Source organism: Hyla sarda, chromosome 1 (genome assembly GCF_029499605.1).
Source record: "Hyla sarda isolate aHylSar1 chromosome 1, aHylSar1.hap1, whole genome shotgun sequence".
Taxonomy (NCBI): domain Eukaryota; kingdom Metazoa; phylum Chordata; class Amphibia; order Anura; family Hylidae; genus Hyla; species Hyla sarda.
Genome location: NC_079189.1, coordinates 489,992,893 through 491,146,325, shown reverse-complemented (window position 1 = coordinate 491,146,325; position 1,153,433 = coordinate 489,992,893). Strand labels below are relative to the sequence as shown.

Below are 1,153,433 nucleotides of genomic sequence, written 5' to 3'. Positions count from 1 at the left end.
AACGCTCATTGAGGGGGTATTCCCACTGTTCTGGCTCATTAGGCAGCTATGTAGAAGCTCAAGACCCCTGACTGCGCTCTGCTCTTCCAAGACCAGTGTGCACCCGCAGAGCTGTTTACGCCCAGATAGGAGATATGTCCTTACTCCAAAAAAATTTATTTACAAATTTACGGTGACATTTTCTCCTTTTACCACTTGTGAAAATGAAAAATTTGGGGTAACCCCAGCATTTTAGTGTAAAAAAAATTCCTTTTCACATCCCACTTTATTGAACATTTATCAAACACCTGCAGTGCACTTGACGTCCACACATAGGGCATTTCCATACTCAGAGGAGATGGGGTTACAAATTTTGGGGGGCATTTTTTCCTCTTACCCCTTGTAAAAATGAAAAATTTGGGGGAACCAGCATTTTAGTTAAAAAAATAATCATTTACACATCCAACTTTAACGAAAAATCATCAAACACTTGTGGGGTGTTAGGGCTCACTGAACCTCTTGTTACGTTCCTTAAGGGGTGTAGTTTCCAAAATAGTATGCCATGTGGGGTTTTTGTTTTTGCTGTCCTGGCACCATAGGGGCTTCCTAAATGTGACATGCCCCCCAAAAACCATTTCAGCAAAATTTGCTTCCCAAAAGCCAAATGTGACTCCTCTTCTGAGCATTGGAGTGTGCCCGCAGTGCTCTTGATGTCCACACTTGGGGTATAACCACACCTCCATTTCATCAAAATTTGCAAATCTGACTACTTCTGAGCATTGCAGTGCACCTGCAGTGCACTTGACATCCACACATGGGGTATTTCCATACTCAGAAGAGATGGGGATACAAATTTTGGGGGGCATTTTCTCCTATTACCGTATATACTCGAGTATAAGCTCACCCGAGTATAAGCCGAGACCCCTAATTTCAACCCAAAATCCCAGGAAAAGTTATTGACTCGAGTATAAGCCTAGGGTGGGAAATACATCATCCCCACCTGTCATCATCCAGACCCCCGTCATCATCCTCATCATCATCCCCTTGTCATTATCCCACACATCCCCCCTTCATCATCCCCTTGTCATCATCCCACACATCCCCCTTCATCATCCCCTTGTCATCATCCCACACATCCCCCCTTCATCATCCCCTTGTAATCATCCCACACACCCCCCTTCATCATCCCACACACCCCCCTTCATCATCCCACACACCCCCCTTCATCATCCTCTTCTCATCATTCGCCCTCAGTGGTCTTCAACCTGCGGGCCTCCAGAGGTTTCAAAACTACAACTCCCAGCAAGCCCGGGCAGCCATCCGCTGTCCGGGCTTGCTGGGAGTTGTAGTTTTGAAACCTCCGGAGGTCCGCAGGTTGAAGACCACTGCGGCCTTCGACATCATCCAGCCCCCTCTCACCCCCTTCAGTTCTGTACAGTACTCACCTCCGCTCGGCGCTGGTCCGGTCCTGCAGGGCTGTCCGGAGAGGAGGTGGTCCGGTGGGATAGTGGTTCCGGGCTGCTATCTTCACCGGGGGCGCCTCTTCTCCGCGCTTCCGGCCCGGAATAGAGGCGTTGCCTTGACAATGACGCAGAAGTACGTTTGCAATGAACGCACCTCTGCGTCGTTGTCAAGGCAACGTGACTATTCTGAGGCCGGGCCCGAAGCGCTTAGAAGAGGCCTCCCCGGTGAAGATAGCAGCCCGGAACCACTGTCCCACCGGACCACCTCCTCTCCGGACAGCCCTGCAGGACCGGACCAGCGCCGAGCGGAGGTGAGTACTGTACAGAACTAAAGGGGGGTGAGAGGGGGCTGGATGATGTCAAAGGCCGCAGTGGTCTTCAACCTGCGGACCTCCGGAGGTTTCAAAACTACAACTCCCAGCAAGCCCGGACAGCCGATGGCTGCCCGGGCTTGCTGGGAGTTGTAGTTTTGAAACCTCTGGAGGTCCACAGGTTGAAGAACACTGCAAGTGGGGGAGTTCACTCGAGTATAAGCCGAGGGGGGTGTTTTCAGCACGAAAAATGGTGCTGAAAAACTCGGCTTATACTCGAGTATATACGGTACCCCTTGTAAAAAAAAAATTATTTGGGGGAAAAGCAGCATTAAGTGAAAAAAAAATAATTTACACATTCAAATTTAACAAAAAGTCATCAAACATCTGTGGGGCGTTAAGGTTCACTGTACCCCTTCTTACGTTCCTTGAGGGGGGTAGTTTCCAAAATCGTATGCCATGTGGGTTTTTTTTGTTTTTTTTTTTGCTGTCCTGGCACCATAGGGGCTTCCTAAATGTTACATGCCCCCCAAAAACCATTTCAGAAAAACTCACTCTCCAAAATCCCATTGTCGCTCCTTCCCTTCTAAGCCCTCTAGTGCACCTGCAGAGCACTTGACATACACATATGAGGTATTTCCTTTCTCCAGAGAAATTGGGTTTAAAATTTTAGGAAGATTTCTCTCCTTTTACCCCTTGTAAAAATTCAAAAACTGGGTCTACAAGAACATGCGAGTGTAAAAAATGAAGATTTTGAATTTTCTCCTTCACTTTGTTGCTATCCCTGTGAAACACCTAAAGGGTTAACACACTTACTGAATATCATTTTGAATACTTTGAGGGGTGCAGTTTTTATAATGCAGTCATTTGTGGGGTATTTCTAATAGGAAGGCCCTTCAATTCCACTTCAAAATTTTGTGAACATTTTTTAAATTGCTGCTGAACTTTGAAGCCCTCTGATGTCTTCCAAAAGTAAAAACATGTCAACTTTATGATGCAAACATAAAGTAGATATATTGTATATGTGAATCAATATATAATTTATTTGGAATATCAATTTTCCTTACAAGCATAGAGCTTCAAAGTTAGAAAAATGCTAAATTTCATAAAATCTTGGAATTTTTCACCATGAAATGATGTAAGTATTAACGAAAATTTACCACTACCATAAAGTAGAATATGTCACGAAAAAACATTCTCGGAATCAGAATGAAAAGTGAAAGCATCCCAGAGTTATTTATGCTTAAAGTGACAGTGGTCAGATGTGCAAAAAACACTCTGGTCCTTAAGGTGAAAATGGGCTTGGTCCTTAAGGGGTTAAAGAGATGTCATCAGATTTGTTAATGATGTGTATTTGAGAAAAGTATTTTCCTTTCTTGTACTGTTAGTTTTTGTCTTTTTCTAAGAACAGATTGGTCCTCGATAGGTTCTCTGTGAATGTAAAATATAATTCCACACAGTTGGCTTTCCTCTGCTTTTAAACATAGAACACTGTTTTAACTATTACAAAAACAGTAACTCCCAGAAAGAGATATGTAACAAATCAGCAGCCCATGCCAATACCTAATGTTTGGATGATTCCATTCGAAATAGTGATGGTTATAGAAAGTTCTATCATCTTTTTTCTCTAACCACTGTAATATAATTTCCATTTTTCTCTAGGCTCCCCTTCAGAATACAAAGCAATTTATTTGAAGTTCAGACACTGTCATTGTGATTTAGTTTCAGTTTTATGGCAACTGCAGGTCTCTAATAAGTATGCTCCTTTCATTGATTTTGTTCCCCTTCAGCTGCTGCAGTAAATGTAATTGAAATTTTTTGATTATTTTTTTTTCACGTCTGACCTAACTTTTTTAATAGCAAGAGAGCAATCATAACAGAAACCTTTCTATGTTTTATATCACACTAATAAAAATTAAAACCAATGATTTCATTTCATATTGCTGGAAATAAAAACACCACCACACATGCACAGTCATAGACATAGTCAGCCTGCACACGTTTGCATGGGAAAATGTGTGGTCTCCTCTGTTGTATTGTAAAAAGGCTACAAGTTTTCCTTGAGAAGAGGGCACAAAACAATTTTGTCTTCTGCAGACTACATCCATCTTTGATTCTCCATGAAATAAGGCTTTGATACTGCAAACAATCATAACTGACGCCATATATTTTCATGGTAGGAGAATGGAGAATAGATATTCAGTGTCTTGCAGTAAATTTAGGAAGGACAGCAGAACTAGCAGGTAGTTTTAAAGTCACTCTTCATCTTGGTGCCACTAAAAACACTTTAGGCCATATATTCATGAGTGTTTTTGCTATAATTTTCGTTTGTTTTGTTAGAACGGAGTGGAAAGATGAAAATTATGTGACCAGATTTTAGCCACTTATCTCAATATATGTCAATAAAGCAATAATGTATATCCACATGGGCCCACCTTTAGAAAACACACCAGATTTTGGCATATAGAGTACCTAATAAATCACCAGTGTAACGCCGAGTGCTCCGGTCCCCGCTCCTGGACCGGATCGCTTATGGCGTGTGTCCCCAAGCAGCGCTCTGGCGTCTCAGCGTGTGCGCCCCCGCTCTCTAGGGCGCAAGAGCACCAGGACTCTTAGATCTAAAGGACCAGTGCACCAGTGATTGGTGCCTGGTCCAAAGTGGTTTATTAAGGGTTAAGGTTTGTGAGAGGCAGTGCTCACCTGTGCACTGCCTATAAGTACCATCTCCTCCCACAGCCTCCTGCCAGATCTTTGTTGCCTTGAGCCTGAGAGAAAGCGTTCTTTGTTCCTGTGTTCCCTGCCTGTTGCCGAACCCGATGCTACTGACTACCGCCTGTGAACCGTTGCTGCCTGCCCTGACCATTTGCTACGTCTGACTACGCCATTGCCTGATCCTCTTGTACCTTGCCTTATCTCAGCAGCCAGAGAGGTTGAGTCGCTACTAGGTGGAACAACCTGGGGGTTACCTGCCGCAGCAAGACCATCCCGCTTTGCGGCGGGCTCTGGTGAAAACCAGTAACCCCTTAGACTCCGTTCCCCTGGTACGGCCCACGTCATCACCTCTCTGGCACAGCAGATCCACCATCAGCCCCTGCTACCTCCTGCCAGTCTGGATCCTGACAACCAGATTTCTCTTCTATGTCTAACTTTCAGGTCTCTGTTAACTAGTGGGTGGTGTATATTCTCTATGATGGCTCACATATACTGCACATCCACAGAATGATGCTCCCTACATCTCTATAGCACACCCATAAGCATCAGCAACAAGGAGGATATTGTCAAGCAGTATTGAGGAAGCTAGGCTGTGAAATGAGCCGGGTTGAGATTGTGTACTGTAAGCTCCTCTAGTCTCTTTTGATTTTTTTTTTTTGCTTCTATCTCTCTCCAACTACTCCCCCCTTGTCCTCCCCAGTCCCCACCTTTCATCTCTCCTTAGACTTCTATGGGCAGCATATAATGTGATCTTTTAGGAAGCTGCTACTCTTTTCCATCTTTTCTCTCAAGATGGACTTAACTGTTTTCATAGTAAATTATAAGTTTAGGAGTAGAGGGGGGGTGAGGGAGATGAAACAGAAGGAAAAGATGTACAGTATAATGTTTTTCAGTATATTATTAGTTATGTACAGTGGCGTTGCGACCCGGGTGCGGGGGGTGCGGCCCGCACCGGGTGACACCAACCTAATGGGGTGACACCAAAACACTCCGCAGCACCCACACCCCCTCCACAGCTACACTGACACCCCCCTATGTGCCCGACCGGCCTCCCATCCGTCAGCACACCCCCCCTGTGCTGTGTGTGCGGTGCGCCCGTCCGTTAGCAACCCCCCCCCCTTTCAGTGCGCCCGTCCGTCATCACGCCCCCCCTCACCTTCACCAGTACTGTGCCCGGCCTCCGCTCCCACGTCTGCGCCGGCCTGACGTCACACCGCATGGCCGCGCAGGGGGACGTCAGTTACGTCACTCGCATTGCGCCTGGTGAGAAGGATCGCTGCGCTGGATGGGTGAGTGTGTGTGTCTGTCTCTATCTATGTTTGTGTGTGTGACTCTGTGTGTGTGTGTGACTGTGTGTGTTTGTGTGACTCTCTGAGTGTGTGTGTGACTCTGTGTATTTGTGTGACTGTGTGTGACTCTGTGTGTGACTGTGTGTGTGTGTGTGACTGTGTGTCTGTCTGTGAGTGTGTGTCTCTCTGACTGTGTGTGTTTGTGTGTGTGTGTGTGTGTCTCTCTGTGTTGTATGTGTTTTTTTTTTGTGTGTGTGCATGTGTGTGTGTGTGTGTGTGTGGGGAGACTTTGACGCATTGTGGGGAACCTGCAAGGGAACCTGCGGCCTAATGTGGGGAGTCTATGCTACCTAATGTGCTGAGTATATGCTACCTAATGTGCAGAGTCTATGATACCTAATGTGCAGAGTCTATGCTACCTAATGTGGGGAGTCTATGCTAGCTAATGTGGGGAATCTGTGCTACCGAATGTGGGGAAACTGCTACCTAATGTGGGGAATCTGTGCTACCTAATATGGGGAAATTGCTACCTAATGTGGGGTAACTGGTACCTACCTAATGTGGGGAAACTGGTACCAAATGTGGGGAATCTATGCTGCCTAATGTGGGGAAAAGATGCTACCTAATGTGGGGAAACTGCTACCTACCTAATGTGGGGGGAACTGCTGCCTACCTAATGCTCCCCCCCCCTGGCAGTAGCACCCTCATCATCCGCCAGCAACTACCCCCCCCCCCCAGCAGCACCTCCATCAGCAGATCCTGATGGTGGATGATGGCGGTGCTCCTGCCAGGAGGATGATCCTGCTGATGGATGATGGGGGTGATACTGCCAGGGGGGATGGCCAGTAGCACCCTCATCATCCTTCAGCAACACCCCCCCCCCCAGTAGTAGCACCCCGATCATCCACTAGCAACACCACCAATACCCCCCTCCTGTGGTAATAGCATCAGCTAACGGATGTTGAGGGGTGTTACTGCGGTTGTGGTATTATATTCAGAGGGTGCACTGTATGGCAACGTTATATTCAGAGGGCGCAGTTTGTGGTAGTATTATATTCAGAGGGCACAGTGGGTGGTAGTATTATATTCAGAGGGCGCAGTTTGTGGTAGTATTATTAGAGATGAGCGAACTTACAGTAAATTCGATTCGTCACGAACTTGTCGGCTCAGCAGTTGATGACTTATCCTGCGTAAATTAGTTCAGCCTTCAGGTGCTCCGGTGGGCTGGAAAAGGTGGATACATTCATAGGAAAGATTCTCCTAGGACTGTATCCACCTTTTCCAGCCCACGGGAGCACCTGAAAGCTGAACTAATTTATGCAGGAAAAGCCATCAACTGCCGAGCCGAGAAGTTAGACGAGTTGAATTTACTGTAGTTTGCTCATCTCTAAGTATTATATTCAGAGGGCGCAGTGGGTGGTAGTCATATATTCAGAGTGTACAGTATGTGTTGGTATTATATTCAGAGGGTACAGTATGTGATAGTATTATATTCAGGGGTACAGTATGTGGCAGATTTATATTCAGAGGGTACAGTATATGGTAGTATTATATTCAGAGGGTACAGTATGTGATAGTATTATATTCAGGGGTACAGTATGTGGCAGATTTATATTCAGAGGGTACAGTATGTGATGGTATTATATTCAGAATGTACAGTGTGTGGTATTATTATATTTAGTGGGTATGGTGTATGGAAGGTTTATAATCAAAGAGTATAGTGTATAGTAGTATTATATTTAGAGGATACAGTGTCTGGCAGGTTTATAATAATAATTGTTTTCATATAGAGGATGAGAATGCGCTGACATAGTGAGGAGACGTCTGGGCGTCACATTCTACAGACAGAAGTTTTAGCTGGACCAGGCGGTATGTACCATCTGAATTAGATAAGGAAAGACTATAGAGAAGACGTCACCTGTAGTCACTGATATCATTGTGTATTCTCCTCTCTATGTCCCATCAAAACTGTAGTTGCTTGTCAGTTCTACAGTTATGGTCAGTGAAACTACAACTCCCAGCATAACCTCACCACTGCATAAAGGGGTACTCTACTGGAAAACATTTTTTTTTTATCAACTGGTGCTACAAAGTTAAACAGATTTGTAAATTACTTCTATTTAAAAATCTTAATCCTTCCAGTACTTATTAGCTGCTGTATAAGCGATTCACGGGAAGTTATTTTCTTTTTTAATTTCTTTTCTGTCTGACCACAGTGCTCTGTGCTGACACCTCTGTCCATGTCAAGAACTGTCCATAGTAGGAGCAAATCCCCATAGCAAACCTATCCTGCTCTGGACAGTTCCTGACATGGACAGAGGTGTCAGCAAATAGCACTGTGGTCAGACTGGAAAGAACTACACAACTTCCTGTGGAGCATACACCAGCTTATAAGTACTGTAAGTATTAAGATTTTAAATAGAAGTAATTTAAAAATCTGTTTAATTTTCTGGCACCAGTTGATATAAAAGTAAATGTTTTCCAGTGGAGTACCCCTTTAAGTAATTCTGGGAGCTGTATATTTAAATGGTGAAAACTTCTTTAACACTTTCCCATTCTGTGGCAACTGGTATATCTGATTATTATACTGGAATTTCTCACAATGCGCTACAACAGTGGTGTCTGTCACAACAGGCTAAAAACTTACTGGGGGGAGGTATGGGGGTGACACCATTTTCTACCGCACCGGGTGACACCAACCCTAGCAACGCCACTGGTTATGTATACTACTTTCACGTATTACTATCAAACCCAGGTTTGGTCAAAGCTTTGCTGCAAGTTCAGTTCAGTGCAAACTAGAGAAGGAAGTGAAGTGCCTTTACAGCTTCAACAGCCAATCAGAAGGCAGTATAATAGAGGGCGGCATCACCCCCTAAAAAGTCTTCATATAGCTTCAGCATTTTAGAAATTGCAGGTGAATATTTCTGTAAGGGATGCTGAGCAGGGAACAACACAGATAGAGAATATATACATAATAATTGTAGTTAAAGGGGTTCTCCACCATAAGGTGATTTTAGTATGTACCTGGCAGACAGTAATGGACATGCTTAGGAAGGCTCTGCGCTTGTCTTGTCTTGTAGTGAGATTACCATAACGCTGAGGCTAGCTTTTTCCTGTAGGAGTTTGTTTCCTCAAACTACAAGTCCCATGATTCCTTGTTTGTAAGTGTGAGGTCACTCCCTCCCACACATCAGCCACCCCACACACTGAAACACATCTGTGATCCTTTCCATGTAATAGACCAGTGTTTTCTGACCAGGGTGCCTCCAGCTGTTGCAAAATTAAAATTTTTGCAGAATGATCTTCCTTTCACCTAACAGTCTCTCCACCCTTTAAAGCAAAGACAGGCTCCCTCTGAACATCTGTATAGTGATGAAACGTCTTGGGCCACACTGCAACCTGGGAAAACCTAAGACAGCACTCATTTTGTATGCTGTTAAAAATAAACATTGGGGCACAAAATAACAGAAAAATTGCAAGACCACCATGAAACACAACTACAGACACTATATTTTGAACTACACTAACTTTACAGTAACATTTACATGTTTTCTCTCAGTGAAAAATCTTTGCACTTTTCAAAAGTTTTTTTTTTTTCTAGTGCAAAAAAAATTTGTACATAAAGGGGTTTTAAGTTAATGTTTCACACTTTGCAGGACTCCATACACAGGAATATGTTTTGGGCTGCTTGGAAAAAGAAATTGCTTCCTTCGATACCTCTATGTGCGTAAACACCAGTCGGTATCAGCCATCAAATGGAATTACTTTTGAACCTTTTTTTAATAAAAAATAAATAAATAAACATAAAAAATCTGCTAGTGCAATGTGTTTTTAAACGAGCTGTCAGTAACCACCGGGTACCACCCGCTGTTTTTTTAAATTTAGGACCAAACAAACAAAACTTTTTTGCAGGAGTTTGGCAAACTAGACAAACCAAATTTTTGAAAAGTTCACTCATCTCTTTTTTGAGCCTGATTTCACAAAATAAATTACAAATGTATGCTGAAGACAAGACTGGTTGCCAATGCAATCGGCTGGCACATCTGCTGTGCAGAAGGGACTCCCCTACTTGAAAACATCAGTGAGGCATGTGCCACACAAGCTAAATTCCATATGCTTTATTAGGGATGTCCTTGTATGAGCTACTGCAAACAGCTGCTCCCACATTGGTGGCTTTTTCCTGCAGTACAAATAAAGCTTTTCAGAATCCCTTGCCAAGAACCGGTGACCGATGGGGGTTTTCAAGCTGGACCCATTCCAGGCTTGTTCAATTTAATATGTAAATATCAATAGGTAGTTCGGCACAGCACTATGTTAAAAAGCAAAATCCACTTATCTGTCAGATGATCTCAGAACCCACAGACCTGTGTGGGAAGGGCTAAATCTGCTCCAGAGGGTACATAACAAAAACACATGGATGCACAGGTAATGTGTCCTAGAAGAAAATTCGGCACACCTCTCACAGGCAGTAAAAACTTTTTGTCTTTTCATCTTTATTTTGTATGCTTTATATACTTCTACTGGCTTTTACAGCCAGCAAAAGTATGTAAAACATACAAAACAGCTGTCGCTTATCGCACAGCTTCATGCCGTCCTGGCCTTCCCCGTTCCTTGTTTTATGTGACAAATAAAGATGTAAAGCTTTTACTGCCTATGAGAGGTGTGCCGACTTTTCTTCTATGAAACATTAAATAAAAGGGGGAACACCTATAATAACTTTATGACTTGTGGCTGTACTATAGAAATTAACAGGCAGTCAATTGAGATTATAAAATATAGACAAGTAGTATTGCTTTAAGAGTCTACCGCATGTAAATGATCATGCACATTAGTCACTAAAGTATTGTAAGAGATGGTAAAAATGCTGAACACAACTTATATTGGAGCTAATAAGTTTGCACAAATTTACTTTTGTTGAAAAGGGTTGAATTTTCCATTTTTGCTGAATACATTGTACAGATTCATAATATAACACCTAAGCTGAAAAGCACATTGCCCATGACCTCATACTGTAAAGTGAAAATAATGTGTTAATATTTATATAAAGTATTGAAAAGAGCTCTAAAAGTCCTCTCTGTGCTGAAGTGTTAGATCTGATTTCACATGTTTATACCACATGTAATGTAGGTGTATTATTCCTCCAGAGATCTTTCTTCACAATACGTAAAACTTAATTAAATAGACATCCAGTATGTTACACACAGCTGTATTTTTCCGTGTCATTGTCAGTGCATTCTGTGAAATGTATTTTATAGATGGGCTCGCAGTCTAGCATCTTGTTAATTAAATGACCACTGTCAGAGAGTTCTGTATAGATCACATTCTGCACAGTTATACAGCTCCAATAAGATTTGTTTATTCGGGTTAGTGTGTAACAAACAATAACACATCAGCCATTGAACATATAACATCTCCTAAAGGACTTATCCAGAGGTGATCATCCTCAGATATTGCAGCAGGTACAGTCTGGAAATGCCCACAATTAATACAAAACTGGAATCATCATTGACTTTTTTATAGACGGAAAAGCAGATGTCTCCAGTCGTTTTTGCTCATCACATATTTCTTCTTCTGGTTAACTGACCCTAATTATAGTAAAGTATAAAACAAAAGGAAAGAATGTGTCTGCACTCACCATATAGTTGCAATAAATTTCTGGACTTTATTGTAAACTAGCTGAGTACCCGGCGTTGCCCGGTTTTTCCTTCCTAATCCTTGTTAGGGAGGAAAATCAACAAAGGAGCAAGCTTTTGACTTCATATCCCGTCCTCATATATTGTTGTCATATCCCATCCCCATGTCCCGTCCCTATATCACAACTTCCTATCTCAACCTCCTATCCCGTCTTCATATCCTGTCGTCATATCCCCTCCTCATATCCCAATAAAAAAAAAAGAAAAACATAAGTTCAAGGCATGAAACCGTATAAAAATGTTTTCCATTTTTTTTTGGTTTAGCTTTCACTTGTAAGAGAAATGTATTCTTTATGAAAGTACAGTTCATGTTGTATAAATAGTTCAAACCAAGAAAAGCTATGGCACAGCAGGTGTAATGAATTACTCGGGAGATAGCCTCAGGGTCGGAGTCTGTGGGTGGCGGGGTGCTGACTCTATATGGAAACCATGTAGTACGAGATAATATCAATCACAAGAAGAAAAGAACAGAGTCGCGACCCACCGCACTGTACTGTAAAACTTCAGGCTTTAATGCAACATGCCACGGGGTCCATAAACAAAGACGTCCGACATCGGGAGAAAACGGGGAGGGTGCAGGGGAAAAACAGAGTAGACAACAGACCCAAGGTCTGTTGTCTACTCTGTTTTTCCCCTGCACCCTCCCCGTTTTCTCCCGATGTCGGACGTCTTTGTTTATGGACCCCGTGGCATGTTGCATTAAAGCCTGAAGTTTTACAGTACAGTGCGGTGAGTCGCGACTCTGTTCTTTTCTTCTTGTGATTGATACAGTTCATGTTGTCTAAACACATAACCCAGGAATTGCAAAACTACAATGTGAGGAAAATGTGGTCTGTAAAAAAAAAAAAAGAAAGAAAAAAAGAAAAAAAAAAGAAAACAGCTGCAGAATTCTGAGGTGGTAACATACAGATAAATGCTGCCAGATCAGAAGAATTATGTGGGCCTTTTAATGAAAGGTTTTTGCAAAAACCATCAGCTCATCATGGATACTCTGTATAATCCCTCAAAACTGTGCTCATGCAGTGTCCCTCTGGAAACCCTGAAGGGCCTGTTGGTTGGGTGTCATACAGTTAATGTCTCGCTTTGTATATGTTTTGTATTTTTGCACAGTTTTTTTTGCTGTTTTATACTGTTTATTATAGGTTAAATTGTGAGCAAAGTGTTATCCTAAGCCCGACATGCAGACACACAGATTAATTCATGGAGCCTTCTAGGAATGGGAGCTGCTTGCTTTGGACCCAGGCTCTCTAGGACTGAGTTTATGCCAGTTAACAGAACCTCAAGAAACCTGTACCTCACAGTTGGGCATTGTGGCTAAAGAAGTGAGTAAATACCTTTAGGGCAGACAGGGGGACAACTAGTTACCACAGGAAAGTGAGATAAGGGGCTAGTGAAACAGCACAGGCTGGAGTAACAATATCAGTTCCGGGAACTTTGTTTCCCTTTAGTTTGATGCCCTTTTTCACGGCTTATATTATAATGGGGTCATTTTGAATGCATAAATGGGTTCCTTAGCATCAATATATTCAATAAAGTGTGATGCTAAAATCTCCTCAAATTCTTTATTTAGGGCCATATATCTTTTTATGGCTCCTATTGTCCCATGGAATGCCATGCCATGTTAAGTAAGGTCATGTTTTGGTTTTACACTCTTGCTTTAAAGGGGTATTCCTGAATTGTTTTTTTTATTTGACTATGCTACAGTGGCTGTAAAGTTAGTGTTGTTCATAAAATAGTGTCTGTACCTGTGTGTTTCTCACAATTCTTATGTGATTTTCACCCCGATATTTATTTTTATCAGGATACAAAATGACTGTTGTCTCCCATGTTGCAATGCAGCCGAGACCTGACTCACTAGTCAGCTGATGACAGGGAGAATTAACTAATCATATGAAACACTTTTGTCTGTACATAGTTGAATGTGTTTACAACTAAATCATACAAAAATTATCAATGGAAATCAAATTTATCAACCCATGGAGGTCTGGATATGGAGTCACACTCAAAATCAAAGTAGAAAACCACATTACAGGCTGATCCAACTTTGATGTAATGTCCTTAACCCCTTAAGCATGCCAGGCGTATTCATACACCCCCGTTTTAAAGTCCTTAAAGAATGAAGGAGTATGGATACGCCCCTGGGAATATTGGTCCCTATCAGCAGGCACCCCGTGCAAACCCCTGGAGGAGTCCCTAGACCCTCTCCCCCCCATGTCGACCAACGATTTGCGGCTTTTCCGGGTCAATCGGGTCTCTGGTGACCCGGAAAAAAGGGTGAATGGGGCTGTCCGAGACAGCCCCATTCACCCTTACCGAGCAGGAGTGAGGTGGCACTGGTGCCGCCTCCCGATCACGTGATTGATTGGTCGGAACGACCGATAAATCACAACCCTGCTGGGCGGAAATCGGGACGGTGAGGATGGCAGAGATCGGCGTCGGCGGGGGTCTCCTACCTTGCCCCGGTCTGGCGGAGTCCCCTCGGGATCGGTGGCAGCGACAGGAGCAGCAGGATCGGTGGCAGCAGCGTTGGCGGTCCCAGCTGAAGGCTCCAGCAGGAGGTGAGGCCTGATCACTTCCTGCTGTTGCTTAGTAACAAATTGCAGCATGCACAGGCAAAAGGCATGCTGGGAGTTGTAGTTTTGCAACAGCTGGAGTTCCAAATACAACTCCCAGCATGCCCTTTGGTAGTCTGTGCCTGCTGGGGGTTGTAGTTTTGCAACAGCTGGAGGCACTTTATTCTATGAAAAAGTGTGCAGCCAGCTGTTGCAAAACTACAACTCCCAGCATGCAGAGACTACAAAAGGGCATGCTGGGAGTTGTAGCAGTGTGCCTCCAGCTGTTGCAAAACTACAACTCCCAGCAGGCCCTTCGGCTGTCAATGCATGCTGATTGTTGCAGTTTTGCAACAGCTGGACACACATTGGTTGTGAAACTGAGTTTGTTAGCTAACTCAGTGTTTTGCAACCAGTGTGCCTCCAGCTGTTGCAAAAATACAACTCCAAGCATGCACTGAGAGACTTTACATGCTGGGAGTTCTAGTTTTGCAACAGCTGGAGGCACACTGGTTGTGAAACACTGAGTTAAGTAACAAACTCTGTGTTTTGCAACCAATGTGCTTCCATCTGTTGCATAACTACAACTCCCAGCATGTATGGTCTACTAGTGCATGCTGGGAGTTGTAGTTTTGCAACAGCTGGAGGTCCCCCCCCCATGTGAATGTACAGGTACATTCACACGGGCGGGTTTACAGCGAGTTCTGCTTCAAGTTTGAGATGCTGCAAATTTTCCGCTGCAGCTCAAACTCCCAGCGAGAAACTCATTGTAAACCTGCACCCATGTGAATGTATCCTAAAAATACTACACTAACACATAATAAAGGGTAAAACACTACATATACACATACCCCGGTACCCCCCCACCCCCCGACACTCCAATAAAAAATAAAAAAACGTATTGTACGGCAGTGTTTCCAAAACGGAGCCTCCAGCTGTTGAAAAACAACAACTCACAGTATTGCCGACAGCCACTGACTGTCAAGGCATGCTGGGAGTTTTGCAACAGCTGGAGACACCCAGTTTGGGAAACACTACCGTAGGGTATTTTTGTGGCGGATTCAAATACCCTATTTAGGCCTCAAATGCGCATGGCGCTCTCTCACTTCGGAGCCCTGTCATATTTCAAGGAAAGAGTTTAGGGCCACATATGGGGTATCTCTGTACTCGGGAGAAATTGCGTTACAAATTTTGGGGGGATTTTTCTCCTTTTACCCCTTATGAAAAGGAAAAGTTGGGGTCTACACCAGCATGTTAGTTTAAAAAAACATTTTTTTTACACTAACATGCTGGTGTTGCCCCATACTTTTAATTTTCACAAGCGGTAAAAGGAAAAAAAGACCCCCAAAATTTGTAACACAATTTCTCCTGAGTACAGAACTATGCCATATGTGGGCGTTTAGTGCTCTGCGAGCGCACAAAATGGCTCAGAAGTGAGAGCGTGCCATGTACATTTGAGGTCTAAATTGGTGATTTGCACAGGGGTGTCTGATTTTAGAGTGGTCTTGCTGCTGGGTTGTTGCCCTCCTACGGCCTCCTCCACGTCTCCTGATGCACTGGCCTGTTTCCTGGCAGCGCCTCCATGCTTTGGATACTACTCTGACAGACAGCAAACTTTCTTGCCACAGCTCGCATTGATGTGCCATCCTGGATGAGCTACACTACCTGAGCCATTTGTGTGGGTTGTAGACTCCATCTCATGCTACCACTAGAGTGAAAGCACCACCAGCATCCAAAAGTGACCAAAACATCAGCCAGGAAGCATAGGAACGGAGAAGTGGTCTATAGTCACCACCTGCAGAACCACTCCTTTATTGGGGGTGTCTTGCTAATTGCCTATAATTTCCACCTGTTGTCTGTTCCATTTGCACAACGGGATGTGTTGCTACCCGAGTGGACAGTGTGGTTTCACAGAAGTGTGATTGACTTGGAGTTGCATTGCGTTGTTTAAAGCGTACCTGTCATAGTGCAAAAAAAAGAAAAAAGTGATATGTTACTCAGGACCCAATCCTGATCATGTGCATATAATTTTTATGTGTCTCGGACCTATATATCCAGAGATATAAGCATTTATCTGCTGTTGAGTTACTTTTTCATTGTGCAGGCTGGAGGGGGCGTGTCAGTCTGTCTCCCTCACAGGAGCAAGCCTGAGCAGTCAGCCAATCAGTACTCTCTACTCTGTAACCCTTTCCTCTCTGGTTTTATTCTGTGTCATGTGTCAGAGGAAGATGCTGTATCCAGAAGAAAAAGAAACACGTAAAACAGTGCACACCCATATAAGGTAAATATCAAAAAGTTTTCTTTATTAATATATATATCAAAAAGACAGACAAGATCATTAAAAACACTTAAAAAGGCCAAAAGCAGCCAAAGCACAAAACGGGGTGAGCCCCCTCAGCAAGGGAACCCCACCCAGAGTACCTGCCTATTACAATACATCAATAACGTAACTATGATATACACATAAGCTGCCACATAGTAATATATTCATCTCAACAGCCCATATACAACCTGTATTCTCATGTAGTATAAGTATGATAAGATGACACAGGACAGTTAATGGAGGAGTTACCAGGTAGGTGCCCCCCTAAAGACCCCACGCGTTCCGTTGCCCATCGGCAACTTCCTCAGGGGTGTTGAAAACGCAAAAATAAAATTAGCCTGGTCCTTGAGGTGAAAATGGGCTTGATCATTAAGGGGTTAATGACCAAGCCCATTTTCACCTCAAGGACCAGGCCAATTTTATTTTTGCATTTTCGTTTTTTCCTCCCTGCCTTCTAAAATCCATAACTACTTTATATTTCCATGTACAGACCCATATAAGGGCTTGTTTTTTGCGTGACCAATTGTACTTTTTAATGAAACCTCTCATTTTACCATAAATGTACGTCGAACCCAAAAAAAAAAAATTTTTTAGGGAGGTAATTTAAATGAAAACCAAAATTTTGCACATTTTGGAGGGTTTTGTTTTCACACTGTACACTTTACGGTAAAAATTATGTGTTCTTTATTCTTTGGGTCAATACAATTAAAATGATACCCATGGCTAGATACTTTTATATTTTTGTACCGCTTAAAAAAAATCTAAAACTTTTTGTACAAAATCAGTAATCTAAAATAGCCCTATTTTGACCATCTATAACTTTTTCATTTTTCCGTATATAGGGCGGTATGAGGGCTCATTTTTTGCGCCTTCATCTGTACTTTTGTTAGATACCACATTTGTATATATAAAACTTTAAATTTTTTACGTTTACGCCATTCACCGTACGGGATCATTACCATTATATTTTGATAGTTCGGACATTTACGCACGCAGTGATACCAAATATGTTTATTAAAAAAAATTACGCTTTTTGGGGGTAAAATGGGTAAAACTGACAATTTTCGTTTTTATTGAGGGAGGGGATTTTGCACTTTTTTTTACTTTTTATTTTTAAATTTTTCAACTTTTTTTTACACTTTTTATGTCCCCCATAGGGGACTATCTATAGCAATCTATCTATAGTTTGATTGCTAATACTGTGCAGTGCTATGCATAGGGCACAGCACTGCTCAGTATTATTGGTGATCTTCTGCTCTGGTCTGCTTGATCGCAGACCGAAGCAGAAGACCCCGGGAGACGGCCGGAGCTAGGTAAGGGGACCTCCGGCTGTCATGCTGGATGATCGGATCCCCGCGGCAGCGCTGCGGGCGATCCGATCATCCTTTCAAAGTGCCGCAATGCCGCAGATGCCGTGATCTGTATTGATCACGGCATCGAAGGGGTTAATGGGGGATATCCGCGCGATCCGCGCGATGTCGGCCATTACCGGCGGGTCCCCGGCTGCTGCTAGCAGCCGGAACCTGCCGTGTATGACGCGAGCACCCTTCCGATGCTCGCGGTCATACACAGGACGTAAATGTACGTCCTGGTGCGGGAAGTCCCGCCAAACCAGGACATACATTTACGTCCATGGTCGTTAAGAGGTTAATGTCTGATCAACTTCTTTGTCATTCAGGAGTCCGAGAAAGCTTTGACTATTTCAGCATGCTGGGAGTTGTAGTTTAGTAACAACTGAAGCTGCAATGTTTGTAAATAACTGTGTTAGAGCAGTGTTGCCTCCAGCTGTTGTAAAGCTACAGCTCCCAGCATGTTCACACATCCTTTATCTGTAGTTTTGCATACACAATAGAAATCTCCTATACTGGATACCGGTATGCTTTACGGTCGGTATCCAGTATGCTGTAAAATCTAGACTAGTCTGTCTGGTTAAAAGACAGGCAACCCCTAGTGGCGGCTATTTTGAGCTTGAATTTCAGGTGAAAATTGACATTCTTTTTAACAGGTGTATATTGTGAAATGTCATATTATAATGTAGAGTCCTGCAATATATGAATTTTTTTTAACAATGACAGTGCCTCTTTAAGTGTTCCCTTTATTTATTTATTTTGAACAGTGTATTAACTAAACATATCATAATTTTTTTTATCTTGTAGAAATAAAATGTTTACAAAGCCATTCTGTAAATCTCTTATTTGTTCATGTAATGTCAGCTCTGGACAGTGTTCAGAGATTAAGTGGAGCAGCAGGAGAATGAACTCTGGCATCTCTAGTTTAATACCTTCTGGTAGGTAAACATAAGCAGCAATATTGTCAAAAAGCCAGATATTCGTACTAATGATAGGGTCCCCCTTCTGTTTCCTAATGTTTTCATGTTAATTGATAGACAGATTAATTTTGTTTAACTTTATGAGACTTTAATAAGTCCAGTGTATGCATCCGTAGGAGTTTTATAAATAGTTACTAAACTTTGAAGGCTGACTTCATATTTATGCAAATTTTAGGGTAAAAACAAATTATCTGGTGCAGATTACAGCTGAAATGTTGGCAGCCAATCACTGGCGTTTTGGCCACATGCAGCCCCTAAATCACGATAAATAGATAGATAGGATCTGAAAGAAAATTCTTAAGATAACATTATTTCAATTTGGCTTATTATGCTGTTTACAGCAGCTATTATTGGCATCTGCTGAGGAAAAAAGATGTTTTGGAAATAAAGTTAGTTTTGAACTATGTTACTAGGTAGATTGTTGGACGATGTTAATACAGTATATGTGTATCAGAACATATGCTATCTGTTTGAGGGAGTACTGGATACTAAGTATTTAGTTCCATTCATTTTGTGCTATTATGAGAATCTGCAACTTTAAGCTTAGTCCCATATACAGTGGTCCCTCAAGTTACAATATTAATTGGTTCTGGGACGACCATTGTATGTTGAAACCATTGTATTTTGAGACCAGAACTCTGTTAATTGGTTCTAAAGGCACCAAAATGTCATCCAAAAATAGGAAAAAATGAGAATTAAAGAAAAATAAGTAGATAACTAATGTAGATAAAGCAAATCCTTACATATAAAAGTAAGAAAAATTTGCTGGGAGCTGTAAATCACTGTCTATGTCAGTGTTTCTCAAGCAGGGAGCCTCCAGCTATTGCAAAACTAAAACTCCCGGCGTGCTGGGAGTTGTAATTTTGCAACAGCTGGGGGCGGGGTCCTGTACAGTACACAATGTCCTAAAAAAGTAACATGGAGTCGCCCTCACCTGGTGTCCAAAGGAGCAGGTAACCCTGGTACAGGTAAAGTATATAGAACATGTAATACCTCCCTGTACTGTAGGGGGCGCTACCAGACGTCAGTCAGTGCATACGTTTCAGTAATACAGGGGTTTTACCAGTGAATGTCCATTCTGATTGGTCAGTTCTTCCAGCCATTGACATGTTTGGCAGATCTGGACTGTCTGTACATTGTATGTTGAGTCTGGTTTCAACTTTCAATGGTCCAGAAAAGACCATTGTATGTTGAAAATATTGTATGTTGAGGCCATTGTAAGTTGAGGGATCACTGTACAACATGTCTATGTTGGAAATGCAAGTGAATGAGGATTATTTAATTCCAAGGAATTAATAAGAGCAAAACCTCTACTATCATTCAGATTTGACAGTGGAGTCTTGTGCTTTATCCTCAGCAAAATAAATTTCCCCACAATTGATACTTAGTGTGAATAACTATTTTCAAGAACTTGGTGTCCAGTGGTTTGGTCACCTCCTCCAGTGATGTCTGGTGCCCCAATTACAGTCTAAAACTAGGCTAAGATGAGCTGAGTGTTCAGGAATGCTCCTATGCAGTGAGGCCGGGGCACAGATACATTGACTAAAACTCATGTGGACAGATCACTAAGGCTCCTTTCACACAATAGAGGTTCACCCGTTATATACACACGTTATTATGTATTCTTTAACGTACGTTTAATAACGGGTGATAACGAGTGAATGTATTCTAACGTACCCGTTAATAACATCCGTTAAGAATTCACTCTTTATTGACCTCTCCTACCTGTCACAACTTGCAACACCTGAATCTCCTCCTCCTACTCCAAGGGGAAGGTAAAAAAAAGGGTGCCACAATGATCCTACTGCAGTCTGGATTTCAGCATTGAGAGGGAGAGTATTGTTTGTTGGATTTCTTGCTGTCAGACTTTTTTACCTTTGCGATTTCACCATGTTTCCTATCCACCTTTCATAAAGTTTTGATGTACTGCAGTGGCGTGCCCAAAAAAGAAGATCCGAAGATGAGAGCCGCCCCCGCAGATATTGGATCCATCCCACCACTGCGGCTCGGATGACCCATGGGGTGCACAGCACTTTGTACTTGGAGCTTCGCCAGCACCCAGACAAGTTTGCAAGCTACCTACGGATGATGGTTGAAACCTTTGATGATCTCCTGCAACGCATCCGAGACCAGATCCGCCGCCAAGACACCCACCTCAGACGGAGCATCTCGCCAGAGGAACGTCTCATAGTAACCCTTCGGTATGTATTCAAAAAAATTTTTTTTTTAGAACTGGTCATCCAATGTATCTTGCAAATTTTGCTATTTTTTTTGCAGTGCTTGTCCAATGTCTGTTCAAAATTTGAAAACCCATTTTTTTGTTTTTTGCAGGTTCCTGGCATCCGGTGAAAGTTTCTCGTCACTCCACTTCCAGTTTCGCCTGGGAATTTCCACCATCTCCTGGATTGTCCGGAACACCTGCGAGGCTCTGTGGGATTGCCTTCTTGAAGAGTTTCTCCCCCAACCATCACCAGAACAATGGCTCAGCATCGCAGAGAAGTTCCAGGAAGTCACACAGTTCCCAAACTGTGTTGGAGCGATCGACGGGAAGCACATCAGGATCCAGAAGCCGGCGCACACGGGATCAGAGTACTACAACTACAAGAAGTTCTTCTCAACAATATTTATGGCCATTGCGGATGCACAGTACAGATTCATCGCTGTGGACATCGGGTCATATGGAAGAACATATGACAAGACATCTGCCATGGGGAGGAGGATCTACTCTGGAGAGATGGGACTTCCTGAAGCAAGGGCCTTTCCTGGGACTGATGGACCTCCAATGCACTTTGTTTTTGTTGGGGACGAGGACTTCCAGATGTGTCCCAACTTGCTGAAGCCTTCCTCCAGCCGAGGACTCGACCAACACCAGCGGATCTTCAATTACAGACTGTCCCATGCCAGACGCTATGCGGAGTGTGCCTTTGGCCTTTTGCGGGCAAATGGCGAATCTTCACATGGCCAATCCAACTTCACCCGGACGTGGTTGATCAGGTTGTTAAGGCAGCTGTTGTTCTCCACAACTTTGTACTATCCAAGGAGCCTCAACCCATTGATCCTGAAGAAGTGGAAGCAGCTCTGCCTGGACTGCAACTGACATCCAGAAGATCAACCCTGGCCGTCATGCGTCTCTGAGATGATTTTGCACGGTATTTCTTGACAGAAGCTGGAAGAGTGTCTTGGCAGGATCGTATATTTTGAACTCTATTGAACTCTTTTTTTTATTATTAAATCCACTTTTGATAGGAAACTGATGTATTTTGACTGTTGTGTGTACACCTTGCTTGCAGGATTTTTGAGGGTGTAGATTGTACACCACATTGTCAAAGTCACACTGGGGTGTACAATTTGCATCCTCTAGAATCCTGGTAGCAAGGTGCTTATGTATATATTGGTGGCTGTACACCTTGCTTGTATATTATACTGCCAAACCCTGTGTGCCCTGTATATTATACTGCCAAACCCTGTGTACCCTGTATATTATACTGCCAAACCCTGTGTACCCTGTATATTATACTGCCAAATATGATGCCCTCTAAAAATAATCCTACCACACGCTGTGTCTTCCGTAGTGTGCACAGAGCAGCAGCATCCCATTGAAAACAAGCAAAATTCTGCAGGCGGAAGTTCGTAGTGTGGACGAGCCTTAATTCCAGACCCCTCTGCCCCCCCAGACCCCTAAGTCCTCCTCCAGACTCCTGCTCCCAGAGACCCCTAAGGCTAGGTTTCCCCCTTTTTTTACCTGCAAAAACACAGAAAAACTGCTACTGTTTTTTCCTGTGTTATGGTAATTTTTTGGCATTTTTTTCTTGTGCTTTTGCCTTCTCTGGAAACTTAGCCTTAGTCCTCCCCTGGTCCTTAAAGGGGTACTCCACCCCTAGACATCTTATCCCCTAGGATAGGGGATAAGATGTCTAGGGGTGGAGTGCCCCTTTAATTCCCCCCCTTCAACACTCCTGGTCCTTCTCCACTATTCAACGCTTCTGCACGCCCTACCCCCCTCAGTCCCCTTCACACTCCTCTGCCCCCTTTACCAAACCCACACTTACCTTACCTCACCCCCCCCCCCCAAACAACCTCATGCCCTCCTGGTCCTTCTCTACACTTTTCTCCACCAACCCCACCCTCAGTTCCCCCATATTAGGTTATAGTTCCCCCACATTAGATTGTAGTTCCCCCACAGTAGCTTGCAGTTCCCCCTCATTAGGTTGTAGTCCCCCTACATTACATTGGCAGTGTCCCCCACAGACATACAGCCTCCAGTCATATACAGTGTATGGCTGGAGACTATATGTCTGTGTACTGCCCCATTTCAGTGCTCCGACCACCGCTCCTCTGATCCGGGGTCATGATCTACTGCAATGGACTAGGGGCCATAGCAGTAGGTCCCGGGACCGGAGGAGCGGTGGTCGGAGCACTGAAGATGATGTGTGGTAACTTACCATGGGTGCATCCTGGTTGCTCCGCTCCTATGGGTGCACGCACAGGGCGTCAGTGATGTCCCTGCGTGCGCTACCTCCCTGCGTTTTTAAAGTCATTGCGGGGCCACAGAAAGGTAACCGGGACATCCTTGTGTCCCGAAAAGATGTTTCAGGACAAAGAGATGTCCTGCTAAATGTGGGGGGGGGGGGGATTACAGTATTTATCTGCGTATAACACACACTGGCATATAACACGTACCCTAATTTTCACAGGAAAATTTGAGGGGAAAAAATTTATGTAAAATAAATGACTATAACTTTGAACTATATGCCTCATCATCCCCCCAACTTTGATTCCCCTTGATCCTCAGTTTTCCCCCCTCCTTCTTCCCCCTTTTATCAGCCTCTGTGCCATATTTAACCCCCCTGTCTCCTTTCCCATGTTTTCCCCTGCTCATCATCCCCCCCTACTCATCATTCCCCACCTGCTCATCATTCTCCCCCCTGCTCATCATTACCCCCGTGCTCATCATTCTCCCCCCCTGCTCATCATTCTCCCCCCTTCTCATCCTCCCCCCTGCTCATCATTACCCCCCCTGCTCATCATTCCCCCCCCCCCCTGCTCATCATTACCCCCCTGCTCATCATTTTCCCCCCCTGCTCATCATTCCTAGTGTTGAGCGGCATAGGCCATATTCGAATTCGCGAATATTCGCGAATATATGGACAAATATTCGTCATACATTCGCGAATATTCGCATATTCGTAATATTCTCGTTTTATTTTCGCATATGCGAAACTTCACGTATGCGAACATTTACATATGCGAAAATTAGCATATAGAACAATTAGCATAAGCGAAAATTCGCAAATGCGAAAATTAGCATAACATTTTGTTCGCATATGTGAAAATTCGCACGCCAGTCTCACACAGTAGTATTAGAGCCTTCTTTACACCACACAAGCTGGAAGCAGAGAGGGATGATCACTGTGATGTGTACTGTGAAAAAAAAACAAAAAAAACGAATTTTCGTAATTACGAATATATAGTGCTATATTCGCGAATATTCTCGAATATTCGCGAATATGCGATATTCGCGAATAAAATTCGGATTGCGAATATTCGCGAGAAACACTAATTATTCCCCCCCTGCTCATCATTCCCCCCCTGCTCATCATTCCCCCTGCTCATCATTACCCCCCCCTGCTCATCATCCCCCCTGCTCATCATCCCCCCCTGCTCATCATCCACTTCCCCGTCTCATCATTCTCCCCCTGCTCATCATTACCCCCCTGCTCATCATTCTCCCCCCCCCTGCTCCCCCCCTGCTCATCATTCTCCCCCCTGCTCATCATTCCCCTCCTTGCTCATTATTACCCCCTCTGCTCATCATTCTCCCCCTGCTCATCATTAACCCCCCTGCTCATCATCCCCCCCTGCTCGTCATCCCCCCCCTGCTCATCATTCCCCCCTGCTCATCATTACCCCCCTGCTCATCATTCCCCCCCCTGCTCATCATTCTCCCCCCCTGCTCATCATTCCCCCCCTGCTCATCATTCCCCCCTGCTCATCATTACCCCTGTTCATCATTACCCCCCCCTGCTCATCACCCCCCCTGCTCATCATCCCCTCCCCTGCTCATCATTCTCCCCCTGCTCATCATTACCCCCCCCTGCTCATCATTCTCCCCCCCCCCTGCTCCCCCCTGCTCATCATTCCCCTCCTTGCTCATTATTACCCCCCCTGCTCATCATTCTCCCCCCTGCTCATCATTAACCCCCCTGCTCATCATCCCCCCCTGCTCATCATTAACCCCCCCTGCTCATCATCCCCCCTGCTCGTCATTCCCCCCCTGCTCATCATTACCCCCCCTGCTCATCATTAACCCCCCCTGCTCATCATCCCCCTGCTCGTCATTCCCCCCTGCTCATCATTCCCCCCTGCTCATCATTCCCCCCCTGCTCATCATCCCCCCCGCTCATCATTCTCCCCCCCTGCTCATCATTTTCCCCCCACTGCTCCCCCTGCTCATCATTCTCCCCCCTGCTCATCATTACCCCCTGCTCATCATTAACCCCCCCCTGTGCATCATTAACCCCCCTGCTCATCATTAACCCCCTGCTCATTATTAACCCCCCTGCTCATCATTAACCCCCCCTTCTCATTATTAACCCCCCTGCTCATCATTAATCCCCCTGCTCATCATTAACCCCTCCACGCTCATCATTAATCCCCCCTGCTCATCATTACCCCCCCCCCGCTCATCATTACCCCCCCCCCGCTCATCATTAACTCCCCCTGCTCATCATTCCCCCCCTGCCAATCAACCCCCCCCCCATCATTGCTCCCCCCTCTTCCTCCTTTTTCTATTTTTCATATTTCCTTACCTGGCCACGCTCGGCAGGCTCAAGTGATGCGTCGGTTCTTGTGGGCTGTGAGAGTGACGTCTCCTGCGGCTCCTCTGCACAGCGTCAGGGACATCACTCATCATTTCCTGCAGCGCTGGGGTGTAATGAAGAAAACTGTGCTCTGCAGGAAATGATGACTGACGCCCCTGACGCTGTGCAGAGGAGCCGCAGGAGACGTCACTCGTCACAGCCCACATGACCCGACGCATCACCTGAGCCTGCCGAGCGCGGCCAGGTAAGGAAATATGAAATATAGAAAAAGCAGGAGGAGTCCGGGGCGGGCCCACAGGAGCCGTCGCTGGTCACTGCTTTAATGTGGCCGCGGCCGGGCTATCGGGGGGGCCCGATCCGCTACTGAGCAGCCCGCAGGGATGTCCCGAATGTGCTCCATGAGCGCCAATGATGATCCGGCCCTTTACACCACAGTGTCAAGGTCACACTGGGGTGTACAATCTGAAACCTCCTATTGATTGTAAAATAAATACACAAAGTCATATAAAAAATGTTTATTTCCTATTTGGAATTTTTTTTTTTTCATAAATCTGAACTTTTTTTTTTTTATAAATAACTATATACATTTCCAGTTTGATTGCTTTATTTTCTTTCTGGACTTTTGCCCTAAAAGGTGGGCTGTGCCCTATAGGTGTGTTAACGTGGCCTGGCAAGGCTCTTGGGAAGAGTCTTGGGTGAGGACTTGGGTAGGGACTTGGGAGCTGGGGTCCTCCGGGGGCAGCAAGGAGTCTATTCTACTTTCTGGATAGAGTCGGGGAATAGGGGTATTCATGAAGTATGAAAGGGACTGGGAAAGAGAATATGGATGGAAGGGTCTTGAAGGGGTGGGAATATTATGATGAAGAGGGAAACTGGAAGGTGTGAAGGAAGGGGTGGATTGGGCATAAGGTTCTCCCTGGGACATCAATTGAACCATATGTGAAGGGGTGGACGGGTCAAAATGCTGTGAATGTCCCAGGGAGTAGGGCAGGGTGTGTGTATAACGGGGAGTGGACATGGAAGGGTGATGGGGCTGTTGATGAGAATAGTGTGGAGAACGGGAGCAGTGACGGGAGTAGTGTGGGGAACGGGAGCGGTGACGGGAACGGACAGAACTTTGGACAGGGGACATGGACAAGGTAGAGTAGTGAATTGGAGGGTGTGGGGAGAGGTGGATGGGGGTGTGGGGGGGGGCAGCTGAGTCTATACAGAAGATCAACAGGCTCCTTGCGGAACTGACACTGCTTCTCAAGGGTCAGTTTCTCCATCATGGGAGCCAGGCTCTGGAGATGGAGTAGACAGTCTGAAGGGGGATCAGTTGACGGCACTGCCCCCACCTGCCGTGACCGGCAAAACTCCTCCCTCAAGGCTTCCACTCTATCATCCAATCTCATAAAGCTCTCCTTAGTAAGCTTTATGAGATCTTCAAAGATCCCATACTGTCTCCTACCAGTCCTCAATGGCTGGACCAAATCACCAAAGGATATTTCAATCCTTTGGCGACTTGGTCGGGACGATAAGGAAGCTGGTAGGGGAGAAGGTTCTTGCCCTTGATCACCAGTGTCGGGGCCTGGGGCAGGAAGGGTGGGGGGTGAGGGTGGTCCCAATGTGAGGGTCTCTTGTTGCCGACTTGGCATACTGGAATGTGTTCTGAAAGAGAAAAACAAAATTAGTATTATAAAATTGATTGTAAAAAAGAAGAAAAAAACGAAACACAATTTAAGATTTTCCTAGCTTAGTGACGGAAAATATAGATTTTATAAAGACAGGAGGCGAGTATCAGATGCATTATCCTTCTTAATTAAGCCCAATAGCAGAAAGAAATGCAATGTAATATGATAACAAAAGAAAAATGGGAGTGCCGGTCGCTTAGCAACCATATACTCCCTACATTCCAACCAATCCTATCTTGCTTTGCTCCATATTACCTGAATCCAGCTCCACCTCCTCCTCTTTCTTAATGCGGCTACTCAACCAGAACCAACAGCAAACAGAAGAGGTAACCGTCCAAGAACAGCCAATGATGAGTTCAACGTCGGATCCCACCGGAATGGACTCTAGAAACCATGCAGCCTCAGGACCCACAGAACAGCAGGCCATAAACAAACTCCAAGAAACCGATGACGTAAGAACTCGAAACAGACAGCGAACTCATCCAACGGTTCGCGAACTGGAACGTCCTTCAATAGCCTAGGAAAGAAAAACACAACCATGATAGGGATGGGAAACAGGGAGGGTTGATACTCGCCTCCTGTCTTTATAAAATCTATATTTTCCGTCACTAAGCTAGGAAAATCTTAAATTTTATGTCAGACAGGAGGCTCGTATCAGATGCATGTTCAAAGCAAGCACAATCAAATCATACATTAACATTTTACAACACAGACATAGAAACATGACTCTCCGGCCGAAAATAAAACATGCAAAACGTATGTTCCGAAGACCAGTCCGCTGCCTTCATAATGTCCGACAGAGAACCTCCTGCCTGAGCTACCTTGGTAGCCATGGCCCCTCTAGAAGAGTGAGCCTTAAAAACCGAAACATCTATCCCAGCCAAAATCATTGTTTGACGAACCCAACGTGACAACGTCGGAGAAGAGACCGGAAGGTGTGGGGCACAGAAAGAAATCAGGAGTTGGGAAAAAGATTCCGAACATAACTGAGCCGTCCTTAGTTCATAGGCCCTCAGACATCGAACCACACATAAACGTGGGTGATCCGGAAAACTTGGTTAAAAAAACGATCTCAGATCAATCTTCGTCCGTCTCGAGACAGAGAAGATCACGCCCAGGGGCGTGAACTGCCTCCTCGAGATATCCAACGCCCAAATGTCCGACACACGTTTGATGGAAATCAAACATAACAGCATAGTTAACTTGAACGATAGGAGCTTAAGAGGTAAATCATTGTTATCCTCCCAAGAGGAGAACATACGAAAAATCAAAGATACATCCCAGGTAGACTGATACCTAGGAGCAGAAGGACGTTGAAAACGGATGCCTCGCAAAAGACGACAAACCAACGGGTGTCAACCCAACATCCCCCCCTCCACTTGGACGTGACGAGCCGAGATAGCGGACCTATACACATTAATCGTCAGATATGCCTTCCCGGCGTCAAAAGCTTCCGATAAAAAATTTAGGACTCCGGACACAGGGGCTTGAATGGGATCCAATTGCCGTTGTGAGCACCAGTGAACCCATAATCCCCAGGCAGATCTATAAGCTGACCTGGTACCTGGAGCCCAAGCATCTCGCAAGAGGTCCCTAGCTGACTGTGAAATGCCGTCATCAAATCCTGGCATCCGGAGAACAGCCAAGCTACGAGTTGTAATTGACCAGACAAGACTAACGGATGTGCCTCCTTCCTCGGATCCCGAAGGAGTGATGTGAATACGGGACAGATCCGTGGGCAATCTATGGTCATCCCCAGGACCTGAGGAAACCACGATTGCGTCGGCCACCACGGTGTGACCAGCACCAGAGTGGATCCCTGAGATCCCGCTTGCCACAGCACCTTGGGGATCATGGCAAAGGGGGGAAACGCATACAGCGTTCCCTGGGGCCACATTTGAAGAAACGCATCCGTGGCCAACGCCTCAGGATCCGGTTTCCAACTGAAAAAACACGGAAGTTTCCGGTTGAGCCGAGATGCAAATAGGTCCAGATCCAGGGGACCCCATAGGTCCCAAATCAATTGGAAGATGGATGGATGTAAGGCCCAATCGCCTCTGTCCCTCAGGTACCTGGAATTCCAATCCGCCACGGAATTGTAAACCCCCGGAAGGTATTCATTGACTCGCCAACCGGTGTAATCACGGGAGCCGAAATCGGCGGGTTTGTGCATTGTAATACAGCATCCTGGCGGGATTGTGACACTGCCAGAGAAACAGATCTCGAGATATTCTCGTTCATAATCGCCATGGCGGACGACAGCGCGGAGCTAATGGACTTATGTACCAGCTGCTGTATTTCCGCGTCGGACATGGGATCAGAATTATGGTCAGTAATGGGGCCATCCCCCGAGGTCATTTCAGATTTATTGTCTGACATAATGTGCCTCTGCTATTGAGCAGAAAGAAAGAGGAGGAGGTGGAGCTGGATTCGGTTAATATGGAGCAAAGCAAGATAGGATTGGTTGGAATGTCGTGAGTATATGGTTGCTAAGCGACCGGCACTCCCATTTTTCTTTTGGAATGTCGCGAGTATATGGTTGCTAAGCGACCGGCACTCCCATTTTTCTTTTGTTATCGTATTACATTGCATTTCTTTCTGCTATTGGGCTTAATAAAGAAGGATAAAATTGTACATACTTGCGAGTCTAATGGCACTTTTGAAGGAACCCGAGGAGTGGCCGGTGGATATAGGGGGTCTTGGTGTAGGCACCAGACCCACTCGGCTGGGTTTCCTCTTCTCGAAGGTCCCGCATGTGATGCTCCCTGATGGATACCCAATGTTTTTTTATCTGGTTACCTACAAAGAACATAAATTTCGATTAACAGATAAAAAAATAAATGGAAAAAAAAATGTAATTGTTTTTACCAACGACACATCGGGCGACAGGTCCTCCCAGGATTTACAGATGGTGCTGTAAATCTCAGTCCAAAGAGCCTTGGTGTATTGGCGCTTGGCATGATTGGGGTTCGATGACTCCCATGGGGCAGGACAAGCTTCAACCATGCTGATTAGTAGGTCAAAGCACATGTTTCAAAATACACATAAAAAAGCACAAATCATAGCAGCCATAAATGTACCCACCTTCAGTGAAAAGTATTCTGGTGGGTATGGTGCCGGATGGTGCCGGATTATGCTAGATGTTGCTGGATGGAGCTGATGTATGGGCTTGCTGCCTCCTGCTGACTTCAAGACGAAAAGAGGGGGCGGTACAGGGGGTGTGAGCACTACACCATGTGACTTCTGCCTTTACTGAGCATGCTCAGTAAAACTAACGGACGTTATTGTAACAGGCATTAACGGGTGTATTTGCTAACATCCGTCAGCCATAGACTTCAATGTAAAAAAAAAACGGACGTTAATTTACATGTTTCTTGTGACGGGCAAAAAATTAGTGCTTGACACGTTTTTTCTCCCGTCGCAAATAATGCCTGTTATTAATGAAGGGCTATAACGTGTCATAACGTTGAACATAAAAACACCATAGACTTGAATAGGGTTGTTTAAATATAGCTTTTCTAACGTGTGTATATAACGGGTGAACTTCTATAGTGTGAAAGGAGCCTAACATATATATGGGTTGTCATTAACAAACCTTCATTCACAACATGAACACACATAAATGTACACCCTGGTGTGCTAATTAGCAGTGCATCAGGACGTACATTTACATCCATTGTCCTTAATGAGTTAACAAAGAGCCCAGAATTGAACCCCAAAATGAATTCAGATTACAAACCAAGATAAATACAAGCCTTGAAATGAGCACAAATTCTGGTCATGAAAATAAATACAGCCCCCAAAAACATACAGATCCCAGGTAGTGAGAAGTAGAGAACATGTCATATTGTTCTGTACTGCCAAGTAGTGCAGGCACTTTGATAATACAGATGTTTAACCAGTGAAATCCCCACTCTGGTGTTTCTGCCTCTGGTTCAGGCAGAAGGGTTAATTCCTTTTGTATTTGGCTGCTGCATCATTCAATGTTGTAACAACGCTCATGACCAATATGGTGTTGTAGACAACAAGCCAATTAGATGCCCTCCTCAGAAGAGCTATATATTCCTCAGTCAGTCTGCCTCGGTTCATGGTGTTTTTCCTGCACCAGCATTTATAAATGTGTCTTCTGTTGACTTGATCTGTTGTACCTGACCTTTGCCTGTGACCTGGACGTTTCTTTGTCCTTTAGTTCTGTATTTTGCTGCCCTCTAAGTTTCTGATTCTTGGCTTGTTCCTGGTTAACCCTTTATTTGGTGCATTGATATTTCACCCAGTTGGCAGAGAGAGAGAGAGAGATATGTTTGGGGGCTAGCATCAGGGCGGCACTGTTCATTAGGAAATGTTTTGAAAGTTAGATGGAAATAAATTTCATTCTCTTATTGGAATGAGCAATGAGTTTGTTGCAACATGCTTTTGAGAATCACATCAGCCCTCTCCAGTCACTGGATGCAGTATTGAATGATGTTCTCTAATATACAGTTGTCCCAAGTTGCAGGCTCTCTTAAAAAAGGGACTTTGTGGGATGTTTAGGTTTCTTCGGCTTTGGTTTGCAGTTGCACAATTTATGCAATCCATTGTGATTACCTACCATTTGTGTTGTCCTATGTTGCAAGTGTGCCAACCAGGTACATTTTATTCCAGTGTTAAGTAAGCTGTATGGCTGTAAAGAGTATCTCTCTTTTTCGCAATACATATAGATAGAAACCTAACATCAGTTTCTCACATTTGTAATAATAGATGATTATTATCACACTTAATTTCTTTTTGTGATAATAATTTACACATTGATAATTTACTTCAATGTGTTAAATTTAAATGGGGTTTAATTATATCTTTTTTTTAAGTTATCCACGTGACAACACGTCTCAATAATTGCAATGAAAAATGGTCTTTAAAAAAAAATGCCCACTATGCATAATAAATGATGATCTAAAAATCTGTCTCACAAAATCTTTATCTGGAATAAGAGGGGGGTCATCTCAAAGAATAGAAAAACACAGCTAAATTCTTTCAAAAACAGCTCCACGTCTGTCTCCAGGTTGGGTGTGGCTTTACATCATGGTTCCATTTACTTCAATGGAAGATGAGCTGCAGAACCACACCCAACCTGGAGACAGACAGGGAGGTTTTTTTTTAAAGGAAGTAGCTCTGTTTTTCTATTCCTGGTTGACTCCTTTAACTAAGAATATTTCTAATTCTGGAAATCCATGTGTCTAGAGATTTACTTGTACAGTCAGTTTGAAGAGCCTGGATCAGGCTGGGAGCTGCATATTTTAAGCTCTCAGTATATATATACTCATATTTTATACATATTTTCTTCATTAATTTAGAAGCATTTTAAAATTAACCAAAAAGAACGGCAAATGTCTGAAAGAATATCTGATTTAACAACTGTTTAAGAATAAAATATATGGCATAGATATTTAAACCTCAATAGTAAGCTAAAAATTTAATACAGGACAACTAGTACCATATAGTATTCTCTATTGTCAGTATGCTGTACAGGGTGGGCCATTTATGGATACACCTTAATAAAATGGGAATAGTTGGTGATATTAACTTCCTGTTTGTGACACATTAGTATATGTGAAGGGGGAAACGTTTCAAGATGGATGGTGGCCATGGTGGCCATTTTGAAGTCCGCCATTTTTAATCCAACTTTTGTTTTTTCAATAGGAAGAGGGTCATGTGACACATCAAACTTATTGGGAATTACACAAGAAAAACAATGATGTGCTTGGTTTTAACGTTACTTTACTCTTTCATGAGTTATTTACAAGTTTCTGACAACTTATAAAATGTGCTCAATGTGATGCCCATTGTGTTAGATTGTCAATGCAACCCTCTTCTCCCACTCTTCACACACTGATAGCAACACCACAGGAGAAATGCTAGCACAGGCTTCCAGTATCCGTAGTTTCAGGTGCTGCACATGTCATATCTTCACAGCATAGACAATTGCCTTCAGATTACCCCAAAGATAAAAGTCTAAGGGGATCAGATCGGGAGACCTTGGGGGCCATTCAACTGGCCTACGATGAACAATCCACTTTCCAGTAAACTGTTCATCTAGGAATCCTCGAACCTGACACCCATAATGTGGTGGTGCACCATCTTGCTGGAAAAACTCAGGGAACGTGCTAGCTTCAGTGCATAAAGAGGGAAACACATCATCATGTAGCAATTTTGCATATCCAGTGGCCTTGAGGTTTCCATTGATGAAGAATGGCCCCACTATCTTTGTACCCCATATACTACACCATACCATCAATTTTTGTGTTCCAACAGTCTTGGAGGGATCTATCCAATGTGGGTTAGTGTCAGACCAATAGCGGTGGTTTTGTTTGTTAACTTCACCTTTCACATAAAAGTTTGCCTCATCACTGAACAAAATCTTCTGCGTAAACTGAGGGTCCTGTTCCAATTTTTGTTTTGCCAATTCTGCAGCACCTGAAACTACGGATACTGGAAGCCTGTGCTAGCATTTCTCCTGCGGTGTTGCTATCAGTGTGTGAAGAGTGGGAGAAGAGGGTTGCATTGACAATCCAACACAATGGGCAGCACATTGAACACATTTTATAAGTGGTCAGAAACTTGTAAATAACTCATGAAAGAATAAAATTATGTTAAAACCAAGCACATCATGGTCAACACCCATCTTGAAAAGTTTCCCCCTCACATATACAAATGTGCCATAAACAGGAAGTTAATATCACCAACCATTCCCCTTTTATTAAGGTGTATCCATATAAATGGCCCATCCTGTGCATTCAATCAAACACTGGGAGCATTGATTTCAATGAAAACACATTTCTGTTAAATTTGTCTACTGAGCTGGATGGCCGCTTGACTGAGCTGCTCTCCACAGCCAACGACCTGAGCCTACTCAAAACAGCCTCTTCAACCTTCTAAAATGGGCAGAACAGACAAGGAACACCCCAGTACCACTCCAGGTACTTAAAAAACCAACAAAACCAGGCGAACATGGTTAAATTCTTAAAAGCAAGGAGAGTCAGGCGTGGGCCGCCAAGATGGCGCCGGCTCCTGCCACTGAGACAGAGAGGGAGGATGACTCTGAGGAAGAGAGCTATTGCGGCAGCCAAGCAGACTCCGGTGGTGAAGACCCCAAACTGCACCTGACCAAAGCCTTCCTTTGGAGGACAGTGCAACAGGGGGTTGCGAAGGCTATGCAAAACGCTTTCGCACCTGGAGTACCATCTGTCATTCTTTCCCTACTGCAGAAAGATAAAGCATCTGTGATATTCTTGCAAGAGATGCATTTTAAGAAGGGCAGAATTCCCAAGTTGCCATCTTATTACTTTTATCAGAGCAGAAGTACCAACTCCTCCAGAGGTGTTTCCATAGCTCTGCACCAAGAGGTTCCCTTCACCTTGACTTATTCTTATAATTCCAAGCATGGAAGAGCACTATTCTTGAGAGGTAAGGATGGGGCAGTACCATACACCTTTGCACAAGTTTATTGGTTACTGGGGGCTTTGGAAAAGCTGAGGACCTTCCCAGAGGGTCCTATTATTCTCAGAGCTGATTTGAATGTTGCTCTTGATCCAATATGGGACTCCTCTACAAGGAGGTCTTCAGTTTGACCAATAGCGCTTTGCACCCTAAGAAACAAGTTGCAGGAATTAGATTTGTCTGATGTCTGGCGGCTCCTGCACCCAGGAGATCGCACATTTACATATTTTTTCCTCTCCCCACCAATATGCCCAGCGCCTGGACTACATCCTTTGCCACAAACGTTTACTGCCATCTGTTCATTCATCTGACATAGGCCCTACGACACTGTCTGACCACTCCCCACTACACGCCACACTATCCCTAACACATCTCCTGAGACGTAACTGGATGACTCCTTGTTGTCTCACCCTGAAGAAGTGAATAGCTTAACTTACCAGATTCAGGCTTTCTTTTGATTCAATCTGACCAATAGTTTAGGAAGCACATAAAGCCTACATGAGAGGCATCCTAATTGCCTTACACTTCAGACTAAAAAAAAGAACGAGCTCAGAAGGTCTCCTCTTTGTTGGAAAAAATGTCGGAGCTTGAATGTGGGGCACACTCCCTTGTTGTTTCCCAGGAGCTCACCTCTGTCAGAGAACAATTCTTAGCCATAAGTTTGCTGACTCGTTCATCCGCTTCCATCAGAAGCTTTTCCTACACGGGGACAAAGGGGGATGCCTTATGACCGCAGTGATTAAAAAGTGTAAGGAGAAAACTTTTATCCCCACCATAAAGACTAAAGCCAACCAGCAGGTGTCTGACACAAAGGCCATCGCAGCCTACCATAAGTCGTTGTATAAAATTCCCTCCACCTTCCTTGAGGAAAACTATAAGAATAGTGCCATAGCGAAATTTTTAGAATCACTTCAGCTACCCACCCTGTCCACTGAGGAGGGTGCTTTGCTTTTGGAGCCATGCACAGATGAAGAGATTCTTAAAGTCCTCCTTTCAATACCCACTGGAAAAAGCCCTGGCCCTGACGGCCTTAGTATGTCCTATTATAGGACATTTCAAGATGCTCTGCTACCAAAACTCACCCATTGGTGTAATGCCAATGTTGGTGGGACATCCCCTGCTGACGCAAGCTTTAGAAGCATACTGTTACGCCTAGCGCTCCGGGTCCCCGCTCCTCCCCGGAGCGCGTACGGCGTCTCTCTCTCCGCAGCGCCCCGGTCGGTCCCGCTGACCGGGAGCGCTGCACTGTCATGGCCGTCGGGGATGCGATTCGCACAGCGGGACGCGCCCGCTCGCGAATCGCATCCCAGGTCACTTACCCGTTCCCGTCCCCTGCTGTCATGTGCTGGCGCGCGCGGCTCCGCTCTCTAGGGCGCGCGCGCGCCAGCTCCCTGAGACTTAAAGGGCCAGTGCACCAATGATTGGTGCCTGGCCCAATTAGCTTAATTGGCTTCAACCTGGTCCCTGACTATATCTGACCTCCTCCCATGCACTCCCTTGCCGGATCTTGTTGCCCTTGTGCCTAGTGAAAGCGTTTTGTGTGTCCAAAGCCTGTGTACCAGAACTTCTGCTATCCACCCTGACTACGAACCTTGCTGCCTGCCCCGACCTTCTGCTACGTCCGACCTTGCTTCTGTCTACTCCCTTGTACCGCGCCTATCTTCAGCAGCCAGAGAGGTTGAGCCGTTGCTAGTGGATACGACCTGGTCACTACCGCCGCAGCAAGACCATCCCGCTTTGCGGCGGGCTCTGGTGAAAACCTGTAGTGACTTAGAACCGGTCCACTAGCACGGTCCACGCCAATCCCTCTCTGGCACAGAGGATCCACCTCCTGCCAGCCGGCATCGTGACAGTAGATCCGGCCATGGATCCCGCTGAAGTTCCTCTGCCTTATATCTCTGATATCACCACGGTGGTCGCCCAGCAATCCCGACAGATCGCCCATCTAACCCACCAGCTGTCGGAAGTGTCCACCATTGTGCAGCAACTTCAGTCGCAACTTCAGCAGCAATCATCTCCTGCTCCCCTTCCGCAGCGAGTGGCCACTCCTAGCCTCCGCCTGTCCTTGCCGGACAAATTTAATGGGGACTCTAAGTTTTGCCGTGACTTTCTTTCGCAATGTTCCCTGCACTTGGAGATGATGTCGGACCAGTTTCCTACTGAAAGGTCTAAGGTGGCTTTCGTAGTCAGCCTTCTGTCTGGAAAAGCCCTGTCATGGGCCACACCGCTCTGGGACCGCAATGACCCCGTCACTGCCTCTGTACACTCCTTCTTCTCGGAAATTCGAAGTGTCTTTGAGGAACCTGCCCGAGCCTCTTCTGCTGAGACTGCCCTGCTGAACCTGGTCCAGGGTAATTCTTCCGTTGGCGAGTACGCCATACAATTCCGTACTCTTGCTTCTGAACTTTCCTGGAATAATGAGGCCCTCTGCGCGACCTTTAAAAAAGGCCTATCCAGCAACATTAAAGATGTTCTGGCCGCACGAGATACTCCTGCTAATCTGCATGAACTCATTCATCTAGCCACTCGCATTGACATGCGTTTTTCTGAGAGGCATCAAGAGCTCCGCCAGGAAAAAGACTTAGATCTCTGGACACCTCTCCCACAGTCTCCATTGCAATCTGCGCCTAGGCCTCCCGCCGAGGAGGCCATGCAAGTGGATCGGTCTCGCCTGACCCTGGAAGAGAGGAATCGCCGTAAGGAAGAGAATCTTTGTCTGTACTGTGCCAGTACCGAACATTTTTTAGTGGATTGCCCTATCCGTCCTCCACGTCTGGGAAACGCACGCTCGCACCCAGCTCTCGTGGGTGTGGCGTCTCTTGATGCTAAGTCGGCTTCTCCACGTCTCACGGTGCCTGTACGGATTTCTTCTTCAGCCAGCTCTTCCCTCTCAGCCGTGGCCTGCCTGGACTCTGGTGCCTCTGGGAATTTTATTCGGGAGTCCTTGGTGAATAAATTCCGCATTCCGGTGACCCGTCTTGTCAAGCCACTCCACATTTCCGCGGTCAACGGAGCCAGGTTGGATTGCACCGTGCGTTTCCGCACGGAGCCCCTCCTAATGTGCATCGGACCTCATCATGAGAAAATTGAGTTTTTGGTCCTCTCCAATTGCACTTCTGAAATTCTCCTTGGACTACCCTGGCTTCAACACCATTCCCCAACCCTGGATTGGTCCTCAGGGGAGATCAAGAGCTGGGGTACCTCTTGCTTCAAGGACTGCCTTAAACCGGTTCCCAGTACTCCCTGCCGTGACCCTGTGGTTCCTCCTGTATCCGGTCTCCCTAAGGTCGTTATGGACTCTGCCCGCCTTAAGAAGTGCCTCTCCCCCCTCCCAGTCCAGTCAGGCAAGCCACTGTGCCTCCTCGTGGCCCTCGTCCTGGTGTCACACTGCCCCGTGCCAGGCCTCGCCCTCTGCCCTCCCTCCCCATTCCCACTCCTGCTGTACTGCCTGCCGTTGAGGAATCCCTCCATCCTTTCCCGGTGTCCTCATCCCAGGGGGGGCAGTTACCGGACAAAGAGAAGGGGAGACCTAAGGGGGGGGGGTACTGTTACGCCTAGCGCTCCGGGTCCCCGCTCCTCCCCGGAGCGCGTACGGCGTCTCTCTCTCCGCAGCGCCCCGGTCGGTCCCGCTGACCGGGAGCGCTGCACTGTCATGGCCGTCGGGGATGCGATTCGCACAGCGGGACGCGCCCGCTCGCGAATCGCATCCCAGGTCACTTACCCGTTCCCGTCCCCTGCTGTCATGTGCTGGCGCGCGCGGCTCCGCTCTCTAGGGCGCGCGCGCGCCAGCTCCCTGAGACTTAAAGGGCCAGTGCACCAATGATTGGTGCCTGGCCCAATTAGCTTAATTGGCTTCCACCTGGTCCCTGACTATATCTGACCTCCTCCCATGCACTCCCTTGCCGGATCTTGTTGCCCTTGTGCCTAGTGAAAGCGTTTTGTGTGTCCAAAGCCTGTGTACCAGAACTTCTGCTATCCACCCTGACTACGAACCTAGCTGCCTGCCCCGACCTTCTGCTACGTCCGACCTTGCTTCTGTCTACTCCCTTGTACCGCGCCTATCTTCAGCAGCCAGAGAGGTTGAGCCGTTGCTAGTGGATACGACCTGGTCACTACCGCCGCAGCAAGACCATCCCGCTTTGCGGCGGGCTCTGGTGAAAACCTGTAGTGACTTAGAACCGGTCCACTAGCACGGTCCACGCCAATCCCTCTCTGGCACAGAGGATCCACCTCCTGCCAGCCGGCATCGTGACACATACATTACTAAACTGCCCAAAGAAGGTAAGGACCATCTCCTATGCTCCAGTTATAGGCCCATATCCCTCCTTAACCTGGACGTTAAGATCGGGGCTAAGGTGCTGGCTATGAGGCTAGGGAACTACTTACCACAACTCATCCACCCAGGCACAATGCCCACAGGGTCATGCATACAATGCAATTTGCTCGTTCCTCCAACACACATCGCATCCTTTTTGGCACAGATGCCGAGAAGGTCTTCAACAGAGTGTCATGGGCCTATCTAGAATCCTCACTAGCCAAATTCAGTATGCCTCGCTTATTTATTGAAGCCATTATGTCTTTATACACCAACCCCAGTGCGCGTATATGGGTAAATGGTACTCTATCTCCCTCCTTTTCAATAAGAAATGGTACAAGGCAGGGATGTCCCCCATCCCCCTCGCTGTACATTATAGCAATGGAGACATTATTACAAGCTCTCCGACAGGTTTCGGCTACTGTGGGACTGGAGATTGAGGGCCACAGGCACACCACAGCAGCATTTGCTGATGACCAACCCAGAAATAGCCCTTCCTAGATCCGTTGAACAATATGGAACTCGCTCTAACTTTTGGTTAATTATACTAAGTCGGATATCCTTAACGTTTCTTTACCGAAGGAACGAGCTACCCATCTTCAAAATGACTCTCCCTATAAATCAGACTATATCTCCTACCTTGGCATTTCCTTGCCTTCTTCCCTTTCAAACATGTTTAGCTCCAATTATGTCCCCTTATACCACAAACTGAAGAAGCAAATCGAAAATGACCAGCTACCCTTCCTATACTGGATTGGAAGGAAAAATCTCTTGCAGACATACATTTTGCCTTCCATTCTATATCTTCTCCAGCCAAATATCTCCTCCAGTGGAAATGGTTTTCTGCTTTCTTATGGTGGGGTAGGAAGCCCCTTCTACCCTATAGCCTCATGCTCTGCAGGAAAGCTCAAGGAGGACTAGGCCTTCCCGATGTAGAACAGAGGTAAAAAATCACCCACCTTCAGAGATGGGCAGAGATTTTATCACAAACTAGCTTACTACAGGGACATTCCCTAGAGTCCATACAACTAAGGTTGCCCAACACCCTGACAGAATTCTTTGGCTTCTGTTACGCCGAGCGCTCCGGGTCCCCGCTCCTCCCCGGAGCGCTCGCTACACTCTCTCCGCTGCAGCGCTCCGGTCAGATCCACTGACCCGGGGCGCTGCGATTCTGCTTCCAGCCGGGATGCGATTCGCGATGCGGGTAGCGCCCGCTCGCGATGCGCACCCCGGCTCCCGTACCTGACTCGCTCTCCCTCGGTCCTGTCCCGGCGCGCGCGGCCCCGCTCCCTAGGGCGCGCGCGCGCCGGGTCTTTGCGATTTAAAGGGCCACTGCGCCGCTGATTGGCGCAGTGATTCCAATTAGTGTCTTCACCTGTGCACTTCCCTATATCACCTCACTTCCCCTGCACTTCCCTGCCGGATCTTGTTGCCATTGTGCCAGTGAAAGCGTTCCTTGTATGTTCCTAGCCTGTGTTCCAGACCTCCTGCCGTTGCCCCTGACTACGATCCTTGCTGCCTGCCCCGACCTTCTGCTACGTCCGACCTTGCTTCTGTCTACTCCCTTGTACCGCGCCTATCTTCAGCAGCCAGAGAGGTTGAGCCGTTGCTAGTGGATACGACCTGGTCACTACCGCCGCAGCAAGACCATCCCGCTTTGCGGCGGGCTCTGGTGAAAACCAGTAGTGACTTAGAACCGATCCACTAGCACGGTCCACGCCAATCCCTCTCTGGCACAGAGGATCCACTACCTGCCAGCCGGCATCGTGACAGTAGATCCGGCCATGGATCCCGCTGAAGTTCCTCTGCCAGTTGTCGCTGACCTCACCACGGTGGTCGCCCAGCAGTCACAACAGATAGCGCAACAAGGCCAACAGCTGTCTCAACTGACCATTATGCTACAACAGTTACTACCACAGCTTCAGCAGTCATCTCCTCCGCCAGCTCCTGCAACTCCTCCGCAGCGAGTGGCCGCTCCTGGGCTACGCCTATCCTTGCCGGATAAATTTGATGGGGACTCTAAGTTTTGCCGTGGCTTTCTTTCCCAATGTTCCCTGCATCTGGAGATGATGTCGGACCTGTTTCCCACTGAAAGGTCTAAGGTGGCTTTCGTAGTCAGCCTTCTGTCCGGAAAAGCCCTGTCATGGGCCACACCGCTCTGGGACCGCAATGACCCCGTCACTGCCTCTGTACACTCCTTCTTCTCGGAAATCCGAAGTGTCTTTGAGGAACCTGCCCGAGCCTCTTCTGCTGAGACTGCCCTGTTGAACCTGGTCCAGGGTAATTCTTCCGTTGGCGAGTATGCCGTACAATTCCGTACTCTTGCTTCAGAATTGTCCTGGAATAATGAGGCCCTCTGCGCGACCTTTAAAAAAGGCCTATCCAGCAACATTAAAGATGTTCTGGCCGCACGAGAAATTCCTGCTAATCTACATGAACTTATTCACCTAGCCACTCGCATTGACATGCGTTTTTCCGAAAGGCGTCAGGAGCTCCGCCAAGATATGGACTCTGTTCGCACGAGGCGTTTCTTCTCCTCGGCTCCTCTCTCCTCTGGTCCCCTGCAATCTGTTCCTGTGCCTCCCGCCGTGGAGGCTATGCAGGTCGACCGGTCTCGCCTGACACCTCAAGAGAGGACACGACGCCGCATGGAGAACCTCTGCCTGTACTGTGCTAGTACCGAACACTTCCTGAGGGATTGTCCTATCCGTCCTCCCCGCCTGGAAAGACGTCCGCTGACTCCGCACAAAGGTGAGACAGTCCTTGATGTCTACTCTGCTTCTCCACGTCTTACTGTGCCTGTGCGGATGTCTGCCTCTGCCTTCTCCTTCTCTACCGTGGCCTTCTTGGACTCTGGATCTGCAGGAAATTTTATTTTGGCCTCTCTCGTCAACAGGTTCAACATCCCAGTGACCAGTCTCGCCAGACCCCTTTACATCAATTGTGTAAACAATGAAAGATTGGACTGTACCATACGCTTCCGCACGGAGCCCCTTCTAATGAGCATCGGATCTCATCACGAGAGGATTGAACTTTTGGTCCTCCCCAATTGCACCTCGGAAATTCTCCTTGGACTACCCTGGCTTCAACTTCATTCCCCAACCCTGGATTGGTCCACTGGGGAGATCAAGAGTTGGGGGCCCTCTTGTTCCAAGGACTGTCTAAGACCGGTTCCCAGTAACCCTTGCCGTGACTCTGTGGTTCCCTCAGTAACCGGTCTCCCTAAGGCCTATATGGACTTCGCGGATGTTTTCTGCAAAAAACAAGCTGAGACTCTACCTCCTCACAGGCCTTATGATTGCCCTATCGACCTCCTCCCGGGTACTACTCCACCCCGGGGCAGAATTTATCCTCTCTCTGCCCCAGAGACTCTTGCCATGTCTGAGTATGTCCAGGAAAATTTAAAAAAAGGCTTTATCCGTAAATCCTCCTCTCCTGCCGGAGCTGGATTTTTCTTTGTGTCCAAAAAAGATGGCTCCCTACGTCCTTGCATTGACTACCGCGGTCTTAATAAAATCACGGTTAAGAACCGCTACCCCCTACCCCTCATCTCTGAACTCTTTGATCGCCTCCAAGGTGCCCACATCTTTACTAAATTGGACTTAAGAGGCGCCTATAACCTCATCCGCATCAGAGAGGGGGATGAGTGGAAAACGGCGTTTAACACCAGAGATGGACACTTTGAGTATCTGGTCATGCCCTTTGGCCTGTGCAACGCCCCTGCTGTCTTCCAAGACTTTGTCAATGAAATTTTTCGTGATCTGTTATACTCCTGTGTTGTTGTATATCTGGACGATATCCTAATTTTTTCTGCCAATCTAGAAGAACACCGCCAGCATGTCCGTATGGTTCTTCAGAGACTTCGTGACAATCAACTCTATGCCAAAATTGAGAAATGTCTGTTTGAATGCCAATCTCTTCCTTTTCTAGGATATTTGGTCTCTGGCCAGGGACTACAAATGGATCCAGACAAACTCTCTGCCGTCTTAGATTGGCCACGCCCCTCCGGACTCCGTGCTATCCAACGCTTTTTGGGGTTCGCCAATTATTACAGGCAATTTATTCCACATTTTTCTACCGTTGTGGCTCCTATCGTGGCTTTAACCAAAAAAAATGCCGATCCCAAGTCGTGGCCTCCTCAAGCGGAAGACGCCTTTAAACGACTCAAGTCTGCCTTTTCTTCGGCTCCCGTGCTCTCCAGACCTGACCCTTCCAAACCCTTCCTATTGGAGGTTGATGCCTCCTCAGTGGGAGCTGGAGCTGTTCTTTTACAAAAAAATTCTTCCGGGCATGCTGTCACTTGTGGGTTTTTTTCTAGGACCTTCTCTCCGGCGGAGAGGAACTACTCCATCGGGGATCGAGAGCTTCTAGCCATTAAATTAGCACTTGAGGAATGGAGGCATCTGCTGGAGGGATCAAGATTTCCAGTTATTATTTACACCGACCACAAGAACCTCTCCTACCTCCAGTCTGCCCAACGGCTGAATCCTCGCCAGGCCCGGTGGTCTCTGTTCTTTGCCCGATTTAATTTTGAGATTCACTTTCGTCCTGCCGATAAGAACATTAGGGCCGATGCTCTCTCTCGTTCCTCGGATGCCTCAGAAGTTGAACTCTCTCCGCAACACATCATTCCACCTGACTGCCTGATCTCCACTTCTCCAGCCTCCATCAGGCAAACTCCTCCAGGAAAGACCTTTGTTTCTCCACGCCAACGCCTCGGAATCCTCAAATGGGGTCACTCCTCCCATCTCGCTGGTCATGTGGGCATCAAGAAATCTGTGCAACTCATCTCCCGCTTCTATTGGTGGCCGACTCTGGAGACGGATGTTGTGGACTTTGTGCGAGCCTGCACTATCTGTGCCCGGGATAAGACTCCTCGCCAGAAGCCCGCTGGTTTTCTTCATCCCCTGCCTGTCCCCGAACAGCCTTGGTCTCTGATTGGTATGGATTTTATTACTGATTTACCCCCTTCCCGTGGCAACACTGTTATTTGGGTGGTCGTTGATCGATTCTCCAAAATGGCACATTTCATCCCTCTTCCTGGTCTTCCTTCAGCGCCTCAGTTGGCTAAACAATTTTTTGTACACATTTTTCGTCTTCACGGGTTGCCTACGCAGATCGTCTCGGATAGAGGCGTCCAATTCGTGTCTAAATTCTGGAGGGCTCTCTGTAAACAACTCAAGATTAAATTAAATTTTTCTTCTGCATATCATCCCCAGTCCAATGGACAAGTAGAAAGAATTAACCAAGTCTTGGGTGATTATTTGCGACATTTTGTTTCCTCCCGCCAGGATGACTGGGCAGATCTCCTTCCATGGGCCGAATTCTCGTATAACTTCAGAGTCTCTGAATCTTCCTCCAAATCCCCATTTTTCGTGGTGTACGGCCGTCACCCTCTTCCCCCCCTCCCTACCCCCTTGCCCTCTGGTCTGCCCGCTGTGGATGAAATTTCTCGTGACCTTTCCATTATATGGAGAGAGACCCAAAATTCTCTCTTACAGGCTTCTTCACGCATGAAGAGGTTCGCGGATAAGAAAAGAAGAGCTCCTCCCGTTTTTTCCCCTGGAGACAAGGTATGGCTCTCCGCTAAATATGTCCGCTTCCGTGTCCCTAGCTACAAGTTGGGACCACGCTATCTTGGTCCTTTCAAAATTTTGTGTCAAATTAATCCTGTCTCTTACAAACTTCTTCTTCCTCCTTCTCTTCGTATCCCTAATGCCTTTCACGTCTCTCTTCTTAAACCACTCATCCTCAACCGTTTTTCTCCCAAATCTGTTCCTCCCACTCCTGTTTCCGGCTCCTCGGACATCTTCTCTGTCAAAGAGATCTTAGCCTCTAAAAAGGTCAGAGGGAAAACTTTTTTTTTAGTGGACTGGGAGGGTTGTGGTCCTGAAGAGAGATCCTGGGAACCTGAGGACAACATCCTAGATAAAAATCTGCTCCTCAGGTTCTCAGGCCCTAAAAAGAGGGGGAGACCCAAGGGGGGGGGTACTGTTACGCCGAGCGCTCCGGGTCCCCGCTCCTCCCCGGAGCGCTCGCTACACTCTCTCCGCTGCAGCGCTCCGGTCAGATCCACTGACCCGGGGCGCTGCGATTCTGCTTCCAGCCGGGATGCGATTCGCGATGCGGGTAGCGCCCGCTCGCGATGCGCACCCCGGCTCCCGTACCTGACTCGCTCTCCCTCGGTCCTGTCCCGGCGCGCGCGGCCCCGCTCCCTAGGGCGCGCGCGCGCCGGGTCTTTGCGATTTAAAGGGCCACTGCGCCGCTGATTGGCGCAGTGATTCCAATTAGTGTCTTCACCTGTGCACTTCCCTATATCACCTCACTTCCCCTGCACTTCCCTGCCGGATCTTGTTGCCATTGTGCCAGTGAAAGCGTTCCTTGTATGTTCCTAGCCTGTGTTCCAGACCTCCTGCCGTTGCCCCTGACTACGATCCTTGCTGCCTGCCCCGACCTTCTGCTACGTCCGACCTTGCTTCTGTCTACTCCCTTGTACCGCGCCTATCTTCAGCAGCCAGAGAGGTTGAGCCGTTGCTAGTGGATACGACCTGGTCACTACCGCCGCAGCAAGACCATCCCGCTTTGCGGCGGGCTCTGGTGAAAACCAGTAGTGACTTAGAACCGATCCACTAGCACGGTCCACGCCAATCCCTCTCTGGCACAGAGGATCCACTACCTGCCAGCCGGCATCGTGACAGCTTCCTTCCCGTACACTTATATGACATATTACAAACCCCTTACTGCAAGGCACCCTCACACTCAAAAAAGCCTTCAATAGGACACGTGGCCATCATACACCTAAACCTACCCTATCCCCTGCAATGCCCTGCTCCTTGATCCTGCATATCCTATTCTCCGACTCCACAGTAACAGATGGGACTTGGTCATTATTACGTAAAATTCCCTTAAAAGACTTCTGACCAGAGGGCCGCCTACCAACTCAGGAGGAAGTCCAGGCGCTGATTCCCTCTTCACCTCTTAACTTCTTTTAATATTATGTACTCAGACAAACATGTGCGTCTCTATTGAGGGTGTATGTTATTGGTACCGACCTACCTTGGCTTGGATAACTAACACTTGCTATAACTTCTATGGCTACCCGCCCGAAACGTTCAACTTTTCGTGCTCACTTTCTGACAGAAGGAGAAGGTGCATATCCGCTGTATATCTCATCAGGTTGAAGGAGTTAGGTATCACGCTTATGGATAGCGACAAAAAATGGATCTTAAGTAAAGCACACGGGTTTTCTAGGTGTATCAAACTGCAAGAAGGCCACTACAAGTTGTTGGCTAGGTGGTACTGCACACCAGAGCTGCTCCACCACTGGGGCCTTTCTTCATCGGCAAAATGTTGAAGGTGTCAGGATGAAACAGGATCTCTCTCTCATCATTGGTGGTATTGCCCAACTCTGACTCCATTTTGGACGGAGGTGGAAAGCATAATGACAAGTGTGTTCGGCTCACGTGTTGTCCTGACCCCCCTTCAACTTTTCCTTGGATTGCCTAGCCCGCATTGTCCTCTTAACACAAAGTCTCTGTTGGCACATTTACTAACAGCTGCCAAAGCTCTCATCCCTCTACATTGGCAGCAAACAGACCCTCTCCCCCCCCTTCCCCCACGGTACAGGAATGGATGGGTGAGGTTTCCCAGATATGCCGTATGGAAGAACTCTCCAGCTGGAGTAATCATTCCCCCACCTGCTTCCTAAATATATGGTCAATGAAGCCTTGTCCTTCTCTTCCTTGCTGTTCCATTATCAGACCAACACACAATTCTACTTTGGGTTTATCATCTCACAATTCCCCTCCCTCCCCACCCCTCTTCCCTTTTCCCTACCTTGTCAAACCCCTCCCCATCTCTCCTTTCCCTTCTCACCTTCCACCTCCCCCTCCCTCCCCTCTCCTATTCTAATCTTTCCCTCCTTCTTTTCTTTTCTTTCTCCCCCTGCCTCTTCTTTCCTCTATCTTTCTGGCCTCCCTACACTACAATCTGTCCTCTTTCTCTCTCTTAATTTTCGACACGACACCTGCTGTCTTATTCCTCGTTATTAAAGTGGTACTTTATCTACAATCTCCAGGCATAAGCACCCAAAGGGATTTTATTGCTGACGCTGGACCCGAGTCTATTTGGCCTGTGAGCTTATCTTCTCAGTATTGAAATGTACCACCATTATTTGTACACTAACTGTATGCTCTCTGTACAATGTTTGCGTACTTGTTTGTGTTTTCCCTCTTCTGACGGCTTTTGAACTATTTGAAAACCAAAATTAAGAATTGAAAAAAAAAGTTTTAAGAAGAACACAAATACAAAACTTTAACAATAAAGCAGGTAGTGCATACAATGTTAGAAACAGCAACTACAGAAAAAAATGATCAGCATGTGTAGACACTGGCATCAGTTATAACTCATAAGGTCCCCTACATACAAGGTTAGTAAGATCATATTGGTGGACAAAAAAGTACATATCCCAGGATACAGTCACGGTAATAATATATATATATTAAAAAAGAAAAAAGGCGGTAGAGCAAAAAAAAAAAAAAAAAACAAGATATGATAGGAGCAAGTAGAAAAGGAAAGGCAGTCCAGAATGGATTAACAAAAGAGAAAAAAGAGGCGAGGTAAAGGGGAAAGTAACGTGGTGCAGTAAAATCTCTATTAGCAGACACCCCTCAATAGTGAACACCTCTCAATAGCAGACAGTTTTTTATTCCCCAGCATAGTCCCATTCAACTTAAAGGGGTACTCCACATCAAGATGTCTGATCGTGGGGATCCCACCACTGGGAACCCCCAAGATCTTTCCTGCAGCACCCCTGTAATCTGGTGCATGGAGCAAGCTTCGCTCCGTGCCTGATGACTGGCGATGCAGGGGCCGGAGGGTTGTGACGTCACGGCCCCACCCTCTCCTGATGCCACACCCCGTCCCGTCAATGCAAATCTATGGTACGTCACAATCCTCCGGCCCCTTCATTGCTAGTCATCAGGCACAGGGGTGCTGCAGGAGAGATCACTGGGCATCTTATCCCCTATCCTTTTAATAGGGGATAAGATATTTAGGGACAGAGTCCCCCTTTAATGTATTTTTACCCTCTGAATAGGGGACACTCCCAATAGCAGACATGGACACAACCGTGCTGAGCAACACACTCCCAATAGCAGATCTGCTGCAGATGTGAAGTTGCAAAACAGTGAACTTTACAAGGCAATTCTTATTTACTTCTGACTGCTTTGAAAAATCTGCAACTATGGATTTTACAACTGCAGATTTACAATTTCAGATCCAGTGTGTGAATACATCCTTAAGGATGACACGAAACCTGAGAGCAAACCAGGACAGCACAGCTCTTATTTCTCCTGAAACCTGAGAGCAAACCAGGACAGCACAGCTCTTATTTCTCCTGAAAACTTTCATCATAATTCTGTAAAGGGATCCTGTGAGACGCATAAGTGTTGAATTTATTTCATGTTTCCCCTATGTCCACAATAATTTCCTCTGTGTGTATCGGGAAATAGTTTTCTGTACCCAGTCTAACATACATGGTGCCATGGTTTACTAAAAGTAGCATGGAATTATAACTTGCATATCTGTCAGTAAGTCTTTGAGATTATCGTTTTTCAGGTAAGACTGCTCATTTAATTCATTTAGTTAAAGCTAATAAGGAATTTGAAACAGGGGAGCAAAAAATTTTTTATGAAAGAGTGTTCTAAGAGGTAGAGTCAGCAAAGAGGTTGAGCCCCATTTCAATCCATAGTAGGCAGTCGAGTTCCAAGGCGGACTCCACAGAACCAAGTACTCTTTGCTACATACCTTTGTGGGAGGCCTGTTTAGTGAATGTAGTTGTACTTACTAGTTACATTTTCTTAGTGTATCATACGGTGGTATATAAGCAGGTTGCTTGGGCTCTTAAAATCAATGGCCTAGCCTCTGGATAAGCTACTAATTTTAGACTGGTGGGAAGCTGACTGTAATGCTAGTGATCTAGCTCAATTGGCATACTACTGCTCCAGTATGCACAACCCCCAAATTACCATTAATTCATGCTCCCTGTTCTGGGCTCTTCTACACTGCCGTGCATTGGCTCTTGTCACTGCCACCCCTGGCTCTGCCAATGGAGTGCATGCATGCTCCCATCCTGAATCTTGAGGAGATAGTAAATTTGTCCCGTCCAGTCACCTGCCATCAACTGCTATATAAGGTGGCCGCACCTGCCCAACCTTTCCTGAGCAAAGGTTCCATTGTGTGAAATGTGGTAGTGCGAGCACTTAAAAATAATAAAGAGGCTGGAGCTTGGCTAGTAAGGCTAGGTTCTCATATGACCATATGACCGGCATCCGGCATAGGTGAACTCATCATAGATCTGAACGCAACTGATGCCACAACTGATGACAAGTTTTCATCAATTGTATGAAATCCGACATCCATTGTTTCTGGGTGGCAGACAGGGGAACGCAGCAAGCTGCATGTCCAACCATCCTGCGTAAAATTGAGATTCTGGATGATTGGGAACTGTCCCATTCAAATGGGATCAGCTCTAGCAGCAGTTTCCCTCCAGTGCATATCGGAGGCAAACTGTGCCAGACAGCTGATATATGTGAACCCAGCCTAACCCTTGATCACTGATTTAATATTAATTGTCTATCCTGAGTATAAGCCAATAAAGATAAAAGCCAAGATAACTGCTTTAATAGAAACGTCAAAGTGAGAGGCAATATTTTTGCCTTTTAAACAATTGCTAATGTTTTCCTTTTAATCACATTTATCACTTGTGGCTCCGGTTTCCAAAAATCTCTTGAATTATGGACAACTTAGCCTTATTTTACTTTAAATTTTATCACTGTTCCTGCATCAGCTGCCAAAGTATAATAACTATTGTAACTGTGGAACGTGCCTTTCCATATCGAATAAAATCACAATTCCAATGGGCTTAAACAGATGTGAAACTTTTTTAGTAAACGCATAGAAAATATCACACTAGTTATTCATCAGGTTACTTCTGTGTCTCAAGATGAAAAAGTTTCTGTCCTTCCTACCTACCTATTAATCACACAAGCAAAATACTGAGCAGCAGGTGTTAAAACATTAAAAGTTCCCCTTTATTGCATCTTATTAAAAACAGCATGAAGACACATAAGCAATATCACACTCGTACAATGTTTGAAAATGTTGTGTAAGTGTGATATTGTTGATTTATGATCCTGCTGTTCTTAATGATAAGACGTTCTTTCAGCTTTTAAAGTAAATTAAAGGTTTGGCGGATTACAAATAAAAACAAAAAGCTGTAACCTTTTTGTTAACAGTTTCTTGAAATTGTTCAGATTTTTTTTCATGATAAGAAGAGAGATGTTATAAAGAAAAGTACAATTTAGATTTACCCTCAATAAAAAAGTTTAATAATATTTCACTATGCATCATATTGGAATAGAAGTATTAATCTGGTGAAGCCTTTTGTCTGAGAGTGTTTTTTTTTTTTTTACCATGTGAACCAACCATAGATGCTTTTAGTTGATACCAGGCTTTCTGCTTGGTTGATTATTATTGGTTCTCTTCCCTTTCCCATTAACTTATAATGGATCATTATGCTTATTGAGTAGAACAGCAGGACATGCTACATTAAAAAGGTAACACAAACCTAGCAAAAAGAACTACAGCAAGTGTGAAGAAAACATAAAAGGTGGCAACACACATTTAACTAAAGTGTCTGGCAACCTCATGAGTCTCCACCGACAGACATCAGTGGAAAGAAGGGTTGAGCATGCTACATGTTTTACGTTCTGTGAGGAATAAGTCGGGCCGGAGTTGTCTGGCTGCAGCTTACCCCTCCCCCTTCCATAAATATCTAGGGAGAAAACGAGTACATTCCTCTCTCAGACTGGAACATTTGTAGAGAATAGACTCTAGAATAAACTGTGTTCTTTTCCTGAACTCACTTGGGCCTACTAGTAAACATACAAAATGGGCGACGATATACTTATCAACATAGTGATTAATTTTTGGGGCATAAAATGAGCACGACAATAGAGGAGAACACCATTCAGCTATGCTGAAAGTTTATATGTAAAAAAAAATCGGCAGCGGGATTGGGGCCCCAGGAGTGGAGTCGTCGGCGGCGACAGCAGGAGGATCTTAAGTGTGCAGCAGCAGGAGGTAAGGCTGCCCTCCTGCTGTTGCTTAGCAACAACTCCCAGCAAGCACACAAGGGCATGCTGGGAGTTGTTGTTATACAACAGCAGAAGGCACAACTCCCAGTATGCCCTTTGGTAGTTTGTGCATTCTAGGAGTTGTAGTTATGCAACAGATAGAGGCACATTCTTGTGCCTCCAGCTGATGCACAACTACAACCCCCAGCATGCACGGATAGCCAAAGGGTATTCTGGGAGTTGCAGTAGTGTGCATCCAGCTGTTGAATAACTACAAGTCCCAGCATGCCCTTTGGCTGTAAGTGCATGCTGAGAGTTGCAGTTTTGCGACAGCTGAAGGCACACTAGTTGCAAAACGCTGAGTGTGTTACCTAAATCAGTGTTTCGCAACCAGTGTCCCTCCAGCTGTTGCAAACTACAACTCCCAGCATGCACTGATAGACCGTACATGCTGGGATTTGTAGTTTTGCAACAGCTGGAGTCACACTGGTTGCCAAACACTGAGTTAAGTAACAAACTCTCAGTGTTTTGCAAAGTGTGCCTCTAGCTGTTGCATAACTACACCCCCCAGCATGCTTGACAGCCAAAGGGCATGCTGGGAGTTGTAGTTTTGCAACAGCTGGTTTACAGTGAGTTTCTCGCTGCAAGCTTGAGATGCAGCAAATTTTCCGCTGCAGCTCAAACTCCCAGTGGGAAACTCGTTGTGAACCCCCGCCTGCGAGAATGAACACTACAATAAACTACGCAACACAAAATAAAGGGTAACACACTACATATACACATAACCCTACACAGTTGACTGTCCAGGCATGCAGGGAGTTTTGCAACAGCTTGAGGCACCCTGTTTGGGAAACACTGCCGTAGGGTAATTTTGGTATCGGAGGCAAGTGTAAATCTTGCTTCCGGGTCTGTCCCTATGCAAATCCCAATTTAAGCATCAAATGCGCATTGCATTTCAAGGCAACAGTTTAGGCCCACATGTGGGGTATTTCCGTACTCGGGAGAAATTGTGTCACAATTTCTCCTGAGTATGAAAATACCCCATATCTGGGCGTAAAATGCTCTGCGGGCGCACAACAGGGCTCAGGAGTGAGAGCGCACTATGTAAATTTGAGGCTTAAATTGATAATTTGCACAAGGGTGACTGATTTTACAGTGGTTCTGACATAAACACAAAAAAATTAAATACCCATGTGTGACCTCATTTTGGAAACTACACCCCTTACGGAATGTAACAAGGGGTATAGTGAGCCTTAACACCCCACAGGTGTTTGACGATTTTCGTTAAAGTTGGATGGGAAAATGAAAAAAAAAATTTTTTTGGTGTTACCTAAAATTTTCCATTTTCACAAGGGCCCCCGACTTCCATTCCAAAGGAATTCTCTCTCCAAAAGCTCAATAGCGCTCCTTCTGCTCTGAGCATTGTCGTGCGCCAGCAGAGCACTTGACGTCCACACATGGAGTATTTCCATACTCAGAAGAAATGGGATTACAACTTTTGGGGTGCATTTTCTCCTATTGCTCCTCGTAAAAATGTAAAATTTGGGGGAAAAACTGCATTTTAGTGAAAACATTTTTTTTTTCATTTACACATCCGAATTTTCCAAAAAGTCTTCAAACACCTGCGAGGTGTTGAGGCTCACTTTACCCCTTTTTACATTCCTTGAGGGTGTAGTTTCCAAAATAGTATGCCATGTGTTTTTTTTTTCTGTTCTGGCACCATAGGGGCTTCCTAAATGCGACATGCCCCCCAAAAACCATTTCAGAAAAATTCACTCTCCAAAATTCCATTGTCGCTCCTTCCCCTCTGAGCCCTCTAGTGCACCCACGGAGCACTTTACCGCTACATATGAGGTATTTCCTTACTCGAGAGAAATGGTGCTTCTCTCCTTTTACCCCTTGTAAAAATTCAAAAAATGGCTCTACAAGAACATGCGAGTGTAAAAAAATTAAGATTTTTAATTTTCTCCTTCACGTTGCTGCTATTCCTGTGAAACAAACTTTCTGAATGTCATTTTGAATGCTTTGAAGGGTGCAGTTTCTATAATCGGGTTATTTATGGGGTATTTCTCACAGAAAAGCCCCTCAATTTCACTTCAATAGCTCCTATTCTCCTACTCTGGACAGTTCCTAAAATGGACAGAGGTGTCAGCAGAGAGCATTGTGGTCATGATGTCAGCAGAGAGCTCTGTGTTCCAAAAAGTATTCAGCAGCTAATAAGTACTGGAAGGATTAAGATTTTTTAATAGAAGTAATTTACAAATCTGTTTAACTTTCTGGCACCAGTTGATTTAAAAAAAAAAGTTTTCCACCTGAGTACCCCTTTAACTGTGGCAGCGCTGTAATGATAGGGATTTATCAGGTGAATAATGGATTTTCTGCTATTTTATGCTATTTAACCTCTTTACCATTTTTTTTTTTTAAATCTTGAAAACCCCTTTAAAAAAGTCAATCTTTCACAAATATTTCAGTGGAACAATGTTCTGTGAATAATTCAATACTTGTACATTTATGTTGCCTAAATCTAAGTAAAATCCCATATGCTACTTGATGATAAAAACAAAACTTCTAAATTTAATTTCCGAAACAGCAAACCATTGAAGGCATTTTAATTCTATCCTATAGGTGATGGCTCGGTTCTCCCTACAAATCAACATTAGCAGCTGGAAAGTCATTTTATAAGGGCCAGCTAAACAGTTGTGATTTGTTACCAGAAATCTGAGAAACGCTTAAATAAACTTTCTAAACCACTTATGCTATGCCCAATTTGTCACAATGCTATTGCATTTTGTTTTCTTTGGAAAGAAAACCTTATAAATCTAACTAAACTAATTTGGCAGCCTATAAAGGGCCATTGAAAGTGGCTATAGCCAAAAAATGTTTTCTTTCAATTAGACAATGAAAAAACCAACTGAAATATCTTAACAATTGTTTCACAATGGCTGGTGCAATTTTTCATTTTTAGAAAGTAAGGAAACATTGAAAGGTAAAACAAAAGATTAAGCATTTTTCAAAGCAAATGTAAATGAGCAGAAATTAACAGCAAACTTTCAAACTGAAGTGTTAGGGTGCGTTCAATTGGCCGTCTGTCCCCGTTTTTTTATCCCCATTTCAGTTCTATTCTTGCAGGCTGTCAACGGATTAAAAACGGTTTTAAAAAAATCCCATTCATGTCAATGGGATTTTTTTTACCATCTGTTTACATCCATTTTTACCCGTCTCCTTTTTTTGACGGCAGAAAAAATGGCACATGCAGTATTTTTTCTTCCGTCAAAAAAAGTGAAGAAAAAATGGATACAGTAAATTTAACATTGAAGCCTATGGAAAACGGATGAGCCTTTAATGTCATCCATTTGCATCCATTTTTTCAATCCATTTTTTGATCCGTTTTTACTTCTGAGCATGCTCAGAGCAAAAGAACATTGGTGGGGTTGTTATTAACTGAACAATGATGGATCCAAATGGATACAAACGGATAACATCCGTTTGCATCCATTATTGTCCTTTTTTTTTTAAAGTCCTTTTTTATTTTTGACGGGAAAAGAACGCTGTGTGAACGTAGCCTAAGTCTGCATATTTAAAGAAAGTTGTAAATATTTGTTTACAGCAATATATATATTTTCTTTTTTTTTCATTTACATAGAACATATTTTGTTAAAATGCCAAGGTTGCACATGAAAACCTCTGTTTTTGTAAATTTGAGTTTTCATTCTAAAATATAAACTTTGTTCTATGCTGTTAGTGGTTTCATTCCTCAGCAGGACGCATTCAGTTCACTACGGGGTAAAGAAGAAGGCTGCAAAAATATTTCATTTACTTTCTCCTTGCGAAGAAAAAAAGATCCATGTAAGAAAAGTACCTGTCCATGCTTCCACACCATTTGCTCACTTTGTCATGGGTTATTGTTCTGTTCTGTACAAGGGAGCACCATGGCCACCAGTCGTACTCTGAGTAGTTCTAGTTAATTAATCTCCCCAAAATATTACCTCCAGACCAGGATGACATATTACTCCTGCCAATACCTTCATACTTTATATATATATATATATATATATATATATATATATATATATAAAAACACTACAGACAGACCAATATCATCACTATATAACGGATAAATAATTGCCCCATGCCATGACCACTACCATTTTTACCATATAGTGACCGGATAATAACACCATACTGATACTGAATAAAACTACTATAGACAGACCAGTATCACCAATAACACCACTATACAAGAGACAAATAATTCCAACACACCATGACCACTATGTAGTGACGGGATAATACCCCCATACTGATACTGAATAACACCACTATACACAGACTAGTATCACAAGCACCACCACTATGAAAGAGAAAAAATTATACCACACCATAACTACACATTATCCCCACATTGTTAATTTTCCTTTTTTTCTCCATTTGGCCCAGACCATGATGACGATTTTTTCCAGCCACAACTCGTCTCTATAGAACTTGCCAAACAAGCACTTTAGGATCCGCACTTTTTCAGCACTTATAGCACTCTATACAGTAATAATAACCTTATGGGTGTCCTACACAGTATAGTGGATAGATAAGTGGGTTGGGGGAAGAGTAGGTAACCCCCCATTGGGTAGTTAGGTTCAGCCCCCCATCTATAGTAGCAGCATCCGCCTGTCTCCCACCCCCCTCCCTCCCACCCACATATACAGTACTAGCAGTCCCCCATTAGGTAGTGGTAGCCGAAGTCCCCTTTAAGTTGTAGTTGCAGCCCCCTTTAGTTAGTAGTAGTGGTAGCAGCAATAACCCCCTTTAGGTAGCATCAGCAATCCCCTTTAAGTAGCAACAACAGCAGACCCCTTTAGGTAGCAGCAGCCACCTTTAGGTAACAGCTGCGGCAGCCCCCTCTAGGTAGCAGCCATGGCAGCCCCCTTTAGGTAGCAGCAGCATCAACCCCCCTCTAGGTAGCAGCAGCAATCCCCTTTTGGTAGCAGCAACAGCAGACCCCTTTAGGTAGCAGCAGCCGCCTCTAGGCAACAGCTGCGGCAGCCCCCTCTAGGTAGCAGCAGTGTCAACCCCCTCTAGGTAGCAACAGAGGCAGCCCCCCCTCTGGGTAGCAGCAAAGGCAGCCCCCACTAGGTAGCAGCGGCAGCCCCCTCTAGATAGCAGCAGTGGCAGCTCCGTTTAGGTAGCAGCAGTGTCAACCCGCTCTAGGTGGCAGTAGAGGCAGCCCCCTCTAGGTAGCAGCAAAGGCAGCCCCCTTTAGGTAGCAGCAGAGGAAGCCTCCTCTAGGTAGCAACAGCACAGCCTCTTCTAGGTAGCAGCAGCAGCCCCCGTTAGGTAGCAGCAGCAGCAGCCCCCTCGGGGTAGAAGCAGCGGCAGCCTAACTCACCTAATAGGAAAACAGCCTCTGGGAAAAGGGCATTCCCTGGCAGGCATGACATCATCTAAAGCCCTGCAGGAGAAAACTTCCACCCTCACTCTGGTAGACAGCCTATATGGGTTGTGATTAGCAGAGACCGTACAGACGCCTCAGCACTACACTGAACTATAGTGTGTCCTCAGCTCTGCCCAGAAGCTTGCAAAGGGAGCATAAATATTTAGACCTATGCACTGAAGGCATCATGGCTGTACAGTCTAATTCAGCTCAAATGGAAAGGGAGTTGAAATATTCAGCTTTATACACTCTATACGCTGTGCTTAGGTTCCACCTGCATTTCCTGACTTTTGTCTCTGCCAGAGTGCTGCAGAAAACTGCAAGCAGAACTGCAGGCAGGACCAGAAGAAAGACCATGGTGAACAAACTTTTAGGAAGTATATTAGAAAAGCAATTCAAATAGGCTGACCTATCACATATTAATTTTTATTACTAATGACATGTACAATTTAATGACAATATAGCTAAAAATCTTGAATATTAAACAGAAAGTCGGTGTCTTTGTGATGGCAACTTGCAAACCAAAGTATTATGACCATAGCAGCAGCTGCACTATATCAAGCTGGCAGGTTTTTTTTTCCTGCACTTCTAATGTAAGAAAGATAAAGGGGGAGGTTGTTGGTGGCAAGGTTATTATGAGCTAGTTTGTTTGGAGATAGAGTGCCCAGGCCCAAGTTGAATAGTAGGGGTTTTGGATACTAGATTTATAGGGACAGAAGGTTGATGCAGGGATCCATTCTGATGCCATATTTGGAGTCGGGAAGGAATTTTTACCTTTAAGATGAAGCTTGGTTGCCTTCCTCTGGATCAACTCAGTAGGGACTCATTAGGGATATAGGTTGAACTTGATGGGCTCCGGTCTTTTTTCAACCTTATGAACTATGTTACTATGTTAAGCTGCAGCTCCATTGTACCTATGCCTTGGAATACTGACATCTTTTGTTAATACATTATAAAGGATATGGTTACAGCACACATTGCTAAGCTATGCAAAACATTGAATACATTGTAAGCCAAAAACTATTTTTTAAGTAGCCAGTTAAAACAAGAAAACTTGTTTTATTGCTAAAATATATTTAAACTTTGCTACTTAAACTCCTTATTTCCTTTAAAAAAAAATAATGGTTTATTTGTAACAGATTATTTGGGTGGAGAGGAATGTGGTTTCCTAATTGACTCCTTACATACAAACTGTCAAATTAGTCTGAATAATCCATCATGCGCTGACAGTTTAGCTTCTATGCTGACTCATTAAAATATATTTTACCATAGAGAATTCCAACAAATTTACTAATCATATGCCAGACTCCAATTATGGCTATTTACAGTACTGTGTGTAATGACATCATAGTAAAGAGTAAATATGACAGTGAAGCAATGTGAAACATTCAATATTGCAATTTAAACTTGCATGAAAATGTTTCTAAATATCACCTATTTTTTTTTTTGTAGGAAAAAGCATTATTTATTTCCATGGGCTGAGTTGAGCAGCAATCTTAGGCCCAGTCAATGGACAACCGATATTTATCAACTATATGCAGGATATATATATAGGGGGGGATGAGTATTTAACTCAGGGTGAGTTCACCACTCCTGGTGTGACGGAGCTTTCAAGGGCCACTAAGCACTCCGCAGGCATTTTGGGTAGGGGAATATGCAAATCAGCTCATTACATCACCTTCTCAGGCGATGTTCCCTGGTATCAGCTTAGCTCCAGTTACAAAATATAAAAAACTGATCAGGATTAATGCCAAGCCAGACTTACTCCCCAAAAGGGACGTTTCTACCCATCTGCAGACAGCTGTTTCTTTTTTTAATTTTTTTTTTATTTTTATTGAAAGAGCTTTATTGTCCGTTCAGTCATTACAAGTCATACAATAAATTACAATCACACAAAGCATGACAGCACGATACACAGCAAAGGTTCCCTAAGCTATATATAGCATATCATGCTACTCTAACACTCCGCTCAATCCTGTAATAGAAAAGCACAAGAGATCGAATAACAAAACAATACAATCTGTGATCGGGGTAGGGGCGTGGGCTGTGGGGCGGGGGTGGGTATGGGCGACTATGTGGGGGTGGGGAGGGGGCGGATCACAGGGCCAAACTGCTGGGCTGTATCTTCAAGGAGACATGGGAGAAGGAGAGAGGTCTTCACTCCTCTTCTTCCTCATAGACGGCCAGGCTGTCCAAGATGGAATAGTCTCTAAGCAGGCTCTTGATGAACCTGCGGCAGTCCCGGACAGACATGTTCTCCCTGTTGATCACGAGGCGGTTCCTGGCAAGCCACACTGCGTCCTTAAAACAGTTAATAAGGCGCCAGGCCTCCTGGATGGCCTCCATGTCGTGGGTCCCAGGGAACAGACCATAAAGAACCGAATGGTACGATAGGCAGTTCCTGGGTACAGAGTCTCTGAGTTCATGTTCCAGGGCATCCAACAGACCCTGTGCAAAGGGGCACTGCCAAAACACGTGCAAAGATGTTTCCTCCACATAGGGGCACCTGGGGCAGTACCGGGTTGTGCACAGGTTGCGGGCATGCATGAACGACCTGTGAGTGAGTCCTCCCTTGACGGCCATCCATGACAAGTCCTTGTGTCCATTGGTAAGCTGCTTTGAGGCCACATTAGTCCAAACTGTCTCTGCAGTGGCTGCGGGGAGTCCCGGAACCAGCTCAGTCAAGTCCTTAGCTCGGATGAGCTTGTAGATTGTCTTCGGCCTCCATAGGTCAGGTTTCAGTCCTTCCAGCTGGTGCTCCCTCACAAACCGGACAACATCCCCATAGAACCAGGGAGCGTTCCAGTTGTAAGGGATGGAGCTGTCCCACCTGTCCCAGCCCAGCTGTCTTCAGAGGGGCATGAGAAACAAGCGAGACATGGACCTGCCCGCTGAGCCAGTCTTTTCAACAAGAGTCCGCTGCACGCTGACACATGCAAAGGAGGCCCTCAGCAGAGTGGGGATATTGGGTATTCCCTTCCCACCCTTGCGGGGATCCTTGTACATCACAGTCCTCTTGACAGGCCAGGCCTGTGTGGTAAACTGGAGCACAGGCAAAACTTCACTCCACAGGGCAAGTGCTTTGCCTTCAATAGAGAGCTTTCTTGAGCTCCACAGTCCGATCTTAGAGTTCATCTTTCCTAGTCGGTCTTGCCAAGACTTAAGGGCCGCTCCTTCCTACCTTAACCAGACTCCAAGAATTTGAATGAAGTCCTGCTTAACAGTAAAGGGGAAGGTGCCATTCCCCGAAGAGCATGGCTTCGACTTCCCGCAGTTGACTTTTGCCCCCGAAGCTCTGCTGAAGTCCTCGCAGGTCTGGATGAGTGCAGTCCCGGAATGCTGGTCAGTACAGAAGACGGTCACGTCGTCCATGTAGAGCGAGCACTTGACCTCGTAGCGATCTGGTCCTGGTGCGGTGATCCCTCTGATCTCTCCATTCTGCCGGATAGTCTCAGCGAAGAGCTCTATAACACAAACAAAAAGAAGAGGTGAAAGAGGGCAGCCTTGTCTAACCCCTGAAAGGATGGAAAAGGGGTTGGTCTTCCTGCCGTTCACCAACACCGTGCAGTAAATATCAAAATACATGACATTAACAAAAGAGCAAAACATCTTCCCCAGACCTAGCCTGCGCAAAGCCCTGCCCACGAATGTGTGGGAGACACGGTCAAACGCCTTCTCCTGATCCAACTGACCAGGGTGGCGCGGCCATGATGGTCCTGGATGTAATGGACCGTGTCTCTCACAAGGGCAAGGCTGTCAGCAATCCTGCGACCGGGAATGCCGCAGGTCTGGTCCGGATGGACTATCTGCCCGATGACAGATTTCAGCCTGTTGGCCAGTACCTTGGCGAGGATCTTGTAGTCCACGTTCAGGAGAGAGATGGGACGCCAGTTTTTCAGGTCACATCTCTCCCCCTTCCGCTTATACAAGATCATGATCATCCCTTCCCTCAATGACAGAGGCATTCTGTCCCCCACCACCATCTCCTCGTACACCTCCAACAGGTCTGGACAGATCAGGTCACCCAGCGCTACATAGAGCTCGGCCGGGAGACCGTCACTGCCCGGGGTCCTGCCGGGCTTAAAGGATTTAGTGTCAGAGAGCAGCTCCCCCACCGTCAAGGGATTGTCCATAGCCGCCGCACCTGCGGGATTAACAACGTTAGTGATACCTGACAGGAACCTCTTGGCGGCTTCGGGTCGGATGACTTGGGGGCGTAGAGGTTGCTGTAAAAGTCGGAGACGAGCCCACCACCTCCTCCTTGCCCCTTCTCATGTGTCCGGTCTCATCTCGTAGCTCAGTCAGGGGCGTGTGGCCAGCATGGAGCTTCCTGAAAAAGAAAGAGTTACACTTCTCACCCTTTTCCAGGTTCTCCACCTTGGAACGAAAGACAATTTGCTTGGATTCCTCCTCAAAGTGCCTTTTCAGGCTCTTTTTGGTCTCCTCCAGCTCCTCCCTGACGTCCCAGCCACACTGGAGCAGGTTCCGCAGGGACCGCAGCTCGCGCTGCAGTTTCCTGAAGTCCCACTTCTTCGCACACGCCTGTTGTCTGCCTTTTGCCTGAAAGAAAAAACGGAACTCGACTTTAACATATTCCCACCAATCTCTGATGCAGTTAAACAGACATTTGTCATTATGCCATACAAGGTACGCATCCCTAAGTTCCTCCATGACCTCCCTCTGCTCCAACAGGGCACAATTCAACTTCCAGGAGCCTGGGCCAGGTGGGGATCCATGGCCCAGAGTCCTCCAAAATCGAATGGCCTTGTGGTCAGAGAAGAAGCAGGGGACCATAGAGTACAACACCTTTCTGACTGCTATCGAAGTGAAGATGAAGTCTATCCGAGAACGGAGCGAGCCATCGGGGCGGCTCCATGTATAGTTTAAGGAGCTGTTCCTGATGGACCCAACAACGTCCTGCAAGGATGCCTCTGTCACCATCTCAATCAGCAGCTTAGACGTCTCCTCCAGGTTGGTGGATGTGCCAGAACTGCGCCCGTCCACCTCAATGGGGCAGTTGAACTCACCACCCAACACTACTGCCCTAGTGGTGGCCAGCTGAGCCCGCAGGGCATGGGGAACCTCCAGTCGGACATTCTTCTCAGGGGAGGCATACACGATGAGCCGCACGGGCTCACCCGCCCAGGAACCGTCTGCGACGAGAAGTCTGCCACAGACGAGCTCCCGGACGGAATCAAGTGCAAAGTTACCTCCCCTGATCAGGATGGCCACCCCTGCAGACCTACTATCACCCCCACCAGACCAGTAGAAAGGGCCGTGAGACCACCGCCTGGCCAGATGGTTGTAAGACCTAGAAGCAGACAAAGCACATTCCTGCAGCATGTAAACATCACACCTCTGAGAATCTAAGAACGTAAGGACAGTCTGAAATCTAAACCTAGCTCTAATACTCCTCACATTAATGCAGAAGATGTTGAGATCAGCCATGGGAATAAAAAGAGAGGTTAGTTCAGATACTAGTTACCACTCCGGTCGGGCGGGTCATCTTCTCTGGCGCCTGTCAGCTCCTGTGGCTTCTTATAGCGCCCTTCCAAGAACTCTTCGTAGACCGGGTTGGCCGGTGCATCTAGGATTTCTTTGACCTTCTTGCAGAACACGTCGTGGGACATGTCCGGCACCCTTCCGTCCACAGGCTTCAGCTTCAAGGCAACAGTCTGCCTCATCCAGGGCTCCAGGGTTGGAGCTTCAAGGTTGGGGATTCTGCCACCCTTCTGCCTTGCTGTGGTGGAGGTTGAAGCTTGCTGTGATTGGGGCTGGGCCTCCAGGCCTTGCCCTGTAGCCTCCTGGGTGGACTTGCTGGTTAAGGCTATGGCTTCCTCCAGGCAGGCTCTTTTCCGCTTCCTTGCTTGTGGAGAGGCTTCGCAAAGTCTTCTTTCCCGGGTGGGAGAAGCTATGCAAATCCTTCTCCGGAGGCAGCGAGTTTCTTCGTCTTCGCCGAAGTTCCGGAATTCACCGCCGATTTCCTTCTTCCAAGTTCTTCGTCGGCTTCTTCCGGAGCTGCAATCTTCAAGGTCTTCTCCTTCGTCAGATGTTCCGAGGCAGGCAGGAGATGATCTTCAGGTGGTATGCTCAAGAATTGCGGTTCTAATAAGAACGAAAAGTACTGCAATCGTACTACGCAAAATCTCTACCACAATGCTGGGAGATCTTCAGATCGCCTCTAGCTGTTTCATGCTTTTTGCCACTCGTCAGTACAGAGCAGGGGGATCTGACTTGGCTGAGATGAGGGGCCTTAGACCAACTAAAGGGGATGAGTATTTAACTCAGGGCGAGTTCACCACTCCTGGTGTGACGGAGCTTTCAAGGGCCACTAAGCACTCCGCAGGCATTCTGGGTAGGGGAATATGCAAATCAGCTCATTACATCACCTTCTCAGGCAATGTTCCATGGTATCAGCTTAGCTCCAGTTACGGAATATAAAAAACTGATCGGGATAAATGCCAAGCCAGACTTACTCCTCAAAAGGGAAGTTTCTACCCATCTGCAGACAGCTGTTTCAGGGTTCTTGCCCCTCGTCAGTACAGGGCAGGGTGATCTGGCTTTGCTGAGAAGAGGGGCCTTAGACCAACTAAAGGGGATGAGTATTTAACTCATATATATTCAAGAGGTAACTCTGTTCTCCCTACAAATTACTGTTAGCAAATGTAAAGACATTTTAGAAAAGTCCTACTAAATAGTTGTGATGTGTTATTAGCAAACTGAGAAAAAACTTATGTCAACTACTTACAGCCCGGTCTCGCTATCCCTTTTCCTGTTCAGACACATTGTTTTTTTAGTACATGAAGATTTGATAGCTGTACTTTTTTTTCTTGTTCAGGTTATTTAAATCATTTAAACACCTTTTTCCATGATACATTGGACTTTTTTTTTATGTTATAAATGTCTTTATAACATTTTATTAAAATATTTTCTTCAATTTTTTCAATTGCACCAAATACTCATTTTATATAGGGGATGTCTTTAGTGGGTATTCTATGCATATATGCATACCGTATTTATCGGTGTATAACACGCACTGGTGTATAACACGCACCCCCATTTTAACAGGGAAATTTAAGTAAAAAATAAATTACTTGGACTAAATGCCACATCATCCCCTCAACTTTGTTTTCTTCTGCACCTCAGTTTGGTCCTGTCCCCTCCAGTGCCACATCGTTCCTTCCCTTTTATCAGTCCCTGTGCCACATTTACCCCTCTCATCGCCACCCCCCATGTCTCATCATTTCCCCCTGTCAAAGACCACCACTAGCCATACAGACATTCCCCCCCTGATCATTTTCCCCTGTCTCATCATCCCCCACCCTTTCTCATCATGTCCCCCATCACTCCCCCTGTCTCATCATCCCCCCACCCTGTCTCATCATGCCCCCCATCTTTCCCCCCTCATCATTTCCCCCTGTATCATCATGCCCACATCATTCCCCCCTGTCTCATCATCCCCCCATCCTGTCTCATCATGTCCCCCATCATTTCCCCCCTCATCATTTCCCCCTGTCTCATCATCCCCCACCCTGTCTCATCATCCCCCATCATGTTCCTCCTATGCCAGTGGTCTTCAGCCTGCGGACCTCCAGATGTTGCAAAACTACAACTCCCAGCATGCCCGGACAGCCGTTGGCTGTCCGAACATGCTGGGAGTTGTATTTTTGCAACATCTGGAGGTCGGCTGGTTGAAGACCACTGTCCTAGGCTATTCTTCCCCTCCCTCATCATTCCCCCTTTTCCCTGCTTTTCATATTTTTTTCTATTTTCCTTACCTGGCTGCGCTTCAGCTGTCTTGCAGGCTGTGGTCAGTGAAGCAGATGAGCGACGTCCTCTCCCGGCTCCTCTGCGTGGCATCAGTGATGTCCCTTTTCATTTCCTGTAACCGCTGCTAGTCAGAGCTCGGAGTGCGGCGGTTACAGGAAATGAAAAGTGACGTCACTGATGCTGCGCAGAGGAGCCGGGAGAAGACGTCACTCATCTGCTTCACTGACCGCAGCCCGCTAGACCCCCTGCCTGACCTGGCCTGCCGAAGCGCAGCCAGGTAAGGAAAATAAAAAAAAACTATAAAAAGCAGGGAAAGGGGGAATGATGAGGGAGGGGGGAGGTAAGAAAAATGAAAAGTAAAACTGTCACTTGTTTTCTCCCGCACTATCCACAGGTACTGGTGGATAGTGTGGGAGACACTGATTAAAATGAGCCCTACCTTGTCCGGATCTGAGCCGCCGTTCTCCCACAATCTATTGAAATCTTCCTGTTACTGGCAGGGATGGGGCTTCAGCGCTTAACTGGCACTGACTTCCCCTCCACCCCAGTTAGGAGCGGCAAAGAGAGGGAGAACTGGAGGGAGGAGAGATGAATATTCATAAGCGGCGCTGACGTCAGTGTCAGTTAAGCGCCGAAACCCCTACCCGTGCCAGTTACAGGAAGATTTCAACAGATTGCGGGAGAACAGCGGCGCAAATCCGGGCAAGGTAGGGCTCATTTTAATCAGCATCTCCCGCACTATCCACCAGTACCTGTGGATAGTGCGGGAGAAAATAAGTAACAATTTTCCAGAGCGGGAAGGAGACGCCAATGGTCACTGATTTAAAGTCGCTGTTACGCCGAGCGCTCCGGGTCCCCGTTCCTCCCCGGAGCGCTCGCCTCATCCCCGTTGCTGCAGCGCCCCGGTCAGATCCACTGACCGGGTGCGCTGCGGTCCCGCCTCCTGCCGGGGTGCGATTCGCGATGCGGGTGGCGCCCGCTCGCGATGCGCACCCCGGTCCCCGTACCTGACTCGCTCTCCGTCGGTCCTGTCCCGGCGCGCGCGGCCCCGCTCCCTAGGGCGCGCGCGCGCCGGGTCTCTGCAATTTAAAGGGCCAGTGCACCAATGTTGGTGCCTGGTCCAATCTTCCAATTACCTATTAGTGTGATCACCTGTGCACTTCCCTATATTACCTCACTTCCCCTGCACTCCCTTGCCGGATCTTGTTGCCTCAGTGCCTAGTGAAAGCGTTCCCTTGTCTGTTCCTAGCCCGTGTTCCTGACCTCCTGCCGTTGCCCCTGACTACGATCCTTGCTGCCTGCCTCGACCTTCTGCTACGTCCGACCTTGCTTCTGCCTACTCCCTTGTACCTCGCCTTTCTTCAGCATCTTCAGCATCTTCAGCAGCCAGAGAGGTGAGCCGTTGCTAGTGGTTACGACCTGGTCACTACCGCCGCAGCAAGACCATCCCGCTTTGCGGCGGGCTCTGGTGAAAACCAGTAGTGTCTTAGAACCGGTCCACTAGCACGGTCCTCGCTATCCCTCTCTGGCACAGAGGATCCACTACCTGCCAGCCGGCATCGTGACAGTAGATCCGGCCATGGATCCCGCTGAAGTTCCTCTGCCAGTTGTCGCTGACCTCCCTACGCTGGTCGCCCAGCAAGCTCGTCAGATCGCCCAGCAGTCGCAACAGATAGCGCAACGAGATCAACAGCTGGCATACTTGACCTCCGAGGCACTGCGTATTCAGTCACAGATACAGCAGCTGCAGCCGCAGATACAGCAACAGCTACAGCTGCAACTACCTTCTCCGCCGCCGGCTCCTGCAACTCCTCCGCAGCAACCGGCCGTTCCTAACCCCTGCTTGTCCCTGCCGGACAAATTTGGCGGAAAGATCGCCCAACGAGATCAACAGCTGGCATACTTGATCTCCGAGACACAGCGTCTTCACTCACAGTTACAGCAGCTGCTGCCGCAGATACAGCAACTTCAGTCACAGCAGCTGCTGCCGCAGATACAGCAACTTCAGTCACAGCTACAGCTGCAACAACCATCTCCTCCGCCGGCTCCTGCAACTCCTCCGCAGCAACCGGCCGTTCCTAACCCCTGCTTATCCCTGCCGGACAAGTTTGATGGGGACCGCAATGATTCTGCCACAGCCACAGTCCAGTCCTTCTTCGCTGAGGTCCGTGGTGTCTTCGAGGAGCCTGCCCGAGCTTCTTCTGCCGAGATTGCCCTGCTGAACCTGGAACAGGGTGTTTCTTCCATTGGCGAGTACGCCATTCAGTTCCGTGCTCTTGCTTACGAGTTGTCCTGGAATAGTGAGGTTCTCTGCGCGACCTTTAAAAAAGGCCTATCCAGCAACATTAAAAATGTTCTGGCCGCACGAGAGACTCCTGCTGACCTACATGAACTCATTCATCTTGCCACTCGCATTGACATGCGTTCTTCCGGATGGCGTCTGGAGCTCCGCCTGGATATGGACTTTGTTCGCACGAGGCGTTTTTTCTCCCCGGCTCCTCTCTCCTCTGGTCCTCTGCAATCCGTTCCTGTGCTTCCCGCCGCGGAGGCTATGCAAGTTGACCGGTCTCGCTTGACACCTCAAGAGAGGACACGACGCCGCATGGAGAATCTTTGCCTGTACTATGCCAGTACCGAACACTTCCTGAAGGATTGTCCTATCCGTCCTCCCCGCCTGGAAAGACGTACGCTGACTCCGCACAAAGGTGACACAGTTCTTGATGTCAACTCTGCTTCTCCACGCCTTACTGTGTCTGTGCGGATATCTGCCTCTACCTTCTCCTTCTCTACTATGGTCCCCTTGGATTCCGGATCTGCAGGAAAATTTTTTTTGGCCTCTCTTATCAACAGGTTCTACGTCCCTGTGACCAGTCTCATGCGTTTCCGCACAGAACCCCTCCTAATGTGCATCGGACCTCTTCACGGAAAAATTGACTTTTTTTTCCCCAGGTTCTTTGGCCCCAAGAAGAGGGGGAGACCCAAGGGGGGGGGTACTGTTACGCCGAGCGCTCCGGGTCCCCGTTCCTCCCCGGAGCGCTCGCCTCATCCCCGTTGCTGCAGCGCCCCGGTCAGATCCACTGACCGGGTGCGCTGCGGTCCCGCCTCCTGCCGGGGTGCGATTCGCGATGCGGGTGGCGCCCGCTCGCGATGCGCACCCCGGTCCCCGTACCTGACTCGCTCTCCGTCGGTCCTGTCCCGGCGCGCGCGGCCCCGCTCCCTAGGGCGCGCGCGCGCCGGGTCTCTGCAATTTAAAGGGCCAGTGCACCAATGTTGGTGCCTGGTCCAATCTTCCAATTACCTATTAGTGTGATCACCTGTGCACTTCCCTATATTACCTCACTTCCCCTGCACTCCCTTGCCGGATCTTGTTGCCTCAGTGCCTAGTGAAAGCGTTCCCTTGTCTGTTCCTAGCCCGTGTTCCTGACCTCCTGCCGTTGCCCCTGACTACGATCCTTGCTGCCTGCCTCGACCTTCTGCTACGTCCGACCTTGCTTCTGCCTACTCCCTTGTACCTCGCCTTTCTTCAGCATCTTCAGCATCTTCAGCAGCCAGAGAGGTGAGCCGTTGCTAGTGGTTACGACCTGGTCACTACCGCCGCAGCAAGACCATCCCGCTTTGCGGCGGGCTCTGGTGAAAACCAGTAGTGTCTTAGAACCGGTCCACTAGCACGGTCCTCGCTATCCCTCTCTGGCACAGAGGATCCACTACCTGCCAGCCGGCATCGTGACAGTCGCCGCGGCAGTGCTTCTAATACTTAACAAGCAGCCGCTGCTGCGGCCACTTTAAATCAGTGACCAGAGGATTCATATAACATGCAGGCAGGCTCTTTGCCCTAAATTTAAGTTTTAAAAGTGCGTGATATACACCGATAAATACGGTATGTATTTAATTTTTTTGGTGGTAATGGATATGTATTAAATCAACCCCCTAATTATTAAATGGAGTGGCTTTTTTATTTTTTTTGCAAAAGAAAAAACTTTGACCAGATGTTACTTTAAAGTCTATTTTAAGATATAAAATTCTTTGCACACAAGGAGGTTTGATTGGGGTTAGCTTTTTTTATTTATTTACATTTTAGCATTTTTATGGCATTTTCCCCATAGGTTTTTTTATTTGTGCCCATAGGTTTTTCTAAATGTGCACCAAAATGACAACATTTCCAACATTAGCATCTACTTTGTATTCTACAAAAATGTGTTTATGTGATCAAATTTGATTTGGCTAATAGAGCTTTCATGTTACATTGTTACAGCTATTGAGTCTGAAGTTTTGGGAGAAGTAGTCTGCCTGTGTAAACACAATTTATTTGTCACACTGGCTAAAGAAATCATGTCCCCTATGTATCATAAAGATTGTTGTTAATTATGCTTTAGTGAACCTATGGCCTACATGTGTTGCACGTCTGTCACTTAAATTGACGGACAGCAGGCAAAGCATTGAAATGGATAGTCCAAACAGTGGGGCCTATTATTCTAATGTGCTCTAATTGCTGACAGGAAATAAGTACTTTAAGCTAAATGTTTCCCTTGAAACTGACTCAATTTGTGTGGCAAAGCTTCCCACTTTACTATTTCTATGAACTTATTTCCTCAGTATAAATACCTATATAGTATAGTACTTCTTTTCAGTGTAGTAAACAGAATTTACAAGAATTCTACATTAAAGCGGTCAGATCTAATTATGGATCACCTAGACTTTTGTTTTACTGATTAGAGTCAGATACTGATACAGATGATTATTTCCATATAATTATCTTTTCCCCAAAAAATGTTGTACAATCTTATGGGGGAAGTCATATTGCCAAAACTTCCATTCTGCTCTGTTAACAACATTTTGAGATTTTCTTTACTGCAGCCTCATAGATCTTAGGAGATCATAGTCTGTAGCTGACACAACAAAAAACGCTTTCTAGTCCGTGACCTGTGCAGAGGTAACTGTGCAGGGAGGAGGAGCGGGAGAGCTGGGACCATCCCCTATTGTGAATGGTGTTTCCTATGTTATCTATATTCTGTATATGCCATTAATTTTAATTTTTACGGTAATACTGTCTATAAGGTTGAAAGGAGAAGACTGCAGCAGAGTTTTTCAGACCAAACACAAAATTCAGAGCAACTTAATATTAGACTTAGAGGCCAGAATTAAACTGCAAAGTTTCAGTATAAAGTTAATTTGTTAAGGATGAAGGGCGTACAGTTGCGCCCTTGCGTTCTGGTACGTAAAGGGGTACTCCGTCCCTAGACATCTTATCCCCTATCCAAAGGATAGGGGAAAAGATGTCTGATCGCGGGGGTCCCTGGGATCTCGGCTGCAGCAACTCGCTGTCATTACTGCACAGAGCTAACTCGCTCTGTACGTAATGACGGGCGATACAGGGGCTGGAGCATCGTGATGTCACAGCTCCGCCCCCTTGTGATTTCATGGTCCACCCCCTTAATGCAAGTCTATGGGAGGGGACATGATAGCCGCTACGCCCCCTCCTATAGCCTTGTATTGAGGGGGCGGGACGTGACATCATGCTCCGGCCCCTGTATCGCCCGTCATTACGCACGGAGCGAGTTAGCTCTTTGCAATAATGACAGAGGGGTGCTGGAGCCGAGATCCCGGGGGTCCCCAGCAGTGGGACCCCCATGATCAGACATCTTATCCCCTATTCTTTGGATAGGGGATAAGAAGTCTAGGGGCGGAGTACCCCTTTAAGCACCAAGGGCATACCTGAACTTCCTGGTCCCACTCCTACAGGTTGAACATCTTGACAGCCACAGTTTGGAGACCACTACACAGTGGTCTTCAAACTGTTCTCCTCGAGTTGTTGCAAAACTACAATTCCAAGCATGCCCTTCGGCTGTCTGGGCATGCTGGGAGTTGTAGTTTTTCAACAACTGGTGGCACACTGGTTGGGAAACACTGTCTGTTTACTAACTCAATGTTTCCCAACTCGTGGGCCTCCAGCTGTTGCAAAACTACAACTCCCAGCATGCACTGACAGACCATGCATGCTGGGAGTTGTAGTTTTGCAACAGCTGAAAGTTTGCTTTACCCCCCCTAAGTGAATGTACAGGGTACACTCACACGGGCGGGGGTTTACAGCGAGTATCCTGGGGCAAGTTTGAGCTGCGGCAGCCGAAACTCGCTGTAAACCCCCACCTGTATGAATGTACCCTAAAAACACTACACTACACCTACACTAAATAAAGGGTAAAAAATACACTACATATACACACCCTTACTCTCCCCCCTCCCCCCAAATAAAAATTTAAAACATTTCGTATGACACTGTTTCCAAAACAGAGCCTCCAGCTGTTGCAAAATTACTCCCAGTATTGTCGGACAGCCATTGACTGGTCCAGACCTCTAGATTTAGACATTTTAGATTTAAAGTACATTGTACAGATGTGGAAAGGAATACAGCTATGGTACTCTATGTGTCACATTGGGCAGGGATTGAGTGAAGCCCTAATCTTGCCCACATCCTCTCTGTCCCTGCCTACTTGCGTACCCATCCTAAACAATGGGTACACAACCACAAGGACGTTCCCTACCTATATATGTGCAGGGACAGACAGAGTCAAAACAATAAAATACAATACAGACAGAGTTGGGGAACAGCTGGAGACACACAAAACTAACAAAAGTAAATCTAAACAAACACACAGTCAAATCAGAGTCAAACTAGCTGAATCAGCAACAGGAGATTAGCAGGGACAATCAATTCACAAGAGCAGAAGAAAGGTCAAAAGCCAAGCCAAGATCAATATACAGAATTCAAGGAACAACAACGCTGGTTATTCAAACAAGTTCTTTCACTGGCAACTAAAAACAGAGTAAGCTGGACTTAATAGCTAACCCCACAAGTGCAGGCTCAGCCTGGTTAGCTGCTACAGCCCAGATTGGCTAGGGCGTACCCAAGCAACCAGGCCAATCCAAACCTAAAGTTCATTCAGTATGTAGACTGAACATGAGTTACATAAACGATGTCATAAACTTAAATTATATTACATTCCCTCCTATCTAAAGTATAACAAAATTTTCCTTACCTTGTACACTGATAAATCACTCTCAAAATCCTTCAATAAGGGATCAGGTTACATGCTTCAACAGATGTCCATGGAAGGGCGAGGGAGTGGAAGAAGCGTGTGTTGCTGGGGAGAGACATAGGCAAAAAGAAACAAGGAGCTATAGCTGCAGTATGTAATAAGCATTCTATCTCACCTTACTGCTGGATTTAGAGTAGCACTGCTCTTTACTGGTATATAATGTTTTCCTGCTGATTCTCAGGATGTATAATTAGATATTTAGGATCAGGATCTCCTCTTCTGTGTACCGTATATCCCGGCGTATAAGACGACTTTTTAACCCCGAATTTTCTTCTGAAAAGTCGGGGGTCATCTTATACGCCGGGTATTGGGGTCCGGCATAGGAATACTTATGATTATCTTCCCGGCTCCTGTGTGCGGCTGCAGGCGGGGGCCGGCCAGAGCATGTACAAACTAATAACTGTACAGTATACTTAAAGTGTAGCTCCCACCAAGTTATATATAATCTAATATGTCCCTACCGATTAGTAATCTAGCCCTAACCCCCTACCTGGCTTTAAAAACATTTTAAATCGCTTTAATAGAGCAGATTTAGTGCTTCTAAATCTGCTCTATCAAGCAGTGCAGGAAGCAGCAGGCACGACGTCACTGATGCCTTGCCGGGCGCTTGCTTCCGCCCTCAGATCGTCTATGCAGCGCTCCTGTCAGGAGCGCGCATAGATGATCTGCCAATAGCACGGCAGGCAGCTCCGGGGTCTCCTCCTCCCTGTTTAACTGTGCATGTGCTATCCAGGGAGGAGGAGTAGAGGAGCAACGCCGGCCTGCCGTGCACGATATTACTGCTGGTGTGACGTGTTTTTTTGCGCCCCCGTAGATCCATGCGTCCACCTCACACCAGCTAATATAAGACCTCAGATCAGACTTACCCATCCAGAGGATCAGTGCAGCAATGAGTGCTCGCGCTGCCTCCGGACAGGGTAACGGGGGCGGGCGGGCGGGGCCGCGCGCAAGGCCAGTGTTGCTGGCCAATGCGCGCAGCCCCAGCTATCAGCGTGCTCGCTCTTGCCTGTTTGATTGACAGGCGGGAGCGAGCACAGCAGTGCCTGAATTTCGACTCATTGCCAGGCTGAAATGAGTCGAAATTCAGTGGTGACGTCACTGCTGGATGCATTCGGCCACTAGGAGGGCGACCCCTAGTGGCCGAATTTAAAAGTGATTTTAAACTTGTTTAAAATCACTTATTTTAATTAAAGTATATTAGAGATATGTTGTAGTACTTAAGTACTACAACATATCAATTTTTGTACTTCATGACAGTGCCCATTTAAAAACTAGGGTGCCTCCAGCTGTGGTGAAACTACAACTCCCAGCATGCCCGGACCGGCAAAGGCTGTCCATGCATGCTGGTAGTTGTAGTTTCACAACAGCTGGAGGCACCCTGGTTTTTAGTATACATGAATTCGTTTTTACATGCTCTGGCCGGCCCCCGACTGCAGCCGCACACAGGAGCCGGGAAGATAATCATAAGTATTCCTATGCCGGACATCCCTGTGTCCCGAAAAATCTTTTCGGAACATAAGGATGTTCGCGGGTCACTTACCATTCCCCGACCACCACGCGTCCTCCTGCGGTCTTCCTCCGGTCCTTCTGCACTTCTCCACCTTTCTATGGTTGTACGCACGTGACGTCAGTGACATCCCGTGCGTACAACCATAGAGGTGCAGGAGGACGAGCGCTGACCGGGGCCTGGTGAGTGACCGGCGGCGCGTCATCTACAGTGTTCCGATCACCGCTCCTCCGGTCCCAGGACTGCTGCTATGGTCCATAGGCCATAGCAGTAGATTGTGGCCCCGGGCCGGAGGAGCGGTGACCGGAACACTGTGGGGGGCAGTACACAGACATACAGCCTCCAGCCATACACTCTATATGGCTGGAAGTTGTACGTCTGTGGGGGGTGCTGCCTACTATTGTGGGGGGGGGGGAGCTGCCTACTATTGTGGGGGGGGGAGCTGCCTACTATTGTGTGGGGGGGAGCTGCCTACTATTGTGTGGGGGAGCTGCCGACTATTGTGGGGGGGAGCTGCCTACTATTGTGGGGGGGAGCTGCCTACTATTGTGGGGGGGAGCTGCCGACTATTGTGGGGTGAGCTGCCGACCTAATGTGGGGGAGCTGCCTACTATTGTGGGGGAACTGCTGACCTAATGTGTGGGAGCTGCTGACCTAATGTGGGGGAATTGCTGACCTAATGTGTGGGAGCTGCTGACCTAATGTGTGGGAACTGCTGACCTAATGTGGGAGAGCTGCCTACTATTGTGGGGGAACTATACTGCCTACTTAATATTCGGGGGAACTACAAGGTACTGTACATCGCAGTAGGAGGGGTAGTCTTACACGGCAAGTGTATCCCAAACTCTATATTTTAACTGTAAAAGTTGGGGGTCGTCTTATACACCCAGTCATCTTATACGCTGGCATATACGGTACTTGTGTAAGGAAGACATCTCAGCATCTAGTTTTCAATGTTGGAGCTTAGAGAAAACTGTCAATTGCTTACAGGGGAACACTGGCGAAAAATACCAGAAATTAGTCTGATAATGGCCATCAATACTGATGATCTTCATGCACACACAGTTTATTCTTAAAAGTCCCCTGAAAGGACCAATAGGCTTTATGGATAACATTACAATTCATGACAAACTTGGCAGATTCATAGTATATGTTCAGTACCAGTACATAGCCAGAGCAGTTAATGCCTGACCTTAGTAGTCATTCACCAGCCAGATTTACACATCACAGCTGCAATCTACACTGATATGACCTCTCATTGCTGCAGGAAACACTAATACATCAGCATTGAACTATGCCTCTTATATGGAACTAGGCAAATTTCTAAAAGTTTAGTAGTGTTGAGCGTGAATATTCGAAATGCAAATTTTTACCGCGAACATCGGCACTTCCCGATTACGCGAACATTTAGAATAAAGTGATATATATTCGTAATGACGAATATGAGTTTTTTTTCTTTTTAATGCAAATTTATGTAAACATCGTTACTTCCAGATTAGAAACTGATCCCTCCCTTCTTTTAGATGAAAGATATAATTGTACATGCGCACTATGCAAATTTCATTACGAATTTTTGCATGAAAAAAAAGAAGAGAACGAACATAGCGAATATGTAAATTTCGCAAACATAGGACGACCATATATTTGCAAAATATCACAAACTTGAAAATGGCCCCTGCTGCACATCACTAAAGTTTAGATCTAGTTTGACTAAAACAGTGATCAAGTGATCGCTAACTTGGTTGGCTTGGGAAACCTTTTTTGTCCTCGGGATTAAAATGTGTTTAAAGGGTTACTCCAGCCCTAAGACATCTTATCCCCTATCCAAAGGATGCTGCTGGGGACCCCCACAATCTCTCTTGTAGCACCTGCCTGTGTGAGCTGCACGCCAGTGCTGGAGGTTCTGATGCTAAAGCCTCACAACTACGTGGCCAGGATATCGCCACGCCCCCTCCCATAGACTTGCATTGAGTGCTGTCAAGATATCCTGGCCCCTGTAGTCATGAGGCTTCAGACTCGGAGCTTCCAGTGCTGGCATGCAGCTCACACAGGTGGGTGCTGCATGAGAGATTACAGGGGACCCCAGCGGTGGGACCCCCGAAATCAGACATCTTATCCCCTGTCCTTTGGGCGCTATGGGGGTCGGTCACGTCCCCTCGTGATGTCAGGTCACTCCCCCCTCAATGTAAGTCTATGGGAGGTGGCGTGATGACCCCTTCCATAAACTTGCATTGAGGGGGCTTGGCATGGCATCATGAGGGGGCGTGGTCGACCTCCAAAGAGCGCACAAAGCGTTTGGAACTAAATGTCCCAAATGCAGCAGGAAGGCTGGCCGGTGGAGTATCCCTTTAGGGTGGCATGTGAGGCGGCAGTCTTAATAAAACCCCTCTAAATGTCTAGAACAAAAAATACATATTAATGAGGAAAGGTCCATAAATGAACCCACGCTAAATATTGAATGTTTACACAAATGCTTTTCAAAGCAACGAATAGTGACAAGCTGATGAAAGAACACTCGCAAGCTAAAAAAGTGAAATCGTCTGAATCTCCAGTATGTAGAGGGATTATTTTTGTGCTGAGAAGGCACCATGATTATTACATCTGACAAGTTCAAGTAATTCATTATTCACCTCCGATGTGGTAATGACTGCAACCACCTTTCCGTTTCTGCAGTTCAAACTAATGATTGAAGCCACCAGCATCAAGCAATACTGAAAACTTGCTATTAAAAAAATCTGTTGAATGCTAAAATGTGTTCAGAATATCTTTAAGGCACATGGTTGATCACAGCCATGTCTAAATAAAGTACCCAAGCTTTAATGAGGAGGGAATCTGTGGAAGGATAGGATTAACTGATGGATGATTCTAAATGTGTATGAATGTGAGAACAGATTACCAAGGTTTATGAATTTATTAAATATCCATATTATATAGGCACTAATGCATTTAGAGGCCTTATAATCTGCCCTCTTGAGTGTCCTAAATAGCAATATACTGTGCAGTGATATAGATTATAGGATTACTCAGCTCACCCTTTCAGCCAGACGCCTGTCGCACGGCACCGTGTGAACCAACACCAGGATAGCAATGAAGAAATAGATGGTCCAGCGCAGTAGACAGGATGTGATTTTACATTACTAATATCCAAATAAAAAAAAAAAAAAAAAAAAAAAAAAAAAAAAAAAAAAATTTTTCATTATGAATACACAATTGAAATTATTCATGACATCCATGTCCACGATTACGACCCCATGTCTCTTAATGCCTCTCCTTTCTAATGGTTTTATGGTTATTGTAATTTACATCTGTATACTTTTGTATATACTACATATGCCCATACAATATATTTGGAAATTTATACCTTCTGTTATATTTGTATATTAGAGAAATTTACATACCTGTAACCATTTTGGGCCATCTCTATATATTTATTATTATATTAATTTTTATATAGCTATATTTCAAAAAATGTTTGTTGTCAGTATTTTAATTGTGTCTATCTCTATATATATACACATGTCTTTGTATTTCTACTACGGGATCTGATGGGCGTGATTACACCAGGTGTTCACCTGGGTGTTCCCTTCCACCACTTCCCATAAAAGAATGGCCACTTCTTTTGTATCTTTGTATGAATAAGGCTGGTTTTTCCGGCTGAAACGCGTTACCTTGTGTCCTGCTGTCCTATGGCTTGAATCTACAATAAATTTTGGCTTTTATTGCACGTTATCCTGCGCTGGACCATCTATTTCTTCAGTGATATAGATTGATACAAGAAAGTTTTGCCAGTACAGGAAATATAATTCTTGTATCTCTTTTTGAGGTTGACATTTTTCTTTTTCTTGTTACAAGCCAAATAGTCATGAACCATTCACGTTCACACATTTTCGATATGTTTTATACAGTTTTGTTTTTAAGAATAGCAAACTTCACATTGTTTCTGTAAGAAGAGACTCACCACTGCTTCTTGTTACGCCTAGCGCTCCGGGTCCCCGCTCCTCCCCGGAGCGCTCACGGCGTCTTTCTCCCTGCAGCTCCCCGGTCGGTCCCGCTGACCGGGAGCGCTGCACTGTCATGGCCGTTGGGGATGCGATTCGCACAGCGGGACGCGCCCGCTCGCGAATCGCATCCCAGGTCACTTACCCGTTCCCGTCCCCTGCTGTCATGTGCTGGCGCGCGCGGCTCCGCTCTCTAGGGCGCGCGCGCGCCAGCTCCCTGAGACTTAAAGGGCCAGTGCACCAATGATTGGTGCCTGGCCCAATTAGTTTAATTGGCTTCCACCTGGTCCCTGACTATATCTGACCTCCTCCCATGCACTTCCTTGCCGGATCTTGTTGCCCTTGTGCCTAGTGAAAGCGTATTGTGTGTCTAAGCCTGTGTACCAGAACTTCTGCTATCCACCCTGACTACGAACCTTGCCGCCTGCCCCCGACCTTCTGCTACGTCCGACCTTGCTTCTGTCTACTCCCTTGTACCTCGCCTATCATCAGCAGTCAGAGAGGTGACCCGTTGCTAGTGGATACGACCTGGTCACTACCGCCGCAGCAAGACCATCCCGCTTTGCGGCGGGCTCTGGTGAAAACCAGTAGTGACTTAGAACCGGTCCACTAGCGCGGTCCTCGCCTATCCCTCTCTGGCACAGAGGATCCACTACCTGCCAGTGTTACGCCGAGCGCTCCGGGTCCCCGCTCCTCCCCGGAGCGCTCGCTACACTCTCTCCGCTGCAGCGCTCCGGTCAGATCCACTGACCCGGGGCGCTGCGATTCTGCTGCCAGCCGGGATGCGATTCGCGATGCGGGTAGCGCCTGCTCGCGATGCGCACCCCGGCTCCCGTACCTGACTCGCTCTCCCTCGGTCCTGTCCCGGCGCGCGCGGCCCCGCTCCCTAGGGCGCGCGCGCGCCGGGTCTTTGCGATTTAAAGGGCCACTGCGCCGCTGATTGGCGCAGTGATTCCAATTAGTGTCTTCACCTGTGCACTTCCCTATATCACCTCACTTCCCCTGCACTTCCCTGCCGGATCTTGTTGCCATTGTGCCAGTGAAAGCGTTCCTTGTATGTTCCTAGCCTGTGTTCCAGACCTCCTGCCGTTGCCCCTGACTACGATCCTTGCTGCCTGCCCCGACCTTCTGCTACGTCCGACCTTGCTTCTGTCTACTCCCTTGTACCGCGCCTATCTTCAGCAGCCAGAGAGGTTGAGCCGTTGCTAGTGGATACGACCTGGTCACTACCGCCGCAGCAAGACCATCCCGCTTTGCGGCGGGCTCTGGTGAAAACCAGTAGTGACTTAGAACCGATCCACTAGCACGGTCCACGCCAATCTCTCTCTGCCCCAGAGACTCTTGCCATGTCTGAGTATGTCCAGGAAAATTTAAAAAAGGGCTTTATCCGTAAATCCTCCTCTCCTGCCGGAGCTGGATTTTTCTTTGTGTCCAAAAAAGATGGCTCCCTACGTCCTTGCATTGACTACCGCGGTCTTAATAAAATCACGGTTAAGAACCGCTACCCCCTACCCCTCATCTCTGAACTCTTTGATCGCCTCCAAGGTGCCCACATCTTTACTAAATTGGACTTAAGAGGCGCCTATAACCTCATCCGCATCAGAGAGGGGGATGAGTGGAAAACGGCGTTTAACACCAGAGATGGACACTTTGAGTATCTGGTCATGCCCTTTGGCCTGTGCAACGCCCCTGCTGTCTTCCAAGACTTTGTCAATGAAATTTTTCGTGATCTGTTATACTCCTGTGTTGTTGTATATCTGGACGATATCCTAATTTTTTCTGCCAATCTAGAAGAACACCGCCAGCATGTCCGTATGGTTCTTCAGAGACTTCGTGACAATCAACTCTATGCCAAAATTGAGAAATGTCTGTTTGAATGCCAATCTCTTCCTTTTCTAGGATATTTGGTCTCTGGCCAGGGACTACAAATGGATCCAGACAAACTCTCTGCCGTCTTAGATTGGCCACGCCCCTCCGGACTCCGTGCTATCCAACGCTTTTTGGGGTTCGCCAATTATTACAGGCAATTTATTCCACATTTTTCTACCGTTGTGGCTCCTATCGTGGCTTTAACCAAAAAAAATGCCGATCCCAAGTCGTGGCCTCCTCAAGCGGAAGACGCCTTTAAACGACTCAAGTCTGCCTTTTCTTCGGCTCCCGTGCTCTCCAGACCTGACCCTTCCAAACCCTTCCTATTGGAGGTTGATGCCTCCTCAGTGGGAGCTGGAGCTGTTCTTTTACAAAAAAATTCTTCCGGGCATGCTGTCACTTGTGGTTTTTTTTCTAGGACCTTCTCTCCGGCGGAGAGGAACTACTCCATCGGGGATCGAGAGCTTCTAGCCATTAAATTAGCACTTGAGGAATGGAGGCATCTGCTGGAGGGATCAAGATTTCCAGTTATTATTTACACCGACCACAAGAACCTCTCCTACCTCCAGTCTGCCCAACGGCTGAATCCTCGCCAGGCCCGGTGGTCTCTGTTCTTTGCCCGATTTAATTTTGAGATTCACTTTCGTCCTGCCGATAAGAACATTAGGGCCGATGCTCTCTCTCGTTCCTCGGATGCCTCAGAAGTTGAACTCTCTCCGCAACACATCATTCCACCTGACTGCCTGATCTCCACTTCTCCAGCCTCCATCAGGCAAACTCCTCCAGGAAAGACCTTTGTTTCTCCACGCCAACGCCTCGGAATCCTCAAATGGGGTCACTCCTCCCATCTCGCTGGTCATGGGGGCATCAAGAAATCTGTGCAACTCATCTCCCGCTTCTATTGGTGGCCGACTCTGGAGACGGATGTTGTGGACTTTGTGCGAGCCTGCACTATCTGTGCCCGGGATAAGACTCCTCGCCAGAAGCCCGCTGGTTTTCTTCATCCCCTGCCTGTCCCCGAACAGCCTTGGTCTCTGATTGGTATGGATTTTATTACTGATTTACCCCCTTCCCGTGGCAACACTGTTATTTGGGTGGTCGTTGATCGATTCTCCAAAATGGCACATTTCATCCCTCTTCCTGGTCTTCCTTCAGCGCCTCAGTTGGCTAAACAATTTTTTGTACACATTTTTCGTCTTCACGGGTTGCCTACGCAGATCGTCTCGGATAGAGGCGTCCAATTCGTGTCTAAATTCTGGAGGGCTCTCTGTAAACAACTCAAGATTAAATTAAATTTTTCTTCTGCATATCATCCCCAGTCCAATGGACAAGTAGAAAGAATTAACCAAGTCTTGGGTGATTATTTGCGACATTTTGTTTCCTCCCGCCAGGATGACTGGGCAGATCTCCTTCCATGGGCCGAATTCTCGTATAACTTCAGAGTCTCTGAATCTTCCTCCAAATCCCCATTTTTCGTGGTGTACGGCCGTCACCCTCTTCCCCCCCTCCCTACCCCCTTGCCCTCTGGTCTGCCCGCTGTGGATGAAATTTCTCGTGACCTTTCCATTATATGGAGAGAGACCCAAAATTCTCTCTTACAGGCTTCTTCACGCATGAAGAGGTTCGCGGATAAGAAAAGAAGAGCTCCTCCCGTTTTTTCCCCTGGAGACAAGGTATGGCTCTCTGCTAAATATGTCCGCTTCCGTGTCCCTAGCTACAAGTTGGGACCACGCTATCTTGGTCCTTTCAAAATTTTGTGTCAAATTAATCCTGTCTCTTACAAACTTCTTCTTCCTCCTTCTCTTCGTATCCCTAATGCCTTTCACGTCTCTCTTCTTAAACCACTCATCCTCAACCGTTTTTCTCCCAAATCTGTTCCTCCCACTCCTGTTTCCGGCTCCTCGGACATCTTCTCTGTCAAAGAGATCTTAGCCTCTAAAAAGGTCAGAGGGAAAACTTTTTTTTTAGTGGACTGGGAGGGTTGTGGTCCTGAAGAGAGATCCTGGGAACCTGAGGACAACATCCTAGATAAAAGTCTGCTCCTCAGGTTCTCAGGCCCTAAAAAGAGGGGGAGACCCAAGGGGGGGGGGTACTGTTACGCCGAGCGCTCCGGGTCCCCGCTCCTCCCCGGAGCGCTCGCTACACTCTCTCCGCTGCAGCGCTCCGGTCAGATCCACTGACCCGGGGCGCTGCGATTCTGCTGCCAGCCGGGATGCGATTCGCGATGCGGGTAGCGCCCGCTCGCGATGCGCACCCCGGCTCCCGTACCTGACTCGCTCTCCCTCGGTCCTGTCCCGGCGCGCGCGGCCCCGCTCCCTAGGGCGCGCGCGCGCCGGGTCTTTGCGATTTAAAGGGCCACTGCGCCGCTGATTGGCGCAGTGATTCCAATTAGTGTCTTCACCTGTGCACTTCCCTATATCACCTCACTTCCCCTGCACTTCCCTGCCGGATCTTGTTGCCATTGTGCCAGTGAAAGCGTTCCTTGTATGTTCCTAGCCTGTGTTCCAGACCTCCTGCCGTTGCCCCTGACTACGATCCTTGCTGCCTGCCCCGACCTTCTGCTACGTCCGACCTTGCTTCTGTCTACTCCCTTGTACCGCGCCTATCTTCAGCAGCCAGAGAGGTTGAGCCGTTGCTAGTGGATACGACCTGGTCACTACCGCCGCAGCAAGACCATCCCGCTTTGCGGCGGGCTCTGGTGAAAACCAGTAGTGACTTAGAACCGATCCACTAGCACGGTCCACGCCAATCCCTCTCTGGCACAGAGGATCCACTACCTGCCAGCCGGCATCGTGACAGCCAGCCGGCATCGTGACAGTAGATCCGGCCATGGATCCCGCTGACGTCCCTCTGCCTTATATCTCTGATATCACCACGGTGGTCGCCCAGCAATCCCGACAGATCGCCCATCTAACCCACCAGCTGTCGGAAGTATTCACCATTGTGCAGCAACTTCAGTCGCAACTTCAGCAGCAATCATCTCCTCCGCCAGCTCCTGCACCCCTTCCGCAGCGAGTGGCCACTCCTAGCCTCCGCCTGTCCTTGCCGGACAAATTTAATGGGGACTCTAAGTTTTGCCGTGGCTTTCTTTCGCAATGTTCACTGCACTTGGAGATGATGTCGGACCAGTTTCCTACTGAAAGGTCTAAGGTGGCTTTCGTAGTCAGCCTTCTGTCTGGAAAAGCTCTGTCATGGGCCACACCGCTCTGGGACCGCAATGACCCCGTCACTGCCTCTGTACACTCCTTCTTCTCGGAAATTCGAAGTGTCTTTGAGGAACCTGCCCGAGCCTCTTCTGCTGAGACTGCCCTGCTGAACCTGGCCCTCTGCGCGACCTTTAAAAAAGGCCTATCCAGCAACATTAAAGATGTTCTGGCCGCACGAGAAACTCCTGCTAACCTGCATGAACTCATTCATCTAGCCACGCGCATTGACATGCGTTTTTCTGAGAGACATCAAGAGCTCCGCCAGGAAAAAGACTTAGATCTCTGGACACCTCTCCCACAGTCTCCACTGCAATCTGCGCCTAGGCCTCCCGCCGAGGAAGCCATGCAAGTGGATCGGTCTCGCCTGACCCTGGAAGAGAGGAATCGCCGTAAGGAAGAGAATCTTTGTCTGTACTGTGCCAGTACCGAACATTTTTTGGTGGATTGCCCTATCCGTCCTCCACGTCTGGGAAACGCACGCTCGCACCCAGCTCTCGTGGGTGTGGCGTCTCTGGATGCTAAGTCGGCTTCTCCACGTCTCACGGTGCCTGTACGGATTTCTACTTCAGCCAGCTCTTCCCTCTCAGCCGTGGCCTGCCTGGACTCTGGTGCTTCTGGGAATTTTATTCGGGAGTCCTTGGTGAATAAATTCCGCATTCCGATGACCCGTCTTGTCAAGCCACTCCACATTTCCGCGGTCAACGGAGCCAGGTTGGATTGCACCGTGCGTTACCGCACGGAGCCCCTCCTAATGTGCATCGGACCTCATCACGAGAAAATTGAATTTTTGGTCCTTCCCAATTGCACTTCCGAAATTCTCCTTGGACTACCCTGGCTTCTACACCATTCCCCAACCCTGGACTGGTCCACTGGGGAGATCAAGAGTTGGGGTCCCTCTTGTTCCAAGGACTGCCTTAAACCGGTTCCCAATACTCCCTGCCGTGACCCTGTGGTTCCTCCTGTATCCGGTCCCCCTAAAGTCGTTAGGGACTCTGCCTGCCACAGAAAATGCCTCTCCCCCCCTCCCAGTCCCTTCAGGCAAGCCTCTGTGTCCCCTCATGGCTCCCGTCCTTGTGTCTCCCTGCCCCGTGCCAAGCTTCACCCTCTGCCCTCCCTCCCCATTCCTACTCCTGCTGTACTGCCTGCCATTGAGGAAACCATCCATTCCTTCCCGGTGTCCTCATCCCAGGGGAGGCAGTCACCGGACAAAAAAAAGGGGAGACCTAAGGGGGGGGGGTACTGTTACGCCTAGCTCTCCGGGTCCCCGCTCCTCCCCGGAGCGCTCACGGCGTCTTTCTCCCTGCAGCTCCCCGGTCGGTCCCGCTGACCGGGAGCGCTGCACTGTCATGGCCGTTGGGGATGCGATTCGCACAGCGGGACGCGCCCGCTCGCGAATCGCATCCCAGGTCACTTACCCGTTCCTGTCCCCTGCTGTCATGTGCTGGCGCGCGCGGCTCCGCTCTCTAGGGCGCGCGCGCGCCAGCTCCCTGAGACTTAAAGGGCCAGTGCACCAATGATTGGTGCCTGGCCCAATTAGTTTAATTGGCTTCCACCTGGTCCCTGACTATATCTGACCTCCTCCCATGCACTTCCTTGCCGGATCTTGTTGCCCTTGTGCCTAGTGAAAGCGTATTGTGTGTCTAAGCCTGTGTACCAGAACTTCTGCTATCCACCCTGACTACGAACCTTGCCGCCTGCCCCCGACCTTCTGCTACGTCCGACCTTGCTTCTGTCTACTCCCTTGTACCTCGCCTATCATCAGCAGTCAGAGAGGTGACCCGTTGCTAGTGGATACGACCTGGTCACTACCGCCGCAGCAAGACCATCCCGCTTTGCGGCGGGCTCTGGTGAAAACCAGTAGTGACTTAGAACCGGTCCACTAGCGCGGTCCTCGCCTATCCCTCTCTGGCACAGAGGATCCACTACCTGCCAGCCGGCATCGTGACACTTCTAGACTCTATGGTGTCCGTGTTCCATGTGGGGTGCCGTTACAATATTTGTTAAACTGAAACACAAAGCAAAACTGATACACTTTATTTTTTCCTAGTTCCCTAAATAATGGTTCATGATGCAGAGTTCGAAAACAACATCAAAGACAGAATACCTGTGTCATGAACCATCACAGCCCAACACAAGGCATAGCACATAGTATAGTTTTGCCAAAAGTTTTCCTTTTAATTAAACTGTATTTGAGCAAATGCATCTAGTGATACACAAAGCACTTTACGTATCCAACAGAAAAGAAAACTGCAGACCTACAAATGAAAATGGAGGCATACAAAAGTTCACCCTATTTTGGCTCTGTACAAAAAAGAAACATAATACTGTACTTTAAAGTAGTAGGTATTCCAGGAAAAATTTTTATATAAATAACCTGAAAGTTAAACAGATTTGTAAATTACTTATTTAAAAAAAAATTTATCCTTCTAGTAGTTATCAGCTGCTGAAGTTGAGTTGTTATTTTCTGTCTGATAACAGTGCTCTCTGCTGACACCTCTGTGCATAATGATGGGCAATACAGGGGTCGGAGCATCATGACGTGACGGCGCCCCCTTAATGCAAGTCTTTAGGAGGGGGAGTGAAAGCCTCCACACACCTCCCATATTGCTACACCAAGAAAAGTAATCACTGTATGAAGCGCACACCTAAATTCACATACAATTCTTTATTCCATTATTCACATAAATACTGTACAATGACAAAAAAAGAGGGGCATTAAATGCAATTAAAACCGCTCATAAAGAGAAAAACACCACGTGGGGAGAGAGGCCATGAACCCCCTCTCTCCACAGACTCTGTCCTCCAATAAAACAATAACCTTGTCACGATGCCGGCTGGCAGGAGGTGGATCCTCTGTGCCAGAGAGGGATTGGCGAGGACCGCGCTAGTGGACCGGTTCTAAGCCACTACAGGTTTTCACCAGAGCCCGCCGCAAAGCGGGATGGTCTTGCTGCGGCGGTAGTGACCAGGTCGTATCCACTAGCAACGGCTCACCTCTCTGGCTGCTGAAGATACTGAAGAAAGGCGAGGTACAAGGGAGTAGGCAGTAGCAAGGTCGGACGTAGCAGAAGGTCGGGGGCAGGCGGCAAGGTTCGTAGTCAGGGGAGATAGCAAAGGTACTGGTACACAGGCTATTAAACACACAAGGAACGCTTTCACTGGCACTAAGGCAACAAGATCCGGCAAGGGAGTGCAAGGGAGGAGACTAGATATAGCCAGGGAACAGGTGGGAACCAATTAAGCTAATTGGGCCAGGCACCAATCATTGGTGCACTGGCCCTTTAAGTCTCAGGGAGCTGGCGCGCGCGCGCCCTAGAGAGCGGAGCCGCGCGCGCCAGCACATGACTGCAGGAGACGGGAACGGGTAAGTGACCTGGGATGCGATTCGCGAGCGGGCGCGTCCCGCTGTGCGAATCGCATCCCCAACGGCCATGGCAGAGCAGCGCTCCCGGTCAGCGCTGACCGGGGAGCTGCAGGGAGAAAGACGCCGTGAGCGCTCCGGGGAGGAGCGGGGACCCGGAGCGCTAGGCGTAACAGTACCCCCCCCCTTAGGTCTCCCCTTCTCTTTATCGGGTAACTGCCTCCCCTGGGATGAGGACACCGGGAAAGGATGGAGGGATTCCTCAACGGCAGGCAGAACCGCAGGAGTAGGAATGGGGAGAGAGGGCAGAGGGCGAGACCTGGCACGGGGCAGTGTGACACCAGGACGAGGGCCATGAGGGGACACAGAAGCTTGCCTGATGGAACTGGGAGGGGGGGAAGGGCATTTCCTGTGGCAGGCAGAGTCCTTAATGACCTTAGGGGGACCGGATACAGGAGGAACCACAGAGTTACGGCAAGGGTTACTGGGAACCGGTTTTAGACAGTTCTTGGAACAAGAGGACCCCCAACTCTTGATCTCCCCAGTGGACCAATCCAGGGTTGGGGAATGAAGTTGAAGCCAGGGAAGTCCAAGGAGAATCTCCGAGGTGCAATTGGGGAGGACCAAAAGTTCAATCCTCTCGTGATGAGATCCGATGCTCATAAGAAGGGGCTCCGTGCGGAAACGTATGGTACAGTCCAACCTGGCTCCGTTGACCGCGGAAATGCGGAGTGGCTTGACAAGACGGGTCACCGGAATACGGAATTTATTCACAAAGGAGTCCCGAATAAAATTCCCAGAAGCTCCAGAGTCCAGGCAGGCCACGGCTGAGAGGGGAGAGCTGGCTGAAGTGGAAATCCGAACAGGTACCTTGAGACGTGGAGAAGCCGACTTGGCATCAAGAGACGCCACACCCACGAGAGCAGAGTGCGAGCGTGCGTTTCCCAGACGTGGAGGACGGATTGGGCAATCCACCAGAAAATGTTCAGTACTGGCACAGTACAGACAAAGATTCTCTTCCTTACGGCGATTCCTCTCTTCCAGGGTCAGGCGAGACCGATCCACTTGCATGGCCTCCTCGGCGGGAGGCCTAGGCGCAGATTGCAGTGGAGACTGTGGGAGAGGTGGCCAGAGATCTAAGTCTTTTTCCTGGCGGAGCTCTTGATGCCTCTCAGAAAAACGCATGTCAATGCGAGTGGCTAGATGAATGAGTTCATGCAGGCTAGCAGGAGTCTCTCGTGCGGCCAGAACATCTTTAATGTTGCTGGATAGGCCTTTTTTAAAGGTCGCGCAGAGAGCCTCATTATTCCAGGATAGTTCAGAAGCAAGAGTACGGAATTGTATGGCGTACTCGCCAACGGAGGAATTACCCTGGACCAGGTTCAGCAGGGCAGTCTCAGCAGAAGAGGCTCGGGCAGGTTCCTCAAAGACACTTCGAATTTCCGAGAAGAAGGAGTGAACAGAGGCAGTGACGGGGTCATTGCGGTCCCAGAGCGGTGTGGCCCATGACAGGGCTTTTCCAGAGAGAAGGCTGACTACGAAAGCCACCTTAGACCTTTCAGTAGGAAACAGGTCCGACATCATCTCCAAGTGCAGAGAACATTGCGAAAGGAAGCCACGGCAAAACTTAGAGTCCCCATTAAATTTGTCTGGCAAAGACAGGCGGAGGCTAGGAGTGGCCAGTCGCTGCGGAAGGGGTGCAGGAGCTGGCGGAGGAGATGGTTGTTGCTGCTGTAGCTGAGACTGAACTTGCTGTAGCTGTGACTGTTGCTGCTGTTGCTGTGACTGGAGCTGCTGTAGCATGGTGGTCAAGTACGACAGCTGGTGCTCTTGTCGGGCGACCAATGTAGGGAGGTCGGCGGCAGCTGGCAGAGGAACTTCAGCGGGATCCATGGCCGGATCTACTGTCACGATGCCGGCTGGCAGGAGGTGGATCCTCTGTGCCAGAGAGGGATTGGCGAGGACCGCGCTAGTGGACCGGTTCTAAGCCACTACAGGTTTTCACCAGAGCCCGCCGCAAAGCGGGATGGTCTTGCTGCGGCGGTAGTGACCAGGTCGTATCCACTAGCAACGGCTCACCTCTCTGGCTGCTGAAGATACTGAAGAAAGGCGAGGTACAAGGGAGTAGGCAGTAGCAAGGTCGGACGTAGCAGAAGGTCGGGGGCAGGCGGCAAGGTTCGTAGTCAGGGGAGATAGCAAAGGTACTGGTACACAGGCTATTAAACACACAAGGAACGCTTTCACTGGCACTAAGGCAACAAGATCCGGCAAGGGAGTGCAAGGGAGGAGACTAGATATAGCCAGGGAACAGGTGGGAACCAATTAAGCTAATTGGGCCAGGCACCAATCATTGGTGCACTGGCCCTTTAAGTCTCAGGGAGCTGGCGCGCGCGCGCCCTAGAGAGCGGAGCCGCGCGCGCCAGCACATGACTGCAGGAGACGGGAACGGGTAAGTGACCTGGGATGCGATTCGCGAGCGGGCGCGTCCCGCTGTGCGAATCGCATCCCCAACGGCCATGGCAGAGCAGCGCTCCCGGTCAGCGCTGACCGGGGAGCTGCAGGGAGAAAGACGCCGTGAGCGCTCCGGGGAGGAGCGGGGACCCGGAGCGCTAGGCGTAACAAACCTATTGCTATGTTCCCAATTGCACACAAATATTACATTACATAAATAACAATAGTGCTTAACATGAATAACATTTGTGTTGTGGCATACCTAGTGGTACTGTTATCGCACCATATAACTGATTGTCAGCATAACACTATAGTAAAGAGGTCAAGGGTTACCACAGACAGAGGAACAGCAAGGTATGATGTAATATAGGACGGGATCACCAAGAAATAGGCCTACAACAGTCTCTAATTGGCCTCAACATATCCCCAACATATCCCCAACATATCCCCAACATATCCCCAACATATCCCCAACATATCCCCAACATATCCCCAACATATCCTCAACATATCCCCAACATATCCCCAACATATCCCCAACATATCCCCAACATATCCTCAACATATCCACAACATATCCTCAACATATCCTCAACATATCCCCAACATATCCTCAACATATCCCCAACATATCCTCAACATATCCCCAACATATCCTCAATATATCCCCACACCTCTTGTTTGAATAGTTATTGTGTCATTTTATGTCTGATACTTGTCTTTGTTTGTACCCCATAATTGTAAGCGCTGCGGAATCTGTAGGCACTATATAAATAAATAAAAAGAAACCCCACGCAATCCGTCACTAGTAGAGACTTCCTCAGGAGTGTTGTGTTACATGTGCCCCATTAATCCATATATATACACACATGAATTACTTGGCTTATCTTACAAGTGGAGTGTCATCTGGGGTTTCCACATGACACTGGGGCTAGCGTGTACTTCCGCTCCCTAATTACGCATGCGTCTGACGTATAGCTCTATCCCCGGTGGAGTGCGCGCGCATAGAGATCCACGTAACCCGCAATGGGTCACGTGGATGCCGGTCATGTGATCACATGAAAAACAGCAATTGTAGAATACCAGTAATTGCTGCGCACACTCAGTTTACCCATTGGCGAGATCTGTCAGTACTATTTATAGACATATATTATATTTACAAAAGCGGATAAGTCCTGCATATTTATGGCACCATATTTAGTGGTCAGTCATGGCTATGATATACAGTATGTTACATAAACATATAATATTGATAAGACAAATGTAGAGTATGGAAAAGTTGAATATATATATAGCATAGCATAGCGGACCTGGTAACAAGAAGGTAAATACAGTATCTATTAAATCTATTTTCTTTTTTATGTATATAAAAATTTATAAAAATATATATAATTAATTCAAAATAATATTATCCATTAGCCATAAGATATCTCACCATAGAATTCCACATATAGTCCGGTCCACTAGTCTCATTATTTTTCTGAAACAATTTAACACAAGGTTTATCAGTAATTATCAAGAAAAACACTTGACCACCAGATACAGTACCTAGTCTTATGCATTTCCACGTATATTTAATCCCTCACTAAGTTACTGCATCAACCTACGTTATCAATACAATTACATCCAGTCCCCTCATCATCATATGATAAATATCAAATCTAAATAATATGTTAGATATTGCAACTTTCTTCTAATGTTCTATCACCCACTGTCTGGTTCCATTCTAATCCCTTTCTATCATACCCCAGTGTTGTATATACACTAGCTACTATATATAATATCCCTACAGACCTGGATGTGTCCCCAAATCTAACCCTACAAAAATAATCCTCCTATGTGATCTTGTGTAGAGCCCTAAGGCTATCTATTCACATAATTCCACAATCATCACTAAATGACCAACAAATGTCCCACTATATACCGTATTTTTCGTCATATAAGACGCTCCAGCATATAAGACGCACCCAATTTTAAAGCATAAAAATCTAGAAAATAAAGATTCTGAACCAAATACAATGTAAAGTATAGGACAGTGATCTTCAACCTGAGGACCTTCAGATGTTGCAAAACTACAACTCCCAGGAGTTGTAGTTTTGCAACATCTGGAGGTCCGCAGGTTGAAGACCACTGGCATAGGAAGCTGTACTCACCTGTACCCGCCGCTCTGGACCCGTCACCGCTCATCACCGCTACCCTGGATGTCGCTCCCTCCATCGCTGTCGCTGCGTCCCCGGGGTGTCCCCGTCGCTCCGGAACGTCTCTGCTGCCCAGCATCCTCACTCTCAGTCTCCGCTACGCACGCCGCTCCTATTGGATGATGGGACGGCGTGCGCGATGACGTGATGACGATGAAGGAGAGCGCCGGCCATGCAGGGGATCCCGGCACGGAGCAGACACCGAGGAGGCAGGTAAGGTCCCTCCCGGTGTCCTGTAAGCTGTTCTGGACACCACGATTTCACTGCGGCGGTCCCGAAAAGCCTGACTGAGCAGCCGGGTTAGTGTCACTTTCGCTTCAGACGTGGTGGTCAGCTTTGATCGCCGCATCTGAATGGTTAATACAGGGCATCACCGCGATCGGTGATGTCCTGTATTAGCCACGGGTCCCGGCCGTTGATGGCCGCAGGGACCTCTGGTTTTAATGTGTATTTGCCATATAAGATGCACCAACTTTTCACCCCCAGTTTTGGGGAAGAAAAAGTGTGTCTTATACGGCGAAAAATACGGTAAATCTCTATTCCTAACAATATGTTGTAAAATAAATTCATCTATGTGATCAGTTTATCCATTATTCCGAGCCTTGTCCGCCTGTCTGCGCCATACAAAAACCAGAAACTCCCCTTTGTATGCAAAATTTCATTTAATTTGTAACATAAATTCTATACTACTATTGTCAAAAAGAATATATATATATATATATATATATATATATATATATATATTATTTAATTTGTACTATAAATCTCTTCATTGAGTTGGTTAAATAGCCAAAATAAGGTCCAGTCCATGTTTTAAAAGGGAGGATTTCTCTCTTTTCCTCAAAGAGGCACTCAGTATGGTGTTCATAAATAAGGAATTTTTAATTTTATGTCCATATGATATCCATTGGTCCAACTAGAGTAGTCATTAACCCCATATACAAAGGGCGAGAACTGTTAGCTGCCTGACCTACGGATTCGCCAGGCACTCCAATAAATGTTTATGTCCACGGTCATTTTTTCGTCCATATAGATGCCATCTTATAGTTCAGAAGAGAGTGTTACTCGGAGGAGTCATCGTAATCTGGGGACCAATCCATATAGATGCCATCTTGTAGTTCAGAAGACAGTCTTACTTGGAGGAGTTATCGTAGTCACTCTGGGGACCAATCCTTATAGATGCCATCTTATAGTTCAGAAGACAGTCTTACTCGGAGGAGTCATCGTAGTTACTCTGGGGACCACTCACAGTATCCACACCAATATCTCTTGGCTCCACTCTATATATAAGACATTTGAGAAAACAGTTACCACATGTGGGACGGACTCAAATAACGCAAGGATGAATGTCATCAACTACACACCACTCGTGCAATTGTGATGTGATACAACAATAAATTAGTGGCTATAAAATAGCGACTAATGATACATAACTATGTGTATGTTCAAAGTAATTAATGTGCAAAACTCATTATGTGTATATATGCGCAAATTATGTATGTTGTGACTATGGTGCAATATACCACTCTTAATAAACTTAAACTATGTGGCATAATAAAATGTGCTACTACTACGTGGTATGAGAAATAAAATGTGCTACTGCTACGTGATATGTGTAAGTGTGTCTACCCAAATTAGTTGTCCACATATAATGTGAGCAAAGGTGTATATAATGTATGTGTATGGATCACTTGCCTAGTACCGTGCATCCACACACACTGTATCTGTGCACATGCACCCATGTATACCAATCTACAACCTAACAAGGTGAACTTACCAACAGTAGTCTCTGAGACCCATCTCATCACAACTCCGGGATGGCTGTTCCATGCAAATCCCAAAAGGATACTGGTGAGACAATTATATAAAATACAAGTATAGAAACATTTCTCCAATGTCCCATATTATTCAAAGGCATATGCCTAAGCGAGATGTTTTCGTTTGTTTATAAACAATTAAACGTAGTTGAGAGGATGAACACTGTAATCACAATATAAATCTAATCCTCTCACTCACCCAAGAATCCCGTGAACAGTAGATCCTTATTCAATCCTGTAGGTGAGACCGACCTTAGCTCATAGATCAAGGGGGAGGAACGTGACGTCACGAGGGGGCGGAGCCGTGATGTCACGATGCTCCGACCCCTGTATCGCCCGTCATTACGCACAGAGGAATTGTGAGAAAACTGTCACACACAGGTACAAACACTATATTATGAACAACACTAACTTTACAGCCCCTGTAGCATAGCCAAATAAAAAAAAAAATCCTAGAATACCCGTTTAAGCTGTGTGCGCATATGCACACACAGCTAAAGCCTACTCTCAGTGTGAGCTGCAAGACATGCGGCTTCACTGGGAGGAGACCTGTGAACTCTGCCCCCACACAGTGCAGGGGCCAATGATGTCACCAGGGGCGTAGCTAGAAACCCCAGGGCCCCGGTGCAAAAAATTGCCTTGGGCCCCCTACCACCTGACGACCCCCTTCCCTAATCCCGGACGACCCCTTACTCAGCCGCACAAAGATATCAGTGACTACAGCACTGATGGGACACAGTCAGGAGAATACACAACGATATAAGTGACTAACAGGCAGGGCCAGACAGACAAAACAGACATTGAGCAATAAGCAGCCCATTATTCTGGAGGGGGTCCAACTACTGGGACCCCCACCTATCACCTTGGTTCCAGTTGCTCTCCAGCTGTTATAAAGCTATAACTCCCATCATGTCTGGAGAACCTCAGGCATTATAGGAGTTGTAGTTTTGCAACAGCTGGAGAGCCACAGATAAGGGTATAGCATCACCCATCATCACTGCAGAACTTACAAGTGACTACAGCTCTGATGGGACAGTCAGGAGAAAACACAATGATATCTGTGACCTGAGTGACGTCTTCTCTGTTGTCTTTTCTTTTCTTCTTCATCTGGTCCAGACGTCAGGACTTCTTCCAGCTCCATCTTCTCTGCAGAGTCTGACACTGGGACATCATAGGCTCTCACTTTGTCAGTAGATCCTCATCCTCTGTATGAAGACAATAATCATTATAATTCTTCTAAATACTGTACCCCTGAATATAATACTGCCAAATACTGTATCCCCTGAATATAAAACTGTCATCCACTGTACCTCCTGCATATAATACTACCACCTACTGTACCCCTGAATATAATACTGCCACCCACTGTCCCCCTGAATATAATACTTCCACACACTGTACCCTCTAAATATAATACTGCCACCCACTGTATCCCCTGAATATAATACTGCCACCTACTGTACCCCTGAATATAATACTGCCACACACTGTACCCCCTGAATATAATATTGCCACCTACTGTACCCCTGAATATAATACTTCCACACACTGTATCCCTGAATATAATACTGTCACACACTGTATCCCCTAAATATAATACTGCCACACACTGTATCCCCTGCATATAATACTGCCACACACTGTACTCCTGAATTTAATACTGCCACCTACTGTACCCCCTGAATATAATACTGCCACACACTGTACCCCCTGAATATAATACTGCCTCCTACTGTACCCCCTGAATATTATATTGCCACCTACTGTACCCCTGAATATAATACTTCCACCTACTGTACCCCCTGAATATAATACTGCCACACACTGTACCCCCTGAATATAATACTGCCTTCTACTGTATCTCCTGCATATAATACTGCCACCTACTGTACCCCCTGAATATAATACTTCCACCTACTGTACCCCCTGAATATAATACTGCCACATACAGTACATACACACATATCATTCATACATACACACATACATACACACACATCATACACACACATATCATACATACACCCGCCGCCTCCAGATTCTCCCCCCCCCACAGAATACATCTCCACACATCATACATACATCTTGTTTACACACATCTATCATTCATACACACACATCATTCATACATCATACATACAGTACATACACATCGGGGGAGATTTATCAAAACCTGTCAAGAGGAAAAGTTGCTGAGTTGCCCATAGCAACCAATCAGATCGTTTCTCTCATTTTTAACAAGATCTCTGCAAAATGAAAGAAGCGATCTGATTGGTTGCTATGGGCAACTCAGCAACTTTTCCTCTGGACAGGTTTTGATAAATCTCCCCCATCATTCATACATCATACATACAGTACATACACACACATCATTCATACATTATACATATAGTACATACACACATCATACATGCACACACATCAGCAAAATTTGCTGAAGCAAATTTGCAGCAAAAATACGCACACGTGAACGCACCCTTAGGGTAGGGTCACATGTAACAGATCAATAGCGTATGTTACTCTGCTGATTCGTCAATGACTTGACCCTATAGTGTGCCTCCAGCTGTTTTCCCCCATGTCCTGCTTACAGCAGCAATTTGCCGCTATACGATGTCTCAGAGTACACTGCATGTGCCCACGGTGCCTCGCAGGTCCCTGTGTGGCTGCTTGTTAGTGGCAGATTGCTGTTGTGAGCAGCACACAGGGGGGAATACAGCAGGAGGCACTCTATAGAGTCAAGTCATTGGTGGATCCGCAGACATGTAACCCTACTCTAATGTTAATCTGTACAGGATGATTTATGATAAGAGAGGTTTCCACAATATATAATTTTTTTCTCTAACTTAAAGGAGTACTCTAGGATGCAAAAATTTTCATTCAGACTGCCGGCAGTAAAATAATAAATATATATACGCACCAGGGGTGCCGGGTTTCCTGGTTAGCGGTGGTCGGTGAGTCACACTACCGCCCAGCCTATCGCCGGCCGAGGCAGGACTTTGCTGCGGCCGGTGATTGTCAGTATGCCTCACCAACCACCGGCAACCAGGAAAAGGATCGCGGCGGAGGCCGCTCCCCTGGAGGCACCAGGGGAGCGACAGCAGGTATGTATATTTATTATTTTACTGCCGGCAGTCTGAATGAAAATTTTTGCATCCTGGAGTATTCCTTTAAGATATTTACTGTAAGCCAGTGTTTTCCAACCATGGCACCTCCAGCTGTTGCAAAACTATAACTCCCAGCATGCCCAGACAGCCTTTGGCTGTCCGGGCATACTGAGAGTCGTAGTTTTACAACAGCTGCAGGCACCATGGTTGGAAAACACTGGCTTCTAAGATCAGAGGATGTCATTATGCGCAACTACTATGAAGTGACCGCAGGAGTTCCTGCGCTAACTTCATAGCCATGCCGCAAATGAACGGTGCTTCATGCCCCTTTTTCTAAACGCCCCCCCCTCCCCCGTCCTCCTCCATGATCCGTTTTCCAACACCCCTCAACCCCTCCCTGTCCTCCTCCATGCTCCTTTTCCAACACCCTCCCCTTCTCCATGCTCCTATTTCAGGGGAGTATTGGAAAAGGAGGTCAAAGGGGGTTTATTCATGCTCCTCCCCCCCCCCCCCCCGTCCTCCACCATGTTCCTTTTCCAACCCCCCGCATCAGTCCTCTATGTTCCTTCCTCCCCCCCGCCATACTCCATGCCAGTGTTTCCCAAACAAGGTGCCTCCAGCTGTGGCCAAACTACAACTCCCAGCATGCCCAGACATTCCTTGACTGTCCAGGCACGCTGCGAGTTGTAGTTTGGCCACAGCTGAAGGTACCCTGGCTGAGAAACACTGCTCCATGCTCTTCTAGCCAGCAAACCCTCCCCTGCCACTTTCACCTCTGATGATATGGAGGTAATGTGTGGTGTGTGTGCAGGTGAGGGGGGGGGGGGGGTGATGATGTAGAGGAGCACTGGTTACTTCCCTACATTGTTACCTACCCAATTACCTGCTTGGCTACTTCCATACCTGGCAACCTACCTAGTTACCTGCCTGGCTACTTCCCTACCCTGGCAACTCACCTAGTTACCTGCCTGGCTATTTCCCTACCTGGTAACCTACCTAGTTACCTGCCAGGCTATTTCCCTATCTTAAACCTACCTAATTACCTGCCTGGCTACTTCCCTACCTGGCTTCCAACCTTATTACTTTCCTGTCTACCTACCACCCTACTTAGCCTCCTGGCTACCTACCAACATAGCTACTTACCTACATAGCAACCTAATTACCTAGCTAGCTAGCTACCTAGCTAATTACCTACATATATAGATAACCACTTACCTACCTGGCTACCTACTTAGCTACCTTGCTACCTACCTATGAATCGCCATATCTACATAGCTACCTACCTACCTAATTGTCTGCCTACCAACCTAGCTAGCTACCTATATCCAAGGAAAATCGCAGCACACCAAAGTATAAAGTGCAATTCACTGGAGTTTATTCCATTCCAAACAATGTTACAGAGCAGGCTACGATGTATCACTTCTAGTGCTTGACAAAGGCGAAGACAGGTCACTGAAAAGCAGCCTGCTCTGTAACCCTGTTTGGAATGGAATAAACTCCACTGAATTCTGCACTTCTGGGGACTGCACTGGAAAATGCAGAAACTAAGATGTTTGTCTTGCAGATGCTGTAGTGATGGGTTTTGGCTGAAAGAAGTCGACATCGGTCTGAGCCAGATGGAAAACAGAAGGAATGAAGATGACACCGACCGGAAAAGATGTGAATTGTGAGTCAGTTAATGTAACGGTATTTATATTATTGCGCAACACGACTGGGGTCTGATCCTGGGGTCTGTATTATGGAGGGATCTGATTCTGGGGTCTTTATTATGGTGGGTGGTGATTCTGGGGTCTGTATTATGGTGGGCGGTGATTCTGGGGTCTGTATTATGGCGGGTGGTGATTCTGGGGTCTGTATGGTGATGGGGACTGATTCTTGGGTCTCTATTATGGTGGGTGGTGATTCTGGGATCTGTATTATGGTGGGTGGTGATTCTGGGGTCTGTGTTGTGGTGTGGATGGATTCTTGGGTTTGTATTATACAAGTCTGAGTTAAAATGGTTGTTTTCACTGTAAGGTCCTTACAGTGAAAACAATATATAGGGACAATTCTGTAAAAAACCCACCCTATGACAAGCCCCACCCCACAAACCACACCCATAGCAAGCCACACCCACAGCAAGCCACACCTGTAACAAACCACGCCCACAACAAGCCACACCCATGTTGCCGGCACACCAAGTGTCTTCAAAAAAGGTTGCCTACCCCTGTTCTAATAACTCAGCCGATGCCATTCTTGCGGCATTTGCAGCCACGCCGGCGCATCAAGGGAGCACTGCTTCCTTTTCCCCTCCCTCTCACCTCAAGGATGATTATTTTGATGTGGCTGAGCAGCGCCAGGGTCATGTGCACGCAACCAGTGCTTTCTGGCAGTGGGAGTCGGCGGACAGAAAGAGAGGAAGAGGAGCGGGAGCGCACATTGCGGACGGTGAAGAGACAGAGCAGTGGGAAGAAGTTAGAACCTGAAGAGCAAGACACAGCAAGAGCAGTAAGTAAAGTAAGGAGAACTGAGCAAGGAAAGGGGAGTAGAGTGAGAAGAGCCAAGAGCAGTTAGGACAGTTAGGAGCAGTTAGGAAGAGCAAGTAAGGGGGTCTGGGGGGGCTGAGCAAATAAGAGGGGTCTGACAAAATAACTTAAGGGGGGCTGAACAAATAAGGTGGGAGGTTGAGCAAATAAGGGGGGCAATGCCAATAAGGGGCGCTGAGCAAGTACAGTAAGGGAAAGCTGAGCAAGTAAGGGGGGCTGAGCTAATAAAGAGGGACTAAGCAAATAACTCAACGGGGGCTGAGCTAACAAGGGGAAATGAGCAAGTAAGTTAAGGGGGAGCTGAACAAGTAAAGGGGGAGCTGAGCAAGTAAGGGGGGCTGAGCAAATAAGGGGGAAGCTGTAATAGGGGGATGAGCCAATGGGGGGCTGAGCAAGTAAGGGGGGCTGAGCTAATAAGAGGGGGCCTGAGCAAATAAGGGGGGCTGAGCTGTAAGGGGGCTGAGCTCAGCTAATAGGGGGCTGAGCAAGTAAGGGGGCTGGGCAAGGAAGGGGGAACAGAAAGCAGAGCAAGTAAGGATGAGCAGAGGAAGTAAGGGGGGACTGAGCAAGTATGGGCAGGGTTGAGCAAACAGGGGAGGCTGAGCAATTAAGGGTGGCTGAGCCAATAGAGGCGCTGATCAAATTAGGGGGTGCTTAGCAAGTAAGGGGAGGTTGAGCAAACAAGGGAGGCTGAGCAAGTAAGGATCAGCAGGGGGCTGAGCAAGTAAGGGGGAGCAGAGCAAGTAAGGGGGGGCTAAGCAAGTAAGGAGGGGGCTAAGTAAATAAGGGGGAGCAGAGCAAGTAAGGGGGACCTGAGAGCAGAGCAAGTAAGGGGGACCTGAGCAAGAAAGGGGGAGCAGAGCAAGTGGACAGTGCAGCTACACCTTACCTTGTAAAAAAAAATTGCAGTTTGCAGAGGGAGCCAGTGGAGCGGACAGTACGGCTACACATCATCTACCTGAGAAAGCAGTTTGCAGAGGGAATGAGTGGAGCGAGCAGTGCGGCTACCTTACCTACCTGAGAGTGCAGTTTGCAGAGGGAGTCTTTATTAATTAATTATTAATTAATTAATTAAACATGTTCTGCATGGTGTTTGTGTGTGTGTGTGTGTGTGTATATATATATATATATATATATATATATATATATGTATATATATATATATACAAACACATTTTAAAATTGCACCCCCCCCCCCTCCACACACACACACACACTTTTGTCACTGGCCCCCCATTTGCCCCCCCTTAAATATGAATGCTTGAGACGCCACTGGTTTTAAAAAAACTCTTGTCACTCGGGTCACATATTTATTATCAAATTACAAGAAATGTAAACAAATTAGTTGTTGGTTTACAATTGTGGCTTTAACCTTAGATGCATTTACAGAGAGCAGAGACTGCAGACAACTAACACAACACTTCTGTGTCTACTTTTCAAGGCAACAATTTGGTAATGATTTGTAAACAAGTTGCTTAGAATCTGTTTTGCCCATTAAAGTGTCAACTGTTTGACCTTGAAAGCTAGCAGGCCTATTTTTCAGTATTCAATTTTATATTCATAAAACTCTATTATTTCCTTCCCAATACATGCAAAATCATTTTATAAATAATTGGAAAATTACTCACGCCCCATGCATATGAAGAAGAACATTGCTAGTGTTTGTCCATACTAAGAAGTCATAGGCATTCCATGTACTACCATATTTTTATGTTGTGCCCCCCGGGGCATACACAGTAGTAGAGCAGGATCTGATGATATGACTCATTCAGGAAGTGTGAAGTCACAAATGACTATAATGAACAGATAGACCCCAAGTGTCCCCTTAAAAGCTACTGCAAATGTAATAAGAAGGGTTGTACAGTAGTTGGCCAGTCACTTCCCAACTAATGATGATGGCAAACGTAGAGGCCCTTGGTGGCAGTAATGCAGTTAAAACCAAGACACTGGGGCTCAAGCATGTTGCAGCAGAACGGGTAAACCTTTACTGAACTTCATCCACATAGTGGAGACACATATCTTAAGTTCCCACAATAGTGCCACTATTGGCAAATGGTAGATGGCACTGAAGTTAACCTATGTGTTTACCTTTGTGGAGTGAAGCTGTTTTGATTAGTAGTTGCTGGGGTGGTAAATCCACTGAAAACACTTGAAGAAACACTGCAGGTTGGCTCCGTGCAGTGACACAATTGTCTGGCAAAACCAAATATCCACAAAGGCAAAGACAGCTAAGGGGCCCTCAAAATTACTATCCTCTCAGACTTGAAGTTTAGAAGAACAAATAATGATAAATACTTCATATCAGGACAAAGCCCTTACACATCATATCATGTAGAAGTCAGCATTGTAGCCAGTCCTTGAAAAATGCCATCCTGATAGTTAGCGATGAGGGAATTTTTTAAAAAATTTCATTCGGCCAATTCGCTGAATTTTCCCAAAAAAACTTTGTATTGGTCCGAATTTATTTGCAGTGAATCACTATTAAAAAGGGCTATTTCTGGCCTACAGAGAGCCTCAATAGGGGTGTAGAACATTTTGCCTTGCTGTAATATGCATAGGGTGTGTGCTGGGTTAGTGAAATAATACTGTTATTCAGTATGACATGCAGATTCTTTTGGAAATGTACAGCAATTATTTATTTAAAGTATATGAAATATTATTTAAACATATTCACTTTCATAAATTATAAAATGCCTTTAACCCCTTAAGGACCAGGCCATTTTACACCTTAGGACCAGAGCGTTTTTTGCACATCTAACCACTGTCACTTTAAACATTAATAACTCTGGAATGCTTTTAGTTATCATTTTGATTCCGAGATAGTTTTTTGTGACATATTTTACTTTAACATAGTGGTAACATTTTGTGGTAACTTGCATCCTTTCTTGGTGAAAAATCCCAAAATTTTATGAAAATTTAGAAAATTTAGCATTTTTCTAACTTTGAAGCTTTCTGCTTGTAAAGAAAATGGATATTCCCCCAAAAAAATTTTATTCACATATACAATATGTCTAATATATGTTTGCATCATAAAATTGATGTGTTTTTACTTTTGGAAGACAACAGAGGGCTTCAAAGTTCAGCAGCAATTTTCCAATTTCTCACAAAACTTTCAAACTCACTATTTTTCAGGGACCAGTTCAGGTTTGAAGTGGATTTGAAGGGTCTTCATCTTAGAAATACCCCACAAATGACCCCATTATAAAAACAGCACCCCCCAAAGTATTCAAAATGACATTCAGTCAGCGTTTTTACTCTTTAGGTGTTTCACAGGAATAGCAGCAAAGTGAAGGAGAAAATTCACAATCTTCATTTTTTACACTCGCATGTTCTTGTAGACCCATTTTTTTATTTTTACAAGGGGTAAATGGAGAAAATGTATACTTATATTTGTAGCCCAATTTCTCTCGAGTAAGCACATACCTCATATGTCCATGTAAATAGTTCGGCAGGCGCAGTAGAGGGCTCAGAAGCGAAGGAGCGACAAGGGGATTTTGGAGAGTGCGTTTTCTGAAATGGTTTTTGGAGGGCATGTCGCATTTAGGAATCCCCTATGGTGCCAGAACAGCAAAAAAAAACACATGGCATACCATTTTGGAAACTAGACCCCACGGGGAACATAACAAGGAATTAAGTGAGCCTTAATACCCCACAGGTGTTTCACGACTTTTGCATATGTAAAAAAAATATTTTTTTTTCATTAAAATGTGTTTCCCCTTAAATTTCACATTTTTGCATGGGTTAATAGCAGAAAAGACCCCTCAAAATTTGTATTCCCATCTCTTCTGAGTATGGAGGTACCCCATAAGTTGACCTGAAGTGCACTACGAGCGAACTACAATGCTCAGAAGAGAAGGAGTAATATTTAGCTTTTTGAGAGCAAATTTTGCTAGGGGGGCATGTCGCATTTAGGAAGCCCCTATGGTGCCAGGACAGCAAAAAAAAAAAAAAACACATGGCATACCATTTTGGAAACTAGACCCCTTGAGGAACATAACAAGGAATCAAGTGAGCCTTAATACTACGCAGGGGTTTCACGACTTTTGCATATGTAAAAAAAATATATATATTTACTAAAATGTGTGTTTCCCCCCCAAATTTCACACTTTTGCAAGGGTTAATAGCAGAAGAGACCCCCCAAAATTTGTAACCCCATCTCTTCTGAGTATGGAGGTACCCCATAAGTTGACCTGAAGTGCACTACGGGCGAACTACAATGCTCAGAAGAAAAGGAGTAATATTTGGCTTTTTGAGAGCAAATTTTACTAGGGGGGCATGTCGCATTTAGGAAGCCCCTATGGTGCCAGGACAGCAAAAAAAAACAAAAAAAAAAACACATGGCATACCATTTTGGAAACTAGACCCCTTGAGGAACGTAACAAGGAATTAAGTGAGCCTTAATACCCCACAGGGGTTTCACGACTTTTGCATATGTAAAAAAAAAAAAAAAAATCACTAAAATGTGTGTTTCCCCCCAAATTTCACATTTTTGCAAGGGTTAATAGCAGAAAAGACCCCCAAAATTTGTAACCCCATCTCTTCTGAGTATTGAGGTACCCCATAAGTGGACGTCAAGTGCACTACGGCCGAACTACAATGCTCAGAAGAGAAGGAGTCACATTTGCAAACTTTGCTGAAATGAGGGGGACATGTCGCATTTAAGAAGCCCCTATGGTGCCAGGACAGCAAAAAAAAAACACATAGCATACCATTTTGGAAACTAGACCCCTTGAGGAACGTAACAAGGGATAAAGTAAGCCTTAATACCCCACAGGCATTTCCCGACTTTTGCATATGTAAAAAAATATATTTTTTTTCACTAAAATGTGTGTTTTCCCCAAAATTTTACATTTTTACAAGGGTTAATTGCAGAAAAGACCCCCCAAAATTTGTAAATACATTTCTTTGGAATAAGGACATACCTTAATTTTTGATGATTTTCGCTCCACGGGTGCACACCAGGTCTTGGAGTGGGAGGTCAGTCAGGGTCCTTGAGCTTATTATAGCAGCCAGGATGTGGGACCCCCCTCAAGGAGCGTTAATGGGAGGACCACTGAGCCCTAAAATAGGGGAACACTATGGGGGACAACGGGCCGTAACTGGGGTAGACAGGTGGGGTACAGAGGCCAGTAATATGGGGTACAGTGAGCCAGAAAACTATAAATCATAAAATAATAAAACAGGATATGTTCCCAGAATGATGACCCAGAGCATAGCCAAAACTAAAAAAATATGCTCGCCCCAAACCCTATGCTCTGAATCATCATTCTGGGAATGTGATGTGTGTGGCCATCCCTAACCTGTTGCCACAAATGCGCACCCGCTCAAGTGGAGAGAGAGCGCTGCGCATTTGAGGCAACATAAAAAAGTCCCCGATGATAGTGACTCAGTGACCTATGACCCATTTTTTAAATGAGCAATTTAGTGATTTATGGGGGTTATATTTTGGAATGTACTCTGGACTTGGTACATTGTTCAAATTATGGAAAATTCAAATGAAAAGGGAAAATTTAGTGCTCCATGGAAGTGTGATATTCCCTGAAGCAGCCTATGCAGAGTCCTGGGCAAGTGTCACACTGATACCTGGTGTCCTTCAGCATCCCCTTCCTGTAACACTCTCTGCATTTTTTCTGGGATCGCCCCTTCCTTCCAGTGGGAGGGATGTCACCTGGAAAGTGTTGGCCTGGGGCGATCCTGGCGCCTATAACTCCAGACCCTTGGGAAGTCCGGCCTGATCTTTCCCGGTCGGCAAAGATCAGGAACCTTAGGACTTCTTCTTAGTGCTGGAGGAATGTCCCTGTGTTGTCAGCGGACTGGGATAGTACAAAAGCGTTGTACATGGCAACCTGTACCATGTAGATCGCTACTTTTTTGTACCATGCCCGTGTTTTCCGCATGGCGTTATATGGCTTGAGGACTTGATCTGAGAGATCAACTCCCCCCATATACCGATTGTAGTCCAGAATACAATCGGGCTTGAGGACCGGTCCCACGGTACCTCGCACAGGGACAGGGGTGCTGCCGTTCCCATGAATAGTGGTGAGCATAAGGACATCCCTCTTATCCTTATACTTCACCAACATCAGGTTATCATGGGTCAGGGCACGTGACTCACCTTTGGGGATAGGCGTCTGGACCAAATTTAGAGGGAGGCCTCTATGGTTCTTCCACACGGTCCCACAAGCGGACGTGGATATGGCGGAAAGGGATTTGAACAGAGGGATGCTGGTATAAAAGTTATCCACGTACACGTGGAAACCCTTATCCATCAATGGGTGCACAAGGTTCCAAACGAGTTTCCCGCTAACACCCAGAGTGGGGGACATTCTGGGGGTTCAATACGGGAATCTCGTCCCTCATATACTCTGAACCTGCAAGTGTACCCGGAGGTACTCTCGCAGAGTTTGTAGAGTTTCACGCCATACCGCGCCCGCTTCGAGGGAATATACTGGCGGAAGATGAGTCTCCCCTTAAAACTGATGAGAGACTCATCTACCGAGAGGTCCCTAAGCGGTACGTAGGCCTCCAAAAATTTGTCCCCAAAGTGATCGATGACCGGTCTCACTTTGTAAAGCCGGTCATGGGCGGGATCACCTCGGGACGGACATGCTGCATTATCTGTGAAGCGGCACATGCACAGTGAAGACCAGTTAGGAGTGACGGAGAGAAGGAGAGCCGGAGGGAGGGGCACCCTAATTTAAGCTAAAATAGACAGGAGCTGTCTCATTCACAGAAATGGTAAACAATACTGGGCATGCCCTGTGACCTTTGCAAGGGTTATTCAAAGAGAGGGGAAACTAAACTGTGAACTATGTCACCTTTCTGTGTAATACTGTATATATCTCTTCCCAGCAGGCTCCTCCTTATCATCACCGAAAGAACAGGAACATTCAGCTTAGTTTTAGGCCTAGGGGCCAAACTGAAAACTGCAAGGTTTCAGGATTATTTTATAATATACATAGCAAAATATAAAATTGAAGAAAAACAGATTAAATGGTCCAGTTTGGCAATGAGTAGATGAAAAGTGTTTGGGAGGACACAGACTAGCACTGTCTCTTCTTATTGAAAAAAAATGAATAAAGGCATAGAAAGAAAGAAAAACAAAGAAACATTTTGATAACAAAATATTTTAAAGCTTGACTTGTACCCACATAAACCAAATAGAATTAACATAATTGCAAGAGATGTATTGGCTGTGGTAAAAGAAAAGGGGAGCAGGTGCCTGTAACAACCAATCAGATTTAAGCATTCTTTATCAAAGGGCCTTTTTTATATGAAAGCTAACCTGCTAATGGTTAATAAAGGTAATTGCACAATAAATTATATTGTTCATTTTTTATAAATACCCTTTTGTTATAATTTCCCTTTTGATTCATTATTATGTTGCTATAAATCTTTGAAAGGACAGTAGTAAATGAAATATTTATTTCATTTTTTTTCTGTTTGTCTTTTTATTTTTTTATTATTTTTTTTATGTGTAGAATCTGATGACTTTATTATTTCCAGGAACACACAATAGCTTTCTCGCCATCAGCCAAGAATGCCTTTTTCCACCACAAACTCGAGCAAACGCAAAAATCAATTTTGAAGATTCATATTGATATCAATCAGGACTTTCAAAAAGCTGGGATTGAGTTGCTTTATAGCATATTTTCTCCCTCCTTTTGCCTGGAAGAAGGTTCATTAGCTTAACTATTATCATTTTTCTTACTGATAGCAATGTTTAACAAAGCCTTTGCAGAAAAATTGTCAGTTCACATTACGTGTATTGCACTTTCAAGCTACAGACAAAGATAAGAATGTCATTTCATTGCTTTAAATCAAGCAGTTGGCTCTTTTATAAAGAACATTTCTTAATCAACTTTATCATAAAGTTACATATGACCTCTGCCGAAATTCATGGTATTCCCACAATCTAATCAATTTAAGGAATCTTTAGCCTTAAGGCACTTTCAGCACTTTCTTCAAGAAAAAGAGATTGTGTTACCTATTATCCACATACAATAACCTTTTTGTTTTGTCTGATATATCCGTTATTCTTGTTAATTACTGGCCTGTTCGATTTACATGAAATAAGAGTCTAGAATTGAAAGACTGATAGATATTTTGTCCTCTTGTCAGGTTACGGCAATTTGAACAAATTATCTGGGTACTCAGGAAAGGATTAACATCTTAAATGGACAGTCGAAAAAGTTTTATTAAGGCAAAAAAAGCATATTAAGTAGTTTATTATCCACAGAAAACAATGCTATATTATATGTTTATATGAGCTTCCTAGGTCTTAAAGGGAATCAACCAGCTCCATATCATGCTCAGAGCTGCAGACATGGGCAAATAGCAGATTTGGAAATAAAACAAATGATACCTGTCTTAAAACTAATGGCTATTTGCAAAGATAATCATGTTTTACTTTTAAAGGGGTATTCCAATTTTACAAAATTGGATTTAAATAAAATCCTGACTCCAAAATACTTTACCTACTGATATAGTGGTGTCACAAATTGCATGTTTTTACTTGTTTATCCCTGACAGGAATTTGTGTAGTTTGTGTGAAGTTGTCTCAGCAGCTCCCAGGCTCCTCGATACAAAGCATCTTCCTCTATCGTCTAAATGTTGTCTTTGGGCTCAAGCCCATTCTGGGCAGGAGGTCACCTCCGACCAGCTCCTACAGCCAACATCACCATCATATACATTATATATACACATAGAGACGTGGACAGACTTAGTTGGTACCCTCCTGTTAAAGAGAAATAACCCATAATGCTCTCTGAAATAACTTGAAACTGACAAAAGTATAAATACTTAAAATTAACTGATGAAAATAGACATTGTGGTTCAACAGAAACATTTAAGTAACAAAGTAATAAAATTGGCCTGGACAAAAATGATGGTCCCCTGAACTTTTTTTGTTGCATAGCCTTTTGAGGCAGTCACTGCTATCAAGTGATTTCTGTAACTCTCAGGCTATGTTCACACAGCAGAATTTCTGAGCAAAATTCTGCTGTAATATTCCACACATTCACATTGAAGTACAAGCATTGCATGCTTTACAGTTGGTTCTTTTTTTGTACACCAACAGATAGCTGATATGACATTCCAAAAAGCTCCAGTTTTGTCTTATTGGTCCAACGATCATTCTAGTGAAGGTTTGTGGCTTGTTCTTTGCACAAATGTGACGATACTGGAACTTTTTAGCAAGTTACATCAGCTCTATGTTTGCTATTTGTATGTAAACATGAAGAATACAAAGAAACTAACACTATACCTACTGTGAAGCATGGAGGAGACTCGGTTAGGTTTTGATTCTACTTTGCTGTCCCAGCCTGGCAAACCTCGTTTCACTCCGAACTTTGAGGGAAAAGTGACTTACAAAACTCCTAATATAGGAGAGGAGATAAGGAACACATGGCATTTTGGGCCATGTCAATTCAGGATGAGGAAGAGGGAATACTGAGATCACGTCAGGGTAGCCCAGAATACTTTGCAGCTAATAGCAAAATCACATGATTGCAGGTTAGGCAGTGATTGCTTGCTTGCATACAGCCCCCAGGCCGATCAGGAGACAGGAGAGGGTTGGGTTTAGGAGACTTATAAAAGCCTGTGCACTGCATTGCGGCCACCATCTTGGAGAAAAAGCTAAGCAGTGAGAAGTGCACAGAAGAGTTCACTGAGGAACTACTGATGTCAGAAAGCCTTCTCAAATACAATTGTGGTGTCCCGGTACAGGACATGGTCCTGTGTCCTTCCTAAGTCCCCTCAGGAAGAGTCCCTGCAGTCCATAGGGCTCTCCTGCAGGGCTTCCTCCCTTGCTCATCAGTTACTGCTTCATAATAAATATACACATAATATATATGTACATTGTTCAGTATGTATAAAGGTTGTACAAATGTTCAAATGTATAGGACCTTCCTGGGTCATGTGATCTACTGTCTTGTGATGTACCCAGCATTCCTTGGGTATAGGACCTACAGGCTTTGCAACCAATTGGGCTTTAGTCCAGCCCCCCTAGTATATAAGGGGCTGTAGTCTCTAAATTCACTGCCTTGGTTCCTGCTCTTCATCCTGTATTACAGCAATACTAATTTCTGCACAATCTCAGCATATACTACTCAATTCCTCTCATCTAGGCCAAAGCCTAAGGAACCTGCAGCCATTTCAAAACGTGAGTTATCAAGCTCTATCTACAATGCTAGTGACTAATATTCAACTCAAGTATACAATTAGTAGCACAGTGGCCTTTATAAATCTCAATACTACAAGTCCCAGCAAGCCTGTGAGGTATCCTGCATCCCGGTTGCCTCTAGAGAAACTGCATAACTGTAAAGACTGTTCCATAAAAAGTTTAAATAAAAGTTCCAGTCATTTGCCCGATTCCTGCTGTGGACATTCCTTTATTGCCTGCCGTTTCTGGGTTGGTTGTCGGCAGGGCCTTATACAGAAAGCAACCACATCCTGGCATCACGACAAATCAGGAGTTAATAACACCTTAACCCACAGGGTTAATACCACCAGACCCTGCTACATTGTTGCAACACCCCAAACACCACACAATACAAAGCAGGTTTAGCAAAGCATTGTGCAGTGTGGTGACCTGCATTACTTTGTCCAGAAGCTGCACTACAAATCCCAGCAGTGTCACTGCAGAACGAGCCCATAAAATATATCACATTACAATTCATAGCAAGTTGAGTAAAGCATTGGGAAGTGGGCTAACCTTAGTGACCCACGCTACTGTGTCCAGGTGCTGCACTACAAATCCCAGCAGTGTGACTGCACAACAAGCTCATAGAAAGACATCACAGTATAAATCAAAGCAAGTTGAGCAGAGCATTGTGCACTGAGCTGACCTGGGTTTAAATATAAATACTTATTTATAGCTTTAAGAGTAAATGTGGAATATGCATTTAATGCCATATAACCTGTATTTTCTGGGTTTAATCAAAAACATCACATTTGTAGCTTGGTTTATCATAAATCCTCATTTCTTGCATTAAGAATGATCGTGAAATAGGCATTTTACACCAAATGACCTGTATTTTCTGGGATTAATAAAAAACATTGCATTTGTAGTTGGATTTAACACAAATATACATTCATAGCATTAAAAATGAATAGGCCTTTTAACCCCTTAACCCCTTAAGGACCAGGTCATTTTACACCTTAGGACCAGAGAGTTTTTTGCACATCTGACCACTGTCACTTTAAATATTAATAACTCTGGAATGCTTTTAGTTATCATTCTGATTCTGAGAATTTCTTGGTGAAAACTCCCAAAATTTGATGAAAAGTTTGAAAATTTAGCATTTTTCTAACTTTGAAGCTCTCTGCTTGTAAGGAAAATGGATATTCCAAATAATTTTTTTAATTCACATATACAATATGTCTACTATATGTTTTCATCATAAAATTGACGTGTTTTTACTTTTGGAAGACACCAGAGGGCTTCAAATTTCAGCAGCAATTTTCCAATTTTTCCCCAAATTTTCAAACTCACTATTTTTCAGGGACCAGTTCAGGTTTGAAGTGGATTTGAAGTGGATCATCTTAGAAATTCCCCACAAATGACCCCATTATAAAAACTGCACCCCCCAAAGTATTCAAAATGACATTCAGTCAGCGTTTTAACCCTTTAGGTGTTTCACAGGAATAGCAGCAAGGTGACTCCTTCTCTTCTGAGCATTGTAGTTCTCCCGTAGTGCACTTTGGAGAGCAAATTTTGCTCGGGGGGCATGTCGCATTTAGGAAGCCCCTATGGTGCCAGGACAGCAAAATAAACCCCACATGGCATACCATTTTGGAAACTAGACCCCTTGAGGAACGTAACAAGGGGTACAGTGAGCATTTACCCCCCCCACTGGTGTCTGTCAGATCTTTGGAACAGTGGGCAGTACAAAATTTTTACTTTGCACAGCCCACTGTTCCAAAGATCTGTCAGACACCAGTGGGGTGTAAATTCTCACTCCACCCCTCATTACATTCCGTGAGGGATGTAGTTTCCGAAATGGGGTCCCATGTGTTTTTTTTTTTTTTTTTTGCGTTTGTCAAAACCGTTGTAACAATCAGCCACCCCTGTGCAAATAACCTCAAATGTACATGGTGCACTTTCCCTTCTGGGCCTTGTTGTGTGCCCCCAGAGCACTTTACGCCCACATATGGGGTATCTCCGTAGTCGGGAGAAATTGCATTACAAATTTTGGGGGGGCTTTTTCCCCTTTTACCTCTTGTCAAAATGAACAGTATAGGGCAACACCAGCATCTTAGTGTAAAAAATAAAACATTTTACACTAACATGCTGGTGTAGACCCCAACTTCACCTTTTCATAACGGGTGAAAGGAGAAAAAGCCCCACTAAATTTGTTAGGCAATTTCTCCCGAGTACGGCGATACCCCAAAGTGAGAATGTCATGTGCATTTGAGGCCTGAATTAGGGATTTGCATAGGGGTGGACATAGGGGTATTCTACGCCAGTGATTCCCAAACAAGGTGCCTCCAGCTGTTGCAAAACTCCCAGCATGCTTGGACAGTCAACGGCTGTCCGGCAATACTGGGAGTTGTTATTTTGCAACAGCTGGAGGCTCCATTTTGGAAACAGTGGCGTACCAGACATTTTTCATTTTTATTGGGGAGGGGAGGGGGGCTGTGTAGAGGTATGTGTATATGTAGTGTTTTTTACTTTTTATTTTATTTTGTGTTAGTGTAGTGTAATGTAGTGTTTTTAGGGTACAGTTACACGGGCGCGGGATTACAGCGAGTTTCCCGCTGCGAGTTTGAGCTGCCGCGCAAAATTTGCTGCATCGCAAACTTGCACACTGATACTCACTGTAAGCCCCCTGCCCATGTGAATGTACCCTGTACATTCACAGGGGGGGTGGACCTCCAGCTGTTGCAAAACTACAACTCCCAGCATGCACGGTCTATCAGTGCATGCTGGTAGTTATAGTTTTGCAACAGCTGGAGGCACACAGGTTGGGAAACACTGAGTTAGGAAACAGACAATGTTTCCCAACCAGTGTGCCTCCAGTTGTTGCAAAACCACAACTCCCAGCATTCTCAGGCATGCTGGAAGTAGTAGTTCGGCAACATCTTTAGAGCCAGATGTTGCCGAACTACAACTCCCAGCATGCTTGGAGTTGTATTTTTGCAACATCTGGACGACTACAGTTTGCAGACCACTAATACAGTGGTTCCCAATCTGTGCCCTTCCAGATGTTGCTTAACTACAACTCCCAGTATGCCAAAACTGTCCAGGCATGCTGGGAGTTGAAGTTCTGCAACATCTGAAGGGCCAGATGCTACAGAACTACAACTCCCAGCATGCCTGGACAGTAAGGGCATGCTGATAATGTGTAGTTTTGCAACATCTGCAAGGGCACAGTGGTCCCAAAACTGCGGACCTCCAGATGTTGCAAAACTGCAACTCCCAGCATGCCCAGATGCCAAGGGCTGTCTGGGCATGCTGGGAGTTTGTGTAAGATTGTGTAGTGTAAGGGGCCAGATGGAGCAGTCCAGATCGCTTTACGGCGGTCTGGACTGCTGCAAAGGTCCTGCAAAGCCGCCGAAGATCCACTAACCTGTCGCCACCGCCGCCGTCTCCGCCACCGGTATCCGGGTCTTCAGGGACGAGGTAAGTACCAGGGCCGGGCCCCAGCACTCCCCAGTCCCCCGCCGAGTCCTCCAGTCTTCCTCCCGTTCTCTCCGGACTTCCAGGGGCCGGCAGGGTGGGAGGAAGTAACCGCCCCCCCCCCTGCGATTGGTCGGTTAGTTCTAACAGAAGAATCGCAGGGGATAGGAGGAGGTGGCAGGCTTGCCGCCTCGCTCCTATACTTCAGCATGGTCCTGGCTGTCCGTGACAACCGGGATCATGCAAAATTACCGGGCGGTCGGGTCCCAGAGACCCAATCAGCACGGTAACGCCGCAGATCGCAGGGGCGATTTCCCTCGCGATTTGCGACAATCGCTGACATGGGGGGCTGACATGGCCCCACTCGGCGTTTGCCCTGGATGCCTGCTGAAGCATTTCAGCAGGCATCCCCTTCCGATCTCTGCCCGGCGTGCGGCAGGGATCGGAAGTCGCCAGGATGTATGAGTACGTGCCTGGTCCTTAAGACCCAGGACGCAGGGACGTACTCATACGTGCCTGGTCCTTAAGGGGTTAAGGACCATAGGTTTTTTCATTTTTGCACTTTCGTTTTTTCCTCCTCACTGTCTAAAAATCATAACACTTTCAGTTTTCAACCTACAGACCTATATGAGGGCTTGTTTTTTGTTCCAATTTAACTTTGTAATACCAATCATTTCACCTCAAAATATACATCGAAACCATAAAAAAAATATTTGTGGGGCAATAATTTTTTAAAAACACGCCATTTTGTAACTTTTAGGGGATTCCGATTCCACGCAGTAAACTTTTCCGTAAAAATGACACCTTATCTTTATTCTGTAGGTTGCGGCGGGTTTTTGTTTAACTTCTGTTAAAAATCTATGACTTTTTGCGCCAAAATAAGTACATTTAAAAATGTACTTTTCAAATCTCTATCACTTTTTTATTTTTCCGTATACAGGGATGTATGATGGGTCATTTTTGGCACCATGATCTTTAATTTTTTATCAGTCAAACATTTTTTTGCTGGGCCTTTTTGATCGCTTTTTATAAAAAAAATTTAGGGCATGCAAAGTGACCCAAAAAATTCAATTTTGGACTTTTTTTTTACGCAAACGCCATTGACCGTGTAGCTTAATTAATATAATGTTTTTAAAGTTTGGACATTTATGCACGCGGCGATACCACATATGTTTATGTTTATTTTTGTTTATACATTTTTTTTTTATGGGAAAAGGGGGGTGATTCAAACTTTTATTAGGGAAGGGGTTAATTCACATTTTGTAACTTTTTTAAACTTTTGTAAACTATTTTCAGTCCCCATAGAGGACTATTACATCAGTGTTGATCAATGTTATCAGTGTCATGGCTGGCTGGAGCTTCAGAACAAGCTCAGAACAACAATTGGACAGCAAGGAGGCAGGTAAGGGCCCTCCCGTCGTCTTCTAAGCTGATCGGGACACCATAGTTTTACAGCGGTGGTCCCAATCAGCTCCGCTGAGCTGCCAGGACAGTTTTTCCTTTTCCCTTTTTTTAGACGCTGCGATCAACTTTGATCGGGGAGTCTAAGAGGTTAATGCCAGGCATCACCGGGATCGGTGATGTCCGGTATTAGCTACGGGTCCCGGCATTAGCCATCGGAACCATCCTGTTATGACACTCCTGAGCCTGCGTCATAGAAGGGGAGCGGGATGAGGGCGTACAGGTAAGCCCTTGGTCCTTATGGAGTCAAGTCATGTTAGTACGCCCCTTGATTTATTGGTGAGCAACACTCCAAAACATAAAAACAATAAACTCCAAATCTTTTTCACTTAAAAAAAAGTCTAATAAAGGAATGGTTGTAAGAGTTCAGGGTAGGGAATAGAGCACCCCTGCCATGTTCCCCGTCAATAAGTGTGTCCTCATGTTGGAGGACACCACCCATTTGCCAGGCTCAGTACAGGTAGCACCACTACCCAGGTGTCCGGTGGTAATCGTAGCAGCAGCAATAGCAAACAAAAGTTGTCCATGAGTCCAGTCTGTTCCATTATCTCTGTCTATGCTGAATCTGTAGGCTCAAGCTACATGCTTAATCCATATAAACTGTTACACAATAGAAACAAAGTGCAGAGTAATAGGTATCCTATACTATTACTTTACTGAGTTGCAGTTTTATTTTCTATTTCAGCAAAGTATGTAGGAATCTAGACATTGAGTGCTTTGAATTACAAGTTAGAAAATTTTCTCTAAAATATTTCTTGTATTCTTGAGTTTTGTACAACAAAGGGGTCTTTTAATGTATATCTACGCAGTACAGCCAGTATTATTTTTTTGCTATGTATTCATTTTCTTCTACCTTAATTTACATAGAACAATTTTGCTGTGTAGATAAAGCTTCTTTGGGTTTTTATTTATCACTGTCATCTTATTTAAAAACTTGGAGCCATGGCTTAGACTTAACAGAAAAAAAATCACATATATTCTAAGGAACATCACAGTTCTTTCTTCTTAATAGCTTAGCATAACAATTTCGGCAGTGTCTTTTTTTTTTTTCCTGCAGCAAGAGATTTCAATAACAAGAGGAGTTTGTTCTAAGCTTGCACAAACTTTCTTAGGGTTCAAGCAATAGCACAATAACATTTGTTCCCAGGGTTCTCAATTTTTAATCAACAAAAATGCATTAAAACCTTACAACTGTTTCTTAATATCTATTTGTTAACTTCATCCTCAAAACCATATATACATATAGAATAGCAGACAACTAATTATATATTAAAACATTTAAAGCAACAATGACCGGATGGGCCAGGTTGATATGATTTATTTGCCATCAGTGCCCCTGTTTTACCTCAGAATACCATGTACTTCTCAGTATAAAGTCCCTTAACACATACTGCTCTTCATGTACAGCATTCTGTTACAATGACACTGGCATTGGTGCCAGTGTCATTTGTTGCAGCAGCCAGCAACCGCATATTGCCAGGCTCCCTCCGCAACTGTCAGGAGCAAAGCTGTGTGCCGATCCTGACAGTTAACCCTTAAGACGCTGTGAAGTGTGCATCTATCAGGGTTACAGAGGGAAGGAGTCTGACTGGTTATGCAAAATACATTAAATACACTAATAAAGTAAAATAAATAAATATAAAACAAAAACAATTAATACAAATTAAAATTTGATTAAAATATAGAATAAATAAAGATATAAACAAAAAAATAAATGATATTATTAAGAAGTATACAGTATTATCATACATAGACAATAATTGTCATTTGGTAACCAGATAACACTAGCATACAGGAAACAAAAATCCTCACACCGTTACTGAACTAATTCAAGTATATCAAGTAAGTTAACAATATAGGGGGAGGTTTATCAAAACCTGTGCAGAGAAAAAGTTTACCAGTTGCCCATAGCAACCGATCAGCTCGCTTCTTTTATTTTTGAAAAGGCCTCTGAAAAATGTAAGAAGCAATCTGATTGGTTGCTATGGGCAACTGCAATTTTCCTCTACACAGGTTTTGATAAATTCCCCCCATAGTTACCAAGTAATACCACCACACCATGAACACCACATGGTGAGTGACAAACACCACCATACTATTACTAAATAAAATATACTATACACAGACTAATATTTCCCCATACAGAGACACTCCATATAGTGGTAGATACCTGCATTTAAAATTCCAGACTGAATAGGTCCATTCTTTTAGCAGAAATCTCCACAGACTGCATTGCCTTCAGTGGTGATCGTGTATGTCCGCTCGCCGATTGATTGCGGTAGCATCTGCTGCAGACAAAATCTGTACCCAGAATATCTCCAGGCGGTAGATTCCGTAGTGTGAACATACCTTAACAATAATATCCAACAAATAAGAAAACAAAAAGAGTGGCACCGGAACTACTAGCCCTCACAACCATGAGATGGAAAATACTCACTCCGGGAAGGAAACCAGATAAAACCTTACACAGCGGTGCTAGGGCAATAAACATATATCAGTAAATTGTAAACTGAAGAAAAGGACAGGCGTCCTGCACTCACCGTTCAGGATCTGGTCATACGACTCCGATCTTGGGTCGCTCTTCCAGCAGGGATATCAGGACGACGTGGGGCGCTCAGAGTTCGACTGACGGCAGTTTCACGCATATCAATGTGCTTCATCCGGCCTGAGCGCCCCACGTCGTCCTGATATCCCCGCTGGAAGAGTTTCATCCGATCTGAGCGCCCCACGTCGTCCTGATATCCCCGCTGGGAGAGCGATCAGAGATGGGAGTCGTATGACCAGATCCTGAACGGTGAGTGCAGGACGCCTGTCCTTTTCTTCAGCTTACAAACAACCTTAACAATATTGTTGTAGGGAAGGGAAAGTAGTGCTGAAGGGTGGCCCCAATAACGATTCCCTCTGGTGGGCAAAGACTCTGGTTGGCTATTACCGTAAACATACAGAGACACCAGTTACACATATCTAGATGCAGACATGCATATAGGGAAATCTGCAGGCACACAAACATGAACAGTACCCGCTTTGTAGAGTGCAAAGTTTTCCTTTATTACTTGACTCCTGAATAGCAATACCTTTGAAAATGAAATAGTGCATCCAAATAAATGTATGCTGATTATCTTTCGACATACATCTACTGAAGTCAGAAAATGATGACTCTACAACTAACCGTAAAACTTCTTTGGTCATATAATGAATTAAATTCTTATCAGTTTCTTCATGTCGTTGCATAATGAGTCTGACATTCTAAATTGACACAGTTTGTGTTTGAAGCTGTAGCTGTAGGTTGCAAGGATTTCAATTTCACTTGTAGGCATACAATTATTTTCTTTGAAACATTTAACATTTCTTTTATTCGCATTTTAAAGATGAGTCTTTTCTCAAACATAACATTTTCATAGGTGGGCAAGCTGCTGTTTTGACGTGTGCAGTGAAATAACATGGCATAATTCATTGGCTTGTATCTTTGATATCACAAACCTGCAGAATTTTTAGCAGATATAACCTATGAATTATATATCACTGTTTTTAAAATGTCCTTGATAGGAGAAAAAGCGAAAAATATCCGTTACTAAATCTAACACTTTGCTGAATCCATCAGATTAAAAGTATTTTACATTAATGGAAATTTCATATTCCTTTTCATTCAGGAAGAGGAGAAGAAAACTGAAATGTCCCCCTCTGGAATAAAATTGTTGACCTATATAGTAGTAGCTAAACTTATTCATAATGACCTTTGATTTTACAGTAATCTTGTTCAGTAGTAAATGTTTTGCATAATGTTTTTACTTTAGTATCAACACATGCCAAAAACATTTAAGGTGATGGCATTGCTTTTTTTTTTGCTGTTTCAGTGTTTCTAAAAAAATAAAAATACAGAAGCTTTATTTTGTATATCGCTTAAAACCCCTTAAAGGAGTAGTCCAGTGGTGAGCAACTTATCCCCTATCCTAAGGATAGGGGATAAGTTGCAGATCGCGGGGGGTCCGACCGCTGGGGCCCCCTGCAATCTCCTGTACGTGGCCCCAACAGCCCGCGGGAAGGGGGCGTGTTGACCTCCGCACGAGGCGGCGGCCGACACGCCCCCTCAATACAACTCTATGGCAGAGCCGAAGCGCTGCCTTCGGCAATCTCCGGCTCTGCCATTGAGATGTATTGAGGGGGCGTGTCGGCCGCCGCTTCGTGCGGGGGTCGACACCTGCTATCTGGGCGGAGAGCCGGGGCCCCGTACAGAGAGATCGCAGGGGGCGCCAGCGGTCGGACCCCCCGCGATCTCAAACTTATCCCCTATCCTTAGGATAGGGGATAAGTTTTTCACCACTGGACTATCCCTTTAAGGACTCAGGGTTTTTCCGTTTTTGCACTTTCGATTTTTCCTCCTCACCTTTTAAAAATCATAACCCTTTAAATTTTGCACCTACAGAACCATATGATGGCTTATTTTTTGTGCCACCAATTCTACTTTGTAATGAAATCAGTCATTTTACCCAAAAATCTACAGCAAAAGCAAAAAGAAAATCATTGTGAAACAAAATTGAAGAAAAAAAGCAATTTTGTAAATTTTGGTGTGCTGGTGTGGAGGAGGAGGTATGATGGTGTGGGGGTGCTTTGCTGGTGACACTGTTCGGGAGTTATTCAAATTTGAAGGCATACTGAACCAGCATGGCTACCACAGCATCTTGCAGTGGCATGCTATTCCATCCGGTTTGCGTTTAGTTGGACCATCATTTATTTTTCAACAGGAAAATGACCCCAAACACACCTCCAGGCTGTGTAAGGGCTATTTGACCAAGAAGGTGAGTGATGGGGTGCTGCACCAGATGACCTGGCCTTCACAGTCACCGGACCTGAACCCAATCGAGATGGTTTGGGGTGAGCTGGACCACAGAGTAAAGGCAAAAAGGGCTAACAAGTGCTAAGCATCTCTGGGAACTCCTTCAAGACTGTTGGAAGATCATTTCAGGTGACTACCTCTTGAAGCTCATCAAGAGAATGCCAAGAGTGTGCAAAGCAGTAATCAAAGCAAAATGTGGCTAGAACCTAGAATATGACATATTTTCACACTTTTTTGTTATGTATATAATTCCACATGTGTTAATTCATAGTTTTGATGCCTTCAGTGTGAATCTACAATTTTCATAGTCATGAAAATAAAGAAAACTCTGAATGAGAAGGTGTGTCCAAACTTTTGGTCTGTACTGTATATGTTTAAAATTGTCATCTTCTGACCCTATAACTTTTTTATAACTCTCCTAGGACTGTATTCACCTTTTCCAGCCCACCGGAGCACCTGAAAGCTGAACTAATTTATGCAGGCTAAAGTCCGCAAACCCCGAGCCGAGAAGTTTGTGACAAATCGAATTAATGTAACTTCGCTCATCTCTACAGGGCGGTATGAGGGCTAAATTTTTCGCCGTGATCTGAAGCTATTTTTGATTTTTTGATTTTTTTGCACATACGCCATTGACTGTGCGGTCTAATTAATGATGTATTTTTATAGTTCCACTTTGATAGCCGCGTCTATAGGGTTAATATTGCACGTCACCCCGCATTATTTCGTGGGAGCGGGTGCAGGACATGCAAGTATGCCCTGCGTCCTTAAAGGGGTTCTCCCACCCTAGACATCTTATCCCCTATCCAAAGGATAGGGGATAAGATGCCTGATAGCGGGGGTCCCGCAGCTGGGAACTCCCGCATTATTGCATGCGGCACCCACCTGTTTTTTCACCGGAACCGCTGGAGGGTCTGAGTCGCGACTACAGGAAGGGAAGTCCGTGACGTCAGGACTCCGCCCCCGTGTGACATCACGCCCGTCCCCTCAATGCAAGTCTATGGGAGGGGGTGTGACTTGCATTGAGGGGACGGGTGTGACTTAAGAGAGCCTAAGTTGTGTAGATGCTTCGTGACTCAATGTTCTATGCATTTGGAGCTCATGGCTGATCAGTTTTCCACAGAGCGAGCTAAAGTGGTGTTTGTGGTCAGTTGTGGTATTTATTGTCCGGTAAATTCCCTGGCCTGGGCTACTCCTCTCTGGGATCGTAATGATCCAGTGTCTTCTAACCTGCAGCTTTTTCTCTCTGAATTTTGCAGTGTCTTTGAAGAACCTGCACAGGCCATCTTGGCCAAGACGGCACTACTGAATCTCAGCCAAGGGTACTCCTCTGTAGGCGACTACGCGGTTCAATTCTGCACTCTTGCTTCTGAACTGGCTTGGAACAACAAGGCCTTGTGTGCTACTTTCAAAAAAGGAATGATAAAGAAGAGAAAAAGATAGGAGAGGGCAGTGCCTCACGTAATTCGGTGGGATTATCCCAGGCCATGAACCCCAATGTCAGTTGCGTTCACCTGGGGCATATCTTGGTAAAGGCATATGGGGTCAGATGATCTCGGGCTGCAGCCTTCAGGATCCGGCCGGGTACTCAGTCTGAGGTCGGCAAGGTAGTGGAAGAAAGGTGCAGGAAAAATTGTGATCTGCTGTGGGGCTGCCTCTTGGAGATCGAGATAAGAGTCCAATCATATATAATAGAATCTCATTTATTGGTATAATGAGATGACAGACATGCAAGAAGCTTTTCAGGGGTAATTCCCCCTTTCTCAATTGCAGAGATAATGTCTAGGTCCATACAGTAAAATGCCGTATAAATAAGGAAAAAAGGTGCTATAGGCAAAGGGTCCGGGGTCAGCCAACAAAGGGGCGTGACAAGTAGAATGTTATAGTTTACTTAAATAAAAGCATGTCTGGATCTCAATGTGTATATTAAAAAATACATACAATTAGAACATAAATTCTCACATTAAAATGTATTTTAAAATGTATTGGATCGTATAGTCTTTAAAAAGTGTAAATGTATTGCGGTGCTATCGCTCCCGGAGCGAAGCTAGGCTTGGAGTAGGTTGTATACATCATAGCTTGAATGGTTCCCGCTGTTTCATTAATAAAATCAAGCAGCCAATCCGCACGGAGCTGAATGGGATTTAATTTCTTGCATGAAGCGTCAGGCTTGTGGCGACCAATGAGCGATGTGCCTGCTAAGTCTTCGGGGAGTGGGCAGCCAATGGTATTAGCACCGACGTCGATGATGAAGGGAATTTTCTAAGAGACCTTATTCTGGCCAATCCATTTCGTGCCTAACTTGGGGCGTGCAGGTAAAATTCTTCTAGAGAGAACTATTCAGCCAATCAGATTGTATCTGAAGTGTCTGTCTTTTTTGTATATCTTTTCGTGGCTTATTTCTAATGGTGAGCTTCCGTTTGTTTACATAGTTCCAATAGCCAATCAGTTTGCTTGAGTAGCGAGCTTGTGCCCAATCGCTATCGAATTATTTTTTCTGTTCTTGTTAGGAGGGAATTCTGAATGAAATCACGGTATATTGTGTTCCCTTGATCTAGACTTGATAAGGACTGAGTTTTAGATTGATTCAGTAAGGTCTCAATGAATACATTGAGCATACTACCTAAACCAAAGTTTTCAGTTTAAAAATCCAAAACGTTTCTCTTCTGCATAGTTGTGTATAGCAGTGGTGACTTGTGGCATTGTGCTCAATGGGTAATACAGAGAAGTTGGAAAAATTGCAATCATGTTTTAGTGCGGCATGGCGGGAGACACTATGTTGGTGATATCCATTCTTCACATTTGACCAGTGTTTGTTGAGTCTTGTGCTCAACATCTGTGTGGTTCTCCCGATATATTGGGTACCGCAAGGACTTTCAAGTAGGTATATAACATAGTCCGTTTTGCATGTCATTAAAGATTTCATCTTATATGTTTCTCCTGTTGTTTTGGATGTAAATTATTTGCATCAGTTTTTTATATTCAGACAACATTTACAGTTTGAAGTGCAACTTCGGAAGGAACCTGTGATTGCTTTGTTTGATAAGGTAAGCTTCTTTTTATTTTTTAGTTTGCTTTGTGCAAGTATGTTTTTTAATGACCTTTTTTTTCAGAATGCCGGTATAATGTCCTTTAAAAAAGGATGCATTAGTAGTATGTTCCAGTGTGATTCTTATCTCGATCTCCAAGAGGCAGTGTCACAGAAGACCACATTTTTTTCCTGCACCTTTCTTCCACTTTCAAAAAAGGACTGTTGTAGAATCAAGGATGCTCTTGCAGCATGAGATCCTCTATCTACCCTGAGTGAGCATTTCCATTTGGCCACTCGAATTGATGTGTGTTTTGCCGAGAGGCAGGAAGAACTTCGTCTGAAAAGAGAGCCTGTCCGTATTCGGCGATTTCCTAGTCTGGCACCTGTGTTCCAGTATCCACCTCTACCCTCTCCTATGTCTCCTGCCGAAGAGGCAATGCAAGTGGATCGGTCTCGCTTAACGTTGCCGGAAAGATCCCGTCGATGCAATGAGAATTTGTGCCTATATTGTGCTAGTCCGGAGCATTTTCTCAAAGACTGTTCTATACGTTTTCGGTGTCCGGGAAATGCTCACATAGTGTTGCTCGCGAACATTCGCAATACGAATTTTATTCGTGAATATCGCATATTCAGGAATTCGCGAATATAGCGCCATATATTCGTAATTACGAATATTCGTTTTTTTTTTGTTTTTTTTCCACAGTACACATCACAGTGATCATCCCTCTCTGCTTCCAGCTTGTGTGGTGTAAAGAAGGCTCTAATACTACTGTGTGAGACCGGTGTGGGAATTTTCGCATATGCGATTTTTTGCTTACACTAATTGTGTATATGCTAATTTTCGCATATGTTATTTTCGCACCCGCGAATTTTTTGCATATGCGAAAATAAAACGAGAAGATTACGAATATGTGAATATTCGCGAATATATGACGAATATTCGTCCATATATTTGCGAATATTCGCGAATTCGAATATGGCCTATGCCGCTCAACACTAGAGAGGCATCCATAGGTGTGAATACTACCTCTCCTCGTTTGATCATGCCGGTTCAAGTTTACACTCCAGCCAAGACATCTTTCTTCGCTTCTGCCTTCTTGGTCCACAAACATTGTCTTCCAGTGGAGGAAACCTGAACTGTACTGTGCTTTCAAAAAAAATTGAGTTCTACATGCTTCCACATTGTACTTCGGAGATTCTTCCTAGCGGTCTTCCTTGGCTTCAACGTCACACTCCTCTCCTCAACTGGAGGTCTGGTGAGGTTACCCGCTCAGGATTATTTTGCCAAAAGCACTGTCTTGAGCCTACCCTGCCGAAATCTATCAATATGCCTTCTTCTATGCCAGGATTGCTTATTCCTTATCAAGACTACTCTGATGTATTCAGTGAAAAGCAGGCTGAAATTCGTCCCTATGACTATCATATTGACTTACAGCCAGGGTCCTCACCTCCCCGGGGAAGAGACGCAAACCATGGCTAAATATATCCAAGAGAACCTCCAAAAAGGGTTTTATCCATAAATCCTCCTCCCCAGCCGGAGCTGGTTTCTTCTTTGTGGGGAAGAAGAATGGTTCTCTTCGTCCTTGTATTAACTACTGGGTACTTATAGCGATCAAAAATAGCTATTCTCTGCCTTTAATTTCTGAACTTTTTGATCTTCAAATTGGATCTTCAGACAACATACAATCTCATTCGGATTCGTGAATGAGACGAATTGAAGACAGCTTTTAACACCCGTGATGGACACTTTGAATATCTCGTGATGCCATTTGGCCTCTGTAACGCTCCAGATGTCTTTCAAGAATTCATCAATAAATTTTTCCGTGATTTGCTTTACACATGTTTTTTATCTTGATGATATACTGATCTTCTCATCCAACTTGGAGGATCATCTGTCTCATGTCCAGCAGGTTCTCCAGCGCCTCAGGAATAATCGTCTGTATGCCAAGCTTGAGAAGTGCCTATTTGAGAGATGTTACGCCGAGCGCTCCGGGTTCCCGCTCCTCCCCGGAGCGCTCGCTTCACCTCCTCCGCTGCAGCGCCCCGGTCACGTCCTCTGACCCGGGGCGCTGCGATCCTGCTGCTAGCCGGGATGCGATTCGCGATGCGGGTAGCGCCCGCTCGCGATGCGCACCCCGGCTCTCCTACCTGACTCGCTCCCCGTCTGTTCTGTCCCGGCGCGCGCGGCCCCGCTCCCTAGGGCGCGCGCGCGCCGGGTCTCTGCGATTTAAAGGGCCACTGCGCCGCTGATTGGCGCAGTGGTTCCAATTAGAGTTATCACCTGTGCACTCCCTATATTACCTCACTTCCCTTGCACTCCCTTGCCGGATCTTGTTGCCTTAGTGCCAGTGAAAGCGTTCCTTGTGTGTCCCTTGCCAGTGTTTCCAGACCTTCTGCCGTTGCCCCTGACTACGATCCTTGCTGCCTGCCCCGACCTTCTGCTACGTCCGACCTTGCTTCTGCCTACTCCCTTGTACCGCGCCTATCTTCAGCAGCCAGAGAGGTGAGCCGTTGCTAGTGGATACGACCTGGTCACTACCGCCGCAGCAAGACCATCCCGCTTTGCGGCGGGCTCTGGTGAAAACCAGTAGTGGCTTAGAACCGGTCCACTAGCACGGTCCACGCCAATCCCTCTCTGGCACAGAGGGTCCACTACCTGCCAGCCGGCATCGAGACAGTAGATCCGGCCATGGATCCCGCTGAAGTTCCTCTGCCAGTTGTCGCTGACCTCACCACGGTGGTCGCCCAGCAGTCACAACAGATTGCGCAACAAGGCCAACAGCTGTCTCAACTGACCGTTATGCTACAACAGTTGCTACCACAGCTTCAGCAGTCATCTCCTCCGCCAGCTCCTGCACCTCCTCCGCAGCGAGTGGCCGCTCCTGGGATACGCTTATCCTTGCCGGATAAGTTTGATGGGGACTCTAAGTTTTGCCGTGGCTTCCTTTCCCAATGTTCCCTGCATCTGGAGATGATGTCGGACCTGTTTCCCACTGAAAGGTCTAAGGTGGCGTTCGTAGTCAGTCTTCTGTCCGGAAAAGCCCTGTCATGGGCCACACCGCTCTGGGACCGCAATGACCCCGTCACTGCCTCAGTACACTCCTTCTTCTCGGAAATCCGAAGTGTCTTTGAGGAACCTGCCCGAGCCTCTTCTGCTGAGACTGCCCTGTTGAACCTGGTCCAGGGTAATTCTTCCGTTGGCGAGTATGCCGTACAATTCCGTACACTTGCTTCAGAATTGTCCTGGAATAATGAGGCCCTCTGCGCGACCTTCAAAAAAGGCCTATCCAGCAACATTAAAGATGTTCTGGCCGCACGAGAAATTCCTGCTAATCTACATGAACTTATTCACCTAGCCACTCGCATTGACATGCGTTTTTCTGAAAGGCGTCAGGAACTCCGCCAAGATATGGACTCTGTTCGCATGAGGCGTTTCGTCTCCTCGGCTCCTCTCTCCTCTGGTCCCCTGCAATCTGTTCCTGTGCCTCCCGCCGTGGAGGCTATGCAGGTCGACCGGTCTCGCCTGACACCTCAAGAGAGGACACGACGCCGTATGGAGAACCTCTGCCTGTACTGTGCTAGTACCGAACACTTCCTGAGGGATTGTCCTATCCGTCCTCCCCGCCTGGAAAGACGTACGCTGACTCCGCACAAAGGTGAGACAGTCCTTGATGTCTACTCTGCTTCTCCACGTCTTACTGTGCCTGTGCGGATGTCTGCTTCTGCCTTCTCCTTCTCTACAGTGGCCTTCTTGGACTCTGGTTCTGCAGGAAATTTTATTTTGGCCTCTCTCGTCAACAGGTTCAACATCCCAGTGACCAGTCTCGCCAGACCCCTCTACATCAATTGTGTAAATAATGAAAGATTGGACTGTACCATACGTTTCCGCACGGAGCCCCTTCTTATGAGCATCGGATCTCATCATGAGAGGATTGAACTTTTGGTCCTCCCCAATTGCACCTCGGAGATTCTCCTTGGACTTCCCTGGCTTCAACTTCATTCCCCAACCCTGGATTGGTCCACTGGGGAGATCAAGAGTTGGGGGTCCTCTTGTTCCAAGAACTGTCTAAAACCGGTTCCCAGTAACCCTTGCCGTAACTCTGTGGTTCCTCCAGTAACCGGTCTCCCCAAGGCCTATATGGACTTCGCGGATGTTTTCTGCAAAAAACAAGCTGAGACTCTACCTCCTCACAGGCCTTATGATTGCCCTATCGACCTCCTCCCGGGTACTACTCCACCCCGGGGCAGAATTTATCCTCTCTCTGCCCCAGAGACTCTTGCCATGTCCGAATACGTCCAGGAGAATCTAAAAAGGGGCTTTATCCGTAAATCCTCCTCTCCTGCCGGAGCCGGATTTTTCTTTGTCTCCAAAAAAGATGGCTCCCTACGTCCTTGCATTGACTACCGCGGTCTTAATAAAATCACGGTTAAGAACCGCTACCCCTTACCCCTCATCTCTGAACTCTTTGATCGCCTCCAAGGTGCCCACATCTTCACTAAATTGGACTTAAGAGGCGCCTATAACCTCATCCGCATCAGAGAGGGGGACGAGTGGAAAACGGCATTTAACACCAGAGATGGACACTTTGAGTATCTGGTCATGCCCTTTGGACTGTGCAATGCCCCTGCCGTCTTCCAAGACTTTGTCAATGAAATTTTTCGTGATCTATTATACTCCTGTGTTGTGGTATATCTGGACGATATCCTAATTTTTTCTGCCAATCTAGAGGAACACCGCCGGCATGTCCGTATGGTTCTTCAGAGACTTCGTGACAACCAACTCTATGCCAAAATTGAGAAATGTCTGTTTGAATGCCAATCTCTTCCTTTTCTAGGATATTTGGTCTCTGGCCAGGGACTACAGATGGATCCAGACAAACTCTCTGCCGTCTTAAATTGGCCACGCCCCTCCGGACTCCGTGCTATCCAACGCTTTTTGGGGTTCGCCAATTATTACAGGCAATTTATTCCACATTTTTCTACCATTGTGGCTCCTATCGTGGCTTTAACCAAGAAAAATGCTGATCCCAAGTCCTGGCCTCCTCAAGCAGAAGACTCCTTTAAACAACTCAAGTCTGCCTTTTCTTCGGCTCCCGTGCTCTCCAGACCTGACCCTTCCAAACCCTTCCTATTGGAGGTTGATGCCTCCTCAGTAGGAGCTGGAGCTGTTCTTCTACAAAAAAATCCTTCCGGGCATGCTGTCACTTGTGGTTTTTTCTCTAGGACCTTCTCTCCAGCGGAGAGGAACTACTCCATCGGGGATCGAGAACTTCTAGCCATTAAATTAGCACTTGAGGAATGGAGGCATCTGCTGGAGGGATCAAGATTTCCTGTTATTATCTACACCGACCACAAGAACCTCTCCTACCTCCAGTCGGCCCAACGGCTGAATCCTCGCCAGGCCCGGTGGTCTCTGTTCTTTGCCCGATTTAATTTTGAGATCCACTTTCGTCCTGCCGATAAGAACATTAGAGCCGATGCTCTCTCTCGTTCCTCGGATGCCTCAGAAGTTGATCTCCCTCCGCAACACATCATTCCACCTGACTGCCTGATCTCCACTTCTCCTGCCTCCATCAGACAGACTCCTCCAGGAAAGACCTTTGTTTCTCCACGCCAACGCCTCGGAATCCTCAAATGGGGTCACTCCTCCCATCTCGCAGGTCATGCGGGCATCAAGAAATCTGTGCAACTCATCTCCCGCTTCTATTGGTGGCCAACTCTGGAGACGGATGTTGGGGACTTTGTGCGAGCCTGCACTATCTGTGCCCGGGATAAGACTCCTCGCCAGAAGCCCGCTGGTTTTCTTCATCCTCTGCCTGTCCCCGAACAGCCTTGGTCTCTGATTGGTATGGATTTTATTACTGATTTACCCCCTTCCCGTGGCAACACCGTTATTTGGGTGGTCGTTGATCGATTCTCCAAAATGGCACATTTCATTCCTCTTCCTGGTCTTCCTTCTGCGCCTCAGTTGGCTAAACAATTTTTTGTACACATTTTTCGTCTTCACGGGTTGCCTACGCAGATTGTCTCGGATAGAGGGGTCCAATTCGTGTCTAAATTCTGGAGAGCTCTCTGTAAACAACTCAAGATTAAATTAAATTTTTCCTCTGCATATCATCCCCAGTCCAATGGACAAGTAGAAAGAATTAACCAGATCCTGGGTGATTATTTGCGACATTTTGTTTCCTCCCGCCAGGATGACTGGGCAGATCTCCTTCCATGGGCCGAATTCTCGTATAACTTCAGGGTCTCTGAATCTTCCTCCAAATCCCCATTTTTCGTGGTGTACGGCCGTCACCCTCTTCCCCCCCTCCCTACCCCCTTGCCCTCTGGTCTGCCCGCTGTGGATGAAATTTCTCGTGACCTTTCCATTATATGGAGAGAGACCCAAAATTCTCTCTTACAGGCTTCTTCACGCATGAAGAGGTTCGCGGATAAGAAAAGAAGAGCTCCCCCCGTTTTTTCCCCTGGAGACAAGGTATGGCTCTCCGCTAAATATGTCCGCTTCCGTGTCCCTAGCTACAAGTTGGGACCACGCTATCTTGGTCCTTTCAAAATTCTGTGTCAAATTAATCCTGTCTCTTATAAACTTCTTCTTCCTCCTTCTCTTCGTATCCCTAATGCCTTTCACGTCTCTCTTCTCAAACCACTCATCCTCAACCGTTTTTCTCCCAAATCTGTTCCTCCCACTCCTGTTTCCGGCTCCTCGGACGTCTTCTCGGTCAAGGAGATTTTGGCTGCCAAAAAGGTCAGAGGAAAAAATTTTTTTTTAGTAGACTGGGAGGGTTGTGGTCCTGAAGAGAGATCCTGGGAACCTGAGGACAACATCCTTGACAAAAGTCTGCTCCTCAGGTTCTCAGGCTCCAAGAAGAGGGGGAGACCCAAGGGGGGGGGTACTGTTACGCCGAGCGCTCCGGGTTCCCGCTCCTCCCCGGAGCGCTCGCTTCACCTCCTCCGCTGCAGCGCCCCGGTCACGTCCTCTGACCCGGGGCGCTGCGATCCTGCTGCTAGCCGGGATGCGATTCGCGATGCGGGTAGCGCCCGCTCGCGATGCGCACCCCGGCTCTCCTACCTGACTCGCTCCCCGTCTGTTCTGTCCCGGCGCGCGCGGCCCCGCTCCCTAGGGCGCGCGCGCGCCGGGTCTCTGCGATTTAAAGGGCCACTGCGCCGCTGATTGGCGCAGTGGTTCCAATTAGAGTTATCACCTGTGCACTCCCTATATTACCTCACTTCCCTTGCACTCCCTTGCCGGATCTTGTTGCCTTAGTGCCAGTGAAAGCGTTCCTTGTGTGTCCCTTGCCAGTGTTTCCAGACCTTCTGCCGTTGCCCCTGACTACGATCCTTGCTGCCTGCCCCGACCTTCTGCTACGTCCGACCTTGCTTCTGCCTACTCCCTTGTACCGCGCCTATCTTCAGCAGCCAGAGAGGTGAGCCGTTGCTAGTGGATACGACCTGGTCACTACCGCCGCAGCAAGACCATCCCGCTTTGCGGCGGGCTCTGGTGAAAACCAGTAGTGGCTTAGAACCGGTCCACTAGCACGGTCCACGCCAATCCCTCTCTGGCACAGAGGGTCCACTACCTGCCAGCCGGCATCGTGACAAGAGATCAAGTCTTCCTTTTCTTGGTTACATTGTGTCTGGTCAAGGTCTTCAGATGGATCCTGACAAGTTATCTGCAGGTTTGGACTGGCCAAGACCTACTGGCCTATGGGCCATTCAGCGTTTCTTGGGGTTTGCTAATTACTATCGTCAGTCCATTCCTCCTTTTCTGTGGTCGCCCCAATTGTGGCTCTCGCAAAAAAAAAACTGTAATCCCAAGAATTGGACTCCTGAGGCCGATGCCCTTTCTAGATCCTTTGATGTGGTTGGTCTGGACTCTACCCCAGGCATATTGTTCCTCTTGAGCGATTGATTTCTGTTATGCCTGTCAATCTTCTGAAATTTCCTCCTGGAAAATCTTTTGTGCCTTCTTGACTGAGACGAGTCTTGAACTGGGGACATTCTTCCTTGCTGGCGGGTCATTATGGAGTACGGAAGTCCATTCAACTTATTTCCCGGCATTGCTGGTGGCCGAACCTAGAACGCAATATCACAGATTTTGTCCGTTCTTGTGCTATTTGTGCTTGCAACATGACTCCTAGGCAGAAACCAGTAGTTCCTTTCCAGCCTTTGCCTATTCTGGAAACACCATGGTCACAGACTTTACTACTGATTTGCCACCTTCCTGCAACAATATGGTCATCTGGGTGGTAGTTGATCGATTTTCCAAAATGGCTCATTTAGTTCCTTTGCCTAGTCTTCCATTTGCTCCACAGCTGGCAAAACACTTTCTTCAGCATATCTTCCTCCTTTATGGTCTCCTGTCTCACATCGTCTCCGTTCGAGGAGTACAATTCGTTTCCAAGTTATGGCGAGCTCTCTGCTTCCGTCTCAAAATCAAACCAACGGCCAGGTAGAGAGAGTTAATCAAATCCTGGGAGATTATCTTTGTCTCAACTTGACAGGATGATGGGGTCGACCTTTTACCTTGGGCAGAATTTTCTTATAATCACAAGGATTCTGAGTCTACGAGGACTTCACCATTCTTTGTTGTCTATGGTCATTATCTTTGTCCTCCTCTTCCTCTTCCAGCTTCTTCTGGAGTACCTGCCGTAGATGAACAAGTACGAGACTTTAAGATCATTTGGCAAGAGACCCGCCGTTCTTTGCTTCACGCTTCCTCTCATATGAAATCTCAAGTGTATAAGAAGAGAAGGTCTCCTGTAATTTTCGCTCCTGGTGATAAGGTCTGGCTCTCTTCTAAATACATTGGTTTCAGGATTCCCAGCTACAAATTAGGTCCTCGCTTCCTGGGACCGTTCGAGGTTTTGCAAAATATTAATCCAGTTTCTTACAAGCTTTGTCTGCCATCCTCTCTCCATATTCCGAATTCTTTTCCTGTCTCCCTTGTCAAGCCAGTCGTTTTCAACCGTTTTTCACAAAAAGTCTTTGTTCCCTCTCCTGTCTCTGGTTCTTTGGATATCTTTGAAGTGAAGGAGATGCTGACGATGAAGACCATAAGACGTTAATTTTTAGTAGACTGGAAGGGCTTCGGTCCTTAGGAAAGGTCGTGGTAGCCAGAAGAGAATATATTGGACCACGAATAGGTCCAAAATTTTTTGAAACCCAAAAAGAGGGGGGGACCAAGGGTACTGTTACGGCGAGCACTCCAGCCGGTCACACCGGCCAGCTGTGAGTGCTCTCTCCCTCTGTCCTCCAGCAGGCCCGGGATTCGCATTGCCGGACGCACCCGCATGCGAATCTTGGGCTGTCACTCACCTCCTCTTTTTTCTGTTTCCTCCGTGTTCTAATACCACCGGCACGCACGTCCCTGCTTCCTATCGCGCGCGCACCGGAGCTCTGAGATTTAAAGGACCAGTGCGCCCTTATTTAGTCCAATACAGTAGAAGAAATGGATCGCACTCACAACTTCAGGTGCAAAAAACTTGAACTTTCTTTATTCCAACGGTGCAGATAACATACAAAATGTTGCAGGACGCTGCCGGTGAAACAGCCTCAGGTGACATCTGTTGCGCTTGCGTCTGCACGCTTCATCAGACCCTGCCCTCTCTCAGGTAAGCCAGCCCTTTATACTTCTTACCTGGTGATGTACCCGAGGGAGGGATTATCAGGTTTACAATACAAATATTAAAACCAACACAAATCTACTTGTATCTTAAGACAAAACATTAGCAATAATTATAGATACAAAAAAGGTTTACAGATACATGTATAAAACCTAAAAAATGCAACACTTACAAGAACACACTAAAATCGAGTCTCTCATTTAACCCCAGATTACCCTGTGCTTGTGTTTTTAAAATCCATCTGGCTTCTGCTTGAAGGAGTTTTTTCTTCAAATCACAACCTTCTGTTTGTGTTATTTTCTGAATACCCTGAAATGTTAGTTTGCTGCAATCCCCATTGTGTACATTGTTCATGTGCTCAATGAAGCGCGGCGAGCCTTTCCCTGAGCGCACTGAATAAACGTGTTCACGGAACCTTGTGTGAACAGGTCTCTTCGTGCTGCCCAAATAAAATCTCCCGCAGCTACATGTGATTACATATACTACCCATGCAGTTCTACAAGTAATGAGGCTTTTTACTAATATTTCAGTGCCACCTACTTTTACCAATTTTCCTGGTTTAAGGAAAGGGCACCAAGTGCAGGAACCGCACCGGTGATTTCCTTTGGGACCTGAACTAGTAAGCCAATTTTCCACTACTTGAGATTTTACATTGGAAGCAAAGGAAATTTTCATAACTTGATCCTTTAAATTTGTACATCTGTGAAAAGTTATCATGGGGCGACAAGGAACTAGTTTGTTTAATTCCATATAATTTTTAATCAAGAACCAATTATTCAAGATGACTCTCCTTATTTGATCCACTATTGGACTATACTTGAACGAGAACGAGAAATGTTCGTACTGATCAGCGGAATTTTTCACTGCCTTCTTCTTTTTGTTATTCAAGAGGCCATCTCTATCCTGTCTCAGAGCCCTATTCAGGGCTTGATCCAAGACTGGAAGAGGATAACCCCTAGCATGTAGTCTCTCCCTCAGTTCTCCAGCCTGTACTATTAATACGGTGCAGCCACAAAAATTGGCCGTAGGGTATGTCTTTTTTTACATGGGAAGGATGATAACTGGAGAAGTGGAGGAGAGAGTTACAAGCTGTGGGTTTCCTATAACCTAAGGTGGTGACGACTCCATTCTCTAATTGCACAAGTACATCCAGAAATTCAAGCTGTTCCTTACTGGTTTTAAACGTAAATCTCAGATTCATGTTGTTAACCCTATTGAGGTAGCCAACAAATTCTCCAAAGTCCGCCTCGGTGCCATCTCAGGCTGTGAAAACGTCATCCACGTGAGAGAGCACCGGACGGACCTGAGAAAGGGGTTGGCATCAGTAAAAACATATCTACTTTCAAAAATAGCAACATAAAGATTGGCGAAGGTACATGCGACCGGGGTGCCCATAGTCACGCCCCCTGTCTGCGTGTACCAGTGCCCATCAAACTGAAACTAATTATTGTTAAGAACGAACTGCAGGGATTCACAGATGAACTGGATGGTGTCAGGTTGCCTATCAGTGCATTCAAGGAGCCCCCTGATGCACTCTACTCCCATATCTTGTGGTATACTTGTGTATAACGACTCAATGTCGATAGATGCAAGTATGCAGCTCTCAGGTAAGGACAAATCCTGCAGACAATTCAGGAACTGATTAGCATCCTTTACTAATGCTGGCACCTCTTGCAGAAGGGGTCGCAGAACCCAATCCAGATATTTGGATAGGGGCTCTGTGACTGACCCCACCCCTGAGACTATAGGCCTTCCAGGGGGTGAGGTCAAGGTCTTGTGAACCTTCGGCAAGAAGTACCAGCTTGGAAAGGTAGGGAATTGGGGGATTCATTTTTCAGCTCTATTTTTAGAAATGATCCCTCTCTCTACGGCCCTCCTTAATAGTGTCTGCAAGTTGGTTTTAATTTTTGTCACTGGGTTCCCCCGCAGTCTCTCATAGGTTTTAGTATCAGTCAATTGCCTCTGTGCCTCTTTTACTTAATAATCTTTAGACATAATTACTATATTTCCGCCCTTGCCGAACGTTTAATGACTGTGTAAGTTCTATCTTTTAATGCATCTAGGCCACATTGTTCGTCCCTTGAGAGATTGCGGGGAACATTGGGAAAAATTAAGGATCTTATCTGATCCATTATTCTATTCTGAAATATGTCTAGATTGCTGCCTGGAATTACCTGTGGACAAAAAGAAGATTTTATACCCCCAGAAAAATCCTTGACCCTTATTATATCCTCCTCGTCCGGGTCACTGGATAAAGGGGAGACACTCTCCCCCTCATCCAGTAAGCCAATCAAGTTGTCAAGACACCTGAGATCACTTTCTGGGGCCTGATTCAACACACTGAATCCCAAGGGACCTATACACACTGGTAAATCTCCCTCCTTTAATGTATTAGAGGTACTTTTTACATTTTTATTAGAAAACATTTTCCTCAAATTTAACTTGCGTATAGATTTAAATACGTCAACCTCGAAGTCCGCCATGTCAAAGTCCTCAACCAGGCAATAGTTCAATCCTTTTTTCAGCACAGCAATCATATTTTCATTTAACACAATATCTGTTAAGTTAATAATGGCAATGTCATCATTTACTCCTGCCACGTTACTTTTTTCCTCTTGAGCTGCTCCTTTTTGACAGGTTCTCTTTTTGCTCTTTCTGGCCCCCCTGCGTGTTCGTCTCCTAAATTGCTACTTTGCGCCCTTATTTAGTGTTTGCACCTGTCCCTTCTCTATAAGTATGTGCACCTTCCTCTACCTCTTGCCTGATCTTTGTGTGCCCAGTGCCCTAGTGAAAGTGTTTTTTTGTGCCTTGCTTACCGTGTTCCTGACCTACCTGCTCTGTGACCTGACCTTGCTCCTGTGCCACCTGCCTACTGACCTCTTGCTACTTCCATGTTCTCGATACCGTGCTGTCTGCCCTGAGTTACCATATTCCTCCTGTACAACGTTTTCTTCTCAGCAGCCTGTGTGGACAAGTTTTGTCAGGGGTAGTGGCCTGGGTGCCATCTGCCGCAGCAAGTCCGCTTTGCGGCTGGCTCTGGTGAAAACCAGCGGCACCTTAGACTCCGCTCCCTGACACAGCCCAAGCCATCATTCACACAGGCTCAGCGGATCTACTACCTCCTTGCCGCTAACACTGGTGGTAATCACCACCATATTTAGAAGGATAACATTTTTTCCAAAGCCACAAATTTCAGGACACCAGTATCTCCACCAGGAATCTCTTTGACATGTCCGATGAGTATTGGTGCTCCTTGAAGCTGGCATTCAGAGCCCATTTGCTCAAAATTTTCAATTGGCCATGAAGACATTCCAGCCTATATAAAGGACACTACTGACTATTTGTGGAGTGGTAGGAGGGATTAAGCATAGGTTCTATGGATGACAAAAGTTTATATTCAGATCCCCCACAGTGCAAGGGTTAAAGTGGTGAGAGAAATTCAAAAAGACATTGGAAAATAATAGAGCTATGTAAATTTTATAACTTAAAGGGGAAAAATTAAAGCTAAGGTGCAAGCAAACTGTCAACTAAGGGTTGTAAACATGTGGCCACATTCCCAGATCTCGATTCAGATATCACAAAAACTAAGCAATGTAAATGTGTTATTAACCCCTTAAGGACCAGGCACTTATGAGTACGTCCCTGCGCCCTGGGTCTTAAGGACCAGGCACGTACCCATACGTCCTGGCGAATTTTGCATCCCCCCCACGCGCCGGGCGGCTTGCGAAACCGGATGCCTGCTGAAATCGTTCAGCAGGCGTCCGAGGCAAACGCCGAGGGGGGTACTGAGACACCCCCCCCCCCCCCCATGCCGGCGATCGCAGAAAATCGCATGTCAATTCAGACAAGCAATTTTCTGCTATTCCGGGCTGATCGGGTCTCTGGTGACCCGATCACCCGAAAAATAGTGATGATCTGACCTGTCAGTGACCGCCCAGATCATCTTGCAGGGTAGGAGTGAGGTCACAGTGATGCGATCTCCTCCTATCCCCTGCCATTGGTCAGAACTGATTCTGACCAATGGCAGAGCAGGACAGTGGCCTGGAGATCCCCGATTGTCGCTGGAGACTGCTGGGTCAGGTAGGGAAACTACAGTGGGGGGGGGAATTGAAAGTGAAAGTAAAGTGATCTTTACTGTGGCAACCACTAGGAAGGCCAAACTGCAACTCCCAGCATGCCCAGAAAGCCAAAGGCTGTCTGGGCATGCTGGGAGTTTTAGTTTTGCAACATCTGGAGGGTCACAGTTTGGGGACCACTGTTACAGTGGTGCCCAAACTGAAGTCCTCCAGATGTTGCCAAACTACAACTCTCAGAATGCCTAGACTGCCCAGGCATGCTGGGAGTTGTAGTTCTGTAATATCTGTCCCTTCAGATTTTGCAATTTTCATGACATTTTTGAAAATTGCTGCTCTACTTTGAAGAACTCTAATTTTTTCAAAAAGTAAAAATATGTCCATTTTATGATGCCAACATAAAATAGGCATATTGCATTTGTGAATAAAAATAAAATTTATTTGGAATATCCATTTTCCTTACAAGCAGAGAGCTTCAAAGTTAGAAAAATGCTAAATTTTTTAAATTTTCATTACATTTTGGGATTTTTCACCATAAAAGGATGCAAGTAACGATGAAAAGTTACCACCAAAATAAAGTAGAATATGTCACGAAAAAACAATCTCAGAATCAGAATATTCTGTAAAAGCGTTTTAGAGATATTAATTGTTAAAGTGACAGTGGTCAGATGTGCAAAAAACGCTATGGTCCTACAGTGAAAATTGGCCTGGTCCTTAAGGGGTTAAAGGACAACTGCAGTGAAAGAAACTAAGTGTCTCATTGTGGGGGGTTCGACACAGAATCGCCCCAGAATCGCCACGCTGTGTGTCGGCAAATGCGCGTGTCGATGGACAAACACCCCCCCCCCCATACAGCTCTATGGGAGAAGTGGGGAGGCACAAACGCTCCATCCCCGCCTCTCCCGTGGAACTACATGGAGGAGGAGTGTGGGCCACGCATCACGCTGCGGCCGGAACGCCTCCTGCACGGGAGATCACGAGGGTCCCAGCGTGCAGACCCATGCGATCGGGCACTTATCTCCTATCCTGTGGCTAGGGGAAGAGTTTATTTTACTGCAGATTTCCTTTAAGGTATATTCTGTTCTACTCAGCTACATTTAATGAAGACATTTATGTCACTTATTTTGAAGATTACATTTTATGTTAATATTATGATCATCTTTATTGAAACAATTTGAGACAAATGAAATATATTGTTCTATCTATGTAAGAAAGATGACTACATTTCTAGATTCATTAAATCTTAAACATGCAAATCAGTTTAGTTGTCTCATATGTCATGGTCAGTCCTCAGGACAGTGGCATTGACCTATTAATTCACAATTAGATTTCACAAGGGATAAACCCATGGGCTGAGTTCCAAACTACATACAGTATCTTACTGGAAATGTTCTCTGAATATTATTAGAACATTGTTTTCAAAAGATCATTCACATACAAAGATTTTGCCTGAATAAATGATATTTTACACAACAGTGCTGTACTAGGGCTCATGTTCTCTTTTTCTTGATCTGTAGTTTTTATTTGTATATTTTAGCATAGATGGGAGTTTTTGAACGCTTTTTTTTTCTCCACTGTTTTCTGTGACGTGACCTAACATTAAACATAATTCTGAAGAAAATAAACAGTTATATAAAAAAAAAACATAATTCTGGTATTAGGTGTTTTTCTCGATTCACACTGTACATACATGCAGATATTTAAAAAAAAAATTGGAATAGTTCAGACTATTTAGCACACAGCTATACCAAATATGTTTTTTGTTTTGTTTTTATAATTTTTTTAAACTAAAATGTATTACATCCAAAAGGAAAATACAAACATATACATTCAAACAATAACTAATTTCACATTGATTGCATTATCTAATATTCCAACATTATACATCCCAAAATCTCCAGAGGGGAAAAAGAAAAAAAAAGAAGAAGAGGTAATGGAAAAAAAAAAGAAGAAAGAAGAAAAGAAAAGAAAGAGGAGGGTAGGGGGTTATGTAACTTAAATAATCAATGTCTTAAAAGCCAGCCATTTAGACCAAGCGTTTGTAAAATACCTAAGTTTATCATTAGCCGAAGCTATTGACCATTCCATAAGGCAGTTCTGATGAACGGAATTAATCGTGGCCCTCACTTTGGGTATTTCTATCTGGCTGTAGTCATAAGGTGAGCTATGACTGTTTTGTCTGGTGTGCATATAGCCTCCAAATTGAGATTTAACAAAGCTATTTCTGGACCCCAGGGAATTACAAAACCTATTATCTTACATTACATAAGAAAACAATTTCCCCAAAATTCTTGGATCCGAGGGCACTCCCACCACATGGGAAACAGTGTTCCTACTTGTATGTTGCGTCACCAGCATTTATCTGACATGCCTGGGTACATCTTAGATATTTTGTATGGGGTTAAATGCCACCCATATAATAACTTCCTATCTGTCTCCAGATGGGCAGCACACTTAGAACATTCTAGAACATAACAGAAATTAATTTGCCCACTGTGAGGCAGAAAAGCTTTCCCCCATATCCATCTCCCATTTCACACATGGCGACAAGTGTTCCTCCTCTCCCAACAATGTTTGGTACATTGTTTTGTTTTTATTTACATTTTTAATTTGAAGAATGAAAGAGGGGTATTGATTAGAATTTTTACTATGGGATGAATTTTTTTCCATAATTTATTCTGGTACTGGATCTGTCATGTCAGCTGTAAAGGGATCGCATAGGTCTTAGGCTGCCATGACAATGAATCAGCCCCCTTATGGGGAGCCAATGTGACCCCTAAACCACCCAATTGTCCACATGCCACTGTCAGCGGCATCTAAAGGGTAAAAGAGCTGGTTTCAGAGATTGCTCTGTGCCTTTTATTGGTACACACTGTCACCTGCCGAAAGCCACCAGCACCAGCCAGTTATAGAGGGCTTTTCTCCAATGCCTGTTCCATACACCCTTAACAGGGCCATGACACCAATACACTTGATGGGTTGTTCAAGGGTTAAAGCAGCAGTCTGTTTTAAACACTGTGAATGGTCACGGAAATAGTTCCAGGACAGTGTGGATAACATAGGGAGGCTCATAACCAGAAAACTCTATGATCTATTATTATTGCAAGAAGCAGCAGCCAGTGATTATTCCGGCAGAAACACTGAAAGAATGTGTAATACACAGATCAGATAGCTTCTACAAAGGAAGAGCTGCATTTTGAGTATGATGTTCCCTCTGCTAGATTCCCATGCTTCAACAGAACCTATACTAAGGGAACTTAAAGAAAGCAACTAATGTGACAATTTTTTACACAACATGGCAAAGTTTACATGCAATTAGCCTACACTTTGCTTTGTGCTCCTGTCTTTTTATTGACATATTTATCATGTGCATGTCCCATGTAGATTGCATTCATACTGTACTACAATAAGTTGCTTAAAGCGTAATGAAAAAGTAAAAATGCTTAGATATGTTTCTCACTCGGTCATGCAGATTATTTAGATGTCTTTGTTATGTGTCTAGCTTCTGTATTTGGCTCACAAATCAATCTGTTCTGCTGCTTACTCATTCTGACATCCACAGCTAAGCAAATGGTGTGTCCAGGGCAAGCACTTTCTCCCAGAGTCTGCTGTGCTGTCCTGTGCTGGGTCTCTTCAACCAATCAATGTTTACTGCTCTGTAAGCCCATTTTCTGTGTTCTCAGTGTCTGATAGGACAGGAGTAAGCACAGACAAGTGCTAGTCCCACCCTCACTTACTGGACTTTGTCCGTGCCTGTGCTTCAACTGGGACAACGATGATGCTGCAGACAGACAGGACTATGTTCTGTGTGGTATGGGGTTCCCTAGTGGTCTTTTTTTAACCCCTTGCCACAGAACGCTGGGTTTATACGGCGCTGTGGCACGGCAGGGTTACGAAGCGAGCTCAGGAGCTGAGCTTGCATCATACCCGCACGGTCCCGGCTGCTATCAGCAGTCAGGACCCATGGCTAATGCCGGGCATCGCCGTTCCGGCAGATGTCCGCCATTAACTCTTTAGACACAGCGATCAAAGTTGATCGCCGCATCTAAAAGTGAAAGTAAAAGTATCACGGCAGCTCAGTCGGGCTGATCGAGACATCGCGATAAAATTGCGATGCCCCGATTAGCTAGGACGAAGCAGGAGGGTGCCTTACCTGCCTCCTGCATGTCCAAACAGTGATTGGTTGCTGCAAGCCTGAATTCCAGGCTTGAGCAATCAACCGCCGATAACACTGATCAATGCAAAGCTATGGCTTTGCAGTGAACAGTGTAAAAGATCAGTATGTGCAGTGTTATAGCCCCCTATGGGAGCTATAACGCTGCAAAAAAAAAGTGAACAAAAAAAGTTAATAAAGATCATTTAGCCACTTCCCTAATAAAAGTTTGAATCACTCCCCTTTTCCCATAAAAAAACAGTGTAAATAAAAATAAACATATGTGGTATCAAAACGTGCGTAAATGTCTGAACTATAAAAATATATCATTAATTAAACTGCACGGTCAATGGCGTATGCACAAAAAAATTCTCAAAAAGTGTATTTTTGGTAGATTTTCATTACATAAAAAAAATAAATAAAAAGCGATGAAAAGGTCAGATCAAAACAAAAATGGTACCGCTAAAATCTTCGGATCACGGTGCAAAAAATGAGCCCATATACATTTTCCTGCATGTAGTTATGATTTTTTTCCAAAGTAATAAAAATTCAAACCTATATAAGTAGGGTATCATTTTAATTGTATGGACCTACAGAATAAAGATAAGTTGTCATTTATACTGAAAAATGTACTGTGTAGAAACAGAAGCCACCAAAATTTACAAAATGGCGTTTTTCTTCCATTTTGTCGCACAATAAATTTGTTTTCCGTTTTGCCGTAGATTTTTGGGTAAAATTACTAATGTCACTGCAAAGTAGAATTGGTGGCACAAAAAATACGCCATCATAAGGATTTTTAGATGCAAAATTTAAAGGGTTATGATTTTTAAAAGGTAAGGAGGAAAAAATAAAAGTGCAAAAATGGAGAAACGCTATGTCCTTAAGGGGTTAAAAGCCCTAATTTCTATGAAAACGAGATAACATTGTTTTATAAAGTATATGAGAAAGCTAAATGTTCTGCCAAGATGTACAACATAGAAAAGCTTTTTGATTCTGACAGTGCCCATGTAAAAAAAAATCTGCATAAACCCTCAATGTAGAAGTAAATATTTTATTTAATTTGTCCCATTGACCTTATACTAAAATATACAACTCAGATCCTCGCTAATTGCACAATACACGTCTTTGGTTTGCACAACAAATTTTAGCCATTATGTCCCACACATGCAAGGTGAAATAATGATTTGTTGACCCAAACAAACACAACCATGATACATGTCAATGTGTGTCATACATGCAATCTGTATCTTAGCAGAACCACAATACAGTATTTTGCTGTGCACGTCCTGATACACAGAATAGTCTTGGTTCATTTTCTGGTTGCTCGTATTGCACAAATTAGAAAAGTGCCCAGCTGGCAACTTTGCTTCTGATTTATAGGAAAGGTCAGTTAATCCCAAGAAGACAGTTTGCTAAATATCAAGATATCTCCCCATGTGTTTTCTTTGCCTGCTTAGCGAGAGATCAAACAAAAATAGTAGTTAAGGCATTAGCAAGATTTGAAAAATAAGATGAAGTGTGCATCTCCTTTAATCAATACTGCTAAATATAATTGGTGTGCAGAATGTAAAATGATATTAGAAATGTAATTAGGATTACGCATTTACATAATTTATCCATCTACTGCGTAAAGTCCAGGGTAAAACGATTACACCAAAAGCAGGATTTACTTTCCATGTAAATAAGGAATTTGTACTACAATTTCTCAGTACTGTTCATTCAAAGCATAAGAAGTAATTCACGCTGGGAGACAAAATGCTAATGTGATGAGAAATCGGTATGAAATGTAATATAGTATTAGAAGGTGGAAAGGTAATGTTATTCTCTAGTATGATACATAAATCTATAATACATTTCAAACATTGGACCTTATGTAGAAAAATTAGTTCAGACAAAAGCTCTTGTCTACATCAGCAAATTAGAATATAACTTTCATCTCCTGTAGCCACAGTTCAAGGTGGGTTAACACTTGTTGATCAACTAACAGGATTAAAGGGGTATTCCGGTTTTATACATATTATCCCCTATCCAAAGGATAGGTCCCGCTTCTGGGGACCCCGTGATCTCGGTGCAACCCTGTTCCAGCGCTGCCTCTGAGATGGGGACGTGACATCATGGCTATGCCCCCTAGTGACGGCCACCACGCCCCCTCACATAGACATGAATGGAGGGGGCGTGACATCACTAGGGGGCTTGGCCATGATGTCACGTCCCCGTCTCGGAGGCAGCTCCGGCACAGAATGCTGAGGGCTGCACCAGCGGCGGGACCCCTGTGATTACACATCTTATGCCCTATGCTTTGGATTTGGGATAAGATGTATAAAGTTGGAATACCCCTTTAACCCCTTAAGAACCAGGGGATTTTCTGTTTTGGCACTTTCGTTTTTTCCTCATTACCTTTAAAAAATCATAACCCTTTCAATTTTGCACCTAAAAATCCATATTACGGCTTACTTTTTGCGCCACCATTTCTACTTTGCAGTGACATCAGTCATTTTACCTATAAATCTACGGCGAAACGGGAAAAAAAATCATTGTGAGACAAAATTGAAAAAAAACGCCATTTTGTAACTTTTGGGGGCTTCTGCTTCTACGCAGTAAATTTTTAGGTAAAAATTACACCTTATTTTTATTCTGTAGGTCCATACAATTAAAATGACACCCTACTTATATAGGTTTCATTTTGTCGTACTTCTGAAAAAAATCATAAATACATGCAGGAAAATGTGTACGTTTAAAATTGTCATCTTCTGACCCCTATAACTTTTTTATTTTACCGCGTATGGGTCGGTATGAGGGCTCATTTTTTTGCACGGTGAGCTGAAGTTTTTAGTGGTACCCTTTGTATTGATCAGATTTGTTGATCACTTTTTATTCATTTTTTCATGATATAAAAAGTGAACAAAAATACACTATTTTGGACTTTGGAATTTTTTTGCGTGTACGCCATTGACCGTGCTGTTTAATTAATTAGATATTTTTATAATTCGGACATTTCTGCACGCATTGATACCCCATATGTTTATTTTTAGTTTTATTTACACTGGTTTTTTTTTAATGAGAAAAAGGGGGTGATTCAAACTTTTAATAGGGGAGGTGTTAAATGATCTTTATTCACTTTTTTTTTTTTTTGCAGTGTTATAGCTCCCATAAGGACCTATAACACTGCACACACTGATCTTTTACATTGATCAATGGTTTCTCAAAGGAAACCAGTGATCGATGATTCTGCCGCTTGACTGCTCATGCCTGGATCTCAGGCACTGAGCAGTCATTCGGGGATCGGACACCAGGAGGCAAGACCCTCCTCATGTCTAACAGCTGTTCGGGATGGCGCGATTTTGCTGCGGTGATCCTGAACAGCTCCCTGAGCTAACCGGCATGGTTTCACTTTCACTTTATATGCAGCGTTCAACTTTGAACGCCGCGTCTAAAGGGTTAATAGCATGCGGCACCGCAATCACTGCCGTGCGCTATTAGCCACGGGTCCTGGCCGTTGTGGCCCCGCGTTACAGAAAGGGAAAGGACTCAGGACGTACCGGTACGTCCTTGGTCCTTAAGGGGTTAAGGTAAATTTTCACAAGCAAATGATTGGAAAGATTAGCACCAATATGACCACCGTACGTGACCTAACTGCGATGACAAACAAGAATTTAAACCTATTATCAAGTAAATAATCATTGTATATTCACCTATTAGTGTCTGAATCAGACAAAATGTTTACTTATGTAAATTTAATCACTGAAGGAATACTTGCCCATTCCTAACCTCCACATTTAGCACTGCCAAGAGATATAAAAAAGGGGCTTACTGACTGCTTCTACCTCTTCATCAAAGAGCGGGCAGTCTGGGTTCACACCACATTTTGCAATACAGTTCCCATATCAGGTTTTTGATTTAAAAAAAAAACGGATTCCTCAAAACCTGACAAAACTGTATCAAAAGGTGTGCACAAATTTTAATCCGTATACAGTTGAAAACTGTATATGGTTTGAAAAATGATGTCCGGTTGCATCCGTTTTTAACTTTTCATTCCATTATAAATAAAGTTTAACTTGTTTGTTTGAAATTCCAAGAAAAAAAAACTGTTCAAAGTCAAAAACCGTATAGTGAAAACCGGATGGAACCGTACGCACATACTGTTCTGGAAGGTTCCCATTGACTCCCATGTTTAAAAAAAAAAAAAAAAAAAACGTAAACGTTTCAATTAAGTTTTTCACCCGGACCAAAAACCATGGTAGGCTGCGGTTCTGGGTACGGGAAAAAAAACTGACAAAACCGTACAATGGAGAGCCAATGCATACGGTTTTGAAATTGAAAACATATACGGGAACTATATTTCAAAAATGTGGTATGAACCCCTTACTAAGCATTTCCTTTTCCAAGCTGTGGTACATCCGGCTGTGTAGGGGTGAACTTGGCTTGGCATCTAGTAGTTTCACTCTTTATGGAATACTGTATACACGGTATTTATTCTAAAATCCATTGCATTACTAGAGCCATTTGTTGATCTTTATTCATCATGACCTTTGTAGTGCATTATGAAATGTATAGTTTTTTGTTGTTGTTTTTCAACTATTGCCCAATAACAGCTGGGCCAATGTTATAATGGCCAAGTGACACTGACAATACTACCAGGCAGTAATGTGGCTTCTTTCAGGTCTCCTTTTCTTTCTTATTTCTCTTCCAGCTACACTCCCTGACCCATTCCATTTATCAACTACCCCATTGCTCCAAATTAAAATCTGTAATTAGTTCATTTCAATTACAAATGAATGTGGTGGGAACTCATTAGTGGGCACTAATTTTGCACTAGTTGGTGACTAGCTGGTGACTTTCTCTTTTGAACTCTGAATCAGTTGCAGTATCCAGAGTTTGTATTGAAATACCGCATACAGGGCCTATAGGCAAAATAGGCAGCCGCCTAGAGTGCCCTCTTGATGGAGGCGCCGCTCTGCACACTGCAAGAAAGTTAGTAGCCAGCATCCAAAGCACCATCGCACCACACACAACCTACCACCCCCACCCCCGATATCATAATAATCTGCATTCTTCTGGAGGAAGCCTTCTGGAGGAGCACAGTGCCACCTCCCTTTTTTTAGGCCTGAAAAAACACCACAACAAATGTGCCATCTATTTTCTCTTCTATCATAGAGTTTTAGTGGCATTTTTTTTTAAATCAAAATAGTGTGTATTAGTAGTGGCATTGATGTTTTTATGTGGCATTTTTCCCCTGCATTTTTTCTCATTACAGGTCCTGTGATTCTTTTATGTTAGCTAGTTATATAGTTCGTACAGTTAAAAAAAGAGACATGTCCTTCAAGTGCAACCAAGTGGAGAAGATGGATAAAGGGAAGGGGTATGAGTGGATGAAGAGGAGGGCCTGTGATAATATACTTTTACATAAACATAACATTATAACATTAGCCTGTTGTGAAGCACTGAAATGTTTTTGCTGTGACCATTTCCTGAGGTAGACTGCTTCATAAGCTCTCCTGAACGCCTGGGGAGATTGAACCTTTTGCCAGGTGGAGGTAGTACCCACTTATCTTTTGAGGGGATTCACCTGGAACAGTTTTTCCCCATAAACTTTGCAGATATATCCCCCCATAAACATCTTTCCTCTGATTCATGATCTAAATGTCTAAAATACTTAGATGTCTAACAGGGCCGGTTTTAGGCTTAGCCTTGCCCTAGACAAAATAAAAAGTGGCACCCCAAAAGTCGTAATAGTGCACTAACCAGATTTGCACATTTATTATCACTTCAAATACCATAAAAAATATGTAAGGGTGCGTTCCCACAGGGCGTATACGCAGCGTATTTCATGCTGCGCAAAATGTATGGCAGCAGCGGGAAATACGCTGCGTATCCCTTGCTCACTATACACACAGGGCTTTCCGGCGACAGCCCTATGTGTCTAGTGAGTTTTGGAGGCGGAGCCGCGCGTCACAGATACGCCGGCACACGGCCCCGCCTCCAAAACTCACTACACACATAGGGCTGCCGCCGGAAAGCCCTGTGTGTATAGTGAGCAAGGGATACGCAGCGTATTTCCCGCTGCTGCCATACATTTTGCGCAGCGTCAAATACGCTGCGTATACGCCCTGTGGGAACGCACCCTAAAAAGCAATTGTGAAGTCCCATTAAAACAAAAATGGTACAGATAAAAACTACAAATCACAGCGCAAAAAATTACCCTCATACATCCCCATATACAGAAAAATAAAAGAGTTATAGGGATCAGAATAGTACAATATTATATTTTTGTATAGTTCCCCCACATTAGGTGCAGTAGAGTTCCCCCCACATTAGGTTGGCAGAATAGTTCCCCCACATTAGGTTGGCAGTGCAGTTCCCCCCACATTAGGTTGGCAGTATAGTTCCCACCACATTAGGTTGGCAGTAGAGTTCCCCCCACATTAGGTGTGCAGTACAGTTCCCCCACATTAGGTTTGCAGTACAGTTCCTCCACATTAGGTGTGCAGTACAGTTTTCCCCACATTAGGTGCAGTACAGTTTCCCCCACATTAGGTGCAGTATAGTTTTCCCCACATTAGGTGCAGTACAGTTCCCCCCACATTAGGTGCAGTACAGTTCCCCCACATTAGGTGCAGAACAGTTCCCCCACATTAGGTGCAGTACAGGTCCCCCACATTAGGTGCAGTACAGTTCCCCCACATTAGGTGCAGTATAGTTCCTCCACATTAGGTGCAGTATAGCTCCCACATTAGGTGCAGTACAGTTGCCCCACATTAGGTGCAGTATAGTTCCCCCACATTAGGTGCAGTATAGTTTCCCCACATTAGGTGCAGTATAGTTCTCCACATTAGGTGCAGTATAGTTCCCAACATTAGGTGCAGTTTAGCTCCCCACATTAGGTGCAGTACAGTCCCTCCACATTAGGTGCAGTATAGTTCCCCACATTAGGTGCAGTATAGTTCCCCACATTAGGTGCAGTATAGTTCCCCACATTAGGTGCAGTATAGTTCCCCATAATAGGTGCAGTATAGTTCCCCACATTAGGTGCAGTATAATTCCCCATAATAGGTGCAGTATAGTTCCCCATAATAGGTGCAGTATAGTTCCCCCACATTAAGTGCAGTATAGTTCCCCACATTAGGTGCAGTATAGTTCCCCATATTAGGTGCAGTATAGTTCCCCATATTAGGTGCAGTATAGTTCCCCCCATTAGGTGCAGTATAGTTCCCCCACATTAGGTGCAGTATAGTTCCCCACATTAGGTGCAGTATAGTTCCCCATATTAGGTCAGTATAGTTCCCCACATTAGGTGCAGTATAGTTCCCCACATTAGGTGCAGTATAGTTCCCCCACATTAGGTGCAGTATAGTTCCCCACATTAGGTGCAATTTAGTTCCCCCACATTAGGTGCAGTATAGTTCCCCACATTAGGTGCAGTATAGTTCCCCACATTAGGTGCAGTATAGTTCCCCCACATTAGGTGCAGTATAGTTCCCCCACATTAGGTGCAGAATAGTTCCCCCATATTGGGTGCAGTATAGTTTCCCTACATTAGGTGAAGTATAGTTCCCCACATTAGGTGTGCAGTACAGTTCCCCCCACATTAGGTGCAATACAGTTTCCCATATTAGGTGCAGTATAGTTCCCCCACATTAGGTGCAGTATAGTTCCCTAACATTAGGTGCAGTATAGTTCCCCATATTAGGTGCAGTATAATTCCCCACATTAGGTGCAGTATAGTTCCCCCACATTAGGTGCAGTATAGTTCCCCCACATTAGGTGCAGTATAGTTCCCCCACATTAGGTGCAGTATAGTTCCCCCACATTAGGTGCAGTATAGTTCCCCATATTAGGTGCAGTATAGTTCCCCACATTATGTGCAGTATAGTTCCCCACATTATATGCAGTATAGTTCCCCCACATTAGGTGCAGTATACCTCCCCACATTATGTGCAGTATAGTTACCCATATTAGGTGCAGTATAATTCCCCATATTAGGTGCAGTATAGTTTCCCATATTAGGTGCAGTAAAGTTCCCCACATTAGGTGCAGTATAGTTCCCCACATTAGGTGCAGTATAGTTCCCCCACATTAGGTGCAGTATAGTTCCCCATATTAGGTGCAGTATAGTTCCCCATATTATGTGCAGTATAGTTTCCCATATTAGGTGCAGTATAGTTCCCCACATTAGGTGCATTATAGTTCCCCCACATTAGGTGCAGTATAGTTCCCCACATTAGGTGCAGTATAGTTCCCCATATTAGGTACAGTATAGTTCCCCCACATTAGGTGCAGTATAGCTTCCCACATCAGGTGCAGTACAGTTCCTCCACATTAGGCACAGTATAGCTTCCCACATTAGGTGCAGTACAGTTCCTCCACATTAGGTGCAGTAGAGTTCCCCATATTAGGTGCAGTTTAGCTCCCCACATTAGGTGCAGTATAGTTCCCCACATTAGGTGCAGTATAGTTCCCCATATTAGGTGCAGTATAGTTCCCCATATTAGGTGCAGTATAGTTCCCCACATTAGGTGCAGTATAGTTCCCCCACATTAGGTGCAGTATAGTTCCCTCACATTAGGTGCAGTATAGTTCCCCATATAAGGTGCAGTATAGTTCCCCATATTAGGTGCAGTATAATTCCCCACATTAGGTGCAGTATAGTTCCCCCACATTAGGTGCAGTATAGTTCCCCCACATTAGGTGCAGTATAGTTCCCCATATTAGGTGCACTATAGTTCCCCACATTATATGCAGTATAGTTCCCCCACATTAGGTGCAGTATACCTCCCCACATTATGTGCAGTATAGTTACCCATATTAGGTGCAGTATAATTCCCCATATTAGGTGCAGTATAGTTTCCCATATTAGGTGCAGTAAAGTTCCCCACATTAGGTGCAGTATAGTTCCCCCACATTAGGTGCAGTATAGTTCCCCACATTAGGTGCATTATAGTTCCCCCACATTAGGTGCAGTATAGTTCCCCACATTAAGTGCAGTATAGTTCCACATATTAGGTGCAGTATAGTTCCCCACATTAGGTGCAGTATAGTTCCCCCACATTAGGTGCAGTATAGTTCCCCACATTAGGTGCAGTATAGTTCCCCCACATTAGGTGCAGTATAGTTCCCCTACATTAGGTGCAGTATAGTTCCCCTACATTAGGTGCAGTAAAGTTCCCCACATTAGGTGTGCAGTACAGTTCCCCCCACATTAGGTGCAGTACAGTTCCCCATATTAGGTGCAGTATAGTTCCCCCACATTAGGTGCAGTACAGTTCCCCATATTAGGTGCAGTATAGTTCCCTCACATTAGGTGCAGTATAGTTCCCCATATTAGGTGCAGTATAGTTCCCCACATTAGGTGCAGTATAGTTCCCCCACATTAGGTGCAGAATAGTTCCCCACATTAGGTGCAGTATAGTTCCCCCAGATTAGGTGCAGTATAGTTCCCCATATTATGTGCAGTATAGTTCCCCCACATTAGGTGCAGTATACCTCCCCACATTAGGTGCAGTATAGTTCCCCACATTAGGTGCAGTATCGTTACCCACATTAGGTGCAGTATAGTTACCCACATTTGGTGCAGTATTGCTGCCCACATTAGGTTTTAGTTCCCCCACATTAGGTGCAGTATAGTTCCCCACATTAGGTGCAGTATAGTTGTCTCACATTAGGTGCAGTATAGTACCGCATATTAGGTACAGTATAGTTCCCCCACATTAGGTGCAGTATAGCTTCCCACATTAGGTGCAGTACAGTTCCTTTACATTAGGTGCAGTATAGTTCCCCATATTAGGTGCAGTATAGTTCCCCACATTAGGTGCAGTATAGTTATCTCACATTAGGTGCAGTACAGTTCCCCCACATTAGGTGCAGTATAGTTCCCCCACATTAGGTGCAGTATAGTTCCCCACATTAGGTGCAGTATAGTTCCCCACATTAGGTGCAGTATAGTTCCCCACATTAGGTGCAGTATAGTTCCCCGCATTACGTGCAATATAGCTCCCCCACATTAGGTGCAGTATAGTTCCCCCACATTAGGTGCAGTATAGTTCCCCCACATTAGGTGCAGTATATTTCCCCCACATTAGATGCAGTATAGTTCCCTTACTATAGGTGCAGTATAGCTCCCCACATTAGGTTGTAGTTCCCCCACATTAGGTGCAGTACAGTTCCCCCACAGACATATAGCCCTCAGCCATATACAGTGTATGGCTGGAGGCTGTATGTCTGTGTACTGCCCCCACTTCAGTGTTCCGACCACCGGTCCTCCGGTCCGGGGTCACAATTTACTGGTATGGCCTATAGACCATGGCAGTAGGTCCCGAGACCGGAGGACTGGTGGTCGGAGCACCGAAGAGGACATGCTGCCAGCTGGTGCTGGGGATTTACCATTCCGGCTGGCGCGCATCCTCCTCACAGCTCCGCTCCTCCGTTGCTATGGAGTCCCTGCGTGCGCTAACTCCCGGCTGCCCCTGCGTTTTTAAAGTTAATGCGGGGGCCGACGCAGAAAGGTAACAGGGACATCCTTGTGTCCTGAAAAGATTTTTTGGGACAAAGGGATGTCCAGAATGTGACGGGGGCCCCCTGCGGGCTGCTCAGTGGGGGCCGCGGATCCCCTCGGGCTTGATTAGGCCAATGCTGAGCAGCCGGCACTGGGCCCCCTGGGGGATGGGGGCCCTAGGCAATTGCCTGGTTTGCCCTGCCCCAACGCCGGCCCTGATGTCTAAAATACTTAGGTCAGATCATAATGTCTTGTTTTTGTCTCAAAGTGCATTTACATCATGAACATGACGTGACCTCAGTAGCTGGGCTCGCTGCATGTACAACAGGTTTGGATAGCTATCAGCAGCCGATTCCTAGTCACCAATGGTGGACATCAGCGATCATGTAGATCACAGCATCTATAGGCAAAATGTGGGTTCTGGTGGGCTCATTGGACCCCTGCTATGCAATCGCGGAGGACCAATGAGTGCAAATGGCCAAAAAGGTCTCTTACCCTCCTCTGGTGTGCAGGATAACTGACAGTACTGATCAGTACTATGATATTACATATTATATAGTACATAGCAATCTATTAATTGCTATTAATAATACTCTATGTGGACCTAAAGGGGTACTCTGCTGGAAAACATTTTCTTTTAAATCAACTGGTGCCAGAAAGTTTAAAAGGTTTGTAAATTACTTCTATTAAATTTTTGTAACCCTTCCAGTACTTATCAGCTGCTGTATACTACATAGGAAGTTCTTTTCTTTTTGAATTTTCTTTCTGCCTGACCACAGTGCTCTCTGTGGACACCTTTGTCCATGTCAGGAACTGTCCAGAGCAGGAGCAAATCCCAATAGCAAATCTCTCCTGCTCTGGACAGGACAGTTTCTGACATGGACAGAGAGCACTGTGGTCAGACAGAAAAGAAATTCAAAAAGAAAAGAGCTTCCTTTGTATCATACAGCAGCTGAAAAGTACCAGAAGGATTAAGATTTTTAATAGAGGTAATTTACAAATCTGTTTAACCTTCTGTCACCAGTTAATTAAAAAAAATGTTTTCCACCGGAGTACCCCTTTAAGTGTAAAAAAAAAAAATATATATAAAATAAACTAATAATATAAAAAAATGAAAAAAGCAGCATATTTGGTACCGCCACATGCAGAAATGTCTGACATATTAAAATATAATGTTTATGTAAATCTGCATGGTGAATGCTGTAATTGTAAAAAAAAATCCAAACACCAAAAATGCTGATTTTGGTCACATCATACAGGTATGTCACAAAAAAATTTATAAAAAGTGGTAAAAGAGTTTCATCACAGCCCCATATACAAAAAAAATAAGTTAAAGGGGGGTCTGAATTGGTCAATTTTTCTCATACTCATTTTGTCCAAAAAGTTTTTTTTTACCTCAAAGTGCACTGCCGCGGGGGTCCGATCATCTGAAATGGCAGCCGGAGGTCCCCTCACCTGCCTCCGGCCGTCTCCTAGGGTCTTCTGCTCTGGTCTGAGATCGAACAGACCAAAGCAGAAGATCACTGATAGCACTGATCAGTGCTATGCCCTATGCATAGCACTGAACAGTATTAGCAATCAACTGATTGCAATAAATAGTCCCCTATGGGGACACAAAAAGTGTAAAAAAAAAAAAAAAAAAAGGTAAAAATTGTAAACAAATATAGTAAAAAAATCCCCCAATAAAAAGGTAAAATGTCCGTTTATCCCATTTTACCCCCAAAAAGCGTAAAAAAAATTTATAAACACATTTGGTATCACCGCATGCGTAAATGTCCAAACTATCAAAATTTAAAAATTAAAAAAGTCCAAAATTGCTGCTTTTTTTGTAACATCATATTCCCCCCAAAAATTACAAAAAAAGGTATTAAAAGTTTTTTCTACATGCTAACGTGATATCAATAAAAAGTACAGATCAAGGCGCAAAAAATAAGCCCTTATACTGCCACTTATAAAAAAAATGAAAAAGTTATAGGTCTTCAAAATAGAGGGATTTTAAATGTAATAATTTGGCTAAAAAGTTTGAGATTTTTTTAAGCGGTACAATAATAGAAATGTATGTAATCATGGGTATCATTTCATTCGTATTGACCCACAGAATAAAGAATACATGTATGTCTGTATGTAAATTGTACAGCGTGAAAACAAAACCTTCCAAAATTTGCAAAACTTTCTTTTCAATTTTGCCACACATAGTATTTTTTTGGTTGCGCCATACATTTTAGGGTAAAATGAGGGATGGCATTACAAAGGACAACTGGTCATGCAAAAAACAAGCCCTCATACTCGTCTTTGGATGAAAATATAAAAGAGTTATGATTTTTTGAATGATTTTTATATATATATATATATATACAGGGCTCAAGTCCTGCAGGAACTCATGGGAACGGCGTCCCTGCACTTTTTCCACAGCAGGAACGCAGTTCCCATTAGCAGGAGTCCTGCAGGACTTGAACCCTTAAAGGGGTACTCTGCCCCTAGACATCATATCCCCTATCCAAAGTATAGGGGATAAGTTGTCTGATCGCGGGGGTCCTGCTGCTGGGGACCCCAGCGATCTCGACTGTGGCACCCTAGGCATCCGGTGTACGGAGCGAGCTGACTGGTGATGTGGTGCTGGTGATGTGAGGCTGAGGCTCATGACGTCACAGTAATGCCCTCTCAATACAATTCCATAGACTTGCATTGAGGGGCCGTGACGTCACCAGCCTCTGGCGCTGCACCCGACACTCTAAACGAATGCCGGGTGCAGCAGGGACAACGTGGTGGTCCCCAGCAGCGGATAGGGTAAAAGATGTCTAGTACCCTTTTAAGTGGAAATCTTGGGTGAGTTCCTACACTTTTTTTCCCAGGACTTGACCCCTGTATATATATATATATATATATATATATATATATATATACACAGTTTCTGAATCTGCTAATATGTGGCGTAAGGGTTACTCCTTTCTGCAATTGTACTTTACAAAACAGAGGGAGGGAAATTCTCAAGACATCAGACAGCAAGTTATAGCTGTGGCAAAAATTGGTCTCCAAATGGACAATGACCCCAAGCATACTTCTAAAGTTGAGGCAAAATGACTTTAAAGGTACCTGACATGTTGATCCTCCAACAGCATATGTGGAAACTAGCCATGAGCCTTATAGCCAGAGACTTGGCCCGACATGAGGCAACCAGAAGTCAATCTGCATGAAGTCCCATGCAAAGTCTACTTTCACATCTCATCATTTCAGGCCAAGTATTAGGCTACAAGAATGCAGGCTGGTTTACACATATCCTGCCACCATAAGAGTATATGTGAACAAGGAGTCCTACAAGTCCTACAAGTTCAATCATAAAGAATGGACTAAAACATGTACACAAATGTAATAGGTATGTAGTAAGGTATGTACAGTATGTTTCTTCATATGTAGAGTACATGTATTATTATGTAGTAAATGTGTGAATATACCCAAAAGTAACAGGTATGTAGTAAGGTATGTACAGTATGTCTCTTCATATGTAGAGTACATGTATTATTATGTAGTAAATGTGTGAATATACACAAAAGTAATAAGTATGTAGTAAGGTATGTACAGTATGTCTCTTCATATGTAGAGTACATGTATTATTATGTAGTAAATGTGTGAATATACCCAAAAGTAACAGGTATGTAGTAAGGTATGTACAGTATGTCTCTTCATATGTAGAGTACATGTATTATTATGTAGTAAATGTGTGAATATACACAAAAGTAATAGGTATGTAGAAAGGTATGTACAGTATGTCTCTTCATATGTAGAGTACATGTATTATTATGTAGTAAATGTGTGAATATACCCAAAAGTAACAGGTATGTAGTAAGGTATGTACAGTATGTCTCTTCATATGTAGAGTACATGTATTATTATGTAGTAAATGTGTGAATATACACAAAAGTAATAGGTATGTAGTAAGGTATGTACAGTATGTCTCTTCATATGTAGAGTACATGTATTATTATGTAGTAAATGTGTGAATATACACAAAAGTAATAAGTATGTAGTAAGGTATGTACAGTATGTCTCTTCATATGTAGAGTACATGTATTATTATGTAGTAAATGTGTGAATATACACAAAAGTAATAGGTATGTAGTAAGGTATGTACAGTATGTCTCTTCATATGTAGAGTACATGTATTATTATGTAGTAATTGTGTGAATATACACAAAAAGCATATCACATCATAATAACAAGTAAAAATCTTTTTGACAGTTATTACTTTGCTACAGGAATGTACAATTTTATACAGTTTCTGCCACAGAAAGATGTCTTAGGAGCATTAGTAACAAGATAATAATATCACTGTTGATAAAGGAATAATTGAATGGGTTTAATCACCACCTGTGGTTATTTTTAGGTGAAAATTTTGATGACAAAAAGTCAGTTTTTCCAGGTGTCCTGCTAATGTGGATTAGCATAGAGACTGTAGCCAGGTGGCTAGACCTTGTTTGATGGCCCCAGGAGTCTATTCTGTTTGAGATTTTATTTGGCAGATAAAACATGAAGTGAGATAATTATATTTTGCAAATGTCTTTCCTTTTGGTGTGAAATGTTGCAATAATTATATTTTATCTCTCATGATGATGGACTGGCTGAATACAATCAGGAAATCCACATGGACACGCTACAATAAATAGAGTAGAACCCTGCTGTGTGGACACTTCTGTATGTATACAGGCATGGAAGCAACTTGTTTTCTGCACATCTAAAATTTTGTTCTATATTATGTAATATTTAATTTAATTTAAACTAAACTGAGGTGCAAAAAGTGGTTCACTCAATGTACTTAGATACACTATTTGATTCGGAATCTAAAAGCAGTATTTAATGCTTTTCTGGGGATCAGAAAAGAGAAGTAGAAATATGCTTGCCAAGTACTTTTCTAGCCTGTTATTTCAAGTTAAAAAGAGTGAGATTTATTGAACTGCACTGCATAGACATTAAAGGCACATTACCAATCATTTAATTTATCCTTCTAAAAATCCTATGTGGAACACAGACGTTTTTTAAGTGATAAAAATACATTAATAGCAGATATGTATACCAAAGAAAAAAAGCGCTTGAACCACTATTTAGCCAATAAAACAATACCTTTATTTATATTTCCATAAAACATATATCACGCATGATTGGGTCTTTTATTGCAACAATCCAATACTATAAAAAGCATGAAGGGAGAGGGATGTCGGCTTCTAAACCATATACATATTTAGCTTATCATTGCATTACATGCCAATTTTTACATAGGGCAAATGTGCAGAAAGATCACTAATACTCCATATAACAGCGTGTGTTGGAATGGGAAACCTATCTCTCACTTATAGAGACCTAAATCCCTGTACTGCACATTTATCTATTGCAAATATATATAATCAAATGCAACATTCCACTTACCCAGGTCTTGAAAAAGACTGTGAAACGTGCGTTGAGGTCGGGGGAGGTGCCGGAGCAAACCACAATAGACATGGGTAAGCGGAATGTTGCACTTGATATATTTGTAATAGATAAATGTGCAGTACAGGGATTTAGGTCTCTATAAGTGAGAGATTGGTTTCCCATTCCAACACACGCTGTTATATGGAGTATTAGTGATCTTTCTGCACATTTGCAGTGATAAGCTAAACACATGGTTCTGGACATCCCTGTATATCTTTGACCGAGCTGTACACCTCAGACTAGCAATGCTGGCCAAACATGTGCCCGTGATATGCAATGCCTGCATACACTTTCCCCCATGTGTGAATTGGTTCTTTTTACCAGGGATACTCTCTTTCTTCTAATACACCTCAAAGTTGAACGCCGCGTCTAAAGTGAAAGTAAAACCATGCCGGTTAGCTCAGGGAGCTGTTCGGGATCACCGCGGCGAAATCGTGGCAGCATCCCGAACAGATTACATGATAGCCGGAGGATCCCTACCTGCCTCCTCGCTGTCCGATCACCGAATGACTGCTCAGTGCCTGAGATCCAGGCATGAGCAGTCAAGCGGCAGAATTATCGATCAGTGGTTTCCTATGATAAACCACTGATCAATGTAAAAGATCAGTGTATGCAGTGTTATAGCCCCCTATGGGAACTATAACATTGCAATAAAAAGTGAAAAAAAGTGAATAAGGATCATTTAACCCCTTCCCTAATAAAAGTTTGAATCACCCCCCTTTTCCCATTTAAAAAGAAATGTCCGAATTATAAAACTATATCCTTAATTAAACCTCATGGTATTTGACGTACACGCAAAAAAATTCCAAAGTCCAAAATAGTGCATTTTTGGTCACTTTTTATATCATGAAAAAAATGAATAAAAATGAAAAAAATGATCAATAAGTCCTATCAATGCAAAAATGGTACCGCTAAAAACTTCAGATCACGGTGCAAAAAATGAGCCCTCATACCGCCCCATACGCGGAAAAATTAAAAAGTAATAGGGGTCAGACAATGACAATTTTAAACGTATACATTTTCCTGCATTCAGTTATGATTTTTTTCAGAAGTACGACAAAATCAAACCTATATAAGTAGGGTATCATTTTAATCGTATGGACCTACAGAATAAAGATAAGGTGTAATTTTTACCGAATAATGTACTGTGTAGAAACGGATGCCCCCAAAATTTACAAAATCACGTTTGTTTTTGTTTTTTTTTCAATTTTGTCTCACAATGATTTTTTTCCCATTTTGCCATAGATTTTTTGGTAAAATGACTGACATTATTACAAAGTAGAATTGGTGGTGCAAAAAATAAGCCATCACATGGATTTTTAGGTGCAACATTGAAAGAGTTATGACTTTTTAAAGGTAAGGAGGAAAAAATGAAAATGCAAAAATGGAAAAACCCCTGGTCCTTAAAGTGGTACTCCGCCCCTGGCATCTTATCCCCTATCCAAAGGATAGGGGATAAGATGTTAGATCGCTGCGGTCCCGCTGCTGGGGAGCCCCGGGATCGCCGCTGCGGCACCTTGCCATCATTACTGCACAGAGCGAGTTCGCTCTGTGCGTAATGACAGTCGATACAGGGGACGGAGCAGCGTGACGTCATAGCTCCGCCCCTCATGACATCACGGCCCGTCCCATTAATGCAAGTCTCCCATAGACTTGTATTGACGGGGGTGGGCCGTGACGTCATGAGGGGCGGAGCTGTGACGTAACGATGCTCCGGCCCCTGTATTGCCCGTCATTACGTGCAGAGCGATCTCGCTCTGTGCAGTAATGACAGCAGGGTGCTGCAGCAGCGATCCCTGGGGTCCCCAGCAGCGGGACCCCGGCGATCTGACATCTTATCCCTTATCCTTTGGATAGGGGATAAGATGTCTAGGGGCGGAGTACCCCTTTAAGGGGCTAAAGTGCAAATACTTCCCTTTCTAATTTTCAGAAGAAAGAAAACCAAAAGCAAAAAAAAGGTTCAGGAGAATATTTATATGTTATATAAAGTACATCATATACCTAAAGCCTCACATATATGCTCTCTTCAAACACATATACATTAGCATAGCTACCATCAAGCCTTAAACTAACAGTACAGTCCCAGATAACACATTGTTGACATGCTGTCCATAAAGGGATGCCCAATTGTTTTACCAATGTGAGAGCAACATGCGCTGCCCCCATTCCCAAGTTTCTACTCTGTTGTAGCACTGTTGTAGCACCAAGGGCGAGTGGGGTGCTAAAAAGGGAGCCCTCTCTCCATGGACCACATTGCAGCCGCATCGACTGCCACTATGGTACATACACCATTGCCCATAGCCATGCTATCCCTTACTGGGCATGATTGGGTGTGTTTGGACATGGAATGAATGTGGATAGACCCAAGGCTTGACACAAAAAGATTGCCATGGCACACTGTATATATTACCTGGTGTGTCCTTCTTCCTGTTTGTTTAAATTTGGGAAGAATAAAATAGAGCCCCATATACTTCCCTTTAGTCTATGTGTCATTAAAAAAAAAGCTAAATCAACTTAGAGCTGTAAGATGGCTTTTTCCACGAGGCTTCAAAGTTGCAGAACATTTACTGGACTGCTTCTACATAAGTGCTTGCAATAAAACATTTACATTTTAGTTAAGAAAAACAGTGCTAAAATATTTTGAAAAAGTTGAGCCTTTTAAGGAAAATGTGAGTATGATATTTGGCTTTTACAAATACTTTTCATATGTAGAGTTTCCTGGATGATCACATCCAAGGTTCCACGTGTAGTTGGAAAAGTGTGTTAAAAGATTCTGTGTGTGATACTCAATCTTGTGGTAAGAAATTAATGTGTCTTCGGAGGTTTGTGTGTTTTCCAAAAATAATATTCTTTCTTTTCATTTTCTAATCACAATTTCAATAGCACTTGTTTCTTGCGGTCTGTGAATATACTACCAGACTTACTTTGATACTTTAACTCTTGATACCCCCAATGAATTTTATGACAACAATTTAAAGGACATCTGCAGCAAACAACAAATTATCCCCTATCCACAGGATAAGGGATGAGTGTTTGATTGCGAGGGGTCCAACTGCTTGGACCCCCTACGATCTCCCAAATGGGGCCCCACATTGCCGCTCTATGTTAGTGGCTAATGTGCGTAGCATCGACCTCTCTGAGGTCAACGGTACTCCCTCTCCCCATACAGTTCTATGGGAGAGGCAAGGAGGCACGAACGCTGCATCCCCACCTCTCCCATAGTACTACATGGAGGAGGCGTGTCGGCCGCGATGTCATGCTGCAGCCGGCACGCCTCCTGCATGGGAGAGCCACAGCAGAGCCGTGGCCCCGTGCAGGAGATTGCAGGGGGGCCCCGGCGTTCGGTCCCCCCCTCGATCCCCTGCGGATAGAGGATAAGTTGTTTTTTGCTGCAGATGTCCTATAACTGTATTTAATTTTGCCAATGTCTATTCAATGATTAGTTTAGTAACAAATATTTAGTGTGCACGTTTGTCATCACCATATGCCAAAAGATACATTTTTACCCATGAATATTAGCAATGAGTTTTCCATTTCAGTGACTACAAGCAGGGATGTTGAAAATGGTAAGCAATTCCTATGCAAAATAAACTAGGCATCTCTATATCTTTTAATTCTACTGTTCATTAAATAGCAATATATAACATACTGCAATAAAAAGACAATGTAAATGTTGACCATTTTGGAGTGGAAAAAATGTTACTATATAAGAAGAAATTAGTAAAAAACGGTGTGTGTTCATATGGGCAGATTACCCGTGAGTTTCCCACTGTATTCTTGTAATTTGCTGCCGAGATTTTGCTGTGGAAAAACATTCAGTGCTATCAAAGTGACAACAATCACCAAAAGTTCATGTTTGTAGATATACAAAGATACTTTTTTTTTGCAGTCCCCTTATTGATGGCAGATCAAGTTAGGATAAATACAGTAGCCTTATAGATATTCTAATTAGCATAAATTAGATGAATTTTTTAGGATATCTCAATAAAGAGCCACTTTTGCTAGGTTTGCAAGGTTAGCAGCCAGAAAGGAATGACAAACCCCACAACCAACCAAGCATTCCCAAGGTTCCATGCAAACCATGTTTTGCTAATAATAGTAAACTTTCTTGCATTTCACTCAACTTTCCTTGGATGAGATATACACAGAGAATATAACACCAGCTGACCAATACCAGTGTAGTTATATAAAAAATATAAAGCAAACTGTGTTTCAAGTGCTGTATATATGGTACTGCTTATAATCATAAGAACTGTTAAGAAAAATAAAGATATCACTGCTCCGGAGTGCTGGTATCAAATCAGAAGCACATCACGGGCAGCCTAGATCATCTCATAAAGATGATCTCTAAAAATCCCTCCCTCAGTCATCCATTTAGGGTGACTGGTTCTCCCAACGCATTTCTGTCATCTTTTTCTGCAATGTCATCGGTCTCTTCACCACTGCGAGAGTGTGCGCCACCAGTTACTTTAGATAGAAGTCACGGAACTGGTTACCAGCAGAAGGGCATGAGATAGACCCTTGCTGGCAGTTGACTTCAGGAGATATGCCCATTTGGGTTATTTTCTTATTATTTTGTTGATATCTAATTAAGAGCTAACTGGACACTAATGCACATCCTGTGATTTATTACAAGTGTCTAGTACAAGTTCGTTTTTAGGGGTTTAACTAACAGACCCTGACAGCGCATTTGAGACTCCTTAAGCTCAAAAACTCCCCTGATAACATTGCAGAAAAAGGCGATAGAAATGCGTAGGGAGAACCAGTCACCCTAAATGCATGACTGAGGGAGTGATTTTTAGAGATCATCTTTATGAGATGCTCTAGGTTGCCCGTGATGTGCTTCTGATTTAATACCAGCACTCTGGAGCAATGATCTTATCTTTATTTTTCCTAACAGCTCTTATGATTATAAGCAGTACCATATATACAGCACTTGAAATACTGAGTTTGCTTTATATTTTTAATATAACTAATAAAAGGTAAATTTTAGGCACCTCTTTACACTGGTGTTGGTCAGCTGGTGTTATATTTTTTATCTAAGCTAAGAGGATTTGTTATACCAGTCATGTACAGGACCCTATTATTTTTGCGAAAAAAGTATGAGATATACACATCCTGTGTTACGCCGAGCGCTCCGGGTCCCTGCTCCTCCCCGGAGCGCTCACAGCGTTCTCCTCTCTGCAGCGCCCCAGTCAGACCCGATGACCGGGAGCGCTGCAGTGACACTGACGACGAGAATGCAATTCGCATAGCGGGACGCTCCCGCTTGCGAATCGCATCCCAAGTCACTTACCTGTCCCGGTCCCCGGCTGTCACGTTCTGGCGCGCGCGGCTCCGCTCTCTAGGGCGTGCACGCGCCAGCTCTCTAAGATTTAAAGGGCCAGTGCACCAATGATTGGTGCCTGGCCCAATCAGTCTAATTAGCTTCCACCTGCTCCCTGCTTATATTACCTCACTTCCCCTTCCCAGGATGGCCGGATCTTGTTGCCTTGTGCCAGAGAAAGCATTTAGTGTATGTCCCAAGCCTGTGTTCCAGACCTTCTGCTGTTGCCCCTGACTACGACCCTTGCCGCCTGCCCCGACCTTCTGCTACGTCCGACCTTGCTCTTGCCTTGTCCTTTTGTACCGCGCCTGTCTCAGCAGTCTGTGAGGTTGAGCCGTTACCGGTGGATACGACCTGGTTGCTACCGCCGCAGCAAGACCATCCCGCTTTGCGGCGGGCTCTGGTGAATACCAGTAGCAACTTAGAACCGGTCCACCGGTACGGTCCACGCCAATCCCTCTCTGACACAGAGGATCCACATCCAGCCTGCCGAATCCTAACATCCTGGAGTCTTATGGGACTAAGAGACAAATCTCAGAGAAATACAGTGATCCCGAACAACTGTTTCTATCGCTGTTTCATGCCCTGTAACAGATTCCCTGAAACTAATGCTCTCAAGTAAATTATATATATATATTTGCAATATAATGTAATTTTATTCCGTAATTATTTTCCCAATGTGTTGATTGGTAATCACTTGATTGCATTTAGTTAGATGCAAATGTAACTTATATAACATGCATCATTATTATTTTTAATTCCTACTAATATTATTACTGTATTTAGAAATTAACCTACAGTATATTTTTCAAGGCCAAGTTGCCAGTAGTGATAAGCAGCATAGGCCATATTCGAATTCGTGAAATTTCGCGAATATATGGACGAATATTTGTCATATATTCGCGAAATTCGCATATTTGTTATATTCGCTTTTTTCTATGCACATAAGCGAAAATGTATGCGCATAAGCAAAAATCGATGCGCATATGCAAATTTTTGCTAATATTGAGCCCTCCGTTCTTTAATGGTATAGGGAACTAGTGGGCTAGTGCATTAACTCTGTGATTTTTTGCCCATCAAAACCAATAGGTCCATTGTGGTCTGTGGGGATCTCACAGTATGTAACACTGTAAGATAAGCAGGAGGGTCTCAGCAGTACAGTGGATGGGAGACCATGTGGTGGTTCGAGTCCCAGGGTGGGACGGAGTGAGTGTTACAGTGTTGTGGTTTAACTTTACTTTCCTGGAAAAGCTGCTGAGTTGCCCATAGCAACTAATCAGATCGCTTCTTTCACTTTGCAGAGGCCTTGTGAAAAATGAAAGAAGCAATCTGATTGGTTGCTATGGGCAACTCAGCATTTTTCCTGGAAAAGCTGCTGAGTTGCCCATAGCAACCAATCAGATCGCTTCTTTCATTTTGCCGAGGCCCATAGCAACCAATCATATCGCTTCTTTCATTTTTCACAAGGCCTCTGCAAAATATCATTGCTTTTGGTTTTATTAGCAGTGTTTTTGGGATCAGTGGCTGCTTCACCCACTACCTCTGGGCTGGCCAGGACGTGCTTTAGCTGGATCTCTGTCGGCGATGCTGATTCCTCCTCCATACGGGATGTCACCGCAGACGTCACATCCCGAGGCCGAAGCTGCCCCTACAAGCGCACCTCTGCCCCTCCACCTGCCACTGACTTGCAGGGACCCCCCTCCCTCACAGGGGAAATCCCTACAGCGTCCACGCCACACACTGCGCCTGACTGCACGGGCTCAGCAGCTTGTCCCGGTGCCCGGACACTCCCCCCCCCCCCCTCTCAGGGGAGTGCCCTGCAGAGCTGATAACAACGCCAGGGACACCAACCATTAACCCATCCTGCTCTTCCCTACCAGCAGGAAGCATGACTGTAGCACCCACGGCGATGTTGGATGCAGCACTGTACCCCCGTGCTGGTCCCGTTCCACAGCAGAAATGGGATCTGGCAGGGTGGGGGGCCCAGCAGTCTGAACCAACTTTTCAGGTGGCCCAGACTGCTGGATAGGGGAGAAAACAAACATGACTTGCTCCTCAGCCTTTTTCTTCTTCTGGCTCTCCTCAGGGCCCAGGTCCTGGCCAAAACTGAAATTTTCCAGACGGGTGGGTGACTCCTGCATCACTATGGCCCGCAGGAGCTCCCACCGACTGGGCCGCTGTCACCGCCATCACTACTGTCGCTTTCCTCTGAGGTGGTTGGTAAGGCGACTTGGGCAGGGTTAATATATTCTGCACTTGGGGTGACAGAGGTCTTAGGGGTACACGGGGTATCACACACATCCCCCTCACTCTCATCACCCTCACTGCCGCCATCTCTCTCACCACCTTCCTCCATCTTCTCCTCTGTATCACACAGGTGTTCTTCCTCCCCCTGGCTATCCTCTTCCTCCTTCACAGGGGTCCGCATGATTTTATAGCGGTCCTCGTTTTTTTATTTTTCTTTAAACATACCCGCTCCCTCTATGATCTGCATTCGGGCTCTCACCACCTCCTGCTCCTCTGCCTTCAGCTCGCACACTCTAGCAGCAAACTTAGCCTTCATAGCCTTGGCAGGGTTATCTGTCTGGTAGCGAGCAAACTTCAGTTCCTCCCTTAACACTTTCAGCTTCTTTCCCAGCTGTTCGTATTCCACCAGCTTTGCCTGCATGCGGGATCCAAACGTGGCAAGCGACTCCCTGGGTCCCTTCACCCCCCATTGCTGGGGTTCCGTAACATTAGAAACAGTCCCTAAAGAAACAACAGTTATCTTCCTACCGTATGTCTACCGGTTTCCAGCGATGGACAAGGGAGTGGGCTCCACATTACTGCGGAGCCTGCTGGATCTTCTGACCCCGTCCTGGGAATCGGACATAACTCTCTCACTCCCACCCCCCGCCGGCCTAGTACGGGAGGTGGAAGAGCGTGGTTCAATAGCAGGAGGCTCTTCCCTGGAGTCTGCCACCCTCCTGGGGAAAAGGTTGCTGGAAAAAACTCCTTCTCTCCTCTCTCTCTGGACAACTCTGGAAGCGAGACAAACCCAACAGCTGCTGTGTTCCACAGGAAGTGCTCTCTGCTGACACCTCTGTCCATGTCAGGAACTGTCCAGAGCAGGAGCAAATCCCCATAGCAAACCTATCTTGCTCTGGACAATTCCTGACATGGACAGAGGTGTCAACAGAGAGAACTGAAGGTGTCAGCATAGAGCACTGTGGTCAGACAGAAAAGAACAAAACAATTTCCTCCTGTAATATACAGACTACAGAGACTACAAACTACTTCTTGGCACCAGCTGATGTTAAAAAAAATAGCTTTCCACCGGAGTACCCCTTTAACACAAGTCTAAAATTGATTAAATTTTCTGTCCATATTATTGGCACAAGTCCAGGCCCAGCCTGATCCCTAAGATGTTTTCAGCTCCGGTCATCAGATCTGTGATCAGGCTAGGACTTGTAGCTGTAATACACTTGTCTGAAAGTGGCCTAAAGGTTGGAAACAGACACGCCCAAAAAATATCATACTCAACAAATGGTGTTTCCTTTTATTTATTTAATTTTATGCCAAAACACCATGGTAAGTTTTTTGCTTGGAATCAATAGAAAAATAAGAAAGAACTGTCATACTTACATAGGGGTTTTTTTGTGAGCAATTTTTGAAAAACATTGCAAGCTATGGCTTTGCCATCTTTACCATGATTGTGTGGTGTTTCCTGACAGACCTCTATAGGTGGGAAAAAGACAGAAAAATGCATGTGTTTTTTTTCTTTTTCTCTGCACTTCTTTTCCCCAGTTCTTCAATAGAAATTTTTGAATCACAAAATAAAAGAATCAAATGAATTGTAATGGAAAAAAAGAAGAAAAAACAACACATAAAAAATGCCTATACGAATACACACTATTCTGGAAAACTGCATAATCGAGGGCATAAAGAGGGAGAAGTATTTTGTGGTGTGGTAGGTTTGTTTGTTTTTCAGGCCGGAAAATTGCTGAACATAATTTATGTCTAAAGGAAGCCTGAGGCCACATAGTGGCCTTGATGTAGCCATGGTATAGCTATGTTGCGAACAAAGTGGCACTTCCATGCAAGTCATTGCAGGGCACTAAATTGCAAGAATTCTTATCGTCGATGGTCGCGCAATTTTCAGCAGTAAACAGCAACAGCAGTTTACCATGCGGTCATTAACAAATTGCTTGCAGCTGAGGTCGATTTAAAAATTGCACTAACTGGCATGTTTGCTTCGCAGCCGCTAAGAGAGAACACGGCCTTAGGCAAAAAAAAAAACTACGCTTAGGAGTTAAAATTTGCTGCAGCTGTTCCGTTCCACTAATTACAAATAAGGGAGAGAAGAGAAACCTCCACAATGTAAAATGCTAAGTTCAATATCTGACAAGCTACTTGCTTTGTTTTATTCTCATAGAAACAATTGAACAATAACCTTGGCAAAATGTCTTTGGAATAATAATGTTCTGAGAAAAGTCTGAATTCTAAAGTGTTTCCAGTATTCACAAGTGAAGTGTGGAGTACTGTAGACATTCACATAGGGAGTGTATCCATGTGTGGAGAAGTGATCAGTCAAAGGAGCTAAATCTGTTGTGGTTTATCAGTAACAAGACTGCAACTGCCTCTATCTATCAAGCACAGTCACCTGATGCCTGAATAGGGTCTCTGTGGAGCTCCAGTGTATGTTATTGTATGCTCAGGCCAACTCACATTTCCTCATTTTTAACTACATACAGGGCAATACTTACCCCAATGTGGACACAGCTGAACCGCATTTAATATTTTAATATCATATCAATAAAAGAAAGTTACTTTCCCCTGTAAGCATCACAAGACTATATTTGTCTGTCTGGCATAACTTAAGGGCTGTCTTTGTATTTCTATATATTGCATGTAACTTATTGAAATTCTTTGCGCCCACCAAAGTAAATTATCTTGAGGGCCTATGGCTTCTCTATACAGAACCTGTGTAGGCCCTTTGCTAGGTGTATCATGAACTTTGTTGATTATTACACAGACAGGAAAAATCATGAATATGGTATTATACAAAGAACCAATTGATGCTTTAAACATCGATTGGATAGGCATCCGGAAAATAGGACTCTGCCAGGCGCTTCTCCTCAAGGAAGAATGACAGTCCAGACCACGCAGAATGGCACCAATAAAGTGATTGTTCCTGTATCCATTCTGCGTGGTCTGGACTGTCATTCTTCCTTGAGGAGAAGTGCCTGGCAGAGTCCTATTTTCCGGATGCTTATCCAATTGATGTTTATTAAACACTGAAGTGACCCAGAGCCACTTGAGAAGGACGCCTCGGCCAGCTGACCTCGGTCTCCATTGTGATATTGCATGCGATTCACGGTGTTGCGTCCGCAGCGCAACATTTTACGGTATGCAGATTTGAACCCATACGGGGGCACTTGCTTACTGTGTCCGGAGCCCACTGGAGGATCCTGAGGATACCATGATGGGCCGATCGCAACTAGGATCATAACAGGATACTGAAAAGAGTCTGATGCTTCCAATACTGGCAGAGGATTCCGTGAAGAAGAAGATGGCAGGATAAATGATAAGATGACAAAATCTGTGCACATAGTACATAGACACTGTGTTCCCTGCTCCCAGGACTGCCATCACATAAGTACAGTTGGTATTGCTGTATGGGCCCCAGGTTTTACAATAAAATTGTGTCTCTAACTGCAGGACTGTACAGCATCAATATCAGAACAATACAGAGCTACACAAGTATGTTGTGGGGCCTTGTGATTAAAAAAAATAGGCACCAGCAATCTCCTCTAGAGCCCTTTGTCTGACTGGCTCTCCCTCAGTTCTTTGACTACTCCCATGTCTCCTTATCACTAATGTTTGTATATTACAGCAACACGCTGTAGTACTGTAGTAAACATTTATTCCTTGCACTGCCTTCTAAGGCAGTAAAAGGGGATTAACAAAAGTCAGTGATAAGGAGACATCTGAGCAGTCATAGACTGATGACTGATGGCTTACTACATAGCACATAGAAGTATTTTTAGTCTCCTGCTGGGCATTTTCCTAGGTCCACAGTAAGGGGAGGATTATAGGATGAGCATGCTTGGGGAGTTTGCCATGACCCAAACTCAGAGTCTGGTGTATGGGAGGCAGAAACACAGCAGCGAGCCATAGGCTGCACTTTTGTCAAAGAGGGGATTTGTTTACAGGCATAATGTACTGTACAAAAATAATTACAATAATATATCAACAATATTGAAAAGGGTTTGCTAAAGGTTGTTAACATTGTAAAACTTATAGCTGCCGCCATTTTGCTTTCTGGGTCCCTTTTGGTAGTGCATATGCAAATTTTCAGCACTAGTAGATGTGACAGCATCAGACAGATGTGTGGACAGCAAATTGGCTGTCAATCAAATAAAAGGGCCAGCTATAGGGCTGATAGGGAGTGGGCACTTGCAACAATCAGGCCCATCCAATGGACACCTGTGGCCTGTAAACATAATACGAAAATTAATTGTCAAATCATTTTTTAGCCTTTTGTTTTGATTTGGTACCCTACTCTTTCTTTAAAGTGAACCCCTCTGTTACCTCTAACACCCTAGCCCTATTTGTTCTCAGACCTTAAAAATCCATAAAAAGGCACCTCCAAATGTGTAGGTGCAACTTATGAATTCAGAGAGGACACGTTTTAAACATTTGTTAACTTCACCAAAATCTCTGGGAGAGTGCCAGAAAAAGCTGAATTCTCCCAGACCCTACAAATCTTCCAGCTATCCAACACATTTACCTTTCCCATTCCTTTGAGGTTTGGTAATTGGTAATATGTAGGAGTTCTAGTTTAAAGGGTAACTCCACTGGAAAACTTTTTTTTTTTTTTTTTTTTTTAAATCAACTGGTGCCAGAAAGTTAAACAGATTTGTACATTACTTCTATTTAAAAATCTTAATCCTTCCAGTACTTATCAAGTGCTGTATACGACAGAGGAAGTTCTTTTATTTTTGAATTTCTTTTCTGTCTGACCACATGTCCATGTCAGGAACTTTCCAGAGCAGGATAGGTTTGCTATGGGGATTTGCTTCTACTCTGGACAGTTCCTGACATGGAAGAGAACAGAAAATAGCTACACAACTTCCTCTGTAGTTTACAGCAGCTGATAAGTACTGGAAGGATTAAGATTTTTAAATAGAAGTAATTTACTAATCTGTTCAGCTTTCTGGCACCAGTTGATTAAAAAAAAAAAAATGTTTTCCGGAGGAGTACCCCTTTAATGTCTGTATTATAAGGAGTTTGGTCAGTCTGTCTATCAATTTAAGAGGTCTTTGTGGGTGTTTATTTGCTTTGGAGCTCTGGTCTGTTTTCATTTTGTGCTGTGAGGAGCGTCATACAGTATTTGTGAATGCAATGTAGAAGCTTCACTCATTAGATTAGATAAGGTACACATATTTGTTTCTACTTTGCTAAATGCCAACACAAATTATTATTCAAAATATAAAAAATATATAAAAGCCCACCTATTGCCTAACACAGAATTTCCCAGCTAGCCTTTGGCTTTCCAGGCATGCTGGGATTTGTAGTTTTGCAACAGCTGGATGCCCTTGGTTAGGAAACACTGGCCTAGCAATTAGTGGAGTGGGTAAAGAGAAGAAAAAACTAGTAGTTCAGTGAATCTAATACCCAGTACCAACAATTTTCTGCTTTAGTCATCTATAGAGAGAATCCAAAGAAAGACAAGAGTTTGCCTTTGCTTATTATAATAATTTCTTGGTCATTAAAGGGGAACTCCACTGAAATATTATTATTATTTGTTTTAAATCAACTGGTGCCATAAAGGTAAACAAACTTGTAAATGACTTCTATTTAAAAATCTTAATCATTTCAGTACTTATCAAGTGCTGTATACGACAGAGGAAGTTCTTTTATTTTTGAATTTCTTTTCTGTCTGACCACATGTCCATGTCAGGAACTTTCCAGAGCAGGATAGGTTTGCTATGGGGATTTGCTTCTACTCTGGACAGTTCCTGACATGGAAGAGAACAGAAAATAGCTACACAACTTCCTCTGTAGTTTACAGCAGCTGATAAGTACTGGAAGGATTAAGATTTTTAAATAGAAGTAATTTACTAATCTGTTCAGCTTTCTGGCACCAGTTGATTAAAAAAAAAAAAATGTTTTCCGGAGGAGTACCCCTTTAATGTCTGTATTATAAGGAGTTTGGTCAGTCTGTCTATCAATTTAAGAGGTCTTTGTGGGTGTTTATTTGCTTTGGAGCTCTGGTCTGTTTTCATTTTGTGCTGTGAGGAGCGTCATACAGTATTTGTGAATGCAATGTAGAAGCTTCACTCATTAGATTAGATAAGGTACACATATTTGTTTCTACTTTGCTAAATGCCAACACAAATTATTATTCAAAATATAAAAAATATATAAAAGCCCACCTATTGCCTAACACAGAATTTCCCAGCTAGCCTTTGGCTTTCCAGGCATGCTGGGATTTGTAGTTTTGCAACAGCTGGATGCCCTTGGTTAGGAAACACTGGCCTAGCAATTAGTGGAGTGGGTAAAGAGAAGAAAAAACTAGTAGTTCAGTGAATCTAATACCCAGTACCAACAATTTTCTGCTTTAGTCATCTATAGAGAGAATCCAAAGAAAGACAAGAGTTTGCCTTTGCTTATTATAATAATTTCTTGGTCATTAAAGGGGAACTCCACTGAAATATTATTATTATTTGTTTTAAATCAACTGGTGCCATAAAGGTAAACAAACTTGTAAATGACTTCTATTTAAAAATCTTAATCATTTCAGTACATATCTGCTGCTATATGCTCCACAGGAAGTTCTTTTCTCTTTGAATTTCATTTCTGTCTGACCACAGTGCTCTCTGCTGACACCTCTGTCCATTTTAGGAACTGTCCAGAGCAGGGGCAAATCCTTATAGCAAACCTCTCCTGCTCTGGACAGTTCCTGACATAGACAGAGGAGTCAGCAGAGGACACTGTGGTTTTCCAGCAGAGTACCCCTGGAGGTGTCAGCAGAGAGCCCAGTGGTTTTCCAGCGGAGTACCTCTTTAATGCCTTTCAATACTCTACAGTGTGGTATTTGTCAGCCTTCCAACCCAACAGTGAACAAAGTACCTTGCATGAAAAGTATAATGATGCCTTTTGCATCTCAGAGACCCAACTGTTACATCAATATACCCCAAATAACTTTAGACAGGGCCCTATTAAATGCATTGAAGCAGCTTCATCTTTAGGGCATTTAGGCTATTTTAAATAAAATCCCTCAAGTATAAGAAATTGAGATTTCAAAGTTCCAGGGTTATGTAAAATGAGTGAAATTAATTTCAAATGACAATACAGTCGAGCCTCTGTAATACCACTTGTGTCTTTCCACTTATCTGCATGAGCACAATTTACCCAAAATGTTACATTCCTAACTATAGTTCGCTTTAAAAGAAATACTGACAACCACATTTTATCACTTACTAAATAAACTGTATGCTTTAACTGCATCTACCGTATATAAACCAGTCATGATCCAATAGACTAAACTTTGTTACAATTTAATGATTCTGCTTACAAGCAATAGACATTTACATCACATGAGCACATATCTCGGAGGTATATGTTGACAACCTGTCAAAAAGGTTTGCCAATATACACCTGAAAGTGTTCACTACGGGTCCATTAATAATAATGGACTGAATGTAGTCTAATATTGACTACGGTTGGTCCATTTCCGTAACACAAAAGTGTGGTCTGCTGTTTTTTTGCATTCAGCCAAGATAATGTGAGGGAACTCTGCTGCCTACACATAATGTGAGGGACTATCTACTATGATCCTGTCTAGCTAATATGGGGACATACTACCAAAGTAATAGGAGGTCTACCTACTACCTATATAGGGGGTTTCATACAGGGGCAGCTATCTGGGAGATTTACCCACAGGGGGGCATAACTACTTACCTGGGGGACTGATCTACTAGAGGCCACTACCTCCTGGGGACATTACCTACCTGTAACTTCCATAAGCAACACCTTATTTTCTGTCCACTAACACAAAATACTCTGATAGTGCCCCTCCCTAGACTAGACTCTGGATGCATCACTGGGTGGAGGGGGCTGCTGGCTACATATTTGACTAACTACCTGGCTACCTAACTTAATACCTGGATGCCTAACTACTTACCTACATACTTGGCTGCCTAACTACCTACATACATATATTTCTACCTGCCTACATACCTGGCTATCTAACTATGTACATACCTGGCCTTCATACATGGCTGCCTAACTACCTAGCTAGTCACCTACCTACATATCTGGATTTCTGATCTACCTACCTAGTTATCTATTTATCTGGCTACCTACCTACCTGATCTTTTAATGTGCAATACACCAAGGAGGGCATTATTACAGTTTGTGGGCCTAAAGATGGGAAAAGTGTGTAAAGGAGGGGAGGGCACTAAAAGAAATGCAGAGTCTAACATGTTCCAGACAGAAAAGAAAAGGAAAGAGGATGTCACTAATCAGAAAAGACGTAATTGTGAATCCTTTTATGTAACTGTAATCACTTATATGGTGTGCAGATCCTGTGTACAGCTGATATCTACCGCCATGTGGTCCTCTATATAATTACTTATATTGTATATAGATCTCTGTACAGCTTGTATCTACCGCATTATGTTCCTTTATATATTCACTTATATAGTATACAGATCCTGTATAGTATACTGGTCTGTGTATAGTGGTTTTATTTAATACAGTATGGCAGTATTATCCAGTTATTGCGTGGTGGTGTATATTTACTCATTGTATACTGGTAAATAATTATACCTACATTAAAGTGTTTCTATCTAAAATTTAGTAAATTATTTGTGTAGGGTTGGTGGATGGATTGGGGTGGAATAGGGGCAGAAGTGTGACCAGCGGCGGAGCATCGCAGGGGGCCCTTGCTTTTTTTGGGGGCACTGAGTGTTGACAGTCCACCCCTGTGCATGGCTATTGCGCTCCTGTGCGCAATAGAGACAGGGATCACCTCAGCCCACCCCCTTCTATGACATGAGAGCTTACCTGCTAAACCTGGAAGTTAAGTGCAGCTAGGAGCAGTTCGCTCTCTTTCCTGCCCGCCCGCCCACAGGCTCTAACTTCACGGAGAGTTATAAGACTCTCACTTTTTTTTCAAATTTTCTTATGTTGTGCTAAAATAAAATAAAAATCTATAATTTCCCACCCTTCTTTATTTAATACCCTATAATGATAAAGTGTTAGAGATTAAGGAAGAGTCCTGGTTGTTCCAAACATCTTCCACTTAAGAATTATAAATGACATTCTGTTCTTGAGAACTTTTTGTGCAACAAAGTTTTTGGTACTCTTTTCCTACAGACAGTTATTTCAACTTCCTCATGGCTGGGTTTTGTTCTGATTGTCAGCTGTATGACCTTATATAGACGAGACTGTGTATTTCTAAATCATGTCCAATCAACTGAACTTACAAGAGAAATGGGAGCCCCCCAAGGCTAAATGTCAAGTGTCATGACCTGAATACTTACATTATGCTAAATTTTGGTCTTTCCTTTCTAATACATTTTCAAAAATGTCTAAATTTCACTTTGTCATGATTTTGTATTGATTGTAGAATAAAGGAGTGGCTTGATTTTTAATTTTATTTATTTTTTAGCACTCAACAACAAAATGTGAAAAAGTCAAAGGGTTCGAAAAACTTCCTGATTGCATTATATATTATACATTACATTATATATTTAAATAAGGTACCGTATATAACTCAAGGAAAATGGCAATGCTAAAAATATCAAAAATAGAAGGAAACAAACAGGGGTATTAGAGCAAGGAAATAAAAAGTCTCTCCCAGAAAATAGGTATATTGTTTAGACTAGAGAGCAAAAGAAAATATGGTCCATCTGGCATTCAGCATTTAACATCCTGACCTTCAGTACAAACAAACCATGGCTGCCAGATTTTTTTTTTTCAAATACTGTCTTATTAGACAGGAAAATGGAACCAAATTGCTCCAAGCATTTTTTCTCAATAATGTCATGAAACCACTCCAAGTAAGAAGCTATGTTTTGGGATTTTTCAATAGCTGGAATTAAACTTATTGCTGCCAATATCGTAAAAAGCATGCAGCGCAGCCATGTTGGTTGCCACGACATCTCTGTACGTAAAACAACATACCGGTAATCACTAGTGTTGCTCGCGAATATTCGCAATTCGAATATTATTTGCGAATATCGCATATTCGCGAATATAGCGCTATATATTCGTAATTACGAATTTTCATTATTTTTTTTTCATTTTTTTTTTTTTTCTTCACAGTACACATCACAGTGATCATCCCTCTCTGCTTCCAGCTTGTGTGGTGTAAAGAAGGCTCTAATACTACTGTGTGAGACTGGCATGCAAAACTTCGCATATGCGAATATTAATGTTGCTAATTTTCGCATATGCGAATTTTTGAGTATACGAATTTCCTATTTGCTAATTTTTACATATGTTAATTTTCGCATACGCGAAATTTCGCATATGCGAAAATAAAACGAGAATATAACGAATATGCGAATATTCGCGAATATATGCCGAATATTCGTCCATATATTCGCGAATATTCGCGAATTCGAATATGGCCTATGCCGCTCAACACTAGTAATCACCTGCTACAAGTGGACACACAGAGCTACCCGGCCGCAGCTCGCTCTTGGGACTGCCATCTGTGCACCCGCAGCGTGAAATATGCAGCGGATGCGCTCTGTGTTACCCTACCCTACGGGAGGTAAACATTACTGTATATACCATCACTAGGTGTCGGCTTTAAAGGGGTACTCCACTGGCCAGTGTTAGGAATATTCAGTTCCGAACGATGTGTGCACGCTGCGGGGGTCGGCCACAGCAGCACACAACATTCGGAACTAAATGGTCTGAACGTTGGCCAGTGGAGTACCCCTTTAAAAGTAAACAACTCATTGCTGGCATTTAGCGCTATGGCTACTGCTCAGACACTTAAACACATCAGAAAATGGAATATAGAACAAAGACTGCACCTCTATGATCAGTACAAAATGTCATTTATTTCACAAAAAAACACACCGGTAAACAGGATTACAAAAGAAATATGAACGTAACTGTGATCTTTATTCCAAAATAATATAAAATTACTGCAGAACACTCTGCACCTTTCTCTAAATGGTACTAAACCAGAGTCTTTTGATTTTCAAAAGGATGACATTCTATTATTAATAAATGTTCAATTTCTGTACACTAAAATAATAAATATCATAAAAAATGCACATTCTTCTAAAAGAAAATGCATGGGGGGCCACATGCAATGAGGAGGCAAGGAGACAAGAGGAAAGCCAAAGAGGACAATGTAATGCCACAAATATTACTCGATTCAGCATACAATATATAAGTAAAAAAAATGCAATATCAAAGACCCCAGTGCCTGGTTTTACCACCTTTATATGAATATAAAGAGCTCACTTCTTTGGGTAAGGCACCCCCTGTGTATCATCTGTTCTCAACAGCTTTGTTAGCGGTAGATGGAGTATCACATGCCCATAACATTGTGTTTACAAAAACAAATAATATATAAAATATTGTCACTTGTCTATTTATACACATAAATGTTTGTTTAGGAAGATGTATGTTGATGTATATTTACTAATCATTACTAACTATGGAGGGGAATTTATCATCATCCTTAGCCCCTTAAAGGGGTACTCCACCCCTAGACATCTTATCCCCTATCCAAAGGATAGGGGATAAGATGTCAGATCGCCGGGGTCCCGCTGCTGGGGACCCCGGGGATCGCCACTGCGGCACCGCGCTCTCATTACTGCGCAGAGCGAGTTCGCTCTGCACGTAATGACGGGCAATACAGGGGCCGGAGCATCGTTACATCACGGCTCCGCCCCTCGTGACGTCACGGCCCGCCCCCGTCAATACAAGTCTATGGGAGGAGGCGTGGCGGTCATCACGCCCCCTGCCATAGACTTGCATTAAGTGTCATGATGTCATGAGGGGCGGAGCCATGACGTAACGCTGCTCCGGCCCCTGTATCGCCCGTCATTACGCACAGAGCGAATTTGCTCTGTGCAGTAATGATGGCGGGGTGCCGCAGTGGCGATCCCCAGGGTCCCCAGCAGCGGGACCCCGGCGATCTAACACCTTATCCCCTATCCTTTGGATAGGGGATAAGATGCCAGGGGCAGAGTACCCCTTTAAGGACTCTGGGTTTTTCCGTTTTTGTATTTTAGTTTTTTCCTCATTACCTTTAAAAAATCATAACTCTTTCAATTTTGCACCTAAAAATCCATATGTTGGCTTATTTTTTGCGCCACCAATTCTACTTTGTAATGACTTCAGTAATTTTACCCAAAAATCTACGGCAAAACGTAAAAAGAATCATTGTGAGGCAAAATTGGAAAAAAAACTCCATATTGTAACTTTTTGGGGCTTCCGTTTCTACACCGTACATTTTTCAGTAAAAATGACACCTTATCTTTATTCTGTAGGTCCATACAATTAAAAGGATACCCTACTTATATAGGTTTAATTTTGTCGTACTTCTGAAAAAAAATCATAACTACATGCAGGAAAATGTATACGTTTAAAATTGTCCTCTTCTGACCCCTAAAACTTTTTTATTTTTCCGCGTATGGGGCGGTATGAGGGCTCATTTTTTGTGTCATGATCTGAAGTTTTTAGCGGTACCATTTTTGCATTGATAGGACTTATTGATCATGATATAAAAAGTGACCAAAAATGCACTATTTTGGACATTGGAATTTTTTTTGCGTGTACGCCATTTACCGTGCGGTTTAATTAACAATATATTTATATAAATCGGACATTTCCGCACGCGGCGATACCACGTGTTTAAATGATCTTTATTCACTGTTTTTTCCACTTTTTTTTTGCAGTGTTATAGCTCCCATAGGGACCTATAACACTGAACACACTGATCTCTTACATTGATCACTGGTTTCTCATAGGAAACCAGTGATCGATGATTCTGCTGCATGACTCAGGCACTGAGCAGTCATTCGGCGAGGCAAGGTAGGAGACCCTCCTCGTGTCCAGCAGCTGTTCGGGACGCCGCGATTTTGCCACGTCTAAAGGGTTAATAGCGCGCCGTACTGCGATCAGTGCCGCACTCTATTAGCCAAGGGTCCGGGCCCGACCCTCTATGATGCTGGGCCACGCCGTGGCCCCGCGTTATAGATCGGGAGCGGACTCATGACGTACTGGTACGTCATGAGTCCTTAAGGGGTTAGAGCAGATTTTTTTGGGTGTATTTGTCAAACAGTTGGCGCTGCACAGCGCATGAGGCTCTTTTTAAAAAAGTGTGTGCAGAGCAGCTATTGAGGTTAATGTTTTACAGTGGTAATGAATTTATAAACTGCAATATTTTGTTTTGGAGGCGATCGCAGGGACGTGGAACTCATTCTCTTTTTACATGTGGGGTCAAGTATTTACACTCTGACACCTTTACTCCCAGCACCTTAATCTTTGTTTTTTGCACTGTTTTCCCCTTTTCTTATATTTATTGTATACACGTACATTTCTGTGTTGCACATTGCACTTTATATATATTTTTATCTTTAAGGTTACATACATTTTGTTATGCTTTAAATTGAGTGTCACATTGCACGCATATATATATATTTTTTAGTCAAAGGTGTTTTTATGATCCATTGGTGATCAGTTGACCCCTACATTTACGTCTTCTCTCATTATAACTTGTTTACATCCTTTTTCCCGTCCCTGCTATCCTTTGCATTTTTTAAGCTTATTTATTTACATATGTATATACATATAAAATATTTTTTTAAATAATTATACACATTATCAAATTGCGCTAATGATTACTATTTTTATGTATGTTATATAGCTATATATTATTACTAACTTTTCTTGCTTGTGTACGATATATGTATTTTTTGTAAAATAAAATTATATTTACTAAATTCTATGGTAATTGATTTTTCAGATTAAATATACTTTTTATTTATTTTATTATATACATCTTTTACTTTTGGTGGGTTTACCCTATACGCTGCAGTGGCGTATTTATAGGTTTTTTTTTTGCAATATTTTGTGCAAAAAGCTGCAAAAATACGCCAGCCCAGACTTAGCTTAGCTTTTTGGTGTGTGTACAGGGACATTTCAGGAAGTGTACCTGCACAAAATGTATCACATGCTCTGCAACCATTTAATAATTTGGTGCAACTTAAGACCTACACATTACTAGCACATGAAAAAAAGTGTACAAAACATAAAGGTGTACAAAACAGAACCTACACCTACAATGATACATTTCCCCCCATTTTCACTATTGTGAAAAAAAAATTATATATATATATATATATATATATATATATATATATATATATATTTATTTATTTATTTATTTATTTTTTGCACACTGATTTTTCTTTGGGGATGTTTGTAGTAGTCTTTTTTCTAGACTTGCACTCTGATGAAGACTAAGTGGTGCTCACCCTTATGGTATAATATATATGCTGCTCAGACCTTCAGACATCCTTCCCTATGACAGGGTCAATGCCCTAACACAGACATCCCCCATCTCTCCTACTGCTGCTGTCAGCTATTCAAGCGTCCAACAGGAGCACTTACGTATTTTTCGCCGTATAAGATGCACTTTTTCTTCCCCAAAACGTAAGGGGAAAAGTCAGTGCGTCTTATACGGCGAATATACGCCCGAGGCTGCTGCGGGCGAGAGCGGGAAGTCAGCAGTAAGTACAGAGGCTGCGGCGGTGCGGTACAGCACTGACTACCCGCTCCCCACCCACAGCAGCCTCATGACCGCCGGTGAATTTTTCACCTCACACCGGCTATGTTTATTGCCCTACGCCTGGAACATACAGTTCCGGGCGCCGGGCAGGTGAATTACTAATAACTGTATACTAAAAACCAGGGTGCCTCCAGCTGTTCTGAAACTACAACTACCAGCATGCCCGGACCGGCAAAGGCTGTCTGGGCATGCTGGTAGTTGTAGTTTCACGACAGCTGGAGGCCCCCTGGTTTTTAATATACAGTATTAGTTTTTACCTGCTCTGGCCGGCCCCCGCCTGCAGCCACACACAGGAGCCAGCCCAGGCAGATAAAATCATAGGTTTTCCTATGCCGGAAATCCCTATGTCCCGAAAAATATTTTCGGGACATAAGGATGTCCGCGGGTCACTCACCATTCCCCGGCCGATGCGCGCCCTCCTCCGGTCTTCCTGCGATCCTCCGCCTGTCTATGGTCGTACGCACGGGACCTCAGTGACGTCCCGTGCGTACAACCATAGAGGCGCCGGAGGACAGGAGGATCGGAGGAAGACGCGCGCCGACCGGGGCCTGGTGAGTGACCGGCGGTGTGTAATGTTCAGCGTTTCGGTCACCGCTCCTCCGCTCCTCCGGTCCCGGCACCTACTGCTATGGTCCATAGGCCATAGCAGTAGATGTGACACTGGGCCAGAGGAGCGGTGACCGGAACACTGTGGGGGCAGCAGTACAGACATACAGCCTCCAGCCGTACACTGTATATGGCTGGAAGCTGTATGTCTGTGGGGGGGAGCTGCCTACTATTGCGGGGGAACTATACTGCCAACTATTGTGGGGGAACTATACTGCCAACCATTGTGGGGGAACTATACTGCCAACCATTCTGGGGGAACTATACTGCCAACCATTCTGGGGGAACTATACTGCCAACCATTGTGGGGGAACTATACTGCCAACCATTGTGGGGGAACTATACTGCCAACCATTGTGGAGGGGGGGGAGCTGCCTACCATTGTGGGGGAACTATACTGCCAACTATTGTGGGGGGGAGCTGCCAGTGCCTACCATTGTGGGGGAACTATACTGTCAACTATTGTGGGGAAACTATACTGCTAACCATTGTGGGGGAACTATACTGCCAACTATTGTGGGGGAACTATACTGCCAACCATTGTGGGGGGGAGGGGGAGGAGCTGCCTACCGTTGTGGGGGAACTATACTGCCAACTATTGTGGGGGGGGGAGGGGGGAGGAGCTGCCTACCATTGTGGGGGAACTATACTGCCAACTATTGTGGGGGAACTATACTGATATAAAATATTTTACTACAGTATTTGGTTCAGAATCTTTTTTTTTTTTCTAGATTTTCCTCCTTTAAAATTGGGTGCGTCTTATATGGCGAAAAATACGGTAAATGAGAGAGACAAAAAGCATAGACCCACATTTATCATTGTAGTGTAAGAGAAGCATTTTTTGACACATTTTTTTTGCATGCTGGCAATGTGTAGAATCACCGCGTTTATTAAATAGAGCATTTGATATATTTTGTGCAGGTCACATTTTCTGAAATTTCTCTCTTCACATCAAAAAGCTAAGCCAAGCTAAGTCTGGTGTAGTTTTAGAGACTTTTCAGTGGCTTTGCGCCTTTTTTGCTCCTTTTCACAAAAAGGCGCAGTTGATAAAACCCTTCCATACATGTGTATGGCCAAAATCTGTGGATTGCAACTAAAAATCAGCAGAAATGTGTAAACCAAAAGGCGCAAAAAACCCTGCTTGCTTCTTTTTTGCCCCTTTTTTAGACACAAAAACACAGTCTACAGACTATGATAAATGTGGGCCTTGTCTTTTTATGCCTTGCTGTAAATGCTGCCCTGCTGATCATGGTGCTGTTCCCATATGATAAAGGGATCTGATCAATGCAGTGAGGATGATAGCTGGCACAGCATTATATTTTATCGGCACTTTGAATAGTAAAATTCGAGCTGAGAAGAAAAAAAAGCAGACTTGTTGGATTGCCCTGTTATTATGATGGTGACAACCATGACTTTTTTTCTTGATGTTTCTAATGTATTAAAGTTAGTGTTCTGAGATACAAGCATATGTTATTTGGTTTTCTAATCTGTCTGTAATCGAATCCCAATCTTTAATGGTGTTTCTGTCCTGGATCAAAAATCAAGTGGCCTCCTCCATTAACTCTCAGTATATTACCTAAGTTATGATAAACACAACCATAAAGAAGATGATGAGTAAATGAATGATATCGCTGTTGAATACATCTTTATGAGTTGACTCAGGAAGGGCACCTTGTAGACTGAGCTAGTTCTGCAGTAAATCTGCCACCTGATTTGAATATGACCTATATTATGTAGCGCACTGTGTCTCTGTTGATCAATGATGCTCCTTTAGGAATGAGTTAGATAGGTAAAGCACGAGAACTGATTAAAATTTCATCAGATTCCTCTCAAATTCATTTGCATCTTTATCCTCCTGTAAGCATCTCTCTTGTTTTAACACACCCCTCGCCTTCAATTTCTAATGTTTAATGAATCATTTATCACAAGATTTTTATGGAGTCAGTCCTCTTGTATTTAGAGAAATAAAAAGAAAATATTCGAATTGATTTACTTTGAATTATCATGTACAAAACAAGTTTAATGCTAAAAGAACAATACATCACAGAATGAATATTTTAAACATATAATTTACTCATATTGTAGATGTTTAAACTCAAAAGGTGTCTAGTGGAGATGGACACCTATTTATTGTTGTTTGGGAATCTATTGGTATATAACTTTTCAAGCATTAATCTATGGCTACCATATAGTGTTGAGCGCGAATATTCAAAATGCAAATTTTTACCTATAATATCGGCACTTCGCGATTTTGCGAATATTTAGAATATAGTGATCTATATTCGTAATGAGGATTTTTGTGTTTTCTTTTTTTATGTATATTTATGCAAATATTTATGCGAATGACAGAACTTTCAGACTGGACACTGATCCCTCCCTTCTTTTACGTGAAAAAGATATGCGCACTATTCAAATTTCATTAAGAATTTTTGCATGAAAAAAAAAAAGAGAACAAACATAGCGAATATGCAAATTTTGCGAATATAGGACGAATATTCATCCATATATTCATGAAATATCGCGAATTCAAGTATGGCCCCTGCCGCTCATCACTACTACCATATGGGGTATAGAGAAAAATGCAGAAATTAAAGGGGTATTCTAGGCAAAAACTTTTTTTAAATATATCAACTGGCTCCGGAAAGTTAAACAGATTTGTAAATTACTTCTATTAAAAAATCTTAATCCTTCCAATAGTTAATAGCTTCTGAAGTTGAGTTGCTGTTTTCTGTCTAACTGCTTTCTGATGACTCATGTCCCGGGAGCTGTCCAGCTCCTATGGGGATATTTTCCCATCATGCAAGGGATATTCTCCCATCATGCACAGCTCCCGGGACGTGACATCATCATTGAGTAGTTAGACAGAAAACTTCAGAAGCTTATAACTATTGAAAGGATTAAGATTTTTTAATTTAAGTAATTTACAAATCTGTTTAAGTTTCCGGAGCCAGTTGATATATAAAAAAAAGTTTTTGCCTGGAATACCCCTTTAAATTTCACATGAAATTTACTATTCAAGTAAAATATAAGTTTGCTAATTTGGCCAATCTTGATTATTTGGAAATCTTGATTATTTTAGCATGAATCATCGACAATGACAGCTAAAAACCAAAGTACAGTACTGTCTGCATACAAAATGATCTGCGATAATTTTTAAGCTATCATTGTCCAAAACTAGCTGTGTACAACCAAATTGGCCAATTATAGCTGATTATTAACGACTGTGCTAGGCCATTCTGTTGTTTTACACTTTGTTGTTGTTCGTGCCTTTATTTCCTAGTTTAAACTGGCATGTTAATGCGATTGACATAATCAGAACTGTTTAACATTAGGGTATGTTCACACTTACTGTATATGCTAAGTATTCATGCTACAGACTTTATGCTGGTAAATCAATTATAAAATCTGTATAGTATTGGGTAAATTCACACGTACTTATGCTGTTGTGGATTGTACACTGATTTCACACTTCATGCTGTAGATTTGACAGTGCAGATTTGGTGCTGCAGATGTTATCTATTTATTTATACAGATTAAATCTGTATGTAGTGTTAAATCAGCAACAGATTAAGAATGGGTACATGTACCCTTTCACCAGTTTATTTAGAAATGAAAGGAGTTATCCAGAAATAGAAAAACAGAGCTAATTTATTCCAAAAACAGCACCACTGTTACGCCGAGCGCTCCGGGTCCCCGTTCCTCCCCGGAGCGCTCGCCTCATCCTCGTTGCTGCAGCGCCCCGGTCAGATCCACTGACCGGGTGCGCTGCGGTACCGCCTCCAGCCGGGATGCGATTCGCGATGCGGGTGGCGCCCGCTCGCGATGCGCACCCCGGTCCCCGTACCTGACTCGCTCTCCGTCGGTCCTGTCCCGGCGCGCGCGGCCCCGCTCCCTAGGGCGCGCGCGCGCCGGGTCTCTGCAATTTAAAGGGCCAGTGCACCAATGTTGGTGCCTGGCCCAATCTTCCCAATTACCAATTAGTGTGATCACCTGTGTGCTTCCCTATATTACCTCACTTCCCCTGCACTCCCTTGCCGGATCTTGTTGCCTTAGTGCCTAGTGAAAGCGTTCCCTTGTCTGTTCCTAGCCCGTGTTCCTGACCTCCTGCCGTTGCCCCTGACTACGATCCTTGCTGCCTGCCTCGACCTTCTGCTACGTCCGACCTTGCTTCTGCCTACTCCCTTGTACCTCGCCTATCTTCAGTATCTTCAGCAGTCAGAGAGGTGAGCCGTTGCTAGTGGATACGACCTGGTCACTACCGCCGCAGCAAGACCATCCCGCTTTGCGGCGGGCTCTGGTGAAAACCTGTAGTGGCTTAGAACCGGTCCACTAGCGCGGTCCTCGCCAATCCCTCTCTGGCACAGAGGATCCACCTCCTGCCAGCCGGCATCGTGACAGTAGATCCGGCCATGGATCCCGCTGAAGATCCTACACTGGTCGCCCAGCTAGCCCTAAAGATCGCCCAACGAGATCAACAGCTGGCATACTTGACCTCCGAGGCACTGCGTATTCAGTCACAGATACAGCAGCTGCAGATACAGCAACAGCTACAGCTGCAACTACCATCTCCTCCGCCGGCTCCTGCAACTCCTCCGCAGCAACCGGCCGTTCCTAACCCCTGCTTGTCCCTGCCGGACAAATTTGGCGTAAAGATCGCCCAACGAGATCAACAGCTGGCATACTTGATCTCCGAGACACAGCGTCTTCAGTCACAGTTACAGCAGCTGCTGCCGCAGATACAGCAACTTCAGTCACAGCAGCTGCTGCCGCAGATACAGCAACTTCAGTCACAGCTACAGCTGCAACAACCATCTCCTCCGCCGGCTCCTGCAACTCCTCCGCAGCAACCGGCCGTTCTTAACCCCTGCTTGTCCCTGCCGGACAAGTTTGATGGGGACCGCAATGATTCTGCCACAGCCACAGTCCAGTCCTTCTTCGCTGAGGTCCGTGGTGTCTTCGAGGAGCCTGCCCGAGCTTCTTCTGCCGAGATTGCCCTGCTGAACCTGGAACAGGGTGTTTCTTCCATTGGCGAGTACGCCATTCAGTTCCGTGCTCTTGCTTACGAGTTGTCCTGGAATAGTGAGGTTCTCTGCGCGACCTTTAAAAAAGGCCTATCCAGCAACATTAAAGATGTTCTGGCCGCACGAGAGACTCCTGCTGACCTACATGAACTCATTCATCTTGCCACTCGCATTGACATGCGTTCTTCCGGATGGCGTCTGGAGCTCCGCCTGGATATGGACTTTGTTCGCACGAAGCGTTTTTTCTCCCCGGCTCCTCTCTCCTCTGGTCCTCTGCAATCCGTTCCTGTGCTTCCCGCCGCGGAGGCTATGCAAGTTGACCGGTCTCGCTTGACACCTCAAGAGAGGACACGACGCCGCATGGAGAATCTTTGCCTGTACTATGCCGGTACCGAACACTTCCTGAAGGATTGTCCTATCCGTCCTCCCCGCCTGGAAAGACGTACGCTGACTCCGCACAAAGGTGACACAGTTCTTGATGTCAACTCTGCTTCTCCACGCCTTACTGTGCCTGTGCGGATATCTGCCTCTACCTTCTCCTTCTCTACTATGGTCTCCTTGGATTCCGGATCTGCAGGAAAATTTTTTTTGGCCTCTCTTATCAACAGGTTCTACGTCCCTGTGACCAGTCTCGCCAGACCCCTCTACATCTATTGTATTAACAATAAAAGATTGGACTGTCTCATGCGTTTCCGCACAGAACCCCTCCTAATGTGCATCGGACCTCATCACGGAAAAATTGACTTTTTTTTCCTCAGGTTCTTTGGCCCCAAGAAGAGGGGGAGACCCAAGGGGGGGGGTACTGTTACGCCGAGCGCTCCGGGTCCCCGTTCCTCCCCGGAGCGCTCGCCTCATCCTCGTTGCTGCAGCGCCCCGGTCAGATCCACTGACCGGGTGCGCTGCGGTACCGCCTCCAGCCGGGATGCGATTCGCGATGCGGGTGGCGCCCGCTCGCGATGCGCACCCCGGTCCCCGTACCTGACTCGCTCTCCGTCGGTCCTGTCCCGGCGCGCGCGGCCCCGCTCCCTAGGGCGCGCGCGCGCCGGGTCTCTGCAATTTAAAGGGCCAGTGCACCAATGTTGGTGCCTGGCCCAATCTTCCCAATTACCAATTAGTGTGATCACCTGTGTGCTTCCCTATATTACCTCACTTCCCCTGCACTCCCTTGCCGGATCTTGTTGCCTTAGTGCCTAGTGAAAGCGTTCCCTTGTCTGTTCCTAGCCCGTGTTCCTGACCTCCTGCCGTTGCCCCTGACTACGATCCTTGCTGCCTGCCTCGACCTTCTGCTACGTCCGACCTTGCTTCTGCCTACTCCCTTGTACCTCGCCTATCTTCAGTATCTTCAGCAGTCAGAGAGGTGAGCCGTTGCTAGTGGATACGACCTGGTCACTACCGCCGCAGCAAGACCATCCCGCTTTGCGGCGGGCTCTGGTGAAAACCTGTAGTGGCTTAGAACCGGTCCACTAGCGCGGTCCTCGCCAATCCCTCTCTGGCACAGAGGATCCACCTCCTGCCAGCCGGCATCGTGACAACCACTCTTCTCCTCAGGTTGTTTGTGGTATTACAACTTGGCTCCATTCACTTTAATGGAATGGAGATGCAATCCAACACACAACCTGAAAATTTTTGAGCATCAATCCGCTTAGAAATTATGATCAGAAATTCCGGTGCATCAGAATCAATGTAGATTGGATTCCGCTGCCCAGTCTGCACATTGAATTTCCGCCACTGAAATTCCAGTGCCGAAATAATGATCTTGTTAATTTTTGGTCTGAATCTGCATGGAATACATTGACGTCTATAGAAACAGTGATGTCCTTGGGCTCCTTGTGCCAACTGATTGAGGCGGCACAGAGCACCCTCGAATTTGGTGAAAACGACAATGTCAACCTAGCCTTCATGTGTTCTGCCACCCTTAAACTCCTATGCCTCCCTTCTTCTCATGACCATCTTTCTTTTTCCATTTTTGCTCTGAATATCTGTGAAACAAACAAGGAAGTTTAGTATAGTGTCCGTATAAGGTCCAAGCAGAATTTTAACCCCTTAAGGACCAGGCCATTTTACACCTTAAGGACCAGAGCGTTTTTTGCAAATCTGACCACTGTCACTTTAAACATTAATAACTCTGGAATGCTTTTAGTTATCATTCTGATTCCGAGATTGTTTTTTTCGTGACATATTCTACTTTAACTCAGTGGTAAAATTTTATGGTAACTTGCATCCTTTCTTGGTGAAAAATCCCAAAATTTGATGAAAAAAATGAAAATTTTGCATTTTTCTAACTTTGAAGCTCTCTGCTTGTAAGGAAAATGGATATTCAAAATAATTTTTTTTGGGTTCACATATACAATATGTCTACTTTATGTTTGCATAATAAAATTTATGAGTTTTTACTTTTGGAAGACACCAGAGGGCTTCAAAGTTCAGTAGCAATTTTGACATTTTTCACAAAATTTTCAAACTCACTATTTTTCAGGGACCAGTTCAGTTTTGAAGTGGATTTGAAGGGTCTTCATATTAGAAATACCCCATAAATGACCCCATTATAAAAACTACACCCCCCAAAGTATTCAAAATGACATTCAGTAAGTGTATTAGCCCTTTAGATGTTTCACAGGAATAGCAGCAAAGTGAAGGAGAAAATTAAAAATCTTCATTTTTTACACTCGCATGTTCTTGTAGACCCAATTTTTGAATTTTTGCAAGGGTTAAAAAGGAGAAAAGTTTTACTTGTATTTGAAACCCAATTTCTCACAAGTAAGCACATACCTCATATGTCTATGTTAATTGTTCAGTGGGCGCAGTAGAGGGCTCAGAAGGGAAGGAGCGACAAATGGTTTTTGGGGGGCATGTCACCTTTAGGAAGCCCCTATGGTGCCATGACAGCAAAAAAAAACACATGGCATACCATTTTGGAATCTAGACCCCTCAGGGAACGTAACAAGGGGTAAAGTGAACCTTAATACCCCACAGGTAATTCACGACTTTTGCATTTGTAAAAACAAAAACATTTTTTTTTACCTAAAATGCTTGGTTTCCCAAAAATTTTACATTTTTAATAAGGGTAATAGCAGAAAATACCACCCAAAATTTGAAGCCCAATTTCTCCCGATTCAGAAAACACCCCATATGGGTGTGAAAAGTGCTCTGCTGGTGCACTACAGGTCTCAGAAGAGAAGGAGTCACATTTGGCTTTTTGAAAGCAAATTTTGCTCTGGGGGCATTCCGCATTTAGGAAGCCCCTATGGTGCCAGAACAGCAAAAAAAAATACATGGCATACCATTTTGGAAACTAGACCCCTCGTGGAACCTTATCAAGGGGTAAAGTGAACCTTAATACCCTACAGTTGTTTCACGACTTTTGCATATGTGAAAAAAATGTTATTTTTTTTACCTAAAATGCTTGGTTTCCCAAAATGTTTACATTTTTAAAAAGGGTAATAGCAGAAAATACCCCCCAAAATTTAAAGCCCAATTTCTCCCGATTCAGAAAACACCCCATATGGGGGTGAAAAGTGCTCTGCTGGCGCACTACAGGTCTCAGAAGAGAAGGAGTCACATTTGGCTTTTTGAAAGCAAATTTTGCTCTGGGGGCATGCCGCATTTAGGAAGCCCCTATGGTGCCAGAACAGTGGGAAAAAAAACACATGGCATACCATTTTGGAAACTAGACCCCTCGGGGAACGTAACAAGGGGTAAAGTAAACCTTAATACCCCACAGGTGTTTCACGACTTTTGTATATGTAAAAAAATTTTTTTTTTTACCTAAAATGCTTGTTTTCCCAAAAATGTTACATTTTTAAAAAGGGTAATAGCAGAAAATACCCCCCACAATTTGTAACACAATTTCTCCCGAGTACGGCGATACCCCATATGTGACCCTTAACTGTTGCCTTGAAATACGACAGGACTCCAAAGTGAGAGCGCCATGCGCATTTGAGGCCTAGATTAGGGACTTGCATAGGGGTGGACATAGGGGTATTCTACGCCAGTGATTCCCAAACAGGGTGCCTCCAGCTGTTGTAAAACTCCCAGCATGCCTAGACAGTCAGTGGCTATCTGGCAATACTGGGAGTAGTTGTTTTGAAACAGCTGGAGGCTCCGTTTTGGAAACAGTGGCGTACCAGACGTTTTTCATTTTTATTGGGGAAGGGGGCTGTGTAGGGGTATGTGTAGTGTTTTTTTACTTTTTATTTTATTTTTTGTTAGTGTAGTGTTTTTAGGGTACAGTCACATGGGCGGGGGTTCACAGTAGTTTCTCGCTGGCAGCTTGAGCTGCGGCAGAAAATTTGCCGCAGCTCAAACTTGCAGCCGGATACTTACTGTAAACCTCCGCCCATGTGAGTGTACCCTGTACGTTCACATTGGGGGGGGGGGGGGGGACATCCAGCTGTTGCAAAACTACAACTCCTAGCATGTACGGTCTATCAGTGCATGCTGGGAGTTGTAGTTTTGCAACAGCTGGAGGCACACTGGTTGTGAAACACCGAGTTTGGTAACAAACTCAGTGTTTTGCAACCAGTGTGCCTTCAGCTGTTGCAAAAGCTACAACCCCCAGCATGTACGGACAGCGGAAGGGCATGCTGGGTCTTGTAGTTATGCAACAGCTGGAGGCATACTACTTTGGCTGGGGATGCTGGGGATTGTAGTTATGCAACAGCTGGAGACACACTGGTTTGCTACTTAACTCAGTGTGCCTTCAGCTGTTGCAAAACTACAACTCTCAGCAGTCACCGACAGCCAATGGGCATGCTGGGAGTTGTAGTTATGCAACCACCAGATGCACCACTACAACTCCCAGCATGCACTTTAGCTGGGAGTTGTAGTTATAAAACAGCTGAAGGTACACTTTTCCATAGAAAAATGTGCCTCCAGCTGTTGCAAAACTACAAGTCCCAGCATGCCCATAAGGGAATGCTGGGAGTTGTGGTGGTCTGCTTCATGCTGTTGCATAACTACAGCTCCCAGCATGCCCTTTTTGCATGCTGGGAGCTGTTGCTAAGCAACAGCAGGAGGCTGTCACTCACCTCCTGCTGCTGCTCCACGCCGCCGCCGCGCAGGTCAGTCCCGCCGCCGCCGTCGCTCCTGGGGCCCCGATCCCAACAGGGACGCCGGGGATCGGGGTCCCCAGCACCCGGGGTCTTCTGCCCGCACCCGCTCACGTCCTCCGGAAGAGGGGCCGAGCGGGTTGCGGGAGTGACACCCGCAGCAGGCACCCTGATTGGTCGGCCGGGAAACCGGCCGAGGAATCAGGGCGATCGTGAGGTGGCACCAGTGCCAGCTCACCCCTGCTGGCAATGGCTGTTCGGGGCTGACGGCCCCAATCAGCCATTAATTCCGGGTCACCGGGTCACTGGAGACCCGATTGACCCGGAATCCGCCGCAGATCACTGGACTGAATTGTCCAGCGATCTGTGGCAATCGCCGACATGGGGGGACATAATGACCCCCCTGGGCGATATGCCGGGATGCCTGCTGAACGTATGGATACGCCCTGTGTCCTTAAGGGGTTAAAGGTTGTTATTATTGCTTTGAAATGCCATTTTGGTACTTTTGTAATGGATACTTTAACGGAATTGTAAACTTTTCCAAAGTATTTCATGTTTTAATGATTACTAATAACCTCCGGGTATAGCCCATATGTTCTTTTATGAGCATCTTTATCTTTGTGGCTTAGTTCTAAATACTAAATGGCTTTATTTCTTTTTATTACTTTCAGCATTATCTTTAGCCATATTTTCAGACTCCGGGATTATGCAATTACTTAGTACACTCATTGGCGATTAAGCTTGTGTTTCATTTTGGGATAGTATAGTCTATGGACATGTACATTTTATTTTTATGGTGCATTCAACTATATCATTGTACAACTGTCAACTTAGTACACTATAGTGAAGAATACATGGGATTCATTGCAAGATTCATTAAATGTGTCAGTAGGGTTTTAAGAGATTGTAGAGTACTAAAAACCTTTATCATTCCATATACTGTTTGAACTGAACTTCAACAATAGCTATCTACATATTTAGCATTCAGTCAGGCCAGTATGATATAGCATTTTTTTTTATAATAACAAATCCATATGTGTGCCTTATTGACAAAAAGCCGTGCATCCATGACACATTAGTTATCCATGAGTCATTGGCGTAGCCACCATGGTGCCTCCAAGTCAGGAATCACCGTCATTTACAAAAGGCCTCTATTCGAAACAATCATGATGCAAAAGGCTGTTCGGTATCTCCCATAGATTTTAATGGAGAGTGACCATAAGTTCCAAGGGCCTCTGGTTCAGTGTACCAGGATCCCGCTGCTTGTTTCTGCTCCTAAATTCTAACTAAACTGCGAGGGTCCCAGCATCAGTATCCCCACTGATACCAATATATACTGTATATATATATTGCGTGGGCAGGCTGATGTAAGGCTGAGTAGCAAGGATTTTTAGGCCTGCATATAGGATGTGATCAGCTGCTGAACAAGTGTTTGCTCGTTCTCCGTACGCAGAAAAATTTTAGGGATCAGAATATGATAATTTTAAACGTATACATTTTCCTGCATTTGGTTATGATTTTTTCCAGAAGTACAAAAAAATCAAACCTATATAAGTAGGGTATCATTTTAATTGTATGAACCTACAGAATAAAGATCAGGTGTAATTTTTACCGAAAAATGTACTGCGTAGAAACGGAAGCCCCCAAATGTTCCAAAAGGGCTTCAATTGTGCCGCACAATAATTTTTTTTCCATTTTGCCGTAGATTTTTGGGTAAAATGACTGATGTCATTACAAAGTAGAATAGATTGCACAAAAAATAAGCCATCTTATGGATTTTTAAGTGCAAAATTGAAAGAATTATGATTTTTTTAAAGGTAAGGAGGGAAAAAAAAAAAAGCAGAAAAACCATAAGGGGTTAAACATACTAATTTTCTTAAAAAGGTTTGAGTTTTTTTTTTAAGTGATACAATAATAGAGAACCATATAACCATGGGTACCATTTTAATCGTATTGACCCACAGAATAAAAAAACATGTCATTACCGTAAAGTGTACAGCGTAAAAATTAAACCTTCCAAACTTTGCTAAATTGAGGTTTTCTTTTTGATTTCCCCACATATATTCTTTTGATTGTGCCGTACATTTTATGGTAAAATGAGTGATGTCATTTTAAAGTACAATTGGTTACCTATCCAACCAACATTTTGGTACCTGTTTTGCCAATGAATTTGCATTGATATTACAGAAAGTTGAATTACTCTTTTCGTTCTTTACTCCAACATGTATATATGAATACAATGGTGTGCCTACCAGACATCTGAGGTTCTTGCATGTGATTGACAAGGGAGCTTTCTCTGTTAGCTGTGGATTCATGAAGTTTATTCCTGCAAGAATTGGGTCTTATATGTGTGCATCCATCTTTCACTAATCTAGCTCTACAGTAGAACAGTTGTCCCCTGAGTATACTGGGATAATGAATTTGTTCTCTTACAATGTACTGACCCACGAAGCCTGAATTGTGCTTTATTCTAATTTGCTGTAGTGTACTTGAATCCTGATTTCTCCAGAAATATGTATACAGGTAAATTTCTTCAATCTATATTTTATTAAAGTAGAAGAGGTTTGTTCTCTAGATTTATAGAACATACCGAACGATGTTCAGAACAGTTACCTACAGCACTTCACTGCAGAGCACATTACAGAGCAGTCTAGAAATTACTCTCCACTGTTCTTGTATTGACAGAATTTGATTGCCCTAAGTAATGTCAGTGAACTTGAAATTGTGGCAAATGACACATATATAGCTATCAAAGTAAGAAACTACAATTGCTATCCATCACAGATAACCATTTATCCCCATGAGTCATCTAAAAATACTGAACAGGACTGATATCCTTAATTGAACAAAAGGGAATGTTAGTATCAAATACAAGCAGGTTCCCCAGCCCTGTCTGAGAGTGGTGCTAAAAATGCAGTTAATCAGATGTATGGAGCTATGTACATATCAGTATTTTATATTGTTGTATTTATTTATGTATGTATGCAGGCCATGGAAAGAAAACTGTGGCGTATAGCTGTATGCAAGAGTCTTCCCCATTTAAAGGAAAACTGTCAGCCTGATCACCCACTCTTAACACTGGGTTATAGAGAGGGTGACCAGGAATCCACAGAGTGGTCACTTACTAAATTCCATCCACTGGTTGCCAAGATATAGGCTGCAGAAATTCTGCTGCTCATTTCATTGAATTGAGGACAGGAGGCAAAGCTCTGCCAGCTAGCCACCCCTGCCTCCATCCGTCAGCTCGTTATACTGCCTCCGCAATTAGCATATTCATTTTCTTCAACTCTACGTCATAGTGACGTGGAGTAATGGGTCAAGTAAGCACTACTGCTCTGTCGGCAGAGCGCATGCACCGGAACATTACCTACAGCTCTTACGTTCCTGATGACGTGAGAGCTCTGCCTCCTCCCTAATTATGGGGGCAGTATAATGAGTTGACTGACGGAGGCAGGGGGGCCAGCCGACAAAGCCCCACCTCCTGTGGGCAATTCAGTGAAATGAGCAGCGGAAATTCTGCAACCTATATCTCAGCAACCAGTGGACAGAATCTAGTAAGTGATCCCTCTGTGGACTCCTGGTCACTCACTCTATAACCCAGTGTTTTGGGTTTAGAGTGGGTGATCAGGCTGACAGTTTTCCTTTAACTATATTGATTGACAAATCAGATTCAGATAAAATATTATAGGTTATAAAGACAGAAGAAAAATAAAATATGTGGTGACCCACAGTAATGGCGGGACCACAGGGTGTAGCGGTGTAGGTGGAGAGGGCAAGATGGTATTAACCTCAGGGGCAAGGTGTTATTAACCCCTAATGTTTGTGACGCCAGAGAGGTTTTTGAGTACTGGAACCACAGGAACGGTATCTCCGCTATTCCAATGGCTAGGCAGTGAATAAAGAGTCCACAACCAAGTTATGGTTTAACGTAGGCTTTACTGAGTTAAGACAGGTGTTATTATTTTCACAGTTAGGCCAGAATCCCAGAGAGTCGACCAGTAACACCGAATGGGCCCTGCAGCTTGCTGGGATTTGTTGTTATTTTAATACACTTTAGTTCAGCCATGCAGACTAGAATAGACTTGATCAGTGTCTTGACTTTAGAAGAGACAGCAGACATAGATGAGATGACTTACTGACAATGTGGCTGGTGTGCAGGATTTGTGGCCTCCAGGTGTACTGGACACAGGATCTGTGATGTCTGTGCTTTGCTGTCCTCAGCAGAAAGAGAGAGCTAAGAGAGAGAGAGAATTTTAATTGCTGCCCCTTATATAGAAGTGGGCTGAGCCAAAGCCCATTGGTCAAGCTTCGGGTCATAGGTTAAGCTGGTGTCCTCTGGGTAACATCATGTGACAACATAACATGTGACATGATACATTAAAGGAGATGTCCAGTGTGGACTATTCTTATTCCATCCTGCCTGGGCTGCAAGAAAAAGAGAAAACAAACTTTCACTTACCTTCCTACGTTCCCCCGGAGCTCTGCAACAGCTGATCGGTCAGCCAGGCGGTCTACTTACTATTTCCCTTAGCCCCAGATGTCAGACGGCGCTTCAGCCTATCACCGGCTGAGTCGGGACATTGCTGGGGCCGGTGATAGGCTGTAACCCGTGTGACGTCCTGGACTAAAGGAAGTGGGAAGCAGACAGCCCGGCCGACCAATCAGCTGTTGTGGAGCTTCGGGGGAATGTAGGAAGGTAAATTAAAGTTTGTTTTCTCTTTTTTGGCAGCCCGGGCAGGATGGAATAAGAATAGTCTGCACCAGACACCTCCGTCAATACACTGACTATAATCCTATGACAACAAATGACACTTATAATAACAGCAGTCGAGACACTGCAGGAGAGCCCCCAGGTCACTGAAAGACTCAACCTGACAGGGCCTAAGGGGAGTACATATATATGTAATGTCCCAGTACAGAACCATATATATATATATATATATATATATATATATATATATATATTTGTGTGTGTCAGCACTGCACTAGTAAGGTCAGGGTCCACTGCTGGTAGTTCCCTAAAAATACATGCTGTAAAGTCTTTTTTAATTCATTTATTCAGGAGAGACTACATGTGACACTGTTTTATTGTTCTGTATTATTGCTGAGTAGGGAGGGGGTGTCCTTATGCAAAATGTTCTATTGTTTTATAAAATGTTGGACATTATAGTGACATTAGTACTGATTGCTTTCTAAATAGAATTTAGCAGAAGCTATCACAGCAGTGCATAGGCTCATCGATAGTCAATGAGCTCATACACCACTCTACTCACTCTCAAAGGAAAGCCAAGCAGAGCCAAAGGGACTTAGTACTCAGTTGACTGTTTCTGCAATCAGTGGGGGTCTCAGAACCCAAACCCCCTGATTAAAATGTCTGTTATGCACTTCAGAAATTGCTCAGTGGACCTTGTTGTGTGTTTTAACTTTAAATGGTCAGTGTCAAACACCTTGTCTCCCTTGGATAGCTAATGTCTCATGTTTTAAATGACCTTTACCTCCCAAAAAAACACATTTAGTGTCTCACTTCCATGCACACTGCTGTCTACTGCCTATGGTTAGTGATAGAGACAAGAAGAAAACGCAGGTAGTGGGGCAAAGCTACGATAGTGTGGGTTCACCTCTCAGCATTAAAGCCTTTTTACATGAGCCAATTATAGAGCCAGTACATTTGTAAGAACATTCCCAATAAATGGTGCAGGTAAAAAGCTGATAAATGAGAAAACACTTCATCCACCGGGCACATGTTCTGTGCAGCTAATAAAATCATTGTTATCGGTCGCACATGGTCCTGTTTAAATGGGATGTGTGGCTGACAATGGAGAATTTGTAGGGCCACATGAATGATTACTGCATTATGAGACCCAGTTGCACGATGTTAGAATAACAACAGTTTACAATTGTCTTAAAAAAAACTAAAAGTGTCTGAGTTCCAATGTAAGAATCAGAACCACCTGCATTCTCCATCTTCTTTTGTAATTCATGTTTGCAACCTGATCTCAACATTCTTTTTCTATTGATGTAAAACATTTAGGAACAGTATTGGGCATAGTTACAAAGGCTAAGATAAGGGGAATCCCAAGAAGCAGTATGATAAGTAATACACAGATCTTTTTAATGTTCTTACACAGGCCATGCCCCCCAAACAATGCTACCCTAATGTATTTGAAGTTGTGTAAAGGTCTGCTCGCAGCTGTCCCTGCCTTTTTGGTTATTATTTAAATAAGTGTCAAGAGCCCAGGGGGTATTCCCTGCATGGCAAGAGCCCAAGTCCAGCCCAAGTCCTCTTTATCACCACCCGCTTGCATCTACCTGCCCTGTTTGAATGACAGCCTGGGCTCCCCCATGCTGGGGAACTCCTCCTGGACCTGAGCCTCATTTGCATAATGGCAAAAAGGTCTTTATCTTATATCTCATTATTAAATTATTGTCAAAGAACCCTTCTAGTAAGGAGAGAGAGCTCATAGTGGAGAACTAATTTAACAAAAAAGGAACTAAGATGCTAGAAGTTTAACAGGCACATGAACAATTGAGAAAATCATTTCAAAAGCTCTATGAATGGAATTTATCAAACGTTGCTTCTGGAAGTCATTATCTATGTAGTTGTTTTTTGCTTTGGTTTTTCTTTCGTGCGCATGATTTATCAAAATGTCACACAGCAGTAGTAAATTTTGTGCACGAAAGTCAAACTTTGAAAATCACCTCACAAAGCAACGTCTGAAGGTATACTACTAAGCAAGTAGCTAGAAAGCCTTTCCTCATCATTCTCCAAGCTTTGTTACTTTGCTGTCAAGTGTGAATTCATTTTTCCGTAATTCTTTAAAGTTTTAAAACATTACCTGAGTATAATCCTTGCCATGGCTCAATCTTTTGGCAAGCATAAGTCCAAAAAAAGTAGTAGTCCAAGGGCAGAGGGGCAGATCACTGCAGATCACTCTCCTGCGATCCGCATTTATTAACTATACAAGCCAACTCCTATATACAGTTTCTATCATTCATAATCCCGCCGGGAGAGGGGAGCTCTGATTGGTGAAAAGCTATTCACCAATCAGAGCTCCTGTCTCCCGATGGCAGGGATTATGAATTATGACAGCATATTCTGGAGCACAGTAGCAAAAAAAAAGTCACAGTTTTGATAAATTCCCCTCTATATTCTTGCATTCTCAGTCACACTAGAAGTGAACATCAAGTGTTATTGAATGCTTACATTATCACATCTATACAGCATTTCATTTTCACTTATGTAAAATCACTTTCGACACTGAGATATAAGATAAAGCGGTTACAATGTTATATGCACACATACTATACATAGACAGTTAAAATATGACATAATATGTTCTATGAATCACAAACTACAATCTAATTACTATACCGTTCACTTTACAGTGTTTAAATAACTATTTCATTATATTTTCTTGTACTGATTAAATCTTCCTCAGCATTTAGAACGCATCATTACATCTATTTTGCACACAGATAATATTCACTACTGCTGCTCATTAAAAGTATTTTGTTTCATCCCTCTTTTTAAATATCATTTGATGCCATTTCAATTAGAAATCATAAATAGTAATTAGTATCTTCATTAAGATTCAATCTTTATTTCCTACTGACCTGTAACTTAGCACATTAACAACGTTTTATAATAGTACTGTTTGTGTGAATAAATAGGATCTATAGTTAAACATAAACAACTAGCCTTTTTAATTGAGGCAACAACATTGCACCGAATCTCTCAAATAATGGATACAAATTTCACCAGGCACAACCTGCTTTTATTTAACCCCTTAAGGACTCAGGATTTTTCCGTTTTTGCACTTTCGTTTTTTCCTCCTTACCTTTTAAAAATCATAACCCTTTCAATTTTCCACCTAAAAATCCATATTATGGCTTATTTTTTGCATCGCCAATTCTACTTTGCAGTGACATTAGTCATTTTACCCAAAAATGCACGGCGAAACGGGAAAAAAAAACATTGTGCGACAAAATCGAAAAAAAAACGCCATTTTGTAACTTTTGGGGGCTTTCGTTTCTACGCAGGGCATATTTCGGTAAAAATTACACCTTATCATTATTCTGTAGGTCCATACGGTTAAAATGATACCCTACTTATATAGGTTTGATTTTGTCGCACTTCTGGAAAAAATCATAACTACATGCAGGAAAATTTATACGTTTAAAAATGTCATCTTCTGACCCCTATAACTTTTTTATTTTTCCACGTATGGGGTGGTATGAGGACTCATTTTTTGCGCCGTGATCTGAAGTTTTAATCGGTATGATTTTTATTTTGATCGGACTTTTTGATCACTTTTTATTCATTTTTTAATGGTATAAAAAGTGACCAAAATACGCTTTTTTGGACTTTGGAATTTTTTTGCGCGTACGCCATTGACCGTACGGCTTAATTAATGATATATTTTTATAGTTCGGACATTTACGCACGCGGCGATACCACATATGTTTATTTTTTATTTTTTTTACACTGTTTTATTTTTTTATGGGAAAAGGGGGGTGATTCAAACTTTTATTAGGGAAGGGGTTAAATGACCTTTATTAACACTTTTTTTTTACATTTTTTTTGCAGTGTTATAGGTCCCATAGGGACCAATAACACTGCACACACTGATCTCCTATGCTGATCACTGGCATGCATTAACACGCCTGTGATCAGCATTATCGGCGCTTGACTGCTCCTGCCTGGATCTCAGGCACGGAGCAGTCATTCGTCGATCGGACACCGGGGAGGCAGGTAAGAGCCCTCCCGGTGTCCGATCAGCTGTTCGGGACGCCGCGATTTCACCGCGGCGGTCCCGAACAGCCCGACTGAGCAGCCGGGTCACTTTCACTTTCACTTTAGAAGCGGCGGTCAGCTTTGACCGCCGCTTCTAAAGGGTTAATACCGCACATCGCCGCGATCGGCGATGTGTTGTATTAGCCGCGGGTCCCGGCCGCTGATTAGCGCCGGGACCGACGCGATATGATGCGGGATCGCGGCGCGATCCCGCTTCATATCGCGGGAGCCGGCGCAGGACGTAAATATACGTCCTGCGTCGTTAAGGGGTTAAAGGGGTACTCCGATGCTCAGCGTTTGGAACAAACTGTTCCGAACGATGGAGCCGGTGTCGGGAGCTCGTGATGTCATAGCACCGCCCCCTCATGATGTGACATCCCGCCCCCTAAATGCAATTCTATGGGAGGGGGCGTGACAGCCATCACGCCCCCTCCCATAGACTTGCATTGAGGGGGCAGGATGTGACGTCATGAGGGGGCGGGGCTATGACATCACAAGCTCAAGGTGCCGGCTCCAGCGTTCGGAACAGCTTGTCCCAAACCCTGAGCAGCGGAGTACCCCTTTAAGAATGAATTCTGAAGGAATGCCAAGTCCAATGCTAGTCTCTGTGAAAAATGACAAAATCTTTAAGGGAGACTCCTAATAGTATTTCCAACAGATACGTTTGCCGGATATAGTGCTGCTAAAGGGGTACTCCAGTGCTTAAAAACGTATCACCTATCCACAGGGACAGTCATGGACACTGACAGGCACTAGAGCTAGTTCCGATACCAGTAATTTAACCCTCTTAATGCCGCAATCAATAGCAACCACTTCAATCAGTGCGTTACAAGGTGTGTGGAGGTCATTTCAGGCCTCCATTATGGGGTGCCAATTTTCATGGCAGCTAAAGACCTTCTGAAGGTCTCTATTCTGCCATGATAGGAAATCTATTACCAAAGAAATATTTGACAGTTCACTGCAATAAATATGCATTGCTGTGAATGGTACAAACAATCAAATTATTAAATTGTGAAGACCCCTAGAGGAATTTAAAAAAAAAGATTTAAAAAAACATATATATCTATGTATATAAAAAATTTTATCAGACCTCGCTTTCCAAGTAGAAAAAAATTTTAATTCACAAAAATTTACATTCCTGGTATCATAACAAGTTGAAATTTCAAAACCATTAGGCCAGGTTCCCTATGGAATTTTCAACCGCAATTTCACTTGCATTTGGATGCATCAGTATCTCATCTGCTGGCAATGGAATTCCGCTGCACAGTGCACACTATGGAATTTCCATAATTCCGTAGTTTTACGGAAATTCTGTCAGCAAAAAAATTAACTTGTTCATTCTTTAGGCAAAATCCACTTTGCAGACATTGCCGTCTATGCCGTGCAGTCCTACTCGGAACCTCCAGCCGTACAAAATTCCGGTGTCTAAACACTGCCTTATAATACAATATTATTTAACTTACATGATGAACATTGTAAATAGAAATAAAAAAAAATGTCAAATGACAGAATTGCCAATTTTTTGTCACCTTACTTCTAAAGTATTTAAAAGTCACATCTAGACCAATGGTACCCCAAAACAAACCTAAAGATTACCACACAAAAATCTTCATAGATAGAATGATAAATAAGTCTTTGGGGTCAGAACATAGAAATACAAAAAAATCACATCCACATGCTGCTGAATTCTTCTGCCCAGAAATTAACATATGGTGCAGATTCTTAATGCTCTAAATTTCAGTTATACGGAGGGTATGGATTTGTTGAAGTTTTTTCCTAGTGAATTTAATAGGGAAAAGCAATCTATAAGTAAATCCTTTTTTGTGGATTTTGCTGTAGATTAACCATTTGACATGGTCCTGCACTAAACTTAGGCCCTGTCAGGTTGAGTCCCTCAGTGACCTGGGGGCTCTCCTGCAGTGTCTCCCCTGCTGTTACTTTAATGTTATTTATTATACAGGGTGGGCCATTTATATGGATACACCTTAATAAAATGGGAACGGTTGATGATATTAACTTCCTGTTTGTAGCACATTTGTATATGTGAGAGGGAAACTTTTCAAGATGGGTGGTGACAATGACGGCCATTGTGAAGTTGGCTATTTTGAATCCAACTTTTGTTTTTTTCAATAGGAAGAGGGTCATTTGACACATTGGGAACTTATTGGGAATTTCACAAGAAAAACAATGATGTGCTTGGTTTTAACGTAACTTTATTTTTTCATGAGTTATTTACACATTTCTGACCACTTATAAAATGTGTTCAATGTGCTGCCCATTGTGTTGGATTGTCAATGCAACCCTCTTCTCCCACTCTTCACACACTGATAGCAACACCGCAGGAGAAATGCTAGCACAGACTTCCAGTATCCGTAGTTTCAGGTGCTGCACATCATGTATCTTCACAGCATAGACAATTGCCTTCAGATGACCCCAAAGATAAAAGTCTAAGGGGGTCAGATCGGGAGACCTTGGAGGCCATTCAACTGGCCCACGACGACCAATCCACTTTCCAGGAAACTGTTCATCTAGGAATGCTCGGACCTGACACCCATAATGTGGTGGTGCACCATCTTACTGGAAAAACTCAGGGAATGTGCCAGCTTCAGTGCATAAAGAGGGAAACACATCATCATGTAGCAATTTTGCATATCCAGTGGCCTTGAGGTTTCCATTGATGAAGAATGGCCCCACTATCTTTGTACCCCATATACCACACCATACCACCAATTTTTGTGTTCCAACAGTCTTGGAGGGATCTATCCAATGTGGGTTAGTGTCAGACCAATAGCGGTGGTTTTGTTTGTTAACTTCACCATTCACATAAAAGTTTGCCTTATCACTGAACAAAATCTTCTGCGTAAACTGAGGGTCCTGTTCCAATTTTAGTTTTGCCCATTCTGCAGCACCTGAAACTACAGATACTGGAAGCCTGTGCTAGCATTTCTCCTGCGGTGTTACTATCAGTGTGTAAAGAGTGGGAGAAGAGGGTTGCATTGACAATCCAACACAATGGGCAGCACATTGAACACATTTTATAAGTGGTCAGAAATTTATAGATAACTCATGAAAGAATAAAGTTACGTTAAAACCAAGCACATCATTGTTTTTCTTGTGAAATTCCAAATAATTTTGATGTGTCACATGACCCTCTTCCTATTGAAAAAAACTAAAGTTGGATTCAAAATGGCCGACTTCAAAATGGCCACCATGGTCACCACCCATCTTGAAAAGTTAGACTACAATTACCATATCTGATAATTGGACATCATGGTTAATACTCTCTCCAACCACCATGCCCATGCATAACAACAGAAACTTAAAGGGGTACTCCGCCCCTATACATCTTATCCCCTACCCCTCAATGCAAGTCTATGGGAGGGGGCATGGCACCAATCACGCCACCTCTCATAGGCTTGCATTGAGGGGGTGGGGCGTGATGTCACGAGGGGGCGGGGCCGTGACATCACCATACTCCGGCCCCTGTATCGTGAGTCATTAGCACAGAGCGATCTTCTCTCCGTGAAGCTAATGGCAAGCAGGTGCTGCAGGAGAGATTGCAGGGGTTCCCAGCAACGGGATCCACGTGATCAGACATCTGATGTACGATGATGTACGATGCTCAGTAATGCAATACTGTTCCTAAGCTTTATTCTGTGTATCTATACTAAGGCTATGCTTCTTGTTTTTATATATTGACTCTATTGTCCTGTTTTATTCCAATGTTTTAATGAATAACATTTGCCTTGTTAATTAGCACTGTTTTAAAAAAATAAAAAAGATATTTTAAAACAAAACTAAAATTCTGAGCTATATACAGTGACCCCCCGACCTACGGTGGCCCCGACATAAGATAATTTCAACATGTGATGGCCTCTCAGAGGCCATCACATGTTGAAGGCAGCATCAACATACAATGCTTTTGTATGTCGGGGTCATCGCATAAACAGCTATCTGGCAATCCAGACTGCTTCAGCTGCCACCGGATAGCCGTTTACCGTGCCCCTTGTGCTGCGGTGATGGTCTCTTACCTGTCCTCGGGCTCCGGAGCGTCCTCTTCAGGATCCCCTGCATCGCCGGCACTCTCCTTCGTCATCATCTCGGGGAAGCAGGATCCCGGGGAAGCAGAGACGTCAGAAGCGTCGGGGACACCCCAGGGATGCGGCGACAGCGATGAAGGGTGACATCCAGGGCAGCAGTGATTAGCGATGACAGTCCAGAGCGGCGGGGACGGGTGAGTATAACTTCCTATTTGCCATTTTCCATTTGCCAGGGTCGGTGTATTTGTTTAACCCCTTAACGACGCAGGACGTATATTTACGTCCTGCGCCAGCTCCCGCGATATGATGCTTCATCAACGGCGCTGATATGGCGCTCATCAACGGCCGGGACCCGCGGCAAATACCACACATCGCCGATTGCGGCGATGTGCGGTATTAACCCTTTAGAAGCGGCGGTCAAAGCTGACCGCCGCTTCTAAAGTGAAAGTGAAAGTGACCCGGTTGCTCAGTCGGGCTGTTCGGGACCGCCGCGGTGAAATCGCGGCATCCCGAACAGCTGACCGGACACCGGGAGGGCCCTTACCTGCCTCCTCGGTGTCCAATCGGTGAATGACTACTCCGTGCCTGAGATCCAGGCAGGAGCAGTCAAGCGCCGATAACACTGATCACAGGCGTGTTAATACGCCGATAACACTGATTAACACGCCTGTGATCTGTGTAGAAGATCAGTGTGTGCAGTGTTATAGGTCCCTATGGGACCTATAACACTGCAAAAAAATTGTAAAAAAAAGTGTTAATAAAGGTCATTTAACCCCTTCCCTAATAAAAGTTTGAATCACCCCCCTTTTCCCATAAAAAAAATAAAACTGTAAAAAAAAAAAAAAAACATATGTGGTATCGCCGCGTGCGTAAATGTCCGAACTATAAAAATATATAATTAATTAAACTGTATGGTCAATGGCGTACGCGCAAAAAAATTCCAAAGTCCAAAAAAGCGCATTTTTGGTCACTTTTTATACCATTAAAAAATTTATAAAAGTGATCAAAAAGTACGATCAAAACAAAAATCATACCGATAAAAACTTCAGATCACGGCGCAAAAAATGAGTCATCATACCGCCCTGTACGTGGAAAAATAAAAAAGTTATAGGGGTCAGAAGATGACCTTTTTAAACGTATACATTTTCCTGCATGTAGTTATGATTTTTTCCAGAAGTGCGACAAAATCAAACCTATATAAGTAGGGTATCATTTTAACCGTATGGACCTACTGAATAATGATAAGGTGTCATTTTTACCGAAATATGCACTGCGTAGAAACGGAAGCCCCCAAAATTACAAAATTGCATTTTTTCTTCGAATTTGTCGCACAATGATTTTTTTTTCCGTTTCGCCGTGCATTTTTGGGTAAAATGACTAATGTCACTGCAAAGTAGAATTGGCGATGCAAAAAATAAGCCATAATATGGATTTTTAGGTGGAAAATTGAAAGGGTTATGATTTTTAAAAGGTAAGGAGGAAAAAACGAAAGTGCAAAAACGGAAAAATCCTGAGTCCTTAAGGGGTTAAAGTCCCATACAAGTCTATGGGAAATATATGTTACTGCATAACTTCCAAATCACTGGAGATATTTCGATAATACTTGGTCACATGTCATTTATATGTCCACTTAAAGTATAGGATAGTTAATTTAACCCTTAACCACCCCCATTTGTGAGGGTCGGGTTTTTTTTTACAGTCCCATGCAAATCAATGGGAAATGTATGTTCACACATAACTTCCGAACGGCTGGAGATATTTCAGTAATACCTGGTACATATATTACTTATATGTCACATACAAAAATATGATAGTTAAATTAACCCTTACCTACACCCTCATATAAAAGATGGGTTTTTGTTTCAAGTTCCATACAAGTATATGGGACTTCCAGTACCCTACTCCACAAGCTCCGCTCTGCATCTCCTGGTGAATGTGTCAGTCCGGCTTGCAAGCCCCACCCCATCTCACACAGACATGCACACTGTTTAAGCCCCACCCCTTTTATTATCTATCCTTTTTGTGCATCAGTCTGGCTTGCAAATCACGCCCAGTCCCACAAAGCCACGTCCCCTTCTATTTTCAGTTTACAAAATCTTCATCACAAATCAGTCCCACCTGAGGACAGGATATGGGGATGGGATATGAGGAAGGGACATAAGGAAAGAATATGAGGACAGGATATGAGGACGGGATAGGAGGACGGGATAGGAGGACGGGATATGAGGTCGGGATATGAGGACGGGATATGAGGAAGGGACATAAGGAAAGAATATGAGGACAGGATGTGAGGGCGGGATAGGAGGACGGGATAGGAGGACGGGATAGGAGGTCGGGATATTAGGTCGGGATATGGGGATGGGATATGAGGTCAATATAGGAGTTCGGGATATGAGGATGGGATATGAGGTTGAGATAGGAGGTCGGGATAGGAGGTCAAGATATGAGGATGGTAAATGAGGATGGGATATGGAGTTAAAAGCTTCCTCTTTTGTTGATTTTCCTCCACAACAAAGATTAGGAAGGAAAAACCGGGCAACACCAGGTACGCAGATAGTTCTATATAAAATAGACTGAATTACATCTTTCTGCTGCCTTGAAGTGTAATCTGTGAAATAATTTCTTCAAGCATACTGTATATTTTAGCTGCTACCATGCAAGTAATTAGAAAAGTTATTTTTCCTAAAAGGTTATTTAGACCATTTCACATGACCCCTCTCATGACAGCCCTATTTTTCTTATAGAGGACCATCTGGTCACATTGTGGTACTATAAATGTATGGAATGCTTTGCCTTTGGCTTTCATGGGTTCTTCATGCACAAGGGAATCATCCAAGATGGAGAAAGGCATATGTTATACATGACACTAGCTATAGGAACTGTATGTGGCAACCTAAAGCCACAAATGGGAAGCATATTTTATATTGTGAATAAAGCAAATATTAATAAATTAATATAACTTGTTTTAGCAAAAAAATTCTCATGACCAGAAGGAATTACAAAAGTACATTTACAGAAGCAAAAATATAATTGAGACTTTAGAAGTCAAGTCAGGAACAAAAACAAGAATTCAGCAGAATTTTAAATTATTCAGCCGACCTTTTAGAAGAGATGTCTCTAAAGAATATACACAAAGAAATAAGATACTGTAACTACATAATATACTCCTCAACAAACTGTTGATATGAGATTATCATATTCTGAGATGTTTGTTGTCACAGCCAGCAATTGTTCTTTGTTCTTACATCTATGATATGTATACAAAATTTACAAAAAAATCAAATAAATAAAATGGATTTGGAAGCTAAATAAAAAAAGAAACTTATACTCATCTCTCCTGTCACTCCTGGTCCTGTATCAATGCTGCTCCCGCATCCCTGGCAGAAGTGCCCTAGTGACATCAGCATATACTCTGCACAGGATGTTGTGGCCAATCACTGGCCAGGGTAGTCCTGTGCCATTGATAAGAGTGATTGGCTGCAGTGGTCATCTGGGATTCCGGAGCAGCAGCCTCACAGGACAAGAAGTGACCGGAGAGGTGTGTATAAGTTTTTTTTTTATATTCTCTCCCAATAATTTTTTTTAAATCAGAAATCCATCCACGGGCAGCATGAGACAGGTGCAATGAGTGAACCACAGAACACTATGGGGGGATTTTATTATTCCCTGCTCTAGAGTGGCATTTTGAGGGAGTTGCTCAAAAAGATTTTCTCAATATTCTGCACTGGTGCAAGGAATGATAAATCCCCCCCCCGTTGATTTACTTTAAGAACGCTTAGGTGTTCTAGAGAAAGCATAGCTTTCAATGGGCACTGTCATGAAATCAAAAAAATTGATATGTTGTAGTACTTAAGTACTACAACATATCTCTAATATAGTTTAATTTAAAAAAGTGATTTTAAACCAGTTTAAAATCACTTTTAAATTCGGCCACTAGGGGTCGCCCTCCTAGTGACCGAATGCATTCTGCAGTGACGTCACTACAGAATTTCGTCTCATTTAAGCCTGGCAAATGAGTCGAAATTCAGTCACTGCGGTGCTCGCTCCCACCTGTCAATCAAACAGGCGAGAGCGAGCACAGTGAAATCCAGGGCTGCGCATTGGCTCCCTGGACTCACACACTGGCCGCCTCCCTGCTGCATATTCTCCCTGCAGCAGGGAGGCACGTGGCTCTTACCTCTCCTTACAGCCGCGGCTCCAGTGGGGATACGCTGCCTCCTCACTTCTCCTCGCAGCTGTGTCCTGTCATTACCGGGGGGAGCGCGTTATACGGAGAGGGGGGTGCCATTTACAGGAGGGCCCATCACACACTGAGCAACAAGCATGTGCCCGGCTTCCTGTCATGCTCCTACACTCTGGTAACTCTCTCTATGGTTCTGGAGGACTTTCAATCCTCCAGAAACATAGAGACAGTTTCCAGAGTGTCCGGGCATGACAGGAAGCCCGGCACACGCTTGTTGCTTGCTACAGACCCCCGCTCATGGCCGGCACAGGTGAGGGGTGGGTAGGGGCGATATTGGTCGGGGGCTGGGTGTCTTCCAACACAGGGTGCCTCCAGTTGTTTCACCACTACAACTCCCAGCATGCCCTGACAGCAAATAGATGTCAGGGCATGCTGGGAGTTGTAGTGGTGAAACAGCTGGAGGCACCCTGTCAGGAGAACTAAGGGCGGAAGTCGGCCCCCAGCAGGCATCAGTGACGTGGTGCCTGCTGGGGAAGTCTGCCTGGTAGTGAGCACACTACCAGGCAGACAAAAATCTATTTTTAAGATAATAAAAAAATAAAATACAGGCAGGGGGGGGGGTTAGGGATAGATGGGCAATAGGCAGGGACAGAAAAATAAAAAAAAAAAGAGGATGGTGGGAGCTACCCTTTAAAGGGGTACTCTGGTGGAAAACATTTTTTTCTAATCAACTGGTGCCATAATGTTAAACAGATTTATAAATTACTTCTATTTAATAATCTTAATCCTTCCAGTACTTATCAGAAGCTTTATGCTCCTGAGGAAGTTGTGTAGTTCTTTTAAGTCTGACCACAGTGCTCTCTGCTGTCACCTCTTTCTGTGTCAGGAACTGTCCAGAGTAGGACAGGTTTGCTATGGAGGTTTGCTCCTACTCTGGACAGTTCCTGAGATGGACAGAGGTGTCAGCAGAGGGCACCGTGGTCAGAATGAAAAGAACTACAGTGATCCCTCAACTTACAATGGCCTCAACATACAATAGTTTCAACATACAATGGTCTTTTCTGGACCATTGTAAGTTGAAACCAGACTCAACATACAATGTACAGACAGTCCAGATCTGTGAAACTTCTCAATGGCCGGAAGAACTGATCAATCAGAATGGGCAATTTACTGGTAAAACCCCTGTATTACTGAAGTGTATGCACTGACTGATGTCTGGTAGCGCCCCTACAGTACAGGGAGGTACATGTTCTGTACACTTTACCTAGGCCAGGGTTAGCTGCTCCTTTGGACACCAGGTGAGGGCGACTCCATGTTACTTTTTTAGGACATTTTGTTTACTGTACAGGACCCGGAATAAGCTCCTGTCCTCTGCATAGACCAGTGTTTCCCAAGCAGGGAGCCCCCAGCTGTTGCAAAACAACAACTCCCAGCATGCCCGGACAGCCTTTGGCTGTCCCGGCATGCTGAGAGTTGTAGTTTTACAACAGCTGCAGGCTCCCTGCTTTGGAAACACTGACATAGACAGTGATTTACAGCTCCCAGCAGATCTTTCTTACTTTTATATGTAATGATTTGCTTTATCTATATTAGTTATCTACTTATTTTTCTTTAATCCTCACCTTTTCCTATTTTTGGAAGACATTTTGGTGCCTTTAGAACCAATTACCAGGTTTCCATAGAGTTCTTGTCTCAACATACAATGGTTTCAACATACAATGGTCATCCCAGAACCAATTAATATTGTAACTTGAGGGACCACTGTACATATATTTATCTTATTATCTTTCTTTCACAGGTATCTATTGTTTATCTTTGTGTATGCAATGTGCTTTTTGTTATTGCTTTTTATGTTTAATATTACTAATTTTCTGTCTGCCTTCTATGTGGTATGTCACTATTTTTTTTCTTTTTGTTGCTACAGGACTGGCAGCCTTAAAGATGCTACAAACAAGCTGTTCAGCTATTTGTCTGCTTCCATGTCATTTACTGAAGGCTTAATGTCATGTGCATATCTTCGCTACTCTACGTTTGTATTGTCACATGCATACAGTGTATTTATATGTTTGTACCAGCGTAATTTGTAATAATCTTTGTACCATTTTGTACCATCTTGTAACATTATTCCCCTTTCCATGTGCAATTGCAGATATATATGTATATATATATATATATTTTTTTTTTTTTTCACTGTTTGTGTGATACCCTGATGAACCGCTGTATCTCATTAGATACATGGGGAAACATGTCGGGTTATACAGGGGTTTTTCATAGGAGAACCTATATACTTAATATATTCTATTTTTCTATTTTTTCTGTATTTTGATAATTATGGGAGTTTTAAGGAACTTAATAAATGGATGTTTTTAGCTCTATGTGATTTTTGATTCTTTGTTATTCTGCATTTGCCTTCCTGTATTTGAGGAATCTCATGATACATGGCCCCATTCATTCTTTCCTTTACACCGATCAGTCGTCCTGGTCCCTTAGCAGAAAAGCAGCCCCAAAGCATGATGTTTCCACCTCATGCTTCACAGTAGGTATGATGTTCTTTGGATGCAACTCAGCATTCTTTCGCCACCAAACACGACGAGTTGAGTTTTTACCAAAAAGTTCTACTTTGGTTTAATCTGACTATATGACATTCTCCCAATACTCTTCTGGATCATCCAAATGCTCTCTAGCAAACTTCAAATGGGCCCAGACATCTGGCACTGCATGGTTTGAGTCCCTGCAGGTCATTCACTAGGTCCCCCATGTGGTTCTGGGATTTTTACTTACCGTTCTTGTGATCATTTTGAACCCAAGGGGTGAGATCTTGCATGGAGCCCCAGATCGAGGGAGATTATCAGTGGTCTTGAATTTCTACCATTTTCTAATAATTGCTCCCACCGTTGATTTCTTCACACCAAGCTGCTTGTCTATTGCAGATTCAGTCTTCCCAGCCTGGTTCAGGTCCACAATTTTGTTTCTGGTGTCCTTCGACAGCTCTTTGGTCTTGGCCATAGTGGAGTTTGGAGTGTGACTGTTTGAGGTTGTCTTTTATACTGATAACAGAGATGAGCGAGCTTCCAGTAATTCGATTTGTCACGAACTTCTCAGCTCAGCAGTTGATGACTTTAGCCTGCATAAATAAGTTCAGTTTTCAGGTGCTCCGGTGGGCTGGAAAAGGTGGATACAGTCCTAGGAGACTCTCTCCTAGGACTGTATCCGTCTCTTCCAGCCCACCGGAGCACCTGAAAGCTGAACTCATTTATGCAGGCTAAAGTCTGCAAACGCCAAGTCGGGAAGTTCCTGACGAATCAAATTACTGTAAGTTCGCTCATCTCTACTGATAACAAGTTCAAACAGGTGCCATTGATACAGGTAAGGAGTGGAGGACAGAGGAGACTCTTAAAAAAGAAGTAGAGCCAGAAATCTGGCATGTTTGTAGGTGACCAAATACTTACTGTATTTCCCACCATAATTTAAAAATAAATTCTTTAAAAATCAGACAATGTGATTTTATGGATTTTTTTTCTCATTATGTCTCTCATAGTTGAGGTATATCTATGATGAAAATTACAGGCCTCTCATTTTAAGAGGGTGAAAATGCACAATTGGTGGCTGACTAAATACTTTTTTGCCCCACTGTATATCGATATTGTCATCCCATTTAACCCCTTAAGGACCTTAAGGACTTTTCCGTCTTTGCACTTTCGTTTTTCTTCCTTACCTTTAAAAAATTATAATTCTTTAAATTTTGCACCTAAAAATCCATATGTGGCTTTTTTTTGCGCCACCAATTCTACTTTGTAATGACATCAGTCATTTTACCCAAAAATCTACGGCAAAACGGAAAAAAAAATCATTGTGCAACAAAATTGAAGAAAAAATGCCATTTTGTAACTTTTGGGGGCTTCTGTTTCTATGCAGTCCATTTTGATAAAAATGACACCTTATATTTATTCTGTATGTCCATACGATTAAAATCATTCCCTACTTATATAGGTTTTATTTGGTCGTACTTCTGGAAAAAAAATCATAACTACATGCACAAAAATTAATACGTTTAAAATTGTCCTATTCTGACCCCTATAACTTTTTTCTTTTTCCGCGTACGGGGCTAATTTTTTTGCACCGTGATCTGAAGTTTTTAGTGGTACAATTTTTGTATTGATCTGATTTTTTGATCGCTTTTCATTCATTTTTTCATTGTATAAAACGTGACCAAAAATACGCATTTTTTTTTGCGTGTATGCCATTGACTGTGCGGTTTAATTAACAATATATATTTATAACTTTAACTTGGACATTTCTGTACATGGCGATAACACATATGTTTATTTTTATTTCAACTTTTTTTTTTTTATGGGAATAGGGAGTGATTCAAACTTTTATTGGGGAAGGGGTTAAATGATCTTTATTAACTTTTTCTCCAACTTTTTTTCCCGCAATGTTATAGCCCCCCTAGGGGGCTATAACACTGTACACACAGATCTTTTACATTGATCATTGTTATCCCATAGGATAACATTGATCAATGATTCTGCTGCTTGACTTCTCATGCCTTGATCTCAGACACTGAGCAGTCATTCGGCGATCGGAAACACAGGAGGCAGGTAGGGACCTTCCTTGTGTGTTCCAGCTGTTCGCAATGACTGTCGGTACCGAACAGCCGACTGAGCTAGCCGGGATATGTTTACTTTCACTTTAGACGCGGCGATCAACTTTGAAAGCCGCGTCTAAAGGGTTAATAGCCCGGCACCGCAATCTGTGCTGATTGCTATTTGCCACGGGTCCCCGCTATGACGTGGGGCCGCGCCGTGGCCCTACATTATAGAACGGGAGCGGACTCAGGGCGTACTTTTCTAAATATATAATCACTTCAAGCTCCAAGATGTTTTAGGAGGGGTGTTGGTGTTCTCAGCTTCTATCCGTGAGGGGCCGCAACAGCCAAGCTGTGGCGCTCTCTCCTCCGGTCCCCATGTGACCGCATCCAGTGTGCTCACGTGACCCTGGTGCTGGGATTCACAGGGCCAGTAGGAAGGATAGGTTTCCACTCGTCCAGAGGGAGAAAGGGAGGGGGGAGGAGGAGCCTGCGGGACATGTCCTCACAGCATGACACTACTCCCCAGATGACCTAGGATTAAGGAGCACTCCAACAAACGTTAACTTATCCCCTATCCACAGAATAGGGGATACGTTGTTGACCGTTGTGACCCTCTCAATTTCTGGAACAGGAGCAGCTCTCTCAGTAAGGAGCGTGTCGTCCACCGATAGACAGCATGTATTCCATTGATTTCTATGGCTGCACCAATGAGTGCTGTACTCAGGTCTTTTCAGTGCTCCCATAGAAAGAAATTGAGCATGTGCCATCTGTAGCTTATTGACAGGTCCTGTCCTGGAGATAAGGGAGGAGTTCCTTTTTACCAATGTTCTTCTTTAAATCCTGGGGAACAACAACAGCAAAAGTAAAGGTGAAAACGTATAGCCAGCTAAAGATAGACTGAATGGTCAGAGAGGTAGAATAAAATCTAAAACTAAGCAATATCTTTAAAGGGAACCGGTCACCTGTTTCATGCTGCCCAAATCACGGGCAGCATGAAACTTCTGCAGTGATCAGGGTCACTGAACAGTATGATCTAGTCCTAGATGCTTGGGCATTTTTGAGAAATCATAGTTTAAGGAAGCAGGATAAGTAGCCACAGAGTTGATTACCGCAGCTGCTCTCTGCCCAATTGACCTTGAGTAACTAGTCTTTCCTTATCTGTGAATAGGGAGAAACCTATCACTCAAGACTGGAAGGGCAGGGTGCAGCTGCGGGGACCACTCGCCATGACTACTTAGCTGGGTCCTGGTTAAAGGGGTACTTCAGTGGAAAACAATATTTTCAAATCAACTGGTGCTAGAAAGTTAAACAGATTTGTAAATCACTTCTATTAAAAAAAATCTTAATCGTTCCAGTACTTATCAGCTGCTGTATACTACTACAGTGGTCCCTCAACATATGATATTAATTGGTTCCAGGAGAACCATCATATGTTGAAACCATCATATGTTGAGTACATATGTCTATGTAAAAATGGTAATTGGTTCTGGGGCCTCGGAACCATTGTATGTTGAATACATATCTCTATGGAAAACTGCCAATTGGTTCTGGGATGACCATTGTATGTGGAGTGTATGGGGAGTGTTTAACAAACCAGGGTGCCTCCAGCTGTTGCACAACTACAACTCCCAGCATGCATGTACAGCCATTGACTGTCTGGGCATGCTGGGAGTTATAGTTTTGCAACAGCTGGAGGCACACTGATAGGGAAACATTGATGTATGGGGTGTATAGTGTGTCTATGTATTGTATGTGATGTGTGACATCGCATACAGTACTGTACAGTTCTTTAAATACCTTCAGGGGAGACAGAATGTCCTCCATTACGATCCTGCCGACTACAACTCTATAGGAAAGGAAGGGGAGGGCAGCCAGCCGCTCATTGGATGCCTGCAGCAAGATGCTGCAGGCTATTGGCTATGGCTGCACTGGGGGGCGGGGCTTACACGGAGATCACAGTGGAAGCCTGCGTGAGTTAGCAGGACAGCATGTGAGTAACAGGAGGCAGAACGGGGCACACGGGCACATTAAACAACTATCTGTCAGTTGCTGAAGTTGTCAGCGCTGTTTGTACAATGGACCCAACACACAGCAGCATCATATGTCGATGCTGCCTTGAACATACGATGGGCTCTGAGAGGCCATCATATGTTGAAATGATCATATGTCGGGGCCATCAAAAGTCGGGGGGGTCACTGTACACAAAGCCTTCAGCAGCTTCACATACACACAAAGCCTCCAGCAGCCACACACAAACAAAGCCTCCAGCGGCCTCACATACACAAAAAGCCTTCAGCAGCCTCACATACACACAAAGCCTCCAGCAGCCTCACACACACAAAATGGCTCCAGCAGCCTCCCACACACACACACATACACATACAAAGCCTTGCACAGCCTCATACACACACATGCAGTCTCCATTAGACTCACACACAAAGCCTCCAGCAGCCTCACACACACAATGCCTCTAACAGCCTCACACAGATACACAAAGCTTCCAGCACTAAGCCTCCAGCAGCCTCACATACACACAATGCCTTCTGTCGCCTCACACACACAATGCCTCCAGCAGCCTCACACACACACACAATGCCTCTAGCAGCGTCACATACACACAAAATGCCTCCAAAACTCTCACACACACACAATGCCTCCAGCAGCCTCACATACACTAACAATGCCTCCAGCAGCCTCACAAATACAATGCTTCCAGCAGCCTCGCACACACACATACAAAGCCGCGCGCACACACACACACACACACACACACACACACACACACACACACACACACACACACACACAGCCTCCAGCAGCCTCACATACACACACAGTGCCTCCAGCAGCCACACACATTGCCTCTAGGGTTGCCACCTTTCCCTCAGAAAAATACCGGTCATGGGTGTGGCTATGTGGGGGTGGAGCTACAAAAGGGGAGGGGCCAGATTGCACAGGGGCTGAGGGATCAGGGGTTTAAGAAATGGCATGGGGGATGGGAGGGGGGTTTAAGAAATGGCATAAGGGATTGGAGGGATACAATATATATGTGGGGGGAATTTTCCTATATCGCACAAAAAATTTACATTTAGAGAATACCTACCAAAACCCTATTTATGCCAGCGGCGGCGGTAGTGGTGGAGCGCGACAGCAACGCTGGCTCTCTGTGATGACGAGTGACGTCCCCCTGCGCAACGTCAGATAAACAGGCTAATCAGACAGTATCACACATGACAGATTTAGATGCACAGGCTCAGCAGATAGTATCACACATAACAGGATTAGATACACAGGCTCAGCAGACAGTATCACACATGACAGATTTAGATGCACAGGCTCAGCAGATAGTATCACACATAACAGGATTAGATACACAGGCTCAGCAGACAGTATCACACATGACAGATTTAGATGCACAGGCTCAGCAGATAGTATCCCACATAACAGGATTAGATACACAGGCTGAGCAGACAGTATCACACATGACAGATTTAGATGCACAGGCTCAGCAGATAGTATCCCACATAACAGGATTAGATACACAGGCTGAGCAGACAGTATCACACATGACAGATTTAGATGCACAGGCTCAGCAGATAGTATCCCACATAACAGGATTAGATACACAGGCTGAGCAGACAGTATCACACATGACAGATTTAGATGCACAGGCTCAGCAGATAGTATCCCACATGACAGATTTGGATGCACAGGCTCAGCAGATAGTATCCCACATAACAGGATTAGATACACAGGCTGAGCAGACAGTATCACACATGACAGATTTAGATGCACAGGCTCAGCAGATAGTATCCCACATAACAGGATTAGATACACAGGCTGAGCAGACAGTATCACACATGACAGATTTAGATGCACAGGCTCAGCAGATAGTATCCCACATAACAGGATTAGATACACAGGCTGAGCAGACAGTATCACACATGACAGATTTAGATGCACAGGCTCAGCAGATAGTATCCCACATGACAGATTTGGATATACAGGCTCAGCTCACAGTATCACACATGACAGAATTAGATACACAGGCTCAGCAGACAGTATCGCACATGACAGGATTAGATACAGAGCGCAGCAGATAGTTTCACACATTAAAACATTAAATCAGTGTTTCCCAACCAGGGTGCCTCCAGCTATTGCAAAACTACAACTCCCAGCATGCCCGGACAGCCAAAGGCTGTCTGGGCATGCTGGGAGTAATAGTTTTGCAACAGCTGGAGGCACCCTGGTTGGGAAACACTGATTAAATACACAATTTTGCAGAGAGGTCTCACCAGTCTCTTGTATTCACTTTATCCTATCGCCGGGAGGCTCCAGGTTAAGGAATGTCCGGGGTTGAGGAGGAATGGGGTGGGCAATTATTTATCCCATGGGGCCACATGAGAAACTAAAAATATTGTGGAGGGCCGGGTAGTTTTTCCCCAGATTAGGCAGCATAGTTGTCCCCCAGATTAGGAGCATAGTTGTCCCCCAGATTAGGCAGCATAGTTGTCCCCCAGATTAGGCAGCATAGTTGTCCCCCAGATTAGGCAGCATAGTTGTCCCCCAGATTAGGAGCATAGTTGTACCCCAGTTGTCCCCCAGATTAGGAGCATAGTTGTACCCCAGTTGTCCCCCAGATTAGGAGCATAGTTGTACCCCAGTTGTCCCCCAGATTAGGAGCATAGTTGTACCCCAGTTGTCCCCCAGATTAGGAGCATAGTTGTACCCCAGTTGTCCCCCAGATTAGGCAGCATAGTTGTCCCCCAGATTAGGAGCATAGTTGTCCCCCAGATTAGGAGCATAGTTGTCCCCCAGTTGTCCCCCAGATTAGGCAGCATAGTTGTCCCCCAGATTAGGAGCATAGTTGTCCCCCAGATTAGGAGCATAGTTGTACCCCAGTTGTCCCCCAGATTAGGAGCATAGTTGTACCCCAGTTGTCCCCCAGATTAGGAGCATAGTTGTACCCCAGTTGTCCCCCAGATTAGGAGCATAGTTGTACCCCAGTTGTCCCCCAGATTAGGAGCATAGTTGTACCCCAGTTGTCCCCCAGATTAGGCAGCATAGTTGTCCCCCAGATTAGGCAGCATAGTTGTCCCCCAGATTAGGCAGTTTACCCCCCCCCCCCCCCTACACACACACACACATATATACACAGACACATAGAGACACATACACAGACACATGTATACAGACACATATATACACAGACACATATATACACAGACACATATATACACAGACACACATGCACAGACACATATAAACACAGACACACAGAGACACATGCACAGACACATATATACACAGACACTCACCCGCCCTGCGCAGCAGATGGAGACAGAATACACGGCCTCTCCCCTCCCTGCTCTGCCTATGGAGGGTTGTAAGACTGCACGGGGCAGAGAGAAGGCGGGGGAGGGGGAGAGAGGAGACAGGAGGTGCACGCCCCCTCCCCAGCACTGTACAGTCTCTTCCTGTCATCGCACGGAGCTCTCCCTGTCACAGGCTGCTGGTGTCAGACCTGGGCATTGTACGGCCGGTCATGAAAGCAGTGCTGTTCTGGGGATGCTGCTCCGTCCGCCCCTGTCAGTGAATGAAAAATACCGCGGTATTTTTCATCCAAACTTACCGGCACAGCCCGGAATGTAGATGAAAATACCGGCTGTGCCGGTAAAATACCGGCAGGGTGGCAACCCTAATTGCCTCCAGCAGCCTCACACACACACACACACACACACACATTGCCTCCAGCAGCCTCACACACACACACACACAAAGCTTCCAGCAGTCTCTCACACACACAATGCCTCAAGCAGCCTCACACACAAAACCTCCAGCAGCCTCACAAACACACACACAATGCCTCCAGCAGTCTCACATACACACAAAACCTTCAGCAGCCTCACATACACACAAAGCCTCACACACACACACACACACACACACACACAAAAAGCCTCCAGCAGCCTCACATACACACACAGTGCCTCTAGCAGCCTCACACACATACACAAAGCTTCCAGCACGAAGCCTTCAGCAGCCTGACACACACACACAATGCCTCCAGTAGCCTGACACACACACACAATGCCTCCAGCAGCCTCACATACACACACAATGCCTCCAGCAGCCTCACACACACACACAAAGCCGCCAGCAGCCTCACATACACATACAATGCCTCTAGCAGCCTCACATACACACACAAAGCTTCCAGCACAAAGCCTCCAGCAGCCTTACACACACAATGCCTCCAGCAGCCTCATATACACACACATACAAAACCTTCAGCAGCCTCACATACACAGAAAGCCTCCAGCAGCCTCTCACACACACACACACACACACACACACACACTCACACATTGCCTCCAGCAGCCTCACACACACACACAAAGCTTCCAGCAGTCTCTCACACACACAATGCCTCAAGCAGCCTCACACACAAAACCTCCAGCAGCCTCACAAACACACACACAATGCCTCCAGCAGTCTCACATACACACAAAACCTTCAGCAGCCTCACATACACACAAAGCCTCACACACACACACACACACACACACACAAAAAGCCTCCAGCAGCCTCACATACACACACAGTGCCTCTAGCAGCCTCACACACATACACAAAGCTTCCAGCACAAAGCCTTCAGCAGCCTGACACACACACACAATGCCTCCAGTAGCCTGACACACACACACAATGCCTCCAGCATCCTCACATACACACACAATGCCTCCAGCAGCCTCACATACACACACAAAGCCGCCAGCAGCCTCACATACACATACAATGCCTCTAGCAGCCTCACATACACACACAAAGCTTCCAGCACAAAGCCTCCAGCAGCCTTACACACACAATGCCTCCAGCAGCCTCATATACACACACATACAAAACCTTCAGCAGCCTCACATACACAGAAAGCCTCCAGCAGCTTCACACACACATAATGCCTCCAGCAGCCTCACACACACACAATGCCTCCACCAGCCTCACATACACACACAATGCCTAAGGCAGCCTCACGCACATACACAAAGCTTCCAGCACAAAGCCTCAAGCAGCCTGACACACACACAAAGCCTCCAGCAGCCTGGCACACACACACTGCCTCCAGCAGCCTCACATACACACACAATGCCTCCAGCAGCCTCACACACACACAATGCCTCCAGCAGCCTCACACACACACACACACAATGCCTCCAGCAGCCTCACATACACACACATACAAAGCCTCCAGCAGCCTCACACACACAATGCCTCCAGCAGCCTCACACACACACAATGCCTCCAGCAGCCTCACATACACACACAATGTCTCCAGCAGCCTCACACACACAATGCCTCCAGCAGCCTCACATACACACACAATGCCTCCAACAGCCTCACATACACACACAATGCCTCCAGCAGCCTGACACACACACAATGCCTCCAGCAGCCTCACACACACAAAGCCTCCAGCAGCCTCACATAAACACACAAAGCCTACAGCAGCCTCACACACACACACAAAGCCTCTAGCAGCCTCACACACATGCACAAAGCTTCCAGCATCCTCACACACACACAGCCTCCAGCAGCCTCACACACACAAGGCCTCCAGCAGCCTCACATAAATACACAATGCCTTTAGCAGCCTCACACACACACACAATGCCTCCAGCAGCCTCAAACACACACACACAAAGCCTCCAGCAGCCTCACACACACAAAATGGCTCCAGCAGCCTCCCACACACACACATACAAAGCCTTGCGCAGCCTCATACACACACATGCAGTCTCCAGTAGACTCACACACAAAGCCTCCAGCAGCCTCACACACACAATGCCTCTAGCAGCCTCACACACATACACAAAGCTTCCAGCACTAAGCCTCCAGCAGCCTCACATACACACAATGCCTTCTGTCACCTCACACACACAATGCCTCCAGCAGCCTCACACACACACACACACACACACAATGCCTCCAGCAGCATCACATACACACAAAATGCCTCCAGAACATTGACACACACACAATGCCTCCAGCAGCCTCACATACACTAACAATGCCTCCAGCAGCCTCACACACACAATGCCTCCAGCAGCCTCGCACACACACATACAAAGCCTCGCGCAGCCTCACACACACACAGTCTCCAGCAGCCTCACACACAAAGCCTCCAGCAGCCTCACGTACACACACAGTGCCTCCAGCAGCCACACACATTGCCTCCAGCAGCCTCACACGCACACACACACATTGCCTCCAGCAGCCACACACACACACACACACACATTGCCTCCAGCAGCCTCACACACGCACACACACAAAGCTTCCAGCAGCCTCACACACACAATGCCTCAAGCAGCCTCACACACAAAACCTCCAGCAGCCTCACAAACACACACACAATGCCTCCATCAGCCTCACACACATACAAAGCTTCCAGCAGCCTCATATACACACAATGCCTCCAGAAGTCTCACATACACACAAAACCTTCAGCAGCCTCACATACACACAAACCTCCAGCAGCCTCACACACACACACACACACACAAAAAAAAAGCCTCCAGCAGCCTCACACACACACACACACACACACACAATGCCTCTAGCAGCCTCACACACATACACAAAGCTTCCAGCACAAAGCCTCCAGCAGCCTGACACACACACAATGCCTCCAGCAGCCTGACACACACACAATGCCTCCAGCAGCTTCACATACACACACAATGCCTCCAGCAGCCTCACATACACACACATACAAAACCTTCAGCAGCCTCACATACACACAAAGCCTCCAGCAGCCTCACACACACACAAACACAAAGCCGCCAGCAGCCTCACATACACACACTGCCTCTAGCAGCCTCTCACATACACAAAGCTTCCAGCACAAAGCCTCCAGCAGCCTCACACACACAATGCCTCCAGCAGCCTCACATACACACACATACAAAACCTTCAGCAGCCTCACATACACACAAAGCCTCCAGCAGCCTCACACACACTCACACAATGCCTCCAGCAGCCTCACATACACACACAATGCCTCCAGCAGCCTCACACACACACAATGCCTCCAGCAGCCTCACATACACACAATGCCTCCAGCAGCCTCACATACACACACAATGCCTAAGGCAGCCTCACGCACATGCACAAAGCTTCCAGCACAAAGCCTCCAGCAGCCTGAGACACACACAAACCCTCCAGCAGCCTGACACACACACACACTGCCTCCAGCAGCCTCACATACACACACAATGCCTCCAGCAGCCTCACACACACACAATGCCTCCAGCAGCCTCACACACACACAATGCCTCCAGCAGCCTCACATACACACACATACAAAGCCTCCAGCAGCTTCACACACACAATGGCTCCAGCAGCCTCACACACACACAATGCCTCCAGCAGCCTCACATACACACACAATGTCTCCAGCAGCCTCACACACACAATGCCTCCAGCAGCCTCACATACACACACAATGCCTCCAACAGCCTCACATACACACACAATGCCTCCAGCAGCCTCACATACACACACAATGCCTCCAGCAGCCTCACACACACAAAGCCTCCAGCAGCCTCACATAAACACACAAAGCCTACAGCAGCCTCACACACACACACAAAGCCTCTAGCAGCCTCACACACATGCACAAAGCTTCCAGCATCCTCACACACACACTAAGCCTCCAGCAGCCTCACAAACACAAGGCCTCCAGCAGCCTCACATAAATACACAATGCCTTTAGCAGCCTCACACACACACACAATGCCTCCAGCAGCCTCAAACACACACACACAAAGCCTCCAGCAGCCTCACACAAACAAAATGGCTCCAGCAGCCTCCCACACACACACATACAAAGCCTTGCGCAGCCTCATACACACACATGCAGTCTCCAGTAGACTCACACACAAAGCCTCCAGCAGCCTCACACACACAATGCCTCTAGCAGCCTCACACACATACACAAAGCTTCCAGCACTAAGCCTCCAGCAGCCTCACATACACACAATGCCTTCTGTCGCCTCACACACACAATGCCTCCAGCAGCCTCACACACACACACACACACACACAATGCCTCCAGCAGCATCACATACACACAAAATGCCTCCAGAACCCTGACACACACACAATGCCTCCAGCAGCCTCACATACACTAACAATGCCTCCAGCAGCCTCACACACACAATGCCTCCAGCAGCCTCGCACACACACATACAAAGCCTCGCGCAGCCTCACACACACACACACACAGTCTCCAGCAGCCTCACACACAAAGCCTCCAGCAGCCTCACGTACACACACAGTGCCTCCAGCAGCCACACACATTGCCTCCAGCAGCCTCACACACACACACACACATTGCCTCCAGCAGCCACACACACACACACACACATTGCCTCCAGCAGCCTCACACACGCACACACACAAAGCTTCCAGCAGCCTCACACACACAATGCCTCAAGCAGCCTCACACACAAAACCTCCAGCAGCCTCACAAACACACACACAATGCCTCCAGCAGCCTCACACACATACAAAGCTTCCAGCAGCCTCACATACACACAATGCCTCCAGAAGTCTCACATACACACAAAACCTTCAGCAGCCTCACATACACACAAAGCCTCCAGCAGCCTCACACACACACACACACACAAAAAAAGCCTCCAGCAGCCTCACACACACACACACACAATGCCTCTAGCAGCCTCACACACATACACAAAGCTTCCAGCACAAAGCCTCCAGCAGCCTGACACACACACAATGCCTCCAGCAGCCTGACACACACACAATGCCTCCAGCAGCTTCACATACACACACAATGCCTCCAGCAGCCTCACATACACACACATACAAAACCTTCAGCAGCCTCACATACACACAAAGCCTCCAGCAGCCTCACACACACACAAACACAAAGCCGCCAGCAGCCTCACATACACACACACTGCCTCTAGCAGCCTCACACACATACACAAAGCTTCCAGCACAAAGCCTCCAGCAGCCTCACACACACAATGCCTCCAGCAGCCTCACATACACACACATACAAAACCTTCAGCAGCCTCACATACACACAAAGCCTCCAGCAGCCTCACACACACTCACACAATGCCTCCAGCAGCCTCACATACACACACAATGCCTCCAGCAGCCTCACACACACACAATGCCTCCAGCAGCCTCACACACACACAATGCCTCCAGCAGCCTCACATACACACACAATGCCTAAGGCAGCCTCACGCACATACACAAAGCTTCCAGCACAAAGCCTCCAGCAGCCTGAGACACACACAAACCCTCCAGCAGCCTGACACACACACACTGCCTCCAGCAGCCTCACAAACACACACAATGCCTCCAGCAGCCTCACACACACACAATGCCTCCAGCAGCCTCACACACACACACAATGCCTCCAGCAGCCTCACATACACACACATACAAAGCCTCCAGCAGCCTCACACACACAATGCCTCCAGCAGCCTCACACACACACAATGCCTCCAGCAGCCTCACATACACACACAATGTCTCCAGCAGCCTCACACACACAATGCCTCCAGCAGCCTCACATACACACAATGCCTCCAGCAGCCTCACATACACACACAATGCCTCCAACAGCCTCACATACACACACAATGCCTCCAGCAGCCTCACATACACACACAATGCCTCCAGCAGCCTCACACACACAAAGCCTCCAGCAGCCTCACATAAACACACAAAGCCTACAGCAGCCTCACACACACACACACACAAAGCCTCTAGCAGCCTCACACACATGCACAAAGCTTCCAGCATCCTCACACACACACTAAGCCTCCAGCAGCCTCACACACACAAGGTATCCAGCAGCCTCACATAAATACACAATGCCTTTAGCAGCCTCACACACACACACACACAATGCCTCCAGCAGCCTCAAACACACACACACAAAGCCTCCAGCAGCCTCACACAAACAAAATGGCTCCAGCAGCCTCCCACACACACACATACAAAGCCTTGCACAGCCTCATACACACACATGCAGTCACCAGTAGACTCACACACAAAGCCTCCAGCAGCCTCACACACACAATGCCTCTAGCAGCCTCACACACATACACAAAGCTTCCAGCACTAAGCCTCCAGCAGCCTCACATACACACAATGCCTTCTGTCGCCTCACACACACAATGCCTCCAGCAGCCTCACACACACACACACACAATGCCTCCAGCAGCGTCACATACACACAAAATGCCTCCAGAACCCTGACACACACAATGCCTCCAGCAGCCTCACATACACTAACAATGCCTCCAGCAGCCTCACACACACAATGCCTCCAGCAGCCTCGCACACACACATACAAAGCCTCGCGCAGCCTCACACACACACACACACAGTCTCCAGCAGCCTCACACACAAAGCCTCCAGCAGCCTCACGTACACACACAGTGCCTTCAGCAGCCACACACATTGCCTCCAGCAGCCTCACACACACACACACATTGCCTCCAGCAGCCACACACACACACACACATTGCCTCCAGCAGCCTCACACACGCACACACACAAAGCTTCCAGCAGCCTCACACACACAATGCCTCAAGCAGCCTCACACACAAAACCTCCAGCAGCCTCACAAACACACACACATTGCCTCCAGCAGCCACACACACACACACACATTGCCTCCAGCAGCCTCACACACGCACACACACAAAGCTTCCAGCAGCCTCACACACACAATGCCTCAAGCAGCCTCACACACAAAACCTCCAGCAGCCTCACAAACACACACACAATGCCTCTAGCAGCCTCACACACATACACAAAGCTTCCAGCACAAAGCCTCCAGCAGCCTGACACACACACAATGCCTCCAGCAGCCTGACACACACACAATGCCTCCAGCAGCTTCACATACACACACAATGCCTCCAGCAGCCTCACATACACACACATACAAAACCTTCAGCAGCCTCACATACACACAAAGCCTCCAGCAGCCTCACACACACACAAACACAAAGCCGCCAGCAGCCTCACATACACACACACTGCCTCTAGCAGCCTCACACACATACACAAAGCTTCCAGCACAAAGCCTCCAGCAGCCTCACACACACAATGCCTCCAGCAGCCTCACATACACACACATACAAAACCTTCAGCAGCCTCACATACACACAAAGCCTCCAGCAGCCTCACACACACTCACACAATGCCTCCAGCAGCCTCACATACACACACAATGCCTCCAGCAGCCTCACACACACACAATGCCTCCAGCAGCCTCACACACACACAATGCCTCCAGCAGCCTCACATACACACACAATGCCTAAGGCAGCCTCACGCACATACACAAAGCTTCCAGCACAAAGCCTCCAGCAGCCTGAGACACACACAAACCCTCCAGCAGCCTGACACACACACACACTGCCTCCAGCAGCCTCACATACACACACAATGCCTCCAGCAGCCTCACACACACACAATGCCTCCAGCAGCCTCACATACACACACAATGTCTCCAGCAGCCTCACACACACAATGCCTCCAGCAGCCTCACACACACAATGCCTCCAGCAGCCTCACATACACACACAATGTCTCCAGCAGCCTCACATACACACACAATGCCTCCAGCAGCCTCAAATACACACACAATGCCTCCAGCAGCCTCACATACACACACAATGCCTCCAGCAGCCTCACATACACACAATGCCTCCAGCAGCCTGACACACACACAATGCCTCTAGCAGCCTCACACACATACACAAAGCTACCAGCACAAAGCCTCCAGCAGCCTGACACACACACAATGCCTCTAGCAGCCTCACATGCACACACAATGCCTCCAGCAGCCTCACATACACACGCAATGTCTCCAGCAGCCTCACACACAATGCCTCCAGCAGCCTCACATACAAACACAATGCCTCCAGCAGCCTCACATACACACACAATGCCTCCAGCAGCCTCACACACACACAATGCCTCCAGCAGCCTCACATACACACTCAATTCCTCCAACAGCCTCACACACACACAATGCCTCCAGCAGCCTCACGTACACACACAATGCCTCCAGAAGCCTCACACACACACACACAATGCCTCAAGCAGCCTCACATACACTAACAATGCCTCCATCAGCCTCACACACACACAATGCCTCCAGCAGCCTAACACACACACACATACAAAGCCTTGCGTAGCCTCACACACACACAGTCTCCAGCAGCCTCACACTCAAAGCCTCCAGCAGCCTCACATACACACACAATGCCTCCAGCAGCCTCACACACACAATGCCTCCAGCAGCCTCACATACACACACAATGCCTCCAGCAGCCTCGCACACACATACAAAGCCTCGCGCAGCCTCACACACACACAGTCTCTAGCAGCCTCACACACAAAGCCTCCAGAGCCTGATATACACACACAGTGCCTCCAGCAGCCACACACATTGCCTCCAGCAGCCTCACACACACACACACATACACAGCTTCCAGCAGCCTCACACACAATGCCTCCAGCAACCTAACACACAAAGCCTCCAGCAGCCTCACAAACACACACAATGCCTCCAGCAGTCTAACATACACACAAAGCCTCCAGCAGCCTCACATACACACACAATGCCTCTAGCAGCCTCACACATATACACAAAGCTTCCAGCATAAAGCCTTCAGCAGCCTCACACACACAATGCCTCCAGCAGCCTCACACACACACAATGCCTCCAGCAGCCTCACATACACACACAATGCCTCCAGCAGCCTCACACACAGATAATGCCTCCAGCAGCCTCACATACATACACAATGCCTCCAGCAGCCTCACACACACACAATGCCTCCAGCAGCCTCACACACACACCATGCCTCCAGCAGCCTCACATACACACACAATGCCTAAGGCAGCCTCACGTACATACACAAAGCTTCCAGCACAAAGCCTCCAGCAGCCTGACACACACACTGCCTCCAGCAGCCTCACATACACACACAATACCTCCAGCAGCCTCACACACACACAATGCCTCCAGCAGCCTCACACACACACACACAATGCCTCCAGCAGCCTCACATACACACACATACAAAGCCTCCAGCAGCCTCACACACAATGCCTCCAGCAGCCTCACACACACAATGCCTCCAGCAGCCTCACATACACACAAAATGTCTCCAGCAGCCTCACATACACACACAATGCCTCCAGCAGCCTCACATACACACACAATGCCTCCAGCAGCCTCACATACACACACAATGCCTCCAGCAGCCTCACACACACACAATGCCTCTAGCAGCCTCACACACATACACAAAGCTACCAGCACAAAGCCTCCAGCAGCCTCACACACACACAATGCCTCCAGCAGCCTCACATACACACACAATGCCTCCAGAAGCCTCACACACACACACACACAATGCCTCAAGCAGCCTCACATACACTAACAATGCCTCCAGCAGCCTCACACACAATGCCTCCAGCAGCCTCACATACACACACAATACCTCCAGCAGCCTCACATACACACACAATGCCTCCAGCAGCCTCACACACACACAATGCCTCCAGCAGCCTCACATACACACTCAATTCCTCCAACAGCCTCTTACACACACAATGCCTCCAGCAGCCTCACGTACACACACAATGCCTCCAGAAGCCTCACACACACACACAATGCCTCAAGCAGCCTCACATACACTAACAATGCCTCCATCAGCCTCCCACACACACACACACACACAATGCCTCCAGCAGCCTCACACACACACAATGCCTTCAGCAGCATCACACACACACACATACAAAGCCTTGCGTAGCCTCACACACACACAGTCTCCAGCAGCCTCACACTCAAAGCCTCCAGCAGCCTCACATACACACACAATGCCTCCAGCAGCCTCACACACACAATGCCTCCAGCAGCCTCACATACACACACAATGCCTCCAGCAGCCTCGCACACACATACAAAGCCTCGCGCAGCCTCACACACAAAGCCTCCAGAGCCTGATATACACACACAGTGCCTCCAGCAGCCACACACATTGCCTCCAGCAGCCTCACACACACACACACACATACACAGCTTCCAGCAGCCTCACACACAATGCCTCCAGCAACCTAACACACAAAGCCTCCAGCAGCCTCACAAACACACACACTGCCTCCAGCAGTCTCACATACACACAAAGCCTTCAGCAGCCTCACATACACACACAATGCCTCTAGCAGCCTCACACATATGCACAAAGCTTACAGCATAAAGCCTTCAGCAGCCTCACACACACAATGCCTCCAGCAGCCTCACACACACACACAATGCCTCCAGCAGCCTCACATACACACACAATGCCTCCAGCAGCCTCACACACAGATAATGCCTCCAGCAGCCTCACATACACACACAATGCCTCCAGCAGCCTCACACACACACATACAAAGCCTCCAGCAGCCTCACACACACAATGCCTCCAGTAGCCTCACACACACACATACAAAGCCTTGCGCAGCCTCACACACACACACAGTCTCCAGCAGCCTCATACACAAAGCCTCCAGCAGCCTCCCATACACACACAGTGCCTCCAGCAGCCACACACACATTGCCTCCAGCAGCCTCACATACACACACACATTGCCTCCGGCAGCTACACACACATTGCCTCCAGCAGCCTCACACACACACTGCCCTCAGCAGCCTCACACACAAAGCCTCCAGCAGCCTCACACACACACACATACAAAGCCTCCAGCAGCCTTACATACACACAAATCCTCCAGGAGCCTCACATACACACAAAGCCTTTAGCAGCCTCACATACACACAAAGCCTCCAGCAGCCTCACACACACACACACACAATGCCTCTAGCAGCCTCACACACACAATGCCTCAAGCAGCCTCACACACACAATGCCTCCAGCAGCCTCACATACACACACAAAGCCTCCAGCAGCCTCACACACACAATGCCTCCAGCAGCCTCACACACACAGACATACAAAGCCTCCAGCAGCCTTGCACACACACACACACAATGCCTCCAGCAGCCTCACACACACAAAGCCTCGCGCAGTCTCACACACACACAGTCTCCAGCAGCCTCACACACAAAGCCTCCAGCAGCCTCACATACACACACAGTGCCTCCAGCAGCCACACACACACACACACACACATTGCCTACAGCAGCCTCACATACACACACAGTGCCTCCAGCAGCCACACACAAACATTGCCTCCAGCAGCCTCACACACACACAAAGCTTCCAGCAGCCTATAACACACACAATGCTTCCAGCAGCCGCACACACAGAGCCTCCAGCAGCCACACACACACACACAATGCCTCCAGCAGCCTCACACATACACATACAAAGCCTCCAGCAACCTCAAACACACACACACACAAAGCCTCCAGAAGCCTCACATACACACACACATACAAAGCCTCCAGCAGCCTCACACACAGACACACCCACAGTCTCAAGCAGCCTCACACACAAAGCCTCTAGCAGCCTCGCAGCCTCGCATACACACAAAGCCTCCAGCAGCCCCACATACACAAAGCATCCAGCAGCCTCAAATACGCGCACACAAAGCCTCCAGCAACTTCACATACACACACAAAGCCTCCATTAGCCTCAGACACACACACGCACAGCATCCACTCAAATGCCTCCAAGCTCTCTCCCACACACACACAATGTCTCCATCTTCTTCCACACACACACACACACAATTGCATCCTGCCTCTAGCTACTTACCACTATTGCGTCCAGCCAACCAACCACTCACCTCTTTTGCCTTCAGACACCCATATTTCTTCCACCTACCCACATTGTCTCCTGCCCCCCTACCCCTCGCCATTGCCTCTATTTACCCCCTCTACCCATCACTATTGCCTTTATTCACCCCCTCCTTTTGCTATTGCCTTCATTCACCCCCCACCTCTCGCTATTACCTCCATTCACCCCCCAACCCCTCGCTATTGTCTCCATTCACCACCCACCCCTCACTATTGCCTCCAATCACCCTTCTGCAACTGCGACCATTCACCCCCTCATCGTGCTTCCATTCACCCCCTCCCCACCTCCTCTTGCTTCCATTTATCCTTGCTTCCATTCACCAATCCCCTCTTGCTTCTATTCACCTCACTGTGGTACTGTCTCCAGTCATCTTGATTCCCTGCCCCCCAACCCTCATATTACCTGTGAGCTGTACCCTCACATTGCCGAACTGAGAACTGGGCGGGAAGCATCCATGTCACTGCAGTGACTACGTTGGATGCATCCCGCACAGTGTCTGTACGTTGGCTTCTCTATGGTGGAAGTGTTTAGCGCATGACGCTGATTCTTCTGCCAATGAAGGAAATTCAAATGTATTTATTTTTTAAAGCAGAAATTATGCTCAGCAGCACCACTGGCAGGAATCAATGGCCTAGACAACTACTGCCAAGGCAACAAAAGCCCATGTCTTTAAAAAGGATGCAAAGAAGGTAATTATAACTATATGCAAAAATGTTTATTTTTATACGGGCTAGGAATACCCTTTTTAAAGTGTAGCTGTCAGTTAAAAAAAATAAACACATGGACACCTCTTCAATAAAGTCCAAATCTTTTTCATCTTGAATGGTGAGTGCAGACATTCTTTCTTCCTTTTGTGGATTTACATGGAAAAAATAAATAAACTTTTGACAAGTCACATGCCAAAAGTGCTGATTCCCCTACCCCCACCGATCAAAAGAATAAGCAGAGAGTAGCATAGGGTAGCACAAGTTTATCTCCAGCTTAGAGTTATCTCCATTTAGCTCAATGGGAACCATACAGAACCGTATGTGCGTATGGTACCAACTGGTTTGCACCATAAATTTTTTGACTTTGCACATGCGCAGTGCACATTGAAAGTTTTATTCTTGGAATTTCAATCAAACAAGTGAAACTTTATTCATAGTGGAGTAAAAAGTTAAAAACATACATTTTTTTTCCTAAAAAACATGTGCAACAGACATCCCTTTTCAAACCGTATATGATTTTCAACCATATAAGGGTTCAAATTTGTATACATTTCTTGATACAGTTTATTCCAGTTTTGAGGAATCCATTGTTCATCAAAAACCTGATAAAGGAACTGTATTGCAAAAATGTGGTGTGAACCCAGCCTCAGTCTGATGTCAGCTTATGTTTGTTTCTTTTAATGTTCTCTTAACACAGATTGGTTCAAGTGCATAGAAAAGCAGGTTAAATCATGTGCAGCACAAGCAACAGCAAGCCACATTATCTATTTTCAGGGATAATATTAATCTACCCAGATAGGAGATGGGCTTTGCGGATCACTGATTTCCAGGTGTCAAGATGGAAGGTAGCAGATGTTTCAAATTAAAATAGACTTGGCTTGTGTATATTCTATAACATAGCGGAGGGAATTACAATTATACTAGAAGACAAACAGAAAGTTAGAAAAGATAGGAAAAAGTTTTAAGAAATCCCCCTGTACGGTGTCCATTTTAGGACGTCGTCAGTCGTCAGATGTACCTCCGTCCTACATCAGGCAAAACAGCGTCCCGCCTCCTCCCTTGGACCAATCTCCGTCAGGCGTCAGCCGCCTTCTGCCGACATATCTTACATGTGGCTATGTTAACCTCCTCCAGATGCTTGATGAAAAACTGCTGATTTTCCCACCAATAGTCCACACTAATTGACTGCTACTGCCACCGCCTCCAGGAACCCCTGTTCCACTACCTCCCGGGAAGGTAGGCTGCCGCGAAGCAGGTGGTCTCCCCGGGCACGTTTGGCTCCAGAATTTCCACTTCTGCCACCATGCTGACTGCCAACCATGCTACCACCATGTTAGCTCAACTGCTGCCTCAGGGGTAACCTGCAACTCTCTTCTTCTGATGATGATAAAGCCCCTTCTGCACCCGGCTCCTAATTGTGATCAGCTTCATCATCATCAACAAGTGTCTGCACGTCACTGATGTCCTCCTCAGGTTCCTCAACAGTGTCTGCTTCAGGACCTTGAACCCTGGCAACACCGCCTCCCACGTCACTCTCCTCATCAGTTTTTTGCCGTCAGCGGAGGAAGTGGCGGATGTCTCCTCCACTTCTTGGCTGGGCTGTAGATGCTGAATGTCCTCTATTCGATCATCCACAGTGAATAGTGGAGCTGAACTTACAGCATAAGATACTTCTGTAAGGTACAATACGCTTAAAAAAAATGTATTTTAGTAAAACACCAGCCAGTGATTACTTTTGCCTGGACTTTTACAGTATCTAGGTCCTTGACAGATTAACAGGTACAAAAAAGGAATGAACTGCTGGGTATTATACCATCTACAGACTAGTATAACTAGCAGATGATTTGTTGTGGAACAAAAACACAGAATTGCGCTGAAAAATTATTCCTGCCTCCTCTGCTAAGGTTAATGAAGTTGAGTCAGCTTGTTGAAATTTATGAGGCAACACACAGCTATCTGCTCTTCTCTGTAGTACAATGCTGAAGAAAGTGACTGGGAGGTTAAGGGCTGCAGTAAAAATCCTTTTCAGTGAAAAAAACACTGCTCTTTGTCCACCAGAACGCTCATGTGACTAGAATGCGAAACACTGCTGGAATGAGCTTTTCTTTGAGTCTGCGGCAGCATGAGGAGACCATATAGTGGATGAATGACACAGCCTGGAGTCAGCGGCAGCATGAAGATACCATATAATGGCTGAATGACACAGCGTGTATTTGGCGGCAACATGCGGCGACCATATAGTGGCTGAATGACATAGCCTGGAGTTGGAGGCAGAATGAGGAGACCATATAGTGGCTGAATGACACAGCCTGGAGTTGGCGGCAGCATGAGGAGACCATATAGTGGCTTAATGACACAGCCTGGAGCTGGCATCAGCATGAGGAGAACATTTGGTGGCAGTATGAGACAGCCTGGAGCTGGCATCAGCATGAGGAGAACACATGGTGGCAGAATGAGACAGCCTGGAGCTGGCATCAGCATGAGGAGAACATATGGTGGCAGTATGAGACAGCCTGGAGCAGGCATCAGCATGAGGAGAACATATGGTGGAAGTATGAGACAACCTGGAGCTGGCATCAGCATGAGGAGAACATATGGTGGAAGTATGAGACAACCTGGAGCTGGCATCAGCATGAGGAGAACATATGGTAGAAGTATGAGACAGCCTGGAGCTGGCATCAGCACGATGAGAACAGATGGTGGCAGAAGGAGACAGCCTGGGGCTGGCATCAAAAAGCATCAGTAGTCCTGAAAGTGACCTGGTGACATAGTGGGGCAGGTAGGCAGAAGAAAACGGTCTCTTTTGTAAAAGTGTTAGTGCGCACAAGTATTGAGCATATGCATTACGTAAAATTTAACTTGTTATAATATTATTAGGATAGAATATATGTACTCAAAAACATTTTTTTATCAAACAAAAGGAAAGGTGTGCAAAAAACAGAAGGTGCCACCTACACCACTAAGTAATGATGTGATGAAAAGACCTGGAACAACGTGGAAGGGAACAACGTATGGTTCATTGTAACTGGTGGGGGTAAAAACTTCCCATGTAAGCCCTTTTCTCGCATTATTAATTCCCTTGTTGGCAAGTGTAACTCGCCCTAAAAAGGGCGGCCCCACACAGGAACCTCTCCATATTTCCACCTGCAAACACTGCAATTTCCCAGGGATTTTAGGTGGAAATAGCGATTGGCTCCTGTGTGGGTCCAACGTTTTTAAGATGAATAACACTTTCCTCGAAAAGGTGGAAGGGAACAACATATTTTCCATTGTAGCAGGTGGGGGTAAAAAACTACTGTCACGCCGAGAGCTCCGGGTCCCGCTGCCTCCCTGGAGCGCTCACGGCGTGCTTCTGCTTGCAGCGCTCCGGTCGGCACCGCTGACCGCGAGCGCTGCTCCCTGGTCTCCGGAGGGGACGCGATCCGAGGCACGGGTCGTGCTGCCCTCGAATCGCGCCCCATGTCACTCACCTCATGTCTCCATCTGCTTCCTCCCGGCGGGCGCGGCTCCGCTCCCTAGGAAGTGCGCGCCGGCTTGCTAAAATTTAAAGGGCCAGTGCACCACTAATTGGTGCCTGGCCCAATCACTCCCTGACACTCCCATTCCTATAAAAACCCACTTCCCCTTCCTCCCCTTGCCAGATCTTGTTGCCTTGTGCCCAGTGAAAGCGTTATAGTGTGTTTCCAAGCCTGTGTACCTTGACCTTCTGCTGTTGCCCCTGACTACGAACCTCGCTGCCTGCCCTGACCTTCTGCTACGTCTGACCTCGCCTCTGTCTTATCCTTGTGTACCGCGCCAGTCTCGGCTGCCAGAGAGGTTGAGTCGCTACTGGGGAACACAACCTGGTAGTTACCGCTGTAGCAAGTCCATCCCGCGTTGCGGCAGGCTCTGGTGAACACCAGTAACTGCTTACAACCGATTCCCCTGTACGTCCCGCGTCATCGCCTCTCTGGTACAGAGGATCCACCAACAGTGTCCTCATCAGCCGCTAATCTGGACCCTGACAACTACCCTGTAAGGCACTACTCTCGCCCTATTAATTCCCTTCTTGGCAAGTGTTACTCACCCTAAAAAGGGTGGCCCCACACAGGAAACTCTCCCTATTTCCACCAAAAAAACTTGGGAAATGGCAGTGTTTGCATGTGGAAATAGGGAGAAGTTCCTGTGAAGGCTGCCCTTTTTAGGGCGAGTAACACTTGCCAAGAAGGGAATTAATAATGCAAAAGTAGGGCCTTACGGAGGAAGTTTTTACCCCCACCTGTTACAATGGACTATATGTTGTTCCCTTCCGCCTTTTAGAGGTCTATGCATCACATCAATACTTGGTGGTGTAGGTGGCAAATGGTGTTTTTTGCACACCTTTGCTTTTGTTTGATTTAAAAAAAAAATTGGGGTACATATATTTTATCCTAAGAAAAGTTAAGTTTTAGCTAATGCATATCCTCAATGCTGACTTTCCTACTAACAGTCTGCACTGATTGACTGCTACTGCCGACGACTCCAGGAACCCCTGTTCCACTACCTCCCGGAAAGGTAGGCTGCAGCAAAGCAGGTGGTCTAGCCCGGGCATGTTTGGCTCCAGACTTTACACTTCTGACACCATGCTGACTATCAACCATGCTACCACCTTGCTGGCTCAGCTGCTGCCTCACAGCAACCTGCATCCCTCTTTCCCTGATGATAATGAAGCCCCGTCTGCACCCAGCTCCCAAGTGCGATCTGCTTCATCATTATCGAGTTGTGTCTGCACTTCGCTGATGTCCTCCTCAGATTCCTCAACAGTGTCTGCTTCAGGAGCCTGAACGCCCGCAACACCACCTCCCACGCCACTCTCCTCATAACCTAGTGGAGGAATCGGCAGATGTCTCCTCCACTTCTTGGCTGGGCAGTAGCTGCTCACTGTCCTCTAGTAGATCATCCTCACTAAATAGTGGAGCTGAACCCACAGCATAAGATATTTCTTTGGGGGAGGGAACAGCATAGGACAGAGGCAATGGGAGGACAGGGACTGCTCCTGGGTCATGCCAACTGAGGGTTTTGTCTGGTCAGAGGAACCCACCGACTGTTGACTGGGGGTGTCAGATGTTACTTGTGATGAAATGGATGACCGTGTTAGCCAATCGATGATGGCAGATGGCTTTCTGGTCAAGACATGACCGCTAGCTGATCCCGGGAGCTCAGGCCTCCCGCTGCAACTTCTGCTGCCGCTCGCCCCTAGTCTGCTGCGACCTCTGCCTGATGAATTTAGGCCTCTGCCACTCCTCTGTGCATGTCCTGGCAATTCTCTGCCTGACATACTTAGTGCGTATATGAGGGGAGTACAAAACGCTCGACAACACTTAAAACAGTATTTGTCTACAACACCATCAGGTGTGTACTTTTGGCTTGCCTTTCCCAGTATCTAGGCCCTTAAGACTATAACAGGAACAAAATGATACACCACTTAGATGTACGTATGTGGTATGCACTTATGAGTGACGTACAATGCACTCCACTACGCTTAAAACAGTATTTGTCTACAACACCAGCAGGTGTGTACTTTTGGCTGGTCTTTCACAGTATATAGGCCCTTAAGACTTTAACAGGAACAAAATGGTGCAGCACTTAGATGTACGTATGTGGTATGCACTTATGAGGGGAGTACAATGTGCTTCATTACGCTTAAAACAGAATTTCCCTTCAACACCAGCAGGTGTGTACTTTTGTCTGGGCTTTCACAGTATCTAGGCCCTTAAGACTTTAACAGGAGCAAAATGGTACACCACTTATATGTACGGATGTGGTATGCACTTATGAGGGGAGTACAAGGTGCTCCACTACGCTTAAAACAGTATTTGACTACAACACAAGCAGGTATGTACTTTTGACTGGGCTTTCACAGTGTCTGGGCCTTTAAGACTTTAACAGGAACTAAATTATATACCGCTTAGACGTACATATGTAGTATGCACTTATGAGAGGAGTACAATGCGCTCCAGTATGCTTAAAACAGAATTTGTCTACAACACCAGCAGGTGTGTACTTTTGGTTGACCTTTCACGGTATCTAGGCCTTTAAGACTTTAACAGTAACAAAATGGTAAACTACTTAGATGTACGTTTGTGGTATGTACTTATGAGGGGAGTACAATTCGCTCCACTACCTTTAAAACAGTATTTGTTTACAACACCAGCAGGTGTGTACTTTTGGATGGGCTTTCACAGTATCCAGGCCCTTAAGACTTTAAAGGGGTACTCCGCCCCTAGACATCTTATCCCCTATCCAAAGGATAGGGGATAAGATGTCAGATCGCCGGGGTCCCGCTGCTGGGGGCCTGGGGATCGGTGCTGCAGCGCCCCTCTATCATTACTGCGCAGAGCGAGATCGCTCTGCACGTAATGACGGGCAATATAGGGGCCGGAGCATTGTTACATCACGGCTCCGCCTCTCGTGACATCACGGCCATCCCCCGTCAATACAAATCTATGGGAGGGGAGTGGCGGTCGTCACGCCCCTTGCCATAGACTTGCATTAAGGGGTGATGTCATGAGGGGCGAAGCCATGACGTCACGCTGCTCCGGCCCCTGTAACGCCCGTCATTACGCACAGAGCGAACTCGCTCTGCGCAGTAATGATGGCGGGGTGCCGCAGCGGCGATCCCCGGGGTCCCCAGCAGCGGGACCGCGGCGATCTAACATCTTATCCCTTATCCTTTGGATAGGGGATAAGATGTCTAGGGGCGGAGTACCCCTTTAACAGGAACAAAATGGTACACCACTTAGATGTACATATGTGGTATGTACTTATGAGGGGAGTACAATGCGCTTCACTACGCTTAAAACAGTATTTGTCTACACCACCAGTAGGTGTGTACTTTTGGCTGGCCTTTCACAGTATCCAGGCCCTTAAAGGGGTACTCCGCTTGAAAACTTTTTTTTTTTTTTTTTTTTATAAACTGGTGCCAGAAAGTTAAACAGATTTGTAAATTACTTCTATTTAAAAATCTCAATCCTTTCAGTACTTATTAGCAGGTGTATGCTACAGAGAAAATTATTTTCTTTTTTAATTTCTTTTTTGTCTTGTCCACAGTGCTCTCTGCTGACACTCTTTTATTATAAAATTACAAAACACAAAAACAAGTCCAATTGACTGTAAAAAAAAAATTTGCAAAACTGAACATAAATACAGACTTTCTGTCTCAAAATAACAACAGAAATTTTTCTAACAGGCCAGCCCAGGTAATCTAACAAAAATGACCTACCTATATCGTCCAAAACCACACACACACACATTCCTAATAAAACATAAATAAAGCTTTCCTCACCATAAAAAAAAAACACACACATATACATATCTATAAATATATACATACATACATACATACACACACACATATATATATATATATATATATAAATACATATATATACATATATATATACACACACATACACATATATATACACACACATGCACCTACATACACATATATACATTACTCTCCATCTCCCCTTTTTTCCCTTCCCCTTTTTATAAATAACAAAAGAAAAATATGGCGAACTGCTGTAACTAAAAATTATCCAACTTGGGGAGAAAAAAAATAAAAATAAATAAATGGCGAACTGCTTTAACAAAAAATTATCCAACTTGGCAAAAAACACATAAGGAAAAAAATAAAAAAATAAAAAAAACATGTATAACAACCTATATAACAATATACCATGTATCAACAATAACATATATATATATATATAACAATATAACACAAATGACAGCCTACACTAAACTATCCCATCACCCACCACACCCTCTGGACATGGGTCAAAGTCCATAGAACACAGTTTGTCAACATTTTGTCCATAACTGACCCATTCCAGACCACCACCACCCCCCAAAACCCCCACCCAACCTAAAATACACCCCTACCACCTAATTATAAACAATATAATATACACAGAACAATATACGCAACAAAACTATATAATATCAACAATACAATACACCAAAACCCTCACAATGCCCAAGTTTGGTTGCCTGCAAGCCCTTTACAGTCTATCCACAGAAAACAAAACAAAAGGTTCAGGTGACATGCATAGCCCCTCACCAGGAAGAAGGATGGCAATCCTGATAAAATGAAATTTAAATACCTTTCCCTATCAACCTCTAACCCTATCGCTATCCCTTCATGAAACTGACCCTAAACTCACCCTAACATACATGCACTATCCCTGGCCAAAATTAAGGTACTTTACCTGAAGGGCCTAGTACCTAGGGCACATAAAAAAAACTCTCCACAGGAGAGAAGCCCTACTGGTACCAAGACTGCCATACTCCAAAGACCTGATCTTCCCGAGATCACCGGTGATGTTCCTACAGACCTCCACCTCGGAGAGGACTTTCTGTTGGGTGTTTACTAAACACTGTGTGTTCCACGTGTAGTACCTAACCACTAAGCTGACTAAGAATAAAGTGCCCCGGTCTTGGCCACCCAGGTTCCTAAATGCCCCATAAGCCCACTCCGGATAGGTAAGGCCGGCAAGTTGACTCCAGCCGATGGAAGCACCCACCCGGTTGTAGACCCCTATATTAAAGGGACAATGAAGCAGGAAGTGGTCCATGCTTTACAGCGTGTCCCCACACTCTTCTCGGGGACATCCGCGGTCATCAGAGTTCCTGCACTTCAGGTTGTCCCTTACATATAGCTTCCACTGAAAGCAGCGCCAGGCCAAGTTCCAAAACTTCTGGGGGATCCTTTTTATGTTTAAAAGGTACGACCCCACCCTCAGATCCCGACCTGGGCAGTCCCCGAGCGCCAGAGGCTTCTGGAAGTGGGTCAACAGAACCCGTTTGTCAAGGAACTGCCTCGACTGGGTCCTGATCTCCCACACTACCAGACCCCACCGACGTATCGCCTTCAGAGTCGGGGTAGCGTAAGCCGGAAGATTTCCATGGGGTGTACGGAGGTCCTTCACTTGCCCTCCTCTCTCCCATTCCTGGAAGAAAGGCCGAAACCATTCCCTGCAGCAGATTACCCCCGGAGGCGCCTTCTCTTTCCCGAGGTTTGCAACGTTAGCTTTCAAGAAGGTGTTTGTAAAGAACACCACGGGGTTTACCATAGATAAACCCCCTAGTCTCCTCGTGCGGTACGTAACCTCCCTCTTGACTAGGTTCATCCTGTTCCCCCATAACATCTGGAAAAACAGGCTGTAGATCCTAGTGTAGTAAGCCTCTGGCAAGATACATACACTGCCCAGATAGATAAACAAGGGGAGCAGGTATGATTTGATCAGGTGTACCCTTTCCCTGAGGGTCATAGACCAACCCTTCCACTGGTCCACCTTCTGAGTGGCATCCTGGAGCTTACCATCCCAGTTTTTGGTGGGATAATCATCCTGGCCGAATGTGATGCCTAAGACTTTTGCTGATTCTTGGGGCCTATGGGAGATCAAACGTGGGATCCCCCCCTCCCAGCCAGAGACTCTTACACTTATCCAGGTTGATCTTAGACCCGAATGCCTCCGAGTAGGGGTTCACCTCCGACATCACCACATCGACCTCCTCTCTCGAGGAGACGAAAATAGTGACATCATCAGCGTACGCTACCACTCTCTGGGTAACAGCCGGCTCTGCCAGACTCATCCCGACTCCCGCCAATTGTCCGCGACTCACCCTCCTAAGGAAGGGATCGATCGCAAACACATATAAGAGCGGGCTCAAAGGACAACCCTGACTGTGAAGTCTCCTGGTCTCCTCATCCAGCACATTCTCCTCCAGGGCTTCAGTAGTTACAGGGCCAGCTTCAGGAGCAGGGACTGACGCTACCCCCGCCACCCGGGCACTCTCCAGCTCCCTACTCCTTCTACGATTTTCCTCCCGCCTTAGTTTGGCAGGGCCCTTTTTCCTCCTCATTAGCCCTGTTGCGCCCCCATGCCTGCCCGTACCCTCCTCAGCCGAGGCAACTTCACAGCTCTCCTCAGCTGGAGCGGTTGCTGCACAAGCGAAGGTGCTAGGACAACGGCTGAAAAGGTGTCCGAGGACACCACACAGGTGGCACCGGATCTGCCAACAGGATGCGGCCAGATGACCCACTCCACCACACAAAGCGCAGACCTGCACAGTACAGGCTGCGCTAAAGTGGGTGGGGCTGCCACTCCTGTGACAGACCTTAGGTTGCCCTTGGTAGAAGACCTGGATCCTATCACATCCAAGGAAGGTGGCTGACGGAATGTGGGCAACTGTACTCCCTGAACGCTTGAGTTTGACGGAAAACGTCCAGGCCCCGGACCAGATCTCGTGCTCATCCAAGTTTTTCTTGGGCATGTCCGTCGCATCCCCATACCGTCCGAGCCAGGTCATGATGTCATAACAAGAAAGTGACTTGTTACGGGTCAAAACGGTCACTTTCTTGACCGAGTTCTGACGGGAAAACGCCTTTACGGTGAAATCCCGCCAGCCGGGCTCGTTCTTTGCCACTTCGTAGTTTGACCAGAAGAGTTCGAGACCCTCTGGCCGAATGAAACTGACATCAAACTTGGATGAACCGTAGGGGTGAATTCCATCTGAAGGAGGAGCTCAACCACTTTTGCGCGAGGTGGACACGCATCCTTGCCCCTCCAAATCAGACGGACCACATTCCTACGGTTATCGTCCTGCCCGGGTGTCGGGAGGGACCAGACCACCTCCCCATTCTGCTCTCGGAAAGCCCCCAAACCGTGCCTCTCTATCCAGAAAGACAGGTCGACCTCACCCCTCCCCTCTACTTGGATCGACCAGTCGCCCCTACGCAGAGCCTCTAGGAGGCACTGTTGCAAGTGGTCTCCAGAGCCAGACGGAGACGGGGACCCCCCTGATCCCCCGGCAGGGACATTAGCATAGCTCCTAGGAGAAGTCACTACCGTGGGGGGGTAGCCGGATCAGGCCCAGACCAAGAACCATCAGCACAACCACTCACACTACTACTCCCATCTTTATTCCCATCCATACCAGACCTTCCACTCTTACCACTACTACTCCCACTATCATTCACTCCACTTACACTCCCACATGCACTCCTCTCATCCACAACACTACTAGACTCAGCATTCTCACATCCTCCACTCTTTTCCTGCCTAATAGATTCTGGGCTGGCTGGGACTTGTAGTATAGCTGGTTTTAAAATGTTCTTTGCTGACTTAGCTGCAGCTGGGGTTGACACTAACGGCTCCTCCTCCATGGGCGATGTCCCTTCCCCTTCTGGAGTCTGGAGCTGCGCCACCGGGCGCACCCCAGCTCCACCCACACTCTCTGACATGCAGGGAATCCTCACCGTGTCAGCTTTGCCCGTCCGCACGGGCTCCACAGAATATATAGTACTCGGAGGACCGCCCCCCGAGCACTTGGACCCACCGCTCTCTGCCACCGGTGCCCGGACACTCCCCCCCTCACAGCAGAGTGTCCTGCAATGCCGGTAATGCCCACTGTACTCGGGGAACCGCCCCCCGAGCACACGGCAGCATAACTTGCCTCTGGCGCTCGGACACGCCCCCCGCAAAAATGGGGCGGTCCTGCAGCACCGGAGCTGCCCACCATGAGCCCATCCTGCCCTTCCCTACTGACAGGATGGATGGGCTTCACATCTATTGCGTCCGCAGCCATCTTTGACGCCATGTTGTACCCCCCATGCTGGCCCCCTTCCACTATAGAAACAGGGTCTGGCAGTCTGGGGGACCCAGCAGCTTGGACCAGCTTTGCAGCTGGCTCAGACTGCTGGAAAGGACGAAACACAAAGGACACTGTTTCTTGAACTTTCTGTTTCTTTTTCTTCCCTAAATCATCCTTGCCCAGATCCGCACCGAAGGAGAAATTATCCAAGTGGGTAGGTGACTCCTGCTGTATGATGGCTCTCAGCAAACCCCCACTGGCCAGGTCCTCTTCACCGCTATCCTAATCATCACTAGAGGGTAGCGCCACGTGATATGGCTCAGGGTTGCTATCTTGTGGGGGCTGGGGGTTACTTGCACCAGAGATGACATCCCCCTCAATTTCCACAACTTCACCTTTACCTGACTCTCTGTCACCTTCCTCCTCTCCATCATCCTCCTCCCTGCTGTCTTCATGGCTTTCTGCACCTTCTTGCCTGACTTTAAACCTGTCTTCATTATACAACTTTTCTTTAAAGAACCCTGCACCCCCAGCAATGTTCTTTCTGGCCTCCTCCACCTCAGCCACCTCTATTTTCAGTGCCTGTGCCTGAGCAGAAAACTTCTGCCTCTTACCTCCTGAGGCATGTTCAGCCTGGTAACGTGTGAACTTTAAAGTTCTTCTCTCAGGCTCTGAAGTCTTCTGCCCAGCTCCTTGTATTCCGCCATCTTGGCCTGGATCCGTGACCCATAGTTTTCCATGGACTCTCTTGGACCCCGCACGCCCCATTGCTGGGGTTCTGGAGTAGCAGAAGGTCTGCTGCTGTTGCCAATAGCCTTGCATCTTTCCACTTTGGATGGGGGAGCGGGCTCCACATTTCTGCGGGCCCTGCTAGAATGTCTCACCCCGACCTTGGAACCGGCTGTAGATACTTTCTTCCCCTCTCTCGCCAGCTGGGAACGAGAGGTAGAAGCCAGAGACTCCCGGGGCTCCATGCAGGAAAGCTCTCCGCAGGGGCCTGCCACACCCTTGGGAAGGCAGATGAAAAACGCTGCTTCTCTCTGTGTGGAAGTCTGGAGCTCAAAAGAGACACACCCGATAACTTCACACACTGAAACTGCTGTGTTCACATGATGTGCTCTCTGCTGACACCTCTGTCCGTGTCAGGAACTGTCCAGAGCAGCATAGATTTGATATGGGGATTTTCTCCTGCCCTGGACAATTCCTGAGACGGGCATCAGGTGTCAGCAGAGAGCACTGTGAACAAGACAAAAAATAAATTAAAAAAGAAAAGAATTTCCTCTGTAGCAAACAGCTGCTAATAAGTGCTGGAAGGGTAAAATTTTTTTAATAGAAGTAATTTACAAATCTGTTTAACTTTCTGGCACCAGTTGATTTAAAAAAAAAAATGTTTTCCACCGGAATACCCCTTTAAGACTTAAACAGAAACAGAATGGTACACCACTTAGATGTATTTATGTGGTATGCACTTATAAGGGGAGTACAATGCGCTCCACTAAGCTTAAAACAATATTTGTCTACAACACAAGCAGGTGTGTACTTTTAGCTGGCCTTTCACAGTATCTAGGTCCTTAAGACTTTAACAGGAACAAAATGGTACGCCACTTAGATGTACGCACAGGCTACACTTAATAGAGGACAATACGCTTTTAGTGCACTGCTCACCCTAACTGGCTGGCTACTATTAGCTTTTCAGTTGTTGTACACACCAGTGCTGCAGCACACAGTCGCTGTGTACTACACCCAAAATTGCAATCTCTCTCTCTCAATCTCTCTCCCTTCCCTATCTCTTTTTCTAGGCTGGATTTGGGCTTGAGGGAATTTGCTGCTGTAAAAAAGCTTTTCTGTGCAACACACTGCTCTTTGTCCCTCTCTCTCTGCAATAGATCACTGATGTGAGTGGCCACAAATGGCTGCCAATTATATAGGGCTGTGACATTACAGGGGTGGCTGGCTGCTGATAGGCTGCATGCTGCATGTGATTCAGGGTCATCCTGCTGACCCTTGTTCCCGCCTTCTCAGGATTCCTTGCCCAATGTCCTCATGTGGATCCGCCATTTTAGATGCCCGGCCCCTGGAGCCTGGACTGCACTAAATGGAGTTTAATGAAGTGAGTCGCGCTATCGAATCGCGGCGATATTCGCATTCATGACGAATTTAATTTTTCCTGAGATTTGTAACAAATTCGGATTCATCAGATTCGATTCGGTCATCCCTAGTCCTTATATACACTGGTTTGTACCTACCAAAACTGGATAACTGATGACAGTTTTATGCATGCCCAAAGTACATTGATACACCTGACGAGTGCCTGTTAGCCCATTTATTCCGATCCCACATCCTAGTTGTGGCATGTGATAGGTCGAAGAAGGTGCAAAAGTAGGCAGACAGACAGATGTTGTACAATTCAGTTATCAATCTATAGAACATAGACATTTACATTTGCTGTATTACACAGTGAGGCACTAACTACTTGAACGTTTACTAACAGACATCGCAGTCACTTGCAGACTACAACACACAACAGACCTTCCACTTACTTCACCCTAGCCTCTTGTACTCAGCTTCACTGTTGCCTGTTTTGAGGGTAGTATTAGTGCAACTTTTGTCAGAACTCTTAAGATACAAAAGGACTGTGGAAAAAAAATTAAGCCTTACAATATTATATATATTGTGTAACATCGGCACATAGTACCTAGGAACTTTGAATACACAATATTCATTCTCATTTACATGATAGAAGGATTCACTATACATACATATATATATATATATATATATATATATATATAGACTACACATTTAGGATCAGTGATGTAAGAATTTAATTAACTTTTTGAACTCTTTTTTTACCAAATACACAGAGTTATTAAAGTATACCTGTTGTCAACAAAAACTTTTTATATAATGTAGATAATACCATTATATGTATATTTGTAATATACATTGATTAATAATTGTGTGTATTTTTTTTTTTGGGGGGGGGGGGCTGCTGTCCCTGCAGCTATTGCCTGTGTGTCTCTATGATGAGTCCAAAAACAGGAAGTTAAGGTAGGACAAGCAGGGATCTGTGCAGACTCCTGGCTTGTCAATCATCCTGATGGATGAGCCAGGAGCACAGGAGCATGTTATAGAGCCTCACTGCACGCTGTCCTGCTTTTTCTTACTGCACAGAGCCCTGCTGTCCACCCTCACTTCCTGTATTTGGACTCCTCATAAAGACACACATGCAGTAGCTGCAGGGACAAAAATATACACTTTTTTAACCAATGTATTTTATAAATATACATATAATGGTATTATCTACATTATTTAAAAAGTTTATGCTGATGACAGATACACTTTAATGTGAGTACTTTATGCACTATGAGCTTTCTAAGGTGGATCACAGGATCTTTTGCATTTTTATATATAATCTTTATTTATGTTAAGAATTGAGCAAACCGCAAGGGTCTTGTGGCTCGCAATGTATGCTCACTGATTATCTTTTATGTATTATATTTTCTTAATTAAATGTTTATGTAGTATGTATCTACACTCTTTGACATATTAAGTCCTTTTTCAGTTATTTTAAATCTTTTTATTCAATAGCCCCCCATACACACACACTTTAGGAAACCTGAGGACAAACTAATTCCCTATACACACACACATATATATATATATATATATATATATATATATATATATATATATATAATGTGCGTGTGTGTGTGTGTGTGTGTTTGTGTGTGATTGTTCATTTGACACTTGGGAATTTGTTGTGCCCCTTTTTAGTGAGCCTCAGTCACCTTAATCAGTCCAGTTTGTTAGAGATGCACCTTTCCTTGTTCTTTTTAAACATTTAGAATGCATTATTTTGCCTTATATTAACATAGCAATTTTCTGTAACATGGGATACTTAAGGTTTTTGTATAGTTATGTACAGTAACCCGCCGACATGCGATGGCCCCGACATATGATCAAATCAACATACGATGGCCTCTCAGAGGCCATCGCACGTCGATGTCAGCATTGACATACAATGCTTTTATATTTTGGGGCCATCGCATTAACTGCTATCCGACAGCGCAAAATGTTTAAGCTGCTGTCGGATAGCAGTTTAAACATCCCCGACAGGTTCACTTACCTATCCCCGCTGCTCCGGGTCCACTTCGCGGTCCAAAGGCATTTTCTGCATCTTCTCCGGGGTCCGGGCCTCGCTTTCCGGCGTCATTATCACGTCGCTGCACACGCCGTCCCGGCGCCGCAACGTAATAACATCACCAGAAAGCGAGGCCCGGACCGGAGAAGATGCAGAAAAAGCCGGAGGATCCCGAAGAAGACGCTGGAGCAGCGGGACAGCATCGGGAGCCCCTGGGACAGCATTGGAAGAGGTGAGGACGCGGTCCAGAGCGGCAGGAACAGGTGAGTATAACTTCCTATACTTTACATTGCACGAATCCCTCAACATACGATGGATTCGACAAACGATGGGTCGTTTGGAACGAATTACCATCGTATGTTGGGAGACCACTGTATATATACAGAGTGGGCCATTTATATGGATTCACCTTAATAAAATGGGAATGGTTTGTGATATTAACTTCCTGTTTGTGGCACATTAGTATATGTGAGGGGGGAAACTTTTCAAGATGGGTGGTGACCATGGTGGCCATTTTGAAGTCGGCCATTTTGAATCCAACTTTTATTTTTTCAATATTAAGAGGGTCATGTGACACGTCAAACTTATTTGGAATTTCACACGAAAAACAATGATGTGCTTGGTTTTAACATAACTTTATTCTTTCATGAGTTTCTGACCACTTATAAAATGTGTTCAATGTGCTGCCCATTGTGTTGGATTGTCAATGCAACCCTCTTTTCCCACTCTTCACACACTGATAGCAACACCGCAGGAGAAATGCTAGCACAGGCTTCCAGTATGCGTAGTTTCAGGTGCTGCATATCTCGTATCTTCACAACATAGACAATTGCCTTCAGATGACCCCAAAGATAAAAGTCTAAGGGGATCAGATCGGGAGACCTTGGGGCCATTCAACTGGCCAATGGCTGTAAACAAAGATAAACTTGTAAATAACTCATGAAAGAATAAAGTTACTTTAAAACCAAGCACATCATTGTTTTCCTTGTGAAATTCCCAATAAGTTTGATGTGTCACATGACCCTCTTCCTACTGAAAAAACAAAAGTTGGATTTAACCCCTTAAGTACCCAGCCAATTTTCACTGTAGGACCTGGCCATTTTTTGCACATCTGACCACTGTCACTTTAAGCATTAATAACTCTGGAATGCTTTTACCTTTCATTCTGATTCCGAGAATGTTTTTTCGTGACATATTCTACTTTATGTTAGTGGTAAAATTTTGTCGATACTTGCATAGTTTCTTTGTGAAAAATTCCAAAATTTGATGAAAAAATTGAAAATTTTGCATTTTTTTTTACTTTGAAGCTCTCTGCTTATAAGGAAAATTAATATTCCAAATAAATTATATATTGATTCACATATACAACATGTGTACTTTATGATGGCATCATAACGTTGACATGTTTTTACTTTTGGAAGACATCAGAGGGCTTCAAAGTTCAGCAGCAATTTTCCAATTTTTCACAAAATTTTAAAAATCTAAATTTTTCAGGGACCAGTTCTGTTTTGAAGTGGATTTGAAGGGCTTTAATATTAGAAATGCCCCACAAATGACCCCATTATAAAAACTGCACCCCCAAAGTATTCAAAATGACATTCAAAAGGTTTGTTAACCCTTTAGGTGTTTCACAGGAATAGCAGCAAATTGAAGGAGAAAATTCAAAATCTTCATTTTTTACACTGGCATGTTCTTGTAGAGCCAGTTTTTGAATTTTTACAAGGAGTAAAAGGAGAGGAATCTTCCTAAAATGTGTAGCCCAATTTCTCTTGAGTAAGGAAATATCTCATATGTGTATGTCAAGTGTACGGCGGGTGCAGTAGAGGGCTCAGAAGGGAAGGAGCGACAATGAGATTTTGGAGAGTGAGTTTTTCTGAAATGGTTTTCGTGGGGCATGTCGCATTTAGGAAGCCCCTATGGTGCCAGAACAGCAAAAAATAAACACATGGCATACTATTTTGGAAATTAAACCCCTCAAGGCACGTAACAAGGGGTCCAGTGAGCCTTAACACCCCACAGGTGTTGGATGTGTAAATGATTTATTTATTTTTTTTCCACTAACATGCTAGTTTTCCAAAAAAATTTAAATTTTTACAAGGGATAATAGGACAAAATGCCCCCCCAAAATTTGTAACCCCCATCTCTTCTGAGTATGGAAATACCCCAAGTGTGGACGTTAAGTGCTCTGCTGGCGCACTACAATGCTCAGAAGAGAAGGAGTCACATTTGGCTTTTGAAAAGCGAATTTTGCTGAAATGGTTTTTGGAGGGCATGTTGCATTTAGGAAGCCCCTATGGTACCAGAACAGCAAAAAAAACACATGGCATACTATTTTAGAAACTACACCCCTCAAGGAACACATCAAGGGGTAAAGTGAGCCTTAAAACCTCACAGGTGTTTGACGACTTTTTGTTAAAGTCGGATGCGTAAATGAAAAAAAAAAATTTTCACTAAAATGCTGGTTTTCCCCCACATTTTATATTTTTACAAGGGGTAATAGAAGAAAATGACCCCCAAAATTTGTAACCCCATTTCTTCTGAGTATGGAAATACCCAATGTGTGGACATCAAGTGATCTGCTGGCGCACTACAATGCTCAGAAGAGAAGGAGCACCATTGAGCTTTTGAAGACAGAATTTGGTTGTAATAGAAGTCGGGGGCCATGTGCGTTTATAAAGCCCCCCCCCGTGGTGCAAGAACAGTGGACCCCCCCCCCCACACACACACACGTGACCCCATTTTGGAAACTACACCGCCCACAGAATTTAATAAGGGGTGCAGTGAGTATTTACACCCCACTGGCGTTTGACAGATCTTTGGAATAGTGGGCTGTGCAAATGAAAAATTACATTTTTTATTTTCACGGACCACTGTTCCAAAAATCTGTCAGACACCTGTGGGGCGTAAATGCTCACTGTACCCCTTGTTACATTACGTGAGGGGTGTAGTTTCCAAAATTGGGTCATATGTGGGGGGGGGTCCATTGTCCTGGCTCTATGGGGGCTTTGTAAACACACGTAGCCTTCAATATCGGACAAATTTTATCTTCAAAATCCCAATGGTGCTCCTTCTCTTCTGAGCATTGTAGTTCGCCCGCCGAGCACTTTACATCCACATATGGGATATGTTCTTACTCAGAAAAAATGGGGTTACAAATTTTGGGGGGCTTTTTTCCTATGTTTTCTTGTGGAAATGAAAAATTTTGGGTAACACCAGCATTTTTGTGACATTTTTTTATTTTTCATTTTTCCATCCAACTTTAATAAAAATTCGTCAAACACCTGTGGGGTGTAAAGGCTCACTATACCCCTTGTTACTTTCCGTGAGGGGTGTAGTTTCCAAAATGGGGTCACATGTGGGTATTTATTTTTTTGCGTTTTTGTCAGAACCGCTGTAAAATCAGCCACCCCTCTGCAAATCACCAATTTAGGCCTCAAATGTACATAGTGCGCTCTTACTCTTGAGCCTTGTTATGCGCCCGCAGAGCATTTTACGCCCACATATGGGGTCTTTTTTTCCTTTTAACACTTGTGAAAATAAAAAGTAAAGGACAACACCAGCATGTTAGTGTAAAATGTAAAACATTTTTACACTGACAGGCTGGTGTAGCCCCCAACTTTTCCTTTTCATAAGGGGTAAAAGGAGAAAAAGCCCCCCAAAATTTGTAATGCAATTTCTCCCGATTACGGAGATACCCCATATGTGGCCCTAAACTGTTTCCTTGAAATACGACAGGGCTCTGAAGTGAGAGAGCGCCATGCGCATTTGAGGACTAAATTAGGGATTGCATAGGGGTGGACATAGGGGTATTCTACGCCAGTGATTCCCAAACATGGTGTCTCCAGCTGTTGCTAAACTCCCAGCATGCCTGGACAGTCAGTGGCTGTCCGGAAATGCTGGGAGTTGCTGTTTTTCAACAGCTGGAGGCTCCTTTTTGGAAACACTGCCGTACAATACATTTTTAATTTTTATTGGGGGGACAGTGTAAGGGGGTGTATATGTAGTGTTTTACCCTTTATTATGTTTTAGTGTAGTGTAGTGTTTTAAGGGTACATTCACACGGGCGCAGGTTTACAGTGAGCTTCCCGCTAGAAATTTGCGTTGCGCCGAAAAATTTGCCGCAGCTCATACTTGAAGCAGAAAACTTACTGTAAATCTGTCCATGTGAATGTAACCTGTACGTTCACATGGGGGGGCAAACCTCCAGCTGTTTCAAAACTACAACTCCCAGCATGTATTGACAGACCGTGCATGCTGGGAGTTGTAGTTTTGCAACAGCTGGAGGCACACTGGTTGGAAAACCTTCAGTTAGGTTCTGTTACCTAACTCAGTATTTTCCAACCAATGTGCCTATAGCTGTTGCAAAACTACAACTCCCAGCATGTACTGATCGCCGAAGGGCATGCTGGGAGATCTAGTTTTGCAACAGCTGGAGGGATTGCAACTACAACTCCCAGCATGCCGAGACAGCTCTTTCGGCATGCTGGGATTTGCAGTTTTGCAACATCTGGAGGGCTACAGATAGAGACCACTGCACTGTGATCTCCAAACTGTGGACCTCCAGATCCCAGCATGCACAGACAGCAAACAGCTATGTGGGCATGCTAGGAGTTGTAGTTTTGCAAGATCTAGAGTGCTACAGTATAGAGATCACTGTGCAGTGGTCTCTAAACTGTAGACCTCCAGCTGTTGCAAAACTGCATCTCCCACCATGCCCAGCAGCAGTTTGGGCATGCTGGGAGTTGTTGTTTTGCAACATCTGGAGGGCTACAGTCTCAGACTGTAGCCCTCTAGATGTTGTTAGGCAACTTACCGGCTTCCGTCGGATCCAGGGAGCCGATCTCTTCTTCTGCATGACATCGCCGCCCGCGCCGATCACCGCCGCCGATCCCATCCCGCAGCTTCCACCGAATGGTAAGTGGATCTTCGGCGTTCGGTACCCATCGTTTCCCCGTTCTGTCCCGCCTATGGTGGGTGGGCAGAACGGGGAAAACGAAAGTAAACCCCCCCAACCCTAATCTGCTATTGGTGGTCGCGTCTAGACCACCAATAGCAGAGATAGGAGGGGTGGCACCTCTGCCACCTCACTCCTATCGCTAGAGGGGGATTGTGGGTGTCTTAGACAACCGCGATCCTCCTTATATTCCGGGTCACCTGGTCACCATAGACCCGTATGACCCGGAATCGGCGCAAATCGCAAGTGTGAATTCACTTGCGATTTGCGCTGATCGCTGACATGGGGGGGTCTGATGACCCCCCTGGGCATTTGCACGGGGTGCCTGCTGATCGATATCAGCAGTCACCCCGGCCCAGTCCCTGCCCGGCGCGTGGCGGGGACTGAAATTCCCACGGGCGTACAGGTACGCCCTGGGTCCTTAATACACAGGTACAGAAGGCGTATCCATACGCCCTAGGTCCTGTACGGGTTAAAATGGCCAACTTCAAAATGTCTGCCATGGTCACCACCCATCTTGAAAAGTTTCCCCCTCACATATACTAATGTGCCAGAAACAAGAGGTTAATATCACCAACCATTCCCATTTTATTAAGGTGTATCCATATAAATGGCCCATCCTGTATGTATATATATATATATATATATATATATATATATATATATATTTATATATATATATATATATATATATATATATATTTATATATATATATATATATATATATATATATATATATATATATATTGTTAAAGATTATGGGGGAGATTTATCAAAACCTGTGCAGAGAAAAACTTGCCCAGTTGCCCAAAGCAACCAATCAGATCGCTTCTTTCATTTTTAAGAAGGCCTGTAAAAAATGAGAGAAGCGATCTGACTGGTTGCTATGGGCAACTTGAGGAGTTTTCCCCTGCACAGGTTTTGATAAATCTCCCCCTATATGGATAAGAAGCATGTTAATCCATAATGGGTTACAACAATTTACCCTACAAGGGTGATTCCATTGTAGTGGAAATGTTTTTCACTTAGCATAATCTAAGTTTGTTATATGTTTATAATTGGTCTGCAATGATACCTACTGAGTATTTTACATAAACAAAATTTTACCGTTACACACCTAAATAGGTCAAGACTAAACTCTGGACATAGCGTGAAACAGCTCGTCAGCCTTTGTATGTATCCTGAGACCTGACTGTGTAAATACATTTTATCTGCTGAATTGGTGAGTGCAATCATGTACTTTTCTTATAGAAGACTGGTACACACCTACATGAAATGAGTGGCCATGATGGAGCAGGTGTAGTGTTGAGCGGCATAGGCCATATTCGAAATCGCGAATATTCGCGAATATATGGATGAATATTTGTCATATATTCGTTAAATTCGCATTTTTGTAACATTCTCGCTTTATTTTCGCATATGTAAGGAGATCTGATCTTATCTAGGTACCCCTGGTACCGAACTTCGGTGGTTAGCTTGATTTAAGTCTTTATCTGGATCCAGGAGAATGAATCTACCAGAAATAACATGTAACAACAGTTTGTCCGGTCAAATTCATTCTAGTTTATTCAGCAGTATGTAAGCACATATTATAGGGGGGTTGCAACCCTCCTGCCGTCACTCAAATATTTGGTATAATCTCTAGCCTATAATATTAGGTATATGGAGGTTTCTGGGAGAGTTCATGGGAGAGACAGATGATCGAGAAAGCCATAACACATGTAAGAATAGGAAGTCCTAATATGGTTAATTAACCTTTGCGGCTACATTCCTAGCAAAGAGATAACATTAAATGCTGACAGGATAAAGACACTGTGTGATGGATGCATACAATACTGTAACCCCTTCAATCCCCTCTTAGAACCTTATATTATTTTATACTATACGGTTCTCCTTTTTTTACCTTCCTTTCTCTGTACAGTTTTCGGTATTGCATGTATCCACTGGGTGTAGTGTCTTCATTAGCCAATGAGGGCGTGGCCTGGTAAAATGTGGCCATGGCATTGGCGACCCCCTTTTCTAGCAACCTCCTAATACATGGTATGACACATAGCGAAAATGCAGCAATAACTATAATGATTACAAGAATGATAATCCCTCATTGTGTTAATGCATGTTTCCAGTTAGTAAACCATCCAAATTATTGATCCCAGGGATTTGTAATACCTGAGTTATTTTTTAGTTCGGCAGACAGGTCCTCTAACTTTTGTATTGCTATAGTTACTTTACCATTGGGACCAGTGTTGTTAGGTATGAAGGTGCAGCATGATGTAGGATCCACAAGCACTTTGCACACCCCACCTTTTTCTGCCAGAATCATATCTAAGACCATTCTGTTCTGAAATGTCATAATTGAATCAGCTTGGAGCTGCTCTGCAACACCTTGTAATGCATCCCTTGTGTAGTTTACAAACCTTTGTTGATTATAGTAAATGTAATTAATCCAGTCTACATTTTTGTTCACAGTGATTATAGGAAGGATAGATTCAAAGCCCACAGCTACTTGATTCCTGGCTTTGAACTCATCAGGGACCCCTCTTGGGACCCCTATTGTGTCTATGTATACATGTGAATCGAAGCTACCTGCAGGTATTGACCTATTTATCCTTATTGTGGCAGAGTTTACGTGTTCTCCCCCTTCTGTGAATATGTGAATGTTCATAATGGCTTTAGCTAGAGCACACTTTCCTTTCCACTTGCCCTCTAGCTTGAACCTTATTTTACCATCGCCACAGATCCAGTAAATGTCACCTATTGAAAAAACTTGGTTCTGAGTGAGTGACACTTCTAGAGAGCTATAACTAGCACAATATCCCTTTGTAAAGTTCTTTCTATTGACACCTTCCTTTTCTCCCCTATAGCATGTGTAATTCCCTGGGTATATGTGTATACCTGCCCCTGAGTGTGGGGTCTCTGTTAGCAAAGGGTATTTCATTTTCCAGGTTCCATAATCAGTGTCATTATTAGAAATATTCTTGAAAAGATTTAAAAAACATTTTTCTATATTTGAGGGAAGCGTGAATGGCACTGTACCCAAATGTGGTTTCGCAGTCCCGCAAATATAACAATTACTTTTATTGACGGAAGCTGCTGTATATTTCATCCATTCTACCCAGAGACTGGCATCTGAGACTCCTGTTTCCATTGCTAAAGTGTCCTCATATGTTGGATCAGATACCGCTCTTTTATTCTTGAAAGCCATGATGTGGGGTATTAGAGGATTCTGTTGCTTGTAATTTTGTTTATAGCTCTCCGTGTCACTACATGTCAGAAAAGTCAATGAGATTTTTATCAGTATGATTTGGGGTGTCATTCTTGTCAATTAACTGCCAGAACTCATGGAGACCTTCGCTTAGTTGGGGGTCAGAGCTGTCTGCCCCCGTTTGTACCCCTTCTTCGCTAGTTGGGGGTCAGCGCTGTCTGCCCCCGTTTGTACCCCTTTTCCGCCTTTTTCGAGGTCAAGGCTGTCTGCCTCCGTTAGTACCTCTCTTTTCTTTAACAGCTTGATCCTTGTTGCGTGGATCCAGGTGGGTGACTTCTCAGTGAGGACCGCTGTTCTGGTGATGGTGACTACCTCGGTGGGTGGTCCGTAGATGAAGCTCCCCGGCTTCTTTCCCTTCTGGAGGGCCTTGACAATCACCTGGTCTCCTACCCGGAATGGGTGAGTTGGTTCCTGTGGAAGAGAGGGAGATTTACAAGCAACTTTTTCTTCAGTTTTACTGAGGACCTTGATCAGATTAATAACATACTCATCTCTGATCAGGTCCAAATCCCCTTCTTGTATCACTAGGGGGCACTGTGCCCAGGGTGTAGGGAAGGGCGTACCCATTAGAATTTCAAATGTTGACAACCCTAGCTTCCTATTAGGTGTCATTCTGATCTCTGCAAGTATTATGGGCAGGATTTGTTTCCATTTTTTGAATGTTCCAGCAGTGGCCTTCCTAAGTTTGTCTTTCACTGTTCTGTTCATCTGTTCCACGACCCCTGAACTCTCTGGGTGATATGGAATATGGAATTTCCACTTCACCTGTAACAGTCTTGCTATCTCCTTGTTGAGCTTTGAGGTAAAGGCTGGCCCACAGTCTGATTCAATGACCAGAGGACAGCCCCACCTTGGGACTATCTGTTGGGTCAGGATTTTGGCTGTAGTTTTAGCATCCTCTGATTTTGAAGGAAAGACTTCTGGCCATCTGGAGAACATGTCCACTATCACTAATGCATATTCCTGTTTCCCTTTTGTTTTAGGTATTAGCATGTAATCCACCTGCAAGTGAGTGAATGGTGTAGTGGGGTAGTCAAGGTGTTGGTGAGGAATCATCAATGGGTTGTTAGGATTGTTTCTCAAACATATGATGCATCTGTGTATGTAGTCTGTGACTGCTTGACATCAGTGATGTAGAAACTTTGGCTCAACAACATGTGGGTGGTTTGTATGCTGTTGTGACCTACCCCATGAAATTGTACAATGAAGACAGATGCGCTGTGTTTTGGTATGCACGGCTTCCCCTCTTTGCAGATCAATCCTGTTTTTGGATTTTTCTGCAAAATTGGATAGTGCCAATCTTTTTCTTCTCTTTTGGTTGCATACCTCTGTAGGTCTGTGATCATGAGTGTCATGTCAGGTGAAGGTGAATGTAGGACTGCCATTTCCCTGTTGTCATGATCTGTTCTGTGTGGGTTTCTCTTCGCTGTGTCCTTTGCCACAGTATCTGCAAGAGCATTACCTTTTGAAATCCTGTCTTTTCCATTTGTGTGTGCCTTGCAGTGTACAATAGCTAGGTCTGAAGGTAACCTGATTGCATGAAAGAGATCTGTGACCAGTTGTGCATGTGAGATTTTCTTACCATCTGCTGCAATGAATCCTCTCCTCTGCCAAACCATCCCATGGTCCCACACTATTCCATGGACATATCGACTATCTGTGTAAATGGTGACAGGTTTGTTGGTGTGTAGTATGCAGGCCCTTGTCAGTGCAATGAGCTCAGCTGCTTGTGCGGACTGAGTGGGAATTGGCCTTGTTTCGAGGACTATGTCAGGCAGCATGACAATAGCATAAACTGCACAAAATGTGGTGTCAGTGGGACGGGAGCATGAGCCGTCAACAAAAACCTCTGGTGCATAAGGTATGGGGACAGTGGATAGGTAAGCTCTGGGAGATGTCTCGTGGTTCAGTACTTGTAGGCAATCATGTGTGTCAGGAAGGACATCTTCAGCTCCCTTTAGCCCTAGTAACGCATTTAAAATGGGTGCTGGTCCTGCAACATCAGATGCATGCTTAATCTGGAGGGAGGGGTTGTTGAGCAACAGTATTTCATATCCAGACAATCTTTGTGCTGACATGTGCTGTGTATGTACACCTTTGAGTAAGCCTACAACATCATGTGTGGTGTGCAGGAAGGTCAAGTGTCCCAGGGTAATAGGAGTTGTCAGTTCTACCATCATTGCACAGGCTGCAAGGGAACGCAGACATGCCGGCATCCCCTGTACAGAGGTGGGCATCACCTTTGCGAAAAATGCACAAGGACGTAATTTGCCTCCATGTTCTTGTGTCAGTACCCCCGCCATGGTTTTACAATTTTGCCGTGCAAACATGCGAAAAGCCATTTTATAGTCAGGGAGGCCAAGCCCCGGACTCGACATGAGTAAACATTTCAAATAATCAATCATCATACATCTCAGGAGACCATTTTACCAAATCTGGACTCTGTTCCAGAGTGGCTTGCCTCAGAACATTGTCATAGTAGGAGCAATCAGGGATCCATTGTCTACAGTAGTTTATCATACCAAGGAAGGAAAGCATATCTTTCTTGGTGTGCAGGGTGACCAGGCCCGCAATAGACTTGACCCTTTCTGTGCTGATTCTCCTTTCTCCCTTTGTGAGGACAAACCCTAACTATTTCACCGGCATTTTACACCATTGCATTTTCTTAAGTGCCACTTTGTGACCACATCCTGACAACCATTGTAACATTGATAAACCATCCTGAATGCTGGCCTCCGCTGACATGCTACATAACAACAAATCATCGACATATTGCAGCAGCACAGAACCTTGGGGGGGGGGTACCATGATTTTAATGTGGCTTGGAGGACTATGCTGTACACAACAGGTGAATCAGCATATCCCTGGGGCATCCTGCACCAGGTCAATTGACGTCCGTCAAAAGAAAAAGCAAAAAGTGGTCTGGTCGCCTTATCAACTGGGATAGAAAAGAAAGCATTCTTCAGATCTATCGCACTGAAATGGACAGCATCTGCAGGAATGGCAGAAAGAAGTGAATTGACATCTGGAGCAATAGGCACAATGATGTTGTTTATTGCCCTCAAATCCAGTAAAAAGCAGGTAGTACCATCTGCCTTTGTCACTGGATTGACGGGCGTGCTGTAGGGTGAAATCATCTCTTCCAGGATTCCTTTTCTTTTTACCTGCATCATACCAATGGGGGGCTATTTCTAGCCACTGTTCCCCTCCCTTGGACATATAATCCATGTCCCAGGAAGGGTCCGCATCGAAATGCGGCCAGGCTGCCTTATCACCCAGACATAGTCCTTTGACCATATCCATATGATATACACTATTGTCACCGTCCCTGGAGAATGGATCTGCAGCATCCATTACCTCAGTCCAGCCTGCTAAATCGTCTACCAATGGATTGATCAGGTAATAGTTTGTTGGACTAACACGGGCTACATAACATTTGCAAGTTTCCCCTGGCTCTGGTTTAGGGTACTTAGTTTTAGAGCCGTTTGCTCTACATGCTAAATCCTACATGGCTGACAAATGATGTTAAAAGAGCAATAAACAACAAAAAAATAGCCTTCAAAGAATTCAAATCTGAGGGGTCAGCTATAACATTTAAACAGTACAAAGAGCTTAATAAAATCTGTAAAAATGTAATAAAAACAGCAAAAATTCAAAATGAGAGACAGGTGGCTAAAGAAAGCAAAACTAATCCTAAATATTTTTTTAGATATATAAATGCAAAAAAAACCAAGGACAGAGCATGTAGGACCCCTTAATAATAATAATGGGGAGGTTTCGATCAAGAGAAAGCAGAGCTACTGAATGGGTTCTTTAGTTCTGTGTATACTAAGGAAGAAGGAGCTGACATTGGACAGGTCAGTGCTGGTAACACATCATGTAATGTACTGAACTGGCTTAATGTAGAGATGGTACAAGGTAAGTTAAGTAATTTAAATGTAAGCAAATCTCCAGGACCGGATGGACTACACCCAAGAGTTCATAGAGAGGTAAGTTCAGTAATATCTGTACCCCTGTTGTGCCAAGGGACTGGCGCAAGGCGAATGTGGTGCCAATCTTCAAAAAGGGCTCAAGGTCTACCCCAGGAAACTATAGACCAGTAAGTTTAACGTGCATTGTGGGTAAATTGTTTGAAGGACTTATAAGGGATTACATACAGGAATACATAGGGGATAATAGTATTATAAATGATAACCAGCATGGGTTTACTAAGGATAGAAGTTGTCAAACCAATCTAATTTGCTTTTATGAAGAGGTGAGTAGAAGCCTTGACAGAGGAATGGCTGTGGATATAGTGTTTCTGGATTATGCTAAAGCGTTTGATACTGTCCCTCATAGACGTCTGACAGGTAAGTTAAGGTCTTTGGGTTTGGAAACTTTAGTTTGTAACTGGATTGAACACTGGCTCATCGATCGTACCCAGAGAGTGATGGTCAATGATTCGTACTCTGATTGGTCCACGGTTATTAGTGGTGTACCCCAAGGTTCAATACTGGGACCGCTGTTGTTTAATTTATTTATCAATGATATAGAGGATGGCATTAACAGCTCTGTTTCTATCTTTGCAGATGACACCAAGCTTTGTAGCACGGTACAGTCTACAAAGGATGTGTATAGGTTACAAGATGACTTGGATAGACTAAGTGTCTGGGCATCCACTTGGCAAATGAGGTTCAATGTGGATAAATGTAAAGTTATGCATCTGGGTACTAATAACATGCATGCGTCGTATATCTTAGGGGGGATTAAACTGGCAGAATCACTGGTAGAGAAGGATCTGGGTGTACTTGTTGATCACAGACTTCAGAATATCATGCAATGTCAGGCTGCTGCTTCCAAGGCCGGCAGGATATTGTCATGTATAAAAAGAGGCATGGACTCGAGGGACAGGGACATAATACTCCCCCTTTATAAAGCATTGGTACGGCCTCACCTGGAATATGCTGTTCAGTTTTGGGCACCAGTCCATAAAAGGGACACTGTGGAGCTGGAAAGGGTGCAGAGACGCGCGACTAAACTAATATGGGGCATGGAACATCTTAGCTATGAGGAGCGATTAAAGGAGTTACAATTGTTTAGTCTTGAGAAGAGACGTCTAAGGGGGATATGATAAATGTATATAAGTATATTAATGGCCCGTACAAAAATTGTGGAGAAAAACTGTTCCAGGTTAAACCCCCCCAAAGGACGAGGGGGCACTCCCTCCGTCTGGAGAAGAAAAAGTTTAGTCTCAAGGGGCAACACGCCTTCTTTACCATGAGAACTGTGAACTTATGGAACAGTCTACATCAGGAACTGGTCACAGCAGGAAAAATTAACAGCTTTAAAATAGGATTAGATACATTCCTGGAACAAAATAATATTAATGCTTATGAAGAAATATAAAATACCATCCCTTCCCCCAATATCGCGCCACACCCCTACCCTTCAATTCCCTGGTTGAACTTGATGGACGTATGTCTTTTTTCAACCGTACTAACTATGTAGCTATGTAACTATGTTAGTATGTTTGGTTTTGGAGTGTGATCATAAAATCACTGTCAGGACTGGCTGTACTGAACCGTGAAGGCTCCGACAATTCCTGTCAACTGATCAGCTGACTCGTGCCTTAATGTTTGCTCACTCTCCCAAAACCCCTATTGACTAGTGCTGTTTTGAGCCGCCACTTGCATTCACCGGTCTCTGGGTCAACAGATTCTCTTCTAGCCAGAGGGGGGGGGGGGGTGTCTTGCAGCTCTCCACAACGCATGCAATTTTACAGTCAATGATGTTAGTTACAAAAAAAATCACAGTGAGATTTGACCGTACACTTACCACCCGGTCAATGTCTCACACAAACAAATGATCTTATCACTTCTAAAATGTCTTATTACTACAAACTACGTATATATAAGAGTTAAATCAAGCTTGTAACCTTCTGTTCCCCAAACAGCTTCTTTTAGTTTTAAGTGCACTTATCTCTGACCTAGGTGATATGGGGCTTCCGGAGCACCTCTTATAATTACCTATGACTCCCTGAGCCTTTGTCTATTGTGTCCCAGACACAGCAACCTCCCGAAGTTTCTAAGTAAATGGTTCTAGTTACTTGGATCAAGGTGCTGTCAGTGCCTTCGGATCAGACAAAGGATAAAACAGATCCGGGGATTACTTTCTCGATCCCGGACGAGCCCCCAGATTGTAAGGAGATCTGATCTTATCTAGGTACCCCTGGTACCGAACTTCGGTGGTTAGCTTGATTTAAGTCTTTATCTGGATCCAGGAAAATGAATCTACCAGAAATAACATGTAACAACAGTTTGTCCGGTCAAATTCATTCTAGTGTATTCAGCAGTATGTAAGCACATATTATAGGGGGGTTGCACCCCTCCTGCCGTCACTCAAATATTTGGTATAATCTCTAGCCTATAATATTAAGTATATGGAGGTTTCTGGAAGAATTCATGAGAGAGACAGAGGATCGAGAAAGCCATAACACATGTAAGAATAGGAAGTCCTAATATGGTTAATTAACCTTCGCGGCTACATTCCTAGCAAAGAGATAACATGAAATGCTAAAAGGATAAAGACACTGTGTGATGGATGCATACAATACTGTAACCCCTTCAGCGTATGCGAAACTTAACATATGCGAAAATGAGCTTAAAAAAAATTAGCATAATTCGCACGCCAGTCTCACACAGTAGTATTAGAGCCTTCTTTACACCACACAAGCTGAAGGCAGAGAGGGGTGATCAAAAAAGAAAAAAAAAAGAATATTCGTAATTAGGAATATATAGTGCTATATTCGCGAATTCGCGAATATGCGATATTCGCGAATAAAATTCGCTTTGCGAATATTCGCGAGCAACACTAAGCAGGTGCACACAAGTTTAAAGGGGTACTCCAGTGAAAAATAAATGTTTTCAAATCAACTGTGTCATGACCGGGGGTGGACAGGGAGAGTGAGCATTAAGCTATACTCAGAAACACTCTCACTGCCTACTTGCCCATCCACCCTAAATGGCGGATCGACAACTTGGAGCCAGTCCCTCCCTGCGCTAAAGATGGGGACAGGTCAGAAGCATAATGGGAAAAAAACAAACAACCAGAAAAACCAGACAGGATATAAATATACAAACAGGGCAGGATATAGCGTACTAACTATCTTACAGTTCAGAATCCGGAATCAAGATAAACGGCAGATATGAATAAATAAACAAGACTATATGTGGTAGCCCTTGGGGGGGATATAATACAGTGGGGGTGTTGATTCGATATTTGAGGGGTTAATTTAACCCCTGTCACTCGTGACGCCAGGGTGAGGGTTAATACGCTGAGGTAAATCTTCAGCCTATCGCCACCCTTCCCAGAAAAGATAGGTGCGTGCTTAAATTAATCAAGGTCCACAATAGGGATGAATTTGAACTTCCATAAACTTTACTGAAGTACTTGCAGTACATCCAATTAACAGCAACAGTCTTAGTAATACAGTCTCTATACAGCTCAGCAATGATTGACAGATACTGCGGACCATTGACTTATCCAAGGATTAATAGAATTAAGATTTGTGCAGAGATCCGTCCGGATTTCGGGGTCTGTTTATGTCCAGTGATCTTGCGAAGTTAACAGGGATTGAGATAACTCACAGTTTTGTATGAATGGCCGTTGCCGCAAGGCTTGGGCCTAGTCACTGCTGAAGACAGCTGAACAGATCATCCTCCATCAGCAGCCCACGAGGAAAGAGAGGGAATAATGGCCACCGCTCCCTTATATGGGCAGGGCCGTTTTGGATTGGTCCGTGTCAGCTGTCACTCACCGTTACAAGGCATGGTGGGTGACCACGTCACTCGGACCTCCTAAGGTCCTAAAGCAAAACCATAGAGTTTTCCACCTGATCACATGACCCACAGGGCCTGTAACACTACAAACAGGTAGACAATTCACTATATACACTTTTTATACTTACAACTATATAAATATCAGTTAGAACTACTATACATTTAGTGGCTAAGTGAGAGGTGACAAGGGGAAGACTAGAAAAGAGGGACCCCGATGTTCTAGGGACTCTGACTATGGGGACCTCTACATAGGTAACGTAAAAAATACGGTACCGGGACACTGCAAACCCCCTTACTTAAAATAAGTCGACCTCGACGCCTGTCCCCTAAGGCAGAGAAACTAGGACTAAAACAGGATTATATATATATATATATATATATATATATATATATATATATATATAATTTATTTATTTTTTTCCTATAAATCCTGACAAAACCTAAGTAAACATTAAACACATTCTCTGGATACTCTTACTAGTATCTTGACTAGACAATAGGAATCTATCTAGACATTTTGATGCTACCCAGACAGTGATGAAGCTATCTAACCTTTAGTTTCTAGCTCCTTAAACATTTATTATAGCTCTCTATAACATTTATGAGGCTAACTAGACATTAGTACAGCTCTCTATACATTTAGTTTCAAGCTGACAATACATTTTGAAATCTCACACATTTTTTTCTTTTTGCCAACAATAAGTTACCTGTTAGTACACGAGTGGTATACTGGCTAGCCGGAAGCTAGGTCACAGTAAGATGGCTGCTAGAGTCTATCTGCTACATGCTACTTACCCCTTGAGCACTTTCAAATAACCTACCTAGGTTACCTTTAGAAATACGTGTTCAATTCTATACTCGCAAGAGCACCTACTCGCAAGAGCAACTACAATTCCTAAGTGTTTCTTGAATGTGAGATATATTTTATTTTTGTGTATGTACTGAAATAGATTGAGGTAGTACATTTAAGTGAGTAGTCTAGAGTACTGAAAAGTTGTAGGTAGGGCATTGAAATGGGTTATCAAAGGCACTATGTGTGCAGGTACTGAATGTGAATCTTGGTACCTTAAGGGTAGTTTGCCCTGTTTAGTCCTTTGAGACCGCCGCAACACGAGTCATCAGGAATCCCTTCACTTGATGACTCTGCAAGAACTTCAGTCCCCGAGGGACCAGCTGGAGAGCTGGAAACGGAAGCAATATCTTCGGTTGGACTAGGAGGTTCCACAGGAGTAGGGCTGATGCTTGGTTTAGCAACCAATGATGGTTGATGCGGGGTAACAGCTATGGGTAACTGGTTGGGTGGAACGGCTACTGGCACCCGACTGGGTGGAGCAACCAATGGCGGCTTGCTGGATGCAGCTGGAAACGGTATACCCAAATACATGGTAGGCTGCTGAGATGGGAACAAAGGAACGTCCATAGTGGGGGTGAATTCCTTCTCCCGATACATATTCTCTCACTGGCCTTGCTGGAGGTGGAGTAGAAGGAGTAGAAGGAGGTGGGTCAAGCATGTCTTCTTTCAGGCACACTTTTATTCTGTTTCTGTGAACCCCCTGTGGCTCGAACCCTTCTTTCTGTATCTCATATACATTCGTTTCAGGTTAAGGGACTGCAGTGATGGTATATGGTTCCGTTTCCCACAGTGAGTCCAGTTTATGGGTTCTAGGGAACTTTCGGAGCCACACCTTATCTCCAAATTGTAAGGGTTGAGCCAAAGCATGCCGATTATAGTCTTTCTGCTGGCGTTCATGAACTTCACCCATTTTCTTCTCAACAATGTTTTTGGCCTCCTCGATTCTTCGTTAATGCTCCGACACCCAACCTCGGGAAACCTGATATGTCCGGGAATAGACGATGACGTCATCTAGATACAACAGAACACTCTGGAAGTTAAGATGTCCCAAACATCGTTCCATTAAACGTTGGAAAGTAGCCAGTGCATTGCACAGTCCAAAGGGCATACTTTTGAACTCAAAGAGTCCCATGGGGGTCACAAATGCTGTCTTCTCTCTATCCTGTTCCACCATTGGCACCTGCCAGTAACCACTCGTCAAATCAAGTGTGGAAAAGTAGGCGGCAGACCCCAGTGCAGTCAAGGATTCTTCAATACGGGGAAGAGGGTAGGCATCCTTATGAGTTATGCCATTCAACTTCCGGTAATCTACGCAAAAGCGGATAGTCCCATCCTTTTTCTTCACCAGGACCAACAGTGCAGCCCAAGGACTCTGGCTTTCTTGGATGACATCAGTCTCTTTAATTTCCACGAGCATCTTCTTTATGGTCTGATACATTCCAGGAGCCACAGAGTGATGCCTCTCCTTAATGGGTGGACTGTCCCCAATGAGAATTCGATGTTTGATCATTGTGGTCCTGCCAAAGTCTGTGGGGAATTTGCTGAAAGCTTCTTGATATTTCTTAGCTACCTGAATGACTCCTTCCACCTGGTCTTTGGGGGTATCTTCGTCTCCTATTTGTAGTTGGCCCCACCAAGGTGCCGCAGGATTCTGGTTAGATCCTCGCTGGGTCACTTGTGACTTCAAGACCACATCTCTGACGTCTAAATGGTGCAGTGTAGCCACAGGGGTATACTTGGGTAGTCGGACGGCCACTTGAGAGAGATTAATGAGTCTCACCGGAACTTTCCCATTACGTACGGTTACCAGGCTTCTAGCTGCTCGCACCAAGGGAAAATCTTCCAGTATGATGGGTTTCAAGAGCGCATGATAATCTTGATTTTTCACCCCGGGTCGGGCACGACACCAGATAACTGTCTCCATCTGTGGCTGTAGACTAACGGCACGTGTATCCTGGATCCTCACTCGACATATTTCTCCTTGATGATTCACAAACTTCTGTTCTGCTTGGAGAATTTTGAGGTGGTGTTGGGCAGCTCGCCGGCCTGAAAGTGACAAGTGAGGGAGAGATGCATGTAGTGCACAGACAATATCATCAAAACAGTGCCTCATAATATTCATTCCTAAGATGAAATCAGCTGCCCCTTCATCCCTAACATTGATGACAATCACACCCTGCCTTTCTAACACATGCTTTCCCATCTTCACCGTAGGCTCCCAGTAGCCATGCCTGGGTACTGGTTTCCTGTTCCCTGCAATTACTCTAAACTCCGCTTCCTGAGGCTCACACAACCTTTTGGGACCCCAATACTTATAGAAAACCTCCTGCAGAATAGTGGACACCTGAGACTTCGTATCTATCAGAGCTTGTAACCGGATACCTTTAACTATCACCTGTACATAAACACAAGAAGCTACATACATAGACAGTGCTTTCTTGTCGCTGGTTGGTTCTGGACCTTCAGCAGCTACTCCTGGGGTGCGGTCCTCGACCCCAGGGGACGCCCGTTTAAAGCCCAACATTGCTTCTTCCAGTGTCCATTCTTGTTACCATAACTACAGACAGCTCTCTGACTCCCAGGTGGTCTCACAGGAGGGGTATTAGGTGGATCAGCAGGGCAGGGTCAGGTTTCTTAGGTGGCAGTGTTGCAGATCTAGAAGGGTTTGGCCGTACAGCCATTTCTTTAAAGGCCTTGGCTAACTGCTCAATGCCCTGTCTAATGTCTTGTAGGTCAGCTGTCCAGGGGCTAGAAGAAGGTGTTGGCAGGGCAGACTGAGAAGGGACAGGCAGCTGGGGCGAGGGCCCCGGAGATTCTGTAGCGGGAACACTAGCCTCCTCTGTCTGAGGTCCTGATTCTATCACTTTAACCACTAGTCTCTTGAAAGCTGGGAAAGCAATGTCGGGATTTTGCACGGCCAGCATCCTAAGTTGGGCCTTGTCCCATTTGTTCAGTGCCCCTTCTATAAAACGGTCCATCAGTACTGATCGGGCGTGATGCCGTCCAACTTCTGTACCGCCTCTAACGCGCTATGTAAAGCTACTACATATGCTCTGAGAGTCTCACCTGGCTTCTGACGTCGTTCATATAGTCTGAGGCGTACCTCCGAGGGAGAATGAGATTCTAACACCTGAGAAAGTCCTTAAAAAATCTGTCCCACTGTGGCTTTGTCAGCCGCCGGCCAGGTGCGAAGTTCCTCCAAGGCGGGTCCCTGGAGCTGTCCCAGAAGCAACTGTATCTGTTGATGAGGGGGTAGTGCATAAAATCCAAAGAGGCTGTAGAACTTTTCTTTAAAGTCTCTCAGTGTAAAAGGGTCACCATTGTAGGCGGGAAGCACGGGATTCCCCAAGAAGACAGGTGCAGCAACAGGGGCTCCCAATACATAGGGAGAGGCTGGAGGTGGACTTGCTGGATCCTGCTCCGCCCGTGATTAAGGTCCTGCTGGAATCACAGGGAGAGTACGTCTTTGTGAGGTAGAAAGTGTTGGTGAAGGCGGCAACACCCTTCTGAATGGGGGTGGAGACCCCATTGGTGAAATCACTGGAGCGTCGCCCCCTTGCTTTTCAGATGGGGACTGTGGTGGTGCAGGTTCTGACATCTTTGTATTTGGTATGCCGGCCCTTTAAATAAATCTTGAATTCCTAGGTCCCGATGAGATACGCAGTTGTACCCTAATCTGGAACTTGAGAGCGTAGATTTCAAATTTGAGAGGGGTGATTTGAAACTCAATAGCTTTTAGTTAAAATTTGAGTGCGTTGATCGGCAGCTGGAGTGACTCTATATAGGATTTCAATTCGGCAATCTGGTGTCTCAGAGTCCCCTACTTTTCTGGCTCCTTACAGCTTCCAACCCACTGTTGCACTCTGCCCCTTTTCCCACGCTGAACTATTTCTCCTTGTTGGTCTCCGGCACTAGACTCCAACAAAATGGTCGCCGCGGCACCGAGGGCTTCAGTGGGCGGGGTCTCTGGATCACGTGCGCAGGAAGATTCCGCGCTAACTTCAGCTCTTCCTCTCGCAGCTTGTAACTCCGCTGTGCTGTTTGCCTCCCCCTTACTTTACATGCGCATTTTCTCCACACAGCACCATGCGCGCAATTTAACCCCTGTCACTCGTGACGCCAGGGTGAGGGTTAATAAGCTGAGGTAAATCTTCGGCCTATCGTCACCCTTCCCAGAAACGATAGGTGCGTGCTTAAATGAATGAAGGTCCACAATAGGGATGAACTTGAACTTCCATAAACTTTACTGAAGTACTTGCGGTACATCCAATTAACAGCAACAGTCTTAGTAATACAGTCTCTATACAGCTCAGCAATGATTGACAGATGCTGCGGACCATTAACTTATCCAAGGATTAATAGAATTAGGATTTGTGCAGAGATCTACTATACATTTAGTGGCTAAGTGAGAGGTGACAAAGGGAAGACTAGAAAAGAGGGACCCCGACGTCCTAGGGACTCTGACTATGGGGACCTCTACATAGGTAGTGTATAAAATGCGGTACCGGGACACCACAATATATGGAATAAGTATACAGCAGAAACCAGGAGATGAACAGATGAACTGAATGTAAAACACTAAACAGGTCAGGAAACATAGAACACTGTTCACACTGGGCACTGAACCAAGAACAAACTAGACTCCCTACTCCAAGCATGGAGGGACATCAATACAAAAGTCAAATAGACAACTAACCAGCGGGCACACTCCACCATGTGATCAAGATACTGGCCTACAAGGAAACACTGGACTGAGCTAAACAGGAAAATTACAAAACCAAACTCCATAACATGGAGCAATACGGATCAGGACTTTAAACAGGAATACTAAATACAGAGCAAGGGTACAAGCAAGACTCCCAGTGTAAACCCAGACTGTGATATGAAAAAGTACTAAAAGCAGACAGATATACATAAAACCAAGCAGAAAAAAAATCAATATCATAAATAGGAATCAACCATGGCTAAAACTCAGACAAACAGACATAGCAAAAGTTAAAACTAATAACCAGCCTAGAGTTCAGCAGAGCTCGGGTTTACATAGCCCCACCCGAGTTCCAACTGGCTAATAGCATTAACTATTACCTAGCCAGGGAGAAAACACAGAAAACTTTCATACAGAAAAACTAAATTTGAACAGGACGTAGAACAGAAAAGAGCAAAAACACAGAAATGGACATCACAAATAGTGTTGCTCGCGAATATTCGTAATGCAAATTTTATTAGCGAATATTGCATATTCGCGAATTCGCGAATATTCGCGAATATAGCACTATATATTCGTAATTACGAATATTCGTTTTTTATTTATTTTTATGTTTTTTATTTTTTTTTCACAGTAAACATCACAGTGATCACCCTCTCTGCTTCCAGCTTGTGTGGTGTAAAGAAGGCTCTAATACTACTGTGTGAGACTTATGCTAATTTTCGCATATGCTAATTTTCGTATACGCGAATTTTCGCATATGTGAAAATAAAACGCGAATATTACGAATATGCGAATTTAGTGAATATATGACGAATATTCGTCCATATATTCGCAAAATATCGCAAATTCGAATATGGCCTATGCCGCTCAACACTAATCACAAACTGATGCCAGAAAATTATACAGATTTGTAAATGACTCTTATTATAATTACTCTGCCAGGAATGGTCCAGAGTAGGAGCAAATCCCCATAGCAAACCTTTTCTGCTCTATATAGTTCTTGACACAAACAGAGGTGGCAGTAGAGAACACTGTGGTCAGACTGGAAAGAACTACACAACTTTCCCTAAAGTATAAAACAGCTAATAACTACTGGAAGGCTTAATATTTTAATAGAGATGGAATTTTAAAATAGGTATAAATATTTTGGCACCAGTTCAACTGAAAGCATTCATTTCCCCTGGAGTATCCCTTTAAGCCCACCATGCACAATGACAACCATTGGCCATGGTATGCAGTGAAGCAGTGAAAACTTGTTCTCTCAATTTATGAAACATGTTTCATCTAGTATACTCTTGTGCATCAGAGGCCTTTGTAAACTTTTAGGACAAAGCAAATGTGCATGATAACAGAGTAAGTTTTTCCCACAGGATATGTCTAAATCCGTGACAGGTGAAGGCGATAACCCCTCTGGGATCCCTACCTGTACATTGTTTCTGAACTCCCTTGATTTACTGAAAGCAGCCTGCCTGTTCATATAAACTCCATCCATATGGAGGGTGCCTTGGTTTGCTAAAAGAGAGCCTTGAGACTCTCATATTCCCATGTGTAAAAAGGTGGATATGATATTAAGTAAAGCAAAAAAAAGTATAGAAGAGTACGTCCCTTTAAAAAAAACTCTTTTGCAGCTAATATTCCTTAAGTATCGTTTATTCACAGAGCGGTAGAAGAAGATGCATCTGGCCAATTAGCATGAGCAGGAACACCAATAGATTGCCCAGGAAAGCTGACACTAGGATCTTAGACTAAAATTTATTGGTCAACATCTGTTGCAGAACCTTCTGCGGGTCTCACATTTAATTATCACAGTTCAGGTAACTGACATTGTATCTCATAATATAAGCCCCTTTTACTGAACTTTATGTTCATGCAGACACAACATATGCTTTCCATGAGAGAAGTCAGAACCAATGCTGTAGCTATTTCATTAATCCTGTTGCTTACCATAAGTACACAAAGCCTTTGAACATGATGTGGTGTATGTCTCTGCTTCTGTTCTTTTGAAAGTGTATTTCATATCACTGCTATACTAAAAAGCAGGCATATTTCAAGCTTGTTTGCCAAGAAATTGGTTTAATTTTACATTTCAAGGATCACTTTGAAATTAATATGTATGTGCAAAACAAGAAATTCTAGAATCTGCCTAAAGGCAGAAGGAAGGGAGGACATGGTGGCTGTTTTGTAAAACTAGAGTCTTTATGTGGTGATGATTAATACAAGGAATGGCCGGACTCTGTGTGGCCTAAAATCCCCATGTGCCTGCCAGAAATTAGGGCAAGGTGAAACATGAAGACTAATACAATTAACATTGGCTTATTAAGTAGGGCAGAGGAAACAAAACTAAAAGGTCTTTGTAGGAATGAGTTTTCTATGTTTAATCATAATGGACCCAAAGCACCAATTCAGCTTTAACATAGCCCTGGTGCTGAAGCAGACAATATGGTTTAATTTGAATATTTTATTTTAAATTGTCAATGACCTTTTAACAAACTTTTCATGTGTGAACTTGAGAATTAGCACTATCTCTGGCCATTCTACAACCTCTATGTAACGGGTCACAGCAGGTGGTGGATCCTCCGGGCCTGTGTGGATGATGACGTTAGCCGTGCCAGGGAGCAGAGTCTAAGGTGCTGCTGGTTTTCACCAAACAGTTCACAGAAGGGGTAAAGACATTTAAAACATAACATTTATTAGTGCTATTAAAAAACAGTATCCCCACTGACACAAACACAACGAAAATTTGTCAAAAGGGGCTCAGAAGCCATAACATGCGACAGCAGTCAGAGTCAATAATACCAATGGCCCGAGTAGATGACAATGTGGGGTGACAAGGGTGTTGATGGAGACCAGGTAGGATGGGGCTGTGGCCCTAATTACACCCTAACAGGGGAGATGTACTGCCCACTTAACCTGCTCGCTCAGGGAACTGTTGGGGCACTCGTCCTCAAAAGGACGACCCCTGCCCCGGTCTACCCCTTGGTCAGCCCCTATGCTAGAAAAAATAGTCAGCCCGCCCAACACGTTTCCCCCAGGTCACTGGGTTCATCAGGGGCTATAGGGCAATATGATAAGTCACATCAATCAAACAATAAGCAACTCAATGTAAACAATAATACATAAAGTGCAACAAAATAGTAAAGTGCAAACAAAGCACAAAGGTGCAACAGTGATAATAAAGTGCACCACTTAGAACAAACAAGTCCAGCAGGCTGACAAATGTCAAAGCAACAAGCACATTTCCCTTAGAAGATAGCCAAGGGGGCATAATAGCATATGGCGTGCTGGTTACCCAGAGCAGAGCCCTGCTACTGGGTTTGACTCACCTGACCACAGTGGCGGTCTGCGAGGTATCGGGAACTGCAGTGGCAGAGTGCGCAGCTACGGCGTCTGTTTCCCATTGGTCACATCAGTGAACCGGGGATCCTTAAATAGCACTTACCTAGCCAGCTGCTTCCACGCTCACTAGTGCGCGCGCCGCTTCCGGATGCCGGCATCACAACTGTGCGCTGGTGTCACTTCCGGGAGCGCGTCTGTGCTATGGAGCGGAGCGTCCTTCGTTGCCAGGCGATGCTGGTATTAAACTGCGCATGCGCCAGTGGCAACATAACTTTTAATAGTACAAACGAGTATTTAAAAACTGGTGATGGCAATTTAAACAGGTAGGTATATTTACAGAGAGAATATTAGTCACTGAGTCAGTAGTAAAAGTGAAAGCATAGGTAATGATAGTTAGAGCAATAGAAGTTGATGCAATATAAATCTAAAAACGTGGCTGTATATGGATAATAGCGGAGATATGCTGGGTATGAATGTAACAATAGGGGGAGATAAATGTAGTGGATAGGTAGGACTACGGGGACAATGTCAGGGACATATTATACAAAACATGCATAACTCAATTGGTCATTGAGACCTTTGGGAAACTGAGTCTGCAGGCGGAAGATCCATTGGGTCTCCTTCCGCAAAATCAACTTGTCCCAGTCCCCTCCCCTTAGGGGGGTTCGCACCAGCTCAATCCCCACAAAGCTGACCAATTTTGGGTCCCCTCCATGGGTTTCATGAACATGTCTTGCCAGGGGTGTTCTGGGCATGTCTTGCCAGGGCTGGCTTCTGAGCCCCTCTTGACAAATTTTCGTTGTGTATGTGTCAGTGGGGATACTGTTTTTTAATAGCACTATTAAATGTTATGTTTTAAATGTCTTTACCCCTTCTGTGAACTGATTTTTGATGCAGGGTAATCAAATTGCTTTTTCTGTGAACTGGTTTTCACCAGAGCCTGCCGCAAAGCGGGATGATATTGCTGCAGCAGGCGGCACCCAGGTCGCTACCCCTGGCACGACACGTCCACACAGGTTTCAGGGATGTGGTGTGGCACATAAGAAAACTGGCAAGATGTAGTCAAGGTAGCAGAAGGTCAGGTCAGGCGGCACAGGTTCATGGTAAGGTAACAGAACAAGGGTATCAGGAACACAGAAACACAATGTGCTTTCTCTAGGGCACAAAGGCAACAAAGATCCGATAGGGGGAACAAAGGAAGTAGCTGATACTTAAAGACATGGTGCAGGTGTAAACACTTAATTAAATGAGTACTGGCCCTTTAAATGTAAGAGCTCTGGCACCAGGGCTGCGAGAACAGGAAGATCAGGGAGGTGAGTGACAGGCTGGGATTTGCACGTCCCGGGCATTTCCTGCGATGCGAATCCCAGCCCCACCGGCAGTGGGGACATGACAAGAGAGCGATCACGTCCAGCAAGGCCTCATCGTTTCAAGCAAGTTCAGAGGCAAGTGTGCGGAACTGAACCGCATATTCGCCAACAGAGGAGTTCCCTAGGCAGAGGTTTAGAAGAGCCGTCTAGGCAGAGGAGGTTTGCGTGGGCTCTTCAAATGCATTGCGCAATTCTGCAAGGAAGGCCAACAGGTTCAAGGAGACCGGATCTCTACGATCCCAGAGATGAGTAGCCCAGGCTAAAGCTTTTCCAGACAGTAGACTGACCTCAAACGCCACTTTAGCACACTCTTTCGGGAACAGATCCGCCATGAGTTCTAGATGGATAAAACACTGTGTCATAAAGCCTCTAAACAGCTTGGGATCTCCGTCATACTTAGAAGGCAAGGACAAACGAAGCTTGGTCCCAGGAGAAGCTGCAGACACAGGAGGATGCTCAGGAACAGGTGGCTGCTGCTGTTGCTGTTGTTTTTGCTGAGCGGCAAGAAGCTGTTGCACCATGGCTGAGAGTTGATTCAGTTGTTTCGCCTTATGGGCTAACTGCTGCGACTGTTGAGCAACGATGGTGGAAAGTTCCGAGATATCTGGCAAAGGCACCCCAGCGGGATCCATGGCCGGATCTTACTGTAACGGGTTACGGCAGGTGGTGGACCCTCAGAGCCTGTGTGGATGATGACATGAGCCGTGCCAGGGAGCGGAGTCTAAGGTGCCGCTGGTTTTCACCATAGTCCGCCGCAAAGCGGGATGGTCTTGCTGCGGCTGGCAGCACCCAGGTGGCTACCCCTGGCACGACTCGTCCACACAGGTAGCTGGGATGTGGTGTGGCACAAAAGGAAGCTGGCAAGACGTGCTCAAGGTAGCAGAAGGTCAGGGCAGGTGGCACAGGTGCAGGGTCAGGTAACGGAACAAGGATCAGGAACATGTATATCAGGAACACAGAAACACAGTATGCTTTCTCTGGTGGACAAAGGCAACAAAGATCCGTCAGGGAACAAAGGGAGGAGCTGATACTTAAAGACAGGGTGCAGGTGTAAACACTTAATTTAATGAGTACTGGCCCTTTAAATGTAAGAGCTCCGGCGCACGCATGCTTTTGGATGCGGGGGCATGCACGCCGGGGCTGCGAGAACAGGAAGAGCAGGGAGGTGAGGGGCTGGGATTCGCATGGGGGCGTGTCCCCCAATGCGAATCTCAGCCCCGCCTGCAGCGGGGACATGACAAGAGAGCACTCACAGTCAGTGTGTCTGGCCGGAACGCAGATGTTACACTCTATATGGCAATTTTTACAAGCACTGCAAGCTATTTCACTAATTATTTGTTGAATAACTACTGCAATGGCTCCTATGCAGTGGCATACGCATGGAAAAAGAGAACCTGCTCCCATACACCTTCATAGCACACCCTCAAAAGCAGCATCATGGATGATCTTAGAAAGCAGCAGCGAGCAGTGTAGTGAATTAAGCAGTGAGATAAGATAAAAGGCTTAATAGGCCATGGGTAGGCAAAATTTTGGCAGTGCTCTGCGAAAGTTAAATTTCAAAGTTACTTCATATGTCAGCAATTTAGGTGTGGCTACAGGACAGTGTATTTTGTGAATTTTCCCTCTATATTGTCCTCACTGTAAAGCTCTTACAGTTAAGACAAAACAGATGAAGGGGATTGTCCTCAAATGTCATTCAAGTTTTTGTTCAGCACGCATAACCATTTTAATCCAGACTAGACCTGCATGATACAGAACCCAGAATCAGACCCCAGTGTTATCCCTCCCTACCCTCCTGCTTAATACAGGCTACATATTTGACCCCAGTATCAGATCCCTGCACAATGCAGACCCCAGAACAGACCCCAATATGACTCCCTACAAAATAAAAAGGGTCTCCTTGAGTATGTAATATGTAGCAGGGCTGCGTGTGTGAGATGTAGCAGGGCTGAGTGGGGAATCAGTGACTTGTTTTTCCTGTTGATCTTCACCTTGCTTAAAACCCTGGTATGAGAGGAACTCAATGAACTTGGTGCTACCAGTCTCCGAGGGGTACTACACAGATCAGATGCCATTGGAGTTAGAGTTGTTGTTGTAGCAGATTCATTTGACCACCCTCTCCTGGACTCTACCTATGGAGAAGGGTTCAGGCACCTTGTGGACCCCCTGGCAACAGTTGTTACCGCAGAAGGCGGTGACCAAGAAGTAAGGGAGTTAAGGGTGAGGGTACCACTGCTTCATCCCTTGCTACGAGCAGCCACTTCTCACAACTATGTGACCCAGACCGAGGGGGAGATGATAACTCATAAGCATGGTATCACTGAGCACATGACCAGAATTCCTAGCTGAGCCTCAGCCCAACAAACCTAATCTGTACAGGTCTGGGGCTCAACTATCATACACATGATGATACTGTGCTTCCCGGTTTGCAGTCAATGGATAGAGATGTTTCTTTGTAGAGCTGGGGTCCTGGGTTGTATTTTCTGTTTGTGTGTGTGTGTGTGTCTTTCCTCTCACTCCTGAAGAGTAACTAATAGATTAAATGACTTCCTATGAATTTGAACGGAGTGTGTGTATTAAATAGGGAAGTTGGACTATGAACCCTACTTAAGGTGTAAAGTTCTGCAGAATATATAAATATGCTACATAAATAACGGAACTCCGCTCTGTGCTGGATGAATGGCAACTACAGCCACCATGCTCCCTCAATTCATGTCTATGGGAGGAAGCATGATGGCTATGTACTAGCCATCACACCTTCTTCATAAACATGAATGGAGGGGGCGTGGTGAGATATCACGAACACGGAGGCTTCAAGCTTCCGTGTTCTCGATGCCGCCGCTGCTGGCCTGGAGATCGCAGTGATCAGACATCTTATCTCCTATCCATTGGATAGGGGATAAGATGTTTTTCGCCGGAGTCCCCTTTAAAGGGTCAATGCTCAAACCAGACACCTATCCCTGGCCAACCACCTTCAGATCTTGCCTACTGTGTATCAGGCAGCCACAACCACATTTCCATGTCTAAGTAAAAAGGTTCCTTAGTGTCCATAACAAAAGTGTACTGCTGAGCTTATGTTACTGTGTATGGCTCTTGCCTGACTCGATTGCTTCTACTTGTTCCTTCTGTCACATTCGGGACATCCCTGTGTCCCTCATGGGCATAGGAACCGGGGGGGGGGGGAAGATCCCCGCAGAAATTCATGTGGGGGGACCGATGGTAACAGTAACCCCCCCTGCCGGACTTCATCTGGTTGCCTGTCTGCAGACGTGATCATATGGCCCTGACGCTGCAAGAACATCAGCCCCTCTGCCACTTTAAGAGAAGAGACTGTTGGGACTGGGAGCGTGCCGTGCCCAGGCACATCTAGTATATCCCTGCCAGGCCCCCGGAGCGCAGGGGAGAAAGGAGCACTTCAGCTTTACAATGTGATCCTTTCTGACTTTTTAGGATAAGTGCGTCCTCCACAGTGTGTTCAGCAGGTAAGCCTCCAGTGCCTTTGCACAAACTCCTCCCTCCATATTGTAGAGCAGATGGCCGGAGAACAGTAAGGGCCGACTGTAAAAATAAAAACACAACTATTAACACAGATCTTGCCCTGGCTGGCCCGGCTCATACTACATGCCCTAGTAGTATCTACTACTGTCTCTTATGTGCAGGGCCATCTCTAGGTAAGTCTATCCCCCTGCCTGCCCTGGATACTGAGCAGCTGCGGCCTGTAAACGCTGTGGAACGCACAGCAGAGTGAGGGAGACAGGCTAATCTCCTCCCTTGTCTGAGCTCGGACCTGACACTGCCCGCCTCTGAGGAAGCTGTAAGTTATGACTCCTTATCTATCTTCATGGAGAAGAACTCTGGCTGTGAGGCCAAATCATCAGGACCCAGGACTTGAATCACTTCTTTGGCTGCTCCTGTCTTTTTATCAGTAAGGTCTGTTTATTATAGCAAGTTTAACCCTTACACAGCATGATAGGAGTAGCCAGAGAGTTGAAACTTATAGGGCTATTTATATGTCATGCACTACTATGTCCCTTCTAAACCATTTTTGTTCGCTTCCCCAAGCCCCCTTTACCACTCCAGACCCCTCTGTCCATCCCTGAACCCTCTCTGTACCACTAGACCCCTCTGTCTATCTCTGACCTCTCTGTACTTCTCCAGACCCCTCTTTCCATTCCTGACCTCTCTGTATTTCTCCAGACCCCTTTGTTTAACCCGGACCCCTCTGTTCTCCACCAGGTCTCCTTGTCCATCACTGACCTTTCTGTTCTCCTCCAGATCCCCTTGGCAACCTCTGACCACTCTGTACACCTCCTAATGTGGGGGAACTATACTGCACCCCTAATGTTGGTGAACTGTACTGCACCCCTAATGTGCGGGGAACTGTACTGCACCCCTAATGTGCAGGGAACTGTACTGCACCCCTATTGTGGGGGAACTGTACTGCATCCCTAATGTGGGGGAACTGTACTGCACACCTAATTTGCGGGGACTGTACTGCACCCCTAATGTGCGGGGAACTGTACTGCACCCCTAATGTGCGGGGAACTGTACTGCACCCCTAATGTGCGGGGAACTGTACTGCACCCCTAATGTGCGGGGAACTGTACTGCACCCCTAATGTGCGGGGAACTGTACTGCACCCCTAATGTGCGGGGAACTGTACTGCACCCCTGATGTGTGGGGAACTGTACTAAACCCCTAATGTGGGGGAACTACAACCTAATGCGGGGGAACTATACTGCAACTAATGTGGGGGAACTGTTGGGGTGGGGGAACTGTTGGGGTGGGGGGGGCCCATCATAATGAAGTGCTCCGTCTTCCAGACAGCCTTAATCTGGCCCTGATACTGTTGACCCTGAACCTTTGCTGCCTGCCATGACCATCAGCCCATCACTGGCCATGGACCTTTGGGTCAACAGCTACCCACAGCAGGACCACCCTTGAAGTCCTAGAAGCCCCTTGCAGCTAAGTCTTAATATTTTTATTAGTGATATTGCAGAAAGTCTCGATAGTAATGTGTGTCTTCTTGCTGATGACAAAAAGATTTGTAACAGGGTTAATGTTTTTGGAGGCATACGTGAAATGAAATATGATTTAAAAGGGTATTCCGTTGGGAAACATTTTTTTATTTAATTAACTGGTGCTAGAAAGTTAAACAGATTTGTAAATTACTTCTATTTCAAAATCTTAATCCTTCCTTCTGTATTGTACAGAGGAAGTTCTTTTCTTTTTTAATTTCTTTTCTGTCTGACCACAGTGCTCTCTGCTGACACCTCTGTTTGTGTCAGAAACTGTCCAGAGTAGGATAGCTTTGCTATGGGGATTTGCTCCTGCTCTAGACAGTTCCTGACATGGACAGGGGTGTCAGCAGAGAGCACTGTGGTCAGACAGAAAAGAAATTAAAAAAGAAAAGAACTTCCTGTGGAGTATACAGCATCTGTTAAGTAATGAAAGGATTCCGATTTTTAAATAGAAGTAATTTTCAAATCTTAACTTGCAGGCACCAGTTGATTTAAAAAAGTTTTTTTCTACCTGAGTACCCCTTTATGTAAACTAGAAAAATGGTCAGAACTCTGGCAACTGAAATTCAAATGTGGATAAATGCAAGATAATGAACCTGGGTCATAAAAAACCCAAAGGCAAAATATAGAATATTTGATACAGTCCTGACCTCAGTATCTGAGGAAAGGGATTTATGAGTCACCATTCCAGAAGGTAGGCAGTCGATGTAAAAGAGCAGCAGAATGCTAGCAGGGAAGTGTTCATGCCACCGTACAAAGCACTGGTGAGACCTCACTTGGAGTATTGTGCGCAGTACTGGAGATGGTATCTTCAAGGGAATATATATACATTAGAGAGAGTACGGAGAATACATGGGTTGCAGGATAAAACTTACCAGGAAAGGTTAAAGAGCATATGAACGAAACGTTTATATGCATTAAAAAAATCAACACATAGTAAAGGTGGAGAGAACATTTAAAAGAAGAAATACTACTGTGAGATGTTATTGGTTAAAATTAAAGGCGCAAAGGTTTCTGCAGTAATATGAGGAAGTAGAGTAGTGGATGCATGGAATAGTCTTCCTGTAGAAGTGGTAGCTGCACAGACTGCAATAAAAAGATTACATTTAAAGGGGTACTCCGGTGAAAACATTTTTTCTTTTAAATCAACTGGTGGCAGAAAGTTAAACATATTTGTAAATTACTTCTATTAAAAAATCTTAATCCTTCCTGTACTTATTAGCTGCTGAATACTACAGAGGAAATTATTTTCTTTTTGTAATGCTCTCTGATGACATCACGACCACAGTTCTCTCTACTGACGTTATTATAATAATAATAATGCTTTATTTACTGTTGTCCTTAGTGGGATTTTAACCCAAATCTCCAGCACTGCAAGGCAGCAGTGCTAACCACTGAGCCACCATGCTGTCCTTAGCATACATCTGCTATACATCTGCTATGCATCTGCTATGCATGGTTGCTAAAATGGACAGAGATGTCAGCAGAGAGCACTGTGTTTGTGATGTCATCAGTGTTCCAAAAAGAAAGGCATTTCCTCTGTAGCATTCAGCAGCTAATAAGTACTGGAAGGATTAAGATTTTTTAATAGAAGTAATTTACAAATTTGTTTATCTTTCTGCCACCAGTTGATTTAAAAGAAAAAAAGGTTTTCACCGGAGTACCCCTTTAATTTAACACAGGATTCACAATTCACTATGTGTGACCCATAGAAGTCAATGAGACAGCTCCAGACAATTGTTTCCTATGGTGAATGCAGCTCCTGTAAAGTATATCTTTAAGTGCTGTTAAAAGCAGCTCAGTAAACATAAAAGTGCAGGAGTGCATTCCCTTTAACTCCTTAAGGACGCAGGGTGTACCTGTATGTCCTGCACCCGCTCCTGCAATATAACGCGGGTCACGCGGAATAAAGATAAGATGTAATTTTTACCAAAAAATGCACTGCGTTTGCGTAGAAACGGAAGCCTGCAAAATTTACAAAACTGCATTTTTTTCTTCAATTTTGTCACACAATGATTTTTTTTTTTCATTTTGCTGTGTTTTTTTTTGGTAAAATGACTAATGTCACTGCAAAGAAGAATTGGTGGCGCAAAAATATAAGCCATCATATGGAATTTTAGGTGCAAAATTGAAAGCATTATGATTTTTAGAAGGTGATGAGGAAAAAATGAAAATGCAAAGAACAGAAAAACCCTACATCCTTAACTCCTTAAGGACCCAGGACGTCCTGTGACGTCCTGGCACTCTGGGCTTTTAGGACCCAGGACGTTCTTTGACGTCCTGGCAGTTTCCGGTCCCTGCCGCGCGCCGGGCAGAGATCGGAAGCGGATGCCTGCTGAAATGCTTCAGCAGGCATCCAGGGCAAACGCCGATAGGGGCCATGTAGGCCCCGCCATGTCGGCGATCGTCGCAAATTGCGAGGGAAATCGTCCCTGCGATCTGCGCCGATACCGGGCTGATCGGGTCTCTGGGAACCGACCGCCCGGTAATTTTTCATGATCCCGGTTGTCACAGACAGCCAGGACCATGCTGAAGTATAGGAACGAGGTGGCAAGCCTGCCACCTCCTCTTATCCCCTGCGATTCCTCGGTTAGCTAACCGACCAATCGCAGGGGGGGGTTACTTCCTCCCGCCCTGTCCGGCTCCTGGAAGTCCGGAGAGGACGGGAGGAAGACCGGAGGACGCGGCGGGGGACAGGGGAGTACTTACCTCGTCCCTGAAGACCCGGATCCCAGCAGCAGAGACGGCGGCGGTGGCGACAGGTGAGTTGATCTTCGGCGGCGTTGTGGGACCTTTGCAGCAGTCCAGACTGCCGTAAAGCGATCTGGACTGCTCCATCTGGTCCCCTTACACTACAATTCCCAGCATGCCAAGACAGCCCTTGGCGTCTGGGCATACTGGGAGTTGCAGTTTTGCAACACCTGGAGGTCCACAGTTTGGAGACCACTGTGCCCTTCCAGATGTTGCAAAACTACACATCCTCAGCATGCCCTTACTGTCCAGGCATGCTGGGAGTTGTAGTTCTGTAACATCTGGCCCTTCAGATGTTGCAGAACTACAACTCCCAGCATGCCTGGACAGTTTTGGCATACTGGGAGTTGTAGTTTTGCAACATCTGGAAGGGCACAGATTGGGAACGACTGTATTAGTGGTCTGCAAATTGTAGTCCTCCAGATGTTGCAAAACTACAACTCCAAGCATGCTGGGAGTTGTAGTTTGGCAACATCTGGCTCTAAAGATGTTGCCAAACTACTACTTCCAGCATGCCTGAGAATGTTTGGGAGTTGTGGTTTTGCAACAACTAGAGGCACACTGGTTGGGAAACACTGTCTGTGTCCTAACTCAGTGTTTCCCAACCCGTGTGCCTCCAGCTGTTGCAAAACTATAACTACCAGCATGCTGGGAGTTGTAGTTTTGCAACAGCTGGAGGTTCCCCCTCCCCCCCTGTGAATGTACAGGGTACATTCACATGGGCAGGGGCTTACAGTGCTGCAAGTTTGCGATGCAGCAAATTTTCCGCGGCAGCTCAAACTTGTAGCAGGAAACTCGCTATAATCCCCCGCCCGTGTGACTGTACCGTAAAAACACTACACTAACACAAAATAAAAAGTAAAAAACACTACATATATACATACCCCTACACAGCCCCCCTCCCCAATAAAAATGAAAAACGTCTTGTACACCACTGTTTCCAAAATGGAGCCTCTAGCTGTTGCAAAACAACAACTCCCAGTATTACCGGACAGCCGTTGACTGTCCAAGCATGCTGGGAGTTTTGCAACAGCTGTAGGCACCCTGTTTTGGAATCACTGGCGTAGAATACCCCTATGTCCACCCCAATGCAGATCCCTAATTCAGGCCTCAAATGCGCATGGCGCTCTCACTTTGGAGCCCCGTCATATTTCAAGGCAACAGTTAAGGGTCACATATGGGGTTATCGCCGTACTCAGGAGAAATTGTCTAACAAATTTTGGAGGGTTTTTTCTCCTTTCACCTCTTATGAAAAGGTTATTCCTTATATACACGGAATGTAATGAGGGGTGCAGTGAGAATTTACCCCCCACTGGTGTCTGACAGATCTTTGGAACAGTGGGCTGTGCAAATTAAAAATTTTGTACAGCCCACTGTTCCAAAGATCTAACAGACACCAGTGGGGGTAAATGCTCACTGTACCCCTTGTTACGTTCCTCAAGGGGTCTAGTTTCCAAAATGGTATGCCATGTGGGGGTTATTTTGCTGTCCTGGCACCACAGGGGCTTCCTAAATGCGACATGCCCCCCGAACAAAATTTGCCCTCAAAAAGCCAAATATGACTCCTTCTCTTCTGAGCATTGTAGTTCGCCCGTAGTGCACTTCAGGTCAACTTATGGGGTACCTCCATACTCAGAAGAGATGCAACACACATTTTAGTGAAATTTATTTCACCAAGGCTCACTTTATTCCTTGTTACGTTCCTCAAGGGGTCTAGTTTCCAAAATGGTATGCCATGTGTTTTTTTTTTTTGCTGTTCTGGCACCATAGGGGCTTCCTAAATGCAACATGCCCCCCAAAAACCATTTCAGAAAAACGTACTCTCCAAAATCCCCTTGTCGCTCCTTGGCTTCTGAGCCCTCTACTGCACCCGCCGAACACTTTACATAGACATATGAGGTATGTGCTTACTCAAGAGAAATTGGGCTACAAATATAAGTATCCATTTTCTCCTTTTACCCCTTGTAAAAATTCAAAAATCGGGTCTACAAGAACATGCGAGTGTAAAAAATGAAGAATGTGAATTTTCTCCTTCGATTTGCTGCCATTCCTGTGAAACACCTAAAGGGTTAAAACACTGACTGAATGTCAGTTTGAATACTTTGGAGGGTGCAGTATTTATAATGGGGTCATTTGTGGGGTATTTCTAAGATGAAGACCCTTCAAATCCACTTCAAACCTGAACTGGTCCCTGAAAAATTGTGATTTTGGAAATTTTGTGAAAAATTGGAAAATTGCTGCTGAACTTTGAAGCCCTCTGGTGTCTTCCAAAAGTAAAAACACGTCAATTTTATGATGCAAACATAAAGTGGACATATTGTATATGTGAATAAAAAAAAATATTTGGAATATCCATTTTCCTTACAAGCAGAGATCTTCAAAGTTCGAAAAATGCAAAATTTTCAAACTTTTCATCAAATTTTGGGATTTTTCACCAAGAAAGGATGCAAGTTACCACAAAATTTTACCACTATGTTAAAGTAGAATATGTCACGAAAAAAACAATCTCGGAATCAGAATGATAACTAAAAGCATTCCAGAGTTATTAATGTTTAACCCCTTAAGGACCAAGCATTTTTCAGTTTTTACACTTTCGTTTTTTCCTCCTCACCTTTTAAAAATCATAACCCTTTCAATTTTGCACCTAAAAATCCATATGAGGGCTTATTTTTTGCGCCACCAATTCTACTTTGGAATGACATGAGTCATTTTACACAAACATTTATGGCGAAACGGAAAACAAAATCATTGTGCGACAAAATTGAAGAAAAAACACCATTTTGTAAATTTTGGGGGCTTCTGTTTCTAGGCAGTACATTTTTCGGTAAAAATTACACTTTATCTTTATTCTGTAGGTCCATACGATTAAAATGATACCCTACCTATATAGGTTTGATTTTGTCGCACTTCTGGAAAAAATCATAACTACATGCAGGAAAATTTATACATTTAAAATTGTCCTTTTCTGACCCCTATAACTTTTTTATTTTTCCACGTACAGGGCGGTTTGAGGGCTCATTTTTTGCGCCGTGATCTGAAGTTTTAATCAATACCATTTTTATTTTGATTGGACTTCTTGATCACTTTTTATTCCTTTTTTTATGGTATGAAAAGTGACCAAAAATACGCTATTTTGGACTTTGGAATTTTTTGCGTGTACGCCATTGACCGTGCGGTTTAATTAATTATATATTTTTATAGTTCAGACATTTACGCACGCGTCGATACTACATATGTTTATTTTTATTATGGTTACATATTTTTAATATGGAATTTGGGAAAAGGGGGGTGATTTAAACTTTTAATAAAGAAGGGGTTAATGTGTGTGTTTTTAAACTTTTTATAAACTTTTTTTTTTACACTTTTAGTCCCCTTAGGGGACTTTTAGGAGGAATCATTTGATTCCTCATACAGATGAATGGGATTGCATACAATCCCATTCATCTGTGTGCTCTGCGCTCGATTGATAAAGCCTGGTCCTGCCAGGCTTTATCATTCAGAGAGCCGGAGCTGACACAGGAGGAGAGGTAAGCCCTCAGGCTACCTCAGCAGTGGATCGCTCCCCCGCGATCGCGCTGTGGGGGAGCGATCCACCTTACTGTACCACCAGGGACTGTATACAGGCACCTTTAGACGCCGCTGTCAACTTTGACAGCGGCGATCTGAAGGGTTAATAGCCGGCCGCGGCGATCGCCGCATGTCGGCTATTAACGCCAGCCCCCAGCTACAGGAATCAGCTGGGGGCTGGCCGGTATGACGCGGGCTCGAGTCGGGAGCCCGCGTCATACCCAGGTAACGGTCATTGGACGAGTATAGACGTCCATGGTCGTTATCGGGTTAAAATGACAGTGGTCAGATGTGCAAAAAATGGCCAGGTCCTAAGGGGTAAAATGGCTGGTTCCTTAAGAGGTTAAGGGGATAAAGTCCATTTCCCCCGCTATGCCTACCGATTGAAGTCTGGGCAAAGCAGGGGGAACAAGTGCGGCGAGGGGGGAGCGTGGCCGGCTTACCGATCAGAGCGGTGGTGGCGGCAGGGACGTCAGGTGGCCGGAAAGTGCGGCAGTGGAGGAGGCTGCCTGGGCATGCTGGGAGTTGTAGTTTTGCAACAACTGTAGTGGTCTCCAAACAGTGGTCCTCCAGATATTGCAAAACTACAATTTTCAGCGTGCACTAACTGTTCAGGCATGCTGGGAGATGTAGTTCTGCAACATCTGAAGGGCAGGATATTGCAGAACTACACCGCCCAGCATCCAGGGTAGTCTGGGCATGCTTGGAGTTGTAGTTTTGCAACATCTGGATGGCTACAGTTTGTAGACCACTACTTAGCGGTCTCCAAACTGTTCTTCCCCAGTTGTTGCATAACTACAACTCCTAGAATGCCTTTCGGCTGTTAGTGCATGCTGGGAGTTGTAGTTTTGCAACAGCTGTAGGCACACCGGTTGGGAAACACTGATCAAGAGTCTGTTTCCTAGCTCAGTTATTCCAACCCGTGTGTCTACAGCTGTTGCAAAATGACAACTCCCAGCATGTACGGTCTGCCAGTACATTATGGGAGTTGTAGTTTTGCAACAGCTGAAGGTTTCCCTCCCTCCCCCCCCCCCCCCCCCCCCCCACCCATGAGAATGTACAGGGTACATACACACAGGCGGGGGTTTACAGTGGGTTTCCTTCTACAAGTTTGAGCTGCGGCAAATTTTCTGCCGCTGTTCAAATTCCCAGCGGAAAACTCACTGTGTACCCTAAAAACACTACACTACACTAACACAAAATAAAAAGTAAAACACTACATAAACACCCTTACACGTCCCCCCCCATAAATGAAAGATGTCTCATATGGCAGTGTTTCCTAAATGGGTTTCCTTTTTCTCCTTTTACCCCTTATGAAAAGGAAAAGTTAGGGGCTACACCAGCATGTTAGTGCATTTTTACACTAACATGCTGGTGTTGCCCCATACTTTTAATTTTCACAAAAAATAAAAGGAGAAAAAGACCCCCAAAATTTGTAACGCAATTTCTTCCGAGTACGGAAACACCCCATATGTGGACGTAAAATGATCTGTATGCTCACAACAGGGCTCCGGAGTGAAAGCGCGCCATGTAATTTTGAGGCCTAAGTTGGTGATTTGCACATAGGTGTATAGTAGCCTTATAGGGTATGGTGAGCCTTAACACCCCACAGGTCTTTGACGAATTTTCTTTAAAGTTGGACTTGAAAATTTAAAAAAAAAAATTTTCCTCTGAAATGCTGGTGTTACCGCAAATTTTTCATTTTCACAACGGGTAATAGGAAAAAACCCTCCCAAAATTTGTAGCCCCATTTCTTCTGAGTATGGAAATGCCCCATATGTGGATGTAAAGTGTTCTCTGGTGAACTACAGGGCTCAGAAGAGAAGCGGTGCCATTGGGCTTTTGGAGAGAGAATTAGGCTGGAATTGAAGGCCATGTGCATTTACAAAGCCCCCATGGTGCCAGAACAGTGGACCCCCCCACATGTGACCCCATTTTGGAAAATACACCCCACACAGAATGTAACAAGGGGTACAGTGAGCATTTACACCCCACAGGTGTCTGACAGATTTTTTTGAAAAGTTTTAATAACTGTTTGAGTCGATGACTAATTTGTAAACTTAAAAGCAATATGGCTATTAAAAAGGGCACTCCGCCCCTAGACATCTAAGATGACTGATCGCAGGGGTTGGGCTGCTGGGACCCCGGCGACCTCTTGTGGCTGTGGTCGTGATGTCATGCCCCTTCCATAGACATGAATGGAAAGGGTATAAGATAGGATAGGGGATAAGATATCTAGGGGGGGGTACCCCTTTAAGGATGCATTTCAAGTTAAAGATAGCAGTTAGCAAAACACTTTTTTCTTCTTTGCACATATTAACAGCAGATGAATAAAGGCCTGTCTTTAAGAATGAAAACAGATTTAAATTGTAGTGCAAAAAAAAAAAAAACTGTAACGATCTGTGTTACCAAAAATAAAAAGCAGCCCAAGGGGAAGAGCTTAAAAGTTAAAGTAAATCAGTCACTCAATTAGTCTTTTCCTTTTTTTCTTGAGCCATTTTACATTTCTGCAGTGTCAACCCATTAAAAAGAGCTTATTAGCTTCACATTTCAGCTCCTGCTCTTACATGAACATACAGCATATGGCTGAGAATGCATCGGGGGGCATTGTAATTGTTCTTTTTGAATTGTTTTACTCTAGTGACACAAAACTAGTCTAAACAGAAGTCAATAAAGCTGTAAGGGTGGTGCACTAAGTCAAGTCTATGACGAGTATGCCAAGCAACTTAATTTGCTCAAGAGAATCATATAAGACGACCATATGAAAGGCAACAAGGATAAACACTTTTGTGCTTGAAATTTTTTAAATCTCTTGTTTTCCAGTTTTAATCTGATATCACTGCACATTCAATAGAAATCTCAAGACCGTATTTAAGATATGTAAGGTAACTGTTTTTTCAGACCATTAGCTGATATAACTAGAGAAGAAATATACTTGTTTGTTTTGTTTGTTTGTTTGTTTGTTTGTTTGTATAAACTATTACATATAATAAAATCTTGATTACCTCGAAGCTCCTGGATAGCACCACGTTCAGACTGGGACACATTGCCAAACCAGACCTTTTTCCTTTTTCAGTTCTTCTTCAACATGTTTTTGCAACATATCCATAGCCTGTTATCTAAATTTTGCCCTACACAGTTATTAAAATAGCTGAATTCAAATTGAAAAGCTGTTAGCTAAAAGACATTCATTGATCTGGTAAAGATATGACATTTATATGAGATGACAATGGAAACCTATTTTTTGCAACTCCAGATATTGGTTTGTCTAGTAAACTCATTGGTATATAATCAGGCCATCATGCTCCTGAAGTTTGGCATTCATGGTGGTTCCTGGTGGATAGTAAAGTGCATCCCTTGGGGTATAGGTGGAAGGCAAAGAGTTTGGGAGGACACAAGTAGATACTATAAACTAGTTCTTCTCACAGGCAGAGACTGTCATCTTGTCAACAGTAAAAAAAAAAAAAAGGTGCATAGTCATGTGATACAAGGCATACAAAATGAATGGAGGATACAAAGGAAAGAATAAAATAGATAAGTGCAAAAATTGCAAAACAAGTAATTTACAGGGATGTCCAAACAGACGAACAAAACAATCTTTCAAATATAAACTTCTATAACTTTTTATTATGCCTCATCTGTAAAGAAATATCTAAGAAAGGGAACTGGCAGTAACTTTATAATAAAAAAAAAAAATTGTAGATTTTTTTGTTTTTTTTAAATATACCAATTCTGGTCCTCCGTGTGGTCCTCTTCCTGCTTTTCTGGCCCTATACATTACATTGCAGCTTAACAAATCATTGGCCACAGCAGTGTTCTGCCTCGATTAGTTATTAACTGCACTGTAATGTAACAATAGGAGGCCTGTGTCTTCATCCTGGGGCCTGGGCCCAATATTGCTGCTCAGCCAATCACCGGAAAGACGGGACAATGCTGCTGAGCTGTAGCATGGCCTATTAGGCTCAAGAAGCAGCGAAAGGATCACATTAGGGACTGGAGCTAGACACTGGAGGCACCACAGGAGTGCTGGATATAAAGGAAGGTTTGTTTTTTTTATATCACAGAATAGTGGTAGTTAAAAAAAAAATACAACAGGATAATCGCTTTAATAAGAGAAACAAAATAAACATATTTTATAGGAATTTTATTTACACTTAAGTCTGATCTAATTCGGTCAACAGGTCCATAGGAGCCTTTTCCATAGGAGAACATGATGCAGGCTTGCGTGATACAAAGAAGTCAGCCTGTGTTACGGCCATGGATTTGCCAGGCCATAAGGAGGAGAGCTGTGGCCTAAACCACTGACAGATGGGAGCGATGAGAGGTAATAATAAATCCTTCTAGGGCACAAATGTAATGAACATGCTATAATACTGAAATAGAATTGGTTGATATCATTTTCTATTAATACTTTATATTAGGTTGCTTGTATGGTAGCTTAGACACTGACAAACTACTCCAGATGTAAAACCTCTTATATTTAACAATGCCAAAGTTCACACTGAATCACATTTTCCACATTAAAGTTACAATGATACAATGTTTCCTTTACTTGTATCAGTTTGAAGTCCACAATTCAAAGTTATTCTTTTCTCCTTTACTTCTCCTTTGCCGAGATTTAAGTCTTATTATTTTACTGATGGAGCCTATGAATTTTCCCTTCCCCTCCACAGGTGAAATAGCAATGACATTGTAATGAAGCTGCGTCAAATTAACATATATTCAAATGGGATGTTTGCATGAACTCATTGGCATTTTTCAAAACTGACGTGTTCATAACTTATAAAAGCATGTGCTTCGTATATAGATCATGCACGGATGACATTTTCATTGAAAGAGGTTGTTAACATTCATGAGATGCAGATATTTTAAAAGATTTACATTTAAGAAAAGAGGCAACTTAATAGGTCAATGTAATTCATTAGTTCCATGGACATTGCAAAAGGAATAACTGGCTAACACACAAAAGTAAAAAGAAAATGGTCAACAATGTACATGATGACCTTTTCAACAATGAGAGATATAAGACAAGTCAGAATGTCCTATTACCAATGGCTAGCAAAGTGGATGCTAAGGCTGTGACCTGTTATGTGTTGCCTAACTTGGGGTGCAGCGAATGAGGCAAGCTTGGTTTCCATTTCCTCCAATCATCCAATGCAAAGATCCCAACAATCATTAGAACGAGCACAGAGGAGTGCCCAGCTAAGTGCTTGACTATATACCTCTCTACTTGTTGCAGGGGAAAAAAATTCGATACAGTATTAAAGGGGTACTCCGGTGAAACATTCTTTTTTTTTTAAATCAACTGATACAGATTTGTAAATTACTTCTATTTCTAAATCTTAATCCTTCCAGTACTTATCAAAAACTGTATGCTCCACAGGAGGTTATTTTCTTTTTAAATGTATTTAATGTCTGACCACAGTGATCTCTGCTGACACCTCTGTCCATGTCAGGAACTGTCCAGAGCAAGAGCAAATTCCCATAGCAAACCTATGCTGCTCTTAACAGTTCCTGAGACAGGCAAAGGTGTCAGCAGAGAGCACTGTGGTCAGACACAAAATACATTTTAAAAGAAAATAACTTCCTCCTCTGGAGCATACAGCAGCTAATAATTACTGGAAGGATAAAGATTTTTAAAAAGAAGTAATTTTACAAATCTGTTTAACGTTCTTGCACCAGTTGATTTAAAAAACTGTTTTTCCAGAGTACCCCTTTAAGTCTATGGAGCCACTCTCCATCAGCAAGCAGAAAGACAGGGAGAGAAGCACTCAGCTGAGTGCTTCTCCCTGTTCATTCTAATGATCAGTGGGGGTCTCAGCACCCAGACCACAACTTTTAAATGATAGGCCAATTTCAATTGAAACACCTTCTACCAATTAACTTACACTGGTTCACTTAGATTTTCTCCCTGCACTGTGGATGTTTACTCAATAGAGTAAAGTGTTTGCTCAATAAAATAAATGAATAGTACACTGTTTGCATATTTTAGTTTAGAATGTATTTATTAAGAATTTTGACTCAGATAACAATGAGAACACAGTGTATTGGTAATACATGAAGAAATCCAGGTAATTCCCCAAAAAAGAATTCACTTACTTTTTCTTGCAACTCTATTGAATCAACTATACTACCATGTGTAGAGAGCACACCATATTATATACACAATAAAAACTTTTAAATGACATTTTGCTATAGGTATAAACAGGTTTTGTATTGTTTTCCTAGGCAATTGTTACGCCGAGCGCTCCGGGTCCCTGCTCCTCCCCGAAGCGCTCGCGGCGTTTCTCTCCCTGCAGCGCCCCGGTCAGACCCGCTGACCGGGAGCACTGCACTGACATTGCCGGCGGGGATGCGATTCACATAGCGGGACGCGCCCGCCCGCGAATCGCATCCCAAGTCACTTACCTGTCCCGGTTCCCAGCTGTCATGCTCTGGCGCGCGTGGCTCCGCTCTCTAGGGCGCGCGCGCGCCAGCTCTCTGAGATTTAAAGGGCCAGTGCACCAATGATGGTGCCTGGCCCAATCACCCTGATTAGCTTGCACCTGTTCCATGCTCATATAACCTCACTTCCTCTGCACTTCCTTGCCGGATCTTGTTGCCTTGTGCCTTGAGAAAGCTATTACTGTGTTACCCATACTGCGTTCCTGACCTCCTTCTATTTCCATATTGACTACGAACCTTGCCGCCTGCCCCGACCTTCTGCTACGTCTGACCTTGTCTCTGCCTAGTCCTTCTGTCCCACGCCTTCTCAGCAGTCAGCGAGGTTGTGCCGTTGCCAGTGGATACGACCTGGTTGCTACCGCCGCAGCAAGACCATCCCGCTTTGCGGCGGGCTCTGGTGAATACCAGTAGCTTCTTAGAACCGGTCCACCAGCACGGTCCACGCCAATCCCTCGCTGACACAGAGGATCCACTATCAGCTAGCCGAATCGTGACAGCAATAAAACATATCATATGAGTTATGGTTCTGCAGCATTATATACTATACTATACTGTATTTATTATTATAGAAAAAGTTCAGGAGAATTTAATGTGTTTTTGCCATTTAGCAAGCTTTTAGTTATCCTGATATACTATGACGTTTTTAGCTCATAATATATTTTTATAGGTGATAGGGGAGACATTTTAGATCAAAGGGGTCCCGCCGCAAACCAGTGGCGACAAACCCCCTTCATGTATCTCTATGGGTGAGCCGGAGAGCCGAAAGGGGCATGTTTTAATCCGAATCTGAGCCCTAGAGGGGGCTCTAGACTTTGTGAGGCCGTAAGCAAAACTCAAACTATTGTAAATGTAGGAAAATGGCTATGCAACTAATTAGAGATGATCGAGCCAAATTCGGCGAACCTGGATTTGACCCGAACTTTTGGATTTTTCCACCTCAGCGAGCACTTGAGCTTTTACCAGTTCAGCTCACGCGAGCTGGTAAATAGAGCAAAAAACCTGAAAGCATGTTTTTTGGGCAGACAGAAAAAGCAGGGTGGGCAGGGGGCAGAGCTAAAGATTTGAAATAGAAACCTTTTGTGTGTGTGTGTGTGTGTCAACAAGGTTCAATCCCCATACAAGAAGAATCCTATAGGGGCTCCTATAAACCAGAACAGCATATAAGGTGGGGACATCTTAATCACAGCCTCTGAAGGGCTCATCTTCTGCTACCACAAATTCGAAGCCTTTTTCAAGACTCATACCTGCATATACCTGAATTGAATAGTGTTCCTGAACCAGCTACAGTAGACAATGCGGTTAATTGATCTGCGCCACCCACTTACAAAGCTTATTCAAGTGGCACCTATATATCTATAGGGCCTGTTAACACAGAAGTAATGGCAGCTGTTTCAGCCATTCCAAGGTCTCACTGTCTGAGAGAGGTTATGTGGTTTCACAGGATGATCCTGCTTTACTGGAATATTTCTGTCATACGACTTCTGAGGAGGAGGACTCTGACAATATGACGGTGAGCCACCGGTCAGTGGATTCCTTTGTGTCTACACTCACATTGGGAAGTGTAAAGGTCCATCCTAGATGCTGTGCTTCCTCATCTCTGGATCGTGTTGGTGAGTTGTTGGAGGTAGAATCCGTGGTCGAGCCCAGCACAAGCGGGACTGGTGGTGGTAGGCGTGGTGGGGAAACTGTAAGGCATCGAGGTGGCTATACTGAGGGGAAGCAAGGAGCCCAAGAAGTCCATGCATAGAGGAGTGGCAAGGACGATGAGAAGTTTGATGTTGATGATGATGTCATATCGGACATGACATGGGAACCACCTGGGCATAAGCTGACTTGTTCAGAGCAGGAGGGTAGTGACTGTATCAGCAAAGAAGAGCGTAGTCGAGGTAGAGGAAGAAAACCTGTGAAACGTAACAGGCATAGGGCTGCTGGTCTGATGAGCTCAAGTGATGGTGACACTGCTGCAATTCATGTTCTGTTAAAAAACTATCCCAAGGAGGGGAACAGTCAGGTGGTGCAGTCCCTGTCCAATATTCTCATGTGTGGAACTTTTCTACCTTACCTGATGAAGAGAATGTGGAAATATTTTGTCTTTGCAAACAGAAAGTAAGCCATGGCTAGGGTCTGAGTGTAGGAACTACGTCTCTACATAGACATATGGAGCATCACCACAAGGCCGAGTGGGACAGTTGAGAAGCCTCACAATGTGAGGGAAATGCTGCTGCTGCTACTGATGATCCTCCAGATCCCCCCAACTGTCTAACAGACAGGTCTCTTCCACAGGCAGCACATTTTTGGGATTTGCCTCATCTGTGTTGAGCCCTCCTCCTCCCTTATCCCGTCAGTTATCCATGGGGAATCCATGTCCTCCAGACAACAGTATTCTCCCAGTCACCTGTTGTAGTTTGCCTCAATTCATACCTGGCCAAGTTGTTTATGACACAGGCCCTCCCAAATCATCTTGTTGACTCCACAGCCTCCAGGCAACTAATGGGATGTGCCCAGTCCAGGTGGCATGCACCTAGTCACCATTATTTTGCAAAGAAAGCTGCCCCCGTTTTGCACAAACATGTGGCGGAGAGAGTGGACCACTATATGAACTTGTGTGCAGAACAGTGCAGGCCATGGTTGATATGTGGAGTAGTAGCTACGGCCAGGGGCAATACATGTCTTTTATTGCCCACAACATCATGCAGAACGAGTCTCCACCGCAACGAGGCCAGGAAATTGTAGTAACACCTCCATAGTTGCGCTGAGCAGGTTCAACTCCCCAACTATCTTCCTCCTCCACAGAAATCTTGCACCCCAAGGGGAAAAGGATAGCTTATTCTTCTCCTCCCCCACCCTCCTCACCCCACTCACTGCAAAATCAAGCGCTGCCATGCAGTGTTACACCTCCTGAGCCTGGGCAAGAAATGCCACACAGCAGAGGAGCTACTGTCCTGTCTGCAACAAGAGGTTTCACAGTGGTTCCCAAGTCGAGAGCTGAAATTACGAAACGTTGTTGCCAATAATGGCACAAACTAGAGATTAGTGAAGTTACAGTGATTTGATTCGTCACAAATGTCTCGGCTCGGCAGTTGCTGACTTTAGCCTGCATAAATTAGTTCAGCTTTCAGGTGCTCCGGTGGGCTGGAAAAGGTGTATACAGTCCTAGGAGACATGTTAAAGTGCTGCGTCTAGGTGGCATAACACACTCTCCCGGTTTGGCACACATGCTAAACCTTGTGGTCAAACGTTTCTTAACAACTTGTCCAGGTGTTCGGTTTAGCAGTTTGTATGCTTTTAAACACAACTTTCTTCACCTACAGCGCCAAAATGGTCTTCCCCAACACTGCTTTATTTGAGACGTTCCAACATGGTGGAACTTCACTTTACACATGTTGGACCGCCTCCACCAGCAGCGCAAATCAGTGACCGACTTTCTCATGTAACAGCAAGACAATTTTTGGAGCCAGTGTGATTTACTGCTCAGGGATTGGCAGCTAAACAGGGGCACTTGTCACATGGTCATGCCTTTTGAGGAGGCTACAAGATATGTCAGCAGGAAAAACAGTGGCATTGGCGATGTAATGCCTTTGATATTCTTTTTGGAGCAGACACTGATGGTGATGATGGAAGGAGGGATGAAGGAGACTACACTTCTTGATGGCAACAGTACCTGAATCCCATGGAAAACCTCTGGAATTTAATCAAGAGGAGGATGGATGGTCCCAAGCCATGAAACAAAGCCAAGCTACCTGATTTCCTGTGCCAGGAATGGCATAAAGTCACCCACCAGCATGTGACAGACTGGTGGGGAGCATGCGATTTCTAGCTTTTTCTCGTTACTCAGAGGGAGCATGTTTATAGTGAATCTCTATGACTGTGACGTTTCCCAGAATATTTTACAGAACCCTCATGCATGCTCTTGTAAAAATGACAGTGCAACATTTTTCAGCATCACAATGAATCCAAGCTGTCAAAGAAGTGTTACCAGTGGAATTAAACTACAGGCTGACCATCATTCCGGGAATGTAAAGGGGGGAACAATCCATGGTTTCTTTATCCTGGTGCTGCCATTAGCAGGATTAAAATAGTTATAACTAAGAGTTTAAAGGGGTTGCTTCACAATTAAAAAGTATATCCTCAAAATAGGGGGAAAAAAATCAGATCTTAAGAACAGAGTCATGCACATGCTTTGCCACTCCACTCTTTGTCTATGGGAGCTGCCGGAGGCAACATACATACATGTGAGCCCTGCCACTCCATTCTGAGAGGAGACTTGGGTTCCCGCTCTCGGTATCATGGATGGTCCCAATAGTTGGACTCCCCACGATCAGATAGTTATCCCCTATTAGGTTCCAAACCTGATTCTAGGCATATTTCCATCCAAAATATTCTATAGCTGAATCTTTCATTTAAACCTGAATTACCTTAATTTCTGACCCCCCCTCCCACTACTCCCTAAAAATAAGCATCACCACCACCATCTTTATTTCTTTGCCTTCCTTCTGTGTTCCTTTTACACTCTATTGACTATATATTTATATATTATATATAACCTATATTTGCATTATACTGCTGGTCCACCTAGATATTACTGTGTTTTGTAAGAATAGTTTTTTTCATCTTTGATACTTCAATGAATACAAATGTAAAAATAAAAAGAAAATCTTTATGATAATTTGTATTATTATTATTATTTTGTATTATTATAATGTCATTCTTTTATTTCTATTCTTGTGATATTCTCCCAGTTGGCTGCTTGATTAATCTTTTTTTTTTTTTTTTTTTTGTGCTGTAATATTCAGTCCTTGGTAAGAAACCTTTTAATAAATGTCAGTAATGCAGGAAAGATGATATAGGCAGAAGGTTTTTTTTCATTCTCTTTTGAAATGGTTGTTGCCGTACACAGCTTTAAATTGTCTTTAAAATGTGCCCTTTCACTGTGATAATTTCAAGTCCTTCATATGCTAATCGGTAGACGAAGGTCATATATCCTGCTTCCTCAGTTGAAAAGGATTATTCTTTTCTTCTCATTAAATGAGGAAATCTTATATTACTAATAATAAGGGCATATTTCTCCTGACCACATCAATGTGGTATTATTTCTAGTCTGCAATTAGGAATCTAAGATCCTTACCTGACTAATCATTGTCCTTCACTGTGTTCTAACTTAGAAAGTCAAACCATTAACTCTTTGCATACTGCTGTACCTGTTTATAAAATGAGCTTTTTACTGGATACACAAAATGGAATTTTGATGCTGTACAAAGTGCAGTACTGATGCACAACACAATGTATATAAAATGGATGTATACTGTCATATTTTAAATATTTCTTGTTTATTGAAAAAAATAAATATTTTATTGAACAGTAGGATCAGTGCGTCTGATTGATAACTACCATATCATTTAACACTGAAAAGTCTGTTTTGACTAAGCATATTTTTTTCTTACTTCCAATACATAGCCAAGTGTTACCAAAAACATTCAAATATGCTGTCCTGTTGATGGAATAGCTCAAGTGCCACCTTCTGGAATATTTGAGTAGTGCAAGTCAACAATCATCAAAATACCAGCAAAATAGTTTCAGATTGACAAATATAAACTTCAACAAGCATATAATAGCCTGTGCCTGCTGTAAGGAAGCCATAAGCAGTTTGTGAGAGCCTCCCTGCTCTACAGTATACCCCCAGGAGATTGCTGTACGCACACTTTCGACTATGGCTGGCCACAGATATTTCTTGCAGTCCACAGGAATACATCCTAATTCCATGAAATGTACACATATATCAATAAATGAGAAGAATATTGGTCAGTATTTTATAATAGTATTTATAAGATAAAACTAGGCATGAAACAAAACAAAGAAAAAGTATATAATGAAAAGATTTGGATCCCATGTTTTCAACCAGATTCTAATTTTGGCTTCCAAATACTGACGCAAAATACAGACCAAAATATAGTCATGTGAAAATGGTCATAGGCCAGTTTCGTGCAAGCGAATTATGGACGTGTATTACGTACAGCTGTCAATTTGTGCCATTAGACTCTCAGTCCAGAGGCTTGCATCTGTATTATGCTACTATTATGCTACATGTACTAAAATATGCATGTAATATGCTCATGTGTGTCACGATGCCGGCTGGCAGGTAGTGGATCCTCTGTGCCAGAGAGGGATTGGCGTGGACCGTGCTAGTGGACCGGTTCTAAGCCACTACTGGTTTTCACCAGAGCCCGCCGCAAAGCGGGATGGTCTTGCTGCGGCGGTAGTGACCAGGTCGTATCCACTAGCAACGGCTCACCTCTCTGGCTGCTGAAGATAGGCGCGGTACAAGGGAGTAGGCAAAAGCAAGGTCGGACGTAGCAGAAGGTCGGGGCAGGCAGCAAGGATCGTAGTCAGGGGCAACGGCAGAAGGTCTGGAAACACAGGCAAGGAACACACAAGGAACGCTTTCACTGGCACTAAGGCAACAAGATCCGGCAAGGGAGTGCAGGGGAAGTGAGGTGATATAGGGAAGTGCACAGGTGAACACACTAATTGGAACCACTGCGCCAATCAGCGGCGCAGTGGCCCTTTAAATCGCAGAGACCCGGCGCGCGCGCGCCCTAGGGAGCGGGGCCGCGCGCGCCGGGACAGAACAGACGGAGAGCGAGTCAGGTAGGGGAGCCGGGGTGCGCATCGCGAGCGGGCGCTACCCGCATCGCGAATCGCATCCCGGCTGGCAGCGGAATCGCAGCGCCCCGGGTCAGAGGACGTGACCGGAGCGCTGCCGCGGGGAGAGTGAAGCGAGCGCTCCGGGGAGGAGCGGGGACCCGGAGCGCTCGGCGTAACAGTACCCCCCCCCCTTGGGTCTCCCCCTCTTCTTAGAGCCTGAGAACCTGAGGAGCAGACTTTTGTCTAGGATGTTGTCCTCAGGTTCCCAGGATCTCTCTTCAGGACCACAACCCTCCCAGTCCACTAAAAAAAAATTTTTCCCTCTGACCTTTTTGGCAGCTAAAATTTCTTTGACCGAGAAGATGTCCGAGGAGCCGGAAACAGGAGAGGGAGGAACAGATTTGGGAGAAAAACGGTTGAGGATGAGTGGTTTGAGAAGAGAGACGTGAAAGGCATTAGGGATACGAAGAGAGGGAGGAAGAAGAAGTTTATAAGAGACAGGATTAATTTGACACAAAATTTTGAAAGGACCAAGATAGCGTGGTCCCAACTTGTAGCTAGGGACACGGAAGCGGACATATTTAGCGGAGAGCCATACCTTGTCTCCAGGGGAAAAAACGGGGGGAGCTCTTCTTTTCTTATCCGCGAACTTCTTCATGCGTGATGAAGCCTGTAAGAGAGAATTTTGGGTCTCTCTCCATATGATGGAAAGGTCACGAGAAATTTCATCCACAGCGGGCAGACCAGAGGGCAAGGGAGTAGGGAGGGGGGGAAGAGGGTGACGGCCGTACACCACGAAAAATGGGGATTTGGAGGAAGACTCAGAGACCCTGAAGTTATACGAGAATTCGGCCCATGGGAGGAGATCTGCCCAGTCATCCTGGCGGGAGGAAACAAAATGTCGCAAATAATCACCCAAGATCTGGTTAATCCTTTCTACTTGTCCATTGGACTGGGGATGATATGCAGAAGAAAAATTTAATTTAATCTTGAGTTGTTTACAGAGAGCCCTCCAGAATTTAGACACGAATTGGACGCCTCTATCCGAGACAATCTGCGTAGGCAACCCGTGAAGACGAAAAATGTGTACAAAAAATTGTTTAGCCAACTGAGGCGCAGAAGGAAGACCAGGAAGAGGGATGAAATGTGCCATTTTGGAGAATCGATCAACGACCACCCAAATAACAGTGTTGCCACGGGAAGGGGGTAAATCAGTAATAAAATCCATACCAATCAGAGACCAAGGCTGTTCGGGGACAGGCAGAGGATGAAGAAAACCAGCGGGCTTCTGGCGAGGAGTCTTATCCCGGGCACAGATAGTGCAGGCTCGCACAAAGTCCACAACATCCGTCTCCAGAGTCGGCCACCAATAGAAGCGGGAGATGAGTTGCACAGATTTCTTGATACCCGCATGACCTGCGAGATGGGAGGAGTGACCCCATTTGAGGATTCCGAGGCGTTGGCGAGGAGAAACAAAGGTCTTTCCTGGAGGAGTCTGCCTGATGGAGGCAGGAGAAGTGGAGATCAGGCAGTCAGGTGGAATGATGTGTTGCGGAGAGAGTTCAACTTCTGAGGCATCCGAGGAACGAGAGAGAGCATCGGCCCTAATGTTCTTATCGGCAGGACGAAAGTGAATCTCAAAATTAAATCGGGCAAAGAACAGAGACCACCGGGCCTGGCGAGGATTCAGCCGTTGGGCAGACTGGAGGTAGGAGAGGTTCTTGTGGTCGGTGTAGATAATAACAGGAGAACTTGATCCCTCCAGCAGATGCCTCCATTCCTCAAGTGCTAATTTAATGGCTAGAAGCTCTCGATCCCCGATGGAGTAGTTCCTCTCCGCTGGAGAGAAGGTCCTAGAGAAAAAACCACAAGTGACAGCATGCCCGGAAGAATTTTTTTGTAGAAGAACAGCTCCAGCTCCCACTGAGGAGGCATCAACCTCCAATAGGAAGGGTTTGGAAGGGTCAGGTCTGGAGAGGACGGGAGCCGAAGAAAAGGCAGACTTGAGTCGTTTAAAGGCGTCTTCTGCTTGAGGAGGCCAGGACTTGGGATCAGCATTTTTTTTGGTTAAAGCCACGATAGGAGCCACAATGGTAGAAAAATGTGGAATAAATTGCCTGTAATAATTGGCGAACCCCAAAAAGCGTTGGATAGCACGGAGTCCGGAGGGGCGTGGCCAATCTAAGACGGCAGAGAGTTTGTCTGGATCCATCTGTAGTCCCTGGCCAGAGACCAAATATCCTAGAAAAGGAAGAGATTGGCATTCAAACAGACATTTCTCAATTTTGGCATAGAGTTGGTTGTCACGAAGTCTCTGAAGAACCATACGGACATGCTGGCGGTGTTCTTCTAGATTGGCAGAAAAAATTAGGATATCGTCCAGATATACAACAACACAGGAGTATAACAGATCACGAAAAATTTCATTGACAAAGTCTTGGAAGACGGCAGGGGCGTTGCACAGTCCAAAGGGCATGACCAGATACTCAAAGTGTCCATCTCTGGTGTTAAATGCCGTTTTCCACTCGTCCCCCTCTCTGATGCGGATGAGGTTATAGGCGCCTCTTAAGTCCAATTTAGTGAAGATGTGGGCACCTTGGAGGCGATCAAAGAGTTCAGAGATGAGGGGTAAGGGGTAGCGGTTCTTAACCGTGATTTTATTAAGACCGCGGTAGTCAATGCAAGGACGTAGGGAGCCATCTTTTTTGGACACAAAGAAAAATCCGGCTCCGGCAGGAGAGGAGGATTTACGGATAAAGCCCTTTTTTAGATTCTCCTGGACGTATTCGGACATGGCAAGAGTCTCTGGGGCAGAGAGAGGATAAATTCTGCCCCGGGGTGGAGTAGTGCCCGGGAGGAGGTCGATAGGGCAATCATAAGGCCTGTGAGGAGGTAGAGTCTCAGCTTGTTTTTTGCAGAAAACATCCGCGAAGTCCATATAGGCCTTAGGGAGACCGGTTACTGGAGGAACCACAGAGTTACGGCAAGGGTTACTGGGAACCGGTTTTAGACAGTTCTTGGAACAAGAGGACCCCCAACTCTTGATCTCCCCAGTGGACCAATCCAGGGTAGGGGAATGAAGTTGAAGCCAGGGAAGTCCAAGGAGAATTTCCGAGGTGCAATTGGGGAGGACCAAAAGTTCAATCCTCTCATGATGAGATCCGATGCTCATAAGAAGGGGCTCCGTGCGGAAACGTATGGAACAGTCCAATCTTTCATTATTTACACAATTGATGTAGAGGGGTCTGGCGAGACTGGTCACCGGGATGTTGAACCTGTTGACGAGAGAGGCCAAAATAAAATTTCCTGCAGATCCAGAGTCCAAGAAGGCCACTGTAGAGAAGGAGAAGGCAGAGGCAGACATCCGCACAGGCACAGTAAGACGTGGAGAAGCAGAGTAGACATCAAGGACTGTCTCACCTTTGTGCGGAGTCAGCGTACGTCTTTCCAGGCGGGGAGGACGGATAGGACAATCTCTCAGGAAGTGTTCGGTACTAGCACAGTACAGGCAGAGGTTCTCCATACGGCGTCGTGTCCTCTCTTGAGGTGTCAGGCGAGACCGGTCGACCTGCATAGCCTCCACGGCGGGAGGCACAGGAACAGATTGCAGGGGACCAGAGGAGAGAGGAGCCGAGGAGAAGAAACGCCTCGTGCGAACAGAGTCCATATCTTGGCGGAGTTCCTGACGCCTTTCGGAAAAACGCATGTCAATGCGAGTGGCTAGGTGAATAAGTTCATGTAGATTAGCAGGAATTTCTCGTGCGGCCAGAACATCTTTAATGTTGCTGGATAGGCCTTTTTTGAAGGTCGCGCAGAGGGCCTCATTATTCCAGGACAATTCTGAAGCAAGAGTACGGAATTGTACGGCATACTCGCCAACGGAAGAATTACCCTGGACCAGGTTCAACAGGGCAGTCTCAGCAGAAGAGGCTCGGGCAGGTTCCTCAAAGACACTTCGGATTTCCGAGAAGAAGGAGTGTACAGAGGCAGTGACGGGGTGATTGCGGTCCCAGAGCGGTGTGGCCCATGACAGGGCTTTTCCGGACAGAAGGCTGACTACGAAAGCCACCTTAGACCTTTCAGTGGGAAACAGGTCCGACATCATCTCCAGATGCAGGGAACATTGGGAAAGAAAGCCACGGCAAAACTTAGAGTCTCCATCAAATTTATCCGGCAAGGATAAGCGTATCCCAGGAGCGGCCACTCGCTGCGGAGGAGGTGCAGGAGCTGGCGGAGGAGATGACTGCTGAAGCTGTGGTAGTAACTGTTGTAGCATAACGGTCAGTTGAGACAGCTGTTGGCCTTGTTGCGCTATCTGTTGTGACTGCTGGGCGACCACCGTGGTGAGGTCAGCGACAACTGGCAGAGGAACTTCAGCGGGATCCATGGCCGGATCTACTGTCACGATGCCGGCTGGCAGGTAGTGGATCCTCTGTGCCAGAGAGGGATTGGCGTGGACCGTGCTAGTGGACCGGTTCTAAGCCACTACTGGTTTTCACCAGAGCCCGCCGCAAAGCGGGATGGTCTTGCTGCGGCGGTAGTGACCAGGTCGTATCCACTAGCAACGGCTCACCTCTCTGGCTGCTGAAGATAGGCGCGGTACAAGGGAGTAGGCAAAAGCAAGGTCGGACGTAGCAGAAGGTCGGGGCAGGCAGCAAGGATCGTAGTCAGGGGCAACGGCAGAAGGTCTGGAAACACAGGCAAGGAACACACAAGGAACGCTTTCACTGGCACTAAGGCAACAAGATCCGGCAAGGGAGTGCAGGGGAAGTGAGGTGATATAGGGAAGTGCACAGGTGAACACACTAATTGGAACCACTGCGCCAATCAGCGGCGCAGTGGCCCTTTAAATCGCAGAGACCCGGCGCGCGCGCGCCCTAGGGAGCGGGGCCGCGCGCGCCGGGACAGAACAGACGGAGAGCGAGTCAGGTAGGGGAGCCGGGGTGCGCATCGCGAGCGGGCGCTACCCGCATCGCGAATCGCATCCCGGCTGGCAGCGGAATCGCAGCGCCCCGGGTCAGAGGACGTGACCGGAGCGCTGCCGCGGGGAGAGTGAAGCGAGCGCTCCGGGGAGGAGCGGGGACCCGGAGCGCTCGGCGTAACAATGTGGACCCCGCCTGAGTATAAGTGCTCACGAAGAGCAATTACTATGGATTTCCCAATTGTATTTGTGGGTGAAACTTTACAGCAGAATAGTGTAGCAGCAAAATTCAGTGAGATCTTGACAAATAACATCTATAAACGACAAAAATGTTTATTTTTATATATATATATATATATATATATATATATATATATATATATATAGATAGATATATGCAGAGAAGGCAGCAGCACTCACTGGATAAGGTGAATATTGTGTGGCTTTATTCACAAAACATCAAGATAGCGACATTTCAGTCTTCTCACAAGGTCTTTGTCAAGCAATAGAAAGTACATGGTGCAGGATATATATACACATCATGTATATATATATATATATCCTGCACCATGTACTTACTATTGCTTGACAAAGGCCTTGTGAGAAGACTGAAATGTCGCTATCTTGATGTTTTGTGAATAAAGCCACACAATATTCACCTTATCCAGTGAGTGCTGCTGCCTTCTCTGCATATCTACCTGGGACTTGGGACCGAGTCAACCAGCTAGCACCAACCTTCACTCCATAGTGCTGCCCGCTTCTCTTTACTATATATATATATATATATATATATATATATATATATATATATATATATAAAAATAAAATTAATCATACTGTACTAAAACAATACTGACACACACTGCCTAAATTACAGTGCTTAGGTCCTCTACTTTCGCACCATTTATCAAGACTGTGAATCATTGAGAGTGAAGTGTCAGAGGCCCCTGGGCACTTGTCTCCATTTAATCCAGCCCTCTATCTCTGCAGATGTGTAATGGTGGTAGGAATATGTCAGGTCATAAGCCGGTCTCTAAACAGTAAACCACCAGGAAAAAAGTGAACGAACATCCAAATATGAATAGATTATTTTTAGCAGGTTTTTTTTCTACGCTAGAATGTTAAGATTGCCTAGAGAGTGGTTCTAGTAACACGGCAATACATTCAGTCTAGTAGCTATCAAATCTCAGAGCAATCACTCAATCTACATTTGTATGATCAGATGGGAAAATCTGTTCTAGTTAAAATTCTATCTTCGGATCATGGTACTCCCACCAATGAATTAACAAATTACACATTGTAAATTGCAATGTACAATATGAAATTATTATAGCATTTACAGCAACACTATGGAGAATATAGAAAGGTACATCCATTGAATTGAAGCGTTTACACAGATGCAGAGGAGGAAAGCAATAAACAATATATGAAAGATGTCATAGAATTAACAGATTGTCATAGAAGCCCTACAAATCCAGAAGAGGAAATATCCATAAGAAGGGAGGTAGACTGCCAGACAGAAGAGGAAGCTCTGTATCTAATGAAACAAACATATTCCTTTTTATAAGACAAAGCCTCTTACAACCTCTTCAACAGATTTTTGCACATCATTCATTTCAGGGCAGATGTTTTTTCCCCTAAAATAAAGCCGTAGTGTAGTGAATGCATAGCTTCTTCTAGTTACTTGCTTGTATGATTGTTCCTTTTTGTTCTGTTTAACTAGATATCCCCTCTATCACATAGTTTTAATACATCCCACGCCAAAAAACAAAAATTAAGTGGGGAGTGCATCAATTGTTTTTGTGTAGGTTGTGACTAAAAAATTATGTAAATTTTTTTGCTAAAATTTTGTTGCATTTCCTGTGATTTGCATGTTGTGCAAAAATTAGCATTTTTGTTACACTAGTTTTCAGGTAAAAGCATTGATAAATCCCCCCATTAGGCCATGTTCACATATGCTACAATGACACATGCTACTATGACACCAGTAAGGTATCCCTGATGAAGCTGGGCTAAGCATGATACACATGGGCAGGGTTGGATGCAGCTCCCCATCCTCAAACCCGACTCAAGGCTGGTATTGGTATATTCTCCTTAATCATATAGTTGTATATTGTTAGAATCTTATGTATTAGACTATTAGATGTATTTATCCATAGTTACACATTGCATGTATATGTTTAAATTTTTTTAAACAGTTCTGGAGGGGAGTGAGTTTTTTTTAACCTGATCAAATTTTTAAGCAGAAAAGATGGGTGTACGTGGTGTGCAGGACATATTTACCAAAACTTGGTTGGTTTACTTGGTTGGTAAAAGAGAGAAAAGCTGAAGTAAAGCAAAGCCACTCCCCTCAATATTTGAGGGGGAAAAAAGTGAAAAAAAAATATATATATATATATATATTTGTATAGATTGATAGTTAGATAGAGAGATACATAGATGTATATATTCTCAAATATTGCATATATTGAAGCATTCGCCAGTTAAAAGTAAGTGCCCTTATATGGATATGGATATGTGTGTGTGTGTGTGTGTGTGTACATGCATGTGTGTATATTTGTGTGTCTTGCAATATGCCTGTTTGTGTGTGCTTTTACACACAATGTATATATATATATGTATATAGTATAATTTATAAATATCCTTTTTTAGCATTCTCTCAGAATCCGAAATCCTAATTATTCAACGCATTTAATTCCACCTTAAGGAGAGACTGTTTGTAAGATTCCTATGTGCCCTACCTTTTCCCCCGACAATCTCAGATTCAGATGTTTACCTCACAATAATTATTTCCTCATAATTCAGAAGCACCTGTGTATCCAAATTTAAAGGGAAATCCCATGATAGCAAAGCATTGACGTAAGTATCACGTCCCCCAGCAGTGCCTTATATGTCAGCACTATATAGTATGAAATAGGAAATTAGTACAGAATTGTAAATAATAAAAAAAAATATATATATATATATATTGGTTGTGATTACTGAATGACTGAATGACTGAAAATGATACTTTCCAACCAGCTCAAAGCAAAATAAGTGCTACATACTTTCTATGTGGGTACACACAGGACAGAAACAATCTGCACAGATTTAACTGCACCATGTTTTTATCTTTAGTCATAAAGGAAATATCTTTACAGTAATGATTGTTGCATTTTTAAAACAACTACGTATATATTTTAAAATATACAATCTTTAATGTACAAGTGTTTAACATTTTTAATTAGTGTAATGTTCTTGTTCTCTTCACATGTACCCCATTTCCTGACCTTTGCTTTCAGTTATTATAAGGATTAGAAGAAAAGCAGGAGACACACAGATGTGCACACCATTAACCTTCTTGAATTTGTCATGATACCAATTTAATACAATCTTGCGCCATTGAGTGAAAAACATATACAATAAATGTATAGTATATGTATATTTTTTCTATGGGAGCCTGGTTCAACAGATGGTCAGAGGATGTCATCCATCAGGGGCACCCAGGGTAGCTATCAAGTAAAAACACTAGAAATGTAAAGGGGGAAAAGAGAACATATAGGGTTAAAGGGTAAAGTGGTGAACACAGTACAAGTTGTGGAAAAACAAAGATATATCAGGATAGGCCGTTACTCCAGCACTAGGAGTAGGAGGGTATCTGCGGTAGGGGAGCTGTGGCTACACGGAACTCGCTGGGCAAAGGGGGACAAAGTCCAAAAAAATACATGAACTGCAATACAAAGAAGAGACAGCAGACTGCACTCACCATCCAGAAGTGCGCTTTATTCAAAGCGGTGCATGACAGGTATGGGCAGGTGCGGCAGGGTGGCGGGGAGAAGTCTGGGACAGACTGTTTTGTGCTATGATGCAGTTCCTCTAGGCGAGGTTCAGCTTCCGCCAGCGCTACTATGTCATTTAAGGGCTTGGCGCAGCGGACCTCCTTGGCAATGGGTAAATAACTTTGGTCATGTGATCGGGATCAAGGATGAAGCACATTATCTACAGAATGATACATAAGACAAATAAAGTTCACAAATGAATACAACAACACAAAGTGCACAGAATAATCATAAAAATGGAGCAACTTCATAGCGATCATTTATACCCAGTGAACCAGTAGCATCCAATCTACTGTAATGATCCACTGGGCTTCCCTCCGTAATAACAATAAGTGACGATCACCACCATCTGGAAGATGTGATATAAGCTCCAAGCCTGCAAAACAAAGTTTGCTACAGTCACCATCATGTGTCTGATTCATGTGGGCAATAAGCTTAGGGACCCCTATGTCAACATGCACGGAGCGCAAATGCTTTTGAAAACGGACATATAGTTTGTGAATGGTCTTGCCCACATAAAAAAGACTGCATGGGCACACTAGGTGTAAACAACAAAAGGAGTACGACAGGTTAAAAAATTGTTGACAGTGGGAATAACTACCTAGTTGTATGTTTCTCGAAGCCATGTTCTGGGCACAATTTGGACAATTCCTACAGGGGAAGTTACCCTTAAGATCTTGTTTAGTAAAACAAGGAGTGCCTGTAGGTTGTTTGTTAATACTCTCTTTAGTTGGGCCTGCCTTTTTCAATTTGTCACCTATGGTATAATGCATTCTCTAGGTTATTAGAGATGGATTAATGGTCACATCCTTCAGGTCAGGTTCCGCCTGAAGTATGTACCAATTCCGGCATATAGAGTTGGACACTGATTCAAGTTAGTGTTTTGCAGGGAAAAGGTAAATCTTTTTTTTTTTTTTTTATATAATGCTTTATTAGTGTGGTAGCTTGGGAGGTGTAGGGTTGAACAAGGGTGTTGCAATGTAGTGTTGCTAGGTATAGATTTAACTCTTGATTGTCGTGACGTCACCCATCCCAAGAGCGATAGGGAGGAATAAAGGATTGTCCACAGCCAGAGTTGTAATAAACTTGAAATAACTTTACTGCAGATTTTATGCAGGATGCAATTAACAACAGTCTTTACAAGAGGACCGGGATTTAGGCTCCTCACAGGTTGGCTGGGACTTTGTAGGAAATAAGCTTTGATTCCTTTTGTACGCTGTTCCACTGAATTTAGGGGTATGTTTAGGTTCAGTAGTCACGTAGGATTTGGTAGGATGGAGTTGGATTACCTCATGGTTTAGCATGTGGCTGAAGTGGAAGGCTTCAGGCCTAGATTGTCTTGTCACTGCAATAACAGATCTGCTCAGTCTGGTAGTCCGGAACTAAGAGAGAGATTATTACATACAGCGCCCTTATATACAGAAGGGGCAGGATCAAAGCTTATTGGTTCCCCAAACCTGTCAGTCCTAGTACAAAGCATTATGGTACATCACATGACCTATCACATGACCCAAAGGTCCTAAATCTCAACATAACAGAATTATTAAATATCACATGACCTAAGGTCCTGTACATTAATTATACTATAATAAAATATATTAAATATATACAGTTTTAATGACATTAGGAGGCCACTATGGGTTAATCCACCAAGAGAGCCCTATCAGCACGGAGAAACTCTGACTATGGGGACCCATGACTAAGGTACAGGACCAGGTCCAGTACCGGGACACCACAAACCCCCTTACTAAAGATGAGTCGGCCTCGACGATTGTCCCCTAAGACAGAGGGATGAAGTGCTGAGAGTCCTTAAACAGTCCTGGGCATAATGATAATGTCCTTTTAGTCAGGCTGTAGGAAACACATAACAAAGAGTCCTTGCGCATAATAAGAATGTCCTTGCAAGCTCCAAAAATAAAACATATAACATTTTTCCTTTTTCTTTTTTCTTTTGTATACATATATTAACAAGATTATTTTACATTAATTCACAAGATTGAAAGTACTAGTGAATTCAGGAACAGGATGATATTACCTTAATTTGATAACAGGATTGGCAGAATCCTATGAGCAGGATTATAGAAAGTTATGACTATGCATGAAATACATTCAATTATTTACAGGATTATGAACCGGGTAACATATCGCTTTTTTTTAATTTATTTATTATAGTTATTATTTAACTATGATAGGCACGCTTTAAAAGTGATATGGGTCTGGAGTGTGATGTTGATGTTGGTTCTTTACCTTCTTTAGGAATGGCTACTTTTACGGCTTCTAGCATCCCTTTTGGGATATTCCCCGTCTCCAATATGTTATTAAATAGGTCTACCAGATGCGGAATAATATTGTTCACATGAATTTTTTTTTTATTCATTTATTAAGATAGATTCCGTTATTGAGAAGATTGATGTCCTGAGGGTTTTAATAGCTTTCCCTACTTCATCTGGAGTAATGGGGAGATTTAATATTTCTTTCTGGGGATCTGTAAAAGAGGGTAGGTTTACACTAGATAGAAAGGAAGATATATATAACAAATATATTGTTAATTAAACCGCACAGTCAATGGCGTACGTGCAAAAGAATTCCAAAGTCCAAAATAGTGTATTTTTGGTCACTTTTTATACCATAAAAAAAGGAATATAAAGCGATCATAAAGTCCAATCAAATTAAAAATGGTACTGATTAAAACTTCAGATCACGGCGCAAAAAAATGAGCCCTCATACTAACCTGTATGTGGAAAAATAAAAAAGTTATAGGGGTCAGAAAAGGACAATTTTAAATGTATTAATTTTCGTGCATGTAGTTATAATTTTTTGTAAAAGTACGACAAAATCAAATCTATATAAGTAGGGTATCATTTAAATCTTATGGACCTACAGAATAAAGATAAATTAAATTTTTACCAAAAAATTTACTGCGTAGAAACGGAAGCCCCCAAAATTTACAAAATGGTGTTTTTTCTCCAATTTATCTTGTCGCATAATGATTTTTTTACCCGTTTCGCTGTAGATTTTTGGATAAAATGACTGATGTCATTGCAAAGTAGAATTGATGGCACAAAAAAATAAGCCCTCGTATGGATGGATTTTTAGGTGCAAAATTGAAAGGGTTATGATTTTTAAAAGAAAGTTCAAAAACAGAAAAATGCTTGGTCCTTAAGGGGTTAATTTTGCAGAATTCCATGGCGGAATCCAATTGAAATAAATGGGGTTTGGAATTTTGAGATCACACAACTTTGCCTCAATTCTGCAGCATTTCAGCTGGAATTCTGCAATTCTGTTCAGAAAGCAAGCTATGTACATAGCCTTAGACTTCAGCATTTGGGACCAGAATTCTTAAACTTCTAACAGCTCTGAACTTAACTAACTAAATCATGCTGCTGCATATAATACTAAGAAAGCTATTGTAAGTGCTACCAGGGCTGATCACACATACATACTCCTTCTTTCTTCTAGAGATCAGTGCAGCATAAAGAGAACAGACATTCTGTGATGTCTTGTTAGAACTTGTCCTTATGATAAAAAGGGAATGCATACAAAACAATGCTTAATTGTACAGACAGCGCAGGTTCACAGAATGTGGTATATTGTGGGACAGTACACATCTCTAGACACATCTAATACTGATTGATTTTAATATAATAATTATCAATCACAATGGCCTTTTCTAGTTATTTACCACCCACTAAGGTGCACACAAACAGCTCCAGCTGAGCTAAGACACAACAGATTCAGAGTAAAGATGGAGGGCTAAGAGATTTAAAAATAATTAAGCATCATTAGACACTTTAAATGAAATGTAATGATTATTACCGCTGTACAAATCACTAGTCAGACCACACATGGAATACTGTGTACAGTACTGGACACCAGTGTACAACAAAGATATAGTGGAGCTGGAGAGGGTTCAAAGACTCAATAGGGACTCATTAGGGTTATAGGTTGAACTTGATGGACTCTGGTCTTTTTTCGACCTTATGAACTATTAGTTACAATATAGGTAACAAGCATTTACTTCACAACACAGTGCTGTACAGAATGCAGTACTTGCAAAATATTCAACAAACTTTGCATAAATTGATATTGTGCAAGCGAATGTAATAAACTCTATAATATATCTTATAAGAGAAAAAAGCTTGCTTGTTTTGTCTTAACAACCAACAGTTCACTGAGGAATTAGAATACATGTTGCCTATAGAAGTCTATGAACTGGGAAGGGGGAAGACCTGGAGAGAGCCAGAACCAGACAGAGAGACATCTGAAAGAGTACACCAGTTTACTGTATTGAATATCATGCCTGTGCTTGATTCACAGCTTAAACTACTTAGCACAGCTTTAGAATGTCCTTCAATAGAATTAGTTCTATTTAAAAATCATTACCCTTGCAGTACTTATCAGCTGCTCTTTGCCCTTAAGTCTTTCCAGCCAGACACGGTGCTCCCTGAGGCCACCCTTGTGTCTAGAGCACGAGCAAATAACCATAGCAAAGCTCTCCTGCTTTGGACATTTCCTGCCATGGACAAAGATGGCAGCAGGGAGCATCGTTTCTGACTGGAAAGACCACATAACTTTCTCCAGTGCATACTTGACATGCTTATCAGTACTGGAAGGCAAAACTGTGTAACTGTCTATTGTCAGTTGATTATTTTTTCCCCCGCTGGAATAACCCTTTAAGAGCCTAACATATGTATGATTTTTGGACATTAGAAAAAATCAGCATACTGTTTTAATCTCTTTTACTAAACCTATAGGTCTAACTTAGCAAGTCAGGAGTGCAAACCAGTGAGCTATCATATCTCAGATTTACCTACTATATACAGTGTCTACATATTTAGCTGCATTGCGTTCACTGACATCAGTCAATTTACTTACAGCATACATTTCCCTATATCTACAGCATAAGTCTAATAACATAGGATTATTAGAACAAGAGTGCCCATAGAATACACACTACGAAAGACTGTGGGTTTTATATGTCTTATCCGTTTTATATGTCAATTATCCATTTCCACCAAAAGTTAAAAATTTTTTTGCATTACAGCTCCTCAAAGCATTGCAATTTATATTAATAGGGGATTCCCTGTCAGTAGTTATGTATATAACTGCAGTATATATATATATATATATATATATATATATATATATATATACAGTATATATAATAAATCTTATATTTTAAGTTTCAACAAATGAATCCTTTATATAAAGCAACCCACTGTGGAAGATTAATTTACAGAAAAAAAAAAAAAAATTGCCAAAATAAATAAGGTCCATCTCGTCTTTCAGGTGTGATAATTATACCTATGAACATAAAAATAGGTCACATTGCCCTATAGGATTTAAATGGCAAGCAATACAACATCACTGAAGGTCAATGAAGCAGCAGTGAACAGTTAATCAGTTTTTAGAGTTTAAGTATCAAGTTAAAGTTGCCAGCATTGTGTTTTCTTAGGGTAATCAACTCTCTACTGGTGTAGTCTAATAAAATTGACTTGTTATTTATGCCTTCAACTTGACTGATGTATAGTAATTGCATAGACCTTAGATGTCACAGGCTAAAGACTTTCTTAAATGCCACCAAGAGGCAGAGATCTAATTAGTCTTTTTCTCAATATAACTTAATACAATAGAGTGCCATCTGACCATAACATATCTTTTTTCTCACAGCGGGATGTAGAGACTGCATATTAGCGTGATTGGTTTGTGGAATTAAGAACAGGGGCAGATTACATTTTCTTAAGCATTTATGTAAAACGTAGAACATTTAAAGAGAAGAAATGCTATATAAATATGCAACTGCATTATAAAAAAAAACTACTGTACAAGCATAGTACAGTACACGATTGTGCATGCTCTTGAGATCAATTAAAGTAACATTGGACATATAACTATAGTACTTGGAGAAAAATTCAGCCAAAAAATTCAAAACCAGAACCCAGTGCTGAATGGTATAAGGTAGCATCAGTCTGGCCAATCAGAGAACCTCAAAATCTTTTGGTAGGCTAAGGTTCTGTTACAGTAATGAACGATCAACAACAGACTAACAGAGGACAACCGCATATAAATCAAATGTATAATCCCTTACAAATGCTACTAGCCAGGGCAAGCGCTTTCATTAAAGGAAATCTGTCATCAGTTTCACTGCACTCCGGAGCGGACTGACAACACTCAGGGCCCCCGACCAAAAAAAGCATGGGCCCCCTGTGAAGTTCCGCCACTGGTCACACTTCTGCCCCGCCCCTCCTCCACCCAAATCCCTCCCCTACACACAAAATAAACTAAAATTTACATATATTTATTTAAGAAATGCTTTAACGTAGGTAAAATAATTTCCATGACCAATAATACCAGTATACAAGGAGGAAATATATACTACCACACAATAACTGGATAATACCACCATACTGTACTGAAGAAAACCATTATACACAGGCTAGTATACTATACAGGATCTGTATACTATATAAGTGATTACATACAGTGCCCATATAGCGGTAGATACCAGCTGTACAAAGGATCTGTATACTATATAAGTGATTACATACAGTGCCCATATAGAGGTAGATAGCTGTTCCGAGATATGTAAACCATATAAGTGATTATACACAGGACTATATGGTGGTAGATATTAGCTGTACACATGATCTGTATACCATATAAGTGATTACAGTTACCTAGTGACTTACAATGATGTATCTAGTGACTTACAATGATGTCTTTCCTAATTGGCAGAGTCCTCTTTCTTTTTCTTCTTTGTCAGAATCAGTCCACCATGTCGATCTTTTAACATCTGCAAGATAAACATGTTAGAATTTTTCCAGTGCCCTCCCCTCCTCTACACAATCTTCCCATGTATACGCCCACAAACTGTAATAATTCCCTTCTTGGGGTCCTGCACAGTAAAAGGGCAAGTAGGTAGGTAGCAGGGTAGGTAGGTGGCTAGCTAGTAAGATAGACAGCCATGTATGAAGGCCAGGTATGTACATAGCTAGGTAGTTAGGTAGCCAGTTATGTAGTTAGAAGATTAATAAAGGCTGCATGGGCAGCTGAAACGTAGCCTTCATATTCACAATGGAATAAAGCTACACCATTTTTTTTTCACCTTGAATGGCAGCGCTGCAGTGATTCTTCAATACCAGTTATGTAGTTAGGTAGCCAGGTATGAAGGTAGGTAGCAAGATATGTAGGTAGGAATTTAGGCTGCCAGGAATGTAGGCCAGGTATCTAGTTAGATAGGTAGCCAGGTATATAGGTAAGTAATTAGGCATCCAGGTTAAAAGTTAGGTAGCCAGGTAGTTAGTCAAGTAGGCAGCCAGAACCCCCCTCCACCCAGTGGTGAATCCAGAGTTAAGTTTTTGGAGGGGCACTATTAGAGTATTTTGTGTTAGCATACAGAAAAATACAGGTAGGTAATGCCCCTAGTTAGGTAGTGTCCCCAGGAGGTAGTTGCCCCTAGTAGGTTATGCCCCCTGTAGGTAAATACCCCAGATAGCTGTCCCCTGTATGAACCCCCCTATGTAGGTAGGAGGTAGCCCCCCTGTTAGTTTAGTAGTTTTTCACCATATTAGCTAGGCAAGAACATAGTAGATAGCATCAGTTCCCCCACATCAGGTATAGGCAGCAATTTATCAACATCAGGTAGGCAGCAGAGTTCCCCAATATTAGGTATAGACAGCAGAGTTCCCACACATAGACAGCAGTTCCTCCAAATTAGGTATAGGCAGCAGTTCCCCATATTAGGTAGGAAGCAGTTTCCCCCCACATTTGGTATAGGGAGCAGTTCCCCCACATTAGGTATAGGCAGCAGTTCCCCAACATTCGGTATGGACAGCAGTTCCCCCACATTAGGTAGGCAGAAGACATTATGAAGGCATCCAGGTCCCCACCCCCTCCGATCCACCACTGAATCCACACCCAGGCCCAACACCCACTCCCCCCCTCCCCAGGATGGAAAAAAAATGTTTTTCTCACCTGATTATGTCCCACGCAATAATCTCCTCCGAAGCACAGCAGTGTACCACGTCTTACATCCTCCACAGTGCAGGCACCCGGAAGTGCATTGCACAGCGGGGACAGAGGTCACGCCTCCTCTCTGTGTAGGCCACAGATGCGGCTCACAAAGACAGGAGGTTTTTCAGCTGTATGCGCGTGAGACACACATACAGCAGAAAGCGCTGCCTGCCTGGGGATTTGTGACAAATGTCCTGGATCCTCAGTAGCAGTGCCAGCGGTGGGCCCTTTACACGGCCGGGCCCTCAGGCCACATCCGAATGGACCAGCCGGTCAGTCTGCCCTTGCCTGCACTAACCTGTCAGTACAGACAGGTAGTGCAGGTGGCACTGATGACAACAATACTTACCTGGTCCTGTTCTGTGCTCTGGTTCTTCTGCAATCTTCTGCTGTCTCTTCTGTTCCGCTGTTGACTTGGAGCATGGACGGAGCTTTGTGACGTCACGGCTGCTGTTTGCTAGCAGTGGGACCCAGCAAAAAACAGCAGCGGTGAAGTCACAAAGCTTCGTCCATGCTACAAAACTGCCCCAGAACAGAAGATACAGAAGATTACGGAAGAACCAGAGCTTGAAACAGGACCAGATAAGTATGGTTGTCATCAGTGTCACCTGCACTTCCTTTCTGTATCAACAGGTTAGTGCAGGTGAAACTGATGACAGATTTCCTTTAATAATAATTTGCAGCAGAAAGTTCAGGTGCAGCCCATAACCACTGGTGACAACTAGAGCTTAAAATTCACCAATAATTGCTGCTTAAAGCAGCAAGTCCAGGTTGCGCCTGCAAGTACGATTTATTCAAGCATTGGCCACAGCTAGTATATGGTGTCCAATTTAGGACATCGTCAGTCATCAGCCTTACCTTCGTCCTCCGTCAGGCAAAACAGCATCCCGCCTCTTCCCTCGGACCAATCGGCGTCAGTCGTCAGCCACAGCTACGTCCTCCGTCAGACGAAACAGTGTCCCACCACCTCCCTCGGACCAATTGCCGTCAGTTGTCAGCCGCAACTCTGTCCTCCGTCAGGCAAAACAGCGTCCCGCCTCCTCCCTCGGACCAATAGCCGTCAGTCGTCAGCCGCAACTCCGTCCTCTGTCAGGCGAAACAGCGTCCTGCCTCCTCCCTCACACCAATCGCTGTCATCCTTCAGCCACAACTGCCTCATCTGAAAGTCCCTCATGCAAAACGCTGTCATGCCTCAGACAATTCTCCTTCAGATGCAACTTCCTGCCGCATAGCAGAGCCGACAAGGCTGACGCCTGACGGAGATTGGTCCGAGGGAGGAGGCGGGGCGCTGTTTTGCCTGACAGAGGACGGAGGTATGGCTGATGACTGACGATGTCCTTAAATTGGACTCTGTACTAGCAGCATGGCATGTAAGAGCTCCCTGAGTAGATTCAGTAGCAATGTAGCAATGTTATGTGCAATAATAGAATAACTCAAGACAGGGATGTGGAAATCCTATCGTCCGACGCCCGGGACAAGTAGTTTTGGGTGCCTGGCAAGTGATTTTTTTTATAGATTTAGCCCTCTATCGGGCAAGCAGGGCCGGACCGACTTCCCCCGTATTTTTCTTTAATGCCGGTGTGAGGCGCAGGAGCGGATGCAAGTCTGCACCTCACACCGGCGCTCAGGGTGTATGGAGGACGCAGCGGCCCCCAGCTGACCGCAGAGCCCCCTTATCTCCCCTCCCCGAGGATGGAGGACGCAGCTCTACATTACACAAGAAGACAGGGGGAGAGCGAGGACGTCCACAGCTCGGTTCACAGCTCCTCCCCTCCCCCAAACACAGCTCCACCACCTCCTCCTGCTCTGTCTCCACAGGACGTAATCTACCACAGGGAGGTTAAAAGTTTGCACGGGGAAAACACAGAGCAGGGGGCAGGGGAGAGGACGTCCGGTGTGAGGTGAGATTTTCAAACCCATGCAACCTCACACCGGCCGGCGGTCTTTATTGTGCCAGGACTACAGATCTGATGTCCACTCATGGCCAGCTCAGGTGAGGAGGCCGAGAATACAGGCCTGCAGCGGCGGCAGGAAGGGTGGTTGTATTTGTATGGTGTGAGTGGATGTGTGTATTTGTATGATATATGTTTGATGTGTGTGTATGTGTATGATGTATGTGTGTATGATGAATGTGTGATATGTGTATGATGTATGTGTGATGTGTGTATGATGTCTGTGTATGTGGTATGTATGTGTGTATGTATGTAATGTATGATGTGGGGGGGCAGTGGCGGGTGTATGTATGATGTGTGCATATGTATGGTGTGTATGATGTGTGTGTATGATGTCTGTGTATGATGCCTGTGTATGATGTATGTGTGATGTGTGTATGATATATGTGTGAGGTGTGTATGATGTCTGTGTATATGTGATGTGTGTAGGATGTCTGTGTATGTGTGATATGTGTATGATGTTTGTGTGATGTGTGTATGTATGTAATGAAGGGTGTGGGGGGGGCAGCGGCGGGTGTATGTATGATGTGTGCATATGTATGGTGTGAGTGTATGATGTATGTGTGATGTGTGCATATGTATGGTGTGAGTGTATGTGTGTATGTGTATGATGTATCTGTGATGTGTGTATGTAATGTATCATGTGGGGGAAAGTGGCGGGGGTGTGTGTTTCTGTGTGCATGATATGGGGGCAGTGGCCAGTGTATGTATGATATGTGTATGCATGAATGTTTTGTACAGGGGTGGACTGACATGTTGGGCACTAGGGCAGTGCCCAAGGGCCGTGTCTTTATTTTCAGTGGCTTCTGGCCACGCGCACTAAATGGCACCCCCAGAATCCCGCCCCCTTCATACCCCCGCCCCCAGCCAACCAAGAGCCCCACAGATGCATGCAAACAAGCCCGAACCAAAACTACAACTTCCAGCATGTTGCACCATAACCTAAACTGTAGAACTATAAAGTGCAACATGCTGGGAGTTGTAGTTTTGGTTCGGGTCAGCTGCAGAGCCATAGGCTGCATCAGGGCATGCTGGGTGTTGTAGTTACTAACTGCAATTCCCTGTATTCCTTGACACATCCTATGGCTCTGTAGCTGACACAAACCAAAACTACAACTTCCAGCATGTTACACAATAACCTTAACTGTATTACTATACAGTGCAACATGCTGCAACACCCACACAACCATAGGCTGTATCAGGGCATGCTGGGTGTTGTAGTTATCTAGTAACTAAATGCAACTTCCAGCATTTTCTGACACATAAATTAGAGTAAATAAAATGCACCACATAAACTGAAGAAGCAGAACGCCCCCAGCAACACAGCGGCGTTCAGTGGTTTCCAACCAAAAGACTCCATATATAAATCCTTATGAAGACTAAAAAAATAGTGATTCAAATATTTTAAAAAGTGCGTATATATGTGAATAAGCCCCTTTCCTAATAAAAGTTTCCAATTTTCTTTAAATAAAAATAATGTACAAAAATAAACATAAGTGGTATCGCTGCATGTAGAAATGTCCAGGCTATTAAAATATAATGTTAATTAAATCGTACGGTGAACGGTGTGAATGTAAAAAATAGTCCAGAATTGCTCATTTTTGGTCACTTCTTATGAGAAATTTTTTATAAGGTGATCAAAAAGTTACATCTAGACTTTTCTGGGCTTGCCTCGGGCGTAAAAGGAGCTATAGCTCTCCCGCCGCTAATAGCCTGGCATGCTGCGATCGCCGTGGCTGCTATTAACCCCTTAAGGACGCAGGACGTAAATGTACGTCCTGGTGAGGTGGTACTTAACGCACCAGGACGTACATTTACGTCCTGTGCAAAACCGCGGACATCGGAGCGATGCCCGTGTCATGCGCGGCTGATCCCGGCTGCTGATCGCAGCCAGGGACCCGCCGGCAATGGCCGACGTTCGCGATCTCGCAGGCGTCCGCCATTAACCCCTCAGGTGCCGGGATCAATACAGATCCCGGCATCTGCGGCAGTGCGCGATTTAAATGTCCTATACATAGAACAGATCAGTATTAGCAATCATGGTATTGCTATGAATAGTCCCCTATGGGGACTATTCAAGTGTAAAAAAAATGTAAAAAAATGTTAAAGTAAAAGTAAAAAAAAAAAGTGAAAAATCCCCTCCCCCAATAAAAAAGTAAAACGTCAGTTTTTTCCTATTTTACCCCCAAAAAGCGTAAAAAACATTTTTTATAGACATATTTGGTATCGCCGCGTGCGTAAATGTCCGAACTATTAAAATAAAATGTTATTGATCCCGTACGGTGAAAGGCATGAACGAAAAAAAAAAAAAGTCCAAAATTCCTACTTTTTTTAATACATTTTATTTAAAAAAAATTATAAAAAATGTATTAAAAGTTTTTTATAGGCAAATGTGGTATCAAAAAAAAGTACAGATCATGGCGCAAAAAATGAGCCCCCATACCGCCGCTTATACGGAAAAATAAAAAAGTTAGAGGTCATCAGAATAAAGGGATTATAAACGTACAAATTTGGTTAAAAAGTTTGTGATTTTTTTTTAAGCGCAACAATAATATAAAAGTATATAATAATGGGTATCATTTTAATCGTGAAAAAATAGAATATTAGTCCTCAGCTCAATATCAGGAAAAAGATTGATGGGGGATGTCTGGTATCAATAATAGAGAAAAAACACAATTCATGTATAAATGGTATTTAATAAATATTAAATAGTGCGTTCCCGCAGGGCCCTACGGTAGCGCACAATTGGTTAAAAAGAAATATAAAATACAACAAGTAGTTACACTACAGAGCGAGTGTATCTATTATGGCTAGCAGACGTATAATGATACACTGGATGATACACTGGGTGATGATATGTTAAAGTGTTACTCTGATCAGAATGATAGTAAATTCAGTGTGCACAAAAATAAGAATAAAAATAAATATAAAACGTTCCTCCTGGAAAGAAAAATGGTTTGATAGAAAAAATGGATGATACAAGAAAAATAAGTCCTGTAAATGAAAAGTGACAGTCCTGTAAATGATGGAGTTATGACCTGTAGGATGGGTCCTATAATTGGCCTAAAATGATGTCCTGCAAAAAATAATGTCCTGCAAAAAAACGTATACTGTATATGATGATACCATATGAATTGTTTGAATAGTGGATATTGCAATTAAATCGCTGTTGCCGGTTTCTCCACTCCACAGCCTACAAATAGAAATAAAGTCACTGGCACGATTGTGCCACTCACCGCACCGCTGGTGGACAGATGGATGATGAACGAATAGGCTCTAGCCGGGGCGGCGTGATGGTCGCGGGATATACAGCCGTTCTCACCGGCGAGCTGTCCCTTGGCGTCAGGTGTACTCTAGCCGGGGCGGAGTGTTGGTCGCAAAATATCCAGCCGCTCTCACCGGCGAGTTAACTCTTGGCGTCTGATGTAGCAGGTCAGCTGATGGCAGGTCAGCTGACCTTGTGCAGGAGGTTAGTTGGTGCTAAATGATGTTGTATAGTAATACTGCATGCAGATAGAGATGTTGATCCAATGGTGGAGGGTTCTACACCGGTTCAGCAGATGAGTTTAAGTACCGGACCATGTAATGAATGGATAGTGGATGAAATCTCTCCAGAGAGGAACTATCCGATAGGTGCTTGTATAACCGCAGCTGTAGTGTGAACTAGACCAATAAAAGGCTCAATCTCAGTCACCAGACGCGTTTCGGGGTTCAGAGCAGATTAGTAATACCCCTTCCTCAGTGGTGTATGACCATATGCGGTCTCTGTTCGTTTTTATAGGCCTCCAAACAATTAGAATTATATCCAAGACCAGGTAAGGATTAGTGGCATGAACTCTGACTATCAGGTAAAAGAAAAAATCCGACATGGGTGATATGTCTAAGTGAGAGAATATACCAACATAAGTTTCTATGATGTATCAAGCAAGTGATCATATATATTTATATAGAACATTACACAATATATATAACATATCTGATATAATTAAAATAAGAATAAAATTGAAATAAAGATAAATATAAGTAATAGAAATATAGGTAGAGTGATTCATGGAAATTAATAATAAAATAAGTGAATAAAATTAAAAGTAAATACTATTGAAAATAGAAATATGGATACAATATGATAGAATAAAAAAGAATAAAAAATAAAAAGAATAAAAAATAAAAATAATAATAATAATAAAAATAAAGATGAAAAATAATAATAACAAAAATAAAGATAAATAAGTAAATAGAAATAAATAATAAAAATAAAAATAAATATAAAAATAAGTAAATAATAAAAAATAAAAAATATATAAAATATAAAAATAAAAAATAATAAAATCCAAAAAAAAATCAAAAAAATTTAAAAATGTAAATAAAAATAAATAAATATAAAAATAATAAAAATAAGAGAAAATGGAAAATACAGATAGAATAAATGAATATGTGGATAATAAAAAAGAAAATAATGATAACCAGGAAGGAATCATTGGTGGACAGGGTATAATACAGGAGACTAGGGAATAGCATGTAATATTATCTGGAACATCAAATAAGATATTACTAGAGGAAACCAAATAGTTCTAAATTGGAATTAAGGCCTTTGGGTTCAAGACTTTCAAATTCAAAGATTTTTTGGGCTTCAGCTCTATACACACGAGTTAGATAACTCCCTCCCCTCCAATCCTTAGAAATGGCTTGAATTCCAACAAATGTGAGTCCAGTGGGGTCTCTATTGTGAACTTGGGCAAAATGACACGACAGAGGATGTTTCATGCAGCCTTTTCTAATGTTGTATATGTGCTCAGAGATCCTAACTCTAAGGGGTCTTTTTGTTCTACCAATGTATTGTCTGTTACAATTGCATTGTAACATATATAGGACACCCTTGGTAGTACAGGTGATCAAACTCGGTATTTGCCATTTGAAACCATTGGTGGTAGATATCACCTCCAGTGTTTTCTTTGCGCCACCTAATTGAAGGCAAATTGGACATGTACCACAACGGAAGAACCCTTTGGTGGTCAGCCACGTGGATGATTTCTGAGAAGTTGTTTTTTTGACAGATGGAGCTATAGTGATACCTAGATTGGGAGCTTTAGTATAGACTATCTGCGGTCGGGATGGCATCAAGTTCCCTATCAGTTTGTCCTGTTGGGCCAGGTGCCAATGTTTGGATATGATGTATTCCATTCTTTTGTAATCCCTATTAAACGGTAGAATAATCCTAATAGATTGATCATTCATTTCTGGATTATCATCGACAGTAAAAAAGGATGCCCTATCTAATTTGTTGACCTCATCTAATGCCTTATTTAACACATGTTGTGGATATTCTTTCTCTAAAAATTGTGAAGTCAAAAATTTGGCTTCCTCCTGAAAATCGATATCTGATGTGCAGTTACGTTTCAGACGTCTATACTGTCCTTTTGGGACATTGATTAACCATCTAGGTAGATGGCAACTATTGAATTTGATGTAACTGTTTTTTTCCGTGGGTTTTGTATATGTTTTACAATGAAGTTTTGAATTCACTGGGAAAATTTCTATGTCCAAAAATTCTATCTTGGTTTTACTGTGGGTAGAAGTAAATTTCAAGTTGCGATCATTATTGTTGATGCCGAGGATGAAGTCGTCCAACTCACACTGGGTGCCCCTCCAAATTAAAATAATGTAATCTATATAATGTTGCCATAGCACCAGGCTCGCGCCGAGTATGGGGGTGATGGTGGAATCCTCCCATGCCGCCATGAATAAATTGGTGTAACTCGGCGCGAACCTGGTGCCCATGGCAGTGCCTGTTTGCTGCAAATAATAAGTGCCATCAAAGTAAAAATAATTGTGAGTGAGTATGAATTCTATCGCAGATGTGATATATTGTGTTTGTTCTAATGGAATATCTCCTTTCTCCAAAAATTTTTTGACTGACTCTATCCCTTGTTGGTGATCTATAATAGTGTATAAAGAGCTAACATCTAATGTCGCTAAAATGTGATCAGGTGACCAAGTAAAGTGTTCAAGTAGTTTGATAATCTGTGTAGTGTCCTTTAGATAATAATCAGTCTTCTGAACAAAAGGTTGCAGAAAACGGTCAACAAATTGTGAAAGATTTGATGTTAAAGAACCTATACCAGAGACAATCGGACGCCCAGGTGGATTAAAAAAAAATTTGTGAGTTTTTGGTAGACAATAAAAAATAGGTAAACGTTCAGGGGTACCCAGTATGAATTTAGACTCATCCTCGTGATAATTCCATTTTCCAAAGCAGTATGGCATAAATTGCTTAATTGTTTGCTATAGATGGAAGTGGGGTCACTTATTAATTTTTTATATGTCTTTGCATCCTGTAACTGTCTTAAACATTCTTGGTTGTAGTCAATCGTGTTCAGGACAACCACGGCCCCACCCTTATCCGCAGGGCGGATAGTTATGTCGGCCAAGGACTGTAAATCCTGAATAGCTTTCTTTTCTCTCATACTAGTATTGTATGTTTTGGGTTTAACATATTTTAAAGATCTTAGGTCATTTTCAACTGATTTCTTGAAAGATGTTAAGTCAGGGCCCATTTCAGACTTGGGATAAAACCATGATTTTAATTTGCAATTGGTTTGGATATACTTTGAAGTGGCTCTACTACGTTCAGATGGATGTTTTATGAAATATTTTTTTAAACACAAATTGCGTATAAATTTCTCAATGCCAATATACACATTAAATTTATTTAAGGGATGGTCAGGGGCAAATTTCAGACCCTTATTTAGAATAATTTCTTGTTCTGGTGTTAACTCATGTGAACTTAAATTGATAATGGTACTATGTGGATCTACTACTGGAGTTTCCCCATTTTCTGTGGTGGTTGTGCCCGATGTTCTAGTTCTAGTTCTCCTACGTAACCTCTTTTTTGGGGGGTGGTCAAATTTGATGTGGATGGGTATTGAGTTTGTGTCTGTGATCTTAATGGATATGTCATCTGTTGTGAACTCTGATTGTGATTGCTCGTGACTAGTGATTTGGTTGGATTGTGATGTGGATTCCATTGGTGTTGTGCCATGGTATGACGTGGCACCGAGGAATTGTCCTGATGGTGCCGAAAGTGGGGGGACCTGTGTCGACCTGAATTCCACTGATTGGTCCGTGGGGGATAAGATGTTGCTAGAGTACACCTGACGCCAAGGGACAGCTCGCCGGTGAGAACGGCTGTATATCCCGCGACCATCACGCCGCCCCGGCTAGAGCCTATTCGTTCATCATCCATCTGTCCACCAGCGGTGCGGTGAGTATCATCATATACAGTATACGTTTTTTTGCAGGACATTATTTTTTGCAGGACATCATTTTAGGCCAATTATAGGACCCATCCTACAGGTCATAACTCCATCATTTACAGGACTGTCACTTTTCATTTACAGGACTTATTTTTCTTGTATCATCCATTTTTTCTATCAAACCATTTTTCTTTCCAGGAGGAACGTTTTATATTTATTTTTATTCTTATTTTTGTGCACACTGAATTTACTATCATTCTGATCAGAGTAACACTTTAACATATCATCACCCAGTGTATCATCCAGTGTATCATTATACGTCTGCTAGCCATAATAGATACACTCGCTCTGTAGTGTAACTACTTGTTGTATTTTATATTTCTTTTTTAACCAATTGTGCGCTACCGTAGGGCCCTGCGGGAACGCACTATTTAATATTTATTAAATACCATTTATACATGAATTGTGTTTTTTCTCTATTATTGATACCAGACATCCCCCATCAATCTTTTTCCTGATATTGAGCTGAGGACTAATATTCTATTTTTTCACTTTTCTGCATCTCTCTGTGGGGGAGAGCTTTTAGTTAACCTCGCTCATTTTTCTGTGGTCGAGCTACACATATCTCCATTCATCATTTTAATCGTATTGACCCTCAGAATAAAGAACAGACGTCATTTTTACCATAAATTGTACGGCGTGAAAACGAAACCTTCCAAAATTAGCAAAATTGTGTTTTTCGTTTTAATTTCCCCACAAAAAAGTGTTTTTTGGTTGCGCCATACATTTTATGATATAATGAGTGATGTCATTACAAAGGACAACTGGTCGCGCAAAAAACAAGCCCTCATACTAGTCTGTGGATGAAAATATAAAAGAGTTATGATTTTTAGAAGGCGAGGAGGAAAAAATGAAAACGTAAAAATTTGGCCTTAAGGCCAAAATGGGCTGAGTCCTTAAGGGGTTAAACCATTAGATCACCGCTGTCTAAGTTGACAGCAGTGTCTAAAGGGATCTTAAATCCATCCCTGGTGGTCTAGTGGGGTGGATCAGACTATTTTGGTTGAAATTATTTTATCTACCAGGACAAGTGGATTTTCTTGAGGGACAAGTAGATTGCGTTCAGCTTTAGTCCCTTGGACAAGTATTTTTTTTATTTTTTTTTATTTCCACACCCCTGCAAGATATAGCAAAAGTGAAACCATTCCCCTCAGAATTATTTTTCCAAGTGGGTCCAAGGTACTCCAGTTCAAAACTTGGCAAAAGTGCTAACCAATAAGCTATTACCCCAACCACTGACCAATACACATATAAGGGGAAATTTATCAAAACCTGTCCAGAGGAAAAGCTGCTGAGTTGCCCATAGCAACCAATCAGATTGTTTCTTTCAGTTTTCCTTTTCAAAAATGAAAGAAGCAATCTGATTAGTTGCCATGGGAAACTCAGCAACTTTTCCTCTGGACAGGTTTTGGTAAATCTCCCCATACTGTATATATGCTTCCTCAAAGACATCTATATATGTAAACTCCCAGTCAATGTGATTATTAAGGAAGAAGTGCCATCAACTTAACTGAAGCATAGGGAAAGCTCTGGAAGAAGGTAATGAAAGCTAAGGTGATATGAAGCTTAATAGAGTACCATGGGCCTAACATACCATGGGCCTTACTTCAACAAACAAAATATTCATGCTGTGTCTGCATCTGCAAGTCTGTGCCGATGCTCCCTGGTCTGGCAAGGGTTACAGATCCTAGCCAATGAGCTCAGCGGGCGGGTTATTTAATTTCAACTCAGCCTGCATTCTACTGATTTGATCTGAGCTTTATATCTAATTGTTATGAACTTAGTTGTACTGTTATTGGCAGTGGGTGCTTTGGACATATTTTCATTTGTAGGATGGAGGGGATCTGTGGCCCTCAAGAAGGCGATTTACTTCATTTATATTTATTTAGGGATGACGTCCAATGTGATACGTCTATCAAAATGGAGAGAATGACTACCCATGTGATATACCTATTCAATAAAATACATGTACACATACAAAGTCTACTTTAAGGAGATGGTACTTACCTGTCACCATTTGGTAAGAGATGGTTCAAAAAGTATGGTATTACCGGTGTCATAATCTAATAATACAATATACTTACCTTGAGTAAGGGAAATCCCATGTGTCTATATGCAGATGTAACAGGGTTTTGAGGGCGCCCCCTAGTGTCTTCGGGGTCCCTAAACCTAGTTAACTCACTATGCCTGACAGTTGGATCCTGAGCCTCCGCTATCTGGGAGCTGGGGTACATGTCTGCGGCAGTGCCTCCACCCAGTGGAGCATCCGGGGTAGGGATGTGGGGTCCCACTGGGAACATACATGGTGCAATGAGACTGACACAGCCTAACTGGAACTAACTTTATATAGTAAGTAGCAAATGAACCAACATATATAGGAAAATACAATAGAGTAACACAGATAGCAATGCAATGTGGATTTTCCTCACCCACCCACCAGCACACCTGCACCCACCCACTTATCTTCGCCCTAATGGCCGTTGGTGCACATAGGAGAGTTGGGGCCCTTATAAGTCCTGCTTCCCAGTGTCACTGAAGCAGCCTGAGCTGTGCAATGTCCATCACTGGACCTCAGAGTCTTTACTGTGAGTGAGGAGACAGGTGCCCTGTGGTGATACAGGGAGAGGCTTGGCTTACCCTCACAACACAATTAATCAGGTCAGTCAGCTGCAGTCTCCTCTCACTGGATTCACCAGACGTCTGGACTCAGTGCTTGTCTTCTAGAAGTCTTCCAGGACCTCCTTCCTCAGCTTTCTCACAACTGGAAGCAGATGGTTTCTATGCCAAGCCTTTATTCGGCCCTCCGGGCCCCTAATGTTGTACACTGGCAGTCCTTCCAGTTTGGACACAACCTCAAACAGGGTATCTTTCCATCTGTCAGCCAGTTTGTGTTTTCCAGGCACACCTAGATTCCAGAGAAGAACTTTATCCCCTGCTTGAATCTCCCGATATCTCACCTTAGCATCATACCTTCTTTTGTTCCGTTCTTCCATTTTTGCTGCAGCTTGGGTGGCCAACTCATAGGCCCGATGCAGGTTTTGTTTGAGGTTCCTCACATATTGAAAGTGTGAAGTTGAATCTGTTCCATCAGGAGACACTCCCAAATGTACATCTATCGGCAATCGAGCTTCTCTTCCGAACATTAAGAAATAGGGTGAGAACCCTGTAGATTCATGCCTTGTACAGTTGTATGCGTGGACCATGGCTTCCACATGTTTACTCCAAGACCGCTTCTCGACTTGTTTGAGGGTCCCTAGCATATCTAGGAGGGTCCTATTGAACCGTTCTGGCTGTGCATCACCCTCCGGATGATAAGGTGTGGTTCTGGACTTCTACACCTGCAACATGTCCAACAGCTCCTTGATCAACTTACTCTCAAAGTCTCTACCTTGATCAGAGTGTATCCGATTGGGTAGTCCATAGTGAATAAAATACTTCTGCCAAAGGACTTTGGCTACAGTCACAGCCTTTGGATCTTTAGTGGGGAAGGCTTGAGCATATCTGGTGAAGTGGTCCGTTACCACCAGCACATTTCCAATTCCCGCTGTATCGTTCTCAATGCAGAGATAGTCCATGCACACAAGATCCATGGGTCCCATACTTTTCAGATGACCCATAAGGGCAGCTCTCACAGGCAGGGTCTTCCTCTGGATACACCTCCTGCATGTCTTTACATGTTGCTCGACATGTTCCCTCATGCGAGGCCAATAGAACCGATCTTGTACAAGGCCATAGGTCTTGTCCACCCCGAGATGCCCATGTTGATCGTGGAGAGCTCTCAGGACCATGCCACGGTATCTGTGCGGTAGTACCAATTGCTTTCTGTCAGGGTGATCATGATACTTCACAACCCTATAGAGTACTCCATCTTCCAGATGTAGTCGGCTCCATTCTCTTCGGTATAATTCTCTTTGACTCACAGGTAGATAAGTCAGCAATTTAGGATTCTTAGTCTTTATTGCTCTGATAACTATCCCAATATACCAGTCCTGTGCTTGAGCCATCCTCTTGTCTTCTGTGGTTATACTGGACCACTGTTGAAGCGTGACTGGAGCATGGAACACCTCGGGCAAAGCTTCTAGAGAGTGGCTAATGGAGTCTATCCCTCTTAGCTCGGCAAATTCTTCTTGACCCTCGGCTATCACATACATCTGACAAAAGGCTCCTACCCCCGGCCCAGGGATCTCTTCCCACTCCTCTTCTTCTTGGTGAGGAGGGAGTCTAGGTCTGTGGGACAGGGCATCTGCACTGACATTCTTGGGCCCAGGCTTGTACTTCAGGCTGAAACTGTAGTTTGACAAGGCAGCCAACCACCTATGTCCTGTGGCATCCAGCTTAGCTGTAGTCTGGATGTAGGTAAGTGGATTGTTGTCAGTCCTTACTTCGAATGTTGCCCCATACAAATAGTCATGCAGCTTATCCACGCTGGCCCACTTGAGTGCCAGAAATTCCAATTTATGGACTGGATAGTTCTTCTCTGAACCTGTAAGACTTCTACTTATGTAAGCCACCGGCCTCAATCCTTCTGGATAGCTTTGGTGCAGTACACCCCCTAGGCCTTCCATACTGGCATCCACATGGAGGATATATGGTTTCTCAGGGTCTGCATAGGCTAAGACAGGAGCTTCTGTAAGTCTCTTCTTCAATGTCAGAAAGGCATCTTCACATCCTGAAGTCCATTTCTCTCCAAAGGGGTCTTTAGGACATGGTGCCTTAGCACCCTTTACGTCAGAGGTAATCTTCAGCAGGTCATGTAACTCTCGAGCAATCTTTGAGTAGTCTTTCACGAACCTTCGATAGCAACCACAGAATTCGAGAAAGGACCGCAACTCACTGATGTTATTTGGTCTTGGCCAATTCAACACTGCTTCAATTTTAGCAAGATCTGTGGCTACTCCTTCAGCGGAGACTATGTGCCCCACATAAGTGACAGAGTTCTGGGCAAATCGGCATTTGTCCACTGATAGCTTCAGGCCTTCAGCTTGAAGTCGATCCAACACCTTTAGCAATCTTTGTTCATGCTCCTCTGCCGTCTTCCCGAAAAAAATTAGGTCATCTAGATACACTAGACACTCTTTGGGATTCATATCCCCCACAGTTTTCTCCATCAGCCTCTGAAAAGTAGCAGGAGCTCCTGTGACTCCCTGTGGCATTCTGGTAAACTGGAAGAACCCCAAAGGGCAGATGAAAGCTGTCTTTTCCTGATCCTCCTTTTTCATGGGTAACTGATAATATCCAGACCTCAAGTCAAGCACACTGAACCACTGGCTGCCAGATAGGGCATTCAGAAGATCCTCTATCCGGGGCAAAGTGTACTGATCTGGCACAGTCCTCTTGTTCAGAGTATGGTCGTCCACACATAGCCGAACTGAACCATTCTTTTTCCTCACTACCACAATAGGTGAGGCATAGGGGCGAGGAGACAGGTTCCCTGTGGTGATACAGGGAGAGGCTTGGCTTTCCCTCACAACACAATTAACCAGGTCAGTCAGCTGCAGTCTCCTCTCACTGGATTCACCAGACGTCTGGACTCAGTGCTTGTCTTTGCCAGCAGGTCCCTCTCTCAGCTGGTGTGGTCTTGGGTGAAGCAAATTCTTTCAGCAAGGTGCTATTTCTGTACTACAGTCTCTAGCAGCTAGAAGCATGTCCTTTCTCTGGCTGAACATGTGGTAACTTCTAGAAGTCTTCCAGGACCTCTGTCACGATTCGGCTTCCAGGTAGTGGATCCTCTGTGTCAGCGAGGGAATGGCGTGGACCGTGCTAGTGGACCGGTTCTAAGAGGCTACTGGTGTTCACCAGAGCCCGCCGCAAAGCGGGATTGTCTTGCTGCGGCAGTAGCAACCAGGTCGTATCCACTAGCAACGGCTCAACCTCGCTGACTGCTGAGAAGGCGTGGGACAGAAGGACTAGGCAGAGGCAAGGTCAGACGTAGCAGAAGGTCGGGGCAGGCGGCAAGGTTCGTAGTCAAGATGGATAGCAGAAGTTCAGGTAACACAGGCTTTGGACACACTAAACGCTTTCACTGGCACAAGGCAACAAGATCCGGCAGGGGAGTGCAGGGGCAGTGATCAGATATAGTCTGGGAGCAGGTGGGAGCCAATTAAGCTAATTGGGCCAGGCACCAATCATTGGTGCACTGGCCCTTTAAGTCTCAGAGAGCTGGCGCGCGCGCGCCCTAGAGAGCGGAGCCGCGCGCGCCAGCACATGACAGCAGGGGACCGGGACGGGTAAGTGACCTGGGATGCGATTCGCGAGCGGGCGCGTCCCGCTGTGCGAATCGCATCCCCGACGGCCATGACAGTGCAGCGCTCCCGGTCAGCGGGACCGACCGGGGCGCTGTGGGGAGAGAGACGCTGTGAGCGCTCCGGGGAGGAGCGGGGACCCGGAGCGCTAGGCGTAACAGTACCCCCCCCCCTTAGGTCTCCCCTTTTCTTTGTCCGGTAACTGCCTCCCCTGGGATGAGGACACCGGGAAAGAATGGAGGGTTTCCTCAACGGCAGGCAGCACAGCAGGAGTGGGAATGGGGAGGGAGGGCAGAGGGCGAAGCCTGGCACGGGGCAGTGTGACACCAGGGCGGGGGCCATGAGGAGGCACTGAGGCTTGCCTGACGGGACTGGGAGGGAGGGAGAGGCACTTCCTATGGCAGGCAGAGTCCCAGTTCTTGATCTCCCCGGTGGTCCAATCAAGGGTGGGAGAATGAAGCCGGAGCCATGGCAGACCGAGGAGGACCTCAGAGGTACAGTTGGGAAGGACGAATAACTCAATCCTTTCGTGGTGGGGTCCAATAGACATCAGGAGGGGTTCTGTGCGGTAACGCACGGTGCAATCCAATCTGACTCCGTTGACCGCGGAAATGTAGAGCGGCTTGACGAGACGGGTCACCGGGATGCTGAATTTATTCACAAACGACTCCAAAATAAAATTCCCAGAGGCACCAGAGTCCAAGCAGGCCACGGCTGAGAGGGAGGAGTTGGCTGAAGGAGAAATCCGCACGGGCACCGTGAGACGTGGAGAAGCAGACTTAGAACCAAGAGACGCCACACCCACGTGAGCTGGGTGCGTGCGTGCGTTTCCCAGACGTGGAGGACGAATAGGGCAATCCACCAAGAAATGCTCGGTACTGGCACAGTACAGACAAAGATTTTCTTCCCTACGGCGATTCCTCTCTTCCTGGGTCAGGCGAGACCGATCCACTTGCATGGCCTCCTCGGCGGGAGGCCCAGGCGTAGATTGCAACGGATACTGTGGGAGAGGTGCCCAGAGATCTAAGTCTTTTTCCTGGCGGAGCTCTTGGTGTTGCTCAGAAAAACGCATGTCAATGCGGGTAGCCAAATGGATGAGTTCTTGCAGGTTGGCAGGAATCTCTCGTGCGGCCAGTACATCCTTGATGCGACTGGATAGGCCTTTTTTAAAGGTCGCGCAGAGAGCCTCGTTATTCCATGATAACTCGGAAGCAAGAGTACGAAATTGGATGGCGTACTCGCCCACTGAAGAATTACCCTGGACCAGGTTCAACAGGGCAGTCTCGGCAGAAGAAGCTCGGGCTGGCTCCTCGAAGACACTCCGGAGTTCAGCGAAGAAGGACTGGACTGTGGCTGTGGCAGGATCATTGCGGTCCCAGAGCGGTGTGGCCCAAGACAAGGCCTTTCCTGAAAGAAGGCTTACTACGAACGCCACCTTAGACCGTTCTGTAGGAAACAAGTCCGACAACATCTCCATATGCAGGGAACACTGAGACAAAAATCCACGGCAGAGTTTAGAGTCCCCATCAAATTTGTCCGGCAGGGACAAGCGGAGGCTAGGAGCGGCCACTCGCTGCGGAGGAGGTGCAGGAGCTGGCGGAGGAGATGGTTGCTGCTGTAGCAGAGGCAGAAGTTGCTGTAACATGGCGGTCAACTGCGACAGCTGCTGTCCTTGTTGGGCAATCTGCTGCGATTGCTGAGCGACCACCGTGGGAAGGTCAGCGAGACTTGGCAGCGGCACCTCAGCGGGATCCATGGCCGGATCTACTGTCACGATTCGGCTTCCAGGTAGTGGATCCTCTGTGTCAGCGAGGGAATGGCGTGGACCGTGCTAGTGGACCGGTTCTAAGAGGCTACTGGTGTTCACCAGAGCCCGCCGCAAAGCGGGATGGTCTTGCTGCGGCAGTAGCAACCAGGTCGTATCCACTAGCAACGGCTCAACCTCGCTGACTGCTGAGAAGGCGTGGGACAGAAGGACTAGGCAGAGGCAAGGTCAGACGTAGCAGAAGGCCGGGGCAGGCGGCAAGGTTCGTAGTCAAGATGGATAGCAGAAGTTCAGGTAACACAGGCTTTGGACACACTAAACGCTTTCACTGGCACAAGGCAACAAGATCCGGCAGGGGAGTGCAGGGGCAGTGATCAGATATAGTCTGGGAGCAGGTGGGAGCCAATTAAGCTAATTGGGCCAGGCACCAATCATTGGTGCACTGGCCCTTTAAGTCTCAGAGAGCTGGCGCGCGCGCGCCCTAGAGAGCGGAGCCGCGCGCGCCAGCACATGACAGCAGGGGACCGGGACGGGTAAGTGACCTGGGATGCGATTCGCGAGCGGGCGCGTCCCGCTGTGCGAATCGCATCCCCGACGGCCATGACAGTGCAGCGCTCCCGGTCAGCGGGACCGACCGGGGCGCTGCGGGGAGAGAGACGCCGTGAGCGCTCCGGGGAGGAGCGGGGACCCGGAGCGCTAGGCGTAACAACCTCCTTCCTCAGAGTTGTGCAGGAAGTATCCCAACAGGACCTGCGATGATGCCACAATCATGTGACTGAAAAAAGCAAGTCATGTGATCAATGCTCAATTTTATTAACAGCATACTGAGTCCATCTGCCATCTACTGGGCATTTCAGATAATGCAGCCTGTGTGACTCCACAGGGTTACACAGATATAAAGAAACACAATCACAATTGTATTAGGTGTTTTCCTGTCTACAGTAGGAGACGGGTAGATACATTATGACATGAATGATAGGATAATCCCTATTAGGGTGTAGGTAAAGTCCTATGTGTGTACATCCATAACAAACACAATAATAACTGTTCCAAATCAAGAGATGACATGCATCTAATTGACATCTAGATGGACACTATTATAATGTCTATGGTAATTTATTACACAAGAATAATGAACATTTTGCTCCATTCATAAATATATAAAATATACACTATAATATTAAATAATTACATATTCATAAGCAATTGATAATATCTACCCTCTCTATCTGGGAATAGATGAATATTGTGGTGTCCAATAGGAAATAGATCATAAAGAGAAGTCCCTACATAATTAAATCACAACAACGTTTTCCTGGACTCTTTAGCACTTTCAGGTTTAAGTTCTCCCGCATGCACACGTTCAGACTTGCGCAAACTGTCCCTTCATCCCAGTCATGGAGGAGAAGTTGTAGCGCATGCGCATGATTATATGCGCATGCGCACCAGTCACCGGCATTGCGGCCGCAATGATAAGTTCGGGTGCGCGCGCAGGTGGAGGCGCATGCGCAACAGGAAATCGATTGAAGAGCGGAACCCAGGCAAGTCACGCAAGTTCCGGTGATCAGTACCAATGAGAGAGGTTTATTTTGATGGACAGGTAATTTATTTAATGGGTGAAGAGCTGAGATCTGAAGTAATGCAATGGAGACATGACTAGAGGTTATTAAAGACCTTCTGTTATGTCAATATGGGTGTCAATCATCAAGAAGACTATGTATTGGTGGATACCTGTAGAAGTGGTCAAGGAATTAACAAGGGAGGTTATATCAACCCCCTAGGTGGCGTTTTTTCATTGTCAGTGCCCCATAACCTATGAAGATGTCGCATCTGTGACGAAACATGTTAGGAGGGGCTCTGTGAGGAGTTTTTAAATCACAGCATTGGCACTGTTTGTGAGCATACACTGCAGGTGTCCTATACAAAAATAGGAAGACAGTCCTGTAGGGCGTCAATATGTGTTAATACACCAGTGCATAGAATGCTGGGCTTTTAATTCACTTGATAGCTCACTTTATTGGTTATGAATTATTAAAAGTTAAGTTTTACGGTAATTTGCAATGAGGGATAAAAAGTGGACTCTTTACTCAGTCCTTTGGGCTGTGTTGCCCTGTATATTGATCTGAGCTTTAGTCTCACTTTGTCTGTGTCTGAGTTCACATGGGTTTGCCATGGCATTCTGTCCTATTATGCTTTTAGCCTTGTTAAATATTCTTATATACTGTTACTATGTGTACCTGGTCGGATTTAGTCTGTCCTGTTAGTATTTTGTTATTAATTCTCTTTTGTTCTGCTTTTATGTGTCTGTTTAGCATCTGTGCCTGTGTTTACATGTGTTTTGAATTTTGAATTTCATCCAAGGCTAGTTCCTGTTCACAAAGTAGTGTGCCCCCTCTTGTTTGGAGCCTGTTTGGATTTGGTATTGATGTCCCTTCATGATTGGAGTTGGGTGTATAGTGTTGTCTAGGTTTTTCCAATGATTCTTGAGCTTTGCTTTGTTTCCCTAACATAGGAGTTAGTTTGTTTGTATCAAGTGTCTGTCTTGTTCTGGGTCCGTGTTCAGACCAGTGAGTCTTTTAGTGTCTGTTCCCGTTATTCTAGTATTTGCATAGTAGTGAGTTATATAGTGTCTGTCTTCAGTCTAACCTGGTTTATCCCCTGCATCTCTGGATTTATCTTGCTGTTTATATTTCCTAGTTTATCATTATTGTTCATATTTTCATATCTGCTCTCTATCTATTTTTAGTTCTTATGCTATTGTCTGTAATTATATACCTGATTATATGTTTCCTTGATATATGTTTTATGCTATTTGTATTTCAGTTGTATTTTGTATTCTGGTTATTTAACTGTGTGTTGATGCCTCTTTCAGATAGGAAGGGACTGTCACCCAGTTGAGCAAGTAGGCAAGGAAAAATGTTTAGGGTCAGCTTAGAGCTCACTCTTCCCTGCACTACATGACACTTATGTGAAGTTTATGTGATGCTCAATCATGGCAGAGTCTAGTCAATGTTTTTATTTACATTTGTTCCACATATAGTTTGTCAGCAATTGTTATATCTTTTGACAAATAGAATATTATTTCCACTGGAATCAAACTGATGCCATCAGAATAGCATGCTGAGTGATTAGATCCTGAAGTAAAACAAGATCTTTTGACAAATCCAATCTAATAGGAAGATAAATGGCCAAGGAATTGAGGAATTGACATATAAAATGCATTTTTCAATATACAGCTTTCCAATGTTCACTTGATTACAAATGACAGTCCCAGACAAACGTATTGATCTCCATTTGAATCACAACATGAGAAGACTTGTCGACAAGCCATGTCTGCAGCATATTTTTCCAGTACAGTCCACTGAACTCACATGAAAAATGCGAATGGCAAGGGACAAAATGAATATTTCATCACTAATGTCTATACAGCTCTTTAGAAATTAAAGTTCTATGCAATTTGTGCACTGGGTGTTCCTGGATGGTGAAGAGATGTCACTGCTTAAAATTCTGTTTAGAATATGTTTAAATTATGTTTTTTCTTTCTTTTTTTTTTCTTTTCTATCCTAATTGACATCAGCATCACAATGAATCTTAATTATCCAGATGTTGGTCTCCTCTGTACACAGAGAACAAGGACACATGACATTAACTTGGGAGAGGGATAAAGTACTCATGTGTACACAAGATGTTAAGTCATGCTGAGTTGTAAATGTAAATGAACTTTGCTTTAAAATTCATAATTATTCACCATAAATATTGGAAAATTTAATGGAGTAAAAAGAATACTCACATGATTCTACCTGTGCTTATATTTCTATCAGAGAAGATACATTTGCCTTAAAGGAAAAGTATGATTTAATCGTCTTCCAGGAAAGATACTGCTAACAATCTGGTAAGGGTCTGCACTCTTACCACATTGCTTGACCATAAATGCCCCCTCCGGTCAAGTTAATGGAGCTGAGCTGCAATACCATACAAAGAGCATGAATAATAATGGCCCAATTTTAGAAAGACACTTAAATAGAAGGAAGAATGCATCAATTCACCGGTCTAAAAAAAGGAACAAGAGGCGCTTCCTTGTGTGAATCCTGCCAGCACTGGAAAGAAGTGATGTGTGAGCCAAGAACCGACTCACCTGAGAGGGTTGTGCTGATCCGGGAAAGAACAAAAGAATAAAGGGCTGCAGCTACTACCTCCAACACGCTCCAAGGCGTGGTACATAGAAATCCACTCCACCAAACAAAGAGGCTGCACGTGCGCTGCCCACCATGCAGTAAAAAAGGTGCACTAATGAACCAGTAGATTTTTATTAAAGTAAATGGATTATATAAAAAAAATGTACAACGCCTTTCAAACCCGTACCGGCTTCTTTCTCAAATGTAATACAAATGGAGATGTTGCAGGTATATGTACACACCCACTTCCTTTCAACTATCACATGACTGGAAATACAATATACAAAATTCGGCATATAGAAAAATGAATAAAAACATAAAAAAAAACATAATTATTGCATACTGGGTCACATGACATGTAAATAATGAACTACAGTTTTACAATAACTACCCTCTGCTCAGGGGAGGGAGTAGATCCAATAAACCGCATAAAAAATGCAAAGGTATGAATAAATAAACAGAGTACAGAGTATGCTGCAAAATAAACACAGAAGCACCTGTATAGTGTGTCCAAAGTGCTTCATAGACACACTGGCAGGCATATTCAAAGATTGATGTATTTTTCTGCACGTTATTCTGGATTCTCAAAGACCCCCCCCCCCCTTTTTTTTTTTTTAAATATATGGTTAAAAAAACATTGCGCCCTTCTTTTGATTTTTCGCACCAAATATTCACAATTCTGCGCCACTTTTGCTGAGCTATGCGCCAAAACTGCAAACCCAGGAAAAAACAGGCGGGCAAGCTCTATCTGAGTAAGAAAAAATGAAAATGCAAAGTGTTTTACACTACCTCAGAGCTGGTGTGAATTTGACATGATATTTTTCAAGTAAATTGTCTACACAGCATTTGAAAATATATGGTAGAAATGAGCGAAGTTACAGTGATTCGATTTGTCACGAACTTCGCGACTCAGCAGATGCTGACTTAAGCCAGCATAAATTAGTTCAGCTTTCAGGTGCTACGGTGGGCTGGAAAAGTTGGATAGGAAAGAGTCTCCTAGGACTGTATCCACCTTTTCCAGCCCACCAGAGCACCTGAAAGCTGAACTAATTTATGCTGGCTAAAGTCAGCAAACGCCGAGCCGCGAGGTTCGTGACGAATCGAATTACTGTAACTTCTCTCATCTCTAATATATAGTAAATTCTCAAATTACGTTGACACATTCACTTTAGCAGTTTTGACATGAACCGTGCAAATCTTGCAGATCTACTCCCTCCCCTGCACAGAGGGTACTTATTATAAAACTGTAGTTCATTATTTACATGTCATGTGAACCATTATGCAATAATTATGTTTTTTTTTATGTTTTTATTCATTTTTCTATATGCTGAATTTTGTATATTGTATTTCCGGTCATGTGATAGTTGAAACGAAGAGGGTGTGTATATATACCTGCAACATCTCCATTTGTATCGTACTTGAGAAAGAAGAAGGTACGTCTTCAAAACGCGTTGTACATTTTTTTTTTTTTTATAATCCATTTATTTAAAGAAAACACTCTACCAGTTCATTAGTGCACCTTTTTTACTGCATTTATCCTCTTTGTTTGGTGGAGTGTGGAGCAGGATTTCAACTCGTTGATTGAGTCATAAGTCTTTCTTATCCCATTTCTTACGGAAAGATGTAATTTTACCTTGAGTTGCCACATTCTTCCTTTTCTTCAAATGTATTTGCATGAAGAACTGTATCCTTTTTGGTACTGAGCACCACCGGTCTATTGCTGCTGAATTTGTGGTTGGACTTAAAGGGGTTATCCATCATAAGGTGATTTTAGTACATACCTGGCAGGCAGTAATGGACATGCGTAGGAAGGATCTGCGCTTGTCTTGGGGCTAAATGGCTATGTTGTGAGATTACAATAACACTGTGGCTAGCTTTTTGTGAACTGCTATTTCCTGTTTGTTTTCCTTTTTGCCTACAAATCCCATAATTCCATTTTCTTCCCTCCCACACATCAGCCACCCCACCCATTGAAACATAAATGAGCTGCATCCATTCAAAAGACCTGTAGTTTTCAATCAGGGTGCCTACAGCTGTTACATTAGTTGCAGATTGATCCCCCTCCCACCAAGCAATCGCTCCACCCATTGAAGCAGACAGGCTCCCTGTCATCAGCTGACTAGTGAGTCAGGTCTCGGCCGCATTGCAACCTGGGAAAAATCTGAGACAACAGTCATTTTGTATGCTGGTAAAAATAAATATTGGAGTGAAAATCACATAAGAAATGTGAGAAAACCGTCACACACAGGTACAGACACTATATTATGAACTACAATAACTTTACAGCCCCTGTAGCATAGTCAAATAAAAAAAAAATCCTGGAATACCCCTTTAATGAAAGCCTCTGCATTAGTGTGAACAGTTGAGCACACTTACTCTTCCTTTGCATGTCATTTTAAAAAAGTGCTCCAATCCTGGAAAACCCCTAGCATAGGAACTGTACCTCAATCAATGTCCTTTTTAACAACTTGTATAATATCCTACGTGACCATTTAATGCACAGCATTTACTCCAATTTTGGTTTATGTTTTGTAAGTAACCATTTACTACAATCAGAATCACTAACAATCAGTTTTCATCACCAATATGTGACAGGTCCTGTAAACATCAAAATAAAAGATCTGATGAAGTCTAATACAAGGCATGAACCATACAATTAAATGCTTTGTTTGTTTATTACAGACGCCGAGAAAACAAAGGATGGCGACCAAGCTCCGTTTCGCACGATGATCGTGCTTCCTCCGGCCAAATGGCCGGAGGAAGCACGATCATCGTGCGAAACGGAGCTTGGTCGCCATCCTGTGTCCCCCCATTACCCTCTTCCCACATGATATCTTTGTGAGTATGAAATAAAAGAAGATTTACTCAGCTGGCCGCGGTGAGTTGCCGATTATTTCTCTGCTTCTTTGTTGCGATTCCATGCACTATTACTAGTCAGAGCACCACCTCCAGCAATCCTTAGTCCTAGTCTGCCGTGTCATCACCGTTCTGCACCTGAAGGGAAAGTAGTGCCGTGCTGTCTATCTATGAACTGTCTTATTACAGACGCCGATTACCAACTTTGGGACCAACAGATATAAGTCCTTTAGCTATTTGCATTTCAAGGTCAAAAATGGGAACTTACATAGAATGTAAAATGATTCCACTGTCTGCTCACTGTACCACCATCAAAAGAGATGCTGAAATGAATAATGGCTAAAAACAAGGGCCACTCTAGAAACCTAGACATAAGGAGCATAAGCAAACTATGAACACATTCAACATTAATTGGCCCAAAAATAAAACAGTGTAAATGATCATAACTACATAACCACTTTTTTTTTTTATAAGTAAACATTACAATAAGACTATATCAATTCGAGTTTTGTATTGGGTATGTTACAATCTAAAGCCCAGAATCCTGCCTACAGAATTCTTCAACCCTTCCCATGTCCCCAGTCAATATCCTGCAGCAGCCAAGACTGTCACCTATTCATTGACTACCCAGGCCTCCCACGGAATTACAATGGTTAGAAAATTTTAACTATATACGTATTTGAAGAGTTGACTAGTTGTTCCGTCCTCCAACATGACTTTGTAAGAATTTAGGGCCCGTGGCTTGTTTGTCTTTTCTTAAATAATGCAAGTACTCTTTTGATATGCATACTGATACTGGGTCCTCACAAGCTAAGGCCTTGGGTCAATGCATCAACTACCACCTACTCATATTGTTTGTGCACACAATGTATCCATGCCTGAATGCCTAGCTTTCATATGTGCCTATTCTAACTGTACCCTATAATATTTTATGACCTGATTCTATGTAGTTTGACTTGTTTTGAACATTTAATAAAATGATTTGTCATTAAAGAAAGAAAAAAAAAGAAAGGCATGTGTTATGTTTCTCAGGAGAGTGGATTATTTAATCACCTATCTGTTCGGTCCTGGTTAAATTATAATATTTCCATTGTTTCCCTTTAAAGTGTACCTGTCTTTAACAAAAACTTTTGATATAATGTAGATAATATTTATATAATTTATGTTTATTTGTAATTTACATTGATTAACAAATTTGTATTTTTTTGGGTGAAAAAATAATGTCCCTGTAGCTATTGCCTGTGTGTCGCTGTGAGGAGTCCAAACACAGGAAGTGAGGGTAGCACAAGCAGGACTCTGTGCAGGCTCCTGGCTTGTCAATCAACCTGCTTTGTGAGTCAGGGGCACATCACAGAGCCTTAGTGCACAGAGCCCTGCTTGTCCTCAGTGTACAGAGCCCTGCTTGTCCCCAGTGTACAGAGCCCTGCTTGTCCTCAGTACACAGAGCCCTGCTTGTTCTCAGTGCACAGAGCCCTGCTTGCCCTCAGTGTACAGAGCCCTGCTTGCCCTTAGTGTACAGAGCCCTGCTTGTTCTCAGTGCACAGAGCCTTGCTTGTCCACTGTGTACAGAGCCCTGCTTGGCCATGGTGCACAAAGCCCTGCTTGTCCACAGTGTACAGAGCCCTGCTTGTCCTCAGTGCACAGAGCCCTGCTTGTTCTCAGTGTACAAAGCCCTACTTGTCCTCAGTGTACAGAGCCCTGCTTATCCCCAGTGTACAGAGCCATGCTTTTCCTCAGTGTACAGAGACCTGCTTGTTCTCAGTGTACAGAGCCCTGCTTGTACTCAGTGTACAGAGCCCTGCTTGTCCTCAGTACACAGAGCCCTGCTTGTTCTCAGTGCACAGAGCCCTGCTTATCCACAGTGTACAGAGCCATGATTTTCCTCAGTATACAGAGCCCTGCTTGTACTCAGTGTACAGAGCCCTGCTTGTCCTCAGTGTATAGAGCCCTGCTTGTCCTCAGTACACAAAGCCCTGCTTGTTCTCAGTGCACAGAGCCCTGCTTGTCCTCAGTGCACAGAGCCCTGCTTGTCCTCAGTGTACAGAGCCCTGCTTGTCCTCAGTGTACAGAGCCCTGCTTGTCCTCAGTGTACAGAGCCCTGCTTGTTCTCAGTGCACAGAGCCTTGCTTGTCCTCTGTGTACTGAGCCCTGCTTGTCCATGGTGCACAAAGCCCAGCTTGTCCTCAGTGTACAGAGCCCTGCTTGTCCTCAGTGTACAAAGCCCTGCTTGTCCTCAGTGCACAGAGCCCTGCTTGTCCTCAGTGTACAGAGCCCTACTTGTCCTCAGTGTACAGAGAACAAATTTTTTTTTCTTTCAGCTCACCTCCTCCACGGTCTGCGCGGACTTAAAGCCTGGCCTGGCTTCATACGTGTCAGCAATTGAAGAAAGGAATAGTCCAGCAGTACCTTTAAAATGTTGAATTTTATTCTTTCCTTTAAAACGAAGAGCACACTCCAAACACCATCACCATGCTGGCAGGCAACTCACATGGATGCGTTTCGATTGCATGCGCGTTCTTGATCACCATAACACCTGTGTGCGCCCTATCTCCTAAATACCTGATTCAGGGGGGAGGAGCACATGCTCAATAGACAGAATGTGTAACAAACATTGTTAATTCAGATAAAAAACAAACAGATATACTTTAAAACTTAACTGTTGCATTTTCTTAACTGACCATCCAACTGCAACAAGGTGTAAGCAAATACTGGATCATTAGTAGTGCAACATAAATTCCCTTCTTTTGTTCAAACCAAGGGGAGCTCTCGTTCGTAATGTATATTGCCAGAAGGCTTCCCGGATGAACAATTTTCTTTGCATGTCACCTCCTCTTGCAGCTTTATTAACTCTTTCGATTTGATATGCTTTGAAGCTAGCTACACTGCCATTGTGAACCTGAGAGAAATGCAGAGATGCACCTGATTTGTTCCTATTACTTTCAGTTTTAACCGCGTCATATAAATGTTCGCGGATCCTGACTTTTAATGGCCGGGAGGTGCATCCTACATACCTCAGGTTACAGGTAGTGCATTCTATTACATACACTATGTTCATTGAATTGCAATTGACATATTGCTTGATGTCATAACTTTGACCTTCTGTGGCACCAGGAAAATTCTTACAAACTTTTGCTACATCACACGATTTGCAACGGTTGGCTCCACATTTGTAGAAACCTCTATTGCGTAGCCACGTATTCGTATACTGCATATCAGAGGTGACCAAGCTGGGAGATGATTTGTCTTTTAATGTACATGCCTTCTTAAGCACAATAGCTACTCCTTGTGTCAGGATGTTTGCAAGAATTTTGTCCTCCTTTAGAAGATGGAGATGTTTATTTATAATTGCTCGAATCTTTTTAAATTGTGGATTGTAGGTGATCGCTAATACTGCTTTGTGGAGTCTACTTTGATTGTGTCTTTGGTTCCTACTTTTTCGAGTTCCCTTTTTTTTCTGTCAACAGACTTTCTCTTTTTCGGGGTTTTACTATATTCATGGCTCTATTCAGTTGTTTGTGATTATATCCCCTTTTCAGTAACCTCTCATCCAGTTGTTTGGGCTCCTCTAAAAATGTGGATTGTGATGTACAATTACGTTTCAGTCCGATTAATTCCCCCACTGGGATGGCCCTAACTGTTTGTATAGGATGATTGCTATTAGCCCGTAATATCGTGTTCCCAGAAATGGGCTTACGATATGTAGCGCTCTGTATTTTGGATCCTGGAGTGCCAGTGAGTTGTAAGTCCAAAAAATTCACTTTGACTAGATCCGTATGTTGTGTGAATTTCAAATTAAATGGATTGCTATTAATGTAGTCCATGTACAGTGGTATGGAAGACATATCACCCCTCCAAATGAGGAGGAGATCATCTATGAATCTTCCATACCACTGTACATGGTTGAGAAATGGATTGTGACTGGAGAAGATGGTAGTTTCTTCCCAAAATGACATGGTGAGATTAGCCAATGAGTGGAGTGTCTCGCCCCCATTGACACCCCATGTATGTAGAACTGACAATCGAAGGAGAAAAAATTATGCGACATTAGGAACCAAGTGACCTGTTTAATAAATTCGCAGAGATCCGCTGTATAATTACTGTGTTTGTCGAGGTGGTGCTCGAGCGCCTGCATGGCCACAGGCCACGGTATGTAAGTGTACAGTGATACTACGTCACAGGTGAGCCAGCACCACCCTGACTGCCAATGCAATTCACCTAAGTCTCGTAACACATCTCTTGAGTCTTGCAAATATCCTGGCACTCGTCGCACCAGTGGCTGCAGCATTTGGTCCAGCCAAAGGGACAATCTTTCCAATAATGAACCCTTACTGGACACTATAGGGCGCATTGAGGGTGGGAGAACCCCCTTGTGCGTTTTGGGCAGGGTGTACAAAATGGGCATTATAGGATTGTCGCCTAACAAGTACTCTTTCTCCCTAATAGTGAGTACATGCAGGGCAACGCCCTCGTTTAGTAATGTCTCGCTAGAATAGGAGAGGGTGGGATCTGCTTTTAGTTTACCATATACTTGTTCATCTGCTAGCATTGTATTTATTTGTGCAATGTAATCTTTTTTATTCATAACAGTCACCACTCCCCCTTTATCAGACATGCGAATTACTATAGACTGATCTTCTTGCAAATCTTTGAGTGCAAGTTTTTGTGTCTTGTTCAAGTTATTGTACCCAGTGTCTGCCACATCAAGACTAGTATGTAATTCAGTGAGTTCTTTTTCTATCGCTTCTTGGAATCTGTCCATTCCCTCAGTCCTGTACTGAACTGGGTAGAAATAAGGATTTTTACTTCTGTGAAAATTGTTTCTGTTGGTGTTTCTTGCTTGTTCTTCACTTTCCATGTTGAGTTCCTCCAGAGCCATCAGTGCAACTTGTTCAGGAAATAACATAGAATGATACGCTTTGGTATATTGGTTTTCTTGTATTTCACTAGATCCATCTTGTTCATGAAAAAAATGACGTTTAACTGTTAAATTCCAGATAAATTTATTTATTTTTGTGAGAGTATGAAAAATGTCCAATTTATTTGTTGGAGCAAAATTTAATCCTAGGGCTAACACTTTGATGTGATCTGAAGTTAGATGTTTAGAGGATAACTTTAAGACGCTGTTTTCTTCGCTGCCCTGCTCCGGGTTTGTAGCGTCTTCTCTGCGTCTTTTTCCTCTTTGTTTTCGTCCGGCCCGTCTGATTTTTTTCTTCCCCTGCCTCTCCAGTTTTTTGAGTTATGTTGATGAGGGGTGTGTTAGTTTGTATGAGACGTTGGATTTTTTGATCCTGAACTATCCGCATCATCTGAATCAGCCTCTGTGGAACTGAATGTGATTTTCGGATTATTCCGAGGTTTGCGTCTGTACCCACTCTTCTTCAAGATGGATCTAGGTAAGTTTTCATTTCTTTCCCATTTATGCCAATCGTATACTTGGTTCAATGTATAATCCTTTGTGTCTCTCTTGTATTTGACTTTTTTGGTTTCCATGATGTAATTTTCGAGTTTTTCCGAGAGTTCACACAGTGCGTTATTTGAATTGCGATTTATCAAATGTCTTTAATGGAACTGAACTAGCATTGTCACAAGATTTATACTCCAGTACATCTCCTGTTGAACATGAATTCACACACCGTCGATCCTTGTATTGTCATTTCCGCAATCTCCAACGTTTAATAACAAGCTTTCTAGTTATTGGGAGATATTGGTGGTGACAAGTTAGATGGTCAGTTAAGAAAATGCAACAGTTAAGTTTTAAAGTATATCTGTTTGTTTTTTTATCTGAAATAACAATGTTTGTTGCACATTCTGTCTATTGAGCATGTGCTCCTCCCCCCTGAATCAGGTATTTAGGAGGTAGGGCGCACACAGGTGTTATGGTGATTAAGAACGCGCATGCGTTCGAAACGCGTCCATGTGAGTTGCCTGCCGGCATGGTGATGGTGTTTGGAGTGTGCTCTTCGTTTTAAAGGAAAGAATAAAGTTCAACATTTTAAAGGTACTGCTGGACTATTCCTTTCTTCAACTGCTTGTCCTCAGTGTACAGAGCCCTGCTTTTCCTCAGTGTACAGAGCCCTGCTTGTCCTCAGTGTACAGAGCCCTGCTTGTCCTCAGTGTACAGAGAACTGCTTGTCTGCCCACACTTCCTTTATTTGGCCTTCTCACAGAGACACACAGGCAATAGCAGTAGGGACAAAAAATATACACATTTTTTAACTAATGTATATTTCATGAACACCGATTTAATAACAGTCCAATTTTTCGGAAAGCACATCTTCCAGAATGATGCAATGACTTCTATACAGTATATGCTTACTGTCAATTTAGAAAGTACATAAAGACTAGTGGCTAAAACACTGTGGCTTATTAACAGCCAGCTGTTTCCCAGTCAGATGTCAGGATAAAAAGATGTTATCTTGCATCTACTGTCAGACAGGGAAATATGACTTATTTTACCCTGTAGACTGTCTGAATTAAACTTTAAAGAACAACATTAAGGCTATCATGCATTTTGCCCTAGTTCTAATTTGATTTCCTTCTTGGAATCACTGACTAGCAAGGTACATGCATCTGTCCTAGGTAAATAATTTATCAAGTGTTTCCTATTGAATTAACTGGGGCAATTACTTAGCATTAAAGTCTTGTTGTCATATCACATTCTGTCTAGATCAGTCTATTAACTATAACTGTTCTATGTCAACTTGAGACTCTATAATATTGAGCAGATGATTTCTTTCTACTCAGAACTAGAATACCCATCAAGCAAAGCTAAGATGTCAATGGCAGAGTCAGTGATAATAGTTGTTGTCGGTTGTTAAGGACAGCTAGCCAATATAGCAAGCCTTTAACCCTTTGAGGCCACAGCCAATTTTAATTTACATGTTTTTGTTATATCCTCCTCATTTTTTAAGAGACTAAGCTCTTTTGTTTTTCTATGCCCACACCCATATGTTTGTGCAACTAATTGTACTTTGCAATGACACCTTTCATTTTAAAATAAAATAACAGCCGTCACTCACAGTCTATGAAGGGAGCACAGCTCCTTAATCTGAATGCCGTAAATGTACGTTCTGGTATGTTAACCTCTTAAGGACCACTGGCGTATGAGTACGCCCTGACGTCCTGGTACTTAAGGACCAAGGGCGTACCTGTATGCCCGTTGGAATTCCGGTCCCCACCGCTTGCCGGGCGGGCACCGGACCGGGATGCCTGCTGAAATCGTTCAGCAGGCACCCCGTGCAAACCCCTGGGGGGGTCCTAAGATCAATTCAGATTGGTGATTTGTGGCGATTCCGGTTCAATCGGGTCCCAGGTGACACGGCACCTATCACCCTATAGCAGATGGAGTGAGGTGACACTGGTACCACCTCACGATCGTCCTGATTCATAGACGCCTCCTGTGGGGGGCCCCCGGTCCCTGGCATCGGTGGCAAGATCGGGGCCCCCGGAGCGGAGGCAATGGCGGCGGTGGCAGGAGGAACTGGCGTGTGCGCAGCAGCAGGTGTTAAGGCTGGCCTCCTGCTGTTGCTTAGAAACAACTCCCAGCATGCACAAAAGGACATGCTGGGACTTGTTGTTATGCAATAGGAGAAGGCACTTCTACAACTCCCAGCATGTCCTTTGGTAGTGTGTGCATGCTGGGGGTTGTAGTTATGCAACAGCTGGAGGCAAATTTTTTTAATTAAAAAGTGTGCCTACAGCAATTGCATAACTACAACCCCCAGCATGCACAAACTACCAAAGGGAGTGCTGGGAGTTGCAGTACTGTGCTTCCAGCTGTTGCATAACTACAAGTCCCAGCATGCCCTTCAGCTGTAAGTGCATGCTGTGAGTTGTAGTTTTGCCATAGCTGAAGGCACACTGGTTTCGAAACACAGAGTTTGTTACCTAACTCAGTGTTTCGCAACCAGTGTGCCTCCAGATGTTGCAAACTACAACTCCCAGCATGCACTGATAGACTGTACATGCTGGGAGTTGTAGTTTTGCAACAGCTGGAGGCACACTAGTTGCAAAAGTAACTCTCAGTGTTTTGCAACCAATGTGCCTACAGATGTTGCATAACTACAACTCCCCGCATGTATGGGAGTTGTAGTTTAGCAACAGCTGAAGGTTTGCCCCCCCCCCCCCCCCCCCCCACACACACACACACACGGGCGGGGGTTTCACAGCAAGTTTTCTGCTGCAAGTTTGAGATGCGGCAAATTTTCCACCACAGATCAAACTCCCAGCAGGAAACCGCTGTAAACCCATACCCGTGTAAATGTACCCTAAAAACACTACACTACACAACACCTACACAAAATAAAAAGTAAAACACTACATATACACACCCTTACACAGCTCTCCCCCCCCCCCAAATAAGAATAAAAACGTCTTGTATGGCACTGTTTCCACAACGAACCCTCCAGCTGTTGAAAAACCACAATTCCCATCATTGCTGGACAGCCACTGACTGCCAAGGCATGCTGGGAGTTTTGCAACAGCTGGAGTCACCGTGTTTGCGAAACACTGGCATAGGGTATTTTGGTGAAGGAAGCAAATCCCCAATTTAGGCCTCAAATGCGCATGGCGCTCTCTCCCTTTGGAGTCCTGTCGTATTTCAAGGCAACAGTTTAGTGCCACATATGGGGCATTTCCGCACTCTGGAGAAATTGCGTTACAAATTTTGGGGGGATTTTTCTCCTTTTACCCCTTATGAAAAGAAAAAGGTGGGGTCTACACCAGCATGTTAGTGTTAAAAAATAAATAAAATTTACACTAACATGCTGGTGTTGTCTCATACTTTTAATTTTTACAAGCGGTAAAAGGAAAATATGACCCCCAGAATTTGTAACGCAATATCTCCGGAGTACAAAAATACCCCATATGTGGACACAAAGTGCTCTATGGTGCACAACATGGCTCAGAAGTGAGAGCACACCATGTACATTTGAGGTCAAAATTGGTGATTTGCACAGGGGTGGCTGATTTTACAGCGGTTCTGACATAAACGCAAAACAATAAATACTCATATGTGACCTCATTTTGGAAACTACACCCCTCACGGAACATAACAAGGGGTATAGTGAGCCCACAGGTGTTTGCCAAATTTTCGTTAAAGTTGGATGTGAAAATTATTAAAAAATAAAAATTCACTAAAATGCTGGTGTTACCCTTAATTTTTCCTTTTCACAAGGGAAAATAGGGGAAAAAAGCCCCTAAAATTTGTAGCCCCATTTCTTCTGAGTATGGAAATACCCTATATGTGGATATAAAGTGCTCTGTGGGCAAACTACAATGCTCAGAAGAGAAGGAGCGCCATTGGGCTTTTGGAGAGAGAATGTGTCCGAAATTGAAGGCCATGTGTGTTTACAAAACCCCATGGTGCCAGAACAGTGGACCCCCCGACATGTGACCCCATTTTGGAAACTACACCCCTCAAAGAATTTAATAAGGGGTGCAGTGAGCATTTACACTCAACAGGTGTCTGACAGATTTTTGGAACAGTGGTCTGTGAAAATGAGAAATTACATTTTTCATTTGAACAGCCCACTGTTCCAAAGATCTGTCAAACGCCAGTGAGGTGTAAATGCTCACTGAACCCCTTATAAAATTCTGTGAGGGGTGTAGTTTTCAAAATAGTCTTCTATTCCAACCAAAATTCTCTCTTCAAAAGCTCAAAGGCGCTCTTTCTCTTCTGAGTATTGTACTTCGCCCGCAGAGCACTTTACATCCACATATGGGGTATTTCCATACTCAGAAGAAATGGGATTGCAAATTTTGGGAGGCTTTTTCTCCAATTACTCCTTATGAAAATGAAAAATTTGGGGTACCACCAGCATTTTAGTGAAAACAATCGATTTTTTCATTTTCATGTCCAAACTTAGCGGAAATTTGTCAAACACCTGTGGGGTATTAAAGCTCACTGTACCCCTTGTTACGTTCCTTGAGGGGTGTAGTTTCCAAAATAGTATGCCATGTGTTTTTTTTTGCTGTTCTGGCACCATAGGGGCTTCCTAAATGTGTCGTGTCCCCCAAAAACCATTTCAGCTAAATTTGCTTTCCAAAAGCCAAATGTGACTCCTTCCATTCTGAGCATTGTAGTGTGCCCGCAGTGCACTTGACACATGGGGTATACATTTTGGGGAGCATTTTCTCCTATTACCCCCTTGTAAAAAAAAATAAGTTTGGGGGAAAACCAGCTCAATGGACCTCTTGGTATCACATACTATTTCCAAAATAGTATGCCATGTGATTTCAGAAAAACTCACTCTCCAAAATCCCATTGTTGCTCCTTCCCTTCTGAGCCCTCTAGTGCACCCACAGAGCACTTTACATCCACATATGAGAAATTGGGTTACACATTTTGGGGGGATTTTTCTCCTTTTACACCTTGTAAAAATTCAAAAACTGGGTCTACAAGAGCATGTTAGTGTAAAAATTTTTGATTTTGAATCTTCTCCTTTACTTTTCTGCTATTCCTGTCAAACACCTAAAGGGTTAACAAGCTTTCTGATTGTCATTTTGTGTACTTTGAGGGTTGCAGTTTCTATAATGGGGTCATTTATGGGGTATTTCTAATATAAAGTTTATAGAAGTCATTTACAAATCTGTTTAACTTTCTTTCACCAGTTGGTTTTAAAAAAATGTTTCCCACCAGAGAACCCCTTTAAGAATATTTCCATACTTTGCTTTATCTTTTACTGAGAAGATTGGTGGACTGCTGCAGTGATAGTTGACCTTCTGGAAGTGTCTTCCATCTGCTTACAGCATCTTTGGAGCTCAGCTCACTCCCTTCTACAGATCTTTGCCTCTGCACAATCCAGTCTCTGAGTTCTACAGGCAGTTCTTTCTCCGTCATGGCTTGGTCTTTGCTCTGATATGTATTGTCAGCTGTGAAAACTTATATAGATTGGGCTGTGTCTTTCCAAATCGTGCCCATTCAACTGAATTTACAACAGGTGATATGTGGTTGCAGATTACCCCTTTACAACGATTTAAACTTATCTTACAGCTGATAGCTGATAGACATGAAAATTATGCATTGGCCATGTGCACATACTGGTTACGGGCCAGCAGACCACAAACAGAATTTGAGTTTCCGCAAAACGCTATAAACTTTGTCACATATGCTGTATGTCTGCCAGGCAGTCCAAGACAGTATCATAGGTTTGCAGTAAATGACCAGTCATGTGGTTACAGCAAGGAGAGGGAGGACACAGTACCCCAGGTCTAAACACTCAAACTCTGACCCATCAAAACTCTATGACATAGCAAAAGGGGATTTTTTTTTTTTTACTGTGCCCAAATGAGATAAGCAAAAAAACAAAAAACTATCTTCAGGAAACGATAAAGAAGAAAGTCAGAAAGTTATGTTGATCAATCTTAAATAAGAGCCAATTAAAACTAATAGGCTTCAGTCTGATCACCCAGAACATAAATGCTTACTATTATTATTCTAGAAAACAACATTAATCAAGATCAACCTGTTTATTCACTACGACTGATGTTTCCTATGACACAGAATGTCTGTAAAATTGTATTCAGTTTCACAAGACAATTAAAGTTACAGAGTCCCGGTCACATGGGGACATGAGACAAGGATTATGTTGAAATTATAAAGATGCTATTCAAACTACAGTATTTTCATTATTCTAAAAAAAAGATATAACTTTTAAATGAAATCTACATTTCTGTTATTTTTCACAATAAAGCAGAAGTCGGGAAACACTAACAGGATCTTGAAACCATTGTAGGCGAGAGCTGTCTGTGGGAGCTGACAAGTAAACCCAACCAATATCTTTTAATTCACTTCTACATGGATGTCTATGTAACTCACACTTTCACACTCCTGTGCATCTAAATACATTGGTGATATTACAATATGTATTCAACAAAAACATAGTTGTGATGTCACAGCAACTGTCCTGACTACCACTTGTGATGTTAGTAGATATGGAACAGAAACACAGTTGTGATGTCACAGCAAATCATCTGGCTGAAACCCACTTAAAACTTTATAGTGGCTCACTTGGCTGATAACCACTTGTGAGGTCAAAGTAGCTTATATGTAAGGAGTGTAACTGTTATTTCCTCCTTACAGTATTGTTTGTGCTTTCGCCTTTGTATATGTATTCCTCCCTGGTGTGCCCCAACTGTCTTTGTTTGTTTGTTTTTTGTGTGATACACACCTGCTCTTACAGTAAAGAACCCTATCTGTGTTACTGTAGAAACCTAGAGAAGCCCCCCTTGTTATAGATAATAGCCTTGGACTTGGGTACAAATTGCTATATATTAATGTGTCTGGACAGAGCTTTTAGGCCCTCCCCCCCAAGGAATAGATGGATACAGCGCTGCCATGTCACAGGATGCCCAAGAAAAATTCTCTTGCCACTGTATCTTTCCCATGATTTCTAGGACATGCTTGGTGTCCTTTATGTAAGTGGGGGTAATACCAACCTGAGGTTGTAGGAAACTGTCAACCCAGCTTCCCAGTCTCTCTCCCAGGGATCCAATGCCCACCACAATCGGGCGGAGGGGAGGTGGAAAACCCCCTTTATGGACCTTGGGGACAGAATGAAAGACTGGAGTGACAGGCCTCTGAACAAACAAATACTCTTTCATTTTTTGATTGATGACTCCCAAATGAAGTCCTTCTTCCAGGAGAAGACGTAACTTCTCCTAACATCCCTTTGTAGGGTCCACAGGTAATCGTCTGTATGTATCTGGATCTTCCAACATGCGCATATTCAAACTTTCATACATGTCTGTATACATAACAACTACCGTGCCTCCCTTATCAGAGTTGTGTATAATGAGATTTTTATTAGCCTCTAGTTGTTTAACCCCTTAAGGATAGAGCCCATTTTGGCCTTAAGGACCAGAGCGTTTTTTGAACATCTGACCACTGTCACTTTAAACATTAATAACTCGGGAATGCTTTTATCTATCATTCGGATCCGAGATTGTTTTTTCGTGACATATTCTATTTTAACATAGTGGTCAAATTTTGTGGTAACTTGCATCCTTTCTTGGTTAAAAATCCCAAAATTTCATGAAAAAAATTGAAAATTTAGCATTTTTCAAACTTTGAAGCTCTCTGCTTGTAAGGAAAATGGATATTCCAAATTTTTTTTTATTATTCACATATACAATATGTCCACTTTATGTTTGCATCATAAAATTGATGAGTTTTTACCTTTGGAAGACATCAGAGGGCTTCAAAGTTCATCAGCAATTTTCCAATTTTTCACAAAATTTTCAAACTCGCTATTTTTCAGGGACCAGTTCAGTTTTGAAGTGGATTTGAAGGGTCTTCATATTATAAATACCCCACAAATTACCCCATTATAAAAACTGCACCCCCCAAAGTATTCAAAATGACGTTCAGTAAGTGTTTTAACCCTTTAGGTGTTTCACAGGAATAGCAGCAAAGTGAAGGCAGAAAATTCAAAATCTTCATTTTTTACACTCACATGTTCTTGTAGACCCAATTTTTGAATTTTTGAAAGTGGTAAAAGGAGAAAATTTTTACTTGTATTTGTAGCCCAATTTCTCTCAAGTAAGCACATACCTCATATGTCTATGTAAAGTGTTCGGCGGGCGCAGTAGGGGGCTCAGAAGGGAAGGAGCGACAAGGGGATTTTGGAGAGAACATTTTTCTGAAATGGTTTTTGGGGAGCATGTCACATTTAGGAAGCCTCTGAGGTGTCAAAACAGCAAAAAAAAAACACATGGCATACCATTTTGGAAACTAGACCCCTCAGGGAATGTAACATGGGATAAAGTGAGCCTTAATACCCCACAGGTGTTTCATGACTTTTGCCAAAAAAAGTTTGACCTAAAATGCTTGTTTTCCCAACAATTTTACATTTTTAAAATGGGTAATAGCAGAAAATACCCCCCAAAATTTGAAGCCCAATTTCTCCCAATTCAGAAAACACCCTATGTGGTGGTGAAAAGTGCTCTGCTGGCACACTACAGGTCTCGGAAGAGGAGTAGTCACATTTGGCTTTTTGGAAGCAAATTTTGCTCTGGGGGCATGCCGCGTTTAGGAAGCCCCTATGGTGCCAGAACAGCAAAAAAAAAAAACACATGGCATACTATTTTGAAAACTAGACCCCTCGGGGAACGTAACAAGGGGTTAAGTGAACCTTTATATCCCCACAGGTGTTTCACGACTTTTGCATATGTTAAAAAAAAAAATTTTTACCTAAAACGCTTGTTTTCCCAAAAATTTTACATTTTTAAAAAGGGTAAAAGCAGAAAATATCCCCCAAAATTTGTAACACAATTTCTCCCGAGTACGGCGATATCCCATATGTGACCCTAAACTGTCGCCTTGAAATACGACAGGGCTCCAAAGTGAGAGCGCCATGCCCATTTGAGGCCTAAATTAGGGACTTGCATAGGGGTGGGCATAGGGGTATTCTACGCCAGTGATTCCCAAACAGGGTGCCTCCAGCTGTTGTAAAACTCCCAGCATGCCTGGACAGTCAGTGGCTGTCTGGTAATACTGGGAGTAGTTGTTTTGGAACAGCTGGAGGCTCTGTTTTGGAAACAGTTGCGTACCAGACGTTTTTCATTTTTATTGGGGAGGGGGGCTGTGTAGGGGTATGTGTATATGTAGTGTTTTTACTTTTTATTTTATTTTTTGTTAGTGTAGTGTAATGTAGTGTTTTTAGGGTACAGTTGCACGGGCGGGGGTTCACAGTAGTTTCTCGCTGGCAGTTTGAGCTGTGGCAGAAAATTTGCCGCAGCTCAAACTTGCAGCCGGATACTTACTGTAAACCTCCTCCCATGTGAGTGTACCCTGTACATTCACATTGGGGGGGGAGGGGGAAAATCCAGCTGTTGCAAAACTACAACTCCCAGCATGCGCTGACAGACTGTACATGCTGAGAGTTTTAGTTTTGCAACAGCTGTAGGCACACTGGTTGTGTATCACTGAGTTTGTGACCTAACTCAGTGTTTCACAACCAGTGTGCCTCCAGCTGTTGCAAAACTATAACTCCCAGCATGTACGGTGCATGCTGGGAGTTGTAGTTTGCAACAGCTGGAGGCAGACCGGTCGTGAAACACTGAGTTAGTTTAAAACAAAACTCACAACCAGTGTGCCTTCAGCTGTTGCAAAACTACAACTCTCAGCAGTCACCGACAGTCAACGGGCATGCTGGGAGTTGTAGTTATGCAACCAGCAGATGCACCATTACAACTCCCAGCATGCACTTTAGCTGTTTGTGCAAGCTGGGAGTTGTAGTTATACAACAGCTGAAGGTACACTTTTCCATAGAAAAAATGTGCCTCCAGCTGTTGCTAAACTATAAGTCCCAGCATGCCCATAAGGGAATGCTGGGAGTTGTGATGGTCTGCTTCCTGCTGTTGCATAACTACAGCTCCCAAAATGCCCTTTTTGCATGCTGGGAGCTGTTGCTAAGCAACAACAGGAGGCTCTCAGTCACCTCCTACTGCTGCAGACCGCCGCATACAGGTCAGTCCCTCGCCGCCGTCACTCCTGGGGCCCCGATCCCAACATTGACGCCGGGGATCAGGGTCCCCAGCTGCCGGGGTCCACGTCCCGCACCTGCTCACGTCCTCCGGAAGAGGGGCGGAGCGGGTTGCGGGAGTTACACCCGCAGCAGGTGCCCTGATTGGTAGGCCGGTAAACCGGCCGACGTATCAGGGCGATCGTGAGGTGGCACCAGTGCCACCTCACCCCTGCTGGCTATGGCTGTTCGGGGCCGTCAGAGACGGCCCCGATCAGCCAGTAATTCCGGGTCACCGGGTCACTGGAGACCCGATTGACCTGGTATCTGCCGCAGATCGCTGGGCTGAATTGTTCAGCGATCTGCGGCCATCGCTGACACGGGGGGAAATAATGACCCCCCTGGGCGATATGCCGCGATGCCTGCTGAACGATTTCAGCAGGCATCCGGCTCCGGTCCCCAACCGGCTAGCGGTGGGGACCGGATTTCCCACGGGCGTATGGATACGCCCTGTGTCCTTAAGGACTCGGAATGCAGGGCGTATCCATGCGCCCTGTGTCCTGAAGAAGTTAACTGCGGCTATTACTTCCTTAATCAAATTCCTATTTCTAGAATCAGATTGTGTTTTTATGCAACTCTACCAGATCCCTCTCAACCAGTTCCTGAAATCTATCAAGCGCAGGAGGCCTGGAAGCCACTGTATACAAATCAGGACAGGCAGAACGGAACGGCAAACCCCTATCACAAATAGACAGAGATTCTGTGTACAATGCATTTAGGTTTATCATATTCACTGGATCAGAAAAATCAACAAATACATTTGTGTTGTTCTGAGCAATGGGGTTGGCCGAGGGCAAAGCTGGTGGCTGGAGGTCAGGGACTCCATTAGGGAGAAATGTCTCTTAAGGGTGATTTTACGAGCCCATCTGTTCACGTCCAGTATGGTGGCAAAAAGGTCAAAGTCCAAGGATGGTACAATGTTCAGCCCACAGCTGTGGGGCAGACAAGATGAACGGGGACAGATTAATAACGGAGTCACTTACTTGTGCGAGGTTTGGAGTCGTAGGGCATAGCCTTTGTGTTACCCTGAGCGCTCCGGGCCCCCTGCTGGCCTCGGAGCGCTCACAGCGTGTGTCCCCAGGCAGCGCTCTGGCGTCTCAGCGTGTGCGTCCCCGCCTTCTAGGGCGCGCGTGCGCCGGGACTCTTAGATTTAAAGGGCCAGTGCACCAGTGATTGGTGCCTGGCCCAAAGGGGTTATTAAGGGTTAAGGTTTGTGAGAGGCAGTGCTGTTTGGACTTAATTAGGCATTCACCTGTGCACTGCCTATAAATACCTTCTCCTCCCACAGCCTCCTGCCGGATCTTTGTGCCTTGTGCCTAGAGAAAGCGTACCCTATTGTTCCAGTGTTACCCTGCCTTTGCCGACCCGTTGCCCGTGACTACTGCCTTAGAACCTGTGCTGTCTGCCCTGACCATTGCTACGTCTGACTACGCTTCTGCCTATCCCTCCTGTACCACGTCTATCTCAGCAACCAGAGGAGTTGAGTCGCTACCGGGTGGAACGACCTGGGGATTACCGCCGCAGCAAGACCATCCCGCTTTGCGGCGGGCTCTGGTGAAAACCAGTAATCCCTTAGACTCCGTTCCCCTGGTACGGCCCACGCCATCTCTCCTCTGGTCCAGTGGATCCACCTCCTGCCATCTGACCGGACCAAGACACTTTGTCTCCAGTGCTTGCGGCCCGCTCTCCTTCCATGTCTCCTCGGCATCGAAACCACAGCGTTGAAAGATCTTGTTGCGCGGCTGTACCTTGGGCAGATCCAACTTAGGCCAAGCTCTCATTGAATGAGGTAAGATCTTGTGTGCTTTCCGCATCTGCATTTTGTATTGTGGTTTTTCTTGGATCTTTTCTTATTACGGGGGCCAGACCGTAAAATGGATTTAGGTGTAGTATTTGTCTTCTTTGCATGGCCCATGTGTAAACCACGTCCTCCTGGTAATCTTGGACATCTCTTTTGAACTTGTCTTTTTTCACTTCCACAATTTTAGACATCAGCTTTCATCGCTGCCCGGGAATTGCCATCTAACTTGAATTAAGTTATACAATTGGCATTCCGGATTGATATCCGTTTCTCTGAGTGACGAGAGAAACTACGACAAGAAAGGGAATCTGCACGACCTCGGCACTTTCCTTGTCTGGCACCAGTCTTCCAGCAACCACCACAACCTTCTTTGTTTCCTCCTGCAGTGGAGGCTATGCAAGTGGATTGGTCTCGCTTGACCCTGCAGGAAAGGACTCGCCAATGAACCGAAAATCTATGCCTATACTGCGCCAGTGCAGACCACTTCCTTAAAGATTGTCCTCTGCGTCCACATCCACAGGGAAATGCTCGCACCTAGGGTTCGTGGGAGAGGCCTCCCTAGGTGTGATTTCCATCTCTCCATCCTTAAATATGATGGTCCAGCTTCATCTTCATCCCTCTAAAGAGATCATCTCCGTTCTGGCTTTCATGGACTCTGGCTCAGCGGGGAATTTTATAGATGCCTCCCTAGTGCATAGGTATCATCTGCCAGTGTCTCGCCTCTTAAAACCACTGTACATCTCTATGGTCAATGGAGAAAGACTGGACTGTACCGTGCTATATCGCCCAGAACCCCTGTCGATGCAGATCGGGTTTCTGCATAAGGAGAATTTGTCCTTCTACGTCCTCCCACACTGTACTTCTCCTCTTTTGTTTGGCCTACCTTGGTTGCAGCTTCAGCCCCACAGCTGAATTGGAAAACAGGAGAAGTTATTTGCTGGGGTCCATGCTGCAACAACCACTGTATTCACAATCATCGTCTAGTACTCTGCCTGGTTTACCTTTGTTCCTCCAGGACTTTGCTGATGTCTTCAGTGAAAAGCAAGCTGAAGTTTTGCCTTCACATCGTCCATGCGATTGTCCCATTGATTTAATGCCTGGCACTACACCTCCCAGGGGCCAAATCTACCCTTTGTCTGTTCCTGAAACCCAGGCCATGTCAACCTACATCCAGGAGAAACTTCAGAAGGGATTTATCAGGAAATCCTCTTCTCCTGCCGGAGCCGTGTTCTTCTTCGTCGAAAAAAAAAGATGGGTCGTGGTGTCCTTGCATCGACTACCGAGGACTAAATAAAATTACAGTAAAAAAAAAAGTTTTCCGCTTCCTTTAATCTCGGAGTTGTTTGATCGTCTGTGAGGTGCCAGGATTTTCTCCAAACTGGATCTTCGTGGTGCCTATAACTTGATTTGTATAAGGGAAGGGGACGAGTTGAAGACTGTGTTTAATACTCGAGACGGACATTTTGAGTACCTTGTAATGCCATGCGGTCTATGTAATGCTCCAGCAGTCTTCCAGGAGTTTGTCAATGACATTTTTCAAGGCCTTCTCTACTCCTGTGTCGTCTATTTGGATGACATTCTCATCTATTCGCCCAATCTCCACCCTCATCGTCTCCATGTCCTTCAAGTTTTACAGCATCTCTGAGACAACGAACTCTATGCAAAACTTGAAAATTGTACCTTTGAAAAAAAACAGTCTTCCGTTTTTTGGGGTATATTGTTACCAGTCAAGGACTACAAATGGATCCTAACAAATTATTCGCTGTACTGTAGTGGCCTCAACCTCCTGGTCTGAAAGCGATTCAGCGCTTACTTGGCTTTTCCAATTATTATCGGCAGTTTATTCCTCACTATTCCACCTTGGTTGCCCCCATCGTATCTCATACCAAAAAGACTGTCAATCCAAAAGTCTGGACTCCAGAGGCCGAAGAAGTGTTCAAACACTTGAAGTCTGCCTTCACTTCTGCTCCGGTGTTGTCAAGACCTGATCAGGACAAGCCATTTACTTTAGAGGTGGATGCATCTTCAGTTGGTGCAGGAGCTGTCTTGACACAAAGATCTTCCAAGGGAAGGTCTGTGACTTGCGGATTTTTCTCTAAGACCTTATACTATATACCATACTTATACTATATACTATACTATACTTATACTATAGGAGATTGTCTATAGGTGATTTATCTATTTCCGCCTGCAGAGAAGAATTTTCAGGCTGATGCTTTGTCTAGATCAGTGTTTCCCAACCCAGTCCTCAAGGCACACCAACAGTCCAGGATTTAAATTTTTCCCTGTTCTATTCCAATTGAGTAACTGAAAAAACCCGGAATGTTGGTGTGCCTTGAGGACTGGGTTGGGAAACACTGGTCTAGATCTTCTGAGGTACAAGACCTGGAATCACATCTTCAGCATATTGTTCCTCCTGATCATCTTATTTCCGCTGCACCAGCAAGTCTTCAGCATCTGCTCCCTGGGAAGACTTTTGTATCTCCTCGTCCGAGACTCCGAATTTTGAGATGGGGTCATTCCTCTCTGTTGGCTGGTCATACTGGTATCCGTAAATCCTTGCAACTAATTTCCCGACAGTATTGGTGGCCCACTCTGAAACGGGGTGTCATTGACTTTGTTCCTTCCTGCTCAGTCTGTGCCCGGGAAAAAACACCACGTGCCAAGACTGCCGGTCTTCTACATCCTTTGCCTGTCCCTGACCTGCCCTGGACTAACATTGCAATGGACTTTATTACTGACCTTCCTTCTTTTATGGTCAATATGGTCATCTAGGTTGTTGTGGATCGATTTTTTTAAAATGGCTCATTTCGTGCCCTTGCCTGGTTTACCATCTGCACATCAACTAGCTAAACTGTTCCTTTCCCATATTTCCCGTCTGCATGGATTTCTGACACATATTGTCTCTGACCGGGGAGTCCCGTTCGTCTCCAAACTCTGCAGGGCACTCTGCTCACATCTTTAAGTTAAGTTGGGTTTCTCCTCTGCCTATCATCCCCAATCTAATGGTCAAGTTGAGAGGGAGAACCAGATCTTGGGAGATTACCTTTGCCACTTTGTTTCTGCCTGCCAAGACGACTGGGCCGATCTACTACCCTGGGCTGAGTTTTCTTACAACCATAGGGATACCGAATCCACAGGAACTTCACCCTTCTTTGTGGTCTATGGACTTCATCCTCGTCCACCTTCGCCCTTGTCTTCTCCCTCCGGTGTCCCTATGGCAGATGAACTAATGCGGAACTTCACCTCCATCTGGAAGAAGACTCGTCTCTCCCTTCTTCGTGCCATGACCCATATGAAACCTCAAGCGGACAAGAAAAGGCGCCCTCCTCCTGAATACTCACCCGGGGACAAGGTGTGGTTGTCATCTAAATATATCCGCTTCAGAGTACCCTGTTACAAACTGGGTCCACGCTATTTTGGTCCTTTCAAGGTCAAGAAATGTCTAAATCCAGTGGCTTATTCTCTTCATTTGCCTTCCTCCCTTCGGATCCCAAATTCTTTTCACATCTCCCTCTTGAAACCCACCATCCATAACCGCTTCTCTAAAAAGGACATTCTTCCTACTCCCGTCTCGGGTACCTCTGATGTATATTCTGTCAAGGAAATTCTGGACTCCAAACTCATCAGAGGAAAACATTTCTTTCTTGTAGATTGGGAAGGATTCAGACCAGAGGAAAGGTCTTGGGAACCACAGGATAACATCCTAGATCAGGATCTTCTCAAAAGATTCTTGAGCCGTAAAAGGATGGGGAGACCAAAGTGGGGGTACTGTTACACACTGCGCTCCGGCTGCAAGCACCAGCCATGAGCGCAGTGTCCCTGTGTCCCCGACCGCCGGCGGGGCCGGGATTCACATGTCGGGACGCGCCTGCATGCGAATCCCGACCCGTCTCTTACCTCGCTCCTTCTGTCTCTCAGCTCCGGCGCGCGTGTCACCTTCCCTTAGGGCGCACATGTGCCAGAGCTCTGAATTTTAAAGGGCCAGTATGCCCATAATTTGTGAATACACCTGACACCACATTATCAGTTGTTTGCACCTCCCACACGATTTTGCCGGATCTTCAGTGCCTATTGCCTGAGAGAAAGCATTCCTATTGCCTATTTTGCCATACCCGTGTATCCAGACCTTCCTGCTACGTTTTTTGACTACAAACCTTTGCCGCCTGCCTTGACCTTCTGCTACATTGACTACGCTACTGCTTCTTCCTTCGGTACCTCACCTTGCCCAGTAACCTGTGTGGTCGAGCCGTGTCGGGGGTAGCAACCTGGGTGTCGCCTTGCAGCGGGCTCTGGTGAAGACCAGTAGCACCTTAGACTCCACTCCCCAATACGGTCCGAGTCATCAGCCACACAGGTAGAGGATCCACATCCAGCTGCGTTACAGTCTGACACCAGATATCAAATGCTTCTTTGGTTCATTGTAGCAATAAAATCACAGGAACAGTGCGTAGTTGCCTACGCGTTTCAAGTATTGCTACCCTTAATCATGGCATAATATACAATAAAATCTGAGACATTATATAACACACGAACAGGTCATGTGATTGCTTCACCCAGGTGATATGCAAAATGCAGCAATGGATTCATACATGGAACTCAATTAACACCTTAAGGACCAATACGAGTAAACCTGTAGGCCCCTGAAAGACCAGGCCTGTTTTTTCAAATCAGGGTTGTTTGACTTTATTAGAGAATAACTCTGGTAACGTTTTGCCAATCACGATAATTCTGACATAGTTTTTTTTTTTGTCACAAGCTGTCCTTCATGTACATAGTAAAAGTAAGCCAATATCATTTGTATTTTTTTTTACAATGCAAAAAAAATGAAATAAAAAAAATAATTTTTTTTTGCTATTTTAACACTAATAGGTTGCATATTTTTATACTTTTTGACCAAATAGTTTATGAAACATACTTTCAGATGTCTATTTTGAAAGCATTTCTTTTTTTTTAATTAACATTTTAAATGAATTAGAAGCTTAACAATTTAACTTGAAATTTAGAAAATGTTGAAAATTAGAAAAGTACATCTTTTTTTATGTGCTATGCAAGGTTTGCAGAAATTTGAAGGGGGTAGAACATAGGTCGCACTTCATGCCTGCAAAGGGTTTTAGCTGCCAGAACCATACAGAACCCCCACAAGTGACCCCATTTTGGAAACTACACCCCCTAAAGTATTCACCTACACCAAAAGTGAGTACTTTGAGTCCTTTTTGTGTGGCTGGAATGGTTACAACGTCAGTGAAAACATTTAAATTTTCTTTTTTTTTCATAAATGCAGCATTTGTGGGACATATTTTTTGTACATTGCATCTGAAAAATAGAAAATGCACCCCACATTTTATTGCGCTGTTTGTCCCGTGTTCGGTAATACCCCCGCTTAGGCCATATTTGGTTGCATGGCTTTTGAAATGGAGGAAATGCGCCAATATTTTTATCACGCTGTTCGTCCCGGGCTGGGCAGTACCCCTACTTAGGCCATATCTGGTTGCCTGGTAGGACCAAGAAGGAGAGGAGCCCCCTTTGGCTTTTAGGGCATCATTATATGAATTATAGACCCCACCCCATGCCTGCAAAGGATCAGAGCTATCAGAACAATACCGCACCCCCACAAGTGTATTGGCTGGACCAGGGACCGCTCTGATTTTTTAAAACAAAAAAAAAGGACATGTACAGAAGAAGAGGTCAGGATACTGCCAGCTGCGTTTCATGAATACAGAAGTTGTGCCTCACCAGTGATGTGTACCTCATAACTAAAGAAGTATTGTTTAATATTAAAGAATAGAATGTTTCTCCTCTTGTGTTTAATTTTGGGAGATTGCTGGAAGCCATATTTGCCTCTGATGCATACAACGTATGATGTATAGCAGCATTTTATATTGTATTACTTGTGGGCTGAATGATAATTGAGCAGTATTATGTCATTTTGTTACAAAAAAAATGATGTTCAAATGTAAGTTATATTAACTAGATATCTACTTGGCTGTCGCTGTTCCACCTACAATAATTGCCTAAAATGTCAAGGAGAATGTAAAATATGCCCATTCTAGAGCACAAAGCTATAGATCAAATAGTATGACATGTCAGTTGCAGGTAGATTTTTATTAATGATAATGCAAAGTGCTGTACATCAGACGGTCATGTTAAAAATGCACATCATTCAAATGTTATTTTCATTTTAATATAGGAATATACTAAGCTAAATGTATTATCTATAGGCTGACAGTAATGGATGGCATTGACACTGGAGAATACAGATGGACCAGGTCTTAAAAAAAAAAAAAAAACTTGCACATTTCAAGTCAATCATAGTACTCCTCTTACTATCAGACAGGAGAGAGCACAGAGGAGTACTATCAGACAGGAAAGAGCACAGAGGAGTACTATCAGACAGGAGAGAGCACAGAGGAGTGCTATCAGACAGGAGAGAGCACAGGGGAGTACTACCAGACAGGAGAGAACAGAGGAGTACTATCAGACGGGAGAGAGCACAGAGGAGTGCTATCAGGAAATAAGGAAATAAGCTTTTCTTATGAAGTATATTAGAAAAGTTATTATTTAGCAGATTAAGATGTACAACATAAAGTTTTTCTATCTGACAGTGCCCATTTAACTATAGTAGCACTCATGTAGGGAAACTGTTAGTTTACGAACCTGATATTCCAGTTTTCGAACATCAAAAATTCACAAATTTTTGCACAAGCCCCTAATTTTTCATAAAAATTTGCACATTATTACCCCCCCCCCCCCAATGCCACATTTAGAAAAAGAAAACATCAGACACTGGTGTAAGTTATGTCAGAAATCTAGTCCAGCTCAGAGCTGAAGTGCAGCCTTCTATTACTTAAGACCAGCATCTGAGGCTTTATGCCTTATTCACAGACCAATTTGCCTTTTCTTCTCCATCCTTCCCAGACTGTCATGAAGATTTATTTCAGCCACAACCAGATAGGCTCCTCGCTTTTTCAGCTACCTATTTGCCTATTCCTAACTCATAATGCCTCAAATAATAATCATTCCTCTGATACAGTTATAGTACTACCTATTTGGGTGCCTCACTCAAATACAGGGCATCCCAAATAATAAGTGTCCCCTTTAGACCCTACACATTATCAAATTTTAATGCCCTTTCTGTACCCCTACACAAATGTTTTGAACCCTCTGTCTCTTCATACATTTATATAGAACCCTCTGTGCCTGCATACATTAATATATAGTACTATATTATCCCTTTGTGCCAACTTAATTTAAAAACTCACCTCTCAAAGTTCCCATGTCAAGCAATGGTGTATTCTTTAATGCCACCTGTGCCAAAACGCTGACGTGCTTGATCATCCCCTCCTCCCAGCCTGTGGTTTACAAGAGGAAACGACGGGGCAGGAAACCAGTGGCTCTTACGGATGTGGATGAAGACCAATATATGCAGTACTCTAAAACTTTTCATGCAACCAATAAATAGATAAAAGGCACAAGAAATGTGTAGTTAGTAATTCTGTGCTCTCATTGCTCCCATAAGAATCATTCACACTTTATTATTCAGTGTTTTTCATCTATTTTGTATTAATAAGATCATAAGTTGATTCAACATAAAACATTTCAATGTGTTAACTATGTTTTTCTGCTTAGGGTCCACTTTCGCTTTGGCTTTGGCTTATAAAAGGATGAAAAATATAAATTCAGAAGAGCTTTTAGTATATTTGTTAGTTTGTGTATACTTTTGTCAATTTTATTGCATTGCGCAAGATGCTCCTAAATGTATTCATATGTTAATGTGGGAAGCAGATTACAATTATTCTTTCTTTTTACCAGATAATGATTGAATTACAAGAAAGAGATACAACGTCCTATTATTTAAAGTGATAAGAAAAATGCAGCAAATCTGCATGATTCTCTATTACAGCAGATGTTAATAACGCAAATATATAAAGACTGAGTACAATCAAATTAAAAAAGCGATAAAGAAGCTTGAAATTCATTTATGTGTCATAACATTTATTACAGTACAATACACCCGGCTCCTATAGAAATAACACATTCATATCAGTCTTTATCCCAATATCCACAATATTCCTCCAAAATGAACCAAGGGATTAAACAGGTGCTAGAATCTTGTTAGGAGCAATCAGTTTATTTTACCCACAATGCAACGCGTTTTGCGGTGAAGACCGCTTCATCAGGCACCAATATGTAGTCAACATGCTAGCTCTGTGATGTTTAAGCTGGTAAACTGTACACTTACCAACTACATGAAATACACAAGCTTTTAAGAATCCAAAGGAACATTCATGAATTAAAAACATATGTTTTCATGCTACATTGCCACGTTGTCAATCAAACAGGGTAGACAGATGCAAGCTGGCCAGTGGGGAGGTGATAGAAAGGACATGAGCTGAACTTACCTGGGCTCTTACCATATTGGGCACTTGAGTTTCATTTGCATTTAAAAAAGGCTCTTGCCAATGGAGAAGACTATGGGAATTTTTTTATTTTTTTTAAAAGCACCGCTATCCCTGTGAATGAAGCAGCTTCTGGGCTTAGGGGACTTCAGAGGAAGCAGAGTGGGGAAATCGGAGAATCCGAGATGGTGTCAGCTTATTAGCACTTAATTAGCAATAAATCATGATTTTATTTTAACAAATTGGGTTATGGATTAAATGTTAGACTCTGGTTACATTAGAATCATCATAATGGACACCTATGATAAATACATTTTTAGAACAGAAGTCAACAAATTCTGCTCTACCCAATAATAAATCGTTGGAGCTGTGTTAAAAGCGGAACACTAAGGGGTTAACAAAAATTGCACCAAGTAATTTTTTTGGCTGCTCAAATCCTGCTAAAAATGGACAAGAGATGGACCACATTAAAGGGGTATTCCGTGAAAAAAAGATTTATTTTTTCATATCAACTGGCTCCAGAAAGGTAAACAGATTTGTAAATTGCTTCTATTGAAAACCTTAATCATTCCAGTACTCATCAGCTTGTGAAGTTGAGTTGTTTTTTCTGTCTGAAAACAGTGCTCTGTGCTGACACCTCTGTCTGTCTCAGGAACTGTCCAGAACAGGAGATTTGCTGCTACTCTGGACAGTCCCTGAGACAGACAGATGTGTCAGCAGAGAGCATTGTTGTCAGACAGAAAAGAACAACTCAACTTCAGTAGCTGATAAGTACTGGAAGAAAATGGATACAGTCAGGATCTCTTGGTGTCGATTGTGCAACAGACCATCCAGCTCCATATTTTTTGTTGTGGACATCTCTGACGGAGCCCCCCAAATGAAGCTCTGATGCAGATATGAATTTAGGATTACTTTTTTGATTCAAAGATATTGCACATTGACTTGAAAGGCAATGTCACTATTTTCATACTGCCCGAACCGTGAGCAGCATAAACAATGACAGACTCCCTTATCACAGGTATCTATGATTCACTCCGAAAGGCTGTGTCTTTTCAGATGAAGCATCATTATAATTAATCTGGTAACATAGCTCAAAATCAACAGGGAGGTCCCCGGCCCAAATAGCGACAGTGACAATGAACCAATAAAATTATTAGTTTATTTCATTCTTTTATGCATTTCACCTAGTATATCCATAGCGGAGATGTGCTTTAAAGAAGATGAAGGTCTTACCAATCAGTCTTATGCAGTATATGTTGTAGTGGTGAATAAAGTTTATACAAATCCAATGGTAATATGACATTCCTTTCACATGTAGGCATTGGAGAACAATAAATAAATGATAAGTTTACACTAGAAGCAGAAGCCAACAATTTATTTATTGATGGAAATGCTTAAGTGGTTTGAGATCATATGGATGAAAAGCCTCAGGTCAAATAATAAAGCTATGATAAGTATGTTAAAAATTTATTTCTATGATCTAACAATAACAAATTAGTGAACAAAAGGCAGAGACCATAAAAACAAGCCAAGAAGAACATCAATTCAAATTTTGCTTGAATACTATTACTGTAATCTCTAAGTAAATTACTCGATGAAAAATATAAATAGATTTTAGGTATGCAGATACTGTAAACATGCAGAAAAGAGGATTCAAAAGTCACTGGCTGTACACAATAGTTATTTCTATTTAGTTTAAAAGCTATTTTAAATTAATGTGCAGCCTGACTATCCCTCAAAATGTCCCAGCATGTCTCAGCATTTAGATTGAGATCTGGATTTTAATATAATTTCAATTTAAACATTTTTTTTTAAATCAACTGATACCAGAAAGTTAAATAGATTTGTAAATTACTTCTATTTAAAAATCATAATCCTTCCAGTACTTATCAGCTGCTGTATACAACAGAGCAAGTTCTTTTCTTTTTGAATTTCCTTTCTGCCTGACCACAGTGCTCTCATCTTTGCTGACACCTTTGTTCCTAAAATGGACAGAGGTGTATGCAGAGAGCACTGTGGCAAGACAGAAAGGAAAATAAAAAAGAAGATAACTTCCTCTGTAGTATACAGCAGCTTATGAGTACTATAAGGATTTAAATGGAAGTAATTTACAAATCTGTTTAACTTTCTGGCATCAGTTGATAAAAAAAAATGTTTTCCACCAGCAGAGTACCCCTTTAATCCGACCAATTCTATTCCACAGCCACTGAAAGAGCATACACCCTATTCGGCCACCGTTTGCAGTTCACCAATGGCACTCATTTGCAGAGCCTATTATACTGCTCGAGCATTGTCAATTCTTAAAGTGTTACTGTCATTAGTATGAATATAAAAAAAAAAGCTCAAGTCAGTGTAGTAATGTTTACTAAGATCTATATGCATAATAATATGTAAACTACATTTATATGTAAAACACCTTTTGATTTATGTATTACTTTGCTCACTCTACTTACACTTCTCCTATAGGCTGGGGGCATTTCTTCAAGAGCATGACAAACTTGCTCCTTTTCTCCCTCCTCCCTCTCCCTTGTCATGAGGTATTCACAAACATTTTTACATTTGCAAAGCTTTGTTCCTAAAGTGCATGCTTTTTACAACTCTAATGCAGCCATGTGGAATTTATACAGCAGCAAATACAAGGGAAATTAGTTCATAAAATGACCAAAGAGGAAAAAAATTGTGCACACAAATAATTTAGCACCTTGTATTGCTTGTCAGTGTGCACGGAAATGCTCCTCTTCCAAAATTACTGCAAGCTTTCTGGATCTCACAAGGGTTCAGTTTACAATGGAAAAATCTGGATTATACACTGCATATCTAACCAGTCTGTGCATCTCTCCCTGGTCAGGTAAGAGTTACCTATTCCTGACTTTTGCTATTTTCCTAACATATGAGTCAATTTGTTTTTTGTATCTAGTGTGAATAAAGTTCTAGTGAATTCTGATCTGTTTAGTATCTTGACCAGTCAATCTTTGTGATTATACTTTGTGAGTTTATGTATTTTGTCTTGTTATCCAGTATTTGTACATGATCACTGATCTATAGTGTATTTTGTACATGATCACTCATCTATTGTGTCCTCTGTACATGATCAATGATCTATAGTGTCTTCTGAATTTGCATATCCTTGATCTGATTTCGGTTGTCCTGTTAATACCCTGTATTCATGGTTATTCTTGCCATTATATTTCCTAGTTATCCTGTCTTGTTCATATTATCATATCCGACATTTATCTTGCTCAAGTTTCTAGGCTGTTGTCTGTACCCTGTGTACCTGCTGCCATGTTTTCCTGATATCTGTTTACTACTTTGCATTCCTGCAAATGTACAGTATTCTGGTTTCTTGACTTGTGTGTCCCCGACATTTTACAGTTCTTGTTTATTGTTTTGGCAATGACACACCTACAATTAGTTACTGGACTGTTGCCCAACTGTAGAATCCCCGTTTTAGGGTTGCTATGCAAGTAGGCTGGAAAAGAGGTTCAGGGTCAGCTTGGGGCTCATTCTTCCCTGTCCTACGTGACATGACACTATCCATCATGACAGTTGTTATGATCAAAAATACTTGAATACCAGCATTCATTTTCAAAATTAAAGAGACAGAGACCCCTAGTGTCCCTCTTTTAACACAATTTTTTCACATCTTTAGCAATCAAATTATTTAATTACATATATCAAGAAAATGCTTAGTTTTTAAGTAAATAAAAAAGTTGTCTCTAATGACAGTAACACTTTAACCCCTTAAAGACTCAGCATTTTTCAGTTTTTGCATTTTCGTTTTTTCCTCCTTACCTTTTAAAAATCATAACCCTTTAAATTTTGCACCAAAAAAATCCATATTATGGCTTAATTTTCAACAATTCAACTTTGCAGTGACATTAGTCATTTTACCCAAAAATCCAAGGCGAAACGGAAAAAAAAACATTGTGCGACAAACTTGAAGAAAAAGTTGGTTTAACTTTTGGGGGTTTCCATTTCAACGCCGTGCATTTTTCATAACTACATGCAGGAAAATGTATACGTTGAAAATTGTCCTTTTCTGACCTCTATAACTTTTTTTTATTTTTCTGCATATGTGGATGTATGAGGGCTCATTTTTTGCGCAGTGATCTGAAATTTTCATCAGTACCAATTTTGTTTTGATTGAACATTTTGATCGCTTTTTATTCATTTTTTAATGGTATAAAAAGTGACCAAAAGTACTTTATTTTGGACTTTGGATTTTTTTTTACGTGTACACCATTGACCATGCGGTTTAATCAATTATATATTTTTATAGTTTGGACATTTAGCACGCGGCGATACCACATATGTTTATATTTATTTTTTTACGCCATTTTTTTTTAAATGGGAAAAGGGGGGTGATTCCAACTTTGATTAGGGAAGGGGTTAAATCATCTTTATTAACTTTTTTTCTTTTTTTTTTTTTTTTGCAATGTTATAGCCCCCATAAGGGACTATAACATGCAGTACATTGATAGCCAGCACTGATCAATGCTATGCCACCGTTAGCCACCAGGACCGACCCAATATGACGCGGGTTCACCCTGCGTCCTTAAGGGGTTAAATTTTTTTTATGTGTGTGCCATTGACAGTGCAGTTTAATTAACAATATATTTTTATAGTTTGGACATTTACGCACGCGGCGATACCACATATGCTTAAATTTATTTTTATTTACATAGTTTTTTTATGGGAAAATGGGGGTAATTCTGACTTTTATTAGGGAAGGGGTTAAATCACATTTATTAACACTTTTTTTTTTTTTGCAATGTTATAGCCCCCTGGATCTTAGGCATGGAGCAGTCATTCGGCGATCGGACAGGAGGCAGGTAGGGATCCTCCTGGTGACCTGCAAGACTGAGCTGCCGGGATGCTTTCAGTTTCACTTCAGATACGGCGGTCAACTTTGATCGCCATGTCTGAAGGGCTAATACAGGGCATCACTGCGATCGGTGATGTTTGGTATTAGCCGCAGGTCCCGGCCATTGATGGCTGCTGGGACCGACCCCATATGACGCGGACGTCGTTAAGGAGTTAAAGCAGAAAATACTCCTTGACAGGACCTTTCAATCACTTTCCACATGAAAATTCTGCTTGTAATCTGCTTTAAATGACTTGTGTGCCATGGTTTGTGCATGGAGAGGTAGAGGAAATTCAGTGAGGAAATTATACCATGTGAAAGTAGCCATACACTCCCATGAGACAGGAATATTTACATGACAGCTCATTCACATCTCTCAGTTATTTTATTAGAAGAGGCAATCGGGCAAAAACAGCTATAAAGATACGGCAGGGCATGAACTCTTTTTAAACAATATAAATATAGACTATAGTGGTTTTATAACACTCCCTAAATCTTATCTACAAGAAATTGTGAATAAACAACTTAGAATATCTTTTAATGTGCGTGTGTGTGTGTGGGGGGGGGGGGATGGGAGTAAATTTAATGAGTGGCTTTCAAAGAAAAAAAATCAGGCTTATCTTTCTCTAGCAACAATAAATGGGATTTAGTTGGTATGTTAATCTAGCACTTACCCTTCTACGCTCGCTTTTATTCCGCTTGTGAGAATGGACAACTAGAATAGTAAGTGCTGCTCATAACCTGCCAGTGTGTTTATGTGGAATTATAGAATATATGAATTATCAGTTAATTAGCTGCAAGTATTTTCTGCACATCAAAACATCCATTGTCCCCAAAGAATATCATCATTTTACTGATAAAGGGGCATTGATAGGATCCGGCTGGAAACATAACATGGTTGCTATGCAAATGGTAGTCACTTGGACATGGATTGTATGGCCATTCATACTAAGAGGCCAAGCCATGAACTTCTGAATGACGGCAGACAGACACGAGACAATAGGTGTCATCCCAGCAGAAAGGAATACGTTTTTTACAATCTGTCAGGTTGAAAGGAAAAGAGGAACACATTGCATGCATTTCAATTGGCATGAAACAAGGGTTCCCAGATAAATATAGAAAAACTTGACCAGCCCTGGGTGGCCTGGTAAATAAATAGGTATTTAATGGCAGAATCATACAAAACTATTTAGAAAACAGGAATGTAATTTCTCAGAGCCCAGCCAATTGTGTTAGTGACAAATTTTTTCACTTTCACTTTTTATTTTTTAATCAACATTGTTGTATAATGGGATACGTTGTATTTTTTTTTATGTCACCATTTAATGTACTTTGTAATGTATTGAGTGAAACAGGTGAAATGGGGAAAAATATTTCCCTTTTTTTTTTCTACAGCTTACACTAAAGCTAACTTTATTGGGCCAGTACAATGCCAAATGTGTATATTTTTGTTATGTATTTTTTTTTCTCCTTTTACAAAATCAAATCAAAAATTTTCTCATGTTTTTTTTACGTGTCACCATATTCTAAAACTCATAACTTTAGTTTTTCATTGATGTAGCTTTGTGGGTGCTATTTCTTGAGTAGTTTATACTGATAAAATTTGGGGGTATATACAACTTTTTCAGTTTATTAAATTTTTGTTAGACGAGGTGACAAAGATAACCTGCAATTCTCAATTTGTTATTAATGAGATGCCAGTTATGTAAAATTTTTTATTGTTTGTATATTTTTAGGCAATGAATGCAAAAGAGAGATGAACTTCTAATATAGTTTATTTGTGTTGTTGAACATTAGTAGATCACTAAAATGGCAGTGCTCTTTAATAGGCCTAAAATGCCATAAAAACCCAATGACATCCATTCGTCATTGGCCAGGTTGGCCATTGTATGTTAAAGGGGTACTCCACCCCTAGACATGTTATCCGCTATCCAAAGGATAGGGCATAACATGTTTGATCGCGGGGGGCACAGCTGTTGGGACCCCCCGCAATCTCCCTGCCGGCGCTACTGCTTTACATTCACGTAAACCTAGGGTTTCTGTGATCGTGACATCACACCATGCCCCCTCCATTCATGTCTATTGGAGGGGGCATGACGGCTAGTACACAGCCATCATGCCTTCTCCTATAGATATGAATGGAGAGGGGGTTGGTGGCTGTGATTGCCAGTCATCCGGCACAGAGAGGAGTATGCTCTGTGCACCGGATGACTTGGGTGCTGCGGCGGAGATTGCGGGGGTCCCCAGCGGCCGGACCCCCACGATCAGACATGTTATCCCCTATCCTTTGGATAGGGGATAACGTGTCTAGCAGTAGAGTACCCCTTTAAAACCCTTGTCGCTGAAAATATAATTCTATGGAAACATGGTAATTGGTTCTAAAGCCCCCAAATATCATCCAAAAATAAGAAAAAATTTAGAGTTAAAGAAAAACAAGTTGATAACTAATAAGATAAAGTAAGTTCTTCCATATAAAAGTAAGAAAGAGCTGCTGGAGGCTGTAAATCACTGTCTATGTAGGGGACAGGAGCTTCTTCAAGGTCTTGTACAATACACACAGTGTCCCAAAAAAAGAATATTAAGCCACCATATCTAGCGTCCAATGGAGCAACTAACCCTGGCACAGCTAGAGTAGTACACAACATTTATCCCCCTGTACTGTAGGGAGATGCTACCAGACAGCCAGTCCGTGCATGCACTTCAGTAATACAGGTGTTTTACCAGTGAAATGTCTATTTTGATTGGTCAGTTCTTCCAGCCATTGACATGTTTCACAGATCTGGACTGTCCATAGCATTGGAAACATTCCTAAGGCTAGGTTTACATATGTCAGTTGTGTCAGGCTCAGTTTTTTTACATAAACTGTTCACAACTGACAGGTATATGCGGCATGGATGGGGGAACGCAGCAAGATGCGTTCCCCTGTCTGTGCTGGTCCGGTGAGTCAAATCATCTGGTGCCTAAACTGAGATGCTGATTGCGATTGCGATTGGTCCTTTTCAAATGAATGGGATGAATGGGATCGGTTCTGGCTTCATTTTCCCTCCCGCCCATCTTTTGCAGCGCCGGAGGGAAAAGACAACTGACAATGGACATATGCAAAGGGGGCCTTTGAGATTCATGTTGACTATAACCTATCGGCAGACACTAAGGGCAGAATGAAACTGGCACATATACCCTCAATACAATGTACTTTACTCTAAAACACTACAGCACTTCAGAGAAGTTATTATAGTTTTGATCGTAAGCCAAGAATCGGGTGTGCAGTGAAGAGGCAGTTCTCCTCCACTGCTCCCTGCCTTGTTGGGCTTGACTTACAGATCTTTCTGTTTGTATATAAGGAAAGACTTGACAGTCAAGCTGAACGAGGCCAGGAGCAGCGTCGGAGACTCGTCTGCATAACTGGTACCTGGTTCATTGTCAAGAATATTATTTCTCTGATAATACCTTTACCTGTTTCATGCTGCCCATGGTTTGCACAGCATAAAGCAGCTGACAGGTTAGCTTTAAAGTGGTTGTTGATTAGGGAATTATAAAAAAAAAAAAGGGTGCCCAATGATTTAAATAGCATTGTGTAATGCTTAATTTCTCCTGTAGTAGCACTGTAGGTAAAATATACACTTAAAGACTTAAAGGAGTACTCCAGGGAAGTATACATATAAAAAAGGATCTTGCCTGATATCAGCGACACGTGTAAAGGATCTTGCCTGATATGCATGGCTCCTGTGGCCCCTTTGGTCTTCTCTGGCTGCTTGATATTCTTGTCTCGATATAGATACTACATTTCCCAGGAATCATTGCAGCTCTTCTCTGCCATTCAGCTGACTCTCTGAGAAAAGCCCCCACCCTCCTGCTCTGAGCAGCAGAAAGAAGTTTAGTGTGTGACTGAACAAGGATGCACACACCTCCTAGCTCTCAACATTGAAGGGAGAGTGAGTCATCAGTGCATGGCAGAAACCACATGGTCCATTTACCTCAGGAAGGTGGGGGCTGCATTTAGTGAGGGATTTGGACAGAGACACAGAGGGTGACAGTACGATGTATTTTCCTCACTCCCTGAAAGAGGAAAAAACTGCTCTATATAGCTAATGAATGATATTTAGACACTTAAATAGGTTTATGAGAAAGAAAGAATGGACTATGGGTTTAGATCCCCGGAGTACCCCTTTAAGTATCATTACTTTGTAAAGGGACCAGTGATCAACTCATCTGTCTGCTGGAAAAAAAAATTGTGCGGCCACATAATTATCACTATTGGACGCACATTGTTCTGTGTAAACAGACAGGTGATGATATTTTTAGTGGGCTGACAATTAGGGATTGTCCAAGGCAGAAAACATTAATGATGTAAATAAATGCTACAGAGAAAACAACATGCCAAAAATGTCCAGTGTGAGCAGAGGTGTACCTAGTGCCCCTTGCCCCCCTAGTGAGGTGCTGTATCGGCACCAACCACCACCAACACGAGTGCATTGACGCCCTACCCCCCCCCCCTCCCATACAGTTAAATTAAGTGACTCACAATTTACATGTTTTCTGATCAGCTTCATCCTCTTTCCCCCAAACTATAATAATGACCCCTTGATGTCCTGCACAGTAAACATGGGTTGAATAGTAGGTCCCCATTTAGTAAGTATATCCTCCCAGTAGGCAGGTATGTATGCCCAACAGCAGTTAGTCCCCCTTTTTAAGTAGTCTCCCAATAGGCAGGTATATAGGCAAGTAGTTAAATACATCTTTAGGTAGGTAAGTCGATCCTTATGCACCCCCGGTGGGGGCCGGTTTCGCCAAAACATAGGTGCACCACTGAGTGTGAGCGTAAACCATTACATATGTAGGAGACTCCACCTAAATTCATAGACAATTTTCCCATAACATACAATACAAAATAAAATTATTGCACTCGACATCTCTTAAATTACAATAAAATCAATTCTGAAAGGTTTCAGCTCCTAAAATAATTACAGCCTTTTCTTTTAATACTCCTTCTATGTATGATAAAATATTCCGCTTGTTAGAGTCATAGATCAGATGTCTTCTAACAAGATGAGGACATCTTGAAGGTTACAATGTGTCCTGCTCTCCAAATACTGACTCCTTTATAGATAATCCCCAAGGAAATAAATACAATGGTTGGAATAAGGTGCTGAGTCTCCGACATAATATTACTTATTGGATGTACTTTATAAGCTGTTCAATTACTTTAAAAGATTGCTTGCTAGCCTGGTGTTCTTTAAAGCAGAGAGGTTTTTCTTCTTAACTTATTAGAATTTTGGATGTGAGCAAACAAAGATGACTGGTGCAATGGATTAGAATAAGATAGATTTAACCTAATTAAAGCATTAGAGAGGACAGGGAGAAGTCAGTGAGTGAGGATCCTAGAACACTATTTATACAGCATGCCGATGGAAACAATGAACTTCATAATGAGAAGATAATACGCATCTTGTTCTACGATTAAATAACTGAAGCAAATAATTTTTGCTGTAAATAGATATTTTAAGTATAGAGTCCATAAAAAGTATTTAACCCTATATATTATCATCAAGCAATGTTGAATTTAATCAGTGGATTTAATAGGGTTAATAGGATAGAGACTGACCAGACTGGGGCTGAAAACCATCCCTGGAAAAATTATCATACCAGCCCCACAGCATTGCATCATTGTGGCAGCCGACGGCTGCAGGGAATGGACAGGGAAGCCTGACATTTGATTTGCCAGGCCTCCATATGAGAACTATATTGTGGCTGTGAGCTTGCTCTTAAGCTACTGCCAGAATCGGTGAACTCAGTTCCCGGTGTCCAGAGCTTCTGGGTTAGGTGCCGTAACGTTATACAGCTGCTCATTCAATTACGGGCCAAGCAATGTTCAGCCCCAGATGCTGATTGGATGGCTGGCCGTGTGACATCCCGTCACCTAACCCGGAAGTGCCAGATAACAGTATTACGTAATTCCAGTGGCAGTGCGGAAGCGAGGAATTTAAGAGAAGGTTTTTGGTTTAGATTTTACATAGGGTTGTAGATTTTACATAGGGTGAAAATACCATGGGCAGCATAACACGGGTGCAAGCATTGCAATTCCAGGACACTATGAATTACATTAAGACATCCAGTTGTTTCAAAGTCATTATAGTTTAACTCCTTGGGGACGGAGCCCATTATAACCCTAAGGACGGGAGCATTTTTTGCAATTCTGACCACTGTCACTTTAAGCATTAATAACTCTGGAATGCTTTTACTTTTCATTCTGATTCTGAGATTGTTTTTCTGTGACATATTCTACTTTATGTTAGTGGTAAATTTTTGTTGATACTTGCATCATTTCTTGGTGAAAAATTCCAAAATTTGATGAAAAAATTGAAAATTTTGCATTTTTCTAACTTTGAAGCTCTCTGCTTGTAAGGAAAATAAACATTCTAAATGAATAATATTTTGATTCACATATACAATATGTCTACTTTATGTTTGCATCATAAAGTTGACATGTTTTTACTTTTGGAAAACATCAGAGGGCTTAAAAGTTCAGAAGCAATTTTCCAATTTTTCACAAAATTTTCAAAATCGGAATTTTTTAGGGGCCAGTTCAGTTTTGAAGTGGATTTGAAGGGCCTTCATATTAGAAATACCCCATAAATGACCCAATTATAAAAACTGCACCCCTCAAAATATTCAAAATGACATTTGCGGTTTAATTAACTATATATTTTTATAATTCGGACATTTCCGCATGCGGAGATACCACATATGTATATTTTTATTATTATTTACACAGTTTTTTTTATGGGAAAAGAGGGGTGATTCAAACTTTTATTAGGGAAGGGGTTAAATGACCTTTATTAACTTTTTTTTCACTTTTTTTTTGCAGTGTTATAGCTCCAATAGGGGCTATAACACTGCACACACTGATCTTTTACACTGATCCCTGCAAAGCCAGGGATCTCAGACTTGGAGCAATCAATTGCCGATCGGACACGACGGTGACAGGTGAGGGGGCCTCCGCTCGCGTGCTAGCCGATCAGAACATCGCGATTTTATCGCGATGGTCCCGATCAGCCCGACTGAGCTGCTGGGAAGCTTTTACTTTCATTTTAGACACGGCAATCAACTTTGATTGCCGCGTCTAAAGGGTTAGTAGCACGCGGCACAACGATCGGTGCCGCGCGCTATTAGCCCAGGGTCCCAGCTATCATTAGCCGCTGGGACCGACCCGGTATGACACGGGGTCACGGCATGTGTCCTTAAGAGGTTAAGGCCCTGGGTGTTCAATGTAGCTTATTTAAATATCCAAAAGGATTCATGATTAATAAGTAATTGGTAACGGTCCCTAACCGTTACCAACGACTTATTAATCCTGAATCCTTTTGGATACTTAAATTAACTATGTTGAACCCCCAGGGCTTTTTTGACAGTATAGAAAACGTTCAGTGATATATACATTATAGAAAAATGTCTGGTAATATATATATTGTATTCTCCATATATTTTTTTTAATGAATTTTTATATGTAGGAATATTTATTTATATATTTTTATATATTTTTGTACATGCATTTATTATATAATGAGTTTGTATAATTGAACTATACTTTGTAAAGTCCATATAAGGGGATCTTAGGTGATATTTATGTCCTGTGTTTTATCAAGTAGTGAAATGGTTAATTCTTTTTGCAGCGCTTGTATTTGTCAGTGAAATGGTTAACACCCTGCTTTTTAAGTCTTGCTGTGTCTTGCCATGCCTGAGGAAGCTGCGCTTGTGCACTGAAACCCGTTGGATTCTGGATAATAAATTTGATTTTACCTGATCCCGCTGTTGTCCTGGTCCTGTCAGCGCCAGCTAGATCGAGCTACACCTGAAGCTGGTACAATACTACATCCAGCCGGCTTGATTGACACGTCTCTCCCTAGCAGTGTATAGGGAGACACTGGAAGACACAGTGGTCAGCACCACTAAGTCCAACACTTCCCGCTAGGGACTTGTTTAACCGATGCACATACCGTAAACATTTTTTACCGACTTTGCAGGTTCCTGCATACAGATCAGTTGCTCAATCTCAATAGTTTATAGTAGTAAGCATTACAGTTTCGCAGTAGAAAATAATGGGAGGCATGCACCAATCTCTGCGCAAATAAAACCTTCTTCAGTGCAGCATAGATACTTACAGCCGTAGCCCGAGATCCTCTCTCTTCATCTTACCCATTCTCACACCTTACCCATTCAAATACACCTCTCTTGTGATGTGTGAAAGAGGGCGTACATGTTAAAAGTACATAGTATAGAAAAGTATAAATACATACAGGTGTGAGAATAGGTATGGTCTGATGAAGAGTGAGGAACATGGGCAACAGCTGTAACCTGTTTTGTAGCTATCACGGCCTTGTCTGCCACAATACAGAGTCTCTATCTATATTGCACTGAAATAAATAAATAAATGATTTGCACAGAGAGTGCTTCCCATCATTTTATACTGCAAAAGAGTATAAGGTCTCCAAACTGTGGATTGCTAGCTGTTCCAACAATAGTCTGGGCATGCTGGGATTTGTAGTTTTGCTGGGAGTTTTAGTTAAACAACAGCTGGAGGTCCACAGTTTGGAGACCATTGGTATAGGGAGAGATATGTCACCTGCCCTGCTGGGACCCAACCTAGGACCAATTTTCGGGGTTCCAGTGGCATTTTCAAACTAAGATTACTCTGAATGACCAAGTGTCTCAGTGTAATTCATAGTGTACTAGGATCATAATGCCTGCACCAGTTTTATACTGCCCGTTGTTTGGGCAGCATAAAACTGATAGCAGGTTCCCTTTAACTATAGTTAAATATAAAAAATCTAGTTAAATTAAAAATAATAAATAAACAACTTACGGTAAATAGCAAAAAAGAGAACCAAAGTGCCCCTCTCTTACAAAGTGGTAACAGTAGGCCTCCTCTCCCCAGACCCCATTCCCCAACCCACATAACAGGTCCCCCTCACCAGCCTCCACATCACAGGTCCCCCCTCTCCACCAGCATTACCCCCCCCACATTACAAATCCCCCATCACAGGTCCCCCCTCTCCGCCAGCATCCCCCCCACATCACAAGTCCCCCCATCTAAGGTCCCCACTCTCCAGCCCCCACATCACAGGTCCCCCTCTCCAGCCCCCCACATCACATGTCTCCCCTCTCCTGCTCTCCACATCACAAGTCCCTCCCATTACAGGTCCCCTCTCCAGCTCCCCCCCCCCACCCCCTTTACAGGTCCCCTCTCTCCAGCCCCCCACCGAATTATGCCTGCCAAAAACTATAGTTAAGTTATATAGTGTACGCTGCTCAAAAAATAAAGGGAACACTAACATAACACACCCTAGATCTGAATGAATGAACTAATCGTATGAAATACTTTCGTCTTACATAGTTGAATGTGCTGACAACAAAATCACACAAAAATTATCAATGGAAATCAAATTTATCAACCCATGGAGGTCTGGATATGGAGTCACACTCAAAATCACACTACAAGCTGGTCCAACTTTATGTAATGTCCTTAATACAAGACAAAATGAGGCTCAGTAGTGTGTGTGGCCTCCACGTGCCTGTATGACCTTACTATAATGCCTGGGCATGCTCCTGATGAGGTGGCGGACAGTCTGTGGTGCAATGTGGCGTTGTTGGATGGAGCGAGACACGATGTCCCAGATGTGCTCAATCGGATTCAGGTCTGGGGAATGGGCGGGCTAGTCCATAGCATCAATGCCTTCCTCTTGCAGGAACTGCTGACACACTCCAGCCCCATGAGGTCTAGCATTGTCTTGAATTAGGAGGAACCTGGGGCCAACCGCACCAGCATATGGTCTCACAAGGGGTCTGAGGATCTCATCTCGGTACCTAATGGCAGTCAGGCTATCTATGGCAAGCACATGGAGGGCTGTGTGGCCCCCTAAAGAAATGCCACCCCACACCATTACTGACCCACTGTTTAACTTTTTTTTAAACAGTGTAAGTTCTTTTGATCACATTCCCAGTTTTTCATATTGGCATTTACTTTTAGAGGACACTGTTTAGTAGCGATGGGCATTTCTTTCTTTGGGTTATTTTTGGTCTAACAACTGCATCCAAATTTGTTTTGATTCCCCTTTTTTAATGGCTTTTTTCAGGTCATGAAATACTAGAAATTTGACTCATTGCAACACATGAAATTGCTTCTGCTTCAGCCACTATTATAGAATTATGTTTGACTTTAGGAGAGTTGCTTTGCTGCATGAGTCAGATTCTATTAAGCACCAGCTCATGTATAGATATAGTGACATTTATTTTGACATTCATGTATAGATTTAACTTAGCGCACAGAGGTTTGTTTTCACTAAATGTAACAGATTTGAAGTGTTCAATGGCTGTTTTAAAGGAGAGAATACTGTTCATATGGAGTATAATATGGGTAAACTGTTTTGCAGTCTATAAACCATTATCTGCCTTATAACCTTATGACCGGTGATTTTATGAACGTCTGATGAACGTATGTATGTAAAAGACTAAAACACATAATGACATTAAAAAAGTATATTTTGTCACATTTTTTCTCTTACCAAATGTGAATGTTTAGCTATATCTACTCTAACTATGGCTTGTTAACTTGCATTCCTTTTTTTTATTCCTAAGGGGGAGATTTATCAAGCTGTCTTACAGTGTGTTCACACATTCAGGTTTTAAATCGCAATAGCAAGAAAATGGAATACATGTGAAGTCCAGCCTTCACATTTTTGTAAATATTTTATTCTATCTTTTTATGTGACAACACTGAAGAAATGCCCCTCTGCTACAATGTAAAGTAGTGAGTGCACAGCCTGTATAACAGTGTCTAATGTTGTGTCCCCTCAAAATAACTCAACACACAGCAATTAATGTCTTAACCTTGGCAACAAAAGTGAGTACACCCCTAATTGGAAATGTCCAAATTGAGCCCAAAGTGTCAATATTTTGAGTGTCCACCATTATTTTCCAGCACTGCCTTAAGCCTCTTGGTCATAGAGTTCACCAGATCTTCACAGGTTACACTGGAGTTCTCTTCCACTCCTCCATGACAACATCACAGAGCGGGTGGGTCTTAGAGACATTGCTTCCCTTGCCGCAGCTCAATTTCTGGGTCTTGGCCTAGGCCATCTTTATGTAAAGCAACAATTCTTTTTTTCAGTTCCTTACCATGAGGTGCCATGTTCTGGTGATCAGTATTAGGGTACGTTCACACATACAGGATCCTGTGCAGATTTGATGCACAGGATTTTCTGCTGCAGATTTCAATGTAAACTAAATGACTGAGCACAGCTTCTAATCTGCAGTTACAAATCCTGCGCATCAAATCTGCGCATGATCCTGTATCTGTGAACGTACCCTTAGAAAGTGTTGGAGCAATAAGATCAAATGTAAGACCCCCTACTTCCCATTCACATCTGAAACTTTGTAACACTACCAAATCTCACAACACTGGAGAGAGTAAATGGCTAATTGTGCCCAATTTGGACATTTCCACTTAGGGGAGTACTCATTTCTGTTGCCAAGGTTTAAAGGGGTGCTCCAGGGAAGTTAGGAATAATAGAAAATGCCCCAATACCTTTTCTGTGTCCCCTGTAGTTATCCATATGATTTTGCCAGCTCCTATTGGCCCTGTTGTCTCCTAAATATTATTTTCCTTGCTTGAAGCCCAGACTACAACTCCCAGAAGTCAGTGCAGCTCTGTGTAATGACTGCCAGACATTGCCTTTACTATCTGTGTGCATGCTGTGTTTTAAACAAAGTGAGTAGCAACCAGAAATAAATCATGCTATACTCTGAATGGCAGCAGATCTACAGCAGCAAAAGAGCAGCGTTATGTGCTGAGTTGTTACTGAGAATCTCCACTGGGCTTCTCTCACCGGCAAGCTCCTCACACAGGGAAAGGAGGGGGAGGGAAGGTGTGGCTGTGAAGCCAGAAATCATGTGGTGTTTGTCTTGCAGGTGGTTGGGGGCTATTCTCAGTGAGGATCTGAGAATTACATCTTTCTCTCATGTAAGTGACAGCTGAAAGAAGGAAACTGCTGTATATAGCTAATGAATGACATTTAGACAACTACATAGGTTGGTGAGAGGGAAAGAATGGGCTATGGGTTTAGTTCCCTGGAGTTCCCCTTTAAATATTTATTGGCTGTGTGTTGAGTTATATTGAGGGGTCAGCAACATTAAACACTGTTATACAGGCTGTACAATAACTACATTACATTGTAGCAGAGTGTCATGTCTTCAGTGTTTTAGGAAATGTGGATGGGAACTGTAAGATATCAAAGAACAAAGCAGGGTGTGCAAAGGATTGCCAAAACACAGTTACAAGATATACCAGAGAAAAGCCAAATCATACTAATTGTACCAAATCTTAATAAACACAGAGAGAAAACACAGACAAAAATCATTTAAAAACACATATACATCAGAGTGATGTAAATATAATAAATATAACACCTACTACACTCACGCCTGTGGTGTATATAATAATGAGGGCAGTTCCTTAAATCACATAATATAGCCAGACTCAAATGGATATAACAAATGCATAGAAATATATCATACAAGACCCCCAATGTGCAAACAATTCCAGTATAGTATCAGCATAAATACTGTGTAAAGTGCAAGATATCTATGCATAGACAAAGTGAAACAGTGCTAAAATCAATCATTTAACCAAAATCCCCATAATAGTGGAGCCTACAATGAAAGAGCCCATAGGCAACAATGAAATAATGAATAAGATAAGGGAAACCGTCCAACACCTACAGGGAAGCAAACCACACGCGTTCTGCCACCTTTAGGAGAAGTGACTCCTCCCTATCCCCTCGATTTCATCACGGTGGTCCCGCTCAGTTCCCTAAGCTAGTCAACAACTATATTTCCCACATTTATACGTTGCGATAACTAGAAATTTCTACCACCTGTGAATTTACAAAATATATGGCACAGAATATAATTTTTTTACATTTCCTGAGAAGGAGCGGGCTCCCTAACCTCACTATGACATTAAAGCTTGTAGGCACAGGGATCCAAAAGAAAATGCCAGAAAGAAGGGCTTTTTACCATTATCAATATGTTATCTACTATTATAGCATTACAAACTGGTAAAAAATGGAAGTTTCCTAAGAACGAAAGGCTCCAGATAACAGTTTATTTTGTATCCTATCTTCACAAGCCAGTAATAAGATGGCATTTTCAGCTGACATTTTGGTGAAAAGATTTCATATATCGATTTGCTCCTGAGATTCCTTATTTGTCAATTATATTTCTAGTTTAGGTCAGTATCTATTTTCTGTGGTCAGTTTCAATATTGTACTTGGGAGAAGAAAAAAAATTAACAATCATTTTGACATTCAGTTAAATAGCAGGAAAGACACTAATGCCAAGTATTTTACTTTTGACAGGCACATTTATTTATTTATTTATATACATATCTATATCTATTAATATCATTGAATAAGTAAGACAGATATGCTTCTTATTGAACATTGTTGGAGGGCCAGATCTAATATCACTTAGAAACATGTTTAAAAGGATTCTCACACAAAAAAATATTATGTTTATTAAAATTACCAAATATAAAACACATTTTGGATGTTAAAATCTCATCAATACTAATTCATCACTTGAGGCTGTCTGTACATGGGTATACATAATATATTGCTTATATTTCCACAATATGAATGGTTTTACATGGGTAAAAACACACATGTGATGGGAAATATAAATTTAGGAGGTACAGTGGTCCCTCAAGTTACAATATTAATTGGTTCCAGGATGACCATTGTATGTTGAAACCATTGTATGTTGAGACCAGAACTCTATGGAAACCTGGTAATTGGTTCTGAAGGCACCAAAATGTCATCCAAAAATAGGAAAAAGTGAAAATTAAAAAGTAGATAACTAATACAGATAAAACAAATCCTAATATATAAAAGTAAGAAAGATCTGCTGGGAGCTGTAAATCATTGTCTATGTCAGTGTTTCCCAAGCAGGGAGCCTCCAGCTGTTGCAAAACTACAACTCCCAGCATGCCCGGACAGCCAAAGGCTGTCCGGGCATGATGGGAGTTGTAGTTTTGCGACAGCTGGGGGCACCCTGCTTGGGAAACACTGGTCTATATTGAGGACAGGATCTTCTTCGGGGTCCTGTACAGTACACAATGTCCTAAAAAAGTAACATGGAGTCGCCCTCACCTGGTGTCCAAAGGAGCAGGTAAAGTGTACAGAAGAACATGTAATACCTCCCTGTACTGTAGGGGGCGCTACCAGACACCAGTCAGTGCGTACACTTCAGGAATACAGGGGTTTTACCAGTAAAATGCCCATTCTGATTGGTCAGTTCTTTCAGCCATTGAAACGTTTCACAGATCTGGACTGTCTGTACATTGTATGTTGAGTCTGGTTTCAACTTACAATGGTCCAGAAAAGACCATTGTTTGTTGAAACTATTGTATGTTGAGGCCATTGTAAGTTGGGGGATCACTGTATTATCAACTTACAATGTATAAATTGCATACAAGGAGTGGCAGTACTTCCACGTGAGTTTTTAGACATTTTTCAATATAAGCAGGCATTACTTACACCCGGATAAATGTCCACATGATTCAGATCATGACCTTGTTTCTTACTACACTCCTGCCTAGCTACTTCTGGTTCTGACTCCTGTCCAGTTCTTTGGATACTATCCCTGGTACTTGTGCATCTCCTGATCCTGACTTCTCTTCTACTCCTGATATTCTGTCTCAACCCTTGGTGTATCACATAGTGTTTGCTTTTCTGGTGATGAACCTCAGCTTCATACCTGATCATACAACATACAACAGCTCTATCAATGCTACTACTTACAATCCACAACTATCCTGGGGAACATAAGTCGGGAATCTTCCTCAAACAAAGCCCATCTCCTTGAGGAGAATCCTTAGATTCTGCACCTCTGTCTAGTCTCTATCAAATAGTCCCCACCCAGGATATGACTATAAAAAAATCACAGATTCCTAAGGCACTGCTACTTCTATTCTTCTGCTTGAAGGGATACTCCAGTGAGAAACATTTTTTTTTAATTAACTGATGCTAGAAAGTTAAACAGATTTGTAAAATACTTTTATTAAAAATTCTTAATTCTTCCAGTACTTATCAGCTGCTGTATACTACCGAGAAAGGTGTGAAAATCTTTTCAGTCTGACCACAGTGCTCTCTGCTGACACCTCTGTCCGTGTCAGGAACTGTCCAGAGCAGGACCAAATCTCCATCGCAAACACCTCTCCTGCTCTGTACAGTTCCTGACATGGACAGAGGTGTCAGCAGAGAGCACTGTGGTCAGACTGGAAACTACTACACAACTACACAGCTGATAAGTACTGGAAGGATTAAGATGTTTTAATAGAAGTAATATACAAGTGCTGGATCCACTTCTGGCTTTGGCTCAAAACTGCAGTGGCAGTTTAAAAAAAAAAAAAAGCCAGGAAAAAACCTTTGTAGACACATTACCTTAACCCCTTAAGGACCGAGGGTTTTTCCATTTTTGCATTTTCGTTTTTTCCTCCTTGCCTTTAAAAAATCATAACTCTTTCAATTTTGCGCCTAAAAATCCATTTGATGGCTTATTTTTTGCGCCACCAATTCTACTTTGTAAAGACATCAGTCATTTTACCCAAAAATCTACGGCGAAACGGAAATAAAAATCATTGTGAGACAAAATTGAAAAAAAACGCTGTTTTGTAAATTTTGGGGGTTTCCATTTCTATGTAGTCCATTTTATGGTAAAAATGACACCTTATCTTTATTCTGTAGGTCCATATGATTAAAATGATACCCTTCTTATATAGGTTTGATTTTGTCGTACTTCTGGAAAAAATCATAACTACATGCAGGAAAATTAATACGTTTAAAATTGTCATTTTCTGACCCCTATAACTTTTTTATTTTTGTGCATATGGGGCGGTATGAGGGCTAATTTTTTTGCGCCGTGATCTGAAGTTTTTAGCCGTACCATTTTTGCATTGATAGGACTTATTGATCGCTTTTTCTTCATTTTTTCCTGATATAAAAAATGACCAAAAATGCACTATTTTGGACTTTGGAATTTTTTTGCGCGTACGCCATTGACCGTGCGGTTTAATTAACAATATATTTTTATAATTCGGACATTTCCGCACGCGGCGATACCACATATGTTTATTTTTATTTACACTGTGTTTTTTTTTTTATGGGAAAAGGGGGGTGATTCAAACTTTTGCGCGTACGCCATTGACCGAGCGGTTTAATTAACGATATATTTTTATAATTCGGACATTTCCACACACGGTGATACGATATATGTTTATTTTTAATTACACTGTGTTTTTTTTTTTTTTATGGGAAAAGGGGGGTGATTCAAACTTTTAATAGGGAAGGAGTTAAATGATCATTATTCACTTTTTTTTTTGCAGTGTTATAGCTCCCATAGGGACCTATAACACTGCACACACTGATCTTTTACATTGATCACTGGTTTCTCATAGGAAACCAGTGATCGATGATTCTGCTGTTTGACTACTCATGCCTGGATCTCAGGCACTGAGCAGTCATTCGGCGATCGGACAGCGAGGAGGCAGGTAGGGACCCTCCTGCTGTCCTGTAATCTGTTCGGGATGCCACAATTTCGCCGCGGCTATCCCGAACAGCCCACTGAGCTAACCGGCATACTTTCACTTTAGACGCGGCGTTCAACTTTGAACGCCGCGTCTAAAGGGTTAATAGCGCGCGGCACCGCGATCAATGCCGTGCGCTATTAACCATGGGTCCCGGCCGTTGTTAGAGGCCGGGCCCGACCCGCTATGAAGCGGGGCCATGCCGTGGCCCTGCGTTATAGAACGGGAGCGGACACATGACGTACATGAAGTACATGACTGTCCTTAAGGAGTTAAGCTGCTTTTCCTCTACCACACAGACAATTGTCCTTGTTGTAAAAGTGAGATTTGCTGCCTTCCACTGCATAAATATAACATTGGTGTAAACAGAATTTCCATGACGGAAAATTCTTTTGCAGAAATTCAGGATTCTGGATCAGTCAAAAGAATTAACATTTTCATTCTTTCAGCAGAAATCCAGGTGGACTGCATTGCTGCCATTGGTCAACCATGGTCCCTGCACTCAGAATATATGCCCAAAATATCTCTGAGCAGATATTCCCATGTGTGTTAAAGGTAGCCTAATGCAGAACTAATGGGTCATGAACTTTAACCGCTTAAAGGGGTACTCCCGTGGAAAACTTTTTTTTTTTTTAAATCAACTGGTGCCAGAAAGTTAAACAGATTTGTAAATCACTTCTATTAAAAAATCTTAATCCTTCCAGTACTTTTTAGGGGCTGTATACTAAAGAGAAATCCAAAAAAGAAATGCATTTCCTCTGACATCATGACCACAGTGCTCTCTGCTGACCTCTGCTGTTCATTTTAGGAACTGTCCAGAGCAGCATATGTTTGCTATGGGGATTTTCTCCAGCTCTGGACAGTTCCTAAAATGGACATCAGAGGAAATGCATTTCTTTTTTGGATTTCTCTTTAGTATACAGCCCCTAAAAAGTACTGGAAGGATTAAGATTTTTTAATAAAAGTGAGTTTTCCACGGGAGTACCCCTTTAAGGACCCGGGCATTTTTTGCACATCTGACCATTGTCACTTTAAGCATTAATAACTCTAGGATGCTTTTTACTTTTCATTCTCATTCCGAGATTTTCGTGACATATTTTACTTTATGTTAGTAAATTTTTGTCGATATTTGCATCATTTCTTGAAAATTTGATGAAAAAATTTAACATTAACATTTTTTGTCTGCTTACAAGGAAAATGCATATTCCAAATAAATTATATATTGATTCACATATACAATATCTCTAATTTATGTTTGCATCATAAAGTTGACATGTTTTTACTTTTGAAAGACATCAGAGGGCTTCAAAGTTCAGCAGCAATTTTCCAATTTTTCACAAAATTTTCAAAGTTGCAATTTTTCAGGGACCAGTTCAGTTTTGAAATGGATTTGAAGGGTCTTCATATTAGAAATACCCCACAAATGACCCCATTATAAAAACTGCACCCCTCAAAGTATTCAAAATGACATTCAGTAAGTGTATACACCTATAATTGTCACCACAATAATCATCACCATATAATATCAAAAATCGATAAACTTTAATATAGCAAAAACATAGAAAAAACAAAATACAACTGGACAGACACCCCTAACCCATAAAATACATATACCCCAACAATTGCATGGGATCCCTGGTAACATCAAATACAATAACGGAGTATGCCAAATAGCTAATAAATCCTCCATACATCAAAATAAAGGTAATGTCCGCAATACATAAATACACAATAATAAAAAAACATCAAGCTACTACATTACCTATACCAGGCATACTTCCAGTGGCCATCCAGGGACCCCATGCAACCTTCAGTAAGTGTGTTAACCCTTTAGGTGTTTCACAGGAATAGCAGCAATGTGAAGGAGAAAATTCAAAATCTTAATTTTTTACACTCACATGTTCTTGTAGACCTAGTTTTTGAAGGAGCGACAATGGGATTTTGGAGAGTGGATTTGTATTAGAAATACCCCATAAATGACCCCATTATAAAAACTGCACTCCTCTTGATTTTTTTACACTCACATGTTCTTGTAGACCCAGTTTTTGAATTTTTACAAGGGGTAAAAGGAGAGAAATCTTCCTAAAATTTGTAACCCAATTTCTCTCGAGTAAGGAAATACCTCATATGTGTACCGTATATCCCGGCGTATAAGACGACTTTTTAACCCCGAATTTTCTTTTGAAAAGTTGGGGGTCGTCTTATATGCCTGGTATTGGGGTCCGACATAGGAATACCTATGATTATCTGCCCGGCCCGGCTCCCGTGTGCGGCTGCAGGCGGGGGGCGGCCATTGCATGTAAAAACTAATTACTGATACTAAAAACCAGGGGGCCTCCAGCTGTTGTGAAACTACAACTCCCAGCATGCCCAGACCGGCAAAGGCTGTCCTGGCATGCTGGGAGTTGTAGTTTCACAACAGCTGGAGGCCCCCTGGTTTTTAGTAGACAGTATTAGTTTTTACATGCTATGGCCGCCCCCCGCCTGCAGCCGCACACGGGAGCCGGGCCGGACACATAAAAAGAAGTATTCCTATCCCGGACATCCCTGTGTCCGCCGGTCATTTACCATTCCCTGGCCAACGCGCGTTCTCCTGCGATGATCCTCCGGTCCTCCTGGTCGTCCGCCTCTATGGATGTACGTCAGTGACGTCCCGTGCGCACAACCATAGAGACGCAGGAGGACCAGGAGGACCGCAGGATCATCGCAGGAGAACGCGCGTTGGCCAGGGAATGGTAAGTGACCGGCGGTGTGTTATCTTCTTCAGTGTTCCGGTCACCACTCCCCCGGTACTGGCACCTCCTGCTATGGTCCATAGGCCATAGCAGTAGATGTGACCCCGGGCCGGAGGAGCAGTGACCGGATCACAGTGGGGGCAGTACCGACATACAGCCTCCAGCCATACACTTTATATGGCTGGAGGCTGACGCTGTATGTCCCCGGGGGGGGGGGGGGGGAGCTGACAACCTAATGTGGGGGAAGCTGCCTACTATTATGGGGGGAGCTGCCTACTATTATAGGGGGAGCTGCCTACTATTATAGGGGGAGCTGCCTACTATTATAGGGGGAGCTGCCTACTATTATAGGGGGAGCTGCCTACTATTATGGGGGGAGCTGCCTACTATTATGGGGGGAGCTGCCTACTATTATAGGGGGAGCTGCCTACTATTATAGGGGGAGCTGCCTACTATTATAGGGGGAGCTGCCTACTATTATGGGGGGAGCTGCCTACTATTATGGGGGGAGCTGCCTACTATTATGGGGGGAGCTGCCTACTAATGTGGGGGAACTGCTTACTATTGTGGGGGGAACTGCTACTAATGTGGGGGAGCTGCCTACTAATGTTGGGGAACTCCCGACCTAATGTTGGGGAGCGGGGAGCTGGCAATCTAATGTGGGGGAACTGGCAACCTAATGAGGGGGAACTGCAACCTAATGTGGGGGAACATGCTGCCTACCTAATGTGGGGGGGGGGAACTATACTGCCTACCTAATGTGGGGGAACATGCTGCCTACCTAATGTGGGGGGAACTATACTGCCTACCTAATGTGGGGGGAACTATACTGCCTACCTAATGTGGGGGAACTGTACTGCCAACCTAATGTGAGGGAACATGCTGCCTACTAATGTGGGGGAACATGCTGCCTATCTAATGTGGGGGGAACTACAAGGTCCTGTACATCGTGGTAGGAGGGGTAGTCTTATACGGCAAGTATATCCCAAACTCTACATTTTAACTGTAAAAGTTGGGGGTCGTCTTATACACCCAGTCGTCTTATATGCCGGCATATACGGTATGTAAAGTGTTCGGTGGGCGCAGTAGAGGGCTCAGAAGGGTAGAAGCGACAATGGGATTTTGGAGAGTGAGTTTTTCTGAAATGGTTTTTGGGGGGCATGTCACATTTAAGAAGCCCCTATGGTGCCAGAACAGCAAAAAAAAAAAAAAAAAAAAACACATGACATACCATTTTGAAAACTACACCCCTCTAGGAACATAACAAGGGGTCCAGTGAGCCTTAATACCCCACAGGTTCACTCTGCTGACACCTCCGTGTCCGTGTCAGGAACTGTCCAGAGCAGCATAGGTTTGCTATAGGGATTTTCTCCTGCTCTGGACAGTTCCTGATACGGGCATCAGGTGTCAGCAGAGAGCACTGTGGGCAAGACAAAAAAAGAAAAGAATTTCCTCTGTAGCATACAGCTGCTAATAAGAACTGGAAAGACAAATATTTTTTAGTAGAAGTAATTTACAAATCTGTTTAACTTTCTGGCACTAGTTGATTTAAAAAAAGTGTTTTCCACCGGAGTACCTCTTTAAGTGGTCACACTATGCTAAGATTAGATCTCATGAATCCAAACCCTAAGCAAAGCAAATGGCTTATAGTAAAATAATTACCAATGTATTAATAATGGAAAGTTTTACTGGCAAATGTGTATTCCAGACATAACATTTTAATTATTTAACACCAGATGTTTTCAATATTAGATATATAATAAACAGAAGTATAGTCGCAAAGAGAATTTGAAAGACCTAAAACATCAAAAAAGACCAACAGAGTCAAGTGAATTTCAAGATAAATATTAAATGAGCCTTAAACTAAGCAAAAGCATGAAAATATTTCTAGAATAATAAAACCCCACTGGAAAGGGGTAAAACATAGCTGTCACTTAAAAAAATAACCCGGCACCATCTGTAAGGACATAAGAAGTGTAACCGATAATGACACAGATTGGGTTTTTTACTATCACTAATAGCTGTTCTCTGAGCTGATGCTAATTAAACCAACATCAAAATTCTGAGTCAGCAACATAAGTAAAAATAAAAGCATATACTAAAACATAATGCAGGGGAACATATAGTCAACACATAACAATCCATAAACAAAACTGCTCCTGCAAAACAGCAAAATGTCTCAGTCTGAGCACCTGCCGTGACAGAGAACAATTAAACTGTAGGGACACAGTACAACGGGAACATAAATTCATATCAATTGTCTGTGCTTATCCCATTATCCAGGTTTTGTTGATGACTTTTTTGGCAGGAGAAAACATCAGCCTCAAACACATTTTAATACTAAGTAGTTAGCTGCAAACATTTCCTGGGGAGATTGGGCTGCAATAATGTACACAGAAGAAAATGGGACAGTGGCGGATTTAATTTACAGCTTGAGATTACAATACATGTAACTTTATATCTACAACACAAGAAGCTAAGAAAATCTCCAATTTGCATTCTAATGACCAAATATTGTCAGAGCCCTAATGCAAGGCTAAGTGATCAAATCCCAAAGCAAACCTGGTATTTGCCACTGCTTGGACATATAATTCCCATTATAACGTACAGTGACTCCTCGACCTACAATGGCCCCGACATACCATCATTTCAACATGCGATGGCCTCTAGAGGCCATCGCATGTTGAAGGCAGCATCAACATACGATGCTTTTTTATGTCGGGGCCATCGCATAAATGGCTTCAGCTGCCGCCGGATAGCCGTTTACGATGCCCTGTGAGCTCCGGTGATGGTCACTTACCTGTCCTCGGGGCTCCGGTGCGTCCTCTTCGGGATCCTCTGCATCGTCAGCACTCTTCATCGACGTCATCACGTTGCTGCGCACGCCATCCCGTCATCCAATAGGAGCGACGTGATGGTGGCGACGGAGAGAGCGAGGATACCGGGGAAGCAGAGGCCTTGCCGGAGCATCGGGACATCTCGGGGACGCAGCGACAGCGATGGACGGCGACATCCCGGGCAGCAGTGACGAGCGGTGACGGTGCGGAGCGGCGGGGACAGGTGAGTATAACCTCCAATTCCAGTGGTCTTCAATAGAGATGAGCGAACTTACAGTAAATTCGATTCATCATGAACTTCTCGGCTCGGCAGTTGATGACTTATCCTGCATAAATTAGTTCAGCTTTCAGGTGCTCCGGTGTGTTGGAAAAGGTGGATACAGTCCTAGGAAAGAGTCTCCTAGGACTGTATCCACCTTTTCCAGCCCACGGGAGCACCTGAAAGGTGAACTAATTTATGCAGGATAAATCATCAACTGCCGAGCCGAGAAGTTTGTGACGAATCGAATTTACTGTAAGTTCCCTCATCTCTAGTCTTCAACCTGCGGACCTCCAGATGTTGCAAAACTACAACACCCAGCATGCCCGGACAGCCAACGGCTGTCCGGGCATGCTGGGTGTTGTAGTTTTGCAACATCAGGAGGTCCGCAGGTTGTAGACCACTGTCCTATACTTTACATTGCACGGATCCCTCAACAGGCGATGGTTTCAACAAACGATGGTCCGTTTGGAACGAATTACCATCGTATGTGTAGGGACCACTGTACATCCAGGCCAAACTTTTAGACACCTATCTTAGGAACTAATGCAAGTGAATAATTGGACACCTGAACTGCTGGGGAAGCAAAACAAATATATGTTTTTTTTAATTATTTTTTTACGTAAACCCAGCAATTGTAGGATTTGATTTAGCAAGAGTCACGTGCCCCTCGCTATATCCAGGGGCATGTGAGGCTCTCCGTGCAAAGTTTACAGCTGGGATAGATTTTCACTACAATTTACCTTTGCTAGCAGGAATAAATGAATTTAACATGTGCATAATTTGTTGACACAGCTTGGTAAGATTCTCTTTTAAAGGAGTAATCCAGTCGGGGTGGGGGACCGGTTTGGGGAGCAGGGGGAAGGGCTTAACTATGTCCATTTTATGGGTTATAAAAAAAAAAAAAAAAAGCCTTTACTTACCTCCAGCGCTCCCACTGTGCCTCCGGTGTCCTGCTCCGGTCCCTGGCTACGAAACTATTCTTGAGCTGCAGCGTGAAGCTTGGGCCAAGAGTGATGTTGGGCCCAATGTATCATACTGCAGCTCAGCCAATCACTGGTGGCAGCGATTGATATTTTCTCTCTCTACTGGAACTAAAATAACATATACTATTAATGATACAACTGACTTTCATGTGTTTGAGGTACGTTTCATGAAACCAGAATGCTCTGCTATTAAACATTTTTTCCTGTCACATCTGTGATTTCTGTATTTACTACACAGTTAATATTCCCTTTGCTGGTGCGGTGAGGCTATGTTCAGTTCACACACAATATTTTGGGTCATATTTTGAGCTGAAATATATATATATGTTTTTTCTTTTTATGCCAAATTTTACTAAACTTAAAGGGGTACTCGGGTGGAAAACATTTTTTTTTTTTTTTTAAATCAACTGGTGCCAGAAAGTTAAACAGATTTGTCAATTAACCAACTTCAAAGGATATGAAGAAAGAACGGAGCACATACCATGTTGAAGATCACTTCATTTCTTTATTGCTTCAAATCGGGGTGTGCGGTAAGAGGGTTGGGAGGGTGGACGAATGCTCCGGTGGAACCTCGGGCAGCGGTCCGTGTCCCGCTGGAATGCGCTTCATCAGGTCCTTCGTCATGGGGCTAGAGGGAGTGTTTTAACATCGGTACAGGGTGGAACAAAGACAGTGATGCACACGTGGATCAGGAAGGGATCGGGAACATACAAAAGGTAAGCAAATACAAAAAATACAAAAAGACCTAAAAAGTGATGTTAAAAACAACACATCTAGTTAACGAATCAAAAGAAAAGGCACAACAGCACTCTAAATGAAAAAATGCACAAACAGCAGGGTGCAGGCAACTAAAAAAGGATCAGTCCATAGGTCCCTCCAATTCCATAAAAATAATATAGTGCAGCACTCCATGTAGAGAAAAAATTGTGAATTTATTCCATCAAAAAAGTGTAACAAAAAGCAGCAATGTTTCGATCCTCTCCAGGATCTTTCTCAAGCCTGAGAAAGATCCTGCAGAGGATGGAAACGTTGCTGCTCTTTGTTTCACTTTTCTGATGGAATAAATTCAAAAATGTTTCACTACATAGAGTGCTGCACTATCTATTATTTTTAGTTAATGAATCATGTGGATGCATCAAGGTTGTTTATCATATAAATACTCCCATTTCATTATATTCATTTAGGCCCATAGGGCCGGTCGCGTTTGTGCGAAGAATCCACCTGGATTCTTGTAGTAACAACCTTTGATGCATATCTCCGCCTGTAGGGGATTGTTCAATTCTCTCCAGGACCATAAATTTAAATGCTTTAACATTACTATCATGTTCCTCACAAATGTGTTGAATGAATCTTGTACATCCTATCTTGGTTTTGATTGAGCGTATATGTACTTTTATTCGCTGGTGCAACGGTCTTTTAGTTTTGCCTATGTAGTATCTCCCACGTGCACAGATGAGGGCATACACCACATAGGCAGTTCTGCAAGTAGCAAACTGTCTAAAAATCACAGTGGTACCTCCCAATATAGTTTCATTTTTCTTAAGGTTATATTCACATACAGAACAATTACCGCAGGTGAACAAACCTATAGGTTTAGACGCAGAGAGCCAATCCTTTTTCTCTCCCATTCTTTTTAAGATAATTATGTATAGTGACATTTTTTTCTGTAATTAACTATTGGTTTTCTCTCAGTGATAGTCTTTAGATCTTCATCACGTTGTAACATAGGCCAGTTTTTTAGCACAGATTTTTTTCACCCTCTTACCACACACCCCTTTGAAGTTGGTTTATTCACATGAACTGTTCCATACATGAGCACTACTGAACATTGCCTTGAGGGGTAACAGGTGATCACAGGTGCAGAAGTCTTGGAAAGCAAGTGCAGCAGTGTATCTGTTTGGCGGTGGTGGTATATACACCTCTTTGCAGTGAGATTTGTAAATTACTTCTATTAAAATATCTTACTCCTTCCAGTACTTAAAGGGGTACTCCGGTGAAAACCTTTTTTCTTTTAAATCAACTGGTGTCAGAAAGTTAAACATATTTGTAAATGACTTCTATTAAAAAAATCTTAATCCTTCCTGTACTTATTAGCTGCTGAATACTACAGAGGAAATTCTTTTCTTTTTGGAATGCTCTCTCTGATGACATCACAAGCACAGTTCTCTTCTTGCTGATGTTATTATAATAATAATAACACTTTATTTATTGTCCTTAGTGGGATTTGAACCCAAGTCCCTAGCACTGCAAGGCAGCAGTGCTAACCACTGGGCCACCATGCTGCCCTTAGCATACATCTGCTATACATCTGCTATACATCTGCTATGCATGGTTGCTAAAATGGACAGAGATGTCAGCAGAGAGCACAGTGCTCGTGATGTCATCAGTGTTACAAAAAAAAAGGAATTTACTCTGTAGCATTAAGCAGCTAATAAGTACTGGAAGGATTAAGATTTTTTAATAGAAGTAATTTACAAATATATAAAGCAAAATAGAAGAGTAGTCAGCTCACCCGGCCACCGCACGGCAATGTAATCCTTCACGGATACGAAAAAAGCAGGTAAATGCCAGCGATTAAGAAACTTCACCTTTATTGGAACCATGTAAAACCATCGACACGGAGAGACTTCAATAAGACAAACATTTAAAATTTTAAATGTTTGTCTTATTGAAGTCTCTCCGTGTCGATGGTTTTACATGGTTCCAATAAAGGTGAAGTTTCTTAATCGCTGGCATTTACCTGCTTTCTTCGTAATTTACAAATATGTTTAACTTTCTGCCACCAGTTGATTTAAAAGAAAAAAGGTTTTCTCCGGAGTACCCCTTTAATAGCTGCTGAATACTACAGAGGAAATTATTTTCTTTTTGGAACATAGAGCTCTCTGCTGACTTCATGACCACAGTGCTCTCTACTGACATCTCTGTTTTAGGAACTGCCCAGAGCAGCATGTTTTCTATGGGATTTTCTCCTACTCTGGACAGTTCTTAAAATGACAGAGGTGTCAGCAGAGAGCACTGTGGTCGTGATGTCAGCAGAGAGCTCTGTGTTCCAAAAAGAAAACCATTTCCTCTGTAGTTTTCAGCAGCTAATAAGTATTTGAAGGATTAAGATTTTTTAAAAGAAGCAATTTACAAATCTGTTTAACTTTCTGGCACCAGTTGATTAAAAAAAATTAAGTTTTCCACCGGAGTACCCCTTTAACCCCTTAAGGACGTAAATGTACGTCCTGGTGCGGTGGTACTTAACGCACCAGGGCGTACATTTACGTCCTGTGCATAACCGCGGGCATCGGAGCGATGCCCGTGTCATGCGCGGCTGATCCCGGCTGCTGATCGCAGCCAGGGACCCGCCGGCAATGGCCGACGCCCGCGATCTCGCGGGCGTCCGCCATTAACCCCTCAGGTGCTGGGATCAATACAGATCCCGGCATCTGCGGCAGTGCGCGATTTGAATAAATGATCGAATCGCCCGCAGCGCTGCTGCGGGGATCCGATCATTCAGAATGCCGCACGGAGGTCCCCTCACCTTCCTCCGTCCGGCTCCCGGCGTCTCCTGCTCTGGTCTGTGATCGAGCAGACCAGAGCAGAAGATGACCGATAACACTGATCTGTTCTATGTCCTATACATAGGACAGATCAGTATTAGCAATCATGGTATTGCTATGAATAGTCCCCTATGGGGACTATTCAAGTGTAAAAAAAAATGTTAAAAAATGTAAAAGTAAAAGTAAAAAAAAAGTGAAAAATCCCCTCCCCCAATAAAAAAGTAAAACGTCCGTTTTTTCCTATTTTACCCCCAAAAAGCGTAAAAAAAATTTTTTATAGACATATTTGGTATCGCCGCATGCGTAAATGTCCGAACTATTAAAATAAAATGTTAATGATCCCGTACGGTGAACGGCGTGAACGAAAAAAAAAAAAAAGTCCAAAATTCCTACTTTTTTAATACATTTTATTTAAAAAAATTATAAAAAATGTATTAAAAGTTTTTTATATGGAAATGTGGTATAAAAAAAAAGTACAGATCATGGCGCAAAAAATGAGCCCCCATACCGCCGCTTATACGGAAAAATAAAAAAGTTAGAGGTCATCAAAATAAAGGTATTATAAACTTACTAATTTGGTTAAAAAGTTTGTGATTTATTTTTTAAGCACAACAATAATAGAAAAGTATGTAATAATGGGTATCATTTTAATTGTATTCACCCTCAGAATAAAGAACACACGTCATTTTTATCATAAATTGTACGGCGTAAAAACGAAACCTTCCAAAATTAGCAAAATTGCGTTTTTCGTTTTAATTTCCCCACAAAAATAGTGTTTTTTGGTTGCGCCATACATTTTATGATATAATGAGTGATGTCATTACAAAGGACAACTGGTCGCGCAAAAAACAAGCCCTCATATTAGTCTGTGGATGAAAATATAAAAGAGTTATGATTTTTAGAAGGCGAGGAGGAAAAAATGAAAACGTAAAAATTAAATTGTCTGAGTCCTTAAGGCCAAAATGGGCTGAATCCTTAAGGGGTTAATGGTAAAACTGCTGTCAATTGACACTCAGTGAAATTGCAGCCATGACTTTAGGAGCATGGTCCCCAAAAACAGCTGGTTTGCAAACTGTGTAATAGAATTAATTTTCTTATAAAATGAAAAAAATAAAAAAGACAAATTTTGAAACAAAGTTTAAAAAAATGCATAAAATGCCTTATGGACCAAATAGAAAAACAAAAGAATAAATGAAATGGCTGCAGTTGACTGGCAGAACCTCCAATGATATAAAAAACTGGATGATTTGTGTTTTGGTGATGACTTCAGACTACTGCTATTATTGTGTTAGCAGTTTTTTAGGCAGTTAAACATGGCATGTCTCAATGTAACTACTCAGCACCTTATATTTTTACTTAATGTTAGCTTTACTGTAACTTACAATAACAGGCATGGTTAGTTACTGGACTGAAGATATATATTACACCTTAATTGCGCACTGTTTGTGATGTATCAGTAATTTAGTGTACGAGTCATGTCATTAAGCACAACGTAATTTGTAGTTTATTGATTGCATACAGTTATAAACTCCTGAGGTTTGTATAAACAACAATATGTTTAAAGCGTACCCGCCAGATGCAACAAAAACAAAACATTATTTTTCATATATCACTCAGTACCTAATCCTGACCATGTACATCTAATTTTTGTGTCTAGCACCTTTTTTTTTTTTTATTACACTTTAACTACTACACTAGTCTGAATTCCTCTCAAAGGGAGGGGGCGTGGCTTCACTGTGCAGGTCTCCGCCCCCCTCCCTCAAGTATGCTGTCTGCTTACATCTCCCCTAGCATTAACAAAACTACAACTCCCAGCATGTCCTCACTGACAGTAGCGGGACACAAGCTGACAGTGGGAGGATTTTTCCTCCAGCTGTGAGTCCTGCGCTCACAGCTGTCAATCAAGGAAGTTTGTCCGTGACGTAGGTGATGATGCATGGACACAGCAGGACTAGTATGTGTCCAAGCAGGCAGGGGGGGCAGTTATTTGACTAGCTTTTTGAGTATGAAATACTCAAATTTTTTAATGAAAACAACTGCAAAACCTATTGGTTGTGCATGCTTTACAACATATAAAAAGTTTTTGTAATTTACAGTGCCCATTTAAGCTTTATTGACCAAAAAAATACATGGTATACTAACTACCCAGTAAGACACAGTGCTTAAGGTATAAAAGGTGGCTTATGTATGGATAAATGTTACAACAATAAAAAAAACATTTTATTAAATTAACCCCTTAACAACAATGGACGTAAATGTACCTCATGGTGCGGTGGTACTTAACGCACCATGAGGTACATTTACATCATGTACATGACCGCGGGCACCGGACCGGTGCTCGCATCATGCACGGCAGGTCCCAGCTGCTATCAACAGCCAGGGACCTGCCGATAATGGTGGACAAAAGAGATCACGATGATGTCCACCATTAACCCCTTAGATGCCGTGATCAATACAGATCATGGCATCTGCGGCAGAGCGGCACTTAAAATGGATGATCAGAACGCCCTCAGTGCTGCCGTGGGTCTCCGCTCTTCCAGTATAGCGACCGGACATCCCCTCACCTGCCTCTGGCCATCTCCATGGGTCTTCTGCTCTGGTCTGTGATCGAGCAGACCAGAGCAGAAGATCGCCTATGCATAGCACTGAACAGTATTAGTAATCAAATGATTGCTATATATAGTACCCTACGGGGACATAAAAAGTGTTTAAAAAAAAAGTTTTCAAATGTAAAAAAAAAAAGTAAAAAAATTGGAAAAATCCCCTCCACCAATAAAAATGTAAGTCATCCCTTTTTCCCGTTTTACCCCCAAAAAGCGTAAAAAAAATTAATTAATAAAATTAAATGTAATTAAAAAATTAATAAACATACTTGGTATTGCTGCATGCAATTATCCCGTACAGTGAACATTGTAAACGTGTGTTTTTTTTAAAGCGGTACAGTTATAAAAAAGATTATAACATGGGTATCATTTTAATCATTTTGACCCACAAAATAAAGAAAATATGTCATTTTTACCGTAAAAAGTGAACAGGGTGAAAACAAAACTTTCCAAAATTTGTTAAATTGCAATTTTCTTTTCATAAATTGCGGTTTTCTTTTCAATTTCTCCACATAAATATTTTTTGGGTTGTGCCATACATTTGATGGTAAAATGAGTGATAATCATTACAAAGTAAAATTGGTGATGCAAAAAACAACCCGTCATATGAGTCTGTGGAGTGGATGGAAATATAAGAGAGTTATGATTTTTAGATAGAGAGGAGGAAAAAACAAAAATGCAAAAATAAAATTGGCCTGGTTCTTAAGGGGTTAAACAATAATGTAAATTTGCATTGAAAATACATATCATTCATAAAGACAGGAAGATCACTATAATTAAAATATAATTTGTCTTACAGAACATAATGTAATGCATACAACCATCATTCCTGTACCTTTAACAAACACACAATATTCAAATGTATTGGCATAGTTGGTATCAAAGTGTGTTGGCATCCACTTTTGGTAGAAAGTGGATGCCAACACACTTTTTGGATGCCAACACAAGTACTTGTTTCATTGTCCCTTAATACAAGAACTTATTGAGAGGTTCACCTTTGCAGTTATATGAAAAAATACTATGCCCAAGGTAACTTTGTAGTATTCTTCTGTTATCTGAATTGTTTCTTGAAGGGCATATTCCCAAGTTCAGGTGTTTTATGGAGTTTCAATTTTCCATTTTATGATCTATATTTATAAAAAAAAATCCTAAAATCTTGCAGTTGTGACTTCCTGTTCTGTACAGATCATTTTCTTTTTTTTTTTATTTATACAGTCATGGCCGTAAATGTTGGCACACCTTAAATTTTTCAAGAAAATTAAGTGTTTCTCCCAGAAAAGGATTGCAGTAACACACTTTTTGCTATACACGTGTTTATTCCCTTTGTGTGTATTGGAACTAAACCAAAAATAGGAGGAAAAAAAGCAAATTGGACATAATGTCACATCAAACTCCAAAAAATGGGCTGGACAAAATTATTTGTACCCTTTCAAAATTGTGGAACAATAAGATTGTTTCAAACATGTGATGCTCCTTTAAACTCACCTGGGGAAGGTAACAGGTGTGGAGAATATAAAAATCACACCTGAAAGCAGATAAAAAGGAGAAAAGTTCACTTAGTGTGTCTGTGTGTGCCACACAAAGCTTGGACAACAGAACGAGGAGAAGAGAACTGTCTGAGGACTTGAGAACCAAAATTGTGGAAAAATATCAACAATCTCAAGGTTACAAGTCCATCTCCGGAGATCTAGATTTGCCTTTGTCCACAGTGTGCAACATTATCAAGAAGTTTGCAACCCATGGCACCGTAGCTAATCTCCCTGGCCGCCGACAGAAGAGAACAACTTATGAAAGGTATCAACGCAGGATAGTCCGGATGGTGGATAATCAGCCCCAAACAAGTTCCAAAAATATTCAAGCTGTCCTGCAGGCTCAGGGAGCATCAGTGTCAGCGCGAACTATCCATCAACATTTAAATTAAATGAAACGCTATGGCAGGAGACCCAGGAGGACCCCACTGCTGACACAAACATAAAAAAGCAAGACTACATTTTACCAAAATGAACTTAGGTAAGCCAAAATCCTTCTGGGAAAACGTATTGATGAGACCAAGATAGAGCTTTTTGGTAAAGCACATCATTCTACTGTTTACCGAAAACGGAATGAGGCCTACAAAAAAAAAATAGTACCTACAGTGAAATATGGTGGAGGTTCAATTATGTTTTGGGGCTGTTTAGCTGCCTCTTGCACTGGGTGCCTTGAATGTGTACAAGGCATTATGAAATCTGAGGATTGCCAACGGATTTTGGGTTGTACTGTACAGCCCAGAGTCAGAAAGTTGGGTAAGCGTCCGAGATCTTGCCTCTTCCAGCAGGACAATGACCCCAAACATAAATCAAAAAGCACCCAGAATGGCAACAAAGTGCTGGAGAGTTCTGAAGTGGCCAGCAATGAGTCCAGATCTAAAACCCATTGAAAAACTGTGGAGATATCTTAAAATTGCTGTTGGGAAAAGGCGCCCTTCTAATAAGAGAGACCTGGAGCAGTTTGTAAAGGAAGAGTGGTCCAACATTCCGGCTGAGACGTGTAAGAAGCTAATTGATGGTTATAGGAAGCCACTGATTTCACTAATTTTTTCCAAAGTGTGTGCAACCAAATATTAAGTTAAGGGTGACAATAATTTTGTCCTGCCCATTTTTGGAGTTTGGTGTGACATTATGTCCAATTTGCTTTTTTACCTCCCTTTTTTGGTTTAGTTCCAATACAATATCAGCAGAAAAATTATATCTATACAAAAAGGCACTAGTAGTATCGCAGCTATTGAAAGGGCCTTGTTTTAGATAACTATAAAACCAATTATTTATTGATATGCATTAAAAAGAGAAAATAAATTGCACACGTGAAAAAAATATAAACAACCCTTGACACCAATTATGATTCCCTATAAGCCTGAAAACATATAGTCATGAATTGATAATGATAGAGACCAGGTAAAATGAGACCATAAGCAAGTGGAAGTCCACACAGGTACAAGTGGTTGCTAGGATCTCTCACATCCAGTAGCATGCAACCATCAGACATTTCCCCCAGACACAAATGCAAATAATACGGTCACTCACCACCAAATCAGGATATAGGAATCACAATAATACACCAAGTGAAAATTTATGAAAAAGCAACATTATAGTTTAGTTGTGCTCTTTAAAGTTCTGACGGGTTTCCCCCCTTGATGGCGGGGTTTCTCAAGGAACACTTTAAGTAAAACGTCCCTGAATAAGGACTGATGTTAGGGAGTGGAGCTGTTTATGGATGCAGCTTTAGCACACTCCCATAAAATGACATCCTAGGTCTCGCTCAATGGCGTCCGATGCACGCCTGGAGAGAATAGTGCTGACGCACCCGTGCCAATAAACACAAAGGGAATAAACATGTGTATAGCAAAATGTGTGTTACTGCAATCCTTTTCTGTGAGAAATACTTCGTTTTCTCAAAAAATTTCAGGGGTGCCAACATTTATGGCCATGACTGTATATATATTATTATATTATAACATGAATACAAAAACATGACTCAGCTTGCAGATACAGTATTATAACAAGAAATTAATCCCAAACCCTCCTACCCAGCCCAGAGGTAGTTAGATGGAAAAAACAAACAAAAAAAACAAAAAACATTTTTACCACTTAGCCCAAATTCTATGATACTCCATATCCATCCTCTTAGATCTTTTTGCTAGTATCTTTTCATTGTTGCGTACAACCAATGTTGTAGTTGCGGAGGATGTTTATCAAACCATTTCCTAGCAATGCAAAGCAACTTTGTGTATGCAAATAGCCTAATTAAATTTTCTTATACATAGTGTCACCCACGTCCTCAAGGATTAGTCTCTTAGGGTCACCTTCAATATTAATCTTATACCTTTTCTCAATAACTTCAATAATTTCCTTCCAGAATTTCTGCATGTGGGGACAGTTCCAGATAAGGTGCAAAAAGTTAGCTTCCTCTATTTGGCATTTTGGGCATCCTGCATCCATACGCTTCAAACCAATAGGGGTGTAGTACAGCCTCTACAGAATCTCCATTTGTACCATACTATGGGCATGATTAATTGAGGTAGATTTCAAATTAGCAATAGCTCTACTCCAGGAATGTGATTGAATAACCCCCAGATCCCTTTCCCATCTTCCCTTAATAACTTCTTTAAAATTTCTATAAACTTTTTACAAAGATTTAACAACCAAGAGTCCTCTCATTAAATCCACAATAGGATGTGAGTGCACACCTCCTAGAAATTCCCATCTTTCGACTTGAAGTCTGCATTGATTATTTGTAAAAAACAAAATTTCAGAGTGTTGACCACCCCAAACCTGTGTGATATTTCATCAAACGATATGATTTGACTATTAACATATCCATGATTTACATATATAAACCCCCGTTTAACCCAGAAATGTGAATCTTTAATAAAAAAAAAATATTTAAGTGTTCTATTCCACCATAGTGGAGTGAAGTCAAAACTCCATGGAGGACATTTATCAATGTTTGCATATGTATTCCTTTTTTTAGTTATTTTTTACTTAGAATTTTTTTGCTCATGTGCGACTTCTTTATCAACTGGTTTAAGCCTGTTGATAAATTTCTTTCACATAAGCAAATTTTTTTTTTGCGTTGGTAGTGGCCTTTTCTGCTCCATGTCTGTGCTGGAGTAAATTTTGTAGTTTTTTCATGTAATGCGACTTTTTTGTGACTTTCGCACTTGATAAATGTCTGACCACTGCAAGTCAAAAATCACTTTTTTCTTTGGTAAGCAAGTTTCTTTTTTTTTTTTGCTTAGGGCACTGCACAATCAAAAAGTCGCACACAAAATTGAGTAGCTGCACATGCAATTTTAAGCAAAAAAAAAACCTACAAAATGCTTTGATAAATGTCCCCCCATGTGATTTTACAAAATGTTTTAAATTCCACCCATGCTTTATTATATAAATGAGCATATATGTTACCCCCAAACATTGGTGTAGTGAATATCCCAACTTTTAAAATCTCAAAAATATCTTTATAATGTGTCATAGAAGAAACATGTAATAAAACAATATTCTCCCTCCATCTCATAATGTTTTGTAGTTTTAAAGCAAAAAAAAAAAAAAATCAGGCAGTGCCCAACCCCCTTCATGCTCAGTTAACGTTAATGAAAGATATTTCATTCGAGTGCATTTCCTGCCCCACAGTAGCTTGAATCCATTTTTCTGACAAAGCATTTAGTAAAAACAGAATCTGTTGAAGTATTATCTTAATGATTGTTTAGCAAAGGATATAAGTTCTGATCTGGAAAAAGGGCTGGGTTTTTTCTAACCGCTATCCCAAGATACACAATGGTATTATCAGGCTCAAGTACATTCAATCTGACCCCCACTCCGCTAATAACTATCAAGAAGGTAACATACTCAACTTGAACCAGATAACCTTCAACCAGAGAAATTTTCAAAGCTTTCAATTAGCTGTATAGCTTTCAGAATCGATTTATCCGAATTTTGCAACATAAGAAGTAGATCATCTGCATAACGTAGACGTTTACTCTTCCCTTATAAGCCAAAACTCTCTATCTCCTCCGTCTGCCTAATGGCTATTGCAAGGGGTTCAATATACAAACAAAACAAAAGGGGGGACAGAGGGTATCCCTGCCTGGTCCCTCTCTCCAAATTAAATATTTCTGTCTGATTCCCATTGACTATGACCCGTGCTGAAGGATGATCATAAATTACCTTAACCCAATCCAAAAATCTACCATCCAACTCAAACCTCTCCACTGCGTGACAAAGGTTGCTCCATTCCACCCTGTCGAAAGCCTTCATGTCATCTATCGACAGGATGGAACGGAGCCCCTCCCCACAGCATCTGAATATTAGCAAACAATTTGATGAAATTATCGTGGATATTACGACCCGGCACGAAACCAGTGTGGTCTGACCCAATGATTTTTCTTTACAGACCTTCACCAATCTCATTGCCAACACCTTGGCAATGATTATGGTATTTGAGTTTAAAAGGGAAATGGGTCCTTACCTTTTTTTTAGTAACAAGATTATATGTGCTTTACGCATGGACAATGGCAAACACTTACTAATACAGGATTCATTAAACATATTTAAGAGAGCTGGTAGGAGCACCTTCCCAAACTCTACATATACCCCAAAGGGAAGCCCATCTGATCCAGGGGCTGAGTCTTTTGACAGAGATGCCATGGCCTTCTGGATTTCCTGAATAGTAATAGGGCTTTGATCTCTTCTAAATCTAGACGTGGCACTTCATATTTTGAAAAAATAAAAATAAAAAATAAATCATATATAATCAACTTATTCCCTAAATCCTCAGAGGAGTAGAACTCCTCAAAGTATTTTTTTTTATAATTTTTTGGATCTGTTCTAACTTATTAACCACCTCACCTTTCTCAGTTCGAAGGGCCCTGATATATGTCTTTTGTTGTTGAGCCTTGATAAGATTTGCTAAGAGCTTACCGGGGCGCCCCCCTTCGCAGAACCATCTTTGCACCCGAAAGAAGAGCTTGTGTTGGGCCTTTGAATTAAAAAAAATTGGTGATTTTATCTTGGGCTTTTTTCATTACGACAAATCTCTCAGGCCCAGGGGCCAACCCATGCCCTACTTCCGCATCTCTGACTTTCTGTCTTAGACATTCTTCCTCCTATTTAAAAAAAAAATTTTTTACGGAATTTCCCGAAAAAGAAGGCGCCTCAAAAAAGCTTTCCCCGTGTCCCAAACTATTTGAGGGGAAGCTGAACCTGTACTATTGTCCAAGAAAATCTTTATCTCCTTTAGAATTTTAAAGCCAAAACGTTACAAAATGCCAAGTTGATCCACGAGGCAGCTCTAGGTACTGTAACAAGAAAAAGCCTTATCATCTGGATGGAATTCCCTCCATATGTCTATCCAATTTAATTCTGAGATAATACAACTAAGCTGAGATTGTTTACCTTGAGCTGATTCTGGAAGTGCCACCCCACTCCACCTATCCCCGACCAAATGCATAGGGCAATTAAAATCCCCTAAGAAATATAGGGGAAGATCATCTTGTCCCTTTAGGAAAGATAGTAGTGGTTCAAAGATATAGCACATAAAAAAGCTAGTATCATCTCTTGCTGCTCGACTAAGAGATGCAAAAAAATCTGCCTCGGGGGTCAACCACGGCTTTTTTTTTTCAGTACAATTAATTGACATATACTGAAACTCATGCAGAAAAATGTGAGGAAAAAAGAGTGATATTCAGACCCGGACCATTTAAAAAAAAAATCCTAACCACTGTTTCTGGACCAGCATGCGTCTTGGCAAGACAAATTATAGCTGGCAAGGATCTAGTGATGGAATCAAAAACTGCACCCCTTTTAAGCAGGTCCCCTAACCCTCACATTACAAAACAAGATACGCATATAAGACTACAAAAAAAAGAAAAACCCCGGTCTGACCCCTAACCCTCTCCACCCCCCCCCCCCCCCACCACCACCATGCGTCGTATTAAAATAAGACACTTTATCCTCACATACAATCCTTAACTTTGATGGAAACTGCAGGGAAAAATTAATCCCAGCTGCACCCATCCGCAGCTTAAATTCTTTAAAAGAGGCCCTGGACCTTTGTGTCTCTTTAAAGAAATCAGAATAAATAGCAATTTTATAGTTATCCATTATAATTTCTCCTTTTTCCCTTGATTTCCTCAGCAATAGATCTCTGTCTTGTGAACACAAAAATTTTACCCAAAAAATCCTTGGGGGCATGCCAGGTAGGGAAGATTTTGCTGGAAATCTGTGGGCGCGTTCTATGGCAAAAATTGGCGAAAAAGTTTGGGGACCGAAGATATCTGACAACCACTTAGTGCAGAACATTATTAAGTCTCCTTTTTCTTGCCCCTCATGAAGGCCATTTATTCTGATTTTGTTCTGCCTTTGTCTGTCCTCCATATCAACCAGCTTTTCCTGCATAAGTTGCTTTTTTTTTTTTTAAATTATTAGAGGTAAGCTTCACGGCAGAAATTTCTTGTTGGAGGTTAGATACTTGAACACAGCCAATTTCCTTTTTTATGTTTTCGTTTTTCCCTCTTCGCTTTTTAAAAGACACGCTCTTTTCTTTTTCTATCCACAGAGCCATATGAGGGCTTGTTTTTTGTGCAACCAATTGTACTTTAAGGTAAAAATTACATGTTATATCTGTTCTGTGGGACATATAATTAAAACGATACCCATGTTACATGCTTTTCTATAATTTGACTGCTTTTAAAAAAAGGTAAAACTTTTTAACCAGATAATAAGTATGCTTAAAGTTGCTGCATTTTGATCCATATAACAGTTTTTTTTTCAGTACATGGGGCTGTATGATAGCTCAAATTTTGTTCCATGATCTGTAGTTTTTATCGGTACCACAATTGCACATATATAACTTTTTGATCACTTTTTATTCAATATTTTTAGATGCAATATAACCAAAAATCAGCAATTTTGGATATTGGTTTTCTATTATGTTTACGCCATTCAGCGTACCGGATCATAAACACTGCTCTTTAATAGTTCAGACATTTCTGCATGCAGCTATATCAATTTTTTTGTTTGTGTGATTTAAATTTTTATTAGGGGAGGGGCTTATTGAATCTTAAAAACATTGATTATTTTATTTACACTTTTAAGTTCCCATAGGGGACTTTTACATGCAATTTTCAGATTGCTAACACTGAATAGTGCTATGCTATTGCATAGCATTACTCAGTTTTATCTGCATTTTACTGATAGAGCCTGGCTCAGCAGGCTCTATCACCAGACTGTACCCGGGACCTGCCAAAGTAGATGAGGGAACCTCCAGTGGGCAATCAAACCAATCGGACCCCCTAAATACATGCTGCGGGGGTTCTAATCGGTTAGGGGGAAGTCATTGCGGCGGTTAAAGGGGTATTCCAGGAATTTTATTTTATTTGACTATGCTACAGGGGCTGTAAAGTTAGTGTAGTTCATAATATAAAATGTCGGGAGGTAGCTGCAACCGAAAATGTGATTGTATGGAATTCACTGCCAGATGAGTACTCACGCCAAGGTTGTGTAACCCATACAACCTTATTTACATATAGAAGAGGTGTATATATGGATATATATATATACTGATTGCGTATTTTCTCAAATCTGGGCTTATATAGTTAGTTAAATACTAAATAGTTGTAAATAAATTGATTTATGTGTTGGTGGTATAAGGTGAAAGAAAGAAAAGGATGTGATATATATATATATATATATATATATATATATATCCAGGTATATCACCTGAGTATATGTGTATGTAGAAAATGTGTATAAATATTAAGTAGAAATTACAATAATTGGGTGATGTGGGTGGATAGTGTATGGGTGTTAAATAGGTGATTTAGGAGAATTCAATATATTTCAATATTTATTTATAATATAATGCCTATCTACCCCTGCAGGGCCCTTGCATAGGGTAGAATAGTACAATTGATAGTAAAATAGTTTAAAATGTATAACTTTTAATTAAAAATAATTAAAAAATAATAATAAAGCTTATAAAACTTATACACATATATATATATATATATATATATATATATATATATATATATATGTGTATATATATGGAAACCAGCTATTGTTCGCTTTCCAGGATAAAAGGCAATAGTATTGGATAACCTTGCAGTATTATAGTTTGTATTCGGTTTGTAAAGATAGTTTAGTGTTCAATTGTTAGTATCACAATGGTTGTGGTAAAACGTGGATACCGGTATCCTTAAAAAAAATTTTTTATAGCATATATTCCTATGGACGAAGGTGGTATATTGCAATTATGTATCCATATGATGGTGCACAGCACCACTTACCGATCCTCCTAGCGGTAATCCTAGGCACACAGTCAGGCTGGCGCGGCTTGCATCCGGCTCTAGGTTGGTAGATGCCTGTCTGGAGGATAAGTCGCAAAGCAACTACGTGGGATCCCGTGATGCCTGACTGGCACGGCTGGCGTCCGGCCGATGGAAACTGTCCGGGCTGAGCGGGTGTCCACGGAAGCGGTGGTAAAATAGAGGATCAGCAGTGGATGCTGGCAATGGATACTGGCAGTGTCCTCGTGTGCTGATGTGCACGTATTGCAGTGGGCCCCAGTCCTAGGGTCTCCAGCGGTTGCAAATCGTAAAGTGCGTTCCTGGCTTTTGATCATGGTGTCTGTATCAGACTGCTGGTATAAGGTGGGTGGGCTAGACGCATTTCGAGACACGCTTCGGTCTCTTTTTCAATAGCTATGTTGGTTTGTCTGCTATGTGAGGATTATATAGTCACAGCATCTCTGTAATTAGTAAATTGGCTGGGCTTCGGTTGAAATCAGTACTGAATCTCCTTCAGGACATGAGATCTGGATGGTTCCGGATTTTTCATGGAATATATGGATAGTGGATCAAATATAAAATATATAAAATGAAAAAGAGCATATAAGCATATTTGACCATAGAATTATTGCATAGTATGGGAAAATTTAATCTTGAAGATTACTGTGTGCAAAATTATGTGTGAGACTTATATATGTATGAGCATGTATGTGTTTGTATGGTAGTCCGAGTCAAAGAGTGATGTATATTGAATGAACCACTATATGTGTATAATGATTTCAAAAGTATAATGAATGATATTTTAGTTTGCATCTATCTTATCGGTAGATGATTCAACCAACATAGCTATTGAAAAAGAGACCGAAGCCTGTCTCGAAACGCATCTAGCCCACCCACCTTATACCAGCAGTCTGATACAGACACCTTGATCAAAAGCCAGGAACGCACTTTACGATTTGCAACCGCTGGAGACCCTAGGACTGGGGCCCACTGCAATACGTGCGCATCAGCACACGAGGACACTGCCAGTATCCATTGCCAGCATCCACTGCTGATCCTCTATTTTACCACTGCAGCTTATCCTCCAGACAGGCATCTACCAACCTAGAGCCGGATGCAAGCCGCGCCAGCCTGACTGTGTGCCTAGGATTATCGCTAGGTGGATCGGTAAGTGGTGCTGTGCACCATCATATGGATACATAATTGCAATATACCACCTTCGTCCATAGGAATATATGCTATAAAAACAATTTTTTTAAGGATATCGGTATCCACGTTTTACCACAACCATTGTGATACTAACAATTGAACACTAAACTATCTTCACAAACCGGATACAAACTATAATACTGCAAGGTTATCCAATACTATTGCCTTTTATCCTGGAAAGCGAACAATAGCCAGTTTCCATATATATACACCTGTATATATATATATATATATATATATATATATATATATTTATATATGTGTATAAGTTTTATAAGCTTTATTATTATTTTTTAATTATTTTTAATTAAAAGTTATACATTTTAAACTATTTTACTATCAATTGTACTATTCTACCCTATGCAAGGGTCCTGCAGGGGTAGATAGTCATTATATTATAAATAAATATTGAAATATATTGAATTCTCCTAAATCACCTATTTACCACCCATACACTATCCACTCACATCACCCAATCACTTATTGTAATTTCTACTTAATATTTATACACATTTTCTACATACACATATACTCAGGTGATATACCTGGATATATATATATCACATCCTTTTCTTTCTTTCACCTTATACCACCAACACATAAATCTATTTATTTACAACTATTTAGTATTTAACTAACTATATAAGCCCAGATTTGAGAAAATACGCAATCAGTATATATATCCATATATACACCTCTTCTATAGTTCATAATGTAGTGTCTGTACCTGTGTGTGACGGTTTTCTCACAATTCTAATGTGATTTTCACAAAAATATTTATTTTTATCAGCATACAAGATGACTGTTGCAAGACCTGACTCACTAGTCAGCTGATGACAGGGAGCCTGTCTGCTTCAATGGGTGGAACGATCGCTTGGTGGGAGAGAGATCAATCTGCAACAGCTGTAGGCACCCTGATTGAAAACCACAGGTCTTTTGATGGATGCAGCTCATTTATATTTCAATGGGTGGGGTGGCTGATGTGTGGGAGGGAGGAAAATTGAACTATGGGATTTGTAGTAAAAAAAAAACTGAAACAGGAAATACCAGTTCACAAACAGCTAGCCACAGTGTTATGGTAATCTCACAACATAGCCATTTAGCCCCAAGACAACCACAGATCCTTCCTAAGCATGTCCATTACTGGCTGGCAGATATGTAGTAAAATCACCTTATGGTGGAGAACCCCTCTAAGTGCAGTGATCACTATTGATCATGGCACTTAAGGGGGTAATAACAGAGAATGGTGTGATCGCAGCCATGATTTCTATTGTCCAGCCATGATACTATTGAAACACTCAAATATTGAAAGTTTTGTTTTGGATCCATTGTGCCACCACCCAAATGCTTCTTTTCCCAACTGTATGAATCCCTGTTGTAAAACCATCAAATTTGTAATCAGTTTAAGTTAGATCCTGAATCTGTAATATTATAAGTACAGTACACATTACAGTAAAGCTTTTCTGAGATGTATTGATCAAATAAACATTTTACTGAACTGCAAAATAGTTTACAAAATTTTATTTTTAAAAAGTAAAAGTTATGATCAGTGATATACAATAAAAACATCCATCAAAGAAAAGCCAGGACTTCATAAGTCACTTGACAAGGACCAGTCCCAGGTGACTATTAAAGGGAATGTTGGATGAGCTTAAAAACCAAAGAAAATGTTTGTCATATTTTATGCAGTGAATAGAAAATGATTAAATTTTAACATTGTTAACTAGAAGCTCCATCTTCTTGATCTTGCGTTTATTCTTTGGCATGGGTTTCTTATACTGGCCATTTTTAAGCAGTTGTTCCTTGCTGTGATGAATCTGAGCACCATGCTGTAGCTGGAAAGTGCACAGTGCCTGAAGAGGGCGGAGGATGGTCTGCCAAATAAATTAGAGGAGAAAGACACCAATCAATACGAGAATTGCAGCCATGGTAAACCGTAAAATTCAGATTTTGTCTACCCACAGTACATAAAGTATTTTTAAGACTAGAAGGTTCAGATTTTTAGCTGATACAACTTGGAAAAGTGTTCAAGAAAACTGCTTTTGTATTATAAACAGGAAAAGTCCTAAAGCATTAGGGGATATAGGGAAAATATATAAGTGCAATCCCTACAAAACTGCTATTGTATGTATGCCTAGTGTAGACCATGACTAATATTCTCCCTTTTCGGCTCATTTAGTCAATGTTTCTTGACCCACCTCCTCAGGCTCTACATAGGACATAACAGAGTACAACAGTCTTACCCAGATTGCTCCTTTCCCATAAGAGACATTCAAAGCATAGCCACAGGATAAAGTGAAGGCGTCATACACACAGTCATATCTGTAACACTATTTCACATAAAGCAGCTGCCTTCCCAGCTCCCTTACTCAGATGCCTCCAGGCCTTAATGGTAGAACAGGATAGGAATACCCACCAATAATCTTGCATCTCCTAATGCACACTAAAGAGTGGACGGGGTCAGGGAAAACAGTGCCTCCATAAAGAAATGTATTGCCAAATTCACAAAGAAATAAATTTAGGCCGCCAGACAGACCGAGACAACCTCCAATACATTTTAGGAAAAGTCCCTCAGATTAAAAAACCCTTTCACATTGCATTGTTGCTTTTGGGAACAATGCAAGCACAGCATGGTCCTCGGAACAGAAAAGGCTGTGCACCTCTGACAGTACAGTTTTGTGTTACTGCCTATCATTTCTTCGGCCTCCCTTGTACAAAACTAGGTCTACTGACCAGTACCACAAGTAAAGGAATTATTCTCCAAACACACAAGCTCTTGTGCTCCACTCATCCTAATCCTGTGCCTGAAATAAATATTTTGTCAAAATTATTTTAATGTTTTAAAATTCTCTTGTGACACCAGGGTTTGCTACCAAAATAAATTTTTGTAATTAAAAAATAGCTATAGCTGTGATCTTTTTGGCACTTCTTGACTGCTCCTCCCACTGATGTTAATGTCAACTCTATTAGGATGCAATGGCAGTCACAGTGGCACTAAGCAGATATACCTACCTGGGCTCCAGATGTGAACTACTCCAAATAGAAACAGAATGCACCAGGAGTTGATTTGCTGTGTTATATGAACAGGATATGCAACATGTAGAAGGAGCAAAAAGTCGGGAAGAGTTCTACTCGGTGAGAGTTCAGGGAGAGGCCTCAGTTATACGTTTACTGGAGGTTTGCATAATTTTGTACATTAAAGGGGTTATCCAGGATTAGAAAAACACAGCCATTTTCTTTCAAAAACAGCTCCACGTCTGTCTCCAGGTTGGGTGTGGTTTTACAACTTGGCTCCATTCACTTTAATGGAACTGAGCTGAAGAACCACACCCAACCTGGAGACAGACAGGAAGTGTTTTTTTTTTTTTTCCAAAGAAAGTAGCTCTGTTTTTCTTTTCCTGGACAACCTCTTCAATGTAACAGGAACATAGCGATTTCACCCCCTAAAGCTTGATAATTTAGAGGATCTCTCTATACTTTGAATCCACAGTATTTAGATTGTATGCCTACCTGCTGAATTTCTGTATCTTTTTCCATTATTGAAAGTCCAATTGCAGCACATTCCAAGGTAGAAAGACAAGTGTTAGTTGGCTGTGTTCGAATGACATATTGGCTTGAAATAGTGGTTTTCAACTGCACCTGCAAAAAAATGTAATGGTTCAGCACAGGGTATCATTCCGATCTTCCCTAAGCTTCCTTTTATAGTATTTGTCCTACACACTCAATAAAGTCACCTATATGCCTGGTTTAAACCTTTTATAAGTATTAAACATAATACTGGCTGAAAATGTACTGATTGAGAGTCTTCAGTCCTTGATATCTATTAATGGGTAATGAAAAGATACAAAGCATTCTTTTAAGGATACCTAGGGCTCCTCATCAGGCAGGTTTATGTGTTGAAAGTAAGGATTGACCGATTATCGGTATGGCTGATATTATCGGCCGATAATCACGATTTTGGGCATTATCGATATCGGCAATTATCTTGCCGATAAGCCGATAATGCCCCGCCCCCGCACCGCCCCGCGACCGCCACCCCCCGACCCGCCGCACCGCACCCCCCACCGTGATGCTGGGCGGTATACCGGTATGGATTTTTGCCCATACCGCTATACCGGTCGGGCCCCTCCCCCACCCTCCGAGTCAATAAAAAAAAATTAACTTAACCGTAATGGGGGTGGTCCGGGCCATCCATCCTTCATGTAGTGTCCGGGGGCGTTCCGGGTAGAGGGTGGTCCGGTCCGGGCTGTCCTTCTTCTCCGGCGGTCATCTTCTCCACTCCGGGCAGGCTCCGGCCTAGTACACTGCATAGACGCCGGTACGCCGTGACATCAGGTGCGTCGCTGCGCACGGGCGTCACTGAGCAGCGGCGTCTATGCAGCGTACTAGGCCGGAGCCTGCCCGGAGTGGAGAAGATGACCGCCGGAGAAGAAGGACAGCCTGGACCGGACCACCCTCCACCCGGAACGCCCCCGGACACTACATGAACAATGGATAGATGGCCCGGACCACCCTGACAGGTAGGGGGAGAGAAGCGGGTGGTGGCGGTGGCCTATGGCCCCGCAAAAGCCACTGCAGATCATTGATTTAAAGCGCCCGCTTTAAATCAATGATCTGCAGCGGTGTCGCAGGGGGTTAAATAGCCGATAACTTATACCGGAATATCGGTATAAGTTATCGGCTATCGGCCCTAACCTGCGCCGATTATCGGTATCGGCCCTAAAAAAACGATATCGGTCGATCCCTAGTTGAAAGTTAGTTTTTTTTCAGTTAGCCATTATAAGTTATCAACAACTGAGGACTAACACTTTTATCTTTTCCATGTACCAGCGACAATTAAATGTTTTTTTCCCCTTTGGTAGAAAACAAGACAAAAGCTGACTATTGCTAACTACTACTATAGCTGTAAAACGATGACATACTTCCATACACTAATCTAATTTACCACAGCATTTCATTCCAGAATTGCTTTATTATGCACAATGTCAACAAAGAGCTGATACATTTGTGTTTCTATGCTAATTTTTGTCTTCCCTTTAGTAAATTAAAAGCACTGTAATGTAATATTTAATCTTAATCCCTGCTGAACTTGCTTCGAAGAGAATCCAAATTTTACTAACACTATAATACCATTAGACCAAGGATTAACCTTAAATGATCTGTTCTTTAAAGATATCACAGAGCTGGGAAAAATGTTTTATATAAGCTATTATAGAGCAAAGAAACCTCATTTCGTAGACATCTGTTTAATTATATTCCCAACATGGAAATAGTTCTCCTTGGAAACTTGTAATCATCATATCTTTTTTTGGCAACTTAGAGAACAACATATTAAGTTGTTTTTTTGTTTCTCTAGAGAACTAAAATGAAGCAATGGCTACAACTGTACAGTAAATTCAAAATACCGCCACACTGCAGTCCATTCAGGGCTCCCAAACAGTCCTTGCACAGATCAGTTGACCTCTCAGACCTTGTACTCCATCCCATCCAAACTGTTAAAGGGGTATTCCAGGATTTTTTTTTTATTTGACTATGCTACAGGGGCTGTAAAGTTAGTGTAGTTCATAACATAGTGTCTTTATCTGTGTGTGAGATGGTTTTTTCACAATTCTTATGTGATTTTCACCCCAATATTTATTTTTAGCAGCATACAAAATGACTGCTGTCTCGGGTTTTTCCCAGCTTGCAATGGTATCAAGACCTGACTCACTAGTCAGCTGATGACAGGGAGCCTGTCTGCTTCAATGGGTGGAGGGATCAATCTGCAACTAATGCAACAGCTGGAGGCATCCTGATTGAAAACCACAGGTCTGCAGCTCATTTATTTTTCAATGGGTGGGGTGGCTGATGTGTGGGAAGGAGGAAAATGGAATCATGGGATTTGTAGGCAAACAAGAAAACTGAAAACAGGAAATACAAGTTCACAGAAAGCTAGCCACATTGTTATGGTAATCTCACAGCATAGCCATTTAGCCCAAGACAAGCGCAGATCCTTCCTAAGCATGTCCATAACTGTCTGCCAGGTATGTACTTAAATCACCTTATGCTGAATAACCCCTTTAAATCCTTGCCATATTTACTATGCTGTTGCCTACATTTTCATCATCAGGTTTCATTTTCATTCTTTTTATTTAACACTGATGTTCGGAGCGATCCACTAATGGTGTCTCTACCTCATTATTCTGAAGTTAAAGTGGTTGTTGCATAAATACATATAGAAATCATAGATAGGGACATCCTCCACTCAGCCTGCCACGTAGTATCTGATGCTTGGTCTGGCTGGACACAGCTTGTCCTGGAAAAATTGTGCGTTTGGTGGAAACACACTGCATTCAGCAAGTTGTTGTCTCTTATGAAACAACCTATTTAAAGAAGCTTCATGATGTTTAGTCATGCTACCTAAACCATAAGTCATTGGGGCATGACTTCTGCCTGCCATGCAAGCCTTGATTGATAGATCTCTTTCTATACCCAAACAAGGACAGCTTTATCAATCAGGGTGAAGTGGGTACTATCCTTAACACTCATGGTTTAGGCAGCATGAAATTGAGGAGAGGTTGCCCTTAAGGTTTTCTTACATATAAATCAGATATGGCATGACCCTCTTGGAATTGTAACATAGCCACTGCCACCTCTGCAAAACAAGACTGGATGAATTATTTGGGTGTTTCGCCCTGACGAGCCACAGGGCGAAACGCCGCGTAGGAGACAGGTAGTGGACCGCACCTTACTTGGCACATTGCACTTTGATCATTTACAATTGTCTGTGTGGTTTTATAGGGATTGTGCAGAGTAGCACTCAGGTTCCTGAGGCACGGGGGTCGCTTTTTTTTTAGGGCGAGTGCCCCAGCTACGTGCCACACAGCTAGGGACAGGTTAATATAGGGAATCTGTGCACTATACTATAGGGAGGAATAGGGAGTGTAGGGAGAGCTATTGTACCTCACGTATAAATCGCTCCCTGGAGCCACTGCTCAATTTAGAAAGTATCTTCTTTCCCTCATAGGTTTATTATATTCATTGTGTACACCTATGTATGTATGTGCATGCTCCCTATGAGCTCTTGGTATCAATATTAGTTCACATTTATCTACATTGTATCTTTTGGAGATTAATTATCTAGAGCTTAATATTATTTGATGTGCAATTTCATGTGCTTGGTGTAATATATGATCTTTTGGTGTGTCTATCTAGGACCTTGACAGTCTATTTATGTCAGTGTTTATATATTTTTAATATTTTTTGGATGCTAATATTTTAGAAGCATTATAATAAAAGTTATATTTTAATATTTCTATACTACAGTTCTTGATATGACTGGAGTTGTAACAGCCGATGTTAAAAACAAAAATGTCCTTATTTTAATCAGTTATCATTAGCTACGGCATTGCCTGGGGGAGGGGGTCATTGTTTTTTTTTTTTTTTTTTTTTTTCAAGAATACATTTTTATTAAGTTTTCACAGTATACAAAACCGGGCTTCCCGGTAAACAGGGAGTAAACAATCAGGAAACAACCTGAGTAAAGAATAAACATATGCAATCCGTCTAAATAGTCTCTCAAATGAAATCTTGCAAAGTCCATAACCTGTGGGAAGGAAATGTAACTCAGTAGTGACATGTCACATAAAAAAAGAAAGAAAGAAAGCCAATGGCACCATCAAACCGGCTGTGTCATCCCCAGGCCCTCTACTGTGAACACCTGTTATACTAGTTTGTTGGAGGAAGGAAAACAGAGGAGGGGAGGAGGAGCAGGAGAAACCAGGCACATAGATAATGGAGTAGGGAGAGGAGGGAAAGGGGGAAGGAGGAAAAAGAAAAAAAAAAGCAGTCAGAGGGAAGGTCGATCCAATGAGGGATGGAGCGCGAAGCTAGATTACGGGATGCTAACATATGGGGAGGATAGCCACTGTGCCCAGACATCCAAAAATTTGTGATATGAGGAATTACCCAGGGAAATAATCTTTTCATACGAGCAAGTTAGGTTCATAGCTGCGATGACATCTTGAATGGACGGAACTATAGTGGATTTCCACTGTTTCGTTATCACCAACTTAACTGTGGCACATAGAATACAGAAAAGGCCTCTAAACTTATGTTGGAATTGGTCAATCCCTATTAGGAGTAAGACTGCTGCGGGGACCAGTTGTCATAGTCCGGTATAACCTCATGGAATAATGCTTTACATGCCGCCCAGTAATCTGATAGAAGAGGGCATGACCACAGAATGTGTAATAAGGAGCCTTTACCCCCACATTTCCTCCAACATTCCCCCGAGGAGCTAGGATAGATACGAGCCAGTTTCTCTGGCGTGTAGTACCAGCGGAGTGTTGTTTTAGTGATCTCCTCAATATGTGTAGTGCACTTCAAATATTTCGAAGACATCTTGAATGCAGATGTCCATTCGTCGTCTGAGAAAGTAATATTTTAATCTAGCTCCCAGCTTCTCAACGTGTGGAACTTGTGGAAACGAGCAGTATGTAATAAGATGTTGTATAAGGTTTTCAGACCCCTCTTACCTCTGGAGATGTGTATATATGCGATCGGGTCCCTACAGAGGGGAGATTGTGTGATAGAGTCTATTAGGTGTCTAAGTTGCAGGAATTGAAAGAAGTCGGAGCTGGGGAGAATGTAGATGTCTCTTAATTGAGAAAATGTCATAAGTTTACCCTCCATCATGAGATCATTGACCGAAGAGATGTCTTTAGCGGCCCAAGGTCGTAAGTCAGTAGCTGTGAGCAAGGCTTGTATGAAGGTAAAGGGTAATGCTTGTTTCAGGTGAGAAATGTTGGAGTCAGCTATTGTGTGGTATGCAATCCAGGCTTTTAGAGAGGCCGTGACTACTGGACCCATGTTGGTAGGTGTTGGAACCCGCCAAAATGGGGTGAGGAGTAGGTCGGGTAGGGAGAAAGGCTGTGTCATATGGCGTTCCAATTGAATCCAAGGGACAGTGTCATCAAGCAAGAACCAGCCAGATAGGACAGACACCATAGTGGAGAGATAATAACATTTCAAATCAGGGACATCTAGGCCTCCAGCTCGTTTGTCTCTTGTAAGAATGGAGCGGGCTATACGTGGCCTCCCCTGTGCCCATATGAAGTTTGTGAGCATGGAATGGGCTTGGTTAAAAAATGCGTTTGGTATAGAAATTGGTAACGATTTGAACAGGTATAAAAACTTGGGCAATAACAGCATCTTAAAGGTCGCTATGCGGCCCGTCCAGGACACATCCTTTGTAGTAATCCTGGTCAGTTCTGCTTGGGTGGTAGAGAGGAGGGGGAGGTAGTTTAGCTTATAGAGGTCCGAGGCGGATTGGGCTAGAGTAATACCTAAATATTTTATTCCCAACGGTTGCCAGTCGTAAGTGTATTTAGCACGTAATTTATGCAGCAAATGGGTAGGTAAGTTTATGGGCAGAGCTTGAGTTTTGGCTGAGTTAAGGTGGTAATAAGAGAGGACCCCGTATTTTTCTGTGAGGGATGTAACTGCCAGTAAGGAGCTTTCTGGGTTGGTGAGGGGAAGGAGCACATCATCTGCGTGAGGGTAAGGAGCACATCATCTCTAATCGCTTGAGCCAGAGGCTCCATGGCCAGAATAAATATAAGGGGGGATAGGGGGCACCCTTGACGGGTACCATTCGTGAGGACAAATTCAGATGAAAGGGCGCCATTCACATACACCTTGGCTGTGGGGTTTTGATACAGAGCCGATATGGCAGTAAGAATGGGGCCGCTAAACCCCAATCTAGCAAGTACCGAGAAGGCGAACGACCACCTAAGGCGATCGAAGGCCTTCTCAGCGTCCAGGGCCAGAGCCAACATCGGGAGACCACGAGTGGCTGCGTGATGCACTACGCCCAGTACTCTTCTGGTGTTATAATAAGCCTGTCTGCGGGGAATGAAGCCTGTCTGATCAGCAGCTACCAGGGAGGGCAATATGGGGGCTATGCGGTTAGCAATGATTTTAGCAAAAATTTTGGCATCTGTGTTTAAAAGGGAGATAGGGCGGAAATTTTGGGGGCAGTCGGGAGATTTTCCAGGTTTAGGTATGCTCACTATCAGGGCTTGCATATTTTCTTTCGGGAAGGTGCCAGAGTCGAGGACATGTTGAAAGAAATTGCACAGGTGAGGGGTTAGAATATTAGAGAAACATTTATAATAGTGGTTGGCAAAGCCGTCCGGGCCTGGGGCCTTGTCCTTGGGGAGCTGTTTGATAGTTTGGGCTACATCTTATGGTGAAATAGGAGTGTTTAAAGCAGAAGCCTGTTGAGGGGTCAGGGAAGGGAGGTTTATGTAGGACAGGAAGTTGTCTATCATGTCAATAATATTGGGAGGGGATGGTAAAGAGTCACGTAGGTTGTAGAGGTCTGCATAATAGTCTTTAAAACCTTGGGCGATCGCGTAGGGAGTGCAGACCTTACTTTTAGTGTGCGGGTGAATGAGGTGGGGGATTCGAGATTTGGTATGTTGAGTTTTAAGGCAGGCAGCTAGTAGTTTACCAGATTTGTTGCTAAGGGAATAATAAGTAGCTCTGGTTTTCCGGTACGCCTTTTCATAAGAGACCAAGAGGAGAGTTCTAAGTTCCTGTCTGAGGGCTGTCAGCCTATCCGCTGTTAGTTTGGAGGGGTTATCCATGTTTACTCTCTCCACCTGACGTAACTCCCTTAGGGTTGCATCCAACTTAGCGGTTCTCTGGCGCTTGAGCAAAGCCCCCTGTTTAATAAACGAACCCCTAACACAGGCTTTGTGTGCATTCCAAATAGAGCTTGCTGGAATTTGGGGCAGGGAATTCAATGTAAAGTATTCCAGCAAGTCCCTCTCAATTTGCGATCTGGAAGTGGGATTAGAGAGGAGGAAGGGATTGCTACGCCAGACGTATGTGGGAGGGGGGTTGAGGTGTTCATCTAGAGTTAAGGTGATAGCGGCATGATCAGACCACTGAATAGTTTCGATGGAGGATTCCAGAGATATAGGGAGAACATTTCTATCCACCAAAATCAAATCTATTCTAGAATATACATTATGCACCCCAGAGTGGAACGTATATTCACGTTCCTGCGTATGGTGAGAATGCCAAATATCATACAGGTCCTCCCTCCATCTGCCAGTGGTGTGATATGCCGAGTCCTCGTGGATGTGGTGTCTACCTGGGGATCCACCGAGATATTAAAGTCCCCCACACATAATCAACCTTCCCTCACGGACTTTATGAACGGAGCGTAAAAGAACTTTTAAAAAGCGTACCTGAGAGGTGTTCGGGGCATATAGTGCGACTAGAGTGTACAATACATTATTCATAGTGCAGATCAAAATCACAAAGCGCCCCATAGGATCTGAGATCTCATGTTTGACCGAGAAGGTCACTGTATCCCTGACAGCTATTGCCACCCCTCTCGATTTGCTGTGAAAGTGGGAGTGAAAAACTCGCGGGTATAACCTGTGAGATAGTCTAAATGCATCTTCGGCTCGTAGGTGGGTTTCTTGTATACAGACTATATCTCCCCCCAATGGTAATGCCTGTCTCCACATATGGGATCTTTTCATCGGACTGTTAAGGCCATTAGCATTTATACTGATAAGTTTAAGTACCATTATATATTAATATAAACAATAGAACAAGAGATACAAGCGGGTGGTTTCTATGTATGGAAGGAACACCTCCCACCGAGGGTGCCCCTCCAGGTACTGCACAGGTCAATTGGTACAATACAATACATTGACGGGTAGCATACTCCAATACAGGAGACAAAACAATTAACAGACAAACAACAAAAAACTAAGTGCGGTAGAAAGGATACATAAAAGGAAAACGAGAGATGGAGAACCATCCATCTGTGTGGGGTTAAAGTCTCGTCTGCAGCCTTTTGCCGCAGGCATCCAAACCGGTACGGACTCCCGGGTCAAGTAAGGTCTTACTGTTCATCTAGCCAGCTTCAAGCAGTGGTCCATTCGCCTTGAATCTTCGCCGGAGCCGAACTCTGGGGAGCAGGTATTGGTAAGTTCCAAGTTTTCAGCAGAAGCTTGCCCTCCTCAATCGATTTAATCACATGTAGGTCATTTTTGTGATGCACCAACAAACGTACTGGAAATCCCCATCTATAAGGAACGCTGGCGCTGCGAAGTGCGGAGGTAATAGGATGGAATTCACGTCTCAATTGCAGGGTAGAAGCAGACAAGTCAGCATATACCATAATCTTGTGAAACGGTGCAGGCAGGCCTCCATTTTTCCTGGAAGACGACATGAGGGCTTCCTTAAGCCTGAAGAAATGTATACGAGCAATCACATCTCTCGGCACTGTGTCAGCGAGGTGTTTGGGCCTGGGGACCCTATGAGCCCTATCAATCTCTAGGTCAGTCAGAGGTAGGTCAGGCAGGGTGGCCTGAAGGAGAGAGCGGACATATTGCGGAATGTCTCTGGGGGGTACAGCTTTCGGGACTCCGCGCAATTTCACATTGTTCAGTCTCCCCCTGTCTTCTAGGTCGGCCATCTTAGCTTTTATGCCTGCAACTTCATCCTCTAGGGAGTTATGGGCGTCAATAAGCTCATTATGTGAGTTGGCAAATTCCCCCAGTTTGCGTTCTAAATGATCAACTCTACCACCCAGATCGCTTATATCAGAGCGGAGAGGGTTAATAAGAGACTGAATGTCCGACAAAAAGGACTGGCGCTGGAGCAGCAACATCTCCTTCATGGTAGTATCAGTAAGCGGGACATTAGCCAACTGAAGAGCTTGTAGGGATTCTCCCCCCGAACCAGCCAGATCAGTGGTTTGTAGCTGAGAGCTGTTACAACTGTCTCTGTGCGGAGCGTCCAGTACAGGGCGCTACTTGAAAGGACTGCACGGTGGAGACGTGGGTGAGGGGGCATAGCGTCCCGGTGTATGGGCTGAAGCAGTATGATGGTCACTCACCGATAAAGAAGAGCTGTGGAGGCCAGGCGAGGAGCGAGGGCTACGGTCAGCTGGTGGGTCGTCACCCACGGGATCCTGCGGCGATAAAGCAGGGTCCGATGTGGAGCGCCGCAGGAGCGGAGGAGATGTCGCTCGGTGTGAGGAAGATCGCGGGCTGCTTGCAGAGCTGCTCCCGCCCTTCCCCTCTCCGTCGGCGCCATCTTGCGGAGGGCCTGCGGTTCTAGTGAAGTAAAATTTAGCCAGGGCGGCATGCCCATTCTGTTTCCTTCTCCTCCCTGGCATGCTCGGGTGTTTCACCTCCTGGTTGAGTGGCAGATTTTGCGGCTAGAAGCAGTGGAAAGTCGCTATAACTGCTCCGGGAGTCGGAGCTCTCAGCTCAGGCGTGCATACAGCTAGGCAGCCAGACCACGCCCCGGGAGGGGGTCATTGTTAACTGTTGTTAAACTTGGTAGGCATATGCACTGTGCCATTGACCTTAATGTTTGTAATTTGTGGCCCTCAAGTGGGCTCAAAAGGGCCAGACTCACAAAATATAATTGGTTTACTCACAACTGGTTTAGTACTTAAGCCAGCTCTGATGCAACCTGCTCATATCTGAATGCTGTCATGAAATTCCAAAATTGCAAACCCTCTTGAAATGGCATTTCCCTTTATATAAAGGGAATTAGTCAGCTGTATTTGCTGCTAAGAGCTAAGGACACTGTTGGATAACCATTAGTGTAAAAAAGTAAACTGCAACCTTACCAGATCTGATGTTGGTTGCTAAACTTATAAATCATCTTTTTATTTTTCAGCAAAGTGTCAAAGGGTAAGTGAGGAGGCATGCCACGCTAAGACACTTCAGCAGCTCAACCTGCCTCCTTGAAACTTGCCCTAGCAGCAAATACAGCTGACAAATTCTCTTTGTATTGCTTATCGTATCTGTATTTTAACAGTACATGTAATATTTGTTTTTTACTATACAATTCCAAAATAGTATTCAATTTTTTTTAGCGCTATTATACAAAGAAAAATCAGAAAATGTATTTCTTTCTTCTTAATATTTATACATTACATTCTGTTATTTGGTCTACAGTACACATCTGCACTGCTAGTTATTATTGTACATGATCAGCTGTACATGTTTTAATGGTAGTTCCTACTAAATTACGTTGCCGCCTTTTTACGTCAGGCAAGTAACAACCCACCCTGGGTCTCCCATGCTGATGATTGCAGGAGCATAGCTTTCTTATGACAGCTGTGCTCCAATACTACTTGCCAGGACCAGAAAAACATCAGATCCTGGCAGAATAACCTTTTTCCTGCCACAAGCAAATCATGACCATAGTAAAATGTATGGAGTTGACAAAATCACTGGGTGCTGCCGAGTTTTCATAACAGCTGGATAACTCATGAAGGCCTCGGGCCTATCAAGAATGTGCCTGTATAATGAACCAGACAAAAAAATTATAGCAGTTAATGATGTATAAAAAGAAAAAAAGAACTGCTGTATTTTACTAAACCCCTGCAAAAAAAACTATGCCAAGAAAAGCTAATAGTTTTTTTGCAAAATAAATAAGCAGAAAAACATGCATTTACATGACTTGGCATGCTATGAATTAGGTTATCAATTGTTATCTGAGAAATACATTCTGCTATGCTGAACACACTTGTTTATGAAAATCAGTTATATCCACTGCTGTCATCTCCCCTTGACAAATTACTCAGATGTGCTTAATGGGAGACAAGCCCGTGGATATTGCAGGCCATAGTACCATGTTTAGGTCACGCTGGCTGCTCATAGTAGCACAATCAGCATGCAATTTGGCATTGCCACTTTGAAATATGCTTCCTGGAACACTTCAGAGAATAGGCAGTATATCAATGGTTCTATGACCAAATCAATCTATTTGGAAGGAAGACAAGATTGGTCTGGTTACTGTACATTATGCAAACCAACACCATAATCCCAGGAGAAGGACCAGTGTGATGTTCCCTTGTGATGGCCTCTTCATGACATTGCTCACGTGTTCTCCAGACGAATCACAGGCTTATTGCTTCTGAGACAAAAGCAGGACTCATTGCTAAAGAAGACCGACCTCCATTCAAATTTACAAGACCTCCATTCCAGACTCCATTGCCGTCTTGCTCTCCACCATGATATCGTTTGAGAGCGTGAGTTCAACGAAACACCTGTGACTGGACATCCAGCTTGTAGCCTAATGTTACGGAAGTGCTTTCTAAAAGTTTGTGTAGACTAGTCCACACAAGTCCAACTTCACTTGCAGTGCAGAATGTATCATTATGTGCCATTATTCTAGCTGAAGAATCTGATCCTGCAGTGGTTTGCCTCTGAGCATCTTTTGCTGCTATCCCAGTTCATTGTTGGGCTCCCAGCCACTGGGACTTGCAATGTTGACCTGTGCTACCGTCACGGTCAAGGTAAGTTGAAAAATGTTGTGGTGATAACTGACACATTTATGAACAGGAGGCATCAAACACTAATAGTGTACTGACTGACTGAGGGAATTCTGAGATTTCATGTGACTAAAAAAAGACTTGCTTTCCATCTGGCTTTTATACCATTGAAGTCCCTTTTCACATGCAATAGCTTGGAACTAGATTCTTGAAAATGTTATAATTTGTAGATTCTAGTGACCGCATTTGCAAAACTTTACAGTTTGTCCTTCTTGGTTATGCACTTTTAATATTTAGGAGTCTAAAAATTGTTTCCATTGTGGTAAAGTAATACAATTTAAAAAATAACAAAAAATTCAGTATCAACTGACCTAAAGAATAAAGTTATAATGTTATTTTTTACTGAATAGGGAACAGCTAAAATTTAAGACCTGTATTGTAAATTGTTTATATTACCCTGTGCTCGGGCAGCAAAAGGTAACAAAAACTTTAACTCCTCTTCCGACGTTCCCCCGTTGCACCGATATCGGTGTCCCGGTCCTCTGGTGCTGATTTTCTTCCTGCTTTCTGGGGACAATAAGTCATATTGTGCTCAGAGTATCACCAACCGCATTGATGTCCCACATAAACTGGTGACAGGCTGAGTGTACTGTCATGTATTGAGCCTGGGCAGCAGGGAGAAGGCAGGGCCCAAGGTCTTACATGACAGTGCGCTCAGCCTATCACCGGCTGAGGCAGGACATTGCTGCAGCTGGCGATACGCTGAGCACAGTATGGCTCATCATCCCCAGGAAGCATGAAGAAGAACGGGACACCGATATAGGCGCAATGAGGAAGGTGAGTTAAAGTTTGTTTTTTTACTTTGTGCAGCCTGGCACAGGGGATTATAAAAAAATTAGACTACAGATCTCCTTTAAAACACCAAGTGAAATTACAAAATCAAAAGTAAAAAAAAAAGTTATGGCTCTTAGAATGCTACAATAAAAAAAAATGGTTAAGGATTGCCTAGACACACGCAATTGTTTACAATTCACGGTCATGTCATATACTGAGACTGAAATTTACTGTTCTACAATATAAGGCAAATCATTCAATAGCAAACAAATAAGAAGAATCTCTGCATGGAGTTAGCTGGAAGTGAAGGAAGACCTTCTGACCATCTGATTGTGCTTTGAACTTCTCATGATTCATCCAATTATGTATATTTTATTCTGTTTCCTGAAATATTTCTTAATCTGTTCTTATTTCTGTGGGCAGCTTTGTGACTTCCCTGTGGAGATACTGAGTACTTGGATTCTGGTGACTCAGTGGGAAGCATAAAGGCAGTAGATTACGTTTCTGCCTATATTCAGTTTGAATATGTATGAATAGGCTTAGTAAAATAGGTCTAGCGGTGGTACTGAAGTTGCATTACACATGCCGAAAGTTCAGAAATATGATACAGGAAAATGCATAAAACAGAATATTTGGAATATAGTAATATATGGTGTTACAGGAAAATATGGTTAAAAATTCCTAAAGCACTGCAGAATTTTCAGCACCATATAAATACAGCTATTTTATCATACAGTTCTTAATTTTAAACTTAGGCTTGGATTACGAAAAACATCCAGCTGTGTATGTAGCTGTGAGTAACAAAAGTTAAAGATCATTCAACATCAGTTTCTTACGGATTTAGTTTTTTTAAAAGAGACAAGTCACAAAATAATCATATGTATGCCTGAATCTCATATTACATAAGAGCATAACGTTTTTAACCATACTATCTCAGTTTAGCTGCACCACTAAAAAAAAGAAAATTATTAGCATGTACGGATATATAGTACCCATGTGTGAAGACTGGATACTGTTTTGTGGTCTACCCCAAGACTAGCTAAATTAAATCACTGTAGATATTTAGAGATTATCCAGGATTACTTGTCTTTTTAGTCCTAACACAGTTCCACCACGCTTGTCCACAGGTAGTATGAGGCACTGCAACTCAGCCGCATTCACTTCAATAGAACTAATCTGCAATACTAGACACATGGCTCATGGACAGGTTTGGCACTGATTTTGGAAAAAAGGAGTCATATTTTTGCTAAGGGTGAAATCAAACGAGCTCTCTTCGGTATGCCAGACACATCTCCTGTGCCTGGTCTGATCATGATATAGTTATGGCTCATTTACAATTTGAGGGACCCTGCTCCACCCCTTATATGTGGCGCCTTAATGAGTCGCTACTGTGTTACCCCCATCTTCGTTCCCAGATTGATACTACCCTATCTGACTACTTTGCCATAAACACTTCTCCACAGATGCTGGATGGGTCTTGATAACACACAAAGCTTATGTGAAAGGTAAACTCATTGCTCTTGCCTCCAAATTAAAGAAAGACCGGACGAAAGCTCAGGCTACTCTTGAACATAAGATGGTACAGTTTATGACTGCCCATCAGCTATCTCTCTTGCTGTACCTTCTCCAGGCTCTCAGGGTCACAAAACTGCAATTTGATGCGGTTCTCTCTGATCGTACCAAGAAAGCCCTGCGATTGACTCAAACCGCCTATTACACATGGGCTAATAAGCCCGACCGTCTTCTTGCCTCTATGCTCAAGCAGAGGCAGAAACTTAACAGAGTACACAGAATACAACTTAGGCCAGGTGTGCCTACCTCTGACCCATCCAGGATCTACAAGGTCTTTCACTCCTTTTACTCTTCTCTGTATAAAGCTCTTTCTTCCACTTATATTTCTGATTATTTAAGTTCTATTTAATTTCCTACCCTCTTATTTCGACAGGGACTCTCTTAATTCTCCTGTCCCCGCTGAGGAGGTTGCTGATGCCATTGCTCATTTGAAACTAGGTAAGGGGCCGGGCCCAGATGGCCTGTCTGCCCCTTAGTACAAAAAGTTTGAACCGATCCTTACACCCCATATTATTTCCTACTGTAATCAGTTGCTTTCTGGTTCTGCTATGCCCCCTGAATTCCTTCATGCAATCCCCTTCTCCCCTCAAATTATCATCCTATTTCCCTTATTAATTTGGACTCCAAGATTTTCAACTCCATTTTTGCCAAACGCCTCAATGCCAAACGAGCCTTGTTCATAATGACCAGGTGGGTTTTATCCCTGGCAGACAAGCACTCGACAATATCCGCAGAGTCCTCAATATAGTTCACTGGGCATCAGCTACTAATACTCCACTTCCACTACTAGGCTTAGATATTGACAAGGCCTTCAATACTGTTTTATGGTCTTATTTATTTGGGGTTCTCCGTGCTATGGGCTTTTAGGGATCGTTTGTCCACGCCTTGCATTCCTTATACTCCAGTCCGATGGCTTATCTTAAGTTACCCTCTTCTCAATCTTCACAGATGCTTGTTGGTAGGGTACTCGCCAGGGGTGTCCTTTATCATCAGCCTTATTTGCCTGGCTATGGAACTGGCAAGAATCTTTCGCACCCATCCTAATATTTCAACTTCTGTTATGCAATGCACATTTGGGTTTCCATAGGTGTTCGGCTCTTGAAAATGACCTTTTAGCACCCCATTCCCTGTCTTCTCTTATGTGGTCTGTTAAGAGAGTTTCTTTATATGTCCCTTACTCAGCCATGATTTCTCTCGATTCTCTCCTTCTCTGGCACTCTGTCCATTTTAAACTATTCTTACAATCTCCCCTTCTTCATAATCCTTTCTTTCCCCCTGGCCTTAGAAGATCTGACTTTTCTTGGTGGATTTTCCAATGTCTCTTTTTCCTTCTTCATTTTCTTGTAGGGAAGAAAATGGTCTCTGGTTCTCTTTTCCTTACTAGATTTCAGCCTACCCCAGAGGAATCCTTTAGTTTAACTCAAACTCTCTTTCTTTCCCTCTCTCATTTCACCTACTATGATAATTGAACCTACCTCCTATGAGGCTATGGCCCTGTACTCCCCTCTTCGCCCTGGTACCCTTTCGCTTTTGTACTGTACTTTTAATCAGCCTCCCCGGTGTGTCAAGCTCCCCTTAATGACTTAATGGGAAGAGGATCTGCAAATTGACCCTCCTCTCCCCTCTTGGCATGAATGCTGTAATCATTTGAGCAGGGGTAGCTTGCAGGTTTCGTTGCCGGAAACTGCACTCAAGATTTTACATAGGGCGTATTATGTTCCTGCCAGACTTCATGCTATTGTCCCTTCCGTGTCTCCCTGGTGTTTTAAGGGTGGTGTGGAAGTTGGTGATATGCTTCATACTTGGTGGACTTGTCCACGAGTCTCCGCCTTTTGGAGGCAGGTTATTGACCTGCTTTCCTCTGTAACGGGAAGAACCTATATCCTCTACCTACCTATATTATACTACCTATATTATGCTCTCTGAATGCCTAAATGCAATAAGAGCTGAAACTATGAAACTTGTTGATAAAGTATGGGGTCCCAGGATCTCTTCTACCCATGCCCCGGATATATCTTATTATTTGTCTTTGTAGTCCTTTAGGACACTTTTTATTTGTATAAAACACCTTATACTACCACCCTTATTGTCCTGATCTAGTTCTCTACTGCAACAACTATATTCTGCCTCATGTGGCGATTTGCTCACACAATTTGGCTGAATGTGGCTGACAGCTCGGGTAGTTTTATCTTAGTAATGTTTGATCTACATGTTAAAAAGCCTCTCACAGGGTATGGAAATTCTGAATCCAACCCCAAGTTGCATCCCAGAAGCAGTCATAAAAAGCGCCTGCTGAAGGCTTACAGATATTAATCTGAAGCACAGTAATCCAAATCGATAACATTGCGGTTTTACAAACAAAGGTCAATGATAATAATAACTCTGTATTTATATAGCACACACAGATTCTGCAGCACTGTACAATCAAATTGGTCCCTGTCCCCATTGGGAATCACAATCTAAACCTATCAGTATGTTTTAAAATGTGGAAGGAAACCCAGGCAAACTCTTTGCAGATGTTGTCCTTGATGGCATATGAACCCAGGACCCCAGCGCTGAAAGACAACAGTGCTAACCATTGTCCCAGTAGAGACAATCAATACAGAGCAAGGAGTGATCAAAAAGTGTAGCTATGAATCTGTCCTGTTCAATACAAAATTGCTGTTTAATTAATTTAAACCTTACACGCTGTACAGGCAACATGCTGAGCTGTTTTTATGAAGCTCTACAATTGGATATGCACTAACCAGCAGAAGTGAGTGTGGCCCTTAAAAATGTTACTTTCCCAATATCCCTGTGTCAAAACAATGAGATTAAGAGGGGCCAGAAAGGTAGACTACAGCATACCATTCATTCTACTAGTACAGCATGATAAAGCTTGTTGAAGTGTTAAAGGGGTATTCTGTGTTTATACATCTTATCCCCAATCCAAAGGATAGGGGATAAAATGTATGATCGTAGGGGTCCCGCAATCTCAGAGCAGCCCCTGGCATTCTGGTGCACGTCCCTGTCTCGGAGGCAGCGCATGGCGCACAGAATGAGAGGGGCTGAACCGAGATAGCGGGGGTTCCCAGCGGCGGGACCCCTGTGATCATACATCCTTTGGATAGGTGATAAGATATATAAACCCGGAATGCCCCTTTAAAATGAACATTGAATTGTGACATATATCTTGTAGGCAAGGTAAAGGACCCTCCTGCTGTGTAACAACTGTTCGGACATCCCGAACAGCCCCCTGAGCTAACTGGCAACGATTTACTTTCACTTTAGATGCGGCGTTCAACTTTGAACACTGCATCTAAAGGGTTAATAGCGCATTTAATAGTGCCGTGCGCTATTAGTCACGGGTCCCGGCCGTTGTTAGAGGCCGGGCCCGACCCGCTATGACGCGCGGTGGCCCTGCGTTATAGAACGGGAGCGGACTCAATACGTACATTTACATCATGGGTCCTTAAGAGGTTAAATTGATGTCTGACAAATAACTGGAGGGGTTATCAGGTACAATAAAAAGTATGTGCACAGCAATGTCATTATTATTTGATATAGTAGATGAGAGTACATAATAATATTTATTCAACAGGACTTGATCTACTACTAAAATCAAGTGAATTGGAAGTGATTGAAGTCATAGTGATTGAAACTGCCAGATGTATACAAGTAGTGCTGTTGCAGGTTTAGGCCGAAACGGTTGAGGCATGCCAGTGAGTGACATGGCTTTTTCCTTTTGATGCTGCAAAGAACAATAAATCCTAAATATGATGTTTTTATAAAAAGATACCCAAGGAAAACAATACACATCTGGTGGCCAAAGACCATTCAAGTAGCAAATTATTGAGCAACACTACAATTTTGCATAAATAAGCAATGGCTCAAAAATTTGCTAAACCTACACAAAAATCATTGATAATGTCTTTCATTACTTTTTCTTTTTAGGAATTTTTTGATTTACTGTTTTTATAAAAATGTGGTATTCACATTCTTTTTTAAAGCTATAAACTGAAAAAAAAAAGGGTTAAAGGGTTATTCCAGGCAAAAACATCTTATCCCCTATCCAAAGGATAGGGGATAAGATGTCTGATCGCGGGGGTCCCGCCGCTGGGACCCCCCGCGATCTCCCTGCAGCACCCGCATTCTATGCGGGAGCTGTGTCTCCAGTTTCGGAAACCTCCGGGTTTCCGGGACTGGGGACATGACGTCACGCCACGCCCCCTCCATTCATGTCTATGGGAGGGGATGTGATGGCCGTCATGCCACCCCATAGACATGAATGTAGGGGGCGTGGCGTGACGTCCCCAGTCCCGGAAACTGGAGACGCAACGCCCGCATAGAATACGGGTGCTGCAGTGAGATCGCGGGGGGTCCCAGCAGCGGGCCCCCCGCGAGCAGACATCTTATCCCCTATCCTTTGGATAGGGGATAAGATGTTTTTGCCCGGAATACCCCTTTAAGATTTGTGCTCTGGCATCTGTCACATTTGTACGTGTCCTAACAGCTCCACTGCAAAATGTAGTGTGCACATAAAATGCAATTGTGCAAAATTTGCAGGGACATTTAGACCATTAAAGTGGTGTAAAGCCAATGATAAATGTTCCCCAATGTTCTAAAGAAGTAAAATGGAGCAGTCCTAACCTGATGTCCAAAGGAGCAGCTAACCCTGGCATAAGTAAAGAGTAGTAGACAGCATGTAGTACTTCCCTGCACTGTGAGGCTAGAATTCCACTGAGGTTTTTGCACTGCATTTTTTAGGCTTAAAACGGCAGAAAAAATGCCAGAAAAACTGCCACTGTTTTTCCCTGTGTTTTGGCGTTTTTAACTTTGTGTGGAATTTGCCTTTTTTGACCATTTTTAATTTTATTTTTTTACATATATAAATTTGTTGGGTGCCAAAAAAAGGGATGTAGTAGGGATGGAAAAAAATTAACTTAACACAATTTTTATTTTTTATAACAAAATTTTTATAAATGTTTTAAGAAAGTGTGTTTCACTTTTTTCCCCTATATTTTTAAAATTTTTAAGGTAGTACTACTACTCCCAGCATGGAACAGACTGTCACATGATCGGAGTAGTAGTACCTGTACTAATAGATCGTCCCGGGTATTACTCCTGACACTTGATGCGATCGTCCATAATATAGCAGAGATGCGGAGCGTCTGGGGATGGTGTTTTTTGTACTTCTGCACGCGTTACAGTGTCACCACGGGAAATAAACAGGTCCAGGTGTTAATAGTGAATTTAAGTGGGATTTTTTTACTGTGTTCCTAACTGTAGGCACCACATAATTACCTATATTCTGTGTCTTCTTGAATACATAGAAGGGTTTTATGGGTAGTACCGTATATACTCGAGTATAAGCCGAGTTTTTCAGCACGATTTTTCGTGCTGAAAACACCCCCCTCGGCTTATACTCGAGTGAACTCTCCACCTGCAGTGGTCTTCAACCTGCGGACCTCCAGAGGTTTCAAAACTACAACTCCCAGCAAGCCCGGGCAGTCATCGGCTGTCCGGGCTTGCTGGGAGTTGTAGTTTTGAAACCTCCGGAGGTCCGCAGGTTGAAGACCACTGCGGCCTTCGACATCATCCAGCCCCCTCTCACCCCCCTTTAGTTCTGTACAGTACTCACCTCCGCTCTGCGCTGGTCCGGTGCTGCAGGACTGTCCAGAGAGGAGGTGGTCCGGTGGGATAGTGGTTCCGAGCTGCTATCTTCACCGGGGAGGCCTCTTCTAAGCGCTTCAGGCCCAGCCCCAGAATAGTCACGTTGCCTTGACAACGACGCAGAGGTACGTTCATTGCCAACGTACTTCTGCGTCATTGTCAAGGCAACGCCTCTATTCTGGGCCCGAAGCGCGGAGAAGAGGCGCCCCCGGTGAAGATAGCAGCCCGGAACCCCTATCCCACCTCCTCTCCGGACAGTCCTGCAGCACCGGACCAGCGCCGAGCGGAGGTGAGTACTGTACAGAACTAAAGGGGGGTGAGAGGGGGCTGGATGATGTCGAAGGCCGCAGTGGTCTTCAACCTGCGGACCTCCGGAGGTTTCAAAACTACAACTCCCAGCAAGCGCGGACAGCCGATGGCTGCCCGGGCTTGCTGGGAGTTGTAGTTTTGAAACCTCTGAGGTCTGCAGGTTGAAGACCACTGCGGGCGGATGATGACAAGAGGATGATGAAGGGGGGGGTGTGGGATGATGACAAGAGGATGATGAAGGGGGGGTGTGGGATGATGAAGGGGGTGGGGATGATGACAAGGGGATGATGAAGGGGGGGGGTGTGGGATGATTACAAGGGGATGATGAAGGGGGGTGGGGATGATGACAAGGGGATGATGAAGGGGAGATATGTGGGATGATGACAGGTGATGATGATGAGGGTCTGGATGATGACAGGCGGTGATGATGATGAGGATGTTAATGACGGGTCTGGATGATGACAGGGGGGGATGATGTATTTCCCACCCTAGGCTGATACTCGAGTCAATAACTTTTCCTGGGATTTTGGGTTGAAATTAGGGGTCTCGGCTTATACTCGGGTCGGCTTATACTCGATTATATACGGTAATTATCTTATTACCTTGTCATTCCCTGAGGAAGGAAGCCGGTTAGCGTCCGAAAAGCATAGGATTATTCTTGTCCCTTGCTATACCCTGTTGTAACGTTACTCTGTCAGGTACTAGCATAAAAACTTACACTTCTATGGGAAGGAGCTAGGTTGAAATGCCACCGGCCAGGGCTTTTCCCAGATATTGCAACTGAATCTAGTAAAGGATTGAAGATTCACTATCAGTAGCAGAACCCGGATTCATCACATACAAGTTATCCTGGACAAGGCAGAAAATCACGCCTGGAGTCTGCAGAGCATTGCACTGTATGTGCGTAAGCATGTTCGGCATCATTCTATAATTTATTCTATCATTAGAATAATCTGGTAAACCATAGATCTGTTAGTCATAAGTCCCAAATAGCGCTTGTCAATATATATTTATCTTTTTGGAGCTTATACAATTGGTTGTACGGGATAAGGGACCCATACATGACACAGCAGCTTATTGGGCATACCACCACAGTCCGTATGAAGCGCCTGAGTTACCTTTAGTGACATTTTTACTGAAAATGTACAACTCTTCTCCAGTGTTTGTTTAAATGTGTTCTATATACAAAATAAAAAAAAACAGAATTGCTTGGCTCTAAGGTTGATATGTTAAATTGACATATATGCAGTAAGATTTATTGCTCATTAGCTCCTAACAAATTTGAGGTAATGATGAAGGCACGGGAGGCTGGTAAATAACACAGAGCCAAGGCGATCACATGGAAAATGATTGATTTTTTTCTGAATGATTTTACCCAGAAGGATGGCATTCTGACAATTACCTAGTATCTACCTTCATAATGACAGAACACCTGTAACATAATAGGTTGCATTTGACTGTGCCTACTGACAAGTGTGCCGTAATGAATGCAGAAATACTTAATCTAAATTGACTCCGATGAGAATGTCAGGCTGTGAGATATTGTGCTGGCGTTGTAATATAAATGCAATGGTTATATTGACAGGTTGAGAAGAGAAACCATGGCCGACTTGTATAACCTTGATTAGAAGTCTAACTCAAATCACATTGGACTAATTAGAAGCCCTCTGAATATTACGACAAGTACACTTTGTTTACATATGGAAAAATGCACGCAATGAATTAAATATGGCTGATTTATTATTAAAATGTACACTTCGGAAACAAAATGTGTGTGACGTTAAATCTCACAGTGTAAAGCATGCTACTGAAATTTACATTACGATTATAAATAAATCAAAGCCTTCCTGCAGACTGCCTGTAATGTATAGTGACAGTTTAAGAGCTTGCATGTTTTAAAATCCAAGCATGGTACTGCACAAAATCAGAGTGAAATCCACGCATTGTTGAGTGGAAAAAAACTCATATCTATTTTTTTTCTCATTTTCCAGCACTCTGTACCCCACAATACGAATGTGAAAAAGAATTGTAGAAATTCTGCATTAACATAAGTATTCATACCCTTTGATATGACACTTGAAATGTAGCTAAGGAGCCTCCAATTTTTGTTCATCATCTTTGAGATGTTTCTACACCTTGATTGGAGCAAACACCAAGCTATGAGATGGAAATAACTGCTTGTCAAGCTCAGAGACAGGATTGTGACCTGGAGAAGAGTGCAAAAGATTTCTGCTGAGTTTACTCAAGAGCACAATGGCATCCATAGTTCTCCATAGTGCTCAGACAGGTTCTAAAAAAAAAACCACCTTCCTCGCTCCCATGCAGCTGCCATTATCATGAAGTGCTTAGTCCCTAACATACCCCTTTATGGTCTATTTACACGAACAATATTCCATGCAGATTTGATACGCAGGATTTTCTGCTGCAGATTTCAATGTAAACTGAACACAGCTTGAAATTCTGCGCATGAAATCTGTGCAGAATACTGTACGTGTGAATAGACCCTTAGGGTACCTTCACACATACAGGATCTGCTGCATATTTTTGCAGCATATTTTGTTATTGCTACTATTTTGGAATAGATGGGACATTTGATTGCTTTATAGGTATCTTTAGCAATAAAAACCCTATAGGAATACTGCTATGTGGCCCAGTGTCTAAAGAAAGAGGATCCTGCTCTGCTTCAGTATGTAACAGTACATGTTGGCATTCATGGTTCCCTTGGTGAGCTGTAGTTCCCCAGTGCCAGCAGCACTCACATAGGCCCAGAACATGACACTCCCACCATCATGCTTGACTGTAGGCAAAACACACTTGTCTTTGTACTGGTTGCTGCCACAAATGCTTGACACCATCTCAACCAGATAATGCTGGCAGCACTCATGGGTCTATTTCCCAAAGAATATATAGGTAATATATTCCCTTCATAACGTGTTCCAGATGCATTTCTCGAATATACAAGAAAGCCTTGCTTTAAAAGTGAAGTAATAAAAAATCCCCCCAATTATTCAGATCATCTATGTATCAGATTAATTTATCACATTAGCAATATCAAAGACACTGTACACCAGCAAAAGCTTTGAGGATCCCCATCTTATTAGTACCAGCTAGTCTTCATTTGTTAATGAAACATGAAATGCTCTGGCTTTAGTCTGTGTGTTTATTTTCTCTTTTTTTCTTTATTATTTTTTCTTCTTGGTAGAATCTATTCAATTATTGTGCTGGCTAATGGAAATACCCTTGCCTTTGTTTTAGAAGATTACAAGGGCTTCATGTTCAAAGAGAATCTGTACATTAGTAAATTAAATGCTCCCATTCTAAAAATCAACCATACTCTAAAAAAAACAAATCGTGTTAATCGTTATGCTTCTGCTTTACTATTTTAGCATTATTTTCAATAAAAAAAAATACTATAGACTTTTATGCATATATTGCAAGAAACACAAAACATATAACCCCGTTTTGAGGAAGAATAAAATAAGGAAGATTATATCCAATGGTGTTGTATTTGGGGATGCCCTCTAAGCCATATGGAAATTCTGTGGGCGCTAGGACTGCATGGCCTGCATTGCCATCCCCATACACGGCAATTGATTTCTAAGCAGATCCGCCAAAAGAGCCCCTTACAAGTGCATTGTCGTCTATGGGGATGGCATTGCAGTCGGTACGGTGCTAACACCGCCCGTGGCCTATTTGTGGGGTATTACATTACTTGCATCTGTCTCTATAACACACCTTCAGAAGTAGCAGCAGCAAGGTGGACATTATAGAGTAGTCCTGAACAATCCAAGTTGGGGATTCAGCACTGGGGTGGGATATGTCACTCACTACAAGTTATAGCCATGTGTTTGTATGCTGCTGTCTCTATCAGAGATGCAAGGAGCAGGACTTGGGGGATGGGGAGCAGAAATGCCAGGAACAGGACAATGGGGTCTGGGGGAGGGGGGGGGGCAGAGGAGCCTGGAGCAGGAGACTTTGAGGTCTCGGGGGACATAGGAGTCTGTAGGAGGACCCATTGGGGTTATATTAAGAAGGCACAGTGTCTTGCATGGTTAGATTGATTATTGTCTTCATATAGAAGATGAGAAACTGCTGACTAAGTGAGACAATGATGTCTGGGCGACAGACTCTGCAGAGGAAGATGTAGCTAAAAGAAGTCATGACAGACCAGATGAAGAAAAGGAGAGACTATAGAGAAGATGTAATCTATATTGTGTATTCTCCTGACTCCCCCACCTGAGCAGTAGTTACTTGTAGTTCTGCAGTGATGATTGGTGAAACTATACCTTAATCTATGGCTCTCCAGCTGTTGCCAAAGTACAACGCCCATAACACCTGACGCTCTCCAGACATGATGGAAGTTGTAGCTTTGCAACAGTTGGAGAGCCACTTGAACCAAAGTGGTCGGTGGGGGTCCTAGAAGTCCGACCCGCACCGAAAAAAATGGGCTGCACAATCTAAAACTCACGGCTACTTTTGGTCCCAGTCTGCCCCTGTTTACAACTCAAACTTTTTTGTTTTACACAAAATAAGTAGGCTTAACACCATAAGGATCCAGGAAATTTTTTTTTGGGGATTTTCATTTTTCCTCTCCACTTTATAACCCCTAGAGGAAACATGATGTACACGTACATCTTGTGTCCTCTGATGAAGGATGCTCAGGGGCCACATGGTGGTGGCTATTAGCAGCCAGGACCCATATCCAGGGGTGTTGCCAAGTCTCCAAAAGACCCAGGGCTAGAGCCACTAGCCAAGCCACGCCCCTGACCATCAGACACGCCCTAACCACACCCCTAGGAGAATGCATGAAGCATTATGAGGGACATTACTGCTCCATTCTGGTGATCGGTGGGTGTCCCAGCTGGCAGACCTTACCGATTACTTAGCTATCCCTTATCATGTGGATAGGGGATCATTTTAAATTTTGGGAATACCTCGAAGAGCAATGGTTGATGTGAGGTAATCATAAATCATCAATCTGGGCATTTGGAATTCTTTTAAGTTTACTCCGTTCATCACTTGGGATAATAAACATTATAGTTTCAAAGATCAGACATTTACGCATGCGGCCATACAATTTTTTTAATGGGGAAAAGTGACGATTTTTAATTTTATTGGGAGGGGGAGGGTTATATATTTTTAAAATCTTTTCTTTTCTGCCTCGCTGGTTAGCAAATAAAGGGGGAACATCATGCATATTTTTTTCTTTTTTAACCCCATAGGGACATGTGCCATAAATGTACGCTGCAGCGAGTAAAGTCTTTCTGCTGCAAGGAGATGCTGTTCTTCCGCTCTCCCCGCCAGTCAGGTTGATGTTCAGCAGTAACCCTTTAGACACTGAGATTAAAGTTGATTGTGCCATCTAAAACAGGAAAAAACATTACTAGTTAGCTCAGGGAAATGATCTGGTCCACCACGGCAATATTGCAGGGTAGTGATCAGCTAATAGGACATGGGGAGGGTCTCTACCAGCCTCCGACCTGTCTGATTGGCACTCCATGACTGCAGGCAGCCTCAGCAGCCTGTAGCAATGGAGCACTGAAAACAGTGATCAATGTCATGTTATGGCTATGCTATTGATCAATTGTTAATGAAAGAGAACGGTTTTACAAACTACTGATCATGGCACAAAAAAATAGCCGGGAGTCCATGCACTGGGGCCCCCCCGCGATCTCCTGGAGGGGCGTTCTGTCCCCGTATGACCGCCCCTCCATGTATCCATGTCCGCCCCTCCATGTATCTCTATGGGATTCATGGAGGGGTGTGCCGGCTGCCGTGTCATGCAGGGACGGAATGCCCCCTTTCCTGTACATTGCCGCGGCCCCCGTACAGGAGATCACGGGGGCCCCAGTGCTTGGACCCCCCGCGATCTACAACTTATCTCTATCCTTCAGATAAGTGATAAAGTTCAGAGCACTACAGATCTCCTTTAAGGAAAACTTTTTTTTTAACAAAATCATTATGCCTGAAATGCCCTTATGTGACCTCTTTACCCTTTTTATTTTTCTGTCTACTGGGCTGTATGAGGGCTAATTTTTTGCACCGTGATCTTTAGTTTTCATCAGTACCCTTTTTTATTTCAATGGGACATTTTGATCGCTTTTTATTCTCATTTTCTGATATATGATGTGACCAAAAATCAGCATTTTTGGCCTTTGATATTTTTTTTTTTACGTATATGCTGTTTATAGTTGCAATACCTAATATGTTTATTGTTTTTATGTATTTTGTGGGGAGGGGGGTAAAATGGGAAATGAAGGGTATATTTTATTTTTTTATTAGGGGAAGGGCTCTTCTATAATTTTATAAAACTTTTATTATTGTTTATTTTACACTTTTTAAGTTCCCATAGGGAACTTTTATATTCAACTAGATTGCATTCACTGTATAATGTTATGCCTATTGCATATCATATACAATGTGATAGGTGCTCCAGTGATCGGCAATAAAGCGGATGGAGGCAGGTAAGGGAAGCCTCCGCCACCATTTTCTGATCTTTCAGACCCCTGCGATTATGTTGAGGGGATCCGATAAGCCCCTTGAGCTAGCCAGCATTTATGATTTATTCCTGTAGACTCTACGGGGAGAAGCTATCAAGGCATTTACACTTTCTGAATGGCTATTTTTCTCTATACTGTCGTACAAAAAGTTGCACGATGGGTCCCTGCAACTTTTTTTGTGACAATTGCTGTAGAAACTTTTTGAAAATTTACCATCATTTTAACCATTTAGAGCACCTTGTGCAGTGGTCAATGATTTACTAAGAGCGTATTTTTGCGGAATGTTGCAAAATTGTTGCACAGTCCCAGAAATAGATGGTTTCGCAGGTCAAGTCAGTCCTGCCTTACATTTTTCTGTGCGACTTTTGAGGCTACATGCAGCTTTTTACACAAAAGTCGCAGGTCCATACAAAATATGTGACTTTTTTTTTAGAAGTTACATCAGCGCAATTTATTAAAGGACATGTCCGCAACTATGACTGCAACTTTTAGGCTCTAAAACGGTTAAGAATTCACACCACTCTTTGAAAATGCCCCCCCCCCATATGATCAGCATTGTTCATAGCATCTAAAGGGTTAATGGTGGGGACTGTTTGGCCACTGATAGTAGTTAACACTCACCTCTGTACAGCGAGCACAGCTCCTTCAAAGTCCCTTAAAGCGTACTTGTTATATCCCACAAAAAAATTAAAAAGTTATATGTTATCTAATCCTGATCATGTACATATAACTTTTATGTGTCTAGCTGCTGCATTTCTTTTAAAATAAGATTATATCAGTTGAACTGGATTTTCATCTTCTCAATGGCAGGGGGCGTGTTCCTCTCTTGCCCTCACTATACATGACTCAGCTTCCTCCCTCACTGTGTGTCACTGAATCCCATTGAACCTGGCAGTCAGCCAATCACTGTACTCTGCTCTGTAACCCTTTCCTCTCTGGTTTTATGCTGTACATGCTACACAGAGAGAAAGAAGGATTACTGGAGTTTGCCTGCTGTCTGCCTTATACACTATGTATTAAAGCTAAATGACAAGCATTATGGCTGTCAATATGTACGTCATCCAGCTTTCCCAGGCTTACTATGGGGTGACACACTGTAACAAACCTCCTACTTATGCCATCTCCTTACTATTGGGATGCACACTGTAACAAACCTCCTCCTCATGCCATCTCCTTACTACTGGGGTGCAGACTGTAACAAACCTCCTCCTTATGCCATGTCCTTACTATTGGGATGCACACTGTAACAAACCCCCTCCTCATGCCATCTCCTTACTACTGAGGTGCACACTGTAACAAACCCCCTCCTCATGTAATCTTCTTACTGCTGGGGTGCACACTGTAACAAACCCCCTCCCCATACCATCTCCTTACTACTGTGGTACATGTTGCTGTGTCCCACTTGCTTATGCATCTTCTGCTCTATGCTGGGGAAGGAGCTTTGCTCTGAAGCATTCTCCTTCTCTCTCCCTCGGAGCCGCTGAAAGCTGGGAAGGTATTTGTGGGCGTGGCCTCCTCTCAGCCAACCACAGCAACTCACACACTGCCCTGCTCTCCCCTGCCCTCTATGTTTGCAGAGATCTTCACATCTTACAAAGCAACCACTCCACTTCCTGTATTCCGACGGAGTAGCAGTTGCTATAGTCAGTTAAACCATAGTGACAGGTGTGGGACATTTTATGAGGACGCCTAGTGACCACTTTTATAGGAGCAGTGAAACTGTGGAAAAAATAATGAAATAGTATTAGAAATATACTTATATGTCTCTATTTTTTTATAAAAAATATATGTTTGGTGACAGTGGCCATTTAAGTCCCGTGCATCGAGAAAGTACCTGTACGCCTGATTAATTTTTCTTTTAGAGTTGCCATCCGAAGAGTTTTTGATGAATACCACCAATATAAGGTTAAACAGAACCTACCAAACTCTTTGTGCTATGGCATTAATCACCCACATACAATCTCTTTAATGAAACCACTATTATAAAATGTAACAGTGCTCTGGAAAGCGATAGAAATATATCATATACAGCCGCTACACTCCTGTTACATTTTATCAAAGTGAGAGGCGATGCTTTACCAAACAATATGAACAGTGATAAAGACAAACACAGGTGCAATGCAGTTATTTTAATATATATGAAGAAAATAAATCCTGTTAAGCAATGACTCAGGCATTGAAATGTGTGCAATGAAAGCCAAATGATCATTTCTGCACCTGGTAGAGAGAGAAACATGCTAATTGTTCCCTTGCAGAATATTATGAGTCATAACAATTATGTTAATTATTGATGGTGTACGCTGTGGGTCTGATGGGTTGTGCTGTTTGTATCAATCCTTGCTGCTGAATACATCACATTGATATATAATAGAACACAGTCGTATAATTCTCACTTCTTGTGCAATAGATCCCCGCACTGTCTCACAATATCAAAAATCTGACATATTCTAATTTTAAAACTGATTTACAATAAAATGCTGCTCCCTACTGACTGTGCGCTGCTTTAGTTTTGTCATCTAAAACTCAATAAATACTATACTAACCAGATCATTTACCATGCATTTTACTCACTGCTGAATACAACACAACACTAAACTTTAAAGGAAACATTTATTTCATATTCACCCTATGCAGTACAGTAATAAATTATTATACTGGTTAAATACTACAAACAATGTATAGAGATGAGCAACTAGAGAAACAAGTGCAGAAAATTCTATTAAGGAGTAAGGAAAAGTAATGTCATTTTTAAAGAGAGAATATAGGTTCATTAATGAAAGTCATTAAATGGGCACTGTCAAAATCAAGGATTTTGTATATGTTGTACATCTTGGCAAAACATTTCTAATATAGTTCATAAAAAATGTTATCTCCTTTTTATAGAAATCATGGCTTATAAAGAAGACCACTAAGGGCCACTATACCGTCCAGAACATAATTCTGCCTGGCTTTAGCATCATCTTTGCCCCAGCTAAAGCACAGGCTGGGACAAAGTCCAGGAAGTGAGGGTGGGACTAGCACCCCTCTATGTTCACTCCTGTCCTGTCTCCCTGACTCCTGTCTGAAAACAGAGAGGAGGGGTTAGAGGGCAGCCTGCAGTGATTGGATGAAGAGACCCAGAAGAGCACCGCAAACTCAGGGAAGGAAGTAAATGCATAGTGAGTGAGGGCAGACTAAGGGTTTGCCTTTGACACGCCTATTCCTGAGCAGTGGATGTCAGAATGAGTGAGCAGCAAAACAGAGGGATTTAGAAGCAAAATACAGAATCTAGACACAGGTAAAAGCATTATCTTTTTTCTGTGATATGACAGGTACGCTTTAAAGTAGAGGCAGGCAAAAAAAATAAAAAATAAAAAAGAACCGTATACAGTGTAAACATTGGATAGCAATTGACCTATATTAGGGGGAAAATATCTTCCTCCCTCCAATTATGACAATTAGAATACATTCCTAGATCACTGTCCCTTTTCCATAAATCTAGTACATATTATTGATGGTAACATATCTTTCAAGAAATTACCTCAAGTCACCCTTGGTGTTGCTCAATGAATCAGCAATTACTACAATGCTTGACAAAGAGTTCTAATTTTATTAGACTTGATATCTTAGTGTTTATTGATGATTTTTTTAAATTATATTTTATACATGCAGCCCCGGATTTATATCTCAGGAGACTGTAGGCACAGATTGTTGGGTGTCATCAACTAGATCAATGCTCATTTATCAAGCCTATAACATGGATCAGTTATCAGGTGGGCAAAGCTGCTTGAACGATTGCTGAATCAGTCATGAAGCCCTTTACTTCTATTATTTGATAGCCCACATCCCCTATTACATGGGTTTATGTGCGCTCATGAACAAGGATTTTTTAACCGGTCAAAAGCAGCAGATGAATGAGCATTTGCCCATTTATCAACTGATAGCTGGGCCTATTAGACGGTGATTATCTGCCCTTTGGGCCATTATTTACCCCATATAATATTGTCTTAAGAGTCTTATCTGTCAAGAAGGTGTCATTTGGGTGCTTATCCATATTATCCATAGTGTAAATAATCACAGTGGGGGTAGGGCTTAAAAGCACTTTTACATGCATACCTTTAGATTTGTGAGCCTCAGTGTGTGAGCTAAGCAAACTTCTATACATATATATATATATATATATATATATATATATATATATATATATATATTCAAATGATTACTGTAGGGGATAGAAATGCTGGACACTTAAGGCAATCTGCCCCGACCTCTGAGCACTTGCTGCTTATTAGCATATATGAAAAAATGCAAACTGCTTGGTTCACAAACAGTGAATCAAAAGCTATGCTATAATTATTTATATAGCATTCCAATAACCCAGGATATAACCACTGTAAATAAACAGATAACACAAATAATCTTAATCCGATTAAAGTGCCTGTTTCAGACCAATGTCACCACACCTGGGCCATACCAGGTTCTGCAAAGATTAATTCCAGTGTCTTTGCAGTGGTAACGTGAAGCTGATGACAAGTGAGACTTAGGCTGGGTTCACATACTGTATATCCGGCAATCCCGCTCAGTGAATCCAGCCTAAAACTGGCTGTAACTGATACCACAACTGATGACAAAGTTCATCAGTTGGTATCAGTGGTTTAACCCCTTAAGGACATGCGCCGTAAATGTACGGCGCTGATGAGCGCATCTTAGCGCACAGCGCCATATATTTACGGCGCGGTGTTCCGTGATTTCCGCGTCAACAGATATGGTGATCGGGCCGGGATGGCTGCTGTTATCTAACAGCAGCCATCCTGGCATATCGCCCAGGGGGGTCTTCTGACCGGCGAATCACCGATCTTCCGGCCAATCAGGTCTCTGGAGACCCGGTAACCCGGATGATGAGGGTGACAATCACCCTTGAGCTCCCTTGAGTTCCAGGAGGGAGGTGGCATGGGTACCAACTCCCGATCGATGTGATGGTCCAGATCAACCACCCAATCACTGCAGTGGCGGGGAATATGAAATCCCGTTCCTCCGCTCTGCTCACTCACTGCAGTTCGGGTCAGGGAGCGGAGCTACCGGGACCCCGACCTGCTGTTGGCATGCTGGGACTAGTAGTGCACTGGCCAGATCGTTGGTGAGTGGTGAGGGACAGGTGACAGGGAGAGGTTAGGCAGGGAGAAAATAAAAGTAATTTTGCAGCTTCACCCCTGTACTGTCTGGGGGGTCACATGACTGACCCAGACAGTAGTTTAGGGTGCTGCTGCCTCACCCCATTTTTTTTTGTGGGGGGGGGAGGGGGGTGTAGCATTTTTTTTATCAGTCTTCTTTTTTTTTTTTTTGCTTTTTTTTTTGTCGCCTGTATTTGTTGCCACCAACAACTGTTTGGTGTTGCGTGGCCGGACCCTGATTGCTGATCAATCTTTTTGGTATTTTATATTTGTATTTGTTTTCTTCTTTTTTTGCCATTTTTGGGGGTGTTTTTTTTTTTGTTCTTACTGTTAATAACATTAAAAACACTACACTACACTCATACCCATAGATACCTATATTAACCCCTTCCCATTAACGCCTTCCCAGTATATTCGGTGGTGGAGGCATACGCTTTTATTGCCTCCGACTCCGAATCCGCCAGTGAAGGAGAAGAGGAACACCCCCTTTTTCCTTCTTTCTACCTCTTCCCCCTCATCATCAAGTGATGATGAGCCCCCTAGAAGGCAGCGCCACAGGGCAATGCCAGTAGAGGCCCCCCAAACATGCGTCCCTCTTCCGAGTACCAGTTTCCCTGTCCCCTTACAGATGACCTCGTCTAGACCCCAGTTCCGGACAATTATGAGCCACGGATTCCTGGGTTTGTGGGACATCCAGGAATCCAAATTGATACAACAGGCCTCACTGAAATATACTTTTTTACGTTTTTTTTCAATGAGGACTTTGTCTTGGTTGCACAAACAAATCTTTATGCCCAACATTTTGGGGGTTTGTTCTGCATATGGGCCTAGTGAAAAAGCCAAGCATTCGGCAATATTGGAGTGTGGATGTTCTTTACAACACCCCACTTTACCGTATGGCCATGAAAAGGGCTCGCTTTGAAACTATCCGGAAATGTTTGCATAATGCAACATGTCCGCCTAGAGATGATCCCACCCATGACCGCCTTTACAAAATACGGCCGGTCATAGATCATTTTACCACTAAATTTGCAGAGACCTATGTCCCCCAAAAATATATTGCCATTGACGAGTCCCTTATCAGTTTGAAAGGAAGGCTCCATTTCCGCCAGTACATTCCCAGTAAAAGTGCGGTAGAATGACGATAGATATAGCGTGAGAATATATCTAAAACATAATCATATATAATAATTCAATACAATCTATGGGACTTTAAAGAATATCTGCTTCCAGAGCGTGTTCTGATTATCAAGATTAAACTTTGTTCGATCAAATAGATAGTCATGCTGTACTAGAACACATATTGATACATCTTCTCAACAAACATGCCTGATATTTGCCTAACAATGACCGATCAATAAAATGTCAGTGTCAGGCTGACCTATTGGGGGAAAAGAGGCACAAAAGTATGATTACTTAGCTTTTACAGAGAAAAACAGAAAAATAAGCTTAGCGCATGACAGAACTGACACGTCTGCAAAATACACGTCATTGAATAAAGATCGATAATATGAGGCCTTATAAACCTTTGTAAAATGCTTGAATAAACAGAAGAGATTTGGTTATCTGAACCATGTGTCAGCTGTCTCATTTCTCCTCCACCGATGCATGCATCATCTATATATTCAATTTGGCCGGGAATAGATAAGCACTGTATGTCTGAAGAAGTCATTCTACTTCAGTTTGGCGCCCGAAACAAGGACCCTAGAGTTTTGGCACTGTTAGGCAAGTCGCACTACAAGGCATTGGGCCAATCAATCGTGGACGGATGCGGATGAGAGATTTGATCACCTCCTTAGTACGGTAGGAAAAACATTTTTGTAACCTAGCCAGTACGCTGTCTCCCCCGCTTAGTTGCCCTATGACTTAGCCGATTGCCTCACAGGCCACAAAAAGACAGGTATAGTTTTTGCTCGAGGTCTACTTACAGGACCTGTCACAAAAAGAAAAAAGAAAAGTGTTTATCTGTTGCCCGGGTATATGTGTTGATGTGTGGGTGTGTGTACTTATTACTTGTTCCCGGGAATGCATGGTGGGTTGGGGCTCTGGGGAATTGAATAAGCCGAGGGCACTAATAACTGTTGCTACAGATACTTCGGTTCTAAATAAAACCAACTGTTTTGTTTGTGGTAGTGCTAGACCTCATCTAGGTACAGTCCCATTAAATATTCCAGAGCAAGTAGAGGACTGCTTCCTCAGCCTCTACACAATATCCCCACTGATCACACAGATTGTGAATGGTGGAAGAAAGAATATCCTATAACCACTAAAACCCCTAGACCAGGAGAAGGTATCACCATTTACCCTGGAAATTATACTTGTTATGTCATTGCAGGTGATCAAGGCAGATTCATGGGAAATTTTTCTGAGGGTTACTGCTCCATCTACCAAGTTTTAAATAAAGCTAAACTACAAGGCCAAGTCCAGTCTCTAGGTGATATCTACTGGTTGTGTGGAGACATGAAACTTAGAACCCGATTGGAAGGAGAGTGGACTGGAGAATGTACATTGGCTAAAGTTATTATGCTTGTGCATATCTTTAACCATGAGCCAGCGGAGGAACCAGAGATCCATCATAGGAGCAAACGAGAAGCCCCCAAAGGAAGCCTTGACCCGCATGTGTACATAGATGTCATTGGGGTTCCAAGGGGGGTCCCAAATGAGTTTAAGGCTAGAGACCAAGAAAAAGCAGGATTTTAATATTTTCTAATGCCCCTAGTTACTATAAATAAAAATGTTTTGATCGGATTAACTACATATATTATAATGAACAAAGATTTGTAAACTTTTCAATAGAGGCTCTTAAAGGACAAGCTGAACAACTTAGTGCCACATCTACTATGACCTTCCAGAATATGATGGCCTTAGATTTTAGCAGAAAAAGGAGGGGTATGTAAAATGTTTGGGGATACCTGCTGTACGTACATACCAGATAATACAGGCCCCAACGGTAAAGTAACCCTAGCCCTAAAGAAATTAGAAAGCCTCTCATTAGAACTCAAACCAAATTCAGGAGTGTCAGACCCCTGGAACCAATATTTTAGTGGAATGGGGGGATGGCAGAAAATGTTAATGCAAATAGGAATATCAATTCTAACAATTCTCATTCTCCTAGCTTTTATCATCTGTTGCGTTCTACCATGCCTGAAGATGTGTGAAAAAGCCATGGACAATGCTACTCCCTTGATGACAAACATCGACTACGAAGAATACTCAGATAAACCCCATGCACCCCTGAAGAAATACCCAAATGCTAAAAAAAAAAGATTAAATATGTAAGGGACAGCATCTGAAAACGTATGTACAAAGTCTGTGGCAAGGGGGGTCATGGAATAGCCATGACTCGTCTACGTACAGCAAGAAGACAAAAGAGTTGGAGAAGTACATAGGACAGATGAGATAGAACTTTATTTTAGGGCAACAATGTTTTAAATATATTATCAAAAGGGGTAATGTGGTAGAATGACAATAGATATAGCGTGAGAATATATCTAAAACATAATCATATATAATAATTCAATACAATCTATGGGACTTTAAAGAATATCTGCTTCCAGAGCGCGTTCTGATTATCAAGATTAAACTTTGTTCGATCAAATAGATAGTCATGCTGTACTAGAACACATATTGATACATCTTCTCAACAAACATGCCTGATATTTGCCTAACAATGACTGATCAATAAAATGTCAGTGTCAGGCTGACCTACTGGGGGAAAAGAGGCACAAAAGTATTATTACTTAGCATTTACAGAGAAAAACAGAAAAATAAGCTTAGTGCATGACAGAACTGACACGTCTGCAAAATACACGTCATTGAATAAAGATCGATAATATGGGTGTTGATTTATGTTAATCTTGAGGCCTTATAAACCTTTGTAAAATGCTTGAATAAACAGAAGAGATTTGGTTATCTGAACCGTGTGCCAGCTGTCTCATTTCTCCTCCACCGATGCATGCATCATCTATATATTCAATTTGGCCGGGAATAGATAAGCACTGTATGTCTGAAGAAGTTATTCTACTTCAAAAGGGCAAGGTATGGCGTGAAAGTATACAAGCTCTGTGAGAGTACCTCAGGGTACACTTACAGATTTAGGGTGTACGAAGGGAAGGATTCTCACATTGAACCCCCAGAATGCCCCCCCCCATCCTGGGAGTTAGTGGGAAAATTGTGTGGGAACTGATGTACCCACTGCTGGATAAAGGTTACCAACTGTACGTGGATGACTTTTATACAAGCATCCCTCTCTTCAAGTCCCTTTCCGCCAGAGTCACTTTTGCTTGTGGCACTGTGCGGAAAAATCAGAGAGGCCTTCCAAAAGATCCTATAAAAACGCCAATCCCTAGGGGTGAAAGTAGGGCCCTTACTAGTGACAATATGTTGCTGGTCAGGTATAAGGACAAGAGGGATGTCCTTATGCTGACCACCATTCATAGTAATGGCAGCACCCCTGTCACTGCACAAGATCGGTCCTCAAACCTGATTGTATCCTGGATTACAATCAGTATATGGGAGGAGTTGATCTCTCAGATCAAGTCCTCAGACCATATAGTGCCATGCGCAAAACCAGAGGATGGTACAAAAAAGTAGCGGTGTATATGGTCCAGATGGCATTGTACAATGCTTTTGTACTATTCTGGAGCGCTGGCAACACAGGGACATTCCTTAATTTCCAGGAGGTAGTGATCAAGGCCCTGATCTTTGGCAACCAGGAAGGAGCGGGCCCAAGTACCTCTGGAACTGAAGGCCCCCGTATTGTACTAGGGCATCACACTGGAAAAAAGGGACGATCCCAAAGAAGATGCAGAGTCTGTTCTAAAAAAGGGATAAGAAAGGCCACCATTTTCCAGTGTGACACCTGTCCTGAAAAAACAGGCCTCTGCATCAAAGAATGATTCAAGGCGTATCATACGTCCATGGAGTATAAAATTTACGATTTACCCCATTTTTATCCTTCCCCAAATTAACTGTGCTTTGTACACGAGCCTGGATGCGGCGTTGTACATTGCTTTTGCTCTTTTCCAATGTGTTGGAGATGTTGTACATGAGCTTGGGACCACGGCTATGTACAGCGCTTTTCCAATGCATTGACAATGCAGGGACATTCCAGTCCCTGGTTGTAATAATGCCCAAAAGTCCCTAGAACGTTGATCCTGGGATTTATTCTGAGTCAGGAAGGAATTTTTCCCCCTGGCATGGGGCAAATTGGCATCCGCCTCAAAAGTTTTTTTTTTGCATTCCTCTGGATCAAAACAGTAGGGCAGTGTTTCCCATCCAGGTTGCCCCCAGCTATTACAAAACTACAACTCCCAACATGCTGGGAGTCACAGTTTTGCAACAGGCAGAGGCACCCAGGTAGGGAAACACTGCAATAGGTAGGGATTTACTAACTGTGGTGTTTTGGTACAATGCATGTAAGTAAAGCTCTGCAACTATCAGCCGCCCCTGTGCAAATCACTAATTTTGGACTCAAATGTGCATGGAGCTCTCTCACTCCTGAGCCCAGGTGCATTTGCCTGGCAACAGTTTAGGGCCACATATGGGGTATTTCTGTCCTCGGGAGAAATTGCTTCACAATTTTTTACATTTACCTTTTGTGAAAAAGAAAAGTTGGGGGCTATACCAGAATTTTAGTATAAAAAAAAAAAAAAAACATTTCTACACTAACTTGCTGGTGTTGCCCCATACTTTTAACTTTCACAAGAGTGAAAGTGGGGTGTAAATGCTTACTGCACACCTTGTCACATTCCTTGAGGGGTGTTTTTCCAAAATGGGGTCACATGTGGGGGGTGTCTACTGTTCTGGCACCATGGGGGCTTTGTAAAACACACATGACCCCTGACTTTAATTCCAGCCAAATTCTCTATCCAAAAACCCAATGGCATGCCTTCTATTATGAGCCCTATCGTGCACCCACAGAGCACTTTACGTCCACATATGTGGTGTTTCCATATTCAGGAGAAAAAGCCTTCCAAAATTTGTAACCCAATTTCTCCCATTACCCTTGTGAAAATGAAAAATTTGGGGTAAAACCTACATTTTTGTGAAAAAATCTAATATTTAATTTTCACGTCCTACTTTAATGAAAATTCCTCAAACACCTGTGGGGTGTTAAGGCTCACTGTACCCCTTTTTACGTTCCTTGAGGGGTGTAGTTTCCAAAATAGTATGCCAAATTTTGCTCTTTGTCTTCTGAGCATTGTAGTGCACCAGCAGAGCACTTAACATCCACATATGGGGTGTTTTCTTAACCCCTTAACGACGCAGGACGTATATTTACGTCCTGCGCCGGCTCCCGCGATATGAAGCGGGATCGCGCCGCGATCCCGCATCATATCGCATCGGTCCCGGCGCTAATCAACGGCCGGGACCCGCGGCTAATACCACACATCGCTGATCGCGGCGATGTGCGGTATTAACCCTTTAGAAGCGGCGGTCAAAGCTGACCGCCGCTTCTAAAGTGAAAGTGAAAGTGACCCGGCTGCTCAGTCGGGCTGTTCGGGACCGCCGCGGTGAAATCGCGGCGTCCCGAACAGCTGATCGGACACCGGGAGGGCTCTTACCTGCCTCCCCGGTGTCCGATCGACGAATGACTGCTCCGTGCCTGAGATCCAGGCAGGAGCAGTCAAGCGCCGATAATGCTGATCACAGGCGTGTTAATGCACGCCAGTGATCAGCATTAGAGATCAGTGTGTGCAGTGTTATAGGTCCCTATGGGACCTATAACACTGCAAAAAAAATGTAAAAAAAAAGTGTTAATAAAGGTCATTTAACCCCTTCCCTAATAAAAGTTTGAATCACCCCCCTTTTCCCATAAAAAAAATAAAACAGTGTAAAAAAAATAAAAAATAAACATATGTGGTATCGCCGCGTGCGTAAATGTCCGAACTATAAAAATATATCATTAATTAAGCCGTACGGTCAATGGTGTACGCGCAAAAAAATTCCAAAGTCCAAAAAAGCGTATTTTGGTCACTTTTTATATCATTAAAAAATGAATAAAAAGTGATCAAAAAGTCCGATCAAAACAAAAATCATACCGATAAAAACTTCAGATCACGGCGCAAAAAATGAGTCCTCATACCACCCCATACGTGGAAAAATAAAAAAGTTATAGGGGTCGGAAGATGACATTTTTAAACGTATAAATTTTCCTGCATGTAGTTATGATTTTTTCCAGAAGTGCGACAAAATCAAACCTATATAAGTAGGGTATCATTTTAACCGTATGGACCTACAGAATTAAGATAAGGTGTAATTTTTACCGAAATATGCACTGCGTAGAAACGAAAGCCCCCAAAAGTTACAAAATGGCGTTTTTTTTTCGATTTTGTCGCACAATGATTTTTTTTTCCGTTTCGCCGTGCATTTTTGGGTAAAATGACTAATGTCACTGCAAAGTAGAATTGTCGACGCAAAAAATAAGCCATAATATGGATTTTTAGGTGGAAAATTGAAAGGGTTATGATTTTTAAAAGGTAAGGAGGAAAAAACGAAAGTGCAAAAACGGAAAAACCCTGAGTCCTTAAGGGGTTAAAAGCCCAGAAGAATTTGGAGTATATTTCGGGTCCATTTTCAACTATTACCCCTTGTGGAAAAAAAAATTTGGGGTAACACCATCATTTTAGTGTTAAAAATCTAATTTTCAATTTTCACGTCCAACTTCAACGCAAAGTCGTCAAACACCTGTGAGGTGTTAAGGCTCCATATACCCCTTGTTACATTCCTTGAGGGGTGTAGTTTCCAAAATAGTATGCCATGTGTTTTTTTTTTTTTTTTTTTGCTGTTCTGGCTTCATGGGGGCTTCCTAAATGCATATTGCCCCCAAAAACCATTTCCCAAAAATTCTCTTTCAAAAAGCCAAATTTTGCTCCTTGTCTTCAAAGCATTGTAGTGTGCCAGCAGAGCACTTAACGTCCACATATGGGGTGTTTTCGCAATCCGAAGAAATTGGGCTTAAAATTTTGGGGTCCATTTTCTCCTATTACCCCTTGTGAAAATGAAAAATTTGAGGTAACACTATTATTTTAGTGTTAAAAATCTAATTTTCCATTTTCCCGTCCAACTTCAACACAAAGTCGTCAAACACCTGTGAGGTGTTAAGGCTCAACATACCCCTTGTTACATTCCTTGAGGGGTGTAGTTTCCACAATAGTATGCCATGTGGGTTTTTTTTTTTTTTTTTTTTGCTGTTCTGGCACCATGGGGGCTTCCTAAATGCAACATGGCCCCCAAAAACCATGACAGCAAAATTTGTCTTCAAAAATCCCACAGTTGCTCTTTCCCTCTTGAGCCATGTTGTGAGCCCGCAGAGCACTTTATGTCAACATATGAAGTATTTCTATACTCGCGAGAAATAGGGCTACAAATTTCGGGGGGCTTTTTCTCCTAATACCACTTTTAAAAATGAAAAAAATTGGGCTACAAGAACATGATAGTGTAAAAAATGCAGATTTAGATTTTTCTCCTCCACTTTGCTGCTATTCTTGTGAAACACCTGATGTGTTAACAAACTTTCTGAATGTCATTTTGACTACTTTGAGGGGTGTAGTTTCTATAATGGGGTCATTTATGGGGAATTCTCACAGAAAGGCCTCTCAAATCCACTTCAAACTTAACTGGTCCCTCAAAAATTCCGATTTTGAAATTTCCGTGAAAATTTTGAAAATTGCTGTTATAATTTGAAGCCCACTAATGTTTTCAAAAAGTAAACATATGTCAACTTTATGATGTTAACATAAAGTAGACATATTGCATTTGTGAATCAATATATAATTTACTTGAAATATCCATCTTCCTTACAAGCAGAGAGTAATTTACAAATCGGTTTAACTTTCTGGAGCCAGTTGATATATAGAAAAAAAGTTTTTTTCCTGCATAACCCCTTTAACCCCTTAAGGACTCAGGGTTTTTCAGTTTTTGCACTTTCGTTTTTTCCTCCTTACCTTTTAAAAATCAAAGCCCTTTCAATTTTCCACCTAAAAATCCATATTTTTTGCGTCACCAATTCTACTTTGCAGTGACATTAGTCATTTTACCCAAAAATTCACGGCGACACGAAAAAAAATAATAATAATTGTGCGACAAAATCGAAGAAAAAACGCCATTTTGTAACTTTTGGAGGCTTTCGTTTCTACGCAGTGCATATTTCAGTACTTTTTGATAACTTTTTATTTATTTTTTAATGGTATAAAAAGTGACCAAAAATAAGCTTTTTTGGACTTTTGAATTTTTTTGCATGTACGCCATTGACTGTGCGGTTTAATTAATGATGTATTTTTATAGATTGGACATTTACACACGCGGCAATACCACATGTTTATTTTTATTTTTTATTTACACAGTTTTATTGTTTTTATGGGAAAAGGGGGGTGATTCAAACTTTTATTAGAAAAGGGGTTAAATTACCTTTATTAACACTTTTTTTTTTGCAGTGGTATAGGTCCCATAGGGACCTATAACACTGCACACACTGATCTCTCATGCTGATCACTCGCGTGTATTAACACGCCTGTGATCAGTGTTATCGGCGCTTGACTGCTCCTGCCTGGATCTCAGGCACGCAGCAGTCATCCGTCGATCGGACACCGAGGAGGTAGGTAAGGGCCCTCCCGGTGTCCTGTAAGCTGTTTGGGACGCCGCGATTTCACCGCAGCGGTCCCGAACAGCCGACTAAGCAGCCGGGATACTTTCACCTCAGACGCGGCGGTCAGCTTTGATCGCCGCGTCTGAAGGGTTAATACAGGGCATCACCACGATCGGTGATGTCCTGTATTAGCCGCGGGTCCCGCCGGGACCGACCCGATATGACGCGGGGACACCGCATGACCCCGCGGCATATCGCGGGAGCCGGCGGAGGACGTAAATATACGTCCTGTGTCGTTAAGGAGTTAAGATGAAGACCTTGGGACGACGCCCAAAGACGCAAGGTAAAGAAGAAGTTGGAGACAAAACATCAGAGAAATATGTGCAGACTGTGCAGAGTGATGGATACATTTGGAGTTTTCTGTTGGAATAGGGAGGTTGCAGCATGGTGACCTATGATTGAGAAGCGGCCAGGTGTTTAGAATGAATGTTTACGTATTATAGAGATGCACATACTTAAACAACCAATCAAAACATAACACAATGATTTTGATGTGATAACTAACCTCCCCTTTTTGTCAACTGTAAAAAACAATGTATTTCCGTATAATAAACAGAACTCCTTGGGACAGCTCCTTAGCCAGTGTGAGCTAAACTTCTGCTGAGAAGGAGATTTAAACCAACTTTTTGTCTGGTGTTCATTTCTTGTGTCGACACTCAATAGTATACTAATTTTAGCAGTGGCAGTCACTCACATTTCAAGGCCTAACCAGCAGCCAACCTTAACCCCTTAAGGACTCCGCTCATTTGGGCCTTAAGGACTCAGACAATTTTATTTTTACGTTTTCGTTTGTTCCTCCTCGCCTTCAAAAAATCATAACTCTTTTATATTTTCATCCACAGACTAGTATGAGGGCTTGTTTTTTGCACAATCAGTTGTCGGTTGTAATGCCATTTCTCACTTTACCATAAAATGTATGGTGCAACCAAAAAAATACTATTTGTGTGGGGAAATTAAAAAGAAAACAGCAATTTTGCAAATTTCGGAAGGTTTCGCTTTCACGCCGTACAATTTACGGTAAAAATGACATGTGCTGTTTATTCTTTGGGTCAATACGATTAAAATGATACCCATGATAACATACTTTTCTATTACTGTTGCACTTTAAAAAAATCGCAAACTGTTTAACCAAATTAGTAAGTTTAAAATCCCCCTATTTTGTAGACCTATAACTTTTTCATTTTTCCATACTTTTAATTTTTACTTTTATTTTTACACTTTAATAGTCTCCATAGGGGACTACTTATAGCAATCATTCGAATGTTAATACTGTTCAGTGCTATGCATAGGACATAGCACTGATCAGTGTTATCGGTCATCTTCTGCTCTGGTCTACTCAATCGCAGACCAGAGCAGAAGACCCGTGGAAGGCAGCTGAGGGGACCTCCGTCTGCCGTTCTGGATGATCGGAGCGCCGTGGCAGTGCTGCGGGCGATCCGATCATCCATTTTAGTGACCGCGATGCTGCAGATGCCGTGATCTGTATTGATCACAGCATCTGAGGGGTTATTGACGGACATCCGCGCGATTGCCGATGTCCGCCATTACCGACGGGTCCCTGGCTGCTATCAGCAGCTGGGACCTGTCGCGCCTGACCCGAGCATCGCTCCGATGCTTGCGGCTATGTATAGGATGTAAATGTACGTCCTGGTGCGTTAAGTACCAGCTCACCAGGACGTATATTTACGTCTGGCGCCGTTAAGGGGTTAACAAAAGCACTCCAGGTTTTTCTCCCATATCATTTACCCTCACCACCACTAATCCTACACTGGTTACATTCCAGCAAAGCTGCAGCTGCAGCAGTCTGACCCACAGAAAATTACAGTGTTTAATGTGTCATAGGAAGTGGCTTGTCCTGGGTCAGCTGACTTCCTGTTAACTATATGATGACATCATCACATCATCAGACACTCATGGCAGTTAGTATGGCTTCAAACTCATGCCAGCCACATCAGCTAAAATAGAAGCAGAGGGCATAAACAAGAACCTCTAATATCCTATTCTGGACTGTGCTTCTTTAAGAATGGAGATGTACTTAGTTTGATAATCGTTTATAGAAATGTATTTACTTTGGAAAGCAAATTATTTTGTGAGACATGGCCATAATATAAAAAAATGTACAAAGCAGGATTTTAAATACCCAGATGAATTTCTTTCTTAATCATGTTTGACACTTTCTGACGTTTGCTAGACTGAAAATGTTCACAAAAAACTTGTAATGACTAAAGATTGACCTGTGACTATATGCTCACAGTTATTTTCTTACAAAGTGTGGACTACATTGCTTTGCATCCTGTAAAGTCGAAAAAATGCCTAGGGTCCATAACAAGCTGTAAAATCTGTGTGTTAAAGAGAGTGCTACTTTTCTATAAATATGCATAAAAGTATGAATTTACAAACTCATTTTCAAACTTTTCAGGCTAAGTTTCCACTTGTTTTTTTGGGGGGGAACGCAGAGAAAAACACCAAATCTGCTGCATGCAGTTTTTGGGGACAAAAAATGCTGCGGCCAGATGTTAGCTGTATAAATGAGAAATCACAAAATTCTTTTTCCGCTTGGAGTTTTTTAGTTTGGCGTTTTTTTTTTTTTTTAACCTTTTTGCGTTTTTTCACTCTATTTTAGCTCCTTGGCGGTTTTGCAAAGTCACAGCATGTTGAACCAATTAAGTTTTTCCCCCCCTGAAATTGTGGCGTTTTTCTCCCATAGAAGTCTATGGGAGTAAAAACATACCAAGAAAAACGACATGTGGGTTTTAACTTTTGGCATTTTTGCAGGCGCTTTTTATTCTTTTTTGGACTTAAGCGATCCAAAAAAGTGATGGAGATACTTTTTTAAATAAAATTTCATAGGGTACGTTTAAAAAAAAAAAAGAAGAAAATTGTATCTAATTTTTATAAATTTTTAAAACAGGGATCAATTTATGTGTGCGGGCAGGGAACTAAAAATGTAGCCAACAATAATAAAAATGTAGTGTGTGTGTGTTTTTCACTTTTTTTCCTTAATTTTTTACATTTTTTTTAGGTAGTACTACTACTCCCAGCATGGCAGACTGGGAGCAGGAGTACCTGTACTAATTGACAGTTAGCCTCAGGTCTGTTGCGATCCTCATGTATAATTTATAGATGCGGTCTATGGTCCCCTGCACTGCCATATATATATATATATATATATACACCTATTTATTTCCCGGCAGAGACCTGTGATTGGCCAGATGGGAAATATGAATAGGTGTATATATATATATACAAATTAGTGCAGGAGACCATAGAAGAGCGGCCACCCGCATCTATACATTATACAGGAGGACCACAGCGGGTGTCAGGAGTGACACTTGCTGCGATCTGTAGATTAATGCAGTTACTACTACTCCAAACATGGAGCACACTCTGCTCAATGCTGGGAGCTGTAGTATACCTGCATTAATAGACAGATTGCAACAGGTGTCAGAAGTTACACTCGCTGTGATCTGTTTATTAATGCAGGTACTACAGCTCCCAGCATGGAGCAGAGCATGCTCCATGTTGGGAATAGCAGTAGCTGCAATTAAGGACAGATCACAGCGGGTGTCACTCCTGACACCCGATGCGATCGTCCTATCTATTGCAGAGATATGGAGCAGCTTTCTCCTGTGCTCTGCATCTCTGCACTATGTGAATTTATATTTACATCACTGGCCGGCCGGAGTACAGAGCAGCGATGCAAGCGCTGCATAGAGCCGCTCCGCATCTCTGCAATAGATAGGACAATCGCATCAGGTGTCAGGAGTGTCACACCCGGTGCGATATGTCTAATAGTACAGGTACTACTACTCCCATCATGGAACAGTATGTTCCATGCTGGGAGTAGTAGTACTACCTAAAAAGTGTAAAAAATAGAGAAAAAAAAGTGACACACACACTTTATTAAAAATTAATTAAAATGTTTGTTTTTTTTGTACCTAACAAATTTTGGGTACAAAAAATTAAGAACGCAAAAAGGGGCCAAAAATGCTATTTCCACTTCAATGCAAAAAACGCCAAAAAGAAAAAAAAAACGCAAGAAAACAGGGAAATGGTGTGGCGTTTTTTCGGGCCACAAAAAAACAGGTAGAAACTTAGCCTCATGTTCGCACCCTTTTTCGATCTGCATAGTTTAGTGACACACCCCATGCACGTATTGCAAGTCCGGTATCAGCAGTACAAATGTGGCTGCTACCATCCTGTCATTTCATTTCCCCCTTCATCAACCCCCAATGTCCATTCAATGCCCCCTTCATCAGCCCCTGTGCCATTTCATCCCCCCCATCATCACCCCCTGTGCGATTACATCCCCTTTTATCACCCCCTGTGTCATCTCATTCCTCCTTTTAATTCCCCCTGTGCCATTTCATAACCCCCCCCCCCTTCATCACTCCCCGTGCCATTTCATTCCACTCCTTTATCACCTCCTGTGTAACAACTCTCCCCCTTTGATTCTCCCCTGTGCCATCTAATTCCCCTCTTGACAATCTCCTGTGCCACATCATTACCCCCATCACCCCCTGTGCCATATTAATACCCCCTTGATCCTCTTCTGTGACATTTTGTCCGCTTTCTTGATCTCTCCTGGGCCTTTTCAATTCCCCTTTATCACCTCCTGTGCTGCACCCCCCTCTGATCCCCCTTGTGGCATTTCATTCCCCCCCTTCATCCCGCCTGTGCCATTTCAGTCCCCCCATCACCCCCTGTGCCACCTAATTTTAATTTTAATCTACACGCAAAAAAAAACCAACAACTGCTGTAGCAATGCTTACAGCAGCACAATATTGAGCCAAACCTCACCAGAGTGTCTTTCATTACTGTGGTGAATATTAAAGCTCCAGTACAGGTGTTGTCACAGCAATAATCATAAGTTAAGTTTCCTACCAAATTGCTCTATTCACAACTGGCAACAGTCGTTTCATCACATCACTGACCTGTGCTGATGGTTGTCCTGTCACTTTGTGCCTTCCACCAATACTTCCTTCTACTGATGTGTCCCTAGTCAAGCCAATTATTAATATGTTACAAATTAAACCAGTGTGCTTCACCCCTTAAGGACCACGGGCACACGGGTACGCCCTGATGTCCTGGTACTTAAGGACCAAGGGCGTACCTGTACGCCGGGTGGGGCCGGACAGGGATATCTTGTGAAATCATTCAGCAGACTCCCCATGCAAACCTTTGGGGAAGTCCTGAGACCCCCACATGTTGGTGATCGCCGCAAATTGCCAGTCAATTCAGACCAGCGATTTGCGGCGATTCCGGGTCAATCAGATCTCTGGTAACCCGGAAAAAAAGGGTGAATTGGGCTGTCTAAGACCCAGCAGGAGTGAGGTGGCACGGGTGCTACCTCACGATCATGTACTTGATCGGCCGGAACGATGGGCAGGCACTGCTGGGCGGTGATAGGGCAGCGATCGGGGATGGCAGGGGTCTCCTACCTTTGCCTGACAGGGTTGTGGTCTCCTCAGGTGCGGCAGAAAGGAGCAGCAGGAGTGGTGGCAGCAGTGGCGGCAATCCCGGCGGCAGGATACAGAAGGAGGTGAGGCCTGTTCCCCTCCTGCTGTTGCTTTTGCAACAGCTGAAGTTCCAACTACAACTCCCAGCATGTCTGTGCATGCTGGGGGGTTGTAATTATGCAACAGCTGGATGCACATTTTTTCTATGAAAAAGTGTGCATCCAGCTGTTACATAACTACAACTCCCAGTATGCACGGACAGCCGAAGGGTATGCTGGGAGTTGTAGAAGTGTGCCTCCAGCTGTTGCAAAACTACAACTCTCAGTATGCCCTTTGGCTGTCAATGCATGCTGGGAGTTGCAGTTGTGCAACAGCTGAAGGCACACTGGTTGTGAAACAGAGTTTGTGTCCTAACTCAGTGTTTTGCAACCAGTGTGCCTCTGGCTGTTGCAAAAATACAACTCCCAGCATGCACTGAGAGACCGTACATGCTGGGAGTTCCAGTTTTGCAACAGCTGGAGGCACACAGGTTGCAAAACACTGAGTAAAAAACTCTGTGTTTCACAACCAATGTGCCTCCAGCTGTTGCATACATACAACTCCCAAATTGCATGTATGGACTATCAGTGCATGCTGAGAGTTGTAGTTTTGCAATAGCCAAAGATTTGCCCCCCCCCCTCCCCCAATGTGAATGTACAGGGTACATTCACACAGGCAGGGGTTTAAAACGAGATTTCTGCTGTAAGTTTGAAACATGGCAAATTTTCCGCCACAGCTTAAACTCCCAGCTTAAACTTACTGTAAACCCTTGCCCGTGTGAATGTACCCTAAAAACACTACACTATACAAAATAAAAAGTAAAACACTAAACTTACACACCCTTACACCCCCCCCCCCCCCCCCAATAAAAAGAAAAAACAACTCCCAGTATTGCTGGACAGCCACTGACTGTCAAGGCATGCTGGGAATTTTGCAACAGTTGGAAACACTGCCGTAGGGTATTTTGGTGGCGGATGCAAATCCCCAATTTATGCCTCAAATGCGCATGGCGCTCTCTCGCTTTTGAGTCCTGTCGTATTTCAAGGCAACAGTTTAGGGCCACATATGGGGTATTTCTGTACTTGGGAGAAATTGCGTTACAAATGTTCTCCTTTTACCCCTTACAAAAAGTTGGGGACTACACCAGCATGTTAGTGTAAAAATTTTCACAAGCGTTAAAAGTAAAAAAAAGATCCCCAAAATTCGGAAATACCCCATGTGGACGCAAAGTGCTCTGCGGGCGCACAACATGGTTCAGAAGTGAGAGCGCACCATGTACATATGAGGTCTAAATTGGTGATTTACACAGTGGTGTCTGATTTTACAGTGGTTCTGACAAACGCAAAACAATAAATACCCACATGTGACCACGCTGAGACAACAAGATTACCTAATACTTTACATTTTTTTATATTGCCTTGATCAAAAATTATTCGCCTACTTGTAGCCCATGTGCCTGCCTTGTTATGAATGTTTTCGTCCTTGGTTCCATCCCATAGCGTTTCTGAGAAGCCTGAGTCACACATGCTCAGTTGGTATTTCTGTTCCCTATCCTGTGCAGCACCTCTCTCCTGTTCTGTCAATTTGCCTCACACAAGCACTGTGCACTGAAGAGCAACCTTCCTCCCTGCTGTCCCACAATGTCACTTCACTATTCTGCTATGACATTTTGCCTGACCATCAAACCAACAGGGAGGAGGAAGGGGAAGGGGAGAGGGGAGGAAGCAGAATGTAATTCTCCATTCTTCCCCGTCGCCTTCCACTCCTTCACTGACGAGACTTGCCTGTGTATCACACTATAAAATATCAGGCTGCCAGACAGAGGGTCCGGGAGGAAGGTTGCTCTTCAGTGCTCATTTCTTGTGTCAGGCAAACTGACAGAGCAAAAGAGAGGCACTGCACAGGATGGATAAAAGGAAAACTAACTGAACAGACATTACCCCGACTTCTCAGGAATGCTGTGGGACTTAACCAAGAACAATTATATTAATAACAAAGCAGGCACATGGGCTACAGGCATTTGAATAATTTTTGAACAAGGAAATACTAAAAAATGAAAGTATTGGCTAATATTGTTGTCTCAGTAAGCATTATATAATGACAAATATTAACAATTGGTGGAACAAACCCTTTGAAGGTGGTGCCAGGTCTGATTCTCACAGAACATCAATGGGAGCACTAGCTGCCATTCCACTGTGGCTTTGTAATAATTCATTTTAAAAGTAATTAAAGGAAATGTTTGTAGAATTGATTAACATAGATAAGCAACTACCGTATATACTCGAGTATAAGCCGACCCGAGTATAAGCCGAGACCCCTAATTTCAACCCAAAATCCCAGGAAAAGTTATTGACTCGAGTATAAGCCTAGGGTGGGAAATACCTCATCCCCCCCTGTCATCATCCAGACCCGTCATTAACATCCTCATCATCCCCCCCTTGTCATCATCCCACACATCCCCCCTTCATCATCCCCTTATCATCCCACACATCCCCCCTTCATCATCCCCTTGTCATCATCCCACACATCCCCCCTTCATCATCCCCTTATCATCCCGCACATCCCCCCTTCATCATCCCCTTATCATCCCACACATCCCCCCTTCATCATCCCCTTGTAATCATCCCACACCCCCCCTTCATCATCCCCACCCCCCTTCATCATCCCCACACCCCCCCCTTCATCATCCTCTTCTCATCATTCGCCCTCAGTGGTCTTCAACCTGCGGACCTCCAGAGGTTTCAAAACTACAACTCCCAGCAAGCCCGGGCAGCCATCGGCTGTCCGGGCTTGCTGGGAGTTGTAGTTTTGAAACCTCCGGAGGTCCGCAGGTTGAAGACCACTGCGGCCTTCAACATCATCCAGCCCCTCTCACCCCCTTTAGTTCTGAGTACTCACCTCCGCTCGGCGCTGGTCCGGTCCTGCAGGGCTGTCCGGAGAGGAGGTGGTCCGGTGAGGAGGTGGTCCGGGCTGCTATCTTCACCGGGGAGGCCTCTTCTCTGCGCTGCCGGCCCGGAATAGAGGCGTTGCCTTGACAATGACGCAGAAGTACGTTGGCAATGAACGCACCTCTGCGTCGTTGTCACGGCAACGTGACTATTCTGAGGCCGGGCCCGAAGCGCTTAGAAGAGGCCTCCCCGGTGAAGATAGCAGCCCGGAACCAGTATCCCACCGGACCACATCCTCTCCGGACAGCCCTGCAGGATCGGACCAGCGCCGAGCGGAGGTGAGTACTCAGAACTAAAGGGGGTGAGAGGGGGCTGGATGATGTTGAAGGCCGCAGTGGTCTTCAACCTGCGGACCTCCGGAGGTTTCAAAACTACAACTCCCAGCAAGCCCGGACAGCCGATGGCTGCCCGGGCTTGCTGGGAGATGTAGTTTTGAAACCTCTGGAAGTCCGCAGGTTGAAGACCACTGCGGGTGGGGGAGTTCACTCGAGTATAAGCCGAGGGGGGTGTTTTCAGCACGAAAAATCGTGCTGAAAAACTCGGCTTATACTCGAGTATATACGGTATTCTAAGCTACTTTCCTGAGTTGACATTTCTCCCAGTAAAATCAAGGCGTTAAAAACAGGTACATAATTAAGTATTTTTAGCTGAAGAAATTCTAAGGTTCCAAAGAAAAAAAAAAAAAATTGTAGATCTTTCCCCTAAAAAAAAAATGGATTATAATTTTAATACCCACTTAGGTTTAATTAGTAAAATACACAAAAAAAAATTTGGTTAAAGTTTAGAAGGTCAAATGTTGCTGACCATCTGTACCTAATCCACCATGAATATCCCTTCCCAAATGCAGACTGTGGTATCATAATTCCACATAATACTCAAAATATATTATGCAGCAGTAGTGGTACTTGTGAGACTACTGATAAAATCCATCGCTTCATGAACACGCAGTGACCACTAGGTCAATAGAGTATTGTTTCCTCAGAACTGCTTGTGCCAACAATGACAGCTGTTAAACAAAGTTTAGTAACCAAAGACCAGTGCTTGATGCCAAGTTTAATGAAGACATCTGTCATAGTGCCAGCACACTTACAATGATATAAAAAATAAAGTCAGCTTTACCCAACTGCTCATTTATGCAAGCGATACATTAACAACTCCAAAAAGTATCCACATGTTGTTAAAGTCAGTACAAGCCAAACATCACAGTGCAGATGGACCAAAGCATCAACCAGAAGGTTAAACCATAAAAAAAGAACTGGAAGAAAGAAAAAATACTTTAATTCAAGTAAAAAACAATGTCTGAGAGTAGCAGATTGGAGAAACTTAAAAGGCAATGAAATCATCATGCATAGAAAGTGAAGAACGTTGAGTGCATAAATGAAGATCAGAGGAGCTCACAGTCCAACAAGTAATAGGCATTCTCAACGTGTACACTGATGGAAATCATCATATGTATGGTGGTGGTGGTGGTGGTGGTGGTGGTGGGTGGGGGGGGGGGGGGGGGGGGCATAGTGCTTATGTAGCGCTACTTCCTCTTCATTGTTTTTCTATACACATAAGCCTCCTGCCTTCACTTTATAAGATGAAAATAACCTTTGAAGAGTAAAAATGAATAGTTCAAAACTTGCTATGTAGATTTTTTTTTTGCAAAGCACAGAGAAGAATTCCTCTGAAAAAAAGAGTGTAATGCTAACTCAAATCATGGCTGGGACATAATGGATGGATTTGGCATTCTTTTCCCTTGTGCGCTCAAAGACTTAATGTACAACCATGAAGCAGACATAAAGCTCAGAGTGGAAATGGCATGGATAAAAACATCAGTCTGATTTGTAAATTGCCTCCTTGAAGTTCCTTCAAAGTCAAAACAGGACACTTCATTATAGTGCAACCTATAAGTTGTTTCCCTTAGTAAGTATATGTGTTTATATACAAAGCAATGTCCCAAATAAAAAATAACTTTTATAAGGTGTATACTTAAATATAATGGCCCAATCTGCATTGCATGCACATGCATTAGCCCACCCGGGGTGTTTTCTCTTTCATTATTTAAAGGGGAACTCTGGTGGAAACAAGTGGAAAACAAATGTTTTCAAATCAACTGGTGCCAGAAAGTTAAACAGATTTGTAAATTACTTCTATTTCAAAATCTCAAGTCTTCCAGTACTTATCAGCTGCTATACAAACTACAGGCTATACTACTACAAAGAAAATTGTGTAGTTCTTTCCATCAACAGTGCTCTATGCTGACACCTCTGTCCATGTCAGGAACTGTCAAGATTAGAAGCATATCCCCATAGAAAACCTCTCCTGCTCTTGACAGTTCCTGACACGGACCGAGGTTTCAGCACTGTGGTCAGACTGGAAATAACTTAACAAATTTCTCTGTAGTATATCTGTAGTATACAGCAGCTGATAAGTACTGGAAGGATTAAGATTTTTTAATAGAAGTAATTTACAAATCTGTGGCACCCACAGGTTGATTTGAAAACTTTTTTTTCCACAGGAGTATCCCTTTAACTTTTCTTTTTAACACTGACATTGTGCTAAGACCCGTTCAGTTGGAGCACAACTGACACCACCGGGCCCCGATGGATTCCATTGACTTGAGTGGGTCCATCTGGGATCTGTTATTTCACAGGAGTTCAAAGGAGAAAAAAAATAGGACATGCAGTATTTATTTACATTTACTGAGCCTTTTTAATTTTTGCATTTTCGTTTTCCTTCTTGCCTTTTAACCCCTTAACCTCTTCAGGACGCAGGGCGTATGGATAAGCCCTGCATTCCGAGTCCTTAGGGACGCAGGGCGTATCCATATGCCCGTGGGAATTCCAGGCCCCACCGCTAGCCGGTTGGGGACCGGAGCCGGATGCCTGATGAAATCGTTCAGCAGGCATTGCGGCATATCGCCCAGGGGGGTCATGATGACCCCCCATGTCGGTGATGGCTGCAGAGCGCTGGACAATTCAGCCCAGCGATCTGCGGCGGATTCCGTGTCTATCGGGTCTCCAGTGACCCGGAATTACAGGCTGTTCGGGGCCGTCAGAGACGGCCCCGAACAGCCGTAGCCAGCAGGGGTGAGGTGGCACTGGTGCCACCTCACGATCGCCCCGATTCATCGGCCGGTTTACCGACCGACCAATCAGGGCACCTGCTGCGGGTGTCACTCCCCGGAGGATGTGAGCGGGTGCGGGAAGAGGACCCCGGCAGCTGGGGAACCTGATCCCCGGCATCCCTGTTGGGATCGGGGCCCCAGGAGCGGCGACGGCGGCAAGGGACTGACCTGCTGCGGCGGCGTGGATCAGCAGTTGGAGCTGAGTGACAGCCTCCTACTGTTGCTTAGCAACAGCTCCCAGCATGCAAAAAGGGAATGTTGGGAGCTGTAGTTATGCAACAGCAGGAGGCAGACCACCACAACTCCCAGCATTCCCATTTTTCTGCCGCAGCTCAAACTGCCAGCGAGAAACTACTGTGAACCCCCGCCCGTGCGACTGTACCCTAAAAACACTACACTACACTACACTAACACAAAATAAACTAAAAAGTAAAAAACACTACATATACACATACCCCTACACAGCCCCCCTCCCCAATAAAAATGACAAACATCTGGTACGCCACTGTTTCCAAAACGGAGCCTCCAGCTGTTGCAAAACAACTACTCCCAGTATTACCAGACAGCCACTGACTGTCCAGGCATGCTGGGAGTTTTACAACAGCTGGAGGCACCCTGTTTGGGAATCACTGGGGTAGAATACCCCTATGTCCACCCCTATGCAAGTCCCTAATTTAGGTCTCAAATACGCATGGCGCTCTCACTTTGGAGCCCTGTCGTATTTCAAGGTAACAGTTCAGGGTCACATATGGGGTATCGCCGTACTCGGGAGAAATTGTGTTACAAATTTTGGGGGGTATTTTCTGCTTTTACCCTTTTTAAAAATGTAAAATTTTTGGGAAAACAAGCATTTTAGGTAAAAAATATTTTTTTTTTTACATATGCAAAAGTCGTGAAACACCCGTGGGGTATAAAGGTTCACTTAACCCCTTGTTACGTTCCCCGAGGGGGCTAGTTTCCAAAATAGTATGCCATGTGGGCTTTTTTTTTGCTGTCCTGGCACCATAGGGGCTTCCTAAGAGCAAAATTTGCTTCCAAAAAGCCAAATGTGACTACTCCTCTTCTGAGACCTGTGTGCCAGCATAGCACTTTTCACCCCCATATGGGGTGTTTTCTGAATCGGGAGAAATTGGGCTTCAGTTTTTGGGGAATATTTTCTGCTATTACCTTTTTTAAAAATGTAAAATTTTTGTGAAAACAAGCATTTTAGGTAATTTTTTTTTTTTTTTACATTTGCAAAAGCCATGAAACACCTGTGGGGGTATTAAGGCTCACTTTATCCCATGTTACATTCCCCAAGGGGTCTAGTTTCCAAAATGGTATGCCATGTGTTTTTTTTTTTTGCTGTTTTGACACCCTAGGGGCTTCCTAAAGGTGACATGCCCCCCAAAAACCATTTCAGAAAAATGTTCTCTCCAAAATCCCCTTGTCGCTCCTTCCCTTCTGAGCCCTCTACTGCGCCCCCCGAACACTTTACATAGACATATGAGGTATGTGCTTACTTGAGAGAAATTGGGCTGCAAATACATGTAAAAATGTTCTCCTTTTACCACTTGCAAAAATTCAAAAATTGGGTCTACAAGAACATACGAGTGTAAAAAATGAAGATTTTGAATTTTCTCCTTCACTTTGCTGCTATTCCTGTGAAACACCTAAAGGGTTAAAACACTGACTGAATGTAATTTTTAATACTTTGGGGGGGGTATAGTCTTTATAATAGGGTCATTTATGGGGTATTTCTAATATGAAAACCCTTGAAATCCACTTCAAAACTGAACTGGTCCCTGAAAAATAGCGAGTTTGAAAATTTTGTGAAAAATTGGAAAATAGCTGCTGAACTTTGAAGCCCTCTGGTGTCTTCCAAAAGTAAAAACTCATAAATTTTATGATGCAACCATAAAGTAGACATATTGCATATGTGAACAAAAAAAATTTATTTTGAATATCCATTTTCCTTACAAGCAGAGAGCTTCAAAGTTCGAAAAATGCTAAATTTTCATTTTTTTCAACAAATTTTGGGATTTTTCACCAAGAAAGGATGCAAGTTACCATAAAATTTTAAAACTATATTAAAGTAGAATATGTCACGAAAAAACTATCTCGGAATCAGAATGATAAGTAAAAGCATTCCAGAGTTATTAATGTTTAAAGCCACAGTGGTCAGAATTGCAAAAAATGGCCGAGTCCTTAAGGTGAAAAAGGGCTAAGTCCTTAAGGGGTAAAGTAAGGATGCAGGGTTTTTCCATTTTTGCATTTTCGTTTTTTACCCTCATCACCTTCTAAAAATCATAACGCTTTCAATTTTGCACCTACAGACCCATATGATGGCCAAATGTACTTTATGATGACATCAATCATTTTACGGCAAAACCAGAAAAAAATATTTGTGGTGCAAAATTGAAAAAATAAATGCAATTTTGTAACTTTTGGGGGCTTCCGATTCTATGCAGTGCACTTTTTGGTAAAAAAGCCTTTATCAATTACAGAGCACAGCAGCCACAGAGAGCAGAGGTAAGCCTTCAGGCTCCCTCAGCAGTGGATGACCCCCCCCCCCCTCCGCGATCGCGCTGCAGGGGGCCATCCACCCCACTGGACCACCAGGGAGTGTTTAAATGTGCCTTTAGATACCGATTTCAGCTTTGACAGAAGCGATTTAAAGGGTTAATAGTCGCCCGCGGCGATCACCGCATGTCGGCTATTAACACCAGCCCTCAGTTACAAGAATCAGCTGTGGGCCGGCCGGTATTGCATGGGCTCGAGTCGGGAGCCCGAGCCATAAACTGTTAACGGCACAAGGACGTGTATACACATTCTTGGTCATTAACCAGTTAAGCACCTAATAGCCTTCCACTGATAATGTGTCAACTTATGGATTTACAATTTGATACTTTGCTAAAATCGCCAGAAACTGGGCATCAACAGAACAGTTGCAGGAGGGAAGCAAAGACAGCAAATAGTGTGTTGTAGAGGCCACCAGTTCATTGAAAGAGTGATCAAACCGGCTCAAAGAGAGTGTTTTTGGTATGCAATACTGAAAGAGAACACCCATTGTTGTCTAATTAAAATGCATATTTTAAATGGTCCAGGTATAACTGATCAGAAAATAAGTCTGAATGTAAAACCAAACCTTTAATTTAATTTTTTTATAGGCTTTTTTTTTTAAGAATGAACCTTTCAGTTATTTAAACCAGCAATATCGAAATGCATTAATTATTCTCTCCATATTTATATATAGTACACAGATACATGAAATATTTCCCTCAGTATGTGTCAGGAAACCATTTGGTTCTCTGAAGATAAAAGTTCTTTGACTGTTTGCAATTTCACACTGTCAACCTTGTAACTGCATTTGTTGATATTTTTACTTCAATCTAAAATGTTCCTTAGATGTTTTCAAATTGCTTAGTTGCTCAGATGAATCTTACTCTCTCCTGCCAGAGGTGGTTAATTTCCCAGCTACCGTCAACACTGCCTCTCTTTGACCAAGGGAAAGATGTCCCATATTTCAAAGCCGTAAAGCTACAATAATATAATAGCTTTTTCTTTCCCCGGCAGAAAGGATTTTTCATGTTCTTTTATGCCTGTGTCTGCTGTTGCCAAAACTTTTAACTTGTAGAATTCAGCATTTTCTGCACCTATGAACTTTAATTTGACTTCAAAGGATCAGAATGTAACTTTAAATACTTTTTGCCCGACAGACCACTGTATATTAGACTGGTTATACACTGACAAGTGAACAATACTTTAATTCCATGCCATTTATGTTAGACTAAAAGCTAAAGAGTATTGTTTAGGGAATTGATAAATATAGGTTTCTAAAATATAAAAAAAGGCTTATCTGCTCCAGAAATAGGAAGTTGGTAGTATGAAATATGTAAATATAAACGTACAAAATATAATAGACGATTTGACAGTATTTTTGCATGCTGTTTTTATACGCTGACCAAAAAAGATTAATTTAAACATGAGGTAAACCTCAATTTGGACAATGCAGATTTTAGAATTTGAAGGGGTTTTTATGGCCCCTTTGACACATTTGGCCAAGGGCAGGTAATATCTGCTCCCTCCTGGTCCAGTGCCATTGCCATTCAGGACTGCCGTGCACTTAGCAAGTGGCAGTGTAGCCATTCACTGGCCTCAATGGTAACATGCAAGACCAAATGCTGCCAAGGCCTGCCCCGGGCAAATCTGTAAAAGGGGCCATAAAACCTATTCAATGATGTAATCAATTCTTAAAATTTAGATGGGTCATAAATGTCATAATATATAACTAAGCACATGTAGCAGATATATTACATGGTTGCCTAATTACTTCAATGGGTGTCAGGTAATAATACATGTTCCTTTAGGCAGATGACCTGAGGCAAATGGCTGGGGGTTTACATTATTCTATTTGCCCAAATGACAATTTATTGCATGTCTTTCAAGTGCTATGCGCCAAGCAAAAATGTGCAATACTTCTATACTTCTATGTCCCACCACGGCCTGTGATAGGCTGAGCCCACTGTCATGCAAGAAGCCGGCCAGAGCTCCTTACATGACAGTGGGCTCAGCCTATCACAGGCCAGGGCGGGACATCGCTGTGGCCGTTGATACGCCAACGGCTCTGCGGCGTCCCCGTCCCCAGGAAGTGGACTGAGGTCAGCACTGCCGGACCGTGAGGCCTGTGCCGGACCAACGGGGGCTCATAGGAAGGTATGTATAAGTTTATTTTGTTTATTTTTGAGGCCCGGGCACGGGCATATATAAAAGTGTTCCACTACAGTTGTCCTTTAAACTCTTACACTATTTTGCTCTTACACCAGCATTGTGGGGGATGGTATATGTTATCCCATTGAATGACAGGATACAAGATTTCTCTATAATTTCAACAATCCTTTCTAACATGTATTCAATATGGAAAAATCAGAAGAAAAACCTTAAAATGTAATCAGCTATAATTCAGTTTTTTTATGTTGATTATTTGCTTCAAATAAGAAATTGCTAAGGTTAAAATGTGTAAAAATGCAAAAAACAACACAAAACAGATGCAAACTAATATAGAAGAGCCATGTTCTATGCTTGTGAAATATCGTTTAATAAATATAATATGTTTAAAGATAAAAGCAATATTCACATATGAGTTACTCATATTTGTAATTCATATTTGATAACCAATTAAAATATTTTATAATCAACTACTGAATGTACAAAAATTTATGTAAATAAATATGTAAATAAAATTAGAAAGCAGAATTACATTTACATATTCAAATGTAAAGTACTGAGATGCATATGACTTGCACATGTGCTGCCAATTCTATGATTGTAGTCACAAGACTATTCTGTGACATATTTGCAATTATTTTATAGATAGTGCCTCTCTTTAAAAAGACTACCTCATTCTAAACTATGGCCACCCTACGTAAACAGTTCTTTTACTGCTCCCCCTTGTAAAGTGTGCATGTATCACTTTGCCCCTCCTCAGCACTGCTGTATCACATAAAATGCAAGGTGAAACAGCAAGGTCTACTAAAGAAAGTAAGGGAGTCAGAGAAGAGGATGCGGTGCAGAGAAACAGGGTGCCATTTAAAGGGGGGAGCGTAAGGATGGGAACTCTACATGCACCTAATACCATACTGTACATGATCAGAGCTCGGCCATAGCAATCTCCATCAGTCCCATAAACAGTACATGCAGCATCAGTGCGCACTAACCGCAGTTACATTCAGATGGGGGATTCTGCACCTCTGTTCTCAGGATCATTGGTCAGACCACAAGAGACCATACATTTGTCACGTGTTTCCTTAAAACTAACAAATTGTTGACATCAATAAGATGATTTTAAGGTATTTTATTATCTGTGATTTTTGGTGCACTGTGTATTCGTTTATATGCTTCAAAGAGGTTATTAAGCATTTCAAAATGAATAGGATATGCCATTAAAGGGGTACTCCGCTGCCCTGTGTCGGAAGCTCCGCTCCCCAGCATCCTGAAGTTTATTGTTCCGGACGCTGTGTACAGGCTTCCGTGTTCAGGGCTGCCCGTTACGCCCCCTTCCCATAGGCTTTCATTGAGGGGGCGGGCGTGACATCACGAAGGTGGCGGGCGTGACATCACGAAGGGTTGCCCTGAACAAGGTAGCCCGCACACAGCGTCCGGAACAATAAACTTACGGACGCTCAGGAGCGGAGCTTCCGACACAGGGCAGCGGAGTACCCCTTTAATACTAGACTACAGTGATCTGACTCCCAGCACCCCTAGTATACACAATGAAGAGACTGAAGCACTTGGACAAACACTGCCTCTAATTAAATAAACATCAGAAAATTAAAGTGTCCTAATAGAAGGTGCCATTAAAACTTAAAGGGGCACTCCGGCGCTAAGACTTCTTATCATCTATCCAAAGTATAGGGGATAAGATGCCTTATCGCGGGGGTCCCGCCGCTGGGGACCCCCGTGATCTTCCACGTCGCACCCCGTTAGAATCAGTCCCCGAAGTGTGCTCGCTCCGGGTCTGACTACTGGCGATCACGTGTACGGAGCATAGTGGCGTCACGGCTCCGCCCCGCGTGACATCACGCCTCAATGCAAGCCTAATATATGGATAATTGTTAACAATTCTCCATATATTACCTAGTATTTGGCTGTTATATTTCTGGTCACTAGATGTCCATATACAAGTTAGTTTTCAATCCACTTGACAGCCTTATTTTTTGGGTTCTTTGCAGCACGTCATCTGTGTCTCATCATAGAGACACAGACCCAGGAAGTGTCTGCAGGATATTTGAGAACACCCTGCTAAGGAGAGGAATGGAGGAGACCTGAGCAGCACAACGGGGCTGTTATCTGACAAAAACTAGAGTCAACGCAGATAAAAGTGACATAAACATTATCATGATAACAGTTTGAGTAACATTCTTGTTTTTTTTTTCCCTTGGTGACAAGTACACTTTAAAAACTACCTCCAGGGCTATCTGTAGAGTTTAAGAGACTTTTATAGGATACATTGGGATAGTGTGCTTTGACTAGACCACAACTGATATATGCAAGAAACTGTAGGAATACTGATCAATAGCATCCTCCTAAATTCAAGCTAATGCCACTGCTGTATCAAAAGTATGTCTGTAATAACACAGCACAGTGGAAGCGAATACATAAAAAGGCTGACTTATTTAGATGCAGCTGGTTTCATCTTAATGAATGCTATGCAGAGATGGAAAAAAAATAAACTTGCAGAGTATTCTGAGAGCTTAGATTCAACAAGAAGATATTACCTAAAAAGCAGAATATAGGATGAAGGCAGTGATCAGTTCACAGAACATCTTCAGAACCCATAATCTTCTGTGAGATTAACTGTAAGAAATGCTATTTGCGAAAATGGCACATTGGAATTGCCTTCATTGCTGAAACATAGCATTAACATGAATGCAGTTTACACTTCAGAGACAAAGATTTACCAGAGATCAAACAGAGACTGTTATTTATATTGCTGCTGCACTTCCAACAGCTACAAAAAGCATTGGTAAAATAAAAATGTTACATAGTAAAACACTTTTTTACTTCATTCTTAGGCCACTCCAACATTCTACACAATAGGATTAGGCTACTTCTGCAGTGAATGCAGGCTTTGTATGAAGAACTGCCCTAGCTTCGTTTTGCATTCCACTATGTGGGCAACACAATGCATCTGCCGAGAGAATATCTCCAGAATGGCACTCCATAGTTGTCAACTGTATAAGTGCATTATAAAAAGGGGACTATAATGAAGATTTTTTTTTTTTTTACATACGCTGAGCTGAATGATGATTTTTCTGTAAATAATATGTACCTTAATCATTACCATAACTGTGTGACAGAAAAAATAGAGTGTTTTTTCTACAGCAACCAATCACAGCTCAACTTTCAGTTTACCTAACTTAGCTGTGATTGGTTGCTGTGGGAAAATCCCTCTATTGTTTTCTCTCACACAGTTTGATAAATCTGGGCCTATGGGAATGATAGACACAGCCTAATAAAAAAGAAGCCAACCCCTCACAGACAAGTGGATCAGTTATAAAGGTGTTTTACTATAATACCTCTTAAAAATAAGAGAAGGGGTTTCTGGCACTTTCCAGAATTGAGTGTGTACAGCAATGTATGTAATATATGAGTACACAGTCTTCTACAATACATGGCAAGAGACTGTGGGAAATCCATGCAACAAACTGGCCATACCTATTCATTTTAATGGGACCAGCTGACCATCTAATGTGCATAGTAGCTTCTAGACTCACCCAAAACATGTAATATCAGTGTGAGAGAAGGATCAGGTTGCTGAATTCAATATGTTGCTTTTCAATATGTTATTGGTTACCAGTGAAGAAGGAAAAATAAATCAGCTCACTGATGCCACCTTTTAGAGGTAGCTTTCCCTATATGCCAGTGATATGAAGTTTTAAGACTTGTACTGGGAATGTAAGCCAGTTATGTCCTAAGAGTTCAGGTGTCATTCACCCATGTTTTTGTCCTATACATGCTAAAAGTAGCCAGCGTTTTTAAGGGTAGGGTCACACAGAGCGCATCTGAAGCATATTTCATGCTGCAGATGGGCCAAGGGCAGTAACAAGAACAAGCTCTCTGCTGTGGGCGGGTAGCTTTGTGTGTCCACTGTTAGGGTGCATTCCCACCATGTTTTTATCCTACGGCTGCCAGATCTGGTGGGGATATTTCAAAACCGGGCACTCCTATATCCCTGCCAGACCAGCACAGCTTCTCAAAACCGTGGTATACTATGGTTTTAAGCCTGATCACAAAACCAGATATGGGGCAAAAATGAGCTTACCGGAGTCACTATCTGACTCTGGTCAGCTCATTCAAATGATTGAGAAGCTGTGCGGGCCGGCGGGGATACAGGAGCGCCCAGTTTTGAAATATCCCCACCGGATCTGGCAGCCGTAGGATTAAAACGTGGTGTGAATTTACCCTTAGTGGCGGATTTCACATGTAGACACAGTGCCTGCTTGTAGCAGGCACACAAAGCTACTCCGAAGCAGCAAGGAGCTTGCTCTTGTGACTGCCGTCGGGGCATCCACAGTGTGAAATATGCTGCAGATGCGCTCCGTGTGACCCTACCCTAGGAAAAATATTTCCCTGCATTAAGGTTTTGTCTAAAGCCTGATTACGGTTGTGTTCCCACTGGCCTATTATGTTTCAAACTCACAGAGTGTTTCCCACTGCAAGTTTGAAAGGGTTTCTCTATCGACTTCAATGGGGTCTTGTAGCAGTTTTCAACAGTGGAGATTCCGCTGCCCAAAATTTGCCGCAGAGAGCCTGCCCCTTCCAAACTGGCAGTGGGAAACAAGTTGCATGTTTGAAAAGAAAATACGCTTGTGTGAACGACCCCTTAGGGTATGTTCAGACGTGTGTATTTTCTGCAGCAGCAGGTTTTGCAACCCAGTGAATTTAATGGGCAGCAAAATCTGCAGCAGCAAATCTGCAGCAAACCATAAGAGTACATTTACTCGTTCACAAGCAGGATTTCTGCAGCAGAAAATCCACAAGCGGGTTATGTTGATACCCATGGACTTTAATAGGTCTGCAGCAAATACACCCACAGATTGTCCGCTGTGGAAAACCAACAGCTAAATATATCTATGTGTGAAAGCACCCCACAACTGCCTGGTATGGAGTGCTGTTTGGGTCTGTACTCCACTTAAAGGGGTACTCCACTGGAAAAAAAAAAATTTTAAATCAACTGGTGCCAGAAAGTTAAATAGATTTGTCAATTACTTCTATTTAAAAATCGTAATCCTTCCAGAAAGTTTTATTATTTTTGAATTTCCTTTCTGTCTGACCACAGTACTCTCTGTTGACACCTCTGTCCATTTTAGGAACTGTCCAGTTGAGTAGGAGCAAATCCCCATAGCAAACCTATCCTGCTCTAGAAAGTTCCTAAAATGGACAGAGAAGAGATCACTGTGGTCAGACATAAAGCAAAATCAAAAAGAAAAGAACTTCCTGTGGATCATACAGAAGCTGAAATGTACTGGAAGGATTAAGATTTTTAAATAGAAGTAACTTACAAATCTGTTTAAGTTTCTGGCACCAGTTGATAAAAAAAAATATATATATACAGATAATAATGTTTTCCAGTGGAGTACCCCTTTAACCACTCCAGGTATTTGGGATGATTACCTGCACTGTTAAGTTGGGGTTTAAAAGAGCAGACAGCTCACAAGATGATGGTTCTCTTCTTCTGGAATAAACACATTATGAGTAACCAGGTGTTGAAAATTTTGTTTGGGAGCTGTGCACTAGGCTAAGGAATGTATTGTTAGTGGCCAGATGGCTTTTTTTTTTTTTTTTTTTTTGTACTGTTTGTTTATTATTTCCTGTTTTTGAAGAAAATAAAACTGGTTGTAACCTGTTGTACTATACTTCTCATAGACTGCATGCTCTTGCCAGCAGGGCCCTCATTTTTCTTGCTTAAATATTTAGTGAGTAGTACTGTAATGTTTGATATGTGGCTTAATTTGTACTCTTAGGCTGCTTTCACACTATAAAATTAATCCGTTTTAAAGATCCGTTAGATGTTCCGTTATGAAAACCCTGAAAATCAACCGTTAAACGTCCGTTAGAAAATCCCATTATAGTCTATGGGATTTTTACATTCTCCCGTTACTATCTTCCGTCACAAAATAACGTCCGTTATTCATAACGGACTATAACGGATTAAAACGGATAATGCAAAAATCCCATAGACTATAATGAGATTTTCTAACAGACGTATGGGATTTTCTAACGGCCGATTTTCAGGGTTTTCATAACGGAACATCAAACGGATCTTTAAAACGGATGAATTTTATAGTGTGAAAGCAGCCTTAAAATTGAAAATCACTGCGGAATGTGTTGGCGCTATATAAATAAATATTATTATTATTCTTTCTTGGCACTTTTCTAACCTAGTAGACAGTAATCCTGTAAACTAATCCCTATACAGATTTCAGTCATAATGTCAGGTCAAAAGTGCTGATCTGATATGGGAATACATCACCCTACTGACTTTTTGCCTATTGATTAACAAATGTAATAAATTTACAGTAACTATAAAATTTATTTTTAAATGACAGTGAATATATGTAGCGATCAACCACAAGAGACCTGAAGTACTAATATTAAAAGGCAAAAAAAAGATTAGAAATGAAATAAAATGTTCCTTAGGAAACCAACACACAGCATCTTCCAGTATCAAAATAAATATCTGAATTATACGGGGTATAGAACCTGCTTTAACTATTTATTAGCAGGCATGCTCTGCGAATTACACAGCCATGAAAAGCAATGAGAACACGTAAGGCATAAATAATACCTCATTGTGCAGAGCGATTTTAACAATGCCTTTCGATTTTGAAAATTGCGTATATTAATATACAAAATACCCACCAAAAAGCATTTTGTACAATATCCTGGTATCAATCTATATTAAGGGTTAGAGGCAAAAAATATATATATATATATTTGACGCGTATTTGTGTATCTGTGCATGTACTCAAAAGGAAAGCAATTTCATTAACGATTCACTGTCAGAAGATGAGATATTGTACCTTTAGGAGCCCACATTAAACCGTAAATTTTGCCCCAAATAATAAATACATTGTCATGGGAAGGTATCTACTTAAAGCATAATAATAAGCAAAACCACAGCAACAACCTTACTAATATATGATGCCAAATGGGTACTTTATTAAAGAAGATTTTCATTTAGAAGAAGCTAATTGAGCCTGTACTGAGGTAATTATTTACTTTTAACGATATCAGACAGTAATATTATCAAAAGTATCAAGCAACAAGCTTATAAAATAGGTAAGTATTGCTAAGGGGAAAAAAGATTAAAAAAAAAAAAATATGAATATTACAACATTAAGAAACTATTTGCGGTAGTAAATTGTGAGGGTCACAAAGCGGATTAGCCAGTGCGACTGCAAGGGATTACAGACAATGGCTTACACTATACCTGTACACTATGTAATCACAATAGTCACTTAACTTGTGAGTCACAAGATGTTATATAAAGAACAAACAGTAATTTGAATCATGGTTGTATTTACAGATCCCACTTCCCTAGGTTCTGAACACGACCCCGGGCCTATATACACTGACCAATAATTATAACGATACCTATTATCATTACAAATGCAAAAAAATTAGTGTAAGTGTTTCAAACTTGTCTGTTTAAAATCCTCTGACATAAGTTTCGATCAGTTGGGGTCCAAGTGCTGAAACCACCACCTATCCCTAAAACATTAGAAGCACTAAGCTGAGCACTGTGCCTGTTCATTTCTTACCACTATTGCTCGGCGAGCAGCTTGGGGATTGACAGAAAGGTCACATACTCCACTTGGAAAAGACACGCCAGTCAAGAGGAAGACATTGAAGCAAGTTTGCAACAAAAAAAAAAGTTGTAAATCTGCTGTTGTCACGTAAAAGAATACTCCGTGATAGGTTTAATTGTTCAGCAACATTCCCATTCTGCCTGCTATAAAAAGGAAATATCAAATTATCTCCTGCCAGCTCCCCCAGTGCTTTTTTTGTCCGGTTACAGTTCCTGGTGCGTTCCTCTTCCTAGTTCTTTGTGGTCAATATGTCACACTGTGGCTCAGAAAATCGCAATGTCCCACCTTGGCCAGTGACTGGATGAGTGGCAATGTGATGTATTCAGCTCCCAGCATATTTAACTACCACTGTATTAGACACTGAACTGGCTTTGGACTTTAGGATTGTCCTCACAGACAAATCAGCAAAGTAAAAAATAAGGAGCACAAACAATAGTCAAGAGAACTGCAATCACAAGCTGGGCTGGGATTTTAATGTCTTGCCCACCTCTGCTGTTTGGCCCAGTTAGCAACACTTCCGATTGGCTGGAGCTGCTATGTCAGAGCATGACAAGTGACCTTATGGGCCATTGCCACTCAGCAACAGCTGAGGCAGAGGAGACAATGCTTGAGCCTGGACAGGTGAGTTAGTTACAACTGTACTGTAAAAGAGATTGCCTAGTGAAATCCACTCAGAGGATTAAAAAATGGTAATTAAAAAAAAAAGTTCCTTTCAACATTCTTTTATTTTTTTACATAAAAATCTAAACTATCATCATATGTCCAGACTATTGAATTAGAACATTATTTATCCCTCATGGAAAGCTCCCTTAAATGGAAAAAATGCTTAATGATAACTTTGCCATTTTTTTTTTATCCTCTTCACATCTCACTAACCACGGGATTAAAAAATGATAAAAAAAATTCCTATCTACCTCAACATGCAATTAATGAAAAGAAACATTATGAAATATGAACATAACAAAAATTATATATATTGGGTATCGTTGCAATCAAACAAAATAACAAAATAAAGTTAACATGTCAGTTTTACTGCATAATATGTACACACCACTTTTTAATTGAATCAAGGTAGCTTTATTTACAATCCCAAATTTTTTTTTTTATGACGTTTCGGCTCACACTGGACCTTCATCAGACCTAAGAATTACACGAACATAAATAGAAATCAGAAAAACATGTCTAGTAGCATGGATAATAAGGAAAATTTACAGAGACTGACGGAAATCATAAGAACCACATAAGTGGATCAAGTTGAAGGTCCAGTGTAGACTGAAACGTCATTAAAAAATATTTTCTGGGACTGCAAATAAAGCTACCTTGATTCAATTCAAAAGTGGTGTGCGAAGTTTTATCTACATATTGTAAAAGGATTGGGATTCCTACTCCTGCACCCACAATTATTTAGAGAGTGAGGTATCTCTATACACAGTATATTTCCCTATACAGGCACCTTTATGAAAAATTAGCAAAACTGAGAGGATAATCGCAAGAACCACCCTACCCAGAGATTTCCTAGAGGTCCCATCCCACGAGTTTCGTACACGTGAACTGGAACGTGAGTCTCGACATCTGGTTAATGTGGAACTCCAGAATATCTGAAAGTACATAGGATACCCCATGGACTGCGTGTCAAATTGAGACCCACGATCTTCAGTGATTAGAAAGACTATTGCGATTTATTCAAACAGATCTTGAACAAATGTTCAAATGACCTTATGACTTTAACCGTAGACTTTCTACAAAAAGAGATCAATATGATACAAGAAAAGGTGAAAACCATCGAGGCACAGCTTGATACCTCTCTCAGTTCAGAGGAATTATTGAAAACCAAAGAAAGATTATCCACCAATTTGGAGAAACACAAAAAGGATTTGGAACCAAAAAAAAAAAAAAAACGTGACAAATTTGTCCATGATACAGGGGACTATTTGCAGAACCATGTATACAGATGGCAAGACCCTACCCTCATGCAAAGGCCATACTACTCCAACAGAGGAACCTCACAAGACTCATACTCGTCTGGCTCCGAGGGAAATGAAGCCTACTATTCCAGAGGACATCTCGGCGGGGGACGCCGACCCCAGAGAAGAAGGGGTGGCAGGGGTAAAATCAATACGTCTGAAAACATTGTAACCACGTGTTCACAGGTATGGCCTCCTACCCCCCCCCCCCCCCCCCCATAACCTCTTGTTTTAAATATATCCTCGAAATCTCTGAATACCATACAAATACAGCTTCCACAAAGGGGCTTGTCATTCTATCCTACACACAAATTTGATCTTTTCCAATTAGATCTAGACTTACACAGATTCTTTAGGAATATTAGACTGAAAGCTTTTTTCAGTGACCAGATTCCTGCTGCTTCCTCACAGGCCACCATATTACCACCTATCAACACTCAGACACTTGGTGTAAAAATCCCCACGGGGACCACCCACTGTAGAGACATTTATTGAGTTCATTAAAAGGGACATTATGTCCCTCCACAAAGAATTCGAAAAAGGTACATTACAATACCAATTTCTCTACAAGTGAGGCACGGGACCTATTTGATCTACAAAAAGATAGATCGATTGTTATCAAACCAGCTGATAAGGGTGGGGCTATAGTGGTACAAGATACCACTGATTATCTTCGAGAAATACAACTAGGAGACACCAATGTATACCAAAAATTTTTAATCTGACCCGGTAAGAGTGATTGAACAGAAAATACGTACATGCATTGATCGATACCTTGAAATTGGTATCATCGACTACAAGACCCATACGTTCCTTCTCAAAGAACATCCAATTACCCCTGTTCTATATACACTCCCCAAAATACACAAGAATCTGCAGCATCCTCCGGGTCGACCCATAGTCGCCTCAACAGAATCCATACTGTCCCCGTTGACACATTTGGTCATAACAACACTGTCCTTCTTGTTAGACACTTCAGCTTTTCTACGATTGATTTGTAACATTGCTCACATTCCTCCAGACACCATCCTTATTACTTTTGACGTAAACAGCCTATACATATCTATCAAACACGAGAAGGGTCTCCATGCCGTTAAACACTTGCTTATTGACTCTGGTTTTGCAACAGGCACTATTGATTTCTGTATAGACATTTTGGAATTAGTTTTATACAATAACTATTTCTTATTTAACCCCTTAAGGACACAGGGTTTTTCTGTTTTTGCATTTTCATTTTTTCCTCATCACCTTCTAAAAATCATAACGCTTTCAATTTTGCACATAAAATTCCATATGATGGCTTATTTTTTGCGCCACCAATTCTTCTTTGCAGTGACATTAGTCATTTTACCCAAAAATCCACGGCGAAATGGGAAAAAAATTAATTGTGCGACAAAATTGAAGAAAAAATTTCATTTTGTAACTTTTGGGGGCTTCCGTTTCTACGCAGTGCATTTTTCGGTAAAAATAACACCTTATGTTTATTCTGTAGGTCCATATGGATAAAATTATACCCTACATATATAGGTTGGATATTGTCATACTTCGGAAAAAAATCATAGCTACATGAAGGAAAATTTATAAGTAAAAAATTCTCATCTTCTCACCCCTATAACTTTTTTTTTTTTCCGCGTACGGGCCGGTATGAGGACTAATTTTTTGCCCCGTGTTCTGAAGTTTTTATCGGTACCATTTTTGATTTTTTGATCACTTTTTATTAATTTTTTCATGATATAAAAAGTGACCAAAAATACGGTATTTTGGAGTTTGGAATTTTTTTGCATGTACGCCATTGACCGTGCTATTTAATTAACAATATATTTTTATAGATCGGACATTTCAACACGTGGCGATACCACATATGTTTATTTTTATTCACACAGTTTTTTTTTTTTAATGGGAAAAGGGGGGCAATTCAAACTTTTATTAGGGAAGGGGTTAAATGACCTTTGTTAACTTTTTTATCACGATGTCCCGATCAGCCCGACTGAACTGCCGGGAAGCGTTTACTTTCACTTTCAGACTCGGCGGTCAACTTTGATCGCCGCGCCTGAAGGGTTAATTGCGCGCGGCACAACGATTGGTGCCGCGCACCATTAGCCCATTGTCCCGGCTATGAATAGCAGCTGGGACCGACCCGGTGTGACCCCGTTTTAAACACCAGGACCGGGCGTAGGGTGTACAGGTACGCCCTACGTTCTTAAGAGGTTAAAGGCAATTTCTTCCTATAGATCCAAGGGACAATGGGGTTAATTGTCGCACCCCCCTATTCCAATTCCTATATGGGTTGGTTTGAATCACAGTTTGTGTATCCCAATTCACTATTCCAGACCCATTCATTGGTCTGGAAAAGATATATTGACAAAAAAAAAATTCTATTTGGAGGGGACCACTGTCAACTTTACAAACATTTGACCAGGACATTAATTCAGTTTGTCCCGAACTGCAATTCACCATGCACCATAGTAGAGACCACATAGATTTCCTGGATACCACAGTTCGATCAGACCCCTCTGGACAGCTAACAACTGATTTATATACCAAACCAACAGACCGCAATAATCTACTTCTGTACACCAGTTACCATCCCAAAGCCACAATAAAGTAACTTCCCATATCTCAATTTCACAGAGTTAAACGCATAGTTAGTGATCCTGCAATCCAAACACAACGAATTGTAGAAATGTCATCCAAATGTAGCGAGAGGTTACCCTGAGCGAGTCCTTACTAAAGCAAAACAACCTAAAACTCCTAGACCACACAATGACACAGCATGTATACCATTTGTACACTCATAATTAAAGTACATGGTATAATTAAAAAACACTGGCCGTTACTCCATAAGGCACTCCCCACTGTGGACAAGTTTAAATCCCCTTTTATCCCATGCTTCAGGAGACCCAGATATCTGAAAGACAAGTTAGTACGGGCTGATGTAAGTAGTGCAACCCCACTTTCCTCAAAAACACTATTAAGACCCAAAAAGAATGGAATCTTCCCTTGTTTACATTCAAGATACTGTTACACTGTATGCAAAGGCGACCGTACATATCACCCCAGATCTGGTCAATCAATTCCATTAAAATCGGTTCACAGAAGGGGTAAAGACATTTTAAAACATAACATTTATTGGTGCTATTAAAACAATATCCCCACTGACACAAACACAACGAAAAATTGTCAAGAGGGGCTCAGAAGCCATAACATGCAAAAGCAGTCGGAGTCAGACAAATCAATGGCCCCAGTATTGACAATGTGGGGTGACAGGGGTGTAAATGGAGACCAGGTAGGATGGGGCTATGGCCCTATTACACCCTAACTGGGAGATGTGGTGCCCACTCACCCTGCTCGCTCAGGGAACTGTCGGGGAACTCGTCCTTGAAAGGACGACCCCTGCCCCGGTCTACCCCTTGGTCAGCCCTTAAACTAGAAAAAATATTTAGCCCGCCCAACGAGTTTCCCCCAAGTCACTGGGTTAATCAGGGGCTCCAGGGCAAATGAGAAATCACGTCAGTCAATAAGCAGCTCAATGTAAACAATAATACATAAAGTGAGACGATATAATAAGGTGCAAACAAAGCTCATAGGCCAATAAGGTGCAACAATGACAATAAAGTGCACCAATTAGAACAAAAAAATCCAGCACGTTGACAAAAGTCAAAACAACGAACAAATTTCCCTTAGAAGATAGCCAAGGGGCATAATAGCAAATAGCGTGCTGGTTACCCAGAGCAGAGCCCTGCTACTGGGTTTGACTCACGTGACCACAGTGGCGGTCGGCGAGATGTCGGGAACTACAGTGGCAGAGTGCGCGGTTACAGCGTCTGTATCCCGTTGGTCACATCAGAGAACCAGGGATCCTTCAATAGCATTTACCTAACCAGCTGCTTCCACGCTCACTAATGCGCACGCCGCTTCCGGATGCTGACATCACAGCTGTGTGGCGGCGTCACTTCCGGGGGCACGTCTGTGCTACAGAGCGGAGCGTCCTTCATTGCCAGGCGATGCTGGCATTACACTCCGCATGCGCCAGCGGCAACATAACTTTTAGTAGTACAAATGAGTATTAGGAGGCTGGTGCTGACAATTTAGACAGGTAGATATATTTACAAAGAGAATCTTAGTCGCTGAGTCAGTAGTAATAATGAACGCATAAGTAATAATGGTTGCATTGCAATTCTGGAAAAGTGGCTGTATATGGACAGTGGCGGAGATGTGCTGGACAGGGACAACAGGGGGAGATAAAAGTGGGGGAGCATCTAGTGGATGGGTAGGGCTGGAGGGACAGTAAAAGGGACATATTATACATAACATGCAAAGCTCAGTTGTTCATTAAAACCTTTGGGAAACTGAGTCTGCAGGCGGAAGATCCATTGAGTCTCCTTCTGCAAAATCAATTTGTCCCAGTCCCCTCCCCTTAGGGGGGGGGTTGCACCAGCTCAATTCCCACAAAGCTGACCACTTTTGGGTCCCCTCCGTGGGTGTCATGAACATGTCTTACCAGGGGTTTATCCGCTGAATTAGCAATGTCTCTCAAGTGCTCCCCTACCCATCTCCTCCTCATCTCACGTTTTGTTTTTCCAATGTACTCCAAACCACAAATGCAATTGGCCTTATAGACCACCCCCTTGCTCCGACAGTTAAGTTAAGAAGTCCCCTATTAAAAGTTTGAATCACCCCCTTTTTCCCATAAAAAAAACCACAGTGTAAATAATAATAAAAATAAACATATATAGTATCGCCACGTGCGGAAATGTCCGAATTATAAGAATATATCGTTAATTAAACCATACGGTCAATGGCGTACGCGCAAAAAAATTCCAAAGTCCAAAATAGTGCGTTTTTGGTCACTTTTTATATCATGAAGAAAATGAATAAAAAGCGATCAATAAGTCATATCAATGCAAAAATTGTACCGTTAAAAACTTCAGATCACGGCACAAAAAATTAGCCGTCATACCGCCCCATACGCGGAAAAATAAAAAAGTGATAGGGATCAGAAGATGACAATTTTAAACGTATCAATTTTCCTGCATGAAGTGACAAAATCAAACCTATATAAGTAGGGTATCATTTTAATCGTATGAACCTACAGAATAAAGACAAGGTGTCATTTTTACCGAAAAATGTACTACGTAGAAACAGAAGCCCCCAAAAGTTACAAAAGGACGGCTTTTTTTTTTCAATTTTGTCTCACAATGATTTTTTTTTTCGTTTCACTGTAGATTTTTGGGCAAAATGACTGACGTCATTACAAAGTAGAATTGGTGGTGCAAAAAAATAAGCAATCATATGGATTTTTAGGTGCAAAATTGAAAGAGTTATGATTTTTTAAAGGCAAGGAGCAAAAAACGAAAATGCAAAAATGGAAAAACCCTGGTCCTTAAAGGGTTAACCTCGGGGGTACCATTATCGTAGGTGACCACTATACGAGTGATAGCTTTCTCAGGTGGTTTTTGTTTGGGAGTAAGGAGCGTACCCGTTGCCTTCCCTTAGCCTCCTGGTACGCTTGTCTCAATACCCAATCCGGGTACCCGCGTTCCCTGAATCTGTGACGCAGGTCAGCCACCTGCCTAACAAATTCTTTTTCCGTAGAGCAATTGCGTCTAATGCGCAAGTATTGCCCTTTCATGATGTCTCTACACACAGACCTAGGATGATGGCTACTCCAACTAAGGAGGGAGTTCGTGGCTGTAGGTTTGTGGTAAATGGTGGTATTAAGACCACCTTGATTGTTTTTGGAGTTTAAATCCATATGAATCTCAAATATGAATCGCAATCCTATCACATTCTGGTTCAGAGCAGCCACGAACTCCCTAAATTGGTCTGACGACCCATTCCAAAGAATAAAAATGTTGTCTATGTAACGAGCCCACAGACCAACCAGCTCCGTATACTGCGATAGTGACTCACCAAAAACCATTGACTCCTCCCACCATCCTAAATATAGATTAGCGTAGGTGGGGGCGCAGGGGCTCCCCATCACGGCCCCACACGTTTCATGGTATATCCGCCTATCGAAGAGAAAAATAGTTCCTGGTGAGAGTATAGCGCAACAATTCGGAGACTAGCTGGCTGTGGGCCCGAAATTGGAGGCCCCTAGTTTGAAGGAAAAATTCTACAGCCGCTATCTCCAGATCATGAGGGATAGAGGTGTAAAGGGATTCGACGTCTATGCTTGCCAAAAGACACCCCTCCTCAATGGTCATGCCATCAAGGTCTGTTGTGTCTCTGGTGTAGGAAGGTAGTGCCATTACGAAGGGCTTTAAGATGGTGTCAATATATAAGCCCCCGTTCTGAGTAATGTTTCCCACACCAGAGACTATTGGTCGACCCTTGAGAGGAGAGGTGCCCTTGTGGACCTTTGGCAAAGCATAGAACGTCACAATCCTAGGAAAGCGGGGTACAAGAAAGTCAGCCTCATCATTACTTAGCAAATTTAGATTATTTGCTCTTTCCACCAGTTGTTAAAGCTCTGAGAGGTACAACTCAGTGGGATTCCTCTCCAGAACCTCATAGCTGGTAGTGTCAGCCAAAAGAGTTTGACACATGTCTCTGTATAGCGACCAGAGATTGAAGTGCCAGCATCTCATTATGTCCAAAATTGGAGCGGGTGTGATTTTGAACCGTCTCCAATTCCTTGGTGACCAGGCCCAAAAATACTTCTATGCACAAGATGTCCCCAGCCGGGGGCATCTTCGTGCTCCTATTTTTCAGGGCAGTAAATGGACCATGCCACTTGTGACCTCACTCTCAGTGAGGAGATCCACCAGGGTATCGACACCCTGTAGAACATCCCTTGGTAATCCTAATTCAAGGGCCCGCCTTCTTTCAATATTCATATAAAATTTGTGCCATTGTAATTTACGCGTAAATAAGTGTAGATCCTTCACCCAATTAAACTTATTAAAGTTATTGGTGGGCACGTAGCCCAGACCCTTACTAAGTATACACATCTCTTCAGCAGTCAGGGAGTGAGAGGAGAGGTTGATGATTTGGGAGGCTACCGGACCTAGGTGTTGCGATTGTGGAGAGGGTAGACAGTGTATTGGTTCTGACGCTCTAAAAAAGAGCTATAACTTGTGGCAGGGAAACCACCTCTCCTTCCTCTATGGTTCCCTCTACCTCCCTGTATAGGTTTACCTTTGCCTCTACCTCTGCCTTGTGAGTCCTTGTCGGAGTCAGAGACGTCAGTCTCTGTAGATGGATGAACACTCCGCCTCTGACGCTCCAGTACCACCGTTAGGAAGGACCCCGTAAATTCTGTTGTCCTTAAAATCCTGAAGATCCCATACGAATTGTCTATGTTTCCTTTCCTTTAGGCGGTACTGGAAGCGTTCGACCATGCCCTTAAGCTGTGTTTCCTTAGCTTGAAACTCAGGTTCACCTGAAAATCCTTGTGTGATCTAAATCTGAGACCTGAGTTTCTCCTCTAAGGTGGAGTGATTAATTTTTTCTTCCTCTAGGAGCAGACGCATCAACCTCAAAGAGCTTTGAGTGGCCTCTTTTTCCCACTTTGTCATAAGCCCTGAACTCTGTAATCCCCTAGGTACAATTTGGTTTTTGAGATAATTTTCAAGGCTTTGTATCTCCCACCAAGAGGTGATGTGTTCCTTATACAAGTGAGTCAGTTCCCTGAATGCGGATTTGACACGGCTTCTTCAAGAGGTATATTGTGGCATCTGTGCCACAATATACCTCTTTAAGAAGCCGTGTTAACGGTGAAACATGTAGGGGATGGCATGTTGATTCATTTTAATAGACACTAAGACAGGGGTGTTGCACAGCGGCATTCTGCAGGTCCGCTGCGAGAGTTTATATGAGAGAGCACGGTGTGCCTACTAGTAAATACATAATACTATATCTCGGTCACCACCTGCCAGTGTCAATTTTAAATATTTCTTTTGGGGACATTTTATATGATATGTAACTAATAAAAGTGATTTTAGGGGTTGACTAATCAGGGTTTTTTGTACCCCAGGCTTTTGCCCAGGGTTTGGTTAATAGTTGTGATTACCCCTGGCTACCCTGAGGGTTGTCAGTTAATAGTGTAATTTCTAATATGACTCCCTCGCAGAAACATTTGTGTGTAAATAGACCTGTTATGAACTAATAGCAAAACATGACAGGAAAACACAATGAACTGTCTTGACTAGTTGCATACATCCTGAATACTTCTACTGAATGACGGGGTGGCCGCTATACACATAACACAGGAGGATAGATGTTGTTCCCATACTTAACAAGGGAACTATAGTCCAAGTCATGATTGACAAACCCTGCCTTCAATACAGGAGGAAGTCATACCTAGTTGTCAGTTTTATACGGACCTGTTATTAGATATTTTTTATATTGCTAAAAGAAACAAAAACTATCCGTTTGCAAACAAACTAGTATTTCCTGCTATGAGACAAGGTGAAACCCAATACAACCACAGGACAATGTAGAAAACTGACAAGGTTATAAACAAAGTAAAATCAAATAAACATTGTTCTAATTCAGAAGTATACCAATAATAATTTCAACAGCAGAATCTTAAAACTACCATCATCTGAAGCGGGCAGTGAATGTATAAAGAGTACTTTTAACAAGAAAAAAATATCTCTTCAACCTGGTCATATAAAATATCAGGGCTTCTATTACTGGCAGTGCTGGTAGATTTTATTTCTTTCTACTAAGCTTACATATTGGCTATAAAATATATATGTCACAACAGATAAAATGTACCGAAACATAAAACTGATAGGATGCAATCACACTTCAAGGCCGCTGTGGAACGGCACACCATTTTATCTTGGAGTTTTATACAATAAACCCTGGCTGTTGGGTCAGTATTAAGAAGGAGACATAGCAGGTTTGTCTTGTACTTTTCATCAAAGAAAATAATAATAATATCATTAAATAAATAAATACATTTTTATTTTTAACACACATTAAAAATACTGTACACTGTAAAAACATTGCACTGTTACAGCATATGAAACAGCAATACATCTGTTTATGGGCTGTGTCTGGAAAATGAGCCGAGCAGCAAAACATGGACAGGACTGGCATTGTCTTTAGAAGAAAGCAGACAATGATTTGTAAATACTGGACAACTTGTTAAACATTTCTCCCCTCTAAATGATGTATACTGTATTATCTTTTTTATCTATTTAATGAAGGCAACATGTTTTGGCCTTAAAGGGGTACTCCGGCCATAATACATCTTATCCCCTATCCAAAGGATAGGGGATAAGATGTCTGATCGCAGGGGTCATGCCGCTGAGGAACCCCACAATCTGTCATTCAGCACCCACCTTTGCGAACTGTCTGCCGCGTCACAACTCTGGCCCAGTGTGACATCACGCCCCACCCCCTCAATGCAAGTCTATGGGAGGGGCCGTGACGGCGTAAGTGTAGTTTTCTTTGTAGGTTTTTGTTTCCAACAGGTATTTTTCCATGGTATTTACTATTGTATCTTGTATTTGGTGATTATCACTATGTTTTGCTTTTCTTACACATACTTTGAGCTGTCGGGTTTTCCAGAGTTCAAATCCACCAAATTTTATGTGGAAACATTAGTAAATTTATCGGTTTCTTTCTAAAATTAAGCTTTTTGGGAGGCACACCCATTTTCCATAATGACCACGCACCTTTGTAGGGTTTTCTAAGTAAAGTGGAGAGTTAGTAGGGTACAATCTCTACTTGGAAAAGCCTTAGTAAATGAGGCCCATTATCTTTATTTTGTGGGTCAATCAGATTACAACAATATCCGATATATATATATATATATACACATACATAGGATTTGCTTCATTTTTCTACTTTCAACATTTTTTTACATTTTAAAAGAAAATGGGGGGCATTTATAATTGTTGTCTTTGGAAAGTGAGTTTTGAAGTAATTTATTTTGCTTTGGTTTTGCTTATGTGCGACACATTTGTCATACTATTGTATAAAGGTGGAGTTGATAAATTTGGTGCACATAAACAAAAAACAATAAGTCACTTCAGAACACCATTTTGTATGTTTCCTTCTCTCCTCTGCAACTTTTCTTCTCAAAAAGTCTCAGTTGCAACTTTTTGTGATACTCCAAAGGCTGTTTTGTAAGCTAGGTCTTGCCTGGCTTAAGTTTTCAACATTTGTAATGACTAAAATTGCCATATTCTGACCCTTTTAAAAAAAAAATCTGTATAGCTGGCTGTACAAGAGGTAATTTTTGCCCCATGATCTGCAGTTTTTATTGGTAGAATTTTTTTATGGGACTTTATGGTGGCGTTTTATTCCCTTTTTCATGATATATAAAGTGGCATAAAATCTGCAGTTTGTAACTTTCTTTTACGTTTACACCGTTGTCTGTGTGGTATCATTAACATTATATTTCAACATCATGCACATTATTGCACGTGGCGATACCAAATATGTTGAATATGATAAATGAGGAGTGATTTTATTAGGGGTTTATTTACATTTATATTATTTTCATTACATTTATATAGTTACATTATATATCATATATGCACACACATATGTACTATATATTACTTGTTCATAATTTTTTCACTACTTTTAAGTCCCCATAGGGGACTATTACAAGCAAGTTCGATTACTAACGTTGAACAGTTCTGTGTCATAGCATGGATGTAAGGGAGAGACTTCCGGGTGACATTGAACTCATGGTGCCCCTACAATCGTGCTGCAGGGGTTCGATAAGAGCACCCATACCCCCTGGTACCTGTCATTTTCAACTTTAGAAGTCATGATCAGCATTGGCGGACATTGGAGTGATTGCTGATGTACATTACTGACTGTAAAGTGTCGGCTGTTATTAGCAGCCATCACTCACGTTCTATGAAGCGAGTGCAGCTCCTACAGTCACTCCATAGACAGTTAAGGCTGCATGTGGTAAATAATACATAATGTATTTCTGTCCAAGATGTAAATATACATCATAGGGAAAGGGTATAAGTAAAACGTCACATAGACTGGTACAACTGAAAGTATTCCATAGATTGTATTGTATTATACCCCTAGAACTTTTTTAGAATGAGTTACATAAACAATTCTAACTGTTCTAGATATAAAAGGTATTTCAGTATATATATATATATATATATATTGAGGCTATCTTTGTTATATTTCCTATACATGTTTTAAAGGGGTATTCCGGGCAAAAATAGGGGGATAAGGTGTCTGATCGCAGAGGGCCCGCTGCTGAGACCCCCCCGCGATCTCCCTATAGCACCGGCATTCTATGCGGGTGCTAAATCTCCAGTTTCGGAAACCTCCAGGCCATCATGCCCCCTCCCATAGACATGAATGGAGGGGGCGTGACGTGACGCCCCCAGGGAGGTTTCCGAAACTAGAGATGCAGTCCCCTCATAGAATGTGGGTGCAGCAGGGAGATCGCGGGGGGTCTCAGCAGCTGGTCCCCCGCGATCAGACATCTTATCCCCTATCCTTTGGATAGGGGATAAAATGTTTTTGCCCGGAATACTCTTTTAATGTTATTTCAAATAATAAAGGAGATTTGGGGCAGAATGCTATATTAGTGGTAAAACGTTTTTTCTGATCCTGAGAGTATGGCACAGGTTACTACAATACAAGAGTGGCAAAATTTGGTTTGCAAGGTTGAAAAATATGAATATCCTACTGCAGGATGAAAAAGCAAAAGGGGTTGAAGGTTTTGACAAAATATAGGGCCGATGTACCACTTGTGATGGAACTTTAAAAGGCCTTTCTTCTCCCCTTTTCCTATCCAATCTATACCCCTAATTTATTTTTAAAAAATTCTCCCTCCTCCTGAGAATGTGGTGGTGGTGGTGTGAGTGGTCTTTTTGAGGTACTTTAGGATTCTGAATGGATAATTGTTATGGATTATATAATTGAAATTGTTACTGTGGTGAAAAAAATAAAGATCAATTTTAAAATTATCCCACTCTTCTTTCCATCTAATTCTGGCTATTGCATTCTCTGCACTCTACCTCACAAGAGGCTAACCCATAAGAGGCTAACCCAGGACACTGATCAAAGCCTAATTCTAGTTTACTAGAAGTAGGCACAGAATTGTGTGCTGAGGAAAAGATAGTGTCTGCAGAAATGAAAATTGCTGCGTCCTTAAGAGGTTAAAAGATTGCGCAGCTTTTCTGCACAGCTTGTGTATAATAAAGCAGTGTATAATAAATTCGTGAATCGGACTAAGAGGCCGCGCAGTTTTCATAGCACATTGACATCATAAGGGAGTTAACCAATGAATAAGGTATACTAGTGAGCATTGTCCTTCTGATTGGTAAGTATTACATCAATCATCTGACATATGCACATGGGGCATAGTGGTAGCGATTCATTGGATGGAATACAAGTGTATTCATTGACATAAGGAACTGTCAATCGTATGAACACCAATGATGTCTAAAACAATCACTGCTTATGGTATGAATGGTAGTCAGAGTTTGACATCACAAAATAGGAGGTTATAAAAACCCATGTTTGGCTTATTTGAATGCCATTGCCATTGATGTGGGGAAATGTCAAGGGGGCTATGTGTTTTAAAATTCACCCAGCTGGTCTTTATAATTGCCTTGGACTGCAGCAATGTATACACTTTTTTTGTGCATGCAGTAGCATGCTTGGTTATATAGTTTCGCACACATATTTATGAGACCAGCAGGTTGAGGTTTTTAAAAGTTACATTTTAAATATAAGTGGGGATAAAATTTGGGTTCCAGTGATCACTAAGCAATCATTTATGAATAGGAATTGCATTGTTTCACCCAATGCATCCATAGGTCCAACTGTGTGTGGAAATGTTATGTTCAGATCACATTTTTGACTGGAAGAGTAAAAATGTGGTAGGCTCAAAATTAAGTACTGCAGGTATTTTTTTTTTTTATTTAACATCAGACAGTACTACTTGCATAGGAATTTTGCTACGTGCTACTTTTCAATGTAACTTTTTAACAGTAAAACATGAGCCCTTTGAAGCTCAGTCCCATTATTTTAAAATTGGATTCTGCAGCTTTGTTCAAATGGTAGAATCGCTGCTGCAGAATTCTTTAAGTGGAATTTCGCTGGGACTGCATTGCCATCTAAGGAGATGGCAGCAACCATACATTCAGCCAGCGAAACAGAATGTACAAACATGATAGGTAAATAGGTTTTCTTCTCCAGTCATTTCTTCAGCTACATGCAAGGTCCCAGCAATATAAATACATACATGTGACAGACACATTTGTAGTTTGTGAATTTGTCTGGGAGCTCAATATACGTCAAAATTGTATTTACTGTATTTTTTTTTTTTGTGATTTAAGCTCCATGTTATCAATCAATGGCTTCAACGGTGCCATCTTTTGCATTTATTATTGTAACGGCTGGTGATGGAGAAGTGGATCCGCTGGACCAGTATGGATGATGAGGTGGGCCGTACCAGGGAGCAGAGTCTAAGGTGCTGCTCGTTTTCACCAGAATCCGCCGCAAAGCGGGATGGACTTGCTGTGGCAGGCGGCACCCAGGTCGCTACCCCTGAAACATCTCCCCCACACAGGCTGCCGAGGTGTAGCGTGGCACAGGAAGGATAAGGCAAGCTCGTAGTCAGGACAGGCAAAAGGTCAGGGCTGGCAGCACAGGAGCGTGGTCAAGGTGGTCAGAGGCTGGCGGCAAAGGAGCAAGGTCATGAACGTAGTAAGAAGGTACAGTACACGGATAGTCAGAACACACAGAAAATGCTTTCTCTAAGGCTCAAGGAGAAATAAAGATCCCGCAGGGGTCAAGGGGAAGTCAGTCCCCTTTATAGGGTCAGCGCTCCGCAATTACCAATTACCGGCATGCTGGCCGTTTAATTCTCAGAGAGCCAGCGCGCGCACTAGGGGACGGGTGCGCGTGCCGGCAAACAGAGCGCATAGGAGCGTGGAGAGGTGAGTAGGGGCAGGGAACACGGGAGTGCCCGCGATCCAGGAAGCGGACTGCAGCACCAGAGGAGGGCAGAGGCGAGCGCCTGCGTCCAGAACACTGGACTGCAGGAACGCACATAACAGCAGGGGAGAGTCCACAGTAGGAGAGATGTTCTTCTGAGAGAACCGGTTAAGAACCAATGGCTTGAGGAGGGAGACGTGAGAGGAGTTCAGGATGCGCAGAGAAGGAAGATGTAATTTGTATGCAATCGGATTAATGCGGCATGGAACTTTAAAAAGGACCCAAATACAGCGGCCCCAGTTTGAAACTAGGTTGCTTCTGACATCATACTTCGCAGAGAGACAAACCTTGTCCCCGGGAGAATAGACTGGTGGAGATCTCCTCTTCTTGTCGGCCTGGGACTTCATGCAAGAGGAGGCGAAAGCTAAAGAACGCAGGGTTTCCTGCCAAGTAGTTTGAAAGTCCCGGACCAAAACATCTACTGCTGGTACATCAGAAGAGGCGGGCAGAGGAAGAAGAGGACGAGGATGATGACCGTAGACAATAAAGAACGCAGAGGTACCAGTAGACTCAGAGTCACGATGATTGTAAGAGAACTCAGCCAAGGGTAACAGATTGGACCAGTCGTTCTGCCGAGCAGACACAAAATGGCGAAGATGCTCTCAAAGAACTTAATTCGTCCGTTCTACTTGGCTGTTGGTTTGCGGATGGTATGCTGATGAAAAATCCAATTTGACTATGAGACGAGAGCAGAGGGCCCACCAAAATGTGGAAACGAACTGAACCCCTCTGTCTGAGACGATGTGTAGCGGAAGACCAATGCAGGCGGAAAATATGTCGGAAGAATTGATCTGCCAACTGAGGAGCTGAAGGAAGTCCAGGCAGTGGTACAAAATGAGCCATCTTAGAGAAACAATCAACGACCACCCAGATGACTGTGCAATTGGAAGAAGACAGCAAATCAGTGATAAAATCCATGGCAATGTGGGTCCACAACACTCAGGGACGGGCAGAGGTTGTAAGAGGGCCGCCAGTTTGCTATGAGGCGTCTACGAGGCACAAATAATGCGGACATAGCAACATCGTGCTGCAGGTTCGGCCACCAATAATAACGGGTGATGAGCAAAGTGGATTTCCGTACTCCTGGGTGGCCAGTCAGTAAGGAAGAATGTCCCCAGTTCAACAGCTTAGCCCTAAGGGAAGTGGGCACAAGTCTTTCCCGGGGGAACTTGCTGAAGATCGATTGGTGCTGCCCAAATCAATCGATCAGGAGGCACTATATGACGAGGCTTAGGTTCCTGGTCCACCACATGGGAGGCTCTAGAGAGGGCATCGGCTCTGATGTTTTGTGCGCTGGACGGAAATGGATGAGAAAATTAAACCGGGAAAAGAAAAGTGACCACCTGGCCTGCCGAGCATTCAGACGTTGTGCGGACTGTAAGTAAAGAAGGTTTTTATGGTCCGTATAGATATTGATGAGAAAAGTTTCTCCTTCCAACAAGTGATGCCATTCTTCCAGGGCGAGCTTCATGGCCAAGAGTTCCCGATCACCGATGCCTTTCGTCCTTGGAGGATTTCTGAGTCAAAACTGCTCTGGCACCTAATGAAGAGGCATTTACATCGAGGTAGAACGGGTTGTCGAGATCAGGTCTCGTTAGTACGGGTGCAGAGGCAAATGCCAACTTCAAATGAGAAAAAGCCTCCTCTGCTGCAGATGACCAGGACTTGGGGTTGGCACCTTTCTTGGTAAGAGCCACAATTGGAGCTACAAAGGTGAAGAAGTGCGGAATGAACTGTCGATAATAGTTGGCAAAAGCAAGGAAGCATTGAATAGCCCGTAGGCCAGAAGGTTGCGGCCAATTAAGAACCGAAAACAGCTGATCAGGATCCATCTGTAGGCCTTGGTTGGAGACAATATAGCCGAGGAAGAGTAAATTCGATTTCTCGAAAAAGGCATTTCTCAAGCTTGGCGTAGAGGCGGTTGCTCAGAAGGCATCACAGAACCTCACGCACATGAGTGCGATGAGCTTCCAAGTTGGGTGAGAAGATCAAAATGTCGTCCAGATACACCACCACGCAAGTCAGGCCGACGCCGGAGAGGAGAAGCGCAGCGCAGGACAGGTAAGGTTGTCTGTGTGTGTGTGAGCATGTGTGGGTGTCTGTCTGTGTGGGTGTCTGTCTGTGTGTGTGAGCATGCGTGTCTGTCTGTGTGTGTGAGCATGTGTGTCTGTGTGTGTGAGCATGTGTGTCTGTCTGTGTGTGTGAGCATGTGTGGCTGTCTGTGTGTGTGTGCATGTGTGAGTGTCTGTATGTGTGTGTGTGCATGTGTGGGTGTCTGTCTGTGTGTTTGTGGGTGAGAGTCACATGTGGGGAACCTGCTTCTACCTAATGTGGGGAACCTGCTTCTACCTAATGTGTGGAACCTGCTTCTACCTAATGTGGGGAACCTGCTACTACCTAATGTAGGGAACCTGCTACTACTACCTAATGTGGGGAACCTGCTTCCTACCTAATGTGGGGAGCCTGCTTCTACCTAATGTGGGGAGCCTGCTACTACCTAATGTGGGGAACCTGCTTCTACCTAATGTGGGGAGCCTGCTACTACCTAATGTGGAGAACCTGCTATTACTACCTAATGTGGGGAGCCTGCTACTACCTAATGTGGAGAACCTGCTACTACTACCTAATGTGGAGAGCCTACTTCTACCTAAAGTGGGAAGCCTGCTACTTCCTAATGGGGGAACCTGCTTATACCTAATGTGGGGAGCCTGCTACTACCTAATGGGGGGAACTTACTTGCTTCTACCTAATGTGGGGAACCTGCTACTGCTACCTAATGTGGGGAACCTTCTACTACCTAATGGGGGGGGGGAACATGCTGCCTTCCTAATGTGGGGAACCCCCAGAAGTTGCACCCCCATCATCCGTCAGCTCATGCTATTACCACACAGGGGTAGGAGGAATGGGGGGGTTGCTGGTGGATGATTGGGTTGCTACTGCTGGTGGGGGGTGTTGCTGGTGGATGATGAGGGGCACATGATGGAGGCATTATATGTGAGGGGCGCATGATAGTGGCATTATATGTAAGGGGCGCATGATGGGGGCATTATATGTAAGGGACGCATGAGGCCCAGCCTCACCCAGCTGCTATCTCCAGTGGCCCCCAGATAATTTGAGTTCGAGACCCCTGCCGTAGGCGGTCGAAAAGTTCAGAGATCAGTGGGAGAGGATACCGGTTCTTGATGGTGATATTATTGAGTCCCCAGTAATCAATGCATGGACGAAGAGATGTCTTTTTTTTCCACAAATAAGAAACCAGCTCCTGCTGAAGAACCTTCTGTAGGTTCTCTCTAATGCATTCAGACATGGCCTGCATCTCCCGAGGGGGTGAAGTACTCGGCAGAAGATCAATTGGACAATCATAGGGTCGATGTGGTGGAAGACTTGCTTCTCACAACACACATCCGCGAAGTCTTGATATGAGGTAGGCAGACTCGGCAGAGGGGGAAAAGGAATGGGATGGTTCAGTTGAATAGTCAAAAGACAGCGATTTTGGCAGTCGTGACCCCAACGTGAGACTTCTCCAGAACGCAATCGAGCACTGGGGTGTGGCATTGCAGCCAAGGCAGACCGAGAAGTACCGAAGGACAGTGAGGAAGCATGTAGAATCTGATCCATTCCTTGAGCATAGCACCCACTTGCATCCCCAGAGGTTCCGTAATTAACTTCATCATGGAATTCAGACACTCCCCGAGATGTACAGGGTGGGCCATTTATATGGATACACCTTAATAAAATGGGAATGGTTGGTGATATTAACTTCCTGTTTGTGGCACATTAGTATATGTGAGGGGGGGGGGTGACTTTTCAAGATGGGTGGTGACCATGGCGGCCATTTTGAAGTCGGACATTTTGAATCCAACTTTTGTTTTTTCAATAGGAAGAGGGTCATGTGACACATCAAACTTATTGGGAATTTCACAAGAAAAACAATGATGTGCTTGGTTTTAACGTAACTTTATTCTTTCATGAGTTATTTACAAGTTTCTTATAAAATGTGTTCAATGTGCTGCCCATTGTATTGGATTGTCAATGCAACCCTCTTCTCCCACTCTTCACACACTGATAACACCGCAGGAGAAATGCTAGCACAGGCTTCCAGTATCCCTAGTTTCAGGTGCTGCACATCTCGTATCTTCACAGCATAAACAATTGCCTTCAGATGACCCCAAAGATAAAAGTCTAAGGGGGTCAGATCGGGAGACCATGGGGGCCATTCAACTGGCCCACGATGACCAATCCACTTTCCAGGAAACTGTTCATCTAGGAATGCTCGGACCTGACACCCATAATGTGGTGGTGCACCATCTTGCTGGAAAAACTCAGGGAACGTGCCAGCTTCAGTGCATTAAGAGAGAAACACATCATCATGTAGGCCACTGGATATGCGAAATTGCTACATGGTGATGTGTTTCCCTCTTTATGCACTGAAGCTGGCACGTTCATAGACAGACGAAGTTTGGGACCAAAGGGATGCCACGGAAGGAGTGGTCCCCGAGGAAGACTCAGGAGCAGGTTGCTGCTGTTGTTGCTGCTGCTGCATGGGGAGGAGCTTCTCCATCATGGCGGACAACTGGTTCAGTTGTTGGGCCTGCTGAGCCAACTGTTGCGACTGCTGAGCCACAATTGTAGAGAGGTCTGCGACACTAGGCAAAGGCACCTTGGCAGGATCCATGACCGGATCTTACTGTAACGGCTGGTGATGGAGAAGTGGGTCCGCTGGACCTGTTTGGATGACAAAGTGGGCCGGCACCCCTGATACGACTCATCCACACAGGCTTCTGAGGTGTAGCGTGGCACAGGAAGGATAAGGTAAGCTCGTAGTCAGGACAGACAAAAGGTCAGGGCTGGCGGCACAGGAGTGTGGTCAGGGAAGTAGCAAGGTGGTCGGAGGCTGGCGGCACAGGAGCAAGGGACGTAGCAAGAAGGTATGGTACACAGATTGTCAGAACACACAGTAAACGATTTCTCTAAGGCTCAAGGAGACACAAAGATCCAGCAGGGGTCAAGGGGAAGTCAGTGCCCTTTATAGGGTCAGCGCCCGGCAATTACTAATTACTGGCTAACAGAGCGCATAGGAGCGTGGAGAGGAGAGTAGGGGCAGGGAACACAGAAGTTATGCCAAGTATTTTAATTTTTTTGTAAATAAATAAAAGGCGACGAGAAGAATCCTAATAAGGCATAAGGACATGGATTGACAAAGTGGCCCTATATTTGCATTAAAAAGTGAACTGCTACAAGATTTTGTGCAGGCAATTCTACTATAGCAGAGCAATGACATATATTAACCCCTTAAGGACGCAGGACGTAAATGTACGTCCTGGTGAGGTGGTACTTAACGCACCAGGACGTACATTTACGTCCTAAGCATAACCGCGGGCATCGGAGCGATGCCCGTGTCATGCGCGGCTGATCCCGGCTGCTGATCGCAGCCAGGGACCCGCCGGCAATGGCCGACGCCCGCGATCTCGCGGGCGTCCGCCATTAACCCCTCAGGTGCCGGGATCAATACAGATCCCGGCATCTGCGGCAGTTCGCGATTAAAATGAACGATCGGATCGCCCGCAGCGCTGCTGCGGGGATCCGATCATTCATAACGCCGCACGGAGGTCCCCTCTCCTTCCTCCGTGCGGCTCCCGGCGTCTCCTGCTCTGGTCTGTGATCGAGCAGACCAGAGCAGGAGATGACCGATAACACTGATCTGTTCTATGTCCTATACATAGAACAGATCAGTATTAGCAATCATGGTATTGCTATGAATAGTCCCCTATGAATAATCCCCTCCCCCAATAAAAAAGTAAAACGTCCGTTTTTTCCTATTTTACCCCCAAAAAGCGTAAAAAACATTTTTTATAGACATATTTGGTATCGCCGCGTGCGTAAATGTCCGAACTATTAAAATAAAATGTTAATGATCCCGTACGGTAAACGGCGTGAACGAAAAAAAATTTAAAAAGTCCAAAATTCCTACTTTTTTAATACATTTTATTAAAAAAAAAATTATAAAAAATGTATTAAAAGTTTTTTATATACAAATGTGGTATCAAAAAAAAGTACAGATCATGGCGCAAAAAATGAGCCCCCATACCGCCGCTTATACGGAAAAATAAAAAAGTTATAGGTCATCAAAATAAAGGGATTATAAACGTACTAATTTGGTTAAAAAGTTTGTGATTTTTTTTAAGCGCAACAATAATATAAAAGTATATAATAATGGGTATCATTTTAATCGTATTGACCCTCAGAATAAAGAACACATGTCATTTTTACCAGAAATTGTACGGCGTGAAAACAAAACCTTCCAAAATTAGCAAAATTGCGTTTTTCGTTTTAATTTCCCCACAAAAATAGTGTTTTTTGGTTGCGCCATACATTTTATGATATAATGAGTGATGTCATTACAAAGGACAACTGGTCGCGCAAAAAACAAGCCCTCATACTAGTCTGTAGATGAAAATATAAAAGAGTTATGATTTTTAGAAGGCGAGGAGGAAAAAATGAAAACGTAAAAATTAAATTGTCTGAGTCCTTAAGGCCATAATGGGCTGAGTCCTTAAGGGGTTAACTGTATGCTAAAAAAAAATGGCCAGCAAGGTGCCTGATATATATGCTTTGTGTAATAATAATAATAATATAGGCTAGTTTTAAACAGTTAGTTTGGCTGTGCTATAAGTGTTTTGCAAAAAAAAAATTTTTTTTTAGAGACTTCTGTACACAAAAAATTGAGAGACTTCTGTACACATTTATTCTGCAATAGAAATCTTTCATAAGCACCTATTTTACAGTGCAATTCACAAAATCTAGTTCTCCAACAGCTGGTCGCACAATAAGGGGTCCCTTAAGTAAATATAAATAAAAAGAGATGAGAACTCAGGTCAAGTATAAGCCAACAGGGTTTTATTTAAGAGCTCCTCATTAAAACTGCAGTATGCACCTGTACTCCTGGCGGACAATTATAGCCCCAAATGTCATTTATCTTACCTAAGTGATGTGGCCTAGGTGGCACTGCTAGCATCTTTTATATTGCAAAGTCATAGAAGTTTATACAATGCTGCAGGTGCAAGGGTCATGGATACCTAGAGCAACAATAGCATATTCGCTGCTACCTTTATTGCCGGATTTTAAGACTGTCACTGTGGCAAGTCATGCAAATTTAATGGAGTGCACAGCACGCTAATTCAGAGATAAAACTGAAATCTTTACATATAACAAACATTGAACACATTTCCAATACCAAAAGAAAGAAAGATTAAACAGTAAAGCATTAAAGTGTCGGGAATGTCCATATTTAGAAGACACCCCTACAAATATATTGGCCGATATTACATAAATTAAGTTGATAAAAATATTTAGTTGGGTCATCAGTAAATTTGCCAAGAAAACCCCCTGTAAAATATTGTAATTGTGAGATTACAGTGTGTGGCCATTACACCGATATATGCCATGATGGTTATCAAGCCTTAGAAAATCTACCCACTCTGGAGACGAACGTTTCTAGGTTCACCACAGGCAGTGAACAGCTTAAAACTTCTAAAATAAATACTATAAAATGTATTTTACTGAACATTTACAGAACATTTAGTACAAAACCAGAAGATAAACCTATAATAGTTCACAGCAGGATGCATGGAAAGAGATGTGAATTGATTGGAAAACACTAATTAAAAACAAAAAACAATGTTATTTTCGTTGTCCATTATAGTCATATTTAGTTTATGTTACCGTTACATTTCTTTCCTAGCCTGACATATACCAGGTCACATTTACGCTAAATAAATCTAAAGAGGTTGTAAGATAAATTGAAATCTCAAATTGATTAAGTTACGAATATACGTTCAGTATCATAGCTGCCCTGATGTCTTGCTATCAGCACTGGACCTGCCACACTTTCAGGTTTATTCCACCACAGGTAGTTTGCCAACACCCTCTCTGCGTCTGCAGATGACTAATGAAGTACAACCACTAGTAACCTGCCTATACAAAGAAGAAAAGCTCCCTTTCTGTGTCCAAAAGAGGCGTGTTCGCATTTTGAAGATATATGAAAACAACTTTTTTTTTTCTGACTGGACAACCCCGTCAATTTACTAAGCTTTCTAAGATTTAGAGCAAAGACATTTAGTAGTATATTTATACTGATGCAGTCAGTTTACTTTGGGTCTCTTAGAACTGGAGTCTGATGGCCACAATCCGTGCTGCCACCAGCATTATTAACCTACACTTTTCCTTCAGAAAGAATAAATAACTAACTGACAGGTACCACACCTAATCAATTATGTAACCTACAAGTGCTACCTGAATAAAGCCACAACCATATACCAAAAAAATACAAATCTTTATTCAATTCATAAATATACAAGAAATCAATCACAGACAGACAGACCCCTAACCCTTAAAAAACATGTACCCCAAAACAATAGGCACGGATCGATCCCATATAGTTATATAATATTAGCTGGTTCATCATCTTTTAGTTTTGATGGGACTTTTTGACCGCTTTTTATTAATATTTTTATGATATATTAAGTGACCACAAATGCACAATTTTGGTATTTTTTTCTGTGTACGCCGTGTGGTAATAGTTCGGACACGCATGCGGGGGTACCACATATGATTAATTTTATTATTACATTATTTTATTTAAAAATAGACGGTTGAACAAACAACTGCATTTTGACTTTTATAAATGTAGCCTGAAGGAGGGAGATCATTTTGGAGGTGTGGGTAGGTTGAGAGGGAGGGCTGTAGGCAACCCACATGAGATTAGTACACCTCCTATTATACAGTAGATATGTGATAGTGTGCAAAAGGAGGTTCCAGAGTGGGACCGCCCATTTTAGGGCAGCCACCCCGCCTAGGTATAGGGCATACTATATAATAGGGTAACTAGGGATAGATCAGACCCATAGGTCCCTGATTACTCCCCTCCCAACTATAAATGAAAATAGGTCTCCCAGTCTCATAGAAACATAGAATGTGTCAGCAGATAAGAACCATTTGGCCCATCTAGTCTTCCCAATAATCTGAATCCTATTAATAGTCCCTGGCCCTATCTCATATGAAGGATAGCCTTATGCTTATCCCATGCATGTTTAAACTCCTTCACTGTATTTGCAGCGACCACTTCTGCAGGAAGGCTATTCCATGCATCCACTACTCTCTCAGTAAAGTAATACTTCCTGATATTACTTTTAACCCCTTAATGACGAAGGACGTATATTTACATCCTCCGCTGTCTCCCACGATATGCCGCGGGGTCACGCGGTGTCCCCGCGTCATACTAGCGTCGCTATCAATGGCCGGGACCCGCGGCTAATACAGGACATCACCGATCGCGGTGATGCCCTGTATTAACCCTTCAGACGCGGCGATCAAAGCTGACCGCCTCGTCTGAAGTGAAAGTAACCCGGCTGCTCAGTCGGGCTGTTCGGGACCGCCGCGGTGAAATCGCGGCGTCCCGAACAGCTTACAGGACACTGGGAGGGCCCTTACCTGCCTCCTCGGTGTCCGATCGACAAATGACTGCTCCGTGCCCGAGATCCAGGCAGGAGCAGTCAAGCGCCGATAACACTGATCACAGGCGTGTTAATACACGCCAGTGTTCAGCATGAGAGATCCGTGTGTGCAGTGTTATAGGTCCCTGTGGGACCTACAACACTGGAAAAAAAAAAAAAAAAAGTAAAATAATAATGTTAATAAAGGTCATTTATCCCCTTCCCTAATAAAAGTTTGAATCACCCCCCTTTTCCAATAAAAAGAATAAAACTGTGTAAATAAAAATAAACATATGTGGTATCGCCGCGTGCGTAAATGTCTGAACTATAAAAATATATCGTTAATTAAACCACACGGTTAATGTCGTACGCGCAAAAAAATTCCAAACTCCAAAAAAGCATATTTTTTGGTAACTTTTTATACCATTAAAAAATGAATAAAAAGTGATCAAAAAGTCTGATCAAAACAAAAATGGTACCGATAAAAACTTCAGATCAGAACGCAAAAAAAGAGTCTTCATAAAAAAGTTATAGGGGTCAGAAGATGACATTTTTAAACGTATAAATTTTCCTGCATGTAGTTATGATTTTTTCCAGAAGTACGACAAAATCAAACCTATATAAGTAGGGTATCATTTTAACCGTATGGACCTACAGAATAATGATAAGGTGTCATTTTTACCGAAATATGCACTGCGTAGAAACGGAAGCCCCCAAAATTTACAAAATGGAGTTTTTTCTTCGATTTTGTCGCACAATGATTTTTTTTCCTGTTTCGCCGTGAATTTTTGGGTAAAATGACTAATGTCACTGCAAAGTAGAATTGGTGACGCAAAAAATAAGCCATAATATGGATTTTTAGGTGGAAAATGTAAAGGGTTATGATTTTTAAAAGGTGAGGAGGAAAAAACGAAAGTGCAAAAACTGAAAAACCCTGCGTCCTTAAGGGGTTAAACCTTTGCCCTTCTAATTTAAAACTATGTGCTCTTGTGGTAGTTTTTCTTCTTTTAAATATGCTCTTCTCCTTTACCGTGTTGATTCCCTTTATGTATTTCAAAGTCTCTATCATATACTCTCTGTCTCTTTCTTCCAAGCTATACATGTTAAGGTCCTTTAACCCCTTAAGGACCTGTCCATTTTCTGCACATCTGACCACTGTCCCTTTAAGCATTAATAACTCTGGGATGCTTTTACTTTTTATTCTGATCCCGAGATTGTTTTTCGTGACATATTCTACTTTATGTTAGTGGTAACATTTTGTCGATACTTGCATCATTTCTTGGTGAAAAATTAAAAAATTTTATGAAAATTTTGAAAATTTTGCATTTTTTTTTTTACTTTGAAGCTCTCTGCTTACAAGGAAAATGGATATTCCAAATAAATTATATATTGATTCACATAATACAATATGTCTACTTTATGTTGGCATCATAAAGTTGACATGTTTTTACTTTTGGAAGACATCAGAGGGCTTCAAAGTTCAGCAGCAATTTTCCAATTTTTCAAAAACATTTCAAAATCAAAATGTTTAGGGACCAGTTCAGTTTTGAAGTGGTTTTAAAGGACCTTCATAATAAAAATACCCCATAAATGACCCCATTATAAAAACTGCACCCCTCAAAGTATTCAAACTGACATTCAAAAAGTTTGTTAACCCTTTAGGTGTTTCACAGGAATAGCAGCAAATTGCAGGAGAAAATTCAAAATCTTAATTTTTACACTCGCATGTTCTTGTAGACCCAGTTTTAGAATTTTTACAAGGGGTAAAAGGAGAGAAATCTTCCTAAAATTTGTAACCCAATTTCTCTCGAGTAAAGAAATACCCCATGTGTGGACGTTAAGTGATCTGTGGGCGCACTACAATGCTTAGAAAAGAAGGAGTCACATTTGGCTTTTGGAAAGCAAATTTAGCGGAATTGGTTTTTGGGGGGCATGTCGCATTTAGGAAGCCCCTATGGTGCCAGAACAGAAAAAAAAAAAACAACACATGGCATACTATTTTGGAAACGACACCACTCAAGGAACGTAACACGACACCACTCAAGGAACAGGCGTTTCACGACATTTCATTAAAGTTGGATGTGTAAATAATTTTTTTTCGCAAAAATGCTGGTTTTAACACCGGTCTCAGAAAAGCAGGAGCGCAGTAAGGGGCCTTGAGCTTTTACATAGCTGCCTTTGGAGCCAGAACAGCGGGATCCCCCCCCCCAAGGAGCATTACACGGGTTAAATTACTAAAATGGGGTACAGTGGGACATCAATTTTAAAAAAAATCAGGTTATGTTCCCAGAATGATGACCCAGAGCATAGCCAAAACTAAAAAATATTTCTACCCCAAACCCTATGCTCTGAATCATCATTCTGGTAATGTGATGTGTGTGGCCATCCCTAACCTGTCGCCTCAAATGCGCACCCCGCTCAAGTGGAGAAAGTGCACTTGAGCATTTGAGGCAACATAAAAAAGTCTCCGATGATAGTGACTCTGGGACTCCAAGAGGTCTTATCAGGTTTTTTGTTTTGTTTTTTATAAGAAATTTTAGCACTACATGGAAGTGTAATACTCCCTGGAGCAGTTTTTAATTCAGAGGCCCGGATGATCGGGGCAAGTGTCACATTGAGTGGTGGTGTCCTTCCGTATCCCCCTCTTGTGACAAACTCATTTTTTCACACGCATTTTTTCTGGCACCTATATTTCCAGTTTCTTGGGAAGTCCAGCCTGCTCTTTCCAGGTCGCCAAAGATCAGGGCCTTTAGGACTTCTTCTTGGAACTGGAGGAATGTCCCTGTGTTGCTAGCGTGCTGGGACAGTACAAAAGAGTTGTACATGGCAACCTATACCAAGTAGACCACAACTTTTTTGTACCATACCCATGTTTTGCGCATGGCCATGTATGGCTTGAGGACTTGATCAGAGAGATCAACTCCCCCCCCCCCATATACTGATTGTAGTCCAGAATACAATCAGGCTTGAGGACCGTTGTTGTGGAACCACGTACAGGGACAGGTGAGCTGCCGTTACCATGAATTGTGGTCAGCATAAGGACATCCCTCTTATCCTTATACCTGACCAGCAACAGGTTTTTTATGGGTAAGGGCACGGGACTCACCCTTGGGCATAGGTGTCTGGAGAAAATGGAGAGGGAGGCCTCTCTGGTTCTTCCGCACAGTCCCACATACGGGCTTGGATCTGGCGGCAAGGGATGCTGGTATAAAAGTTGTCCACGTAAAGGTGGTAACCCTTATCCGGCAATGAGTGCACAAGGTCCCAAACAAGTTTCCCGCTAACATCCAGAGTGGGGGGACATTCTGGGCGTTCAATACAGGAATTTTGTCTCTCACATACTCTAAACTTGTAAGTGCCCCAGTGGCTTGGTCGGGCAGCAGTGGAGTTGCCTGGCCACTGGGTTGCTCCCCCAGTGGGCATGGTGTCTCGGAGGCAGTGGTCGCTGCCTGGCGCTACGGCAGTGTCAGGTTAGGGACCCACTCTGACTAGGTGGCCTTGACGTGACGAATGGACTTGTACTTTTTGATCAAAATGTATACCAACAACCTGTTAGTTTTTGAAATTATGCCGAGAAGCAAGTAGAGTAAAACACAAATGGTGGATGTGCGGCTGTGTTTATCTATTTGTGTTGTACATTTGTAGTCTCTCCCTTCTTCCATGGGCAGCACTCCACCCATTCAGCCAAGGCGTTTTTAATTAGCAGGAGACTGCATAAGGGTTTCCTCCTACCATTCTCCCAGCCCTCTGGCAGTGAGCACATGGTAGGTTTCACACTGGTGTGGTTCTCTGTGGCGGACATTGTTTCTGTGATGCTTAGTCTGTGGGCTGGAGTGGCCCAGAGCCAGGGGCTTGGTTGGATAGCAGTGGGGTTGCCTGGCCACTGGGTCGCTCCCCTGTGGGCATAGTGTCTCAGAGTTTTTTTTAACCTCCTACCTGTCCCTTTACTGTAAATCACCCTGCACTATAGACTGTTCTTCAGCCCTGAGGGGCTCAGATCTCGGCATAGGGGGGGTCCCTGGCTCTCTCTCACAGCTCTACCTGCTGACTGAACGTGGTGGGCGAGTAGATCTACGACAAGGGGACATTAATCCCTTCTCTGCCGGCTGCTATTGGTCGGACAATCAATAGCAGCACTCCTGGGGGGGGGGGGGGGGGGGGACGAAATCGCCACCTACCCATAGATACAGGAGGTGATTGGGGGTGTATTCTACAGCCCATCACCATGTATCTCCGGGTCATCGGGTCACATGTGACAAGTATGACCGGAATCGCCGCAGATCGCCTGTGCGAATTCACCGGCCATCGTTGACATGGGGGGGGAGGTCTCAGGATCCCCCTGGGCATTTGCATGGGATGCATGCTGAATGATTTCAGCAGGCATCCCGGAATTCTCAGGCGCCTCCTTAAGTAACGGGGACCCAGGGTGTACCCATACACCCTGAGTCCTTAAGGTGTTAATTTTCCTGGTAAGTTTTATCCTGCAATCCATGTACTAGTTTAGTAGCTCTTCTCTGAACCCTCTCTAGAGTATCTATATCCTTTTGGAGATACGGCCTCCAGTACTGCGCACAATACTCCAAGTGAGGCCTCACCAGTGTTCTGTACAGCGGCATGAGCACTTCTCTCTTTCTATTGCTAATACCCCTCCTATGCTATACATCTGCTAGCATTTCCTGCTGCTCTATTACATTGTCTTCCTACCTTTAAGTCTTCTGAAATAATTACTCCTAAATGCCTTTTCTCAGATACTGAGGTCAGGACTGTGTCAAATATTCTATATTCTGGTAGAGGGTTTTTACGCCCTTATCCACATTAAATTTCAGTTGCCAGAGTTCTGACCATTCTTCTAGTTTGCCTAAATCTTTTTCCATTTGACGTATCCCTCCAGGAACATCAACCCTGTTACATATCTTTGTGTCTCCTTCTCCATTAGGCTATATGGATTGCACCACACAATTATGCATTCATAACCCCCAGGGCATTTAGTATAGGTTGGGCATCTCTCTTAATAGATCAATGATTTATAGTACTTTGCTCCCAAATATGAGGCTTGATATCCCTCACTCTACTCAAGGATAAGATATGTGATCCAACAACACAATCTATATATATAAACCTCAACGTGTGTGTGTGTATGTAAGTATGTATGTGTGTATGTTCCAGCATCACGTCCAAACGGCTGAAGATATTATCATGAAACTTGGCCCACATGTTACTCTTATGTCAACAACAAACATAGGATAGGTAATTTAACCCTTACTCAACCCCATTTGCCAGGGGCGGGGTTTATGTTTAAAGTCCCATACAAGTCAATGGGAAATATATGTTACTGCATAACTCCCAAACGTCTTGAGATATTTCGATAATACTTGGTCACATGTTACTTATATGTCCACTTAAAATATAGGATAGTTAATTTAACCCTTAACTACCCCCATTTGTGAGGGTCGGGGTTTTTGTTTAAAGTCCCATGCAAATCAATGGGAAATGTATGTACCCACATAACTTCCGTACGGCTGGAGATATTTCAATAACTGGTACACATATTACGGGTCGGGATAGGAGATCGACATAGGAGGACGGGATAGGAGGACAGGATAAGAGGACGCGATAGGAGGACCGGGATAGGAGGACCGGGATAGGAGGTCGGGATAGGAGGACACAATAGGAGGTCGTGGTAGGAGGTTGGGGTAGGACGACGGGATAGGACAACAGGATAGGAGGTCGGGATAGGAGGACAGGATAGGAGGACGGGATAGGAGGTTGAGATATGAGGACGGGATAGGAGGTTGTGATAGGAGGACGGGATAGGAGGTCGAGATAGGACGGGATAGGAGGTGGTGATAGGAGGACGGGATAGGAGGACGGGATAGGAGGACGGGATAGGAGGACGGGAAAGGAGGACGGGAAAGGAGGACGGGAAAGGAGGACGGGAAAGGAGGACGGGAAAGGAGGACGGGATAGGAGGACGGGATAGGAGGACGGGATAGGAAGACGGGATAGATGAACGGGTAGGAGGACGGGAAAGGTGGACGGGAAAGGAGGACGGGATAGGAGGACGGGATAGATGGACGGGGTAGGAGGATGGGAAAGGAGGACGGGAAAGGAGGTCAAGATAGGAGGACAGGAAAGGAGGACGGGAAAGGAGGTCAAGATAGGAGGATGGGAAAGGAGGACGGGATAGGAGGTTGGGATAAGATGACGGGATAGGAGGTCGGGATATGACAACAATATATGAGGACGGGATATGAAGTCAAAAGCTTCCTCCTTTGTTTATTTTCCTCTCCAACAAGGATTAGGAAGAAAAAAACGTGAAACACCGGGTATAAAACCAGTGGTATGGTATATTTATACGATTGCCTCTGGTTTGGTGATTATGGTCTGGTGCCCTGCTGAATATAAATGCCGATCAGTTATCACTGATATAGTCCAGATACTCAGTAACATCTGTAATATGTGACTGATGGATATTTTTCCTTGATCATCTTTGTGTCAGCACTAGTGATATCTACTGTACATACGAACATATACATACCTCAATAAATATTCCTTTTAACCCCTTAAGGATGCAGGGTTTTTGCGTTTTTGCATTTTCCTTTTTTCCTCACCACCTTCTAAAAATCATAACGCTTTCAATTTTGCACCTAAAATTCCATATTATGGCTTATATTTTGTGCCACCAATTCTACTTTGCAGTGACAGTCATTTTACCATAATATCAACGGCGAAGCGGAAAAAAATTCATTGTGTGACAAAATTGAAGAAAAAATGCCATTTTGTAAATTTTGGGAGCTTCCATTTCTATGCAGTGCATTGTTCGGTAAAAATTTCATCTTATCTTTATTCTGTAGGTCCATACAGTTAAAATGATACCCAACTTATATAGGTTTGATTTTGTCATACTTAAAAAAAAAAAATCATAACTACATGCAGTAAAATTTATATGTTTAAAATTGTCATCTTCTGACCCTTATAACTTTTTTTATTTTTCCGAGTACGGGATGATATGAGGGCTCATTTTATGAACCGTGATATGATGTTTTTTTTAATACCATTTTATTTTATTCATTTTGTGTTAATTTTTTCATTACATAAAAAGTGACCAAAAATACGCTATTTTGGACTTTGGAATTTTTTTTTCGCGTATGCCATTGCCCGTGCGGTTCAATTAACGATATATAAAAATACCGATACCACATATGTTTATTTTTATTTACACAGGTTTTTTTTAGGGGAAAAGGGTGGTGATTCAAACTTTTATTAGGGAAGGTGTTAAATGATCTTTATTAACTTTTTTTACACTTTTTTTTGGCAGTGTTATAGCCCCCCCCCCCCCCCCCCCCCCACCCAGTGGCTATTTTACTACACATACCAATCTCATAAACAGATCATTGCTGTGCATTGACACGGCAAAGATCAGTGTAATCAGCGGTCGATTGCTCAAGCCTGGATTTCAGGCTTGGAGCAATCAATAGCCGATCGGACACAACGGAGGCAGGAGAGGGGACCTCCGCTCGCGTTCAAGCTGATCGGGACATCGCGATTTCCCCGTGATGGTCTCGATCAGCACGACTGAGCTGTCGGGAAGCTTTTAATTTCATTTTAGACGCGTCAATCAACTTTGAATGCCACGTTAAAGGGTTAATAGCGCGTGGCACAACGATCGGTTTGCGTGCACAACGAATCGCAGTCATGTGATCGCGACCTAGGATTGGGAGATACCGCCCCCTTGCAAAGCATCATGCAGGGATGGGGCAGATGTGATGTAACGGCCCAGGGCGGATATGATGGCAGACGCCAAACACGGAGCTAGCGAGCGCAAGTAGCCGGGTAATCTCGGCTCCCTGCAGGATGGATTGTGACGCTCGGAACTGTGAGTACTGGCTTGGCCGGAGAAGTTTATTTTGCAGGCACCAATACGGGACAAAGGGATTACAATATGTGTTGTTTTCTTTACAGGTATCGCTGGTGATATATGCATATAAGAGCCTAGCCCTGGTGTCTATGCTTTTTCTTTGCAGGAAAATTAAAACCCATAAATGATATTTCCATATACCGTATATACTCGAGTATAAGCCGAGTTTTTCAGCATGATTTTTCATGCTGAAAACGCTTCCCTCGGCTTATACTTGAGTGAACTCTCTGCCTGTCAATCCCTTCATCAGTGGTCTTCAACCTGCGGACCCCAGATGTTGCAAAACTACAACTCCCAGCAAGCCTGGACAGCCATCGGCTGTCAGGGCATGCTGGGTGTTGTAGTTTTGAAACCTCTGGAGGTCCGCAGGTTGAAGACCACTGATGAAGGGATTGACGGCGGTGATGATGAAGGGGGGGGGGATGATGACGAAGGCCACCGTGGTCTTCAACCTGCGGACCTCCAGAGGTTTCAAAACTACAACACCCAGCATGCCCAGACAGCCAATGGCTGTCCGGGCATGCTGGGAGTTGTAGTTTTGCAACATCTGGAGGTCTGTAGGTTGAAGACCACTGATGAAGGGATTGACAGGCGGTGATGATGAAGGGAGGGGTGGGATGATGATGAAGGCCGCAGTGGTCTTCAACCTGCGGACCTCCATAGGTTTCAAAACTACACCATCTGGAGGTCCGCAGTAGTGTAGTAGTTTTGCAACATCTGGAGGTCCGCAAGTTGAAGACCACTGATGAAGGGATTGACAGGCTGTGATGATGAAGGGGGGGGGGATGATGACGGGGGGATTATGTATTTCCCACCCTAGGCTTATAGTCAAGTCAATACCTTTTCATGGGTTTTTGGGGTAAAATTAGGGGCCTCGGCTTATATGCGGGTCGGCTTATACTTGAGTATATACGGTAATTAATGGGCAATTGGAGCTGTTTAGTTATGGTTCATGTGTTATGAATTTTATTTTACAGGTTGAACTATACTAAAGCCACATCTCTGGGTAATAGACGACTATATTGCCCATAATAGAGATGAGTAGTAATATTCTTTGTCGCCACTGATGAAGCTGCTTATGATTTAGCAGCAGAAACACGTTTAGTGATTGGTGATTGATTACTTATGTTAACATAGTCCATACTCTATTTCTGCTAAATTTGTATCTATTGATCTCATGTAGCTGTACATGGCAGTGTAATAGCTCAGAGTGAGGATGACAATATCCTATTCACTTTTTTTTAACTCATGAATATTGTTACTTTAAAATAGATCGAATAATAATTATACTTTAAAAGGCACATATCCTTACACAAGTTTATTTTGTGGTATATTTTGCCATATACAACATGCCCTTAATTTATACCGTAAAAACCTGCTGCCAGGTCCGCTTTAAGTAGGGATTATGATGTAAATAGGACATACTATATATCTGCAGAGTGCTGTTTGTCATGCTGCACAAAATGAAAGTTGCAAGGTAGCATCCAATTACATTCCACCATGATACTTGTGTTGCCAGCCTAAATGGATACAGTGGTCGCTCAAGTTACAATATTAATTGGTTCCAGGATGACCATTGTATGTTAAAACCATTGTTGAGACCATAACTCTATGGAAACCTGGTAATTGGTTCAGAAGCCACCAAAAGTCATCCAAAAATAGGAAAAAGTAAGGCTTAAACAAAAAAAGGAGATAACTAATATAGATAAAGCAAGCCCTTACATTTAAAAGTAAGAAAGAGCTGTTGGGAGCTGTAATCACTGTCTATGTAGAGGACAGGAGCTTCTTCAGGGTCCTGTACAGTACAAGCAATGTCCCAAAAAAGTAAAAAGGGAGCCACCCTTACTTGGTGTCCAAAGGAGCAGCTAACTGTGGCACAGGTAAAGAGTAGTACAGAACATATAATACCTACCTGTACTGTAGGGAGGCGCTACCAGAAGGAATTCAGTCCATATGCTTCAGTAATACAGGTGTTTTACCAGTTAAATGCCGATGCTAATAGGTCAGTTCTTCCAGCCATTGACACGTTTCGCAGATCTGGACTGTCATACATTGTGTGTTGAGTCTGGGTTCAAGTTACAATGGTCCAGAAAAGACCATTGTATGTTGAAACTATAGTATATGTATATTGAGGCCATTGTAAGTTGAGGAATCACTGTATCTCACCCAGTAATGCAACTAATGGACATCACATGTTTTACAACTTTGTAAATTACATCTTTATCTTATATTTTAAAATCTCTAAAAATATTGTGGAAAAATTCAATTTCACTGAGTTTCTTTTCTGATGCAAATTTTGCTCAGATTTTACATACTTTTTTTATCATTATAGCATGAAATGCACCCATTTGCTGAACAGGCAGCATCTTGCTATTTCGCCAGGGAACAGAAATCTAACCAGAAAGAGTGCATTTGTATTAAATATACTTTCTCTTTTACTACAGTAAAGAGAGACTGTTAATGGAAATGTGCTAAAAAATGCATGATTGAGACTTTAGCATCGTCTGGGATGATACACCATAGTGCAATTTCATTTTGAAGCGCAATAAAGGAAAATAAAAAAAATGTCCTGTAAGCACATCAATATTTACACCTATCCATGCACTCAAAGTACTGTGAATAATACAGAACCATAAACAATCTCAGAATCAGAATCGACAACTTTACAAGTACGAGCATACTAATAACAGAGCTTGAAAGTTACAGGGAATACAACTTTCCCATTGCTTACCTGTAGCCTTTTAGAAAACACTGGGGGGTTTATCCAGCTGGTTTTTTTAGTTATTCTACTCTGCTCCATAGGCAAAATACAGGCAACTATAAATGGCAGTGTATGTTCTGCTAATGGATTTAAACTCAACAAATCCAGAAGCAAAACACAGATTGCCATTTATGTGGTTACATTTAAAAGTTCCCTGCAGTCTTGTAAAGAGGTTTCTCAGGGATATAATTTATTTTTTATTTTTTTGGCTGGGGTGTTGTAAAAATAAAAAAATAAGTCATACTCGGCAACCCCGACCCCCACTAGTCACAAGCACTTCCTGGTTCCCAAGACAAGTCGTCTCAGCATGAAATGTCCACTCAGCCAGTCACTGAGGGGAACGGCAGCTGCGGCGGATCAGTGCATCTGACTTAACAACTTTAAAAATTGTAGGCGTAAGGTTAAATTAATGTGTGACCATGTTTATGATGCCTTAAATGAAGGCAGCATAACGCAGTGACAGCCATGCTGATTTCAGCAGTGTCTCTCTTTTATGGGAATATATTGAAGTTTTGTTAAACGCACACAGACTAATCGATGCAGCACAACGCAAGCAAGACAAAAGTTCAGAATATTCCAGAGTGGCTTTGCATGGCCACCTGCTGCTGAGCTGAGCTCGCTTCATATCCATTTGGTCCTGGCTGCTATCAGTAGCCAGGACCAGTGGCGTTCAGGCCGATGTCCGGCATTAACCGTTAGACACCGCAATCAAAGTTTATTGTGGCATCTAAAATCCCGAAAATCTACCGTGGTAAAATCGCGAAGACCCCATCAGCTATGAGGATGGTGGGAGGGCCCTTACCTGCCTCCTCAGCTGCTGATCAGTGCTCCAATGGATCAATCAGCCATGGAAGGCTAGAGCAATGAAGCGCCGATAACACTGATTAATGCTATTCTATGGAGCAGAATTGTTCAGTGTTTGCAATCTAACGATTCCATGTAATAGTCCCCTATGGGGGCTAAAACATTGTGAAAAAAATAATTGAAAGAAAATGTTAATAAAAGTTTGAATCACCCCCTTTTGCAATTTTGTAAATAAAAAATGTAAACAAAAATAAACATAAACATGTGGTACCACCACGAGCACAAATGTCTGAACTATTAAAATAATGTTAATTAAAGTGTAAAAAAAAAAAAAAAACTTCCAGAATTGTGTATTTTTGGTCACTTCATAAGCCATTAATAATTAATAAAAAGGCTATATTTTTTTTAAAGTAAACAAAACCTATACAGATTGGGTATCATTTTTAATTGTTCGGAACCACAAAATAAAGAGAACATACACTCCATAGAAAGGGGAGTCCCATTTTCATTTTCTCCCCACAAATATCTTTTTTTTTCATTTCACCATATTTTTTTAATGATAAAATGAGCACAAAGTACAATTGGTGACGAATAAAACAAGCCTGCATACGGGTCTGTAAGTGGAAAATTGAAAGTGCAATGGCCATTAGAAGGCGAAGAGGAAAAAACACAACCCCACAAAAAAATTGACCCCCATCCTTAAGGGGTTAACAAAACTATAGCATGTTCACAGATAATAGAGAGAAAATGGCCATGGGTGTCACTACTAAAGCTGTCTCCAAATAGGGCAACACAAATTAGGTGACAGATTTACCTTAATGTTTATATAGGAGGAAAGTAGGAAACTGTCAGACATGGCCTCCCCCTTCCTCCACAGAAAAATCACATGCAAGTCATAAGCAAGTCTTTTTCTTGCTTTAGCTTAGCAGGAATCTAGAGCATCTCTTAAAATATTGCTTCAGGTAACCTGCTTGCACCTCCGCACAGCACTGAGTTCCTGTATTGATGACAGACATCATTTTTTGGATGATATTTTGTGTCTGAAAAATGTCATGTTCTATACAATCATATAGATATGTCTGCAATATTTGAAATTTTCCAGAACTATAGAGAGAACCAACAGTATAAGGATCTGATCGATAGATTGATTGACTGACTGGTTTGGTAGGGAGTGGGACAATAATGAGCCACAAAGAAGGTATCACTGCATATGCAGTACAATGTAATAAAAGCTATGGAAAGATCACTTTAAAGGACATGGACACCTAGGAAAAGCATTTATTTTCTTTAAACTCATTATGGTGCAAAACATTATCTCTATAGAATTAATAATTTGTTTCATAGCCAACAAGCCAATGAAGATGGCACTCAACAGTGACAGTGCAGGAATGGTGTTCCTGCACAGTCACTGGTGAGTGCCATCTTCATTCTCTTTTGTTGGCTACTATGAATATTTTTTTCTGATTAAGCACCCCAGCGAATTGGAACTGTGTCAGGTGCCCGAGAGAGCTTTATGGGAGTGAAGCATAATTATCACGGCTGCTGTGACGAACGCTTTGTCTATTGTGCTTAATATTGTGTTTAGTGTTGTTTCTTCAACCTTTACAGTTTATGTAGGAGCTCAGTCTTCTCTCTACACTAGTACACAGCCTATATGACTCTCCCTTGCAAAATGTCTTCTGTGTGTGTTCCCCCCTATCTATAGTGTGATCTACTCTCCAAGTATTCTCCATACATACATTCTTCTATCCATACCTTAAAAAAAAAGCACTGTCATTTAAACATACTTTACATAGATCAATAGTACAAACATATGTAACAAACTATATTATTAGTCAAAAATGCTTCTTTCTCCTGTTATGAATCCCCCTTCTCCTGCTTAACTCATACACCCTGAAAATCAGCTGAGCTTTGTCCTGTGGGGGTGGGATTAAGGGGTATGGGAGGGGAAGTGCCTATGAACATACACAGGCTGCAGAGAGATAGAGAGACAGCGCAGACATCTTTGTAAAAGATCTTACTCCATGGCTTTATACACAGTTAAAGGGGTACTCCGGTGAAAACCTTTTTTCTTTTTAATCAACTGGTGGCAGAAAGTTAAACATATTTGTAAATGACTTCCATTAAAAAATCTTAATCCTTCCAGTACTTATTAGCTGCTGAATGCTACAGAGGAAATTCCTTTCTTTTTGGAACACTGATGACATCACGAGCACAGTGCTCTCTGCTGACATCTCTGTCCATTTTAGCAACCATGCATAGCAGATGTATGCTAAGGGCAGCATGGTGGCTCAGTGGTTAGCACTGCTGCCTTGCAGTGCTGGGGACTTGGGTTCAAATGCCACTAAGGACAAAAAATATTATTATTATAATAACGTCAGCAGAGAGAACTGTGCTCATGATGTCATTAGAGAGAGCATTCCAAAAAGAAAAGAATTTCCTCTGTAGTATTCAGCAGCTAATAAGTACAGGAAGGATTAAGATTTTTTAATACAAGTAATTTACGAATATGTTTAACTTTCTGCCACCAGTTGATTTAAAAGAAAAAAGGTTTTCCCCAGAGTACCCCTTTAAGACTGCTTTTGCTGTAGCTGCTGCTGTTTAGGCTCCACATATAGAAGGATCTCCTCCTCTGTGTGCAGTGTATGGGAGACCATAGACATTAGGTTCCACCCACCGGCTTTGGCAGCACTGAAAATAGATAAAGCTTGCAGAGCATAAATCTAGTGAAAAATGCCAAATACAAGTTATATAATGGACAACAACAGTGCTGCTTCTCATATATACACACAGGACACCTTGTTTTGGAAAGTCACCAGAATGTATCTAATCTTTCGCTGAGCAGCAAATAAATAGTAGGCCCTGTGGCCCTGCTCGTCCATTATCCTCCTCTTTCTGGTGGCAGGCTTGGTACATGGGCAACAATCCAGGAGCATGCTGACGTCACTACATGGTGGGCCATTTATATGGATACACTGTAATAAAATGGGAATGGTAGGTGATATTAACGTCCTGTTTGTGGCACATTAGTATATGTGAGGGGGGAAAGATTCAAGATGGGTGGTGACCATGGCGGCCATTTTGAAGTCAGCCATTTTGAATCCAACTTTTGTTTTTTCAATAGGAAGAGGGTCATGTGACACATCAAACTTATTGGGAATTTCACAAGAAAAACAATGATGTGCTTGGTTTTAACGTAACTTTATTCTTTCATGAGTTATTTACAAGTTTCTGACCACTTATAAAATGTGTTCAATGTGCTGCCCATTGTGTTGGATTGTCAATGCAACCCTCTTCTCCCACTCTTCACACACTGATAGCAACACCGCAGGAGAAATGCTAGCACAGGCTTCCAGTATCCGTAGTTTCAGGTGCTGCACATCTCTTATCTTCACAGCATAGACAATTGCCTTCAGATGACCCCAAAGATAAAAGTCTAAGGGGGTCAGATCGGGAGACCTTGGGGCCATTCAACTGGCCCACGACGACCAATCCACTTTCCAGGAAACTGTTCATCTAGGAATGCTCGGACCTGACACCCATAATGTGGTGGTGCACCATCTTGCTGGAAAAACTCAGGGAACGTGCCAGCTTCAGTGCATAAAGAGGGAAACACATCATCATGTAGGCCACTGGATATGCGAAATTGCTACATGGTGATGTGTTTCCCTCTTTATGCACTGAAGCTGGCACGTTCATAGACAGATGAAGTTTGGGACCAAAGGGATGCCACGGAAGGAGTGGTCCCCGAGGAAGACTCAGGAGCAGGTTGCTGCTGTTGTTGCTGCTGCTGCAGTGGCCTTGAGGTTTCCATTGATGAAGAATGGCCCCACTATCTTTGTACCCCATATACCACACCATACCATCAATTTTTGTGTTCCAACAGTCTTGGAGGGATCTATCCAATGTGAGTTAGTGTCAGACCAATAGTGGTGGTTTTGTTTGTTAACTTCACCATTCACATCAAAGTTTGCCTCATCACTGAACAAAATCTTCTGCGTAAACTGAGGGTCCTGTTCCAATTTTTGTTTTGCCCATTCTGCAAATTCAGTGCACCGATCTGGGTTATCCTTGTTGAGATGCTGCAGTAGCTGGAGTTTGTAAGGGTGCCATTTGTGAGTAGCTAATATCCGCCGAAGGGATGTACGACTAATGCCACTCTCCAGTGACATGCGGCGAGTGCTACGCTGTGGGCTCTTGCTGAAAGAAGCTAGGACAGCCACTGATGTTTCTTCATTAGTGACAGATTTCATGTGTCACATTTTGGCAAAAGCAACACTGAACCAGTTTCACGAAACATAGCAAGCAGTTTGCTAACTGTTGCATGGGAGATGGGTGGTCTTGTAGGGTGTCTAGCATTGAAATCTGCTGCAATGACCCGGTTACTGTGTTCACCAGACATCAACACAATTTCTATCCGCTCCTCACGTGTTAACCTTGACGACATGTCAATGGCTGTAAACAAAGAGAAACTGGTAAATAACTCATGAAAGAATAACGTTACGTTAAAACCAAACACATCATTGTTTTTCTTGTGAAAGTCCCAATAAGTTTGATGTGTCACATGACCCTCTTCCTATTGAAAAAAAAAAAACTTGGATTCAAAATGGCCAACTTCAAAATGGCCGCCATGGTCACCACCCATCTTGAAAAGTTTCCCCCCTCACATATACTAATGTGCCACAAACAGGAAGTTAATATCAACAACCATTCCCATTTTATTAAGGTGTATCCATATAAATGCCCCCCCCCCCCCCGTACTACTGCTGCTTCTTCTTCATTTGGACCCACTGCAAGTAGGATTAAAGAAGCAGCAGCGGTGACATCAGCATGCTCCTGGAGAGACGCAGTGCACCAAGCCTGCTTCCAGAATGAGGGAGATAAACAGGAAATAGGACCACGGAACGGGGAAAGGTAAGAATCATTATCCTTAGTGTCACCCACACTAACAACCTGTACCAACAAGTTAGTGCAGGTGACACTGATGACAGATTCCCTTTAAAGGGAATCTGTTAGCTGCTATTAATGTTGCAAACTGCTGACACTAATAGCTAGCTAATAATGCAGGGACATACATTGTAGCTTCATATATCTGTGCTGAGGGCTGGAACACCTCCTTTTCCCATTATTGTCCCTGCTTGATTGACAGTCACATGTCGACCTACAAAGCTTGTTCCTGTGCTATGGACAGGTGTGAGATTCGGAAACAGGGCTCAGCTTCCTGACTGTCAGTCAAGTAGGGACAGGGATGGGAGGGAGAGTGAGGAGACATTCCAGCACTTCAGGGGCTTGGAATGCCTCTTTGCACCAGACAATAAAAGCATTTTTCTACATTATGGAAAGCACAGAAAGCTATATGAATTGTACCATGTGTCTCCTTGCTCTAACAGCTATCTGTGTTAGCAGTTTAGAATAGTAACCTCTTGGGGACAAAGCCCATTTTTACCCTAAGGACAAGAGCACTTTATGCATTAATAACTATGGGATGCTTTTACTTATGAATTTGATTCAGAGACTGCTTTTTCTTGACATATTCTAATTTAATGTAGGGGGAAATTTTTGTCGATACTTGCATCATTTCTAGGTGAAAAATTCAAAAATTTCATGAAAATTTTGCATTTTTCTAACTTTGAAACTCTCTGTTTATAAGTAAAATGGACATTCCGAATAAATTATATATTGAATCACATATACAATATGTCTACTTTATGTTGGAATCATAAAGTTGACATGTTTTTACTTTTTGAAGACATTAGAGGGCTTCAAAGTATAGTAGCAATTTTCCAAATTTTCACACAAAAGTCAAAATCTGAATTTTTCAGAGACCAGTTTAGTTTGAAATGGATTTGAGGGGCCTTTCTGTAACAAATACCCCATAAATGACACCATTATAAAAACTTCACCCCTCAAAGCATTCAAAATGACATTCAGAAAAATTGTTAATGTTTTAGGCGTTACACAGTAATAGCAGCAAAGTGGGGGAGAAAAATCAAAGTCTCCATTTAAGTAGTAAAAGGAGAAAAAGCCCCCCAACATTTGTAACCCCATTTCTCTCGAGTAAATAAATATCTCATATGTAGAAGTAAAGTGCTTTGTGGGTACACTAGAGGGCTCAGAAGGAAAGGAGCGACATTGGGCTTTTGTAGGGCGAACTTTGCTGAACTGGTTTTTGGGGAGCATGTCACATATATGAATTCCCCATTGTAATAGAAAAGCAAAAAACCTACATGGCACACTTTTTGGGAAAATTCACCCCTGATGGAACGTAACAAGGGGTACAGTGAGCCTTAACACCCCAAAGGTGTTTGACAACTTTTCGTTAAAGTTGGATGTGAAAATGAAAAATTTTACTTTTTTCCCTAAAATGTGGGTGTTACCCCAGATTTTTCATTTTCACAAAAGGGAATATGGGAAAATACCCCATATAGAATAGAAATATGTGGACGTAAAGTGCCCTGCGGGTGCACTACAATGCTCAGGAGGGAAGGAGCTAAATTTGGTTTTTGGAGAAAGAATTTTGCTAAAATGTTTTTTGGGGGGCATGTCACATTTAGATATCACCGTAATTGAATATTTTTAGTGAATCAAAGGGAGCAAATCACCGAAAAAAATCCCTTAGACTTAACCTTTAATAAATCGCTTTAAAAAGGATCCAAAATGGGTCCAAAACCATCCAAAAAACACATGCAGAAATATAATAAAGAATACTTGTTCTGCAACTAACACCCAGCACCCCCAATCAGGGTCTAGGCCAATAACATGTAAACAATAGATAAAACACAACAGCAAGATACACTTGCTCGACCGGTCTAGATAACTAGAACAATAATGATGTTGATAAGAAATATATACTGATTATGACCTCCTAACTAAAGGAAGGGTATAGGTGAGGGTAAGAGGGGAAGGGGACTAATGGGAGTGATAATTCTCTAGTTCATCCTCCCACTAAACCTAGCCCTAGGCAGAGTTAAAGTGCCCGTTTTCCTCTTTTTCCTAATTTGTCTTGAGTGCCTTCTCATTATCTATTCTTCATATTATGCCCTTAATCTGCCCTGCATATTAGCTTCATTATTATATTTTTTAATCAGACCTAAAAACTGGGCTACTGTTGCTTTAAGAATATCTCTAATGTATCGTGTACCTGACGCGGCATCTACCAGTGCCATGGCCGCAATAGATACATTACGGCCTCCATCATGTGATTGCGCACGTGACATTGGTCATGTGATCGCAACCAGGTCCGGACCGGAAGTCCGCACATCGGTGGTGATATCCCAGCATTAGGGATATTTCTGCAGACCGGAAATGACGCATCGGGTCGGTGTCTGACGCGGACTCCGGCTTAACATCAGGTCTCATATGTCTATCTGAGCATTCACATCCAATTATTTAAGTGCATTTTTGGAGACAATCGTCTTTTTCATGTTTCATTTTTCATGATTTTCATGTCACATTTAGGGAGCCCCCAGCAAGACAGAACAGCAAAAAAAAACACATGGCACACTATTTGGGGAAACTTCCCCCCTCAAGGAAAGTAATTTTGAAGTACAGTGAGCCTTAACACCCCACAGATCAAACAATCGTGAATCTTTCTGGATTCACAAATGAGATACTTTGCACCCTCAAGGTTTTAATGAATGTATCGATACAGTTAAATAATCCGATAAATTAGGGTCTATAATATCAAAATTTTTTCAATAGACTAATCTCTAAAATATTACATCAATACCCGTTTTTGTGTTGTTCCTTCTGTGCTGTTCATCCTGGAGCGTCCTATTCAGGATATCGTCTCCTTATTTCTCACTTGTTCATTGAAATTGGTTTATAGGTATGCCTTTTGTTACATTTTATTCTTATTATCTTGTCTTTTTCTACTAATGTCTATTTATTATTATCTATGCCCTAGTATTCAGGTTCTCCTCTCTTCTCTTCTTCCCTTTTTTCTTTTTTGTACGCAGAAACTTCTGTATGTTTATTATAGTTTGCTGTTTGCAAAGTTTGATTCTTTAATATGTTGTCATCTTTCTAAGAGTATTCACACCTCGCGTCTTGGACGGGTGCTGTATTCAATACCGCACTAGTTATTTCATTCTATTTCTTTTTCTTTTTCCACTTTTTCTAAGTAGTATTCACATGTCGCTTTCCGGCCAGTTGCGGTATGTAATACCGCACTGTTCATTCTATTTTATTTGTACTGTTACTGCCCATATGGATAGTGCAGCCATATATAATTAAATTTTTGCTTTCTGAATTAATACATATGGTATCTTATAGGTCCATATGCTTTTTTTCTATACTATATATTTTGAAGCAATATCCAACGCGCGTTGTTGAATGCCGCAACGGTGACCAAGTGGTGTGATTGCCTGAGTCGCATGTGGGGTATATTCACACCACATGCGATAATCATTTGTTTAATGCGATTTTATTGTATTCCTACATTATTGTTTTATCTTTGTGATTGTCGTTTGTCTATTTATATCTATTACTTGTTTTTTACATATTGTCATATTCATATGTATACATGTAATTTTATGCAACAACTTTTTCAAAAAGTACTCTAATGGTTAACTCCTGGGGGGTATATATATATCTGTTACCAGCCTTCTCTTGTTATGCCTGATGAAGCTGCGCATGCGCAGCAAAACGCGTTGCATTTAATAAATCCATTGATTTTATTTGACTTCCTGACGGTTCCTCTCTGCGCCGGACGAACTCCTGAATTCACGGTCATCCTGTTTTGATTATACTTCTACCCAGGAGGGCTGCAGTGGACCTTCATTTACATTTATTCTGCATTTTACCTTGTTGTGTGTGGGCGCACAACCAACTTTGGTAAGCGGCCTGGGAATTACCGTCCCCCACCCCCACTAACAAGATCTGCTGATCCCGCACATGAGGCGCCTTCCTCCCTCTCTCTAGATTTAACACCCCACAGGTGATTGACAAACGTTCGTTAAAGTGGGAGGTGAAAATGAAAAATGTGTTCTTTTTCATTAAAATGCTGGTATAACAACAAATTTTTCATTTTTACAAGGGGTAATAGGAGAAAAAGCCCCCAAAAATTGTAACCCCATTTCTTCTGAGTATGGAAATATCCCATATGTGGACGTAAAGTGCTCTGCGGGCTCACTTTAATGCTCAAAAGAAAAGAAGCAAAATGTATTTTTTGGGGAGAGAATTTGCCTGGAATTGAAGCCGGGGGCCAGATGCAACAATAAAGGCGTCATACTGCCAGAACAGTGGATTCCCCCCCCCCCCCCCACGTGACCCCATTTTGGAAACTATACCCTTACAGAATGTAAAAAGGGGTGCAGTGAGCATTTACACCACACTGGCGTTTGATGCTCAATGTACCCCTTGTTACATTCCGTGAGGGGTGGTTTCCAAAATAGGGTGATGTTTTTTTTTTTGGTGTTTATATCAAAACCGCTGCAACTGTCAGTCACCCCTGTGCGAATCACCAGTTTAGGCCTAAAATGTACATGGTAAGCTCTCACTCCTGAGCCATGTTGTGCCCCTGCAGAGCACTTTGCATCCATATATGGGGTATTTCCGTACTCAGGAGAAATTGCGTTCTTTTTCTCCTTTTACCTCTTTTTCTCCTTTTACCTCTTCCGAAGTAAGTATGTGGCAACACGAGTATGTTAGTGCAAAAAAATTATTTTTTTACACTAACATGCTGGTTTAGCCCCCAACTTTTCCTTTTCATAAGGGGTAAACGAAGAAAAAGCATTTTCAAATTTGTAACACAATTTCTCCTGAGTACGGAGATGCCCCATATGTGGCCCTAAACTGTTGCCTTGAAATACGACAGGGCTCCGGAGTGAGAGAGCGCCATGTGCATTTGAGGCCTAAACTAGTGATTTGCATAGGAGCGGACCCGGATGCAAGCATTACATTTGCCACTGCCATCAAAAATATCCTACGGCAGTGTTTCCCAAACAGGGTGTCTCCAGCTGTTGCAAAACTCCCAACATGCCTGGACAGTTAATGGCTGTCCGACAATGCTGGGAGCTGTTGTTGTGCAACAGCTGGAGTCTCCGTTTAGGAAACAGTGCAATATGATCCGTTTTAAATTTTTATTGGGGGGGGGGGGTTAACTGTGTAAGGGTGTGTATATGTAGTGTCTTACTCTTTATTTTGTGTAGGTGTAGTGTAGTGTTTTAGGGTACAGTCACATGGGTGGGGATTTACAGCGAGTTTCCCACTGGGAGTTTGAGCTGCGGCGGAAAATTTGCAGCAGCGGGAATCTTGTTTGAAACCCCCGCCCGTGTGAATGTGCCATGCACATTGTTGGGGAAACACTGAGCTAGGTAACAGACTAACTCAGTGAATCCCCACTGGTGTTCCTCCAGCTATTGCAACAGCTGGAGGGGCACAGTTTGGAGATCCCTGTATAGTGGTCTCCAAACTATGGCTCTCCAGATGTTGCAAAACTACAACTCCCAGCATGCCCAGACAGTCCAGGCATGCTGGGAGTTGTAGTTAAGAAACTTCAGGAGGGCCACAGCCTCCCACCTCATCGCTGCTGATCCCGCCGCACAACAACCGCCACCACTGATCCCGGCGCACAACCACCGCTACCGATGATCTCTCCACTCTTCCCGGACCCAGGATGGGCGGGCAGAGTGGGGAATACATTCAAAAGTCCAGCACCTGCCTGCCATTGGTCGGTTTCTCCCAACCAACCAATGGCAGGGGATAGGAGGAGGTGGCACCCCTGCCACCTCACTCCTATCCTTTAGGGTGATCGGTACTGTCTCGGACAGCACCGATCACCCCTATTTTCCGGGTAATCGAGTCACCAGAGACCCGATTACCCCGGGAAAAGCTGTTACTGAACAGTCAGAATTGACCGTACAATCACAGCGATCGCCGTTATAGAGGGGTTTCAGGACCCCCCTAGGCGATCTCACGGGATGACTACTGAATGATTTCACCTCCTTCCTTAAGTACCTCTACACCCTTCGTCCCCAACAGGTTAATTGTAGCTGGCATATTCCCTTTATTGGTTACTGGTGGGTTTAATAAAAATTCACACTATAGTTTTTACTGTGAAATAAATTGATATTTTACAATCCAAATTGCAAAATGTTTAATGCGGAATGCTCAAACATTCTGTGTCTGGTAGCCTAGCCCCAGTTTAGCCATTGTACTCTAACTGAAAAACCAAAATGTTGATACTTAGTAGATTATATCTGATCTCTTTACAATCCTCAGTATATAAGAATATAACAACATGAACTAAATTTTACTGTGAAATGATTTTTAGAAACTAAAGAACAGAATTTTTATAAATTTACAAAGATAGTGATATTTTATTTAGCAGTAACCTTTATTTCAAGTTACAATATGCCATTTACAGGAATATAGATAATTGTTGCTATTGTTATTCCCCTTGGTTTACTCCTACTATGTGATTAATAAATGCAGACCTCTTCAGTAGACACGTCATCTGCATCCTTAGAATACATACTTTGCTCCTGGCAATTTCAGTCTTGCAATCATAAAAAAAACAATATGTTAAACCCAGATCATAACACACAACTGATCATGAATTCCCTTTCTGCATGATAGGAGCCTGTTAAGTTTACCAGCCTCTATATCTTATCCCTGCAGACTTTTCGCAGTTTACATTTATTACATACAAAAGCATTTAAGCACATGCCCACTCGGTGGTTGCAATAAGGTGATCATTTTAAGCAATTTTATAAAGTTAGAAATGAAGTTAGATTTTCAAAATTTTAAGTACCGGTATTTTACAGTTATAAGTGTGGGGAGAGTCTTGTAAGGGGATTTCAAGATTGGTAAGACATGTGACCATTTATGCTCATGATTAGACAATTGGTAAGACATGTGACCATTTATGCTCATGATTAGATATTCCATCAATTACAGACATGGCCATAGGGTATGGTCATGCAGGCGGATCTTCTGCTCCGGGTTTAGACCTCATTGAAATCCACCACAACTAAACCCTCAGCAGTAAACTTGCAGAAGATCCCCGCGTGTGAACATACCCTAATTCCTCTGGACTAAAGAACACATTTGCATCTACCTACCTTTTAAAGAGGGCCTTTCCCTCTGTGCCCTAACATTCAGTCATCAGGACAAGCAGGGGCCAGGAGCACAGCAACTATAGGAGCAATATACTATGAGTATTTGTGCAGGCTAGTTTAGTCTTGATATGACTAAACTAGCTTGGTATAGGAGCATAATCTCAATGAATTGATCAAGTACAATGGAAGTCTATGAGAGAGTTGACCTCTACAATGCTCAGAGATACTGATTTGTTTTTTTATTTTTGTATTACCATATTAACACAGAGTTGATGCTTACCACTTTGCAGTATACAAATGATTTAGCCATTGCTCTTACTTAAAATAGGGCTGCACGATATGGGAGAAATGTGCGATTGCGATTATGGAGGTAACTATTTCGATTTCAATATGTGATTGCGATATAATACACAAATGGTGAAATCCCCCCTATTTTAATGTCCAATCCCTCTATTTCATAAAGCCCAATTTCATGTTCATTGACTGAACATAAAATTGAGGGGGACTGGATATGAAATGGGGAGAAATGAGCTTAATTCCTCCTCTGCATTTCATGTGCCTGGTATAGTGTAGTCTCCACCCTCTCAGGCATTGCTGCGTTGCTCTATTGTGCAGCGCAGCCACATTGGAAGGAACAATGGGAGTATGTGTATTCCCTTAGTGTGTATTCCCGTATATGAGGCTGTATGAGGCAATTTTTTTCCGCCATGATCTGTAGTTTTTATCAGTACCATTTTTGTTTTTGATGGGACATTGTGGTCAATTTTTAATAAATTTTTTCTGGTATATGTAGTGACCAAAAATTAGCAATTTGCTTTTCTTTTGTTTTGTTTTTTTACGTTTACGCCATTGACCGTGCGGTTTCATTAAAGGCGTATTCGGGGCAAAAACATCCAAAGGATCCAAAAGATGTCTGATCGCGGGGGGCCTGCTGCTGAGACCCCCGTGATCTCCCTGCAGCACCCGCATTCTATGCGGATGCTGCATCTCCAGTTTCAGAAACCTCCGAGTTTCCGGGACTGGGGACGTGACGTCACGCCACGCCCCCTCCATTCATGTCTATTGGAGGGGGCGTGACGGCGTCACGCCCTCTCCCATAGACATGAATGGAGGGGGCGTGACGTGACGTCACATTCCCAGTCCCGGAAAACCGGAGGTTTTCAAAACTGGAGATTCAGCACCCGCATAAAATGCGGGTAATGCAGGGAGATCGCAGGGGGTCTCAGCAGCGGGCTCCCCGCGATCAGACATCTTATGCCCTATCCTTTGGATAGGGGATAAAATGTTTTTGCCTGGAATACCCCTTTAATGTTATATTTTAATAGTTATGACATTTACGTATGTGGCAATACTACGTATGTTTATGTTTATATCTGTTTACATTATTTTATTTAAAAATGGTTAAAAGTGGGGCGATTTAAATTTTTATTAGGGGAGGAGCTTATTGACATTTATTACCTATTGTTACCTTTCATTTTTTTTATTCTCACAATTTTTTAGTCCCCATAGGGCAGTGTTTTCCAAACAGCGTATCTCCAGTTGTTGCATAACTACAACTTCCAGCATGCCCGGACAACCAAAGGCTGTCTGGGCATGCTGTGATTTGTAGTTTTGCAACAGCTGGAGGCACAATGTTTGGAAAACACAAAACACTGCCATGGGGACTATTAGATACAATCTTGTGATTGCAGATACTGATCAATGCTGTGCCATAGGAGCCTACTACTACAGGCTGCTGAGGCTGCTTGCATTATTGGAGCGCCTATTGGACAGAAGGTAAAGAATCTCTGCCCGTCCGTACTCTCAGCTGATCGGCACACCGCAGGTGTTGCAGCGGGTCTCCTGATCGGCTCCACTGAGCTAACGGCACTAGTTTTAGGCATTTTAGATGCTGTGATCAACTTTGATCGCGGCGTCAAAAAGGTTAATGCCGGACATCACCCTGCTCCTGAGCTCGCTTCATACACCCGCAACACTGCTGTGCTGTATACATATATTGGCCAGTCTGGAATCACGTCAGCTGATGTAAGCTGACGCCAATCACCATAGCCGTTGGAGGTGCTACGAAAGTGCTTGTTGCTGCCACCACAGAAGCCCATGCCACCGCCAAAGAAGCCCCTGCTGCCGAGCTGCCGTCACCGGAGCCACTGCAATGCCGCTGCCGGGGAGCATGTAATATCGCTGAACATTTGCAACGGGCAAATCGACATATCACAATCGGCAATTATTGTGATATGATTAAAAATAAACTATCATGGGTTTTGTCCAGGTCAAGATGAAGAAGAGAGACATGAGTCTCCATTTTGACTCTGGCAGCCTTTTTTAAACAGATGCATGCAAAAGATCAACTTGACATTTAAATATTATTTAAAAAGCTCTGTTTTGAAACTTTTCTTCTTGCTCAAATAGAGTGAGCTGCCGGCAGAAGGATGTGGGCATGCCCCAGCAGGCGCTACGTCACTGAAGCCTGCTGGCGGGACCGCTTCTGCCCTCAGTTGCTGCTGGCCTGAGGGAGTCTGGACGGAGGAGGAGCAGCAGACAAGCTGCAGGCCGGCCGGGAGAAGGTGAGAACTTCTTCCACAGCTCTGTCACATGTCTCTGGCCGGCTCTGGCCGGAGTCTGCAGCTGCTGCATGCACAGCACTCGCTCCCTGATTGACAGGCAGGGAGGAGCGCTGTGCTGGTTATGTGTCTCGGCTGCAGTCTGAGATTTTGGACTCATGCCAGGCCAGAATGAGTCAAAAATCAATAAAATACTAGCAGCCGGGTAATGAAGGGAGACCCCTAGTGGTGGTTTCCATGTTAAAATTAACAAAGAAATAAAAAAAAAAATTTTATAACATATATTTAAAAACTTATTAGTAATAGCTTTCTTAGCAACATATAAAAACTTTTTTAATCCCTTAAGGACTCAGCCCATTTTCACCTTAAGGACGCATGCCTTTTTTGCAAATCTGACCACTGTCACTTTAAGCATTAATAACTCTGGGATGCTTTTACCTTTCATTCTGAGAGTCCGAGAATTCTACTTTATGATAGTGGTAAAATTTCGTCAATACGATGCATCATTTCATGGTGAAAAATTCCCAAATTTTATGAAAAATTTGAAAATTTATTTTTAACTTTGAAACTCTCTGCTTATAAGGAAAATGGACATCCCAAATAAATTCTATATTGATTCACATATACAACTGCATCATAAAGTTGACATGTTTTTACTTTTGGAAGACATCAGAGGGCTTCAAAGCATAGCAGCAATTTTCCAAATTTTCTAAATCAGAATTTTTGAAGTGGATTTCAAGGGCCTTCATATTAGAAATACCCCACAAATTACCCCATTATAAAAACTGCACCCCTCAAAGTATTCAAAATGATATTCAGTAAGTGTGTTAACCCTTTAGGTGTTTCACTGTAATAGCAGCAAAGTGAAGGAGAGAATTCAAAATCTTCATTTTTTACACTTGCATGTTCTTGTAGACCCAGTTTTTGAATTTTTACAAGTGCTCTGCTGGCGCACTACAATGCTCAGAAGAGAAGGAGCCCCATTGAGCTTATGGAGAGAGAATTTGGGTTGGAATAGAAGTTGGGGGCCTTGTGCATTTACAAAGCCCCCTTGGTGCCAGAACAGTGGACCCCCCACATATGACTCTATTTTGGAAACTACACCCCCCACAGAATTTAATAAGGGGTGCAGTGAGTATTTACACCCCACTAGCGTTTGACAGATCTTTGGAACAGTGGGCTGTGCAAATGAAAAATGTTATTTTTCATTTTCATGGACCACTGTTCCAAAAATCTGCCAGACACCTGTGGGGCGTAAATGCTCAATGCACCCCTTATTACATTCCGTGAGGGGTGTAGTTTCCAAAATGGGGTCACATGTGGGTATTTTTTTTTGCGTTTATGTCAGAACCGCTGTAAAATAAGCTACCCCTCTGCAAATCACCAATTTAGGCTTCAAATGTACACAGTGCGCTCTCACTCCTGAGCCTTGTTGTGCGTCCGCAGAGCATTTTACGTCCACATATGGGGTATTTCCATACTCAGGAGAAATTGCGTTACAAATTTTGGGGATCTTTTTTTCCTTTTACCTCTTCTGAAAATAAAATGTATGGGGCAACACCAGAATGTTAGTGTAAAAAAAAAATTATTTTCACTAACCGGCTGATGTAGACCCTAACTTTTCCTTTTCATAAGGGGTAAAAGGAGAAAAAGCCCCCCAAAATTTGTAACTCAATTTCTCCCGAGTACGGAAATACCCCATATATGGCCCTAAACTGTTTCTTTGAAATAAGACAGGGCTCCGAAGTGAGAGAGCACCATGACCATTTGAGGACTAAAATAAAGATTGCATAGGGGTGGACATAGGGATATTCTACACCAGTGATTCCCAAACAGGGTGCCTCCAGCTGTTGCTAACCTCCCAGCATGCCTGGACAGTCAGTGGCTGTCCAGAAATGCTGGGAGTTGTTGTTTTGCAACAGCTGGAGGCTCCACTTTGGAAACACTGCCGTACAATATGTTTTTTTTTATTGGGGGGGACAATGTAGTGTTTTACCCTTTATTATGTGTTAGTGTAGTGCTTTTAGGGTACATTCTCACTGACAGGTTTACAGTGAGTTTACCGCTAGGAGTTTGCGCCGCAGCAGAAAATTTGCCGCAGCTCAAACTTGAAGCAGGAAACTTACTGTAAACCTGCCCGTGTGAATGTACCCTGTACATTCACATGGGGGGGGGGTAACCCCAGATTGGAAAACCTTCAGTTAGGTTCTGTTACCTAACTCAGTATTTTCCAAACAGGGTGCCTCCAGCTGTTGCAAAACTACAACTCCCAGCATGCACTGATCGCCAAAGGGCATGCTGGGAGATGTAGTTATGCAACAGCTGGAGGTAAGCAACTACAACTCCCAGCATGCTGAGACAGCTGTTTGGGCATGCTGTGATTTGCAGTTTTGCAACATCTGGAGGGCTACAGTTTAGAGACCACTGTATAGTGGTCTCAAAACTTTAGCCCCCCCCCCCCCCAGATGTTGCTAGGCAACTATTCACCGGCTTCTGTAGTCTTAACGAGGAAGCCGCGTGTCATCGTCGCCACCGGTCAGGTGAGGGACCTCCCCCGGGGGAACCGAACGGGGGGAACCGAACAGGGGGACCGAACTTTAACCCCCCTCCCCTGATCTGCTATTGGTCGTTGCTTCTTGACGACCAATAGCAGGGATAGGAGGGGTGGCAGCCTTGCCACCTAACTCCTATCCCTTCAGGGGGACTGGGGTGTCTCGGACACTCCCGATCCCCCTGATTTTTCGGGTCATACCGGTGTCTGGTGATCCGTAAAATTGACTGGCGATTTCTGGCGCCGACATGGGGGGGTCTCAGGACCCCCCTGGGCATATGCACGGAATGCCTGCTGATTGATATCAGCAGTCATCCCGGTCCGGTCCCCGGACCGGAATTCCCATGGGCATATCCATAAGCCCTACGTCCTTAAGGACTCAGGATGCAGGGCGTATGCATACACCCTTCGTCCTGAAGAGGTTAAATGATAGGTACTATTTATTGAATACTAGCCAATACTAGTCATATCCCAACCACATATCCTGTCCTCCTATCCCGTCCTCCTATCCCGTCCTCCTATCTCGACCTCCTATCCCGTCCTCCTATCCCGTTCTCATATCTTGACCTCCTATCTTGACCTCCTATCTTGACCTTCTATCCCGACCTCCTATCCCGACATCCTATCCCGTCCTCCTATCTTGACTTTCTATCTCAACCTCCTATACCAACCTCCTATCCCGACCTCCTTTCCCGTCATCATATCTTGACCTCCTATCCCGACTTCCTATCCCAACCTCCTATTCCGACCTCCTATCCCGTCCTCCTATTTTGACCTTCTATCCCGACCTCCTATTCCGTACTCCTATCCCGACCTCCTATCCCGTCCTCCTATCCCGTCCTCATCTCCCGACCTCCTATCCCGTCCTCCTTTCTCGTCCTCATCTCATGACCTCCTATCCCGATCTCCTATCTCATCCTCCTATATCGACCTCCTATCCCGACCATCCCGTCCTCCTATCTCGACCTCCTATCTCGACCTCCCATCGCGTCCTCATATCCCGACCTGTAATATGTGTACCAGGTATTGAAATATCTCCAGCCGAACGGATATTATGTGAGAACATACATTTCCCATTGATTTGCATGGGACTTTAAACAAAAATTCCACACTCACAAATGGGGGTAATTAAGGGTTAAATTAACTATCCAATATTTCAAGTGGACATATAAGTAACATGTGACCAAGAATTATCGAAATATCTCCAGTTGTTTGGAAGTTATGCAGTACCATATATTTCCCATTGACTTGTATGGGACTTTAAACATAAACCCCGCCCCTGGCAAATGGGGGTGAGTAAGGGTTAAATAACCTATCCTATGTTTGTTGTTGACATATAATTAACATGTGTGCCAAGTTTCATGTTAATATCTTTAGCCGTTTGGAAGTTTTTGTGGAACATACATACACACACACACGTTGAGTTTTATATATATATATAGACTAGCTGAGTACCCGGCGTTGCCCGGTTTGTCCTTTAAAATCCTTGTTGGGGAGGAAAATAAACAAAGAAGGAAGCTTCTGACTTTAAATCCCGTCCTCATATATTTTTGTCATATCCCAACCCCATATCCTGTCCTCACATCCCGACCTCCTATCCTGTCATCATATCTCGACCTTATATCCCATCCTCACATCCCGTCCTCATATCCCGACCTCCTATCCCGACCTCCTATCCCCACCTCCTATCTCGACCTCCTATCCCGTCCTCCTATCCAATCCATCTAATCCCAACCTCCTATCTCGAACCTCCTATCCTGACCTCCTATCCCGTGCTCCTATCTCGACCTCCTATCTTGACCTCCTATCCAGACCTCCTATCCAGTCCATCTATCCCAACCTCCTGTCTCGACCTCCTATCACGATCTCCTATCCCGTCCTCCTATCCTGACCTCCTATCTCGAACTCCTATCCAGACCTCCTATACCATCCTCCTATCCAATCCCAACCTCCTATCTCGAACCTCCTATCCTGACCTCCTATCCCGTCCTCATATCCCATGCTCCTAACTCGACCTCCTATCTCGAACCTCCTATCCTGACCTCCTATCCCGTGCTCCTATCTCGACCTCCTATCTTGACCTCCTATCCAGACCTCCTATCCAGTCCATCTATCCCAACCTCCTGTCTCGACCTCCTATCACGATCTCCTATCCCGTCCTCCTATCCTGACCTCCTATCTCGAACTCCTATCCAGACCTCCTATACCATCCTCCTATCCAATCCCAACCTCCTATCTCGAACCTCCTATCCTGACCTCCTATCCAGTCCTCATATCCCGTGCTCCTATCTCGACGTCTTATCTCGACCTCCTATCCAGTCCATCTATCCCAACCTCCTGTCTCGACCTCCTATCTTGACCGCCTATCCCAACCTCCTATCCTTACCTCCAATCCTCCTATTCCATCCTCCTATCCCGACCTCTTATCTCGACCTCCTATCCCGACCCGTAATATGTGTACCAGGTATTGAAATATCTCCAGCCGTACGGAAGTTATGGGGGAAGTTACATTTCCCATTGATTTGCATGGGACTTTACACAAAAACCCTGACCCTCACAAATGGGGGTAGTTAAGGGTTAAATTAACTATCCTATATTTTAAGTGGACATATAAGTAGCATGTGACCAAGTATTATCGAAATATCTCCAGCCGTTTGGAAGTTATGAAGTTTATTTCCCATTGACTTGTATGGGACTTTAAACATAAACTCCGCCCCTGGAAAATCTGGGTGGGTAAGGGTTAAATCACCTATCCTATGTTTGTTGTTGACATATAAGTAACATGTGTGCCAAGTTTCATGTTAATATCTTTAGCCGTTTGGACGTGATGCTGGAACATGCACACATACATACACACACACACACGTTGAGTTTTATATATATATATATATAGATAAAATAGTCCATCACACAAAGACATATCTTTATTTTAACACTCTGCATTCAAATCAACTGGTTCCAGAAAGTTAAACAGATGTGTAAATTACTTCTATTGAAAATTCTTAATCCTTCCAGTGCTTACCAGCTGCTGTATGGTCCAGAGGAAGTTGAGTTCTTTGTTGTTTTTTTCAGTCTGACCACAGTGCTCTCTGCTGACACCTCTGTCCATGTCAGGAGCTGTCCAGAGCAGGAGAAGATTGCTATAGGGATTTGCTTCTACTCTGGACAGTTCCTGACATGGACAGAGGTGTCAGCGGTCAGACCAAAAAAAGATAACAACTCAACTTCCTCTGGAACATATAACAGCTGATAAGTATTGAAAGGATTAGGATTTTTTTTTTTATAGAAGTAATTTACACATCTTTCTAACTTTCTGACACCAGTTGATTTGAAAATAATTTTTTTCCACCAGAGTACCCCTTTAATAGAGTTTCATAATTGCACATAATGGCCCATCCTTATCAACCAGCCTGAAACCCTAATGGATTGTCCCATAGCGACCAACTTTCACTTTACAAGAGTTTGTTAAGGCATGAAAGTTAAGCTGTGATTGGTTGCTGTGGCAAAAAACAGACAATTAGGGTTTCAGGCAGATTGATAAATCTCCTCCAGTGTTGTAATTCTATTGTTCCTCATAAATAGACCTTGCATTAGAAAGTCACATCATAAATATAAGGCCTAGCATTGCATATCCTTAACCTGTTCAGGACCCAGGGCGTACGGGTACGTCCTGACACCCTGGTACTTAAGGACCCAGGACCAGACCGGGGTGACTGCTGATATCGATCAGCAGGCACCCCGCGCAAATGCCCAGGGGGGTCATCAGACCTCCCCATGTCGGCGATCGCTGCAAATCGCAAGTGAATTCACACTTGCGATTTGTGTGATTCCGGGTCATTACAGGTCTATGGTGACCCGGAGTATAAGGGGGATCGCATTTGTCCAAGACACCGACGATCCCCCTGAAGGGATAGGAGTGAGGAGACAGGGGTTCCACCCCTCCTATCCCTGCTATTGGTCGTATAGATGTGACGACCAATGGCAGATCGGGGGTGTTATTTTCGGTTTCCCCGTTCGGCCCACCCACAATAGGTGGGGCAGGATGGGGAAACCGACAGGGACTGGCGCCGAAGGTCATTTACCGATCTGTGGAGGCTGCGGGGACTGTGATTGGTGGCGATGTCGTGCGGCTGGCTCCCTGGATCTTACGGAAGCCGATGAGTTGCCTAGCAACATCTGAAGGGCTACAGTCTGAGACCACTATACAGTGGTCTCTAAACTATAGCCCTCCAGATGTTGCAAAACTACAACTACCAGCATGCCCAGGCAGCTGTTTGGGCATGCTAGGAGTTGTAGTTTTGCAACAGCTGGAGGTCTACAATTTAGAGACCACTGCACAGTGATCTCCATACTGTAGCCCTCTAGATCTAGCAAAACTACAACTCCTAGCATGCCCACACAGCAGTTTGCTGTCTGTGCATGCTGGGATTTGTAGTTTTGCAACTTCTGGAGGGCCGCAGTTTGGAGATCACTGTGCACTGGTCTATAAACTGTAGCCCTCTAGATGTTGAAAAACTGCAAATCCCAGCATGCCCAAACAGCTGTCTCGGCATGCTGGGAGTTGTAGTTGCGTACCTGCAGCTATTGCATAACTACATCTCCCAGCATGCCCTTCTGGGAGAAGAAATGGGGTTACAAATTTTGGGGGGCTTTCAGAACCTTCAGAACCTAACTGAAGGTTTTCAACCAGTGTGCCTCCAGCTATTGCAAAAGTACAACTCCCAGCATGCACGGTCTGTCAGTACATGCTGGGAGTTGTAATTTTGAAACAGCTGGAGGTTTGCCCCCCCATGTGAATGTACAGGGTACATTCACACGGGCAGGTTTACAGTAAGTTTCCTGCTGGAAGTTTGAGCTGTGGCAAATTTTTCGCCGCAGCGCAAACTCCTAGCGGGAAAGTCACCGTAACCTCCGCCAGTGGGAATGTACCCTAAAAACACTACACTACTACATAATAAAGGGTAAAACACAACATATACACCCCCTTACACTGCCCCCCCCCCCCAACAAAAATGAAAAACGTATTGTATGGCAGTGTTTCCAAAATGGAGCCTCCAGCTGTTTCAAAACAACAACTCCCAGTATTTCCGGAAAGCCACTGACTATCAAGGCATGCTGGGAGTTTAGCAACAGCTGGAGGCACCCTGTTTGGGAATCACTGGCGTAGAATACCCCTATGTCCATCCCTATGCAATCCCTATGTAGTCCTCAAATGCGCATGGCGCTCTCTCACTTCAGAGCCCTGTCGTATTTCAAGGAAACCGTTTAGGGCCACATAAGGGGTATTTCTGTACTCGGGAGAAATTGCACTACAAATTTTGGGGGGCTTTTTTCCTTTTACCCCTTATGAAAAGCTAAAGTTGGGGGCTAAACCAGCCTGTTAGTGTAAAAATGGTGATGTTGCCCCATAATTTTTGTTTTCACAAGCGGTAAAAGCAACAAAAGACCCCCAAAATTTGTTACATAATTTCTCCTGAATACAGAAATATCCCATATGTGGACGTAAAATGCTCTGCGGGCACACAACAAGGCTCAGGAGTGAGAGTGCACTATGTACAGTTGAGGCCTAAATTGATGATTTTCACAGGGGTGGCTGATTTTACAGCGGTTCTGACATAAACACAAAAAAATAAATACCCATGTGACCCCATTTTGGAAACTACACCCCTCACGGAACGTAACAAGGGGTATAGTGACCCTTAACACCCCACAGGTGTTTGACAAATTTTCGTTAAAGTTGGATGGGAAAAGGAAAAAAAAAATTCACAAAAATGCTGGTGTTAACCTAAATTTTTCATTTTCACTAGGGAAAATAGGAAAAAAGCCCCCCAAAATTTGTAACCCCATTTCTTCTGAGTAAGAACATACCCCATATGTGGATATAAAGTGCTCTGCTGGTGCACTACAATGCTCAGAAGAGAAGGAGCGCCATTGTGATTTTGAAGAGAAAATTTGTCCGGAATTGAAGGCCACGTGTGTTTACAAAGCCCCATAGTGCCAGAACAATGGACCCCCCCCCCACATGTGACCCCATTTTGGAAACAACACCCCTCATGTAATGTAATAAGGGGTACAGTGAGCATTTACGCCCCACAGGTGTCTGGCAGATTTTTGGAACAGTGGTCCATGAAAATGAAAAATAAAATTTTTCATTTGCACAGCCCACTGTTCCAAAGATCTATCAAAGGCTAATGGGGTGTAAATACTCACTGCATCAAACTCTGTGGGGGTGTAGTTTCCAAAATGGGGTCACATGTGGGGGGGTCCACTGCTCTGGCACCACAGGGGGCTTTGTAAACGCACATGGCCCCTGACTTCCATTCCAAACAAATTCTCTTTAAAAAAGCTCAATGGTGCTCCTTCTCTTCTGAGCATTGAAGTTTGCCAGCAGAGCACTTGACATCCACACATGGGGTATTTCCATACTAAGAAGAAATGGGGTTAAACATTTTTGGGGGCATCTTGTCCTATTATCCCTTGCAAACATTTTAATTTGAGGGAAAACTAGCATTTTAGTGAAAATCATTTACACATCCAAATTTAACGAAAAGTCGTCAAACACCTGTGGGGTGTTAAGGCTCACTGGACCCCTTGTTACGTGCCTTGAGGGGTGTAGTTTCCAAAATAGTATGCCATATGTTTTTTTTTTTTTTTTTTGCTGTCCTGGCACCATAAGGGCTTCCTAAATGGGACATTCCCCCCAAAAAACCATTTCAGCAAAATTTGCTTTTGAAAAGCCAAATGTGACTCCTTCTCTTTTTTTTTTTTCAAATTAGAAGTTTATTGAAGTTTAAGTAGTGTAGTACAAGCAAGGTGCAGATACGCAAACATAAAACCCTTTAACGTACAACATATCCAATTCTCACTGCAAGCGGTTAAACAGGACATAGCAACAGACCGCGAATATCACAATATGATGACATGACACTACGGCATATCAATAAAGTAGAGGGTAGGAACACGTAACATAGTGAATATCCAATGTATGACTCAACAGAGCGTGTCATTAGATAAGAAGCAGTGGCGGTCTGTCACAAAAGGTAAAGTAGTCCAACTCCTAAGGGGGGTAAGGAGAATTGGAGGAGTAAAGAAAAAGGAACATGAAAGAGAGAGGGAGAGAGAAGAAGAGATATAATAGGGAGAAAGAATAAGGTATCAGGGAGAGCAGAGCAAAGAAGCAGGCAGGAAAGGAAGAGCGCACACCTCACAAGCCAGGTCAGCCCCAGTCACCTCCAGACCGTTCAACGCGGAGCCGTGAGACAGGGTTCAGCCATCCATTCTAAGCTAAGCCTCCAAGTGAAAGGATTCAAATTCCTCGGACCCCATAAAGGTGAGCCAGGGACTTCAAATAGCTTGGAATTTGTCAGTCTGTACTCTCGAGTCTGCAAGGAGCTCCTCCATCTTACATATTTTGGAGAGTTCCTGAAGGAAGGATGAGAGGCTCGGAGGTTGGGTAGACCTCCAGAGTCTGGGTGACTCCTTCTCTTCTGAGCATTGTAGTTCGCCCGCAGAGCATTTTACGTCCTAACATGGGGTATTTCCATACTCAGAAGAGATGGGGTTACAAATTTTGGGGGAAATTTTGTCCTATTTTCCCTTGTAAAAATTTTGAATTTGAGAGAAAGCTAGCATTTTAGTGAAAAAATAATAATAATAATTTACACATCCAACGAAAAGTCGTCAAACACCTGTGGGGTGTTAAGGCTCACTGGACCCCTTGTGACGTGCCTTGAGGGGCATAGTTTCCAAAATAGTATGCCATGTGGTTTCTTTTTTTGCTGTTCTGGCACCATAGGGGCTTCTTAAATGTGACATGCCCCCCACAAACCATTTCAGCAAAATTTGCTTTTCAAAAGCCAAATATGACTCCTTCTCTTCTGAGCATTGTAGAGCGCCAGCAGAGCACTTGACATCCACACATCGGGTATTTCCATACTCAGAAGAGATGGGGTTACAAATTTTTGGGGGCAATTTGTCCTATTATCCCTTGTAAAAATTTAATATTTGAGGGAAAACTAGTATTTTAGTAAAAGAAAAAATCATTTACACATTCAACTTTAATGAAAAGTAGTCAAACACCTGTGGGGTGTTAAGGCTCACTGGACCCCTTGTTATGTGCCTTGAGGGGTGTAGTTTCCAAAATAGTATGCCATGTGTTTTATTTTTTTATTTTTTTATTTAATTTTTTTTTTTTGGCGGTTCTGGCACCATAGGGGCTTCCTAAATGTGACATGCCCCCAAAAAGCACTTCAGAAAAACTCACTCTCCAAAATTTCACTGTCGCTCCTTCCCTTCTGAGCCTCTACTGTGTCTGCCGAACACTTGACATACACATATGAGGTATTTTCTTACTCAAGAGAAATTGGGTTACACATTTTAGGAAGATTTCTCTCCTTGTACCCCTTGTAAAAATTCAATAAATGGGTCTACAAGAACATGCCAGTGTAAAAAATGAAGATTTAGAATTTTCTCCTTGAATTTGCTGCTATTCCTGTGAAACACCTAAAGGGTTAACAAACCTTTTGAATGTCATTTTGAATACTTTGAGGGGTGCAGTTTTTATAATGGGGTCATTTGTGGGGTACTTCTCATATGAAAGCCCTTCAAATTCACTTCAAAACTGAACTGGTCCCTGAAAAATTTCGATTTTGAAAATTTTGTGGAAAATTTGAAAATTGCTGCTATACTTTGAGGCCCTCTGATGTCTTCCAAAAGTAAAAACATGTCTACTTTATGATGCAAACATAAAGTAGACATATTGTATATGTGAATCAATATATAATTTATTTGGAATATTCATTTTCCTTATTAGCAGAGAGCTTCAAAGTAAAAAAAAAAATGCTAAATTTTAAATTTTTTCATCAAATTTTGGAATTTTTCACCAAAAAATTATGCAGGTATCGACAAAATGTTACCACTAACATAAAGTAGAATATGTCACGAAAAAACAATCTCGGAATTAGAAGGAAAGGTAGAAGCATCCCAGAGTTATTAAAGGGGTACTCCGCCCCTAGACATCTTATCCCCTATCCAAGGGGGGAGAAGATGTCAGTACGCCGCGGTCCCGCTGCTGGGGAGCCTCGGGATCCCCGCTGTGGCACTGCGCTATCATTACAGCACAGAGCGAGTTCGCTCTGCACATAATGACACGCAATACAGGGGCCAGAGCATCGTTACGTCAAGGCTCCGCCCCTCTCGTGACGTCACGGCCCACTCCTTTCAATACAAGTCTATGGGAGGGGGCGTGGTGGTCGTCACGCCGACTGCCATAGACTTGCATTAAGGGGATGGGCCGTGATGTCACGAGGGGCGGAGCCATGATATCACGTGGCTCCGTCCCCTGTATCGCCGCCATTACGAACAGAGCGAACTCACTCTGTGCAGTAATGATAGCGCGGTGCCGCAGCGGGGATTCTGGGGCTCCCCAGCAGCGGGACCACAGAGTACTGACATCTTATCCCCTATCCTTTGGATAGGGGATAAGATGTCTAGGGGCGGAGTACCCCTTTAATGCTTAAAGTGACAGTGGTCAGATGAGCAAAAAATGGCCGGGTCCTACAGTGAAAATTGGCTGGGTCCTTAAGGGGTTAAAGGGGTATCCCAAGATTTCTGATATAATCATTTTGTTTTGTTTTGTTTCAATGAGCTAAACAATGCTGGTAGCGCCCAGATACACGGATTGCATGGTTTATATTTTTCGCCAATACATATGGTAACATATTTAGAATTTTTGGTGACCATAGGTAATAATGACGCCATGACCTACCACCATAGTGGCACAATAACATGACAAACCATCAATTGATAGTACAAAATTGCAATCACATATATGTTATCAAAAAAAAGGACATATTCTGCTTTCCCTTTACAATGCAAATGCAATCATGAAAAACTAAAAACTACACATATTTCTGAACTAAGTGAAATAAGTAAGGTTTGGAAGGAACTACACATTACCTTTTCACATACACTTTATATGACACCATAAGGTCAGATCACCAGCAGGACACTTTCACTTAGCCTAAATCACAGACTATGTATTGCCCTAAGCTACGAGAAAGAGCTGCTATGTACTTGTGCTAATGCACAGAGCTCACTGCAAGACATTCCAAGTAAGAGAAAAAGGACGAAAATGGGAAATTTCTCTGGGGCTGCCAATTATTCAAACTGTGCTATCAAACTGCTGCAGAAGTTATAACTTATGGAAGTATCTATCTACTAGTGAATGTAATGTCTCAAACATTGAGAACATTATCCATAATACAGTGGTCCCTCAAGTTACAATGTTAATTGTATGTTGAAACCATAACTCTATGGAAACCTAGTAATTGGTTCTGAAGCCACTAAAATGTTATCCAAAAATAGGAAAAAGTGAGGAGTAAAGGGTTACTCCGGTGCTAAGACATCTTATCCCCTCCAAAGGATAGGGGATAAGATGCCTGATCGCAGGGGTCCTGCCGCTGGGGACCCCCGTGATCTTGCACGCAGCACCCCGTTAAAATCAGTTCCCCACGTTCGCTCCGGGTCTGATTACTGGCGATCACGGGGGCTGGAACATTGTGACATCACGGCCCTGCCCCTGTGTGATGTCACGCTCCGCCCCCTCAATGAAGCCTATGGGAGGGGGCGTGACAGCTGTCCGGGCATGCTGGGAGTCGTAGTTTTGATATAGCTGAAGACACCCTGGTTGGGAAACAATGCACTTTGATTGTGATACTATATACATAAGATTCTATTTGTAAATGTTTTATGTGCACATTAAAAGTTAAGTTTTAAGGTTCCCTTTACAGTCACTTTTTAAATTTATATAGATATATATCTCATCCATTAATCCATCCCCGGTATCTAGTTGCTTACCGTCATTAGATTCAGTTATTCCCTCAGCCGCGGCTCCAGCCGTGTCTCTGGGGGCTGAATTGGCTAGGCCAGTGTTTCCCAATTAGTGTGCCTCCAGCTGTTGCAAAACTACAACTCCCAGCATGCCCTGGTAGCCTTTGGACATGCTAGGAGTTGTAGTTTTGCAACAGCTGGAGGCATACTAGTTAGGAAACACTGGTTTAAGATGATGTGTATGCTGTATAGGCTAGAACAGTGTTTCCCAACCAGTGTGCCTCCAGCTGGTTAAAATCTACAACTACCAGCATGCCCAAAGTCTGTCAGGGCATGCTGGGAGTTGTAGTTTTGCAACAGCTGGAGGAACACTGGTTTGGAAACACTAGCATACACACACATAACAGGGACTACAACTCCTAGCATGTGTCATTCAGGAGTCCCCCCTTCACATATAGAGATCAACCCCAGTATGAGATTTATTCCCCAGGCCCTGCAGTCCATACATCCCCAGTCCGTGTACCTTGTCATCCTCCCCTTCAGATAACACCCTTATCTTATCTGTGTTCCTTCTCCTGTGCAGACCTGCATCTTCAGAAGACAGAGCAGGGGGAGGGGAGGTGAGGAGCTGTGGGGGAGGGGAGGTGAGGAGCTGTGTACTAAGGCTTCTCATGCAGACCTCCGGGAGGGGGGAGATGAGGGGGCGTGGCTTATTTCTCTTCTGCAGACAAAGAAAAAAAAAGCCCTGACATGTTGTCCACAGCAGACTTAGAACATGGCCGACGCTGTGGACAACAGTAAAAGAAAACCCTCTGAACTACTGAACTTCCTTCCCAACAAACAGTTAAGAAAAACACACACATGCTGCCAAAACATATAACACATGTATATTGCAAAAAAACTAAACTTACAAAGAAGATGCAACATAGTCAAAAAAATTAACCACTGGAGTACCCCTTTAAGGGATTAAGGCAATTTTACATGGATATATATATATGCAATTTTCTCCTTCTCTGTGATTCATTTTGAACAATCAGCTGTGACGTCAGCCCCCAGAGACACGGCTGGAACCGCGGCTGAGGGAATAACTGAATCTAATGGCGGTAAGCGACTAGATACCGGGGATGAATTAATGGATGAGATATATATCTATATAAATTTATAAAAAGCAATAGATCGCCATCAGTAAGTGTGCAGCCGCACAATTAATAATACCACCACTTCTTGTTCGGGATCCATTACTGTTGCGTAACTACCGGTTCCCTCCTATGCCATTCAAGAATACACATTCATGTGGGATATATTACAGATACTCCTATTCACAGATACTCATTATTTGAATATACCCCCATGCATTCACTTATTGTATTCAAAATAGAAGCGAGGCATATTCCCGTCTCAAATAGTGCATCACACAATATAATGAAACACAATAAAGGTAAAGTATCCTGATATCCATGTATACGTGGGGTTTTCCTCAGCTCAAATCCACCACATTTTGTGTGGAAACCTTAGTAAATATGTTTTTTTTTTTTTTTTTAATGTCGGGAAAACACGCCTTTTTTCGGGGACCACACCTCTTTCCCCTGCGGCCACGCCCATTTTTTCAGGTTTTCTTAGCAAAATGGAGAGTTAGTCGGGGTTTTTTCAATTCTGGCACAAAATCTGGCGCAGACAGAATTTCTGGCGCAATGCGACAGAATCTGGCGCGCAACCCGACAAAACATGTCGGGTTTGCAATAGTAAATGAGGGCCTACATGTTAAAGGTGCCGTTTAAACATATCAATTGTATTGGTCCATCATATTCCTCCTCATATCGCTCAGCAAATATAGAGATATGTTCACACTATTTGCAGTTTAATGCGCTCAGATGCAATACACACTTCATAGTTTAATGTTACGCATAAATGCTATAGAGTACAATCCACATTCACTGATCATTTAGAGTTACGTTTAAAGGATGATCAATAAAGTTGTCCTTGTATATCATGGATTCGTTATTATAAAGTGCCGCCTCCTATATCGCAGTGTACACTTCTCCAATTGAGATTCCGTTAGCGTTAGAGAGTATATTAATGCATTTAGATGTGCAGTTTGATATTTATTCACAGTTCACACTATACATGCGTTTAAAAGTGCAATTTGAGGTTTAGTCACAATTCACACTATAGTGCACAAAATTTCAAGTTGAATTTGCGTTTACACTTTAACTTAGATATGTTTGTACATTTGGGTCTCCATTGTTCAAAATTAAGGCTTATTAATCCCCTCCATAGGTTAACATCCATAAGCTGCTGTTTTTATAGATGCGTTTAGGTTGCGTTTTTTTAGATTATGGGGGAGATTTATCAAAACCTGTCCAGATGAAAAGTTGCCCAAAGCAACCAATCAGATCACTTCTTTCATTTTGTAGAGGCCTTGTTAAAAATGAAAGAAGGGATCTGATTGGTTCCTATGGGCAACTGGGCAACTTTTCATCTGGACAGGTTTTGATATTGTGAATGCATTTTGGTTGAACATATTTACAGCATAAAGTCCATATTCCTCCTCTATGAACTCAGCACAAGTGTACACCAGCACAATACTTCCACATAGTGTCATTCCAGCCGCATCACATTAGGAAGCACATTCTATACTATATTTGAAATGCGAATAGAGTGAGATTCACACACCATAATATGCACCGTTTCACTAGTATCCCAATGATACACATCAGATGTAGATTAGCCATGTATTCCTTATAGTGTATTATTTAGATGGTAATACACTTCATGAGTCAGACATCAGTATCACACTAGATTGCATCGTTGAAGCAGTGCATTATATTTGCTTCCTCTTAGTATTATTTAGCAGTGCGTTATCACTTGCGTTGGGTTGGGTATATTAAGGTAATACTTGTGAACATGTTGAAACTTTATGTCCAGTTCACACTGTTCAACTCTGTCTAAGAATATGTTATTCCTACCTAGACACGTAATGTATACATTGCGATAGCGCATCCAAGTTTAAACTACCTCGACAGATGCGTTTCAATAGCTCATATCATGAGGGACCTTTAATAGAGCTCGGTCTCCTTATTTTCTTATAGTTCACGAGGCACTTTATGTGCGGCACTGATGGCGGCCGTACTAAACTAACATATCTGTTTGCGCTATGTACCTGTTTGCTCCCTGTCCCGTGGTCCAGAGCTCCAATCAGCAGGGTACTACGTCACTAGGTGTGACTACCCACACACACCGCTGATAATGTGCACTACGGACCACTCGAACAAGGTGCATCAATTGATCAGGAGGTGGCGTTCCATATCTCGTTCTGATCAAACATGCAGAACAAGGTACATGGTTAATCAGTTGCGTTCCAAGTCTCATTGTATCCAATTCAGTTCATATATCTATATATACTTAAAAGGGGATATAATGGATAATCTATATATATATATATATATATATATATAAAACTCAATGTGTGTGTATGTATGTATGTATGTATGAATGTATGTATGTGTGTGTATGTTTCAGCATCACGTCCAAACGGCTAAAGATATTAACATGAAACTTGGCACACATGTTACTTATATGTCAACAACAAACATAGGATAGGTGATTTAACCCTTACTCACCCCCATTTGCCAGGGGCGGGGTTTATGTTTAAAGTCCCATACAAGTCAATGGGAAATATATGTTACTGCATAACTTCCAAATGGCTTGAGATATTTCGATAATACTTTGTCACATGTTACTTATATGTCCACTTAAAATATAGGATAGTTAAGTTAACCCTTAACTACCCCCATTTGTGAGAGTCGGGGTTTTTGTTTAAAGTCCCATGCAAATCAATGGGAAATGTATGTTCCCACATAACTTCCGTACGGCTGGAGATATTTCAATAACTGGTACACATATTACGGGTCAGATAGGAGGACGGGATAGAAGGATGGGATAGGAGGACGGGATAGGAGGTCGGGATAGGAGGTCGGGATAGGAGGTCGGGATAGGAGGTCGAGATAGGAGGTCGAGATAGGAGGACGGGATAGGAGGTCGTGATAGGAGGACGGGATAGGAGGTCGAGATAGGAGGTCGGGATAGGAGGTCGGGATAGGAGGTCAGGATAGGAGGACGGGATAGGAGGATGGGATAGGAGGTTGGGATAGGAGGACGAGAAAGGAGGACGGGAAAGGAGGACGGGAAAGGAGGTCGAGATATGAGGACGGCAAAGGAGGAGAGGAAAGGAGGACGGGATAGGAGGATGGGATAAGAGGACGGGAAAGGAGGACGGGATAGGAGGACGGGATAGAAGGACTCGATAGATGGACGGGATAGATGGACGGGATAGGAGGACGGGATAGGAGGACGGGAAAGGAGGACGGGAAAGGAGGTCGAGATAGGAGGACGGGAAAGGAGGACCGGAAAGGAGGACCGGAAAGGAGGTCGAGATATGAGGACGGGATAGGAGGACGAGATAGGAGGATGGGATATGACAACAATATATGAGGACGGGATATGAAGTCAAAAGCTTCCTCCTTTGTTAATTTTTTTTGTTAATTAGGAAGGAAAAACCGGGCAACGCCGGGTACTCAGCTAGTATATACTATAAGACAAGGAGTATAACGGAATATGAAATTATGGAAATTATATGGGTATTGAAAAAGAGAATAAGGAAGCGAAAACCAAGGGTAATATAGAGGAAATAAAAGGGAATAAAGTTTATTTATTAATATGAGATAATATATGACCAAATAATGCACATATAAGAGAAAATATAAGGGATGTAGAAGAACAGCACTGATCTCTCTGCCAAAGCAGCAATGAAAGAGGAATCAGTTTACCTGTGGAGACTCTATATCACCTGTGCTGCCTTATGATTGGCTATCACTCCTACTTGATTTGCATATTTGAAAAAAGTTTTTCTGTTAACTGTGTATTAACCCGTTTGCTGCTGGAGTAGTAAATGAAAGATGTAAAGCATAATGTGAAGTCTCCTGCTCTTGTAATAAAATCTGTGTAAGTTTAGAAAATACGGTTTGATGACAGGTACTCTTTAAATACGGGCTCAAAAATGTAAATAGCTGCAGAATAGCATTGCTATTATATTAATATTTATTATTATGATTTTAAGCAGAATACTGGGTAGTATGCAATTTAAACATGACTATTCTTTAAATACATATAAAACAATCCAGTAAATATAACAATGTAACCTTAAGAAGGTGATCCCACAATATGCTATCCAAATAAAAGCATGTGCATCAATGACAGTTCAGCATGTATTTTCAGCTTACGGCAAATGAATGTTCTATTATAACATTGAAAGTTTTTATACAGAAGACAAAGCACTCACATCCTAATAATGTGAGCAAAAGGTTATGCTGCTAGATTGGAAGAAAATGACTACAACTATTCAAGTCAATGCTATATCTGTTTTTTATAGAAGACAGAAAGGGAGCAATTGTCCCGAGAACGTAAAGTAAGCAAGAATTGAGTGATTCTGTTTCTGCCATTTAAATTTGTCCTTAGAAAATGATAGATGACGGTTATATGCTTGAAAGGCAACAACTGAGCACAGGTTCCCCCTACCTCATGACCTCAACAAAACTATAATTTACCAAATATAGCCGGTTTGACATCTGGTGTGTACAATTTATGTATTCTGTCTGATCACCGTCTTCATGAAAAATCGCTTGGGTGGATCTTTAATAAAACAAGCAATTTTAATTTCCCCCTTTTGTTCAGTAAGGTTCAGGAAAGGTTAAAATGATATAAAAATTACAGCAAAGCGCATGTGTCATCGTTCTCTCCTGCTATAACTTAGCAGCCAGCCTTTTCATCATATCATAAAAAAAAATTCCAAAATCATCCCTGAAGGTGCAGAGTTATGACAACGTCAAATATAGGTGTAAGCAAGCCGGAATACTGTCTGTCATTGTCTTGTTACTGTCCATGATTCATGAATAGCATCACTCTATAAATAAACCTAAACTAAGAAATACCTGATCTATGGAACACACATAGGCACTAATTTTATAGAAAGATAAACCTGATTTACCTGCTTTGGCAGCCGAAAAAGAGAATTTTTGTAGAATATGTCTTTGGCCTGACTCCATGTGCCATCTATTATGATGAGGGAGTGTGGGTGATGATTGTCTTCTAGGGACAGCTCTTCCAAATTAGCTGCCTCAGCTCCAGGATAAAGGAGAAAAGTACCAGGTTTCCTGCAAATGGCTGCTAGTTCTGGATATCTAAAAGCAAAGGTGAAATGCTGAGAATAAAAAAGGGTTGTATTCAGTAGAATAGTATTTTTACACACAACGTTTTCCAGGCTTAGGATCGCCATCATGTCCATGTAACAGTCTTAATTGTAGTTGGATTTAATTGTAGCAAACATCAAAACTTCTGACATTTTTAAATACAATAAATAAGACAAGAATCATTTGGTTAATACATAAGATAAATGAGAATCAAAACATTAGGTTAAGAAAAACAAATAAAACATTAGGTTAATAAATACAATAAACACTGACCCTGCAACCCTATGGCGAGTACCAGAAAACATCATATAATGCATTAAATGTATTCAAAGAACTCAATGGAGGAAATGTTGTGTCCTCAGAAAAGGTAATTAGGTGCATTAACTAAATCACTAAATGAGCGATTTTCTTGGAATGGAAAAATGGAATCATAATTTTTATTTCGTATAATGTACATAGCCTCCATTAATGGATTCTGAAATGCTCTATAAAAATAAGAAAAGCAATCTCTTTATTACGGTGATAGATAATTAACTCATAATTTCTAATGTTAATAACATATAATTTCTTCTAAGTAGCTGAGTATAGATCCTGCAATGTGCCTCATTTTCAAGAAGACAGTGGTTGGTATAAAAGCATTAGGCAATATCCACCATTTGAAAAAGTTTAAATGAGGCCAAAATGCCAAAAAATAACAAAAACATTTGTAATCGCATGGAGATCCAGTGCAGAAATTCCCATGGGTCCCCCAGATTCTGTTTACTACCAGCTCACATGTGACCGCTGCAGCTATGGAAAATAAGGGCTTAAAACCTACCCATTAGGTTGCTCCTCTGAACGAGACAGCAACCAGCACTATATGTGACAACTAAAATGTAGTAGATGAGAACCCAAGCAACATTTTTAATAAAGACCTATTTTCACCATAATACGTACAAAGCAAGAATTAAATTTAAAAAAATATTTCAAAAGGTGACCATAGTCTTTAAAGGGCTACTCCGGTGGAAAACTTTATTTTAATCAACTGGTGCCAGAAAGTTAAACAGATTATTAGCTGTTGAATACTACAGAGGAAATTCTATTTTTTTTGGAACACAATGCTTTCTGCTGACATCACAGGCACAGTGCTCTCTGCTGGCATCTCTGTCCATTTTAGGAACTGTCCAGAGCAGCATATGTTTGCTATGGGGATTTTCTCCTACTCTGGACAGTTCTTAAAATGGACAGAGATGTCAGCAGAGAACACTGTGCTCATGATGTCAGGAGAGAGCTCTGTGTTCCAAAAAGAAAATAATTTTCTCTGTAGTATTCAGCAGCTAACAAGTACTGGTAGGATTAAGATTTTTTAATAGAAGTAATTTGCAAATCTGTTTAACTTTCTGGCACCAGTTGATTAAAAAAAAAAAAAGTACCCCTTTAAAGATGGACTGCCATATATTGTAGCCATAATAGTTTACATCCAGCTTTTTAAGGTCCAGATATAACTATTGAAATGGCTGAGTAGAATTTTTAGCAATTGCTTTTCAAGAACATTTTAGCTCACGAATATTCACTATTGTTCAACATACATAAAAGGCAGCAGAGAACTACTCACTAATTCCAGCAGCACAAACGCCTACCCTTGTCTCAATGACATAAAATTGGGGAGAAAAAAAATCCCTGTAGCACAATATGTCCTGCTTGCAGCCCTCTGTTTTCCAGCACTAAACGTATTCCGTTGATAAATGGCCTTTTATCTGTGCTGCTTCAAGTACAATATAGTACAAACACAGTCATGCCTTATAAATCTCAGTTTGGAATAGCAGAATATTAGGGTATTAACAGACACTATCGCCATTTTACTACTGTGTAGAAACTGAAACTTTTATGGCTTTGTAATATATAAAAGAGCTGAAGGAAACATGAATTAAGCAGCATGAGTAGGGGAGAGTATGTGTCTCAGCAGCATTCACCTTGTAATGCCTTATTAAGACACAAACAAAATGACATTTTCAGTAGTGTACCATTAAACCAGAGAAAGTTTGCCTGAGGAATGGCATAGATATGGAGTCCAAAAGCGATGCATGCATTTTCACAGTTTAGTGTCTGCCTGCAATCTTTTAAAGGGGTACTCCACTGGAAAACATTTTTTTGCAGATAGAGATTTGTAGAGTAGATATTTACACCAGTCACTGTGTGCAATATGCTGAAATCCTAAATTAACTGCAATGTACATATATCATCTGCTCCATGGACACAGTGGTTGTGCCCTTTCTTTCTGATTTGTTTCCAGTCTGCTAAGTAATCTGCCCTTGGTCATTTCTATTTCTGTAAGTCTGAGATTAACTTTCTAAGCTGCATAAGGAGCAGACCTTTAAAGGGGTACTCCGGTGAAAACCTTTTTTCTTTGAAATCAACTGGTGCCAGAAAGTTAAACATATTTGTAAATTACTTCTATTAAAAAATCTTAATCCTTCCAGTACTTATTAGCTGCTGAATGCTACAGAGGAAATTCCTTTCTTTTTGGAACACTGATGACATCACGAGCACAGTGCTCTCTGCTGACATCTCTGTCCATTTTAGCAACCGTGCATAGCTGATGTATGCTAAGGGCAGCATGGTGGCTTAGTGGTTAGCACTGCTGCCTTGCAGTGCTGGGGCCTTGGGTTCAAATCCCACTAAGGACAACAATAAATAAAGACGTATTATTATTATAATAACGTCAGCAAAGAGCACTGTGCTCGTGATGTCATCAGAGAGCATTCAAAAAGAAAATAATTTCCTCTGTAGTATTCAGCAGCTAATAAGTACAGGAAGGATTAAGACTTTTTAATAGAAGTAATTTACAAATCTGTTTAACTTTCCGAAGCCAGTTGATTTAGAAGAAAAAAGGTTTTCACCGGAGTACCCCTTTAAGATGGAATAATGTGGCAGCTAATGTGTGAACATTGATGTGTTTTTTTTTCTTTCCTTTAAAGGGGTACTCCCATGAAAAAAAAAATTTCTTAAATCAACTGGTGCCAGAAAGTTAAACAGATTTTTAAATTACTTCTATTTAAAAATCTTAACCCTTCCAGCACTTATCAGCTGCTGTATTTTCCAGAGTAAGTTTTTTTTATTTTTTTTATTTCTTTTCTGTCTGACCTCATTGCTCTCTGCTGACACCTCTGTCCATTTTAGGAATTGTCCAGAGCAGGAGCAAATCCCCATAGGAAACCTACCCTTCTCCGAACAAATCCTAAAATGGACTGAGGTGTCAGCAGAGAGCACTGTGGTCAGACAGAAAGGAAATTCAAAAAATGGAAAATGCAGCAGCTAATAAGTACTGGAAGGGTTAAGATTTTTAAATAGAAATCATTTACAAATCTGTTTAACTTTCTGGCACCAGTTGATTTAAGAAAGTTTTTTTTCCCATGGGAGTACCCCTTTAAAGGAAAGGAAAAAAAAACCCATCAAATGTTCACATATTAGCTGCCAAATTATCCAGTCTTAAAGGTCTGCTCCTTATGCAGTTTAGAAAGTAAATCTCAGACTTGCAGAAATAGAAATGACCAAGGGCAGATTACTTAGCAGACTGGAAAGAAATCAGAAAGAAAGGGCACAACCACTGTGTCCATGGAGCAGATGATATATGTACATTGCAGTTAATTTAGGATTCTCCTAGTTTGACGACGGAAAATATAGATTTTATAAAGACAGGAGGCGAGTATCAAATGCATTATCCTTCTTATTCAGCCCAATAGCAGAAAGAAATGCAATGTAATGTAATAACAAAAGAAAAAAGGGGTAGTGCTGGTCACCAAGCAACCATCTACACCCCCTTTACATTCCAACCAATCCTATTCCGACTTGCTCCATATTAACTGAATCCAGCTCCACCTCCTCCTCTTTCTTTATGCAGCTATCCCACCGGAACCAAACTGCAGTCTAGGAGAAGGCCAAACAACAGCAAACAAGAATTCCACGGCGGATCCAACCAGCAACGAAATCAGGAACTTGTGCCTCCTCGATATATCCAATGCCCGAACATCCGACACGCGTTTGATAGAGATCAAACACAATAACATGGTCAGTTTAAACGATAGAAGCTTAAGAGGTAATTCTTCATTATCCTCCCAAGAAGAAAACATACGAAAAATCAAGGAGACATCCCAAGTAGATTGATACCTAGGTGCAGGAGGACGCTTAAAGCGAATGCCTCGCAAAAGACGGCACACCAACGGGTGTCTACCCAACGTCCCTCCCTCTATTTGGGCATGACGAGAAGAAATCGCGGACCTATAAACATTAATAGTCCGATAAGCCTTCCCGGTGTCAAAGGCCTCCGACAAAAAATTCAAGACTCCGGACACAGGGGCATGAATCGGATCCATCTGCCGTTGTGAGCACCAATGAACCCATAATCCCCAGGCAGATCTGTAAGCCGATCTGGTACCTGGAGCCCATGCATCTCGCATGAGGTCTCTAGCTGACTGGACCAACGGTGGATAAAATACCTCAGTCTGCCCCCCACAGGGGCCAAACAAGAACTCTGAACAGTCCAACCCACCTGTGTTCCTGCCTCTGGAGAAACCTCTGGAACTGCCACGTGCCCTCCAGGGCCTTCCTCGGGTCGGATAAAAGGGGTTGGTGGCCACGGGTGCAGGAACCGCCTGAGGTTTCGGTCTGTCCTGCACATACTGGACGGAGGGTCTAGCATAGGGTCCAAAATAGGCACCCCTGCCGGAAGGTCGACCCTTTCCCCTTCCGGCCCTGCCGAAAACCTTAGCAGATTTCTTTAGCGAGGACTGAGCCTTATCCAGGCTGGAGAACAACCCTACGAACTTATTAATGTTCTTGATTAGGGAATCCCCAAACAGAAGGTCAGCTGAGGATCAAGATGCATCAGTATAGAGCGACGTCTTTCAGCTGACATCGCTGAATTTGCGTTGTCCAACAGGCACGTGGCCCTCAAGGCCCAGTTCCTGAGGACTCCAGCGTCCACCGATCCGCCTGTCGCCACAGCCTGTTCAGCCAAGTTCAAAATCTTGGTAAGGGGTCCCAAAACGTCTCACAACTTGTCCTGCACGGACATGAAGGACCTGTCCAGACCCTTCTTCAGGTTATTACCTGATTTAATTAAGTACTTAATAAGTATCGGGTTCAATTCAGGAGTAACTGCAACCCTGTTGGCCACCGACGGCCGAGGACATTCTGATCTTAGTTTGCTATGGTTGCCTCGATCTAAAGGCTTCCGCAGCCACGCCTCCACATATTTAGCCACCTGCGGTAGCGGGGACCATTCTCCAGACCTCGGGTGTTTGATGTCATCAGGGTCGAAAAATGGCACCCCTAGGGAGTCCAATATGACGTGCGGATTGTCCGTAGTAGCAGAAGACCACGAAGGATCGCACTCCACCTCATCGCCTACCTCCCTTCTTCGCTGGCGCCAGAAGAAGGTATCGATATTTCATAATCCGCCTCAGACTCCACCTCCGATTTGTCCACATACGAATCGGGTTTTGTCCGCTTAGCAGAGCGGGTTGCCCAGATATCATGCTCTTCCTCCCGGGTGGAGGGTCTTAAACCCGATTTCGGGTTGGCGCCCAAATGTGAAGGGCCGCCTGAGATTTTTTGTCTATTTCCCACCGTCTGTTGTGGTGTGGGAGGCGTCATTTGATCTGAACAATAGTGGTGTTTCCTGTCAGATTTGCCAGCTTTCTGAGGCTCAGAAACCGGATTAGGTAAGGATGCCATGGACGGCAGATCCGTGCAGGCCAATACAGCCTCCTGGCGGGATTGAGACACCGCCAGAGAAATAGACTTAGAAATATTTTCATTCATAACCGCCATGGCGGACGTAAGAGCAGAATGAATGGACTGGTTCACTAGCTGATGAATCTCAGCAGCGGACATAGAGTCGGGTGTATGTGCAGAACTGGGGCCATCCCCCAAGGTCACCTCCAACTTTTTGTCAGTCATAGTGCCACTGAGATATAAAACTACAGTACGGGTCTGTTAGAGAGGAAAAAAGGGGGACAGGACCATAAATAACTGTTTTACTCTAATAACAGCAATACACAGTAATCACAGGCTTGCAGTTCAGACAGCTGCAGCACAAGCCCAACACAACAGGGGTTAATAAAGACTGCCCCAGAACTGCCCGTGAGGAACAGCCGACACAGCTATACAGATAGACAGCTGTAAATCGGCGAACCAGCAGGGACACAGTCCTGTCAGCGCTTGGAGAAGCACAGACAGCGGCTGCTGAGACACACGCACAGCCGTGCGCAGGTCCGGCCGTAATCAGTGATACAAGCACTGGGGAACGGCCGTGCTGCACGATCTCGCGATACCCTGTGTGCTCACGTGACTCGCTGACACAGTGGGTACGAGAAGCGCGCAGGGAGCGAGAAGGGGGGCGGCGACAACCGGCGAAGAAGAAACGCCGACGTCACCGCAATGCCGCAGGCAAAGAACAGGTATGTTAGAGTAACTAAGTGGGAAGCCGTCCCGCAAGGGGCTGGGAAGGGGGGGGTGAATATGGAGAAATACAGCGCTAGCGCCAGGGAGAAAGCACAAGATGGAAAAACAGGAGAGATTACAGAATGAAAACAGAAATCCGGTGTATGAAGTATCTACACCGGAATAACTAAAATAGGAAGACTAGAAAGATTGTAGAGTGGCAAAAAAATATATGACACTTCTAACCGCCACAAAACCTAAGAAAAATGGAGCATATACTTATCTGATGTTACCTCTGCTACTGAGCAGAAAGAAAGAGGAGGAGGTGGAGCTGGATTCGGTTAATATGGAGCAAGTCGGAATAGGATTGGTTGAAATGTAAAGGGGGTGTAGATGGTTGCTTGGTGACCAGCACTACCCCTTTTTTCTTTTGTTATTACATTACATTGCATTTCTTTCTGCTATTGGGCTGAATAAAGAAGCAAAATGCATTTGATACGAGCCTCCTGTCTGCCATAAAATTTAGGATTTCAGCATATTGCACACAGTGACTGGTGTAAATATCTACTCTACAAATCTCTTTCTGTAATAGTTTGTCTACTATAACTCAGGGCAGCTCATGTTTAAGTATGCAAGGACAACCAATCTCTTCCATCTGTATGACCATGAGCTGAATACATTCTGGAAATGGATATATGCAAATCTAAGGAGTGCAAAAAAATGACAGAAAGTGCAGACTGCAAAAGATCGCTAGGTAAGTCCTCAGTACCGTAAGGCAACCATTTGAATAATCAGTTTAAAGAGTAAAACAAAGGTATAGGAGTTATAAGTACCTTATCATCTGTCTGATTGGGAGTGGTTTGCTATGCTCACAGGAAGTTCTTTTCTTTTTGAATTTATTATCTGTCTGACCACAGTGCTCCCTGCTTACCCCTCTGTCCATGTCAGGAACTGTTCAGAGAAGGATAAATGTGCTATGGCAATTTGCTGCTGCTCTGGACAGTTCCTGACATGGACAGAGGTGTCAGCAGAGAGCACTGTGGTCAGACAAAAAATTAATTCAAAAACGGAAAGAACTTTCTGTGTAGTTTACAGCAGCTGATAAGTACTGGAAGGATTAAGATTTTGTAATAGAAGTAATTTACAAATCTGTATAACTTTCTGGCACCAGTTGATTAAAAAGAAAAGTGTTTTCCACCGGAGTACCCCTTTAAATCAGCTGTTTAAAAAAAATGTAATCTAAGGAAAATGTTGTGACTATTTAATAGCAGGAGGAAAGTGCAACTCTGCTGTCATCACTAGTCAAAGTGGGGGCATGCTGTGACTACGAGGAAAGAGGAAATAAAGGAGGAAGTGGGGATGTATATTTTACTGTTGAGAAAAGGAAAAGCAATGCAATGACTGATCTTTAACCTCTTAGAGGGAACGAATCATCAGATTTTACCCTATATAACGCTTCGAGAAGCGTTATATAGGGTAAAATCTTTATCCTCACCATTTCCGGGGGACACCCCTGCCCCAAGGGATGGTAAGGATATGAACTTATAAACTAGTCACCGCCGCGCCCATAAGTAGTCCCCTGGGCGTGGAACTCCTCTCACCTAGTCCCGTTCTTAGGCCGGCAGCGACGCCCCCTCTGCTTGATTGATGAGCCCAGGGGACTACTTACGGGCACGGCAGTGACTAGTTTATAAGTTCATATCCTCACCATCCCTGGGGGCAGGAGCGTGATGATACCTAATTTATATAGGTTTTCTAAATTTTTTAACTACATGCACCAAAATTACTATAGCTTTTTTATTTTTCCGTATATGGGGATGTATGAAGGCAAATTTTTTGCGCCGTGATCTGAAGTTTTTATCCGTTTTTTTTGTTTTGATGGGACTTTTTTATCGCTTTTAATAAATTTTTTTAGGGTATACAAAGTGACCAAAAATATGCAATTTTGCACTTTGGTATCTTTTCATGTACATGTCATTGACCTTGCGGTTTAATTAACATTATATTTTTATAGTTCAGGCATTTGTGCATGCAGCGATACCACATATGTTTATTTTTCATTATGTTTACATTTTTTTATATGGAATTTGGGAAAAGGGGGTGATTCAAACTTTTAATATGGAAGGGGTTGAGAGCGTTTTTTTAAAGCTTTTATTAAACTTTTTATTTTTTTACACTTTATTAGTCCCCTTAGGGAACTTTTAGGAGGAATCATTAGATTCCTCATACAGATCAATGTAGTACCATAGAACTACATTGATCTGAGTGCTCTGCGCTCGACTGATAAAGCCTAATCCAGTAAGGCTATATCAATCACAGAGCCGGGACCAGCGCTGGAGGAGAGGTAAGCCCTTCGGCTACCTCAGAAATGGATCGTTCTCCTGCGATCGTGCCACGGGAGGAGATCCACCACACTGGACCACCAGGGACTGGTTAAAGGTCCCTTTAGATGCCGCTGTCAGCTTTGACAGCGGCGATCTAAAGGGCTAATAGCCGGCCGTGGAAATCGCCGCATGTAGGCTATTAATGGCGGCCCCCAGCTACAGGAATTAGCTGGGGGCCGGCCGCTATGGCGCGTGCTCAAGTCAGGAGCCCGTGCCATACACTGCTAGCCGTCTTAGGACAAGCCAGCTCATCCTTAGACGGCAACCAATTAAAGAGAGCTCTCTCTGGCTATTGAGGAATTGTCAACACCTAAGGTTATATGTGTGGACAGACTTGCATATTTCTGGTGGCAGTTTTGTGGGTCTGAAGAGTATGGCTGCTTGAAAGACATGGCTAAAATTAAACATAGGAAAAAAGGTCAAGATCAAAGAATTAATTAAACTTGGTTATCACATGTGATACATGATCTAATGAATTACAATGAACATGTAATATTGTAGCATAGAAAACAGTAGAAGTAGCATATATATAAAGCTGAGGGGATGGTGTAAAAATGAAAATTAAGTGATAATAACCTCCCCCAATCCCCCCGCAGCTCCTGGTCTGACATCACCCAATCCCCAGTCGTCCCCAATTTTTCATGTGTCCACGACAAGTCATCTCAGTAGGAATTGCTCAATTAGCCAATTACTAGCTGAGTAGGGCATAGCAATAGCATCGATGAAGCCAACTATTTTCTCTAAGAAACCTTCTTCAGGAATCAGCCGATCCCCATAGGCACAGCTTCTCTAACTCACACAAAGAGGCTGGGTGTGGCTGCATATCTGTAGGGGAAATATAGTATTACATAGTCACACTGGTCTGTCACAGAGATAGCTGCTCTTAGAAAGAAGTTCTCTGTTCTGGTTTAAACAAGGGGGTTGCAAGAGGGGGACTGCCCTCTATGATGTCCATGGGCCTTATTGGGCATATTCATGAGAGGACGCCTTATAGCATATTTGTTGTTACAGATAACTTCTCATTATAAACTGTCATATGTGTGTAGACGTGGAGAAGGACCATTTCTGGCCATTGAAACCCTTGAAAGCATTTTTTTTATATTCTTGCCTTGTACTTAATACGGTGAGGAAAAAATCTCAACTGTCTTTTTATAAATATTGCTCAGTTTCTCTTTTAGTCTATTTAGTCTTGGTATAATATAGTAAAGTTCTGGCTGCTGTCTCATTCATAGTGAAGCTTCATCAGGATAGCAGCCTGACAGGTCTGTTTTCAGCCCTTAACTCTACTCTCCTGTACAAACTACTAAGATAATTTATGACCAGAATAAAGTTGACTTTCTATCTGGTCATAATTCAGCATATAAAACTGTAAATGAGAACAGAGCCAAAACTTCAGTTTCGTGAAAGAGATCTAAAGCTCGAACTGCTATGTCTTGTGAGGTTCAAAAACATGTCACTCCAGCCTCCATCCACATCCCAGCCTACTTTTCTAAGACTTATGGTGAGTGCCACTTCACCATACTTTGTATGACTACTTCACTTTACAAGTAATTTTATACAAAACTGCAGTCTTGCAGGAAAGGAGCCTGACAAGAAGAGGGAGAAGCATTTTTCATCGATACAATAAATTACAGAGTTTCTTATTTTCGCTTGTACTATAAATTTATGCAAAGCTTATTGAAACTACAGGAATCATTTAAAATTATTTTGTTCTTGTGAGATGACCTATTTAATTTCTCTTTTTTAAAACCAATACTTTATATTTATTATAGTTGGAAGCCATTTTTAATGAGGGTTTCTAGCATTCCATGCCTTCCTTATGCTTAAGGCAATGACTGACCCTCACACTGTTAATTAGCAATTAAACACCCGATAATTAGCTATAGCTCTTGGGTCTGTTGTTTCTAGGATTCAAAATTTGCATTATTTATGGAGGCAACCTGCTTAACAATGCAATTTGGCATTTAAAACCTTTACAAATTGTCTTTTTAATTATAAGCCAAATCCATTGGCAGGTTCCATAAAGCTTTAGTTTGTCCTCTGAGGTAACATGCCCCATATCTGGAAAGGAAGTGATATAAATTATAACAAAGAATTTATCTCAATGAGCATTTAACTGAAATACTTTTTTTTTCGCTGACAGCTATTCTTCTTCTTTTACACATTGTCTGTTTTAAACACTCATTTATCTTCCAAAAGAGTTTAAAATGTACTCTTACAATCCACTGAGCATAGAACTGGGGGTATATTTATCCATATGCCTGTTATTTTATGATGCCCTCTTGCCAACTTTCCAACACAAATGAAAATGCTAAGTGAGAAGCAGTAAATGTGTCCCTTTACATATTACTGGAATCCCATTATCATTAAAGTAAACCTCTTGTTTCAGATAACTTTTCAGAATAAGTTATCTTTACATGAAGAACAACACTAGTTCTGGTTATTATATACAGTTTTGCTCAAAAGTTTGCATACCCTTGCAGAAATTGTAACTTTCTGTAGATGAAAAAAGTCTGGGTCCGGTCAGCGCAAACCCTCTCAGTGAGTGCACAATAGATGTGGTACAGTGGCACCGGACAGCACTAGTCAGCATTCACTTCATTCACCGCATGTTACACCAAAGAGAAGCATTCATAGATTACTGTGTAATAAGATGGATGGTCTCACATGTGCAACATTACCACCACGTACACAAGCTGTAACCACCACTGTACCTCATCCATTGCGCAGTCATTCACTGAGATGGTTTGCGCCGACCAGACCCAGACTTTTTTTAAATGTACATCAAGTTACACGTTTCATCGGTCAAAAGCTTCCAGAGACCGACCCCTGGCGGCTGCACTGTCATCTCATGCTTCAATAGGTGGCTGTGATTGGCACACAACCACAAAAGGTGAGTGAGATTGCCCCCTTTCTCTTCCTCAATTTATGTCCATAATCGAGTTTTAAGCTTACCATCCCATGAGAAGCTCTGCTTTTCCTATAGATTTCCCTTGAAGAAATTTAGAATTTTTAAAATATCGGATTTATTTTATTTTTTTATCTGATCCCTTGTGGGTGTGGACGGATATGAATTGAGATCTCTGTATGCTGGATTGTACTTATTTTGTATATGGCTACTGGAAAATAAATGATAAAAAAAGAAAAAAAAGAATACCAGATGTAAAAAACACTGGGAGAAGGAATGGAACGTTGACTTAGGGGGAGTGGAAAGTTGACCACCATTCAGCAGGTATTTGCTGTTGGAAAGGCATTGCAAACTTGGCTGTGTCTTTAAGGAAAAAATTAGATGTGTCCTTAACCCCTTAAGGATCAAGCCCATTTTAACCTTAAGGACCAGGCCAATTTTATTTTAGCGTTTTCGTTTTTTCCTCCTCGCCTTCTAAAATCCATAACACTTTTATATTTCCATCTACAGACCCATATAAGGGCTTGTTTTTTCTGTGACCAATTGTACTTTGTAATGAAACCTCTAATTTTACCATAAAATGTACGGCGAATCCCCAAAAATATTTTTATAGGGAGGAAATTTTTATGAAAACCACAATTTTGCACATTTTGGAGGGTTTCATTTTCACACTTTACTGTAAAAATGACATTTGTTCTTTATTCTGTTGGTCAATACGATTAAAATGATACCCATGGCTAGATACTTTTATAATTTTGCACCACTTAAAAAAATCTAAAACTTTTTGTACAAAATCAGTAATCTAAAATCGCCCTATTACTTTTTTATTTTTTACGTTTACGCCGTTCACAGTACGAGATCATTAACATTATATTTAAATAGTTCGGACATTTACGCACACGGCAATACCAAATGTGTTTATAAGAAAAAAAAATTACGCTTTTTGGGGGTTAAAATGGGAACTGCCAATTTTCTATTTTATTGGGGGAGGGGATTTTTAATTTTTTTCCCTTTATTTTTTTTACATTTTTCAACTTTTTTTCCCACTTTTTTTGTCCCCATAGGGGACTATCTATAGCAATCATTTGATTGCTAATACTGTTCAGCGCTATGCATAGGACATAGCACAGATCAGTATTATCGGTGATCTTCTGCTCTGGTCTGCTCGATCTCAGACCAGAGCAGGAGACGCCGGGAGACGGACGGAGGCAGGTAAGGGGACCTCTGTCTGTTATTACAGATGACTGGATCCCTGCGGCAGCACTGCGGGTGATCCGATCATCTATTTTAACATGCACATTGCCGCAGATGCCGTCATCTGTACTGATCACGGCATCTGAGTGGTTAATGGCGGACATCCGCGCGATAGCGGATGTCGGCCATTGCCAGCGGGTCCCCGGCTGCTGCTAGCAGCCAGAACCTGACCTGTATGACCACTGCTCCGTTGCTCGCAGTCATACAAAGGACGTAAATGTACGTAAAAGGTGCGCTAAGTACCGCCAAACCAGGACATAGATATACGTCCGTGGTCGTTAAAAGGGTACTCCAGTGGAAACCTTTTTTTTTTTTTTTTTTTTTTTTTTTAAATGAACAGGTTCCAGCAAGTTATACAGATTTGTAAATTACTTACTATTTAAAAATCTTAATCCTTCCAGTACTAATTAGCAGCTGTATACTACAGAGGAAATTATTTTCATTCTGAATTTCTTTTTTGTCTTGTCCACAGTTCTCTCTGCTGTCTATGTCAGGAACTGTCCAGAGCAGCATAGGTTTGCTATGGGGATTTTCTCCTGGTCTGGACAGTTCCTGATCAGGTGTCAGCAGAGAGCACTGTGGACAAGACAAAAGAAGTACAAAAAGAAAAGAATTTCCTCTGTAGCATACAGCTGCAAATATTTTCATAGAAGTAATTTACAAATCTGTTTAACTTTCTGGCACCAGTTAATTTAAAAAAAATGTTTTCCACCGGAGTACCCCTTTAAGGGGTTAAACCTCTAGTATTATTAATTCATTTAAAAAAAATCCTCTTATCCAGTAAAAATAAATGATATTATGTAAAACATAAAATAATGTAATTGTGCCTTTACCTTTCTTCTCCAAAACGCCGACCAATTAAGACCTTACACTTGTCTTCAGGTAGACAAGCTGCCAAAAGGGGGACTGTCCGAAGGACTCTACTCTCCTAGACAAGAAAAAAAATGTAAGCAAGGTGGGGTCATCAACTCAAACACACAATAAAATTATGTGAATTCAAATAGAGAAAAAAACAGACATTGTCGCAAATCTACAACGTGCACAATGATCTAAGGCTTATCAGCAACATTCATTAAACTAACAGGTCAATAGTGTACTTTATAATCATGAAGTGCAAGCCTGCTAGCCACGTCACGGACACCTGTAAGTAGCGGATCCCTAGCATAAAATGGTGCTGCACTGAGCTGCGACCACCACCGCTGTAACACCAGTGCCCACCGGGGGAATGGCCCACTGGCAGAGCAGCCCTAATGCCGCTCTAACCAGACCCTGGGTCGCGCCTCCCCACAGACCTGTTAGTTTAATGAATGTTGCTGAGAAGCCTTAGATCATTATGCATATTGTAGATGTGCGACCATTTCTGTTTATTTCTCTATTTCACAATAGAATTATGTCTAAACAACACAAAGATGAAGACTCCTTTTGTTTGTCTTGTTTACATGCTCCTTGTACTCTGCAAGTGAATTGCATCTACAGAATGATAAAACAATGTCTTAGTGACTCTAGTCTACGAAGCAGCTAGTTTTCAAAAAGAAAAGGAATCTACAGTGCCACCAGTGCATCCCTACAATTCAATGATTGACCCTTAAAGAGTACCTGTCATCAAATGATATTTTGTAAACTAAATCAGATTATATTCCTTAACTACTCATAACACCCCTCCTGCCCCTAAAAATGTTTTCCCAGCTTTAAAAAGCTCTGTATTATCCCTTTCCCCTTGCTCACATTGTATGAGCTCCCGGCAGGAGAAAGTGGGTGTTCTCCAGCAGGCGCAACGTCACTGAAGCCTGTCAAAGCTGTGCCTCGCCATGCCCCGCACGCACTTCCTGAGTTTGGTCTCCTGCCAGGCCGGGAGAAGACCAAACTAACTGTTTGACTTATGCAGGGAACAGAACAGAGCCACCTAGTTGTCATTTTTTCAATCACATTAAAAATATATAAAGGATTAAAATTGAAGCAGTTCAGTTTAGTTTAAGGCCTTTTAAAAAATGAAATATGCATCTTGATTGGTTGTTATGGGCAACTGCTCCAATAATCTTGTAAAATAATGGACATCTAATGGAAATCCCAATGGACCCCATTAAAAATGAATGGGACCTGTCAGGTTCAGTTGATACAACCTCCGTTTTAGCCCCTTTATCAGGTGTTGTAATGGTGCTCCCTAACTGATGTCCACCACGCTGATGTGAACATAGTGTTAACACAAAAGAGAACAGTGCACTGTTGCAAATGGCTCTGGATAAGTTGGAGGCTTAGGCTGAGAAGTGTCAGATGAGGTTCAACACTGATAAATGTAAGGTTATGCACATGGGGAGGAAAAACCAAGGCTGGGTATTAAATTGAAAAACTGGCTGGACTGACATGGAAAAGGAATTTTGCTTAAAAGTAAATTTAATGGCAGCAACTAGTATCCGGCAGCTGCTACCATGGAAAATAAAGTTTTTGGCACCAGTATATTTGAAAGATAAAGTGGAGCTGGAGAAGGTTCAAAGATGGGCAACCAAAGTACTACATATTATCAAAATTAGAGTTATTTTATTTAGAAAAAAAATGGCTTAGAGGGAACTAATAACTATGTATAACTCTATAAAGGGGCTAGTGATAAAGAAAGGAACTGGATGTCCAAAGCAGCACTCCTGGCATAAATACTTCTCTTTATTAGTGTATCAAACTAGAACAGACAAACCGCTCTTAAAGGGGTACTCCGGTGAAAACCTTTTTTCTTTTAAATCAACTGGTGGCAGAATGTTAAACATATTTGTAAATTACTTCTATTAAAAAATCTTAATCCTTCCTGTACTTATTAGCTGCTGAATACTACAGAGGAAATTATTTTCTTTTTGTAATGCTCTCTGATGACATCACGACCACAGTTCTCTCTACTGACGTTATTATAATAATAATAATGCTTTATTTACTGTTGTCCTTAGTGGGATTTGAACCCAAATCTCCAGCACTGCAAGGCAGTAGGCTAACCACTGAGCCACCATGCTGCCCTTAGCATACATCTGCTATACATCTGCTATGCATCTGCTATGCATGGTTGCTAAAATGGACAGAGATGTCAGCAGAGAGCACTGTGTTCGTGATGTCATCAGTGTTCCAAAAAGAAAGGCATTTCCTCTGTAGCATTCAGCAGCTAATAAGTACTGGAAGGATTAAGATTTTTAAATAGAAGTAATTTACAAATATGTTTAACTTTCTGCCACCAGTTGATTTAAAAGAAAAAAGGTTTTCACCGGAGTACCCCTTTAAGCGTACTTACTTCTGAGGCAAACAGGATCCCTTTTGTATGCAAGAAGTAAGCCAGCTGACCCAGAACTCCTGGCATCTCTGACATACCAAAACATACAATGTGATCCTAAAAGCAGTAAGTGAAATTATACAAAACATTAAGATGTATGATATACAGTAAATTACATTGACGGCATGCATGCAGAGCAATACATAACCCCAAAAAATAGCAAAAAACTAAACACCACAGAGAAAATACTACCTTACAAACTGTCTTTTGTGTGCTTTCCTGCCTATCTACAGTCATGATAAGCTGCCCTCCACGTGTGCTCTCCCACTGTCCACACTTTCAGCTGCCCTGTACAAGTCACCTTCCTGCTGCTAGCTCTAATACTGAGAAAAGGGAGGGACAAGCAGAAAGTTCTAACAGATTCTGCTTATTTATCATAGAAGAATTACATCTGAATTAAGATTATTTAGTAAGTTGCTTGATTTAGAATTTAGTGCAAACATAACTATTTTTTTTTAATGTAAATTAGATAACTAGCTTAATATATATCTGGCAAGCTTGCTATATACCTGGAAAAATCTACTTCTTTGTAGTGTTTTAAAGCACAACTGTCATGAACTCCGGGCTATATAACCTACACAAAGCCTTTGTACCTCCCCATAGGTCAGCGCTGGGACCGCTGTGTGATTGACACACAGGTCCCAGCGCATGTGCCCCTCAGCTCAGCTAATGTGCGAGCCAAAAACAAGTTTATTCAGATATGCACCTTTTAGAATTTATGTACTGTACTCCATGCCTGCTATCCTCTTGCTTCTTTCTTCTCTCCTGCAAACGTGCGCAGAACAGTCCCCGTTACAGGAGGCAGAGAGGATGTGCGCTCTCTGCCTCTAGCACTGCACAGGTCGCACTGGGGAAGCAGGCAGCGGGAGTGAGCGATTGCCTGGATACCATAAACTGTGGTGCTTGTTAGCTGAGCTGCGCATGTGCTGGGACCTGTGTTTCATTCACACAGCGGTCCCAGTGCTGACGTACAGGGGTGGGCGTGGCGGGAGCGGGGCATAGCATACCTCGCGCCACGCCTATCCAACTGTGTGTGGCTGCAATCAAAAGCATTTTTCGGGATGATAAAAGCCGTCAAAAAATAAGGTAAAAACTGTGCTGTACACACCATCCGCACACAGTACAAAGGCTGTGTGTAGGTTATATAGCCCGTAGTTCATGACAGTTGCGCTGTTTGAATTTTTTTTTAGGAATACATTTTTTAATATTTGACAAATATTGTCTCAGTTATATAACAAATATGTTTTTATTGGCTTTCCAACTAGATGCCGGGAGATTTGTCAACACCTTTTTATAATCTTGGAAAGAGCTTGCCAAAAAAAACTGTTCCAAGTGAACTGGCATACAACACAGATCATAACTAAATACAGTTTTGAAATTGATACAGAATGGGTATTCCGGCTCACAAAATTATAATCAGAGTCAAAACATGTTGCTAGAAACTGTGCCGAAGCGTCATAATATATAACTTCCTAAAAAGGCTGCTTTACACGTCCTCTACATACAGATAATGCTAGTTGAATACTAAATATTATTTTGTTTTATCATTATTTTGTTTTTGCACATTGTAAGCAGCATGTACAGGTTTCCCGACAATGGATAATAGAACACTCATACATATTCCACCTTGCTTTGTAAACATTTTGGCCGACATTTATCAATGAGTTTACACCTTTTTTTCTCCGTACAAAAGGCGCTATTTTGGCGCACTGTGCTAGTTATTTTGCGCCTTTTGGTTGTAGAATATTTTAGTCATTCCAGATGTTTTGGAGTAGCAGTACACGCTTTTCAATTCAGCGTATGCCGTGGACTGAAATTTATGTACTGCGCCTTTTTGTAAAAAGGCGCAAAAAAGGCACAAAGACACTGAAAAGTGTCTAAAACTACACCATCCCAAACCTGGCGTAGCTTTTTGGTGTATGTGAAGAGAGAAATTTCAGAAAATGTGACCTGCACAACATTTATCAAATGCTCTGTGAACATTTAATACATTTACACTTATACCTACAATGATAAATGTGGGCCTTTGTACCTTACCTGCTTAGGTATAAGAGTGGAAAGGTTACATCAAAAAGACCTGGGCACATATGAAGCATTACATATCTAAATCTAGTAGCTTTCCTGACATACTGATGAATCAGAAACAACATGGGGTATAGACAATGTAGCTGAACATCCAAGATTCAACTGTATATGTTAGGGAAATGCAGGCCTACTTGGATAGCTGAGCTAACAAGTTTTACTCCTGGATGAAGGCAGGTTTGTTACTGCAACTATAATAAAGGGAGCTAAACTATGACCACTAGGTGAAAGGGGAGGCAGCTTTCTAAACGTTTGTGACCTATAAGGAGAGGTCTACAAATCAGGCAGGCAAATGTACAGCAACCACTTAGTTGTGTAACCCAAGTTTATTGCTGGCTCATAGACTTGCCTTAGATTTGTCCAAGGCTGCTGTAATATTACTTTAGTAAAGAACATACACACCTATTCCTAATTTAGGCTGGGTTCACACTACGTTTTGTCCCATACGGGAGCGCATACGGCAGGAGGGAGCTAAAACCTCGCGCTCCCGTATGTGACCGTATGCGCTCCCGTATGCCATTCACTTCAATGAGCCGACCGGAGTGAAACGTTCGGTCCAGTCGGCTCATTTTTGCGCCGTATGCGCTTTTACAACCGGACCTAAAACCGTGGTCAACCACGGTTTTAGGTCCGGTTGTAAAAGCGCATACGGCGCAAAAATGAGCCGACCGGACCGAACGTTTCACTCCGGTCGGCTCATTGAAGTGAATGGCATACGGGAGCGCATACGGTTACATACGGGAGCGCGAGCTTTTAGCTCCCTCCTGCCGTATGCGCTCCCGTATGGGACAAAACGTAGTGTGAACCCACCCTTACTTTTGTTTTGCAGGTTTTATGCAATAGAAGTTGCTTTAAAATATGAAGTGCCTGATGTTCCAAAAGCACTGAAGTGCCTGATGCTCAAAAGGCATATACTGCCATAAAGCACAGCCTGAGTTCTGATATTTCACAGGGCAACTGACAATACTCAGCTCTTATATTGGTTTGGTGATGTTCTTGGAGGAACTAACTAAAAAAATGTAAAGTATATAAGGAAATTGTTCTAGATGGAACTCTCATGTACAAGGGTAGGTTTAAAAGGGTTTATAATGCTATAACTCAGAGAGAATTTAGTACAGGATAAAAGAAATTAGCTGCTCTAGGGCATATAAATGTCATGGAAAAGTAACATAGCCCCAGGCTGTGGTCCCCTGCATCAGGGGATATTAGTAGTGTTTACACAATGCCCTTTTATAAAGTCAATGGGGGTGACGCAAACTGCATGAAATGGCCTGTCTAGCTGTTTTCAACTTCCTGGCCACCTCTGGCTGCTGCAGGCATGGTAATCATTAAAGGAAATCTGTCACCAGGGTCACCTACACTAACCTGTCAGTACCGAAAGGTAGTGCAGGTGACACTGATGACAATGGTACTTACCTTGTCCTGTTACGTGCAGGGGATCTCCGGTAATCTCCTCCGTTAACTTTAGCTCCAGCCTGGCTTGGGGCACGGGCGGAGCTTAGTGACGTCACCTCTGCTGTTCTCTAGCAGCGGGACCCAGCAGAGGTGATGTCACTAAGCTCCGCCCATGCCGGGTCGGAGCTGAAGTTAACGGAGGAGATTACCGGAGATCCCCTGCACAGAACGGGACAAGCTAAGTACCATTGTCATCAGTGTCACCTGCACAACCTGTCGGTATCGATAGGTTAGTGCATGTGACACTGGTGACAGATTTCCTTTAAGACCATGAGTTGTGGTTGAAACGTGCCGGTTTATTTATAATGTGGAGGTATCTCAATGCCTGCTTTGCATCATTTGTTCTTATAAAGAACAGATGATCTTTTATCCTTTATCCTTTCCGGACTTGATCTTTTTTGTACATGTTCTCCAGTTGTAGTAAGGGCTACAAGTCTGAGCTTGAGTTAAGAACAGTAGTGGTTGAGGTTGGTACTGATTTACCTGTGCTATTTCTTAAAGTCAGATACTACTCTTTAGCCTCTTAATGACCACCATGTTTAGGGTCTAACCCTGACCACCAAGCAGGGTTAGAAGAAAGCTTAAGAATCACATGACAGTTGTGCTCCCTCTGTAACTACCAGGAGTGGAGAAATTTCTGCTATTGACCTACCGCTCCATGCAGCGGGAAAGTCTTGGTCCCATTCTGGAGATCACAGGGGGGTCCCTTAGGTCGGACTCCTCCACTCACTGTGGATAGGGGCTTAGTTTTTAAGCTTTATGGTGTTTATCAATACTTTATTATTGATGACTATTGGATAAATATTGATAGGCTATCCATATCAAACTGGCATGAGCTGTGGCTTCTCCCTTGTTTATGAGGCATAGTCTGTACATCTGACAGTGCCTGCAAATAGTATTGCAGCATTGTCTGTTTACTTCATGGGACTGAGCTGCACAGACTGCAGTATCAGGCACAGCCACTTCAAAATGTACAGCACTGTGCTTGGTAAACAAGGAAGAAAAATGCAATACTCGATGGAACACTGTGGGCCATTTCATCAATGCGTTACAGGGGATTCTGAAAGTTGGATCCCCCTAATCTGTGATTGATGACCTATGCTCAGCATTAAAGTCCTTGAGAACCCCTTTAATACTGAAAATGGAATAGCACAAAATTGTTACAAGATTTAGCAGAATAAAAGCCTGGCATGAAGCCTCTTACCAAATACTTATTTATCAAATAAAACTGATTTCCAGAAAACATGAAGCCGATCTCTAAAGGCATCACCAGATAACTATAGTGTTTCTAGCTTTTAGGTAATGTGTTATCCAACATTGTCATGCTTGACACATCAAAGGCATCCTAACTAAATAACTTGGGCCTGGATGTTAGGCATGGTTTAAGGGTGGCTACTATTCTGAATTTAGACGAAACCAACAGCTAGGGGTACATTGTTGAGTTGCTGCATACATCTTTACGAGCCATCTTCACCTTTAGTGACATTCTTTTCTCATAAAAGTCTGACTTTCTAATTGACTGAATTTCTAAGAACTATTAAAAATGAGTATGAAGCTGGATTTGTGCCAGATCCCAGAACAGTCATAATCGAGGGAAGAGAAATTCTCATTAAACAGGCAGAGCTATTAATTACGACATGTTAATTATGAAGCATCCTAATCACCAAGGGCTTGTTCATTTAGGAGGAAAATGGTAGAAAAGCTGACTAAAATTAAGCACTTAACACAACTTAAATCTTCAATTTTAGGATACATTCCTGAAAATGTACTTACCAGGGATGCATAATTAAACAATAAATCATTTTAGCGCTTACAAAAACTATAAACCATAAGATACTTTCATTCAGATACTGACAATATCTGTAAGCTAGCAGGAGGGCGGCAATCTAAGCAACATGGGTGAATTCATTAAGTCACTGTAACTATGTCAATAAGCAGCTATAGAAGAGCATGACACTCCAAAAATATTCGGCTTATCGTACATGGAGAGGTGCAAGGCAATAAGAACTAGGAATACAGTGATTCCAAATATAGAGCATAAAGTGAACCTGAGTATAGAGCATAGCTGTCTTATTATTGCATATTCAATGCCCAAATAGCTCATGTCACACTCACTAAAGCTGACTATACACATTTGGGAAATATCGGCTTGATTTTGGCAGAACAGATTAATGCTATAATGTGTATGGTGGCCATATGACTGATGGCAGATATTGGAAAGAAAGATCAGGTATGATAGGTTTTAGCTGCCCAATCCTTTTATTCTCTGGATAAAAGCCACCTCCAGTGGTGTCTGCAATGTCTTTCTCCCCTCTTCCCACTGAAAACATAATCTGTATAGTATAGAGAGAGTAAAGGACATGAATGTTTAATCAACCATTATGTATATAGCCACCTTTAGTCCAAAAATGTTGTGTGTTAAGTTGTAAACACCACTATATACTAAGGCCCTCTAAAGCACCAGCAAAAAAATGACTTTACTTTACCTACACGTACATAAAATGCCAGGACCTGAGGTATAGGGTGGCCTTAGAAGCCGAGCTTGCTTGATATAGGGCAGGTGCTGGCTGCTATCATCAGCTGATACCCACTGACAGCGGTCAGCATCTAAGATAACTCCCATCATGGCCGCTAAACCCCTGAGTGTGTAATTAAGGGATTCCCTCTGTTCTACAAAAAACAACCACTGATAATCAGGATTAGAGATGAGCGAACTTACAGTAAATTCAATTTGTCACGAACTTCTCGGCTCGGCAGTTGATGACTTTTCCTGCATAAATTAGTTCAGCTTTCAGGTGCTCCGGTGGGCTGGAAAAGGTGGATACAGTCCTAGGAGAGAGTCTCCTAGGACTGTATCCACCTTTTCCAGCCCACGGGAGCACCTGAAAGGTGAACAAATTTTTGCAGGAAAGGTCATCAACTGCCGAGCCGAGAAGTTTGTGACAACTCGAATTTACTGTAAGTTCGCTCAACTCTAATCAGGATTACACTGAGTATTATTCCAACCCAATCCCACCCCAAGGCCACCAGGGGGATTTTTTTTTTTATCTCCTGATCTTCTAAATAGCAGCAAATGTATCTCAGGTTGACCATTTTTGCCATATATTATTCTGCTGAACAAGCTTTTTCCCTGAGCTCCTCCCCACTATAATCTCATATCTCTTGATTTTATTAACCAAATTAAACCAGGCTTCAGAACTTAGTTCTATACCTGATAACCAATTCCTTAAAATAACAACTTTAGCACATAGGAAAAGCTTGTCCCGCAGTACACCCACCCTACTTTTGGTTTCTACCGCACCCAAAATGACCTATCCTAAGGGATCCCCTCTCTGCTATAATACCTTTTACTTCTAAAAGACAGAAAATTCTTTCCAAATATTTCTAAATTACTAGGCATACCCAGATCATATGATGGAAATCTGCGTCCTCCAGATTGCAGCGCGGACAGTTAGATTTTTCACTACATTTATACCTAAATATTTAGGTATAATTTCTAAAGATCATGAACACACATAAATTGTATTATTCTAAAGTTGGTGTTAATTAGGGATGTCCCTATACTGATACTAGCATCGGTATCGGGGCCGATACTCGGCATTTGCATGGTATCGGGGACTCGTTAAATGTCCCCGATACCATGTCCGACACCTGCTGCTGTGCGGCCCCGCTCCGCTGTCAAGTTCTCCCGATCGCATCATGGCGTCCTATGGAGGACATGTGACACACACGTCACTCCTCCTCCCCTGCACCCAGCGTAATGCTACGGAGGAAGCAGGGTGATGTGTATGTCATATGCTCCTTCATAGGACGCCATGATGCGATCGGGAGAACGGGACAGCGGAGCTGCAACAACTGAGGACAGCCGCAGGTGAGCACTGTCTACAAGAGGAGGGGGAGTGGGGGTCTGCTGTCTATAAGGGGGGGGGCTGCTGTCTATAAGGGGGGCCTGCTGTCTATAAGGGGGGCTGCTGTCCATAATGGGGGCTGCTGTTTATAAGGGGGGCCTACTGTCTACAAGGGGATGGGGCCTGCTGTCTACAAGGGGGGCCTGCTGTCTACAAGGGGGGGGGGCTGCTGTCTACAAGGGGGGGCTGCTGTCTACAAGCGGGGGGCTGATGTCTACAAGGGGGGACCCTGCTCCCTACAAGGGGGGATCCTGCTGTCTACAAGGGGACAAGAGGGAGCACTGTCTACAGGGGGGGGGGGCCTGCTGTGGACAAGGGGGGGCGCGATGTCTACAAGGGTGGGTCCCACTGTCTACAAGGGGGCCTTTTGTCTATAAGGGGGACAAGAGGGAGCACTGTCTACAAGGGGAGACCTGTTGTCTACAAGGGGAAAACAGGGGGCGCTGTCTACAAGGGGGACAAGAGGGAGTGCTGTCTACAAGGGGGGGCACTGTCCACTCATGTCGGGCGACGTGTGTCCATTCTCCTACAGCTCCCCAGCTCGCCTTGTGAAATCCCAGCGCCCTCAGCCTCCTCTCTGGGCACCACAAAGGGCACAAGCGCTTTCTGCAGTGCTGCAGCCACCTGACCGTGCACCACCCCACGTCATACCATGTATGTGGACGCAGGAGGAAGGGACGGGCAACTGAGGAGCGAAGTTTACAATGCTGTATAGTAGACGGCAGCAGAGGGGTTGGGCTGCTCCACTGAATGCAGGAGGACACCCAAAAACAGCAGGATCCAGGTGGAACTTTTCAGTCAGTTGAGACCCACTATCATAATATATTAAGCGCCGGCATGAGGGTGATTCGTTCCGCTGGGGGAGCCGCGGCCGCATGGGAGGGGAGGGAGAGCTGGGGCGGAGGAGAGGAACAAGTTGCGGCTTCCTACATCTTGCCGCTGGCTGCCATCTTGGGCATGCCTATAGAGATCATAGAGGCAGCTACATCCTTAATACAAGCAAAATGGTATGGACTTTCTCTGATGGATTTCCAAGTCATGATTTCAAGAACTAAAGGATGAGACAGATGCAGTCAGAAGATCGGGCAAGAAGTAAAATGTCATGTACAAGAAGACAAGTCCAAGAAGCAAGATAGAATCGGAGACCAGTAGGAAAGCCCTTACTATGGCAACCTGATGTTCTTGGTGGTGAAAAGAAGGATAGCTGTGACTAGGCTTAGTGGAAGGCTTCTCTCTCAATGAGAGGTTAGTCAGACTGCCCAGCTAACTTAATACAGCTAAAGCCATGGGCCTTCACAGGAACCCACAGATGTTTGTAACAGTTGGAAGACCTTTTTAAATAGAGAATTCTCTGAATGATTTAAAAGCAATTATAGTAATACTGAGTTACACAATCTTAGTGCCATATTTAAAATAATGTATGCTAAACTTATTATAGAGATTTAGAGCAAACATGGAAAACTATACCATCAAATAAATGTCTGTCAGGTTTCCCCCAATGAAGGATTCAAAGTTGTATCCAGTGAGGGCACAAAGAAACATTTGAACCTAACCATATACAGATATGTTGCAGCCAGAGCTACCTGTTACTCTGAATATTGTCATCATATATTTAAAGATGGTAAATTATGTGTCAACACATCAAAAAACATCTTTCCATAAAAACAAGTATATTTGTGCAGAATATTCTGTATTATGCATCAAAAACAAATCACTGTAATTATTTTTCTACTATATAACTAGTATAACACTACGTAGCGGAGTCAAAGTACACAGCAGCCAAGCTTCCTGTGGTCAATGCACATCCCTACCAGGTCTATTAAACGGAATATATACACTATAATAATATAGATGTAAGTTTGAGATTAATATGAATACATTCAATACCATCTTAAAATGAAAAGCCTACTTGAAATCTGCTGCAGAATGGTACAAATGTTCTTTCTGATTTAAGTGGACACTGAGTACTCGTCGGCTAACAGCAGGACGCTCCATGGCTTTTAATATTAAATAGTTTAATAAGTGCTTTTCGGCAAGTCACCATACTTACAAGTGTTTATTTTCCTGTGTGTTAGCATATTCTACTTATGATATACAAACTCATTCCTTTGCAAACATTGCCCGCACTAATAAGGAGATTGCTTATTCTATATTAATTAAAGTAATTTAACATTTAAATGTCAAGTGAAGTAACTAAGCGAACAGAGACCTGTGCAATAAAAATAGACAGGGGTGACCCTAACCAATTAGGGGAAACTGCGCATACCACAAAACTCTTAGTACAGGATAGGAACATCAAATCTCAAAAGGAGGTATTACTGACCCCATTGTTTTCAAGTCTGTCAGTGGCTAACACCACCAATCCGAACTTATATTCTTACAGTTTTTTATATATTATATAGTCTAAAAGATGGCTGATGGTATGCCCTGGCCATCTTTGAGGGTAAGCCTATAAGGGGGCACACCCTATTAACCCCTTAAGGACGCAGACCATTTGGGCCTTAAGGCCGCAGAAAATGTTACTTTTACGTTTTCATTTTTTCCTCCTCGCCTTCAAAAAATCATAACTCTTTTATATTTTCATCCACAGACTAGTATGGTAATGCCATCACTCACTTTACCATAAAATGTATGGCGCAACCAAAACAATACTATTTGTGTGGGGAAATTAAAAAGAAAACCGCAATTTTGCTAATTTTGGAAGGTTTCGTTTTCACGCTGTACAATTTACGGTAAAAGTGACATGTATTCTTTATTCTTTGGGTCAATACGATTAAAATGATACTCGGATAACATACTTTTCTATTACTGTTGCGCTTAAAAAAAAATCACAAACTTTTTAACCAAATTAGTACGATTAAGATCCCCCTATTTTGAAGACCTATAACTTTTTCATTTTTCCGTATAAGCGGCGGTATGAAGGCTAATTTTTTGCGCCGTGATCTGTACTTTTTATTGATACCATATTTGCTTATATAAAACTTTTAATACATTTTTAATACATTTTTGGGGGAATAAAATGTTATAAAAAGCAGCTATTTTGGATTTTCTTTCTTTTTTTTACGTTCACGCCGTTCACTGTACGGTATCATTAACATTTTATTTTAATAGTTCAGATATTTACCCAAGCAGCGATACCAAATATGTATATAAAACATCTTTTTAACACTTTTTGGGGGTGAAATAGGGAAAATGGGGCAATTTACGTTTTTATTGGGGGAGGGGGTTTTTCACATTTTTTTACTTTATTTTTTTTACTTTTATTTTTACACTTTAATAGTCCCCATAGGGGACTATTTAAAGCAATAATTCGATTGCTAATCCTGTTCAGTGCTATGTATAGGACATAGCACTGATCAGGGTTATCGGTCATCTTCTGCTCTGGTCTGCGGGAAGGCAGATCAGAGCAGAAGACTCCCGGAAGACAGCGGAGGCAGGTGAGGGGACCTCCGGCTGTCGTGCTGGAAGATCCGATCGCCGCGGCAGCGCTGCGGGCGATCGGATCATTCAATTAACTGACCGCGATGCTGCAGATGTCGTGATCTGTATTGATCATGGCATCTGAGGGGTTAATGGCGGACATCCGCGGGATCGCGCATGACCTGCCGCGCATGATCTGGGCATCGCTCCGATGCCCGCGGTTATGCTTAGGACGTAAATGTACGTCCTGGTGCGTTAAGTACCACGTCACCAGTACGTACATTTACGGTGCTCGTCGTTAAGGGGTTAAAGGAAGGCTGAAAATGAGGGAGAGGTGCGAGGGGCACAACGCAGCACACGTGAAGAGGCAGGGGCCGACCGACGCTTTCAGCTGGGCCTCCGCCCCGCCCACAAACACAGGCTGAATAATCAGCCTTAACTATTTGTGGTCATGGCTATGGCCAAGATACAGGGCTGAACCTATTCCTACTGAAACCATATAGTAATCGTCCTAACTTACCTACTTAAGAAGAAAAAGAAGAAGACCAAGCCAAAGCAGCAAGAAGTGGTGAGTTACATCTACACCCCCGCCCTGTAAATCCTGAGTCGGCCGCAGGGTCAGCTCATTGTGCGAGCCCCATTACCCAGCTCAGCCTGTGTTCTGTGGTGGACTCGGTGCAAAGGTGCAGGGAGAGTACAGGTACTAAAAGGGCACAGAGCTCCATGCCTGTTTAATTAGCAGGTATGGAGCAGAGAAGGCATCGTCCGAAAGGCCGGACAGTGAGGGGCAAATATTGTTTTGCATTGGCACCGCTGATCCCATTGATGCCCTGATAGGACTGGAGAAATTGATGATGAAGCGGAAGGCACTAATAAGAACAGGACGGGGGCCTCCTCTAGACCGGGTAATCATGCTGCCCGGTCCCTTAAATGGCCAGCGGAGGTTGTCCCAGCCCTAATGCCCCATGATTCCGAGGCAAAACTGACTGAAACTTCATCATCATCTGCTGCTGCCGGTTTATCTGTTTCTGGTCCAGCCAATGTGAATGAGAAGGTAATGGGGGTGCGGGGTGTATGACTGCGGTGAGGATGGAAGTTGATGTTACCAGGGAAAGTGTTATTGGGGGAGGTGGTGGTGTCGCTCTTGTTGGGGGGGGGTGATGGGGCTAGGAAAAATGTTGTTGGGGGTGGTCAGGATGTAACTAGTGGTGTAGGGTCTAGTCCGGTTGACCCCCCCAGTGGTGACAGACCCTTGGAGTTATGCAACTGTCACTGCTGGGGGTAGTAGGATGCTTTCCTCGTCTCCTGACTCTAGGGATGGTTTATAGCAACAACGTCTCCTGGAAGCTCTGAAAAAAGGGGAATGGTCGATCAATGTAGAGGGGAGAGCAGTTGATTTGTCATTCTGGATAAAGAGGCACGGTCTCTCTGCCTTCCCAGAGGAAAGAGGGGGGGATACTGCGTGGTCCCTCCCAACAGCCGGGCCAGGTAGTAACTGTAGGAATGTGGTTCGTCTTCAGTGGAAGGGCAAAGATATGTGTCCATCAAGGACCAAAGTGGTTGAGCTCTTGCTAAAGATGGGCTTCAAGGCAGTTGATATCTATGCCTTGATACATCCCTATGGTTCTCCTGAATTCGATATCAGTTTTGTTCGGCCGGAGGGGCTTGAGCTTTTCTGGTCGAACTATGAACTTGGTATAGAATGAGACCGGCTGGCGAGACTTTGCTGTGCAGCCATTGTCTCGTCAAAACGAAATCAAGAGAGTGACCGTTTTCACCCGTAACGAATGACTCTCTTGTGTAGACATCATCACCTGGTTAGGACGGTATGGCGAGGTCATGGGAGTTCCCCAGAAGAACAGGGAGTTTGGCATCTGGTCAGGAGCCTGGACATTTTTGGTAAAACGTAAGCTTTCAGGAAATACAGTTACCCATATTCCATCCTCTGCCTTTCTCGGTAGGGATCGTATCCAGATTTTCTACCGGGGTCAGCCGAAGCTCTGTCAAAGGTGTGGTGACCCCACACACTTCAGTGCAAACTGATCTGTACGGAAATGTGCCTTGTGTGGGCCATCTTGCCGCATCTTTGCAGAGATTAGGTGTCACCTGTGTGGGGACTTCTCACCCATTCAGTCGGTGTCCTCGTTCCTTTGCTAATGCAGTCTTGGCCCCAGCGGATAAAGATCACGAGCTGGAATCTTCTGGGGAGGGGGCTAGCAGATGTGAGGGAACTGAGGGGTCAGTGTGGAACAGCAAGAAAAAGACACCAGCCCAACTAAGACATCTTGTTTAACATCAAAGGGATAGGGTGTTGGGGAAAGCCCGGTTTACTGGGATGACCTCTAATCCTGTCCCAGAGGCTAACCTTGCTGCTGAGACCCTGAGGAACGACGAGCTGGATAAGGAGGTCAGGTGGATCCAGAATGAGGAAGGTGCCATCTCCTCAGATAGTGTGGAGGAGGATGATGAGGGATGGCAAAAGGAGACACGGAAGCGGGGTACAAGTAGAAAAAGGGGAGATTTAAGATCTTCTCCCACCCTGGTTCAGGTGCCAAAGGAAGGCAAAACTGACTCCCCTCTGATTGGCCTTTCCAATCGATTCCGACCCATCAAGAACATCTCTTCCTCTTCTTCGGAAGGGGAGTCTGAGGGTGAGGCTCTGAAGGTGATGGTGGGGCTTCCGGGGGAACCGAGTCCTCTTCTCCTGAGGAGGTTATGTCCTTGCGGGAAGGGACTGGCCTGGAGTCCGGAGACAAGGAAAGTGAAAATGTGTTTGGTGTGATGGATACTTCAGTATCTCTCAAGAGGGTGAAGAGTTATTCTGATGTGGAGGGTGAGAAGGGGAGTGGGAAAAAGAAAGCTGTCTAACTTTATCACCCTTGATGGCGGCACCCTGTCCGTTGACGCTGGCATCCATTAATGTCGCTAGCATTAAGTCAGATACGACACGATTTGCGGTCTTTGATTTTTTTTAGCCGTGTGAATGCCGACATTTTATTTTTGCAGGAGACCAGGTTAACAGATATGTCATCTATATTTAAAGTCAGAAGGGAGTGGAGGTATGGGCCCTCCTACTGGTCTCTTGCGGCAGAGCCGTATAGCGGAGTGGCGGTCCTTTTTACTGCAGCAGTAGAATGCCGACAAGTTATCGAGTTAGAAATGAGGAGATGCCTGATTTTAGATGCCCTCATGAAGGGACAAGAACTAAGCCTTATTAACATCTACAGCCCACAGTCTAAGTGTCTCTTTATGAGGATAAAGCCCTATCTTTTTACAAGTCGGCAGGTGGTCTTTGGAGGGGACTTTAATGCTGTCACCCTTAATAGCATAGCGAATGATCCACATCTGGCACACCCCAGGTCACGCGGGATTCACCTATCATAGGGGTAGTTGTAGGTCCAGAATAGACAGGTTTTATTTAAAGGGGAAGCCATCTCTTCAGCAGTGTCTGTTGTTAAGGTTGGATTCTCCGACCACTGCTTAATTTTGTTTTCTCTGAATGTTACCCCCCAGATGGACAGAGGCTATTGGAAGCTGAATTTGTCTCTCTTGGAAGAAGCAGATATAAAACAGTCCTTTGAGGATTTTCTTCAGAGCCAGGTACCATTGCTGGGCCTTTGTAGCAGTAAGTCAGTGTGGTGGGAGATCTTCAAAAAAAAGGGTTGCAAGATTCTTCCGCCAGCTCTCAGGCCTCAGAAGCCTAAACAGGTACCGCTTGTACCAGGGCCTGAGGAAGAAACTTGAGCACCTTGTCTCGACTGGAGGAAGTCATGATGATCTCTCCAGAGTGAAGGCCTTGCTGATGAGGTGTCAGTATGATAGGCACGCATCTTTGGTTTTTGAGAGGGATTCCGGAAGTACCGCTCGCCCAACCCTTACAGAAACTGCAAGATATCAGTGAATAGAAAAGTAGTCTCAGGACTGATTGATAGTACGGGATACTTGAAAAGATCCAGATCAGGGATCCTCAAGGTCATCAGATCCTTTTACTCTCACTTCTTGAGAAGAGAGGATCTAGATCGGGATAAGGTATCAGCTTTCTTGGCTGAAACTATCCCTGAAACAGGAGTAGACCCCTCTCTTGATGTTTTGACAGAGATGATCCGGGAAGAGGAAGTCAGGATGGTGATTGATGGGCTTGCCCTCAAGAAGTCACCCGGTCCAGATGGCTTAAAGGGGTATTCCAGGAAAAAATTTTTTTTATATCAACTGGCTCCAGAAAGTTAAACAGATTTGTACATTACTTCTATTAAAAAAAATCTTAATCCTTTCAATAGTTTTCAGCTGCTGAAGTTGAGTTGTTGTTTTCTGTCTGGCAACAGTGCTCTCTGCTGCCATCTCTGCTTGTCTCGGGAACTGCACAGAGAAGAATAGGTTTGCTATGGGGATTTGCTTCTAAACTGGGCGGTTCCCGAGACAGGTGTTATCAGAGCACTTACACAGAAAAAAACAACTCAACTTCAGCAGCTTATAAGTACTGAAAGGATTAAGATTTTTTTTAAATAGAAGTAATTTACAAATCTGTTTAACTTTCTGGAGCCAGTTGATATATAAAATTTTTTTTTCCTGAATAACCCCTTTAACATCTGAGTTCTATAACACCTTTAACCCCTTAAGGACCAAGGACGTACCGGTACGTCCTTGGTCCTGCTATTCTGATATAACGCGGGGTTACACAGTAACCCCGCGTCATATCATGGCGGGCCCGGCGTCATAGTGAAGCCGGGACCCGCCTCTAATAGCGCGCAGCGCCGATCACGGCGCCGCGCGCTATTAACCCTTTAGCCGCGCGCTCAGAGCTGAGCCGCGCGGCTAAAAGTGAAAGTGAAAGTTCCCGGCTAGCTCAGTCGGGCTGTTCGGGATAGCCGCGGCTAATCGCGGCATCCCGAACAGCTGACAGGACAGCGGGAGGGCCCCTTCCTGCCTCCTCGCTGTCCGATCGCCGAATGACTGCTCAGTGCCTGAGATCCATGCATGAGCAGTCATGCGGCAGAATCGTTGATCACTGGTTTCTTATGAGAAACCAGTGATCAACATAGAAGATCAGTGTGTGCAGTGTTATAGGTCCCTATGGGACCTATAACACTGCAAAAAAAAAGTGAAAAAAAAAAGTGAATAAATATCATTTAACTCCTCCCCTATTAAAAGTTTGAATCACCCCCCTTTTCCAATAAAAAAAAAAACTGTGTAAATAAAAATAAAAATAAACATATGTGGTATCACCGCGTGCGGAAATTATAAAATTATATCATTAATTAAACCGCTCGGTCAATGGCGTGCGCGCAAAAAAATTCCTAAGTCCAAAATAGTGCATTTTTGGTCAAAATAAAAAAGTTATAGGGGTCAGAAGATGACAATTTTAAACGTATAAATTTTCCTGCATGTAGTTATGATTTTTTCCAGAAGTCCGACAAAATCAAACCTATATAAGTAGGGTATCATTTTAATCGTATGGACCTACAGAATACATATCAGGTGTCATTTTTACCGAAAAATGTACTACGTAGAAACGGAAGCCCCCAAAAGTTACAAAACAGCATTTTTTTTTCAATTTTGTCGCACAATGATTTTTTTTCCCGCTTCACCATAGATTTTTGGGCAAAATGACTGACGTCATTACAAAGTAGAATTGGTGGCGCAAAAAATAAGCCATCATATGGATTTTTAGGTGTAAATTTGAAAGAGTTATGATTTTTTAAAGGCAAGGAGCAAAAAACGAAAATGCAAAAACGGAAAAACCTCCGGTCCTTAAAGGGGTAGTCCAGTGGTGAAAAACTTATCCCCTATCCTAAGGATAGGGGATAAGTTTGAGATCGCGGGGGTCCGACCGCTGGGGCCCCCTGCGATCTCTCTGTACAGGGCCCCGGCTCTCCGCGAGATAGCGGGTGTCGACCCCCGCACGAGGCGGCGGCCGACACGCCCCCTCAATACATCTCTATGGCAGAGCCGGAGATTGCCGAAGGCAGCGCTTCGGCTCTGCTATAGAGTTGTATTGAGGGGGCGTGTCGGCCGCCGCCTCGTGCGGAGGTCAACACGCCCCCTTCCAGCGGGCTGTCGGGGCTCCGTACAGGAGATCGCGGGGGGCCCCAGGGGTCGGACCCCCCGCGATCTGCAACTTATCCCCTATCCTTAGGATAGGGGATAAGTTGCTCACCACTGAATCACCACTGGACTACTCCTTTAAGGGGTTAAGGACACTTTGGTTTCCCTCTAGACTGCGGTATTTAATGAGTGTCTATCCTCGGGTATTCTGCCAAAGTCAATGAGGAGGTCAGCACTGATCATTCTGTCAAAGGGAGGCTACTTACCATATGAGGAGACTAGGGGGGTTGTGTATGGTTAACCCCGTGGTATTCTTAGTGAATACTTTTCTTAAGACCTTGGAAAGAGAGGGTTCCTCGGTGGGTATGAACCTGTAGGGGATGGTTTCGTCCTTTCTTCAGGGAATGGGAGACAAGAGGGCAAATGAAGGATCTTTGCACACTACACGGGCATCTCCCGGCTTATGCTACCCCAATTCTGAAGGTTATTCGTCGGTGGGGTCTGGGGATGTGGGAGATTAGGACTCTGTCGAGGAAATTCCTTGACAAGAGGGTTCTGTCTTCTCATTTCCAGAGGCCACTGGCACTCAAGGATTGCCTAAGTCGAGCTCTGGAGGTTGGTTTAGGGCTTTTGAATTCTATCAGGGTCCCCTTGAAATTTTGGGACTTGACTTTGGCGCTGCTTCCATGGGAAACTGTGAGGGATAATCTGAAGTGCAGGAGCTCTGAGGACCGGGGATGTCCCTGCGAGGAGTGTGGAGGCATGCTGGAAAACATGGAGCATTTTCTGCTTCATTGTCCCTTTAACATAGAGGTTTACAACAGGGTGGGCGCTTTCATTGGTTGACCTAGGCTGGCCAGTCTCTCCTATGCGGAATAGGCCTATGGGGCATTCAGAAACCTTGGAGGCTGGGATCGGTGCACTTTATTCCAAGTCAGCTCGGTGGTCAGGTACTACACGTGGAACGCACACTGTTTAGTGTCGATGCAACGTAAAATCCTCCCTGTGGGTGAGGTGGTTAGGAACATACTGGGTGACCTGGTGAAGGTGTGTTCTCTGGTGTACGAGAGGCTGGGTGCTGGCAGGGCTTCTCGTCTGTGGAGGGGCTCTGCCTTTAAAGTGCCTTAGCCTGTTGTCTCCTTTCCTGGTGGTGGGCTGATGTTGACACATTAGTCCTTTTGTTTTGTGCTGTAGGTATATGGTAATATAGGGCTTGCAGGCGCTGGCTTTGTGTGGCTGGAAAGCCTCATTGTTGTTTGGTTTGTATAGTATGTACTATTTTTGTATATATTTTTGTATGTGTATTTATATATTTAGTGTCTGTATTTTAGCATATTATTTTTTCTAGAGGTTGGTTTGCCACATTGTGTTGGGGTTTAGTTTAGGTTGGGTGGTGGGAAAAAGGGGGGGAGGGGGGTTTCTATGGGACTCTATATATACAAAAAATCCTGGACTGGTTCATGGGCATCTGTTATCATGTACTGGGGGCATGGGATGCGGGACCAGCTCAGGGCCTGAAGTTTGTGGTGTTTGGTGGTTTGTGACATAAATTAATTATTTATTTATTTAGTTTGGGTGAGAAAAATGCAACTGGGCCAGGGGGTTTTAGTTTAATTATTAGTATTAGGGTTAGAATTGTTATGATTATAACTTGTTGCTATTATTATTATTATTATTAAGTGGTGTTTGGTAGTTTACATTTGTGGGGTTGTCATAGTGGTGTGTTTGGTAAGAATGTGGCTGGACCAGGAGATACTTTGATGGACATTTAAGGACTTATATAGACTCATTACTTATATATTGTATATATTGTTTGTTGTTTGTATTATTGTTAAGGTGGTGTTTATAATTATTGTAATGTTTTATATTTTTAAATAAAAGATCAACAGGATATAACTCAGAATCAGTACAGGATTAGTAAGGTATGTACACAGTGAACCCTCCAGCAGAATAGTGAGTACAGCTCTGGAGTATAATACAGGATATAACTCAGGATCAGTACAGGATAAGTAATCTAATATACCGTATATACTCGAGTATAAGCCGACCCGAGTATAAGCCGAGACCCCTAATTTCAACCCAAAATCCCAGGAAAAGTTATTGACTCGAGTATAAGCCTAGGGTGGGAAATACCTCATCCCCCCCTGTCATCATACAGACCCGTCATTAACATCCTCATCATCATCCCCTTGTCATCATCCCACACATCCCCCCTTCATCATCCTCTTATCATCCCACACATCCCCCCTTCATCATCCCCTTATCATCCCACACATCCCCCCTTCATCATCCCCTTGTCATCATCCCACACATCCCCCCTTCATCATCCCCTTATCATCCCGCACATCCCCCCTTCATCATCCCCTTATCATCCCACACATCCCCCCTTCATCATCCCCTTGTCATCATCCCACACATCCCCCCTTCATCATCCCCTTATCATCCCACACCCCCCCCCTTCATCATCCCCACACCCCCCCTTCATCATCCTCTTCTCATCATTCGCCCTCAGTGGTCTTCAACCTGCGGACCTCCAGAGGTTTCAAAACTACAACTCCCAGCAAGCCCGGGCAGCCATCGGCTGTCCGGGCTTGCTGGGAGTTGCAGTTTTGAAACCTCCGGAGGTCCGCAGGTTGAAGACCACTGCGGCCTTCAACATCATCCAGCCCCCTCTCACCCCCTTTAGTTCTGAGTACTCACCTCCGCTCGGCGCTGGTCCGGTCCTGCAGGGCTGTCCGGAGAGGAGGTGGTCCGGTGAGGAGGTGGTCCGGGCTGCTATCTTCACCGGGGGCGCCTCTTCTCCGCGCTTCCGGCCCGGAATAGAGGCGTTGCCTTGACAATGACGCAGAATTACGTTGGCAATGAACGCACCTATGCGTCGTTGTCACGGCAACGTGACTATTCTGAGGCCGGGCCCGAAGCGCTTAGAAGAGGCCTCCCCGGTGAAGATAGCAGCCCGGAACACTATCCCACCGGACCACCTCCTCACCGGACAGTCCTGCAGGACCGGACCAGAGCCGAGCGGAGGTGAGTACTCAGAACTAAAGGGGGTGAGAGGGGGCTGGATGATGTTGAAGGCCGCAGTGGTCTTCAACCTGCGGACCTCCGGAGGTTTCAAAACTACAACTCCCAGCAAGCCCGGACAGCCGATGGCTGCCCGGGCTTGCTGGGAGTTGTAGTTTTGAAACCTCTGGAGGTCCGCAGGTTGAAGACCACTGCGGGTGGGGGAGTTCACTCGAGTATAAGCCGAGGGGGGTGTTTTCAGCACGAAAAATCGTGCTGAAAAACTCGGCCTATACTCGAGTATATACGGTATGTACATGGTGACAAATACAAAAAAAGATCTCACCAGCAGAATAATGAGTACGTTCTGGAGTATAACACGGGATATAACTCAGGTTCTGTACAGGATAAGTAATGTAAGGTAAATACACAATGGGGGAGATTTATCAAAACCTGTGCCGAGGAAGAGTGGTGTAGTTGCCCATAGCAACCAATCAGATCGCTTCTTTCATTTTCCACAGGCCTCTAAAGAGGCCTGTGGAAAATGAAAGAAGCGATCTGATTGGTTGCTATGGGCAACTACACCACTCTTCCTCTGCACAGGTTTTGATAAATCTCCCCAAATGACCTTCAGCAACAGAATAGTAAGCACAGCTCTGGAGTATAATACATAACAGGATATAACTCAGGATCAGTACATGATAAGTAATGTAATGTATGTACACAGTGGCCTTCCCTAACAGAATAGTGAATACCACTCTGGAGTATAATAAAGGATATGACTCAGGATCTGTAAAGTAATGAAATGTGTGTACACAGAGAACTTACAAGCAGAATGGGGAGTAAAGCTCAGGGGTATGAGCAGGACACAACACAGCATCAATACAAAAAATCAATGTAATATATGTGTACAGATCCCACCAGTAGGATAATGCCGGTATAAATGTGTCCAAACAAAAACAGCCACTACTAACAGAGAGTGGCAGAAACTATCAGGAAAGCCAGCTTGATCGTAAGGAGATGGGCAGCAGCAGCGGCTGAAAAAATCATCCGCAGGCGGCCAGCCCGTCCTCCAACCGTGCCAATAGAGCCGGACAAGAAGCAGCCAGCAAACCGGGGAACGAAGGGGAGACTGCTAACCCATCTAGGAGCCTGCAGCCGAATCAGCCGCTTCCCCGTCGTGCCGGCTGAGCGGACCCGATCAGCGTCAGCAGAGAACGGCGAGAAGTCGGGCAGTTACATGTGCAAAGTGAATGCCAGTAACCGGACCCCACCATACTAATCTGAACAGGATGCAGCTCCGGAAGAGGCAGGGGCCGACCACCGCTTTAAGCTGGGCCTCCGCCTCTCCCACAAACACAGGCTAAATAGTCAGCCTTAACTATTTATATGTGTGTGTGTGTATATATATATATATATATATATATATATATATAAAATATATATTGTGATGACTCGCTCTTGCAGACAGGTGCAGTTGCAGCATAGAGGCATGGAAACAGGACTTTTCAAATCAAAGTTCAGTGCTTTATTCACACTTGGCAAACACCAAACAGTCTTAAATGCAGAACAAAGGAAAAAGTAACAAAAGTCCACCTGCGTTCCTTAGGTGTTTGTTCACACCTGAGTCAATTTTCAAGTCTCCAAGCAGTCTGCTCAACAGCTTCCACACTCTCAAGGAAGATCTCCACACTCCGTGGCAGTGTGAGCTGCAACATGTAAAATCCCCCTCAGCTGGTGAGGCAGCCTAGCTTTAAGGCCAACAAAAGGTGGCCTGGATTGTGGGGAATAGCCCCCACCCAACACTTGACCATTCCCAGTAAGAGCCGTCCCGGAATGGCTTTCCCGCTATACTACAGCAACAGTGTCAGCCTGCATTGCAGCACAGACACTGTACAATTATCGGCTCTTACTTCACCAAATCCAGGAGCCTTGGTGACACATACTGACCATCAACCACAATGCCCTCCACCTTCTCACAATATATATCTATCTCAGGGTATGTATGTTCCAGCGTCACTTACAAATGGTCGGTTCTGCATTTACTACTTGTGTGTCAGTCCAGCCTGCAAACCGCACCCCTTCTATTTTCAGCTCTTTTTTTCGACTCAAGGCCAAAAAACACCATTTTCGTCTACACCCGAAGCAGATTTCTCCAACCACGATTTCTTCATCACAGCTTAGCCCGACCTTACTCCACAAGTTCTGCATCTCCCAGGTGACTGTGTTGGTCAAGTTTGAAAGCCACGCACCCTCCCACAAACCATGCCTTCCCAAAGCCACGTCCGATTCTTTTTTGGCCCTACAATCTTTTTGTCACAGTTCAGCCTTACCTGAGGATGATATAGGAGAATAAGAGGATGGGATATGAGGACGGTATTGGAGGAAAAGAGCATCATTGTTGCTTTTCCTATACCACAAGGTTTAGGTAAGAGGATGCATAATGCTGGGTACTCTGCTAGTTACCAAATAAAGGCAAGTTTACATTGCACGATGATTGGGTAAATTTAGCTCTTTTACTCTTTTCAAAACGAGCATTAAAGGGGTACTCCGGTGGAAAACTTTTTTTTTTTTTAAAACAACTGGTGCCAGAAAGTGAAACAGATTTGTAAATTACTTCTATTAAAAAATCTTAATCTTTCTAGTACTTATTAGCTGCTGAATACTACAGAGGAAATTATTTTCTTTTTGGAACACAGAGCTGTCTGCTGACATCATGACCACAGTGCTCTCTGCTGACATCTCTGTCCATTTTAGGAACTGTCCACAACAGCATATGTTTGCTATGGGGAGTACCCCTTTAAAGGAGATATGTAATGAATAAAAATGTATCCCCTATCTGCAGGATAGGGGATGAGTTTTAGATTGCAGGGGTTCCTACCACTGGGACATCAGAAACATGCTAAAGTCATTTTATAGATGCCCTGATTTTAGGTGATCATTGCTAGTTACAGGTGAAATCTAATATTTTCCCAGTTCTGCCCATCACTATTGAATAAGAACTGTCAAAGAGACACTGAATACTGTAAGGCTACATTAACATATGGTGAAATACATCAAAAGGTTGCATGCAGGTATATTTGCAAGAGTTTCTTTTTGTTATTGCTCTGCAAACATTTGTTTCCACGTTTACAGATTAGAATGAAACCCTGAATTGACCTATTGTGTAGATTTACTCTCTTATATCTGTCCTCTACTTTATTCTTACCTTCCAAATACACAATAGCAATAAACAGATTGCAAGGACATTCATGCCCTTTGTTCAGATCATTGATGTCATGGCCTATGCTTTTACAGAATATGTAGTACCTGATGCTATCTCATAGGATTTCTGGTCTCTTCTCTATTGTCTTGGATAGGCTCAATCTCTAACAGGCTGTAACAGAAGTTCAGAGTGCTGTCTGTGCTGTAGTCCCATTCTATTTATACAGGCACACACAGCTATGTGTAGGTTGATCAAACATAAGAGATAATTACAGTAAATTAAACATTTATGTTAATATATAGTGTATCACAACCTTCAACCCCATTCTGTCATCGGGAATACACACAAGTGGTCTTAAAAGAAAAAAGTAAGACGTATGACACATCTTGGTTTTGATAAGAAGCAATTAACTTTGCCTTTAGGAATCCTCTAAGAGCCCGGAATGAACTGTCGGAAATGAGTGGGGCTCTGCAAAGCAGTGTGGTTACATTTATTATTCCACCTTAATCGCACATCTAGATATCTTTTCACATACAATTTCTTGTCTTATACTGAAAGGGACATTAGGCAGAGAAGTGCTGTGCTGGCTCATACCTATGGACATAGGTCGGATGTAAACATTCAAAACATTTCAAGAGCTTGCAAAAACTACAAAGGTAAAGGAGACAGTCAGCATACAAATAAGCCAAACACTGCAAGACACAAATGAGTAATGTTTACTTGGGATATCTGTACCATATGAGCTGACTCAAATACCATGCATACGATTACTCAGAATTGCTGTAACAATGCCCATTTCTAGAATATACCTGGTTAAACATATGCCTGACAACACTGGGGGAGATAATTAAAAACTACTGTAATTTCTCTTCCAGCGATATTAAAGGGGTAGTCCAGTACTAAAAACTTATCCCCTATCCTAAGGATAGGGGATAAGTTTCAGATCGTGGGGGGTCCGACTGCTTGGGTCCCCCGTGATCTCCTGTACGGGGCCCCGGCTCGCTGGCCAGATAGCGGGTGTCGACCACCGCATGAAGCGTAACTGACACTCCCCCTCAATACAGCGCTATGGCAGAGCCGGAGATTGACGAACGCAGCGCGCGGGCTCTGCCATAGGTTAGTATTGAGGGGACGTGTCAGCCGCCGCTTCGTGCGCTGGTCAACATGCCCCCTTCCCGCGGGCTGCCGGGGCCCCGTACAGGAGATCACGGGGGGCCCCACCGGTTGCCCCCCACGATCTGAAACTTATCCCCTATCCTTAGGATAGGGGATATTTTTTCAGCACTGGATATCTCCTTTAATGACACCTTTATTCTTCCTCCTCACAATTTTTAGGTCTCTTCTGCTGCTTTGAAAATATGAAAATATGTGAGAGTTTATTTTCGTGACACTTTTGTTTTTTTTTCCATGCCAAAATTGTCAAGTTTGGCGAAAACATTTTTTACATTTCCGCCATATTGAATTTTTTTTGCACCAAAATTGCCGATATTGGTACCAAATTGTAAATTCCGGAAAATTCTGGCAGTAGCATCTCATGTACTATTCCATGATTACTAGTGCCCACCAGACAAGTGATAACTGTATGAATAAAACATGTCTAGGGGTTAAATGCAATTGCAGGTGCAGTGACTATAGAGAATAAAAAACTTATAAAAATTTGCCAATAATTAATACTTATATGTCAATAACTGATTAAATAACACTGTTTAAAAAAAATACAGAATAAAAAATAAAAAAACAAAACGAAAAAGCTACAATCATTTCTTTGATTTCTACACTAGAGCTGGTGTGAAATTTTTGATGTAATAAAATGGACTCTCACCCCTTTGAAAATATAATGTAAAACAGAAATTTACATAAAAACACCAACTTTTGCAAAACTGCCGTGACTAGTGTAAACCATGGATCATTCTCATGTAAAACATTTTGAATATCTGATGGAAACTGTTTTGCGGCAAAGTTTTGGCACAAAATTTTTGACGTGAAGAATTTTGAATTTTGACTCCCACTTTATATAGAAAGTAAACATGTAGCTTCTTATTAGGCTACATTCACACGGCTGTTGTGCTCTGACCTGTTCAGGGTGCATTTGGTTCTTTTGGGAGGGCTGAACAGACCCTAAACTACACCGCTGCGGAGCACAAATGACACCACCAGGTGTCTGGTATTTTAGGGGAGATGAGCAGAGAAAAAGACAGCACATCAACATGGTAAAAAAAAAAAAAATTACAAAAAAGCTGTAAAAACGCATCAAATCTTCATAAAGCACCTCATATTGTGATTATAGGTCAAGTCACTTTTGCCTAATGGCAATATTTTTCAAAAAAATGCACTTTGACAAAGAAAACACATCAAACTGCACAAAATGTGAACTGACCACAACCCACCTGAGTCTCAGCTACTAGCCACTGAAGTCTAGCTAGGAAATTACGGTAGATCTATGTGCCAAGCCAGAGGATTCATGTGAAATGCAGGCAGCATTAGGAAATCATTTCTGTGATTCTGTGTGCAATGAACCTGGCTGGAAACTCATGCCTGCCGCATCTGCTAAAAGTAGGTAAGCGCAAGGCAAAAACAAGGACCTCTGCATTATTCTCTAATAAAAGCATGTTACCTTACATAAGCAGAATATATCCAGGAGTGCTTCTTTAAGTCTCTGGGTTGTAATTTTTTTAGACCCTTACTCTCTTCCAGATACAATTGTGATTAGGTTATTTAATTGGTTTATAGGCATTTCTGAAAAAAATCACATTCGGGCGCCATGAGTGCTGGCATCCGGATAGGTTTCCATGGCAGTAGGCATGTACTGTATCTGATTCCACTCAGCTGTGCCTCTAACAAGGCCAGATAGGTTGCCTTTCAGCTTTATGTTGTAGTAAATATGAGTAGCAGTATTAGTCCAGTAATGCAGGTGCAAATCAAAAAATGTTGCAGTATCTTGTAATACCTTTTTTATTGGACTTACAGAATTTTGTAGAGACAAGCTTTCGGGATTCCTCCCTTTATTTGCTTTGGACTTGATAAAGGGAGGAATCCCGAAAGCTTTTCTCTACAAAATGCTGTTAGTCCAATAAAAAAGGTATTACAAGATACTGCAACATTTTATGATTTGCATCAGCTTTATGTTGATAAAATAATGAAGTGTTGCTAAAAAGTAATACTTGCCCTGCAAATTATGGCTCTTGAAAGGCAATAATGGAAAAAAAATGGCTTGGTTTTTATGGGTTAATGATCAGATACTGTATGTTTCATTATTTGTAGCAGGAATCCAGTTAGTTCTTAGATAAAAACATTGTTAGCTATTTGCCTGCTGCTATATTAAGGTATGAGGGTTTAATAAGTCCTTTGAAATGATAAAGATCTATCTAACAACATTTCTGGGTAGGAAAAGAATAAGATTTCGACTTTATGTTTTTAAGCAGCACTATAAGAGATATAATAGAGAAAGTAAAGCATAATTCCTTCATCACAAAATAAGAGACAACAAGCTGCATGCCAATAAAATATTCATCAGCCCTGGGATGAGAACTGCTGGGATTACAGCTAAACAGCCAACACATCTCCTATGAAGACCATATGCCTGAGGAACAAAAATAGCAAAGTGCACAACAGTTGGGTTTTGCTAGATTCACTCAGATATAAAAAAAAAAAACGTAATAACAATTGATATATGCAAGTATATTAGCATACAGGTAGCATTGGCTGCCTTGGACCCGGAGAGAAATGATATTTACCTCTCTGCAGGTATATATAGTTCCTCAGTCCATCCTCTTGGTGGTCACAGTCTCACAGTCCAAATCAAACCCTCTCATCCCCTCACCCCATTCCTTCCTAGTAGTGACCACTCCAGGCACCTCCACTCAGCAGTCACAGCAACAACACTCCATTCCAGTATAATTCATGGATATGCCGGAATAGCTCTTCTTGGGGAGAAAAAAACCCTTTCCCGTGCCAGCTACTGGAGCGGTCTTGTAAATTAATGTCTGACACATGAAAGACACATGAAGGGGTAATCCAGAAGGGAAAAAAAATGTCACATCAACTGGTGCCAGCAAGTTATACGAAGGATAGCCTTATGCTTATTCCTATCTTATATGAAGGATAGCCTTATGCTTATTCCTATCTTATATGAAGGATAGCCTTATGCTTATTCCTATCTTATATGAAGGATAGCCTTATGCTTACAGTGGCGTCGCTAGTGGGGGGCCAGAGGGGCCATGGCCCCCCTAGATCAGGCTGTGCCCCCCTTGTGCCCCCCCAATTTAAAATAAATAGGGATGTCCCGATACTAGTATAGGGGCCAGTGGCGGACTGACCAAGCCCGCTGCAGCTGCTGGGGATATCCCTGCATATCATCAGAAGAGACAGGCAGAGCAGGGATGAAAGTACCTGATGATGGCTCCGCTCCCAGCACTGTAGAGGACGGGGGCCAAGAGCTGACAGGCCTCCGGAACACAGAGCAGCCGTGTCCCCCCTCTCTCCCCCCTGATCAGCAGTCTATCCTAGGGCTGGGTCATGTATATAGTAGCAGCCCAGTGGGGTAACTTTCCCTCCTTTAGTGTCCACAGGTCACATTATCAGAACAATTTTTGGGAAAAATCGCGGCAAAATTGCGCAGTTTGACCACGATTTTTCGTAAATCGCGGTAAAACTGCAAAATTTTTGCCGCGATTTTTCCATAAATTGTTCTGGTAATGTGACCTGTTGGTGACCTGTGGAGACTGAAGGAGGGAAAGTGACCCCTCTGGAAGGACAACATGTGAACACACTGCTAGTTTATCATTAACCCCTTAAGGGTACATTCACATGTACAGGATCTGCTGCATATTTTGTGCAGCTGATTTTGCAACCCATTAGATTCAATAGGTAGCAAAATCAGCTGCAGAAAATATACAGCAGATCCTGTAAGTGTGAACGTACCCTAAGAGCTCATTCAGGGGTGGATCCCCAGCATATTTTACGCTGCGGATCCCCTGACAAAGGACCCTACAGTGCTGCCTCCATCTGTGCCTGCTCATAACGGCAATCCTCCTCTATGAGCAGACACGCTTTGATGTGTATATTCGCGCACATCATGGCCGCTCCTGCTCTCTGAGCTAGGCCGAGAGCAGCCGCGATGTGTGCGAGTATACACATCAAAGTGTATCTGCTAGTAGCGGAGGATTGCTGTTTTGAGCAGGCACAGATGGAGGCAGCACTGTAGGGTCCATTGTCGGGGGATCCATCCGTGTAAATGAGACCTAAGGACACAAGGTGTATGTGTACGCACAGTGCCTGCTCCCACTGTGTTGTATAAATCATTAGCTAGAACCCTCAGCTAATGCCAGACATCACCAATCAGGCTGATGTTTGACATTAACACTTTAGATGCCGCTATCAAAGTTGATGGTAGTGTCCAAAGGTTTTAACCCCTTAAGGACATAGCGTTTTTCTGTTTTTTGCACTTTCGTTTTTCCTCCTTACCTTTAAAAAATCCTAACCCTTTCGATTTTGCACCTAAAAATCGATATGATGGCTTATTTTTTGCTCCACCAATTCTACTTTGTAGTGACATCAGTAATTTTACCCAAAAATCTACGGCAAAAACGGGAAAAAAAAATCATTGTGCAACAAGAATGTATGAAAATTTTAAATTAAAAAAAATATATATTTTTTTTTATTAAACATGTTCTGCACAGTGTGTGTGTGTATTTATTTATGATATATATATAAATATATATATATATATATATATATATATATATATATATATATAGATGCAAATCATGAAATGTTGCAGTATCTTGTAATACCTTTTTTATTGGACTAACAGCATTTTGTAGAGACAAGCTTTCGGGATTCCTCCCTTTATCAAGTCCAAAGCAAATCTAAGCTCACAAGTAGAAGACACAGGTTACATCTCAGAAATATGCAGGGGTTAAGACAATAGATGTGGAGAATTTCACAATGTGGACTAATACAGCTACTCAAATGCTGTTAGTCCAATAAAAAAGGTATTACAAAATACTGCAACATTTTATGATTTGCATCTGCATCACTGGACTAATACGGCTACTCAAATATACTAATATATATATATATATATATATATATATATATATATATATACATACACATACACACACACACATTTTAAAATGCCCCCCCCACTTTTGTCACTGGCCCCCCATGTGCCCCCCCCCTAAATATGAATGCTGGAGACGCCACTGTATGCTTATCCCATGCATGTTTAAACTCCTTCACTGTATTTGCAGCGACCACTTCTGTAGGAAGGCTATTCCATGCTATTACTTTCATTTAAAAATCTAAGGGCTTCCAGTACTTATCAAGTGCTGTATTATCAAGAGAAAGTTGTGAAGTTCTTTACAGTCTGACCAAAGTGCTCTCTGCTGCCATTTCTGTCCGTGTCAGGAACTGTCCAGAGCGTGAGAGGTTTGCTATGGAGATTTGCTCATGCTGTAGATAGAAAACAAATACAGGAAGTGTGGGTGGACAAGCAGGGCTCTGTACACTGAGGACAAGCAGATCTCTGTACACTGAGGATAAGCAGGACTCTGTACACTGAAGACAAGCAGGGCTCTGTACACTGAGGACAAGCAGGGCTCTGTACACTGAGAATAAGCAGGGCTCTGTGCACTGAGGACAAGCAGGGCTCTGTAAACTGAGGACAAGCAGGGCTCTGTACACTGAGGACAAGCAGGGCTCTGTACACTGAGCACAAGCAGATCTCTGTACACTGAGGACAAGCAGATCTCTGTACACTGATGACAAGCAGGGCTCTGTACACTGAGGACAAGCAGATCTCTGTACACTGAGAACAAGTAGGACTCTGTACACTGATGACAAGCAGGGCTCTGTACACTGAGGACAAGCAGGGCTCTGTACACTGAGAATAAGCAGGGCTCTGTGCACTGAGGACAAGCAGGGCTCTGTGCACTGAGGACAAGCAGGGCTCTGTACACTGAGGACAAGCAGGGCTCTGTGCAGTGAGGACCAGCAGGGATTTGTACACTAAGGACAAGCAGGGCTCTGTACACTAAGGACAAGCAGGGCTCTGCACACTAAGGACAAGCAGGGCTCTGTACACTAAGGACAAGCAGGGCTCTGTACACTAAGGACAAGCAGGGCTCTGTACACTGGGGACAAGCAGGGCTCTGTACACTGGGGACAACCAGGGCTCTATACGCAGAGGACAAGCAGGGCTCTATACACAGAGAACAAGCAGGGCTCTGTGCAGTGAGGACAAGCAGGGATCTGTACACTGAGGACAACCAGGGCTCTGTACACTAAGGACAAGCAGGGCTCTGTACACTAAGGACAAGCAGGGCTCTGTACACTAAGGACAAGCAGGGCTCTGTACACTAAGGACAAGCAGGGCTCTGTACGCTAAGGACAAGCAGGGCTCTGTACACTAAGGACAAGCAGGGCTCTGTACACTGGGGACAAGAAGGGCTCTGTACACTGAGGACAAGCAGGGCTCTGTACACTGAGGACAAGCAGGGCTCTGTACACTGAGGACAAGCAGGGCTCTGTACACTGAGGACAAGCAGGGCTCTGTACACTGAGGACAAGCAGGGCTCTGTACACTGAGGACAAGCAGGGATCTGTACACTGAGGGAAAGAAGGGCTCTGTACACTGAAGATAAGCAGGGCTCTGTACACTGAGGACAAGCAGGACTCTGTGCACAGACAAGGAGGGCTCTGTGCACTGAGGACAAGCAGGGCTCTGTACAGTGAGGACAGGCAGGGCTCTGTACAGAGAGGACAAGCAGGGCTCTGTACACTGAGGACAAGCAGGGCTCTGTACACTGAGGACAAGCAGGGCTCTGTACACTGAGGACAAGCAGGGCTCTGTACACTGAGGACAAGCAGGGCTCTGTACACTGAGGACAAGCAGGGCTCTGTGCACTGAGGACAAGCAGGGCTCTGTACACTGAGGACAAGCAGGGCTCTGTACACTGAGGACAAGCAGGGCTCTGTACACTGAGGACAAGCAGGGCTCTGTACACTGAGGACAAGCAGGGCTCTGTGCACTGAGGACAAGCAGGGCTCTGTACAGAGAGAACAAGCATGGCAATGTGCACTGAGGACAAGCAGGGATCTGTACACTGAGGGAAAGAAGGGCTCTGTGCACTGGAGATAAGCAGGGCTCTGAACACTGAGGACAAGCAGGGCTCTGTACACTGAGGACAAGCAGGGCTCTGTACACTGAGGACAAGCAGGGCTCTGTACACTGAGGACAAGCAGGGCTCTGTACACTGAGGACAAGCAGGGCTCTGTACACTGAGGACAAGCAGGGCTCTGTACACTGAGGACAAGCAGGGCTCTGTACACTGAGGACAAGCAGGGCTCTGTACACTGAGGACAAGCAGGGATCTGTACACTGAGGGAAAGAAGGGCTCTGTACACTGAAGATAAGCAGGGCTCTGTACACTGAGGACAAGCAGGACTCTGTGCACAGACAAGGAGGGCTCTGTGCACTGAGGACAAGCAGGGCTCTGTACAGTGAGGACAGGCAGGGCTCTGTACAGAGAGGACAAGCAGGGCTCTGTACACTGAGGACAAGCAGGGTTCTGTACACTGAGGACAAGCAGGGCTCTGTACACTGAGGACAAGCAGGGCTATGAACACTGAGCACAAGCAGGACTCTGTACACTGAGGACAAGCAGGGCTCTGTGCACTGAGGCTTTGTGAAATGCTCCTGGCTTACAGCAGAATGATTGAAAAGCCAGGAGCCTAGCGCACAGTCCTGCTTTACCAGCCCACATTTCCTGTATTTGGTCTCTTGAAGGAGACACACAGGCAACAGCTGCAGGGACAGCCTTTTTACACCCAAAATATACACAATTTTAACCAGTGTATATTACAAATATACATATAATGGTATTATCTACATTATACAAAAAGTTTTTGCAAAATGACAGGCACACTCTATCTATCCTGGGTGCCAGTACCTAACAAGTATGACAATTGCCAGTACACTGCAGGGAACTTGTGTGCCCAAAGTTTGTCCCATGCTAGTAGAGGCATAAGAAATGTGCGCTGTCCAATTATCTGCAGCCTTGTATACTAATGCACAGGTTCTCCTTTTCTCTACCACTTCTCTGGTACATGTGACAGCCACATGCCATGATCCTGGTTCTCAATGCTGTCACAGCGAGAGTTTTGACTCATTTATGTGTAAATAGCTTACGCAATGTACGTACAGGAGCGTACGTTGTGCTGCAGGCCGCATGATGATGTCATTTCTTCACGCAGCCTGCCGGAGAAGTCCTGCGCCGCTCCGGAGGCTGCTGACATCCCGGCCTCAGCGCCGGATCGGCGGAAAGGTGAGTGGATGTTTATCATTTTTGTTTTAGAAAAGCTTACCTAACTGGGGACAGTACCTATGTAGGGACTTTATAACCTAACTGGGGCATTATTACCTAACTGGGGCATTACGTATGTGGGGGTATGGTTACCTAACTGGGGGCATTACCGATATGGAGGTATTGTTACCTAACTGGGGGCATTACCTATGTGGGAGTATGGTTACCTAACTGACAGGGGGCATTACCTATGTGGGAGTATGGTTACCTAACTGAAAGGGGGCATTACCTATGTGGGGGTATGGTTACCTAACTGAAAGGGGGCATTACCTATGTGGGGATATGGTTATCTAACTAGAGGCATTACCTATGTGGGGGTATGGTTACCTTACTGGGGGCATTAATACCTAACTGGGGGCATTATTACCTAACTGAGGGCATTATTACCTGACTGGGGGCATTATTTCATAACTGGGGGGCATTATTACTTAACTGGGGGCATAAACTATGTAGAGGCATGTTTACCTAACTGGAGCATTTCCTATTTTGGGGCATTATTACCCAACTGGGGGCATTACCTATGTGGGGGCATTATTACCTAACTAGGGGCAATACCTATGTGGGGACATTATTACCTGAGGACATTACCTATGTAGGGGCATTATTACCTAACTGGGGGCATTGTTACCCAACTGGGGGCATTACCTATGTGGGGGCATTATTACATAACTAGGGGCAATACCTATGTGGGGGCATTATTACCTGAGGACATTACCTATGTAGGGGCATTATTACCTAACTGGGGGCATTGTTACCTAACTGGGGTCATTACCTATGTGGGTGCATTGTTAGCTAACTGGGGGCATTATTACCTAACTGGGGACATTATTACCTACAGTAACCGGGGGCCTAAAGCTGTGTAAAGGTGCCCAAAAATTTCTGATGGCACCCCTGTCCCATATTCTTTGGATAGGGGATAAGATGTCTTGATAATGTTGCGACTAAGGCAAATTTAGATCTCTGGAGATGGACTTGTAACCTGGAGATTGTTGATCTTGTTCCACACTTTTGGTTCTCAAGTCCTCAGACAGTTCCCTTCTCCTCTTTCTATTGTCCATGCTTAGTGTGGCACACACATACACACAATGCAAAGACTAAGTGAACTTCTCTCCTTTTTATTTGCTTTTAGGTGTGATTTTTATATTGCCAACACCTGTTACTTGCACCAGGTGAGTTTAAAGGAGCATCACATGCTTGAAACAATCTTATTATTACACAATTTTGAAAGGGTGCCAATAATTTTGTCCAGACCATTTTTGGAGTTTGGTGTGACATTATGTCCAAATTGCTTTTTTTCCTCCCTTTTTTGGTTTAGTTCCAATACACACAAAGGGAATAAACATGTGTATAGCAAAACATGTGTTACTGCAATCCTTTTCTGTGAGACACACTTCATTTTCTAGAAAAATTTCAGGGGTGCCAACATATACGTCCATGACTGTAGATATGCTACCTTCAATAGGTGGAACTAAAAAGACAGCAATCCTCCTCCTAAGGGTGCATTCACATGCTAACTCCAATAGGTGGCACTAGTGAGACAGCTTTCCTCCTCCTAAGGGTTCGTTCACATGGCCTTATCCTCTGTGAGTTTCCCACAGCAGGTTTAATCCGCAGAGGAAAATCCACAGCAGGCCCCATGTAATCTGCTGCAGATTTGTCGATGCAGAAAATCTGCCACGGCAGTTACTTGCACAAAACTGTAAACCAGTTGAAGTTTGTTGTAGTTCGAAATGTTTACGGAGACTGTTCTTCACACTGTTCATGACATTGTGCCATCCCTAAAGTGAAATAACAAAACAGATTTTTTTCTTCCTTATTAATATCCTCTGACATGCAGTATCTGCCCAGTCACAGAGTTACGACTGTTCTGAGATTGCATTTACAATAGCACCATGTGGTGAACACTTCACAGAAGATCGTATGTAGAAAAATAGGAACTTTTCGCTTGACTCTAGTCATAAACCGCCTCTGCTGGCTACATAATTACAATGACAAATAGTGTATATCAGAAACAGAGTATATAATGTACTGCATTTTAAGGCAAGCTCTGACAGTGAGATGATAGCAAAGGGAAAAAGCAGAAGGTTGCGTCAGGACAGTGGTTTCCAGTAACAAGTGCGTGACAAGAAAAGACACTCATGGGGTTGGAGTCGTCTATGACAATGATGGGAATGACAGTCGTGCATCCAACAGCTAATTAAGCTTCTTGTCACAGTCCTTATACATTCACAGAAAAACTATTTTACTGTGAACGTCTCTTAAGAAGAGAAGTGGATAACTTGCAAAAAAACCCAAGGCAGCTATTAAATCTGTCCTAAAAATGAAAAGCAAACTTTGCCTAAGTGCTTATAGCACTGCAAACTGTACAAGTAGATCATTCTTGAAAGCTTTAGCTTACATATACTAGCTTCAAACTCTTCAAACAGATCATAAATAGGTAAAAAAGTGCCTGAACCTGAACTGATAAGATATAGCACTCAGACTATAATAGAGAGAGCCACACGTACCCACAACAGCCCCCCTTACAGCCACCAGTTAGCTTTAAAAGTAAACTGGGGTCAGAAGACTTCTTTTTTACTGACAGTAGCGAGTTCTGGAGGAAGTACCCCCACCTACTAGACATTTATAGCATATAAATGTCTCCTTCAGAATAAACACATAGGGGGAGATTTATCAAAACCTGTCCAGCTGAAAAGTTGCCCAGTTGCCCATAGCAACCAATCAGATCGCTTCTTTCATTTTTAACAAGGCCTCTGCAAAATGAAAGAAGCAATCTGATTGGTTGTAATGGGCAACTGGGTAACTTTTCCTTTGGACAGGTTTTGATAAATCTCCCACATAGTGACATCATGAGATCAGTAACAGCTCATCCAGGCATTACAAAAAATAAAAGGTGAAAATATTTTGCCCCATTCTGCTATACAATTTCTACTTAAAGCATCCTTTCAGAAATTTTATATCACCTCTTTCTCCAAAGCGATCAATGATAATGAATTGTTTTATAGCTTTATACTTAGGTGCTATACCTCCCTCATGCACTGGCTTACAGGCTCCATGCACCCAGCTCTGCCATAACCTGGGGTATAAGGCAGAGAGACTGTATACACCCCCATCCCCTCTAATATTTACAATTTAAATCGGTACATTTAGGGCACGTTCAAACATTGGAAATTTTTACATGGAAATTCCAAGTGGAACATGCTTGTAGCAGAACTCCCAATGCTGTCAATTGGACTCTGCTGCACAGAATCAGATTCCTCTGAACCTGAATCTGTCTAGAAATGCACTGCAAATGGGACAACACCTAAAGAGGTTATCTAGCTTTTGGAAACAGATCCTTTAGTTCTGGTGATTTACCGTTAATTGTGGGCGGCCCCTGGACAAGCTGATGTTTATAGAGAGTCTGCCATCAGTGTCACCTGCCTGTTGGTACAGGCATGTAGTGCAGTTACACTGGTGATAATGATACTTACCTACCCCTGTTCCGTGGTCTTGTTTGCCTGTTATCTTCCTTACTCCGGTGGAAGGCTTGGTGCACGGCAGTAAAATGCTGATGTGGTGACGTCAGCGTGTTCCTGTTGTGCACCAAGCCTGCCGGCAGAATAAGGAAGATAACAGGGGAACGGTACCATGGGGATAGGTAAGTATCGTTATCAGTGTCACCCAAACTACCTGCCTGTACCACCGGGTTAGAACATGTGACACTAATGACAGTTTCCCTTTAGCAGCAGCTTGTCCAGGGGCTGCCTGCAATTAATGGCGCACCCCCATAGCTAGCCTAAGTCACTAGCGCTGGCAATTCCCTAATAATTTTGGTAGATACTGACCTAAAACCTGAAAAGTTTATGAGAGTGCAGACCTTTTAAAATACTCTTAAAGTGTTCTTTAAATGATGATATAATTGATAGTCTTATTTAAGTTTCCTAAGATCATATTCTTCTCAATGATCATATTACTTGGAATCCAAATTAGGGACTGGTATAAGAATTTATCAAAATGTTATTTTAAGTTTAGGTATCTTCAAATCTACTCTTTTTTTTATATCTACATTTCAACTATTCAGAACAGTTTACAGAGGAAAAGCTTTGGAAAGAACCAGTAAGCAGTTTAAAAGAATAGCCCTTAATATGTCAGCTATGGGCAAAGCAGGAAGTTGGAGATGTTGGGAGACAATATTCGATCTTTTCCCACAACTCCAGACTAGATAATGTGATTGAACTTGAACTCTTCCCATATCTTTACTCACCTCTGCTGGATGCTGAACAATGTATAAACATGTGGAAACACTGAGGGGATGAGCCGGCAGGAAAGGACACAGGCACACCTTCTCAGGACGACTGGAAGAATAGAAAAAAAAAAAGGAGAGAGACAATAACTATTATATTAGACAATAACAGATGATAGCTAACAGTGATCAACATTCCTTATGGATTTGACTTTACTAGAATCAGCCATCAAAGGTGAAGTGAATAAACACTGATAATGGCAACTGTAAAAAAAAATTGGGATATATCAATCTCCAAAAATCCAGCACTGGGATACAAGAAGATTACAAACATATCAGAGATAAGTACAAGAGGTCCAAGGAAGGACAATCTGTAAACCAGAAATAAGCCATATACTGTATATCCAAAGGTCATTGAGTCCCACACAAGTGCTACTGCTAGAAATAAGTTAAAGGGGTACTCCACTAACAAAAAAATTATCCAAAGAATAGGGGATAAGTCGCTGGGGGTCTGACCACATTTCTATATTGTCATTTTTATTTTTATTTTTGCATAGTCTGTCCCCTTAAAGTGAGCATTTTGTGAACTTTAAGATCTATTCACTTGGTGTTAATTATGTTTGGGGTATTGTGGCCCAGAGCCAGGTGGGTGCAGGCACTGTTTTTGTTGCACCAGTTGTTGACCAGTGCTGCACACCTATTAAAGGTGCCATCAGTGTCACCCGCACAACCTATTGGTACAAGCTTGTAGTGTGGGTGACGCTGAATAAAATGATACTTACCCTTGTCAGATCAGCAGCTCTGTTTGGCCGTCGTGCTTCTTATCCGGTTGCAGGCTTGAGGAACAATCGGAACTTCAGGAGCACGGTGACGTCATGGCTGCTGCCTTCTCCCTCCGCTTGTGTTCTAAAGATGCTCCTGAAGCTCTGCCCAGGCCCCAAGCCACAACCAAATAAGAAGTATAGCGGACAAAGGGATCTGCCCGGGGTAAGTATCATTTTAATCAGTGTTACCCATACTACAAGCCTGTACCAACAGGTTGAGCGGGTGACACTGATGACAGTTTTCCTTTAAATTACTTTTTTTCCCATTTAAGAGTATTTTTGCACATCAGCATTGTTTTTGCATGTTATTATTTTCATATTTTATTTTTTTCTACTTTGTTTGATTTTCAATGTATTATGGGCATGATAATTATGATATCAATGAACTTTATGGCAAAAGTCCATGTATACGGTTGCATTATCCACTATAGTACATAGCTGGTTTATACAGTAACTAAAACAACTTTTGCGTAATACATACATTCTTCAAAGAAACTACTACTTTTATTTTGCATTACATACATACGGATAATGAGAAATATCTGTGGAATATCTAACAGCCTATAAATCAGAATAACACTAGAATTATGTGTTATGTATTAGAATAGGAGTTTGGAAATTAGCAGTGGTTGTTGACTAGCACAGAGATTTAATAGCAGTGTTAATGCCTTGCCCTAGACGTGATTATTAAGATTATAAAGTAATGACATTACAACAGTTAATACATTGTCTCAATTGCCACAAAAATGAGGTGAGAGGAAACGGCAATATAAACAATTGCTTTAAAACGCATTGCTCCAGCTAATCCATTACAGCCTGACAAAATCAGAAGCCTGCTATGTGCCGAGTGGACCTTTAACATGGTCTAGAACACTCACTCAGGTTTCAGGCATTTCATGAAGCAAATCATGCATGGACTGAGCTGGAATAGATTTAGGAGGTGAGACGTAAGCCGTGCAATTCAAGCTTTACTCCAAAACAGAAAAGGTAAAGGAACATCAAAGTGGCTGTCCAAGCACAATAACTTGTTCCATCAAACTGGGCCTATGAAACACCACTAATAAGGGCTACGAATGGTCATTCATGTTACTAGACAAAGGCAAAATTTAGAGGCACAACATAAATGGGTCAAAAAAACTGTACTAAGGTTTCATCAAGTTCTTCAATCTCCTATTATTTTCTGATTTTATGCAGACAGAGTTTAAGGAGATGTACAGAATGAAAAGGAAAAACAAAAAAAAATCTCACCTGTCCACAGGTTGTGATTGATATTATATATCAGTCTCATTCATTTCAATGGAGCGGAGCTGCAATACCAGAAACAACTAATGAACAGGTGTGGTATGTTTTTTTTTTTTGTTTTTTTTAATAAAGCGGCTGTTATTTGTAATAAATTTCAGTATATCTCATGGTAAATTTTTTTATGTACTTTCTGTTTCTCTTAATACCTAGATATATTGTTAGAATAGGAACTCGCGTTTCTATTACCAACTCATGGGCTTATATTTCTGTGTCCTGTCACCACTGAAACACTCATTGACTAAGTTGTGCATTGTGACAAAATCTTAAAGCGTACATGACATATCCAACAACAAAAAAAGTTTTATGTTAGGGTGCATTGACACCATCTTTGTGAGATCCAACTGCCAGATCCAGCTGGGAAATTTCAAAACCAGGCGCTCCAGTATCCCAGCCGGCCCCGGACCGAATTTCATTCATTTGAATCAGCCGACCGGAGTTAGCTGGGCTAACGGTATGCTACGGTTTTCAGTCCAGCCACAAAACGGATACAGGGCAAAAATTTGCCAACCGGAGTCACTATCTGACTATGGTCGTCGTATTTAAATGAATGAGATTCTGTGCTGGTCCGGCTGGAATACGGGAGCGCCCGGTTTTTTAATATCCCAGCCGGATGCGGTAGCCAGATCTCACAAACGTGGTGTGAATGCACCCTAACTTAGCACCTAATCCTGATCAAATAGATAAATATTTTTATGTGTCTAGCGCCTATATTTCTCTCACATCTGTTGCTCACTTGCTTTATCATACTGTGATTTGGAAGGTGCGTGTCCTCACTCTGTATGACACTCATCTTTCTTCCTGAGTGCTGGGTCTCTTCATCCAATCACTGCAGGCTGCCCTGTAATCCCCTCCCCTCTTCTTTGCATTGAGGCATGATAGGACAGGAGTGAGTACAGATGAGTGCTTGCCCCACCCTCACTTACTGGACTTTGTCCCTGCCTGTGCTTCAGCTTGGACACAGATTATGCTGCAGCCAGACAGGATTGTGTTCTGGATGGTATGGGGTGTTTTTATAAGCCATGATTTCTATAAAAAGGAAATAAAATGTGCTTATGACATATATTAGAAAGGTTAATGTTTTGCCAAGATGTACAACATATAAAATGTTTTCATATCTGACAGTCCCCATTTAAAGGAGATCAGTAGTACACATTTTTTATAAGCCCGGGCTGCAAAAAGTAACAAAACAAACTTTAACTCCCCTTCTGACGTTCCCCCCGTTGCACTGTTATCGGTTTCTCGGTCCTCTGCGCAGCAATGTCCCGCCTCGGGCCGGTGATAGACTGAGCGCACTGTCATGTAAGGAGCCCGGGCAGAAGGGAGAAGGCCGGCGGGACATTGCTGTGGCCTGCGATACGCTGAGCGCAGTATGAGTCACCGTTCCCAGGAAGCAGGAAGAAGCCCATCACTGGAGGAGCAGGACGCCGATAACGGCGCAACGGGGGAATGTCAGAAGGTGAAATAAAGTATGTTTAGTTACTTTTTGCAGCCTTTAAGGCTAGGTTCATACATAGCATTTTGGTCAGTATGTTTAGCAAAAATACTGTGTTCACACAACGGAATTTACGAGCTGAATCCAGGAAAGAATTTCAGCTCAGAAATTTCATTTAGTGGGATTCTGCCGCTCCAGACACAGCAAAATTTCTATGCCGAAAATTAACTGCCCTCGATGGAGATGGCGCATTTTATGACTAGTCCTAGCGACAGAATGTGGTGCCGGCATCTGATGTTTGCGGGCTCTCTGTGGGTTCACAGCAGATTCTTCACAGCAGAATTTCTGCCACAGACCCCACTGAATTCTGGTCTGCAGCAGATTTTCCTCAGTGGAAATTACACTGTCAAGAATCTGCTGTGGAGAACCACTGGAGAGCCTGTCCACATTCAGAGTCGCAGCAGGAAACACCCAGCAAATTCGTAAGCAAATCCGCATGTGTGATAAGCCCTTAGGGTCTGGTCACACGGGCGCATTTTATGCAGATTTTCTGCAGTGCATCTGCTAAGGAAAATCTGCAGTTGATTTTGCTACCATTTACTTTAAAGGGTCAGCAGAAAATTTGCAATAGTGGCAGATTTGCAGGTTTTCTGCATACTCAATGAAGGCAATGGTATCAAAATACGCTGTGGTTATTCTGCAGCAAATATGATGTAAAAAATCAGCATGAAATCCGCCTTTGTGCAGAATTAGTATGAATCTGCCATTTTGTACAGACTCTAAGGGTGTGTTCACATGTGCATACTTTTGCTGCAGATCTACAGATATGCTTTAGCAGATTTTGCTGCCCATTGAAGTCAATGGCCAACAAAATCTGCAGCAGCAATTCTGCAGCAAAAATACACACGTTTGAATGCCTTCTAAAGGTTTGTTCACTGTCTGGGCTGCTTGGAGTTGTAGTTTAGCAACAGCTATAGGCACCCTAGTTTGGAAACACTGCTTTTAGGCATTATCCAAGCTTCAACAACTGATGAAAAAAAATCCTCAGAAGATTCCAATAAAATGCACATACTTTACTACATAACATATAGATGGATAACAACTTAAGGGTCAGAAAGACTTATGCATTTCTAGCAGCAAGTGCTCTTAAAGCGGTACTTCGGCCCTAAAACATCTTATCCCCTATCCTCAATGCAAGTCTATGGGAGGGGGCGAGGCCATAAGCTTGCATTGAGGGGTGGGTTGTAACGTCACAAGGGGCCGTGTTGTCACTATACTTCAGCCCTTCACTCTGTGAGGTTGATGCAAGGGGGTGCTGCATGAGAGATTGTGGGGGTCCCCCACGATCAGACATCTTTTCAGGTCATCCTTTTCACCCACACTAAACCCAATACACTGGGTTATTGTGTGGGTGAACAGGATAGCGATGAGGGGTCACTGACTGCTGTACATACCTGCAAACTGGAGATCTGCTTGCATCTTTTGTTAATTGCACGCTGGAGGCGAGCCCACTGACTCGATTTGAATATTTATTGTCGCGGGTCATGTGAGTGGTGTGCCGACTAAGCGCTTACATGACCCGTGACAATGAAAATTCAATTGAGTCGGCGGGCCCGCCTCCAGTGCACAATTCAAAGAAGATGGAAGCCAAACTTCGGAGGGATAGATCTCCAGTTTGCAGGTACGTATAGCAGTCAGTAACCCCTCATCGCTCTCCTCTTCACCCACACTATAACCCAGTGTATTGGGTTTAGTGTGGGTGAAAAGGATGACCGTTTTCCTTAAACCGGTGCGACCACAATTTTTAACTAACAATAATTATGCATATAGATGGTAACATAAAAAATAATAATAACATAAGCTATAAAATACAAAAAAATATATATTTTGCTTAACAGTGAAGGCTTTTTATTTTTTGCCAGGGTTTTAGCTTGTTTGGTTTGCCTTTTATTAAAAAATGAATACTTATACTTTGAATGTATTTAAAACAAACAGGTAAGTGCGGCCACAGTATCTACTAACAAAATGTGTACTATAAAAGATTACATTAATTGTAACACAAGTTCAGTTGTATATCTAGCTTCTTCTGACAACCGTAGGTGTCAATATGTAGGATGTATGTTCGCAGCACTAGACTTCGGATCCAACTACATATTTTTGATGCTAAAAACAATCAATTTATTGTTTCTACATTATCCAAGAAGTTTAAAGATTGTCATAATAAGGATATTACTTTGTTGCATGAAATGGGCATTGCAAGGGTTAAAAGTCAACATTGGGGAGGGGATTTATGAAGATCACTCTTGAACTGAAAATCCTACTGGATGTTTCTCCTGGAAACCAGACAACCCTGGGGAATAAATCTTAGGCAAGATCAGATTTATACATATTGATTGACATGTCCAAGTGTGCATGCCCTTTATACAGCAAATTGATGGATGAAATATATTTCATTATATGGGCTCATAAAGGGCATGCAGACTTTTTCTTTTATCATCTGTTTAGCTTTTTGTATATTGACAGAGAGTTACCATTCCGCATTTGGCACATTCCATATTCTGTCTTATAGGTCACTTGCAATTAATGAGAAGCCACGGTCACATGACCTGTCAATACATTATTTAAATTTGTACTTTGTATTATTGCTTTACGTCATGATTAAAGGTCCTTTAGCTACATAAAACGTGAAGGCTGTTACGCTCTGTATCCAGTTGTATAATTTTTCATAAAAGTTCACCATTTTTAAGGGCAACCTGGTGCTGGACCTGGTTTCTGAAATTTCTGTTTCCAATGGGGGACGCGGCCAACAATCCCATGCACAGGTGTGTGCGTGGAGATTGTAGCTGTTCACTCTCTTCTTAAAATAAAAATAAATTTTTTATGACGTTTGCACAGTATTTTACACAGAACAGCACCATACCTGCTGATAGTATTGCCCCTAAAGGTATAATACTGCACAACCACATTATAAAGTGTATCCAGCGTGAGATATTGTACCAAACTATAGTCAAGAGACCACCCTTTTATTAAGGAAAGAAGCTTTACACACATAAGCTGTCCTCTTGAGAAGAGAAAAATCTATTTGACAGGATTAGGGAGCATTCACACCACGATTTGGAAATATGGCAGCCGGATCCGGCAGGAGTATTTAGAAGCCATCTGCTGCGGTATCAGTTTTTGTTGCTGGCCTGAAGCCACAGCAGACCACAGTTTTCAGTCCAGCAACAAAAACTGATATGGTCCAAAAATGAGCCGACTGGAGTCACCAGCTGACTCTGTTTGGCTCATTGAATTTAATGGGGTACAGCGCAGATGGTTTTTAAATTCTCATGCCGGATCCGGCTGCTGTACCCCTAAATTGTGATGTGAATGCAGCCTCATATATGCTAGGCTGTATTTCTGCATAATCTGATGTAAAATTAAAAAAAACTAATCTTAATTTAAGCCCTTTTTGGACTTTATTGCTATTGTACTATTGATCTACACTTTTTGTTTTGGCAATAAAAATATTATTTAAAAAATAGGCTGGTGACTCCGGTCGGCTCATTTTTGTAACACATATTCTATGTATATGAACAAATATGGATAAAAAAAAAATTATTATGGCGTTTAAAACCACCATAGCCAGTGTTTGCTCTCTGACCAAAAGAACAATGTGTTTTTTTGCTATAATAACAATACCTTCTAATGTGTAATGCTGCCTTTCCCTCTCCATTACAGACTCTGTATAACTATAAAACACACATGTGGAGCTGAAAAAGTAGCATATGAGAATGAATCCCTGTGGATTATAATGGAAGGGAAATGCTAAGATTAAACGCTGTTTTAAGTTTAATACTTACGCTATGGAATGGTATTATTTTATACAGCTGATGTGACATGAGCTTTAAAAAAAAAAAAAAACTAATCCTAAAGCTCTACAAAATGCAAAAAATATCCTATCTACTGAAGTGTTTTGCTTGTGCTAACAAGCGGCCTATTCTGAAAATCATGAATAGCATACTGAATGGTTACACACACTAAGGCTAGGTTCACTTGGGGGGGGACAAAAACGCCAATAAAAATGCTCATTCTGCCGCATAGCATTTCTTGGTGTGAAAAAAACGCTGCGGCCAGATGTTAGCTGCAAGTCAATAGGGAACTGCAAAATGCCATATCCACTTGGTGTTCTTCAGTTTGGTGATTTTTTTTTTTAAATCCTTTTGGCGTTTTTTTTAGCAATTTTTGTCTCCTTGGCAGTTTTTTAAAAACGACCTCTTGTTTGAGACTTTGGCGTTTTTTTAAGGAAAATCTTGGCGTTTTCCTGCCGTAGAAGTCTATGGAAGTGAAAAATGCCATGTGGGTTTTAACTTTTGCATTTTTTCTGGCATTTTTTATTCTTTTTTGGTCTTAAGCGATCCAAAATAGTGATGGAGATACCATTTTTAATAACATTTCGTAGGGTACCATTAAAAAATTATAATAAAAAAGATACAGTAGTGATGGAGGAAATTGTATTTAACGAAATTTATCTTTTTTATAATGACATTTTTTATAATTTTAAAACAGGGATCAATTTATGTGTGTGGGCAGGGCACTAAAAATGTAGCCGACAATAATACAAATGTAGTGTGTGTTTCATATTTTTTATTTATATTTTTTTTAATTTTTTTAGGTAGTACTACTACTCCCAGCATGGAACACACTGTTCCATGATGGAATCAGTAGTAGCCTGTACTAATTGAGAGATCACCCCAGGTCCATTGCGATCCTCCTGTATAATGTATAGATGGGGGCGGCCGCTCTTCTATGATCCCCTGCACTGCCGTATATATACACACCTATTAATATTTCCCACAGAGAGCTGTGATTGTTCCAGCCAATCACAACTCTCTGTTGGAGATATGAATAGGTGTGTATATATATATATATATATATATATATATATATATATATATATATATACACACACACACGTCAGTGCAGGGGACCATAGAAGAGCGGCCACCCGCATCTATACATTATACAGGACGATCGCATCATGTGTCAGAAGTGACATTCGCTGCCATCTGTCTATTAATGCAGGTACTACAGCTCCCAGCATGGCGCAGTGTGCGCTCCATGTTGGGAGTAGTAGTACCTGCAGTTAAGGACAGATCACAGTGGGTGTCACTCCTGACACCTGATGCGATCGTCCTATCTATTGCAGAGATGCAGAGCGGCTCTATACAGCACTCGCATCTCTGCACTATACTCCGGCCAGTGATAAGAATAGAACATCACTCATTCATATTTCCTGCTGAGAGCGGGGATTGGCTGCAACCATCAGGCCAAACCCCACTCTGGGCAGAAAATATGAATGAGTGAATGAGCAAACTTTGGTTCCCCCTATTCATATAAAAGTAAAAACTCAAACATAATAATGTTGATGATAATGATAAAGCAAAAGGCAGCATGCCCTAAAAGAAAAAGGAACACTCCTGATCCCAAGCAGTTATTAGACTGAATTATAATTCAAATAAGAGTTATACACACTTATATACAGTCATAACCGTAAATGTTGGCACCCCTGAAAAATGAAGTATTTCTCACAGAAAAGGATTGCGGTAACACATGTTTTGCTATACACATGTTTATTCCCTTTGTGTGTATTGGAACTAAACCAAAAAAGGGAGGACAAAAAGCAAATTGGACACCAAACTCCAAAAATGGGATGGACACAATTATTGGCACCTTTAACTTAATATTTGGTTGTACACCCTTTGGAAAAAATTACTGAAATCAGTTGCTTCCTATAACCATCAATAAGCTTCTTACACCTCTCAGCCGGAAGGTTGGACCACTCTTCATTTGCAAACTGCTCCAGGTCTCTCTTATTGGAAGGACGCCTTTTCCCAACAGCAATTTTAAAGGGGTATTCCGGGAATGTTTTTCATTTGACTATGCTACAGGGGCTGTAAAGTTAGTGTAGTTCATAATATAGTGTCTGTATAGTGTGTGACGGTTTTCTCACAATTCTTATGTGACTTTCACCCCAATATTAATTTTTAACAGCATACAAAAGTACTGCTGTCTCGGATTTTTCCCAGCTTGCAATGCGGCCAAGACCTGACTCACTAGTCATCTGATGACAGGGAGCCTGTCTGCTTCAATTAGTGGAGGGATCAATCTGCAACTAAAGCAACAGCTGGAGGCACTCTGATTGAAAACCACAGGTCTACAGCTCATTTATGTTTCAATGGGTGGGGTGGCTGATGTGTGGGAAGGAGGAAAATGGTATCATGGGATTTGTAGGCAAACAAGAAAACTGAAAACAGAAATACAAGTTCACAGAAAGCTAGCCACAGTGTTATGGTAATCTCACAACATAGCCATTTAGCCCAAGACAAGCGCAGATCCTTCCTAAGCATGTCCATTACTGTCTGCCAGGTACGTACTAAAATCTCCTTATGCTGGATAACCCCTTTAAGATCTCTCCACAGGTGTTCAATGGGATTGAGATCTGGACTCATTGCTGGCCACTTCAGAACTCTCCAGCACTTTGTTGCCATCCATTTCTGGGTGCTTTTTGACATATGTTTGGGGTCATTGTCCTGCTGGAAGACCCAAGATCTCGGACGCAAATCCAGCTTTCTGACACTGGGCTGCACAGTACGACCCAAAATCCATTGGTAATCCACAGATTTCAGGATGCCTTGCACACATTCAAGGCACCCAGTGCCAGAGGCAGCAAAACAACCCCAAAACATCATTGAACCTCCACCATATTTCACTGTAGGCCTCATTCTGTTTCTGGTAAACAGTAGAATGATGTGCTTTACCAAAAAGCTCTATCTTGGTCTCATCTGTCCACAAGATGTTTTCCCAGAAGGATTTTGGCTTACTCAAGTTCATTTTGGCAAAATGTAGTCTTGCTTTTTATGTCTCTGTGTCAGCAGTGGGGTCCTCATGCCATAGCGTTTCATTTCATTGAAATGTCGACGGATAGTTCGCGCTGACACTGATGCTCCCTGCAGGACAGCTTGAATATCTTTGGAACTTGTTTGGGGCTGCTTATCCACCATCCGGACTATCCTATGTTGACACCTTTCATAATTTTTTCTCATCTGTCCATGCCCAGGGAGATTAGCTACAGTGCCATGGGTTGCAAACTTCTTGATAACGTTGCTTACTGTGGACAAAGGCAAATCTAGATCTCTGGAGATGGACTTGTAACCTTGAGATTGTTGATATTTTTCCACAATTTTGTTTCTGAAGTCCTCAGACAGGTCTCTTCTCCACTTTCTGTTGCACATGCTTAGTGTGGCACACACAGACACACAATGCAAAGACTAAGTGAACTTCTCTCCTTTTTAATCTGCTTTCAGGTGTGATTTTTTTATATTGCCCACACCTGTTACATGCCCCAGGTGAGTTTAAAGGAGCATCACATGCTAGAAACAATCTTAGTTTTCCACAATTTTGAAAGGGTGGCAATAATTTTGTCCAGACCATTTTTGAAGTTTGGTGTGACATTATGTCCAATTAGCTTTTTTTTTCTCCCTCTTTTGGTTTAGTTCCAATACACACAAAGGGAATAAACATGTATATAGCGAAACATGTGCTTCTGCAATCCTTTCCTGTGAGATATACTTCATTTTCTTGAAAAATTTCCAGGGTGCTCACATTTATGGGCATGAATGTACAAGTTAAAACGTTATTTCCCTCTAAGAAATATTCTAACCATTTTTTAAATAGGCACTGCAGTTTCAACCAACTCAGGGACTCACTGAGGGATCAAATTAAATGCCCATTAAAGTTTACAAATGGGGGGGCAGAGGAGAAGAGGAAGGAGTGGCTGAAAAGAGTCAGAAGCGAGATAGAGAGTACAGGAGTGATCAAAGTTTTTAACCTCTTGGGGACGCAGGGCATATGCATACGCCCTGCATCTCCGATCCTTAAGGACTCAGGGCGTACCTGTACACCCTGAGTATTCCGATTTGCTGCACTTCCGGGTCCCCGGTGACCCGGAAAAAAGGATGATAGGTGCCGTCCTAGACGGCACCTATCATCCTTTAGCAGCAGGAGTGAGGTGGAGGTTCCGGAGGGCGAGAGCGGTTGCCAGAAGTGTATACCTGTGGTTGCTGCCTCCGATCCCCGGCATCAGGATCAAGCCCAAGGAGCGTATTCGGCGGTGGCAGGCGGATCTTCAGTGCGCAGCAGCAGGAGGTAAGGTAAAGCTGGCCTCCTGCTGTTGCTTAGCAACAACTCCCAGCCTACTCTTCCAAAGATCTGTCAAACGCCAGTGGGGTGTAAATGCTCACTGCACCCCTTATTACATTCTGTGAGGGGTGTGGTTTCCAAAATGGGGTCACATGTGGTGGGGGGGTCCACTGTTGTGGCACTATGGGGGCCAACGGCTGTCCGGGCATGCTGGGAGTTGTAGTTTTAAAGGCACATGGCCCCCAACTTCCATTCCAAACAAATTATCGCTCCAAAAGCTCAATGGCGCTCCTTCTCTTCTGAGCATTGTAGTTCACCAGCAGAGCACTTAAAATCCACATATGGGGTATTTCCATATTCAGAAGAAATGGGGTAAAAAATTGGGGGGGGGGCATCTTCTCCTATTAACCCTTGTAAAAATGTTAAATTTGGGGGAAAACCAGCATTTTAGTGAAATTTTTTTTTTCATCTACACATCCAACTTTAACGAAAAGTCGTCAAACACCTGTGGGGTGTTGAGGCTCACTGTACCCCTTGTTACGTTCCTTGAGGTGTGTAGTTTCCAAAATAGTATGCCATGTGTTTTTTTTTTTGGTTTTCTGTTTTGGCACCAAAGGGGCTTTCTAAATGTGAAATGCCCCCCAAAAACCATTTCAGCAAAATTTGCTTTCCAAAAGCCAAATGTGACTCCTTCCCTTCTGAGCATTGTAGTTCGCCAGTAGAGCACTTGATGTCCACATTTGGGGTATTTCCATACTAAAAATTTTCATCTACACATCCAACTTTAACGAAAAGTCATCAAACACCTGTGGGAACGTAACCTCAAGGAACGTAACAAGGGTACAGTTTCCAAATTATCATGTCATGTGTTTTTTTTTATTTATTTTTTGCTGTTCTGGCTCCATAGGGGCTTCCCAAATGCGACATGCCCCCCTAAAACCATTTCAGCAAAATTCACTCTCCAAAATCCCATTGTCGCTCCTTCCCTTCTAAGCCCTTGTTATGCCGAGCGCTCCGGGTCCCCGCTGATTGGCGCAGTGGTTCTAATTAGTGTGTTCACCTGTGCACTCCCTATGTATACCTCACTTCCCCTGCACTCCCTCGCCGGATCTTGTTGCCATTGTGCCAGTGAAAGCGTTTCCTTGTGTGTTCCTAGCCTGTGTTCCAGACCTCGTGCCGTTGCCCCTGACTACGATCCTTGCTGCCTGCCCCGACCTTCTGCTACGTCCGACCTTGCTTCTGTCTACTCCCTTGTGCCGCGCCTATCTTCAGCAGTCAGAGAGGTTGAGCCGTTGCTAGTGGATACGACCTGGTCACTACCGCCGCAGCAAGACCATCCCGCTTTGCGGCGGGCTCTGGTGAAAACCAGTAGTGACTTAGAACCGGTCCACTAGCACGGTCCACGCCAATCCCTCTCTGGCACAAAGGATCCACCTCCTGCCAGTCGGCATCGTGACAGTCCTCCTGCCAGCCGGCATCGTGACAGTAGATCCGGCCATGGATCCCGCTGAAGTTCCTCTGCCAGTTGTCGCCGACCTCACCACGGTGGTCGCCCAGCAGTCACAACAGATAGCGCAACAAGGCCACCAGCTGTCTCAACTGACCGTGATGCTACAGCAGCTACTACCACAGCTTCAGCAATCATCTCCTCCGCCAGCTCCTGCACCTCCTCCGCAGCGAGTGGCCGCTTCAGGCCTACGACTATCCTTGCCGGATAAATTTGATGGGGACTCTAAATTTTGCCGTGGCTTTCTTTCTCAATGTTCCCTGCACTTGGAGATGATGTCGGACCAGTTTCCTACTGAAAGGTCTAAGGTGGCTTTCGTAGTCAGCCTTCTGTCTGGAAAAGCTCTGTCATGGGCCACACCGCTCTGGGACCGCAATGACCCCGTCACTGCCTCTGTACACTCCTTCTTCTCGGAAATTCGAAGTGTCTTTGAGGAACCTGCCCGAGCCTCTTCTGCTGAGACTGCCCTGCTGAACCTGGTCCAGGGTAATTCTTCCGTTGGCGAGTACGCCGTACAATTCCGTACTCTTGCTTCAGAACTATCCTGGAATAATGAGGCCCTCTGCGCGACCTTTAAAAAAGGCCTATCCAGCAACATTAAAGATGTTCTGGCCGCACGAGAAATCCCTGCTAACCTACATGAACTCATTTATCTAGCCACTCGCATTGACATGCGTTTTTCCGAGAGACGTCAGGAGCTCCGCCAGGATATGGACTTTGTTCGCACGAGGCGTTTTTTCTCCCCGGCTCCTCTCTCCTCTGGTCCCCTGCAATCCGTTCCTGTGCCTCCCGCCGTGGAGGCTATGCAGGTCGACCGGTCTCGCCTGACACCTCAAGAGAGGACACGACGCCGCATGGAGAATCTCTGCCTGTACTGTGCCGGTACCGAACACTTCCTGAAGGATTGTCCTATCCGTCCTCCCCACCTGGAAAGACGTACGCTGACTCCGCACAAAGGTGAGACAGTCCTTGATGTCAACTCTGCTTCTCCACGTCTTACTGTGCCTGTGCGGATATCTGCCTCTACCTTCTCCTTCTCTACTATGGCCTTCTTGGATTCCGGATCTGCAGGAAATTTTATTTTGGCCTCTCTCATCAACAGGTTCAACATCCCAGTGACCAGTCTCGCCAGACCCCTCTACATCAATTGTGTTAACAATGAAAGATTGGACTGTACCATACGTTTCCGTACGGAGCCCCTCCTAATGTGCATCGGACCTCATCACGAAAAAATTGAGTTTTTGGTCCTCCCCAATTGCACTTCCGAAATTCTCCTTGGACTACCCTGGCTTCAACACCATTCCCCAACCCTGGATTGGTCCACAGGGGAGATCAAGAGTTGGGGTACCTCTTGTTCCAAGGACTGCCTTAAACCGGTTCCCAGTACTCCTTGCCGTGACCCTGTGGTTCCCCCTGTAACCGGTCTCCCTAAGGCCTATATGGACTTTGCTGATGTATTTTGCAAAAAACAAGCTGAGACTCTACCTCCTCACAGGCCTTATGACTGTCCTATTGACCTCCTCCCGGGCACTACTCCACCCCGGGGCAGAATTTATCCTCTCTCCGCCCCAGAGACTCTTGCTATGTCTGAGTACATCCAGGAAAATTTAAAAAAGGGCTTTATCCGCAAATCCTCCTCTCCTGCCGGAGCTGGATTTTTCTTTGTGTCCAAAAAAGATGGCTCCCTACGTCCTTGCATTGACTACCGCGGTCTTAATAAAATCACGGTAAAGAACCGCTACCCTCTACCTCTTATCTCTGAACTCTTTGATCGCCTCCAAGGTGCCCACATCTTTACCAAACTGGACTTAAGAGGTGCTTATAATCTCATCCGCATCAGAGAGGGGGATGAATGGAAAACGGCATTTAACACTAGAGATGGACACTTTGAGTATCTGGTCATGCCCTTTGGCCTGTGCAACGCCCCTGCCGTCTTCCAAGACTTTGTTAATGAAATTTTTCGTGATCTCTTATATTCCTGTGTTGTTGTGTATCTGGACGATATCCTGATTTTTTCTGCCAACCTAGAAGAACACCGCCAGCATGTCCGCATGGTTCTTCAGAGACTTCGTGACAATCAACTTTATGCCAAAATGGAGAAATGTCTGTTTGAATGTCAATCTCTTCCTTTCCTAGGATACTTGGTCTCTGGCCAGGGACTACAAATGGATCCAGACAAACTCTCTGCCGTCTTAGATTGGCCACGCCCCTCCGGACTCCGTGCTATCCAACGTTTTTTGGGGTTCGCCAATTATTACAGACAATTTATTCCACATTTTTCCACCATTGTGGCTCCTATCGTGGCTTTAACCAAAAAGAATGCCAATCCTAAGTCTTGGCCTCCTCAAGCGGAAGACGCCTTTAAACAGCTCAAGTCTGCCTTTTCTTCTGCTCCCGTGCTCTCCAGACCTGACCCATCTAAACCCTTCCTATTGGAGGTTGATGCCTCCTCAGTAGGAGCTGGAGCGGTTCTTCTACAAAAAAATTCTTCCGGGCATGCTGTTATTTGTGGGTTTTTTTCTAGGACCTTCTCTCCGGCGGAGAGGAACTACTCCATCGGGGATCGAGAGCTACTGGCCATTAAATTAGCACTTGAGGAATGGAGGCATCTGCTGGAGGGATCAAGATTTCCAGTTATTATTTACACCGATCACAAGAATCTCTCCTATCTCCAGTCTGCCCAACGGCTGAATCCTCGCCAGGCCAGGTGGTCTCTGTTCTTTGCCCGATTTAATTTTGAAATTCACTTTCGGCCTGCCGATAAGAACATTAGGGCCGATGCTCTCTCTCGTTCCTCGGATGCCTCGGAAGTAGAGCTCTCTCCGCAACACATCATTCCTCCTGACTGCCTGATCTCCACTTCTCCAGCCTCCATCAGGCAAACTCCTCCAGGGAAGACCTTCGTCTCTCCACGCCAACGCCTCGGAATCCTCAAATGGGGTCACTCCTCCCATCTCGCAGGCCATGCGGGCATCAAGAAATCCGTGCAACTCATCTCTCGTTTCTATTGGTGGCCGATTCTGGAGACGGATGTTGTTGATTTTGTGCGGGCCTGCACTGTCTGTGCCCGGGATAAGACTCCTCGCCAGAAGCCCGCTGGTCTTCTTCATCCTCTGCCTGTCCCCGAACAGCCTTGGTCTCTGATTGGTATGGACTTTATTACAGACTTACCCCCATCCCGTGGCAACACTGTTGTTTGGGTGGTTGTTGATCGATTTTCCAAGATGGCACATTTTATCCCTCTTCCTGGTCTTCCTTCTGCGCCTCAGTTGGCAAAACAATTTTTTGTACACATTTTTCGTCTTCACGGGTTGCCCACGCAGATCGTCTCGGATAGAGGCGTCCAATTCGTGTCAAAATTCTGGAGGGCTCTCTGTAAACAACTCAAGATTAAATTAAACTTTTCTTCTGCTTATCATCCTCAATCCAATGGGCAAGTAGAAAGAATTAACCAGGTCCTGGGTGATTATTTACGGCATTTTGTTTCCTCCCGCCAGGATGACTGGGCAGATCTTCTACCATGGGCCGAATTCTCGTATAACTTCAGAGTCTCTGAATCTTCCTCCAAATCCCCATTTTTCGTGGTGTACGGCCGTCACCCTCTTCCCCCCCTCCCTACTCCCTTGCCCTCTGGTTTGCCCGCTGTGGATGAAATAACTCGTGATCTTTCCACCATATGGAAAGAGACCCAAAATTCTCTCTTACAGGCTTCATCACGCATGAAGAAGTTTGCTGATAAGAAAAGAAGAGCTCCCCCCTTTTTTTCTCCCGGAGACAAGGTATGGCTCTCCGCTAAATATGTCCGCTTCCGTGTTCCCAGCTACAAATTGGGACCACGCTATCTTGGTCCTTTCAAAATTTTGTGCCAGATTAATCCTGTCTCTTACAAACTTCTTCTTCCTCCTTCTCTTCGTATTCCTAATGCCTTTCACGTTTCTCTTCTTAAACCACTCATCACCAACCGTTTCTCTCCCAAACTTGTTTCTCCCACTCCTGTTTCCGGCTCCTCGGACATCTTCTCCGTAAAGGAGATACTGGCCTCCAAGAAGGTCAGAGAGAAAACCTTTTTTTTTGGTCGATTGGGAGAGCTGTGGTCCTGAAGAGAGATCCTGGGAACCTGAGGACAATATCCTAGACAAAAGTCTGCTCCTCAGGTTCTCAGGCTCCAAGAAGAGGGGGAGACCCAAGGGGGGGGGTACTGTTACGCTGAGCGCTTCGGGTCCCCGCTCCTCCCCGGAGCGCTCGCTACACTCTCGCTACTGCAGCGCTCCGGTCAGATCCACTGACCCGGTGCGCTGCGATACCGCCTCCAGCCGGTATGCGATTCGCGATGCGGGTGGCGCCCGCTCGCGATGCACACCCCGGCTCCCGTACCTGACTCGCTCTCCGTCGGTCCTGTCCCGGCGCGCGTGGCCCCGCTCCCTAGGGCGCGCACGCGCCGGGTCTCTGCGATTTAAAGGGCCACTGCGCCGCTGATTGGCGCAGTGGTTCTAATTAGTGTGTTCACCTGTGCACTCCCTATGTATACCTCACTTCCCCTGCACTCCCTCGCCGGATCTTGTTGCCATTGTGCCAGTGAAAGCGTTTCCTTGTGTGTTCCTAGCCTGTGTTCCAGACCTCCTGCCGTTGCCCCTGACTACGATCCTTGCTGCCTGCCCCGACCTTCTGCTATGTCCGACCTTGCTTCTGTCTACTTCCTTGTGCCGCGCCTATCTTCAGCAGTCAGAGAGGTTGAGCCATTGCTAGTGGATACGACCTGGTCACTACCGCCGCAGCAAGACCATCCCGCTTTGCGGCGGGCTCTGGTGAAAACCAGTAGTGACTTAGAACCGGTCCACTAGCACGGTCCACGCCAATCCCTCTCTGGCACAGAGGATCCACCTCCTGCCAGCCGGCATCGTGACAGCCCTCTAGTGCACCCACAGAGCACTTTACATCTACAAATGAGGTATTTCCTAACTCGAGAGGAATTGGGTTACAAATTTTGGAGGGATTTCTCTTGTTTTACCCCTTGTAAAAATTAAAAATAAATGACTCTACAAGAACATGCCAGTGTAAAAAATGAAGATTTTGAATTCTCTCCTTCACTTTGCTGCTATTCCTGTGAAACACCTAAAGGGTTAACAAACTTTCTGAATGTCATTTTGAATTCTTTGAGGGTGCAGTTTCTATAATGGGGTCATTTATGGGGTATTTATCACAGAAAAGCCCCTCAAATCCACTTCAAACTTAACTGGTCCCTGAAAAATTCAGATTTTTTTTTTTTCGTGAAAATTCTGAAAATTGCTGCAATACTTTGAAGCCATCTGATGACTTCAAAAAGTAAAAACATGTCAACTTTATGATGCCAGCATAAAGTAGACATATTGTATTTGTGAATCAATATATAATTTATTTGGAATGCCCATTTACCTTACAAGCAGAAAGTTTCAAAGTTAGAAAAATGCAACATTTTCTAAATTTTCATTAAATTTTGGGATTTTTCACCAAGAAAGGATGCAAGTAACAATGAAAATTTACCAGTATGATAAAGAATATGTCACGAAAAAACTATTTCGGAATCAGAATAAAAGGTAACAGTATCTCAGAGTTATTAATGCACAAAGTGAGAGTGGTCAGAATTGCAAAAAAGGGCTGAGTTCTTAAAGGGGTACTCCGCCCCAGGACATCTTATCCCCTATCCAAAGGATAGGGGATAAGATGTTAGATCGCGTGGGTCCCGCTGCTGCACAGATCAAACACGCTCTGTGCGTAATGACGGGCGATACAGGGGTTGGAGCATCGTGATATCAAGGCTCCGCGCCCTTGTGACATCACGGTCCGCCCCCTTAATGCAAGTCTATGGGAGTGGGTGTGACAGCCACCACCCCCCCTCCCATAGACTTGTATTGAGGGTCGGACTGTCATGTAACAAGGGAGCGGAGCCGTGACATGCACGATGCTCCGGCCCCTGTATTACCCGTCATTACGCACAGAGCTAGTTTGCTCTGTGCAGTAATAAAAGCGGGGTGCTGCAGCCGAGATCCCACGGGTCCCGCCGCTATCTGACATCTTTTCCCCTATCCTTTGGATAGGGGATAAGATGTCCTGGGGCAGAGTACCCCTTTAAGGTGAAAATGGACTGAGTCCCCAGGGATGTGGGATTCCTATCGCCAGACGTCCGGGGCAAGCAGTTTCGGGCGCCGGGCAGGTGAATGCTCCCTGGTGGGCTAGTGGGTGGATCTTCCCCCCCCCCCCCCCCCCCGCAGAGTGATCGCAGGGGGGTGATCCACTATAGAGGTAGCCGGAGGACTTACCTTTGCTTCCTGCTGTCCTGTGGCTCTGTCATTGATAGATCTTGGCTTTACCAGGCTCTATCAATGGATCGCAGAGCTCACAGATCAATGAGTTCAATAGAACTCTATTCATCTGTATAAGGAATCTAATGATTCCTCCTATAAGTCTAATAAAGTGTATAAAAAAAAGTTTTAATAAAAGTTTAAAAAAAACACACTTTAACCCCTTTCATGTTAGACCCCCTTTTTCGATATAAAAACATGCAAACATAATAAAAATAAACATATTTGGTATCGCTTCATGTGTAATTGTACGACCTATTAAAATATACCATTATGTATCCCATACGGTAAATGTAAAAAAAAAAAAAAAAAACACAGAATTGCAATTTTTATAATATCCCCAGAAAAAAAGTTAAAAAGCGATTAAAAAGTCAGATCAATACCAAAATGGTACCGATACAAAAAAATTATTATGGCGCAAAAAATGAGCCCTCATGAGCCCTGGTATGCGGAAAAAAAATTGGCAATTAAAAAAATTCAAAAAAGTTCACAATTTTTAAAACATTAGTAAAACATGACAAATTATATAAAATCTGGTATCGCTGTAATCAGGCCGGCCTAAAGTACAAAACTAGCATGTTACCTCAACCAAAAGGTAAATGGCGTAGAAAAGAAAACCACCAAATCTGCAAAATTATCTTTTACTATTTCAATTTCACTTCACCTAATATATATATATATATATATATATATATATATATATATGTATATATATTGCAACAAGGAAGATAGTCCGGCACAGAACTGTAGTATGCAGGTAAAAACTCAGAACTTTATTTCAGCATAACGCAGTACACAGAAGCCTGACGCGTTTCGCACCGGAGTGCTTAGTAGTAGGTAACAGGTAACCACAATGAACGTCTTAAAATACACAAGATAGCGGTCACATGACCACACAACGGGGACGAAATACTCCCCCTCCTTTACGAACATTTTTATGTTCCAGTGGGAACAGATGTTCGTTTTCAACAATGACAACCCTTTTAGTAGCCACATACATTGGATCGGACGATTCATAGATGATCTCCTTATAATTTGGGGAGGGCCAGAGGAACACTTCAAACAATTTGTACAATATGTAGGCAGAAATGAACTTAACCTTAGATTCACCTACCATTTTGACAAAAAGGAGATTAATTTCCTGGACATCACAGTGGTGGGTGAAGGAGACCATATAGAAATACTCCCGTACAGAAAGGAGACAGCTACCAACTCGATACTGCTGGCCTCATCCTGCCACCCTAAACATGTCCTGGATAACATTCCCTTTGGGGAATTGTGTAGAGTGAAACAGAATTGTTCCAGTGACAGCAAATTTAGGGTGGCAGCATCAGAACTACACACTAGGTTTAAAAATAGAGGGTACAGCGAGCATACCATTGATCTAGCTCATGAAAAAGTCAGTGGTATCACCAGAAAGGAGTTAGTCACCTACTCTAGGAGAAAGCAACCAAGGAGAGGAGGACACAATATGGAGGGGATGGTAGGCAAAAACAAAAATAAATGTGTCACCAAACCATATTTCGTAACGCCATATAGTGTAAACTTTGGACAAATCAAGGGTATCATCAAAAAATACATACCAGTATTGGAATCTGATCCGATACTAAAAGAAATAGTGTCGGAGGGCATAGAAATAGTATCCAAAAAGGGCCCCTCAATAGGCTCAAAAATATCGCCCAGCTTGTTCCAGAGCAACAAATTGTCTAGTAGCAAACATAATTGGCTAAAAACTATGGGAAATTGAAAATGTGGACATACAAGATGTCTCACGTGTGACCACATGGTGAACACTGACACGGTGACATCTTGCTCCACAGGTAACCTCTATAAATTACGGGACTTCACAAATTGTAACACCAAGTCCATTGTCTATGGAGCCACCTGCACCATCTGCAAGATACAGTATGTAGGTTGCTCTAGCAATTCTCTAAAAATGAGGTTTAGAAAACATGTCTCAGATGCTAAAAGCAATATTACAGGCATGTCGATGTTATCCCGTCATTTTAGGGAGGTACATGGAGGAGATGTGACGGGTCTACGGGTATCTGGGGTAGAAAGGGTTACTTTGGGTCCGAGGGGGGGGAGACCTTAGGAACAAGCTTTACAACAGGGAGGCATATTGGATATTCCTCCTTGGTACGAGGCATCCCCTCGGATTAAATAAAAGATTAGATTTAGCTCTCACTTGCCCTTAGACCCCAATAGATAGTCATGTTTAAATGTAATATTAACACAACTGAGAATGATACATATACAAATTAATAATTAAAAATTAAAAATAAATAAATAAAAAACAAAAAATATAATACTTAAGTCACTGTTCTTGCAGATGAGTGTTTATACCTGGCTATTCTCAAAATAAGTTATGAATTTATGATGTAAATGTTTACACTGTTTTTAGAGAAAGTCTATTATAACAACAAACGTCTTGGGCGCACCCAGGTGTGAACATGTTCTAAAAAATTTGTATTTCCCAATCCGATACTCCAGCACCATGTCTTGTATGAGAACGATTTTACTATGATGTGTGTGGTCATGTGACCGCTATCTTGTGTATTTTAAGACGTTCATTGTGGTTACCAACGACTAAGCACTCCGGTGCGAAACGCGTCAGGCTTCTGTGTACTGCGTTATGCTAACAACAACAAAAAACGTGGTCTCAAATGGCTGGAGGTGCTCAACCCCAAATGCAGTTGTGCATATATACTGGGGGAGCAGATCCTGCCCTTGTAGTCCGTTGCTAAGGGCGATCCCCAGCATAAAAATGCATACAATGGAGGATGCCTGCAGTGGACTACAAGTGCCACAATAGAATCCTACACCAGGTAAACGGTGTGGATGTGTAACAATTAGAATACAATACAGAAATGTAGGTGCACTACTGTGGTAGATGTATACAATGACATTGGCTAATCCCTCAACACTGATGTTAAAATTGAGACATTCGCCAGTGTATCCTTATATTAAGGACACACCAGAGCCCGCACACCAACGCCAAGGTTTCTCAGATGGCACGGGACCTAACGCTAACCTACCTGTGCGTAATAAGCAAAAACCAGGGTCCAGTGGGCAATTACAGCAGCACTAGGTCGACATGTAGCCTGCTCCCAGTTCCCTCCAGCGTGACTAAGCACACATACAATGGAAGGGGGGAGAGAGGCTACAAGCCCCACCCAAGTTGGCTGATATAGGTGCATGGCCTCACAGGTGCAACCCTAATGCTGCCTGGAAAATGTTCAAGGCGCATTAACATATGGAGTTTACACACCTCCACGTATAAATTTACAAACAACAACAAAAAACGTGGTCTCAAATGGCTGGAGGTGCTCAACCCCAAATGCAGTTGTGCATATATACTGGGGGAGCAGATCCTGCCCTTGTAGTCCGTTGCTAAGGGCGATCCCCAGCATAAAAATGCATACAATGGAGGATGCCTGCAGTGGACTACAAGTGCCACAATAGAATCCTACACCAGGTAAACGGTGTGGATGTGTAACAATTAGAATACAATACAGAAATGTAGGTGCACTACTGTGGTACTACTCTCCCCCCTTCCATTGTATGTGTGCTTAGTCACGCTGGAGGGAACTGGGAGCAGGCTACATGTCGACCTAGTGCTGCTGTAATTGCCCACTGGCCCCTGGTTTTTGCTTATTACGCACAGGTAGGTTAGCGTTAGGTCCAGTGCCATCTGAGAAACCTTGGCGTTGGTGTGCGGGCTCTGGTGTGTCCTTAATATAAGGATACACTGGCGAATGTCTCAATTTTAACATCAGTGTTGAGGGATTAGCCAATGTCATTGTATACATCTACCACAGTAGTGCACCTACATTTCTGTATTGTACTGCGTTATGCTAAATAAAGTTCTGAGTTTTTACCTGCATACTACAGTTCTGTGCCGGACTATCTTCCTTGTTGCAAATTGTGTGAGCCGGAACCGGCGTGTCCGCAGCACGGACTTAGGAGCAGTTACGGGTGTGGTGAGCGGTAATCCATTGTTGTGCATAATATATATATATATATATATATATATATATATATATATATATATATATATATATATATATATATATATATATATATATACTCGAGTATAAGCCGACCCGAGTATAAGCCGAGACCCCTAATTTCAACCCAAAATCCCAGGAAAAGTTATTGACTCGAGTATAAGCCTAGGGTGGGAAATACATCATCCCCCCCTGTCATCATCCAGACCTGTCATTAACATCCTCATCATCATGACCGCCTGTCATCATCCAGACCCTCATCATCATCACCTGTCATCATCCCCTTGTCATCATCCCACACATCCCCCCTTCATCATCCCCTTGTCATCATCCCCACCCCCCTTCATCATCCCCTTGTAATAATCCCACACACCCCCCTTCATCATCCCCTTGTCATCATCCCCACCCCCCTTCATCATCCCACACCCCCCCTTCATCATCCTCTTGTCATCATCCCACCCCCCCCCCCCCTTCATCATTCTCTTCTCATCATCCGCCCTCAGTGGTCTTCAACCTGCGGACCTCCAGAGGTTTCAAAACTACAACTCCCAGCAAGCCCGGGCAGCCATCGGCTGTCCGGGATTGCTGGGAGTTGTAGTTTTGAAACCTCCGGAGGTCCGCAGGTTGAAGACCACTGCGGCCTTCGACATCATCCAGCCCCCTCTCACCCCCTTTAGTTCTGTACAGTACTCACCTCCGCTCGGCGCTGGTCCGGTGCTGCAGGGCTGTCCGGAGAGGAGGTGGTCCGGTGGGATAGTGGTTCCGGGCTGCTATCTTCACCGGGGGCGCCTCTTCTCCGCGCTGCGGGCCCGGAATAGAGGCGTTGCCTTGACAATGACGCAGAAGTACGTTGGCAATGAACGTACCTCTGCGTCGTTGTCAAGGCAACGTGACTATTCTGGGGCCGGGCCCAAAGCGCTTAGAAGAGGCCTCCCCGGTGAAGATAGCAGCCCGGAACCACTATCCCACCGGACCACCTCCTCTCCGGACAGTCCTGCAGCACCGGACCAGCGCCGAGCGGAGGTGAGTACTGTACAGAACTAAAGGGGGTGAGAGGGGGCTGGATGATGTCGAAGGCCGCAGTGGTCTTCAACCTGCGGACCTCCGGAGGTTTCAAAACTTGCTGGGAGTTGTAGTTTTGAAACCTCTGGAGGTCCGCAGGTTGAAGACCACTGCGGGTGGAGAGTTCACTCGAGTATAAGCCGAGGGGGGTGTTTTCAGCACGAAAAATCGTGCTGAAAAACTCAGCTTATACTTGAGTATATACGAGAGATATATATATATATATATATATATATATATTTATTTTATAATTTTTTTTTGGGTCCAGAGAATATGTTATGGAACAATTAAAAGGTATCATTATAGTAGGTAATTATGGCTATTATAGGGCAAGGAGGAAAAAATTTAGAGCGTCAAAACGAAAATTGGCCCGGACAAGTGGATCATCATGAGGGACAAGTAGATTTTGCTCCATTTTAGTCCCGTGGACAAGTAGTTTTTTATAAAATTTCCACACCCCTGGTCCCTAAGGGCTTAATTCACAGTTTAGACTGTTTAATACTGCTCTATAATGTTATTGATGCTTCTTCTTAGAGTGTGTGTATAGAGACATAGGGGGAGATTTATAAAAACCTGCCCAGAGGACAAAGTTGCTGAGTTGCCCATAGCAACCAATCAGATCGCTTCTTTCATTTTTGAAAAGGCCTCTGCAAAATGAAAGAAGTGATCTGATTGGTTGCTATGGGAAACTAAGCAACTTTTCCTCTGGACAGGTTTTGATAAATCTCCCCCATAGAGAATACCAGGATCATCTTATGTGTGTATATGCATTGTATGAGAGCCACCATACACTTTAAGCTCCACCCATAATTTCAGAGATAAGTAAAATAATTTGTGATGAAACCTGCAGAATACCAATTTGTAAAAAAAAATGCCTTTTATATTTATAAAAAAATATGCAATTTATAGATAGTGGCCAGAAATAATAGTGGCCAGAAATAGTGCTACTCCTCATGTACACACATGAAAACCTTACCTGAAAAGTTAACTGAAACAGCTCTAGAGCTTTTTTAATCAATGACATTTAATTTGTCCACAGTTCTATACAGATTATAATATCGTTTTTTTGTCTATCCATTTTCAGGTCAAAATTTCACCTTCTTAGAATAAATTGATAGTAAATCCAAATTTTTTTTTTTACTGGCGTCTAAAGTGCAAGTAATTATGGTTGTAGAGAGGGATTTTACTGGTAAATTTAATAAAATGCAGCTGTCAAAAACTAATTATATCTTAAATTAAAAGCACTTTGATTTTCATGAAGTCCTGTCTCAGGGTTTGTGTTAAGGTTCAATTAAAGATAATTACCCAACGAAAAAAAATACAAAATCAAACTATACAGTGGCAGGCAATTTAGCTCAAGTACATAGGGATGTACAATAGTGTGTTTTCATGTTAACATGTATAGTGACAGCTCATTATTTAGATCCTTGGAGACCAAAGTCATGCCCTAAAGTTTAGGGCCTAAACTCTTAAAGGGAATGTAACAAACTGTATGTTTTAACGAACTAAAACAGATACTGGTATATGCTGCTCTTATCTGTTTTACATTTTTGATTGTATGCTTTTTTTTATATATTTTCAATCATTATATTTTCTGTATATTATTATGGGGCAGCCATCTTGACTGAGCTTCTCTTTAAAGCATTTATAAATATGCAGCCACATTGACCATAGGAACCTGTAGTCTAGTGCTGACTCTATACAATGGCCCTGATTTACTAAGAGTGTTGCGTAGTTTTCTTTGTGGGATTAATTCCCTACAATTTTTATTCCCACGGTATTTACTGTTACCCTACATTTTGCTTTTTTTTACACATGCTCTGATCTGTCGAGGTTTCTCAGCTCAAATCCACCACATTTTCGGTGGAAACCTTAGTAAATATGTTGGATTTTTGTGAAAATGTCGGGAACACGCCCCTTTTTTGTGACCACACCCATTTTCCCTGACGGCCATGCACTCTTTTTGGGTTTTCTCAGTAAAATGGAGAGTTAGTCGGGTTTTTCTCAATTCTGGCGCAGACAGAATTTCTGTTGCAATGCGCCAGAATCTGGAGCACAACCCAAGAAAATATGGTGGGTTTGCAATAGTAAATGAGGGCAATTCTCTGTGTGCTGTGCAGAAGTCACTGCCAAGGGAGGAGGAAGGCTATGGCCATCATCTATTGTCAACATGGGTCCTGTGTTATTTATAAATTAGAGTCATCATTCATTGCAATCCTGCCTTTGATGATAATGATAAGAATGTAGAAAAATATCTATGCATCGCTTTTTTTAAAGTTTACCATTCATTGGGGAAAACTTTTGACACGTCAACATTGTATCTTGAGACTATAATTCTATGGAAAACTAATAATCTGTTCCAAAGTCTCCAAAATGTCATTCAAAAATAAGAAAAAATGAAGATTAAAGACAACCAATACAGATAACTCAAGTCTTTACACAAAAAGGCAGAAAAAGCTCCTAGAAGCTTTAAATCCCTTTATAAATAGAGGACAGGAACTTCTTCAGGGTTCTGTGCAGTAAACACAGTGTACCCGGAGGTACAACATGGAGCCACCTACACCTGGTATCCATAGAAGCAACTAATCTTGGCATAGGTAAAAAGTAGTACAGCACTGCACTATACTGTAGGTAGTTGCTACTAGACAGTAAATCAGTTAATGCACTTCAATAATACAGTTTTACCAGTGCACAACACACTCATCCACAGTGATTATGGCATTGTATGTTGAGTCTGGTTTCAAGTTACAATGGTCCATGAAAGACCATTGAATTCTGAAAATATTGAAGTGTTAAAAAACAGAGCTGTGTTGCTCAAGTGCAACAGTCTGGTATGTCTCCTTGCTCCCCTTTACCTCCAGGCCCGCCTTGACTGACCCACAGAGCCCTGTACGCTTCTTCTGTCTGCAAGAAGAGGCCAGAATGAGCGACACAGCACGTGAAACAGCCTGTAGCCTCTGTCACACCCCTGCACTTCCCCTACCCTCCATGGCATCCTAGCCAAGTTTGTACATGACTGTATCCACATAAATCTGCAATAAACATATTGCAAACAGATCGGATGGTGAGTGTAACATTTTTATTTCACTTCTATATATGATTGACTTCTTATGTCCCGCTTCAGTTACATATATTTACCCCATATTTTACAGCATGTAAGAAAGGCTTGTATAATACAATCTGGCTTATATACCTGCTGTGCCAGAGTTTAAAGGGGTATTCCAGGATTTATTTTTATTTGACTATGCTACAGGGGCTGTAAAGTTAGTGTAGTTCATAATATAGTGTCTGTACCTGTGTGTGATGGTTTTCTCACAATTCTTATGTGATTTTCACCCCAATATTTATTTTTAACAGCATACAAAATGACTGTTGTCTCAGATTTTTCCCAGGTTGCAATGCGGCCGAGATCTGACTCACTAGTCAGCTGATGACAGGGAGCCTGTCTGCTTCAATGGGTGGAGCGATCGCTTGGTGGGAGAGATATCAATCTGCAACAACTGCATGTCACGATTCGGCTGGCTGGAGGTGGATCCTCTGTGCCAGAGAGGGATTGGCGTGGACCGTGTCGGTGGACCGGTTCTAAGTTGCTACTGGTATTCACCAGAGCCTGCCGCAAAGCGGGATGGTCTTGCAGCGGCGGTAGCAACCAGGTCGTATCCACGGGCAACGGCTCAACCTCTCTGACTGCTGAGATAAGCGCGGTACAAGGGAGTAGACAAGAGCAAGGTCGGACGTAGCAGAAGGTCAGGGCAGGCAGCAAGGATCGTAGTCAGGGGCAACGGCAGGAGGTCTGGAACACAGGCTAGGAACACACAAGGAAATGCTTTCACTGGCACAATGGCAACAAGATCCGGCGAGGGAGTGCAGGAGAAGTGAGGTATAAGTAGGGAGTGCACAGGTGAGGATACTGATTAGGCCTGCTGTGCCAATCAGTGGCGCAGTGGCCCTTTAAATCGCAGAGACCCGGCGCGCGCACCCTAAGGAGCGGGGCCGCGCGCGCCGGGACATTACAGACGGGGAACGGGTCAGGTACGGGAGCCGGGATGCGCATCGCGAGCGGGCGCGTCGCGAATCGCATCCCGGCTGGGAGTAATATCGCAGCGCACCCGGTCAGCAGGTCTGACCGGGGCGCTGCGAATGAGAGGACGCTGCGAGCGCTCCGGGGAGGAGCGGGGACCCGGACCGCTCGGCTTAACAATGCAACAGCTGTAGGCACCCTGATTGAAAACCACAGGTCTTTTGAATGGATTCAGCTAATTTATGTTTCAATGGGTGGGGTGGCTGATGTGTGGGAGGGAGGAAAATGGAATTATGGGATTTGTAGGCAAAAAAGAAAAACTAAAACAGGAAATACCAGTTCACAAAAAGCTAGCCACAATGTTATGGTAATCTCACAACATAGCCATTTAGCCCCAAGACAAGCGCAGATCCTTCCTAAGCATGTCCATTACTGTCTGGCAGGTATGTACTAAAATCACCTTATGGTGGATAACCCCCTCCAGTGGAATTTTTTTTTTTACCCCTTAACCCCTTAAGGACCACGGGTTTTTCTGTTTTTGCACTTTCGTTTTTTCCTCCTCACCTTTTAAAAATCATAACCCTTTCAATTTTGCACCTAAAAATTCTTATGATGGCTTATTTTTTGCACCACCAATTCTACTTTGCAGTGACAGCCATTTTACCCAAAAATCTATGGCGAAACGGAAAAAAAAATCATTGTGCGACAAAATTTAAGAAAAAACGCCATTTTGTAACTTTTGGGGGCTTCCGTTTCTACGCAGTACATTTTACGGTAAAACTACACCTTATCTTTATTCTGTAGGTCCATATGATTAAAATGATACCCTACTTATATAGGTTTGATTTTGTCGTACTTCTGTAAAAAATCATAACTACATGCAGGAAAATTTATACGTTTAAAATTGTCATCTTCTGACCCCTATTACTTTTTTATTTTTCCACATATGGGGCGGTATGAAGGTTCATTTTTTGCGCCGTGATCTGAAGTTTTTAGCGGTACCATTTTTGTATTGATCGGACTTTTTGATCGCTTTTTATTCATTTTTTCATGATATAAAAAGCGACCAAAAATATGTTATTTTGGACTTTGGAATTTTTTTTGCTCATACGCCATTGACTGTGCGGTTTAATTAATGATATCTTTTTTATAGTTCGGACATTTACGCACGCGGCGATACCACATATGTTTATATTTATTTTTATTTACATGGTGTTTTTTTTTTTATGGGAAAAGAGGGGTGATTTGAACTTTTATGAAGGAAAGGGTTAAATCACATTAATTAACTTTTTTTTTACACTTTTTTTTGCAGTGTTACAGCTCCCATAGGGACCTATAACACTGCACACACTGCTTGCCAGCACTGTTCACTGAAAAGCAATAGCTTTGCAATGATCAGCGTTATCGGCGGTCGATTGCTCAAGCCTGCATCTCAGGCTTGGAGCAATCAATTGCTGAGGGGACACGCCGGAGGCAGGTAAGAGGACCTCTGCTCGTGTCCCGGCTGATCAGGACACCGCATTTTCACTGCCCCGCTGATCAGCCGGGTAGGTTTTACTTTCGGTTTAGATCGCTGCCACGCACTATTGGCCCCGGGTCCTGGCATCAGATACATGCCGGGACCATCCCGATTTGACCGCGTGACCCCGCGTTATATCGCAGGAGCCGGCCAAGGACGTAAATATACGTCCTTGGTCGTTAAGGGGTTAAGGACCAAGCTAATTTTCACCTTAAGGACCAGAGCATTTTTTGCACATCTGACCACTGTCACTTTAAGCATTAATAACTCTGGGATGCTTTTACTTGTGAATTTGATTCTGAGATTGTTTTTCCAGACATATTCTACTTTAACATAGTGGTAAATTTTTGTCGATAGTTGCATAATTTCTTGGTTAAGAATTACAAAATCTCATGAAAAATTTGGAAGTTTTGCATTTTTCTAACTTTGAAGCTCTCTGCTTGTAAGGAAAAATAGACATTCCAAATAAATTATATATTGATTCACATATACAATAGGTCTACTTTATGTTTGCATCATAAAGTTGACATGTTTTTACTTTCTGAAGACAAGGGCTTCAAAGTTCAGCAGCAATTTTCCAATTTTTCACAAAATTTTCAAAATCAGAATTTTTCATTTTTACAAGAGGTAGTAGGAGAATATGCCCCCCAAAAGTAATAAAGTGGAAATACCCCATGTGTGGATGTAAAGTGCTCTGCAGGTGCACTACAATGCTCAGAAGAGAAGGAGCCATATTTGGCTTTTTGAAAGCAAATTTTGCTGAAATTGTTTTTGGGGGGGCATGTCACATTTAGGAAGCCCCACATGGCACACTATTTTGGAGACAACCCCCCTCGTAACCTTAGAACGTAACAAGGGGTACAGTGAGCCTTTACATCCCACAGGTTTTTGACAAATTTCCACTAAATTTGGACGTGAAAATTCATAATCAGTTTTTTTTCACTAAAATGCTGGTGTTACCCCAAATTTTACATTTTCACAAGGGGTAATAGGAGAAAAAGCCTCCCGAAATTTTTATCCCCATTTCTTCTGAGGATCGAAATACCCCATATGTTTACCTAAAGATCTCTGCGGGCAAACTATAATGCTCAGAAGAGAAGGGGCTTTTGGAGAGAGAATTTGGTTGGAATAGAAGCGGGGATGATGTGCGTTTACCAAGTCCCCATGGTGCCAGAACAATGGACCAACCCCCCCACATGTGACCCGTTTTGGAAACTATACCCCTCACAGAAATTACACCCCATTAGCGTTTGACAATTTTTCATTTTCACGGACCACTGTTACAAAAATCCCCCCCCCCCACACACGTGACCCTATTTTGGAAACTACACCCCTCAAGGAATCTAACGTCAACATATGGGATATTTATATACTCAGAAGAAATGGTGTTACAAATTATGGGGAACTTTTTTCCTATTACTCCTTGTGAAAATGAAAAATTTTGGATAACACCAGCATTTTAGTGAAAAAAAACAATAATTTTCACGTCCAAATTTAATGACAATTCTATAAACACCTGTGGATTGTTAAGGCTCACTATACCCCTTGTTGCCTTCTGTGAGGGGTGTAGTTTCCAAAATGGGGTCACATGTGGGATTTTTTTTTTGCGTTTATGTCAGAACCGCTGTAATGATCAGCCTCCCCTGTGCAAATCCCCTCAAATGTACATGGCGTTCTCACTCCTGAGCCTTGTGCGCTCGTAGAGCATTTTACGTCCACATATTTCTGTACTCAGAAGAAATTGCTTTCCAAATTTTGGGGGTCTTCTTTTCCTTTTACCTCGTGAAACTGAAAAGTATAGGGCATGTTAGTGTAAAAAGTATGAGCCATGTTAGTGTAAACATTTTTTATTTTTTTTCAATAACATGCTGGAGTAGACCCAAACTTTCCCTTTTCATAAGGGGTAAAAGAAGAAAAAGCCTACCAATATTTGTTAGGCAATTTCTCCCGAGTACGGAGATACCCCATATGTGGCCCTAAACTACTGCCCTGAAATACGACAGGGCTCTGAAGTGAGAGAGCGCAATGCGCATTTGAGGCCTAAATTAGGGATTTGCATGGGATGGACCCCGATGTAAAAATTACACTTGCCTTAGATACCAAAATTACCCTACGGCATTGTTTCCCAAACAGTGTGCCTCCAGCTGTTGCAAAACTCCCAGCATGCCTGGACAGTCAATGGCTGTTTGGCAATACTGGAGTTGTTGTTTTAAAACAGCTGGAGGCTCCTTTTTGGAAACAGTGCTGCACCAGACGTTTTTCATTTTTATTGGGGGAGGAGGTAACTGTGTAGGGGTATGTGTATATGTAGTGTTTAACTTTTTATTTTGTGTAGTGTAGTATTTTTGGGGTACATTCACACAGGCGGGGGTTCACAGCGAGTTTCCCACTGGGAGTTTGAGCTGCAGCGGTAAATTTGCTACACCTCAAACTTGCAGCATGGTCTGTCAGTGCATGCTGGGAGTTATAGTTTTACAACAGCTGGAGGCACGCGGGTTCGGAAACACTGAGTTAGGAAACAGAAAATGCGTCCCAACCAGTGTGCCTCCAGTTGTTGCCGAAGGGCATGTTGGGAGTTGTACTTATGCAACAACTGGAGGAGAACAGTTTGGAGACCACTGTGTAGTGTCTCCAAACTGTAGCCCTCCAGATGTTGCAAAACGTCAACTCCAAGCATGTCCAGACTGCCCAGGCAGGCTGGGAGTTGTAGTTTGGCAACATCTGAAGGGCTAGATGTTGCCAAACTACAACTACCAGCATGCCTGGACAGCCTCGGCATGCTTTGAATTGTAAAACAAAAATAGAGAAAAAGAAATATAGCCGCACATCCACAATTTGTATTTTGATTTACTTGCTTCTCAGCATTCAAACACTAACAGATTGTTAGTATACATTTTGATCGAAAAGTACAAGCCCATTTGCCACGTCAAGGCCACCTATTTAGAATGGGTCCCTAACCCAACATTGGCATAGAACCGGGCGGCTGCCACCACCACCGCAACACCATGCCCACAGGGGGAGCAACGCAGTGGCCAGGCAACCCTACTGCTGCCCAACCAAGCCCCTGGCTCCATGCCACGCCACACCCCCTCACAGACAAAGCATCACAGTAACAATGACTGCCGCAGTGCAACCACACCAATTTGAATACCTAACAAGTGCTCCCTGCCAGAGGGCTGGGAGAATGCTAGGAGGAAACCCTTATGCAGTCTCCTGCTAATTAAAAATTCCTGGACCGAAAGGGTGGAGCAGAATGCTGGCTATGAATGAGGGGACAGACTACAATTGTAAAACAAAAATAGAGAAAAAGAAACACAGCCACACATCCACAATTTGTATTTTGATCTACTTGCTTCTCAGCATAAATTCAAACACTAACAGGTTGTGATCAAAAAGTACAAGCCCACTTGCCACGTCAAGGCCACCTATTTAGAGTATAGGATATAAGGGTTTCCTCCTAGCATTCTCCCAGCCCTCTGGCAGGGAGCACTTTGTAGGTATTCACATTGGTGTGGTTGCACTGCGGTGGTCATTGTTACTGTGATGCTTTGTCTGTACGGTGGTGTGGCACGGACTTTACAGCGATCTTCACTGCTGCCTCTGATGTAGCCGCCGCTGCCTCCACTTGCCTGCGCCTCCTTTCTGCTGCCGGTCCCTGCGTGTCATCAGGTAGCTGCGCCGGTCCCCCCCTGCATCAACGGCCCCTGCACCATCACTGACATTTTCCCCTGCTCTGCCCAGACTTCCAGGGGTGGGCAGAGCAGGGGATCTGAACTTTCAACACCCCGCCCCTGCCCTGCGATTTGCTGGTCAGTCCTGACTGGCCAATCGCAGGGAATAGGAGGTGGCACCCCTGCCACCTCACTCCTATCCTTTAGGATGATCGGGGCTGTCTCTGACAGCTCCGATCATCCCTATTTTCCGGCCGATTGTGTCACCAGAGACGCGATCAGCCCGGAAAAGCCGTGATTTGCCGGTCAGAATTGACCGCCCAGAGGTTTTCACGGGGTGCTTGCTGAATGATTCCCACGAGCGTACAGGTATGCCCTTGGTCCTTAAGTACCAGGACATCAGGCCGTACCTGTATGCCCTTGGTCCTTAAGGGGTTAAATCAACTAGTGCCAGAAAGTTAAACAGATTTGCAAATCATTTTAATTTAAAAATCTTAATCCTTCCAGCACTTATCAGCTATTATATGCTCTCAATTCTTTTCTTTTAGAATTTCTTTCCTGTCTGACCCCAGTGCTCTCTGGTGACACCTCTGTCCATAGTAGGAGCAAATCCCCATAGCAAACCTATCCTGCTCTGGACAGACCCTAAAATGGACAGAGGTGTCAGCAGAGAGCACTGTGGTCATATAGAAAATAAATTCAAAGAGAAAATAACTTCCTCTGTAGTATACAGCAGCTGATAAGTACTGGAATGTTTAAGATTTTTAAATAGAAGTAATTTACAAATCTGATAAACTTTCTGGCACCAGTTGATTTAAGAAAAAAAAGTTTTCCACTGGAGTACCCCTTAAAGGGGTAAAAAAAATGTTACAATTTTTTAAAAATATATATTTTTTTCCATTTTAAACAGTTTATCCAGAATGTTTAATCACAGACTAAGAAATCTTCCACCATACGTTACCACAAACAACGATTCAAAAGGATATTGGTGTTGTAAGCAATTATGACGCATTGATAAATCCCCCCTGATGTGCTTATTTCAACACAACTGATCTCTATAGGAGGCAAAGTTTCAATCTTCTCATAAATACCCAGGAAAAAATAAAAACTAATCTCCATGACCTATGTGATTTCAGTGTGCCTGTTTATTGAACCTTAGTGTGTACTTGATACATTTGGGTTAAGAAAATAAATCATTGCTAATTGTAAGTGTTTATCAAGGGAGTGGAGAGAAAATATGATTTAACATGCTGGGTTCAAAAGGTTATGCATACAAGTGGAAAGTACTATTGAGCTTTATCGCAGAAAGAACTGAATGCATTCTGTAAAATAAGCAATGAGAGTTTTTAGAGTTCACAGTAATTGCTGCCCAATAAAAATAAAATAACATTTCTCTAAATCAATGCTTGACAAAAACAAATCGCTACATTAAATGCATGTCCTTTCAATGCTATTAGAAATTAAAGAAAAGTACAACTCTGCCAGTGGTCGAAAACCAAAACAGCCTGTTGTGAAAAGCAATCATTGCAGCTTATTGATTGAATGTGAAACTCCGTGTCATACGGCTACAATTAGTGCGCAATTTACAGATCTCAAAAAGTGCCATGACGATTTCTTCTCTTGGTTTATACTGTGGATTAATGCATTTGTTTAACAACACAAAATGACCATTTCTAAATATATATATTTTTCTAACAAATATTATAACTTTAATTGAAAACAATTGAAAGACCCTAACCATAGAAAAAGAGAAATTGCTAGCTTTAGGTTGTCTGTGGTAACACACAGATAGATCTTCAGTAGGTCTTTTGTCTGGTAGGTGTCGTTGACATTTGCAGTCCACAGCAATACAATGGGGGGAATAAATGTCTGGCTGTTGGCTCCCCCTTATGAGGCTTCTTATCCATAACAATGGTGCATGTTGTTAACAATTTGAGTCATTGCCAGCACATTTTTGGTAGCCGTCAAGTAAAACTTAGTAAAGGATGTGGAATATTTGTGCATGAAAATGCAGAATGCCGTTTTGTGTGCTTTCAGCGAGGGTTGAAGCGAAAACTGTAGCACATTTTGGTGCAGCATGAACAAAATAGCCATAAAGCGGTACTTTTCCCCTAGACATCTTATCCCTTATCCAAAGGCCGCTGGGAACCCCCGTGATCTCTCCTGCAGCACTCTGTGTCACGAGGGAGCGCGGCCGTGACGTCCCGATACTCCGGCCCCTGTATCGCCTTTCAACAGGCATGACGCGATCTTCGCAGCAGATGACACAGGGTGCCATAATAACTATTATTATTATGTGTCAAAAAGTAATACAAATGCAGGATGAATGCACTGTACAGCATAGCACAGGTGACATAAAACCTCCATACTATATGTCACGACTGTCCTCTTCCAAAGGACTTTTATTGTTGTATCGATTATGGACAATACTAAATAGTTTGGATCCATACATGTTTATCTGTTCTTTATTACTTTTTCTACTACCTATTGAGCTCAGATGTACATCACGTCTTCTTCTGTTGTACATTCTTTGGAAAAATTGTAAAACTTTAACAAAAATAAACCTTTATATATATATATAAAAAAAAAAAAACATAGAAAAGGAGAGTCAGAGCAGAGCACGAAGTATATATACACACATATATATATATATATATTGTGGCAGTGTGGCAAGGAAAGGGTGTATTTCCCTTGCTATCTCTGCAGAATGCTCCACCTGTGGCCTGATTAATGAGGTATCAGGAAGGGAAAGTGTGTGTTTAAAAGGAAAAGGAACAGAATAGTTGGGGCTCTTCCTAGGAGACAGCATGTGGGCTGTAGGGAAGAGACAGAGGCTGCTGAGGAGTACACAGCCCGAGCTGAGTGGCTCAAAGAGAGTGACATTGTGAGTAGAAGGTTGCAGGGGACATATGTTTAACCGGCTGAGGGAAGCTCAGTGGTTGTTAGTCAGGACAAGCTGATCTGTTTAGTCAGTGACCAGACTGTCTAGGATTTTGTTTTGTTCCTGCTTTTTGTTTATTTCTTACCCTGCAACCTGTCTAATAAAACTGGCAAGGTGCCAGATTTGCATTATAAGCGTTTGTTTGCTGGTTTATTGAGAAGAAACGCATCCTGTGGCGTGGTCCAGGACGATCCCAGAGCTAATCCCCAAGACGGATCGTCACATTTTGGTGGAGGATGCGGGCAAACACGTTGCTAGGAGCAACCAGTGGTCGAGTTGCAGTGAAGTTGTTGCCAAGAGCAGGACTGAGCCTGTGGTGAAGTTGTTGCTAAGGGCAACAGATCGCATCAAGCGAGTGGGCGCTCTTTCTCAAGTAAGGAGACAGGTGGACGGGCCACCTGCAGAGTGCAGATTACGTTTTGAGACTGTGTATAAAGGTGTTGCTAGGGGCAACGGAAAAATTTTGTTGGCAAGCGGCTAACATTTCGGTAGAGGACTGTACTGTGTTTGCAAGGTTTGAAGTGTTGCAAGATGGATGTCCTGATAAGTGCTTTGTTGCAGACTGCTGCAGCGCAAGAGGAAGCAAGCTTTGCAGAGTTTGAAAGGATTGCTACACATGAGGCATGGCCCAAGACACACTGGGGAAACTTGGTGTTTGGATTCATTGGAGGAGATGCCCAAAAAGTTCATTGTGAACTGGATCCAAAGATATTACGGGACTATGAGAAAGTCAAGACAGAGATCCTGACTAAAGTGGGAGTAAGCCAAGCTGCAAGACTACAGTGTGCACTGCAGCCTAACAGTGATGCTGGGTTTAAGGTTGCAGAGCTACTTAAAGAGCAAGTGGAGCGATGTTCTGCAGCAGAGAAGCTGGTGAGAGGTGTCCAGCACCAGCCCTTAACTGAATGGACGGCAAGAGATTCTGGTAAGACTGTTCCAGGGGTTATGGGGGCCATGTTTAGTGACTATGAGACTGTGCATAAAAATGATGGGACTGTGCATAAAAAGGCTGAGTCGGAGGGTGGTGTTTCCCTAGTTGACTGTGTGAACAGTGTTCAAGGTGGTACCAACCTATGTCCAGTTGCAAAATCATGTGAGGGTGGAGAACCCCTCATGGAGACTGATGAGACTGTTCACACTGTGCAGATCGGATTGAAAAAATCTGGTGAACAGAAAATGTTGAATGCAGGACTGGGAGAAAATGTATTAAAACACACTTTGCCTGAGTTAGGTCCTAGTGCTATGAACTGTCCTGTAAATTTTGAACATGTGCAATCTGATAATGTTTTTGTTGAAAAACTTATGTTGTGTTCAGATGTAAAGAGAACTGCTGCCACCTCTGACAGGACAAAAGAAAACCTGTGTGAGCTGGCAATAGAAGGGAAAAAGATGACAGTTTTGTTAGACCCTAGATGTGTAATAAGTCTGGTAAAGTCCAGCAGGAGAAAGCCAGACCCCGCTATAGTGTCTATGCAGGCTGGTATTTGGGGTTATAAAACGGTTAATGTCTGTATTTCTACTCCCTATGGTACTATAGGTCATAAGGTTGCAATAGAGCCCTCCTTGGAGTATGATGTAGTGCTGGGGACGGATTTTCAATTTTTTCAGCAATTATGGGAAGACTGTCAGGTGACTAGAGCAGGAACACCTGATAGGCCCACAACACTTGACTTGCATCACACATTAGAGGAGAGTTACTCAGCAGAGGCTGAGGACGGGGAGTGTCAGCAGTTACTAGATGTAGGTCAGATAGGGGTCTGCCAGACTGCTGGGGGAGCTGAAGACCAGACCGTGAGTCAAGTCCAAGAGGATCCAGCGACTCAAGTGACAAGTGCGCCTCTGACTGAAACAGAATCTTCAGTGAAACCAGAAACGGATCAGGTACAGGAACATGGGTTCCATTCGCCAGCTGAAGATGAGCCCAAGGTGGGGCTAGAGTTGCGCGGTCATCTGGAAGAGGTGACTGGAAAAGAAGCTACAGAGATGTCTGTGGATAATGCAGAAGTACTGAAGAGAGTACATGTGGAGCTGGGTGCTGCGCTTACTGTCACAGACAGAGTCCTGAGTGAAGGCGATGTGATGTCTGGACCAGAGATGGATCGTGACCAGGAAGGTCGAACCACTGGACCAGATGTTGTTGCAGACCCAGGAGCCCTAGACCTTTCTGCTGGGCAGCAGAGAGACAGTGTTGAAGTGAAAGAGAAGTCTGCCAGTGAGCAGAGAGACAGTCCAGAGAGACTGTCCAGGAACTACCCTGAAGCCCAAGTGGCCAAGACCCTTGAAAAGGGGGAGACTACTCCTAAAGGTGGAAAGGAGTCTGAACGAGTTTGCTTGAAGGAAGAGACAGGCCAAGCACAGGTGACTGTCAGAGGACAAGAGAATGTCACAAGGTCCAGCAGCGAGAGTAAGAAGACCGCTGTAAGTAAGAGATCTCGGAAAAAACGCGCTGGTCTTGGTAAAAAAAAGGGAGCAGATCCAGAACCTTGAAGAAACCTTACAGATGGTTTCTGCTAAATTGTCTCAAAAGGAAGAAGTAGTTCATCACCTGACAGAGGAAAAAGAAAAAACGCTTGCAGACTTGAATAAAGAGCAGGAAGCAACGCTTCAGCTGCAGAAAGATATGGAGCACCACAAAAGTGAGTTGGCGGCTCTGCAGGATGAACTGTCCCGCTCCCAGGGTCTTATGACCAGCAAGGAGAGAGAATTGGAGATTCTGGCCAAGCAGGTCTCATTCAAGGATGAAGAAGTGAATGTCCTGTGTGGGGCATATCTGGCTCTACAAAGTGATCACAAGGCTAGGTTGGTAGCCATGGAAGAGCTGGAGAAGGAGAAAGTGGTAATGGCTCATAAGGTGCAGAGCCTGGAGGCGCAGAACGAAACGCATATTAAGTCTCGCGCAGCTGCCTTGGATTCACTGGGTACTCAGCTCTCTGAACAAGAGGCTCAGCTAAAAGTCTATGAGCAGAAAGTGTCCAAGATGGCGCAACTGAATAAAGACAATGAGCAGATGAGAGAACAACTGCTGTCCCTGGAGGATACTGTCAAAAACTTGACAGAATTGCTGGAAAGTGAGAAGAAGAACTTTTCTAAGCTCAAGAGTGAGCAGCAGAAATGTTTAAAGCTGGAAGGGGACATGAAGGTCCTAAAAGAAAGCCGTGACCAAGTTATAGCAGAACTGGCTAACGAGAGGTTAAAAGTGTCTCAGATGGAAATTGAGGCCAAAGCCACAGCCGTCCGTGTAAAAGAAGAAAAACTGCTTGTGAGGCAAAAGCTACTGGAGACAGGGATGCTTTCTCTAAAAAAGGCAGAGTCTGAACAATGGACGCAAGAAACAGTAGAGTCTGAAGACCTTGAGAAGAAGCCATATGAAAGGTCCTCTGAAGCTGATACTGAGGTGAAACCATATGGGAAGTCCTCTGAAGCTGCAGAGATATTAACATTGCATGGTGAAAATTCTGAGGCAGAGAAGTTCTCTGAGGTAGAAGTTAAACCAGAGATAACTGCAGAAGCTGCAAGTAAAGTCAGTGACACATCTGAAGGTGCAGGTGAAAAACTGGCTAAAGGAGCCAAGAGTTTTCAGCCTAAAAATGAGCCTGTGAAAGTCGGTGTCCCTAAAGAAAGGGCTAATAAGAAAGCAGAGTCCTTAAAAAGAGGTCACTGTGATAGAAGACTGGGTCGTGGTGGAAACCCTGAGAGGCACTGGATTAGAAAACACTGGAAGAAAGTCCGCAGAAGTAGAATTTGGAGAAGAGTCCGTCTCAAGGAGAAGATGGACAGGTGCATTAAAGGGAAGCCTCCTGAAATTGTGGAGGATGACCTGCAAATGGGTGATACAGGCTCGGTTGGCCACCAGCAAAGTTCATGCAATGGTCATACCAGTGACAGAAGAAGACAATGGCCTAGAGCATCTGCCTTGTCCGCACCTAGAGTCCAGAGCACTGCACAGACCAAGATGAAGAACCTGGTGTTGGAAAGGTGTGACATGAATGGAGCTTTTTACAAGGTATTTGTCAAAGGTGACCAAAAGTCTTGTGCTAGGTGGCTGATGAAAGTGCGAATGAAAGAAGGGTGCACCATTGAAGTGGTGCAGATAAAATCTACTGATGAAGGAAGCCAAGTGCCTCAAAATCTGTTGGACGTAGTTGTTCAAGGAAAAGGAAAGGCAGTTGGACTCTGCCTTTTGAATACAAGTGCTCCTTCCCGGTGGTCTGAGCAGAGGGGGGGGATATGTGGCAGTGTGGCAAGGAAAGGGTGTATTTCCCTTGCTATCTCTGCAGAATGCTCCACCTGTGGCCTGATTAATGAGGTATCAGGAAGGGAAAGTGTGTGTTTAAAAGGAAAAGGAACAGAATAGTTGGGGCTCTTCCTAGGAGACAGCATGTGGGCTGTAGGGGAGACACAGAGGCTGCTGAGGAGTACACAGCCCGAGCTGAGTGGCTCAAAGAGAGTGACATTGTGAGTAGAAGGTTGCAGGGGACATATGTTTAACCGGCTGAGGGAAGCTCAGTGGTTGTTAGTCAGGACAAGCTGATCTGTTTAGTCAGTGACCAGACGGTCTAGGATTTTGTTTTGTTCCTGCTTTTTGTTTATTTCTTACCCTGCAACCTGTCTAATAAAACTGGCAAGGTGCCAGATTTGCATTATAAGCGTTTGTTTGCTGGTTTATTGAGAAGAAACGCATCCTGTGGCGTGGTCCAGGACGATCAAGAGCTAATCCCCAAGACGGATCGTCACAATATATATATATATATATATATATATATTACATTACTATATATATATATATATATATATATATATGTGTGTGTGTTGTTTTTTTTTTTTTAACTTCATTGTTTTTTTTAAATAATTTATTTTATGAATTACAGATAACACCAAAGTGTGTATATGTTTAAACATGTATGCATAAAGGAGTGATCAAGCTCCTGACTATGCAGTAAACTGCTGACCATGGATGACCACAAAAGAGAGTAAGCACATGGCCTTGACTGTCTAGGCAAGTTAGTAAACATTTAGCCTGCATGTTTTTAGAAGCTTGCTGCTACTTGAGTTAGTACCTGTCTCGGGGTGGGTAAATGAGCTATCTTCTGCTCCCGAGTGTTTGAACGAATACGTGCAATTGGATATGGAAGCATACTGTAGGTAAATGTAATTAAAGGGGTACTCCCGTGGAAACCTTTTTTTTTTTTTTTTTTTTTTTTTTAATCAACTGGTGCCAGAAAGTTAAACAGATTTGTAAATCACTTCTATTAAAAATCTTAATCCTTCCAGTACTTTTTAGGGGCTGTATACTAAAGAGAATTACAATAAAGAAATGCATTTCCTCTGATGTCATGACCAAAGTGCTCTCTGCTGACCTCTGCTGTCCATTTTAGGAACTGTCCAGAGCAGCATATGCTTGCTATGGGGATTTTCTCCGGCTCTGGACAGTTCCTAAAATGGACAAATGGACAGCAGAGGTCAGCAGAGAGCACTGTGGTCATGAAATCAGAGGACATGCATTTCTTTTTTGGATTTCTCTTTAGTATACAGCCCCTAAAAAGTACTGGAAGGATTAAGATTTTTTAATAGAAGTGATTTACATATCTGTTTAACTTTCTGGCACCAGTTAATAAAAAAAAATAAAAAAAAGGTTTCCACGGGAGTACCCCTTTAACCCCTTCATGACCCAGCCCATTTTCACCTTCATGACCTGGGCATTTTTTGAAAATCTGACCACTGTCACTTTAAACATTAATAACTTTGGAATGCTTTTACTTATCATTCTGATTCCGAGATTGTTTTTTCGTGACATATTCTACTTTATTTTATCGGTAAAATTTCACTGATATTTGTATCCTTTCTTGGTAAAAAATCTAAAAATTTCATGAAAATTTTGAAAATTTAGCATTTTTCTAACTTTGAAAGTCTCTGCTTGAAAGGAAAATGGATATTCCAAATAAATTACATATTGATTCATATATACAATATGTCTACTTTGTGTTTGCATAAAAAAATTGACAAGTTTTTACTTTTGGAAGACATCAGAGGGCTTCAAAGTTCCGCAGCAATTTTCCAATTTTTCTCAAGATTTTCAAAATCTTAATTTTTCAGGGCCCAGTTCAGGTTGGAAGTGGATTTTAAGGATCTTCATATTAGAAATACCCCATAAATGACCCCATTATAAAAACTGCACCCCCCAAAGTATTCAAAATGACATTCAGTAAGTGTTTTAACCCTTTAGGTGTTTCACAGGAATAGCAGCAAAGTGAAGGAGAAAATTCTAAATCTTCATTTTTTACACTCGCATTTTCTTGTAGACCCAATTTTTTAATTTTTACAAGGGGTAAAAGGAGAGAAATCACCCTAAAATTTGTAACTCAATTTCTCTCGAGTAAGGAAATACCTCATATGCGTATGTAAAATGTTCGGTGGGCGCAGTAGAGGGCTCAGAAGGGAAGGAGCGACAATGGGATTTTGGAGAGTGAGTTTTTCTGAAAGGGTTTTTGGGGGGCATGTCCCATTTAGGAAGCCCCTATGGTGCCAGAACAGTGGACCCCCCCCACATGTGACCCCATTTTGGAAACTATACCCCTCATGGAATGTAATAAGGGGTGCAGTGAGCATTTACACCCCACTGGCGTTTGACAGATATTTGAAACGGTGGACTGTGCAAATCAAAAATTTTATTTTTCATTTTCACAGACCACTGTTCCAAAAATCTGTCATACACCAGTGGGGTGTAAATGCTCACTGCACCCCTTATTACATTCCGTGAGGGGTGTAGTTTCCAAAATGGGGTCACATATGGATATTTATTGTTTTGCGTTTGTCAGAACTGCTGTAACAATCAGCCACCCCTGTGCAAATCGCCTCAAATGTACATGGTGCACTCTCCCTTCTGGGCCTTGTTGTGCGCCCCCAGAGCACTTTGCGCCCACATATGGGGTATCTCCGTACTCAGGAGAAATTGCGTTACAAATTTAGAGGGTCTTTTTTCCCTTTTACCTCTTGTGAAAATGAAAAGTATAGGGCAACACCAGCATGTCAGTGTAAAAAATTTATTTTTTTACACTAACATGCTGGTGTAGACCCCAACTTCACCTTTTCATAAGGGGTTAAAGAAGAAAAAGCCCCCCAAAATTTGTAAGGCAATTTCTCCCGAGTACGGCGATACCCCATATGTGTCCCAAAACTGTTGCCCTGAAATACGACAGGGCTCCAAAGTGAGAGAGCGCCATGCGCATTTGAGGCCTGAATTAGGGATTTGCATAGGGGTGGACATAGGGGTATTCTACGCCAGTGATTCTCAAACAGGGTGCCTCCAGCTGTTACAAAACTCCCAGCATGCCTGGACAGTCAATGGCTGTCCGGCAATACTGGGAGTTATTATTTTGCAACAGCTGGAGGCTCCGTTTTGGAAACAGTAGCGTACCAGACGTTTTTCATTTTTTGGGGGGAGGGGGGCTGTGTAGGGGTATGTGTATATGTAGTGTTTTTTACTTTTTATTTTAGGTTAGTGTTAGTGTAGTGTAGTGTTTTTAGGGTACAGTCACATGGGCAGAGGTTCACAGCAAGTTTGCCGCTGGAAGTTTGAGCTGCAGCGCAAAATTTGCGCCATCTCAAACTTGCAGCACTCACTGTAAACCTCCGCCCATGTGAGTGTACCCTGTACATTCACATTGGGGGGAGGGGGCAAACATCCAGCTGTTGCAAACTCCGAGCATGCCCTTTGGCTGTCCGTGCATGCTGGGAGTTGTAGTTTTGCAACAGCTGGAGGAACACTGGTTTGGAAACACTAAGTTATGTAATAAACTTTCAAGTGTTTTGCAACCAAACTTAGTGTTTCCAAACCAGTGTGCCTCCAGCTGTTGCAAAACTACAACTCCCAGCATGCATGGTCTGTCAGTGCATGCTGGGAGTTATAGTTTTGCAACAATTGCAACAGCTGGAGGCACTGAGGTAGGAAACGGACAATGTTTCCCAACTAGTGTGCCTCCAGATGTTGCAAAACTACAACTCCCAGCATGCCCAGACTGCCAAGGCATGCTGGAAGTTGTAGTTCGGCAATATCTGAAGGATCAGATGTTGCTGAACTACAACTTCCAGCATGCCTGGGCAGTCTGGGCATGCTGGGAGTTGTAGTTTTGCAACATCTGGAGGTCCACAGTTTGGAGACCACTGTATAATGGTCTCCAATCTGTGCTCTTCCAGATGTTAGAGAACTACAACTCCCAGCATGCCTAGACAGACTGAGCATGCTGAGATTTGTAGTTTTGCAACATCTGGAAGAGCACAGATTGGAGACCATTATACAGTGGTCTCCAAACTGTGGACCTCCAGATGTTGCAAAACTACAACTCCCAGCATGCCCAGAAAGCCAAAGGCTGTCTGGGCATGCTGGGAGTTGCAGTTTTGAAACTCTCAGAGGCAGCAGTGAGATCGCTTTACGGCGATCTCACTGCTGCCAATGAAGATGCTGCACTGCTGCCGGAAACTCACCTCCGGGACGCAGCGCAGCCAGGACCGCACCGAGGACGTCGGGACCGCACGGAGGACGCCGGGACCGCTCGGGACACCGCTCCGACGGGTAAGTGACGCCGGGGGACGGGACAGGGACACTTAGCAGAGCGGTGTGTGTCCCGATCCCCGTGATCGGGACTTACACACCGCGCTGCTAAGTATTTTCATAGCGAAACGCTGCTATCAGCTAGTCAGATTTGACAAGCTGATAGCAGCGATCGCTGGGGGGGGTGGGGGACGAAACCCCCCGTGGTCGCACGGTAAGATGGCTGGCTATCAGTGATAGCCACCATCTTTCCGGGCGCTGCGGGATGCCGCGAGTAGCGGCAGTAATGTCCATGACGTACCTGTATGTCATGGGTCGGGAACACCTTGCCACCCATGACGTACAGGTATGTCATAGGTCGGGAAGGGGTTAACGACGCAGGATGTATATTTATGTCCTGCGCCGGCTCCCGCGATATGATCACATAGCGTCGGTCCCGGCGCTCATCAACGGCCGGGACCCGCGGCTAATATCACACATCACCGATCACGGCAATGTGCGGTATTAACCCTTTAGAAGCGGCGGTCAGCTGCTCAGTCGGGCTGTTTGGGACCGCCGCATTGAAATCGCTGCGTCCTGAACCGCTTACAGGACACCGGGAGGGCCCTTACCTGCCTCCTCGGTGTCTGATCGACGAATGACTGCTCCGTGCCTGAGATCCAGGCAGGAGCAGTCAAGCACCGATAACACTGATCACAGGCGTGTTAATACACGCCAGTGATCTGTGTAAAAGATCAGTGTGTGCAGTGTTATAGGTCCCTATGGGACCTATAACACTGCAAAAAAAAAGTTATAAAAAAGTGTTAATAAAGGTCATTTAACCCCTTCCCTAATAAAAGTTTAATCACCCCCCTTTTCCCATAAAAAAAATAAAACAGTGTAAATAAAAAAAAATAAACATATGTGGTATCGCCGCATGCGTAAATGTCCGAACTATAAAAATATATCATTAATTAAACTGCACGGTCAATGGCGTACGCGCAAAAAAATTCCAAAGTCCAAAAAAGCGTATTTTGGTCACTTTTTATACCGTTAAAAAATGAATAAAAAGTGATTAAAAAGTCAGATCAAAACAAAAATCATACCGATAAAAACTTCAGATCACGGCGCAAAAAATTTGTCCTCATACCGCCCTGTACGTGGAAAAATAAAAAAGTTATAGGGGTCAGAAGATTAAATTTTTAAACGTATACATTTTCCTGCATGTAGTTATGATTTTTTCCAGAAGTACGACAAAATCAAACCTATATAAGTAGGGTATCATTTTAACCGTATGGACCTACAGAATAATAAGGTGTCATTTTTACTGAAATATGCACTGCGTAGAAACGGAAGCCCCCAAAAGTTACAAAATGGCGTTTTTTCTACGATTTTGTCCCACACTGATTATTTTTTTTTCCGTTTCGCCGTGAATGTTTGGGTAAAATGACTAATGTCACTGCAAAGTAGAATTGGTGACGCAAAAAATAAGCCATAATATGGATTTTTAGGTGGAAAATTGAAAGGGTTATGATTTTTAAAAGGTAAGGAGGAAAAAACAAAAGTGCAAAAACTGAAAAAAGGAGTCCTTAAAGGAGAGACCGGTGCTCACTTTTCTTATTTTATCCGTTCCGGGCTGAAAAATAAAAGAAAACAAATTTTCTCTTACCTGCCTAGGCTCCCCCGGTGCTTCAGTACAGGTGTTAGGTCCCCGGGCTGTATTCTTCTTACTTCCTGTTAGCCCGGCACGTCACACGGAGCTTCAACCTATCACCGGCCGCAGCGATGTCCCGCCTCGGCCAGTGATAGGCTGAAGCTCCGTGTGACGTGTCGGGCTAACAGGAAATAAGAAGCCCGGGGACCGAACGCCTGTACCGGAGCACCGGGGGAGCGTAGGCAGGCAAGAGAAAGCTTATTTTCTTTTTTTTGCAGCCCAGAACGGATACAATAAGAAAAGTGAGTAACGGACATGTCCTTTAAGGGGTTAAGAAAGTGTCTGGTACTGGATATTGTATGGTATTACTATTATTGGTTTACAGTATCTCTTGTTTGTTAAGTATATCAACTTGCCCATTGGGTCTATCTGAGCCTATTTAGTTTATGCACTGTAGGTATTTCCAGGCACAATAGATAAACAAAGCATTAAAGAGGTTTTCTGGCCAAAGAGTATTGATGACCCATTCACAGGATAGACTATGGATAGCTGATCAGCAGGGGTGACAAAATCTAGCATCCCTGCAGATCAGCTCATCAGCATATCCACGGCACTGGAGTTAATTTAACAATGTATGGAAGCTGGAAGCCTCAGCTTTGTTCATTGTTTGTAGTGGTGGTGATAGGTTTATGCAGCACAGCTCCCATTCAATTACTGTAAATGGAAGCTTTGCTGCAATAACCCAGCTCCACCACCACAAAAAATATACAGAGCTGAGGCATCATTATTTAATTCTGGTGCTACAGCTGTGACAATCATTGTTGGCACCCCACATATCAACTAGTGATGGCCTATTCTACGTCCAGCATATCAATTGTTCAGATTGCAATGGGTCTCAGTCCTGAGACCTGCTGTGATCTCAAATTATATCACAGAGAAGTGTGCGGCTGTCAGTCAAACCAAACTCCTCCACCATAGACTATAATGGAGTGAATGAGTTGAATGAGGTGAACAGCCAGGCAGTGAAGCGTACTGCCATTTACTGTACTTCACTGGGTTATAACTCGCATTTTCTGTGGGTTTTAGGACTGAGACAAGACTTAGATTTATATGTAACATTTTCTTATTTTAAACAGCTTCAATTCTGAAAAAGTTTATAACCCTTTAACCAATCTTTGTATGCATTATTAGCCTTCAATACAAATCCACAAACTGTCTTCCAAAGAGATCAATTAAGTGTTTAAGCATCTTGTGTGAAATGCATCTTGGATCTGTGATACAAGACGTCTAACATTCACAACTGTTTGCATGTGAGTTTCTGCAAACATCTGACTTTTCATATAAAACGTTAATAAGGCCTAAGATATTTCTTTAAACTTCATCAGCCAACTCCCCTGATCCTATAGTCCGTACAAATAAACTGTGATTTGTTAACAAACTGTATGTGTAATTGAAATAAAAAGAATTACCACTTAAGTATAGCCCTGTGGACAAAATGACAGCTGTCGTAGCTAATTTGTGATCTAAAGAAAGTTTAAAGTAACATTTTCAGCTCTGGAGGCTCACTGTGCATAGAGTGGATGAGCTGATGAAAGTGTAATGTTTGGAAACCAAAGGGAGGGGGAGCGAGCAGAGGCTGCAGAGCTGGGACATCATGAAATAAAACAAAAAGAAGTACACAACTACAAAGGAAGGCTGAGTACAATGGGATCATACACAGGCTTTACTTTTTTAATACAAATGTATAACAGAGAACATTAAAAGGGGTATTCTGGGCAAAAACATTTTATCCCCTATCCAAAGGATAGGTGTGGCGTGATGTCACGTCCCCAGTCCTGGAAACCCGAATGTTTCCGAAACTGGAGACGCAGCTCCCACATAGAATGTGGGTGCTACAGGGAGATAGCAGGGGGGTCCCAGCGGCGAGCCCCCCGCGATCAGACATCTTATCCCATATTATTTGGATAGGGGATAAAATGTTTTTGCAGAGAATAGCCTTTTAACTTCAAGCATGAGAGCCTTTTTTAACTATAACTAGCCGAGTACCCGGCGTTGCCCGGTTTTTCCTTCCTAATCCTTGTTGGGGAGGAAAATCAACAAAGGAAGCTTTTGGCTACATATCCCATCCTCATATCTACACCTCATATCTCATCCTCCTATCCCGTCCTCATATCTCTACCTCCTATCTCGATCTCATATGCCTTCCTCATATCTCAACCTCCTATCCCGTCCTCCTATTCCGACCTCATATCCCATCCTCATATCCCATCCTCATATCTCGACCTCATATCCTGAACTCATATCCCGTCGCCATATACTGACCTCATATACCGTCCTCATATCCCGACCTCACATCCCGTCCTCATGTCCCGACCTCATATCTCATCCTCATATCCTGTCCTTATGTCACATCCTCATATCCTGTCCTCAGGTCGGACGGATTTGTCATGAAGATATTGAAAGCTGAAAATGAAAGGGGACATAGCTTTGTGGGACTGGGCGTGATTTGCAAGCCAGACCGATGTGCAAAAAAAGGTAGAGAATAAAAGGGATCGGGCTTAAACAGTGGGCATGTCTTTGTGAGATGGGGTGTGGCTTGCAAGCCGGACTGACACATTCACCAGGAGATGCAGAGCGGAGCTTGTGGAGTAAGGTACTGGAAGTCCCATATAATTGTATGGCACTTGAAACAAAAAAACATATTTTATATAAGGGTGTAGGTAAAGGTTAATTTAACTATCATATATTTTTATTTTACATATATAACTCAAGCCATATGGAAGTTATGTGGGAACATACATTTCCCATAGATTTGCATGGGACTTTAACCCCTTAAGGACCAAGGACGTATGAGTACATTCTTGGTCCAGCTCCCGTTATATAACGCGGGGTCCCACGGTGACCCTGCATCATATCACGGCGGGCCCGGCGTCATAGTGAAGTCGGGACCCGCCTCTAATAGCGCGCGGCACTGATCGCGGTGCCGCGCGCTATTAACCCTTTAGCCGCGTGCTCAAAGCTGAGCCACGCGGCTAAAAGTGAAAGTAAAAAGTGCCGGTTAGCCCAGGGAGCTGTTTGGGATCGCCGCAGTGAAATTGCGGCATCCCGAACAGCTGTACTACAGGAGGAAGGTCTCTTACCTTCCTTCCTGCAGTCCGATCGCCGATTGAATGCTTCAAGCCTGAGATCCAGGCTTGAGCAATCAATCGCCGAACACCCTGATCACTGCATCCCTATGGAGATCAGTACATGCCCCCTATGGGGGCTATAATATTGCCTGAGATCCAGGCTTGAGCAATCAATCGCCGAACACCTTGATCAATGCATCCCTATGGAGATCAGTACATGCCCCCTATGGGGGCTATAATATTGCAAAAGAAAAGTGTAGAAAAAATCATTAACCCTTTGAATTATTCCTTCCCCTAATAAAAGTTTGAATCACCCGGCATTTCCAATAATAAAAAAAAACTGTGTAAATAAAATCAAAAATAAACATATGTGGTATCACCGCGTGCGGAAATGTCCGATTAAAAAAAATATACCACTAACTAAACCGCACGCTCAATGGCGTACGCGCAGAAAAATTCCAAAGTTCAAAATAGCGTATTTTTGGTCACATTCATGAAAAGATTAATAAAAAGCGATCAAAAAGTCAAATCAATGCAAAAATGGTACTGAAAATAACTTCAGATCACGGCGCAAAAAATTAACCCTCATAGCGCCCTGAACACGGAAAAATAAAAAAGTTATAGGGGTCAGAGGATGACAATTTTAAACGTATACATTTTCCTGCATGTAGTTATGATTTTTTTCTGAAGCAATACAAAATCAAACCTATACAAGTATGGTATCATTTTAACCGTATGGACCTAGAGAATAAAGGTGTCATTTTTACCAAAAAATGTACTACGTAGAAACGGAAGCCCCCAAAAGTTACAAATGGCTGTATTTTTTCAATTTTGTCGCACAATGATTTTTTTTCCCGTTTCGCCGTAGATTTTTGGGTAAAATGACTGATATCATTACAAAGTAGAATTAGTGGCGCAAAAAATAAGCCAGAATACAGATTTTTAGGTGCAAAATTTTAAGAGTTATGATTTTTTTAAAGGTAAGAAGGAAAAAACGAAAGAGCAAAAACCGAAAAACGCCCGGTCCTTAAGGGGTTAAACAAAAACCACGACCCTCACAAATAGGGGTTCAATTACCTATCCTATGTTTGTTGTTGACATATAAGTAACATGTGTGCCAAGTTTCATGTTAATATCTTTAGCCGTTAGGACGTGATGCTGGAACATACATACACACATACACACACATATTAAGTTTTATATATATAGATTTTACCTTCTTTTAATACCACTTTAAGCTAACTATACATATGAGTGTCAGCCGAGCATGCCAAAACAGATGTTGGGGGGGGAGAGAAGGGTCTGGTAAGTTGGATTTTAGCTGCTACATCGTTTTGTATATAAGTCGCCATTAGAGGAAACTGGCAGTGGCTTACCCTAACCATTCAGAATACATGAACCAAGCTAAGTGTTCATGTGTACAGGGGATCTAGAGAGAGTTAGTGTGTCAGCCAACAGTTATTATTATGTGTATGGCCAGCTTTACATACTGTGTTATGCCTAATGTTGGGCCAGAGGGAGCTGTGCATGAACCCTGTGCTAGAAATAGCACAATACACCAACTTCGCCTGGGATGTTCTTTATGCATTTATGCTTTATTCTCATTTTCAAGTGAACTCCTGACTTGTTTTGTGGAATGTCATTCATTTCACTTGCATGGGAGGGGCTCTGACCTTACCCTAACTCGTTTCTACAAAGGTGCCTGACTCCTAGGCCTCTTCACAAACATAGCCTTTGCCAATTCCTTATTTGTATGAAATGTTCAGATAATCTCCTGGTGAATTATATGATATTCCTACAGCAAAGCTGAACTGATACTTTAGAGTGTCCCTGTCATTTATCAAAACTTTCGACATGTTGGGGTCTGGGAGTTCAGACCCCCACTGATCATTAGAACGAGCAGGGAGAAGCATGCAGCTATGCAGTTCACTCCCCAGCTCCCTGAAATCTCCGTCCAGTTGTAGGAAAAAGGCTCCATAGACTAATGATGGACATCCACACCCTAACAGATCAAAACTTTTGACATGTTTCATCCATGGTCGTATTCCATGAATCCCTTGAATAAGAGAGACCTTTGTCCTATGATCAGAGCGTCACTTGCAGTTTGGTCTAATTCTCAGAGCCAGTCAGGAGATTACCATATAACCTATTGCCCCGAATCCAAATGAGAGATGAACAACCCACAATATTGTGTTGTGTCAGTACACAGGAAAATAGTTCTAAAATTCTCAGCCGCTTGTATAAAACCCTGGACAGTATCTCCAGGTACTCTAGCTTGGGCTCAGACATGTGCTGGTGTTGCTTAACCCCTTAAGGACTCAGCCCATTTTGGCCTTAAGGACTCAGACAATTAAATTTTTACGTTTTCATTTTTTCCTCCTCGCCTTCTAAAAATCATAACTCTTTTATATTTTCATCCACAGACTAGTATGAGGGCTTGTTTTTTGCGCGACCAGTTGTCCTTTGTAATGACATCACTCATTATATCATAAAATGTATGGCGCAACCAAAAAACCCTATTTTTGTGGGGAAATTAAAACGAAAAACGCAATTTTGCTAATTTTGGAAGGTTTTGTTTTCACGCCGTACAATTTATGGTAAAAATGACGTGTGTTCTTTATTCTGAGGGTCAATACGATTAAAATGATACCCATTATTATATACTTTTATATTATTGTTGCGCTTAAAAAAAATCACAAACTTTTTAACCAAATTAGTACGTTTATAATCCCTTTAATTTGATGACCTCTAACTTTTTTATTTTTCCGTATAAGTGGCGGTATGGGGGCACATTTTTTGCGCCATGATCTGTACTTTTTTTTGATACCACATTTGCATATAAAAAACTTTTAATACATTTTTTATAATTTTTTTTTAATAAAATGTATTAAAAAAGTAGGAATTTTGGACTTTTTTTTTTTTTTTTTCGTTCACGCCGTTCACCGTACGGGATCATTAACATTTTATTTTAATAGTTCGGACATTTACGCACGCGGCGATAGCAAATATGTCTATAAAAAATGTTTTTTACGCTTTTTGGGGGTAAAATAGGAAAAAACGGACGTTTTACTTTTTTATTGGGGGAGGGGATTTTTCACTTTTTTTTTACTTTTACTTTTAAATTTTTTTACATTTTTTTTTACACTTCAATAGTCCCCATAGGGGACTATTCATAGCAATACCATGATTGCTAATACTGATCTGTTCTATGTATAGGACATAGAACAGATCAGTATTATCGGTCATCTCCTGCTCTGGTCTGCTCGATCTCAGACCAGAGCAGAAGACGCCGGGAGCCGCACGGAGGAAGGAGAGGGGACCTCCGTGCGGCGTTATGAATGATCGGATCCCCGCAGCAGCGCTGCGGGCGATCCGATCGTTCATTTAAATCGCGAACTGTATTGATCCCGGCACCTGAGGGGTTAACGGCGGACGCCTGCGAGATCGCGGGCGTCGGCCATTGCCGGCGGGTCCCTGGCTGCGATCAGCAGCCGGGATCAGCCGCGCATGACACGGGCATCGCTCCGATGCCCGCGGTTATGCTTAGGACGTAAATGTACGTCCTGGTGCGTTAAGTACCACCTCACCAGGACGTACATTTACGTCCTGCGTCCTTAAGGGGTTAACCCCTTAAGTAGCATGGCAATTTTTTTTGTGGGAGTTTAGTTTTTTCTTCTTCGCCTTCTGATAAGCCATAAAACTTTCAATTTTTAACTATAGACCCATATGAAGGCTTATTTTATACACCACCAATTGTACTTTGGCAAAACAAAAGAGAAAAAAAACAATATTTGTGGAGAGAAATTGAAAAAAAAAATAATAATTAGCAACATTCTGGGGCTTCCATTTCCACAGAGTGCACTTTTTGGTAAAAAAATTACATGTTTTCTTTATTTTGTGGGTCCAAACGATTACATTGATACACAATGTTTATAGGTTTTGTTTTACTACTCTTAACCTCTAAGGGATGAAGGGGGTACAGGTACGCCCTGCATCCCTGGTCCTTAAGGACATAAAGGGAGATTTATCAAAACTTGTGCAGAGGAAGAGTGGTGCAGTTGCCCATGGCAACCAATCAGATTGCTTCTTTCATTTTGCAGAGGCCTTGTCAAAAAGCGATCTGATAGGTTGCTATGGGCAACTGGGCAACTTTTCCTGTGGACAGGTTTTGATAAATCTCCCCCATAAAGCACACCTATAAGCCCTGATCCCGTTAATGGTGTTTAATCCGTTCTCAGCAGTGGTTCTCACCAACAGCCAGGACCCACGGCTAATGCCGGGCAATGCCAGTTGGGTCGATGCCCGGCATTAACCCTTTAGACGCCACGATAAAAGTTGATGGCAGTGTCTAAAACAAAACTAAAACCGTCCCGGCAGCTCAGCGGAGCTGATCTGGACTATCGCAACAAAATTGCGATGTCCCCGATTAGCTTATCAGACGACGGGAGGGTCCTCACCTGCCTTTCTGTCGTCAAATCGGCGATCCACTGCTCCATGCCTTAAAAAAAAGTTAATAAAAGTTCTTTAACCCCCATACCAATTTAAAGTTTAAATCACCCCTCTTTTCCCATTTTTTAAATAAAATAATGTAATAAAGAATAAAAATAATCATATGTGGTACTGCGGCAAGCGTAAATGTCCGAACTATTAAAATATAAATTTAGAGAAACCGCACGGTCGATGGCATACACGTAAAAAAAAAAAATACCAAAGTCCAAAATTGTGCATTTTTGGTAATTTCATTTCCTGTAAAAATATTAATAAAAAGCGTTCAAAAAGTCCCATCAAAACAAAAATGGTCCCAATAAAAACTACAGACGATGGCGCAAAAAATTAGCCCATCACCGTATGTGGAAAAATAAAGTTATAGGGGTTAGAAAATGCCAATTTTAAACATACAAATTTTGGTGCATGTAGTTTATAATTTTTTAAAGTATTAAAATAAAATAAAACCCATATAAATTGGGTATCCTTGTAACAGTATGGACCTACAGAATATGTAGGTCCTGCAAGATAATGTGTAATTTTTACCGAAAAGCACACTTTGTAGAAAAAGGAGCCCTCAACAGATTATATTATAAAATGAGTGATGTCATTACAAAGTACAATTGGTGACGCAAAAACAAGACCTTATATGGGTCTGTAGGTGCAAAATTTAAAGCGTTATGATTTTTAGAAGGGAAGGAGGAAAAAATGAAAATGCAAAAATGAAAAATTTGCTGCTTTCTTAAGGTGAAAATGGGTCCTTAACCGCTTAACGACGCAGGACGTAAATGTACGTCCTGGTGACGTGGTACTTAACGCACCAGGACGTACATTTACGTCCTGAGCATAACCGCGGGCATCGGAGCGATGCCGGCATCATGCGCGGCAGGTCCCGGCTGTGGATCACAGCCAGGCACCAGCCGTTAATGGCGGACACCCGCGATCCCGCGGATGTCCGCCATTAACCCCTCAGATGCCGTGATCAATACCGATCACGGCATCTGCAGCATCGCGGTCACTTAACAGGATGATCAGATCGCCCGCAGCGCTGTCGCGGCGATCCGATCATCCTGCACGGCAGACGGAGGTCCCCTCACCTGCCCCCGCTGTCTTCCGGGAGTCTTCTGCTCTGATCTGCCTTCCCGCAGACCAGAGCAGAAGATCACCGATAACCCTGATCGGTGCTATGTCCTATACATAGCACTGAACAGGATTAGCAATGGAGTGATTGCTTTAAATAGTCCCCTATGGGGACTATTAAAGTGTAAAAATAAAAGTAAAAAAAATTTTAAAAACCCCCTCCCCCAATAAAAACGTATAATGTCCCATTTTCCCTATTTTACCCCCAAAAAGTGTAAAAAAAATTTTTATATACATATTTGGTATCGCCGTGTGCGTAAATATCCAAACTATTAAAATAAAATAAAACGTAAAAAAAAAAAAAAAGTCCAAAATAGCTGCTTTTTTATAACATTTTATTTCAAAAATTTTTTATAAAAGATTTAATAAAAGTTTTATATAAGCAAATATGGTATTAATAAAAAGTACAGATTACTGCGCAAAAAATGAGCCCTCATACCACCGCTTATATGGAAAAATGAAAAAGTTATAGGTCTTCAAATTAGGGGGATATTAAACGTACTAATTTGGTTAAAAAGTTTGCGATTTTTTTTAAGCGCAACAGTAATAGAAAAGTGTATAATCATGGGTATCATTTTAATCGTATTGACTCAGAGAATAAGAAACACATGTCATTTTTACCATAAATTGTACGGCGTGAAAACAAAACCTTCCAAAATTTGCAAAATTGCGGTTTTCTTTTTCATTTCCCCACACAAATAGTATTTTTTTGGTTGCGCCATACATTTTATGATAAAGTGAGTGATGGCATTACAACAGACAACTGGTCACGCAAAAAACAAGCCCTCATACTAGTCTGTGGATGAAAATATAAAAGAGTTATGATTTTTGAAGGGGAGGAGGAAAAAACGAAAAATAAAAAATAAAATTGTCTGAGTCCTTAAGGTCCATTGACTGTCTGGGCATGCTGGGAGTTATAGTTTTGCAACAGCTGGAGGCACACTGATAGGGAAACATTGATGTATGGGGTGTATTGTGTGTATATGTATTGTATGTGATGTGTGACATTGCATACATTACTGTACAGTTCTTTAAATACCTTCAGGGGGGACAGAATGTCCTCCATTACGATCCTGCCGACTACAGCTCTATAGGAAAGGAAGGGGAGCCAGCAGCTCATTGGATGCCTGTAGCAAGATGCTGCAGGCTATTGGCTATGGCTGCACTGGGGGGCGGGGCTTACACGGAGCTCACAGTGGAAGCCTGCGTGAGTTAGCAGGACAGCATGTGAGTAACAGGAGGCAGAACGGCGCACACGGGGCACATTAAACAACTGTCAGTTGCTGAAGTTGTCAGCGCTGTCAGATAGCTGTTTGTACGATGCCCCCGACACACAGCAGCATCATATGTCGATGCTGCCTTCAACATACGATGGGCTCTGAGAGGCCCTCATATGTTGAAATTATCATATGTCTCGGCCATCATAAGTCGGGGGGTCACTGTGTATATATATATATATATATATATATATATATATACATATACCTGCACTAACTTGTCGATACAGACAGATAGTGCAGGTGACAGTGATGTCAACCATACTTACCTGATCCTGTTCCGTCTTCCTGTCCTCCCGCTATCTTCCTTTGTGTCTTTCGTTCCGGGGCCGACTTGGAGCATGGGTGGACCTTCGTGACATCCCCAGTGGCGTCACAAGGATCCACCCATGCTCCAAGACGGTCCCGAAATAGACAATACAGAGGAAGATAACGGGAGAACCAGAGCAGGGAACATGGTTGTTATCAGTGTCACCTGCACTACCCTTCTGTACCGACAGGTTAGTGCAGGTGAAACTGATGATAGATTTCTTTTAAGGGGTTAAACAATTGAGACTCCTTTCTACACATGTGATGGAGTTGCCTCCTGGCTCAAAAATGGTGGGTCGACATATTTATGCAATGTAACTCTATCTGCCGGTCCTTAATCACCTGCACAACAGAAACTGCCCTGCTTTCCATTAGGGTCTCTCCTTACAGTCTAAAAACCTCCCAAGCCCCCCCCCCCAATCATTTCATTATCTCCTCTCAGCAGGCAGACTTCTGCTCCCTAAACACTAGTTGGCCACACAACTTCCTGATTCTCAACACTAAATAGCTCAAGTGGACAAAGTTTACCACTTCGAGAAGATCTCTCATTGGGTATCTCGCTCTAGAGCAAACTTTCTTTGGGTTTGCCTTCCTTGGAGGAGATTCTAGAAGTTCAGTAAGTACACATTGATGGAAATCAGGTAGCTACTACCTCTTCTTTTATTCCTCTGTCTGGACATCTCCTTCCCTTGTCCTAGATAGTTGCTTCCTCAGATGAGCCAGTCTCACAGACATCATCTTTCTACATAAATGATGCGAACACTATTCAGTACCTGAATACTCTATAAAGATCCCCACATGTGCATGCATGTCTGTTCACTCTTCTTACTGCTCCCACTAACCACCTTGTTAGGTTAATGTTTACTGACTTGTTATTTACATATATGTAACCCCTTCTCATTTACTTTGCTATAATAGTCAGAGCTCTTATGCTGTATTGTTTTTGGCTTACCATTCCTACATTGTTGGAGTTTGATTTGGATCTGTCATTGTGATGTTATGTTTTAGGAAATTTTATTAAAAACATTTTTTAAAAACATTCTGTGACATGTGAAAGGTTTTGTTCAATTACCCTAAAAAACCTAAACAATACAATTCTAAGGCAATTTTAAATGGAAACCTGAGCATTCTATTTGAGACTGGGAGCAAACTAGGGTACCCAACAGAGCATAAGACAATATGAAACAGGCATTCAGCTGGTGCCAAGTACAAGCCACCTAATAGGCGAATTTGACCTGATGGGTAATGCTAGATAGGGAAGTGTCACTCTAATAAGTGTCAAGTTTCACTGCTATAAGTGTTGCATATGAGGTTCTTGAACCATTTGACTCCTCTTACCGCTCCCTTAAATTTGTCAAAACAGACATAACTGCAGAGAAAAATGGTTATTTTTGTAAAGGCAAAGATGCCGGAAAGAAATCCCAATATCCTGTATTACTATTATATAAATTCAACCAGACATTGAGAAAGAATGCACATTTCTATAGTAATGATTCAGTCAAGGATTTCAAGTGCCTTTAAGTTGTATCCACAACTCACATTTTCATTGTACAAGCAGTCTTGAATGAAGATGATATGATGAGAATGACAAGAAAAAGCCCAAACAGTGTTAAGAGTATGTGAACTGGAACAGCACAATGGTGATAAATTATGCAACACAAAGAAAAAGCCAAAATGCTTTCATCTCTGCCTTATAGCATGGTGAATACCCACGGAGCGGCTACGTTATCTCGTCTAATGTATGCTTTCCTGTCAGTGCACATCTTCTTCACTCCGCTCCTAAGACACCTTATTTACATTTGTAAAGTGGAGCCACTTGTTTTCCTCCTATATTCTTTTTTCAGCTGTGTCACGTACATTGCATTTTCCCTCGTCTATTAATTGTGCTTTCTGATGAATTACTAAGTACCATACAATTTCTGACAGGGTTTGATGGGGCACAACATACAATTGGCGAACAAAAGCTTAACTTTGAGGCATGCCAGCCATCAGACCTGTTAGCAGACCTCTGTTCAGGAAAACAAACAAAAAAAATTTCATATCTGTTTTGTTTGTATTTTTATATAACATAATTATACATTTTATTGTATTTTAACTAAATAAACAAATAAATAAAATAAAACAGACAACATGGAATGTGTGACATCATATAATTTGGAACAGTTGTTAGGAGAATGACCTATTTTATTTTTCTAACATGTAATATATACACTGGAGATCAAAATTAGAGAACACAACACAATTTCCTAAATGTCAGGGTCATAGTGTAGTCCTATATGAATATATACACCTTAAAGGAAAACTGTTACCAAGTTCACCCACACTAAACCTAATATGCTGCGTTATAGTGTGGGTGAACAGGAAGTCCATACATGGGTCACTTACTATTTTAATGTTTTCTTGTTGCCGAGTTGTCGTCCGCTAAAGTTCTGCTGTTTGCCCTTCACTTGCGCTCTGAAGGCCGGTCCCCCGCTGCCAGCCTTGCTTTGGGTCCCGGAGGCGGGGCCTTAGCCCACCCCCCTTGTTCGCATATTTACCCCTGAGCACAGTGCATCGAGAGAGCATGCACCGGTCTCTTCGCTTCACCCGGAAGGCGGGAGTAGCGAGACTTCAGAAAGAGGTACTTTTGGGTGTAGCGAGGGACCGATTCATGCGAAGTTACACTGCACAGAGAGCTCCCCCGACGCACTATGCAAACAAGTAGGGTGGGCTAAGGCCCTTTCCTCCGGGACCCAAAGTAAGGCTACCGGTCGGGGACCTGCCTTCAGAGCCCAAGTGAAGGGCAAACAGCGGAACTTTAGCGGACGACAACTTGGCGACAAGAAAACATAAAAAAGTAAGTGACCCATGTATGGAGTCCTGTTCACCCACACTATAACCAGTGTATTGGGTTTAGTGTGGCTGAACTTGGTGACAGTTTTCCTTTAAAGATGTATTCCAGGAATCAAAGACTTGTTTCCAGTTTGGGTATGGTTCTTTAGCTCAGTTCCATTGAAGTGAATGGAGCCAAGTTGTAATACCACAACCAGAGTGGAGACAAGGAGGGTAGTGTCTTTGAAAGAATAAAGGCCTGTTTTTGATTCCTGGAATACCCCTTTAAGGACTCAGTTTTTCTGTTTTTGCACTTTAGTTTTTTCCTCCTCACCTTCTAAAAATCATAACGCTTTCAGTTTTCCACCTACAGACCTATATGAGGGCTTGTTTTATGGGCTACTAATGTTACTTTCTAATAACATCAGTCATTTCACCACAAAATCAATGGGAAACAAAAAAAAAGTTTTTTGTGGGACAATATTGAAAAAAAAGGCCATTTTGTAATTTTTTTTGCGCTGTGATCTGTAGTTTTTATCGGTACTATTTTTGTTTTGATGGGACTTTTTTGATCACTTTTATAAATTTTTTAGGGTATACAAAAGGACCAAAAATACGCAATTTTAGACTTTGGATTTTTTTTTACATATACGCCATTGACCGTACAATTTAATTAACGTAAAATTTTTATAACATGCAAGAAAGGATGCTCACGGCACTCGATGCGCTGACATCATATTGCTTCTTTATTTAGACACAAGGGGTTCACAGACATCGGGAGTGGAGACAGAGGGAACAGGTCAATGACCGTTTCACCGCAACCGCGGCTTCTGCTGTACCATACTAAGGTAAGGTCCAGCAGAAGCCGCGGTTGCGGCGAAACGGTCGTTGACCAGTTCCCTCTGTCTCCACTCCCGATGTCTGTGAACCACTTTGTCTGAATAAAGAAGCAATATGATGTCAGCCCTAGGGATCAACCGATTGTCGGTTTGGCCGATATTATTGGCCGATAATCACGATTTTGGCCATTATCGGTATCGGCAATTACCTTGCCGATAAGCCGATAATGCCCCGCCACACCGCGAATATCCCATAGGATGAAATTGATCAATGATTCTGCCGCTTGACTGCTCATGCCTGGATCTCAGGCACGAAGCAGTCATTCGGCAATCGGACACACAGGAGGAAGGTTGGGACCCTCCTTGTGTCCTGCAGCTGTTCAGGACGCCGCGATTTCGCCGCGGCGGTCCCCAACAGCCCTCTAAGCTAGCCGTGGTTAGTTTACTTTACGTATTTTAGATACGGCAATCAACTTTAAACGTCTAAAGGGTTGCGCGCGGCACCGCAATCAATGCCACACGCTATTAGCCACGGGTTCTGGCCGTGGCCCCGCGTTATAGAAAGGGAGCGGACTCAGGGCATACAGGTATGCCCTTGGTCCTTAAGTGGTTAAAGTTCTCTGGCAATTTTGAGGCCAAGACTTGTTTTGAGACGGACGCGATCAGTGAATGTTTTCAAGAAGTCCCAAGCAAAGTCTACAGGATTTCCATAAATTCTGCTTGATACAATCTTGGAGGAAGTGTCAACCTGCGAGAATGCCAGGGAGCTTTAAACATATTTTGCCCTGTTCTGAGCCCTATAACTTTAAAGAGTACCTGTCACCAAATAAAACTTTTAATATAGTGTTCCTTGAGTAATTAGCAGACACTTTCCTATTCACTTGCTTTGAAAATTATCAACATAAATATGTTTAAAATACAATAAAAAAAAAAACACCACTAGGTGGCTCTGTTCTGTTCCCTGCCACAGTTAATATAGTAAGTTTGATCTCCTCCCGACCTGGCAGGAGACCAAACTCAGGAAGTGCGTCTCTGCACTGAGCTTGATTGACAGCTGCATAGAGCCTCACTGAAAGCTGTAAAGAGTCTCACTGAAACATGCATGCATGAAAGCTGCACAGAGCATGAGGTCTTCTATTCATCACAGCACTGCAACGATGTGAGGGTGGAAGTGGTCCCCCAGCAGGCATCAGTGATGTCATGCCTGCTGGGAAACACCCACTTTCTCCTGCTGTGAGATTGCACTTGTGAGCAAGAAGAAAGGTATGATATACAGCTTTTTAAAGCTCTTAAATTTTTTTAAGGGTGGGAGGAGTGTTAGGAGTAGTTAGGTAACATAGCCTGAGTTAGTTTAGAAAAGTTTATTTGGTGACAGGTACTCTTTAAAATTATTTCACCTATGGAGCTGTTTTGAGGCTAATTTTTTGCACAATCAATCTGTAGTTTGTATCAGTACCATTGTAGTTTGATAAGACTTTTTGTTCCATTTCTCCTGTTTTTATATAACGATAATTTCAGAAACCAGATTTGTGTTTTCTTTTGCCAGAGGAATGGCTAAATGACAGGTTTAAGCTGTATCTGGCTGCCATCTGTGAAGAGTGTGAAGAACCATTATTTGGAACCCAGAAAGGCTACAGGTGAAGCCTGCTTCTGCAAATGGAATATGCTAAGTTTGCTAAGTTTTTTCTCATAGTGCCACATGAATGATTCAACCCATGACATGAAACCTGTTAGGGTGCATTCACACCACGTTTTTGCAGTACAGTTCCCGTATATGTTTTCTATGTGTTACCGCTTGGAACCATATTGAAAATCGTACGCATTGATTCTCCATTGAAAACCGTACGCCAAAAGATGCATCAGGTTGTGTCCGTTTTGCATCCTGTACAGTTTTGTCAGTTTTTTTCCCGTACCCAAAACCGTAGCCTACCATGGTTTTTGGTCCAGGTGAAAAACTGTATTAAACCATATATGTTTTTTTGTAACATGGGAGTCTATGGGAACCGTACAGAACCATATGTGCATATGGTTCCATACGGTTTTCACCATACGGTTTTTGACTTTTGAATTTTGGTTTTTGACAGTTTTTTTTCTTGGAATTTCAATCAATCAAACAAGTGAAACTTTATTCATAATGGAGTGAAAAGTTAAAAACATATACTTTTTTTCTTAAAAAAACAGATGCAATCGGACATCATTTTTTAAACCGTATACGGTTTTTAACTGTATACGGGTAAAAATTTGATACAGTTTAGTCCGGTTTTGAGCAATCAGTTTTTCATCAAAAACCTGATACAGGAACTGCATTGCAAAAACATGGTGTGAATGCACCCTTAAACATTCAAAATTAAAACTAACAGCTGAATAATATATTTAACAATTGAACAGAAAGCAGAAGAAAACTTACAAGAATATATTTACAAGAGATTTTATTATTTTAGCCTAAAACGATGTCTAAAACCCCTTATAAATTTGACCAGCATCTACAGGTTCATTTGTATGAAAGGAGAATTTGTTATCTATTTCTTCATATAACCATACACTACCTACATAAATTGTAGACATTATTTTATTCTGTATAAAAGCCAAGGTTCTCCTTTTCGTTTGTACATAAATTCTGCTGGAGGAAACCACCATAACCCTCTATGATTTCTAGACATAGCGATAGTACTTCTATGCATTTTCAGTTTATATATTTAACGTATCGTTGTACATTCCTTGCAGACACCTTCCTGACTACAGTGTTTGCATAATTTGTCTCTTTATGATAAATCAAAATCATTTTTACTGTTTGGATTCTGTTGGAAGCTCTTACACGCCAAGCTACTGGCCATGGCTAGTGCTTACATTAACCTCTTAAGGACGCAGGGCGTATGGATAAGCCCTGCATTCCGAGTCCTTAAGGACGCAGGGCGTATCCATACGCCCGTGGGAATTCCGGTCCCCACCGCTAGCCGGTTGGGGACCGGAGCCGGATGCCTGCTGAAATCATTCAGCAGGCATCCCGGCATATCGCCCAGGGGGGTCATTATGCCCCCCCCATGTCGGCGATCGCCGCAGATCGCTGGACAATTCAGTCCAGCGATCTGCGGCGATTCCGATTCCAGCGATCTGCGGCGATTCCGGCCCCGAACAGCCAGAGCCTGCAGGGGTGAGGTGGCACTGGTGCCACCTAACGATCGCCCTAATTCGTCGGCCGGATTACTGGCCGACCAATCAGGGCGCCTGCTGTGGGTGTCACTCCCGCACCCGCTCCTCTTCCGGAGGACGTGAGCGGGTGTGGGAAGACGACCCCGGGTGCTGGGGACCCCGATCCCCGGCGTCCATGTTGGGATCGGGGCCCCAGGAGCGACGGCGGCGGCGAGGGACAGTCCTGCGACGGAGCAGCAGCAGGAGGTGAGTTTCAGCAACTTAGCACCAGCTCCCAGCATGCAAAAAGGGCATGCTGGGAGCTGTAGTTATGCAACAGCAGGAGGCAGACCACCACAACTCCCAGCATTCCCTTATGGGCATGCTGGGACTTATGGTTTTGCAACAGCTGGAGGCACATTTTTTCTATGGAAAAGTGTACCTTCAGCTGTTTTATAACTACAACTCCCAGCTTGCAGAAACAGCTAAAGTGCATGCTGGGAGTTGTAGTGGTGCATCTGCTGGTTGCATAACTACAACTCCCAGCATGCCCATTGGCTGTCGGTGACTGCTGAGAGTTGTAGTTTTGCAACAGCTGAAGGCACACTGGTTGTGAAACTCAGTTTTTTTTAACCTAACTAAGTGTTTCACGACCGGTGTGCCTCCAGCTGTTGCAAACTACAACTCCCAGCAGTCACCTTACACCATGCATCGTACATGCTGGGAGTTGTAGTTTTGCAACAGCTGGAGGCACACTGGTTTTGAAACACTGAGTAAGGTCACAAACTCAGTGATACACAACCAGTGTGCCTACAGCTGTTGCAAAACTAAAACTCTCAGCTTGTACAGTCTGTCAGCGCATGCTGGGAGTTGTAGTTTTGCAACAGCTGGATGCCCCCCCCCCCCCCCCCCCCCAATGTGAACGTACAGGGTACACTCACATGGGCGGAGGTTTACAGCAAGTATCTGGCAGCAAGTTTGAGCTGCGGCAAATTTTCTGCAACAGCTCAAACTTCCAGCGAGAAACTACTGTGAACCCCCCGCCCAGGCGACTGTACCCTAAAAACACTACACTACCACAAAAAATAAAATAAAAAGCAAAAAACACTACATATACACATACCCCTACACAGCCCCCCTCCCCTCCCCAATAAAAATGAAAAACATCTGGTACGCCACGGTTTCCAAAACGGAGCCTCCAGCTGTTGCAAAACAATTACTCCCAGTATTGCCAGACAGCCAATGACTGTCCAGGCATGCTGGGAGTTTTACAAAAGCTGGAGGCACCCTGTTTGGGAATCACTGGCGTAGAATTCCCCTATGTCCACCCCTATGCAATCCCTAATTTAGGCCTCAAATGCGCATGGCGCTCTCACTTTGGAGCCCTGTCGTATTTCAAGGCAACAGTTTAGGGTCACATATGGGGTATCGCCGTACTCGGGAGAAATTGTGTTACAAATTTTGGGGGGTATTTTCTGCTTTTACCCTTTTTAAAAATGTAAAATTTTGGGGAAAAGAAGCATTTTAGGTAAAAAAAATTTTTTTACATATGCAATAGTCGTGAAACGCCTGTGGGGTATTAAGGTTCACTTAACCCCTTGTTACATTCCCCGAGGGCTCTAGTTTCCAAAATAGTATGCCATGTTGTTTTTTTTTTGCTGTCCTGGCACCATAGGGGCTTCCTCAATGCGGCATGCCCCCAGAGCAAAATTTGCTTTCAAAAAGCCAAATGTGACTCCTTCTCTTCTGAGACCTGTAGTGCGCCAGCAGAGCACTTTTCACCCCCATATGGGGTGTTTTCTGAATCGGGAGAAATTGGGCTTCAAATTTTGGGGGGTATTTTCTGCTTTAACCCTTTGTATAAATGTAAATTTTTTGGGAAACCAAGCATTTTAGGTAAATTTTTTTTTTTTTTTTACATATGCAAAAGTCGTGAAACACCTGTAGGGTATTAAGGTTCACTTTACCCCTTGTTACGTTCCCCGAGGGGTCTAGTTTCAAAAATGGTATGCCATGTGGTTTTTTTTTGCTGTCCTGGCACCATAGGGGCTTCCTAAATGCGGCATGCCCCCAGAGCAAAATTTCCTTCAAAAAAGCCAAATGTAACTCCTTCTCTTCTGAGTCCTGTAGTACGCCAGCAGAGCACTTTACACCCCCATATGGGGTGTTTTCTGAATCGGGAGAAATTGGGCTTCAAATTTTGGGGGGGTATTTTCTGCTATTACCCTTTTTAAAAATGTAAAACTTTTGGGAAACCAAGCATTTTAGGTAAAACATTTTTTTTTTTTTTACATATGCAAAAGTCGTGAATCACATGTGGGGTATTAAGGTTCACATTACCCCTTGTTACGTTCCCCGAGGGGTTTAGTTTCCAAAATGGTATGCCATGTGGGGTTTTTTGCTGTTCTGGCACCATAGGGGATTCCTAAAGGTGACATGCCCCCCAAAAACCATTTGTCGCTCCTTCCCTTCTGAGCTCTCTACTGCGCCCGCTGAACAATTAACATAGACATATGAGGTATGTGCTTACTCGAGAGAAATTGGGTTTCAAATACAAGTAAAAATTTTCTCCTTTTTACCCCTTGCAAAAATTCAAAAATTGGGTCTACAAGAACATGCGAGTGTAAAAAATGAAGATTGTGAATTTTCTCCTTCACTTTGCTGCTATTCCTGTGAAACCCCTAAAGGGTTAAAACGCTTACTGAATGTCATTTTGAATACTTTGGGGGGTGCAGTTTTTATAATGGGGTCATTTATGGGGTATTTCTAATATGAAGACCCTTCAAATCCACTTCAAACCTGAACTGGTCCCTGAAAAAAAGCGAGTTTCAAAATGTTGTGAAAAATTGGAAAATTGCTGCTGAACTTTGAAGCCCTCTGGTGTCTTCCTAAAGTAAAAACTCATCAATTTTATGATGCAAACATAAAGTAGACATATTGTATATGTGAATAAAAAAAAATTATTTGGAATATCCATTTTCCTTACAAGCAGAGAGCTTCAAAGTTAGAAAAATGCAAAATTTTAACATTTTTCATCAAATTTTGGGATTTTTCACTAAGAAAGGATGCAAGTTACCAAAAAATTTTACCACTAAGTTAAAGTAGAATATGTCACGAAAAAACAGTCTCGGAATCAGAATGATAACTAAAAGCATTCCAGAGTTATTAATGTTTAAAGTGACAGTGGTCAGATTTGCAAAAAATGGCCGAGTCCTTAAGGTGAAAAAGGGCTCAGTCCTTAAGGGTTTAAAGGGGTACTCCGGTGGAAATGAATTATTATTATTATTTTTTTTTTCCAATCAACTGGTGCCAGAAAGTAAAACAGATTTGTAAATTACTTAATCTTAATCTTAATCCTTTCAGCACTTATCAGCTGCTGTATACTACAGAGGAAGTTAAGTAGTTATTTTCAGTATGACCACAGTCCTCTCTGCTGACACCTCTGTCCATGTCAGGAACTGTCCAGAGCAGGAGAGATTTGCTATGGGGATCTGTTCTCTGCTAACACAGACAGAGGTGTCAGCAGAGAGCACTGTGGTCAGACAGAAAATGACTCAACTTCCTCTGTAGTATACAACAGCTGTATGTACTGGAAGAATTAAGATTTTTTTATATAAGTAAATAAGGTCTTTATTAATAGACTTGTAAAGGTGAAAGTGATGCATTGCATCACCATTTAACTCTTTAGGTTGGGTTTACACAGCAGAATTTCTGTACTGAATTCTGTGTGGAATTCTGCATGAACTAATAGCTAATTCACTTCAATAGAATTCCTGCACTGGACATTCTGCAGAAGAAATTCTGCCGTGTAAATGGAAGAGTGGAATCTCACTGAAGTGTATTGGCTATAAAAAATGTATGCAGATGCAGAATTCAGTGCAGAATTTCTGGCATGTAAATGCCGCCTTACACTCAATGGGCCAGGTGCAGAACACCTGGTATAGGACTTAGAGACAAATTTAACCTCTTGGGGACGAAGGGCGTACAGGTACGCCCTTGCTCCCTGGTACTTAACCCCTTAAGGACCAAGCCATTTTACACCTTAGGACCAGAGCGTTTTTTGAACATCTGACCACTGTCACTTTAAACATTAATAACTCTGGAATTCTTTTAGTTATCATTTTGATTCCGAAATTGTTTTTTTTTCGTGACATATTCTACTTCAACATGGTGGTACATTTTTGTGGTAACTAGCATCCTTTCTTAGTGAAAAATCCCAAAATTTTATGAAAAAATAGAAAATTTAGCATTTTTCAAACTTTGAAGCTCTCTGCTTGTAAGGAAAATGGATATTCCAAATCATTTTTTTATTCACATTTCCAATATGTCTACTTCATGTTTGCATCATAAAATTGACAATTTTTTACTTTTGGAAGACACCAGAGGGCTTCAAAGTTCAGCAGCAATTTTCCACAAAATTTTCAAACTCACTATTTTTCAAGGACCAGTTCAGGTTTGTAGTGGATTTGAAGGGTCTTCATATTAGAAATACCCCATAAAAAAAACCCATTATAAAAACTGCACCCCACAAAGTATTAAAAATTACATTCAGTAAGTGTTTTAACCCTTTAGGTGTTTCACAGGAATAGCAGCAAAGTGAAGGAGAAAATTCACAATCTTAATTTTTTACACTTGCATGTTCTTGTAGACCCAATTTTTGAATTTTTACAAGGGGTAAAAGGAGAAAATGTATACTTGTTTTTGTAGTCCAATTTCTCTCGAGTAAGCACATACCTCATATGTCTATGTAAAGTGTTCGGCGGGCGCAGTAGAAGGATCAGAAGCGAAGGAGCGACAAGGGGATTTTGGAGAGTACGTTTTTCTGAAATGGTTTTTGGGGGGCATGTTGCATTTAGGAAGCCCCTATGGTGCCAGAACAGCAAAAATAAACCCACATGGCATAATATTTTGGAAACTAGACCCCTTGAGGAACGTAACAAGGAATAAAGTGAGCCTTAATACCCCACAGGGGTTTCACGACTTTTGCATATGTAAAAAAAAAATATTTTTCACTAAAATGTGTGTTTCCCCCCATATTTCACATTTTTGCAAGGGTTAATAGCAGAAAATACCCCCCAAAATTTGTAACCCCGTCTCTTCTGAGTATGGAAGTACCCCATAAGTGGACGTCAAATGCACTACGGGAGCGCTACATTGCTCAGAAGAGATGGAGTCACATTTGCAAATTTTGCTGAAATGGGGAGGACATGTCGCATTTAGGAAGCCCCTATGGTGCCAGGACAGCAAAAAAAAAAACACATGGCATACCATTTTGGAAACTAGACCCCTTGTGGAACGTAACAAGGGGTAAAGTAAGCCTTAATAACCCCACAGGGGTTTCACGACTTTTGCATATGTAAAAAAAAAAAAAAAAAAAAAAAACACTAAAATGTGGGTTTTCCCCAAAATAGCAGAAAAGATACCCCACAATTTGTACATACATTTCTTTGGAGTAAGGACATACCTGATTTTTTGATGATTTTGGCTCCGCTGGTGCACACCAGGTCTTGGTATAGGCATGAGGTCAGTCAGGGTCCTTGAGCTTTTCATAGCAGAGGATGTGGGACCCCCCCTTAAGGAGCGTTAATGGGGGGAGCACTGAGCCCTAAAATAGGGGAACACTATGGGGGACAACGGGCCGTAACTGGGGTATACAGGTGGGGAACAGAGGCCCGTAATATGGGGTATAGTGGGCCAGAAAATTATAAATTATAATAAAAAACGATATATTCCCAGAATGATGACCCAGAGCATAGCCAAAACTTTAAAAAAAATATGCCCACCCCAAACCTATGCTCTGAGTCATCATTCTGGGAATGTGATGTGTTTGGCCGTCCCTAACCTGTTGCCTCAAATGCGCACCCGCTCAGGTGGAGAGAGAGCGATGCGCATTTGAGGCAACATAAAAAAGTCCCCAATGATAGTGACTCAGTGACCTATGACCCATTTTTGAAAAAACACCCCCAGAGGTCTTATCAGGTATTTTTTTTTTCCAGTTTTTTTTGGGGGGCAATTTAGTGGTTTTAGGAGGTTAACAATTTGGAATGTACTCTGGACTTGGTACATTGGTCAAATTATGGAAAATTAAACTGAAAAGGGAAAATTTAGGGCTTCATGGAAGTGTGATAGTCCCTAAAGCAGCCTATGCAGAGGCCCGGATTATCTGGGCAAGTGTCGCACTGATACATGGTGTCCTTCCGTATCCCCCTCCTGCTACACACTCTGCATCTTTTCTGGGTTCGTCCCCTCTTTCCACTGTGGGGGATCACACCTGGAAAGTGTTGGCCTGGGACAATCCTGGCGTCTATAACTCCAGACCCTTGGGAAGTCCGGCCTGATCTTTCCCGGTCGCCAAAGATCAGGAACCTTAGGACTTCTTCTTGGTACTGGAGGAATGTCCCTGTGTTGCCAGCGTACTGGGATAGTACAAAAGTGTTGTACATGGCAGCCTGTACCAAGTAGACCGCAAATTTTTTGTACCAAGCCCGTGTTTTCTGCATGGCGTTATATGGCTTAAGGACTTGATCTGAGAGATCAACAAACCTCATATACCGATTGTAGTCCAGAATACAAGCGGGCTTGAGGACCGGTCTCACGGTACCTCGCACAGGGACAGGGGTGCTGCCGTTCCCATGAACAGTGGTGAGCATAAGGACATCCCTCTTATACTTCACCAACAACAGGTTATCATGGGTGAGGACCAAATTGGGGATAGGCGTCTGGACCAAATTTAGAGGGAGGCCTCTCTGGTTCTTCCGCACGGTCCCACAAGCGGACGTGGATCTGGCGGAAAGGGATTTGAACAGAGGGATGCTGGTATAAAAGTTATCCACGTATATGTGGAAACCCTTATCCAGCAATGGGTGCACAAGGTCCCAAACGAGTTTCCCGCTAACACCCAGAGTGGGGGGATATTCTGGGGGTTCAATACGGGAATCTCGTCCCTCATACACTATAAACTTGTAAGTGTACCCGGAGGTACTCTCGCAAAGTTTATAGAGCTTCACGCCATACCGCGCCCGCTTCGAGGGAATATACTGGCGGAAGATGAGTCTCCCCTTAAAACTGATGAGAAACTCATCTACCGAGAGGTCCCTGAGCAGAACGTAGGCCACCAAAAATTTGGCCCCAAAGTGATCGATGACCGTCTTCACTTTGTAAAGCAGGTCATGGGCTGGATCACCTCGGGGCGGACATGCCGCATTATCTGCATAATGCAGGCATTTCCGAATGGCCTCGAACCGCTTAAGTTTCATCGCCATACTGTAAAGCGGGGTCTGATAGAGGACGTCCCCGCTCCAGTAATGACGAGCACTTGGTTTTTTGTCCAGGCCCATATACAGAGAGAGGCCCCAAAATGTCCTCATTTGCGCTGCATCAATGGCGCACAATTCATTGGGCCTGGCCAAAAGCGAATCGGGGTGGTGAGCAATGAACTGCTGGGCATACAAGTTCGTTTGCTCCACCAAGTGATTGACCAGGCTGTCAATGAAAAAAAACTTTAAAAAGTCCAGATCAGTGAAACCAGCATGGTCAATCTGGATTCCTGAGTCGCCAACAAACTCTGGAATCCGTGGCTGATAACCCTCTGGTGGGCTCCAGACAGGGTCACCGGAAGGGGGCTCCGGTGCACTTGTCTGGGGGGCTGGACTCCTATTACGAGCGGCATTGCCACTCGTACTTGTGTCGGCCACTGGGTCACTCTCATGGGGGGTGCGTGGCCTCGCCTGGCGGCGTCTCTGCCGCCATACAGGGGACTCTTCATCACTAGTAGATGATGAGGAGGACGAGGAAGAACACAAAAATGTAGGATCTTCCTCGTCCTCACTGGCAGATTCGGAGTCGGAGGCTAAAAAAGCGTAAGTCTCCGCTGCCGAAAATGCCCGGCGGGCCATCGCCTTTTTTCTACGGTGGAGGGCAGTGGCGGGGGGAGGGTTGTGTGTGCGGAGGGGGGGGGGGGGGGGAGAAGTATATAGTGTGTGGTGCTTGTAAAAAGTGTACAACAGTAATAGAAAAAGCTGCGGTCCCTAATAGGACCCAGGGTAAGGGATCAGACCCTAATAGGACCCTTGGGGACCTATTAGGGGGTCGGGGGGGGACTTTTTTTTAAAACTTTTTTTAAACTTTTTTTACTTTATTAACTCCTACCTGTCCCTGCAATCCGCTGTGCATATTCTAAGGCTGGTGAGGGGGCTCCGGAGCTCAAAGGGGGGATCCACAGTCTTCTCCTCACTGCTGACTCACTGAACACAGAGAGCGGGTGCAGCAGCGGGAAGGGACCGTCAACCCCTACTCTGCCAGTATTGTCACCTCTCCCCAGCAACGGCAGGTGATTGGCGGTGTATCGTACACCGCCGATCACCATCTAGTTCCGGGTCATCGGGTCACCACTGACTCGAATGACGTAATCACCGCAGATCGCCCGATCACCGACATGTGGGGGTCCCGGGACCCCCCTCAGCGTTTGCCTTGGATGCCTGCTGAACGATTTCAGCAGGCATACGGTTTCGCAACCCACCCATGAGTATGTGCCTGGTCCTTAAGACCCAGGGCGCATGGACGTACTCATACGTGCTTGGTCCTTAAGGGGTTAAGGACCAAGAGCATACTTTTACACCCGTGGGAATTTCGGTCCCGCCCGCTCGCCGGGCGGGGACCGTGCCGGGGTGACTGCTGATATTGATCAGCAGGCACCCCGTGCAAGTGCCACCCCTCCTATCCCTGCTATTGGTCGTCAAGATGCAACGACCAATAGCAGATCGGTGGTGGGGGGTTAACTTTCGGTTTCCCCCCTTCTGCCAACCCTCAATAGGCGGGGCTGAACAAGGTAGCGTGGTCTCTAAACCGTAGCCCTCCAAATGTTGCAAAACTACAACTCCCAGCATGCCCAGACAGCTGTTTGATGTTTGGGCATGGTGGGATTTGTAGTTTTGCAACAGCTCGAGGGTCACAGTTTGGAGATCACTGTGCAGTGATCTCTAAACTGTGGCCCTCTAGATCTTGCAAAACTACAACTACCAGCGTTCACACACAGCAGTTTGCTGTCTGGGCATGCTGGCATTTGTAGTTTTGCAACATCTGGAGGGGCACAGTTTGGAGATCACTGTGCAGTGGTCTCTAAACTGTAGCCCTCCAGATGGTGCAAAACTGCAAATCCCAGCATGCCCAAACAGCAAACAGCTGTCTCGGCATGCTGGGAGTAGTAGTTGCGTACCTCCAGCCGTTGCATAACTACATCTCCCAGCATGCCCTTTGGCGATCAGTACATGCTGGGAGTTGTAGTTTTGCAACAGCTGAAGGCACACTGTTTGGAAAATACTGAGTTAGGTAACAGAACCTAACTGAAGGCTTTCCAACCAGTGTGCCTCCAGCTGTTGCAAAAGTACAACTCCCAGCATGCACGGTCTGTCAGTACATGCTGGGAGTTGTAGTTTTCTAACAGCTGGAGGTTTGCACCCCTTGTGAATGTACAGGGTACATTCACACGGGCGAGTTTACAGTAAGTTTCCTGCTTGAAGTTTGAGCCGCGGCAAATTTTTCGCCGCAGCGCATACTCCTAGCGGGAAACTCACTGTAAACCTCAGCCAGTGTGAATGTACCCTAAAAACACTACACCTCACTACACTAACATATAATAAAGGGTAAAACATAACATATACACCCCCTTATACGCCCCCCCCCCCAATAAAAATGAAAAACGTATTGTACGGCACTGTTTCCAAAACGGAGCCTCCAGCTGTTGCAAAACAACAGCTCCCTGCATCCCGGACAGCCAGTGACTGTCCAGGCATGCTGGGAGTTTAGCAACAGCTGGAGACACCCTGTTTGGGAATCACTGGCGTAGAATACCCCTATGTCCACCCCTATGCAATCCCTAAATTAGTCCTCAAATGGGCATGGCGCTCTCTCACTTCGGAGCCCTGTTGTATTTCAAGGAAACAGTTTAGGGCCACACATATGATATCTCCGTACTCGGGAGAAATTGCACTACAAATTTTGGGGGGGCTTTTTCTTCTTTTACCCCTTATGAAAAGGAAAAGTTGGGGGCTAAACCAGCCTGTTAATGTAAAAATTTTATTTTAACTTTTTATTTTCACAAGTGGTAAAAGACCCTCAAAATTTGTAATGCAATTTTTCCTGAGTACGGAAACACCCCATATATGGGCGTAAAATGCTCTGCGGGCACACAACAAGGCTCAAGACTGAGTGTGAACTATGTACATTTGAGGCCTAAATTGGTGATTTACACAGGGGAGGCTGATTTTTACAGCGGTTCTGACATAAACGCAAAAAAAGAAATAATGAAATTTTGGGAACTAAACCCCTCATGGAATGTAACAAGGGGTATAGTGAGCCATTTAATGAAAATGCTTATAAGTTGGATGGAAAAATGAAAAAAAAAATTCACTAAAATGCTGGTGTTACAATAAATTTTTCATTTTCACAAGGGAAAATAGGAAAAAAGCCCCCCAAAATTTGTTACCCCCCTTTCTTCTGAGTAAGAACATACCCCATATGCGGATGTTAAGTGCTCTGCGGGCGAACTACAATGCTAAGAAGAGAAGGAGTGACATTGGGCTTTTGAAGAGAAAATTTGTCCGGAAATGAAGGCCACGTGTGTTTACAAAGCCCCCATAGTGCCAGAACAATGGACCCCCCCCCCCCCCCCCCACATGTGACCCCATTTTGGAAACTACACCCCTCATGTAATGTAATAAGGGGTATAGTGAGCATTTACGCACCACAGGGTTTTAACCCCTCCAGGATTTTTGGAACAGTGGTCCGTGAATATGAAAAAAAAAAATTTCATTTGCACAGCCCACTGTTCCAAAGATCTGTCAAACGCCAGTGGGGTATAAACACTCACTGCACCCCTAATTAAATTCTGTGAGGGGTGTAGTTTCCAAAATGGGGTCACATGTGGGGGGGTCCACTGTTCTGGCACCACGGAGGGCTTTGTAAACACACATGGCCCCCGACTTCCATTCTAAACTAATTTTCTTTCCAAAAGCTCAATGGCGCTCCTCCTCTTCTGAGCATTGTAGTGTGCCAGCAGAGCACTTGACGTCCACATATGGGGTATTTCCATACTCAGAAGAAATGGGGTTACAAATTTTGGGGTCATTTTCTCCTATTACCCCTTGTAAAAATGTTAAATTTGGGGAAAATACAGCATTTTAGTAAAATTTTTTATTTTTCACTTACACATCCAACTTTAACAAAAAGTCGTCAAACACCTGTGAGGTGTTAAGGCTCACTGTACCCCTTGCTACGTTCCTTGAGGGGTGTAGTTTCCAAAATAGTATGTCATGTGTGTTTTTTATTTTTTTTTATTTTTTTTTGCGGTTCTGGCAGCATAGGGGCTTCCTAAATGCGACATGCCCCCCAAAAACCATTTCAGCAAAATTTGCTTTCCAAAAGCCAAATGTGACTCCTTCTCTTCTGAACATTGTAGTGTGCCAGCAGAGCATTTTGCGTCCTAAAATGGGGTATTTCCATACTCAGAATAGATGGGGTTACAAATTTTGGGGGGCATTTTCTCCCATTACCCTTTGTAAAAAATGGTACATTTTGGGGGGAAAAACTGCACTATAGTGAAAAAATTTTTTTTTTCATTTACACAGCCGACTTTAACGAAAAGTTGTCAAACACCTGTGGGGTGTTAAGGCTCACTGGACCCCTCATTACGTGCCTTAAGGGGTGTAGTTTCCAAAATAGTATGCCATGTGGGGGGCTTTCTGCTGTTCTGGCACCATAGGGGCTTCCTAAATGCGACATGCCCCCCAAAAACCATTTCAGCAAAATTCACTCTCAAAAATCACATTGTTGCTCCTTACCTTCTGAGCCCTCTACTGCGCCCGCCGAACACTGGACACATACATATAAGGGATTTCCTTACTCGAGAGAAATTGGTTTACAAATTTTGGGGGGCTTTTTCTCCTATTACCCCTTCAAAAACTGAGTCTACAAGAACATGCGAGTGTAAAAAATTAAGATTTTGAATTTTCTCCTTCACTTTGCTGCTATTCCTGTGAAACACCTAAAGGGTTAATACACTTACTGAATGTCATTTTTAATACTATGAGGGGTGAAGTTTTTATAATGGGGTAATTTGTGGGGTATTCCTTATATGAAGGCCCTTCAAATCCACTTCAAAACTGAACTGGTCCCTGAAAAATTCAGATTTTGAAAATGTTGTGAAAAATTGGAAAATTGCTGCTGAACTTTGAAGCCCTTTGATGTCTTCCAAAATTAAGAACATGTCAACTTTATGATGCAAATATAAAGTAGAGATATTGTATATGTGAATCAATATATAATTTATTCGGTATGTCTATTTTCCTTACAAGCAGAGAGCTTCAAAGTTAGAAAAATGCTAAATTTTAAATTTTTTCATAAAATGTTGGAATTTTTCACCTAGAAACGATGCAAGTATCGACACAAATGTACCAGTAACATAAAGTAGAATATGTCACGAAAAAAACCCTCTCTGAATCAGAATGAAGTAAAAGCATCCCAGAATTATTCATTCTTAAAGTGACAGTGGTCAGATGTGCAAAAAAGCTCTCGGGTCCTTAAGGTGAAAATGGGCTTGGTCCTTAAGGGGTTTATGGCCAATTGTATTAATGGAGACATGAATCGAGGGGGCGTGGCATGACTTTACGAGGGCGTGGCCGTGACATCATGTCTCTAAGGCAGCGCCTGGCACAGAATGCCGGGGGCTGCACTGAGTTCGGGATAGTCCCAGCGGCGGGACCCCTGAGATCAGACATCTTATCCCCTATCATTTGGATAGGAGATAAGATGTATAAGGCCGGAATATCCCTTTAACCTCAGGGATTTCGCTCATCACCACTAATCATTATCATTGGTCAAAAACGCTAAAAAAAAAACATCTTTCCAAGATGCACACATTTTTACAAGCAGTTTTCCAAATGTGTTTATTGGGTTTCAAACACACTACAAAGTACTATAAAAACTTGATTCCAAATAATTACAATTTGGAGGGGGGGCTCACAGTCCTGTGTAGAGAATTAGGTCTCATTCACCCATCAGTATCTAATCAATATTTTTTATCTATTACATGAAACTAAAATAAGAGTAGATTTATCATAGGTAAGCATAAATGTTTTTATAACACATAATCACTTTTGGGATGAAAGAATAAAAAATACTAATGTACATGTAACTGTGGTTTACAAGTCATACAACTACCTTTGCTGTGCACGACAGTTTCTACATGTACTCTAGGATAATTTAGCCCTAAATCTGCCGACTGTACTGTTAGGACATGATTTCTGGCAAAATAATCAGAACAGCACTACTGACTAATAAAGTTCATATCCAGGTGGAAGTATGGTGGGAGGGAAGAGCAGCCTGATTTAGAGTGATGAATATATCATACATCCTCTAAAACACAAGTGTGCAGTTCATACCGCACAGAGTGAGGCCCAATCACTCTGATATACTGCACAACAATGCAATCCATTTGTTTTTTAATTCATCAGTCTCATCTCCAGAAGTCACAGCTGTCACAAACCCTGAAAACAAAGTATCGTTTCCTCCGGCATCATTATAAGAACCAATCCCAGAAATCATCAGACTGCACGCTGACATTTTTCTATTTTTGACATTTTTTTGTTTTAGTAAATAGAAAACAAATTCAATAAATTCTCTGTTCTCAACTTTCCAAAAAATAATCTGTCAGAATCCAAGTTTTCTCCTGCAGCTAGATTACCTCATTGGATAAATGAAGCAGCATTCTACTGGTCTGGAATATATATAAACCAATTCAAATAAAGAAAAAATCAAAATGACACTTCCCACTGGTTGAGGACATTGGATACATTTCCATTCCTGATCAGCTCATCTTTCATATCATACGTATTGTCTGGTCTTCTCCACCTGCACATGATTTGCCAGAAGGAAATAATATTACTTTCTGGACAATATCCATTTAATGTAATATGAATGTAGTATACATTCCAATGAATACACGATAATAATTCTCTGGATTTAAATACAAACTAAGCTCACATAAAACCACTCTGTTTCCTATGGAGTTATTTATTCATACTGTGCAGACATGTGACGGATTCTCCACATTCCAGGTCCTGTTGTTAAAGGGTAAAGTATATATAAAAGTGAATAAAAAATATAAAATGATTTTATAATAAAAAAAAAACTGTGGTAAAAATATATTATTTCTGTGTTAACATGCCACTGTGGCTTGTAATAGGATGCTGTGGGACCTGTTTGTTTTTACGGGGGGCGCTGAAAAATAGTAAAAGAAATCTGGCTGCTTTAGGAAACAAACATTCTAGGAAAAGGGTGCAGTACATGAACAAAAAATACTAAGTTATGAGCTGTCTAAGTAAAAGGCTTGGGGAAGATTTGGAGATAGACACTAAAGGGGTTGTATGGGGATATTTATATATTTTTTTACATATGGCTGTGGGCACATAAAAAAAAATAAAAAAGTCATACTAACCTAACCCGACCCCCCTGCAGCTGCAGATATGATGCCCCTTGGTCTTCTTTCACCCTAGAGACATGTCAAAAGTTTTGATTGGTCGGGGTCTCAGTTTTTTCTAATTGTATGACTTAAAAGATTATTAGAAAAATAGTAGGGGAAAAATAACAGATAGACCTAACCTAACACTTACAGTTATTCAGAGTCACTTCGTGCCATATGTTAATTAGCCCTAACTAGTCTGGGACTATGCTGGGAGTTGTAGTTTTTCAACAGCTGGAGTTCCAACTACAACTCCCAGCATGCCCTTTGATAGTCTGTGCATGCTGGGGGTTGTAGTTATGCAACAGCTGGAGGCAAGTTTTTTCTATGAAAAAGTGTGCGTCCAGCTGTTGCATAACTACAACTCCCAGCATGCACAGACAGCCGAAGGGCATTCTGGGAGTTATAGCAGTGTGCCTCCAGCTGTTGCAAAACTACAACTCTCAGCATGTCCTTCGGCTGTCAATGCATGCTGAGAGTAGCAGTTTTACAACCGCTGAAGGCACACTGGTTGTGAAACAGAGTTTGTGTCCTAACTCAGTGTTTCACAACCAGTGTGCTTCCAGCTGTTGCAAAAATACAACTCCCAGCATGCACATGCTGGGAGCTCTAGTTTTGCAACAGCTGGAGGCACACTGGTTGCAAAACACTGAGTTAAGTAACAAACTCTCAGTGTTTCACAACCAATGTGCATCCAGCTGTTGCATAACTACAACTCCCAGCATGTATGGATTGTCAGTGCCTGCTAGGAGTTGTATTTTTGCAACGCAACAGCTGAAGGTTTGCCTCCTCCCCCAATGTGAATGCACAGGGTAGCTGTTGAAAAACAGCAACTCCCAGTATTTTGGTGGCGGATGCAAAGCCGGTAATTACTCACTGGTAAAGTTGTTTCCCCGAGCCATGACAGCACCACCTAAGTGAGGGACTCCACCCCTAGGGACAGGAAGCCTGAGAATAAAAAGAAGAGCCCTCCTCTCCAGCCTCAGTGAATTTCCGAAACCAGAAGAGCCTTCCTAAATTAGTACATACAAATAAAAACATAATAACCAGAAAAAGGTGACCACCAACCCAAGCGTAGGAAAAAATTACACCATCAACATAGGGTGGGAATGCCATGGTGCTGTCATGGCTCGAGGAAACAACATTACCAGTGAGTAATTACCGGATTTCCCCTTCACCATGACAGCACCACCTGAGAGAATAACAGAGATAAACCTAGGGTGGGATGACAGACTGTAACACTGTGCGTCCAAAGGTAAGAGAAGAGGAACTACCCAGATACACCCTGTAGTGATGAAAGAAAGTATGTGGAGAAGACCACGTGGCAGATCTACAGATCTGCTCTATAGAAGCACCCTGCCTCTCAGCCCAAGATGAGGCCACAGACCTAGTAGAGTGGGCTTTAAGTCCAACCGGAGGATCTAATCCTAAAGCTGAATCGGCTAGAGAAATGGATTGTCTGATCCATTTAGCTAAGATTTCTACTAGCTTTGCTACCTTTATTTTTTCCTGCGAACTGAACAAACAAAGCTGATGATTTCCTAAAATCTTTAATTCTGTCTAGATATTGGAGGACACACCATCTAACATCTAGGGAATGGAAAGCAGAACTATATTTTGAGAAACATGAAAAGTAGAGACTACTTAAGGGAGATAAGCAGTATCTGGGTAAAACACTATACCATCCTCCAGGATTTTAGTGTAAGGTTCTATGCTGGAAAGAGAAGACAGATCCCCTACTCTCCTGGCTGAAGTAACTGCAACCAATAAGACTGTTTTTAGGACTAAATTTTTTTTTAAGGAATAATGTCAATTGGTTCGAAAAGGTACTGACAAAAAAGCTCTCAGAACCAAGGACAAGTCCCAAAAAAAGGGCCCTAGGAAAATTATGCACAGAGAGTCTTTTATCTGCTTTAAACAATCTGACTATCCATGGGTGATCTTCAATTTTTTTTATTATACAGGGCACCTAAAGCTGAAACCTGCACTTTTAAGGTTGCAAGCGTTAATCCCTTCTCTAAGCTGGCCTGCAAAAAAATCTAATGTTCTGGGAATATTGGGAATACATTGTTTTAGAAAAAGATTCTCCTAGGAAAGACAAAATAACTTTCCAGATTTTAAAATAGATTTTGTAGTATTTGGCTTCCTACTGGCCTGGAGGGTAGTGATGACAGAGTCAGAAACACCGTTACTTGATGAAAAACTGGGCCTTGCATCAGAAGGTGTCTCTGGAAGGACCCACGGATCCGATTGTTCCAGTTCCCTTAGAGAGGAAAACCAGGCCCTGCATGGCCAAAAGGGAGCTAGTAGAATTACTCGGGACTTGTACACCCTGATCTTCCTTATTACTCTCGGAATTAGCTGTAGTGGGGAAAAGGCCTATGCCAAGTCCCAATTCCATGTTTGACTAAAGGCGTCCACTGCTCAGGGATTTTCTGAGGGATTTAATGAATAAAACTTTTTTACCTGACGGTTTTCTCTTGTTGCGAAGAGATCTATTTGTGGAGTACCCCAGAGGTGACATATCTTCCTGAAGATCTGGGGATCCAAAGTCCATTCTCCCTGGTGAAGCTCATGTCTGCTGAGAAAATCTGTTTTTGTATATAAGGACCCTTTTAGATGTACTGCGGACAAAGAATGAAGATTGATTTCTGCAAAACAAAACACCTGGGTACAGATATGCATTAGATATTCGCTTCTTGTTGTTCCCTCTCTGGTTATAACCGCGACCGTGGTAGAGTTGTCCGAGAAGACCTTAACATTGCTTTGATAATAGATGCTGAGCCTGTAATAGGCTGTGATAGACAGATGACAGTTCTTTTGCATTTGATGATAGAGATTTTTCTTGAACTTCCCAGGGACCTTGAAGATTTAGATTTTCTATGTGAGCCCCCAACCCCAGGGGCTGGCATCTGTGGTCAGGATCCTTGGATCTTTTGTTAATCAGTCCAGACCTTTTGTAAAATTTGAAGCGAATCTCGAGCCTCTTGAGATAAACAAATTTTTCTGTCTAAACAGTTTACTGTGCCGTCTCAACAAGCTAGGAGATTCAACTGTAGCGGCCTTGAATGAAAATTAGCCCAGGGTACCGACAGTATAGCAGCCGTAAAGAGGCCTAGAACTTCTTTTATTACTATTTGAATTTATTTATTTTTTCTTTCTCTTGGAAAAAGTTTTTTGTAGCTCTGAATCTAGGATGACTCCTAAAAGGGGTTTTTAATTTGCCAGGATCAGACAGGACTTTGACCAATTTATTATCCACCCCAACTTTTGCAGTATTTCTAGGGTATAGTCTAGAAGATTTTGTACTTCCTTTTCCATCTGAGCGACTAAGAGGAAGATGTTCAGATAAGGAACAAATGTACCCCTTCCTTCTCTTATGTGGGATGCCATCTCGGATATAATTTTTGTAAATACTCTGGGAGCAACTGCTATGACAAAAGGTAGGGCCTGAAATTGTAGATGCACTAACTTGGAATTTAAGTGGATGGCTATTCTTAGATATTTCGGAAATTCTGGGTTTATAAGTACATGTAGGTAAGCATCTTTTAGGTCTAAAAAGACCATAAAATAATCTTTTGTGAGGAGATTTACTGTGGATTTTACTGTCTCCATTTTTGATAAACAAGATAGCGGTTTAGAGATTTTATGTTCATAATAGCACGTAAAGAATTGTGTGGTTTTTTTGTTGTTGTTTTTTTTACAAAAAAATAGGGTAGAGTAAAAACTGACCTTCTTCTTTTGGTGGAACTGGAACCAACACATTTTTCTCCATAAGGGATATCACCTCTTTTTGTAAAGTAAGAAGACCTAAAGGACCGAAATGGCTTACGGTGACCTTTAGTCGAGTCGAGGGGCTGCGACATTAGGTTTAAAGGAAGCCGTAGCAGTTTCCCATGCACGCTTCAAAAAAGAATCAGATTTTTTGTCCATAGGATCTTTCAGAAGCCCAAGATCCTCAAGTGCTCCTTTTCTAGATAGTTTAGATATAGAGGCATCAACTTTCGGAACCTTCTCCCAGGAAACTAGATCTGTGTCATCAAGCGGGTATTTTCTTTTGATTGCCTTTGGTAAAACAGATTTTCTATTTGGATTACCGCATTCTTTTTTAATCAGAGAAGTAATGCTTCTATGTACTGGAAACACCTTTCGGTTTTTTGGATCCAAACCCTCAAACATGATATCCTGTACAGATTTGACCTGTTTTGGGGTCCTCAAGCCTATGTCTTATGCTTTTGATAAGGCTATTAGTGTCCTCTGCTAGAAAGAAAAGGCCTCCCAGATGTAGAATCTTCTGCAGATGAGGCCTCGTCGCCTGAGTCCGCAGAGCCCAGGATAATTCCTTCTTCTTCTGAGCCTGCACCGGGCGAAGCATCACGTCAAGAGCAGAGGGAGCAGTCACAGAAAGAGGTGCAGAGGTATTCATAGATTTTAAAGAGTTCTGAATCTCAACTCTTATCTCCTGCATTGAAAATTGTAGAGATAACACCTCTCTAGAAAAAAAATTTAACTACCCTGTGGCAGCTTAGTCCTACACGCATTACATTGTGCATGCTTGGCTTTTTTTGTAGTAACATCACCCTACAGAAACAGAAATAAACCAGACTAAGAATATGAACCCCAAAAGAAAGGAATAAGTACACTCACTCGGGTGGTTTTGCAGGTACCGAGGACTGTGGTATTTGCTTTCACTTCAGCCGATTCCCGTCGGGGTTCCTCTTTGTTAGAGCTCATGATGAGATGAGTTTTCCACTTGTCGACACTTCTTAGCTGGCTGGAACCGCAAAGAGTCCACTACCTTGCACAGAGGCCTCCTAAATACCATTCAGGAGGCACTTCCGTACCGCTGCGCCAGCGTCTGACATCAGATCCGGGTCCCAATCACCTGACCTCTCTGATGTCAGATCCGCCCAGCAGCGTCACGGCCCTGCGTCCGTCCATCAGACAGGACGTAGCGAGGTGCGCGCGCAGAGAAACAGAAACTACAAGCTGTTCCTCTGCGCTCTGTTCCGGCCTGACGCCTGTGCGTCGGCAACCAGTGCTCCCCACCTGAAGGCCGCACCTGGAAGTAAATGGCCGCAGGCTCCGCAACCTCACCAAACCGGGAGGTATATAGGGGAAAAGAGAAACCCCAAAACTAAGGGGAATTACACTCACACCCCCAGCTTCTTCCACTACCTGAGACAGGGACACCCGCTCAATCAGGCTTCCATAGGGACAGGAAACACACTGAGGCTGGAGTGGAGAAATCTGCTTTTTATTCTCAGGTTTACTGTCCCTAGGGGCGGAGTCCCTCTCTCAGGTGGTGCTGTCACGGTGATGGGGAAATCCCCAATTTAGGCCTCAAATGCGCATGTCTCTCTCTCGCTTTGGAGCCCTGTCGTATTTCAAGGCAACAGTTTAGTGCCACATATGGGGTAATTCCGTACTCGGGAGAAATTCCGTAAAAAATTTTGGGGGCTTTTCCTCCTTTTACCCCTTATGAAGAGGTAAAGTTGGGGTCTACACCAGCATGCTAGTGTAAAAAAAAATAAAAATTACACTAACATGCTGGTGTTGCCCCACACTTTACATTTTCACAATCGGTAAAAGGAAAGAAAGACTCCCATAATTTGTACCGCAATTTCTCCTGAGTACGGAAATACCCCATTTGTGGACGCAAAGTGCTCTGCGGGTGCACAACATGGCTCAGAAGTGAGAGTGCACCATGTACATTTGAGGTCTAAATTGGTGATTTGCACAGAGGTGGCTGATTTTACAGTGGTTCTGACATAAAAGTTAAAAAAATAAATACCCACATGTGACCCCATTTTGGAAACTACACCCCTTACGGAACATAACCAGGGGTATAGTGAGCCTTAACACCCCACAGGTGTTTGATGAATTTTCGTTAACCCTTTAAAGGGTACCTCTCATCAAAAAAACTTTTGATATATTATAGATTAATGTATACAGAATAACTTCACATTTGCATGTTATTAAAAAATATGCTTCTTTCTATTTAATTTTGCACTTTGAAAAAATGACCACTAGGGGTCTCCCTACCAGTCCTGGCAGCAAGCATTTCAGACTCATGCTGGAGTCCTAAACACTACGAGCTGCCAGTCTACTTTGTTCACAAAGGAGAACACTCAGAGCTGCCAGCCTGCTTTGTTCACAGCCTTTTGGGCTGTGAACAAAGCAGGCTGGCAGCTCTGAGTGTTTTGGTCTCCAGCATGAGTCAGAAATGCTTGCTGACAGGACTGATCGGGAAAGATACAATAGAAAGAAGCATATTTGTCATTAACATGCTATTGGAAAGTTATTTAACATTCATTAATCTAAAATATATCAAAAGTTTATTTGATGAGGTACCCTTTAAGAACATAGGGCATGCAAACCCCTGGGGGGGTCCTGACACATATGGGGTATCTCCATAATCAGAAGAAATTAGGTTTCAAATTTTGGGAGGCTTTTTCTCCTATTACCCATTGTGAAAATGTAAAATTTGGGGTAACACCAGCATTTTAGTGGAAACATTTATTTATTTATTTTCATTTTCACGTCGAACTTTAGCGGAAATTTGTCAAACACCTGTGGGGTGTTAAGCCTAAGAAGCACAGAGCCCAGCAGCAGCGGAGGAATGGGATGCCGATACAAGGGCAACGTGGAAACGTAGGAAGGCGAGTTAAAGTTTGTTTTATTTGTTTTTGCAGCCTGGACACAGGAGGACATAAAAGTTTTATGCTGCCTATCCCCTTTAAATGGGCACTGTCAGACTCAAAAAAATATTTTACATGTTGTTACTGAAAAAAATGAAAGACATTTTATAATATGGTTGCTTAATTTTTTTTTTTTAGTATTTAATAAAGAAAATGGTCGCTGAAAATCACACAACTAGGGGTCTCCATACCTACTGGGACACTAACCAGTCCTGTAGCAGCATCAGGATTGTCCAAGAGTCATGGACAAGAGATAATTCATGGACAAGGCTACATGAGCATACACACCAATCACCTCCCACCACCACAAGGGAGGGACACGCCCCCTTCCCCTGAGAGGATTTCTAACAAAAAAGAGGGATATTTATAATAATAAGAGGTGATAGAGGCATAAAATTTAGATGTACATAGTCAGGATTAGGTATTGAGTAACATTATTTATTAATTTATTTTTTGTGTGGGATCTGACAGGTAAGCTTTAAAAACAAGAAATACATAATACTCACAATTAGAGATGAGCGAACTTACAGTAAATTTGATTTGTCACAAACTTCTCAGCTCGGCAGTTGATGACTTTAGTCTGCATAAATTAGTTCAGCTTTCAGGTGCTCCAGTGGGCTGGAAAAGGTGGATACAGTCCTAGGAAAGAGTCTGCTAGGACTGTATCCACCATTTCCAGCCCACGGGAGCACCTGAAAGCTGAACTAATTTATGCAGACTAAAGTCATCAAATTTACTGTAAGTTCGCTCATCTCTACTCGCAATATTCCTAGGACATGAAGAATTACATTATATGTAATACAGAATTATGTACTGTATCTACTTTTCTGAGCTAAATCTTTCAAACTAAAATAAAAATGTGAAAAACATAATTCATGAATGCATCAGGATCCTGAAAAGAAGCAGATTTGCTGAGCTAAATACCATATGGACGATGAAGTAAAGCCATTTAAATCAACAAGTGTGCTTGCTCACATTGCCGTCAACTCTGGATGACCTTAACCAGTGATGAATGGGGCTCAGATTGTGGCCTGCTTTAACATGCTAAGTGTAGATGTATTAGAGCAGTGAACTGTGAACATTTCTGCAGCTTTAAAGGTCTTTGATACCGCTACTTATGATGCAAATTTCGTAATAACTTTTGCTTATCATTTTCCATAGTTCTACCTTCTTTATTATACTACTGGATATTACAGAGAAGGATAAGACCACCTTCACAGACATTTTTCAGTCCTATGGAGGACCAGCGGACGCTATGCCTGGCTTCCACTCACATGTCATCATTGGCTGGGTTTGAACAAAGCAGCTGAAATAGCTTTCCTAACTAAGTAAGGGTGGCGATATTAGCCAGATGCATTCTACAGCAAAGAATTATGCAGTCAAAAGTTTAATATCCCTGGGGTCTGTGCTTTTTATTTAACCCAGGAACATGCAGTAAAAAAAGGATAATGGTATATACTTAAAGGGGTACTCCGCTGCTCAGCATTTGGAACTGTTCCGAACGCTGGAGGTGGGAGCTCGTGAGGTCATAGCCCCGTGCCCTCATGACATCTCGCCCCGCCCACTCACTAGATTTAAAGGGGTACTCCCGGTAAATCAACTGGTGCAAACAGATTTGTAATTAAAGAAAAAGCTGAGAGTTCAGGTGGCTACACACTATACTTGATGGCATGCCTTACACCGAGTTGCACTATACCCATAGTGCCAAAAATCTAAGGATAAAAAACATTATTAGGACTCAAGGTATAGGGTGAACTGGGAATGTAAGTAAGACTGGAGATGTAGCTGGTTGTACAAAATGAATTATGCTTTATTTAGATAAAATATGACTGTCTATTAGCTGAGCAGGGCCCTTGCTACAGATATAGTACATACACATTAAAATAAAATGTGGCAAAAATATGATAAAATATAGTTGCATAAAATTATGATATGGTACATACACAGATAATGCCACCTAGTATTGTGCCAATTAAAATGTCCAGTGTAATGCGCATATATAGGTTTTCAAAGTCTTGATAAATCTGTAAGTTGGAATACACAGTGTGAATCAAGTTGTAAGCGTTGCAGGTATGGCATGTGTATTCGTCCGGCCTAATAGAAGGATATTACCTGCGAGTCAGATGAATACTGTGATGATGATATCACTAGGACTTGCCGTCTTCATGGAAAGTTGCGGTGAGATGCTAACTCCCTTAGCTGTCGGATTGCATGGACGTGCGTCCGGCTCAGTAGGTGAGATGATTCCGGCAGCAGGGGTAATGTGCCCTCCTTAGCAGCACCATCCTCGTGTACAGATTAGTATTTTGGGCGCGTATCACACCACAGTGGTCCCCAAACAGGGGGACTGCAGTGCTTGCGAAAGTCAAATTAAAACCAATGTGGTTGGTTATTGCGCTGTGCAGACAATGAAATAGATGGTGGTTTAGTGGCAAACAGGTGGAAATAGAGATACAGGTGAGACCAGACGCATTTAGGGAGGGTCCCCGGTTATCAATGGCTGAAATTACTTCTATTTAAAAATCTTAATCTTTTCAGTACTTATCAGCTGCTGTATACTCCACAGGAAGTTCTTTTCTTTTTGAATTTATTTTCTGTCTGACCACAGTGCTCTCTGCTGACAACTCTGGCCATGTCAGAAACTGTCCAAAGCAGGAGCAAATCCCCATAGCAAATCACTCCTGCTCTGAACATTTCCTAACATGGACAGGGGTGTCAGCAGGGAGCACTGTGGTCAGACAGAAAAGAAATTCAAAAAGAACAAAACTTCCTCTGTAGTATACAGCAGCTAATAAGTACTTTATAGGTAGTTTACAAATCTGTTTAACTTTCTGGAACCAGTTAATAAAAAAAAATGTTTTCCACCGGAGTACCCCTTGGATTAAAATAAAGTTTATGGTTATTAACTTCATGCTGGAACCTCTTTATAACTTCCAATAGTTTTCAGTACTTTAAATATATAATTTAAAAGGGGAGTTTCACTTACAAATATAATTTAACATGTCTTAGAGACATGTAGAAAGATCATATTTGTCAGGGTCTATGATCTGGTGCCTTTAAAGGTGTTCTCCAGCAGGAGGGTTTTATTTTCAGGACTTAGGTTGTTGACAGTGCATATAATAAAAACTTCTTATCTCCAATGATCCAGCGGTGGCTCTGGTAACCGGTTCCGGTCCCCCGCTGTGCTCCTCTTCCGCTCAGAAATTGTGACTCTGGAGTGACATCAGGGCCCGGAGTTTCACACTGACCTTCAGCCAATTACTGGCCAAGGCAGGACATCGCCAAGGCCAGTAATTGGCTGAGGAGAAGTGTGACACTCAGAGCCCTGGAGCAGGTTACTGGAGCAATGTTAAATGCCTACAAAAAAAAGACTGGCTAATCCTTTTAATATCATGCCTGTAGGGCGTGGCCTGCATGAAGAGCTGAGCGGTCGCACTCTGCAGTGCTCCCGCTAACCCAGCTCCTTTTACCCTGAAAATATCTATTTCCGCTGGACCCAACTCACCACTTCAGGTCCCGGGTCCTGTGGAGGCTCTCGTGAGGGGAGCTGCGACGGCGGGAGGTCCGATGCGGTGGTGGCGGAGGCCCCTGGAAGGTGACTGGGAACAGAGAGGGGTGCTGCAGGTACCTGGCAGTGATCCTGTGTGGTCTGGGACCGGGCTGGTCGCAGGCCCTGGTCGGGTTCCTAGTGCTAGTAATGTGGCAGCCAATGCTTCTGCTTCATGGGCGTGGCCTCATGAGTACCATGGTGACTAATATTCGCCTGGTGGGACTTCCAGAGAAGGCAGAAGGGTCAGACCCTGTGGCATTTCTGGAGTCATGGTTGAAGGAGATCCTGCCGGCTGACACTTTCTCACCATACTTCACTGTTGAGAGGGCACACGGGGCTGGCAGGCCCCCCTACTCCTGGAGCTCCTCCTAGACCGTTTCTTGCAAAATTGCTACACTTCAAGGATCGGGATGCAATCCTGCGAGCTGTTCGCATAAAAGGGAAGGTGCATTATAATGGCAGTAGAGTTGCCTTTTACCCGGACTTCTCAGTGGAGTTACGTAAACAAAGGATCAAGTTCACTGAGGTGTGCTTTCGACTCCCCAATGCCATGTGGTTCCCAGCTCGTCTTTGAGTGGTGGATGGTGCAACTACCAGGTTCTTCACGTCTCCAGTAGAGGCTCTGCAGTGGGTGGATGCTGCTCCTCCTGTGGCTCCTCCGGACTGATCCTGTGGCGAATCAGCGCAAGTCTTCTCCTGTTTCCCGCTTCTTTAGTTAGAATAGGAAATTGGGTCAGAGATTAGGGCCAGCCTTAGAGTTCATGGACTACGGACTATACCCTGGTGATCGTTCCTTGATTAGGGGGACCTCTAGCGAGTTGGCCACGGAGATAGTATAGTTCGGTTTGGTTGGTGGGAGTGGAGTGGGCCATTTTAGTGGAGTTCTAGCTATTGCCCATTGGGTAGCGTTTAGGGTCTAGGTCTGCATCTCTTTTTCCGCTGGCCCCAACTCACCACTTCAGGTCCCGGGTCCTGTGGAGGCTCTCGTGCGGGTCCAGTGCTGAAAATTGTGGCAGGCGTCGTCAGCGGAGGAGCTGCGACAGCGGGAGGTCCGATGCGGTGGTGGTGGAGGCCCCTGGAAGGGGACTGTGTACAGAGAGGGCTCTGTGCTGCAGGTACCTGGCGGTGATCCTGTGTGGTCCGGGAGCAGGCTGGTCGCAGGCCCTGGTCGGGTTCCTTGTGCTGGGAGTGCGGCAGCCATTGCTCCTGCTTCGTGGGCGTGGCCTCACAGTTACTGTGTGACTCCTGCGGCCCGGACTGTGTGGAGAGAGGCCTCTGACTGCTGTGAGGGGGATACTGGATCCTAGCTGCTTCTCTGGCCCTGCTTCAGAGCTCCCTTCTGATACCTGCCTAGTCGAACTGCTGGGACTTGAGGTGCGCTGTGCTGGAGGCTGGGCCCCCCTGAAGTGTGAGTACTACTGGGAATTGAGGTGCTGAGAGCTTGCCTTGCTGCTACACTGGGCGCCTGCACTTAACCCTACTGATAACGGCCATTCACTGTTGCTGGGATTGGTGCTGTTTCACTTACTGGAGATACCTCTGTGGAGCGTCACTGTGAATATCCCTCTAGAAATCTGTGGCTAGCGGAGCTGCTGGGACTTGTGGTACTTGCCTGCATTCCTCTGTCTTCGGTGACTGCTATAGTGCAGCTCTTCTAAATCTCATCTCCAGACTGTGTGAGCTGCTGGGACTTATAGTGCTCTCCTTACTGCTTCGGTTCCTGAGGCCTACTGTGGTACCGCCGTTCTACATCTCATACACAGACGGTACATGCTGCTGGAACTTGTGGGGCTGAATCGCCTGGTGCCTGTGGGGTGTCGCTGCACTACTGTTACTGCCCTCTACTGCCTGTCTCCTGCTGGGACTTGTGGTGCGGTGCTTCTACTTACCTATGGATTGTTCTACGTACCAAATATTGCAAATATGGGTGGACCGCAGTGCAAGCTATCAGGTATTGATAATGGGGACACTTCGTATTGTGAGTTTGAATGTTAGGGGCCATTACCAAATTTAAACAGGCTCTGTGCTTGGACTTTTTAAAGAAGCAGTCCCCACACCTGATTTGTTTACAAGAAACTCATCTTACTGGTCAGAAAATCCTTTCTCTAAAAAGGGCTTGGATAGCAAGGGGCTACCACTCCACTTATTCTTCCTTTGCTAGGGGGGTGTCTATTTTGGTAACTACCCTTCCCCTGGTCATTGATCAAACTTGCGACCATTTTGGTAGGTCTATGATTGTTCAGTGTTCCTTCCATGCCTTCAGTTTTCTCTTGGTGTCTGTGTATGTCCCCCCTCCGTTTCATGTTGATGCCCAAGTTACTGACGTTTCCCTCTCTGCCTGTTCTCCTTATAGATGATTTTAATGCAGTCCCAGATCGGAGTGTCGATCGCACTGGTGCAGCGGATTCCAGCTCCCCTGGACTTAATTCCTGGAGTGCGGCACTGTCTCTTACGGAGGTTTGGCGTTGGAAGCATCCGTCTGACCCAGTATTCTCCTTTTACTCAGCGGTACATAAACTTTTCTCCAGGATTGATTTGTCTTATGCCTCTTCCGATCTTCTACCTCTGGTAAGAGAGGTCACATACACCACTAGGGGGATCTCAGACCACTCAGCTCTTATAATGTCATTAGGTTTAGGCCCTCTCCACTCCTCCAAAGTCTGGAGGATGCATCCTGGCTGGCTGCAGGAGGAGTTGGTGAGGACATCCCTACTGGAAGCTCACAATTGTTTAATGGGAACATAATAGGTCTCACCCCGATGAGTTAGTGCTATGGGATGCTTATAAGGCTCATGTTAGGGGGGGTTTTTATGACTGGGGTTGCCGGACGGAGGGCGTCATATTTGGCTGGGGAAACTGTGTTGCAGGTTGAGATAAAAAAAAAAGTTTTTTTTCCTGGAATACCCCTTTAATGTCTAGCGCTTGCATCCTAATATAGCTGCTGCGGAAGGGGTTGCCTTTGAGGGATATGTAGTCAGCCTAAATGTGTATAAGGCTTTTGACTCTGTGGAATGGGTGCTTGCTTTATGATAGTCCTAGAGCCAGGGTACGAACCAATCTAGAGATCTCGGAGTCCTTCCAGCTGGGTAGGGGTATGAGGCAGGGCTGTCCCCTATCTCCCTTTTTATTTGACCTGGCAGTAGAACCGCTTGCGGCAGCCATCAGATCGTCATCTTGTCTTCAGGGGTTCTCTAGGGGAGAAAGTATCCATGTACGCAGATGACACACTGGTTTATTTGGCTGATGTTCAGGGTTCCCTGGGGGCCTTGTTTGTCCTCTAAGACAAATTTAGTTCCTTCTCCAGTCTTAAAGTTAATTAAGCAAAGTCTTCTCTGATACCATTGAGGCCTACGTACCGCCTTCCGTATCTTCCACATGGGTTGCAGCCAGTTACTCAATTCAGATATTTGGGAGTGGAGGTTTCTGCATGTGTGATGGACTATGTCAGGTTGAATTTAAATCCGGTTTTGTCGCTGGTGTCGGTCAAACTTCAGGCCTGGTTCTCTTTGCCCCTTTCCCTAGCTGGTAGGATTAATATCTTTAAGATGATATACTTACCTAAGTTTTTCTATTTCTTTCACCTTTCTTCGGTGATTCCTCCTAGGAAGTACTTTGTAAAGCTGAGTGGCACTTTGAGATCCTTCTATTGGCAGGATAAACTTCAGCGATTGGGTCAGGTGCTGCTCCAAGCATCCAAACAGTAGGGTGGCTTGGCTGCCCCTAACATGTACGATTATTTTTTAGCATATCAATTGGTGTATGCTGCCTGGTGGATTGACCTGGATCTGGCGAATGCATCTACTGCCCTTGCAGGAGCTCTTATGGGTTTGTGTGAAACATTGACTAATACCCTTTACAGATACACTTCTAATTCTAGGTTGTTGGCCCCTATAAAAACAGTGGCGGAGGTGCGGTCGGTGGTCTCCAGACGCTTTCCGTTGCCGGTAATGTCTCCTAGAGCACCTCTGTGGGGGAACCCTCATTTTGAGCACCTGCAGGAGTTGGAGGCTGACGGCTTCTGGAGTGATCATGGAGTCAAATTCACCATGCATTTGTTTGGGGAATTCCCCTCTTTCTCAGACTTAAGAGACCGCTTTAATCTCCCTCGAGGTGCTCAATTTCGGTACTTCCAGCTGAGACATGCGGTAGTGGCACAGTTTGGCTCTCTTAATGTGACCCCAGCTTTCTTCAATCTGTGGGCCCTGACCCTTTTGAGTTGGCTTTAGTAAAGTGGGTGGCTGATATTCCTGACTTGTCGGAGGACCAGTGGAGAGAAGTTACTAAAACCTATTACCCTACAGGGTCAGTGCTAGGGATATGCTTATTCAAGCTAGATTGATACTTTGTCTATATTGCACTCCAGTCAAGCTGTTCTGTATTGGGGTTTCTTCTTCCGATTCTTGTTTTAGGTCTCACGCTGATGTGGGCTCTGTTATAAACGCAATGTGGAGTTGCCCTTGTGTGGAACGATTTTGGAGAGAGGTGATGCAGTTCTTGACAGTTCACTTAGAGTTTCCCTTTGTGTTTTACCCTGTTGTCTGTCTGTTAGGTGTTATTAATAATTTGGCCTTAGGCTCCCATAGGCACCTACTCATTCGGTTTCTATTGTTCTGTGCCCGTAAGGTTCTGGTTATGGCCTGGAAGGATACCTCTCCTCCTCCTATCGCAAGGTGGTTTAATCTGGTTAATAAATATGTACCGATGTATAGGACTCTCTATATTAGCCGTAAGTGCCCCCAAAATACTGATAGAGTCTGGATGCCCTGGTTACTAATAGGTGAATTGTTGGTCCCCCCAGAACGGGTGAGTGATCCTGGGTAAGGCGCTTGTTTCTTCCTAACATTGTGAGGTGGGGGGTTGCTCTGGGAGTGCGTGTGTATGGCTGATTGTTTGTGTGTATGTCTTTTGTCTTAATGGTTGTTCGGGCGCGGACCTCCGCGATTTTCAACTCATGTGCTGCCTCACCATCATGACCTTTCCTCTGTTATTGTGGGGGGTTGGGGTATGGGTTGGGTATGTTTTTTTTATTTTCTATCAATAAGTTATCAATAAATACTTTCAATATCATGCTTGTTGCTGCTCATATATACAGTGCTTAGTCTGCCACTACTGCCCTCAATACTGTAGAGAATGTTGCCTTGGGTACCCCTCAAGTAGTGTGCTGCCTAAAAGCACCAAAAGCCACGATCAGGGCAAAAATGGTAATGCTGCTGTCTTGAGCCCAGCTATAAATGTAAAAAGAAGGTGTCTGCTCACCGTTGCCTACATGTAAGCCCATATGATTTCAATTTGGTGGAAGGAACAGGCTCTATCATTCTTTCCACAAAAGTAAAACCATAGATATCTGCTGGAAAGTGAAAGGCAGAATTACATAGTGCCTGGGCAGCCCATCCCTCATCTTCTACACAATCTGCATCTTCACTGTAATGATTTCTTTTGTGTGCCCCTTCCAATCTCCCTACCTACAGTTTAGAGTATATCAGATTATAAGAGTTTATTTTTATTATAGACAATTGATTTAAATAAATGTAAAAATAACTGATAACAGCATTTCCGTTCATCTCCCATTGACCTCAAGGATGGAAAACTGACCATGTAAAAGATCCTGTAAAACAACTGATGGCATTCATAGATGTGACAAGACTGATGAACATGGGTGCCCACTGAAATAAGCTTTATTCCCTTGTAAATGAATAGGATTGGTCATGATCCATGTAAACCTAGTGGAAAAAAAACGCTCACCAAAAGTCAGTGAACTAGTGATTTAGAGAAAAGCAAACTTAGCTCTGTGCAAAAGCATTCAATAGGTTGTCAAGGCTTCATGCACTGAATATTCAGTTAAGATTGTTTTATATGTACAGTTGGCCATAAAAACACTATATAAATCTAAGCATTGAGTCAAGTAGCATTAAGTGGCATTTAATAGTATATAGGCAGACACTAAAGCTATTCAGTTTACAAAAAGAGGCAAGAAGAAAAGAAATGTATTATTGTATAAGATGTAGTTTTATATACAGTATCAAAGTACCTGAAGCAGAGAGGTGTGTGTGAATGCTAATGCAATGCTGCCACCTAGTGTGACCTATAATAACTACACATAAAGGTTTTACTGTGTCAGATGTGGCCTGCTATGTCATTAAGGAGCCCCATTTACAGAGGAATAAAGTACATGATTTCAACATCTTATTGCCCTGACAGCATAACCCAATACCAACCATACTTATTACTTCTTGTGCCCTGTGCCACTGGTACCAACTAGGTCCGTAGATTGTCCCATGTAGTATTTCCACCAAAAAGTGACAATACAAAGATGCCACCCAGAGAACTGTATATAGAATTGTTACAGCCAAAGCAACAGTAATACAAATGTGCCAGCAACACTGCAAACATAATAGAAAACACTCGTCCAAAGGCTTGTAATTGTTTTTAATTCCATACCAAAAACAAAAGCAAATAGTCAATTCACAGCCGCATAGGTACCCCAAAAATGTAGCTGCACACTTTGTCTGTGAAGCCCTATATATTCACAAAGAGCATTAAAATATTACCAGCAACTAAAGATAAGCTTATATGGCACATAGCACAGAAAGCAAACTGAACAGGCTTGTACAGGCACCCTCACAGTGACAAAGTAATACTGCACACAGTAGCAAATGGCAGCAGAGGAGAATGTATTTAATTAAAGGGGTATTCCCACAAAATAAAGTTATGCCCTATCCATATATAATGTTTCATAGTGATTTTTCAACCATGAAAATTCTAACAGTGTTGAAGTTACTTAGGCTCTGTTCCGTGGAAACATTCCGCTTATAAACTCCACTTTGGCAGGGTCCCATTGACTTCAATGGGATTCTGCTGCACTGTGCACATTTCCACAGCGGAATTTCCACAGCAGACAGGCGGACATTCCACAAATTTTATGCCGTGTGAACATAACCTTAATGAAAATCCGTCAGCTGCAATTCCCCCTTCAAATTGCTGACACTATTAGATAGCTGTTAGGACAAGAAGACACATTGCTCACCCTCCCATCCTAGACCAGTTCCAGCACCAAGCCCTGTTTTCAAATCTCATTCCTGTTATGTGTACAAATTGTGCACAGCTGTCAGATTTGGAAACAGGGCTCGGCTTCAAGCAGGGACAGGGAAGGAGGGGGAATGAGGAGGCTTTCGTGTCCTCAGCACTTCAAATGGCTTGCGAATGCCTCTATTGAATTTTTTTTTACAAGAGAATAAAAGCATTTTTCTAGATAGAAGCACAGAAAGTTGCCATGTGTCTCCTTGCTCTAACACAATTTCTTTCAACCAGGGTGCCTCCAGCTGTTGTGTTTTTGCAACTCCTAGCCAAAGGCTGAATGTTCTAGTTTTGCAACAGCTGGAGGCAGCCTGGTTGGGAAACACTGGTCTAACAACTAACCATGTCAGCAATTTAGAACATGAATTGCAGATGAAAGATTTGCGATAAGTTCCTCTTAGTAAAGCTAACATATCGTATGTGCGCTGTGATCACAAGTTGCAGCACATCTTGGGCAGTATATTGTCAAGGAATCTGAGCCTAAGGATATGTTCAGACAAGCAGATCCATAGCATATTTTATGCTGTGGATCTGCCGCCAAAGGACCCCTACAGGGTGCCTTTAGATGTGCCTACTCGGAGTGGCACTATGCTGATACGAGCAGACACACTGCTGCGATGAGCGAGTCACCACACATGCGCCGTGTACTCACACACATCGCGGTTGCTCCCCCTGCTCCCTGAGCTAGGCCGAGAGCATCCGCAATGTGAGAGTCTACTGCGCATGCCTGCATCGACTCGCACATCTCAGTGTGTCGTAGCGTCGACTCGCATATAGCAGTGTGTATGCTCGTAGCAGCGTATTGCCGTTTCAAGCAGGCACATCTAAAGGCACCCTGTAGCGGTCCTTCAGCAGCGGATCCGCAGCGAAAAATACGCTGTGGATCCACTCATCTGAACTCATCCACTCATCTGAACGTACACTAAGGCTATGTTTACACAGTAGAGAATGTGCAGAATGTCTGCCTGGAAAACACAGTGCTAGGACCGCTCGGAAATGCACCGTTGCCATGAACAGCAATGCATTTCTGATTAGAATTCACAGAAACATTGAACATGTTCATTGTTTTTGTGGACCCCGAAACCTTGATTTTTGTGGCAGGAACATCTGGAAATTCTGCTGTGTGTACAGTGCAGCAAAAGCCCATTGAAATCAATGGGAATCTGGTGCAGAGGAATTTCCAAGTAGAATTTTACTGCCAGATTCCACTTAGAAATTCCACAATGAAAACAGAGCCTAATACTGCAATCCTTTGCAAGAAAAAGAAAAAAGTGCCAGATAGGACCATGTCCATCTTGCACCATAGTTTTGTGCTGTAACTGAAAGTATTATTAAATACTTTAACCATTAAATACCACCCGTGCCCACAAGTCCCACTGACCTACAATAGGATCCAACATGTTCCACTAAACAAAATCAGACAAAGGATGCATTATCCAGAAATACAATACATGTTCTATCTTTACAACATCTTTTAACACATTCTAGTGAACAGTGTTTTCATAATTTTGACTGGAAAAATAGCGCCGCATGCATCATTGTTGTTTCTGTCCAATCTGCAAAGACGGCTGATCCAGTCTGTGATAGTGGTGTGAATTTACCGTAAGGCCTCATTCACATCAGCATTGTGCTCCATTGTGAGGAGCTCCGTCACTGAGTCCGTCTAAATCACGGTACTTTAGCAGAGGAAAAAATACTGCAAAGTCATTTTTTTCTCTGCTAAAACAACTGAACCTAACAAACCCTACAGATTCCTTTCAAAGTCAATGGAGCCCATCAGTGTCTGTTAAGCTGCGACACTTTCAGGGTCCGTTAGGTGACAAAAAAATTTAAACAACACTGATGTCATCTTAGCCTTAAAAGGGGTACCCTGCCCCTAGACATCTTATCCCCTATCCAAGGGATAAGGCATAAGATGCCTGATCACAGGGGTTCTGCCACTGTGGACCCCCACAATCTCGGCTGCCGCACCATAGACATTCGATGCACGGAGTGACCTTCGCTTCATGCCGGATGACTGGCGACGCGGTGCAGAGGCTCGTGAGGTCACGGTCACGCCTCGCTATTGACATCACGGCCATGTCCCTCAATGCAAGTCTATGGGAGAGTCACGCCCCCTCCCATAGACTTGCACTGAGGGAGCACGAGCCTCCAGCGCTGAACCCGACGCTCTAAACGAACACCGGGTGCAGCACGGAGATCGCAGGGATCCCCAGCGGCAGGACCCAGCGATCAGACATCTTATCCCCAATCCTTTGGATAAGATGTCTAGGGGCGGAGAACCCCTTTAAGCAGACTGCCAGGATTTACAGATTCTAGATTAATGGAATTCCACTTAAAAATGTGTAATAATATTTGTATTATTATTGATAACAAAATAATAAATAACTAAATGAATCTGATCCTGTAAGGCTTGTCTATACAGTATTGCTGACTGGTACACAACATAAGCACTATACTGCGACACCCTCTTTATTTGGAGTATAAAGCAGAGCACTTGAACACAGCATATCCCCTGGAGATGCATGCAATGGACTTTGTTTAGCAGCATTAACATACAAACCAATAACATCTGTCCTAAAAAAATAAAAATCATTGGAGACACAGGATAGAAAAACTCATAAGGAAAAGATTGAAACGTAATGTTGTGAAATGAAAAGCAATTTGCCTGTATCATGATAAAAATACAACTCTTACTCTGCCTATCAGCTTAAGCTATACTGCCAGATGTGTGGACACTACAAGATAGTCCACAGGGGTACAGAACAAGCCTGAAGTCCCGGGCATTGGTCAAGGGCTCTTTAAAATATGCTAATTATTTTCAAAACAGCATCACGGGGCAGTTCATAAAATAATATTGACAGCCTGAAAATGGGAAAGCCTCTTGCAGACCACCCACTAACCTGCTTTACAAGGTACCTGACACTGTCATAGATCTTATTTCACATAAATGTTTACAATATGTGGTTCACCAAATGTCATTGTGAATTTCAAGGTACAATATAAAAATATAGACAACCATGGAAACATGAATGCATATAATACTCATATCTATTTACTAGATATGGCTTCAATTTCCAGAAACACAGCTACTAACAAACTCTAGGGAAGGAGCCCAGCATGTTGGTATCCCAGTAAAAGCAAAGCATATTTTCGTATTAGAATACATCCAGTACAGAATAGAGAAGACATCGGATGTGTATTGGCCTCAGATGGCCTTAATCCCAGAATTCAAGCAAACTGTATTTACATAAAATAAATGCGTAGGGATGAACATCTGAAAACTATAACATACAAACATAAAACCCATAAGGGCATCAGAGCAGCATGGTATGAGGGGACAGGTCCGTCCTCCTCCTGTCCTGTTCATGTAATAGGCCAAATAGGGCCATAATTGTGATGCATTTGGAATAGGAAATGTTCCTTAATATTTGTTTTGTTTCATTGTGGCTAATAGGAGAGCGGACCTGGTCCCTTACTATGCTGCCCTTATATAAGCAGCAGTGTCTGATAACAGATTTACTTTAATAGACATTCTCTCTTAAGCATGTAAAAGCCATTAAGTTCTCCATATAGAATTCCAATCTGTTCCCTTTCATCATGGCTTCATGGTCCTGCCCTGTTCTGAAAATATAATGATGCAGAACCCTTGTTTGTTGTGCTTTACAATGGCTGTCAATCCGATTTTCCAGCTAACGGGTTTGTAACAATTCCGATCACAACACATTAGATAGCCTTGCTCACTGAGTTATGATCGCCTAATGAACTTTTAGCAGACACTACAAGGTCATGGTCTGAACAATAACTAAAGCCAGGAATATCAGACAAAGATTTTGCAGGGCACCAGCTCATTTCTGAAACTAAAGGGAAATAATTCCCTCTTATAGGTTGAGGGGCTCTGAGATGAACCTGTTTATTTCAGTCAGCTGTATTCATAACCCTGCTTAAGTTAAGTAGGCACCATTTATCAAGTTAGAGAGAGGCTAAAAGCCCAATTACATCACCAAACACAAATATATCGCCCTGTGTAAGCGACCACTCAACAAAAGCAAAGTTCAAAATCATTATTTGTCGACCGTAGATCTGTGTGTGTAATAAGGGATGTGCGTTCAACAATAATAGAAGTAAAGAGCCGCATGAACAATCCAGCGATCGTTATGCCCGCAAGGTAATTAAAGGGGTAACCTGCCCGTGGACATATTATCTGCTATCCAAAGGATAGGTGATAAGATGTCTAATCGCGGGATGTCTCAGCACCGGACCCCCTCGATCAGACATCTTATCCACGGCATTCTAAACATTTTTGTTCAGAACGCTGGGTTCGGGCGGCCGTGGTCTTGTCATCACGCCACACTCCCCCCCCTCCATTCATGTCTATGGGAGTGGCATGATGAGCGACCACAGCCGTCACACCCCCTCCCATAGACATGAATGGAGGTGGCGTGTTGTGACGTCACAACCACGGCACACTGGAGGTCTGCCACCAGGGTGCCGCACAGAGATTGAGGGGGTCCTAGCGGTCGGACCTTCCCGCGTTATCAGACATCTTATCCCCCATCCTTTGGATAGGAAATAAGATGTCCAGGGACGGAATACCCCTTTTAAGCCATGTATAAGGCTCCTTAAACATCAGGTTTGCCTGGGTAATACGACCAAACCGACCAACTGTTTGAAGTGTATGGCGTCCTCCAGAGTCTTTCCCTCGACAGTTAACATCAGAGAAGAGGAGTTTTTTCCATGTTGGGTTTTAACTGCCCGACCCTGAATCAGAGTTCTCTCAGAGAGAGAACACATGAATGTTTGGACATGGCTAAAGTTTATGTTTATGATAGAGATAACTGATGGCCCAAAATACAATGGACCATATTTGGTGGTAAGGTCCTTCAGCCTCTTTATTTTAATCAACTTAGATAAAAAGATAACATTTCCTGTGATTCAGAACAACCCAGAGTTCCTACTGGTATCTAAGCTCTATGGTTTCTTAATGCAGATTTGCAAATTCTTGGATCCCTTTTTGATTCTAGTACCAAAGTCCTGATCCCACTACTTTGGAAAGGAACCCCACCACTCACCATAACCTGTCAGTGAAAAAAGGAAGGGGCAAATGGCAAATTCTAAATCCACCACATAAGAAAGCAACATTTGGGGAGATTGGTGTCACCTTGAAACCACCTCATAATTTGATTACTGTTGACCTTCTCTCCATCTAAATTGCTCACTATAATTAGCTCATGAGGTCAGGGGAAAGAGGGTGAGCTGATATAGTAGATATAAAACATGGACAGGTATGAAGCTATGTCACAGAAAATCTGAGCTGGTTGCAGTGATCCCTTCATTTCCCTGATCAGTGAGGGGCACAGTGGTCAAACACACACAAGTGTACCTGTCGCTTACCTAGAGACAAACCAAAAGTTTTGATCAGTCTGAGTGGTCAGACCCTGACCAATCACTAGAAGAGACGGGGAGAGAAGCCTGTACTGACCAAGACGATTCCGTAGACTTACATTGTATATGTTTGTCTCGTCAGCGCGCTCTTTTCCCGACTCATTCTAGCGATTCGTCAGGGTCTGAACCCTCAGACCACGACTGATCAAAACTTTTGACATGTCCCTACAATAAGACAGTGCCCATTTAATGGTATATCCTAAAACCTGACTTATGCTTACAGGTAATTTTTTTATTTTTAGCATAAAGTCAATTCAAAAATTCTAAGTAATAAATGTGAAAACAATAGAGACAGTTTGTTTAGTAGATACATGCATTTTCCATTGTTATGAATATAATACTCCCTGGTTATTCAACAGAGTCTGCAAAGCTAATAAATATATATTTTATGGGAAGCAACCTTTAAAAATGATAGAATGTGCTGCTATGAGCTTTCCAGGCCTGGGCTTTTATGTTACTGTGCACAACTGTCCTGTTTAATTGAGATTTTCATAACAACAGATAGACAGACAAATCCAATAGGGAACAAACATCTGTCTAATTTGTTTTTATAGGAAGTAAAAAAAGACTGCGTCTTGTTAAACACATCATTACCCTGGTTTATTTTCACTTCAGCGGAGGCACCACTGCCTGTAATCGGGTTTACACAAAGTTCCATTCCTGACGCTGCATCTTGAGTATCTTTTATGGGGTGTACGGTGAGGACAGGCTGGATAAATACACCAGAACACCAGGGAAAACTATACCAACAATGCACTCACATAAATGAAGCCCAAGAGATAGCTGCAGCTGCCTACTTATGTCTCCTCATAAAGAAGAGAAAAAAGGAACTTTGTGTACATATGTCTGAAAAACATCACATAAAAAGTGACCAAGTCATACAGAGATAACATCCATAACTAATTCTTCAAAGGGGCTGTCCTGAAATATGAAAACTTTGTAATATATTAAACATCTTAATCAGATTTTATCAAGTGGGCAAGGACTTCACAGAGACAGAATTACCCGGCACTGTCCGAAACAAGACGAGCAGAACCACGGATACTTCAGGTAAGTAGCTTTATTGTAACAACCATACAACGTGTTGAAGTTGCATTCTCATGGATATGTCTCAGTTCTGGCCCAGGTGAAATTCTCCTGTGTTCTATATACTGAACTTTATTGACAGTGAGATTTCTGGCAACAAATGAAAAGATTTACTAAGAATGTGCAAACGTCTTCCTTTATGACAAAGCTGGCTGCAAATAACCTTCTCTACTATTGCACCCAATAACACCAACAGCATTTATAGCAGCCTGTATTCTGCCGGAAAAAGGTGTCCGGTGTTTTTTTTTTGTAAATTACCTACTATATTATGAGAATATAAATGAATCTGCCAGAAATTTATTATATGAAATCCCAATTCAAAGGGAAAGAAGAGTGCAAATATAGGGTGGGTCCACATCATGATATTTGAGTAGATATGTTTCAATGATTGAAAAATGTATTAAGATGTATTGCTCAACGTACCAATAGATTCTACTGGCAAAATGTTTTCCAAGAGTACATGGTTTTTACAAAGGTTTGCTTTTTGTACAATTGCACTTTTTTTGTGGGATGGAATAGTATCAGACTTTCAAGAAAAACATAAACAATGGGGCAAAAAAAGTATTTAGTCAGCCACCAAGTTCTCCCACTTAAAAAGATGAGAGAGGCCTGTAATTTTAAGACTCAAAAAGTGAAAATACTGGGGTATGACTTACAAGTTAAAAAGCAATTTATTGGGTATATTCTGATAAAACACATATAACCCCTATTACGCAACAAATTACTCTCATGTGACCGCAAAGGGAAGAAAATATTCACAGAGAATAAAACATATATATAACATTATATATATATATATATATATATATTATATAGATATAGATATATAAGGAGTAGCCGTATTAGTCCAGTGATGCAAAAAGCAAAATCATCGGTAGTTGCAGTATCTTGTAATACCTCTTTTATTGGACCTTTTTTATGTTAGTCCAATAAAAAAGGTATTACAAGATACTGCAACTACCGATGATTTTGCTTTTATATATATATATATATATATATATATATATATATATATAAAACACCACAACCTAAATTATTGCACATATAAATTGTCACTTCAGTAGTCCCATGACAGTGACTTATTGCACATATATAATCAGTTGCCACCTATTGGTCAATTATCAGAGACTCATTATATTGCACATATTCCAGGCTCATAGATTGTACATATTGGGACCTCAGAGAAACATATTAATATTGGGAAGACTAATGTATGCTATCCCTACACTCCCTTTTAGTCCCTATAATATAGTGCAAATCTGGCCCCTAATCACACCTTCCCCTCACTGTGTGGCATGTAACTGGGGCACTTGTCCTAATAATAACGACCCCCATGCCTCAGGACCCTGTTTCTACACTGTAATGTTCCTGTTAATATTGTACACCGTTATTGAGGACATAAAGTGCAAATGTGCATGTGCAGTAGTGCAAATACAAAGGAATGCCTTAAATTACAATAGAAAAAATAAACCGCATATGGTAACAATGTAACCTGGCCTCCAATGCAGTGTTTCACTTGACTCAGCTCATCGGGGAGACATGTTAGCAGGCTGTTATATCCCAGTAGGGTGGAATGGCAGTCTATTCTCACCTTTCGGGGTCTTTCTAAACACATACGCCCCTCCCCTTCGTGACATGTACCTTCGCGTCATCAGGATGCCATTTCCGAATGGGAGAGGGTATCCCCGTGATCTCAGCCCAGATTTTTCTATGTACGGGGCGGTATGTACGTGATCAGAAGTTTTTATCGGTACCATTTTGGTTTTGATCGGACTCTTTGATTACTTTATATAAATTTTTTTATGGTATAAAAAGTGACCAAAAATACGCTATTTTGGACTTTGGAATTTTTTTGCGCATACGCCATTGACCGTGCAGTTTACTTAACGATATATTCTTATAGTTTGGACATTTACGCACACGGCAAAATCACATATGTTTATATTTATTTTTATTAACACAGTTTTTTGTTTTTTTTTGGGGAAAAGGGGGGTGATTCAAACTTTTATTAGAGAAGGGGTTAAATCATCTTTATTAACTTTTTTTTTCCACAATGTTATAGCTCCCATAGGGGACTATAACATGCAGTACATTGATTCAATACACTGATCCCTGCCATTGCATTGCAATGCATTGATCAGTGTTATCGGCGGTCGATTGCTCAAGCCTGAATTTCAGGCTTGGAGCAATCAATCGCCGATCAGATGCGCAGGAAGCAGGTAAAGCACCCTCCTGTTGCGTTCTAGCTGATCCGGACATCGCTATTTTACAGTGATGGTCCCAATCGGCCCAACTGAGCTGTCGGGACGCTTTTACTTTCACTTTAGACACTGCAATCAACTTTGATCGCCGCATCTATAGAGTTAATGCCGGACATCAGCCTGATCGGCGATGTCGGGCATTAGCCATGGGTCCTGGTTGTTTATAGCAACTGGGACCCACCGGGTATGATGCGCGCTCACCTGCTGAGCGCGTGTCATACCTCGGGAGCCGCTTATGGACGTTTATAAACATCCATATGCTGCAAGGGGTTAAAAATCAGACAATGTGATTTAATGTATTTGTTTTCTCATTATGTCTCTCAGTTGAGGTATACCTGTGACGAAAATTACAGGCCTCTCTCATCTTTTTAAGTGGGAGAACTTTCACAATTGGTGGCTGACTAAATACTTTTTTGCCCCTCTGTAAAGACGTAGACTTCTTTTCAACCGTACAGTCAATAAAATATGTATGGAAACCTACAGCCTAACACTTTCATACATTTAACACATCTTTTTATTTCTAGACATGCGCAGTAACAGGATACGAACTGAACTGTACAATTTTATAGGAAAAACTTTTTATATGTTTTAAAATTGTATACGTGGTCAGAACAAAAATAAAACATACCTTTATAAGTTATACATTTCATATATATGAAAATGAAGACAAAAATCATTATGTGAACCCAGCGTCAGCTGTCGCACCCAGGCCTACTGCATGAGGAGTCCCACAAGTCTCAATGCCTTTTGAAGAAGACACCTATATTGATATTTTATACATAGTATGTACCAAGTGTTTACAGATGATGGCTAAACGTGTCAATGTGAGTCCTAAATATCACACTGTTTTACAAAGCACATGCATTATTAAAGGTGTTAATGCCAGCTCCCTCTGTTCAGCAATAAATGCTTCCGCTCGGTTGTGAAGAAAAGATCAATAAATCCATTTTCTATTTTATGGCACACAGTGATTACATCTGGAATGTGTGACAAAAAAATCTACAGATTCTACCTCACCAGGCTATTATTTTTTATTCTTGTTATCCTGGCCATTTATGTTCCCAGTAACAAACAAAAAAAAGTCGGCATGAGCTCAATGCATTCTCTATGGGAATGTTGTCTATACCCAAGTATTTTCCGGAGCTCCCATAGAGATTCATGGAGCATGTGCCAAGCCCGTTCTCAATGCAGCACTGAGATTTGAGGCCATGGTCTGAAGTTCTCGGGGGAAGGGCCCCCCCACGATCAGACACATATTTCCTATATATAGGAGATAACTATTTTCCCACTGGAGTACCCAGCACCCCTTAAATGGCTTTGTCCACTTCAGAAAACCTATTTCTATATACATTTTGAGCATACAGGGGGATGGGGATTCCCTGTTTAGGACCCTTGTCTCTTGGAGTGTTTAAAGAAAACATATTAGACGGCACATCATTAAAGGGGTTATCCAGGAAAAAAACTTTTTTATATATATATCAACTGGCTCCAGAAAGTTAAACAGATTTGTAAATTACTTCTATTAAAAAATCTTAATCCTTTCAGTACTTATGACCTTCTGAAGTTAAGGTTGTTCTTTTCTGTCTAAATCCTCTCTGATGACACGTGTCTCGGGAAACACCCAGTTTAGAAGAGGTTTGCTATGGGGATTTGCTTCTAAACTGGGTGTTTCCCAAGACACGTGTCATCAGAGAGGATTTAGACAGAAAAGAACAACCTTAACTTCAGAAGGTCATAAGTACTGAAAGGATTAAGATTTTTTAATAGAAGTAATTAACAAATCTGTTTAACTTTCTGGAGCCAGTTGATATATAAAAAAAAGTTTTTTCCTGGATAACCCCTTCAAACAGTACAATGTTCTGTGTAGCACAAAATAGATTCCCCCCCCCCCCCCCCCTCCAAAAAATAAAAAATAAAAAAATTTGCACACTTTATGAAACAACACAAAAATACAACACAGAAAATAGAACCCCCCCCCCCCCCCCCCCGCAAAAAAAAAAAAAAAAATTGCACACTTTATGAAACAACACAAAAATAGGCATAAGGCTGCTTTCACACTATAAAATTCATCCGTTTTAAAGATCCGTTTGATGTTCCGTTATGAAAACCCTGAAAATCGGCCATTAAACGTCCATTAAAAAATCCCATACGTCCGTTAGAAAATCCCATTATAGTCTATAGTATTTTTACATTATCCGTTTTAATTCGTTTTAATCCGTTATAGTCAGTTATTAATAACGGACATTATTTTGTGACGGGAGAATGAACGGAAGAAATAGTGCATGCATTATTTCTCCCGTTACTATCTTCCGTCACAAAATAACGTCCATTATTCATAACGGACTATAACGGATTAAAACGGATAATGTAAAAATCCCATAGACTATAATGGGATTTTCTAACGGACATTTAATGGCCGAATTTCAGGGATTTCATAACGGAACATTTAACGGATCTTTAAAATGGATGAATTTTATAGTGTGAAAGCAGCCTTAATAAGGCATAAGGCATCACAAAAACAGGTGCAGCGCAGTCTGCATAGTACAATAATCGTCTATTCATACGTAGAGTATCCAGCACATATTTGATGAAAAGGATCTGAAGCTGCAGATTTGAAGCTGTGTTTAGCTATTTAATTTACATTGAACTCTGAAGCATAAAATCCTGCTCTTCCAAGTATGTGCAGGATACTGTACATGTGAATAGACCCTTAAGCTCGATTCACACATAAGTATATACACAGGTCCCTGGAAGGCAAAGTAAGGACATTCCCCAGTTAGTAAAGGGATAGAATGTAATCCAATATGGGAATCCTGAAGAAAAGATAATGCAGAGGAGAAAGTATTGCTAGCAATGGAATAGGTGCAGCAAAGAAGTAACAATTGTAAAAACAGACCACAGTGCACTGTCCCAGATGTTTTTCGATGCTGTTTTGGGGTCTGTCCACTGTTGTCTTTTTGGTACAATTTTTACATTTTTGCTGCACATTCCCCTTGGTAGCAACACTTTTTCCTCTACATTATTTTTTTATTCCGGATTTTTTTGCAGAGAGGAAAGAGGTTACAAAGAGTGTCCTATCCTGCATTACACAAACAACCTTTTGATTCCAAGAGGCACTTTGTAACTTCTAGGTTGTCTCATAGATAACCACAAGTTGTTGGGGATTCTAATAGGACATTTGTGATCCGCAGATTGTCAGGCATCTCAGCTTATCAGGTTAAAGGGGTACTGTGGTGCATGACAACCTATCCCCTACCTAAAGGATAGGTGATAAGTGTCTGATCTATTGAGGTCTCCCTGCGATCTCCTGCACGGCATCCCGGCTCTTCCCAGGAATGGAGAGTGTCAACCCCCGCACGAAGCAGCGGATGACATGCCCCCTCCATGTAACTATGGAAGAGCCGGACATACAGTTTTCCACTCCGTTCCTAGGGAGAGCTGGGGTGCAGTGCAGGAGATTGCGGGGGTCTCCCAGTGATCTGATCATCGCACCCCACCCCCCTCAGATCAGACACTTATTCCATATCCTTCAGATAGTGAATATGCATAATGCAGGCCAGACAGAGGACGAACCAGGCTTGGTGTCAGCATGCACTTGGGGCTTGGGAATGCCTGCTTATTTGCATATAACGAAAACCAGGCATAATGGACAAATGGAGCTACAAAGAGCTGAACAGCAAGTACCATTTTCATCAGTGTTACCTGCACTACAAGCCTGTGCCAACAGGTGTGGGTGATACTGATGACAGATTCCCCTTAAAGGGGTACTCCGCCCCTCCGACCTCAGCTGCGGCACCCCAGACATCCGGTGCATGGAGTGAACTTCGCTCTGTGCTGACTGGCGATGCGGGGACGGAGGCCCATAGACTTGCATTGAGGGGGCGTGGCCGTGACATCACAAGCAGGGCACCCGATGCTCTAAACAAATGCCGGGTGCAGCAGGGAGATTGCCGGGGTCCCCAGCGATCAGAAATCTTAAAGGAGTACTCCGGTGAAAACCTTTTTTCTTTTAAATCAACTGGTGGCAGAAAGTTAAACATATTTGTAAATTACTTCAATTAAAAAAATCTTAATCATTCCTGTACTTATTAGCTGCTGAATACTACAGAGGAAATTCTTTTCTTTTTGGAATGCTCTCTGATGACATCACGAGCACAGTTCTCTCTGCTGACATTATTATAATAATAATAACACTTTATTTATTGTTGCCCTTAGTGGGATTTGAACCCAAGTCCCCAGCACTGCAAGGCAGCAGTGCTAACCACTGAGCCACCATGCTTCCCTAAGCATACATTTGCTATGCATCTGCTATGCATGGTTGCTAAAATGGACAGAGATGTCAGCAGAGAGCACTGTGCTCGTGATGTCCTCAGTGTTCCAAAAAGAAAGGAATTTCTTCTGTAGCATTCAGCAGCTAATAAGTACTGGAAGGATTAAGATTTTTTAATAGAAGTAATTTACAAATATGTTTAACTTTCTGCCACCAGTTGATTTAAAAGAAAAAAGGTTTTCACCGGTGTACCCCTTTAACCCCTATGCTTTGGATAGGATATCTACGGGCAGAGTACCCCTTTAATGTCATATGTTTTGTATAGAAGCAGGTGCAGGTGTTCAATAATACATGTGAATGGTTCGAAAGCTCCACTATAAAACCACTATAAAAAAGTGTTTTCAATTGGAAAACAGCAAGACGACAAATTCATAAGTGACTTAATTGCAATAAAATCATCATTATAGGAAAATCTTATTGATTTCTTGTAGCAGATGTATAAGGTACCAGTTATGCAGATGCTATTCCTATAAATAATATATTAAAGAATATAATTCTCAGTAGATAGATGATGACACTCACAAAGTGAACAATTTCACAGTTGCTTTGCCCATTTTAATAGCATCAGATATTTCTTCATTCACACAACAGGTGTTTCCAAATCAAATACAATATAATAATACAATATAACTCTTTGAGCATAAAAACACAAATTGGTTTCGGATGAACATTTCATTTATTAATAAAGTTTTCCTTAATAAAGTGGCTCCATAGGTAAAGCCAATACAAAGGAGATGCGGGCATCCAAACTTTAAGGAGATATTTATGTGTAACAATTTGTTGCACAAATTTTTACAACTGTCCCATTCATCTGGATGGAGCATGCAAAAACGTATGCAAATGCACAATAGCGCATTATGGTTTTGACTAGCACCTGTGTTGTGAAGTGGAATAAATATGACTTTTTTGGCATATATTTATTATAGACTCAAAAAGCCCAAGAAGTCTTGTTCACAGTACAAAAGAACAGTAAAATGCATGCTGCCTGACAAACAAGTGCCTTTTCATGAGTTCAAAGGGGTACTCCGGTGCTTAGACATCTTATCCCCTATCCAAAGGATAGGGGATAAGATGTCTGATCGCGGGAGTCCCGCCGCTGGGGACCCCCGTGATCTTGCACGCGGCACCCTGTTGGTAATCAGTCCCCGGAGTGTGTTTGCTCCCGGACTGATTACCGGTGACTACAGGGCGGGCGGCGTGTGACATCACGCACCCGCCCCCATGTGATGTCACGCTCCGCCCCTCAATGTAAGCCTACGGGAGGGGGCGTGACAGCTATCACACCCCCTCCCGTAGGCTTGCATTGAGGGGCGGAGCGTGACATCACACGCCACCCGCCCTGTAGTCGCCGGTAATCAGTCCTGGAGTGAACACGCTCCGGGGACTGATTACAAACGGGGTGCCGTGTGCAAGATCACAGGGGTCCCCAGCAGCGGGACTCCCGCGATCAGACATCTTATCCCCTATCCTTTGGATAGGGGATAAGATGTCTAAGCATCGGAGAACCCCTTTAAGGTTGTGGTATGGCCAGAAAGGGGCATGGCTTAAAATGTGATACCACGGGCCAAAACACATAAACGGGCCAAACATGGCCATAAACGGGCCAAACATGGCCAACGTAAAGTAAGCCAACTAATAGTCTAAACCAGTGTCTCCAAACTGTGGCCCCCTAGATGTAGCAAAACTACAACTCCCAGCATGCCAAGACAGCATATGGCTGTCTGGCCATGCTGGGGGTTGAAGTTTTGCAACATGTGGAAGGCCACAGTTTGGAGACCACTGGTCTAAACTGAGACTATACAGTAGAGCTTTGCACAGGACTGTTTTAATAATCCCACTCCTGATTAATTTCTGACCATTCCTGTCCGCTCCCACAAGGTGTTTGTTCCACTTCCATCCTCTCCCGCGACATGTGTGTCCAATCCAGCCCACTCTCGCTAATATAAAAATGTATGGGCACTAGGTTGCAATGCTCTGCACCATGTATAGCAAATGCTGTCGGGCCTAATGCACCTTGGGTGTAACAATGTGCAGCTGAGGCTCCACTCACTCCCAACAAACAATAAGAAATGCACACGTACACAAAGTTCATGCTCCAATTCCATATACTTTACTTTTCTCTTCCGTTTGTTTCATACAAAACGTCAAGTAACGGAGACAGTAATACATAGAACATAATCACCCAAGTGCTCGTCACTGGATTTGCTCCAGCCGGAGATTTCATATTGCGACGAACACCCAGGTGCAGAACATTGCACCCTAGTATCTGTACATTCCTATATGAGGCATGCTGGGAGTAGTAGTTATAGAATAAACAAGGACCTCAGGAAGACCTGTTGTTATAAAGTTACTGCACCACACTGGCATGATAGGAGTCCGGGGCGGGAGAAGGCAGGATTTGCGGGACCAGCAGACATAGTGCCTGACCGCCCGCAGAAGTCTCATACCCGCCTGCACATTTTGCATTGGGTCCCTAGGGAACCCAATCCCATTGCAGGGCTCTACTACACAGTGAAAACTTGGACTAGACAGTCTACAGATGCATTAGATTTAGCAAACAGTCTGAGTCACTTTGATACATCTGGCACATGTGTAGTCCGTCCGTCTAAGTTTGTATAGCCTAAATTGCATGGCCTAAGATTAAAGTAAATTCAGCCCTTGTGTAAGGAGGTCATGAGCATCAGTATGGAGGCCACAAACATGATTATTTACAGCACAGACAAATAAAAATGTCTGTCATTATTGAGGAATTATCCAGGGAGCAGAAAAAGTATTACCTTTCCTAGCTCTATGGCAGTTCACGTCCTCCTGAGTCTTGTATCATAAATATAACTTCTAAGTCAGAGGTACTGTATCCCAATCATCCGATGCAGATGAGGCCATGTCCCATGCGGAGGGTTATGGCAGTGCGATGCGGCCACAACATTGGGAATATCATGTAGCCAATGGCCAAGGCATGAGGGTGGTGTTTCACCCCAATGCGATGATTGTGACATAGTACCAGCCTTCCCATCTCAGTATTTTAAATTCTAAGACAAGACATACATGTGAAGCCCTTAAAGAGGATCTCTGCCCCTAGACAACTTACCCACTATCCAAAGTATAGGGGATAAGATGTCTTATCGCGGGGAGTCACTGGGACGACCCGCAATTTCCAGCTCAGCCCCTGTAAGCCGCATGCACAGCACCAGCTCTGTGCTGGATTATGAATGACCACAGCTGTCACGCATCCCTCCATAGACAATAAAAGAAGAGGGATGACGACCACAGCCACCTGCAGCCTAGCACAGCCGGCATTCTGAACATAAATGTTCAGAATGCCGGGGTGTCAGGCCGGTTCCAGCGGCCAGACCCCCAACGGCCAGACCCTCTATGATCAGACATAAGATGTCTAAAGGGCGGAGTACCCCTTCAAGACCAGTTTGATGGTCTCTGAACATGGTTCACTACATAATGTAGAAACAATGTGGCCTTCCGTTTTTTGGTTGGTATTAAAATTGTAGGCAGTCTGGCAACTTGTATAAATGCAACATCTGCACTTTCAGACTGTGCTAACAATGCACTTCTATGTTGCAGAAAGATATGCGGCTTCTGGTTGTATGGACTTTTTACCTGCAGCGTGCACACAGGGCTCTCCGGACAGCGCTGTTCTCCACAGGAAGGGCAGACAGACCTCGAAAACCTCCGTCATCATCTGATAATGTCTCATCTACACTGTCTAAATCTCCAAATACATTTTCCTGAGTGAGGCTGGAAATTTCTCTTTCAGTATGTTCTGATGACTGTTCCTGAGAGTCAGTGTCCTGGTTGGAGTCATGCAGGGGGGAGCTATCAAGTGCATTAGTACACGGCTGATGTCCTGGAGGTCTGACAAGGTTCTCATGGGCACAATCTTTACTCCCATGTGCAGTATCTTCATCCATCATGTCATTTGGGTACTCTTCAGTCTGTTCCCTAAAGGACAGAACACAAAAATAAAAATAAGTTTACTACAGTACATAAATCAGGCATCATGAAAATGGGCTCTGTGCTACTGTATGTGTCACTGTATGGTGCCTACTAGAGACAAGGGAATTTCCAGCAGCAACATCATCTATGGAACACGATGAACAAGACAGGAGATGTGAAGGCTGTGTAGGGCTTGTAGTAGCAGCCACGATTTTGAGAGGTTTGTCCAAAACAAATAAAAATTAAAGTCAAGGGTAATAACTAGAAATTGCAGCCTGAATACTGGTACACAGAGGGACAACAAAAGCAAAGTAAGGCTGACAGTTTAGACCCTACATTGGGCAAGTCTAAGTGTGACTATGTTCAGTCCATTTCATGAATGTATATGCTGTGTGTGTGATCGAATTCAGAAAACGGACCCAATGCAGTATCACTTAACCCCTTAAGGACTCAGCCCATTTTGGCCTTAAGGACTCAGACAATTTAATTTTTACGTTTTCATTTTTTCCTCCTCGCCTTCTAAAAATCATAACTCTTTTATATTTTCATCCACAGACTATTATGAGGGCTTGTTTTTTGCACGACCAGTTGTCCTTTGTAATGACATCACTCATTATATCATAAAATGTATGGCGCAACCAAAAAACACTATTTTTGTGGGGAAATTAAAACGAAAAACACAATTTTGCTAATTTTGGAAGGTTTTGTTTTCACGCCGTACAATTTATGGTAAAAATGACATGTGTTCTTTATTCTGAGGGTCAATACGATTAAAATGATACCCATTATTATGTACTTTTATATTATTGTTGCGCTTAAAAAAAATCACAAACTTTTTAACCAAATTAGTACGTTTATAATCCCTTTATTTTGATGACCTCTAACTTTTTAATTTTTCCGTATAAGTGGCGGTATGGGGGCTCATTTTTTGCGCCATGATCTGTACTTTTTTTTGATACCACATTTGCATATAAAAAACTTTTAATACATTTTTTATAATTTTTTTTTTAATAAAATGTATAAAAAAAGTAGGAATTTTGGACTTTTTTTATTTTTTTTCGTTCACGCCGTTCACCGTACGGGATCATTAACATTTTATTTTAATAGTTCGGACATTTACGCACGCGGCGATACCAAATATGTCTATAAAAAATTCTGTATTGATCCCGGCACCTGAGGGGTTAATGGCGGACGCCCGCGAGATCGCGGGCGTCGGCCATTGCCGGCGGGTCCCTGGCTGCGATCAGCAGCCGGGATCAGCCGCGCATGACACGGGCATCGCTCCGATGCCCGCGGTTATGCTTAGGACGTAAATGTACGTCCTGGTGCGTTAAGTACCACCTCACCAGGACGTACATTTACGTCCTGCGTCCTTAAGGGGTTAAAGGACAACTGCAGCGGTATGACACTTATCCCCTATCCACAGGATAGGGGATAAGTGTTTGATTGCGGGGGGTCCGACCGCTGGGAATCCCCCCCATCCCCCCCACCCCCTGTGGATAGGGGATAAGTGTTAATCACGCTGCAGATGTCCTTTAAAGGGAAACTCTGGTGGGAAAAAAATGCTTTCAAATCAACTGGTGCTAGAAAGTTAAACAGATTTGTAAATTACTTCTATTTAAAAAAAAACGTTAACCCTTCCAGTACTTATCAGCTGCTGTATACTACAGAGAAATTTGTGAAGTTCTTTTCTGTCTGACAATAGTTCTCTCTACTGACACCTCTGTCTACTGACACCTCTGACACAGGAACTGTCCAGAGCAGGAGTGGTTTTCTATGAGGATATGATTCTAATCTTAACAGTTCCTGACATGGACAGAGGTGTCAGCAGAGAGCACTGTTGTCAGACAGAAAAATTCACAAATGTCTCTGTTTTATACAGCAGCTAATAAGTACTGGAAGGATTAATATTTTTTAATAGAAGTCATTTACACATCTGTTTAACTTTCGGGCACCAGTTGATTTGAAAACATTTGTTTTCTATTTGTTACCACTGGAGTTCCTCTTTAAAGGGGTACTCCTGTGGAAAACTTTTTTTTTTTTTTTTAATCAACTGGTGCCAGAAAGCTAAACAGATTTGTAAATTACTTCTATTAAAAAAAATCTTAATCCTTCCAGCACTTATTAGCTGCTGAATATTACAGAGGAAATGGTTTTCTTTTTTGGAACACAGAGCTCTCTGCTGACATCATGACCACAGTGCTCTCTGCTGACATTTCTGTCCATTTTAGGAACTGTCCAGAGCAGGAGAAAATCCCCATAGCAAACATATGCTGCTCTGGACAGTTCCTAAAATGGACAGAGATGTCATCAGAGAGCACTGTGGTCATGATGTTAGCAGAGAGTTCTGTGCTCCAAAAAGAAAACAATTTCGTCTGTAGTATACAGACCCTAAAAAGTACTAGAAAGATTAAGATTTTTTAATAGAAGTAATTTACAAATCTGTTTAACTTTATGGCACCAGTTGATTTAAAAAAAAAAAGTTTTCCACGGGAGTGCCCCTTTAAAACTATGTTTGGCCCATTGAAGTCTTAGGGACCCCACAACAATACATTGGGCTAAAATCTGACTTCCTTCATGACAGAATGCTGACATATAGCCTGATGTAAGGTACAAAACACAATCTGCATGGAGCTAAAGATGCCCAAGAAAAATGGTGGTGAACCAGAGTCTAATAAAAAATAAAAACAGAGGGACAAAATGAGCAGAGCGAGACACAACACCCATGGTGGAGGATCACAGTAGGATCAGTAAGGTAAAGGTACTTTTACACATACCAAATGAGCATTCCTGATAGTCATCTCGTGTAAAAAGGCAATCAATAAGCCAACAAAAGAGCAAGCACTCCGACTTAATCTTTGGTCATTTAAGTTAAAAAGTAGAGGACAAGACAGTGTACATTGAGAACTGGGACCTACTCATGTACACGGGGATGGAGGGAGAGGTTAGAATTGTTAATAGGAGTACAGTATGCTTCGTAGAAACAAAAATAACTCATACACCTGTAAATTGCATGCCGACCAAGGGTACATTCACACGGGAGCGCATCTGCAGCATTTTTAACACTGTTGATGCGCTGCCGGCACACACAGAGTTGTGGCGGATTTCCCACCAGCAGTCGCCAGTGGACACACAGAGCTATGTAAGAAGCAGCAGGGAGCTCGCTCTGCCGTTAGGGTGCATTCACACCACGTTTTTGCAATACAGTTCCTGTATATGTTTTCAATGTGAAAACCATATTGAAAACCGTATGCATTGACTCTCCATTGAAAACCGTATGCCAAAAGATTCATCAGGTTGTGTCCGTTTTGCATCATGTACGGTTTTGTCAGTTCTTTTTTTCCTGTACCCAAAACCGTAGTCTACCACGGTTTTTGGTACGGGTGAAAAACTGTATTAAACTGTATACTTTTTTTTTAAACATAGGAGTCAATGGGAACCTTACAGAACCATATGTGCATACGGTTCCATCCGGTTTTCACCATACATTTTTTGACTTTGCACAGTTTTTTTCCTTGGAATTTCAATCAAACAAGTGAAACTTTATTCAAAATGGAGTGAAAAGTTAAAAACATATATATATATATATATATATATATATATATATATATATATATTTTTTTTTTAAATGGATGCAACCAGACATCATTTTTTCAAACTGTATACGAGTTGAAATTTGTACACACGTTTTCATACAGTTTAGTCAGGTTTTGAGGAATCCGTTTTTCATCAAAAACCTGATACGGAAACTGTATTGCAAAAACGTGGTGTGGTGTGAATGCACCCTTTACTCTGTGTGTGCTGGCAGCACTCCCGTGTGATCCTACCCTAATGCTAGTCTGAGCAACAGAACTGATGAACTGGAGTTGCTAATTATGGGATAGTGGGAATAACAGATACATGGTTTGCCTTTATGTAAAGTCTAGTCTGAAGGCCACACTCGGGGAAGATATATGTGAGGGAAATTATATAATGTGGAATCATTATGGGTAGAAATATATCTAGACAAAAATAATAAAATACTGATGGAGGTTTGCTATAAGACACTAAATGGAAGAATCAGAAGTTAGATTATTGTAGCAAATAAACAAGGCAGCAAATCCCAATGAGGTAGTAATAATGGGGGACTTTAACTATCTCTGGGAAACTGAAACCTGTAAATCTCAGAAGGGAAACAGGTTTCTAACTAAACCTCAAGATAATTATTATTATCTATATAATTATTTGTCCTAAATGATGCAGGGCCAGACCAGAGTAGGCACCCTACTGGACTTAAAGGGGTTGTGCGCTGCCCTGCAGTTCGGAGCTCCACTCACAGCGTCCGGAAGTTCATTACTCCGAACGCTGTGTGCGGGCTTCCGTGTTCGCGGCCCCTTCGTGACGTCTCGCCCGCCCCTTCGTGACGTCTCGCCAGCCCCCTCGTGACGTCTCGCCCGCCCCCTCGTGACGTCACGCCCGACCCCTCTACCAAAGTCTATGGGAAGCGGTCGCGCCCCCTTCCCATAGACTTTCGTTGAGGGGGCGGGCGTGACGTCACGAGGGGGCGGGCGAGACATCACGAAGGGGCCGGGCATGACGTCACGCCCGGCAGCTGCGAACACGGAAGCCCGCACACAGCGTTCGGAGTAATGAACTTCCGGACGCTGTGAGCGGAGCTCCGAACTGCAGGGAAGCGCATAACCCCTTTAATATTAACCAACAAACCTGACAGAATAACTAATGTGCAGGTAAGAGGACACCTAGGAAAAAGTGATCACAGTTTAATACATTATAACTTGTCCTTCAATAAGGGAACCTCTTGAGGGGCCACAAAACCAATGAACTTTAGGAAGGCAATGTTTGATCAACTTAGAGAACCCCCTTTAAAGGGTACTCCGGGGACAGAAAACCCCAGTATAGGGCAGGCATAGGCAACCTTCGACACTGCAGATGGTTTGAACTACTCCCATCTCCCAAGATGCTTTGTCAGCATTTTGGCTGTAAGAGCATCATGGGAGATGTAGTCCAAAACATCTGCAGTGCCGAAGGTTGCCTATGACTGGTATAGGGGATAAGTTTCTGATTGTGTGTGTGTGGGGGGGATCTGACTGCTGAGGCCCCACTCAATCACCTCTGCGGGCGCCAGCTTCTCTCTCATTCTCAGCATGCTCCAGCCCTCACCCTCAGAGGGGGCTCCAATGACAGCCCATTCAGCAAATGATCAGCTGAGCTGGGACCCCTGTGGATAGAGGATAAGTTTTATCACCCCGGAATACCCCCTTTAACATTATAAATTGGGATAATGTACTAAAAAATAAAAAAATAAAAATGCAGTGGGATATTTTAAAAAATATCTTAAATTCTTTCTGTGAGAGGTAAATACCCTATGGGAATAAAAGGGTCAGGAAACCAATATGGATGAAAAAAATTTAAACTCCCCAGTAAATATCACATTGTCTAACCCAGGAAGAAGCACAGTGCTGACTAAAAAAATAAATTACTTATCACCAGGTCCAGATGGCATTCACTACTGCATTCTTAGGGAACTAAGTAATGTAATAGACAGACCAATATTTCTAATATTTAAGGACAGGGTCTGACGGGGTCTGCTCCCCAGGACTGGAGAATAGCAAATACACCGCTCAAAAAAATTAATGGAACACTTAAACAACACAATGTAACTCCAAGTCAATCACACCTCTGTGAAATCACCCTGTCCACTCAGGAAGCAACACTGATTTACAATCAATTTCACCTGCTGTTGTGCAAATCGAACAGACAACAGGTGGAAATTATAGGCAATTAGCAAGACACCTCCAATAAAGGAGTGGTTCTGCAGGTGGTAACCACATACCACTTAGCATGAGATGTAGTCTACAACCCACACAAGTGGCTCAGGTAGTGCAGCGCATCCAGGATGGCACATCAAGTCCAGAGCATGGAGGTGATACCAGGAGACAGGCCAGTACATCAGGAGATGTGGAGGAGGCCGTAGGAGGGCAACAACCCAGCAGCAGGACCGCTACCTCCGCCTTTGTGCAAGGAGGAGCACTGCCAGAGTCCTGCAAAATGACCTCCAGCAGGCCACAAATGTGCATGTGTCCACTCAATCGGTCAGAAACAGACTCCATGAGGGTAGTATGAGGGCCCAACATCCACAGGTGGAGGTTGTGCTTACAGCCCAACAGTGTGCAGGACATTTGGCATTTGCCAGAGAACACCAAGATTGGCAATTTCGTCACTGGAGCCCTGTGCTCTTCACAGATTAAAGCTGTCTGACTGTCCAGGAGTTGGCGGATGCTTTAGTCTAGGTCTGGGAGGACATCCCTCAGGAGACCATCTGCCACCTCATCAGGAGCATGACCAGGCATTGTAGGGAGGTCATACAGGCACTTGGAGGCCACACACACTACTGAAGCCTCATTTTGACTGGTTTTAAGGACATTACATCAAAGTTGGATCAGCCTGTAGTGTGGTTTTCTACTTTGATTTTGAGTGTGACTCCATATCCAGACCTCCATGGGATGATACATTTGATTTCCATTGATAATTTTTGTGTGATTTTGTTGTCAGCTTATTCAACTATGTAAAGATGAAAGAATTTAATATGTTTAATTAGTACATTCATTCAGATCTGGACCAGGGGGAATAACTGGATGTTGTATATCTTGATTTTCCCAAAGAATTTGAAACAGTGCCACATAAAAGATTGGTACATCAAATGAGAATTCTTGGGCTGGGGGAAAATGTGTGCAAGTGGCAAACTAACTGGCTCATAGATAGGAAACAGAGGGTGGTTATTAAAGGGGTACTCCACTGGTCATCGTTTGGAACAAACTGTTCCAAACGCTGGAGCCGGGAGCTCATGATGTCACAGCTCTGCCCCCTTAATGCAAGTCTATGGGAGGGGCATGACTTGCATTGAGGGGGCAGGCGTGACGTCATGAGGGGGCGGGGCTCTGATGTAGGGCTGGGCGGTATGACCAAATATGTGTATCACAGTATTTTTGTAACTTATGGTGGTTCCACGGTATATATCGGTATTTCTCAACCCCCCCCCCCCCCCCCCAAAAAAAAAATTATCAGCCCAGCGCTGCGCTGTCCCCATCGGGGTACTACTCACGTCACTGCAAGCGATGCCTCCCTCGTTCTCCTGTTTGTTGCGGGCCACCGGCGCTGACACACTATACTGTGCTGTATCCCTATGCCCGGGCTGCAAAAGGTAAACAAAATAAACTTTGATGCACGTTCCTAGGTCGGCCTTACGCTCTTCCTGGGGATGGGAACGTCGGACAGCTGCCAGCCTATCAAAGGCCACTGCGATGTTCTGCCTCAGTCGGTGATAGGTTGAGCGCACTGTCATGTAAGAATCCGGCTTCAGGAAGTATATTTTCCCCTAGTTTGGGGCAATTGGCATCATCCTCATAAAGGTTTTTTGCCTTTCTTTGAAATAACACAGTAGGGATAAAAAAAGGATATAGATGTAACTATGTTATGAACTATGATCAGCGGGGGCACAGCACTAAAACTCTGACCAATAAAACCTTTTGGCATGCCTTGTGACATGCCAAAAGTTTTTTGTTTTTTTTTTATAAATGGGAATCTTTAAAGGGGTACTACACTGGAAAACTATTTTTTTTTTTTTTTAAATCAACTGGTGCCAGAAAGTTAAACAGATTTGTAAATTACTTCTATTTAAAAATCTTAATCCTTCCAGTACTTATCAGTTACTGTATACTACAGAGGAAGTTGTGTAGTTATTTCCAGTCTGACCACAGTGCTCTCTGCTGACACCTCTGTCCATGTTAGGAACTGTCCAGAGCAGGAACAAATTCCCATAGCAAACCTATCCTGCTCTGGACAGTTCCTGACCTGGACAGAGGTGTCAGCAGAGAGGACTGTGGTCAGACAGAAAAGAACTATACAACTTCCTGTGGAGCATACAGCAGCTGATAAGTCCTGGAAGGATTAAGATTTTTAAATAGAAGTCATTTACAAATCTGTTTAACTTTCTGACAAGAGTTGATTTTAAAAAAAATTGTTTTCCACTAGAGTGCCCATTTAAACTAAATAGTCTAAGGATCCATGCACACTACTAAACATGTGAACGGAGGTTGACATGTCCCTCAAGTCTATGGGAGAGCCAGAGAGACAAGTACAGCGCTCATGTATCTCTGACTCTTGACCACTACCGTTCCCTGCACGAACATAGCCTGTATTCTAAGCACACATCTTCAGTGCACTGGGGCAGTTGGACCCCCTACGATCAGACACTTCTCCCCCACCCTCTGGATAGGGCATAAGAATAAAAATAGCTCTTTAATGTGTATTTTATTTCAGCAGCCCAGGCATAAAGGATAAAAAAAAATTCACTGGAGTTCTCATGTAAAGGCAAACTGTCATTAGTTTTATGCTGTCCGATCCACAGGCAGCATAAAACTGGTGCAGGCATTGTGATGTTTGGAGGCTGCATTTTTAAACTACAGCTACCACAGCTGAGAGTATAAAAGTCATTCATAATGTCCTGGCACTGAAATGTTTACACCAGTTTTATGCTTTTATACTGTCCATTATTTGAGCAGCATAAAACTGATGCCAGGTCCCCTTTAGCATGTCAGTTTTACAGCATGTGGAGCAGTGTAAAAACAGAACATCTTAAGGGTACATTCCCACACGGCGTATTTGCTGCTGCATATTTTATTTTCTCTGTTGAAGTCAATGGGTAGGAAAATACGCAGCACCAAATACGCAGCAAATACGCAGCAAAATACGCTGTGTGGGAACGTACCCTAAAACTGTTGGGGGGGGGGGACAATTTCATCTTAAATGTTATGGCAAATTACAGGTGCCGTTTAAAAGTAGGACTATTGTTGAAAAAAATTCCCTATATGGCTTCAGCAACAGTAAAACAATAAAAAGTTCTAGATCTTAGAAGGTGGAGAATGAAAAAAAAATAAAAAAAAAATAAACTGGCTGCATCCTTAAAAGAGAACTCCGGAATATAAAAATTGTCGCCCATACTGCCGGCAGTAAAAAAAAAATAAAGATGTACATACCTTCCTCCGCTCCCCGGGGCCTCCGGTAACCATCTCCAGTCTCCGCTGCGATCCACTTCCTGGTTGCCGGTGGTCGGATGAATCAGCCACTCACCAGCCGCAGCGCAGTCCGACTCGGCCGGCGATAGGCTGAGCGACAGTGTGAAAACGCTTCACTACACCGGCACCTGCGGCCGGGGCCGAAAACGTCACACTGCCGCTCAGCCTATCGCCGGCCGAGTCGGACTGCGCTGCGGCTGGTGATTGGCTGATTCATCCAACCACCGGCAACCAGGAAGTGGATCGCAGCGGAGACCAGAGCCAGTTAGCGGAGGAAGGTATGTACATCTTTATTTTTTTTACTGCCGGCAGTATGGGGGACAATTTTTATGGTCTGGAGTTCTCCTTTAAGTGGGCACTGTCATCATCTTCATTTTTTTTATGTTGTACTACTAATGTAGTACAAAATATTTCTAATATACTTTATTTTTTCTCTAAATACCTTTTTTCCCCCCTTGAAAAGCCAGCCACTAGGGGTCACCCTTCTAGTGGCCGGCTGCAGAGCAGATGAAATCATTGCTGAATATGGACTGATCCCAGCTGGGCATCAGTCCAAATTCTCTCAGCCAGCGCTTGCTCCCTGCTGGTCAGACAAGTGGGAGCGAGCGCTGTGAACGCCAGGGTGGCCTCGTGTCACCGGTGGTCCCTGGCATGTACAGTCTGGTGGCAGCATGTGCACTGATTCTCAGTGACCATGCTGATGCCTGTAGGGGTAAGTCTTATCTGAGGACTGGGGTCTTGGCAGAGAATTTTGCACGGCGAAGCTTCTATACTCCTCCTCCCTGGATAGCATATGCAGTGAGAAACAGGGAGAAGACCCCGAAGCAGACTGCCATGCGATTGGCCACTCATCTATGTGCGCTCCCAACGGGAGCGCTGCATAGACAAGATAAGGGCAGAAGTCGGCGCCCAGCAGGCTTCAGTGACGACGCGCCTGCTGGGGAAGTCTGCTTCCTGCTCAGCGTTACGGTCATTAAAAATTTCAATTTAGAAGGTAGGAAAATGTTTTTTTTAAAGCGGGGAGGGTGTTAGGGAGAGATAACCAATAGGGAGGGAAAGAAATATGTCTCCAGCTATGGTATTCAAAAATTGATAGAAGCATAAAAGGGAGTAAAATGTAAAGAAAAAAGTAATTCAACGTCTACAAAGGGTTACCCGTAAGACTGCCCCCTGTCTGCTGACATGGTATGTGCAGGGAAGTCATTCCTCTATTACCACCACGTCAGGGGCTTGCTATGCCTGCTCGCCTCTACCACCACATACTCGGTCCCATGGACAGACACACCGCATGCTGCACACACATGGTACACACGCCGTTCATGGCAGCCGTACCCGGTGAATGAGCTCTATAGCGCTGCTCCCCGATAATACAGCAGTGAAGGCGGGTAAAGCTTTATTGAGTTCACACTCACACGGGATACTCAGAGCGCAGCGCTCATCTGTCTCCTCTCTCTCACCGTACTCTTAATTTCATGCGTTCCAGCGCTTCCTAGGCACGTGACTTCCTCCTGCCTTCAAACTACAGGAAGTCTGAAGGGACAAACGTAGTCTGAATGCATTGCATGACATAGGTGTAATCCTATTGGTCGGCCTGGCCATATTGTTCCTCGTATGTTCACACTGAGGAATTGGAGAGGAATTTACTCAGTAATTCCGCTCTTTATTCCTCTCCAATTCAGTCAGCAGTGAAAAACCCAATAGAGTTTAACTGTATTTCCACTCCTCAGTTCACATTCCGGTGCTGAATTCCGTTTCACATGAAGAATTCATGCGGAATCCGTGTCTTTGTCCCATTGAAATTAATTAAACTTTTTTTTCAGCCCGACACCGTTCCGCGAGGAATTTACGTGGAAATTCCGCTCAAATTTTTTTCCTAATTGGTGGTTGTCGTCCAGCAAAAAAATAAATAAATAAAAATAAAACTCCTGTTTTTCACGCAAATTCCACGCAGAAAAAAAAACAAAATGGAAATTCCGTGGTGGAATTTTTAAACGAGAATTCCCCGCCAATTCCTCAGTGTGATCATACCCTTTGAGCGTAACATATTGCCTGGTTGTTACACTAAACCGCTTCATCTTATTATTTTTTGTTATGCATATGTATTATTTTCTAATGTTGCTGTTTTATGTGGATATAGTGGGTGATGTATTAAAACTTGTGTAAATGAAGAGTGGTGCAGTTGCCCATAGCAATCAATCTGATAATCTTTTAAAAGGCCTGTGAAAAATAAAAATCAAATTGGTTGCTATGAGCAACTGCGACACTCTTCCTCTACACAGGTTTTGTTAAATCTCCCCCTTAGACTGCTATACATTTAGTTATTGGGGGACTATGCATGTTATTGGGGACTATGCATGTTATTGGGGACTATGCATGTTATTGGGGACTATGCATATCCACTCAAAGGGTACTTATCAGTGTTTTCATGCTGCTCTTATGGCAGGCAGCATAAAACACTATCGGGGGAGATTTATCAAAACCTGTTCAGAGGAAAAGTTGACCAGTTTCCCACAGCAACTAATCAACAATTTTAAAAGGCCTCTGAAAAATAAAAGAAGCGATCTGATTGGTTGCTATGGGCAACTGGGCAACTTTTCCTCTGCACAGGTTTTGATAAATTTCCCTTATGGATTAAACCTTGTGCAAAGGGATAGTAGAGCAGTTGCCCATAGCAACCCATCAGATTCTAGTTATCCAGAGGGAGGGGGGGGGAGGTTCACCTTTGTCCATTGCACATAATCACATATTAAAAAAAAAAAAACGAACCTTTACTTACCTCCAGTGCTCCCACGGTCCTGGCTACAATTTTCTACCTGTCAGAAATCGTGACACTTGGGCCCAGAGTGTTATACTGCCCCTCAGCCTATGACTGGTCGAGGAGAGACATCGCTGTGGCCAATGATTGGCTGAGCAGCAGTATGTCCCTTCGGGCCCAGGTGTCACGATTTCTGACAGGAAGCGGATCGCAGGCAAGGACCTGAGTGGGACACCGGAGGCAAGAGCTGGAACCCTCGAGGTAAGTAGTGGTTTGTTTGTTTTTTATATCTTGTGCAATGGGAAAAGGTGTAAAATAAAAAAAATAAAAAACACTCCTGCTGAATAACCCTTTAATTTTTTTTTTCTCATAGGCCTCTGAAAAATAAAAACTGGAATCTGATTGGTTGCTATTGGCAAATGCACCACTGTTTCACAAGGTTTGATAAATCCCCCCCCCCCCCCCCCCCTTGATGCACTTTAAAAAAACACTTCGGTGTCTCAGAGATATCATATTTTAAAAATCTGCCGAGAACACGGAAAGAAGGCATTTGGGCAGTCAACTGTTCTATGCCTGGCCAGCCATGAGTGACACATCTCTTCTATATACATAGGAAGAGACACCTTACTTAAAGGGAAACTCCAGTGGAAACAAGTGGGGAAAAAAATGTTTTCAAATCAACTTGTGCCAGAAAGTTAAACAGATTTGTAAATTAACAAATCACCGAAAAAAAACACTTAACCTTTATTAATTCATTTAAAAAGGATCCAACACGGGTCCTAAACCATCAAAAATTATGATGCGTATGGCTAAAAAAGCATGAGGAAATAGCCTGGTAAGACAGTACTGTTGTGCCATATGGATTCAAATGATGTCATAACCTCACTGAAGAATATATCATGCGGTGTAAGCAAATGAAACATGTATATTTTCATATAAAGAGTGACAACCATAGATGTTATTTCATTGCATCTACCTGGTACGCTAGAAAAGGTTAAATAACCACCAAAATGCCACTCAGATACCACAGATGGACAAAAAAACAGTAGTGGACGTAGTTAAAATGCAGAGTAGATTGTCAAATTGATATTAGACATGTGCAGAACCAAAAGTTTCGTTTCTTTTCGTTTCGTTCGTTTTCGTTTCCAAAAATTTTCGGTTCTGTGAATATTCGGAATGCTGTTAATTCGTTATATTCGGTTTTCGGATGCATAGGCAAAACATTTTTTTTTCGTTTTCGGATGCATTCGTTAATAACATCGAATACATTTGTTAATTCGGATCTTTCGTTATATCTGTAAAAATCGTTAAATTTAGCATTCGTTACTAAACGAAATGCACATTAGTTTCACTTGCTGATCCTCCTTTGTAATAAATAGCAGGTGTTACCTTAGGATTCTTGTTGTTTTCACCTTTTTTTGCAGTTTTCTCTGTGTAGGAAGGCAAGTTTTCCTCAGGTAAACCCAATAAAAAAAATCTAATTCATTCCTTACATTCGGTTTATTGATAACGAATGCATTCGTTATTCGTTAACATGCATTATTCGTGATACGTTATTTAACAGATGCATTTGTTAACTCTATATTTGTATTCTTTTTCGGAAATATTAGATTTTTTTTTTTCGTGCATTTGGATTGTAACGAACACCCGAAAACGGGAAAATTTGTTAAGTTTAGTATTCGTTCCGAAATGAATTGCACATGTCTACTTGATATGCAACAAACTAGTCCTTGGGCATAGGTAGCGAATGAATATAAAAATAGCCAATACTTATCAAACAGTTTGACCGGTCAGCAAATGAAACCAAAAGGTGTCCCTTGTCATAGGGCCTACAGGAACAGTGCAGGACTAGGTTCCAGATCGGGGCCGCCAAGGTGTCAACCCCCGCCTAGGGTTAGGTGTAGTGTGAGAGAAAATCAGGGAGACTGTGAGGTAGTGGCCATCCACATCATATTGGCAATTTTTTACCCTCGATAGCTCCCTTACCCCTCTCTCCTCTACTTATATTATATCTTTTTTTCTTGTAGTCCTCTCTATGAAATATTGACCGGTATAGCAACTATATCCATAATCTTTATCGTCGGTAATATTGTGGCCCAGACCCCGTATGTTGTTTCTGGGTTTTGTGTAAATACTGAGGGTTTATATATATTTTTTGATGGTTTAGGACCCGTGTTGAATCTTTTTTAAAGGACATGTCCGGTGCACACTTTTTTCATTGTATCCCGTCCGGGCTGCAAAATAAAAACACACTTTATCTTACCTACCAACGAGCCCCCGGAGCTCCGGTACAGGTGTTTGGTCCCCGGGCTGTATTCTTCTTACTTCCTGTTAGCCCTGCACGTCACACGGAGCTTCAGCAGTGATGTCCTGCCTCGGCCAGTGATAGGATGAAGCTCCGTGTGACGTGCCGGGCTAACAGGAAGTAAGAAGAATACAGCCCGGGGACCCAACACCTGTACCGGAGCTCCGGGGGCTCGTTGGCAGGTAAGATAAAGTGTGTTTTCTTTTATTTTGCAGCCCGGACGGGATAAAATGAAAAAAGTGTGCACCGGACATCTCCTTTAAATGAATTAATAAAGGTTAAGTCTTAATGTTTTTTTCAGTGATTTGTTCCTCATGATACACTAACAATACCTTGGTTGCAGTGAATTTAGATTTGTAAATTACTTCTATTAAAAAATCTTAATCCTTCCAGTATTTATCAGCTGCTGTATACTACAGAGAAATTTGTGAATTTATTTTCTGTCTGACAACAGTGCTCTCTGCTGACACCTCTGTCCGTATCAGGAACTGTCCAGATTAGAATAATATCCCCATAGAAAACCTCTCCTACTCTGGACAGTTCCTGACACGGACAGAGGTGTCAGCAGAGAGCACTGTGGTCAAACTAGAAAGAACTTCACAAATTTCTTTGTAGTATACAGCAGCTGATAAGTACTGGAAGGGTTAAGATTTTTTAATAGAAGTAATTTACAAATCTGTTTAACTTTCTGGAGTCAGTTGATTTGAATTTTTTTTTCCCACTGGAGTTCCCCTTTAAGAAAGGACAGCAGATTGGAGAGCAGCTTCACCCCAAAGACTACTTTCCTTCTTCCCTGAAACTTTTAAAAACTATAATATCTCTGACACACCCAGGTTCACCCTCTCTGCTGCCCGTTGTTCAGGCAGCATAAAACCGCCGTCAGATTTCCTTTTATCTGACAGCATCTGCTGTTTCATTTATCAGTCAAGAAACCTACATTGTATACACCATTATATACACCATGTGACAATACTTATTGATCAGTGTTGATATGACCCCTGGGGCCACCATAGATTACAAGAGCGAAGGAGCTGTGGCGTTCGTATGGCACAGATCAGTAAACTCTGGCTCCCTCAATATTATTTTGATGGCATTTAGAAAATCCCTTGAGGGTACGTTCACATGTAAATAATCTGTTAGCAGAATTTCCACAAGTGAATAATGTTGCTAACTTCTGACTTTAATGGGTAGAAACATAATCTGGTTGGAAAATTTCCACAGCGGAATTTCAATGCAGCAGATTATTTTCATGTGAATAAATCCTGAGGCTAAGTCTCCACTTGTTTTTTTTTTTTTTTACAAAACGCAAAGAAAAACGCCAATTCTGCCGCATGGCGATTTTTTGGTCAAAAAACGCTGCGGTCAGATGTTAGCTGTAAATCAATGAGAAAAGCGCAAATTTCGAATTCCACTTGGCGTTTTTTCACTTTGACGTTTTTTTATCCTTTTGGCGTTTTTGCACTTTTTCTGCGTTTTTTTCCCGCTCTTTGGCATTTTGAAAAAAACGCTGAAGTTCCCTCAAACCGGCGTTATTTGTCAAAATCGTGGCGTTTTGCTCCAATAGAAGCCTTTGGGAGTGAGAAAGCGCCAAGAAAAATGCTATGTGGATTTTAACTTTGGCGTTTTTTAATCTTTTTTAGACTTTAGCGATCCAAAAAAGTGGGATCGTCCTGTCTATAGCAGAGATGGAGCAGCTGTATACATCGCTCGCATACCTGCTCTGCATTATACTCCGGGCCGGCCACTCATTCATTCATCTTTTCCTCAGAGCTGTGATTGGCTGCAACCATCCGGCCAATCACAGCTCTGGGTGGGAAATATGAATTTCTGTTGACATCAGTGGCCGGAGTATAGTGCAGAGAGGTGAGCAATATATAGACCCGCTCGCTTCTCTGCTATGTTATGGACGATCGCATCGGGTGTCAGGACTGACACCCGGGGCGATATGTCTATAGTACAGGTACTATCACTCCCAGCATGGAACAGTCTGTTCCATGCTGGGAGTAGTAGTACTACATAAAAAATGTAAAAAATTGGGTTATGAAATATATACATTGCGTTTAATATAAAAAATTTCCATCACTGCTGCATCTTCTTTTTTTTTCGGTACCCAAGAAATTTTGGGTACCAAAAAGAACGCCAAGATGCAATTTCCACACAAATTAAAAAAAACGCCAGAAAAAACACAAGAAAAAAACGCAAGAAAAAACGCATGATGACGTCACTTGCACTGGCGATTTTTCAGACGTTTTTTTAATCCCTAAAAACGCAGTGCAAAAAACCAAGTGGAGACTTAGCCTGACACTGGTTTTATAGTGTTAAAAAAATGTCAATTTTCAGATGAGCATATTTTCCATCAATGACCATGATACAGAACTAATGTTAATCCATAAGGCTATTTACATGGATATTATAATACATGCATATATTAAAAACACGGCAAGTGCTACTTTCATCTGTTTTGAAGATAGAAAACTCCCATTGACGTCTATGAAGAGGGAATAAAATACAGGGGCATTATCCTTATGAGTTCTGTAGTTCATCCGCATTGCACCCATATGTCATCAGTATGTCATCTATTTTGCATCCATTCAGTTTCATGCACAGAAGACAGCCCATCAGTATGCTCAGCCGCGCAGCATGAAAGTACCGAAAACCTGGAATACCCCTTTAATTTGGATTTGACATTGAAATCTATAGAAACATCTAAATCCACAATAAGATTTTACCTTCTTATCCATAGCAAAATCCACAATTGCAAATTTTAAAGGGAATGTGTCATTTGTTTCATGCTGCCCGAATCACTGGTAACTCTATCTGTTTCATGCTATCTGTGGTTTAGCCAGTATGAAACATTTGACAGGTTCCCTTTAAATCAAATTTGTTTTTGTTTTTTCCACAGCAATTCTTCGATATTCCATGTGCATTCATGGAAATAGAACTCTTTGGTAGACCTAGGCATGTGAACAAGAATATCATTTCATATGTCAGACCATACAATTAGCTTCTTCGGATTAGTCCCATTCATTACTGTCACTTTTCATTCATATTTGAAAAATGCACTGCAGTTCGCAGTATGAAATATGGTGAGGAGATGCATTGTATGCATTTTTTCACAAGTATTTTGACATAATATTACCCAAAATGCACAAAGAAGACACAGTGGAAAAAAAGCCTTAGGCTCGGTTCAGACTACAGAATTTCCGCCTGCAATTCCTCTTTGAAATTGCAGGCGGAAATTCCGCTTGCTAAAATGTATAGTGTAGTGAATGGTTTTCCGTTCACAAATTCACACTTTGGAATTTGTGAAGCGGAATTTGTGAACGGAAAATCCGCTTGGAAATTTCCGCCTAAAGAATGGGGTTGCTCTTTCTTCAGGCGGAAATACTCGCGGAACACATTGCAGTCTATTGGAGACTGCAGTGTCCGCACGCTCCTAGCGCCGACTGATTGAGTCAGCACTGGCCGCACTCGGAATCTCCGGGCGGAAATTTTCTAGTAGTTTGAACCTAGCCTTAGAGTAAAATTGACCACTAGAAGTTATCATTCCCTTTTGGCAATACAACATGTGAGAGAACACCTCCACAAGGCCATGTAGTGCCTTAGTTTACACAGTGCTAGGCAGAAAATGAAACAATTTGACATTCATCTAAGCAAAATAGGGAGATTTATCAAAACCTGTGCAAAGGAAGAGTTGTGCAGTTGCCAATAGCAATCAATCAGATCGCTTCTTTCATTTTTAAAGAGGCCTATTGAGCATGAAAGAAGTGATCTGATTGGTTGCTATGGGCAACTGCACCATGCCTCCTCTACACAGGAAACAACTGTGCACATGCCCTTTAATATGATCTATCTAACATTTCTGCAAGAAGGAATGACATCTTGCACAGCATAGAAAAATGAAAGAATAGTCAGCTTTCATTTTTATGTTTATTATGTAATAATTAAAACAAAGAAGCCACTTTCAGGCAAATAACTAGCATATGCTTTAGCAATTACATGTGTTGTACAGCAGAGGGCGCACTTTAACAAACAAAACTGCTAGCTGGTGAAAATACTGACAATACCTTTCCCAACTTCCTTTTATGGAATCATGACTCGACAAGTTTCTATCTTGAGACTATTTTGACCAAAGACTGTTGAAATACAGAAGTATCTGCACTTTTCAGCTATGTTGTGTTATGCGTCATTGTGTGTTGCTAAGCTGGAAGGAAAGGAAAAAATAAATAACAAGAAAATGTGGGAAAAAAAGTTTCTGCTGAGAATTATTTTGCAAACACATCAATGTAAAGCTGGGTTCATATGTCGTAATATGGTCAGTATTTGGTCCTCAATAGAGCTATTATTTGTCTCTATTATTAGTTAAAACAAGGTGTGGAACAGACACAGAGAAAAACTATGAAGGAGATTTATCATTCTTTTCAAATGTCTGACTTTTATATGACAATTTTCTTTTTACTTACTTTTGCTTACATGCGACCTATTTATCAAATAGTCACACGACCTTGATAAATAAATCACACGTAAGCAAAACCCGGGAATCTCGCTTAGGCTAAGTTTCCACTTGTTTTTTTTTCTGGCAGTTTTTGGATATCTTCCACTGCAGTTTTTGAGCCAAAGTCAGAAGTGGATCCATAAGGGAGGAAAAGTATAAGTCCTTCCTTTATATGTCCTATTCCTTTTGAATACACTTCTGACTTTGGCTCAAAAACTGCAGTGGCGGTATTCCAAAAACTGCCAGAAAAAAAACAAGTGGAATCTTAGCCTTTCAAAAGCATTTTTTAAAGCAGAAAAGTTTTCCCTTATGTTAATAGCCAAAGTTCTTTATCTACCCTTTATTACCTGTAGCGTTGGTAGAGAGGGACGGGAAGGGGGGGGGGGGGCGTACCGCATCAGGTGACACCCTGACTGGCCTTCCTGGTGCTAAATAGCTGCACTCCAACTATCCCACAACAACACATCCACCCTCCTCAGAAATTTAAAAATACTAAAAACATACTATGCCGCACCATGAATATCCGTACTCTGGAGGCTTTTTTGTTAAATTTTGAGCCCGCATTTTGTGATACAGGAAGGAAGACAGCGCAGTACCAACAGGCACATAAACAATAGTGAAGCTACAAAAAAAAAAAGCAGCTCTGTACGTTAGTGCTGGGCGGTATACTGGTTCATACCGAATACCAAAAAATTTTTCCTGCCCGATATCAATACAGGTTGGGCCCCTCCCCCCCCCCCGAATTAATGAATTATCAGCCGCAGCGTGCTGTCCCCACATCGGGGAACTAATCATATGTGACCCGGAGGCGCTGTTCTGCCGGCCGACTCCCTACATGACAGTGCGCTTAGCCTATCACCAACCAAGGGGGTACATCACTGCGGCCGGTGATAGGCTGTCGGCTCTGTGACGTTCCCATCCCCAGCGTGAGGCCTTTACCGAAGCAACGGGGGAATGTAGGAAGGTAAGTTAAAGTTTATTTTGTTTATTTTTGCAGCCCGGGCACAAGGAATATGTAGTACAGTACAGATTTCCAGCGCCGGCGGCCTGCAACTCACAGGAGGACGAAGAGAGCGACGCTTGCAGGTGACATATAATTAGTTCCCTGATGTGGGGGACAGCGCAGTGCTGATAAACCGGAGGGGGGGGGGTTTAGAGAAGCAGCGGCCACGGGTCACATGATGGGGGGGAGTTAGAGAAGCAGCGCCCATGGTTACATGTTTGGGGGGGGGGAATACCGTTAAATACAGTTTTGCATTTTCATATTTACCTCATCACCTTCTAAAATTCCATATGATGGCTTATTTTTTGCGCCACCAATTCTACTTTGCAGTGACATTAGTCATTTTACCAAAATATCCACGGCAAAGTGGGAAAAAAATTAATTGTGCGACAAAATTGAAGAAAAAATTTCATTTTGTAACTTTTGGGGGCTTCCGTTTCTACGCAGTACATTTTCGGTCAAAATGACACCTTATCTTTATTCTGTAGGTCCATACGGTTAAAATGATACCCTACTTATATAGGTTTGATTTAGTATTACTTCAAAAAAAAATATCATAACTACATGCAGGAAAATTTATACGTTTAAAATTGTCATATTCTGACCCCTATAACTTTTTTATTTTTCCATGTATGGGCCGGTATGAGGGCTAATTTTTTGCGCAGTGATCTGAAGTTTTTATCGGTACCATGTGTATATTGATCGGACTTTTTGGTCGCTTTTTAATAATTTTTTCATGATATAAAAAGTGACCAAAAATATGCTATTTAGGATTTTGGAATTTTTTTGCATGTAGGCTATTGACCGTGCGGTTTAATTAAATATGAATTTTTATAGTTCGGACATTTCCACACGCGGCGATACCACATATGTTTATTTTTATTTACACAGTTTTTTTTTTTAATGGGAAAAGGGGGGGGGATTCAAACACAAAGGTGTTAATGATCTTTATTAACTTTTTTTTTTTACATTTTTTTTTTTCAGTGTTATAGCCCCCCCTGGTGGCTATTTCACTGCACATACCGATCTCATACACAGATCATTGCCGTGCATTGACACGGCAAAGATCAGTGTAATCGGCGTTCGATTGCTTAAATCTGGATTTCAGGCTTGGAGCAATCAATCGCCGATCGAACGCGACGGAGGTAGGTGAAAATTTTTTTTTTTTTTTTACATATGCAAAAGTCGTGAAACACCTGTGGGGTATAAAGGTTCACTTAACCCCTTGTTACGTTCCCCGAGGGGTCTAGTTTCCAAAATGGTATGCCATGTGGTTTTTTTTTTTGCTGTCCTGGCACCATAGGGGCTTCCTAAATGTGGCTTGCCCCCAGAGCAAAATTTGCTTTCAAAAAGCCAAATGTGACTCCTTCTCTTCCGAGACCTGTAGTGCGCCAGCAGAGCACTTTTCACCCCCATATGGGGTGTTTTCTGAATCGGGAGAAATTGGGCTTCAAATTTTTTGCTATTACCCTTTTTAAAAATGTAAAATTTTTGGGAAACCAAGCATTTTAGGTAAAAATTTTAGAAAAAAATTTACATTTGCAAAAGCCGGGAAACACCTGTGGGGTATAAAGGCTCACTTTACCCCTTGTTATGTTCCCCGAGGGGTCTAGTTTCCAAAATGGTATGCCATGTGTTTTTTTTTTTTGCTGTTCTGGCACCATAGGGGCTTCCTAAATGCAACATGCCCCCCAAAAACCGTTCCAGAAAAACGTACTCTCCAAAATCCCCTTGTCGCTCCTTCGCTTCTGAGCCCTCTACTGCACCCGCCGAACACTTTACATAGACATATGAGGTATCTGCTTACTCGAGAAAAATTGGGCTACAAATACAAGTAAAATTTTTCTCCTTTTACCCCTTGTAAAAATTCAAAAATTGGGTCTACAAGAACATGTGAGTGTAAAAAATGAAGATTGTGAATTTTCTCCTTCACTTTGCTGCTATTCGTGTGAAACACCTAAAGGGTTAAAACGCTGACTGAATGTCATTTTGAATACTTTGGGGGGTGTAGTTTTTTATAATGGGGTCATTTATGGGGTATTTCTAATATGAAGACCCTTCAAATCCACTTCAAACCTGAACTGGTCCCTGAAAAATACCGAGCTTGAAAATTTTGTGAAAAATCGGAAAATTGCTGCTGAACTTTGAAGCGCTGTGGTGTCTTCCAAAAGTAAAAACACCTCAATTTTATGATGCAAACATAAAGTAAACATATTGTATATGTGAACCAAAAAAAATGTATTCGTAATATCCATTTTCCTTACAAGCAGAGCTTCAAAGTTAGAAAAATGCAAAATTTTCTAATTTTTCATCAAATTTACGGATTTTTCACCAAGAAAGGATGCAAGTATCGACAAAAAATTGCCACTATGTTAAAGTAGAATATGTCACGAAAAACAATCTCGGAATCAGAATGATAACTAAAAGCATTCCAGAGTTATTAATGTTTAAAGTGACAGTGGTCAGATGTGCAAAAAACGCTCCGGTCCTTAAGGCCAAAATGGGCTTGGTCCTGAAGGGGTTAAATAAAAAAAAACTACATAAATTGGGTATCATTGTAGCTCTATGGACCTACAGAACAAATGTGTCATTTTAACCAAAAAGTGCACTGCGTAGAAATAGAAGCCGCTAAATATTACAAAACTTCTTTTTTCAATTATGTCCCACAAATAACAGTTTTTTTTTGTTTCGCCATAGACTTTATGGTGAAGTGAATGATGTCATTACAAAGTAAAATTGGTACTGCATAAAATAAGCCCTCATATGGGTCTGTAAGTGAAAAACTGAAAGCTTTATGATTTTTAGAATTTGAGGAGGAAAAAACTAATGTGCAAAAATGGAAAAAAAAAACTAAGCCGTCACGCCCCCTCCCTTAGACTTGCATTAAGGGGGCGGGTCGTGACGTCACGAGATCCCGGGGGTCCCCAGCGTCAGAGTACCCCTTTAAGGGTTTAAATCATTAAAAAAACTATGTATCAAAGAGCTCAATTTCTCTCCCTCAGCATGATTCTGCATAAATCAGATATGGCAAGTGATTCTGCATAAATTATCTGACAGGTTCAGATTTAGAAAAATGTCCTGCAAAATGGATTGTACAAAAAGAAGCAATTTAGAAAATTCTAAAAAAAAAAAATAATAAAAAAAAGCTTGAAAAAAAAAAAATCACTCTAATCTGCAGGTTTATACATACTGGCCCTCATTTACTAAAAGTGGAGTGTTTATTGTGGAGTGTTTTCTATATCATCATTTTTTTTCCAGGCTTATTTACTAATCTGTCGCACATGTCAGTTATTTTTCTGTCGCACGTGTTTTTTGTGTCGCACTAGTCAATTGTGTCGCACAAACTCCAAACACGTAACACAAACTTTTTTTGGACCTAAAAGACCGTTTATAAATAAAAATGTATTTGTGTGAGTCAAGAGGTTTTGGACTAGTTTGTTTATAAACAGTTTCATTAATTAAAATTATTCAGGTGTTATAATGTAAAAAAAATAATAAAAAATGATCACCCAAACATTAAATACTTTATTCATAAAAGTGTTTAACTGTACAAAATGTTTTCCGGTTATAAACCAAGTTACTTTCACACAAAACACAATGGTAAACAGTCCCTTGTTACAAATCACTCCATTTTTGGAATTTCACTCGGCCTCTTGGCTGTCGGTTATTGTGTGAGGAAACTCACACTTTTTCTCCAGTGATTTTGGAAGTACTCCGAGTATTTTTGGTTTTTTGTCGGTAAAACGCCCATTTTTGCATAAAACACGCCCATTTCATAGTATAAAAAAACACTCCCGAGTGTTTTCTAAAATGTCGGTTGTGCGACTAAAATTTGGTCGCAAAATTAGTCGCACAGACATTGCGACAAAAATTTAGGCGCAATAACCGAGAAAAAGAGTCGGTTGGACTTTAGTTAATGAGGGCCACTGTCTAAACTTGGCCTTAAAGGGGTACTCCGGCGCTTAGACATCTTATCCCCTATCCAAAGGATAAGGATAAGATGCCTGGTCGCGGGGGTCCTGCCGCTGGGGATCCCCGTGATCTTGCACGCAGCACCCCAGTTAAAATCAGTCTGATTGCCGGCGACCACAGGGCCGGCGGCATGTGACGTCACGCCTCCGCCCCAGTGTGACGTCACGCTCCGCCCCTCAATGCAAGCGTATGGGAGGGGGCATAACAGCTGTCACGGGGATCCCCAGCGGCGGGACCCCCATGATCAGGCATCTTATCCCCTTTTAAAGTGGTTGACTGGCAAATGCTATTACTACTTCATACCAAGGCAGTTAGCGGCTGTGGTAATCTGACCTTCAGTGTGCGTAACTGAGAATATTGCATCTTTTTTGGCCCAGTTGTAGTAATTCTGTAATTTCAATCAAAGCCATGTCTAGCTGTGTCTAAACATAAAGACATATCAATATCTGAAAACTTGCCTTTCTGGTACAAACTAACAAATTCTGCATGGTTTGTGTTTTCTATCCTCCATGATCATATTTGTTTGTAAACCTGGGGCTTTGTCTTCTCTCTTGTGTTTGTTTTGTATAGTGGAAAGACTGTGTTTATCTTGTATATTGTAAATTAGTATTATTATTTCAAAACCAAGCTTCCAAACAGGTACAACGACCCTGTGAAGCCAAAATAAGCACAAACACATAGGGGGGCATTTATCATTGTTGTCTCGGGTGTGAAATTTGCATATGTGCGACACATTTATCATATATAAAGGGGGGGTTGATAAATTTGTCGCACATAAACTCTTAATAGTTTCAGAAAACCATTTTGTATGATTCCTTTTCTCTTCAGCGACTTTGTGCATCTTTTTAAACGTGCTCTCCGAAGGCAGTTTTGTAAGGCTGGAATTCCACTTGTTCTTTTGGGGGGAAAATGCCAAGAAAAACGCAAATTCTGCCGCATGGCGTTTTTTCGGCCAAAAAGCACTGCGGCCAGATGTTAGTTGTAAATCAATGACATATCGCAAAATTCTTTTTCCACTTTCCATTTTTCAGTATGGCTTTTTTTTTATCCTTTTGGCAGAAGTCTATGGGAGTGAAGAAATGCCAAGAAAAACGCCAAAAACGCGTTTTTTCAGGCGTTTTTTTATTCTCTTTTGGACTTTAGTGATCCAAAAAAGTGATGGAGATGCCTTTTTTAATAAAATTTTGTAGGGTACCATTAAAAAAAATTGTATTTGGAAAAAATTGTATTTAACGAAATGTATCTTTTTTATAACAACATTTTTGTAAATTTTTAAACAGGGATCAATTTATGTGGACGGGCATTTTTTTATTTTTTTTAGGTTGGACTACTACTCCCAGCATGGCACCCTCCATGATGGGAGTAGTAGTACTTGTACTAATTGACAGATCGCCCGTTGCGATCTTCCTGTATAATGTACAGATGCGGACAGCCGCTCTTCTATGGTCCCCTGCACTGCCGTATATATATATACCTATTCATATTTCCTGCAGAGAGCTGTGATTGGCCAGATGGTTCCAGCCAATCACAACTCTCTGTGGGAAACATTAACCCCTTCCCGCTATTGGACGTATGCATACGTCCAGGCGAATTACACGTTCGCGCAAATGGACGTATGCATACGTCCAAGCGATCTCCTGCTCTGCCGCGGGCAGCGCAGGAGATCGCGGGTGGCACTCAGCTGTCAATCACAGCCGGAGTCCCACCGCAGCTGCCGGGGCCGCGATCGCGCCGGTCCCGGCAGCATTAACCCCATAGATGCCGTGATCAGTCTGATCACGGCATCTATGGTGTTTGCAGGGGGAGCGCTCTCCCCCTGCCCATCAACGGCGGCGCCGCGATAAAATAAGGGGGATCGGGGGAGTCCAAGACACCCTCGATCCCCCTTGAAGAGATAGGAGTGAGGTGGCAGGGTTGCCACCCCTCCTATCCCTGCTATTGATCGGCGGAGCGGCCGACCAATAGCAGACTGGGGGCAGGGGGTTAAAGTTCGGTTCCCCGCGCTATGCCCGCCCATCGGTGTCCGGGCACAGCAGGGGGAACCGTGTAGTAGCGGCGGCAGCGGCGGTCACTTACCCGGCGGCGGAGCTCCAGATGATGGCGGCGGCTGTGATCACGGCGGCGGTGGAGGTGAGTATGACGCCGCATGTCCAGGAGTCTGTTGCCTAGCAACATCTGCAGGGCGACAGTTTAGAGAGTGGTCTCTAAACTGTCGCCCTCCAGATGTTGCAAAACTACAACTCCCACCATGCCTTGACAGCTGTTTGCTGTGTTGGCATGCTGGGAGTTGTAGTTTTGCAAGATTTAGAGGGGTTCAGGCTAGAGATCACTGACAGTGGTCTCTAAACTGTAGCCCTCCAGATATTACAAAACTACAACTCCCAGCATGCTCAGACAGCAGTTTGCTGTCTTAGCATGCTGAGATTTGTAGTTTTGCAACATTTGGAGGGCCACAGTTTAGAGACCACTGTCAGTGATCTCCAGCCTGAACCCCTCTAAATCTTGCAAAACTACAACTCCCAGCATTCAGGAACAGCAAATGGCTGTCTCGGCATGCTGGGAGTTGTACTTGCGTGCCTCCAGCTGTTGCACAACTACATCTCCCAGCATTCCCTTTGGCAATCAGTACATGCTGAGAGTTGTAGTTCTGCAACAGCTGGAGGCACACTGGTTGGGAAATACCGAGTTAGGTAATAGGTTCTATTACCTAACTCAGTATTTTCCAACCAGTGTGCCTCCAGCTGTTGCAAAACTACAACTCCCAGCATGCACGTTCTGTCAGTGCATGCTGGGAGTTGTAGTTTTGCCCCCCCCCCCCCCCTCCCATGTGAATGTACAGGTTACATTCACACTGGCGGCGGATTACAGTGAATTCCCTGCTTCAGGTTTGAGCTGCAGCAGCCGCAGCTCAAACTCCTAGCGGGAGACTCAGTGTAATCCGCCGTCAGTGTGAATGTAACATGTATGTAAAACACTACATATACACACGTACACTGCCCCCCCCCCTCCCACCACCCCTTCCCCCCCCAATAAAAATTTAAAACGTATCCTACAGCAGTGTTTCCAAAACGAGCCTCCAGCTGTTGCAAAACAAAAACTCCCAGCATTTCCGGACAGCCATTGACTGTCCTAGCATCCTGGGAGTTTAGCAACAGCTGGAGGCACCCTGTTTGAGAATCACTGGTGTAAAATACCCCTATGTCCACCCCTATGCAAATCCCTAATTTAGGCCTCAAATGCGCATGGCGCTCTCACTTTGGAGCCCTGTCGTATTTCAAGGCAACAGTTTAGGGCCACATATGGGGTATCGCCGTACTCGGGAGAAATTGCCTAACAAATTTTGGGGGGCTTTTTCTCCTTTTACCCCTTATGAAAAGGTAAAGTTGGGGTCTACACCAGCATGTTAGTGTAAAAAAAAAACATTTTTGTACACTAACATACTGGTGTTGCCCCATACTTTAAAATTTCACAAGCGGTAAAAGAAAAAAAGCCTCCAAAATTTGTAACGCATTTTCTCCTGAGGACGGAGATACCCCATATGTGGACGCAAAGTGTTCTGGGGACGCACAACAAGGCTCAGAAGGGAGAGTGCACCATGTAAATTTGAGGTCTAAATTGGTGATTTGCACAGGGGTGGCTGATTTTACAGCGGTTCTGACATAAGTGCAAAACAATAAATACCCACATGTGATCCCATTTTGGAAACTACACCCCTCACGGAATGTAACAAGGTGTACAGTGAGCATTTACGCCCCACAGGTGTCTGACAGATCTTTGAAACAGGGGTCTGTGAAAATGAAAAATAAAATTTTTAATTTGCACAGCCCACTGTTCCAAAGATCCGTCAAATGCCAGTGGGGTGTAAATTCTCCCTGCACCCCTTATTACCTTCCGTGAGGGGTGTAGTTTTAAAAATGGGGTCACATGTGGGGGGTCCACTGTTCTGGCACCACGGGGGGCTTTGGAAATGCACATGGCCAAATTCTCTCTCCAAAAGCTCAATGATGCTCCTTCTCTTCTGAGCATTGTAGTTTGCCCCCAGTGCACTTCACGTCCACTTATGGGGTATTTCCATACTCAGAAGAGATGGGGTTACAAATTTTGGGGGGTATTTTCTGCTATTATCCCTTGTAAAAATGTAAAATTTGGGGGAAAACAAGCATTTTAGTGTAAAAAAAATATTTTTTTTTTTACATATGCAAAAGTCGTGAAACACCTGTGGGGTATTAAGGTTCACTTCACCCCTTGTTACGTTCCCCAAGGGGTCTAGTTTCCAAAATGGTATGCCATGTGTTTTTTTTTTCTGTCCTGGCACCATAGGTGCTTCCTAAATGTGGCATGCCCCCAGAGCAAAATTTGCTTCCAAAAAGCCAAATGTGACTCCTTCTCTTCTGAGACCTGTAGTGCGCCAGCAGAGCACTTTTCATCCCCATATTGGGTGTCTTCTGAATCGGGAGAAATTGGGCTTCAAATGTTGGGGGGTATTTTCTGCTATTACCTTTTTTACAAATGTAAAATTTTTGCTAAACCAAGCATTTTTGGTAAATTTTTTTTTTTTTTTTTTACATATGCAAAAGTCGTGAAACACCTGTGGGGTATTAAGGTTCACTTTATCCCTTGTTACGTTCCTCAAGGAGTCTAGTTTCCAAAATGGTATGCCATGTCATTTTTTTTTGCTGTCCTGGCACCATAGGGGCTTCCTAAATGCGACATGCCCCCCGAGCAAAATTTGCTCTCAAAAAGCCAAATATGACTCCTTCTCTTCTGAGCATTGTAGTTCGCCCGTAATGCACTTCAGGTCAACTTATGGGGTACCTCCATACTCAGAAGAGATGGGGTTACAAATTTTGGGGGGTATTTTCTGCTATTAACCCTTGCAAAAATGTGAAATTTGGGGGGAAACACACATTTTAGTGAAATTTTTTTTTTTTTTTTTTACATATGCAAAAGTCATGAAACACCTGTGGGGTATTAAGGCTCACTTAATTCCTTTTTACGTTCCTCAAGGGGTCTAGTTTCCAAAATGGTATGCCATGTTTTTTTTATTTGCTGTTTTGGCACCATGGGGCTTCCTAAATGCAACATGCCCCCAAAAAACCATTTCAGAAAAACGTACTCTCCAAAATCCCCTTGTCGCTCCTTCGCTTCTGAGCCCTCTACTGCGCCCGCCGAACAATTTACATAGACATATGAGGTATGTGCTTACTCGAGAGAAATTGGGCTACAAATTCAAGTATAAATTTTATCCTTTTACCCCTTGTAAAAATTCAAAAATTGGGTCTACAAGAACATGCAAGTGTAAAAAATGAAGATTTTGAATTTTCTCCTTCACTTTGCTGCTTTTCCTGTGAAACACCTAAAGGGTTAAAACACTTACTGAATGTCATTTTGAATACTTTGGGGGGTGCAGTTTTTGTAATGGGGTCATTTATGGGGTATTTCTAATATGAAGACCCTTCAAATCCACTTCAAACCTGAACTGGTCCATGAAAAATAGCGAGTTTGAAAATTTTGTGAAAAATTGTAAAATTGCTGCTGAACTTTGAAGCCCTCTGGTGTCTTCCAAAAGTAAACACTTGTCAATTTTATGATGAAAATATAAAGTAGACATATTGTATATGTGAATCCAAAAAAAATAATATTTGGAATATCCATTTTCCTTACAAACAGAGAGCTTCAAAGTTAGAAAAATGCAACATTTTCAATTTTTTCATCAAATTTGGGGATTTTTCACCAAGAAAGGATGCAAGTTACCACAAAAATTTACCACTATGTTAAAGTAGAATATGTCACAAAAAAACAATCTCGGAATCAGATTGATAAGTAAAAGCATTCCAGAGTTATTAATGTTTAAAGTGACAGTGGTCAGATGTGCAAAAAAGGGCTGCGTCCTAGAGGTGAAAATGGGCTGTGTCCTTAAGGGGTTAATAGGTGTATATATACGTCAGTGCAGAGGACCATAGAAGAGCGGCCGGCCGCATCTATACATTATACAGGAGGATCACAGCGGGTGTAAGGAGTGACATTCGCTGTGATCTTTCCTTAACTGCAGGTACTACTACTCCCAACATGGAGCGCACTCTGCTCAATGCTGGGAGCTGTAGTACCTGCATTAATAGACAGATCGCAACAGGTGTCAAAATTTACACTCGCTGCAATCTGTCTATTAATGCAGGTACTACAGCTTCCAGCATGGAGCAAAGTGTGCTCCATGTTGGGAGTAGTAGTACCTGCAGTTAAGGAGAATCATAGCGGGTATCACTCCTGACATCCACTGTGATCATCCTATCTATTGCAGAGATGCGGAGCGGCTCTATACAGCGCTCGCATCTCTGCACTATACGCCGGCCAGTGATGTGAATAGAATTCACATCACTCATTCATATTTCCCTTTGAGAGCTGTGATTGGCTGCTATCATCCGGCCAATCCCCACTCTGGGTGGAAAATATGAATGAGTGATGTTCTACTCACATCACTGGCCGGAGTATAGTGCAGAGATGCAAGCGCTGTATAGAGCTGCTCCACATCTCTGCTATATTATGGACGATTGCATCGGGTGTCAGGACTGACACCCGGGGCAATATGTCTATTAGTACAGGTACTTCTACTCCCATCATGGAACAGTCTGTTCCATGCTGGGAGTAGTAGTACTACATAAAAAATATTTAGAAAAAAAGTGAAACACACACACACTTTATAAAAAAATGATTAAAAGTTCACAATAAAAAATAAAAATGTCCTTAAATATATTTTTTTCCATCCCTACTTCATCCTTTTTTTTTGTACCCAACACATTTTGAAAAAAACGCCAAAGGGGCCAAAAATGCTATTTCAACTCAAATGCAAAAACGCCAGTAAAAATGTCAGATGCAGGAAATTGCATTTTGCGTTTTTTCTGGTATTTTTTCCTGTGAAAAAAACGCAGTGGAATCCTAGCCTAAGCCAGGTTTGATCTGGCTTAGGTTTGCCACATTTTGGATGGGTTTGCGACTTTTTTTGATCCCTACATGTGACATTCGCACTTCATAAATTTGCAACCAAAGTGAAAACTGAAAGTTGCTTAGGTAAGGAAAGCTGTTTGCTACTTTAAGCGTACCCACAAAAATTGCAAAAACAAGTGCTTAGGTGTGCAACATTTTGTGCACCCAGAGTAAACAGACTGCATTCAGTCTGATCAAAAGCACAGACTTTGGTCTCCTGCTGGACTGGCTCAGGGAGACTAAACTCAGGGAGTGTGGTCTGGCCTTAGGCAGTGAACAGCACTTACTGTCTGTCTGTGTATGAAATATGGAGAGCCTATGGCCAGACCACACTCCCTGAGTTTGGCCTCCTGCCAGGAGACCAAAGTATGTGATTTGGAGCAGACCGAATGCGGTTTGGACCAGAAGGGAGACCCCTAGTGGCCAGATTTTTTAAGGCCATCAAAGTGACATAAAAATACTTTTTTTTTTTTTTTAACAGGGAGTATATTACAAATCTTATTTATTTTACCTGCTGTATCATATGCCAAAAAATAATTTTAATGACAGTGCCCATTTAAGTGATGAGGCTCTGCTCTGGTATCCCCGTCAGGAGAATATGGGACCCTGGTACTTCAAGCTTAAAGGGGTACTCTGGCGCTAAGACATCTTATCCCCTATCCAAAGGATAGGGGATAAGATGCCAGATCGCTGGGGTCCCGCCTGTTGACCCCCGTGATCTTGCACGCAGCACCCCGTTAGAATCAGTCCCCGGAGCATGTTCGCTGTTGGCATAAAGAATAGAAGCCTAAAATGCCACTAACTTACTTCCATAGAGAGAAACACAAATTTACACACATAGCCTCTTAAAGGGGTACTCCGGTGCTAAGACATCTTTTCCCCTATCCAAAGGATAGGGCATAAGATGCCTGATCATGGGGGTCCCGCCTCTGGGGACCCCCGTGATCTTGCACGCAGCACCCCGTTAGAATCAGTCCCCAGAGCATGTTCGCTTCGGGTCTGATTATTGGCGATCACGGGGGCCGGAGGATTGTGATGTCACGGAGCGTGTCGTGAGACGGGGGCGGGGCCGTGACGTCACAAGCTCTGGCCCCAGTGGTCGCCAATAATCAGACCCGAAGCGAACATGTTCTGGGGACTGATTCTAACGGGGTGCTGCGTGCAAGATCACGGGGGTCCCCAGAGGCGGGACCCCCATGATCAGGCATCTTATCCCCTATCCTTTGGATAGGGGAAAAGATGTCTTAGCACCGGAGTACCCCTTTAAGAGGCTATGTGTGTAAATTTGTGTTTCTCTCTATGGAAGTAAGTTAGTGGCATTTTAGGCTTCTATTCTTTATGCAGACTATGGAATGGGGATTTCCGCAGCATAAATGTTTGCTGCAGAAATTCTGCTATGTGCACAGTGCAGCATAATCCCATTGATATCAATTGGACTCTGCTGCTGCAGAATCTCCGTGCGGAATTCTTATGTGAAATTCTGCACAGAAATTGTATCGAGTGAACATAGCCTAAGTGTCACTTTGGTGCTTGATAATAATTGTAGGCTCACATTCGTGTGACTAGAAAGTCACTATTTTCACCAAATTGTATACCTTCAGTCATATGACTGGATGGATTCCCATTTGGCTACAAAATGCACTTTTAGTTCACAGTTACTTTGCTTTTTTTCTGCAGTTTATATACATTATTATCATTAAACCTTTCCCTGCCATAGACAACCGAGGAAATTCAACCGAACAAATTCCTTATAGGCCAGGGTTGTAATGATTGACATTTGAATCAGAGTGGACCCGATGATCACCTATTCGGCAGAACTGCTCTGTTAGGATGTACATAGTGAAAGTCTCAGCTCAGTTCATTCTGTAGTGACTATGCCAGATTACTGCAGCTACTTGAATAGTAGCTGAGGTTCAGTAACCTGGCACATCCACAATACAATGAACTGAGCCACGGTGTACTGCTCCATAAAACAATGGTGCTGGGTGTTGGCAATCAACCAATTAAATATTTGGAGGAGTTATCTGTGCCTACACTAAAAAAAAAACGTGTTGCCCAGGGGCTGCATTAACATAAAGAAGGCATACTTGCCTACCTTGGCCCCCACTTCTCCCAGTGTGGTGTCATCCATTTCCACTTGTCCCGCTACTCCTTACTTCTGAGATGGAAGGGACCATCCTGCCCCAAATATAAACTAAACTTTATTTAAAAATAAAAAAGTGCCTACCCCCCTTTTCACATTTATCATATAATAAATACAAATAACTAAAAAAAAAACATAATTCATATATTATATTTATAACAGAGTAACCAGTGTTGCCCTGCCTTTCCTACCTAAACCCTGTGGGAGAGGAAAAACATATGATGAAGCTCTTACCCTCATATCCAAACCTAATATCCTGTCCTCACATCATGTCCTTGACTCCTTGTATCCTGTCCTCATATACCTACCTCGTATCCAACCTCATATTCCGTCCTCGTATCTCGTCCTTTTATCCTGTCTACATATTCCAACCTCATATCCCATCCCCAGGTAGGGCTGAGTTGCTTAACTGCTAAACATGCCTATTATCATGTTACATTTAGTTACGGGCTAAACTCTCATGTGTACGAATACATTTACTTGCTAGTCTGGACTTTTAGGTGGTAATTCACAACATGCGCTTTTTTCTATGTGACAGGCTAATTCACAACATGCGCTTTTTTCTATGTGACAGGCTAATTCACAACATGCGCCTTTTGTCATATGATAGGCCAATTACCCGACAGGTTAATATCCCACTAGCGGCCGCTGCACTATCACACTGCATTGTTCGCATGTACCGCATGCCCTTACACTTAGTATGTATTGACATGCGGGCTATGCATGGGTTAATCGGCCATCTTTTTTCACCTAGTCAGTTCTTACCTGGCCGCACCTTCTTTCTTTTTTCTTGACTACCTTCCCTATGCCACGTCACATCCTGCTGGACGGAGGCGGGGAGTTTTTTCCACGGTGGGACCCGACCATATGCCAGAGGGTATTTAAACCCCCGTGTGACTAGGTACCAACGCCATGACTAAGAGCAACTGCTCGAAACGCGTCGGCGTTTCACCCCCCCCTTGTTTTTAAGTGACATGTCACTCGTCACCTCTGTGGCGACTTTCCATGTTTTTATTGGTTGCCATTAAAGGTTAAGTTTTATTGGATTACCTACCCAGGAGCTGGACCCCTTCCATTTTCCTCCTCTCAGTCTCACGGGGAGTGGCGGCTCCCTGCGTCCGTGCTCCGGGACTATTGCCTGATGCTTGACACATATGGATTTGGTGAGCTGATCTACCCCTTTTTTGTTTCTCTAGGGCTGAGTTGCGTTGAAGACAGTGGGCTGAAAATAGAAGGGGTGTGGTGACTTGCAAGCCGGACTGACACAAAAAAGGGTTGAAACTTAAAGGGGCGTGGCATTGCATGAGGGTCATGGCTTGCAAGCCGGACTGACACATTCACTCAGAGATGCGGAGCTTGGGCTGATCAGTGGTAAAGAGGTTACGGCTGAAGCACTTGTGATGTGGGAGTATTGGGAGAAAATTGTGTTTTTATCTGTAAACCGCACTTAGATGCAGGGTGTCTCACCCTCCATTGCTAATATGTAAATTATATCCGGCATATCCAGCATCCCTGCCTCCTTCCCCTCTGCTCCCATATGCCCACTCACCTCTTAAATATTCATCGACCCCTTTGCCATGTAAGTGTTAGGAGGATGGGCATATAGGAGCAGAGAGGACCGAGGCAGGGATGCTGGATCCTGCCTCCATTGCGCAAAGGACGACACCCTGTATCTACGTAATGGCGCCACAGATCAGAGTACGTGATACATCATTTTAATCCAGTTAACCCATACTATAACCCAGTGAATTAGGTTTAGTGCAGGTGAACCAGCTTTTAGTTTCCCTTTGAAGGGGTTATCCAATAGGAGTGGTTAAAACTTTCCCACTTAACAACATATTAAAAAAATAAACCTTTACTTACCTCCAGCGTTCTAGTGGTGCCCCCGATGTCCTACTCCGGTCCTCTGGTGCGATCCCCTTCTTTCCAGAAATTGTGATGCTTGGGACCGGAGTGACGTCCGGGACTTGCAAGATGGACGGATGCACTAACCTGGAGGTGCAGAGCGGAGATTGGGAAGTAAGGTTCTATAGACTTGCATGGGACTTCAGATGAAAACCCCCGACCCTTTACAAAGCTTTCTTTATAGTTGACATATAAATAATGTAAGTAACATTAGTACCAAAACACTGTAATACTGTAATCTACCGGAGAATAAAGAACGTCCATTCTAATGCAGAGTAAAGAGCATGAAAATGAAACAGAAAGATTACAGAAATAGTTTTTTATTCTACAAATAACTTTTTATAGTTTTTTTATTTCATTATATGGTAAAATGAAAAACCCTAATATAAAATACTACTTTTTTTAATCAGTATTTGTCAGACAAATGAAAGGGACAGACTGGAAGCATAATGGAAATCTCTGAACCATTTGTTTATTTCTGACTATGCCTTAGAAACACTGACGCAAACTACTGTGAATTAAGTGTGAACGCGGCCTTATGGTCGTCCGCAAACATTCAGAGCAGATAAGAGCAACAATTTCCACACAGGACTTCAGCTAATACACTGGCCATGTGACCGAGCAGTCACTGCGCCTGCGCCTCTACGTAACCGTAACTCTCCGCCTCTCCGTGAGAACAGTTGCCCAATGAGACGCGGCCTTCCGGGACACGACCACAACTTCTCTCCGGTCGCTTTGGCGTCAGTATAACCAGTTGACCGCTAGGGGGGGGTGAGCAGGATTGCAGAGGTTGGAGCTGGCGCACTGATGACGGCAGCGGAGGTGCAGTGAGACAGTGGCGCCTGCGCAGTGCGGGGAGAGAGGCTACCTCAGTGTCTGGATTCTGCTACTCGCTGCGCTTTCCTCAGCCTCCCTCCTCCTACTTCCCAGCAGCACCTGTGCGATACCTGCAGTACACGGAGCCCGGCCCTGCTGCTGTGTGTGAACGGCGACCGGTAGAGTGAGTGACTTTCAGCGGACGTTGTGACTCCAGGAAGTCTCATGCTGTGCTGCTGACCTCCCGCCGTGTGCCGGGCTCTATGCGGCCGCACGACCATGAATCTGCACCAGGTGCTGACCGGAGCCGTCAACCCGGGGGATAACTGCTTCTCCGTGGGCAGCCTGCAGGAGCAACCCATCACGGTGAGACCCTGGACCCGCCATGACAGGCTGTGCTGGGGCATACATGACAGCTCTGCCCGGGGTGCTGGGGGCATACATGACAGCTCTGCCCGGGGTGCTGGGGGCATACATGACAGCTCTGCCCGGGGTGCTGGGGGCATACATGACAGCTCTGCCCGGGGTGCTGGGGGCATACATGACAGCTCTGCCCGGGGTGCTGGGGGCATACATGACAGCTCTGCCCGGGGTGCAGGGGGCATACATGACAGCTCTGCCCGGGGTGCTGGGGGCATACATGACAGCTCTGCCCGGGGTGCTGGGGGCATACATGACAGCTCTGCCCGGGGTGCTGGGGGCATACATGACAGCTCTGCCCGGGATGCAGGGGACATACATGACAGCTCTGCCCGGGGTGCAGGGGGCATACATGACCGCTCTGCCCGGGGTGCTGGGGGCATACATGACCGCTCTGCCCGGGGTGCTGGGGGCATACATGACAGCTCTGCCTGGGGTGCTGGGGCATACGTGACAGCTCTGCCCGGGGTGCTGGGGCATACGTGACAGCTCTGCCCGGGGTGCTGGGGGCATACGTGACAGCTCTGCCCGGGGTGCTGGGGGCATACGTGACAGCTCTGCCCGGGGTGCTGGGGGCATACATGACAGCTCTGCCCGGGGTGCTGGGGGCATACATGACAGCTTTGCCCTGGGTGCTGGGGGCATACATGACCGCTCTGCCCGGGGTGCTGGGGGCATACATGACAGCTTTGCCCGGGGTGCTGGGGGCATACATGACAGCTTTGCCCGGGGTGCTGGGGGCATACATGACAGCTCTGCTCGGGGTGCTGGGGCATACATGACAGCTCTGCCCGGGGTGCTGGGGGCATACATGACAGCTCTGCCCGGGGTGCTGGGGGCATACATGACAGCTCTGCCCGGGGTGCTGGGGGCATACATGACAGCTCTGCCCGGGATGCAGGGGACATACATGACAGCTCTGCCCGGGGTGCAGGGGGCATACATGACCGCTCTGCCCGGGGTGCTGGGGGCATACATGACCGCTCTGCCCGGGGTGCTGGGGGCATACATGACAGCTCTGCCTGGGGTGCTGGGGCATACGTGACAGCTCTGCCCGGGGTGCTGGGGCATACGTGACAGCTCTGCCCGGGGTGCTGGGGGCATACGTGACAGCTCTGCCCGGGGTGCTGGGGGCATACGTGACAGCTCTGCCCGGGGTGCTGGGGGCATACATGACAGCTCTGCCCGGGGTGCTGGGGGCATACATGACAGCTTTGCCCTGGGTGCTGGGGGCATACATGACCGCTCTGCCCGGGGTGCTGGGGGCATACATGACAGCTTTGCCCGGGGTGCTGGGGGCATACATGACAGCTTTGCCCGGGGTGCTGGGGGCATACATGACAGCTCTGCTCGGGGTGCTGGGGCATACATGACAGCTCTGCCCGGGGTGCAGGGGGCATACATGACAGCTCTGCCCGGGGTGCAGGGGGCATACATGACAGCTCTGCCCGGGGTGCAGGGGGCATACATGACAGCTCTGCCCGGGGTGCAGGGGGCATACATGACAGCTCTGCCCGGGGTGCAGGGGGCATACATGACAGCTCTGCCCGGGGTGCAGGGGGCATACATGACAGCTCTGCCCGGGGTGCTGGGGCATACGTGACAGCTCTGCCCGGGGTGCTGGGGGCATACATGACAGCTCTGCCCGGGGTGCTGGGGCATACATGACAGCTCTGCCCGGGGTGCTGGGGCATACGTGACAGCTCTGCCCGGGGTGCTGGGGGCATACGTGACAGCTCTGCCCGGGGTGCAGGGGGCATACGTGACAGCTCTGCCCGGGGTGCTGGGGGCATACATGACAGCTCTGCCCGGGGTGCTGGGGGCATACATGACAGCTTTGCCCTGGGTGCTGGGGGCATACATGACCGCTCTGCCCGGGGTGCTGGGGGCATACATGACAGCTTTGCCCGGGGTGCTGGGGGCATACATGACAGCTTTGCCCGGGGTGCTGGGGGCATACATGACAGCTCTGCTCGGGGTGCTGGGGCATACATGACAGCTCTGCTCGGGGTGCTGGGGCATACATGACAGCTCTGCCCGGGGTGCAGGGGGCATACATGACAGCTCTGCCCGGGGTGCAGGGGGCATACATGACAGCTCTGCCCGGGGTGCAGGGGGCATACATGACAGCTCTGCCCGGGGTGCAGGGGGCATACATGACAGCTCTGCCCGGGGTGCAGGGGGCATACATGACAGCTCTGCCCGGGGTGCAGGGGGCATACATGACAGCTCTGCCCGGGGTGCTGGGGCATACGTGACAGCTCTGCCCGGGGTGCTGGGGGCATACGTGACAGCTCTGCCCGAGGTGCAGGGGGCATACGTGACAGCTCTGCCCGGGGTGCTGGGGGCATACGTGACAGCTCTGCCCGAGGTGCTGGGGGCATACATGACAGCTTTGCCCTGGGTGCTGGGGGCATACATGACAGCTCTGCCTGGGGTGCTGGGGGCATACATGACAGCTCTGCCTGGGGTGCTGGGGGCATACATGACAGCTTTGCCCGGGGTGCTGGGGGCATACATGACAGCTTTGCCCGGGGTGCTGGGGGCATACATGACCGCTCTGCCCGGGGTGCTGGGGGCATACATGACAGCTCTACACTGGCAATCCATAACTTTTGCCCCCATAGAAGTCGAGGAAAGCATGGCATGAGTGTTGGATTGCCCTGTACATATAGTCAGCCCATAGGTTGGGTATTTTGTGTGGCATTTATGGTTACACCCCTTAGTTGTTATTGTGTCCTAGTTCCGAATGGTTTTCTATTGTAGAAGTGTGGATCTCTCTATTAGGTGCCATTATACTGTTCTGTCTCATGTCCCTATATGTTCTTGTCATCACTGTCATATGGTGTCATGTATATATTCCACATTGTGATGAGTGTACGGAGATAAGCGGCGATGCACATGCAATGCTGGGTTATCGTGTTTTGTGCTTAGAAGATACCAATCGTTTGCAGCAGTAAGTGGATGAGGTTTTGCCCTAAAAACATCAAGCAACTTAACATTCAAAGGAAAATGCATTCTAGACTGAAAAATCTTCAGCACCATTGCACTAAAATCCAAAAATTGTTATGAATTTGGTAAATCTACAGATTTGATGAATATTATTCCTTCCCAATTGATTTCCATGGGGAAAACCACAACAAATCCGATCCATAAATCATTGTGCTGCAGAATTTAAAAGCCTTTGGGGGAGATTGATCAAAACCAGTGTAGAGGAAGAGTGGTGCAGTTGCCCATAGCAACCAATCAGATTGCTTCTTTCATTTTTAACAAGGCCTTTGCAAAATGAAAGAAGCAATCTGGTTGCTATGGGCAACTGGGCAACCTTTACTCTGCACAGGTATCGATAAATATCCCATTTTGAGAGCAGCTCACATAGGCTGAAATGGGATGCCAACATATACTGTGGCTTACTACAGCGCCACTTTCTGCTGGTTTACGCTCATTTAACAGGATCCAAAAGTGTGGTCCGCTGCACTTTTGAGTCCATTTACCTTAGGATATACCATTGGAAAGCAGCCCGAACAAAGTCCACATCCCATTTTTTGCCGAATACCAAAGACATACCTAGCCAAAGGGAAGAAAGCCAATACACAGGAGAATCATATAGGCTATATGTAATTATAGAAAGAAAATAGAGCTCACACAGCAAGCTGTAGAAGCAAAAGTAAACAATATTTTAAAGGGTACCTCTCATCAAAAAAACTTTTGATATATAATAGATTAATGTATGCAGAATAACTTTAAAATTGCATGTTATAAAAAAAATATGCTTCTTTCTATTTAATTTTTCACTTTGAAGAAATGACCACTAGGGGTCTCCCTATCAGTCCTGGCAGCAAGCATTTCAGACTCATGCTGGAGTCCTAAACACTATGACCTGCCAGTCTGCTTTGTTCACAAAGGAGAACACTCAGAGCTGCCAGCCTGCTTTGTTCACAGCCTGTTTGGCTGTGAACAAAGCAGGCTGGCAGCTCTGAGTGTTTAGGACTCCAGCATGAGTCAGGAATGCTTGCTGGCAGGACTGATCGGGAAAAATACAATAGAAAGAAGCATATTTTTCATTAACATGCTATTGGAAAGTTATTCAACATTCATTAATCTAAAATATATCAAAAGTTTATTTGATGAGAGGTACCCTTTAATACAGACCTATGTAAAAAGTACAATGCAAGAATAATAATTAAAAAAAGATATTTGTGTATTTACATAGTCCCACAGTATTTCTCTGATATCTGTAAGTGAATATGAACAGTTTTGTGCAGACAGTCTTGTTTTTAGAGCTAAAAGTTTTACTATGACTGTATCCATTCTAGGTACAGGGATGTGGAAATCCTATTGCCCGACATCCGGGACATGCAGTTCCGGGCACCGGCATATAGTTTTTCAGGCCTTTAGCCCTGCTTCGGTCAAGCAGGGCCAGACCTGAAAGCCTCCGACAAGTACAGTGGCGCTTAGGATGTATGGAGCGGGCTCCTGACTCGTGCCGCCACTAATAGCCAGCATGCAGCGATTCTGCGGCTGGCTATTAACCTTTCAGACCGCTGCTGTAAATGCTCTGTGGTGAGCTAGTGGGGAGGCACTTTACTGTGGAGGTAGCCAGAGGGCTTACCCCTTGTTCCTTGTGTCCATGGCTCTGTAATTGATAGAGCCTGGCTGGACCAGGTTTAGGGTGCATTCACACCACGTTTTTGCAGTACAGTTCCCGTATCAGGGTTTTGATGAAAAACGGATTCGTCAAAACCTGACTAAACTGTATCAAAACGTGCGTAAAAATCTCAACCCGTGTACGGTTTGAAAAATGATGTCCGGTTGCATCCGTTTAAAAAAAAAATAAAAAATGTTAACTTTTCTCTCCATTTTGAATAAAGTTTCACGGGTTTGATTGAAATTCCAAGAAAAATAACTGTGCAAAGTCAAAAAACGTATGGTGAAAATCGGATGGAACTGTATGCACATACAGTTCTGTACGGTTCCCATTGACTCCCATGTTAAAAAAAAAAAAAAAAAAACGTATACGGTTTAATACAGTTTTTCACCCACACCAAAAACCGTGGTAGACTACGATTTTGGGTACGGGGAAAAAAACTGACAAAACCGTACAGGATGCAAAACGGACACAACCTGATGCATCTTTTGGTGTACATTTTTCAATACGGTTCCGCATGGTTTTCACATTGAAAACATATACAGGAACTGTATTGCAAAAACGTGGTGTGAATTCAGCCTTAATCAATGGAGCACAGAGCACACAGATCAATGGAGTTCAATAGAACTGGGTTGATCTGTATGAGGAATCTAATGATTCCTCCTAAAAGTTCCCCAAGTTTAAAAAAAAGTTTTTAATAACATTTTAAAAGACACACATTAACCCCTTCCATATTAAAAGTTCAAATCTCCCCCTTTTTCCTATATAAAAAACATGTAAACATAATAAAAATAAGCCTATTTTGCATCGCTGCATTTGTCCAAACTATTAAAATATAACATTATTTATCCCGTGTGGTAAATTACGTATATCTGAAAAAAATAAGAAACCCCAGAACTGCAATTATTTTTTTTTTTTTTTTATAACACCCCAGAAAAAAGTAAAAAGCGATTTTTAAAAAGTTAAATCAATACCAAAATGGAACCGATACAAACATAGAAACATAGAATGTGTCGGCAGATGAGAACCATTTGGCCCATCTAGTCTTCCCAATAATCTGAATACTATGAATAGTCCCTGGCCCTATCTTATATGAAGGATAGCCTTATGCTTATCCCATGCATGCTTAAACTCCTTCACTGTATTTGCAGCGACCACTTCTGCAGGAAGGCTATTCCATGCATCCACTACTCTCTCAGTAAAGTACTACTTCCTGATATTACTGCAGAAACCTTTGCCCCTCTATTTTAAAACTATGTCCTCTTGTGGTAGTTTTTCTTCTTTTTAACCCCTTAAGGACACATGACGTACTGGAACGTCATGTGTCCACTCCCGATCTATAACGCGGGGCCACGGCGTGGCCCCGCGTCATAGCGGTTCGGGCCCGGCCTCTAACAACGGCCGGGACCCGTGGCTAATAGCGCGCGGCATTGATCGCTGTGCCGCGCGCTATTAACCCTTTAGACGCGGCGTTCAAAGTTGAACGCCGCGTCTAAAGTGAAACCGAAAGCATGCCGGCTAGCTCAGTGGGCTGTTCGGGATAGCCGCGGTGAAATCGCGGCATCCCGAACAGCTGACAGGACAGCGGGAGGGCCCCTACCTGCCTCCTCGCTGTCCGATTGCCGAATGACAGCTCAGTGCCTGAGATCCAGGCATGAGCAGTCATGCGGCAGAATCATCGATCACTGGTTTCTTATGAGAAACCAGTGATCAATGTAAAAGATCAGTGTGTGCAGTGTTATAGGTCCCTATGGGACCTATAACACTGCAAAAAAAAAGTGCAAAAAAAAAGTGAATAAACATCATTTAACCACTTCCCTATTAAAAGTTTGAATCACCCCCCTTTTCCCATAAAAGAAAAAACACAGTGTAAATAAAAATAAACATAAATGGTATCGCCGCGTGCGGAAATGTCCGAATTATAAAAATATATCGTTAATTAAACCGCACGGTCAATGGCGTGCGCGCAAAAAAATTCCAAAGTCCAAAATAGTGCATTTTTGGTCACTTTTTATATCATGAAAAAATGAATAAAAATAAGTCCTATCAATGCAAAAATGGTACCGTTAAAAACTTCAGATCACGGCGCAAAAAATGAGCCCTCACACCGCCCCATACACGGAAAAATAAAAAAGTTATAGGGGTCAGAAGATGACAATTTTAAACGTATAAATTTTTCTGCATGAAGTTATGATTTTTTCCAGAAGTGCGACAAATTCAAACCTGTATAAGTAGGGTATCATTTTAATCATATGGACCTACAGAATAAAGGTAAGGTGTCATTTTTACCGAAAAATGTACTACGTAGAAACGGAAGCCCCCAAAAGTTACAAAATGGCGTTTTTTTTTTCAATTTTGTCTCACAATGATTTTTTTTCCCGTTTCACCGTAGATTTTTGGGCACAATGACTGACGTCATTACAAAGTAGAATTGGTGGTGCAAAAAATAAGCCATCATATGGATTTTTAGGTGCAAAATTGAAAGAGTTATGATTTTTTAAAGGCAAGGAGCAAAAAACGAAAATGCAAAAACGGAAAAAACCCCGGTCCTTAAGGGGTTAAATATGCTCTCCTCCTTTACCGTGTTGATTCCCTTTATGTATTTAAACAACAGATTATAGTGCAAAAAAAGGGCCCTCATACACCTTTGTATACAAACATTTTTTTTTTTTTTAAATGTGACAAACTATACAAATTTGGTATTGCTGTACAGCTGTATTGCTGTAATTAGGCCGACCTAAAGTATCAAAATAACATGTTAGCTTGACCACAAGGTAAATGGCTTAAAAAAAGAAAAACACCAAATTTGCTAAATGATTATTTTATATACCGTATTTTTTTACTTTAATTTCACCTCACCAATATGTTTGTTTTTTTTTTAGTTTTGGAACATGTTATGGAATAATAAAATGTGTCATTACAAAGTACAATTGGTCTTGCAAAAAACAAGCCCTCAAATGGGCCTGTAGATGGAAAAATAAGAGTTTATGGTTAGGAGGAGGCAAAAACAAAAATTGGCCCTGACAAGTGGATTGTCATGAGGGAAAAGTGGATTGTGCTCCCGTTTTAGTCCCTTGGGCAAGTATAAAAAAAAAAATATATATATTATATATATTCTCCTGTTGCTATATATATATATATATATATATATATATATATATATATATATATATATATATATATATTTCCACACTCCTGTAGGTAACTGTATTTGAGCTAAATACATTCGTAGGAAAAGTGTTTCTACCGCTGTGCTAGTTTCTACATGCACGAGTGGACAGAAGATATACACCTGAACTCCACACCTACTATTGTAGCAAGCTCTCCGCCGTACTGGTTTTCAGCGTCTGAATCCTAAAGTGTAGCTATTATTATAATACTAATCTTCTGACATGTCATAGTGACATCGCTCTGCTGCACATACTGTGCACCTTTATCTCTGCCCTGCACTGCTATAGCGGGTGGTATACAGAATTACAATGGGAGTCTATTAGACTAACTGTTAACTATTCCACATAAAGAAAACTATACAGGTTTTTTTTTTGTTTTGTTTTTTAAAGATTGTGTCATATGAGGGTTTCTGTGATTGTTTTCACTGTTGTTTCCTTCTGGTGGTCTGTATTTATCTGCTCGTGTAAGAGTGTAGCATGTTCATCCATCACCATAGCTCACTGCTGATGACTGGAAGGGCACGGTGACTCTGGACAAGGGCACCTGTAGCCTGAGGCAGGATAAATACACCTTTTAGGATGATCAGGTTTTATAGGTCTACATGTATAACATTGGACTAACTAAATAAAGATTTTAACCCCTTAATGACAAATTTTTTCTCCGTTTCTGCATTTCGTCAGATGTAATTTTTTTTCCCTAGTAAATCAGCCGTATGAGGCCATAGCTGTATATATTGGGGTTTGTAAGAACGACTGTGTGTTTAGCATTATTTATACTACAAATATGAATGTTGTGTATGCACAAAAAAATCACTTGTAAAATAAGTGGCATAGGGGTTTTCTTTGTAGTATTTTTTTACTATTGCTATTTTTTTTTTAATCTGATTAAGAGGTTACTGTTTAACATTTTTATAGAATACATTTTCCTCTGTGTTACTATGTCACAGGCTGTTATTAAAGGGGTTCTCCAGCAAATGGTTTTTATTTTTAATTGCGGTGCCCAGGCTGTTTGTTATTTAAATAAAAAAAAATTAAAAACTGTACATACCTTGCACGCTCCCCGCTGCTTCCGCTCTCCCAAGCTTTTTTTTTTTTGTTCGTTCCGGGCGCTAGGGGTTCATATGTCAGTTGTCACTCAGCCAAACACTGAGCGGCACTATGACGTATTGGGCTGAGTCTGGAACTGAGCTGATTACTGCAATTTCTGGACATAAACACTAATTCTCCTATTTACTGATGGTAAATAGAGATCTTAAAAGGGTATTCCATTTTTTTCCCCCCACGTCTCCATGACAGCACCCATGAGATTATCTCCTCCTTCTGATTGGGACAGGAAAAAACACGGAGAGGTTAAATTCCCCACCCCTTCCTGTCCACACCAGTGTTTTTTCCTGTCCCTGTCAGGGAAGGAGCGGAGAGGTGCAGGGGGGTTTCTTACTCTCCTGCATGAAGAAATTAAGGTCCTTACCGGGGCCTTGCGGACTCGGGGTGTGAGCATAGCACACCCCCTGTCTTTTTCTCCCCGTGGTCCGGTCCTCTCTCTCCGGGAGCATGGAGGCGAAGGGATACCGCGGGAGTACCGTATAGTGTACGGGTCTCTCTACGGTCTCCTTCAGCGTTCTCTGCCTTCAACGAGGAGTTCTAGTTTGTTTTCTTCCGGCCGGAGATGCTGGCGTCTGACGTCACTTCCGGCCTCGCTCGGGCGGGGAATTTGAATCTGGAGACCGGCTTTTTTCCTATAAGAAGCCCCTCTCCCAGATGGAAGCTGCTCTAAACTGATTCCAGCGAAAAGTTCCAGATCCTCCAGTGATCCCAGGATCCGTGAGTACTGAGGGCCTATGGGTTCGCCCTGGCCTATCTTCATTGCATGGTGTTTTATCCTTCTCTTCCTTGTATTTGCAGGAAGACAAGGATTCTGCAGGTTCTTTGGTTAAACCAAAAAAATCAAAACCTAAGAAATGTGTTATTTGCTATAAGGAGTTTCCTGAATCTGCTTCTAAATCTCTGTGTAAATCATGTATTGCATCAGTAGTAAAAGATGACTCTCCAACTCTTATGCAAGAAATTAAATCCATGATTCATTCAGAGATACACTCTGCATTGGCCTCTTTTACACCTGTTACCCCTGTGGCTCCTACTACTTCGGTTAATGCCTCAGCTGTAAAAAAAAAAAAAAGACTAAAATGGAGTCTTTTTCGGATTCTGAAGAATGTGTATCTCCAGAATTGGAAGAAGGAGAATTTGTGGAAAATCCTCATGAAGAGGAAGATTCCTCTTTGAAAAAATTCTTGTTTAATTCTGATGATATAGAATCCTTAATTAAGTCTGTCCGTTCTACCTTGAATTTAGAGGAAGTTCAGGAGACTAAGTCTATCCAGGATGACCTTTTTGGAGGCCTAGGAGACAGGAAACCCTGTACTTTCCCTGTTCATACAAATTTGCATAAAATTATTAAAGATGAATGGGCTATGCCAGAAAAGAGTGCCTTTATTCCTAGCGGTCTAAAACGGCATTATCCCTTTGATGTTACAGACTCTACTACCTGGGACACGATGCCATGAGTAGATATCCCGGTTGCTAAAGTGGCAAAGCGTACCTCTCTGCCTTTCAAGGATGCTACACAACTTAAAGATGCAATGGATAGAAAGGCAGAGAGTTTGCTTAAAAGGTCCTGGGAGGCTGCTTCCTCACTGTTAAGGCCTAGTATAGCCTCTACCGGTGTAGCCAGGACTTTCGGAGTTTGGTTAGACCAGTTGGAATACCACCTCCAGTCTGATACCCCTAAGGACCAGATTTTTGAATCCTTACCTCTGCTTAAGATGGCATCTAATTTTTTATCAGATGCCTCTGCAGAATCGGTAAAACATGCTTCTTGTACTGCTGTTTTGTCCAATACCACTAGGCGTGTACTGTGGTTAAAATCTTGGTCGGGAGACATGACTTCAAAAAGTAAAATCTGCTCCCTTCCTTTTCATGGAAAATTTTTGTTTGGTCCAGAGTTGGATTCTATTCTGGAAAAAGCAGCAGACAATAAAAAAGGATTGCCCTTAGATAAGGTCCAACCTAAAGTCTCCTTTTCGTCTTTTTTCCCAATCAGACCATTCCTTCAGTAGGAGGTAAAGGGAAAACAGGACGTTGGTCTTACAGGAAGGGTGGTAGGGGTAGAAATATCTTTACTAACCCGGTCAGTCCTCTTCCAACCCTAAGCAATGACGCCAGGCTAGTGGGGGCAAGGCTTTCCCATTTTGCCCCGGTTTGGGAGTCACTAATTCCCAATCCCTGGATAGTGGAGATAATATCTCAGGGCCTCCGGATCGAGTTGTCATCGCCTCCCCCTCCAAGGTATATTGTTACTCAGCAGAGTCAAATAAGCCAGAAATTAGTTCTCAAGGGTGTTCGGGACAATCTCTCCCTGGGTGCTATCCAGGAGGTTCCTCTCCTTCAGAGGCGCCTAGGTCATTATTCTTCCCTGTTTTTGGTTTCCAAACCAAACGGGAAGTTCCGTACAATTATAAACCTGAAACCCCTGAACAAATTTGTGGTTTACAAAAAATTCAAGATGGAAACTGTGAAGTCTGCAGTTAAGTTAATAAAGGAGGGGGCGATGATGGCGACTATCGATCTTCGCGATGCATATTACCACATTCCCATCCATTCAAATTCCCAAAAATATTTGAGATTTGCCATCCAGTGGGGGTCTGGGGTCCGCCACTTTCAGTTTGTCTGTCTCCCATTCGGCCTGTCATCTGCAAAAGTCATAGCAGAGGTGGTTGCCCTTCTCAGGAAGGAGTCTATTCTAATTATCCCTTTTCTAGATGACATACTGATAGTGGCGGACTCAGTTCCTCAACTGGAACTTAATTTACAGAGAACTATATTTGTTCTCCAGAAGTTGGGTTGGATCCTAAATCTAGACAAATCAGATCTTATTCCCAGTCAGAGGAAACCTTTCCTAGGTACCCTTTTGGATTCAAGGATCCAGACCTCCTTTCTTCCGGATTCCAAAAGGGTATTACTGCAGGCATTAGTCTCCAGGTTTCTAAGCCTCCATTCCTGTACAATCAGGACAGCAATGTCCACTCTGGGTCATATGACATCATGCATCCAATCAGTAGCTTGGGCTCAGTTTCACTCCAGGCCTCTACAAAAGTGGATCCTAGCCATTTGGGACAAGTCTCAGAAAGCTTTAGACAGAAGAGTAATAATTCCCACTCAAGTAAAAACCCATCTAAGATGGTGAACGTTCAAGAAGAATTTAAAGAAGGGAGTAGGTTGGTTTCATTCAAACCAGTTACTTATAACAATGGATGCCAGTGCAGGAGGATGGGGTGCTCACTCAGTCTCGAGTAGTCCAAGGGAAATGGGATCCTCAGACAGCAAGAAAATCTTCCAACTTGAGAGCTACTGGCAATATGGATGACACTCCAAGAGTTAGAGGAGATCTGCAAAAATCGCCATATCCTCATTTACTCGGACAACATGACTGCAGTGGCCTTTATAAGGCGTCAGGGAGGTCCCAGGTACACAGCTCTCCAGTCAATTTTGCATCAAATATTTTCTTGGGCAGAAAACAAGGTGCTTTCTGTCTCAGCAGTCCATCTCAAAGGGGTCTGGAACTTGGAGGCAGACTTCCTGAGCAGACACATATTAGACCCAGGGGAATGGTCTCTAGCTCCGTGGGCATTCAGGATGATTACGGAGAGATGGGGGGTTCCTCAAATAGATCTGTTTGCAACCAAGAGAAATCACAAGGTGGATCTATTCTATTCCCTAAATCCAAGGGACTCTCCGCTAGCAGTGGATGCATTAGCTCAGAATTGGACATTCAGTATGGGATACGCATTTCCTCCCCTGCCGCTAATATCTCAGGTCCTTCAGAAGTTAATGAACTATCATTGCATTCTAATCCTAGTAGCTCCATACTGGCCAAAGAGGAGCTGGTTCTCTCTATTAAAGACTCTGGCTGTAGAGGATCCCATCTGCCTTCCTCTTCAAAAGGATCTGCTGTCCCAGGGACAATGCTTTCATCTTCAGATCAAAAACCTCAGCTTGACAGCATGGAAATTGAAAAGACCATTCTGCTGAAGGAAGGTTTCTCTTAAAAAAGTAGTAAATACCCTTCTATCTAGCCATAAAGATAGTACCTCTAGAATCTATACTAAAACCTGGAAGAAATGTATCTCTTGGTGTGGGGATTCTTTTTCTGTCAACACTCCGGTGATTCCTAAAATTCTAGACTTCCTTCAGCAGGGATTTGATTTAGGTCTTTCCCCTAGTACCCTCAAAGTACAGGTTTCTGCTCTGTGCTCTCTATCATGTAAAATTGGCTGATAACATGTGGATTTCAAGGTTTATTAAAGCGTCCAGCAGACTCAGACCTAAGACTTTAAATATCTGTCCTCAGTGGAATTTAAATACAGTTCTAGCGGCTCTTCCTTTGGATCCCTTTGAGCCTCTGGATTCTATTTCTGAAAAATGTTTGACTCTCAAAACTATATTTTTAATCGCCATTACTACAGCTAGGAGAGTAGGTGAAATTCAGGCTCTTTCTATGCGAGAGCCTTTTATCAGAATTTTGGATGACAAAATCATTTTTAAGCTTGATCCTAACTTCCTCCCTAAAGTTGTCTTTACCTTTCATAGATCACAGGATATTGTGGTTCCATCCTTCTGTTCAGATCCAAAAAATGACTTAGAAAAATCATATAGTCTTTTGGATGTTAGAAGAGCTGTCCTCATCTACATTAAAAGAACTAGTCAGTGGAGGAAGGATGACCATCTGTTTATTCAGTTTGCTGGCCCTAATAGAGGCAAGAAAGTCTCTAGGAGTTCTATAGGCAGATGGATTAAGACCGCAATTTCAGAGGCTTATGTGACCAGAGGAATAGCCCCTCCTAGACAATTGAAGGCCCATTCTACTAGAGCAATTTCCTCATCATGGGCAGAGAGCTGGAGCTTCTGTAGAACAGATTTGCAAAGCTGCCACTTGGAAAAACCTTCATACCTTTTCCAGACATTAGAGTTCACATTTTGTCTTCTGAGGATATGGCCTTTGGACGTAAAGTTCTCAGTGCTGTAGTCCAAGCCTAAGTAAATTCTTTGGTATTTCTCATGGTTGCTGTCGTGGAGACGTGGGGGGAAAGGGTGAATCATACTCACCGATAATTCCTTTTCTGGAAGTCTCCACGACAGCACCCATACATCCCACCCTTTGGTTTTTTTATTGTAGTGTTTTTTGGTGCACTTTTTTTCCTTTTCGGTGTTCTTTATAAATACACTGGTGTGGACAGGAAGGGGTGGGGAATTTAACCTCTCAGTGTTTTTTCCTGTCCCAATCAGGTGGAGGAGATAATCTCATGGGTGCTGTCGTGGAGACTTCCAGAAAAGGAATTATCGGTGACAAGCTAATTATCCTGACAAGCCAACCCCATGATGATGGTTGCGGACCACTTCTAAGTCCCGCTGTACCATCGTTGAATGTATCCCCCGCTTGCACGTGATATCAGCACAGTTTACAGATAGTAGGGCGCATTCAACGATGGGACATCAAGGGCACATCGCTTAAAAGTACAAAATACCCATTTAATCAGGAATTTAAAGGGACACTCCAGCTATTTTTTTTTTTTGCATAAGGAGCATTAGCAGGGTAAGGCTGGGTTCCCATTACGTTTTCCCCCATACGGCGGGGAGAGCTAAAAACTTGCGCTCCCGTATGCCTTTCTATGCGCTCCCGTATGTAATTCATTTCAATGAGCCGACCGCAGTGCAACGTTCGGTCGGCTCATTTTTGCCCCGCATGCGCTTTTACAACTGGACCTAAAACCGTGGTCGACCACGGTTTTAGGTGCAGGGGAAAAGTGCATATGGGTCAAAAATGAGCCGACCGGACCGAACATTTCACTGCGGTCGGCTCATTGAAATGAATTACATACGGTAGCGCATAGAAAGGCATACGAGAGCGCAAGTTTTTACGCTGCGGAAAATCCGCCACAGTCCCTACTGACTTCAATGGGGCTTGCGGCGGATTTTCCGCAGTGTACATTCCACCGCGGAAAATCTGCTGCGGACAGCCGAGAAGAGCCCGCCCACTTTCAAATACGCAGCAGAAAACCCGCTAAAAAATCTGCGCATGTGAACGTACCCTAAGGCTAAATATTTGCTTCTTAGCACGCAACTTTGTTCTCCCGCTAATCATTCATCTCCATTACTGGCACATGGCACTGTGGCCAGCCGCTTCACACATGGGTTTGTGTGTAAAGCAGAAGTCACTTTTTTTCTATGTAACTCTATGAAAAAGTGTGTATTTACACAATGATCCCTCAACCATAATAATTGATTCCATGATGACCATATCTTAAGACCAGAACTTTATGAAAAACCGGTAATTGGTTCCAGTGAAGCCAGTGATTGGTCCTTCCGTATAAAAGTAAGAAAGAGCTGCTGGGAGCTGTAAATCACTGTCTATGTAGAAGACAGGAGCTTCTTCAGGGTCCCATACAGAATGGCAAAAAAAAAAAAAATATATAATAAAGCCACCCTCACCTGGTGTCCAAAGGACCAGGTCATCCTGGCACTGGCAGCTGATCAGTGAGGGCACTTCATAAATACAGGTGTTACACCAGTGAAATGCTTATTCTGATTGATCAGTTCTTTAATCCATTGACTCATTTTGCTGATCTGGATTGTTTGTAGCATTGTATGTTGTGTACGGTTTCAAGTTACAATGATCCAGAAAACATAATGGTTTGTTAAAAATATTGTGATGTAAGGGCATTGTAGGTTGAGGGACTACATTATATATAATTTTGTAGTATCAGGTGACCTGATTCCAATTGTTTTTGTATAGTTGCTATAGTTGTTTTCCTTGTATAGTCAGATGGACGTGAACTTTATTTTCTTACAGGGGTACTCCGCCCCTAGACATCTTATCCCCCCTATCCAAAGGATAGGGGATAAGATGTCTGATGTCGGGGGACCCTGGGGATATCCCTGCTGCACCCGGCGTTCGTTTAGCGCATTGGGTGCAGCGCCGGAGGCTCGTGACATCACGGCCATACCCCGCTTGTGACTTCCCGGCCACGCCCACTCAATGCAAGTCTATGGGAGGGGTCGTGACGGACGCCCCCCTACCATAGAATTGCATTGAGTGGCTGTAACGACACGAGGCTCCGCATAGCCAGTCATTCGGCATGGACCAAAGTTCACTCTGTGCACAGGTTATCTGTGGTGCCGCAGCCGAGATCCTTTGGCTAGGGGATAAAATGTCTAGGAGCGGAGTACCCATTTAACCCCTTAAGGACCTGTTTTTTTTACGTTTTTGCATTTTCGTTTTTTGCTCCTTGCCTTTAAAAAATCATAACTCTTTCAATTTTGCACCTAAAAATCCATATGATGGCTTATTTTTTGCGCCACCAATTCTACTTTGTAATGAAATCAGTCATTTTGCCCAAAAATCTACGGTGAAACGGAAAAAAAAAAATCATTGTGCGACAAAATTGAAAAAAAAAAAACGCCGTTTTGTAACTTTTGGGGGCTTCCGTTTCTACATAGTAAATTTTTCGGTAAAAATTACACCTTATCTTTATTCTGTAGGTCCATACAATTAAATTGATACCCTACTTATATCGGTTTGATTTTGTCGTACTTCTGGAAAAAATCATAACTACATGCAGGAAAATTAATACGTTTAAAATTGTCATATTCTGACCCCTATAACATTTTTATTTTTCCGTGTATGGGGCGGTATGAGGGCTCATTTTTTCGCCGTGATCTGAAGTTTTTAACGGTACCATTTTTGCATTGATAGGACTTATTGATCGCTTTTTTATTCATTTTTAAATGATATAAAAAGTGACCAAAAATGCACTATTTTGGACTTTGGAATTTGTTTGCGCGCACGCCATTGACCGAGCGGTTTAATTAATGATATATTTTTATAATTCGGACATTTCCGCACACGGTGATACCATATATGTTTATTTTTATTTTTATTTACACTGTGCTTTTTTTTTTTTTTTATTGGAAAAGGGGGGTGATTCAAACTTTTAATAGGGGAGGGGTTAAATGATCTTTATTCACTTTTTTTTTTTTTACTTTTTTTTTTTTTGCAGTCTTATAGCTCCCATAGGGACCTATAACACTGCACACACTGATCTTCATCATTGATCACTGGTTTCTCATAAGAAACCAGTGATCAACGATGCTGCCGCATGACTGCTCATGCCTGGATCTCAGGCACTGAGCAGTCATTCGGCGATCGGACAGCGAGGAGGCAGGTAGGGGCCCTCCCGCTGTCACGGCTATCCCGAACAGCCCGACTGAGCTAGAGGGCAACTTTCACTTTCGCTTTTAGCCGCACGGCTCAGCTCTGAGCGCGCAGCTAAAGGGTTAATAGCGATCGGCGCTGCGCGCTATTAGAGGCGGGTCCCGGCTTCACTATGACGCCGGGCCCGCCGTGATATGACGCGGGGTTACTGTGTAACCCTGCGTTATATCAGGAGAGCAGGACCAAGGACGTACCGGTACGTCCTTGGTCCTTAAGGAGTTAAAGGGTTGTAAATATAAGGCTGAGGAGGTATAAATCGGACTTGTATCCCTATTGCCTCCACCGCCATCGAGCTTGGTTTTGACATGCCTTTTTTTAAATAAAGTTCCTGTACACTTGTCTATTCAGGAAAAAGTGCATTTTGTCAGGTCTTCTCTATGTAAGACTGTAAACCTACATAATTATAGCATGCCAACTTATATATATACTATGTTATTGATTCATTGCACCTACTTCATGGACTTCCTAAGTACCAATCAACAGTTTTGGAAAATATCTTGCCGCATAAGGCTATTTCATGGATCTTTATCACATGAGTGTTTAATACTACCAACTACAACATCTGTGCACTTTCTATTTTACACAGTGACACATGACTGTATGGACTGACGTTAACATATCATTGCTGTGGATGTGCTGAAAACTACAGTATATGAAACCAATCTTTGTGAAAAGTTATGTTCAGACAAGGAATGGGTTGTATGAGAAACTAGAAATCCTAATCTGTTTTTTGTGCCAAAAAAACTGGTTGTGAATAATGGGTAGGTGCCCTTTAATAAAGTCTTATTTTATCTGAATCTTCCTATTAGACTATATAATGTGTTTAGGGTCCATAACTGAGGGCCCAAAATCATTACAAACGCTGAAAGGAAACATCTGCTGCCAGATATCACTTTAACACACCTTTTGGTAATTTCTATTTGTCTAGAGGCAATGGCTCTCTGCTTAACCTCCCAGACGCTGAATAGATTCCTGGATTTTGTTTGACATTTGCTTTCCACAATTGCAATAATGAAATTACTCACAAGTATCCTGAGGTGTGAGGATAGAACAAATGTTGTTCAGATTGATTTAATGCTGCATATTGAAAGTGAAATCGAATATTCTTATTACAGTACATTATTCTTCACTTTCAGAAGGAACAGAAGGAATAATGGCGCTCTTGGAAGAAAATAAAACTGTGATTAATAAAAAATATAAAAAAATGTAAATTAGTATCTGCTTTCAAGGGGAGCACCACAGCCCCCTTAAAAGCTGTCACCTGTTTAATGCCTCAAAAATTCATACACCCCTCTCATTAATTGATTGACCCCTCCAGATATCAGAGTTTAAAAATATATGTAAATTAGGCTTTAGAGCCTACTGGCCATTCCCCCTTGGCTACTAGAGCCCAACAAAGTTTGGCCCATTTACCAGTTAGTAACTGTTCTCTGTGCACCAGTCACCTCCTCTAGCCCCCTGATTGACATGAAAGTGACTAAGGGGACAAATTTTGCTGGGCTCTAGCAGCCAAGGGAAACCCCAATGCTCTCAAAAGCCTAATTTGCATATCTTTTAAACTCTGATATAAGCTCCTTACAGTCTTGCCCTTACATTATACCCTAAAAACCTGCTTACATGTCCCCTTTAAGTGGCTGTAGATGTTTTAGTCTAAAAAGTAAGTTTTAAATGTTATGTATAACTTAAAGGGGTAGTCCACTTGGGAAAAACATATCCCCTATCCTAAGCATAGGGGATAAGTTTGAAATCGCGGGGGTCCGACCACTGGGGTCCCCTGCGATCTCTCTGTACGGGGGCCAGGCTCTCCAGCCAGATAGCGGGTGTCGACCACCGCACGAAGCGGCGGCCGACACGCCCCTTCAATACAACTCTATGGCAGAGCCGGAGATTGCCAAAGGCAGCGCTTCAGCTCTACCATAGAGTTGTATTGAGGGGGCGTGTCGGCCACTGCTTCATGCGGTGGTCAACACGCCCCCTTCCTGCGGGCTGTCGGGGCCCCGTACAGGAGACCCAACCCAACCCCAGCGGTCGGACCGAACCCCCCCCCCCTGCAATCTGCAACTTATCCCTTATCCTTAGGATAGGGGATAAGTTGTTCACCACTGGACTACTCCTTTAAATACACACTGTCATTTGAACAAACTTTACATAGATCAATAGTACAAGAAATTGTTGAGAAAGTTTGTAACATCTTTTTAGACAAAAATGCTTCTTTCTCCTGTTATCAAGCTTCCACTCTTTCCCTCCTTTCCTGTAAGATTGTATTCCACTCCGAAAATCAGCTCAGCTTTGTCCTGGGAGCTCTGCTCATCAGGTCTGGGAGTACTGAAAATTAGAGAGGAAGCCTGCAGAGCAAATATCTGCTAACCATGCCATATATGTTTATTTAGAATGGCAAGAAATAGTGCTGCTGCTCATGTACACAGACAGGGAAGCTTATTCTGAAAAGTCACCTGAAATGACTGCATGCGTTCAGTATTTGGGTCTTTTTCTCACTATGGGCTTTTTTAATAGGTAGGCTCTTTCTGGGATGGTGTAATAGTGCAGTGAACCCTGAGCTAATCAAATGTCTCTCCCTGTTGCTCCCTTTTTCTCACACAGCATGCAATCTCAGACACTGGCTGAGTTGGAGGCCTTGTATTCCTTCATTCCTTTCCTCCCTATTTTCTTTAAGACCTTGTTCTTACTTTTGATGTAGGTCCAACACGGAGTGTCATAAAACTTTAAGACCTCCATATACCATTGAATTTCAATATGGGAAATAGTTTTCACAGCTTACAGTTAAACTCTAACTTTGTATTAAAATAAAAAAAAAAAACTGTCTAAAATAAGGTTTCCAGAAGGAATTTAGATGTACATTTTCTTGCCAGGGAAGAAGATGTCTGATCACGGGTGTTCAGCCACTGGGACCCCCCACCTTCTCCAGTAAAGCCCCCTCCATTAATGTCTATGGTAGAAGGTGTGATGACTGTTGAGCAGAAGTACACAGCCATCATGCCTCTTCCCATAGACTTCAATGGAGGGGGCATGATGGCTGTGGTTGCCCCTCATCCGGCATCAGATGACTGGGGTGCCGCGCCAGAGATCCCTTTTGGATAGGGGATAAGATGTCTAGGGGCAGAATACCCCTTACTGGTAGGGCCATACATAACAGATCCACAGTGTATTTTACGCTGCGGCTCCGCCGCAGGTGACCCGCCCTGTAGTGTGCCTCCAGCCATTGCCCCGCCTCACCCTGCCTCTTGGCCTGCTTGCAGCGTCAATCTGTCACTCTGAGCAGCCACACATGTGTAGTGTCGCAGCTGCTCCTTGATGTCTGAGTACACTGCGAGTGCACTCGGCGACTTGCAGGCCCCTATGTGGCTGCTCGGAGCAGCGGACTGCCGCTACGAGCTTGCCAGGGGACTGGGCGGGGGTGGCAGCAACTGGATGCACACTATGAGTCTGGGTCACCGGTGGATGTAAAATACACTGCGGATCCGTTACGTGTGACCCTACCCTTAACCCCTTAACGACGCAGGACGTATATAAGTCGGGTATCATTTTAACTGTATGGACCTACAGAATAATGATAAGGTGTAATTTTTACCGAAATATGCACTGCATAGAAACGGAAGCCCCCAAAAGTTACAAAATTGCTTTTTTTCTTCGATTTTGTCGCACAATGATTTTTTTTCCCGTTTCGCCGTACATTTTTGGGTAAAATGAACAATGTCACTGCAAAGTAGAATTGGCGACGCAAAAAATAAGCCATAATATGGATTTTTAGGTGAAAAATTGAAAGGGTTATGATTTTTAAAAGGTAAGGAGGAAAAAACGAAAGTGCAAAAACTGAAAAACCCTTAGTCCTTAAGAGGTTAAAGTGGTACTCTGGTGGAAACTTTTTATTTATTTATTTTTTTAAATCAATTGGTGCCAGAAAGTTAAACAGATCTGTAAATGACTACTATTAAAAAAAATCTTTACCCTTCCAGTACTTTTTAGCGGCTGTATGCTACAGAGGAAATTCTTTTCTGTTTTTTTATTTATTTTTTGGCTTGGGCACACTGCTCTCTGCTGACACCTCTGTCCGTATCAGGAACTGTCCAGAGCAGCTTAGGTTTGCAATGGGGATTTTCTCCTGCTTTGGATAGTTCCTGAAACGGATATCAGGTGTCAGCAGAGAGGACTGTGGACAAGACAAAAAAGAAAATAATTTCCTCTGTAGCAAACAGCTGCTAAAAAGTACTGGAAGGGTAAAGATTTTTTCATAGAAGTCATTTACAAATCTGTTTAACTTTGTGGCACCAGTTGATTTAAATGTTTTCCACTGGAGTACCCCTTTAAGTCTTAATTTTTAATTGTTTAAATTGGGTATAATGGTTTTTATGGATTATCTACAAAGATTTTATCTTTTGCAGACTGAATATATTTCTTAATATTTACAGAGGCCCAGAGGAAAAAATAAATTAAAATAGGTTAAAACAAGTAATGGACCTATACAATACCTATAAATCACTTGGCTATTGAATCAACCTTTTAAAAAAAAAATTAAAAAAAAGGGAACGGGCCCTTTCACTTGGTGGAATTTCTGTCCGGAAACATTTTGGCCTAACATTCCATGGGAAGCTGGTGACGCCAGAAGAAGCTGGCGCAGCTCAAAAATGCGCAGTCCAGAATTTGAAATCTTGCCATTTGTGAGGTGCAAGCAGAAACCCATTAACCCCTTAAGGACACATGACGTTCTCATACGTCTCCATTTCCGAGTCCTTAAGGACACATGATGTATGAGAACGTCATGTGTTTTACCGGCCCCCCGCAACCATCTGGAGCGGAGCCGGTGCCCGATGCCTGCTGAAATCGTTCAGCAGGCATCGGGGCATATCGCCCAGGGGGGTCATGATGACCCCCCATGTCGGCGATGGCCGCAGATCGCTGGACAATTCAGTCCAGCGATCTGCGGCGGATTCCGGGTCAATCTGGTCTCCAGTGACCCGGAATTATTGGCTGATAGGGGCTGTCAGAGACGGCCCCGAACAGCCAGAGCCAGCAGGGGTGAGGTGGCACACTAACACACAACAAAATAAAAAGTAAAAAACACTACGTATACACATACCCCTACACAGCCCCCCTCCTCAATAAAAATGAAAAACGTCTGGTAAGCCACTGTTTCCAAAACGGAGCCTCCAGCTGTTGCAAAACAACTACTCCCAGTATTGCCAGATAGCCGTTGACTGTCTAGGCATGCTGGGAGTTTTACAACAGCTGGAGGCACCCTGTTTGGGAATCACTGGCGTAGAATACCCCTATGTCCACCCCTATGCAAGTCCCTAATTTAGGCCTCAAATGCGCATGGCGCTCTCACTTTGGAGCCCTGTCGTATTTCAAGGCAACAGTTTAGGGCCACATATCGGGAGAAATTGCCTAACAAATTTTGGGGGGTATTTTCTGCTATTACCTTTTTTTAAAATGTAAACATTTTGGGAAACCAAGCATTTTAGGTAAAAAAAATATATATATTTTTTTTACATATGCAAAAGTCGTGAAACTCCTGTAGGGTATTAAGGTTCACTTTACCCCTTGTTACGTTCCCCGAGGGGTCTAGTTTCCAAAATGGTATGCCATGTGTTTTTTTTTTTTTTGCTGTTCTGGCACCATAGGGGCTTCCTAAATGCGGCATGCCCCCAGAGCAAAATTTGCTTTCAAAAAGCCAAATGTGACTCCTTCTATTCTGAGACCTGTAGTGCGCCAGCAGAGCACTTTTCACCCCCATATGGGGTGTTTTCTGAATCGGGAGAAATTGGGCTTCAAATTTTGGGGGGTATTTTCTGCTATTACCCTTTTTAAAAATGTAAAATTTTTGGGAAACCAAGCATTTTAGGTAATAAATATATATATATTTTTTTACATATGCAAAAGTCGTGAATCACCTGTAGAGTATTAAGGTTCACTTTACGCCTTGTTACGTTCCCCGAGGGGTCTAGTTTCCAAAATGGTATGCCATGTGTTTTTTTTTTTTTTTTTTGCTGTCCTGGCACCATAGGGGCTTCCTAAATGCGGCTTGCCCCCCAAAAACCATTTGTCGCTCCTTCCCTTCTGAGCCCTCTACTGCGCCCGCTGAACAATTAACATAGACATATGAGGTATGTGCTTACTCGAGAGAAATTGGGTTTCAAATACAAGTAAAAATTTTCTCCTTTTTACCCCTTGCAAAAATTCAAAAATTGGGTCTACAAGAACATGCGAGTGTAAAAAATGAAGATTTTGAATTTTCTCCTTCACTTTGCTGCTATTCCTGTGAAACGCCTAAAGGGTTAATACACTTACTGAATGTCATTTTGAATACTTTGGGGGGTTTAGTTTTTATAATGGGGTCTTTTATGGGGTATTTCTAATATGAAGACCCTTCAAATCCTCTTCAAAACTGAACTGGTCCCTGAAAAATAGTGAGTTTGAAAATTTTGTGAAAAATTTCAAAATTGCTGCTGAACTTTGAAGCCCTCTGGTGTCTTCCAAAAGTAAAAACTCATAAATTTTATGATGCAAACATAAAGTAGACATATTGTTTATGTGAACCCCAAAAAAATATATTTTTAATATCCATTTTCCTTACAAGCAGAGAGCTTCAAAGTTAGAAAAATGCAAAATTTTCATTTTTTTCATCAAATTTTTGGATTTTTCACCAAGAAAGGATGCAAGTTACCATAAAATTTTACCACTAAGTTAAAGTAGAATATGTCACGAAAAAACAATCTCTGAATCAGAATAACTAAAAGCATCCCAGAGTTATTAATGTTTAAAGTGACAATGGTCAGAATTGCAAAAAACGCTCCGGTCCTTAATGTGTAAAATGGCCTGGTCCTTAAGGGGTTAAGGGTGTATTCACACAGGAGCGCATCCATAGCGTATTTGATGCTGCTGATGCACTGCCGGCACACACAGTTACGGCAGACCGAGCTACCTTTTGCTGCTGTGGTTGTTCTGTGTGTCTGCTTGTGACTGCAGATTTCCTGCCGGAAGTCACGAGCAAACACACAGAGCTAAGGCAGCAGCAGAAGGGAGCTCAGTCTGCTGTAACCCTGTGTGTGTCGGCAGCGCATCCGCAACATCAAGTACGCTGCGGATGCTATCCTGTGTGAATACACCCTAAATACAGTTGGAGGCTGCTGCAACTAAATTTCGGTCTGAATTATTCTGCCGGATTCCACTCAGAAAATCTGCCATGGGAATGGGCCCTTAGTGTGACACTCAGGCCTTCTGCGAGCAGTAAATCCAGCATAGCCCATAGGTCAGTTGTGGCAAAAGACTGTGTCCATTTGTAGTGGCCCCTCCATTAGCCTTCTACTAGTAGTAGGCTAATGGAGGGGCCACTACAAATGGACACAGTCTTTTGCCACAACTGACCTATGGGCTATGCTGGATTTCTTGCCACAATAATTAACACACCTAACCCCCCCCCCCCCACCTCGCTCCCTAGCAGTAATAGTTCACATCTTATCCCCCCTGTAGTAAAAACATTTAGGGATCTCATGACACCCACTTTCCCACAGCAGTCACAGGGACATCCTATTAAAGGAAAACTGTCAGATATTTTCTTCCGCACTATCCACGGGTACTGATGGATAGTGCGGGAGACGCTGATTCCAACTAGCCATACCTTGCCCGAATCCGCCCGGCCGTTCGCACGCAATTGTAGTTTTATTCTATGTTTATATCTTGCTGTAACTGGCACGGGCGGGGCTTCTGCAGGTTAACTGGCACTGACATCAGTGCCACTTATGAGTATTCATCCCCCCTCCCTCCAGTTAGGAGCGGCGAAGAGAGGGAGAGCTGGAGGGAGGGGGATGAATATTCATAAGTGGCGCTGACGTCAGTGCCAGTTAACCTGCAGAAGCCCTGCCTGTGCCAGTTACAGCAAGATATAAACATAGAATAAAACTACAATTGCGTGCGAATGGCCGGGCGGATCCGGGCAAGGTATGGCTAGTTGGAATCGGTGTCTCCCGCACTATCCAGCAGTACCTTTAAAAGGGGACTCCAGTGGAAGAAATTTTTAGTAAAATCAACTGGTGCCAAAAAGTTAAGTAGATTTGTAAACCAGTGTGAGGCATCTCATGTTACTCCCCTATCCCCAACAGTAATTATTTTTTGTCCTCTTATGAGCCGTGGCAACAAACATAGCACTTCTGGACCCTGGCAGGAAGTTTCCTGTCTACGAGGAGATACTTCTAGCAGGCGTCCGTGACCTGGCATGTCTGCTACAATTCTTTATTTCCTTGTTGCCATCTTGACTCTCCCCAAATAAGATCATTTGCAAAATTTCATATATTCACATGTAAAACCAATTCATGCAAAAAGAGAAACAAATAATGACTGATGGAAAAAGTAGCATAATGACACACCTACACATGTGGATACCCGCTGAGCTAAGTGTATTATGTGTTGTGTACTTCTATGGTAGCTTCAAGTAGAACGGTGAGGCCTTTGTTAAATGCATATTAAAGAGAGACGAGTTATAAAGTGTTAATATAGTAGCATTTGAAATTAATGGAGCATAAAAAGCAAGTTTAAGACTCCTGGGCTAAACATTGTTCACCTAATTTGTATGTATAGTGTTAAACACAGTTACATTGGATTAGAAAAGAGGAGGGATCAGCTGGTATAGTCTTCATTCCTGGTTCAAATGAAACTGCTGAAACAAGACCAGAGATGGTTTTTCTTATAAACACTCAAAGAAAATCCTAGCACTGTAATGTTAAAGCACTTTACAGTAAGTTTTATTTGTTTTTGTTTAAAAAAAAAAAAAAAAAATTTAAAATATTAGATACAGAATATTAGACGGTACACCCTTTGAACTTCGATTTCTTTCTTATGTTAAAGTTAATAACTTTTATTGTTAAATGGGCACTGTCACCAACTTTATTTTTTGATATGTTGTAGTACTTATGTACTACAACATATCTCTAATATACTTTTATTTTATTTTTTTCATTAAAAAGGTTTAATTTACATTTAAAAACCGGCCACTGAAAAAGGACTGATTTTGGAATGGCAATCAGTCCTTTTTCAGTTAGGCTGCACTCGCTCCCTGCCTGTCAATCAGACAGGCGGGAGCGAGCGCATTGGCTCCCCGGCCACTGGCTGGGAGGCCACTCCTCCCGCACATCGCCGTTGCCGCCGCTGTCCCTGCACGCCCGCTGCCGGACTCTGCAGTAACTGCAAGTGTAATGAGGGAACGGGGTATGCGGGGCGCGGGTGGGGGGGGGGGGTGGGGCGGAGGGGAACGGGCTAGTGACGTGGCGGGGGGGGGGGGGGGGGGGGGGCTAGCAAAAAAATAAAAAATAGGATGGTGGGAGCTACCCTTTAAAGTTATGTGAAGTTTCTATATATAAAATTTATAATTATATTTTCATTCAACAGAAAATATACATACCAGCCACATATACAGTGGTCCTTCAAGCTACAATATTAATTGGTTCCAGGACGACCATTGTATGTTGAGACCATAACTCTATGGAAACCTGGTAATTGGTTCTGAAGCCCCAGAATGTCACCCAAAAATAGGAAAATGCGAGGAATAAAGAAAAATAAGCAGATAACTAATACAGATAAAACAAATCCTTACATATAAAAGTAAGAAAAAGCTGCTGGGCACTGTAAATCACTGTCTATGTCAGTTTTTCCCAACCAGAGTGCCTCCAGCTGTTGCAAAACTACAACTCTCAGCATGCCCGGACAGCCAACGGCTGTCCGGGCATGCTGGGAGTTGTAGTTTTGCAACAGCTGGAGGCACCCTGGTTGGGAAACAATGGTTTATGTAGAGGACAGGAGCTTCTTCAGGGTCCTGTACAGTACACACAGTGTCCCAAATGGAGCCGCCCTTACTTGGTGTCCAAAGGAGCAGCTAACCCTGTCACAGTTAAGGAGTAGTACAGAAATTGTAGTTCCTCCCTGTACTAAAGGGGGCGCTACCAAACATCAGTCAGTGCATACACTTCAGTGATACAGGTGTTTTACCGGTAAATTGCCCATTCTGATTGGTCAGTTCTTCCGGCCATTGACACGTTTCACAGATCTGGACTGTCTGTACATTGTATGTTGAGTCTGGATTCAAGTTACAATGGTCCAGAAAAGACCATTGTATGTAAAAACTATTGTATGTTGAGGCCATTGTAAGTTGAGGGATCATTGTATACTATTCTTTAATGTGATTCATTATAGGTTGTTGATCCATTTTGCATATAAGGTGCAAATGTTTCCTGCAGTATATGTGTAATGTGGCATGAACATAGCCCGTGTTCTGAGCTTATTCCATATGGCAGAATATGGCTGCACTCTCTTGTGTCAGGAAGCCCCTATGTAGTCTGCCTGACAAGCGGTACTTGGTGTTTTTAAGTTCCTATCTCAGTAATTGTGCTATGGAAATTCCTAACAAGCCATTGTTGGTAGACTCTTCATGTTGGGGGGGGGGGGGGGGGAGTCCAGTGACACAGGTGGTAAGGATAATTACAATGTGTGTATGACAAGTCTCCAATGTCTATCCGTTTTCATGCACCATACAAACTTGACCTCTATGTCTTAGGATTTTGTGGAGGTCCAAGCTAAAAGGATGCACCTTTTTTCTTTTTTGTGTTTTCATTTCTTTCTTCTTGCCTTCTAAGAGCCATAATTGTACAAAAGTTGTATGGGGGCAAGTGACATATGGGGTTTTAAAGTGGTTCTCTGGTAGAAAACAATTGTTTTCCTATAAACTGGCTCCAGTAAGTTAAACAGATTTGTAAATTACTTCTATTAAAAATTTTTTTTAATCCTTCCAGTACTTATCAGCTGCTGAAGTTGTGTAGTTCTTTTCTGTCCGGCCACAGTGCTCTCTGCTGACACCTCTGTCCATGTCAGGAACTGTCCAGAGTAGGATCAGATTCCTATAGCAAACCTCTCCTGCTGCAGACCGTTCCTGACACGGACAGAGGTGTCAGCAGAGAGCACTGTGATCAGGCAGAAGAGAACTGCAAAACTTCCTGTGGAGCATACAGCAGCTAAGTACTGAAAGGATTAAGATTTTTTTTTTTTATAGAAGTAATTTACAAATCTGTTTAACTTTCTGGAGCTAGTTGAAGTTAAAAAAAATAAATAAAAGTTTTCCACCAGAGTACCCCTTTAATGAACATAAGGGAACATAAAAAAAATAAAAAATCCCCACATTCAGTTTTCACTGCTTTATCCTGCTTATTTTTATTATCAATCTTATTGCACTGGAATACCACTTTAACTAAAATATATATATATATTTAGTTTTTTCTATTTGGCTTGATAGCCCGGCGGACCCCTTATAACATGTTGCCTTTAAATAGAATGCCATATTTTGATGATGGATTTCCTTCTACCCGGTGGTGGCCACCAGTTTTATGATTGTCTCTTTGGTACTTGTCAGTATAGATTTCTTTCTGTGGATTTCCTCTTTACAGGACAGAACCTCTTAATGTTTTACCACATTATAACAGGTGAAAATTTGAGGAACTTGTTTAAACCCATAGCAAGCTTAAAATAGATCAGAGCTGAAAATAACCGAATAAAGAACCCAACAAGAGCAAGTCCGTCTGTGCAGGCATCCTGCAGCGTCTACCCTGACTCACTAAGGTCTCTCTGTACTAGAACAGGAACTCCAGGTCCTGCTTGTGTGTACTGTATACAGTGTGTACTGACAGAAGCCTATTGTCAGAAAATAGCTTTGACCATCCGCACATCTCACTGCCTTGTTGCACAAATATGAAGGACCTTGTGTCAGGTTTGTTTGTTAACCCTAAACGTTTCAGCACTAGCTATTTTTGCCAACTGCAGTTTGTCTCAGAGTTTAATATACAGTGGTCCCTCAAGTTACAATATTAATCGCTTCCAGGATGACCATTGTATGTTGAAACCATTGTATGTTGAGACCATAACTCTATGGAAACCTGGCAATTGGTTCTGAAGCCCCAAAATGTCATCCAAAAATAGGAAAAAGGGAGGATTAAACAACAATAAGTAGATAACTAATATAGATAAAGCAAATCCTTACATATAAAAGTAAGAAAGATCTGCTGGGAACTGTAATCACTGTCTATTTCAGTGTTTCCCAAACCAGGGTGGCTCCAGCTGTTGCAAAACTACAACCCCCAGCATGCCCGGACAGCCAAAGGCTGTCCGGGCATGCTGGAAGTTGTAGTTTTGCAACAGCTGGAGACACCCTCGTTGGGAAACTCTGGTCTATATAGAGGACAGGAGCTTCTTCAGGGTCCTGTACAGTACACAATGTCCTAAAAAAAAAAAGTAAAATGGAGCCGCACTTACCTGGTGTCTAAAGGAGCAGCTAACCGTGGCATAGGTTAAAAGTAGTACAGAACATGTAATACCTCTCTGTACTGTAGGGGGCGCTTCAAAACACCAGTCAGTGCATGCACTTTAGGAATACAGGGGTTTTTCTAGTGAATGTCCATTCTGATTGGTCGGTTCTTCCAGCCATTGACACGTTTCGTAGATTCCATAGCATTGTATGTTGAGTCTGATTTCAAGTTACAATGGTCCAGATAAGACCATTGTATGTTGAAACTATTGTATGTTGAGGCCATTGTAAGTTGAGGGATCACTGTATATACTCTGGTAGGAGTGTGTAAAGCTGTCATACAGGCCAATGTCCTAACTTCCAGAACCAGTGCCAAAGCTAGCCTGCTTCATTTTCAGAAATGATCCGATCATGAGACGGCGACCTAAAATCATTTATAGATAATGTCAACGAGACCTTTTTTGCTTGCACTGTTTTATTTTTTTTTTTTTTCCATTTCTTGTGCATAAAGTTACTGCTATAAAGAATTAAATTCTACCATGAATTTAGTTCCTAAAACATTTGTCTCTAACAACTTCTCTTTTATTTGTAAGATTCTTGTTAAATGTCGCCACAATGGATGGATTGTTGCTGCTATAATTGAAACCAGGAGCACAGGTGGCGTTCATAACATTGTCATTTAGACTCCGGCATTGGTGTGTGTTTGATACTGTGCTATATAATTTACCTCTCTGACCCGGCTGTTCCTCTACTGCAATTACAGCTGGAGAGGGAAATGGGCGGTATGACCAAATATGTGTATCACAGTATTTTTGTAACATATTGCGGTTCCACGGTATATAACCGTATTTCTTCCCCCCCCCCAATCATGTGACCCGCCAGCGCTGTTCTGCTCCCCCCAACCCCCCCCCCGCCCCGCCCCCCAAATCATGTTACCCACCAGCACTGTTCTGCTCCCCCCCCCCAATTAATGATAAGCCCAGCGGGGTGCTACTCACATATGTCACCCGCAAGCACTGCCCTCCTCCTCTATGTTGGGGGCTGCTGGCGCTGGAACTCGCTGTACGCCAGTGGTCTCCAACCTGCGGACCTCCAGATGTTGCAAAACTACAACTCCCAGCATGCCCAGACAGCCATGACAGTGGGCTCAGCCTATCACTGGCCGGGGCGGGACATACAGTTTATTTTCATCTTTTGCAGCCCGGGCATAGGGATACAGCGTACAGCAGTGGTCTCAAACCCGCAGACCTTCAGCTGTTGCAAAACTACAACTCCCAGCATGCCCGGACAGCCGTTGGCTGTCCGGGCATGCTGGGAGTTGTAGTTTTGCAACATCTGGAGGTCTGCAGGTTGGAGACCACTGGCGTACAGTGAGTTCCATCGCCAGCGGCCCCCAACAAAGAGAAGGAGGGCAGTGCTTGCGGGTGACATGTGAGTAGTACCCCGCTGGGCTGATCATTATTAGCACAAAAATGTTGGTATTCGGTAAGAACCGGTATACCGCCCAGCCCTATCTGAACTACATGTATGTTTTACACCAGCTATCCATAACATGTACAGCCCGGCCAATTTTGTGTAGATTTTCTAAAACAGCACTGACCCCTTGAGGCATGGACTACATGAGACCCCTGAAGGTGTCCTGGAAGTTGTGGCATTTTTAGATCAGATTTGGTTTTTACCGAACATCATACAGATTCTTAAAGGCATGAAGATTGGGGGGTTTAGAGGACAAGTACTGCACACCAACAGGTTTTGAAGTGTGGCTGGACACAAGAGGCCACTGACTTTAGGTAATACTGTTGCCACAGAGGGGCGTTCTTGGTCTGCAACAGTGCTAGGTAGGTGGTACATGTCAGAGTAATGTCCACACGAATGTCGGAACCTAAAGTTTCCTTCCAAGAGCACCACGCTTTCCTTACACCTGTTTTCCTTCTTAGGAAATCCTGGTGCCTTCTCTTTCCAGGTCATGTAAAAAATGTGTTTTATCAGACCAGCCCCCTTCTTCACCTTCTTCCATTGCTCTATAGTCCAGTTCTGCAGGTCACATGCCTATTGCAGGCACTTTGGGGGACATTTCCTAATCTAGTCTATTCTGGGTATGCCTATAGACCAGCGTATGTGGTAGTCTCCTGTCTATTGTGCTCCTAATTTATCAAAGGTCTCATAGCCCTTGATAAATTCTGTGCTCAGACTTCAGGGTCTACAGCTTAAACTGCATTTAGACCTGCTCCAACATGGTCTGACATTTCAGCGTATTTTGGGCAGATGCGACTTGTCGCACAAAAGTCGCATTTGATAAATTCAGCACCAATGCATTTTTCAATGCATTTCAGTCTAAAATAGACTTGCATGCATCATGTTCTAAAAATCCTCTACAGCAAAAGTCGCAGAAAAGTCGCACATATTTAGACTACGACTTTCTGTGCGACAAATTTAGACAGGAAAAACCAGTCTAAATCCTTTGATAAATCTCCCCCTTTGTCTGGTAAACAGTGATCATCATGGGCACACGGACCATTCTTTACAGCTTTTCTCTGCCATGGATCCTGATAGGTTACCCTCTGTGCATTAGTGGGCCCTGAGCCCCCTTGTAACAGTCCACTGCTTTCTCTGACCTTTCTTTTCTTTGTATTGTTTTGGAGAGGCTCTGACTCGGTAGTCTAGTCATCACTATTTACACCTTGTTAAAATTGCCAAGATCCTTTTGCTTGCCCATTTTCCTGCTTTAAATGCAGCAGCTTCAAGTACTATCTGTTAACCTCTAATAAATCCCACCTTTTGTTATTATACTGAGATGATCAATGTTATTCACGGCACGGTTTTAATGTTGTGGCGTATCTGCTTTTGTAGCAATGATAAACTGAGGGACAACAGGGCTCTTTTCATGCTAAGTTGTGTACCCATCTCTAGACCCCGGTTCTTTCCCTGCAGGAGCGCTCCTGACTGGTTCTGGCTCCTTTACTGTGGCTGCACATATACACAACTTCTGTTTAGTCAACAGTCCGGGAGAGGGAACGGAAGAACTTGTTTTGTTTATTCCACGTGTAGCAGACGTCGGGCTCCAGTGAACCTTTCTGTCTGTTTACTAGGTGAATACACCGTGAGGCCGATTTCATATCATGTAGTGCATGATCCTTCTGGACTCAGTGCACAGTACCTCCTATCACACATTTACAGTCCCATTTCTTGCAGCCCCTTATACCTGTAAATATTTGTCATAATGTTTCGATTGGAAACATATTAACTGGTAGAAAGAGAGAGGAGCATAAATATTCTCCTTATCTATCAGTGGGAGGCTGGAGCACTTATGTGCAGGTAAGCATAGTGATTCATACCTAGTAATACAGCTGCTTCCTTATTGCTGTGCACTGGATTTACAAAACCCTGAAGGTTATTTACATGTGCTCGGAATTAGTTTCAATTAGAAGATTGCAATGTGCAGGGATAAAATGCATTTACCAATAAAGTGTAAGGGCCACAGTCAATTTACACAGGACTGATTGAGCAATGTTCCTCATTTGTAAAGACATCTTGGAGAATAACTGGTTATACATGTGGGATATGCAGGCAATTATATCACAAATTGTTTCACCAAGTACAAGTGAAGCACAGTTCTGTCATAATGCCATTCAGCTATGGTGCATGATGGGGCAGTACCATCTTATCAATAATGAGTATTTGGTGCAGCACCATATGTACAACCCTTTACTCTTCCAAGTAGTGGCTCCCTAGATGACAGTAATCGGCTTCTCGGATAGACAGTCTTCAGATTTTATCACAGTGGCCTATGCTGTTTGATAATTCTGTTGCATTTGTAGATAACTTGGCCTAGGTTTACTCTGCCAGGTCTAAGTTTAGACCAACTAATTTTTTTGTCTTTCTTTATGCCAGAATTATGTGTCTGAATTTTGGTACATGATGCTATTTTTAGGCTAAACTCCTTTCAGTTCAGCCATAACAATTCCATATAGGCTACACTCCTTTGATGGACAAGTTAAAATGTGGCGCAAGTCAAGTTAGCAAAAATGTTATTATTTTTTATTTTTTTTTTACCACAAATTGCACTAGAAATTTTAATAGTAATTTTACCCCAGTTTCCCCTTTATTGTTTACCAGCCATATCCTGAGGCAGCTGGTCAGGTGCTTCAGCTTGCTACAGCTCATTTAAAGGGGTACTCCACTGCCCCAGCATTGGGAACATTTTGTTCCAAACACTGGGTGCTGGCTGCGGGAGTCATGACATCACCACCACGCCCACTCCCATAGACTTGCATTGAGAGGGCGGGGTCATGATGTCACGACAACCATCCCCCCCCCCCCCCGGGCCAAGCCACACACAGCAAAATGTTCCGAGTGCTGGTACTAAATGTTGGGTGCTGTACCTGGTAAACAATAAAGAAGACTCTTCATTTGGACAGCCCCTTCAGTCAGCTGATCGAAAGGGATGGTGGGAGTCTGTTCCCCATCAATCTGATGTTGATAGTTTGTCCTATGAAATAATTTTATAGTTTTATTATTACACCGCTCAAAAAAAAAGTAAAGGGAACACATAAACAACACAATGTAACTCCAAGTTAATCACACTTCTGTGAAATCACACTGTCCACTCAGGAAACGACAATTTCACATGCTGTTGTGCAAATGGAACAGACAACAGGTGGAAATTATAGGCAATTAGCAAGTGCCAATAAAGCCAATTAGCAATAGCCAATAAAGGAGTGGTTCTGCAGGTGGTGACCACAGACCACGTCTCAGTTTCTATGCTTCCTGGCTGATGTTTTGTTCACTTTTGAATGCTGGCAGTGCTTTCACTCTAGTGGTAATTTAACCACAGGGGAAAATCAGATAGTTGCTCACTCCTCTAGGTGAGGTCGATGTGTTAGCCCTTGAAGAGAACTTAGCATATATTTATTTTGAAACTCAACCAATAAGACATGGATATTTTAAAATATAACTTTTACTTGGCTTTTGTAAAAAAGACAAACAGCATCAACAGTGACAATACAATATATAATTGAATAAATGATACCTAGACATATATGTCCTCAGCAGTTTTCTAATTCCAATACTTTTTATAAAGTGAAGACTTGATATAAGCCTGTTGGCTTGTTATAGGGAGGGAAGAGGGGTACAGGTGAGTGCCCTAAACAGTTGTATGTCCCTAACTATCCTACACAACGTTCCCTAACTAATATAAGTGTAGATGGGGGAAGGATATATATATATATATATATATATATATATATATATATATATATATATATAGAGAGAGAGAGAGAGAGAGAGAGAGAGAGAGAGAGAGAGAGAGAGAGAGAGAGAGAGAGAGAGAGAGAGAGAGAGAGAGAGAGAGAGAGAGAGAGAGAGAGAGAGAGAGAGAGAGAGAGAGAGAGAGAGAGAGAGAGAGAGAGAGAGAGAGAGAGAGAGAGAGAGAGAGAGAGAGAGAGAGAACTGTCAAATGAACATCAAAGTGCTAATCCTACACGTTTCTCCCATCTCTTATAAATGGGTTCATCAGGGTGGAAGGAGAAATAATGAACAAGAACCAGATAATGTTTCTTGTTCATAATTTCTCCTTCCACCCCGATGAACCCATTTATATGAGATGGGAGAAACGCGTAGGATAAGAAGTATGAGAAATTCTGCACATGTCATTAGCACTTTTATGTTCATTTGACGGTGGTCTATATATATCCTTCCCCCATCCACACTTATATTAGTTAGGGAACGTTGTTTAGGATAGGTAGGGACATTTAACTATTGTAGGGCACTCACCTGTACCCCTCTTCCCTCCCTATAACAAGCCAACAGGCTTATCAAGTTTTCACCTTATAAAAAGTATTGGAATTAGCAAAATGCTGAGGATATATATGTCTAGGTATCATTTATTCGATTATATATTGTATTTGTCACTGTTGATGCTGTTTTTTTTTTTTTTTACAAAACCAAGTAAAAGTTATATTTTAAAATATCCATGTCTTATTGGTTGAGCTTCAAAATAAATACACTCTAGTGGTAGCATGAGACGGGGTCTACAACCCACACAAGTGGCTCAGGTAGTGCAGCTCATCCAGGATGGCACATCAATGCGAGTGTCCAGAGCATGGAGGTGCTACCAGGAGACAGGCCAGTACATCAGGAGATGTGGAGGAGGCTGTAAGAGGGCAACAATCCAGCAGCAGGACCGCTACCTCTGCCTTTGTGCAAGTAGAAGCACTGCCAGAGCCCTGCAAAAAGACCTCCAGCAGGCCACAAATGTGCATGTGTCCACTCTAATGGTCAGAAACAGACTCCATGAGGGTGGTATGAGGGCCCAACGTTCACAGGTGGGGGTTGTGCTTACAGCCCAACACCGTGCAGGACGTTTGGCATTTGCCAGAGAACACCAAGATTGGCAAATTCGCCACTGGTGCCCTGTGCTCTTCACAGATGAAAGCAGGTTCACACTGAGCACATGTGACAGACTCTGGAGACGCCGTGGAAAAGATCTGCGGCCTGCAACATCCTCCAGCATGACCGCTTTGGCGGTGGGTCAGTAATGGTGTGGGGTGGCATTTCTTTGGGGGGCCGCACAGCCCTCCATGTGCTTGCCAGAGGTAGCCTTACTGCCATTAGGTACCAAGATGAGACCCCTTGGGAGACCATATACTGGTGGGGTTGGCCCTGGGTTCCTCCTAATGCAAGACAATGCTAGACCTCATGTGGCTGGAGTGTTTCAGCCGTTCCTGCAAGAGGAAGGTATTGATGCTATGGACTGGCCTGCCCGTTCCCCAGACCTGAATCCGATTGAGCACATCTGGGACCAGGGGCGGATCCAGAGTCTAGTCTCAGGAGGGGCAATATTGGAGTATTTTGTGTTGGCAGACAGAAAATAAGGTGTTGCTTAACCTGTTAACGACCGTGGACGAGTATAGACGTCCAGTTTGGCAGCCGTTCCCGCAAATGGACGTCTATACTCGTCCATTATTCTCGTGGGTGCTGCCCAGTGCACCCACGAGATCGCGGCAGGGACTCGGCTGTGTCACACAGCCGGGACCCTGCTGCACTGCCGGGACCGAAGTAAACTTCGGTCCCGGCAGTTTTAACCCTTACAGCCGCGGTCGGAAGTGACCGCAGGCTGTAAGTGTTATGACAGAGGGAGGGGGCTCCCTCTGTCTCCTTTGCAGCACCCCGCATCGCGATCGTGGGGTGCTGTGTGGCCGTGGCTGGCCGGGAGTGAAGTGAACGTCACTCCCGACAGTTTAACCCTTACAGCCGCGGTCAGAAGTGACCGCGCGCTGTAAGGAGTTCTGACAGAGGGAGGGGGCTCCCTCTGTCTCTCCTGTAGCACCCCGGAGCATCGCGGGGTGCTGCTGCATACCTGGGCAGCCGGGGGTCCTACAAAGACCCCCAGGTCTGCCCTGGGTATTGCCTGTCCCTGATATGCTGCCTGCTAGTGAAAACTGGCAGGCAGCATATAACTGCAATGCTTTGGAATACTAAGTATTCCAAAGCATTAAAAAGTGTAAAAATAAACAAATAAATAAAATAAAAGTGGAAAAATAAATAAAAATTTAATAGAAATGTAAAAAAAAAGAAAAAAGAATATTAAAAATACATTTATTAAATTAATCTAATAAAATGCATAATGTGTAGGATCGCATTGGCGGACATCCGCAGCATGTAATATGCTGCAGATGTCCACCATGTGATCCTACACATTATGCAGCAGTCACGATGATGAGCTCCCTGCTGCGGCTGGGTAGCTTTGTGTGTCCACTCGTAGCGGCGGATTTCCCACCGGCAGTCATGAGCGGACACACTGAGCTACCCAGCCGCAGAAGTGATGGATATATTTGCCATGAGCGGGTGCTTATTCCCACAACATGGCGGATATTGCCATCAGGAGCCTTAACTGTCACAGACAGACGCGTTATACTGCCAGCCGACCAAGGACCAATCAGAGAGGTTCAGCCAATAACTTGTAGGGGTGCGGTATATAAATGGGGTCACTTGTGGGGGTGGGGGTACTGTTCTGCCATGAAAGCCAAATGGCGCTCCTCTCCTTCTGAGTCCTACCACGCGGCCAAGGAACCATATATGGCCTAAGCGGGGGGTATTTCCCAGAATGGGAAAATGCTAAAGAAGTTTTTACCGTTTAAACTGCAGCTCCCAGTATGACCTTAAGTATGTGGTAAGGTTATGCTGGGAGTTGTTGTTTCACCCATAATAATCACCCCAGCTCTGATGGGACAAGTCAGGCAGCATACACAATGATATCAGTGACTACAGGTGACGTCTTTTATATAGTCTTTCCTTACTTAAGGATAGGTTTTAGATTGTGGGGGGTCCGACCGTTGGGCCCCCAGCGATTTCCTGTACAGGCCCCCGGCTTGCTGGCCAGATAGCGGGTGTCGACCACCACATGAAGCGGCGGCTGACACGCCCCCTCAATACATCGCTATGGCAGAGCCGGAGCTTGCCGAAGGCAGCGCTCCGGCTCTGCCATAGAGTTGTATTGAGGGGGCGTGTCAGCTGCCGCTTCATGCGGTGGTCAACACGCCCCCTTCCCGCGGGCTGCCGGGGCCCCATACAGGAGATCGCGAGGGCCCAGCAGTCGGACCCCCCACAATCTGAAACTTTTCTCCTATCCGTAGGATCAGGGATAATTTATTCAGCACTGGATATCTCCTTTAATTTAGATGTACATACTGCCGGGTCCAGCTAAATGTTCTCTCTGCAGAACTTGACACTAAGATGTCTACTCACTATGTCGGCGTATTCTGATCCTCTATATGAAAACAATAATTATTATAATACTACCAAACACTTTGAATATATTACTGCCAGACACTGTATTATGTGAATATAATACTGGCACACACCCTCTGAATATAATTCTGACACACTGTACACACTCTGAAAATACTACAACACACTGTACCCTCTGAGTATAAAACCGCCACACACCGTACCCTCTGAATATAATACTACTACACACTGAACACTCTGAATATATCCTTATAATATGAACTATACCTCTGGAATGGAAAACACTCTGTGCCCCTCATATATAATAAAAATGCCCCATCCTGTGCCTCCACATATAATAATTATGACCCGTCCTGTTCCCCCACATAATAATGCCATCTGTCCTATGCCCCTAGCATATAATGCCCCCTGTCCTGCCCCCTCAGGAGGCATTATATATGCAGGGCACAGGACATAGGGCATTATTTGTGAGGGGGCACAACACAGGGGGCATTATATGTGAGGGGCACAGGACATATAACGTTATTTTATATGTGAGGGGCACAGGACATATAACGTTATTTTATATGTGAGGGGCACATGACTGGGACATTATAAGTTAGGGACAAATGTCAGTGGCGCATTATATGTGGGGGGCACAAGACAGTGGGCCTCCCTGACATGTGCCCCTCACATATAATGCCCCCCTGACATGTGCCCCTGACTTATAATGAGCCCTTTGTTGTGCAATGCCTCGCTAACCCCCCCCCCTTTAGTTTAGATAATTACCCTGTTCCATACAGTGCCCGAGCAGCTCTCTCTAGCTGTCACCCTTCTCACATGCTGCTCCATTCGTGCAGATTTGGGCCACAGAAACGGGATCTCCGGGCGCCGGCACGTTGATATGTCATCACGTCGGCCTGCAGTGGATGGCGTCCCCGCAGCCCACATGCTGCAAGAATGGAGCAGCGTGTGAGAGAGGTGAGGGAGTGGTGAATTGCCCCGTTGTCCCCCTCCCCCGGATCTGCTACTGTCTGGGACATCATGTCTCACTCCATCCACCAATGCCACATTGCACCACAGACTGTCCAGGAGTTGGCAGATGCTTTAGTCCAGGTCTGGGAGGACATCCCTCAGGAGACCATCCGCCACCTCATCAGGAGCATGCCCAGGCATTGTAGGGAGGTCGTACAGGCACGTTGAGGCCACACACGCTACTGAGTCTCATTGTGACTTGTTTTAAGGACATTACATCAAAGTTGAATCAGCCTGTAGTGTGATTTTCCACTTTGATTTTGAGTGTGACTCCATATCCAGACCTCCATGGGTTGATACATTTATTTCCATTGATAATTTTTGTGTGATTTTGTTGTCAGCACATTCAAACATGTAAAGACCAAAGTATTTAATATGATTAGTTCATTCAGATCTAAGATGTGTTATCTTAGGCTGCTTTCACACTATAAAGTTCTTCCGTTCTAAAGAGCTGTTATTATGTTCTGTTACGAAAACCCTTAAAAACGGTCGTTAAACAGCTGTTAAAAAATCCCATACGGTCATTACAAAATCCCATTAAAGGCTATGGAATTTTTACATTATCCGTTTTAACCCATCATAGTCTGTTATTAATAACGGACGTTATTTTTGACGGGAGAAAAAATGGTACATGCACTATTTTTCTCCCGTCACAAAGTAACATCCATTATTAATAACTGGCTATGAAGGGTTAAAATGGATAATCCCCATGGACTTTAACCCGTTAAGGAGTCAGGGCTTACCTGTACGCCCTGAGTCCGCTCCCATTCTATAAAGTGGGGCCACATTGTCCTTTAGGGTGTGTGATTCCCAGCAAATCTGCTTTCCTTTGGAGTCTGTCCGGTGCTGTCTTCTGCCTGTGATTTTGCCACATGCATAATTTATTACATATATGTGGTAGCACCTCTCAACACTAATTATTTGGAGATTGATCACTATGGGGGACATTTATCAAAGCATTTAGTAGCTTTTTTTGCTTAAAATTGTCGCAATAAAGTCGCACTTGCCACTACTCTTTTTTTCTGCGACTTTTTGGTTGTGCAGTGTCCTAAGCAAAAAATAAAAATCATGCTTACCAAAGCAAAAAGTGATTTTTGACTTGTAGTAGTCAGAGATTTATCAAGTGTGAAAGTCGCAAATAAGTCGCATTACATGAAAAAACCTACTAAATTTACTCCAGCTCAGACATGGAGCAGAAAAAGCCACTACCAAAGGGAAAAAAGAAAATTTGCTTATGTGAAAGAAATTTATCAACAGGCTGAAATCAGTTGCTAAATAAGTCGCACATAAGCAAATAAATTGTAAGAAAAAAACAACTAAAAAAAGGAATACATAAGCAAACATTGATAAATGTCCCCCTATATGTTTGGTATACATTTTGTTCCACATACTCCAGGATTTATTCTAGGACTTCAGGTGCCTATTCATTCTAGGACTTCAGGTGCCTATATATATATATATATATATAGATAGATAGATAGATATATATATATATATATATATATATATATATATATATATATATATATATACTCCCCCATTTTGCATTTCTTATCATTGTGTAACTCATTTTCTGTGCCCTCATCCTCCTCTCTTCTGTTGTACCCTTGCTATATGTGTTTTACATGTTTTTAATACATTTGTATCTCAATAAAATGTATATTTTTTACTTGCACATTTATTGGTTCATTATGGTCTTTTGTTGGTGTGGATAGTTTTGGTGACCATAGGACATCTAGTCTCAGATTGCTATTGAGTTATAGGGTAACTGTTAATTGGATTTTATAACGGCCATATGGGATTTTGTAACGGCTGTTTGTCGGCCTTTTTAAGGGTTTTCAGAACGGAACATTATAATGGCTCTTTAAAACGGAAAAACTTTATAGTGTGAAAGCAGCCTTAGGCTGCATTCACACCTTGTTTTCAGCATACGGTTGCCTACGGACCGGCGCTGAAATCCATTTACTTTAAAGGAGTATTCTAGTGCAGAGTATTCCTGCTCCGTCCTGCCCGGGCTGCAAAATAAATGAAAATGAACAATCACTCACCTCCCTGGGTTCCCGCGGAGCGCCACTACAGCTGATCGGTCCTCCGGTCCATCCTCTTCATACTTCCGTGTGTAACGAAGCGTCACATGGCGCTCAGCCTATCCCCGGCCGTCGCGATGTTCTGCCTCAGCCTGCGATAGGCTGAGCGCCATGTGACTCTTCGTTACACACGGAACTATGAAGAGGATGGACCGGAGGACCGATCAGCTGTAGTGGTGCTCCGTGGGAACCCAGGGAGGGGAGTGATGGTTCATTTTAATTTATTTTGCAGCCCGGGCAGGACGGAGCAGGAATACTCTGCACTAGAGTACTCCTTTAATGAGCCGACCGAAGTCAAACTGTGACTCCGGTTGGCTCCTTTTTGACCCGTATCCGGTTTCCTGACTGGACCTAAAACCGTAGAATACTAGGGTTTTAGGTCCGGTCAGGAAACCGGATACGGGTCAAAAATGAGCCGACCGGAGTCGCCGTTGGACTCCAGTCGGCTCATAAAAGTAAATGGATTTCAGCGCCGGTCCGGCTGGAGTACGGGAGCACCCGGTTTTCCTCTCCCACAGCCGGATACGGCAAACCTTAGGCTGAAAATGAGGTGTGAATGCAGCCTTAGTGTTCCATTTATTTTCTTGAGCAGTGTATGTATGTATTTATTTATTTGTTAAACTTGTTTTATTGAAAAGCAATTAACAAGGACATACAAAGGAAATTTAGTTTACAGAGCTGGCAGGTGGAGAACTCACGCCGACTATAATGTCAACCACAGGGGAAAGTGTGTATTTAATCAGTACAGCCAACCATTATACACGTCATCCCTTGGACATTAGGAACTCACAATACTATAATAGAAAAAAAAAAAAAAAAGTTAAACCGTGACATTGAACTCCACACGCGACAAGTAAGATTATAGTCATATTAATATTGAAGGCCTGAATAACACCTTTTAAAGTGGCTGTATAACCTATATTTATTTACATTTACTTATTTATTTATTTTTACATATTACAGCCAGATAGTGAAACATGTCCTTTTTTTCCCAGATCTGTTTCTACTTTTTTTTTTATTTGTTATTACGTTGTTAGTACATTATTTTTGGGGCAGTCATTTTAGATGGTTTTTGGCAAGCCCTATGGATATAGACACAAAGGAATGGAAAAAGATTCTATTCATTGGAAGGGAAATGTTTTCTGGGCATGCTCTGTGACCAGTCCAGAGGTCATCCATTTAGGGAGACTGAACTGTGAGCTTCAGCTGTTGTCTTGGCTATTTACTCATTTTTCACCTTTCACTGTAATTCTGCCTGTGATGATAAGGAGAATACTTCTGGAAAGTGATCTACACAGAATAGGAAGTGTCTGTTTAATGTTAGACCTAGTGGCCGAACTGAAAACTGCAAGATTTTACAGGGGTGTGGAAATTTTTATAAAAAACTACTTGTCCACGGGACTATAAAACTGAGCAAAATCTACTTGCCCCTCATGACGATCCACTTGTCCGGGCCAATTTGCGTTTTTACACTCTAGTTTTTTCCTCCTCGCCCAATAATAGCCATAACTACCTACTATAATGATACCTTTTAATTTTTTAATAACATATTCTCCGAACCAAAAATATAATTATATTATCGGTGAAGTGAATTTGAAATAGTAAAAGATATTTTAGCAAATTTAATGGTTTTCTTTTCTACACTTGTGGTTGAGCTAACCTGTTGTTTTGAAACTTTAGGCCGGCCTGATTACAGCAATACCAGATTTGTATAGTTTCCATCATGTTTTACTCATTTAAAAAAAATTCTGAACTTTTTCGATTTTTTTTTACCCCTGTAGCTTTTAAGAAAAAAAAACTTTTTACACATACCAGGCTGTATGAGGGCAAATTTTTTGCACCATAATCAGTTTTTTGTATCGGTACCATTTTTTTTTTTTTTTTTAAATCAACTGGTGCCAGAAAGTTAAACAGATTTGTAAATTGCTTCTATTAAAAAATATTAATCCTTTCAATACCTATTAGCTGTTGAATACTACATAGGAAATTATTTTCTTTTTGGAACACAGAGCCGTCTGCTGACATAACGAGCACAGTGCTCTCTGACTTCTCTGTCCATTTTAAGAACTGTCCAGAGTAGAAGAAAATCCCCATAGCAAACATATGCTGCTCTGGACAGTTCCTAAAATGGACGGAGATGTCAGCAGAGAGCACTGTGCCTGTGATGTCAGCAGAAAGCATTGTGTTCAAAAAAAGAAAATACTTTCCTCTGTAGTATTCAACAGCTAATAAGTACTGGAAGGATTAAGATTTTTTAATAGAAGTACCGTAATTTTCTGGCACCAGTTGATTTAAAAAAACTAAAGTTTTTCACCGGAGTACCCCTTTAACATAAAAGCTTGCTTTAGACTTGCGCTTTAAGCATAATTCCTTCATATCAGATTTATACCGGTAAATTCAGACTGGCAGTATAACCTGTAATCCTTCTTGTTTGCCACAACAGACCATTGTGGATAATTTATACACAGTTTTTAGAATGGCATAAATGTATTACTTACATCCTCTTCGGGCTATGTAACTAGGAAATATTCCAGTGTAAAAATAAATAAATAAGTGTTTTGGTGTTCTTTAATCTACAGGCTTATGCATCTGGATGTGATGTGGTAATTTTGGGAAGTGATTTTGAAAGACTACAAGTAATCCCAGGAGTCCAACATGGAAATGTGCTGGTGGGATGTGTTGACTGTTCCATGCAGCAGGGCAGAGTGAGTACCTCTCGTGCTTTGAAGTGTTTTTATTCTCTATTGGTCCATACTGTGAAGTTGTAACTGACAGGGTGAGGAGCATCACGGATCTGCTTAGAATGAGGAACAGAACTGTTTATCTCAAGACTAGGTGCAGCAGAAACAGTTGCCTGTCTTTACATCTAGCATGTGTGATTTTTCTACATTTATGGTCTATTCGCACATAGTATTCTGTATGTGTGTATTCTGTATTCAGTATTTAGCAGATTTGATGCAAAGGATTTTCTGCTTCAGATTTCAATGTAAACTGAATGACTGAACACAGCTTCAAATCCTGCGCATTAAATCTGTGCAGAATACTGTACATGTGAATAGATCCTCAAAGGGTTTTCCTGGGAGGGAAATATTTCAGTTAGATGTACACTGCTCAAAAAAATAAGGGTAACACTTAAACAACACAATGTAACTCCAAGTCAATCACACTTCTGTGAAATCACACTGTCCACTCAGGAAGCAACACTGATTGACAATCAATTTCACATGCTGTTGTGGAAATGGAACAGACAACAGGTGGAAATGATAGGCAATTAGCAAGACACCCCCAATAAAGGAGTGGTTCTGCAGGTGGTGACCAGAGACCACTTCTCAGTTCCTATGCTTCCTAGCTGATGTTTTGGTCACTTTTGAATGCTGGTGGTGCTTTCACTCTAGTGGTAGCATGAGACGGAGTCTACAACGCACACAAGTGGCTCAGGTAGTGCAGCTAATCCAGGATGGCACATCAATGCGAGCTGTGGCAAGAAGGTTTGCTGTGTCTGTCAGCGTAGTGTCCAGAGTATGGAGGGGCTACCAGGAGACAGGCCAGTACATCAGGAGACGTGGAGGAGGCCGTAGAAGGGCAACAACCCAACAGCAGGTCAGCTACCTCCGCCTTTGTGCAAGGAGGAGCACTGCCAGAGCCCTGCAAAATGACCTCCAGCAGGCTACAAATGTGCATGTGTCCGCTCACAGTCAGAAACAGACTCCATGAGGGTAGTATGAGGGCCCAACATCCACAGGTGGGGGTTGTGCTTACAGCCCAACACCGTGCAGGACGTTTGGCATTTGCCAGAGAACACCAAGATTGGCAAATTCGCTACTTGCGCCCAGTGCTCTTCACAGTTCAAAGCAAGTTCACGCTGAGCACATGTGAAAGACAAGACAGAGTCTGGAGACTCCGTGGAGAACATTCTGCTGCCTGCAACATCCTTCAACATGACCGGTTTGGCGGTGGGTCAGTAATGGTGTGTGGTGACATTTCTTTGGGTAGCCGCACAGCCCTCCATGTGCTTGCCAGAGGTAGCCTGACTGCCATTTGGTACCGAGATGAGATCCTCAGACCCCTTGTGAGACCATATGCTGGTGCGGTCGGCCCTGGGTTCCTCCTAATGCAAGACAATGCTAGACCTCATGTGGCTGGAGTGTGTCAGCAGTTCCTGCAAGAGGAAGGCATTGATGCTATGGACTGGCCCGCTCGTAGCCCAGACCTTAATCCGATTGAGTACATCTGGAACATCATGTCTCTCTCCATCCACCAACGCCACGTTGCACCACAGACTGTCCAGGAGTTGGCATATGCCTTAGTCCAGGTCTGGGAGGACATCCCTCAGGAGACCATCCGCCACCTCATCAGGAGCATGCCCAGGCATTATAGGGAGGTCATACGGGCATGTGGAGGGCACACACACTACTGAGCCCCATTTTGACTTGTTTTTAGGACATTACATCAAAGTTAGATCAGCCTGTAGTGTGGTTTTCCACTTTGATTTTGAGTGTGACTCCATATCCAGACCTCCATGGGTTGATAAATTTGATTTCCATTGATAATTTTTGTGTGATTTTGTTGTCAGCTTATTCAACTATGTAAAGACGAAAGTATTTCATACGATTAGTTCATTCATTCAGATGTAGGATGTGTTATCTTAGAGTTCCCTATTTTTTGGAGCAGTGTATATATACTTGTTTTTTTTGTCTGTGCACTGACTACTGGTAGATGGAAGATAAAGTTTGGAGTTTATGAATGTGGCTAATGGTCATGTAAATACTTTCATCCAAGACACTGGCCTATGATAGTAAGGATTTTACCCCAACGTTAACCAAGATAGCTTTTGCCTAAACAGGACAGATTACGGGGGCCCTGACATTGTGTCCGCATGATCAAGCAGTAGTAGTGCGGCTGTAATATACAGTCAGGACCCTGCTGCAACTGCCGAGAATTGAAAGGGGTCTATTCCAAAGAGTTTAACCCTTTACATGACAGTCTGTATTGACAGACATAGAGACGGAGTTCCCTCTGTCACTGCATTCTGCCCTGCAATGCCAGAGCAGAAGGATGCCAGCTGTAATACACAGCTAGAACCCTGCTAGGTCTCCACCAGTTAACTCCGTTAATGATGTGTGGTCAAAAGCAACCGTAGCGTGTAATGAATCTAACGGTGAGGGTGTCGCCATCAGCGATTGCGGTAAGCAGGTTGCCATGGTTCTGAGCTAAGTCTGACAAATGTTCCTAGCACTGCCATGGCTATAAGGTGTATTATTGCACAGCCTGTTAAAGTATACAGACAATAATAATGCTTTTGTATACCAAAGCAATATATAAAATTCCATCAAAAAATAAGACATTTAAAAATGAAAAATAAAATGATAAAAATATAATAACACTATAAAAATATGTTTATAGATTATGTAATATATTGTTTTTGTGTTTTTATTTTTATATTGTGTTTTATTTATGACACTGGTTCTAACAACCCAAGCAGTATAGTAAACACAAAACTGACATTGCATCGCAAAAGAAACGAAACGCAAAAAAAAAAAAAAGAAATTGCAGATTTGCTTTTTCCATCCCATCCTTGTGTGCTTAAAAGTATCCCCTGCTGGTTCAGATATTTGGACAGATCTTGTATTATGTCTATTCTGGCGATGTCATACATGTATTTGATTCTGAGCAATCCTAATAATAACTGGCCAGTGCAAGTGAATAGGCTGATCACAGATAAATGATGAATGTTGATCTGTACAGACCTTTTAACCAGCAGGGATTGCTTGGAACATATGAGCAGACAAGCCTGAAGAATTGTGAATAAAGCGGGAGGGAGATTGTAAAACATGATGATACTCAAAAGAAACTGAAGTACAAAAGTAGGCTGTCCATGTACAACCTGTAAAATGTTGTTCAGAGATGACCTGTGCATACATTTTTCCTGTTTCCAACATAATGATGGATGCTCGGCGCAGGCACATCAAGACAGGAATAAGGAGAAGGCAGACCGCTCTGGCAGCAGCTTATCTGCCATGTCAACAAAGGATCAATTGTTGAAATCCAACCTGTCTGATTTTCATCCCGACATGTTTTGTGGGCCCCTGTACTTATTTGATGTCAACACATCCTGCCGAAAAGAGCAGGTCCAGCCGACGTTCATTTCATATGGGTGGCTACCTTTTAGACATCTCTTGTAGGAAACCAGAAATTGTTCTGGGATGTTAGAAAACTAGTTCTACATCTAAAAGCCTACTTGAAAAGCATAAAAACAAAGGAAACCTTTAATCATTAAAGAAAATTAAAGCAACAATTTCATCTACTTTAGTATAGAAGCCTTTTTATAGTTATCTCTATATTCAAAAGAATTCTCTGAGAAAAATAGAGCCTATTATTCTCATAGGTTTAGATCTCCTCTTGTACTAACAGTGAAAATACAGTATGGAAAGGATATGCAGCAAAGTATATCAGTCTGGCACTACCTACAGTTAGGGCTCTGTACACACTTGTCGGAGGGTAAGCATTTTGCTGGAGAACGCGCTCTTCGCCACAACGCTATATGGGGCTCTGTTTATGTCTGTATTACAGTTGTAGATAACAGATTGAAAAACGGCACTGGCCCAACGTGGCAATCTTAGTTCGACTTAATTGTCTTTGGTGTTTCCTGCGTAGACACACACTTTCTAAAGCTGCCAGCTAATTTTTAGCCCTCTGTCTGTCTGTACAGTAAATAAAGAGGAATGCCAAAGCATACAAGCCTGATGGTGGTGGAGAGAGCTTTCCCATCACAAACGCACAATTATAAAATTTGTAGTGAAGATAGCATAGGGGAGGAGACCTTCTTTAAGTATGTAATTGATCAATGATTTTTTTTTTCTAGATTGCAGCATCGTACAACAATGTAATTTGCATTTTTGAACCAATAAATCTCTTGAAACAGAAGAATTCTCTGTTCCAAGTAAGTATATACCCTGGTTAACCACTCATAAACTTTGATAGCTTTTTTGACTACTGACTTCCTCATCTGAGTGCTCTTCCCCTTTTGGATGTGTTCAGCTATTTCTGCATCAACTGCAGCATATGGGCTCAGAATATGGAGTCCATGCACAGTAAACTCCACCATTGACGATTACAGTTAAATAGCTTCTACCTCTTATTTTAAAGCGTCCCTGTCAGATCCCACACAAAAAAAAAGTTACTTTGCACTAAATCATGACCATGTACATCTAATTTTTATGCCTCTACCACCTATATTTACTATAAAAATTCCTCTTTTCATTAGCTCAGTGTTAAAAATCCTCTCAGGGGAAGGGGCTGTGTCTATCCTTGTGGTGGTGGGACGTGATTTGTGTTTCTGCTCATGCAGCCTTGTCCGGGAGTCATCTCTTGTCCATGACTCATGGACAAGCTGCTGCAGGACTGGTTTTTGTCCCATTAGGTATGGGGACCCCTAGTGGTGGGATTTTTGGGAGCTATTTTCTTAAAATTAAAAAAAAATACAATTTAAATATTTAATAATCAACTATATTACAAAATATCTTTCATTTTCATCAGTAATAACATAAAAAGTTTTTAAATCTGTCAGTGCCCGTTTAAGCCGGTTTTTCCTAACCAAGGTGCCTCCTGCTGTTGCAAGACTACAACTCCCAGCATGCCCGAACGTCTAGCTATGTTGGAAGTTGTAGTTTTGCAACAGCTGGATGCACCCTAGTTGGGTATTACTGCTTTAAAGGAGTACTGTGGTGCTAAAGAATTTATCCCCTATCCAAAGTATAGGGGATGAGTTTCTGGTCACAGGCACCCAACTCTCTGCTTCGTGCAATGAGACTGTTGACCCCACACAAAGTGGTGACAGACACTTCCCCTCCATCTATCTCTATGGGAGGGCCAGAGAAACACAAACACATAGAGATGCATGGAAGGGGCATGTCAGCGGTTGGACTCCTAGACAATCAGACACTTATCCTCTAATTTTTGGATACGGGATAAATTGTTTAGCACCACAGTACTCCTTTAAGCAGTGGGTAGGGATCTCAGCAACCGGACCCTCACTGAATGAAAGCGTAGACATATTCCTATGACATGTCAATAGTTTGATAAAACAGCATTTATTCCTTTTACATTTTTTGATGTTTTTTGTTTAATGAGGTGGCCATTTATATAAAACAGTAAGTACGACGACATTACTAATCACTTTTTGAAATACTTTGACTGTAAAGTTTTTGAAAGTTCATTGTAAATTAGAAAATACTAAAACAACAATAATTTCCTTTTTTTCTAGGGAGTTAATTCGCAATGGCAGAAAAGTGGCCATATACTTTTAGACTCTATTGTACATAATCTAACTTGGGATCCTACAGGTAAGCAGCAGTTTTAGACTTTAACACCATTTTCCCACTTCATATATGCTTTTATAATGTTTCTTGTATTGCCACCTTCACAGAACATTTTTTTTTATTAGGGAGCCCAATCCTAGAGTGGAAAATGAGCCAAGAAAGTGTAATGAAATGATTTCCAGTTTTGTACCCACTTCTGGTGGCTGAAATGCGATTCCTGAATACTAACTAAAACACTGGCTTGTAAAGTGGCCTCAATAATAACCTGTAGTTGCTGAACAGATTTATAGTTACTTTTGTTTTTTTTTCCCCTTAAGGTACACGTTTGTTAACTGGCTCAAGCAGCCTCCAGCTCTGGTCCAATATAAATGCAGGCAAGTTATCCAATGAAGATTCTCAGGAGAAAGCAGACACAGATTTTGTCACCTGGACATGCATCTGGCAGTGCAAGTAAGATGTCTATATGTACAGTGTTGCTGTTTACTGGTTATAGATGCCATCACTATAGTTAAAGGGGTACTCCGCCCCTAGACATCTTATACCCTATCCAAAGGATAGGGGATAAGATGTCAGATCGCCGGGGTCCCGCTGCTGGCGAGTTTGCTCTGTGCATAATGATGGGCGATACAGGGGACGGAGCAGCATGACGTCATGGCTCCGCCCCTCGTGACATCACGGTCCACCCCCTTAATGCAAGTCTATGGCAGGGGGCGTGCCTCTGTGCAGTAATGATAGCGCGGTGCCGCAGCGGCGATCCCGGGGGTCCCCAGCAGCGGGACCCCGGCGATCTGACATCTTATTCCCTATCCTTTGGATAGGGTATAAGATGTCTAGGGGCGGAGTACCCCTTTAAGCCATATTTCTAGAAGTCTGTCTACTACTGAATGATATGGGTAGATGTAATGATCTACCATGTTGTGCTCCTCCTTTTAATTTGGAAAAAGAGTTGATTCATAAAAATAAAAAGAATTATGTTCAAGTGCTTCACAGCTGTCTTGGAACTCATCAATCCTGGGAATTATGCATGTTCAGGTTCTTGAAAAGTTTGCTCATTTCTAGTAACACTGTATGTGTGAGAAAAGGAAAGCGTGCATATGGCACTGTATCTGTTCCTCACTTTAAACTGCTGTGCATTTTATTTACTGTATTATTAATGAACATAAGTCTAAATGGATCTAATAAAACTAAACAGTTATACATGGGAATTGGACATTTTAAACACCTTCTCTCTTCTACATTAGGCTGAGGCAGGTTGTCATTATTTCTCAGCCCCAATATAGCACTGATGAAAATATTCTTTACCTTTCTATGTTCTTAGGCAGGGTAAGGAGCTATCCTAGGAATGAAACCTTTTCTCCTTTGATAAAAGCTTTGTGAATCCCTATGTATCTGTTCACTTGTTGTTGAAGTGATGCTATGTGTCCCCTTCATTAAGTTCTGTATTTTGCAGAACAGCATTTTCAATCCACTTAATGAAGTTTTCCCCAGACGGAGAATTTTTTGCCACTGCTGGAAAGGTGAGCAATTTTACGTTTGTGATCTCTTTATTTATATCAAATGTAGAAGTGTTATGCAGTTTTCACATAGTGTAGTCTTTTTTTTTCTAAGTGTTCATCTGTTGTTCACCTTATGAGAGATGCAGAAAAGCATGTGTACAGCACTGGCTTTCCTATAGCTTTTACACTGAAGCCTTGGTGGCATTAAAGGGGTACTCCGCTGCTCAGCGTTTGGAACAAACTGCTCAGAACGCATGAGCTGGCTACAGGAGCTTGTGACATAATTTCCCCGCCCCCTCAATGCAAGTCTATGGGAGGGGGCTTCACGCCCCCTCCCATAGACTTGCATTGAGGGGGCGGGGCATGACGTCACAAGCTCCCAATGCCGGCTCCAGCGTTCGGAACAGTTTGTTCCAAACGCTGAACAGCGGAGTACCCCTTTAAGAAGATCATTGCTTACAAGATTAGCATTTTTCCGAATGTTGGACATTGTTCACTTGTCTCAAGGCTTTATTTTCATTCTGTATCCTTTTTCCACAGGATGACTGCTTAGTAAAGGTCTGGTACAATAGTGAAAGCTGGCACTCAGCTGTCTCATCTCCAGTTACCAGTCCTGAGAAAGAAGGTCAAGAAGAAGTAGAATTTTCTTTCATCTACCTGGCTCATCCTCGAGCAGTAACTGGGTTTTCTTGGCGAAAGACAAGTAAATTCATGCCACGGTCAGTGCATTTTATAAGGCATCCTGAAATGGCTGATCCTTTATCCTGCAGAGATGCAGAGATGTCTGTTTAGCCTACATCTGTGGCAGATCTACAACATAATAGACATGCTGTGGCTATGAATATGTAATATGTAAAAAGATCCAGAGTGAAAAAATCTGTTAGGATTCCAGTTTCATAAAACTCCATTAACATGCTATGTACTATACCTTGTATGCAGATATTTTTGTATACTGTATCCACAGCAAGATGCAATGAGCTGCTGGGAGTGGCATTTGTGGCTACAAAAGTGGATTAATGGTCTATTCACACGTACAGTATTCTGCGCAGGATTTTCTGCTGCACATTTCACTGTAAACTGAACTCAGCTTGAAATCCTGTGCATCAAATCTGCACAGAATACTGTACGTGTGAATAGACGTAATACAAGGAATTGTCATCTAGATTTTTTTTTACTGAATAGAGCCAGATACTGAAACATATTCTTTTTTCTAATCTGCTTCTATTCTGTATTTTTTATTTTATTTAATTTTGTAAAATATTTATGGGAGCATCCATTTGGTCTGAACATAAGCTTTGCTATGTTAATAGCATTTAGACATGTGCTTTACAGCAGCCACATGGACCATAGGACATAATAGACTGGAGGGAATTTACTGACTTTTATGGAAGAATTTACTAGACATTCACTGTAACATGTGCAGAGAGGAAGAGGAGGAAAGCTTTGACAGTCATTTATTGTGACCCAGTCATATTCATATATATATATATATATATATATATATATATATATATATATAGCTTTAAATTGATTCTGCAGTTTAGGACAATTTATCCCCTATCCAAATGATAGGGGATAAATGTCTGACTGCTGGGTTCTCTTTCCATACAGTGTGGGGGTCTGTCATCTCTATGGGGGAGCCAGAGAGACACGAGTACAGTGCTTGGGTATCTCTGGCTCCCCCATAGTGATGAATGGAGGGCACGTGCCGACCCCCACTGTATGCTGGAGGAGAGCCAGAGTGCCGTGCAGGAGATTGCAGGGGTCCCAGGGGTCGGAAACTTCGCCTCCCCACTCCAACCTTTGGAGAGGGGATACATTGTCATACACTGCAGTACCCCTTAACCACGTACGGACTGCCTGAAGCCTTTAATCAACCATGAGTATTGCAGAGTATTGCAGCTGCATCGAAATAGAGTCATTGCTAGAGTGGAGAGCCAGCTGTCTCAATGAACTTTGAGAGGAACCCACAATTTCTCACATTTTGTGTTTAAAAAATCTGTCTACTCGGCACTGACGCACTTCATGTAGCTGGCTTGCATACAGCCTGCTCACTGTGACTTATTAGTCTTCTGTTTACTGCCCATAAAAACTGTAGTACTAATTTAAGCATTTTAAGCTTTGTTTATGAGAGGATAAAACTATCATACTTAAAAAAAAATAATAAAAAAAAATGTATTAAATTTTTTTCTCCCACAGGGGCTCTGTGTGTAATGTTCTTCTCACATGCTGTAAGGACAATGTCTGCCGCCTCTGGGCAGAGACTTTGCTGCCCAATGACAGTCTTTTATGTGGCGATGGTTTCAGCCAAAAAATTGAGCCAGACAGCTTAAACAATAACTTCAAAAGAAATCCATCAAGTAAAGAGCGTGTGCAAAGTGCACTCGAGGTGAGAACTGGAACCATGAGATTTAGGGATATTGGTGGAGAAACTTGTGCAGGGGAAAAGTCAGCCAGTTGCCCATAGCAATCAATCAGATTGCTTCTTTCATTTTATCTGGGACCTTTTCAAAAATTAAAGAAGCAACCTTATTGGTTGCTATGGGCAACTGGTCAACTTTTCCTCTGCACAAGCTTTGTTGAATCTCCCCGATTGTTGTCTATTCTGCATATTTTAGGAATTTTCCCCCTTCTTCTACTGCTTACTATAAAATGTGTGTAATGTCATAGATGTGAGGTGTGCCTCTCTGCTTCCCGTTGCTGCGTCCTTTCTCACAGCATGCAGTCTTACACACACTGAGGAAGGGACAGCTACATCATTTTCACTTTGTAGTGTTACTGTATTATACAGAAACAAATAATACAAAAAGTATTGTTTTTTTTGAGCATTTACAATGAGATTTCAGGCTGCTGTAAGGGAAGAATGTTTTTATTGTACTTTATGAACATAAATTATAAAGTTTCATGCAGTTACACATACTATTGATTTATGCAAAAATAAGGTAACATTGTAGTTATGCTGTATATAAAAATAAAAACTGTTGTACTTTTCTGTGCACAGTTGAACTTGAGGCATTTTCGTAGAGGAAGAAGAAGTTCTTTAGCACTGGTAGCGCATACTGGATACCCTCCTCACCAGCAGGATGCTCATGAGGTTCATCGAAATGCGCCGTTTCATGGAAATGCACTTTGTCACTTTCACATTGCTGCCAGCATCAATCCAGCCACAGGTGAGATTCATGAAGGTTATGTCTTTAGTATTATTGCACGTTGTTATGGATAATTGAACTAATCTCATCTACATCCTCAATGGGAAGACTATCGCACCAAAATTAGTTTTTCAAACATCCCACTTTCAATAGTTACAGTCATGGCCGTAAATGTTGGTCCCCCTGACATTTTTTCAAGCAAATTAAGTTTTTCACACAGAAAAAGATTGCAGTAACACATGTTTATCTCTTTATTGGGGGACATCTTACTGAGGGGTATATGCTCTTTTCACTTGGAGGCGCTGACACTAGGAAAAAGTCTGCTCCTCCCTGGCAGGATATACCCGCACACTGGAAGTGAGGTAGCCAGTTTTAGCTAGTGTCAGAAGGAGGCAAGATACAGGTCTGGGAGCTCCTCAGACCTTTTCTTTTTTTCCCTTTATATTTTTTTCTAGTTTCAGTCTAAAGTTAAGTTTTTCTCTCCTTTTGGGGTGACTGGAGCGTGGTGCTTATCCCCCACTTACGAGCTAGGGGCATGGTGCATTTAGTTTTTTTTGGGGGTCCAGGCAGTGAGGGTTTAACCTTCGCTCTTCTATTCATGCATCTCCTAACTGGTGGGGGGGTTGCCAGGGAGCTGTGCCATCCTTTTCCTGGCGGGACCTTTTTACTTTGACTTTTGCAGTCCCGCCGGCTGAAGCCGTCTCCTCCTCACCTCTGCGCCGGGTTTGCTGTGCGTTGCGGTGGAGGTGCCCTCCAGGTGTCCGAAGGATTGATCTGTTGTATACTATGGACCAATACCAATAGACCAGATGATGTCTGCATGGTTTCCTCTGCCGCCTGTCTCTCTTCACACAGCTGTTGCATCTGGGGCGAGGTGTCCGATGGAGTGACCCGTTGTCTTCTATGGACCCATACCAGTAAGCCAGACAGTGGTCTACATGGTCTCCTACATTGCCTATCACACGGTTGATATAGCTGCGGCTGGAGTTCCGGTACCTCCTTACTGCAAGGTGCCCGACTGCATGACTTGTTGTCCACTATGCACCCATACCAGTAAGCCAGACAAGGGTCTGCATGGTTTCATCTGTCGCTTGTCAAACATCACACGGCTGATGTTTCTGCAGCTGGAGTTCCGGTATCTCCCTACTGAGCAAGGTGTCTGATGGAGTGAGCCAGACTGTTGTCTGCGTGGTCTCCTACATTGCCTATCCCACGGTTGATATAACTGCGGCTGGAGTTCCGGTACCTCACTACTGCGAGGTGCCCGATGGCATGACTTGTACCCATACCAGTAAGTCAGACAGTGGTCTGCATGGTTCCTCTGCCGCCTGTCACACATCAATCGGCTGATGTATCTGCGGCTGGAGTTCTGGTAACTCACTACTGTGCGATAGGTCCGATGGAGTTACTAGTTGTTCTCTATGGTCCCATACCGGTAAGCCGGACATTTGTCTGCATGGTTTCCTACACCGACTGTCACACATCATATGGCTGATGTATCTACAGCTGGACTTCCGGTACCTCACTACCGAGGTGCCCGTTGGAATCACTTGTTATCTACTATGGACCAATACCAGTACGCCAGACAGTGGTCTGCAGGGTTTCCTACTCCGCCTGTCATCGGCTGATGTATCTGGGGCTGGAGTTCTGGTGCCCCACTGCTGAACGTGGTATGCGCAGAACTGACCAAGCGTGTCCTGCCGACCCTATCGCATGTCAGGGATGCATTCCACAACTCCTCAGCCCTATCTCCAAGGAGGGCGGGGTTTCTATCCATGTCTCCTAGGCCTCCCCGCTCTCCCACCTATGACAAAGAGGCACAGTTATTCTGACCGTGTTCCCCTTTTGTCAGCACCTGGAGGTGTTCTTGTTCAACTGGGCTGTACACTCGGTTTCCGCTGCCTTCGGTCTTTAATCTCAGGACTGCCACGGACATAGCCAGGTTTCCTGGACCTCACAGTTGGGTAGAGGTTCTGGAGGAGGGTCCCTATAGATTCATGCCAGTCAGACAGTCCTTCGTCTGTTGGGTCTTCTACGCCACCAGGTCGCCCGTTGGATGGGCCGCACTCCAGTTCCCCACTTTCTGTGGGAGGTTGAATGAAGTGACCCTGTGCGCTCAGGAATCCAATCCAGTCGGCCAGACGGTTTTCCGCATGGCCTACTACTACGTCGGGTCACCTGCCATACTCTTTCCACACCGTGGACGGTGGTTCTGGTGTAACCCACTTCCAAGGGGTAGTTCCGAGTGAGTCTCCTCGGGTGGCTCCGAGGTCCTTCTACAATGCACCACATGCTGGTTTGTAGGGTTCCCTACTTTACCAGGTTCCTCTCTGCATGCCTGCTACTTTGTCTGAAGGCTGGGATCTCATTTCACTGTGTGTTTCCATATGCGGGATCGTCATGGCCATGGTCCCTATCCCACATACTCAGACTGTGTCTGCATGCTTTTCTGGTCCACCAGGTCACCTCCTCCGTTTCTACCAATGCTGCGGCTGCAGTGTCTCTCTTACAGGTGACCTTCCGCAAAGTGTGTCTCTATGGGTTCCTGGGACCTTTTCTACCTGTAAGGTCCAACAGTGTCTGCATGTTTCCTGTTCCTCATACATTCTTTTTCTCTTGATTCTGCACCTGTAGGCTTGGTGTGTGGCACCATTAGGAAATCAGGTATGGTTTTTTTTTTCTACAGGTTCCAGGGACTTCTCAGCCACAGCAGCTTCATTCTGTTCCCCTTCCTAAGGTTGCAATGTTGGTCTGCTAGAGGCATACCTCCCTTCCTGCAGGTCCCTTGGATGTCTACGGTTTCTTTTGTGTCTGCAGTCTTCGTACCCCACTACTATCATGAGGTATTCATGTCTTTGTCCCCAGGTATGCTATGGTCCCTCTGCACATGTAGAGCTCACCTTCCCTTCTGTCGGTGGGGTGTACCCCGGGGCTTCCTGGGTTTTTGTTTCTGCAGTTCTGTTGAGCACTTCGGTTCTGGCTTGGGACCTGCTGGGGCGACAGTCGGTTTTGTCCCTCCCTATACCTCCAGGTACCTCCTGAGGTTTCTGTCCTGGGTGGCTCAGGCACCTACTCTGCTGCCCAAGTCATTGTCTGGACTGGCTCTCCATACGTCTTGTATGTTTGCCCAGCTCCAGTGTGCAGGATTCCTATCCCCCTGGGGACACGAGGTGGCTCCGCCCAACAGGGATGGGTTGTCGCTGGGGCTACATCCTCCCAGCCTGGTCCTGTGGCTGTGGGGCAGCATTTCCCTGCTACTGTGCCTGGCGCACTTGTCACTTCCCTTTCCACAGGGGGTACGGGTGTCAGGGTGCTTGACATCCTCAGTACCTGAGTTTCATCTCGGCAACCCTGGTTTTCCCTCCTCTTAGGGGACTATTTTTGTTGAGCTTTTTCTGCCGCCAAGATGATGCCACCTCTCTGTTTCCACTTTATAGGTGGGGTATCTGGCTGGGCCCTTGTTTTTTGCTCAGAGCAATCACCAGGTCTTTTTACTGTCTAGGCTTGTGTGCTTCCTGTCCACCTTTGCAGCCTGGCTCTTTTTTATTTATTTTTTGATTATCTACTGCAGCTCACGCAGCCTTGATGCTCTCCTCTGTTGGAGGAGTTTGTTATCTTGTATGGCCAGCGACAGCTGGTCTAGCCACCGTCTGTTGTTCGGGTCCTGCCATTGCTCTTCTTCTCCCTTCGCACAATCTCCCTGGAATGGGTGTGTTCTTCCTTCCCTTTTCTCCCGAGGGTCCCGGCTGGGTCCTCCTTTGTTTCCCCCTCTGTCCCCGCTCTGGCGAGACGTTTCTTCGGAGTGCTCTGGTCCGCTTGGACCACTGGGATCCAATACCGATTAGTCCTTGGCTTGGTCTCTGTCCTAGGATGCTGTGGCGTGCCTTCTTTTCTGGCGGCTCTTCCGGTCCTTAGGCTTTGTTTATGGTTGAGGTCTCGGGCATGTGTAGTGATCCAGCCAGGGCTCCTCCACAATCCCTTTTGGTGGTGCGATCGTTCTGTACTGCACTTCTTCTCTTCATGTTTCCACAGGGAAGTTTGTTATCCGGAAAGTTTTCGCCGACGTCTGTTTTCATTACTCTGCACTTTTCATTAGTCTTCCAGGTGACTCAGGATCCTCCATTTCCCATTTCAGCCGCTCCAGTATTCTGGGATTTTCTCTTTCAGGGTGTTCCGCTTGTTCCTTGACTGTTTGATATACGAGTTTGTCTTCAGGGTGATTCAGACATCTCTAGTTTTCATGTCAGTCTCTCCGGTACCCGGGATGCCCCTTTTCTTGGCGATCAGCTCCTTTCTTCATTCAGGGTTCATTTCCTCCTGAGTTAGAGGGAATTCAAGTCATCCAGATTACACCAGCCTGGCTACTGTTGCTTTCCAGGTACTCATGGTGGGCCCCTGGGACAGGTTTTTTTTTTAGGTCTGCAACTGTTTAGGTCTTTGTTCTCATGCGCCAGACCTTTCGTGTCTCTCTTTATGACCCGTGGACGGGGGATCTTCCGGGAGCCCAATTTCTGGGCCTAATTTGTCTCTTGCCTGGGGGGTTGTCTGCAGGCCTTGTGGACACGTGAGTTCAGTCTCTGGACTGGTTCCTTCTCTCTGGTGGTTGTTTTTCCCACCCTAGGGGACTGCTTTGGTACGTCCCATCAGTAAGGTGTCCCCCAATGAAGAGCGACTGAGAAAAGGATTTTTTTTGTACTCAATGTAAAATCTCTTTCTCGTAGCCTTCATTGGGGGACATCGCACCCACCCATTTCTTCACTTTTCGTCCGAATGATCCTATCTGGTTGTTGTTTTTTAAAAAATTTTTATCTCATTCTTTTCTAGGGTCTTTCGGACATGTTCTTGGTTGGCTTCTCCTACTGCTTTGTAGCAAAACTTGTTACCTCACTTCCAGTGGGTGGTTATATCCTGCCAGGGAGGAGCTGACTTTTTTTCCTAGTGTCAGCGCCTCCTAGTGGCAAGTGCATATACCCATCAGTAAGATGTCCCCCAATGAAGGCTACGAGAGAGAGCTTTTACGTTGAGTACAAAAAAAAATCTGCTTTTTGCTATACACGTTTATTCCCTTTGTGTGTATTGGAACTAAACCAAAAAAGGGAGGAAAAAAAGCAAATTGGACATAATGTCACACCAAACTCCAAAAATGGTCTGGACAAAATTATTGGCACCCTTAACTTAATATTTGGTTGTACACCCTTCGGAAAAAATAACTGAAATCAGTCGCTTCCTTTAACCATCAATTAGCTTCTTACACCTCTCAGCCAGAATGTTGGACTACTCTTCTTTTGCAAACTGCTCCAGGTCTCTCTTATTGGAATGGCGCCTTTTTCCAACAGCAATATTAAGATCTCTCCACATGTGTTCAATGGAATTTAGAACTGGCCACTTCAGAACTCTCCAGCGCTTTGTCGCCATCCATTTCTGGGTGCTTTTTTATGTATGTTTGTCCTGCTTGAAGACCCAAGATCTCGGAAGCAAACTCAGCTTTCTGACACTGGGCTGTACAGTGCGACCCAAAATCCGTTGGTAATCCTCAGATTTCATGATGCCTTGAATACATTCAAGGCACCCAGTGCCAGAGGCAGCAAAACAACCCCAAAACATCATTGAACCTCCACCACATTTCACTGTAGGTACTGTGTTCTTTTTTTTTTTTTGTAGGCCTCATTCCGTTTTCGGTAAACAGTAGAATGATGTGCTTTACCAAAAAGCTCTATCTTGGTTTCATCTGTCCACAAGACGTTCTCCCAGTAGGATTTTGGCTTACTGAAGTTCATTTTGGCAACATGTAGTCTTGCTTTTTTATGTCTCTGTGTCAGCAGTGGGGTCCTCCTGGGTCTCTTGCCATAGCGTCTCATTTCATTTAAATGTCGACGGATAGTTCGCTGACACTGCTCCCTGAGCCTGCAGGACAGCTTGAATATCTTTGGAACTTGTTTGGGGCTGCTTATCCACCATCCGGACTATCCTGCGTTGACACCCTTCATCAATTTTTCTCTTCCGTCCACGCCCAGGGAGATTAGCTACGGTGCCATGGGTTGCAAACTTCTTGATAATGTTGCGCACTGTGGACAAAGGCAAATCTAGATCTCTGGAGATGGACTTGTAACCTTGAGATATGATATTTTTCCACAATTTTGGTTCTCAGTTCTCTTCTCTTTCTGTTGTCCATACTTAGTGTGGTGCACACACAGACACACAATGCAAAGATGAAGTTAACTTCTCTCCTTTGTATCCGCTTTCAGGTGTTATTTTTATATTGCCCACACCTTTTACTTGCCCCAGGTGAGTTTAACCCCTTAATGACCACGGGCGTATGGCTACGCCTTTGGTCGCTGGTACTTTAGGACCAAGGGCATACCTGTACGCCTGTGGGAATTTCGGTCCCCGCCCGGCACCCCGTGCAAATGCCCCCCCCCCCCCAATGTCGGCAATCACATGCGGCACCCCGTTCAAATGCCCAGGGGGGGTCATTAGACTCCCCCCCAAAGTAGGAATTCACACCAGCGATTTGTGCCGATTACGGGTCTCCGGTGACCCGGAAAATAAGGGGGATCGGGGTAGTCTAAGACACCCAGGATCCCCCTGAAGGGATAGGAGGGAGGTGGCAGGTGTGCCACCTCTCCTATCCCTGCTATTGGTTGTCCAGAAGCGACGACCAATAGCAGATCGGGGGCGGGGGAGTTACCTTTCAGTCTCCCCGTTCTGCCCACCTACAATAGGCCGTGCAGAACAGCGTAACCGACGAGGACCGGCGGTGGTGATCGGTGGCAGAAGAGGACGGCGTTGTGGCTCCCTGGATCCTACAAAAGCCGGTGAGTTGCCTAGCAACATCTGGAGGGCTACAGTTTGAGACCACTATACCGTGGTCTCTAAACTGTAACCCTCCAGATGTTGCAAAACTACAACTCCCAGCATGCCCAGACAGCTGTTTGCTGTGTGGGCATGCTGGGATTTGTAGTTTTGCAACTTCTGGAGGGCCACAATTTGGAGATCACTGTGCAGTGGTCTCTAAACTGTAACCCTCTAGATCTTGCAAAACTGCAAATCCCAGCATGCCCAAACAGCAAACTGCTGTCTCGGCATGCTGGGAGTTGTAGTTTCTTACCTCCAGCTGTTGCATAACTACATCTCCCAGCATGCCCTTCGGCGATTAGTACATGCAGGGAGTTGTAGTTTTGCAACCACTGGAGGCATACTGAGTTAGGTAACAGAACCTACCTGAAGGTTTTCCAGTAAGTGTGCCTCCAGCGGTTGCAAAAGTACAACTCCCATCATCCATGGTCTGTCAGTACATGCTGGGAGTTGTAGATTTGAAACAGTTGGAGGTTTGCCGCCCCCCCCTTAATGTGAATATACAGGGTACATTCACACGGGCAGGTTTACATTGAGTTTCCTGCTTCAAGCATGAGCTGCGGCAAATTTTTCCCACTGTAAACCTCCGCCAGTGTGAATGTACCCTAAAAACACTACACTGCACTAACACATAATAAAGGGTAAAACACTACATATACACCCCCTTACACTGTCGTCCCCGTCCCCCCCCCCAATAAAAATGAAAAACATATATCGTACGGCAGGGTTTCCAAAACGGAGCTTCCAGCTGTTGCAAAACAACAACTCCCAGCATTTCCGGACAGCCACTGACTGTCCAGGCATGCTGGGAGTTTAGCAACAGCTGGATGCACCCTGTTTGGGAATCACTGGGGTAGTATACCCCCTATGTCCACCCCTATGCAATCCCTAATTTAGTCCTCAAATGCGCATGGCACTCTCTCACTTCGAAGCTCTGTCGTATTTCAAGGAAACAGTTTAGGGCCACATATGGGGTATTCCCGTACTTGGGAGAAATTGCACTACAAATTTTGTGAGGCTTTTTCTCCTTTTACCCCTTATGAAAGGAAAAATTGGGGGCTACACCAGCCTGTTAATGTAAAAAAAAAAAATAACTTGCTGGTGTTGCCCCATACTTTTTATTTCACAAGTGGTAAAAGGAAAAAAAAAGACCCCCAAAATTTGTAACGCAATTTCTCCTGAGTACGGAAATACCCCATATGTGGGCGTAAAATGCTCGGCGGGCGCACAACAAGGCTCAGGAGTGAGAGCGCACTTTGTACATTTGAGGCCTAAATTGGTGATTTGCACAGGGGTGGCTGATTTTACAGTGTTTCTGACATAAATGCAAAAAAAATAAATACCCACATTTGACCCCATTTTGGAAACAACACCCCTCACAGAATGTAACAAGGGGTATAGTGAGTCTTAACACCCCACAGGTGTTTGACGAATTTTCATTAAAGTTGGATGGGAAAATGAAAAAAATAAGAGAAAATTTCACAAAAGTGCTGGTGTTACCCTAAATTTTTCATTTTCATAAGGGAAAATAGGAAAAAAAAGCCCCCCAAAATTTGTAATCCCATCTCTTCTGAGTGGATGTAAAGTGTTCTGCGGGCGCACTACAATGGTCAGAAGAGAAGGAGCACCATTGGGATTTTGGAGAGAAAATGTGTCCAGAATTGAGGGCCACGTGTGTTTACAAAGCCCACATAGTGCCAGAACAATGGACCCCCCCCCCCCACATGTGACCCCATTAAGGAAACTACACACCTCATGTAATGTAATAAGCGGTACAGTGAGCATTTACGCCCTACAGGTGTCTGACAGATTTTTGGAACTGTGGTCCGTGAAAATGAAAAATTTAATTTTTTATTTCCACAGCCCACTGTTCCAAAGATCTGTCAAACGTCAGTGGGGTGTAAATACTCACTGCACCCCTTGCTAAATTCTGTGAGGGGTGTAGTTTCCAAAATGTTGTCACATGTGGGGGCCTCCACTGTTCTATATAACACAAACCCGGGGCCGAAGCCCAGAGCACAAATCCCTATAGGGTAAGCCCCCCAAAATAAAATATAGCTTTTATTATGTTATTGTATAAAATGATGACAAATGATTAAAACTCAAATTTCGCAGTTCCAGATAGATTATGAATTCTGGGATTAACCCAGTAGTTTCTTGTCTTATGGGTCTGCAGTACCCAAACAATTGGAATCTGCGAAATAGATTAAAATCTGAAATTTGCCTCCTCTACTAGTTTCGGCGCATCTGCGCCGTCCTCAGGAGGAATATGCGGCAAACACCCGTCCACGTGTCTCACTCTGTCTTTTATACCCTAGGTTGATTACCTCATCACTCCCCGACACTCTACCAGGCCAATCCCTGTTTCTTTTCCTTATGTCCAATGAGCGCTTTCCACCTCACTTTCCTGTATGGAGAGCGGCCAACCAGATTGATGTTTATCTGTTCGTGTCTGATGACGTAAGTTGATGTCATCACCATGCGCCATTGTTGTGATGACTTGGTCATGTGTATAATCACGTGATCGGTCGATCACTTGTCCTATTGCCGCGCCTGCGCCCGGACTTAGACATCGCCTCCTATTTGGTGCGCAAGCGCGGGGACTTAGAAAATACTCCGCTCGCTTTCGATATGTAACTCAAATGGCGAATACAGCGCATGCGCTAGGACTTAGAAATCTATAGTCTATTCATTTTCTGTATATGTTACTATTCCGGACCATAGATGTACAGTTGCTCTGACTCATATGTATCAAATTTTCAAAGGATATTTATCCCATATAACGAGACTATAGTAAAATAAAGTTTACAGTCACTCACTGCATTAGATATTCCATAATCAATAGGTTGTATCCTATGGTTAGTTAGCAACATCATATAATTTTGCGGATAATGCAATGACCATACATAAATATAGACATAAAGGTAAGTATTATCCTATGGTATTCAGTCAGATTTTAGTGCAGGGGAGACAAATAGACAGTGGCAAACACTTTTAAAGTAAGGTGCTTGCTCTTGCTTCATTAGAAGTCCCTATTTCCATGGGACCTTCCATCTATCAGCAGAGTGGACATAATGTACATGGAGGATGTTTAATTGTCATCTCAACTTATCTTTGAACCATAATAACTTATTGCGGATCTAGAAAGGCGGCAAAGGAAAACCCTTCATTTAGGCCTAAAGGGGCCATACTTTTAAGTCTATATATCCATCTCGCCTCTTCTTTCAGTAGTAATGAATCAATATTGCCCCGCCTGGGACCTAGACGTAGCTGACAGAGACCTACAAATCGTATGTCTTTCAAATTGCTGTTGTGGCAAACCTGCATATGACGAGATATAGGGGTGTCTTTTGCTGTTCTTATACAGCTTAGATGCTGGGAAATTCGTCTCTTAAATTCTTGAGTCGTTTTACCCACATAAATTTTTGGGCACGAGCAGACGGCCACATAGATGATGTTTTTGCTGTTACATTTCATAAATTGCCTGATCTCATAAATCCGAGAATCTATGGGGTTAGTAAAGGTCTTGCCTTTGATGATGTAAGTACAAAAGGTGCAATGTCCACACGCATATGAACCAACCGTCTTGTTGCTCAACCAATTTTTGCTTGTGTTAGATACATCTAGATGACTATGCACCAACAGATCTTTTAAATTAGGTCCCCTTCTAAAAGTAATACTCGGTTTCACTCCTATAGCAGGTACCAAATCCCTATCATTCGACAGCAAATGCCAGTGTTTACGAAGGATTCCCATGATCTTGTTGGTATATCCATCATAGGAACCTATGCACCGTATTTGGTTTTCTTGATCACTACGGGTTTCTGTCCTAAGTGTATAATTTCTGTCTGTCTCTTTTGCCCGATGGTATGCTCTTTTTAAATGTTTCCTAGGGTATTGTCGTTGTCTAAATCTGGAGAAGAGTCTCTTGCTTTCTTCTTCAAACTTAACGTCCTCTGAGCAATTACGACGTGCTCGTAGATATTGTCCTATGGGGATACTGGCTTTGAGGCGATCCGGGTGCCAGCTATTCCAATGAAGGAGTGAGTTGGCTGACGTAGGTTTACGAAAAACCTCTGTCTGTATCTTGAGGTTTTCGTCTATATAGATGTGCAAATCAAGAAAAAACGCACATGGCCCCTGACTTCCTTTCCAAACAAATTCTCTTTCCAAAAGCTCAATGGCGCTCCTCCTCTTCTGAGCATTGTAGTGCATCAACAGAGCACTTGATGTCCACACATGGGGTAGTTCCATACTCGGAAGAGATGGGGTTACATATTTTGGGGGGCTTTTTCTCCCATTACCCTTTGTAAAAATGGTTAAAAAAAAATTTTATTTACACATCCGGCTTTAACAAAAAGTCCTCAAACACCTGTGGGGTGTTAAGGCTCAGTGCACCCCTTGTTACATGCCTTGAGGGGTGTAGTTTCCAAAATGGTATGCCATGTGGGGGTTTTCTGCTTTTCTGGCTACATAGGGGCTTCATAAATGTGACCTTCCCCCCAAAAACCATTTCAGAAAAACACACTCTCCAAAATCCCATTGTTGCTCCTTCCCTTCGGAGCCCTCTACTGCGCTCGCCGAACACTTGACATACACATATGAGGTATTTCCTTACTCGAGAGAAATTGGGTTACAAATCTTGAGAGGATTTTTCTCCGTTTACCCCTCGTAAAAATTCAAAAACTTGGTCTACAAGAACATCCGAGTGTAAAAAATGAAGATTTTGAATTTTCTCCTTCACTTTGCTGCTATTCCTGTGAAACACCTAAAGGGTTAACACACTTACTGAATGTCATTTTGAATACTTTGAGGGGTGCAGTTTTTATAATGGGGGTCATTTGTGGGGTATTTCTAATAAGAAGGCCCTTCAAATCCACTTCAAACCTGAACTGGTCCATGAAAAATTCCAATTTAGAAAGTTTTGTGAAAAATTGGAAAATTGCTGCTGAACTTTGAAGCCCTCTGATGTCTTCCGAAAGTAAAAACATGTCAACTTTATGATGCAAACATGAAGTAGACATATTGTATTTGTGAATCAAAATAGAATTTATTTGGAATGTCTATTTCCCTTACAACCAGAGTTTCAAAGTTAGAAAAATGCTAAATTTAAATTTTTTTCCCCAAATTCTGGAATTTTTCACCAAGAAATGATGCAAGTATCGACAAAATGTTACCACTAACATAAAGTAGAATATGTCTCGAAAAAACAATTTCTGAATCAGAATGGAAAGTAAAAGCCTCCCAGAGTTATTAATGCTTAAAGTGACAGTGGTCAGATGTGCAAAAAATGCTCTGGTCCTTAAGGTGAAAATAGGCTTGGTCCTTAACCTCTTAAAGACGCAGGACGTACAGTACAGACCAAAAGTTTGGACACGCCTTCTCTTTCAAAGAGTTTTCTTTATTTTTATGACTATGAAAATTGTAGATTCACACTGAAGGCATCAAAACTATGAATTAACACGTGGAATTATAGACATAACAAAAAAGTGTGAAACAACTGAAAATGTGTCATATTCTAGGTTCTTCAAAGTAGCCACCTTTTGCTTTGATTACTGCTTTGCACACTCTTGGCATTCTCCCGATGAGCTTCAAGAAGTAGTTACCTGAAATGGTCTTCCAACAGTCTTGAAGGAGTTCCCAGAGATGCTTAGCACTTGTTGGCCCTTTTGCCTTCATTGGGTTCAGGTCTGGTGACTGTGGAGGCCAGGACATCTGGAGCAGCACCCCATCACTCTCCTTCTTGGTCAAATAGCCCTTACACAGCCTGGAGGTGTGTTTGGGGTCATTGTCCTGTTGAAAAATGAATGATGGTCCAACTAAACGCAAACCGGATGGAATAGCATGCAGCTTCAAGATGTTGTGGTAGACATGCTGGTTCAGTATGCCTTCAATTTTGAATAAGTCCCCAACAGTGTCACCAGCAAAGCACCATCACACCTCTTCCACCATGCTTCACAGTGGGAACCAGGCATGTAGAGTCGGATGGTTCACCTTTTCTGCATCGCACAAAGACACGGTGGTTTGAACCAAAGATCTCAAATTTGGACTCATCAGACCAAAGCACAGATTTCCACTGGTCTAATATCCATTCCTTGTGTTCTTTAGACCAAACAAGTCTCTTCTGCTTTTTGCCTGTCCTTAGCAGTGGTTTCCTAGCAGATATTCTACCATGAAGGCCTGATTCACACAGTCTCCTCTTAACAGTTGTTCTAGAGATGTGTCTGCTGCTATAACTCTGTGTGGCATTGGCCCGGTCTCTAATCTGAGCTGCTGTTAACCTGCGATTTCTGAGGCTGGTGACTTGGATGAACTTATCCTCCGCAGCAGACTCTTGGTCTTCCTTTCCTGGGGCGGTCCGCATGTGAGCCAGTTTCTTTGTAGCTCTCCATGGTTTTTGTGACTGCACTTGGGGACACTTTCCACCTAGAATATGACACATTTTCAGTTGTTTCACACTTTTTTGTTATGTCTATAATTCCACATGTGTTAATTTATAGTTTTGATGCCTTCAGTGTGAATCTACAATTCAAGTCGTGAAAATAAATAAAACTCTTTGAATGAGAAGGTGTTTCCAAACTTTTGGTCTGTACTGTAAATGTACGTCCTGGTGAGCTGGTACTTAACGCATCAGCACGTACATTTACGGCATTACAGATCACGGCATCTGCAGCATTGCGGACACTAAAATAGATGATCGGATCGCCCGCAGCGCTGCCGCGGCAATCCGATCATCCAGCATGGCAGCTGGAGGTCCCATAACCTGCCTCCGCTGCCTTCCACGGGTCTTCTGCTCTGGTCTGTGATCGAACAGACCAGAGCAGAAGATGATTGATAATACTGATCAGTGCTATGTCCTATGCATAGCACTGAACAGTATTAGCAATCGAATGATTGCTATAAATAGTCCCCTATGGGGACTATTAAAGTGTAAAAAAAAGTTACAAAATAAAAAAGTAAAAAAAAAAATTGAAAAACCCCCACCCCCAATAAAAACGTAAATTGTCCCATTTTCCATATTTCATCCCCAAAAAGTGTAAAAGAAATTTAAAAAAAATATATATTTTATATACATATTTGGTATTGCTGTGTGCGTAAATATCCCAACTATTAAAATAAAATGTTTACTTCAATTCCCTGGTTGGACTTGATGGACGTATGTCTTTTTTCAACCATACTAACTATGTAACTATGTTAATGATACCTTACAGAGAACGGCGTGAACGTAAAAAAAAAGTCCAAAATAGCTTCTTTTTTATAACATTTTATTCCAAAAAAATAAAAAAAAAATATATTAAAAGTTTTATATAAGCAAATATGGTATCAATAAAAAGTACAGATCACGGCGCTAAAAATAGCCCTAATACCGCCGCTTTTAGGGAAAAATTTAAAAGTTATAGGCCTTCAAAATAGGGGAATTTTAAACGTACTAATTTGGTTAAACAGTTTGCCATTTTTTTAAGCACAACAGTAATAGAAAAGTATGTTGGGTATCATGGGTATCATTTTAATCGTATTGACCCAAAGAATAAAGAACACCTAATGTTTACCATAAATTGTATGGCGTGAAAACAAACCTTCCAAAATTAGCAAAATTGCGGTTTTATTTTTAATTTCCCCATACAAATAGTATTTTTTTGGTTGTGCCATACATTTTATGATAGAGTGATGGCATTACAACGGACAACTGGTCGCGCAAAAAACAAGCCCTCATACTAGTCTGTGGATGAAAATATAAAAGAGTTATGATTTTTTGTAGGCGAGGAGGAAAAAACTAAATTGTAAAAATAAAATTGTCTGAGTCCTTAAGGCCCAAATGGGCGGAGTCCTTAAGGGGTTAAAGGAGCATCACATGCTTGAAACAATCTTATTTATCCATAATTTTGAAAGGGTGCCAATATTTTTGTCCAGCCCATTTTTGGACTTTGGTGTGACATTATGTCCAATTTGCTTTTTTTTTTACTTCAATCCTTTTCTGTGAGAAATACTTCATTTTCTTAAAAATTTTCAGGGGTGCCAACATTTACGGCCATGACTGTATATCAATTTGTCCTGAAGGTGTTTGATGGGGTTAAGGCCAGGGTTTTGTGTAGTCCACTAGACTGCCTTTATGGACTGCACTTTGATCAGAATCATGCTGTAATAGTAAAAACTGTTTGTTTGTTTTTCCAAATGTTACTTCCATTTAATTAATCTTTTAACATGTCACAAAAAAATATTAAAAGTTTATTTAGGTTTGGGTCTCAGTGTTGAGACCCCTCTCGAATCTTTAAATATAGCTGAGTAAAGCGCTTGGCGCTCAACTCATCTGACTGCAGGAGACAAGCTCCTTAATAGTCTATGGAGCCCATCTCCTGCAGTCAGACAGACTATGCAGTATGCCGGGGAGTAAAGGGAGCTGCTGCATGCTTCTCCTGGCTATATCTAGAGATCACTGGTGTTTGGTAGCACAAGCCTCATGGATATTTACTGATGCAAAGATGACTTAATAAAAAAACAGAAGAATACTGTCTGCTTTATCTAAGTCCCTTCTTGAAAACTTTATCTCCACAGACATTCCTCTTCTTCCTTCCATATCATCAATGAGTCTTGGAGACACTGAAGAAAAAAATGGACCTTTTGTTGTACATTGGCTAAATAACAAGGAGTTACATTTTTCCTTGTCAATGGAAGTCTTTCTTCAACAACTGAAGAAAAGCTTCGACCAGCAGTCTTCAGAAGCTAGTACGGAAGAAACAAACCTGGTTGAGGGGAATTCAGATGAAGGTTTGTTCATGAGTGACTTGTACAGACAAAGCAACTATATACATCATAAGTGATGAGGCTAAGCTTACAACATTTATCTATACCAGGGTTTCCCACCCAGGGTGCCTCCAGTTGTTGCAAAACTTCAATTCCCAGCATAATAAAAGCGGTAATAATAGGGATAAAAGTAAGGCTTGAGACATATTTTACATACCATACACACACTGTGGTTAGGTTATATGCCACAAACTAGTCAGACTTATGAAATTCTTACCGATTCTGAGAATGAAGAGTATGTTAGTTTAGTACTGCTTCCCTTTCTAATTTCACCCTGTCTAGCAATGCACCGCTCTTTGCACGAAAATTCAGCATGACCCTATTCATTGGAATTGCTTCTTTTTTCTGTAGATGGAATGGCCAGGCACCACTGTGCAGGGAAAAATAGTAAAGCCCCCTTTGTTTTCAGGATCAGTGGGGGCCCCAGATGTCGCACCCTGATCAATCATAAAATGACCATGAAGAAATGTAGTGTGTGATCAGACCTTAGGAAAAAAAAAAATCTCCTTTCATTAACCCCTGCCACATAGCATGATATGATAACTTATTACTGTGGCTAGGAATGTCCTGATACCGATACTAGTATCTGTGCCGATACCCGGTATTTGCATGGTATCGGTGACTCGTCTAATGTCACCGATACCAAAGCCGATACCTGGTGGAGTGCTCCGCTGCTTCTCTGATCCGCATCACGCCGCAGCCCTGTTCTGCCGTTCCCTTTACTGCTGCTGCTCCGTTCTGCCGTCTGCATCATGTGGTCTTATGAAGGAGCATGTGACACACACATCCCTCCACCTCCTCCCCTGCGCCCAGCATAATGCTACGGAGAAAGGAGAGTGACGTGTGTGTCACATGCTCCTCCATAAGACCACATGATGCAGACGGCAGAACGGAGCAGTAGCAGTAAAGGGAACGGCAGAACGGGACAGCTGAGCGGCGACAGGCAAGTAAGCAACTACAAGTGGGGTCCTGCTGGCTAAAAGGGGGGGTCCTGCTGGCTAAAGGAGGGCTGATACAAATGTCTGCAGGGGGGTTGTGGTCTACAAGGTGGGCTGTTGTCTACAGGGGGGGGGGGTGGGCTGCTCTCTACTGGGGGTGGGTGGGCTGCTGTCTACAGGGTAGGCTGCTGTCTAATGTCTGCAACTATCTATACTACTTACAAGGGGATACTACCTATTATTAAAGACAATCTTAGAGCAGAGTCACCTGCACTAACTTAAATTTATAGGTAGATAGTGCAGGTGACCTGGTTTCTACCACTGCTCACCATGTGATCATCAGTCATCGGTTTCGCCTCCAATACAAATTCCCTGTTCTGTCCAATGGAGAAAAGAGAAATCTTGGCTCATACTACAGCAGCGGCCTCCATTGTACACAACAAGGACCCACAAATACGGTAAACAGCATCGCCCTGGTGTAAGATTCCCTTTAAAATATAAGTACTCGTACTTGGTATTGGCGAGTACTAGAATGAAAGTATCGGTACTCGTACCCGGTCTTAAAAAAATGGTATCGTGACATCCCTAACTGTGGCAGCCAAATACGAGATGCAACTTTACTGTGGAGCCAGAATGTTAACAATTTAAGTAGCATTTGCCTGTAGTGATAAACCAGAAAGAACAGTGGAGCAAATTTACTATTGCAAGAGGGACAGAATTTTGGCATATCAGTAGTGCCTAATGGCACTCGCCCAGCCATAGTTTGTAAAATCCTCACTTTATTGACCTAGCAGTCTTGACACAAATAGGCACAGTACTGGTACCATGCATGGTTCTGACACTTCCTCAAGTTTTTTTTTTACACTACTGTTGTACATAAAAAAATGTTTTCCTACATGTGCATAGCACTTCAAACTAATGTATATTGCCACCTAGGAATGTTGTCTCTTTTAGGATGCATAGATTTCGTACAATGTAATTTGTACTTAAAGGGTACCTCCCATCAAAAAAACTTTTGATATATTATAGATTAATGTATGCAGAATAACTTTACAATTACATGTTATTAAAAAATATGCTTCTTTCTATTTAATTTTCCACTTTGAAGAAATGACCACTAGGGGTCTCCCTACCAGTCCTGGCAGCAAGCATTTCAGACTCATGCTGGAGTCCTAAACACTACGAGCTGCCAGTCTGCTTTGTTCACAAAGGAGAACACTCAGAGCTGCAAGCCTGCTTTGTTTGCAGCCTGTTTGGCTGTGAACAAAGCAGGCTGGCAGCTCTGAGTGTTTAGGACTCCAGCATGAGTCAGAAATGCTTGCTGACAGGACTGATCGGGAAAAATACAATAGAAAGAAGCATATTTTTCATTAACATGCTATTGGAAAGTTATTCAACATTCATTAATCTAAATAAAATCTAAATTAAAAAAATATATCAAAAGTTTATTTGATGAGAGGTACCCTTTAAAGAAACTTATCAAAATGTGTACTTGAAAATGTCCTATTATTTGTTTATATCCTCTTTTTTATGTTAAGCATATTTCTTTAGGAGTTGTTGATGATGTTTCTAATGTATTATATATATTATAGAAAAAACCCTATACTATTGCCTGACTACTAGGCCTAATATTAAAGTGGTATGCCAGTCTTCTAAAATAGCGATTATATTTTTGGGTCCTGTGAGAGAAGAAAAAAATGACTTTCCTTCCCTCAGTCCATTGCAGCGCTCGTTTGGCTTCTTATAGTCCTCTGATGCTCGTCTCTTCTGCCTGCTTCTAAGACAAGAGATCTGAGCAGGACCTGCACACTCGGCCAATCACTGACCAAGATTTTACACCGCTTCGGTGTCCTCCTTTCACCCAGTTGCTCAAATACAGTCCTTTTTTTTTCTCTCTCTCTCTCTATTATCCTATATTTATTAAGATTATTTCTGTTTTAGAAAATGATTCTTTTGGGGAAACTGATACCAAAGCGGCCACGGAAAAGAAAGAAGTAAATGGTGAAAAAGCTGTCTCAAATTCTTCCTTCCCATCCTCTGTTATTGATCATGAAACTGAAGTCCTGCTGTCAGAATGGAACAAGAACCCAGACATGTTGTTTAGTATTCATCCTGTGGATGGCTCTTTGCTTGTGTGGCATGTTGATTGGCTGGATGAATATCAACCTGGCATGTTTCGTCAAGTTCAGGTATGTTCCAGCCATGTTCTAAGTTCATTACGATGCTAAACGCTGTCTTATTTTCACAGATTTTTTTTCTCCCCGTTAGGTGTCATTTTCATGTAGAATTCCAGTAGCATTCCCAACCGGAGATGCAAACTCTCTCTGCCGGAGTATTGTGATGTATGCCAGCACAAAAAATGTAGACTTGGCTATTCAGCAGGGTAATCAAAAGCCTTCAGGTGTGGCACGTTCATCTTCAATGCTAATATCCGCTGGCCAGAATAAATCATCCAGCAGTCTAAAACTGAGCATATTCACTCCCAATGTCTTGATGATCTCCAAGCATGCCGATGGGTCACTAAACCAGTGGCAGGTCAGCTTTGCCGAGGAATCTGCCTTTTCGACCGTGCTCAGTATTTCTCACAAGTCTAGATACTGTGGTCATCGCTTTCATCTCAGTGACCTAGCCTGCCACTCTGTGCTGCCACTCCTGTTGACAACGTCTCACCACAACTCTTTGCATCCAGTAGAAGACAGTAGTGGCAGAATCTCACACAATTCTTCCCAAGGAGATTATAATTGTAATCAGAATGAAGTGGAAGCCGATAAAACCTGGCAAGATCCAAATGCAGTGTATAGTGAACTTATCCTTTGGAGAGTAGACCCTGTGGGACCTCTGTCTTTCTCTGGTGGAGTTTCTGAGCTGGCTCGTATCAATTCTCTCCATGTTTCCGCTTTCTCAAATGTAGCTTGGTTGCCAACTCTTATACCAAGTCATTGCTTAGGTGAGTACTTATTATTCCATTGTTTTATGAATAAGTATTAATATTATCTTTTTGTAAAATCATTACAATAAAGATGACAACAGCTCGGCGAATCTGTGTTTAAAAAAAATATATATAATAATATATATTTATATATAAATTAGGTTTATAGTTGCCTGTCTGTAAAATTATATGAAATATCTGCTTTCAGGAACCTACTGCAATTCCCCGAGCGCATGTTTTGTTGCAAGTGATGGCCAGAACTTGAGATTATATCAGGCTGTGATTGATGCTAAAAAGCTGCTGTGTGAACTGTCCAACCCAGATATCTCAGTAAGTACTTAACTGTTCTTGGTAAATAATGCAGCCTCATCTTGAAATCATATAGAAGCAAATATGCATATATCACGAAAAGTGGCTGTGTTTATTAATAGAAGTTAAAATATTCATTTTCAGAAATATGTTGGGGAGGTTTTTAACATCATCAGTCAGCAATCTACAGCTAGACCAGGATGCATTATTGAACTAGATGCCATCACCAGCCTGGTAAGCTTTGATGGCAGATATGAAATTGGGCATCTCAATTATACCCTAATTTACATCTACCTATTTATTATACATGTTATGTTTAGCATGGCAGAAAAACACAGCTGTTACATGTGTTTCAAGAAGACTTCATACTGGGAAATCTAAAGAAAACAGGCTCATCTGGAATAAGTGGTCTTCTATCCGATTCCGGTAGTATGCTTTTACATTTTTCTTTTTAATTTATTTTTCTTGCTATTGATTATGTTGACTATAGGTTTAACTAGAGAATTGTTGCTCATTGAGTTGCCAGGATGTTTTAGAGTGAAAAGACATGAGCTGTGAGCTGCATGTGTCCGAAGCGTGGCAGCCAATTGCGAAACTGGTTCATCTGACAGACTCGTGCAATGATTGGCTGCCAACTTTTGGTCTCAAGCTATTGTTTCAACCTAAAGGTGGCCATTCACTGTCAATAGCTGTAACATTCGTTTAGCTGAGAGCTATTCATCTTTCCCCATACACATGATAATGAGTATGTTATATGCTCCAACAAACCTCACAAACCCAAAATGTCCCACATTTGTTATGTTAATAGGGCATGCTTTGTGGAAAAAATGGTATGTTTAATCTATAGTGTTCAAAACTTACTCTTACTAATACTATGGGCCACCACCTCTAGATATCCATGTCACACATTAAGTATTTTTAGACCAGTCTCGCATATTTTCACAATGTTGTATTCCTTATTAACTCTGTCTCAGTTAACTCTGTCTCTAGAGTGATTACTGCAGTACCATGATTAATGCTAACAGAATAGGAGGAGAACCCCTGGCTAAAACCATGTTGCAGTTTATTGTGGTATTGCAGGAATCACTGGAGACTCTGAATTTGAACATAATTCTAATGAGCCCGATTAAAAAAAAATATTGTGTTATATGCATACCTAGAGGTGGTTGTTGCACATAGTGGTAGAAAATAATGTTCTACACTCTGCTTACTAAAAGAAATAGGCCTCAATGTGACAACACCAGACATCATTTGTATCAACATAATGTCATGCATAAAAAGAGGAGGGAGCCAAAGGAATAATAGATCATTTCTTAAATGAACTGTTATTGTCTTGTTTTTTTATCTTTCCTTGGGATAGTTAACTAACATAATAGGTTAGTTTAAGGTGACGCAGAACAAAAGGTCAACTATGTACATGTATAATATGTTCATAGCAGAAGGAAGGCAAGCAATTCTTTTATTGTGAAAGATAATGTGTAAAGACTCATAAAACGCCAGTGGATGTAATGTGACTTCACATGCTTGAGGGAAGCAGAAGCATGTGACTGTCTTTTGAGGACAGCTATTTTAATCCTGTGTTTTAACACTGTGGTTAGCCTGGTGATTATTAACAATAATGCCTTTCTGTTCCTGGAATGTTTTCTATATCAGTTGTAATTAATTTGTTTTCTCCCTTAGAAAACTCCCAGGGTGGGTTTTCAGAAAAATTCTACTTGGTGGTGATTGAATGCACAAAAAACAAGTACTCTGTGCTGCATATGTGGAAATTACACCTGGAATCTATCCCTGTCTCTCTGGGTATGCAACTCTTTTTGTATGGTACAGCCACAGATTAAAAGAGAATTTCTTATATATTCCTAACATACCAATCATCTGGTTATTAAATAAGATGGCCCTTGTCAAGAAAATTGGTGTTGACTGGACCTGTCGGTAATGGCAAACATTAGCGATTGCGCTTATGTCTGCCATTAACCCCTCATATGCTGTGATCAATACAGATCACGGCATCTGCAGCAGTGTGGCCGATTGAGGGATCTGCCGCAGGGATCTGATCTTCCATAATGGCGGACGTAATTCCCCTCACCTGCCTCCGTCCGTCTCCAGGGGTCTTCTGCTCTGGTCTGAGATCGAGCAGACCAGAGCAGAAGATCGCCCATAATACTGATCAGTGCTATGCCCTATGCATAGCACGGAACAGTATTAGCAATCAAGTGATTGCTATAATTAGTCCCCTATGGGGACATAAAAAAATGTAAAAAAAAAAAAAAAAAAAAAAGGAAAAACCCTCCCCCAATAAAAATGTAAATTGTCCCTTTTTCCCATTTTACCCCCAAAAAGTGTAAAAAAATTAATAAATTAAAATATTAATAAACATATTTAGTATCACCGTGTGCGTAAGTGTACGAACTATCTAAATATAATGATAATAATCCAATATGGTGAACGGCGTAAACTTAAAAAATAAATTTAAAAAAAGTCACATCATATTCCAAAAAAAATGTATTAAAAATTTGTTAAAAGTCTTATATACGGAAATGTGGTATTAATAAAAAGTACAGATCACGGCGCAAAAAATGAGCCGCATATGCGGAAAAATGTAAAAGTTATAGGTTGTCAAAATAGAGGGATTTTAAGCTTGCCTATTTGGTTAAAAAGTTTGAGATTTTTTTTTTTTAAAGCGGTACAATAATAGAAAAGTATGTAATCATGGGTATCCTTTTAATCATATTGACCCACTGAATAAAGAAAACATGTAATTTTTACCGTAAATTGTACAGCGTGAAAATAAAACCTTCCAAAATTTGCATAACTGTAGGTTTCTTTTCATTTTACCCACACAAATAGTATTGTTTGTGTTAAATGGTAAAACGAGTGATGTCATTAAAAAGGACAAAAACGAGAATGCAAAAATAAAATTGGCCTTAAGGCCAAAATGGGCTGAGTCCTTAAGGGGTTAAGAAGTTGTAAAGAAAATGATCATCAGTAGTTCAGCAAAATGATGAGACGAGAAACCATGTTTGCAAAGATAAAAAAAATATATCTATGTATTTTTTCTATCCATTCCCTGGGGATTTCATAGGGGGTGATTCACTGTATTTGATGTTTCAATGCTCACAGTTCAAAGAATTCTACGTTATCAAAATTGTTTAGTTTAGACACGTTTGCTTATTTTATTGCTAATCTAAAGTAACTTTTGTCATTGATTTAATACTCATCCTTCTGTTTTACAGAGGATAGATCTGGCTTGGATTTATCAGAAAATACTCAACCAAAAGAAGACTCTTTTAGTTCTGCTTCAGGAGAAAAGGTTCAGTCCCCACTAACTCAAAGATACCAGACCTGTAAAGCAAATTTACAGAGTACAAGCAAGATGTCCCTTTCGTCAGAGCTTGTGTACAGCCAAGAACTAAGTTTGCCTGATGGTGTGGAAGTTATTAGTGTTAAACCATCTGCAGGTAATACAATGAAGAAGTCCAAGGAGCCAAGCCATTCTGAAACATGGAAACATTTTTATGTACAGCCTTGTTGGGGGGGGGGGGGGGGGGGGGGGTTTATTACATTACTACCAGTCGTACATGTTAATTAGAATTTTTTACTATAGAATAGTCACACTCACATATTTGTGAGTCGTTTAATTTACCAAAAATGACTCCATACACCAGAACATTGCTCTGACAATACCAAGTGTTTGTTTTTTGTATACATAATTTTATTTGTAAATTGGAAAAAAGGTAATTTAAACGTTTATTAGGGGTGAGCCTTATTCGCATTTTTTAAAGTGTCATGTAGAAAAACTCATACCTATCCCTTATTCAATGGATAGGGGATACATTTTAGATTGCTGGGACCCCACCCCCCCCCCCCCCCCACGATCTCCTGTACAAGACATTGGCTCTCCCCAATCCAAGGTTGAATTAACTAAACTGTCTGAGATTTTGGACTCTTGCCAGCCCAGCATGATTCCGAAATCTATAACAGACTAGCGGCCAGGACACGTAGGGAGACCCTTAATGGTGGTTATTACTAAATGTATTTTAATATGAAAATATAATTTTTTTAAATAGAATACATTTAGGAACTTGCTAGGAAAGTGTTAATGTGAAACATATTAAAAAAAATAATAATTAATGACAGTTACTCTTTAATGTTAGGCATCAGTGTCTGGCATTGGCTGTGAGTGCTGGTTGCTGATATCAGCCATTACTCTAAAAATGTAAAGCGAGCTCAGCTCTTGAGTTTGCTTCAAAGTCCCTTTGTGTCCTTAAAGGGTAGCTCCCACCATCCTCTTTTTTTTTTTCTGTCCCTGCCTATTGCCCATCTATCCCTAACCCCCTCCCTGCCTTTATTTTTTTTTTTTATTATCTTAAAAATGGCATTTTGTCTGCCTGGTAGTGTGCTCACTACCAGGCAGACTTCCCCAGCAGGCACCACGTCACTGATGCCTGCTGGGGGCCGAGTTCCGCCCATAGTTCTCAGGACAGGGTGCCTCCAGCTGTTTCACCACCACAACTCCCAGCATGCCCTGACATCTATTTGCTGTCAGGGCATGCTGGGAGTTGTAGTGGGGAAACAACTGGAGGCACCCTGTGTTGGAAGACCCCCCCCCCCCCCCCCCCCCCCCCACCTGTGCCGGACCATGAGCGGGGGTCCGTAGCAAGCAACAAGTGTATGCCCGGCTTCCTGTCATGCCCGTACACTCTGGAAACTGTCTCTATGTTTCTGGAGGATTGAAAGTCCTCCAGAACCATAGAGAGAGTTACCAGAGTGTAGGAGCATGACAGGAAGCCGGGCATACACTTGTTGCTCCATATAACGCGCTCCCCCCGGCAATGACAGGAGCAGTGAGGAGGCGGCGTATCCCCACTGGAGCCGGGGCTGTAAGCAGAGGTAAGAGCCATGTTCCTCCCTGCTGCAGGGAGAATATGCAGCAGGGAGGCGGCCAGTGTGTGAGTCCAGGGAGCCAATGCGCAGCCCTGGATTTCACTGTGCTCGCTCTCGCCTGTTTGATTGACAGGCGGGAGCGAGCACCGCAGTGACTAGAATTTCGACTCATTTGCCAGGCTCAAATGAGACGAAATTCTGTAGTGACGTCACTGCCGAATGCATTCGGCCACTAGGAGGGCGACCCCTAGTGGCCGAATTTAAAAGTGATTTTAAACTGGTTTAAAATCACTTTTTTTAATTAAACTATATTAGAGATATGTTGTAGTACTTAAGTACTACAACATATCAATTTTTTTATTTCATGACAGTGCCCATTTAAGGTGACACAAAATACCGACCCCCGTTCGCCCTTGCAGCTCCTGTTCAGCTCCTTCCAGTTCTCCAATGCTTCTGTCTTCTGCCTTTGACAGTAAGCAGAGCATTAGTGCCCCCCACCTCCCTCTGCTGGGCCCCAAAAGGATCAGGTGTTATCTGTGGGAAAACTTGCTAGTATTTGTTCTATTTCCCTGCAGCACCACCACAGGGGAAATAAATTATTCCACAGTGTCTATTGAAATTTGTCGGTTGTTTGTACAATGTGTGACAGACCAGGTCATCCAGAAAGAGAGACACTCTTTTAGGGGGTTATCCCGGGATAGAAACATAGAGCTAATTTCTTCCAAAAACAGCACCACCTCTGTCCTCAGGTTGTGCATGGTATTTCAGCTCAATTCCTTTGAGGTGAATGGAGCCAAGTTTAAATACCACACACAACCTGAGGACAGGGGAGGTGCTGTTTTTGGAAGACATTACCTCTGTGTTTCTATCCCTTGATTAACCCCTTTAATCATGTAGTCCACTTTTACTTCCCTTTGCCATATTCCCACTTAGTGCTGTGACAGTGTGTCATCCCTCTACACAACATTCAGGACTTGTTCACATGGTCAATTCATTTTTCAGTGTGGGTGGAATCTCACAACACAATAAGTGATGCTTTTCATGTAAATCTTCGCTGACTTGAATTACGAATTCAGTGCAGATTACATATGACAATCTGTGGATTTTAGTTGTGTAAGCATGTCCACAGACTGTGTAAAATGTTTAGAAATGTAGGACATTAACTCCATTTGCTAATCACAATGTTTTCTTCATTTTATTTTAAGGGCTCCTCAGTTCTTCTTCTATATACCCCGTTTGTAATGCTCCTTACCTGTTAGCAACATCTTGCTCTGATAGCAAAGTGAGATTCTGGAGGTGCAAAGTCGATTCAGACCTTTCACTTTCTCCGTCTGATCTGGAGAATGGCATTGTGTACACGTGGGAAGAATGGCCTTTGTTAAATGAGGATGGTTTACAAAACAGTGCTGTGAGTATACCAGGAAGGCCAATAGAGGTAAGCTGTGCACATACAAACTGCCTGGCAGTAGCATTCAAGCAGACGCCAAGTAAAACTACCAACTCTTCTCATGAATTTTTGATGCATGTTAGCATCTTTGAATGTGAATCCACTGGAGGCTCTTGTTGGATTCTGGAACAGACTATTCATTTGGATGAACTAAGTACAATGTTGGAGACTGGAATTAGTATTGACCATAATCTTGTAGCTTACCATAAACAAGATTTGGTGTTATCTTCCAACCACCAGCTTCAGCGGAGCACAAAACACTTGGTTCATTTGGACTGGATGTCCAGGGAGGATGGTTCACATATATTAACCATTGGTATTGGTTGCAAACTACTTATGTATGGTCAAGTTTCAAGAAGACTACCAGAACACTCCTCTAAGGAAGACTTTGCATTACAGCTTTGGGATACTGCCAAAAACACTTCTCAGCCAAGGTTTGTACTGTTGAGATGTGTAGATTTGGTGTCTTCTGTGGAAGGGTCCCTGCCTTTACCAGTGTCCTTGTCTTGGGTTCGGGATGGTATACTTGTTGTTGGGATGGATTGTGAAATGCATGTCTATTCCCAATGGCAACCTTTTTCTAAGCAGGATTCATCCAGCTCAGATTCTTTTAATGGAAGCACCCCATCTATAACAAATTTGGTCAGGCAAAGCCAGTCTGTTGCATCTGGTCTCTATCCACCAAAGAAAGCCATGACAAGGTCAATGACTAGCTTAGCACAAAAACTTATGGGGAAAAAAACTGCATATGATCTCCCTGTGGAGATGGAAGACTTTGGACTCTTTGAAGCTGCTCATGCATTATTTCCAATTTTACCTCAGTATCATCCATTGCAATTGTTAGAATTGATGGATCTAGGAAAAGTTCACAGAGCGAAAGCTATCCTTTCTCACCTAGTAAAATGCATTGCGGGGGAAGTGGTCTCTATTAACGACAATGAACCTAATCCTGAGCGCAGGCTCCGCTCACTCTCCATTAGTGCCAGTGGAAGCACTTCTCGGGATCCCAAAACGTTTAGGAAAACAGAGACTGCAGATTATACAGAAATCGATTGTGTTCCTCCTCTACCTTTGTATGCACTTCTTGCTGCAGATGAAGATTCCTCTTTTAATTCCTCAGTAGAAAAATCCAGCACTCACAACAATTCCAACAAGCAAAATGATAGCAATGCAAATGGAGAAAACTATGATGAACTTTTCCAGGTTCCTCCTCTGAGCACTGATGAACTTACAACCTTGGATTCCGAAGAAGAAAACACTAAACCACAAGTCATCGACCTTTCTCAGTTCAGCCCCACTCATTTTGGTCCGGAACATTCAAAGGTTTTATCTAGACATTTACTCCATTCTAGCTTACCTGGTTTGACAAGCATTGAGCAGATGTCTCTAATGGCACTAGCAGATACTATTGCCACGACAAGTACCGATATTGGAGAAAGCAGAGACCGTAGTCAAGGTAAAATACGCTTTTAAAGTATCAGGATTATATATCCATCCGTTTCTTGTCTGGTGAATCGCGCTCAAACACCCACCCTGAGCCTAGCATTCACATGCCTTTTTAAAATGAAGTTATAGCCCATCTGGCAATTCTGGGAAAAGTGTAGATAAATTGCAAAATAGGTCAACTTTCATAGTAAAATCCTGGAACCAATGGGCATAGCATAGTTTTAAAGTTTATAAATGCAGATTGTGATGTGAATTTGATTAAATATATATATAGTATATATATATATATTTTTTTAAACATCTGCTTGTTAAATGGAAAGACAAAAGCAGATGCAAACAATGCAAGTTATTTAGTGCAGTGTGTTCAAGTATTAGTTTAATGCATGGAATTTATTCTTTGATACATCTAGACTGATGACAGGACAGATCCCAGTTTCCAGGTAGGGCAAGGTAAAAAAAAAAGTCCATAGGTTCATAAGAAATATGCTGCTCAATTTTTCATTATTTTGTCAATATATATATGCCCAAATCTTTTGAATTTTAGATATTTTTTTTAAGTTCTCCCAAATAGAGCCCCAGATTTTTTTCCTTTTAATATCAGGCATAGAGCATTGCAGTCCACGTTGGATTGTAGGGTTAATTATGATGCCCATTGAGTTCCGTGTACAAGGCCATTTGATATCAATAGGCTCCTGCATGTAATTTGCTAGGCGTTGTACAGCCAAGCATTGAATGTGTCTCTCCACACTTGATCTGAAGTCTGAACAGGAGTTCAGCATTACAGGTATCATTAAGGGTTGGGATACATATAGTGTATATGCAGCATATTTCATGCTGCGCAATGGGAAATACGCTGCACATTCTCCTATGAGCAGACACACAGGGCTACCTGAAGCAGTCCTGTATGTGCAGTGAGGTTTGGCGGGGGCCTGCCCATCAGTCATGTTGGCTTGCTGGCCCGCTTCTTAACTTCTCTGTGCACACTGGGCTGCTACTGGGTAGCCCTGTGTGTCTGCTCTTATCATAATATGCATCACCTTTCCTGCTGCACTTCGTATACGCTACGTGTGACCCTACCCTAAAGGAAAAGGCACATAGATTTAAAAATTAAAAACTAAGCAGTAAATCGCTAATTCATTACACATGGACAGAAGTCACCCTTAGTACGTAAAAATGTCACATAAGCCAGCCCTTCATAAGATACCATTTTTATTGCAGGTGAATAAAATAGATACAAATCTTCACATGAAACCATGTAGCTGGAACATGTTTTGGATCAGCTGATTTTTTTTTTGACAAACCAAGGTTTTATACAGTGTATGTTGTACAATGGTCCTGCCATCTATTAAAGGAGTAGTGCAGTGAGACATAACTAATCACCTGCCCAAAGGATATAGATCGCTGGGGGCTGACCCCTGGGACCCCCTGCAATCTCCTGAACGGGGCCTTGGCAGTCTGCCAGAAGCAGCCGTTCTAACCCCCGCTGGAAGCAGAGGTCGACACGCCTTCTCCATGTATCTCTATGGGATACATGGAGGGGGTATTTCAGCTGCCGCTTCTTGTGGGGGTTAGCATGCCCCCTTCCAGCAGACTACTGCTGCCCCCGTTCAGGAGATCGCCGGGGTCCCAGCGCTCGGACTATAATTTATTCCCTATCATTTGGATAGGGGATAAGTTATGTTTCACCACAGAACTCCTTTAATTTTATATTTCTTATATGTTTTATATTTCTTTCTCAAACCATTGTACTAAACGTAACCCTAGGAATTGAAATTCTTTCTGACAGGTGGTGAGACTCTTGATGAATGTGGCCTAAAATTTTTCCTGGCTGTTCGTCTTCATACATTTCTCACTACTTCCATTCCTCCACCATACAGAGCTCAGCTTTCTCATCAAGGTAATGTATGTCCTGTATAAAACAGCTGATCAAGTGCACACTTGTTAAGTCATTATCACAATCAGTGGGTCACTGTGCCCATCTATATGATGTATACTTTTATTGTTAAAGACTACCTTAAACTGAACAGCTATTATAGTTCTCAACAAATGGTGAATGATTGTTCGAACTATAGAAAATAAACTACAGAGTGAGCCTTTTATATATTTTATCTTTACTGCTTTTTAATAATGCATTGCACAGAAAGCAGAAAAAAAGGAAACGCATTAACTTATTAAAGAGCATTTTTTACTAAAAAGACATTCCAGGACTGGCTGTTCTTACACAATGCAGTGAAAGCTGTGTGAGACCATGCATTGTAATAATAATGTATGAGTCCTTATCAGCCTCTGTGCGTGGGGAGCAGTTCACTCATTTTTACCACATTTACAAGCCTAAATTTGTTCTCTGTTCAGTCCTCTCAGGAGTATATTTTGTAAATGAATATTGGTTTCTACTGATTTTTATTTTTATTTATTTTTTTAAATACTTTTCAGGCTTGTCTACAAGTCATTTTGCATGGGCTTTTCATTCTGTGGCGGAAGAAGAGCTCCTTGCTACACTCCCAGCAATGCAGAAAGGTGACCCCACCTGGGCAGAGCTCAGGGCAATGGGGGTAGGTTGGTGGGTGAGAAACACAAACAACTTACGGAAGTGTATCGAAAAGGTATGCTGAAATATACTTAATTTAAAGGTATTGAATATTGTACTATTGAGATTATAACTTTTCCAGTATTATAGTATAGAGAAGTAAAGTCCCCTTCTTATACTAAACCAACAAACAAATAATTAGATGCTTGCCAGCAAATCTGTATGCTAGTGCTGGTTCCTGACCATCATTATCCTTTTCCTCCCATCCCAGACCAGAGGTATTTTGTGGTAAAGATTAACGTCGCCTTTCCATATACTTAATGCAACTGACAACTTGTTCTCTACAAAAACATTCATTGTCAACCATATAATAACAGCTTTATCTTCTTGACTGGTGAATATGAAAGAATTCCTGGGAAGCTCTAGTTCTTTTATTTCTTTATACCTGAGGGTACGTTCCCACCTGGCGTATTTTGCTGCATATTTGATGCTGCGTATTTTATTTCCCATTGAAGTCAATGGGTAGGAAAATATGCAGCAGCAAATACGCAGCAAAATACACCAGGTGGGAACATACCCTAAAAGTGAGTTGTTTTGTTTAAACCAGCATTCTGCCTGAATATTGTCAGCTTCACTATAATTATCAGGTTTTCAGAAAAGATAATGGGGGAGATTTATCAAAACCTGTGCACAGGAAGAGTGGTGCAGTTGCCCATAGCAACCGATCAGCTTGCTTCTTTCAATTTTAAAGAGGACTGTGAAAAATAAGAGGCGATCTGATTGGTTGCTATGGGCAACTGGAGAACTTTTCCTCTGGACAGGTTTTGATAAATCTTCCCCAATGAGTCTCAGTCCTAAGACCTAATGTGATTGAGAGTTAAAAGCAGGTGAAGTGAGCGAAAGCTTGTGGTTCACAGTCGGTTAAATCCAACTCTTTTACTGCATTAGTCTTTGCACTGATAGATTCAGAATGGATGGACAGCCAGCCAGCCAAGGAGTGAAGAGTGCTGCTGGCAATTACTCACTATTGCAGTGTGTCTCAGAACTGAGACCCACTGAAATCTAGAATTTCTCTATCGGCTCCATTGGGGGACACAGACCGTGGGTGTATGCTGCTGTCTCTAGGAGATGTGACACTATGGCAACAAAAACAGTTGGCTCCTCCCAGCAGGATATACCCGCCTTCAGACTCTGAGCTAATCAGTTTAAGCTTAGTGTCTGAAGGAGATGGACGGGTCTGGTTTGCTCCAGACCAGGTCTTATGTTTTTTTTGTTTTCCTAGTTAGGGACGTGTTAGTTTTTTATTCCTTTTCTTTTCTGTTTTCAGGTGGGGACTCAGGGTCTGCGGTTCCCCGTTTCCCCATTGCGAGTGAGGGGGCACAGACATTGCGTATACGCGCTGTTAACCCCCCTCGCCAACGGTCAGCGCTTGGGTGGTACCTCATGGGTCCAGGTCCCCCTATTTACCTGCTCGCCCCGCTCGCGCATAGCAGCCAGGCGTGATGCAGGTAACTAAAGCTGACTGAAGACTTCACTGAAGACTCCTTTAGGTAAGTTCTTCTGACTGAGGTAAGTACTTTCCCCCCTTTTTTCTCCATAGGTATGAACGCACAACCTCTGGAGACCCCCTGTTTGGCCCACCTACACTTTATGGGCTAGCCTATGCAAGGGCTGTACTTTATTCTGGGGGAGCAGTGGCACCTGAGGGGGCATTTTTTATGGGGCACTACACTCGTGTGTGTGTGCTTGGTGCACTTCACTTATATGTGTGTGCGTGTGTGCTTGTGCTATCATGTCAGCGCCTTATATGCGGCTATCAGCCGCAGCGCTGTATCGGGCCGGACGCTCTCAGCGCCGGTTTACTTTCGTTTTGTCTGCAGCGCCTTATATGCGGCTGATAGCCGCGGCGCTGCCGTGAGCCGGGTGCTTCAACGCCGGTCTCTGCCGGCACTTTGTCCGCCCGCTCTCTTCCCCCGGGCGCATAAACTGCCTTCAGGTGCGCTCGGGACAAAGAGCGGGCGCCATGACAGTTCTTTAAGGCCGTCTATAGCTCCGCCCACAGGGCTAGGAGCTCTCAGAGGCGCGAAGCAGCCTCCAATCAGCGCCGTGAGCGCGATTTTCAGTTAGAAGGGGTCAGTTAGTGAGTGCCTTGCTTCAGGCACGCCCCTCTCTTCCTATTGGCTGGCCTGTTCACTCTCTTTCTAGCTGCTCAGAGCGAGTTCTCCTCACTGCAGCTGACAGGGGACACAGACTAGGGTGAGAAAGTTCCTATCTCCTTTTTTCTTTCTACATTATGTCCGTATCCAGAGCTTTTCCTTCCTCTAAACAGAAACCTGGAACTTCCGTGACTTACTATGTCTGTAAGCACTGTAATACCAAGATGTCTGGCTCTGCTGAGCCTACTTGCCCTGCCTGCTCTACTGCTCCCCCAGACCCCCTGGTACCCCCTGATGTCCCTTTGGTCCCGGTGGGTTCAGCCGCTCCACCAGCCTGGGTTTCTTCCCTGTCCCAGTATATGGCTGACTTGACCAAAGTCTCCCGTTCGGTGGCTGAGGCCTCCCGGGAAGTGGTGTCCGCCTTGAAGGGGTCTTCCCTGCGCAGGACCTCTGGAAGGGCCAGTTCCTCGTCTCCACATACTTCACGCTCTCACAAGCTTCCTAGGGGTGCCTCGTCTGACTCTTCCATTGAGTCTTCAGATAGACGTGAGCATTTCCCTCGTGGGTCCCCCCCTCCCCCGGTCATCTGGGCAAACCGTCGTTCCTCTAGAGGACGTTCTCTGAGTCACCGCTCTGCCACGCCAGAGCCGCGTACTTGGTCAGCATCCCCCCCTCCAGGACTGCCTCTACTCATTCTCATTCCCCTGGTGAACTGGTGGACCAGGCTTCCGAACTGGCATCTGACTCAGAGGACCGCTCGGACTCAATTGCAATGGTGAACTCTTTGGTGACAGCCCTAAGAGACACCTTTCACTTAGAGGAACCAGGATCTTCGGATGTCAATCCAGGAGTATCCTTTCATCATGCTAAGCCGGCACTTCAAAGGTTCAGCTCTCACGCTGACTTTGACGACATTCTGGAAACCGCATGCAGACATCCAGACAAGAGGTTTCCGGTAATCAAGACAATTCAAGAACGTTATCCATTTGACAAGGACTTTGTCTCTAAGGTGGTTTCCCCTCCCTCAGCGGATCCACCAATTTCCCGGATATCTAAGGCGACTACACTGCCTCTGGCAGATGCTGCTGCATTCAAGGATCCCACGGATAAGAAGGTAAAATCTTTAGCGAAGTTTGCCACTCAAGCAGCTGGCTCTTCTCTTCTTCCCATCTTCGCCTCGACATGGGTGTCCAAGGGCCTGGCGGAGTGGTGCCAAAAGCTCCATCAGGATATCGTAGCTCTGGCTCTCCAATGCTCTAAAGCTGGGGACTTCCTGTGCACAGCTTTCATGCAGGCAGCCCGTTGTTCTGCTTTTGCTGTGGGTCACCTAGCGGCTCTCCGCCGCTCTATGTTGCTTAAAGCTTGGAATGCGGATTCCGCTTCCAAAAGGTCTCTCACTGAGCTTCCCTTTACGTGCGGCCGTTTTTTGGCAAACGCCTTGATGAAATTATATCTGAGGCAACGGGAGGTAAGAGTTCCTTGTTACATCAAAATAAGGCTCGCCCTACTTCCCAAAGGAAGCCCTTTTCCTTTCGGGCCTTTCGGATCTCTTGCTCCAGCAAAGGGTCTGGGCAGGCGCCCTCGCGGGACAGGAAGGCTCCCTCGTTCCGGCCACGCCCATCTTGGAAGTCGGACTCCAACCGGTCTGGCCGCTTTGCGCCCAAATCAGGCAACCGCAAGTCCACTTCTGCATGAAGTGAGGTCCCCACCCGCGGTTTCTTCTCGGGTGGGAGGTGGTCTCGTTTTTTCGAGACATTTGGACCTCTCACATTCAGAACTCTTGGGTCAGGGATGTGGTGTCAAACGGTTACCGGATCGAATTCGCCTCCCTTCCGAGGGATCGCTTTTTTCGCTCCCGGGCCCCCTGGTCTCCTCCTCTGGCGAAGCAATTTCGAGCAGCTCTCCAGTCTCTGCTTCTTCAGGGGGTTATTGTTCCCGTTCCTGCAGGGGAACAGTCACGGGGTTTCTATTCAAATCTTTTTGTGGTTCCGAAGAAGGACGGTTCTGTGCGTCCAATTTTGGACCTCAAGCGTCTCAACCATCACCTTCTTATCCAGCACTTCCGAATGGAATCTCTCCGTTCGGTGGTGGCGTCCCTGGAACAAGGGGAGTTCCTTTCATCGGTGGACATCAAGGATGCCTACCTCCATGTGCCAATATTCCAAAGCCATCATCGGTACCTCCGCTTTGCGGTTCCGGAGGGGCACTTTCAATTTGTAGCTCTCCCCTTCGGTCTAGCCACGGCTCCTCGGGTCTTTACAAAGATCCTTGCGCCAGTGATGGGCCTGTTACGGTCGAGGGGAATCTCTGTGATACCCTATCTGGACGACCTTCTCATCAAGGCTCCAACCAGAGCCCAGACTCTGGAGAATCTGGACGTCACTCTCCACGCTCTGACTCGCTTCGGGTGGATTGTCAACCGGGACAAGTCAGTCCTCCGCCCTACCCAGTCTCTAACCTTCCTGGGACTTCAATTCGACACTGCATATGCCCGGATTTGTCTTCCGCCGGACAAACGTCTGGCGCTCCGGTCGGGGGTCTGCTTCCTTCGGTCCCGGGTATCAGTCTCTATCCGCACTTGTATGGAAGTCCTGGGTCGGATGGTGGCAACTATGGAGGCCGTACCCTTTGCCCAGTTTCATTACCGCCCCCTTCAACTGGCGATTCTTTCCCAATGGAACAGGTCTCCTCTGTCCCTCAATCGTCAGATTGTTCTCCCTCGCAGGGTCAGTCAGTCTCTGCTCTGGTGGCTCTGCTCCCCCCTTCTTCTCCAAGAGCGGTCGTTTCTTCCCCTTCACTGGCAGGTTGTTACAACGGATGCCAGCCTGTCTGGCTGGGGCGGCGTGTTCAGGGATTGGACGGTTCAGGGACTCTGGTCTCCCCAGGAGACCCTTCGTCCGATAAACATATTAGAATTACGGGCGATTCTTCTTTGTCTTCTTCATTGGGAGTCCCGTCTTCAGTCCCATCCTGTCCGCGTTCAGTCGGACAATGCCACGGCCGTGGCGTACATAAATCGACAGGGCGGCACTCGCAGCTCGGCAGCCATGGCCGAGGTGACCAAGATTCTCACCTGGGCGGAGAGCAAGGTTCCGGCCATTTCAGCGATTCACATTCCGGGGGTGCTCAACTGGGAAGCGGACTTCCTCAGTCGGTCCTCACCTGACCCCGGCAAGTGGTCTCTACATCCAGAGGTCTTCGCAAAACTCTGCGACCTCTGGAGCATTCCGGACGTGGACCTCTTCGCGTCCGGGCACAATCGGAAGATCCTTCATTTTGTGTCCAAGTCCCGGGACCCTCAGGCTCTGGCCGTGGACGCCCTAGTGATTCCTTGGGCGGGGTTAACCCTACCCTATCTGTTCCCTCCTCTTCCGCTCCTTCCCAGGGTGCTGTGGAAGCTCAAGGCAGAGGATGTCCCCGCCATTCTGGTAGCTCCAGATTGGCCCCAAAGGTCGTGGTACGCCGACGTAGTCAGGCTCCTGGACGACACTCCACTGCGCCTTCCGCTCAGTCCGGACCTGCTCTCTCATGGTCCTCTTTGCCACCCGAATTTACAGTCACTGCATTTGACGGTGTGGCGGTTGAGACTGCGGTTTTGAGGGCACGCGGGTTCTCTTCCCAAGTCATTCACACCATGCTTAAGGCTCGTAAGCCCTCCTCTGCAAGAATTTACCACCGTACTTGCCGGTCTTTTTTTTGTTGGTGTGAAGTTCAAGACTTCTCCCTGGTAACCCCGTCTTCTCTCCTTTTTGCAGTCATGGTTGGAACTAGGGTTGTCTCACAGTTCCCTTAAAGGTCATGTTTCGGCCCTTACTGTTCTTTTCCAGCAGCCCCTGGCTTCTAGTTTTCATGTCCGGACTTTCCTTCAAGGAGTGACGCATGCTGTTCCTCCTTATCGGTCACCCTCTCCCCCCCTGGGACTTAAATTTGGTTCTGAGTGCCCTCCAGGGTGCACCCTTTGAGCCCCTTAGAGAGGTGTCTCTCCGCCTCCTTTCTTGGAAAGTGGTGTTTCTTGTTGCTATCACCTCCATCCGGAGGGTGTCTGAATTGGCAGCTCTCTCCTGCCGTTCTCCGTTTCTGGTGATCCACCAAGACAAGGTTGTTTTCCGGCCAGATCCCTCCTTTTTGCCTAAGGTGGTTTCGGCCTTTCATCTCAATGAGGACATTGTCTTCCCGTCTTTTTGTCCTGCTCTTTCTCATCCTAAGGAGCGCTTACTACACAAGCTGGATGTAGTTCGGGCTGCTCGGTCTTATCTCTCCATCACTACTTCGTTTTGTCAGTGTGATTCTTTTTTCGTCCTTACGGAAGGTCGTCGCAAGGGACAACCTGCTTCCAAGGCCACCATTTCTCGGTGGATTCGGTCTGCCTATCGCTGTAGGGGGAAGAATCCTCCTTTCAGGGTTGTGGCTCATTCTACCCGTTCTTTTGGGGCATTCTGGGCTCTCCAGAATAGAGCCTCGGCCTCGCAGATTTGCAAGGCGGCTACCTGGTCGTCTTTGCACACTTTCTCGGGGTTCTACCGAGTTCATACCTTCGCATCGGCTGATGCTAGTCTGGGCCGTAAAGTGTTGCAGGCGGCAGTGGAACGGCCGTCTGCCTGACTGCTTATCTGCCCACCCAAGGGACGGCTTTGGTACGTCCCACGGTCTGTGTCCCCCAATGGAGCCGATAGAGAAAAGGAGATTTTTTTTAACACTTACCGTAAAATCTCTTTCTCGAAGGATCCATTGGGGGACACAGCTCCCACCCTTTTGGGATTTTCCTTGGTTCTCTGTCCGAGGGTGTGTTCAGTTATGTTTTTTCTTCTGGTTCTCGGACAGTTTGGGGTTTTTCTTGACCTGTTAGTCTCCTCCTATTGCACTGGAACTTAAACTGATTAGCTCAGAGCCTGAAGGCGGGTATATCCTGCTAGGAGGAGCCAACTGTTTTTGTGGCCATAGTGTCACATCGCCTAGAAACAGCAGCATACACCCACGGTCTGTGTCCCCCAATGGATCCTACGAGAAAGAGATTTTACGGTAAGTGTTAAAAAATCTCCTTTTTGACCACTCTGGACAATATATCAAAGGTGTTTTGTTTTTTCAAATTACAGTAACGCTTTAAATGACAATCCCTTTTTTACATTTCTAAATGCTTAAACCCTTCTAGTATTTGCTAAAATAGGAATCTATAGGAGAATCGTTATATGATATGCAAATATACTTTATTCTGTACTGCCCTAAACTACATTCTATACTTGCACTTCTTTTTTCAGATTGCAAAGGCAGCTTTCCAGAGAAACAATGACCCCTTAGATGCCGCAATATACTACCTTGCCATGAAAAAGAAAGCTGTGATCTGGGGATTATATAGGTGAGTTATGGGTAATTTTTTTTCTTTTATTGTTTCCTATTTGAAACATACGGTACATACAGAACATGTTTAAACATCTTGAATGTTGAGGTTTTGATGCTCAACTGAGCACGCAAATTTAATGTTCACATCTATAGCGACCTTATATTATTGGCTTATGAGGTTATGTTGACATATACCACCCAGTTCATTAACCCCTTCCCTATTTGGCGATTTTTAATTTTTACACTTTTGTTTTTTCCTCCTCACCTTCTAAAAATCATAACACTTTCAATTTTCCACCTATAAATCCACATGAGAGCTTGTTCTTTACGTAATACAATACAGGAATTTAGGTGCACTACTGTAGTAAATGAATACAATGACATTGGATAACCCTCAAAACTGATGTTAAAATTGAGACATTAGCCAGTATATCCTTATATGAAGGACATACCTGAGCACGCACACCAACGCCAAGGTTTCTCACATGGCGTGGGACCTAACACTAAACCTACCTGTGTCATATGGGCAAAACCAGGGGCCAACAATTTTACTTTGTAATACCATTAATAATCTACGGTGAAACCAGAAAAAAATTATTTGTGGGACAAAATTGAAAAAAAAAAAGTCTTTGTCATTTTTAGTGGCTTCTGTTTCTACGCAGTGCTGTTTTCGGTAAAAATTGCACCTTATATTTATTCTGTAGGTCAATACAGTCGCAAGGATTTCCAATTTATATAGGCTTGATTTTTATTTACTTTTTACTACTAAAAAAAAATAACTATATGCCCTGAAATGAATATGTTGAAATATGTCCTCTTCTGACCCCTATAACTTTTTTATTTTCTTGTATAATGGGTGGTATGAGGGCTAATTTTTTGTGCCGTGATCTGAAGTTTTTATCGGTACTACTTTTGTTTTGATCAAACTTTTTGATCACTTTTTATTAATTTTTTTATGGTATAAAAGGTGATCAAAAATACGCTATTTTGGATTTTTTTTTTTACGTGTATGTCATTGACCGTGCGGTTTAATTAACAATATATTTTTATAGTTTGGACATATACGCACGTGGCGACACCACATATTTTTATTTACACTTTTTTTTAATGAGAAAAGGGGGTTGATTCAAGCTTTGGTTAGGGGAGGGGTTAAATCATATTTATTAAAGGAGATGTCCGGTGCTCACTTTTCTTATTTTATCCTTTCTGGGCTGAAAAATAAAAGAAAACAAATTTTCTCTTACCTGCCTAGGCTCCCCTTGTGCTTCAGTACAGGTGTTTGGTCCCCGGGCTGTATTCTTCTTACTTCCTGTTAGCCCGGCACGTCACACGGAGCTTCAACCTATCACCGGCCGCAGCGATGTCCCGCCTCGGCCAGTGATGGGCTGAAGCTCTGTGTGACGTGCCGGGCTAACAGGAAGTAGAAGAATACAGCCCGGGGACCGAACGCCTGTACCGGAGCATCGGGGGAGCGTATGCAGGTAAAAGAAAGCCCGGAAAGGATACAAAAAGAAAAGTGAGCACCGGACATGTCCTTTAACACTCTATCTACACTTTTTTTTTTTGCAATGTTATAGCCCCCATAGGGGACTATAACATTGCACATACTGATTTTCTACACTGATCACTGCCATGCAATGTTATCACCGCTCGACTGCTCCTAACTGGATCTCAGGCACGGAGCAGTCATTTGTCGATCAGACAGCAAGGAGGCAGGTAGGGATCCTCCTCGCGTCCTGCAAGCTGTTCGGATTTCACCACGGCGGTCCTGAACAGCACCACTGAGCTAACCGGCAATGTTTACTTTTGTTTTAGACGCGATGATCAAGATAGATTGCCATGTCTAAAGGGTCAATGCCAGACATCAGCCCGATCGGTGATGTCCGCCATTAGCCGTGGGTCACGACCGGGACCCACCGGGTATGAGGCGCACTCACCTGCTGAGCGTGCGTCCTACCTCGGGAGCTGCAAATGGACGTTAATGAACAGAGTTATCCTGGAATAGAAAAACAGAGCTACTTTCTTTAACAAACAGCTCCACGTCTGTCCCCAGTCGTATTACAAATTGGCTGTATTCACTTCAATGGAACTGAGCTGCAGAACCACACCCAACCTGTAGAAAATACAGGGAGCAGTTTTTGAAAGAAACTAACTCTATTTTTTCTATTCCTGGATAACCCCTTTAAGTTCAATAGGTTGAACATTGTTTACTAGTGACTGTTTCTTTATATCAGTATAGTGTTATTTATGTCCTCAAGTAGTATATATTTTTTTAAATTATATCTACACACACACACATTTTACATTTTAAAATCTTCTGTAATTTTATTATTAACAAGCATCTCCCCTTACTCTGTTTTTATATGTTAGGTCTCAGAGAGATGCAAAGATGACTCAGTTTTTTGGGAACAACTTTAGTGAAGAGAGATGGCGGAAAGCGGCTCTGAAGAATGCTTTTTCTCTACTCGGCAAACAACGCTTTGAGCACTCTGCAGCTTTCTTCCTTCTAGCTGGATCTCTGAAGGATGCTGTGGAGGTCGGAATGCATTATTATGAACCATGCTTTCCAGTACCATTTTATTAAGATTTTGATTAGAGTAAAATGAATAGGTTTATGTGTTCTCACTATTATGAATGTTGCTTGTATTGCCTGGTCAGAAAGCTTTTTTTTATTTTTTTTATTTCAGGTTTGTCTTGAAAAATTACATGACATCCAGCTTGCTCTTGTGATATCAAGACTTTATGAATCTGAATTTGAAAAATCTTCAACTTATAAATCCATTTTGCAGAAGAGGGTGCTGGGTATAGAGTCATCTGGCCGAGAGCCCACTCTGTCTTCTATGCACCCTGACCCCTTTGTGCGCAGCATGGCTTACTGGATTTTGGAGGATTACAAAAAATCATTAGAAACTCTGTTGAAACAGCTGTTTAGAGATGAAGAAGGTAAACACTTTTTTAAAATAAAAATAAAAAAAAGTTATTAAGAGTAGATAATTAAAGGAGAACTGTGGCGTAAATCTCCTAACGTTTCCTGTGCCTGGGCTGCAAAAACTAACTTCAACTCACCTTCCTACGTTCCCCCCGTTGCGCCGATATCGGCGTCTTGTTCCTCCGCTGCTGCTCGGCTTCCTGCCTCTTAGGCTCGGAACGTCACACTGCAGTCAGTGTATCGCCGGCCTCAGCAATGTCCCGCCTCGGCCAGTGATAGGCTGAGCGCACTGTCATGTAAGGAACCCGGGCAGCAGGGAGAAGGGGGGCCCGAGCTCCTTACATGACAGTGCACTCAGCCTATCACAGGCCAATCTGTTTTGTCTTATTTTAAAACTTGCTGTATATTTTATTTACTGTTTTTATATTAATTTTGCCCCTCTGTTTCAATATCACTAACTAAGTAGGGACATTTATTTTTGCCCATGACAACCAATCAGAGCACAATATAAAAAGGAGGTCCCAGCACTCACCGATGCAAGCAAAAAGAAGATTTATTGTATATACAAATCACAGGACGCGTTTCGGCACTCAGCCTTCCTCTGCCAACCAATCAGAGCACAGCTTTTAAATAAATTGCTGCACAGTAACTAGTTGGGCTAAGAGGCCACTACTTTTATGACAAAAACAAATAATTGAAAACCAAGCAAAGTTTAAGCCATTAAACTTGCACAGTAAAACATCTGATCAGATAAGAAGAGAACATATTCCTGTCGTTAAGAGGATAATTGATATAAATCTTTTTTTTTTAGGATCTTGGGTGTTTAACTCTTAATATGCCTTTCGTAGTTTAATCCTAGTGAAGATTGCTTGCTACCTGTAGACATAATCCACTGATAGTAAATAATAGGTTTACCATGTCAATTGAAAGCAGAAATCAAACTATCTCAAGTGGGGTTGGTTGAAAGGAGAATCGTAAAGAAGGGCACTTTTTTCAGTGAGAACTTTTTAAAGGGTTGTGCAGGTCACAGTTTGTTCATCTGGTAGGAGTTTTACTATTTGACTGTAAAATGTTACACGCATATGTGAAAAAGGAATACAGTAGTCTAACATTACAGACTGTTTATAATAAACATTTTTTTTTTTTTTTTTTTTTTTAAATGTTCCTTTTAGCTGTGATAATCGGCAAATAAGAATATGCAGGGTGGTGTGCATTTCCATCCTTGGTCTGTATTCTGTCCGTTCACTGCAGGTCTGAATCCCTATTGACGCCATACTTGTTTGGTTCCCATACATACAGTATGTTCCCAGTCTACTGTTTAGTAAATTATGGCACTACCTAAAAAAATTATCCTTTACATCCCTAATATTTTTTTCTTGTTGTTTTTTTTTGCTGCAAAACTCTCTTTATTGTTGTCTAAATGCAATTTGTAATGTTGGTTATTATTTTACAGGGGACTCCTGGAGCTTGTCATCAAGTTGTGATCCATCAGTGTTTAATTTCTACAATTTCTTAAGAACTCACCCTATGTTGTTAAGGCGACACTTTGGATCTTCAGAGTCCTCTTCTACCAAAATGCGTCTGTCTGTAGAAAATGGCTTAGCTGACAGAATTAACTTGGGTGAAAGAAAGTTATTCTTTACAACGGCACATGCTCATTTAAGAGCTGGTTGCCCAATGTTGGCTCTTGAAGTATTATCCAAAATGCCAAAAGTAGTAAAGAAGTCAAAGCCATTGCTTCGAACTTCAAGTTTAGCAGATACAAGCAAGGTGTCTACACCATTGTCTCCTTTACTTGGAGAGAAGAAAGACTCAGCTTGTGACTTTGATTGGTCAAGCTCCTTGGTCAATGGAGTATCTGATGCATCCTCAGATAAGAAGCCACATTCTGCCCATTTATTTGACTGGAGTCAGCCATCAATGGCAATTGAAGATGAGCCTTTAGAATTAAAGTGGGACAGTGATAGAGATGACGAGTCTGAAGGGTCTGAGGTGTCCATCAAAGATATAAAGCCTTCACAAAGTTCAGAAAGTGATAAACCAGAGGCAACCACTACTAGTTACTCAGAATCTATGAGCATTAATGAAAATGATGTCCTTAGTCTCTGTGAAGACGCGATAGCTGCACAGTTAAAATTTAGAGCTTGTCTGAAGATTCTTACTGGTGAGCTGCGGACATTGTCCACTGGTTATGAGGTGGATGGTGGCAAACTGCGATATCAGTTGTATAGTTGGTTGGAGAGGGCTGTAGTTGCCCTTCAGAAGATATGTGATTATAGCACTAACCTGGATGAGCCAAATTTGGCAGGAGCTATTGATTATTCTTATGACGACAGTTCCGATAATTCTTGTGATCAAGCGGCAACAAAACAGAGTAAAGAACTTTTTCAGAGACGCCAGTGGTTACTGAAATTCCAGTCCCTTTTGAGAATGTTTCTGAGTTTTTGTGTCCTGCATGGATCTCATGGTGGTGGACTGGCCTCAGTCCGAATGGAATTAATATTGCTTCTTCAAGAGTCTCAGCAGGTATTGAATTGTTAAATCACAAAAGTGTTAATGTTGGCTGAGAAGAAAGATGCATTGTATGTAGTTATAAGCTTTAGGGTAGAGTCACACGTAACGGATCTGCAGCCTGTTTCATGCTGTGGATCTGCCGGTGACCCAAGCAGCAACAGCTGGATGCACAAAATAGGTCGGGTCACCGGTAGATTTTACAACTGCGTATCAAACATGGGAGTCAAATATATGCATTTTTATTTAAAGTTTAAAGGACTACCAAAGATACAGTTGAAATCTTAAGTTAATGTAAACCTTATCCACAGTCATTAATGGAGTATCCATATCTTGACATTTATGGTTTCTAGAGAATATGATATACATATCTGATAGATGCGGGTCCTAACTCTTGGTATCTCAAGATCGAAACCCCCCCCCCCCCCCCCAGTCCCCTTCATTTACTTGAGGTGGCCGAAGGTGGTTGGGAAGCCAGAAGCAGCTTAATGGTCTGTTTTTTATTTATTTTTTATTTTGCATTACTCCTATTGACCATTAAAGGGGTTGTCCAGTGAAAAAGTGAAAACTATCTTATCCCCTATCAACAGGAAGGAGGTAGCGAGTTGGGGGTTGTCCAAATGCTGGGACCCTCCGCGATCAGCTACTTATCCCCTATCCTGTGGCTAAGACAGTTTTCACAGGACAACCTCTTTAATGGGTGTTACATAAACAGAAAAGCACCACTCATCTGTTACACAGGAGACATGGGACCCCCAATTCTCAAGAAGATAGGTTTTTGGGTAAAGTGGATAGGTGATAAATTTTATAGTAACATTTCCCAACATTTTGTCACATTGAAATGCAGATTATCTTATCCTGTACACTATGGGGGACATTTACCAATGTTGGTGTAAGATAGTAAAGATTTTACCCCTGTTTGCTTGGTGTATTGTTTGCACAGTTGCTCAAAATTTACTAAAAAAGTACACAGGACTTGATAAATTTTGCACAATTATAGAAACCAGTGTCCTGCAGAGATTGGTTTAAAGGGGTACTCTGGTGGAAAACTTTTTTTTTAAATGAACTGGTGCCAGAAAGTTAAACGTATTTGTAAATTTCTTCTATTTAAAAATCTCAATCCTTTCAGTACTTATTAGCAGCTGTATGCTACAGAGGAAATTCTATTCTTTTTGAATTTCTTTTTTGTCTTGTCCACAGTGCTCTCTGCTGACACCTCTATCCCTGTCAGGAACTGTCTAGAGTAGCATAGATTTGCTATAGGGATTTTCTCCTGCACTGGGCAGTTCCTGATACGGGCATCAGGTGTCAGCAGAGAGCACTGTGGTCAAGACAAAAAAGAAATTCAAAGAGAATAGAATTTTCTCTGTTGCATGCAGCTGCTAATAAGTACTAGAAGGGTAAACATTTTTTAATAGAAGTAATTTACAAATCTGTTTAACTTTCTGGCACCAGTTGATTTAAAAAAAAAATTAAAAATTCCAGCGGAGTACCCCTTTAAGCTTTGTGATCTAGCATCTGACACTTTTGTACCTGTCCTATCATATTGTGTAGATTTGCACAAAAAAAAGTAGGCTTTGCGCAAAAACACTTCTAAATAAAATTTGCATGTGGCTTTTCCTTGCTGATTGTGCAGACTATTATTCTTGTGATCAATTGTTGAACACCCCCCCCCCCCTTCCTGCCCTTTTGATAGACCTGTTGACACAGAAAGATATGCTGCCTCCCAAATGATTTTTTTAACCCCTAGAGGACACTTGCAGTGAGAGCGGCGGGGGGGGGTGGGGGGGGGGGGGGGGGGGTCCGGTAAGCTTCAATGGCAGAGGAGGTCACTTACCCTCCTGCTGCTCCAATGATTTTGCCAGGGTGCTTTTGCAGTGCCTCTGATGTCTTGCTCTAGTCCCTGGGTGCAATCTTTTTCCTGAGCTGCTGAGTGATGCTTGGGACCAGAATGATGCCGGGACCCTGTGTCTCATACTGTCGCTCAGCCAATCACTGCTTCGGCCATTGATGGGCTATTAAGATGAATAAAAATGAGGTCATTGCATTCCAAAATGATGGCCTTGAACACTATAACCTGTCATTCAATCCAAAAAAAAAAAAAAAACCACTGACAGAATTGATGTTACCCCAGAATGGTTCCATACCTTATTTTGCAACCTTTTTTGTCGCAAAAGAAGTTAGGTATGGCACCATTTTGGGCTAACATCAGTTCTTTTAAATTATTATTTTTATTATTATTATTTATTTATTTTTTTACGTCTGCATAAATGGAAGGATTTGGGAATTGTGGCTTTCGAAAAAAAAGTGTGTGTGTGTGTATATATACATACATACATCTATCTAAGAAGCTATTTATTTTGTTTATACTTTCATATAAATATGTAAACAAAACTAATTTTTTTTTTTTTGTTTTACCAAATTGAATAACTATTTTTTATTTATAGGATACGTCTCTGATTTCCAATCCTCAGACAGAACAGACTTCAATTCCACTTTTATTAGCTTGCACAGCAAGTGCCAAAACTGTTGTGGCCAATCCTTTATTACATCTCAGTAACTTAACTCATGATATTCTGCATGCCATCATAAATCTCGATTCACCACCTCATCCTGATGTCCGTAATAATAAGGTATGTTGTTAAACACATTAGTTTAGCTTTATTTGTCCATAGCAGCCAATCACAGATCAGCTTTACATTTTCAAATTGCTCCTATAAAAGAAAAGCTGAGCCATGATTGGTTGCAATGGACCAGACAGTTTTTTTTCTGGGCCGTTATGTTTTACATTGGTCTTTGTCAGTGTAATTGTCTGTAATAATTTGCTTGTGTTTCACAATTCTCTCTCCTCAGATATATGTAATGCACACTCTGGCTGCATCTCTCTCTGCTTGTATCTATCAGTGCCTTTGTGGAGCACCAGCCAGCAGGTATAGATCCCATGAATAAAGTAATATTTTTAGAAATGTAAATTATTCAGGGACAATTCGATTCTATGATCATTTAAATATACCATGTCAATGCCTCACTGAATTTTTTCTTAAGTTTTTTGCGATTTGAGCATTTTGTGTAATGCCCTCCTAACAAACTCAAGGTCATTTGTAAGTTTGCAAACAGGGTTTATATCTCATCATTTGGCATTCCTGGTCACTTCCAGCTTGTTGACCCCACAGATGGTCAGGAAAGCTTAAAAAAAATAAAAAATAAAAAAAGCAGCAAAGCTATTTCCATTGGCCTTATTGGGAGGTGGACAATTGGCATCACCCCAAGAGCTACATAACTCCCAAAATAACGTAAACATAGTAGCTTGTTGGTCTACACGGTTTGTGCAACTCCCATTAAAGTCCATTAGGGTTTCCCAAAATGCATAGCTTTCTCTGTCGGCTGCTTTTGGCCCAACCCCTTTAAGACTGACTGTTGTTTACATTGATGTAAAAGGGTTGTCACATAAGGTAATTTTATCAACTAGTGTTCTATTTTAATTACTAAGAAAGTATTGTGGTTAAAAGGAGACCATGTAATAAATGGTCAAGCTGTGTCCTTCAGAGTGGGCACGTTGTAGTTGCTTTGCTTTCTGTTTAATAGTTGAAGTCCCCTTTTTTGACGTGTATGACTTACTAGGATAACAACCCTGAATGAGAGAAAATATTTTATTGGAGTTATTTTCGTTTTTGTTTTTTGTTGTTTTATTTTCAGTTCCTCCCTTCAAACCAACCCATTTACAGGGATGGTGTACCAGAGTGTTCTCCTTATCCAAAGGCAACCTCTGCGCAATGTGGATGAAGCTGTCATACCAAACACCTCACCCACCCATTGGCCAGGTATTGTTTCTATAGTACACCCTATTTATTTCCTTGTCAAAGAATGCAAGTCATTGTCACCTACAGTAAGGCACTTGCTGGACAGCAAATGCATACATTTTTATTATACTCTCTGGCAGGATACTGTGAATATATTACATGTCTTTTACCTGCTGGACAAGTAATACAGGTGACTTGACCTTTGTCGTGACATGTATTACGATAAGCTCTTTTTTTTAAGTGTGTTTGGCTGTAGGCTCTTTTCTTATAATGTTAGTACGATTAGTCAGAATTAGACGTTGGGGGGAATGTCTTCGTGTGTATACCTCAGGTAGAAGAATCTATTGTGTGCCACTAAAGACATTAAGCGGCATACATCACCCATAAAACCTTTAAATAAAAAAAAAGAATAACAAAACACAGTGCTGTATAGACAAAGATCACTGCATTTAAGTCACAGTGTGAGTGTGGAAGTAAATCTGGAGTTCTGCAGACTCCAGGGAATTATACACTGCTCAAAAAAATAAAGGAAACACTAAGATAACATCCTAGATCTGATTGAATGAACTAATCGTATGAAATACTTTCGTCTTTACATAGTTGAATGTGCTGACAACAAAATCCCACAAAAATTATCAATGGAAATCAAATTTATCAACCCATGGAGGTCTGGATATGGAGTCACACTAAAAAAAAAAAAGTGGAAAACCACACTACAGGCTGATCAAACTTTGATGTAATGTCCTTAAAACAAGTCAAAATGTAGTAGTGTGTGTGTGTGGCCTCCACTTGCCCATATGACTCCTCACAATGCCTCGGCATGCTGCTGATTAGATGGCGGATGGTCTCTTGAGGGATGTCATCCCAGACCTGGAGTACAGCATTGGCCAACTCCTGGACAGTCTGTGGTGCAACGTGGCGTTGGTGGATGGAGTGAGACATTATGTCCCAGATGTGCTCAATCGGATTCAGGTCCGGGGAACAGGCAGGCCAGTCCATAGCATCAATGCCTTCCTCTTGAAGGAACTGCTGACACACTCCAGCCACATGAGGTCTAGCATTGTCTTGCATTAGGAGGAACCCAGGGCCAGCTGGAGGTCACTTTGCAGGGCTCTGGCAGTGCTTGTTCTTCCACAAAGGCAGAGATAGCGGTCCTGCTGTTGGGTTGTTGCCCTCCTACAGCCTCCTCCATGTCTCCTGATGTACTGGCCTGTCTCCTGGTAGCGCTTCCATGTTATGGACACTACATTGACAGACACGGCAAATCTTCTTGCCACAGCTCGCATTGATGTGCCATCCTGGATGAGCTGCACTACCTGAGCCACTTGTGTGGGTTGTAGACTGGGTCTCATGCTTCCACTACAGCATTCAAAAGTGACCAAAAGATCAGCCAGGAAGCATAGGAACTGAGACGTGGTCTGTGTTCACCACCTGAAAAACCACTCTTTTATTGGGGATGTCTTGCTAATTGCCTATAATTTCCACCTGTTGTCTGTTCCATTTGCACAACAGCATGTGAAATTGATTGTCAATCAGTGTTGCTTCCTGAGTGGACAGTGTGATTTCACAGAAGTGTACTTGGAGTTACATTGTGTTGTTTGTGTTCCCCACAACAAAAAGCCAGACGTTTGGGTTGACACCAGATCTAAAAAGTATAGACCACACTGGATGGAAGTGTGTCTATATAGGGGATAGTGAGGAGAGCAGTGGTGCACCAAGTGCATAAATCACCCTAGACCACCCTATCGGGGAGATGTAGTGTGGACTACCCCTGCTCCCACAGGGACTGTTGGGGCACTCGCCCTAAAAAGAGCGACCCCTGCCCCGATATATCCCTTGGACTGCGCCCTATAAATCCCTGGCAATATGTAACATGCACTTGCTCTGGTATACCCCTGCAAGGGCATGTTACATATTGCCAGGGATTTATAGGGCGCAGTCCAAGGGATATATCGGGGCAGGGGTCGCTCTTTTTAGGGCGAGTGCCCCGACAGTCCCTGTGGGAGCAGGGGTAGTCCACACTACATCTCCCCTATAGGGTGGTCTAGGGTGATTTATGCACTTGGTGCACCACTGCTCTCCTCACTATCCCCTATATAGACACACTTCCATCCAGTGTGGTCTATACTTTTTAGATCTGGTGTCAACCCAAACGTCTGGCTTTTTGTTGTGGGGCCTGTGCTAATTACTGGTTTTAGACGTGTCTGATTAAAAGTTATATTTTAAAGTGTGTACCCCCCCTGTGAATCATTAGTGTGAACCTAGCCTTAATGAGCTAGGGCATTAGTCCCAGCTGTTATCCTGCAATACAGTGATCATAACCACACTCCACTGGCATATTCTCAATTTATATAAGGGTTTTTTCCCCCAGGCATGTGGCCCTAAGTTTTGGAATTTGGTATAAGAGTGGCGCCTAACCCACTCTCAAGGAAAAGGGTGTTTAGTCTACTATGTAGTACCATACAATACATTAAAAAATAAAACACACTATCTAGTCATAAAACAAAAGGACCCCTCTTCAGCATATGTTGGGTTGATGAGGCTCCATGGATATGTTTAGTGTGTGGACCAGGAGCTCTCTCAGAGCACCTTTTATCCTGTATTGTGGAAAGTTCACAATCTCATACTTTACGGTGAGGTGCCAGGTATTAATGTAGGTGACATACACCACCTAAACATGTTTAGCATACTTATAGCAATGTTGCATTTCTTTTCTAATCCAGGAATAAGTAGTTTAATCCGCCTACTTAACTCTGCTGGGGAAGAAGCCCAACCAGGCCTTACAATCCTGCTTTGTGAGATTCTTACTGCTGTGTACCTGAGTCTCTTCATCCATGGATTAGCCACTCATTTAAGCCAAGAGTTGTTCTGTACCGTTGCCCATCCTTTGGGTGACAAAATGTGGTCTGCAGTTTTCGGCGGAGGAGCTCGAATTCCGTGCAGGGGACAAATGCCAGTAAAACCAGTCACAGGTTGGTAATTTTTTACGCCTTTTTGGGGGGTTTACGTGGAAAAGCTGACATATTAAATGTGTTGTTAGCATATGTATCAAAATCCATAATGTTTTATGTATTGCACATATGTGTATGCCAGTAATGTATAGCACCCCAGCCTGCTTGTATGTTAGTAATGTATTGTGCGGTCTTTTATGTCTCTGTGTATGTGCTTTTAAAAAAAAGAAAAAAAAAGATAGAAGGTAAAGTGAGGTTACACAAAAAGTCATCCTTTTCCTTATGTGCTTGACATGGGCACCCATGTGGCTGGGATAACAACAAAACAAACTAAAGAAGTATTCACCTGCCATGTGCCTGCTTTTCACTGCTTTCTGGCCCCATCTTTATAGGCAGGAAATTCTGCTCAGCCACAGGGGCGCACTTCATCCAAAGCAGTGAGCAGTAATGGGCGCTTTTAATATCAGAGCCGCAGCAGGGTATCTGGCAAGTGTTGTTGTTTTTTTTACCTACTCTGGCCCATAAAAAAAAAATTTAAAAATTCTAAACAAAAAAAAAAACTTGAATGTGTATGGGAGTGCTTACAGAGAGGTTGGCCAACATTTCAAGAAAAGCAGGCCAAACCCGACTATTGGGATTTCTGACATTTATAACTTTCGTTTTCAAAGGAAAAAATGCCATTGCCAAAGGTGTGTGGCTAAAATTCACTCCTCTCTTACTTTCTGTTAAAAACACACTTTGCAGAGAGTGGGCATGTGTATAGGAGAATTGGGAAGAATGCTTCTCAGCCGACGAATGTTGAAGGTGTATGGCACCTTTTTAATAGCCTTTGCTCTGTCATGTTAATGTTGAAATCAATGCAGTTTAGCGCATGCACAATGTACAGTGAAACCTCTCTAGAAGACCATCTCTTTGATGAGATGACCCCCTTACCCAGACCAGATTTTATGTGACAGATTTCAGTTCTTCATTTATTATGTACTCTTTATGCATAGAAAAATATACGGGCCTCTTGCTTTCCAATTGCTAATTTCAGAGGGGAGAAAGACCTAGATCCTCTTCAGTAGTCAATGTCTAGAAAATCTTATAGGTGGCAATGAGTTTAGCCTCGTCCATGCAATCTAATAGACCGTAGAAGACCTATTGTATGTTAGTTGGGTCCCTTAGTTTGCACAGTCTTCACAGATTGCACAGTAGGTGCACCACTAGTGGTATGGCTAAATACCATTTTTACCAAATATATAGAATTTCAGTTTCTACATATATCAGGTTGGGTGGTTCCTTCAATTACTATGATATGTCACATATTTATATTGGTTGCATTTTATGTATATGCACTCGTACAAATGCACCTTAGTACTCTTTTATCCCTTTTCACCCATTTTGCCTGAAAATTTCTAAAGCTTCAGGTTGATTTTGACATGACATCCCTTAAATGGTAAATGCACATACTACCAATATTTGCCATTTGAAAGATGTTTGTCAGATATGTCACAGTTGCACAGATTAAGTGAGGAAGAATATCTGGTTAGTGCACTCAGCATTGTGTGGATATTTAGAGCAGCACTTTCCATGTAAGTGGAATAGAAGTGCATGACGTATATATACCTGCTGCACTGTCGTGCAAGTGACTCATTTCCATTGATTTTAGGAGCCTAGTATTTTGCTTCTGTTACTCAGTATGTTAGTAATAAGCCATACTCTCTACATTTTGTTGATTTTAAATGCACCAGATCGTCAGTGAGTTTCTGTGCTCTGTGAAATCCCTTTCTAGATCCTTTTATCTATTGAATGTTTTCTCTCTTTTTGTTTTGACAGGAAAATACTTTTCTATTCCTAGCCCTCATCAGGTAGTTGTGTTCTCCATGGAATGTGTTGGCTTTTCCAAAGCCCTTACTGCCATCAGTACCCATAGCCCTCCCAGCCCTTCAGGCAAGAAACTAGATTTTAGTTGAGGGCAGCAAGTGTTTCTTTATATATTTTTTCCTGCCATTCAAAGGCAATAAGCCAGCACTGGGGATGTCTTTATTTGCATTTATTTCTCACTGGATTTCTAATTGTTGATATAGTGGCACAGTAGAACATTCTATACCTGGTTCATGTTTTCCATACATAGAACATAAATCATATGTTATGTTGCAGAATTGAAAAAGTAGCTTGGTGTTCTTCCTTTTGTCTAAGAACCTTTAAGACATCCTTTTTTAACTTAAAAGTTATTATTTTGGTAAGTAAGAAAATGATGTAACCTCATACACTGATGGAAAACTATTAGAAATCCATATGATCCCTTTTTTATTCACATTTTTTTTATTATTCTTATGTATCTATATATCTTAGTTTACTAACATGCTGTGTGGCTAGCATTTTGCTTCAGGTATATGGTGTGGTTTCTTTATTTATACCGTTTTGTAATTCTTGAAGTGAAGTGTTTGCAGTGTTGTTGATATTTGACTATTCCCCTGTAGAGTTGACATTATGAACTTGATTAGTTGAGCATATTTATTTATTTATTTTTGTATATTATTGTTCATTTCTGTATAGGATGCTGATGGTCTCAGTTAGAGATGAGCGAACTTACAGTAAATTCGATTCGTCACAAACTTCTCGGCTCGGCAGTTGATTACTTATCCTGCATAAATGAGTTCAGCTTTCAAGTGCTCCCATGGGCTGGAAAAGGTGGATACAGTCCTAGGAGACTCTTTCCTATGACTGTATTCACCTTTTCCAGCCCACAGGAGCACCTGAAAGCTGAACTAATTTATGCAGGAAAAGTCATACACTGCCCAGCCGAGAAGTTTGTGACGAATTGAATTTTCTGTAAGTTCGCTCATCTCTAGTCTCAGTAATGCTGAAAACCATCAGCAAGCAGGTCTGGGAGTGGGCAGAAGGGAAGGCTCTTAGGTTGTTTGCTGAGACACACATGCTTTGTGATATGGAGGGAGGACACTGTATAATACCAGGACTTCACACAAGGTTGAAGCAGCTCACTCTGTCATCTACAGTTTTTTTGTTCATGACGGAGCATACAGGAAACACTTCAGTCATGGACGTCTCAAAGCTACAATAATATTAAACAGGTGTAATAATACTACAGTACTAAGCTTAGAATCAAGGTGGGAGAGGGAATAAAGATGCTAAAATGCAGCTAGTTGTGCTACCATGGGAAATAGGACTTCTACTCAATCTTTTTCTAAAAAGCTTTGTCAATCCTGTCAAGTTTTTCTGCTATTTAGAGAGAACATATTGTGTTTAATTGGAAATACCAGCTTTTACTGTTCGTTTGTTCAGTAATAGAGAAAGGGCCTTGAAAGACTGTTTATGAGAACAAAAGGAAAAGTGTTCTTGGACATTAAAAAAAAAGTGTCAACTGGACAGAGTAGACGTATTTGGTATTATACGCTGAAGAGTGAAGAAAAATGTTTTGGTTAAATTTTATTAAATTAAATCACTAAAGGGAAAAAAAAAATATATATGAATATTTTATGACATTTTTGTGTAGACATTCTGAAGGTTTTGGTTCTAAAATATAACAAGATGGTCATACACATTGGTCAGTTCTGTAAAAAATGGCCAGGTCCAGTTGACTCATCCAACCATCCAATGTGTACAGGATGTGCCAATGGCAAAGGTGGGAAGATTTGGGTATGTTGGATTTTACAGTAGATAAGCCGCTGCCAGAAGTGTCTGGCAGAGATTTATTTTCCTCTCCCAATTAAGAACCTTTTCATGTTGGATCGATCCAAGTGTATATATAGAAAGGGTGTGAGGAATAAGTGTTTGTACAGCCATCAAAAAGGAAGACAGAAAAATATAATGGTCAGCTATCAGTAAAATCAGGGTTAAGTATTTCACAACATTTATTTATGGGGTGAACGAAAGTTCCTGGCAAGCAGCAGTTAGTGTATTTTTAGCAGTTCTTGATATTTGCATGTTCTTTGCTGTTTTGTTATGTGGTGTTTATGTGTTGCAGTCACGCTCTATTCCATTACTTTCATCTAATAGCCTTTTTGATGGTTTACATTTCAAGTTTGCTTTGATTAACTACATTATGCTGTATAATGCTTCCTTGGTCTAATAAAATAACTGGGTGTGTGGTACACTAAAGGCCTGATACTTACAGATAATGTCATTGGATTCCAGAGTGATGGCCAATTGTGCAGTGCTTTCTCGCCTGTTTTTTTATTATTTTAAGACCGTCCTTTTATTCCCGGCTAGTTGGCATTGGGCATGTGCATGCAGTTTGTGCACGTTTTGGTCTTCAATTCGTTATATGTAGAATATTCTGTGTTGTATTTCAGCTTAAGTAATCCCAGGTTTATCTAAGGTAAGTTGATTCCAGTTCAACAAGTTTTCATAAAGAAAGACCACTATAACCAGATCTTTCTTATACACCGTTTTATTTATTACTTAGTAAGGCTACTTAAAATTTATATATGAAAATACATGCAGAAGCAAAGTACTGAGATTTTGTGTACAAAAAGTATACATTGCAATAATTTTTTCCATATTGTAAGCCAGTAGGAAATTGATTCTGCTGTACGGTATGCAGCACTATACATTTTTGACGAATACCTTTTCAAGTGTACAAACGTATATGTTAAACAGAAACAAAAACTTAGTGTGAACCCACCATAAATTTAACTGCATCTACTAAATAGTGCCTCCCACATCCTGTGGTCACATGATGTATCTGCCAGCAGCTTTGATCCATGTCTTCTAAGGAGTTTTTGATGCTTTTCATAGCAGTTCACAGTTCAACTGTGTCCTGAGCCAGGAAGCCCTGTCTTATTATCACTGTTGTCTTGCTCTTCAGAGGGCTATATAGTGGGTATTACTGTACTTACTGGTATAACTAATCTGTTCTTATTTTGTAGCTGTTGTATCTTCTCCAGTTGAAGAAAATGACAAGGCTGTAAAGAAATTCAGACTTCCCACAAAAGCTCAGCTTGCAGAAAGCCCGTCTGCTTTTGCTTCACCAGTGTTAGACCAGGGTTCATCCATTTTCCGTGAGAAATTTATCCCACCCGAACTCAGCATCTGGGATTATTTCATAGCAAAGGTACTTGGCTATAAATTGATCAGTCTTTTGGTTTATGGTGTATGCATATAAGCTTATAAAGTGTAACTACGCAATGCTTGTGGTGTGTATGTTGGGAAAAATCTCAAAATGTATAGCACAGACTTGTGCAACTTTTAGTTGACTATGCTTAAAAAAAAAAGAAAAAGGCAATTACAACCTATAGATGCGTTCTGTATATACAGCAGTACCATGTTCTAATATTTAAAGGGGTATTTTAACATATTAAGCAAGTTGTGCATATGAGCTGTCAAACCATTAATAGTCTGTGGAGATAGCTGAGTGCAACACTAAATGGAGCAGCAGTGCACATGCATGATTTGCAGCTCCATTCCCAAGGTAAGAGTCTTGCCCCCATTCTCAAGATCATGGACATTTCCCATGCCCCCCAAACACACACACACATATTTAAACTCCTATCACCTACCCTGAAGACAGGAGATACATATTTCAAATGTGCGCTGTCAGGTTCACTTTATATCTTTTACATCTTGGCAAAACATTAACCTAGCACTCCTCTGTGCTCTCTCCAGTCTGATAGCACTCCTCTGTGCTCTCTCCAGTCTGATAGCACTCCTCTGTGCTCTCTCCAGTCTGATAGCACTCCTCTGTGCTCTCTCCTGTCTGATAGCACTCCTCTGTGCTCTCTCCTGTCTGATAGTACTTCTCTGTGCTCTCTCCCATCTGATAGCACTCCTCTGTGCTCTCTCCCATCTGATAGTACTCCTCTGTGCTCTCTCCTGTCTGATAGCACTCCTCCGGGCTCTCTCCTGTCCTATCAGACAGCACAGAGGAGTGCTAGTCCACCCTCACTTACTGGACTTTGTCCATGCCTATGCTTCAGCTTGGACTAAGCCATGATTTCTATAAAAAGGAAATAAGATTTTAATATAAAGTATATTAGAAAGGTTAATGTTTTGCCAAGATGTACAACATATAAAAAGGTTTTGTATTGGAGAGTGCCCATTTAAGTTAGGATACTCCTTTAAGCTGAAGACTCAGACAAAAAGCAGTATAAACATAGCTTTATTTATCTGTGCTTAGACAGAACATATTTATAGAACCCAGCTTGCCTAAGTACAGCTTGGTCAGGCTTGTACATATAGACATAGCAGCAACTGAGCAATTGCAGCTTTTCCTGTTTCTTTCCCACCTATTTAAATATATGGTAAGATGTACACTAAGATGTCCCTTCCCTTACATTGGAATATTGATGGAATGACTACCTCTATTTCACAAAATACTCTAGATGCTGACAATTTAATCTGTTGTAGTATGTCTATGAATGTTATACATTAATTGAGATAAACAGATAGTAGTAGTGTAGTAACTCAAAAGTATCAAAACAGCACAGCACCTCTGAAGAAGTCTCCCGCAGACAGCCTAACGCCTGGGGTTACAGTTGGGCGTTGTTCCTAAGGATCGATCTTATTTTTCATCTTGCATCAGGTCCCTCATCTGGGTCACTTGGGTCGGATGCAAACGGTTACGGTCTGGTCCCAACGGCCCCCATTCACTTGCATGGGACGCGTCGTGATTCTGTAATTATACAGGAATTTAGTAGAGGAAAAAAATAGTGCTTGCCGGAACTGCTGACAGAGCTCCACCTAATGGAGCCTGATGGCAGTGTGAACAAGGCCTTAGTCTGTTTGTGTAAAAGATCAAAACAACACTTATACTTCTGTTTTTTTTTGACCATTGTTACTGGAATTTAAATAGCAAGCTTTTTATCCTTTCAGCCTTACTTGCCAATGTCACAAAATAGACTAGAATATGATTCTGAGGACAGCCAAGGAAGTGATGATGAGGAAGAAGATATGTCCTTTTCTGATGTCCAGATTCAAGAACATTCAAATCCTAACTCATACAGGTACAGTGTAACATACGACACAGAAAACATATAGGACGACAACAGCACTTGATTCCTCCCCCTTGCCCGTGACCTGATCTAAAAACGCCAATCCAGATAACCATACATACAAGCTGTCTTAGATCACAGCACCAAGATTCAGGATGTTTATTTATTTCTCTTTTGGGCACTGTTTCAGCATACCAACTGCCTTTATCAAGCATATGTATGTGCTTGATAAAGGCAATTGTATGCCGAAACGTTACACAATGGTAAACTGAATAACCACCAGCCCTATTTAAGAACCTGAGTCTCCAGTCTTGGTGCTGTGATCTAGGACTTCTTGTATATAAGACACAGAAAGGTTGTAAGAACCAGCGATAACAAAATTACCATATATAAAAACTGAGCAGAAGTTCCTTTCATATGTGAGTCAGTAGTACTATAATGAAATGTGATGTTTAAGGGGCCCTTTTGATTTTTTTGCATTTTGGGCCAGGACATTCAAATGACACACCTTAAATATTGCAATATAATTTCTCGTTCGGCTCTATTGGGGGACACAGAGACCGTGGTTATATACTGCTGCCACTAGGAGGCTTGACACTAGACAACAAAAGAAAGTTAGCCCCTTCCAGCAGGATATACCCTGCCTACAGTCTCTTAGGTATCAGTTTTAGCTTAGTGTCTGTAGGAGCCAGACACAGGTCTGAAGTTCTCCAGACCTGGTCGTTTATTTCTTATATTTTAGTTTAGGACGGGCCGTTCGGATTTACCTTTCGGTCACTTCTTCCTTTTGCCAGTGTGACTTTTTTTCTCTGTGCTTACAGAGGGTCGTCGTAAGGGATTTCCTGCTTCGAAGGCGACCATATCTTGGTGGATCCGTTCTACCATCTGGGAAGCTTACTGCTGCAAGGGGAAGACTCCTCTTTTCTGGGTCTCAGCTCATTCCACTTGTTCCGTCGGGGCCTCCTGGGCTCTCTGCAATAGGGCTTCAGCCTTGCAAATCTGTAAGGCAGCCACCTGTTCATCCTTGCACACATTTACAAAATTTTGCCATGTGCATACCTTTGCATCCGCTGATGCTGTTTTGGGTCGCAAGGTGTTGTAGGCAGCTGTGGCCCAGCCTTCCACCCGAGTCACTTGAGTTTTTTCCACAGGGACTGCTTTGGTACATCCCACGGTTTCTGTGTAGATTTCTATGCTTACCGTAAAATATCTTTCTCGGAGGATCCATTGGGGGGACACAGCACCCACCCATTTTTTCTGGTGTCATTGGTTCGGTTACCTGTCTGGGGGTTGGTTCATTAAATTTTTGTCTAAGGTTTCCTCGGTCAGTTACAGTTTTTTCTTTACCTGTCGGTCGTCTCCTACTGCTTTGGGGCTAAACTGATAGCTCAGACTCTGTAGACGGGGTATATCCTGCTGGGAGGGGCCGACTTTCTTTTGTTGCCTAGTGTCAAACCTCCTAGTGGCAGCAGCATATACCCACGGTCTCTGTGTCCCCCAATGGATCCTCTGAGAAAGAGATTTTACAGTAAGCATAAAAATCTACTTTTTCCTACCATCAAGCTGTGGTCCTTGCAATTCGTTGTGATGTCTTATGATACAACATTGCTAAGGCTCTGTTGACATGATGATGTCATGGTTTCCCTTAGAAAGCAAAACTATTTGTGCTGAATTTGTCAGACCCACTGATTTTGCAAGGTGTCTGCCTTTTAGATGTAATAAGATAGCACTGCTTGCAGCACTGTTTTTACTGTAAATAACTGAGTATGAAGGAGCGGTTTGTAATGTGAACATTTCCTTAAAAAAAAAACTAACATTCTGAACAACATTATGTATATTTGGGGGGTTGTTTTGTTACTTTGTCTTTCATATAATATCTTTTTGTTTGCTATGTAGATTGTAGGAACCGGCTCTCTCCTGCATAAGCTAATGTGATAAAGTCTTGTGCCTGCAGTCCCACTTATCACTTAGATTCTAAGACTCAGGTTAACTTCATTAGCAGCTTTAAGTGAAGTATTAGCCTACCGTCTTTACATAATTTAGTTTTCTTAGCTACCATTTGTTCTTATTGATTTTGTTTCCTTTAAACGTAATATACAGTAGTGTAAGATAGCTTTATCTCTTTGGAGTTCTGGCTATAAATACAAACCTTCATTTGCAAAAACTAGCAGTTAGGGCGTCTACTTGAAACACTTTTTCTAAATCTGATTTACCTACAGAAAAAGATTTACTGAGATTTCTGGTAACATTAGCCAATGATGAGCCATATCGTATGTATGTCCAAATGTAATAGGAGTCCTACTATTTAAGATCTCTCTCCCCTTTAATGGCTTCATAGTTTTATGTCCTTTGCAGCTACTTGACATTTTATCTCACATTTGGGAGCTTTCATTACTGTTGAATACATCCAGCTTGGCTTTTTAAAAACTATATACTTCCTATTGCATCTATACTGATGCACTGTGCTACTCTAGGTACTGTATACAGTCAGGTCCATAAATATTGGGACATCGACAGAATTCTACCATTTTTGTCTCTATACACCACCACAATGGATTTGAAATGAAGCGAACAAGATTTGCTTTAACTGCAGACTGTCCGCTTTAATTTGAGGGTATTTACATCCAAATCAGATGAACGGTGTAGGAATTACAACAGTTTGCATATGTGTATCCCACTTGCTAAGGGACCAAAAGTAATGGGACAGAATAATAATCATAAATCAAACTTTCAATATTTAATACTTGGTTGCAAATCCTTTGCGGTCAATTACAGCCTGAAGTCTTGAACGCATAGACATCACCAGACATTGCTGGGTTTCATCCCTGGTAATGCTCTGCCAAGCCTCTACTTCAACTGTCTTCTGTTCCTGCTTGTTCTTGGGGCATTTTCCCTTCAGTTTTGTCTCCAGCAAGTGAAATGCATGCTCAAACGGATTTAAGTCAGGTGATTGACTTGGCCATTGCATAACATTCCACTTCTTTCCCTTAAAAAAAACTCTGTGGTTGCTTTTGCAGTTTGCTTTTGGTCATTGTCCATCTGCACTGTGAAGCACCATCCAATGAGTACTGAAGCATTTTGCTGAATATGAGCAGAAAATACTGCCCGAAACACTTGAGAATTCCTCCTGCTGCTTTTGTCAGCAGTCACATCATCAATAAATAAAGAGAAGCAGTTCCATTGGCAGCCATACATGCCCACGCCATGACACTACCACCACCATGTTCACTGATGAGGTGGTATGCTTAGGATCTTGTTCCTTTCCTTCTCCATACTCTTGTCTTCCCATCACTCTGGTACAAGTTGATCTTGGTCTCATCTGTCCATAGGATGTTGTTCCAGAACTGTGAAGGCTTTTTTAGATGTAGTTTGGCAAACTCTAATCTGGCCTTCCTGTTTTTGAGGCTCACCAATGGTTTACATCTTGTCTTGAACCCTCTGTATTCACTCTGGAGAAGTCTTCTCTTGATTGTTGACTTTGACACACATACACCTACCTCCTGGAGAGTGTTCTTGATCTGGCCAACTGTTGTGAAGGGGGTTTTCTTCATCAGGGAAATAATTTTTCGCTCATCCACCACAGTTGTTTTCCTTGGTCTTCCGGGTCTTTTGGTGTTGCTGAGCTTACCAGTGCGTTCCTTCTTTTTAAGAATGATCCAAACAGTTGTTTCGGCCACGCCTAATGTTTTGGCTATCTCTCTGATGGGTTTTGTTTTTTTCAATGATGGTTTGTTTCACTGATAGTGACAGCTCTTTAGATCTCCTCTTGAGAGTTAACAGCAACATATTCTAAATTCAAATAGCACACTTGAAATGAACTCTGGACCTTTGATCTGCTCATTGTAATTGAGGGATAATGAGGGAATAACACACACCTGGACATGGAACAGCTGAGAAGCCAATTGTCCCATTACTTTTGTTCCCTTAACAAGTGGGAGGCACATATGCAAACTCTTGTAATTCATACACCGTTCACCTGATTTGGATGTAAATACCCTCAAATTAAAGCTGACAGTCTGGAGTTAAAGCACATTATGTTCGTTTCATTTAAAATCCATTGTGGTGGTGTATAGAGCCGAAGATTTTAGAATTGTGTCGATGTCCCAATATTTATGGAACTGACTGTATGATCTCTTTTCTTGATTTCCATTAAAGGAGTATTATGGGAAGTCATTTTATGCATTCTTCTGCTCAAGCAGTTGGAAAAAAAAGAAAAAATGCTATACTCAGCTTCCTAACTCTCTCACCGACACTACTGCCAATTGGCCCACTGTGCAGGGTTTCCTGGTGTCAGCCAGAGGAGTTGCAGCTAAGCGAATCATCGACTGAGGCAAGACACCATTTGGGGCCGCTGATTAGCTGAGCACACAACTCTTCATGCCGTCCTATGAGAACTTTCATGAGAATAGCTTTCTTATGGTAGATTACCTTGTCTGTCCATGTCACATCCACTTATGTTGTCTTTCCACTACAGTTGGGCTCTAATGCGTCTTGCGATGGTGCAGTTTGTGCTTCAGAATCTGAAGAGCTTTTACCCATTAGCTGGACATGAACTTTCAGGTAAATATTTAGGATAAGAAATAAAAGTCTTAACAGTATAGAGGATGTGGGCAGATTAAATTTGGACATCTGTCATGAGATGGAAGCTCTTTAACCTGTTTGCTGCTAAGCACTTTAAGACATTTTGTACCTCTGGTAGCTGGTACAGCTTTTACACTTTTGACATTCATAAATAAAACCTAAATTACAAAATATAGAGTCATACAAACCTAAAACTAATATATTTATGTAAAAAATGCATACACTTTTAGATTTTCTGCTATAGTTGTAATTTTGTTATAACACATCTCTTAAAAATAAGTTTAATCTATGCACAATTCATACATACCACTTAGGCTTATATCTACATCTTCATAAAATTATCGCAAGTAAAAAAATAAAAAAAACTCCTGTTAAGCTGGAAATTTAAATAAATTAACTTCTCAAAATCAGGCACCCCTAAATCCTGTATTTTTTCATAAAGCAGAACACCTGATTCCAGATGTTTTGGACAGGCATGTCCACATTCACGTAACCTTGACAAATGGGAATTATCAGTATCTATCTATTTAATTATGTATTTTTAAACAATGCATGAAATCAGTAACTAGCACCTAAAACCCACATTTCGATAGAGGTTTACATATAGATACAATGGGGTTTATTTACGAACGTGATCCCGACTCTTTTTGTCGGGTTTTGCGCCCAAATTGTGTTGCATGTCCCTTGTGACACAATTTGCGACCAAAAAACCAAACCCTCCATTTTACAAGAAAAACGCAAAAAGGGGGCGTGGTCACTGGATAAAGTGGGCATGGTCCCGACAAAAGGGCGTGGGCCCAACAGTTTTGAAAAATCCCAACATATTTACTAAGGTTTCCACGGAAAAAGTGGTGTATTTGAGGAAAATCCGACAGATCAGAACAGTTGTAAAAAGCAAAACGTAGGGAAAAGTGCAAAATGTAGGGAAACCTTAGTATATACCTTGGGAAAATACCAGTCGGAAATCAAAACCCACAAAGAAACCTACACTCCACTCTTAGTAAATAAACCCCAATGCTAGAATAATAAATAATTGTGGGAAAGTTCATGTATACCACCAAGATTGTGTGGTCTCAAAAATGGTGACACGTAGGTCAAGCAATATTTGGCTGTCATCCACAAATGTGTTAAAACTATGTATGCACACTGCAAACTATACTACACACTACAAATAGTTAACATGCTACCAAAATCTACGTAATGTATAATTATGCAACTTAACCCCATAAGGATGCTGCCTGTTTTTACCTTAATGAGCAAGCCCCCTTTTTAAAATTTTGCTTGTCTCTCTAACAACTTTAGAAGGCTTTAACTGAGGGATGCGATTCTGAGATTTTTTTCATGACATATTGTACTTCCATATTAGTGGTAAATTTTTGTTGAGGCATTCATTTTTTTTACATTTTTTTGTCTGAAAAAAAAATCAATATGAGGGTGCATTCACACCACGTTTGTGAGATCTGGCTGCTGGTGTATGCTACGGCTTTCAGTCTGCCCACAAAATCGTATACAAGGCAAAAATTTGCCTACCAGAGTCACTATGTTACTCCGGTCAGCGCTTTTAAATTAATGAGATTCGGCGCCGGCCGGATCACATAAACGTGGTGGGAATGCACCCTTCGTCAGCAAAAGAACTACTATAAACATGCAGGTACACGCTGCCATGCAAAAATTTGATTGCAAGCTCAAATATTTCAGCAGCACACTGAAAGTGCTAGCATATATGTATAATGTGGATGATTTTAAATTACCTCCTCTCCTTGGGGGAAATGTATCAATATGCGTCTATCAAAACAGTGCACAGACTTAGATAAATTTTGCACAAAAGAAAAATCACCTCAGAACTTGTCACTTTCCTAAGGTAAAGCAGAGGTGGCATGAATTTGTGTTTTTTTTTACGTTTGCGCATTATTTTTGTGCCTTTTTTTAGAAATACACAGTTAATAAATCTCGTCCACTGTATATTCAAGAATGAAGCAATGCATTTTACAGTCACTTTTGCCACAGTTGTCTATTTTAAAATTGTGCAAAATGTTTGTGCAATAAACTAACTGTGCAAAAATTTGGTGCAAATTGCGGGCAATAGAATATCATCATCATAAATCTCCACCCTTATCTTTACATCACTGAATTAGAGCACTGTGTTCTATAGTCATTTATCATAATTAAAGGGGTACTCTGGTGGACAACTTTATTATTATTATTTTTTTTAATCAACTGGTGCCAGAAAGTTAAACAAATTTGTAAATTACTTCTCTTAAAAAATCTTAATCCTTCCAGTACTTAATTTCCTCTGTAGTATTCAGCAGCTAATTATTTTCTTTTTGGAACAAAAAGCTCTCTGTTGATATCACGAGCACAGTGGTGCTCTCTGCTGACATCTGTCAATTTTAGGAACTGTCCAGAGCAGCAAATGTTTGCTATGGGGATTTTCTCCTACTCTGGACAGTTCTTAAAATGGACAGAGATGTCAGCAGAGAGCTCTGTGTTCCAAAAAGATAAACATTTACTCTGTGCTATTCAGCAGCTAATAAGTACTGGAAGGATTAAGATTTTTTAATAGAAGTAATTTACAAATCTGTTTAACTTTCTGTCACCAGTTGATTTAAAAAAACTGCAGAGATATGAGCTTTTTTTCAGGTATTTGGCCGCTGATTTGATCATAGATGCAATTATGAAAAATGACCTTTGGATTTGCGCTTTAACTTAAAGTGATCTATTAATGGAAACATTTGCTGTAAAGGGAACCTGTCAGTTGTTCCATTGGTTTGATTTATAACGCTCTCCCAATACACAAATAGGGAGAGACTTGTCAATCAGAGCCAACAGGGTGGGTAAAAGCCAGGAACCACCCTGAGGACTAGTTACACCATTCCTAGGTTGTTTCAGTGTTTTCCTGTAATTCATAGATCTTTCTAATAATGGAGCTTGTGCCTGTTTCATGCTGTCCATGGTTAAAGGGGTAATCCCCCCCCCTAGACATCTTATCCCCTGTCCAAAGGGACCCCGCAATCTCTGTGCAGCACCCGGCGTTCGTTTAGAATGCTAGGTGTGGGTGCCCGGTGTCATGACGCCATGGTCACACCCCCTCGTGACGTCACGCCACACCTCCTCAATGCAATTCTATGGGGGGGGGGCATGGTGACTTGCATTGAGGGGGCGTGGCTGTGATGTCACAACCCCCGCCGCTTGCTCCAAGCATTCGGAGCAAATTCTAACGCTTGGGCAGCGGAGTACCCCTTTAAGGAAGCATGGAACTCCTAACAGGTAAAATTGCTGTTGTGTTTACTTAAATGGACACACAACAGCTTAATGACTATTTAGTGTGTCTAAAATGACATGTTCCTATATTTTTATAGACAATATTCAAACATTGTTTTATACACTTGCACATGTCTTAAATATAGCTATAAATTTCAGGCCAGCTATTTTGTATTTCTTTCATACAGTACGATGAATAATATGTTAATGCTTTCAGTAATTTAATTTACCTTACCAGAACTTCCAGTGGCTTCTCCACTATGCCATGCCACACTAAAGACTTTGCAGAGATGGGAGCAAGTACTTTTAAGACGACTCGAACTCTATGAGGGCCCCCCACAAGACTTCATTACCATACCAACCCCAGAGGAGGCCTTGTCTGCTGGTCCTGCTATCCTGAGGCATAAAGCTTTGCTAGAGCCAACAAATACACCCTTCAAGTAAGTGTTTCTGTTTTTAAACATTTGGCTCTGGTAATGCAGATGTCATTACAAGTCCATTGGGGTTTGCAGTATTTTTGAGGGGTCTGTTAGAAATTTGTTGTTCCTTTTTATATAGTAGCCATGACGCTAAAGGGAAATTAACCCCTTATTGGCCAGACTATATTTTATTTTTGTCCACACACCTCTCCTCTCCCCCCCACCACCGATGTCACTAATCATTAATGGGTTAAATGAGTTTAGCATGTTAATGAAAATAATAGTTTTTTTCCTCATATGTCTACTTTTAAATAGTAGTATAAATCCAAACTCATTTCATTTTAGGTTTTGTCCTGTCAGAAAGGGGGGGTTACAGGACATATGGAATATTTGCTTATACAATCTAGAGGGTTAGGAATTAGTAAAAAATTGGAGTCTTGCTTGCATTTAGCGATTTCTTGGAAAGAAGAGTTATGCTTTCTAAGAATAGTGTATTCATGAATGCCTGGGGCATTGTATATTGTATATATCTTTCCCATAGTTAACTTTTCATTAGTTACTGTGCATTTATATTGCTTTATGTTAATCTTGCAATTTAGGTCAAAGCATTCAAGCACGTTACCTGTAAAGAGACTTTGGCAATATCTTGTAAAACAGGAGTCAATCCAAGACACCTTCATCAGAAACATTTTTACTAAGAAAAGATCACTCAATGAGGTATAGATTAATTCAAGAAAATGTGCTTGTATATCTTGTTTTGAAAAGCAAGGGATCTGTGTTTAACCTTTATATTGTCATTCCTGTAACTCAAGAAAAAGGTAGTAAAATCACAGCTATTCTTTTTTTCCTTTTAGTAATGCATTGCAGATTAATTTGGTGCATTTATATATTAAATGTACCAACACACTCTGAATTCCATCTGGAAATAAAGAGTTTGGTGCCGAGTTCAATTCAGTGATTACAGCTAGAGATGAGCGAAGTTACAGTGATTCGATTCGTCATGAACCTCGCTGCTCGGCGTTTGCTGACTTTAGCCTACATAAATTAGTTTAGCTTTCAGGTGCTCCGGTGGGCTGAAAAAGGTGAATAGGAAAGAGTCTCCTAGGACTGTATCCACCTTTTCCAGCCCACGGGAGCACCTGAAAGCTGAACTCATTTATGCAGGCTAAAGTCAGCAAATGCCGAGCAGCGAGGTCCGTGACGAATCGAATCACTGTAACTTCGCTCATTTCTAATTACAGCTTCAGCTTAAAGGGGTACTTCGGCAAAAAAGTCCCAGGCTTCCTACTTAAAGGGGCACTCTGCCCCTAAACATCTCATCCAAAGGATAGAGGATAAGATGTCTGACCGTGGGGAGTCCCACCACTGCTCCCAATGTCCGCCACACTGCACTTCCTGGCGCTCACATTACCACTGAGCCAATTACTGACCTAGGCAGGAAATCATTGCGCCCAGTGATTGGCTGAGCAACAATCTAATGTCTTGGCCCCCAGCACCACAAAATGCAGCATGATGGTTACTGGGAGCAGTGATACTTGATGCTACGGGGGAAGGAGGAACGCAAGTACAGGTTTAGTTTGTTTAAGCAGGCAGCCTGGGCACATTTAAAAAAAATAATAATAATACAAATTTTGCCAGTTTACACCTTTTAAGCTATTTAAGCCTTTAAGAACCAAGATTGTCAACCATGAACTACAACATTTTTCCCTGTAGAAGAAAACTGACTATGAAAAAAAACTATACTATACAGAAGTATAAAATCACAGAATCTACATTGATGTTTTCTATTGGGGAGTAGTAGACTGATATAAATAGTAAATAATGCATTTTTGTCAATTTGAGTGCACTTGATTCTGATGGTGTGATAATAATGGATAGTGAATAACAAATACATTTCATGAGACAGCTAGCTAGTTGGGTTGTTCTATCTTGATGTCTTTTAACATTTGTATTGCCAGGTTTTGTCAACATCACTTTTGGACTGTTCTCACTTGCTTCTAAAGACTACAGTCCATTTGTATGTTAAATTGTTAATGTGTTGGTCAATTACTGAGACATTAGAGTAGCCTTTTATCAAGGATTTGATCACTGTATGCATTCCTTTGAGGTGTTCCAGAAAAATTGAGCTTAAAATTACCCAACTTTCCAATAAACTTGCCTTTCGGTTTCCTCTCTTATGCACTGCTACCACTGTCCTTTGTGCCCCTGCTGCTCTTTGACCCCCTTTATGCCTGCTGACGTGTCATCTGTAAACCTCAGGACTAAGGCTTGTGCAGCACCTCTTTAAACCTTGGAGGACTGTAGGGACACTTCATAATAAGCAATATGCTTTTTTTCTTGTGCTTTTCCTATTACAAAATACCCAGGTATAAACATTTTGTTTTCTTCCTCATTCTGTAAGCTTATGGTAGTCATTCACCTTACATGTATGGTGGATGTACTGTACTTGCGGAGTATGGAGCTGGCTGAAGAGCTTAGCCCATGCCATACACTGTGGGTGTTTTTGTTGCTGTCAGTGTTTCCATTGGAACCCCCACGATGCAATCACAGGGTGCCGATCGGTTGCTATGGCAGCACAGGGCCATCTTAAATCCTCCATCACTGCCCTATAAAATCTTAAGAAAAAATGAAAGCAATAGATACATTTGCATCTTTAAGAGGTTAAGCAAATTAATGCCTTTATTTAGTAAGATAAAAAAATGTATTAGCATTAAGAAATGGTGGGATGCCTAATGTGCTTATTGCATTATAAAAGGTTTATGTTCGTGTTTGAATCTCTTCTTTTTGTCAGAATGTTATTGGCTTAATATGGTATGCCTTTCCTTTGTGTTTTATCATTGTATTGGAAAAAGACAATGTTTTATTAAAGATTATTTCAAGATTATACCCCAAAATGACATATCTTTCCTTGTTACAGACAGAAGCTGATTTGGCATCCTCAGGAGGAAGGGCACGCATAATCCATAAAGAGTCTGATATAATCACTGCTTTTGCAGTAAATAAAGTATGTGTTTTTCTGTACTCTTATATTTTATAAGTTATGATAGACATGTAATTGACTGTGTGGTTGTCTGCCTATGTTAATTACCGTATTTATCGGGGTATACCACGCATCGGCCTATAACACGCACCCTCATTTTACCAAGGCTATTTGGGTAAAAAAAAAGTTTTTTACCCAGATATCCTTGGTAAAATGAGGGTGCGTGTGTGTGCATGCTTATACCCCGATACACTGTTTTCAACCCCGCAGAAGCCCCCAGGAAAGGCAGGGAGAGAGAGGCCGTCGCTGCCCGATTCTCCCCCCCTGCCTTTCCTGGGGTCTAGAGCCCTGCTGCCGCCGCTTCTGTTTCGCTGGCTATCTGCCCGTTCTCTGCCCCGGACTAATCGTGCCGTCGCCGATAGCCAGGGGGAGAGAAGCGGTGCCGGCAATGGGGCAGCGGCGCCGACAGACAGGGGGAGAGAAGGGGCAGCAGCACCCATTGCCGGCACCGCTGCCCCGTTGACTCCCCCATCCCTGGTTGTATAATTACCTGTTGCCGGGGTCAGGTCCGCGCTGCTTCAGGCCTCCGGTGTGCGTCCCATGCGTCGTTGCTATGCACTGCGCGGCGCAAAGACGAGTGACGTCACTGCGTCTCGCAGCGCATAGCAACGACGCAGGGGACGCACACCGGAGGCCTGAAGCAGCGCAGACCCGACCCCGGCAACAGGTAATTATTACAACCGGGATGGGGGAGGCAACGGGGCAGCAGCGTCGGCAATGGGTGCTGCTGCCCCTTCTCTCCCCCTGTCTGTCAGCGCCGCTGCCCCATTGCCGGCGCCGCTTCTCTCCCCCTGGCTATCGGCGCCGGCAATGGGGCAGCGGCACCGATAGCCTGGGGGAGAGAAGGGCCGGCAGAAGGGCTCTAGACCCCAGGACAGGCAGGGGCAGAGAAGCCGGCAGCGACGGCAGGTCTCTGCACCTGCAAAGCCGCTGCAGTTCATTGATTTAAAGCGCCCGCTTTAAATCATTGAACTGCAGCGGCTTATCGGCGTATAACACGCAGATAGACTTTAGGCTAAAAAATTTTGCCTAAAAACTGTGTGTTATACGCCAATAAATACGGTAATTTCCCTTTTACCTGCAGTAATTAAATGCTATATTGAAGTAGGGTAGCCTCCATATAGCAGTAGGCACAGACTGAAGTCATCACTGCAAGTACTACTACACAGTAGCAGCTTTTCTGCTCCTCTTTGGCAGTCAGGCCGATGTCACTGCCCAATGTCTACTATCAGACTTACCTGCGAGCGACATGTCTGCTCCCAGCAGTCACTGCTCTATTAAAGTGGGCAGCTGCATTCTTAAAGTGGTAGTGGCGGCCCTGGGTGACTGTCACGCAAGAGTACTCACTGTTACAAACCCTTTTCATGAAACTTTGTTCCTGATAATACACTGTGTAACAAACCTCCTAATATAGTTAACTTACTGCTCGGGACACATTGTACCAAACCTTCTCCTCTTGTAATGACCTTACATCTGGGGGACATAACAACACAATGTGAACAAAGCTCTTCCTCAGGTAATGACCTTACTGCTGGGGTGACATAATACACTGTAACAAAACCTCCTCTACAACATCATTACAGGTCCTTCAGCCACGATCTCATCTATCCTGCACCGCTGAGCTCTGCCCCCAACATGTTACTGCCAACATCTAGCAGATACTGTACAGGACCTGATCGGCAATTTAAAAAAAAACAAAAAAAAAAAAAATGGGATGGCGGTGGACCCCCTCTGTGTCCTGAGCCCTTGGGCCTCGGTACCCTCTGCAGTGCTTTGATGTTGTGCTCCAAGGAGGCTGCTGCTCACAGTAGACCAGAGCAACACTGCAAAAAAAAAAAGTAAAAAAAAGTGTTAAGGTCATTTAACCCCTTCCCTAATAAAAGTTTGAATCCCGCCCCCCTTTTCCCATAAAAAAATAAAACAGTGTAAATAAAAATAAACATATATGGTATATAAATATATTGTTAATTAAACCGCACGGTCAATGGCATACGCGCAAAGAAATTCCAAGATCCAAAAAAGCGTATTTTTAGTCACTTTTTATACCATTAAAAAAATTAATGAAAAGTCCGATCAAAACAAAAATGGTACCGATAAAAACTTCAGATCACGGCACAAAAAATTAGCCCCCATACCGCCCCATACACGGAAAAATAAAAAGTTATAGGGGTCAGAAGAGGAGAATTTTAAACGTATAAATTTTCCTGCATGTAGTTATGATTTTTTCCAGAAGTACGACAAAATCAAACCTATATAAGTAGGGTATCATTTTAATCGTATGGACCTACAGAATAATGATAAGGTGTCATTTTTACCGAAATATCCACTGCGTAGAAACGGAATCCCCCAAAAGTTACAAAATTGCGTTTTTTCTTCGATTTTGTCGCACAATAATTTTTTTTCCCGTTTTGCCGTGAATTTTTGGGTAAAATGACTAATGTCACTGCAAAGTAGAATTGGTGATGCAAAAAATAAGCCATAATATGGATTTTTAGGTGGAAAATTGAAAGGGTTAGGATTTTTAAAAGGTAAGGAGGAAAAAACGAAAGTGCAAAAACTGAAAAACCCTGTGTCCTTTTTTAACCACATTAGTGCATTTAAAATCCCTCTATTTTGCTGAGCTATAACTTTTTCATTTTTCCGTATAAGCGGCCGTATGAGGGCATTTGCATATATTAAACTTTTAATACATTTTTTATCAATTTTATTTTGAAAAATTTTTTATCAAAAAGCGGCAATTTTTTACTTTTATTTTTTTTTTTATGTTTACGCCATTCACTGTACGGGATGATTAACATAATATTTTAATAGTTCGGATATTTACTCACGCAGCGATACCAAATATGTTTATTAAAACAAAAAATTTACACTTTTTGGGGTTAAATGGGGAAAAACGGACAATTGACATTTTTACTGGTGGAGTGGCTTTTTAAAAAATGTTTTACTTTTATTTTTTACTTTTATTTTTACACTTTAATAGTCCCAATAGGGGACTATTTAAAGAAATCATTCGATTGCTAATACTGTTCAGTGCTATGCATAGTGCATAGCACTGATCAGTGTTATCGGTCATCTTCTGCTGGGGACCCCTGCAATCTCTCCTGCAGCCTCCATGCGTGATGACTCGCGATACAGGGGCCGGAGTATCGTGAGGTCACGGCTCCGCCCCCTCGTGACATCGTTATCCGCCCCTTTGTGACGTCATTCTCCGCCCCCTCAATGCAAGTCTATGGGAGGGGCGGGACGTCCACCTCGTGATGTCCCCCTCGTGACGTCAGCGGGACCCCCGTGATCAGACTTCTTATCCCCTATCCTTTGGATGTCTAAGATGTCTAGGGCGGAGTACCCCTTTAAGTCTATGCTTTTAAAAGCCTTAGAATGTCGCTGGGGATTTCAATAGCCATGACAGAATCTTTCCCAAAAGGTAGAGTTACCCGTGTGTAGACAGCTCTTTTAGGAATGTTGTACCTTGTCAGTATAGAGAAAGGTGCTGGAGAGCAGAGAGGCTATTGTCGTTGGACTGAGGGTCAATTTTCTCATTGAGGCTGTTCATTCTTCACTGAGAATAGAAGTAACTTTTTCTTCGGGAGGGATTCTGGTTTTGTCTATTAAAATCCCCAGTCATGTTCTAAGGTTTTTTGAAGGAGTCAGGCATTGATTTGCAGGGAAATTTCAAAAGATGGCACCAGAGACAAGCTTTTTGCTTCCTAGGAGAAAGCTACTTTGTAAAATACGGAAAAAAAACATTTAAAAAAATCTTCATTCCCCTCTTGTGGTCGAATATATATGCATACAATTCCATTGATATTTTCTGTGTATATAGGACCTTGGCTTTTTAGAGGGAGTATTTTGTTTGTGGATTTTGACCTGTCTATAATTCTGTTCTTCAGGCCAACAGAAACTGTGTTGCAATTGCTTCAAGTCATGACATCCAGGAGCTTGATGTGTCTGCAATCTTGGCCACCCAGATTTTTTCATGGATTGACGATGACTTTGAAATGGAGAATAAAGGGTATTTATTGAATTTTCTTTTATTTATAAAGTCTTTTGGATTACTTCCGTATTTATGGAAAATGTGTACCTTTTCATTTTTTTTTCTGACTAGCTTTGATTTATTGGCTGTGTTTCCTATTTCGTTTTCCAGACCTGATGACTTTCTGGTTGTACACACCCGAGATGATATTTCAGCAGTTCAAGGCTCAACTCCTTACACCCATAGTAATCCAGGAACACCTATAAATATGCCCTGGTTAGGAGGAATTCAAACAGGAAGAGGTGCCTCTGTGGTAAGTAGTATTTATGGGTTTTCAATGCACATTCAGTTTTTGTACAGCATAAGTGTAGTACCGTGCTGCATAAAGTCTCTCATGAGAAGGATTGGTTAACCCAGTGTTTCCTGTTTTAATTTTCAAATGTAGGTGCACAAACACATTGAAGGCCATGTTCTCCTTCACAGAATTTTTTTTTTTCCATGACCCTGGGTAACCCTGCTGAAGATCTTAAAAATGTTCTATTGTTTAGTATCTACAGCTTATATGTAACCCTGTGTAGTCTCATGTTGCAGACTTCAAACAATTTCCTATTTTATGTCTACAGCTCCTTTTTATTTTACTTAAAGGGGTTCTCCGGTGCTTACACATCTTATCCCCTATCCAAAGGATAGGGGATAAGATGCCTGATCGCGGGAGTCCCGCAGCTGGGGACGCCCGTGATCATGCATGCGGCACCCCGTTTGTAATCAGCCCCCTCCCGTAGGCTTGCATTGCGGAGCGTGACGTCACATGGGGGCGGAGGCGTGAGGTCACATGCCGCCGGCCCTGTAGTCGCCCGTAATCAGACACGGAGCGAACACGCTCTGGGGCTGATAACAAACGGGGTGCCGCGTGCATGATCACGGGCGTCCCCAGCTGTGGGACTCCCGTGATCAGGCATCTTATCCCCTATCCTTTGGATAGGGGATAAGATGTGTAAGCACCGGAGAACCCCTTTAAGTAAGATTGTTTCACGTAAAATACATTCAGTGAATCTTAAAAACAATTATAGTGCAGAGCAGAGGTACGCTTCATTTTGATGAAGGTCTGGTATGACGCTACTATTTGGGGCCCCATGAGTAAGGGGGCAGACCCCAAAACGTAGCTTCATACCTGACCTTCATCCGAATGAAGTGCACCTCTGCTCTGCACTATAAGTGTTTTAAAGATTCATTGGATGTATTTTATATGAAACAATCTTACTGAAGAAAAAAAAAAGAAAATTGAAGATGACAAAGTGTAAGTTGTTCTTTGCTTGTATACGTTCCCCCCCTAAATTTAACCCCTTAAGGACCAAGGACGTACCGGTACGTCCTTGGTCCTGCTCCCATGATATAACGCGGGGTTACACAGTAACCCTGCATCATATCACGGCAGGCCCGGCGTCATAGTGAAGCCGGGACCCGCCGCTAGTAGTGCGCAGCGCCGATCGCGGCACCGCGCGCTATTAACCCTTTAGCCGCGCGCTCAGAGCTGAGCCGCACGGCTAAAAGCGAAAGTAAAAGCTGCCGGTTAACTCAGTGGGCGGTTCGGGATAGCCGCGGCAAAATTGCGGCATCCCGAACAGCTTACAGGACAGTGGGAGGGCCCCTACCTGCCTCCTCGCTGTCCGATCACCGAATGACTGCTCAGTGCCTGAGATCCAGGCATGAGCAGTCATGCGGCAGAATCATCGATCACTAGTTTCCTATGAGAAACCAGTGATCAATGATAAAGATCAGTGTGTGCAGTGTTATAGGTCCCTATGGGAGCTATAACACTGCAAAAAAAAAGTGAATGAATATCATTTAACCCCTCCCCTATTAAAAGTTTGAATCACCCCCCTTTTCCCATAAAAAAAAACACAGTGTGAATAAAAATAAAAATATATGGTATCACCGCGTGTGGAAATGTCCAAATTATAAAAATATATCATTAATTAAACCGCTCGGTCAATGGCGTGCGCGCAAAAAAAATCCAAAGTCCAAAATAGTGCATTTTTGGTCACTTTTTATATCATTCAAAAATGAATAAAAAGATCAATAAGTCCTATGAATGCAAAAATGGTACCGTTAAAAACTTCAGATCACGGCGCAAAAAATGAGCCCTCATACCGTCCCATACACGGAAAAATAAAAAGTTATAGGGGTCAGAAGATGAGAATTTTAAACGTATAAATTTTCCTGCATGTAGTTATGATTTTTTCCAGAAGTATGACAAAATCAAACCTATATAAGTAGGGGATCATTTTAATTGTATGAACCTACAGAATAAAGATAAGGTGTCATTTTTACCGAAAAATGTACTATGTAGAAACGGAAGCCCCCAAAAGTTACAAAACGGCGTTTTTTTCAATTTTGTCGCACAATAATTTTTTTTTTTCATTTCACTGTAGATTTTTGGGCAAAATGACTGACGTCATTAGAAAGTAGAATTATTGGTGGCGCAAAAAAAATAAGCCATCATATGGATTTTTAGGTGCAAAATTGAGAGTTATGATTTTTTAAAGGCAAGGAGCAAAAAACGAAGATGCAAAAACGGAAAAAACCCCGGTCCTTAAGGGGTTAAAGCACACTCATACATTTACATTACATTTTCTGCTTTGCATTTGTACATTTGGTAGGTTAGCCAAAGTAGAAGAGAGATAGATATATATATGTGTATATGTATGTATGTATATATAAAATATGAGGAAGATTTATTAAAACCTGTGCTGAAGAAAACTTGACCAGTTGCCATAGCAACCAATCAGATTGCTTCTTTCATTTTTTTTTCTGCTTTGTTTATAATTTTTTTTTCTACATGGATTTTGTTTCTTATAGATGATAAAGAAGCAGATCAAAGATGTACGAAGAATGGCATCACATCCAACCCTGCCTTACTGTAAGTTTTCAGTACACACAAATGTATAAAATAGATGTGAGATTATTATTTCAAAATCTTTCCTTTTATTCTAATCTTTTATGTTATCAATATGGAGAAAAAAATATTACAGTAGGCCACAATAAAATATCAACATTTTCTTTTATTATTTTCAATTTTGGCTAGGCACTTACTTTTTAGATCCACAAGAGGTTTTCTTGCAGATTTTGCACCTAGCCTTACAAGCAATCTGTGATTTCACCCAAGTTTACCCAGGAATTTATTTATTTATTATTTTGTTTCAAAAAATGTATTTAGAATCGCTTTGAGCCAAGATAAATTTTTTTTTGTGCAGTTTGGGGTCTTTGTTGTATTAATACAACTATTAATGTTTTTCCCTTCTGTTAAAATTCAGCAAACATGTCAGTGACCGTTAGTGTAAATTGAATACACCATTAACTTTTATATATTTCTAAAGGGAGACCACTAGTTTAAGTAACAGCTATAAATGAGAATGTTCAGTGGTTTTATGGTATTTTAACACAGGTTTGGTGGATTTGCTGTTGTAAAAATGTGAATAGTTTCAAAACCTGTATATAAAATCCAAAGTTGTGGATTTTGCTCTTGATCAGCACTGTTTCCGCAGCAAAATCTGTAGAATCAGGGTATGTCCACACGCATTTTTTCTGCAGCTAATTTTGCTACCAATTGAAGGTAATGTGTAGCAAAATCAGCTGCACAAAATATGCAGCAGATCCTGTACGTGAACGTACCCGTACTGTGGATTCTTGCCTTACATGTTGAGTAAGTTTCCAACTGAATCAATTGACTTTGTGTTAATTAGTTTTGGGTTTGGCAAATGTCGATTTTTTTTTTTCAACACTTCCACAACACTTCATCTTTTCATGCAAAAATTTTCAATCATTTGTATATTGATTTAGATCTCACTGGTGCTCAAGATGGCAGTGTAAGAATGTTTGAATGGGGTCACGCTCAGCAGATAACTTGCTTCAGGACAGGTGGAAATACAAGAATAACTCGATTAAAGTTTAACCACCAAGGAAACAAGGTATTTCTTTAATTCTCCATAAAATCTCATCAAATCAACAATCATTAAATTCACACTACATTCTTAAATCATGGTCTAGAAATCCAAAGGTAAGTGATTCCTTCCACTCCATTTGCTGTGAGAACAAGGGTCTCCTGTTCTTGTGATCGGTGGGGGTCAAAGCTGCCCCCACCAGAGAAATAGTTATGACCTTTCCTGTGGATAATTAAAAAGTTTAAATCTTCAGATAAGGCTGCTTTCACACTAAAAAATTCATCCGTTTTAATGATCTGTTTGATGTTCCGTTATGAAAACCCTGAAAATCGGTCATTAAACGTCCATTACAAAATCCCATATGTCCGTTAGAAAATTGAGAATTTTCCTATCCTGGGTGACGGAAAAATTTGGATTTTAATAAAAACAAAACGCGAGTATTATGCTTTTAAACTTCTTTACTAAAACTCAGCAGCATATAAGTAGTAGATGTATTAAAGAAATTTTTTATATATAAAGTGTAAATAAACGTATGATATCTAGGATGCAACCTAGAATGCTGTTCATGTCATCATCCAATCAGAACATAGTATAGATGATATCAGTAACTGCCATATAGAAAACTTCCTTCTTCTTTGCGAAGTAGATGTCGGAAAAAACAGGAACAATCAGCAACAGGCAATCGTAGAACAGGAAAACAGAGTTGAATTGGAATGCAATAAGGAACTCCATCGATGAAAAACAGTGCAACAGGAGAAGATGTAGCAATCATTGTTGAACTGAAAGAAAGAAAAAATACAATTACAGGGATGGGTTCCTGGGGGGGATAATACTCGCGTTTTGTTTTTATTAAAATCCAAATTTTCCGTCACCCAGGATAGGAAAATTCTCAATTTTAAGGCAAAACAAAACGCTTCGTATTATGCTAGTTCAAAGCTATGATAAATATTATAAACTTCTAAATAAAAATAAAAGAAGAAAAATACATTAGATTACAACAATAACATGGAAACATGTGATTCAGGTCTAAAGTAGAAGGTTTTAAAAGTGGAATCAGAAGACCAGTTGGCAGCTTTAAGTAAATCTGATAGAGAGGCCCCAGATTGGAAAAGTCTAGTGGAAACAGCACTTCTAGTAGAGTGGGCAGTAAATTTTGAAGTGTCAATACCAGCAAGTTGTAAAGTTTGTTTAATCCATCGGGCCAGAGTAGGAGATGATACAGGTGCATGAGGTTTGCAAAAGGAAACTAGTAATTGGGAATGGGAAGGATTCCTAAGAGATTCAGTTTTTTGCTCATAAGATCTGAGGCAACGAACCACACAGAGTTTTTCGTGATGCGGAAAAGATGGGTAGAAAACCGATTGAAGGTTAGTTTTTGTACGGCGATAAATTGAAAAAATAACACCTTGAGGAGTAAATTGTCTATGAGAAATGTCAAGAGATTTCACATCGGAGACCCGTTTCACCGAGATAAGGCACAGAAGTGTAGTGAGTTTGAAGGAAAGAAATTTTAAAGAGAGGGAATCGTTATCATCCCATGAAATGAACATATTGAGAACTAGATTCACGTCCCATGTGGAAGTGTATTTTGGTAACGGTGGTCTGCGGAAACAAATTCCTTTAAGCAGTTGGCAGACCAAAGGATGTCTACCAATAGGAATGGAGTCGACAGGTACATGTTTAGAGGAAATAGCGGAGCGATAAAGATTAATAGTTCTGTACGCTTTACCAGCATCAAAAGAGGTAGATAAGAAATTTAAAATGTGGTATATAGATGTTTGTAAGGGATCCAAATGTCTTCTATCGCACCAATTAGACCAAAGTTTCCAGGCTGATCTGTAAGCAGATCTGGTACCTGGGGCCCATGCATCAGATAAGATGTCCTGAGCTGATTTTGAAAGTTGGAGGTTAGATCTTGGTGACCCGAAATCAACCAAGCGACTAGAGGTAATTGTCCCGACAGAATCAGAGGGTGGAAATTCCCCTGGGGATCTAGAAGAAGATTCTGATCCGAAGGAAGAAGACGGGGAAAATCTAAGAGTAGATGAAGGATTTGGGGAAACCAAGACTGGGTTGGCCATAGTGGCGTTATGAGAACTAGAGTGGATTTCTGTACCGAGGTTTGAAATAGAACTCGAGGAATGAGATTGAAAGGAGGAAAGGCATAAAGAGTCTTCTGAGGCCAAAATTGCAGGAAGGCGTCTACCCCCAAAGCTTCCGGGTCCGGTCGCCAACTGTAAAATAGAGGTAGTTGAGTGTTGAGACGGGATGCGAAAAGATCTATGTGCAAAGGACCCCAAAGAGAATTGATCGATTGGAAGATTGGGAGATGAAGTTTCCAATCGCTGGAATCCGTCAGATGACGAGAATACCAATCCGCTACTGAATTGGAAATTCCGGGTAGGTATTCCGCTTTCAGGGTAATATTCTTGTCTAAACAAAAATGCCAAAATTCTTTGACAAGATCTGCAAGAACTTTTGAAGTTGTGCCTCCCAAATGATTGATGTATTGGACAGCGGAAATGTTGTCCATACGAAGAAGAATACAACAATGGGAGGAATTCCTTGCAAAACTTTTTAAAGCAAAGAATCCTGCTAGAAGTTCTAGACAGTTTATGTGAAGCAGGGATTCTGAAGGAGACCATTTGCCTCCTGTAGAAAGGGAGCCGCAACGAGCACCCCATCCGGAAAGACTCGCATCTGATTCGATGATAATGTCCGGATTCGGATGGAAAATTGTTTTCCCATTCCAGGATTCTATGTGAGTGAGCTACCAAAGAAGTTCCTCTTTGGCTTCTGAGGACAGAGGAACTTCGTCCGAATAACCGAGGCCTTGTCTCAAGTGGCAAATTTTTAGGCGTTGGAGAGCTCTGTAGTGAAGAGGAGCAGGAAAAATGGCTTGAATGGAGGCTGAAAGGAGACCCACAATTCGAGCTATTGTCCTCAGAGATAAGATGTCTTTGTGGAGAATCTGTCGGATTTCTTTCCGAATAACTTTCAATCTCCTTGGAGGGAGACTCAAAGTGGTCAGTTGAGTATCTATCATGAAACCCAAAAATTCCAAATGTTGAGATGGGATCAGGATGGATTTTTTGTGATTGATGAGAAATCCTAGATGAGTTAGGAGGTGTAATGTCCAGTTCATGTGGAGCAAAAGTGACTCTTTTGTTTGGGCCATAAGGAGGATGTCGTCTAGATAAATAATAAGACGAACACCACGACTTCTTAGAGAGGCAACTACTGGTTTCAGTAGTTTTGTGAAACACCACGGGGCTGATGAAAGACCGAACGGGAGACAAGTAAATTGCCATGTCTGATCGTTCCAAAGGAAACAAAGAAAAGGTTGAGAAAATGGATGGATTGGTACAGTCAAATAAGCGTCTTTTAGATCTATCTTCACTAACCAATCGTTCTTCAGAAGAATGTCTCTTAGAAGATGGATGCCCTCCATCTTGAAGTGACGATAAACAACCAGATTGTTTAAAAGACGTAAATTGATCACAGGTCTGTGACCTCCGTCTTTCTTTTTTACCAGAAAGAGGTTGCTTAGGAATCCCATGGAATTTGGGGGTACAGATATAATTGCTCTTTTGGAAGCCAACTCTTGGACTTCTTGGTCTATGAGTTTTTTGTCCAATAGGGAAAATTGGATTGGGTGAGGTAAATGTGTTTGGACAGGAGGTATGACAAATTCTATTTGGTAACCCATGACCGTATTTAGTATCCAAGAGTCGGACGTAATCATAGTCCAATTGTGGAAAAAATGAAGGAGTCTTCCCCCTAATGGGATATGTTGGGAAGAATATAGGGGTAGGCTTACCTGTGGGAGGTCTGGAGCGGGGATAGCATCTTTGGCCTCTGGAACGCCAAGGTCTGGACCTGTAAGGGAAAAATGGGGATGGAGTGGTAGGTGGAGCTGTGAATTGTGTGGGCGGTTGAGAGTAGGGGCCTCTATAATTTCTATAGTGGGAGGACCGGCCGGAAAATCGGCCCCGGCCTTTTCCGGCCCTCCCAAAAATTCTACTAGAGAATACTTTCTTCATCGATACTTGAGCTTTATTAAGAGAAGAGAAGAGCCCAACATATTTGTTAAGTTCTCTGATGAAATCTTCCCCGAAAAGCATGCCGTTTGTGGGGTTGACCGGTTCGGCAGTGGCTAGATTGGTAAGTTGTGGGTCAATTTTCATGAGTATCGATCTCTTTCTCTCAGTGGAGAGAGCAGAGTTAGCGTTGCCGAATATACAAATGGCCCGCTGAATCCAACCTTTAAGGGTCTCAGTATCAACATTAGTATTAGAATTGGATGCTTCATCAGCCATATCCATAATCTTGGAGAGTGGGCCAAGAAGGTCCATCAATTTGTCCTGACAGGACTTAAAACTACGGTCCACTCCTTTTTTCGGGTTTTTACCCGTTTTAAACAAGAATTTGGCTAATAGAGGGTCCAATTCCGGAGTAGCAGAAGCGTTATTAGGTAGAGAGGGGCGAGGGCATTCCGCCTTTAGCTTGCTACGGGATGGACGGTCCAAAGCTTTATTAGCTCGAAGAGCTAAAAATTCCGCAATCCTTTGATTGGGAAGCCACTCCCCAGATCGTGGATGGCATATCAGAGTGGGATCAAAATATGAATCCCCAGGTAAGTTCACTGGAGTGTCTTCCTGCATAGCAGGGTCCTCGTGATCTGACTCACTTTCCTCCGAGACATACAAAATTTCATCAACCTCATGTATGTCAGAATCCTCAGATTCCTCAGATGAGACAACTCGGTAGGAGTCTGGCTTCGCTCTAAAAGTGGAAGTCGTGGCCCTGATAGGTTGGACTTCCTCTTGGGCAGAGGGTGAGGAAATTGGTTTCTTAGAACCACTAATAGGTACGTCTGGTTTAGAACCCATATGTTGGGTGATATTGGTCTCATGGCAAGTTTCTGATGTGTGTTTCACACTTTTGGAGGTGTATGGTACATTGCCTGGGATATGGCGCTTTTTTGATTTTGCTTTACCAGGACCCTTAAGACCTTTTGCCAGATGAGAAACCGATTCGGCAGGGGACCAATATTGATCCGATGGGGTTATAGGAGGTAACACCCCTGTAATTGTGCCAGAGCGAGCCATCACATTGGATAGTGATTTCTCAAAAGATTCTTGCAGAGTAAGAACTGCATTTTGTATGGATTTAGACACTGAGGCATCTACCATGGACTGTAGAGCGTCAGGATTAACCTTATCAGATGAAACTTGACTATTGTCTTGGGACATAATGAAAATATAGAGATGTAATATAATGTATATGTATATACTGTATACAAGGCAATTATACTGTATATAAAGCAATTAAGGAGAATTTAATATAAGTAGAAGTATCTAAAATATCTAATGCAATAAAAATAAATAAATTAATCAATTATGAGGTAATAAGTAAATTAAATATATAGTAATTAAGTATATTGATAAGTTAATTATAATAAATTCATGAATTAATAAATATACGATATATTAACATTAGGTATATCAATATGGGTAATAGGATTTTTAAAAACTATAAAAATATCAAAATGTAATGATTAAAACAGCCACAAGGTGGCTGCAGAGGATAATCTAAGAGATTTTGGGAGGTTTTTGGGAGGGTACAGAGATATTGACGTATAAGGATATAATTGGATGCTCAGAAAAACAGGCGCGTCCTCGGGCTTCGGCAGCTGTGAGGTGAATGCCGAAAGCCCGGGAACGCTTGACAGGAGATGACCTCGCTGTCAAGAGATCTCGCGAGAATGAGCAGAGCTCGAGACGCGAGAGAAGATTAACAGACACCGGGAAAGACGCAGAGGACGGGTCTCGTGCTGAAAATGGCAGCGAGGACGCAGATGAAATAGAGATGCGCAATAAAAGGTAAAAAACTAAATGAAAGGAATAGGAATGATGAAAAGATCAAAATTAAGAGCCAGGGATGTATATAAAAGGCATACTATAAAGAAAAAAGAGAATAGGAACTGTGTAGAAAATATGAGGGAGTAAAATGAAGTAATTTAGAAGGAAAAAATCTACTACCAGAAAAGAGAATATAGATATATACATATAGGGTATAATAATCAATGAAATTAAATTAAAGAAATTACAGAAATAAATAAATAAATAAATTCAAATACATTTAAATAAATTTAAATAAATTAAATTAATTAATAAAATAATAAATATATATATATATATATATACTCAACATTAATTGACTAAAGGATCAAATCATATATATTTTTATACAATAATACATAAAATCATGGGAGAGAAAAAAATGACATAACTTCACCATCTGCTGAGCAGCAAAGAAGAAGGATGTTTTCTATATGGCAGTTACTGATATCATCTATACTATGTTCTGATTGGATGATGACATGAACAGCATTCTAGGTTGCATCCTAGATATCATACGTTTATTTACACTTTATATATAAAAAATTTCTTTAATACATCTACTACTTATATGCTGCTGAGTTTTAGTAAAGAAGTTTAAAAGCATAATACGAAGCGTTTTGTTTTGCCTTAAAATCCCATTATAGTCTATGGGATTTTTACATTATCAGTTTTAATCCGTCATAGTCCGTTATGAATAACGGACGTTATTTTGTAACGGAAGAAATAGTGCATGCACTATTTCTTCCGTTCATTCTCCCGTCACATGCACCAGATCTGCTGCGAATTTGAAGTTGTAAAATCCGCAGTTGCAAATATTGAAGCTGTAAAATACGTAAATTACAACCTTTCTAGAACCTTAAATTCTTTGTGTGTAAACATTCATTATTTCTTATTCTCATAGTTTTTGTATGTTTCTTTCACAGTTTGGAATAGTTGACGCTGATGGCTTTATCAGTCTCTATCAGACCAACTGGAAATATAGTGCTGCTAGTGGAAGCCCTGCCAAGCCTTACTTGGTAATTTATCCGTTTTATTTTTCATTGATGTTACAGTGCAAACGTGACTCCTCACCCTTCTATCAGACCATTAATATTTTTATTTTAGGTGGATTTTAAATATTACAATCTTTACAATTGTAACTTGTAATTTTGGAATTTCTGACCACTTTAAGATTGGTTAAAAAAGCAAGCACTTTTTATAGTTTACAATAGAAAATAACTAGGTTTTGTGAAAAAACCTGTAAGCACACTCACTTTATCAATGTGAAAACACAATTTGTGGAGGTATATGGGTTTCTTCTTTTGGAATGTTGCAAATGGCTAAAATATAAACACAGAAAAATGTACACTACAATTATTCTGTAAAAGATAATACAGAACAATTGTTTTGGGATAGAAATAGTAAGTCTGGTCCCATGTGGTTGTTTTTTATTTGGTTTTCTTTAGTTTCTCTGTATCAATAAATATGTGATGCAATTCACAATATTTTTTCATCTCTTTTCCATTGTATAGACATGGCAGTGCCATAATAAAACCGCCAATGACTTTCTTTTCATCAGTTCATCCTCTCTGATAGCAACAGCTGGGCAGTCAAGTGATAACAGGTAAGTAAGGAGTATTTCCCTAGGTTATGATTAACCATTTTTTTTACAGCATGTAGGAAGATATTGGAGGAGATTATCCAAACCTATGTAGAGGAAAAAGGATCAAATTGCTTCCTTCAGGCATTTTTTATGGCAATCTGGTTGCTATAGGAAACTGCACCGCTACACTGGTTTGGATTAATCTTCCCCGTCATGTTAACTTGAAAGTTTTTATGTTTATAGATTTGTTGTCATTGTATTTTTTTTTGTATAAATATTAATAAGTAATAATATTTCCTTTTATGTATATAGCACTGTACATAGCTTTTTGATCCTTGTCCCTATTGTTGTTCAAAATCTAAATTCACCTATTAGTATATATTTTTGGAGTGCGGGAGGAAACCCACGCAAGCATTAATCCCTTAAGGAACACGAGCGTACGGGTAGGCCCTGATTGCGATCACATGAGGACCTGGGACTGGCAGCGCAGGCAAGTGGAGGCAGCGGCGGCGACGTCGGAGACAGCCGTGAAAATCGTTGTAAAGTGATCTTCAAGGCTGCTTCTAGGAGTTTCAAAACTACAACTCCCAACATGCCCTTCAGCTGTCTGGGCATGCTGGGAGTTGTAGTTTTGCAAAAACTGGAGGCACACTGGTTGGGAAACATTATCTGTTTCCTAACTCAATGTTTCCCAACCCGTATGCCACCAGCTGTTGCAAAACTATAACTCCCAGCATGCACTGACAGACCATGCATGCTAGGAGTTATAGTTATGCAACAGCTGGAGGCACACGGGTTGGGAAACACTGAGTTAGGAAACAGACAGTGGTGAGAAAACACTGCGGTAGTCTGTTACCTAACTCTGTGTTTCCCAACCATTGTGCCTCTAGCTGTTTCATAACTACAACTCCCAGCATGCATGGTCTGTCAGTGCATGCTGGGAGTTGTAGTTTTGCAACAGCTGAAGGTTGTGAATGTACAAGGTAGGGGTTTACAGCAAGTAAACTCTCTGTGAACCCCTGCCTGTGTGTAAATGTATCCTAAAAACACTACACTAACCCTAAATAAAGAATAAAACACTACATATATACTACATGCTTCACGTGGGGTCACGTGGAGGGGTCCACTGTTCTGGCACCATGAAGGCTTTGTAAATGCACATGGCCCCAGACTTATATACTCTCTCCAAAATTCCCTTGTCTCTCCTTCCCTTCTGAGTCCTCTAGTGCACCCACAGAGCACTTTACATCCACATATGAGATATTTTCTTACTCGAGAGAAATGGGGTTTCAAATTTTGGGGGACATTTTCACATATTATCCCTTGTGAAAATGAAAAATGTAGGGTAACATTAGCATTTTTGTGATTAAAAAAAAATGTTTCATTTTCATGTCCAACTTTATTGAAAATTTGTCAAACACATGTGGGGTGTTAAGGCTCACTGTACCCCTTGTTAAATTCCTTGGGGGGTGTAGTTTCCCAAATAGTATGACATGTGTTTTTTTTTTTTTTTATCTGGCACATTTCAGCAAAATTCGCTCTCCAATATCCCATTGTTGCTCTTTCTCTTTTGAGCCCTCTACTGCGCCCACAAATCACTTTATATCCACATATGAGGTATTTCCTTACTCAAGAGAAATTGGGTTAGAAATTTTGGGGGTCTTTTTTGCCTCCACATTGCTGCTATTCCTGTAAAACACCTAAAGGGTTAACAAACTTTCTGAATGTCATTTTTAATATGTTGAGGAGTGTAGTTTTCATAATGGGGTCCATTATGGGGAGTTTCTAACATAAAAATCCTCAAATTCACTTCAAAACTGAACTTGTCCCTGAAAATTTCAGATTTTGAAATCTATGTGAAAAATTGGAAAATTGCTGCTATACTTTTAAGCCCTCTAATTAAAAACATGTCCATTTTATGATGTCAACATAAAGTAGACAAATTATATATTGATTCACATATACAATATATTTGGAATGTCCACTTTCCTTACAAGCAGAGAGCTTCAAAGTTGTAAAAATGGTTAATTTTCAAATTTTTCATGACATTTTGGAATTTTTCACCCAGAAATGATGCAAGTATTGACGAAAATTTACCACTAACATAAAGTACAATTTGTCAAGAAAAAACATTCTCGGACTCAAATTCATAAGTAAAAGCATCCTAGAGTTATTAATGCTTAAAGTGACAGTGGTCAGATGTGCAAAAAATGCTCTCGTCCTTAGGGTGAAAATGGGCTGGGTCCTTAAGGGGTTAAGGCATCATACAAACTTTTTGCAGATGTTGTCCTTGGTGGGGGTTTTCCTTGCTCCCAAAATTTGGTTGTTTTATCCCTCAGTTTATTTATCTAAAGAGGCAAAGAAGTGTCCCTTTGGAAGCATCTTATTGTCTATTCACACGGTAGAATTCCCACATGCTACATGCCATTTCGGCCTCAAATTAAAGCCCAATTGACTTCTATGGGATTCCACACACTCATTCATACTTCTGAATTTCCGCATGCGGATTCCGCACCAGTTTCACACAAGCCAGAAACCAACCAAATTAATGCGGAAGCGGAATGGGTGTGGATGTGTGGAAATTCTGCCGTGTGAATAGACCCTTAGATGGATGTCAGCTGACAGTTCATCTGAAAGCTATTCCCCCAATGCCCCCCCCCCCCCAATACCCTCGAGGAAGCACTTGGTGTGCAGTGCCAAACCTTAGAATTAAGATAATGCTTCACCTGCATTACCAGTCTTCTTACTTACAGTCTTTGTTCACCAGCTCCACTATGGAAGTCTCTGTTCCTTCTTTGTTCATAGAAAAAGCTGTTTTTACTCAGGTAGGGAAGGATTAACAATGCATATGGTCCGCTAAGGATTAGACAAAAATGTCACATTCTAATTGCACAAATGCTGAAATCCATGCAGATTTTTTGTTCTCAGTGCAGGTATAAGGTTGCCAATCATATGTATTGTGCTGTACTTGGATGTGAATATTTAGTACGGATTTCAAACTGAGAATTGTATATGTGAACCCAGCCCAACAACGTCTCCTGGTTTACAAAAAGCGGGGACTCTTATCTAAGAATAAATATTATCTACACGTATAGATTGGATATTTTTTTTTTAACGTTTTGTAAGTATTTTTGTCTTTATGTTCCAGAAATATCTGTTTGTGGGATACATTGGTCACCCCGGCAAACAGTTTAGTTCATGGTAAGTATTCATTCTTCACTCAGTTCACAGTTTTATTTGTATTCTGTTCAGCTTTTTGGACTTCATTGGTATTTTATGAACAAAATAAAGACAGATCTAATCTTTTGTCTTAAAGTGTATCTGTCACCTAGGAAAATTTAAATAAAAAAAAGTTACTCACTGTAATTAGGATCATGTTACTTTTATTTGTGTTGGATCTAGTTCTGGCTGATGTGCTGCTCGTGTCTCTCTCCTGCATTCCTCTCCCTAGCAATGGGTGTGTCCCTGAACAATCTGTGTCAGCTTTCACTTCCTGCCTCTGAGTCTCTCAGTGCCTGCTGCAGGGTCAAAGGTGACCTGCAGTGAGTACATAGATGACTTGGCTGGGAGCTGAATATCTAATTAGCCTGTAAGGGGACATCTACCTCACACCACCTGGGAGCATTTTAAAGAGAATCTGACCGTTATTTCACATGCACTAAACCCATAATGCTGGGTTATAGTGCAGGTGAATAGCTGTAAACAGAGGGGTTACTTACATTTTTTAGGTTAGATTTACTTACATTTTTAGGTTAGATGAGTTTTGTCTGTTACAGTCCTGTTGCCATTGCGCTCCAGCCTGTAATGGAGGTGGGGAGCGAGCTTGCCCAGCTCCCCTGCCTTATCAATATTTACTCCCTGGCCTGCCCCCTTCTGTGACATCAGAGCTGGGTGTAGTGAGGAGTAGAGCAGTTATTTGCTTAACCCCTTAACGACGAGCGCCGTAAATGTACGTCCTGGTGACATCCTAAGCATAACCGCGGGCATCGGAGCGATGCCCGGATCATGCGCGGCAGGTCCCGGCTGTTAATCGCAGCCAGGGACCCGCCGATAATGGCGGACATCCGCGATCCTGCGGATGTCCGCCATTAACCCCTCAGATGCCGTGATCAATACCGATCACGGCATCTGCAGCATCGCGGTCACTTAATTGGATGATCGGATCGCCCGCAGTGTTGCCGCGGCGATCCGATCATCCAGCACGGCAGCCGGAGGTCCCCTCACCTGCCTCCTCTGTCTTCCGGAAGTCTTCTGCTCTGATCTGCCTTCCCGCAGACCAGAGCAGAAGATGACCGATAACCCTTATCAGTGCTATGACCTATACATAGCACTGAACAGGATTAGCAATCGAATGATTGCTTTAAATAGTCCCCTATGGGGACTATTAAAGTGTAAAAATAAAAGTTAAAAAAGTAAAAAAAATGTGAAAAACCACCTCCCCCCCAATAAAAACGTAAATTGCCCCATTTTCCCTATTTCACCCCCAAAAAGTGTTAAAAAAATACTTTATATACATATTTGGTATCGCCGCGTGCGTAAATATCTGAACTATTAAAATAAAATGTTAATGATACCGTACGGTGAGCGGCGTGAACGTAAAAAAAAGTCTAAAATAGCTGCTTTTTATAACATTTTATTCCCCAAAAAATTAATAAAAAATGTATTAAAAGTTTTATATAAGCAAATATGGTATCAATAAAAAGTACAGATCACGGCGCAAAAAATGAGCCCTCATACTGCCGCTTATACGGAAAAATGAAAAAGTTATAGGTCTAAATACGGGGATCTTAAACGTACTAATTTGGTTAAAAAGTTTGTGATTTTTTTTTTAAGCGCAACAGTAATAGAAAAGTATGTTATCATGGGTATCATTTTAATCGTATTGACCCAAAGAATAAAGAACACATGTAATTTTTACCTTAAATTGTACTGCATGAAAACGAAACCTTCCAGAATCAGCAAAATTGCGGTTTTCTTTTTAATTTCCCCACACAAATAGTATTTTTTTGGTTGCGCCATACATTTTATGGTAAAGTGAGTGATGGCATTACAACGGACAACTGGTCACGCAAAAAACAAGCCCTCATACTAGTCTGTGAAATTATAAAAGAGTTATGATTTTTTGAAGGCGAGGAGGAAAAAATGAAAACGTAAAAATAAAATTTTCTGCGTCCTTAAGGCCCAAATGGGCTGCGTCCTTAAGGGGTTAAAGGGGTATGCCAGGAAAAAAAAAAATTATGTATCAACTGGCTCCAGAAAGTTAAGCAGATTTGAATATTACTTCTATTACAAAATCTTAATTCTTCTAATAATTATCAGCTGCTGAAGTTGAGTTGTTCTTTTCTGTCTGACAACAGTGCTCTCTGCTGACATCTCTGTCTGTCTCCGGAACTGCACAGAGCATAATAGGTTTGCTATGGGGATTTGCTTCTACTCTGGACAGTTCACAGGTGTCATCAGAGCACTTAGATATAAAGGAACAACTCAACTTCAGTAGCTCATATGTACTGAAAGGATTAAGATTTGCTAATAGAAGTAATTTACAAATCGGTTTAACTTTCTGGAGCCAGTTGATATTAGCCCAGCCGGGACCCTGGGCTAATAGCGCGCAGCACCGATTGTTGTGCTGCGCGCATTTAACCCTTCAGCTGAAGATTAAAGTAAACGCTTCCCGGCAGCTCAGTCGGGCTGATCGCGACTATCGCCATAAAATCGCAATGTCCTGATCAGCTAGGACGCGAGCGGAGGTCCCCTTACCTTGCTCCGTCGCGTCCGATCAGCGTTTGATTGCTCCAAGCCTGAGCTACAGGCTTGAGCAATCGAGCCCCTATCTGACTGATCCATGCAAAACTATGGCTTTGCAGGGATCAGGGTAAAAGATCAGTGTGTGCAGTGTTATAGCCCCCTATAAGAGCTATAACACTGCAAAAAAAAAGTGGAAAAAAAAAGTTAACAAAGGTCAATTAACCCCTTCCCTAATAAAAGTTTGAATCACCCCCCTTTTCCAATAAAAAAAAAAAAACTGTGTAAATAAAAATAAACGTGGTATCACAACGTGCGTAAATGTCCGATCTATAAAAATATATCATTAATTAAACCGCACGGTCAATGGCGTACGCGCAAAAAAATTCCAAGATAGTGTCTTTTTGGTCACTTTTTATATCATAAAAAAATTTATAAAAAGCGATCAAAAAGTTTGATCAATACAAAAATGGTACCAATAAAAACTTAAGAAAACGGCACAAAAAATGAGCCCCCATACCGGCCCGTACGCGGAAAAATAAAAAAGTTATAGGGGGTCAGAAAATGACAATTTTAAACGTCTACATTTTCCTGCATGTAGTTATGATTTTTTTCAGAAGTATGACAAAATCAAACCTGTATGTAAAAGTAGGGTATCATTTTAACCTTATGGACCTACAGAATAATGATAAGGTGTCATTTTTACAAAGAAATGCACTGCGTAGAAACGGAAGCCCCCAAAAGTTACAAAATGAAATTTTTTTTCTTCAATTTTGTCTCGCAATGAATTTTTTTTTCCGTTTCGCCGTGAATTTTTTTGTAAAATGACTAATGTCACTGCAAAGTAGAATTGGTGGCGCAAAAAATAAGCCATCATATTTAATTTTATGTGCAAAATTGAAAGCGTTATGATTTTTAGAAGGTGATGAGGAAAAAATGAAAATGCAAAAAATGGCGGTTAAGGGGTTAAGAGGACTGTCTCATCAGGGTACATAAGAAATCAGCTGATCATAAAATTGCTAGCTGTTCGGGCTCATAGAGGGGGGTCTTTTAATGGGCCATATGTAGTATAACTTAAAGGGGTTCTCCATCATAAGGTGATTTTAGTACATACCTGGCAGGCAGTAATGGACATGCTTAGGAAGGATCTGCGCTTGTCTTGGGGCTAAATGGCTATGTTGTGAGATTGCCATTATACTGTGGCAAGCTTTTTGTGAACTGGTATTTCCTTTTTTTTTTTTCACTACAAATCCCACAATTTCCCACAAATTCATTTTGAAACATAAATGAGCTGCATCCATTCAAAAGACCTGCGGTTTTCAATCAGGGTGCCTACAGCTGTTGCATTAGTTGCAGATTGATCTCTCTCCCACCAAGCGATCCCTCCACCCATTGAAGCAGACAGGCTCCCTGTTATCAGCTGACTAGTGAGTCAGGTCTCTGACAAGAATCATTTTGTATGCTGTTAAAAATAAATATTGGGGTGAAAATCACAGAAGCATTGAGAGAAAACCATCCCACACAGGCACAATATTATGAACTACACTAACTTTAAAGCCCCTGTAGCATAGTCAAATAAAAACAATTCTTGGAATATCCCTTTAACAGTTCAGTGGACTCACCATTGTTATTTAAAGCCCTGAAGGCTGGGTCCACATATGCATTTTAAGGGAATATATATTTTCTGTGTCTCAACTGATGCAAAAATGTAGTAGTACTTATCACGCTTTTTCACCGTTTTCAACTAAAAAGTTTTAAAGGCCCAGGAACGATCCCATTGACAACAATGGAATTGACGCTGAGCCAGATCGCCAGGTATGGAAGTGAGCCATTACTTGGGACAGCATATTTTATGGTTCAACAAAAGTTTAACATCCATAGCATCAAGACTAAATCTTTAAACTCCATGCATGGTGGGATGGCAACCTCATTTTAACTTTGTGTAAAATACAAAAAGAAACACAACATGGAGGGAGTTTCAAATACATACAATGTAAATTAAGAAGAATTGGAAATAACATATTGTGACCACAACAGGACAGGGGGTAAACACCAGACAAAGGGAAGATAGGGAGGTAGAGGGAAGGCTACTCTAGGCTATGATGGTCTTAAAAAGGAGATGTCCGGTACGGACTATTCTTATTCCATCCTGCCGAGCTGCAAAAAAAAGAGAAAACAAATTTCCACTTACCTTCCTACGTTACCCCAGAGCTCCGCAACAGCTGATTGGTCGGCCGGGCTGTCTACTTCCTACTTCCCTTAGCCTGGGTCGTCACACGGCACTTCAGTCTGTCACTGGCCGAAGCGGGACATCGATGTGGCCGGTGATAGGCTGAAGCGCCGTGTGATGTCCTGGGCTAAAGGAAGTAGGAAGTAGACAGCCCGGCCGATCAGCTGATGCAAAGCTCTGGAGGAACATAGGAAGATAAGTGAAAGTTTGTTTTCTCTTTTTTTTTGCAGCCCGGGCAGGATGGCACAAGAATAGTCCGTACCTGACATCTCCTTTAAACTAAATCCTATAATCTAAGTCAGATTTAGGACTGGAGTGCACCCAAAGACAGCCATGACCAGGAAGCAGAGGTTTTATGAAGTAGCAGAAAAAGGAGATTGGGGGGCTCACACTATATGTATATATACCGAGGTACTTGTGTTGCACGTACCCTACGTGTCAAACAATAAAAGTAGAATAGAAAAGAGGAGACAGACCTCAAGGTAGATATATGTAGAAATGGACAAGCTAGTTGATATGCATAAACAATTTATTAGTCAAATACAATTGATAGTTTGTAACAAGCGGCTGGTGCTGTGCACCACTCACCACACTGCTTCTGAAGATCTCCGGAATAGGAACCTTGCTTCTCAGGACTGGCACGGCTGTGCGGCCGGCCCTAGGATAATGTCCGTGCGTTGGTCTTGTTTGGTGTCTGGAGTGGCACAGGTTAGCGTCTGGCAGATGATGGATTGGCGGTGGAAAGATGGCAACAGTCTGGGGGTGAGTGTGAGCAGACAGCGGCCTCGTGCGGCCTCGTGTGTCCAGCGCTCATCTTACCGGTGGGCTGCAAACCGGGGGGGGGTTCCAGTGGTTGCAAGTGCTGGAAATGCTGTAAATGGTTGTTTCTTCAGGGTGGTCTGTATTGACAAGGTAGGTAGGTCGGTATGCTAGACACGTTTCGGGGAGACCCCTTTCTCAATAGCATTGTAAATTGTTTATGCATAACTAACTAGCTTGTCCATTTCTACATATATATATATATATATATATATATATATATACACACCTGTCTGTCTCCTCTTTTCTATTCTGGTTTTATGAAGTAGCCACCAGACTGCATAGAAAGAAAAGTAACAATAAGCATCTGTATGGAGCTCCATTTATCCTAAAATCAACAACCATCCCTTCCAGTACAATGTGAATTGAGGCATTGGACCACTTGCAAATCCTAGGGATGATCTGTCTAATGGCTGTAAGAAAATGACCTATAGAACTAGGTAAAATTGTAAGGAGGGCCATTGCAGGTGTGGTAAGATATGTTGAACATGCGTAGGGCAAAGACCACTTGCCAGATACTGTACACTCCTGTACAACTCCATCAGATATGGAGCATGGTACCAGGTGAAGCCGAGCAATGCCAAAGGGCAAGTTACATCTCAGAGACAAGGAATTAGAGCTGAGGGAAAGCATATTTTAATGATCTACCTTTTTAAACTAAAGTACCGATAAATTAATTGCATTCTTAATCTCGATTTGTAAAAATGATACATTTTATTTTTATTTTATATTTCAGCTTTCACCTGCCATGATAGCGGAGCAACTGTTATAGCATATGCACCAAAAAATCAGCTCTTAATATCAGGAGGAAGGAAGGGTCTCATTTGCTTATTTGACCTGCGTCAGAGACAGCAGCGGCATGCCTTCCAGAGTCATGATTCTGCTGTTAAGGCGATTGCTGTTGACACAACAGAAGAATATTTTATCACTGGATCCGCAGAGGGTAACATTAAGGTATAGTGTTTATTTCATATTTCTGGCATACATCATCAGAATATTGAAGCATATGGTCACTTGAAAAGCCTATGTACAGCTAGATGTCTTCTACATAAAATTTACTGTACTGTTATTTACTGTAGTTTTACTATAGTCAGTTCACATCCACAGCTGCATTTAGGATTCTGCAGGCTTTAGAGCTGAAATGTGCCAACAAATCTACCAACATGTCTTGCTGGAAAAAAGGATTGCCCAGCACAAGAATGATGCCTTTCACTTGCCTTAGCTTTTATTGAAGAACATAGTACTATGTGAAAGGCATTGTTCCGGTGCTGGACAATCCTTTTTTCCGGCATGCTTTGTCGAGCTGAAGACGAGACGGGTGTGTTCCGGGCACAGATGTGCATGTGAGACAGGGGTGAGCCGTTACCCTGGTTGAGTGTGAACATGTCTTCCTGGTGCAGCACTAAGCTTGCTCTTGTGATTTACACAGTGCTGACTAATCGTGATTGATAACAACCATCAGATGTTTGAATCTGGTCTACAAGACATGCTGTGGATAAATGCAACGTAGACATGGAATCTTCACATTCAAGAATGGGAGACTAATCCATATGGGTTTTCCATAAAATTTTGCATTGTAATTTCATTGTTTAAAAAAAAAAAAACGTACCCTTATATTTCACAGTAATTATTATTTTTTTTTTCTAGAGTTCATTGTACAGTAGAAAAAAACAATTTTCAGCGAAGGAATATTTGAGATAGTTCCCCCAATACTTCCATAAACAGTAACGATTACAACTCAACAATAGCCTATCGTAATCTAGGAAAGAATGGTGGGAGCTACTTGTTGGACCCAGCTAGGCATTATAATGTTATGCAGATGTAAAAAAAATATATATATATATGCATGTATGTTTTTTGTTGCAGGTCTGGAGCCTGACGACACTAACTCTAATGCACACTTTCCTCAATGAGCATGCACGCCAGTCCATCTTCAGAAATATCGGAACAGGTGTGATGCAGATTGAGACCGGACCAGCCAATCACATTTTTTCTTGTGGTGCAGATGGAACTGTCAAAATGAGAATATTGCCAGACCGTTTTAGTACAGTTACCGACCTTTTGAAAAATGAAGTCAAATTTGTTCTCTGAACTTTTTACTTTGTGTAGTTTAACCCTGTGGACTCTCTTCAATGCATTGTACTGCACTAGCACTGAAAGTGGATTGAAATGTGATGTGTTAGGGAAGAAAAGTGGCCGGCAGATAAAATGTGCAATGCTTTAAAGATGTGCCACTGTGATGCTTTGCGCAGTTTGTATTTATTTTTTCTCGTTTTTGCCCTTGACGCACTGATGCCTTAAATGATTAACACAATCATTCATCTATTGAATGCTATGTTGCCTAAAATAGGAAAATGGATACATTTGTAAAATAAGATATATACATTTATATATTCCTACATAATTGTGCTGCTGCTGTTTTTTTGTTCTTCTAAAAAAAAATAATGTTTGTACATGTGTTTAAAATCTGCACACTTGGAGAATATTTTATTAGCTAGGTAATATTTAAAGCTTATGATTTAATGATAGTTATATATACAGAAATGAAGATAAATTATATTTTAGGGCAATCAAAGCTAATTAAAAAATGAAATACGTTATACTGTTAGGTATACTTTTACCTATGTAGAAGAAAAAATTCCTGGGTCACAAAGGAAAAAAAAAACTTTTTCCGCAATTTGTTCTTGGCTTATATTTATTAAAATGTCCTGTAAAAGCACTTGCATAACTCTATTACAGTACAACAGTTTTTTTTTTGTATTTGTCAGATTTATAGAAAGGTGTATATATACATCTTTTGATTTCTTAAAACGTAGGTTTATTAATAATAATCTAACTCTATTTTAAGTTTGCAATAAACTGCAATAGTCCCAATCTCCCATTCACACTGGGGTTCAGGAAATTGGGGAAGTGCCTAAGCTGAAATGACATGCATTGTGAATTTTCCATTTATTATTCTATACATTTTTTAGATACACACAGAAATGGATACAAAATAGGATTAGTAAAAGTAATTAGTTAATAATTCTATAATAATGCTGTACTGTATTGGCTTTAGCTGCCCCTGTGTTGGCCTTTTACATGAAGGGAACAAGGTTTGCTATTTTTTGGAATAAAATACTGGTTCTGCAGGGTCAGTAGAAATCCATATCCCTATGTTATTACAATTGTTTAGGTTCTTTTACACAATGCAATTCTTAGCTGAACGGGACGATTATTGCTCCATGTAGATGCGATTAACTCAATTCTTCATATGATTGCATCCTTTATGCCTATAAATCTTAATTTGTCAGAAGAACATTTCCCCTTGTTAACAGGTGATGTTCTTCTGACAATAATAAAAAAAAGTAATTGCTTAGTCCCAACAATTGGGACATTTAAAGGGTTGTTTTAGCAAGCATGAAAGGGGTACTACCGTGCTGACAACTTATCCCCTATCTAAAGGATAGGGAATAAGTTGCCTGACCCCGCAATCTCGCACACAGCACCCTGCCCTCATCAGGCCCCGGAGCGAACATCGATCCGGGTTTGATGACTGCCGATCACGGGGCCAGAGTATTGTGACGTCACGGCTCCGCCCCCATGTGATGTTACGCTCTGCCCCTCAATGTAAGTCTATGGTAGGGTGCGAGACAGCTGTCTCGCCCCCTGCCATAGACTTGCATTGAGGGGCGGAGCGTGATGTCACACGGGGGCGGAGCTTTGACGTCACGATCACCGGCCCCGTCATCAGACCCGGAGCGGATGATCGCTCCGGGGCATGATGTGAGCGGGTTGCTGCGTGCGAGATCGCAAGGGTCCCCAGCAGCGGTACCCCACGCGATCAGGCAACTTATCACCTATCCTTTAGATAGGGGATAAGTTGTCAGCACGGTAGTACCCCTTTAATTGACTGGTGCATAGTTGATCAACATTCATATTAGGCAGTTGTCTCTCTTTAAACAGGCCCTTGTTCCCTTCATGACATTGAGGCTACATCTTAACATCCTGGCTCCCAATGGGGAATGATTGGTGGGATGTAGGAGTTGATTGCTGTCTAACCTGCATTTTCATATTTTGAAAATCGTCTTAAAGACGTTTGACCAAAAGACTAGAAAAGCACAAAAAAAATACTTTAACTTTCATTATTCATTTTTTTCCCTTCATGTTTATTTTCTGTACTACAGCTGCATAGGTCTAGTTATTGCTAAGCCAATGTTCTCTTTGTTACATGACTAAATCTATTCTGGCTTAAAGGTAAAGTCAAAACTTTCTCTGGCTAATGTAAATAAATGATGTATTCAGGAGGCATATTCCAGGTAATTCTTGCTTTTCCCTGATAACTCAGTTTTGTTTGACTTTAGTTTTAAGAGAACCAGGTCAGTAAGAAAGATTTATGTGCTTAAACATACACTTTTAATAGCTGCCAGACGAATGTTCTTCTCTGAAGATGGTCGAACCTTCATGAGTTTTCCGTGGCTAGAGGATGGGTAAACCACTGCCATACAGCTCTAGCGGCAGTATATCTCCCTCAGAACAAAAGTTATAACTCAACATGCCCAGTCCTTCTCTTCATCATCTGCTGTGGAATGATAAACAGTCGGCCAGTACAGTCAAAGTCGGTGGGTTTGGCCATTTATTGTCTAAAGTGTAAGCTATAAAGTCAGCAGCTGCAGTATAGAAAACAGTTTGACAAGTTTCATGCCATCAACAGCCTCCTGAATTGTTTATTTCCATTAGTCAGAAGAACGTTCTATTAATATCTACTACAGTGCATTAGCCAGTTCTGTGACTGTGGCAATAACTGTAAAGTAACACAATGTAACATGCTAATTATGGTTTAGGTGCAAATCATCATATTCATACATTCTCAGGACTTGGGTTTTTTAAATTACAATAGTAAGGAAAACTTTTTAAACTATATTTTAATTATTTGAAATGTTTGAAAAGTCACAAAATTCTGAATATAAGCTTATTAAGAGGTGCAATAACATGACAAGTAAATCGAGTTCTACAATATAAAATTGAAATCTAGTAATGCTAAGTAACAATTGACCATAACTGTGTTAATAGACTGTTTAAAGTAAAAAAAAATTCTAGATTACCGTAATGAATCTACCATGGGAACAATTGTGTCTTTCAATCTCAGTTTCTAATGAATAAAAAAAAAATCATGTGATTTGTCATGTACCAAGCAACCATCTTTTCAATAAACTTAGAGACCATAAAGTCTAGTTTGACATTGCTGCTTTTTAGAATCTAGTATTGCAGATCATTTATTGCATTTAGCTTTTCTTAATAATTTGGGTACAACAATGTGAAAAGGGTTGAGCGCTTTAATTTGAAATTAAATAAGAATATAATTTTGATTTAACAGCTGCTAAAATACAATCCCTTACAGCCATATAAATGACAATCTTACTGACAGTATTGAAGAAACTTCAAATGTGGCCATTTTTCTTCCCTTCTTTCAGAGACGTATTAAAGGGGTACTCCGCCCCTAGACATCTTATCCCCTATCCAAAAGATAGGGGATAAGATGTCAGATCGCCGGGGTCCCGCTGCTGGGGATCCCGGGGATCGCCGCTGCAGCACCCCGCTATCATTACTGCGCAGAGCGAGATCGCTCTGCATGTAATGACGGGCAATACAGGGGCCGGAGCATCGTTACATCACGGCTCTGCCCCTCGTGACATCACGACCCGCCCCCGTCAATACAAGTCTATGGGAAGGGGCGTGGCGGTCATCACGCCCCCTGCCATAGACTTGCATTAAGGGGACAGGCCGTGATGTCATGAGGGGCGGAGCCATGACGTCATGCTGCTCCGGCCCCTGTATCGCCCGTCATTACGCACAGAGCGAACTCACTCTGTGCAGTAATGATGGCGGGGTGCCGCAGCAGCGATCCCCGGGGTCCCCAGCAGCGGGACCGCGGCGATCTAACATCTTATCCCCTATCCTTTGGATAGGGGATAAGATGCCAGGGGCGGAGTACCCCTTTAACAAGGTGACAGAAAATGAAAGGTGGTCTTTTAAATGGCCTTTATACCTATTTTCATGTTACCCACTTTCAAGTAACCTACTAGGTGAAAGGTCATTTTTCATAAATTGTTATAAAATGTGAGTGGATGAACACAAAGGATAACTCAGGGATGTACAACTTATCCCCCTATCCTCAGGATAGGGGATAAGTGTTAGATTGTGGGGTGTCCAACCGCTGGGGACCCCCACGATCTCCCGAACGGAGAGACCCCTGGGGACCCCCACGATCTCCCGAATGGCTCCCTGCATGAAACCAGCATTTTTGACCACTGTCGGTGTGCTGCTTTTGGCAATCTCCAGCTCTGCCATAGAACTTCATGGAGGGGGCGTGTCGGCCGCAGCTTCGTGCTGTGGTCGAAAACACTCGTTTCATGCAGGGGGAGGGGGGGGCAGCGGTTGGGCCCCCTGAGATCTAACACTTATCCCCTATCTTTAGGATAGGAGATACATTGTACATCCCTGAGTTATCCTTTAAATTTAGCCTGGACACTTTATCTTAATTCAGATTGATGGTAATAACATTTGCCATCCTTATTAGACATAAGCACAGGGTCCTGAATAAAGAGGTCAGGTAGAGGCAGGTGACATAAATCTTGCGCATAGTAGTATTGTGTTTTGGGTATTTTTGTTTGCTTTTTTAGGGGGGGGGGGGGAGCAAATCTGTCATCAGTATCACCCACACTAACCTGTCATACATTATTGCTCGTTTTTGGGATATGCAAATTATGTCCTTGGGGCATGGGCAGAGCTTGGACCAGAGCTCTGGGCACTCTGACGTAATCTTCGGCCGGGCGGGCGCTCCACCCTGCTCATCCATATGCATAACCCCCCCTCCCTGCATGTGCGGCCATGCTACTGTACGGCACATGCGCCACTCCGTAGCACGGCCGCACGATCAGGGAGGGGGTTATGCATATGGATGAGGAGGGCGGAGTTCCTGGCCGAAGATTACGTCAGAGTGCCCGGAGCGCTGGTCCAAGGACCTAATTTGCATAGCCCGAAAACGAGCAATAATGGTAGAATGGCGTAATTTTGATTAGTATCACCAGCACTACACGCCTGTATGACAGGTTTCCTTTTAATGAGTTATTGGGGTAGTCCCTCATAGCTTCTGCTAGCCTTGATTAATAGATATCTCCCTATACCCGCTGGAGCATGGAGAAGCTGCTGGGGACTGCCCCAGTGACTCATGGTAAAGGCTGCATAAAAGTAATGACCAATTCTTGATAACAGATAACTTTTCAGCAAATGGGAGGAGGCCTGTTACTTGTGTACTGGAGTCCATAGGCAGCACAGTCACAAATGGGTTAAAGCCAGCTAGGTACAATCAAACAGACAGGTTACTTTAATACCTAGCAATACATTAAGCGTTTACATTTTACCTTTATCAAGCCGATCACCAGAAAATGAGCCTATATATATATATATATATATATATATATATATATATATATATATATATACACATATACATATACAGTGGTCCCTCAACATACGATGGTAATTCGTTCCAAACGAGCCATCGTTTGTCGAATCCATCGTATGTTGAGGGATTCGTGCAATGTAAAGTATAGGAAGCTGTACTCACCTGTCCCCGCCGCTCGAGATGGTGTCCCCGGGCCTCCGCTGGGCTCTCCGCTGTCTTCTCCGGTCCTCTGCTGTCTTCTCCGGTCCTCTGCTGTCTTCTCCGGTCCTCTGCTTTCTTACGCAAGGCCTTACTGGGCCTGCATAGCAACGTCATTACACCGCTGCGTACGCCATTCCTATTGGATGACGTGCGCAGCAGCGTATTGGCATCATCGGAGAGGGCTGAGAAGACACTGGAAGACCAGCGCTGGACCCGGAGGGCACCCCGGAGCATCGTGGAGGGGTAAGTAATACCGCACCACACGGGGAACATTAAGCTGCTATCCGGCAGCAGCTTAAGCATTTGGCGCTGCCGGATAGCACTTAATGCGATGGCCCCGACATAAAAAAGCATCGTATGTCGATGCTGACATCGACATGCGATGGCCTCTGAGAGGCCATCGTATGTCGATTTGATCATATGTCGGGGCCATCGTAGGTCGGGGGTCACTGTATATGTATATATATATATATATATATATATATATATATATATATATATAATATAATATAATATAAAACTCAACGTGTGTATGTATGTGTGTATGTTCCACAAAAACTTTCAAACGGCTAAAGATATTAACATGAAACTTGCCACACATGTTACTTATATGCCAACAACAAACATAGGATAGGTGATTTAACCCTTACTCACCCTCATTTGCCAGGGGCGGGGCTTATGTTTAAAGTCCCATGCAAGTCAATGGGAAATATATGTTAACGCATAACTTAAGAACGACTGGAGATATTTTTCGATAATACTTGGTCACATGTTACTTATATGTCCACTTAAAATATAGGATAGTTAATTTAACCCTTAACTACCCCCATTTGTGAGGGTCGGGGTTTTTGTTACATTTCCCATTGATTTGCATGGGACTTTAATGTTCCCATATACTTTCCGTACGGCTGGAGCTATTTCATTACCTGGTACACATATTACGAGTCGGGATATGAGGACGGGATGGGAGGTCTGGATAGGAGGATGACAGGAGGTCGGCATATGGGGTTGGGATATGACAACAATATATGAGGATGAGATATGAAGTCAAAAGCTTCCTCCTTTGTTTATTTTCCTCCCCAACAAGGATTAAGAAGGAAAACCGGGCAACGCCAGGTACTCAGCTAGTATCTTTATATTTATTATCAGTAAGAAGTTATCGTGGGTGGTTAACTCTTGCTACAGGAAATGAAAATGTCAGTAAGTTTTTGTTTTCCTGATTGTCCACTGGCACAGTTAACAAATTGGAGTTAAAAAGCAGTGAGTGAAACAGATAAAGCCAGCTAGTCAACTATTTTAAGGCATACGCCAACCACCTCCTCCAGATGACTGACTGAGAGCTTTCTCATACTCTCTGATGTCCCAACATACAGGATTACAACCTCCCTTCTGGTCACTGTTTTGTTGAAGATTGATGAAAAGAAACTCCACTCCTCTTGACAGTTTTTTTTTTTTTTTTTTAAGCAATGAGGGATTGTTTTCTGGTGAAATCTTACCCTTATGTGGACCATTGATATCCACATTTTGTTGAATTTTGCACCTGTTGTCAGACACTTAAGTTTTTTGGTCATCAGTAAACTCCTGGTGTCCCCTGCATGTTTATGTAGAATACTGTAGACAGATGTCTCACTGTACTAGTACATGATAACTACATAGTTTATGACTGACTCCATTAGTGCCAACCTCACTGTCCTGAGATTCCACCTTAGATTGCAGGTCATTGCTGCTTCATTAAGGTACTTCCTTGGACCTCTACCTAAACCCCCAACCTCAGGTAGAGCCATCCATGGTAAGCACTTCCTGTGTTTGGGGAACCAGGAACTTACCCCTGGGAATCCTGCCTCTTTGTAGCTACTTGACGAGGTATTAGCACATATTTATTCAGACACTTGTGGCATGTGCTCTTTGAGGAGAGAATATTGGACTGGACTACATTCATGTGAGCTTTAGTTTATGATACCACACTTGAAGGGAATGTGAGAAGTCCTAGAAGATAAATTGCCAACTAGATAGCTCCTGGGGTGAGCAATAAATATCCCACTTTCTAAATTACCAGAAATACATAAAATTCAGACGTGATTATATGTTTATTTTTATTTTTTTGATGAGCACCATATGGTCATTTAGAAACTAAAGTGACTGCAGGTAGTACAGTATCTGAATTGCGCTTTCCCTAGACAATGGCAGAGGTATCTCTGACCAGTCAGTTATTAATGAGGTCTTCCACTCCTTCTACAGTTCCTTGAATTCCTCCTCCTCCTCTGGGGTGGCCCCTGAGACTATAATGTCCTTCTTGACAGAGCTTCCCCTTATCCTGCTGACCTCGCTCCAGTCCTCTGGTCTGGAGGACCCGTTGACGGCTGAGGAGGTGGCTATAGTTATCAGAGAACTACACTCTGGGAAGACCCCAGGACTTGATGGATTGGTGGGGGACTGGTACACGCTAAATGAGGAGAAGCTGATCCCCCATCTTGCTTAATCTGTATACGGTGGCCTTGGAGTCTGGGGCCCTACCTGACTATGAGGGAAGCTTTGATTGTAGTACTACCTAAGCCTGGTAAGGATCCGACCTTGCCGGACTCTTATTGTCCTATCTCGCTCCTCAATGTAGATATTAAAATTTTAGCAAAGGTCCTGGCAAACAGGCTTGGGGAGGGGGGGGGGGGATCATTTCCTCTGTAGTTCACCAGACTGGGTTCATGCCCTGGAGGGCGACTGATGTTAATATTAAAAGACTACAGCTTAACAGCGGAGGAGGGTGGTCCCCCTGGTTACGTAATTAGCCTTGATGTCTATGAGGCCTTTGATTCCGTTGAGTGGCACTATATTTAGTGCTTGTTGCGAATCCTCCACTTCGGACCTGTTTTTCGGAAATGGGTTTGATTGCTGTATGACTCCGCTAGAGCCCGAGTATGCACTAATTTGGAGATCTGCAACCCGTTACAATTAGGCAGGGGCACTAGGCAATGGTGCCCCCTATCTCCCTTTCTCTTTGCTTTAGCTGCAGAGCCACTGGTAGTGGCAGTTCGCTCTTCTACCTCGATTAGGGGGATCACTAGGGGTTCCCTGACCGAGAAGATATCTTTATACGCAGATGATACGTTAGTGTACTTGGCTGACGTAGGGGACTCCCTTGATGCTTTATTTTGTCTGTTGGAGAGGTCTCGGGTCTGCAGGTTAACTGGGCTAAATCATCCATAATGTCCTTTTCCAGTGCCGGGGTTTTGCCCTCTTTACTTCCTAATGGGTTACAGGTGATCCCGCTTTAAATATTTGGGAGTGGAGGTGTCCCCTAATAACTGAGTTTATGGCCCTTAATTTAGATCCCCTAATCAACACTACCCTTATTCGGTCGCAGGCGTGGGACTCCTTACCTTTGTCATTGGCTGGTAGGGTTAACATTTTCAAAATGATCTTTCTCCCAAAGTTCCTCTACCTCTTTTTGTTAAACTTAACCGGGCTCTGAGATCCTTCTGGCAGAATAAACCTCCGAGGTTGGGACAGGCTCTGCTCCAGGTGCCTAAGCAGCGTGGGGGGGGGGTCTAGCCGCCCCTAATATGCAAAATTAGCCTCACAGCTGGTGTACGCGGCCTGGTGGATCGACCTGGACCTTTCCAATGCCTTCACGGCTTTGGCGGGGGCTCTCCTGGGTTCCTACGAAACACTGACTAATGCGTTGTACAGGTATGTTCCTTCTCTATCTTTACCGGCCCCTATTAAGACGGTGGCAGCGGTCTGGTTGGTGGTTAATGCGCGCTTTCCCCAACCGGTTGTCTCTCCAAGAGCACCCCTGTGGGGTAATCCACATTTGGAACACCTAAGGAGTTTGAGGCAGCTTGATTTTATAGCTCCCAAGGAATCAAATTTGCCATGCACCTGTTTGGAGATGACTGAAGTGGAGATGCTCCTGGGGACCGCTGACCTAGCTAAGCCTCTCAACCAGAGTTATGCGTTGCTGCAGTCGGTGGGTCCAGACCCGTTCGTTGCGGTGCAGCTGAAGTGGATCGAAGATATCCCCAGTCTTTCAGAAGATATGTGGAGGGAGGTGGTTAAGACGTACTATCCAACAGTAGTTAGTGCTCGGGATATGCTTATTCAATCCCGGTTTGTCCTTCGTTTGTACTATACCCCAGTTAGATTGCATCGGATGGGGGTCTTGGGGTCGGAGGTCTGCTTTAGGTGTGGGAGAGAGAGGGGCACTTTTTTGCATGCGGTTTGGGCTTTCTCCTGCGTGGTACCCTTTTGGAGGGAGGTAATGACATTCTTGTCGGATCACTTGGAATTCCCCTTTGTGTTAACTGCGGAGGTATGTTTGCTGGGGGTTATTAATGGGTTGGTGACGGGCTCTTACAGGTGCATTCTGGTCCGTTTCCTTTTGTTTTGTGCGCGCAAAGTTATAGTGATGGCCTGGAAGGATGTGTCCTCACCCCCTTTGGCCCGGTGGATAGCCCTAGTTAATAAATATGTCCCATTATACCATTCGCTTTATGTTAGTAGGAAATGTTCAAAAAAATTTGACAAGGTCTGGATTCCATGGTTGTTGTTGGATGTCTCTACTGATACTCCGGTTCGGGGAACCTCTCAGTCGCAGATTGGCTTATTGGAACTGAGGAGCTCCTAGAGTGTGTTTGGATGTGTGTGTGTGTGTGTGAATTGCGTTGTCTGTGTGGTCTTCCTGTACTGTTGTTCTGGTGGCCCTCCCACCCCTTTCTTACTTGTACTTGTCCTAGTTCCTGTATAGATATTCCTTGCCTGGATTGTTACTTGTGAACTTACTTGTTACTTGTGTGTTGTTAAAATTGATTGAAACCAATAAAAATCAGTTTAAAAAAAAAAAATAACAATAACAATAATATAAATATATATATATATATATATATATATATATATTTGTGCTCAGGGCTTACATTCGAGCTTGTGGTAGCAAGCGCTGAATACACAACTATGCAAACCATACATTGACTTACCAAGCGGTTTGAGTTGTTCCGTACTTGAGATTGCACCTACATACAAACCTATGTACCTATATAAATAAGAATGACTGACGAAGCGGTTGAATTGTGCCCATAACCGCGTATGAGGGCACGCCTATAGAGGGCAAAAAAACAAGAAGTAGAATTAATAACAACATTCCTGACCATAATAATCAACACCACAACTAGTCATGTCTATCTTCCCCTAAACTGTTCTTACTAGACTCAAGAAACCAAGAGAGTTTTGCCTGCCGGGTGGCTACCACATGAGGCAGTACATTACATTGAGAAGATATGGTGGTGACGCCTACTGCGTCCGAAACGGCACTGGAACGGTACCTGACTACGTGCTAGCTGATTTGTTCATATCGACATGCTCACTGTGGTAAGTGCAGAAAGGGGAACCGATAGAGCTTGTCGGGCATAACATGTGCTCCTGTCCTTGCTGATAAGTGGCAAAATATTCATTGTTAGTTAAGTGATATGAAGAGTTGACTGGACTGTACGGTGAGCTATATCCTAACCTGCCAACATACCGCCACAAATGTGGTCTCAGGAGTAATGACCTGCAGCGAACGACGGGCCTCCTCATCCTGATCATGCCTGCAGACCCGACAGATCTCAGTAACAATTAAGCCTAAGGACTATCATGCTTGCAGACAGGCATCAACAGAATCACTGTGTCCGCAGACATGACCGACCTCTCCGTCACTATCGTACCTGTATATTTTGACAGGTCTTGCATGCCCTCGTGCCTGTGGATCTGGAAGGCCTCTATGTGACTATCGTACCTGTAGACTGACAGATCTCGCATACCCTCGTGCCTGTGTATGTGACAGGACTTTGCGTAACCGCTGTGCCTGGAATGGCAGTCTGACTCAAACCTGTAGGCGTGACAGGTCTTTGAGTATCCCTCGTGTCTGTGGAAGTGATAGCTGTTAGCGTGACGTTGACATGAGTGGACAAGACAGATTAATGCGTGAAATAACCACCTATGAGTCGTGAAATTGTAACTCTATGACCTGCAACCCCTGAGTAAATTTTTTTTATTTTTTTTGTAACGCGGGAGTGAATGGCAGCCGAGTGCCTGACATGATGTATGCATGGAGTATCGAGTCATATGTGTATCGAGTCTTATTGCACTGAAGCAGAGTCAGGAACAACAGACTTCACCAGGACCCCGACGGAAGGGAGACAGACCTGAGGAACTTGGTGGGTGAGAGGACGCGCGAGGCTCTGAAGACGTGTCCGTAGCAGCGTCAGTGTGTGAGCAAGTAACTGTGGTGAGCGAACAAGAGTGGTGAAAGTAACATGGATCAGTGGGTACGTGTTGTGAAGTACATACATAAGAGTGTACATATTTACCTTAATTATTTTATTTTTTTTTGAAGTGTGAGATCTGATAGGTGTCTACATCCACCGTTACTCGGTGTAACCCCCTGTGAGCATGGCATATGAGGTGTATGCCAACCATCTGTGTTTCGTGATGTCGTGCTCTGAAGAAGTGTCAGTAACAGCAACTACGCAGTGCTGCGCCAGGCAGACGAGGCAGGTATGAAAGGGAAACAACCACCTATGTGTCGTGAAGTTGTTATTCAGACACGTCAGTAGCAACAAATCAGTAGCGCGTCTCCCTGCAGAACGTGGCAGGTGAAGTGGGTGTAGACCACTTGTGTCGTGGTATTAATGTGCAGAATGACGTGTCAGCGACCACAATTTTTTTGCATGCTTCGGGACCAGTTAGAAGGTAGGTGGTGAGCGTATGATGAGATACGGATGCTTGATGTGTGACTGAGCAGTTACGATGGTAACGAGAGTGTGGTATGTCGGCTACGGGGACCAATAGCCGGCACCGACGTGTGTGCAGAGTGACTTTTTGTGATTGTACTGTACAACCTGAGAATATCTGTACAGTAAGAACCCGCGAGCGTGTGTAAGGAATGCTGAGTAAGGTTATGCGTATGAACAGTACTAACTATGAGCATGTGTGTGGTAACCCAGCGAGGAGCTAAATACGACAATAGTTATGAGCGTACGTACAGTGCAACCCATATGCGCACGTGTGGATGCAGCGGCATACTGCATGAGTGCAGTATGACCATGACGGGCACAATGCGGTGCTAGGTGGTATGAGCTTTCAGCATTATGACTGTACTCACAGTATGTGGCGTGATACGCGTATATACTGTGTGCATATAATGGAACTGTACCCACTGCATGGAAACTATTATGTGAACTGTAAGCATACTATAGCTGTACTCACTGCATGTAACATTATGAGCGTGTGTGCTTTATACGACAATGTGACTGTATTCCCTGTATGTAACAGTATGAGCGTGTGTACTGTGTGTGATACTATAAGTGTACCCACTGTATGCAACTGAGCGTGTGTATTGAATGCAACAGCTAATTGTACCCACTGTAAGTGATACCAAGAGCGCACGAACCGTACACTATACCACAGCTGTACCTACTGTAACGTGACACTGTGAGCGTGTATTCTATATAGCCATGACTGTACTTGCTGTACGTGACCCTGAACACGTGTGCTGTAGCCGACGTGCTGAACCCATTGCATGAAACTATGACGTGTGTGCTCTATACAACACTGTAACTGTATGCCCTGCTTGTGCCACTAGAGCGCCTGTTATGCAGGATATTATGAATGTTTATACGCGGTGTAAAATGCTTGAGCGTATGTGCAGTATAAAGCGGTGAGCGGTGTAGTACTGAATAACGTAAGAGCAGTAAATGTTATGAGTGTATGTACCGTATACGTGTTGCGTGCGGTGTGAAGCCATGATTTAAGTATCGTGTGAAGCTATGCGTGGAAACATTCTATGAGTGACTGCATGGTATGAGTGCTGCGAGTAGTTGCATGGTATAGATGCTAGGAGACTTCACAGTATAAATGGTATGGGTGACTGTACAGTATAGTGGTGTGTGTGACTGCACGTTATGGGTGCCGAGCGACTGCACAGTATAAATGACATGAGTGACTGCGTTGTATGACGCTATGAGTGAGCGGACTGTATGATGCTATGAGCGACTGCACGGTATGATGCTATGAGCGGCTGCATGGTATGAATGCTATGCGTGACTGCACGGTGTAAATGCTACGAGTAACTGCACGGTATGAATGCTGCTGGTGACTGACGAAATAAATGCTAAGAGTGACTGTACGGTATGAAGCTAAGAGTGGCTGCACAGTATGAAACGTTGATGAGTGACTGTATGGAACAAAACGCTACTAGTGACTGTAAGAATGAAACACCGAGTGACTGCACAGTATGAACTCTATGAGTGACCGCACGGTATGAAAGCTATGAATGACTGCACGGTATTAAATCTATGAGCGACTGCACGGTATGAAGCTATGAGTGACTGCACGGTGTGAAAGCTATGAGTGACTGCACGGTGTGAAAGCTATGAGTGACTGCACGGTATGAAAGCTATGTGTGACTGCACGGTATAAATGCTATGAGCGACTGCACGGTGTGAAAGCTATGAGTGACTGCACGGTATGAAAGCTATGAGTGACTGTACGGTGTGAAGGCTATGAGTGACTGCACAGTATGGAAGCTATGAGTAATTCACAGTGTATTCGGTCGGCACTTGGATAGGTGCGGGTGCCAGGGATAGGAGATCCAATGAGAGTACAAAAGAATCCCGAAACACCAATCTTAGATGCAAATAGTTTTTCTTTTTATTAAGGCATAAATTAAAGCTGCGTTAATTTATGCCTTAATAAAAAGAAAAACTATTTGCATCTAAGATTGGTGTGCTGGGATTCTTTTGTATTCTCATTGGAAGCTATGAGTAACTGCACGTTGTGAAGCTACGAGTGACTGCACGGAGTGATAGCTACGAGTGACTGGACGGAGTGAAAGCTACGAGTGACTGCACAGTATGGAAGCTATGAGTGACTGCACAGTATGGAAGCTTATTAGTGACTGCACAGTGTGGGTGCTGGGTGACTGCAGTATAAAGTTATAGTGACTGCAAGGGCTGTCATGGATGATGTGGAGAATAGGGATTCAACTACTGTGTTTTTATATCCTTGGTGCCAGCACTGATCCTTAGCAGGTTACCTGTATTGACCTGTATGGGCCTCACCCCGCATAGGCCGCCTGGGGTGACACCCGCCTCGGCGTGAGCCCCGGGGGGGGTCCCAGGGTGCCGCTGCCACGGCTTGGCTGCGTGGTGATTCCGGCTCTCCGCCCACTGCGTGGCTCAGCAGCACTGCCCCGGCAACCCAGCAAGCCGGGCACACCGCCGGAGCCACGGGCAGCCGGCAGAGGGGAGCTGAAGCGGGTCCTGGGTTCGGTGGACAACCCCTGTCCGCCGCCCGAGAATTGTGTCCATGCCGCATGCCACGCTAGAAGCAAACGTGCTGGATGAAGGACCTCATGGCGCGGGGGAGTGACGTCACCCGCCCGGCTCCGGGATTGCAGCTGGAGAAACACAGCCGGACCGGGAATGAGGTGACGGTGATAACAGTGCTATGTAAGGGGGGGGGGGGAAGGGGGACCAGGGAACCCGGGTTACCAGAGCCTGGTAAAAGTTCCTGTAGACATGGGACCTCGCGCTGTTGCACTCCTTCCGACCTGGAAACCACGTACGCCCCGTCTGTATGTTGCGGGGGCGTTTTATAGTGGTGCCCCCTGCATGGCCCCGCCTGTAGGTGCAGGGGGCGTGGGAATCCCACACCCCATCGCACAAATTCAGCCCAAAAGGCTTCCTACATATGTATCCTGCCAGCTAGGGAGAGAGGGAGTGCGGACCATGCATTCAGTCACTCCACAGTGGAGTGCAGTAGTGGTTCCAAGTTCAGAGGAATATAGTCTAACAGGGACATAGTTACCTCCACTCTCCCAAGTATTGAAAACGAGGAACTACCTACACCCCAGCTGGAAGAGAGGGACCCCAGATGAAAGTGCCATTAGGGAGGATTTAGCCCAGTTAATCTGCAAGCCCAAAATTGCACCAAATCGATCAAGTAAGTCCACAAGGGACAATAGAGAACCCTCAGCATCCGCCATGTATACCAGAGTATCATCAGCATAAAAGGGAAACCCTCTCCACAATAGACCCCCTGGGAATACCGCATATATCCGGATCCCTACGAATGGCTGCCGCTAAAGGTTCTATTGCCAGCACAAATAGGAAGGGAGAAAGCGGACACCCCTGCCTCATCCCACGACCCAAAAGAAAGGGAGCAGAAACATCTAAGTTAGTGCGGATACGGGCCCTAGGATTATCATACAGCAGGCGAACCCAAGCATAGAATCAGGGATCAAACCCAAACGTTCTCAGCACCTCCTAAAGATAAGGCCACAAGACAGAGTCAAAGGCTTTATAAATATACAGATTAACAACCACACCTGTAGGAAAGCCCTCCCCCACCGCCGCTATGTTGAGCTGCAGACGCTTCACATTCACATCCCTAGCTCTACCTGGCATAAACCTTGTTTGGTCAGGATGAATGACAGCACCGATAACCCCATACAGACGAGTGGCCAAGGCTCTAGTCAAAATCATAAAATCAACATTCAAAAGTGAAATGGGTCTATAGGAGCCTGGGAACACTGGGTCCTTTCCAGGTTTAGGAAGCACAACAATGAGCGCTTCCCTCATAGAGTCTGGAAGGGCATTGGCAACAGCTATGGAATGAAACAGATTGTGAAGAACATGGGCCAGTCGCTCCTCATTCATCCTGTACCAATCACCCAACATCCCATCCAAACCTGGGGTCTTCCCATGAAGTCACCTCCTCAACCATAAAGGGGGCATCTAATGCCTCTGCCTGAGCACGACTAAGCATGGGGAGGGGTAAATCTTGCAGGAATGAGAGAATTTCCCCCTGACAAAGCGTAAAAGGGGAATCATATAGGGATGAGTAAAATTCCCTGAAGACAGAATTAATCATCTGAGGATTCACCACTACCACACCTTTACTGCCCATAATACAAGGAATAGAGGCCGGCAGGTGAGTAGCCCTAGCTAAATACACCAACAGTTTACCATTCTTATCTCCAAAATCAAACTGGGCAGCCTCCCGATCCGCTAACCGCAACTGGACCCTGTCTTTCTGGACCACCACCAGAGATCTCTGAGCCTTAGCCCATGCCCTCTCATTCTCAGGGGATGGATTCCTAATATACTCAGCCTTTAAGACACCCACCTCCTGCAGCAGTTTACTCTCCATGGCCAACCTAAGTTACCGTTAACCCACTACCCAGCTATGAAAGCGCCTCTAATCGTAGCTTTGTATGCATCCCACTGCACTAATGGGTCAGGATAAGAAGCATTTTTTTCCCCAATATTCAGTATGGGCAACCCCTAGCGCCTCCACAACTTCCTCAGCTTGTAGCATGGATGCATGCGCCATATGCGGGAGGGGGGGGGGACTAGGGCCATGGTGCAAAACTACCAATACAGCCGAGTGGTCTCAGATCCCCCTAGTGGTATAGGAAACTTATCTCACCGCCAGAAGGAGATCCTCAGAGTCCAGAGCAAGATCAATGCGAGAAAACGACCTATGGGCCACAGAATAAAAAGAGAAGGAGGATGCAGTAGGGCATTTCCGTCTCCAGGAGGTCGGTCAAGCCATACGCCAGGTATTAAATGAAGAGGAGCCAGGCTCAGCAGCAGTGGTGCGGTTGAGGACTGGATCAGGAACCACGTTGAAATCTCCTATAAAGTGGACAGGGTTAGAAGGAAAAGAAAGCAATTTGTTAGTAATGAGCTCCAGCACCGAAACCTGAAAAGGAGGGGGCCCATACACAGAGACAAAAACAAAGGAGAAAGACCCCAGAGAACAATGTAAAATAACAAACCTCCCAAATTCATCACAGGCAGCCTGAGAGAAAAAAATTAACACAGAGACCCCCCCCCCCCCCAGCATATGTGGAGTACGATGCATGGTAACCTCTCGCTATCAGGGCCCTTTTAAGAGCAAGGACTTTCTGACCCGTAACATGAGTGTCTTGTAGACAAATAATAGGAAGAGACTGATGTTTCACAAAGTCAAGACATAAGGCCCTCTTAAAAACTTAGAATTGAGCCCCCTAACATTCCAACTAACCATCTTCAATGTCCCCATCCTGAAAAGGTAAAGTACATAGAAACAGGAGATACCAACGTAGGACCAGGAACAGGGAGGGCCGAACACCGGGACCAGACACACCCCCAACAAAAACAAACAGGGCACATACACTGAATATAAATACAAATGCAAAAAAGCAAGAACTAAACATCCCCATGAAAACCCTGTCTAACACTAAACAGGACATACCAACCAGTTGTTCCCCAACACAGTGTAGACCTAGACCCAAAACTCGAACTACTACGGGCGCCAAGGACGCCGAGGAAAACTAATCTACTAAAACACAATCCCTCCCACCACCCCAGCAAGAACTAAGGCGGTAACTAAAAACTATCTCAAGAGACCTTAAAGGGAACTGGAACCTATGGAGGCCCTAAGCAAAAACTGACTTCCTAACCACTAAATCAAGACTTTCATGAAGAGCAGTCTTCAGCAGGACAGTGCAGAACAGTTCAGTCTGGCAGTCTGACAGGTGCGGGCCGCATCTATCCAGTAAAGAGCTTCAGTCGGAGAGGTAAAGAACTTAGTGGAGGCCCCATCCACCACTCGTAGGGGAGCAGGATACAACATTGAGTAGTGATAGCCCTTGGCTCAAAGCTTTGCCCGGACCTCCGTGAACTGCACCCGATGCTTGCGAAGTTCAACCGAGAAATCAGGTTAAAAGGACACTGCTTCCATCACAAATAACTTCGCCTTTGATACGCACAGCCCGGAGGATGGCATCTCTGTCCTTGAAATGGAGAAGCTTGGCCAGGAAGAGACGTGGAGGGCCACCAGCGGGAGGAGGCTGAGCCAGGACTCAGTGGGCCCACTCAACAGAGAAGTAGGAAGAAAAAGTGTCTGCTGGAAGAATCTCCCTCAGCTATGTTACCAGGAACAGCACAGGATCTTGCCCTTCTACTTTTTCAGGAAGGCCTACAAGGTGAATATTATTGCGCCTCAGGCGGTTTTCTATATCATCCAAACGGCTCAGATCCCCGTGACCTGCCACTGCAGCAAGTCAACCCGCTCCGGGAGCGGGTGCAGGGTATCTTCCACCGTAGAGACTCTGCGCTCCACCTCCTCATTGCACTCATGGATCTTTTGCATCTCATGTCGTAAAATAAACTCCGGCTGCAGTTCATCAACTTTGGTCACCATAACGGACTGACAGGAGGTAAAGGCAGCCAAAAGTTCAGAAAACCGCTGATCAAGGGCCACAGCATCATACACAGGACAAGCAGGAGACTGTTGCTGCAGTGGAGACGGAGATCCCTCAAGACAGCAGAGGATCAGGAGAATCACCCCTAGGATGGTCCAGATCCCTGGAGAACTGGCTCAGCACTTTTGCCGCCAGCACAGATACTTTAGCAGCAAGCGGGGTCTGAGCACCAGGACCCCAGTGTGAAGGCCCACAGGAGCGGGAGGACCCGTCATCAGAGTAGGCATCCTCATTAGATGTCGGCCTCGAAGCCTCAGCATTCAGTTCAGATTTCTTGTTCCTATTGCTACCATGGGGGGCCACCCATGGTCAGCGGGGCCAGACAGAGAGCAGGTAGAAAGTCACTAGTGGCCCAATTCTGGGGATGCAGCCAAGGAGGCACACAGGGCATTAGCAGAATACGGGTAAAACCACAGAGCACTACAAGTCCCAGAGTACTCACAAGCCTGTTAAGAAATGTGTAGTCTCCAGCAGTAGAAGGAGGTAGAGGCCCCAAGACAACAGATGCACCAGAGGAAGAGAGGCAGTCAAGCAGTGCATGAGTTACAAGGCACCCCTAATGGTAGGGCAGGAGGTAGCAGTTCCAGTCCAGATGAGGGTAAAGAGCTCCACCACAGCAGACACAGCCTGGAGCCCCAGGGAAGCCACACCAGGCCAACGCAGCCCAGGAGTATCCTAGGTGACGGGGAAGCCACACCCATGAAGCCCGTAATGGCGGCGCTCCTTCCCCACCCTCTGGCCAAGATGCAACACCGCCCGAGGATGCAGGAGAGCCACTGGCAGCACCGTAGAGCAGCAGAGACACCACCCATCAGTCCCAGCCAGTCACCAGGAGGCCGCTGCTCACCAGGTCCGCCGCCTTCGGGAGCGCTCGTGCCAGCACTATGCTCCGGAAGGGTCCCCAGGTCCTCCACTAGCCCCAGAGAGCCGCAGGGCTAAGTACTGGCCGCCTTACAGGGTCTTTTTCAAAGTTTTATGTGCTGAGAGGCGGGAGCGCCGACTCTTGCGGCCGCTTAGCATCCAAGCCATGCCCACAATAGCATAGCATTGATCAGTGTAATCTGTGCTCGATTGCTCCAGCCTGGATATCAGGTTTGGAGCAATGGAGCAACGATCAGACAGTGAAGAGCAAGGTAAGGCTCTTCTCGCTGTCCTCTCAACTATTCGGCACGCCGTGATTTTGCGGCGGTTCCGAACAGCTCCACTGAGCTAACCGGCAGTATTTTCTCTCAGTTTAGATGCCGTGATCAGCTTAGATTGCGACGTCTAAAGGGTTAATATCAGACATCATCGCGAATGCTTGGAAATTGGCTCTTTTATAACTGTTTTTCATGCTTCTTGGTCTCCTGCTTTTTACCCTCTGTTTTCTTTTATATTTTTATATGGGCGCGACATGGTTGCAGGGGACCAATGCGCTAAAATGGGGGCGGAAAGTTGCCTTAACTGCCTCCAGCCGCCGATGCCAGGCATTATCAGAGGATCGCCAATCTCACTGTGTAATGCTATGCAATAGACATAGCATTGTACAGTGAATGCAATCTAATGATTGCATATAATGGCATGAATAGAAAAAAAATTTAAATAAATCACACTTCTTTTCCCATTTTATAACCTTACGTCCTGCGCCCTATGTCGCGTACCAAAACAACATATACTAACTCATGTGACTGCTGCAGCAAATCACTGGCCTCAGTGATCATGTGAGGAAACAGTATGTCATTGCTACTGCAAAGTAATCAAAGGCTGGGAGGGACCACCAGAGGGGCAGCACTGCAGCAGATTTATCAGGTAAGTATATATTTTGTTATGTTATTACCCTTTTCTTGAGTCATTTAATTTTCTTCTGAATCTTGAAAAACCCTAGGTACTCAAGCAGGATGCTTTAAATATAAAAAACAAAGCTTACTCACCTGACTAATTTCCTGCTGCAGCAGTTTTGACGCACCTGAAGCCTACTGCTCTGTTAAAGGGGTTATCCACCATAAGGTGATTTTAGTACATACCTGGCAGGCAGTAATAAACATCCTTAGGAAGGATCTGCGCTTGTCTTGGGGCTAAATGGCTATGTCATGAGATTACCAGAATAATGTGGTTAGCTTTTTGTGAACTGGTATTTCCTGTTTGAGTTTTCTTCTTTGCCTACAAATCCCATAATTCTATTTTTCTCCCTCCCACACATCAGCCACCCCACCCATTGAAACATAAATGAGCTGCATCCATTCAAAAGACCTGTGGTTTTCAATCAGGGTGCCTACAGCTGCATTAGTTGCAGATTGATCTCTCTCCCACCAAGTGATCGCTCCACCCATTGAAGCAGACAGGCTCCCTGTCATCAGCTGACTAGTGAGTCAGGTCTTGGCTGCATTGCAATCTGAGACAACAGTCATTTTGTATGCTGTTAAAAATAAATATTGGGGTGAAAATCACATAAGAATTGTGAGAAAACGGTCACACCCAGGTACAGACACTATATTATGAACTACACTAACTGTACAGTCCCTGTAGCATAGTCAAATAAAAAAAAAAATCCTTGAATACCCCTTTAACTCTGCTATGCCGACCCTCCGGTTAGTACCCACTAGGCCAATCAGTGACTGAGGCTGGTCATGGCTGCAACCAGTGATTGGCTGAGGATGCACTTGCTGCAGGGTCAAGCAGGGTGCGGTAGGCACAAGGTGGGGGAGATTTATTTACTAGTAAGGGTATGTTAACATGACGCCTGTGAAATTTGACACTAGTACTGCTTGGAAATGCATAATTTCCTTTGCCAATTCTTTCTGCAGAGGCCGGAATAGAAAATTCCACAGCAGATGTTTCCGCCACATGCACTGCACAGCAAAATCCCATTGAAAACTATGGGAATGTGCTGCAACAGAATGTTTCTGCCGGATTCTGCTCGGAAACTCAGACTTGGGAACAAGGTCTTATACTGAGCCTTTCTGACAACAACAAAAAAAAAAAAAAGCACACCACTTATTTATATTGTGGTGCCACATGGGGGTGTGTTGAGATTTGGATGGGGCAGATGTTACAGCCTAGGGGCAGATGGTGTTAACCCCTAAATGTTCGTGATGCCAGGGCGTGGTTTAACCGAGAACTCCCCTAGCGGTAGCACCGCTAGTCCTAGTTAGGCAGGGCAAATAAAAGTCCAAGGCCAGGTCAGGGTTAACAGTAGCTTTACTGAGATAGACAGATGTACAGTCTTTATAGCTAGGCCAGGATCCCAGAGAGGTGACCAGTAACCCAGGGGACCTTGCATCTTGCTGGGACTTGCAGTGACTATAATAGACTTGACTTGACTGAAGACAGTGACAGCAGACAGAAATGACTTGACTTACTTGTGGCTGTAATTTAGGCTTGAGGCCTCCAGATGTGCTGGACACTGTCTCTGAGACGTCTGGACTGGACCTCAGGAGAAAGTGTGGTGGGAGAGCAAAAGAGAGATGGCAGCTCCTCCCTTCCTTATAAAGGGGACTGTGCAAGGAGCCTATAGGCTAGCTGCGGGTCATCTGGTCACCTGGTGCTCTCTGGATAACAAAACATGTGACAACCATTATCATGTGACTAATAACCATATCAAAGGTCCTTTACACATAATACAATTATACAGATTATAGGGGTACACTGCAGGTGAGCCCTGGGGACGTGCAGGGACTCAAGCTGATAGGACTGTGAGATACATTATATCCCGTACTGGGACATCACACTATAGTGGCTGAATATATTTTCTACGGCACGTGATAAAGACTGTCCTTAAATCTGATGTGATGTTCAGCAAATATGAGCAATGTGATCAGGGCCATAGTGTAAATCCACAAAAAGAATCCATTTGTTAGACATTTTTTGTGACGGATACCTAAGGCTGCACATACATGTCTGCAAACCCTAGCCCAGTGTTTCCCCAAGCAGGGTGCCTCCAGCTGTTGCAAAACTACAACCCCCACCCACCCTTTAGCTGTCCGGGCAAGCTGAGAGTTGTAGTGTTGCAACAGCTTGAGGTACCCTACTTGGGGAACACTGCCCTACTCAAATGAATGGGTCAGCCATAGAAATTAAGCAACAAACCTGCTCTGTGAGAACATACCCTTATTTTATTGCCTCAGCCTCCTGTAGAGAGCCGTGAGGGCATAGCAGTGAGTACATGTATAGCTGTGCTGTGTACACAGGACCCTCCAGGCCATGGCAGTGAGTACATGTATAGCTGTGCTGTGTACACAGGACCCTCCAGGCCATGGCAGTGAGTACATGTATAGCTGTGCTGTGTACACAGGACCCTCCAGGCCATGGCAGTGAGTACATGTATAGCTGTGCTGTGTACACAGGACCCTCCAGGCCATGGCAGTGAGTACATGTATAGCTGTGCTGTGTACACAGGACCCTCCAGGCCATGGCAGTGAGAACACGTATAGCTGTGCTGTGTACACAGGACCCTCCAGGCCATGGCAGTGAGAACATGTATAGCTGTGCTGTGTACACAGGACCCTCCAGGCCATGGCAGTGAGTACATGTATAGCTGTGCTGTGTATACAGGACCCTCCAGGCCATGGCAGTGAGAACATGTATAGCTGTGCTGTGTACACAGGACCCTCCAGGCCATGGCAGTGAGAACGTGTATAGCTGTGCTGTGTACGCAGGACCCTCCGGGCCATGGCAGTGAGTACATGTATAGCTGTGCTGTGTACACAGGACCCTCCAGGCCATGGCAGTGAGAACGTGTATAGCTGTGCTGTGTACACAGGACCCTCCGGGCCATGGCAGTGAGTACATGTATAGCTGTGCTGTGTACACAGGACCCTCCAGGCCATGGCAGTGAGTACATGTATAGCTGTGCTGTGTACACAGGACCCTCCAGGCCATGGCAGTGAGTACGTGTATAGCTGTGCTGTGTACACAGGACCCTCCAGGCCATGGCAGTGAGTACATGTATAGCTGTGCTGTGTACACAGGACCCTCCAGGCCATGGCAGTGAGAACATGTATAGCTGTGCTGTGTACACAGGACCCTCCAGGCCATGGCAGTGAGAACATGTATAGCTGTGCTGTGTACACAGGACCCTCCAGGCCATGGCAGTGAGAACATGTATAGCTGTGCTGTGTACACAGGACCCTCCAGGCCATGGCAGTGAGTACATGTATAGCTGTGCTGTGTACACAGGACCCTCCAGGCCATGGCAGTGAGTACATGTATAGCTGTGCTGTGTACACAGGACCCTCCAGGCCATGGCAGTGAGAACATGTATAGCTGTGCTGTGTACACAGGACCCTCCAGGCCATGGCAGTGAGAACATGTATAGCTGTGCTGTGCTGTGTACACAGGACCCTCCAGGCCATGGCAGTGAGAACATGTATAGCTGTGCTGTGTACACAGGACCCTCCGGGCCATGGCAGTGAGTACATGTATAGCTGTGCTGTGTACACAGGACCCTCCAGGCCATGGCAGTGAGTACATGTATAGCTGTGCTGTGTATACAGGACCCTCCGGGCCATGGCAGTGAGTACGTGTATAGCTCTGCTGTGTACACAGGACCCTCCAGGCCATGGCAGTGAGAACATGTATAGCTGTGCTGTGTACACAGGACCCACCAGGCCATGGCAGTGAGTACATGTATAGCTGTGCTGTGTACACAGGACCCTCCAGGCCATGGCAGTGAGAACGTGTATAGCTGTGCTGTGTACGCAGGACCCTCCGGGCCATGGCAGTGAATACATGTATAGCTGTGCTGTGTACACAGGACCCTCCAGGCCATGGCAGTGAGAACGTGTATAGCTGTGCTGTGTACACAGGACCCTCCGGGCCATGGCAGTGAGTACATGTATAGCTGTGCTGTGTACACAGGACCCTCCAGGCCATGGCAGTGAGTACATGTATAGCTGTGCTGTGTACACAGGACCCTCCAGGCCATGGCAGTGAGTACGTGTATAGCTGTGCTGTGTACACAGGACCCTCCAGGCCATGGCAGTGAGTACATGTATAGCTGTGCTGTGTACACAGGACCCTCCAGGCCATGGCAGTGAGTACATGTATAGCTGTGCTGTGTACACAGGACCCACCAGGCCATGGCAGTGAGTACATGTATAGCTGTGCTGTGTACACAGGACCCTCCAGGCCATGGCAGTGAGAACGTGTATAGCTGTGCTGTGTACACAGGACCCTCCAGGCCATGGCAGTGAGAACATGTATAGCTGTGCTGTGTACACAGGACCCTCCAGGCCATGGCAGTGAGTACGTGTATAGCTGTGCTGTGTACACAGGACCCTCCAGGCCATGGCAGTGAGAACATGTATAGCTGTGCTGTGTACACAGGACCCTCCAGGCCATGGCAGTGAGTACGTGTATAGCTGTGCTGTGTACACAGGTCCCTCCAGGCCATGGCAGTGAGAACATGTATAGCTGTGCTGTGTACACAGGACCCTCCAGGCCATGGCAGTGAGTACGTGTATAGCTGTGCTGTGTACACAGGACCCTCCAGGCCATGGCAGTGAGTACGTGTATAGCTGTGCTGTGTACACAGGACCCTCCAGGCCATGGCAGTGAGTACATGTATAGCTGTGCTGTGTACACAGGACCCTCCAGGCCATGGCAGTGAGTACATGTATAGCTGTGCTGTGTACACAGGACCCACCAGGCCATGGCAGTGAGTACATGTATAGCTGTGCTGTGTACACAGGACCCTCCAGGCCATGGCAGTGAGAACGTGTATAGCTGTGCTGTGTACACAGGACCCTCCAGGCCATGGCAGTGAGAACATGTATAGCTGTGCTGTGTACACAGGACCCTCCAGGCCATGGCAGTGAGTACGTGTATAGCTGTGCTGTGTACACAGGACCCTCCAGGCCATGGCAGTGAGAACATGTATAGCTGTGCTGTGTACACAGGACCCTCCAGGCCATGGCAGTGAGTACGTGTATAGCTGTGCTGTGTACACAGGTCCCTCCAGGCCATGGCAGTGAGAACATGTATAGCTGTGCTGTGTACACAGGACCCTCCAGGCCATGGCAGTGAGTACGTGTATAGCTGTGCTGTGTACACAGGACCCTCCAGGCCATGGCAGTGAGTACATGTATAGCTGTGCTGTGTACACAGGACCCTCCAGGCCATGGCAGTGAGTACGTGTATAGCTGTGCTGTGTACACAGGACCCTCCAGGCCATGGCAGTGAGTACTTGTATAGCTGTGCTGTGTACACAGGACCCTCCAGGCCATGGCAGTGAGTACGTGTATAGCTGTGCTGTGTACACAGGACCCTCCAGGCCATGGCAGTGAGTACATGTATAGCTGTGCTGTGTACACAGGTCCCTCCAGGCCATGGCAGTGAGTACATGTATAGCTGTGCTGTGTACACAGGACCCTCCGGGCCATGGCAGTGAGTACGTGTATAGCTGTGCTGTGTACACAGGACCCTCCAGGCCATGGCAGTAAGTACATGTATAGCTGTGCTGTGTACACAGGACCCTCCAGGCCATGGCAGTGAGTACATGTATAGCTGTGCTGTGTACACAGGACCCTCCAGGCCATGGCAGTGAGTACGTGTATAGCTGTGCTGTGTACACAGGACCCTCCGGGCCATGGCAGTGAGAACATGTATAGCTGTGCTGTGTACACAGGACCCTCCAGGCCATGGCAGTGAGAACATGTATAGCTGTGCTGTGTACACAGGACCCTCCAGGCCATGGCAGTGAGTACATGTATAGCTGTGCTGTGTACACAGGACCCTCCAGGCCATGGCAGTGAGTACATGTATAGCTGTGCTGTGTACACAGGACCCTCCAGGCCATGGCAGTGAGAACATGTATAGCTGTGCTGTGTACACAGGACCCTCCAGGCCATGGCAGTGAGAACATGTATAGCTGTGCTGTGCTGTGTACACAGGACCCTCCAGGCCATGGCAGTGAGAACGTGTATAGCTGTGCTGTGTACACAGGACCCTCCGGGCCATGGCAGTGAGAACATGTATAGCTGTGCTGTGTACACAGGACCCTCCGGGCCATGGCAGTGAGTACATGTATAGCTGTGCTGTGTACACAGGACCCTCCGGGCCATGGCAGTGAGAACATGTATAGCTGTGCTGTGTACACAGGACCCTCCGGGCCATGGCAGTGAGTACATGTATAGCTGTGCTGTGTACACAGGACCCTCCGGGCCATGGCAGTGAGTACATGTATAGCTGTGCTGTGTACACAGGACCCTCCGGGCCATGGCAGTGAGTACATGTATAGCTGTGCTGTGTACACAGGACCCTCCGGGCCATGGCAGTGAGTACATGTATAGCTGTGCTGTGTACACAGGACCCTCCAGGCCATGGCAGTGAGTACGTGTATAGCTGTGCTGTGTACACAGGACCCTCCAGGCCATGACAGTGAGTACGTGTATAGCTGTGCTGTGTACACAGGACCCTCCAGGCCATGGCAGTGAGTACATGTATAGCTGTGCTGTGTACACAGGTCCCTCCGGGCCATGGCAGTGAGTACGTGTATAGCTGTGCTGTGTACACAGGACCCTCCGGGCCATGGCAGTGAGTACATGTATAGCTGTGCTGTGTACACAGGACCCTCCAGGCCATGGCAGTGAGTACATGTATAGCTGTGCTGTGTACACAGGTCCCTCCGGGCCATGGCAGTGAGTACGTGTATAGCTGTGCTGTGTACACAGGACCCTCCAGGCCATGACAGTGAGTACGTGTATAGCTGTGCTGTGTACACAGGACCCTCCAGGCCATGGCAGTGAGTACATGTATAGCTGTGCTGTGTACACAGGTCCCTCCGGGCCATGGCAGTGAGTACGTGTATAGCTGTGCTGTGTACACAGGACCCTCCAGGCCATGGCAGTGAGTACATGTATAGCTGTGCTGTGTACACAGGTCCCTCCAGGCCATGGCAGTGAGTACGTGTATAGCTGTGCTGTGTACACAGGTCCCTCCAGGCCATGGCAGTGAGTACGTGTATAGCTGTGCTGTGTACACAGGACCCTCCAGGCCATGGCAGTGAGTACGTGTATAGCTGTGCTGTGTACACAGGTCCCTCCAGGCCATGGCAGTGAGTACATGTATAGCTGTGCTGTGTACACAGGACCCACCAGGCCATGGCAGTGAGTACGTGTATAGCTGTGCTGTGTACACAGGTCCCTCCAGGCCATGGCAGTGAGTACATGTATAGCTGTGCTGTGTACACAGGTCCCTCCAGGCCATGGCAGTGAGTACATGTATAGCTGTGCTGTGTACACAGGTCCCTCCAGGCCATGGCAGTGAGTACATGTATAGCTGTGCTGTGTACACAGGACCCTCCAGGCCATGGCAGTGAGTACATGTATAGCTGTGCTGTGTACACAGGACCCTCCAGGCCATGGCAGTGAGAACGTGTATAGCTGTGCTGTGTACACAGGACCCTCCAGGCCATGGCAGTGAGTACATGTATAGCTGTGCTGTGTACACAGGTCCCTCCAGGCCATGGCAGTGAGTACATGTATAGCTGTGCTGTGTACACAGGTCCCTCCAGGCCATGGCAGTGAGTACATGTATAGCTGTGCTGTGTACACAGGACCCTCCAGGCCATGGCAGTGAGTACATGTATAGCTGTGCTGTGTACACAGGACCCTCCAGGCCATGGCAGTGAGAACGTGTATAGCTGTGCTGTGTACACAGGACCCTCCAGGCCATGGCAGTGAGTACATGTATAGCTGTGCTGTGTACACAGGACCCTCCAGGCCATGGCAGTGAGTACGTGTATAGCTGTGCTGTGTACACAGGTCCCTCCAGGCCATGGCAGTAAGTACATGTATAGCTGTGCTGTGTACACAGGACCCTCCAGCACGTACACCGCACTCTGGCGGACACGCCGCTACACGCCGGGCTCCTCAGCTATGTAGGTCCGGGCTGTGCTCCCCTCCTGTCTGCCCCGCCCCCAGCACAACTTCTCTCACACACGGTCCTCTGTGCTCCGGAGCTCCGCTCGGTACAGCTGCTGCTCCCGCCGCCTGCTTGGCATTACCCGCTGCCTGTGGTGGTTATCGTTTCCTGGACGTGGCAGCCGTGCCATCTCCACTGTGCCCTCCGCACTCTCAGTAAGTAACGGCCGCTGGCTGTTTGTTATACCGTTGCCGTGTGAACCAGTGCAGACAGCAGTCATGCGTTTTGGTGCAGGGGGTAGAGGAGGTACTATACTGAGTGCCCCCTTTTCCTGGCATACGTGACCTGCCCTGGTATGGAGCTTGGGGAAAACTTTTAGGGTATGTTCACATGTACGGGATCTGCCGCAGATTTCACGTTGCTGAATCAATTCATATTGGTGAACACAGCCCGAAATCTGCAGCGGATCCTGTAAGTGAACACACCCTATCTGATATACCTACCTTTATAAGAAATGTATTTACACACACATATTTATATGTGTGTATCACTCGTTTGTCTGTCATAATAAATAAATATATATATATATATATATATATATATATATATATATATATATATAGATATTCTAATGTTGACTGTAATATATTGTCCTATCTATATGTATCTGGCATCCATATCTATCTATTTTATATGGTTACCAACTGCACTCACTCATTGTTCCAAATGTCCCATTTTAGGGCTACCAGGACTTTTAGGGGCCATTCACTCCTTTTGTAACATTACCATTGTCTTGTATGGGTCTGTGGACAGTCCACGACAGTAGCAGATTTTGAACCTGTTGAAATGAATGGTAGGGTAACTTGCAGCTATGAGCGAGTGAACTTACCCTAAGTGTATGTTCACACTGCGGAATTCCGTGAGTGGAATTACACGCAGTGAACATTAGCATCAGTGTGAATGGGTCTTCTGCGAGACCCCTTCCCACTGAGGAATTTCAGCAGCGGACAATTCCGCCACTGAAATTTTTTTGTGCAAAGAAGGAACATCTTCATTCTTTGCGCTGAAGTCCGCAAGCACCGCAGTGCCGCACAGTCCTACCGCTAAAATATTTTCGGCTGCAGCCGCCAGATGGAATCTCTACTCACAGAATTTCTGCGTTGTGCACATACCCTAAGACCTGTGTCCGATATGAGCGCCAGCAGATCTAATGATCTTTTAAATAGACACTGTCATCAACTCTTTTTTTTTTTATATGTTGTATTATGTACTACAACACATCTCTAATATACTTCTATTATTTTTGTGCTTAAATTATTTTATTTTTCACCTGAAATCCGGCCACTAAGGGTCTCCCTCCTAGTGGCTGGCTGCAGCCTGCTGTGACGTCACGGTGTGAATGCCTGGGCTGCGCGCATTGGCTGCCTGGCCGCGCGCGCCGGCTGTCCCTGCCATGTACAGCCTGGAGGCAGCGTGGCACTGAGTCAGTGCTGCGCTGATGCTCCAGGACTGTACATGTCCTGTACGGGTAAGTGAGGTCTTATTTCACTTACCCGTACTTTGTTTCGGTCCCAGGTCTCGGTGGTGAGCACAGCAGGTGGACGATGCTCCTATACTCCTCATCCCTGGATAACACTACACTGCTAAACAGGGAGGAGGAGACCCCGGAGCAGCCTGCCATGCTATTGGCTGCTCATCTATGAGCAGAAGTCGGCCCCCGCAGCAGGCATCAGTGACATTGTGCCTGCTGGGGAAGTCAACCTGGTAAGTGAGCACACTACCAGGCAGAGAAAAATATATTTATAAGGTGGTAAAAACATTTTTAAAGGCAGGAATGCGGTTAGGGATAGATGGGCAATAGGCAGGTACAGAAACTTTATTTATTTATTTTTTTACATGGTGGGAGATACTACTATTTAAAGGGGTACTCCGGTGGTCAACGTGTTTTTCCGTTTTTGACTTACCCTATTTATTTTGTTTTGTTTCTATTCTTGTTGTTTAGGCAACTCTATTTCCGTTCTTTGATGTCTTTTTATCCCCCACTCTGTTTTCCTATCTTTGCTTCTATTTCCTGTTTCTCGCTGTGCTGAAAACTACAAATCCCAGCATGCCACATGCCTTGCTGGTTTGGGGTGGCTCCTTTTTTTTTTTTTGTTGTTTGTTTGTTCCGCCGTTCACCCATCCTACTATTTTCCCGGGCGGCCCCCTTATACACAGCACACTAATATAATCAGCCTTGGTTGGGATACACTGGCATACACACACAAAAGGGACTACAACTCCCAGCATGTGTCATTCAGGAGTCTTCAGTCTGTGGTATAACACCAGCATGCTGCCTCTGTAGTCTTCTGGGGGTTGAAGTTCACCACACTTCTGTAGGGCATACACCAGTGTTTCCCAACCAGGGTGCCTCCAGGTGTTGCAAAACTACAACTCCCAGCATGCCCTGACAGCCTTTGGGCATGCTAGGAGTTGTAGTTATGCAACAGCTGGAGGCACACTGGTTGGGAAACACTGGTGATGGAAACATGATGTGTATGCTGAATAGGCTAGAACAGTGTTTGCCAACCAGTGTGCCTCCAGCTGTTGCAAATCTACAACTCCCAGCATGCCCAAAGTCTGTCAGGCGATGCTGGGAGTTGTAGTTTTGCAACAGCTGGAGGCACACTGGTTTGTAAACACTAGCATACACACACAACAGGGACTACAACTCCCAGCATGTGTCATTCAGGAGTCCCCCCCCCCCCCCCCCATTTCACATATAGAGATCATTACCACGCTCCGCCCCGCAATGCAAGCCTACGGGAGGGGGCATGATAGCTATCACGCCCCCTCCCGTCGGCTTGCATTGAGGGGCGGAGCGTGACGTCACACGCCGCCTGCCCTGTATTCGCCGGTAATCAGTCCCGGAGCCAACACGCTTCGGGGACTGACTACAAACGGGGTGCCACGTGCATGATCCCGGGGGTCCCCAGCTGCGGGACTCCTGCGATCAGGCATCTTATACTCTATCTTTTGGATAAGGGGATAAGATGTTTAAGCACCGGAGAACCCCTTTAAGGTTTGGTTCACATTTGCATTGGAGGCACCATTTGGGGATTCCATTGCACATTGAATGCTAGTGGAGCCCAATTAATTTTATTCACTTTAGTGGGGCTTGTCCGGTTTCTAGTATGGTGTCTGTTTACTTGACAGGATCTGACTGGAAAAAAGAATACTGCATGCTGGGTTTTTGACCTGTCATTTGGAAGGATTCTGCAACAAAGCTTCTGATGCAAACCTGAATGTAGCCTTATATGTCTCAATGGGGGAGATTTATCAAAGGGTTTAGACTGGTTTTTCCCATCTAAATTTGTAACTTTCTAGTCTATTTTAGATGGAAAAATGGTTCGGTGCTGAATTTATCAAAAGCGACTTTTCAGCGACAAGTCGCATCGGCTGAAAGTACGCCGAAATGTCAGACTATGCTGGAGCAGGTTTAAATATAGACTAAAGCATAGATCACAAAGTCCGTGCGGAGAATTTATAAAGATCCATGCGCTTTTTGATAAATTAGGTAGGTGTACAATAGACCGGCCTAACCCTCTGTAGTTTGGTCTACATTGATGCGGGACATAGACCGCTTTGATAACTCTCCCCCAATGATTATGCTGCCAGGCCCACATGAATGACCTCTATACCTGATTGTTGGCCATACATCCTCAGGCCTGCAGCCAACTAATGATGACTTTCAGGGCGTACGAATCCAAGGTGTACGAATCAGCTGACAGACAAGTGATTGTTCTTTTGTTGGCTGTTCCCCAGGTCTTTTACATGAGGTGATAATCTAGCTATTTGATCAATATTTACCCCATATAAAGGGCTCTTCAGATCTATATTCAACAGATTGGGCATCCACCAGTCCTAAGGTTGACAGAAAGCAAAAATGTAATCAAGTTTCCAGTACTGATTTGAAATATTGTACTTACTTTTATGTATTTTATTTTTGCTACTTTGGACGCTATTACTTTTTTTGCATTGTCATTGAGTGAGTTGCCCTAATACGTAGTTTAAAATCATTTTCATGTTCAATGTGGGCAATATTAAAAACCATTGCAAGTATGTAGAAAGATGCAGCAAACCAAAAATGATTTTAGGTCTGCATAGAAGATGTATTTGCTTGTTTGTCAACTGACCACTGCCTATTCTGACAATAATCATCCTGTCTAATATGGCCTTGGCCTCTGTTTTACTTTATTGAAGCTCATCGATTCCATAGATATTTCCAATAAGTCATTGTTTGAAGTACACCATCCATGCTCATTATGGTGTAATATACAGTAACATTTAATTGTGAAGGATGCTAATTAAGATTTAGCTTGTAGTCATTGATAAAAACCTTGTCTTAAGGAGTATTCCAGTGTTTTGAACAAATTAATATGTAGCTGGAGCTGTAGAAGAACAGAAAAAAAGCTATGCTTATCTACCCTACCATGTTTCTCCGAAAATAGGACCGGGTCTTCTATTAAATTTAGCCACAAAAAACACAATAGGGCCTATTTTCAGGGTAGTTTTTCCAATAGATCACCCCTTGGGGCAATCCAATAGTACCCTAATTTCCCATATACCCTCTAAAATATTTAAACTTTATTGTTAATTAAATCAAAAAATATCCACACTTTTAAAAGGTATCAGAGCAGTACTCCCTGGTTTGTAGCCAAACACTGTAAATATCTCCACTGAGACTAATATCGCTATCTATCGCTGAGTGTGCCTGCAGCTCACACTCCAGCTTCCTCCGGAGACTGCTCTGATTTGCTTAAAAACACCCTACTCAGCCCCCCCCCCCCGACATGTTTCGCTACTATGTAGCTTTGTAAGCCCCATACCTCTTGACAAAGCTACATAGTAGCAAAACATGTCGGGGGGGGGGGGGGGCTGAGTAGGGTGTTTTTAAGCAAATCGGAGCAGTCTTTGGAGGAAGCTGGAGTGTGAGCTGCAGGCACACTCAGCGATAGATAGCGATATTAGTCTCAGTGGAGATATTTACAGTGTTTGGCTACAAACCAGGGAGTACTGCTCTGATACCTTTTTAAAAGTGTGGATATTTTTTGATTTAATTAACAATAAAGTTTAAATATTTTAGAGGGTATATGGGAAATTAGGGTACTATTGGATTGCCCCAAGGGGTGATCTATTGGAAAAAGTGATTGGATTAACCCTCCATATACTGATACTGGTCTTGACCAGTGCATTGATTCAAAATTTTCAGGGTAGGGCTTATTTATTTGCAGTACGGAATGCTCATTGAACAACATGGCGGTTCCACAGTATTTCCCCCCCCCCCCATTATCAACATGTGATGGGCGCAGCTTTGCCCCCCAATGTCCCCCCCCCCCCCGCCGGTTTATCAGCCCAGCACCTCACATCAGGGGACTAATCATTTGTCACCCGCGAGAGCAGCTTCTCTCCCTCCCCTGCAAATAATTGTCAGCCATTGCGCTGTATCTATTCCTGTGCCCGGGCTGCAAATATTAAAAAACAAACTTTAACTTACCTTCATCCTCCGTTCCCCCGTTGCGAAGGCACCGGCCTCATGTTCCCTACGCTGTTCTTGCTGCTTCCTGGTGTTGAGACGTCACAGAGCCTTCAGCCTATCACCGGCAGCAGCGATGTCCCGCCTCTGCCGATGATGGGCTGAGCCGACTGTCATGTAAGAAGCCGGCAGGCTTCTTACATCACAGTGGGCTCAGCCTATAATCGGCCGAGGCGGGACATCGCTGCGGCCGGTGATAGGCTGAAGGCTCTGTGACGTTCCCATCCCCAGGACCGCCGCGAGAACAGTGGAGGACAGTGAGGCCGGTTCCTTAGCAACGGGGGAACGGAGGACGAAGGTAAGTTAAAGTTTGTTTTTTAATATTTGCAGCCTGGGCGTTGTCTAGGTCAGTGGTCTTCAAACTGTGGACCTCCAGATGTTGCAAACATTTGCAACATCTGTTGGTCCGCAGGTTGGAGACCACTGGTCTAGGTCTTATTTCCGGGGTAGGGCTTATTGCAGCCCACCCCGATAATCCAGCTAGGGCCTAGTTTCGGGGTAGGTACTAGTTTCGGGGAAACACGGTAGATGTCCGACTGCAGCATCCATTTACATCAATCTCCTGCTTCTGAGATGAGAGCTTGTAGTAGGACCTGCTTGCTTTGCCAATTACTGTCCAGAGCAGGGTCCTGTCTTGACTAGTGATTGGCTGAGCAGGCAGGTCCTGATCCAAGCTCTTGTCTAAGAAACCAGAAAAAGAACAGAAGCTGCAGGGGGACTCGGGTAGGTAAGTATAGCTTTTCTTCTTTGTCCACGGCCCCAGCAAAATATATACACTGCTCAAAAAAATAAAGGGAACACTTAAATAACACAATGTAGCTCCAAGTCAATCACACTTCTGTGAAATCACACTGTCCACTCAGGAAGCAACACTGATAGACAATCAATTTCACATGCTGTTGTGCAAATGGAACAGACAACAGGTGGAAATTATAGGCAATTAGCAAGACACCCCCAATAAAGGAGTGGTTCTGCAGGTGGTTACCACAGACCACTTCTCAGTTCCTATGCTTCCTGGCTGATGTTTTTGTCACTTATAATGCTGGCAGTGCTTTCACTCTAGTGGTAGCATGAGACGGAGTCTACAACCCACACAAGTGGCTCAGGTAGTGCAGCTCATCCAGCATGGGCCATCAATGCGAGCTGTGGCAATATGGTTTGCTGTGTCTGTCAGCATAGTGTCCAGAGCATGGAAGCGCTACCAGGAGACAGGCCCATTGATGTATAATTATGTCCATTGGGTCCACTCATGGTGTCGCTTTAGGGGGATTTTTTGGATCAAATGTGACAGAATTTGCTGTGGGGGATTTCAATTGAGCCAGCACAGCTCTCTTCTACTGCCAACACATAGGTGCTGTGGAAGGTGGGACTGGTTATTGCTCTTCTGTTTTGTGGTAACTGGATGTAACATTTCAGACCAGGTTGTTAGAACAATCTAGGTTTGCTTCATGTTGTATACAGGAGACCCTGAGCCAGTGGTTATATATGAGCTGTACGTTACTTTTAGTAGTCTATCTGATGTATATGTATTGTGAATTTAAAAGTCTCGTTTCATCTCCACAGTCATTAATCTCAGTGGTGTTTCTGTTACATGTTTTACTGTAAATCATAGCCAATAGTTAAAGGAAAAATATTTTTCTATTAGAAACATTGATGCCTCACGTGCTGTTTTGTGACCGGCCATTTCACATGGGTTTGTGTGTGATGCGGAGGTCTTGTTGGTCAGGGTCTGTGAGACTGACACTGGATGTAGCCATAAGAAGTGCACAGCAGCATGGTTTAGTCCCCGGTGCTCAGTCTGTCATATTGCAGGATAAGGGCCCAATGAGACAAATTAAGTGCTGAGCTAGGGAGTGAAGTATGATGTGTGCCATTCTTCCTCTACTAGTCCTTGTTGATAATGCTACATGACAACATGTCACCTACCCACAGCAGTCAGTTGTTGCCTACTGTGGTGAATCCAGCCATTCTTTCCCCTGAATGTCACATACACACACTCCAGTAGGCTATAATATAGCTAACAGTGGGTGTGTCATTATCCTAGGCTAAGTAGTCAAGTGGGCGGACCTTCTTAGTAATTGAAAGCTCTCTTTACACAGATAGCTGTCAGTCACTGAGCAGGACCATCCACATGACTATTTGGCCTAAAATATGCAGAGATTTTCATGGGTAAATGACAAGTTATCAAGGAATTTTCCCAACAATTCTCATTCTCTATAACATGGTGCCTACGAAGAAGTCATTTTCAGTGTGAAAGTATCCATTCATTTTGTTACAGGATCTCTAGGGAATCTGTCGACTGGTTTTGCAGTGTCGCTGTGGGGTTAAGAGCCCCTTTAGGCATGACTTTAGGGTGGCCATATGCCTTCAATAGCTGCTAAACCTTTGTTTGTCTGACAAGCCATCTCTCCTGTTCATTGCATATACATAAATTCTTGACTGGGCTGAGCAGTTATTTGTTCTGAATGTGGACAGAGGAGGTGGTTGTTGTTGTTGTAGTCGGACTCCTCTCCCTAAGAACAATAGTCTGGCATCTAAAATATAACACATCTCATCATTTTGCTCTTTTCTGCCACATGGAGAGATCTTGCCTGTAGTGTACAGCAAGCATATGTAGGACTCCTGAGACACAGTAAAAGCTAGGTTCACACTACGGCCAGCGCCGACTGAATCAGTCTCCAATAGACTACAATGTGTTCCGGAAGTATTTCCGCCTGAAGAATGAGCAACGCCATTCTTTAGGTGGAAATTTTCAAGCGGATTTTCCGTTCACAAATTCCGCTTCACAATTTCCCAAGTGTGAATTTGTGAACAGAAACCCATTCATTACACTATACATTTTAGTAAGCAGAATTTCCGCCTGCAATTTCAAAGCGGAATTGCAAGCGGAAATTCCGTAGTGTGAACGGAGCCTAAGGCTTTTAGGTGTCTCACAGCTGTTGGATCTCTCACTGGGGGGAACATGAGATGGGTGGTCTTTATATCTTTAAGAAACTGTATTATCCCTTTTTGTAAGAGTATTTATGTGATATGAATCAAACTATATGCAGATACTTTCACGCTTTACAGCAGATCTTGGTACTGTACTTATAAAACAGATTTCTGGTGACTTTCTCGGTGTTGTACATAAGTGCACAGAAGAATGTAAAATAATAAAGAAAATGTAATCAACAAAAAGTTAGCCTTACTGATTAAAAAGAGCTAAAAAAGTTTTAATGATTTGTTCAGAAATCACTTTTGACCTTTCCTAGAAGACTGAAAAGCCTTGTTCTGATTTTCCCTACTCTCTTGGATGGAAGCCAGATGTGTGGAGCACCAACCTGAAAACCTCAGTCTTTATTATTATTTTTTCCCTATACTCCTCTGGATTCCTTCAAGTGAGGAAATGTTTCAGGAGTGCGCCGGATTTCATTACGTTTCCTGGCGGCTGGCAATTTGTTTACAACATTAGTGTACTCCATTTCTGTGATGGTCATGATCTTTGTATATTGACCTAAAATATCTGGGCAGTTCAGACTGTGGGGTAATTGTCCTGACTTTTCAGTATTTATCCAGGAAGAAGAAAATGACACAATACCTTCAGTTAGTAGGAAACCCTTGTGTAAGACTGCAGGGCCTGTTTGTAAATGTTACGGGATTGTGTCATTAATAAGGTATGCTCTCTCACCCATGTGTAATGCTGTTTTGTTTGTATAAAGATGCTATCGCTAAGCAAGACAATGCATTGTCATCTCATTCTACAATATACTATTTCTGAGATTGATGACTCCGACAAAAACAGTTAATGAATATGGGAAACTTGAAAAAGTATAGATTTTAGTGGTTACCTTGAGGTAAATAAAAGGTTCAGTCTGCAGTCTCCACTCTTTAATTAAAGGGGTTTATTTTTTTATTTTTTTTATTCAGTGTCAGCAGAGAACACTATGGTCAGATAGAAAAGAACTACACATCTCCATCAGTAGTATACAGCAGCTAAGTACTGGAAATATTAAGATCTTTAACCCCTTAAGGACCAATCCCATTTTAACCTTAAATACCAGGCCAATTTTTATTTTAGCTTTTTTGTTTTTTCCCCCTCGCCTTCTAAAATCCATAACCCTTTTATATTTCCATCTACAGACCCATATAAGGGCTTGTTTTTTGCGTGACCAACTGTACTATGTAATGAAATCTCTAATTTTACCATAAAATGTATGATGAACCCAAATATATATATATATATATATATATATATATATATATATATATATATATATATATATATATATATATATATATATTTTTTTTTTTTTTTTTTTTGAGAGGAAATTTAAATGAAAACCACATTTTGGAGGGTTTTGTGTTCACACTGTACACTTTATGGTAAAAATGGAGTGAACTGGGAGCAGGCTGTGAGTCGGACGTGATGCCGCTGTAATTGCCCACTGATCCCTGGTATTGCCCATACGGCACGCCGTTGCCGTCTCTGTTATCCTGCAGGCTAGAATCAGATTTTTACTTGTCTGCTCCGCTCCGCTTCTTACTCTACTCATACAAGTCAATGGGAAATATGTTACTGCATAACTTCCAAAATGGCTGGAAATATTTTGATAATACTTTGGTCATATGTTACTTATATGTTCACTTCAAATATAGGATAGTTAACCCTTAACTCCCCCCATTTGTGAGGGTCGGGGTTTTTGTTTAAAGTCCCATGCAAATCAATGGGAAATGTATGTTCCCACATAACTTCTGTACGGCTGGAGATATTTCAATACCTGGTACACATATTACGGGTCGGGATATGACAACAATATATGAGGATGGGATATGAAGTCAAAAGGTTCCTCTGTTGATTTTCCTCCACAACAAGCATTAGGAAGGAAAAACCGGGCAACACCGGGTACTCAATTAGTTTTCAATAAAGTTGGATGTGAAAGTGAAGAAATTTTTTTTTTCCGCTAAAATGCTGATGTTACCCCAAATTTTTCATTTTCACAAGGGATAATAGGTGAAAATGTCCCCCAAAATTTGAAACAACATTTCTATTAACCTGTTGAGGACAAAGGGCGTATGGATACGCCCTTGCGTCCTGGTACTTAATGACAAAGGGCTTATCCATACGCCCGTGGGAATTTCGGTCCCTGCCGCGCGCCGGGCAGGGATCGGACCGGGGTGACTGCTGATATCTATCAGCAGGCACTCCGTGCAAACGCCCAGGGGGGTCATTAGACCCCCCCACTGTCGGCGATCGGTGCAAATCGCAAGTGATTTCACACTTGCGATTTGCGCCGATTCCGGGTAATTTCGGGTCTATGGTGACCCGGAATAGAAGGGGGATCGCGGTTGTCTTAGACACCTAAGATCCACCTGAAGCGATAGGAGTGAGGTGGCAGGGGTGCCACCCCTCCTATCCCTGCTATTGGTGGTCTAGACGCGACCACCAATAGCAGATCGGGGGCGGAGGGGTTTACTTTTGTTTTCTTCATCCTGCCCACCCACAATAGGCGGGGCAGAACGGGGAAACGACGGGGACCGAACGCCGAAGATCCACTTACCCCTCTGGAGGTTCGGGCGACGGTGATCGGCGGGCGGCGACGGAGATCGACGCGTGCGGCAGAAGAAGGCGGCTCCCTGGATCCTACGGAAGCCGGTAAGTTGCCTAGCAACATCTGGAGGGCTACAGTCTGAGACTGTAGCCCTCCAGATGTTGCAAAACTACAACTCCCAGCATGCCCAGACAGCTGTTTGGGCATGCTGGAATATGTAGTTTTGCAACAGCTGGAGGGCTGCAGTTTGAGACCACTATATAGTGGTCTCTAAACTGTATCCCTCCAGATCTTGCAAAACTACAACTCCTATCATGCTCAAACAGCTCTTTGCTATATCTATCAGCAGGCACCCCGTGAAAACGCCCAGGGGGGTCATTAGACCCCCCCCCCCGTCGGCGATCCAAAATGGGCTCACATGTGGGTATTTATGTTTTTGCGTTTATGCCAGAACCGCTTAACAATCGGCCACCCCTGTGCAAATCACCAGTTAAGGCCTCAAATGTACATGGTGTGCTCTCACTCCTGAACCTTGTTGTGTGCTCGCAGAGCATTTTACGCCCACATATAATAATGTATTTCCTTACTTGAGAGAAATTGTGTTAGAAATTTTGGGGGTCTGTATTTCCTTTTATCTCTTATGAAAATGAAAAGTATGGGGCAACACCAGCATGTTAGTGTAAAAAATGTAATTTTTTTACATTAACATGCTGGTGTAGACCCCAACTTTTGTAGCGCAATTTCTCCCGAGTACGGAGCTACCCCACATGTGGCCCTAAACTGTTGCCTTGAAATACGACAGGGCATTTGAGGCCTAAATTAGAAATTTTCATAGGGGTGTACCCGGATACAAGCGTTTCACTTGCCTCCTCCACCAAAAATACTGTACATCAGTTTTCCCCAAACAGGGTGCCTCAAGCTGTTGCAAAACTCCCAACATGCCTGGACAGTCAATGGCTGTCCGGCAATACTGGAAGATGTTATTTTGCAACAGCTGGAAAAACTGACATACAAGACGTTTAAAATTTTTATTGGTGGGGGTGGGGCGGCGACAGTGTAAGAGTGTAGTGTATATGTAGTGTTTTACTCCTCTATTTAGGGGGTAGTGTAGTGTACTGTTTTTAGGGTAAAGTCACACGAGCGGGGCTTTACAGTGAGTTTCCCGCTGCCGCATCTCAAACTTGAAGCGGGAAACTTAAGCCCCCGTTATGCAACAGCTAGAGGCACACTGGTTGAGATTGGGAAACACTGAGTTAGGTAACAGACTACCGCAGTGTTTCAGCACCACCGTCTGCTTCCTAACTCAATGTTTCCCAACCCATGTGCCTCCAGCTGTTGCAAAACTACAACTCCCAGCATGCATGGTCTGTCAGTGCATGCTGGGAGTTATAGTTTTGCAACAGCAGGAGGCACACAGGTTGGGAAAAACTGAGTTAGGAAACAGATGATGTTTCCCAACCAGTGTGCCTCCAGTTGTTGCAATACTACAACTCCCAGCATGCCGAGACAGCTGAAGGGTATGTTGGGAGTTGTAGTTATGCAACAACAGGAGGAGAACAATTTGGAGACCAATGTGTAGTGGTCTCCAAACTGTAGCGCTCCAGATGTTGCAAGACTTCAACTCAAAGCATGCCCAGACAGCACAGGCACGCTGGGAGTTGTAATTCGGCAACATCTGAAGGGCCAGATGTTGACGAACTACAACTCCCAGCATGCCTGGACATTCTCGGCATGCTTTGAATTGACATCTGGAGCATGACCGTTTTTACACCACTGTATAGTGGTCTCCAAACTGTGCCCTTCCAGAGGTTGCAAAACTAAAACTCCCCAGCATGCCTGGACAGTCTGGGCATGCTGAGAGTTGTAGTTTTGCAACATCTGGAAGGACAGTGGTCTTCAAACTGTGGCCCTCCAGTTGTTGCAAAACTACAACTCCCAGCATGCCCAGATAGCCAAAGGCTGTCTGGGCATGCTGAGAGTTGTAGTTTTGAAACTCCTAGAAGCATCAGTGAAGATCAGTTTAGGCAGTCTTCACTGCTGCATCTGGGAAACTGCTGCCGCAGCCTCCACTTGCCTGCCACCTCCGGTCACCCGCGTGAACCCAGGCAACCGGTGCCGGCGGTCCCCGCTGCATCCACGGTCCCCGCACATTGCCGCCATCTTCCCCCGTTCTGCCCTGACATCCATGGGCGGGCAGAGCGGGGGAAATGAAGGTTCACCCTGCCCTGCGATTTGCCGGTGGTCCCTAACAGGTTAAAGAAACACTCCCAGCAAAAGTTTTATTCTGGGGCCTTTATGGTGTACAATGCTATTTGGTTAATTTACTGCTGCTTTAATAAGCTGATTATTGGCTTCAATCCAGTAGTGCCCTAGACCACATGGACGGCAGTTCTACTCCCTGGTTATGTGTAGTGATGAGCGGCATTGCCGATATTGGAATTTGCGATATTTCGCAATATATAGATGAATATTCGTCCTATATTCGAGAATTTCGCATATTTGTTATATTCACATATGCGAATATTCGCATATTCTCGTATTCGAGGAAGAAAACAGTGAGGGGGCGGGCAACCTTACTATTGTTGCTAGGGATGTTGTTGATAACCTCTGACAAGTGTATTTGCATCATTTTAGTTGGCCTAGAAGTGAAAAGAAGGAATATGCAAATATCGGCATATGCTGAAAAAAGTGAATATTTGTAATTTCGGATATATAGCGAATATATTCGCAATATTCGCAAAATTGTGATATTCTCGATAAATATTCTAAATGCGAATATTCGTGCCCAACACTAGTTATGTGTGCACAATTTATTGCTGGGAGAGTAACAAATGGCTTATCACTGCAGTGCCTACAGAGAGTAGCTTGCGCTTCCCGCTTAACCCACTGAAAGTTTTACCTATTCTGTTTATCGATCAGGTAAGACCAGGACAGGATCAGTGTGATGCTGATAACCAGCTTATAAAGTCATTGGTTATTAAATTAACTACACAGCATTGTACACCATGAAGGTGGTAACAGAGTAACAAAAATAAAAATGTTATTGGGTATGCCTGTCTAATTAGTTTTTATACCCCCAATATGCATTTTTCAATTTGCTCTTAGTTTCAGACTTCTCATGTGGGCATGGCGTTTTCAGTGTCCAGGACGCTGCTACCTTCGCTATCTCCTTCCTGTACCTATTTCTCCTTCTACAGCCCATGAGGAAAATCTTCTCTATTGTGCCAACAGACACAGATGCTGAGGAATGTGCAGTTTTCCTTGCAACTACCTTGTAGAGTCTGCTGATGTATGCTTCTCTCCCGGTCTACACTCTGATAATGTGCAGCCTGTGTGATCTGCCCTTCCTGAAGGATTGAATGCACCCCCCCCCCCTTCACACTCTGATCTACAATGTGCAAACTCCTACACATTCCTGTTGCTGTATCTAAGGCTAATTTTGAATGTTGCAGATTTATTTCTGATTTGTATAGGTATAATCTGCAATTTAATAAAGCGTACCTGTCAGATCCAACAAAAAAAACATTATTTTTAGTATATCACTCAGTACTCATGTACATCTCTTTTTATTACACTTTAAATTTAGCTCACTAGTCTGAATTCCTCTCAAAGGGAGGGGGCGTGGCCTCACTGTGCAGATCTACACCCCATCACTCAGTATGCTGTCTGCTCACATCTCCCCTAGCATTAGCAAAACTCCAACTCCCAGCTTGTCCTCACTGACAGTAGCGGGACACAAGCTGGCAGTGGGAGGATTTTCCTCCAGCTGTGAGTCCTGCGCTCACAGCTGTCAATCAAGGAAGTGTGTCCATGACATAGGTGATGACGCATGGACACAGCAGGACTAATATGTGTCCAAGCTGGCGGGGGGGGCAGTTGTTTGACTGGCTTTTTCAGTATGAAATACTGAAACCTTTCTAATGAAAGCAATTGCAAAAGCTATCAAAAGTTTTCGTAACTGATAGTGCCCATTTAAGTACTTATGGTTCCAAAATAGGCCTTGTACATATATACAGTACCATATCTAAGCTCAGTAAATTTATAAAGCATCACAACCAAACTTAGTACATATAAACTGTACTAGAACCAAGCTTGGTACATATATAAAATATCAGAATCAAGCTCAGTACATAAAAACAGAACCAGACTCTGTACACAAATAAGGCACCAGGGCCGAGCACAATACACCAATGTGGAGCCAGGGCCAAGGATAGTACACAAACACAGCATCAGATGTAACAATACATAATAAACCTGCGCCTATGAGGTTGCCTATATAGGTGGTCAATAGAGGATTATACAGATATGTGCATGAGCTGTTAGTCTGTGTTTGCTGTATACATCGTACAATATACACTTCTGTTTTTGTCAGTCATTTTGCTGAATTATTTTTGCTAATGTAATTGTAAAATTTCTTAAGCATTGTCTGATTTTTTTCTATTCTTTATATTTATATTTTTCATTGTTTACTAGTTTGCTTTTTTCCATCTATGGCTGGCACTACAAGTGTCTCTGGATGCTTATGGCTGAGGTTTTGGCATGTTCACAACTGAAAGCACAGTGAAAGCATCTATTTTTTTTTTTTTTTTTTTTTAGTGCAAAGTTTATACAAAGATGTGATGTTAAAGGGGTTTTCCAAGACCTACAGTCCATTTTAAACAGTGTAAAATGGAAAAAAAATACACGTGCCTTGTATTTATACGCTGCCTTGTATGCTTAACCTCCTCCGTTCTCTGTACAGTGGGGCAAAAAAGTAGTGAGCCACCAATTGTGCAAGTTCTCCCACTTAAAGGACATGTCCGGTGCTCACTTTTCTTATTGTATCCCGTCCAGGCTGCAAAAAAAAAAAAAAAAATAGCTTTCTCATCCTGTCTATGCTCCCCCGGTGCTCTGGTACAGGTGTTCTGCCCCCGGGCTGTATTCTTCTTACTTCCTTTTAGCCCGGCACGTCACACGGAGCTTCAGCAGCGATGTCCCACCTCTGCCGATGATAGGCTGAAGCTCCGTGTGGCGTGTCGGGCTAACAGGAGAATGTTTTTTTTTTTTTTTTTTTTTTTTTTTTGCTGCCTGGACCGGATACAATAAGAAAATGAGCACCGGACATGTCCTTTAAAAAGATGAGAGTCCTGTAATTATCATCATAGTTATACCTCCACTATGAGAGACATAATGAGGTAAAAAAATCCATAAAATCACATTGACTAATTTTAAAGAATTTTTTTTTGCTAGTTATGGTAGAAAATAAGTATTTGGTCAATAACAAAAGTTCATCTCAATACTTCTGTTATATACCCTTTCTTGGCAATGACAGAGGTGAAACGTTTTCTGTAAGTCTTCACAAGGTTTTTACACACTACTGCTGATATTTTTGCCCATTCCTCCATGCGGATCTCCTCTAGAGCAGTGATGTTTTGGGGCTGGCGCTGGGCAACACGGACTTTCAATTCTCTCCAAAGGTTTCTATAGGGTTGAGATCTGGAGAATGACTAGGCCACTCCAGGACCTTGACATGCTTCTCACAAAGCCACTCCTTCGTTGCCCGGGATGTGTGTTTTGGGATCAGTGTCATACTGAAAGACCTTGCCACATTAAATCTTCAATTCCCTTGCTGATGGAAGGAGGTTTTCACTCAAAATCTCACAATACATGGCCCCATTCATTCTTTCCTTTACACGGATCAGTCGTCCTGGTCCCTTAGCTGAGAGACGGCCCCAAAGCATAATGTTTCCACCCCCATGCATCACAGTAGGTATGGTGTTTTTTGGATGCAACTCAGCATTATTTCTCCTCCAAACACGACGAGTTCAGTTTTTACCAAATAGTTCTACTTTAACTTCATCTGACCATAGGACATTCTCCCAATACTTTTCTGGATCATCCAAATGCTCTCTAGCAAACTTCAGATGGGCCCCGACATGTACTGGCTTAACCTCTTAAGGACTCAGCCCATTTGCGCCTTAAGGACTCAGACCATTTTTATTTTTACATTTTCGTTTTTTCCTCATGGCCTTCTAAAAATCATATCTCTTTTATATCTTCATCCACAGACTAGTATGAGGGCTTGTTTTTTGTGCGACCAGTTGTCCTTTGTAATTACATCACTCACTTTACCATTAAATGTATGGCGCAACAAAAAAATATACTATTTGTGTGGGGAAATTGATAAGAAAAGGAAGGTTTCATTTTCATGCTGTACACTTTACAGTAAAATATACCAGTTTTATTTATTCTGTGCGTCAATACAATTAAAAAGATACCCATGATTACATACTTTTCTATTATTATACCGCTTTAAAAAAAATTGCAAACTTTTTTTTAACCAAATTAGTGCGTTTTAAAAGCACTCTATTTTGCTGACCTATGCGTCCGCTCCTCCCCCAGCTCTCCGAAGATTTCCGAAGCTAGAGCTGGGGGAGGGCAGAGCAAGGGGAGGGAGGAGATTCACGCCCCCTCCCTCATCTCCCCTCCCTGAGCTCGGCTGGACGCAGATCTCCACGGGGAGAAGTACACGCCCCCTCTCATCTCCCCGAACTGAGGACGTAGATCTCCACAGTATGTCCCCCTTTAGCCCGTACAGTATGTCCCCCTTTACACATAGAGCTCATTGGGAGCACTGCTCTACGTTCTCAGGGAAGGGAGATGAGGGAGGGGACCTGCCGTGGAGTTCTATGTCCTCAGGGAGGGGGCGTGCCATAGAGATCTACATCCAGCCGAGCTCAGGGAGGGGAGATGAGGGAGGGGGCGTGAACCTCCTCCCTTCCCTTGCTCTGCCCTCCCCCAGCTCTAGCTTCGGAAATCTTAGGAGAGCTGGGGGAGGAGCGGACGCATGGATCTACGGGGGCGCAAAAAACCACCTCACACCGGCATTAACTCTTTAGACGTGAAAGTGAAAGCTTCCCGGATGTTCAGTTGGGCTGATCGGGACCATCATGGTAAAATCGCGATGTCCCGATCAGCTAGGACACTTACCTTATTAGTGCCTTACCTTCCTCCTGTGCATCCGATCAGCGATTGATTGCTCCAAGCCTGAAATCCAGGCTTGAGCAATCAACCGATAACACTGATCAATGCAAAAGGCATTGTTCCGTGTATTGAATCAATGTACTGCATTTTATAGTCCCCTATGGAGGCTATAACATTGCAAAAAAAAAAAACTTAAGTTCATAAAAGTGATTTAACCCCTTCCCTAATAAAAGTTGGAATAACGCCCCCCTTTTCCCATAAAAAAAAAACTGTGTAAATAAAAATAAACATATGTGGTATTGGCTCATGCGTAAATGTCCGAACTATAAAAATATATTGTTAAACCGCACGTTCAATGGCGTACATGCAAAAAAATTCCAAAGTCCCAAATAGCGTCTTTTTGGTCACTTTTTATACCATAAAAAATTTAATAACAAAGCGATCAATAAGTCCGATCAAAACAAAAATGATACCGATAAAAACTTCAGATCACGGTGCAAAAAATGAGCCCCCATACCGCCCCGTACGTGGAAAAATAAAAAAGTTATAGGGGTCAGAAGAGGACCATTTTAAACATATACATTTACCTGCATGTAGTTATGATTTTTTTTTCAGAAGTAATACAAAATCAAACCTATATAAGTAGGGTATCATTTTAATCGTATGGACATACAGAATAAAGATAAGGTGTAATTTTTACATTTAATAATAATTGCTCCCCACAGTTGATTTCTTCACACCAAGCTGCTTGCCTGTTGCAGATTTAGTCTCCCAAACATGGTGCAGGTCTACAATTTTGTTTCTGGTGTCCTTCGACAGCTCTTTGGTCTTGGCCTTAGTGAAGTTTGGAGTGTGACTGTTTGAGGTGATGGACAGGTGTCTTTTATACTGATAAGTTTAAACAGGTGCCATGAATACAGATAATGCATGGAAGACAGAGGAGACTCGAAGAAGTTACAGGTCTGTGAGAGCCAGAAATCTTGCTTGTTTGTAGGTGACCAAATACTTATTTGCCATGATAATATGCAAATAAATTCTTTAAAAATCAGACCATGTGATTTTCTGGATTTTTTTTTTCTCATTATGTCTCTCATAGATAAGGTATACCTATGATGAAAATTACACGCCTCTCTCATCTTTTTAAGTGGGAGAACTTGCACAATTGGTGGCTGACTAAATACTTTTTGCCCCACTGTATGGCCTCTTTGTACCTGTGTTGTAAAGTTGCCTTGTATCTCATTCCTACTGTTTAAAGGATATAGTATTAGTGACAATGTAGTAATAATACCAACACAAAATTGTTCATAAAATTATGTTTGCCACACATCTTTAAGCTTGACAGATCTGTACAGTGCATTTTTCAAATTTTTTTTTTCTTGTTTGAATTAAAACTATATACACTGTTTCAAGACTGTCCAGAAATTCTCATTTGGAATTAGGAATTAACTTTAAAAGTCATGTTTGTATGTTGGAGGCGAGTTTTTTCCCCCTCTGAAGTATACTCCTTGTTCTTGTGTTTTACCCTGTTTTTGTGTTGTTGATTTGTCACAGTTGGGGTTTAGAGACTTTTCATTGTGACTTTTTTGCTTTGGAAGCTTTTTCTAAAATTGTGTAGCTATGCCATAGTCTGCTTACTTTTTTGTAGTGGTCATGATCTTATCATGTGTGACGTGTTGTACAATTTGTCACAAAGTATAGGCTGCGGACAGCATTTGTAAAAAGTTGCACATTTTGGTGCAACAAGTTAAGAAGTTGCAAAAAGTCAGAGGAGGAACCATGATGCAAAGTGCTGTACTTAAGTGTAATTAAGAAAAAAAGTGTACTAGCACCATATTTATCATATGCCATTCAATAATTTATAAAATTTGGCACATAAACACATTTCCACCACACAAATTTAAGGTATAGAAGAATTGTTCATCTATATGACCCTTGTTAAATTCTCCCCCACAGTGTCTAAAATACGCAGTTTTTTTTACAGTAGTTCCATAAGACATGTACAGTCTAATGGGATGGCATCTGATAGTACTTTGCGTAACTCAATTGAACTGTTTCAATGTGGATTTATGTCTGGTTTCTGCTAAGGGCATAATTGCTTTTATTCTTATTTATATCTGAGTTTAAAGGCCAGCGCGTTTTAGATCTTTTTTCTATTAATAATGTTGGCACAATATAAAACTCAGAATAGTCAGCAAACAGAGGGAGAAACTGTTACTAATTTTGTCATATGACACTAAAATTGTTTTTCTGCAACATTATATAAAAATATATATTCCTAGCGACACTATTCCAAAGACAAGTATTCAGTTTAAGTTCACATGCTGCAGGTTTTGCATTTATTAGAAGTAGTGGATCCAGCATTCCTGTTTGACTTCTTAAAAACCTAAAATCTTTATCACAATCTTAAAAAAGAACAAGCCATAGCTCCCAGACCTTGTGAGTTTACGCGTTTCAAGTCCTTTCCAGGGTTTGTACTTATTACTCTTCTTGTATTTCAAGTCTGCAGCAAATTTTTTAAAGACCCCTTCCACATGTAGCGAAATTCTGTGCAGTAAAGCGAGCATGCTCCAGCTTTTGCAATTTACCACAAGTCAGTTATGTTGCAAATTTGTTTTTCACTGCATTTCTTTCCCCTTCGCTATTTTGTGAAATGTATTAGAATCGGCAGCAAAGTCTGCATGTGACACTTTTTTTTATTGAAATCTTTAACATCTTTTTTTTTCTTTCATTCACTATATATGGGTGCTAAAGATTTAAATGATACCATCAATTAAATGTAATACTTTATTGATTAGTGTGTTTGAATTACTTTTCTAATATACTTCTTAATAAAATATTGTAACTTTGGCACTCATTTACTATTGCAAACCCAACCTGTTTTGTCGGGTTGTGCGCCAGAAATTCTGTCTGCGCCAGAATTTGCTCCAGAATTGGAAAAAAAAAAATATATATAAAATCATGACTACCTCTCCATTTTACTGAGAGAACCCAAAAAATTGGTCTGGTTGTCAGGAAAAGGGGACATGGTCACCGAAAAAGGGCGTTTTCCAAACATTTTCACAAAAACTCAACATAATTAAGGGTATGTTTACACGTGTGTATTTACTGCTGCAGATCTGCTGCAGATTTGCTTCAGCAGATTTTGCTGCCCATTGAAGTCAATGGGCAGCAAAATCTGCTGTAGCAAATCTGCTGCAGATCTGCAGCAAAAATATGCACGTGTGAACGCACCCTTACTAAGGTTTCCACAGAAAATCCGGTGGATTTCAGCTGAGGAAAACCTGACCGATCAGGGCATGTGTGTTAAAATAAAAAAAAGAGAGAGAAAGTGGAAAATGTAGTGAAACCTTAGTAAATACTGTGGGGAAAAAAGTGTAGGGAATTAAAACCCACACTCCACACCTACACTCCACTCTTGGTAAATCATGGTCTTTGTGTTATATTAACCTCCAGGGGTCCTCATTATGGTCCTGACTGCAGTCCAGCTAGCAGAATGTCTCCTGCAGCTGTCTGGCAAAGACAAAAGTCAGGAAACGCAGGTGAGCACAGTGTATAAAGGTCAGCACAGTGTATAGAGGTGACAATTTTTCAGCCTCCCCTTCACTTTGAGCTGAGCAAGACTGTAGAGAAGGGTTTCCCAACCAGGGTGTCCCCGGCTGTTGCAAAGCAGCGGTTTTGCAACAGCTGGAGGCACCCTGGTTGGGAAACACTGCTGTAGAGTCATGATGCCTTCAGTGCACAGTGCTGAATATTGTTCTAAACATCGCACAGAACTCAAGAACTCGATGTGTGTGTGTTCTCAGCCAGTCACAGCCTATCACACACTGAACTGCTCTGGGCTGTGTGTTCATATCAGCATAGCAAAGTGAGGGAAGTAGTTATCCCCAGCAGGGCTTCAGATGATGTCACGCCTTCTGGGGAACGCCCCTTCCCAGTCTGTGGGACTGAGTAGAAAATACAGAGAAATGTTAAGGTAGAAAACAAAACAAAAAATACAAATAAAGGCAGTGAGTGGTTTATCATGATTTGGGGAGTGAACTAGAAGGATTATAAAATTTATCAAGATCATTACAGGTACTCTTTAAAAAAGGAGTTAACATCTCTTGAAGGGGCACTTCTCTCGTAAGTGGGCTGTGTCCAACTCTTGGCATTCTTAGCAATCACCTAATTAAAGGATTGACGTGAATGGATGATTCCTCTCAATCCATATGTCTATGGTGCCCTTCTTGACAGTAAGACTGGGAGAGAAGTGCTTAGTAATCGTTTGAGGTCTGAACACCCAGACCATGACGGATGAAAACTATTCATCCTTCTCTTAAAGGGGTATTCCAGGCAAGACCTTTTTTTTTTTTTTATAAATATCAACTGGCTCCGGAAAGTTAAACAGATTTGTAAATTACTTCTATTAAAAAAAATCTTACCGTAATTCTTCCAATAGTTATTAGCTTCTGAAGTTTTCTAATTGCTCAATGATGATGTCACGTCCCGGGAGCTGTGCATGATGGGAGAATATCCCCATAGGAACTGCACAGCTCCCGGGACGTGAGTCATCAGAGAGCAGTTAGACAGAAAACAACAACTCAACTTCAGAAGCTAATTACTATTGGAAGGATTAATATTTAATAGAAGTATCTCAGTTGAGATATATATATATATATATCTCATTTAGTAAAAGCCTATTACTAAAAGTTTCTATTTTTACTTTACTGTTTTCCAGGTGAACCACTATTTCCCTTACGTCCTAACAGTAGCACAGATGGGGTATTCCACCCCCCGCGAACTGGTAGGACAGATGGAAGTTTTATTGAACCTAATTAAACAATCAGTAAAGACACACCCACAACCCCCTGTATAAGTAAGAGGGTCATCCTCTGCCCCATTGTGTTTTTTTCTGTCCTCCCGGACAGTGGGACAGATGGTGACCCCCTTACTCCTGTTATATGAGTAGGAGGGGTTTTTTTTTTCTTACTTGCAAATTTGGGCATAGTTTGCGCCTATCTGCTTCTATTCCTCGGAGCCGCGACTCCAATCGCGGCCCCGGCCGGAAGTGCGTCAGCGGCGTCTGACGTCACTTCCTGTTTCTCTCTTCGCTCCCGACTCGTTTTTTTGCGCCGTTTTTGCTAATAATGCGGCGAAACCGAGCGAGGAGCCTCTTCCATAACCCTCTAACTAATAGGGTTCCTTTTTTTCCTGTTTTTCTCCTGTTTTTTTTAAGACAGGATTTCTTTATCTGTAACTCCGCCTTGTGGGCGGAGTCTTGTTTTGGCGCCAGCCAGGAGGATATTTAAACTCCCCCTAGGCTGTCATTCAGCCTCCTAGAGCGCAGAGCTGTTGGTACTTCCACAGTCCTGTCTTTTTGAGTCTAGTAGTGCATCCTTGCGGATACTACTGTTTTCCCTATCTCTCTATCTTACCTGGTCTCTTGCTGAGAACTTTGGGTATTTTAATTATATTTTAGCTAGCCGCAATTTTTTTCTTGCCGCTACATTATCTAATCCTCCTCTCATATTTACCTAGATATGTCGACCGAGGGCTCAGGGGATCGTGAAGGCTTGGCAAAAAGATCCGCCAAGCGCAAGCACCTCTCTTGCCATGACTGCAATACTCCCCTTGAGGATAATTATGAATTTTCCAGGTGCCCTCCTTGTAGGTCTAAGTCTCTACCTTCCCACCAGACTGAACCTACAGTCCAAGATATGTATGTGTGGGTCTCCTCTAACATGTCGGCTATGCAAGCCTCTATTGAGGAGCTGAAACACGTTGTCTCTCAGAAACGCGCCAGACCTTCTTCACCTCCCAGAATGGAGACGTCTGTGGATCAGGAGAGAGAAGATTCCAAGTCCTCCTCTTCGGATGAGGAGGTCACTGCATCCTATTTCTTTCCGCTGGAAAAGACCCAGCGTCTTCTGAGATCCATCCGGTCGGGGGACCAGGATGTTGATCCCGGGGAAGCCTCTACCTCCGCCTCTAAGGGACCTAGGGTCTTTAAAGCGGATGATACCCTTCTGTCCGTGCTTAGAACGGAATGGAAAAAAACAGAAAAGGGTCCGGTCTTAACTAAAAGATTTAAGACCATGTTTCCTATACAGGAATCTCAGCTTTCCTCCTGGGGCCCTGTCCCTAAGGTTGACATGGCAGTTGCCAAACTGTCCAAGAGGACAGTGGTCCCTGCTGAGAATGGGTCTTCCTTGCAGGATCCAATGGATCGGAAGGCTGACTGTGCCATGAGGCGCTCCTACTCCACTGCTTCTGCGTCTGCATCAGTGGCGATAGCTTGCTCTGAGGTAGCAAACTTTTTGAAGACCCGTCTTTCTAACATCCAGTTGGATTTGGACCAGGGGGTTCCTAGAGATGAAATTCTTTCATCCTTCAAGACGTCCAATCTGGCCGTTGATTTTTTGTGCGATGCTTCCACCCAGCATCTTAAATTGGCCTCCAAGTCTATGGCCCTGGCTTCCGCTGGACGACGTCCTCTATGGTTAAAACTAGGGGTGTGAATCGCGATACCAGGGTGGCGATTCGATATATCGCAATATATCGCGATACTGTCATGTTGGCGATATATCACGATATATCGCGATATTCCCTATTAAAAGCTTGGGAAAACTTATTCTAGCTGAGAAAGAACAAGGTCCCGCGAGAGTTGTCCTGTGACTGCGTACGTTCTCCTTCATGTTTGTTATGAGTCTGTAGTCTCGCGGTAGCAGCATGCGAGTGGGACAGAGCTGATAACAGGTACACTGCCAACTAGTGGTCATGAGTTTAAGTGTTATAAAAAAAATAAGACAGACAAATAGGACTGTGACTCAGTGAGTGAAATACAGTAAATGTTAATTATAATAATTTATAAAAAAAATCGATTCTCAGAATTTTAAAATCGATTCAGTATCGCGGAACAAAAAATCGCGATAATTGCGCAAATCGATTTTTTCTTACATCCCTAGTTAAAACCTTGGAAGGTTGACAACTCTTCCAAGAACACCTTATGTGCTATGCCTTACGAACCCGGCATTCTTTTCGGAGCTGAGCTGGACCGCATTATGGAGGGACTTTCTGACAAGAAAGGCAAGTCCCTTCCTTATTCCTCCTTTCGTGGTCGAGGGCGGCGTTCTGGGGGCGGATCAGCCCCCCAGCCTAAGCCTCAGAGAGACTGGGGTAATCAACGCCGGGGCGGAAAACGCTCCCGTGGCCCCAAAGACAACAGAAAGCTCTGACTGCGGGCTTCTACGAAGCTCTGGGTTCCTTGCCGAGGTGACCTTTCCAGTTTCCCATCCTGCCCCCCAGATTCCAGTTGGTGGTCGTCTTCACCACTTTTCAAGCGCCTGGTCCCTCCACATTCAGGATCCTTGGGTCCTGAGATTAATCTCGGATGGTTATTCGATAGACCTCGAATCAATTCCCCCATCCAATTATGTGGAGACAAGAGTTCTTTCACCAATCAAACAGGGGGCGCTAGAAACCTACATTCTGGAATACATCCAGAAGAATGCCTTAGAGGAAGTTCCTCTTGCAGACCGGGGGTCAGGAATTTATTCTCCAGTCTTCCTAGTTCCCAAGGTAACAGGAGACTGGCGGATGATTATAGATCTGAGATATCTCAATCAGTATGTAAAGCACAAACGCTTTCGTATGGAAACTATTCAATCTGTGGTCAACCTCATCTCGCCAGGGGATTACCTGGCTACTCTGGATCTAAAGGATGCTTACCTTCATATTCCTATTCATCCGGTATCCAGAAAGTATCTAAGGATCGCAGTTCAGGTAGGGGGAGTTCTAAAACACCTCCAGTTTGTAGCCCTCCCGTTTGGAATTTCTTCGGCCCCACACACATTTACCAAAGTGGTGGTAGCGGTAGTTGCTGCTCTAAGGCTCCAGGGGCTCAGCATCGTTCCCTACCTAGACGATTGGCTCCTCAGAGCTCCTTCTTCTGCGATCCTGTCCCAACATCTGCAACTAGCAGTATCCTTCCTTCACCAGTTAGGGTGGATAGTCAATAGGGCCAAATCCAATTTCCTCCCAACGACCTCAGTGAGGTTCCTCGGCTTCATAGTCGACTCAATCTCCATGACACTTTACCTCTCTCCCGAGAGGAAATCTCGGGTTCAGGAATCGGCCCTTTTTCTCTCTGTACACCCGGAGAGTTTCCATTCGCACTCTCTTGCGGATGTTGGGACTTATGTCCGCTACCGTGGATGCGGTTCCTTGGGCTCTTTGGCATCTACGCCCTCTTCAATCAGAGGTGCTCGCCACTTGGAATCTCAGGCCCTCGGGCCTAAACAAGTGCCACTCCCTGTCTTATCGAGTCCGGTCCTCTCTCAGATGGTGGTCTCACCTCGAGGACGGCAAGTCAATGATCCAACCCCCTTGGATCATACTTACTACCGACGCGTCCCTTGTAGGTTGGGGAGCGCATCTCTTGGATCTGTTAGTGCGGGGATCTTGGTCTCCTCAGGAGAGAGGGTTAACCTCCAATCTCCTCGAGATTCGAGCCATCAGATTAGCACTCCTCCACTTTGCTTCTCTTCTTCAAGGGAAAGCAGTAAAGATCCAATCCGACAGCATGACGGCTGTATTGTACATCAACAAGCAGGGAGGCACTCGATCACAAAGCCTCCTCAGAGAGGTGGGTCTGATCTTGGATTGGGCAGAGAGGAACCTAACCCACCTGTCGGCAGTTCACATTCGGGGATCTCTCAATGTGATCGCCGACCGCCTGAGCAGAGGACTTTCAACTGGAGAATGGTCTCTCCATCCAGAGATGTTCAAACAAATAACACTCAGGTGGGGTATGCCAGAAATAGATCTTATGGCAACAAGGTTCAACACCAAAGTGGTGAGATTTTGTTCCCTTTACAGGGAAGACAACCCAGTAGCAATCGATGCTCTCTCAATCCCATGGAGGTTCAGGCTGGCCTACATCTTCCCTCCAATTTCCTTGATCCCAAGGGTATTGATGAAAATCAGGCAGGACCAAGCCTCTGTCATAGCCATAATTCCATTTTCGCCCAAGAGAGCTTGGTTTACCCAACTCTTGCAAATGAGTCGGGGACAATTCTGGAGGCTTGCCCCAGAGCAAGCACTAGTGTCGGGGGACACTCACAGCTGCTCAAATCTTCAAATGTTCAACCTGACAGCCTGGAGGTTGACCAGTCCCTTCCACATCTAGAAGGGCTTTCTAGTGCGGTCTTGAATACCCTCTCGCATTCCAGAGCGGAGTCCACTAACAGAGCCTATAAAAGAATTTGGACAACTTTTCAGTCTTGGTGCTCCAAGAAACAACTACCTGGACAGAATCCAGCTGTTGCCACAATCCTCAACTTTCTCCAGGAGGGATTAGACAAGAATCTATCTCCTTCCACACTCAGAGTTCAGGTATCAGCCATCTCTGCCTTTCTCAATAAACCATTGTCTCAAGACCCACTAGTCAAAATATTCTTGAGGGGATCCTCAAGGTTAAAACCTACAATTATACAACCTGTCCCAGCATGGGACTTATCGATGGTGCTCAAGGGGTTAGCATCTCCCCCCTTTGAGCCCTTGGAGGAGGTGGACATGAAGTTTGTTACCATTAAAATAACTTTTTTACTGGCAATCACTTCAGCCAAAAGGATTGGGGAACTTCAAGCGCTCTCGGCACTTGAACCATATACTAAATTTTTGCCGGATCGAGTGTTACTCAGATTCATGCCATCCTTTATACCTAAAGTTCCATCATTCCAAAATATAAATCAAGTTATATCCCTGCCAGTATTTTCTCCTCCTCCATCCTCCAATGAAGATAGGGCTCTTCATTGCCTAGATATCTTGAGATGTCTCCAGATCTATATAAGAAGATCTTTGGAGTTTCGGAAGGATGAAAATCTGCTAATTCTCTTTTCAGGACCCAAGAGAGGTCTTAAAGCTTCAAAGCCCTCCATCAGTAGATGGGTAAAAGATGCCATTCGTATTGCCATGGTATCCCAAGGTAAGGAGCCTCCTGAGTTTGTAAAAGCTCATTCCACCAGGTCTGTATCTACCTCCTTTGCGGAAAGGAGTCTTGTTCCCTTGGAACATATATGCAAAGCTGCTTCCTGGAGTTCACTCTCCACATTTATCACCCACTACAGACTTGACAGTAGATTGGCCGATTTTTCCTCATTTGGACGGACAGTATTATCTGCCGTCAGGCATGAGAGCCCTCCCTCATAGGGTTTCTGCTTGCCATTTCCCCATCTGTGCTACTGGTTAGGACGTAAGGGAATCGTTAATTTCTAACGATAATTTGTTTTCCCTTAGTCCTAACAGTAGTGTTACGCCGAGCGCTCCGGGTCCCCGCTCCTCCCCGGAGCGCTCGCAACATCCTCGCTACTGCAGCGCCCCGGTCAGATCCACTGACCGGGTGCGCTGCGATACCGCCTCCAGCCGGGATGCGATTCGCGATGCGGGTGGCGCCCGCTCGCGATGCGCACCCCGGCTCCCGTACCTGACTCTCTCTCTCCGTCGGTCCTGTCCCGGCGCGCGCGGCCCCGCTCCCTAGGGCGCGCGCGCGCCGGGTCTCTGCGATTTAAAGGGCCACTGCGCCACTGATTGGCGCAGTTGTTCTAATTAGTGTGTTCACCTGTGCACTCCCTATGTATACCTCACTTCCCCTGCACTCCCTCGCCGGATCTTGTTGCCATTGTGCCAGTGAAAGCGTTTCCTTGTGTGTTCCTAGCCTGTGTTCCAGACCTCCTGCCGTTGCCCCTGACTACGATCCTTGCTGCCTGCCCCGACCTTCTGCTACGTCCGACCTTGCTCTTGTCTACTCCCTTGTACCGCGCCTATCTTCAGCAGTCAGAGAGGTTGAGCCGTTGCTAGTGGATACGACCTGGTTACTACCGCCGCTGCAAGACCATCCCGCTTTGCGGCGGGCTCTGGTGAATACCAGTAGTAACTTAGAACCGGTCCACTAGCACGGTCCACGCCAATCCCTCTCTGGCACAGAGGATCCACCTCCTGCCAGCCGAATCGTGACAAGTAGCACAACTTTCCCTCCCTAGTTAAGTTATTTTCTTCTATTATTTGCCTTTAGTTCTTCTTGTTACTACACAATGGGGCAGAGGATGACCCTCTTACTTATACAGGGGGTTGTGGGTGTGTCTTTACTGATTGTTTAATTAGGTTCAATAAAACTTCCATCTGTCCTACCAGTTCGCGGGGGGTGGAATACCCCATCTGTGCTACTGTTAGGACTAAGGGAAAACAAATTATCGTTAGAAATTAACGATTCTTTTCACAGGCTTCTGTCCTTGATATGGCATTTAGTTATACAAGCCAAATAAAATGTAACACCATTTTATTAAAGTTCATAATAGTAGGAATATGTTTTTTTTGTGTACATTTTTTTGTACACTGCTGTATTTCTTTACATGGCAAAATACAGACTCTGTGGCCAAAATAAACAACAAACTTGTCAGGCAAATAGTTTGAGCTGTGGCCACAGTATTCCCTTCATATCTCAGATGAGAACAGGGACCGATAAAGCCCACAAAATATGATGGTGGGGCGAGCTGTCAGGCTTTGATATTTTGTGATTATAGTTTGCCATACTTGTGCTACAGACGTGACAAAAGGGGTTAAAACAAGTTCACCATTCATGCAATCATTGCGGAGTGTGACTGATGGATCTACTCTGGTCAGGAACTTCCTTTTAATGTAGACTTTTAAAAGAAGGTAGTATGTGCTGCATGGCAGTCGGTCTGCTTTTGGAGTGCTCTCCAATGACGTTTATGTAATGTTGAATTGCTCCAGTGTTTTGAACAGACTACAGCTGTACTCACCAGACTGTGTAGGGAAAGTCCAAATCTATCATTCTGAACCCAGAGTAGAAGTTTATATGGAGTTTCAGCATTTAAAGGGGTTATCCGCTGAAAACTTTTTAAGCTACGTGCCCAGACTTGGTAATAAAAAATAAAAAGGTTATACATACCTTCCCCTCCAGGCAGGCTCCGGTATCATGGGGCCCCATCTGCAGTCGCCCACACTTTGCTTCATGGTGTTGCAGAACGTTGCATCGGCAGCTGACATAGCTCACAGTTCAAAACAGTGCAGACGGACTTCAGATGCACCTGATTTATCACAGTGGCTCAGGCTCGTCAATAAATCTGGCACATCTATGCACTGTTGAGTTTTAGTTTACACTCTAGGCAAAGGTAATGAGTAGGGATGTCCCGATACCATTTTTTTAAGACAGAGTAGGAGTACTGATACTTAAATTCTAGTACTCGTCGATACAAAGTACGAGTACTTAATATTTTAAAGGGAATCTGACAGCAGGGTGACTCGGTTTCTGGCGCTGCTTACCGTGCTGATATGTGGGTTCCTTGTTGGCTGCTGTAATATGAGCCAAGATTTCTCTCTTCTCCATTGGACAGAACAGGGAATTTGCATTGGCGGTGAGACCGACGTACATATGGTGAGCAGCGGTAGAAACCGGGTCTACCTATAAATTCAAATCAGTGCAGGTGACTCTGCTGTAAGATTGCCTTTAATAGTAGGTAATATTTCCTTGCAGACATTAGCAGCCCCTCGGTAGTCATTAGTAGCAGCCCCCCTTGTAGACAGCGCCCCCCCCTTGTAGACAGCGCCCCCCCCTTGTAGACAGCGCCCCCCCTTGTAGACAGCGCCCCCCCCCTTGTAGACAGCGCCCCCCCCCCTTGTAGACAGCGCCCCCCCCCTTGTAGACAGCGCCCCCCCCTTGTAGACAGCGCCCCCCCCTTGTAGACAGCGCCCCCCCCCTTGTAGACAGCGCGCCCCCCCTTGTAGACAGCGCGCCCCCCCTTGTAGACAGCGCCCCCCCCCCTTGTAGACAGCGCCCCCCCCCCTTGTAGACAGCGCCCCCCCCCCCCCTTGTAGACAGCGCCCCCCCCTTGTAGACAGCGCCCCCCCCTTGTAGACAGCGCCCCCCCCCTTGTAGACAGCGCCCCCCCCTTGTAGACAGCGCCCCCCCCTTGTAGACTGCGCCCCCCCTTGTAGACTGCGCCCCCCCCTTGTAGACTGCGCCCCCCCCTTGTAGACTGCGCCCCCCCCTTGTAGACTGCGCCCCCCCCTTGTAGACTGCGCCCCCCCCCTTGTAGACAGCGCCCCCCCCCTTGTAGACAGCGGCCCCCCCGATACCATGCAAATGGATAGTATCGGCCCCAATACCGATACCAGTATCAGGACATCCCTAGTGATGAGCAACAATAGTTTTTTTTGCCTCACACAGGATAATTGTGTATCAGTTGCTGTCTGCCCAGCAGTATCTCCAGAAGGTATAGATACTTTGTAGAGCGTTCAGAGAAGAGCTACTAAACTAGTACATGGATTGCAGGATAAAACTTACCAGGAAAGGTTAAAGGACCTTAACATGTATAGCTTGGAAGTAAGATTAGACAGGGAATATGCATTTAAATACATAAAGGAAATCAACCTGGTAAAAGAGGATGTATGTTAGAGGGGCAAAGGTTTATGTAGTAATATTAGAAAATATTCCTTTACTGAATGAGTAGTGGATGTATGGAATAGCCTTCCTGCAGAAGTGGTCTCTGCAAATACAGTGAAGGGTTTGAGGGTATGTTGACTTGTTAATACCTCACAGCGGGTTTCTTATTGCGGGAAATCTGCAGCAATTTTCACTACCAGTAACTTTTATGGGTCAGCAGAAAATCAGCAATTAGTGGCAGATTTGCAGATTAACAGTGGACCCATTGAGCTGAATGGTAGCGAAACTCATAGTGGGTTTCCCTTGTGAAATTTGTAATATTCGCCAATTATGCATGTGATAGTTATAGGGCTATCCTTCATATAAGATAAGGCCAGGGTATATTTATAGTATAATGAATATTGGGCAGACTAGATGAGCCAAATGGTTCTCATCTGCACAGCTTGTTTCTATGCATCAGACACAGTAAATGGGGCCATCGTATTTAAAATCCATTGCAGATCAGACAGTTTTTTTTTGTCTTTTAGCAATGTCATATGCTTATGATTTCCATTTAACTGCAGAACTGTTGTGTAATTTGTTTTACTGGTAAAAGTATTTGTACAATGTGCAGCATTAAAGAATAAACTTTGTTTTTACAACTCTTGGAAGGATGAAATATGTATTGGAGTGTTTAGTTGTCTTTTTTTTTTTTTTTTTATAGATTGCTAAAGGATGTTAAATATTATCCTAAGGACACCAGAAGCCAATAGTCCATAAATAGTGTAACTTAATAGCCAAGATCCATATTCTATTTGTACTTCCCTTCCTGTGACCTTGTCTAATAGATACAATGATCAGCCATAACGTTATGCCTGAAGTGAATTGAAACAGTAGCACCTGATGTATTAGGCAGCAAGTGAATGGACTGTTTTTGAATATGTGGTGTTTGAATCTGATAAGATGGACAATTTCATGGCGTATTTCTATGTGAATGATCTCCTATGTCTGCTATACTTCCCTACAGTGAGCTCACGTCCCACCCGATAGATATGCCAGCAGAAGGAACGAAAAATTAGGAGAGTTGACAATTAAATCCAACAAATGAAAATCACATTCCCTTTTAACATCTGAATGAGAGAAATTTGCTTCACCAAGGGGAGTAGGTCCATTATGCTCCCCCTGAGCCGGCTTGCTTGAAACAGCTCCCCGGGGAGTGTGTTTCAAGCGAGCCGGCTCAGGGGGAGCGTAATGGACCTACTCCCCTTGGTGAAGCAAGTTTATCTCATTGAGATGTTAAAAGGGAATGTGATTTTCATTTGTTGGAATGGTCTGCTCTTTTAACCATAAAATGGCACAAAAAAAAATTAAGTGGCTAGAAATTGAAGAGAATGTTGCAGATTTTGGGGTTTTGTTTTTACATAGTGCACTTTACAGTAAACTGACATGATCTTTTTATTCTGGGTCAATACACTTTAAAGTAATACCTATGTTTACATGCTTTTTTAATTAATATTCTACAGGGTGGGCCATTTATATGGATACACCTTAATAAAATGGGAACGGTTGGTGTTATTAACTTCCTGTTTGTGGCACATTAGTATATGTGAGGGGGGGGGGGACTTTTCAAGGTGGGTGGTGACCATGGTGGCCATTTTGAATCCAACTTTTGCTTTTTCAGTAGGAAGAGGGTCATGTGACACATCACACTTATTGTGAATTTCACAAGAAAAACAATGATGTGCTTGGTTTTAACGTAACTTTATTCTTTCATGAGTTATTTACAAGTTTCTGACCACTTATAAAATGTGTTCAATGTGCTGCCCATTGTGTTGGATTGTCAATGCAACCCTCTTCTCCCACTCTTCACACACTGATAGCAACACCGCAGGAGAAATGCTAGCACAGGCTTCCAGTATTTGTAGTTTCAGGTGCCCGTGACGACCAATCCACTTTCCAGGAAACTGTTCATCTAGGAATGCTCGGACCTGACACCCATAATGTGGTGGTGCACCATCTTACTGGAAAAACTCAAGGAATGTGCCAGCTTCAGTGCATAAAGAGGGAAACACATCATCGTGTAGCAATTTCGCATATCCAGTGGCCTACATGATGATGTGTTTCCCTCTTTATGTCAAGCTGGGAATACACTGAAGATTGAATGATCTTGTTCTAAGAAGTAGAAAAAGGCACTGTTATTTACTAAAAGTATGTCAGGAATGCAAGTCATATTTATTGGCAGTTGTCTTTGTCACATTTGATTCTAGTCAGGATTCAAATGTGACAGAGCCACCTTTATCTGATTATGTTCTGGCACGAGCATTGTACTATATCCTGAAGTATTCGGAAATAGCAATGTGTTCATGAGGAATAAAAAAAAAAAAGAAAATGATGAAACACCAACCAGAGTATCAGCACAGTACAGAGCATTTACAAGGGCAGCACCCATACTTAAAGGAGTACTCTGGTGCAGAGTATTCCTGCTCTGTCCTGCCCGGACTGCAAAAAAAATGAAAATGAACAATCTCTCACCTTCCTGGGTTCCCGCGGAGCGCCACTACAGCTGATCGGTCCTCCGGTCCATCCTCTTCATACTTCCGTGTGTAACGAAGCGTCACATGGCGCTCAGCCTATAATGGGCCGAGGCAGAACATCGCGGCGGCCGGCGCCATGTGACTCTTCGTTACACACGGAAGTATGAAGAGGATGGACCGGAGGACCGATCAGCTGTAGTGGCGCTCCGCAGGAACCCAGGAAGGTGAGAGATGGTTCATTTTCATTTTTTTTGCAGCCCGGGCAGGACGCAGCAGGAATACTTTGCACCAAAGTACTCCTTTAAGACTGGTATGTGAAACCCCAGTCTTAGTAAAAGTACCAGTGGCTGTAGCATATGGCTGATACAATAATATGCCCCCTCATCTCTCCCTTGTGTCATTCATTACTGTCTCCTTATCTCCCCCCTGTGTGTCAGTCATAGGTGTCCTCTCATCTTTAAAAAAAAAAAACAGTTTTACTTACCACCTCTGTTCCCACACTGATCCCTCATTCTGCCTCGGCTGTTCAGTAGGCGCTCTGGTGTAACATGATGGCCACAGTCTCGCCGTGACACTCCGTACTGCGGAGTATGAATCTTCACAGCTAAGGCCGCCTATTGGCTGCAGCAGTCATTTGACGTCCACTACCCTTAAAGGGGTACTCCAGCGCTAAGACATCTTATCCCCTATCCAAAGGATAGGAGATAAGATGCCATCAGCTCCCAGAGCATGTTCGCTCCGGGTCTGATGACTGCCGATCATGGGGCCGGAGTATTGTGATGGTAATGGGGTGCGGCGTGAAAGATCACGGGGGTCCCCAGCGGCAGGACCCCCGCGATCAGGAGTCTTATCCCCCTATCCTTTTGGATTGTGGGTAAGATATCTTAGCGCCGGTGTACCCCTTTAACCCCTTAAGCCTTAAGGGGCTTTTTCCGTTTTTTCATTTTCAATTTTTCCTCCTTAACTTTAAAAAATCATAACTCTTTAAAATTTTCACCTAAAATTCTATATGATGTGCCACCAATTCTACTTTGTAATGACATCAGTCATTTTACCCAAATATCTACGACGAAACGGGAAAAAAAATAATTGTGCGACAAAATTGAAAAAAAAAAATGCCATTTTGTAACTTTTAGGGGCTTCTGTTTCTACGTAGTACATTTTTCGGTAAAAATGACCCCTTATCTTTATTCTCTAGGTCCATACAGTTAAAATTATACCCTAATTGTATAGGTTTGGTTTTGTATTACTACTGAAAAAAAATCATAAATACATACAGGAAAATGTATACGTTTAAAATTGTCATTTTCTGAGCCCTATAACTTTTTTATTTTTCCATGTTCAGGGGCTATGAGGGCTCATTTTTTGCGCCGTGATTTGAAGTTTCTGTCGGCTTTGATCGCTTTATTAATCTTTTCAGTAATTTTTTTGCGCGTACGCCATTGAACATGCGGTTTAAAAAGCGGTATATTTTTATAATTCAGACATTTCCGCACGCGGCGATACCACATATGTTTATTTTTATTTACACTGTGGTTTTTTTTTTTTATTCTTGGAAATGCCGGGTGATTCAAACTTTTATTAGAGGAAGGGATCATTGAAAGGGTTAGTGATTTTTTTTACACTTTTCTTATGCCATATTATAGCCCCTAGGGAGGGGGGGCTATAACATTGCATGTACTGATCTTTAACAATGATTGATGCATCTCCATAGTAATGCATCAATCAGTGTTTTCGGCAATTGAATGCTCAAGCCTGGATCTCAGGCTTGAATCATTCAATCGGTGATCGTACTGCAGGAAGGAAGGTAAGAGACCTTCCTCCTGAAGTATAGCTGTTCGGGATGCCGCGATTTTACCGCAGCCATCCCGAACAGCTCCCTGAGCTAACCGGCACATTTTACTTTTAGCGACTCAGCTTTGAGCGTGCGGCTAAAGGGTTAATAGCGCGCGGCGCCGCGATCGGGCCTGCCGTGATATGATGCGGGGTTACCGTGTAACCCCGCGTTATATCACGGGAGCGGGACCAAGGGCGTAAGTTTACGCCCTTGGTCCTTAAGGAGCACTGACCTCAGACAGAATGGGAGATCAGCGCCGGAATGGAGACTGAGGGAAGTAAAACTTTTTATTTTTTAATTTTTTACTTTTGTTTCTAAAAATGAACAATCCTAATCACAGTATGTTCACATGGCAGAATGTCCACGCGGAATTCCGCATGAATCTTCTGCATGGACATTCCGCAGCAGCAGCAGAGTCACATTGGGATTCTGCTGCTCTGTTCACAAGGCATAATTTCGGCAGCAGCAACATACAGTTGCATACGTTAGAGTTATTCAGTAGATATATACATCTTCATGCGCCGGATCCCGCCAGCTGTCATCCATGTTCACCTTGTCCGCCCCTGTCACCCATGTTCACCACCCCTCTGACCCCCCCCCCATCTACCCCCTATCACCAATGTCCAACCCCCACAATTTTCCCCTCTGTCACTCCTGTCCACCCCTCTTTCACCCCCTACGCCCCCGTCACCCATGTACACTCTTCTACACCCCTCTGTCCCCCCAGCACCCCTCGTTACCCATTTACACCCATCTGTCACCCATGTACACCACTCTACACACCTATCGCTCATATCGCCCTGTCGTCCCTGTATTACTCCTCACTTGTAAAAGGGGAATCTGGAGGCTGATGCTTGAAAGCCTAAAAGGTTTGTTTTGCAGATTTAACGGATAAATAGATATTGTGCATTGTGGCCGTTTCCCTTTTTATTTTATTTATTTTTTGCTAGTCCACTTCGGTAGGGGTGCCCCGAGCCAAAGAAGGTTGGGAGACACTGCACTATGGGACGGCAGCATAGCTGACTGATCATGTATGGATTTTGCACAATCGCATTAAGTTGTAAACGGAGGGGAATAAGGTCTGGCAACAGCTCTTACATGGGAATGGGACAGTATAATCTATTTTTTCTTGCCTTAGTAGCATGGCTGCTCTGTTCATGTTAGTAACTGTGAGGGTGTTGTATGTGAAATCTGCTCTTTAGCAGTACTTGGGTTGTAAGTTTGATGTCTCGATTTGTTAGTGTTCTAACAACTTTCTGCAACCACAGTTTCCTTCCTCGCACAAAATGTTTTCATCACTGCCACACACGCCTGTACTTCTCATCTAGAAAACAATGTAACCATTTTCTGAGAAATACTTCTTTCTCCTGTTATGGTATAGTCCATAACCCTTTAACCTCTTCAGGACATAGGGCGTATGGATACGCTCTGCATCCCGAATCCTTAAGGACCGAGGGCGTATCCATACGCCCGTGGGAATTCCGGCCCCCACCGCTAGCCGGTTGGGGACCGGAGCCGGATGCCTGCTGAAATCGTTCAGCAGGCATCCCGACATATCGCCCAGGGGGGTCATTATGCCCCCCCATGTCGGCGATCGCCGCAGATCGCTGGACAATTCAGTCCAGCGATCTGCGGCGATTCCGGGTCAATCGGGTCTCCAGTGACCCGATGACCCGGAATTACTGGCTGTTCGGGGCCGTCTCTGACGGCCCCGAACAGCCAGAGCCTGCAGGGGTGAGGTGGCACTGGTGCCACCTCACGATCGCCCTGATTCGTCGGACGGATTACCGGCCGACCAATCAGGGCGCCTGCTGCGGGTGTCACTCCCGCACCCGCTCCGCCCCTCTTCTGGAGGACGTGAGCGGGTGCGGGACGTGCACCCCGGGTGCTGGGGACCCCGATCCCCGGCGCCCCTGTTGGGATCGGGGCCCCAGGAGCAGCTGCGGCGACGGAGACGACGAGGGACTGACCTGCAGCGTCTGGATCGTTGGAGGTGAGTGACAGCCTCCTGCTGTTGCTTAGCAACAGCTCCCAGCATGCAAAAAGGGCATGCTGGGAGCTGTAGTTATGCAACAGCAGGAGGCAGACCACCACAACTCCCAGCATTCCCTTATGGGCATGCTGGGACTTATGGTTTTGCAACAGCTGGAGGCACATTCTTTCTATGGAAAAGTGTACTTTCAGCTGTTGTCTAACTACAACTCCCAGCTTGCACAAACAGCTAAAGTGCATGCTGGGAGTTGTAGTGGTGCATCTGCTGGTTGCATAACTACAACTCCCAGCATGCCCGTTGGCTGTCGGTGACTGCTGAAAGTTGTAGTTTTGCAACAGCTGAAGGCACACTGGTTGTGAAACGTAGAGTTTTTTTTTTTTTTACCTAACTCAGTGTTTCACGACCGGTGTGCCTCCAGCTGTTGCAAACTACAACTCTCAGCAGTCACCGTACACCATGCACCGTACATGCTGGGAGTTGGAGGCACACTGGTTGTGAAACACTGAGTTAGGTCACAAACTCAGTGATACATAACCAGTGTGCCTACAGCTGTTGCAAAACTGCAACTCTCAGCAGTCACCGACAGCCAACGGGCATGCTGGGAGTTGTAGTTATGCAACAGCTGGATGTCCCCCCCCCCCCCCCATGTGAACGTACAGGGTACACTCACATGGGCGGAGGATTACAGTAAGTATCTGGCTGCAAATTTGAGCTGCCGCAAACTTTCTGCTGCAGCTCAAATTGCCAGCGAGAAACTACTGTGAACCCGTGCGACTGTACCCTAAAAACACTACACTACACTACCGCAAAAAATAAAATAAAAAGTAAAAAACACTACATATACACATACCCCTACACAGCCCCCCTCCCCTCCCCAATAAAAATGAAAAACGTCTGGTACGCCACTGTTTCCAGAACGGAGCCTCCAGCTGTTGCAAAACAACTCCCAGTATTGTCGGACAGCCGTTGACTGTCCAGGCATGCTAGGAGTTTTGCAACAGCTGGAGGCACCCTGTTAGGGGTATTCTACGCCAGTGATTCCCAATGTCCACCCCTATGCAATCCCTAATTTAGGCCTCAAATGCGCATGGCGCTCTCACTTTGGAGCCCTGTCGTATTTCAAGGCAACAGTTTAGGGTCACATATGGGGTATCGCTGTACTCGGGAGAAATTGTGTTACAAATTTTGGGGGGTATTTTCTGCTTTTACCCTTTTTAAAAATGTAAAATTTTTGGGAAAACAAGCATTTTAGGTAAAAAAAAAATTTTTTTTTACATATGCAAAAGTCGTGAAACACCTGTGGGGTATAAAGGTTCACTTAACCCCTTGTTATGTTCCCCGAGGGGTCTAGTTTCCAAAATGGTATGCCATGTGTTTTTTTTTTTTTTGCTGTTCTGGCACCATAGGGGCTTCCTAAATGCGGCATGCCCCCAGAGAAAAATTTACGTTCAAAAAGCCAAATGTGACTCCTTCTCTTCCGAGACCTGTAGTGCGCCAGCAGAGCACTTTTCACCCCCATATGGGGTGTTTTCTGAATCGGGAGAAATTGGGCTTCAAATTTTTAGGGGTATTTTCTGCTATTACCCTTTTTAAAAATAAAAAAATTTTTTTTACATTTGCAAAAGTCGTGAAACACCTGTGGGGTATTAAGGTTCACTTTATCCCATGTTACATTCCCCGAGGGGTCTAGTTTCCAAAATGGTATGCCATGTGGGGGATTTTTGCTGTTCTGGCACCATAAGGGCTTCCTAAAGGTAACATGCCCCCCAAAAACAATTTCAGAAAAACGTACTCTCCAAAATCCCCTTGTCGCTCCTTCCCTTCTGAGCCCTCTACTGCGCCCGCCAAACACTTTACATAGACATATGAGGTATGTTCTTACACGAGAGAAATTGGGCTACAAATACAAGTTAAAATTTTGTCCTTTTACCCCTTGTAAACATTCAAAAATTGGGTCAACAAGAACATGTGAGTGTAAAAAATGAAGATTGTGAATTTTCTCCTTCACTTTGCTGCTATTCGTGTGAAACACCTAAAGGGTTAAAACGCTGACTGAATGTCATTTTGAATACTTTGGGGGGGGTGTAGTTTTTATAATGGGGTAATTTATGGGGTATTTCTAATATGAAGACCCTTCAAATCCACTTCAAACCTGAACTGGTCCCTGAAAAATACTGAGTTTGAAAATTTTGTGAAAAATCGGAAAATTGCTGCTGAACTTTGAAGCCCTCTGGTGTCTTCCAAAAGTAAAAACACGTCAATTTTATGATGCAAACATAAAGTAGACATATTGTATATGTGAACCAAAAAAAAATGTATTCGTAATATCCATTTTCCTTACAAGCAGAGAGCTTCAAAATTAGAAAAATGCAAAATTTTAAAATTTTTCATCAAATTTAAGGATTTTTCACCAAGAAAGGATGCAAGTATCGACAAAAATTTACCACTATGTTAAAGTAGAATATGTCACGAAAAAACAATCTCGGAATCAGAATGATAACTAAAAGCATTCCAGAGTTATTAATGTTTAAAGTGACAGTGGTCAGATGTGCAAAAAACGCTCCGGTCCTTAACCCCTTCAGGACGGAGCCCATTTTGGCCTTAAGGACCGGAGCGTTTTTTGCACATCTGACCACTGTCACTTTAAACATTAATAACTCTGGAATGCTTTTAGTTATCATTCTGATTCCGAGATTGTTTTTTCGTGACATATTCTACTTTAACATAGTGGTAAATTTTTGTCGATACTTGCATCCTTTCTTGGTGAAAAATACGTAAATTTGATGAAAAATTAGAAAATTTTGCATTTTTCTAACTTTGAAGCTCTCTGCTTGTAAGGAAAATGGATATTACGAATACATTTTTTTTTGGTTCACATATACAATATGTCTACTTTATGTTTGCATCATAAAATTGACGTGTTTTTACTTTTGGAAGACACCAGAGGGCTTCAACGGTCAGCAGCAATTTTCCGATTTTTCACAAAATTTTCAAACTCAGTATTTTTCAGGGACCAGTTCAGGTTTGAAGTGGATTTGAAGGGTCTTCATATTAGAAATACCCCATAAATGACCCCATTATAAAAACTACACCCCCCAAAGTATTCAAAATGACATTCAGTCAGCGTTTTAACCCTTTAGGTGTTTCACACGAATAGCAGCAAAGTGAAGGAGAAAATTCACAATCTTCATTTTTTACACTCACATGTTCTTGTAGACCCAATTTTTGAATTTTTACAAGGGGTAAAAGGACAAAATTTTTACTTGTATTTGTAGCCCAATTTCTCTCGAGTAAGCACATACCTCATATGTCTATGTAAAGTGTTCGGCGGGCGCAGTAGAGGGCTCAGAAGGGAAGGAGCGACAAGGGGATTTTGGAGAGTACGTTTTTCTGAAATGGTTTTTGGGGGGCATGTTACCTTTAGGAAGCCCCTATGGTGCCAGAACAGCAAAAAAAAAAACACATGGCATACCATTTTGGAAACTAGACCCCTCGGGGAATGTAACATGGGATAAAGTGAACCTTAATACCCCACAGGTGTTTCACGACTTTTGCAAATGTAAAAAAAATATATATATTTTTACCTAAAATGCTTGTTTTCCCCAAAAATTTTTATTTTTAAAAAGGGTAATAGCAGAAAATACCCCTAAAAATTTGAAGCCCAATTTCTCCCGATTCAGAAAACACCCCATATGGGGGTGAAAAGCGCTCTGCTGGCGCACTACAGGTCTCGGAAGAGAAGGAGTCACATTTGGCTTTTTGAACGCAAATTTTTCTCTGGAGGCATGCCGCATTTAGGAAGCCCCTATGGTGCCAGGACAGCAAAAAAAAACCCACATGGCATGCCATTTTGGAAACTAGACCCCTCGGGGAACGTAACAAGGGGTTAAGTGAACCTTTATACCCCACAGGTGTTTCACGACTTTTGCATATGTAAAAAAAAAAAATTTTTTTTTTACCTAAAATGCTTGTTTTCCCAAAAATTTTACATTTTTAAAAAGGGTAAAAGCAGAAAATACCCCCCAAAATTTGTAACACAATTTCTCCCGAGTACGGCGATACCCCATATGTGACCCTAAACTGTTGCCTTGAAATACGACAGGGCTCCAAAGTGAGAGCGCCATGCGCATTTGAGGCCTAAATTAGGGATTGCATAGGGGTGGACATAGGGGTATTCTACGCCAGTGATTCCCAAACAGGGTGCCTCCAGCTGTTGCAAAACTCCCAGCATGCCTGGACAGTCAACGGCTGTCCGACAATACTGGGAGTTGTTTTGCAACAGCTGGAGGCTCCGTTCTGGAAACAGTGGCGTACCAGACGTTTTTCATTTTTATTGGGGAGGGGGGCTGTGTAGGGGTATGTGTATATGTAGTGTTTTTTACTTTTTATTTTATTTTTTGTTAGTGTAGTGTAGTGTTTTTAGGGTACAGTCACACGGGCGGGGGGTTCACAGTAGTTTCTCGCTGGCAATTTGAGCTGCAGCAGAAAGTTTGCGGCAGCTCAAATTTGCAGCCAGATACTTACTGTAAGCCTCCGCCCATGTGAGTGTACCCTGTACATTCACATTGGGGGGGACATCCAGCTGTTGCATAACTACAACTCCCAGCATGCCCGTTGGCTGTCGGTGACTGCTGAGAGTTGCAGTTTTGCAACAACTGTAGGCACACTGGTTATGTATCACTGAGTTTGTGACCTAACTCAGTGTTTCACAACCAGTGTGCCTTCAGCTGTTGCAAAACTACAACTCTCAGCAGTCACCGACAGCCAACGGGCATGCTGGGAGTTGTAGTTATGCAACCAGCAGATGCACCACTACAACTCCCAGCATGCACTTTAGCTGTTTGTGCAAGCTGGGAGTTGTAGTTAGACAACAGCTGAAGGTACACTTTTCCATAGAAAGAATGTGCCTCCAGCTGTTGCAAAACCATAAGTCCCAGCATGCCCATAAGGGAATGCTGGGAGTTGTGGTGGTCTGCCTCCTGCTGTTGCATAACTACAGCTCCCAGCATGCCCTTTTTGCATGCTGGGAGCTGTTGCTAAGCAACAGCAGGAGGCTGTCACTCACCTCCAACGATCCAGACACTGCAGGTCAGTCCCGCCGCCGCAGCTGCTCCTGGGGCCCCGATCCCAACAGGGGCGCCGGGGATCGGGGTCCCCAGCACCCGGGGTGCACGTCCCGCACCCGCTCACGTCCTCCGGAAGAGGGGCGGAGCGGGTGCGGGAGTGACACCCGCAGCAGGCGCCCTGATTGGTCGGCCGGTAATCCGGCCGACGAATCAGGGCGATCGTGAGGTGGCACCAGTGCCACCTCACCCCTGCAGGCTCTGGCTGTTTGGGGCCGTCTCTGACGCCCCCGAACAGCCAGTAATTCCGGGTCATCGGGTCACTGGAGACCCGATTGACCCGGAATCGCCGCAGATCGCTGGACTGAATTGTCCAGCGATCTGCGGCGATCGCCGACATGGGGGGGCATAATGACCCCCCTGGGCGATATGCCGGGATGCCTGCTGAACGATTTCAGCAGGCATCCGGCTCCGGTCCCCAACCGGCTAGCGGTGGGGGCCGGAATTCCCACGGGCGTATGGATACGCCCTCGGTCCTTAAGGACTCGGGATTCAGGGCGTATCCATACGCCCTATGTCCTGAAGAGGTTAAGGCCAAAATGGGCTCCGTCCTGAAGGGGTTAAATGGGCACTGTCAGATAGAAAAACGTATGATATGTTGTAAGGCATGTATAACCAATAGGTTTTGCAGTTGCTTTTATTAGAAAATTTTCAGTATTTCATACTGGAAAAAGCCAGTCAAACACCTGCCCCCTCTGCCTACTTGGACACATACTAGTCCTGCTGTGTCCATGCGTCATCACCTATGTCATGGACACACTTCCTTGATTGACAGCTGTCAGCGCAGGGCTCCCAGCTGGAGGAAACCTCCTCCCACTGTCAGCTTGTGTCCCTCTACTGTCAGTGAGGACAAGCTGGGAGTTGTAGTTTTGCTAATGCTAGGGGAGATGTGAGCAGACAGCATACTTGAGGGAGGGGGCGGAGACCTGCACAGTGAGGCCCCACCCCCTCCCTATGAGAGGAATTCAGGCTAGTGAGCTAGATTAAAAGTAATAAAAATAAATAAATAAAGGTGCTAGACACATAAAAATTAGATGTACATGGTCAGTATTAGGTACTGAGTGATATATTAAAAATGTTTTTTTGTTGGATCTGACGGGTACGCTTTAAGGACCAGTTAGTTTTTTCCATTTTTGCACTTTCATTTTTTTCTCCTTACCTTTAAAAAATCATAACTCTTTAACCCCTTCCCGCAGAATGTCATATATAAACGCCGGGTTGTGCAGTGCGTTCGCGCATCCCGGCGTTTATAAATGACATTCAGTTAACCCGGCGATGCGCAGCATCGCACGGGTTAACTGGCAGAAGTCCCGCTGTTTCCAGCAGGGGACAACTTCTGCTTCACCCCCAGGACCATCAATTGATGGTCCTGGTCAGCGATCACTGTGATTGGTCCCTGTGGACCAATCACAGTGATCTGGGGTGAAAGTTCAGATCCCCCGCACTGCCCGCCCCTGGAAGTCGGGCAGAACGGGGGACGAAGGCTGCAGGGGCTCGCGGGGACCTGCGGCATTCGGGGGGAACACGTGGGGACCGGCGGACTTACCTGATCCAGCGGCGGGACCGAGGAGCAGCGCGGGACCTGCCACGTGGACGAGCAGCGACGGGTAAGTATGTGGTCCTCAGAGGCAGCAGTGAAGATCTTCACTGCTGCTTCTAGGAGTCTGAAAATTACAACTCCCAGCATGCCTAGACAGCCTTTGGCTGTCTGGGCATGCTGGGAGTTGTAGTTTTGCAACATCTGGAGGGCCTCAGTTTGGAGACCATTGTATAATGGTCTCCAATCTGTGCTCTTCCAGCTGTTGCAAAACTACAACTCCCAGCATGCACTGACTGTCCAGGCATGCTGGGAGTTTTAGTTAAGCAACATCTGGCCCTTCAGATGTTGCCGAACTACAACTCCCAGCATGCCCTTCAGCTGTCTGGGCATGCTGGGAGTTGTAGTTTTGCAACAGCTGGAGACACACTGGTTGGGAAACATTGTTTCTAACTCAGTGTTTCCTAACCTGTGTGCCTCCAGCTGTTGCAAAACTATAACTCCCAGCATGCACTAAAAGACCATGCATGCTGGGAGTTGTAGTTTTGCAACATCTGGAGGGCCCCAGTTTGGAGACCATTGTATAATGGTCTCCAATCTGTGCTCTTCCAGCTGTTGCAAAACTACAACTCCCAGTATGCACTGACTGTCCAGGCATGCTGGGAGTTTTAGTTCAGCAACATCTGGCCCTTCAGATGTTGCCGTACTAGAACTCCCAGCATGCCCTTCAGCTGTCTGGGCATGCTGGGAGTTGTAGTTTTGCAACAACTGGAGACACACTGGTTGGGAAACATTGTCTGTTTCTAACTCAGTGTTTCCTAACCTGTGTGCCTCCAGCTGTTGCAAAACTATGACTCCCAGCATGCACTAACAGACCATGCATGCTGGGAGTTGTGCTTTTGCAACAGCTGATGCAAGCCCCCCCCCCCCCCCCCCCGCCCCGCCCCGCCACCCCCCGTGAATGTACAGGGTACATTCACATGGGCGAGGCTTTTACAGTGGGTTTCTCGCATCTTGAGATGCAGCAAATTTTGCGCTGGGAAACTCGCTGTAATCCCCCGCCCATGTGACTGTACCCTAAAAACACTACACTACACTAACACAAAATAAAATAAAAAGTTAAAAACACTACATATACACATACCCCTACACAGCCCCCCTCCCCCAATAAGAACGTCCGGTACACCACTGTTTCCAAAGCAGAGCCTCCAGCTGTTGAAAAACAACAACTCCCAGTATTGTCGGACAGCCGTTGACTGTCCAGGCATGCTGGGAGTTTTGCAACAGCTGGAGGCACCCTGTTTGGGAATCACTGGCGTAGAATACCCCTATGTCCACCCCTATGCAAATCCCTAATTTAGGCCTCAAATGCACATGGCGCTCTCACTTTGGAGTCCTATCATATTTCAGGGCAACAGTTTAGGGCGACATATGGGGTATCACCGTACTCGGGAGAAATTGCGTTACAAGGTTTGGGGGGCTTTTTCTTCTTTAACCCTTCATGAAAAGGAAATGTTGGGGTCTACACCAGAATGTTAGTGTAAAAATTTTTTTTTACACTAACATGCTGATGTTGCCCCATACTTTACATTTTCACAAGAGGTAAAAGGGAAAAAAGCCCCCCAAAATTTGTAACGCAATTTCTCCCGACTACAGAGATACCCCATATGTGAGCGCAAAGTGCTCTGGGGGCGCACAACAAGGCCCAGAAGGGAGAGCGCACCATGTACATTTGAGGTGATTTGCACAGAGGTGGCTGATTGTTACAGCGGTTTTGACAAACGCAAAAAAAACAAAACCCCACATGTGACCCCATTTCGGAAACGACACCCCTCACGGAATGTAATGAGGGGTGCAGTGAGAATTTACCCCCCACAGGTGTCTGACGGATCTTTGGAACAGTGGTCCATGAAAATGAAAACTTGTACAGCCCACTGTTCCAAAGATCTGTCAGACACCAGTGGGGGGCAAATGCTCACTGTACCCCTTGTTACGTTCCTCAAGGGGTCTAGTTTCCAAAATGGTATGCCATGTGTTTTTTTTTTTGCTGTTCTGGCACCTTAGGGGCTTCCTAAATGCGACATGCTCCCCGAGCAAAATTTGCTCTCAAAAAGCCAAATATGACTCCTTCTCTTCTGAGCATTGTAGTTCGCCCATAGTGCACTTCAGGTCAACTTATGGGGTACCTCCATACTCAGAAGAGATGGGGTTACAAATTTTGGGGAGTATTTTGTGCTATTAACCCTTGCAAAAAGGTGAAATTAGGGGGGAAACACACTTTTTAGTGGAAATTTATTTATTTTTTTTTACATATGCAAAAGTCATGAAACACCTGTGGGGTAATAAGGCTCACTTTATTCCTTATTACATTCCTCAAGGGGTCTAGTTTCCAAAATGGTATGCCATGTGGGTATTTTTTGCTGTTCTGGCACCATAGGGGCTTCCTAAATGCGACATGCCCCCCGAGCAAAATTTGCTCTCAAAAAGCCAAATATGACTCCTTCTCTTCTGAACATTGTAGTTCACCCATAGTGCACTTCAGGTCAACTTATGGGGTACCTCCATACTCAGAAGAGAAGGGGTTACAAATATTGGGGGGTATTTCCTGCTATTAACCCTTGGAAAAATGTGAAATTTGGGGGGAAACACACATTTTAGTGAAAAAAAAATATTTTTTTTTACATATGCAAAAGTCGTGAAACACCTGTGGGGTATTAAGGCTCACTTTATTCCTTGTTACGTACCTCAAGGGGTCTAGTTTCCAAAATGGTATGCCATGTGAGGGTTTTTTGCTGTTCTGGCACCATAAGGGCTTCCTAAATGCAACATGCCCCCAAAAACCATTTCAGAAAAACGTTCTCTCCAAAATCCCCTTATCGCTCTTTCCCTTCTGAGCCCTCTACTGCGCCCGCCGAACACTTTCCATAGACATATGAGGTATGTGCTTACTCGAGAGAAATTGGGCTACAAATATAAGTATACATTTTCTCCTTTTACCCCTTGTAAAAATAAAAAAATTGGGTCTACAAGAACATGCGAGTGTAAAAAATGAAGATTGTGAATTTTCTCCTTCACTTTGCTTCTATTCCTGTGAAACACCTAAAGGGTTAAAATGATGACTGAATGTCATTTTGAATACTTTGGGGGGTGCAGTTTTTATAATGGGGTCTTTTGTGGGGTATTTCTAATAAGAAGACCCTTCAAATCCACTTCAAACCTGAACTGGTCCCTGAAAAATAGTGAGTTTGAAAATTTTGTGAAAAATTGGAAAATTGCTGCTGAACTATGAAGCCCTCTGGTGTCACTTTTATGATGCAAACATAAAGTAGACATATTGTATATGTGAATAAAATTTTTTTTTATTTGTAATATACATTTTCCTTACAAGCAGAGAGCTTCAAAGTTAGAAAAATGCAAAATTTTCACATTTTTCATCAAATTTTAGGATTTTTCACAAGGAAAGGATGCAAGTTACCACAAAAATTTACCACCATGTTAAAGTAGAATATGTCACGAAAAAACAATCTCGGAATCAGAATGATAACTAAAAGCATTCCAGAGTTATTAATGTTTAAAGTGACAGTGGTCAGATGTTCAAAAAACGCTCTGGTCCTTAAGGCCAAAATGGGCTTGGTCCTGAAGGGGTTAAATTTTGCACCTAAAAATCCATATGATGGCTTATTTTTTTTCACCACCAATTCTACTTTGCAGTGACATCAGTCATTTTACCCAAAAATCTACGATGAAACGGAAAAAAAATCATTGTGAGACAAAATTGAAGAATTTTGGGGGCTTCCGTTTCTACGCAGTACATTTTTCGGTAAAAATGACACCTTCTATTTATTCTGAAGGTCCATACAGTTAAAATGATACCCTACTTATATAGGTTTGATTATGTCGTACTTCTGGAAAAAATCATAACTACATGCAGGAAAATTTATACGTTTAAAATTGTCATCTTCTTCTGACCCCTATAACTTTATTTTCTCGCGAATGGGGCAGTATGAGGGCTAATTTTATAAATTTTTTTCATGATATAAAAAGCTATTGGACTTTTGGGCTTGGAATTTCTTTGCGCGTACGCCATTGACCATGCAGTTTAATTAACAATATATTTTTATAATTCGGACATTTCCAAACGTGGCGATACCACATATGTTTGTTTTTATTTACAGTTTTTTTTTTTTTATGGGAAAAGGGGGGTGATTCAAACTTTTATTAGGGAAGGGAAGGGGTAAATGATCTTTATGAACTTTTATTTTTTATTTTTTTATTTTATTTTTTTGCAATGTTATAGCTCCCATAGTGGGCTATAACACTGCACACACTGATCTTTTACATTGATCAATGGTTTTTCATAGGAAACCATTGATTGATGATTCTGCTGCTTGACTGCTCATGCCTGGATCTCAGGCACAGAACAGTCATTCGTCGATCGGACACCAGGAGACAGCTAAGGGGACCCTCCTCGTGTCCTACAGCTATTTGGGATGCCGCAATTTCGCCATGGCTCCGCATTATTGAAAGGAAAAGGACCCAGGACATACAGGTACGCCCTTGGTCCTTAACAGGTTAAAAACTGTTGAACCACTGCAAATAATGTCAGTCATATGTGTGATGGAAAATGGGTGTCATATCAATGTGATCTAGAGCAGTGTTTGCAAACCAGGGTGCCTCCAGATGTTGCAAAACTACAACTCCCAGCATGCCTGGACAGCCTTTGGCTGTCCAGGCATGCTGGGAGTTGTAGTTTTGCAACACCTGGAGGCACCCTGGTCGGGAAACGCTGATCTAGAGAACAGGGATGCCCTGGTCTCCCACTACTGATGCAGAAGTGGCCATGGCTGCGGCATTAATGCTTGCTGTAATTCTAGGTAGACTTCACCATGAAAATCTAACATCTCTGGATAGACCTGAAAATGGCTTCTAATGATGGTCATCCAAGCTGAAAGAGCTTGAGAGGATCTGCAAAGAATTGAAGAAAATCCTCAAATCCAGGTGTGCACTGCCAAAGGTGCTTCAACTAAGTACTGAGTAAAGGGTCTGAATACTTATGTCAATGCAATAGTTTAGTTTTTTCCTTTTTCAATAAATTAGCAAAGATTTTCTTTTTTTTTTTTTTTTTCATTATTTAAGTGCAAGGCCACAACTTAACAAAATAATAAAGGGGTCTTAAGGCTTTCCAAATGTATTGTACCTCTGCACTTGAAATTTCCCAATCGGGCTGTGATGTGCTGTAGTAATGAGTGGTCTTATGTTGGGAGCTGTTGTAAATCTACAGTTCCCAAAATGCTAGGAGTTGTAGTTTTTCAATACCTGGAGAGCTACAGGTTGGGGGGACACTGCTATATGGTATTGTGATAGATTCAGCCAGACTAGCACTGCTAAATCTGCTCCATCATGAACTCCATTGTTTAGACAATGAAATAAAAGATTATATTACATCAGCTCATACATCTGTGAGACCCTTATTGCCATGCTGGGTGAGAAAAGCATGGCAAGAACCATATGACGTTTTGTGCATATTGATACTGTATACGGGGACAGCCGGGAACACAATGGCCCAGATTTATCAAACTGTATGAGAGAAAAAGTGGAGTTATTTCCCCACAGCAACCAATCACAGCTCAGCTTTCACTTTACCTCAGCTTGTTACCTGAACTGTGATTGGTTGTTATGGAAAAATCCCTCTACTTTTTCTCTCACACAGTTTGATACATCTGGGCTAATATGTTTCCCGCTTGACTTTGCCCCTACTGCAAAGGAAAAAAAACAAGACGTAAATGTAAAAAAATTAAAAAATTTCAAGATGCGTTATCCTGCCTGTGCTGGGTGCACGCATGCCCCTGTCTCTAACAAGCAGAATCACTCCCCTTCCTTTACCAGGCATACGGATTCATGGCTCTGCCTGAGTGTTGTACAAATTCACAGAAAATCCATAGGTTTTCTGTGATCTGTACACTGCACACTGTTATTCAAGCACATCCGAGTGGTTAATGAGCAGTTATATACAGGCCCCATGAACAGATGAAACATGAATGAGCTGCATCTATTGAAATCAGTGTGGTTTTTCAATCAGGGTGCCTCCAGCTGTTGCATTAGTTGCAGATTGATCCCTCCACCCATTGAAGTAGACAGGCTCCCTGTCATCAGCTGACTAGTGAGTCAGGTCTCGGCCGCATTGCAACCTGGGAAAAATCTGAGACAACAGTCATTTTGTATGCAAATAAAAATAAATAGTGGGGTGAAAATCACAGAAGAATTGTGAGAAAACTGTGAAACACAGGTACAGACACTATATTATGAACAACACTAACTTTACAGCCCCTGTAGCATAGCCAAATAAAAAAAATTCCTGGAATACCCCTTTTAAAGCTGGGATTGTCTCCCAGCCCATGTCCATCTGCCATTCTGTTACCAGAGCTGAGGAGGACTGACTGTATGGAGCCCATTGAGCGGTCACCTATTTATTTATGTATGATCAGCATAAAAGCCTAACTCTACATTTAGGCTCCGTAGCAAATAGTGCATCTAAGATAGCATATATTTAATATATATTTCTTCATGGATAATACCCTAATTTAACTAAAGTTACCCCAAATCACTCCTTGTACTCATATTCAGATAACAGAAGGTAGCATCAGGCACAACTCGCAAGGTTGCCAAGGGTCTAATATAAAAAGTTTTATAGCAACTGTAAAGTTAAAAAGAGCAGTAAGATGTTCCAGATGTGCGTTGTTTTCAAACAACAAACATTGCTGTTGTCTGGTATCCACTGCAGTGTGATCACAGCTATGCCTCCCTACCAGTAGTTGTAAGGGCACTTCATCCCTACCCAGGCTGCTTGAATGTTTGGACACATTCAGTTTTTTAAAATTCTCTTTCCAAGTTACGATTTATCATTCATTTTCTCTCACATGCACACAAAGATATATATACATAAAGTGGGGCAAAAAATTATTTAGTCAGCCACCAATTGTGCAAGTTCTCCCACTTAAAAAGAGGACAGGCCTGTACCATCATAGGTATACCTAAACTATGAGAGACATAATAAGAATTTTTTTTTATAAAATCACATTAAATAATTTTTAAAGAATTTATGGGAGAGGTCATGGGAACCTGAGGACAACATCCTGGACAAGAACCTTATCCTCAAATTCTAAGGTTCCAAAAAGAGGGGGAGACCCAAGGGGGGGGGGTACTGTTACGCCGAGCGTTCCGGGTCCCCGCTCCTCCCCGGAGCGCTCACAGCGTTCTCCTATTCGCAGCGCCCCGGTCAGACCTGCCGACCTGGTGCGCTGCGATAATGTTCCCAGCCGGGATGCGATGCGGGACGCGCCCGCTCGCGATGCGCATTCCAACTCGCTTACCAGACCCGTTCCCCGTCTGTGCTGTCCCGGTGCGCGCGGCCCTGCTCCCTAGGGCGCGCGCCGGGTCTTTGCGATTTAAAGGGCCGGTGCGCCACTGATTGGCGCATGAGGTTTTAATCAGTACCTTCACCTGTGCACTTCCCTACTTCTACCTCACTTCCCCTGCACTCCCTTGCGGGATCTTGTTGCCATCGTGCCAGTGAAAGCGTTTCCTTGTATGTTCCTAGCCTGTGTTACAGACCTCCTGCCGTTGCCCCTGACTACGATCCTTGCTGCCTGCCCTGACCTTCTGCTACGTCCGACCTTGCTCTTGTCTACTCCCTTGTACCGCGCTTAACTCAGCAGTCAGAGAGGTTGAGCCGTTGCCGGTGGATACGACCTGGTTGCTACCGCCGCTGCAAGACCATCCCGCTTTGCTGCGGGCTCTGGTGAATACCAGTAGCAACTTAGAACCGGTCCACCGACACGGTCCACGCCAATCCCTCTCTGGCACAGAGGATCCACCTCCAGCCAGCCAAATCGTGACAATTTATTTGCAAATTATGGTAGAAAATAAGTATATGGTCAATAACAAAAGTTCATCTCAATACTTTGTTATCCCCTTAAGGACGCAGCCCTTTTTCACCTTAACCCCTTAAGGACTCAGCCCATTTGGACCTTAAGGTCCTTCTCCCCTTCAAAAAATCATAACTTTTATATTTTCACCCACAGACTAGTATGAGGGCCCGTTGTAATGCCCGTTGTAATGCCATCACTCACTTTACCATAAAATGTATGGCGCAACCAAAAAAATACTATTTGTGTGGGGAAATTAAAAAGAAAACCGCAATTTTGCAAATTTTGGAAGGTTTTGTTTTCACGCCGTACAATTTATGGTAAAAATGACGTGTTTTTTATTCTCTGGGTCAATATGATTAAAATGATACCCATGATTATACACTTTTCTATTACTGTTGCGCTTAAAAAAAAATCGCTAACTTTTTAACCAAATTAGTACGTTTAAAATCCCCCTATTTTGAAGACCTATAACTTTTTCATTTTTCAGTATAAGCGGCAGTATGAGGGCTCATTTTTTGCGCCGTGATCTGTACTTTTTATTAATACCATATTTGCTTATACAAAACTTTTATTACATTTTTTATAAATTTTTTTGGGAATAAAATGTTATAAAAAAGCAATTTTGGATTTTTTTTTTTACGTTCACGCCGTTCACCGTACGGGATCATTTACATTTTATTTTAATAGTTTGGATATTTACGCACGCGGCGATACCAAGTATGTATATAAAATCATTTTTTACACTTTTGGGGGTAAAATAGGGAAAATGGGACAATTTACGTTTTTATTGGGTTTTTCAAAATTTTTTTTACTTTTATTTTTACACTTTAATAGTCCCCATAGGGGACTATTTAAAGCAATCACTCGATTGCTAATCCTGTTCAGTGCTATGTATAGGACACAGCACTGATCAGGGTTATCGGTCATCTTCTGCTCTGGTCTGCGGGAAGGCAGATCAGAGCAGAAGACTCCCGGAAGGCAGCGGAGCCAGGTGAGGGGACCTCTGTCTGCCGTGCAGGATGATCGGATCGCCGCGGCAGCGCTGGGGGCGATCCGATCATCCTGTTAAGTGACCGCGATGCTGCAGATGCCGTGATCGGTATTGATCACGGCATCTGAGGGGTTAATGGCGGACATCCGCGGTATCGCGGGTGTCCGCCATTACCAGCGGATCCCTGGCTGCGATCTACAGCCGGGAACTGCCGCGCATGATGCCGGCATCGCTCCGATGCCCGCGGTTATGCTCAGGACGTAAATGTACGGGGTTAATGTTAAGGGGTTAAGGACTGAGCCTTTTTCGCAATTCTGACCACCGTCACTTTACGAATTAATAACGCGAAAACACTTTTACTGAATATTCTGATTCTGAGATTGTTTTTTCGTGACATATTCTCGTTTATTTTGGTGGTATATTTTCGGCGTTACTTGCATCCTTTTTTTTGGTGAAAAATCCCAAAATTTCATTAAAATGTTGAAAATGTTAGCATTTTTCTAACTTTGAAGCTCTCTACTTGTAAGGAAAATGGATATTCACAATAAATTTTATTTTTCTTCACAAATACAATATGTCCAATTTATGTTGGCATCATAAAATGGACATGTTTTTGCTTTTTGAAAAAATTAGAGGGCTTCAAAGTAGAGCAGCAATTTTCAAAAATTTCATGAAAATGTCTAAATCTGAAGGGACAGATGTTACAGAACTACAACTCCCAGCATGCCTTGGCAGTCGAGGCATGCTGAGAGTTGTAGTTTGGCAACATCTGGAGGGCTACCGTTTGGGCACCACTGTAACAGTGGTCTCCAAACTGTGACCCTCCAGATGTTGCAAAACTACAACTCCCAGCATGCCCAGACAGCCTCTGACTGTCTGGGCATGCTGGGAGTTGCAGTTTGGCCTTCCTAGTGGTTGCCACAGTAAAGATCGTTTTACTTTCAATTCCCCCCCCCCCCCACCGACGATTCCCTACCTGATCCAGTATCCAGCAGGCTCCAGCGAAGATCCCGGGTCCCCAGGCATCTTCTCCTGCAGGTACGGCCTCCATCTTCTTCCCAGATCCCCTCGACATCCAGGGGCAGGCAGAACGGGGGGTTGCCAACCCCCTGTCCTGCGCTGACATTGGTCAGAACTCCGTTCTGACTAATGGGAGGAGATAGAAGGAGATCGCGACCTCACTCCTATCCCTTAGGCTGATCGGGGCTGTTGCCGACAACTCCGATCAGCCCTATTTTCTGGGTGATCGGGTCACCAGAGACCCAATCAGCCCGGAATTGGAGAAAATCGCATGTCTGAATTGACATGCGATTTTCTCCAATCGCCGACATGGGGGGGTCTCAGGACGATGTGCCGGGGTGCCTGCTGAATGATTTCAGCAGGCATCCGGCTCCGGTCCCCAACCGGCTAGCAGTGGGGCCCGGATTTCCCACGGGCGTATGGATACGCCCTGTGTCCTTAAGGACTTGGAATGCATGGCGTATCCATACGCCCTGTTTCCTGAAGAGGTTATATACTGTTTGTTAGCAGTGACAGAGGTCAAACGTTTTCTGTAAGTCTTCACAAGGTTTTCCCACACTGTTGCTGATATTTTGGCCCATTCCTCCATGCAGATGTCCTCTAGAGCAGTGGTGTTTTGGGGCTGTCGCTGGGCAATACAAATTTTCATCTCCCTCCAAAGGTTTTCTATGGGCTTGAGATCTGGAGACCGGCTAGGCCACTCCAGGACCTTGAAATGCTTCTCACGAAGCCACTACTTCGTTGCCCAGGCGGTGTATCTGTGATCATTGTCATGCTGAAAGACCCAGCCACATTTCATCTTCAATGCCCTTGCTGATGGAAGGAGGTTTTCACTCAAAATCTCATGATACATGGCTCCATTTACTCTTTCCTTTACACGGATCAGTTGTGCTGGTCCCTTGGCAGAAAAACAGCCCCAAAGCATGATGTTTCCACCCCCATGCATCACAGTAGGTATGGTGTTCTTTGGATGCAACTCAGCATTCTTTCTCCTCTAAACATGACAAGTTCAGTTTTTACCAAAAAGTTCTACTTTGATTTCATCTGACCATATGGCATTCCCCAATACACTTCTGGATCATCCAAATGCTCTCTAGCAAACTTCAGACGTGCCTGAACATGTACTGGCTTAAGCAGGGTGACATGTCTGGCATTGCATGATTTGAGTCCCTGGCGGAGTAGTGTGTTACTGATGGTAGCCTTTTGGCTGGGTTCACACCAGGTTTTTGCCATACTGTCTTCAATCAGTTTTTGTAAAGAAAACCGTATGGCAAAAAAACGGATTGAACCGTATGGGAAAAAGTAAACCTTATGCGTTTTTAAACCGTAATCTGTTTTTAAAAGTGCATATGGTTCCGTCCGTAAAAAAAAAATCCCATATGTTTTTGAAAATGTTGTCCATTTTTAATGGGAGGGGTGTTGGGTGGGGAATTTAGGGTGCAAATGTGCATGTGCAAAGTAAAAGCCGCATACGGTTTCCAGTATGGAACCGTATACATGTGGGTTTCCCATTGACATCCATGTTAAAAAATGTAAAAAAACGTATGCCGTTGAAGTACGGTTTTTAAACCGGAGACAAAATCGTGGTCAACCACGGTTTTGACTCCGGTTTACCCTCTTAAGGACACAGGGCACGCGGGGTCATACCGGGTTGGTCCCAGCGGCTAATGACAGCCGGGACCCTGGGCTAATAGCGTGCGGCACCGATCGTTGTGCCACGAGCTATTAACCCTTTAGACACGGCGTTCAAAGTTGATCGCCGTGTCTAAATAGAAAGTAAATGCCTCCTGGCAGCTCAGTCGGGCTGATCTGGACAATCACGGTGAAATCACGATGTCCCGATCAGCTAGAACGCGAGCGGAGGTCCACTTACCTGCCTCCGTTGCGTCCGATCGGCGATTGATTGCTCCAAGCCTGAAATCCAGGCTTGAGCAATCGACCACCGATTACACTAATCTTTGCCATGTTAATGCATGGCAGTGATCTGTGCATGAGATTGGTATGTGCAGTGAAATAGCCACGAGGGGGGCTATATCACTGCAAAAAAAAAAACATTTAATAAATCATTTAACACATTCCCTACTAAAAGGAAGATTCACCCCCCCCCCCCTTTTCCCATAAAAAAAAAAAACTGTGTAAATAAACATGTGGTATAACTGTGTGCGGAAATGTCCGAACTATAAAAATATAGCATTAAGAAAACTGCATAATCAATGGTGTACGCGCCAAAAAATTTCAAAGTCCAAAATGGCGTATTTTTGGTCACTTTTTTATATCATGAAAAAATGAATAAAAAGCGATCAAAAAGTCCGATCAATATAAAAATATTACCGATAAAAACTTTAGAACACAATGCAAAAAATGAGCCCTCATACCGGCCCATACGCGGAAAAATTAAAAAAGTTATAGGGGTCAGAAGATGACTATTTTAAACGTAAAAACTTTACTGCATGTAGTTATATTTTTTTTAGAAGTAGTACAAAATCAAATCTATATAAGTAGGGTATCATTTTAACCGTATGGACCTAGAGAATAAAGATAAGATGTAATTTTTACCGAAAAATGCACTGCGTAGAAACGGAAACCCCAAAATTAAAAATTTTGTTGGAAAAGGAATTTTTCTGCTTCGCCGTGGATATTTTGGTAAAATGACTGGTCACTGCAAAGTAGAATTGGTGGTGCAAAAAATAAGCCATAATATGGAATTTTAGGTGCAAAATTTAAAGTGTTATGATTTTTAGAAGGTGATGAGGAAAAAATGAAAATGCAAAAACGGAAAATCCCTGCGTCCTTAAGGGGTTAAAAACCGTACTGCAACCGCATACGTTTTTTTTTTTTTAACTTGGGCGTCAATGGGAAACACACATGTATACGGTTCCATACGGGAAACCATATACGGTTTTTACTTTGCACATGCGCATTTGCTTCCGAACGTTCCCACCCAACACCCCTCCCATTAAAAATGGACAACATTTTCAAAAACTTTTTTTTCATTTTTTTTATATAAAAACGGATGGAACCGTATGCACTTTTAAAAACAGTGTACGGTTTAAAACGCATACGGTTTACTTTTTCCCATACGGTTCCATCCGTTTTTTTGCCATATGGATTTCTTTAGAAAAACTGATTGAAAACAGTATGGCAAAAACGTGGTGTGAACCCAGCCTTACTTTGGTCCCACTTTTGGTCTGCAGGTCATTCACTTGTTCCCCCCGTGTTGGTTCTGGGATTTTTACTTACTGTTCTTGTGATCATTTTGACACCACGGGGTGAGATCTTGCGTGGAGCTCCAGATCGAGTGAGATTGTATGTCTTCCACTTTCTAATATTTGCTCCCACAGTTGAATTCTCCACACCAAGCTGCTTGCTGTTTCTGGTGTCCTTCGACAGCTCTTTGATCTTGGCCATAGTGGAGTTTGGAGTGTGACTGTTTGAACTTGTTATCAGTATAAAAGATACCTATCCACAACCTCAAACAGGTGCCATTAATACAGATAAGGAGTGGAGGACAGAGGAGACTCTTAAAGAAGTTGTTACAGGTCTGTGAGAGCCAGAAATTTTGCTTGTTTGTAGGAGACCAAATACTTATTTTCCACCATAATATGCAAATAAATTCTTAAAAAATCAGACTGATTTTATGGAATTTTTTTCTCATTATGTCTCTCATAGTTGAGGTATACCTATGATCAAAATTACAGGCCTCTCATATCTTTTTAATTGGGAGAACTTACACAATTGGTGGCTGACTAAATACTTTTTTGCCCCACTGTATATTGATAATATGCAGGGAATGTCATTGGGCGCTCTTGTTGGAAGATTGTTTCATATTCCATGTCAGATGCCTTTAGGGCATTGAAGTCTCTTTAGGTCATCCAAGTATTTCCAGATGCTTTTAAACTGGGTTTGTCACATTGATCTGTCTTCTCACCAGACTTTGTTGTCCTAAGTGAAGACTAATTTCCTGTGCTTTACCTAATTGCTTAAAAGAAAGCAGATTTTTACATCTTTTAATGGAACACCTGCTTTGTATTTTTAAGCCAACCTACCCAGCAGACTGTAGTACAGCAGTTGTGGGGTAAAATCTTTTAATTATAGTCGCGATTTTACCAGTGACGTCTGAGCTCTCCTGCTGTTAGATAACTATTCCTTCTGACCCATTATATACACACAACCAGCCCATGCATGTGTTTCTAATAGGGAGAGGGAAAAAAGCCTCCGTCAGACAACTCTGGCAGTGGCTTATCTTAGGGGGAAAAAAACTATACATGTAAAGTTCCAGCATGGCCCTATCCTTCTCCCATGACATTTTTCTCAGAATTCGCCTGCTGCGCCATTGTCCCGTATACTACCGGAAAAGTGCCTGAACAGTCACTAGGTGAAGATATGTCCTGCAGGGTTGCCAATTGTCCAGATGGCAACCCTGTTTAAGACTGTTGGTTCCTTAGCAGGTCACTGTAACTTGAAATATTATCATTTTCAGCTCAGAGTAAATGTTGATATCGATTTTATGTCTGTATATTGAGCTATAGAACTGTATACCTTATCTTTATGACTCATTATGGTTTTCCAATTTTTCCATGAAAAAAAAGTGGCTGTCTGAATTTTTAATCCAGGCAATAGAAAGAATCAGGTTGTCGGCCCTGTTGTTCTGTTAACTGTGTAGGTAACAGAAAAAAAACTTATAACTATTAAACTTAGGCTGCTTTCATACTAAAAGTACCCGTTGTATAACGCCCGTTATAAAATAGCGGATGATCGCGGGGTTAAACGGCCATTAGAAAATCTCATTATAGTCTATGGGCTTTTTCTAATAGCCATTTAACCTGTTATCGCCCGTTATTAATAACGGGCATTATTTTGTGACGGAAGATAGTAACGGGAGAAATAGTGCATGCATTATATTTCTTCCGTTCAATCGCCCGTCGCAAAATAACGTCTGTTATTAATAACTGCACCCGTAGAGTGTGCATTCACCCTTAACCCCTTAAGGACCAAGGACGTACCGGTACGTCCTTGGTCCTGCTCTTCTGATATAACGCGGGATTACACAGTAACCCCGCGTCATATCATGGTGGGCCCGGCGTCATAGTGAAGCCGGGACCCGCCTCTAATAGCGCGCAGCGCCGATCGCGGCGCCGCGCGCTATTAACCCTTTAGCCGCGCGCTCAAAGCTGAGCCGCGCGGCTAAAAGTGAAAGTGAAAGTTCCCGGCTAGCTCAGTCGGGCTGTTTGGGATAGTCGCGGCTAATCGCGGCATCCCAAACAGCTGACAGGACAGCGGGAGGGCCCCTTCCTGCCTCCTCGCTGTCCGATCGCCGAATGACTGCTCAGTGCCTGAGATCCAGGCATGAGCAGTCATCCGGCAGAATCGTTGATCACTGGTTTCTTATGAGAAACCAGTGATCAACATAGAAGATCAGTGTGTGCAGTGTTATAGGTCCCTATAGGACCTATAACACTGCAAAAAAAAAAGTGAAAAAAAAAAGTGAATAAAGATCATTTAACTCCTCCCCTATTAAAAGTTTGAATCACCCCCCTTTTCCAATAAAAAAAAAAACACAGTGTAAATAAAAATAAAAATAAACATATGTGGTATCACCGTGTGCGGAAATGTCCGAATTATAAAAATATATCATTAATTAAACCGCTCGGTCAATGGCGTGCGCGCAAAAAAATTCCAAAGTCCAAAATAGTGCATTTTTGATCAATAAGTCCTATCAATGCAAAAATGGTACCATTAAAAACTTCAGATCACGGCGCAAAAAATGAGCCCTCATACCGCCCCATACACGGAAAAATAAAAAAGTTATAGGGGTCAGAAGATGACAATTTTAAACGTATTAATTTTCCTGCATGTAGTTATGATTTTTTCCAGAAGTCCGACAAAATCAAACCTATATAAGTAGGGTATCATTTTAATCGTATGGACCTACAGAATACATATCAGGTGTAATTTTTACCGAAAAATGTACTACGTAGAAACGGAAGCCCCCAAAAGTTACAAAACAGCGTTTTTTTTTTTCAATTTTGTCACACAATTATTTTTTTTCCCGCTTCACCATAGATTTTTGGGCAAAATGACTGACGTCATTACAAAGTAGAATTGGTGGCGCAAAAAATAAGCCATCATATGGATTTTTAGGTGTAAATTTGAAAGAGTTATGATTTTTTAAAGGCAAGGAGCAAAAAACGAAAATGCAAAAACGGAAAAACCTCCGGTCCTTAAGGGGTTAAAGGGAATCTGTCAGCTTCTGCAGTCATTTTAAACAGCTGACAATGTAAAGGGTACTCCGGTGCCGAGTATCTTCGCCTCTCCCATAGAGCTACAGAGAGGGATGTGTCAGCCACAGCTTTCTACTGAAAGGCGTATAAAAAAAAAAACGCAAAAAGGATAGTTATCAGGGCATCCAAAGCTATTTAATGACAATCTCAGGCCTCTCTGCATAATTGATTACATGGCTTGGTTTCCAGTGCTGAGTCCTGGCTTGGACTTCTCTGCCTCTTGAATGGATAAATAAAGGGGATTTTTACTAGATGGACAGAATAGACAGCAAATATAAAGGTAGTGTGTACCAGTGCCCTACATGCTATGTTAATCTGTCAACTGTTTAATATGCTTGAAGCAGCTGATAAATAAAAATCCTCCAGTATCCTACCGAGCAGTCGAACATTACCTGCTAATGCAGGGAGTCGGAAGAGTACATTACCTCTCGCTAACTCTGAGCAAGCAAGACGTATGGGACAGTTACGGCTTCCAGCATTAGCAAGTAACGCTCAACTGCTCTGTAGGATATCGGACTAGCTAACAGTACCATGAGACACATTGCAGCTGCCTCCAAATATGAGGCTCGATCTCTGATGCACTTCAGTCAATGGGGGGTATTCATCAAGAGTGGTGCAGGGGCACATCTTTTTACCCTATTGATTCATGTGGGGGAAACGGTGTACCTGCACCTAATGTATTACATGGTGCAGGGCACATGATAAATATGGTGCTGATCACATTTCTTACTTCAGTACTCCACTTTGTATGGTGATACCGCTGCCACTTTTTTAACCCGTGCACATTTTGATAATGCTGTTTTCAGACAGTTTTATGAGCCAAGTCAGGGCTGGTGTAGATTTGAGCCTCCGTTAGCGCAGTTGCGCAAAAAGATGCTACAAACATCAAACATCATAAATTCCTGACCACTGCATGATCAACTGAAATCACAACTTTGTATGTTCCAGGGCTACAGGGCTCTAGAGCTCTTTATTTGCTCCAGTATTTTAACTTGTCTTGTAGAAGATCACTATGTATACTAAGGCTGCAGATATACCTCCCTGATGATGTCATCCATCACAGGATGATGGAAACGCGTTGGTGATATCTTTGTCTCAACTTGAAGGAGATAAATCATGCACAAAAACTTATCCCCTATCTCTCCCATAGAGATATATGGAGGGGGCGTGTCAGCTGCCACTACGTGTGGGGGTCGACAAGGTCCTTTCCTTGGGGAGCAGAGGCCTCGTACAGGTGATCGCGGGCTATCCGACCGCTGGGACTTTGTTCATGATACTTCTCCTTTAACAGTGATATGTGTATTTACCTAGAAGCTGACAGAATGACAGGGTCTGTTTTGCTCAGGTTTGGCTATATAAATTATATATATATATATATATATATATATATATATATATAAATTTTTATTTATTTATTTATAGCATTCTAAACATCTGAGCCTGGTGGTGAATTGATCTATAGGGTCTGTTTGATTAACTGACCTTGCTTGTATTATAATGAACCGATGAGTGACTATTAAATAATATGTCCACGACGTCTGTATTGATGGACATAAGTGAATTCTGCTTTTATGTGTGTGATGGGATATCACTGTCACTTCTTTCATTTAGTTTTTTTCGTATGCTGGGATCATCTCCACTAAGCAGGGTTTCTGACGTGGGATTTTTAGAAACTATACAAATCCCACTAATAACTTATTTATCCCTAGTAAACAAATAAATGATAGATGTAACTTTCACCCATTTGTTACAAACAAGGTATATTTTATCACTGAGAACATGGAATCATGTTTTCAGTAATATTGCTTTACTGCCAAGTTCCAGGAGAAAAAAGTGTATTTTGACGTAGATGTCAGAATTCTAGGTCATACTGCCATCTTGAGGATAGGTTGCAAACTGCACTCGGTTTTTCTTTTTATTATGCTGCAGCTTTGCTGTGTACACGCTACGGAATGTCCGCACTGAGAATGTGCCTTCTCATAGACTGTTATGCATTCCATGCGGAGTCCGCCGAAAGAATGAACTTGTTTATTCTTTCTTTGGACATGGAATACAGAATTTCCATGCCGGAGACATCTGGCACGGAAATTGACGGGATCTCCAGAATCTCCATGCCGAATTCCAATGCGGAATCTGGCCTTAAAGGGCCAGTGATCAGCCGACGAATGAGCAAACACTTGTTTCAAATGATTGGACCTTTTTGTGTAGCCAATAAAATCATTTTTATTGTCAGCAAATCGCCCCATGTAAACAGGTGATGTCCGGCCGATAATGATGAATTTAAATGGTCACACAAATGATCCATTTGTGAAGGCTCAAACCAGCGCCAATCTGCTAGATCCGCACTAGTTATCTGGCTACTGTCGGCCACTTAGGCTTGGTGGTGAAGGCAAGGTGAAGTTTTACAGGATGTATGTTAAATGTAAAGAACATTATATTTTAATAGTTTAGACTGTTCCACATGCAGCAATATCATTGTTACTTTTTTTGTACTTTATCTTTATTTATAAAAAAAAAAAAAAAAAAAAAAAAAAAGGGGTTATTTAAATATAAAAAAAATTAAGTTTTACTTAACATGTTTCTAATGTAAATTTAGAAAATAACCTTGAGGAAATGTCAACTTGCATGCCATGTCTATATGTCCCATTGGCCCGACAAAGGCAAAATAGTTTTCTTTGCCTATCTCTGGTGCACTAGACATTTTAGGCACATTACTTCTGTATGCCATTTATTGACTGTTACACAAATACTGTGGTAGTTTGTGCCCAAAATTGATGCATGTTGACCACTTTTGCTATAAATGTAGCCATGCTGTTTCAAAGCTGTTGTCATAGACATAAAAAGTGCTGTATAATTTTTTTTTATACATCTTACTAATGTCCAGACACAACAGTTTGATTCTGCTTCGCAAATCTGCAGCAAGTTACACTACTGTTTCAAAACCCCATGGATATGTGCTATGTGCAGGGAAAAATTAATGTGCTGAAATTCGCGGCATGCTCATTTTGTTGTGGAAATGTCACAGGTTTTAAATCTTTATATAAAGTTAAAATCTATGCTGAATCCTTAGCACAAACTGCTACAAAATATGTGCGGAACATGTGGCATCACTGAAAATGCTGCACATGTGCGAGTGGTTATGTTGCCTGTATCTGCTCATGTGCTGAATTTGTTCAGCTACAGTTCAGCATTAGTGTCCATCGTTTACAAATCCTATCCATGGGCTGCAGGGGTCCCTGAACTTAAAGGGGTTATCCAGGAAATAACTTTTTTTCCAGAAAGTTAAACAGATTTGTAAATTACTTCTATCAAAAAAAATCTTAATTCTTTCAATAATTATCAGTTGTTTTCTGTCTGGCAACAGTGCTCTCTGCTGACATCTCTGCTTTTCTCGGGAACTGCACAGAGTAGAAGAGGTTTGCTATGGGGATTTGCTTCTAAACTGGACAGTTCCTGAGACACGTGTCATCAGAGAGCACTTAAACAGAAAAGAACAACTCAACTTCAGCAGCTCATAAGTACTGAAATTAAGATTTTTTAATAGAAGTAAATAACAAATCTAGATAAAAAAGGGTGTATGTGCAGCTCACAATTATTGATACACACCGAGGTCAAACTAGGGCATGCAACTATACCTTAATTGCTCAAAAAGGAATTAGGAATTATATTATTATTATTGAAGCACGATCCAGAGAATCATTTATATATATATATATATATATATATATATACCTATAATCACACTCACTCACTTAGAATGTCCGGGCAATTTTTTACCATTAATTTACAAATCTGTTTAACTTTCTGGAGCCAGTTGATATATAAAAAAAAAAGTTTTTTCCTAGATAACCCCCTTTAACAACTTAGGGAATTAGTTGATTTAGAGTTTTGTGACATAACATAACCATTTTAAAACTTTTTAGAAATTTTCTTAGCTAGGTAGTTAACCCCTTAAATGGGCACTCTCATTAAAACTAATTTTTGCTATTGCACTCCTTTATGGAAAATAAAAAATCTTTCCAATGTACTTTGTTAAAACATAGAAAACTTCATTTTTTTAATGTGTTTTAAAAAAGCTGCCACTAGGTGTCTCCCTACTTGTCCAGAGCATATTTCCCCCATCTTTTGCACATTTGACTCCTGCTGGCCTGGCAGAAGTCCAAAATAGGGATATGCAGTCTGGAGGTGGGGGTGTCCAATCATAGCTAATCTCACATACTGAACTGCTCTGGGCTGTGTGTAGCAGAGTGAGGGAGGAAGTTCTCCCTTGTATGGCTTCAGATGATGTCAGTCTGCTGGTAACGCACCTTCCCAGTCTGTGAATCTGACTGAGCAGAAAATACAGAGCAATATCAAGGTAGAAAACTAACAAACAAATAATAAAAATAAAGGCAGGGGGTGTTTATCATGTTGGGGCAGTGAACTGGGAGGATTATAAAATTTAACAAGATCATGAGAGGTACTCTTTAAATTCAACAGTGATTTGTCCACTCTTGGATGAAAGGGGTTGTTTTCGGATAAGTGATACTCACTCACACTGATCCCCCACAGCTTCAATTCCAACGCTTTTGCTTGCCTTGTGTCACCACTTCTTCCTGGTTCCTGTTAAATGTCAGCCCTGCAGGTAGTGCCTCGCTCAGTCGAACACTGGCTGCAGTGGTGTCCAACCTCAGTCTGTAGTTGGCTGATTGAGCAGTTCAGAAACCAGGAAGAAGGGAAAGTGATGTTAAGAATGGGCCAAGAGTTGTGGACATCTGGATATTTTATTATTATTATTATTATTATTATTATTATTATTATTTATTATATAATTATATATAATTTATTATAATTTATTTTTACACCCTGTATACAATAAAATGTTTTCTCAATGTAACTTGTGTATTTTAGTTGCTAGAGCCCAACATAACTGTATTTATTTTATTGGTCTGCCAATTATATGTATACAGAGTTTTACAGTGTGAACCAGAGCTGAATCAGAATTTTGACACATGCAAGCCTTTTAGCCATTAAATAGAGAAGCCAGTCCCAACTCCACTCATCTCTTCTGGGAATAGAGGAGGACCCAAGTCAGAGTTAGTCTAGTCAGAGCCTTTGCCAGGTGCACTATTCTTCAGACCGGTCATTCCTGAAAGACTGAAGTTTAGTGAGCCTAGGTACTGCTAATGTCAGGTATACATCCTACTTATAGGTCACTAATACTTCCTGCAGCAAAGTCATTCCCTAACCTAATTTCAGCCCCGCTGCAAGAACACAGTCTACTTTTGAGGTTTAGAAAGGATAGAGCGGAACCAGGGCCTTGCTATGTTTCACTAGATCTCTTATTGACCTCAGGTCGGATTAGTGCCATTCTGTCTGACAAGTCAGGGTGGACTTCCATGGAAACACTTCTCAGAGTGTTGTGTTACAGATTACCACAAGAGTGATTTAAGTGGAGTTCCTAGTTTTTTATTACACTAGGGTCACCTCGCACAAGACCCTTGTCTGGTATTTTCTGTTATTTGGATTGTGAGCTAGATGATCAGAAAATTAACTTTTACATATCTGCAGGAAACATATTCATGTACACACGCCAAAGCACTAAAGAATTATTACTCCGAAAGTATCTTCAAAAGCAGCATTAAATAGACGGAGACTAAATTCTTATTCTCTTTAATCCAAAATTGTACTACAAAGCGGTATTAATAGGAGGTAGGTCTGCTCACACGATCCCCAACATGGCTTAACTCCAAACTAATAGCCACACAGTAGAAAAGCCAGTGATAAATGATGAAAGCTTTATTCAGAACCAAGTAAAAAACCGCAAGCAAGCGGTGCAGCCAGCATAAAACCGCAACAGTAGAGACAGCATCCTGCCCCGGATCCAGGATGTCCATTACAGAACCTGCAGCCATGGAAGCCTCTGGTAACACAAGGTGAGAATTTGTGGTCTTGAAAGACATTGATGACTTTGCTAGTTAATTGTCTATGGCAACCAATATTTTTGATTCGGAACAAGCTTCTAAAGACCGTAAACTGCAACTGAATATGAACGTCTTAGAGAAACTCATGGTACGTGAGACAAAGTTATGGTGGGACATCATTACCATGGAAAAGTACATTGAGGAAAAGCTCCTACCTAAGGGCTTACGGATCAAAAAGCTTCCTACCATTTCCATTTCTGCCGAATTAAAAAAAAGTTTGGGATGAAGCCCTCACGGTTTGTTCTTTAAAACTAATGGAAGTGCTACTTATTTCTGAACGCTCTTCATTGGTACAAGTCAAATCTGACATCAAAAGCATACAGGAGGACCTGCTGTTTGTAACTTTGATGCACCTTTAAAGGACAATCTTGCCAAACTTGAAACCAACTTGGTGGAAACCAAAAAGCTCAAGTTTCAACTTGATTTCTACGATCTACAATCTAACAAAGTTTATGCTTGGGGAAATGGGACAAAGTTGTTCCTACCAAATCTATTTTATGCAAGAAGAAAAATCCTAAATCCCAGCAGCGAGTCACTTTCCGTTCCCCGGAAGCCATGTCAGATTTTGCTGACGCTTCGGAGAGCCACACATCCCATGCCCTCCCTTCCAATCAACCCCAGAATGCACCTCTGAGTAGGAAGGCAAAAAACGGGTTAGGAGAGTGGGGAGGAAACATCGGGGCAAGGCGCTCCACTCGGGAAAGCAGGTCAAGGATCAAGTAAAAGACTGTGATGAGGTACTCTATCTTTCTTCCTTCATTTTGAGTGAACTGAAAATTAATGCTTTGTCCAAAGGTCTGTGTTTATCCCCCACATATCATTTTGAAGTTTACAACACTATATTGGACGTCAACCGGTTTGTAAGGACTTTAACCCTTAAGAGACACTTTGCACTGGCAGCCCTTAATGCTCCTGAGGAGTCTGCTACATCTTCTACGGTTCAGTCGGTTGACTCACTAAATACTGATTTAAATTGTACTACTTTTCATGAGCAAGTGTCCTTATGTAATCTCAGATTTCTAGAAATAGAGTCATTGAAATAGCAACATGTTGTCAACTCTTCTCTTGATTTTTATGTGCCTAATCCGGAATATTATCCTATGCAATCTATGCCTCCTGTTATGGATAGTTTTCAGGATTTAATTATGCAAGAGCTAGTTCTTTTAATCCTTAGGGGGCAAAGCCCATTTTAATCGGAAGGACCAGGCCATTTTTTGCAAATCTGACCATTGTCATTTTAAGCATTAATAACTCTCGGATGCTTTAATTTATGAATTTGATTTCGAGAGAGTTTTTTCAAGACATATTCTACTTTGTTTGTGGTAAACTTTTGTAGATTCTTGCATAATTTCTTGGTGAAAAAATCCTAAATTTCATGAAAAATTAGAAAATTTAGCATTTTTCTAACTTTGCAGCTCTCTGCTTGTTAGGAAAATGGGCATTCCTAATAAATTATATATTGATTCACATATCCAATATGTCTACTTTATGTTGGCATTAGAGATGAGCGAAGTTACAGTAAATTCGATTTGTCACGAACTTCTCGGCGCGGTAATTGATGACTTATCCTGCATAACTTAGTTCAGCTTTCAGGTGCTCCTGTGGGCTGGAAAAGGTGGATACAGTCCTAGGAGACTCTTTCCTAGGACTGTATCCATCTTTTCCAGCCCACCGGAACTCATGAAAGCTGAACTAATTTATGCAGGATAAGTCATCAACTGCCGAGCCGAGAAGTTTGTGACGAATCGAATTTACTGTAAGTTCGCTCATCTCTAGTTGGCATCATAAAGTTGACATGTTTTTACTTTTTGAAGACATTTTCCAATTTTTCACGAAAATTTCAAAATCAGAACTTTTCAGTTTTGAAGTGAATTTGAGGGTCTTTATGTTCTAAATACCCCATAATGGACTCCATTATGAGAAGTGCACCACTCAAAGTGTTCAAAATGACATTCAGAAAGTTTGTTAACCCTTTAGGTGTTTCACAGGAATAGCAGGAAGGTGGAGGAGAAAATTTAAGATCTTAATTTTTTACACTAACATGTTCTTGTAGACCCATTTCCCCCCCCCCCCCATTTTTAAAAGTGGTAAAAGGAGAAAAAGCCACCAAAATGTGTAACCTAATTTTCTCTTGAGTAAGGGAATATCTCATCTGTGGATGTGAAGGTGTTCTGTGGGTGCACTAGAGGGCTCATAAGGGAAGGAGCAACATTGGGCTGTTGGAGAGTGAATTTTTTGGAGATGGTTTTTGGGGGGCGTGGCGCATTTAGGAATCCCCCTTGGTGCCAGAACAGCAAAAAAAATATATAAAAAAAAAACACATAGCACACTATTTTAAGAAACTACACCCCTCAAGGAACATAACAAGGGGTATAGTGAGCCTTAACACCCCACAGGTGATTGCCAAATTTTCACTAAAGTTGGACGTGAAAATGAAAAATTTATTTTTTTCGCTAAAATGCTAGTGTTACCCCAAATGTTTCATTTTCACAAGGGGTAATAGGAGAAAATACACCACAAAATTTGTAATCCCATTTCTTCAGAGTATGGAAATACCCCATATGTTGATGTTAAGTGCTCTGCGGGCGCACTACAGGGCTCAGAAGAGAAGGAGCGCCATTGGGCTTTTGGAGAGAGAATTTGGTTGGAATAGAAGTCGGGCCATGTACGTCCACAAAGCCCCCTGGGCTACCAGAACAATGGACCCTCCACACACACATATATATATACACACACACACACACACATATACACACACATACATACATACATACATACATACATACATAAACGTGACCCAATTTTGGAAACTACACCCCACCCCGGAATGTAACAAGAGGTGCAGTGAGCCATTTACACCCCACTGGTGTTTGACAGATCTTTCAAACAGTGGGTTGTGCAAATGAAAAATATAATTTTTCATTTTCATGGACTACTGTTCAAAAAATCTGTCAGACACCTGTTGTAGTGCTGGGCGGTATACCGGTTCATACCGAATACCGAAATTTTTGTCCTGCACGATATGAATTTTTCCCTTACCGCTATACCGGTTGGGCCCCTCCCCCTCGGGAATGAATGAATGAATTATCAACCCAGTGCTGGGCTGTCCCCACATCAGGGAACTAATCATATGTGACCCTCGAGCGCTGTTTTGCTTCCCCCCCCAATTAATTATCAGCCCAGCGCTGCGCTGTCCCCATCGGGGTACTAATCACACATCACCCGGAAGCGCTGCCCTCCTCGTCCTCCTGTTTGTTGCGGGCTGCCGGTGCTGGATCTCTGTACTGTACGCTGTATTATCCCTATGCCCGGGCTGCAAAAGATAAACAAAATAAACTTTAAAGCACCTTCCTACATTCCCCCGTTGGTCTGGACCTGCTTCCTGGGGACGGGAACGTCTGAGAGCCGTCAGCCTATTACCGGCCGCAGCGATGTTCCACCTTGGCCGGTGATGGCTTGAGCGCACTGTCATCTAAGAAGCCGGCCGAGGCGGAACATTGTGGTGGGGTGTAAATGCTCACTGCACCTCTTGTTACGTTCAATGAGGGGTGTGGTTTCCAAAATGGGGTCAAATGTGGAGGGGGCCCACTGTTCTGGCACCATGGGGGCTTTGTAAACGCACATGGCCTTCAATTCAAGCAAAGTTTTCTGACAGACCTTGCATGCTGGGAGCTGTAGTTTTGCCACAGCTGGAGGCACAATGGTGGGGAAACACTGAGTTAGGTTACAGACTAATTCAGTGTTTCCCCACCAGTGTGCCTCCATCTGTTGCAATACTACAACTGTCCAGGCATGCTGGGAGTTGTAGTTCGGCAACATCTGAAGGGCCAGATGTTTTAGAACTACAACTCCCAGCATGACTGACTGTCTAGGCATGCTGAGTTGTAGTTTTACAAAATCTGGAGGGCCACCGTTAGGAGACCACTGCACGGTTGTCTCCAAACTGTGGCCTTCCAGATGTTGTAAAACAACTCCCAGCATGCACCGACAGCCGAAGGGCAAGCTGATAGTTGTAGTTATGCAACAGCTGGAAGGGGCACAGTTTGGAACCCAGTGTAGTGGTGGGGATAGGAGGAGGTGGCACCCCTGCCACCTCGCTCCTATCCTTCCTGGTGATCGGGCTGTCTCTGACAGCGCCGATCACCTTTATTTTCCAGGCAATCAGGTCACCAGAGACCCGATCGGCACGGAAAAGCCGTGATTCGCTTGTCAGAATTGACCGAATCACTGCGATCGCCGACAAGGGGGGGTCTCAGGACCCCCCTAGGCGATGTGTCGGGATTGCTGCTGATAGATATCAGCAGTCATCCCGTTCTGATCACTGCCCCGTGTGCAGCAGTGACTGGAATTCCCATGGGCGTACAGGTACACCCTTGGTCCTTAAGTACCAGGGAGCAAGGGTGTACCTGTACGCCATCCGTCCCCAACAGGTTAAAGAACTCTTCTTCCTCTGTTCACCATGAAAATTTATCCAAGCAGGAAAAAGTAGCTGTGAAACAAATCAAGGAACATTGCCAGCTGATAGTTAGAGCTGCAGACAAGGGGAGTGCGGTGGTGTGTTTAAATTCAGTCCTGTATAGCTTACTTAATAAAAATCTCCTAAGTGATCAGAGCACATATGGTACTTTACCCACAGATCCCACATCGTAATTTAGGGAGGACCTTAGGGTGGTGCTTAATCTAGGCAATCTGAGTCCAATAGTAGCTGGGATCGGCTCGCTTAGTGAGCGCCTAAGGGGTACTCAAGTGAAAAACTTTTTTTTTTTTTTTTTAAATCAACTGGTGCCACAAAGTTAAACAGATTTGTAAATTACTTCTATTAAAAAATCTTATTCCTTCCAACTTATTAGCTGCTGAATACTACAGCGGAAATTATTTTCATTTTGAAACACAGAGCTGTCTGCTGACATCATGAGCACAGTGCTCTCTGCTGACATCTCTGTCCATTTTAGGAACTGTCCAGAACAGCATATGTTTGCTATGGGGATTTCCTTTTACTCTGGACAGTTCCTAAAATGGACAGATATGTCAGCAGAGAGCACTGTGCTCATGATGTCAGCAGACAGCCCTGTGTTTCAAGCGGAAAATAATTTCCACTGTAGTATTTAGCAGCTAATAAGTACAGGAAGAATTAAGATTTTTTTAATAGAAGTAATTTACAAATCTGTTTAAGTTTCTGGCACCAGTTGATTTAAAAAAAATAAATAAATAAGTTTTTCACTGGAGTACCCCTTTTAGGGTCAATGTTGAAACCTCTAGTACCCCTTTGCCCCAGCTATATCAAAGACTCACAGCACTTACTGTCTATTATGAATCGGATTGAATTGAATTCCTCATTTTCCTGGCTCACTCTAGACATTGAGGCATTATACTCCTCCTTGCCACATTATCTTTCTATTCAAGCAGTCTTTGACATCATGTCTCCGTTTTTCACATATAGCACCAATTTACAATATTTTGTGTTGAGGCTCCTAAATATTTACTTTTCCATAACTTTTTCCCTTTGATGGGGATTTTATTATCCAAAAGGCAGGTGCCTCTATAAGCGCAAAAGCCTCACCATCTATAGCCAACATTTTTGTTTTCTGGTGGGAATTACATTGTCTTTTGTGATTATTAATCCCTTTTAAAAAGACATTGTTTACTTTGGAAGATATGTGGATGACATTGTCGTTATTTGGTCATCTGATAAGTATAGAGCAACCCAGTTTGTAGATTATAGCAATAATAATTCTTATAATTTGTGGTTCACTTTTTCTTGGAAACCAATTCAGACTCCTTGCCTGGGCATTTTATTGGTTAGTAGTGGCTCCCGTGTGCAGACTTCCACCTACCATAAGCCATGTGCCAGCAATTCCCTTTTAAGGGCTGAATCCTGTCATCCCAGACATACACATTCTGCCATGCCTGTTGGTGAATTCATATGTGCTAAACGTAATTGCTCCTCTGAAGAGCTTTTCCACAATGAATAGAGGGCTAAATCCTAAGTATTTAATAGAAATAGAGATGACTTATTAGTCACCTCCAAAAATAAATCTATAAAGTATGGCTGTTACATTTAACACCTACAGTACAGAGTAGCATCAAATAGCTAAAATCATAAAAAAAAAAAATACTTACCCCCATGCTCTCCCAGGACCCTATTTTGGCTAAGTTCACACGTAAGGATTGTAGATTCTCGTCTCAACGGGCACCCACTCTAGAAAACATATTGTCCCCCAGTGCTTTTGTTTGAGTGTTCTCGTAGCACCATCACGTGCATGTTAAAGGTTTTCATAAATGCGGTTCTCCATGTTGTGTAATGTTTAAATATGCTCTTAAAACCAATGTTATAACTAATCAGGACACCAACAAATGTTTTCCAATACATGCAATAATCAATTGCCAGTCTATTTATGTAATTTATAGAATCTGCTGCAACACATGTAACTTATCGTACATCGGCAGCACCATACATCCTTTGAAGAAGGATTCAGGAGCACATTTGTGCTATAACGAATCCGAACCATGTGAACATCTCGGGTGCCTCTTGGCACTTTCGTGATGTCCACTCAGGTGATAAACAGAGAGGGGTTTTGGATACACACTTTACACACTACCCAACCGTTTGGCTTAAATTACAGAACAAATCTAATACTTCATTACTAACAGTGTTGGTGTTTTTGGTTTTCTTTGTGTTTTTCTTTAGTTTTCTCATTATTTCAGAATGGATGCCAATTTAGCTTCAGTCCCATATTTAACATTTTCTATGTAAATATTACTTCCTTTCTCTATGTCTATGACTGCATTATGTACGTCAGTGTTTCATCATGATTGTATTGTGTACAGGTTGATCCGTTTTTGGTGAGGTAGGGTTTAAAGGGAGGGGTCTTCTCTCCCTGCTCCTCCTCCACACTTCCGGATCCCTATATATACCTGACTGTATTTGAGTTCTAGTGTGCATTGATGAAGGGTCTTTACCTGAAACGCGTCCACGATGTCTCTACTGTTGCAGTTTTATGCTGGCTGCACCGCTTGCCTTGCGTTTTTTTTTTTACTTGGTTCTGAATAAAGCTTTAATCATTTACCACCGGTTGGTCTACTGTCTGGCTACAAAGCTGTATTGTTTCATGCTACCTTCAAAAGTATTGTACTGATTGCATCAAAAGTTGAGTAAATTTTAAGTTGTTTCACGGAACCCTGGCTTCAGAGGTCTCCTTTCTGGGCTTTGTGTGCCAGAACAGCTTCATTTGAAAAGGTATGTGAGACACAGAAGGGTCATTGGGTTAATGCCACTCAGCTTGACATAAACTTCAGGGACCCCTACCCTGATTGTAAGCCACAGTTAGTTTGCGCTGGTGGATCCCACAATATTACAATATTATGTTGCAAGTAGACAGAAAAGAAAAATATTTCAGTAAAAAAAAGAACAAGGTCAGAATGTTGCAATAAATAAACCTCAATGTCTTGGCTGATGGGATGATATATTTAGGTGGCTGTTTGCTTTTCAAACACAAAGCAATGGTGTTTATCGGTAAATAGAGAAGAACCAAAAAGGTCATAGAGGTTTGTGGTTGCATCAGGCTCTTAAGTCTGTGTTTTAACAACAGCACATCATGTTTATCTGTTGCCAGTCATTTAAATTTGCAGAAGGAATAAGATGACTAATAACAAGGTAATCTGTATTATCCTTTACTTAGGGATTTTCAGTGTTATTGCTCTAGACCTAAGAAAACTTGCATATATCAAGTATATGTTTGTTCTCCCTGTATAGATGTGATCAAATAGGAACATTGGAGTAATATAAACTGCTCAAGTTGAAAAGCAAAACAAAAACACTACAATGCACTTTTGTGATCGCAAGCTTACCACAGGGTGCAAAAATGTTGTTTCTAAGTATTTAATAAAAAGTCTGCAAAAGGACATTCATAGAGCTGGTGCTGGGAAAATAACTTATTTTGATAAACACACTAAGTTTATAATCAAATATGGAAGCCTGCATTAATAATTCCCCAGTGATTTTCACATGGATTTTGTTGTGGATTTTGCTGCAAGTTACTTAGTTTCATTGAAATTTACAGTGAAAATCTGCAACATTTCCCCAGTAAGGCAAGTTGCACAATAAAAAATTCACAATATGTCAAAAAACCATAGACCCCCCCATGTCGGCGATCGGCGCAAATCGCAAGTGAATTCACACTTGCGATTTGTGCCGATTCCGGGTCATTACGGATCTATGGTGACCCGGTGACCCGGAATAGAAGGGGGATCGCGGGTGTCCTAGACACCCACGATCCCCCTGTAGCGATAGGAGTGAGGTGGCAGGGTTGCCACCCCTCCTATCTCTGCTATTGGTGGTCTAGACGCGACCACCAATAGCAGATCGGGGGCGGAGGGGTTTACTTTCGGTTTCCCCGTCCTGCCCACCCACAATAGGCGGGGCAGGACGGGGAAACCGACAGGGACCGGCGCCTAAGATCCACTTACCCATCTGCGACGGCAGCGGGTGACGATCAGCGGCGGCAGCGGGCGACGATCTGTGTAAGAAGAGGACGGCGACGCAGCTCCCTGGATCCAACGGAAGCCGGTGAGTTACTTTGCAACATCTGGAGGGCTACAGTCTGAGACCACTATAGTGGTCTCTAAACTGTAACCCTCCAGATGTTGCAAAACTACAACTCCCAGCATGCCCAGAGAGCTGTTTAGGCTTGCTGGGAGTTGCAGTTTTGCAACAGCTGTAGGTCTACAGTTTGAGACCACTGCAAAGTGATCTCTATACCGTGCACCTCCAGATCTTGCAAAACTACAACTCCCAGCATGCCCAGACAGCAGTTTGCTGTCTGGGCATGCTGGGAGTTGTAGTTTTGCAACATCTGGAGGTCCACAGTTTGGAGACCACTGTGCAGTGGTCTCTAAACTATAGCTCTCCAGATGTTGCAAAACTGCAACTCCCAGCATGCCTAAACAGCAAACAGCTGTCTCTGCATGCTGGGAGTTGTAGTTGCGATCCCTCCAGCTGTTGAAAACTACATCTCCCAGTTGAAGTTTTGCAACAGCTGGAGGCACACTGGTTGGAAAATACTGAGTTAGGTAACAGAACCTAACTGAAGGTTTTCCAACCAGTGTGCCTCCAGCTGTTGCAAAAGTACAACTCCCAGCATGCACGGTCTGTCAGTACATGCTGGGAGTTGTAGTTTTGAAACAGCTGAAGGTTTGCCCCCCCATGTGAACGTACAGGGTACATTCACACTGGCGGGTTTACAGTAAGTTTTCTGCTTCAAGTATGAGCTGCGGCAAATTTTTCACCGCAGCGCAAACTCCTAGCGGTAAATTCACTGTTAACCCGCCAGTGTGAACGTACCCTAAAAACACTACACTACACGAACACATAATAAAGAGTAAAACACTACATTTACACCCCCTTACACTGTCCCCCTAATAAAAATAAAAAACATATTGTACGGCAGTGTTTCCAAAACAGAGCCTCCAGCTGTTGCAAAACAACAACTCCCAGCATTTCCGGACAGCCACTAACTGTCCAGGCATGCTGGGAGTTTAGCAACAGCTGGAGGCACCCTGTTTGGGAATCACTGGCGTAGAATACCCCTATGTCCACCCCTGTGCAATCCCTAATTTAGTCCTCAAATGCGCATGGAGCTCTCTCACTTCAGAGCCCTGTCGTATTTCAAGGAAACAGTTTAGTGCCACATATGGGGTATCTCCGTACTCAGGAGAAATTGCACTACTAATTTTGGGGGCTTTTTTTTCCTTTTACCCCTTATGAAAAAGAAAAGTTGGGGTCTACACCAGCCTGTTAGTGTAAAAAAAAAATTTTTTTTTACACTAACATGCTGGTGTTGTCCTTAACTTTTTATTTTCACGAGAGGTAAAAGGAAAAAAAGACCCCCAAAATTTGTAACGCAATTTCTCCTGAGTACGGAAATACCCCATATGTGGGCGCAAAATGCTCTGAGGATGCACCATGTACATTTGAGGTCTAAATTGGTGATTTGCACAGGGGTGGCTGATTTTACAGCGGTTCTGACATAAACCCCAAACAATAAATACCCACATGTGACACCATTTTGGAAACGACACCCCTCACGGAACGTAACAAGGGGTATAGTGAGCCTGAACACCCCACAGGTGTTTGACAAATTTTCATTAAAGTTGGATGGGAAAATGAAAAAAAATGTGGATATGTGGATGTAAAGTGCTCTATCGGTGCACTACAATGCTCAGAAGAGTAGGAGCGCCATTGGGATTTCTCCCAAGCCCCCCGTCTGTCCAGGTTTGCGGGGGGCTTGGGAGAAAATTTCTTCCAGCCCCTGGGTTCTATCCACCCTGAGATCGGGTCTCCTTCTGGAGTTCCGATGTTTCCCTACAGACAGATTCTTTCCCACTGGGATAGGATTCCCTGAAACAAGAGGCCATGATAACAGAAATGAAATCTTTTACTCAAAAAAGTCCTGGTTCCAGTCCCCCAGTGGGAGGAGGGGAGGGATTCTATTCCCCTCTCTTCTTTAGTTAAAAAAATAAACTGTTCATTCAGAGAGATAATAAAGTTAAACAACTTTCTGTCATACAAAAAATTCATCAGGGCGTCCCTAAAATACACATTCCCTCCTACTATTTCCAAATTACAAGATGGCCTCTGTAGATTTAGAAGGCGCCTACTACCATATTCCCATCCACAACTCTCATCAAAAGTTTCTAAGAGTTGCAGTGTTTATGGAGGAAGCATGGGTCCATTTTCAGTACCAAGCCCTTCCCTTTGGGATCTCTCAGGCCCCAAGGGTATTCACCAAAGTGATGGTGGAGGTGGCAGCTTTCATAAGAACCCAAAATATTCTGTTAGTTCCATATCTGGACGATTTACTGATTAGTATCAGACTCTTCAGAAACCCTTCATTTGCACATTCAAGTAGTTTGCTCCATACTGAAACATCTAGGTTGGAATCTGAATCTAAAAAAAAGTAACCCCTTCCAGTCAGTGCGTTTTCTTAGGCATCCTTTTAGATTCAATATCTCCACTTTCTCTCCTGCCTCTAGCCAGACAGATCCTCATCAAGGACAGAGTAGAAGTTATTTTCCGGCCTCACCTATGCACCTTCAGGGAAGCAATGTCTGTACTAGGTCTCATGACTTCTTGTATTGTAGCTGTGAAATGGGCTCAGTACAGATCCAGGATGTTACAGACAGATATCCTTCAAAAGTGGGATGGCAATCCCTCATCCACTAAACCAAAAATTTTCCCTTTCCTCAAAAGCAAGGGTCTCCTTGATATAGTGGATGAACCCCAACAACCTTTCTCAAGGGGTACCTTGGTCTCCCTCATCGGTAGTGAGTATAAATACAGACTGCAGTCCTTGGGGTTGGGGTGCCTCCTGCAGCCAGCATCTTCTTCAAGGCAGAAGGTCTCCTCAGATGCATCAGTCTACATCAAATTACGAAGAGCTCTATGCAGTGTTCCAGGCAAGATCAGACTCCCTGTTAGATCACTCCTTCCAGATTTTTTCCCTAGCAGAAGCCAAGTTGCCATCTCTCTCTGCAGTTCACCTGAAAGGGGAAGACAACAAGGTGGCAGACTTCCCGAGCAGAGTTCATCATCTTGTGTCCGAATGGTGTCTAAACAAGGAGATGTTTGCATTAGTACTATTGATAGTGCCCTCCTGGCCTCGAAGGCCCTGGTTTACCTTGCTAAGGACAATGTCAGTCTCACAACTATGGGTTCTTCCAGACAGGGAGGATCTACTGTACCAGGGACCAGTTCATCATCCTCAATCGGCTCACCTTCATCAAACAGCCTGGATTCTGAGAGGTCAATTCTAAAAGCTAGAAGCCTATATGACCAAGTGATAAACACCTTACTTGCAAGTAGGAAAGACGTAACATCCGCCATATACTTAAGAACATGAAGAGCCTTCTTAAGAGTAGTATGACCTGGGGAATGCTAATATCCCTCAAATCCTTAATTTCCTTCAGTTAGGCCTGGATAAGTTAAGTCCTAGTACCCTTAAAGTACATATTTCAGCACTTAGTTCCTTTTTTTTTTACTGCAAGTAAGCAGATAATATCTTAGTTAAACATTTTATTTCTGGGGCTACATGATTAAATCCTCTATCAAGACCTGCCGTTCCCCCTTGGGACTTAAATCTGGTGTTAGATGTCCTGTCAGGACCACCATCTGAGCCTCTGGATTCTATCTCCATCAAGTTACTCACCCTTAAGATGTGCTTCCTCCTGGCAATAACAATGGCTAGGAGGGTAGGAGAATTACAAGCGCTCTCTGCCATATTAGATGAAAGTAGTAATGAGAACTTTACCATCTTTTCTGCCAAAAGTGGTCTAAGAGTTTCATAAATCTCAGGAAATTATTCTCCCCTCTTTTTGTGATGAGCCGAGACATGAAGGTGAAGTCAAGTTTCATAACCTTGATGTCAGAAGATGCCTCCTGAAGTATTTGGACTCTACTAAGGACTTTTGATTTACAGAAAATCTTTTTAGTTAAATTTTCTGGCCCTAACAAAAGCAAACTGCTACTAAGTAGATAGATCTGGGCATCAATTACTTAAGCTTAAACTACAAAGAATGAAGATCTCCCTTCTGTTTTTTTTTTATCTCACTCTACCATAGCAGTGGCTTACTCCTGGGCAGAGAAGGCTGAAGCCTCTTTGGACCAGATCTGTAGGGCAGCTACATGGTCCTCAAAACATACTTTTTTTTTTTTTTTTTTAAACACTATAGGTTGCAATTAAATCCTGTTTAGGATCTTTCCTTTGGACATAAAGTCCTTCAGGCGGTAGTCCCGCCCTGATTGGTTACTATTCTAAGTCTCCAAGGCAAGGATGCTGTCATGAGTTATTAGGTAAAGGTAGAATATTACCCTGTAATCTGTTTTTCATTAGCTCATGACAGCACCCCTCATTTACCCTGCCCTAAAAAGAAAAAAAAAGGAAAATATTTTATGTTTTAATTTAGAGAATGTAAACAATTCTTTGTTTTCTGGCTCCTTTTGGAGTACTTTACTTTGAACTGAGCTGTGGAGAGGTGTTCCCCAATTTTATGTCTCCAGGTTTCCTGTCCTACGGTGGGAGGTCCTCTGCAAGGGTGCTGCCATGAGCTAATGAAAAACAGATTACCAGGTAAGTAATCTATCTTTTAATAGTTTGGACATTTATGCACGTGGCGATACCGCATAGGATTTTTATTCTTTATTACATTTTTGTTATTTAACCCCTTAAGGACGCAGCCCATTTGGGCCTTAAGGACGCAGACAATTTTATTTTTACGTTTTCAATTTTTTCTCCTCGCCTTCAAAAAATCATAACTCTTTTATATTTTCATCCACAGACTAGTATGAGGGCTTGTTTTTTGCACAACCAGTTGTCCATTGTAATGCCATCACTCACTCTACCACAAAATGTATGGCACAACAAAAAAAAAACTATTTGTGTGGGGAAATAAAAAAAGAAAACCGCAATTTTGCTAATTTTGGAAGGTTTCGTTTTCACGCCGTACAATTTACGATAAAAATGACGTTTGATTTATTCTTTGGGTCAATACGATTAAAATAACATACTTTTCTATTACTGTTGCGCTTAAAAAAAATCACAAACTTTTTAACCAAATTAGTACGTTTAAAATCCCCCTATTTTGAAGACCTATAACTTTTTCATTTTTCCGTATAAGCGGTGGTGTGAGGGCTCATTTTTTTGTGCCGTGATCTGTACTTTTTATTGATACCATATTTGCTTATATAAAATAAAAAACTTTTAATATATTTTTTTATTCATTATTTTTTGAATAAATTGTTATAAAAAAGCAGCTATTTTGGACTTTCTTTTTTTTTTTTTTTTTTTACGTTCACACCGTTCACCGTACAGTATAATTAACATTTTATTTTCAGAGTTCAGATATTTACTCACGCGGTGATACCAAATATATATATAATACATTTAACACTTTTTTGGGGTGAAATAGGGAAAATGGGACAAATTACGTTTATATGGGGGGAGGGGGTTTTTCAAATTTTTTTTTTACTTTTACTTTTATTTTTACACTTTAATAGTCCCCATAGGGGACTATTTATAGCAATCATTTGATTGCTAATCCTGTTCAGTGCTATCGGTCATCTACTGCTCTGGCCTGTGGGAAGACAGATTAGAGCAGAAGACTCCCAGAAGGCAGCGGAGGTAGGTGAGGGGACCTATGTCTGCTGTGCTGGATGATCGGATTGCCGCGGCAGCGCTGCGGGCGATCCGATCATCCATTTAAGTGACCGCGATGCTGCAGATGCCGTGATCTGTATTGATCACGGCATCTGAGGAGTAAATGGCGGACATCCGTGGGATCGCCATTACCCGCGGGTCCCTGGCTGCGATCAACAGCCGGGACCTGCTGTGCATAATCCGGGCATCGCTCCGATGTCCGTGGTTATGCTTGGGACGTAAATGTACATTTACGTCCTTCATCGTTAAGGGGTTAAAGAGTACCTGTTTTCTAAACTAACTGAGGTTTAAAAAAAATTCTGAGCTTTAAAAAGCTCTGTATCATACCCTTTCTCACATTGTGTGAGCTCCCAGCAGGTGAAAGTAGGTGTTCCCCAGCAGGCGCAACGTCACTAAAGCCTCCGAGAGCTGTGCCTCACCATGCCCCGCACACACTTCCAGAGTTTGGTCTACTGCCAGGCCCGGAGGAGACCAAACTAACTGTTTGACTTGTGTAGGGAACAGAACAGAGCCACCTAGTGGCTGTTTTTTCAATCACATTAAAAACATAGAAAGGTTGAGAATTTTAACTGCAAGTAAATAGCAAAGTGTCTTATAATTACATAATGAACTATATATTAAAAGTTTAGTTTGGTGACAAGTACTCTTTAAAAAAAATGGGAAAAGGGGGTTGATTTTAACTTAATAGGGAAGGGGTTAATGAACGTTTAACTTTTTTTTTTTGTGAGAACGGTTTAAATCCTGTTAATGGGATCATGGTGTACAGGTAGGCCCTGCGCCCTTAAGGACTCGGGATTCAGGGCATACCTGTATGCCCTGCATCCTTAACAGATTACAATGATAAAAATAAATATAAACGTGGTGTTGCCGCTTGCATAAATGTTTGAACCATTGAAATATAATGTTAATTAAACTGCACAGTCAAATGACGTAAATGTAAAAAATACACAGTTCAAGAATTGTGTATTTTTGGTCACTTCATATGCCAGAAATTTTTTAAATAAAAAGTGATCAAAAAGTCTCATTAAGACAAAATGGAAGCCCCCAAAAGTTGCTAATTTTTCTTCAATTTCTCCCCACAAACATTTTTTACTGTAGATTTTGTGGTAAAATTAGTTATGTCCTTACAAAGTACAGTTGGTGGCGCAAAAAACAAGCCCTAATATAGGTCTGTAAGTGGAAAATTGAAAGCGTTATGGCTATTAGAAGGTGAGGAGGAAAAAAAACGAAACCTCCCTCCAAAAATGTCCAGTTAAGGGGTTAAAAACTTTCACTAACGTACTGTATTTTGTTGTGGAATTGTGGAGGAGACAATTTATACAATATGTGAATGCACCTAACAGGTGATAAGGGTAAAGAGTAGGAATATCTGAAATTAAAAATCCATTCTCTTCATTGGAATGAAATTTTTTGCTGATAGGCATTGATTTCTACAAGCCTCATTTAGATGTATGGGGAAGTCGCAGAAGTTTCTGTAACAAAGCCGCATGTGAATATACTCTTAGGGAATGTTCACATTGAGGAATTCACAAGGAATAATTTTGGGCGTAATTTCCACACGGAAATGAAGAAGAATGAAGGAGGAGGCTATTCAGTTCTACTTTTCTGGATTCTGCTTAAATTCTGCTTGAATTCTGCATGAAATGGATTTAGCCAGGAAAAAAAAATCCCATTGACTTCAATGGGCTTTTACTCGAGGATTCCGCCTGAAGAATGAACGTGTTCTATCTTACAGAAAAAAAGAATTCAGTGTCAGAATTCTGCTAGCAGAAATTCCTCAGTGTGAACAGAGCAGCTGAAAGTCCATTAACCCCTTAAGGACCTGGGAATTTTCCGTTTTTGAACTTTTGTTACCTTGTTTCCTTACCTTTAAAAAAAATCATAATTTTTTTCAGTTTTGCAGCTAAAAATCCATATGATAGCTTATTTTTTGCGCCACCAATTGTACTTTGTAATGACATCAGTCATTTTACCCAAAAATCTACAGAGAAACAATCATTTTGTGACAAAATTGAAGAAAAAAAGCCATTTTGTAAATTTTGGGGGCTTCCATTTCTACACAGTAATTTTTTTGGTAAAAATTACTCCTTCTCTTTATTCTCTTTTAATCTTCATTTACGATTTAAAATGATACCCTACTTATAAAAGTTTGATTTTGTCGTACTTCTGAAAAAAATCATAATTACATGCAGGAAAATGTATACGTTTAAAATTGTCATCTTCTGACCCCTAGAATTTTTTTTTTACGCGTATGGGGCGGTGTGAGGGCTTATTTTTTGCGCCATGATCTGAAGTTTTTAGCGGTACAATTTTTGTATTGATCGGACTTATTGATCGCTTTTTATTCATTTTTTCTTGATATAAAAAGTGACCCAAAATACGCAATTTTGGACTTTGGAATTTTTTTTGTACGTAGGCCATTGACGTGCGGTTTAATTTTATTATATATTTTTATAATTTGGACATTTCCACACGTGGTGATACCGTATATGTTTATATTTATTTACACTTTTTTTAAATGGGAAAAGGGGGGTGATTCAAACTTTTATTAGGGAAGGGGTTAAATGATCTTTATTCACTTTTTATTTTTCACTTTTTTTTTGATATGTTATAGCCCCTATAGGGAGCTATAACACTGCACACACTGATCTTTTACATTGATCAATGGTTTCTTATAGGATACCATTGATCGATGATTCTGCCGCTTGATTGCTCATGCCTGGATCTCAGGCACTTAGCAGTCATTCGGCGATCGGACACCAGGAGGCAGGTATGGGGACCCTCCTCGTGTTCTACAGCTGTTTGGGACACTGCGATTTCACTGCGGCGGTCCCAAACAGCCCCCTGAGCTAACCAGCATTAGTTTACTTTCACTTTAGATGCGGTGATCAACTTTGAATGCCACGTCTAAAGGGTTAATAGCGCACGGCACCGTGATCAGTGCCGCAAGCTATTAGCCACGGGTCCCGGCCATTGTTAGAGGCCGGGCCCAACCCGCTATGATGGGGGGCCAAGCCGTGGCCTCGCGTTATAGAACGGGAGCGGACTCGGGGCGTATAGGTACGCCCTGGGTCCTTAAGTAGTTAAAGTAAATGGAACTTTCATTGTTTGATGATTTGGAACAGAATAAGCGAGCAGAATTACTCAAGTAAATTCCTCTCCAATTCCTCAGTGGGAACATACCCTTAGAGCGTTCCTCGGACTACCAAAATGGAAAGTTTTGATGTTAGGGAAATTGGTTGGATATGAGGCTACAGCCAAAAATATGTTCCATGGTGCTAATAATGGATGCCCTATGGAAGATGCTTTTCAGTCTACCGTGTATAGTTCTTTGGGTGAGGAGTTTCATCATTGCACCTGGTCATCTCATCAGGCTACCAGTGCTGGATATTATCCAGATGAACTCTTTAGACTTGGGGTCAGTTCACACTTTGAGTAAAAAAAGCATTAAGGGTACATTCCCATGTGCCGTATTTACTGCTGTGTATTTTCTTTCCCATTGAAGTCAATGGGTAGCTGTTAGCTGTTTTTTAACCATTTCCTAAAATCATGGTAAAAATTTCACATTTTTGCCATATTTTGGACAATTGCAGTAGAGTCTGCATTTTAGCCATAATTTTGGGAAAATCATAGCCCAACTAGGGGACAGGGAATGCTGGGAGCGATCACAATCTCTGTACAGCACTGAAGCACAAAAAGAAAATATCTAAGGCTGCCACTAAAGGGGTACTCCGGTGGAAAAAAATATTTTCAAATCAACTGGCTCAAGAAAATTAAACAGATTTGTAAATTACTTCTATTAATTTTTAATCCTTCCAGTACTTTTCAGCTGCTGTTTACTACAGAGGAAGTTGAGTTGTTCTTTTCTGTCTGACCACAGTGCTTTCTGCTGACACCTCTTTCCATGTCAGGAACTGTCCAGAGAAGGAGCAAATCCCCATAGCAAACCTCTGCTGCTCTGGACAGTTCCTGACATGGACAGAGATGTCAGCAGATAGCACTGTGGTCAGACAGAATAGAACTCAACTTCCTCTGTAGTATACAGCAGCTGATAAGTACTAGAAGGATTAAGATTTTTTAATAGTCATTAAAAGTCATTTACAAATCTATTTAACTTTTTGGCACCCGTTGATTTGAAAAAAGAAAAAGTTTTCCACCGGAGTACCCCTTCTGCGGCCGGAAAGTGCGGCGTGCAGAAGGCTGCAGTGAAGATCGCGATAAGTGATCTTCACTGTGGCCTTCTAAAAGCTGCAAAACTAGGCTGCCTGGGCATGCTGGGAGTTGTTGTTTTGCAACATCTGGAGGGCCACAGTTTGGAGACCACTACTTAGCAGTCTCCAAACTGTTCTTCCCCAGTTTTTGCAGAACTACAACTCCAAGCATGCCCAGACTGTCCAGGCATGCTGGGAATTGTAGTTCTGCAACATATGAAGGGCCAGACATTGCAGAACTACACGCCCAGCATCCCTGACTGTCTGGCCATGCTGGGAATTGTAGTTTTGCTGCAGCTGTAGGCACACTGATTGGGAAACACAGAGCTAGAGTCTGTTTCCAAACTCAGTGTTTCCAACCCATGTGCCTCCAGCTGTTGCAAAACAACAACTCCCAGAATGCACTGAGTTGTAGTTTTGCAACAGCTGGAGGCACATTGGTTGGAGTCACTGAGCTAGAGTCTGTTTTCTAACTCAGTGGTTCCCCACCAGTGGGCCTACAGCTGTTGTAAAACTACAACTCCCAACCTGGTCTGTCAGTGCATTCTGCGAGTTGTCATTTTGCCACAGCTGAAGGTTTGGGGTGCCCCCCCCCATGTGAATGTACAGGATACATTCACACGGGTGGATTTACAGTGGGTTTCCTTCTACAAGTTTGAGCTGCGGCAAATTTTCCGCCGCAGCTCAAACTCCCGCAGAAAACTTACTGTGAACCCTCGCCTGTGTGAATGTACCCTAAAAACACTACACTACACTAACAAATAATAAAAAGTAAAACACTACATATACACCCCCTAACATGTCCCGTCCCCCCCGTCCCCCAATAAAAAGGAAAAACGTCTCATACGGCAGTGTTTCCTAAACAGAGCCTCCAGCTGTTGCAAAACCACAACTCCCAGTATTGCCGGACAGCCATAGACTGTCCTGGCAGGCTGGGAGTCTTGCAACAGCTGGAGGCACCCTGTTTGGGAAACACTGTAGGGTTTTACTGTAGGTAAGCGGGTCTGCCCCTATTGCAAATTCCTTATCCAGGCCTCAAATGCACATGGCACTCTCTCACTTCAGAGCCCTGTTGTATTTCAAGGCAACAGTTTAGGGCCACATATGGGGTATTTCTGTACTCGGGAGAAATTGCACTACAAATTTGGGGGGCATTTTCTCCCATTACCCTTTTTTAAAAATGGTTAATTTGGGGGGAAAAACTGCACTTTAGTGAAATTTTTTTTTTTTTTCATTTACACATCCAACTTTAACGAAAAGTCGTCAAACACCTGTGGGGTGTTAAGGCTCACTGGACCCCTTGTTACGTTCCTTGAGGGGTGTAGTTTTCAAAATAGTATGCCATGTGTTTTTTTTTATTTTTATTTAATTTTTTGCTGTTCTGGCACCATAGGGGCTTCCTAAGTGTGACATGCCCCCCAAAAACCATTTCAGAAAAATTCACTCTCCAAAATCCCAATGTCGCTCCTTCCCTTCTGTGCCCTCTACTGCACCCACCGAACACTTAACATACACATATGAGGTATTTCCTTACTCGAGAGAAACTGGGTTACAAATTTTGGGGGGCCTTTTCTCCTATTACCCCTTGTAAAAATTCAAAAACTGGGTCTACAATAACACGCGAGTGTAAAAAATGAAGATTTTGAATTTTCTCCTTTACTTTGCTGCTATTCCTGTGAAACACCTAAAGGGTTAACAAACTTTCTGAATGTCATTTTGTATACTTTGAGGAGTGCAGTTTTTATAATGGGGTCATTTGTGGGGTATTTCTAATATGAAGGCCCTTCAAATCCACTTCAAAACTGAACTGGTCCCTTAAGAATTCAGATTTTGAAAATTTTGTGAAAAATTGGAAAATTGCTGCTGAACTTTGAAGCCCTCTGATGTCTTCCAAAAGTAAAAACATGTCAACTTTATGATACAAACATAAAGTAGACATATTGTATTTGTGAATCAATATATAATTTATTTGGAATGTCTGTTTTCCTTACATGCCGAGAGCTTCAAAGATAGAAAAATGCAAAATTTTCAATTTTTTCATGAAATTTTGGAAGTATCGACAAAAAGTTACCACTAACATGAAGTAGAATATGTCGCGAAAAAAGAATCTCGGAATCAGAATGAAAAGTAAAAGCATCCCAGAGTTATTAATGCTTAAAGTGACAGTGGTCAGAATTGCAAAAAATGCTACCGTCCCTAGGGTTATAATGGGCTCCGTCCCCAAGGGGTTAAAGACAAAACAAATCTACACCGTAAGCAAAAAGGCCTGTTAGATTTGGAGAACTCCTTCTCTGAGTAAATGTTGTGGGTCCTGGTAGCTGCAACTTCAAGCAATCCCCTTTCCATTGAATGGTAAATCGGGACTTTCTTGAAATGAATAGGTCCTTCAATATTAGGCTGGTTTCCCACCTCTTTTTCCAATACAGTTCCCTTATATGCTTTTAATTTGAGTTTTCAATGTGAAAACCGTATGGAACAGTATTGAAAACTGTATGCATTGACTGTCCATTGAAAACTGTATGCCAAAAGATGCATCTGGTTGTGTCCGTTTTGCGTCTTGTACGGTTTTGTCAGTTTTTTCCCATACCCAAAACAATCATGAGAGATGTAGTCCAAAACACCTGCAGTGACAAAGGTTGCCTATGCCTGCTCTGGACACTGCTGCCTAATATTGATGGTCTATCCCAAATACAGACCATCAGTTTTTAACCCCTTCCCGACCTATGACATACATGCACGTCATGGAGTGGAAGGTTTTCTCGACCCATGATGTACATGTACGTCATGTATTGTATTATATTGGCCGCCACTAAAAGTGCAGTGCTGCGCCCAGTAAGATGGTGGCTATCACTGATAGCCAGCCATCTTGCCTCGTGACCTAGGGGGGATTCATTGCGATCACTCCTATCAGTTAGTCAAATCTGATGGTGTTTCGCACATAAAAATCCTAAGCAGCGCAGTGTGTGTCTCCCGATCACGGGGACCGGGACACACACTGCTCTGCTAGGAGACCCCAGTGTCCCCTTCCCCCGGTGTCCCTTACCTGTCCGGAGCTGCCGGGGCTGTGCCCGACGGCATGCTTTACTTTCACTTTCATTTTCTTTTTCTTTTTTAACCCCTTAAGGACTTAGGACGTATCAGTACGTCCTAAGTCCGGTCCCTGTCTATAACGCGTGGTCATAGCGGGATGGTCCCGGCTAATAGCGTGCGGCCCCGATCGTTCGGCCACGCGCTATTATTTCTTCCGGTGCGGCGCTCAAAGCTAAGCGCCGCATCGAAAGGGAAAGTAAATGCTTCCCGGCTGCTCAGTCGGGCTGATCGGGGTCATCGCGATAAAATTGTGATGCCCCGATCAGCTACCCGGAGATAAGAAGGTCCCTACCTTCTTCCGTCGGCGTCCAGGCTCTGATTGATTGCTCCATGCCTGAGTTACAGGCTGGAGCAATCAACCACCAATTACACAGCTTGTTGCCATGCAACGGCAAGGCAACAATCTGTGTATGCAATCAGCCATTGCAAGCTCATAGGTCCCTATAGGAGCTATGAGCTCGCAAAAAAAAAGTGTAAAAAAAAAGTTAACCCTTTCAGGTATTCCCTTTTGAATTAAAAGTTTTTAAATCACCCGGCATTTCCTAGTAACAAAATAAAACCGTGTAAATAAAAATAAACATATGTGGTATCACCGCGTGCGGAAATGTCCGAATTATAAAAATATACCGCTTTTAAAACCGCACGTTCAATGGCGTACTCGCAAAAAAATTCCAAAGTCCAAAATAGTGCATTTTTGATCACTTTTTATACCACAAAAAAGTGAATAAAAGTGATCAAAAAGTCTGATCAGAACAAAAATGGTACCGTTAAAAAGTTCAGATCACGGCGCAAAAAATGAGCCCTCATAGCGCCCTGAACGCAGAAAAATAAAGTTATAGGGCTCAGAAAATGACAATTTTAAACGTATAAATTTTCCTGCATGTATTTATGATTTTTTTTCTGAAGTAATACAAAGTCAAACCTATACAAGTAGGGTATCATTTTAACCGTTTGGACCTTCAGAATAAAGTCATTTTTACTGAAAAATGTACTGCGTAGAAACGGAAGCCCCCAAAATTTATAAAATGGCATTTTTTCTTAAAGTTAGTTGCACAATGAATTTTTTTTTCTGTTTCGCCGTGGATTTTTGGGTAAAATGACTGTCACTGTAAAGTAGAATTGGTGGCGCAAAAAATAAGCCATAATACAGATTTTTAGGTGCAAAATTGAAAGGGTTATGATTTTTTAAAGGCAAGGAGGAAAAAACAAAAACTTGAAATGGCTCAGTCCTTAAGGGGTTAAGTTGTACAACAGCTCCCCCAAGTGTCCAAAACCTGGTACTGCATGTTTTGGGCACTAGACACTATGGGGAGCTATTGTAGAGAAGTTAAAAAAAAAAAAAAAAAAGTGCGTGTGTGTATATATATATATATATATATATATGTATATATATATATAATTTTTTTTATTTTTATATATATATATATATATATATATATATATATATATATATATACATATACACGTGTGTGTGTGTGTATATATATATACATATACATACACACATATATATATTCAAAATGTTATTGTTCCCCCCCCCCCCCCCCCAAAAAAAAAAATGTATTTTGAACTTTTGTAGAAAATTTGAAAAAATGCTCATAATAATATAAGCCTTCTGATGTTGTAAAAAAGTAAAAGAATGTTTAACAAATGATGCCAGCATAAAGTAGACATGTTGTGGATGTGGAATCATAACAACATTTTTTTGGCATGACTATTTCTCTTACAAGTAGAGAGTTTCAAACATAGAGAAATTTTTTTTTTCTTCCAATTTTTCACAATATTTTAAAGTTTTTCACAAAAATCGCTTCATGTATCAACAAAAATTTACCACTAATATAAAGTACAATATGTATCAAAAAAACTATCTCTGAATCACTTTGCCTGGTAAAAGCAGTTCAAAGTTATTACCACTTAAAGAGACACATGTCAGATTTGGAAAAAACGGACTGGGTCATGAAGGGGTTAAAGGGGTTATCCAGGAAAAATGAGCTTATGAGCTTCTGAAGTTAAGGTTGTTCTTTTCTGTCTAAGTGCTCTCTGATGACACATGTCTCGGGAACCGCCCAGTTTAGAAGAGGTTTGCTATGGGGATTTGCTTCTAAACTGGGCGGTTCCCAAGACACGTGTCATCATAGAGCACTTAGACAGAAAAGAACAACCTTAACTTCAGAAGCTCATACGTACTGAAAGGATTAAGATTTTTTAATAGAAGTAATTTACAAATCTGTTTAACTTTCTGGAGCCAATTGATATATAAAAAGAAGTTTTTTCTTGGATAACCTTTAAAGCCCAAATTACCCTTTTAAGTTTCTATGACTGGCTGCTTCAGTCACTCGGGGTACAAGGGATATCTGTTCTTGTGATCAGTGGTGATCCCAGCAGTCTACAATTTATCCTCTTATCCCGTGGATCTGGGGATTACCTCTTTTAAAGAAGTTTTTTCCTAGATGACTTATTTATTTAAAGACAGAACTTGTGAAACATTTGTGTTTTTCAACAAACAGTTTTAGAACACACCGTAATGTGCAATATCAGCCCGTACACTGAGTAACATGGGGATATTGATACTGTACACATCAAAGCTTAATATGAAACAGGTCTTGTAATAAAACACAAAAGAATATAATTAAACCAACAGGGATTATTAAAAGTGGCAAAACAGATGGCCTGTATTAATGATATACTTTAGGCTGCCTAGAAACATTAATGTCAATGGATCCTGGTGATTTGGGATCTGCAGACAGTCATATGCTTGAGCCTCCTGAATCGGGCATGCTGAGCCCTGCAGTGATGTTAGTACAGAGGAGTGGCCTGAGGATGGAAAAGATGGCTGTTTTCAGAGAAAATGTGTGGGCATCTTTAGGGTATGGTCACACTACAGAAATTCTATGTAGATTCTGCTTGTAGAAGCCTCACATTGATCTCAATGGGAATACCCCTGCTCAGTTCTTATGTCAGAAATTCCATAGTAGAGCTTCCAATGAGAAATTGTATTCTGACGGAAGATTGAACATATTCTTACAGTATGTTCATACAGCATACTTCTCCTTTTTATACTGTGATGACTCGCTCTTGCAGATAGGTGCGGTTGCAGTATAGAGGCAAGGAAACAGTACCTTTTTAAATCAAAGTTCAGTGTTTTATTCACACTTGGCACACAGCCAACAGTCTTTAAATGCAGAAGAAAGAAAAACGTAACAAAAGTCCACCTGTATTCCTTAGGTGTTTGTTCACACCTGAGTCCATGCCATGCGACATCAAGCAAGTCTTTTCCAGGTCTCCAGGCAGTGTGCTGACCAGCTTCCAAACTCTCAGGGAAGAACTCCACGTTCATCTCTCTCTGGCAGTGTGAGCTGCCACTAGCAAATCCCCCTAAGCTGGTGAGGCAGCCTAGCTTTAAGTCCAGCAAAAGATGGCCTAGATTGTGGGGAATGACCCCCCACCCTACACTTGACCATTCCCAGTAAGAGCTGTCCCAGATTGGCCTTCCAGCCATACTACGGCCACAGTATCAGTCTGCATCGCAGCACAGACACTGAATAAATACCGGCTCTTACTTCACCAAAGCCAGGAGCCTTGGTGACACATATCACCCATCCACTACGATACCTTTCACCTTCTCACAATACATATGCAGCAGAAATGTTAGGCATACCCTCAGGTGTTTTTCATCTTTTTATGCTTTTGCTTTTTTTTAGGACTGTTTTTTTACAGCATTTAATAGACTTTTTTTGGGGGGTGGGGGGGGGCTCCAGCAAAAGTTATAATTGGAAAAAGGCATAATTTCCACCGGGTCTACATGATAATCTAATGCTAGTACTGGTTGGAGGGGTGTATCCTGACTGTCCTCTAATGGCACATGTCCGGGGAAAGAAGGATCTGATATTTTGGATTTCAGTATGGTTGATCCTTAGTTGTTTAGGTAATAAGCTGCCATGTGAATCTGACAGTGGCCTTTTTTTCTATCGCCTCAGCTTAGCCTGCATGTGTTTGGAAGTCAGGAGGAATATGAGTTTAGCCAGCTTTAGACCATCATAAGATAAGTTTTATTCATCCATGTTTCCAACTAAATCTGACTCAGTTTTCAGTGGACAACCCCTTTTAAGCACAATCTTATCCCTATCTACAGGATAGGGGATAAGTAGCTGATCACTGGGGGGGAGGGGGGTCTGACCACTGGAATCCCAGCTCTCAATGAGGAGCACATGCGACAGACAGCACATGCTCCATTCATTTCTATGTGATCACCGGAGATGCCAGAGTGATGTACTTGGGAAAAAAAACTGTAGGAAAAAACCTCACTTAGCTTTCTCAGTCCTGTGCTGCCGCCTGAATCACAGAACTATTTTCCGATTTCTGTCGCATTTGGGTTTGGTGATGTTAATGTCACATGACCGCTTATTTGATCAGCAGCTGCAGCAATGTCTTGTTTCCACTGCTGATTAAAAAGGGCGACTGTGCACTGTCACGTTACCAACCCAGAAGTGCCGAATACCGGGAACAAAGTTCCATTATTCCAGCGATGGCACAGGAGCAAGGAAGGCAAGAGACATTGTATTTTTTTTTTTCAGTCCTTCTCCTCCCCGAGCAGATATTACATAGGATTAATTCACCTGAATATCCCTTTAGGGTACCTTCACACGCACGCAGATTTGATGTACAGGATTTTCTGCTGCAGATTTCAATGTAAACTAAATGACTGAGCACAGCTTCTAATCGGCAGTTACAAATCCTGTGCATCAAATCTGCGCATGATCCTGTATGTGTTAACGTACTTAAGAAGTTTATCTTGGACTTAAATGATCTGTAGTTCTTTGATGTACATTAGTATAAATATATTGGGGTGAGGCCTTATTAGTGGTCAGCCACACTTGGACCAAATACAGCAACCAATGGTGTCCTTGGCTCAGACATTTTGTCCGCATCGCATGTGGCTGACCAGTACTGTGCCTTCGTCCTTTTTCTACCTGACTCCCTCACCTGTTTAAGCAGATATAATATGTGTAATAGAGTATTGGCAGGGAAGTTTAAAGGGGTACTCCGTCCCTAAACATCTTATCTAAACGATAGGGGATAAGATGTCTGATCACGGGAGATCTGGCCGCTGAGACCCCCCGCAATCTCCAGCCCGGCAAAACGGCATTATGAACATTCATGTTCAGAATGCCAGCTTCAGGTCGCCCTGGTCGTGACATCACATTTTTCACCCTCCATTCATATCTATGGAAGAGGTTGTGATGTCTGTTTTGTATGGAATATCTGCAGAGACCGTACTCTTGTTGGTTGCCGTAATTGAGGTGGGGTGTATTTGTTGTAGGGGCTGTATTAGCACCCATATATATGTATCACAGCAGCCCCTCATCTGTTTATTCCATTGTATTTATATAGAGTAAAGTAAGGGCATTGCATACGTGACTTATATGGCCATCCTGCCAGTAAACGTTTTACTGTAGTTGAGTGCCCAATACAAGCCGATGCTTACATCTATCAGTTCTAAATGGAAACCACAATTGTGTGTCGGATCTGTCATACTCTGGACGCTGGTGGTGGCTGGTAAACCCTATGAATTTACCATGGACTCAGTCATTTTGATGGGAAAAGTAGTGCTGCTATTTCTTCTATGAAAATATAACCCCAAAGTCTATTAATAAAGCTTGTTATGCAAATGTGAACAGAGACTTGGTGCCACACGTTTCCTTCCAGGTTGCTTGTTATCGCCACATCTGTGTTATTATCTGACCATTATCCTTGCCTTGGACTGAAAAATATCTGTGTTGTGACAGTTGTTTGATGGCTCTATATAAAAGTTTTATCCTATGTAACGTACAGAAGTAGTGCAAATATTACAGTATACAGCTCTTCCAGTGGCTAGTAAGATTTGGACTTTAGTCCCATTTTATGAGGCTTTGTAAATAACACTCTTCCTACTAGAAATGAAATTTAACACCCAGAATAACAAGCTTAGGCTCTCTATTCTTTGTTTAGGAAACAGTGTGTGCCTCTTCTGGGTGGTGTGTGCTGGCTTCTTATAACTGGTGTGAACAAGTATTTGTCTATTAGAGACCAATGAGTAATTAGAAAAGTAGAGGTTACAAAGCTAAGGAGAGTTACCTGTGTTTTTCTCCTAAGTAGGACATCTTGTAAAGCCTATTGTGCCACTGAAATGCTCAAGTCATGTAAGTACAATATGTATCCCTATTTTGAATACTTACAGTATAACAAATGGCAAAGGAATTTGTCATGCATTAGCCATATGGTTATACATTGTTTAGGGATTAATGGGCTAAATTTGGAATGATATGTGATGCTCCAGTCCTTTTCACAACTTCAGCTTCTACTTATTTCTGAGCAATGGTGTACACAGGAGAATACAGAATTATAGTATGTTATAGAAGTTACTCTTCTTTGCAGAATGCATTTCCTCCAACATTTCTTGTGCTAGGAAAATAAGGAAATACAATACGCTTCTAGCAAACTACTGTCTTAAATAAGATTGCTTCCGTTAGCGATAGAAGTTAATGGGGTCCCCATTCTATCAATTAAATTATTTGCTACCTGTGACTCTCCAGCTCACAAAACTACCAGCATACATGAACAACCAAGTGCTACCTTTAGCCTTTTGATTTCGCTAAAAGGGAACCTTGTTAAGTTATAATTACCCATTGCCCCTGCAGAAGTAACACTGAAGAACAATGAAGAACACTGTTGATAATGTTATGTCAGTAAATAGATAAGTCATTTTCGGCAAAGTAGCTCCAGATGTTTTTAAGCTTGTTCCACGCTGTAAATTGTATACTGTAATTCTATACCAGATTAGCGGAAGATTACAGAGATAATTGACCAAGAGCTGCTTTCCATTGTAAGTGAAGCTCAGGTTGAGCCAATATTGAAGTCTCAATGACTGCCTTGTTTGTGAATAGTACATGGTGAATGGACATGCCTGCTCTAGATATCATTTGAGATCCCTTTTCCATAACTACACCCAAGGTTTTACAGTACAAGTAGCCTGGTTTGCATACATGCCCTCAGAATATCACATAGTGTATCAGTGTCAGGCAACTTCTAATTTTCTCAGGAAAAAAATGTCTACAAGGTAAGGAAGCAAATCTGTGTAGAGTTTGTAATATTTTATATGAATACAACACGAGGATGTACAAGTGTACTGAAACAGCAGCTATTAATATAGAAGGAAGTAACAGGCACGCTGTTATACTGAAAACATTATTCTTACTATAGTGTATGTTTTTTTTGGCTGGAAATCTGGTTAAATGGTGCCATATACTCAATAAGGCTACTTATACGAGCATATTACAAACCTATACAAAAGCCAAAAGATTCAGGCTGCCAAAGATGGTCGGGAAACAAGTCCCGTTGAAGTTAATGGAAATTGTGAAAGCAGTGTAGCACTGACAGGGCTATTCTGCTTCTGTAACTCAGGATTTACAGAAACCTTGTAGCCTGTGGTGCCGTGATGTTTATCCAAATCTCATTTACATCAATAGAAGTTATGCAATATGAGTAAATGCCCATTTGAGTGTTTTGACCCCCTGAGAATTAAACCTGCAGCAGAGATTGCTCTGTGACCGCCATTAGCGCCTGCTGAAAGCAGTTGGGAACCACCGGGTACGGTACTGAGCTCACTCCATACACAATTAATGGTCTTTATAAAGGAAATATAGGTCATGGGTTAACGGGTTAAAGTTACCTGTGAGTTACAGTAATAGTGATTTTATTACAAATCACAGTTCAATAAACTATAGTAAATAATTGCTAGTTATGTAATTCTTTAAATACCCTAAAGCTTTCCTTGTTTAGGGACCATTCCTGCTTTTGGGTTACAGATACTGATGCAAAATACTATAACATAAAGCATGAAATTAGCCATAAAGTTTCTACTTCTAAACTACAGAGTGTTTGGATTGTACTTATTTGAAAAAAAAAAGTAGTTGAGGTTCCTGTAATTTACTAAATCATCTGAATGTCTGTACTTGGCAGCATATCCTTAACTGATAATCGCTTCCTCCTCTGCTCCGGATGTCGGGTTACATGTTGCTGTCACATGACCCTTCCACAGCACCGTCTTGCAACCACATTTATTTTCATGTTTATTTTTGTATTTCTGTCCATGAATCTGAATCATATACTGTGTAAATGAATGTAATATTCAATGCATCCGTACTGTCATTTATAAGACACAAATCATCTTTAACATAAGCTTCTTAAGGAATCCCAAAAAGAGGTATTGTGAGAAATCACGTGAACCATTGTTAGTATTATGTAAATGCTAGTGATGTTGTCACATTGAGCATGAAGAGACTTAAATGCATGGTTTGCAGGACAGTTGCCCTGGCCTAGAGGAGGGGTGGGAAACCTTTTTTCTGCCAAGGGCCCTTTGGATATTTATAAAACCATTCATGAGCCATACAAAATGATAAACTTAAAAATGAGCCACGTTATTTGGTGAACATTCAATTAACTAATGTGATGGCTTGAACTGCTTCTCTTTGCTGAGGTGTGTGATGTTGATAGTTTGTATGTATGATGTTGCTACTTGCAACTGCTTTTTCAGGTTTGCGTCAGTCAGTCTGGGGGAAGTATGCCCCTGGCCCATGCTCCCACATATGTAGCTTGCACGTAGGACGTGCCCCACCCCTGCCCTAGAGTATTATTCTCTGGTCTAAATTTGTAAAGGGGATAATTGTCCATAGTGGCAAAACACCTTTGATAGGAGCTTTGAACGTTCCTTGCTTAGCATCATATGTATGCCTAAGGCTAGGTTTCTCACGGCCGTTGTCCCCCGTCCCGCTATTCTCCCATCAATGCTTTACTAACGGACCATACTACTAAGGGATGCAAACTGATGCAAAGGGCTGAGGAACAGATCGCACCTGGGCTCACTTCTGAGACCCAATGCGATCAAAAGCTATTAACCAGGAGAGCAGGCATCAAGCTCCGCTCCCGTGCAATGTATATGCTGTGTGTTGTACTTTCACTTTCAAATCCTCTGCCGGGAGCCCTGAGTGGCTGGCACAGAGTGGCCATTTAGGGCTCCCATCAGGGTTTTTAAAGCCGTTCTTCCTTTTGACACACAGCGCTGCGGGGGCCATATGTAAATAGAAGCACTGCGGGGGCAAGATATATATAGCGCAGCGGGGGTGGCAAGACACACAGCACTATGTCTTACCCCCCCGGCAGCACTTCTATATACTGCCCCCCCCCCCCCCGCAGTGCTATATATATACTGGCCCCCCGCAGTGCTATACATACTGGCCCCCCACAGTGCTATATATACACTTGCCCCCCGCAGCGCTTCTGAATACATATTGTCCCCATACCGCAATGTGTCAAAATGATTCTATTCGCAGTGCATCGGGCCAGCCTGGGAAGTGGGTGGCATTGCGCTGGCCCGATGCGCTGCTGAGACAATCCTTTTGACAGAGTGCGCTGTGGGGGCCATATATATATATATATATATATATATATATATATATATATATATATATATATATATATAGAAATGCTGCGGGGGGGGGGGGCTTGAATTTCTTGAATCAGCATAATGATTATGATCTTGTGATTTAACTCCTAGATGCCCGCTACACAGATTTACTGTGTAATTTCTTCAGTTTGATTTCCCCGTAATGCTGGATCTACATGTGCATGATACGGGCACATTTTTGGTCACATTATCACCTGTATTATCCTTGTGTGAATACAGCTTAAGACTTAATAGTTGAGGAGAATCCTAATGGTTTTTTAACAGAGTGTTTCTCTACCACTCATGGTCCTGTGTTAGCTCAAAATCTAGAAACTTAACCAGACAGTCTTCCCTCTCCAAGGCTAGGGACTAGTGTTCCTTCTTTCTTCAGCATCATTGACATATTACATTCATAATGCAGACACACAGTGGGGCAGATTCTCTAATAATTGGTAGACGCTCCAAAATGTTCTCAGAGGCTCATGCTATTTTTTATATTTGGGGCTATAGACTTTTCAAACTTTTTAGCTTACTTAGTACCAATATTGTACACAATTTGGTGTATTTTAAAGCCACACCCCTGTCCTTGAAACCCCTTGTTGAGTAAGGCATAAAACATGTCTTGATCTCATAGGAAATATGAATGCAGTGTACGCACAGTGAGATGCGCCAATTAAAAACAAATAAAACTTGTACTCCACAAGCAAAGCATATATCTTTATGAAACGCTCCAAAAATAACGGTAAAGACTATTTGCTTGGTTTGGTAAGCTGATATAGCTGTAACACATATATGCTGCGGTATAAATCAGAATACCTTTTTTTTTTTTCTTTGCCGGTATCCCGAGGTATACTGGTGATGGAGACCCAAAATGTGATGTGAATGGGGCCTTTGTTATCAATCACAGCAGGACCACTCGACACTGCGCCGTCTGCTAGCTTCCTGCAGGATCTTTACTTACAAGAGACTATTGCAGGAGGAACACACAACACTGTCATTGTAACACAGCCACTTGCATATGCTGCCATACAGTAGTGGTCTATATTCATTTCTGGGTAGAAATGGAACTGGTTCCTATGCAAGACAGGATACAACTCCATGCCTTCAACATTGGGGGGAAGCACTCGGCTGCTAAGTGATCAAGGTGCAGGAAACAGGCCACTATGGGAGATTCTTTAGTAGCCACACATACCAGGTTTTGGCCATCTTCGAATATGACCACTTTTAGGGCACTTTCAATTGGGCGGGTTTACAACATTTCCAGCTGCAAGCCACAGTGTATTTTTTGCAGCAGAAAATCTGCAGCAGACCACAGTCAATGGGTAGCAAGGAAATCTGCTGCAGATCTGCCGTGTGAATGTACCCTTTTTGTGGAATGTCTGGAAGGAAACCTCCCATACAAGGTCAGCGCTAGAACCCACGGAAATGTGCCATCCCTGTACACGACAATGCACTTAATAACAGATTCTGCAAAAGGAATTGACATTTCCATTCTTTCTGCAGAGGCAGAACTTTGAATTTCCGTGCCAGATGTTTCTGCGGCAGAAATTCTGCCATGTGCACAGAGCAGCAGAATCCCATTGAAACCAATGGAACTCTTCTGCGAAATAATTTTTGTGAACGTGCTGCTTGTGAATATGGTTCCCATCCAGTGGGCCTACAGCTGTTGCAGAACTACAGCTCCCAGCATGCCTGGACAGCCAAAACCTGTCCAGGCATGCAGGAAGCTACACTAGTTGGGAACCTTCCTTAGACTGTGTGGTCTCCTGTAATGTTGAGAAACAGAGACTGATAAATATGTGTTTGTAGTCAAGGCCCTTACTCTCTTTATTGGCCTTACAACTGGTGATTCAAAGATTCCCCTTACATTGACGTGGTCTGAAATGGCAGGAGATACTCAGCCCTAAGTGCAGTTGTGCACCCACGCTGGGGTGGAGGTCCTGCACTTGTGGTCCGTTGTTATGCGCGATCCCCAGCATAATATGCATACAATGGAGGATGCCTGCAGACGGTCACAAGTACCACAATATAGGGTCACTGCTGTGGTAGATGTAGCATCGGCACCTCCTGCATCTAAAGAAGACATGTCAGCCTGTGTTATTGTTCCTAGAAACATGCTCCAGAATTGTAATATCATGGAGAATATGAGTATGTATAAACATCTACCATATTCTAAGGAATACTCTTATGTCCTTTTTAAATGGGCACTCCTGCACTCCTTATGGTAAAAAAAAAATTCTAATGTACTTTGCTTTTGAAGTTTTCTGTTTTATTTGAATTTAAAAAAGCTGCCACTAGGTGTCTCCCTACTTGTCCATAGCACATTTCCCCCCACCTATTGCACAGAGTTTGGACTCCTGCTGGCCTGGCAGAAGTCCAAAATCATGAAATGCAGTCTGGAGTGCTGAGGGGGCGGGGGGAAGGGGCTGCAGCCTTAGCCAGTCATAGCTCATTTTACACTAAACTGCTCTGGGCTGTGTGTAACAGAATGTAACACACTTGCTGGGGAATGCCCCTTCCCAGTCTGTGAATCTGACTGAGACTAAGCAGCAAATACAGAGCAATATCAAGTTAAAAAACAAAAAAAGTTATAAAAATAAAGGCAGGGGGTGGTTTATCATGGTGGGGGCAGGGGACTGGGAGGATTATAAAATGTAACAAGATCATAACTAGTACTCTTTAAGTAGCAGAACGGCTCCATAGTGCCTTCAGGAAGAAAGAAGAGAAGATTCTCATTGGTGAACATTAGCAGTTTGTTGACTATTTTCAGTATTGCCAGATTCCGTTTGGTTCTTTACTGTCTCCTGTTTTTATACTGCTACATTTGGCATTTAAAATTTTCCTTGGATTATCCACTTTTCTGTATTTTTTTTTCTCATTGTTTGCTTTATCAATTCCCTAAATCACCTGAATTCTTCTTCCATGACTCACTTTGTACAGATATGTAGCCTGTGCTGGAAGTCTTGGTGAATCGTCTTTAACTAGTTGGTGTAACTCTTTCCACTTTATAACTTGTATCAAAAATATATCATTTTGTTGTGATCTTTATGCAAATATAAAAGTTGCATCATTATAAAATATATTTTAGTTTACCTAAGCTATTCATACTCTACGGTCACATCTTCCCTATTTATTATAAACCTTTGTCATTGTACTGTGAAACTGTCATACACTTCTTTAGTATTTGAATTGAAAGAACAGCAAACAGCAATTACATTAATGTGAAGTATCTTGACAATAATAAAAAAAAAAAAAAAAATCTGATGTTTTTGTTAATGAAAGCTCCAGATGCCCATAGGTTTTCCCTGCAGGAGAAATATAAAATTACATTCCAGGAATTCAACTCGGACAGGTCAGATCTGTGATGGACATTGTGGGGGCCAATATTGTCTAATGCTTAAAGCATACCTTTCATATCCCACAAAAAAAAAGTTTATATGTTACTCAGGAACTAATCCTGATCATGTACATATAACTTTTATGCGTCTAGCTTCTGCATTTCTTTTAACTCCTTAACGACGCAGGACGTATATTTACGTCCTGCGCCGGCTCCCGCGATATAACGCAGGGTCACGTGGTGACCCCACATCATGTTGGGTCGGTCTTGGCAGCTATCAACAGCCGGGACCCGCGGCTAATACTGGACATCACAGATTGCGGTGATGCCCAGTATTAACCCTTCAGACGCGGCGATCAAAGTTGATTGCCGCATCTAAAGGGGAAGCAAAACCTTACCGGCAGCTCAGTCGGACTGATCGGGACCACCGAGGTGAAACTGCAGTGTCCCGATCAGCTAGGATGCGCGAGGAGGGTCCCTTACCTGCCTCCCCGGAGTCCAATCGACGATTGTTTGCTCCAAGCCTGAGATCCAGGATCCAGGATTGAGCAGTCGACCGCCGATAACACGGATCAATGCAATGCTATGGCGTAGCATTGATCAGTGTGGGCAATCAATGTTCATGTTATAGTCCCCTATGGGGGGCTATAACATTGCAAAAAAAAAAAGGGGGGTAAAAAAATAGTTAATGTGAGTTAATCCCTTCCCTAATAAGTTTGAATCACCCCCCTTTTCCATTTAAAAAAACAAACAAGAACGATGTAAATAAATATAAACATATGTGGTATCGCTGCGTTCGTTAATGTCTGAACTGTAAAAATATATTGTTAATTAAACCGCACGGTCAATGGGGTACACGTAAAAAAAAAAATCCTAAATTGTGTGATTTTTGGTCACTTTTTATACCTTAAAAAATGAATAAAAAGTGATCAAAAAGTCTGATCAAAACAAAAATGATGCAGATAAAAACTTTGGATCACGGCGGCACAAAAAAATTAGTCCTGCATCCCTATATGCGGAAAAATAAAAAAAGTTCTAGGCAGTCAGAAGAGTTCATTTTTAAACGTATAAATTTTCGTTCATGAAGTTATGATTTTTTTTTTCCAGAAGTAAGACCAAATCAAACCTATATACGTAGGGTATCATTTTAAGTGTATGGACCTATAGAATAAATAGAAGGTGTAATTTTTGCCTAAAACTGCACTGCGCAGAAATGGAAGACCTGAAAATTTACAAAATGTCTTTTTTTTTTTTTTTTCAATTTTATCTCACAATGATTTTTTTTTTCTTTTGTTTCGCCGTAGGTTTTTGGGTAAAATGACTGATGTCATTACAAAGTAGATGCGTAGGTGCAAAATTGAAAGGATTACGATTTTTAAAAGGTGAGGAGGAAAAAACAAAATTGTTAAAACGGAAAAACCCTTAGTCCTTGAGGGGTTAAAATAAGATTATATCAGTTGCACTGGATTTTCATCTTCTCAATGGCAGGGGGCGTGTCCCTCTCTTGCCCTCACTATACATGACTCAGCTTCCTCCCTCACTGTGTGTCACTGAATCCCAGTGAACCTGGCAGTCAGCCAATCACTGTACTCTGCTCTGTAACCGTTTCCTCTCTGGACAGTCACACAATCATTGCAGGCTGCTCTGTAACCCTTACCTCTCTGGTTTTATGCTGCACATTTTACACAAAGAGAGAGAAGGATTACTGGAGTTTGCCTGCTGTCTGCCTTATACATTATGTAGTAAAGCTGAATGAAAAGCATTATGGCTGCCAGCATGTACGTCATCCAGCTTTCTCAGGCTTACTACTGGGGTGACACCATAACAAACCCCATCCCCATGTCATCTTACTACTGTGGTACATGTTGCTGTATAAGGTAGAGCATGCTGTGTCCCACTTGCTTGTGCTGCTTCTGCTCTATGCTGGGGAAGGAGCTGTTCACTGAAGCATTCTCCTTCTCTCTCCCTCTGAGCTGCTGAGAGCTAGGAAGGTATGTGTGGGTGTGGCCTCCTCTCAGCCAATCACAGCAGCTCACACACTGCCCTGCTCTCCCCTGCCCTCTGTGTGTTCGGTGATCTTCACACAGGAAGTGCACAACCCCCCCCCCCCCCCCCCCCCACACTTACTGTATTCCGCCGACGTAGCAGTTGCCCAGTTGCTACAGTCGATTAGACCATGGTGACAGGCATGGGAATTTTGAGGACCCCCTAGTGGCCACTTTTATAGGAGCATTTTTCTAAGTGAAACTGTGGGAAAAAAAGTTATGAAATACTTATATTATGTCTCTATTGTTTTTAAAAATATATGTTTGGAGACAGTGCCCGTTTAATGCAAACTACTCTAGAATTGGGCTAGCTGATGCTGTTTGAGAAATTGGGTACATCTTTAGAATACCTAGGATTCGTTTTGCTCAACGATTATTTGGTTTACTTTATGCCAAAATTTGGGTGCATTTTAAGCCGTGACCCCTTTTTGACAAAGCCACTCCCCTTTTCCAATCAGCAGTGCCTCTTTGTGGAGTGAGACCCGTTTTGACTATTCACTTTCGTGCATTGTGAAATGTGTTTTGTAATTGCTGTCCACAACTGTTACGCCGAGCGCTCCGGGTCCCTGCTCCTCCCCGGAGCGCTCGCAGCGTCTCTCTCTCTGCATCGCCCCGGTCAGACCTGCTGACCGGGAGCACTGCACTGACATTGCCGGCGGGGATGCGATTCGCATAGCGGGACGCGCCCGCTCGCGAATCGCATCCCATGTCACTTACCCGTCCCGGTCCCTGGCTGTCATGTTCTGGCGCGCGGCTCCGCTCTCTTGGGCGCGCGCACGCCAGCTCTCTAAGATTTAAAGGGCCAGTGCACCAATGATTGGTGCCTGGCCCAATCTGCCTAATTAGCTTCCACCTGCTCCCTGTCTATATTACCTCACTTCCCCTGCACTTCCTTGCCGGATCTTGTTGCCTTGTGCCAGTGAAAGAGTTTAGTGTTGTCCAAAGCCTGTGTTCCAGATCTTCTGCTATCCACATTGACTACGAACCTTGCCGCCTGCCCCGACCTTCTGCTACGTCTGACCTTGCCTCTGTCTAGTCCTTCTGTCCCACGCCTTCTCAGCAGTCAGCGAGGTTGAGCCGTTGCCGGTGGATACAACCTGGTTGCTACCGCCGCAGCAAGACCATCCCGCTTTGCGGCGGGCTCTGGTGAAAACCAGTAGCAACTTAGAACCGGTCCACCGACACGGTCCACGCCAATCCATCACTGACACAGAGGATCCACATCCAGCCTGCCGAATCGTAACAACAACACTGTTCTGGTGCAGCAAGAGCCAAAATTCTGGAACAGCGACCATAGTAAATGTGGGTCAAAAGTGGCATTCCGCTCTGGCCAATGTAGAGGGGTCCCGAACAGGAGTCCATCACCAATATATATTTTGAAAAAATCCCTCTTTTCATTAGCTCAGTGTTAAAAATCCTCTCGGGGGAAGGAAGCATGTCCCTCCCTTGTGGTTGTGGGAGGTGATTTGTGTGTCTTTTCTTGTAGGGGATAAGATGTCTGATTTCGGGGTCCGGCCACGGTATCTGGCCCATCAATGGGACCGCTGCACCAATAAATCTACTTTTTTATTTATTTTTTTTACATTTTTAGCATGGGGCCCATATTATGCTATTGGAGGTGTACTTCTAGAACTTTAGTTCCCAACCTAGCGACCATCTAGCACATACAGAGCAGATCCCGGTAAGGCAGTGACTGAGAAGCAGAGATCTCCAAATACAACACATAGTATCTGCTGCATGCTGAAGGTAAGAACATGACCAGTACATGTGGGGGAAAGTTCAGCAGGATAGAAGACTGTGGCTAAAGGACCAGCGAGGGTGCCAGAGCGGAGCAGCTGGGAGGGGGCCAGTGAGAGATCATCCTGTATTATACTCCCAGGGCTGCAATAACTACTCTGCTGTTGTGGAGTCACTGGGGGAGATTTATCATTATTTGTGTGCACTCCTTTGATAAATCTTGTGCAAATATAGAAACGCCCCCCCCCCCCCCTCACTCTACCGTGCACTTCTTCTCTACCTCACCTTACGCCGGCTCCTATGTACAGCTCTTATAATTCATAGTCCCCGCCGGGAGAGGGGAGCTCTGATTGGTGAATAGCTATTTACCAATCAGAGCTCACCTCTCCCAGCGGCGGCGATTATGAACTATGACAGTGTATACAGGAGCGGCGTGCAGCGCAGTGTAGCCGCATGTACCGCCGGCTTGTATAATTAATAAATGCGCGTCTCTGCAGAATGACCCGGTTGGATTTGCACCTCAGCCCCTGGGCTACAACTCCCATCATGGGCAGAGTCTGTCCATGATGGGAGTAGCAGTCCTTACTATGCCAAAATAGACACTTTGGTACGTGTCCTCCGAGGTGGTGTATATTTGCTCAAGAAAATGGCGTTTGCGCATTTTTTTTGCACAAAAAAACCCCGCAGTTAGTAAATTTGATTCTACAGTAGAAAATGCTCTATGGTAAACTTAACCGTAGACAAGGCGATGAAGAAAATGTGTGCAAAAAAGATGCAAAAAAACACTTGCGCATATTTTTGCACAAAAAATACACACAACAGCTCTATATACAATGATAAATCCCCCCCCACTGTGTATATACATTACAATCTAATCCTCTATCAAAGATATGTAATGTATGTGCACAGTGGGGCAGATTTATCAAAACCTGTGTAGAGAGAGTGTGGTTCAGTTGCCCATAGCAACCAATCAGATTGCTTCTTTCATTTTTAAAGAGGCCTGTGAAAAATGAAAGAATAAATCTGATTGGTTGCTAGGGGCAACTGCTCCATTCTTTCCCTGGACAGTGCAACTTCAGAGCTGTACTAACTATTCTGCTGTAGGAGTCACTGTGTACATACATTACTTATGGTTTCCTGATCCTGAGTTATATCCTGCATTATTCTCCAGAGCTGTACTTACTAGTCTGGTCTCTGTGTACATACATTACTTATACTGGTGCAAACATCTGGAATAGCAAAAAAAGAAAGAGGCACTCGTCATTTCTCTTTTCTTCACTTTTTATTGTAGTACATCATGCAAAGTCTTGCAGCTCCAAGCATGGACTCCAGTGTGCTCGACTTGATTGGTGACAGAGCACGCAATAAGTGTCGCCAGTCAAGTCGAGCACACTGGCGTCCATGCTTGGAGCTGCAAGGCTTTGAAGGTATGTACGGTCTCCATGATGTACTGCAATAAAAAGTGAAGAAAAGAGACATTGGTTAGTGCCACTTTCATTTTCTGCTATTCCAGATGTTTGAATTGGACTGATAAAACTTTTTTTTTTTTTATAAAATATTTTTATATTCATACATTAGTATTATACACTCACAATAAGTATATTCATTACAACACAATACACCTTTTATTCCATCTTTTCTCCCCAAAAAATAATAAAAATTCTCCAATCTTCTACTTCAATACCATATTGATTACTTTGTATAATCTCTTTTTAACATTTCTAGCCATTCCCTCTTAATAGGAGGATGCAAATCAATCCATTTTTTATATGTACACACAGAAGAAAAGTAGCGGAGCGCTCACCATGTTTGTAGACAGGCAGTTCAACCGGACGCGTTCATCCGAACAGATCAAGCAGGGAGGCGGCAGATGGATCCGGGGGGAGCTCAGATGTCGGGCCACGGACCATATCTCGCCCCTAGGCACTTCGCCAGGCCTGACGAAGCACCTAGGGGCATGATACGGTCCGTGGCCCGACGTCTGAGCTCCCCCCGGATCCATCTGCAGCCTCCCTGCTAGATCTGTTCGGATGCCTCTGATGGACGCGTCCGGTTGAACTGCCTGTCTACGAACATGGTGAGCGCTCCGCTACCTTTAGTCTGTGTTTACATATACTGTTGGTCCTAGCGTGTAGCACCGCCCTAATAGAATCACCTGTCTCATGTATGCTGGAAAGGACCCTATTGCTGGTTCACTATTTATGCTGTTTGCTAATGGTAACGGCAGTGCAGGCTCATACTATTGTTTCTCTTTGTGATTGCAATCCATTTTTTTACCATCATAAATCTAGCACAGAATAGCATTCTATGTAATATGTAATTGTTTCCTTTTTTCTCTGCTTAATTCTATCTCCAGTTTATCCCCCAGTATTCCTACTGAGCGAGAGGGGGCAATTGTCATCTCCAATTGTTTTCCTATATACTATATTAAATTGGACTATTTTATGGTTATTACTAGCTGAGTACCCGTTGTTGGGGAGGAAAATAAACAAAGGAGGAAGCTTTTGACTTCATATCCTGTCCCAGGGATGTGGATTTCCTATCGCCCGATGCCCGGGACTAGCAGTTTTGGGCGCCGGGCAGGTGAATTTGTCCGGCCCTTAGCCCGGCTTCGGGCAAGCAGGGCCGGACCTGACAAGTGCGGCGGCGATCTGCAGTCTGTATGGAGCGGGCTCCCGACTCCTGCCCGCTCCATACTCTGCAGCCTGTGTCCTCCGAAGCAGAGCAGGGGAGATGAGAAGCTGTGTACACTATTTGTCTTCTCTCCCCTGCTCTGCAGACGTGCGGAGGGAAATGAGGGGGCTTGGCTTCTTGCTCCCCGTGCAGACCTGCGTCCTATGCCTTCACTCCCCCCAGCTGTAGCTTCAGAGAGCTGAGGGGAGGAGGCACGTCTGCACGGGGAGATGCATGCGGTGCTCTGCAGTATGTATGGAGTGGGCTCGGGATTCCTGCCTGCTCCATACTCTGCAGCCCCCGGCTGTTCTCAGTAGCCGGGGGCCGCCGCTAATAGCCTGCATGCGGCGATCGCCGCCGCTGGCTATCAACCCTTTAGATCGCCGCTGTCAAAGCTGACTGCGGCGTCTAAAGGGACATGTGAATGCTCCCTGGGGGGCTAGTGGGGTGGATCGCCCCCCCCCCCCCACAGCGCGATCACAGGGGGATCCACTATAGAGGTAGCCGGAGGGCTTACCTCTGTTCCCTGCTGTCCCGCTCTGTCATTGATAGATCCTGGCTGGACTAGGCTCTATCAATGGATCACAGAGCACACAGATTAATAGAGTTCAATAGAACTCTATTCAACTGTATGAGGAATCTAATGATTCCACCTATAAGTCTAATAAAGTGTAAAAAAAAAAAAAAAAAAAAAAAAAATTTAAAAAAAGTTTTAATAAAAGTTTGAAAGACACACATTAACCTAGTGGTCTTCAAACTGTGCCCCTCCAGATGTTACAAAACTACAATTCCCAGCATGCCAGGACAGCTGTTGGCTGTCCGGGCATGCTGGGAGTTGTAGTTTTGCAACATCTGGAGGGCCACAGTTTGAAGACCGCTGCATTAACCCCTTCCATGTTAAAAGTTCAAATCACCCCCTTTTCCTATATAAAAACATGCAAACATAATAAAAATAAACATATTTGGTATCGCTTCGTGCGTAATTGTACAACCTATTAAAATATAACATTATGTATCCCGTACGGTAAATGTAAAAAAAAAAACCACAGATTTGCAATTTTTATAATATCCCAGAAAAAAAAGTTAAACAGCGATTAAAAAGTCAGATTAATACCAAAATGGTACCGATACAAAAAACAGATTATGGCGCAAAAAATGAGCCCTCATACAGCCTGGTATGCGGAAAAAAAATAAAGCTACAGGGGTTAAAAAATGGCAATTAAAAAACCACCACATCTGCTAAATTATCTTTTACTATTTCAATTTCACTTCCCTTAATATATATATATATATATATATATATATATATATATATATATATTTATATATATATTTATTTTTTATTTTTTTTTGGTTCAGAGAATATGTTATCGAAAAATTAAAAGGTATCCTTATTGTAGGTAGTTATGGCTATTATAGGGCGAGGGGGAAAAAATTAGAGCGTAAAAGGGAAAATTGGCCCGGACAAGTGGATCGTCATGAGGGACAAGTAGATTTTGCTCCATTTTAGTCCCGTGGACAAGTAGTTTTTTATTAAATTTCCACACCCCTGTGTCCTCATATATTGTTGTCATATCCCGTCCTCCTTTCCCGTCCTCCTTTCCCGTCCTCCTTTCCCGTCCTCCTTTCCCGTCCTCCTTTCCCGTCCTCCTTTCCCGTCCTCATATCCCGTCCTCATATCCCGTCCTCATATCCCGTCCTCATATCCCGTCCTCATATCCCGTCCTCATATCCCGTCCTCATATCCCGTCCTCCTTTCCCGACCTCCTTTCCCGACCTCCTTTCCCGACCTCCTTTCCCGACCTCCTTTCCCGACCCGTAATATGTGTACCAGGTATTATTGAAATATCTCAAGCCGTACGGAAGTTATGTGGGAACATACATTTCCCATTGATTTGCATGGGACTTTAAACAAAAACCCCGACCCTCGCAAATGGGGGTAGTTAAGGGTTAAATTAACTATCCTATATTTTAAGTGGGCATATAAGTAATGTGACCAAGTATTATCGAAATATCTCAAGCCGTTTGGAAGTTATGCAGTAACATATATTTCCCATTGACTTGTATGGGACTTTAAACATAAACCCCGCCCCTGGCAAATGGGGGTGAGTAAGGGTTAAATTACCTATCCTATGTTTGTTGTTGACATATAAGTAACATGTGTGCCAAGTTTCATGTTAATATCTTTAGCCGTTTGGACGTGATGCTGGAACATACACACATACATTCACACACACACACGTTGAGTTTTATATATATTGTGGCAGTGTGGCAAGGAAAGGGTGTATTTCCTTGGCTCACCCTGCAGAAGCTCTCACCTGCTTCTTAAGTAATGAGGCAGGAGGGAAGGGAGGTGTATATGAGATGAAGACTCAGTGTAATGGGGGCTCTTCCTAGGAGACAGCATGTGGGCTGTAGGGAAGAGACAGAGCCTGCTGAGGAGTACACAGCCCGAGCTATGAGAGGCTCAAAGAGACTGCCATGAATTGTGAGTAGAAGGTTGCAGGGGACATATGTTTAACCGGCTGAGGGAAGCTCAGCGGTTGTTAGTCAGGACAAGCTGGTCTGTTTAGTCAGTGACCAGACGGTCTAGGATTTTGTTTTGTTCCTGCTTTTTGTTTATTTCTTACCCTGCAACCTGTCTAATAAAACTGGCAAGGTGCCAGATTTGCATTATAAGCGTTTGTTTGCTGGTTTATTGAGAAGAAACGCATCCTGTGGCGTGGTCAAGGACGATCCCAGAGCTAATCCCCAAGACGGATCGTCACAATATATATATATATATATATATATATATAGATAGATAGATAGATAGATAGATTCCGCAGGATCTGGTTAATCTTTTTATATATACCCTCTTACTGATTCTCTTCTATTATTCCCAAATCCTCCCTCCATGCCCGAGTGCTACCGTGTTTCAAATTTGGTTTCAGTGCATTAATCAATGTTGAATACACACTAGACATTATTTTCCTATTTACTCTACTTTCTATTATTTTCCTAATAAATTCCGGTGTATCATTAATCACAAGTCCCTTCCACACTTTATTCCTAACTGTGCCTTGCATCCTTATATATTCAAACCAAGTTCCCATCCCAATTTCCCTTTTATCTTTTATTTTCCCCCATTCTATAAATTTACCTTTCTTCCAAACATCTTTTACCACATTAAACCCTAACTCCTGAAGTGTTTTCATCTCTACCTTCCTCAAAACATTTGTAAAATGTGTTTTCCCAGTCGTGCTATATCTAACAAATAACAGATAAATGTTGTCATAATCCCCATTTGAATTTTTAACCCCTTAAGGACCAAGGGCGTACAGGTACGCCTTTGCTCCTTGGTACTCAAGAACCAAGGGCGTACCTGTACGCCTGTGGGAATTTCTGTCCCCGCCGAGCGGGGACCGGGCCGGGGTGACTGCTGATATGTATCAGTAGGCACCCCGCGCGAGTGCCCGGGGGGGGGGGGGGGGGGGGGGGGGTCATTAGCCCCCCCCCATATGTCGGCGATCGCCGCAAATCGCAAGTGAATTCACATAGTCTATAGTGACCCGGAAAATAAAGGGGATCGTGGATGTCCTAGACACCCACGATCCCCTTGAAGCAATAGAAGTGAGGTGGCAGAGGTGCCCCCCCTCCTATCTCTGCTATTGATGGTCTAGACGCAACCACCAATAGCAGATCGGGGGGGAGGGGTTTACTTTCGGTTTCCCTGTTCTGCCCACCCACAATAGGCGGGGCAGGAACGGGGAAACCGACAGGGACCGGCGGCGAAGATCCACTTACCCATCAGTGACGGCAGCGGGAGACGATCAGCGGCGGCAGCGGGCGACGATCGGCGGAAGAAGAGGACGGCGACGCAGCTCCCTGGATCCGACGGAAGCCGGTGAGTTACTTAGCAACATCTGGAGGGCTACAGTCTGAGACCACTATAGTGGTCTCTAAACTGTAACCCTCCAGATGTTGCAAAACTACAACTCCCAGCATGGCCAGAGAGCTGTTTAGGCATGCTGGGAGTTGCAGTTTTGCAACAGCTGGAGGTCTACAGTTTGAGACCACTGCACAGTGATCTCTATACTGTGCACCTCCAGATCTTGCAAAACTACAACTGATAGCATGCCCACACAGCAGTTTGCTGTCTGGGCATGCTGGGAGTTGTAGTTTTGCAACATCTGGAGGTCCACAGTTTGGAGACCACTGTGCAGTGGTCTCTAAACTATAGCTCTCCAGATGTTGCAAAACTGCAACTCCCAGCATGCCTAAACAGCAAACAGCTGTCTCTGCATGCTGGGAGTTGTAGTTGTGTACCTCCAGCTGTTGCATAACTACATCTCCCAGCATGCCTTTCGGCGATCAGCTGTTGCAAAACTTCAACTCCCAACATGTACTGATCGCCGAAAGGCATGCTGGGAGATGTAGCTTTGCAACAGCTGGAGGCACACTGGATGGAAAATACTGAGTTAGGTAATAGAACCTAACTGAATGTTTTCCAACCAGTGTGCCTCCAGCTGTTGCAAAAGTTCAACTCCCAGCATGCACGGTCTGTCAGTACATGCTGGGAGTTGTAGTTTTGAAACAGCTGGAGGTTTGCCCCCCATGTGAACGTACAGGGTACATTCACACTGGCGGGTTTACAGTAAGTTTACTACTTCAAGTATGAGCTGCGGCAAATTTTTCGCCGCAGCGCAAACTCCTAGCGGTAAATTCACTGTAAACCTCTGCCAGTGTGAATGTACCCTACAAACACTACACTACACTACACTACACTAGCACATAATAAAGGGTAAAACACTACATTTACACCCCCTTACACTGTCCCCCCAATAAAAATAAAAAAATGTATTGTATGGCAGTGTTTCCAAAACGGAGCCTCCAGCTGTTGCAAAACAACAACTCACAGTATTTCCGGACAGCCACTGACTTGTCCAGGCATGATGGGAGTTTAGCAACAGCTGGAGGCACCCTGTTTGGGAATCACTGGCGTAGAATACCCCTATGTCCACCCCTGTGCAATCCCTAATTTAGTCCTCAAATGCGCATGGCGCTTTCTCACTTCGGAGCCCTGTCGTATTTCAAGGAAACAGTTTAGGGCCACATATGGGGTATCTCCGTACTCGGGTGAAATTGCAATACTAATTTTGGGGGCTTTTTTTTTTCCTTTTACCCCTTATGAAAAAGAAAAGTTGGGGTCTACACCAGCCTGTTAGTGTAAAAAAAAAAAAAAAAAAAAATTTTTACACTAACATGCTGGTGTTGTCCTTTACTTTTTATTTTCACGAGAGGTAAAAGTAAAAAAAAGACCCCAAAAATTTGTAACACAATTTCTCCTGAGTACGGAAATACCCCATATGTGGACGTAAAATGCTCTGCGGGCACACAACAAGGCTCAGGAGTGAGAGCACACCATGTACATTTGAGGCCTAAATTGGTGATTTGCACAGTGGTGGCTGATTTTACAGCGGTTCTGACATAAACCCAAAAAAATAAATACCCATATGTGACCACATTTTGGAAAAGACACCCCTCACGGAACGTAACAAGGGGTATAGTGAGCCTGAACACCCCACAGGTGTTTGACAAATTTTCATTAAAGTTGGATGGGAAAATGAAAAAAAAAAGTTTCACTAAAATGCTGGTGTCACCCTAAATTTTTCATTTTCACAAGGTAAAATAAAAAAAGCCCCCCAAAATGTGTAACCCCATTTCTTCTGAGTAAGAGCATACCCCATATGTGGATGTAAAGTGCTCTATGGGTGCACTACAATGCTCAGAAGAGAAGGAGCGCCATGTGACCCCATTTTGGAAACTACACCCCTCATGTAATGTAATAAGGGGTACAGTGAGCATTTACGCCCCACAGGTGTCTGACAGATTTTTGGAACAGTGATCCGTGAAAATGAAAAATTTAATTTTCCATTTGCACAGCCCACTGTTCCAAAGATCTGTCAAATGCCAGTGGGGTGTAAATGCTCACTGCACCACTTATTAAATTCTGTGAGGGGTGTAGTTTCCAAAATAGGGTCACATGTGGGGGGTCCACTGTTCTGGCACCACGGGGGGCTTTGTAAATGCACATGGCCCCTGACTACCATTCCAAACGAATTCTCTTTCCAAAAGCTCAATGGTGCTCCTCCTCTTCTGAGCATTGTAGTTCGCCCGTAGTGCACTTCAGGTCCACTTATGGGGTACCTCCATACTCAGAAGAGATGGGGTTACAAATTTTGGGGGGTATTTTCTATTAACCCTTGCAAAAATGTGAAATTTTGGGGGAAACACATTTTAGTGAAAAAAAATATATTTTTTTTTACATATGCAAAAGTCGTGAAACACCTGTAGGGTATTAAGGCTCACTTTATTCCTTGTTATGTTCCCCAAGGGGTCTAGTTTCCAAAATGGTATGCCATGTGTTTTTTTTTTTTGCTGTTCTGGCACCATAGGGGCTTGCTAAATGCAACATGCCCCCCAAAAACCCTTTCTCTCCAAAATCCCCTTGTCGCTCCTTCGCTTCTGATCCCTCTACTGCGCCCGCCGAACAATTTACATAGACATATGAGGTATGTCCTTACTCGAGAAAAATTGGGCTACAAATAGAAGTATACATTTTCTCCTTTTACCCCTTATAAAAATTCTAAAATTGCGTTTACAAGAACATTTTCTCCTTCAGTTTGCTGCTATTCCTGTGAAACACCTAAAGGGTTAAAACACTTACTAAATGTCATTTTGAATACTTTGGGGGGTGTAGTTTTTTATAATGGGGTCATTTGTGGGGTATTTCTAATATGAAGACCCTTCAAATCCACTTCAAACCTGAACAGGTCCCTGAAAAATAGTGAGTTTGAAAATTTTGTGAAAAATTGGAAAATTGCTGCTGAACTTTGAAGCCCTCTGGTGTCTTCCAAAAGTAAAAACACGTAAATTTTATGATTCAAACATAAAGTAGACATATTGGAAATGTGAATTAAAATTTTTTTTATTTTGAATATCCATATTCCTTATAAGCAGAGAGCTTCAAAGTTAGAAAAATGCAAAATTTTCTAATTTTTCATCAAATTTGGGGATTTTTCACCAAGAAAGGATGCAAGTTACCACAAAATTTTACCAATATGTTAAAGTAGAATATGTCACGAAAAAATGATCTCGAAATCAGAATGATAACTAAAAGCATTCCAGAGTTATTAATGTTTAAAGTGACAGTGGTCAGATGTGCAAAAAACGCTCTAGTCCTAAGGTGTAAAATGGCCTGGTCCTTAAGGGGTTAAAGATCATTTAAAAAAAATTCTACTCTTTAATAAAGTATAATTGAGCTGCCAAAAAAGTACTTCATAATATGTGGAAATGCCAGTCCACCTCAATCTCTGGGAAGGCACAAATATTCTATCTTTCTGCAAGTACTTTTCCTGCCCCATATAAGTGAATTAAAAACTGCCATTATTTTTCTAAGCAAATGTTTCTCGCACCATCAAGTTGCTGCTCCAAACACGTAAAGGAGCTTAGGAATAAGGATCGTTTTAATCAACGCGATCTTATCTGCCCTTGAAATTTTTTAAGCCCCCCCCCCCCCCCTGCTTTTGGTTTTTATTTCCATTTTTTCAGTTGTATTCTATTTATCACCTCCAAAGAAGGGTGGAACTCAGGTGCTGAAGGACCAGGCAACACTCAGGACAGTTAAACATTTATTCCCAGTGGGCAGTATGCAATGCGTTTCGCGCATAAGCGCTTCATCAGGCATATGGACAGGGGAACAGTAATCACTATTCATACACACCAAGCGAGATTAACCCCTCATTGTCAGACACAATCATCCAATGGGGGAGTAACAACATACAACAAAAATTAACCATTTACTATGTGTGGTTAACCATTATTGAACCATAGCAGCAAAACATAAAGGTGCACTCCAACTTAAAGTGCCCACATGCGCTAATGGTAAACCCCAAGTATTTACAGGGTCCATAAGGTGCATACGATATAATAAAAGCATATATTAAAAAATATATATTTTTTAATATATGATTTTAATATATGCTCTTTCTGTACACCGTTGTCCCTTTTCATCTTTTATAGCAGTTATATTTTGCTTAACTTGTTGGTTTTGGACTATTGCGATCAAATATTTATTAAGCTTCCCTGCCTGTACAAATCTCTGTTGTCCCATAAATAAATAGTTATTTCTGTTTTTCCCCCAATATATATATATATATATATATATATATATTTAACTTGTCCTATGTTTCCTGCCAGTTCTTCCTGTTCTCTATATTTAAAACCTTCTAAATATAGAGCACTTCTAGTCTTATGGAATATAGCTACCCTGGGGAGAAGATACAGTAAAATCTCCCTTAGCGGACACCTCCCAATAGCGGACAGTTTTTAATTCCTCGGCAGAGTCTCATAAGGCTTAATGTATTTGCACCCTGTGAATAAGGACACTCCCAATAGCGGTTGCGCACAAACCCAATAGGGGACAAAACACTCCCAATATGGGATAAAACACTCCCATTAGGGGGGAAAAACACTCCCAATAGGGGACAACCAGGTTTATGCGCTGGCCCCACCAAGGGGTACAACCAAAACCCCAGTAAGGGGGTCTCCTGCTTCTATACGTCTACCGGCCACATCATTCTCCCCATCCTTCCTTGATCCCCCCCCCCCCCGTGCAACTTTATTTTCCCTGTGCCAAATCATCCCTCCCTTTATTACCCCCTGTGCCATATAATTTCCTCTTGATTCCCCTTGTGCCATTTCATTCCCCCTTTATTACCCTCTGTGCAAATTCATCACTTTTTATCACCCCCTGTGCCACTTCATAAAGAGTCAGGGGGATGAATTTACACAGAGGGTAATAAAGGGGGAATTAAATGGCACAGGGGGATTAAGTGGAAATGATGTGGCACAAGGGGGTAAGGGGGGGGGGATTTGGCACAAGGCACGGGGAATAAGCTGGCACGGGGTATAAATGGGGTTGAAATTATATTATGTTTTATAGGTGAATACACTCTGGAGTGAGTACAGTGCAGTATTCAGTCATTTAGAAAGATTTTTTAGCCTTTTTCCCAATAGGGATAATCTCTCAATAGCGGACACTTTTTTTTTTTATACCCAGTGAGTGTCCGCTATTGGGAGATTCTACTGTATTACTGGGGAAGTAAATTACTTTGTGAGGCTATAGCAGTGCCGACCAGCTTTATCTGAACAATGTTGTGATAACTTATCCTTTACTAATCATAAATTGTATCCTGGATTATACTCCAGAGCTGCACTCACTATTTTGCTATTCCGGTCTCTATATACATACATTACTTATCCTAAATGATCCTGTATTATACTCCAGAGCTGACTACTTTATCATGACTTTGCTTTTATTTTGGAATTGTGAGCCTGGCTCCTAATACTGTGTGTTTGTTTTCACAATTATGTGTCAGTATGCAGCTTCCCCTTCGACCCTGTTACTAGGAGCCCAGCCCTGGTTGTTTTATGACACATCTCTGACTGTGACATTTTCTAGGGCTGAGCACAAAGTAACATCAATCCTGCTGCTGGACTTATTAGCCTTAGGGAGCAAAGCTATGACAACCACTTTAAAGAAGCACTGAACACACTGCATTGCTCAGTAGATCTTCTTCCTGTAATCCAGTCGTGTTGTAACAAGCGGCACCCCACCCCTTAAAGGAAAAAAACTCCCCAAACTCCCAGGAAGACAGTGTGTGTAGACTGTGTAGTGCTGTGCTCCCGAATACATGCTTGTGTGAAGGTGCTGCTGGTCTCCAGACAGTGGCTGAGAAGGGGACGGGCTTCTCTCTCTACCGCCTTTTTGTGATTGGCCAAACTTTCCGAACTTTCCTCTTTTCATCCTGACTTTTTTTTTTTTCTTCTTTTGAGAAGTTGACTGCTTGTGCTGCTCAGAGTGCACGTCAGCTGTAATCTGGTCTCCAGTGACTTACACTGACACCATGAGCTCAGAGTCAGATGAACCAAAAGAAGGTAGGTTTTTCTATTCTATTCCTCTTCCACTAGCCTGCTGGAAACTTTCTGCCTAATCTGATACAGGATGAAGAAATCCTATGCCCCTCTGCTCAGCTTCTGCACAGATAGCCTTCAGCCATGATGTATGAAGATCTGGCGTATTCATTTGAAGTCTGTTATTTAGATTTCCAGAATGAGGAGATCCAGTATTGGCTCGCGTGTGTTTTTTTGTAGATGTAGGCCAACAAGACTCAGATTGCAATGGAAAGTGAAGTGTAGTGGAGCTGCAGGGCTACATAACTTCAAGCTTTCAGATGAGCAATGAAGATCACTATTTCTGGCTTCCATGTTGCTAAGCTATATTTCCTCTTTCTTCTTAAAAGTCCTCCTTTCACGAAAAGTATAAAGTGGTGAGGGATCTGTGCACACTGCACAACTCTGTTCGGAGTACTGGAAGCCGGCCAGTAAAAGCAATTTATAAGAATGGTTTCATTAATTTTGTGTCTGGCTCACTTTTTGGCTGTATATGGGCTCATTCACACGTGTGTCTGAAAATACAGATCAAATATGTTATGCACAATATGCATTTTCTTTTCCTTTTCATCTTTGTTTAAATCATTCCTATTCAAAGGCTTTAGAAAAATGTTTTTTTTCTGTTTTTGGAAGATGCAGAATTGTATGAAAAACTCAACAGTTAAACATATAAACTGTTCTAATGCAGAACATGCATTTTGTGAATGCAAGCCAATCTATACGCGTATGAATGAATAAGAATCCTATAATATGGAAGTGGGAATAAAACCTATGTTACCATTGTGTATGAAATACAGATTTATAAGCACAAAACAATAGAAAGAAGAAACTTTTTTTCTTTCTAAGTTACTATGAACAAATTAATTTGGTAACGACTTTCAAGCTGACTGCTTTAGTTTCATTCTGTGAGTATGTGGTGGCACAGTCTTTGGCACTATAGAGAATAGAAGGATAATATCCTGGGCATGTGCTCATGCTTCTTCTGTGTCATTCTAAAGCTGAATCTGCTCACTGACTGAGATGTTGGCCCGAGGCCTGAAATGAACTGAAGTTTTTCCTGTCTTGAGTGTTTTGACAAAGTACATTTTTATGGGAAGTCTGACATTCCAGACCTGCATTGCTGAAGTACTGGAATGGTGGGTGATCGAGACATCTGAATGTCCCCAAGAGTTACTGCTTTCCCACCGTGCGCAGTTCACACGCAGCAGCAGCGCTCGTGCAGTGAATTTCTTTTAAATTGCAGCGATTTTGAGATGTAGTGTTTGGCCACATGGTTTTCAAACTTGAAACCTTTACGATCAGCATGACTCGCATGAAAAAATAGCAAAGAATGCATTCATTTATGGTAAATAATGCATGTGGTTTGGTCATGTGCACACTAGGAACTTGTGAACTAATCCTTAAAGCTTTTTTTTTTCCCCTCCCTATAATCCTGTCCAGGCTACCTGCATAAACAATTTTTTTTTATAAAACCGTCTACATCCTGCTGCTCCCCAGGTACTTCCAGTATCACTGCCCTGGCCTCTGCTGCCATCCTTTTTTTATGGTGTAGGGGGTTGACTTGGACTGCAGCTAAACTAATCGCTGACAACAGCGGTGTCCTCACTTGACCAGTAATTGACTGAATGGCAGTGCGACATATTGGACACCAGAGTACCCCTTGAAAACACATGCCCGAAAAAGTGTGTTTATATATCCATAGGGTTCCATTTACCCAACAAAGGGCTTATACGGTATGTTGGTATGTTGAGCTGATGTAGGTTGGTTATCTTTTTTTATGGAAGAAAGTAGTCTGCCGCATAGGTCTTTACAGATACATTGAGTAATAAAAATAAAAAATAAATAAAATTGATCCTATACCTCAAACTGTATACTTAAAGTTTATTAACATATTTATTATTATTATTTTACTGGGAGCATTTTGGTGATAGATGGCATTGTATACCTATTTAGTGGCACCTATCAGAGATATGTGTTGGAAAAATTCTTCCCACCTGTGAATGCTGCACACACAGGGGGAGATTTATCAAAACCTGTCCAGAGGAAAAGTTGCTGAGTTGCCCATAGCAACCAATCAGATTCCTTCTTTCATTTTTCAGAGGCCTTTTCAAAAATGAAAGAAGCCATCTGGTTGCAATGGGCAACTGGGCAACTTTTCCTCTGGACTGGTTTTGATAAATCTCCCTCACAATGCGAAAAAAGCCTTCACCCCCTAAAAAGGGCTGCGAACAACAGTTACCAACTATTGTTATAAAGTCCAGTTAATGAACTACTGGCAGCAGTTTATTGCTTTAACAGACCAGTCTAATTCCCTAACAAGGTATACCATGTTAACCCCTTGGGGACGGAGCCCATTATGACCCTTAGGACGGCAGCATTTTTAGCAAATCTGACTACTGTCACTTTAAGCATTAATAACTCTGGGAGGCTTTTACTTATGAATTTGATTCCGAGATTGTTTTTTCGTGACATATTCTACTTTATGGTAGTGGTAAATTTTCGTCGATACTTGCATCATTTCTTGGTGAAATATTTAAAAAATTTATGAAAAACTTGAAAATTTAGCATTTTTCTACATTTGAAGCTCTCTGCTTGTAAGGAAAATAGACATTTCAAATAAATTATATATTGATTCACATATACAATATGTCTACTTTATATTTGCATCATAAAGTTGACATGTTTTTACTTTTGGAAGACATCAGAGGGCTTCAAAGTTCAGCAGCAATTTTCTAAATCGGAATTTTTCAGGGACCAGTTCAGTTTTGAAGTGGATTTAAAGGGCCTTCATATTAGAAATACCCCACAAATGACCCAATAATAAAAACTGCACCCCTCAATGTATTCAAAATGACATTCAGTAAGTGTGTTAACCCTTTAGGTGTTTCAAAGGAATAGCAGCAAAATGAAGGAGAAAATTCAAAATCTTCATTTTTTTACACTCGCAAGTGGTAATAGGAGAAAGAGCCCCCTAAAATTTGTAACCCAATTTCTCTCGAGTAAGGAAATACCTCATATGTGTATGTCAAGTGTTCGGCGGGCGCAGTAGAGTGCTCAGAACGGAAGGAGCAACAATGGGATTTTGGAGAGTGAATTTTGCTGAAATGGTTTTTGGGGGGCATGTCACATTTAGAAAGCCCCTATGGTGCCAGAACAGCAGAAAAACCCACATGGCATACCCCTCAAGGCACGTAACAAGGGGTCCAGTTAGCCTTAACACCCCACAGGTGTTTGAATTATCGTTAAAATCGGATGTGTAAATGAAAAAAAAAATTTTTCACTAAAGTGCAGTTTTTCCCCAAAATTTACCATTTTTACAAAGGGTAATGGGAGAAAATGCCCCCCAAAATTTGTAACCCCATCTCTTCTGAGTATGGAAATACCCCATGTCAGGACGTAAAATGCTCTGCTGGCGCACTGCAATGCTCAGAAGAGAAGGAGCGTCATTGAGCTTTTTGAGAGAGAATTTGTTTGGAATGGTAGTGTGGCCATGTGCGTTTACAAAGCCTGTGGTGCCAGAACAGTGGACACCCCCCACATGTGACCCTATTTTGGAAACTACACCCCTCACAGAATTTAATAAGGGGTGCAGTGAGTATTTACACCCCACTGGTGTTTGACAGATCTTTGGAACAGTGGGCTGTGCAAATTAAAAATTTTATGTTTCATTTCCATGGACCACTGTTCCAAAAATCTGTCAGACACCTGTGGGGTGTAAATGCTCACTGCACCCCTTAATACATTACATGAGGGGTGTCCATTGTTCTGTCATATGGGGGCTTTGTATACACACGTGGCCTTCAATTCTGGACAAATTTTCTCTTCAAAATCCCAATGGCGCTCCTTCTCTTCTGAGCATTGTAGTTGGCCCGCAGAGCACTTTACATCCACATATTGGGTATGTTCTTACTCAGGAAAAAAGCCCCCCAAAATTTGTAACCCCATTTCTTCTATTTTCCCTTGTGAAAATGAAAAATTGAGGGTAACACCAGCATTTTGGTGAAAAGAAATTCATTTTCCCATCCAAATTTAATGAAAACTTGTCAAACACCTGTGGGGTATTAAGGCTCACTATACCCCTTGTCACATTCCGTGAGGGGTGTAGTTTCCAAAATGGGGTCACATGTGGGTATTTATGTTTTTGCGTTTATGTCAGAACCGCTGTAAAATCAGCCACCCCTGTGCAAATCACCAATTTAGGCCTCAAATGTACAAGGTGCGCTCTCACTCCTGAGCCTTGCTGTGCGCCCGCAGAGCATTTTACGCCCACATATGGGGTATTTCCGTACTCGGGAGAAATTGCGTTAAAAATTTTGGGGTCTTTTTTTTCCTTTTACCGCTTGTGAAAATAAAAAGTATGGGGCAACACCAGCATGTTAGTGTAAAAATGTTTATTTTTTTTACACTAACAGGCTGGTGTAGCCCCGAACTTTTCCTGTTTATAAGGAGTAAAAGGAGAAAGACCCCCAAAATTTGTAGTGCAATTTCTCTTGAGTAGGGAACTACCCCATATGTGGCCCTAAACTGTTTCCTTTAAATACGACAGGGCTCCGAAATGAGAGAGCTCCATGCGCATTTGAGGACTAAATTAGGGATTGCATAGGGGTGGACATTGGGAATCACTGGCGTAGAATACCCCTAACAGGGTGCCTCCAGCTGTTGCTAAACTCCCAGCATGCCTGGATTGTCAGTGGCTGTCCAGAAATGCTAGGAGTTGTTGTTTTGCAACAGCTGGAGGCTCCATTTTGGAAGCTCTGCCATACAATACATTTTTCATTTTTATTGGGGGGGGCAATGTAAGGGGTGTTTATGTAGTGTTTTACCCTTTCTTTTGCATTAGTGTTGTGTTTTTAGGGTACATTCGCACTGGGGTGTTACGGTGAGTTTCCCACTAGGAGTTTCCGCTGCGGCAAAAAAATAGCTGCAGCCCAAACATGAAGCAGGAAACTTACTGTAAACCTGCCTGTGTGAATGTACCCTGTACATTCACATGGGGGTGCAAACCTCCAACTGTTTAAAAACTGCAACTCCCAGCATGTACTGACAGACCGTGCATGCTGGAAGTTATACTTTTGCAACAGCTGGAGGCACACTGGTTGGAAAACCTTCAGTTAGGTTCTGTTACCTAACTCAGTATTTTCCAACCAGTGTGTCTCCAGCTGTGGCTAAACTACAACTCCCAGCATGTACTGATCGCTGAAGGGCATGCTAGGAGATGTAGTTATGCAACAGCTGAAGGTACGCAACTACAACTCCCAGCATGAGACAGCTGTTTGGGCATGCTGGAATATGTAGTTTTGCAACATCTGGAGGGCTACAGTTTGAGACCACTATACAGGGGTCTCTAAACTGTATCCCTCCAGATCTTGCAAAACTACAACTCCTAGCATGCCCAAACAGCTGTTTGCTGTCTGGGCATGCTGGGATTTGCAGTTTTGCAACATCTGGAGGGCTACAGTTTATAGACCACTGCACAGTGATCTCCAAACTGTGACCCTCCAGATGTTGCACAACTACAAATCCCAGCATGCCCAGACAGCAAACAGCTGTTTGGGCATGCTAGGAGTTGTAATTTTGCAAGATCTGGAGAGATACAGTTTAGAGGCCACTGTATAGTGGTCTCAGACTGTAGCCCTCCAGATGTTGCTAGGCAACTTACCGGCTTCCGTAGGATCCAGGGAGCCGTCCCCTTCTTCCGCACGGCATCGCCGCCGGCCGATCACCGTCGCCCGCTGCCTCCGGATGGGTAAGTGGATCTTCGGCGCCTGGTCCTCTGTCGTTTCCCTGTCCTGCCCCGCCAATTGTGGTAGGGCAGAACGGGGAAAACGAAAGTTAACCCCCCCCACCCCGTTCTGCTATTGGTCGTCGCTTCTGACGACCAATAGCAGGGATAGGAGGGGTGGCACCCCTGCCACCTCACTCTTATCCCTTCAGGGGGATCGTGGTTCGGGGGGCGGGTCATTATCGGCTTATCGGCAAGATAATTGCCGATACCGATAATGCCCAAAATCGTGATTATCGGCCGGTAATATCAGCCAAACCGATAATCGGTCGATCCCTAATAAGAATTTCCTTGCAAAATCCAAAGCAGATCCTCTGTGTGTGCTTGCACCCTTAGGCCATGTTCACTCAGTGGAATTTCCACGGCATGAATTCTGCCACAGAAATTCTGCTTTCCCCAAAAATAGAAGACCAGTCTTTTACACCCTGTTCCAAATTATTATGCAAATGATATTATTCTCATTGACCTAAATAATTGATGTAAATAACAGTCAGCATAATTCTCATGTTATCAACTATTAAGAGTACAATTCGAATTTTTAAAACAAACCTAATAACAGTATTTTTTAAACATAAACTTACAATGCACTGTTCCAAATTATTACGCACAGTAAGTTTCAAAACACTTTATAGGTTGTAAAGAACTGAAAATTGTCATTTGTTGTGTTTGCAGCAAATTTACTGAAATCAAAGCTATTTCAATCAAACTTTTAACAACATTTTACATTTTAACAGGTTACGTTACATTTTAACATAGGACCCCTTATTTGATTGCAGCTCCACAAGTCTTGCAAACAAATTCAAGCAGAAACTGTCCAAAAATTAGCAAGTTCAATGGATGCAAGACGTCAGAATAGACTCCCAGAGCTGCTGTTTGGATGTAAACTGCCTCCCACCCTCATAGATCTTTAGCTTGAGGATGCTCCAAAGGTTCTCAATAGGATTGAGGTTAGGGGAGGATGGAGGCCACCCCATGACTTTCTCTCCTTTTTATCCCCATCGCAGCCATTAATGCCGAGGTATTCTTTGCAGCATGAGATGGTGCATTGTAATGCATGAAGTTGTTTTTATTATAGAAAGCATAGTTCTTCTTTCTGTACTAGGGAAGAAATTGAGTCATAAACTCCACATACTTTGCAGATGTCATCTTTACCCTTTTGGGGACCCTAAAGGGGCCAACCAGCTCTCTTCCCATGATTCCGTCCCAAAACATGACTCCACCACCACCTTGCTGACGTCGCAGCCTTGTTGGAACAGGGTGGCCGTCCACCAACCATCACCCACGGCACTCATCAGTAAACAGGACTGTATGAAAATTAGTCGTCTTGTATTTTTCTACCTAATGCTGCTGTTTCTGCTTGTGAGCATTGGTTAGTGGTGGCCGAATAGAAGGCTTATGCACAGTTGCAAGACTCTGGAGGACTCTACACCTTGATGTCCGTGGGACTCCAGAGGCACCAGTAGCTTCAAATATCTGTTTGCTGCTTTGTAATGGTATTTTAGCAGCTGCTCTCTTGATCTGATGCATGGATCTGGCAGAAATCTTCCTCAATGTGCCTTTATCTGCACTAACCCATCTGTGCTCTGAATCTGCCACAAATCTCTTAATAGTGCGATGATCACGCTTAGGTTTTTTGTGAAATATCTAATGTTTTCATACCTTCTTTTTCTTCCCTATATTGCTTGAAAATGGTACTCTGCTTCATAATGTGGAACACCCACCTTTTAGTAGGATTTCGTTAAATTGGGCTCACCTGGCAATCTAATAATATCACAGGTGTCCGAGATTGTTTTCAGTGATCAAAAGAGCCCTGAGACAGTGCCATCCATGAGTTAAACTGAAATGCTAAATATTTAATCTTTTTGACACTTAAATATCATTTGCATAATAATTTGGAACAGGTGTAGTCCATGGGGCTTGAATTTCAGCGGAATTCTGTGTTCTGAGAACACAGAAATTCCGCTGGAATTCCGCATTTCCATTCAGCAAGCTTTGCTGAACGGAATTTGTGCAGAATTGCGTAAATTCCACCATGTGAACATAGCCTTAGGGTATGGGCACCCAAGGCCTTTAGGCTGTAGATTTTCTGCAAAGCATGCCCTATAGTAACATGTGATGCTATTACAGTAGTGATAGACTGATCAGCCTTAGACACTCATCATGGGTCCTGGAGCTTGAAAAGTTCCTAGCACATCTTGCATTAGGTCTTGTATAGCAATACTTGAAAATACAACGTTATCCTGAAAGTAATAATTTACTGTGTCTTGTGAAAGAAAATACTGGGAGTAAATTCAAAAAACTTGTGGCATTGTTACAATTATGAATATCCTGTTTTGTAAATGGAGCGTTCTATGTGAGAGCAGTCGATCCTGTCGTCATAGGACCACGCAGTAATGTGAACACGACTAATGATTTCAGGCTGCACATTTCACACAGAAATAATGCTCCCTTTGTTAGTAGTTACCTGCAGTTACAACGTGTGACCCTGGATGAAGCCTTAGATTTACTATTGGTGCCTGTTCAGTACATGCCAAATATGGTGCAGCCCTTGGCTCAGCTTTAATATATTTCACTGAAAAGATTGTCATTTTATGCCAAGATCTGTGGGTGGATTCATTAAGAAGAATATTCTTACTGAACACAGGGGCACTTTTAAGGACTTAATTCCTACAGATCTACATGGAATACCAGAGCAGTGCATGGTATATATGGCTATTAGGGATATCATGTCTAGTTGTGACCTTCAGATCTGCATTCTTTTTATCCTCCCTCTGTTGTACACTGAATCTCCCTTGTAAAGAATCTAATGTTAACATTAATTATTGCTAGTTTCTTCGTCAGGTAACTGACAGTATGTTTCCTATATGCATAGTCACAACACTTTTCCAGTGTTGAGAAAGATGAGAAACAACTTTTTTTTTACCTGTAAGTGTTAGCACCTCAGAAATACAAAGAGTTTTGAAATAAATATATTCTGCAGCATGTTACAGTGGGGGAGATGTACGTAAAATGACAACAGGTACGAGAATAGAGATGGTCTTGCTGGTGGTTTGCAGCTGTTGGAGAAATGTTCATTTGGCAAACGGTAATCTCTCCTGGACGTCATTTGGCTTTTCTAAACTTTCATGTGTTTTCTATGGAGAGAGGAGGGGTAAGCTGCTGCTAGACTCCAGTTTATCTCTTTAAGCAACAAGGGTTGAACATTAGACATGCATGATCTTCCTCTTACTTTGACATCATTGTTGGAAGAGGGTGGTCCCCCATACACAATTGATATTTGGTCAGCCCTTCTGAAGTCTGTGTATTCTGGTCGACTTTTGGCTGCCGTGTAATTGTACCTAAAAGTGCAGCGGTCCCTTCTCCTAAAGCTTACAGTCTAAAGTAAATAGAAGTGACACAATAGATACATAAAGTTAATTTTGCCCAGGGAATAAGAACCCCCCCCCCCCCCCTTTCAAAAATTGTCACTAGCCAGTACTAGACCGATATACCGTATAAGCCGAGTTTTTCAGCACGATTTTTCGTGCCGAAAACGCCCCCCCTCAGCTTTTACTGAGTGAACTCTCCGCCTGTCAATGCCTTTCAGTAGTCTTCAACCTGCGGACCTCCAGATGTTGCAAAACTACAACTCCCAGCATGCCCGGACAGCCATCGGCTTTCCGGGCATGCTGGGAGTTGTAGTTTTGAAACATCTGGAGGTCTGCAGGTTGAAGACTACTGTCCGGGCCAGCTCACCTTTCCTTCCCAGCGAGGGGAGGTGAGTAGAAAACTAAAGGGAGGTCTGGATGATGACTAAGGCCGCAGTGGTCTTCAACCTGCGGACCTCCCAGATGTCAGAATAATAATCAAATATACCAATTGCCACAGAATGAGAAAGTGCTATAGAAGTTTTTACCATTTAAAACTACAGCTCCCAGTATGACCTAAGCAGTGGTAAGGGGATGCTGGGAGTTGTTGTTTTACCCATCATAACTGCAGAACTTACAAGTGACTAGAGCTCTGATGGGACATAGTGAGGATGATACACAATGATATCAGTGACTACAGGTGACGTCTTCTCTATAGTGAGGAGTAGGGATCGACCGATTATTATCGGCCGATAATCACGATTTTGGGCATTATCGGTATCGGCAATTACCTCGCCGATAATGCCCAGCCACCCTCTCCGCGACCGCCACACCCCCCGACCCGCCGCACCGCACCCCCGACCCACCGCACCGCGTCGCACCCCCCACCGCGGTTGGGCCCCTCCCCCACCCTCCGAGTCAATAAAAAAATTAAACTTACCCGTAATGGGGTTGTCCGGGCCATCCATCCATCGTTCCTGTAGTGTCCGGGGGCGTTCCGGGTGAAGAGTGAACCGGTCCGGGCTGTCCTTCTTCTCCGGCGGTCATCTTCTCCACTCCGGGCAGGCTCCGGCCTAGTACACTGAATAGACGCCGCTATGCACGTCAGGTGCGTCGCTGCGTACGGGCGTCACTGCGCAGCGGCGTCTATGCAGCGTACTAGGCCGGAGCCTGCCCGGAGTGGAGAAGATGACCGCCGGAGAAGGACAGCCCGGACCGGTTCACTCTTCACCCGGAACGCCCCCGGACACTACAGGAACGATGGATGGATGGCCCGGACCACCCTGACAGGTAGGGGGAGAGAAGCGGGTGGCGGCGGCGGCGGCCTATGGCCCCGCAAAAGCCACTGCAGATCATTGATTTAAAGCGCCCGCTTTAAATCAATTATCTACAGCGGTGTCGCAGGGGGTTAAATAGCCGATAACTTATACCGGAATAGCGGTATAAGTTATCGGCTATCGGCCTAACCTGCACCGATTATCGGTATCGGCCCTAAAAAACCGATATCAGTCGATCCCTAGTGAGGAGAATACACAATGATATCAGTGACTACAGGTGACGTCTTCTCTATAGTGAGGAGAATACACAATGATATCAGTGACTACAGGTGACGTCTTCTCTATAGTGAGGAGAATACAGAATATCAGTGACTACAGGTGACGTCTTCTCTATAGTGAGGAGAATACACAATTATATCAGTGACTACAGGTGACGTCTTCTCTATAGTGAGGAGAATGCACAATGATATCAGTGACTACAGGTGACGTCTTCTCTATAGTCTTTCCTTATCTAATTCACATGGTACATACCGCCAGGATTTGTTCCAGCTAAATCTTCTCTCTGCAGAACTTGATGCCCAGACGTCTCCTCACTATGTCAGCACATTCTGATCCTCTATATGAAAACAATAATTATTATAATACTGCCAAACACTGTATTCTTTGAATATAATACTGGCATACACCCTCTGAATATAATTCTGACACACTGTACCCCCTGAATATACAACACACTGTATCCTCTGAATATAATACCGCCATACACTGTACCCTCTGAATATAATACTATCACACACTGCACCCTCTAAATCTATTACTACCACACACTGTGCAGTGCACCCTGTGAGTAAAATACCGTAATGTATTGTGGCCCCTAAAAAACGTACCACCCCAGAAATTCCTCATAATATACACTATACTTCTGAAATGCAAAACACTCTGCCTTCACATATAGTAATAATGCCCATCTTGTGCCCCTACATATAATAATTATGACCCGTCCTGTTCCCCCCACATAATAATAATGCCCTCTGTGCTGTGCCCCTCACATATGCTCCTGTCATGTGCCCCACACATATAATGCCCCCCTGTGCTGTGCCCTTCACATATAATGCCCCCATTCTTTGCCCCCTCACATATAATGCCCCCATCATGCGTCCCGCACATATAATGCCCCCATCATGCGTCCCGCACATATAATGCCCCCATCATGCGTCCCGCACATATAGTGCCCCCATCATGCGTCCCGAACATATAGTGCCCCCATCATGCGTCCCGCACATATAATGCCCCCATCATGCGTCCCGCACATATAATGCCCCCATCATGCGTCCCGCACATATAATGCCCCCATCATGCGTCCCGCACATATAATGCCCCCATCATGCGTCCCGCACATATAATGCCCCCATCATGCGTCCCGCACATATAATGCCCTCTGTGCTGTGCCCCTCACATATAATGCCCTCTCTGCTGTGCCCCTCACATATAATGCCCTCTGTGCTGTGCCCCTCACATATAATGCCCTCTGTGCTGTGCCCCCCACATATGCTCCTGTCATGTGCCCCACACATATAATGCCCCCTGTGCTGTGCCCTTCACATATAATGCCCCCATTCTTTGCCCCTCACATATAATGCCCCATCATGCGCCCCTCATATATAATGCCCCATCATGCGTCCCGCACATATAATGCCCCCATCATGCGTCCCGCACATATAATGCCCCCATCATGCGTCCCGCACATATAATGCCCCCATCATGCGTCCCGCACATATAATGCCCCCATCATGCGTCCCGCACATATAATGCCCCCATCATGCGTCCCGCACATATAATGCCCCCATCATGCGTCCCGCACATATAATGCCCCCATCATGCGTCCCGCACATATAATGCCCCCATCATGCGTCCCGCGCATATAATGCCCCCATCATGCGTCCCGCGCATATAATGCCCCCATCATGCGTCCCGCACATATAATGCTCCCTGTGGTGTGCCCCTCGCATATTATGCCCCCTGTGCTGTGCCCCTCACATATAATGCCCCCATCATGCGCCCCTCACATATAATGCCCCCTGTGCTGTGCCCCTCACATATAATGCCCCTGTGCTGTGCCCTTCACATATAATGGCCCCTGTGCTGTGCCCTTCACATATAATACCCCCTGTGCTGTGCCCTTCACATATAATACCCCCTGTCCCCTCAGGGGGCATTATATGTGAGGGGCACAGCACAGAGGGCATTATATGTGAGGGGCGCATGATGGGGCATTATATGTGAGGGGCACAGCACGGGGTATTATATGTGTGGGGCACATGACGGGAGCATTATATGTGAGGGGCGCATGATGGGGCATTATATGTGTGAGTCACAGCACAGGGGGCATTATATGTGAGGGGCACAGCACAGGGGGCAATATATGTGAGGGGCACAGCACAGGGGGTATTATATGTGTGGGGCACAAAACAGGGGGCATTCTATCATATAATGCCCCCCTGTGCTGTGCCCCACACATATAATGCCCCCTGTGCTGTGCCCCACACATATAATTTATGTGTGGCACAGCACAGGGGGCATTATATGTGAGGGGCACAGCACAGGGGGCATTATATGTGAGGGGCAAAGGACAGGGGGGCATTATATGATCCACTTGGCATCCACTTGGCAAATGAGGTTCAACGTGGATAAATGTAAAGTTATGCATCTGGGTACTAATAACCTGCATGCATCGTATGTCTTAGGGGGGATTAAACTGGCAGAGTCACTGGTAGAGAAGGATCTGGGTGTACTTGTAGATCACAGACTACAGAATAGCATGCAATGTCAGGCTGCTGCTTCCAAAGCCGGCAGGATATTGTCATGTATAAAAAGAGGCATGGACTCGAGGGGCAGGGACATAATACTCCCCCTTTATAAAGCATTGGTACGGCCTCACCTAGAATATGCTGTTCAGTTTTGGTCGCCTGTTCATAAAAGGGACACTGCGGAGTTGGAAAGGGTGCAGAGACGCGCGACTAAACTAATATGGGGCATGGAACATCTTAGCTATGAGGAGCGATTAAAGGAGTTACAATTGTTTAGTCTTGAGAAGAGACGTTTAAGGGGGGATATGATAAACGTATATAAGTATATAAATGGCCCATACAAAAAATATGGAGAAAAACTGTTCCAGGTTAAACCCCCCCAAAGGACGAGGGGGCACTCCCTCCGTCTGGAGAAGAAAAGGTTTAGTCTAAAGGGGCGGCATGCCTTCTTTACCGTGAGGACTGTGAATTTATGGAACGGTCTACCTCAGGAACTGGTCACAGCAGGAACAATTAACAGCTTTAAAACAGGGTTAGATACATTCCTGGAACAAAATAACATTAATGCTTATGCAGAATTATAAAACTACATCCCTTTCCCTTATCCCCTTACATCCTTCCCTTCAATCCCCTGGTTGGACTTGATGGACGTATGTCTTTTTTCAACCATACTAACTATGTAACATATAATGCCCCCTGTGCTGTGCCACACACATATATTGCCCCCTGTGCTGTGCCCCACACATATAATTTATATGTGTTGCACAGCACAGGGGGCATTATATGTGAAGGGCACAGGACAGGGGGCCCCCCTGTCATGTGCTCTTCACATATAATGCCACCTGTGCTTTGCCCTGCAGCCCCTCATTAAATATTACTTTTCTCTGACCCCCCTCCCCCCCCCCCCCTCCTAACAGTGGCGCATATCCTGTTTCCCTAATCCCCTGGACCCTGAGCATATCCTTACTTACAGTATGCAGGCCGCGGGGATGGGTTCTCCAGGTGCCGGCACGATGATTTGACATCATCGCGCCGGCCTTTAGTGGATCGCGTCCCCGCAGCTCACACGCTGTGTACTCAGGTTACTCAGCGTGTGTGAAAGGTTAGTGAATGGTGGAGCGGGAGCTTACAGCTTTGGCTCCACCATGCTAGGGGGCGGGGGTCAATTGCCCTGTTGCCCCCCCCCCCCCCCCTGGATCCGCCACTGCATGGGGGGATGATGTATTTCCCACCCTAGGCTTATAGTCGAGTCAATAACTTTTCCTGTTTTTTTTTTTTTTTTGTGAAATTAGGGGCCTCAGCTTATATTCAGGTCGGCTTATACCTGAGTATATACAGTAGATATAAAGTTAGGTGACCTAAGCATACTTGACTAACTTGACTTAAAAGGACAACACAATGACTTTAAGGCATATTCCCAATTTATTTCTACTATGTTAACAAAGGACACATTTGTAAGTTATTTTAAGACATTTTAACTTCTTTTAATACTCCATAAATGTGTTACCTCCAAAAGTGTAGAAGTTACATATTAACAGACAAATAATACTGTAGCCTACATACAGTGAATGCTGCCACAGTGTAGTACGGAGGTAGATTTTATTTGTTGTCATTGAACATTTTTCAGCTTTTGGTAGGGTAAAAACTTATGCACACTTCGTTACTGTGTGCATGGGCCCTATAGAACATCACATGTTACTGAACTATAGGCACTTAGGGTGCACCCCCATTTGGTGTCTTTGTGATCCATTATAATTGATACATAAAATAGAATATGACACCACAGAATTCTATGGCTGCCACATTACAGATCCAGACCACATGGATATGCAACACAATAGTGTGTCAAAAGCCTTGAAGGGAATCTGTCAGTTTTATATCATGCAGATAGCTAATACCTGTATTTTAGCTGATAGCTTTTTGCATAGTTATAAAATCATGTTTTATTGAGGGTCCATTCTTCAGCAGAGACTATTAAGGCATGTTCACACATGGTTATTTACCTGTAATTATTTCATCCCCTAAAAGAAACATGTAAAACTAAGAGTTAAACCCAGACCTTTCATGTTGTGATCTATATCACAGTAAATTTTCTTTCCTGTACTAGAACAACTCGTTTTCTTCCTTTTATGCCAAATTATGTTGAGACACAAATATGTTAAACTTCATCTTACAGAAAAAAACCTACTGGTAATAGGGGCATAGTTGAGATAGTTTTCTTAGTGAATGTTATGTGACTTTTGACAATGCTGGTAGTGAATGCCGGTCATGGGTTTATTGCATGTGAACTGTGCAAATAAATATGAAATAAAACTTGTGTCTATAAAGAAATATGTGGAGAATGAAAGTAGCAGAAGAGTACTGTATAGGGCTAAGATTTGGAGATAAAGTACTGTAGGTTATTCAGTATTTATGGTACAGAGGTAGCCTGCCATCTATAGGTTTATTAGGAGGTGCCACATTTTTATTAGCATGCTTCACGTTATGATTACTGCACCAAAACTTTGCACCTTATGCTAACACACAGAAGAGGCTGAGCAGAAGCTGTCGGGCCATCAATGTTATAATGTTAAACACACTTCATTACCCTAAACATGTGCTAACCCAATGTATACAGAAGCAATGGGAGCACCATATAAAGGTAGACTTTAGGTTGACCTGTCACCAGTTTGGTGCTATTCTTGCTTTACAAATAGTATGATCACTGTTTATTTAGAGGTAAATACTCATTCATTATTTGGTTGTTTCTGAAATGTGTTCATTGATTCCTGTATTTCTTTAGAAATTACAGCAAATTTGGCATGTGAATATACCCCAAAACTGTTAGCAGAATAGAGGATACTGATTCATTGCACACCGTTGGCTCATTGGTATGTTCTTCTGTCTTGCAGCTTTAGGTCAGAACTAGAGATGAGCGAACTTACAGTAAATTCGATTCGTCACAAACCTCTCGGCTCCGCAGTTGATGACTTATCCTGCATAAATTAGTTCAGCTTTCAGGTGCTGGAGACTCTTTTCTAGGACTGTATCCACCTTTTCCAGTCCACCGGAGCACCTGAAAGCTGAACTAATTTATGCAGGATAAGTCATCAACTGCCGAGCCGAGAGGTTTGTGACAAATCGAATTTACTGTAAGTTCGCTCATCTCTAGTCAGAACCACTCGAGACAAACTGTGCATAAAGATTGTATGTTCTCACAATGATTGCAATGCATTGACTTGGACACTCAATCTTCACTCCATTCTGTATACAGATTTTCTCTTCGTTGGGCCTTATGAGCTCAGTTCATATTGGTATTGCTATTTTTTCCATAAAGGCTCTGTTTGTGGTCAATAGGTTTATAACCAAACCTGCTATTCAATAACCCTTAAAACTTTTGTGTAACACTGCCTAAGAGCTCTAAAGCCTTGTATAACACTGCAAGGTCACGTGGGAATGTATTAAAGTAGTTTAAAAGGGTTTTACAGCAAAGCTAATGTCAGTTATGATGACATGCAGAAACCCATAGTAACAGCATTTAAAAAAAAAAAAAAAAGACACTACGCTAGCAAATTGTGCTTTTTTTTTACATTCAAATAAAGGGGTATAGAGTGTCTCTATTTGGTGACAGATGTCTGTGCACATGGAGATATGTGAAGAAACCATGGCGTTCCAAAAATTCTCCTTTTTGGAGAATTGGGGTCTTAAATATGAAAGGAAGAAAAAGCCTTTGTATAAAAATGTTTTGGGTTGTGCACGCCATGTAGGCCTGGCTGGTATTAGCAGCAGCAAGGTTGACAGACTGGCGCTAATTGTAGCCAATGAACATCAGGCTTTGGTGGACTGGAGAGTAGCCAGCTGAAAGCACAGGTGGTGGTAGTACTGTCTGATCAGTGGAATCAGGCCCAGGAATTTTAAATTCCTCACTGATCAATGCCTGAATTATATTAACACATCCCATGATTAAGGTCAAATTGGATACTGGATGTTAAAACTTTGTCATCCATGTACTCCAACATGAAGATGATGATGATGCTGTTGCTGCTCCTGCCCCTTGCAGGGGTAGTACTGGTAGAGGGAGTTGAGTGTTGACCCAGCAGGAAGTGGAGCCCCCAGGTGTTTGCTGCTTTATACCAAAAATCTGAGTGTGGCAATCCAGTACTCCAGTATATCTTTCCTACGTGTGCACAATATGCCTGACAGTGCGTAATCAAGAAAGTATACAACTTTTTCAAAGGCACCGCTGGTTCCACCTTGGCAATCATGGTTATTTTCATCATCCATGTCCCCTTTTGTAAGTTACTCATCCCCTATCCCTTCGACAGATTGCATCTCAAAATCCTCCTAAGGTTCCACTTCCTTACTCTCCTCATGGAGAACATCCATACTGCTGCCAGGCAGACGTGAACCTTCCTTCATCTTTGCTCAATCGTCAGAGTGAATAACCCCTTTACACAAAATGAGTAGCATGTACATGGTGATTAGGGATGACTTCCCACATCATCACGTACATTCATCTGATGGAAATAAACTGTCACAGCGCCACCGGCAGTGCTGCACAGCCAAGACTCCCTGAAGCTGGCCAGGGACCAATCTCTGTGGTCTCCTGCCGGCGATCACTGCTATTGGTCCATCAGTACAGACGGACCAATGGCAGGGGGCTCCTCTGTCGCTTCACTGTGTGAAGCGATCATTGGTGAGGGGGTGTCCCATCGGAGGAGGCCACCCGCGGGCACTCAGGATCGGAGCTGCGCTCCAATCTTGAGTTAACCCTGTAGATGCTGCGGTCACTTTGACCGTAGTGTCTTTTAGGGTTACAGAGGGAGGGAGTTTTCTTTTCTATACCATGTTCCTTGTGGTTTAGCTAACATGTTATTTTGATACTTTAGGCCGGCCTGATTACAGCAATACCAGATTTGTATAGTTTCCATCATGTTTTACTAACTTAAAAAATATTCAGAACTTTTTTAGAATTTTTTTAATTGCCATTTTTTGACACCTGTAGCTTTTTATTTTTATTTTATTTTTATTTTGCATACCGGGCTATATGAGGGCTCGTTTTTTGCGACCTAATCTGTTTTTTGTATCAGTACTATTTTGGTATTGATCTGACTTTTTAATCACTTTTTAACTTTTTTTTTCTGAGATATTAAAAAAATTGCAATTCTGTGTTTTTTTTATTTTTTATTTACGTCATTTACCGTATGGGATACATAATGTTATATTTTAAGAGTTTGTACAATTACACATGCAGCAATACTAAATATGGTTATTTTAATTATGTTTACATGTTTTTACACAGGAAACGGGGGTGATTTGCACTTTTAACATGGAAGGGGTTAATGTGTGTATTTTAAACTTTTATTAAACTTTAAAAAAATTTTTTTTTTACACATTATTAGACTTTTAGGAGGAATCATTAGATTCCTCATACAGATCAATAGAGTTCTATTGAACTCCATTGATCTGTGTGCTCTGCAATCCACTGATAGAGCCTGGCTGGACTAGGCTCTATCAATGACAGTTATAGTGGATCTCTTCGCCACCCCCAACCCCCCCCCCCCCCCCCCCCGCTCATGCTGCGGGGGGCGATCCACCACACTAGCCCACCAGGGAGCATTCACATGTCCCTTTAGAGGCCGCTGTCAGCTTTGACAGTGGCGATCTAAAGGGTTGATAGCCAGCCGCGGTGATCGCAACATGCTGGCTATTAGCGGTGGCCCCCAGCTACTGAAAACAGCCGGGGGCTGCAGAGTATGGCTCGGGCAGGAGTCGGGAGCTCGCTCCATACACCCGGAGCGCCGCCATGCTTGTCAGGTCCGGGGCTATGGGCCGGAAAAATTCACCTGCCCAGCGCCCGGAACTGCATGTCCTGGGCGTCGGGCGATAGGAATTCTACATCCATGGATTAAATCAGCAAAAAATATATATATATATTTTATTCCGCCTCCACTTTGCTTTTATTTCTGTGAAACATCTAAATGTTTAATGAACTTCTTTAATATCAGTCTGACTACTTTAAGGGGTGCAGTTTATAAAAGGGGGTGATTTATGGTGGTATCTAGCATACAGAACCCTCAATTCTACTTTTGAACTGAACTGGTCCCTGAAAAATCTGATTTTGCTAATTCCTTGAAAATCTGGAAAATTGCTGCTAAATCTATAAACCTTCTAACATTCTAAAAAAGTTAAAGAAAGTTTACCAAATTATGGGAACATAAAGTAGACAAATTGTAGATGTGAATTAATCATTAATTTGGTGCGGCATGGTATGAGCAGAAAGTAAAACATCTATAAAAATGCAATTTTTTTTTTTTTACAAAAACCGCTAAAAATATGAATCAAAATTTACTTCTAATGTAAAGTAAAATATGTCACGAAAAATGTTCCAAAGTTATTGCCAAATAAGTGTACGCATGTCAGATTTTGAAAATTTGCCTTGGTCCTTAAGGTCAAAACAGGCTATTGAGTAAAGGGGTTAATGACATGACAACAATAATTCCACTGTTGACATTGCTGACAAATCTTGTTGCCTCTTTGAAAGGCCTGAGCATGCGACAGGCGTCTCTGACTAGCTGTTAATGCGTTAGCTGAAAGCCACACTGGCTCCAAAAGCTGTCGGTCTGCTGCATTGAGTAATCTCTGCTTTGCGCTACTTGCACGAGCAGTCCAACATGTGAAGTGTTAAGTTCCACTGTGTTGGAACATCACATATAAGGCAGTGTTGAGAACCATTTTGGTGCTGTAGGTCTGGGAGGGCATGTTAAAAGGCATAGGAACAGCTAGACCGAATGCAAACTTTACTGCACATAGCCAGCACATCACAATTTTTTTTAAAGAAACGTTTCATGACAATATTTATCACCTGTGCCATACAGGGAGTGTGTGTCTTGTCACCTAGATGCAGCACAGCCACAATGTTTGTGCTACTGCCACCAGGCACCTGGCTGCTGCTACCTGTATTGGGCTTAGGCAAATGAGTGGTGCCCACAGTGGCATAGGACGTGGCAGGGGTGCTCTTTCCTCTAGCCCTTCATTGTCCTACTATTACTTTTTACCAGACCTTTAGACCTTTTTTTTTTTATTATTGAATAACTAGTTGGTGAGTGACAACTCACCTCAATAGCTTAAGTGGTGGACAAAATGCCAGTTAAGTTTCAATTTCACAGCTATAAATGCTGTGTTTCATTGAATCCCATTGATAAATGCTCTTCTTTTTTGTTTAAACCCAGATAATAAAAGGTGAAGTAACACAAAAGGCCCAGTAAACTTTCACTCTCATGGCTAGAAATGCTGCTTTTTGTTAAACCCAGCTAGAAATGTTCAGTGTTTCCATAGCTGGGCTCACAAGTGCAGTCGCACTGCTGTGATCTGTAGTGCAGAATCACTGGACACTGTACTGCAGGTCAGCACAACACACAATGCTTTGCTTAGTGTTATAATGTGAAATCTTTTAGTTCGGTCACACTGCTGGGATCTGTTGTAAAGAACCACTGGACACACTGCTGGTCAGCCCACTGTACAATGCTTTGTTTTGTGTTCTAATGTATAATATTTTTATGGCTGGGCTCTATAGTTCCACAATTAGTTTTTCTGTTTAGTGCTTCAGCTTGTCTCTTTAACCGATTAGGGACCAAGGGCGTACAGGTACGCCCTGGTACTTAAGAACAAAGGGCGCCCGTGGGAATTCCGGTCCCTCGCTTCTACCCAGACGGGTACCATACCTGGATGCCTGCTGAAATCATTCAGCAAACCCCTGGGCCCCCTCCCAATCGACGATCGCGGCGATGCCCCCCCCCCCCCCCCCCCCATCAGTGATCGTCCGAAATATAGGGATGATCAGACAGCCCCGATCATCCTAAAGGATAGGAGCGAGGTGGTGCCACCTTGTCCTATCCCCTGTGATTGGCTGGTCATTTTCCCCGCTCTGCCTACCCCTAGTAGTCAGAGTGGGGGAAGATGACGGCGACGGCTGCGGAGGCCATTGATGCAGGGGGACCGGCGGCAGATACCTGGCGGGCATGGGGGACCGGCAGCAGAAAGGAGGCACAGGCAAGTGGATGCAGCGGCAGCAACGTCAGAGGCAGAAGTGAAGATCTCTGTAAAGTGATCTTCAGTGCTGCTTCTAGGAGTTTCAAAACTACAACTCCCAACAACTTGGAGTTGTAGTTTTGCAACATCTGGAGGGCCACAGTTTGGACACCACTGTGCAGTGGTCTCCAATCTGTGCCCTCGTCAACTCCAAGCATGCCGAGACTGTCCAGCCATGCTGAGAGTTGTAGTTCGGCAACATCTAGCCCTCCAGATGTTTCCAAAATACAACTCTCAGCATGCCTGGGCAGTCTCGGCATGCTTGGAGTTGAAGTTTTGCAACATCTGGAGGGCTACAGTTTGGACACCACTACACAATGGTCTCCAAATTTTTCACCTACAGTTGTTGCATAATTACAACTTCCTACATGCCCTTCGGCTGTCTGGGCATGCTGGGAGTTGTAGTTTTGCAACAGCTGGAGGCTCACTGGTTAGGAAACATTGTCTGTTTCCGAACATGGTTAACACTGCGTTAAGTGACAAACTCTGTGTTTTGCAACCAGTGTGCCTCCAGCTGTTGCATAACTACAATCCCCCAGCATGCACGGACAGCCAAAGTGCATGCTGGACATTGTAGTAGTATGCCTCCAGCTGTTGCATAACTACAAGTCCCAGCATGCCCTTTGGCTGTCACTGCATGCTGAGAGTTGTAGTTTTTGCAACAGCTGGAGGCACACTGGTTGCAAAACACTAAGAGTTTGTTACCTAACTCACTGTTTTGCGATCAGTGTGCCTCCAGATGTTGCAAACTACAACCCCCAGCATGCACAGACAGCCAAAGGGCATGCTGGGAGTTGTGATTTTGCAACAGCTGGAGGTTTGACCTCCCATGTGAATGTACATTCACACGGGCGGGGGTTTACAGTGAGCTTCTCACTGCAAGTTTGATATACAGCAAATTTTCCGCTGCAGCTCAAACTCCTAGCGGGAAACTCGCTGTGAGCCCCCGCCTGTGGGAATGTACCCTAAAAACACTACACTACACCTACACAAAATAAAGGGTAAAACACTACATATACATATACCCCTTCACAGTTACCCCTCCCCAATAAAAATGAAAAATGTCTTGTACGGCAGCCAAAATGGAGCCTCCAGCTGTTGCAAAACAATAACTCCCAGTATTGCTGGACGGCCATTGACTGTCCAGGCATGCTGGGAGTTTTGCAACAGCTGGTTGCTGACACGGTGGGGGGTCTGGGAAAATTGTTTGTGAAACGCTGCCATAGGGTAATTTTGGTATCTGAGGCAAGTGTAATTCTTGCATCCGGGTCCGTCCCATGCAAATCCCTAATTTAGGCCTCAAATGCGCATTTCACTCTAACTCTAAATTGTGTTACAAATGTTGTTGGGCTGTTTCTCCTTTTACCCATTATGAAAAGGAAAAGTTGGGGTCTACTCCAGCATGTTATTGTAAAAATTATTTTATTTTTACACTAACATCCTGGTGTTGCCCCATACTTTTCATTTTCACAAGAGGTAAAAGGAAAAAAAGACCCACAAAATTTGTAACGCAATTTCTCCTGAGTACGGAAACACCCCATATGTGGATGTAAAATGCTCTGCGGGTGCACAGCAAAGCTCAGGAGTCAGAGCACCATGTACATTTGTGGTGATTTGCACAGAGATGGCTGATCATTACAGCGGTTCTGACATAAATGCAAAAAGAAAACCCACCCACGTGTGACCCCATTTTGGAAATTACACCCCTCACGGAACGTAACAAGGGGTATAGTGTGCCTTAACACCCCACAGGTGTTTGAAGAATTTTCGTTAAAGCTGGGCATGAAAATGACATTATTTTTTCCTCCTCGAAGCCTTCAAGCAATACTATACTACTTTATACAATTTTCCCAGACCCCCCACCGTGTCCTCATCCTCCCCTACTACCCCCTCTCTTCAGCAATACATATCATACACGGCCCTCCCTCATCTCTCCCCTAGCTCGATACAAGCCTTGGAGGCCCCTTTCACCTCTGAGGAACTTGAAACAGCGATATCCTCGATGCCTGCTGGCAAGAGCCCCAGCCTTGATGGGTTTACAGCCACATTTTTCAAGTCCCTCAGACCTGAACTGTCTCCCTCATTGCTCTCAGCTTTCAACTATGTATCTGATATGTAAAGAGCCCCTGCTATGCCCCAGCTACACACCCATATCTTTAATGTTGATACCAAACTTTTTGCCCAACTAATCTCTAACCGGCTAGCCCCACATGCTAGCCCTAATCCACCCAGATCAAGTGGGTTTCATACAAGGTGAGAAGCCAGGGATAATACTCGTCGTACCTTCTCCGCTATCCATTATGCTCACGCTCGTAAGCTCCCTCTGTTTCTGCCGTCCCTCGATGGAGAAAAAGTCTTTGACCGGGTGGATTGGCGCTTCCTCCTAGAAACTCTCAAACAAATTATACTGGGCCCCTCTATGCTGGCATGTATAATGGCTCTGTACTCCCACCCCCAGGCCCAACTGCGGATTAACAGCCAACTATCGGATCCGTTCACGATTTGTAATGGGACGAGACAGGGGTACCCCCTCTCCTCGCTCCTCTATGTCCTATGCATGGAGAATCTTCTTGCAATATGTAAGAATGTTGACATCAGGGGCCTCTCTGTCTCCTCTACCCATTATAAATGTTCGGCGTTCGCTGATGACCTCCTTCTCTACTTATCGTCCCCTATGACTTCCCTCCCCTCCCTTCTACACACAGTTCATCAATATTCGGAATGCAGCAACTTCAAGCTGAACCCTTCTAAATGTGAGGCCCTCAATATTACACTACCTCCCTCCTTAGTCCTCAACTTGTAGTCTTCTTACCCCTTTAAATGGCAGTCTAGCTCACTCAAATATTTAGGCATTTTTGTACCAGCACGCCTATTGGACACATATAGTCAATTTCCCGCCCCTTCTCCCTTCCCTAAAGCGCAACTTAACTAGATGGAAGCGCAGGGACTTCTCCTGGCTGGGTAGGATAAACATATTCAAGATGTACCTCCTTCCAAGACTTCGGTACCTCTTCTCCTGCCTCCCAATTAACCTACTCCGAGCCTTTTTCAGAGAGGTCACTGCGCTCCAAACTAGTTTAGTTTTGTTTGGGCGAATAAAAAACCAAGACTGGCACGTCACGTCTTGATACGGCTTAAGACTAGCGGGGGCCTAGCTCTTCCAGATTTCCTAGCTTATTATCTTGCCGTGATTCTCAATAGGATTCTCAACTGCTTTCATCGCCATGTGACAAACAGTGGATCCACCTTGAAACGGCAATATCTGGCATCGACCCTCGATCCCTGATGTGGCTCCCCCGCTACTCTTCTTCAGTTTCTACCGTGCCCCATGACCCTCCACCCCACCCTAGCCTCCATAGCTAAAGCCTGCGCTACCTACCTGAAACACACTACCCCCCTTCGTCCTGATGGCCCACTGACTCCTTTATTTGGCAATCATGATTTCACACCCGCCTACTCTTCCAACTCATTCTTAAACTTCCCTAGAAACTCAGGAGTGACCTTTCAGGATGTACTGGCCTCGTCTTCATTATGACCACTGTCAGATCCCCTACATGGGAGTCCCCCGACGCCTTTACATGCCTTCCAGTACCTGCAACTTCTACACCGCAAAAGTGCAGATACTGCGGCTACATAGGGCGCTTACCAAGTTCAAACACTTATGCACTATCCGTCCTTACATTTAGCGAATTAATACCCGATACCTAGCTTCCACGCCCTACCTGACTGATTCAGACCACTGACTTTTTCAAATCATTCATATCTGCCCCCTCAGCTACGTGTCTCTGACGCCTGAATGTGGCTCCATTGCGAGGTAAGGCCGTCTCCTTATTCCTTTGCTTTGCCTGTCCTCGCCCCCCCCCCCCCTTTCTTGCTGCTCCCAGCTTCTGTCCCTTTCTCTTTCTTCTCTTTATTCCCTCAATTGACTGATACCAGCTTCAGGTTGTTTTCATTTTTTAATTCTTAGGTTAATGGCACAACCTTTTTGACAGCAGGCTATCAAGAGGATTGCGCTTATCACTTCCTCACTAGTCCTCCTAACTCTGAGACAAAGGCCCGTTCGACTAGGACATAAAGTGCCTTATTTTCACTGGATCTTGTTTCGCCCCATGACTTTCGCCAGTTTGCTGATGCTGTCCTTTTTATTGCTCTTATGCCTAACGCTATGTACCTGTTACATGTGTCTTTTCTCTCTGTATTTTGCTGAAAAATGTTATCAAATTTTATTTGAAAAAAAAATAGAAGAAAATGAAAAAAATATGTTTTTCACTAAAATGCTGGTGTTATCCCAAATTTTTCATTTTCACAAGTGGTAATAAGCACTACAATGCTCAGAAGAGAAGGAGCGCCATTGGGATTTTGGAGACAGAATGTGTCTGGAATTGAAGGCCATGTGCGTTTTCAAAGCCCCCATGGTGCCAGAACAGTGCCCCGTAAACCCCCCCCCCCCCACACACACACACACATGTGTCCCCATTTTGGAAAATAGACCCCTCTCGGAATGTAATAAGGGGTGCAGTGAGAATTTACACCCCACATGTGTCTGACAGATTTTTGTTACAGTAGTCCATGAAAATGTAATTTTTCATTTGCGCAGCCCACTGTTCCAAAGATCTGTCAAACACCAATGGGGTGTAAATGCTCACTGCCCCTTATTACATTCTCTGAGGGGTGTAGTTTCCAAAATGGGGTCACATGTGGGGGGTCCACTCTTCTGGCACAACAGGGGCTTTGTAAACGCACATGGCCCCCGACTTCCTTTCCAAACAAATTATCTCTCCAAAAGCTTAATGGTGCTTAATTTCTTCTGAGCATTGTAGTTCGCCCGCAGAGCACTTTACATTTTTGGGAGGCTTTTTCTCCTATTACCCCTTGTGAAAATGAAAAGTTTGAGGTAACACCAGCAGTTTAGTGAAAAATTGTCAAGCACCTGTGAGGTGTAAAGGCTTACCATACCATTTTTTTACGTTCATTTAGGGGTGTTGTTTCCCAAATAGTGTGCCATGTGGGGCTTTTTTGCTCTTCTCGCTCCACAGGGACTTCCTAAATGCGACATGCCCCCCAAAAACCATCTCAGCAAAATTTGCTTTCCAAAAGCCAAATGTGACTCCTTGGGTTACAAATTTTGGGGGCATTTCTCTCCATTTACCCCTTGGAAAAAATCTAAAACTTTGCTGCTATTCCTGTGAAAGGGTTAACACACTTACTCATTGTCATTTTGAATACTTTGAGGGGTGCAGTTTTTATAATGGGGACATTTATGGGGTATTTCTAATATAAAGGCCCTTCAAATCCACTTCAAAACTGAACTGGTCCCTGAAAAATTCCAATCTTAGAAAATTTTGGGAAAAATTAGAAAATTGCTGCTGAACTGTGAAGCCCTCTGATGTCTTCGAAAAGTAAAAACATGTCAACTTTTGATGCAAACATAAAGTAGACATATTGGATATGTGAATCAATATACAATTTATTTGGAATGTCTATTTTCCTTACAAGCAGAGAGCTTCAAAGTTAGAAAAATGCAAAATTTTCAAATTTTTCATGAAATTTTGGAATTCTTCACCAAGCAATTATGCAATTATTGGCAAAAATGTACCACTATGTTAAAGTTCAATATGTCACGAAAAAACATTCTCTGAATCAAATTCATAAGTAAAAGCATCCCAGAGTTTTTAATGCTTAAAGTGACAGTGGTCAGATGTGCAAAAAATGCTCTGGTCCTTAAGGTGAAAATGGGCTGGATCCTAAAGGGGTACTCCGGTGAAAACCTTTTTTCTTTTAAATCAACTGGTGGCAGAAAGTTAAACATATTTGTAAATTACTTCTATTAAAAAATCTTAATCCTTCCAGTACTTATTAGCTGCTGAATGCTACAGAGTAAATTCCTTTCTTTTTGTAACACTGATGACATCACAAGCACAGTTCTCTCTGCTGATATCTGTCCATTTTAGCAACCATGCATAGCAGATGTATGCTAAGGGCAGCATGGTGGCTCAGTGGTTAGCACTGCTGCCTTGCAGTGCTGGGGACTTGGGTTCAAATCCCACTAAGGACAATAAATAAAGCGTTGTTATTATTATAATAATGTCAGCAGAAAGAACTGTGCTTGTGATGTCATCAGAGAGCATTCCAAAAAGAAAAGAATTTCCTCTGTAGTATTCAGCAGCTAATAAGTACAGGAAGGATTAATATTTTTTAATAGAAGTCATCTACAAATATGTTTATCTTTCTGCCACCAGTTGATTTAAAAGAAAAAAGGTTTTCACCGGAGTACCCCTTTAACACCTTCATGACCCATCCCATTTTCACCTTCAGGACCTGGGCATTTTTTGAAAATCTGACCACTGTCACTTTAAACATTATTAACTCTGGGATGCTTTTACTTATCATTCTGATTCCGAGATTGTTTTTTCGTGACATATTCTACTTTGTTATTGGTAAAATTTCACTGATATTTGCATCCTTTCTTGGTAAAAAATCTAAAAATTTCATGAAAATTTAGCATTTTTCTAACTTTGAAAGTCTCTGCTTGAAAGGAAAATGGATATTCCAAATAAATTACATATTGATTCACATATACAATATGTCTACTTTGTGTTTGCATAAAAAAATTGACAAGTTTTTACTTTCGGAAGACACCAGAGGGCTTCAAAGTTCCGCAGCAATTTTCCAATTTTTCTCAAGATTTTCAAAATCGTAATTTTTCAGGGCCCAGTTCAGGTTGGAAGTGGATTTTAAGGATCTTCATATTAGAAATACCCCACAAATGACCCCATTATAAAAACTGCACCCCCCAAAGTATTCAAAATGACATTCAGTAAGTGTTCTAACCCTTTAGGTGTTTCACAGGAATAGGAAAATTCTAAATCTTCATTTTTTACACTCGCATTTTCTTGTAGACCCAATTTTTGAATTTTTACAAGGGGTAAAAGGAGAGAAATCACCCTAAAATTTGTAACCCAATTTCTCTCGAGTAAGGAAATACCTCATATGCGTATGTAAAGTGTTCGGTGGGTGCAGTAGAGGGCTCAGAAGGGAAGGAGCGACAATGGGATTTTGGAGAGTGAGTTTTTCTGAAAGGGTTTTTGGGGGGCATGTCCCATTTAGGAAGCCCCTATGGTGCCAGAACAGTGGACCCCCCCACATGTGACCCCATTTTGGAAACTATACCCCTCATGGAATTTAATAAGGGGTGCAGTGAGCATTTACACCCCACTGGCGTTTGACAGATATTTGAAACAGTGGACTGTGCAAATCAAAAATTTTATTTTTCATTTTCACAGACCACTGTTCCAAAAATCTGTCATACACCAGTGGGGTGTAAATGCTCACTGCAGCCCTTATTACATTCCGTGAGGGGTGTAGTTTCCAAAATGGGGTCACATATGGATATTTATTGTTTTGCGTTTGTCAGAACTGCTGTAACAATCAGCCACCCCTGTGCAAATCGCCTCAAATGTACATGGTACACTCTCCCTTCTGGGCCTTGTTGTACGCCCCCAGAGCACTTTGCGCCCACATATGGGGTATCTCCGTAGTCGGGAGAAATTTCATTACAAATTTAGAGGGTCTTTTTTCCCTTTTACCTCTTGTGAAAATGAAAAGTATAGCGCAACACCAGCATGTCAGTGTAAAAAATTTATTTTTTTACACTAACATGCTGGTGTAGACCCCAACTTCACCTTTTCATAAGGGGTTAAAGAAGAAAAAGCCCCCCAAAAATTGTAAGGCAATTTCTCCCGAGTACGGCGAAACCCCATATGTGTCCCAAAACTGTTGCCCTGAAATACGACAGGGCTCCAAAGTGAGAGAGCGCCATGCGCATTTGATGCCTGAATTAGGGATTTGCATAGGGGTATTCTATGCCAATGATTCCCAAACAGGGTGCCTCCAGCTGTTGCAAAACTCCCAGCATGCCTGGACAGTCAATGGCTGTCCGGCAATACTGGGAGTTATTATTTTGCAACAGCTGGAGGCTCCGTTTTGGAAACAGTAGCGTACCAGACGTTTTTAATTTTTTTGGGGAGGGGGGGCTGTGTAGGGGTATGTGTATATGTAGTGTTTTTTACTTTTTATTTTAGGTTAGTGGTAGTGTAGTGTTTTTAGGGTACAGTCACATGGGCAGAGGTTCACAGCAAGTTTGCCGCTGGAAGTTTGAGCTGCAGCGCAAAATTTGCGCCATCTCAAACTTGCAGCACTCACTGTAAACCTCCGCCCATGTGAGTGTACCCTGTACATTCACATTGGGGGGAGGGGGCAAACATCCAGCTGTTGCAAACTCCGAGCATGCCCTTTGGCTGTCCGTGCATGCTGGGAGTTTTAGTTTTGCAACAGCTGGAGGAACACTGGTTTGGAAACACTAAGTTAAGTAATAAACTTTCAAGTGTTTTGCAACCAAACTTAGTGTTTCCAAACCAGTGTGCCTCCAGCTGTTGCAAAACTACAACTCCCAGCATGCATGGTCTGTCAGTGCATGCTGGGAGTTATAGTTTTGCAACAATTGCTACAGCTGGAGGCACTGAGGTAGGAAACGGACAATGTTTCCCAACTAGTGTGCCTCCAGTTGTTGCAAAACTACAACTCCCAGCATGCCCAGACTGCCCAGGCATGCTGGAAGTTGTAGTTCGGCAATAGCTGAAGGATCAGATGTTGCCGAACTACAACTTCCAGCATGCTTGGGCAGTCTGGGCATGCTGGGAGTTGTAGTTTTGCAACATCTGGAGGTCCACAGTTTGGAGAGCACTGTATAATGGTCTCCAATCTGTGCTCTTCCAGATGTTAGAGAACTACAACTCCCAGCATGCCTGGACAGACTGAGCATGCTGAGATTTGTAGTTTTGCAACATCTGGAAGAGCACAGATTTGAGACCATTATACAGTGGTCTCCAAACTGAGGACCTCCAGATGTTGCAAAACTACAACTCCCAGCATGCCCAGAAAGCCAAAGGCTGTCTGGGCATGCTGGGAGTTGCAGTTTTGAAACTCCCAGAGGCAGCAGTGAGATCGCTTTACGGCGATCTCACTGCTGCCAATGAAGATGGCGCACTGCTGCCGGAAACTCACCACCGGGACGCAGCGCCGCCGGGACCGCATGGAGGACGTCGCTCGGGACACCGCTCGGACGGGTAAGTGACGCCGGGGGACGGGTCAGGGACACTTAGCAGAGCGGTGTGTGTCCCGATCCCAGTGATCCGGACTCACACACCGCGCTGCTATCAGCTAGTCAGATTTGACCAGCTGATAGCAGCGATCACTGGGGGGGGGGATGAAACCCCCCGTGGTCGCATGGTAAGATGGCTGGCTATCAGTGATAGCCACCATCTTACCGGGCGCTGCGGGATGCCGCGAGTAGCGGCAAAAATGTTCATGACGTACCTGTATGTCATGGGTCGGGAACACCGTGCCACCCATGACGTACAGGTATGTCATAGGTCGGGAAGGGGTTAAGATGGTGGCCGCAACACACTGCATAGGGTTTTTTCTGGTTGGCTTGGGAGCTGTATACAAGCAATAATTGAATTACCTGCGATCAAGTATTTTGAGCTACTCTGATGTTATCTCAGTGTTCTAACTTTCTCATCCTATGCTAAAATAGTGCCAAACCACCATGTGTTCCTTATCCCGCCTATATTTGTGCAGTTACCAGGCTTGCGCAGTTACCATGTTCTAATGTTTGCCAAACATCATTTGAAGCAGAATTCTAAGCGAAACCGGGTTCTACAGTTTCGGCTTGTTTTATTTTTTACTCTTTTTACGGATTTCCTATTTATAGAGCCGTTTTATAGCTCACTTTAGGCATTTAGGGTTCCATTCAAAATAATCCTCTGCATTTCCATCAGATTTGACAACAAGAATACCTTGGTATGCAGAATAAGCCTTCAAAATGACAGAACCCCAAATTGACCCAGGCATGTTGGGATCTGTTGTATGACAAATTTAGAACCGTACCATGACTTCCATTATAAGCAAAAGTCACAACCCTCATGTGAACTGAGGCAAAGATATTTGTGTGTGTGTGTGTGTGTGTGTACGTCCTCCACGAACATTGCTTTGGACACCTTTACTGGGTCTGAGTTATAACAACCTGTGTACACCTCTAAGAAGTATGTCACTAAATACAAAATAAAATAAATGGTAGAAAAAGTTGCACAGTTGAAATATTGCATAACTTTGTAAATATTTTTCATTCCTAGTACTAATTATGTTGCATCATATATTCTTCCCCATTTATGTCTAAACTTGGATGTAGCGTTCTACTGGTTTCCTTTTAGTCAGTGTGGTGCATTGTTACATCTTGTAACAGTTGCACTTCTAGGGTTTGTTCACACTACAAAACTAAAGGGGCACTCCAGTGGAAAACTTTTTTATTTATTTATTCATTTTTTTTTATTTTTTTTTTAAATCAACTGTTGCCAGAAAGTTAAACAGATTTGTAAATTAATTCTATTAAAAAAAATCATAATCCTTCCAGTATTTATCAGCTGCTGAATACTACAGAGGAAATGGGTTTCTTTTTGGAACACAGTGCTCTCTGCTGACATCATGACCAGAGTGCTCTTTGCTGACATCTCTGTCCATTTTAGGAACTGTCCAGAGCAGCATATGTTTGCTATGGGGATTTTCCCCTACTCTGGACAGTTCTTAAAATGGACAGAGATGTCAGCACAGAGCACTGTGGTCATAGTTACATAGTTAGTACGGTCGAAAAAAGACATGTCCATCAAGTTCAACCAGGGAATTAAGGGGTAGGGGTGTGGCGCGATATTGGGGAAGGGATGGGATTTTATATTTCTTCATAAGCATTAATGTTATTTTGTTCCAGGAATGTATCTAATCCTGTTTTAAAGCTGTTAATTGTTCCTGCTGTGACCAGTTCCTGAGGTAGACCGTTCCATAAATTCACAGTCCTCACGGTAAAGAAGGCATGTCGCCCCTTGAGACTAAACTTTTTCTTCTCCAGACGGAGAAGAGATGTCTGCAGAGAGCTCTGTGTTCCAAAAAGAAAACCATTTCCTCTGTAGTATTCAGCAGCTAATAAGTACTGGAAGGATTAAGATTTTTTAATTGAAGTAATTTACAAATCAGTTTAACTTTCTGGCACCAGTTTATTAAAAAAAAATGTTTTAATTCCACGGGAGTACCCTTTTAATGTAGTCATTGGCTTACTACATTCGGAATATTAAGGTGCATAGAGCAGCTGCTAGTATGCTACTTAATACGTCTGCATTCTATTTTAAATTCTGACGTATAACCCAAACATAATGGGATATCCTAATGTGAACAGCCCCTTAGGCTGTGTTCACTTATATTCTTCTTTAATATATACACTAGGAAAAACTGCCAACGCGTACATTAAACAGTGACTGGGACAGATGTTGTCATACATTGGCATCTGCTACCCATAGGCTAATATGGGATCCCATGCATGATCCATTGTAGGAATAGTGTAGTTTATTCTGCTATTATATTCCCTCTTCTTAGCAGTGTACCGAGGTATACCTACAAATGGAGGCCATATGGAGGCTCTTTAGCTTCTTGCTCACAATGGACCCCTTTCTGGGGCTTTTTTAGTGTATACAGTATACAGGGGCTTTACCGATTTACAATGTAAACTGACGGGGAAGAATGATGTGATATAAACACAGCAACAGCTATACAACAGCATGCACAAGGCTTATATTGCACTAATGTGTAAATATCTCCTTTAAACATATGTCAAGATTATGAAATTATATCGTCATTAACTGTGGGCCCACAATGTGGCTCAGAGTTCATATGGAAGCACACAGGAGTTTTTCACCTAGATTTAGAAGCTTAATGAAAGGAACATCATGGCATGATCCATGATCCAATTCTGCAGTGGAATTTCCTTTTTTTTTTTTTACGCGGAAATATAGGAGGAAACCTTTTTTTTTTTTTGCTGGACGACAACCACCAATTAGAATTTCCCTTTTTTTTTTTTTGATGCGCAATTTCCGTGCAGAATGGCGTCAGGCTGAAAAAAAACCCCATTTCATTGATTTCTATGGGTCAAAGACGCGGATTCCGCATGAAGAAAGAACATGTTCATTCTTCATGCGGAACTCTATTGTGTCTTTCTCTGCTGACTGAATCTCCAATTCCTCAGTCCGAACATACCCCAACAGACGTATAATGCCGTAAAAGTATTGCTAGGGAGCATACAGTACTATAAGGGAGCACCATATGGTAGCACATTCTGTAACATAATGGCAGGGACTTCATGTTTACAACAAAGCATAAAGGCACATAATAAAGTGAACTACTACAGCTCAATATTAGCACAATATTAATTGTGAATTAGAATTGTCATCTTAGAATGAATGTGCCAAATGTCTAAAAGGTTAAGCCTGTAGTAACTTTTTATATACAATTATATTATTTTTATTTTTTTTTTACGCTCCAGTGTAATAAGCAAATAATAAGCAAGAGAAACTAAAAGAGCAAACTACCCTTTGGCCGGTCCCATGAGGGGGTCCAAGGGAGGCTGCAATCTGATATAAGAACATAGTGATTGAGTAACATTTTGTTTATTCAGATTTTAAATTAGAAGCAGCCTTGTTTTGGATCTAGAAGTATTTCCAACCTGGACTGTGTAAGTACTTGGGTATTTCAGCATTAAAATAATATAGGATGTAGACTTATAAAGGTGTAGATCAGTGTTTTCCAAACAGTGTGTCTCCAGCTGTTGCAAAACCACAACTCCCATCATGCTCGGACAGCCTTAGGCTGTTCGAACATGCTGGGAGCTGTGGTTTTGCAACAGCTGGAGACACACTGTTTGGAAAACACTAGTGTGTATATGGTTTACGGTATATATGGCATTTTATATTTTTGCCTGGTTATATAATGTATATGTTCACTGTGTCCACAGATATGTTGTTTGCCGTTCATTCAGGTCATATGTTGAGTTGACGTGTGAATTGTGTACATAGTATGATTTGCATGATTTTATGGCTGCAACGAGTAATAGATATTATCGATAAAAGTCAATAATGGAAATTGTCGTTGGCCATTTCCATTATGGAATAATCAGTTGGTAGGGGGTGTGGTCTCTATTAGGGGGCGTGGCCTAACATAGTATTCCTACTATTTTTTACTACTTTCCCTTCCTTTAAACCCTTTAGTCTGCCCCTAAATGTCCCCCTCCATCCCCCCTTAACCCTCTGGTGCCTCTGAGTGCCTTTTTAAAAAATGTAGCAGGCCTGCAACATCTGTGGCCTACCTTCAGCACCGACCAGCACGACAGGCGCTGTTTTCTTGTCCTCGGCCCCTACAGTCACAAGAACCCTATATGGTCCTGACATCGCAGGATTCCTCTAGTCCGGCCAGAAGCTCCATTCTCCATCCTGTGCAATGACAGATCTTCCTGGTGCAGGGTGGACGGCTATCTCTAAGGTCTGCGAATTGCTCCTTCTCCTATGTAGCGAGGCTTATAGGTTTAACCAGGTGCTGTCCCCTCTCTTTTCTCCCCTGTTAACCCTTTAGGTGCTGTCGTCCCCTCTTTTCTCTCCCCGTTAACCCTTTGGGTGGTGTCCCCTCTCTTTTTTTTCCCCTGTTAACCCTTTAGGTGCTGTCCCCTCTCTTTTCTCCCCATTAACCATTTGGTTGTTGTCCCGTCTCTTTTCCCCCTGTTAACTCTTCAGGATGCGGTCCTCACTTCCTCCTGTCACAATTTCTCCTTCCGACTTGAGTACACAATTTTATAACTTAAAATCGTATACAATTGTATATAAAGTTGGATCCATTACACACATCCGATTTGATCCGCATCCGATTTCACACGATTTTTGTTCAGGTCTGAAATCGTGGTCAAACCCAATTTCAGACCCGAACAAAAATCATGTGAAATCTGATGCGGATCAAATCAGATGTGTGTAATGGATCTGATTTTTTAATGGAGGTCAATGGATCCAATTTTATGTACGATTTATACGATTTTAAGTTATAAAATAGTGTACTCAAGTCGGATGGAGAAATTGTTATGTAAACGCAGCCTTACCCTCATCCAGTTATTTTTATTTTTTTTAATTAGTCATAATAAATGGCCAACTAATCGATTTCTTTCAAATAATTGTTAGTTGCAGCCCTACATGATTTACTGTGAAAAAGAGTGCATAGACTGAGACTATTTACCCTTATCGATAGTAGTGCCAATCAGTGGAAGCTGGGATGAGTCAAAAACCCGCTGCAGGAAGCAGTATTGGCGGTGCACAAGTAGGATGAAGCAGTCCCAAAATACAGGTGAGTGTGAAGAAAAACTAGAAAACTTGGCAACTTACCACTGCTGCAAACGACTTTATTCGGTAATAGACGACACTGCATATCAGCAGACGTCAAGGCATGGGGAGGCGGGGGGTCAGGTGTGGGACAGCACGGTTTCGTGCCGGACTTGCACTTCTTCAAGCCACTCTGATGCAGTGTCGTCTATGACCGAATAAAGTCGTTTGCAGCAGTGGTGAGTTGCCAAGTTTTCTAGTTTTTCCTCACACTCACCTACATGATTTACTGTTCCACTGTTTTATATAACGTATGAAATTTTACTGCCATTTGGAACTGCTTGGTGATTTGTCTCAAGCCAGTCTTTATTTTATTACTACTGACAATGGAAGGATAATCTGAATCCTGGAAAGCACCAGATGGCATTAAAGCTAAATCAATAGCCTTTATGTATCTTATCAGTGTTTTGTACCTTTAAGATTTGTAACTTTACATTGAAGTTTACTATTGTTTCCTAAGCATCACACAGGCTGTATGACGCATTCAGGAATGTATGGCTAGTTTCTTTTTTTTTCTTTGCTCTTGCCTAGAATAGTGTTGGCATTCAAACAATGAACTCTTCATCCATCTCTGGTTACTTCATCCAATGTGTGCGTATGAACATACATGTATTTATTTCTAGTCTTGTCAGTGAATGCTTTTGTTTCCGATTGAAATTCTGGTCAGGAGACCACTAGCACAAGGGTTTTGTGATTTGTGTTTTGTGACAAATGGAAAGATGAAGCAGCCGGGGAACAGCTGCTGATGGCAAATGGCTACAAATGAGTTTACTTTGAGTCGCAGTAGAATTCCTAGAATACACTACTACATACTAGTTACTGTCATGGCATCTACTATGGTGGTATATTCCATCCTTTACTTGGCAGAAGATAAAACACAAGACGTAGAAGTTATATTTCCTTATATGCCCATTTTAGTGTTGTCTTTGTCTAGTCTATAAGCACAACTATATTTTATAATATGTAATGGTGTTGACAATCATTCAAATGTCATTTATAAATAAGGGTCTATTCACTTGTACAGTATCCTGTACATTTTATACTGCAGAGTTCTTTGTAAACTGAATGACTTAACACGGCATCAAATCTAAAACCTTAAATATGCGCAGGATACAGTATATGTGAATATACCCTAAGGGTACGGTCCCTTCTATTGCTAATGCAGCATATTTCATGCTGCGCAAAATGTGATGTTCAGCGGGTAATATGCTTAGCGCATCCTGCAATGAGCATAGACACAGGGCTAGCCAGCAGCAGCCCTGTATATTCAGTGTGGTTTGGAGGTGGGGCCACACACCACAGTAACACCAGTGCACGGCATCAGTCACTATATGTTCCTTTCATCTTTGTGCTCATCCCAGATACATACCTGCTATGTAGCTCCCTCTGTCTCTTTAATAAGAGCTTCTTTATCAGGGATTGGCATTATGCCGTACTTAAATCTCCTGCTCCAGTCAATTCACTGACTAGGGATCGACTGATATTGATTTTTTTAGGGCCGATAACCGATAATCTGTGACCTTTCAGGCCGATAGCCGATAACTTATACCGTTATTCGGGGGAGTGGCGGCGGTGGTCTCTGGCCGGGGAGGGGGGGCGGGGCATTATCGGCAAGGTAATTGCCGATAATGTCCAAAATCGTGAATATCGGCCAAACCGATAATCGGTCAATGCCCATTACCTACTGACACCTATAAATTTGTTGGCCAAAGGATAGGGGATAAGATTGTTATCCAAAGAATAGGGGATTAGATGTCTGATCGCGGGGGTCCACAGCTATGGGACCCCTGTGATTAGGCATCTTATCCCCTATCCTTTGAATAGTGGATAAGATGTCTTAGGGGCAGAGTACCCCTTTAACCCCTTAAGGACTCAGCCCATTATGGCCTTAAGGACTCAGACAATTTTATTTTTACGTTTTTGTTTTTTCCTCCTCGCCTTCAAAAAATAACTCTTTTATATTTTCATCCACAGACGAGTATGAGGGCTTCTCTTTTGCACACCCAGTTGTCCGTTGTAATGTCATCACTCACTTTACCATAAAATGTATGGTGCAACCAAAAAAATACTATTTGTGTGGGGAAATATAAAAGAAAACCGCAATTTTGCAAATTTTGGAAGGTTTCGTTTTCATGCCGTACAATTTACGGTAAAAATGACGTGTTCTTTATTCTTTGGGTCAATACGATTAAAATGATACCTATGATAACGTACTTTTCTATGACTGTTGGCTTAAAAAAAATTGCAAACTGTTTAACCAAATTAGTACGTTTAAAATCCCCCTATTTTGAAGACCTATAACTTTTTCATTTTTCTGTAAAACCGGCGGTATGAGGGCTCATTTTTTGCGCCGTGATCTGGATTTTTTATTGATACCATATTTGCTTATATAAAACTTTTAATACTTTTCTTCTAAATTTTTTTTGGAATAAAATGTTATAAAAAAGTAGCTATTATGGACTTTTTTTATTTTTTTATTTACCTTCTCGCCGTTCACCGTACGGTATCATTAACATTTTATTTTAATAGTTGGGATATCTACGCACACGGCGATACCAAATAAGTATATAACATTTTTTTTGCACTTTTTGGGGGTGAAATAGGGAAAATGGGACAATTTACGTTTTTATTGGGGGAGGGGGTTTTTCTAATTTTTTTTTTTACTTTTATTTTTTACTTTTATTTTTGCACTTTAATAGTCCCCATAGGGGACTATTTATAGCAATCATTCGATTGCTAATACTGTTCAGTGCTATGCATAGGACATAGCACTGATCAGTATTATCGGTTGTCATTTGCTCTGGTCTGCTCGATCACAGACCAGAGCAGAAGACCTGTGGAAGGCAGCGGAGGCAGGTGAGGGGACCTCCGGCTGCCATGCTGGATGATCGAATCGCTGCGGCAGCGCTGCGGGCAATCCGATCATCCATTCAAAGTACCGCGATGCTGCAGATGCCGTTATCTGTATTGATCACGGCATCTGAGGGGTTAATGGCGGATGTCAGCAGCCGGGACCTGCCGCGCATGACGCGAGCATCGCTCCGATGCTTGCGGTTATGCATAGGATGTAAATGTACGTCCTGGTGCGTTAAGTACCAGCTCACCAGGATGTACATTTACGTCCTGCGTCGTTAAGGGGTTAATTACACAATTCCAGGTCTATTCTGAGAGCCTTGTGAGTGCCCTGGCTCTTGTGAGTGAAAACTTGAAGAGGTCTACAGAAGAAACTCTTCACATATTTTCAGTAAAACACATTCCTTCAGTTTTGTTGTCAAAACTTCTGAGCTAGCCATTAATCACTGTAGAAGCTTCCAGGCGTTTCACATTGTTTAGGAATATTTATAAGGCTATCTCTTATTTTCTCTCTCTCTGTTAATGACTGTAAATAATTAGGGTCCTACCACAGGGCAGGGATGCATTTGGAGGGGCATAATAATGTATATTTACTTGAGAACTAGAGAACTGCTCAGAGGAGGTTACGCACCAAGCAGCAGTTTCTTGAATACCATCTATTTGATAAATATATCTATATATTTTGATCATCTTTCCTGTGGATTAATCGTTGTGTTATACTGTTGTTTTTTATTTTGTGATCCTATTCTTTACGCCTTCTCTGTTTATCTCTAGTTAGGGCTACAGTAGAGCGTGACACATTTGTTAGGTTAGGAGCTAGAATGGCACATGTATCATGACACGCAAAGGAATGTTATGTGACATAATCTGTGTCACATATAATGGTTGTCAGTGTGGTCAGGTTGTAACACATAACATAATACAGCAACAACATCGGTTCACAAAACCCAAATTTGATAGACATTTGGATGTAAGTCACATGTCACTTTGCCATCATCCTGCTCCGTGCAAGTGGTGTGAACCTGCCTCTGACTTTCTCTGAGCTCTGTAACAGTCACATGACAGCAAACCACAGAAATATATTGGCTGTGATACATGTGATTATTGTCATTTGACCAAAGTCTCCATGTAGCCCTAGTCTTAGTATTTCAAACACCTGTTACTATAAAAACAAAACTTTGTTTGGAATTTGTGAAATGTTACAGTGCGACCACATTAATAATTCTTATGTTATCAAGGTGCGGCAATGCGATCTTCATGGCGCTCGACTAAACCACAATGCACTAAAGTAAAATGACTATTGTCATTTGAGTGTGAAGAGTTATTTCACATTGTCAGACATCGTCCTTTCTGGAGTTTGTTCATCCTTGTTGAGGGGCTGTCAGCGGTTTTAAAAGTTTTTTCCGTGCCCCTAAGAAACATATTTCTGGTCATTTACATATTATATGTCATGCATTTTCAGATGTTTGTTCCTTGCTTTTATCATGTAAAGGTGCTGTAAGCGGATGTGTTCACTAGACCCTTTTCTTATAATGTAACTGCCCTGTATGTGCCAGGCAGCAAGTTCTGGGGACATGGGGGGGGGCAAGACATGGGGAAATCCTGTTAGATTTATGGGACTAGAATGGCGATGTGGATACAGTACACCTGCCTGGCTTTTATACGGTTTCTTCTTTTTTCATGTCGTCTTGATGGTTCAGTGTTTTGCAGCTGGTGTATACATCTTACTCAGCATTGCAATTTCCTGTAGAGCTTTATTTTAAAGAAGTGAAACTGTAACTGCCTGTAATCTGTATGAGTGTACAACCGAAAACTACCCTAGAACTGTAGATGGGGGGTTGGGTAATAGGGGATGTAGGAAAAACAGCTAAAATCATCTTATCGTGGTGAGGATGCATTATACTTTTACTAATTTTAATTCGGCCTGTATTCATGGTTGGATTAGTTTGCACTTGTTGGAATACAAAAGTGTATTTTTTAGGCAAAGTATGTTAGGCAATGTACCTATTTTATTTTATTTTTTTCTTACCCGACGTGGTTACCACAGAATTCTGAGTTTATCCTTTTGTCTGAAGAGCCAGAAAAGACAAATGAAATAAATGATTTAAGTTGGGTTCATTTGTTACACCTCAGTGCAGCTGCAACATTTGAACGCAGTCTTATAAGTATACTTTAGTATGTAAAATAACTGTTATAAAATCTTAGCAAAAAGATGCATTTCCCTTTTAAAGTTTCAGTAGCAAATTTCTAAGTACCCTGGTGTCTGTCTTGTTGTGTCTTCCAGAAAAATTCCTGCACATTCCTAGCATGTTCCCGGTAGTGAAAACATTCTTCCCCTGCTCTATAGATCATCGCTCTGATGCCAGACTACTTACTCCAGACTACACCCATAAACATTAGGGTGTGAAATGCTGGGTGTCAACATTAGTACAAAGCAAGGATAATGTTTTCTGTAATCCCATCTGATCCATCAATCCACATCTGATAAATCAATTATCACTTATGTAGACTTTATACTAGGAAACATTGTCACAGCAAATACCACAAGTCAGCATTGTGTCATTATATGATAGCCGATCCTTAGACAGCGCATAGATTATGCTGGTTTAGGTGTATACACTTGTTTTCCTGTATACTGCTACCAGAGCATTGCTCTGCATTACAGCATTAAAATATTATCAGTTTTTATGCCATATTTTTTATTTACATTTCCCTTTTAAGAGAAGCTTTAGGTTTATACGAAGTGACTGTAGTGTGTGTTTTATTAAACACAACAAATCAACAATCTCGACAAAGAGCATGAAGTAATAGGCATCATAAGTCCATACAAGAATACCAGAGTGTCTCAGGCTCTCGGGGAACGGAATGAACATCTCGATCACACAATAAAATAAAGGGATCAGTATAGACTTAAGGTATCGAGCCTGAACTGATGCAATACTCTACAGTCGGGAGAACAACGAAGAAACAGGATCAGGAAAGGTCGTAGTGAGGAAGAAAAGCAGGTCAAGAGTAAAGCAGAGAAGAGGGGGGGCGGGATATTTTCAAACTATTTTTGACATTTTAAATAAAATATCCAAGAAATAAGTGACAAAGGAGCCAGCAAAGCTCTTATTTACAAATATACATGTGTACAGTAAGGCTAAGTTCACATTACTGCTGGACTCTGCTATATGAAGCTCTGTCTGCAATTCTGTCAAAGCAACGGACATTTAGCGCAGTAACAGTGCATGCACTATTTTTTATTTTCTCCACTAATCTCCGGGAACTACCAGATCCCAAACAGACCCCAATCACGTCAATGAGATCGATCAGGACCCGGTGGTGACCTGGTGAATCAGTTGAAGGATTTATATTTTGTGTCCTTTGGCTGCCTGTTTTTGGGGCCATTCCGGACCCAAACATTTTTTTTAACTTAGCAATGTGAACTTAGCCAAAGCAGACCAAAGAAAATAATTGCACAAACTCTCCTAGAATAAAACCATTGAAATCACATAAAAATTTGGTTTAAAATTCGAAAACAAAGCTTACAAATAAAAAGCAAAAATTAACGAAGGGGAAAAAAAGACACTGATGTACGATTGAAGGATTGAAGGAATATTGTCACAGGAAAATTAAGTAGTTTGGAGTAATGTAAATCATCAATTTACTACAGGTGCTGTTATACTTATGCCTAAAATCAACAACACTTTTGGGTGTACTAACGCATGCTATCCCTCTGGTAGTTTTCTGCCAAACAGATCCTGTGGTTAAGCAAAACCATGGTGGAATTGCCTCGATTGTGTGATCGGTTGTGGTTTTTAGCAAATAGTCACAGAAAAATGCACATAAATAAACTTGCTAGGTGACTGCTTGAAGGCTACCAAAGCTGATAGAACTCTTTAACCAAACCTATGACTGTCACCTTTCCACTCCAGAGGAGTCCAGTGTCACACATCACTGTAATGATTGAGTAGAAAGTGAGATACGGTCTGAAACGTATTATTAGGAAAGTCATGTAACACTACACCTTCATCTTGTGTTAGATACAGTATCTGACAGATATACCTATAGTATAATAGATTGGCTTTTCTGGGTTAGGGAATATAACGGTAGAGTGCCACTCTGCACGCGCGAGGTGTTCATGCACATGTTGTTTTATTTTCACAATGGCCCTTCACTATATTATGTGTAAATAAGAAATGGTCATTCACATTAGGATATGATGAAGTGTTCTGCCACCTGCTGGTTGGCTGAAATTTAGCAACTTGAATATTGAAGGATTTATATTTTGTGTCCTTTGGCTGCCTGTAGATATTAAATATTTGAAGATAAATTTGATCATTTAGAGAGTGTGGCAGAGAGATGACGATCATTGGGGAATACAAGGGTTGGGTGATTTTCCTGGAGTTAAGATGTACCAGAGTGTATGGCAGCTATTTTCTCCCTTTCTGAAATGACCTGCCTGACCTATGTTTACTATCAACTTAGGAAACTTAGCGGATTACTGGTGGGTGATTCGCACAACATTTATTATGTTGATGGTTTAAAACAGACAGGAACGGTCCCATTCACATAAATTGGGAAGAACGTTACTGGTAGGACTACAACTAACCATTATTTTCATAATCCATTAGTTGTCTGATTTTTTTAATTTTTTTTATTATTAAGATAAAATAATAGTAGAGAAGATCATTTGTAAGTTAGATAAGGGAGGGTAATGAGGGGAGGGGGGGATCATACTAGACCGGTGGTCTTCAGTTGTGTGTAAGTAATGCATTGTGTGTTGAGAGGTAGTATGTGTAGTAGGCTGTGGCTGAGAGGAGAAACTATTTATTTTTCAGTTTATTTTTTTTTCTTATGAGGTCTATTCACTCTCCCGGTTTCTTGCCTGTGGCCAGAAAGGAGGAACAGCACATTACCTGGTTGTCCAGTGGCATCCTCTGTGCCCCCAGCAGTCTGTGTAGAGGGGACCCAGCATACATGATCTTCCTGTAGTTATTGTGAGTCGGCCTCATGGTAGTAGCAAAGTGGAGTAGCAGATGCAGACTACCGTATGTGCTGCACCCTCTATTTGCAACACAGGCTGCTGGGGACTGCAGTGCTGGGACTTTTCTTTTGTATTGCATCCACCTATCAGTATTTTTTTCACAATTGTAGGTAAATTTTAATCATTCCTGTCATATCCTAGAAAAAAATAATGCTTATTACTCACTAGGTCATGCAGATGCTGTACATGTCTTATAGATGTCTTTAGCTTCTGTATTTGGCTCACAATCCCTCCGTTCTGCTGCTCACGCATTCGGACATCCACTGCTCAGGAAGGGGCATGTCCCAGGCAAGCTCTGACATGGCTTCACTTCTGCCCTGAGTCTCTCTTCATCCAATCATTGCAGACTGCTCCTTAGAAACCAATCACAGCTCAGCCTTATTATCTTAAATGAAAGCTGTGATGGTAAAAAACACTCCAGTTTTGGTCTCGAAAGGATTAATAAATCTGGAACTATAATCTTGGTTTCTATATAGTAAATGAAAAAGGAGGCACGGCACTAAACCTCCAATACGGACTTCACAACTACATATGATACAGGTGTTTGTGAACTGGCCCTCCTATTTGTGGCTATGTATTTGGTTGCATTGAATTTCTGTTTTTGAGCTTGTTTTGGTTCCATTGTTTTAACTAGTGTGTATGTGAAATGCCATATTTTGCAAAGCTGTGTTAAAAAGTAAAATGCCTAAAAATGATGTGACCAATGTAATGATACAATTTTTCTGTGTTTCTTTCAGTGGCGACAGATTTTTTCAGTTCCAAATATCTGGCTGTCCAGGCGCAGAAGAAAATCCTTGGTAAGATGGCTTCATCTAAATACATTGCGACCTCCTTGATTGATGACACCAGCGGAGAAGTGTTGGATGAGCTTTATCAAGCAACCAGGGAGTTCACCCAAAGCAAGAAAGACTCAGAGAAAATTATAAAGAACCTCATCAAGATAGTAATAAAGTTGGCTGTCCTGTATAGAAATAATCAGTTCAACTCGGATGAGCTTGCACTTATGGAAAAATTCAAGAGGAAAGTCCACCAGCTGGCCATGACTGTGGTCAGCTTTCATCAAGTGGAATATACATTCGACCGCAACGTGCTCTCCAAATTGTTGAACGAATGTCGGGAGCTTCTTCATCAAGTTATTCAGCGACATCTCACCGCAAAGTCTCATGGACGTATCAACAACGTGTTTGATCACTTCTCAAATTGTGAGTTTTTGGCGGCTCTATACAACCCATTTGGACCTTACAAAAACCATCTTCAGAGACTTTGTGATGGTGTGAACAAAATGTTAGATGATGACAATATTTAATGAGTTAAAATTTTGGAACTGATGGCCACCAAGGAGTAAGAAGCCATTCATTTTATGGTGTTTTATCTGCTGATACCGGTAATACTGGAACCAGATTACGTCATACAATACCGCTTACTGGTTCTCACCGGAGAGTTGTCACTATGCAGAGATTATAGGCAGACAACATCCCTCTACATGCTTAGTGTACGGTTGGTTGTAAGTGAAAAACACCTTGTACGCAGTGGATTAAACAGAAATAGGAACCTTGCATTTCTGCAAATGAATGGGAGGGATGATGCTATTTATGGCCTTGCCAAAAATACTTCAGTACAAAAGACGTTGTATGCGTGTTCCCCTGTAATGTATAATATATATATATATATATGCCTTGAACCTAATGCATTATTTCTTGATAATTGAATGAAAAGGCAGCTTATTTTTGTTTTTGCTTATGTTCCCCGATATTTGTTTTGTAGGTACTATAGTCGTACATATCTGCTGTCACAGAAGTGCAATGCATTTTATGGAATATTATGATTGATACCAGTTTCCTCATTGTGAAAAGTTCTTAATTTGTGAGTTTGGAGCGCAGGATTGCACTTCTAATGTCCTGGTCAAACTGTCTTATGGAAAAATAAAACAATCTATCCACTCAGAGATTAAACGCTTTTTTGTTTTTCTTTTATTGCTTTAGACTTGTTATACTTGGTATGTGATTTTTTTTTAACTATTTGATAACTGACCACAAGCTATAGAGAAAATACCTGCCACTGCCTTCGTGCAAACTGGGATATACGGAAAACAGTATAGAATTGCATCAATAGGGTTCCAGTCCTCATAGTAATCACTAGGTCATAAAATGAACATAATAACCATCAACTATAATGGAATATATTGAGAGAGACTGTGCTTCAAATACATATGAAATCTCAGTTTATTAAAACAATTTCATAAAAAAAAAACACACCACTGAGGAAGGGGTCTTTCCAATTTAATTTATTTAGTGTACCCCGAAAGCCTTACAAACACACCTTATTTTTTGTTGCCAAGATCCACATCCGAACCAGTGCAGAACAAGTGCGAGATCTACTGTGGTGAAATCCCCATCAGCAGCGGGGAACATCCCCTATCCATCTGCAGTGCTGCACACCAGCTACTGCTGAGATTGTGATCCGAGCTGCCTGGAGCCTGCTAATTTTATCTGTGTTACCATACTAACTCACCAGCTATGCCTCCTGACCACCACCTTTGTTGATCTTCTATTCCAGTGGACGATTGAGTGGTAAGACTGGCACATAGTGGCAAATATACTTTATGCTAAACTTTATCCCACAGGGTGCTACAGCTACTGAGCACATTAAAGGGGTACTCTGGGGGCATGGTCTGGCTTCCTAAGTGTATGGGTGTAGAGCTTGAGCTCCCGTGTCGGCACCGCCAAAAGCAACATTCAGCGCCACCTACAACACTCAAACTTACCCAAGTTGCTGGGGAACATCTCCTGACATGGCTGGGCGCAGAAAGAGAGCTGTGAAACAGACAAAACGTACAAAATTGTACTTTTCCTGAGATGCGGGAAGAATCCAAGATGTTTCGCCTGGACGCTCTGCACTGTCAGACCTTCTTGGCTCTCCTGCCTTGACATTGAGGTGTTCCATATCAGTTCAGGGGCTGTCAGCTCAGCCTGAGACGGAGGATTCTCCACTTCATGCCGGCAGGAAAAGACTGTCCTCAGGACTGGAGGCTGCACTTATCCTGGTGAGTCGTGGCCCCCTCTCCTACTCTACACAAGCTGCTTCCCACCTCCTCATCCCCTCCATGAGACTTCCTGCAGCACCTTTCTCGCAGGGTGACTAGAGCACCGCCTACCCCAGCAGCTACCCCCAAAGCAATAAACTTCATGGCCGCGGCACTAAAATCCCCCCACCTTAAACAGACATCCTGAGTCCTGAGCAGCAGCGGGAGGCGGGGCCGGCTGTGAGGCCAGGGAGCCAATGCGCTCCCAGCGCTCGCTCGCTCCCGCCTGTCTGATTGACAGACAGGGAGCGAGCGCAGGCTGAATGAATTCAGACCGATTGCCCGGCCGGCATCGGTCCGAATTCAGGTGTGACATCACGCCAGGCTGCAGCCGGCCACTATGAGGGAGACCCCTAGTGGCCGGATTTCAAAATGAAAATAAAGTGTTTTAATTAAAGAAAAAAAATAAAAATAAATATGTAAGTATATTAGAAATATGTTGTAGTACATCGGTACTACAAAAAAAAAATAAAAATCATGACCGTGCCCATTTAAAGCAAAGATGGCCGACCTCAAAGACAAGGACTGCACAACAATATTAAGCTCCGAGGGGTCCCGGAATCTGTCCCACCCTAGAACATTCCTGATTATGTGCGCTCCCTCATCAAGCCAGCTTTACCAGATTTTTCTGACCGGGACTTGGAGATAGAAGTAGGAGTCGGCACTCGTCCCGTGATGTGGTGCTCGTGGACCAGTCAGCATATGGTAGGTAGAAGAAATCCCGGCACGCACGTCTAGATGCAAATCACCTGGGGTGTTTATTTACAGCATGGCATAGCATAGCATGACAATGTAGCGACACGCAGGACGCGTTTCGGCCAGCTCGTGGCCTTCATCAACTGATCTGTTGATCAGATCAGTTGATGAAGGCCACGAGCTGGCCGAAACGCGTCCTGCGTGTCGCTACATTGTCATGCTATGTCATGCTGTAAATAAACACCCCAGGGATTTACATCTACTCGTGTGTGCTGGGACTTGGAGATAGACCGGGTGCACAGTGTACCCCACCCGTGCCATCATGATGACACAGTACCCAGAGATGTGCTTGCTAGGGTACCTTTTTTCAAAATTAATGAGAGATTGATGGCCTTCTCCAGGAAGAATGGGGGCCTGCCAGCCCCCTTCCATAAAGTGTTCCTGTTTGCTGACCTCTCAGCGGCCACGCTGCAGATGCGGAGAAGCCTCTCCCCCCTTACCTCAGCCCTTCAATGTGCCAAAATGCCGTATCGCTGGGGATTCCAAGTCCGCCTGCTTGTGCATCATAAGGGGGAACTTCACATCATCAAGTCCCTTGAAGAGAAACAAAAGCTTCTACGAGTATGGAACATTTCAATTATGCCTACAGAAGAAGCCCGGCCACAAGCTCCTGCCAAAATCCGAAAGGAATGGTCAGAAGTCCGCTGACTGTTGGTTGCCTAGCAAGTGACTCCCGATTTCAGGTGCTATGCTTTAGACAGGCTCTATAATCTTACTGTGTACGGTCTATAGGCCGCAGACCTGACATTTGCCCTATTCTCTTGTAGAGCCTTTCTTGGAAAGCCTAGAACTGTTGTTCTGCCACTTCTGTTCCTGGTGGCTTTGTTTAAATGGTGCTCATTCAATGCCTGATTTTCTCCTAACTGCCTTAGTCATTTGGATGCAGGCACCCTTGCTGGGAGAGCTATGTATCCTATACATGTTTTATTATCACCTAGTTACATAATGTTATACATCTTAATCTACCATGGTTTTATTCTTTGCTAGTATAAATGCCAATGGTTTAAACAGTCCAATGCGCAGAGCGAATTTATGGAAAGAGACCAAGGTTTTGCACTGTGATGTATTGGGGGTCCAGGAGACAATTTGCTTCAACGGGATGCCTTCTGGCTGAAACATGCGCAGTTTCCTTATATTTATCAGTCGCACTTCCACTCTAAATCCAGAGTAGTCATGTTAGCCATTAAAAACACAGTAGCCTTCTCCTACATAAACCTCCCTTGCGGATCTACATGGTCTTTTATTATCCTGACATGCACTTTAAATAACTAATTATACACCATAGTGTTGGCATATGCTCCCAATACAGGCCAACTACTCTTTTCATAAGCTGATTAAACTGATAAATAAGAAGTCAGGAATGGTTGGTAATTTGTGGGGACTTTATTATAACCTCATGTGTAGGTACCTCTTCCCCTCAGACTAGGAATGTGCCATCTCTAGCTACAGCGCTGTGGAAAGAAGAAATATGACATTTGGCATATTCACCACGCCTCCACTAGAGACTATACTTTTCACTCGGGGGTTCACAACGTATACTCCCGAATTGACAGAGCCCTCCTCCCTCATGCTATAGACTCCTCCTAGTGGTCCGCCCACTGACAGCTATTACACTGTCGATCTCTAAAACTATTAATACCCCACCAACATATGTTTGGAGAAGCAGCCCCTTTTTGCTTTCACATCCCCAACACAATTTTTTTTCCTGCACGATATGAATTTTTCCCATACCGCAATACCAGTTAGAACCCTCCCCCCTCGAATGAATGAATTATCAGCCGCAGCACTCTGTCCCCATATCGGGGAACTAATCAAATGTGACCCGCGAGCACTCCTTCTCTCCCCCCCAATCATATGTAACCCGCGAGCATTGCTTCTCTACCCCCCCAATCATATGTGACCCGTGAGTGCTCCTTCTCTACCCCCCCAAATCATGTGACCCACGAACGCTCCTTCCCTACCCCCAATCATATGTGACCTGCGAGCGCTCCTTCTCTACACCCCCTCCCCTCAAATCATATGTGACCCACGAGCACTCCTTCTCCCCCTCCCCCAATGAATTATCAGCCGCTGCGCTGTACTGTACCCTATATTCCTGTGCCCGGGCTGAAAATATTAAACAAACTTTCACTCACCTTCACCTATGTTTCCCCCGTTGCTCCGCTAATGGCCTCACGCTCTTCCTGGGCAATGTCCCGCCTCGGCCGGTGATAAGCTGAACGCACTGTCATGTAAGGAGACGGCCTGTCATGTAAGGCGCTCAGCCTATCACTGGCCGAGGCGAGACATCGCTGCTATACACATATGATTGGGGGGGGGTAAAGAAGGAGCGCTCGCGGGTCACATATGATTTTGGGGGTGGGGTGGGATACCGTTAAATACTGTGGAACCGCCATAACTTACAAAAATACTGCGATACACATTTTTGGTCATACCGCCTAGCACTACCTACAGGAGTCCTACCCAGCACCTGTCAGGCTAGAGGAAATGACCCAACATAGTTACATAGTTAGTATGGTTGAAAAAAGACATACGTCCATCAAGTCCAACCAGGAAATTGAAGGGAAGGGGAAGGGATGTAGTTTTATAATTCTGCATAAGCATTAATGTTATTTTGTTCCAGGAATGTATCTAACCCTGTTTTAAAGCTGTTAATTGTTCCTGGACAATATTTATAGTCTCTTGATCTGCCTGTCACACACTAAATGTCCCTGTCACCAAGGAGGAGGTTGAGGCGGTAATTAAAGCATTACCTCAAGATAAGGCTCCCGGCCCTGATGGCTTTGCAAATCATTATTACAAAAATTTTACACAAATCCTCTCCCCCTATCTACGAGATTTCCTCTCTGCTATTACCTCCGGCTCCCTTCCTAAAGAAAACATGTAAGCTCTCATAATTACCCTTCCAAAACCTGGCAAGCCCCCTGATAGACCACTACATTTTAGGCTCATTTCCCTTCTAAATCAGGACGTTAAGATTTACTCTAAATTGTTGGCCAACCGTATAGCAACAATTCTCCCATCCATCATCCACGTAGATCAGACAGGCTTTGTCAACACCCGCCAGTCCTACTACAACACCAGACACATGTTGGGGGTGTTTAATCATGTATATGCCCACATAGTTCTTATGCTGGCTCTGGACGCAGAGAAGGCATACTATAGACTCCGTTGGTCGTTCGCCTTCTCAGTACTCTGACAGATGGGTTTTCATTAGAGATGAGCGAACTTACAGTAAATTCGATTCGTCACGAACTTCTCGGCTCGGCGGTTGCTGACTTTTCCTGCATAAATTGGTTTAGCTTTCCGGTGCTCCAGTGGGCTGGAAAAGGTAGATACAGTCCTAGGAAAGAGTTTCCTAGGAATGTATCCACCTTTTCCAGCCCACGGGAGCACCTGAAAGCTGAACTAATTTATGCAGGAAAAGTCGTCAACTGCCGAGCCGAGAAGTTCGTGACTAATCGAATTTACTGTAAGTTCGCTCATCTCTAGTTTTCATGGTCCCATTTAGACAGCCATTATGGCATTATACAGCAACCCCACTGCCAGAACATTTGTAAACCGTTCCCTCTCTGATGAATTCATACTCGCTAATGGCACCAGACAGGGGTGCCCGCTGTCCCCCCTCATTTTTATTTTAGGAATGGAGCCATTAGCTCAAGAACTTAAAAATGTTCCTAGGATAACTGGAGTGGTGGTGGTGGGGTCATTCGCATGTCATATCCCTTTACGCAGACAACATTTTCTTCTCCCACACTTACCCCAAAGAGTCCCTATTAGCGGTTATGGATCAGATATCCCATTATTGAACATTATCATCTTAATTCCTCCAAATCCAAGGCTTTACCTATTTATGTACCAGCGGCCCTTGTAGCGGAACTCCGCACTATCTTGTCCTTTGAATGGCAATCTCAGAGCATGAGTTATTTGGGTACAAATCTAACGGATTCTCCATCTCTGCTCTACTATTTAATTCATGAATCCATGCTACATACCACTGAAAAAGTACTCCAAGAATACGCTAAACATGATAATTCATGGATGGGCAAGATAGCGACATTTAAAATGTTCATACTCCCTAAGTTTTTGTACACGTAGACCTTACTCTATAGATTTGTGTGGGCAGGGAAGAGGCCCAGAGTAGCTTGAAACATTATTGCTACTCTGGTTTCCATGTTAAGGGTCTGGGCGCGGTCATCCCGAGACGCACCTTGGGTACATCTAGAACTTTCACAAGTCTCTCCATATTCCCTGACTAATTTACTACATTTACCTTTCTGGCAACTCCCCCTCCCTAGAGGTCTAAGTCCGACAGTACTAGGGTCCCTAACAGCCTGGTTTACTTTCCATAAATTGGCACATGCAGACAACCCCCCCTCCCCCCTTCCAGTTATGAACTTTTATAAATTCCTCCAGGTTCCCCATCTACTGCAACGATTGCAACCATCAGGGCTAAAGATGGATAACCTAGTTAAATGATATATATATCCTGTAATTAAAAAGGTCTGAAGCCCCTATGTAACTCCATTGTTCAACTCATTTTACTAAATTCCACCTTCTCACTAGCTGGGAAAGGGACATGAACAAAACATTCACTGACGTAGAATGGCTTAGCGCATTTAAAATGAAATGCTCATCCCCGCATAGAATCAGTGATTAAGACGGTTCTTCACTGGTATTACACGCCAGATAGATTGACGATAATGTACAATTCTGTATCAAACAAATGTTGGAGAGGCTGGGGAAGTATGGGAACGCTGTTCTACATATTATGGCAATGCCCAATATCCAACAATATTGGTCAGCTTGCCGAACCCTTTTGGGTCATATCCTACAAACAGAGTTAGAGTGGTCGCCACAGCTAGTCCTCCTGCTCATAGGGGTTAATCTCCTTCTAGCTGCACACAGAGCTTTACTTTGCATATTTTGTGTTACCGCTAAATTGTTGTTATTGCAGACATTGAAGACTGCTGACACTCCTGAGATGACTGAACTGAAAGCCACACTTAATGTTACATACTACAAGATTATATCAATGGGTAACCGTAGCTTCATTCAATGTCAAAAAAAGTGGTTTCACTGGAAGGCATCCCCACATTGTTCTCTCCCATAGGTCTTCATTTGGCTTTTAGACATACCCCAATTGCACGCATTAACTCCTGCAGATGCAAAACCGTAAACCCTTGGTTACTTCTTGTAGGCAGTAAAATTCACTACTATTGCATCATCTCTAGCTACAGGCATGACACTTTTTCCTTCACTTTAACTAAAACCTTCCACTTGCACCATTTTTGTTTGCTTTTCTTTGTTAATATCTTGTCACTTGTCTATTCTGTATGTTCTCCAGGTATGCCCAGTATTTTATTTTGTATATTACAAAAATTTTATTAAAAAAAATATTAAACCGAAAGCAAATAGGAAAGGCTCAAGCTGAAGTTGTTATGGGAAGTGATGTGAAGAAATATTTGCCGATTGCTTCTACTTTGCTTTTGCGTATGTCATGGGGCACTGCACTTTTTATAAACCACAAGAGGAACAGAAAACCCTTCTTCTCCCCTATAACTGTTAGAATGCAGTTGTGTATTATTAACTGAATGATATATATATTTTAGGTTTTTTATTTATCCCCTTAATAAGGATAAAATGTTTACTGTTGCCTATAATTAGGGAGAATAAAACAATCTTTGGATTACAAAAAAAAGAAAAAGGGGGTAATCCGGGGAACTAAACCCATAGCCCATCCTATCCCTCTCACCAACCAATTCATTAGCTATATAGAGCATTTTCCCTCTTTCAGCTGTCACTTACATGCAGGGAGTGAGAGAAAGACATAATTATCAGATCCACCTCACTGAGACTAGCCCCACCCTCCTGGAAGACAATGACCACGTGATTTATGTCTTATCTGGCTTCACAGCCACACTCCCCCCCCCCCCCCCCCTCCCTGTGTGAGGATCTTGCCAGGAGAGAAACAGCATAGGGTCTCCTCAGCCCATAACGCTGCTCTCTGCCTGCTGTAGATCTAGTCACTGACTGCTGCCATTCAGAGAATAGCATGATTTATTGTTGGAGGAAGGATAGTTTGAAAGAACAGACACGTACAGTGTGTGCTACTCACTGTGTTTACAACAACGCAGCATGCACACAGATAGTAAAAGCAATTGGCTGGCAGCCATTACACAGGGCCGCACTGACTGCTGGGAGTTGTAGTCTGGGCTGCAAGGAAAAAGAATATTCAGGAGACAATAGGGGCCACAGGAGTTGGCAAAATCATATGGTTAACTACAGGGGACACAGAACAGGTATTGCTGTGGCTTTGGGGCATTTTTATTTTTCATAACTCCCCTGGAGCACCCCTTTAACTTTTATGATTTAACCTGGAGTGAGGTTATTTCAGCTGGATGTCCTGTCCACCACTGGACTGAGAAAATATATAATATATCTGTAGTTCCCTTCAGGCCTGCACCAAATTCTAACATATGGAATTTTAAATGTATATACAGCAATGTTGGATTTATTTTAGTATACAGTACATATCATACATTGATTTATTTAATGTACAACTTTTTATCCAAGGGCCCTGTTAGTATGGTGTTTTTTTTTTAATAACATTGTTTACTAAAATTGTTTTAATAAACTGAGATTTGGCCTGAGTTAAACCAAAATTGTCATGCACTAGTTAATTTTGATCACTTTACGGGATTGAACCCTATTGATCCAATTCTATACAGTTTACTGCACCAGAGGATAAAGGTGCTTCTCCAGTTAACCCCATTGGCCTTGATTGGTAGATTGTTCCCTGTTTTGGTTTATGGAGTTATCTATCAATCAAAACCAGCAGAGTGGAGAGAAGCCACTGGGGACTACCCTGATGACTCGTGGTTCTTAGGGAGCATAAAGGTAATCATGGGGTCCACTTCTGCTTACAGCTCCCTTTGCATTTGTAGACCAACGATATCACGTCATGTGGTTGATGGGAGACAAGTCCATAGTAGCATGTTTAGGCCGTGCAGGCTGTTAAAAGTAACATAAAGTAACATGCTGTCTGGCTTTATTATTTTGAAAAAGAGCTCTTGGAACACTTCGCATAAATAGACGTACCACTGGGGCAGTGACCAAATCAATGTAATGCTGAGCTGTAAGTGTACCTGGAATAAACTAGACTAGAAGGGTCCGACTACTGTACTGTATGCTACCACACACCATAATCCTAGGAGTAGGACTGGTGTGACATTCAGATCAGAAGATTATTTATACTGGGGCTAATTCACTACATCCTTATATGTGCGGGCACAACCCCTTTAAAGATTAATGGGATTTTATTGTTAATGCACAGGGAGGCAGTAAACAAAATTTTACATTTGCCTGGAAAAATCCTTTAATGCATGCTGAAATATTCATTGATATTCTTATGCAGGCACAGAACGCATTTTTATGGCACATGCATAGTGATACCCTGAAGCTATCGCAGATCGTAGTGCCAGAATGTTTGTTTGTTTAATTTCTTGCCCTCTAGACACCAGGGACACAAGTATTACAATTTGAAGCATGGAAAAAAAATCAATGGACATTTAACATGTGATAAGTTAAGTATTGAGACTACCATAGGGGAATGAATGGATAAAGGTTGTTTAATTATTGAGAAATGAAATTGAGGTTACAGCTGCTGTCCTCATTGTGTCTTCACTATTTATGGTGTTGGACAGATTTTTACTCATCTGCAGATAACAAAAATAGTTTTACACGGTTTCCCCTTTTAGACAGAACTTCTCTGTGATTTCAGCACCAGATTCTATAGCTATGGCAGAAAATGGTTTCCTTTTAACAAATGCCAGTTCTTATTTCTTTGATTTGTCAGAATGCAGTGCCATGTGAAACATTATGAGTACATTATGAGTACATATTACTTTGTGTGGTTTTGGCACAACCTATTACTGATAGCTGTAAACAGCTTTGTTGGTATTTGTGGTCAGTTGAGCATCAAACCAAAGGGTCGTTGTAATGGACTGGTATGGGAGTTCCCAGTATTGCCTCTTCTATAGAATTTACACTTCACAGAAGCCTGTCCGCCTTCACTGACACCGGGTATATACTCATCCGTGTAGTACAAAAAGTACATGGTAAGATTATACCTTTTAAACTAGCTATTGCGGTACTTCTGTACTTGATCATTCATCATCATAATCACTCATGGACCATACAAAATTATCAATTTAAAAATAAACCTCTATAGTTGGTCAAATATTTATTTAACTCCTCTCTAATGTGATGGCTATAACTGCTCATCTAGGTGTGTGATACTGCTGATATTGATGATGTTGCTACTCGCAACTGCTTTTCAGGGTTTGTGTTGGTCAATCTGTAGGTAGTTTGCCCTTGAAGGTAGGTACTCCCCTGTAAGTAGCTTTCCCCGTGTATGTAGGGTCCCCTGTAGGTAGTTTATATCCGGTATATAGGAACTCCTGTAGGTAGTTTTCCCCCTTTATATAAGACCCCCCACTTTAGGTAGGACACCCTGTAGGTATTTATCATCCTTTTTATAGGACAGACTGTAAGTAGCTTGCCCCTTGTAGATACGACCCCCTAGCTTGCCTCCTGTATGTAGGACACCCGTGTAGGTACTTTGCCCTCTTTAAATAGGAGCCCCTGTAGGTCCTCAAAGCATAGGACGTGCTAGGACACTTGTGACGGTGCTATGCCACTGGATCTTCCCCACTGGAATACTGTGGCACCCCTGGCGGGTTCTCGCAGCACTCCAGTTAGGGACAACTGGCGGGCCAGATAGAATGATGTTGTGGGCTGGGATGTTCCCCAGCCCTGTTCTAAATTTTTTGAGCAGGAGATTTGAAATTTTTTCACAATTTATCAGCAATAGATCGTACAGTGAGATTATGGTCATAGCTGGTGGTTCAGTTTCCCTTTTTACGTGTTTTGAGTTTCCAGTCTGCAATGATATTCTTGTAGTCTACTACCACAGACCCACTAAAGTCAATTGGGTTCTTCACTGTCAGGCAAGATATCTTTGTAACTGATTCCTCACTGCACTGTGGCTTTTGTAACAAACAAAAACCAATAAGTCGTTGTGAACACAGCTTTAAAAGGGTTACCATGGGCTTAAAAAAAAAAAACTATTCGTTCTGTCTGGTATTGTAACTTAGCATTGAAGTAAATTGAACTGAGCTGCAATACCACAAACAACCTGTGAACAGGTGAGGCACTGGCTTTAGAGCAAAACAGCCATGTCATTCTAATCCTGAACATCAGCTCTTTTATACTCTACAAAACATCTTCTATTAAAATTAGGGAACACAATGGCGCAGCACTCCAGTTCTGTGAAATAAGATGAGTCTTTGACTTGTGTTTCAGATGAGTCTATAAAGAATCACAATTTTTCACAGAGCTGGAATGCTGTGCCATTGTGTTCGGGTCCAGGATGTTGACACCATTGACTGCAAAAACTTGGTGTTCTTCTGTTGTATTACTATAAAAATTTGTTTTTTATTCACATTTTCAAAGATTTTTTTTTTTTTTTAGTAATCACAATTTTCTTTATAGTAAATCTACTGTATGTTAAAGAATTTGCTCAAAATAAAAAAAAACTGAAATGAGGCCGTGATCGGCACACAAATAAGATGGTATTAATGGACTCCAGAGAACTGGCCAGTAAAGCTGCATGGAAAATATCTTCTAATTTATAATAACTATGGGAACAATCATGGGAAATAATTTTATTACATAGCCTGCTGCTAACCACAGAAAGCTTATTCTATCCCACAGTAAAACAATACAATGTTATTGGTAAGCAAAATGATAATGTCACCCAAAGCTATTTTATTTCATGCTTTGCATTTGTATATGTTTATGAGGTTCATGAAAATGAAAAAAGTGTAACAAGTGGTGTATTTTTGTTTTGTGCTGCCCTAGGCCTGACTACCGTATATACTCGAGTATAAGCCGACCCGAATATGAGCCGAGGCCCCTAACTTTACCCCAAAAACCCAGGAAAAGTTATTGACTCAACTATAAGCCTAGGATGGGAAATACATCATCCCCCCATGCAATCATCCAGACCCCCGTCATCATCCCCCCCCCTTCATCATCACCCCTGTCAATCCCTTCATCAGTGGTCTTCAACCTGCGGACCTCCAGATGTTGTAAAACTACAACTCCCAGCATGACCGGACAGCCATTGGCATGCTGGGAGTTGTAGTTTTGAAACCTCTGGAGGTCCGCAGGTTGAAGACCACTGCGGCCTTCGTCATCATCCAGCCCCCCCCCCCTTTTTGTTTTGTACTCACCTCCCCTCGGCGGGATGTTAGGGTGAACTGGTCTGGGCCATCTATGCTGCAGGGACCGTCCGGTGGGGATGGTTAGTCGATGTGGGCTGTCCATTTTCACTGGGGGGGGGGGGCCTCTTCTCCGCACTTCGGCCCCGGCCGAAGGGACGTTGCCTTGACGACGACGCACAGGGACATTGCGCATGAACGTCCCTGTGCGTCGTCGCCAAGGCAACGTCACTACATTGTAAATATGTAATTGGGATCACCCCCGAGAAGGGGAGGAGCCATTAGAAAGAAGAAGAGCAACTGTGGCCAAGTTCGACAAGGTCAGAGGTTATGGGACACTCCTTGATTGCCACACTGGGCAGACCATCCTCGTAAACCGGCGAGCAGTGCAAAGGCCATATCTCCATAAGAAGTTCCACACCTTGGAGGTGGGTGAAATTGTGGAGTACACCCCCGTCCAGAGCCTTCATGGAGAATGGGCTGCAGCGGTCACCAGACCAACAGCCCCAACACAGCTTCCCTTCAAATATTTCCCATCAACAGATTGGGAGTCCGATCCCTTCAACTTGAGGCCGAAAAGGTCTGCTCCTAAAGCCTTCACCAGCACACCCAAAGAGGAGGAGCTTCAAGAGTCAAGTCCATCATCTTCTATGTACAGCAAAGAGTCAAGTTCATCATCTTCTATGGAAAGAGTCAAGTTCAGGAAAGTAAGCCCAAATTGCGGGCACCAAAGACCGTACCTAGGCCCTCTTGGAGCAATGAGAGTTTGCCTCCTGCACAGGTACCAACGAAAGAGTCATGGGTCCATCCTAGTTTGGAGATGGTACTCAAGCCCTATTGCCCCACTTTGATCCCGGCTAGTAAGCCTATAACCCCTGCTAATGCTGCTTTTCACCACTCCATCCTCACCAATGTGGTGTGGCAAAGCTATGTCAATTCTAATCCTGCCCCTGATGTTGGCAGATATAGGGGAACCAAGAGAGGCACTAGAAGAGTAAAGAAGAATATTCTTTAACCCCTTAAGGACCCAGGACGTACTAGAACGTCCTGGCACCCTGGGCTTTAAGGACCCAGGACGTACTAGTACGTCCTGGTGTTTCTCCGGTCTCTGTCGCGCCCCGGGCTGAGATCGGAAGCGGATGCCTGCTGAAATGCTTCAGCAGGCATCCAGGGCAAACGCCGAGGGGGGCCATGTAGGCCCCCCATGTCGGCGATCGCCGCAAATCGCAAGGGAAATCGCCCTTGCCATCTGCGGCGATACCGGGCTGATCGGGTCTCTGGGACCCGACCGCCCGGTAATTTCGCATGATCCCGGCTGTCACAGACAGCCAGGACCATGCTAAAGCATAGGAGCGAGGTGGCAAGCCGGCCACCTCCTCCGATCCCCTGCGATCCGTCGGTTAGTTAACCGACCAATCGCAGGGGGGGGGTTACTTCCTCCCGTCCTGCCCGGCCCCTGGAAGTCCGGAGAGGACGGGAGGAAGACCGGAGGACACGGCGGGGGACGGGGGAGTGCTGGGGACCAGCCCCGGTACTTACCTCGTCCCTGAAGACCCGGATCCCGGCGGCGGGGACGGCAGCGGCGGCGACAGGTGAGTAGATCTTCAGCCGCGGTCGGGCCCTTTACAGCAATGCACGTCGCCGTAAAGCGACATGCATTGCTGTAATGGGACCCTGTAAACTACAACTCCCAGCATGCCCAGACAGCCCTTGGCATCTGGGCATGCTGGGAGTTGCAGTTTTGCAACATCTGGAGGTCCACAGTTTGGAGACCACTGTGCCCTTCCAGATGTTGCAAAACTACACATCCTCAGCATGCCCTTACTCTCCAGGCATGCTGCGAGTTGTAGTCCTGTAACATCTGGCCCTTCAGATGTTGCAGAACTACAACTCCCAGCATGCCTGGACAGTTTTGGCATACTGGGAGTTGTAGTTTTGCAACATCTGGAGGGCTGCGGCTGGGACACCACAACACAGTGGTCCCCAAACTGTTCTCCTCCAGCTGTTGCGTAACCACTACTCCCAATATGCCCTTCAGCTGCCTGGGCATGCTGGGAGTTGTGGTTTTGCAACAACAGGAGGCACACTGGTTGGGAAACATTGTCTGTTTCCTAACTCAGTGTTTCCCAACCCGTGTGCCTCCAGCTGTTGCAAAACTATAACTGCCAGCATGCACTGATAGACTGTGCATGCTGGGAGTTGTAGTTTTGCAACAGCTGGAGGTCCCCCCCCTGTAAATGTACAGGGTACATTCACATGGGCAGGGGGCTTACAGTGAGTATCAGGCTGCAAGTTTGCGATGCAGCAAATTTTGCGCGGCAGCTCAAACTCGCAGCGGGAAACTCGCTGTAATCCCCTGCCCACGTGACTGTACCCTAAAAACACTACACTATACTAACACAAAATAAAAAGTAAAAAAACACTACATATACACATACCCCTACATAGCCCCCCTCCCCAATAAAAATGAAAAACGTCTGGTACGCAACTGTTTCCAAAATGGAGCCTCCAGCTGTTGCAAAACAACAACTCCCAGTATTGCTGGACAGCCGTTGACTGTCCAAGCATGCTGGGAGTTTTGCAACAGCTGGAGGCACCCTGTTTGGGAATCACTGGCGTAGAATACCCCTATGTCCACCCCAATGCAAATCCCTAATTCAGGCCTCAAATGCGCATGGCGCTCTCTCACTTCGGAGCCCTGTCGTATTTCAAGGCAACAGTTTAGGGCCACATATGGGGTATCGCCGTACTCGGGAGAAATTGCCTAACAAATTTTGGGGGGTATTTTCTCCTTTCACCCCTTATGAAAAGGGGAAGTTGGGGTCTACACCAGCATGTTGGTGTAAAAAAAAAATTTTTTTACACTAACATGCTGGTGTTGCCCTATACTTTTCATTTTGACAAGAGGTAAAAGGGAAAAAAGCCCCCCAAAATTTGTAATGCAGTTTCTCCTGACTACGGAAATACCCCATATGTGGGCGTAAAGTGCTCTGGGGGCGCACAACAAGGCCCAGAAGGGAGAGTGCACAATGCACATTTGAAGTGATTTGCACAGGGGTGGCTGATTGTTACAGCGGTTTTGACAAACGCAAAAAAAACAAAACCCCACATGTGACCCCATTTCGGAAACTACACCCCTCACAGAATGTAATGAGGGGTGCAGTGAGAATTTACACCCCACTGGTGTCTGACAAATCTTTGGAACAATGGGCTGTGCAAATAAAAAATGTTGTACAGCCCACTGTTCCAATGATCTGACAGACACCAGTGGGGGGTAAAGGCTCACTGTACCCCTTGTTACGTTCCTCAAGGGGTCTAGTTTCCAAAATGGTATGCCATGTGGGGGTTGTTTTTCTGTCCTGGCACCATAGGGGCTTCCTAAATGCGACATGCCCCCGAGCAAAATTTGCTCTCAAAAAGCCAAATATGACTCCTTCTCTTCTGAGCATTGTAGTTCGCCCTTAGTGCACTTCAGGTCAACTTATGGGGTACCTTCATACTCAGAAGATACGGGGTTACAAATTTTGGGGGTATTTTCTGCTATTAACCCTTGCAAAAATGTGAAATTTGGGGGGAAACACACATTTTAGTGAAATTTTTTTATTTTTTTTTTACATATGCAAAAGTCGTGAAACACCTGTGGGGTATTAAGGCTCACTTAATTCCTTGTTACGTTCCTCAAGGGGTCTAGTTTTCAAAATGGTATAGCATGTGTTTTTTTTTTTGCTGTTCTGGCACCATAGGGGCTTCCTAAATGCAACATGCCCCCCAAAAACCATTTCTGAAAAACGTACTCTCCAAAATCCCCTTGTCGCTCCTTCGCTTCTGAGCCCTCTACTGCACCCGCTGAACACTTTACATAGACATATGAGGTATGTGCTTACTCGAGAGAAATTGGGCTACAAATACAAGTATACATTTTCTCCTTTTACCCCTTGTAAAAATTAAAAAATTGGGTCTACAAGAAAATACGAGTGTAAAAAATGAAGATTGTGAATTTTCTCCTTCACTTTGCTGCTATTCCTGTGAAACACCTAAAGGGTTAAAACGCTGACTGAATGTCATTTTGAATACTTTGGGGGGTGCAGTTTTTATAATGGGGTCATTTGTGGGGTATTTCTAAGATGAAGACCCTTCAAATCCACTTCAAACCTGAACTGGTCCCTGAAAAATAGTGAGTTTGAAAATTTTGTGAAAAATTGGAAAATTGCTGCTGAACTTTGAAGCCCTCTGGTGTCTTCCAAAAGTAAAAACATGTCAATTTTATGATGCAAACATAAAGTAGACATATTGTTTATGTGAATAAAATAAAATAAATATTTGGAATATCCATTTCCTTACAAGCAGAAAGCTTCAAAGTTAGAAAAATGCAAAATTTTCAAATTTTTCATCAAATTTTGGGATTTTTCACCAAGAAAGGATGCAAGTTACCACAAAATTTTACCACTATGTTAAAGTAGAATATGTCACGAAAAAACTATCTCGGAATCAGAATGATAACTAAAAGCATTCCAGAGTTATTAATGTTTAAAGTGACAGTGGTCAGATGTGCAAAAAATCGCTGGGTCCTAAGGTGTAAAATGGCTGGGTCCTTAAGGGGTTAAAGAGACTCTAAAGTAATGTCCTATTATTTATTATGTTAACCACTTTTATTTTTGCAGCAACCAAGTTCAAAAATTGTGCCTAGCAGGACTGTGCTAAGATTGTGCCAGTTCAAAGTTCAGCAACGTAATCACTAAGCTTGTGCCTGACTATTAAGTCAAGAGACTCCTAGCTTGTAGGAGATTCATTAAGGACTGTACCCAGCTGAGTTGTGGTTAAGGCCGTGTTTACCTATCCCTTCTTATGAACTCCTAGTGTAGGTGGACTTCTGATCCTTACACGCCAATTTGTATATTTTTTTGGGACTCCTAGTGTAGGTGGACTGCTGATCCTTACACGTCTATTTTATGTATATACCAGCAGCTTCATAAGAACTCTTATGCTTGTGTCTGTGTACATAAAAAAAATAAGTAAGGTTTGTACATACAAAGATAGTCTAATGTCTATGTACATAAAAAGTGAGTCAGAGTTGTACACAGAAAATGTCAGTGTGTTGCACGTGTACACTCAACACTAAAAACAAATAATTATTGTACATATAAATGTATAGAATGCTAAAGGTGTTTTAGTAGTTACTCAATAGGTGACACCCCGGCTCCTCTGAGGGTAGTATTATTGCTGTCGCCAATCGTTAGCACCTGTCTCAACAAAAATAATAGGGAAGATTCCCCTTAAACTAGTAATAGTATGTGTACAAGTACTATTTTAAGTGGAATCTTCCCTATTATTTTTGTTGAGACAGGTGCTAGCGATTGGCGACAGCAATAATTACTCACTTAGATGTACTACCTCAAATTTTTCTAGTACATACATCAAAATAAATATCTCACTTAAGAAAACACCTTAGGCATTGTAGCCTATTAATGTCCAATTCCTGCCACTGTTAGGTACACTTTTCTCCTTCTTTGCGTGTGTGAGATGTTCTGACTGGCCAGTAGATACTCTTGCAAATACAGAAATAAACACGTAATGCTTAAAGTAACCTAGGTAGGTTATGTGAAGTGCTTTAGGGGTAAGTAGCGTGTAACCGATAGACCCTAGCAGCCAATCTTACTGTGACCTAGCTTCAGGCTAGCCAGTATACCTTATGTGTACTAACAGGTAACTCATTGTTGGCAAAAAGAATAAAATGTCTAGTCAGCTTGATGCTAAAGGTATATAGAGTTGTACTAATATCTAGTTAGCCTCATAAAAATGTGTAGAGAGCTAAAAAAAAATGTTTTAGGAGCTAGCAACTACATTTCAGGTAGCTGCCTAATTGTCTAGTAAGCTTTAAAGTGTATAATAAGTTTAATAGAATGTCTATGAAGCTAGAAACTAAAAGGTTAGATAGCTTCCTCAAATGTCTAGATAACATAAATGTCTAGATAGTACCAATATCTAGATAGATTTCTATTGTCTAGTCCAGATACTAGTGAGAGTATCAGAGAATGTAAATGTGTTCACTGTTTACTTAGAATGTATAGCAAATTTATAGATCATCCTGTTCTAGTCCTAGTCCCTCTGTCTTAGGGGACAGGCGTCAAGGTCGACTTATCTTAAGTAAGGGGGTTTGTGGTGTCCCGGTACCGCATCCTATACGGTACCTGTTTATAGGTCCCCATAGCCAGAGTCCCTAGGATGTCGGGGTCCTTTTGTATAGTCCACCCCTAGTCACCTCTCACCCCTATAGTCATTGCTCTAGTCATATGCTCCTTGTTTGTGGAAGTTTAACTGTATAAAATGTATATAAATAGTTAATTACCTGTGAGAAGCGTAGCAGGACCTTCTGGTCATGTGATCAGGTAAACTCTATGGTATTTCTGCTTGAGGACCTTTGGAGGTCCTTGTGACGTAATGCACTCATTTCCTTTGTGACGGTGAGTGACAGATGGCTGGACCAATCAAAACGGCCCTGCCCATATAAGGGTGCGGCCGCCAATAATCTCTCTCTTGGTTCCAGGCGGTTGACGAGAAAGGATCTGCGATGCTGTCATCAGTGAGTCTAGGCCTTAGCCTTGCGGCGACGGCTGTTCTATTCCAAATTGTGAGTGTATCAATCCCTAAACACTCTGCAAGACCACCGGACCTTATCTATCCCCTAAATCCGGACGGATCTTCGCAATATACCCTGAATTCCGAGACTATTGTCTAAAGTCAAGGTCCGCAACATCTGTCAGTCATTGAAGTATATAGAGACTGTTTAATTGAGACTGTTACTACTCTGTGGATGTACCACAAGCAGTTTAGTAAAGTTTATGCAAGTTCAAATTCAACTACCTTGTGGACCTTCAGTCTTTATTCTTATGCACCTATTGTTACTGGGAAGGGCGGCAATAGGCCGGAGAGTCATCTCAGCATACTAGCCCTCAGCCTGGCGTCACGAACTATAGGGTTAACATTAACCCCTGATATACCAAAGCAAATCCCTGACTGTACTACCCCTACCCTTGAGGCCTACTACAGAGAGTTCCCTCGAGTATAAGCCGAGGGGGGCGTTTTCATCACAAAAAATCATGCTGAAAAACTCGGCTTATACTCGAGTATATACGGTAAACTGGGGAACCCCTCCTCTCCCATGACATGTGGTGCATGCAGCTACGCCTTAGCAACTGTGTCGCAACGGCTGATGCACGATTAAAATTGTACTCTATTGGTTGACAGGCCTGCCAGTGTTGTTACATAATACAGATGTGGGCGTTGCCTTGTGTGTATATGTATATAATATGGTATATCTTGCATGCCATGTATATGCAGTGTGGTGTAGATACACAGAAGTATGAAAGTTAATTGTATCACACCTGGAGTATATATATATATATATATATATATATATATCCTATGGTATACTTAGTTAAAGGGGAACTCTAGTACTTAACAACTTATCCCCTGTCCACAGAATAGGAGATAGGCATCTAATTGTGTGAGGGGGACCGACTGCCGGGGTCCATGTCTCCTCAGCTCTCTGTTCACCTCTCTGAGAGAGCCGGAGATTCAGCACTAGTGTATCTCCAGCCCCCACATAGAGATGCATGGAGTGGGTGTGTTGACCACCAATTCATGTAATGGTTGACACAGCTCCGTGCATGGAACGGTGGCTGCTTTGTGCATGGATAAAGATGGGGTGCCAGCAGTCGATCCCTGACCATAACCCCAATTCCCCCCCCCCCCTGTGATCAGACACTTATCCCCTATGGAGTTCCCCTTTTTCCCTTTAAGTAAGTAGGGTATACATATATGCTCTCTGCCAGCTCACAGCGTTTGAAGGTGGCTCACTTGCAGAATGTACTTTATACTCTGTTAAAGCGTGAATTGTGTAAAAGTAAAAAAATAATAAAGTCCAAAATTACAGATTTTTAGGCCTTGTGGTAGAAGAAAAATGAATCAAGTCCCTCCTCCCCCCAAATCAATCTGTACTCAATATGCCATTATAAACAAGCAAAAACTAAATTGTACAGTAGAAATTTTAGCAAAATCATCAAAAAGGGGTACTCCTGTGAAAAACATTTTATCCCCTATCCAAATGATCTCCGGCGCGGCACCCCGATCATCTGTACACGGAGCAAACTCGGCACAATGCCAGATGATCGGCGACTACAGCCGCCACATCCGCTCCATTAATGTCTATGGGAGGAGGCGTGACAGCTACGTACTAGCCATCATGCCCACCCCATTGACATGAATGGAGGGTGCATGGCGTGACGTCACAAACATGGAAGCTCCAAGCTTCCATGTTCCAGATGTTGCTACTGCCGGACCGGAGATCATGGGGGTCCCCAGCAGTGGGATCCCCGCTATCAGACATCTTATCCCCTTTCCTTTCGCCGGAGTACCCCTTTAAAAAGAAAATATTAAATTTAGCATGGACGTAAGTATTCGGACCCTTTACTATGACATCTTCAATTTCTCTTGATCCCCTTTGAGATGATTATATGGTTCTACACCTTGCTTAAAGCCACCTATAGTAAATTCTGGAGAAGAGTACGTTCGACAAAACACATTGGCCTCCATAATTCATAAATGAAAGAGTTTTGGAACAACCAAGAATCCCTTAGAACTGGCCACTTCACCAAACTAATCAGAGGAGAAGGATATTGGTGAAGGGTGACCAAGAACCAAGTGGTAAAACTGGCTGAGCTCCAAAGATCCTGTGTGCAGATGGAAGAAACCTCCAGAAGGTCAATCATCACTGCTGCACTCTACTTCCCTTTGGGCAATAGAAGCCTCTACTCAGTAAAAGACACTTGAAAGCCTGCCGGGAGACTCCATATTGTCATCTAAATCTTAGTGGGGGTGTGGGGGGCGAGGACAAAATCTGCTTGTATATAGAGGATATGCTGCTTTTTTGAACATCCAGAGAATAGCTTAGAACATATAATTGATATTGTTCAGAAGTTTTGGTACCTATATGGATAAAAAGACTGAAGGAAGGGGGTAAAGTAGAAATGTTTTATATCTCAAATAAAGTCTAATCTTTTAAATACTCGACCCCTGATAACAGAACGTAGGAGTCAAATGTGCATTGGTTAACTAAAACTGATAAGAGAACACTGTCTGGGTCAGTTTTTCTTCGAAAATTTCTATATTTGTTCTCGGAAATGCCAGTACTGCTAGCGGAGTCCATGTTTAAACTTATTTGAGTACTTGAAAATATCTGGGTCCATCTTTAGGCCTTACCATCTTCATGGAAAGGATGGAAGGACCCTTGCTAGTCCATAAGACTCTCACAAGCATATTGATTTGCTAAATTGTTTTTCTGGATTAACAGATAAGCGAATAGTAAATAATGTCTGAAATGGATAGGACAGAATTTGATTTGTAACATATCCCACTGGAATCTAAATACTATTACACTTCAAGCAACGTATATCCCTCCTTCTAGTCATGCCAGTTTATAGCTAGAAAAGATATCTCCGACGTGATTGCAACAACTTCCGATTTTTTAACTAAAGATTTTTACTTCATTATATTGCTTAAATTCATCAAGAGATTCAGCGGGGGCAAAGCTCCACATCCATCTGTCCGTTTTAATATTACCTTCATTCTCTTCTCACTTGCAGATCCACATCCTGACTTGGTGCAGCACAAAGTCTAAAGGATTACAGTGCTGTGGGAGGAAAAGCTTGATGGAACTGAAATCCAAACTGTGAGTGATGGGCACTGGGACCTTGTTGCTCTATTAATGTTTAAAAGAACAGTGGCATAAAACATGAACCAGATTCACTGACTGCTCGAAATGATGTATTAACAGTCTGCACTCTTAAAGGGAACCTGTCACTACATTTTGGGACAGTAATTTACCAACATGCTTTTGTGCAGCTGGAGCTTAGTGTTGCAAAGCTGCCTACATTAATCCTGTCTGTTCCCTCGTTCTTACGTTTAAAGTATAACTGGCCTTATAAAACACTGTTGACATGTTCAAAAATAAGTTAATTCAACAAAACTGCAGTGGAATTGACATCTAAATAGGTGCAACCTCATTGGTTGGTTCTAAGTAGACTTCAAGAAGGAGATCCCACAGAATCCTGAAGTGCAGACGTTTACCCACCAGGGCCTTTGTCAATATGCTTGACAAAGACCCTGACTGTTTGAAACATTGCATGTATGTTCTTGGTGACTCAGTAAACATTTAAAGATTCTCAATGCTTTGGATTCTTCTTGATGTCCTAGAGACATGTCAAAAGTTTTATCGGGTAGGCTACGAGGGTTAAGGGATCAATAGAACCTCATGCTTCTTTCCCTGCTCTCTGTTTATGTGAGCTAGATGATCCCATTGAGTTACATTGTGAGACCGTCTCGGTCACATGACAGAAAGCCATTAGCGCAGATTTCTCCTTGCTCATGCTAATGATCGGTCAGGGTCTGAACGATCAGACCCCAACCAATCAAAACTTTTGATGTCTCTATGACTTATAAAACTTTTTTTTAAGTGCCCATTTGAAGTATACCTGTCATTTCAAGAAAAAACTGCATTGTTTTGTTACATAAATCCTTCAGAATAGTGACAAGGTCATTTTAGTGCTCTCACTGCTGTTATTGAGAGAGTTATTGAGAGCCCTCTTCATGGTGCACATCCATTTCTCATTCTGTCCATTTTAGGGGATGGAATCAGAGCTGAGCTGTTTGCCTGTAGTATATATACATGGACCTTGTTTCCCAATCACAGCACAGCACATACTCCTCTATTCACATGAACAGGTTGGCAATGTGCTGAATTAATGATGATTTACCCTGTTCAGTACTAAATGGCATGTGGAGGGAGAAGTAGTTGGTTCACTCGGTTTCAAAGTACTATGTGAGCAGAAATGAAAACAATTAAAATAAAACAAAAAAAACAGCTGCAAGGAAAGGGTTACACTAAGCACTAAGAGGCTGCTGCTACTGTTGTTGTTGCTGCTGAGAAGGTGAAGGAAAAGCAGAGGAGGAGATCACACTGCAGCACTGTGGACATACAGCAGTAGATACACCAGTACTCAAGAGGCAGCTGCAGTGAGCTTTATAGGTGGTGAAAGATGAGAGGGAATTTTCCTAATCTAGCTCTTAAAAGACAAAAAAGGATTTATCACAGCACTTAAGAAATACTTTTTCACATTTGATAATATAAACCACTGTACACATTGGATTTTTTGACTGTTGCTGTGAATCCTTTTTGTATTTAAAGCATTAGTGCTAAGCCTATCAGGCTGTATTTGTGCAAGGGGCTGGACTATTCCACCCCTAAACTACTAGGCGGGGCATATAGGGGTTGTGGGAGGGGGCAGGTGTATATAACACCTCCTGCTCTCACTAGCGGGGCGTGCATGACATTTTTGCGGATGCTGGGCAGGTCATGCACGCTGCACTGCTGTGTCCATCGTTTTGTATCTCCCGCTTTCAGGAGCTCATACGGCTGCTGTAGTGGGGCTTCACTGACTGCTGACACTGGTTTGGCGGGAGATTTACATTAGCATTCACATGGATTTCACGGTATGGCACGGAAGGTAACAGCGGGATTAGGTCCGGCGGGACTGGAGGAACAGCGGTGGTCAGGTGAGGTCGGTCCTTGCTGTCCTCTGACTCTGCCTGCAGTACGCAGGAGTCGGGAGCCCTGTGTACATGCGAGGGATAGGCAGTCTTTCAGGTGCATGATGGTAACCTTACTGCTGCACGCCCCCTCGGTGTGCAGGCGACGGCGCTTCGGCATGGTGTGGCAACTACTTACGGCAGCGCTTCTGACTTTTGTTTGGGGGAAGGGTTAATCTACGGTGCCGGATCAGTACTTCAGCGGTACTCGGTATGGCGGGTGGAGCGCTGGTTGGACCTGATACGCGGTCCCTCAGCACAGGGAGGGATGGTCTAGTGGCAGAATAAAATAAAAAAATTTAAAAAGTCTGATGCCAATATATACTATTTAGTAGCCTATTGTGCATTTGGTTTTATAGGCCATGCATTGCAGGTATACAGTTTTTCACGGTCACAGTACACACAGCACATTGGGTTAATATTTGTTTCAGGGCATATGGTTACATACGGTTACAGTAACCCCCGACATATGATCAAATCGACATATGATGGCCTCTCAGAGGCCATCGCATGTCGATGTCAGCATCGACATACGATGCTTTTATATGTCGGGGCCATCACATTAACTGCTATCTGACAGCGCAAAATGCTTAAGCTGCTGTCGGATAGCAGTTTAAGCATCCCGGACAGGTTCACTTACCTATCCCCGCTGCTCCGGGTCCACTTCGCTATCCTCCGGCATTTTCTGCATCTTCTCTGGGGTCCGGGCCTCGCTTTCCAGCGTCGTTATTACGTCGCTGCACACGCCGTCCCGGCGCCGCAACATAATAACGTCACCAGAAAGCGAGGCCCTGACACCGGAGAAGATGCGGAAAAAGCCGGAGGATCCCGAAGAAGACGCCAGAGCAGCGGGACAGCATCGGGAGCCCCTGGGACAGCATCGGGAGCGGTGAGGACGCGGTCCGGAGCGGCGGGGACAGGTGAGTGTAACTTCCTATACTTTACATTGCACGAATCCCTCAACATATGATGGATTCGACAAACGATTGGTCGTTTGGAACAAATTACCATCGTATGTTGAGGAACCACTGTATAGTAATTTTTAGGTACAGTAGATATTTTCAAAGTAATCTTTATGGTGCATATGGTCATAGTGTGTATACTATATACATGGTGATACTATATTTCTTATTTTCATTGTGTTTATGTTGGGTATAGGGCATACAGTCACGGTATTTCAATCACACAGTTTAGGTGGGTCTAGTTATATACATACACATACTATACAGTTACAGCATCTTATAGTGCTTGTGGTCATAGTATGTTTTGTATACGGTAGGTACACTCGTACATCATGTGCAGTGCATATAGTTATAATGTTTTTACAGTACATTCGTTCAGTGTTATGTGCAGTACGCACAGTCATAGTCTGGTATACGGTACATACACTCGTATTATCATGTACAGTGTGTACGGTTGCAGTGTTGTATAATGTTCATACACTCATAGGGGGAGATTTATCAAAACCTATGGAGAGGAAAAGTTGACCAGTTGCCCATAGCAACCAATCAGATCGCTTAGTTAATTTTTAACAAGGCATCTGAAAAATGAAAGCAGCGATCTGATTGGTTACTATGGGCAACTGATCAACTTTTCCTCTCCACAAGTTTTGATAAATCTCCCCCATAGTGTTTATGCTGTGCATACAGTTATAGTGTTGTATACTCTTATAGCAGTTATACTGTCCATAGGCTCTTAGTGTTTATACTGTGCACATGTTTATGACATGTATACTTTTTTAACGCTCATGGTATTTATACTATTCATTCACTTGTGGCCGCTATACTGTTCATTACGCTTGTGGTGGTTTATACTGTTTTAGGCTCATTGCATTTATACTTTTCATACACGCATGGCATTTACACGTTTATGCGCTCATGGCATTTATACTGTTCGTTAGCCCACAGTATTTTTATTGTTTACCAGCTCATGGCAGTTGTAATTATATGCTTGTGGCATTGATACTGTTCACATGCTCATGGCATTTATATTGTTCATGCACTTTTGGTACTTACACGATTCATGCGCTCATGCGGTTCATATGCTCATAGTATTTCATGCTGTTTTATACATTTATGGCTTTGTACTGTCCATACGCTCGTGGCATTTATAATGCCCTTATGCTCTTGGTAATTATACTGATCATACGCTCACAGCATTCATTCTGTTATATGCTCATGGCTTCTATATTGTTCATAAAATCTTAGCATTTATACAGGTCAGACACTCATGGCATTTGTGCTGTTCACGTTCATGGCAGTCATATGGTCTTGCGATCAGGGCATTCACACTGTTCACACGCTCCCGTTGTTCATACACTCATAGCATTCATGCGGTACATACACTCGTGGTGTTTTATGCTGCAAATGTGCTTGTGCGTTGGGTTTAGGAGCTCAGGGCATTTACATTGCGCATGCCATTATACAGTTTTATATGCTCATAGTATTGCGGTGGTTTTCCCATCATATCTGCTACTTCTGCAGGGGGTTGCACTGCGTAGTTGTCATTACTGTCACATACTCAGAGCAACAGCATCACGACACATAGGTGGTTTATACCCCTCATACCTGCCACGACTGCAGGGGGATACATTGCATAGTTGTTGTTACTGACACGTCTTCAGAACGACAATATCACGACACATAGGCGGTTGTATACCCATTATACCTGCCATGTCTGCAGGGGGATACATTGCATATTTGTTGTTATTGTCACGTTTGCAGAGGGACATCATCACGACACATAGGTGGTGGTATACCCATTATACCTGCCACGTCTGCAGGGAGATACATTGCATAGTTGTTGTTACTGACACGTTTTCAGAGTGACAACATCACTTCAAATAGGCGGTTGTATACCTTTCGTATCTGCCACGTCTGCAGGGGGATGCACTGTGCAGTAGTTGTTACTGACACATCTTCAGAGCGGCAACATCACGACACATAGGTGGTTGTATACCCATTATACCTGACCCATCTACAGGGGGATACATTGCATAGTTGGTGTTACTGACACATTTTTAGAGCAACAACATCACGACACATAGGCGGTTTTATACCCTTTGTACCTGCCACGTCTGCAGGGGGATGCACTGGGCAGTTGTTGTTACTAACATGTCTTCAGTGCGACAACTTTATGACACATAGGCAGTGGCATACCCATTATACCTGCCACATCTGCAGGGGGATACATTGCATAGTTATTGGCACTGACACGTTTTCAGAGTGACATCACGACACATAGACGGTTGTATACCCAGCATACCTGTCAGGAACCGGACTGGAAGCAGGTAGTGGATCCTCTGTGTTAGTGAGGCGATAACGTGGGCCATACCTGGGAACCGGTTCTAAGAAGTTACTGGTCTTCACCAGAGCCCGCTGCAAGGCGCGATGGACTTGCTGCGGCGGTAACTCCCAGGTCGTATCCCCGATGCAGGTACATTAAAGGACATCTGCAGCGTTACAAACACTTGTCCCCTATCCTTAAGATAGGGGATAAGTGTTTGATCGCGGGGGGTCCGAACGCTGGGGCCCCCGGCGATCTCCTGTACGGGGCCGTGGCTCTCCCTTGCAGGGGGCGTGCCAGCCGCAGCATGACGTTGCGGCCAGCACGCCTCCTCCATATATCTCTATGGGAGAGGCGGGGAGGCAGCATTCGTGCCTCCCCGCATCCCTCATAGAACTGTATGGGGACGGGGAGGAGACTGGGCGTCACCCTCGACCTCTAGGTCAACGCTACGCGCCTTAGCACTCACCATGAGCGCTTATGGCGGTGCCCCGTTAGGGAGATCAGGGGGGTCCCAGAGGTCGGACCCCCCGCGATCAAACACTTATCCCCTATCCTGTGGATAGGGGATAAGTGTAATGCCGCTGCAGTTGTCCTTTAAACGTTTGTGGCATGAACACGAGTGTAAGCCCTGAAGGTCGGCTTCATAAACAAATAGAGAGGGCCGCCCGGGCAGGTACAGTGGTAATAATGGGAGATTTTAGCTATCCTGATATAGATTGGGGTCCGGGGTTGGCTAAAACTTCAAAGGGGCGACAATTCCAAAATTTATTGCAGGATAATTTTATGGGCCAGTTTGTGGAGGACCCAACAAGAAGTGATGCCTTGTTGGATCTGATCATTTCCAACAACGCAGAGCTGATTGGTAATGTAACTGTGCGGGAAAACCTTGGTAATAGCGACCACAATATAGTTACTTTTGACTTCAAATGTAGAAAACAAAGACAGGCGGGGAAAGCAAAAACATATAACTTTAAAAAGGCAAATTTCCCTGGGCTGAGGGCTGCACTACAGGACATAGACTGGGGGAGGTGTTCTCAAATACTGATACAGAAGGTAAATGGGACATCTTTAAATCAACTCTAAATAACTATACATCTAAATATATACCAAAGGGGAACAAATATAAACGATTAAAACTAAATCCTACATGGCTGACAAATGATGTTAAAAGAGCAATAAACAACAAAAAAATAGCCTTCAAAAAATTCAAATCTGATGGGTCAGCTATAACATTTAAACAGTACAAAGAGCTTAATAAAATCTGTAAAAATGTAATAAAAACAGCAAAAATTCTAAATGAGAGACAGGTCGCCATAGAAAGCAAAACTAATCCTAAATATTTTTTTAGATATATAAATGCAAAAAAAACAAGGACAGAGCATGTAGGACCCCTTAATAATGATAATGGGGAGGTTGTCACAGGCAATATAGAGAAGGCGGAGCTACTGAATGGGTTCTTTAGTACTGTATATACTAGGGAAGAAGGAGGAGCTGACATTGGACAGGTCAGTGCTGGTAACACATCATGTAATGTACTGAACTGGCTTAATGTAGAGATGGTACAAGGTAAGTTAAGTGATATAAATGTAAGCAAATCTCCAGGGCCAGATGGATTGCACCCAAGAGTTCTTAGAGAGGTAAGTTCAGTAATATCTGTACCCCTGTTCATGATTCTCTGGTGTCTGGTATTGTGCCAAGGGATTGGCGCAAGGCAAATGTGGTACCAATCTTCAAGAAGGGCACTAGGTCTTCCCCAGGAAACTATAGACCGGTAAGTCTAACGTGCATTGTGGGTAAATTGTTTGAAGGACTTATAAGGGATTACATACAGGAATACATAGGGGATAATAGTATTATAAGTGATAGCCAGCATGGGTTTACTAAGGATAGAAGTTGTCAAACCAATCTAATTTGCTTTTATGAAGAGGTGAGTAGAAGCCTTGACAGAGGAATGGCTGTGGATATAGTGTTTCTGGATTTTACTAAAGCATTTGATACTGTCCCTCATAGACGTCTGACAGGTAAGTTAAGGTCTTTGGGTTTGGAAATTTTAGTTTGTAACTGGATTGAACACTGGCTCATGGATCGTACCCAGAGAGTGGTGGTCAATGATTCGTACTCTGATTGGTCCCCGGTAATTAGTGGTGTACCCCAAGGTTCAGTACTGGGCCCGCTGTTGTTTAATTTATTTATCAATGATATAGAGGATGGTATTAACAGCTCTGTTTCTATCTTTGCAGATGACACCAAGCTTTGTAGCACGGTACAGTCTATAGAGGAGGTGTATAGGTTACAAGATGACTTGGATAGACTAAGTGTCTGGGCATCCACTTGGCAAATGAGGTTCAATGTGGATAAATGTAAAGTTATGCATCTGGGTACTAATAACCTGCATGCGTCGTATGTCTTAGGGGGGATTAAACTGTCAGAGTCACTGGTGGAGAAGGATCTGGGTGTACTTGTAGATCACAGACTACAGAATAGCATGCAATGTCAGGCTGCTGCTTCCAAAGCCGGCAGGACATTGTCATGTATAAAAAGAGGCATGGACTAGAGGGACAGGGACATAATACTCCCCCTTTATAAAGCATTGGTATGGCCTCACCTGGAATATGCTGTTCAGTTTTGGTCGCCTGTTCATAAAAGGGACACTGTGGAGCTGGAAAGGGTGCAGAGGCGCGCGACTAAACTAATATGGGGCATGGAACATCTTAGCTACGAGGAGCGATTAAAGGAGTTACAATTGTTTAGTCTTGAGAAGAGACGTTTAAGGGGGGATATGATAAACGTATATAAGTATATTAATGGCCCAAACAAAAATATGGAGAAAAACTGTTCCAGGTTAAACCCCCCAAAGGACGAGGGGGCACTCCCTCCGTCTGGAGAAGAAAAAGTTTAGTCTCAAGGGGCGACACGCCTTCTTTACCATGAGAACTGTGAACTTATGGAACAGTCTACCTCAGGAACTGGTCACAGCAGGAAAAATTAACAGCTTTAAAACAGGATTAGATACATTCCTGGAACAAAATAACATTAATGCTTATGAAGAAATATAAAATCCCATCCCTTCCCCAATATCGCGCCACACCCCTACCCTTCAATTCCCTGGTTGAACTTGATGGACATATGTCTTTTTTCGACCGTACTAACTATGTAACTATGTAACTATCATTTAAAGAAATGTGTCATAGGGAGTGAAACAGCAGTTCCTCTGTAATCTTTAAAAATTTTTTTTTTTTTTTTTTTTTTTACAGAAGAACTCAGAGGTAAACTATGTCAGGAAATAAGTGGCTATGGGTACAAGGGTAGGAAAACTTTGGAGTTATGGATGCAGATTTTCCTCATTCAATGAGAGTAATCGTCAGCTTTTCACAAGGGAATACACTTAACAAAAGTGATTTGTCTCTAGCATATTGCTTTAAAAATATGCAGCGCAGTTCACAGAAAAGCCCTGACATAAAAAATAATGTCTGGGGAAAAATACTTTTAGAAAATAAAACCTCTATACCTATAGATAGTTTGAATCTAAAGAACAATCTATCAATATCTAAATGTACTGGATAACTTTTATGCATTATTTTATTTATCAGGCTGAAGTACAGAATGTACCATTTTACCATTAAAGGGGTTTTCTGGGACTTCAGCCATTTTTTCAGAAATTAACTTAAAGTAAAAAAAAAATCATGAGAATTTTCTATCTAGGAAAACTGCCAGGTCCCAGCTGTTCAAAAACCCTTCACATGTGCAGAACTAAAGCATACAAAATCAAAGGGAAAAAAGTCCCAGGTAACCCTTTTAAAATATTTTTGCATAATGACAGAATACCAAAAAGTTAGTAATTCAGAATTCAGAGTGACAGCAAAAGGTATTTGTGCGATTTTTTTGTATTTCGTTGCATTTGCCATTTTTTCCTAAGTGACTGGATGCGCTTGTCTGTTCTGAATTCATTTTTTAGAATTGATGGTAAAATAGGGACTTTGGGAGAGATTTATCAAAACCTAACACATTTCTTGTGTTAATTTTAAAGGGTCCTCTGAAAAATAAAAGAAGCAATCTGATTGGTTGCTATGGGCAACTGATCAACTTTTCCTCAGGTTTTGATAAATCTCTCCCTTTGTTACTAGAGCCAATCCAATTTCCTCAAATATAGGCAGAGTCAAAGAGGAACTTGAAACCAAGGTGAGAGTAAAACTTCTACTTTATTCCAATAATGCAACGTATTTCGCGGAGGTTCCGCCTCATCAGGCTTCATCAGATACCTGATGAAGCGGAACCTCTGCGAAACGCTTTGCATTATGGGAATAAAGTAGAAGTTTTACTCTCACCTTGGTTTCAAGCGCCTCTTTGACTCTGCCTATATTTGAGGAAATTGGATTGGATCTGTATCTGTGAAAGGTGGAGCGGCTGCTGGAACTCTACACTGTATGCACTCTTATCCATGGTTGTACTTGGACCCAGTACAACCCCACTTGGTAAGCGCATATTCACATTCTGCATTACCTGTACACCTTGCGGTATCACACTAGGGAGCGTTTCCTACTCTGTTTTTTATTTGTTACTAGAGGGGAATCTTGAAGCTCCTAATCCCCCCAATCAAAAATTTTTGTGTGGCAAAGCATTCTTTGGCCTATCTGCTCCAGGGCCCAAATGCAACTGCTATCACCATACCCTCTATAGGTAGTCTCCTGTTTGTTACTAATAGTACAAATGTGTAATAAACTCATCCATCTGTGTCCCTGCACTGGGCTTACTGATATAAAGACCAGGCAGTGTGTGTTCACGAGTTTGTCTAACAGCTAATAGGCCAAGCTTACTTATAGCCAGCCAGGGATTAGGATAGTGCAGTCAGTCCATGTTAATGCTTGTGGATTGCTAACTCTGAATTCTGATCCAGTTTCTGTCTGGCTATTTTTCCATATTAACTCTCATGTGTCTAACTGATTTTAAAGGGGTATTCCAGAGGTACAGTAAGACACCATAGATCGCTAGACCATAGACTGTGGTGGAGTGCATACCCTAAGTGGTTAACCCTGGTTAGGCAATGTTCACTTTACCATTGTGCTCTATCCCATTTGGCTGTTTTTTTTTTTTTTTGCGCCAGACCGCCCAAAAACAGGTCGGAGTACAACAGACTCCATCGGGTCACCACCTGGTCTCAACAGATCCCATTGATTTGAATGAGGTCCACCTTGGATCCGGTACTTTAGTTTAACAACAAATAGGACAAGCTTACTTATAGCCAACTAGGGATTAGGTTAGTGCAGTCAGTCCATGGTCCTGAGCTTTGTTTTCAATGCTTGTGGATTGCTAACTGTTTGGCTATTTTCCATATTAACTCTCATTTGTCTTACTGATTTTAAATGGGTATTCTGGAGGTTAAAAAAACAAAACAAAACAATGTTTTCAACTGAATTGGCACCAGAAAGCTACACAGATTTGTAAATTACTTTCATTTAAATTTTTTAATTCTTCCATTACTTATCAGCTGCTGTATGCTCCAGAGGAAGTCGTGCTGTTCTTTCCAGTCTGTCCACAGTGCTCTCTGCTGACACCTCTGTCCATGCCAGAAACTGTCTGTAGCATGAGCAAATCCCCATACTAAACCTCTCTTGCTCTGGACAGAGGTGTCAGCAGAGAGCACAGTAGTCAGACTGAAAAGAACTACACAACTTCTTCTGCAGCATACAGCAGCTGATAAGTACTGGAAGGATTAAGATTTTAATATAGAAGTAATTTACAAATCTGTTTAACTTTCTGGCATTAGTTGATTTGAAAACTCCCTCCAGAGTACCGCTTTAACCATGGATTGTTTGAACTTAATTTGTTTTGTCTGGTGTGCTTTTCCAGGTTTTGATATTTAACTTTTTTTTGTTTTATTGTTTCTTTTGACTTCCTGATATTGATGATGGTTCTTTCCCTTTTCTTTTCATAGATGCAACCTAAGGATATGTAGATGCAAAGTTCAGATGCCTGTATGAGGGTTAATGTGTTCTATAAAAGGGGTTATCCAGAAAACCATAATTGCTTTAGCAAGGAACTGCTCTACCCTACTCTTGTTCTCAGTTTGTTTGTGGTATTGTAGCTCAGTTCTATTGAAGTGAATGAAGCTAATATGTAATACAAAACACAAGGGCCGTCTTTAATTTTGATTGGACCCTGGGCAAGCAATTTTTGGGCCCACGACACACACTAACAGACATACACTTATAGACATACACTTACAGACATACACTTACAGACACACATTATAGACATACACTACAGACACACACTACAGACACACACTACAGACACACACTACAGACACACACTACAGACATAACTACAGACACACACTACAGACATAACTACAGACACACACTACAGACACACACTACAGACACACACTACAGACATAACTACAGACACACACTACAGACATACACTACAGACCAGGGGCGGACATATCGCCTGTGCAGCCGGTTCAGCTGCACAGGGGCCCAGCGTGGGAGGGGGCCCGGCCCGCCCTCACACGCTGGGCCGGTCCTACCATCGGACCCAGTGCACAGGGCCGCCATCAGGGGGTAAACCCATACACTTGTATGGGGCCCGGAGCTTCAGGGAGGCCCGGACGTCCCTGTACTTTTTTTTTTCCGGCTAGTCAGTGAGTGACTGCGACTGTCACTCACTGACTCCTGGCTGGGTACCCGTCAGAACTATGACCGGGCCTCATAGTCTGGGGGGCCCGCAGGACTATGAGGCCCGCTCTTTCTAGGGCGCGGGCCCCTTAAGAAGTACGGCAGGGCCGGACAGGCCAGGGGCTGATGGGAGTCGACGTGCCCCGCGCAGGCACGCACGTCTACTCCAGTCACCTGACCTGTCCCGGCGCGATCTCCAGTCCAGCAGCCTCCCGACGGATCCTCCCCGTGCAGTGACACTCTGACAGGAGCAGCAGCTGCACCGAACCCCGGCAGAGTAAGTGAACGGGGTGTGTGTGTGTGTGGGGGGGGGGGGTTGGATGGGGGCTATGTTGTTTGCAGACTACAATGGTGATGAGAGGTGCAGGGGAACTGGTGCTTGGGGTGTTATAGGGGTGATGAGAGGGGGGGGGTTATGGGGGTAATGAGAGGTGCAGGGGGTGTTATGGGGGGATGAGAGGTGCAGGGGGTGTTATGGGGGGATGAAAGGTGCATGGGGAGGTTATGGGGGTGATGAGAGGTGCAGGGGGTTATGGGGGTAATGAGAGGTGCAGGGGGTGTTATGGGGGTAATGAGAGGTGCAGGGGGGTGTTATGGGGGGGATGAGAGGTGCAGGGGGTGTTATGGGGGGGATGAAAGGTGCATGGGGAGGTTATGGGGGTGATGAGAGGTGCAGGGGGGTTATGGGGGTGATGAGAGATGCAGGGGGGGTTATGGGGGTAATGAGAGGTGCATGGGGGTGTTATGGGGGGGATGAGAGGTGCAGGGGGTGTTATGGGGGGATGAAAGGTGCATGGGGAGGTTATGGGGGTGATGAGAGGTGCAGGGGGGTTATGGGGGTGATGAGAGATGCAGGGGGGTTATGGGGGTAATGAGAGGTGCAGGGGGGTGTTATGGGGGGGATGAGAGGTGCAGGGGGTGTTATGGGGGGATGAAAGGTGCATGGGGAGGTTATGGGGGTGATGAGAGGTGCAGGGGGGTTATGGGGGTGATGAGAGATGCAGGGGGGGTTATGGGGGTGATGAGAGATGCAGGGGGTGTTATGGGAGTGATGAGAGATGCAGGGGGTGTTATGGGGGTGATGAGGGGGGGGTGTTATGGGGTGATGAGAGGTGCAGGGGGGGTTATGGGGGTGATAAGAGGTGCAGGAGGGTGTTATGGGGGTGAAGAGAGGTGCAGGGGGTTGTTATGGGGGTGGTGAGATATGCAGGGGGCATTATAATAGTGATGAGGAGAGGTGCGGGGGTTATAATAGTGATGAGGAGAGGTGCGGGGGTTATAATAGTGATGAGGAGAGGTGCGGGGGTTATAGTAGTGATGAGGAGAGGTGTGTGGGGGGGGTTATAGTAGTGATGAGGAGAGGTGTGTGGGGGGGTTATAGTAGTGATGAGGAGAGGTGCGGGGGTTATAGTAGTGATGAGGAGAGGTGTGGGGGGGGGGTTATAGTAGTGATGAGAGGTGCCTGGGGGGTTATAGTAGTGATGAGGAGAGGTGTGGGGGGGTTATAGTAATGATGAGGAGAGGTGCGGGGGTGGTTATAGTAGTGTTGAGGAGAGGTTTGGCAGGGGTTATGGGGGTGATGAGGAATGATGAGGACACAGAGGATAAGAGGTATTATATTTAGTGGGTATAGTGTGTGGCAGGATTATATTTAGTGGGTACAGTGTATAGCAGTATTATATTCAGGGTACAGTGTGTGGCAGGATTATATTTAGTGGGTACAATGTATAGCAGTATTATACTCAGGTTACAGTGTATAGCATTATTATATTCAGGGTACGGTGTGTGGCAGGATTATATTTAGTGGGCACAGTGTGTAGCAGTATTATATTCAGGGTACAGTGTATAGTATTATTATATTCAGGGTACAGTGTATAGCAGTATTATATTCAGGGTACAGTGTGTGGCAATATTATATTTAGTGGGTACAATGTGTGGCAGTATTATATTCGGAGTACAGTGTGTGGCAGTATTATATTCAGGTTACAGTGTGTAGCAGGATTATATTTAGTGGATACAGTGTATAGCAGTATTATATTTAGTGGGTACAGTGTACAGCAGTATTGTATTCAGGTTACAGTGTCTGGCAATATTATATTTAGGGTACAGTGTGGGGCAGTATTTTATTTAGGGTACAGTGTGTGACAGTATTTTATTTAGGGTACTGTGTGGGGCAGTATTATATTTAGTGGGTACAGTGAATAGCAGTATTATATTTAGTGGGTACAGTGTATGGCAGTATGCTATTCATGGTACAGTGTGTGGCAGGATTATATTCAGGGTACAGTGTGTGGCAGGATTATATTTAGTGGGTACAGTGTATAGCAGTATTATATTCAGGGTACAGTGTGGGGCAGTATTTTATTTAGGTTACACTTTCTGGCAAGGTTATAATGATTATTGTCTTCATGCAGAGGATGAGGATCTGCTGACAGTGAGGAGCCAATGATGTCTGCATGTCAGACTCTGCAGAGAAGATGGAGCTGGGGGAAGACCTGGTCTCTGGACGAGATGAAGAAGAAAAGACGTCACTCAGGTCACTGACACCATTGTGTGTTCTTATGACTGTCCCATCAGAGCTGTAGTCACTTGTAAGTTCTGCAGTGATGATGGGTAAAACTGTGTCCAATCTGTGTCTCTTCAGCTGTTACAAAACTACAACTCCCATTGCCTGATGCTCTCCAGACATGATGGGTGTTTTAGCTTTCCAACAGCTGGAGAACCACTTCAACCGAGGTGATCGGTGGGGGTCTCAGGCCTTGAGTTGTGTAAGGGGCCCCGAAATTTCTGATGGCAGCCCTGCCAGTGCACATATGACAGGGAAACCAGTCTTGCCCAGTCACTAAACTGCTACTTACATCTGCCCAGGGGGACTTCCTGGCTGAGGTGCGTGCAGTGAGTGACGTCATCGCAAGCACCTGGACGCTGACGTCCAGCGCAGAGCGTGCGATGATGTCACTTATAGCGCGCACCTCTGCCAGGAAGTCCCCATGGGCAAATGTAAGTAGTGCAGGCCAGGTAAGAGTGTGTGGGTGAGTGAGAGTGTGTGTGTGTGTGTTTGTTTGTTGGGGTTATGCTACGCTACCTTATGTGGGGAATCTATGCTACCTAATGTGGGGAATATATGCTATGCTACCTAATGTGGGGAATCTATGCTACCTAATGTGGGGAATATATGCTATGCTACCTAATGTGGGGAATCTATGCTACCTAATGTGGGGAATATATGCTATGCTACCTAATGTGGGGAATCTTTGCTACACTACCTAATGTGGGGAATATATGCTACGCTACCTAATGTGGGGAATCTATGCCATGCTACCTAATGTGGGGAATATATGCTATGCTACGCTACCTAATGTGGGGCTACGCTACCTAATGTAGGGAATCTATGCTATGCTACCTAATGTGGGGAATATATGCTGCGCTACCTAATGTGGGGAATATATGCTACGCTACCTAATGTGGGGAAATTATGCTATGTTACCTAATGTGGGGAAACTATGCAATGCTACCTAATGTGGGGAATATATGCTACCTAATGTGGGGAATCTATGCTACCTAATGTGGGGGAACTGCTGCCTATCTAATGCAGATTAATGTGAGTTGCAGTGCAATTTTATGGCATATTACTTTTTTTTTTTGGGGGGGGGGGGGGGGCCCAGGCACATTCTTTGCACAGGGGCCCTCTGTTGTCTGTGTCCGCCCCTGCTACAGACACACACTACAGACATAACTACAGACACACACTACAGACATACACTACAAACACACACTACAGACACACACTACAGACACACACTACAGACATACACTTATAGACATACACTTACAGACATACACTTACAGACACACATTACAGACACACACTACAGACACACACTACAGACACACACTACAGACACACACTACAGACATAACTACAGACACACACTACAGACACACACTACAGACACACACTACAGACACACACTACAGACACACACTACAGACATAACTACAGACACACACTACAGACACACACTACAGACACACACTACAGACATACACTACAGACATACACTTACAAACACACACTACAGACATACACTACAGACACACACTACAGATACACTTACAGACACACACTACAGACATACACTACAGACACACACTACAGATACACTTACAGACACACTCTACAGACATACACTACAGACACACACTACAGACATTCACTACAGACATATATTACAGACACACACTACAAACATACACTACAGACATAATCTACAGACATACGCTTACAGACACACACTACAGACATACACTACAGACACACACTACAGACATACACTACAGACATACACTACAGACATACACTTAATCCCTCATCTTACAACAAATCTTTTCTGGACCATTGTAACTTGAAACGAAACTCAACATACAATGCTACGGACAGTCCATATCTGTGAAGTAAAGGGAGGTATTACAAGTTCTCTACTACTCTTTACCTGTATTACTGAAGTGCATGCACTCACTGGTGTCTGGTAGCGCCCCCTTCTCGTGCGGTAATAACTCAATTATGAATTATGGTCATAAAAAAAATGAATTATGAAAATTTTTAAATTATGTAAATTATTACAAATATTAAAATTATGACCTAGTGAATTGTAGACAAATCTAATCTATACAATTCACATCTGAGTCCGACTATTTCCTCAGATATCAACAAGTTCTTTTTATGAGGGGATGACATTAACGCTTAAAGGGGTACTCCGCCCCTAGACATCTTATCCCCTATCCAAAGGATAGGGGATAAGATGTCAGATAGGATAGGAGGTCTGGATAGGAGGTCGGGATAGGAGGTCGGGATAGGAGGACGGGATAGGAGGACGGGATAGGAGGACGGGATAGGAGGACGGGATAGGAGGATGGGATAAGAGGACGGGTTAGGAGGACGGGTTAGGAGGACGGGATAGAAGGACGGGATAGGAGGACGGGTTAGGAGGACAGGTTAGGAGGACGGGATAGGAGGACGGGATAGGAGGACGGGATAGTTGGACAGGAAAGGAGGTCGAGATATGAGGACGGGATAGGAGGACGGGATAGGAGGACGGGAAAGGAGGATGGGAAAGGAGGTTGAGATAGGAGGACGGGAAAGGAGGTCGAGATAGGAGGACGGGAAAGGAGGTCCAGATAGGAGGACGGGAAAGGAGGACGGGATAGGAGGACGGGATAGGAGGACAGTATAGGAGGATGAGATAGGAGGACGGGATAGGAGGACGGGATAGGAGGACGGGATAGGAGGTCGGGATAGGAGGTCGGGATATGACGACAATATTTGAGGACGGGATATGAAGTCAAAAGCTTCCTCCTTTGTTTATTTTTCCTCCCCAACAAGGATTAGGAAGGAAAAACCGGGCAACGACGGGTACTCAGCTAGTATATCTATATATATATATGAAACTCAACGTGTGTGTGTGTGTGTATGTATGTATGTATGTATGTGTGTATGTTCCAGCATCACGTCCAAACGGCTAAAGATATTAACATGAAACTTGGCACACATGTTATTTATATGTCAACAACAAACATAAGATAGGGGATTTAACCCTTACTCACCCCCATTTGCCAGGGGCGGGGTTTATGTTTAAAGTCCCATACAAGTCAATGGGAAATATATGTTACTGCATAACTTCCAAACGGCTTGAGATATTTCGATAATACTTGGTCAAATGTTACTTATATATCTACTTAAAATATAGGATAGTTCATTTAACCCTTAACTACCCCCATTTGTGAGGGTCGGGGTTTTTGTTTAAAGTCCCATGCAAATCAATGGGAAATGTATGTTCCCACATAACTTCCGTATGGCTGGAGATATTTCAATACCTGGTACACATATTATGGGTCGGGATATGAGGACGGGATGGGAGGTCAGGATAGGAGGACGGGATAGGAGGACCGGGATAGGAGGTCGGTGTAGGAGGTCGGGATAGGAGGTCGGGATAGGAGGTCGAGATAGGAGGAAGGGATAGGAGGACTGGATAGGAGGTCGGGATAGGAGGTCGGGATAGGAGGTCAAGATAGGAGGACGGTATAATAGGACGGGATAGGAGGACCGGGATAGGAGGACGGGATAGGAGGTCGGGATAGGAGGTCGGGATAGGAGGACGGGATAGGAGGTCGAGATATGGGGACGGGATTACATTCACACGAGTGGGTTTACAGTGAGTTTCCCACTTTAAGTTTGAGCTGCAGCCAATTTTCCGCCGCAGCACAAACTCCCAGCGGGAAACTCGTTGTGAACCCCCGCCCTTGTGAATGTACCTTAAAAACACTACACTGCACTAACACAAAATAAAGGGTAAAACACTACATATACACCCCCCTACACTGCCCCCCCACCAGCGTCTCATACCGCAGTGTTTCCAAAACGGAGCCTCCAGCTGTTCCAAAAAAAATAAAAACTCCCAGTATTGCCGGACAGCCATTGACTGTTCAGGCATGCTGGGAGTTTTGCAACAGCTGGAGGCACCCTGTTTGGGGAACACTGCCATGTCTGTCCCTATGCAAATCCCTAATATAGGCCTCAAATGCACATGGCGCTCTCTCACTTCGGCGCCCTGTCGTATTTTAAGGACACAGTTTAGGGCCACATATGGGGTATTTCCGTACTCAAGAGAAATTGCGTAACAAATTTTGGGGGCCTTTTTCTCCTTTTACCCCTTATGAAAAGGTAAAGTTGGGGCCTACACGTTAGTGTAAAAAAATGAAGCATTTTACACTAACATGCTGGTGTGGCCCCATACTTTTCATTTTTACAAGAGGTAAAAGGAAAAAAAGACCCCCAAAATTTGTAGTATGTTAATACCCCATATGTGGGTGTAAAGTTCTCTGTGGGCGCACAACATGGCTCAGAAGTGAGAGCGCACTATGTACATTTGAGGTCGAAATTGGTGATTTGCACAGGGGTGGCTGACATAAAATGCAAAAAAAAAATCACCCACGTGACCCCATTTTGGAAACTTCACCCCTCACGGAACATAACAAGGGATATAGTGAGCATTAACACCCCATTTTCGTTAAAGTTGGACGTGAAAATGAAAAATTAGATTTTTTTTTCCCACTAAAATGCTGGTGTTACCCCAAAGGTTTTTTTTTCACAAGGGGTAATATGAGAAAAAGACCCAAAAAATTTGTAACACCATTTTTTCTGAGTATGGAAATACCCCATCTGTGGATGTAAAGTGCTCTGCGGGTGCACTACAGGGCTCAGAAGAGAAGGATTGCCATTGGGCTTTTTGTGAGAGAATTTGGCTGGAATTGTATGCCATGTGTGTTTACAAAGCCCCCATTGTGCCAGAACAGCGGACCCCCCCCCCCACATGTGATCCCATTTTGGAAACGACACCTTTCACGGAATGTAATAAGGGGTGCAGTGAGAATTTACACCCCACAGGTGTCTGACAGATTTTTGGGACAGTGGTCCGTGAAAATGAAAAAAAATTTTTTCATTTGCACAGCCCACTGTTAAAAAAATCTGTCAAACGCCAGTGGGGTGTAAATGCTAACTGCACCCCTTATTAAATTCTGTGAGGGGTGTAGTTTCCAAAATGGGGTCACATGGGGGGGTCCACGGTTCTGGTAGCACGGGGACTTTGTAAATGCACATAGCCCCCTACTTCTATTCCAACCAAATTCTCTTTCCAAAAGCCCAATGGCACTCCTTCTCTTCTGAGCATTGTAGTTCGCCCGCAGAGCACTTTACATCCACATATGGGGTATTTCCATACTCAGAAGAAATTGTGTTGCAAATTTTGGGGGGCTTTTTCTCCTATTACCCCTTGTAAAAATGAAAAATTTGGGGTAACATCAGCATTTTAGTGAAAAAAAATGTAAAAAAATTTATTCTCACGTCCAACTTTAGCGAAAATTTGTTAATAACCTGTGGGGTGTTAAGGCTCACTATACCCCTTGTTATGTTCCTTGAGGAGTGTCGTTTCCCAAATAGTGTGCCATGTGGTTTTTTCTTTTTTTTACTGTTCTGGCACCATGGGAGCTTCCGAAATAAGACATGCCCCCCAAAAACCATTTCAGCAAAATTCGCTCTCCAAAATCCCATTGTCGCTCCTTCCCTTCTGAGCCCTCTAGTGCACCCACATAGCACTTTACATCCACATATGAGGTATTTCCTTACTCAAGGGAAATAGGGTTACAAATTTTGGGGGACATTTTTACCTATTACCCCTTGTAAAAATGAAAAAAATGGGAACATGTTAGTGCAAAAAATAAAGATTTAGAATTTTCTCCTCTACTTTGCTGCTATTCCTGTAAAACACTTAAAGGGTTAACAAACTTTCTGAATGTCATTTTGAATACTTTTGTCACAGCGAGCGCTCCGGTCCCCGCCTCTGGACCGGAGCACCCGCTTCCTCTCCGCCTCTCCCCGGGATCCCGGCGTCTCCCGCTCGGACATACCGACCGGGAGCACGGGATCCCTTGTGTCAGGGACGCGGCGTGTGAGCGGGGATCAGCTCACAGTCTAACTCACCCTGCACCCCGTTCCATATGCCGACTCACTCTGCCTCTCGGCGCGCAGCCCAGCTCTCTAGGGCGCGCGTGCACCGCCTTCAGTAAATTTAAAGGGCCAGCGCACCATTGATTGGTGCACTGGCTAATTGTTCCCTGCTCCTTCCCCATAAAAGTTACCTGCCCCTTCCTGCCCTTGCCGGATCTTTGTGCCCTAGTGCCTCAGAGAAAGCGTTCCATATAGTCTGTATTGCCTTTCCTGTTGCCGAACTCGTTGCTACCGCCTACTCGCCTTTGAACCCTTGCCGCCTGCCCTGACCTCTGCTACGTCCGACTACGCTCCTGCCTGCTCCCGGAGTACCACGCCATATCAGCTACCAGAGAGGTCGAGTTGCTACTGGAGGATACGACCTGGTGGTTACCGCCGCAGCAAGTCCATCCCGCCTTGCGGCGGGCTCTGGTGAAAACCAGTAACCACTTAGAACTGGTCCTCTGGTACAACCCGCGCCATCGCCTCTCTGGTCAAGAGGATCCACTACCAGTCCTGCCGGTTCGTGACAACTTTAAGGGGTGCAGTTTTAATAATGGGGTCCATTATAGGGTATTTCTAACATAAAGACCCTCAAATTCACTTTGAAACTGAACTGGTCCCTGAAAAAATTCCGATTTTGAAATTTTCATGAAAAATTTGAAAATTGCTGCTAAACTAAAAAGCCCTATAATGTCTTCAAAAAGTAAAAACATGTCAACTTTATGATGCAAACACAAACTAGACATATTGTATATGTGAATCATCATATCATTTATTTGGAATGTCCACTTTCCTTACAAACAGAGAGCTTCAAAGTTAAAAAAAAATGCTAAATTTTCACATTTTTCATGAAATATTGGATTTTTTCACCAAGAAATGATGCAAGTATCAACAAAAATGTACCACTAACATGAAGTTGAATATGTCACAAAAAAAACTATCTCAGAATCAAATTCATAAGTTAAAGCATCCCAGAGTTATTAATGCTTAAAGTGCTGCGTCCCTAAGGTCAAAATGGGCTGCGTCCTTAAGGGGTTAAACTACAGTTAATTAAAAAACAATAAATAAACAACTTAAAATAGAAAAAAAAGAGAGACCCAAAGTGCCCCCATAACAACCCCCCCAAACATACCAGCCCCCTCCCTCACACAATAATAACAACAGGCTCCCCTCTCCTCTCACCCAGCGCTGCAGATCATCCCCTGAGGAGCTCCAGTGACTCCAGTGTGCCGACAGTGGGAGGAGCCAGGAGCAGTGAGGAGGCAGACAGGAGAGACAATGAGTGTCTTGTCTGTACTTCTCCTGTACACTCTGTAGACTCTGGACCTGCGGTCACTGTGCAAATGTCAGTCTCAGGACTGCTCTGTGTGTGTGATGCTGCAGCTGAGGTCCTGAGACTCCTGACAGGCTGAGTGCCTGCTGCAGTATGTGTAATATGTGTCCGGACTTCGGCCCCTGCCGGCCCACAGGGTGGCCAGCCTGCCGGAAATTTTTCTGGTATCCCAGTAGACCAGTCTGGCCCTGCTTCAGCATCACTAGTAAAGGGGGCCTCATGGTGGGCAGTGTAGCTTTTAAGGGTGGCCCCAGCCACATTCATTATATAAAAAGCTAAAATGGTACCAGGAGTGTGAGTGCACTGGTAGCAGTGGCGGGCCCCTCTGAGACCCGGGCCCTCAGGCAGTGCCCGACATGTCAGTCTGCCACTGGCGGCAGCGGCGGCTAGCTCCTTTAGCGTGGGGCTAAAGGGATAACTGCTTTGGGCCCCCAGGATTGACAGGGCAGGGCAGATGCCCCTTTTGCCCCGCGTTAAAGACAGCCCTGCCAAACACAACCTGAGGACAGGTGTGGCACTAGTTTTACAAGTTTTTAGAAGCAGCTGTTCTTGTTTTTTAGTAAGTGTGTTTTGTAACAGTGTTTCCAAAATAGTGAGCTTCCAGCTGTTGCAAAACTACAACTCCCAGCATGCCCAGACAGCCTTTGTTACACTGTTTGGAAAACAATGCTGTAAAATAATAATTGCTTAACAAAATATTTCCACCATTACAATTATTTGACAGGTTACTCCCTTTATTACCTGATGGTATATATGTTCAATCATTATTTGAAGTATTGCATGGTTTCCAGGAAGAAAAGAAGTGCTGTTGATGGCAATAGATCTTGTTGTCCCTTTTGCAAAGATGATTTAATAAAATAGAAAAATATATCTCTGAATAAATAACATGTAATAGACTTTGGATATTTCTCTTCATTAACTGATAACATTTCTGTTTCAGGTAGAAATCCTTTCCATGTATGTATATTAGTTCTTCATTCTTTTACCAATGACTTCAAGGTGTCCTGCACATGGCCATGTGTATACAGCTTGTGCACAGAGCATGTAAGGATCTCTCACTCTGAAGTGAGCTCTACAGAAGATAGCCCTCCATATGAATTTGAATATATACAGAGGTACAGTAAGGCACCATAGACTGCTAGACCATAGACTGAGGAGTGCAAGAGTCTTAAAGTGTACCTGTCTTTGCAAAAGACTTTTTATACAGTGGTCCCTCAACATACGATGGTAATTCGTTCCAAACGACCCATCGTTTGTCGAATCCATTGTATGTTGAGGGATCCGTGCAATGTAAAGTATAGGCATCTGTACTCACCTGTCCCCGTCGCTCCGGACCAGGTCCTCACCGCTCCCGCTGCTGTTCCAGGGGCTCCCGATGCTTTCCTGCTGCTCCGGTGTCTTCTTCGCGATCCTCCGGTGTCTTGCGCATCTTCTGCAGGGTCCGGGCCTTGCTTTCCGGTGACGTTATTATGCTGCTGCGCTGGCGTGCGTAGTGACGTAATAACGAAGTGAACCTGCTGGGGCACATTACACTGCTATCCGGCAGCAGCTTAAGCATTTTGCACTGTCGGATAGCAGTTAATGCGATGGCCCCGACATATAAAAGCATCGTATGTCGATGCTGACATCGACATGCGATGGCCTCTGAGAGGCCATCGTATGTCGATTTTATCATATGTTGGGGTCATCGTAGGTCGGGGGGGGGGGGGGGGTTAAAATATACATTGGTTGAAAAATGTGTATATTTTTGGGTGAAAAAATACTGTCCCTGCAGCTATTGCCTTTGTATCTCTGTGCGAACACCAAATACAGGAAGTTTAGGGGGGGGGGGGGGGGGGGCAAGTAGGGCTCTGTGCAGACTCCAAGCTTGTCAATCATCCTGCTGTATGAGCAGAACAGAACCTCACTGCACAGAGCCCTGCTTGTCCTCACTGTACAGAGCCCTTCTTGTCCTCAGTGCACAGAGCCCTGCTTGTCCTCAGTGTACAGAGCCCTGCTTCTCTTCAGTGTACAGAGCCCTGATTGTCCCCAGTGTACAGAGCCCTGTTTGTCCTCAGTGCACAGATCCCTTCTTCTCTTCAGTGTACAGAGCCCTGCTTGTCCTCAATGCACATAGCCCTGCTTGTCCTCAGTAAACAGAGCCCTGCTTGTCCTCAGTGTACAGAGCCCTGCTTGTCCTCAGTGTACAGAGCTCTGCTTGTCCTCAGTAAACAGAGCCCTGCTTGTCCTCAGTGTATAGAGCCCTGCTTGTCCTCAGTGTACAGAGCCCTGCTTGTCCTCAGTGTACAGAGCCCCGCTTGTCCTCAGTGCACAGAGCCCTGCTTGTCCTCACTGTACAGAACCCTGCTTGTCCTCAGTACACAGAGCCCTGCTTGTCCTCAGTGTACAGAGCCCTGCTTGTCCTCAGTGTACAGAACCCTGCTTGTCCTCAGTGTACAGAACCCTGCTTGTCCTCAGTGCACAGATCCCTGCTTGTCCTCAGTGTACAGAGCACTGATTGTCCTCAGTGTCCAGAGCCCTGCTTGTCCTCAGTGCACAGAGCCCTGCTTGTCTTCAGTGTACAGAGCCCTGCTTGTCCTCAGTGTACAGAGCCCTGCTTCTCCTCAGTGCACAGAGCCTTGCTTGTCCTCAGTGCACAGAGCCCGCTTTTCCTCAGTGCACAGAGCCCTGCTTGTCCTCAGTGTACAGAGCCCTGCTTGTCCTCAGTGTACACAGCCCTGCTTGTCCTCAGTGTACATAGCCCTGCTTGTCCTCAGTGTACACAGCCCTGCTTGTCCTCAGTGTACAGAGCCCAACAGGTCCTCAGTGTACAGAGCCCTGCTTGTCCGCCCACACTTCTTCTATTTGGTCTCTGCACAGACATACAGCTGCAGGGAGAAGACAGTTTTTTTTTTCACCCAAAAATATACATATTTTTTAAGCAATGTACATTACAAATATACATATAATGGTATTATCTACATAATATAGAAAGTTTTTGCACATGCCAGGTACACTTTAATGGAACTTTTGTTTTCTTTTTTTACAGAATTTCTTTCCTTTAAGTTGTTACACATTATATAACTGCACATATGGCCATTTATACCATGGATACAATGAACACAGTGTTGATTTGGTCAGGAAATTAACTAAAATTGCTCCCAGCTCCTGGACCCCCAGGCTGTTATAGACACTCCGGAGACACAGACATGGGAATGTGCAGACTGTTACTTGTCCTCCATTTGATTCAGCCACTTTGTAGTCTTGTGCAGTTTTGGAAAGGGTAAGGTATAGATTTGAATATTGTTTATTATGTATTTTATTTACTTCCTATAGAACATCTCCTGGTGTTAGTATATTTTATTGAAGTATAAAGTAAAGCCAAATATCAGCAGAGGCGCTGTGAAGGTGAAGCCAGACTCAGTGGCCCAGATTTATCTACGGTAAGTTTGTAGAGCTTATTTTCCCGTATATTTGGTGCATTATTTTGGAATCAAATTCATAAGTAAAAGCATCCCAGAGTTTTTAACACATAAAGTGACAGTGGTCAGATGTGCAAAAAATGCTCCCGTCCTTAGGGTTATAATGGGCTCCGTCCCCAACGGGTTAACATACCTCAGCGCCGTGGAGTTTTTGGAGTCCCTAATGTAATTTCACATTTCCCGCTGGGTCCCGTAATTGTCCGGGACTGAGCAGCCAATCACGGGACCTGGTGGGAAATTTGATCTTACAGTAGGGACTAAAACTCTGCGGCTCCGTTATATGTTAAAAGGAGCCCAGGCTGGCATCACTCTGCAGCTGTCTGGGACTCCTGCAGATGGGATGGGAGATGTGCAGGACCCGTGATTGCCATCCCTCAGCACTGAGGTACACGCTGAGGGATGGCAGCGACGGCTCCTGCACATCTCCCGGCCTGGCTGCGGGAGTCCCGGGCGGCTGCAGTGCTATGTAAGCACAGGCTCCCTCTGCTATGGCACCGCAGAGTTTACTGACATTTATAAAATAAAAAATTACAGTGATTTTCTGATCACCGCCGGCAAAGGAGCGGAGCACATTACCGCCAATTTCCCTGGCGTGCACTTACAGTAAGGACATGCTGGGAGTTGTAGTTGTGCGGCGGGGGCGGGAGACAAGTTTGTCACCTGCCCTCTGCTGCACCATTACAACTCCCAGCATGCCGTGAAAGGGCATGCAGGGAGTTGTAGTTGTGGGGCAGGTGACAAGCTTGTCACCTGCACCCTGTCGCACTATTACAACTCACAGCATGCCCTTACTGTAAGGGCATGCTGGGAGTTGTAGTCATGCAGCGCGGGGTAGGTGACAAGCTTGTCACTCGCCCCCACATCTCCCGCACAACATGACTACAACTCCCAGCATGTCCTTACTGTTCTATTCACATCACTCATTCATATTTTCTGCCCAGAGCTGTGATTGGCCGGATGGTTGCAGCCAATCACAGCTCTGAGGAAAAGATGAATGAAAGAGTGGCCGGCCCGGAGTATAATGCAGAGCAGGGATGCGAGCGATGTATACAGTCGCTCCATCTCTGCTATAGACAGGACGATCACAGCGGGTATCAGTAGTGATACCCGCAGTGATCTGTAACTTACTGCGGGTACTCCTTCTCCCAACATGGAGCACACTATGCTCCATGCTGGGAGCTGTAGTACCTGCATTAATAGACAGATCGCAGCGAGTATAACTTTTGAAACCCGCTGTGATCTGTCTATTAATGCAGGTACTACAGCTCCCAGCATGGAGCAGAGTGTAATCCATGTTGGGAGTAGTAGTACTTATAGTTAAGGAAAGATCACTGCGGGTATCACTCCTGACACCGGCTGTGATCCTCCAGTATAATGTATAGATGTGGGCGGCGATCTCCTATGTTCCCCTGCACGCCGTGTATATATACATTCTGATTTCTCACAGAGAGCTGTGATTGGCTGGAACCATCTGGCCAATCACACCTCTGCGGGAAATATGAATATGTGTATATATACGGCAGTGCAGGGGACCATAGAATAGCAGCCGCCGCATCTATACATTATACAAGAGGATCGCAATGGGCATTCTATTAGTACAGGTACTACTACTCCCATCATGGAACAGTGTGTTCCATGCTGGGAGTAGTAGTACTACCTAAAAAATAAAAAATGTGAAAAACACACACACTACATTTTTATTATTGTCGGCTACATTTTTAGTGCTTTACCCGTTCACATAAATTGATTGACTGTTTAAAAATTAATAAACATTTTATAATAAAAAAGATAAATTTCGTTAGATACAATTTTTTCCATCACTACTGTATCTTTTTTATAAAAAAAAATTTCATGGTACCCTACGAAATTTTCATAAAAAAGGTATCTCCGTAAATTTTTTTGGATCGCTAAAGTCCAAAAATGAATAAAAAACGCCTGCAAAAACACAAAATTTAAAACCAACATGGCATTTTTCTTGGTCTTTTTGCTCTCCCACAGACTTCTATCGGAGGAAAACGCCACGATTTCAGGGCAAAAAACGCCAAACTAGGTTTTGTTGGGTGATTTGAAAATCCAGCCTCTGAGCCCGAAATTGCTGAAAAACGCCAAAAGGATTAAAAAAAACGCCAAACTGAAAAACGCCAAGTGAACCTGGCATTTTGCATTTTACTACTGACTTGCAGCTAACATCTGGTCGCGGCGTTCTTCAGCGTGCAGTGCCCCGGTCAGACCCGCTGACCGGGAGCGCTGCTCTGTTGTCACCGGCGGGGATGTGATCCGCGTAGCGGGACGCGCCCGCCCACGGGTCCCATCCCAGTCTCCTCACCTGCCCCGTCCTCCTGCTGTCCTGTCCCGGCGCGCGCGGCCCTGCTCTCTAGGGCACGTGCGCCGGCTCTCTGAAATTTAAAGTGAGAGTGCACCATTAATTGGTGCCTGGCCCAATCAGTACCAATCACTTCCCACATTATAAAAACCCACTTCCCCTTCCTGTCCTTGCCGGATCTTGCTGCCCTAGTGCCCTGAGAAAGCGTTCTGTGTGTTCCTAAGCCTGTGTATCCAGACCCTTGCTGTTGCCCCTGACTACGAATCTTTGCTACCTGCCTTGACCTCTTGCTACGTCCGACCTTGCCTTCGCCTTGGCTATCTCAGCTGTTAGTGAGGTCGAGTCGCTATCGGGGGATACGACCTGGGAGTTACCGCCGCAGCAAGTCCATCCCGCCTTGCGGCGGGCTCTGGTGAAAACCAGTAACTTCTTAGAACCGGTCCCTTGGTACGGCCCACGCCATCGCCTCACTCACACAGAGGATCCACTACCCGCTTCCAGTCCAGTTCCTGACAGTAGATCCGGCCATGGATCCCGCTGAGGTACCACTGCCAAGCCTTGCTGATCTCACCACCGTGATTGCCCAGCAGTCCCAGCAGATCGCCCAACAAGGACAGCAGCTGTCACAGTTGACTGTTATGTTCCAGCAGCTTCTACCTCCACAGCAGCAACCATCTCCTCCGCCAGCTCCAGCACCTCCTCCACAGCGAGCTGCCGCCTCCACGTCCAGAGTCCGCCTGTCTCTACCTGACAAGTTTGATGGGGATTCTAAGCTCTGCTGTGGGTTCCTGACCCAGTGTTTGCTGCACCTGGAGATCATGTCGGACCACTTTCCCACGGAACGGTCTAAGGTGGCATTCGTGGTCAGTCTGCTATCTGGAAAGGCCTTGTCCTGGCCAACACCGCTTTGGGACCGCAATGATCTTGCTACTACTACCATCCAGTCCTTCTTCACCGAACTACGCAGTGTCTTTGAGGAACCTGCCCGTGCCTCTTCCGCTGAAACAGCCCTGCTAAACCTCGTCCAAAGAGACTCTACAGTGGGCGAATATGCCGTACAGTTCCGTACTCTGGCCTCTGAGTTGGCCTGGAATAATGAGGCTCTCTGCACGACCTTGAAGAAAGGTTTATCCAACCACATCAAGGATTGTCTGGCCGCACGAGAGATACCTTCCTCCCTGTCTGATCTCATTCATTTGGCTACCCGCATTGATATGCGCTACATTGAAAGATGCCAGGAGCTTTGCCAGGAAAAAGATCTTGTTCGCACCAGGGCTCCTCTCTTTCAGCATCCATTGCAACCTGTTACTGTCCCTTCCGCCGAGGAGGCCATGCAAGTGGACCGGTCTCGCCTGACCCAACAAGAGAGGACTCGTCGTAGGAACGAGAACTTGTTGTCACGATGCCGGCTGGCAGGTAGTGGATCCTCTGTGCCAGAGAGGGATTGGCGTGGACCGTGCTAGTGGACCGGTTCTAAGCCACTACTGGTTTTCACCAGAGCCCGCCGCAAAGCGGGATGGTCTTGCTGCGGCGGTAGTGACCAGGTCGTATCCACTAGCAACGGCTCACCTCTCTGGCTGCTGAAGATAGGCGCGGTACAAGGGAGTAGGCAGAAGCAAGGTCGGACGTAGCAGAAGGTCGGGGCAGGCAGCAAGGATCGTAGTCAGGGGCAACGGCAGAAGGTCTGGAAACACAGGCAAGGAACACACAAGGAACGCTTTCACTGGCACTAAGGCAACAAGATCCGGCAAGGGAGTGCAGGGGAAGTGAGGTGATATAGGGAAGTGCACAGGTGAACACACTAATTGGAACCACTGCGCCAATCAGCGGCGCAGTGGCCCTTTAAATCGCAGAGACCCGGCGCGCGCGCGCCCTAGGGAGCGGGGACGCGCGCGCCGGGACAGAACAGACGGAGAGCGAGTCAGGTAGGGGAGCCGGGGTGCGCATCGCGAGCGGGCGCTACCCGCATCGCGAATCGCATCCCGGCTGGCAGCGGAATCGCAGCGCCCCGGGTCAGAGGACGTGACCGGAGCGCTGCAGCGGGGAGAGTGAAGCGAGCGCTCCGGGGAGGAGCGGGGACCCGGAGCGCTCGGCGTAACAGTACCCCCCCCCTTGGGTCTCCCCCTCTTCTTAGAGCCTGAGAATCTGAGGAGCAGACTTTTGTCCAGGATGTTGTCCTCAGGTTCCCAGGATCTCTCTTCAGGACCACAACCCTCCCAGTCCACTAAAAAAAAATTTTTTCCTCTGACCTTTTTGGCAGCTAAAATTTCTTTGACCGAGAAGATGTCCGAGGAGCCGGAAACAGGAGTGGGAGGAACAGATTTGGGAGAAAAACGGTTGAGGATGAGTGGTTTGAGAAGAGAGACGTGAAAGGCATTAGGGATACGAAGAGAAGGAGGAAGAAGAAGTTTATAAGAGACAGGATTAATTTGACACAAAATTTTGAAAGGACCAAGGTAGCGTGGTCCCAACTTGTAGCTAGGGACACGGAAGCGGACATATTTAGCGGAGAGCCATACCTTGTCTCCAGGGGAAAAAACGGGAGGAGCTCTTCTTTTCTTATCCGCGAATTTCTTCATGCGTGATGAAGCCTGTAAGAGAGAATTTTGGGTCTCTCTCCATATGATGGAAAGGTCACGAGAAATTTCATCCACAGCGGGCAGACCAGAGGGCAAGGGAGTAGGGAGGGGGGGAAGAGGGTGACGGCCGTACACCACGAAAAATGGGGATTTGGAGGAAGACTCAGAGACCCTGAAGTTATACGAGAATTCGGCCCATGGAAGGAGATCTGCCCAGTCATCCTGGCGGGAGGAAACAAAATGTCGCAAATAATCACCCAAGATCTGGTTAATTCTTTCTACTTGTCCATTGGACTGGGGATGATATGCAGAAGAAAAATTTAATTTAATCTTGAGTTGTTTACAGAGAGCCCTCCAGAATTTAGACACGAATTGGACGCCTCTATCCGAGACAATCTGCGTAGGCAACCCGTGAAGACGAAAAATGTGTACAAAAAATTGTTTAGCCAACTGAGGCGCAGAAGGAAGACCAGGAAGAGGGATGAAATGTGCCATTTTGGAGAATCGATCAACGACCACCCAAATAACAGTGTTGCCACGGGAAGGGGGTAAATCAGTAATGAAATCCATACCAATCAGAGACCAAGGCTGTTCGGGGACAGGCAGAGGATGAAGAAAACCAGCGGGCTTCTGGCGAGGAGTCTTATCCCGGGCACAGATAGTGCAGGCTCGCACAAAGTCCACAACATCCGTCTCCAGAGTCGGCCACCAATAGAAGCGGGAGATGAGTTGCACAGATTTCTTGATACCCGCATGACCTGCGAGATGGGAGGAGTGACCCCATTTGAGGATTCCGAGGCGTTGGCGAGGAGAAACAAAGGTCTTTCCTGGAGGAGTCTGCCTGATGGAGGCAGGAGAAGTGGAGATCAGGCAGTCAGGTGGAATGATGTGTTGCGGAGAGAGTTCAACTTCTGAGGCATCCGAGGAACGAGAGAGAGCATCGGCCCTAATGTTCTTATCGGCAGGACGAAAGTGAATCTCAAAATTAAATCGGGCAAAGAACAGAGACCACCGGGCCTGGCGAGGATTCAGCCGTTGGGCAGACTGGAGGTAGGAGAGGTTCTTGTGGTCGGTGTAGATAATAACAGGAGAACTTGATCCCTCCAGCAGATGCCTCCATTCCTCAAGTGCTAATTTAATGGCTAGAAGCTCTCGATCCCCGATGGAGTAGTTCCTCTCCGCTGGAGAGAAGGTCCTAGAGAAAAAACCACAAGTGACAGCATGCCCGGAAGAATTTTTTTGTAGAAGAACAGCTCCAGCTCCCACTGAGGAGGCATCAACCTCCAATAGGAAGGGTTTGGAAGGGTCAGGTCTGGAGAGGACGGGAGCCGAAGAAAAGGCAGACTTGAGTCGTTTAAAGGCGTCTTCTGCTTGAGGAGGCCAGGACTTGGGATCAGCATTTTTTTTGGTTAAAGCCACGATAGGAGCCACAATGGTAGAAAAATGTGGAATAAATTGCCTGTAATAATTGGCGAACCCCAAAAAGCGTTGGATAGCACGGAGTCCGGAGGGGCGTGGCCAATCTAAGACGGCAGAGAGTTTGTCTGGATCCATCTGTAGTCCCTGGCCAGAGACCAAATATCCTAGAAAAGGAAGAGATTGGCATTCAAACAGACATTTCTCAATTTTGGCATAGAGTTGGTTGTCACGAAGTCTCTGAAGAACCATACGGACATGCTGGCGGTGTTCTTCTAGATTGGCAGAAAAAATTAGGATATCGTCCAGATATACAACAACACAGGAGTATAACAGATCACGAAAAATTTCATTGACAAAGTCTTGGAAGACGGCAGGGGCGTTGCACAGGCCAAAGGGCATGACCAGATACTCAAAGTGTCCATCTCTGGTGTTAAATGCCGTTTTCCACTCGTCCCCCTCTCTGATGCGGATGAGGTTATAGGCGCCTCTTAAGTCCAATTTAGTAAAGATGTGGGCACCTTGGAGGCGATCAAAGAGTTCAGAGATGAGGGGTAAAGGGTAGCGGTTCTTAACCGTGATTTTATTAAGACCGCGGTAGTCAATGCAAGGACGTAGGGTGCCATCTTTTTTGGACACAAAGAAAAATCCGGCTCCGGCAGGAGAGGAGGATTTACGGATAAAGCCCTTTTTTAGATTCTCCTGGACGTATTCGGACATGGCAAGAGTCTCTGGGGCAGAGAGAGGATAAATTCTGCCCCGGGGTGGAGTAGTACCCGGGAGGAGGTCGATAGGGCAATCATAAGGCCTGTGAGGAGGTAGAGTCTCAGCTTGTTTTTTGCAGAAAACATCCGCGAAGTCCATATAGGCCTTAGGGAGACCGGTTACTGGAGGAACCACAGAGTTACGGCAAGGGTTACTGGGAACCGGTTTTAGACAGTTCTTGGAACAAGAGGACCCCCAACTCTTGATCTCCCCAGTGGACCAATCCAGGGTAGGGGAATGAAGTTGAAGCCAGGGAAGTCCAAGGAGAATTTCCGAGGTGCAATTGGGGAGGACCAAAAGTTCAATCCTCTCAAGATGAGATCCGATGCTCATAAGAAGGGGCTCCGTGCGGAAACGTATGGTACAGTCCAATCTTTCATTATTTACACAATTGATGTAGAGGGGTCTGGCGAGACTGGTCACCGGGATGTTGAACCTGTTGACGAGAGAGGCCAAAATAAAATTTCCTGCAGATCCAGAGTCCAAGAAGGCCACAGCAGGGAAGGAGAAGGCAGAGGCAGACATCCGCACAGGCACTGTAAGACGTGGAGAAGCAGAGTAGACATCAAGGACTGTCTCACCTTTGTGCGGAGTCAGCGTACGTCTTTCCAGGCGGGGAGGACGGATAGGACAATCCCTCAGGAAGTGTTCGGTACTAGCACAGTACAGGCAGAGGTTCTCCATACGGCGTCGTGTCCTCTCTTGAGGTGTCAGGCGAGACCGGTCGACCTGCATAGCCTCCACGGCGGAAGGCACAGGAACAGATTGCAGGGGACCAGAGGAGAGAGGAGCCGAGGAGGAGAAACGCCTCGTGCGAACAGAGTCCATATCTTGGCGGAGTTCCTGACGCCTTTCGGAAAAACGCATGTCAATGCGAGTGGCTAGGTGAATAAGTTCATGTAGATTAGCAGGAATTTCTCGTGCGGCCAGAACATCTTTAATGTTGCTGGATAGGCCTTTTTTGAAGGTCGCGCAGAGGGCCTCATTATTCCAGGACAATTCTGAAGCAAGAGTACGGAATTGTACGGCATACTCGCCAACGGAAGAATTACCCTGGACCAGGTTCAACAGGGCAGTCTCAGCAGAAGAGGCTCGGGCAGGTTCCTCAAAGACACTTCGGATTTCCGAGAAGAAGGAGTGTACAGAGGCAGTGACGGGGTCATTGCGGTCCCAGAGCGGTGTGGCCCATGACAGGGCTTTTCCGGACAGAAGGCTGACTACGAAAGCCACCTTAGACCTTTCAGTGGGAAACAGGTCCGACATCATCTCCAGATGCAGGGAACATTGGGAAAGAAAGCCACGGCAAAACTTAGAGTCCCCATCAAATTTATCCGGCAAGGATAGGCGTAGCCCAGGAGCGGCCACTCGCTGCGGAGGAGGTGCAGGAGCTGGCGGCGGAGATGACTGCTGAAGCTGTGGTAGTAACTGTTGTAGCATAACGGTCAGTTGAGACAGCTGTTGGCCTTGTTGCGCTATCTGTTGTGACTGCTGGGCGACCACCGTGGTGAGGTCAGCGACAACTGGCAGAGGAACTTCAGCGGGATCCATGGCCGGATCTACTGTCACGATGCCGGCTGGCAGGTAGTGGATCCTCTGTGCCAGAGAGGGATTGGCGTGGACCGTGCTAGTGGACCGGTTCTAAGCCACTACTGGTTTTCACCAGAGCCCGCCGCAAAGCGGGATGGTCTTGCTGCGGCGGTAGTGACCAGGTCGTATCCACTAGCAACGGCTCACCTCTCTGGCTGCTGAAGATAGGCGCGGTACAAGGGAGTAGGCAGAAGCAAGGTCGGACGTAGCAGAAGGTCGGGGCAGGCAGCAAGGATCGTAGTCAGGGGCAACGGCAGAAGGTCTGGAAACACAGGCAAGGAACACACAAGGAACGCTTTCACTGGCACTAAGGCAACAAGATCCGGCAAGGGAGTGCAGGGGAAGTGAGGTGATATAGGGAAGTGCACAGGTGAACACACTAATTGGAACCACTGCGCCAATCAGCGGCGCAGTGGCCCTTTAAATCGCAGAGACCCGGCACGCGCGCGCCCTAGGGAGCGGGGACGCGCGCGCCGGGACAGAACAGACGGAGAGCGAGTCAGGTAGGGGAGCCGGGGTGCGCATCGCGAGCGGGCGCTACCCGCATCGCGAATCGCATCCCGGCTGGCAGCGGAATCGCAGCGCCCCGGGTCAGAGGACGTGACCGGAGCGCTGCAGCGGGGAGAGTGAAGCGAGCGCTCCGGGGAGGAGCGGGGACCCGGAGCGCTCGGCGTAACACTTGTGTTTATACTGTGCGAGCTCTGAGCATTTCTTAAAGGACTGTCCTCTTCGTCCTCTTTCGTATTGCCCAATTGTACTTCAGAAATTCTTCTTGGCTTGCCCTGGCTCCAGGGTCACGCACCTATCCTCGACTGGGCCACTGGGGACATTAAGAGTTGGGGACCTTCCTGCCACAAGCAATGTCTTAAGTCGGTTCCTGTCAATCAAGTCTCCATCGCTCCTCCATTGCCTGGTCTTCCTAAGGCCTATCAGGACTATTCAGACGTTTTTTGTAAAAAGCAAGCAGAGGTCTTACCACCACATAGACCCTTTGACTGTCCTATCGACTTGTTCCCTGGTACCACTCCGCCCGGTGGAAGGATTTACCACTCTCCGCTCCAGAGACACAAGCCATGTCTGAATACATTCAGGAAAACCTAAAAAAAAGAGGTTTTATCCGAAAATCTTCCTCTCCAGCCGGAGCCGATTCTTCTTTGTTTCCAAAAAAGATGGATTTCTACGCCCTTGTATAGACTACCGCGGTCTTAATAAAATCACAGTAAAGAATCGCTATCCTTTGCCTCTGATCTCCGAACTCTTTGACCGACTGCATGGGGCAAAAATTTTCACCAAACTGGATCTAAGGAGCGCATATAACCTCATCCGTATTCGACAAGGTGATGAATGGAAAACCGCCTTCAATAATAGAGATGGTCACTGCATAAATGGGTTCAGCTTTCAGGTGCTCCGGTGGGCTGGAAAAGGTGGATACAGTCCTAGGAAAGAGTCTCCTAGGACTGTATCCACCTTTTCCAGCCCCCGGGAGCACCTGAAAGCTGCACCCATTTATGCAGGATAAGTCATCAACTGCCGAGCCGAGAAGTTCGTGACGAATCGAATTTACTGTAAGTTCGCTCATCTCTAGTTACAAGCAAAGCGATTAAGGGGGGAAAAAACTAAATCTTGTTCCGGTACAGACAGAAACAGGTTGACATATGTAAATGAGAAGGGCGAGCTCATATCCTTGCCTTATTTCTGTCTGTACCAGTTGTTACTATACCTAAAAACATTGTTGGATAAGATGAATTGTAGAGCCTCTTTTACAAATTCTATAAAGTCAGCTGACTTCCCTTCATTACCAAATACCTCCTGTATAGCCTGTGAACCTGCATCATGGGCTTTCAATGTCAATAGGCGCTAGTTTGTAACTGTTGTGCCAATCAAAATATTTCAATATTTTAATCAGTTCCCTCGTATCATTCAAATATGAGGGAATACCTTGTAAAAGTGAGGATAAGAGCCAGTCCAGGTAACTAGAAATAGGGCAACCTGAGGGTTGGCTCAGTGACTTGTGTATTTTGGGCAATATGTACTAATAAGGCCTCTTGGGAAACTCAGGAAAAAGATTTTTTAGCTGTTGTCTCAGACAGAACTCAGTATATTTCCTCAATAGGGACCTTAGTTTATTTTGAATCTTAAATGTGGGATCACTTCTTAATGGCTCATAAGCAATGTTGCCTAGTTGGTTGGACACTTCTGCTTTATGATCCTTAAGATACCAGATTAAAACTGAACTTCTCTTATCCGCATTTGAGACGTTAATTCCCTTTGTTCAGATTTTGCATTTTTAGGGCATTATTTTCCTCTCTGGATGTATTCAGGTGTACTACAAAATGGTGTCACTTCAAAATATAGCATCTACGGTCTGTCAGTGCATTCTGGGAGTTGTGGTTTTGCAACGGCTGGAGGCACACGGGTTGGAAATACGTACCAGGATGCAAGGGTGTACCTGTACGCCCTCCGTCCCCAACAAGTTAACTAAGACTCCTAAGTCCTTTTCCATGTCAGTCGTCCCAAGTGTGCTCCAGTGCCTTGCATAAGTATTCACTCCCCTTGGACTGTGCCAATTTTGCTACTGTTACAAACTGGAATTCAAATAGACTTATATGGAAGCAACAAACAGCATGAAAAATTCTTCCTTTATTTTGAAAATGCATAGGCAAAATAAAACATAAATGAATACAGGAGAGAAGAAAGCTAACATGTTTTAGATCCTTAGTCATAACCAGTTTGGTGTTGGGTCTTCGCACTACATTCCATTTTGGTCTCATCTGATCAGAGCACCTTCTACTACATATCCAACGTGTATCCCACATGTCTTGTGGCAAACTCCAAATGGAATTCCTGAGGCTCACTTCTAACAAATAACAATAGCTCTCTTATTAACATTCTTCTATAAAGACCATATTCTCCCACCTCAGCAGTTGGTCTTTGCAGCTCCTCCAGAGTTACCATATATACTCATGCAAGGCACTGTATACGTACCTAATACATCATATTCAAAAAGTAAGAAAACGGTCCAGCACAGGTTTGCAGGTAAAAAAAACAGCTTCTTCTTTTATTGGGTCAGTTCCGACAAGACAAATAAGCCGACGCGTTTCGGACCTACACTCGGTCCTTAGTCATGGCATACACACTCAGTAAAAAAGAGATACATATATATATAAAATGTTATGGTCACATGACCATTCATCAATTAGATGTAGGAAAACCTGGAAAACATGGCATGGATCTCAGAAAGCATCTGTATAATGCAAAAAACATGGACAAAAAACAGCAAACAAGGGAATCATAATTTCAATAGATAGATACAGTAAAACTAAATGCCTATGATGGAGACCAAAAGTAATAATAGTAATAATAATAATCACTAATAGAGTTCATACCCTCCTCTTACACACGCTAACATGGTCTGCACGGGCTTTATGGCTCATATATAGAAAAAGTTATAGAACATTATTCTGATTTTCAAAAACAAATATTTCAGCCCGTACAGAGACATGCAAATACTACACTAATTTAAGGCAGGTTGAAAAGGTTTTGAAAAGGTTTTGCAAGATTTATTTATTAAATAAAAAAGACAAAGAAGGAAAAAGGAGAAAAAAAATACATCATATTGCCGCCCAGCTAATCATTGGTGGCAGCAGTGACCTGCCTGTCATTGGCTTAGCGTATCAGGCCCCAGGACCAGGATTGGAGCATGGCGGAGCAGTGATACCGGAGGCTACAGGAACCGATTTGTTTACATTTACACACCTATACACAGCTATAGCCACAATCCACTTGCTGCAGATTTTCTGCTGTGGATTTCCCTGAGAAAGTGTAAAAGTAGCTGTGAATCTAAAGCACAGATTAGTAGGTTTGGACGCAGATTTGTCCCCTGCCTCTGTGAGCCATTTTGGATAAGCATCAAAATCTGCATTGTGCGATCTTGGCCAAATAGATGTATGCAATTAAAATTTAGTAAGAGCAGTTCCCAAATAAGTACATGGAGGCTTATGGGTTAATGCTGTAAGCCTATAGGGGGATTCTCATTTGGACATTTATGATATGTCCACAGAATATGCCAAAAATATCCAATAGATGCGGGACCAGCACCTATATGTAGAGCAGTGTTTCCCAACCAGGGTGCCTCCAGCTGTTAAAAAACTGAAACTCCCAGCATTCCCGGACGGCCAACGGCGTTGTAGTTTTGCAACAGCTGGAGGCACCCTGGTTGGGAAACACTGATCTAGAGTGAGGGCTCCCTGGCCCCCTCTGACCTGCTTGGAGATGAAGCATAAAAATGCTGAGTTGGCTTTCAAGCTTTACCTGCATTACTCTCAGTATTCCACTAGATGGCATGTGGTGTTGTAATGTTCACAAACTACATCCATAAGGCTGCATTCACACCACGTTTTTGCAATATAGTTCCCGTATACGTTTTCAATGTGAAAACCGTACGGAACCGTATTGAAAACCATATGCATTGGCTCTCCATTGAAAGTTGAATGCCAAACAATGCATCCGGTTGCATTCGTTTTGCGTCTTGTACGGTTTTGTCAGTTTTTTTACCCATACCCAAAACAGTAGCCTACCACGATTTTTGGTCCAGGTGAAAAACCGTATTAAACCGTATACCTTTTTTTTTTAAACATGGGAGTCAATGGGAACCGTACAGAACTGTATGTGCGTACGGTTCCATCCAGTTTACACCATACGGTTTTTGACTTTGCACAGTTTTTTTTTTCTTGGAATTTCGATCAAACTAGTCAAACTTTATTCATAATGGAGTGAAAAGTTAAAAACATACGTTTTTTTTCTTAAAAAACGGATGCAACCGGACATCATTTTTCAAACCCTATACAGGTTAAAATTTGTACACACGTTTTGATATATTTTAGTCAGGTTTTGAGGAATCCGTTTTTCTGCAAAAACCTGATACAGGAACTGTATTGAAAAAACGTGCTGTGAATGCAACCTAATTCTAGCATATCACATCCACATTTTGGAGAATCTTTTGCCCAAAACTGCACCGTACAGCACAAGTACAATATTGACTGTGAAAAGAAAATGATTATTATTTAAAGATCAAAGAGGTACCAAATATATTATTATCAGTATAGTGCCAACACGTTCTGCAGCGCTGTACACCTCATCTACATGTTTAAAATCCATGCTTGGGTGCTGAGTATTATTTATACATGATATAGGTTTTGAGCCCTATTCCGAAGGAAAAATGGATCATTGGTTTTTATTATATCAGGGGACTGTCAAATAATAATTTTTGGAACTTTTCTGTTTCCAGAGAAGGGGAAGATTACATAGTGCTGAAGAACAAAAGTTTTAACAAACAAAAGGTCCTAGATATCAGGAGCATACCTTTCAATAGTTGGCTAAAAGCTTTAGTAGGCTGGAAAACCCATTCACTTTAAAGGACTGAATGCAGTCTACTAGAGACTATGTTAAATGCATTTCCGGTAGGTATACAATTAGGTTGTGAGACCCAAAAGCAAGGTCCACAGGGCTTTTTTAGTCTGACAAAATAAATGCATACACTTTGGAAATGGCCCGAATAGTCGCCGGTAGATTACATACGGCCCAACATGTACCTCTCACAAATGTGATGCTTTAAATATTGGGATCACTCCTTAAATCAGTGGTTCACAACCTTATTTTGGCCAAGTAGCCTTTGGCAGCCCATTTCCAAAGATTGTATAAGCAATATGTTTGTAATTAATGTAGTTGTTGTCATTATAAATGTATATGCTTTTCTTCACTTCATATCCTCTCCCCAGGTCCCCTGATCTTCTCGCCACCATGTACACAGTGTGACTGCACCAGCAGAATAGTGAGTACAGCTCTGGAGTATAATACAGGATATAACTCAGGATCAATACAGGATAAGTAATGTAATGTGTGTACACAGTGACCTCACCAGCAGAATAGTGAGTACAGCTCTGGAGTATAATACAGGATATAACTCAGGATCAGTACATGATTAGTAATGTAATGTATGTACACAGTGACTGGCTGGGTGGTGTCTGGCAAACAAATTTCCCATAAGTATCTAAACGTTCTCCCATACCCTTTTTACTCTCTAACCTGCACTTCCTGATCTCCATGGTCTTACTAAGGGTTGATCATGTTTGTGGACATTGGATTATAGGAATAGGATTATCCACTCATCTACTTTTCCATATGTTAGGTGTTCAGATCCTACCCATCTCTAGACAGAACCAGGAGAAGTGTGCCCTTAGCCCATTCTTTCTCAGATCTGTACCACATGACACAATGGTCTTGGTGGTGTAGGCAGAGAGCAGGGAAAGAAGCGCTCAGCTGTGCACTTTTCTCCCCACTCGCTCTAGCAGGTAGAAGTCTAAACACTACGACCCCTACCAATTCAAATTTTTGACAAGTCTCTAGGACGTGAAAAGTTTATTAACATTAGAGGTACACAAAGTTATTTATTTGACCTATTCCTGCAAACCCATTATCATTATTTGCAAATCAGGCACATGAGCAAACATTATCCTCCTCAGATTTGCTGTCTTCCTCTACTGACTGTTGGACGCTCTGCAAAGTAGGCACTTCACTGAAAGAAAAAAATGGAACCAACAAACTCCTCCTACTCCGAAAAACGTATGGTCCATATGATCAGGCGGGAATATGGTAACAAAGACTGTTGTCCTGTTGGAGACCTTTTGGAAATCTATCTATACGATGCATATCTTCCCTCCTCCTCCCTTCCTCACTGCCTTGATTGATTGATGTACAGGGCTCATCTTCCAGCACTAAGCCCTGTTCATCAATTAGGCTCAGCCTGATGCCCCATAACTACTCAACAAGTTCTGTCTCTGTGCAATCCACTTTATGATCTTTTCCTTTATCCTTTCCTCAAAGGAGAACTACAATAAACCACCAGGATGAAGACGTTGTTCAGCCCTAAGCAATCCTGAGTTTGTGGCCTAACTATAGATGGAAGAAGATGGAAGGCTCCTTTCTCTCCCTCACTTTCTTTTGAACTGAGTGTACATAACCTGCCTCTGAGTACTGTATTTACCACCTAACTGCTCTTTTATCTAAAGATTAATATAAGAACAACAAATTACATATACACATGAAAATAAGGCACTTTTAACCACTATCCAACCAGTAGGCTCTACAAGGTATTCAGTGGGACACAGTTTTCATTCATTTTATGTGGATGGTGAAGCTTTCTCAGGATCAGTGAGGATCCCAACTGTTGTACCCGCACATTCTCTCAGCTGTTGTACCCCCACAGTCTTTTTGATATGTCATATATTACAATGGTAACAAAGCTAGTTTAGGCTTGATTCACACATAGAATTCTGGTTTTCTCAAAAAATATTGACTAAAATACTATGTGTGAACGCACTGTGTGCCCTTGCTCATGGGGCAAATATACTGTGGATTTTTGGAAATCTCATCCACATTCTGCAGTAAATATCCATACAGATATTGACCAGTGCTGCATATTTAGGTTGTGTAGCCTATTTACTCCCCACCTTGGTGGTCATTACAGGAGACCAGCTCCATTATATTCTATGAAACCCTTCTCCTGAAGCACTAAAACATTTTTTGTTATGCCACAAAAAAGTAAGGTTTTTCCTACTATGGCCCAGATTTACTATGGCTGCTTTGCCAGTTTAGTCCACCACAAAGAACAGTAAATGCTTGACAAGGGGGCTATTATAAAAGGGAAGTGACTTAAAATGCAACAAAATTTTGGTGCACAATTTTGGCATTCAGTGAGCCAATTAATAGTTGTTCAGACTAGAGTCTATAAAAATGCCATATTTCTCAAAAAGCCTGAGCTATTGCTATTAATCTGGACCATTTATAGTCTGTCTAGTTTAGGTTTACACTGTCTAAGGATTAGATAGTCTTAGTATATCTGCATCTATGTATGACACCAGTTGTAGGTTGTTTTGTGACCAAACAAAACATGTAGTTACAAGGTACTTGTAAAAAGACATAAAGGGGTACTCTCCTGGAAAATTATTATTTTTTTAAATCAACTGGTGCCAGAAAATTAAAGGGGTACTCCCATGCCTGTCTTTTTGTGGCTTCTGCTAGTACACATTATGTCTGTATATGTTTTTTTTTTTTTTTTTACATTGCTTTAGTATTTTTTACTTACTGTTAGCTGCGGGTAGAAGTCTGGTAGTTTCTGGTCTGTTCTCGGTATCTCGACCACGCTTTTCTTTCTGTTCGGCAGCCATGTCTTGGTCGTGAGGTCTGTATTTCACAGGTGGCTCTGTCGTGTTCCGTCCTCGTTCGGGTGTTCCTGAAGCCACCCCTCTCATTATTATTATAATTTTATTCAGAGTCTCTTCCTCCTCTGTTTTTTCTTTTTGGTTTACCCTGCTCCAATTATCTTACGTCTGGTGCGCATGCACATTTGCAGGCCACTGTGTCTGTTATCCGGACAGCAAGCAAGAACGGGCGAAGGAGGAAATAATTCAGCGCAGGTTACGTAATGCAAGTGACGTGATGCAAATGACGTGAGGCAATCACATGACCCGAAAAAAGCCACATGACTAGTCAGCAGACAAGAAAGAACCAATGGAGCAAAGGGGCGTTATTCAACAAAAAGAAAAGGGCGGGGAAAGAAACAAATTGGGATTGGAAATAAAAAAATAAAAAAAAGAAGCCGCAAAGACAGGCTGGGAAATGTAGTTTGACACACAAACAGAACAGGAAGAAGAACCGACAAACACACACACAGCATGCCAAGAAAACAGACTAAAATTGAGCAAGAAAAAACGCTGGAAAAAAGGTAAAAACTATAACAAACAACAAAACAACACATAATATGGTACACAAATAAAAAAAAAAGAAAAAGGAAAGGAGTACCCCTTTAAGCAGATTTGTAAATTACTTCTATTTCTTTAAAAATTTCCTTTCTGTCTGTCCACCTCTGTCTATGTCAGGAACTGTCCAGAGCAGGAAAAGTTTGCTATTGTCACGCCGAGCGCTCCGGGTCCCGCTGCCTTCCCGGAGCGCTCACGGCGTTCCTCTGGCTGCAGCGCTCCGGTCGGCATTGCTGACCACGAGCGCTGCTCTCTGGTCCCCGGAGGTGACGTGATCCGAGGCACGGCTCGTGTCCGCCCTCGGATTGCGCTCCGTCTCACTCACCTCTCGCCCCCGTCTGCTTCCTCCCGGCGCGCGCGGCCCCGCTCCCTAGGGTGCACGCGCGCCGACTTGCTTAAATTTAAAGGGCCAGTGCACCGCTAATTGGTGCCTGGCCCAATCACTCCCTAACCTATAAAAACCCACTTCCCCTTCCTTTCCTCGCCGGATCTTGTTGCCTTGTGCCCTGAGAAAGCGTTATAGTGTGTCCCAAGCCTGTGTACCTTGACCTTCTGCTGTTGCCCCTGACTACGAACCTCGCTGCCTGCCCTGACCTTCTGCTACGTCTGACCTCGCCTCTGTCTAGTCCTTGTGTACCGCGCCAGTCTCAGCTGCCAGAGAGGTCGAGTCGCTACTGGGGAACACGACCTGGTAGTTACTGCCGCAGCAAGTCCATCCTGCTTTGCGGCGGGCTCTGGTGAACACCAGTAACTGCTTAGAACCGATTCCCCAGTACGGCCCGCGTCATCGCCTCTCTGGTACAGGGGATCCACCTCCAGTGTCATCACCAGCCACTAGTCCGGATCCTGACAGTAGAT

General features: G+C 43.4%; 3 protein-coding genes across 22 annotated transcripts; 2 read left to right on the top strand and 1 right to left on the bottom strand.

The window, feature by feature from the left end:
- Positions 1-407,411: 407,411 nt before the first annotated feature.
- Positions 407,412-747,639, bottom strand: DTWD2 (DTW domain containing 2). Of its 10 annotated transcripts, XM_056537386.1 has the most exons (10): positions 747,522-747,639; positions 746,533-746,661; positions 745,877-745,891; positions 744,978-745,074; positions 711,606-711,947; positions 598,946-599,036; positions 559,746-559,840; positions 545,742-545,934; positions 409,433-409,561; positions 407,412-407,796 (listed from the first exon to the last, which is right to left on the bottom strand). In XM_056537386.1, the coding sequence occupies exons 4-10, from the start codon at positions 744,992-744,994 to the stop codon at positions 407,626-407,628; spliced, it is 1,038 nt and encodes a 345-aa protein (XP_056393361.1). In that variant the 5' UTR covers positions 744,995-745,074; positions 745,877-745,891; positions 746,533-746,661; positions 747,522-747,639; the 3' UTR covers positions 407,412-407,625. The 10 variants fall into 10 exon arrangements, with proteins under 10 accessions (XP_056393361.1, XP_056393364.1, XP_056393367.1 ...); XM_056537389.1 differs by lacking the exons at positions 744,978-745,074; positions 745,877-745,891; XM_056537392.1 differs by lacking the exons at positions 744,978-745,074; positions 745,877-745,891; positions 746,533-746,661 and having other exon boundaries at positions 747,522-747,624.
- DMXL1 (Dmx like 1) lies at positions 747,619-899,526 on the top strand. Of its 6 annotated transcripts, none has more exons than XM_056537380.1 (44): positions 747,619-747,756; positions 791,680-791,805; positions 795,963-796,040; positions 797,364-797,442; positions 797,736-797,868; positions 798,869-798,935; positions 799,455-799,633; positions 801,114-801,303; positions 801,916-802,084; positions 817,472-817,684; positions 820,600-820,847; positions 820,927-821,605; positions 821,796-821,917; positions 822,041-822,130; positions 822,217-822,322; positions 823,577-823,696; positions 825,130-825,354; positions 827,986-829,683; positions 831,460-831,570; positions 832,107-832,276; positions 839,612-839,709; positions 842,064-842,229; positions 842,381-842,636; positions 844,076-845,148; positions 847,581-847,766; positions 847,987-848,063; positions 848,830-848,954; positions 851,657-851,905; positions 853,703-853,816; positions 856,759-856,943; positions 858,701-858,831; positions 863,294-863,379; positions 866,900-867,101; positions 867,680-867,797; positions 869,998-870,084; positions 874,011-874,132; positions 874,265-874,406; positions 876,953-877,013; positions 877,934-878,061; positions 884,864-884,956; positions 885,452-885,543; positions 888,671-888,723; positions 895,050-895,267; positions 896,180-899,526. In XM_056537380.1, the coding sequence occupies exons 1-44, from the start codon at positions 747,670-747,672 to the stop codon at positions 896,402-896,404; spliced, it is 9,177 nt and encodes a 3,058-aa protein (XP_056393355.1). In that variant the 5' UTR covers positions 747,619-747,669; the 3' UTR covers positions 896,405-899,526. The 6 variants fall into 6 exon arrangements, with proteins under 6 accessions (XP_056393355.1, XP_056393356.1, XP_056393354.1 ...); XM_056537381.1 differs by having other exon boundaries at positions 798,854-798,935; positions 856,777-856,943; XM_056537379.1 differs by having other exon boundaries at positions 798,854-798,935.
- Positions 899,527-925,028: 25,502 nt separating this feature from the next.
- On the top strand, positions 925,029-1,087,959 carry TNFAIP8 (TNF alpha induced protein 8). Of its 6 annotated transcripts, none has more exons than XM_056537378.1 (2): positions 925,029-925,298; positions 1,086,756-1,087,959. In XM_056537378.1, coding segments are annotated over exons 1-2 (570 nt in total). In that variant the 5' UTR covers positions 925,029-925,297; the 3' UTR covers positions 1,087,325-1,087,959. The 6 variants fall into 6 exon arrangements, with proteins under 6 accessions (XP_056393353.1, XP_056393350.1, XP_056393348.1 ...); XM_056537375.1 differs by lacking the exon at positions 925,029-925,298 and adding an exon at positions 925,418-925,436; XM_056537373.1 differs by lacking the exon at positions 925,029-925,298 and adding an exon at positions 934,571-934,634.
- The last annotated feature ends 65,474 nt before the right edge of the window (positions 1,087,960-1,153,433 follow it).

What these genes read in the sequence shown, in the direction of transcription:
- DTWD2 (XM_056537385.1), bottom strand. Translation starts at nt 722,199, where the DNA reads ATGTCAGCAGACAGGGGGCAGTCTTACGG. An exon ending in GACAGGGGGCAGTCTTACGG is followed by an intron (nt 711,948 to 722,170) that starts GTAACCCTTTGT and finishes TCTGTCCTTTAG; the next exon opens with GGAACAGACTGAAGAGTACC. An exon ending in GCCCTGTGTGCACGCTGCAG is followed by an intron (nt 599,037 to 711,605) that starts GTAAAAAGTCCA and finishes CTATTCTTCCAG; the next exon opens with TCGTCCTGAGAAGGTGTGCC.
- DMXL1 (XM_056537379.1), top strand. Translation starts at nt 747,670, where the DNA reads ATGAATCTGCACCAGGTGCTGACCGGAGCCGTCAACCCGGGGGATAAC. An exon ending in GCTGTTTAGAGATGAAGAAG is followed by an intron (nt 842,637 to 844,075) that starts GTAAACACTTTT and finishes ATTATTTTACAG; the next exon opens with GGGACTCCTGGAGCTTGTCA. An exon ending in ACATCCAACCCTGCCTTACT is followed by an intron (nt 877,014 to 877,933) that starts GTAAGTTTTCAG and finishes ATATTGATTTAG; the next exon opens with ATCTCACTGGTGCTCAAGAT.
- TNFAIP8 (XM_056537372.1), top strand. Translation starts at nt 1,042,511, where the DNA reads ATGAGCTCAGAGTCAGATGAACCAAAAGAAG. An exon ending in GTCAGATGAACCAAAAGAAG is followed by an intron (nt 1,042,542 to 1,086,755) that starts GTAGGTTTTTCT and finishes TGTTTCTTTCAG; the next exon opens with TGGCGACAGATTTTTTCAGT.